This window comes from Mesoplodon mirus, assembly GCF_964341445.2.
Source record: "Mesoplodon mirus genome assembly, chromosome: 12".
Classification (NCBI taxonomy): domain Eukaryota; kingdom Metazoa; phylum Chordata; class Mammalia; order Artiodactyla; family Ziphiidae; genus Mesoplodon; species Mesoplodon mirus.
The window spans coordinates 89,758,438-90,911,870 of NC_138988.1; the positions used below are offsets into that span (position 1 = coordinate 89,758,438).

The window sequence follows — 1,153,433 nt, forward strand, 5'->3', positions numbered from 1 at the left end:
TAGTGCCCTTTGATGCACATAAGTTCTTAATTGTGATGAAATCTAAAAATTTTCTTTTGTTGACTATACTTTTGGTGCCACATCTATGAAATTGTTGCCAAATTCAATGCCATGAGGATTTCTCCCAATGTTTTATTTTCTTCTAAGAATTTTATAAATTTTTTTTTTTTTTTTTTTTTTTGCTGTACGCGGGCCTCTCACCGTTGCGGCCTCTCCCGTTGCGGAGCACAGGCTCTGGACACACAGGCTCCGCGGCCATGGCTCGCGGGCCCAGCCGCTCCGCGGCATGTGGGATCTTCCGGGATCGGGGCACGAACCCGTGTCCCCTGCATCGGCAGGCGGACTCTCAACCACTGCGCCACCAGGGAAGCCCAGAATTTTATAATTTTAACTCTTAATTTTATTTAGGTCTTTCATCCATTTTGAGTTAATTTTCATATATGGTGAAAGGTAAGGAAACGTCCAACTTTATTGTTTTATATGGGGATATCCAGTTCCCCCAACAGCATTTGCTGAAAACACTGTCCTTCCTGTATTGAATGATCTTGGCACTCTTATCAAAAATCAATTGGCCAATTATGGGAATAATTTTCTCTGCGATCTCTATTCTATACTATTGATCTATATGTCTGTTCTTATGCCAGTACCATATTGTTTCAAGTGCTGTAGCCATGTTGTAAGTTTTGAAGTTGGAAAGTGTTTGTGAACAGTGAAAGTGTTCTTTCAAATCTATTCTTTTTCAAGATTCTTTTGGCTAGTTGGGATCCCTTGAAATTCCATACGAATATAAAGGTTGGCTTTTCCATTTCTGCAAAGAAGTCTGTTTCAATAGGGAATGTATTGAATCTGTAGCTCACTTTAGGTAGTATTGACATTTTAATAATGTTGTCTTCCTATCCATGAACACTGATATCTTTTCATTTATTTAGATGCGTAAAAATTTCTTTCAGCAATGTTTTGTAGTTTTCAGCATACAAATCCTTTACTTCTTTTGTGAGATTTATTCCTCAGTATTTAATTCTTTTAGATGCTATCGTAAGTGGAATTGCTTTCTGAATTTCTTTTTGGATTGTGAAACAATCCAAAAAGAAACAAGTGATTTTTGCATGTTGATCTTATAATATACAACTTTGCTGAATTTGTTTATTAGCTCCAGTAGATTCCTTGTGGATTCTTTGGACTTCTCCATACACAGGATCATCATGTCATCTACAAATACCTCTTCCTTTCCAATTTGGATGCCTTTTCTTCCTTTTTCTTGGCTAACAGTTCTTTTTTTTTTTTTTTTTTGAAGATGTTGGGGGTAGGGGTTTATTAATTAATTAATTTATTTTTGCTGTGTTGGGTCTTAGTTTCTGTGTGAGGGCTTTCTCTAGTTGTGGCAAGCGGGGGCCACTCTTCATCGCGGTGTGTGGGCCTTTCACTATCGTGGCCTCTCTTGTTGCGGAGCACAGGCTCCAGACACGCAGGCTCAGTAGTTGTGGCTCACGGGCCTAGTTGCTCCACGGCATGTGGGATCCTCCCAGACCAGGGCTCAAACCCGTGTCCCCTGCATTGGCAGGCAGATTCTCAACCACTGCGCCACCAGGGAAGCCCCTTGGCTAACAGTTCTGACTAGAACTACTGAGTACAATGTTGAATAGCAGCTGTGAAAGTGGGCCTCCTTGTCTTGTTCCTGATTTTAGGGGGAAGCTTTCAGTCTTTCACCACTGAGTATAGTATTAGCTGTGGGTTTTTCATAAATATCATGTTGAGGAATTTCCCCTCTATTCCTAGTTTTCTAAGAAGTTTTGTCATGAAAGGGTGTTGGATTTTGTCAAATGTCTCTGCTGTTTCAGCTGAGATGATCACATGCCCCCCCTTTTTAAATTAATGTGATGTTAAATTGATTGATTTTATATTGAACCACTCTGTATTCCTGGTATAAATGTCACTTGGTCATGGTAAACAATCCTTTTAACATGCTGTTGAAGTTAATTTGTTAATATTTTGAGTATTTTTGCATTTATATTCATAGGGGATTTTAGTTTGCAATTTTCTTGTAGTGTCTTTATCTGGCTCTGATATCAGGATAATGCTGGCCTCATAGATTGAGATAGGAAGTGTTCCTTCCTCTTCCATTTTTTGCTAAGAGTTTAAGAAAGATTGGTGTTTATTATTCTTTAGATGTTTAGTAGAATTCACCTGTGAAGCCACCTGCTCCTGGACTTTTCTTTGTTCATGCTGGTCAGGGGGGAAAGTCTAGGGTTTAAAGAAAAAAATTCTTGCTGCAAGGTCTTTTCTTTAGAGAGTCAAGGCCCACAAAAGAATTTTCCCAGGGACTCCTACCAATATACCTAGTTTACTCTTATGCTTCACTCACTGTTTAAATTATTTCTGGTTATTTCAAAACAAATTACACTTGCAAGAGTAAAATGTCACATAAATTCCTCCTGCAAGGGCAAAGATTCACAAGATAGCATGAGGAATTTCTTTCAGGATTGAGTGTCAACAGAGTCATTCTAAAGTGACCTTTTGAGGGAGATAACACTGAATTTAAAATGAGCTGGAATTTGTACTTAGACTCATTACTTCATTACTTATGTATACATTATGTGGATGGTATGCTTCAGGTCACAAAGGCTGGACCCAAGTACATTGAGTCATAAGTAAACAACTTCCTTTACATCTATTTGAAAATCTTTAGGTCCGTTTAAAAAGCACTTGTGTTTTATTCCTCTTTATGGAAACTGGGGGTTAAAAACAGAAGTTAAAAGCTTGGACCTTGGAATTGGACAGTCTGGGATAACATCTATAGTTATTATGATTAATTACACATATTAAAAGCAGATTAGATAAACCCGAGAGTTAAAATTCCTAGTTCTTCAGGCTTTTCTGAACTCCAAGTTTTCCCTTACCTTGATCCAAGGTTTCTGGGTTTTTTCCCCCCTACATTTTTTTTTTTCTGGGCACTTGCCTCACCAGTACTTGTAAGTGTATTCAGATGCCCATAAATTAGGAAGACCATAAGAGACCAAATGAAACTCTTTGCTTCAACTGTTACACAGTTGGGATATTTTGGCTACAGAGCTCTAGGAAACAGTACTGGTAGGAAATAGTTGACCAAAAACTAATGAAGAATAATAGTGTCTGCACTTCCTTTTACCCCAAGGTAGGGTGGGGAAGGGCATGACTTCTAGGCCTCCCTATTAATCTCTTTGCTCTTTTAATCTTTGGCCATGGAAAAATGCCCTTCTTGATCTTAGATTGGCCACCCAAATCTGTACTACACAGCATTCATTAATTTGATCTCCTCAAATACAGCTGCAATCCATTTTCTTTGAATTTTTCTTCCTTTGCTGCATTTGTTAAAATTAGACTTTAAGTCCCTTGAGGCAAGAATCTTTTTATCCCACATATAATTCTTTTGGGTGGTCATGTGTTAATAATGAAATTTAAAACACCTAACCTTATTTATAAAGTTGGTTTTCATGTTTAAATGGCTAAAGGAATCATGAAAGGGGAAGAAAGGATGTGTGCCTAGGACACACTACTTGACACATGTGATCTCATTTCATCTTTAATGACACCTCAATGCAGTTGTGTTCCTATTTTACAGATGAGGCTCAGAAAGAAGTGGTCTGGCTGCAGATTTAAACCAAACTTTTGTTGATGTCAAAAAATCTCATGCTCTTCCCCTATACTATTTTCCTAAGATTTGTAATGGAAACAACTGAGATCTGAACCCAGTTGATTCAGTTCCTTAACTCAACTTCTATGGTTTCAACAGCATAAAAATCAAGCTCAGGGCTTCCCTGCTGGTGCAGTGGTTGAGAGTCCGCCTGCCGATGCAGGGGACACGGGTTCGTGCCCCGGTCCAGGAAGATCCCACATGTCGCGGAGGATCTGGGCCCATGAGCCATGGCCGCTGAGCCTGCGCGTCCGGAGCCTGTGATCCGCAGCGGGAGAGGCCACAACAGTGAGAGGCCCACGTACCGCAAAAAAAAAAAAAAAAAAAAAAAAAAAAAATCAAGCTCAGTGGAAAAGCAAGTATAAATTTATCACATGTGCTATCAATGAATTAACTTTTAAAAACTAAAAATACTTTGAGAAGTGGTTAGGACCACAGATTAAATATAAATTTGGCATGGATGCTCTAGGTTAGGTGGTATCATAGAGCAGAGATGTCCAAGCTTTCTTGATTCATGGCACCCCTAGGTCAAAAGAAACAGCTAACCACTCTGGTTATTAAGTAGGTCGGTCCTAACAACTTAAGAAATATTTGTGTCTTAATATCTTACAAGAACTATTTGAAAAAAATAATACATGTAAATTAAAATAAATATAACTATTTCATTCTAAAACTGCCATAATTATCTATTAATGGGAGGTGTGTATCTTTTGGGCACCGCACAACTTCTCAAACCTTGAAATAAAATCACCTTCATTCCTTGTTAAACTCTGATTTTTCACTTGATACTTGCTTTTTTATCACAGTAACCACCTAAAACCTAGTCTTACAAAGATACGGTAACATCAAAAAATGTTGTGCATTTTAATGTTGAAACTGTGAACTATTTTGAGCTAATAGCTTTACATGGTATCTGACAGATGTTGCTGTGTTTCCCTCAAAAATTTAAAATATCCCATGGTGCTCCTGTGAGTTCAGTGCAGCACCTTGGGGGGCTTAGGGGTCAGGCAAGCCTTAAGAATATCATTTACCCTCCTATCATTTACCTTTTCTTCTTTCTCTCCCTCTTTTCTTCCCTCTCTCCCTTTTTACGTTTTCCCCCTATGCTTATTTTATAATGATAAAACCTCTTGAAGCTTCATTTGTAACTCTAATTCTCCCTCCAAGACATCTTATAATATACATTGAAATTTTCAACCTGGAGTGGAGTCAATGGAAAAGCCTATGTTTTGACTGAACGACATATGGAAATCTGATGTTTAGACACATTTTCCTAGCAACAAAGCAAAGTTTTCACCAAAGAATTTTTACATTATCCTATTGACAGTCTTGCACTTGATGAACCAGGGAAGATAGAAAGAAAGAGAGAGAGGGAGAGGGAGGGAGGAAGGAAGGAAAAGAAACTTGACTGTTAAATCTTGAAGAGTGCATCAAGTACCATGCACATTCTTGGAGGACGACATGGAGAGAAAGGCTGGGCTCCCCCAGAACCTAGGCATCCACAGAGTTAATCCTAGATACCCGTCTATTGGTTCAGGTCAAGTTTAGGTGAAAGATGGGGTCATGGGAGCGGGAAGAGTATACAGCCTAGAAGCACAGGCTTTGGAGTCAGGCTGAGTTCAAGTTCTGCCTCTAGAACTTCATAGCTCTGTGCCCCTGGCAAGTTACTTAGTCTTGTGTGTTTTAGATTTTTTTTTTTTTCTCAGCAAAATGGGAATGATAGTACCTATCTCAGGGTTGTGTTTTCAGGGCCGATGAACACTTGTAAAGTCCACATCATTTTGTCTGACACGCTTAAAGGCTAGAGAGTTGATGGTTATCAGTATTATCATTATTATCAAAACAGGGCTGCCTCACGGATGACAGACAAGAGACAAGGTCTGCTGAACAAAGTCAAAGGTAGAGACAGAAGAAACAGTGGGGAGAGTGGCAGAGTTCACGTCAACAAGTGGACGGCACCCAGAACTGTTAGATACTGCTGACAGGAACGTAAATGGGTACAACCCTTTCCAAACACCGCTGGGCAGCACGTGCAAACGCCCTGACTTAGCAATTCCATTTCTCGATATAAGTTCACACAAATGCACATCTCTGTGGACCCAAGAACATGTTTATGGCATTATTATTCTAATAGCCAAAAAATTAGAAACAACTCAAAAAGTAGGATGGCTAATCACAATGTGGTATATCCCTACAGCGGAATCCTATTCAGCAATGAAAGTGAGTGAACTATTGCCACACACAACCACCCGGATGCATCTCACATGCAATGTTGAGCAAAAGGCAGACAGAAAACAGCGCCTGCTGTATGACTGCATTTATAGAAAGTTCATGAACAGGCAGACCAATCCATGACTAGAAATAAGGATAGCAGTTACCTTTTGGGGGACAGAGGTAGTGACTGGGAAGGTGCATGGGGAGCCCACTTGGTGCTGGTTACAATGTGTTCACTGTTTGAAAACCCATCAAGCTGCCACCCTACGATTTATGCACGTATTTTTATATATGTATGTGCACTGTCATATGTTTGTTTTACTCTAATAAAGAATTTAAGGAGTGGGAAGCAGCCGCATAGCACAGGGAGATCAGCTCGGTGCTTTGTGACCACCCAGAGGGATGGGATAGGGAGGGTGGGAGGGAGGGAGACGCAAGAGGGAAGAGATATGGGAACATATGTATATGTAGAACTGATTCACTTTGTTATAAAGCAGAAACTAACACACCATTGTAAAGCAATTATACTCCAATAAAGATGTTAAAAAAAAGAATTTAAGGAAAAAATTGGCCAAAGTATTCAAAAGATATTGCTATAGATTGAATATTGTCCTCCCCACCCCCTGACAATTCATATGTTAAAACCCAATCGCCAATGTGATGGTGGGAGGTGAGCCCTCTGAAAGGTGATTAGGTCATGAGAGAGAGAGAGAGAGAGAGACTGAGAGCTCCTTTGCCCCTTCCACCATACGAGGACGCAGCAAGAAGACAGCCATCTGTGAACCAGAAAGTGGGCCCTCACAAGCTACTGAATTTCTGGCACCTTGATCTTGGACTTTCCAGCCTCCAGAACTGTGAGAAATATGTTTCTGTTGTTTAGAAGCCACCCAGTCTATGGCATTCTGTTATAGCAGCCTGAATGAACCAAGACAGATCTCCTCCTTTTTAGTAGAGAGGGCCACATTAAAGAAAAAGGAAAAACATGGTACTTGGTACTAAGGAAAAACATGAAAAGAAAATATAAAGCATAATGACAGTTATGTTTACAAACTGCAGGTCAACTGATAGCACATTTGATAAATTTATCCTACCATGCCTGACTCTGTGTGGATCAGGATAGGCTGGCTTCTGCTATGGTAACAGCTCCCAAATCTCAGTGGCTCAACACAGGCTCCTCTCTTGTTCTACACAAGGTCTAGCACATGGCGGCAGAAGGCGCTCTCCCTGCACTCCCTCAGGGACCCAGGCTGGAGGAAGCTTCATCCTGACATGTGTGTCCACAATGACGTCTATGGTGCAAAGAACACAGGGCAGACTGGATTTGAACATGTCTGCCCCAAAGAAAGACATGACCTTTCCACTCCCTTTGCACTGGCCAGAACAGGTCACACCATCAGGCCTAACCCCAAAAGGGTAGATGTGCCATCACACTACGGGCAGCTTTACTGATGCCACACTTACCCCTATGGCTCCCAGGCTCAGTTGCATTCAGAATTCTGTCTACAAGATAACTGAGTGGTTGACACCCACCCACGCTTCTCTCTCTTATCCCTCTAGCAGGAGGTCATGGAAGAAGCAAGCTGGATCTCCAGACCACTGCCACCCCCTTGCCAACTGGTCCTCAATACGGTGACTGCTATCATGTATGATCTGGTCCCTGCTGCAGGGCTTCTAAACTTTCTGGACCGAAGAGCAGAGTGGAGTCGCAGCCTACTTGGGGTCATGTAACAGCCAGGGCGGCACAGGGACAATCCCGTATGGCTGAACAATCCCTGATAACCCCCACCACGGTTGGTGCGGGGCCGTGGGGTTATTGGACTGCTGGGTGTATCACTCTCACTCACAGAAGAAAAAATGAAGGGACGAGAGCGGAGGAGAGACAGGTACAGAGCTAGAGGGGAGGAAAGAAGCAGATGAGGGGATGAGAGGAAAAGAGTGAGACAGCGGAAATAGAAAAAAAGCTTTCTGTCTCCAATCCGTCCCAGATGGGAAGCTTTTCTTACCTCTTATACAGTGAGACTCTAGGCTTTCAGTAGCATTTCCACTTCCGCTAGGTTTTTATTAAATAAGTACCACGCTGGGGGCTTCCCTGGTGGCGCAGTGGTTGAGAGTCCGCCTGCCGATGCAGGGGACACGGGTCCGGGAAGATCCCACATGCCGCGGAGCGGCTGGGCCCGTGAGCCATGGCCACTGAGCCTATGCGTCCGGAGCCTGTGCTCTGCAACGGGGGAGGCCACGGCAGTGAGAGGCCCGCGTACCGCAAAAAAAAAAAAAAAAAAAAAAAAAAGTACCATGCTGGAACCCACTCTGTTTATTAATAAAGAAATGACTGCACATATCTCAAGAAAGGAAGCACCCAGCAGGCTCCTATTTTTCTGCCAACACATCTCTCTCCTCTCGCTGCCAGAACAGGGGGATCCCAAGTGGACATCTCACTGCAGGACTCAGAGGAAGCAGGAGTAAACCCTTGCATCTTAAATGTCATCTCCTCTTAGAAGCACATACCAGGGTTGGGAGAAGTGTACTAATACTAGAGTTTTTTGTTTTGGTTTTTTAACTCACCGACTTATAATTTAATTTTAATCTGGATTCAAAAGATACAAAAGAGGCGGAAACATTCTGAGATAAAATGAAGAGCTGAACAGGGATGGGGGTTTAAAAATGAAAACTGTCCTGTGGTAACGACTGGGCGCCTGATTTCCCTGCGCTCTACAATCCCAATAACTTATTCAAATGCTGACAGTCAGGAGCCTTGCTCATTACACCAATTCTTTTTATAGTGGAAGAAATCACTTCATTTAGTAAATGGCCAGTGATGTCAGGGAGAAATAGACAGTGGATGGAATCCATCGAAAATGTCAGAAAAGAGGCAGAGCTTGTTTCTGACACGTCCAGGCTTTGTGTGTCTGCGGGAGCTAAAGAAGTGGGCGATTCCTCAGACTTCTCAAAACGTTGCCAGGACTCCTTTAACTGGTAGTCTCTCCCTGTACATTCTGAAAGGATTCAAGGTCCAGAAACAGGTTTCCATGTAAACGTTTCAGGAACACATCTGCTGTGGAAAATAAGATGTCGGTAGTAGCATCGGGACCCCAAACAAAGCATAAAGAGAAAGACACATGTAAAAATGTTTATTGAAAATGGAAAATTCTTCCCGCATAAGGAAGAGGTGACCAGGCCCACGGTACAAAGAGGTTCTGACTTGAAGATTGGTGATTTAAAGAAAATGCGGCCACTTGCATTTCTTGCTAAAAATAAACCAAGGGGAGCTTAACTGAAAAGACAGGCTATGGCAGCTGTTGTTGGGTTTTAGGTCAAATAACCAATGAGTCCAACTCAAGGTGAGACTGGGTAAGCCCCATGAAAGAGTGTGGCTGAAGGGCCGGGAGACAGTATAAATTACTGCCCTTTGAGAACTGATGTGGTCGCTCTCCTTTTCTTTGAAGATTTTAATTAGAAATTCATTCTTCTTCACAGATTTGGCTTTTTAAAGGCCACACCGTGCAGCACGTGGGATCTTAATTCCCCAACCAGGGATCGAACCCATTATTCTTCTTCACAGATGCTTCAGTTAGTTGTGTTTTAATTATAGACCGTGATCAAAAAAGCAAAAAGAAAAGCAAACAGAGCCAGGACCACAGACAGCCTCAGTGCACAGTCCTGGTGTAGCCTTTGCAATTGTAGCGCCATTCTGGAACCCGCCGAGTCTTGCTGAGTTGCATCCAAGGTGTGGGATACTGAATTCAGGTGGTTCCCAAGCCTATTTCTGAATTCCTATAGAGAGAGAAACATAGAGGAAAACGAAAGACATTAAGGATGAAAAATAAGAAAAAAAAGCGCTAATGTGACACCAGTCAAGCAAAGGATCCCTAGAAGGAGCTAGTTTTTTATTGAGATATGACTGACATATAATATTGTATTAGTTTCAGGTACACAACATAAGGATTCAATATTTGTATACATTGTGAAATGAGCACCACAGTAAGTCTAGTTACAACACAGCTACAATTTTTTTCCCTTGTAATGAAAACTTTTAAGGTCTACTCTCTAACCAACTTCCAAATATACAATGCAGTATTGTTAACTATAGTCAGCATGCTGTATGTTACATTCCCAGGACATATTTACATTATAACTGGAAGTTTGTATCTTTTGACTCCCTTCACCCCTGTCACCCACCTGCCACCCACCCTGCGTCTGACAACCAGTAATCTGCTCTCTGCGTCTATATATTCAGTTTTGTTTTGTTTTTTTTAGATTCTATGTCTTTCTCTGACTTATTTCACTTAGCATAATGCCCTCAAGGTCCATCCATGTTGTTGTGAATGGCAAGACTTCCTTTTTTTTTTACACCTGAGTAATACTTCATTGTATACATATGCCCCATCTTCCTTGTCCATTCACCCATTGATGGATACTTAGGTTGCTTCCATGTCTTGGCTATTGTAAATAATGCTGCAGTGAACATGGGATGCATGTATCTTTCTGAGTTAGTGTTTTTGTTTCCTTTGCGTAAACACTCAGAAGTAGAATTGCTGGATCATATGGCAGTTCTATTTTTAGTTTTTTAAGGAAACTCCATACTGTTCTCCAGTGGCTGCACCAATTTACACTCCCACCAACAGTGCACGAGGGTTCCCTTTTCTCCGTATGTTCACCAACATTTGTTAGTTCTTATCTCTTTTGATGATGGCCATTGTAACAGGTATGAGGTTTCATCTCATTGTGGTTTTAATTTGCATTTCCCTGATGATCAGTGCCGATGAGTATCTTTTCACGCATCTGTTGGCCACCACCTGTATGTCTTCTTTGGTAAACTGTCTATTCAGATTCTCTGCCCTTTTTTTTTTTTTTTTTTTTTTTTTGCGGTACGCAGGCCTCTCACTGTTGTGGCCTCTCCCGTTGTGGAGCACGGGCTCTGGACGCGCAGGCTCAGCGGCCATGGCTCACGGACCCAGCTGCTCCGCGGCATGTGGGATCTTCCCGGACTGGGGCACGAACCCGTGTCCCCTGCACCGGCAGGCAGACTCTCAACCACTGTGCCACCAGGGAAGCCCCTCTGCCCATTTTTAAAATCAGATTTTTTTTCTATTGAGCTGTATGAGTTTTTATATATATTTTGGATATCAACCCCTTATCAGATATCAGATATATGATTTGCAAATATTTTCTCCCATTCAGCTGGTTGCCTTTTCATTTTGTTGATGGTCTCCTTTGCTGTGCACGAGCTTTTTAGTTTGATGTAAGAAGAAGCTATCACTCACTCCTTCAACACAGGCACATTCAAACACCTACCATAGGCCAGGTAGGCCAAGTTAAGTACAAGTTATAGTTCCTTTCCTTGAAGGGTCAGACCAAGTTCATAAATTTCCAGATTATACACAAACTATATGAAAGAGACAAACAGTGTTTATGGAGAATCAAGGCAGACTTCACGAAGGGTAGAGTTTATGTAGAGTGGAGTCATATCACAAACGTATCTAACGTTTAGGGATGCAACCATATCTACTCAGGAAAAGAAGAACGACACAGGAAAAAACCACGGAAGCCATTTTATTCATCAAACACGTCCCTTAGGACAGGGACTCCCAGCTGGCGCACTGCTGCAGGAGGGCTGCCCTGACCCCCAGGGGGGCACCTGAAGGGGTCTGAGTGGCCACAGGGTTCCACCCCCATGCGCAGCCTCTGCATCCACTCTGGTGTGCCATGTGCCTGACATGGAAAGGCTGGGAAACCCTGCTTGCAGGGAACACCAGGAGCTAGGAGACATGACGGTGAGACTCTGTAGGGGGTCTCTGTCCCCTGATGCGTCTCAGCAGGTGCGGGGAGGAGGGGACAGGGGGCACCTGGCCACTCTCAGGGCGGTTCTAGTGTTTCGACGTGTAATTTTGCTTCCACGATATAAGATTTCCACCTTATACACAGGCCTTAGAATCAGTGTCTCCCCTGTTGAAACCTGAATAACACTTTGAGAGATGGAGGCGGGGTGGGGAAGGAGAATCTGGGATGGAAGAAACATTGCGGGGCTGGGAGGAGGGGGCGAGCCAGAGGCGCGGCTGTGGAAGTGCAAGAAAGCCACAGAAGCACAAGATGCCTGCGAACAACCATTTCACGTGGCTTATTCTTTCCTTCCACACTCTCGAACAATCTTCTGGGGACAGCTTCGGCCTCTGTGTGGAATGGCAGCCCCGCCATGCACAGGAGAAGCGCTGGAAGTGTGCTTTACAGAAGGTAACTCTGGCACAAAGTGTAAGGTGGATTGAGGGGAGCGGGGAGGATGGGGGTAGAGAAGCCGGGGGCAAGTTGTGGCGACAGATGAGGTGGAGAGTGCTGAGGACCTGTGTGGGGAGGATGGCACAGAAAGGAGGGCACAACAGACACTTAATGTAGAATCAACAGTACTTGAGTTCAGGTGAGTGGGTAATGGAGGGGCAAAGAAGAGGAATGGGGAAATGAGAAGAACTTCCACAACCCAATTTCCACCGGCTGATATATTTGCCTGTGATAGATATGGAAGAGCTCTTGCTTTGACTATAGGAGACTGATTGCAAAACTAATATAGCTTTTGTCCACAAGGATAAATCTCTCAACCCCAGTGGCAGTCGAGCCATCATTTACTTCTGGGCTCCTCAGGGATCTGGGCTGACACCCTGCTGCTGTCCCTGCACTGGGGGCCCTTGACAAGAAGGTAACAGCTGGACAGACGGAGCCGTGGTCCCCGCAGCAGCGACGGCTGCACCCAGACCTGCCCCGGGAAGCCGCTCTCTTGTACGGTTGGCTTTCTGCATGATATTTCGGAGCTGGGAATATGTTGACAAGCTTTCATTTTGATTGGTTAAAAATAGCCCCAAGATCTCAAGGACAGCACTCAGCCTTGGGAAAGAAGGCAGCCTTCTACAGCTAAAATAACGGAAGCTCTGTGAGTTCTTCAAAAGCAGAGAGGTTGCTAATTCATCTCTGAGTTCTTGGAACCTGCACAGCGGCAAACACACAGCAGGTACTCAGCAAGTGTTCAGAAATGAATGAACGAATGAAGGAGTGGATGAACGGATATGAGGATGTGTATTCCAGATGAGATACAACTGATCAAAAACATGCTTAGCTATGTCTCTGGTAACTGATGAGCACAACTGTAGAAGAGGCTTGAGCTGTTGCCTCTAGCAATTAAACCATCACTTCCTAAGCTTGGGTTTACAAGACAAGAACTAAGAGGCTGATTAAGTTCTCCTAGGCCTGAGTTCTTTTTTATTTTTATTTTTTTTTTGTTGCGGTACGTGGGCCTCTCACTGTTGTGGCCTCTCCCATTACGGAGCATAGGCTCCGGACCAGGGGGGGCCAGGGGTCAGTGGGCCAGGGGTCAGGCTGTCCCGGGCAGGACTAGGTGAGTCTCAAAGCATCAAACATTTGGTTGGGTTTTTAACACATTCTGCTTCACAAAGGTGCAGTAGAGGTAAGGTACCTGTGCTCTCAGCCTGAAAATATCCTTCAACTTTTTTTTTTTTTTTTTTGGCGGTATGCGGGCCTCTCACTGTTGTGGCCTCTCCCATTACGGAGCATAGGCTCCGGATGCGCAGGCTCAGTGGCCATGGCTCACGGGCCCAGCCGCTCCGCGGCATGTGGGATCCTCCCGGACCGGGGCACGAACCCGTGTCCCCTGCATCGGCAGGCGGACTCTCAACCACTGTGCCGCCAGGGAAGCCCCACCACCCTTCAACTTTTTTTTTTTTTTTTTTTGCGGTATGCGGGCCTCTCACTGTTGTGGCCTCTCCCGTTGCGGAGCACAGGCTCCGGATGCGCAGGCCCAGCGGCCATGGCTCACGGGCCCAGCCGCTCCACGGCATATGGGATCCTCCCAGACCGGGGCACGAACCCGTATCCCCTGCATCGGCAGGCGGACTCTCAACCACTGCGCCACCAGGGAGGCCCCCACCCTTCAACTTTTAACAAGAGTTTCACAGAATTTCTTCCTCTGTTCCTTCCAACTCATTTGCCATAAAATTTTGCTCAAAATATAAAAGGTACCTATTAAACCAGCATTGTGGATTATCTGTGGCTGGGTTCAACATAGTCATTCTTCCTTGGGCACTGATTTTTCCCTCCCTCACTCAAACATTTAACACATCTGAACATAACTGACCCATATGGTGGCAAGCTGCTCTCCTGTCCCTGGGAGCAAGTCTGCATCACAGAATCGTATGGAGTACCGTGGCATCCATACACAGCCCCACAAGAAGCCTACCCTGCCATTCTCCCTAAGATCAAGGTGAGAGCTTGATGACACAGTAGGAGAGAGAAAATGCAGCCTGTCTCTATCATGCTGTGCTTCTTTTATTATCTTCACCCTGTACCAGTTCACCATCTTGATTAAGGGAGTTTGATGATATGTTTTTAAATATAAGATTGAAAAAAAGTTTCTCAGATGACAGAGTAATCTGTTGCCAGCTAGCTTTGTACATTTCAATTGTCACTACCACTGTGATATTGAAGGAAAAGTAATTTAGAAATACAGGAAATACAAGGACTTTCTCATAAAGTCCAAGATCCTCAAACATATAAATGCAGAACTATTAGGATTTCCACACAGTCAGAAGCACCACTCATGAATAGAAAATACTGTAGTATTTCTAGACTGTGATGAAAATAAAAAGGGTTTACAGGTGAAGTGATGATACATAACCAATAGCAAGATAAAGTTTAGACACACACACACACACACACACGCAGAATAATGTATAAAATTGACTTTAGAGAAAAATTTGGCACAGTCAATAGTTCTGGAAAGTAAATAGAAGGCTCGAACCTTCCATAAACCTCTTAAACATTACCAAGTTATTAATTTTTGAAATTTAAGACACACTTGTATCTCTCAAGCTATAATGCAACAAATACAAGAAATTTTATTATTTACTAAAACTAATCAAACATCAACTCTCAGATTTATAATTCTTAAGAAATCAAATTCCATTTAGAAATGCCTTTTACAAAACAGATAGAAACAAAGCAGGATATGACCTTCGTTCAATCAAAAAGATCCATGTATTTATCCAGTCATAGTAGACTAAGGACACATTAAGAAAGTGTTAACTTTGATTAACATGTTTTTCCCCCCTTGTAAATCTCACCGTTCCCTTGATTAATTTCTAAACATACTTACTTCCTAATTCTTAAACATATTCCAATTTTCAAAAGTACAGCTTATCAAATCCTACTAAAGTAATACATCTATTAGAGTAGCATCACATATATATGCCAAAAAAACCAAACCAAACCAAGCCAAACCAAACCAAACCAAACCATACCAAATCAAAAACAACTTTGATGTTCAGAACCTTCAGGGATCAGATTTCAATCAGTTAAAGATAAAGACAGTTGGGACAGTAACAATAGTCAACCTCTAATTATTTCCTTCTTCTCTAGCAGTTATACACGTATTGCTAGGGAAAGGAAGGAGAGGCCTTTAACCTGGGCACTTTTATCAACAGAGAAACAAATGGGACCTGTTCTAGAAGCAGTAAGTGCATGGGCTCTGGGCTCTAATGCCAGCTCCATCTGAGAATTCTTGGGCAAATAATTTATCCTCTCTTTTGCCTCCGTACAGAATCACCTGAGAGAGAGTAAGTATCTGCGCGTCACAGGGTTGTTATGAGGATTGAACGAGGTATACATATTGTGTCTTGAACATTTAAGATTCAATAAAGATGAACACACTCCATGGTACTTTTGTGTGTGTGTGGTACACAGGCCTCTCACTGCTATGGCCTCTCCCGTTGCGGAGCACAGGCTCCGGACGCACAGGCTCAGCGGCCATGGCTCACGGGCCCAGCCGCTCCGCGGCATGTGGGATCCTCCTGGACCGGGGCACAAACCTGCATCCCCTGCATCGGCAGGCAGACTCTCAACCACTGTGCCACCAGGGAAGCCCCACTCCATGGTATTTTATGGTCCTAACGAAATATGCAAACTGCCTCAGATATTAGTTTTGTAAAATTACAAAGTCACTATTTTATTTGCTTTTCAAATAAGGTTTATCAATTTAAACTACTTTTGTTTCTTATACATATCATCAGGAGGTGCACAGTATAATGAATAGCATGGCAGACCAGAAACCGAATCCAAGTTCAGATATTTATCAGCTGTGTGACCCCGGGCAAGTGGTTTAAGCTCTGCAGGCCTAGTTACCTCTTCTGTGAGGTAGGGATACCAATATCTACTTTAAGATGTTGTTGAAAGGGTTAGAACTCGCAGGCCCAGAGCCTCGGCAGAGTGCTGGGAATACAGAAGGTTTCGATGAAGGGCCACCATTACACTCCACTCCAGGAGTGTGGCGTGGAAGACGGAGATGGGCAGAGCCTCCCACAGCACTTGCCAGCAGGGCCGGGAGGGTGACGTCCTGTCCCGGATGCTGTCCTCGCAGCTCTAACCCACGAGGGAGAAGCTACGCCCGCCGTGAGGTTGGCACCTCCTCCTCCCTGGGCTCTCAGTCTGTGGGGTGAGCCTTCTGGAAAGGCTCTTAATTAAAACCATCCTAAATAAGAAGGGAGACCTGGACACCACCATTTATAAGGAGGAATTCACCTGTCAGATGTGCCACGGGCCCTTTTTATGTCTGCCTTTTCTTCCAATACCTAATATTGCTGTAACGCTGCTTTCAAGGAAACTAAGGAGGAAGAGGACAGGTCACAGTCACCGCCACGACTCGGCCCTTGCTCTGCACTCTGCCTGACCCCGCCGCCTCGCCTCCAGCCACCACGCGCCCCTGCCCCTCTTCTTCTTGACGTGTCAGACCTCGACCGGACAGATCTCGACTCTCTCAACCAGCACACAGCCCAGATGCACTGGGAGCTCCCACTCTGTGGGCTGTGTGTCCTGCTGGCCCTCATCACGGCACTCACGGCGCACGTGATGCCCCAAGCTCTCACCGTCCCACCAGAAAGTGCGCTCAGTTCAGGCAGAGCTGAGCGAGCTGCACAAGAGAACCCGCTCCAGCGGAAGCCTCGGGCTCTACACAGTTACCAGGAGAGGGGTGCAGGGCGCCTCCCCGCAACTGTATGGCCGGCTGATCCCGAAGCTCCCTGGTGGAGGAAGACAGGGGCCACCAGGGCTGGGCCTCCTCTAAGGCCCTTTCCTTCTGTGGGGCTCATGCAGACCCGCTGAGAAAACTGCTTGCTAAGAAAACAGGCCTCCAGGGCCACCCTTATTTGTCCTCCTCACGGCTCTTTCAGCCAAGAGAAACAGACCTGAAGGAAAGGGTACCTAGAAGGTGGTCAATCAACGTTTTCTGAAGGGATATTTGGGTTTCTACTTGTTCCTTTGCATTCTGTGTTCATATTTTCATATAGTTGCAAGGATCCTTTTCTTGGGAGCTGATGAACTTGCCCTTCCAATGGAAGAAAGTCACCCTGTTCAGCGGCCTCTCCTGCAGTTCCTCCTCATCAAAAATGTTTATAAATTGTGACATGGTTGCAGAATCAGAGGCAAAACGATCCAGCAAGAAAGGTGGACGACAAGCTCTGTGTAAAAATACTAAGTAGAAGAAGCAGTGTTTCTGGAATATTCCCCACGTGCCCAGAAGGGCTCTATTCTCCATGCCTTCTCTCCTTTAATCCTTCCAACTGCCCAGTGAAGTACTTAACAAGAGTTTCTCCCAACTTTAAGTATTCACCCAATTTACAGACAGTAGATGTAAATGTGGAAGCAGAGGAGAGGACTGGCTTTAGACGTATTAAGTCTAGCCTGGTAGTTACATATCAGAGATGCATTTATAGTGCAATGCAAAGAAATGAGAAAAATCAAGGCACTGAATAATTATTAAAATAACTACCAGTATCAAGATTCCTATCAAACAGACTTTCTCCACTTTACATGGAGGTGATGGTGTTATTCTGTGTTTCCCTAGAGAAGGCCCTTCCAGGAAAGCCAGCCTCAGGTCAGGCAGAGACATTGCACGTGACCTGTCTTGCAGCTCTGGGCCATGTTGAGACTCTGTAAACGTGACCTGTGGGTGGCACATCCCGGGTTTTCTCTGCACACACACGCACATGCCCACATGCACACATACTTGATCTGCTCACATTAGAACATGTTGCAAAATGTGTTTTAATGAGGAACAGTTGGTCTGGTTCTGCTCAAATAAAAGACATCCCTGTAAGAGAGTTGCCACCTGTCTCCCCAGCTTGCAGTGCAGCCTCTAAATGAATTCTTTGGTCCCTGCCACCTGCAGGTGTTGCCATGGGCCAGCAATCACATTCCACATGCCAGCTTCCCTTCCTGGACTGACAGACAACTTTGTCCCTGTGCTTCGTGTCATTACCGGATACCAGGACGGACAGGGGATTACAGGGGCCAAGGTACCTTTCTCTAATATACTTCTAGACATTTCTCAAACCGGGAGCATCTTAATATTACATAATTAGGAGTGCCCATTATCTCTGAGCCAAAGATGGTAGTATTTTCTAGCTCTTGCAGTCTCTGGAAAGAATGTTATATACGTAGAGTCCATTAGCATTACTGGTATATCGTCATGTAACAGGATCAACACATTAAACTTGGAATCAATTACACCTTATCATTTATTTGGGGAGAAAACTGACATTTGAAAATCTCTGTCACAGACTCACATGATGACAGCACAGTACTGTCAGCCTTTCTGTATCACTTTTGGGCATGAGCAATTCTAAATCAGCAATTATTCATATGTAATTTTTCCTCTTCCCTCTCACCTCAAATGTGTACTTGTTTATAAGATCATTAAAATCGCAAAGGAAAAGTTTTAAACCAGAACACACACACACTCTAAAAAAATCACTATTATCTTAGTTTTTTGGAATCTTATTTTGGTGATAGCAGAGTAAACTCAAGGCTTTGCTAATAAGGCCAAACATAAATTATTAAACTGTCTGCCATACGATCAAATGCATTTCAGATTATATTCTGAATAATTTTGGCTTGACGTCCACCAAAGGAACAGATCTGACATGTCCCTGCGTGGTCTCGGTGATCCATCCCTTGCTGGATGCCCAGCCCTCTGACCTGAACAGCACTAAACGAAAGAAAGAGATAATAATCCTACCAAAACCCAAAGCTCGGCACTTGCCCATCCTAATTATTTCCTGTAAGATCGTATTTTGCCCTACTCAAGAGATCTGAAAATAACTCTTAAGCTCTGAACTTCTTTTAATAAATTCAAAATATTTCTTATGTGTAAATTTTTCTCATGGCTCAGAGGCACTGTTACAGCTTGAAGTGGAAGCTAACAGGGAGGAAGAAAAAATGGTTTGATATCTTGTAACTCTAGATAAATTAGAGTTTAGAATCATCTTGTTTTCAACCAAGCCTGAACGTAGGCCTATGCAGAAATCCTATGGAAACCAAATATGTGATCAATACAAGGAAATTGTCTTAAAATATACATTATGCAGCACGGTACACTATTCGAAAAGAACCTCTAAATCTCCTAATTTGGAAGAGTTTGCTTTGAATACAAAATTATCTTCATAGCAGAAAGGTATCTCTATCACTATTGTATTTTATCCCTAAAATATAAACTTAAGGAGGCACCTGTTCACATAAGCAGCCCTAACGCGCACTGCTGCATGAGTCCCTGGTAAGAAGAGATGAACAAAGGTGACTGCTCAGTCTCTGTAATGCCTTCTCAACCCTCCATTGTGGGCTTCTATCTGAATGCCGTCATCTTCTTTGACTTTTTTTTTTTTATTTTAAAGATTTTTTTGATGTGGACCATTTTTAAAGTCTTTATTGAATTTGTTACAATATTGCTTCTGTTTTGTTCTTTTTTTGGCCACGAGGCATGTGGGATCTTAGCTCCCCGACTAGGGATCGAACCGCACGCCCTGTATTGGAAGGTGAAGTCTTAACCACTGGACAGCCAGGGAAGTCCCCTTCTTTGACCTTCTTAATCTTTCTTGAACTTAGCACAACATGTCCATTCAAATAAGCTTACACTTTCCTGATTTTCGACTTGTTAACACTTACCAAAATAAGAGGGGTGGGGCAGGTAGGGTAGAGAATCAGATCCAAAATTAATAGTATAGTTCTCTCTTCTGCTAATTAAATATCAGCCACAGATGTACACACACACACACACACACACACACACATGCGTGTGCGCACAGACCAAGAGGCTCACTTAGAACTATGAAGTCTGTGATCCCAACGTTTGTGATAGTGGCAGAAGTCAGAACTCATTTGTTCCGAATTACTGGTTGGAAATAAGATTAGTACAAACTAAAGCTGCTCCACAGGTGCGGCAAAGTTAAAGAAAAAGTGAATTGGGTCAAAATGCTTCACTGACAATGAAGTCCTTTTGATAATCTCTTAAACCAGAACCGAAACCATCCTCGTTCCATGGAGTGTACACTGGAAGCTGTGAACTGGGATGCAGATGAACATAACAATTGGGGGCGTTAAAGTTAATCTTTAATCAATTCAACTCAAAATAATTACTCCTAAGGATTTTGTCCAAATAGGTAACCATGAGGGTGTGTTGGCAGATGTTTGTGTTTTAAATAACAACAACAAAAAACCATGGGTGATGTTAACTGCTATCACAATGCAAACCTCTCATCCTAAGTATCATTTTCACTGACACTGGAAATATGGTTTTATCATCACTGAGCTCCATGAACTGCATAAAATGAATAAAGGAGATGGCAGGTGCTTTGTTCTGTCTCAAAGAATCTCACAAATGATGAGCTAACATGTAAAATGTTTCCCTCAGATCACCGTGATGTTTATTCATCTTGCAAAGTTCAGATAAACTAGTTAAGAAAAATTACATGGTACATCCTCACTGTAATTACACTAAACTCAGCCATCTGAAAAAGTTCACATATCTACCTATTTTCCTATCACTTCCAAAGTTCTATTATGTGTTCTTCCAAATATCCATTCCAAGGTATGCCCATTCTCCCTTTCTACTTTGAATATGGATAGTTTTTTAAAAATAAAAATGATGATTCTACCAAAAGTCACTAAAATAACTGAGAGAAGACTAATATTAAGAGATCTAGTTATTTATATCACTATAAAAGCATGGCAGGCAGCCTTTCAGATGGCCCCAAATGATCCTCACCTCCTAGTAGCCACATTCTTGTGTAACACCTTCCCCGGGACGATGGACTGAACTTACTGACTTGCTTCTAATTAATTACACTCCACATAAATGATGGGATGTCCCTTCTGAAATTAGGATACTAAAAACTGTGGCTTCTACCTTTCTCACTCTCTCTGTTTGCTTGTTCTGGGGGAAACAAGCTGCCCTATGCAGAAGCCCTCATGAGAAGGAACTGAGGGAGACTTGCTACCAACAGCCAACAAAGAACCGAGACCTCAAACAACCCGTAAGAAACTGGGTCTCACTGGACTGAAATCAAGTGAGGTGTCGTCCTCCTTCTGGAGGCTCTAGGGACAAATCCATCTTGTTGCCTTTTCCAGCTTACGTTACGTGGCTTGTGACCCCCTTCCATCTGCAAAGTCAGCATTATCATCCCTCTGATGCTGATTCTCTTGGAGCCTTTTCACTTTTAAGGTCTCTTGTGATGTCACTGGACCCACCTGGATAACCCAGGAAATCTCTTTATTTTGAAGTCAGTACATTAGCAAATTTTTTTTGAAGTTTAACTTCTTTTTTTTTGTTAGTTTTTTTTTTTTTTTTTTAATTTATTTATTTATTTATTTTTTGCGGTACGCGGGCCTCTCACCGTTGTGGCCTCTCCCGTTGCCGAGCACAGGCTCCGGACGCGCAGGCTCAGCGGCCATGGCTCACGGGCCCAGCCGCTCTGTGGCATGTGGGATCTTCCCGGACTGGGGCACGAACCCGCGTCCCCTGCATTGGCAGGCGGACTCTCAACCACTGCGCCACCAGGGAAGCCCTATTTATTTTATACATATTAGAGTACACATGTCAATCCCAATCTCCCAATTCATCCCACCACCACTTCACTCTGCATGACAGTCTCTAGGTCCATCCATGTCTCTACAAATGACCCAATTTCATCCCTTTTTGTGGCTGAGTAATATTCCATTGTATATATGTACCACTTCTTCTTTATCCATTCGTCTGTCGATGGGCATTTAGGATGCTCCCATGACCTGGCTATTGAAAATAGTGCTGCAATGAACATTGGGGTGCATGTGTCTTTTTGAATTATGGTTTTCTCTTGGTATATGCCCAGTAGTGGAATTGCTGGGTCATATGGTAGCTCTATTTTTAGTTTTTTAAGGAACCTCCATACTGTTCTCCATAGTGGCTGTATCAATTTACATTCCCACCAACAGTGCAAGAGGGTTCCCTTTCCTCCACACCCTCTTTAGCATTTGTTGTTTGTAGATTTTCTGATGGTGCCCATTCTAACCATTGTGAGGTGATAGCTCATTGCAGTTTTGATTTGCATTTCTCTAATAATTATTGATGTTGAGCACCTTTTCATGTGCCTCTGGGCCATCTGTATGTCTTCTTTGGAGAAATGTCTATTTATGTCTTCTGCCCTTTTTTTTTTTTTTTGCGGTACGCAGGCCTCTCACTGTTGTGGCCTCTCCCTTTGTGGAGCACAGGCTCTGGACATGCAGGCTCAGCAGCCATGGCTCACAGGCCCAGCCACTCCGTGGCATGTGGGATCCTCCCGGACCAGGGCACGAACCCGTGTCCCCTGCATTGGCAGGCGGACTCTCAACCACTGCACCACCAGGGAAGCTCCTGCCCATTTTTTGATTGGGTTGTTTATTTCTTTTTTTAATACTGAGCTGCATGAGCTGTTTATATATTTTGGAGATTAATCCTTTGTCCATTGATTCGTTTACAAATATTTTCTCCCATTCTGAGGGTTGTCTTTTCGTCTTGTTTATGGTTTCCTTTGCTGTGCAAAAGCTTTTAAGTTTCATTAGGTCCCATTTGTTTATTTTTGTTTTTATTTCCATTACTCTAGGAGGTGGGTCAAAAAAGATCTTGCTGTGATTTATGTCAAAGAGTGTTTTTCCTATGTTTTCCTCTAAGAGTTTTATAGAGTCCGGTCTTACATTTAGGTCTTTAATCCAGTTTGAGTTGATTTTTGTGTATGGTGTTAGAGTGTTCTAATTTCATTCTTTTACATGTAGCTGTCCAGTTCTCCCAGAACCACTTATTGAAGAGACTGTCTTTTCTTCACTGTATATCCTTGCCTCCTTTGTCATAGATTAGTTGACCATAGATGCATGGGTTTATCTCTGGGCTTTCTATCCTGTTCCACTGATCTATATTGCTGTTTTCATGCCAGTACCATATTTTCTTGATTACTGTAGCTTTGCAGTATGGTCTGATGTCAGGGAGCCTGATTCCTCCAGCTTCAATTTTTTCCCTCAAGATTGCTTTGGCTATTCGGGGCCTTTTGTGTCTCCATACACATTTTAAGATTTTTTTGTTATAGTTCTGTAAAAAATGCCACTGGTAATTTGATACGGATTGCACTGAATCTGTAGATTGCCTTGGGTAGTATAGTCATTTTTACCATATCGATTCTTCCAATCCAAGAACATGGTATATCTCTCCATCTGTTTGTAGCATCTTTGATTTCTTTCATCAGTGTCTTATAGTTTTCTGCATACAGGTCTTTTGTAACCTTAGGTAGGTTTATTCCTAGGTATTTTATTCTTTTTGTTGCAGTGGTGAATGGGACTGCTTCCTTAGTTTCTCTTTCTGATCTTTTGTTGTTAGTGTATAGGAATGCAAGAGATTTCCGTGCATTAATTTTGTATCCTGCAAATTTACCAAATTCCTTGATTAGCTTTAGTAGTTTTCTGGTGGTATCTTTAGGATTATATATGTATAGTAACATCATCTGCAAACAGTGACAGCTTTACTTTTTCTTTTCCAATGTCTATTCCTTTTATTTCTTTTTCTTCTCTGATTGCCATGGCTAGGACTTCCAAAACTATGCTGAATAATAGTGGCAAGAGTGGACCACCTTGTCTTGTTCCTGATCTTAGAGGAAATGCTTTCAGTTTTTCACCATTGAGAATGATGTTTCCTGTGGGTTTGTTGTATATGGCCTTTATTATGTTGAGGTAGGTTCCCTCTATGCCCATTTTCTGGAGAGTTTTTATCATAAATGGGTGTTGCATTTTGTAAAAAGCTTTTTCTGCATCTATTGAGATGATCATATGGTTTTTATTCTTCAATTTGCTAATATGTTGTATCACACTGATTGATTTGTGTATATTGAAGAATCCTTGCATCCTTGGTGTAAATCCCACTTGATCATGGTGTATGATCCTTTGAATGTGTTGTTGGATTCTGTTTGCTAGTATTTTGTTGAGGATTTTTGCATCTGTGTTCATCAGTGATATTGGTCTGTAAGTTTTTTTGGTAGTATCTTTGTCTGGTTTTGGTGTCAGGGTGATGGTGGCCTTGTAGAATGAGTTTGGGAGTGTTCCTTCATCTGCAGTTTTTTGGAAGAGTTTGAGAAGGACGGTGTTAGCTGTTCTCTAAATCCTTGACAGAGTTCACCTGTGAAGCCATCTGGTCCTGCACTTTTGTTTGTTGGAAGATTTTAAATCACAGTTTCAATTTCATTGCTTGTGATTGGTCTGTTCATGTTTTTTATTTCTTCCTGGTTCAGTCTTGGAAGGTTATAGCTTTCCAAGAATTTGTCCATTTCATCCAGGTTATCCATTTTACTGGCATAGAGTTACTTGTAGTAGTCTCTTATGATGCTTTGTATTTCTGCAGTGTCCATTGTAACTTCTCCTTTTTCATTTCTAATTTTACTGATTTGAGTCCTCTCCCTCTTTTTCTTGATGAGTCTGGCTAGAGGTTTATCAATTTTGTTTATCTTCTCAAAGAACCAGCTTTTAGTTTTACTGATCTTTGCTATTGTTTTCTTTGTTTCTATTTCATTTATTTCTGCTCTGATCTTTATGATTTCTTTCCTTCTGCTAACTTTGGGTTTTGTTTGTTCTTCTTTCTCTAGTTCCTTTAGGTGTAAGGTTAGATTGTTTGAGATTTTTCTTTTTTCTTGAGGTAGGATTGTATTGCTATAAACTTCCCTTTTAGAACTGCTTTTGCTGCATCCCATAGGTTTTGGATTGTCATGTTTTTGTTGTCATTTGTCTCTGGGTAATTTTTGATTTCCTCTTTGATTTCTTCAGTGATCTCTTGGTTATTTAGTAACATATTGTTTAGCCTCCACGTGTTTGTGTTTTTTACATTATTTTCCCTGTAATTGATTTCTAATCTCATAGCATTGTGGTCAGAAAAGATGCTTGATATGATTTCAATTTTCTTAAATTACCGAGGCTTGATTTGTGACCCAAGATGTGATGTATCCTGGAGAATGTTCTGTGTGCACTTGAGAAGAAAGTGTAATCTACTGTTTTCGGATGGAATGTCCTATAAATAACAATTAAATCTATCTGGTCTATTGTGTCATTTAAAGCTTGTGTTTCCTTATTAATTTTCTGTCTGGATGATCTGTCCATTGGTGTAAGTGAGGAGTTAAAGTTCCCCACTATTAATGTGTTACTGTCAATTTCCTCTTTTATAGTTGTTAGCATCTGCCTTATGTATTGAGGTGCTCCTACGTTGGGTGCATATATATTTATAATTATTAGATCTTCTTCTTGGATTGATCCCTTGATCATTATGTAGTGTCATTCCTTGTCTCTTGTAACGTTCTTTATTTTATTTTATTTTATTTTTTTTTTTTTTTGTGGTATGTGGGCCTCTCACTGTTGTGGCCTCCCCCATTGCGGAGCACAGGCTCCGGATGCTCAGGCCCAGCGGCCATGGCTCACGGGCCCAGCCGCTCCGCGGCATATGGGATCCTCCCAGACCGGGGCACGAACCCGTATCCCCTGCATCGGCAGGCGGACTCTCAACCACTGCGCCACCAGGGAGGCCCACGTTCTTTATTTTAAAGTTTATTTTATCTGACATGAGTATTGCTATTCCATCTTTCTTTTGATTTCCATTTGCATGGAATATCTTTTTCCATCCCTTCACTTTCAGTCTGTATGTGTCCCTAGGTCTGAAGTGGGTCTCTTGTAGACAGCATATATATGGGTCTTGTTTTTGTATCCATTCAGCGAGGCTGTGTCTTTTGGATGGAGCATTTAATCCATTCACGTGTAAGGTAATTATCGATACGTATGTTCCCATTACCATTTTCTTAATTGTTTTTGGTTTGTTTTTGTAGGTCCTTTTCTTCTCTTGTGTTTCCCACTTAGAGAAATTCCTTTAGCATTTGTTGTAGAGCTGATTTGGTGGTGCTGAATTCTCTTAGTGTTTACTTGTCTGTAAAGCTTTTGATTTCTCCGTTGAATCTGAATGAGATCCTTGCCAGGTAGGGTAATCTTGGTTGTAGGTTCTTCCCTTTTATCACTTTAAATATATCATGCCACTCCCTTCTGGCTTGTAGAGTTTCTGCTGAGAAATCAGCTGTTAACCTTATGGGAGTTCCCTTGTATGTTATTTGTTGTTTTTCCCTTGTTGCTTTTAATAATTTTTGTCTTTAATGTTTGTCAGTTTGGTTACTATGTGTCTCAGCATGTTTCTCCTTGGGTTTATTCTTCCTGGGACTCTCTGCGCTTCCTGGACTTGGGTGGCTATTTCCTTTCCCATGTTAGGGAAGTTTTCAACTATAATCTCTTCAAATATTTTCTCGGGTCCTTTCTCTCTCCCTTCTCCTTTTGGAACCCCTATAATGCGAATGTTGGTGTGTTTAATGTTGTCCAAGAGGTCTCTTAGGCTGTCTTCATTTCTTTTCATTCTTTTTTCTTTTTTTCTGTTCTGTGGCAGTGAATTCCACCATTCTGTCTTCCAGGTCACTTATCTGTTCTTCTGCCTCAGTTATTCTGCTATTAATTCCTTCTAGTGTATTTTTCATTTCAGTTATTGTATTGTTCATCTGTTTGTTTGTTCTTTAATTCTTCTAGGTCTTTGTTAAACATTTCTTGCATATTTCTTACATCTTCTCGATCTTTGCCTCCATTCTTTTTCTGAGGTTCTGGGTCATCTTCACTATAATTATTCTGAATTCTTTTTCTGGAAGGTTGCCTATCTCCACCTCATTTAGTTGTTTTTCTGGGATTTTATCTTGTTGCTTCATCTGGTACATAGTCCTCTGCCTTTTCATTTTGTCTGTCTTTCTGTGAATGTGGTTTTTCTTCCACAGGCTGCAGGATTATAGTCAGTTCATTAGCAAATTTAATTCCACCTGCACCTTTAAATCCCCTGCCTCCCTTGTAACCTGACATATTCCCAGGTTCCAAGGATCAGGCCATAGGCATCTTTGGGAGGCTGTTATTCTGCCTACCACAGGCCCTACGGGTGATAATGTTGAGTTGCTGGGTACATACACTTCAGAGAATAACTGCCATACTCCAGAGAACTTGAAGTTTCCTAATCGAAGACCATGAGAAAGAGCTTTAACTTCTAACTTTTAGATTTTGGATTCTTTATGTGAAAAATGAGGGGTTTCTTTTGTTTTATTTTTAAAACTAGATCTAACCCTTCCCATTCCACAACTCAGTAACTGAAAACAAGACACTGAGTTGTAGAGCTGGGATGACTGGCTCAAAGGCTAAAGCAGCATGTAATTTAGGTGGGGCTACAGAAAGAGGGTGGAAAGATGTGCAGCTCACAAGCGAAAAAGTCCAGGATTTCATAGGTTGGGACAGACGGAATACAGCAATGGTCCCAACTCTTCGCGCTCCCCTAGCTGTGCCTTCGGTCACATAACTGCCTAGTGCTTTCCCTGATCTTGGCCACGTGACTTACTTTGGCCAGTGGCATGTTATCAAACATGTCGTATGCCAAGGCTTGAAAAGCTCTTGTGCATTTCTGTTTGCTGTTCCTGTTCCTCTCCCTTTACCATGAGGACGTTTCCAGGTTAGCCTGTTGTAGGATGAGACACATGGAGCAGAGGTGATTCATCCAAGTAGTCCCAGTTGTGGCTACCTGCCATCTGCCAGCTGAATCACCAGGCATGTCGGCAGCCACATCTAGATCAGAAGATCCACTCAGAGACCCCACAGCTGACTGCAGATGTGTGAGTGTGCCCAGTCGAGATTAGCTGAACCCCACTAAGGTTTTGTGGTTGTTATATATGAGGCATTTATAGTGACAATAGCTAACTAATATATAGGATGACCAGATATTTGGTTCTGCAATCCTTTTTAAGTAAGGGATACATGTATATCTCCAGCACAAATATATTCATTCACTCATTCATTCATTCAAGAGACACTGAGTGAGCATTTGCTCTATGCCAGGCACTATTCCAGACATTAAGGACAAAGGAGTGAACAAAGCAAAATAGCTCAGCCCTCATGGATGGGGCTTCCATTGTATTAGCTGGAGACAAAGAAACATAGATATTTGGTATGTCTGATGGTGAGATATACCGTGGAGAGAAACAGCGTAAGGACAGGGGGTACTAGGTGTGACAGATGGTGGGGGCTGCTATTTAACAGAGGGCTCCTCAGGAAGGCCTCATTAATAAGGTGGGCTTCAGCAGAGACCTGAATGGAGGAGAGGACAGACATGACATGTGGGCATCTAACAGAAGCACGTTCCACGCAGAGGGTCTAGCAAGTGGGAAGGCCCTCCTGAGGGAGCAAACCTGGTGTGTTCATATCTCAGGTGCAGCATGGAGGCCAGTATGGCTGGCCCAGTGTGTTCGAGGGGGAAAAGGGTAAATGATGATGTCAGAGAGGCAGTGGAGGAGTATGCAAGGCACTAGGCCTTGTCGGCCATTGCAGGGCCTTTGGCTTCCACTCTGAGTGTGATGGGAAACCCAAGACTTTTTAAAAATATTTTTTACTGTGGTGAGATATATATAACAGAAAAATTACCAATTTAATCATTTTTAAGTGTACAGTTCAGTGGCAATTACATTTGCTATGTTGTACAAACATCACCACTGTCTATTTCTAAAACTTTTTCATTACTCCAAACAGAAAACTCAGTAACTATTAAGAAACAACTCTCCTACCCCCAACCTCTGATAACCTCTAATCTACTTTCTGGCTCTACAGATTTGCCTATTCTAGATCTTGCATACAAGTGGAATCATATAATCATATAATATTTGTTCTTTTGTGCCTGACTTATTTCACTTAGCATACTGTTTTCATTATGTGGTAGCATGTACTAGAACTTCATTTCTTCTTATGGATGAACAAAATTCCATTGTATGTATATATCGACATATCAAAGACATTCTGTTTATCCAGATATTTGTTGATGGACACTTGGGTTGTTTCCAGCATTTGGTTATTGTGAATAATGCTGCTGTGAACATTGCCATACAATACAATTGGCAACAAACAGAGCAAGTATCTATTTGAGTGCCTGCTTTTAATTCTGCTGGGTATATATCCTAGGTCATATGGAACCCTAGACTTTGAGCACAAGAAAGACATGATCTGATTTTTATGGAGGGTAGAAACAGGGAGACCAATTAGGCAGATTGTTTGTGTTTATTTTCAGATTACATAGTACAGAGCATGGAAAAACCACCTCCTACAAGAATATTTAAAAGAAAAAGCCTGTAGCAAATAACACTATCTTACACTATGGATGCTTTGTGACTGTTCAGAGGAACTGACTTCATCTGAAGGACAGCAGAAAACAAATAGCACTCAAAGTCAATGAAAAGGGGAAACTTAGAAACACGATCACAAAGTATTTATTTTAGGTAACTATACTTTAAAAAATGCTGTTGTTGGTTATAAATATGACTGATAAGACCAATGACCAACTCCTCTTCTCACGGTATATATGTCAAGGATGCGATATTAGCATCTCGGTTAACTAGGCCCAAATAAATCCTCAGTGATCATCACCATGCCACCAACTTCGTACCACATAGTCATTGATCACTTCCTCCGTGCCAGTACTACTGAGTGCTTCCCAGGCATTATCTCACTTCAGTGTCAAAACTACCCTATAGAATAGATTCTATTATCCCCAATTTATAGAAGAGGAAACATACCTTGAGACGGTAAGTGAACAACCAATGCACACAGTTGTAAGGGATAAAACCAAAATTCCAAAATCTACACAGTAAGACCACAAAGTTTATGTGCTTGAGGGATACTCTATGCTTTCAAAGTGGATGTTTGCAGGAAAGAATCTCTGGGAGCCAGGGGCCTCTAGAAGGAAAATACTGACCTTGATAAGGTAAATCTGCAACCGTTTTTGGCTTTTTTTGTCCTTTGGACTTCTTTCTCAAGTGGTGGCAAACCTGAAAGTTACTGGATCCTATTTTTATAGGTTGACTTCCTACCAGATAACTGTTGACTTGACACATGGCTTGTACATTTATGTTTCTCAGTAATTTTATAGAATTACACTGGAGAGATTGAGGGACAGGAGAAAATTTATTTCTCCAAAGCCCTTTAAATTTCAAACATGGCAAACTATGTTAGAAAACAAAGATATTCATGGTTCTATTATTTTAGGCACAACTCAAAGTTAGTACTCTGAATATGACAGGAGAAATAGGCTGAAAATTTATGGTTAGAAGCATGCCTGGCTCTAAAAGTACTCATCCTTACAGTTCCCACGAAAAGAATTTAAATTTGCAAGATTAACATCAGTTTAAAAAGGGGTTTTTGCAATCTGCTTATCAAGATGTCAAATGACTTCAAAGAGCAGGTTGGGTGGCTTGACTGTGATTTTTTTAGCCTTTAAAGAATATACTAATGTCCTAAGTTGAAGTAATAGACGATATCAACCTATCACGTTCTGTCAACCTCCCTGCCTCTGGTCAAGAAACCCTCTATTCCACCCTGCGTATCAGTGACAGCCAAGTTCATTCAACAAGTATGTATGGAGCACCAACTCTGAGCCAGGCACTGTGCTATGGCCCGAAGCTGGTGGTGAACAGGACAGACAGGGTGGCCCTGCTCTTGTGAACTTTTGCTCACACAGGCTGCTTTCACTGTTTTGCTCGTGCTCAAAAACGTGCCAACGTGCATGGTAGAAACTTCTAGTATTCACCCATATCTTCTCTATCTTATCTATACAGAAGTATGTATTTCCCAAACTCTTGAAACTGGGTGGGGCCATGTGAATAGTTCTGGGCAACAGACATAAATAGAAATATCCTGTGCCACTCCTGTGCTGAGGCAGTGAAGAGCCTGGTTCTCCAGATAGGCAACCTGGGTCCCTGGGTGCCTGGGTGGAGCAGACAACCCCTGATGCCAGATGTGCTGTAGTATGAGTAGGAAATAAACCTTTCTCCTGTTAAGCAAGGGATTTCAGGGTTAATGTGTTACGGCAGCACAGCCTAAGTTATCGTGGACTAATACATGTGCTTTATTGTATAACGTGCTACTTTAGTTCAAAGCCCAGAGGGCCCACTCTTCACAATGAACATTATTTTACGCTTGCTCCCAATTGCCCACATCTGCTTACAGATGCCCAAGGAAAGCCAGATTTATTCCTGTGCATTCTGTCACTTGACTCGTGTTCCTTTTGCACTGAGAAAAATCTCCTTCTTCACTTCCCTGATTAAGTCCTTCTCACCTTCCAAGTCCAGTTCTAATCCCATCACATCCACGATACCCTCTGTAGTGGGAACGGTGTGAATACTCCCTTCACACTGACAGTCTCCACACTGTAAATTCCACCTCAGTAATACAGATTCCAAGAAACACTTCCCATCCTCCTTTGTCCCTAGGGTACAAAACCTGAGACCCCGGTTCTCCACACTCAGATGAAACAGGTCTGAGGCCTGGATTGTGAAGTAAGCTTCACAAGGAAGCAGTCAGGGCTTGGGGCTTCTAACTTGCTGGGGCAGCAGGGGCACAGGTAACATATCTTACCAGCAGCTTCTACGTGGTTTGGGTGTTATTGTCAGAAAACTCAGTGAAGAGTCTGCTCCACAGCCCTTCTAATTATTCTGTGGACAATCCAGTATCCCTTTTTAAACCCCTTTGTGTTTAAACTAACTGAGCTGTTTTCTATTGTTGTCAAAGAACCCTGACCTATACATTCCCTGATACCCCAAGTCTACAGAGGTCTCCTATCTTCCTATCTCTTATGATCTGATGTCATTCAATTACAGATTTTGTTTTATAAGCACCTGTCTTCTCTTCCCAACTACAGTTCCATCTCCTTGAGGGCCAGGATCACACCTTAAGACTGCTGGTCCCAAGCAGTGCTTGGCATAGTGCTGGGTCTACTTTATGAATTGATCGGATGACCATGTAATTTATCATCCAAACCAGGATACCTTGGAGAATGAAAAATGGGCACTATTATTAATTATACCAGGATAACAGGTATAAACCAGGACCGTCCCAGACAAACCGAGACATATGGTCATACTTTGGCACTGGTAATTGATGCCTGAGTAAAAAGTCTGAAAAGTAACGTAGTCAAAATGAGAGAACAAAAGAGCCATTCTGGACACCTTAGATGTGGTAAGAATCATCCATAAAACTTTAATCACCAGAGCAATAATGTCACATCAGGTAGCTAGTGCACCCACATAGGACCCTCTCTCTCACCCCAATCCCTCCCCAAAAGGGTCACAACAGAATAGCAGTACTACCAGAAGAACATTCAGACTAAAATCTCCTCAAAGGCCGAGACCTTATTCATTATTTCTATCTCCAATATTTAGTCCAGTGCTTAGATAATACCATGTTCAATAAGTACTAAAACAGGGACTTCCCTGGTGGCACAGTGGTTAAGAATCCGCCTGCCAATGCAGGGGACACAGGTTCGAGAACTGGTCCGGGAAGAGCCCACATGCCGCGGAGCAACTAAGCCCGTGTGCCACAACTCCTGAGCCTGCGCTCTAGGGCCCTCGAGCCACAACTACTGAAGCCTGCATGCCTAGAGCCCGTGCTCCCAACAAGAGAAGCCACAGCAATGAGAAGCCCGCGCACTGCAACAAGGAGTAGCCCCGCGCGCCGCAACTAGAGAAAGCCTGTGCACAGCGACCAAGAGCCAACGAAGCCAGAAATAAATTAAAAAAAAAAAAAGTACTAAAACATATCCTAAGAAGCCAGGCATTCCCTGCATGTTCAATCTGTGAGTAATTCAGGCTGGGGGGGGCCTCATTCTCTTCTCTCGCCCTCAGCCGTTCCTAGCTCCGGGAGTCTGACCGTGGCCTTGCCTCAAGCTCCTTCTACCCGCTTCTCTGACTGTGGGCAAAGGATGCAGAGGAAGGGAAAGTGCCTGCCCAATCCAACCCTATGATGTCTCTTTGTGAGCGTGCACAGCCATGTAAAGAACATTTCATGGGACTTCCCTGGCAGTCCAGTAGTTCAGACTTCACCTTCTAGTACAGAGGGTGTGGGTTCGACCTCTGGTCGGGGAGCTAAGATCCCACATGCTTTGTGGCCAAAAAACCAAAAACATAAAACAGAAGCAATACTGTAACAAATTCAATAAAGACTTTAAAAATGGTCCACATCAAAAAAGAAAAAGAAAAAAAAAAAGACACTTCATGTGTTCTAGCTGCTCTAACCCAGGCCAGAATAATAAAAGGAGGTAATACAGGTAAAAAGCCTCAACACCAAGGCACACACTAGAGGCTCACTAAACAGTAGCTATTATTATTATCATCCAGACACAATTAGTCCCTTGATGCAGGCAATTCCCCTCACTGTGCCCCAGCGACAAGCCTCTGGAGAGGGAAAATGATCGTCAGTGATCACACAGTTAGTGATGCAAGTGAAATGAAAGCTAATTGTTTAGCATCAGCTCGCTCTGATGATACTTTGAATGGTACTCAAATTGGTGCACGGAAGGTATTGCAAACATACTGAAGACCTTTTGAACTGACATAATCATACAAGTTCAGCTGTAATGCCCAGTAAAATATAGCTCAGGGGCATAGAATAAAAGCTGTGTATCTAGGGCTTCCCTGGTGGCGCAGTGGTTGAGAGTCTGCCTGCCGATGCAGGGGACACGAGTTCGTGCCCCGGTCCGGGAGGATCCCACATGCTGCGGAGCAGCTGGGCCCGTGAGCCATGGCCACTGAGCCTGCGCGTCCAGAGCCTGTGCTCCGCAACGGGAGAGGCCACAACAGTGAGAGGCCCGCATACGGCAAAAAAAAAAAAAAAAAAAAAGCTGTGTATCTAGACTGTGAAACCCAAATACGTCCTAATGGATCTGCAAATGGAACTAATTAGAAGCCATATGAAAGGAAGAAATGGACTAAATATTAAATGTGCTACAGTTTTAATTGTGACAACAATTTAACATATGGGCAATGAATAATTCAATATTATATAAAGTTAAAAAGAAAAAAAAAAAAACTAGCAAAAATTGCTCGGGATTGGAGCCAGTATCTTGGGGGTGGAAGGAAAAATCCGGAAGGAACACACCCTCATTTACTTCTAACATGGTTAGCTGATCTGTTTGAAATTAGATCCACTTTCAACTGTTTTAACTTAATTGTTAAGCCATTTCTTAACCTCATGAATGCAGTTTTCATGCGCTTTCAAATCTGGCCCTGAACTAATAGACCCTTTCACTTCAGTAGTTTTGGAAATGAATGTTAGATGAAGAGGAAAGCATTTTAACAATGCTTTTCTAAGGGTCAAAGCTCTGAAAATATAGTATAGTTTGTACATAAAACTCAGTACACCTGAATATCCTGCTGGCCCTTTGTCTGGTAATGAGGCAAACCATGCCGCCCTTTAAAACTTCTGCTTCGTTTCTGAGGGCAGCTGGCTATGTTGGTGCTGAGCTATCTAACTGCTCAAGTGAATCCATTATTAGGATCAAAGTCCCAACAGATGAGAAACAGGTGGCAGCCAGGCACCCTGGGGCAGTCTTCCCTTCCCTTGTGAGAAACAGGGTAGGTCCAGGTCTCCATTCTAGAATATTCTCCTTTAAAAGGGGGCATAAGGAATAAGAGCTTCAAATGCCTGTCAGTAAGAACAGCCAGTGCTATAAGATTGTTACTGAGCCTCTTTCTGTGAATTTGTCATTCTCACTGTGTGGAAGAACCCCTAAATGAATCTGGTTTCATTTGCCATTTTGTAGGAAACCAATGGGTGACGAGCACAACATTTGAAATGATAGAAGATTATGCAATTTTTACCTTCATTGCTTAAAGTAAAATGATGCCCTCGCATGTATCACAAATTAATAATAATTATTATTAATTATCAGTAGCCAACATTTACTGTAACAGTAGCTGACATTTCTTGATTGCTAAGCCATTTCCATGTAAATCCTACGAAGTGGGCACTATTATGTCCCCCATTTCCAGAGGCAAGAATTGAGGTAGAGAGAGGTTGAGTAACTTGCCCAAGGTCTAATTCTTGTGGTGAAACAAGGATTCAAACGCAGGTGATCAGACCCCAGAATCCATGTTCTTATTTGCTATACTGTGTTGTATAGTGACGACCAATGGAAGCAAAGTACCACTTAGAAAGTTAAAGTAAAAATATTAAAATAGAAGCCAGTAAATCACTGATTTTTAAAGGCATACTTACTGAATCCCTTTATCAAATATTAACATATGTACTATGCACTGGGCACACTGTCCATATTATCTAATTTAATCTTCTGCGAATTAGTTATGCCTGTTTTACAGATGAAGAGACCAACTGAAGAAAGTGTGCTGTACAACATCACAGGAATTGTACTTGTAATCTGAACCCACACCTGACAGGTTCCAAATCTCGAGCTCTTTTCACAAAGCCACCCTACCTCTTCTTTTTTTAAAGCAATTCTCTATGACTAGGAATAAAACTAATAAGAGGAAAACTTTGGAATAAAACTGACTACTTTTAAGTTTAGAATTAGGAGAGAATTTTCTTCTTCTCTCTCTTCTGTCGGGCACAAAATAGCTCTGACTTCTTAAGCATCGATCCTAGAAATGGGAGGATTCACGTGATTTGTTATAACATGGGCCATAAAAGGAGAAAGAACATCAGCAGTAAATCTGGTTAGTCTTTATCAAGCAGCAGTAGTACTCACATTCCCATGTATTCCTAAGGCAAACTCACAATTCGAACCACTTTTAACAGAACACAGAGAAGATGATTAATACTGTCCATTTTCTCAGCATTTTTTCTCTCTCCTTTTTTGTACCTAGTGTAAGCTTCTCTGTTATATAAAAGGAAACTGCTGTCCAGAAGTTGTCAAATAAGACTCCTGCAACTCAAAAAGGGAAGGTAGTATAGGCCTGGGATTAAAAACCCAGGCTTGATCCCACACCCATCAGGATGGCTACTACCAAAAAACCAGAAAATAATCAGGGCTGGTAAGGATATGAAAGAAACTGGAACCCGTGTGCACTGCTGGGGGGAATGTAAAATGGTATAGCCACTGTGGAAAACTGTATGGTAGTTCCTAAAAAAGTTAAAATTACCATGTGATCCAGCAGTTCCACTTTTGGGTATATACTCAAAAGAATTAAAAGCAAAATCTCAAAGAGATATCTGTCCAACCACATTCACAGGAGCATGAGTCACAACAGCCACAAGGTGGAAACAACCCAAGTGTCCACTGATAGATGAATGGATAAACAAAATGTTGTATAAATACATAATGGAATATTATTCAGCTTTCAAAAGGAAGGAAATTCTGACACATGCAGCAACAGGAATGAACCTTGAGGACATTACGTTAAGTGAAAGAAACGAGGCACAAAAAGACAAATACTGCTATGATTCCTCGTATGTGAGCTCAGAGACAGAAGGGTGGTTGCCAGGGGCAGGGCTGAATGAGGAGTTGTTCAGTGGGTACAGGCTTTCAGTTTTATAAGATGAAACAAATGGGTTCTGCAGATGGGCTGAACAACTTGTGAATGGACTGAACACTACTGAACTGTGCATTTAAAAGTGGTTAAGGGCTTCCCTGGTGGCGCAGTGGTTGAGAGTCCGCCTGCCGATGCAGGGGACACGGGTTTGTGCCCCGGTCTGGGAAGATCCCACATGCCGTGGAGCGGCTGGGCCCGTGAGCCATGGCCACTGAGCCTGCACGTCCGGAGCCTGTGCTCCGTAACAGGAGAGGCCACAACAGTGAGAGGCCCGCGTACTGCAAAAAAAAAAGTGGTTAAGATGGTAAATTTTATGTTATATATGTATTTTACCACAATTCAAATATTAAGAACACAGGCTTGGAAATTGGTAAGACTGGGAAATAAATCCTGGCTTGCCTCTCCCACCTTCTAATTTTGTGACTTTGGATAAGTTGTTATTATTTATTGAGTTACTGATGCTCAGATTCCTCATCTCTGAAATAGGGATAAGAATAGTACCTGCCTCACAGCGTTATGGGGATACTGTGAGTGAACGTGTGTAAGATACAGTATTTAGCCCATAATAAACACTCCATAAATACTGGCTTTGCATCATAGCAGTAGGTGTGGAGTATTTAGTCAACGGCAATGCAGAGTAGGTACAAGAGAGGGGAAAAATCCCTTGCAATCTCTCCAGAGGCCACATGGGGTGGCATTTGTTCCCTTAGGGGATTTAACATGGCCCAGGGTTTGGCTCACAGCCTTGAAAGCTCAGAAACTGAACCGCTCAGCATCTACAGAAGGGAAAACGTGGATGGGACTCAGGAGACCAGTGTATAAAACTGGAATGCCAATTTATGACCAGCACATTTACAGAGGTCTGAACAAATCTATTTTCTTCCTGCAGGAAGGCAGATTTGCATAGGAAAGGCAAACAATATTCAGAGGGTGGCCTGGTAATCATGAACTCAACGGAGGAAAGTAAATGAATCACGTGTATAATGGTACCAGGCTAAGGTAACCAGATGCATTCATTTCTAAACAGGGACAGTTTTCTGACGTGTTGAAGTCCACCAGCCAAAGCAGCCCCTCTTCTGGGACACGGGTGCTTTCTGCCAGTGTTGGTTCTGGACCTTCCTTATTTTACCTGCATGTCTGACCACTTCTATCCTCTGGCCTATTGTTTCTCTGGCCACTTTAATGCCTTCCATCAGGCTGCGGTCCACTCCTGTAGGTCTAGGAGCCAGTGCTCTCTATAAGGTAATTCTGCCTGTCTTTTCTTTGACCAGAAGGGTATTGGGTTTCATACAGGGTAATATTATTCAACTCAGGTGCTAGAGCAATAGAGATGTTCAGGTATTTTGTTTAACAGCCTAGGAAAAATCATTAGAAACATTCACTGAATTTCTATACACAGTTAGGCAGTAACCATCAAGATATATTGCTAAGTGAAAATAGCAAAAGTATCCACCATTTATCTAAGAGGAAGGTAATAAAAAGTATGTAATATATATAAATGTTTACATTGTTAAGACAAACCACTGGAAGAATAAACTGAAAACTAAAACAAACAAAAACAGTTCCTTAAATAGGTAAGAAAGGAAACGGTGGAAGCGACAGGAGTAGTAGAAGGTGGACTTCTCAGAACACACTTCTGTAGGTTTGATTTTGCAAAGTATTTTACATAATTATGAAACAAAATTAAGTTTTAAAAATTCAAAGAAATGGAAAATGAATACTCCTACTTACGTATTGATTTGTTGGTATAACTATATGAAGAAGAATTATTTCACGTGCCTTTAGAACTGTTTTTTGCCTGTACATCCCTAGTGGGATGCATTCTATGAACAAAACCAGTGGAAAAACCACCACCACCACCTAAACTGCTTTCAGTAATCATATTGTTGGTGATAGTGTTGGTATAGTTATTATTAGGCAGTTACGTGAATATTATAGGATAAAGCAAATGAATAATTACGCTGTGTTACTGTGAACTGGGATGGAAGAAAGAAGTTACAGGTGCAGGACAGAAAATTTCAGAATTTGACCTGGATGGGAGCATTAGTATGAATTGAAAAAAGGGGGGGGGTGGATTTTGTAGCTCCACCTGCTGAAAGGTATAAAAATAATGACCAATTAAATAGCCCACACTGTAGGCTCTAAATATCATTTGTTTAACTAAAAGAAACCAAGGCTCCTTAGAGACATGCCTGATTCCAGGTCTGGAGCAAAGAATGAGCCTAGAACATCTTGTCACATCAAAAAGCAAAGAAACTATCAAAGACTTCAGGAGCTGTGTCAAAGGATTGAGGAGGTAATTTGAAGAGCTTCCACTCTCTAAAAATGCAGCTACTTGAGCACCAATTAAATATAATAACTGCAACGGATAAAACCATATCAAACATGCAAAATCCATGAGTGTATAATAATACTAAAAAACCCCTCATTGGCTACTTTTGGAGGATGTTACAGAATCAACTCAAAGTTTTAAAACTGGTAAACAGAGAGAAAGACATCAAGCCTTTATCTCACCTTTCCTGTCAGAAATGTACCTCAGGGTAAACAAAAATGAGTAAGGCAAAGTTTCTCTTCATGGAAGTGCTTTTAGCTAATAAATGAGGAAGGGAAGACAGAATTAGAACGCCACCATTTTGAAACCCCTAATGACTCAATGAATCTAGGCAATGCTCATCAACCACTGACACATAAAGAGAGACAACCAGACATTCTATGCCTCATAATGGAAATACACAGCATCACACAAAGTAATCTTGTCAAAAACTCAAACCTGAATCTGATTAAGCCTCTAAATCTAACTACCAATTTATAAAACAAGTGGGGAACAGAGAAGCCTGTATCAGAGGATACAATTAGCAAATTCCCAACTGTGGGAAATGCTGCAGGACAAACAACCTGGTTTCTTCTACAAATAAACTGCAATACAGGGCTTCCCTGGTGGCGCAGTGGTTGGGAGTCCACCTGCCAATGCAGGGGACACAGGTTCGTGCCCTGGTCCAGGAAGATCCCACATGCAGCGGAGCAGCTGGGCCCGTGAGCCATGGCCGCTGAGCCTGCGCATCCGGAGCCTGTGCTCCACAACGGAGAGGCCACAACAGTGAGAGGTCCGCGCACCGCAAAAAAAAAAACAACCAAAGAACTGCAATACAAAAAGACAAAAAAAGAGAGAGAAAAGGGAACACCTATAGATTAAAAGTGACTTACAAGACATACTAACTAATTGCAATGAGTGGACCTGATTTGCCTTCTGATTCAGACAAACTGCTTAAAAAACTGCAAAATTTGAACACTGTGTTGACATTAACTGGATAAAGAATTGATGTTAATTATTTTAGATTTGATACTGTATTTAAAAGGAGTCTTCATCTTTCAGAGATATTTTCTGATATATACCTCGATGAAATAAAATGGTAAATGGGATTTTCTTCAAGAGAATCAGAGGGGGATGGGGGTGAATAAGAGCAGAGATGACATGATAATTATACTAGTCTCTCTACTTTCGTATATGCTTGAAATTTTCTGTAACAGAAATTTTCCAGAATAGAGTTAAAGCAAAACCACTTTTTGATCCTACTCTTTCGATGATGGCTCTCAGATGGTTTTTCATATTATCAAATAGTCATGGATTTTGGTACAGGTGACACCAGGTCCTGTTTACCCAAAGATTTTCTTCAGATGGAATGCCTGAACAGCACAGTAATTTTCCAAGAAACATGAAACGTATAAAAAGATCATCACATTAAATTGGATATGTTAACACAGATTTAGGTTCCACGAGAGAACATGGTAAAAATATCATGCTCTTAACATCGTAAAACTGTTTCTCCCCCAAGTTCCTACTCTTTTGGCCCTTTTCACTAAACATACTGTTTTCACAAATATCAAACGCTCCTTCCCACTTGAGAATCATTTTCCTGGAAGAGGGGCTCTCAAACCTCAGCCTGCATCAGTATTACCTGGACAACTCATTAAAAAACAGATTACTGGGTCCCTTTCCCAGAATTTCTGGCTCAGGTCTGGGTTGGGGCCCAAGAATTTGCATTTTAACAAGTTCCCATTTATTGCTGATGCTGCAAGTCTGGGGACCACACTTGAGAATCACTGTCCTGGAACGTCTATGACAATTTATGTGTCCCCTGCTTCCTCCCATCTCTTCTTCCTCCTAAGAACAAAGTTGCCTGACAGTTTCCACAGAAAAGGGCATGATCTATCCTTTCTTTGATTTATATTTATCCCTTTAAACTCTACAATGCCTTCCATTGGATAATTATTACATAACCTTTTTCTGAAATTAATTACCCTTAAATGATATTTATTTTAAAATGTTCCGTATTAGGTTATTAGAGGTGGCATTTTGGCTCCCACCTTCCCTAAAAATAATCAGACTAATTTTGTCTCTCTATGCTACTCTCCCCTTCCTCTCTTCCTCCATTCCTCTAACTGAACTGAAAAGAGGAATAGTTAATAACCATAAAAAGATATTACTATATGCTTTTTTTAAATTAGAATCTAATTTCTGAGAGGACAGTAACCTTTTGACTTTACTATAGCTTTCCTTTCCCACCATGTTATGGGCATTTGTGTAATATTATTACTTGAAAATAACAAGGCCTGATTTCTATTAATATTTACAGAACAGAATTAGAATTCAAAGTCCTGCCACAGGGTATGCATTCAATCCATTTTTGTCACATGAAATATTTCAATCACAGAGTCTTAGAGACAACCGAGGTCCAGGAAACCTAAGTGATATACAAAAGGTCAAAGAGTCTGTTATTGCAAATGCCAGAATCCTATAATCCAGATCTCATAACTCCTACCCAGCCTGTGTTTCTCCCCCTAGTCTGTTGTACCTCTCATCAGTTTTATCAAAAGAGGTCAACAGTGCCTAAAGTGAGACAAAGTAAGTCCAAAGTAGCATAGGGATAAATACTTAAAGAATAATCTTAAAATTCTCAATTAAGGAAATACATTTACTATGGAAAATAATTTTTTTTTACACAATATTTTGCTTTAGATGCTTTGGCCTTTCTAGGTTTCTTTACAAAGTGTGTATGAGGAGGTTATTACTCTAGAAAAACTCAGAAAAAGCCTAGAAAATTTAAGAAGATAGAAATTCTGATGGGATTGGTGTCTCTGGCACTGAATAAATTACCCTAATAGATCACCCCCACTCCAATGCAATGTGCACTGCATGATCACAAGACCAAAGCTGATAGTACCACGGTCATCTGCAGAGTCTGCTTTTTCTAGAGAAGCTAGATTTGGGGGAAAGGGAAAATAACCACTTAGTAACTATTTACTATGTCCCCAAAATAGTTTTAGGTGGTTTACATACACTATTGAATACATTCCTTTCAACAACCCTATGAAACAGACATTATTGTCACATTTAACAGACTAAACTAAAGCTCAGAGGAGTCACAGGCCGAGGGTAAACTGGCAAGTCCAGATGCAAACTCAGGTGTAACTGCTTCCAGGGCCACACTTCATCCACAGAGTGAGGCTCATTATTTTCACTAGAGTTCCGGCACCTTTATCAGTACTCAAAGACTCAAAATGCCTGAGACAGGATTATAACCTCTATCATCTACTTCTAAATCCTATAAAAATGGAAGCTGTTCTTCTGCTGCTTAACTTATTTTGGCTCATATCATTAGCAAAAACATTTGTAACACCAGGACACATTCATTAAGGAAGGATTTTTGACCCCGAGTTTGGCATATCTTTAAAAGCGGACAAATAATGAAGCGTAAAGCTATGTTCATTAATTTACGTGAAGTCTCAAATGGTGATAAAGGACTTGCCTGACGCTTCCCTTAATGTAAATGCCCAAATCAATATTCCTAACCCTTTGGCGTCATGCATGCAATCAAACTATAATTCCTAGAGGCCCAGAAGGGCCAGCAGTCAAATGACCTTTATCCTCGTCTCACCGAGGGCTTTTGGGTCACGCCGGCTCAGAGGAGGGCTGTTGAGAGAACTGGTGACACCATTTCCCAGGCTGGAGGGAGGCAGAGGAGAATGGAAAACGCTGCCCATGGGATTTGAATGGGGCTCTGCCCCTTTAGAAAGCAACACTACACTTAAGGAACCAGTGAAAGGTACTGCTTTTCCTTATTTGTGTATTATTAATGTGATGTTTTAAAATACCACCCTTTTCTGGATGAACCTAGAGTCTGTCATACAGAGTCAGAAAGAGAAAAACAAATACCGTATGCTAACACATATATATGGACTCTAAAAAAAAATGGTTCTGATGAACCTCGGGGCAGGACAGGAATAAAGATGCAGACGTAGAGAATGGACTTGAGGACATGGGGAGGGGGAAGGGTAAGCTGGGACGAAGTGAGAGAGCGGCATGGACATATATACACTACCAAATGTAAAATAGATAGCTAGTGGGAAGCGGCTGCATAGCACAGGGAGATCAGCTTGGTGCTTTGTGACCACCTAGAGGGGTGGGATAGGGAGGGTGGGAGGGAGATGCAAGAGGGAGGGGATATGGGGATATATGTATACATATAGCTGATTCACTTTGTTATAAAGCAGCAACTAACACACCAATGTAAAGCAATTATACTCCAATAAAGATGTTAAAAAAAATACCACCCTTTTCAATAGGCTTACATGAAGGAATTAAAGCAGGCAGGGTCTTGAAATAATAATTTGCCCACCACTGCCATTTGTCATAAAATCCTTGTCACTGTGGCGATTTAAAATCAACCTTGTAAAACACACCGTGAGGAAAAACAGAAAAAAAAATTTTTAAAGCCACTTCCTTAAAAAATTTCTGAAGTAGTAGTTAACATGTCAAAAGCCACATCTCTAGCAATATAATTTAAATGCTGGATTACACTGTTCCTTCCTGGCCATCCATCCAAAGCCCCACGTATGATGTATGATTTTTTTCTAAACAACAGCAAACATTAACGGTTATGCTTATCAAGTATGAGAGTTCACTCCTGGCTGAGCAGGGTGACACACTTGGCAGGGTTTTGACAAAGGCTGGCCTACGTCATTCCATAATCAGTCAGATGGCTATACACACGGATTCTTCACGTGTCCTCGTCAAGCTCATGAGAGGTGTCACTCACGTTTGGATTCCGGAGTCCACCACCACAATAAGCGAGAATATAGATAATATGAACGTCTTTGTCATTATTCCTAAAGCTTAATTAACATGCCCTTGACATTTCTTTTGAGGGAAAAGATAATACATATATTAAAACAATTTTGGAATTATATAGCCAGATAAATATCACTCATTGCTCTGAATGTTAAGTCATCGCTATATACTTTTTTGGGGAGCACTTCACAATTGTGTTGAAGAAAGGACATCAAATGATGCTTAGAAATGTGATACACATTTTCATTTCACACTCCATCAGCTTTTACAGCTGTAGCTCAATGAAATGTAAGAGAGAGCTTGGCAAACAGCCATATTTACCAAGGTATAAAATAGGGGTCAGGTTACTTTTTTATAGAAAGAAAAAAATGTTTAATTTTCACTCCACATTACTCAAGCAGATATTCAGCTAACACCCTAGAGAAAGGCACCATAACCACATATACTGACACGGTTTAATGCCTGTTTAACTGTATGTGGGTTTTTACTATATTACAAAGAGCTTTGCAAAGCACAAAAATTATCCTTTCCTTACCCCCTTCCACTGAGGATCTACTGACACAGAAACACACTGGATCAGATCATCTTCCGTGTTAAATCTTTCACCTGAAAATAATGGCTTTTGCCCTCTGTTTCTAGCCTAGAAGCAGAAAGAGCTTATTCCCTTCACAGGCAGAGAAGCAAAGCTATAGGCATCAGCAGAAATGCATCTTTCTAATTCAGATTTCAATCTGTCAGAAAGGATTAAAGCCTCATGCATACATAAAAAGGGAACTATAAATGATAACAGAAACATGGTGGGAAATCACTGTGCCTCCAGAGCTGCTGTTTTACTAGCAGGGTAGAGAGGAAAAGCATCTTCTACTCACCTCTGTTAAACCTGAGATTTCTCCTTTTGCTAATGGTTTGCTGATGGACGGCGTGTATACTTTGGCATCTGAAACTGGCTGCCCTTTCATAAAATGTTTTCCTGATTCATAAACGTTCACTTCGACCATTTTCCCCATGAATGTGGGGTTCTTTGGCACTAAAACCTTAAAAAAAATTAGAGAAGGCTTAATTTTTAAAAACAAAATTTTATCTTAGAACAGTTTTAGACTTACAGAATTAGTAAGATAGCACAGAGGGCTGGTAACCCCAGACGCAGTGTCCCTCTTATCAACGTCTTACGTTGGTCTGATACCTGTGTCACAATTAATGAGCCAATATTGGTGTATTACTATTAGCTGAAGTCCATACTTTATTCAGAGTCCCTCACTTGTCCCTTAATGTCCTTTTTCTCTTTGGGGATCCCATCCTAAGTGGGCTCTATCTTCCAGATGCTCAAGGACCTGGGGGTCTAGCGGGAAGGGAAGGCATTTCTGGAAGGGGTAAGGGGCTATAGACAGCGCTCTCTCCTTGTGGGATGCCTGTGGTCCTAGGGCACGTGGAAGGCAGGCCTGGAACCGCCCGAGGCATCATCAGCCAGTCACTCTTGGACAGGCCTTTGATATCCTACTCTTAGCTGTCCCAGGCAATGAAGAAAGCTGGGACAACACCGATGAAAGCTTTATACTTTTAATACCTTCCAAGTTCGCTGTCAGAGTCAGGATTTGAGCAGCCACTTCAAATAAAGGCCCACATGTTTGGGTGCATACGTGTGTGTGCAAGTGCACATGTGTGTGTGTGTGTTTTGGGGGAAGAGGAAGAAAATTTCAAAGCCGCCTTTTCGATACTCCAAACCTTGGTGTTCGGAGCTAAATGATGGCTGCCGTTCATTGCTTTCGCTCTGTTATGAAAAGCATGTATTTGTTAGTTCTACCTCCACGTAGAACCAGCTCCCCTGAAGGGTACTTTGGCTGGCTCACAGGAAACTGTCAGATGGCCCCTTTCCACCAGAGATTACTGACGGAGGTACTTGTTTACCTCGAGCAAATGTTTCCCCTCCTCTTGGACTTACAGGTAGTGTGTATGTATTATGTCTCCCTCACGCTTCTATTTCAGTACTGGAGCTACTTGCCAATCTTTTCAAGTCATAATCCAAAATAAATAGACTAATTCTAATCCGGCAATACTTTGATATCTAGATACAATCTTCTGGAAGTCATCTTTTTTTAGAAAAATAATTCCTATGAAATCTTTGATATGCTTGGTTTTAGAGACCAAAAAAAAAAAAAAAAAAAGAAAAAGAAAGAAAGAAAAATCAGATGAGAGCCAGAAGTTCCACAGCCAATTTCTCCGAGAGGCAAAAATGGATATTGGTCTTTCTGAGTTTGATTTTTTATGACCACTGAGTACACTGCTTCATCAAAGTATAGGAAGAAAGGTCACCTGGGTGGTGGATTACTCATGGCAAGCAAATGGACTAAAAAAGCTTTAGTATCAGGATATGAAAGCCCTTTTAAATCAGTTTTTATAAAACAAGAAAATCTCTAGAGCAAACTATCCCTGGGAGATCTGGTACTATTCTCGGGGAAAATAACTCTCCTTGATCTGCTGTCTTGATCTGAATGAAGGGCTCAGTGTTTTTTTCCCTCCGGTTTTAATAATTGGAAAAAGCTCGACTGCTTTAAATTGGAGGAAACAGCTAATGAGGAATGCCATCGCCTTTAAAATGAAGGGGAAAAAAGTTCCCTGCTGGGGCGAAAACCCAGATGGCAAGAGAAAGGACAGGAAAGAGGCAACAAAATACAATCAGGCTCCTCCTGAGGGCTGAGCAGAAGTTTGGCCTGAATAGGAAAATGGCTCTCTGGGGTCAATTACTGAGGTGGAAAATGGGGAAGAGACAGACTCAGCTCAGACGTGGAGGGTTCGGAATCCAGCCTCAGCTGTAGTCTCTACTGGGGACCGAACAGGGCACATTCAGTCTGGGCCATGAAAAGCTCCCCCACTTTCCCTGAGGACCGAGTGCCCAGTCTGAGATGATTCCACATGGAACATCCATGCTGGAGGCCTCTCCGGCTCTGGCTTCCCTGCTGTCTAACATGGGCAGTCGGCTTCCCTTGCCCATCCCTTACGTGACTTGCCCAGGCTGGCCTGAAGAGCCTTCCCAAGCCATGACCCACAGAGAAACATTTCACTTGTCATTTGATGAGGGTAGGAAAAAAAAAAAAGAAAAGTAGGAAAACTCACTTGATATTAAGAAAAGCAGATACGATCCAGGGATGACCCATGAAATCCCTAGGCTCTTATGAGAATCTCTAACCTGGAGGGGCATATTACACCTCCTCCTTGGCCCTTCCCAGGGTCCATGGCTCCTGAAGGAGGCACTGTTTTCTTCAATCGCTTTTGAATTGCTTTACCACCTGGGGTAGTGGAATCCCAAATGCTAAAATAGAAGTCTGGCTGCTGGTGGGGCAAAGCACGCTACTTTAACGGGCAGGGAGTGGAGAGCCCTTCAGGTTGGCCTCGAAGAAAACTCTCAAAGTGAAGCTGGTTTGATCCTTACGCTGGTCTCCAGAGTTGTTCACCCAACTTGAGTTGAGTCCAACGAACAGACTATTTTCCCTTTGCCCCCAGCGTTTTTAATCAATGTGGAAGTTAAAAAAAACCCAAAAAAACAAAAAAAACCACCTGAAACTAAACAAAACTAAAAAAGCCAACCAACAGACCAACCAATCAAAAGCCTGTGTGAGTGCTGTGACAGGGACAGGAAATCCCTGCCCTTCCAGGCTGATGTCGCCGGTACAGACGTCCTTCCTGTCCTCTGGACAGAACTTTCCCCTCCACGTTGCCAGGCTGCGGGGATTTTGGCAGTGAGAAGTGCCTGTTCCAAACTCCGCAAAGCCAGAGGCTGGTCCTGTCAAAGATGAATGGGGACTAAAACACACTTATGCCTTTGTATAGAATGTTTTGGAGATTAAGCCACAAAGATAAGCCCCATGTTAGCCTGGTTGGCTTGATGCTATAGAATAGCCTTCCTGCGACAAGATTCTACACCTCTCCCCTGCTTTAAGTCTCTTTCGTTTACACTGATTTACTTTTAGAAGTCTTTCTCATTTTGGAGAAACCCTAAGAACATGGGAGTATCTCTTACCTGCTCATAGAATCGATTGTGTGCAACATAAAACTGGGAATCAAAAGATTCTTCTGTGACTAATACTTTTTGTCTCTCACCAATCTGTGGAGAGAAGGGGAGAAAACCAGGAGAGATCAGGGCAAACACCTGAGCATCCAAATTAAATGCCAACCCAAATAGTTATGGACCAGTAAGTCGTGGCTTCTTGAATTTAAAGTAGACTCCAGATTGCTAGCTACTTAACAGCCAACACAAGAATCACTGATTCAAATTTTCAGAAAGACATTATTATCTATGTAGTAATATAAAATTAGTGTAGAACGAAATCTTATTTTCTTACAGATCTATGAAACAAAACTTGATCTTATTTCCTTCTTCAACATAAGTTAGATAATTAAAGGCTTCTAAGACATACAAAATCTTCTAAATATCACTTTGTTTTTCTTGAAACAAAGTTGCAAAACAAGCCAGAACAAGCTGCTTCTAATCCAAATTCATGAAAATATTTTGGCAATATGAAAGTGGTAATAAACATTAATTTGAGTTATGAGGGATGTAACACTAAAGAAAATGCCTTAAAAACTAGTCATTAAGTCCCTGTACCTAAACATTTCACATGTTACATGCAATTCTAAAATTACTGATTAATTCAGTTATTTACTTGTTATATACATTTTCTCTGGCATGGGCAACTGTCTCTTTTTTGTTGCAGGAATGACCCCATATTCATTTTATTTTTTTAAGAGAAAGACAGCAAAAATAGGGGACTGTTAATGCTCTACAGGATCTATATTTACGATCTAAGCATGCATTTTTAATAACCAAGAAGTTAAATCAGCCAAAACGTTGGTTAAAGCAATGTGACCATTTTAAAAGAGTCTACTATTTCCAACTTTATTCAACTGTGAAATGCAACATTTAAAGTATCATTACTTTTTTTTTTTTTTTTACAACATTGTCAAAATGTCTGATTTAGCAAACCAGCTGTATTGGATGATGGTGCCTGGAATCACTTTTGCCATTGCTACTAGATAAATACAACCCTCTATGTTAAAGCACATTGGCAAGATTTTTTAAACGAAATCCCTGTTCTCATATGTAGGGACTTGTCACCATGTTCAGGCAGTTACCACTTGGGAAACATAAACACAGCTGCACTAAATAGACCACCTAACAAAAAGAAAAAAACAAAAAAACCCACCAAACTCTTCCGTGCATTATACAATGACAATACCTAAATACACCATAATTTGCTCTTTTTCACTCTCTCAATCAAATGTAGCCCCCTTAGCTGAAGGTTGTAAGGTCTCTAGGATACTTATCAAACACTTAACATAGTTCACTCCTTGAAAACCAGTGAAAAGTTCCCACACTATTGTCTCTTTTAAAGATCAAGGAGAAACAAAAGAACTACTCCCAGCTTCTACTTTGAGCTTTAATGGCCCCGTTTATTAAAAAAGACGGATGAATATTGGGTTTCACTTAAGTATATGCTTCTGGAAGGAAACTTAGAATGTTTGCACACATTTCACAGTGCGAGTTGCTTATAACTTAAGATAAGTATCTGTCAATGGTTCTTAAGGAAATCTGCAATTACACTTCATCTAACATTAAGTTTTCAGGAAATTAACAACAATACGAGAGAGGAGAGCCACTGAAAACGTACGCCGCTTTCTCCCTCTTGTTGGAATTCATGTGGACAGTTGTAGTAATCATTTTTGGGCTATTCCATTTTATCTGGAGAGAATAACGATGACAGTAATATATACATATTGAGTTAGAAAGACTTGCTATGTTTAGACAGTAGAGGGCAGGGCTTTCGATCAACCATCAGAGAACTATTTGTATGTGAGTATTTAACTATTATTTGCCAAAGGGATTCAGGAAAATTGCTATGGGCAGTAATTTATAGTGGCAAACACCTCTCCAATCACCCTTTTGGTCCCCTCAACTATGGATTTTGTCTCATTGCTGAGGCTCTTAAAGTTCCCCAGAGGCTACTGAGCAAAAATGAGCATAAGCAAGATAGGACTTTGATGAAAAACTGATGCAGTTTATCCCCAATCCCTAAAAAATCCAACAAAAACAAATAATAAATGCTCTACGCAGTACTCTTTTTTAAGAATGAAGTTGCAATGAAGTGAATTATCAAATATGACCTTTAAGAGAATCAACTGTTTCAAATAACCTTAAAAACAACAAGGGGGCCTTCCCTGGTGGAGCAGTGGTTGAGAGTCCACCTGCCGATGCAGGGGACACGGGTTCGTGCCCCGGTCCAGGAAGATCCCACATGCCGCAGAGCGGCTGGGCCCGTGAGCCATGGCCGCTGAGCCTGTGTGTCCAGAGCCTGTGCTCCACAACGGGAGAGGCCACAACAGTGAGAAGGCCCGCGTACCGCAAAAAAAATAAATAAATAAAATTAAAAACAACAAGGAAGTTAAGGAAGCGGGGGTGGGTTTCAGTTGGAACTCTGGAAGAGGCAACTTTGCCTTGGTGACAATAAGGAAACTTATGGGCCAAGCGTATTATTAGCCTCAAATGTTTTTTTAAATGAGCCACCTCCTTACTCTCCAAGTGTTTTCTCCCCAGCCCCACATGATAACCCAGTATGGTTAAAGACCACGTAACAAGATTTAGGATAATCATCCTGATTTACCTAAGAATGCCTCTCCTATCCAGCAAGGAAGTCCTGTTCTCAGAGGAAAAAGCAGGGCTTCAGAAGAAAAAGGGCAGCAGTTACCCTTAGGCCACTAGGACTACAACCACCCAGCTTTCTATTATGTTAAGGGCAGAGCTAACCCACTAAAGCAGGGGTCCCCAACCCCTGGGCCACGGACAGGGTCGCAGAGCAGGAGGTGAGCGGTGGGCGAGTGAGTGAAGCTTCATCTGCTGCTCCCCGTCGCTCGCATTACAGCCCCCCAATCCGTGAAAAACTATCTTCCACAAAACTGGTCCCTGGTGCCAAAAAGGCTGGGGATCACTGCCCTAGAGGGACCAGTTTGTCTTAGAGAATGACGGGTGTACAGTGTGTCTTCTCTGAGATTCTGCAACATCTACTCTCTGCTGACATTCTGATATTCTGCTGAGAAGGCGGCTTCCTGGGCTACTCACCATCCCTGTCAGAACCTTCCCTAACAGCTGGAACCTCCGGCAGGAACGCAAGGTTACGTCACTGGCTTAAGACAAGCCCTTTGAAGAGGAAGTTAACAACAAGATTGCTTGAGTAATTTAAAAAATGAACCAACTCCTGAGTTTATAGAATATATATATATTTGTATACATACATACACACACACACACATATATATTTTGAGAATGTAGAGGAGGTTGAAAATAATGGTTTCCATAAGCTTTGTGACTGGTAGCACAATATGGCTGTTCAGCAGGGATGATTAAGATGCAAGTGGAATTGTAAACCCAAAGAACGGTCGGTCGGTCTGGAGGGTGATTTTAAGATAACTGGAACTTTCAAGGACAGGGAGAAAGGGGGAAGTTATTTGGAGGGAGAGGGAATGGTCAGAAGCAGGAATGCACAGCTCTAGCAGAGCCCAGGGGAGAGGAGTAGGAAGAAGGTTTATTCAACACCATCAAATGCCACATATTCGAACTGGACAGTAGGGTGAGAGGACATGGGTCTGGGTAGATTATTTTTAAGGTAAAAGAGATTTGGCTACATTTGGGGGCTTTGCTTTCCTCAGAGAAAAAAATGAGAGTTTGGAAGAAGTCACGTGGAGCTGGGGAGAGGTGAGCAGGGCTGAAGAGGAAGTAGATTCTGATTTTTAGAGGACCTTTCAGTTCCAAAATTCTCAGTCGTCATTCATGGTAGATTTGGTCTGCTCACAAGGTTTCAGATAACGGAAATAGGTACTCTAAATCCAGGCTGTCTCTTTTTTCACAGTAAAAGTATGCTTAGAGCCCTCTGCAAATTACAGGTACTTTCTTGCTGCACTTAAAGTAACAATGTGATCTTAATACCCACCAAAGAAACATTTACAAAGTTTTTCATAAAGCTATTAAGTGACCTGAACCCGAAGAATCCTGTCAAAATCTTCCCAACAAAGCCCTTTTTAAAATAACCTCTTTTCCTTCTGATTTTCTTTACAGGTATATAATTTATAGCTGATTAAATAAAATGCTTCTTTGATTTCTAGAGCATTTTAGAGTTTAAGAACTAGGGCTGGGGGACTTCCCTGGTGGTGCAGTGGTTAAGAGTCCGCCTGCCAATGCAGGGGACATGGGTTCAATCCCTGATCCAGGAAGATCCCATACGCCGCGGAGCAACTAAGCCCGTGCACTGCAACTACTGAGCCCGCGTGCCTACAGCCCATGCTCCGCAGCAAGAGAAGCCACCGAAATGAGGAGCTCGCACACCACAATGAAAGTAGCCCCTGCTCGCCACAACTAGAGAAAGCCATGAGCAGCAACGAAGACCCAACGCAGCCAAAAATAAATAAATAAATTTATTGAAAAAAAAAAAAAGAACTAGGGCTGGGAATACAACCCCCTGCACTTTTATGGGACACTCAGTTTCCATTTACAAAGTTTGACTTTCAGGACATTTGTCAGGACTTTTCAAAGTGGCTGTCAGTCCTGGCACCTACTGTAACAACCTAGATGTACTTTGTAATTTATTCATCAGATGTCAGTGAAGACAGTGGCTTTTCCAAGGACGTGCAGAACTTCACTTAGTACATTTTAACCTGACTTCATAAACACATTTTATGAAAAATGAACTATAGAAATAGTCTTGTAAAAACCTTCCCTCCATTTCACAGATTGGGGCACTGAAGGAAGAGAAGGTACAGAAAAAGTCCACAGGTTCCTGCATTACCACTCATCTCACAGAGGTGATGGGAACTACGGCCCCCACTATGAAAGGAGTGTAGTAGAACTTTCTAGGCTTTGTTGAAAAGACATGAGAAAAGCTCTTATGCTTTTTTTTTTTTTAAACCACAAAGGGAGAAAAGAAAGACCCTATTCCCCTAAATAGACAAAGAAGGTAAGAACATGAAAGGGGCTTAGCAATCTCTGATTTCACAGAGAGGAAACTGAGGTCCAGCAAGATGCGGTGATTTGCTCAGTGGCAGAAAGAAGTCTTGGAAGCGTTCCTGCTACTTGATGCCTCCTATTTAATTGCTAGCTGCAGAAAACGTACATCATGGCTCTGATTCTGCAGTGCATGGCTTTTGCTTGAGCAGAGGAACATCTGTGACAAACAAAAAGCAATGTTTTTTTAAAATTCAGTTTGGGGGTAGACTTTACGGTACATTACATAATCAGCTGGCTGTGTTATTTGTGTCACATCTATGCTTCAAATTTCCCGAGTGCCTGAAGTGGTGAGAAACATCAGTTCTAACCGTATGGCCAGATAACACACAGAAAACACACACTTGCATTAAAAAAGCAGTGGTTTACAACAGGATTTGGTTGCTGAATGAATGTTCATTCAAGCACATTCTATTTCTCCATTTGTCCTAAAACAAACAATATTCTGTATGGCTATTTAAGGATTTAAAGAGAGAAACTAAAAAGAATTGCTTCAAGACAGGCAGAAAATACTGAAATTTAACAAAGACATTAAGGGTACTTGGGCTTTTACCTTTAACCCAGTAAGAAATGTTACTTGTATAAGTACTCCTTGAACTAGAAGAAGCAAAGAGCTTCTTTTAAACCCATATATGGCTTTAAAGTATAAACTTTATGTAAATCTTACTTTTAACTAGTTTTTTTTTTCCCCCTTCTTCTCACTTTTGTTTTACTTAAACAGAAAGCCTGAGGTGTGGCTTTAGAAAATAACTGCAATTGACTTTACTCTGAAGGGTTAGGTTAGAGAGATTTTAATTAATTCAATATAACCACTCAGAGTATCCAAAAAACATTCACAAAGGACAGATATATATTAGAAGACCTGTGTAAGAGAAATATTTATTTCTTGAAAACAGTTATAAGAAGGCAGAGGAATTATTTTGCTTCCCCTGAAAAGTTTCTAGCAATTAATTTTTCTGTCCAATTGCCTTAGGTGGAAAAATGCAGATTAAAACACACATATCAAAAGCTCTCATAATTATTTACAGCACATTCCTAATAAACTTAAATTTTATCTATGTTTATCCTATACAATATTCTGACATGCTACTTCTGCAGCTGAGTTTTTTTTTTTTTTTTTTTTTTTTTTTGTAGATAATAAAATACAATTTTTCTACCTGACTGGTTTCTGAATGCATGACTCTGGGAAATGTCAAATGTCTTTCTTTACCTCCAGTCAAATTAGTTTTTCTTTTTTTCCCTAAGCTGCCTGGAACATGTTAAACACAAGGCTGTGACCTTAAACTCTGAAATAATATTTCTAGTGTCTGTGCAAAAGCCTGCCCTCACATACACCTTTAGACTAATTACTGCAGTGTAATGTTGCCAGTGAACCACTGTAATTACACTTGGAGAAAAGTATGGTCTTGTTCTTTCCTAGCTAATGAAAATGATAACCTTTCCATTTTGATTCATCATTCACAACAGGCAGAACATGCGAGGCTGGGTCTCCACGGTATACAGTAATTTTCCTGACTGTTTATGCACACTTCTGTTTTCTGGCCCTGCAGAAGCTGGAATTAAAGAAGCAGGCATACTTACGCTAAAAATAGTCAACAGTAATAATAGCAATAACATTAAAATTTAATATCATCCTTACTCCACAACGCCATTCTATAATGAAATAGGGCCATGACACGGGAATGTGTGTCAAAAATGATGACAGCATAGAAAACAAGTAATGAGCCTCTAAGTCCATCGTATTCAAAATGCTTGCCATCTGTTTACTGGTCTACTTATGGATTCCTGAGAGAAGATGTGGGACAGTTCATTGTGAAAGGGGCTGGACTTGTATCCGACTCTTAAACAATGACAGGAAATACATTCTATTAGATTTTTAAAAAAACACTATCCTCTGTGTGAAGAAACACATATTCTTTAGCTATAATTATTGTTAGAATTAAACGTGTTCAAAAGGGAAAGAATGTTCCTTTGAGGTAGAATATCCATACCTCTAAAGTGTTTAATTTATGATTATCTAGTAATTGCCATGAGTATCTTAGTGGCTTTATTATTACTTCTTCACGTTTCAGAAATAACCTAAACACCAAAGAAAAACTGAAAAACAATTTGGCTTTTTGAAAGTCCTTCCTCCCAAAGCAATGATGAAAGTTACAAAGACCAGACCCAAGGTGGTTCTGCTGAATCAAATCAGACTCTGAAATTTCTTCTAACAACGGCCCTTGTGCTTTTGTCTTCAGTTGTTGGCTGGTTTTCTTCTAGCCATGTGCCCACCCCAGTAAGAGAAAGGCAACCCAAGGGAGTCTCTTCTCAGTTGGAGGCAAATGCCATTCTTAATAACAAAGCCATTTTCTTCTGCTGGTTGGCAGCCAACAATAACAGTACAGTAATAGTGCTTTACTGATCTGGTAAAAGTCAGTCTAGACAGCAAATACTTACATGACAAGTGCTGACCTGATCCCTTTGCAGCATTAGAGACCTGTACCTGAGCGCTGACTGAACTTCCAATTTGAAAGCCAGCCAAGTTTTAATTACCCGCCTGTACATGTTTGGTATTCTAGAACATTCTCTCAACAAACTCAAACAAGTTGCCTTTCCTTATCACAGACTCGGCGCAAGTATGTTACCTCTATTTTTTCCCACACTAGGCAAGCTCTACAATGCCCAGGCAGTATAGGAAACTGCTCAACATTTAAAACTACCAAAAGCCCTAAAACCAGATGTTGCCAGTAGTATCTATTCACGAGGTCTTGTTAATGGGATGACCAAGTGGGGTCAATATGGGATATGTATGTGGAACCCTTTTTTAAATTAAAAATTCAATTTCAAGATCGGACATTTATCTCCATTTGCTTCTGTCTTCCTGATCATTTCCAATTGGTCCCTATCAATCATTACTCAGCAAGTCTGGGCCAATTTTCTTTGATGAGCTTTTCACATAGGCGCAAAGGTGACCATCCTTTTATCTTAGAACTACTGAACAGACTACCTTCTTGGAAAGTGTCTTTAGAATTTTCACTGATGACACAATAAATAATCCAAGTTACAAACTCAGACAGGCAGCTGAGCTTCAGAGAGAGATTTAGTGTTCATGTAATCTAGTAATGTGCAGTAATTACTTGCCAACTCACCTCACAGTTGCCCAAAGCCCTCATTCCAAAAGCACTGAGTACCAGGCACCTTCAGTTTCCTATACTACCAAATACTTTATCAAAACAATACAAGACTTGGAAGAATTCAAAGAAAGATTCAGACATTTGGAGAGAAAAGGTATGGGTGTGGTATATAGGACACCTAATTTTCTTTGGGGGGAAAGAAGTCTTCTTTTTATTTTTTTTTTCTTTTTTTTTTTTTTTTTTTTTTTTTCTTTTTGCGGTATGCGGGCCTCTCACTGTTGTGGCCTCTCCCGTTGCGGAGCACAGGCTCCGGATGCGCAGGCCCAGCGGCCATGGCTCACGGGCCCAGCCGCTCCGCGGCATATGGGATCCTCCCAGACCGGGGCACGAACCCGTATCCCCTGCATCGGCAGGCGGACTCTCAACCACTGCGCCACCAGGGAGGCCCAAGTCTTCTTTTTAAATACTAATTTACAGGAGACGATGGACAGGTTCTAGCGTACTCAGGCTCTAAATGTGAATTTTTTGAATTATGAATTCAGAGCTGTGTGGGTGGTGGAATTAAAAGAGCATTTAGTTCAAGAGCTTCCCTGATAGCACAGTGGTTAAGAATCCACCTGCCAATACAGGGGGCACAGGTTCGTGCCCTGGCCCGGGAAGATCCCACATGCCACGGAGCAACTAAGCCCGTGTGCCACAACTACTGAGCCTGCGCTCTAGAGCCCGTGAGCCACAACTTCTGAGCCCGCGCCTAGAGCCCGAGCTCTGCAACAAGAGAATCCACCGCAATGAGAAGCCCGCGCACTGCAACTAAGAGTAGCCCCTGCTCGCCGCAACTAGAGAAAGCCGTGCGCAGCAACGAAGACCCATAACTTTAAAAATGGATTTTATCCTGACAGTTGCTTTTAGGCATGTGGTAAATTAATGAATTAATCTAAAGCTGCACCATCCAGTACAGTGGTCACCAGCCACAACTGGTTGTGGAGCACCTGAAACATGGCAAATCCAAATTGAGATGAGCTGTGAAACACACACCAGTGTAAAAAACTTACCAGATTTCAAAAACTTAACATAAATAAGAGTATAAACTAGCTCATTACTTTTATATTGATTACACGCATGTTGAAATTGTAAAAATTAATCAACAGAAACCTCAATGAAATTAGAGTCAGGAGGCCAGAAGGGGAAGTCCTGTGCTTTATGAGGATTGCAGACCCAAGAGGAAGAAAGACTTTCTCTTCTTTCCTGGCAAGAGCTCTGCTAATGAGGGACCAAAACAACTCAGCCAATGAAAAGTCACAATAGTGCTTTGACCTCTCAACTCCTCCAGTGAACTCTTTGCTTACTATACCCATCCTAAGTTCCTTTTCCCCTCTTTAAAAGAGTTCTCCTCTCCTTGCTGTGTGGGGACTTGCATGTGGCTCACTGTGGTTGTAGACCCCAAACTGCAATTCTCTGTTGATCCATCATAAAGCCATTTTTATCAGAGAAACAAACGGCAGCCTATTTCTTGTGGGTCAACAAAATGATGATATTTTTGATATATAAATAAAATATATCTTAAAATTAATTTCAACTGTTTTTTACGTTTTTTTAGCATAGCTACCAGAAAATTTAAAATAACATCTGTGGTTCATTTCCACTGGACAGTGCTGCCCTAAAACATTATTAGGTAGTTAAAAAAAATTTAACAGAAATCCCCCCTTTCACTATTTTAAGGACCAGATTGATCATTTAAAAAATTTTTTTAAACTCACCACAAATACCCTTAAATTTGCACTAATCATGTAAATGCAATGCTTTAATTTTAGGAAAGAATGCATACATATCTATAAATTGTTAAAGGCAGGAATTTTAAACTGCTAAAGTTCTCTTTTTGACCTTTAAGTTAATCTTGTTTCCATTTTTCTGGTCGACCCTAGCCTCTCCAAAAGTTTAAGGCATGATCAACTTGCTTATTGTTTTTTGGGTAATCCAAGCAACCAAAGAGAGGCCATCTAAATTTCCCAATCTGTCATTTCCCATTTTGTGTGGCTGCAAAAGCAAATGGTGTTTGAACTTAAAAGGCAGAAACAGACCATTCTCAACTTCATTTTTTAAAAAGCCAAAATGAACGTCCAAAATATGTACCGCCTTCGGTAAGATAAGTCTTTCGTTACCAACCCTATTACCAGAGAACTCAGCATGGATGTGAGCAATAAATTACACATGCAGTACACCCACCATCTTTCAACCATTTGCCAGTCGGGATGGAGGCAGAGGAAGCAGAATGGATTAAGCAGAAATCAAAGACAGCCAAGCTCTAATGGTGCCTAATTAGCATAACAAAAGACATTGCCACAATCTTTCAGCAGTGGGCAATACATCTCATTAAAGAAGACTGAATAACAATTATTCTCTCCTGCTCCCCACCCCGCAACCCCTACGCTTTTTGGCTTAGCTCTGGGAGACCCTGAGAGCTGGGCTTGAGAGCTTCTGCTTTCTTGGCCAGGCATCTGGGCTGCAGGGAAAGAGCCCGCTTGTATTACTGTGCACCTGCATCTCAATGCTTTATTCTGCTTTCCTCTCCTGCTGTGAAAATGTAGCTTCTTCAAGCACACCAAGTCCTACTATGCGGTTTATAGGTATATAATATTGAGAAATAGCAATGATGACCTAAAAAATGAATACCAGTTCCCCCTAAAATATCTTTATTTAAAGAAAATGATCTATTTGTTTCTCTTCACTTATTCTGTTTTTCCCTTTGATATTACTACCCTGTCTCAGAGTTAATGAAGCTAAACTGAAATTCGACCAAATTTATCGCAACCAGTAATTAGCCCTGAGTATGTGCGCGTGCACATGTGCGCGTCTGCATGAACGTGCACACACACACACACACATACATCATGGAATTTAAATGAGAGCAGTCTGCTTCAGACCTATCCTCTCTCCCCATCTCCTCTTGATGACAGACAACTGAGAAAATATATGAAATTCAACACAAGGAACTTGAGGTTGCAGGTGAACACGTGGGTAGTTGTTGTATAAATTTAAACCAAGAATAAACGATTCTACTTAAGCCAAGGATAAAAAAATATTCTTCCAGGGTGATCACTAAGAAAGATGAAAGCTTCACGTAATCCTAGGTACTGTTTCATATCAATCCACTTTGGGGGAAGGATTGAGTGGGGAGGAGAGAGAAAAGGATGCGTTTATTTAAACCAAACAATTTCCAGTTCTGAGCTATATTTTTTGATCAGTAACCTTTCAAAAAGGAATCTAGTTATGAGGGCTGCTTTGATTTTTGTTTTTTAATGGTCTCTCCTGCCAAACACAATATTACAGAGTCTACTTAAACCCAAAGACTGCCATGTCTGTGAGCTGCCCTAGGAAAAGCTGTTGATCACAGGGGTGGACAGGAACCTCTGCAATCGTTAGAGAGACTCAAGAGAAAAACTGAGCCAATGCGCTGAGTAGCTGGGAAAGCCTACTGAACCTATGTAGTGTGCCTGGATGGTCCACACTGCTGCAAAGTCGCTGCCTCGCAGGAACTGAGAGACCTTGAGAATATTCAGGTCATTCACATCATAGGCAGCAGACGTGGGGCGAGACATTTTGATGCTATACACAATCTGCACATGGCAGCACACAGTTAAAATAAAACTTGAGGGCTTCCCTGGTGGCGCAGTGGTTGAGAGTCTGCCTGCCGATGCAGGGGACACGGGTTCGTGCCCCGGTCTGGGAAAATCCCACATGCCGCGGAGCGGCTGGGCCCGTGAGCCATGGCCGTTGGGCCTGCGCGTCCGGAGCCTGTGCTCCGCAACGGGAGACGCCACAACAGTGAGAGGCCCACATACCGCAAAAAAAAAATAAAATAAAAATAAAACTTGAGAAGTCACTTAAATCTTAAAAGGCCCTCCTCTCTCTGGTGAACTACTCAGCATTCAAGAGCTGGTTTCCACCTTCCACCCTTTAGGAAGAGTGAATTTTTAAAAATCCTCTCTCCCACTTCTCCTGTTTAATAGATCACACTGTTTTTGTTTTTTAACTTCTTGCCTATTTCCACCTTAAAGTTTTGTCAAAAAGTAGTATTCAAACACAACACATTATTATGAAGTCTATCCTGCTTTATCTTTTAAAGTACAACAATTTGGTATTTTAATTCCCAGTAACTAGATCTCTGGTAATCACCACAGTCTGAGTCTACTGGTCTGACATCTTACAAAGGTATCTGGGTACATTGGTACAATTTCCTTCTCTTTTAAGACAGAACCCTGGCCAAGAGGAGAAGAGCTTGAAAAGTACTAACCAGGGAGTCAAGAAGCCTTTCATTCTCCAGACGAAGGAACAAGATAAAACCCCAGAAAACAACTTAGTGAAGTGGAGATAGGCAATCTACCCAAGAAACAGTTCAGAGTAATGATCGTAAAGATGATCCAAGAACTCAGGAAAAGAATGGATGCACAGAGTGAGAAATTATAAGAAGTTTTTAACAAAGAGTTAGAAAATACAAAGAACAACCAAACAGAGTGGAAGAATACAATAACTGAAATGAAAAATACACTAGGAAGGAATCAACAGCAGAATAAATGAGGCAGAAGAATAGATCAGTGAGCTGGAAGGCAGAACGGTGGAAATCACTGCTGTGGAACAGAATGAAGAGAAAAGAATGAAAAGAAATGAGGACAGTTTAAGAGACCTCTGGGACAACATCAAACGTACCAACATTCACATTATAGGAGTCCCAGAAGGAGAAGGGAGAGAGAAAGGGCCTGACATCATAGCTGAAAACTTCCTTAACATGGGAAAGGAAACAGTCACCCAAGTCCAGGAAGCGCAGAGAGTCCCATACAGGATTAACCCAAGGAGGAACACGCCGAGACACACAATCATCAAACTGACAACAGCCACTAACTAGCTGTTTGACTCCAAACAAATCATTTCACTTTGGGGCCTCAGTTTCCTCATCTTAAAAAAGGGGGAAGGGGATTGAAACCAGTAACCTGAAAGGCCACCTCTGGCCCACATATCCACGGAGGAGGCAGGGCCAGCAAGGTGTCTGTCCTGCAGTGAAGGCTAAGGGCGCACAATGGGAAGGGAGCTTCTGCCGGCAGTGGTTGTGGGGGCAGCAGCAGTAGTGTCCCATGGACACAGCCAGGGGCTGGCCCTTGCCACACAGCTTGGCACTAGTCTCATCACCAGCATTCCTTCTTTTCACTTCCAGAGCTGACACATGGCCTGGGATTAACAACATTTGCCAAAGGCAAGGCTGAGTGGAAGAATGGATGGGAGTCACATTTTGGGGATTCGGTTTCCTGTCTGGAAGAAGCAATTAAAATGATTACCTGGCTTGAATCTTGAGTTGTCTTCAGATTAATGACCTAGCTTTTGGAAGTCAGTATATGTGCTGGAAAAGTGGATTACTGTTGGCATTACAGCTGACAGTACTCCTGTTACCGCCGGGAGTATATTCCCAAATTTCATGCATCTTTCATTTACTATAGAAGGTAGCTCTGTGAGCTGAAACACATTCATGAGTTCAACATTACTGCTGGATATCTTGATTGAAGGAGTCAAGAGAAAAATCTAAGTAGAAAACTATCTTGGGGCTCTATCCAATTACTGCTTCAGAATAGGCAGAGGTTTTAGAAAGCAACACCATATGGATGCAGGATTATTTAATATATATAGACTGTTGCTAAACAGGCTAACAAAGCAGAAGGCTGCAGGGCCTGGACCTTGAGGAGCCCAGGTCAGCTGTCTTGCTAGGCCTGTTGTCATCTCTCTGAGGAATCCTGCCCAAAAAGCAGAGATACCTTTTGTGCTCCCTTTTCAAAGCCATGACTCAAAAGGATTTCAGAGAGGTAAGACAAAGCATATTTAATGGGAAGAAAGGAAGATAATTGTCCAATATTGATAAACCCACAATTCATTTTTTCAGTAGCTATTGGAAAGATGAATTATGCTTAAAAAAAAAAAAAAAAAAAACCCCAACCTGAGCAGCTTCTTGTCACTTCTAAAACATGATCCTGTGCCTGCCTGAAAGAGTTAAGCCTATATAAATATTTATCATTCTTCTTTCAAAAGGATAAGAAAAATTCCTTTTGCATACATGAATTTCAGAGTGCTAAGCAAACATCAGGATATGGTCAGGGGCCCATCATCTTAATGAGGATATGGTAATGATAATTTTTTTTTAAGCTTGCTTATATGTGACCAAAAACACCCTAGAGATTTTGATTTTATACTGGGGCACGCACAGACCCATGAACAGTTAATGCCATTAGAAGCATATGGGTGGGATAACAGGAATACCATCAAGGGCTTACAGTGGGACTAGGGTGAAAGACTCATTAAAAGTGATAAATAGGATATGCCTTACTTAATGTCTTGCAATTGCATATTTAATACAGCAGGCCAGTGACTATGCATTTTAACTGTATTTTTAAGAGAACTGCCAGATCTTAATTACATATTAAAAAGTTATTTGCAAATGAGTACCTCTTCATTAACATATCAGAATCATAATAATAAACAATTCTCTGTTACGAAACAGTACATAGGACAGTGGGAAGTTTCAGAACAGTACATACATATAGCACTACAGCAGGACAAAATATCCTACTTACCTTGAGCAAGCTGATACCTTAAAATTTTTTTAAGGGAAATAAATAACCTAGATGCAAGTTCACAAGATTCTACATTTTATGAGATCAGAGATTTTGTTTCTTTTATTTGCAGCTATACCTCTAGTGCCAACACCATGCTTGGTTCACTGCAGATGCTCAATAAATGTTGAATGAATGAATGAATGAAAGAACCAGCTCTTTTAACAAGTACATAGTTACATTTTTGCAGTTAGATTGTCATGCACTGATATTTTTTTAAGAATTAAAAATTTTTAAAGCTTAAAAATTAAAAAAAATTTTGCTTTTATGTTTCAATAACTGTGTATGTAAAAAAAAAAAAGACCCAAATATTTAAATTATGACCCTAGACTATAAATGTGTTTATAATAAGACATGGATATTTCCTTCAGTAGATTGTAACCATAATTTAAATTATTTTGTTCCACACTGTTTTTTATATCTTTTTTTAATATCTTTTTTTATATTTTTGTAAACTGGAATTAAATCATCAGTGAGGTTATTCTCAAAGGATTTACTTCTCAAATTTATTCCAAGGGGCATAGAAGAAACGCATTTTTCTGTTACCACCTTCATAACAAATAGCAGCTGTAATAATCTTACTTCACATAGTTCCTTATTTAATTATTTTTATTAGAGACTATTTTTTTAGAGCAGTTTTATGTTCATAGCAAAATTGAGAGGCAGATCCAGAGACTTCCCATGTATCTCCCTTATAACTTGTAACAAATGTACCACTCTGGTGAGGGATGTTGATAACAGTTCCCTATTTTTCATTTTCAAGTATACATTTGTTGTTTCTAACTCAGAGACCAAGAAACACAAAGGATTTAAGTAACTTGCTCAAGGTTAATAGTGAGTTAGATACAGCTCCCAGGCGCCAAGCTTCCTAGCCCAAGTGTTCTCTGTAGTCTACAATGCCGCACCATCTCTCTGCTAGTTAATTTGTGGGTCTGGAAGACAGCACAAAACAAGGCCCTTAAGAAGAGGTATAAGAAAAGAAGAGGTGCTGTAATTAGCACACCACAGAGTAAAGCAGAAAAAGATGGGAAATGTTAGAGAAATTTTCAGTATTATCATTCACTAACCAGTAGAGAAAGATGGAAAATTATTGAGATCTTTTCTCAAAATAGTCACCTTGAGTTCTCTGCTTTGTATTATTTCTCCACTTACTTCTAGCACCTACCACGACCAAGAGCACAAGCACTGCCCCCCCCCCTCCTTCTGTTCCAGCGATGCAATGGCGTACCGTATTTCTCCACCACATACCCTCGAGGGTAGGTATTGACATTATCTTTTCTCTACAGACAAGGAAACTACGGCCCACTGCGGTGCTCTTCGCCAAAGTCACATAGTGTATAATGGTGAAGCTGAGTGATTTCCTTTTTACGGAGGTGATAGTTAATAGCTTACAATATTCATTCAGAAAAATTTTACGATTTTTAAAAAATACAAAGATGTATTATTATGAATAAACAATTACTTCCAAATTCTTCAGCTTGCCAGAAAGCCAGTAGGCAAGAAATATAAAATAAATTTAAGGCTAATTATTAAAATATACCCGTGCCCAGCATTTCCTAGCAAACACGGGGGGTGGGTGGGAATGCCCTCCCTTCCCAAAACTACTTGCTCCTAACTAGGCATCTTCATGTTCAGCGTGTGACTTTGGTTAGCATTAGTCTTGAGGTTAAATAAGGCCTCAGACTGATAAATGAAGGAAACATCTGACTATTAACAAGCAAACCCATGATAATGAATTGTTGAATCAGGGCAATTTCTTTTATAAGCCTGTTTTGGTCTCATTCTCTCTCTCTCTTCCTTCCCCTTCCCATCATGCCCCCCACCCAACCACCTTACTTCCTTCTCTGTCTTTGAAAATCCCAGACGCTCTTTGCAAAGATATTGAGGGCTTTGCTCACCCTGAAAGGAGGTGAGGAAAGGCAAGCAGCGCCATGCCAACAGCAGGTAAGTTACTTCCCTCCTAATGAGTCTATCACTTGCTGTGTCCTAGGTTAAAAGATAATACGGATACTGGCAAATAAGTTTATAAACTTTTAAAACTAATCGTGACAGCACTCTTCTCACACTTTTTGAGTTGAAATGTTGTTTGGGTAAAAATTCAGAAAAATGTGACAGGCTGGAATCACTCCCTAAGCTGTGTGCTCTGCTAATGACCCCGGCATTACAGAAAGAATAGGGAAACTGGTTGGAGACCAGAGCTGAGCTCTCATGTGCTTGGGTAGGTCCTCTGGGGTCCTGGGTCAGATGCAAACACAGCCAGTTCACTTAAATGGGAGCAGGTGCCATTCCTTAAGAAAGTGACAACTGCTATATGAAAATGCATTGTTGGTGATACTGATACCACCGTTGTAACTACAGGGGCCCAGATGGTGTACGCGTGAGTAGGTTATTGTCTGGAAGCTGTCCTGGGTTGGAAACTTTTTTGGGTACCATTTTCAATCAGATTAATTCCTTCTGCAATGACTTTTAACAAGATCATCTTTGACAATGTGACCCCTCCTTTCCTTCAATTAAAAACCCTTACATACAACTTAAAATTAACACTACAACCAAGTTTTTTTTAAAAAGCTACAAAGTGTGGCCTCCTCTTCATTAATGAGTTCAAAGTCTACACAGGGCACATCCATGTTAACAGCACAATGATGTCTTTTCCACTATCAGTGCAAAATCACAACATAAATGGTGAAGGATTTACAAAGAAAAATAGGCGTGGGGCTTTGTGGAAGAATTGTATATTATTAAAAATCCTCCAATATATACGTAACCGCTGTCATGTAGTTTAAAATGATGATAAGAAATGTAATTTCATGACGGTTTCCTTTTCTCTCTCATCTGACTCCTTCCCCAGTACACTGCCCTCGCCTTGCATACTGTGTGCTTGCCCCTTGAATCTTCATCTCTCATTTTGTTCCGCTGTCCTGTGCTGGCAACACTGGCTGCTCCTATCTTCTAAGTGACATTTCGTTATTTAGTTGACAGACTAGACGGAGTATCAAGGGGTGACAACAAAACAGGTTGAGTTCAAGTGAGATTCTGACTTTGGTTTGGACAAGCTACTCACTCTTGCGTTCTATGAAATGAGAAAAGCTTTAAAATCCAACTATCTTAGAATTAAAGAAACATATATAAAAATATCAGCTAAAATACTACAGAATACACTTAAAAATGTCACTTTGCATATTGGTTTATGTGACATTTCTGGTTAGGTTGCTAGGCTTTGAGAAAATTTTTATCAAAAATAAACAATTACTCTGTGTGTTTGCTTGCATTATCTTTTTGGAAAATCATCAAATATATCAGTAAATGATGATTCTTCAATTTCCTTATAGAACACATGTTTGAGGAGACCCAGCAGGCATTTTTGAGGTGATGTATTGCCGTGCTACTAAAAGAGAAAAAGTAGATCAGATAAAAACCTTAAATAATACCTAGCCAGGTTGAAAATCATATCACACTCTTTAAATTAAGGCTTTGGTTTTATAAATCAAGTCTTCTGGTTTTGTTCAAAACACCTACTTTTTTATGCACTCACTTTTAGAAGTTAATGAAAAGAGGGTAGAAAAATAATAATACGAATTAAAATTTCCAAATAGAATTAGGTAATTAAATCAAATCTATGAAAAATTCATAATCATTACAAACTAGAACTAGTTCTTCCTCATATTTGATAACAAATATACCCTCTACAAAATAAAATGTGTGTGGGGGTGTGTGTGTTCAATTTATCAAAACAGTGATTATCATTATATATAATAATTAATATCCCCAAAATGGAAACAAGCCAGTGTATTAAAGTGGAGGAAAAAAAAGACCTTCTCCACAGTAGAAGGGAAGAGACCTAACTTCATTTATTTATTTTTTAAAAAGATTTTTTTGATGTGGACCATTTTTAAAGTCTTTATTGAATTTGTTACAATATTGCTTCTGTTTTTTTATGTTTTGGGGGTTTTTTTGGCCATGAGGCATGTGGGAACTTAGCTCCCCAACCAGGAATAGAACCCACACTCCCTGAATTGGAAAGTGAAGTCTTAACCACTGGACCACCAGGGAAGTCCCGAGACCTAACTTTAAAAGCAAGGCACAAGGAACTCTGCTCAATATTCTGGAATAACCTAAATGGGAAAAGAATTTGAAAAAGAATAGATACATGTATTTGTATAACTGAATCACTTTGCTGTACACCTGAAACTAATACAACATTGTTAGTCAGCTATACTCCAATATAAAATAAAGATTAAGGAAAAAAAGGCAGTATTTTATAGATTTCCATTCTGTTCAAGTCTACCTAAATTAACTGCGAATATCCAGAAGTCCAAAAAAAAAAATCATGTTTCACTATAATTCTAATTTAAGAAGAAGTCTTGCCTATGTAAATAATTCAAATGAACAGCACAATTGTGGATTTCAAAATTATAATTCTTCTCTAACGGTGAGGGGATTGTGAGGATTGCTTTTCAGAAATGAAATCCCATCCTGTGAAGACATTTTCAGACGACAGGGGCAGGAAGACCCTTTGCCTCAGCTGTCTTGGGCTTCTTAAGAGTTCATGTTCTAGTGCATGTGTCATCCTTCATATAGAGCTATCTATACACATGAATTCAAAGCAATAGTTTTTACTCCTTTATTTAGACTGTAATTTACAAAAACTCCCAAGCAGATTAAAAATTTCACCACTGGGGAGACAGCTGCATGCTGAGTATACCCCTTGTTTGTCTTATTTGCACATCTTTTTAAACACCAGCCTTTTCACTTCTTCGTGTTCCACTGTTTGGCCTCGCAACATTAACAGCAAATAAATCAGAATGAACATTCATAAAACAATCTATGGTTTTAAATTGATTAATGTATAGAAAAATGCTCTCTTCTTTTAGAAGTATATTTGCATATGCGTGAAAAACCAAAATCAAAGCTTTAAACCTTCAGTGCTCCTCTTACCATACAGCCTTAAATGAGATAAACTTCTCTTCCATCTAAAGATGTATGCTAAAAAAGAATCTTCATCGCATTATTTTCCCCCCCTGCGGTACATGGGTCACTCACTGCTGTGGCCTCTCCCGCTGCGGAGCACAGGCCCCAGATGCCCAGGCTCAGCGGCTATGGCTCACGGGCCCAGCCGCTCTGCGGCATGTGGGATCTTCCCAGACCGGGGCATGAACCCGTGTCCCCTGCATCGGCAGGCGGACTCTCAACCACTGCACCACCAGGGAAGCCCCCGCATTTTTTTTTTTAATTTAACAAATACCTATAGCTAGTGCTCTACAAATATTAGCTAGGTGAATGCTCAAAACAACTTCATGCAGTAGGGACTTCCTCATGAGGAGTCTGAGACCCAGACGGACAAAGTCCCTGCCTGCGGTCCCACTGTTGGTAAGTGACAGGCACAGCCTGTGTTCAAACCTGGTGGTCTGGTTGTAAAGCCTGAGCTTTTAACTAACATGCTATATGCTACCTCTTCAATTTTAGAGTCAAGTTACAGTGTTAAAGTAATGTTATAAATGCTTAATTAATCTTGGGGAGCCGATAATTTCCATGTAGCTTGCTGTGGATTTAAAATGGCCTGTTTCTTTTTAGAAGACCTTTGCTAAACCAATATGAAATATTCACAACTTTAGGAGATAAAAATCAAATGACACCTTTAAAGTCACCAAGGGAATCAAGGAGAATATGCAGCTAAAATGGTAAGTTTAATGCATTTATTTTGTTAAGAACAAGATAACAGGCCCCAAATGGAGTCACTTATGCTAAGTCCCACATCACCAAACCAAGACTTAATTACAGTTTTGGCCTCTTCCAGAAATGGAATCTTAAACCAGTCCATCAGGAATTATCTGGTCAGCACTAGCAAGGTAACCTGCCCAGGAGACCCCTCCCACTCCCTGAAGGAAAGTGACCTTACCACAGCCAGCCTGCTTTTTGCTAATATAACTCCCTTGTTTCCACTCACATCTGCCTACGGAAGTCTTTCATTTTGTACGGCTCCTTGAAGCTCCTTTCTATCTGCTAGATTAGATGCTGCTCGGTTCATGAATCATCCACTAAAGCCAATAACATCTTTAAAATGTACTCAGTTGAATTTTGCTTTTTAACAGTAATTTTAAACCTGTCTAGTTTTTAAACAATGGATAATCAGTGTACAATAAAAACAACACTTAACCATGCAGCTTTTGAAAATGAAAATACAAGATGAAACTATGGAGGAAAAAGTGGAAGCGAATTATACCCTAAACTTAAGCTATATGGTCCCGTGTAGTTGAGCGCTGAATTCATCTCTGAGCTTCCTGACAGTCAAGACAAAAAGGCTAGCGTGGTCACCTAGATGAGCTCCACTGTTTCAAAAAAGGGGGTGAAAGGCCTCATTTGGAAAGCAAACAATAAAACTAATAGATTTATAATTTTAACCTATTAGGAAATAGATACTACAGTCAGGAAACCTACTTTATCATCCTTGCTAGGAAACTGCTTTGTACATAGGAGCTGCCCAACAAACATACGTTAAAATAGAATACAAAATGAATTTCCACCTGAGTATCTTTTTGGCCGTGTAACAACAGTTTCAGCTCTGCCATACTATGGGGCCACCATCAATACTCGACTGGATTAACAGCCTGGTAATGGTATTCTTGCCTCTATTTTCTGTCTCTCTGATCCATTTCCCATAATCCACCTAGACAGATATTTTAAAAACTCAAGTCTGGTCATCTCATGCCTCCATTTAAAACCCTATGATTGTTCCCCACTGCGCTCAGGAGAAAGTTACCACATAAAGCTCTACTTTATCTTTCAAATTAGTACACAGGAAGCCATGTAATGAAGATGTCATAATTTATTTAACTACTTCCCTATTAAGAGACATTTGGCTTATTTTCAATTTTTGGCTATGACCAACAGCAATACATGCCTCTCTGGACACATGCGTGAACACTTCTCTAAAAGTGGAATCACTAGGTCAAAGGAAGAATATTTACAGTTATGATTTTCTTTTTTAAATTAATTAATTAATTAAATTATGGCTGCATTGGGTCTTCGTTGCTGCACGTGGGCTTTCTCTAGTTGAGGCAAGCGGGGCTACTCTTCGCTGCGGTGCATGGGCTTCTCACTGCGGTGGCTTCTCTTGTTGCAGAGCACAGGCTCTAGGCACGTGGGCTCAGTAGTTGTGGCTCACGGGCTCTAGAGCACAGGCTCAGTAGCTGTGGCACACGGGTTTAGTTGCTCCATGGCATGTGGGATCTTCCCAGACCAGGGCTGGAACCTGTGTCCCCTGCATTGGCAGGTGGATTCTTAACCACTGCACCACCAGGGAAATCCCTATGATTTTCATATATAAAACGAAATTGCCCTCCAAAATGGCTTTATCAATGTATACTTTCCCATTTAGCATACGGGGCTTTCTTTCTTATACTCAACAACATGGTATATGGTATATTATCAACTAAACACAAAAAACTTTGCAGAATAAAAGGTGAACAAATATTTTTGGTGTAATTTTCATTTCCCTACTTGCCAATGAGATAGGACATCTCCCATACCTTTATTGAATGCATTTGCCCATTTTTCTGTTGAATTACAATTACTGAATTATAATTATTAAAAATATTTTCCCCTGGTTTGTTGCTTATCTTTTAATTTTCTCACTTATTATATAGAAGTATTTACTCTTTTGTAGCAAAATTTATCAAAAAACCCTGTTGGGCTTTTGATTAAGATTATATTGACTTTATAAAATAATATGGGGACATCTGACATTAGCATTATATTGAATTGCCTATGCAGGAATGTGTTATGTTTTATAATTTAAATATGTCTTCCATATTCTTCAAAAAATATCAGTTTTTATCATAAAGATTTTGTACATTTCTTATTAGATTTATTTGTTGGTACATGTATTTGCTTGGTTTCTATTGTGAATGGGATCTTTTTCCATTATTTTTATTTGAACCGTCCTTTTCTGTTAATTTTAGTTTTGATGGGATCTTGTAGCTGGGCTCATACCCAATTGTCTTCTTAGTTTTTCAGTTAATTCTCTGGTATTTCCTGTAATTGTGCACTTGTCTTCATTCTCTACCAGAATAAAACTTTCATGAGAAAGGAGACTATTTCTATCTTTTCACTGGCATGTTCCCACTACCTAGCATAGCTCTTGGCACACAGTGGGCAATCAATAAATATCTGTTGAACTGAATAGACTTCAACATGTAAATTCAAGTTTCTCTTCTCATATGAGTGTCAACATGTTCATTTCTCTCTACAATGGTCAAACTTCTTGAAGGAATGAACTTAGGATTCTATTATCTAAAACTTAATAATAATTAGGGCTTCCCAGGTGGCGCAGTGGTTAAGAATCCACCTGCCAATGCAGGGGACACAGGTTTGAGCCTTGGTCCAGGAAGATCCCACATGCCATGGAGCAACTAAGCCCGTGAGCCACAACTACTGAAGCCCACGCACCTGGAGCCCATGCTCTGCAACGAGAAGCCACCGCAATGAGACACCCACGCACAGCAACGAAGACCCAATGTGGCCAAAAATAAATAAATAAAATTTAAAAAATGTAATAATAATTAACCTATGAAAATACATATGAAAATTAAAAACACTTTGCTCAATAGTCACTAGATCAAGGAGAAAAGAAACTCCAAGTAAATCAACTTAAAAATAAGAAAGATCAGAACACTACATAGACATGGAAGAACAGAACAAGGAACAAACATGAAGTTTAGCAATTTGAAAAACAAGAACAACAAGCCCAACAACAGCCACACCCTAAGAAATGCAGAATAAAGGAATACAATTAAAAGCAGAAACAGAAAATATAAAAAAAGGAACAATTAATCATTCAAGCATAGTTTTGCTTGTGCGTGGGGGGAGGAGCTCACAAAAACAAAATGAAACACAGCAACAAATCAATACTGAAACAGACAACATGTTAGCCAAAGCAATCAAGGGAAAGAAAGAAAACAATGAGGAATGAAAAGGGCACGGTAATAATTAAGAGAATCACATACAAGTCTGTGCTGAAAAAGGTGAAAAAAAAATCAGTGACATAGGTAGTTATTGTAGGAATGTATTATAAAAATTGACTGAACATTAAAAAAAAACTGATATACATACAAGCAATTAAAAAGGTTATTGAACAATTTCCTCTTAAAAGACTCCAGGCAAGAAAGCTTCTTAGCAGTCAACTCTTAAACTTTTAAGAAACAGATAACCTCATGCTACAGAAATAGACCCAGAGCACACAAAAAATATGGCAAATTACCCCATTAGATTTTTTTTTTTTTTTGCGGTACGCGGGCCTCCCACTGCCGTGGCCTCCCCCGTCGCGGGGCACAGGCTCCGGACGCACAGGCCCAGCGGCCATGGCTCACGGACCCAGCCGCTCTGCAACATGCGGGATCCTCCCGGACCGGGGCATGAACCCGTGTCCCCTGCATCGGCAGGCGGACTCTCAACCACTGCGCCACCAGGGAAGCCCACCCCGTTAGATTTTTAGGAAGGCAGCATTACTATTATTAGAAAAAACCTGACAAAATAACACGAAAAAAGAAGAAAGACAAGGTGTCTTAACCTCAATATACTATAATATCCTGGATAAGAGGACAGGTTCTGGAGTTTGAATCCCAGCTTTACCATTTACAGTTGACCCTTGAGCAACACAGGGGTTAGGGGCACCGATCCACCAGCTGAAAATCCTTGAATAACTTTACAGTGTTTCCTCTGTATCTGCGGTTCCGTGTCTGCCGATTCAGCCAATTGTGGATCGTGTAGTACTGTAGGATGTATTTATTGGAAAAAAATCCACACATAAGTGGAACTGGGCAGCCTGAACCCATGTTGTTCAAGTGTTAACTGTGATAGTTATGGCACTTTGAGTGAGTTGCTTTCCTTTGTGATGCCCCAGATTGTGAAGATTAAATAAAATAATCCATGCAAAGCACTGAGTATAATGGGAGCAACAATATTTTAAGGGGAAGACTCTCCACAGTCCCCTTAAATATGAAAAATCTGCATTTTGTTGGTATGTTGATTTTTCTGAGAGGAAGGCTCATGATTTTCCTGAGATTTTCAAATGAATCACGGCTTCCCCCAGATTAAGACTCACTGTTATACACTAATCTTATTTTTGAGTATAGAGGTAGAAAATCTGGATGCAATATAAGATAAATACAACAGCACATTAAAAGAATCATTCATCAGTCCCCCCCCAAAATTAATCTTTGAAACTGAAGACTAGGCTGGGGTGAGAATATACATTGGTCAGCTTTTCAAGAAAGCAATTTGGCAGTATTTATCAAGAACCCCTTAACCAAGTAACATTTGTACTCTTAAACCTAATAAGTGTGCTTCCAGAAATACATCTAATGAAAATGGCCATTTTAAAGAATATTGACAGTGAACGACAGAGTTGCAAACTGACCATTACTTTACAAGTCTCTAAACAGCTGAATTATGTTGGCTAAAAGCAATGTAATCTGTTTTGGTAGGTTATGGTACTTTCTCAGCCTCTGTAAAAGGCAGGAAGTTTTCCCTACCTTCCATGTGAAAACAGTGAAACACATTCAATGCATCAGAAACATTTTAGAAATAGTGTCATGATTTTTTGCTCCAAACTTCATGAAGAAAGGAAACCTAAAAAAGTCCTTAAGTAGATAATATGTATGAAATAAGATGACTAATGAAACTACTTCTGTTATCTTCCCTTATAACTCCAGTCTTACACAATATTAAATGTTTTCCTGGTCAACCAGTCCATCTTCTGTAACTATACAATATGGCCCTGGTGATGATCTCAGGGGGGATGCTTTAGGCATCTTATCGGACAAACTAAACTTTACTTGTATGTTCCACAGATCATTAGCTGTCTTCATTATTACTTTGCTTCTCTCGCTGGTAGGTATGAATTCGTCTACATTCAGCAAGAATTTGATGGGTTTTCTTTTTCTTCTTCCTCCTGTCAGGAGACTGACAAATCCACCAAGGATTAGGCTAGCTGGTAAATAACACTTTTAAAACAATACAGGGTCTCAGTGGGGACACAGGTGCACAACATTTGCAATATCTGCTCATCAATGTTACTGTCATGGGGTGCACTTTGTAAAATATTCCAATCTCTTATATGTTCTTAATGTCCAACTTGTAGACCATCTTATTTTGTTTCTTCCCGTATTACTTTCATTGGGATAAAAACTATCCTGTGTAGGTGTCTCCTTTCTCTAAGTAAATAATTTCTTCCCTGCCTCTCACATGAATTTCTCACAAGTCTTCACGGACTTGGAACTTTGTCTTGTAGCCCAAGAGGTCCATCCACATTAAATCAGCTTCTGTCTCAGGCAGGAAAGAATACACTTACATATTTATGTTTTGGAGAAGGAGGATATTTATAAAGAGGAAGAGGGGAGAAAGGAACCTCTGAGAAAAGGAAGAAAGAGAGAGAGAGAGAGAGAGGAGTATAAACCAAAATGGAGAGATAATGAAAAATACTGAAGTGCTCTTGGTTTGGGGGTAAATATTTTACCTAAAAGAAAACTGCTAAAAGCCTGCTATTTACCTGGGCTATGGGTACATTAGAAATTGTTTTTACAGCTCTTTGAAATCACACTGATTTTCAGAATATTCCCTTTAGCCCTTAGAAACAGATGGTATGCATTTTATTTTGAAATTACTCCTATCAACTTTTCCCAACTGTGGTGTATTATTTTCTGATTTGTAAGACAATAGCTTTGAGTCCAAGGAAATATACAATTACACACAAAAATGTCCTCATGTGTAGCTATGTCAGCATTAAAGATTCTTCCCCAAAGTGACTCAAAACTAATCTCTCTGTAGCTTCCATGTGTTGCTTGTAGAGCATCTGCTCAAATGAGTTGTCTTCCAGGCTGACTGACACTTTAGCACCCTGATCATGATCCCATATTGCTTTAATCTCAAATGCCCTTCATAAGCATCACTGACGAAACGGCTCGAGCGCCTGGATGTTACCTGCGTGGAATTCGGTGCCTCACTAGGAGTAGAAGGCTGGGTTCACTGGTGTGAAAAGTTGTCTATTATGTTTTTCTTTTTTAAATTTTATTTATTTACTTATTTTATTTTTGGCTGAGTTGGGTCTTTGTTGCTGTGCGTGGGCTTTGTCTAGTTGCAGCGATCAGGGGCTACTCTTCGTTGCGGTGCACGGGCTTCTCATTGTGGTGGCTTCTCTTGTTGAGGAGCATTGGCTCTAGGCACGCAGGCTTCAGTAATTGTGGCATGAGAGCTCAGCAGCTGTGGCTCACAGGCTCTAGAGCTCAGGCTCAATAGTTGTGGCACACGGGCTCAGTTGCTCTGTGGCATGTAGGATCTTCCTGGACCAGGGCTCGAACCCGTGTCACCTGCATTGGCAGGTGGATCCTTAACCACTGTGCCACGAGGGAAGCCCCAGTTGTCTATTATCTTCTCAAAGGATACACTGGCTGACTTCATTTCATCTTCTGCTTTTGTACTCAAGTCACTAGTCAGCATGCTTCCTACCTGCAATCTGTGGCTACAGATGGATACATCTCCAACACATCCTGGCTAGAACCTCACCATGACTCAGACTTATTGTCAAGCAATAATGCGCTGCCAGCTCTGCATAGCCATTTATAATCTAGTACACCTTCTAGGCTATGTCTAGTGTCTGTCACACACAACAGTTTTAAGGGCTTCTGAAGACATCTACAGAGGCAATGAAAGAAGTCCTCAGAGACTCAGACATATTGGGTTGGCCAAAAAGTTCTTTTGGGCTTTTCCATAAGCTACTACAAAAATCCAGAATAACTTTTTGGCCAACCCCATATATTCTGACATCAGCTTGCAGGTCCTTGTGTCTCCCTGAGTAAGGCTCATAAAGCCTCACGGTAAATACAGTTTATTAAATTAAATCAAATGGAATCTGTAACAATCCTGATTTACTTCAATGTCACAGAAGAATATGTAGACAAGGTGCCATTAACTGGCCATCCATGTAAACATACTCAGGATTTTGGTCCCTTAATCAGTTGACAAGATTTCTGAGAGGAAGCATTCTCACTGTGTCAAAGAAAGTTCACAAAATAGAATACAGAGACCATAAAATTGTTGTGAGCAGATTACATATTCTTGATCACAATGAGGCCTAAGATTGTTAAATAATTCTAGTGACCTAGGCAGAATGATAAAGTTGAGTAGCCTCTGTTAGGTAAGGTCCTCATATCTATTATAAACTAGCTGCTGTCTTTGTTTCTAAGCTAATTAAATATTTTCTGGTATTTATTAAATAGCCCTTCCATGGTTCATATGAATTAGTCATGGTTACTTTTAGTGGCACTTTCATTACAAGTGATTCAGTCAACTGTCAGCTTTGACAGTGCATGTGGCAGAAATACTTTGGAAAAGCAACTCAAAAATTAAAATTCAACAGCATCACTACTCAAATTCTCTCTCACCTGGCTCAAAAACTCCACTGAAACCAAACCCAAATTTACAAGAACCAGAGGATAAACAAAAAGCTTAAAATAGCCCATATTAGATGCACAGCTTGGCAAATGCCGCTTTTCTATTTCCCATGGCTCTCACCTACATTATCACATTTGTTTCTCATGACAGCTATCTGAAATCCAGTTGGCCTTCTGTATCTGCGGGTTCTACATTTATGGATTCAACCAACCGCAGACCAAAAATATTTGGAAAAAGAATTCCAGAAAGTTCCAAAAAACAAAACTTGAATTTGTTGCGTGCCTGGCAACTATTTACATAGCATTTTCACTGTATTTACAATTATTTGCATAGCATTTACACTGTATTAGGTATTATAAGTAATCTAGAGATGATTTAAAGTATACAGGAGGATGTGCGTATATTATATGCAAATACTATGCCCTTTTACATAAAGAATTTGAGCACCCTTTGGTATGGGGTGTGTGTGTGTGTGTGTGTGTGTGTGTGTGTGTGTGTGTGTGTGTGTGTGTGTGTGTGTGTGTGTCCTGGAATCCCCCGAGGATACCAGGGGATGACTATATTTTCTCCAGGACACCGAAAAGTAAAGCAAGGCTCCCAGAGGTTAAGGAATATACTCCTAGTTACCAAGTAGTCTGGGTTTTCCATCTTCCACTTTCATATCCACCTTCATATTAGACCAGTACTGATGCAGATAATAAACAGATGTTTAGGAGCAACGTATGAGACCAAGTGTAGTACCATATATTTAGTAGCTTCTCCTTCACTGGAGTTATTTGATTATTCCTCTATTTTAAAAAATCCATGTCCCAAATAGTTCATAGTAATCTAAAATTTTCTCTTCCAATAATAATTTTCCACTATGCTCTCTTTGATTAGTCTATTAAAAGCTAAGCCTCTGTCCATCTAAAGGTTTTTCAATAGCTAAATTTGAGATGAGGACAATATGCTTGTACTAATGTTTGATTTGGCTGACAACTGTGTATCAAAGGACCTGGCCCATCAAAAGGTATGAAAGCAATTAGCCTTTAACAAAACTGCTGGGTGAGGAGCGTAGCATCCTCTCCTCTGCCACTCCTGTAAGTCTATACCATTTCTTGCCTGGCATGTTACACATGTTATCCTCTATGTTATCCTCAATCTCTCCCTGTCTTTCCCTTTTCCAGCCTTAAAACTGGCAGGAGGATATTCTTTACGAAGTCCAAACCCAATCACCTAAAGCCTTTTGATGGGTCTCCTGTCATTTACAGGATAAAGTCCAAATCGCATCTGCTTGTACAGTTCTCACCTCCCTTTACTCTTACGTGTACTACCTCCTTTGGGGGCAATATTGAAAAACTGCATGAGGTTCCCCGAACTTGGTATGCTCTCTCACACATCTGCACCCCCACATTTACTCCTTTTCCCTAATTCAATCATCAGGTCAACTCCTAATAGTAGTAAAAGCTAATCCTGCACTAGGCACTGTTCTAAGTGCTTAGTGCATGTAACGCGTGTCATTTAATGTGTGTAATACTTACAAAAATTCTGTGAAGTAAGCACTACAATTACCCTCCATTTACTTATGAGAAAAATACCAGCACAGGCAGGTTAACTTACTTTCTGAAGGTCACACAGGTAGTAAATGGAAGAGCTAGGATATGAATCTGGGCAGTCTGCTTCCAGAATGCCCCCCTAAACACTGAAATAGCCTTTAAGTTCAGCCCAGGCGTCCCTTCCTCTGCGAAACTTCTCTTCAGTCACCCCGTCCTCAGGTAGCTAAGGCCCTCACTCTTCGCAATTATCACCTTGACAGCATCCCACCCACTTTTCTGTAACTGTTCTATTAATATAATGCACAGTGCTGACCCCTACTAGCCTCCCTCTCTGGGGCAATGATCCGTGTTCTCTTCATCCTTTCCCCTCAGTATGTGCCACATACTGGGGATGTGGTCAATTCTGCAGAAATAAATTTCGATGGAATAAAACGAAAAATAGTCTTACAATGAGAACAATATGTAAGCACAACAATTTACTTATCTAGTCTCTTCTAATGGTTATGAAACCAGTGTTTGTCAATATTTCCTTCTCCATAAAGCAAAATAAAGAAAAGGGGTTTATAAATATAAAAGTTAAAAGGGGGCTTCCCTGGTGGCGCAGTGGTTGAGAGTCCGCCTGCCGATGCAGGGGACACGGGTTTGTGCCCCGGTCCGGGAGGATCCCATATGCCGCGGAGCGGCTGGGCCCGTGAGCCATGGCTGCTGGGCCTGCGGGTCCGGAGCCTGTGCTCCGCAACGGGAGAGGCCACAACAGTGAGAGGCCCGCGTACCGCAAAAAAAAAAAAAAAAAAAAAAAGATTTGCTAGAGAACTCAACTCCATATACCTTTTCCTGATATTCATCTAACAAATGTCTGTGGCTTAGGAGCCTCCACGGAATAAGGATTTTGGCCATTTGGTTAGAGAACCATTAAGGGAGAATGGAAGGGGCTAGGGTGGAAAAGAAACAAGCAAGGAAAGAAGAAAAGGTGGCAACTTGAAATCAAGAATATATTCCCAAACTACAGATGGTTCTCTTTGAGGCTCCGGACAAACTGGTGTTTGTATTGCGTTACTGTGAAGACTAAGAGGCCAGGATACAGCTTAAAGCAGCGAGGGAGGAAACCTTCAACAGGGTGGAAGAGTAAGACGTGGAGATCACCTTCCTCCCCACAAATACATCAGAAATACATCTACATGTGGAACAACTCCTACAGAACACCTACTGAACGCTGGGAGAAGACCTCAGACCCACCAAAAGGCAAGAAACTCCCCACGTACCTGGGTAGGGCAAAAGAAAAAAGAAAAAACAGAGACAAAAGGATAGGGACGGGACCTGCACCAGTGGGAGGGAGCCGTGAGGAGGAAAGGTTTCCACACACTAGAAGCCCCTTCGCGGGCGGAGACTGCGGGTGGCGGAAGGGGGAAGCTTCGGAGCCACGGAGGAGAGCACAGCCACAGGGGTGCGGAGGGCAAAGCGGAGAGATTCCCGCACGGAGGATCGGTGCCGACCAGGCACTCACCAGCCCGAGAGGCTTGTCTGCTCACCCGCCGGGGCAGGCGGGGCTGGGAGCTGAGGCTCAGGCTTCGGTTGGAGCGCAGGGAGAGGACTGGGGATGGCGGTGTGAACACAGACTGAAGGGGCTAGTGCGCCACAGCTAGCCGGCAGGGAGTCCGGGGAAAAGTCTGGAGCTGCCGAAGAGGCAAGAGACTTTTTCTAGCCTCTGTGTTTCCTGGTACGCGAGGAAAGGGCATTAAGAGCACCGCTTAAAGGAGCTCCAGAGACGGGGGCGAGCCGCGGCTATCAGTGCGGACCCCAGAGACGGGCATGAGACGCTAAGGCCGCTGCTGCCGCCACCAAGAAGCCTGTGTGCAAACACAGGTCACTCTCCACACCCCCCTCCTGGAAGCCTGTGCAGCCCACCACTGCCAGGGTCCTGTGATCCAGGGACAACTTCCCCAGGAGAACACACGGTGCCTCAGGCTGTTGTAACGTCACGCTGGCCTCTGCCGCCGCAGGCTCGCCCCACACTCTGTACCCTCCCTCCCCACCTGCTCCCCGGCCTGAGTGAGCCAGAGGCCCCGAATCAGCTGCCCCTTTAACCCCGTCCTGTCTGAGCAAAGAACAGACGCCCTCGGGCGACCTACATGCACAGGCGGGGCCAAATCCACAGCTGAACCCCGCGAGCTGTGCGAACAAAGAAGAGAAAGGGAAATCTCTCCAAGCAGCCTCAGGAGCAGCGGATTAAATCTCCACAATCAACTTGATGTACCCTGCATCTGTGAAAAACCTGAATAGACAACGAATCATCCCAAAATTGAGGTGGTGGACTTTGGGGGCAACGATATATATATATATATATTTTTTCCTTCTTCTCTTTTTGTGAGTGTATATGTGTATGCTTCTTTGTGTGATTTTGTCTGTATAGCTTTGCTTTTACCATTTGTCCTAGGGTTCTGTTGGGTTGTTGTTTTTTTTCCTTTTAGTATAGTTTTTAGTGCTTGTTATCATGGGTGGATTTGTTTTTTAGTTTGGTTGCTCTCTTCTTTCTTTCTTTTTTAATTACTTTTTAAATTTTTTTAATAATTATTTTTTATTTTAATAACTTTTAAAAATTTTATTTCAATAACTTAAAAAAATTTTAATAACTTTTTAAAATTTTATTTTATTTTTTTCTTTCTTTTTTTTCTCCCTTTACTTCTGAGCCACGTGGCTGACAGGGTCTTGGCACTCCAGCTGGGTGTCAGCCCTGCGCCTCTGAGGTGGGAGAGCCGAGTTCAGGACATTGGTCCACCAGAGACCTCCTGGCTCCACGTAATATCAAATGGCAAAAGCTCTCCCAGAGATCTCCATCTCATGCTAAGACCCAGCTCCACTCAACGACCAGCAAGCTACAGTGCTGGACACCCTATGCCAAACAACTAGCAAGATAGGAACACAACACCACCCATTAGCAGAGAGGCTGCCTAAAATCATAATAACTTCACAGACACCCCAAAACACACGACCAGACGCAGTCCTGCCCACCAGAAAGACTAGAACCAGCCTCATTCAAAAGAACAGAGGCACCAGTCCCATCCACCAGGAAGCCTACACAACCCACTGAACCAACCTTAGCGACTGGGGCACACACCAAAAACAATGGGAACTACGAACCTGCAGTCTGAGAAAAGGACCCCAAACACAGTAAGTTAAGCAAAATGAGAAGACGGAGAAACACACAGCAGATGAAGGAGCAAGGTAAAAACCCACCAGACCAAACAAATGAAGAGGAAGTAGGCAATCTACCTGAAAAAGAATTCAGAGTAATGATAGTAAAGATGATCCAAAATCTTGGAAATTACAAGAAACATTTAACAAGGAACTAGAAGAACGAAAGAGCAAACAAACAATGATGAACAACAAAATAAATGAAATTAAAAATTCTCTAGAAGGAATCAAGAGCAGAATAACTGAGACAGAAGAATGGATAACTGACCTGGAAGATAAAATAGTGCAAATAAGTACCACAGAGCAGAATAAAGAAGAATGAAAAGAATTGAGGACAGTCTCAGAGACCTCTGGGACAACACTGAACACAGCAATATTCGAATTATAGAGGTCCCAGAAGAATAGAAAAAGAAAGGGTCTGAGAAAATATTTGAAGAGATTATAGTTGAAAACTTCCCTAATATGGGAAAGGAAAGAGTCAATCAAGTCCAAAAGCACAGAAGTCCCATACAGGATAAATCCAAGGAGAAACATGTCAAGACACACATTAATCAAACTATCAAAAATTAAAAACAAAGAAAAAACATTAAAAGCAGCAAAGGAAAAGCAACAAATAACATACAAGGGAATCCCCATAAGGTTAACAGCTGACCTTCAGCAGAAACTCTTCCAGCTAGAAGGGAGTGGCAGGACATATTTAAAGTGATGAAAGGAAAAATCCTGAAACCAAGATTACTCTACCCAGCAAGGATCTCATTTGGATTTGCTGGAGAACATAAAGCCTTTACAGAGAAGCAAAAGTTAAGAGAAATTAACACCACCAAACCAGGCTTACAACAAATGCTAAAGGAACTTCTCTAGGCAGGAAACACCTACAAAAAACAAACCCATAACAGTTAAGAAAAAGGTAACAGGAACATACATATCAATAATTACCTTAAATGTAAATAGATTAAATGCTCCAAACAAAAGACATAGACTGCCTGACTGGATACAAAAACAAGACCTGTATATATGCTGTCTATAAGAGACCCACTTCAGACATAGGGACACATATAGACTGAAAGTGAGGGGATGGAAAAAGATATTCCATGCAAATGGAAATCAAAAGAAAGCTGGAGTAACAATTCTCATATCAGACAAAACAGACTTTAAAATAAAGACTATTACAAGCAATAAAGAAGGACACTACATACTGATCAAGGGATCAATCCAAGAAGAAGATATAACAATTGTAAATATTTATGCACCCAACATAGGAGTATCTCAATACATAAGGCAAATGCTAACAGCCATAAAAGGGGAAATCGACAGTAATACATTCATAGTAGGGGACTTTAACACTCCATTTTCACCAATGGACAGATCATCCAAAATGAAAATAAATAAGAAAACACAAGCTTTAAATGATACATTAAACAAGATGGACTTAACTGATATTAATAGGACATTCCATCAAAATACAAAAGAATACACTTTCTTCTCAAGTGTTCATGGAACATTCTCCAGGATAGATCATATCTTGGGTCACAAATCAAGCTTTGGTAAATTTAAGAAAACTGAAATTGTATCAAGTATCTTTTCTGACCCCAACGCTATGAGACTAGATATCAACTACAGGAACAACACTGTAAAAAATACAAACACATGGAGGCTAAACAAGATGCTACTAAATAACCAAGAGATCACTGAAGAAATCAAAGAGGAAATCAAAAATTACCTAGAAACAAATGACTATGAAAACATGACGACTCAAAACCTACGGGATGTAGCAAAAGCAGTTCTAAGAGGGAAGTTTAGAGCAATACAATCATACCTCAAGAAACAAGAAATATCTCAAATAAACAACCTAAACTTACACCTAAAGCAATTAGAGAAAGAAGAACAAAAAACCCCCAGAGTTAGCAGAGGGAAAGAAATCATAAAGATCAGATCAGAAATAAATGAAAAAGAAATGAAGGAAACAACAGCAAAGATCATTAAAACTAAAAGCTGGTTCTTTGAGAAAATAAACAAAATTGATAAACCATTAGCCAGACTCATGAAGAAAAAAAGGGATAAGACTCAAATCGATAGAATTTGAAATGAAAAAGAAGTAACAACTGATAAATACAAAGCATCATGAGAGATTACTACAAGCAACTATACGCCAATAAAATAGACAACCTGGAAGAAATGGACAAATTCTTAGAAAAGCAAAACCTTCTGAGACTGAACCAGGAAGAAATAGAAAATATAAACAGACCAATCACAAGCACTGAAATTGAGACTGTGATTAAAAATCTTCCAGTAAACAAAAGCCCAGGACCAGATGGCTTCACAGGCGAACTCTATCAAACATTTAGAGAAGAGCTAACCCCCATCCTTCTCAAACTCTTCCAAAATATAGCAGAGGGAGGAACACTCCCAAACTCATTCTACGAGGCCACCATCACCCTGATACCAAAACCAGACAAAGATGTCACAAAGAAAGGAAACTACAGGCCAATACCACTGATGAACACAGATGCAAAAATCCTCAATAAAATACTAGCAAACAGAATCCAACAGCACATTAAAAGAATCACACAACATGATCAACTTGGGTTTACCCCAGGAATGCAAGGATTCCTCAATATATGCAAATCAATCAATGTGATAAACCATATTAACAAACTGAAGGATAAAAATCATATTATCATCTCAATAGATGCAGAAATAGCTTTTGACAAAATTCAACACCCATTTATGAAAAAAACCCTCCAGAAAGTAGGCATAGAGGGAACTTATCTCAACATAATAAAGGCCATATATGATAAACCCACAGCCAACATCATTCTCAATGGTGAAAAACTGAAACCATTTCCACTAAGATCATTAACAAGACAATGTTGCACAGTCTCACTACTATTATTTAACACAGTTTTGGAAGCAATCAGAGAAGAAAAAGAAATAAAAGGAATCAAAATCAGAAAAGAAGAAGTAAAGCTGTCACTGTTTGCAGATGACATGATACTATACATAGAGAATCATAAAGACGCTACCAGAAAACTACTAGAGCTAATCAATGAATTTGGTAAAGTAGCAGGATACAAAATTAATGCACAGAAATCTCTGGCATTCCTATACACTAATGATGAATAATCTGAAAGAGAAATTAAGGAAACACTTCCATTTACCATTGCAACAAAAAGAATAAAATACCTAGAAGTAAACCTACCTAGGGAGACAAAATACCTGTATGCAGAAAACTATAAGACACTGGGGAAAGAAATTAAAGATGATACAAACCAATGGAGAGATATACCATGTTCTTGGATTGGAAGAAACAACATTGTGAAAATGACTAACTATACTACCCAAAGCAATCTACAGATTCGATGCAATCCCTATCAAACTCCCAGTGGCATTTTTCAAAGAACTAGAACAAAAATTTCACAGTTTGTATGGAAACACAAAAGACCCTGAATAGCCAAAGCATTCTTGAGAAAGAAAAACGGAGCTGAAGGAATCAGACTCCCTGACTTCAGACTATACTACAAAGCTACAGTAATCAAGACTGTATTGTACTGGCACAAAAACAGAAATATAGCTCAATGGAACAGGATAGAAAGCTCAGAGATAAAACACGCACATATGGTCACCTTATCTTTGATGAAGGAGGCAAGAATATACAATGGAGAAAAGACAGCCTCTTCAATAAGTGGTGCTGGGGAAACTGGACAGCTACGTGTAAAAGACTGAAATTAGAACACTCCCTAACACCATACACAAAAATAAACTCAAAATGGATTAAAGACCTAAATGTCAGGCCAGACACTATCAAACTCTTAAGATGAAAACATAGGCAGAACACTCTATGACATAAAACACAGCAAGATCCTTTTTGACCCACCTCCTAGAGTAATGGAAATAGAAACAAAAATATACACATGGGACCTAATGAAACTTAAAAGCTTTTGCACAGTGAAGGAAACCATAAACAAGATGAAAAGACAACCCTCAGAATGGGAGAAAATATTTGCAAATGAAGCAACCGACAAAGGATTAATCTCCAAAATATACAAGCAGCTCATGCAGCTCCATATCAAAAAAACAAACAACCCAATCCAAAAATGGGCTGAAGACCTAAACAGACATTTTTCCAAAGAAGATATACAGATTGCCAACAAACACATGAAAGGATGCTCAACATCGCTAATCATTAGAGAAATGCAAATCAAAACTACAATGAGGTATCACCTTACACAGGTCAGAATGGCTGTCATCAAAAAATCTATAAACAATAAATGCTGGAGAGGATGTGGAGAAAAGGGAACTGTCTTGCACTGTTGGTGGGAATGTAAGTTGATACAGCCAGTATGGAGAACAGTATGGAGGTTCCTTAGAAAGGTAAAAGTAGAGCTACCATATGACCCAGCAATCCCACTACTGGGCATATACCCTGAGAAAACCATAATTCAAAAAGAGTCATGTACCACAATGTTCACTGCAGCTCTATTTACAATAGCCAGGACATGGAAGCAAGCTAAGTGTCCATCGACAGATGAATGGATAAAGAAGATGAGGCACATATATACAATGGAATATTACTCAGCCATGAAAAGGAACAAAATTGAGTTATTTGCAATGAGGTAGATGGACCTAGAGTCTGTCATACAGAGTGAAGTAAGTTAGAAAAACTTACTGAGAAAAACAAATACTGTATGCTAACACATATACATGGAATCTAAAAAAAAAAAAAAAAAAAAAAAAAAAAAAAAAAAAACGGTTCTGAAGAACCTAGGGGCAGGACAAGAAGAAAGGAATAAAGACGTAGAGAATGGACTTGAGGACCTGGGAAGGGGGAAGGCTAAGCTGGGACAAAGTGAGAGAGTGGCATGGACTTAAATACACTACCAAATGTAAAATAGATAGCTAGTGGGAAGCAGCTGCATAGCACTGGGATATCAGGTTGATGTTGTGTGACCACATAGAGGGGTGGGATAGGGAGGGTGGGAGGGAGACATAAGAGGAAGGGGATATGGGGATGTATGTATTTGTACAGCTGATTCACTTTGTTATAAAGTAGAAACTAACACACCACTGTAAAGCAATTATACTCCAATAAAGATGTTTAAAGAAAAAAACCAAAAGCACCGAGGGATGTATGCGAGGCCTCTGCAATGTTGAGAGGTGGCACAGATTACTACGCAAACCCCAGGAAGTAGGTGGAGAGAACCAGAGGCAAGAAACCTCCACCTCAGCTTCGGGCATCTCCAGAGAAGTAACTTTTTCATAAGGCAGGACTGAACGAGGAGCGGAGCAGAGGTGGAAAGGGCCAGTTGCTAGCTCCCTACATCAGGCATGAATCTAAGGCCAAGTTCTGTGTGTTGTGAGACAGACACCCTGATATCACTGTGTGTGTGCAGTGAGTCCACCCTGATGGATTGTAACAGATGGGTTTAGGTGTGACACCAGTCAATGAGACATCAACAGTCTTATTCTCGGTCCTTGAAAGCAAACAAGGGGTAAGGAAACTACAAATGTGATGCTGTCTGAGCCCGGCAGTTTTGCTTTTATTTTCGACATTAGAGCAAAACCTCCATTAACTGGAATTCATCCAACTCAAATCTTGGGCCAGGGCTGGTTCTAGGCAAAACAGTGGAATCAGTCTCACAGTTCTGAGCCCCGTTTATCCCTTTTCCACCAAAGTTTTCAGTTCTACGGTCTCTTACATTTTAAAACGTTGCCTCTCTTGGGGAGATGTTTATTTTCATGACCCCAGAGAGATGCAGCTTTATGGGGAATTAGGAATCCATAAGGAGACACGATGAGATAGATACATCCTATCTGTTGTCCTGACAACCATGCCACTAGGAAAGGCTTTCGGATGGTCTCTAGATTTTTGGGAGAAAGCAGTAAATTAAGGCTCATAATCAGAGATGCAAAAATTTCAATGCATTTTGTGGGGTCAGTGAAGTTCAGTTCCTTACAATATCCACAGAGAGAATTTCAGTACCAAACAAATTAATATGCAGAAAAAAGATCCTAAAGACTCAAAGATACCATACTAATATTTGTTAGACAGAATTTTTAGAAACAAAGGTTAAAACTGCAAGGACACACTGTTTAACCAGAAGACGGCTGTTCAGTGTTACAAACCTGAATTCACCCTGCCGAGTCCTGGAACTGTCCCAGTGTGTTTCTTGAGTCAATAATCAAATTGAAAACCTTTCTAAGATTTTAAATTGGTCTGGCAAATTAGTCCCTCACATTTTTGGAGTCTGAAACCAATCTCTCCCTTCCTACCAAGGCACATCTCCATCTCCAATGTCTACTTCCTGCAAGTAACACGCTTTCAAGAAAATATCAGCATAAATTAACTCAGGGAAGCAGTGTCTTATTACTGATTAAAAGCCTCATGCTAGGCACAATAGGCGCTCACATTCAAGGGCTGAATTAATGAAAATGGCACTTTGTACTTTTCATTCAAACACATCTTTTCTTTTCCACTGCAGTTTAACTTCTTTCTAAATGCGGCTTTTAGTAGAAAATGACAACAATTATGAGCCCTTTGAGATTTAAAATCTGAAACTCAAATTATCAAGCCCTAATAAAAGCCTAATAAATTCCTTTATGTGTTATATTATGTCTGCTTAATTACTCCAATCCCATAATGGAAGCAACAGAGAAGCAGCGTTTATAGTCAGCTTTACAGAAGAGTGATTTCTGAGACTCTTTCTTCTAAATTTAATTTTTATGTGTACATTCAAAAACATATATTCGGAAACATTATAAATCTGAAATTAAGATCACTCTTATAAATATATTAAGTGGACAAATTCTCTTGAAATGCAGGAAGTGATTAAAACCAGCCCAAAGTTCTTTATCTCCAAATAGAATATTCTCAGTTCAGTGGGCATCTCTTCATTATTGCTAACAGTTTATCTCCTACACTGATTGGAAAGAGAGATACAACTTGCTTGTTGAAACTACCATTTAAATAGTGTTTTTCCACAGAACATAAATAATCTTTTAATGAAGCAGGAAGTCACTGTTACTTAGAAAATGGTCTTTGCTTATCTGCTACTGTTTAGAAAAAAACAGCAACCAACATTATTTTTCTTCTGATAATGTCAATCTTATACATTATCTTTGGAGGGGAGAAAGAAATGTAGCCTCGTCAAGTACAGGAGGAGGATGGGCCCATTTATATAAGGTTTCCACAATCTCTTAACTCAGAGGAGAAAGGTAATTACTCTGCGCTTGTGACACGCAAATCAAGCTGGTAACACCAAAAGGTCATGTCCTCTGTCCACCTTTGACCCTACCTTCACCATAACCCCTAGGCTTCCTGTATTATAATCGACTCCTATTTTTCCTAAACTTGCATTTTCTAATTAACAGCTATTTTCTTGACTGAATTAGCCACTGTTTAAGTAAAAACACATATGTATCCAAAAAGTAGAGTGAATAAAAAATCTTTTTTTCCCTTGAAACCAAAAGATGGAATGAAAATGAAAAGGTAGGATGCTCAGATGTCATTTCAAAGCCAAAGGTTCTTACTGATCTCTCACTGAAACTCTCAAGTCTAGGTCTATGTGGTTTAAAGTGGATCTACAAAAATATTTACGGACCACAAATATGTTACATACTGCCCAGATAAGCAAAGTGTTCCCTTAGAGAACTGTCACAAATGGACAAAAGGAAAAGGTAATCCAAAATCACAACAAATCCTATACATTTGGTGTCACAGTGGTGGTTTTTTTTTTTAAACATCTCTTGTTCTGGAAATACAGGATATGAAAATAATCAGGCCTCATTGCAAAGATCTTTTTCAAGAGTTGCTAGGAAGTCAATAATCTCCCCCTCTTGTCTCTTATGGAAGCATATCCTCAAACCCAATCCATGCTGGGTGAAACCAGAGGGAACTTTTCACATTTCAAACCCTGCCTGGAGCAGGGATTTAAAAATTTTTAAAGGCTAGTCTAGGGGCTTCCCTGGTGGCGCAGTGGTTGAGAGTCCACCTCATGTCCGCCGATGCAGGGGACGCGGGTTCGTGCCCCGGTCCGGGAAGATCCCACATGCCGTGGAGCGGCTGGGCGTGTGAGCCATGGCCGTTGAGCCTGCGTGTCCAGAGCCTGTGCTCCGCAATGGGAGAGGCCACAACAGTGAGAGGCCCGCGTACCGCAAAAAAAAAAAAAAAAAAAAAAAAAAAAAAAAAAGGCTAGTCTACACTGCAGACTACAGAACAAATATACAAAGGAAGCAAGATCTCAACAGAGTGATAATTATGTGAATTAGGTGTCACTGTTAAGAGTGGATATCTGTAAAGAACAGACTTGTGGTTGCCGAGGCAGGCAGGGAGGGAGGGATGGATTGGGAGTTTGGGATTAGCAGATGCAAACTATATTATACATAGAATGGATAAACAACAAGGTCCTACTGTGTAGCACAGGGAACTACATTCAATATGCTGTGATAAACCATAATGGAAAAGAATATAAAAAAGAATGTATATATATGTATAACTGAATCACTTTGCTGTACAGCAGAAATTAACACAACCTTGTAAATCAACTATACTTCAATAAAAAAAAAACTAGTGGATATCTGTGAAAACTGTACATCAGGGTGACTGAGGATATACTTTCATAAAATAGAATATACTACAGATATGGTTGTCTTCGTTCAATTCTACAAGTCTCCACTGAGCAGGTACCGCTATGCCAGGCTTTGCGCTGGGCTCTAGTGATACCACAGTGAGCAAAACCAGGTATGGTCCCTGTTCTTACGGAACTTAACAACCTAGTGAGGGAGATGAACCATGATCAAATAACGACACAAATGTAAAATGGTAACTCTGATGTGTGTTTAAGAGGAGTGTCACCTGTTATTAACCATGATGGTGATCTGGCCTAGTCAGAGAGGTCTGGGGAAGGTTCTCTGAGGAAGCTCTGGGGGTGAGATCTGCAAGGTGACCAGGAGCTAACGTGGTGAAGAAGGGCAGGAAGAGCATTTCAGGCAGAGAAACAGCACAGGAGAAGGAATGGTGTTTGCTTGAGGGAGCAGAAGAAGGCAAGGTGTGCTCAGAGCAGAGAGGGCCGGGGGAGCATGGGGAGAGATCCAGCCGCACACGCAGAAGGGCTTTCCGTAAGAATGGAAAGTCGTTGTACAGTTTTAAGCAGAATTATCCAAATTAAATCACTCCGATTCCTGGTCACATAGTTGTAGAAACATTTAGTGATGAAATGCGCACTGAATTTCTAGACTTACCCTGTCAATACTATCGTGAATGCTATCACCCATGATTTGCTTGTGGTTATTCGCTACTCAAAAGAAGAGTGATGGAAATATGTAAGAAACTACCAGATATCCATAAAATGGAGTGCGCTTTTGTGGTCCAGGGAGGGAAACGGCAGGGCATAAACCCACCCTGAGCTTTAGCAAAGGGGTTAACCGGTGCCTGCAGTCCTGTGGCTTGTAGCCTTCATCTTGAGCATTTGAGTTTTTCTCCCTGAGTAAAGCAGGAATAGCACATCAGATCCCTGCAGATGCTGAGAGCTGAAGGTAACGGAAAAAAAAGCTTTGACATTCTGTCACTGGAATGACAGGACAAAATGGACTGTAATAAACAACAGTTTGAGCACGATAATTTGATGCACTGGGACCTTAAGCTTCTCCAGATGCTGAACTCAGCTTGGGATGTGAGATAAGAGAACAGCATTTACCCTCTTGGATAAACTAAGGGTGGGCGAAACCAGAAAAATTTTCTTGTGTAAATAGAAACCAGTTCACTAACACGCAGAGCCTCAGATATTATATACATTAATTCACGTACAGAATACATACAATATCCATACATGTTACCGGCACATGTAAATCATCATACTCACACGTATGTATAAAATATAACTTGTTCCTTGTCGTAATAGGAAACGATAGTTAAGCCAGAAAGAAAAACAAATGCTGGCGAGGAATCTTAACATGGAAAGAGCACTATACCAATACTCAGCTCGCTCACTTTCATACTGCTCCATAACTATTACAAATAAAATGCCTCTGAATAACATTTCTTTTCCAAATAAACAAGCACATGCAGACACAGATTTTGACTGTGAAGATTTAATTCACAACAGAAGGATGTTGCTTATGGAGTGAGAAGTGAAATCACAGTCCCTCTGGGCACATCCAGGTGTCTGCCAGTTTTCCATAACAAGGCTGAGTGATGTGCTTGCATTTCTCAAAGACTGTTTTGTTTCAAGAAGGCCAGTTTAGGTGACTGGTAGATGTCATAATGAACTAGAAGTATCACCACACTATTGATTTTGGTTAGGATCACTCAGAACCAACAAGGCATCTTGCTTTTACTGGTGAAGATTTGAACTTTTAAAAGATTTTGACTAGTTTTTCTTTACACTACTTAAGTAAAATTTTTTTTTTTAAACTACAAACAAAACAAGACATCACGGGGCTTCCCTGGTGGCGCAGTGGTTGAGAGTCCGCCTGCCGAGGTAGGGGACACGGGTTCGTGCCCCGGTCCAGGAAGGTCCCACATGCCGCGGAGCGGCTGGGCCTGTGAGCCATGGCCACTGAGCCTGCGCGTCCGGAGCCTGTGCTCCGCAATGGGAGAGGCCACAACAGTGAGAGGCCCGCGTACCGCAAAAAAAAAAAAAAAAAAAAAAAAAAAAGACATCAACACAAGCATGTGGTTTTGTAATTATAAGATATACTGTGCTTGTGTAAGCAAGAACAATAAGAAAATACAATCTTAAGAACAACAGCTAACATTTATTGGCTGTCTATTACTGTGAAGGGCATTGTGCTAGTGACTTTACATATGTGTATCTTGTTTAAAACCTTGCAAGGTACTTGTTATTAGCCTCATTTTAACACTACTTGCTCAGAGCATCGAAGCAAAGTTGTCCAAGGTCATAGATCTCAGAGGTGAAAGAGTAAGGATCAAACTCCTGTCTGCTGAATTCTGCCAAGCTCAGAAGCCCATCTCTTTCCACTCTATCCACTGTCTCTCAAAATATCATTGCAGAAACAAAGAACAAGGTGCAGAAAAAAGAAATCAATAAACACATATTAAGAGTCAAAGGAATATATGGCTAAAACGTGCTTAAATCCTATGCTGAATAAAACCCACCCAGGCAGACTGCAGACTTTCCCCTAGACAAAGCTTACCAGGGTTCTGTTTCCTACCTACTTCACATGGCTTGATACTCTTAGGAGGATTCCATGCCAAAGCAATGACAAAGGTATGCATACCAATCTTGCTCCTCTGGTTTCAGGGATCTCTCCGCACCTTTCTAGTTTCTGAGTTCTATTAACCCCATCAGACAAATTCTTTGGTGGCTGCAACTCTTAAATGTTGAGCCATCTCTCTCTTCCTTGTACACACTGTCACCCTTCCTCACCTTCCACTTACCTTTCAACTCCTTCCTCATGGGCTTGTCCCATCACCCCACAAAATGGCACTGGAGAACTTTCCTTTCTTCCACCCTTCTTTACGAAAGCATTACATGTTTGTTTTAGAAATCGTCAAAAAACTCAGAAAGGCCACCAAAAAAGAGAATGAAAATCACCCGGGATCCTGTCACTTAGAGGTAACTACCATTAGTGTGGTGGTGTATGTTACCAGTCTTTTTTGTTTCTAAGCAAATGTATCGTGATTATTAATAAAATTGATATCAAAGATACATGTTACCTCATCATACTGTTTCCATTTTCGACACATCAATAAACATTCCCCCATCATTAAATATTCCTTTACAACATGATTTTCAGTGACTGCATGGCCTTATATCCTGTGAGTGTAGCATATCTATTAATCCATCACCTATTACTGGATATTTAGGGTTTTTTTTTTTTCTTTTTTAACATTTTATTATTACAAACAGTTCTGTAATGAACCTCCTCATAGATTTATGTTTACCCAAATTCATGACTGTTTCTTTTAATATATTCCTCTATACACTTGGAAAGCTTTGACACATACTGGCAGGTTGTCCTTCTCACAGATTTTATGAATTTAACTCCCAGCAAGACTAAATACTAAGGCATGGGAAAGGGGTCTTTTGAACATAGTGAATAATCACAAACTTGCAAAGTGACTTATAAGTGAGTTCACTAACTCATTCAACAAATACTCATTAACCTTCTAAATGTCCTAGACTCTATGGATACAGGAAGCAGATACAGTCCTTGTTCTCAAAGAGCTTTCATTGTATCAAGACAGAAAGTGAAGGAAGCAATAAAATGTAAAAAGTGCAAAACTGGGAGGTTATGAGAATGGAGAAAAAAGACTAGATTGGAAAGGTGTCCAGAGGTAGAGCAGAAAGTCAGGGGATGGACGGGCTGTCCTGGGCGAGGTCAGGCTTCTCCACGAGCTCCTCAAGTCAGGTTCCTCGCCCTTCCTGCTGCCGCAACGCTTCCCCTTGTCCTCCCATGTTTCCTGTTTGCATTTCCAACTTGAGCTGAGCTAAACCGGAATATTTTATTTCCAAAGTCCCCTCCCAACTATAAAAGAGATCACTATTAAATATTACAGCTTTTTAAAGTTACCCACTCACTACCTCCTCCCAAACACACTGATTAAAAACAATAATTCTGGAGAAAAATTAAGTAAAGTAAGCAATTACTTAGGGGGAAATGTTTTTCTAGAGGATTATTTAGATTCGAATTACAGTCTTTTTATAGCTAAGTTTCTAGATATATTATAATCAATATGGTAAACCAATTCTCATGAACATAAATGGCTACCAAAATTGGTCAGCAGTAAATGGCCTAAAGGTTTAAAAGGAAGCAATCAGAACACACAGTAATTACATTCTCAAAATAACATCACCATCCCTGTATTTTAATATTTTACCCAGTACAGCATTTAGCAACTGCTGAAGCTAACTTCTTCAAAGTAAGCTGCCTTTTCCATTTCATGCAGACAAGAGCCCAATGACTAAAACTTTAAAAGTTATGTCTAGGGGCTTCCCTGGTGGCGCAGTGGTTGAGAGTCTGCCTGCTGATGCAGGGGAAAATGGGTTCGTGTCCCGGTCCGGGAAGGTCCCACATGCCACAGAGCAGCTGGGCCCGTGAGCTATGGCCGCTGAGCCTGCGCGTCCGGAGCACAGGGAGAGGCCACAGCAGTGAAAGGCCCGCGTACCACAAAAAAAAGAAAAAAAAGAAAAAAAAGTTATGTCTAATGAGTCCTAGTTACACCACTGCTTTAGAAACAAAGCACAACTTTTTCTCTTGAAGAACAAATGTATATGGATTGGAAAATATATCAACATTTTGATAAGATTCTGGTCTTTTAAAATACATGATGACATATGGAACCAAATAATATTGATATATAGATAATAAATTACTCATCATTTATTTGTTTGAAGTATAACATACTTTACATTTAAAGGAGAAATGAAGGTGTTAGAAAGAAGGGGTACTGAATCAATTTTGATTCCTTAGAATGGGTTTTATATGTATGTACTTCTTTGAGTTTTAAGCATGTACATGAAAAGCACACCCAAATGTTCTATTACATGCATGCTTGCAATGAGGATGGGTGATGTATATGGCAACATCCAGTGCATATTATGTATAGCATTTTTCTAATCTCTTCACTTGTATTAATTTATTTCATCATTAAGACAACCCATATATATATATACACTTTTATTATTTCCATTTTGTGGATGAGGAAAGCAGGAATGAATATATATGAAACTAAGATGTCATCTGGGGTCTCCCTACCCCTTCAGATCTAGGCTCCAAACTTCCACACCTTGTCTTGTGAAAAAAAGTACAGTGCCCTTCTCCATATGACTTTCAACCTCTGGGGGTCTTGCATTCTCAAGGTCACATCTAGTTCCCAGTTTTTGGTCTTCTGACTTAGTTTTGTGATTAAAGGCACACAGGGAGAAAATGCAAATCACCTATTAATTATTAATTATTCAATTTAATTGAATATTAATTATTTCCCCACTTCTTCCCCCTCTTTAATCACTCTTTCTTCTGTTGATGGTGAGAGAAAACTTCCCTCTATTTTTCTAATGCCAAGCATTCAGTTCTATCTTTCATAACTTTTTTCCTTCTCATTCATGGTCTCAGGTTCTTTCTTTGTCCATTAAACTGCTTATCGAAACAGTTTCCTAGACAAAGCTATTTTCTTTCCTAAGAGGAATTCTGTTCCTAGCTAAGACAGTGACACCCCCTCCAACCCTCTATGTGCACACAAAGATAAAGGTGAGACATCCTATATTTTGATTAATATAAAAGACTGCTATTGATGATTATACAGCTGCCATAACAGAAGAAATGTGACATAAGTTCACTGACATCAGAATAGATGCAGAAGCAACCCAAGTTCAAATGACATTAGGTTAATTCATTACAGTCTTAAATAAATCCATACAAGAGCAATTATTTTCCTCTGTATTTGAGAATCCATGGTTAGAAATGACAACGTTTAATGATAAAAAGAAACCACATACCTCCACCCTGCCATTGAGGTTGTCAATATATATAACAAGTGTTAAAAAGTCATGTCAAAACACCATTAGATGTCATTTTTCACAGAACTAGAACAAAAAATTTCACAATTTGTATGGAAACACAAAAGACCCCGAATAGCCAAAGCAATCATGAGAAAGAAAAATGGAGCTGGAGGAATCAGGCTTCCTGACTTCAGACTGTATTACAAAGCTACAGTAATCAAGACCATATGGTAATGGCACAAAAAACGGAAATATAGATCAATGGAACAGGATAGAAAGCTCAGAGATAAACCCACACACATATGGTCACCTTATCTTTGATAAAGGAGGCAAGAATATACAGTGGAGAAAAGACAGCCTCTTCAATAAGTGGTGCTGGGGAAACTGGACAGCTACGTGTAAAAGACTGAAATTAGAACACTCCCTAACACCATACACAAAAATAAACTCAAAATGGATTAAAGACCTAAATGTCAGGCCAGACACTATCAAACTCTTAGGGTGAAAACATAGGCAGAACGGTCTATGACATAAATCACAGCAAGATCCTTTTTGACCCACCTCCTAGAGTAATGGAAATAAAAACAAAAATAAACAAATGAGACCAAATGAAACTTAAAAGCTTTTGCACAGCAAAGGAAACCATAAACAAGACGAAAAGACAACCCTCAGAATGGGAGAAAATATTTGCAAACGAAGCAACCCACAAAGGATTAATCTCCAAAATATACAAGCAGCTCATGCAGCTCAGTATCAAAAAAACAAACAACCCAATCCAAAAATGGGCAGAAGACCTAAATAGACATTTCTCCAAAGAAGATATACAGATTGCCAACAAACACATGAAAGGATGCTCAACATCACTAATCATTAGAGAAATGCAAATCAAAACTACAATGAGGTATCACCTCACACCGGTCAGAATGGCCATCATCAAAAAAATCTACAGGGCTTCCCTGGTGGCGCAGTGGTTGAGAGTCCGCCTGCTGATGCAGGGGACACGGGTTTGTGCCCCGGTCCGGGAAGATCCCACATGCCGCGGAGCGGCTGGGCCCGTGAGCCATGGCTGCTGAGCCTGCGCGTCCGGAGCCTGTGCTCTGCAACGGGACAGGCCAAAACAATGAGAGGCCCGCTTACCGCCAAAAAAAAAAAAAAAAAAACAACAAACAATAAAAGCTGGAGAGGGTGTGGAGAAAAGGGAACCGTCTTGCACTGTTGGAGGGAATGTAAATTGATAACAGCCACTATGGAGAACAGTATGGAGGTCCCTTAAAAAACTAAAAATAGAACTACCATATGATCTAGCAATCCCACTACTGGGCATATGCCCTGAGAAAACCATAATTCAAAAAGAGTCATGTACCACAGTGTTCACTGCAGCTCTATTTACAATAGCCAAGACATGGAAACCACCTAAGTGTTCATCGACAGATGAATGGATAAAGAAGATGTGGCACATATATACAATGGAATATTACTCAGCCTTAAAAAGAAATGAAATTGAGTTATTTGTAGTGAGGTGGATGGACCTAGAGACTGTCATACAGAGTGAAGTAAGTCAGAAAGAGAAAAACAAATACTGTATGCTAACACATATATGTATGGAATCTTAAAAAAAAAAAAAAGGTTCTGAAGAACCTAGGGGCAGGACAGGAATAAAGACGCAGGCATAGAGAATGGACTTGAGGACACAGGGAGGGGGAAGGGTAAGCTGGAACGAAGTGAGAGAGTGGCATGGACATATATACACCAGCAAATGTAAAATAGATAGCTAGTGGGAAGCAGCCACATAGCACAGGGAGATCAGCTCCGTGCTGTGTGTCCACCTATAGGGGTGGGAGAGGGAGGGTGGGAGGGAGATGCAAGAGGGAGGGGATATGGGGATATATGTATACATATAGCTGACTCACTTTGTTATACAGCAGAAACTAACACACCATTGTAAAACAATTATACTCCAATAAAGATGTTTAAAAAAACCCCAAACAAATATTATTAGAAAAAACAGGTTAGGAATACAATTGGGGTCATGTACAGATTACTAAATCATATGTATCTAATTCATATAAAAATGAATTTTCAAAATATCACCTACCTCTGAGCCACTGAGTATGAATTATTCCCATGGCTTTATGTACTGAGTGGGTGGGTGGGTTTAAAAAGAGTAGGAGAGGGACTTCCCTGGTGGCACAGTGGTTGAGAGTCCGCCTGCAGATGCAGGGGACACGGGTTCGTGCCCCGGTCTGGGAAGATCCCACATGCTGCGGAGCGGCTAGGCCCGTGAGCCATGGCCGCTGAGCCTGCGCGTCCGGAGCCTGTGCTCCGTAATGGGAGAGGCCACAGTAGTGAGAGGCTCGCGTACCGCAAAAAAAATAAAAAAATTAAAAAATAAATAAAAAATAAAAAGAGTAGGAGAAAGAAAGGATTCAGTGATGCTTTTTAGAAAACAAAACAATGTTTCATAAATGGCTGGCATCCCAAGAGTCAAACAAAAATATTTCTTGAGCATCAAGAGCCACTTCGATTGAGATGTGTTTGGTCCCCCTGGAGCTGAAGAGTCCACAGCCTGAGTGGCTGCAGGAGGTGGCCCTGTGGTTAGGGTCCCCTGTCAGGCAATGACCATGAAAGATAAAAAGCAATTCAGTTTTAAAGCAGAAACTAACACACCACTGTAAAGCAATTATATTCCAATAAAGATGTTAAAAAAAAATTCAGTTTTGGAAAAACAGTCTTTGCCTTCAAAATATTTCCACCAAAACCGAAGAAAAACCACATTAAGCATTCTGGATACATATAAAATACACTTCAGAATTTGGGACAGGAAACAAGTACAAGTTCAAAATGAGACATATACCTGGTATGGGCTCTAGGAATTGCATACATTATGAGATCCTTGAGAGCAAGGACCGTCATTAGCCATTACTGTGTCACTTGAATTTGACTCAGGAAATGTTTGCTGAATGATTGTTTGTGGAGGTGATATATAGAACAGATTACCTGTTGAATCAGTTTGGCAGTTGTCAGCTATTTAAGAGAAGGGATTCTACTTTATTCGAAAGTGTATATACCCATGTGTATTACCTGGCTCAATGCCTGGGACCTACTGAGTGTTCATTCATGTTTAGCATTAGAGAAGAAGGTAGGTTAAAGTGGAGATTATTATTAGGCCCATCAGAAAGCAAAAAGGAAGGAGACCCAGAATAGGGGAGACCTTGAGACTCCTGGGGACAAATGACAGAATTCCAAGAAAGCCTGGAGAGACCTGATTGAGAGTCAAAGGGAAGGAAGAGCTTTGTCAAGGAAGAGAGGAACCTCTTTGAGACAGGAAGGAAAGGAAAGATCATGAACAAAGCACAGGATGATCTGCAAGGGGAAAGAACATTAAGAAAGTCACCGATGTCTCCATCTTCTCACTTAATGAAATAACGATCCTTATTTAAAAAGTGCATAGGTCACTGTCAGCAAAGTTGACTATTATTATTACCCAAAGGAGTCAGGGTGGACTGAGTAGGATCTGAACCTTAAAAATGGCAAAACCTGAAAGTCGTCACTGTGTGTGTTTGGGGGCGGGGGTGGCATGCTAGGGAGAGCCAGAAAGTTTTAAAAAATTAGATATGGACCACATTTCCCAAACCAGTGGTTTAACTGTTCAATAATTTTATCACGGACTGTGCTAGGCACTGTGGGGAATTGAGAGAAATGTAAGATATGGCTCTTGTCCTGAGAAGTTAAAGAACAACCCAGAGATATTTCATGGTAGAATGTGAACAGATGCCAAAAAAAAGTGGGAGAGATAAGGGCAAAAAGTTCCATAACAAGAACTACATTCATTCCATGCTATTTCTTTTTATACTAAATTCTAGTAATTATCTCCTCTACGGTTTTTTGCTGCTCATTTTGTTGTTTACAATCAATAAAAAGTCATTTTCTGGCTTTCATCTTAGAATAGTTATTTTAGTAGGTATTTGAGTTCTTCTTTTGTTTGTGAAGAAATTGCTTCTCCTCAAGGTTCACTGAATACAACAGGTCACAAAGCTTTGGTTGAACACAGGGTCATTTCTTAAGTAGACAGAACAGATTCTTTCAAGAAACACTCTGCAAATACAGGCCTGCGTCCCCAAGCTACACACAAAAAAACTGTTATTAATGTCGGTCCACACTGAGCCTGGGTCTGAGAGGGTTAAGCTAAAAATCAAGTTATTGTTGCTTCTCTTTTGGTTCAGTACAGCTTTTCTATAATTCTCTAGAGCTAGGCAGCTGACAGCATGGATTTTTATTGAAGAAATGCTATGACATTTGTTCTAAATGTCACATTTCTCCCCTACAAACTAAAAATAGCATGTCACCATACCCCTACCCCTAATAAAATTGTTGGCTTGGAAATGACATTGATAAGCAAAATGAAGCATATAACCTTTTCTCCTCTTTTCTGTAAATGTTTTATTTATTCCTGAGTAACATTTGGTATCTTTTGTAGGCTGAGATCAAAGGGACAAATCAGTAAATTTTACTGCTGAAGCAGTCTTTACAGTATGGGATTGTCATTTTTAAAGCAGGTTCCAGGCAGGCACTGCTGTCATTTGAGTAGCGATCTAGTGACTGACAGAAAATATCTGTAGAAATAATGTGTGCTCTCATAGTAATGTGACATTGTATGAGCAGTTTGACTGTTTTCATTACTCTGATTTGGGTCTGGTGAAAAGTAAGTTAGAAAGCCAGCAATGGAATATGGAAAAGCCTGTCAGGATGAAGTTGACAGGACAACCTTGAAATTGGGCTGATGTATTTAATAAGGCTTTGTGGCAATTATCCGAAAGCGTTTTAAATATTTGAGTTGACTTGAATGCTTAATCTGATCAATTCCAAGGTTACTGGTTTTATTGATAAGAGTGTTTGGTTAACTGACATTAAGAGCCAAGTTTCAAGCAAACTTTATGGAGGCTTTTTTTTTTTTTTTTTTTTTTTTGCGGTACGCAGGCCTCTCACTGTTGTGGCCTCTCCCGTTGCAGAGCACAGGCTCCGGACGCGCAGGCTCAGCAGCCATGGCTCACGGGCCCAGCCGCTCCGCGGCATGTGGGATCCTCCCGGACCGGGGCACGAACCCGCGTCCCCTGCACCCGCAGGTGGACTCTCAACCACTGCGCCACCAGGGAAGCCCCTTATGGAAGCTTTGACTACACTTGCCCTCATTATCTTAACTAGGTTTTGTTTTAAGGGTGAAGATTTGGTTATATAGGGAAACTTCCATTACAACAAAAGTCATATCTGCACCGGTCCCTTCAGTGGTGGAATTCTGTTAAAAAGAACATATTGCTAGGGAACATGGTCCTGGACTGAAGGCCATGAAAGCAAGCTTCCAGCAGATGCTCTCAAAGAAATCATTGCAAGTTCTGACTTTTAGCACAGTGAGTAAGGAATACCTGTGTACCTTGTTTATGAATATCCAACAGGCCTTTTTTTTTTTTTTTTCTTGCTCCTGGAAGTGTGTGCTGTTTGGTAAATGCACAATTAATGTGAGAATTCTTTCAAATGAGTGTGAGATCCTTACTACTCGCTTGAACTGGGATGTTCAGGACATTCATCTACTTGTTTTTTTTGGTGCCACACGATTTGGAATTCCCAAATTACTTCAAGATTGGTAGATGGGATGGACTCACTTAAGAGTGAAGACAGCCAACTTCCCAGTGTTTTACATCTTTACTTGGCTTTCTTACTGCCAATGTACACAGTCTCTTTCAGACAGGCCTGAAGGTGCCACTCTAAATTTTCAAATACTTTTATTAGCATAATTTAGGGTTGCAATTATAAGCTATAAGGTTGTTTGGGAATTTGAGGATTCACAAAGGCTCTAGGATATGGCCAGCAAATGTCAAAAGGCCACTGTATATACAAATTATTACAACCAGATAAGTGCTATTTCCACTACTACCAAAATTCTCCTGAAAAAAAAAATTTTTTGTAAGTAAATTACTACAACTTCTATTTTGCTGCCACTCCTAGTCCCCCAAATGTTGACTTACACTGTAAGCTCCTTCAGGGAGACTCTTATCTTTATCATCTGTATCCCTAAGCACACAGCAGATACCAGGCACACAATATATACTGATGTTTCCTTCACAGTATGAAATCTAATGTCGCTTCTGCTTCCAGATGTAAAATTTCATCCTAGTATTCTAGGACTTAACTAAAAATAGGGTCTTCACAGAGTTTATCATTTTTTCGTCATGAATGGTAATCTTTTCCATCTGAAAAGTATGTGTACTTGGTTTTGGGCAACAATCTGCAGCTCGCATTGTGTCCTGTCTCCCCCGATCCTTGCCCCCCAATTTTATTATCTATTCCTGCAGACATTTGATCAGTATACCACCACTCTTTGAAATTACAATCAGATGCTTTAAAACCTCTGATTGTTCTCTCCAGTTGTGAAAACATAATCAGTGTGCTTTAAAGAAGCCTGTGGTGGTAGTCGCTAGCTAAAAAAGGAATGCATATCCAGAAAACCTGTAATTTTTTCAAAAAAGGATAAAATAATTTACTTGGAGCTCAAACTGTAGTACTGTGATCCTGTGCTTTGCTCAGGATATACAAAACACTGAAAAACCAATGCTTCTGAGTTTCATAAAATAATTACCTATTCTTCTGTATACACTGTTATATATGAATGAGGTTATTTAGGTATCATTATTATTAGCTGGTGATTATACTTTCTATTAGATAAGTTTTTTTTTTTTTAAAGGATGAATTAAGATTATTTTCTCAAGTAAATGTAAGCAACACCAAAGCCCCAGTCACCAATGTCCAGCATTTCATTTCAGGCCCCTCCGTTAAGACACAGTCTCTTCCTTTGGTTCATTCATAAACATTCCCATCTTCTTGTCTGCCTCCCCTCCCGCTCCAAAACAAAACATTTATTAACTGAAGCTTCCAACTGTGACAGAAATTACAGTCGTGTTAATGGTACAGATGGTGTAAAAAATGCAATCTAAAAACATGATTAAAAAACCCAGGAGCTAGGTAACCCGAGTTCATCTCGGATATGCCTGACCAGACATCCCTCAGGAAGGAAATACACGTTTTTGGTTAATTAGTTTGCTTTTATCCATCCCTGTAATTAGAACATGCTTTTCCCCTACTTAATCCTAAAACAGTCATTAGATTTAATAAACCTTTCTCAATTGCCACAAATGAGAAAATGAATTAGTTAAAAAGTAAGCATTAAGCTGGTATTAGCAATACGATTATAACATTATGTGAATAAAAATATTTTTGTTTAATTATTCGAGATTAAATACATCATTTTATAGCTTGTTGCAAAAGAGTATACAGGGTTTTTTGTTTTTCCTTTCTTCCTTATGTTGCTTCATAAGGTAGTAAAAACATTAATGCTGCCTCCACAGATTACATTCCACCAAATGGAAGTGATTATTAATCATTCTTTCCAAAAAAAAAAAAATCAAGCCATAATTAGCTTCTTCTCAAGTCAAAGGAGAGTCAGAATCCACATGACTAAGGAAAGAGGCTGGTCTTCGTTGCAGGGCACTAATTAGGGAGCTGGGCGCATACAACCTGCAAGGCTCCTGTGAATGGACGAGGGGGACAGAGCTGCGGGTTAGGCTTTGTTATTGTTATTCGTTTAAGCTCTAAGCCTTTGTGTGATGGTCTGATCCCTCAGGGAGTCCACTAAGGCCTCCAAACTCCACAGGTCCCATTAATCTCCATCATGCTCTCTCTACTTGCCAGGCTGGCGAGAAAGCCAGGTACTCACATGGTGCTACTTTTCAGACGATTAAAGGTGAAAATCATATTTAAAAGTAAAAAACAATATACCATAAAGTTGAAGACCTAAACTTTCCAGACTTTCACCTTGTTGAGCATTCTCTGTATGAAATGATGTCACTCTTTGTCATATGTCAAGAAGCATCTCAATAAAAATAACTTCATGTATGAAAAAGAACCCAAGTTGGTCCTCACCTGGATCTTGTGAGACAGTCATAGCAAAAAAAAAAAAAAAACCTATTTGTTGGATGGCAGGTTCTAGGGCATTGACATTTCCCCCAATCAACTCCCTGCCTGTGTTTGCTGAAGAGCCTTTGGTCATGGCACCCACAGCCATTATTGCTGATGGGCCATGCAGCCTCCCGAAAATGTGGATCAGGACCTGGATCGGACAGGAAAGTGTAGGAGAAATGACGCTTATTTCTTTCTTTTTTTTTTTTTTTTTTTTTTTTGTGGTACGCGGGCCTCTCACTGTTGTGGCCTCTCCCGTTGCGGAGCACAGGCTCCGGATGCGCAGGCTCAGCGGCCATGGCTCACGGGCCCAGCCGCTCCGAATGACGCTTATTTCGATCATAGGACAAGAGCAGAGTTTTGAAGGCACCCTGGGTAGGAAGGTGAGTTCAAGAATATCTTAGTGGGACTAGTCTAACCCAGGAATAACACTAGAGGCTCTAGAAATAATTCTACATATTTTCCTCCTCACTTCAAAACTCAGAAGGTTAAGAGTGAAGGCAACCAAGACTAGTCCGGTCTTTCCATATTGATTTTGAGCTGAACCTACTTTGGAATTTGTAGGATAGATTCGAGAGGTTGGGGTCTGAAACCAAAATCATTTTTTCCTCTGGGCTATGGGACATCAACTGCAATGTTTTTAGGGAATTTTTAGGGAAGAATGGTACCCCATGGAGCTGATAGTTGGTCATGTCAGCCATCCTCATTTCCGAGCAGGGAAAGCCCCCAAGACCCAGAAAGTACATGTTGGAGCTCAGACAACTGCCTGGTCTCTGACTCTCAAAGCCATACTTGAGGATACGTTTTCTTTTACTAGGCAATTGTGTTACATACAGTCCAGACTCATTTAAGGACAGTAGAAAGATATAATATTGGGCACCAGTTTAGAAGTGTGAAGTCTCCAAGCCAGTTTTCACATGTATTTATTTTTATAAAAAACGTTACATTCTAGTCCACCATCACCTTTAGGAAATATCACTCTTTATGTTGCCTAGTGTATCGAATCATAGGATCAGCCATAACCCAGCCACATGATTTTAGACAGACACTTAGCTTCTCTGGGCCGTGGCTGCCTCACTGCAAAATGCAGCGGTTAGATAAGATGATCTCTATGGTTCCTTCTCATGCTAAGATTACTCGATTTCACTCTATTCCCTAATATCACAGATGGTCAATTTGAATTACTATTCTTTGTTGAGATTAACTTCGAATGCTCCCTAAAAAGAGGCTAGGAATCAAGTTAAGAATAAACTGCTCCTTACAAATGAGGTAGAATAAAAGAGATGTGTGTCAGGATGGATGCTTGACCTATGGGTTAACAGAGAATTCCAGTTCTCTGGGATGTCACCAACAGGAGGGAAAAAAAATCTCTTCTCCAAATAACGTTACAAGCTCTGGGAATCTTTTTTTTTTTTTTTTTTAAAGGAGTTACTACAAAGGAGATATTCTGAATGTGAAAAGATCAGTTCAGTAAATGAAGACATTTACATTATTACTTTAATTTAAAAATTGTATAGACTTTCTGCTCTTTATATCATTAAGAACAAACATGAAAATCTGCACACTTCCAACAGTTAGGACATTGTCCTGAGAAGGAGAATGGAAAGAGGCTGTGAGTCTGGTGTGTGCAGGAGCCCCACGCCACCCACCTCTGCAGACCTCACAGATACATATGGCTCCAAGTAACCCAACGGGACATGACCACCCAGTGCTCAAGCCGAGTGAAACTGGAGAACTAATTCTGTGCATCTGATGAGGTAGAAGCCACTCTGCGTGAGTGGCTGAAGCCACCTCTGGTGGAGAGCAAATGTGAATACTCGAAACAGGAAACATTAGAAAATATGGGAAGTGGTGGCCTTCTCCTGGCTGCTCCTCCCCGGAGTCCCAGCTCGCCTGCACTTGTTTCCTTTGTTTTGAAGAAATGACAGGTGATTCAGTGTGACCTGCCTCATCGCAGGATCCACTCCCAATGCCTGCATCACACTGGGCTCCCTGCTCATGGCACAGGACTTACCGCGCAATGGTTGCTTTAAAAACAGTTGTTAACGGATGTGTGTGACTTCACTCGAGCCGAGGGAAAATACCTAACGCTTGCTTGACTGAGTGCTACATCCTTTGACCCTCACAGTTCTGTGGGGGTAAGAGGACAATTTGCAATTTTATGCCCATTTCTCAAAGATCAGAAAACTGAGGCCTGAGGAAGTGAAATAACTTGTTCAAGTGAACAGGGCTTCATGGTGAGAAGATTCATATGTAAAGTGCTTTGTGTAAAGTACTATACAAATGAAAGTAATTACTAGGACGATTTGGGCACAACTCTATAAATTAAGGCAAAATTAAAGCTTCACATAGAATGGTATTCCAGTCTTTTCTGAATACAATATGCCTATGAAAGTTTTGGTGTTTTCCACCTTCAAACTCCCTCTTCGTTTAGCCATAAATGAGGGGGGCTCCTTCTTTGTGGCGGAACTGCCGAGGGTTCAGCATGGGGAAATGCACTGTTCTATGACCTGAGTTGTTCCAGACGGCCTGTCACTGGCTGTTCAACAGAGAGCAGCAAGACACGCAATTACCCTCCTGACGAGGGTCCACAGAGACACAGGCCTGGAGAATTATGGCGTTAAGAAACGGGGTTTGGTAAAATCAATAGTCTTTCAGGTTGACTTAATGTGGAAAGAAAACAGTATTAAACAATTATGCTGCACATGAGCATTCTCTAGAAGAGTGCATAGTTGATCATTTTTATGGTTTAATAAAAATGTACTTGCTTTCATTTATTACAACTCCACCAAGAAACTGAAACTTCTAGCAAGACACCAGCTAAAAAATAAAAGCCTGACAAATGTAAAAAACAAAATATCAATTTCTCATTTAAATAACAGCAAGCCAATTTTGTTTAAAAAAACACACAAAGCTTTTGTGTGGGCTGTTAGTCACCCTCATTTTTTTGCAACAGAAAAATGAACAGAAGAGCTTTTGGGATGAAATGCTACTATGAAAGGTTTGCATGGTCCTACCTTGCACTCATGAGACACAGTCATCCTTACAGACACACTTGCTTTGATGACACACACAAAAATAGAAAAAAAAAAAACCAAAACAACCCTTACAAAATAGAGAAATGCTGACAGAAAAACAAACTTTTAGAAATTAATTACTGTGTGTGTTTTTGACTTTCCCAATTCAGGGTATACTGACCTAATCCTAGTTGCTTTTATTTTTGATCTTCTGGCAAAATTGTGTTTTTAGCTTTTAAGAAGTAAAATATAACTCAATGATATATGAACTTACAGATTTCTGTTTCACCATTTGAGAATAAGGATTAGGCCGAATCAGCAAATTAATTACGTTCCCTACATTTTGAGACTGACGGAATGATTATTTGGCTTCAGGCTGCCCAGATCATGCATTCTTCTCTGTAATGAGGCAAATTAGATAGTTATGTTTCTATTCCAAACAAGGCAGACATGCTGTCTGGCAGGATTTTTTTTTCTACACGAGTTAGAACTCTTGTAAGTAAAGCTGATGAGTTTTATCCTGTGGCACTTCAACCCTGCCACGCATAAACAATCTTTATGAGGGTCATACTGCTTGTTATTTAACAGTCTATAAATGTACTACTGCCAATACCATCTCTAACTTCTTGCAGTAACTTTGTAAAAGTAATGTTTTCTTGCTTTAATTTGCACACAAACTAGTTCATATTTATTCTTTAAGAATGCCTTACTACAATTTGTGCTTGTTTCTCTTAAAGCATTCTATTTGTATTCTTGCCTATGCTTTGGTTCAAATTATCAACACAACTGTTCATCTCTGAATCTTCGTAATACCTGGCATAATGCTTCTCACATCCTAGGCATGTCAGCTACCCCCTCCCATAACCTGCTCGGTTGCTGCCAATGAGGGTTCCCAGCCTATGAATCCAGCCAGCCTCCTTTAGTTCTTGAGCTAAATCATTGTCAGGGTGCAGAGTGCATTGGTGGCCACCAACTCACCAGGAGGTAGGGGTTAGAATGAGATGTTCTACCACAAACCCTGCTGCTTGAAGTGAAAACTGGGCACCCCGATTTCTGTGGAGTCTCAGCTCTCCTGAAACTGCTGACAGGCTGACTTGATCCACATAAACAGATTTTTTCTTTCTTTTTTTTTTTGGTTTTCTGCTTGGTACTGCAGCTCTGGTCAGGTGCTAGTGTCTTACCTAGAACTCTAGGTACTCATAGAGGACCCTAGTTCTAACCACTTGCCTCTGTCTCAAGTTAACCAGTCCCCCTGCCAGGAGGGGAAGAAAGGAAGGGAGGGATCAGCAGTAAGTACCTGCTTTGTCAGCACCCAACCTGGAGTCTGGTGTGCAACAGACTCATCACTATACTGGGATTGCCTGGACCAGTGATGCTCAAATATCTGTGCTGAAGAGCAGCTTAAAATTTTTTTCCCTCCTTCCTTTCTTCCTTACTGAAAAACATTTCAGATGTATCAGGAACCAATTTACTTATACATTATTTTGTCTAATTCTTTTTTTTTTTTTTTGCGGTACGTGGGCCTCTCATTGTTGTGGCGTCTCCCGTTGCAGAACACAGTCTCCGGACACGCAGGCTCAGCGGCCATGGCTCACGGGCCCAGCCACTCCACGGCATATGGGATCTTCCCGGACCAGGGCACGAACCCGTGTCCCCTGCATCGGCAGGCGGACTCTCAACCACTGCGCCACCAGGGAAGCCCTATTTTGTCTAATTCTTAAATGCTTACTCTCACCTCTGTAGTTAGCTCATTTGAGATCAATACATTTGTGGACTGGCTGGGTTTGAGGCCCTTGCCTAGAACAGCACAGGCTGAGCTCCTTGTTCTCTCATGTCCCACACACAGTCTTAGAGCTACTGAGCGAATCAAGCCTGGGCTGGCCCCATGGTAAAGGTAATTTTCCATCCTTTCTCCTGATCGCTTCCCTTTCCTTGCACAAGGTTTCCTCCCCATCAACGACGCCAGTGGTGCTGACATCCTCATGTGCCTCCTGCCAAGGCTCTTCTTAGTTATGAAAAGCACACAATACATATTTGCTGAATGAACTAATTCCTGTCTGAAAATTGCACTGATTGATTCACTCATTCAAAAAATTCTTTACGAAGTGCTCAGTATGTGTCAGGCACTTGGTGAGATCCTGGGATATCCAATTTGTTCTTAAGTAGATTTCAGTCTAGTGAGAGAGACAGAAAGCAAACCCATAACCACAATTCACTGGGGAAAATGTCACTGCAGAAGGAGGCACAGGGTGCTTTCAAAAGTGCATGGAAGTGCCACTTATCCCAGTCTGGGTTTGAAACACACAAAGGCTTCTTGGAGGAGCTGGTGCCTGACAGGTTAGAAGACATTCCCTAGAGGAGAAAGTAGGACAAGAGCGGAAGAAACAAAACCAGCAAAGATAACGAAGTAGACAGAGCTTGGCATGATCAAGAATCGAGCAGCTGAGTAAAGCCTAGACACAGTGCACAAGGCAGGAGGGGTGAACATGAGGCGTGAGGCTGAGTAGTAGGAAGGGAAAAACTAAGGAATCTAGTGCTTCCTAGCGACAGGGACTAGTGCATAATGAGCACAACAAGTTCCTAGCGTGAAGGACTGTGCTGTGCAACACGCAGGATGCTGAGCATCCCTGGCGCCTCGGCACCACAGGCCAGGACACCATCACAGAGTGACATCAACCCTGGTTGAGAACCTTGGGTAGATGCATGATTTGGTCAAAAGTAGACAAGTCTCTTAGGAAGATGCAGTGGAACCAAGTGGCCTGAATCAAAGTGCTGTCCTAAAAGGTGTGTCCAAGGAAAACCACATCAGCCGGGTCCAAGTTTTTCCAAAGAAAAATCAGACTCCTCTAGTGTTTACATCTGGCCTCTCCATAGGGAATCTATAAGTAACTTTACCATAAATTCAATTCCACTCAGCAAGTATCCACTTAGAACCTATTAAATGTCAACTACTAGCCTAGTTTCCTTTAAGGCATTTGAAAATATAAGACATAGTCTCTACCCATGAGAAATTCATAATCTAGTTGCCAAGACATAATTAAGCAAACACACAAGGCAGTATATAATCCAGTGCTTGACAGAGTATTATTCATTTGTTTCATGGGAACATTTAGCCATTCAGTGGATTCCTCTTTACTCCTTCTCCTTCATCTTTCGTATCTGACCACATCCTCTATCAGAAGAGCACAACAAAGTAAGAAACGGAAAGTCAGCAGAAAGCTGAGATTACCAACAATTACCTATGAGTCTTCCCAGTCTCTCCCTTATTAGGGCTTTTGAATAAGATACAATTTTTTTTTTTTTTTTTTTTTTTGCGGTACATGGGCCTCTCACTGCTGTGGCCTCTCCCGTTGCAGAGCACAGGCTCTGGACGCGCAGGCTCAGCAGCCATGGCTCATGGGCCCAGCTGCTCCACGGCATGTGGGATCTTCCTGGACCGGGGCACAAACCTGTGTCCCCTGCATCGGCAGGCGGACTCTCAACCACTGCGCCACCAGGGAAGCCCAAGGTACAATTTTAATCTACCTGAGAGAAACCAAGATATTCTTGCCTGCAATGTATATCCTAATAATGAACAAGATTTTCATATATTTTCCCTAAGTGAAGATTTTGAAAAAAGGCACAACACTACTGATTTCGCACTGAAGGTGGATGTTCTTTTTTGCTACCATCTCCAGCGCTATTAAGTCCTTCTTAGGACATGTTGATGACCAGAAATAACTACTTCTAGTCGTGCTGTGGCTGCCATTCCCTCTTCCTCCCAAATCTCTTCCTTGATGACACTGCATTTTACTGAACTGTGTGGTCACAAAGTGTAATGGGCTTCTGCCTGAAAGGGGCAGTTTCCAGTTATTTGTGGATCTCTTTGCTGGGGTCACACGTCATCAAAAGTAAAGTCTCAAAGGGTAAAAGGCCAATTTCAAGTTATAATTTTCAGGGACATTATAACTGACCAGTTCCAGAAAGTCTGTTAGAAAATAAGAAGGTTCATTAACACAGGAGAATCAACAATTAGTAGTGAATACTTGGGCTTGAGTCCTTGTCTCTTTTGTTAAAATGAAAATAGCGGGAGAGATTCTCATACTGACGCTTTTCAATCATTTCTACCTGGTAATGGCTGTGTTTATACCTTCTTTACTGCAAGCGGCTGGACTGTGTGGATGACAGGAGACAGTGAGTGAGAGGGGGAGTAGCCTGGGAGCAATGAGAAGGTCAGGCAGCGGGGCAGGGGGAAGGTAACTGCCAGAAGAGGCTGGGATGGACTTTGAATTTATGTATAAAGATGGCCTTGACTGAGACGAGCCGTGAGGTGTATATATTTTCATTACAATGTATTTTTCTCAACTGCCATGGAAAGGCATGAGAAATAAAACATGAAAATATTCAATAATTCAGTATTTCCAAGTGTCCGGACTACTGGGCATATTCAACAGTAATTGTTTAGCAGGAAGGGAAAGGAAATGGGTAAGAGACTTTACGAGTACTTACGTACAATGAATCAGTTGTTTGGAGAGGTTTATTTCTCACAAAAACTAGACAGCGTATTCGCCTAGTATACAGATGGCCAATGAGAGGGTCAGATAGATTAGAAAATGTGCCCCAAGTTTCACAGCTAGTAAAGGGTTTCAAAAAGGCACATTCCACGCCAGGTTCTCTTGAACTTCAGATCACTTGCTCTTTCTCATATTCACCATGCTGCCCAGATGTTTTGGCAAATTTGGATTACAGAAATGTTAGAAGTAAAATTATGTTCCTTAAAGGATGGGCATTTAAAAAACTGTGGGTTGTGGTTGCCTGTGGTTGAAATGATAAAAGAATGGTTTCCCCCAAACTCACCCACACCCTGATAATGTGGGTTATTATGACTGAGCCACTGAATTTGCTTGAAGGAATCATTTTCTTTTGCGTGACAAAATATAGATGGCAATAAACTACTTACCCAGACCTTTCGGGATTAAGGGCAACAGGCATCATTTGAACCAAAATATGGTCCCGGTAACATATATGAAAGTGAACTGCTTTGATGAAAGGGGAAAAGGAATAAAACAGTAAGAATGAAACTGAAATGAGACTGAAAGGAGAAAGGAGGAAACTGGGAGGAGTACAGGGCATATGTGTGTGCCACACAGAGCCGTTCTAGAAATGTTTATAAACAATAGATGTGGAATGGAAAGCTAAATAGCTGTGATAGTAAGACTTTCTACTCTTGGGAAAAATAGGGATACCCCGGCCTATATATTATTTGATTCTGACAAGCATCTTCCTATCTTGTCTAACCTTTATATTAACTGTGCAAGAGGTTTTCCTTTTATTATTTCGTTTTTCTGCCATCTGAAAATAATGAGCTTAAACAGCAATCATGCTGTCATTTTACCCCATGAATAGGTTCTTTTAATGAAGAACTCTAATGAAATTATCGTTTTGGAAAAGAAAACCATTTACATTTTTATATGCATTTTATTAAAAAAATCCTAAATCATAAAAAAAAGACTCTTTCAAAAGATAAATATCTCATATATTTAGAAGAAGACTTTAGTCAAGGCTGACGTCGTGCTCTTCATTTCAAGGCTTTTTCATGCTTTCCCTTTTGAAAAGAGGTAGTTTGAAAACAGGTAACAGGCTGTGAAAAAGAAAATAAGAGTAGTTTCTTTCCTTAATATGATAAATCCACCTTTGGCAGCGAAGGTCAGGTACAGGTTGTAAATTACTGAAATAACGCATAACTAGTAATACACAGGTTGATCAACTATTATTGAAAATAACTAGCTTTTTTTTTTTTTTTTTTTTAGCAAGAATGGTATCTTCAACTTGAAACTAAATAATTGCAGCATACTAGGTTAGCTATGAAATGTAGAATTCTACAGAGCAAACGCTCTTTCCCTATCGTAAGTGAGATGAGTCTCGGTGACCTTTTGTTCACATTAATGCTGACAAACTCTGCATAATGCATGACGGTCCCACCCTCCAGCTCCTCCCAATAGAGTTTTCCGCTTTTTATTCCAATCAGTGTACTTACTCCACGTCTACGGATATGGTGCAGGACACATTAGTAATTGGTGGCGGTGAGGGGATGGAAATGGTAGACATCAGTCTGGACTATCAATAACCTTGGAGGCCTTGGGGGAAGAGTACAGGGCAAATAATTCTTGTGGTAGAGGAGAGAGAGCTAGGAAGTAATTCCTCAGTATTACCTTATGGTCTGAAATAGCATCAAAAGAAATAATACATGACAGTATAGTGCCATTAAGGAAAAAACCCTGGAAAGTTATCTGCACAGGTATGTGCTAGGTTTTTAGTTTCAATTTAAGCCAGATGTGAAACCCAAAGAGGTACGTTGGGACCATTACGCTCTTGGTGAACTGGCACAAGGGCCATGACAATTTAGACAAACCTCTAAATATGAGTTTTAGGGGAAAAAATGTGGGTATTTTAAGTCTTAGGAGAATGAGGAATAAACTGATCTGAATCAAATAATGAATGAGTCTTGGTTCCCACAATTGTCTTCAGGCATGAAGCTAGTACTGGCTTCCTTGTGCTTTCAAAGTTTCATAAAATGTGGTTCCTTTATGGTGTGCTATTAGCATGATTACTAAAATAGAGTAATTGATAAGAGTGCCATTATGTGTGGCTGTTAGAATTAAAATTAGCTGCTCAACTCTATCCCCCTCAGCGCACCATGTGTCGAGACCTGGGGCCGCACAATACCCTGTTCTTTGTGTTCCAGTGCCTTGCCTACAGTGACTGAATAAACAAATTCGAGTTTTACAAAATTTCATATAATGACTTCTGAGTCCCTAAATGGGGACAATGCTGGCATCAGGGCGAGACTTACTGTTTACAGACATTAAAACCTGCCCTGTGACACTGGCTCAGTATACAGAGAGGCACCTGATTTCACCTAAAGTCAAAGCAAACACAAAATGCAGCCTTGAATGTAATTTATTTTCCCCGATTTGCAGAACCACACATGTCTGGCTGTCCCTCAGACAAGCTGACAACATGAAAAAGTGCTTAAAATTCAATAACAATATAAATGTTTTTATATTCATGATAATGCCAAAACATAATAGATTCATTAAAATGTTACAAATTTAAAAACCACTTGTGTTCTTGTATTTACTATTTGAAGGAGGTTTATTTGGCATTCTGGGACTTTATTGCCTTTTGAATCAAAATCTAAGGACGAATCGTGGAGGAAGGGGAAAGCTGTCTAGTTTGTAACTTGTCCATCTGTTCGTGCCCTCCCTCTGCAAGGCCCCAGTTCTCCGGCAGAGAACTGAAGCACTGGCCTTTGAAAGCTGTCTTTCTGGCATCGCCTTCCTGTACTAATGAAATATTTTGCTCTAAAGTCCTACCCTTCCATTCCTGTCAGAGCTTCAGGATGAATGTCCTTAATTTTAAAGAAGCACAGTCCAATAGTTTAGATGTTGCTCGAAGAAGGAAATGAAATTATGCTGTATTTCACTAGCATATGGTCCTTTACAGGAAAAAATAGTTTTCAACCTCTGCTGTAAACTCTAGAGGGAATTTATACAAGAAGAGGAACCCAGGCACCAGGAAATGCAATGTGTTCATCATTTCACTGGTTCTTAAATTTACTGTGACATAGAACGAGAATATATCACTGTGCAAACTCTCATGAATATATCACTGTGCAAACTCTCATGAATATAACAGATGAAATCCAGGAAAGTTTAATCAGCACAAAATGACAGTGCATATATTTTTAAAGTATTTAAAAGTTAACACATGCACATTATACCATTCAACCCTCACAAACACTAAAGGTAGATAGAGCAGGGATGATCTTCATTTTCAAGATAAGAAATCAGGTTTGAGGTTATTGAAGATATTTCTTTTTTAGATAAAAAGCTCACTAAGACTATCACGTCTTAGAAGGAGGATTAATCTGGAAATAGGCCAGCCAGTTTGAACCCATTTTCAATACTGTCCAGCTAGTCAAGTGGCACAGCCAAAACATGACCCCTGCCTTCCCTTAGCAAAATCAGAGTTTTTCACAAATCCCTAGAACTACATTGGTGTTCTCATGGTCATAGTCCTGTTTATCATAGACCTTCTACCCTCTAGTTTTTCAATACAGTGTTCTTGGCAGTTGAGTGTATTTTTTAAAAATCAATTAACAGAATGAATTAAGCAATAATGGGATCTAAATTACCAGAAGAAACAGCTAAAAATCACTTTAAGGTAAGAAATGGATGAGATGAATATTTTATGTTACTGTTTTTACTCCTAAAAATGATTTTTTTCCCCAGCTTTATAGATCATGCTACCGTAATAGCATAAACCCTTCGGAAGTCCGTTTGGACCCATGGATGACATTTTATACAGTTTCTATTGTGTCATAGCACTTATGTGACAAGTTAAATCTCAATGAGATGACATTTCAAACAGAAACTGTAGTTTACTTCTTTCTCAGCAAAAACCATGATCATCGGCCTTGTGCCCCATACATGCTTCCAGGACTGAGTCCTGTTACAGTGTGGACTGTATTTTGCATTCTGCTGCACACAAGCTTTAACCTCCACTCATTCTTCAGGAGTATAATTCATTAAAACACGTACTTTGAATTTAAGGCACATATAAGAAGATGTAGCCCCAAAGGAATATGGGGCCGTTAGGACAAAACATCATTAATAAAACGTAAAATGTGTTTTATGAAGTTATGGTTTTAATTTGCTACCTTAAGAAATATGCTCTAGCTCGCAATTTTGTACAAGGTAACTTCCCGGGAGAATTTAAATCCTCTTTTACCCTCCCTCCTCAAGGTACTGAAAGGATTATGATTAATGCACACTAAATCTCCCTTAACTGGAAAAGGTCCTAGCAAATTTCTAAAACCAAATTTAAGCTACTGAGAAGTATGATAGTCCTAAATCTGGAGCAAACTTTCTTTGACTTGAGAATTCCTATCCTCTCTCTCTCTTTTTTTTCTGGACGTTATTACACAGCAGGAGACAGTTTGTCAAAAGTGGGCCCAGCCGGAGGCAGCACAAAAGAGTAGGGCCATGTACAACCCCGGCAACCCCAGCAAACGGGTGACCTACATTTGATGCAAGCAGTCACATGAGAAAAAGTGAATCTGTGTTGCAGCTTGCATTTAACTTGCATTTTAAGAGGCAGTTAGAAAGATATATAAAGTAAATATGGGCAAGATAACTATTATAGGCATACATCACTCTAAATTCATATGAGACATCAGCAAAACTCTACATGTTCATGTAAATGTGCACATGGTCTTCTTTCTCTTAATTCCTCAATCTTCATAAACAAATGTACTAGTGGGAGGTGAGTACAAGTAAAAACAGCATTAATGGGTCACATATTAATATTTATGTTTTACTATACAAAGACCTTGCATACATTATGACTCTGTTTTGCAAGCTGAATGAATAACTAATGTTACATTATGTATGGGTACATATTAAACAGACGTGTCTACACTTTCTTAGTTCAGGATATGATTAATGCAGCCTATCAGAAGCCAGATGGTGCAGAACCAGAACCATCAATCAAAATGAAAAGACCACTGCGTGCTCTCCACAATGAGGTTCTCACAAATGGAGATTCTGTTCACAGACCCTAACTGGTAATAGGCAGAAAATGCCAAGAACATAGCTGCACTGTCCCACTGGGATTAAAAAGTCACAGCTCAGGCTCGGCTGGATAAAAAATCTGGCACAGGAATTCATCGCTGGAGCCCTGAGCATCAGAGCTGGGAAAGCCCCAACAAGCAAACAGTCTGTCCTTAGGACTAACAAAAAGAAATTTAGAAGCTTTTTAATTATTTTAATAATGCTTGCACTGATGACAGTATCTGTCAAACAGTATCCATTTCCCATTTGATTTAGGATGGGACGGTGCCACATAGTAACAAAGCAGCTGCCACTGTCTGCCTGGGCTGGCATCTTGTTTCTCTCACACAGGCTTTATTATAAATAACCCCAAATGCTTTAATGTTACTTTGCAGCCTTTCTCCATGGACCTATGGGAAACAATTTTAGTCTCTGTTATGTTTAATACTAATGACTATTTTGGGGGCAGTTGTAGGGAGAAAGGTGGTCGAAAGATGTTTCCTGTTCCTTTAATAGCTTTACATAAAAATAACTACAGAAACACAAGGTGCTTTGTCTTTGTAAATGGATCATGTGTGCTTAGAAAATGTTAAATAATCCCCAGGCACGGTAGGACCAAAAAAAAAAAAAAAAAAAAAAAATTAAAACAAATATATAGGTTCCAATTCCTCAGAGCCACTGAAATACCATCTCGGAATTCTAATTTTGTGGAGCTGGGGGAGGTAGACAGATGTGCAGGCCAAGAGAAAATTCCAGGAAATGTATGCTTCTTCCAGAAGAGTTATGTGGCAAAATGAGATATTTAAATATATTGAAAACTACACATCTAAAAGGCTAATGGAAATAAAAATATTTGGAAAACTTAAATCTGTTATCTAAAGACATTTCTGCTTTAAGATAAAAATTATATTATGACCCTCAGAACTTGACACGTGAGATAATTTGGAAAGAGAACAGCCTACTTTTTACTTTTGTAGCAATAATGGAAAAAGGAGTGACTATGCATATTTATATAAATAAGACCTTAAGTAGAAATTTTTGGTATTTCTATCTTCAATATTTTGTTGTTCTAAAACATCCACACTTATGTAAAATTCTGTTAGCATCTTTCCCCTAACAATATGACCATTTCTCACATTGTTATAAATTCTAAGTAATAGTTATTGGTCGGGTATTATTCTACTGCACATATTACGATTTACTTACATAATCAGTTTTCTTAATGGCAAACATTTGAGTTTTTTCTCTCTCCCTCCTATTATCATTAATAATACAGTGAACATTTTTGTGAAAAGTGGTATTTCTGTCTTAAGAAGTACTTCCTTAGAATAGATTTTCAGAAGCGGAATTGCTGAGCTAAGTGATATGAATTTTAAGGCTCTAAAACTTATATTCTCATCCAGCACTTGGTAGTCTCTATTAAAAAGCCTTAGTAATTTTATAGGTGAAAATAATACTTTATTATAATTTAAATTTGTATTACTTTAATTACCAGCTAGGTTAAGAACTTTTCTGTGGTTAAATAACTACGTTTCCTTTTTAAAAGCTTACTGATGTCTTAGAAAATGTATCACTCTTATCTACTCATAAAAAGAATCACAAGGTACTCCTCCTTGGAATACCGAATTTATCTAATAACTTGAAATTAGTCAAAATTACTTGAAAGTAATAAGCTTTCAAGTTTATTTACTTATTATCTATTATTATTATTTTAGAATAAACTAAATATTCCCTTAAAATATTTAAAAAGAAATATTTTTCACTAATTTGGACCTTGCATACACTATGACTGTTTTTCAGGCTGAATTAGTAACTAATGTCACATTATATATGGGTACACATTAAAACAGACATGTCTGTACTTTCTTAGTTCAGGATATGATTAATGCAGTTTCAGGTCTCCCTTGAAACTACTTCAAATTAGTGAAAATTTAACATAAATAACTAAATGTTCTGAACTGATCAAAAGCATTTTAGAGCAGCCATCTAGTTTTCATTTTATTTCATTTTTCCAGTGTTAGACATGAACAACATTTATCTTTCTCAGTAACTCCCTCCCATGAAATGTTTCTCTGTTTTACTTCTACCGAAACTTGAATATCGGGTGGTTAGTCAAGTTCCTTTTGACTTGTTTCTGGTGACTTTCTACTATACATGACACACGGGCCAGACCAAAGTAATGAGGATGCATGGTGTGAAAGAAAATAGTTATGATCAAAACATACAAGACCATATCATCAAAATGGTCCAACAAGAGGTGGAAATTAAACTGATACAGAAACTACACCCTTCTATTACTAGATATTATTGAGATAAATACCCCAAAATGCAGTTATCTGTCCTCCATCAGCAGTTCCAAAATTCAGTGATGTTTATATTTAAAGCAGACGATACAGAGAAAAAAATCAGATTTTGAAAAATCCAGAGGCATTCAAATGTTCTCTAGCTCAGTCAAAGCCTTTTTACAGGAAAGTAATATTTACTCCTTTCATTCCTCTTACAGAAATCATATTATATAAAAGGTAGACAATTCAGAAGCACAGATACCTAATATTGGCATTATACTGAATACACTATTTCGTAACTGCTTTTTGAACTTTGGTACAATCATAAGCACTACCCTGTATGGTGAATTAGTCTTTGGGAACACACTCCTTTTAATTCCACTGTGGCAGCTAGTGCAGAGGAAAAACCAGGCAGAAGAGGACTTATTGATTACAAAAGAGAAATCAAATTTACTTCTAAGTGGCAGGTCCTCTCCATCTTTGCACTGGCGATTTCTGTCATACCATCCTCTCACAGCTTTGCTTTCCCAACCCTAACCACTGTATTCCCTGGGTGCTGGCCATGGAGAGGTCTCCAGGGAACAGAGGACCTACCACCAGCCTGGCCAATTCTGTGGCTTTCTACCAGTAGAGAAGTGAAGAGGGCAACTCCAGTTGCTTTCTTTCATACAAACCTCAAAGAGGTCTACATAACCCAAGAATAGTAGTTGTGTTATTATACTGTACCACTATAATTTCTCTTTTGATCTGTATGCTTGGCCAAGTAACCTGGAAATTCACATTTATTTGAGCAAATCAACTTCACGTCAACCTCAAGGGCTTAAAATGTTAAGTCCAGTTTGCTAAAATGTGGAGTTCACTGGAGCTTTGAATCCCATAATAATTAGAAATAAGGGAGCTCTGCAGAATGCAAATACTGAAAATCAATAACAGCTACAAACAAAAATAAACAACAATGTCCAAAAACCCCCAAAACACCTTGTGGTGAAATGAAAGGCCTCTCAGACTAGCAGTTGGCAAATCTGACTTTAAGGTATAGTTTTATTATTAATTAGCTAACTGCCTGTGGAACTTAACCCCTGTGGGCCTTGGTTTCCACATCTAAATTAAAAAGAAAGAAAAAACTGTACTAATTTGACCTTACAATTCCTCTCAGTGCTAACATTAGTGATTCTAAATATACACCCTATTACTTTGACAATTTAAGGGATAAAGATAAAAACCACCTATCACCAATGTATTAGCATGTAAAATAATCTAAGTAATCTTATTTTGGGTTATATCTAGAGTTATCAGTACACTTTTTCTATTTTTTCTCCCTGTACTTTTTTGGGGGGTGGTGGGAGGGAATGGTAAACTAGAGTTACAATTTAAAGATAGCATCCTGCAAGACAATACTGCTTATACAAAGGAATGGCTGGACCACATCGACTGGGTCACTATATGCTAATAAGCCAACACACATCTAAGTAGCATTCTAAGGCAGGTACTGTCAGCGAAAGTGTGAAATATGAGGTCTACTTTGGGTTCACACATGTTAGTTAGCTTTTTGACCCTTCACACCACAGGCTTTTCACTGTTATGCTATCTTGGAGTACTTCAGTGCTATTCTAAAATGACTCGTTTAAAAAATATGTATATAACAGAAAATTTTAATCAGTTCACAGAGAGAACCAAAACAATTATTTTCACTTTTCTCCTTTAGATCTCCAGGTGGTTAGACTTTTATCTAGTTGAAGGGCCCTGGTGATATTTTCTAGTATCCAATCACATGCATGCTTTAATGGCAATAAAATTACCTCACTGCTGATATTCTTTTACTTATATCTAATTACAGCAATACAAGTTTACTGATGGGATTTGTAATTATTATTGTAACAGCTAACATTTATTAAGTACAACATTGAGAGCACTGTACCAATCTCTTCAACATACATTCTCTTTTTTATTCCTTATAATAACTCCATGGGGTAGGTATTATTTTTTTTATCTCCGTTTCAGAGATGAGAAAGCTGAGGCCCAGAGAAGTTTAGCAAACTGCCTATGTCACACAGCTAATAAATGGCTTGTTAAAACCCAGACTTCAGTGTTTCTCTTTTCAAAACTGTACAAAATAGTTTAAAAGCTTATTGGATTTTGTAAATTTTATGGTACAATAGTCCATTATGCTGTTCAATGCCCCTTAACAGAAAGATTGATGGGATATATTCTATTTAGAGATTTGCCCTAAGAAAAGGTTGTCACTCCTTTTGAGTGATATACTTTCTGTTATTACAAAATGAAAGCTGTGCATTTAGCTGTTTATCTATTTGCCTTTGCTTCTCAGAAGCCCAGGCGTTTAGTCTCAACTGTAGCAATGACTCAGATTTTATGGGTCAACAACATAGTTCTTCTTATTCTGTCCTAAAATATATTATGTACTTTTTATATAAGCCACCCTGAGGCTTTATACAAAGCCAAAAATAAAAACAAACAGGTTTTAAGTAATGAAGACAATGTGTTAGTAAAAGAGAATTACACTTTAATTATAATGATATTTTCTTTGGTCAGGTAAACTCAACCTGATGAGACAGTGAAATAAATAACAATGAACTCTGCCTTTTTAGTATATGCTTTAACATATACAACATTTCATTTGACACAATAACTCTGTGAGATAAATAAGACAGGTATTACTTATATCTGCATCTAGCAGGTAAGAAAATAACTTATCCAAAGTCAAGTGACAAACATTGGTTTGAAGTCAGTTCTTCAGACTCCGTTATACCACACTTCTAATATTTAGTGGAGTAATTTTACTATTTGTAAAAAAATATGAAGCTAACAAATTCAATGACAGAGAGTCATTTCTTATGTTGCTTATAAAAACAGAACATATTATAACTCTGTTTTTGCATTCACTTCACCAGAAAGTCAAAATGGTCCAATATGACCCAGCAATTTTACTATATCTACACATGACACTTCAAATTAAATATACGTTGCTCAGATGTTGATGAAATCCTTATAGACAGACCATATTACGATAATGTTCATGACTGTGAACATGTGTGGTTTGCCCTTGCTGCATTCATCTTTCACTCCTTGGGGAATTCACTGCCCCTTCAACCCTCATGCTGTAGCCAACGCAGTCTGAGGGTGTTAACAGCACCCACAGCTCCTGGGGTGAGAACCCTGACTGGCTTAGTTGAATAAACACACTGACCCCCAACTCAAGGAAGTGCACACAACCCAAATCAATCAGGTTGATGGAACTCTGGCTGGATTTTCCAGGACAGTGGCCTTCTCTCTCCTTTGTATTTGGTGGTGTGAGGAGTGGGGCTGCCACAGCGACTCTGCTAACTCCACGGAGATGAGTCTGAGAATGGCTGATATATCAAACCCTGCCAAGTGACACAGCAAAGATTGCTACTGGTGACTCCATTTGAGTCCTGAATCAAGCCTTGCTTAATGCAAAAATCTACCTTGACAGTTCAATTAAGAAAGCCAATAAATTATACATATAAATTGTCTCTTTGTTTAAGTCAGCATGAGTTGAGTTATTCACAACATTACTTTAAATAAAATATCCTATAAGTCAATTAGGATCCTTAGGGATATGTCACATTATCAGATTAAGTACAATGTGGGTAAAACTTGAAATTCAAAATGGTAGACTCCGGTCTTCTGTTTGAGCAATATAAACAGAAGACCAATTCATGAGGGGGCTCTGTGTGTGTGTGTGTGTGTGTGTGCGCGCCTGTGCACGTGCAGGCTACAGGTAGGGGTGAGACAGGAGAACCAAGAAAAGTGATAAAGGTTTAGGATAAGTGCCAGGAGAAATGGGAAAGGGAGCTGAGTGCAGATAAAGAAAAGGATTAAGGTTGAGGGCTCAGCTGAGATGGGAACCCATAACTTTATAATGAAGCCAATTAGCATAATTTGCTCATTTAGAACATCTGGAAGCAATGCAACACACACACACACAGACACAAACAAGTTGTGCAGACGTGGGACCCAAGCATCAGTATGTTTTAAAGCACCCCTGTTGATTCTAATGTGCCATTAAGTTTGTGAACCTTTGGTGTGGAAAAGGGATCACACCCTTAAGAGGAGCTTGCACACTCTTCACTCAGGCACAGAAGAAAGCACACCCTGCTTTCAAACCATTCTCCTTAATTTTCTATAAATGTAACACAACTGGGAATAGAAGAGATACATTTTAAATATGAAATATGGAAATCCAGTGGGACCACTGCTTGTCCATACAAACTTATAAATTTTCCGTGTGTGCACAGAATACAGAAGATGTTTCAAGAGATACATAGTCAAGAGTATAAGAGACAATCAGACCTTGAAAAAATTACGTTCAGCCCTTAAATTAACATTTACGGAGCATCTCGACCTGCCCTGGATGGTGCCCCTGGATCATCCAGGTCGTCCCTCAGGGGCCCGAGGCCAAGCAGTGGCGTTGTCTCCTGTTCCTAGCGAGCCACTCGGATACCCACTGTGGTGGTGCGCCCAGTGAGCAGCTTTCCTGGGGGTCAAGATGCCATGCAGCTGACAGTGTCTTGGTGCCCTGGCTGGGTGTCAGGCCTGAGCCTCTGAGGTGGGAGAGCCGAGTTCAGGGCACTGGACCACCAGAGACCTCCTGGCCCCACGTAATATCAATCGGCGAGCGCTCTCCCAGAGATCTCCATCTCACGCTAAGACCCAGCTCCACTCAACAACCAGCAAGCGTCAGTGCTGGACACCCCATGCCAAACAACTAGCAAGACAGGAACACAACCCCAACCATTAGCTGAGAGGCTGCCTCAAATCATAATAAGGCCACAGATACGCCAAAACACACAACCGGACACGGTCCGGCGCACCAGAGAGACTAGAACCAGCCTCATCCACCAAAACACAGGCACTAGGCCCCTCCACAGGAAGCCTATACAACCCACTGAACCAACCTTACCCACTGGGGGCAGACACAAAATACAACAGGAACTACAAACTTGCAGCCTGCGAAAAGAAGACCCCAAACACACTAAGTTAAGCAAAATGAGAAGAAGGGGAAATAGGCAGCAGATGAAGGAGCAAGGTAAAAACCCACCAGACCAAACAAATGAAGAGGAAATGAGCAGTCTACCTGAAAAAGAATTCAGAGTAATGATATTAAGATGATCCAAAATCTTTGAAATAGAATGGAGAAAATACAAGAAATGTTTAACAAGGACGTAGAAGAACGAAAGAGCAAACAAACAATGATGAACAATACAATAAATGGAATTAAAAGTTCTCTAGAAGGAATCAATAGCAGAATAACTGAGGCACAAGAATGGATAAATAACCTGGAAGATAAAACAGTGGAAATAACTACTGCAGAGCAGAATAAAGAAAAAAGAATGAAAAGAATTGAGGACAGTCTCAGAGACCTCTGGGACAACATTAAATGCACCAACATTCGAATTATAGGGGTCCCAGAAGAAGAGAAAAAGAAACGGATTGAGAAAATAATTGAAGAGATTATAGTTGAAAACTTCCCTAATACAGGAAAGGAAATAGTCAATCAAGTCCAGAGAGCACAGAGAGTCTCATACAGGATAAATCTAAGGAGAAACACGCAAAGACACATATTATTCAAAGAAAAAATATTAAAAGCAGCAAGGGAAAAGCAACAAATAACATACAAGGGAATCCCCATAAGGTTAACAGCTGACCTTCAGCAGAAACTCTGCCAGCTAGAAGGGAGTGGCAGGACATATTTAAAGTCATGAAAGGGAAGAACCTGCAACCAAGATTACTCTACCCAGCAAGGATCTCATTTGGATTCGACGGAGAAATTAAAGCCTTTACAGACAAGCAAAAGCTAAGAGAATTCAGCACCATCAAACCAGCTTTACAATAAATGCTAAAGGAACTTCTCTAGGCAGGAAACACAAGAGAAGGAAAGACCTACAAAAAACAAACCCCAAACAATTAAGAAAATGGTAATAGGAACATACATATCAATAATTACCTTAAATGTAAATGGATTAAATGCTTCAACCAAAAGGCATAGACTGGATGAATGGATACAAAAACAAGACCTGTATATATGCTTTCTACAAGAGAAGCACTTCAGACCTAGAGACACATACAGACTGAAAGTGAGGGGATGGAAAAAGATATTCCATGCAAATGGAAATCAAAAGAAAGCTGGAGTAACAATTCTCATATCAGACAAAATAGACCTTAAAATAAAGACTACTAGAAGAGACAAAGAAGGACACTACATAATGATCAAGGGATCCATCCAAGAAGAAGATATTACAATTGTAAATGTTTATGCACCCAACATAGGAGTACCTCAATACATAGGCAAATGCTAACAGCCATAAAAGGGGATATCAACAGTAATACAATCATAGTAGGGGACGTTAACACCCCACTTTCACCAATGGACAGAGCATCCAAAATGAAAATAAATAAGGAAACACAAGCTTTAAATGATACATTAAACAAGATGGACTTAATTGATATTTATAGGACATTCCATCCAAAAACAACAGAATACACTTTCTTCTCAAGTGCTCATGGAACATTCTCCAGGATAAATCATATCTTGGGTCACAAATCAAGCCTTGGTAAATTTAAGAAAATTAATATCGTATTATCAGGTATCTTTTCTGACCACAATGCTATGACACTAGATATCAATTAACGGAAAAACACTGTAAAAAATACAAAAACATGGATGCTAAATAATGCGCTACTAAATAACCAAGAGATCACTGAAGAAATCAAAGAGGATATCAAAAACTATCTAGAAACAAATGACAAGGAAAACCTGACAGCCCAAAACCTATGGGACGCAGCAAAAGCAGTTCTAAGAGGGAAGTTTATAGCAATACAATCCTACCTCAAGAAACAAGAAAAATCTCAACTAAACAACCTAACTTTACACCTAAAGCAATCAGAGAAAGAAGTACAAAAAACCCCCAAAGTTAGCAGAAGGAAAGAAATCATAAAGATCATAGCAGAAATAAATGAAAAAGAAATGAAGGAAACGATAGCAAAGATCAATAAAACTAAAAGCTGGTTCTTTGAGAAGATAAACAAAATTGATAAACCATTAGCCAAACTCATCAAGAAAAAAAGGGAGAAGACTCAAATTAATAGAATTAGAAATGAAAAAGGAGAAGTAACAATTGACACTGCAGAAATACAAAGGATCATGAGAGATTACTACAAGCAACTATATGCCAATAAAACGGACAACCTGGAAGAAATGAACAAATTCTTAGAAAAGCAGAACCTTCCAAGATGGAACCAGGAAGAAAGAGAAAATATAAACAGACCTATCACAAGCACCGAAATTAAAACTGTGATTGAAAATCTTCCAGCAAACAAAAGGCCCAGAACCAGATGGCTTCACAGGCAAATTCTATCAAACAATTAGAAAAAGGCTAACCCCTATCTTTGTGAAACTCTTCTAAAATATAGCAGAGGGAGGAACACTCCCAAACTCATTCTACGAGGCCACCATCACCCTGATACCAAAACCAGACAAAGATGACACAAACAAAGAAAACTACAGGTCAATATCACTGATGAACATAGATGTGAAAAGCCTCAACAAAATACTAGCAAACAGAATACAGCGGCACATTAAAAGGATCATACACCATGATCAAGTGGGGTTAATCACAGGAATGCAAGGATTCTTCAATATATGCAAATCAATCAATGTGATACACCATATTAACAAATTAAGGAATAAAAACCATATGATCATCTCAATAGATGCAGAAAAGGCTTCTGACAAAATTCAACACTATTTGTGATAAAAACTCTGCAGAAAATGGGCATAGAGGGAACCTACCTCAACATAATAAAGGTCATATACGACAAACCCACAGCAAGCATCATACTCTGGTGAAAAACTGAAAGCATTTCCACTAAGATCAGGAACAAGACAAGGATGTCCACTCTCACCACTCTTATTCAACATAGTTTTGGAAGTCCTAGCCACAGCAATCAGAGAAGAAAAAGAAATAAAAGGAATACAAATTGGAAAAGAAGAAGTAAAACTGTCACTGTTTGCCAATGACATAATACTATACATAGAAAATCCTAAAGATGCCACAAGAAAACTACTAGAACTAACCAATGAATTTGGTAAGGTTGCAGGATACAAAACTAACACACAGAAATCTCTTGCATTCCCATAAACTAATGATAAAAAATCTGAAAGAGAAATTAAGGAAACACTCCCATTTACCATTGCAACAAAAAGAATAAAATACTTAGGAATAATCTTGCCTAAGGAGGCGAAAGACTTGTACTCAGAAAACTATAAAACACTGATGAAAGAAATCAAAGATGACATAAACAGATGGAGAAATATACCATGTTCTTGGACTGGTAGAATCAATATTGTGAAAATGACTATTACTACCCAAAGCAATCTGTAAATTCAATGAAATCCGTATCAAACTACCAATGGCATTCTTCACAGAATTAGAACAAAAAATTTTACAATTCGTATGGAAACAGAAAAGACCCTGAATAGCCAAATCAATCTTTAGAAAGAAAAACGGAGCTGGAGGAATCAGGCTCCCTGACTTCAAACTATACCATAAACCTACAGTAATCAAGACAGTATGGTACTGGCACAAGAAGAGAAATATAGATCAATGGTACAGGATAGAATGCCCAGAGATAAAGCCGCACATATGGGCACCTAATTTATGACAAAGGAGGCAGAACATACAATGGAGAAAAGACAACCACTTCAACAAGTGGTGCTGGGAAAACTGGACAGCTACATGTAAAACAATGAAATTAGAACAATGCCTAACACCATACACAAAAATAAACTCCAAATGGATTAAAGACTTAATTAAATGTAAGACCAAACACTATAAAACTCTTAGAGGAAAATACAGGAAAAACACTGACATAAACCACAGCAAGATCTTTTTTGACCCACCTCCTAGAGTAACAGAAATAAAAACAAAAATAAACAAACGGTACTTAATTAAACTTAAAAGCTTTTGCACAGCAAAGGAAACCATAAACAAGACAAAAAGACAACCCTCAGAATGGCAGAAAATATTTGCAAATGAAACAACAGACAAAGGATTAATCTCCAAAATATACAAACAGCTCATGGAGCTAAATATCAAAAAAACAAACAATCCAGTTAAAAAAATGATCAGAAGACCTAAATAGACATTTCACCAAGGAAGACACACAGATGGCCAAGAGGCACATGAAAAGATGCTCAATATCACTAATTATTAGAGAGATGAAAATCAAAACTACAATGAGGTATCACCTCACGCCGGTCAAAATGGTCATTATCAAAAAATCTAGAAACAATAAATGCTGGAAAGGGTGTGGTAAAAAGGGAACCCTCCTGCACTGTTGGTGGGAATGTAAATTGATACAACCACTATGGAAAACAATATGGAGGTTCCTTAAAAAACTAAAAATAGAACTACCATATGACCCAGCAATCCAACTATTGGGCATATACCTGGAGAAAACCATAATCAAAAAGAGTCATGTACCACAATGTTCACTGCAGCTCTATTTACAATAGCCAGGACATGGAACCAACCTAAATGTCCATTGACAGATGAATGGATAATGAAGATGTGGCACATATATACAATGGAATATTACTCAGCCATGAAAAGAAACGAAATTGAGTTATTTGTAGTGAGGTGGATGGACCTAGAGTCTGTCATACCGAGTGAAGTAAGTCAGAAAGAGAAACACAAATATCGTATGCTAATGCATATATATGGAACCTAAGAAAAAAATAATGGTGCTGACGAACCTAGTTGCAGGGCAGGAATAAAGAGGTAGACATAGAAAATGGACTTGAGGACGTGGGGTGGGAGGGCGAAGCTGGGGCGAAGTGAGAGTAGCACTGACGTATATACACTAACGAATGTAAAATAGTTGGCTGGTGGGAAGCAGCAGCATAGCACAGGGAGATTGGCTCAGTGCTTGGTGATGACCTAGAGCGCGATTGGATAGGGAGGGTGGGAGGGAGGTTCAAGAGGGAGGCGATATGGGGACATGTGTATGCATATGGCTGATCCACTTTGTGGTACAACAGACGCTAACAGTATTGTGAAGCAATTATACTCCAATAAAGATCCATTAAAAAAAAAGGGACAAGGAGCTCTTTATGTACTGATCGAAATTATCTCCAAGATACACTGTAAAGTGAAAAAGAGAAGAATTTGTAGTATGTTAGCATCTGAGTTAAAAAGGGCATGTATCTACATAAAGACACATAGGAAGGTATGTGTTTCTATATGCAGAAAACAACTCTAGAAGCATATACACAAAACCAAAAACAGTGATTGCCTCTGGAGGGCAACAGGGATCTGCAGGATAGTGTTAGGAGCGAGACTTTCTTTGAGCGTGGTTTTAAGTGCGTGTATTACCTATTTTACAATTAAAAACCAAGAACAAACTTAGCGCATCCTCCCACAGCTGTGGTCATTACTACTGGAACATTCCAACTGTGTAGTGACATGGACAGGGCACCGAACTGGGAATTAAAGGCTGAGTTTTCACCTTGTATTTGCTGTGGGATAATAATGGGTAAGTGCTTTGTACAGTTATGGTACGTAGAGCAAAAGAAGAACAAAACACACTTCACATATACAACGCATTAAATTCTAGTCCACCATTCCGGGTCTTCCCCTGGAGAGGGGAAAAAAAGCCAAGTGAGATATGATCTTTGTCCTGTAGACATCCTCAGTGTAACAGGAGGAAACAGTTATATCAACAATACATATGTAACAGAGCAAAATAATTCCAATGCAATGTTTGTTGCCAACTCCTCTATTGCCCTATTGGGTTATAAGCATTTATGCCTGTCCCTTAGGAAAAAACTCATGATTGTTGAATGGCACTGAATTCTAACAGCATGACAACTCAAAATAATACAGACATATGCATGTCATAGTGATAGCATGACAACAATTTTCTGTGAGCATCAGAAAGGATGCAAAGGAGGTAAAATTAAACTGGGTCATGAAAGATGAGTAAGAATTCAACAGGACAAGACAAACTTTTCTTTACGTGTACAAGAGGTGGGCAGTGGGATTACATGAGCTCCCTGGTTTAAGAAGGGAGAATGGATGGACCCAGTGTTGATTTTGTGTGTTACTGTCTCCAGGGAAAAGGAAGTAAGTTCCAGAATATGCCACCAGGTTGAAGATCCCAAGAATTACACCCCATACACTCCAAGCAGGAACATATTAGAGGGTAAAAAGCAAAACCATCTGAGAAATTGGGTGGAGAGATGTAAAAGTATGTGGCATAGTAAGGAAATATGAGTACAAAGAATGGATAGGGGAAGGTAATCAGCTCGCAGGGAGGAAGGCAAAGTGAAAAACACAGGCCCAGAGGTACAGGGAGGGAGGCAAACGTAAAACGTTAACTACATCGCTTAAAATTAAATTAGAAAAAGAAAGTGCTGATAAGAAATAAAGAGTGAGGAATACAGACAAAAAAGCAGCTTTAAAATTACCCGCTTCCAAGAAAAAGGCCTAAATTGAATTAGAGATTTCTGTTGTATGATTATATGCTGGATTATTATACTTTACAGTAATTAAAAAGGGAATATTCTCCTTTCTTACCCATGTGTGTGCCATATAACGATAGAGCTGAATTATAAAGAACTTGAGCTTTTAAAACTCCTTTATTTTTATTTGACACGTGCATTTAAAATACCTCTGGACATCTGAAAAGCACCCAAAGGTACACTGTTGAATAATGGAAAATATTAACAATCATTATAAAAAGCTGTTTACCTTATTTTCTTCCAGGTACCAAAAATCTCTAGCTTTCTAATTTCAAGAGAAGAGTGTTAATGTATACATTAAAAAAGCACCATAGATGCTAACTGTAATTATGTCTTCTTAACTTTGCACAGAAACCCTAAAGAGAATGAATTATTGGCTCATGGAAATATTTTCATTTCACTATTCTTTGTCAAGAGAATTGTGCAAGTCAGAATCTGTATCGAAGGCTGGTGATCATAGGAGAGTGGTACACAGACTGGGGCTTTTAGCCGCTGTTAATAATGTGCTGAGGAAGACAGAGGCCAGGCCTGGGGAGCCAACTACGCAAACAGCATCAACCCACACTGCACCAATCAAAGGATTTTCAACCATCTGAAAACTTGAGCAGCAGAGCTAGAGGCGAAAAAAATCAGTTATAGCTTCCTCATTTCTCTAGTGGATGCCTGCATTACTTGCTTTAAGCATCACTGGCATTAATGCTTTTTAGTGCATCTCAATAAAAATAACTTCAGCTACAAAGAAGTCATTAATATATTTTACAATAAAATGTATTGCTGAAAAACAAAGTGTGCTTTTTCAGGGGGGGTTGGAAATTCTTCCTTGAAAATAAGGTACGGGCACTTTTCTTTCTTCTTTGGTACGCGGGCCTCTCACTGTTGGGGCCTCTCCCGTTGCGGAGCACAGGCTCTGGACGCGCAGGCTCAGTGGCCATGGCTCATGGGCCCAGCCGCTCCGTGGCATGTGGGATCTTCCCAGACCGGGGCACGAACCCGTGTCTCTTGCAGCGGCAGGCGGACTCTCAACCACTGCGCCACCAGGGAAGCCCTTGTTTTATCTTCTTAATTAAAATTGTGAATGTTTGAAAAACTATGTCTGACATTGGTGTCAGCCTTTGACAGGCAGGCCACGCACATTATACAACGATGGGGTTAGGAGTAGGAAGAAATTTGCTCATATCCTTCACATTATATACAGCGGAGGTTTTAAAATCATTTTTTATTTCATTCCATTTTGGATATTCTTTTCCCTTTCATCTATCTCAATTTCCTGAAGTGAAAAGTATAATGTACATGCAGCTGGGGTTGCCAGATAAAAACAAAACACCCACTTACGTATGAATTTCAGATAAATAAATTTTTTTTGATAAATGAATAAATTTTTAGTTTAAATAAGTCCCACATATTGCATGGGACACACTTATACTAAAAAACGAAAACAAAAACAAAAAAACAAAAAAATCCCCTCACTGTTTATCTGAAGTTCAAATGTACCTGGGTGTTGTCCTGTATTTTCATTTGCTAACTGGCAACCCAACATGCAACAGGCCTAACATATCAAGTGGAGGGTGTGCTAGCTGAGTCTGTTGTTGGGAAGGTTGGTAAGTGGTAGTGCCCACTGGTGGTGAGACATAGAAAAAGGTTTGGGGCAGGTATGTATCAAGAAGGAAAGAGACTGGTGATATGTTTTAACTGCATACAAAGACTGATGTTAGAGGACCAGCATGGGGGTGACTGCTGCAGCAGTCAGAGGCAAGCAGCCCGGGGATGCGTGGTACATGCACACACTCTGGCTCTTGGTGCAATGCAGTTCCTTTTCCTGCCTCTGCTGATTTCTTCCTTATGCTAGTGAATTTTGTAGAGGCAGTATACAATCAGTGACAGTAGAAACAGATACTTTTAGGCCTGATAAATAATTTAAAATATAGTAACTGCCATTTCTATGTAGATTTTTTTTTTTTTTTTTTTTGCGGTACACGGGCCTCTCACTGCTGTGGCCTCTCCCGTTGTGGAGCACAGGCTCCGGACATGCAGGCTCAGCGGCCATGGCTCACGGGCCCAGCCGCTCCGTGGCATGTGGGATCCTCCCAGACTGGGGCACGAACCCACATCCCCTGCGTCAGCAGGCGGACTCCCAACCACTGCACCACCAGGGAAGCCCTAGATTTTCGTTTTTATTTATTTTTAAATTGAGGTATAATTGAAATACATTATGTTAGTTTCAGGTGTACAACATGATTCAATATTTGTATATACTACAAAATGATCACATTGGGTCCACTTAACATGTCACCATACATACAAGATTTTCTTCTTTTAATGAGAACTTTTAAGATTTACTCTCTTGGCGACTTTCAAATACACAATACAATATTATTAACTATAGTTGCCATGCTGTACATTGCATCTCCATGACTTATTTATTTTATAACTGGAAGTTTGCACCTTTTGACTCCCTTCACCCATTTCTCCCACCTGCCACAGCCTGCCTCTGGAAACCATCAATCTGATTTTTTTTTTTAATCTGTAAGTTTGTTTTGTTTTGTTTTAGAGTCCACATTTAAGTGAGATCATACAGTATTTGTCTTTCTGTGCCTGACTTATTTCACTTAGCATAATACCCTCAAGGTCCATTCGTGTTGCTGCAAAGAGCAAGACTTCCTTTTACGGCTAAATAATATTCCATTGTGTGTGTGTGTGTGTGTATACACACACCTAATTTTCCTTATCCATTCATCTATCGATGAACACTTAGGTTGTCTCCATGTCTCGACTATTGTAAATAACGCTGCAATGCACAATGGGGTGTATACATCTTGCTGAGTTGGTGTTTTTATTTTCTTTAGATAAATACCCAGAAGTGGATCTGTTGGATCATTTGGTAGTTCTGTTTTTAATGTTTTGAGGAACTGCCATACTGTTTTCCACAGAGGCATGCCCAGCAATAGTGCACAAGGGTTCCCTTTTCTCCAGATCCTCGCCAACACTTATTGCTGGACTTTTTGATAACAGCCATTCTAACAGGTGTGAGGTGGTATCTCACTGTGGTTTTGACTTGCAGTTCCCTGACGATTAGCAATGCTGAGCATCTTTTCAGGCACCCGTTGGTCATCTGTATACCTTCTTTGGTAAAATGTCTATTCTGATCCTCTGCCCACGTTTTAATTGGATTGTTTGTGGGTTTTTTTGCTATTGAGTTGTATGAGTTCTTTACATATTTTGGATATTAGGCTCTTACCAGATGTATGATTTGCAAATATTTTCTTCCATTTGCTAGGTTGCCTTTTCATTTAGTTGATAGTTTCCTTTGCGGTACAGAAGCTTTTTAGTTTGATGTAGTCCCACTTGTTTATTTTTGTTTCTGTTGCCTTTTAGATTTTTTGATTAATTTTTTTATCAGTACTTTTATACTGAATGTTAGCAAAATATTTGATCATGAACTTTGTTTTTCCCCTATTGCTGATATTTCCTGGGAGTAGCTGGGCGGGAAGGTGGAGGGAAGAGAATATGCTACTAAATAGGACATTAAGTCAGGACCTGGGGAACTTTCTGACTTTGGCCTAATGACGCCACCTGCCCATAAAATAAGTTGCAAATGCCAGCTGGTGTCCTGATAGATGGAACAGGACAGCAGTCTACCAGTTTCTAACCTGCCCTGTTGCCATTTTCCCATCTCCATTGGACTTCAGTTGATTCTCTCCTCAACCTTTCTCTGGGCTCTAGGGTTTTAGGCTGGCGTGCCCTATTTCCCTGGCTTGGACATCCCCTGCTGTTTTGGCCCTAAAGAACTCCCATCCTTTGGCTGGAACTTGCCCCATTCCCACCCTCACAGAGGGGAGCTGAAAGGAGAGCAAGGTGAACAGTGCTTCACAGTCATCTGTTAAGTCTCTGATGGTATCAGCCCTGATGTACAGCTTAAATCAAGTTTCCTTTGCCCCGGGCTGATGGTGAATTAATCAGACAGGGGAAGAGTGGAGGTGAGGGTGGCAGTGGTCAGCACAAGCTTGGTTGCTTTACTGTCTGCTTTACAGGGAGGCCAGTCAATGGAATCCATGACACTCTTCCCCTGGACTGTTGCTGTCCTTTCTCTCTCCTTATTCCTTCTCCTACCTCTGTTTCTACATAGAGTTTGCCTATTTAGACTTAGGGGTTGGAGGGAAAGAGGCGGGGTAAGAAGGCCCATCTTGACCTTGAACTTAAGCTGTGTTTGTCAGTCCACCTTTATCAGAGCCTCTTACTCAGCAGATTTGCAGCTACTCATGGCATAGGGGTGATGAGCATGGACTCTGGAGCTAGAATGCTCTGTGACTTACTAGCTGTGTGACCTTGAGCAGTTACTTAATCTGTGTCTCAGTTTCCTCATCTATAAAACGGGATAATAACAGTACTTACAGGGTTGGTATAAAGATTAAATGAGTTATGTGTATATGTAAAGCTTTGAGAATATTACCAGTTACAGGGTATGCTGTAAGTAGTTTAATAATAATAATAATGATAATATAACAATAATAATAATGGTCCAATCAGATTCCAGTCTCCTTGTCAATTCTCAGGGTAACTGCCAGAGCAGAATTCTGACATCTATGGGTCCCTGGATATATCATTTTAACATCACTAAAATCTCTGCCATTTACACATACTTCCATACCACCTATCCCTGCATTTACAGTAACAAGGTAAATTAAATCAACATGTAAAAAAGTAATGTTTGATTTTTAGAACAATGCCATGTTAGAAGGAAAAGAAAAAAATACATAGGTACAATATCAAAGTTAGGCTCAAGGAAACACGACCTGTTACTCAACTTGAATCACAAGCTGAGGAAAGTTAAAAATAAGGAAAATGCTTTTGGATCAGGTTGGCATTCATCAGGAAGCAAAAGCGTGGCTAGAGATACCTACTGGTGAAGCTGGAAGCAGCTGAACTATATCTGCCTCTTTGGTAACAATTATATGGTCACCTAGAGAGGGAAGCACAGATTTTACACCAGAAGAGCTTTTTAATATGTCCATTATTTTGAGGCTGAGTTATTCAATCGACTTTAGAATGGAGTTCATGGAGCCAATGAAATGGGTTTAATATTTACTGAAGCGCTCATGTCCTTGTGTTTCAAGGCCATAACCCGAGCATGGTTTTAGTATGACACATGTTAACATGACAGTAAGGGAACTCAGACAGTTAGAAGCTAATCCAATTGTTCCTGGTATTTAGTGACATCCCGAAAATTACTTTTTAAACATTTTTTAGTCTTTGCCAGAGATGAGGAATGGAGGTAAGTGCACAAATGGCTTTGGCCAACCTGCTGCGGAGAACTGTTTTAAGCATGGCATAAACATGCCAAATCAATAACTTGTTTCTTTCTCTGCATGTGCCGTGAAAATCTGGCTATCGTAGAGTGCCGGATCCATTAAAAACTGAATTTGCTGTTTCCAGACAGCAGATAGCTCAAAGCTCAACAGGGCCAGCAGGCAATAATCCAAGTCTGCATCTCCCTCCCTAAAGCACAACCCACAGCACTCTGCTGCTGCATGATGTTATTCAAAGCACAGGGGATGAGGAAGCTTTGACAGTATTGTAGCTGCCTGAGGATGGAGTCAAATGGCCATTATTCTTCAAACATAAAGAGCTGGATAAAGTAACTTTTATCTTAAATCACTAGACATATTTGATTAATGGAGAAATGTAAATCAATACATGATTTTCTGAAACGAAACCATCCCTTTTGCTTAGGTATGATATATGTATTTATGAAACTTGATGTCATAGAGACTACTAATCTCTTAAGGGAAGAAAGGTGGATGTATAACTGAAGACTTTTTCTGTCCCAAGACTTCTGAAATAGATTGGGCTTCTGCCCAAATGAAGCCGCAGAAAATATAATTTTACATTTTTTATTATATAGTTCATTGTGCACTAGGAGATAGGAATTCCTGCAAGTGGCTGTATTCACGACCGTTCTTAAGGTAGTCTTAAAAGGGTGGATAAGGGAAATACACATCAACTTTTTTTGTATACTTAATACTTCAGTTAAAAATGCATTGTACTGGGCTCCCCTGGTGGCGCAGTGGTTGAGAGTCCGCCTGCCCATGCAGGGGACACGGGTTCGTGCCCCGGTCTGGGAAGATCCCACATGCCGCGGAGCGGCTGAGCCCGTGAGCCATGGCCGCTGGGCCTGCGCGTCCGGAGCGGGTGCTCCGCAACGGGAGAGGCCACAGCAGTGAGAGGCCCGTGTACCACAAAAAAAAAAAAAAAAAAAAAAAGCATTGTACTGATTCACTACTTACAAGTATTCACTCAAGTTATGCCTAGAGTAATCTTCAGGATAAAAATATCTTATAATTCTCAAAGGCTTTAATATTTTTACAGTATCTAATTATATGAATGAATAATTTGGGGGAAGACTGATTCTACCCTTCTCATCTTTTATGCTCACACATATTTTCTGTCCTTAACCCAATTACCAATACATGTTCAACCACTCTTTCACTATTTCTCTTTTATTAAACCACTCTCTATAGTAATACATACTTCATTTATCCAACCTTATTAAGAACCAGCTGTTCCTAAGAGAGTTTTCAAGATAAATGAAATTTATTCATAAAATAGTTTGTAAAAATAGATTATACAAATCTCTACTATTTTTAAACAAAACATCTGTTTCTTGATACAATTTTGGTCCAATTATTTTATTCTGGGACTACAAAAATGAATTACAGGGATGTTTGGGTCCAAATGAAGTGGACTTGGGCAGCTGCACTTTTAGAGTCCCTCTGTTAGTGAGTTAGAGCTTTTACGGCCTTGTCCTTGCCTTCACTTTGTATGCGGCCACTTCTTAATGGAGTTCTGACTTCTTGAAGCAATAACTACCCTCTTTTTAACTGCTGCTAGGGTTGACTGTGGTTTGAGAAGCCAGGCATCTATGTTTGTTAGAACTATTAAAAAAAAAAAAGGACTGTTTGTGGATGGAGAACTGAAGAAGTAATGAGGTGGGGAAGAGAGAATTAGATGATTTTGACAGTCTGGGCCTAGGCTGGCTTACTTTCAGGTTCCGGGCTGTGTTTTTGATGGCTAAGATTGCTACATAAAATCCCTCAGAGTGAGTGATTTTCTATCTATTCACATGCTAACTTATCAAGTGTATTCAAACACAGCTGTTTTTTTGGACAGGTGAGTTTATTTACAGTTCAAGTGATACATGTCTATGTGTGTAGAAAAATCATTAAAAAAAAATTGGTCGCCAAAAAGACAAAGAAAAGTTTATTGCACCAACGCAGGAGCCATATAATAATGTTTCTACTTGTCCACTGATTTATGTACGAAATGTAGAACATTTTACAAATGTAGAAAATTATTAAAACAACAACAGTCACTAAAAGAAAATGAGAAGCCCACTTCACAAAATACAGAAACTATAACAGTGACAACCTGTTAAAAACTCACTTTTAATGGTCAAGTATATATTAATTCATATAGATTATCTGTTTAAATAATCTCTGCCCCTTAAGTTCCATTAAGAGTTCTAATAAAAGAATAATGGAATCGGAACTTATTCAATTTTGCAGATGTTAAAAACCACTATAGATCTAAACAGAACTGTGTACTTTTTTCTTTCCAAGTATTTTCATATTTTATAGTAGTTTTTTACAATAGCAGATTATAAAAAACATCTGTGTTTAGCTAATAAACCTAGATTTCTCCAAACACATAATTCTGATAAAATCTAACAAGAAAGAAAAGAAGTAAGGAAGGAAGGAAGGAAGGAAGGAAATAAGAAAGAGAGAGACATCTTTTATATGCATGGCAATATTTTCGTCAGGCCAAAGATAAAAAGCATATGCTGGGCTTCCCTGGTGGCGCAGTGGTTGAGGGTCCGCCTGCTGATGCAGGGGACGCGGGCTCGTGCCCTGATCCGGGAAGATCCCACATGCCGCGGAGCGGTTGGGCCTGTGAGCCATGGCCGCTGAGCCTGCGCTCCGCAATGGGAGAGGCCACAACAGTGAGAGGCCCGCGTACCGCAAAAAAAAAAAAAAAGCATATGCTAATTTGCATACCTTTAATAAAAGTGTTCTAATTATAGCCTATTCTACTTACCTGTGACTTCTCCAAAGGAAAAATTCAACTCCAGGTTGACTGTCTGTGAAGTGGAAGACCTCTATCCCTATAGTCTTCCTGGTAGCTAGTATGACGTGTTTTCAGAAATCCCAAGCTATGTTTATTATGTGTTTATTAAAATAACAGAGGAAAGAATATAATGTTCAAAATACAATCAGATTACCTGCTGCTTTGGATTCCCTTTACCAATGTTCCCTTTTATTAGGATAGATCAGTGGGAGTTAGGTTTGGTCAAGCCTTTCTGTGTAAGTTTGTGTTATGAGAACTCCCAAAAACAATTTTTAAAAAAATGGACATGGGACCAGAGATAACAATCCAAAACGAAATTCATCCAGTCTCCAGCAAAATTTGTCTTAGAGTCTAAAAAAACAAATCAGGTATTTTTCTTAAGACTAATTTTGAATGCTCATTTTGCCCTAAGCTTTATTTGCTTTTTGCAACAGCACCTAAGAGAAAACAAACTGACCATTTACAACCTAAACAATGGCTTTACAGTATGATTAAGAAATGCACCTGGCTTCACTCAAACAACAAATTTGTTTAACCTGGTGACTTTCCTGTGTCTGGGGTCAGGCAGGAGCAGTGTTGGTTGGGGGGAAGGAAAGGAGAGCAAATACAACTGACTCACTGAGAACAAAACGGTGGTACTAACGCCCCTTTGTAACTACAACTGTTTTAACAGTTTCTTGTAGGCAAGGCTATCATTGAAGTGACCCACTATAATTTGGGATGAAGTCCCAGGAAATTATGCCAACTCTAGAACAGGAGCTGCATCTCTGAGTTTACTCAGTATAATGAACCCGCTGAAATGCTTCTTTGGCACAAATTTACATCAAGGGAAAAATGAACAATTTAAAAGATTTAGCTAGAGAGGAAAAGAATACCGCAACATTCGCTCCCAGGAGCAGACCATAGTTTATTTTACTTCTTGCATCACTTTTACTATGGAAAATTTCAATCATATAAAAAAATACACAGAGTAGAATGATGAACCCCTACAAACCAATAATTCAGTTTCAATAATCATCAACACATGGCCAACCTTATTTTACTGTGCCTTACCCACGTTCCTCCTTTGATCCTTTTTAAAAGCAAATCCCAGACAGCCTATATTTTATTTTATATAAGCTTTATATAAGCTTTTATTTATGACATATGTATATATTTAACCTGAAGATCACTCCAGAAATCTCATTGAGCATGAGATGTTTAAACCAACTTTAACCACATCTTACAAAACGTTTTACACTAACGTTTTTTCTGCCTAGAAAATGAATTTGTTCGAATATAATTGGGTAATTAAAAATGACAAAGTAACTCGAATCACAACCTTCTATTATTTTATTTATGGGGAAACAAGGAACATTCTAATATTGAGAAAACAGTGCACGTGACTCAAACCCTGTGATTCTAGTCTTTGTGGACACTGACCAACAAGAGACACAGTTAAAAGTAACACGGTTAGACTTGCCTGGTTGGAGCTTAGAAAATCTGGAGGAGGCAGTACGGGACAGGAGCCAGAAGGAAAACTCTCCCCTTTCCCTTTACTATGCGTATAGAGTAAGACAGAACGCCCCCAGGCTGAACCTTGGGGGCTTCAAAACCCACTCATCAAGCAGTCCAGCTACTTCACAGTAATTTATTACCAATCTTAAAGCAAAGATCAAAAGGAACTCCATCTAGCATTTTATATTCAATTCCTCACTGCCTGATGACTAATTTGTAGAGGAATGAAGTCTTCACAAGGGAAGCCAAAATCATCTGAGGTGACTTTGATACAGTGCCACAAAGGATATGAAGAGGAAGCTGGGAGAAGCTGTGAATGGCGAAGTTCCATTAAGAGTTCTAATAAAAGAATAATGGAATTTCCCTTAACCGTGAATTAAAAAAATGTTCTAAGTGGGCAAAATTTAGACAAGTCAGGCAAAACCTTTGATTTGTCATAGCCTCTTGTTGTTGCTGTTGTTAAATGTTAACTTCAGCCACTGCTGCATTTATGTTTACTGAGTGGCATCGCCTAAAAAAAAAAATGCAACTTCCCCATCAGAAATCTGGCCAATCTCATTCCTTTTGCTCTCGTACTACTTATCAGCCCGCACCTTCCGCCTGCGCTGTCAGACACGCCTGGCTCGCTCAATCGCTTTCAAACAAATTGCCATATTCTGCAAAGTGACTGATTTAACTTGAAAAATGTAACTTGAAATGATAAAATTTTTAGTCTTGTATATCGCCGTGGTCACGTGGAATATAAACACCTCTTCTGACAAATTTCTGATGCTTAAGTCAACTGTTCACTATAGAAACACTAGAAGCTATTCAAATTCTTTCAACTTCTATGAACAACTGGCACAATTTTTTCCTCCTGAATCCAGACATTTCTGTATTCTCAAATGAGGAGAGTAGTTTTCACACTACTTATTTTGGCTAGTTAAAAAATCCCTACCACATGTCTCCTTGTAGATTCATAGATAAAGATTTAAGTTTATATTAGCATTTCAACTGTGCGAATGTTTTGTTTGCTTCTGAAATCACCTCAAATTAACAGATTTACTGGAACCTTATACGATATAGAAGTTTTGTACAAGTCTCAGAATACTTTAATGTATTTTCCCCCCCATGAAGATGTGGTGTTGAGCGTTTTCTTTAAAAAGTTATTTTTTTTCAAAGAGAACTTACCTTTTACAAATATATGGTGAAATACTTATAAGTGAAGAGATGTTTGAGAATTCTTCAAATATAGCAAGTGGAGAGTGTGGGTATAAATGAAACAAGACTGGACATGGGTCTATGAAGCTATAGGATGGGGATACAGGGGTCATTACACTACTCGGTCTTCTGTGTAGCAAAACTCTCGGGAGTGAATATTTCAGTTATGATTCTCGGCACTGCTTTTTGTTAGGATTTTTATTTAGAAACGTAAGTTTCTGTCAGAAGCAATGGAGAACCAACAGTTGGCAGATAATATTTCAACTGTCTCTACCAATTCCAAAGCCAGGTTCGTCTACTACACTGTTTGGAAAGAAAAAACCCACCAATCAAAAAACACCCCCAAATCTGTCTTTTCACAGTCTTTGAGATTTCAGTGATGATATGTAACTAGATTTTAATATGCATAAAATAGAATTAATTTAGTTCAGAAATACAGATCTTCTCTTTTCTTTACAAGAGATAAAGAGTTAAAAAATTAAAACTGAAATATAAACGTAATTGGTAACTGTAGTTCAAAATCACTATATACTGGTGAAAAGTGTGCTATACATTCAGAAGGACTTCTACTACCCAGGAACACGAATAACATTCTTCTCTTACCTTGTGATCATATGGATTGTAGGAATGAAATACTTGAGAAAGATCTTTTGTTCTTTGCTTTTTCTGTGGAAGAAAACACAAACATGTGAGTACGCTGGTGGCAAAAATATACACATTTGTATCTGTCTATCTGTATGTATTTATGTATGTATGTATCTGCTTTACAACATTGTTTATTTAGAGATTCCTCTTTTGTGCAAGCTGAGGGGCTACACTGTCAACCTGGGACAAATGGATATAACCAGAAACCAAGGCCACTTGATGGCTATGTGGGTCACTGTCACAGACCAGTCAGGCAACCTCCTTCTAGAAGGTTCCATAATTAAAACTCTATTTATAATAAATGCAAAATTCAGAGACTAAAATGAAGAAGAAACTATGAAAAGAAAGAAAAAGATATTTAGGACACTTTCAATTTCGTTGCAATACCAACTTCAGTTACTCTGAGTTAGGCACTAGCACGCATCCATTTAAACAATATGCCTACTTTAGGCTTCCTGGTCACAGCCTGGGTCTGTCTGCGGGAGCCGGCAGCTGTGAGGCTATCTTTGCTCTGTCACTGCTATATAGTGACATAGATATGTATATATGGCATTGTTATATATATGGTGTCTCACACACAGTAGGCCCTCAATAAATATTTGCTAAACTAATGAATAAATGAATATACCTGAGTTAGGCATAAAATTATTGTATCGGTAATGATGACATGTAAGTCTCATCCACAGTTATGAACAGAGAAGCCTGTCTTCACTTCCAATGACGCTGTCGTCATTAGAAGAAGCCGGGCTTCTCCACCTCCTGTTCCTCGGTGTCTGTGACAATGGAGAAGTGTGCGGTTCTCCTATGAGAGTCGACTCTAAGAACCAGCTTGTTTACTAATCCACTGGGATCTGTCCACCCCCCCATAGCCACCATGAGCAATTCTGTGGATGGCTCCAGACCTTCTGTGCACATATCTTCACACACAATTGATTACTATTACTTCCAAAGAAAAGGAATCATTCCGTATACACTGTTCTGAAATTTACTTTTTTCCTCTTCACGATTTATCCTTGCCAAACTTAAATGCTTATATATCCAGCTCTGCAATCCCTTAGACAGAGTTATGAAATCCAAAAACTTCTGAAATTTGAACTTCTTTCCTGAAATGCATTTCAGTTTATAAATATAATGATAATCTTTGCACAAACGTCTTTGCCAGCTTGAGTGTGTGTATTTTTTTTAAAGAAGATAAATTATGGAAGTCAGGTTGCAGGATCAAGTGGAATGCATGTTTATTACCTTGACAGAAACTGTCAAGCTGCCCCCTCCCCCAAACACTAGACCAGTGTGTCCCTCTCATCAAGAGTGAAAGAGAAGAAGGGATTGTGGCTTAGGTTGGAAATTCTAAATTTCTTTTTTGTTTAAAGGTGAGAACATTTTTAAGTTTAGAAAATAGATAAGACATTTTAAAAACAGATACTGAACATCATCCCAGCTGCTGATTATAGAATTTATTTCTTGTATTTATTTTTTATACATCATAGAGTTAGCCCACTACATCTTAAAATTCTGTCATGAGAGTGGCCTGTTTGTCCTTAATGCTGCCCCCATCTTGTTCCAGGTTCTACTCTGATGTTGTTAATGCTTGCCTGGTACCCGTGTTTCCTAGGGAAGTGTTTCCTTCTTTAAACTCCAGCCTCCTCATGAGCACATCTGTCACACCTCCCCTACGCCACAGGTCTAGGCAGATCCCCGGCATAGGTTCTACATGACCTTGGGCAGCTACTTGGCCCAGCAGTCAGAGCTGATATGAATTAGGACCTTGTGTTAGAGTCATTTGTATACACTCACAGTTTTCCCGAAGATTAGTTCCCTACTTCAGAACTGTCTTTGGAGCCACAATTCCAGTTAGCAGCCCTTCAACTCACTTGGCCTGTTTCCACCTTCTGACACCCACTAACAGTCATCTCTCCCTGCAGCTCAGCTAAAGTTCCTACCTCCTCTGTCCAGCTCTGAGCTGTGCTTCTGACCACTGGGCTCAAATGTAATCTAACACTCCTTTCCTCTAGAGAGCAGAGATGTATCTCTAATAGTTTGGAAACAGTCCCCTGGCTCTATGAGCCCTGGAATCTGTTCTGAACAGGTCACTTGCCCGCCAAAGTTTTCATTAGCTTATATTTTTCTCTTTCCTTTCCACACACCCACTTAGTTGGTTTAACAGTTCTTGGCTTATACTTCAATCAGAAGAAAAATGATGGATATTAACACTTCCTTTGGTAAGAGACAATATAAAACACTGGGGAAATTTTTTTTCAGAAAGGAAATTATGCTTGAGAAGATAAAATAGGCAGCATATCAGTATTCAACTTAGGAGGTGTCCCAAGGACCAATCAGTCCCTAAAATGGTTGAGCTACCAGCTTGAGTTGGCAGGTGGATAAGGAATATTCAGAGGTTCTTTTATGTGACCTTTTTATGTGGGTTTGGATTTTATTTATCTATCTATCTATCTATCTATCTATTTATTTATTTATTTGCAGTACGCGGGCCTCTCACTGCTGTGGCCTCTCCCGTTGCGGAGCACAGGCTCCGGACACGCAGGCTCAGCGGCCATGGCTCATGGGCCCAGCCGCTCCGTGGCATGTGGAATCTTCCCGGACCGGGGAACGAACCCGTGTCCCCTGCATCGGCAGGCGGACTCTCAACCACTGCGCCACCAGGGAAGCCCTATATCTTTATTTTGATAGCTAAAATCTAAATATACCTTCTATTATTTTGGGAAGAAAGTAGGGTATAAATAAAAAGCAAATAACACTATTCAGACTAAGCCCCAAAAGAAGACAGTGAGGAAAGAATGCTCTTTTTTTCTGACAACAAATTTATTACATACAACTACAGTAAAGTCTTGGCTATGAATATTGAAGGTTATATGTTACTAGTCCAGTTAACTGAACACCATTGCTATTTTTCCTGTGAGGTCAGAGTCATATAGCCCAGAACTGTATCTTCTGGGATCCAGAATAGGGGTTGACAAATGATAGCCCCTGGGCCAATCCAGCCTAATGCCTGTTTTTGTAAATAAAATTGTACTGAAACACAGCCACTCTCATTTTCTTATGTATTATCTATGGCTGCTTTCACGCTACCAGAGCAGAAGTTGAGTGGTTGCAACAGAGACCCTAGAGTCCATAAATCCTAAAGTATTTACTATCCGGCCCTTTACGGAAAAAGTCAGCCATCTCTCACCTAGAATCTCTATCTCTGACCAAATGAACAACTAACTGTCCAGTAAAATTCCTTGTTTCTTCTGCTCACTGAATGAAGACAGCTCAAGAATCAACCCTAATGGATATCCTGACACATCAGGATGAACATATCAAGGAAAATAACAATTAGCTGTCTTGCTGTCTTGTGTGTAGGATTTTGCCTTCTGAGTATTCTATATTCAGACAGAGAATGTTACAAGCTGTTTTCTAGAGCATGTTGAGATAGATGTAGGGCTTTTAGAGCCTTCTGTATTCACAATGTAACTGCGGATGGCAGAACCTCTGAGAAGAGACCCTTTACTAAGTTCTGGCACTAAAGCCAAGGAGAAGGTCTCGTGTATGAGTAACTAAAGCGCAGTCATTATTGCTAGTGAGCCAGTCCCTCACGTGCAGACAATGTTAACAATACGAAGCTACAAGACCTGGTGAGCCGTGCTGTCAGCACTTTTAACTGAAACGAAAAGCTGAGCCAAAAATGGAATAGTTAGGCAGTTTCCTATTGCATCATAGTGTGTGTCTAAATTACCTCCCACTTTTTCGCCTGTTAAAATAAACATCTCAGTCATGCAACCACCTGTTAATTCTCCAAGTGTTCAAAAAGTAAACGTGCCAAACAAGTTGTGTGATGAACTTGGAATGAGGGTGGCCAAAGAACAATGAGTGTGGCAAACGCCTCCCCGAGAACAGTACGAGGTGTCTTCAGGTCCACCTCGTCATTAATCTCAAGGTCCTGGCCACAGAGATGAGAGGATGGTAAAAAGTAACTACATGCCGAGTCCTGCAGTCTCTGTGGGTTGCAGCTGGGTTTAAAAGATGAGGCAGTATGCAAATGTGGTAAAGTTTCTACATTTCTGACAAGCTGAACATCTGAAGGTCTCTATCCTATAGGCACTTCCTGCCTATAGGAATTTGAATTTCACTCTGCAAGGACAGAAAACACTGATGAACCCCTTTTATATCCATGTTTAAACTCCCTTTCAGACAAAACCAAACAAAATTAAAAGCCCCAAAGGAGGATTTTTAACAGTTCAGATTTCCAGATGATGTAATTATTTCAATTTTTATCAAAGGTAACAAAAGAGCTCGGATCTGAAAGACATTCCACATGTGATGAGAACCTGTATTTTGAACGTGAAGTTACACAATCAACTGAGTTTTAACAGTATCCACCAATTTAACTTCTCCTGGTTCCTCAAACGAATTCAGTGTTTACCGTGCCCATTCGCTACTTGTAGATTAAAGTTTTCTCAAATAAAATAGTGTGATTATAAGGTAAAACTGTAATAACGCTATGAATGTCATTTCTACATATGGATTCTCAAAAATGATAAAACCTACAAGCTTTCAGAGAGTTCGATGTGCTTAAGGTATATTATAATAAAATATAAATGTTTGAACAAATCCTCATCCTACTTTGTGGTAAGGAGACAAAAGAGCAAGTCTGAGTTTCAATGTACTGACTTCCGACTTCTGGTTCCGCGTGTAAGGAACTTGGAAATTACCACTCTGTCCTCACAAGTAATAAGCTGAAAAGACTGAAAAACCAGAAACTCAGGGAACACTACTGCCCTCCCCCGCCTGCCCCCCTCCACCTCCCTGCAACTGGAGAGACCAACAGGCAATCACCGGGAATGCAGCTTCCCAGGGCAGAGCGAATCCCTGTGGGAACCAGTGCTGGGGCAGGAAAACCGGAACTGTAATTGCTGGATTGTTGGAGGCCCGGTGCTAACAACTCTAAGAGCTAAGGACTCCAGTGGGATTCAGTAGTAGGGGCCCTCACAGTGTTGTGAGATTTACTAGCAGAAGCTCAATGAGGCTCCCACAGTAAATATCAGAGAAAATCCCCTTGGGCTTCCAGCAGAAGGAGAGGGAAAAGGAACCATTTTGAAATACACCCGTGCACTCTGTTTTTAACACGGTCTGCCCTCAGGAGAAACTAGCTAATCAAAGCTGAACCTGCTAGGGTATTATTACCGGAGCCTAACTGACCTGGGGAATGGAATACCCAACTCCAGCCCACCTAGCCATCCTATCCCACCTAAGAGGAGAGAAAAACACCGAGAAGTGCACAGTCCAGAGGCCTAGGCTAACTAAAAGACTGAGATGTAATCATAGGAATGTAGAATATTTCCCCACCTCTCACATCTTGCCACATTACTAAAGGCAGTTCCTTTTAAGCAGTACATCACATCCGACTATCAATAAAAATCACAAGGTATGCCAAAGGCAAAAAACACCCACAATTTGACGAGAGAGAGCAAAAATCACAACCAGACATGACAAAAATGTTAGAATTATCAAAAACAATTCTGATTAATACACTAAGGGCTCTAATGGATAAAGCAGACAGCAAGAACAAATGGACAATGTAAGCAGAGAGGTGGAAATCCTAAGAAAGAACCAAAAGAAATGTTAGAGATCAAAAATAATATAACAGAAATGAAGAATGCCTTTATGGGTTTATTAATAGACTGAACATAGCTGAGGAAGGAATCTCTGAGCTAGAGGATAATACATCGCTAGAATCCTCGAAAACTACAAAGCAGAGAACAAAGACTGAAAGAAAAGAGAACAGAATATCCAAAGACTGTGGGATAACTAAAAAAGGTATGACATATGTGGTTATGGGACTACCAGGAGGAGAAGAAAGAGAGAAAAGAAAAGAAGAAATATTTGAAACAAGAATGACTGAGAATTTCCCCAAACTAAGGTCAGACACCAAACCACAGATCCAGGAAGCTCAGTGAACATCAAGCAGGACACATGCCAAGAAAACTACACCTTGGCATATAATTTTCAAATTATAGTAAATCAAAGATAAAGAAAAGAATCCTGAAAGAAGCCAGAGGGGAAAAATCACATTACCTATAGAGGAACAAAGGTAAGAGTTACATTTAACTTCTCCGTAGAAACCATGAAGGCAAGGAGAGAGTGGAGTGAAATATTTGAAGTGTTGAGAGAGAAAAAAAAATCCACCAACCTAGAATTCTGTTCCCTGCAAAATTATCTCTCAAAAATGAAGGAACAATGAAGACTTTTTCAGACAAAGAAAAACGGAGGAAATTTGCTGCCAGTAGACCTGCCTTGCAAGAAATGTTAAAAGGAGTTCTTTAGAGAAAAGGAAAATAATATATATCAGAAATCTGAATCTACGTAAAGAAAGCAAGAGCACTGAGGAAGGAATAAGTGAAAGTGAAATAATTTTTATTTTTCTTATTCTTAATTGATCTAATAGATAACAGATAAAATAATAATAGCAACAATGTATTTGATTATGTATGCTTAAGTATATGTGAAATACATTACAGCAATGATACAAGGGATGGGAGGAAGGAATTAGGATTATTTTGTTATTACAAGGTATTCATACTACCTGTGAAGTTTTATCATCCTATGTAAAAGTGGATTTCTTTTACTTGGACTAGTTGTAAATGTATATTGCAAATTCTAGGGCAACCACTAAAATAAGTTGTTCTTTTTGTTTTTGTTTTTTTTAAGTATAAATGATACGCTAAGAAAGGAGAGTTTCAACACACTTATTTTTTCCTGCTCCCTTTCGGGCAGAGAGCCTAAGAAGCGGATAACCGATTAAGTGGCAAGTCGCAGCAGCGAAGTCAGCGTGAGAGGAGGATAAGGAGCCAAGGAAACTCACCAACTGGACGATCAGGTTCTGAATAGCTGACCTTTGTGTCACGCAGGGGCAGTGAAGACAAGAGGCAATGATGGTGCCGTGGGGACTAGAAGACTGTGGCTCTAAATACATTCCAAGAGGCTGGAGTCAAAATTCCAGGTAATAAACGGCTAGGGATCAAGGACTGGTCAGTTACTACATGACAGGGAAAGGACAGGCATTCCACCTCAGGAACCGTATCCTGAGGCAAAAGGGTGGAAACAGCCAAGAGTTGCAAGATAATAACAAAGACTGAGAATCAAAAGCGTTGATGGTGAAGACCTAGGAACTGGGAGAATCACAGTGAGGACTAAGGACTAAGCAGAAAGCAGTAAGAGACCCTGAAGTCAGGGATAAGAAATGAAGTAGCCAGGAAACCTTCAGAGGTAAGTGAAGGCCTTGACTCCCAAGGATGTGGTCTGAGGCTGAGGCAGGTCTGATGTTTACCTTGGGATCTTCTATGATACTTCCTGCAGGGGCAGGTTCCCCTAGTCAGCGTGTGGGCAATGTGGGGCCCATTAAACTCAGTCTGAAATGGGACAGCGTTTGGTTGAAGAGGGAAAATAGTACGGTGTACTGGGGAGGTCAGCTTTTGATAAAAGCAGAAAGAAAAGAACTGAGTCTATAGATAGATTATGCCATTTATACTGTAAGAAAGTAGGTCGAGTATAGGAATGCTGAGGCAGAGAAAAAAGACGTAGCTTTGTTGAATCAAAGAAATGGCTAAATGATTAGAGCACACAATGCAAGAAATGTGACAAATGATCAAATGTGAGCTGCAGAAAGAGTTCTGTTATGCTGTTAGAGATGGAGCATGGGAGCAAGGCTAGAGGCTGAAGACTGTGAGAAGAGGGTCCAGTGGTTCTGAAGAAAGGACACCATCCCAAAGGCAGTGAGGGGCAAGGGGAGTAGGTGGGATGGGCATGAGAAAGAGCTAAGAGGCAGGACAGGCGGCACTTGGTTAGACAGGAGTACACGACAGGGGAGAACAGAGGATGGCTCCAAGATTTCTGATGCAGACAGCTAAGGGGAGAGAGGTGCCCTGTGCTGAGATAAGGAATCTAGACTGACAAGCAGGTTTGAGTGGTGAGGGGAGGGGGGAGGGAGTTCAGTTTTGAATATAGTGACATTTGGAGAGTTAATCTGAAGGAAGTTAGACATAAGTGTATGGTGCTAAGAAGAGAGATGTGGTGCTAATTATTAGAAAAATGCAAATCAAAACTAAAATGAGGTGCCACCTCACACTGGTCAGAATGGCCATCATTAAAAAGTCTACACATAACAAATGCTGGAGAGGGTGTGGAGAAAAGGGAACCCTCCTACACTGTTGGTGGGAATGTAAGTAGCTGTTGGTACAGCCACTGTGGAGAACAGTATGGAGGTCCTTAAAAACTAAAAATAGAGTTGCTATATGATCCAGCAATCCCACTCCTGGGCATATATCCAGACAAAACTATAATTCAAAAAGATACATGCACCTCTATGTTGATAGCAGCACTATTTACAACAACCAGGACATGGAAACAATCTAAATGTCCATCAACAGATAAATGAATAAGGAAGATGTGGTACATACATACAATGGTATACTACTCAGCCATAAAAAAACCCCAAAATAATGCCATTTGCAGCAATACAGATGGACCTAGAGTTTACCATACTAAGTGAAAAAAGTCAGAAAGAGAAAGACAAATACCACATAATATCACTTATATGTGGAATCTAAAATATGACAAAACGGAACTTATCTACAAAACAGAAACAGACTCGCAGACATAGAGAACAGACTTGTGGTTGCCAAGGGGGAGGGATAGACTTGAAGTTTGGTATTAGCAGATGCAAACTATTATATGTAGGATGGATAAACAACAAGGTCCTACTGTATAGCCCAGGGAACTACATTCAACATCCTGTGATAAACCATAATGGAAAAGAATATAAAAAAAGAATATGTATATATATATGTACTGTATAACTGAATCACTTTGCTGTACAGCAGAAATTAACACAAAATTATAAATCAATTATATTTCAATTTAAAAAAAAGAAGAGAGATTTGGGAGTCATGAGCCTACTGGTGTAATTTAAAGTGGGAGAGGGGATATGATCGCATAGGGAATATAAGGACACAAGAAGATTAAGGTTAAAATCCAAGCAAATGATACCTCTCTGACTACTGGGCCAGGTATCTGCTTTGGATTTCATATGTAAAATGAAGGAGTTGGATTAGGCCAGTGGTTTTCAACCCTGGTTGCAGGTTAGAATCACTGGGGAGCCTCTAAAGTATACGCACGCTCTAGTCCTAATCCTTAGTGATGCTGATTTAATTGGCATGGTGGGACCTACACAAGTGTATTACTTAAAAGTTCTTGAGTTTTCCAATGAGCAGCCAAAGTTGAGAACCACTAGCCAAGATGATCCGTAAGGTCTCTTCCAACTGTTAACGTCTGTTCTTCTCTATCAGTTCCACACTGTCTTTCAGCTGTTGCCATCCTGGGTTGTGAATTCTATCAGGCATTCCCATTCTTATGCCTATAGCTTTGCCTTATTTCCTGACCTCTTCCTTTACTTAAAAATGGACTCTATGGGGCTTCCCTGGTGGCGCAGTGGTTGAGAGTCCGCCTGCCGATGCAGGGGACGCGGGTTCGTGCCCCGGTCCGGGAAGATCCCACATGCCGTGGAGCGGCTGGCCCGTAGGCCATGGCTGCTGAGCCTGAGCGTCCGGAGCCTGTGCTCCACAACGGGAGAGGCCACAACAGTGAGAGGCCCACGTACTGCATAAAAAAAAAAAAAAAAAAAAAAAAAAAAATGGACTCTATGCAGGAATTCCTCTGGGGCACATTGAGGCTTTGGCTGCAGAGAACAGGCTGCTCTTACATATTTAGTTCCCTATGTGGTGGGAGCTTTTTTAAAGAGTGGAAAGCTAATTTAATAAATCTGAACCTTTATTTTGTTATCAATGTATAAAACATCAGAGGCTTAATTAAAAGCACTTGACATTATCAGCGCTCAATCACAACCTCACTTTTATATTGTAGGTTTTTGGCTGGTGTCCCTAAGATGATGAGAATCACTCCAGATCACTGAGAAGAAGGAAAAACAAGTCCCTGAAATTTAAACAGTCGAACCCCAAATTTAGACATCAGTTAAAAAAGTCAGTGATGTGAAATATGTTTGGTGATCAAAAATACCCCAAAATACTCAGGGAGACACACAAACTTCAAAATATCATCTGCTTTTCCTTTATATGGTACATATATATAATACTTCTGTGTTCTATGAGAAACAACTCTATTGTGAGGATGGTCGGAAAAATAAAAATAAAGCTCTATTTATTTTTTCACCTCTCACTTTCCAGTAAGATCTTTAAGATAACGGACATGACAATGAACGCTGCTGGCTGTAGTCCTAAATTTCCTTCTCTCCCTCCTGTTACAGCAAATTCAAGGAGAGTTACCATGTTCTTTAGTCTCTCCAATCTTCACGGTGGGGGGCCCAGTATAACCTCCATTCTTGGAAGACACTGAAACAGCAGACTTCTGAGAGGGGAAGTTAGAAAACGGGTAAGTGAATTTGTTCACCCGACTGTAATGGTGTTCAAATAAAATAACCAGGCCAACGTGGAAATGTAGCACTGATTTTAAAGCACAGCAGTGTCGGTGGGAAACTTTTCCCTGGCCTTAAGGTTTCTAAAGTAACCTCAGTGGAATGAAGGTGCAATAATCAGCCTCTCGTTTTGGTAGCGCGGGAGGTGGAGGAGAAGTGGCACCATTTATCCTGGCAGATCCTCAACTAAGCAACAAATGCTGGAAGAAAATGCAAAGAGGGAATTCTGCATTAATGCAGTGGTACCCAATAAAATAAAAGGTAAGTAGCCATATCTCCTTATATCAAGCTCACTTTACTTTCTAAAGAGAACATTTGTTTGCAAGGAAAGGTCATTCTTTGAAAACAAAGGCATGGCTGGCACCTAAGGAAGGAGACTTAACCAGTTTGTGGTGCTAGGTGTTGCCGAAACGAAAAGCCATTACAAGCAGTTGGAAAAGAAACAGCCTTTCAATGTAAAACAAAACCCTGCAAAAAGACAAAGTCAAAGGGAACTAAGCACTACACACCACACACAATGGTTCCTTCCAAGATCCTCTGTACAGGAACTTCTAGGTGCTCAAAAGTAGCACATGAGAACATGAGTTGCTATAAATATCAATTCAGTATCACTTATCTTCACTCTGCCCTTCCAACGAACCGCAAAAGAGACTTAACTTGACCTCTTATCTGGATTACTGTAGTCATATTTTCTTTCCTGGACTACCTGAGCCCAATTTTCACCCTCTAAGTCAAGAACTGGCAAAATAGGGTCTGTGGGCCAAATATGACTTGCTGCTTAGTTTTGTGCAGTCTGCAGTTTGTTTTTGCATTTTCAAATGGCGGGGGAAAAAAATCCACAGAACAAGAATACTGGTTACTTGTGGAAATTATATGAAATTCGAATTTCCGTAAAGTTTTATTAGCACACGGCCACGCTCATTCATTCACATATTGTGCGTGGCTGCTTTTGTGGACAATGGCAGCCTGGGATGGCTCCAACAGAAACCCTAGGGCCCATAAAGCCAAAAATACTTACTATCTGGCCCTTGAGAGAAAGGGTCTGCCAAGCCCTGCTTTAAATCATTGGCATGCAATCCTGACTGCACACTGGAATCACTGGGGGATTTAAAGAATACTGATGTCTGGGTGCCATCACCAGAGATTCTGATTTAATTGATCTGGGGTGCAGCTTGGGATTTGGAATTTTAAACATCTTTGCAGGCGGGGCTGACGTGAAGCCAGGGTTTAGAACCAATGCTGAACACAACTCTGTTCTAAGGCCAGAGTGAGTTTTCTAAGGCGTGGCTGTCTGCTGTCATTCTCCTCTTTAAGAACCTGCAAGGGCTCCCGTGCTCAGAGAATCAAGTTTCAAGTACTGCATTAGGGCTTTGGCCCACTTTCCCCACTAACACCGAAGACAATGTCTTGTTCCTGGCTGACCCCACATTTTCTTGAGTTCACATCTTGCTAATGCTATCTCCTTGGCCTGGAACACCTTCCCTACCATCTCCATGTATTAAATTAATTCTGAAAAGCCCAGTTCAAACATCCTATCCTTCTTGCTGGATCCTCCCCCACAAACAGAAAGAACCTTTTAAATTACATGCTGCCACAGTTCGCTTCACCACTCTCCCTGTGTGTCACTGCCTCCTTGGGGCAGAAGCCATGTCCTGGTTGTCTGGGTAGCATCTCTTCCCTCCACAAGGCTTTATTAAAGTGCCTTGCATGTGGGAGCTGTTCAATAAATGCGGCCACCCCCTTCATCCCACAACATTTTGGTTTAATCTTCACTGAGCCTCCTAAACCCTCAGATGAGCCACCCAAGTCACCTTTTCCCTCCAGGCTCTCTATTTGTGAATGACACTCAACTTGCATAACCTCAGCTTCCCCATCTTCCTTTGTCCTCCTTCTCCCTACAGACTCCTGCTGCCCCCACCTTATATGACTCTAATCACTTGCCCCCTGAGTAATTTGGGTACCTCTGTGGACTGAGGCCACCTCAGCATTCCTTGGTTATTCCTCTGTGAGGAGATAGCTGCTATTCTGATTCCTCATAAGAGCCTCCCACCAGTTTTTCTGTCTTCATTCTCACCCTCTATATCTAAAATACATTCTCTGAGCTTTAAAAATTAGCTGTTAAATCCCTATGTTCACAGCAGCACTATTTATAATAGCCAAGACATGGAAGCAACCTAAATGTCCATCCATAGAGGAATGGATAAAGAAGAGGTGGTACATTTATACAATGGAATACTACTCAGCCATAAAAATTGAAATAATGCCATTTGCAGCAACATGCATGGACCTAGAGTTTATCATACTAAGCAAAGTGAGTCAGAAAGAGAAAGACAAATACCATATGATATCACCTATATGTGGAATCCAAAATATGACACAGGGACTTCCCTGGCAGTCCAGGGGTTAAGAGTCCATGCTCCCAGTGCAGGGGGTGCAGGTTCGATCCCTGGCCGGGGAACTAAGATTCCCACATGCCATGTGGCCAAAAAATACTACTACTAATAATAAATAAATAAATAAATAAATTAAATATGACACAAACGAACTTATCTATGAAACAGACTCACAGACAGAGAACAGATTTGTGTTTGCCAAGGTGGTGGGAAGGGATGGATTGGGAGTTTGGGATGAGCAGATGCAAACTATTACACGTAGAATGGATGGACAACAAGGTCCTACTGTGTAGCACAGGGAACTATATTCAGTATCCTGTGATAAATCATAATGGAAAAAATATGAAAAAGAATGTATATATATGTATAACTGAATCACTTCGCTGCACAGCAGAAATTAACAAAAAATTGCAAATCAACTAAACTCCAATAAAATAAAATTTAAAAAAACCTCCAGGTTTAATAGTATCACTTATTCATTCATTTGATGCACTGACTGTGTGCCCATCCTGCTGCAGGGGCCATACTAAGCACTGGTGAGACAGACAGCAAGTCAGATGAGGCCACTGGACTCCACAGAACTTATAAACTAGCGGGAGAAATAATGACCACACTTAACCACAACCAGGAACACAGTAAACAAACGTTTGCTAAATGAATTGCAAAAATTCTGGGTATTAACATTGGGTGTAACGCTGCTTATTAAGTGGCTGTGCTAGTGAATGACCTGTTTATGGTTTGTGGACAGATTACTAAGTCAAATGCAAATTTATTTTATGTTGGATAGAATTATTTTTATAACTATAAATGGTACTTTAAGATGATAATCGTAAAAACTCCAGAATTCGAAACTTATTTCCACGGGATTCCGCTTTTGAGTCAACTTATATATATGCACAACTTTTTTTTGTTAGCATGTCTGCATTCTCATAAACGCTTGCTCCTTTCTCTGACAAGTTATATACAGGATAGGGGAACGAAAACACCAGTATCTTTTGCCAGGTGGAAAAATATCAGGAAAGGACAAAATCAACAGCTGTGAAGTCATGGGTTACTCTTACCTTAAAATAAACAGGTAAATAAAACAACCTGTAACAGCTCAGAATATAGTCAGATAACTGATCTGCTATCCATATATTTGATACTAGCTTTTATAACATACCCCCAAACACCTGATGGTGCAAGAATAAATATTACCTCCCCACCGAGGCCCTCCATCTCCCCCACCCTGTGCCTGTGGTTAATCTGAAGCTAAGCAGTTTGACAAAGGAAAGAAAACTGGGTTTAATCTAATTCCTGTAAAGTTTGTTTTCACACACTTTTAGAATTTCTAGAGCAATCATACATATAAACATTACCAATGCATGAGAGGTTTCACTGTTATTTCTAAAATTTAAAAAATTCCTTTAACATGTGACAACTATTCTCTTACCAGTTACAGCGTTAAAACTCTCTCGAAGTCTGGCTCATCACCTCAACCCAGCAAACAGTGGAGGGAACAAATCTGCTGCCATTTATGCGCTACACCGTCTTTATTTTTATCTTCAAAGGTTTACTATGCTATAAACTACTTGAAATTAGGGAGAGGGCAGGGACAAATGGTTTTATTTAACATTTTTCTACTTATTATTGTTACAATGTCTGATGCCTGTAAATTGTTTTAGTAAGGACAAATTATATAATTGAAAAAAAGTAAAAATAGGAAGTCATATTAGAGAGGTAACTATGAGAGAATAATATTTTGCGAGTGGATAAAATAAATGCGGGGTGGGCTTTTCTAATTAGTGCCCTGGAGTCCTATGTCTTTCTGTACTGTCATTAAATACTTTTCTTCCTTTCATTTACAGAGAGATGGTAACACGCTTTTACTAAATCTAACATTCAATGAGCTTGGAGCCCAACACTGTGAAATACATAGGGTTGTACAGTCTGGATCTGCACAAACTCTATTAACGCTCAGAGCCTCATCCTGGCTTCCAGAGGCTAATCCACATCACACCCAAGGGGAAAAATGATGAAAAAAGAATGGAAACTGAATTTCTCTGACCCACAGATAAGCTGCTCTACAGTTCTAAAAACTGATCAAAACCAATGCATCTCTTTCATGACCCCAAATAACCTCTGGTATCACCCCATTTGAAGAGAAGCTTGAAAATTGTTCTGTGCCAGTTATTGCTGAATCGCTAGATAAGCCCACAACTCGTTTTTATTATGATTCCACAACTGGGACCTGGAAGGTCAGACATGACAATGTAGGTTTGATAACGCTCCTACTTTCTACATCTAATTTAGCACCTACTGTAAAAAAAATCACTTCTATCAGCAACTCAACCATCACCGATATCTCTCTCTGCCCCATCACATCAATAATAAGAGTCTAAAATTCATTTCAGGGGTGGCTGGGCTTTTTGACCTATTTTCTCCTCTAGTACTACGTCAAAAATAGACTTATTTTTGTTCCATGTATTAAACATACACATTTTCTTTTTTATCTTTGGCCTTTATGACAGAGAGTCTTTATTTGATAACCAGAAGACAATTTAATATACAGCTCAATCTTCTCCATTCTCTCATCCTCATGTCACTTCAGAAATCAGTCGATTTTTTTTTTTATGTTGCAGAGCAAGGTTACTAGGCAAACAGCCAGTGGATGAAAGTTTCTGAGGCTGGCTCTAAGCCAAGCAATATTTTCAGCCGCTGGCAAGGACGGTGCAGGGTGGGTGGGTGGGCGGTGGAGGCCTAGGAAATCAGAAAAAGGGCAAGACAGGAGGAACAGAAAGTGGCTGAGGTTTGCCCTGTGCCCGTTCCAACACTTCAGACAGCTCTGGCTAAACATAATTCATGTTACATAATAGCGTTCAGAGAAATTAATCCATGTTCACACAAGCAGGAAAAAATACCCAGAGAGGGTAGGTTTCTGTACCAAATGACAGGCCTGATCATTTTCAGTAATGAGAAAATGGGCAGAACACGATGCTTCTACGAAGTCCAGGATCCCAGACCTCCTTGGAGGCTGTAGGACTGTTATCCCATCAGCCAGGCTCTCTATTCTTAGGAGGCCTCTGCCCACCACCTGAGGCATATTCTCAGGGCTTAGAGTAGGCCTTCCTCCTCAGCCTTGGGATAAGGCTCTCGTGTCCCTATCAATTTCTCATCTCTTGCTTCTCTTTCTTTCTCTCTCCAAAGAGGAAGAGCTAAGAAGTGAGAAGACCCTGACATTCACTTATTGCGACTATTGTGTGCTTTCTGCTTTTTCACTGGGAGATGATCCTAAGGTGAAAAAAAAAAGCCTGTAGGTGTAAACATACATGAATGTTTACAATGCAAAAGGACAAGAGTATCTTAGAAAAAGCTCAATGAACTACCTATGATGATTTTAAAGGAGTTATGCTTAAAGTAACTTTAATCAATGTCAAAGTCCAAACTCTTTTTTTGACATTTATATAGTGCTTTATATCTTCAGAGTGTTCATAACTATAGTTCAATGATAAGCATTCATCCATTCACTCAAAGATTTACTGAACACTCCATGCATTTTAACAGCAATTAGCCGCCTTCCCTTCACCCTGTGACTGGATATACTGGCTTCCTCTATCACCAAGAACAAATGACCATAAACTTCATTATTTTAAAAAAAAATTCCAGACTTCCGGGTAAGATGGCGGAAGAGTAAGACGCGGAGATCACCTTCCTCCCCACGGATACACCAGAAATACAGCTACACGTGGAACAACTCCTACAGAACACCTACTGAACGCTGGCAGAAGACCCCAGACCTCCCAAAAGGCAAGAAACTCCCCACATACCTGGGTAGGGCAAAGCGGAGAGATTCCCGCACAGAGGATCGGTGCCGAGCGGCACTCACCAGCCCGAGAGGCTTGTCTGCTCGCCCGCCGGGGCACGCAGTGCTGGAAGCTGAGGCTTGGGCTTCGGTCAGAGCGCAGGGAGAGGACTGGGGCTGGTGGCGAGAACTCAGCCTGAAGGGGGCTAATGTGCCACAGCTAGCCGGGAGGGAGTCCGGGAAAACTCTAGAGCTGCCGAAGAGGCAAGAGACTTTTTCTTCCCTCTTGGTTTCCTGGTGCGCGAGGAGAGGGGATTAAGAGCGCTGCTTAAAGGGGCTCCACGGACGGGCGCGAGTCGCGACTGAAAGCGCGGAGCCCAGTGACAGGCGTGGGACGCTGGGGCTGCTGCTGCCGCCGCCAAGAAGCCTGTGTGCGAGCGCAGGTCACTGCCCACACCGCCCTTCCGGGAGCCTGTGCAGCCCGCCACTGCCGGAGTCCCGGGATCCAGGGGCGGCTTCCCTGGGAGAACGCACGGTGCGCCTCGGGCTGGTGCAACGTCACGCCGACCTCTGCCGCTGCAGGCTCGCCCCGCACTCCGTGCCCCTCCCTCCCTCCTGGCCTGAGTGAGCCAGAGTCCCCGAAGAGGCTGCTCCTTTAACCCTGTCCTATCTGAGCGAAGAACAGACGCCCTCCGGCGACCTACACGCAGAGGCGGGGCCAAATCCAAAGCTGAGACCTAGGAGCTGTGAGAACAAAGAAGAGAAAGGGAAACCTCTCCCAGCAGCCTCAGAAGCAGCGGATTAAAGCTCCACAATCAACTTGATGTACCCTGCATCTGTGGAATACATGAATAGACAACACATCATCCCAAATTGAGGAGCCAGGAGTCAGTGCTGTGCCTCTGAGGTGGGAGAGCCAACTTCAGGACACTGGTCCACAAGAGACCTCCCAGCTCCACATAATATCAAACGGCGAAAATCTTCCAGAGATCTCCATCTCAACACCAGCACCCAGCTTCACTCAACGACCAGCAGGCTACAGTGCTGGACACCCTAAGCCAAACAACTAGCAAGACAGGAACACAACGCCACCCATTAGCAGAGAGGTGGCCTAAAATCATAAAAAGGCCACAGACACCCCAAAACACACCACCAGACGTGGACCTGCCCACCAGAAAGACAAGATCCAGCCTCATCCACCAGAACACAGGCACTAGTCCCCTCCACCAGGAAGCCTACACAACCCACTAAACCAACCTTAGCCACTGGGGACAGACACCAAAAACAACAGGAACTACGAACCTGCAGCCTGCAAAAAGGAGACCCCAAACACAGTAACATAAGCAAAATGAGAAGACAGAAAAACACACAGCAGGAGAAGGAGCAAGATAAAAACCCACCAGACCTAACAAATGAAGAGGTAATAGGCACTCTACCTGAAAAAGAATTCAGAATAATGATGGTAAAGATGATCCAAGATTCTATTTCCCAGATACAAAATCTTGGAAATAGAATAGACAAAATGCAAGAAACAGTTAACAAGGACCTAGAAGAACTAAAGATGAATCAAGCATCGATTAAAAACACAATACATGAAATAAAAAATACTCTAGATGGGATCAATAGCAGAATAACTGAGGCAGAAGAACGGATAAGTGAGGTGGAAGATAAAATAGTGGAAATAACTGCTGCAGAGCAAAATAAAGAAAAAAGAATGAAAAGAACAGAGGACAGTCTCAGAGACCTCTGGGACAACATTAAACGCACCAACATTCGAATTATAGGGGTTCCAGAAGAAGAAGAGAAAAAGAAAGGGACTGAGAAAATATTTGAAGAGATTATAGTTGAAAACTTCCCTAATATGGGAAAGGAAATAGTTAATCAAGTCCAGGAGGCACAGAGAGTCCCATACAGAAAAAATCCAAGGAGAAATACGCCAAGACACATATTAATCAAACTGTCAAAAATTAAACACAAAGAAATCATATTAAAAGCAGCAAGGCAAAAACAACAAATAACACACAAGGGAATCCCCATCAGGATAACAGCTGATCTCTCAGCAGAAACTCTACAAGCCAGAAGGGAGTGGCAGGACATACTTAAAGTGATGAAGGAGAAAAACCTGCAACCAAGATTACTCTACCCAGCAAGGATCTCATTCAGATTTGATGGAGAAATTAAAACGTTTACAGACAAGCAAAAGCTGAGAGAGTTCAGCACCACCAAACCAGCTTTACAACAAATGCTAAAGGAACTTCTCTAGGCAAGAAACACAACAGAAGGAAAAGACCTACAATAATGAACCCAAAACAATTAAGAAAATGGGAATAGGAACATACATATCGATAATTACCTTAAATGTAAATGGACTAAATGCTCCCACCAAAAGACACAGAGTGGCTGAATGGATACAAAAACAAGACCCATCTATATGCTGTCTACAAGAGACCCACTTCAGGCCTAGAGACACATACAGACTGAAAGTAAGGGGATGGAAAAAGATATTCCATGCAAATGGAAACCAAAAGAAAGCTGGAGTAGCAATTCTCATATCAGACAAAATAGACTTTAAAATAAGGACTACTAGAAGAGACAAAGAAGGACACTACATAATGATCAAGGGATCGATCCAAGAAGAAGATATAACAATTGTAAATATTTATGCACCCAACATAGGAGCACCTCAATACATAAGGCAAATACTAACAGCCATAAAAGGAGAAATCGACAGTAACACACTCATAGTAGGGGACTTTAACACCCCACTTTCACCAATGGACAGATCATCCAAAATGAAAATAAATAAGGAAACACAAGCTTTAAATGATACATTAAACAAGATGGACTTAATTGATATTTATAGGACATTCCATCCAAAAACAACAGAATACACATTTTTCTCAAGTGCTCATGGAACATTCTCCAGGATAGATCATATCTTGGGTCACAAATCAAGCCTTGGTAAATTTAAGAAAATTGAAATTGTATCAAGTATCTTTTCCGACCACAATGCTATGAGACTAGATATCAATTACAGGACAAGAGCTGTAAAAAATACAAACACATGGAGGCTAACCAATACACTACTTAATAACGAAGTGATCACTGAAGAAATCAAAGGGGAAATTAAAAAATACCTAGAAACAAATGACAATGGAGACACGACAACCCAAAACCTATGGGATGCAGCAAAAGCAGTTCTAAGAGGGAAGTTTATAGCAATACAATCCCACCTTAAGAAACAGGAAACATCTCGAATAAACAACCTAACCTTGCACCTAAAGCAATTAGAGAAAGAAGAACAAAAACATCCCAAAGTTAGCAGAAGGAAAGAAATCATAAAAATCAGATCAGAAATAAATGAAAAAGAAATGAAGGAAACGATAGCAAAGATCAATAAAACTAAAAGCTGGTTCTTTGAGAAGATAAACAAAATTGATAAACCATTAGCCAGACTCATCAAGAAAAAAAGGGAGAAGACTCAAATCAATAGAATTAGAAATGAAAAAGGAGAAGTAACAACTGACACTACAGAAATAAAAAAGATCATGAGAGATTACTATAAGCAACTCTATGCCAATAAAATGGACAACCTGGAAGAAATGGACAAATTCTTAGAAATGCACAACCTGCCGAGACTGAATCAGGAAGAAATAGAAAATATGAACAGACCAATCACAAGCACTGAAATTGAAACTGTGATAAAAAATCTTCCAACAAACAAAAGCCCAGGACCAGATGGCTTCACAGGCGAATTCTATCAAGCATTTAGAGAAGAGCTAACACCTGTCCTTCTGAAACTCTTCCAAAATATAGCAGAGGGAGGAACACTCCCAAACTCATTCTACGAGGCCACCATCACCTTGATACCAAAACCAGGCAAGGATGTCACAAAGAAAGAAAACTACAGGCCAATATCACTGATGAACATAGATGCAAAAATCCTCAACAAAATCCTAGCAAACAGAATCCAACAGCACATTAAAAGGATCATACACCATGATCAAGTGGGGTTTATTCCAGGAATGCAAGGATTCTTCAATATACGCAAATCAATCAACGTGATACACCATATTAACAAACTGAAGGAGAAAAACCATATGATCATCTCAATAGATGCAGAGAAAGCTTTCGACAAAATTCAACACCCATTTATGATAAAAACCATGCAGAAAGTAGGCATAGAGGGAACTTTCCTCAACATAATAAAGGCCATATATGACAAACCCACAGCCAGCATCGTCCTCAATGGTGAAAAACTGCAACCATTTCCACTAAGATCAGGAACAAGACAAGGTTGCCCACTCTCACCACTCTTATTCAACCTAGTTTTGGAAGTTTTAGCCACAGCAATCAGAGAAGAAAAGGAAATAAAAGGAATCCAAATCGGAAAAGAAGAAGTAAAGCTGTCACTGTTTGCAGATGACATGATACTATACATAGAGAATCCTAAAGATGCTACCAGAAAACTACTAGAGTTAATCAATGAATTTGGTCAAGTTGCAGGATACAAAATTAATGCACAGAAATCTCTGGCATTCCTATATACTGATGATGAAAAATCTGAAAGAGAAATCAAGGAAACACTCCCATTTACCATTGCAACAAAAAGAATAAAATATCTAGGAATAAACCTACCTAAGGAGACAAAAGACCTGTATGCAGAAAATTATAAGACACTGATGAAAGAAATTAAAGATGATACAAATAGATGGAGAGATGTACCATGTTCTTGGATTGGAAGAATCAACATTGTGAAAATGACTCTACTACCCAAAGCAATCTACAGGTTCAATGCAATCCCTATCAAACTACCACTGGCATTTTTCACAGAACTAGAACAAAAAATTTCACAATTTGTATGGAAACACAAAAGACCCCGAATAGCCAAAGCAATCTTGAGAACGAAAAATGGAGCTGGAGGAATCAGGCTCCCTGACTTCAGACTATACTACAAAGCTACAGTAATCAAGACAGTATGGTACTGGCACAAAAACAGAAAGATAGATCAATGGAACAGGATAGAAAGCCCAGAGTTAAACCCACGGACATATGGGCACCTTATCTTTGATAAAGGAGGCAGGAATGTACAGTGGAGAAAGGACAGTCTCTTCAATAAGTGGTGCTGGGAAAACTGGATAGGGATATGTAAAAGTATGAGATTAGATCATTCCCTAACACCATACACAAAAATAAGCTCAAAATGGATTAAAGACCTAAATGTAAGGCCAGACACTATCAAACTCTTAGAGGAAAACATAGGCAGAACACTCTATGACATAAATCACAGCAAGATCCTTTTTGACTCACCTCCTAGAGAAATGGAAATAAAGACAAAAATAAACACATGGGACCTAATGAAACTTCAAAGCTTTTGCACAGCAAAGGAAACCATAAACAAGACCAAAAGACAACCCTCAGAATGGGAGAAAATATTTGCAAATGAAGCAACTGACAAAGGATTAATCTCCAAAATTTATAAGCAGCTCATGCAGCTCAATAACAAAAAAACAAACAACCCAATCCAAAAATGGGCAGAAGACCTAAATAGACATTTCTCCACAGAAGATATACAGACTGCCAACAAACACATGAAAGGATGCTCAACATCTTTACTCATTAGAGAAATGCAAATCAAAACTACAATGAGATATCATCTCACACCAGTCAGAATGGCCATCATCAAAAAATCTAGAAACAATAAATGCTGGAGAGGGTGTGGAAAAAAGGGAACACTCTTGCACTGCTGGTGGGAATGTGAATTGGTACAGCCGCTATGGAGAACGGTATGGAGGTTCCTTAAAAAACTACAAATAGAACTACCATATGACCCAGCAATCCCACTACTGGGCATATACCCTGAGAAAACCATAATTCAAAAAGAGACATGTACCAAAATGTTCATAGCAGCCCTATTTACAATAGCCCGGAGATGGAAACAACCTAAGTGTCCATCATCGGATGAATGGATAAAGAAGATGTGGCACATATATACAATGGAATATTACTCAGCCATAAAAAGAAATGAAATTGAGCTATTTGTAATGAGGTGGATAGACCTAGAGTCTGTCATACAGAGTGAAGTAAGTCAGAAAGAGAAAGACAAATACTGTATGCTAACACATATATATGGAATTTAAGAAAAAAAATGTCATGAAGAACATAGGGGTAAGACAGGAATAAAGACACAGACCTACTAGAGAATGGACTTGAGGATATGGGGAGGGGGAAGGGTAAGCTGTGACAAAGTGAAAGAGCGGCATGGACATATATACACTACCAAACGTGAGGTAAATAGCTAGTGGGAAGCAGCCGCATAGCACAGGGAGATCAGCTTGGTACTTTGTGACCGCCTGGAGGGGTGGGATAGGGAGGGTGGGAGGGAGACGCAAAAGGGAGGGGATATGGAAACATATGTATATGTATAACTGATTAAATTTGTTATAAAGCAAAAAAAAAAATAAAAAAATAAAATAAAATAAAATTAAAAAAAAAAAAAAAAAAAAAAATTCCAGAGCAACGTCGGAAGTTCTTTATGAACGTATTAGTTGTAGAGGGATGCTGTATGTTCTTTGTAGTCCTTTTTCTCTTCCAATGCCAGCATTTTCCTAGCTCTTTATACTCATGTGCACCTCAACAAGTTTCTAGGTTGCAGAGTTCGCCTTGATGTAACCTCTTTTTTGTGTATGTTGTTTGGTTCTAGCAACTCTCTTAATCCTAACCTCCCCAAGACATTTGCTTATCTTTTCAGTTGTTTTCCAAAATCACTTACACACACATACAATCTAAAAGAGTCAACCTCAACAGTTTCCCAGCTGCCCTTTCCTATTTTTGCTTCCTTAGACGTAACTACTTTTCAATTCTTTTAAGTTTATCCTTTCTTTTATCATATTGCTAAATAACATATCTTTATTGCTATTGTTAATTTTTTAGTATTAAATACTATGCATTGATTTCTCACTATGGAAGATGAGCTTTCATACCTTCCCCTGCCCACCCCATTTACTTGTATATTTCCCACCCCCACTTCCCGATATGATGACACCACACACATGCCATTCAGAATTCAGCTATGTAACAACTATGATTATATTTCCTTCCATGTATATTCTGTTTTCTCTGGAGTTTTAAAGAAAAGGTCATTTTTCTCATTTGCTTAATTTTCTATGCGTTTATTGCTAATTCAATCCCCAATTCTCTTCCACTTATCTAAGTCACTCTTCAAGAAGTTCACTCACACTATCCTTTTCATACTCTATCCTTTTCGTCTTCTTCCAAGTCTTTCCCTCAGACTAAATATTTAGTCCGGTTTCTCTCCAACTCTGATTCATGGCTCTCTCTTTTACCATCGTCCTGGAGATTTTGCTTGCCTCTCATCTGTGTTTGAGTTGTCTGTTCCTTTATCTTATATCTTTTCTCAGCATACTCTCTTGTTTTGATGATGCCCCAAAATTCTCTAAAAGCCTCCTGAAAAAGAGCTATCTTGGAACCTGATTGATGCTTTGGTGAGATATTAAATGCTAGGATGGGAAGCATTTTTCTTCAGAATTGAGAAGGCATCATTCATTTGTTTTCTGGGTGCCACTAAGAAGTCTGAAGCCATTCTGATTCTGGATCCTTTGAATTTGACTTGGATTTTCTCTCTTGTCTTAGTGTAGTCTATTTTTCATACATACTGCTGGGCTCAGGGTGATGGCTTTCCATCTGGCAATTCATGTCCTACAGTCATAGGAAATATCCTTGACTTATTTCATTGACAATTCCTTCCTTCTCTGTCCACTTATTTTGGAATTCCTATTACTTGAATGTTGGACCCTTCTGGATTGGTCCTCTAATTTTCCTTTTATTCCCCTACTATTTTCTATCTTCTTTCCTTTTGTTCTACTTTCTGGAGGTTTCTTCTACTTTATCTTCTAATTCTACTGAATTTTTCATTTTGCTACCATGCTTTTTTTCGGTACGTTGGCCTCTCACCGCCGCGGCCTCTCCCATTGCGGAGCACAGGCTCTGGACGCGCAGGCTCAGCGGCCGTGGCTCACGGGCCCAGCCACTCCGCGGCATGTGGGATCTTCCCAGACTGGGGCACGAACCCGTGTCCCCTGCATCGGCAGGTGGACCGCCAACCACTGCGCCACCAGAGAAGCCCTGCTACCATGCTTTTAATTTCTAAGAATATTTCTTGCTCTCTAAATCTTCATTTTTGGCATCCTGATCTTGTTTCAGGAATATAATACCTTCTCTCATTTCTCTGAGAATAGCAAGGTTTTTTAAAAAAGTTTTATTCTCCCTGCATAGTCCTGTGTCTTTTTTTTTTTTTTCTTTCTCTCCTCCCACTTCTGTTTGTTTGCTTTGGCCCTATTCTTCATGTCAGTTAATGGCTTTCCTCAGCTGTCTGGTAATCTTTGATTGCCTATTCAAGTTTAAGGGTAAAGTACTATAATGAACTGAACTGTGTCTCTCCCCAAATTCATATGATGAAGCCCTAAGTCTCAGTGTGACAGCATTTGGAGCTAGGACCTTTAAGGAAGTAATTAAGGGTAATAAGGTCATAAGGACAGGTCCTTAATCCAATAGGACTATAAGAAGAAGAGACAGAAAACCCTCTCTCTGCACACTCAGAGGGAAAAGAACATGTTGGGACCCAGTGAGAAGGTGGCCGTCTACAAGCCAGGGAGAGAGGTCTTACCAGAAACCAACCCTGCCAGCACCTTGATCTTGGATTTCCAGACTCCAGAACTGTGAAAAATAAATTTCTGTTATTTAAAGCCACCCTGTCTGTGGAATTTAGTACAACAGTCCTAGGAGACTAATACAGGGACTATAAAGCTGACTGAAATTTCTGAGCCTATGCCCGGGCTTGTCAATGTCTTACTATAGGATGATCTGGCTAGACTTTAATTCTGGAACTTCTGTTGTCAACATCTTTTAAGTCTTGGACTGGTCAGGTTTCCCAAAGAAACTCTTCCAAACTCTTGCTGGGAAGGTAGAGGCATGTATGACTGCCAGCATTCTATCTGCTAAATGAACAAAGAGACATGTGATGTCCATATACTGACAGAATCTTCTTTGCCTTCAACTGTGCCCTGTGGCCACCAGTCCAGAGACCTTGCATCTTCCTGTGATGGTTAATTTTATGTGTCAACTTGACTAGACCACGGGGTGCCCTGACATTTGGCTAACATTATTCTGGGTGTGTCTGTAAGGTTTTCTGGATGAGACTGACATTTGAATTGGTAGACTGAGTAAGGCAGATTTGCTCCCTTTAATGTGGGTGAGCTTTATCCAATCACTTGAAGACCAAATAGAACAAAAAGCCTAAGTAAGGGGCAACTCTTCCTGTCTTTCCTAGTCTCTGGACTTGAAAGACATTGGTCTTTCCTAGCCTCTGGACTTGAACTTTAACATCGGTTCTTTCTGGGTCTTGAATCCGTCAGCTTTAGGATTAGAATTTATACCATTGGCCCTCTTGGTTCTCAAGCCTTTGGACTTGAACTGGAACTACTTATCGGCCCCCTGGGTCTCCAGCATGCTGGCTGCCAATCTTGGGACTTCTCAGCCTCCATATATATATGTGTGTGTGTGTGTGTGTCTACATACACATCCTGCTGGTTTTCTTTCTCCAAGGAACTCTAACACGTATCTCCTTCAGAGAACAAGCCTCCTGTCTTCTGTCAGGGTAGGTGAAGGGATGTTACCTGGAAGCCTTAGTTGGGGAGGAAATAGAGAAATCTAACTGCTTCTTAAATAGTTGTCAAACAATCTTCTTCATTTTAGTCATCTCCCTTCCTGCCTCATTCTCCCTTCCAGAGGTGCCAGCCAATTCTTGGGCCACTTAAGAATTCTGTGCAGCTTCACTGGTGGTCCAGTGGTTAAGACAACATGCTTCCACTGCAGGGGGCACAGGTTCGATCCCTGGTTGGGGAAGTTCCGCATTCCATGAGGTGCGGCCAAAAAAAAAAAAAAAAAAAAAGAATTCTGTGGTATGCATTAAGTTGATTATCAGTTTGGATTTGGGCTTTTCCTCCTCACCAGGTAGGTATATAGGTTTCCCTGGGGTGGTGAGGTTAGTTGTCAACTGTCTATCTCCTTGTCACAGCAACTTTGCTGTTGCTTCTTCTGTTTTCTTTATCCTTGTAGGTTAATAATGCCTGAAATAAAAATCTCTGCACTGTAGTTTTAGTAGGATTTGGGACAGAATGAAATAATATCCGTCTTGAACTTTCTTTTCAAACTTGAAGCCAAACTTATCCTTTGAAAAATTTTCAGTACTCTTAAAAAAAAAACAACCCTTAAACCACTTAGGGTACGTATATAAATGTAACTTATAAACTTCTTTTACAAAAGAATCAATGTAAAGAACATAGTAGATGATAATCTAACATTAGAATCCACTGCATAAAAGTGAAGAAGTTTTAGATAATGCTAGAAATTTTTTTTGCTTTTTTCTTGTTTATTTTTATTGTGTCTTTAATGGAGAAATACATCATCTGTTTTCAAAACAGTGCTTGAAAAATACAAGGAGTACAGATACTATAAAACAAAGCAAACTCCAGTCATGAGATACTACGCATACCATATGAAAAAAATAACCTGATATTCAGATAATGAAAACAAGAATTAAAAAGCTCCAACTTTCCAGCTTGGTAAAACAAGTACAGTTACACGAAACATTTAACAAACTAATTTTTCCCCAGTGTGTGAACAAAATGACAAGACTAAATTTGTGCCTGGCAATTTCAGTGACACAATAGCTATTCGAAATACACACGTTCTGTACACACTTCACCTGATTTGTATGTATTCTGTTTGTGTATCTTTTCTTTTTTTAATGAATTTATTTAATGAATTTATTTATTTTTGGCTGCGTTGGGTCCTCATTGCCGTGTGCGGGCTTCCTCTAGTTGCGGCGAGTGGGGGCTACTCTTTGTTGTGGTGCACGGGCTTCTCATTGCAGTGGCTTCTCTTGTTGTGGAGCACGGGCTCTAGGCGTGTGGGCTTCAGTAGTTGTGGCACTCAGGCTTCAGTAGTTGTGGCGCGTGGGCTCTAGAGCGCAGGCTCAGTAGTTGTGGTGCATGGGCTTAGTTGTTCCGTAGCATGTGGGATCTTCCTGGAGCAGGGATCAAACCCGTGTCCCCTGCATTGGCAGGCGGATTCTTAACCACTGCACCACCAGGGAAGTCCCCGTTTATGTTTCTTTAATACATACACTAGTAGCGTTCTTTTGTTCTAGAGGCTGTGCATGAGTAAATAAATGCCATAATGCATAAGATCAGTCTCTACTGGCAAAGCGCACTTGAAAATTGCATGCTACAACTCTTTGTTGTTCCAAACACAACAGATTGTGTGTTCTCTGAAGACTGTGCTCAAAGAGAGAAGAAACTGTGTGTTCTGGTTATAAAAAAACAATCAAAGGTGTTATAGTTGTGCTTATTACCCTTTTGGTCTAGCTGGCACTTACAGACAGTCTTAACCTATACTCTTAATATACATACCATTCCTTGTAGGACAGCCATAAAGGTAAGATGAAATGTCAATAAAATGCTTGGTACGGTGTCTGCATATAGTAATCACTCAATAAATGATAGCTCCTATTATCAGCTTGCAAACTTCTTAGTCTTCCAATTAACGTTACTGTGACAGTTCAATAATATCACTTGTATTTATTATCCTATCACAAGCTAAAGTGTAACAAATGTCTGTGTAGCTATAGTTACAAATATATGAGACCCTCATAAATTTTCTTCATAAATGACTAGATATATATCTCCATAAAGTCAAAGAATGATGATGACTTTCACACTGGCACGGTGTACAGCGACATCGGAAAACAACGTTAGCTACTGTTTTCTAACCATTACTTCAATTCACGTAGAAATTTCAATTTCAGCTGGCTGTATCTATGTTCAGAAGCAAAGAATTCCAGTATCCTCAACTCCTACTTTACAGAATTAGTATTACATTTACGGCTTCTCCTGCTTCACATCCCTTACCCTGGCTTATCCAGTTTGACATGATCTGACCCTCGTCCACCTCACCTACTTTATTTCCTACAAGGTTCCACCTCACCTGCGATACTTCAGCCACATCACTCTCCTCTTTGTTTCCCACGCCATCCCTTTCAAAGGCTGTTAGGTGAGATATTCCCTCTGCCTAGAATCTTCTTTCCTAGAATCTGCCTATTCTGATCTGCATTCATTTATCACCTCCACAGAGGCGATAACTTTGTGGCCTTTGGGTCACAAAGGATCCATCCAGCCATTACTGGTTCTATTAATCTATTTTAATTTGCTACATACTCTCTGGTATTTTGCCAACGTTGGTTTGCTCTTCTCCTCCCTGTGCACCGTGAGAGGAGCATCCTGGCCACATTGTGCATCACTGCAGTGTCAGGCACATAGGAACCTAATACATACAGTGCTGAATGAATTGAGAGAAAAAGATCATAAAGGCAGTCCTCGTGACTACAAGTTAGGGCTGGCAAAAACCTTCAATCCCACACTTAGAAAATATTGGAGACTTTGTGACCACCTAGAGGGGTGGGATAAGGGAGGGAGACGCAAGAGGGAAGAGATATGGGGATATATGTATATGGATAGCTGATTCACTTTGTTATAAAGCAGAAACTAACACACCATGGTAAAGCAATTATACTCCAATAAAGATGTTAAAAAATATATATATGGGAGAGTATTAAGTTTCAATTCCTTATGTCTGGTTACCTGGGTCCCTTATATATCAGACCTGAGTGCTTGACATGGGGTCTACCACGGAAGACTGGGCCTGAAAGCACAGTTTTTAAGGCATGGGAATTTGATCTTTTCTAAAAACCAGAAAACAGAAGTTTATTTTTAAATAATATTTTTGTTTAATCTTTTAAACTGTTCATTTTCCAGGCCTTCAAGATTAAAAGATTACTAAGCATTGATAATTTTAACAATTAAACAGGTGTTAAAAACAAGGCAACAGGCCCAAAATGGAGTAGTCTGTGCTAAGCCTCATGTCAGCAAACCAAGACTTATTTATAGTTTCAGCTCTTCCAGAAATGGAATATTGAACCAGTGAATCAGAAATCACCTGATCAGAATTAGTGAGGTCATCTGCCTGATAGGCCCCTGCCATCCGTTGTAAGGAAAGTAACCTTGCAATAACCAATCTGCTTTTTTGACCAGTAAAACTTCCTTGTCCTGCTCTCTTCTGCCTATTAAGGTCCTTCATACTGTAAGCTCCTCAGACTGCCTCTCAATTTGCTAGACTGGATGCTGCCCAATCCATGAATTACTGAATAAAGCCAACAAGATACTTAAATTTTACTCAGTTGAATTTTTTTAAACACAGGTTATTAAAAAAAATACCTATATTAAAATGTTTTCTTAAACTGAGATATTAACAGATGATTGGTTCTTCACCTTTTGTGGAATAGGATCCCTTTAAGAATCTAATGGGGACTTCCCTGGTGGCACAGTGGTTAAGAATCTGCCTGCCAATGCAGGGGATACAGGTTCAATCCCTGGTCCGGGATGATCCCACGTGCCACGGAGCAACTAAGCCCATGTGCCACAACTACTGAGCCTGTGCTCTACAGCTCACGAGCCACAATTCTGAGTCCGTGAGCCACAAATACTGAAGCCCGTGTGCCTAGAGCCCGTGCTCCGCTACAAGAGAAGCCACCACAGTGAGAAGCCTGTGCACCACAATGAAGAGTAGCCCCCGCTCTCCACAACTAGAGAAAGCCCGTGCTCAGCAACGAAGACCCAACGCAGCCAAAAATAAATAAATAAAATAAATAAATTTATTAAAAAAAAAAAGAATCTAATGAAAACCAATGAATTCCTCCTCCAGGGAAAAAAAAAAAACTTATAGACTCTTCCACTGCTCCACACAACTTCAGCTGGTTTCCAGACCCTCTGAAGCCTATGGATGGAATAACCCAGGCCAAGAAACGCCAGCACAACTTCAAATTCCTCTAGACTCTCCTCAAGGTATGGGAATTTTAGAACATTCATCTCACCACCTACTGACCTCATAAACAAGGCCGATTTATCCTTTTCTTGTATCATTATTTTAAAAAATCAAGGAAAGTTAACGCTATAATTTTAATTTCCAGAAGCACAATATATTGTAAGACTGCATAGTGTGTGATTCAGGATCCACAATGTAGAAGGTATTATTTAACACGCTTTATATAATTAATTTTCAAGACTCTTAGTAACACAGCTTCAGTTGCCCAAAAAAAAAAAACAGTATTGGAGAGCCTAACATTAATGACAGAAGTTAGTAAATGATGAAGGTATATATAGTTCCGAACTTTTAAACAAGTTATATTCTATAACTTTGTTTTTAAGTTGTTTGTTTGGAATCGGGCGGTACTTTTTTCATTATAAATGATGATTACATTCTGATAGAACTCCCATACCTCCCCAAACCCAAAACAATAACAACAAAAAACATCTAACCAATTATTTAACCTGTAGGTCATGTGTGTTGTTTCAATTACATTTAAAGGTTATTCATAAACTGCTTCTATGAATTCTTTTCCAGTTTCAGGTCACATTGTACAAATCTTATAATGGTCTCTTCTTTGTTCTGTCTCAGATCTCTGTAAGCCCGGATTCTAGGAGTGCTGTACTATCTTTGTTCTTGACCTGTTTGTCTCTGCTGGGTTTTTGAAGCATGTTCACTAACCAGATGTTCAAGTATGTTTTTCTCATGAATGAACCTGTTTATCAAAGTTAGTGTCTTTATGCAGCTTCTTCAGCAATTATGTGGTCAGTCTACATCTAATCTTTCATTCCATTCAACAATCATTCACTGTTGGTGCCTGCCATCTATGAGGAAATGTCCTACTGTGGACAGGAAGTAAACTGAGACAGGAGTAAGCCAGTCAGGTGACACAAATCACTGTGCACATTGGTCCTTATTGTGTATGGCTTTAGGATATCTATATACTCCAAAAACACTGACCTGTTTGGGAAAACTGGCTTTTTTCTGGGAAGAATGCATATGTATATACAAATATGCATGTATGTATGTGTAGTAAATATTATATATACGTATATATATGTGTGTGTGTGTGTGTATCATCAGATTCTCAAAAAATGTTAAAAACCACTGGGTTTCCCTGGTGGCGCAGTGGTTGAGAGTCCGCCTGCCGATGCAGGGGACGCGGGTTCGTGCCCCGGTCTGGGAGGATCCCGCGTGTCACAGAGCGGCTGGGCCCGTGAGCCATGGCCGCTGGGCCTGTGCGTCCGGAGCCTGTGCTCCGCAATGGGAGAGGCCACAGCAGTGAGAGGCCCGCGTATAGCGCAAAAAAAACAAAACAAAACAAAACAAAAAAAACCACTGACCTAGAATTAGAGATAGATAAAATCTCCTATAAACTACTCATTTGGTGTCCATGGAAGCCAATACTCTTGACATGTCTGATGTTCTAAGAGAACTGGCTGAGCACCAGATGGGAGGGGGTGGAAGACAGTAACACGGGGAGTGGTGTCCTAGCCTGCTCACACCACTGGGCAAATCAAAAGACAGGAAGTGAAGTAGGCGCTCCCTCTTTAAGAGGCAGTTCAAAGCAGATTGCTTGGGAGTCTGAAGGCTCATTCCAGGTGTCTTCTCACAGCTTTAGTTATAACCCACATACAGTCCCTCTCCCGTGGAAGAGTTCTAATAAAGAACAGTTTTCCCCATCTCATCCTATTTCCAATGATGTCTGGCATCACTTGCGCAGTCTTTGATAGACTGAGCACATAATTTGCCCACAGTTTCATGCTGTTTACACTACTCATTGTTTGGTTAGGCTTAAGTGCTGAAGAGAAAGAATCCACAAGACCTATGGAAGGATAAGTGGACAGATATGGTCAAGTTAAGTAACAACTTACTAATTCATAAGCAAGAGAGTCAGTAGGTCACAGAGATTCAGGACACCATCCTAATCAGTGACAGACACATAAATCTTTCCTGTAAAATATTTGTTTAAGACAATGACATCTAGATCTAGTAAGATAGTTAAGAATTAAAAATGAGAGACTATGATATTTTTTAACCTTTGTAAACTTCCTCAAAGTTTGCATTCTGTTTTTCTGTTTTCAACAGACATCAGCAAAAAAGTCAAAGTGAAGGGGGCTTCCCTGGTGGCGCAGTGGTTGAGAGTCCGCCTGCCGATGCAGGGGACACGGGTTCGTGCCCCGGTCCAGGAGGATCCCACACGCCGCAGAGCAGCTGGGCCCATGAGCCATGGCCGCTGAGCCTGCGCGTCTGGAGTTCGGGCATAGCGATGAAGGGTTTAAACCCTGGGTCTTACCTGAAGCTGGTCTGGGGGTGAAAGAAAACATGGCAACTGTTGGGAAGGCAAAGGGAGGTGCCTGGGACTCAATGCCAGATTCTGACCCTGAACACTTACAGACACGCCTAACGACAGCTGGAGCAGCACTGCGGTCTGCCTATGGCTGCTGTCCATTGACCCATTTAGGCCCTATTATCTATTCCATGGATGAAACACTGGGTAAATAATTTTACCATGTGAAGCCTCAGAGCACAGATTCCTACATCTTCAAGGTTGTCACGCTGGTTAAAGCATTTTGCCTTTAAATGAGTAAAAATTTGGCTCTAAAATTCTATACATTTAAAATAGAAATTGAGAATTCTGTATTTTAATTAAGTCAGAGCCTTATTTTAGGCACTGCTTTTCTTTCTCCCTTGCCACTATAATTTATTATTAATAGCATGGCTAGGAAGCAGAGTACAGAGCCAGAATGCCTGGTGTTAAATCCTAACTCCACCACTATCTGTGTGACTTTGAGTGAGTTACTTATACTCTTTGTGCCTCAGTTTCCTCAAATGTAAAATGGGGATAAGAACAGTCGCTACCTAGGGTTGTTGTGAAGATTAAATGCATCGATACACATAAAGCATCAAACATGTGCTTGGTACATGGTGAACAGTATACAAGGTGTAAGCTGCCAGCATCCTCTAGCTTACAAGCCATAGAGATTCTTCCTGTAAAGTCTCTCTTGTTCATTCTTTTCTGTCTGCTCCTAAATTCACCACCAACACTTAGACCTCTCACGGCAGTACTATTTCCTTACACTCTCAATTCCTGCCTGCAGCCTTTCTCCACTTGGATGCATCCTGCATATTCTTCCTAATTTCACCTTCCCACAATATTGCTGAAATTGCATCACTCCTCTGCTCAAAAACATCCGAACAGCAGATGTTGCCTACTAAGTACAGATGATGTACTTTTTTTTTTTTTTTTCCTGGCCACTCTGTGCAGCTTGCAGGATCTAAGTTTCCCAACCAGGGATTGAACCTGGGCCACAGCAGTGAAAGTGCCAAGTCCCACCCACTGGACCGCCAGGGAAGTCCCAGATGATGTACTTCTGATGGCTCAGCTTGTGATTGTTATCTAGGTTCCCAGGGGCTAAGGCTGTGAGTCTGGGTGTAATTACAGAGTCAGAATTCCCTTGACTGGCCCCAATCCATCTTCTAAAAGGTCTTTCTCATGATTTACTATAAACCCTGCATTTTAGAAGAACTAAACTCATCTAAACCCATCATTTTCTAGAAACATCTTGTCCCTTACTTCTAATATGTTTCATATAGTGAAAACCTCAGCTTAAAAGTTTCTGACAGTGACCTTGGTCATTACACTCACAAGCCTCTAAGTGTTAACAGCCTTCTGTATCACTCTTACAGCAGTGAAGACACACTGCCCTGTAGTACTGCCATTTACACCATCTTTCTCTTGTTTCTGGATTATGCTATTTCAGAATAAGGAATGCCTAGGAATCATCTTGATACCTGGTGTAGCACCCAGCCCAGCTCCTGGCATATAGAAGCTTATCTGATACCAGATAGATTAATTACTGTTATCCTAACTGTAGCTTCAACTATAATTTTTAAAATAGAAGATCTGATTGCCAAAGTGATCGAGAGACTTAAATTACTCCCCAGAGCCATGTTTTTGGTCATGATGGGCACTATGCCTGCTGTGGTTACATCACACTGATGAGAGGTGCAGGCAGAGAGCCTTCTTTCAACTTCCAATCTGTCCCTGTTAACTCTGGCTGCTAACAGAAGATAAATCAAATTAAACTACTTCACAGTGGTCTTTAGGTTCTCTAATGGAATAGGATTTCAGGTACCTGACAAATTATCCATTTGGATAACCTCTCTAGACCTTTGAAGAACTCACTGATTTTCATTTTAATAGCATAAAATGAACAAAAAGGGCTGCTCCCTGGGGGTCTTGGGGCTCCTGGGCTCTCTAAGATTTAATATCAAATTAGGTGGGAAGAGATCCATCAATTACTGGATCTTGGCATTAACTCTGTAATGTCCCCAGTGATTTCAATCATATGTTTCTGGGCTTGATTCCAAGTAGAATCAAGCATAACTTAATCCCACCAACTGGAATTTACATATAGGATTCTTCCTCCACATTTGTTTGTCCTAAAATAACAAGTTCAAATCACCCAGAAAGTAGTTTGAGAGGACACTTTTTGACTTCACAGATAACGAAGGTCCAGAGGAAAGACAGTAAAGGAATACAAGGTACATGGAAAGTATTTCTGACTTGCACAGTATGACTTTGACACTGAGTAACATCCTGATACAGTGGTGAATCTCATAGCATTTCAGGAGAAATATGTCCCTCATGACCTATGAATTCCCCCGAAGTGTTAAAGACATTTCATCCATGAATTTCCCTATCTCCTCTTGATCCACACAAGTTTTTGATCTGCACAGTTTTTGAGAATGAAAGTTCTACATGTACTTAATTGCTGTGTAAATATACAGGCACTTCAATGAAACAAATTTTCTGCCTTTCCAATTTTAGCTTCCCCTCTCTGTCACTGCACACTCAATTTAAAGTATCTTGTTTAAGGACCTACTGTAGAGCACAGGGAACTCTATACTCAATATTAAGTAACAACCTAAATGGGAAAAGAATTTGAAAAAGAATAGATATACATATAACTGAATCACTTTTCAGTACACCTGAAACTAACACATTGTTAATCAACGATACTCCAATATAAAATAAAAAGTTAAAAAAAATAAAAAAAATAAAGTGTCTTGTTGGGGGGAGGGATAAATGAGTAATTTGGGATTAATAAACACATACTACTATATATAAAATACATGAACAACAAAAATTTACTGTATAGCACAGGGAACTGTATTTAATATCTTGTGATAACCTATAATGGAAAATAATCTGAGAAAGAATACATACACATACACATAAAATTGAATCACTTCATTGTACACCTAAAACGTTATAAATCAACTATACTTCAATAAAAAAAGGGAAAAATAAAGTATCTTGTTCAAAAATATTGTAGCCTAAGGATTAAAAAACTGATAGAAAAAAGTCGAAAGATTTAGAATAGATTTAAACTAAGAAATGAAAAATCTTTTTTTAGAAATATTTCCCAATTTTACATTAATTAATTAATTTTTGGCTGCATTGGGTCTTCGTTGCTGCCTGTGGGCGTTTTCTCTAGTTGCGGTGAGCGGGGGCTACTCTTCGTTGTGGTGTGCAGACTTACTGCGATGGTTTCTCTTGCTGCGGAGTATGGGCTCTAGGCACCCAGGCTCAGTAGCTGTGATCTGCGGGCTCTAGAGCACAGGCTCAGTAGCTGTGGTGCACGGGCTTAGCTGCTCTGCGGCATGTGGGATCTTCCCGGACCAGAGCTTGAACCCGTGTCCCCTGAATTGGCAGGTGGATTCTTAACCACTGTGCCACCAGAGAAGACCCCGAAATGAAAAATCTTTTAGACTACATAACTGTAGCAGTCCAAGCTATCATAAAATTGAAAGTGGGAATTAAACCACTAAGATTTTTGAGTTTTCAAGGCCTGTTTTTTCTTCCTACCTTTGATCCTATTAAATACCTGAGAGTAAACATTCTTATGCTAAAAATAGATAAGTACACAGTGAAGAAACCAGACACCACCTTAACCACTTGATCGAAATTAACATCACCAATAAGGGGCAAAAAGACATCATGTGCCTCCAGATGTGACATTCTGAGAAGAACATAACATCATTTATTTAGTTTAACAGGGCCAAATATATAACATGAATTTAATCATGAGGAAAATTCAAACCCCAATTGAGGGACATTCCATAAAATAACTGGCCAGTACTCTCAAAAACTGTCAATATGTCATGAAATATAAAGAAAATCTAATAAGAAACTGTTATATAAAAAAATAAATAAAATTTTTAAAAAAAGGAAGTGAACATCTTTGAGGGGCCATTATTCTGCTTATTATGGGGACTTGTGGTGAGTTTTTTTTTAAATTTCAGGATTAATTCCAATTGATATTTAACTCTTTTCTTTTCCAGAGGCTTTTCAAGTATAGACAATATGGTCAAATACTAAATAAATATGAAAAAAAAGAAAGAAAGAAAATCCAAGGAACTGTCTTGATTAAAGAGGACTAAAGAGATTAAATATAAGATTCTGAACTGAGTCTCATAACAGAAAAACGACAGCTATGAAGGACACTGTTGGGATTCTTGACAAAATTGGAATCTTAACTGTAGATTAGGGAAAGTACAGTACCAGTGTTAAATTTCCTGAATATGATAACAATATTGTGATTATATATAAGATCCTTGTTTTTGGGAAACACACACTAAATATTAAGGGGTAAAGGGGCATGATGTCTGTCTGTAATCTACTCTGAAATTGTTCAGAGGAAAAATCTATGTCTAAGTCTCTGTCTGTTTCTTGAAAGAAAGCAAATTCAGCAAAATGTTAAAAACACTGATAAATCTTGGTAAAGGGTATACTGGAGATATAATCTTACAACTTTTCTGTAAAGTTTAAAATCATTTTTAGGAAATAAATTTCTAGGGTCTATAAATAAAAAAAAATCACTGCTATGACAGAAAACAACTTTGGAAACCAACACTTTTTTGGTCGAAATGTTCTAAAATTATTTTGAATTTCTGTGATAAGTACTCATTTTACTGTTTACTATGTATAAAATAGATAACTAATGAGAACCTACTGTATAGCTCAGGGAACTCTACTCAGTTTCTGTGGTGACCTAAATGGGAAGGAAATGCGAAAAAAGAGGAGGTATATGTATAAGTATAGCTGATTCACTTTGCTGTACTGTAGAAACTAATACAACATTGTAAAGCAACTATAGTCCAATAAAAATTATTATTAAAAAAAAGAGCATGGAGCAAAGAGTCAAAGAATGGAGTCTAAGTCTCCAGTGTTTCACTTAGTAGTTATGTAACCTTGGGTGAGTTTACTTAACTTCTCTGAGCCTCAGCTAACTCATCTGTAAAGTAAAAAATAATACCAGATACCTGAAAGTATTGTTGGAAGAATAACACAGGACAAAGTACACAAAAAGCACAGACTATACGATTCTGGCATGTGTTACATTCAAACAATGGAAGTTTCTTTTCCCTGCCCTTTGAATCTTATATATCACTTCTATACAGATGCTTTATTATGAGTAGCAAAAGTAAAGAATCAGGACATTCATCATAGATTATATGATCTCAGAACGTAATTAGTAGAGTACAGTTTTATCCATTTGAATGCTTATCTGGTTATATTTGATTTGTTAGTCCTCAATTATGAAATAAACATGCTTCTAAGAGGCAGGAGTTAGAAAAGAGTGTCATATTAAATTACCAAATCTATTCTGTTGACCTAAATACACATTTAACATTAGCTCTAATACTTGGAACTACACTTATAAATCCCTTGGAAGGTTATAAATATGGAGTTATTAATGAACCATAGTTATCACAGAAAAAAATAAGGTCAAGAAATAAGATAGATCATAAGGTTCTTTATCTTTAGAAGTTACTCCAAAGTCTACTCAGTTCTAAACTTCTTATTAAGATAATAAAAAGTGAGTTCAAATTGAATATTACAATTTTAATAAATCAAGTTCATATAAAAGGTGTAAAAGAATTATGTAGATCCTTCTAACTTTTCTGAAACTTATATAAAGCAAGGCATGTAATCATCACTGAAAAAGTCAGACTAAAATACAATAAAGATGACTTCGCAAAGGACAGAATTTATATTCCTTTATTTAATATAAATTCACTCAGTCCTTCTCAACCCTAATACCCACCAACATTCAGCATCTGAGAGAAAAACTTATACCCACATATCTTCCCACTGTTTTGGTGATTATAAATTCATAAAAGAAGCAGGATAAAAATAAATGCCAAATGAAAGCAAGAAATTAAAATATCATAAGAAACAAGTTAAGTGCATTTTTTTTTTTCTACAGAAGTTAAAAAAAAAAAAAAAGATTTTCTGGGCTTCCCTGGTGGCGCAGTGGTTGAGAGTCCACCTGCCGATGCAGGGGACACGGGTTCGTGCCCTGGTCCGGGAAGATCCCACATGCCACGGCTAGGCCCGTGAGCCATGGCCGCTGAGCCTGCGCGTCCGGAGCCTGTGCTCCGCAACGGGAGAGGCCACAACAGTGAGAGGCCCGCGTACAGCAAAAAAAAAAAAAAAAAAAAAAAAAAGATTTTCTGTAAGGTCACGATGAAGTACAAATTCAGACTGCTATCTCTGAACTCAAGGCTCTCAAATCATATCTGACTCTTCATTGTCCTAAAGTTGGGTTATTTTAGAAAACTTGAAATACTAGGATTCCCAAGACAAACCCATGGTTCCAAAGTATAGCCATCCCTGATTTTTTCTTACAATGGCTTGTATTTAACAGAAGAGTCCTAAGAAAGGGTTTCAGGTATCAACAAAAATCTGTGCTTTTCCTATCTTTACCATCCTGAACATAACATGGCTCCATCCTGGAGTTACAGTCTGCATGTGTCTAGTCCTGTGGGTCTGACTACATGAAAGCTGATTTATGTGATAATGGAATTCAGTTTGTTAATGTCACATCAGGACTTAATAAAAAGTTAGGCAGTTCTCTGTGGCAGGCAGGCAGGCAGGCAGGCAAGAGGTCAGAGGGCAGAAAATTAGGGGGAGCAGTGAGCATACACTGAGAGAAGGTTGGGATTTTCTGAAGAATAATTTAGGCTGAGAGGAATCAGGAGCAAGCTTTTCAAAAACAAAACAAAACGAAACAAAAGAGAACAAAGAAAATCCACCTGTGGCAGTAAAAATAAATAGTGGTCTCACTAGTGCTACCTCTTTCCTAGTTTTGGGAGTGAGGAGCCTAAAGTGGGTCTCATGGGCTAAAATCAAGGTGCTGGCAGTGTTGTGTTCCTTCTGGAGTGTCTGAGGGAGAATCTGTTCCTGACCTTTTCCAGTTTCTAGAGGCCATGTGCATTTTTTAGCTCACGGTCCTGTCCTTGAACTTCAAAGCATATTCTTCCGATCTCTGCTTCTGGCCTTACATCTCCCCCCCTCTAACTTTAACATTCCTGCCTTCCTCTTACAAGAACCCTTGTGATTACACTGATCCCACCCAGATAATCCACAATAATTTCTCCATTTCAAATGCTTTAACTTAATCACATCTTCAAAGTCCTTTTTACTCTGTAAGGTAACATATTCACAGGTTTGGGGATTAGGGTGTGGACATCTTTGGGGGCCAATTATTCTCTCTACCACAGCTGGTCTCATTGCCGCCATTTTGAGCCATACAATCAACTAATTTAATTATTATGTTTAACATTCCTAGTTCACATTCAAGAAGAGGTCATTCAATTTATTGATTACACAAACAAAAAGTCATTGGATTCACAGTAAAGTAAAAGGTGAAAGAATAGGGAAATGCCGAAAACATTTAGGCCCATGATCTAGAAAAATAAAGCACCTAAATTTTCTAAACATGGTTTGAAAGGTGGCCTTGAAACCAAATGATAGAGAATCAAAGATTATTAAGAGTTTCAAGGGGCCTTAGAGATCATTCAATTCAATTCTCCATTTGTTAAACGAATACCATCTGTATAAAAACTCACACGAAGTAGGCTGTTCCCAACTACCTCTCTGGATTATAATCTAGCTCATACTTCCTAATGTTACTACAGTCATCATAAAAGACTCTGTTAAGTGATCTGCTGAAATCTATTAAAAACAAAACTATGGACAGGCTAAACACTCTACCAAAGAGGAAATTAAAAGAGAAATGATATGTCCAGAAAAAAGAAACTTAAAAGACCCACTGGAGGGCTTCCCTGGTGGCACAGTGGTTAAGAATCCAACTGCCAATGCAGGGGACATGGGTTCAAGCCCTGGTCCGGGAAGATCCCATGTGCCACAGAGCAACTAAGCCCATGAGCCACAACTACTGAGCCTGCACTCTACAGCCCGCAAGCCACAACTACTGAGCCTGCGCTTTAGAGCCCGCGAGCCACAACTACTGAGCCCGTGCGCCACAGCTACTGAAGCCTGCGTGCCTAGAGCCTGTGCTCTGGAACAAGAGAAGCCACCGCAATGAGAAACCCATGCACCCCAACGAAGAGTAGCCCCCGCTCACCGCAACTAGAGAAAGCCCACATGCAGCAACAAAGACCCAATGCAGCCAAAAACAAAAATAAAATAAATTAAAAAAAAAAGACTCACTGGAAGAATCGAATACAATTGTGTAAGAATCCCAAAATATTCCTTCTGAAAAGAGAAGTCAAAACGAAAATAATCTTGAGAAAAGGGGCTTCCCTCGACATATGTTTGGAAATCAATTTAGAATAAAGTATAATGGACAATCTAGAGTATAAAAACTCTTGAAAATATTTTTACCTCTCCCCCAGGGAAAAACTTTAATTTGAAAATCAGAGACTGTGTAAATAATGTAATTATACTATCAAGTAAGGCAAAAATATCAGAATTCCTTCCATTAAGGCAACTTGATAGTCTCTAAAATACTGAGTTGTTAAACTTTAGATCATACTCAGAAACAACAAGCTTTTAAAAACATTTAGAGAAAGTAACAAAGCTCTTTCTATCTGCTTTATTTCTCTGTTTTGCTTTTTTAAAGAACTTACAGGCAGCTAAATTTGGGAGAGCCATTATATGTCATTGTTCTTAAACCTGCATATGATTTAAGAACATTTCTTATTCAACATCTACTCCAAGCGGTCACCTGGCCTTGGTTTGAATACCTCCAGCAAAAATTCACTCCCTCACAGGGAAATCTACTGGGGAGTTTCAGCAAAGCTGCCTGGATCAATCTCAAGGATGGCCCTCCAAGTGCCTCAGAAACATGCACCCACACTCCTCAGAGCTGAGGCAGGAAGCATCTACTGTGGCCTCATTTTCCCTAGGGTAAATGTTCTCGAAACTGCAGGTAAGTGAGTTATGACTCTTTTGTGCTAACATATATCTAAAGGCATTATCTTAGTTCCAAGATGTAAGACAAGCAAGCAGGTGGATTTAATATCACAATTTAACATTTTAAACCAATATGAAAATTCCAAAGCTACTCTCATTACCTAAAAATTATTTTTTCAAGTCATAAGCCTCTTAAAATAAAGACTTCATTACAACTTCATTATTTTTCATCAAAATTTTCTAAAAACAAAGTCTGGAATTGATAGCTAAGAATCAAATGACTTTTTAAACTTAAGTTACCTTTTCTAGGTAGACTAAGAACCTCAGCCATAATTTTAAAATACTAATAGAATTACTTAAGATTAATGAAGACTACTCAAGGAAGACTCAATGAAATAGAAAATGTAAACATGCAAATTTGACCTTTCATCTAAAAGTCTAAGGTCACTCCCAATTAGCTTAAGTGATTCCACTATTAAATCTCATACATTAATAAGCTTGCAAAAGCTAAGAAAAAATTTTTAGTCTATCCTGATCATGAAAATACATTGCCTAAGTTATTTTCATTATCAATTTAAGAGGGTTATACTTTTTTTTCAGCAGGCAATAAGGATTGGCAAAAAATCTGCCCCTCCCACCTATGCAAATGCAAAACTCAACTGTATGGTGCTCTTATCCATTTGATGATTTAAATGATTTAAAAATACACAAAATTTAGTTCATTTATCAGAGCTCTACTATAAAGCATGAAAAGCACTGGGATTTACTTATATTAATACTAGGATTCATGTAAACATAGTTATGGGAAAGGGAAAAGTATACTGAAATTATTCATGTCATTTATTGGAGAAGAACATTTGGGGGGGATTGATTTTAGTGGAAATAAAATATACCTAAGAAAACAATATATTTTCACTAAGAGGCACTCTAAAGACAGAATAAAAAGTGTTATTTGAAAGTAACTGATATTGTGGTCTTCTTCCAATAAGGGGTTAGAGTCCATCTTCATTGTTGATTTTTTAGGCAAGGAAATGGGAAACAAATTAGATAAGAAACAATGGATATCTATTTTGTAGCAGTGTTTTAGTGACGTCCAGTTACTAAGCAGTTTCATAAAGTACCTACCTTAGGGTAGACAATTGTTAATTTTTGATATATTTAGGAAAACCAGGGAGATTCAATGCACATGATATATCCTCTCTTTGATGGCAGGTCATCAAAGGGTTTCATCATTAATACTTAATTCCTTTTATTTAAGATTCTGAATTTTATAAAGATGAAACTCTTCCAGGCTAGTTTTTACCTAGAGCATAATTACAGAAATTTAGAGAAGTGTGTGGATTGAGTTGTATCTCCCGCCAAAAAAGATATGTTGAAGTCCTAACCCCCATAATCTCAAAATGCAGCCTTATTTGGAAAGAGGATTACTGCAGATGTAATGAGCCGAGATGAGGAATAGGGCGGGTCCCTAATCTAATATGGCTGGGGCCCTTACAAGAAATAGCCATGTGAAGACAGAGACACACAGGGATACCATGTGACAATGAAGGCAGAAAATCAGCTACAAGCAAAGGAAAAAGATTAGCAGCAAACCACCCAAAGCTAGGAAGAGGCAAGGAAGGATTTTCCTACGTGGTCCAGAGGAAGCCTGCCTCTGGACTTCAGTATTCAGAACTGTCAGACAATAAATTTCTGTTGTTTTAAAATGAAATGAGCTATCAAACCATAGAAAGACATAGAGAAACCTTAAATGCACAACTACTAAGTGAAATAAGCCAATCTGAAAAGGATACAACACTCTAGGATTCCAACTATCTGACATTCTGGAAAAGGCAAAATTATGAATACAGTAAAAATAATCAGTGGTTCCCAGGTGTTGGGGGGTAGGGGAGGGATGAACAGGTAGAGCACAGAGAATTTTTAGAGAAGGGAAACTATTCTGCGTGATACTATAATGGTAGATACATGTTTTCACACATTTCCACAAATGCAAAGAATGTAGACTGAAATGTAAACTACTGACTTTGGGCGATAATGATGTGCCGATGTAGGTTCATCGATGTAACCAACGTACCACACTCTGGTGTGGGAGGTTGATATCAGGGAAGCTGTATGTGTGTGTGGCAGAGTATATGGGAACTCTATGTACTTTCTACTCAATTTTGCTATGAACCTAAAACTGCTCTAAAATATGAAGTCTAAAAAAAAAAAATGGTTCTGCTATGCCAGGATTGGGTGACAGAAGTCTAAAAATGTAAGGAAGATGCTAAGGGGCTATGTTTAAAAGATAAAAGAGCAAAATAAAAAGCATCTGAAAGCTGATTTTATGCAATGAGCTCTGCTTCTGGCTAAGGCAAACCAGCCTGTATCAGACCAATGATCTTGCCAAGGACAATTAGAAAAGGTGAATAAAATTTATAATATGTACTGTTTGAACAACAAAAAGCTACCAAGGCAGTGAGAACCTGAGGAACTAAGATCCTGGAGAGAAGCTCAATATTTGGATCTACTTTTCCCTTCTGGGTATTTATTAATTTGTAAGCAGTGACTGGGAGACTGAGCAGCCAGGTAAAAGCCAAGAGGCTGAGAAACTATGCAGAGCCTGAAGCATTCTCATGATCCTGCAGAGACAAAAATTAGAGTTGAAGACCTGCCATAAAAAAAGGCCCTGCTAACCACCACAGAATTTCAGCTGAGATCCTGAAGAGCTTCGCTAGGGTGGTATGTTGGCTGAGGCTTTTGACCAGCTCACCAGAGTTGATTATGTGCATCTCTTCCCAATTTCATGTGCTGTTCAGTGATATCACATTGGTGATTTGAAACTGGCAAGAGTGGAAGTATTTACACTATGGAAATCAGCAAAAGCTATAAACAGAACCCTTCCTGCTGAACATCAGTTGTTAAAAACCAACACACCCCTGCCTGCCTTCAAAAAGTAAGGGCAAGCCAGAAATAACCCAATCCTCAGAAAGACTGAAAAATAGTTAGAAAAATCAATCTCAGATCAATTCAAATAATCAGTTCTTATCTTAGAGTCTAGCAGAAGCAAAATTAAATACTCCCAGAGGAAGATACATTACAGTCTAGACCCTATAGTTTTTTTTTTTAAATAAACAATGGTAGTCATATAATAAAAATGATCAGGTATATGGAAAGAGAAGACAAATGATCAAAATCAAGAAAAAAAGACAATACAAACAAACCAACATTAGATCCAGATATTGGAGAATTCAGTATGGGCTTTAAGGTAACTGATAAAACATGTTCAAAAAATATAGAGGAAAGTATGGGGAACTTCACTAGAACACTGGAATCTATAAAAAAAGAATCAAATTGTAATTCTAGAAGTAAAAAAATTAAAATGAGAAATTCCATATATGGGTTTGATGGCAGATTAAAAACAGATGAATAAAGGATTAGTAAACTAGAATAGCACTTCATAAATTTTAATGTACAGACAAATCATGTGGAGACAAAGAATGACTGAGAAGGTCTGGGACGGGGTGGGGCCTGAGAGCCTGCATTTCCAGCAGCCCCATGGGTGGACAGCAGTGCTGCTTCTCTAGGGACCACACATGCTGCTGTTGCTGTTCATCTTGCTATTCACTACTGTGAATAGCAAGAAACTAGAAAAGAGGTGAGGAGAGAACATCCAGAAACAGAAAGAGAACAAAGAAGCAAAAATATAAAAAAGGATAAATTAGACATTGGATATCATAACATGTATAACTGAAATTCTAGAAGAGAAGAGAAAGAGGGAATGGAGCAAACGAAATACCTGGAGAGAGAATGGCTGACATTTTCCAAAGCTGATGAAAGAGGTCAGGGCAGAGTAAAGAAGCTCCAGGAATTCCAAGGAGGAAAAATACAAAGAAAAGTACTCAGCAGGGGGCTAAAGTAGAGAAGGCATCATATCATAAAGATCTGTTGATGTGATTTTTGTCTAATGGAATAAACTCCAGTGAAATACAGGGAAGAGCCACAACGTTTCTGAGAAACTGCTTTCATGAACAAGGAAAAATGACTCAGAGGGCAGAACCAAGAAACCAAAGGGTAGAGCAAATATCAAATTAACAGTCCCAGGGATTACACAGAGTATGTACCCTAATGAGGGGGAAAGGATGAGGGAGTTTCTGGGGCCATTTTACAATTCCACTTAATACATTAGGTAATTCTAGGTATATTTAAGGGAAAATAATAGAAATACTATAAAAACTCTTCCAGAAAAATGTAGAGGAAGGAATGCTTCCCAACTCATTTTATGAGACCAACATGACTCTGAAACCAAAATTAAGAAGACATTACAAGAAAACTACAGATCAAAATTTTCCGTGAACAAAGATGTAAAAATTCTTCACAAAATTTGAGCAAACTGACTGAAATGATATATCAAAAATAATACATCATGACCAAGAGAAGTTTATCCCAGGAATGCAAGGTTGATTTAAATATTCAAAAGCCATTCAGTAGAATTCACAATGTTAACAGACTTAACACCACAAACAAACCATATGATTATTTCAATAGATGAAAAGAAAGTGATAAAAGTTTAATTCTATTCATGATTAAAGCGTGCGTGTGCACACACATAATTTACCTAATTTACACACACACATATGGTAAATTAGGACTTAGAAAGGGACTTCCCTAATCCCCAAACTACAGTTAACTTTTATACTGAATGATGAAATTCTGTAAACTCCACTCCTGAGTTAGGAAAGAAGAGAAAACTACCCAATTTTATTCAGTAGTGTACTGGAAGTTCCAGGCAATACAATAAGAAATAAAAGTTATGAGGATTGAAAAGGAACAAGTAAAACTGTAACTATCCTCAGATAATACAATTGTATATACAGAAAAATTGGAAGAAAAAAAAATCCTACAGAAAAACTATTAGAATAAATAAATTCAGCAAAGTTGATGGGCGAAAGGTAAATATGTTAAAATCAATTCTATTTCTAAATAGTAGTAACAATTAAAAATGATTAATAATATTAAGGGAATACACACATATGGATAAAAATAATAAATGATATGCAAGGCTTGTATACAGAAAACTATCATTATTGAGAGAAATTAAAGAAGATTAAAATAACTAAGAGCTATATTTTATTCAAAGATGAAAAACTTGATATTATTACAATGTCAATTTTCCCCCAAATGATCTACAGAATCAATACAATATCAATTAAAATTCCAGCAGGATTTTTTGGTGGAAGTTGACAAATTTAGAAAGTCAAAGGATCAAGAATAGTCAGGACAATTTTCAAGGAAAAAACATTTGGAATACTTACACTGCCAATATCAAGACTTATTACAAAGCTACAGTACTTAACTTCGTGATTTTGTGGAGAAATCAACAGACCAAAGGAATAGAATAAAGTTCCAGAAGAGACCCACGTGTAGAGACACTTGATTTATGATAAAGGTGACCAAGCAGAGCAGTGGGTAAAGGATGAGATTCCATAAGTGGTGATGACTCAAATGGATATCCTTATATTTTTTAAAAAGTCTTGACCTCCGTACCTCATAATCTAAACAAAAATAAATTCCAGTTGGATTAAAGATCTAAAAGTAAAAGGCAAAATCATAAAATCTAGGAGTACCTTTTGTGGGGGAGGGTATCTTCATGACAATATGGGGAAGGTAATCTTAAACAGGACCCAAAAAACACTAAAACAAGAAGAAAAATATTGATAAATTCTACATAAAATTAAGAATGCTCTTCAAAAGGCACCATTAAAAGAGTGCAAAGACTGGTTACAGAATGGAAGGTACTTAGATTACCATGACCAACAATGGACTTCTATTCAGAAAACACAAATAATTCCTATAAATCAGAGGAAGGAACGGGGGAGGAAACAAACAAAACAGGTAAGCCAAGAGATAAAGGGGCAAAGGTGTGAACAGGCACTTCATGAAAAAGTGTATGCAAATCTCCAATAAAACATATAAAAGGTATTCGGTATCAATAGTTGACAGGGAGATATAAAAACCACAATTAGATTACATTACAGGACTTCCCTGGTGGCACAGTGGTTAAGAATCCGCCTGCCTACACAGGGGACATGGGTTCAATCCCTCGTCTGGGAAGATCCCACATGCCGCGGAGCAACTAAGCCTGTGCACCACAACTACTGAGCCCTTGTGCCACAACTACTGAAGCCCACGTGCCTAGAGCCCATGCTCCGCAACAAGAGAAACCACCGCAATGAGAAGCACACGCACCACAACGAAGAGTAGCTCCCGCTCGCCCCAACTAGAGAAAGCCCATGTGCGGCAACAAAGACCCAACATTGCCCCCCCGCAAAAAGGTTACATTACATTCCCATCAGAATGGTTACTAATAAAAACAAACTGCCAACTGTTTGCAAGGATACAGAGTCACTAGCATGTTTAGATATACTGCTGCTGGAACTCTAAATTCAACTAGTTGGGAAAACTATTGGGGAGCATCTAGTAGAGCAGAGTAATTGTCTTTCCTATGCTCCAGCAATTACACTCCTAGCTAAACACCCAGCAGAAGCGTTTACATACACGAGGCAAATAAAGACACAAGCAGGAAAGCTGACAGCTGTATTAGTTGCAATACTAACAATGGAATGTTTAAAAGACCCAATTCTTCTTTCACATTAGGATGGACAAATTGTGATTTGCATAAATGGAATACTATACAGCAAAGAAAATGAATGAGATACAGCTACTAGCAAAAACAGACTACTCTCACCAACACAATGTTAAATTAAAAAACCCAACATTCAAACACTGATGAATTCTTTCATTTATATCAAGTTTAAAAACAGGTCAAACTAATATGTCAGAATGAGGGATAGTGGTTTCTGTTGGGAAATAGGAGAGAATAGTAAAGAGAAAGGCATGATGGGGACCTCTGGGGTACTGCTAATGTCCTATTTCTTGATCAGACTGAGGGTTACATGGAAGTAGTCACTTTATGAAAACATACAGCTGTACACTTTTCTGCAGGTATTTTGAAGTTTAAAAACTTTTTTATTAAAGAAGTTTAAAAAAGAATGAATTAAGACTATAAGGACAATAGAACAGTAGTTGTTAAGGAGATGGGGATGGAGAGAGTAGATTACTACAAAAAAAGTAAAAGGGAGTTTGGTGGGGGGGCCTGATGGAACCATTCTGTATCTTGATTGTGGGACCAGTTACACTAGTGAATGCATTCATCAAAATTCAGAGAACTATATGCTGGAAAGAGGTAATTTTGCTGAATGCAAATTATACGTAAATAAAAATTGTAATTTAGATATAAAAAGTAATTAGTTCATTTGATTTCTTTTTATGTTTATGAAAAATTAATGGTAGCGCACAATTTGTTTTGGTAATCAGAAACAAAGCAGAAAATTTTCAGTGAAAAAAATTCTACTTCCTCTTAAGGCTTACTAACATTTTTTCATCTTGGGCCAATGAATCTAGAAACTAAATGTTTGTTTGAGGTCATTAATTTCTGGTGCATTCTGGGAAACAGTTTGCCTTTACTGGCTCTCAAACTTTTTCACATTTATTTTAGGTCATCTTATTCTAATACATCTATGAACATGTAAGGAGGAAATTAAATTGAGGCTCACTGTGAAAGCCACACACATCTGAAATAGACAGACAGCATCATATCTATCCCATGGAGAAACAGGAAAACCAGGGGACCCTCAGAAAGTAACAAATTATGAAAAGCATCTCTTAAGAAGCAGGGAAGCCTCCTTTGCTCACAAATATTTAAGTTTTGCCTTATTGTGAAAGATCCAAGGCTTTATCCTATAAACAGTTAGTACTAGATATTAGTTTAAAAAATTTTCCCCGTGTCATCTGAACCTCACTCTTCAAGAGAAAGAAAAAAAGGTAATATTATAGTTGCCTAAGGTCATTTAATGTACCAAGGTCTCCCTGCCCCTGACCCCAACTGGGAACAAACATTCCGTATTTTGTAACTTAAGGGTTGGTTATGCCATGTGCTAGTTGTGTTAAGGCAGGAAACATAGCTGCATTTTTATAGCTGTTGGCTAAATATAATACCTTACAAGAAAAGTATCTTACCACTTGCGCTGGAACTTGTTCCATTTTTGCAGCAGGAGTTCCTGGTCTTGGGTAAAATTGGTTAATAAAGAGACTTGGAAACTTGTACTCTTCAACAAGTTTCACTGTTTCTTGAAAATCTTGGTCTGTTTCTCCAGGAAAACCACAGATAATGTCTGTAGCAATAGTTATTCCAGGAACTCTAGAAAATAATAAAACAAAAATGTACAAAGTTGACTACAGTCCATAATTATTCTATTTCCTTGACATTTTAAATACCACTATTCCTTTAAAATTAAATTTTTAGGAAAGGGACATTTGCAAACAGTTTTAAAATGCCCTAAATATTAAAAGTTTATGGAAAACACGGCCCCCTATCATCCTCAGGAAATACCCATTTTAAAAAATTTCAGATGTTTCTTCATCCTTCTATATTTTAATATTGATGCTTATTCTATTTCTAGACTTATTGACTATTAGGCAATATTTGCAGACTTCAATGAGGATTTAGCTCTTTAAACTACTCTATCCCTCCCCTTCCAACATAATCACTGCTCAATTTTTAGTTAAATTAATAGTGTTAATAGTATTTCCATTGGTATAAATGCTGAGATAGTGTTCACTTTCACAGCCAACTGGTATACTATCAATAAGTTATCTTTAGCCATATTTTTCTTAGAGTTAATAATTGCCTCCTTTTTAAAAAAATTGCTTAATATTCTATGTACCTATGTAAATGTTTTCCAGAAGATCCATCAGTTCTATCAAAAACCAATACTACTTTCTAAACTCTCGATGTACTATGTAATTTACCAGTTCCATTTTTCTCTCTGGAAATGTCACTCCTAACTTTCTTCAAGTATGTGTTACTTTCATAATGAACCAGCTGTCATCCCTGAATGTGGTTCCTTGGTTTTCTTTTCAATCCCCCCCCTTTTTTTTTCTGGATCCTATGTCTTCCTAATTCTTGACTATTCTGTTCTCCTTAATTCTGCTGGAGCATTCTTTCAGAAGCTTCATCAAAAAGAGTGGCAGGGAAATTTTTTTGTTATTGTTTTAGCATCTCTGAACATGTCTTAATCCACACACAACTGACTGATAGTGTGGGGTGCATAGCCCTCCAAAATGAAAAGTATTACCCATCAGAATTTTGTATTGTTCCTTTTTTTTTTTTTTTTAAGTTGGCAAGGTTGAGATGAGATGTCCAGATCCACTCTGATGCAACCTTCTTTACATGTGCCCCACTATCGTTTTGAAAGCTTTTAGGTTACTAATTTTTTTCAATGTTTTTAAATTTCATGATAATAGGTCTTGGATTAAGTATTGAAATATTTGCACAGGGTACAATCTGGAGACTCATGGTCTATAGGTCTAATTTTATGCTATTTTTAAAATCATTTTTCTCTCTGTAACTCCTTTCCTTGCAATGTTGAAACTACAGGATGGACCCTCTAAGCTGCTCCACTATTATTTTCCACCTTGTGCTTTTGTTACATTTTCTGAAAGATTTACTTGAGTTTATCTTCCAATGCTTCTATTGAAAAAATTAATTGTTTACCATATTTTAAATTTCTAAGAGCTCTTTCTCATTTTCCAGCTTTCCTTTTCACAGCTTACTGTTTTTTAGAGATGCAACATCTTTTCTTAACTCTTTGAGGATACCAATTACAGTTTAGCCGCAATCTTTCCTTTGCTCACTTTAACTGTATCTATTTCCTCTGGGTTCTTGGATTTGGTCCCTTTCATTCATGACTAAGACCTGCCGTAATAAATAGTGACTCTTGCTGCCCTTTAATACTTAAGAATAAAGCACTAAAAGCTTTTCATCAGAGTGACTGGGTAATAAGCTCCATTTGTTTTTCAATAGGTCCATATGTTAGCATCTTGGAAGTCATTTCTTTTTGGCCATTGAATTTCTCCATAAGCATGCTACAATATTCTGTGTGAAAGAATGACAAATTTATTTTTAAAAATATTTCTTTCTTGATTTCTGCTTAGTCTCACCCAGCTATTAACTTGACTGAACTTTAATTAGTAAGGGAAGTTCCAAGGTCTGGAACTTTTCTATCTGATGCTAAATAGAAAATGAGACAATATACATACAGAAAAATCTAACAGTATATTTGGAAAAAAATTATTTAAAAAAATTTTATCGTGTTATAAAATTTTTTTTTCTTTTAAGGATAATTATCAAAATTACTGTTGAAAACCGTAAAAAATATACTTTTACAGTAAATGGTAAATAAAAAGACTATTTTCTAGACTAGCTAAAGCATGTGAAATAGAATTATGTTAATAACTTCAATTAGCAATTTTTTACAGTTGACTTACAACTATTTCTGAACAAAAGAAGTCCACACCTAAAAATAAAAGTAATGGATCACAGCAGAAGTGACAGAGAAGAGTCCATCTCCCCTAAGAAATTAGGGGAAAAAAAAAAAATCTGAGAAATTGCCTGTGAAACACTGCAGTGACAAAGACAATTGGTTATTGTTCCAGGCTATGAATTGGAATGAACTTGGCACTAGATTATGGGGTATTCCCAAAGGAAAGTACCTTACTGATCCTTCCCCCCCTCACCCCACATCCTCTTGATCCAATGTAGTTGAGTTCAGTATTATATAACACCTGCTTACTTTGGCCTTAAAGTCCATAGTGAAAAAGAAAAGACAAACCTTTACAGTAGTCATCATAAATGTTAAGGAAGGTGATGTTCAATGTATAAATATATTTGATAATCCACACAAAAAGGTGACCAATAACAGAGGTGGGGATAGGACACTATGAATTCATGAAAGACCTAAGTTAGTATTTAAAAGTAAAAGCAGTTTAAGTTTCAAAGTATATAAGAATATAAACTGATTACCCAAAAAATGTTTTCAAAGTAGAGACTACACTTTAATATTGAAGCTCATCTATACATTGATTTTGTATATGCAAATCATGCTACTTAGGTTCTTCAAAATAATTGGGCTCCTTAGGTGAACCAAATAAAATATCTCATATTTACACTGCTAATTAGCTTATTAGTAAATATTCTCTTCAGTTCATAAGAAAAATCAAAAATGTTTGAAGTGGACCAAATTCTAAACTAATTGCATGCATATGATTTAAGTGGCTATAAGGAAATTTTAAGGAGCGTAAAATAGAATATTAATGCAAATATTTAATATGCTAATTGTGAGTAAATGCTGTTTTTTGAGACGGTATGAATTTTCAAATTACTAAAATTTTTAAAAATGATCATTTCCACAAATTTATTGAAGCTGTGAGTCTAATAAATATAATTACTAGGTATTATGCCTTTTTAAAATTTAAAAGACCTTCTATATTTACATTTTCATAGTAGCATTAATTCTGACGGAATGATGAAAATGAAAATGTTCAATTAGCTTAAATAAGAGAAGTTTTGACCCATTTTTTTCTGACTTATACTTGCTATTTACTTGCAAAAAGAGTTCATTAAATAACTTGGGAATGGAATTAATGAGAAAGTTTCCAATTATGCATATGAATTGAGCTGTATGATTAGTTATGAAAATTGATCAGGGACATGTAAGTAGACTACTACCTATCTGCTGGCACTAGGCCAGCATTTAAGAAAGCCCCAAATATTTTTAAATACTTAATTATTCACCTTGACTAAAAATACATACATATATACATGCCATACTGTATTTGAGATACTACAAAAAATGTTGTACTTTAATACACCTCAAGACTTTCACTTGCAATTTGGTGTTTCACTGGCAAAAATATAAAAAGGCTGATTCTATTTCATTCTTTAGATCAATAAATTATAAGCTTCAAATTCCACATGTGAAAAAAGTGAGACTAACACACACACTATCTACCTCAAAAGAAAGTGGTAAAAATGATCAGAAAAAGGATCAGACCTATTAAAATTATTAGGCATAAACAAAACACATGATTAAAAGAAACATTTTTTAGTCCTATAGGGATTAATTCCAGGACAATTACTCTACAATTTCATGGAAGCTAAATTGGAAGTAGAAAGGGAATAAAAAGTATCTTGAATGGAATGAAAATAAAAATATACCATATCTAAATATATGGGATGCAGCTAAAGCAGTGCTTAGAAAGAAATTTATAGATTTAAATGTCTGTTTTAGAAAGAGGTAAACAATAATCTAAGCTTCCACCTTAAGAAGTTTTAAAACAGGAGCAAATCAAACTCAAAGTAAAATAAAAGAAATAATAAAGGTAAAAGAAGAAGTCAATAAAATAGAAAATAGGAAAAAAACAATAAAAGTAAGGTGCACCTTTAAAAGTAATTAATAAAATTACTAAACTACTAGTAGACTGAGAAGAAAAGACACAAATGACCGACTTCAGGCACGAAGGAGGGGACAGCACCACAGTTGTTATCAACATTGAAAGGACACTAAGGGTATATTGTAAGCAATTTTAAGCCAATAAATTAAAAACTTAGATGAAACAGGAAAATTCTTTGAAAGGCATAAATTATAAAAACTGAAGAAGCAGAAAATCTGCATAGCCTTTTTTTTTTTAACATCTTTATTGGAGTATAATTGCTTTACAATGGTGTGTTAGTTTCTGCTTTATAACAAAGTGAATCAGTTATACCTATACATATGTTCCCATATCTCTTCCCTCTTGCGTCTCCCTCCCTCCCACCCTCCCTATCCCACCCCTCCAGGCGGTCACAAAGCACTGAGCTGATCTCCCTGTGCTATGCGGCTGCTTCCCACTAGCTATCTACCTTACGTTTGGTAGTGTATATACGTCCATGCCGTTCTCTCGCTTTCTCACAGCTTACCCTTCCCCCTCCCCATATCCTCAAGTCCATTCTCAAGTAGGTCTGTCTTTATTCCTGTCTTACCCCTAGGTTCTTCATGACATTTTTTTTCTTAAATTCCATATATATGTGTGCATAGCCTTTTATCTATTACAAAAATTGAATTTGTAATTTAAAATACTCTCACCAAAGAAAACAACAAAAAACAATGGAGGCATGCAGGCCCAGATGACTTCACATTTAAGAGAGAATAAAACTAATTCTACAGAGACTATTTCTTTCCTTTTTTTTTTTTTTGGCCATGCAGCTTGCTTCGGGATCTTAGTTCCCCAACCATGGATTGAACCTGGGGACCTGGCAGTGAGAGACCTGAGTCCTAACCACTGGACTGCCAGGGAATTCCCAGAGACTGTTCCAAAAATAGATGAGAAACTCATTTTACAAGTCCAGCAATAGTAGCCTGTATGAAACCAGAGAAAGAGATGGAAAATATTCTAGACCAATAACCCCCATGAACTCAGAGACAAAAATTCTTAACAGAAGATAAGCAAAGTGAGCCTGAAAACACAAAAAAGTATTGTATATCATGACCATGTTTTTAATCTCAGAAATGCAAGGGTTGGTATGACGTGCAAATATCAATTAATGCAATAAGCCATATGAAAAGAATAAAGGATAAAAACCCCATGGTGACATTAGTACATGCAGAAAACTCAGTTTACAAGTCCAGCACCCATTCATGATAAAAACTCTCAGCAAAGAAAGAACAGAAGGAAACTACTGCAACCTGATAAAGGATCTATAGCTATTATCATATTTATTGGTGAAAGACTAAATGCTTTTCCATTAAGAATAGTAACAAGGCAGAGAATTCTGTTCTCACTTCTTCAAAATATTAGTGGAGTAGAACATTATAATCAGTGCAGAAAAGCAAGAGAAAGAAATGAAAAGCATATAGATTGAAAAGGAAAAAGTCTTTTTTTTGTGCAAGTGACATAATCTCATACATAGAAAATCTAAGAAATCTAATGAATCTACTAGAATAAATGAGTTCACTAAAGCTAAGGATCAACATATAAAAATCAACTGTATTTTATACTGTATAGCACAGGCAACTATGCTCAATATTATGTAACAACCTAAATGGGAAAAGAATTTGAAAAAGAATAGATACAGGTATATGTATAATTGAATCACTTTGCTGTACACCTGAAACTATCAAAACACTGTTAATCAGCTATACTCCAATATAAAGTAAAAAGTTTAAAAAAATCAACTGTATTTTTATATATTAGTAATGAGTATTGAGAAAATGAAATCAAGAAAGCAGTTCCATTCACAATAGCATAAAAATACTTAAGAATAAATTTGAGCATAGAAACAGATAATTTAAAGAGTTTCTTAAAATTTGCTCAGAGAAATAAAAGAACAGCTAAATAAATTGAAAAATATATCATTTTCATGGATTGGAAGATTATACTGTTGTTAAGATGGTTAGTCTCTTCAAATCAATACTAAGATTCAGTGCAAAAAAAGAACTACCATATGACCCAGCAATCCCACTACTGGGCATATACCCAAAGAAAACCATAATTCAAAAAGAGTCATGTACCACAATGTTCACTGCAGAACTATATACAATAGCCAGGACATGGAAGCAACCTAAGTGTCCACAGACAGATGAATGGATAAAGAAGATGTGGCACATATATACAATGGAATATTACTCAGCCATAAAAAGAAACGAAATTGAGTTATTTGTAGTGAGGTGGATGGACCTAGAGTCTGTCATACAGAGTGAAGTAAGTCAGAAAGAGAAAAACAAGTACCCAATGCTAACACATATATATGGAATCTAAAAAAGAAAAATGGTTCTGAAAAACCTAGAGGCAGGACAGGAATAAAGACGCAGATGTAGAGAATGGACTTGAGGACGCAGGGAGGGGGAAGGGGAAGCTGGGATGAAGTGAAGAGTGGCATGGACATATATACACTACCGAATGTAAAACAGATAGCCAGTGGGAAGCAGCCACATAGCACAGGGAGATCAGCTCTGTGCTCTGTGACTGCCTAGAGGGGTGGGATAGGGAAGGTGGGAGGGAGATGCAAGAGTGAGGGGATATGGGGATATGTGTATATGTATAGCTGATTCACTTTGTTATATAGCAGAAACAAACACAACACTGTAAAGCAATTATACTCCAATAAAGATGTTAAAAATAAAATACATAATTAAGAAAAAAGATTCAGTGCAACTACAATCAAAATATTTCAGGATGTTTTTCTGTAGAAAACATCGACAAGTGATTCTGAATTTATATGGAAATGTAAAGGACCTAAAATAGCCAAAACAATTTTGAACAAGAACAAAGTTAGTGGAATGGATGAACCTGACTTAAAAGACTTACTACAAAGCTACACTATCAAGACAGTGTGGTAGCAGTACAATGACAGATCAGTGGAACAGCACAGAGTCCAAAAATACACCCATACATTTATGGTTCCTTTTCAACAAAACTGCCAAGGCAGTTCAACGAGGGCAGGTGACAGTGTTTTCAATAAACGGTGCTGGAGCAATTGGATACCATATGCCCCCCGCCAAAAAAACTTATTAGACCCTTACTTTACCTTACATTATACACAAAAGGTACTTCTATATGAATCATAGATATAAATGTAAGAGCTAGAATTACTAAACTCCCAGAAGAACATCTTTGTGACTTGAGTAAGGAAAAGATTTCTTAGCTATAACACCAACACCAAAAGCACAATCTATGAGAAAAAACTGGATAAACTGGTAAATTGGACCTATTGAAAACACACCGTTAAGAAAGCGAAAAGAGAGGCCACAGACTGGGAAGAAGTATTCACATGTCATATATCTGATAAAAAGATGTGTATAGTTTGTATACAAAATATTTTAAGAACTCTTATGTCTCACCAACAGGAAGACAACACAACTGTACAATGGGCGAAGGACTTTAACACTTAACTAAAGAAGATATATGAATAGTTAATAAGTGCACTAAAGAATGCCCAAAGTCGTTAATAATCAGGGCAATGCAAGTTAAAACCTTGTAAGATGCCACATACCCAGGAGAATGGCTATATTGAAAAAACACTAGAAAACAACTGACATCGATGTGCATACTGAGAAACTGGAACCCTTACCCACTGTAGGTGGGACTTTAAAATGGTGCAGTTACTTTGGGAAACGGTTTGGCAATTGTTTGAAAAGTTAAATACACACTTACTGTGACTAAGAAAGTCTACTCCTAGCTATCTACACAAGAGAAATTAAAACATATGTCCACACAAGGACTTGTATGTGGATTTTTACAGCAGCATTCTTCATAATAGCTTCAACCTGGAAACAGTCCAAGTGTCTATCAACTGGTGAATGGATAAACAAAATGTGACATACCCATACAATGGAAATTTACTTACAAATAAAAGAGAACCAACTAATGATACATGCACCAACATGGGTGAACCCTGAAAACATCCTAAGAAGGAAGACACAAAGGATTACTTATTATTTCCATTTACATGAAATTTCTACAAGAAGCAAAACTAGAGAGACAGAAAACTGATCAGTGGTTGCCTGGGCCTGGGAGCAGGGATTCACTCCAAACGGGCATTAGGAAACTCTGTGTCCTAACCAAAGCACTGTAAAACTGACTTGTGATGATGGTTGCACAAATGTATACATTCAGTAAAAATCTTCAAACATACTCTTACACTGGGTGCTTATTGGATGGTATCTGAATTATACCCACAGCAACCCTCTTAAAAGTGAAAGAAACAAAACTAGAAAAAACATCTTTCTAAAGACAGAGAGATAGTTATGCAATCCTCCATAACAGCGGTCCCCAACCTTTTTGGCCCCAGAGACCAGTTTCATGAAAGACAATTTTTCCACGGATGGGGGTGGGGGGCGGGGGGAGGGAGGCGGGGGATGGTTCAGGCAGTAATGCGAGCGATGGGGAGAGGCAGATGAAGCTTCCCTGCTCGCTGGTCGCTCACCTGCTGCTGTGCGGACCGATTCCCAACAGGCCGAGGACCCCCAGGGGTTGGGGACCCGTGCTCCAGAACATACTTGATTCTAAGAAGTCCTATTAGCTAAGCTTTTGACAAAGCATAGTCCAAGAATTAAATATGGCCAAATAGGGGCAAAAGGCAAAGATAATAAAAGGTAAGGTTAAGGTTGAAAGGGAATTATGTTCAGAGCCTGCCATCAGGAAGGCCTAGGAGGAGGAAAACTTGGACTTATTTCCCAACTACTGATTTATGACCACGAGCAATCATTCTGTTCACACCGAAGAGGAAATTTAGGGAGAAACAATACGACATCTTCAAATAAAGTTAAGACACCTTTCAGCAGCTTTAAATTTATTTTCATAATTTTACGAAGAAATTCTTAAAGGACCTGAGCTGAAAACAGAAAAAGCCCTGAAACATTTGGATAAGGGTTGAAAAGCCATAATGAGTCACTAGGACAAAGAAAGACTGGTGTGGCTTGGGAGTTCATCCCTAATGTTTTAACATGGATATCTAGGAGAAAACTCTTCCCATGTGTAACTGAGGGGTCTGACACTAACTAGCTGCATGCTCTTGGGCAAATTACTTATTTAGCACTAGTATGCTTCAGTTTCCTTTTCTATAAAATAAGAACAGTAAAAGTATTCACAGAGAAGAGGATTAATGAGTTAGTATATCAACTAGTTGTTCAGGACAGTGCCTGCTACATACTGCCTGACATGTTTTAGCTATTATTATTGTAACCCTGTCAGAGAGATGATAACAACAACTATCATTTATTATATAATACTAAGTGCCAGGCAATATGTGAACAACTTACACCTTATTTAATACAACCTCCACATAAGATAGATTCTATTTTGTCCCTGTGGGAAATAGGGAAAGCACCATTAGGGAAATAAGATTCAAAAAGGCGGAAGAAACTGCCAATCAACACAGAATCACTAAATGGTAAACAAAGGATCAGTCTTACCTCTTATCTGTGTCACTTAGGTACTCATCTCATTCGTGTACACACTTGAGCAAACCTTAAGGAACAGAAAACTGTGTATAGAACTGCTCTTTTAAGTTACCTTCTAAGTAAAAACTTGTCTGAGCTATTTTAACTTTATTCTTTTAGTTTTATTTAGTTTTACTTTATTTTTAGTTATCAACTTATATTGAAGTTTTTCTTTGTGCAGTTGTTTTTCACATAATTAGACTTCCAGAAACAAACTCAGTTCTGGTGTAATTCCTTCATTAGATACTTTTGGACTTCTGTCAGGAGGTGCTGAAGCTGGAATATTTTTCATATCTAGAGCATTTTGGAATTTCTTATACTTTATACATAAATAACTTCACCATGTCAGTGTCTTCTAATTTTTTTGTGATAAAGAATATCAAACTGGTCATGTCATGTCAACTTTGTTTTAGTGTCTTTTATACTCTGATCATGCACTCCTGCTAAAATTTTCTACTAACACTTATCGACACTACCAGATACAAAAGAAATGTGAGCAGAAATAGGGGCCATATGTGTAATAGAAGGAGAAGAGTCCAGGTTCAAGGTAGTTGGTGTGGTCTTGTTCCCCATTTCTGTTAGTCTCTTAAGGAACACAAAAGCAAGCTGGCATCTATTAAGCACGTACTATATGGCAGCTGCGATTGTAAATGCTTTACATTCATTACTTTACTTGGTCTTCACAGCAGACCAGGAAGGGATGTGTTGTCATCCCTATTCTGTGAAAGAGGGACCTGAGCTCAGAAAAGTAAGATAAGCTGTGAGAATGTGGCTAGAAAATGGGGACCCAAATCTGTCTGGATTTAAATCTGATTTCTTTCTAGAGGTACTATGACTGTTTCCTCTCTCTGAGCCACCTGTAAATAGGAATAATAACATCTACCTATTTGTTCATGAGTGATGATAATGATCAAAAAAGATGTTAGCAGGTAACCATTTAGGTTTTCTTTATTTATTTATAACATCTTTATTGGAGTATAATTGCTTTACAATGGCCTGTTAGTTTCTGCTTTATAACAAAGTTAATCGGCTATACATATATGTACATACCCATATCTCTTCCCTCTTGGATCTCCCTCCCTCCCACCCTCCCTATCCCACCCCTTTAGGTGGTCACAAAGCACTGAGCTGATCTCCCTGTGTTATGCACCTGCTTCCCACTAGCTATCAGTTTTACATTTGGTAGTGTATATATGTCCATGCCACTCTCTCACTTTGTCCCAGATTACACTTCCCCCTCCCCATGTCCTCAAGTCCATTCTCTAGTAGGTCTGTGTCTTTATTCCTGTCCTGTCCCTAGGTTCCTCATGACCATTTATTTTTAGATTCCGTATATATGTGTTAGCATAGGGTACTTGTTATTCTCTTTCTGACTTACTTCACTCTGTATGACACACTCTAGGTCCATCCACCTCACTACAAATAACTCAATTTTGTATCTTTTTATGGCTGAGTAATATTCCATTGTATATATATGTGCCACATCTTCTTTATCCATTCATCTGTTGATGGACACTTAGGTTGCTTCCATGTCCTGGCTATTGTAATAAGTTCTGCAATGAACATTGTGGTACATGACTCTTTTCGAATTATGGTTTTCCCAAGTTACATGCCCAGTAGTGGGATTCCTGGGTCATATGGTAGTCCTGTTTATAGTTTTTTAAGGAGCCTCCATACTGTTCTCCATAGTGACTGTATCAATTTACATTCCCACCAACAGTGCAACAGGGTTCCCTTTTCTCCACACCCTCTCCAGCATTTATTGTTTGTAGATTTTTTTGATGATGGCCATTCTGACTGGTGTGAGATGATATGTCATTGTAGTTTTGATTTGCATTTCTCTAATGATTAATGATGTTGAGCATCCTTTCATGTGTTTGTTGGCAATCTGTATATCTTCTTTGGACAAATGTCTATTTAGGTCTTCTGCCCATTTTTGGATTGGGTTGTTTGTTTTTTTTGATATTGAACTGCATGAGCTGCTTGTAAATTTTGGAGAGTAATCCTTTGTCAGTTGTTTCATTTGCAAATATTTTCTCCCATTCTGAGGGTTGTCTTTTGGTCTTGTTTATGGTTTCCTTTGCTGTGCATAAGCTTTCAAGTTTCATTAGGTCCCATTTGTTTATTTTTGTTTTCATTTCCATTACTCTAGGAGGTGGGCCAAAAAAGGACCTTGCTGTGATTTATGTCATAGAGTGTTCTGCCTATGTTTTCCTCTAAGAGTTTGATAGTGTCTGGCCTGACATTTAGGTCTTTAATCCATTTTGAGTTTATTTTTGTGTATGGTGTTAGGGAGTGTTCTAATTTCCTTCTTTTACATGTAGCTATCCAGTTTTCCCAGCACAACTTATTGAAGAGGCTGTATTTTCTCCATTGTATATTCTTGCCTCCTTTATCAATAATGAGGTGACAATATGTGCGTGGGTTTATCTCTGGGTTTTCGATCCTGTTCCATTGATCTATATTTCTGTTTTTGGGCCAGTACCATACTGTCTTGATTACTGTAGCTTTGTAGAATAGTCTGAAGTCCGGGAGCCTGATTCCTCCAGCTCCGTTTTTCTTTCTCAAGATTGCTTAGGCTATTCGGGGTCTTTTGTGTTTCCATACAAATTGTGAAATTTTTTGTTCTAGTTCTCTGAAGAATGCCAGTGGCAGTTTGATAGGGATTGCACTGAATCTGTACATTGCTTTGGGTAATATAGTCATTTTCACAATGTTGATTCTTCCAATCGAAGAACATGGTGTATCTCTCCATCTCCTTATATCATCTTTAATTTCTTTCATCAGTGTCTTATAGTTTTCTGCATACAGGTCTTTTGTCTCCTTAGGTAGCTTTATTCCTGGGTATTTCATTCTTTTTGTTGCAATGGTAAATGGGAGTGTTTCCTTAATTTCACTTTCAGATTTTTCATCCTAAGTGTATAGAAATGCAAGAGATTTCTGTGCATTAATTTTGTATCCTGGTAATTTACCAAATTCATTGATTAGCTCTAGTAGTTTTCTGGTAGCATCTTTAGGATTCTCTATGTATAGTATCATGTCATCTGCAAACAGTGACAGCTTTACTTCTTCTTTTCTGATATGGATTCCTTTTATTTCTTGTTCTTCTCTGACTGTTGTGGCTAAAACTTCCAAAACAACGTTGAGTAACAGTGGTGAGAGTGGGCAACCTTGTCTTGCTCCTTAGTGGAAATGGTTTCAGTGTTTCCCCATTGAGGACGATGTTGGCTGTGGGTTTGTCATATATGGCCTTTATTATGTTGAGGTAAGTTCCCCCATGCCTACTTTCTGGAAGGTTTTTATCATAAATGGGTGTTGAATTTTGTCAAAAGCTTTCTCTGCATTTATTGAGATGATCTTATGGTTTTTCTCATTCAATTTGTTAATATGGTGTATCACATTGATTGATTTAAGTATATTGAAGAATCCTTGCATTCTTGGGATAAACCCCACTTGATCGTGGTGTATGATCCTTTTAATGTGCTGTTGGATTCTGTTTCCTAGTATTTTGGTGAGGATTTTCACATCTATGTTCATCAGTGATATTGGCCTGTAACTTTCTTTCTTTGTGACATCTTTGTCTGGTTTCGGTATCAGGGTGATGGTGGCCTCGTAGAATGAGTTTGGGAGCCTTCCTCCATCCTGCTATATTTTGGAAGAGTTTGAGAAGGATAGGTGTTAGCTCTTCTCTAAATGTTTGAATAAATTCACCTGTGAAGCCATCTGGTCTGGGGCTTTTGTTTCCTGGAGCATTTTTTTATTATTTTTATTTATTTATTTATTTATTTATTTATTTTTTGTGGTACGCGGGCCTCTCACTGTTGTAGCCTCTCCCGTTGCAGAGCACAGGCTCCGGACGCGCAGGCTCAGCGGCCATGGCTCATGGGCCCAGCCACTCCACGGCATGTGGGATCTTCCCGGACCAGGGAACGAACCCATGTCCCCTACATCGGCAGGCAGACTCTCAACTACTGCGCCACCAGGGAAGCCTTCCTGGAAGATTTTTCATCAGAGTTTCAATTTCAATGCTTGTGATTGGTCTGTTTATATTTTCTATTTCTTCCTGTTTCAGTCTCGGAGGTTGTGCTTTTCTAAGAGTTGGTTCATTTCTTCCAGGTTGTCCATTTTATTGGCATATAGTTGCTTGTGGTAATCTCTCATGATCTTTTGTATTTCTGCAGTGTCCGTTGTTACTTCTCCTTTTTCATTTCTAATTCTATTGATTTGAGTCTTCTGCCTCTTTTTCTTGATGAGTCTGGCTAATGGTTTATCAATTTTGTTTATCTTCTCAAAGAACCAGATTTTAGTTTTATTGATCTCTGCTATTGTTTCCGTCATTTATTTTTCATTTATTTCTGATCTGATCTTTATGGTTTCTCTCCTTCTGCTAACTTTGGGGTTTTTTTTTTGTACTTCCTTCTCTAATTGCTTTAGTTGTAAGGTTACGTTGTTTATTTGAGATGTTTCTTGTTTCTTGAGGTAGGATTGTATTGCTATAAACTTCCCTCTTAGAACTGCTTTTGCTGCATACCACAGGTTTTGGGTCGTCATGTTTTCATTGTCATTTGTTTCTAGGTAGCTTTCGATTTCCTCTTTGATTCCTTCAGTGATCTCTTTGTTATTAAGTAGTGTATTGTTTAGCCTCCATGTGCTTGTATTTTTTACAGATTTTTCCCTATATCTAGTCTCATACTGTTGTGGTTGGAAAACATACTTGATACGATTTCAATTTTCTTCAATTTACCAAGGCTTGATTTGTGACCCAAGATATGATCTACCCTGGAGAATGTTCCATGAGCACTTGAGAAGAAAGTGTATTCTATTGTTTTTGGATGGAATGTCCTATAAATATCAGTTAAGTGCATCTTGTTTAATGTATCATTTAAAGCTTGTGTTTCCTTACTGATTTTCATTTTGGATGATCTGTCTATTGGTGAAAGTGGGGAGTGAATGTCCCCTACTATGATTGTGTTACTGTTGATTTCCCCTTTTATGGCTGTTAGTATTTGCCTTATGTATTGAAGTGCTCCTATGTTGGGTGCATAGATATTTACAATTGTTATATCTTCTTCTCGGATTGATCCCTTGATCATTATATAGTGTCCTTCTTTGTCTCTTGTAATAGTCTTTGTTTTAGTCTATTTTGTCTGATATGAGAATTGCTACTCTTGCTTTCTTTTGATTTCCATTTGCATGGAATAACTTTTTCCATCCCCTCACTTTCAGTCTGTATGTGTCCCTAGGTCTTAAGTGGGTCTCTTGTAGACAGCATATATACAGGTCTTGTTTTTCTACCCATTCAGGAAGTCCATGTCTTTTGGTTGGAGCATTTAATCCATTTACATTTAAGGTAATTATTGATATGTATGTTCCTATTACCATTTTCTTAATTGTTTTGGGTTTGTTATTGTAGGTCTTTTCCTTCTCTTGTGTTACCTGCCTAGAGAAGTTCCTTTAGCATTTGTTGTAATGCTGATTTGGTGGTGCTGAATTCTCTTAGCTTTTGCTTGTCTGGAAAGGTTTTAATTTCTCCATCAAATCTGAATGAGATCCTTGCTGGGTAGAGTAATCTTGGTTGTAGGTTTTTCCCTTTCATCACTTTAAATATGTCCTGCCACTCCATTCTGGCTTGCAGATTTTCTGCTGAAAGATCAGCTGTTAACCTTATGGGGATTTCATTGTATGTTATTTTTCCCATGCTGATTTTAATATTTTTCTTTGTATTTAATTTTTGATAGTTTGATTAATATGTGTCTTGGCGTGTTTCTCCTTGGATTTACCCTGTATGGGACTACTCTCTGCCCTTCCTGGACTTGATTAACTGTTTCCTTTCCCATATTAGGGAAGTTTTCAACTATAATGTCTTCAAGTATTTTCTCAGTCCCTTTCTTCTTCTCGTTTTTTTCTGGGACCCCTATAATTCAAATGCTGATGCGCTTAATGTTTTCCTAGAAGTCTTTGACACTGTCCTCAATTCTTTTCATTCTTTTTTCTTTATTTTGCTCTGCAGTAGTTATTTCCACTATTTTATCTTTCAGGTCACTTATTCGTTCTTCTGCCTCAGTTATTCTGCTATTGATCCCTTCTAGAGAATTTTAAAGTTCATTTATTGTGTTGTTCATCTCTCTTTCTGTGCTCTTCAGTTCTTTTAGGTCCTTGTTAAACATTTCTTGCATTTCCTCTATTCTATTTCCAAGATTTTGGATCATCTTTACTATCATTATTCTGAATTCTTTTTCAGGTAGACTGCCTATTTCCTCTTCCTGTGTTAGGTCTGGTGGGTTTTTGCCTTGCTCCTTCATCTGCTGTGTGTTTCTCTGTCTTCTTATTTTGCTTAACTTACTGTGTTTGGGGTCTCCTTTTTGCAGGCTGCAGGTTTGTAGTTTCCGTTGTTTTTAGTGTCTGTCCCCAGTGGGTAAGGTTGGTTCAGTGGCTTGTGTAGGCTTCCTGGTGGAGGGGATTGGTGCCTGTGTTTTGGTGGATGAGGCTGGTCCTAGTCTTTCTGGTGGGCAGGACCATGTCTGGTAGTGTGTTTTGGGTATCTGTGAACTTCGAATGATTTTAGGCAGCCTCTCTGCTGATGGGTGGGGCTGTGTTCCTGTCTTGCTAATTGTTTGGCATAGGGTGCCCAGCACTGGAGCTTGCTGGTCATTGAGTGGAGCTGGGTCTTAGTGTTGAGATGGAGATCTTTGGGAGAGCGCTCGCCGACTGCTATTACATGGGGCCAGGAGGTCTCTGGTCGTCCAGTGTCCTGAACTCGGCTCTCCCACCTCAGAGGCACAGGCCTGACACCTGTTCGGAGCACCAACACCCTGTCATCCACACGGGAAAAGAGAAAAAAGGAAACATATATATATATATATATCGTTGCTCCCAAAGTCCACCGCCTCAATTTGGGATGATTTGTTGTCTATTCAGGTATTCCACAGATGCAGGTACATCAAGTTGATTGTGGAGATTTAATCCGCTGCTCCTGAGGCAGCTGGGAGAAATTTCCCTTTCTCTTCTTTGTTTGCACAGCTCCCGGGGTTCAGCTTTGGGTTTGGACCCGCCTCTGCGTGTAGGTCACCTGAGGCTGTCGGTTCTTCACTCAGAGAGGACAGGGTTAAAGGAGCAGCTGATTCGGGGGCTCTGGCTCAGTCAGGCCGGGGGGAGGGAGGGGTACGTATGTGGGGCGAACCTGCAGTGGCAGAGGCCGGCGTGATGGTGCACCAGCCTGAGGCGCGCCGTGCGTTCTCCTGGGGAAGTTGTCCCTGGATCACAGGACCCTGGCAGTGGCGGGCTGCACAGGCTCCCGGAAGGGGAGGTGTTGATAGTGACCTATGCGGTGGCTGCAGCAGCAGCCTTAGTGTTTCCTGCCAGTCTCTGGGGTCCGCACTGATAGCCACAGGTCGCGCCTGTCTCTGGAGCTCATTTAGGCGGTGCTCTGAATCCCCTCTCCTCGTACACCGCTAAACAAAGAGTCAAGAAAACGTCTCCTGCCTCTCGGCAGGTCCAGACCTTTTCCCGGACTCCCTCCCCACTAGCGCACTACCCCCCTTCAGGCTGTGTTCACACTGCCAACCCTAGTCCTCTCCCTGGAATCCGACTGAAGCCTGAGCCTCAGCACCCAGGCCCGCCCACCCCGGCAGGTGAGCAGACGAGCCTCTCGGGCTGGTGAGTGCCGGTTGGCTCCGATCCTCCGTGCGGGAATCTCTCCGCTTTGCCCTGTGCACCCCTGTGGCTGTGCTCTCCTCCACGGCTCCGAAGCTCCCCCCCTCCGCCACCCGCAGTCTCTGCCTGCGAAGGGGCTTCCTAGTGTGTGGAAACCTTTCCTCCTTCACGGCACCCTCCCACTGGTACAGGTCCCGTCCCTATCCTTTTGTCTCTGTTTTTTCTTTTGCCCTACCCAGGTACTGGGGAGGTTCTTGCCTTTTGGGAGGTCTGAGGTCTTCTGCTAGCATTCAGTAGGTGTTCTGTAGGAGTTATTCCACATGTAGATGTATTTCTGATGTATTTGTGGGAGGAAGGTGATCTCCACGTCTTACTCTTCTGCCATCTTGAAGCTCCTCTGCCATTTAGGTTTTAAATGCCTCCATAATCACCAGGGTAGAGTAGTGGAAATAGCACTGATCTGCTTGAAAGGTTTGGGTTTGAATTCTAAATATCCTCTGGTAGCAAAGGCTTGCAAAGTTTTTCTTCCTAATAGGACCTTAATCAAAATAATCAGTATTCTACTACCTTAATGAGATCACATTTACACAGACCACATTCTCTGGGAATAAAATTAGAAATAAATGGTAAAATGGTTTAGAAAAACGTCAACTCTATTTTTTGGAATGTGAATACAATAAGAATATAAATGTATTCCTACAAATAAATAGCTGTGGTCTTTTTCAAAGCAGTACGTATAACATTTCTGACCTTTAGAGAGCAGTTTAACCTACTTGTTTGAAGAAACTGCTTTCAATAGTAGCCAAAATCTACATGTTAATATATAATTCACATAGTAGTTTAATTGACATTTATAAACAAAGATAGCCTTTCAAGGTCTCACTCTGAGAAAAATTTAGTAGCAATTAGCTTTTTAAATTATTCCTTCTCTTTGAAAGTAATAAAATCTTTTAATAAGCTTAAAAAATTCAGATGGTTTATTGTTTAAATTTGGCACAATTTTACTTTTTTGAAGTAAAAAAGTAATATGTTTCAGACAAGGAAAGGAGCATGGATAAAATGACAAATGATTTGCTAAAGCTCTGCAAATTTCTGGAAATTCTAAGAAATCGGGATTTAAAATGGTAAAAAAAATGGGTTGGGGGAGGGATGGAGTGTGAGGTTGGGGTGAGCAGATGTAAGCTATTACCTAGAGAATGGATAACAACAAGGCCCTACTGTAGAGCACAGGGAACTATATTCAGTACCCTATGATAAATCATAATAGAAAAGAATATTAAAAAAGAATGTATATGTATGTATAACTGAATCACTTTGCTGTATAGCAGAAATTAATACAACCTTGTAAGTCAACTATATTTCAATTAAAAAATATTAAAACTGAAAACAAACAAAATAAAATGGTAAAAAAATGACTAACTGTTAAATATCTGTGATAAAACTGATCAAGTACATGGGAAAAAGTGTTTCTGAAACTCAGAAAGAAACGTGGCTGTCAAACAGGGCAGAAAAAAAAAAAAAAAAGACAGGGGGCCAAGCAGATGGAGATGACGCCAAAGAATTTGGTGTCATCCATTACATTTCTAAACCTGGTTTAAATCCAGAATATACAGTTTGGCTTCAAGCAAAAATCAAATGAATCATCACCGTTAACTAAAAACTAAATAAGTACTATGTTAAGTAAGTTTTTTATCCTGTAACACCATGCTTGCTTTCCACAGCAAACATGTTAGAATAGGCACAAAGTCTTTCATAAGACCAAAGATACTGCTTTAAAAATTAAAAGTAAGCAAACTGGATAATATTGTTATAATATTTAAAAGGAACCATATTAAATTTCACAGAAGTTTTATACATCTGTTATTAAAATCATTTTATGATATTGCCAGTTAAAGTGAAGGTATTGACTATCTATGGTACTGTTAACACAATTCTTATATGAGTTTTTCCGTTTCTATGGTGACATGAATTAAAAGGTTCAATGAAGCCAGATTCCGTAATGTGTATTTTTCTGTTACTCAAGGTGAAAAGGAAATGAAACATTTCTAACATTCATAAACCGCAGCAAATGTCTGAATTCCATTTAGAGATAAGATGATAATTACTAAAGTAATTAGAATTCTTCCTGGATGGAATTATTTTGCACACAGTGGAAATTTAGATTTAGGAACGAAAGCAGGGGTCAGAGTATATTCAGCATCGGTAATTAATTACAACCAAACCCAATATGCTATTCTGATACCTTGGAACAGACTATACCTCTGTCTGCTTCTGACTATAATATGAAAGAAAATTGGTCAACCACCCCCATGCCTTCAGTCAGAAAGATAAAGTGGGTGAAATAATTTTATTCAAGAGAAAATCCAATTACTGAAATAATCAACGTTTCCCTCTTGCTTTATTTTTTTCATATTTGAAAGGGCATTCACATTAGCAGAACCAATTAAACGAATATCAGGACAGGGCAAAAACTACAAAGTTGGGCAAGTTGCTTAAATCCTTTAAAATTACACTTTGAAAAAAAAAAATCCCTTGAAATTTTAGTGACTCAAACCCAGATCATAGCATTCTTTAATAGGAAAACATAATTGGAAGGTGACTAGACATCAGGTCTCAGGAAGAATAATTTATAAAATGGTATAGTCGTAAGGTGGTTGCCTCTAAAATCCAGTCCACTGTAAATAAGAAATTAGGCAAATTTTTACTTTTAATGGAAGTGTCATTATCATCAAGGAATGGTACTCATCGATATCACATTTCAAGTCTATACCATCCTAAAATGCAAGTTGTATAGTAGCATCGTAAATAATACTGGAAAAATACAGAGAGAGAGCATGCCAAATGCCATCCAATCAAAACACAGTAGTGTTAGATTATTCACAATTACTTTCTTTATCTCTCATTAGTGGAACTCATGTTCTGTTTTGTTTAAATCCAGTTTACTCTCAAAATCAGATCAAAGGTTGGCAAACTATGGCTCATGGGCCAAAATTGGCCATTGCCTATTTTTATAAATAAAGCTTTACTGGAACTCAGCCACACCCATTCATCTACATACTGACTATGGCTGCTTTGGCTACACGAACAGAGTCATTGTGACAGTTGCAATCACAAAGCCAAAAATATTTACTACCTGAAGCTATTTTAAACAACCAAACAAAATCAGGACTCTGACTTTGGTAAGTACTCCCAGGGACGCTCCAGGGTGAGTATGGGGGCCATCAGCGGGCATATACTGCGCTCCAAAACGCAGCCCTAATCAATCTTTTCATTGTCGCCAAAGTCTTCTTGATACAATTCAAATCAGAATACTTTCTCCCTGAGGAATCTTGGTGCACAATCTATTAGCACCTATCTAGACGATCCCTCCCTCATGGTCCATCTCTCTGATAAAATTTTTCCGACTTTCTCTCAGCATCTCTTCATGGTTCCTCCTTCATACCTCTGTGAAAGCTGGATGACGATGGCACCTGGCACCTTCACATTTGTTTTCTTGTCTTATGCCTCCTAGTAATAAACCATAAGCACCTGGTGGAACTAGGATGGGGTCATGTTCATGTTCTTATACTTGCAGCAAGGAGGCAGCAGCTCACAGACAGCTGAGGCTCAATGAAGGTGTCCAGTGACCGAAAGGTGGCGGGCAAGGGAGAACCGGGAGGAAGGGCACGGGTGATGGAGAGAGAAACTCAGCAAAGCAACAGGCTTTACTCATCAGTAACCCCTGTACTGACTAATATCAATCTCAGCATTCTACTTCAAGGTCTGAGAAGTGAACTTCTGACCTGACCTCTCTGGCAGGGGAACAGAAGGGGCTATCACAGGACTTTTTTTTTTTTATTTTTGAGGTACGCGGGCCTCTCACTGTTGTGGCCTCTCCCGTTGCGGAGCACAGGCTCCGGACGCGCAGGCTCAGCGCCAAGACTCACGGGCCCAGCCGCTCTGCGGCATGTGAGATCCTCCCAGACTGGGGCACGAACGTGTCCCCTGCATTGGCAGGCGGGCTCTCAACCACTGCGCCACCAGGGAAGCCCTATCACAGGGCTTTTAAGTGACATGCTTCTCTTTGGTGTAAAAGCTATACAGATGCTGCCCAGACACTGGCCACTGGAGCTGATCTGTCCTGCTTACAGTGAGGGCATCGATTCTCCAATGAGCACTTTAAAAAAATGTATTAGTTCACTAACAGTTGTTTCACCTTAAATTCTTGTTTCTAGAAAAAATTAAAATGCTTACAAGGGGTCAAAGCTTATTTTAAATGACCTGAGTTCATTTGCAACTTTCAGTTTAAAATCTGGGGAAACGGGGTTCAAGCTGGAATCTGTGATGTTGAAGCAAGATTTATGAGAAGAGGAGTTCTCATTCTAATTCTACGTTACAGTTGCTCTCGTGTATTTTTGAAGTTGGTAAGTTCCATCACTCAAAAGTCGTTTATCAACTGGATGGTATGCTCTCGGAGGGGTTCTTGATAGTCAACGTCTATGAGGGCTGCGATGGCAGAGAGGCAGCAAGTGGCCGAGGGCCCTTTCCATACAGAAATCACATGAGGTGCCTGTTCCTTAAACACTGCAGCTTTTATGGGAAGGGCCTGTTACCTTTTATGGCGCTGCCTTTTGGATCCCCCGTTTGGCCCCAATCTCTGCCTCCAAACAGGCAATTCCATCCCGTCTCACGGCCGCCTGGCTGGTCTGTCAGCCGTGGTTGTTCCCCAGCCTTCCACAGTCACGCAGCACCACCTAAGACACGTTTCTCCGATCCTTAAGACAGCCTGGGGCCCTTCCCGACAGTGAGTAACCCAGTTCAGCTCCAGCCACAGCAGCTGTCTGGAGGCAGCCTGCTCACACCCATGGTTCAGCAGTGCTGGGCTGCTGGGTGTTGCTTTGATGCTGATGGCAGCTGATCCTAAACCAAGAGACATTCCACAAACCAAGAACAAAGCCACTACATGAGGGAACACCAGGATACTACAAAGATCTCCAAGGTCATCATTAGGGCAGCAGACATAACTAGTCACAAATGATCTAGCTCAATACCAGGTTGATCTTGTGGCATTTTCTGACACCAGCCTCTCGGAACCTTACTGAACACTTACTGTGTGCCAGGCATTCTTTTAAGTGCTTTTCATATAGTGACTCATTTAATCCTCAAAGCAGTTAATGAGAAAGGTAATATTTTCTCCACTTCATAGATGTGGCAGCAGAAGCACAGAGATATTAAGTCTTTTGCCTAACGCCATCCAGCAATAAGCAGTAGAGTCTGGATCTGTCTGATTTCAAAGTCTGTGATTTTAAATGACAAACTGCCACCCAGCGACGGTGGGCAGTGAGTATCAAATAGTGCCAGGTACAATTATTCCCAAAGGCCTCCTTTCTCAGAAACAATAACTGTGAGGTGTCATCGTGGAGTGGCTTGATGGAGACTCTCATCTAGAAGCACAAGTGCCATCTGATGAGCCTACAACTACTACATAACAAAAATACCCACTTAACGTTATCTACTCAGTCATTCCTCAGTTACTCGACTATTACTTTCACGTTAAAAAACAAGGACACTGAGGATGAGGTTACTTGTCCATGGTCACGGAGCGAGTTAACAGGAGAGCATGTCTGGGATTATGTTTTCTGACTCCTAGTGCTTTACTCAGGTACTTATCCTTTTAGCCAAGGAAAAGAAATGTAGGGGAAAAAGTCCTCACAAGATAGCATATCTATGCCAGTAGCCAGCAAAAAGGTATTCATGAAAGCTCAGATTTTATCACACACATTTTCAGCGGTGCCAAAATGAGGAGAGAGAGCCCCCCATGAGACCAGAAACATTAGCAGACAGAACTAGCCCTTGGCTCAGAGAAGCAGTGAGAAAGCAAACAATCTTGTTAATTTTTAACACTTCACATCATGTCCCAAACCATGCAAGGTCTGGAAAGTAGCACTGATTGCAAAATTTTTGGCAAAAGAATCTGAGGAATATTTAGATAACTGTGGTGGTGCTTGATTTCAAGTCCTGGACAGTTCATAGCCTGGAACAGAACCCAAAGTATCTCTGTCTTTCATATAATTCAGATCCAACTAACAGCTCTAAAGACCCACAATGGGTCACATGCTAATACTCCTTTGTCTGTGTTACTTCACAGACATCAAAACACCCCTCTGAGAAAGAAGGGGTGATATACTCACTTTACAGAGGTTCCGAGAGGCAAAGTAGCTGCAGAGACGAATCAGGATTTGAACACTAACTGCTGCCTGTCAAACCTGCTAAACGAAACAATTCTCAGGAACCACACAGCCTGTGCAAAAGGCTTTTCTGCTGTGATCTTAGACCACCAAAAAGTTTTGTCTGTGAGCACCAACATAAACAGAGGGTGTAAGTGTCTATCAGATAGGTGTTGGTGTGGTAAGATCTACCAGATGAAAGCCTGATTTGAAGACAATTTGATTCAATCCAACCTACGATAACTGAATACCTACAACCAAGGGGCCAAACAAATAGAATCAGAATACACCGGAGGGCTGTGCAGCATTTCCAGTCACCGGTGGAGGTGAACAGTGATGTGGCCGACAGTGCCAGGCTTAATACAAGGGAGAAGGGTGGGAAAGGGAGGGGTGGTGGAATAAATGGGATTATGGGCCTTAGAGAACATGAAATCAGGAATAACAGGGACTGGGGGTGGTGGGGGAGGACACAGGGAAAAACTGCAGAGGCTTGTGGGCATGACAAGGTACACAGAGCCCCAGACGGCCACCTCCTAATGTAGAATCTGCTGAAATCAACAGAAACAACGTGTGACAGCACTAGAATCCACAGTCCACTTCAGTCTATGCATGTAGCTCCAATTACAGCAAGCAGTTCCTTTAGCCAACAGCTTTAACAAATCCATTTCTGATCAAAAAAGTCAATGGGGCTTCCCTGGTGGCGCAGTGGTTGAGAGTCCGCCTGCCGATGCAGGGGACACGGGTTCGTGCCCCGGTCCGGGAAGATCCCACGTGCTGCGGAGCGGCTGGGCCCGTGAGCCATGGCCGTTGAGCCTGCGCGTCCGGAGCCTGTGCTCCGCAACGGGAGAGGCCACAGCAGTGAGAGGCCCGCGTACCGCAAAAAAAAAAAAAAAAAAAAAAAAAGTCAATGAAGAAACCCCAGGTGGTAAAACACAACCACTGGCTATCTCATCGTACCTAAAGATCCAAGACAGGGTCTGTGTAGTCTGACAACAGGCTTCCTACACAAAGCTACTTCCTTCTGAACACAAGTCACGTTTCCCAGGCAGCCTTGAATAATAATTTTTAATTGTATGATGATACTTTTATAAAATGTGAACATAAACAAACTGAATGTAAAAATCATTGTATGATGATACTTTTATAAAATGTGAACATAAACAAACTGAATGTAAAAATCATGAGAAAATGACACTGAGATAGCAAAATGCAAAAGCACATATCACCACTAAAAGAGGGACAATGAACAGAATAATCTTCAGAGGTATGAGAGTGCAGAGACAAATGGTGAAAACATGCAGACATGACGTATTCTTAAGTGTGTATAAATGCTTCATGGAAGGAGGGAAGGGCTGTCTTGGAAGTGTCTCTAGGACTATTGCCTAGGGAGTATCCCCAAGGACAGAAGGAACAGAATAAAGACCCATTATAACACATATTGTGGGGGACTGAAAGAACCTTAAATGTTCATGTAGGTCACCCTTCTATTGAAATTTCTCTTTTTGAAAAAAATGTAGGCAGAAGAGTCACTTTGGGCTTCGATAATTTCCCAGGGAAAATTCAATTCAATCCATATTATCAACTGAATCGATAATCAACTTAATCAATATCATATAAGGAGGTCCCTCTATGTCCTAGAACCGTGCAATACAAAGACAGCAAGATGCTCTATCTGTCTTCAGAGACCCCAGTCAGAGATAAGTCAGGTATATAATAGTAGCAGAAGAAGTAGTAGTAGTAATTTTAGCGGTTATGGAAAACACTCACATTACACCTTATGAAAGGCAGTGTTCTGACTATTTTCTATACATTAACGCATTTAATCCTCCCAGGACTCCCGTAAGATAGGTACTACTAATATCTCTAATTTACAGATGAGAAAAATTGAAGCTCCGAAAGGTTAAATGACTTCCCCCAGATTACCAAATTAGTAAATGTCAGAATGTGATGGGAACCCAGGTATCTTGGTTCCAAATTCTGAGCTCTTCACTCAATGTACATACTATCTCTTGATAAATAACCATAATTCCCTTGCACAATGAATGTGACAACTGAAAATAAATCCTACAGTGATGCAAATGCAGAGGGGAGAGAGACGAAAGTAGCTTTAATGAAAGTGGCAGATGAGCTCAGAGGACAGAGGCAGATGGTATAGGGTGGCACTAACCAATAAAAATATAACACGAGCGACACATGTAATTTTGAGTTTTCTAGTAGTCACATTTAAAAAAGAAACAGGTGAAATTAATAGTATTTAATTTAACACAATATATACAAAATAACATTTCAACATGCAATCAATATAAAAATTAATGAGGGTAGTGGTAGGCCACAAACGTAGCGACAGCTAGGACCATTGGAAGGAGTCATTTCTCCCAGACCAGGGTCACTAAGAGTTATCTACCGGACTTCCGGGTAAGATGGCGGAAGAGTAAGACGCGGAGATCACCTTCCTCCCCACGGATACACCAGAAATACAGCTACACGTGGAACAACTCCTACAGAACACCTACTGAACGCTGGCAGAAGACCCCAGACCTCCCAAAAGGCAAGAAACCCCCCACATACCTGGGTAGGGCAAAGCGGAGAGATCCCCACACAGGATCAGTGCCGAGCGGCACTCACCAGCCCGAGAGGCTTGTCTGCTCGCCCGCTGGGGCGCGCAGCGCTGGAAGCTGAGGCTCGGGCTTCGGTCAGAGCGCAGGGAGAGGACTGGGGCTGGCGGCGAGAACTCAGCCTGAAGGGGGCTAATGTGCCACAGCTAGCCGGGAGGGAGTCCGGGAAAACTCTGGAGCTGCCGAAGAGGCAAGAGACTTTTTCTTCCCTCTTGGTTTCCTGGTGCGCGAGGAGAGGGGATTAAGAGCGCTGCTTAAAGGGGCTCTACAGACGGGCGCGAGTCGCGACTGAAAGCGCGGAGCCCAGAGACGGGCGTGGGACGCTGGGGCTGCTGCTGCTGCCGCCAAGAAGCCTGTGTGCGAGCACAGGTCACTGCCCACACCGCCCTTCCGGAAGCCTGTGCAGCCCGCCACTGCCGGGGTCCCGGGATCCAGGGGCGGCTTCCCTGGGAGAACGCACGGCGCGCCTCGGGCTGGTGCAACGTCACGCCGAACTCTGCCGCTGCAGGCTCGCCCCGCACTCCGTGCCCCTCCCTCCCGCCCGGCTTGAGTGAGCCAGAGTCCCCGAAGAGGCTGCTCCTTTAACCCTGTCCTGCCTGAGCGAAGAACAGACGCCCTCCGGCGACCTACACGCAGAGGCGGGGCCAAATCCAAAGCTGAGACCCAGGAGCTGTGAGAACAAAGAAGAGAAAGGGAAACCTCTCCCAGCAGCCTCAGAAGCAGCGGATTAAAGCTCCACAATCAACTTGATGTACCCTGCATCTGTGGAATACATGAATAGACAACACATCATCCCAAATTGAGGAGCCCGGAGTCAGTGCTGTGCCTCTGAGGTGGGAGAGCCAACTTCAGGACACTGGTCCACAAGAGACCTCCCAGCTCCACATAATATCAAACGGCGAAAATCTTCCAGAGATCTCCATCTCAACACCAGCACCCAGCTTCACTCAACGACCAGCAAGCTACAGTGCTGGACACCCTAAGCCAAACAACTAGCAAGACAGGAACACAACACCACCCATTAGCAGAGAGGTGGCCTAAACTCATAAAAAGTCTGCAGACACCCCAAAACACACCACCAGACGTGGACCTGCCCACCAGAAAGACAAGATCCAACCTCATCCACCAGAACACAGGCACTAGTCCCCTCCACCAGGAAGCCTACACAACCCACTAAACCAACCTTAGCCACTGGGGACAGACACCAAAAACAACGGGAACTACGAACCTGCAGCCTGCAAAAAGGAGACCCCAAACACAGTAACATAAGCAAAATGAGAAGACAGAAAAACACACAGCAGGAGAAGGAGCAAGATAAAAACCCACCAGATCTAACAAATGAAGAGGTAATAGGCAGTCTACCTGAAAAAGAATTCAGAATAATGATGGTAAAGATGATCCAAGATTCTATTTCCCAGATCCAAAATCTTGGAAATAGAATAGACAAAATGCAAGAAACAGTTAAAAAGGACCTAGAAGAACTAAAGATGAATCAAGCATCGATTAAAAACACAATACATGAAATAAAAAATACTCTAGATGGGATCAATAGCAGAATAACTGAGGCAGAAGAACGGATAAGTGAGGTGGAAGATAAAATAGTGGAAATAACTGCTGCAGAGCAAAATAAAGAAAAAAGAATGAAAAGAACAGAGGACAGTCTCAGAGACCTCTGGGACAACATTAAACGCACCAACATTCGAATTATAGGGGTTCCAGAAGAAGAAGAGAAAAAGAAAGGGACTGAGAAAATATTTGAAGAGATTATAGTTGAAAACTTCCCTAATATGGGAAAGGAAATAGTTAATCAAGTCCAGGAGGCACAGAGAGTCCCATACAGAATAAATCCAAGGAGAAATACGCCAAGACACATATTAATCAAACTGTCAAAAATTAAACACAAAGAAATCCTATTAAAAGCAGCAAGGCAAAAACAACAAATAACACACAAGGGAATCCCCATCAGGATAACAGCTGATCTCTCAGCAGAAACTCTACAAGCCAGAAGGGAGTGGCAGGACATAATTAAAGTGATGAAGGAGAAAAACCTGCAACCAAGATTACTCTACCCAGCAAGGATCTCATTCAGATTTGATGGAGAAATTAAAACGTTTACAGACAAGCAAAAGCTGAGAGAGTTCAGCACCACCAAACCAGCTTTACAACAAATGCTAAAGGAACTTCTCTAGGCAAGAAACACAACAGAAGTACAAGACCTACAATAACGAACCCAAAACAATTAAGAAAATGGGAACAGGAACATACATATCAATAATTACCTTAAATGTAAATGGACTAAATGCTCCCACCAAAAGACACAGATTGGCTGAATGGATACAAAAACAAGACCCATATATATGCTGTCTACAAGAGACCCACTTCAGACCTAGAGACACATACAGACTGAAAGTAAGGGGATGGAAAAAGATATTCCATGCAAATGGAAACCAAAAGAAAGCTGGAGTAGCAATTCTCATATCAGACAAAATAGACTTTAAAATAAAGACTACTAGAAGAGACAAAGAAGGACACTACATAATGATCAAGGGATCGATCCAAGAAGAAGATATAACAATTGTAAATATTTATGCACCCAACATAGGAGCACCTCAATACATAAGGCAAATACTAACAGCCATAAAAGGAGAAATCGACAGTAACACACTCATAGTAGGGGACTTTAACACCCCACTTTCACCAATGGACAGATCATCCAAAATGAAAATAAATAAGGAAACACAAGCTTTAAATGATACATTAAACAAGATGGACTTAATTGATATTTATAGGACATTCCATCCAAAAACAACAGAATACACATTTTTCTCAAGTGCTCATGGAACATTCTCCAGGATAGATCATATCTTGGGTCACAAATCAAGCCTTGGTAAATTTAAGAAAATTGAAATTGTATCAAGTATCTTTTCTGACCACAATGCTATGAGACTAGATATCAATTACAGGAAAAGAGCTGTAAAAAATACAAACACATGGAGGCTAAACAATACACTACTTAATAACGAAGTGATAACTGAAGAAATCAAAGAGGAAATTAAAAAATACCTAGAAACAAATGACAATGGAGACACGACAACCCAAAACCTATGGGATGCAGCAAAAGCAGTTCTAAGAGGGAAGTTTATAGCAATACAATCCCACCTTAAGAAACAGGAAACATCTCGAATAAACAACCTAACCTTGCACCTAAAGCAATTAGAGAAAGAAGAACAAAAACATCCCAAAGTTAGCAGAAGGAAAGAAATCATAAAAATCAGATCAGAAATAAATGAAAAAGAAATGAAGGAAACGATAGCAAAGATCAATAAAACTAAAAGCTGGTTCTTTGAGAAGATAAACAAAATTGATAAACCATTAGCCAGACTCATCAAGAAAAAAAGGGAGAAGACTCAAATCAATAGAATTAGAAATGAAAAAGGAGAAGTAACAACTGACACTGCAGAAATACAAAAGATCATGAGAGATTACTATAAGCAACTCTATGCCAATAAAATGGACAACCTGGAAGAAATGGACAAATTCTTAGAAATGCACAACCTGCCAAGGCTGAATCAGGAAGAAATAGAAAATATGAACAGACCAATCACAAGCACTGAAATTGAGACTGTGATAAAAAATCTTCCAACAAACAAAAGCCCAGGACCAGATGGCTTCACAGGCGAATTCTATCAAGCGTTTAGAGAAGAGCTAACACCTATCCTTCTGAAACTCTTCCAAAATATAGCAGAGGGAGGAACACTCCCAAACTCATTCTACGAGGCCACCATCACCTTGATACCAAAACCAGACAAGGATGTCACAAAGAAAGAAAACTACAGGCCAATATCACTGATGAACATAGATGCAAAAATCCTCAACAAAATACTAGCAAACAGAATCCAACAGCACATTAAAAGGATCATACACCATGATCAAGTGGGGTTTATTCCAGGAATGCAAGGATTCTTCAATATACGCAAATCAATCAACGTGATACACCATATTAACAAATTGAAGAAGAAAAACCATATGATCATCTCAATGGATGCAGAGAAAGCTTTCGACAAAATTCAACACCCATTTATGATAAAAACCCTGCAGAAAGTAGGCATAGAGGGAACTTTCCTCAACATAATAAAGGCCATATATGACAAACCCACAGCCAGCATCGTCCTCAAAGGTGAAAAACTGAAACCATTTCCACTAAGACCAGGAACAAGACAAGGCTGCCCACTCTCACCACTCTTATTCAACCTAGTTTTGGAAGTTTTAGCCACAGCAATCAGAGAAGAAAAGGAAATAAAAGGAATCCAAATCGGAAAAGAAGAAGTAAAGCTGTCACTGTTTGCAGATGACATGATACTATACATAGAGAATCCTAAAGATGCTACCAGAAAACTACTAGAGTTAATCAATGAATTTGGTCAAGTTGCAGGATACAAAATTAATGCACAGAAATCTCTGGCATTCCTATATACTAATGATGAAAAATCTGAAAGTGAAATCAAGGAAACACTCCCATTTACCATTGCAACAAAAAGAATAAAATATCTAGGAATAAACCTACCTAAGGAGACAAAAGACCTGTATGCAGAAAATTATAAGACACTGATGAAAGAAATTAAAGATGATACAAATAGATGGAGAGATGTACCATGTTCTTGGATTGGAAGAATCAACATTGTGAAAATGACTCTACTACCCAAAGCAATCTACAGATTCAATGCAATCCCTATCAAACTACCACTGGCATTTTTCACAGAACTAGAACAAAAAATTTCACAATTTGTATGGAAACACAAAAGACCCCGAATAGCCAAAGCAATCTTGAGAACGAAAAATGGAGCTGGAGGAATCAGGCTCCCTGACTTCAGACTATACTACAAAGCTACAGTAATCAAGACAGTATGGTACTGGCACAAAAACAGAAAGATAGATCAATGGAACAGGATAGAAAGCCCAGAGTTAAACCCACGGACATATGGTCACCTTATCTTTGATAAAGGAGGCAGGAATGTACAGTGGAGAAAGGACAGTCTCTTCAATAAGTGGTGCTGGGAAAACTGGATAGGGACATGTAAAAGTATGAGATTAGATCACTCCCTAACACCATACACAAAAATAAGCTCAAAATGGATTAAAGACCTAAATGTAAGGCCAGACACTATCAAACTCTTAGAGGAACACATAGGCAGAACACTCTATGACATAAATCACAGCAAGATCCTTTTTGACCCACCTCCTAGAGAAATGGAAATAAAGACAAAAATAAACACATGGGACCTAATGAAACTTCAAAGCTTTTGCACAGCAAAGGAAACCATAAACAAGACCAAAAGACAACCCTCAGAATGGGAGAAAATATTTGCAAATGAAGCAACTGACAAAGGATTAATCTCCAAAATTTATAAGCAGCTCATGCAGCTCAATAACAAAAAAACAAACAACCCAATCCAAAAATGGGCAGAAGACCTAAATAGACATTTCTCCACAGAAGATATACAGACTGCCAACAAACACATGAAAGGATGCTCAACATCTTTACTCATTAGAGAAATGCAAATCAAAACTACAATGAGATATCATCTCACACCAGTCAGAATGGCCATCATCAAAAAATCTAGAAACAATAAATGCTGGAGAGGGTGTGGAAAAAAGGGAACACTCTTGCACTGCTGGTGGGAATGTGAATTGGTACAGCCGCTATGGAGAACGGTATGGAGGTTCCTTAAAAAACTACAAATAGAACTACCATATGACCCAGCAATCCCACTACTGGGCATATACCCTGAGAAAACCATAATTCAAAAAGAGACATGTACCAAAATGTTCATAGCAGCCCTATTTACAATAGCCCAGAGATGGAAACAACCTAAGTGTCCATCATCGGATGAATGGATAAAGAAGATGTGGCACATATATACAATGGAATATTACTCAGCCATAAAAAGAAATGAAATTGAGATATTTGTAATGAGGTGGATAGACCTAGAGTCTGTCATACAGAGTGAAGTAAGTCAGAAAGAGAAAGACAAATACTGTATGCTAACACATATATATGGAATTTAAGAAAAAAAAATGTCATGAAGAACATAGGGGTAAGACAGGAATAAAGACACAGACCTACTAGAGAATGGACTTGAGGATATGGGGAGGGGGAAGGGTAAGCTGTGACAAAGTGAAAGAGCGGCATGGACATATATACACTACCAAACGTAAGGTAGATAGCTAGTGGGAAGCAGCCGCATAGCACAGGGTGATCAGCTCGGTGCCTTGTGACCGCCTGGAGGGCTGGGATAGGGAGGCTGGGAGGGAGACGCAAAAGGGAGGGGATATGGAAACATATGTATATGTATAACTGATTAAATTTGTTATAAGGCAAAAAATTAAAAAAAATACTTAAAAAAAGTTTCAAAAAAAAATAAAAAATTTAATTAAAAAAAAATTAATGAGGTATGTTATTCTTTTTTTCTTGTTAAGTCTTTGAAAGCCGGTATGTATTTTACACTCACAGCAGATCTCAATTTGGACTTGCTACATTCCACCTGCTCAAAAGACACAAGTGGCTTCTGTATTAGACACTGGACAGACATAGAGAGAAGGTAAGACTTTCAACAGGAGGAAAACCAAGAGCAAAGGCTTCAGATAAAAAGGAAACAACAAACACCATAGGACGCAGTATGCATGAAAGGGTGTAGTGGAACCTCCAGTTAAAAAAGGGGGTTAGGACCAGCATGCTGAAGTTTGGCAAAAAGGAGCTACCAAAGGCTTCAATGGGGAGCAATGCCTTTAAAACTGTGCATCAGTGAGATGGTTCTGGCAATGCCTTAAGAATGCCTTAGATGAGAGAGATGATAGAGCACAAGAAAATGATGGTCCCGACTAGGATGGTGAGAGTGGAGATGGAAAGGGGAAAGGAGTGTGAGTCATGGCATGACCACCTGTGATTGTCAGGTGACTGACTTGGAGGAAGCAGGTGGTGGAGGAAGGGAGTGGAGACAGTAAAAACCAAGAGTCAACATGACTCCAGGGTGTTACACCTGGAAGTGAATGGAAGGAAAGTAAGACCATGAATCCAGACCACATTACCCAATCAGAGTATCCAGCGTCACTACAGAAGTGTTTGTTGTATAACTGATGAACTCTAAGCGCAGTGAGGGCTGGGAGAATGTCACATCTAGGTTTTATCTTCCCAGTCCATGGTGCCGTTCTAATACCATGTTTGTTCATGGGGATATAATGTACAGCCTGGTGACTAAAGTATTTGAAAGTTGCTAAGAGAGTAGGTCTTTTTAAAAAGTCCTCATCATACACACACACAAAATTTGTAACTGTGTATGGGGACAGATGTTAACTAGACTTATTGTGGCGATCATGTCACAATATATACAAATACCGAATCATTATGTTGTACACCTGAAACTAATATAATGTTATATGTCAATTTAAAAAAGTGTTTGTTAACAGAGGAGCAGGGATGGGGTGAACAGTGGTAGTGGTGGTGGGGTACAGTGCGCAGGAAAGTTAAAAGATAAAGTTGAAAGATAAGCACAAGGACCACACTGTAAGAAATGCTGGAAGGGAGGCGCAGTGTCTCAAAATGGATTAAGACTTGAGCACCTTGACTCTACATTCCCCGTGCAGTTCAAAACATTAAGGGAATAAAAATAGAGCAAAAGGAAAAAATAAAAAAGAAGAAAAGCACTTTTACCAGAAAGCAAATTGCACTCTAGTAGATAACTATTCCTTTATTTAAAGCTAAAACTGTTATCCATGTAATTTATTGTATTAAAATAAATTTTACTGATGAACATGAAATAACAAGAAAATGTGTCTTTGTACATCGACAGTAATAAAAAGATGTTTACAAGTCTGTATGCTACTTGCCATAAAAATTATAACCAACAGAGACATTAAACATTAAGTCCCTAATCATCAAATATTAGAAACGCTATAAAAACCGTTACCAAATTACACAAGGACACATCATATATTATAGGCAATTATTTTATGTTATGTGTTAAAGTATTTTAAAGGGAAAAATCTGAAATACCCAGAAAAATATGATTTTCAGAATAATGGCAAAAAATCTAAGATAGAAAGGTAACTGGATACAGAAACTCTATTTTATTAAATTGGAAATTCAGTTTAAAGGAGTTACATGATTTTAAGCCTGAGTTTTTTATTCAAACCTTCTGTTTTGATTACTTTTTACAAATTTAAATCTGATGATGGTGTGCATATTTCCAATAAATACAACAGCATGAAATTCCATACTAGCAGGACACCTGCTAACATCTTTTATTCATGTACATGTTCCCAGCACAAAGCAATTATATTATTTCAAATATTTTAAAACGTTTTCTATTACCACCTAACATAACTACAGGTTACCTTACAAATCATTGCCTTCCTTTTGCACTCCCTCTGTCTAAATCTCTGGGAAAAAAAAAAGACTTATTTGTGCTGTTGTTTGTAGAAGTCAATAATAGCTCACAAGTAATCTCAGTCTGGTTTACTTGCATCTGATCACAGACATGAGAATATAGCTTCCTATCAAATGCAGAAAAAAGGCATGCATATATAGATTTTGTTTCTTATCTTTGATTCAGCTGTTTGGAACTGATTCCCAATGTTATAAATTCTGGTAAAAGAAATAAGTGCTAAACGCTAGTTATTATATCTCTGAAAACCTTGAGATACGCACTGTTCTCCTATCAAGGGCTCAACATGTCATGAAGCCACTGCAGTCTTGTCAGCTTCTCATCTGCAGGAGCGGGCACAGAGGTACACAGGGGGGCATGATGCTTCAAAGAGTGAGGGGTGCAAGGAATTAAGGAAAAAACAATGTGTGTTTATGTCATATTTTTCTGCATTTCTAGAAATGACAGTCACTTAGATATAACTCACAACTGAAAATGGTAAATCTGACAGGCAATGAATTTCTTTATATTAATTTTAGACCACCATTTTATGGATATGTCATTTATTTTTTAGTACAAGTATTTGGCGGGGAAAAGGTTAGCTTTGAAGATTAATAAAGAAATCTCACTTTTAGCATTGAAATAAGGACCCTAAAGTATAACAATATTATTTAATAAATCTGAAACTATTCATTGACATATGCCTAAAGTGATGAAGATTTTTAATGAAGCTATTCAATCTATTTAAATCCATTATTTATATGACATAAATTATAGGCTATTAATAATTAGGTACTAGCTATTATTTACTCTATCCCTTTTTTACCTAACTTTCTCAGTACTGGTGACTCCTCAACAAAAAAATATTTTAAATCTCAACTTGACAAAGAGACATTCATTTAAAAGAGAACAGTCTCACACAAAGCTTTATCATAAGGGCACAGGACTTCAGACCATTATTGTTTTATAACTAAAAAACGAATGACTTAAGACAAAAAGCTCAACAACTTTAAACTTCATTTCTATTCATTCTCTAATAAATACCATCTGTTGTGTACTTTAGGGATATAATACCCGTCAAAAACTTCATCGTATTATGAGAACCGGCACCAAGTTGATCTGAAATGCATATTTGAACAGATGTGTTTAAATTACATCTCCGTCTATCCACATGCATAAATTCAGAGCAAGCGTGTGTTGATTTAAAATGCATAAAAAAAGGGATTTGGAGATGCATCAAAAGCGAAGAGCATCTCAACGGATCAAGGCTCACATTACGAAAGGTCATTACTAAAAATAAAGTTTGCATTTATTAAGGGTTGCACCAGGGGTCTGTTCATGGGAACTGATTTAATGTTTGTTGCACAAAATCAGCCACTGAAACTACACTAATTTTTTACAACTCCTCCATGTAAAACATTAAAACCATCATGCATGAACAGAAAAAATGGAATAGAAGACATCAAAATAGAGAAAATTATATGGCATGTTTATTGACTGACATTAGTTCATATGGCTTGGTCCCCCACGTTTCAACCATAATTTGCATTTGTCCTGGAAAAAATATCTGAGTGATTTCTGAAGGCATAATACTGTTCTGATTACACTTTTTACAGACATGCTTCCAAAAGTTAAAATTAATTAAATCCTCTTGGAATTGTGAAGTTCATCAATATTTAGCAAGAAATTAAACATACTAAAATACAAGTATGGAGGTAGAGACCTTAATTAAATGTTCCCTATAGTTTACAAGGTGCTAATTTCTAAGCTGGCTTTTCACCATCAACATAAAGCTTAATGCTGAGCTGCTGAATATCCTGCCCATTACTCACTAGGTTAACAGTATGAGAAGAAGAAAACCAACTGCTGAGTGAAATTCCTAGTTATCAATATTATCAACAAATATCTAATTAATTTATACTATTTTACATGATATACATGTACAAGCAGCTCCTGTAGACTCAGCTCTCAAGGAAGAAGCTGAACGTGACACTAAATCTACTCATTCATGAGTATTCATTCTTAAGTAGTGATACTACCTAAACCTGTGCTAGATATACTGGACAATTAATATTTTCTTTATTCATAGATGAGGAAAGTAAAGATTAAGTATAAAACTGATGGGGAGGTGGGGAAGGATAAATTGGGAGACTGGGATTGACATATACACACTGCTATATATGAAATAGATAACTGGACTTGCTTGGTGGTGCAGTGGTTAAGAATCCACCTGCTAATGCAGGGAACACAGGTTTGAGCCCTGGTCCGGGATGATCCCACATGCCGTGGAGCAACTAAGCCTGTGAGCCATAACTACTGAGTCTGCGTTCTAGAGCCTGTGAGCCACAACTACTGAGCCCGTGCGCCACAACTACTGAAGCCCCCACGTCTAAAGCCCGTGCTCTGCAACAAGAGAAGCCGCTGCAATGAGAAGCTTGCGCACCACAACCAAGAGTAGCCCCCGCTCGCTGCAACTAGAGAAAGCCCACGTGCAGCAACAAAGACCCAACGCAGCCAAAAATAAATAAATAAAATAAATAATTTTTTTAAAACAAAATAAAATAGATAACTAATAAGGACCTACTGTATAGCACAGGAAACTCTACTCAATATTCTGTAATGACCTATATGGGAACAGAATCTAAAAAACAGTGGATATATATGTATATGTATAACTGATTCAATTTGCTGAACAGCAGAAACAAACACAATGTTGTAAATTAACTATGCTCCAATAAAAATTAATTTTAAAAAACTGATAGGGGAAAAGTTTTATATACTGGTCATCTTTCAAATAAGCCTTTAAGGTACTACATAATATGTTAGGGCAGTTTAAGAAAAATGACCGTTTGGGCTTCCTTGGTGGCGCAGTGGTTGAGAGTCTGCCTGCCGATGCAGGGGACGCAGGTTCATGCCCCGGTCCGGGAAGATCCCACATGCTGCGGAGCGGCTGGGCCCGTGAGCTATGGCTGCTGAGCCTGCGCGTCCGGAGCCTGTGCTTCGCAATGGGAGAAGCCACAACAGTGAGAGGCCCGCGTACCACAAAAAAAAAAAAAAGAAGAAGAAGAAAAATGACCGTTTTAAGAGGAATTTCAGATTTGTACAAAAAGGAGGTTTCTGAGGTACAGGAGGAAAATCAGCTTTTTCAGAGTATATCTAGTCTCTTAAAGTGTAGATTTACAGTTCTTACTGGCAGGTTCCAAAAATTCTCTGAAGCTTGAATTAATGAAGGGATAGAAATGAAAGTAAGCACAACTAGTAAGTGTAGTAATAACCACTATGAAAAAAATTGCTTTTTATTAAAATTCTAAATGTCATCTAGGTTTATAGTTTGCGCTAATTATCCTGTCCCCTGCCCCCAGCCAGCCATTCCTGCCCTCTTTGCCCTGCTGTGTGCCCTAAAGCTAAGCCCTGTAGACGACATCATACGGGCTCCACATCACGCATTACAGTCCACCCCACTGACTTACAGTCTACCCCACTGACTTACAGTCCTCCCCACTGACTTCCATTCCCTTCTTCGAAGCCCCATGCTCTCAAGCTATAGACCTTACACACACGACATTCTCCTTACTGCTCCTCCAAGTCTGTTTGGCAGAGCTAACTCTGCCTTATTATTCAGGCCTCTAAATAAAGGGCATTTCCTCTAGGAAAACTTCCCTGCACTTGGACTGTATTCAGTGCCTTTTCCAAGCTGCCAGACTCTCTGTATTTTCTAATATTCCATTATAATTGCTTGTTATTTCTAAGTTTTCTCCACTGGGACTGGTAAGTTCCTTGAGGACACTGACTGTCTTAACACGTCACTACATTCCCAGGATCCAGCTCAGTGCTTGGCACAAAGTAGGTGCCGACTAAATATTAATGAATTAGTGAAAGATTCATTAGTCCCCCTTTTAAGGAGGAAAAATCAAATCCCATAAATAATTTTTATCGAGGCCTGATTATCAGCTTTTTTAGCTGAAATAAGTGAAATCAAATACTTATGTGATACATTTAACAAAAGAGTCTAAGATAAATATAAGCCACATAATAATTTTTCAAAGGAAGTGAAAGCAAGAGAGAATCATTGGAGAACAAACCAGTTGACTTATCTAGAGCTGAACTTCTGAATATATAGTAGATGCTATCTACCTACTTAAATCAAAGTGAATTAAAAGCAAATAAATTTAAGATTCAGTTCCTCAGTTACACCACCCACCTTTGTGGTGTTCTATAGCCACATATGGCTACTTTCTACCATTTTCGACAGCACAGATACAGAACGTTACCATCGTTGCTAAAAGCTCTATTGAATAGCACTGTTCCTAAGAGCTGAGATCCTATAAATAACAATACTTAAAAAAAAAAAAAGGGCTTCCATGGTGGCGCAGTGGTTGAGAGTCTGCCTGTTGATGCAGGGGACGCGGGTTCGTGCCCCGGTCCGGGAAGATCCCACATGCTGTGGAGTGGCTGGGCCCGTGAGCCATGGCCGCTGAGCCTGCGTGTCCGGAGCCTGTGCTCCGCAACGGGAGAGGCCACAGCAGTGAGAGGCCCGCGTACCGCAAAAACAAACAAACAAACAAAACCTAACTATAGATTTGAACCTTCTTTTCCTCATTTTACAAATTGGTGATGATATCTACTAGTTATGTTGCTACGAGGATTAAGTGAGATACTTTAAAAGACTTATTAGCTAATACATAACAGTGTCTAATACATAACAGGTGGTCAAATAAGTTTCCTCCCTCTTCCTCTTGTAATGCAAAGGCACTTTGCTCAAAGTACATCTTATCACATGTTCCCCAGTTGTGCTAACAACTGTGTTTTCAAAATTTTTCTGCAAGAAAGGCTAAGGGGACAGGGCTTGAGTGGCACTTCAGGACTACGGGGCTCTAGGTCTCCCACCTCCTGACTTTTCAACCAAAGGAACTTCAGATTTAACTGTTACAGATTGGGTTTCTCCTTGAGATTGTTTTTTTTTTTTCCCCCTTCCCTTCCCAACAAACAAAAAATCCCCAAAACCTCAATGTCCTGGAAGATATGTCTCCAGCCTTTATGAATAGCAAGCAAGTAAGGTCCAACCCAACCTAACTCCTTTGGGGTCACCTCCTCCCACAACCTCCTTCTTCTCAATGTTCTACCCACACAGAGTTGAGGATATCGCGACCAACGGCAACAGTCAACTAGAAAACAAAGTAAATGATTTTGACAAGGGATCCTTGGCTTTGATGAATTAAGAGATGCTACAAGTACTGCAGAGTTATTTTTGTTTATGAGTGAAGTCCATGCCAAAATGGAAGTGACTGAAAATTAACCTCTATGAATAGTCTGCATGGAACACCTATAGGCAAGAATATTTTCAAAGGAGTTGAGAAAACAGTAATTCATTACAACCTGAAGTGGAATCTGCTATGATGGGTTGTAACTGATGCTGGGTAAAAATAATGTATGAAACACAAAAAAGGCCTTAGGTAAACAAATTTACAAGCCTGTGAGAATAAAAGCCTACGGTATTGATGAGCAGGAACTCTGTGGAAATATTTGAATCTTATACGTTATTGAGCCAGTAGTGTCAATAGTCAATTTCATTCAGTCTTGTGAACTTAACTTTCATCAATTCCATGACCTTTTGTCATAAACAGAAGCTGAATACTTTGCCTCATCCTACCACATACCACTTCAAAGGCTTTGCAGTGGTAAAGTTATACCATGATATTTTTTGAGATCAAGGTTGATAACTGAAATTTTTCTTGACAAGAAGAAACAACTTCAACTACTATTATCAAACGGTCTTGAAAATTAGATTTTGTTATAGATTTGATAATGTTTCGTAATGAATTCAACCTATTACATGGCAAATTTTGCTTTTATACAAAACTTATACTGCAGTGAAGTCATTTATAATGACAACTAACTTGTTTAAATCATAAGTAATGTTCAGGTGCTTTATACACTTACCATGCTGTCAAAAGTGAAAGCGTGCTCTCCATCCCCACACAAATTTGCAGCAGATGCATTTCCTGAACTCAAACTACAGTCTGAGCAGCATTTTTCTGATCTCGATACAAGTGCAAGGGAAATATCCACACTTGAAAGTCCATTTAGTCGTATAATTGAGAGGAGTTTCCACCCAACCTTCAGTTGGAAGTGATAGATTTGATAAAAGGAAAATATCAAGAAAAGGATCTAACAGAATTCTATAAATGCCAAGTGATAAATAGGTTCAATTAAAACCATGATATACTGATGTCATGAATTGATACCAATATTTGGCATTATATATCTGTGTGAAAAGATATTTTCAAAAAAGAAATACATAAAATCCCATTAGACATCAACATTGACAAATGAATATTAGTGATTGAGTTTGATGATAGGGAACATTAATCTTTGTACCCCAATAAGTGAAATGTTATCCAACTAAAGTAATTCTATTCTTACTAGTAATAGGTCAATATTTTAAGTACTGTAGTATATTGTTGTTATATTTTTACTTTCATCAATAAAAATCTGTGAAAGTTGGTTTCCCTTAGAAATGGGGGATAGATAGATTATCCTTGATTTTGTTTCTTGACCTACGAAGTCTAAAATACTCTCTAGCCCTTTACCAAAAAAGCTTGCTGATCCTTACACTACATGCTTCTCTCATGACCCTGAAGTGTATAAAATATATATGAAAGTAAAGTTTTCCTCTCAAATATGAGTTATGTTCAAAGCAAAATCTATGGCAGCTATATAATTTTTTTAATAGTAAAGAAAAGTACCAGAGTAGAGGAGATTCCCAGGAGGGTACTAGGCAAGCTGTGCTTTGTCTCAGGGATTGCTTGCACTTTGGTCTGAATAATTCTATAAAGAGAATTTCAATAGATTTTAAACAAGCCCAGTCTCCAATCATGGGTCTCGGAATCGTGCTTATTGAGAACTTAACTCAATATTTAATGTTGATTACATATTATATGTTCCTATGATTGCCTAAGATTGCTGTTGATAAAGAGAGAAAGATGCTGAAATAAAATCTGTATTGAATCTCAAGCACAAACATCAACATGCACATACATTAACAGAATAAATATTTCAATATGAAAAGTACTTAACATGCTATCAATTTGGTCTATTTCATTAAAATGAGCACCAGTAAAAGACATTATGTCTTTATACATGCCATGTAGACAAACCCACCATATTGTAAAATTAATAGATTAAAAGATTTTAAAAGTAATTGACTTTACAATTCACAAATAAAATTCCTAAAATGAAATTCTGTACCCTTGAGCCTTTTGTTTACATAGGGAAAATGTCATACATGAATTGCTCATGTTTTATTTCTTCATATTTATTAAGTCAAACCCAAACTGGTTATTTAAAAAATAACAAAAATAATTTGCTGAGATTAGATTATCCATTTTTTGCCTTGGATGAACGAACAGCTGTACTAAAGTAACCCTATGTTCACGTGAACAAGCCTTTTATGTGTTGAACTTGTAGGCAGTTTGTGTTGGCCTGATAACAAAACAGATGTTTTCCTTAGAGATTTGGCTAGCTATATTAGGTACAGACCAGCCTTGGGATCAAACTACACATGTGCTTTAAAAAACTGTATTCATCTGTAAAATAAAGTCTATCAGACTAGCTCATCTATGAGCTGCTTTAATTGGCCACTTACTTGAAATTAAACAGGTGTAATTCCAAACACTTTTTTATTTTACAAATTTTTTTTAATTAAAAATACTTAGAGGATATTAGAATCTCCAGAGATAAGACAGTGGTGGCTCAAAGGTAAAGCTGGGAAACTCGTAAGAGTACCAGTTGCAAAACCAACCATGGTGACAGAAAATCACACTGGCTCCTTAAGAGAGAAGATGGAGACCATCTGGCAGGACCAGAATCTCGTCTTCATCCACATATCTCAATGTAGTTTGGTGTAATTTTCTGTGTCTTCCTTCCAGGTTCCGAGGAACACATTTACTATTTCCTTTATAACTGTGCTCGGGATTCCATTTTTCTAGAACCCCTGATGGGCTCTCCTGTCATGCTTGCTCCTTGCTCTAGCACCATCAAACTCTTCTCTATATAGTGGGTCGTCTACACTAAGGAACAAATCCACCCAGCTTGTCTTGCCTGACTGCTCCATCCCTTTTCCCTAACTGGTTCCAAATATTTTCCCTTCTTCCTTTCCTTTCCAGACTTCTGGAAGAACAGTCTATCATTGCCACTTGTACTTCCTCACGGTTAACTTCCTGGAAAACCTACTATAACCTGGCTCCTGCCTCAACACAGTGATGAAATTATCTCATCTCTGGCAAATCCATGAATGTTATTTTCTGTCCTAATTCCACTTGGCCTACTTACTGTGTTTGACACTGTTAATCATCCTTTCCTTAACTGATCACTTGACAAACGATGTGATGGTGTGAGCTTTAAGGTCGATGGGTTGTCAGTGTATAAACAGCATTAGCATTACAGAAAGAAGGAGCTGAAAAAGATGAGCCTTGTGGGACCTAGATGGTATGGGTAGTGTGTCTATGTTACTTATCCTCCAAACACAGACGTGGAGTGAAAGTGTGGTGCTATTAATAAACATGCTAGGACAACAGGCATAGACCAGGATGGTCCTAGGCAAACAAAGAAAAAAAAGTCACCACAGGTAAGGGAGGAATAAAGGCCTAGATGACTCCACACTTTCGGGAAACCTTGGGACACTGAAGCATTTTCCAAATAGTACTCAAAAGTCATGCAAATAATACACTGAAAGAGACTGGGCCTTGATATGTGGTAATCTGTTACTCAGTAACAGAAAATGAAGACACAAAGAATGAACTAAGGGAAGTCCTAGACATCCACTAACACCCCTGTCAGCGTTAATGAAAAGAGAATGGACCAAGGGAGTAATTAAATCAACTCCCCCCAGTTAAAAATACCCCAGAAAAGGAGAAACTGAGTGGCTGGAGTGAGAGACCTATTTTTCAATGTAGCCCCCCTTTATGCTTTTTGAATTTTTTTCCCATGGCCATGCATTCCCTATTACAAAATAAATAAGAGTGAAATTCATCATGACATCTCCACAGATGATTTCAGGAAAGCATCAAAAGAAGGGCTTTAGGGCCTCCCTGGTGGCGCAGTGGTTGAGAGTCCGCCTGCCGGTGCGGGGGATACGGGTTCGTGCCCCGGTCTGGGAGGATCCCATATGCCGCGGAGCGGCTGGGCCCGTGAGCCATGGCCGCTGGGCCTGTGCGTCCGGAGCCTGTGCTCCGCAACGGGAGAGGCCACAGCAGTGGGAGGCCCGCGTACAGCAAAAAAAAAAAAAAAAAAAAAAAAGAAGGGCTTTAGTGGAAACTGATGCTTATACCTTCATACAACCTTGAAGTTAGAGCACTTAACCCACATAGCATAACGTACTTATCCTACAGGGAAGCCCTAAACACAAGTTTCATAGGCAGTCTCCCAGGAGACAGTGCTTCTCCACCACCACCTCCATCACTCTGACTTCCAACACTCTCTACTCTGACTTCCATCTTATATCCTTTTTCTCTCTTGTTCATTCAGAGAGTGATCGACATTACAAAAAAAAAAAAAAAAAAAGAAAGAAAGAGAGACAGAGACAGAGAGTTGGTGCCAAGCAGTTAATTGCCAGATGTAGGGAGCAGGAGGAGAAGAACATCAAGCTCACTGTCTCCAAATGTTAAGTTGTAGCAACTTTGAAAGCCTAAGTGCAGTGAAGAGAAATAATAAAGCCTTACATCAGTAAAGCTGGCTTGGGGAAGGGGATATGATTTCTGTTGGAAGCTGAATTTGAATCGTCAGTGGGACATCCAGGTTAAAAGGTCTAGCAGGTACTTGGTAAACAGCTGTGTGATCCTGAGCATCTCTGCCCCACCCCAGTTTTATTGAGAAATCTTGAGCCTCTTTAAGGCTGTATGTTTTAGTCTACAAACTGAGGATAAAACCTAACTAGCTGAATGCTGGGAAGATCAAATGAAATTAACATCCACACAGTTCTAAGACACTGCCAGGCACAGAGGCAATCCTTAAATGCTAACTATTATAATTGTTGGAAATGGGAGAGGTGAGTCAGAGTCAGGAAGAAAAGACCTATTAGAAAGTTCTTTCAATAGTCTAAACAAGATATTTCATTGACTCAGCCCCTGGGCTTACTTCACCACAGTGACTCCATTCTGCCCAGATGACCCTCACACACCAGCTTCCTTCAGATTCCCTAGCACCTGGGCCCACCTGCTCTTTTCTTGGATTCCCCGACTCCTCCTCAGTTCCTGTGTTTAGTCCACCTGTATTTCATGTCTCTGGCCCTACTGAGCACCCCAGGCCTAGTGATCTCCACCTCAGACACCTGGACCAAAGCCTTCGGCTAACTCTGCTAGGCTCTTCCCCCACAGATTCTGTTTTCCAAAACATGGTCGACATGGGGACCTGGCACTGCCATGCCTCTCACCTCCCTGCCCATTAGGATTTGCATCAGTCCAGCTGAAGAGGGGAGTGAGAAACGACAAATCCTTAGGCAGGAAGGATGTGGAAACCAATCAGCATACAATGACATTCTGAGCTCAACAGGGAGGGGAATTAAGGTGCTACTTGTTGGAGGTACCATTTTACTGCCAAATAGGTTAGGTAAAGTTGGAGTATTATACTTGAAAGAGATGAAAAAAATTGAATGAATGTGGAGAAACAGACTGAAAAAGAAAACAGAGATGAACAGCAAAGAAGGCTCAATAAAGATTTAAAAAATATGACTCCTAAAAGAAAAAAAGTCACCCAATGCCCCCCCAAAATATGACTCCTTTTAGTAAGGTTAAAGCCAGACTTCCACAGGCACATTTAGCAATCTGGAGGGGGAGAAGTGGGTGCTAGTAGCAGGGCCAAGGCTAGTGGTAGGGTTAGGGTTAGAAGTAAAGAAAAGCCAAAGCTGCATCAAAGAATATCACTAAAAGAGAGGACCATGGGCTTCCCTGGTGGCGCAGTCGTTGGGAATCTGTCTGCCGATGGAGGGGACGCGGGTTCGTGCCCCGGTCCAGGAAGATCCCACATGCCGCGGAGCGGCTGGGCCCGTGAGCCATGGCCGCTGAACCTGCGCATCCAGAGCCCGTGCTCCGCAACGGGAGAGGCCACAACAGTGAGAGGCCCGCGTACCGCTAAAAAAAAAAAAAAAAAAAGAGAGAGGACCATGGGGTCCAGGCCAGGTGGAAGCCAGAAGACTGGAGGATTAGGAGAGATCAAATGATGAGAGTTCATGACAAGGATGAAGAACAGGAAAGAGAGAACACAAGGGAGGCTGAAGTTCACCCTCTGGCAGCCAGACATTATTATAAATGGACAACCTAATGTATAAAATCATGTCCAATAACAGATAGAGAAGTGTCTAGAAATGAAGCCATTTTCTCTGATAACGTCTTAGTTCAGACTGCATATATGTTTGGTTTCACACATGGGTAGTTTCCACTTTTCTCTAAAATGAATTCCTGGAAAAAGCATTATAAAAGTCTGCCTTTTCTCATAGGAATTATAAAGATATTGGTTGTTGCCCTTCTGGTTGTGACTTGACATTAAGTATATCAGAGATAAGACCAAGAATATATCATAAAAGCAAATATATAATAATAATCATGTATAACCATTTAAAACAGTAAAACCATGTTCTAAGTTTTAAAATGGTAGAGTTTCAGAGCAAAAGTGAACTTCAGAGCATGCTTAGTCTACTCCCTGCATTCAAAAGATGAGACTCAAATTGAAACTACAAAGATTAAATCAGTTTTTCCAATTCAACAACAACAAACCTATTTTTCTTGATTCCCAATCAAATAAATACCTTCACAGCCTATTTCAAAAGAATTCCATAAAATGAACAAAATTATACTGTGTATTTTGAATATATAAGGATATATAATTTACTTACAGAACTGAAAAAATACAACTGTATTATATCATAATTTTGGATTATCTTACATTAATATGTTAGCTGCAAATACATACAGTTGCCCATCTGTATCCAAGGATACGGAACCTGTGGGGGCTAACAGTACTAAGCCATTTTATATAAGGGACTTGAGCGTCCATGGATTTTGACATCTGAGGGGGTCCTGGAACCACTTACCCGGGGATACCAAGAAACAGCTGGGCTTCCCTGGTGGTGCAGTGGTTAAGAATCCTCCTGCCAATGCAGGGGACACGGGTTTGAGCCCTGGTCCGGGAAGATCCCACAAGCTGCGGAGCAACTAAGCCCGTGAGCCACAATTACTGAAGCCCGCGAGCCACAACTACTGAAGCCCGCGCGCCTAGAGCCTGTGCTCCGCAACAAGAGAAGCCACCGCAACGAGAAGCCCGCGCACCGCAACTAGAGAAAGACCGCACGCAGCAACAAAGACCCGACGCAGCCAAAAATAAATAAATAAATAAATAAATTTTTAAAAACACCCCACAACTGTACAATGAATTTTCACTTGCTTCTATAGTCTCCACTTCAAAAAAGGGAAAGGAATTCTTAGCCAACTCTTTACATGACAGTTAGAAATTGAAAACAATCCAAATGTTTAACAATGAGCAATAACTATGTAAAGAAGGGAATGTAAACTTACCAACAGGTTATATAACCTCTAAAAATGATATATACATGGACAACACTGAATCATGGAAATGTGTACTCAGAAGAATGATGTGAGAGAAATGACTACAAACTAATAGGTGTTCAGTTGTAAATTCAGAGAACAATATAAATAGTTGAAAATTAACCTTCATTGTATTCTTTTTTCTCCACAAAGTCCCTCCATGTCCATACATAAACCAACAAAAAGCAAGCAGATGAATGAGCAACCTGTCAGGGAAGTTTGGGATGAAGCTTTCTATCTCTTGATAAATTCCTCTGCAGCTAGAAAGAGGAACAGGGGTTCACAAAATCCGTTTACTATTCATTTCTTTCAAAGAGAATGATTAGAGCACTTAAATAGTCTAATAATTCCCTTAAAACTTTTGTTTCCAAGGCCCAGAGAAAATAATAGTTTGAATTCTTTTTGTTCGTCTCCACTTCATTGCTCATTACTTTCCTATCCCCAAATAAACAGACCAAAATCTCTATGTCTCCATATGGAGAAAGAAGTCAGAGGGGTGGCCTGAAAGTTCTAGACGAAGAGGGATAACAAGAACATTCATCCACCTTTGCATTTCTTTAAAACTTGCTTAAGTTTATAATAAAAATAAACAAGCAAAGCCAAGTCAACGCAAAAAAACTAGAGCAGACAAGTATGCCCTTAAGAAAAACGAACTGAAAACATATAGAAAAGCATGTAGATAAGAGCATGCTTAATCAGAAAAAGTGAGTCTATTAATTACACTATAAAAAATACTATCTTAGCGCACGTTAATAATCCAAAAAGCAGCAAGAATTTTGGGGAAGAGAAGGGATGCGGTGACAAATTGTACACGTGACAATTAACCAGAGCCAACCTGAAAAGTGCATGAGATTGGAGGACATGTATTTGTAATAATAACCTGACCACTGGCATCATCTTATCTTTCCTACATTAATTTTCTCCTTTCTCTTGATTTCTTCAACTGCATTTAAAAAAAAAAAAAAAAACCTTACATTTCACATGTTTCTCTGTAAACTACTCAATTCCCGAGTACAGGTATAAATGGATAAATTCTGCTAATATATGTTAAAATTACATAGACTCACATCACCTGTCAAACTGTTCCATACTTTATCTCAGAAAAAATTTACTTCTAATGTTGATACTTTTCATTGACTCATCTCGGAAGTTAATCCTCATTTCATAACAGTAAAGTAAAACCTAGCAGATACAAACATAATATGTATATCATATTATTTTGTTGGTTAAAATAGAACTGCCATGTCTTGTTATTTTACTATCTCTATTACATATGTATTTACAAATTAATATAAAAGGAAATGCCACACACTAAAATTCATGATACATTCTTCAAATGAGGACAGTTTCCTCTCATTTGAAGATATCATGTAAACCAAAAGAAAACAATCGTAACTTTCCTTTCCCATGTCATACTATGTGAGCAACTAATGCATCCCATTAAAGTGAATGACACAGAAAATGATGAAAGAGCCATGATGGATTTGTCCCCATTTTGCCATGGAAAAGCAAAATGGCTATGATCTATGGTAAATAAAAATATATTGTGCCATTCTGTCTATTGCTTCTATTCTCATGAAAATTTGCACTTTGTTCTAAGATAAATGAAAACTAAACTGGAAAGTAAAATAAAAACCAAGGAAATTTGTAGCAGACGTTCTCTAGAAGACAAAATTCTAGTCATTAGAAAATGGACTCACGATTGCGAAGCAAATCTATTAAATGATTTGGGGACTTTCAAAATTATAACAGGAAAGAGATAGGGTACAAAGTCTGATAAGGGTATGGAAGAAGAAAATCACTTGACTTTATTTACTTAAAGAGCTAGAGCTTTCTGGCTTTCCAAACCAAAAACTAATTTCCAGAAAGAACACGAAGGCAATCCATATCACAACATGGCCCTCAAGGTTTCCTGAGACTCAGTCAGGCACTAACAGGGGTGTGTGAGGTTACAGCCACCTTGGCTCACCCTCTGGGGTCCAGTTCCTCACAGTACCTCTCCATTAAACGAAAGTATCCTTTAATAGGACCTACTGAAACAAACATACCTATATATAGACTTTAATCACCTCAGAGTAAACAAATTTAAACTGGTATCAAACCGGTAACAAGTGTCCATTTGTGTTTGTGTCTCAACTTCAAATTGCTACAACTTATTTTCAAAGGCAAATGGTAGAAAAATATTGAATTACAAATTGAGAGACATTTATCTTCAAACTTAAAAAAAATCATATTAAAACAAACTGCTAATGTTTGGCCCATATTTATCTTCATGCTTTCAACCTTAGATCACTCTTCCAACCAGTATTTAACCTGAGTGATCTAATCAAAAGGTAACAAGGATGATTAATGCTGATGCAATGGAATTCCTGCCCTGCCCTCGCCTGGAATATATTGGACAGATAGGAATCCCTACGAGAGTCAAGAAGTGCAATATAGATGTGGCATATGATAAAGTGAGTACTAATGCACTTCTTATTAAACATCACCAACAAGAGTGATGATGAGTAGAAATGAACAGAAATTACACAAAGTGCACAATATACTGGCATCTCCCTCAGGCATGTATGTGGCTGGATAACCAGTGATGGGCATGAGTGGTATGAAGAAGCTGAAGCCTGAGCAGATGAAAAGGCACAGAAAGAGCCTCATGGCCAGGCTGTGGAGGCGGCAGTGAAGAGGAGGAGGGGTAACAGGACCAGAGGTCATCCCCTCCCTCCTCACACACAAAAGAAGCCTCGTTTACTGGTAATGGTTTACAGATAAGTCAGCTGACCCAAACTGGTGTTGGGTCTAAGTATGAGTCAAGCTCCCTTGACAACTTAAATCAACAGTTTGGGTGCAGTCAACCCGCCACTTACTGGAGTCCCCGCCACATCTATTGTTTGGAATTAACTGAAACTGATTACATCTCCCAGGACGCTGGGCAGCAGCCAGGCCATGAGAGGTCTTGAAGATAATTTACCCCCTCTCAGTAGCGCACAAAATTAACTCTTGGGCTAGCACAAACCTGTGCAGCAACTCAGGACAATACTTTTATTTATTTTAAAATAGTGGAACAAGATAATGTTTTACACCATCCAGAGGTAAGAGAACTAATTCTGCTTTTAAATGCCACTCAATTTTGTACCTGGGAGCTTCAAAAAGGGGAGGCAGTGCTGGGAGTCTGGACTATTCCATATACTGGTATCTTTTCTAAAATATGTTGGTGGGTCCATTAGAAAAACATACAACTTTCTGAACAAAAATCTCTGCATATTGACTCTTCAGCATTCCTAACCTATTCTCTGTTATTTCTTCTTTTCTTTTAAGTCAGTAAAGACCCCAGGCAAATGCAAATTTTATTTAGAAAAGAAGTTTCCAGGCATTATCAAACCAACAACATTTCAACAGGAATGACTTCCTACAAAATTAACTACCAGTGAAAAGGACTGTGAGGTGTTCCAGGAAAGCAAAGGTTTACAATGAAGAGGAAAGACTGAAAGGCTTGGAGGACTGGCACAACTGGGGCCTGAATGAGGGTTGGAGTGAATAAAGGGAGAAAGGTCTCGAAATGGTGATGGGAACTCTGGTCCTGGGGAAAAAAAAAATGTGACCCCAATTCATAGCACCATTCTTAGAGACATTAGTAGACCTTAATTAATATGTAGCTGTTGCATCTCCACCCTGTTTTCTCAATCTCTTGGATGAGTTCTGCCAAATAAACTACATTTTTAACCTAAGGGGACATTTTCTAAAAACTTGCAGAAGAAAATAAAACAGAAAAGTATTTTCAGTGAGTTCTTCTTCTTCCATACTGACTTGGTGTGTATCTTAGATTGCATAAGCCATGTACACTGGCTTCTACATAGCATGTATCAATTATTTCTATTTTTTAGGTATCACTTAACTACCGTTCTGTGATGTGGTTGTGCTGCTGTTTTTCTTACTAGAAGAAGAGTAGCAGCGACCATTTAGTAAGTACATACCAAGCACTGTCCTAAGTCTATCTCAATGCGTATCATCTCATCTAAGTCTCACAACCTTAAAGAAAGGGTATTGTTATCCTCATTTTACAGGTAAGAAAACCAAGGTACAACAGGTTAAGTAACTGGGTCAGTATGACAAAGGCAGGATTTATACCTAAGGCCTGTGCTCCAATATTCTGACTTTGACCACTCCCACAAAACAGTCTTGCTCAGAATAAAAGTACGACAGCGCCTCACTTGAATATCTCTACCAAAGTAGCGAAGTTCCTAAGATAATTAAGTTTAGCATTCTTTTTCTTTGGTTCTTTTATTTCTTTAAACACCATAATACCCGTGAATTTGCTCAATTTCCGTTCTGTCAAAAACAGCAAAAATTAGTTGAAGATATGGGGCTATCTCCAATACAGCCAACATATAGACTTCTGACAGTTTCAGAGAATGAGCTTTTCATGGTGGTCAGGAGGTGCCACAGAAAACCAGAGACTGACTTGGCCATTAAATATATGTAAAACGGAAAAACAAACAAACAGACAAACAAAACCCAAAAACTTCTCTGGGCTTTGGTTGAAAACATGGAAAGACAGACTGATTTCTAAGCTGCCTTCTAATTTCACATGTTCATGATATTAATTAAACTGGCAAAAAACACATATCTTTTCCTTTAATTTTTTTTGGGGGGGAGTAAAGAATAAAAGAAAAAGAGAAAAAGAAAAAAAAAGAGAAAGAAACATTTGTTTCTAATGAGGTTAGCACCATAGCTTCTAAAACTTCTAAACAATATCATTTAGGATACTGGTGTTAAAGAAGCATTTTTATTTTAGAGATAAAATATTTGGGGGGTAAAGAAGGAAAGAGAAAATGGCCACTGTATAAATAAAATGCTTTGAAAAAAGGTAAAATGGTAAAAAAAAAAAAAATTAAGCTAGAAGCAACTTTTAAGATTCTTTCCTCAACGCTAGTTGAAATAAGTAAATTAAATAGCCGTATTGTTATTTAGCATCTCCTAGTGGCCTGCCGGCATATGAAACATTTTGAAAGACAGGCTTAAATAGGTTATATTTTGCCTAATGCTGTATGGATGGTGATTCCTATGTACAGCCAATTAATTAAGAAAAATTTTTTAAAAGATCACCATAATGGGGGCTTCCCTGGTGGCGCAGTGGTTGAGAGTCCGCCTGCCGATGCAGGGGACATGGGTTCGTGCCCCGGTCCGGGAAGATCCCACATGCCGCGAAGCAGCTGGGCCTGTGAGCCATGGCCGCTGAGCCTGCACGTCCGGAGCCTGTGCTCCGCAACGGGAGAGGCCACAACAGTGAGAGGCCCGCGTACCGCAAAAAAAAAGATCACCATAATGCACGCTGCACAAGACAGCAGTTGACCATGTACAACAGCTGAAGCATGGGCTATTTACTGCTACAACTGAGTGACTTCTGAGGCTTCTGGCAAAGGTATTATTTAAATTTCCTATATCTAATGATAGCCTAAGCCACTAATATTTATGCCATCTAGCCTCCAGTTTGTTTTTTAATGCAAAACAAAACTCCTTTAGAAACTCTAATTCTGTCCACAGCACCTGACAAAGCAGTAGATAGAATACCACATGGGATCTTAATTAGGAAAAAAAAAATAATACATCCACAGTATTGCAACAAATAGGTACCTGAAGAAATAGTTTCTCCTAAAACTGAGAGAGAAAAGAAAAGGAATAACTCAGTGATGTGGACAATAGAAACCAATTAGTTAAAAAACAAAACAAAACAAACACTGAACGAATGAGACACATGACAGATGACAAAGCAACAGAGATAAAATAAGGTAGTCCAGGTATAACCTCCCTTTTGCCACTAAGAAAACACACCTAGTTTACATATGGATGTAACTTCATTTAAATAACCTGTGAGGGAATGTAGAACGAAAAGAATTCACTTCCTACCTTCACAAAGGACTCCCTTACCACAATAAGGAACAAAAAGTAATAATAATGTACAAACTTGTATTATTCAATTTTAGGCTATTAAAGGCTTGCTTGACCTAAGAGTTCATCCTTATCAAAAACACTCAATGTCATAATATTTGCAAAAGGGTAGACAATCCTTCTATTTTATATCTAAGTATAACTTCTATTACTTAGATAGAAGCTTATTCTAATATTTTAATAACATTTTTATAAGAATACATTCCATTAAGGTGACACAAAATAAACAGACATAATCAAAAATTGCAACATATACATATTTATATTTTAAGGATCAACTTTGGTTTCAGCATTTTGTTTTAGGTAATTAGGACCAAATTAGTTCATTTGGAATCAGTGTTTCTTTATTTTTTCTCAGCAGCTCGTATAACAAAAAACAGAAATATAAAACCCTGTCTTGAAACATACAGTGTGGACCAAACAGAGCCTGTCTGCATATACTTGCCTACATTGTTAGATTTATTTCCCTTGGCTTGATATTATTTCTAGAGAAAAAATCTTGGGCTCTATATTTAGCTATCTAAGGAAGCAGTCCTATTAATCCACACCTATCTTAAGCAGTGAATATTCTAACAATTTGTTTGAAGAAGGCGTAAATTCTCTCTGCCCTTTCTGCTGGTGCACCAAATACTGCAATGGCTTACCCAAGGGAGACTGTACAGAGAAAGCAGAGACTCCTGTTTGACCCCTGCTGGCAATCAATTTATGGCCTCAAGCACAGAGCCTGATAGCCCTTGCAATTCTATATTAGCTTTTGTAACTCTTGATATTATTCTTATTCATATAAATGTCAAATTCCTATTGGTAACCTGAACTAAAAGTGTTCATAATCTCAGTTTACACCCTTCAGAACACCTCAGAATGGAGGAATTGAATTAAATTTTATATATTTTAAATTAAACAACGAAGAAAGGGAATTAAGAAGAATAGTTTTTGCTGCTAAACATAGGATACCATGCTGTGTGAAGGCTGATCAGTTAAGAAATATAAAATAGTCTGGAAGAGCCAGCTATCTTACAATAACAATAATGAAATCACTGTCTTTCAGTGAAAGGGGTCAGCAGTGAAGAATGAGACAAAGCGGAGCTAGGAAGGGAACTGACTTTCCAAGGCTATTTTCTATAGGATACAATTATTTTTCCTTAAAATATGGTGCACGTCGGCATGAGGCTGCTAGTAGTCGGCTGTATGCACTGCATCAAAGCATAAAGACAGTCATTTTCACCCTTCCTCGAGTCCTGGTGCATTCAGGTGATGATGAAAGAGGCGGGTGGGCTGCATTACAGGGCCTCTGACTCGCTTGACTTGGGACAAGTATTCTGCCTTAGCCAGCAAAGCCTTTGCTGTCCTTCCTGTAGGCTTTTCTACTACAGGATTCGAAATCTCCACATGCTACAACACAAATCAGTCCTATGACAACAAGAGAAATCCTTCATTCTACAAAGATATAATGGTTTATGTTTTAGGCACTGTAGTATGTGCTGGAGATACATTCATGAAGTTGTACGGGGTGGGGGGAGTGTCTGGGCGGGAACGTGCACAAGCACAGGACAATGTGGGGAAGCCTCATAATGGAGATAAACTGTAAGGAGATTATGCAGGTAACATACTTTGCAGCATTCCTGGCAGTTCACGTCAGTAAGTGGTAGAGGATAAAACGACTACTGTTTTGCTGCTGTTTCCTGTACTGAAGGTGACGGGGAGCTATGGAAGGACTTTGCTTAAAAAAATACAAGGTCTATATTTTAGGAAGAACATGCTGGCAATGAATTGAAGGATAGACTGGAGGGAGTGAGCCTGGAAGGGATTGAGGAGGCAACACAATTCACAGAACTTCCTCGATGAGGGTAGTGAGAGTGGGGATAAAGGGGACACAGGTCGTGTGGGCAATCAAACTCATGGGACCTGGTGGCAGATTAGATCGGGTGGAAAAAGGAGAGAGGAAAGTCCACAAAAACTGTGCTTCTGACTTGGATGGATGGCTAGGGGGGCCTTTTACTAAGATAAAGAGAATGGCAGGAAGAGGAAGTGTGAAAGGTGGGGACTGAGAGCTTGAGGGACTCCCAAGTGGAGCCCTCTCATTGAAAAGCGTTCTGATAGACAGATGCACAGGTGTGAAGGTGGGGGGAAGGGTGGGGCGAGGACTGTCGGAGACTGAGTCCGATTCACGGAGGAGGGAGCTGGCCAACGTTAGGGAGAAGAAAATGAAGGATGAAAGACGACTGCCTGCTGGAGTCCGCAACGAGGAATTTAACAAGGGTAGACCTATTGAAGGAGACTGGGCCGAAACCAGACCCCAGAGGATCAAGGAGTGGATGGAAGGCGGGGGAGGGGCGGCAGGCCGCAGGGGGGTCATTCTTCAGAGAAGGTGGGCCGTGAGGAGGAACGAGGGCATGGGGAAATGCAGGTTCCCCAAGGGGTTTCTGGAGAACAGGAGTAACTGGAAAGCAGAAAAGACTAGAACTCATCAGGAGAAAGCTGAGAAAAGGGGGGAAACTGACACAAACCTCCAGTTAGACTGGAATTTTACATAACTTAGCTCATCCTTTTTCTTTTAGAGATGTGGGAACTGAGGGAACGCTACCTTACTTTCTGCCATCACCATGAGAGGCAGCGGCCAGAAGATCTCAATTGCCTCCAATAAGTCAAAATAAAAATATCTTAGTAAGTGAAACTAGGGTTGCCGCTATACATTTAAAGTAAGAATTGCCTCTAATAATGCACAATAAAAATAATACCTTAACAAAGGATTAATACATGACCAGGTTGTATTAGTCTCTTTATATTCTCCAGGTTTCAAGAATCTTTAAATTAAAAAAAAATTCTTACTTATTCAAGCTCAGTTCTCTTTTATGAAGATAACCGACAGAAAAAATATCTTGAAAGGCTTCAACAAATTTGTATGTTTCAATATGAGTGTCACCAGGGACCGGAGAATATCGTTTCTATACTGTATAGAATAAAGACCAGGCTTTGAATTGCAGATCCATCACAAATGTACCTTCTCTGATCTTTAGTTTTTCAACCTAAAGCATGTGAATAGCACCATAAACTTGCAGGGTTATTGTGAGAATTGAATGAAATCATGAATTTAAAAGCACCTAACAGCTATAAAAGCTACTCTCCTTAGAGCAGTGCTTCTTGAACTATTTGTGGAGAATAACCAGTTTTCTTTTCAATTCATTATGGACTGATACATTTCTAAAAACACAACTAAGGTGAATTACTAAAAAATATATCATAAATTTGATGTCTTCGGAATGTTAAATTACCAGAAAATCTAAGCGCTTACTTTCAATTTCAGTAATCTTGTACATCAAAGACAAAGAGGTTGCAAACGGGCACTGGTCTGTGAGCCAATTTTTGAGCAGTACTTATTCAGAGCATAGCACGTGCGATAGTACAGCACAATAGTTCAAAAGCACTAGCCCTGGTACCAGGCAACCAGGGTTCAAAGTCTTCTCCATCACCTACTAGCTATGTAACTGCAAGTTCTCTGTGCTTTGGTTTCTTCATCTCTAAAATGTGATTGTCAAAAATACGTGTTTCACAGGGTTGTGGTAAGAATTAAATGAGTTCATATACATAAACCAATCTGAAGAGTGACTGGGACGTTTTTAAGTGCTCAGTAAGTATTAGAAATTAATATAATTATTCAGTGAGTAATATCCAGAGAAAAAGTCATGATGTAATGTTTTTATGCAAATGCTGTTTTTCTATTTGTTTGTTTCTGTTGCTCTTTTATTTGGGGAAAAAAGTGGAAATTTATTTTAGCTTACAGAAAGGGAAAACATACATCTTTTATGCATGAAAATATTGCTTGAAAATGTATTAAAATTTAATAGTTTTTTTTTTTTAAAAGCTTCCTATGTACCAGGATTCTGTTGTAGAGTTTCCCATCAAATTTAGTCTCTTTTATCTCTATAAGAAAAAATTCAGGGAATTACACTATAAAAGTTAAGATGAATTCTGACTTTTTTATAAGTAGAAAAACTCTTCAGAATTTAATTATATCATGATTCATGAAAGCACAAAGTATTTAAAAGGGAGAAAAAAGAATTAACAGTTGAAAGAGTTAAGAGCAAACTAGACAATGAAATAATTTTTTTCAAGGAAAAACTCAAAAGAATAATACTTTTTCCAACGATACAATTAAAACATTGAATCACAATAAATTAGGGAAAAGTATATGAAAAAGAGGCATTACTGGACAGTTGAATTAAAATGGTATTTTCTAAAAGGTGTTTGATGCTTGGTCTTATTTACATAGTTAGACTAAAAACAACTTGCTCTAAATAATAAAGAGAAAAGAAATCTGTTCACTTTAAAGGCTATTAACAAGAAACCACTGATTTCATTGATCAAAATAGATTAGTTTATAAGGAAGAAATTCCTTTAGGAATCTAAGACACCTAAAATAAATAAAGCAAAAGCACATCAGGCAAGTAACCCCACACAAATGGAGGGGAAATACTGGGGTGGAGATAAGCTTGCCCCAACAAATAAAAGAAAAATGTGATTTTCTCCTCTTCGTCTCTTCTGTTCTAACATGAAAGTATTTAGTAATTCTGGTAGAATGCCAACTCCAGCATACTGTCATCTTGAATTGGAGATGGTAGCAGGAGAAATACACTTAAGGCTTTTGCATTTACTTTTTGATCTAGTGTGACAGATAGAAGCAGTGGGTAGAAGGATATGCCCTAGAAGGTACAGAACCACAAGAAGGAACTCACCATGAGGCTGAGCCAATTGCTCATGTATACAAAAAGGACATCTAGGACAAGAAAAATTGAGATAACACTGATCTCTGACATTAGAAAAAAAATGAAGACGTTAAATGTCTTCAAGTCTTCAAGTCTTAAATGGCATTTTCTGATAATCACTCAAAATAGACAACTGATAATATGCCAAAATATTGTTTAGTTTGTGAGGTGGTCTCAGTATATGTACATTTAAAAAAATGAAACCACCAACCCCACCAGCAACAGTAAGAAACGAAGAATATCAACTGGTTCATGTGCAAAAAAGAAGGTATGACACCCAAGAAAAAATAACTAGATGCTTAGAATTATGATTACAAATTCAACTCTTTTTAGGGGCAGTTATCAAACTTTAACATGAGAACTTTTAAAAAAGTACATGTAGTGACAGAGATTTTTGGTGACCCCTCCGTATCCATTCCCGCCATCTTCCACAGAAATAGATTATTAGCTAGACACATGGATGCCTGGAAGAAATTATTACTTCCCATCTTCCCTTGCAGCTAGGGATGGCCATGTTCTAATCAATGAGATATAAGTTTAAGTGTCCTGTACAACTTCCAAGAATGTAACTTTTAAGGAAAGGAGGGGTACACCTTTCTTCAATTCTTTCTCCTTTTTGTTGGCTGGAATGCAGACTTGATGGATGGATTTAAGCAGTCATCATGGACCATGACACAGAAACTCAGGCTGAGGAGAGCTGAGCAACAAGACAGAATCCTGAGTCCTTGCTGCTGTGGACCATCCCACCAGCACAAGATTACTACCTCCTAAATTTTTTCTTTAAATGCGAGAGGGCAATACACAACTATCTTCTTTGAGATATTATTTTATGTTTTTGGTAATTCACAGCCAAAACCAATCCTATCTAAAGTGGAGGGCTACATGTGACAGAACCTCAAAGTATGGCATTAGTTTAGTTGGGCAGCAGGTAGAAAGAACCCATACTGCAGGCTGGAAAGCTAATTAAAGTTATATGTTTGCAAAATATTTGGTCAAACTGTCATCTGTTGAACCTTGGAAGACAGACCAAATGTTAACTAAGTCTGCAGCAGCAGAAGTGCAACAAATGATTCAGAACCTTAAATATGAGCTGGCTCCCCTTACCGTTCTTAGCAACAAGGAACACAGATTAGGACTGGCCAGCTGCAAGCTGAGATTTAAGAAAACAGAGCTTTCCTAAGAAAATCTCTGTTTATGAATTACAGTCTAATTTGACTGAGAATTCTGTGATTTTGAGGTTTGCAGGTTTGCAAAAGCCAAGCAAAGCAATCACAAGCACTGGCTACAATACCATGGAAGATAGAATTGGTGCCCCATCATACACTGGCCCAGTTTTCTGGCAGTGATGGGATTAAGAGAGTTTCAGATGATCTGATAGGAGTCATCAGTAAGTTCAGAGGCGGGAGATAAACAGAGGCCAGAGGTCAATAAATAAGAGTCTTCAGGTTCAAAACTATGCCCAGACATGACTTTCGACTACACTGGTTCATGGAACGGATAAGAAACAAACAGACTGAAAGCATACTAAATTTTTTAGGGAACTGGGCTGCCAAAGATACACCAGGATGATCTGCATATCATGTACAGCTCTTAAAGCAATTTCCATGTCTCTAATCAGCACCAGAAGAAAGCAGGCATGGAAGTGTTAGAACCCAGGCAGAAGATCAGACTCCCTAATGCCTTTCACAGATATGGCCGTGAAGGTCAATCAACTAGGGAGTTTCTCTCACAGAGGGAAATCAGGGCTCATCAGATGGGATAACTGAAGAATGTCCTTCAGTGCTCGGGCAGAAAACCTTCATGATTTCTACCAAGCAGGGTTTGTTAATACCCATCGAATAGTAGCTGATATGTGTTTCACATTCTCCCATTTTTCAAATGGGAATTTTAAAAGTTATAATCATCTTATTTTTACTCCATTTTAAATGGGGAATTTATTGGGTTGCCCTTTCGTTTACAGCCATCAGTCCACAGAAAGCCACATCTGGACTTTCTAAAACAGGTAGCGCGTCAACCATAGATCTTGGTACAGTAGGACAGGGTAACTAGATGTGGCTTGGGTTATCTCTCTTAGACAAAGGATAAGTTCTGTATGTAGCAAGAAGAGCGATCAAATGGGAAACACTGAGACAGAGACTACTAATTGCTCCCCGCTATCTCACTTACTCTTATTTCCAACGGAGCCCTTTGTTTACAAATGGGAACAAGGCGACTCAAAATAAAAATTACATTGCTTAGCCTTTCTTTCTGGCAAGTGCAAACACGTGACTAAGTTCTGACCAGTTGGATATAATCAAAGTAACACGTGTGACTTTCAGAAAACATTTAAAGGGAAGGAACACGTACTCTTCTTTGCCTCTCACTTTCCTACAGACTAGAATGCAAATCTGATGGCTGGAGTTCAAGCAGCCACGTTGGACCATGAGATGAAAGCTTTAGCCTGCCTGCATCCCTGATGTGCCGGAGCCTTATAAAGCCCTACTGCCTAGTCTGGACTTCATTTGCATGACTGAAAAATAAACTTCTACTTTCTTTATGCCATGACTTTTTTTCTGCCACTCGCAGACAAACTGAACTTCGATTTTTATATACATAAATATACTTGTGTGTGTGCGTAAGCTAGTTAAAGCCTTTCTCAATAGCAGTAGGTTTTATGATATCATAAAGAAACTCAAACCTACAAAGTATAATTGTCTAAGGAAAAGAGGTTGGTTTTCATGTAAGACCTGTAATTCAGTATTTCTTTGTTATTCATGGAAAGCCTATAAGAAACATTTATACTCGTCCCCACCCGCTATACCAGAATTAACGTTAGAGTTTCACTATACTTACCAAACACTGTAGTTACAAGTATTTATATAATATTATCCATGATTTAAGAATGTCAGTCCCTAAAAGACAGTTATCAAGTTTTACTGTGTTCATATTCTACACCTAACAAGTGCCTAACATATATTCTATAACCAATTAATAACAGTTGAATAAATGCAAGACTCTGGCTCCTTTGGAATTAATTCACATTGATGTTTTTTGGTCTTATTTCCAGAATTTAAATTGTTCAGATTTTAATAATCTGAGATTCAAACTTTAAAAACAATGGTGGCTTACATTATCTAGTCTTTTCCCCATTGTTTGCTGCTGACTTAGTTTTGGTACCTTTTGAATAGTACTGCAAAGCCTAGTAGAACAGTCAAAATTGCACGCACTATACATGCTCCCTTGATTTGTTGTTGTTTCTGTTAAGAATGGAAGGTCCTGGGGCTTCCCTGGTGGCGCAGTGGTTGAGAGTCCACCTGCCGATGCAGGGGACACGGGTTCGTGCCCCGGTCCGGGAAGATCCCGCATGCCGCGGAGCGGCTGGGCCCGTGAGCCATGGCTGCTGAGCCTGTGCGTCTGGAGCCTGTGCTCCGCAAAGGGAGAGGCCACAGCAGTGAGAGGGCCGCGTACCAAAAAAAAAAAAAAAAAAAAAAGAATGGAAGGTCCTGGATAGAATAATGAGGACTCAGTGAATGTCTATCAGAAGATGATGACACGGATGAGAAAGGGGAGGCAAGAGTGACCAATAACTGGTTCTCTCTCCTTATGCAGCAGCAAGTGAGAAAATGATCAGTGCTAAGAATTGCGGCTGTTTACGAGCAGGATTTTGAGCTGTATATTTAATATATTTGGCTCTAGGGAAAAGGATAACTAGGAGGTAGAAATGAAGACTTACAAAGTTTTTACAACAAGCAGGTCATGTAGGATGATAGCTCTGAAACACATAACCATTAGTACAGCATTTTATTTACTTATATACACACTTCATGAAGAACGCACAGCTTATAGTTAAAGATGTTGTTACAGGTAAGCCACTCATTACTTCTATTTGTAGGTTTCCTCCATGTGGTCACATTCAAACAATTTATCACCCCCTTAACCCAGTGACTCCACCTGGATGGGGAGTAAAAGCTAAAAAGGGCATACTGACTATAGAAAGAGGTATTAAATTTTTAACAGAAAGCATGTAAAATTTAAAAATTTCTCTTTAAAAGTATAGTACAATTTTTAATTGGAGATTTATCATTATCCCTAATGTTTCTAAAAATTATCCTACCTGAAAAAGCTGGATGCCATGATAGCAACAAATGAAGTTTGGAGGATCACAGGCTGGAGGCTGAATCTGAATCTGCCAGTTACTAGCACAGTAACTTGGGGCAAGTCTCTTAACTATGTGCCTTAATTTCCTCACCTGTAGAATGGGGGTAATAATATTTCCTATCTCGTGTGTGCCACGGTGAAAATTACATGAGTTAACCCCTACAATTTGCACATTACTTTCAACACATTATATGCTCAATAAATGTTGTCTAATAAGTATTGTTAGCTATTAGCCAGCAGGGGTCCACAGAACACTGAATCTCTAAGAAAGCAGAGTACTATGTTCCACTAAAGGGACTATATCAGTTTCTCTGCAAACATTAGGGGATTTTCTTGCCTATGAAAAGAGAACTTTAATTAAAGCAGACTGAGAAATACTACTCTAAGCCTTAATGTTATTGGTTCCAGAGTAAGTGCCATTCTTCAACAAATACACATTATCCCTGCTTCTTGTTCTTGTGCCCCTGGTTGCCATGTATGCAGTGCAACCATATGGAGGTGAAAGGGGGACAAACCAAGCACTGTGCTAGGAACTGAGGATGCGGCCATCAACCAAGGACCAGGAAGACTTGTTCTCATATTAGCCATGACTACAACTCAGTAGCTTTTGAACACTTATAGTATTTGGTAAAGAAAGTAATCTAACAATACTTTTTATTTTCCCATATAACCCAGAGCACCTAGCCCCACGTCTGCTTATAGGAGGCAACTCCAGTTGGCATTTGACCCTTACCATTTTCATTTCCCTAGAACTGCAACATCCCTTGGCTTCCACGGTGTTATTTCCTTCTGGGTCTCCTCCTACACTGGCTTGATTGTGCCTTTTCAGCCTCTGTCACAGGATCCTTTTTCCTTTTCCACCACTCAAGTATTGATGTTCCCTGGACTTCTGTTCTTGGCCTGTTTTCTTTCTTTTGGACGATCTCATCACCCACAGCTTCATCTACTCCTCAAATGCTGATGACTGCCAAGTATTTCTCTCCAGACCTTCATCTCCCTCCTGGGCTCTTGACCCATATTTTCTATAGTCTGCAGGAGCAGTTCTGGATTGCCTACAAAGGCCTTTCAGATTCAATATGTCTAAAACCAAAGCCATTATCTTTTCCACCCAAATTCCTCCTTCTTCTCATTTCCTTATCTTGGTTAACTACATCTTCTTCTACTATGTCTTGAGATAAGATACCAAGGAGCCATCCTTGACACTCATGCCTACCTTCCTCATATTCCCTTCTGAACACACACTGTAAATTTTTATCTTCTCAGTATCTGTTGAGTCCACCTTATTGTCTCCATCCCTAGAGCAACATGCCTTAGATTAGAACAACAATAGAGTACTGGCTCAGCAATAACATGGCCTGAGTTTTCATCAAGGTTCTGTCACTAACTGCATGACCACGGGGAGATTACTTAACATCTTTGGGCCTTAAAAATTAAATAAGCTAATATATGCAATGCCTTCATAGCAGTATTTGACACAAAAGTAAAACTCAAAAATATTAGTTATTGGTTTTATTACTATTAGCATGTTAAGTAATATTGATATTGTTATTGTTCCATTTGCTGGGCACAAAACAGATAAATGAAAAAGTGAATCATTTAATTAACAGGTATTATTAGAATGGGTTGGAAGATTGTTACACAGTAGAAACTGAGGATCTAGTCCTATTATGCATTAAGTCGCTATGGGATTTCAACAAGTCTTTTTAACCATGTGAACCCTGACCTTCACTCTGTAAAGTGCAGATTAAAAATATCTAACCTAGATACTTGCCAAGGTTTTTGTGACAACATCCTCACGATATGTGAGCCCTGTGGAATAAAAGAAGCATTCTGAAAGGAAAAATGCTTACTATCAGAATATGCCTTGACAGACTCTAATGTTTACAACAAAACGTTGAGGTAGAGAAAACATACAAAGGATTGAGGGAAGGGAGAGTCTCAGTTCCTAGAAGGAATAACACAATCATATTACAAAAGGAGGTGGAAAGAGGTGAGTGGTGATGAGAATTCTCTCTGAACCAGGCTAGAAGGACAACAGGAAGCTATATCAATAGAAAATTTAATTACCTTCAAACCAATTAATCAAATTTGGGGTAATCCCCAAATAATACGGTATTTAGCACATGATGTCAAAATCTTCCAAATATAAATATAATACCATGTTCAAAAAGAAAAAAGTAAATGATTTTCTACTAGATAACTGTTTCAATGATATGTATTCATTCTCTTGAAAAAGTTTAAAAGTAGCAAGGGAGAGAAGGGAAAAGAACAGAACTTCACTACCTCAGAAAGAAATATGACAAAAGATAAAAGCGTGAACAAGATCCTAGGGACTCCCAAAATAACCACCTAGTTAAAGATATTAAGAATGATGAAAAAGAGCCAGAAAACATCTTTGAGGGAAGTGTTTTGCCTAAATTATTTTGGAGGTGGTTATTCAGCAAACAGAAACACACCTGGGAATGCATCTGGAAGAAAACTTAATTACTGAATGCTTGTTGAATCATTCTTTTTTCTTTTCTTTCTTTTTTTTTTTTTTGCAATTTTCTTTTCTTCTATTCTGACAAATATTGCTATTTACGTTTCCAGGCCACTAGGAATAAAACTAGACAGAGGGGGAAAATAAACAGAATAAAATACAAGCTTAATGTAATTTGCCTTTTATCAGGTTGTGCTCCAGTATGGATACACGGATGACAGAGATTAATGAAAGGAAGAAAAAGAACTCAGGATACTAACGAGTGAGCACGACTTTTTTGCAGATAGATTGGAAATGTAGGGAATAGGACAGGCTGGATGATATGAGGTAACTGTGACTCAGAGAAGTCATCCTGCCAGATTGACCCCAGCTTCATGCCCCTGTGCCTCCTCACTGTCTGAGCACACAGGAGAGAGGTCAGAGGACAGGACTTTCTCTGCAAAGCTGCCCCTTCCCCTCTAGTTTGCTTTCCCCACAAAAAGATTCCCCTTTACCCGTGAGTACTCATTAGTTATTGGTTGTGGCATTTCACTTGGAAATCTCTGGGTATAGTAAACTTAGGGGTGTGTGAATGGGTATCACAGGGCTAAAAGGGTTAGTATGGGAAACAAGACAAATTAATCCAGAAGTACACAGTACACTGACAAATGATAATGGTAAATTCTGAGATAGATAATACCATGGAATTAAAAGTCAACACAAAGACGCTAACAGTACGGTGCAAGTTACTTTAGATCCATGCAACTTGCAAGGAAAACAAACTGGTCATTAATTCATTCAAATTTTATTTACTGAGTGAGGGAGAAGAACCTTGTCTCCCAAGTTTAAGGTCTAGTTCACATAAATCAAAAGTCCACTGGACTTTTAATAAAATAATTTGTGTAAACGGTTAGGTCTTTTAATTCATAAACCATTTCATTTCTTTTTATTTTTATTTTTTTGCTGTACGCAGGCCTCTCACTGGTGTGGCCTCTCCCGTTGCGGAGCACACGCTCCGGATGCGCAGGCTCAGTGGCCATGGCTCACGGGCCCAGCCGCTCTGCGGCATGTGGGATCCTCCCGGACCGGGGCAGGAACCCGCGTCCCCTGCATCGGCAGGCGGACCCTCAACCACTGCGCCACCAGGGAAGCCCCAACCATTTCATTTCTTAAAACGTATCTATCAATAGGACATTCTTGCATATTTCTTTCACACTTTCATGTGTGAATTTGAGGACTAAGCCATTCTTTTACTTAGCATTAGAACATATTCTTAAGAACTCTGCATATTGTCATTTTAAAAAAATATATGTGAATATACAGTTTATGTTGGGGAGTGACTGTGTAAATTCAACGCTGCTCAAATCGGGTAGGACCCAATTAAAATTTATGTCCAAGGCCCCAAGGTCCTGGGAACCCTAATTACATCCTTGCCATATATCACAGTGAAAAATCCTCTCATTGGGAAGTAAGTCTTTAAAATTACACGAGAAAATAAAAATAAATGATTCAAGTTTTCTACTTTTTAAAATCCCAGTATTATGTTAAAAAGACAACAGAGAAGCCAGTAAAGTGACAGGTAATGAAAAGTAAAATTTATGAGGTATTTATTAAAAATTATAAAAACACAAATCTCTCTCAAACCAGAATTGCATCTCTTGCTTTGTTCTATGTAGTTTTCTTCCATATCCCTATAAATCCCATTACATATTTCAAGAAATCATCTTATCCATTTAAATAAAAACATCAAAGGACTTAGTTAATTTTCCAACAGGATTAATAAATTTGAATAGAATAATTTTAGTCATATGATTGTCTGCTCATGACCAGCGGTTTTAAATTAGTATATTAAGTAATTTAGACACTTTTCTTTGCAAAGGTTGCCTGATTTAGTACATTCCCATATGCCTCCACACGTGCTAACACTACCAGGTTATCTTCAATCTAGCTGCCATTATGGGAGTAGCTGCCAACTTTCAACCAGTTGGAGAGAATAATGAATCAGCTTCAAGTTGGCTCATATGTAAACTTCTACTGCTCCCAGCTAAAACAGGGGCCAATTTCAACTGTAAAGAAAATTAATTAAAAAGATTTCACCTCCACTTTGAGAAACATGGCACCATGAACACCGCTGAACTAACAGCTTAAAAGCATGCAGCTTTATGTAAAATCCCATAGTGTGGATTTCAGTCTCAAATGCTATAGGTTGTTTTAAAGATTGGATTTTTTTAGGAAACAGATCAGGAAATACCTCATCCCTAAATTCATAACATGAATATTTGAGAAGCCTCACACTGCTGGAGAAAAAAATAAATAAATGAGACTCTTGTTTGTTAAAGGTTCATTACAAAAAAGACTTCAAAGGTTTCAGAGGAAAAAAGATGCAAATGAAAAGGGCCACATTTATACTCCTTCTAAAAAACAGAAAAAGTGAGCACCAGACACACCATTTTAAGTGAGAGCCACTGCATGAATTTAGTGTTAGACATAAACTAGGGCAATGTGGTAATATCAGACCCTCTTTCTAAGAATGACAATACTGTATTAAATTTTAATAAACACTGAACAAAACAATTTTATGCTGGATCAGTTATCCAGACTAGTGGTTCTATAGAAACCCCTGAAACTTTGGTGTTTCCAAGAATCATGAATCTATTTGGCATAAAGCTATATAGGGAAAAGTAAGTAAATGTCAGAGCAGAAGAGTGCTTAAAATATTTCATTTATTTCTATATGTCCATCATAGTTGGAAATTATTCACTGGATAGATGAACTTCCCTGAGAGGACAGGAAAACTTTTCCACTAAAGAGTAAAGTTAGATTATAGAGTCCTCACAAGATTGAGGCTATACTATTCTTTACAAGCAACAGGATAGATGGGACAAAACATACAATTTTTTGGTTCTGATGAACTGTCTAAAACTATATATAGTACAGAGTTAATTTTTTAAAAATCACCTGGAGATGCTAACTGGCTAGACTCATATTCTCCAATCCCAGTGAGTCACAGCACTTGAAACTGAAATTGTGGATGGATGAGTGGGATAGGTTGTCTTCTCCAGGTATCTCTAATTTCCTCCCCAGGGATCTCTGATATTTCCAGTGCTGGAAATACTGGAGATCCCTAGGTAGGTTCTGGAGCCTTCCACACAGTTGGGATAGTTCTAGAAAAGTCACATGGATGCCACAGTGTAATTCAGAATCCAAAGAAAGAATAATGAGCTTAGTACTATTTTCTAATACTTTGATGGGATCATCTTTTGACCGGTATTTAGTTCTGGATGCTGTTGAAACTGTTCAAAATGCAACAGATTTAAAAGGTCCATCTTTGGAGTAACATAAAATGCTAAAACTTGTTGGGAAATTGTTGCCCAGTTAAGTAGCCACATTAATTTCCCAAACAACTGAGTCAGCACTCACCCAAATGGAGGTAAAAGGAGCTGCTGATTCCTTAACCTCACTGAATCACATTAACACAACTATTTGGAAAGTGTTCTAGTCCATTCTGTACAACAGGCTGCATGTCTACACTCGGCAAAATCTTGTGCAACAGGTATGGACTGTATGCATTATTTGCTACTGCTCTAGTAAGCAAAAGGCAAGAAATTTCACAGGTGTAACCAATTATTTGCAATTCTGAAAACATGCTATTCACCAGCACCAGCGTGCCCAGAAGGACTCTCTTACGTGAGACAAGTTTACCTATAATAAGCTAGAATAAATGCAAAGGAGGGATACAGGCCAACAACAGACATCTATTGTAAAAATCCTTATTCTTTAGCCTTGCTCTCAGTTCTGTTCAAGATCAGGAAGTATTAGAGATCCATCATTATTCTATTTTCAACTTTGAAAGTTGTATATACTTAACGATTATAATTATGAAATCTTAGAATAAATATACTTTCTATTCACTGATTTGAATATTCGAACAATTAGCTGTATTTGCTTGAATGCACACCAAGTGTCTTTATTTCTGGTGGTTAGGATAATCAAGAAATGCCTAGAGGTGAAAAAAAAAGTAGACACATAAAGGGAAGATGAGGAAGGAAGGAGAAAGTAAACAGAAGAAGAAAAAGATTTTTAAAAAACCTGTATGTAGTCAGGATAAGTGACTAATTGAAGGTGGAAAAAATAATTGCTTACAATTTGTATAAAGCAATCATATCCACGTAGTCCTTGGTACAAAGGTACATAATTATAAACAGGAAGATGGATATAAAGAGTTGTATTTTAATTTAGAAAAACAACAGAAGAAAAGATTATGGGAAAAAATTATGGAAAGTAGAAAGACCCAGGCCACAAATATGCCAAGATAAATGACATAGCCCCAGTGGGGAGAACAGTGCCCCAGACGAGAATGTTCTGTATGACCTTGGCCAGCATTATTTCCTGCCTTTTATAATCACAGAAGGCATTCAACGTTTGGTGATGATGAGAAGTAGGATTTTGAAGAATATAATTATAGGCTGCAAGTGTTTTCTGTGGAAGCAAAATTATCATTCATGTCTGAGATTGTGTAAATGTGCCTTAATTTTGGTCAATGGCAACTTGAACTTTAAAAAAACAGAATCCCAAAATCTCCTTATAAATCCCATTCTGCAAGAAAACCACAAGGATAAATGTGTAAAAGCAAAGACATTCCCAGATACTCTTCAAAAAACGGTATCTCATAGAAAATTATCTCTTTTGTAGTGACATGATTTGACCTACCTCCACGTCAAAATCAGTTGACAACTTCAAAAAGCCACATTAAAGGAGATTTAAGCAGAGCAAGGCTAAAGCAGTTTTCATCTACAAGGTCAGGTACAGAAATGATCACAATGCACATTACCTTAGGAAGACTGGCAACCTTACACAAATTAATGGGGTGCGATGCACAGATGGAAGGTGGATAAAACTGAGGGGCAAGAAGAAACCACATCAAGGGTGTCTAAGGAAAACTTAAAGGCTTTGAAAGCTTCGAAAGTCTCACCTCTCTCTGGTACCTTTAATTGTGGCTACCATAAGTGCATTTTTGCCACATGCTTTTAAAAGAAAAAAGGAGATGGTTATTTTCTTAAATGCTAATAGACTTACTTGTCTTTCAGAAAATCCACTACTCTTTTGAAGTCAGCCACGCAGTATTCTCTTTTCATTTCCATGAGCACAGTGTCAGAGGCAGACTGGACTGGTATGTGCAGAAAGGCATACACTCGGGGGTGATTAAGGATTTTTGCCATTTCCTTGAAAAAGATGGAAGGAGAAAACAATCACTGTAACAAATCAGAGAATGGTTTCCCTCAGATCAGTTCTCACGAGTGCAAGCAAATACACACAGCTGAAAACGGACCAATCTTCTAGGCTCCCCGAGTGAAAGTCCACCAGCATCACTCTAGGGTGACATCTGGGAATTTAACATGACTTTCGGAGGATTTCACAGAAGTGTTATTTCCTCACGGTCATTGCCTCTCTTAGGTGACGAAACAGACATAAGCTCATGTAATGCCTAGAGAGTAAAAAAGATTTCTGCATACTTCAAAATAAACACCACTCCTCCCTTCCCTCAAAGCAGTGTTATATTCTGCCCTGTTACATTACAACATTTAAGGCAAATGGTCAAAGCTGTAGAATCCTGTGTACGTGAATAAAGTTCCCAAATTTAGGGCAAGTCAACATTTTTTTTTTTTTAACGCTGAAGGAGAAAAAGAAATCTGTAACTCACCTGTTTCTTTTTTAGCTAGTTAGCAAACACTTATTTTTGAGTATCTACTGTGCAAAAGGCAGAGTATCAGACAATGAAGCCAACCAGTTCACCAATGGTCACCTACTACTACCTACCTTTAAGCTGCAGAGTTCCAAAGAAGAGAAATAAGGAAAGAGCAGAAAGAAGAATCTGTCTTGCAAAGTTAAAGAGAGCAAGTTTAAGTGAAACAAATCAGGAAATTCAGAGATGGTTCTAAATTCCTCCAAGGATACAAAGTGGGTAGAAAAAAGAGTGGTAAAAGGAAAACGGTGGTAAGGAAACCATTTATGTGAGCAAAAAGAAAAATGTGACTAATTTATGGCCCATCAATGGGTTGGGGGAAAAGAAGGAAGGAGAAAAAGAGGGGGAGGGGAAAAGGGGGGAGGAGAGAGAGAACACTAAAGGTCCAATAGAGATAAAAATGTCAAGAAAGGAACTGCTCTTCAGTAGCTTGCATGTGTCCAGTGATTTTTAGTTTTCAAAGTACTGAACCATACTTCCACAAAGTACTGAACCATACTTCCACAAAGTACTGTACCATACTTCCACAAAGTACTGAACCATACTTCCACAAAGTACTGTACCATACTTTCACAAAGTACTGTACCATACTTCCACAAAGTACTGTACCATACTTCCACAAAATACTGTACCATACTTTCACATCTGTCATCTCGTTCTATCATTAGAACAGTATTTTGAGGGACCTTATGGAGTCAAAGAGCCACCTAATGCCATACAGTCACCTCTCTTAGCTGTTCAGGGCTCAGTTATGCATATGTATCACCCATACCCTTCATTCCTTCATTTTCTTTCCATTGACTATAATATTAGTATTTTTACCAAAGTGGAAGAATAGAGTGACAAACTCAAACTAACCATCTTCTTAGGAGCAGTTTAGTTGGTTTAAAAAATCCTTCTAAGAGATTCAAATAACCAAATGATACTACTCATGGATATCCTTTATTGACCTTCTCTTCCAGGCATTAATAGGGATATACCTTGTTATATACAGATTACTAAATTGGGACTGAAGTTCAAGAATTTCTTATTTAGCAGCAAATTAACTGGGGAACACATCATCTGAAGATTTCCCTCACAAAACTGTTACATTTCTTGGCTGGGTATTTAGTTAGAAGGCTCTTCATCTCCTTACTCAACACCTTCCATGTATAATAAGGCTGTGGGATGCAGGGCAACATTTATCACCACCTACTCTACAATAAATATGTTGTCCTCCTGCTAGATTCTCTGTCTTTCAGGTTTTTCACACCTGAATATCAAGATTCTTGAACAGTGTGAGAAAAACAAATTATACAAAAATATCTGTTTTCTAAAGGCGCAGGATTCAGCTTTAGCTAACTTTCAACATACATACTGTTGTAAAAAAAAAATGATACCTTAACAAGTAACACAATTTGTGAAATGAAATTTTACTCTCAATCTCTGTGCCTTGGTTTTCTCATCTGGAGAATGGAGATAGTGATAATACCTACCTCACTGGGCTACCAGGCTGCTGTAAAAATAAAATAAGATAATCCAGTATGTGCTTATGTGTTGGCTCTCAATACATAAACTATCTAACATTCTTCTTCCCTGGACAGTATTTAAAGTTCATGGTAACACGTTTTCATATACATGAATGGGAATATATCAATAAACAGAATAGCTTTTCAACAAGGCAGTTTCCTTACCTAGTAAGTGAAGGAGAGATAACTTGTATTGACTTGCAAAATCTAAATTTGAAACGGGTTCCCAGTAAACATGACCCAGGGCCAGAAAGGGTGCAGTTTCTGTTGGAAACACTCAGAGTGGCCTTCTCCTATTAACAGGATACTGCACTAGATGAAGCATTGCCCTATTATAGTAGGACAATTTTCAAATTAAAATGTTAATAGCAAACAAGTAGGATAAATTTGGTGGGTTTTTTCCCCTTTGGCACTCAGAATTAGATTTCCCACTAGTAATTATCTTCAGCTTCATTCTACAGACTTTGCAACTTTGTAATAGTAGGCACCAGAACACAAAATAAAAATAAACCTGCCCCTTATTTAAAGTCTGTATTTCTTCTACTAAAAGAATCATGACTTAACATAGATTAATGTACCCCAAAGAGACAAAGTACATATTTTTTCTTTTGTTTTTCCTTTTATCCCTCTTCTCTCTCAGCACTGTTGGTTAAGAGTAACCTTTGGGCTACTTCCCCTTTCAAAATTCTTCTCTATTTTTAAGGTTCAGCTTAGAGTTACAGATTCTCTACTGCAAGAGATGACTTCCTCCTCTGTGATTCCTCAGCAACCTGTTCCTGGTGTTAACCAAAATATCTCCTTGGTTCTACTTTGCAACATGGGTCATGCATCTCCAGATGGAAGGTGGACAAGGCCTACGATTATGTTTTACTCCTCTCTGGATCTCTACAATGGCTAGGACTGTGCTGAGTACACCGCCAAACATATAAACGTAGATCTGAGTCAAAACTACATCAAGATACAAAGAGAGAGATTTAAAATATAATTGCTATTTGATAGGAAGACACATTTTCAATTAGTTCCATTTGGTTAAAGCAGGTAAATAAGCACATATTCAGGCAGGTAAACAAGCAGATAATCAGCCTGTTTTAATTTTAGAACAGTGAAAAATTATATATGAATATGTAAGTAAATATATGTCTAAGAAAAGATCAGATTCTTTATAGGTAGCCCCACCATGGGTTATAATTCTAAAAGTCTGTTGGAGCCTTGGATTGGAATTACAGTGTACATTCTTATGGAAATAATTTATAAATGGTGTGCCCAAGAACAGCAGCCATGAGCAACCCTACGCTCAGAGCTGGGTAAGGGAGTCTGAGTAGACAGGCAACTATTGTGTGCAGACATGTGTGCACACAGGCCTGTGTAGGTCTGTGTGTGCATGCATGCACATGGGTGTGTTTTAAGGAGCCCTGGTAGCAACTAGCATAGAAATAGTATCTATTTTAATATATGGTCATTTTTTATCTAAGGGTTGATGTACCAAGGCTGCTTAAAATAGATGGTGACTATTTCATAGGTAAAGACCAGAGAATGTCTAACAGATCAACAAAACAGTATTTCTATCTGGTGTTTTCACATGGGGTTTTCCTATTACAAATTGGTGTTCATCTCACTGTTTGTGATTTTTTTTTTTTTTTGCCGTACGCGGGTCTCTCACTGTCGTGGCCCCTCCCGTTGCGGTGCACAGACTCCGGAAGCGCAGGCTCAGCGGCCATGGCTCACGGGTCCAGCCGCTCCGCAGCATGTGGGATCCTCCCGGACAGGGGCACGAACCCGTGTCCCCTGCATCGGCAGGCGGACTCTCGACCACTGCGCCACCAGGGAAGCCCCTGTTTGTGATTTTTTAATGAACGTAAAGAGCAAAGAAAAAATAATGAATGAAAACAGGCTTAATTTAAAAAAGCAATTTACGTATGGTGCATTTTTAAAAGAAATGTTAAGTTTCACTTTTATTGCCCAGCAGTCATCAAATTAATCATCATATTCTACCTGGTTCTGAATATATATACTACCAGCTGAACAAAGTCACTCAGTGTATATTAATACTTGCATTCAGATGTCTCTGCATTCACAGTGAAAGCCCTCTCAGATTATAGCTTTGTTAGGAAGTATTGTATCTGCATACTTAAAATGCTAAATTATGTAACACTGCTATGTTTTTTTTTTCAGCTAATCTAAGATATATGTTGAAGCAAGAAAATACCTCAAAAAAAAAAAAAAGACAAACTATACCACTTACCCTTAGGCATGAAAAGATAGCTTATTTGACATACAATTCACACACCATACCATTCACTCATAAAATGTATGCAATTAAATGTTTTTTAGTATATTCACAGAATGGTGCAGTTTGCCTGGAAATTTCTTGTTTATCACTCAAAATTAAACTCCATTTGGGGTGGAACTTTCTGTGGCCCATACAACACTTTATTTCTTCATCCCCTGTTCTACTTTTGTAATTGATATACAATTCCATTCCAGTATTTATTGAAAACTGGTTAAGAAAAAGGACTCAGCAGTCTAAGAGGCTTAGGTTCTACATTATTTATTTCATTTACTGCTAGTCATTGCGGACAAATTATTTAAATATCTCCAAATGTTCATTTTCTTCATTCATAAAATGACAATGTATCAGTAGGATGCATTAGGTTATGCTGTATAGCATACGATCTCAAAAATCTCAGTGGCTGAGCCCGCGCGCCACAACTACTGAAGCCCGCGCGCTGCAACTACTGAGCCCGCGTGCTTCAACTATTGAAGCCCGTGCTCCGCAACAAAGAGAAGCCACTGCAGTGAAAAGCCTGCACACCGCAAGGAAGAGTAGCCCCTGCTTGCGACAACTAGAGAAAGCCCGCGTGCAGCAACGAAGACTCAATGCAGCCAAAAATAAATTTAAAAATTTTTAAAAAAATCTCAGTGGCTTATAACAACAAAAATGTAATTCTTCTTCATGCTACATATCTTTCATGGACTGGCTAATAAAGCTTTGCTCAAGTTGCTTCCACTTGCAAACTGTGAATTTGGAAGAGGGGGAGGAAAAGAGAATCATTGGCTTAAACTTTCTTCCCGCATTTCACTGGTTGTTGCAAGTCACACAGCTGCTCCTGAGCTTAACTAGGCAGAGATTCTCACGCTCCCACGGAGAGGGAAAGCAGAATATTTGGTAAACGGTGATACGTTCTACCATAGAAATAATAAAAATACCTGCACTGTGGAGGGAGGAGTCAGATGAGATACATAAAGTATCGATACTCAGTCGAGGGCTGGACACAAGTGAGTGCTTCCCCATCCAAGGAGGCAGTCGTGTTTACATATTTATAAAATGCAAAGGAGGTTACTGCGTTCTTTGCATCCCCATCCCAGAAACACAGTTTTCTGTTTAATAAATACTTGTTTAGCTGCATCATTTCACATACGAAGCAACCATAACTAGAGCAGTGAAATCACCAGAACATTGTTTCGACTCTGTACCGTGTGATGTGCAAAACGAAAGTTAGCATCATTTGGGATAATCAGACCATAAACAAGTAAGAGTTAAATATTTCTAAATAAATCTTTAATATCTGCCTTCCCATTGGGTTCTTTAATTATTTACGTCATATTTAAGAGAAGCCAATAGAATTTGTCTGAGTTGAACACTCAGTCTAACTGGGTTGCATGTATTATCCCCATTAAATTGATCAGTTATTGAGTTGTTCTTTTAGTGTCTGGTAGACATGGTCTTTTTTTTAATGGAAAAAAGGGCAACTATATTTTAAATATATATATATTATATATATATAAATATATAAACATATATACTTTATATATACATAATTTTTAACATACATCTATGCATGTTATATAGTGTTTGAATCATAACAGATTTTATTGTTAGCTTTCTTCTCTGTTATTTTATTTTAAAATTAATACAGTAAAATTGACTTTTTTCTATGTGTTCAGTTTCATGAATTTTAACATAGGTGCAGATTCATGTAACCATCACAACAATCCAGATACAAGGACTCTTTTGATTTCTTGGCATTAGCAGAGCAGAATAATAATTTAAAAATAAAACAAAACACTGATAATATCAGTTGAACATAAATGTGTGTATAATTACAACTCAGCATTTTTACATTAGTATTAATGTGTATTCTTATCTTCATAATGTGAAGTCTGATTATTGACTCTGACACTAAGATGAGTGGTAATGGTAAAGGGGGACTGAAGTCCTTTTAACATTTCTATGAAAGCTAATTAGAACAGATGTTTTGTCTCAACTTATTTTAATGCAAATATTGAAAATGTTAACTCTTTGCAGTTTAGAAGTGAATTTCCTGTTATAATTAAGTTATAGATCAAATGTAAATTAGAATCTGCTCACAATATTCACTCCTTTTCATTTGGGATATAAGGATTGGAAGTGTTCTCTTTTTGTGCTCCCTTGTTCACTTTCTGATGCTATTAATGATAATTTATTTTTAGATGGCTGAAAGTACATGTAGGTGCTGGTAATTGACTTAGTGGCTGTTACAGTGTCATTAATGAAAATAATGGATGAAATACGACTCTGATCTTATTTTATCTTGACCTATATGACCTTTGGAGCACTGAAGGTGACTCCAGAAATAGGATTTCCTAGAACACAGGCACTGATGTTTGACCTTTACCTAGAATTCTTTGTAGGATTTACTCTAAAATAAACATTTTGATTAATCAACTGGGTTATCCAATCATTCATTCATTCAACTGTAATTTAACTGTTTAAGCACCAGGCATTAAGCAAGGAAATGGAGAGATAGAGAAAAACACTGTATACTCTTGGGGTATGAGCATGTATGGTAAAATTGTAGGACAGGGAAATAAGAGCTAATTGAAGTCTGTACAGTGTGCTCTGCCACTGAGAGTACAACTACCTAAAAAAGAGATATTTAAAATAACATAACATTGCTACAACAGGGATGAACTTTGAAAACATTATACTAAGTGAAATCAGCCAGACACAAAAGGACAAATATTGCATGATCTCACTTACATGAGGTACCTAGAATAGTCACATTCATGGAGACAAGTTGGGGAGAGAGGCATGGGGAGTTTATTGTTTCCTGGGCACAGAATTTCAGTTTGGGACAATGAAGAAGCTCTAGAGATGGATAGTGGTGACAGGTGCATAATACTGTGAATGTACTTTATGTCCCTGAACTGTACACTCAAAAACAGTCAACAGGTAACACACATAAGACATAAGGCTGTATATCTTGTAAAATGATCCAATAACCTGTCATATCAGTTCTGCTTCTTTTAGTCTAATAATATCAATTATATCTTTAAAAGTACATTTGGGAAAAATAAGGAGTACACTTGGGGACCACTTAATGATTCTCTACCTATTCACTCTTTTATCAAATATACCAACTGTAACATTATTTGTTGAAATCACTTTAAAGAGAGAATTGTTTGTTCGAGGGTTGGACTCATAGATCTTATAGGCTGAACCTGTTACATACTTCTAAAATAAAGATGCATATGGTAATTAGTGTACATAAAATAATGAAAAATACTGTTCTTTTAAAAAATGAATGTTTTTCTGTATTATAAAGGTAATATATATTCAATTTTAAAGTTTTAGAAAAACAAAAATAGAAAGAAAAAAATAAATCATAGTTAAAGCAATACTGTCACTATCATCTTGAAGCAATTATATTATAAAATTATATTTGATACCATTTGGTGGGTTTGGAGAAAGTAAAATGATTTTCAAAGCACAAAATATTAAGTTAATAATATTTCTTAACAATACATCACTCAGTGTGAGCTCAATTTCTTCAAAAATGAAAGAAGTAAACCTTTCTTCTAAGCAGGGTTCAAATCACCTAGGCACTTATACTCAAGGGGCTCATTCCACATTAGCATAACAGGAGAGAGAAATGTGAATATGAAAACGACAAGCAAAGGAGAATCAGAGATAAGAATCAGCAAAAATGCCTTAGAATCATTCCTGAAGAAGTTATTACCATTTGAGCAACTCTGTCCCTGGAGCTATGATGAGAGAGTAAAAAAAATAAATAGACCTGAAAGAAATTTCTTTGTTCAAAAACAAAAACAAAAATGAGAATGAAAGTAAAAGGAGAAAAGAGGGATGGGCAATTCTTTCCCCATTCCCAAATTTATTGTACTGTAAGGGAATTCTCAAAACATGGACCAGAAGAAGTCATTTAATTGGAATGATTACTAGAGGGAAGAAGCAAGCTCTCAGCACCCTCCAAATCACAATACTCTCAAGTGGTACAGCGCCAGTAGTAACAGTAATAATAATGATTAGCATCCTATGTGCTAGACATTTTGCTGATTCACAAGGAAACCTGCAGAGCTCCGGCGGGGCCTTCCTGGGTATAAAAGCCCCTCTGTGACCCCCATGTCTTGTTTGTAGGAAAAAAGGCTTTAGTCCCCTAGGCCTCCCCCAAATTCCAAAGAGCAAACTCAAGTAGGTACTAATTATGGAAGTGAGAGAATGCAGAAACAAAGGAAAAGCAGTCGAGCAAGAAAACCAGTAACAGCTTAAACAATAGTTTAAGGATAAAACAGAGTCCTAGTTCCTCCTCAAGGGATATACATAACAATTTGACACAAATCTTTGAGTTGTTCTGCAGAAACTAAGACCCACAGCCAGGTGGAGGCTGGTGATTACATGCTGATCACAAGCAGTAGGCCCCTGACTGGCTGGAACCAGAAGGTTGATGATAAAGATTCCCAAAACATCACCCTGTTACCTCACCACCAACCAATCAGAGAGAAGTCCATGAGCTGCAACCCTCACCCCAAATGCTGCCTTTAAAAATCCTTCCCTGAAAGCCATCAGGGAGTTCAGGTCTTTTGAGCATGAGCTGCCCATTCTCCTTGTTTGGCACCCTGCAATGGATGCTGTACTTTTCTTCATCCCTGATGCCAGGACACTGGCTTTGCTGCCAGTCAGGCGAGCAGATCCAAGTTCAGTTTGGTAACAACGCTCATTATCTCATTTAAATTTCTGAACAAACCTAGAGAGTAGTTTTACTGAATCTAACACTCAGGGAAGTTACAACCTTGTCCAAGGCACAGTGGTACAACTGGAGTGTAAATACAGTCACCCTGACTCTCAAAAGTTACCAACCCCCATATATGTCTCTTTCGCATATGGATTATTTTGAGCTAAAGGCCATTGAGAACCAGCAGACCCAGGAAAAGGTCTAAAAACAGGGCCTTTGTTTTCCTTTTGTAAAAGGAATTTCTATTTATAAATTTTCCATCTTTTTTTTTTTTTTTTTTGGCTGCATTCGGTCTTTGTTGCTGCGTGTGGGCTTTCTCTAGTTGCAGTGAGCAGGGGCTACTCTTCTTTGCGGTGCACTTGCTTCTCATTGCTGTGGCTTCTCTTGTTGCGGAACATGGGCCCTAGGTGCATGGCCTCAGTCGTTGTGGCACACGGGCTCAGTAGTTGTGGCTCACGGGCTCTAGAGCGCAGGCTCAGTAGTTGTGGTACACGGGCTTAGCTGCTCCGCGGCATGTGGGATCTTCCCAGACCAGGGCTTGAACCCGTGTTCCCTGCATTGGCAGGCAGATTCTTAACCACTGCGCCACCAGGGAAGTCCCGAATTTTCCATTTTTAAAGGTAGAAGTTTTGGGAAAAAAAGATGTAAATATGGAAACTCCATAGTAGGAAGAAGAGAACAAAATTTTAACAATTCCTATCAATGGTGAAGACAAGACTTAAATATGCATAACAAACCTTTCTAAACAATCCCTGTTTACCATACTTTTCCTGGTCACCTTCCCATAACTAGTCTTCCTCACCCAGAACTACAAATCCGTTTTCTTTGGTTTTAGCAGAAGATGGTATATAAACCCAAGTTCTAAACACCCTTTGGGGTTACTGACTGCTGGGTGCTTCCATGCATATGAGCAGAAAGCACATGTTAATAACCTTCTGTTTTTCTCTATTTATCTATCTTTGGCTAGTGTAACTTACAGAAACCCACCTGGAGAACCCAAGAAAGGTAGAGGAAAAGATTTTTTACTTCCTTACACTCCATTCCATCAAAATGTGTCTCACAAATGTGTCCCCCCTAAATCTAAAATCATTCCTGAGGAACAGCACTAATTAATTCACGTGACAGTGTTAACTAACAATAAGTCATTTCTGGGAGCAGGGCTTGAAATAAGCAGTGGAGAGCTGTCTCTCCAAAACAAGACCAAAATAAAATCAAAGAGTTTAAAATTTTCAGTTTGCAAAATTCTCCTTATGTTTGATTTATTAGAAATGTGTGCATTTTTTCCAAATGTCTCAAAATGCATGAATTAATTGCTTCTTATTACATTAGTTGAAATTAAAATATAATAAATTAATAGGATCTTTGCACTCTTTTGTTACTGAACAATATGGAATTTGAGGTCAAACGGATAAATGGGTATATAATTTTTATAAAGCAACAAAGAGGGGCCTATTTCTTCCTTGTTCTACTTTAATTGTTTTCACTTGGTAAAATTGGCTTCAAGAGTCAGTTCTTTAATTGGATCTGAAATGAAAGCATTTCCAGTTACTGCATGGTAAGCTAGCTTGTCTAAGAAAACCTAGTCAGAATATTTTCTGAGATTTGAATCTGCTGCTCTTTTAAGCACTGTGGTGCCAAAGTTATAGGATCAGATAGCTTGTATAGACTATAAAGAAAGATCAGGAAAAAATTCCATGTGATGAGCCAAATTTACCTGTTAAGACTTGAGCTATTTTTTTTAAATGTTCTGTTATTTTTTAATCAAATGGAAGTTAAAATCCTATGCAATTAAAATAGATTTCTTCTGATTAGAGAGGGAAATGAAGATTTTTATTTTCTTCTTTTCTGTCAAAGTCTGTAGCCTCTACAAATATAGAAATCTGATGTACCTTAGGCAGAACCAAGGTTCTGCCTAAGGTTAATAGAAGCAATCATTTGATACATAAGTATTTTCAGATCTTAAATGTTGCCATTTTTATAGGATTAAAGAATTTTTTTAAAAGATAGAGCAGGGCTTGAACTTCATCTTTCCAGTGATCAAATGTTATAAATATATATTGTTAATATATCATGTTTACCTGGCTTCAAAACTGAATAAAGATGGGTCTAAATAACAATGATTAAGGAGATATAAGATACCATGTTACATACTAAGTATCTCCTACTGTCTTAGGTGAGAAAAAGGATTTCCAAATCAAGTACTCTGTCTTTAATATTTCAAAATTAGCTAGAGATCGAGAATCTAGAAGACAGATAGGAAAAAAGAGAACTATGTCCAAGAGAGGTTAACAAAATGTGCAATACCCTGAAATGAATGCCGGTGGAAAGTGATGGCACCATCAACAGTTTTCCATAGAATGTTTAGATCACTTCCTTTGTCCCATCCTCAAAGGACTCTAAATAATCTCTCCACAGAATTACTTAAACAGGCACAGTTCAGATAGGAGATCTAGAAAGAGCTGGGATTATTGTGAAATAAGAAGAATAATTTATTCTGAACAAATAGTACTCAGTGTCTCTCCAGAAATGGTGTCAAGAAGTGGGAGAACACAGCCCATATGAAGAAATTTCTCCCAAGAGGCTGCCCTGAGTAAATGAAATGTCTTCAGCTGAGTGAAATGAAGACAGGAAAATCCAGTCCCTTAGTGGTTTAAGGATACATTAAAACTACTCATTAAAAATTAAAAACAAATGGGATACTCCCATCTGGGTGTTTATTTTCCCCTTAATAAACTACTGAATGACTTTCCCAAGCACTGATTATATATATGACATTTAAAAATGAACTCACTGTGGATGAATGGATAAAGGAAATGTGGCGTATGTATACAATGGTATACGTATTATTCAGACCAAAAAAAGAAGGAAATCCTGCCATTTGTGACAACTTGGATGGACCTTGAAGGCGTTATGCTATGTGAAATAAATAAATCAGACAGAAAAAGACAAATGCTGTATGATCTCACTTACATGTGAAATTAAAAAAAAAAATTAGAAAAATAATTCATAGATACAGAGAACAGATTGGTGGTTGCCTATTCTTATCACTTATTATGATCATTTCACAATACATACAAATATCATATCATTATAGTATATACCTGAAACTAAGTTGTATGTCAATTATAGCTCAATTTAAAAAAAATGAAAGCAGTATAACCTTGCCGAAGCATTACAACCTTTTCCTCATCAGTTTTAAAACCTCTGAATTTCTCACCTTCATCCATTACACCCCATTAGTTGCTATGTGTTTCTTCTACTACTCAACCCTCAGAAGTCTCTGATATTTGGCCATATCTACCTCCTGAGCATAACTTCGCACTGTCCAGGTCACACAACTTCTTTCTTACAAACTATAGTGTAAATTGGGTCTTGAAATGGGCACAGAGTATTCCTGGAGGGAAACAAACTAGCAGGCAAGGGTCATTTAAAAATGAATTCATGTCCAGGTCTTTAATTTCCATTTGTACTTTTTCATAAAACTGATTTGTCTGTGGTCAAGGCTTCATGCGGGGTCTCCTTTCACACCTCCCTCTCACTTTTACTGAACACCTTCAGGTCACCAAGTAGGGACTTGTGAAGCTGCCTTTTTCAAAACAACATTAACAAGCTCCCATGGCTGCCACCCTCAACATTCATTTCATTAAAAGCAGAATTTATAATAAATTTCTACATTTATGCTTAAGAAGTATTTATACTGTTTTTGATGAATGGTGTACTACTACTAATCTAATGATAATTCGATAAAAAGTGTTTTTTAAAAAATATTTACAGCCTTGCAGTCACAATGTCTTAATTTATATATACATTTTGATACAGAAAAGGGTGGTAGAATGATCAATAGATGACTTTCAAGCTTAAAAATATATTAGATAGAATTCTGTAGAGAAAATGGAAATTTGAATTCTGGGAAAAAAGAGGATGATGTAAGTTCTCCTATTTTTTAATATTTATTTGAATACATTTGAAAGAGTGATATAACAATTTTATTTTACAATTCTATATTTAAAATATACCAGAGGTTACCTCTTCTGCAGCTATTTAAACTTAGCATGAAAAAAATTCAATGTCAATCAGAAAATGTATGAGGTGGCACATGATTTTAGAAAACTATTTTGGGGTAACACCAAGCAAAAGTTTCAATACCACTCACAGGTCTGCAAAACCAAGTCCCAACATCTTAGTCTGGCATTCTGCCCTCTTTCCAAACCCATCTTCCCTGATAGCTTTCCTCTTTTCCTCCAACATATACCAACTCCCAGGGAGCACATCTCCACCTAAAAGGGACCTATAGCATTTTGCCTGGGACATGCTCTAGACTTTTCACCCTTGTTTAAATGTCAACCTCAGCCTAGAATGCAACTCCCCACTTCCAAGCTACTCCTGCCTACCGAAAACTATCCACACCTCGTGTATCAATTCCTCCTGTTTTTCCCAATGTATACAAAGAACTAATCATCTCTTTTCAATTTTCATTTAAAGCGCTTTGTATCTCTACTAGGCAATTACCACATTCTACATTTCAATTACCCCCACCACCCCGCCACATCATATATAAAAAAACAGTTGGTACCTCTTTGTTTGAGTTGAATAGCAGTTAAACCAAGAGTCAATGTGTTTAAGCGAGACAAACTATAGACTCAGTATTCACAATTCTCATTCTGGCTTTTTCAATGATTTCCTATGTGCTTCCAGGGAAACCTCAACTTTAGACAGTTTATACCTAAGTTTCTGCATTTTAAGCTTGAAGATTATACTCATACTTTCTTAAGTGTACAGTGTGAGTAACTTTGTACGGTTGTACAACCACAAACAAAATTGGCAAAGTCGTTTTTTAAAAAATTGAGATATAATTGATATATAACATTTTAGTTTCAGATATACAACATAATGATTTGACGTATGTATATATTGCAAAATTATCACCACAATAAGTCCAGTTAACATCCCTCACAACACATCAACACATTGTTTTTCTTCTTGTGGAGAGGACTTTTAAGATCGACTCTTTCAGCAACTTTCTAATATACAATATAATACGGTATTATAAACTGTAGCCACCATGCTGTACATTACATCCCTAGGACTTATGTATTTTACAACTGAAGATTTGTACCTTTTGACCACTTTTACCCATTTTGCCCACTGCCTACTTACTTCCCTACCCAATCTGTTCTCTGTTTTTATGGGCTCTCTTTTTTTTTTTATTCCACATATAAGCGAGATCATACAGTATTTGTCTTTGTCTGTCTTATTTCACTTAACATAATGTCCTCAAGGTCCATCCAGGCTGTTGTTTTCTTTATCCATTCATCCATCAATGGGCATCTTACTTTTTATACAAGAGAATTTTTAATGAAGTTAACCAAAAATAATTTGTCTTCATTTGCAAATATGAGAGACCAATGATAAGTATTACTAAATTACAGGAACCTAAAATTAAAGCCATTTTTAAGATAAATAACATACAAGGAGGTCACATGACAAGGCCAATCAGTTGAAGAACAGATGATACTGCTCAAACTCTATGCTAGTATCCAAACTTACCTTCATTTTCCTGTCCAAAATATGTGATCTTCTAAACAAACATAGACTCTACAATCCTACAAAACCAAAAACTCCATATTCACTAGCCATTTTACTAGTCATCTCTCTCAAACAACAACCAATAAAAAAATGATGATGAAATTCATTTTTTATTCAACATTAAAATGTGCAACATGATAAATTCCCACAGTCTATTTCAAAAAGAATATACTATATTTCATCCCTCAGTCATAAAACTAGTAACTTATAGCCCAAAGAGAATAAGAAAACCTGGTAGTCTCAGAAACAGCTCAACTTAATAGTTATTTGTATGTCTAACCTAACATCTGTTTCCTGTTTATATTTTCACAAGGTATTTTTGCATTGCTCAACGTAATTATATATTCTGCAGTAAGAAAAAGTACAATATAAGGCTTCCTTTAGTCCCATCTGGATGTAATAAAGGAATCAAATTTTGAAACGGCAAGACTGTGAAAGGAAACTTCTACCTTTAATCATAACAGAAACAGCTGACTGCCCTTTTCCCTACACCATGACACTTACTAATAACTGTAAGAAAAACACTAGCCACATGTGAAACTCTGAATCAGTGTAGGTAGGATCTGAGGAGCCACAGACGGGTTGAATCTATTTCAAGCTGACTTTACAAAACCCAGTCCAAAGTTGAACATTTGCAACATTATATGTGGAATGTCCTTTAGGATTCTGATTACATAGTAGCTGAGTAGCCACATCTGTGATATATTACAAAACCAAAGTAGTTGCCAGAAAAGTTGTTAGCATTTTATTTTTTAAGAACTTAACATTTTTGGGGGACTTCCCTAGTGGCACAGTGGTTAAGAATCTGCCTGCCAAAGCAGGGGACGTGGGTTCGATCCCTGTTCCGGGAAGATCCCACGTGCCGCGGAGCAACTAAGCCCGTGCGCCACAACTACTGAGCCCGCATGCCACAACTACTGAAGCCCTCGCACCTAGAGCCCATGCTCTGCAACAAGAGAAGCCACTGCAATGAGAAAGCCGCACACCACAACGAAAAGTAGCCCCCGCTCGCCACAACTAGAGAAAGGCCGCATGCAGCAACGAAGACCCAACGCAGCCAAAAATAAGTAAATAAATAAAATATTTTGGTTTAGTAAATCCTATAGTCTCAGTAGTCTAAAATGTGAGTCACTTCCATGTCTTTGAGTCTGTAATCACATTTCTGAGTTAATGAAAATTAATGTATTATGTTAATTTATTAATTTAACATATAACTTTGAGTGACTTATTAAAAAAATCATAGAATGAGAAAACTAAGTGATATATATATCAAACTCCTCTTCCACTGCTACCACTTCTACACAAAGACGAAGACTTAAAGGGGTTACATGACTTGACTAAGGTCACAGTTACATAGTGCTAGAATTAGGGTTGGAACCAAGGTCTTCAGATGTTCAGAACAGTGTTCTCTCAAATATAAATCTTCTAAATTGTGTGGTATGACAGGTAGATTAAATTACACCAAAATGCATTCTAACAGAACATGTGGCTCAATTATTCAATCTGCTATCATACAAACATATCTAACATACATAAAACCTGTACCTTCTGAAGTTTTTCATGCTCTTGAACAGGCATTGCATCAAGTACCTACTGGAAAAAACCAACGCACAACCAATCCCAACACTTCGCCTTACAGGGGGAATATTATGCTAGGCCATCTGTTGAAGGGTCTTCCCATTCAAAAGTCTATCTAAGAGAACAGTGGCAACTCTCATACATGGCTGGCAGTTTTATTAAAGCCAAACATATGTCAACCCTATGATCCAGCAATTCCACTCCTACGTATATACCTAAGAGAAATGAGTGCACCTGTTCACCAAAGGACATGTATGATAATGTTCATGTAAGCTTTATTCATAATAATTGAAACCTGGAAATCACCCTAGTGTTCACCAGGTAAATGGCTGAACAAACTATGATGTATTCACACAATGGAACGCTTCACAGCAATGGACCCGTAACAAATTCCCAACACACAAAACAACATGGATGACTCACCCAGACATTCTGATGGGCAAAAGACAGATGGCAGCACTACAGCAGAGCCCAGGTGAATCATGGCATCCCTTTATCTCTGCTCGTAGTGATTAGTTACCTATAAGCCACTCCTACCCCAGAGACCTTGGAAAAGTCTCTCACTTCCTCAACGAGTCCTGCTTCACTCCCTCACTAGATCTCTTTCTCCTTCCCCATGAGGACCCTAGACTTCATCTTGCTCTATTAATCATGAGATTTCTGATAAGCAAATCCTTAAAAGTTGCACGTGCCTGATCCAAAAGATGCCTTCATAAAGAAAAATAAAGAATAAGTTATATACTTTCAGCTCTAATACATTATTTTAAGGTAAAATTCCAAAATTCTGATATAATAGTAATATTAATAGCTAAAACTATTAAGTACTTTCTGTATGTCAGGTACTATTCTAAGATATTAATTCATTGTTCTACCAATTCATTGTTCTATTCATTGTTACTCTAATCCAGATAAAACAAAATCTTACATTTATATAGCATCCTATAGGGCACTGCTGATACATTGTTTAATATTCTTTGTACAGGGTAACTGCTATTATGCCCCGGGTGATATATCTGAAAACATCAAAAGCCACAGAAATGTGAAAAATTCGCTCAGTGCCCCACACAAATCAGCCGCACATTCAGGACTATATCAAAGAATGGAGAAACGGAAGTAGGTTATTGTTATTCCTGCTTTCTTTTGACAACTTCTTTACAGAAATAGTAAGGGCTTTGAGGGACTAAGTTCTACGGATCTGATGTACAGCATGGTAACTATAGTTAACAATACTGTATTATATAGTGGAAAAGTTGCTATGAGAATAGAGCTTTAATATTCTCACCATAACAAGAACAACAAAGTGGTAATTGTGTGAATGTGAAGGATGTGTTAACTAACCTTGTTGTGGTAAGGATTTCACAGTATATATTTGAACCAAATCATCACATTGTACACCTTAACCTTACACAATATTATATATCAATTATATCTCAAAGTTGGGAAAAAAAACAAAAAAAGGGTGAGAAAAGTTATGTTTATACTATACTGTAGTCTATTAAGTGGGCAACAGCATTATGTCTAAAAAAGTGCACATACTTTAGTCAAAAAATACTTTACTGCTAAAAAAATGCTAATCATCAATCGTCTGAGCCTACAGCAAGTCGTAATCTTTTTGAAACAGTTTTATCAGAGATCACTGATCACAGATCACCGTAACAAATAATAACAATGAAAAAGTTTTAAATATTGCAAGAATCTGCAATATTTAAAATGTGTCTCTGTGTCAGCAAAATGTGCCACAGAGACACGAAGTGAGCACACACTGTTGGGAAAATGGCACCGATAGACTTGCTCAATGCAGGGTTTAAATGTGTAAAAAGCACCATGTCTGTGAAGCACAATAAAATGAGGTACGCCCATATACAAAAGGAGAGTAGCTGGTGCCCTGGGAGACTTGAAAAGGCTCTCTAAGAGAACAGAGAGTGCCCCAAGCCCAGGGAGACTGAGAGTGAGCGCTAGAGGTATGTCTGAGGCCTCACGAAGCCAGCCACCAAAATGATGCCCGATTCCTCTCCAGGGTCATAGGTGGGGAACCGGAATACTCTGTCTATGCAATAATCATTCCTTGAATAAGAGAGAGATCCTCTTGACGTGGTTTTCCGTAGATTTCATTTTTCTACTGTATCATTTGCAACATGAAAAGCATTTGCAAGTGAGGAGGGCCATGCTATCCAAAAGAAATGTTTCGTTCTCAGGTGTTAGGTAGAGGATGCAAATTCAGTAAGTGATTCCCCACACTCACTACAAAAACAGAAAGCTTTTGGGTTCCAGGCCTCTCTGGACATATGACATATAAATATGATACAACTGTCAAAGCAAGTATTGGGATGATTATTTCATACCAAATACCAGATAATGGAATGGCACAACAATTCTTTGAAACGCTATTTTTTTTAAGTTCTAGGTCACATCAAGTAAAATGAGTTTGCAAAGATTTTAGAAGGCTCAGAATTTAGAGGTCAAATGGAAAAAATTTAAACCTATCTCATTCAGCTCAGCCCCTTCAAAATGGTATTTGTTTTTAAAAAGACTGAAATATAAATAGAGTGATCAAGATTCAACGAATTTGCCAGATTAATGACAAACTGATTCAGACTCAGGTCTTCTAATTCTGTGAACACTTCAGTACGGTCACGTCCCATTAAGTTAGAAGGATAATAAATAAAAACATCATAAAGATACTTCAACAAAAATGTTGGTAAAGAAACTGAGGAACTTTAAAATCTGCACTTACTTTCATGACAGTAAAACAATGTACTGCAAATTTCAAAATGACTCTTTAATTCCTGGAGTTACATATCTTTGAATTACCAGTATTTTCCAGTGTTTTTTTTTTTTTTTTTTTTACAAACTCTAGAGTCTATAGCTATTAATTTGAAGTTTGATATCTTTTTAGTTTAGTAAAGCAGCATCAACAGTAAATGTCTTTCTGATTAACAAATACCGAATCAATTGATGTGCAAAGCTTTCTGGAAGACTACACAGAGGATGGAACATGGCATAGTGACAGGGACTCCATCTCTCAAGAAAACAAAGCATCTTCTTTCTTTTTTTTGGCCACTCCACACAGCATGTGGGATCTTAGTTCCCCAACCACGGATCGAACCCGTGCCCCATGCAGTGGAAGCATAGAGTCTTAACCACTGGACCACCAGGGGAGTCCCCAAGACAAAGCATTTTCATGAGAGGAGATCTACAGTAGCTTCAACAATATAAAAGACAGTGACTGTGGAAGTTGAACTATCTTTTAGAATATAAATAACAAAGTAGTATTGGGTATGATTTTTAGAAAAAGAATCAATAAAGAAAGAGAGGGAAGCAACTAAATGTCATATGCAAGGTTCCATCTGAGTAAGCCACAGTATCCTCTGTGTGGTGCCCACAGCTACAAGTATCTAATGAGGTATGCATTTTAGTCTCTAAATCTCTGTGCTTTCTGTGAGGGTGTTGTTTGTTACAGGCCACTGAGAGACTCAATTAATAGTGATCTTTTGCTGTCAGTAACCTACTAATGACATGAGCTCCTCCTCAAAAGCTTTACAAGGGCAGATGGAACCATAATTGATTGACGGTACCTTTGACATGGAACACAAAAATTAAGGAAGAATACCGAGCTAACCCCATACACTTATGGCCTGACAGATATAGAAGCAGCCCATTTGAAGGCATAAGTAATATTTAATGACATCAGCAGGAACGACAGAGTAAAGACCTCTGAAAATCCTCTCCTACATAAAAGGCAATGAGGACAGTGACAAAAATGGTCAGAATCAATTTTTTTCAGAACTCTGGAAATTAACTAAAGGCTTACAGCAATCTGACGAGTGTTTATTCCAGAAAAATGGAGCAATCTTGGTAAGAACAGCAAGTTATGTGGCATTTTAAACTGGCCCTTTTCTCACCTCCCACTGCCCAGTTCTGTGGTAGCCTTAAAAACCAACAACCTTCAATCATGGTGAAAACCAGCAGTCTGGCAGCCACTGAAGGGGGCAGAAGAGGGTTGGAGCTCCTTCAAAGCCCCATTCCCAGAAAAACTGTCAGTATTTGCCCTGTGCAGTGGTTTCATGGAAGACTCTACTCACATGGCTTTCTTATTTAACCTGACCTGGCACTCACCCAGTAGAAAAGCCTTTTTCCCAGGGGCATTTGTCAAAAATAATCATCTGCAATTGCTTAACATCATGGCTGCCTGGGGCTTCAAATAACAGAGCAAATAATAAGCAAATCAAAAAGCATAAAGGAAAAGCTAGGGAATGTGATGTCCAGAGGAGATTTTGAAACACACTGACACGTTCCTGGGAATCTAGAAGGCCACATGCATGCACAAGGACGTGTGCATGTCCAGGCTGTGCACCTGTTCAGTAAAGACATGAGAAGGCCCTTAATTCTCACCTCTGGCTAAGTCTGAGGTTCTACACAAACAGGAAGTGCAGGTAAAGATGGAGGTATAGGCAACCTGAGCATTGAAGGATGCTCCAATATGAACAAAGGGCTCCTCTGCAAAGACAGACTTATTGGTTCCAGGTATTTAAGGAAATCTCTGTCCAATCATGAGCTGACTACTAAGCTAATTTGATAGAGACTTCACTGGCCACACATAACAAAGTACAGACTTTACTGAATTAATTAAGAAAAGTCACTAAACAAACAACAACAATAACTCCTGTCAAGAGAAGACTATCCAATTTCCAGAGCTGCCACATTATATTTAAAAGTATATTTAAATGTCTAGTTTTCAACAAAAAATTATAAAATGTGAAAAAAACACACACACAAAAGCAATCAATAGACACTCTCCCAGCAAAAGCCCAGATTCTGAACATACTAGACAACGACTTTAAATCATCATTTTAAATATGTTCAAAGAAGTAAAGACAATCATGTTTAAAGAACTAAAGCATGAGAATGCCATCTCACTGAATGAAGAATATCAATAATGAGACAAATTATGAAGGAGAACCAGATAGAAATTCTGGTATGAAAAGTAAAAGAATTGAAGTAAAAAATTCACTACAGGGGCTCAGCAGGAGACTTGAGCTGGTATAAGAAACAATCAACAAACTTGAAGACAGGTCAATTGAGATTACTTGGTCTGAGGAACAGAAAAAAAAACAATGAATAAAAATTAACAGTGCCTCAGAAATCTGTGGGACACCATCAAGCATACCAACATACATATAATATGAATTCCAGAAGGAAAGAAAAAGGCAGAAAAATATTTGAAGCAATAATGGCCCCAAACTCAGAAATCTGAAGAAAAACAATCTACGTAACCTAGAAGCTCTACAAACTCTAAGCAGGATAAACTTAAAGAGATCTATACCTAGCTATCTCATAAACTGCTGAAAGATAAAAACAGAATCCTGATAACAGCAAGAGACAAGCATCTCATCATGTGTAAGGGATCCTCAGTAAGATTAACAGTTGATATCTCATCAGAAATCAGAGGCCAGAAGGCAGTGGAATGACATATTCAACGTGCTGAAAGACTGTTAACCAAGAATTCTGTATCCAGAGAAGCCATCCTTCAAAAATGAAGAAAAAGTTAAGCTATGCCCAGATAAACAAAAACTGAGAGAATACTTTTCTAGGAGACCTGTGTTAGAAATACTAAATGAAGTCCTTCAGGCTGAAATGAATTGACACTACCTCCAATCCACATGAAGAAATAAAGAGCACAGGTAAAGGTAACTACAAAGGTAACAGTATAAATGTGGTTTTTGTTTGTAATTCTTGTTTTTATCTTATCTAACTTAAAAGACAACTGCATAAAGCACTAATTATGAATGCGTTGATAGGTGTATATTTTACAAAGATATACTTTGTCTGATAACATCAGACAAAGAGAAGGGGAGAGGGAATTGAGCTATGTATAGAAGCAAAATTGTGTATCCTGTTACAAAGTTGATATTAACCTAAACTAAACTGTTATAGATTAAGATACTAAGGTAACCACTAAAAAAATATTTAAAGATTATATATATGAATTAAAATGGCACATAGAGAATATCTATTTACCACAAAAGAAGGCTGTTGTGGGCTGAACTGTGTCACAAGAAGACACGTTGACGTCAGCATCCCCAGAACCTGTGAAAATGAGCTTCTTTGGAAATATAGCGTCTTTGCAGATGTAATCAAGTTTAAATGAGGTCACACTGAATTAGGGTGGACTCCAATCCAATGACTGGTGCCCTTATAAAGAAGAGGAAATTTAGTCGCAGAGAGAGGAGAATACCATGTTAAAACTGAAACAGAGATTGCAGTGATATGTCTACCAGCTAAGGAATGCCAAGAATTACCAGCAACCACCAGAAGCAGGGAGAGAGGAATGGGACAGATTCTCCCTCAGAGCCTCCCGAAGGAACCAACCCTGCCAACGCTTTGATTTGGGACCTCTGGCCTCCCAAACTGTGAGGATAAATTTCTGTTATTTTAAGCCACCCAGTTTGTGGTACTTTGTTACAACCACCTTAGGAAACTAATACAAAGACAGTAATAGAGGAATAGAGGAAGAAAAAATAACAAGGATCTATTGCGGTGGAAAGACAAAGCTTGACTATACAGTAGCCAATTAATGAAAAGATTAACATCTGAAATTTCAACTGCTTGGCATTTAGGCTGACATTCCATATGACTGTATAATAAAAAATTGATGTAAAGCTTGCTTTTTAGATATATTTTAACATGTAAATATGGAAGTTACTTCTTTGTTGCCATATATTAGAGACACTCTAATCCACAATACTTTCTCTAGTCAAACAATGCTTTACAAGCAGCAAACTTTTCACAGTGCTTTTAAAAACACAGAAAAATGCATGCTACAAAAAGAGACAGAATAGTTTTTTTCCACCTAAACTAATGAATAACTAGAGAACTTTCAATATTACTCTAAATAGTTTGACTTCTCTGGCCCACGTGCAGCATCCTCTGATGCTAAAAATGATTCATTACACATACACTATTCATGCCCATTATAATGTATTTGATAGTTCTGTTCAACACATACAAATAAAGGTGTTCTTAATCATATAAAAATGCTTATGTTTCCAATTTAGGACACAATCATCATTTACTGTCAAATGACATTAAAGAATTTTGGACTTAAAATTTGAAAGCTTAACATTTTTATGTGGATTATTTTTGTGGTGGACAAAGGAAGATGTGAGAAAAAGAACCGATGCATATTGGATCTGGAAACAACAAACAATTTAGTATATTAAAAATAAACAGAAGCAAAGTAAGGAACTGCATTTTACTTTCTGAAAAATATGCAGAATGTCCCTCAAGTATTCTCTGAACCATTAACTTCATTACCAACCTTTCTGTTCTACACCATGAATCACGTGAAAATTCCATTACCCACCTGATATAAAATATGAAGATTTCAATTTACTAAGTGCTGAATTAGCAATGGCCTAGGGTAGCCTTTCATAGGCTATCAGAGCAAAGAATCAATACAGAAATGATCCTAGTACCAAAAGAAAAGTGTAAAGAAAAAACTACATTGAATGCCTTATGTGTTAGCCATGCTCTGTGCTTATGAAGGAAAGTCGAAGGTGGCTTTTCTCAGTGGTTTGAGCATAACTGACTTCCTGAACTAATGAGAAAGATAAAGCCCACAGATGGTGTATTGTGGAGTTTGAACGATACTAATTTCGACAGGTGACATGGAAGTCTTCTTAGCTACTCCTGTGAAATTAAGGATCCAGGGAAAACAGCAATGTGAAACGCCTTTTAAGATGCATATTAAACCATCACATATCTAATGCCCTCCTTTAGAAACTGAAATGTACACTAGAATACTAAAAGATGAAACGGGAATATTTTGTATGCCACAATCAAAATTTGTAAATTTGCAGGCTTCTAGTATCCTAGAATTATATTTACAATTCTGAAATATTAAAGTGTTCTGCTTTTTGGGGTTGGCCAAAAAGTACCTTCAGTTTTTAAGTAAAAATAAAAGACATTTTTCATTTTCACCAAGAACTTTATTGAACAATGTATTCACCCTTTTGTTCCACTACCTTCTGCCATTTCTCAGGCACCTTCATAATTCCATCTTCCCAAAACTTTTTATCTTTTTGAGCAAAGAACTGTTCCAGGTGCCTCTTACAGTCTTCCAGGGAATTGAATTTTTTTCCATTAAGAGAATTTTGCAAAGACCTAAATAAATGGAAATCTGAAGGTGCTGTGTCTGGTGAATACGGCAGATGAATCAGAACTTCCCAGCCAAGCTGTAACAGTTTTTGCCTGGTCATCAAAGAAACATGTGGTCTTGCGTTATCCTGATGGAAGGTTATGCATTTTCTGTTGACTAATTCTGGAAGCTTTTCGTCAAATGCTGCTTTCAGTTGGTCTAACTGGGAGCAGTACTTGTTGGAATTAATTGTTTGGTTTTCCAGAAGGAGCTCAAAATAGAGGACTCCCTTCCAATCCCACCATATACACAACATTACCCTTGTTGGATGAAGACCGGCCTTCGGTGTGGTTGGTGGTGGTTCATTTCACTTGCCCCATGATCTCTTCCGTTCCACACTATTGTACAGTATCCACTTTTCATCGCCCATCACAATTTGTTTTAAAAACAGAACGTTTTCATTACATTTAAATAGAGAATGCATGCAGAAATACGGTCAAGAAGGTTTTTTTCGCTTAACTTACGTGGAACCAAAACATCAAAGCGATTCACATAACCAAGCTGGTGCAAATGGTTTTCACCACTTGATTTGGATATTTTTGAGTATGTCGGCTATCTCCCACATGGTATAACACTGATTGTTCTCAATTAATGCCTTGATTTGATCGCTATCAACTTCAACTGGTCTACCCGACTGTGGAGCATCATCCAGCAAGAAATCTCCAGCATGAAACTTTGCAAACCACTTTTGACACATTCAATCAGTCACAACACCTTCTCCATACATTGCACAAATCTTTTTTTGCGTTTTGATTTCATTTTCACCTTTCTTGAAATAATAAAGCATAATATGCCGAAAATGTTACTCTTTTCTTCCATCCTCAATATTAAAATGGCTACACAAAAATTCACCAATTTTGGACTTCCCTGGTGGCGCAGTGGTTAAGAATCCGGCTGCCAATGCAGGGGACACGGGTCTGAGCCCTGGTCTGGGAAGATCCCACATGCTGTGGAGCAACTAAGCCCGTGCGCCACAACTACTGAGCCTGCACTCTAGAGCCCGCGAGCCACAAATACTGAGCCTGCGTGCCACAACTACTGAAGCCCGCGCACCTAGAGCCTGTGCTCTGCAACAAGAGAAGCTACCACAATGAGAAGCCTGTGCATCGCAATGAAGAATAGACCCCGCTCGCTGCAACCAGAGTAATCCTGCATGCAGCAACAAAGACCCAATGCAGCCAAAAGATAAATTTTTTAAAATTCACCAATTTTGATGTCTTTTTAAAAATGCACGCTGATATGACAGCTGTCACATACAATCTAACAAAATTGTTTAGGATGAAGTTAAAGAAAACTAAGTGCTACTAGAGCCAAGTTTTTTTCTTACAGAAAAAAACTAAATGAACCTTTTGGCCAACTCAATATATATATATACACACATGCATGCGTGCGCATGCACACACACAAACAGACGTGGTTCCAGATGTTTGACTATGACACCAGTTTCTTTATAAAGCATTTGCTGAGGCCTTTTTACTTATCATCTTGACCCATATCTTATCCCTATGTCCCTACATTCTTTTCCTTTCAGGAAAATGATCATCTCTTTTGGCAATGAATATCAGTATGTCTCTGGATTTCACTGGCAATAAACTTAGGCCAATGGCAAGAGATAAAATGATGATATTAGTGGTTGCAAAGTTCAGATACTTTTTATCACAAAGTGGATTAAATCATATTACGATAACCAAAGCCAATTTGACTATTTATATTCCTCTGCTGTATCTAGACTCCCATCCATGCTATCTGGTAATTCAGAAATTGTAACTGAGGGCAGCAGGGAGGCCCACAGGGTGGGTCTCTGTATAAATTATTGCTGGCCATATAAACAGAATCTTAAAACAAGGCATTTTCCATTGTTCTCCCCCAAAAGACAGAGAAACCCAATATTTTCGACATGAGAAACATTCAGGCACAAAATAGTCCATTTTCCCCCGAAAACATACCTGAGATGATAAGCATAAAATAAAATTCCTGATGAAACTGATGAGTCTGTGGCTGTGAGGACAGCAACAAAGACTTATTTGTTGAGATCAAGTCTATCTATTTAAGAGCTCATTTCTTTTCTGGGTCCTCTGGCCTGCATGTTACCCTGAGGCTTAATCACCCAGACAGAACATTACAAACTGAAGCTCAGTAGTCGTAAGCAAGAAGCTATGGAAGTTTTTCTGAGGAGCTGCTGAGTTCAAGAAAAGCTGAGGCGGGCTTCCCTGGTGGCGCAGTGGTTGAGAGTCCACCTGCCGATGCAGGGGACACGGGTTCGTGCCCCAGTCCGGGAGGATCCCACATGCCGCAGAGCGGCTGGGCCCGTGAGCCATGGCCGCTGAGCATGCGCGTCCAGAGCCTGTGCTCCGCAACAGAAGCCACAGCAGTGAGAGGCCCGTGTACCGCAAAAAAAAAAAAAAAAAGAAAAAAAAAAGAAAAGCTGAGGCTTCTTGGGCAGGGCTAGGGTTAGGAGCTGAAGCCTGAAGAGGGAACAAGTGAGGATCACAGGATGGAATGGGGTAAGATACAAGTAGGCTCAGAGATACAAATGTTTTGGTCGAAGGGCCAGACTGAAGCTTTGCTGGTGCTCAGATCCAGATCCCTCCAAGGACGAGCAGAGGTGGAATGTGGGGTAGAGCCCACAATCGTGCTTATGTGGAGTATCACAGTTTATCACAAGGAGTCAAGTCATTCGGCACATAGGGCTGGGACATAACCCCCATTCCTTTCCAGGGGGGCTGCTCTCAGCTCTCATAATTAGGCCTGATAAGATTTTTATTAAGTATATGAATCCTTTTTTTTTTTTTTTTTTTTTTTTGCGGTATGCGGGCCTCTCACTCTCGTGGCCTCTCCCGTGGTGCAGCACAGGCTCCGGACGCGCAGGCTCAGTGGCCATGGCTCACGGGCCCAGCCGCTCCACGGCATGTGGGATCCTCCCAGACCGGGGCACGAACCCGTGTCCCCTGTATCGGCAGGCGGACTCTCAACCACTGCGCCACCAGGGAAGCCCTGAATCCGTTTAATATTTGATGGTTTCCTCCCCCTAAATTTTCAGATAGGCACAAACTTTGGTCTCCGGTTTTACAGGTTTCTCTGACCTCTTGAAATCTATTCACAAGTGCCAGGTTAAGAATGAAGTAAAGTGCTGATGATTCTAATCAGTAAGAAACGGGGTACCAACAGTCACACGTACCGCACTGACAAGTTCCAAAAGCTACAGTATGTTGATGGCAGAAATAAAGGATTTTTCCTTTCCATTTCCTTGCTCAAAACGAATCACTGAGCATGTCCTTCTATTCATCAAAAGGGTGAAAGAGTTTGTATACAACAGCACAAAATCCATTTGCATATTTTTCTATTATTCTGGAAAGTATAACCCTTAAGGAAAAAAAAGTTTAAAGACCCATGTGAACTGTTGACTTCAATTTGGAAATTCTGTATTGCTTTGATGAAACATAAGCACAGCAGGTATTGTGTTTTCTATTATTTTGAAACTATGAGGCATTTTTCAGAAGTCTGCCAAGCCAAACATACTATTAATGTTCATAAATTACCATGCAGCAAAAGTCCTTGACATATATCTACTGTCTTACTGGATAAATTAATTTTGCTAAATGTACTATTAGATTGGAACATAAGGTCATTTAAATAGAAGTAAATATACAAAAATCAAGGGTAGCAGGAAACTGACTGGTAGTGACTAAAAGATTTCTCAACCAAAAACAGATGGAACATTTAAAATACCACTATGATTAACCTTACACAATGTAACACATATAATATAAGTAACAGAAATATACTAAATATAAATCTTTAAAGAACTTATACATTTTAATTCAAGCTGAATAAAATGTAGCATATCAATGTGAATATGAGTGTCAATATTCTCAGCAATATTTTACAGAGTAATAGAAATTTTAAAATAACCAATTTGCTTTATTTATAATTTGAATGTAGGAGAAGTCTTTAATAACAAGCATTTGCACTCCAAATTAATCAACTTGCCCTCTCTGTTCCAGGCTGTAAGTGATGCACTAAAATTCTGATATGACTTTAAGACATACAAGGCATTTTCAAGGAAGATAACAGTTATTTTAAATTATTCATAACACAAGGAGAACCAGAATAGCTTAGATAAATAAAATCCACAGATAATTCCCATATCCCTTTCTGGTCAACAGCTTTAATATCTTTTCCCTACCAGCCAACCCATAAAATGAAAAACAAGACAAACTGCCTGATTTTAATTTCTCCTCCTTGACCATCCACTGGTGACTTCTCTGATGGAGACTAGAAAAGGCAGTGAAAGCTAAGAAGCAGGAAGGAGAAGAAAGAAGCTAAAAGCCTAGATAACCTACAAATTCAATAATCATATAATGAGCTCATTTGCTCTAGGTAGTTCTAAAGATACTATCTGTCACTACAATATTTTAGCAGGGCAAATAATAAAGCATATCCCTTAGATGGGTTCTCCTCCACCATCTAGTAATTCTTCACAAAAGTGTGACTCATAAGTGAGAAACACATATGACAACCATCCACAAACTCTTCCAAAACTAGATGCTCAGCCCAGATATGAAGGCACCTCAATATGTATAAGACATGCAGTCAAAGAACAGCTAAACTTAGAGCCATCACATCATTCCATACACATTTATTAAGTGCATGTCATCACAGGCACTGAAATGCAAAGACAAACAATACAGCCTCTTCCTAAAGATGATAACAGTTTTGTTGGATTTACGTGTAAATAAGTAATGATGCACCATGATGAGTGCCCACAGAGATAGGCTGGACAGAGTCTGACAAAGCATGGAAGGAATCTGGGAAATATCTGAGCAGGCTTTATGGGAGATGCAGTATAGCAGAGAGCATTTTAGAGTCAGACAAGATTAGAAACCCGTTCAGCTGCTAATTTGGTCAATTATTAAAGCTTTCTAAGACTTGGCTTCTCAATAAATAAAATAAGGATGATGTTATCTATATAGCTAGCTTACTGTAAGAAGGAAAAGAGATAATATGTGTATAGCAAGCAGTATGGTTTCAAGAAAATAATAAACGCCCAAGAAATTGCACTGATGTTATTATGATTATTCTTAAGCAGTGTTGAATAATGTCACCAGTGTCTTCTGGGGCCCAGGTACCAGGAGCCATCGCATCACTGTCACTGGCAACATGACACCTGGCTGGGTTCCTATGTGTTATGTTCACTCTGAATTAATACCTTAGCTGTGGGTTACCTACAACGCAGAGGGCAAAACTAAGCAATGCAGTTTCAAGAGTAATCCAATTCACAAGCTGCTCCACCTAGAAGGTCAGAGTTCATTAAACAGGAATATGCCAGTGTTCTTATCTTAGCAATAATAACAGGAAAGCAAACATAGAGGGAAAATATCTCTTATTTGCCACTATAGGGGCAATATATTAGTCAACGTATGTATTAGTCAACATATGTATTTCCATTAAGAACCCGTTTTTTTAACGCAAAAGCCCGAATGGACATTTTGGCCAACCCAACAGTAGCAAATATTAGTGTATCTGATTAACTCAATACTAACAACTGTCATCATGTGGTGAGTATGAAATGGGAAAAAGTTAAAGTAAAAATAGCAGGAGTATAAAATGGTTAAAAAAAAATACAGGCTACACAGGAGGCCTCATAAGGGTAGCAAAGGGAAGAGCAAACAGGGATGTAGTGGGGGAAGCATCTTAAGGACCCTGTATGTCATGATAAAGAGCTCATCTTTATTCTATGGGTAATGAAGAGGTATTACAGATCTAAGATGAGGTAAAACATATTTTAATCTACTGTTTTATCTATTGTTTCTACCTCATATCCAAATTTAATAAGTATTACATAAGCTTATAATTATGTTTCTTCAATTCCAGGGTGTTTTCCCACCATATATATATGGTATACATATATATAGATATGTTTGAGATATCTTTGACACTTATGTCATCATTTAAAATGAATCCCATATGGTTTTTTAGGGCAGTAACAAGTTAAAAATAGGGTTTGTAGGTATTCCAATTAGATACTTGACTTTGCCTGTTAGGGATTAAGAATTCTCCCTCCTTTCCTTTTATTCATTACACATTTATTCAATATCTACCATATAAAGTGCCACACATAATGTCAGACTCTCAATTAAAAGTTAGACATGCATCCTACGTTAAGTGTGATATCTTCTGTCCCTTGGAAGATTTAATAAAATGTATTTTCAACAGACCTATTTTTCCACACCATACATTTAAATAATGATAGAAACTTTGGTATTTTCCTTTAAATGATTTCCCCTTTAAACTGTGCAATTAAAAAAAAACTGGTAAAAGAGTTTAAGAGAAAAATCTCAAGAGTCAGGTGAATGTGAAGTGAACATAACCAAGAGGAAGGAAAACAGACCCGTGAAGTGTTCTATAATTAAAGTCTGTAGCGTGAAGCATCTTCCAGAAACACAAGAAGGCTGGGTCCTACCAATACAATTCGCCAGAAACCCTCACCGTAAGTGTATTAAACCATCAGAGTACTTTTTCAAGAGTGGCTTCCTTCTATCCCGGCAGTTAAAAAAAAAAAATCATCACCTGTCATTCACTGGTGTTATTTTTTTCCCCCATTTTCAGCTTTTCCCGCTTCTTTTTTTTTTCTTATTGATGAATTTTCTTCAGCACTTTAGGTAAGTCAAGTAATTTCTTCAGAGCAGTCTCAGATTAGTGAGAGGAAAATGGGGAAATACGATGCATTGTGGGTGCGGGGTTAGGCTCCACGGGGTTGGCTCCCTTCCCTAATGTCCTTTTTCCCACTTGGAAGCCAGTGATGCCTGTGGAGCTCAGATACCTTTTCTGTTACAGAAGGATGTGTTTGTAGGACACTGCGAGCTTGAAGCTCTGCCACTCAGAGGAGGATGAGAACCACCACCAAGGTGTGCAGGTCTTGTCAAAGTGACAGAGGAAGACTTGAAAAGCTCTTGCTTCCAGATACTTGGGTTTTCTCGTTCTAGCACATCTTTGTTTGTTTGTCTCCTTTGGCCCTATTTCCTCTGGACTGCTCTCTCCTTTGCTGTGGAACCACAGGATGGAATTACTCCCTGCATATCAAGTGGAGGGGAATGGGTGGCTTTCTTTGGGACAAACTCTCACCCTTGAAGCTCATTTACTTTGTCATCTTGTGCTGCCTCTTCTGGCCAGACGACTTCAAAGTTCAAGATGATAGAATGGGCTCTACAATTTATTTTATGAAAAAGGCTCTTCCTTTATTCATCTCTTATTCATTCATTTATTGAACCACTAGTGGGTGGGGTAGATCAACGCATAGATATGACAAGGTCCTCGCCTCGGGAAAATGAGAATGTAGGAGGGAAGGCCAACGTTATAGATATCTTAAAGCAAGAATTTTTAAAAGGTAATTTTATGACAATTGTAACTTGTTATCACTCTAACTACAATCTATGAACTAAACACTTGTGTTCTTCCAGGTAAAGCGTAAAGCTACATTTACCGTCCTCTGTTGATTTTTAGCAGCTCTTCTGGAGCATCTATTCGGAGGTCAACAACTCTAGCACTATTTTAGATGCTGAGCATTAGGGTTTGCTATAAACGCGACACTGGTTTCTGCAATCTTGCAATTAATTAAAGGGTTGAGTTTATTCCAAGAGATGTTAGGTTTCTCATTACAGAGTCAATACGTGATTTTTTTCCCCTTGTGTTTACTCCCCACCTGAACTTCTCTGACTGTAGCCCCACCTGAACTGCTCTGACTCTAGCTCTAGCTACTAATGTTCTCTTGAAATTGGATAATATTTTTTTTTTTTTTTTTTTTTTTTTTTTTGCAGTACGCAGGCCTCTCACCGTTGCGGCCTCTCCCGTTGCGGAGCACAGGCTCCAGACGCGCAGGCTCAGCGGCCATGGCTCACGGGCCCAGCCGCTCCGCGGCATGTGGGATCTTCCTGGACCGGGGCACGAACCCACGTCCCCTGCATCGGCAGGCGGACTCCCAACCACTGCGCCGCCAGGGAGGCCCTGATAAGATTTTTTAAATCCAAAGAAACTGGGGTGTTATCAGCTATATATTGGCAGGGCTTACTTCTCTTCCTACCCACCATATATCCAGCACATCTCCTGATCTTCATGATGGATGCCTCACATTTACTGCAAACATAGCAAGACTGCTATAGCTCTTAGCACATTTGATTTTTACAGAGAATCACTTGCTTTTTCAAGTGCCACGTCAAAGGGTTAAGTAAAAACTGACATGCCTGTGGCTTACTTTTAAATAGCAAATCATAATAGTCACACACTGTCCAAAGTATCAAAGTTAACATATAAATCACACACCTTTACTAAAAAGATCTGGTTGGGAAAATGTGAATAACAAAATTGAAATCGCTAAATTTCTTCATTAGATATTTATAATTAACGATCAGATTGCAATCCACTCTGTTTTCAGAATTTCTAAAATAGGTTGCTGATAGCAGGGTGGCTTTTCAACAACAACCTCAACAAGTATAGGCCTCAAATCAAATCAATAGAAATAATCTTTGAATATTCATTCACATTAAATTTCAGCCTCTATACTTGCTTTTAGAATTCTGAAATGTCATTTTTCTGTACAAACTAACTGCAAAGAACACAACTGATAAAAACGTAAGTGAGTTGTTTCTACACTTTGCACATGACTCTCCAACAGCACTTAGTAGATTTCTTATTCTTAACTATGGACCTTATAGCATAATCTTCTTTCTCAAATAATCATCATGGATCCCAGCAGGTACCTTTTCATTTACATGGTTGTGCCCTTGTCCATATTCTTTGCTCATATTTATTGTACCATTTGTCATCAAGTACCACAGTTACTGGTACACACGTCCATTTTCCTAGGGGTAGGCACTCTGTTCATCCACGGAAGTTATAGAAACAAAACCAGGGGGGCTTCCCTGGTGGCCCAGTGGTTGAGAGTCTGCCTGCTGATGCAGGGGACGCGGGTTTGTGCCCCGGTCCGGGAAGATCCCACATGCCGCGGAGTGGCTGGGCCCGTGAGCCATGGCCGCTGAGCCTGCACGTCCGGAGCCTGTGCTCCGCAACGGGAGAGGCCACAAAGGTGAGAGGCCCTCGTACCACAAAAAAACAAAACAAAAAAAACCACAAAAAAACCCCAAAACCAGGGATCTTGCATTATCATAACTCCTTTCTTCATAGTGACCACAAGAGAACCAAGTGGAAGACTACAAAGCTCTACATCTCCTTGATTTCATCTTTCCCCTAACTATCGCCAGACAAAAGAATCAAATTTAAAACACCCTTAAACTCCACTGCACAGTATCCTTATTGGTGGGGCTAACAGTCGTTCAGATAATGCAATGTTCACAGTTGGCTGCAAAATCAATGCAACGTGGTAGCAGTCCTGAAACAGACAAGGGTTATAGACAGAGGAACTGAGGCAAATGTATGCCTTGGAAAACTGAAGGGCTGTAAGGAAGAAACAGAACTGGGACAAGATGGCAAATACTGGAAAATCTAGGCAACACTAATTAATGGTGAGGAAGCAGAAACAAGATGTGCAGACTGACAAAGAAGGGACTTGAAATTCCCGATTCATTCTCGGTAACGTGGGACCACAAAAAAAAAAAAAAATGTGAAAGTGGTTTTAAGTGAAACTCATGTGATGGCGTTGAGGCTGCCACGTTGTCTGGATTGGTTCGTCTCTGTGTCAGCATGGAAATGGGGTGCTTTTCCTTACCTCCAGATGCTCTAAAATATAGGGCGGATTTGTCATGCCAAGCCTCAGCATTGCTCCCTCAGGAATCACTTCAACCAGTTTCCACAGCAGTGCGGGAAGACTGGTGCCAATATCTCTGCCATAAGCCCCTGTGTCTTCACTGGTCAACCATATTTCACAAACACCCTCTGTGAATCAAAGGAGATAATTAACAAATCTGTTGCAGAGCCGTTTCCTTCATCATACAGCTGCTCACTCTTTTTAATGCAGTATTTCGCAACACTGATATGCAGGCAGCCTGGGTATTCAATTGCAGAGAAAAAGCAGCTTATCCCATGGTGGCACTGGGTCATTAAGTTCATTTTATGAACACCAGAGAGTTACAACAATGCTGTAAATTATCAGTGCGTCCTATGGAGTGATTAACATTCACAGCCAGTCAGTTCAACCATGCTTCCTCCAATGCACTTTGATCAAGACTAAAGCTTTAGTCCCATCACAGACAATACCTAGTTTATTGAATAGCAAAAGTCCCGGAACTGAAACAGTCACTCCACAAAATAGGTACTATCAGCAGTTAACTCACTAATCAGTCTGTCACCGACCCAAGGAAAATGTCAAATGTTGTTAAAGTTTGACTCACAAATTATTAATTATGAGGTACCCATTTCTCCTGTAGTAACCATGCTAATTTGTTTTCTTAATTCAATTAAGAACAGAGTGCATTATATTGCTGCATTCAAAGAAGTTGGCTGCTGTATAAACTAAGCATCTGTGTTGAAAAAGCTGTTTACTAAAAATAGAACAGGTTAAATCCTATTTTCCATCAATCAGACTTTATAAAAATGTATCTATGTTTCCATGTTGTTGTTGTTATAAAGAATCCTGACTTCCAATATTACCGGCCTGCAATAACATTCTTCCAGAAATTGAAAGGAAATACTTCTGGATCACCTAGTATTACTTAAAATAAATAAAGCAGAGTTAGCAAGAGCCACCCAAGTTTTCAGGGCACACAGAATCTTTCTGAAGGCATATTCAATTAAAGGATTAGCCTGTTTTAAAAGGCCAAATGATTCACAAGGCTAAAATAAACAGTGAAATGGGCCTGTGAAATTTGTTCATGCTAACGTGATTTGTTGCTTCTGAAGAACCTCAACACACACACAAGGCACACAAACAAAGAAGACAGCCTGAACCAAAAGGACAAGTTTCTAGGAAGAGTCTTAAAATTAAAATTTTAAATTGTCTTTAGTTGACAGAACAGAATAATTTCAAAAATACATTTAAATATTCCTAGCCAAGAGAGACAACAAATAGAACACACAGCTTCTATGTGAATGTGAACTTAAAACTTACAGAACAAAGAAGCAAAAAGGAAAGATCTTCACTCTCTTTAACATGTTCCACAGAGGTGGAAAAATATATCAATACATGAAGCTAACATCTCCAGTCACTATTCTTTCCTTTAGAAGAAGAGATATATTTACTTTATCAACAAACTAGCCAACCTCCATAAAAACATGTTCACTTTTCCCCACTTTACTATCTTTCTGAGACAAGCACGTCCTCACCCACACCCAGACAACATGGAAAATACAAGGATAGAAATAAAATTAGTTTCCCAAAATTAAAGAACAGGAGACATCAAAAAACAGCTCCATTTTAAAAGTTAGAGATGTTTTTAGTATTTGAAAATCAATAATGTTATGAATATATGGGATTTCTTAATTTAAATATGTAGTTTCAGAAATTAATAAACCTTTGCTTAGTTTTAATCATTTAATAAAAAGTTCTATCCTCAAAGTAAATAATCTGGCATTTCCACAGGCTACCTTTGTAGCTCTGTAGTTTTATAAATATTCTCTGTACATGGAGTAAATATTTTTCTATTGAAAAAAACTGGTTGCAATTAGTGGTATTATCTGTATTTTAATATTACATATGCCATCAGACACTGGACTCATACAACCTTTTTTTAAAAAATCTTATCACAAAATCCACTCCAGGAAAGAGATGGCTAAGTAACAACATAAATGGATTTTAAAACACTCTGAAAGAGGTTATAAAAACAGGACATTATCCATGATTTTCCAGTTACTGGCATCTGAGCAACACAATATGAATATTTTAAAATGAACAGAATAATTTTAATTTATAATTTTTCCATCCAAATGGTTCCATGTTACGCCTTATGTAGAGAGAGCGAGTTCCTGGAACAGTGCCTTGCTGTTGCTAGATGAATATAGAAGGGGAAAAATCGCTATGAATAGGAATGGGAATAACAGCCATGCAGAAAACAGCATCCAGCTCTTCAAGCTGCATAGGTGGGGACCAGCAGCCCCCTGGTGGGCTGAAACTTCAAATTAAATCACATGAAGAGGAAGCAGCTGTAACACTACATCAGCAACAACAGGAATAATGGTCTTGATGTCTCCAAGATCAAGGCTGCTAAAATGCTCTCTATAATAGCAACCTGGTTTAAAACACAATGAAATAAGAAAGCATGTGCAAAATGTGAAATCCTTGGACTTGAGAAGAACTGTGCCTTGCCAATTCAATCCAAAAATTTGTCAAAGATGATTTTGCTCTTAACGTGAGAAAGTTCAGGGTTGTAAGGTTATATTTCAAGCATTCATTCTAATGAGAGCTGATCCCTCCCACAGTTAGGCCACAGAAAGCCGTTTCATAGTAAAGGGGAAGCTCAGTGTGGAATCCCGAAGTCCTGTGATTATTCATAGTGCAAGCAGTGCCTGTCAGGTCAGCTTGCATATGAATTCACCAGGGAAACCGAAGGCTGCAGTCTGTAATCACGAATGGATACTGGGACACACATGCATGCTTTGAGCTGCACCCTTAACTGGCTATACTTATGGACAGAAGTGCTTGCCTAAATAGCTTCATTCCTTAAGGACTTCAGTTATGAGCTACATTCCACTGCACATTCATTTCCTTATTCATCCATCAAACATTTATTAAGCCCTTACCTACTATGTGCCCTGCAGCTCTTCCAGCTTATGACGGATATGGATTCATCATTAAGCTTCTGAGATCTAAGATTGGCTATTACTCAGCCGCCGGTGAGGGGACACTTGACAGACATCCTGGGAACTTCATATACATCCCTATCAGTGGTGATGTGGAGGCGGATGGGTACTGGAGAACACAGCCTTAGAAACCAAGATCAAGGGCCAACTGAACTGGCTTGTCGTGGGTATGATGTCAACCCCAGTGAGATAGACCCCCATCTACACTGTAACATGGATTTTGACTAATACATGCCAGAAAAACAAACACATGAAAATAAAAAGGAGAAGCAGGCAGGAAGAATTGAGATAAGAGAAGTGAATGCCCATTAAAAACTCCCATGCCTGTAATAAATACATGCAAAAAAAGAAAGTGGTGGGGAGAAATTCAGGAGACAGGAATGAGGCTTTTTTTAAACATCCAAGGAGGAATCTTACTTTCTCCTAAAATTGTTCATCTACCTGACTTTTGTTCATGTTCCTTAAATTATTCAGTGTATCTGACTTTTCTAATGAACATTAGGCTCATAAGATCATCTATCATCCTTTTGTTGTGTTAATTTTGGTTAAAAAACAAAAGCAAACACTAGGAAGAAATGAAATACATCTTACAAAGGAAAACGCTTCAAAAAGTTAAGTTATTGGAATCCATTCTCATTTTACCCAAGTAATTACAGATCAGCCTACAGTTCTAACACTACTCTTCCCTGAACAGAGAGCAGCTACAACAGCTGCATTCTGACCTCTGCTTCATAGTAATTTGAGATGACGGAGGATGGAAAACATAAAGAAGACATAAAAGGTTAATAATAAAAGAGAGATCATATTCTCAGTAAAATAGTCTCACAACAAAGAAAATCCTTTCTGAAAAACCAAACTTTGCCAAAACTCAAGTTCAAAAGATTATGACTCACTATAACTCTTCCTGTGCATGAGCTTCATTGTAACAAATTAAAATATGGGTGAAGATTGATTTTATCTGGTCAGAGAAGTGATATTTCTCTGGTAGCTTTTGCTTTATCACTGGGGAAAATTTCTATCATAATAAATTGTTTCAATTATTCCATGAGTAGAGTCTCTAAAAATAGAGATTATAAAAATATAAAAACTGTAAACAGTGATTAATTGGATCAATAGTTAAAAAACACTAGATGGTAAGAAAATCTACATCAATTAAACATAATTATTTAAAAAATCACCTCATGTGGAGAAAAGGGAATCCTCCTACACTGTTGGTGGGAATGTAAACTGGTACAGCCACTATGGAAAACAGTATGGAGGTTTCTCAAAAAACTAAAAATAGAGTTGCCATATGTCCCAGCAATCCCACTCCTGGATGTATATCCAGAGAAAACTATAATTCAAAGATACATGCACCCCTATGTTCATAGCAGCACTATTTACAATAGCCAAGACATGGAAGCAATCTAAATGTTCGACAGATAAATGGATAAGATGTGGTACATACACATACACAATGGAATATTACTCAGCCATGAAAAAAGAGTTAAATAATACCATTTGCAGCAGCATGGATGGACCCAGAGATGATCATACTAAGTGAAGTAAGTCAGACAAATACCATATGATAGCACTTATATGTGAAATCTAAAATATGACACAAATGAACTTATTTATAAAACAGAAAACAGACTCACAGACAGAGAAAACAAACTTATGGTTACCAAAGGGGAAAGGCAGTGGGGAGGGATAAAATAGGAGTTTGGGATTAGCAGAATCAAACTACTATATATAAAATAGATAAACAACCAGGTCTTACTGTATAGCACAGGGAACTATATTCAATATCCCATAATAAACCATAATGGAAAAGAATATGAAAAAAGAATATACACACACATACACTCTCACACATATATATGTATAACCGAATTACTTTGCTATATACCAGAAACTAACATAACACTGTAAACCGAATATACTTCAATAAAAAAAAAATCACCTCAAAGTCTGCTATATCTTTCTTCCTCAGAAGATGTGTTCTCTCTCTTCCTCTATCTTGTGCTCTCCATTACTAGCCTTGCCTTTCCCTCCTCCCACAATTCCATCCCCTAGTCTTTCACCACCATCCATCCCAGCCCTCATTATCCATTTTCTTCTATGGCCAATAAGGAACATGAATTATACATTATCTGTAATGTTTATTTAATATGCATTACATTCTCTGTTCTTAATTCCCCATTCTCTCTTTTAAGGGTCACAGTGTATATTAACTAGATTTTTATGGGCTCTTTCTTCTTAAAAAATAATCTTAGACAATTCACAAATGAATATGACCCTCTGTTTAAGCATTTGAAAGGTCATGGAAATTTCTTCAATGGCAATGTTTCTAAGTAATAATATACACAGGCAGCCTTCTACCTATTTAGCTTATTCTTTTTTTTTTTTTTTTTTTTTGCGGTACGCGGGCCTCTCACTGCTGTGGCCTCTCCCGTTGCGGAGCACAGGCTCCGGACGCACAGGCTCAGCGGCCATGGCTCACGGGCCCAGCCGCTCCGCGGCATGTGGGATCTTCCCGGACCGGGGCATGAACCCGTGTCCCCTGCATTGGCAGGCGGACTCTCAACCACTGCGCCACCAGGGAAGCCCTTAGCTTATTCATTTAATAGTGAATTAGACAATATAACTCCTTTGGTCCCTTCTGATCCTGTTATTAGATACTCAATGGTCTTATGTTTCCCATTTTGGTAAAAAAGGACTTAAATAACAATTTTATTAAAGATAGCATCACAGCAGATCCAGTCAAGGCTATCTTTTATAGAATAATGATCTATCACTGATAAATACCCAATTAATAGGCCACCATAGAAGACAGTTATTAATTAGGTAATTCTTCAATTACATCATGTTTATACTACTTTTTTAAACTTTTGAAAAAAATTTATTAGTGACCTGAAGGGTTTTCTTTCCTTTTAATATTTATTTATTTATTTATTTTTGGCTGCGTTGGGTCTTCGTTGCTGCACTCGGACTTTCTCTAGTTGCGGTGAGCAGGGGCTACTCTTCGTTGCGGTGTGCGGGCTTCTCATTGTGGTGACTTCTCTTGTTGCGGAGCACAGGCTCTAGGTGCATGGCCTTCAGTAGCTGTGGCACGTGGGCTTCAGCAGTTGTGGCTCGTGGGCTCCAGAGCACAGGCTCAGTAGTTGTGGGGCACGCGCTTAGGTGCTCCATGGTATATGGGATCTTCCCGGACCAGGGCTCGAACCTGTGTCCCCTGCATTAGCAGGTGGATTCGTAACCACTGTGCCACCAGGGAAGCCCTCCCCTTTTTATTTGAACAGTGCTAAATTTCAAGAAAAGTTTCAAGAATAGTACAACAAATCCCTGTACCTCTTTCACCTAAACCCAGGAATAATATTTTGTCACATGTGTGAGCCCTCTCTCCACATCCACAAATAGAAGTTTGTTTTTTTTCCTGAACCATCTGAGAATTAGTTGCAGACATTAGGGCACTTTACCTCTAAATATGTCAGCATATAGCTTCTAAGATCAAGAACGTTCTCCCTTACATTCTCACAACACAACCACTACTGCAGGCAAACCCAACACTGGACGACACCATAGTCAGAACTCTATGCTTCGTCATTTGCTGTTCCCTCTGCCTAAAATGCCTTTCACTCTTCTTGCATAATGAATACCTCTTCCAGGAAACTTCCCTGACCAACCAGACTAATTCAGATGCTCCTCTCCTGTGCTTCCAAGCATCTTGCACAAAATTCTGTAATACAGTGTGTTATAATTATTGGTTTAATTGTTTGTGTCGCCTGATAGGATGCAAGCATCTTCTGGGCAGAGATGCAAAAATCTTCCTAATACACATATGCCTAGGGCCTATTATAGTGCTTAGCACATAGGAAGCACTCAATAAACTTTGGTTCCATGAATCAATTTAATATGATTGCGTTCAGTAAAAATGACTAATTAAGTTTAATTTAGCTAACATTTGACAAGCACCTCTTCCTTGTCCCCACAAAGGTATATATAAACATACATGTATGCACATGCATACACACACACACATGGAGTGTACACAGCAGTGTACAAGGTTCTGCATTAGGCAATAAGGAAATATCAAAATGAATTTTCTTTGGAAAATATGAAAAGGTAGCTTCAATGTTGTAAAGTTTGTTTCATAGCATCTTAACTTCTAAGCAATCTTACTCAAAGTTCCTTATTATCCTATAGTGATTGTTGGATAGCATGGCAAGTGAATAAAAACCATCTTTTACTTAGAAGTAAGACTTTCTGCTTACACGTAGGTTCAGATGGACCAATTACCCATAAATCAATTAAACTTTAAAATGATTTTTTTTAGTGCTTGAATAATAAGAGTTAACAAAGAGACAGTATTTCCAGAGCATCCTGACATCTGACATCCTGACAGTCATACTCAGAAAAACTGTTGTTGGCATAAATTGATAACGTTGCTGATAAATAAAAACAACCTGTTTATTTCTTTTCAAAGGTCATAATCAGATAAAAATTGCTTATTTCCATACTTCCATAAGAATTTAGAAATAATGGAAGGCTAAAAACAAATTAAACACCATAAAATGATGACACGCTTTCTGAAAACAAGGTATCTGACTCCCCAGGCTCCAAAATCTGCAATACGCCTCAGTGCAACAGATTAAGTTTATCCTCTTAATACCAGTGTGTCCTACTCCATATACGAGTTTTTTAAACACTCCTAGAGAGAATACAGATGGCTGCGTCTGTGAAAGGACTCTCTGGTATTTCAGTAGGATGTGGGGAGAGATGTTACCTTATTATTAAAAGAAAGCACAAGAGGCTCAACTCCCAGCAGACCAAATAGTACAGATATAAAAGGAAGTAGGAAGAGGAAAGAATAGACAGATACCTGTAATGCAGGACCTGTTCTCAGAAAAGACTAATATGAGCTGATCATGCTGATGGACAGAAATTTATCTAGATTCCATGACAAACTTAAAGAGCTACAGAATAGTTTAAAGGGTAAAGAAAATTAAAGAAGCCAAAAGATTTTGTGTTATTTTGGCCACTGAACTCAACTACAGAATGAAGAACAAATAAAACTTAAATCTTCACAAGAAGAGAATATTTTTATGATTAACGTTTTCTCGTCCTAAAGGTCTTTCTCAAAAGTGAATTCCATGCATACACGGTGTCTCTGCACACGGCCCGCCACCATCTTGAGTTGAGGGTTCTGTGAGGAGCTTCAGAGCACGTACCAAGCTCAGGTGTCGGCTCACGTTTCACGAGGATCTCTGCTCTCAAGGGCCAGGGGTAAGGCCTCTGCAGAGGGCCCGCTATGAGCAAATGAAACAGATTAAGCACAAAGGAAAAACAGGTGCATAGGCTAGGCCTGCAGTGAGATTGCTAGATTTATGTCCTTTCCAGATGAAATGTGGATCCTCTAGCAACCAGAGTAATGGAAGATTTCCCTAAATCTGCCCTTAAGCTTTTCCTTGATTGATCTGTGAGTATGGAACATTTCAAAACTGAATAGTGTGAAGAGAGAGGACCTTCAAGATGGTAGAGAGGTAAGACGTTGAGATCAGCTTAGTCCCCAAAAATACATCAAAAATACAGCTACATTGGAACAACTACAGAAGACCTACTGAACGCTGGCAGAAGACCTCAGACTTGCCAAAAGTTGTGTGGTGCACACAGCCTTGGTCAGGCCTGAGCCTCTGAGGTGAGAGAGCCGGGTTCAGGACAGTGGACCATCAGAGACACCCCGGCCACATGTAATATCAATCAGCGAGAGCTCTCCCAGAGATCTCCAACTCAATGCTAAGATCCAGCTCCACTCAACTACCAGCAAGCTACAGTGCTGGACACCATGTGCCAAACAACGAGCAAGACAGGCACACAAAGGCACCCATTAGCAGAGAGCTGCCTAAAATCATAATAAGGCCACAAACACCCCAAAACACACCACCAGATGTGGTCCTGCCTACCAGAAAGGCAAAATCCAGCCTCATTCACCCAAACACAGGCACCAGTCCCCCCCACCAGGAAGCCTATACAACTAACTGAACCAACATTACCCACTGGGGGCAGACACCAAAAAGAACGAGAACTACGAACCTGTAGCCTGTGAAAAGGAGACCCCAAACACAGTAAGTTAAGCAAAATGAGAAGACAGAGAAACACACAGCAGATGAAGGAGCAAGGTAAAAACCCACCAGACCAAACAAATGAAGAAGAAATGGGCAGTCTACCTGAAAAAGAATTCAGAGTAATGATAGTAAAGATGATCCAAAATCTTGGAAATGGAATGGAGAAAATACAAGAAACGTTAACAAGGACCTAGAAGAACGAAACAGCAAAAACACAATGATGACCAACACAATAAATGCAATTAAAAATTCTCTAGAAGGAAGCAGTAGCGGAATAACTGAGGCAGAAGAATGGATAAGTGACCTGGAAGATAAAATACTGGAAATAACTACTGCAGAGCAGAATAAAGAAAAAAGAATGAAAAGAATTGAAGACAGTCTCAGAGACCTCTGGGACAACATTAAATGCACAAACATTCTAATTATAGGGGTCCCAGAAGAAGAGAAAAAGAAAGGGACTAAGAAAATATTTGAAGAGATTATAGTTGAAAACTTCCCTAATACGGGAAAGGAAACAGTCAATCAAGTCCAGGAAGCTCAGAAAGTCCAACACAGGTTAAATCCAAGGAGAAACATGCCAAGACACATATTAATCAAACTATCAAAAATTAAATACAAAGAAAAAATATTGAAAGCAGCAAGGGAAAAGCAACAAATAACACACAAGGGAATCCCCATAATGTTAACAGCTGATCTTTCAGCAGAAACTCTGCAAGCCAGAAGGGAGTGGCAGGACATATTTAAAGTGATGAAAGGGAAAAACCTACAACCAAGATTACTCTACCCAGCAAGGATCTCATTCAGATTCGATGGAAAAATTAAAACCTTTACAGAGAGCAAAAGCTAAGAGAATTCAGCACCACCAAACCAGCTTTACAACAAATGCTAAAGGAGCTTCCCTAGGCAGGAAACACAAGAGAAGGAAAACACCTACAATAACAAGCCCCAAACAATTAAGAAAATGGTAATAGGAACATACATATTGATAATTACCTTAAATGTAAATGGATTAAATGCTCCAACCAAAAGACAGAGACTGGCTGAATGGATAAAAAAACAAGACCTGTATATATGCTGTCTACAAGAGACCCAATTGAGACGTAGGGACACATACAGACTGAAAGTGAGGGGATGGAAAAAGATATTCCATGCAAATGGAAACCAAAAGAAAGCTGGAGTAGCAATTCTCATATCAGACAAAATAGACTTTAAAATAAACACTATTTCAAGAGACAAAGGAGGACACTACATAATGATCAAGGTATCAATCCAGGAAGAAGATGTAACAATTGTAAATATTTATGCACCCAATATAGGAGCACCTCAATACATAAGGCAAATGCTAACAACTGTAACACAATCATAGTAGGGGACTTTAACACCCCACTTTCACCAATGGACAGATCTACCAAAATGAAAATAAATAAGGAAACACAGGCTTTAAATGACACATTAAACAATATGGATTTAATTGATATTTACAGGACATTTCATCCAAAAACAAGAGAATACACTTTCTTTTCAAGTGCTCATAGAACATTCTCCAGGATATATCATATCATGGGTCACAAATCAAGCCTCGATAAATTTAAGAAAATTGAAATCGTATCAAGTATCTTTTATAACCACAATGCTATATGAGCCTAGATATCAATTACAGGAAAAAAAAACTGTAAAAAACAAAACATATGGAGGCTAAATTATATGCTACCAAATAACCAAGTGGTCACTGAAGAAATTAAAGAGGAAATCAAAAAATACCTAGAAACAAAGGACAATGAAAACACGATGGCCCAAAACCTATGGGATGCAGCAAAAGCAGTTCTAAGAGGGAAGGTCAGAGCAATACAATACTACCTCAAGAAACAAGAAACATCTCAAATAAACAACCTTACACCTAAAGCAATTAGAGAAAGAAGAACCAAAAAACCCCAAAGTTAGCAGAAGGAAAGAAATCATAAAGATCAGATCTGAAATAAATGAAGAAGAAATGAGGGAAACAGTAGCAAAGATCAATAAAACTAAAAGCTGGTGCTTTGAGAAGATAAACAAAATTGATAAAGCATTAGCCAGACTCATCAAGAAAAAAAGGGACAAGACTCAAATCAATAGAATTAGAAATGAAAAAGGAGAAGTAACAACTGACACTGCAGAAATACAAAGGATCAGGAGAGATTACTACAAGCAACTATATGCCAATAAAATGGACAACATGGAAGAAATGGACAAATTCTTAGAAAAGCACAACCTTCTGAGACTGAACCAGGAAGAAACAGAAATATAAACAGACCAGTCACAAGCACTGAAATTGAGACTGTGATTAAAAATATTCCAACAGGGGCTTCCCTAGCGGCACAGTGGTTGAGAGTCCGCCTGCCGATGCAGGGGACACGGGTTCATGCCCCGGTCTGGGAGGAGCCCACATGCCGCAGAGCGGCTGGCCCCGTGAGCCTTGGCCGCTGAGCCTCTCGTCCGGAGCCTGTGCTCCACAATGGGAGAGACCACAACAGTGAGCGAGGCCCACGTACCGCAAAAAAAAAAAAAAAATTCTTCCAACAAACAAAAGCCCAGGACCAGAGGGCTTCACAGGCAACTTCACAGGCAAATTCTATCAAACATATAGAGAACAGCTAACGCCTATCCTTCTCAAACTCTTCCAAAATATAGCAGAGGGAGGAACATTTCCAAACTCATTCTATGAGGCCACGATCACCCTCATACCAGAACCAGAAAAAGATGTCACAAACAAAGAAAACTACAGGCCAATATCACTGATAAGCATAGATCTAAAACTCCTCAACAAAATACTAGCAAAGAGAATCCAACAGCATATTAAAAGGATCATACACCATGATCAAGTGGGGTTTATCCCAGGAATGCAAGGATTCTTCAATATAAGCAAATCAATCAATGTGATACACCATATTAACAAACTGAAGGAGAAAAACCATATGATCATCTCAATAGATGCAGAAAAAGCTTTAGACAAAATTCAACACCCATATATGAAAAAACTCCCTAGAAAATAGGCACAGTGGGAACTTACCTCAACATAATAAAGCCCATATATGACAAACCCAGAGCCAACATCATTCTCAATGGTGAAAAACTGAAACCATTTCCACTAAGATCAGGAACGAGACAAGGTTGCCCACTCTCACCACTATTATTCAACATAGTTTTGGAAGTTTCACCACAGCAATCAGAGAAGAAAAAGAACTAAAAGGAATCCAAATCGGAAAAGAAGAAGTAAAGCTGTCACTGTTGGCAGATGACATGATACTATACATAGAGAATCCTAAAGATGCTATCAGAAAACTACTAGAGCTAATCAATGAATTGGGTAAAGTAGCAGGATACAAAATTAATGCACAGAAATCTCTTGCATTCCTATACACTAATGATGAAAAATCTGAAAGAGATATTAAGGAAACATTCCAATTTACCACTGCAACAAAAAGAATAAATACCTAGGAGAAAACCTACCTAAGATGACAAAAGAGCTGTATGCAGAAAACTGTAAGACACTGATGAAAGAAATTAAAGATGATACAAAAAGATGGAGAGATACTCCATGTTCCTGGATTGGAAAAATCAACATTGTGAAGATGACTATACTACCCAGAGCAATCTACAGATTCAGTGCAATCCCCATCAAACGACCACTGGCATTTTTTGCAGAACTAGAACAAAAAATTTCACAATGTGTATGGACACAAAAGACCCTGAATAGCCAAAGCAATCTTGAGCAAGAAAAATAGAGCTGGAGGAATCTGGCTTCCTGACTTCAGACTATACTACAAAACTACAGTAATTAAGACAGTATGATACTGGCACAAAAACAGAAATATAGGTCAGTGGAACAGGATAGAAAGCCCAGAGATAAACCCACATACATATGGTCACCTTATCTTTGATAAAGGAGACAAGAATATACAATGGGGAAAAGACAGCCTCTTCAATAAGTAGTGCTGGGGAAACTGGATAGCTATATGTAAATGAAGGAAATTAGAACACTCCTTAACACCATACACAAAAATAAACTCAAAATGGATTAAAGACCTAAATGTAAGGCCAGACACTATAAAACTTCTAGAGGAAAACATAGGCAGAACACTCTATGACATAAAACACAGCAAGATCCTTTTTGACCCACCTCCTAGAGAAATGGAAATAAAAACAAAAATAAACAAATGGGACCTAATGAAACTTAAAAGCTTTTGCACAGCAAAGGAAACCATACACAAGATGAAAAGACAACCCTCAGAATGGGAGAAAATATTTGCAAATGAAGCAACCCACAAAGGATTAATCTCCAAAATATACAAGCAGCTCCTGCATCTCAATATCAAAAGACAAACAACCCAATCCAAAAATGGGCAGAAGACCTAAACAGATATTTCTCCAAAGAAGATACACAGATTGCCAACAAATACATGAAAGAATGCTCAACATCATTAATCATTAGAGAAATGAAAATCAAAACTACAATGAGGTATCACCTCACACCAGTTAGAATGGCCATCGTCAAAAAATCTACAAATAATAAATGCTGGAGAGCGTGTGGAGAAAAGGGAACCCTCTTGCACTGTTGGTGGGAATGTAAATTGATACAGCCACTATGGAGAACAGTATGGAGGCTCCTTAAAAAACTAAAAATAGAACTACCATACGACCGAACAATCCCACTACTGGGCATATACCCTGAGAAAACCATAATTCAAAAAAGAGTCATGTACCACAATGTTCATTGCAGCTCTATTTACAATAGCCAGGACATGGAAGCAACCTTAGTGTCCATCTACAGATGAATGGATAAAGAAGTTGTGGCACATATATACAATGGAATATAACTCAGCCATAAAAAGAAATGAAATTGACTCATTTGTAGTGAGATGGATGGACCTAGAGTCTGTCATACAGAGTGAAGTAAATCAGAAAGAGAAAAACAAATATCGTACGCTAGCCCATATATATGGCATCTATGAAAAAAAAAAAAACGGTTCTGAAGAACCTAGGGGCAGGACAGGAATAAAGACGCAGACGTAGAGAATACACTTGAGGGCACGGGGAGGGGGAAGGGGAAGCCGGGATGAAGTGAGAGAGTGGCATGGACATATATACACTACCAGATGTAAAATACATAGCTAGAGGGAAGCAGCCACATAGCACAGGGAGATCAGCTCAGTGCTTTGTGACCACCTAGAGGGGTGGGATAGGGAGGGTGGGAGGGAAACACAAGAGGGAGGAGATATGGGGATATGTGTATACGTATAGCTGATTCACTTTGTTATACAGCAGCAACTAACACAACAGTGTAAAGTAATTATACTCCAGTAAAGCCGTTAAAAAATGTATCAATTAAAAAAAGAAAAGTGAACTCCACCCAATCTACAGTCAAATAGGATGTGAAATTCTGTAGTTATAATTAGGGAACTTTCACTTTGAATATAAAACTTATCATTTAATATTTTAAGTATTTAAAGAGCAAATAGAGTTTTCTATTTTCTACTACATTCTAATGTTCAGTTTGAAGGTGCATCGAGCAGGTGTCCTAATACAAATATAACATCACTCATTCGTTCACTGTTTCATTCATCCTTCTTCTAGCAAGTATTTGTTGAGTATTATTATGTGCCAGACACTGTTCCAGATCTAGAGACAAGTTTCTGCCCTCATGAAATGTATTCAAGTGAGAGACAATAAACTGAGAGATAAAGAATATATTGTCAAGTAAAAGTAAGTGCTAATAAAATGTTTGAAAGTAGGATCAAAGGAAGGAGTGATAAAGTGGTTGGGAAAGGACATTGCTACTGCTGACAGGGAATAGTTAAGGACAACTCAGGATGACACGAGACCTGAATGAACCAAGTAGTAAGCCACGCAGATCAGCGATCTGAAGGAAGAGCACTTGCAGCAGAGGGACCATTATAAGTGCAAAGACCCAGAACGAGCATGTTTATAGTTCCCAAGGGACCACAAAGTGGTCCGTGTGGTTGGGGCAAAGTGGGTGAGGGATGTGTGGTGAAAAAGAATTGTAAAATGGGAGCCACTGGTGACAGAAGTTGTTGCAAGGGGCTCAAGCTCACAGGGTAGAGCTAAGAGAGCAAAAATTCCACGTCAATAACCTATTAACTATTGTATGTGATGAATATGCAAGATGCCTATTATAATTGCTAGCGAAAGCTCTCAATAACTCCATGTTTTAAGAAACTCTCAAGCTGATGCTCATGAATATTCAAAGCAGTTTCAAAATTCTCAAATCACTAGATTTGGTATATAAGAAGGGACAGGAAAAGAAATAACAGAAAATGCCACTGCCTAGTCTTACTTAAAAAAACTGGTTTCTTTCACTGTTTTTTTGGAGGGGGAATTTATTACAAGTGACCAAAGTGCATGAAACAAGACTCACATATTTAAATACAAACAAAACTAGAACAAAAAATTTCTTTACCAGGGAAGCCCCAGAAGGTGATTTTAATATATATCACAATCGAATAACATATAACCAAAACCTAGCTCTGTAACTTGACCAAGCTATGCTGATCAAAATTATATCCACCAATATGTCTGTTTCTGTAGAGGAACGTATAATATCCAGGATTAACTGTGGACTCTGGCCATATTAATGACAACATATAATTTTAATTAAAAAGAAATATTGTGGGCTTCCCTGGTGGCGCAGTGGTTGAGAGTCCGCCTGCTGATGCAGGGGACACGGGTTCGTGCCCCTGTCTGGGAGGATCCCACATGCCGCAGAGTGGCTGGGCCGGTGAGCCATGGCCGCTGAGCCTGCGTGTCCGGAGCCTGTGCTCTGCAATGGGAGAGGCCACAACAACGAGAGGCCCACGTACCGCAAAAAAAAAAAAAAAAAAAAAAGAAATATTGTGAGGACTTCCATTTCTACACGTGAAGGATTAATTGTTATAAAAATTACCTTAATGTTATAAACAACTAGAAAATTTGACAAAATATATAAAACAACAATCATCAGACAAGAAATAATAGTTAGTGCAGGACTATGATTTTTGAGAAAGGCAAATAAGGTGAGTCCTATGATTGCCCATCTTACTGCCTGGAGGCATTTTCTAGGCCACAGCACAGAAAAGTGGAACCAAGTAGAGCCTGATGATCTTGCCAAGTTGAGGAGACAGAAATTGGAGTTCAGAAAACTACCTTTACAAGATTAAATATTATCAGTGAGAGAGATGTACAGAGACAGAGCTCCAAAGATCAGCAGAGGGCTGCCCTCAAATTTCTGGCTGAGAATGCAAGAGAGGAAACTAAATCCCAAGGCTGGGTAAATAATCATAGAAAAGCAGTAGGACAAACAACTCCTTGAAGTCACACAGAACCAGGAACAGTTTGTGTTCCTACAAACCAAAAGGAAGACTTCAGAATACAAAAATTATTGGATAGAGTCCTCAATAAGGGTAACCACCTTAGTGGTAGAGAAAAATTTGTGTTAAACTAAAAGCTGCTCTGGACCTATACTAATAGACATTAAAAAGAAAGCCTCGGGGCTTCCCTGGTGGCGCAGTGGTTGAGAGTCCGCCTGCCGATGCAGGGGACACGGGTTTGTGCCCCAGTCCAGGAAGATCCCACATACTGTGGAGTGGCTAGGCCTGTGAGCCACGGCCGCTGAGCCTGTGCGTCCAGAGCCTGTGCTACGCAATGGGAGAGGCCACAGCGGTGAGACGCCCGCATACCGCAAAAAAAAAAAAAAAAAAGAAAGAAAGAAAGCCTCAAAAATAAATAAATAAAAGCACTTTCAAATATTTTAACTCTAAAACAGAACAAAGTCCAAAACACTATAAAAAAACACAACAAAATCCAAAATGAAATTCAAAATGCCTGGCAGCCAAACAAAAATTACCAGACATGCAGACAACAAAGAAAATACTGACTATAGTTATGATGAGGAGAAAAATCAACCAAATGAAACAGAGTGACAAATGACAGAGATGATAAAATTAGCAGACAAGGACTTTAAAACAGCTATCGTAAATGTGTTTCACATGTTCGAAAAACATGAACATGATGAGAAAATAAATAGAAAATACTAGAAAAAGACCCAACGGGAACTTCTAGAGATGAAGCTCAAGATCTAGTAACAGAAACTATCCAAAATGAAGCAAAGAGGCTAAGAACACTGAGAATGAGCATGAAATGAACAATACCAAGCTGAATAACACATGCATAATTAGATTCCCTAAAATAATGGTAGATTTTTCTCCAAATTTGATGAAAACTCTAAACTAAAAATTTAAGAAACTCAATCAATTTCAGTAGAATAAACATAAAGAACCACAGCAAAGCACATTATAAATAAATTCTTTTTTAAAAAATAAAGAGGGAATTTTAAAAGCAGTTGAGGATGGAGATGACATTGTACACAGGCAGAGATATAAAAATGGTAGAAAACTTCTTGTCAGAAACTATGCAAGCCAGAATGTAATGAAGAGACATCCTCAGAACACTGAAAAACTGAACTAGAATTTGGATTCAATGAAAATAGAAAAATATCTATCCAATAAGGGCAAAATAAAGACTTCAGGCAAAGCTGAGAGAATTCATTACCAGCATACCACTACTCTAAAGAATAGATATATGTGTGCACGTGTGTGTGTGTGTGTGTGTATAACTGAATCACTTTGTTGTACACCTGAATCATTGTAAATCAACTATACTTCGATTTAACAATTCAATAAACAAATAAATTAAATCATAAATAAATTTTTAAAAATTTCAGCCAATAAATAAATAAATAAAATAAAAAATAAACAAAAATAGAAAAAAAAAAAAGGTATGGCTCAGTGAAAATCAATCAGCACTCATGGAAAGAACTCAAGGAACCTGCCACGTGAAATAGAGTGATACAGAATACAAACCAGCTCCTGCAACACTTGTGGCTCCAGGCCTGCTGGAGGGAGGCAAACACTGTGAACATATACCACCCCCCCCCACAGACACACCACACACTCACACACACACACCACACACACACACTCGCACACACACACCACACATTCACACCACGCACACACAAACTCACACACACCACACACGCTCACACACACCACACACACACCACTCACACACATGCCACACACACACACACCCCCCACACACTCACACACACACCCCTGAGTCAGCCCCCCTCAGGACAGACAAATTCAGGAACATCAAAGTGTAATACAGGGACTTCCCTGGTGGCGCAGTGGTTAAGAACTCGCCTGCCAATGCAGGAGACACGGGTTCGAGCCCTGGTCTGGGAAGATCCCACATGCTGCGGAGCAACTAAGCCCGTGAGCCACAACTACGGAGCCTGCGCTCTAGAGCCCACGAGCCACAACTAGTGAAGCCCATGTGCCTAGAGCCCATGCTCTGCAACGAGAGAAGCTACTGCAATGAGAAGCTTGCACACCACAACAAAGAGTAGCCCCCACTTGCTGCAACTAGAGAAAGCCCACGCACAGCAACAAAGATCTAACACAGCCAAAAATAAATAATAAATAAATTTAAAAAAAAAACTAAAAAAAAAAAAAAAGAATAGTATTTAAACCCTAGAACAGCCACAATCACTCAATCAATCAGCAAATCAATCAGAGAGTTATAGCTAACAAGGCAATAGTGGAGATAAAAATGGAATCCTAATACTCAATCCAGAAGAAGGCAGGAGAAGAAGAAAGAATGAATAAGAAAACGATGGAAATAACAATAAATCATTAACTCCAGAGGAGACAGGAGTGAAATGGGATCATGAAGAGATACACACAAGAGGCTTCAACATAAAAATTCTTTCTTTATAAAAAAAAAAGTCTGAATTAAATATAATAAAATGTTAGGATCTGATACAGCTGGTAATTGGTGTGTGTGTGTGTGTGTGTGTAACTGTGGAAACATTTTACAATTAAAATTTTCAATGACAACTAACAATCTCCATCATTAAATGAGTACTGGTAAAGTTGGGTTTTTTTTTCTGTTTTACAAAACACTTGGAAGCTAAATCAACCAATGAAATCAGTGTGTTTTAAAATAAGTGGTTCTATAAGCATAATTAAGCACAATGACCCTTATTAAATTCTGCTATGTGAGGCTAATCTAGATAGCTAATATTCAATATTTAAAAACAGAACGTTAACTCTTCTCTAGCCTAAGAGGAAAACAATGCCATTTTAAAATAACTACCTGGGCTTCCCTGGTGGCGCAGTGGTTGAGAGTCCACCTGCCGATGCAGGGGTCACGGGTTCGTGCCCCGGTCTGGGAAGATCCCACATGCCGCGGAGCGGCTGGGCCCGTGAGCCATGGCTGCTGAGCCTGTGCGTCCGGAGCCTGTGCTCCGCAACGGGAGAGGCCACGACAGTGAGAGGCCCGCGTACCGCAAAAAAAAAAAAAAAAAAATAACTACCTCATGAGGGAAAATGATAATTTCTTGTCATCATCATTTCATGTGCCTTCAGCTGGTTGGGGATTAAGCTGAGGTCCTAGAGAGGGTCTCTTTCATTCATTGTCTATTTTAAAGATTTCCAACAGTATCCATGGAGAGAAATGACTTGGTGAACAGCACAGGAGGGAGGAGCAGGCAGAAGGAAATATGGGGAAAAATATCTCTAACATACTATAATTTACTTCTATTTATGTTTATTGTGAATTATCTCTCTACCCAACCTCCAACTAGGATGAAATAAGATGGAGATTTTCGTCTGTTTTGTTCACTGATGTATCTCCTGCAGTAGACCAGTGCCTGAGACTTCACGGGCATCCCATGAATATTTGTTGATTGAATTATTCAATTAATAAAAAGATAGGAGGAAAGGAACACATGAAACAGAAGAGAAGGAGAAGATTCAGGGATGAGAACATGTGGGACTGAACATGGAGCCTACAAGTGCAGGTCTCAGGTTTGTTTAAGTGGTAGGAACACCAGAAAGTCATAGTATTTCAAACAGAACACAAAATATAAATGCTTTTCCCATTATAGTAGAAAACTGCACAATCAGAAGATGCCTAAAATATATTGAACATATGTATTTAACAGGAAAAAACAGAACAGACTGTAAAAATAATCATAATAAATTGTTTGAGCTTCTGTTAATACTTGTTTTCTATTTATGCACTAATTTGTCGTCTTTTATACATCCAGCCAAGTAGAGGATAGCCATCAAAACAATGAGAAAAAGTTTTCCGAAAAATACTGACAATTGAGATAATTCAATCCATTGACTTAATAAATATTGAGGAAAATAAGAAAAAAGAAAACAGCATTATTTTAACAGGAGGAAAAGCAGAGTTCCACTAGAGAATCATTTGAAGATCATCAGTATATACAGAAGTGTACTTTTTTTTAAAGTTTACTTTATTCACTTTTTTTTATTCATTTTTTTTTGGCTGCGTTGCTGCGCGGGCTTTCTCTAGTTGTGGCGAGCAGGGGCTACTCTTCGTTGCGGTGCACGGGCTTCTCATTGGGGTGGCTTCTCTTGTTGTAGAGCACGGGCTCTAGGCATGCATGTTTCAGTAGTTGTGGTGTGCAGGCTCAGTAGTTGTGGCACACGGGCCTAGCTGCTCCATGGCATGTGGGATCTTCCCAGACCAGGGCTCGAACCCATGTTCCCTGCATTGGCAGGTGGATTCTTAACCACTGCGCCACCAGGGAAGCCCAGAAGTGCACTTTTTTCAGTTCCAACAGAACTCCACACATTTGAAATGTAAAAGATCAAGCCAGATGATGATACCCCAGAAGCAGTGAGCATAACTAGTGACCAGATCTTGGGTTTAAACACCATTCTCCCATAAAAACAACAACAGATGCTTGAAGAAATGGTAGATTCTAGGACTGAGGTAAGTAAAGTACAAGACAAGCCTGAAACATTTTCTGGTACCAGAAAGGAAGAAAATGCTCAAAAAACTCATAGTATATCTAAAGAACACAGAAGCCAATTTGAAGAAGCTCCCAATGGCCAATCTGGGACAATTTGAGCAGTAATATAAATAATGATAGTAATGGAATTTCAAGTATAGAATAAATATGCATGAATCCATACTTACATAAATATTTGAAAAAAATAGGGGACAAAGCACAGCTCTTCCTTATAATTCCAATTACTAACTACAAAAGGAAAGATAGAAAAATCACCAACTGGAGAACAGTGCAGTAATAATCATTGGAGATAAGAATCAACAATGAATGTTAAAGTTAGTGGGCAAAAGTATGAGGAGAAACAGGTTATTTGCATAGTCTTGTCGTGTATCCCCATAGGATGCTTACTAACTGAGAAAAATAGTAACTACACAGTGGAGAAACTTGGCAGATACCACCTTCATTAAGTGAAAAAATTTAACCCCACCTGTAATCAGGCATCTCAGCATCATGAATCTGGATATCCTGAAAAGTGCACAACATCATTTGCAGTGGTATTCTTGCCAGAAATACATAATCTGAATTTAATAACGTGGAAACATCAGGCGAACAGAAATCGAGAGAGGTTCTTTTAAATAATTGGTCAGTAACTTCAAAAATATCAAGGTTATGAAAGATAAAGAAAGGCAAAGGTACTATCCCAGACTAGAGGAGAAGAGACTCAGGAGACATAACTAAATGTAATATAAGGTCCTGGATTGGATCCTGGACCAGAAAAAGGATTTCAGTGGGGCAATGGGTGAAATCTGAATAGGGTCTATACATTACATAACAGTATGACATCAATGTTAATTTTCTGCTATTGATCAATGTTCTGTGGTCATGTAAAATATTAACACTTGAGGAAGTTGGATGAAGACTGTGACCTCTCTATAGTATTTTTGCAATGTTTTCTAAGATCAGACTTATTTCAAAATAAAAGTTTAAAAGGAATAAGATCGGGCCTCCCTGGTGGCGCAGTGGTTGAGAGTCCGCCTGCCGATGCAGGGGATACGGGTTCGTGCCCCGGTCTGGGAGGATCCCATATGCCGCGGAGCGGCTGGGCCCGTGAGCCATGGCCGCTGGGCCTGCGCGTCCGGAGCCTGTGCTCCGCAACGGGAGAGGCCACAACAGTGAGAGGCCCGTGTACCGCAAAAAAAAAAAAAAAAAAGAAAAAAAAAAGGAATAAGATCAAGACAGGGTATTTGTTACCAGGAGAATAGTGTGTATCTGTGAAACCTTTGCTTACCACTTTAATGCAGAGGCTTCAAGTGAAATTTACATAGGGCAGATCCAACCTACTCTTTGTTTAATGCAAATCAAGAACCCACTTCCCTTAGCAATGAGTACAGTTTTCTGATTTAAAATAGCTAATGTCAGGATGCTTCTAAAAATTATCACCTTATTAAAAAAATCCATCAAATGAACAGGATTTGAAGAACTCATCTTCAAATAAAAAGCTGCACACACTACATAAAGAAGAAAAATGTTATATATTTATTTGCTGTTAGAAGCGAAAAGACTGCCTTTTGAAACATGTCATAGTACTGCCATTAACATCACAAAGTAGTATTTATTAGGAAGTCACTATTGAGCCCTATGTGAACCTTCCCAGTTTCCTAAGGCACTTATAAACAAAACTGATGACACAGCTGTGAAAGAGAATTTAAAAATTAAATGTACAGAATATTCTTAAGTTAAATATTTACAAGATATTGCCTATCATGTAAATAACCATAACGAGTAGGCGAGCGAGATGTAAAAATGATAATGTCAACATGCAACAGGAAATAATATTTTATGTTTCTGAGGTATTAAACTTAGATATAATGAAGATAAACTATATTACATCTATTTTTATTATTACATATGCACTAATACAAAGGAGAAGCTACAGGACAAGGAACAGTGGTGTAAAGGCATCGACATAACACTTGTATCTGAATAAGAGAGAATCCAATCCCTGGAAGGTGCCAACACACTCTTCCATAGAGATGGCAGGGAAGCAGGTCTGGTGTGCAACTACAGGAGCCCAATTCCATACCCCACACAGGGCTGCTTTAACAGTTGCAGGAAAAACAGTGGGAAGGATAAGAGGGGAAAGTATCTGGCTTTTTAACAAATATATTACAATTCAGCTTTGAAAACCATGCCTTTCATAATGGTTACCACTTAGAGAAGACCAAAGCTAAAGAATATTTACTATAAATTGCAAGGCTATTAAAAATCATTAGCAATAAAAAATGTTACACACTTAATTTAATAAAAAGTATGTGTAAAGTAAATTATATACAGGTGTTTTGTTTTGTTTTAATGCAATGGCTTTGTAATACGCCTTAAAGGTCAGAAAAGTCTATCCAAATAGAAAATGAAAAAGCGGCATTCACAAATGAAGATAATCTGCAGAAAATGATCTGGTTCCTTTGGTCATGTTATTCATAATAATTCCACAAATATTAACCAAATGAGATCCATATGCCAGGCACCATACTTAGAGACCAAAGATGAACAAACACAGGTCCTACATCCTAGAAGCACACTGTCTAGCATCACAGAGCAGCAGAGGCAACTTGTATTGAAAAACCCATACTTCAAGTGGGTGCCCAAATCCCCTCTAGTCCTGATTCTAGAGATGGCTGTCTACCTGCTCTAATGTGCCAAGAAGTTATAGCCACGCCTTGAACTGTATTGCTCCCCCATACCGAGACTCTCCCACCTGCAAAGCTATTTATTTATTCTACCTGTGTCACTCAAAATATCCTATTTTTTAATCCACGGTGAACCTAAATAAAGAGGTAAATTGAGGCAACCTCAAATTACCAGACACTGAGTTTATTTGGGAAGAGCTGAGGAGTCACAATGTGGAAAATGCATGCTGCAGCAAGCTACAGGGGAGTCTGCTGTATTTATGGGCAAGGAGTGGAAAGAGGGGGAAAGTCCAGCCTGAGTCCAAGCAGTAAGTTCAGGGGTTTAAGGATGGGGAGGGACACTTGGTGGATGTTTAGGAGATGTTATGCGGGAGATAAGACTGGGTCTTCCGTAAATCAGACATTTACGGGAAATCATTCTCTCAGTTAAATTCCATTGTTCTGAGAGCGCGTGCGTGAGATTCTCCATTCCACATCCTCCGTTCCATTTTCAATTGCAATCCTTTCACATCACTTACTGATTCTTGGTTTTTTCAAACTACTGTGAGCGGCACCACAGTCCATATAATGCTTTGAACATTACCGGTTTCAGTAAATAACAAACCAGCTTTACTATTAAAAAATAAATTAAAAATGAACAATGAACCTAGATTGTAGAAATCTCTATTGACCACAGAATTGCTGTCAGTGACCCTAACAGTTATTTTATTATAAAAGGCCCTCAAATTTAAAAATATGCAAGTTATCTTTATGCAAGAAATGTACCGAATATTGTAAGATTCAGAATGCTTAAAAATATTCCCCCAACTGGGATGATTTCAGATTAAAGAAAATAAGCACTGTGTAATTATATACACTTACCTTGACAAATAGAAAGCAATCTGTGATTAGAACATAGCAATTAGTTACAAAATGCTTCACATGGACTTAATTACCCATCAGTCTACATGTAGCTTAGTTACTTTTATCTCATTACATCAGTAAAAGATTTCTGCCTAAGGCAACTGCCAGTCATATATTTATAAGGCTTCTAGACTTTACAGTGAATACATTATAACATTCAGGCAAATGTGCTAAAGTTACAGTTGCAGAGACATTCTTAATTTTGAGTCCTAGTTTTAGTTCATAAACGTCTCATCACTGTCTTAGAGTCAACTCTCATCTAGCTTTCACATCGACACTGTCACCTATTTGGTGTATAACACTGTTGACTAAAACATCACTTCTGTTTATCCTAATTCTGTAAGAGCCAGAAGGAAAGACCTTTAAAACCCAAACAATTAACTTACTGTCCTGAGGCAAAGGGTACTATATTCTCATGGGTAAGGTAAACACTGAAATTCAGAAAGGAGTGACCCTTCTTTCAGGAGAGATGAAGAAAGTCCTTTCACTCAACCTAGTCTGCTAAGTTTGGAAAGACGGTGGTTTCACGGGATGCAACTTTTTGTGTGTGGGATTCAGAGTGGGAAGCTATGTCTTCCATTTTTCTTGCCTTAGGAAGACGTGTTTTGCAACTCAGCCAACCAAGGTTTCATTCCTAAATCCTTTGCTGATTAACTCAGTATCTTTGGGCAAGTTATTTAACTGACTTCAGGAAAAATAATAATCATCTCACCTAACTGTTCAATTCAATAACACAAAAATATCTAGTAGAGGGTCTGGCTCATAGCAAGTATATAACAAAAAAGTTTACGCTGTTTGCTGGGTTCCCCTAGGAGGCGTCTGTGAGGATTACATGAATTCATCAGAAAAAGAGGTCTCTTTGGAACTAAGTAGAAAAATACTCTCCCTCCATTTTTCTTTAAGGGAATATTTTTGGTGTTGGTTACGAAATTAGATTCTTTTAAAAGTGGGAGTTTTCCAAGCTCTGGAATCTGGTGTCAGGGAATTCTGACCTCACCCTACTCAGAACCATTGAAGAAACTATCATCTGTTAAGGAAGGCACATCTTTGGGCCAGATGGCATCGTTTCAACTTAATTTACAGAGATCTACTGGGGCTTCCTTTAGGGCTCACAAGTCACTGAGTATCCGTCTGTAATTTCTTTTTTACTCAAACCAGAGTTTCTTCTGCTTCTGCTTAAATACATACAAAATCAACAAGAAAATAGGTTTCAAGTGCTACTGTGCTCAAGAATCACAAAGCATATTAAAAATTTGAGCGGGGCTTCCCTGGTGGCGCAGTGGTTGAGAGTCCGCCTGCCGATGCAGGGGACACGGGTTCGTGCCCCGGTCCAGGAAGATCCCACATGCCGTGGAGCGGCTGGGCCCGTGAGCCATGGCCGTTGAGCCTGCGTGTCCGGAGCCTGTGCTCCGCAACGGGAGAGGCCACAACAGTGAGAGGCCCGCGTACAGTAAAAAAAAAAAAAAAAAAAAATGAGCGGGGTGGGCGAGATTCTAATGAAGTAAGTGTGGGTTGATGTCTAAGACCATGTACTCTGCTGATAACTGATAACCACACTTAGAGAAACACTAGGTTAGGCTTCATGCATGTATACAGCAACAACAATTAAATATATTATCAAAATTCTAAAAAAAAAACCTTTTCACGCCTTTTAAAGACTTAAAATTGCCTCCTTGAATTTAGTTAACACTTACACTATGATTTCATACTTCCCAATTACTGATCCCCAAAAGGAATATAGGCTCCGGATTCTTAACAAGAGCTTGCAAATGGTTCGTGTGTCACCATGATGTACAGGTTTTCCACTACAGTTGAGAGAAACACAGAATTGGGAGAGATAATAGGTGATATAATGGCCAGATTTTATGGTTAGGTGTGGGCACTAAAGCACAGAGAAAGATCTCAATGTCTGAGATGCATATTAAATACGTGGAGATAACCTATACTGTAAAATCAAGCCTCTGAAGATTTTATGAATTACTTCCTTCATTTGTAAACTTCAAAGCAAATAGTAGACAGTAGTTGCTCAAAAAGCATTTGGAGGTTCTTACAGGTCAGAATGTGTGTTTTTTTCTTTAGGGGCTCCCAGGTCTGCATACAATGACCACTGCACATAATAACTACTTAACTAATATTTGCTAAAGGAAGGAAAGGGATGGGGCAGAAAGGAGGGAAATGATTCAAATATTTAACCTCTAGTAAAGGGCACATATTTTCAAAACGAATTTCCCCAATATTTAGGAAATATTTTTTTACAAAGTGTTCTAAAGATAATCAGATCCCACAGAGACAAATACCATCACACACTAAAACAAAACAAACAAACAAACAAAAACCCCTCAATTGTACTTTAATCCTTTTGGGTGGCTTGTCCAGATACTCCTAACCAGAAATAGAAAAATAGCTTTGTTTGGAGAAAGACCAAGTTCTTTTTTTTAAAATAGTGGAGTATAGTTGATTAACAATGTTGTGTTAGTTTCAGGTGTACAACAAAGTGATTCAGTTATACATATACATGTATCTATTCTTTTTAAAACTCTTTTCTCATTTAGGTTATTACAGAATATTGAGCAGAGTTCCCTGTGCTATACAGTAGGTCCTTGTTGGTTATCAATTTTAATTATAGCAGTGTGTACCTGTCAGTCCTAAACTCCCAACCTATCCCTTCCCCCCACCCTTCCCCGCTGGTAACCATAAATTCATTCTCTAAGTCTATGAGTCTGTTTCTGTTTTGTAAATAAGTTCATTTGAATCTTGTTTTTTTTTTTTTTTTTTTTTTTTGCGGTACGCGGGCCTCTCACTGCTGTGGCTTCTCCCATTGCGGAGCACAGGCTCTGGACGCGCAGGCTCAGCGGCCAAGGCTCACGGGCCCAGCCGCTCCGTGGCATGTGGGATCTTCCCGGACCGGGGCACGAACCCATGTCCCCTGCATCGGCAGGTGGACTCTCAACCACTGCGCCACCAGGGAAGCCCTGAATCATTTTTTTAAAGATTCCGCATATAAGCGATATCATACAGTATTTGTAAGAAAGACCAAGTTCTAATCCCTGGGTTGGCCTCTTCCTAGTTAGTGACAGTGACCACATAAAATCTTCTATGTCTTGTTTGCAAAGTGGGCATAGGGACATTGGATTGTGACAATTAAATGACGGCAAAATTTCCGGTAAAAAACTCAGCACAGGAGCAGAAGCCCACGAGGCCAATTACTATGCATAGTTACTCCTCTAAATTGAAGTGGCTTCAAAGATGAATTATAATGAGAAACACACACACACATACATAAATGTACATCCCTGTGTATCAATATAGCACAGATGCTCATGTTACAGCAAGCTTAGAGTCTGGGTTAGAATTCTGACTCTACCATTTGCTAGCTGGGTAGCCTTGAGTAAGTTAACTACATGAGTCAGAGCTTAGGTTTCCTCAGCTGTGAGATGAAGATAATCACACCCACACCTCACAGGGGGTGATGTAAAGATAAATGCAACAATCCATACAAAGCCATTCCCAGTCTGCCTGGCACACAGTAAACAACAAATACTAGCAACTGTTGTTATCATGTGAAATACCAAAGTAACAATGAGGCGATATGGATCTATTTCAGGTCTCAACATGGGTTTTGTTTGCTGGACCAGGGGCCATTGCCTTTGGAAATTGGAAATGACAGTATGTTTACTAAGTCATTTGAGTTACTCTGAATTTCCATTTGGAGAAGAAAACTACTTCTTTGACAGTCAAGTTACAATAAAAAGGATAATTGTGGCATAGCTTGTGCAGACCTATATGCAGAAATTGCCCCATTTGCAAATGGGAACTACCCAAGCACAGAAATAGAGCTTGATGCAGGGCTTTAAAAACAATAAAGTTAATTAAAAGAAAAAAACTTTTTTTTTTTTTTTTTTTTTTTTGCTGTACATGGGCCTCTCACTGCTGCGGCCTCTCCCGTTGTGGAGCACAGGCTCCAGACGCACAGGCTCAGCGGCCATGGCTCACGGGCCCAGCTGCTCCGCGCACACGGGATCCTCCCGGACCGGGGCACGAATCCGTGTACCCTGCATCGTCAGGCAGACTCCCAACCACTGCGCCACCAGGGAAGCCCGAAAAAAATACTTTTTATAGAGTTCAAAAACAAGCTCATTTTTCTCAAATTCACTTTTATAGTGTTAACAGTCAAGGAGTTAAAAAAGCAATGAAATAAATGCTTAGAAAGTTCAACTGACTTCTCTTAAATAGCTTTCATTAGTTTGGTTTGAGTCTGCTTTTTAACTCATTATATGTTTTCTAAAATTAGATTTGTTGTTTTAAAACAGCTTTTCTTGGCACTTTTTGTCCAGAAATTACTTACACTTTTGTTCTGGAAAATCCAAATCAACTTGATAAATTTTTTTGAATACGAACTTTATGAAGACGAGTTAAAAATTAAAGGAAAAAAGAAAATACAGTTTTAGAGTATTTAAACAAATACTCAAATCATAAGCCAGGAGCTGACACCCTTTAAAAAAACAAGGTGCCCAATCTCTAGCCTTTTGTCCTTGTATTCTTTAGGGTCCAAATGGGAGACAGTGACGTGAGTTAGTCCTTGAATGCTATGCAGGAAGGGGCCATCAGCAGCCCACCTGACCATGAGGAAGAACACACCTGCCAGTGACTGCGCAGGTGAACAGGTGCAGACTTTCAGTTAGGGCTGGTGTGAGGCATCAAAAAGTAAAAATAAAAATAATAAACCTAGCCCATGCCCTGCCTGCTACAAATGAAACCCAAAAAAGTTATTTTAATAATTATGAATGTTAATGAAAAGCCAAATAAAAAGCAAAATCACTGCTACAAACATCAAAATAATTAGAAAGATTATTTTTAAATTAAATAGGATTGGGCTTCCCTGGTGGCGCAGTGGTTGAGAATCTGCCTGCTAATGCAGGGGACACGGGTTGGAGCCCTGGTCTGGGAGGATCCCGCATGCCGCGGAGCAACTAGGCCTGTGAGCCACAACTACTGAGCCTGCGCGTCTGGAGCCTGTGCTCCGCAACAAGAGAGGCTGCGATAGTGAGAGGCCTGCACATCGCGATGAAGAGTGGCCCCCGCTTGCCACAACTGGAGAGAGCCCTCGCGCAGAAACGAAGACCCAACACGGCCATAAATAAATAAATTAATTAATTTAAAAAAATTAAAATTAAATAGGATTAAGATTAAACAGGAAACATCCAATCTGCTATCATTTCTTCTTTGTGAGTAACTGCCCTTCTTAGAATATCCTCATCCCACTGCCTTCTTGACTGTATCTTACTTTCCCTACTATGGTTCTTGCTGGAGACCATCTCTGCTCTTTGGGGTTCCCTCTGCCATTTTCTCCTACACTGCACTGCACTAGTAACTATTATCCTTGCCCCCAAGGCTAGCCTTTGTTACCAGAAAGAATGGGATAATATCTCTATGTGCCCTCTCCCCAAGAAGACCAGGAGTACCCCCAAAGAAAACCCAACCAACGGGTAAGTTGCATATATTAAAACCATTTGTTGTCACCATTCTCCCAGGATGGTCATCCCACTAAGCCTTTAAGTAAGGATCCTTTCAGTGTCTACTGGGAACCCTCCTTATTATCTGGAACTACCAAGATTTATTCAACAAATGCTGGAAGAAGGAGAAGCTACATTTCCATTTTATAGGGTTAAACTTGGGCAGGGGAGGAGGCATTACTTTCTCTTACAAAATGTAATCAATACTGGCTGTCTTCTACAGATAATAACTTCAAGCTAAGATGGAACTCAAAACAATATCCCTGAGATATTGTAAGTTCAGGTCTGTAGCTCATATTTATTTGGGGTTGAATAGATTTTTTTGTATGGAAAAGGTCTATAATTTTTTTCAATTCCAGGTTCTGAGCATCTAACTTCTAAAAGAATATTGAAAACCTCAGGGACAGTCTATGGTAGGAGAAAGGATTTTAATTGCAGCTCTTCCAATATTGTCTCCCTTTAAATAAGTCACTTGATTTTGCTGGATCTCAGTTTCTTCATCTGGAAAATAAGATTAGACCAGGCTATTTACTTAGCTCAACTCTTTTGGGTTAGAGATTGCCTTTGACACTGATGGAAATTATGGATCACTTTCCAGAAATTAGCCACATTCAACATTTTGCTTGATATTTCAGGGGATTCATAGATTCTTGAAAGCACATGTGTGGAAGAATTCTTCAACTGTATATTAAAATGTGATGCTACAGTCCATACACATAAAAAACCATTAAAAAAATAAAGATACACAATTTTTACCACTAGCAAATCAGTTGCTTCACATCCTCACAAAATAACTGTTGGGTAATAACTTGAAAAATATAAATTTAAAGGGAGTCTGAAATTACCAGACTGCCCATGGTACTCACGCACACACATACTTACTTTCTGTGCAACTGTAAAATAATCACTCTGTCAACCAAGGATAGCCACTATTGATTGGCAACTGACTTACAATACTACAAGAGTCATAATTTCTCTTTGGTCAGAGACTTTCAAAGCTCTCATGAAACATTAATGAAATAGCTGGATAAAGCTAAAATAAGTTTTTCAGAGACAGTCATTTCCCTTTTACATCAAACACAGGCTGTTCACTTAGAAAAAGAGAGTAAGGGTGGTTAAGAAAGAAGCATCCTAATTATCAACAGTCAAATAAGACAGTTAATAAATAACCATCTAAGATTTTAATAAAAATTCACATAATTAATTTTTATATTCAGCAAAGCTCCTATTAAAGAGAATAGATTTTATGATGACTACTAAAGAAAGTAATGTAATTAAAGATATAAAGTTCTTCTAAGTTTAAACTAGAAGACATCATTCTTAAGGGGGAAAGAAACCCCATTGTTTCTGGTTAACATTTTCAATAAATAACCATTATTCAGGCTTATTGGTTACCTAGGCAAATAGAAAATAGTAAAGCAAAAAAGCTCATCCCTCCTTTAGGAAACCTAGGATGTGATTCCCAGAGTATCCTTCAAGTTCCAGAATTCTAGAGTTTAGGACATATCTTCTTGTCCAACATAGGTCAAAAATTTGATTTTCCACTTATCTTTGTTACTGTGAATAAAAATCAATGAAAAAGTAATATTAATGCAAAATAGGTGTACTCTTATTGAATTATTAATAGGCAATACAACTGTAAATGCTTTTATTCATCATTCTTCACTGCCCTTGCAAACAATTTCAAAATGGGAGGTGCTGAAGCATGAAGATTGTTTGCAGCCATTGCTTTTTGAAATCACAGTGCTGGGAATTGGTGGAATTCTTGCTTCTTTGGGTTATTATCAGACACTGTGAACTTTTCTTTGAAAGCAGACTATAAATTCACAAGGGGGTCCCTTGCCTTCAATCAAGGAAATGTTTCAAACGACCCCCATCTGTCATTTTAATGTATTCTTCTCAAAGACTGCCATAAATATTTAATATAAGAAAGGCACTGTTTAAACACAACGAATAGCTTATGAAATTAAAGTTGGCTGAGGGATTACACCGTGTACATAATACACTGTAAATAATGACAAAAAATAGAAGCTGCATTACTAACCTTCTCTTGCTTCTCCTGACATGTCTTAAGGAATATGCAAAAGATACTTAGATATTAATTTCAGTTTAATTGATATCAAAGGGTGACTAACTCTATAGAACCATTCTATTCTTGACTATGTATATATTGATACATTACCTCACTGAATGGATACCACACAGGTTTTTCCATTTTTCAAGAAGTCTCACTTAGCCTGCTAACTACTTTCAAGAAAGTCACAGAACTAGGAAGGACACTGTATATCTAGTTCCTAGTTTAGTTTCTTATCTTCAAACAGGGATCAACACCTAACATTAGACCTTTCTATGGAAGACATTCAATACATATTTATCAAATGACTACATAGTTATTACCAGGCGCAATTACATACTGTGTTCAAAATTTCTAAGGATAGGCTCTCCTTTTTCTTTCTGGTACTATTACAACAACCAACCTGCTTATTTCCCACTCTCATTAATATCCATTTATTCTTACTCTCTGTTAATAGAAATGGAGAACAGCTGGTACCTCTTCTTATAACTCTTAATCTCTTGACTCTTCTGTTTAAATCAAACCATTTCAATTTCTTTTAATGTTTCTCAGAGGTCTCTTTTTCTAACTCATTTTCACTGAATTTCTCCAGAGTGTAACAGAGGATTATTTCTCAATACTTATATGGTTTACCCCAAAGTAATGGTAACTCTGACAAGAACAACATATCCTTGACATAATCTAAGTGGGCTGCACAGATTAGCTCCCACTCCCCTGCAGGGTTAGTGCCAAGCCTCAATTCTTTACAGAAACGATTTTACAGTTCATCATACTACACACCTATTGATGTTTTGGACCAAATCTTCTAGGTTAATTTAGATTCTTTCATTCTTTTGACACCACCAGTTTCTCCCATATTGATGTCATGCATCAATACCCTCTGTACGTTTTTCATTCCATTTATTAAATAAAGTGCAATATTGTTCCAAGCTAATGATATCATCTGTAGAAAACCATCCTCAGGCTATTAATAGAGTTCTATAGAAGTTCCTTCAATATGTTTGAGTTCATCTTCCTAAAATTATTATGGGAAAAATATAATGGAACTTGCAGAAATTTTCATTGATGTCTACATAGTTAACATTAATTTCTTTCCACACTTTTAGATGGGCCATTACTCTATCATAAAAGAAAGAAACAAAATTGATTGGAAGTATTCTTCAAAATGTCATAGTACTTACTAACCAATATCATTGGCTTGATATTTTGACTATTTGTTGAGGTTCTAGTATCTTCACAATTCTTATTTAGAGATATGTCTATTAGAGAAAAACAAATATCACATATAAATGCATATCTGTGGAATCTAGAAAAATGGTACAGATGAACCTATTTGCAGGGTAGGAATGCAGACACAGATGTAGAGAATGGACGTGTGGACATGGGTTGGGGGAAAGGGGGGGATGAATTGGGAGATTGGGACTGACGTATATACACTACAGCTAGCTAGTGGGAACGTGCTATGTAGCACAGGGATCTCAGCTCAGTGCTCTGTGGTGGCCTAGATGGGTGGGCTTGGAGGGTGGGGGTGGGAGGGAGGTCCAAGAGGGAGGGATATATGTGCACATAGAGCTGATTCACTTCGCTGTACAGCAGAAACTAACACAACATTGTAAAGCAACTATAATCGCCCCCAAAGAAAAAGACAATTACTATATATAATGGAATCTAAGACACCAACAATGTAAAATACACCTTTTTTGTTATATGTCAATTACATATCAGTAAAACTGGAAAAAAGTAAAATAAAACGCACTTTATAAAGTGTGCTTCTAAGGGAAAAAACCACCACAAAATATTTCCAAATAATTACAAAATTCTCTCAATTATAAGATGCATCTTCATTTAGATGTAAAATGATATGTAAATGCATCCTCATTTCAAAGTAAAAATCAATGTACCCTAAAATTTACTAAACAAGGTATGGTGGATTTTTGCTCTTATAATACTATATTCTATAATAAGTACAACGTGGAACATCACTAATGTAGTATTTATAATGTAAGCTAGAGAGTTAACTATTTAACGAGTCAGTGTGTTAATAACCAATTTTCTGTTAGAATTTTGAACACCTTAAATAAATACCTAAGTTTATATGTACATGCTTTTCCCCTCTAAGTACCTTTTAAAATTACTTTATCTTTTTTATAAGTTCTAGTCTGCCTTAATAAAACAGTTTTGAGGCAAATACCCCCATACCTAATAAATACTCTTCTGCCTAATGCTTAAGACATATACCTTAAACGTAAATTATGCTATTCATTCATTTTAATATATCAGCTCAAATGGTATATAGATGCAGCTGAAATTACAAACCGTTTGATAAATGATGGAAATTTCTGTGCATTATTTAGACTGACTGAAACAACCTACTTTTGTAATGAACAAAAGCTTCCAAAGGGAGAGTTATTGCTTGAATAAAGTCAAGCCATAAAAGTCAACTCCCGATTCTCTACTCTCATCCCAGTCTTCAGTCAGATCTTACAACCTGCAGACTATTTTTCTGGATGAAAAAGCTTGGAGCTGTTTGACTCAAACAATTAAAGCCTAATATTGAATGCAATGCACAGGGAACTTAAGGAACCCTCAGTTTAACCTCCATTTACCCTCACCACTCTTTCGCTACAGCAGCTTGCCTGTCATCTTTCACAAAACAGTACATACACACACACTATCAGATGTTACTAGATTATTATATGACTTAAAATCTTCATTTCCATACTGTCTCCTCTGTCTGACAGAATTCTGTGTTTCTCAGGTGAGATCATTGTTAAGTTCCTCTGTCACCCCACACAAACTTCCCAAAATCAAGAATACTGAAGAGGGTAAAGAAAGAAAAACTTCAAAACCACAATTTCTTTACAGCCTAAAATACAAAAAAATTTTAAAGTGCTTCCTTTTATGTCTGCATTTTGAATATGTGATTCATTATGGCAGGAGAAGCAGGCCCTTTGAATGTTGATGGGGTGATGATCTATTCAAATACCAAGTTTTTTTCCCCAAACAGCATGGGAGGATTGAAAGAAGCTTGATGTCATTCTTCTCTCTGCATTGGTTCAGAATGCATGCCCTTATCGCAAAACCAGGTTGAATTTTGTTCAAATATCCTATTACACTTTATTCAAAATATCCTATGCTTTTAAGTACTACAGCTCTGGAATATCTATCTGAGGCGCTTCATTCACAGTTAACAGCATACAAATAAATATATTAGGGCCTCTATAGTAAGTGCAAATCAGGCCTGGCATCTCCCAGTATGAGAGGGAAAGTTGAAAGGTTTGACTTATTTTTCCTTCCTAAAACAAGAAAATAGTGGAGGTATCTGCAATTGTTGAGAAACAAGTCAGAGGGCTTAAATTCTCCACACAGCACTTTCTCACTCATTTTGCTGTTTTGGCCATGTGTGAAGAATGGAAACTAGTTGAAAGTGTAGCTCAAATCTGTGAGGAATTACTTTACCAATAGGGAGTGAAATGAAGTGATTCTTAGTAGTCATTGCCAGCTTTTAAAAGAAAGTAGTCTGTGAAATCAAGCCACAGAGTTGGTCCACAGGTTAAACTATTCCCTGAAGATATAAGCTAGGATGGGCCACAGGGCCATTCTACTTAAGACTCTGAGATCAGGTTTAGGATAACAAGTAGAGATTCTTAAGAAAAGCACCTTGGTCTCCTTTTGTTTAATTTAAAATTACTCTGAGGACTTCCCTGGTGGCACAGTGGTTAAGACTCCATGCTCCCAATGCAGGGGGCACAGGTTCGATCCGTGGTTGGGGAAGATCCTGCATGCCGCATCGTGCAGCCAAAAAAAAAAAAAAAAAAAAAAATTTACTCTGAAACACCAACTTAAAACAGACCTGGAGAGCCATGAGCAAGTCACTTAAGCTCTCTGAGCCTTATATTCTTGATAAGATAGGGATAACAACTTGTCTTTCCGGGTGTTGTATGGCTCATACATCATTTATGTATTATAAAACATATAACACAGTGATTGGACCCAGTCAGCACTAAATAAATGTAAGCCATTTTTATTATCATTTTACTTTTTAATAAGAAATTTTTAAGAAGGAAGCTTTCAGTTGCATATGTATGAGAGGGGCTTTAACTGAGACAACCATCTGAATCTCAAGAAAGAGAGGCACTTAGCAGTATGGACCATATTATTAAAGTAACATTACCTCCTGATTGCCATATTCCCAAACTAAGAGTTAGTAGTTCATTCTATAAAAGGTAAGTAAAACTGTCAATATTAGAATAAATCTACTAAGAGTATCTGAATGACAATTCCATAGGTCCACAATTTCTAGAAGTGTATTTTCATTGTAAGTGCTTTCTTGGGCATTCTACTCACTAATAACTGAAAAATTAGCATCATTATTTGAAAAACAATTAAATGAAAGTGTGAATGGCCTTACGTAATACTAAAAGCAAAAATAATTCTGGTTTAGTCACTTCTGTATATGGTAGACAAAGAACCTGAATCTTTGAAACTTTTTAAGACTTAAAATCTTGGAAATATGACAAAGAGAAGTCAGAATCAAAAAAAGGTATTGAAATCTAAAATTTTCTAAAACCAAGACAAAAATTACCCATATTTCAATGTGTCAATCAAGCATGAATCTAACACATTCCATTCACTTTACTGACTTTGATCTCTACCATCACCTTGTCTTGGAGTTAGCTTTTCCTATGGTGGGCTCAAACCTTTATCTTTTTCTTTTTTTTTTTTTAAACATCTTTATTGGAGTATAATTGCTTTACAATGTTGTGTTAGCTTCTGCTGTATAACAAAGTGAATCAGCTATATGTATACATATATCCCCATATCTCCTCCCTCTTGCATCTCCCTGCCACCCTCCCTATCCCATCCTTCTAGGTGTCACAAGCTGATCTCCCTGTGCTATGCGGCTGCTTCCCACTAGCTATCTATTTTACATTTGGTAGTGTATATATGTCCATGCCACTCTCTCACTTCATCCCAGCTTCCCCTTCCCCCTCCCAGGTCCTCAAGTCCATTCTCTACGTCTGCGTCTTTATTCCTGTCCTGCCCCTAGGTTCATCAGAACCATTTTCTTTTTCTTAGATTCCATATACATGTGTTAGCATACGGTATTTTCAAACCTTTGTCTTGAACCCAGGCAACACTCCTTATTTACAGGCCTACTTTTCTAGGTCTAGTCCTGAAAATGGTGTAATTCTTTTCAAGTTCTAAGCCTAGACCCTGTCCTCTGTCTTTACCTGTCACTGAAACACAGCCAGGCTAAATTTAGTCTGACACCCTAATAAGATGCTCCACAGAGTTAACTGAGAATTGATACCATTCAAGTTCTTGGTTGTAACAGCAGCTGATTCTGAGTAATCACACAGAAAAGGGGTTTATTAAGAGGATAATGAGAATGAGGCTCAACACTAAGCTTCCAAGAACAATGTACGTACAACACAGTACAAAACAGGCCTAATGAGAATGTCAGTGTTTCTGCTGTACCAAGAATTCAACCCTGTAAACACTGCCATCCCCAAGGGCAGGCTGCCACTACTGCCATTCTGGCTAGCAAAAATGGATTATAGATGGAGCCTCTATCCTCAAATTGCTCATTTCAGAATTTAGATTTGTAGGTGGAATCTAGGTCACATTCCAGTGTCCTCGGGCAAAGGAGGTTAGTCTTCTCAGTTCCATCCTGGGGAGTTAGTCTCACAAGGTTGGAAACACCCCAGATTAGAGTTAAGAACGTTCAAAAGGTACCGGGCAGCCAGCAAATGAAACTAATGCCAACTGGACAGGCTATAAATTGCTAAGACCAAATAAACACCCACATAAAGAAGAAAATGAACAGTCTTCAGCCCTTCATTGTGGAAAAGAGACGTGTTTTAGAGCAAATAATTAAATCATAAATATAGCAAACAAATATGGTTTGGCTCCAGCAGTATCTCCAATCATGATGTAAGTCCATCACAGAGAACGAAGAAGAAAATCTGTAGTGTTCCTAACTGCCTAGTGCCAACATCTCCAATACCTCTTAGTCACCCTTGACCTTTTCAAACTGTAGAGGCACAGCTGATGCTTTAGGCCCCTTACTGACTTACGTCACACCCTGGCAAATTCTGTTCCCTTTAATCCTCCCTTTCCTCTTTGTTTTTTCCTTTTATCTTTAGTAACTCAATGACTACTGACACAGTAGTTTTTGCCGAGTTCTCACAGAAAGTCACTTCATCATTAAACATGTGCATTCACGTGAAACCCCCTCTGTGACAGGAACACTTTGTTCTGACTCACAAAGTGAAGGATTCTAGGATAAGATATGCATAATATTGCTATTGGCCAATACTAGAGGGTAGGAATGTCCATGAAAACTAAGTGCTGGCTACGTTCCTGCTCACCTCAACATCGGGCATGGATAAACACAACAAAGATGGGCTGATTCCTGTCTCTTAACGCTCTGCAACATAGCATCATTTTATGTAGCCTCCCCTGTGAAAAACTGTATTTAGGGAGAGGAATATAAGTGAGTTGAAAGAGACTGAGAAGTGGAAGGATGAGGATTATCACCTCCAGACTGAAGTCCTCAAACAAACGACATGCATTTACGGTGGGCCTTCACTGTATCTATGGGCTCTGCATCCAGGAATGCAACCAACTATTGGTCAAAACCGATCTACAGCTGGTTGAATCTGTGAATGTGGAACTGTGGATACGGAAGGCCAACTGTACTACGCGATTTTATATAAGGGACTTGGGCACCTGCAGATTTTGGTGTCTGCAGGAGTCCTGGAACCCATCCCTGCAGATAGGCAGGATGACTGTATAAGCCTTAAGAATGATTAGAAGCACACGTAAAACTTCATAGTACTTATATGTGGGCAGAATTATAGAATGAGCATGTCTTACTCTTCTTTGTGGCTTTTCTTTGATGTGCAAGAAGGAGCATGTGTTACAATTCTCCCATTAGAGGGAAACAGACAGACTTGTTTACTGGAGTATAGTCCCCCAAATCTAACTAGCCTACAGTCATATCTTCCAGCAAAATTCAAGATTATCTTGATTGTCATTTTCCTTTTTAAAATAACATTTTTAACAGTAGTTTTATCAGAGAAAGTTTTAAATCAGGTAAAGCTTGTGATATTTAGTGGCATATTAAATCTCTTTGTGTAGTCAGGTACAAGGCAACCTCTTTCACCACTCTTTTTCAACATCATATTGGAAGTACTAGCTAGTGTAAAAGACAAACACAAGGAAATAAAAGATATACAGACTGAGAAGGAAGAAATTAAGCTGTCTTTACTTGCAGGTAACACAGTCATCTAAGTAGAAAATCTGAAAGAACTAACAGAAAAACTCCTGGAAATAATAAGTGATCATAGCTAGGTTGCAGAATACAAGGTTAATAAACAAAAGTCAATCACTTTCCTATATACCAGCAATGAACAAGCAGAGCTTGAAATTTAAAACATAATGCCATTTACATTAGCAACCTCCAAAAAATGAAGTATGCAGGTATAAATACAAGAAGCTACGTATAAGATCTATATGAGGAAAACTACAAACTGTGATAAATAAAATCAAAGACGAACTAAATAAATGGAGAGATAGTCTATATGTTCATGGATAGGAAGACTCAATATGGTCAAGATGTCAATGCTTCCCAAATCCATCTACAGATTCAATGCAATCACCATTAAAATCCCAGCAAGCTATCACCAAACAAAGTTTATATGGAGAGGCAGAAGACCCAGAATGGCCAACACAACACTGAAGAAGAACAAAGTTGGAAGACTGACACTACTCAACTTCAAGACTTACTAAGAAGCTACAGCAATTAAGGAAGGGCATTGATCAAAGAACAGACAAATAGATCAGTGGAACAGAACAGAGAGCCCTAGACCCACATTAATATAGTCAAATGATCTTTGACAAAGTAGCATAGGCAATACGATGGAGCAAAGATAGTGTTTCAAACATATGACATTGGAACAACTGGACATCCATATGTAAAAAAATTAACCCAGACACATTCTTCACAAAAATTAGTTCAGGGGCTTCCCTGGTGGCGCAGTGGTTGAGAGTCCGCCTGCCGATGCAGGGGACACGGGTTCGTGCCCCGATCCCGGAAGATCCCACATGCCGCGGAGCGGCTGGGCCCGCGAGCCATGGCCGCGGAGCCTGTGTGTCCGGAGCCTGTGCTCCGCAACGGGAGAGGCCACAGCAGTGAGAGGCCCGCGTACAGCAAAAAAAAAAAAAAAAAAAAAAATTAGTTCAAAAGGGATCACAGACCTAAATGTAAAACACAAAACTATAAAACTCCTAGAAGACAACATAGGAGAAAACCTAGATGACCTTGGGTATAATAATTACTTTTTAGATGCAAAATAGAAGAAATAACTGATAAGCTGCACTTAATTAAAATTAAAAACTTCAGCTCTGCAAAAGACAGTATCAAAAGAATGAGAAGACAAGCCACAGATTGGAAGAAAATATTGGCAAAAGACATATCTGATAAAGAACTGTTATCTAAAATATACAAAGAACTGTTAGAACTCAACAATAAGAAAATAAACAAGCCAATTAAAAAATGGGCCAAAGGCCTTATCAGATGCTTCATCAAAGAAGATATACAGATGGAAAATAAACATAAGATGTTCCGTATCATATGTCATCAGGGAAATACAAATTAAAACAACAATAAGACAATACTACACATCTATTAGTATGGCCAAACTCCAGAACACTGACAATACCAAATGCTGATGAGGACATGGAGCAACAGGAACTCTCATACACTGCTGGTGGGAATGCAAAATGGTACAGCCACTTAGGAAGATAGTGTGGCAGGTTATTACAAAACTAACCATACCCTTACCATACACTCCAGCAATTACATTCCTTGATATTTACCCAAAGGAGTTGAAAACATGTCCACATAAAAATCTGCATATTGCGACTTCCCTGGTGGTTCAGTGGTAAAGAATCTGCCTTCCAATGCAGGGGATGTGGGTTCAATCTCTGGTCAGGAAACTAAGATCCCACATGCCACAGGGCAACTAAGCCCGCGCACCGCAACTACTGAGCTCGCACACCTCAACAAGAGAGCTGCGTGCCACAAACTACAGAGCCCACATGCTCTGGAGCCCGTGTGCCACAACTACAGAGCTCCGCAGGCCACAGCTTGAGAGAGAAAACCCACACATCACAACTAGAGAGAAGCCCTTGCACCGCAACTAGAGAGAAGCCTGCTCGCCACAAAGGAAGATCCCAAGTGCTGCAACTAACACCCAATGCAACTAAAAAAAAACACTGCACACTGATGTTTATAGCAGTTTTATTCATAATTGCCCAAACCTGGAAGCAACTAAGATGTCCTTCAGTAAGTAAATGGATACATAAAGTGTGCTACATCCAGACAATGGAATATTATTCAGCACTAAAAAGAAATGAGCTATCAAGCCATAAAAAGACATGGAGAAAAGTTAAATGTATATTAATAAGTGAAAGAAGCCAATGTGAAAAGGCTACATACTATATGACCCCCAACTATATGACCTTCTTGAAAAGGCAGAAGCATGGAGACAGCAAAAAGATCAGCGGCTCCCAAGGCTGGGAGGGCAGCATTCCACTGTAAGGACACAGTTCGTTTATCCATTCATCTGTTGAAAGACATTTGAGTTGTTTCCATTTGGGAGCTATCACAAATAAAGCCACTATGAACACTCATGTATACTCATGTACAGGTGGGACTGCTGGGTCATACGTTACCTGTGATGGTTAATTTTTGTGTCAGTTTGGCTAGGCTATAGTATACAGTTATCTGGCCAAACACCAGTCTAGATGTTGCCATGATGGTATTTTTTAGATGTGGTTAACATTTAAATCTTTGAGTAAAGCACATTACCCTCCATAATGTGGGTCAATCTATTTGAATCAGTTGAAGCCCTTAAGACAAAGGACTGAGGTTCCCAGAAGAGAAAAGAATTTAAATAGCCTTTGGACTCAAGACTGCAGCATTGCCTCCTGCTGGAATTTTCAGCCTGCCCTGCAGGTTTCAGGCTTGCCCGTCCCCACAAGCATGTGAGCCAATTCCTTAAATCACTCATTCATTCACTCACTCACTCATTCGTTCACTCACTCACTCACTCATTCATTCACTCACTCACTCATTCACTCACTCATTCACTCACTCACTCATTCACTCACTCACTCATTCACTCATTCACTCATTCATTCACTCACTCACTCATTCACTCACTCACTCACTCACTCACTCAACCTTTGTGTGCCTGTGTGTATGTATAACTGGTTCTATTTCTCTGGAGAACTCTGAGCAATATAGCACCCTAAGATTAGGAAACAAGCAGAGATATCTGTTCTCATTACTGCTTTTAAATTTTTCCCATTATTCAATAATCTGTGATTTTCAAAATGCATATCAATTTTTATTAATATTCTTTCAGATATTTGCATATTGCCTAGCAAAAGATTAAGAATTTAATAAAGATTCAGCAAATATGATGTGAGAACACCTTATTGTAAAGTCCATTAGGGACTTCCCTGGTGGTCCAGTGGTTAAGAATACACTTGTCAATGCAGCAGACATGGGTTCGAGCCCTGGTCCAGGAAGATCTCACGTGCCATGGAGCAACTAAGCCCACGCACCACAAGTACTGAGCCCACACTCTAGAGCCTGCGAGCCGTAAATGGTGAGCCTGCGCACCACGAGTACTGAAGCCTGCACGCTCTAGAGCCTGTGCACCGCAACTACTGAGCCCACGCGCCACAACTCCTGAAGCCCGTGCACTGTAGGGCCTGTGTGCCGCAACTACTGAGCCTGCGCTCTAGAGCCTGTGAGCCACAACTACTGAGCCCGCGTGCCTAGAGCCTGTGCTCTGCAACAAAAGAAGCCACCACAATGAGAAGCCTGCGCACCTCAATGAAGAGTAGCCTCCGCTCACCGCAACTAGAAAAAGCCCAAGCACAGCAACAAAGACCCAACGCAGCCATAAATAAATAAATAAGCAAATAAATAAATAAGCAAATAAATAAAAATTCAAAAAATTTATAAAAAAATAAAGTCCATTATTATTTTAGCAAGTAAATTATGCAAGAAGGAGTAAAACAGATCACCCTATCTCCAATTTTACAACCACCATGGTAAACTAAGTAAAAAATATGTTCAGTCATATACTGTGAGTTTGGAGGTGAGCATTATGAGCAATGCTTTAGATTTACAAATGATATGTAAATTTTGTCAAAGTGGTACCAGAGCTGTGATACAATCTTCACATTAAAAAGGTGGGAAAATTGAGTACTACTTCAAATGACTACTAAAGACCTTTTTAGGGGGCTACATGAAACTACAGAAAATGATTATTATGCTTTTAAAACCTGTTTTAAATAGTAGTGTTTTAGAAAATAATGCAGGACCAGACAGGTAGTGTTAATATCTCTGCCATTAAGACAGTCATTCAAAAATTCAACAACAAATTTCTATCGAGCATTTACTAAGTTCTAGGCTCTGGTTAGTAGCAATAAGAAAATATCCAGTCCAAACTCTTATGGAATCTACACTGGGCTGGGGTGGGCTAGAGGGAGAAAATGAACAGATGTATAATAATTCTTATGAAGAAATGTAAATCTATTTATTTTTATTTTTATTTTATTTTTTTCTTGCGGTACGTGGGCCTCTCACTGTTGTGGCCTCTCCCACTGCGGAGCACAGGCTCCGGACACGCAGGCTCAGCGGCCATGGCTCACAGGCCCAGGTGCTCCGCGGCATGCGGGATCTTCCTGGACCGGGGCATGAACCCATGTCCCCCGCATCGGCAGGCGGACTCTCAACCGCTGCGCCACCAGGGAAGCCCAGAAATGTAAATCTATATAGACATTAAAACATGGGGGTGTGGGTGGTGGCAGGTGCTATTTTAGAGAGGACAGTCAGGGAAGATTTCCCTGAGAAGGTGACATTTGGGTGAAACATGGACTCTTTAGAATCAGGAGTGACCTCCCACAAGGGAAGATAGAAAGCGAGATCCTCAGAAATTTCCTCTAGTAAACTTGATTCTTAGATCAACTATTTGACCATGTTAGCCTCCATCTCACATCCTGCTTGCTGGACTATCTGTTTTTCACAAGGTACCTCTGATTTCATTCTTGATTACCTGCCTCATTCAGCTATTCCTAAATTAGACCATCACCCTTACTCCTCATGTATCTAGACTCCTGAATGCCTTCCCCTTGGTTAGGAACTGAAGGCCAGATCAACACACCACTTCCCTGATAAAACTATTCATCAGCAGAAACTAGGAGACCAACTTCACCTCAAGAGAAGGTGAAGCTGGTCTCCTAGGTTGATGCCAGGACCCAATCTAGGAAAGCCTGCTGTTTCCCCACCCAGGCAGGGAGTCAAATAGGATTCACTGAACTCCACTTAAGATGAAGGGAAAACAAACAAATAGTAGCTAAAGAAAAGTGAGTGTGTGTGTGGGGGGGGGGGTTGGGGGGAGATGAACCCTGGAAATTTTTATGAATTTGAATTAAACAATAATAATAACAATAAAATTATCCAATAGTTTCCTGGTAAAAATCAAGAGCACAAACAGGGGCTTCTTCATACACTTTCACTCAAAACCAAATGGCAGTGGGTCATGAGAACATTAGTCACCATGCGGTAGAAAAACACAAGAACTACCAAACTATTGGGTGGTCCTTCTCAGAGGAAAGTTGTCAGATCCATCTGACTTTGATCTCTCATTCACAGAAATGCCTGGAGAAACTTCTCCACCCCGTAAAAATAATAAATCTCAGAAGCCACACACTCTGCATGCCAGAAATCACTTCTGGTGAGAAATCCTCCTTTCCAATGTGTTAGGCACACATTAACTGTTAAAATGCTGGACTAGACACATTACATTGAAAACCCAAAGAAATAAGTCTGCATCACAAATCTCAGGTGTCGGGGAAGACATAGGAAGAAGAAGAGAGAAGTAAAGTCTTATTATTTCCTGCGTCAGGAAGATTTTATTGACAGCAATCTTGTAGGGAAACTGTTAAGCATTAATAGGAATTTAATACTGATAAATCAAATTTGACAATGTCTATCCTGGTCTAAAGACAAAACAAAAAGAGCATAAATAATAAGATGAAAACCTTACTTGTATCACTTCTAATTCTTGGTAAAAGTCATGAACAAAGGCATTTTGGGTGACCTTGCCCACATCAAAGATCACTAATTCACATGCACACATCAAAATGAGAATGTGAACCAAAATACATAATTCTAGAGCCAAAAAAACACAACTAAATAAATAGCCTCTTTACTCTCATCTAGTCCTCTGCAGAGTTATACAACTGGTTGGCATCTTTCTTTATTAGAAGTAATATAGAATAGAGCTTGGAACCAGAGAACTTGGACTTGATTCTTGGTTCCTATTCTTGGTAGCTACTATTTGCTTGTGCCCAAACACTTTCTCTTACTCAGCTTCAGTTTTCATCCATAAAATGGAGCTAATGAACAGTGCCTAATCACTGGTTATCTTGAAGATGAAATTAGATAATGTACATGAAGTGCCTGGCACATGACAATCACTCTACAAAGGTTATTATTACCTTTTACTTTATTGGTAATAAACATTATTCCATATTTATATGTTAATAAATGTTGGTAAATATGAATACCTTAACCAATGGCTTCCTGTGTCAGCCTGGGTAAGTCATTTAACTACTCTGAGCTTCAGCTTTCACATTTGTAAAATGGAGGTCACACTAGTTGTCAGGCCTACATTCCACAGATTTTCCACACCAAGGCAAGAGAAAGTTCATCAGCACAATTTCTGTACTGCATGTTTATTAGTTTGCTAGGGTTGCCCTAATAAAGTACCACAAACTGAGTGACTTAAACAACAGAAAATCCTATTCTGGAGGCTAGAGGATTAAGACCACAGTGTTGGCACAGTTGGTTCCTTACAACAGCTGTATAAAAGAATCTGATGGGGGCTTCCCTGGTGGCGCAGTGGTTGAGAGTCCGCCTGCCGATGCAGGGGACACGGGCTCGTGCCCCGGTCCGGGAGGATCCCACATGCCGCGGAGCGGCTGGGCCCGTGAGCCATGGCCGCTGAGCCTGCGCATCCGGAGCCTGTGCTCTGCAACGGGAGGGGCCACAGCAGTGAGAGGCCCGCGTACCGCAAAAAAAAAAAAAAGAATCTGATGCCTGTCTCCTGGCCTCTCGTGGTTACTGGCAACTTTGGGGTTCCCTGGCAACGCCCTGATAGCTGCCTTTATCTTCACATTGCATCCTCCCTATGTGAGTGCCTGTCAAGAAAATTTCCCCTTTTGATAAGGACACCAGTCATACTGGATTAAGGCCCATCTTAATGACTTTAAGTTGATTAACTCTGTAACAACACTACCACCAAATAGGGTGAGGTACTGGGGGTTAGGACTTCAACATATGAATCTGGGGGAGGGGATGCAATTTCACCCATAACACCATGCTCCAGCAAATCAGGGGACACACAGAGCATTTGAAGTGGCACCTACATTTTACGTCCAAGAGATTTCTAACTCCTGGCTAGAATTCATCTGGTCCCCAGGCTACAAGTTCAAACAGCTGCTTCTACAGCACAGATCTATTTTCTCCAAAGGTACGACTGCCAGATAAAACACCCAGTTAAATTTGAATTTGAGATAAACAATGAATAATTTTTAGTAGAAGTATGTCCCATGAGCCTCCTGTATTTTTATTTGCTAAAGCTGGCAACCTACCCATGGATGCACTTGCTAATGCACTGCCACACTGAGCTCATCTCTCAGGGTCAGGCAGCACTACCTAAACCGCAGCAACCACCTGAGGTACTTGTTATACACACAAATTCCCAGGTTCCACCCAGACTCACAGAATCGGACCCTCCATGGCAAGAGTATGGAAAACCAGAGGCTTAACCAGTAGCCAAGATGAGTCGTATCAAAGACATCTGGGAAACAACGGGCTGGATGAGGACAAAGAACAGCTGAAGCGCTGTTAGTGTGAGAACAACGAGGAAGAAGGATGAAGTGAAAACAGCATCTAGAAATAAACAGCTGGGAATAACAACCCTTTTTCTAATTTAGAACACGAGAATGGAGGAAATAGGACTTGATAACCACAAATAGTTAACGCTTACCTTCTGGAGGTGGGAGTAGGCGTGATGATTGCGTGAGTCACACTGTTCCCCACTGGGCTGACTCCACCAGGTTGAGGTTGCTAAACTCAGACTGCCCCACCACCAAGTCCATTCCGCCCCTCCTGGCACTGCAGCTCTGCTCTGTCTGAGGCCTGCCCCGGGGCATGTTCTCACTGCCTCCGGAATCTCAACCTCCCTCACGCGGGGACATCATCTTTCTCCCTGTACGTGGAGAATCTAAGGGCAGAACTGCACATAGGTGGTGGGTGGTCTGGGTGCAGCTCAAAGTACTGATGTATGTTTCAAACACTGGAAAAAACAGAACAAAACCACCAGGGCAAGGACCATATTAAAATAAAATCTGTGTTTTAAGTTGCTCTTCAATGAAGCACCTAAAGCATTTAGATAAATCTCATTGACTGCATATGCAATAATAGTCTAGATATGACTAGTGGCCATTTTAAGCAAAGTATCATTGGTTTACAAGACTAAATTATAGTGAATGAGTCAAGACTTGTTGGATTAATTCTAAGAGATGCTGAACTATGATATATTCTCTGGAAAATCTGACCCATTTTGGTCCCTTCATCAATTCTGATTACCTAACTCCAATTTTCTTCTTGTACTAGATGTTTGGAAAGATTTCTGAGCTCTGGGCAATGTGAACTCTGTCCTAGGGAGGCTTAAATTCAACAAGCGCATTATACATATCACGTCATACACACAAATCACACAGATAAATGCACACATGTTTTTATCACATTACAGCTTTTTTTAGCTTTTGGATTTTAATTTACAGTGTTTTACCTTTTATTTAATATAGTTTTGTTTACTAGGAAAGGAGACAGCAACAACAAAGAAGAAACAACCAGAAAATTTGACAATTCATTAGAACAGATCCAATGCCTAGTACTCCTTCAGATACATATATTGTAGCAACAAGACACCCAGGATATATTCACAAAAATGAATAATTTTCTTATTAATGAAGCTAAACCAGTACTTTCACTGAAAACATAAGTGAAGATTCCTCTTAGAAAAATAACCAAGAAATAAGAGTATTTAAACTTTAATAAAAATATTCTGTCACATTACAATTGCTTGGAGACAGACTTCAATGGAATCAGACTTAATATGTAATGCAGAGAGTCTATTCATTAGAAGGTCATTACTTAGGATAAAAATGTTTACTATATAAGTTAACCTCTCGTCGACTGGAGGAAAATTTTCCCCTAAAGACATGGTAATATCTGAAGATTGTATAATGCTTCTTAGTTTCCACATACATTATTTCTTTTAATCCTCATAAATAAAGAATGTAAAGATAAAAAAATTAAATATTTATGCCAAGTCACATAGCTGGTTTATAATACAGCTAGGATTAAAATCTAGAGAGAGTCATGTCTGGTCCAGTGTGTCTCTTCATTTGCCTACCAATGAAGACTGAGGAAGGAATTCATTGTAATCATTCAATTAACTTTGTACTTATAATTCTTATATTAAATATGATATTTTTAATCAATGGTAAATATTTTCAAGTAATTATACTTAGGCCCATCTAAATCTGATAAACAGACAGTACTCAATTCTTACTAAGCTGACCTTGCGTAGTCAAGATGTCATTTGTCTTCTAGTGAAGAATACATTAACATTTCTTTTATCGCCATTTGATAATTCTGGTATTTGAAGTGGTAGAGAAAATATATCAACTTTCAGGAGCCCCATTACTCAGATTCCATCCTGTGATGGTCTGTGCCTTCCCAGGTCGGTCCTTGAGTTAAAGCTGGCCCAAGGAGGAGCTCGCATGAGATTTGGAAGCAGAAGTGAAGCAGCAGCCACTTCTCTCTGAATGAAGGTCCTTGTGATCAGAAGTGCTGACAGAAGACGCAGAAACGCTAGCAGGTTCCAGCTTCGTCTGACTCTCCTCCATTCTGTTTCCAGCAACTGTGTCCGAGCTGACCCTGCTGACCAGGAGTAGCCTGCAGCCCACTGCCAGTGTCCCGCCCGGACCTGCGTCCCTCGGTTCCCGCCACACTGCGGAGGCTCCAGCTCCTGTGGTAAAGCCTTTATCCCGTAACTCTCAGTGGTCCTGCTTCCGCTGATAGGTCCTTCACTGATACACATACCTTCTAGACCACAGTGGTGACAGGACTTGCCTAGGGCTGTTTTTTGCTTCCCTAAGTACTATTTTTTCTTCGTAGTCACTTTTGAGACTACAATTTCTAATCCTAAAAGGATTTATGTTTATCACGACAAAATAAAGCAAGCCCAACTCTGTCCTACGATACGACTGCATAGGGACTTCAGAGTTTCATTTGTTCCTTAGGGGTGGTTATAAGCACTTCCAAATAAAACATTTTCTATTTAGAAGCAGCACCTTCATTACCAGAATTCTCTCTTCTCAGTTACTATGTGCACTACATGGAAAATACAATCATGACTGAGCAATCATACTAAAGCATATAGGAGCAGAAAATCAGCTCATCTTGTCCAACAAATATATAAGGGCACTGTAAAAGTTGCAAAGCTAAAAGAGGGAACATCAAGATTGATCTCTGAAGACTTCTAAAGTGATGCATATTACGAATGCTCAATTATAAAGTCTCAAAGGAACTCAGGCTGAGTAAAGTAATGAACATGCATTTACCAATTCCAGCAGCACTTTATTCAAGAACACATCTCCAAAGAATGATGCTTGGGAAGATTAAAGGAGCTAGTGTTTCAAAGACTAACATCCTCAGAAAAGCTTTGATATCAAAATTAAGATATTCAGCATTAAAGGGGTGTGTGTGTGTGTGTGTGTGTGTGTTAAGTGGAGAGAGAACAGATGGGGTTAAGTCTGGTTGTTCAAATAGAAATTGGGCAGAGCCTTTTGATGAGTAGGACTGGCAAAAGGATATATTAAAAATAATTTGGCTTTTCTATCCACAACTTCAAACTTGCCCATTTTCCCTCAAGAACGAGCAGCTTCCTATTATAGCTAAGTGCCATTCAGCCTATAGAATACAGTGACAGCCACAGTATAAGACAGAGGGATGACTCATGGGCAAAAGTCCTAACATCACAACTGAGTGTATCGTTACTTTCCTCAACCCCCAGGAGGGCTTTACCTCGATACACTCTTCATCTGTCATCCATGTGGACGGCCTAAGTGACCCGCTGTCATCCCACTGCCAATGGCCATTCTTCCATTATTGCCTTTTGGATTGCATCTTCTTTTCTCTGCCTCCCTTTTTCTGTATCCCATACCTTTTAAATATTATCGTTTCTTTTCACTCTATACTCCATCTCTAAGAGATTTATTTCATCAATAGCCATGGTTTTAAATGTAATCTGTATCAGCAATTCTTAAATTCAGATCTCCAGCTCAAACTCTTTTTTTTCCAAACTTCAGATATAGCTATGTATTCAACTACCTCCTTGATCATCCCCCTTTGACAGCTCACAGCTATTTAAAAATAACATGCCCAGCTGGACCTCCAGAGCTCCTTCAGCCAAATACCTGCCTCTTCCGGTCTTTCTCATTCAGTACATTAGACCTCATCCATAAACCTGGGAAATATTAACGCCGCCGCCCCTGCCACTTACTCACGTCTTACATCTAATTTCTGCTTATTTAATCTAGCCAGTTGTGTAGGCAAGCACACGTGTGTGTGCACACGCACGCGCACGTCTTGAATCTGTCCATTTCTTTCCATCTCCACTGCCGTGAACCTAGGTCAAACCACCAGGTGATTTCATCCAATAGCCTCTTATCTGGTCCTTCCATTGAAACTCTGGACCCCTTCTCTACACTGCAGCTACTGACCTTTTAGAAACGCAAATCAGATGATGTCACGCCACTGCCTCAAACCTTCTGATATGACTTCTTCCCATTTTTGTTCTTAAATAAAGTTCAAAACCCTTAATCTGGCCATTTATAAAGGCAAAACTAATCAATGTATTAGAATTCAGGAAAGGAGTTACTCTGGGTAGATGACTGAGGGATAAGAAACGGCTTTCTGAGTTGATGGTAATGCCGTGTTTCTTAATCTGGGGGCTGGTTACATGTTATGTTTCTTGGTTTCAGTTTGTAAAAATCAAACTGTAAACTTAAGATTTATACAATTTTTTGTATAATGTTACAACTGAATAGTGATATTAAACACTAGTTCAAGAGAAAAAAACAGACTCTGCAATAAAAGGTAAGAGTCACAAATAAAGACTCCATCTTTATACCTGTACATCACCAAAAGGCCTACTTGACATTGCATCTGACTCGTAAACCATAGAACTCACACACTAGCTCCCCCCGGCACCTGCCTCCACACAGAGCAAGCATCAGTGAGGCTGTCGTCTCTGAATTTCAAAAGCAACCAAAACGCTCATATTTTAATACCTGAGCTCCAATGGACAATACTTCGTCATGAATATGGAAGACGACATGCCCCACTGATTTTCAGTACATGATTGCAGCTGAAACTATTATAGATTACACAAAACCCACAGGACAATGATTTTCCATATAATTTTAATATTTAACTTCCAGGGAAAAAGATCTACAGAAATGATAAACTATTCTATCACACGTTCATAAAAGATTTCCTTAAGGAATGCTGCCCATTCTCTTACATTCTACCACCCGTTACTTAGGCAGAGATGCTACAGTAGTATTTTGCAAAGGAGAGTTTGTGTCTTCCTCCTTTACCAAGCAATCCGTTAGCAAAAGCAAGGTGAGTCCATGAAGAGAAAGCTGGAAATGACTCTAACCTCCAGGTATTGTTTAAAAGTGACACTGCGGAGAAGGGAGCCGATGTCTGGGATGGGAGGGACCCGCTTTAGATTTTAGATGAGCACACAGTTCATGACCCTCAAGCTCATCATTAACTTTCACAGCACCCTTTTCCCCTCACATAGCCCACACAGGACGTGCCAGTAGCAGTACCGATTTACAGTGGTGGTGCTTCCATGTGCAGAGTGCATCGGAGCACGCACCATCTAAGATGAAAACATAGGTGGCCACGTGACAGCGCCGATTAGGATATAAGCCTCGAGCATCTCAGTGAACCAAAGACGCGAAATCATCAGCACTAAAGTACACTACCACAGGAGTTTGGAGACTATCTTTTAAATAACAGAAGATACCAAAACATGGTTTTCTTTCTTTTTTTTTCCTCTTTAAATAGCATTCATTTTTTCTTTTTTTTCGATTTTTCTTTTTTTATTTATTTGGTTGCACAGGGTCTTAGTTGCAGTAGGCGGGTTCCTTAGTCGTGGCATGCGAACTCTTAGTTGCAGCATGCATGTGGGATCTAGTTCCCTGACCAGGGATCGAACCTGGGCCCCCTGCATTGGGAGCGCGGAGTCTTAGCCACTTCGCCACCAGGGAAGTCCCCAAACATTGTTTTCATAACACCGTTTTACCTACTTGTCTCTGAAAACGGCTTAGTGTGATTCCATGTACATGCTTGCTTACCACTTTCTATGAGGGTTGGGCCACACACTCAATATCCCAAGGCAGCACGGGTGCCAAATTCCATATGGGTAAGGGAGGAGGCGCTGTTCAATCTCAAACTTTCGCTGAAGAAAAGTTACTGTGGGTAAAATTTAAGGACTAGAATACTGAGCAGGTCAAGTGTAAATCTTAAACTGTTCCCTAGGGTATTAAGAGCGGAGGGTCCAGGCAACATCTCTAGTCACTGAACACTTCATCACTGCTTCAAGCTTACACGGCATGGTCATAAAAAGTAAACCCTTGCATTACCCTGGTCGTATCTCTCAGGACCCCTTTGATTCAGTTTCCTCATCAATAAAATGTGGTTAGTAATGACAACTTCACAGGGTTATTGTAAGAATAAAAATGAAATTAATGATATATAAATTGCTTAGCACAATACCTGGAGATATTATATGCCCAATAAATGGCTTTAAAAAGCAGAATCGTTCTTCTAACAAGATTCATTGCAGCAGGAACAAGACACACTCTGCCCTGAAAATAACATCCCATTAACAGGATGTAGTGTCATGTGGTAGCTAAAGAATTGGAAGAGGAAGGATCCCAGGAGACTGTGTCTTGCTGTACTGAGTTCACTAGAACTAGTTACATAATTATATAACATGGGCAAGTCACTTAGCCCCTCCTGCTCTCAATTTCCATACAAATCAAATGTGGAATTTAGTAAGATGATGTCCAAAGTACTCTTGGCACTAATATTTTGTACAGGGGGAATGCTGGGAGCCATTCATCGTAGCAGTAAGCTATTTTGAGCAAACATAATTAGGAAGGAATTGTTTTATTAAAAGTTTCACCATAAGATTATTTTAAATACAGAATCTTATTGTCAGAGAATTAAAAATATATATATGACTGACTTTACAGAACATTATTCAATAGTTTTGATGATGGGAGCATTTAAATAATGCTGAGTTTATCAGTACTCTCAAAAAGTGTTCCTAGTCCTATCGAATCCATAGTATCTAGAAAGAGGAATTGGGCTTCTATCTGTTAGATTTCAGATGCCAAGAAAAACAGTCATTAGTCAAGAGTAGGCCACTTTAGAATAATGATAGCATTCCTATAAAAATGAGTTCACTCCTGAGAAGAAGCTAAAGAAAACTAAGCAGGAAGCCACTCTCAGGAAGACAGTCACATTTACTGAGTCTGCTCCAGTCATTATGGTCTAGCCCGCCTAAAACTCTCATCTGGAATACCCCAACTAGAGAGGGCTACAAAATCATCAGGAACAGGCTTCCCTGGTGGCGCAGTGGTTGAGAGTCTGCCTGCCGATGCAGGGGATACGGGTTCACGTCCCGGTCTGGGAAGATCCCACATGCCGCGGAGCGGCTGGGCCCGTGAGCCATGGCCGCTGGGCCTGCGCGTCCGGAGCCTGTGCTCCGTAATGGGAGAGGCCACAACAGCGAGAGGCCCCCGTACCGCAGAAAAAAAAAACAAACAAAAAAAAACCCATCAGGAACATGAAGAGAGACAAAAGGAGGGGGCGGGGCAGAAAAGTGCACCTCTAAGGACCAAGAGAATATCCAGAGGTACAGAGAAAGACAAGCAGTACAGGACGGCAAATGCTGATACGCAGAAGCAAGTGAAACAAAACTCAGACCAAGTAAAAACAGTAAAAGAGAGCCCAAGGTGTCCTCCCATTACAGAACCCAGCTGTCATAAACTGTCACAAAGTGAAATACACCCAAGAGTAGCTGGGTTATCCTTCTCCGCCCAGAAGTGAATGGGTAAAAGTCTGTTGATTAACCAGACTGTACCCTGAAGAGTAACTACATTTTTCATGGACTTCTCTACAGACTCAGAAACTTAATTTCATCAATTCATTAGACCTTGACTGAGTCATTCGTATAATCCAGTCTTAAACAGATTGATTTATTAGTTTTGAAGCCATTTAACTGAAAAATGAATAAACCACAAAAACATCACAGCCGTCACATATCTTCTTACCTTCTATGCAGCATTAAAACCATTAAGTGCTTTAACAATGTATTTTTAATTACTTTATAATGGGAGGAGTTAATTCACGCTGATTGTGGGAAAAAGGATTTTGGACACTCACTGTAATAAATTCTATAGAATATAAAATTAAAATAACTAAATGCTATTACTGACAGATAACTACTTAGATATTTTATTTCAATCCAGTCTTTCTTCTATACACACATAGAGACACCATTTTCCCCTAAATAACTGGAATAAGATTGTGGTCCCTTACTAGAAAAGCAGACTTATCATCTGATTATAAAACTGAAGATCTGGTACGAAAGAAATGTAAAATTAGAGTTATTTCTAGGAAGACTTTCCTAACATATATTTGCTTTTACTAAATTGTGGGTATACATTACTTGAGGCACCTGACTGCTCCCAGATTCCTAAGGTCAAAGAGGCCATGACATATGGCTTCACTCTTAGTCTGGTGTGGGGCAAGGTGGACAGCCTCCCCTTTAAGAGGCATGGTATGCTAATCAGTTCTTCATCTGAGCCTGCCTTGTCCCATCCCCACTCATGGGCTCTTTATTTCAACTAAAGGGTAGAAAAGAGAGCTGCTTTTCTTGTGGTGCTCATTTAACTTAACTCCTTTCTAAAAAAATCTCCAGTTAAATCATCTTTAATTAAAGGGTATAGATTGGGGTCTTCTTGGAAAGCAAGGCTCATCCCAACAGTATAAAATAACCTAAATTGTCCCCACACCCTTATCTCAAGGTTTACGGCATTAGGAGATTAAAAGTATAATCCCAGCCTTCATCCCCATCCACCCTTTATATCTCAGTGGGTTTTGGTCTAAGAAGGTGGTCTTTTCCATAAAGAGAATCATGTCTCCAGCAGAAAACTGGTTGCTTGTTGAACACGTTAATTGTCTAGGACCATTTTGAATCTATATTAGTAGTGTAGGAATCCTGAAACAATCAAACTTAATGGTTAGTTTCCAAATTATTAAGTACATTTAGACAAGACTGCCACACTTCTCAACACTCTACCTGGCAGATCCTAACACATATTCATCCATCATTTAAATATAAGTTTCAAACAGAAATTTTTTTAAAAACTCACTTTTACCAACAGAAGTTCCAAGTCTAAAGGCCTTTTTTATTTTCCATTGGAGATAGTAGATCTGAGTAAAAAATGATTTCTGAGACCATCCTCTGAACTCAAGACCATTTTAACCTGATTGAGTTCTACGTACTACAGAGTTCCAAGGCCACGGCTCTCTTTGGAAGACAGGTTTATTTTGAGACAGGTAGGGAGAGGAGAGGGATGGAGTTTTCATCCTGGTGGTTTATTCTGAGACAGGTAGGGAGAGGAGAGGGATGGAGTTTTCACCCTGGTGGTTTATTTTGAGACAGGTAGGGAGAGGAGAGGGATGGAGTTTTCATCCTAGTGGTCCCTGCCGCACCTAGCAGTGTCAGTCTCCAAAAATGGGGCACAGAAACCTAACCTACATTGAAATGTTAACTGAAAAATCAAAGCACCACATTAATTTGATGAGTTCATAAATCAAACCCAACACTATATACTTATTTCTAAACCACAAAACCCAATCCCTGGCTTTCATTACTGATTTAAAATATTCTTTACTCTTTATTTCCACTCTTCGATGAGTGGAAAACACTCATCTAAGCAATTGTGAAAATATGCATTTTACATTTACCAGACATAATGTAAGTGTCTTACTTACTAATTTGTTTTTACCAAGACTTTGCTATCGATTCTGCTGAATCCCATTTTTAAATTTCATAAAGTGATTTCAAAAGAAAAAAAGCCATTTCCAAATCCCAAATCCCAATCTCTTAATTTTTATCTGGCAGTGTTCCCTGTTTTTATCTGGAAGTGTTCCCTTTCAGCCAACGCCCAGAATGCTAAGTTTTCTTTGACATACTTAGCTCACTGATGTTGGAGACCCTGCTGTGAGTGGCAGCGTGTCACGATCTGCAGTGGAGCAAGGAAGGGAAATGAGACTTGTAGCTTCCTCACAAGGGGTGAAGAAAGCGGAGGAACACAATTTGAAGGAGTGACTATCAAAACATGCATATTTCCACTGGCTAATCATGCACCTGAGTGTGGTTTGGACACACAGGTGCTTGCACTAGGGTAGATTATTATGGGAAGCCATTTCCATTCTTTCCAGGAATGATTATAAATAGTGGCAGTTAAAGCTAAAGAGACAGAGACTTATCTGACCTCTCACAACAGCGAATGCTAGATGTCACTTGCAAATTCTGAAATCTCCTAATGGAAATTATCCACACAATGATGATAAATACCTACTGAACAAACGCATCTCTGTTTACCTATCTATGTATCTATCAGCTTACACACAATATTCTTCTGATAGAAATTTTGGATTCTGAATTCTAAAAATGAATAGTAAGGATGTGGAGAAATGGAAATAACTTATACACTTCTGGAAGGACTGTATGAGATCACTGAGGTAATATCCAGTAAAACTGAAAATAAACATATCCATTAACCCGAGATTTCACTTAGAGGTAATATCTACCACACATGTACGCAAGGAAATAAGCATAAGGATGTTCATTGTGATTTCACTGTAACTGAAAATAATCCAAATGTCTATCACCAGATAAATTATAAATTCATAAAATGAAATACTATAGAGCTATTAAAATGAGTGAAACAGATATATGGACTAACATGCATAGCTCTATAAAACAAAATGTTGAGTGAAAAGAGAAAAGTTGAAAAATATTTGAGTATGAAACCATTTTTTAATATTATAAACATACAAAACACACACATGCACACACACACACACACACAATAAACACCAAATTCATGACAGCAGTTACTTCTGGTAGAGAAGCAGAAGAATAAAACCTGGTAGGAGACGATAGGGTATTTCAACTTTATCTGTAATATTTTATTTCTTAAAAAAAAACTAAAGAGCATGTGACAATACTAACACGTTCATTCTCTGTGAAAGATTCACCAGTTTTTGATATATTAATTATGTATTTTATGTGTTATTTTTATGTCAAAACTCAAGTTAGAGAGTACATAACTTAGTGAAAAATAAGTTACCTCTATAAATGAGTGGTTCACCTCTATAAATGTGGAGTCAGTTATTAAACCTATAACACTCAAACATGAAATAAAAGACCTTCTTCCAACTTCCCCAAATGGAGAATCTCTGATTTAGAAGAGCAGCCTTTACAAAGAAGATTATCATTCAAAATTCTTTTAAAAACTGTTTAAATTTAAGACTTTTTAAAAACTTACGGTGTTAATGTGCTTTCCTCTGATACCACTGGAAGAATTATTTACTATATGATCGAAAGCACAGCAAGGAGAGTGCAGAATGCAAGACCAGAGGTTAATTCTCCCAAGTTCGAATACTGGTAAATTTATCACTATTGATTTATGAAGACCATCTGCATGGTATGGTAAGAATAAAAGAATTTTTCTTGAATGTGTATATTAATTTACTAAATAATACTTGACTAAAAATACACTTAAGCTGAATTTTTAAAGAATCAAATAGTTGAGGTCAATAATTTGCTGAACTGGAAACTAGTGTATTAGACTGCCTCCAAAATGACATTTTAGATACTAAGAATGAATGCAGCCAATAAGCAAATGAACCACCAGTATCCTTGGCAATAATTCCATTTCCACCTTGATTAAAATGGGCTCAGTACCCAATTACATACCAAATAGTTGCAACGTGTTTCTTTTCTATGTACTTATATTTCATTTATAATCACATCACTTGAATGCTTTAGCAAGGTTTGTTTTGCTAGCATGAAATAATGTTAATTTCCAATCTAGTAAGAAATGTTCAAAGTTATACATTCAATCTTTTGCTCATATAATACTATACTACTACTCCTACTCAACAACATCATCACCACCACCACCACCATCGCCATCACCACCACCGTCATCACCATCACCACCACCACCGTCATCACCATCACCACCACCGCCAACGTCATCATCACCATCACCACCACCACCGTCATCACCATCACCACCACCGCCAACGTCATCATCACCATCACCACCACCACCGTCATCACCATCACCACCACCACCAACGTCATCATCACCATCACCACCACCACCATCATCACCATCACCACCACCACCAACGTCATCATCACCATCACCACCACCACCGTCATCACCATCACCACCACCACCGTCATCACCATCACCACCACCGCCAACGTCATCATCACCATCACCACCACCACCGTCATCACCATCACCACCACCGCCAACGTCATCATCACCATCACCACCACCACCGTCATCACCATCACCACCACCGCCAACGTCATCATCACCATCACCACCACCACCGTCATCACCATCACCACCACCACCAACGTCATCATCACCATCACCACCACCACCGTCATCACCATCACCACCACCACCGTCATCACCATCACCACCACCACCAACATCATCATCACCATCACCACCACCACCGTCATCACCATCACCACCACCACCAACGTCATCATCACCATCACCACCACCACCGTCATCACCATCACCACCACCACCACCGTCATCATCACCATCACCACCACCACCACCATCGCCATCACCACCACCACCAACGTCATCATCACCATCACCACCATCACCGTCATCACCATCACCACCACCACCAACATCATCATCACCATCACCACCACCACCGTCATCACCATCACCACCACCACCAACGTCATCATCACCATCACCACCACCACCATCGCCATCACCACCACCACCACCGTCATCACCATCACCACCACCACCAACGTCATCATCACCATCACCACCACCACCACCATCATCATTTGAGCACTTATTTCAAGCCCAACCCCTTGCAAAGCCCTCTGCGTACATTTCTTCATTTCATTCCCACCACAACTCAATGAAGTTAGTTCTGTCACTCTCCTCACTTTACAGACAGGCAACTGAGGAAAAAGACATTAAATAAGTCATTCAAAGTCATGTAGACTCAGCAAACAGGAGAACAGTGATTCATCTGACTGAGGAAGTCAATTACTTAACCATTATACATTCTACATGCTACCAGACAGAAAACCTTAAAAAGAATATACATAAGTGCAACTCTGTACACAAATAAAAATTATGCAATGAGACAAACACACCTTAGAAAATTTACATTATCTTCCCCCGAGTCAGGTCCTCCCCGCTCAAACAATTCAGCCTTAACCTATCCTGTAATATCCCTTACTCTTTACTCTAATTATAAAGAAACAGTTGCTACAGGCATGAGACCTCAACTGAATATGCCAAGAATGTTTAGTTATACGGCAGGGAGGCCGGTGCACCGAACCCTACTGTCCTTTTGCTCTGAGGCAAGGAAAAGGCCAGCAAATGCCTCGTGGAAGTAGGCTCTAAACTGCACTCGGGGCAGGTAGTGGAATGAATCATGATTATCTGATTCCAGTCAAAATCCCAAAGAATTTAGTCCCTTATTCAGATGTCCTAATGTGCTTCTTTTGTGATGCCAAGTCAAAACTATCAGCTATTAAAAATGAGGCTGCACAGAGAACTGCCTATTTGGGATCAGTCCAGACCCACCACCTACAGAGTAACGCTATTCTGCTTTCCACAGCTGTTCCCCCTCACCCGAGGTGAGGCAGGTGCAGGACAAAAGAAGCACCTGCTCCCTCAAATCCAACTCAGGTAAAGAAGGAAGACTGACCTTTGTGAGCCCGTCACCAGGAGCAGATGTTTAGTGGAGACCAGGAGGTTCTCATCTGCTTGACTTTGCCTCAGTTGAATTCATTTAATTTAATCAATCTGATCAGACTCTACTGACAGATGCTTAGGGCAACTGCTTCCTGAAGGTTTGGTTTATCTAGAAAGATCCTGTCAGTAAATACTGGAACAAAATCTTAGCGGTTCAAGGTAGAAGTGGGTAGTTAGTATGAGGTAAACGAAAACTCCTTATAAAGAATCAATTTTAAAGTAAGAACTGCTTCATTAATTCTGGAGGTTTGTGCAGACAAGAAGGATTATAAGCACATATTTCACTTTAACTTTTTATTATAAAAAATTTCAAATCCATATACAAGTAGACAGTATAGTATAATAAAACCCTCATGTACTTATCAATCAGCTTCAATAAATACAACCCATACAGACCCATGGCCACCCATCCACACACGCCCTCCTCCAACCCCTCCCAGGGATTTTTGAGGCAAATTGCAGATATGTCCCTTCACCTATAAATATTTCATTATTACCACACCTAAAAAGTTTTTAAATATTTTTCTAAATCATCAGTATTCAATTTTATAACTGTCAAACCAAAACTGTTTGTACAAATAAGGGTCCACATGCACTCCACACATTGCAATTTTCTTTTAAAATCCTTTAATCTGTATGGTTCCCCTTCCAACTCTCTTCCTATCACTCCCCCTTCTTTGTTAAAGAAACTGTGTCTTTGATCCTGTAAAGTTCCTCAGGCTGGATTTTACTGACTGCATCCCTGAAATGCAGTTTCCTGTGTCCCCACGTCTTCTGCATTGCCTTAATCAAATCTGAGTTCAACTTTTGGGTAAGGTTTCCTCATGGGTTGTGGTGTGGAAACATTTATTTGAACGCAGATACACAATAAGCAAAAATCACAAAATGCTAAAGAAGATGAGAGACACAAAACCAGAGCAACTCAAAGGAAGCTACAGCAACTGAAAGAGTTGAGAAAAAAAGTTTGGAGATGAGACTAAATTTAAAAAAGAAAAATAGGGCTTCCCTGGTGGCGCAGTGGTTGAGAGTCCGCCTGCCGATGCAGGGGACACGGGTTCGTGCTCTGGTCCGGGAAGATCCCACATGCCACGGAGCGGCTGGGCCCGTGAGCCATGGCCGCCGAGACTGCGCGTCCGGAGCCCGTGCTCCGCAACGGGAGAGGCTACAACAGTGAGAGGCCCACGTATAGGGAAAAAAAAAAAAAAATAGACAACCATCAAAAAAAGCAGCTGAGCCCCATATGCATATAAGAAATGAGCAGGATGGGCAGCGAAGGGTGAAACGGCATGCGAGTGGAGGATGACTGATACACCACTTGGCATCACCTCCCATGCTCTGACCAACACAGGAAGTATGAGGAAGTTGAGGTAGGGACAGGCTGAAGCATGCTCAAGGTTCTGCTGTTAATCAGTGATCAAGTCACACTTCAAGCCAAAGCCTTCCAACCCCTATGTGGTTCAAGGTCACGAGCACTAGTGACTCAGTAAGGAGATAAGAGAGGCAGGCCAGAGGCACTGGACTACCATTATACCTCAACACACTACTGGAGAAAAACTCCTTCCAACTTTCAAAACGAAGAAAATATTTTTTCAACAACCCATTTTGTGGCCAAAGTGCTGGGTAAGGCATGGGCTCTGCAGCCAGAATCTCTGGGTTTAAAGCCTGACCCTGTCACCTTCTAGCTCTGTGACCAAGGGCAAATTATTTGTCCTCTCTGGACCTTTTTTCTCATCTGTAATATGAGATAATAATAGCACCTTCTACTTTTCTGAGGATTAAACAAGGTAATACAAATGAAGCATTCACAAGAGTGACTGGAATACAGTAACTGTGTAACATTCAATAATATTATCTTATCATTTTTATTATTGTTCTATTGAATAATTAAGCTATTATTGGTCACCACTAAGAATTACAAGAGTACTTCAGGCCTGATGCCTTTACCTACAATCTGAAAGAAGTGTTTCCCAAACAATTTGACATGAATTGTCTGATGTACTTGTTAAAAAGACAAATATCATGATTCTCATCCAGACACACTGAGGCAAAAAGTCCAGGAGAGGAGTGTAGGAAATATGTTTTGAACCCACACTCCAGGTGATTCTTATTTTAAGCAATGTTAAAAAAACACTGGAACTCATTCAGCTCAATAACAAAAAAACAAACAACCCAATCCAAAAATGGGCAGAAGACCTAAACAGACATTTCTCCAAAGAAGATATACAGAGTGCCAACAAACACATGAAAGAATGCTCAACATCATTAATCATTAGAGAAATGCAAATCAAAACTACAATGAGATATCATCTCACACTGGTCAGAATGGCCATCATCAAAAAATCTACAAATAATAAATGCTGGAGAGGGTGTGGAGAAAAGGGAACACTCTTGCACTGCTGGTGGGAATGTGAATTGCTACAGCCACTATGGAGAACAGTATGGAGGTTCCTTAAAAAACGACAAATAGAACTACCATATGACCCAGCAATCCCACTACTGGGCATATACCCTGAGAAAACCATAATTCAAAAAGAGTCATGTACCACAGTGTTCACTGCAGCTCTATTTACAATAGCCAAAACATGGAAGCAACCTAAGTGTCCATCAACAGATGAATGGGTAAAGAAGATGTGGCACATATATACAATGGAATATTACTCAGCCATAAAAAGAAACGAAATTGAGCTATTTGTAATGAGGTGGATAGACCTAGAGTCTGTTATACAGAGTGAAGTAAGTCAGAAAGACAAAGACAAATACCGTATGCTAACACATATATATGGAATTTAAGAAAAAAAATGTCATGAAGAACCTAGGGGTAAGACAGGAATAAAGACATACACCTACTAGAGAATGGACTTGAGGATATGGGGAGGGGGAAGGGTAAGCTGTGACAAAGCGAGAGAGAGCCATGGACATATATACACTACCAAACGTAAAATAGATAGCTAGTGGGAAGCAGCCGCATAGCACAGGGAGATCAGCTCAGTGCTTTGTGACCCCCTGGAGGGGTGGGATAGGGAGGGTGGGGTAGGGAGGGTGGGAGGGAGGGAGACGCAAGGGGGAAGAGATATGGGAACATATGTATATGTATAACTGATTCACTTTGTTATAAAGCAGAAACTAACGCTCCATTGTAAAGCAATTATACTCCAATAAAGATGTAAAAAAAAAAAAAAAGGAAAAAGAAACACTGGAAAGTTTAGGGGAGAAAAATTTGGCTGTCACCAAAAGGTTCTTTTCCATCAGACTGTTTGAAATTACAAGGGACACAAACAGAAAAACACGGTTTTATAAATACTCTGTCATCCCTGAAAATTTATCAAATTATCTACTGCACACTTTCTTCCACTTAAATTGCCAAGCAGTTTTTTCTTCACAACTGCTTACAGTGTTCAAATCTGGGTCCTGACAATTTTATCACTAGAAAGGAAGTTCTAGAGAAAGGAAAGCTTCCATAAATGGCGTTTGCGCATCTTGCTTAGAGTCTACAAATTGATAATTAAGCAGTCAGAAACATCAAGATGTAGCTTAAAGCACTTGCTTTTAAGACACATGGTGAATAGGCTGTAAAACACCAGGCTCTCACTGCCCAAGGCCAGCAGTAACAGCCCCATAAGACATGCAGTTGTTTTGTTTTATGCCACTGAATTCTTAGAAGCTTAGAATTATTTTCCTTTCTTAGCACCAACTAGAGTTTTTTTATTTAATGCAAAATTTACATAAAAGGAAATGCACAGACCTTAAGTGAGTTTTGACAAATATATACCACCTGTGGAATTCAAACTACTCTCAAGACACCATCAGCGCTCCTCTGGAAAGTGATCCCCATGCACCTAATCAATCAATCTCTATCACCTCCTCCCCGGCCACATTCCAGAGGCAACAAATACACTGAACATTTTCCCACCATAGATTAGTTTTGGCTGTTCTAGAGGTTCATGTAAATGGAAAACACACCCTGAGTATTTTTTGTGTAATGATTCTTTGACTTAGCACTTTTTGAGATAAATCCATTTTTGCTTCTATCAGTGGTTCCTTTTAATTGCAAAATGATATTCCCTTGTGTAAATAAACTACACGTTGTTTATCCATTTTTCTATTGATGGACACAAGGGATGTTTCCAATTTTTTAGCTATGGTGAACAAAATGGCTATAAACATTCCGTACAAATCTTTTCTGACCATTTGTTTTCCTCTCTCTTCAGTAAATGAGTATAATACCCAGATCATGAGGTAAGTGTACACTTACTTTTTAAAGAAACTGTAAGACCTTGGGCTTCCCTGGTGGTGCAGTGGTTAAAAATCCGCCTGCCAATGCAGGAGACACGGGTTTGAACTCTGGTCTGGGAAGATCCCACATGCCGTGGAGCAACTAAGCCCGCACGCCACAACTACTGATCCTGTGCTCTAGAGCCCACGAGCCACAACTACTGAGCCTGTGTGCCACAACTACTGAGCCCGCATGCCACAACTACTGAGCCTGTGCTCTAGAGCCCGCGAGCCACAACTACTGAAGCCTGTGCGCCACAACAAGAAAAGCCACCACAATGAGAAGCCCACACACCACAACGAAGAGTTGCCCCCACTCCCTGCAACTAAAGAAAGCCCACACGCAACAACGAAGACCTAATGCAGCCAAAAGTAAATAAATAATTTTTTTAAAAAAGAGAAAAGAATCAAAATAAAATAAAAAATATTTTAAAAACCCCAAAACTGTAAGACCTTTTCCTAAGTGGTTAGAAACCCCAATTCCCAACAACAATGTATGAAAGTTTCAGTCACTCAACATCCTTGCCAACATTTAGTGTTGTCCATCTTTTATATTTTAGTGATTATACTGAATGTACAGCAGTACCTTACTGTAATTTGAATGCATTTCCCTGATGACTCATGATACTGAACACTTTTATATTGGCTTATAGGTCATTTGTGTCTTCTTTTGTGAAGTATCTGTTCAAATCATTTGCTCATTTAAAAATATAGCTGTTTAATCAAAATCACAATGTTCTATCACCTCACACCTGTCAGAATGGTTATCATCAAATAGAACACAAATAACAACTGTTTGGCGAGGATGTGGAGACAAGGGAACTCTCCTACACTGTTGGTAGGAATGTAAATTGGTACAGCCACTGTGGAAAGCAGTACTGAGGTTCCTCAAAAAAACTCAAAATAGGGACTTCCCTGGTGGTGCAGTGGTTTAGAATCCGCCTGCCAATACAGGTGACACAGGTTCAAGCCCTGGTATGGGAAGATCCCACATGTCACGGAGCAACTAAGCCCATGCGCCACAACTACTGAGCCTGAGTGCTGCAACTACTGAAGCCCACGTGCTTAGAGCCCATGCTCAGCAACAAGAGAAGCCATCGCAATGAGAAGCCTGCGCACCGCAGTGAAGAGTAGCCCCCACTCGCCAAAATGAAGACCGAATGCAGCAATCAATCAATCAATCAATCAATCAATAAACAGACTAAAAATAGAGTTACCATATGACCCAGCAATTCCATTCCTGGGTATATATCCAAAAAAAAAAAAGCCCACTAATTCGAAAAGATACATGTGCTACCCCAATGTTCAAAGCAGCATTATTTACAATAGCCAAGACATGGAAGCAACCGAAGTGTCCTTCAACAGATGAATGGATAAAGAAGATGTGTGTGTCTATACTACTCAGCCATAAAAAAGAATGAAATTTTGCCATTTGCAGCAACATGGATGGACACGGAGGGCATATGTATGCTCAGCAAAATAAGTCAGATGGAGAAAGACAAATACTGCATAATATCACTTAGATGTGGAATCCAAAAAAATACAACAAACTGGTGAATGTAACAAAAAAGCAGCAGACTCAGAGATATAGAGAATAAACTAGTGGTTACCAGTGGGAAGATGGGGGAGGGGCAACATAGGGATGGGGAGTGGGAGGTACAAACCACTGGGTATAAGATGGGCTCAAGGACATATTGCACAATGTGGGGAATATAGCCAATATTTTGTAATAACTGTAAATGGCAAGCAGCCTTTAAAAATTATATAATTTTAAAAAAATTTTTTAATTAAAAAACTAAAATTCAGTTGTCTTCCTATTATTGAGTTTTAAGAATTCTTAATCTCAGATAGCAATCATTTGTCAAATAAATGTATTATGAATATCTTCTCCCAGTCTTATATAACAATAAGAGTCTTACTGTTTTAACTCTTTTGCATAAGGCAAGGAGTCTAATTTCATTCTTCTGAATGTGGAAATCCAGTTGTCCCAGTACCACTTTGTGAAGATACTAATTTTTACCTCATTGAATGTACTTGGTACTCTTGTCAAAAATCAGTTAGCCATAGAGGTATGGGTTTATTTCTGTACTCCCAATTCTATTCCATTGATCTGAATGTCTGTCTCTGTGCAAGTTCCACACTGTTTTGATCACAGTAGCCACATAGTAAGTTTTGCAGTTGGGAAGTATGAGTATTCCAACTTTGTTCTTTTTTAAAAAATGCTTTTGCTACTCAGGGCCCCTTGGAATTCCACATGAATTTGAGTATCAGCTTTTCCATATCTGCAAAAATGGCTTTAGGAATACTGACAGGTATTGTGTTGAATCTGTAGATTGCTTTGGATAATACTGACATCTTTGCAATATTAAGTCTTTCTATCCATGAACATGAATGTTTTCCCATTTATTTATATCTTATTTCATTTTTTTCAGTTATGTTTCACAGTTTGCACTGTACAATTTTTTCACTTCCTTGGTTAAATATATTCCTAAGTGTTTATTCTTTTAAATGCTATTGTAAATGAACTGCTTTCTTATTCATTTTTGGATTGTTCATTGCTAGTGCACAGAAAAACAAGTGACTTTTTTGTGTGTTGATCTTGTAGCCTACATCTTTGCTAAACTCATTTATTAGCTTTAGTTGCTTTCTTCTACATTCATTGGTATATGCTGTGTATAGGATCCTATCACCTGTAAAGAAAGATTTATTTCTTCTATTCCAATTTTGATGTGTTTTACTTCTTTTTCCTTTCTAATTGCTCTTGCTAGATCTTCCAGTACAATGTTAAACAGCAGTAGTGGAAGCAAGTTCCTGATCTTAGGGGGAAAGCTTTCAGTCTTTCAGCATTTAGCATGATGTTAGTTGAGGGTTTTTCATAAACACCCTTTATTGTGTTGAGGAAGTTCCCTTCTATTTTTAGAATATTTTCTTTTAGTGTTTTTAATTAAAATGAGGTGTTGGATTTTTGTCAAATGCTTTTTCTGTGTCAAATGAGATTATGATGTTTTTTCCCCTTCATTACTAACATGGTGTATTTCATTGATCGATTCTGTTTAAACACCCCCTTGCATTCCTGGGATGAATTCCACTTGGTGGTGGTGTCCAGTCCTTCCAATATGCTGTGGGATTTGATCTGCTAGTACTTTTGCTGAGGATTTCTGCATCTATATTCATTAGTGATACTGGTCTGTAATTTCTTTTCTCCTAATGTCTTTTTCTGGTGTCAGGGTAACAATGCTGGCTTCAGAGAATGAGTTAGGAAAAGTTCTCTTCTCTGCTATTTTTGAAAGAGTCTGAGAAGGATTCGTGTTAATTTTTCTTGAAATGTTTGGTACAATTCTCCAGTGAAGCCATCTGGTCCTGGACTTTTCTTTATTGGTTATAATTAATTTTTCAGTAAAGTACTTCGAAAGATTTCTTCCCATCACGTTATAAAACTTCAAATATACAGAAAAAGTTGAAATAATTGTATAATGAACTCCATATGACCAGCATCTAAATTCTATGATAGAAACATTTTACCATACTTGCTTTCCCACATAACTATCCATCTTAATATTTCATGCATTTCAAAGTAAGATGCAGACATCAGTACGCTTCATTCTGAATACTTCAGCAAGCACATATGGCTATTTATTCTTAAATTAATTAAAATTAAATAAATAAAAACATTCAGTTGCTCAGTTGTATCAGCCACATTTCAATGTTGAATTGCCACTTTGGCTAGTGACTACAAAATCACTGGAGGAATATCCTATCATACTCACAGATTCCACCTACATTCAAGGGGAGGGAATTATGTAAGGCATGCACAGCAGAGGGTGAGAATCTTGCGGACCATATTTCAAGTCTGCCTACCACATGTGGGAAAGGGGCAGCTGCCTGGAATTAGTCATCCTTGTCTTGACTAAAATGCAACAACTGGGAAAACAATGCATGCAGAGAAGGTGAGAAGAGGCTCATGCCTGTAGCTCAAATCCAGTTCCTCGCTGCTCCATTTCCCATTCAGCCACCTACTGAGAATTGGGTTTTGTTATCCTTCAATATGGATTTGAGAAGATCCTGTTGGAAGAATTATAGGTGGGGCCCTATACCAATCTATGCCAGAACTCATGGTAATACTTAAAGTATCTAATTTCATCTATACCTCACAAATGACTGTAGACTTCTCTCTTACAAAGGATGAGCAAAGAAAACACAGAACAAAAATTTCAGCAGCAAAACAGAAAAAGAAAAAATCAAAGTGCCAAAGAGAGACAAATTCTCATCAACATAAAATGTAAATAAAAGAACACTTTTTTTTTCCAGTTTTAGAAACTTGTTCTTAACAACACACAAAAGGACACTAACTCCATTATGAGAAGACATGATAGCAGTAAAGACAACATGAAAAGGAAAAACTGGTGAGGAAAGTCAGAAACTACCTAGGATGTTATCTCACAAAAATCTGTATGTGAATGTTTAGAGTGGCTTTATTGATAATTGCCAAAATTTGGAAACAACCCAAAGGTACTCCAACTGATGAATCCATAAACAAATTATGGTACACTCATACAATGGAATACTATTCAGCAATAAAACGGAATAAGCGTGCAACAATATGGATGAATCTTAAATATGTTATGCTAAGTGAAAGAAGCTAAACTGAAAGGGCTACATACTATATGATTCTATTTATATGACATTCTGGAAAAGGCAAAACTATCGGGACAGAAAACAAATTTGTGGTTGCCAGGGCCTGCAGTGAGAAGAGGGCTGGACTGCAAAGGGACAAGCAGGGTATTTTTTTTTTTTTTTTTTTTTTTGCGGTACGTGGGCCTCTCACTGTTGTGGCCTCTCCCATTGTGGAGCACAGGCTCCGGACGCGCAGGCTCAGCAGCCATGGCTCACAGGTCCAGCCGCTCCGTGGCATGTGGGATCTTCCCGGACCGGGGCACGAACCCGTGTCCCCTGCATTGGCAGGCGGACTCTCAACCACTGCGCCACCAGGGAAGCCCCCAAGCAGGGCATTTTTGTGGGTAGTACAACTGTTTAGTACCTTGATTGTAGTCTCAGTTACAGTTTCCAAACAGAATGAATTTTAAAGTATGTAAATTTTAAAAAATGTTTAATTTGGAGGCAGAAATAGATTTAAGATTGCATTAAAAATAAGTAAGGACAGACTTAAGAAATAAAACCATAACAAATAACAGCAACATGCTGGCAGAAAGGAAAAGCATTTCACAGAGAGCCATTTCTAGAATAAGCAGAATTCAAAGAGAAAACTAGAGATAGTTTGGCTATTTACCTAGAAAGCCCAAAAGAACTAACTAAAAAGCTACAGGATTAATAATTAATAAGAAAGTTCAATCAAATGTCTGGATAAATATAGCAAAATCAATAGCCTGCCCATCTGTAAGTGATAGAAAACATAACCAAAAAAGAGAATGCATTCACAAGAAAAGCAAGCTAAAAATAAAATCCTAATAAGAAATGTACAGAATAAAGAATAAAAAATGAAGGTTTATATAGTTATGTACCATATACAGAGAATATATGTTTATAAACATATATGGTAAAGAAGGACTAATACACTAATGGAGAAAGGACGGTCTCTTTTCCAGTCATCCCTGAAGTATAGTCCCAGACCAGCAGCAGCAAGAGCAGCATCTTCGAACATGAAAGAAATTCAAGTACTTGAGCTCTACTCTAGACCCACTGAATCATAAACTCTGAGGATGGGGCCCAGCAATCTGTGTTAAATAAGCCCTCCAGGTGACTGTGATATTCCTTTAAGTTTGAGAACCAAGATGCTGATACTGTTTGGTCTGGGATCACACTTGGAGAATTACTCGTCTATTTAATGAATAGTGATGGGACAAAGACTTAGCAACTATCTGGAAGGACACCATATTAAATCCTCTTTTTTGTTTTTGTTTTTGTTTTTTGCGGTACACGGGCCTCTCACCGTTGTGGCCTCTCCCGTTGCAGAGCACAGGCTCCGGGCGCGCAGACTCAGCAGCCATGGCTCACGGGCCCAGCCGCTCCGCGGCATGTGGGATCTTCCCGGACCGGAGCACGAACCCGTGTCCCCTGCGTCAGCAGGCGGACTCTCAACCACTGCGCCACCAGGGAAGCCCTAAATCCTCATTTTTTATATACATATAATTTATACTTAAGGATATATATGTATGTATACACATATATATATATTTTATCCTGACATAAGTTCCAGATGGAGAAAGAGTAGTTAAGGAAGATGCCTGGATAACTTCCTCAATCCTCAGAGAGCTGGTGATCCCTTGCCAAGGAAGCCCCCAAACCCATCCAGCCAAGTCACCTATGGATGTTCTCCCACCTAATGAGTTGCTCAGGTGTTGCAGGAACCAACAATAAGTAATTTTATAATCTGTTTCTTTAAGCCTTATGGGAGCTTATTTAGCAACCCTCCCCCCTTTATAACATAAAAATCAATCATTTGACTTTTAGATAGTCGAGCTTCAAATATGTTTTCAGACCTACAATATATATGAATTCAGGGGGCTTTATATAGCCCATATAAGATATAGGTCGCAGAGAAATGTATAAATAACAGAAAGACCAGTATTATGATATAGCATCTTGGTTTTACATTAAAATACTATAAAAGCTGAAAGAATTTAGTTTCTTTGATGGGGTTAAAAAAACAAACAAACCCATAACATAAAATACATAGAACTGCTTACACTCTTACCTCACATTCCCATTCTAAGTATTCTGGAGCCTTCGGCAAACTTCTTCATGTTGATGCGTAAGGAAATTACTTACAAAAATTCCAATATAATAAAATATCCCAGAGTGCTTCTCTGTGTGTGATGTGGAAGACGTGGAATTTATTTATAAAAATAAAAAATAAAAATCTTGGGCTTCCCTGGTGGCGCAGTGGTTGAGAGTCCGCCTGCCAATGTGGGGGATGCGGGTTCGTGCCCCGGTCCGGGAAGATCCCACATGCTGCGGAGCGGCTGGGTCCGTGAGCCATGGCCGCTGGGCCTGGGCATCCGGAGCCTGTGCTCCGCAACGGGAGAGGCCACAACAGTGAGAGGCCCGCATACCGCAAAAAAAAAAAAAATAAATAAAAATCTTATTTAATAATAAAATATTTAACATTTTAATAATAAGATATTTAATAATAATAACTACGAAAGTCACAACCTCTGAGAAAAATAAAACAACTATCTTGGTGAACTAAACACTGGAAAGCAATGGCAAGAACACGGCAGACAACCCTGCTCGTAACAGTCAGCGAGGCCTGAAACCGAGGAAGACAAGAGGCACACAGGGGTCAACCACGGTAAGACAGAAAACGAGGGAAGGGTGGGAACAGAGAGAGGATAATCAGTATCTCAATTCTGTGCTGTAATTGAGAAATGGACAGTCAGGGTAAACCTTTTAATTGACTGCGAGGAAAAGGTTCTGTTTAAAAAACTTGGTCAACTTCCTGGTCTTGATAGGTTGGATTCTCTCACTAAATATCACTCCAGGATACAGGCAGCAAATAGCAGGGATTATGGCACAGAATAGGAACCGGAAGTCCAGGGAATCAGGGATGACTTCTAAAACCAGAGAGGTAAGAAAAGTCAGAGGAGGTCAAGGGCAAAAAGTCTCGAAATCCAGCAAGGATATGAAGGAATTTGCTGATAAAAAGGAGAATGAAGTTTAAATTAATTTCAAAACACCAAGCAGGGACAGCAGTAGGCCTGACCCCAGGACATACGTGTTTGCTTCCTGCATAAATCTTTGAATCGCAGGCTCTTCATCGATAAGAGCAGGAATAGTAATTACCAAAAAAAGCTGTTCTGAAGATTAAATGGCATAAAAACTGTTCAAGCACCTTGTGTGTAACAGACAGGAAATATTATTTATTGAGAGCTTTTTTAAGCATATATGAGCCATTTTAAACCAAGAGGTATATTCTGTTCATCTTAACCAGGGAGTACCAATACTTTAAAACCACATGGAGATTCTTACCGCACCTTCCTCCCACTTCCAAAGTGTTATCTGGCCCTTTTAGGGAGCCTGGCTTTGTCAGGGGTACTAGTGGCTTTCTGGGTCTACAAAAATGGAAGCAGAGCCCACCTGAACATCAATCTTACGACTGCGTAGCTACTTCTCTGTCCTCTTAGTATTGAAACAACCTCTGATGGGAGAGATGTATTTAAAAACATAGGGCTGTTATGGTTGGCTTTAAAGATCTATTGACTTATTCAACAATTGAAGGAGTGCGGGATAACAGTGCAAAGCTGCTTGCTATATATGTAGGGATGAGGGCAGAGTAGGTTAGCATAGAAATGGCTGCTGGAGATCAAAGTCTGCAGGGGAACAGGGAGAAGCTTATTAGATAACAGATAAGAAGGGCATTCCATCTTGCTGTTCTCAGTTACTAAAGTCTAGTTCCCCACTCCTTTCCACCAGCAAAATTTTACTTAGAACCTATATGTATGAGACAGTACATGGGATATGGACAAAAACATAAAATATTATTAAATATATGACAGTCTTGAGTAGAGAGAAATTATTTCTGTTTGGAGAAATCACCTCAAATTCCAAAATCAACATGGCCATTTTGAACTCGGCCTGAAGGAAGGAAGAAAACCAGGTAAGCAAAGATCCATCATCTTGGTGGGAAAGCTTGAAACGCATGTGGAAAAGTATAAGTAGGTGAGCTTGATGGGAGCAGCAGGGAGTGAGGTGGTCAGGCCTATGGCTGGAAATAGAGACCACAAGTGGCCTAGGTTTCCAGGCTAAGGAGCTAGGATTATAACCACACAAAGCCAAATACAGACACTTCAAACATTCAAGGGCTGAGTCAACACCGGATAAGCATGACATTCTGCTTCTAAGAGAAGGAAAGCTCAATTAAGAGTGACCCCAATGCACATGTTTAAAATGAGAGCCGAGCCATGAGTCATGCGGGGATGAGTAACGGTGAGAAATGTACACAGAACCAATTTAGGGTCGCAAACAGGTTCTCTGAATTCACACTGAACGCCCACTAAGGAAGCAGAGTCAGGTCCAGCCAGAGTGGTACACAGTGAGTCACTAGTAAATCTATGACACAGGTCTTTGCTCCAGGGCAGTGAGCTCAGGCAGGCCTGTATAACGGCCAGGTCGGTACATCTTAGTCCTGGTCAGCCCGGGAGGACACATGAAGATTCTGTGATGGTGGGAACAGGACAGAAGTTTTAGACAAAGAAAGATCTGAAAACTCCCAGGATACTTTCAGTATATTTAACTAAAAATTCCCTAAATTGGTCAGGTCTTAGACTGCACAGGTGTCTATACGGCATGCACAAATCTGTCAGGGTCAGAATCACTACGGCTATCGAACAAGGGAGGCATTTTCACATCCCTGAGTCCTAACTGCTGTTACAAATATATTTTTTGGTGAAGTGTTGCATATTTTGTACCACTGGCTGCAGGAAGGCTTCCCTAACCACACTAGTCTTCCCTATCACATCAGTGATCAGATCACAATATAAATGCTTGTCTACTCTTCTATATTTACAGCAGTCCACACCACCTCCCCTCCACTCCCATTAGAATGTCAGCTATATGAGGCCAGAGTTATAACAGTCACAGCTATGTTTTCCCATACCCAGCACATACACTACACTAAATAAATGTGTTGAATGAATAAGTGTATTGACTTTTAGCTTGTTCTGGCTAGCACATACATTTATAATATCTAGAAGATTGATCTGTAAAAAGATTGATAGTAAAGAGGTAAGAGGAATACACACAGATGTGTGTGTGTGTGTGTGTGTGTTATACTGGGAACTGGTCAATCTTTTAACTAATTGTTTTCATTACTTAAAGGTGCTAAAGCAAAACACTTAAAATGGAGTATCCTCTTCAATGAGGAAAGAAAACAAAAGGATTATACACTGAATTCTAAATCTGTGTTACTACTTATAGAACCAGAATGTATTGAATTTGTATGACACTAACAATGTAAGGATTTAGGACACCAAAATGTTTCAATTCTGAAGCAAACAAACTTCCCCCCCCCCCCCGGGAGAGGTAAACTCTTTTTATTTATTTATTTATTTATTTTGGTACACGGGCCTCTCACCGTTGTGGCCTCTCCCGTTGCGGAGCACAGGCTCCGGACGCGCAGGCTCAGCGGCCATGGCTCACGGGCCCAGCCGCTCTGCGGCATGTGGGATCTTCCCGGACCGGGTCACAAACCCGTGTCCCCTGCATCGGCAGGCGGACTCTCAACCACTGAGCCACCAGGGAAGCCCTGAAGCAAACAAACTTTTAGTAAACATTTGTCCTTTTGATAAGTCTACACCAAGGTTTTCCCTTTTATCAAAGGTTTTTATCACCAAGGTTTTCCCTTTTATCAAAATAAAAGGCCAACTAAGCATATTAGTAATCTCCTATCTGTGAAATGAATATAGTGCCATTTAGGCACATTATTATAGAGTAAATGCTAAACCTTCACATATGTTTCTTGGTTACTACTCATAGTATCACAGATCTTAACATGGTGTAGGAAATCAACAGATACCTGGCTAGGGCTTATTCCCTCAGAAAGGCATAGTGACCAAACATGAGCCACTGTTGTTTTTCTTCATTTATTTCCATGTTTTGAGGGCTACAGAAACAGTATCAGACTGAAGTGGCTTTCCAAGGTGTAAGAATCATGCCGACAATTCCACCAGGTAGATATCATCCCTTTTTTACAGATGAGGAAACTGAGGTTCGGAAGGTTTAAGCAACTTGTTTGACAAGATCACACACCTAAGAAATGACAGACTCTGAATTCGCTTCTAGGTATGTTTGACTTCAAAGTTCAAATTCTTTCCAAGAAATCCTCTAGGCTCAGAATAAAAGCTTTGGAAATGAAATACCAGAAGAAAAAAATATTAGAGAATTTAATCTAGAGTATAAGATTTCCCAGCAATGTACAAATACTGCCATTTAGCCTAAAATATGTCTACCAGATAAAAGATGGGTACAAGTTTTTTCCTCCAAGGGTGACTCCATGCTCCACAGTAGTGACATCCTGCATGTTCTGACCCCTTAGCAGCAAGTGGTGGTACCATCTTCCTCATTCGTACTGTAACATCTATACACAAAGTATACCCTTACCTCCTGCCCCAAGCGTAAGGATCTCTGCTGCTTAAAAGTGCAGTGACTTCTCTAGTCACCAGTCCAGCCCTGTCGGTCTAAACTACAGGTTCTTATATTTATCAGCAGCAACCAACCCACCAGTGTGTTCAGATCCTGAGTCAGCTTCAAAACCCCAGCAGCAGCTGGTAAAATGGAATGCTAATTCATTACAGATGGCAAAACACTGCCTAACATTTTAATTTATTTACATTTTCAGAAATTTTGAATCTGCAGTTAGATCGCCAAATTATTTTAACATGTAAGTTTAGCCTTTTCCAATTCAGTCTGTGCTCAATAAAAATTAATGTTTATATGTTAAAAATTCTTTCAACAAGCCCAATTAGTCCTATATTCCCTCAGTTTATATCTTAAAAGCTATTTAAGCTGGTGAGTTTTTTTGTGAATTTCTTATTATACAAGCCACACACAGAGATGGGACAAAATTAGGCCTACTTCATACCAAAATTTTTCAAACCGAACTGTTACATATAAGGATAATTTTCAGTACTTTCCACAATTGCTGTGTTTAGCAATGTGAGACTAGTAAATTAATAAATTGAAAGACTATTAAATAGTTTTTTTGGCTCTTATTTTTTTTCATTAGTTAAGGTAATGGGGACAGAAAACACATTATTACTTAATTTTTTAAAGCCAAGTGAACAGAGAAAGGAACTATGGACCCAAATTAAATGCTTATAGCGTTGCTGCCCCCTCCTGGTATCAGTCTTCCAACCCCCCTAACATATCTCAGAAACAACAGTGAAGATGAAATATTTTAAATCTAAACCCTGAAACATCTTCTAAGAGCTTCTATTATTTTTTCTCTCACCAATTTCAAAGATCTACAGAGACATATAATTATCAGGTGATATACAACCATTCTCCTCAAATCCCCAGTGATTCCTGGGAGCAGATGACCTTGCTACTTATGTATTAAAAGAGCTGGAGAACATTTGAAAGTCTTTAACCTTCCTTCCATCACTTCAAAATTTCTTTCTTTTCTTTTCTTTTTTTTTTTTTTTTAAATGAACTCTCCTTTTCCCTTTTCGTGTCACAGTAACAAGTGTTCCTGCCCTTTTGCTTATCTAACCTTACTATCCTTTCCCATCTCCTTCGAAATTGCTCTCCCGTAACGTAAGATCCATCTCTCCAGTAAGACCAAAATCTTTATTTCTACCTCCTTTTGCCTTGTCATACAGAAACATGCGTCAATAGCCCCTAATGTAAAAGCAGTGTTCCCTCCATACAACTTCATCATCTACCACACCATTTCCATTCTTTTTTCCATAGTTGGGGGCACCAAAGGGTAGTTTTTATGGGGCTTTAGCAATCTCGCCCTGTCCCCACTCCCAACCCCAATTATTTCCTTCTGTATCCCTGGCCCAATGTCCTTCAAGGCAGTACAAATAAGCATAACTCTAAGTGGAATCAGTATGCTTGTTTTAAAACCACAGCTTCCTCACCTGGGACTGCCAGCCTTAAGATCCTTCTACACAGGCTTCTGGGCCAGGTGCTACTCCTTAACCTCCAAACCTTAGCTACTTTGATTTCCTTGCCTCCCCTTAGCTACTAATTTCACTGCAATCCAACTTCCTCTGCAATCACTTGCCCAGGGCCTCTTGAAAGTTAAGAGAAACCTGGTCACTCACATTTTTTAAGGCTGAAAGAATATTAAAAATTAAGCAAGGTCAAAACAGTGTTACGAGAATTGTAACAGGAAACAGCAATGCCTTTTAAAACACCCATAGAAATAAATACAATGACTAAGGGCCCTGGTAGATGAAAGGCTGGGCAGTGGTCTTCCTTCACTTGCCTTTGATGGGCCGAGCTCTAAGTTACTGATTCTCAGCACTCACTGGGAGTAACATGGCGGTCAAGATCCCAGGCTGTGGAATCACCATTTCTTGGCTGTGTACATTACGGCAAGTTATTTAACTCTTTGTGATCCAGTTTTCTCATTTGTAAAATAGGGAGATTACAGTACATACCTCATAGGGTTCTTATGAGACCATGATTATAAATATCATCAACTTAAAACTGGCATATAAAAAGTCATACATATACACACATATACATATATACACACATATATACATATATATATCAGCTACTGTCATCATCATCATCTGAGTGCTTTTTCAAAGCAGATTTCCAGGCACTGCCCTCGTCCTAGAGACCTGTGATAAAGAGTTAACAAATGTACATTTTGGACAAGCTTTCTAAGGCCATTCTCAGGCACACTAAAGTCTGGGGACGGCTGCTACAGTGAAATTGTTCTCTTCAGGTAATCAATGAGTTCCTAATTGTCATATCAACAGTATCTTCTTAAATCTCATCCTACTCAACCTCTGCAAAACAGATGGCACCTCTTCAGTTTTCTGCTTCAAAGTTTGAGTCCCCAATCCTCATGTAAACTCGAACTTTTAAAGAGAGCACCAGATGAGAATTTAGAATGGACAGCTATGTTTTTCTACAAAGAAAGACTTCCAACACTACACTGAGCCTAAGCCTAAAACTGCCTTTTCCTCTAAGACAAGATGCTCCTATTTCAATTTCCATTTCCTTTTACAATCATCCAAACTACAAATTTCAGTCATTTATGACTGTGTGTTTATTTTTTCCACCCTCCAATTTTGAAAAATCTGTATTCTAAAGTATCCCTTGGTTCTAACTCATCCTTTTCAAAATTCCCAGTGCCAAGTTCAAGTCTCTCACCTGGATCATCTGAACAGAACAGCCTTTAATAATCTCATTCTTCTCCAATGTTTTCCCTTTTCTAATCATCCCTCATATTATTATACAACCTGAATTATTCCCCTAAAATGTAGATTTGTTCTTTCTGATTAAAAAAGAAAAATTTTATTTCCTTCCAATAATTACAAAATAATCGTTACGCTTCTTAGCTGTGGACATAAAGCTTCAATAATTGGGCCTCTATAGACTCATCACTGCCATGCACCCACCTATCCAGACTGTGCTGTGTTCCTAATGAAAACATGCATGTCCATCTCCTTCAGTATTTGCTTGCATTATTTCTGCAGCCTAGAATAGAAATGTCCTTTCCCACATTACCATCTACCAAATCCTACATGTCCTTTGAAGCCTAGATTAAAGGTACCTCCTAGAAAATTCCACACCATCTTAAAAGCCAAAATTAATCTTTCTCTGCACTCTGATGACTCTCACTAAATTACTTTTACTTAGTTCTGAGTACAATTTTGATAATCAAAACTACAATCAGAAAAGTGCAGATTAGGAAAAGTAAGCTTTTCAGAGTTAAGAAAACAAAGTACTGCTGCTCTAAAGTACACATTTTAAATTATTTTTAATAATACAAGTTGCTGAATATATTTTTAAAATATGGTATACTTTTGTGGCTACAATCTTCTATAATTAAAGATATATAAAACTGTGTAACTACAATCTCTGAGGAATATGGTTGGAGCTTTCCTGTTGCTCTATGTTTGGGCAAAATAATTTCAAGATTTCAATTTAGGCATCCCCTAAAGCTCAGGCCACATTGTTTGAGAACTCCAAGCCTACCGTGTTCCTAAGCATTCTTTCCTCACAGGTAAAGAGACAGATATTTTGTCTGTAAAGTAAGTGAATGTTATAGACCTGTGACACAGATAGATTTGACAGGAAATTATATTGATTTCATGGAAAATTTGTATTCTAGTTCAAATAAAACAGTAAGTACGTTTGGAAACATAAGTAACAAGGAACTACTGAGTATAAGACTGTAAGACACAGCTAATGGTATAGGAGGGGATGGACAGAGGTAGCACTGAAGAGCCCACTGATCGGGGTATTGGTCAAGGACTAATACAACACAAACCAGCTGGTCTGAGTCATTTTTGGATTTTGTTGATGTTGATAAGTGTGTGTATTAGCTTCTGTCGTTGTTGTTTACATCTTTTCCTTTATTAGGAAAGCTAGTTGAAAGTTACCTATACTCCACCAGGGGTTCTTATTTTGGGTACAAAAACCCTGAAGGTGTGACACACTTGAGGGGTGAAGGAATGAATGCGCGAACTTGAATGAGAAGAAAGAAGTCACAATTTTGTTTTCATTAATCTTTTGCCAAATTTTTGCATTTTTACCATTATGCCAACAAGTTACAGGTATTTGCAGTATCTGTGATTTTGTCCATAAAAATTATAGTTTCCTATCACATTACAGTTACTCCAGGTATTGTGAAATATCTATTAGGAAATTATTAAAATTATTAGACACACAGCTGCATCTTGCTATTTCATGTATTGATAAAGAAACACATATCACAGAAATGTCCTTTCTGGACACTTATGATGATATTTCAACATAATTTGTTTTCTTTTAAAATCTTATGTATTTTATGTATTTAAAAATACCATCATGAGAAGGGATATACATGTAAGTATTTCTCCTAACTGATTAATACCCTTCAGCTGGCATTTCTAATCTATTAAGTATCTTGGAACTGTGTAGGTATATGTCCACCCTTGCCTTGGAGGAATATGCGGTGCTAGTAAATAAAGGAGGATGACTTATTCTTGTGTTTTCCTGTGCAATGGTTTCTGGGAAGATAATCTAAACACTGCAGTATAGGTTCTTAATCATACTTGTTAGTAAAAAGAACTGTAACAGCAGCAACCATCCAGTGAGTGCCCATTCACAGGCACTCTGTTAGGAATACATTATCATGAATTCTCACAATTTGTGCACAGTAAATTCTTATTTCCAGGTTATAGATGAGAAGACTGGGGCTTGGAAAGGTTAAATTACTAGTTCAAAATCACATATCTGGCTAGTGCCCAAGCCAGGATTCAAATAATTTGACCTCTTGCCTTGCCTTTGCTAAGCTCACAGCCTAGTAAATAGGTGATCTAGCTAATGTCTGTTGAACGTATGAGAAAAAAAAAAAAATCCTGATATTTAAATGCTCTGAATACAAATGAGTAAACTTTAGGAGAGAAATAAAGTATTGCTGACATACCTTCTGTCCACCACCACACTACATATTAAGTAATAATCAAGTAATTTCCCAAGAGATAACTTACAAGGAGTTTTCAACCTCTTCTCATTTGCTGCCTTAGATTAATTTATAATAGAAAGGAGGGGGAAATGAGATACATTTTATTAATGTTTTAGGAGCCTTATTCAAGATAAATGTGAAAAAAAAATTAGCTGGGTAGTAAATTGCTTTTAACTCTCTCCTTCCATGGAGCTGGAGGTAGCTGGTTACAGGCTAAGATCCATCAAAAGGACGTTAAGATGGCAGCACTGTCACAGAGAAAAGCTCTCCAAGCCTCTGTGCAAGCCCACTGACAAACAATGACCGCAGGGGCACAGCTGGGGGCGTTCATGTAGTTTTTGGAAGAAGCTAATATGTCTTTCTCTTGTTTTCCATTTTAGGAAAATTCATGGAAATGGAATGACAAAATGCATGGGGATTCTCCTGGTGGAAAATTTAAATAGGGGTATTTCTGTTATTTATAGAAAGCTCTTAGAGAACCACTCAGACCACACAAATATTACACTTGTATTTATTAAAGAGATTGTGAAATCGCTAATCTAATGTCAGTCAGATGCAAGCAGACTCCAGAAGACTGCCCAAATTATTCTGATACACTGAACCCTGATATAAAATAATATATGGTATAAAAAAGTTGGCCATTAGATGCTACTTTATTGTTACTTTTCATGTTACATGAATGTATACTATAGATTCCACTAAAATTTTTCATGATATTAAAATTCATATTAATAAAGAAAGCAGTCATATGTGAACTACCTACAACATTATGCTAGGTGCCTTAAAAATATTTTTCTTAATATTAGTGAAAATATTTATAAAACGAATTTAGCACATTTAAAGCATTTTACTTTCCTATATATACAACTTCAAGTATCATTTTCTTATTCTTTTTTTAAAAACCATTTTAACCATTCTTAAGTGTACAGCTCAGGGGTATTAAGTGTATTCATATTGTTGTACAAATAACTTATTCCTCAGCTTGACTGAAAAATAAATCTTTGTTATATTTGAGACAAAAATTACATCAGCCTGTAGAAATAAGACATGTAATTTAAAAAAAATTATGGAAGATGCACTTTTGTAATTTTTTATAAAATAATCTTATTTATAAAATAATCTTATTTATAGAACATTTTGGAGAACAATGTGCATTTAGTCAATGTGAACAGCTATTTTAATTATTTTATTAAAAAATAACTACAAAAGTGGTGAATCGTTTAGAATTAGATAGTCATGTGGATGTTACTAAAGACAGCTTTACTCAAAAAAAAGTCAACTCGATGACTGGTTTTAATATATTTCACATAGCTGAGACTGTGAATTACATCATATCAATACCACTGTTGAAAGCAACTTCCAACTAAAATGAGATGAGATACTGAACAGATGAAGTGCTGTTCAAAGTCAATGTAGCCCAGACTTAGAGGACAGAAGAATTAATGAGAAAATGAGAATCTAACAGATGGTGCTGCAGGATTCCTCGCTGCACATCCACCACCTCAAGCAGCTTCTATACATGCAAAGCCCCAGGGCCCCACCTGGTAGCAGCATAATTACCCTAAATGTGCACTTATGTTTCATTACACCTTGGCCATTACTATGTGCACTGATTACAAGTATCAATCCCTTTCATTTTCATACACCTCTGCAGTTCCATAGCATTCAGCTGTGAAAACTCAGCACTCTGGTTGCTTCTAACATGCGGCCCATGCTGATAAAACCGCAGAGGGTAAATTATTTGTCACTCCACGGGGTGCCAATTCAGTTTGATAAGGATGACATCATCCCCATTTTACCAATAACAATGGTACTAACAAGAACGTGTAATCAACAAACCTCAGTCCTCCGCTAGCCCTGGCAGGTGCAACTCTTTTTATGCTAAAAATAAGCCAACATTAGCTTCCAGCTCAAAACTATTTCTTTTATCACGATGCTCAGCAGAAGTTGGCTTCCATAAGGCACTGCAGCTGCCGCCGCCGCCGCCGCTTCTGCAGATGCCCGCATTAATTGTATCAAGGACATACTGAAGTAAGTGCTTATTCAGCACAGTGGCTATCGGGGAGCAGCTGGAGGCACAAGACAAACTGTCTTGAAGAGAATGTACCAACCCAGTGTGTAAATTACAATGATGAAGTACAAAGAGAGCCTAAGTTTAAGGGCCTAATATAACTTCAGAACAGCATGAAAATTTAGTGCTATCAATGGAGTCTGAATGCAAGTATTTCTGAAGTAAGGAACAGACACTTTCAGATTTCACTAAAACCACTTTCAGAATGGGGGTGATATTTAGTACAAAGTACAAATAAAAAAGTTACCATCAAAATATCAAATTGATACTGCTCTCCTTCTATGTATAAATCATAATATAATTCCCCTCCTGTATGTGTGTGTATAGGCAGTGTGTATATTTCAAAGAATTAAACAGCAATATAATAATAACATTGTTTATTACACAGAAGCAACATGTGGCTCAAAAGAAAGGACTGATTTGTCTAGCTTTCCTCCTCATCCCCTTACTACTTATTCATGCCCCCTTTATACATGCGTTTTATGTTCTTTAGTCATATCCCTTCCATTTTCTAACCCTTCCATTAGAGAGCAAAAATGAATTAATGGTGATTAAAGGCTATTCCAGGTGAAAGGTTATTATGGAGCATTCAATTGTGCCAATTTGGGTGGGGACAGGAGAAATGGGTCCATAAAGGTCCTGCTGGAGAGGAATGGACTATGACGTCAGAGAAACACTACGGCCGGATAATGACATCCCATGATTCTTTGTCAGCCTTCACTATGGTCTCCCCAAATAATACATACCCTCTCTAGAAGGGACTAAGGATGGCCATACTCGTGCACTGCTTCAGAAACCAACCTGAAAACAAACAGCGGGCCTAATAATACATCACCGTGTCTGAACTGACTTGTAGTTGAGATCGTGACCAAGCTGCTCTACATTTGCATCGCAGACGTCACTCCCACACAGGCTGCGCTTCATTCAGGAGCATGGTTTGTGAACTTCCACAAAGTGACCCACACTCCTGGTAAAGAATCACACTTCTACAAATTAGAGATGACCCCTAATCAAAATAATTAAGTTTTTCAAACTTTTCAAATATTCATTTATTAAGGCAGTAGATCATTATCATCTCCAAATCTCCAAATCCACAAAGGTTCTACCACTAGTAATTGGCTTTCTTTTAGGTGACATCTTGGACGCAGAAACAAAGATTTAGTCATTTACAACTAAAAAATTACAAGAGACTTACTCTGCATCACACTGAAATAAATGCTGAGCTGCTGGCTAAACTCATTCATCAGATAAATGACTTGATCTTCCACTTTAGCCTCGAAACACAGCTACTCAAATACAAATACAAGGATCAGAAAATTCAAACTGCTTCTTTCCACACTTTCAAAGTATCAAAAAATAGTTAAAAACACAAATGGTAAGTCTTGAATGCCAAAAGTCTACTATAAAAGTCATTAATGCATTGCAAGTACAGTTTAATTTTAGCTAAGCGCAAAAAGGGTACTTTACATGAGGAGACTAGGGTGGATTTGCAGAAACACTGTTAAAAGCTCACAGAGACAATAATAACTGTACTTGTAATCAGTGCTGGGAACCAACACCTTACTGCTTCAGTAATAATTTCCATCTTTATGTAGCATTTCCTAGCACAATTGCCATGATGCTAAAATGTTATTACGGTCATATTCAAACCATTATATCATCTGCAATCCCATAAAATAACAATTAACAGTATGTCTTCGTTCAAACTATATACAGCTGAATTTTAAAGTTTCTAACCAATTTAATCACAATGGATACCACTCAGATGATTCCATTCACTTACCCATAACCTGACAATCTATAAAATAGAATCCTTAAGAATATTTGAGGGGTTAGAAAAGATACATTTAAACCAGAATAAAAATAAAATTCTGGTGTAAACCACAAAGCAAGACAGTCATGCTCCAAAGAGTCTTAATAGTTTTTTTTTTTCTGAAACAGTGTTTTTTTCTTTGAATGTATTTGATATTTGATAGATATATTAGCTCTTGAGCATCATTTATCATGTTTATTTTTAATAGGGCTCCCTTAGAACAGCTGCCTAAGATGCTAATCTTTTCTTTTTTCTTGGGCCTTTTGTAAATATTTGAAATAGCTATTCATTAACAGTTGCACGTTTATTCAGTCCTGTTGTATGGCTTGTGAACTGGAATTAGCTTTTATTTTATTTTTTCTATCTGTTGGCCAGACTAGAGAAACCCTGCTGTTTGGGTTCAATCTGTCAAGGTTCAAATTATCCTCCAACTGAGAGCTAATCAAGGGCGTCTGACCTGGTTTGCAAATAAACTAGGAACAAAAGTGGGTTTATTTTTTCTTTCTTTGGAGCACTGGTTCTCAAAAAGTAAAGCCAAACAAGAGTGGGTCACAAATGCAATTGCCTAAAATTAAAAACAGACACAACTGGCAACTGAAGATGAACTGGATTTACTTGGCATTTCTGAAGTACCCAGTTTTGAAGCTATAAATCCACTTTTTAATAGGAATTGGTTTCCAAATACATTTCAAATTAAAATTCACAGTTCATTTAATGCAAATCCGCAGCATGAGGAGAACATAGATTTTAGGCAATCAAGCTACTCTGATGGGTACACTGGAAACTTTAAGTATCTTCGTGGATGCAAAGCCTCAAGGTAATAGTTACATATAGTAGAACTAATCTTTCTGCATCATTAACATCATTACTATATTCACTTTACGTACATTTCTAAACTATGAAATACAGTTTTATTTTCTTTTAAACATTTTTAATCTCCAAACTTGAAAAGAACAGGTATTTTTACAAATTAGGCAGAATTAGTTTTAATTAGTACCTTAATGAACTACTTAATGAATGTACTTAAATGTAGTCTATTTACTGACACACATATTAAAATACTTCCTCCTAGTATATTAAGGTACCTAGAACCTAAAATTACTGCTTGGGTCTGATTTTCAGCATTCTGTTGTTTTTACAAGGTATCTAATCTTTTGGTTTGAAACAGCGACGCCAGTGAAACTGAAAACCTGTGAAATGTGTCAGTGCCACCATTCAAGAACATTATGATTGCAATTCCACTAAGGGCCTCTCTCAAAATGATCCCAACTGATGAAATGACCCCAGTTACCATAATAAACTAAACGGCACTATAGCAACCAATGCATTTGCAATATCAAGTATTTGAGTACAACATCTTCCCGGAGGGGCAGCATGCTATAGTGCAAAGTACAATGGCCCATCCATCAGGAAATCTCTATTTTATCGCTCTTCTTCAGACATGCAGTGTAACCTCTCTGTGCTTCAGTAAAACAGGGACAACAAGCACCAGCAGCTATAATTCACTAAGCAAATGTAAGGATAAACTGAAAAGCTACATGTAAAAGTACAAACAACATCGTTTGACATCCACTTCTTAGACAATTTTATTAATATAAGGGCCCACAAGAGAGCATAATGTCTGAATTATATTTATAATCACACCTGTATTCATCACAAAAAATCAGTATGACAAATAAGAGTGAAAATAAAACAAGGAATAAAATCGGTGATGTGCAAACGTTCTATTTTGTGTTTTTTGGCAGTAGAATATAATAAATACTAGGTAGCATATAAAATAAAATTTTCTTTGCTTAGGGATGGCAATTTGGCTTCCTGAAATCCATATTTAAGAATAATTAGCGGGCTTCCCTGGTGGCGCAGTGGTTGAGAGTCCGCCTGCCGATGCAGGGGACGCGGGTTCGTGCCCCGGTCCCGGAAGATCCCACATGCCGCGGAGCGGCTGGGCCCGCGAGCCGTGGCCGCGGAGCCTGTGTGTCCGGAGCCTGTGCTCCGCAACGGGAGAGGCCACAGCAGTGAGAGGCCCGCGTACAGCAAAAAAAAAAAAAAAAAAAAAAAAAAAAGAATAATTAGCAATACAGTGGCTGAATATGTGATCAGATGTCAAGAGTGAGCTGACACCCAATCTGAGAAATATCTTGCCCTACCTCAAATACACTGGTCCAAGGGTCCATTTATTTTTCCTTTTATATAAATTATTCTGAACAAGCCAGCCTCTTTTAAGCAGCAACTTATATTTTATGAAATTCTATATTTTAGTGAAGAAAAATATGTTTTTGCTTCATAACCTGCTATCAAGTCATACTTACAAATCACAAATTGCTTCTTGTAAATGTTCCAGGATTCACTACAAAAAATGTAAACTGTAAACAGCACTTCACTATCACAAATCTTCCACTTAATAGGTACTTGACAAATGTTTTTTAAATAAACAAATAATAGTAATAACAATTAAGATTAAATCCAACACTAACCTTGGCTAATGTGCTACAGAAAACCTCATTCTCCTGTATTTACTCAAAAGTAAGTTATTTTAAACATCATCATTTAAAATCAAGAACTAGTCATCAAAAAGCAAAATGTTAGTCAATCAGAGCAAAAAAATTTACAGATTTTTGAAATTCATAGGGAGAGGTATATTTTCATGCCACTGAAATATTTATGAATTTATACAAAGCACATACTATTTGAAAATTTAGTTGCAGAAATAATACTGCTGGAAACATTCAAATGCTGGGCTAATACAGTTAGAGAAATTATTTTTAAAACCTTTATTCAATTATTCTCCACTTAACATAGTGCCAAGCTTCTCCTACCCACCTCCCTTTTTACTAAAGCTAATTACACAGTGAATTATATCTCCAAGTCAGTACAACTGTAAACGAAGGTCAGACCATTGCATATAAATTATTTCTAATCTAAAAAATAAAGCACAGATGTAGCCAGAGTGAAAAAATATAGATACAAAAACAGAAATGAATTCACTTGTATATAATACGTAGCAACCCAATTTTTCAAAGAAAACAGCTATTATCTTTTTAAATCCAGTTTTCTTCAACATTTCCTATGCAGAACATTCACTATGTTTCAAATATTATCTAGTTGGCCACTAGTTTCTTATATGACATAGTATGGGTGTACATTAATATTCACAGAAAGAAACAGTCTGAACTGTGCCCAATCCACATTATCCTCCCTAAATTACCTTCCATCTGTGAACAATCCATGTTTCCCTCATTACCAATCAAGGATCCTGGCTGACTACACCTTCAAACTCCAGGATCCACAGCCAGACATTGAGAAGGTTCATAGGTTCAAAGGCTCTGAGAACATTTACTACTTCTAGTAGGTAAGATGAAAGACGAAGTTTCCAGTCTACAGTTATGAGAATCATAAGGGCATGTGTCAAAAAACATTTACTGAACATTAATTGTGATATCAAGATAAGTAAGACCCAAGCAGTCCTTATCACAGAGATCACAGAGGAGGTAGAGAATATAAATATCGAAACAAGTCACTTTAACTACACCTGGTAAGCACTAGCACAGATGTATGAAGAAAAATTTCTGTGTGACTGAAGAACAAATTATGAATGGTGAGAGATGATAGCTGAAGAGGAGATTTAAGACTAAAATATGAAAGGTCATGAGGACCAGCAGTATCACTATCAACAGAGAACTTAAAACGCAAATTCTCAGGCCCCACTCAAGACCCACTAGAAACAAAATTTGCATGCTAACAAAATCTCCAGGTAATCTGTCCGCCCTTTAAAGTGCGAGCAGCACATCTACAGGCCAGTGTTTCTTCTTAAAAACAGCCAGGCATGGGCATGTGAAAGCATGTGAATACACACAGAACAGAAAAATAAAGAAAAATAAAATGGCAACAGCATTTTCTCTTTTCTGTTCCCCTTCCTCCTTCTTGCCCTCTTACTTATTGTTAAGAACAACAACAATGATAATAAGCAACCATTTATTATTCTCAAAGTATCAGATTTAGCATTACATTATCTTGTTTAATATTCATGCTGATTATCTAATGAGTATGCTTTACTCCTATTTCTCAGACGAAAAACTAAGCCTGAGAGAGAATAAACAGTTTTCTTAAGGGCACAGAGCTAGCTAACACACTATGGAAACAGAATTTAACCCTTTCTGTTCTTAACCAAAATGCCATAGTATCTAAGGCTTATCTGAATCACTGCTCTTATCACTCAGTGATATTATGGCTTACTTACTAAATTGCAAACTATAAGCTACATGGCCCTGTGATTTTTAACTCCCTCTATGCTTACAGTTCCTGGTGATATGCCAGTAATTGTTTAAACCATATCCTATTATTACCACCATATTTAGTTTAATGGAAAGCAATCTTGAATATATTTGTTGAATATATATATATATACAATAATATTATATGGAATAAAAGGTACTGTAAATATAATAATGGCATTATGACATTTTAATATAAAATATATTTTTAAAATATCTAACAAAATATACTTATTGCTGCAAAACACACTACACAGAAAGTTAGTGGCTTAAAACAATAATTTATTATTGCTCCTATTTCTGCAATGTGGATTAGGTCCAGCTGGGCAGGGTTTTTTTGGATCAATGTGACAGTAGGAACATTCAATATGGCTTTCCATTCACATCTGGAGTCTCGGTTAGAATATCTGTGGACTGACTATGCATCTCTCTGTCCAGATGATACTGCCAGTAGGGTAGCTGGACCTCCCTCAAGGTGGCTTAGGGCTCCAACATTCCATAAGAACAAGCCCGAGTATACAAGTGCTTATGAAACTCTGCTTGCATAATGCTTTCTAATGCCCCACTGGCCAAAGCAAGACACATGACAAGCAGATAGTCAACGTGGAAGGGGTCTATCTACAGGAAGCATGAATACTAGGAGGAGTGATTCAGTGAGGGCCACAGAGTAGTAGTCTACCAGGATTTTTCAATAGTTTATCCACATGGTATTTAGAGAGAAGAAAACAGGAATTGTTGATTCCTTGGGTTTGTTAAATCTTAGATTCTAAAATGTATTTATAAAATCTGTAAGTAATTATGAAACGTAAAATCAACTAAGCTTAAATATTTCAAATACTATTTATGACAAAAGTGAGTTTTGTCCATTGCACACGTAGCCTTTTATCCCTGAATCAAGTCCAGCACTCTGCAAGTGGCAAGCAATATGGCCCATTCTAATTAATTAGCTAGGATTTTCTCCTATTTATTCCCCATGTGCTTGGGTTTATTTTCTCTCTACTTTTCTGGTTTCAGACCCTGGTTTTGATTTCTGACTCAGATCTCTTTGTTTTGATGACCTCCTGGGCTACTTTTTTGAGTTCCACCATATGTCCGGGCTCTAACAGTGCCACATCAAATGCACACGCACACGCACACACGCACACACGCACACACACATTCTGTATCGGGTCTGACTCATGAAACACTGCTACTGTCCCCACACACACCACTGAAGTCTGTCACTTCACACCCACTGAGGAAGGTAGTTAGAGAAATCAAATATGTATTTCCTAATAAGATGAACATGTAGAAGACCATTTACGTAGCTTACGTTGTTTATGCTGATATTCTTGACCGTAAATGGTACGTTTCTTCTCCACTTCCATTCAATATTTTGATCAAATGACTCGGTATTTGAGAATCAAGAAGGTTCTCTAGACAAGTTTCTAGAAGTGGTCCTCACAACGCCTATACCTGGGTCATTTGGAGAGGGTCATTTGAAAATGTAAATTCCCGGGTCTGTGGCAGACCTACTGAATAGCAAATATGGCCAGATACCTGCATTTTAAATACACATCCCAAAGGTCCAGTGGTTATTCTCAGAGACAGTAAAGTTTAGGAACCGCTTCCGTAGGTGATTACTATCTCACCATCATTCACTTTCCTTAACTAAAATTCAACAAGTCAAAAAGATCTATGTGGAGTGTATAATCGTCTAAGCCTTCACTCCTTCCCTTTCTCATTCAATACATTCTTTCATTAGATCCTTCTCATTCTGCCCCAATTATATGTGCACTGGTTAAATCCTCTTACCCCCAGGTTCTCACCCATACCAGAAATGAACTAAAGGGCGTAGTATTTAAAGTCAGCAGTCTAAATCAAACTTTTCTTTCTTATATGACAAATAACAAGAAATGTGTTGGAACTCACGAAGAGAAATAAAAAGCATAACTGAGAGCAACAAATAAAAAGAAATACAGAAATTTATAACCTCTGCTGAACAGCCAAGGTCCCACTAACATTTTTTTTCACGCAGAAAATTGTGCTTGCCGCACCTGACAGTGTGCAAGTATGTTTACTGCAATTTAATATCCACACAAGCAGGAGAAGAAATTTAATAATTTTTCAGCTGGAATGAATTGACAGCCAGTGTTAGAAAACTGCATACTCTGCAGAATCAATAAAAGCTGCTGGCATCACAAAGTAGTACTTTTGCCCAGAAAACATCTCACAAAGGTCAGGTTTACAAACCACCAGGTAGCAGTATCACTTTCACATCTTTCCAGGGCTATTAAAATTCCATTAAACAACCTTCCAAAACTAACTTGCAGCCTTTAAAGTTCACCAAAATGATCCCAGAGACAGATCAGCCTCAGTTCAAACTCTGAAAGCAAACCCCTGGTTAACTTCTGTCCCCTTGTCACCAAAAATCGTTTGCAGAGTTCTGTTTCATAGAAGAAAAATATCAAAGCAAGTATTTATTTATAACTAGAAACGCGGACCTACCCAGATATACTCATTTGGTAAAATGACAGATACCCGTTAACTATCAGGAACTACTTTCCAAAAGTAAATTATTCCTCTGTTGCAAATCTTGGAAAGCTGCCACCACCACAGATAATCTGGTATCATAAAATCAAGCCTGTGTTATAAGACACAGTACTCAATTGTGAAGGAAGAGCAGCTGAAACTAAGCAATATCTCTTGCCCACTTTAGAAATATAGCTTTTCCAGGCTTTATTTTCATTGTAGGTTCCAAGTCACATATGGAATTTCATCGAGTATAATCAATTCAGGATTAGCCACTCATTCAACATTTATTGAGCACCTACTAAACCCAAATACACACTGTCACCCACGCCTGGCCCAATGCCCTCCTGGCTCAGTCCCCCAGTGACCTGAAACCCAGATGGAAGGAGAGCGGGAACATGTGTTGCCGAGGACGAAGAGGCTGCCTCTGAGCAGATGCTCGGCAAGGTCTTTGTTAAGTACTTCAGGTTTCCTCCAAAGGGCACAAACTTCATTATTTGCTTATTTGATCTCAAAAGCAGATGGATGTGCACTCAGTCAAAACAGAATACAGGCACCTTAGGACCTTGACAGAGAGCAAAGAACTCTGCTGCCCTGCTGAAACCAAATGCCTGGAGGAAAGAACTGGGTTTCCAGTAGAAAATGGGCAGGCTGCTTGTTCCTCTAAATCAGTGGTCTCTATATTTTAGAAAGTCACTCTCCGGAATCACTTAATTTTTTTTTAATGCATCTCAGGGAGATGTATTTATTAATGACACTCAAGCACTACTGTACTAATATATACAATATGACACATACACCAAAAAACGTTTTAAGGAAGAGAAAATACAGATCAATATAAATTCTAGTATCTTCTTCCTGCACTCTGACATATCATCTCACAAAACGATCTCGGGCATGCAGACCCTAAGCTGGCAGCCTCCACGGCAGGATTCCTTTGTGGTGCTCAAGGGCTATGGAAGTGGGGTCAGATCACTAGAGTACCAAATACTTAGAATGTATTGTCTTAGCCTCCCAAGAAATCCTTTCAGAGTGTTATGCTTTACAGGGCACGGTTGCAAGTTTTAACAAGGAATGCCAAAACATACAACTTTAAGAAACTCAGTAAGTGAGTTTGAGTGTTAAAGGGATGCTGTTGAGAACTAATGCATCTCTCAGTACTCCCTATAAGAGCTCACATGTGAAAATTTCCTTTCAAATCTAATGCCAAGTTGGGTTGTTTTTATTCCTTATAGACTATAAGCTTTTAAGAAAAGTTCAGAGTCGAAACTGCCTATCTGACTACGGCTTACTTTCCCGGGTTCCAATGCTGCACCAAGTCTTGACTTTCCTCATCTCCTTTCCCAAGGTCTCATTATTTTATATTGTTTTCATACTTACTTGCATTCTTGCAGGTTGTTTTGTGGAACAAAATAGAGTAAAAAAGATAAAACTCACCAGTAACAGTGGGGGGTGGATATAAAAACGTATTCCCAGAAGCTCCAAATTTTCCGTACTTTGGATTACATGTACTCTGAACTACGAAAGCTTAGAGAATTATGAACAGATGTCATTTCGTAAAACAGCCTTGGGACTGCATCCTTGTTTCCCACAGCAGAGATAAGCAAACCGCATCACTGGCCTCCCTATCTCATTGGCAGAAGTAATGAAAGGCTGATTATAATAATGTATTGTTATCACCGCTTTTCTAAAGCATGTGCCTATCAGGAGAAATATGAACTGTTTCGAATAAATGTTCAATAAATATTTGTTGAATGAATGGCAAAATAACAACTATATCGTTCCAATAGTTACTTCAGTTAAAGAGTCACTGTTTGGTTTCTTTCTTTCATAGACCTCTAGCATTACATAAACCTTAAGATTAAGGATGGCAAGTAGATTTCATCTGGAATACGAAGCAGTGGCTAATAAGAACTCTGCATTAAGAGGGATTCTGCGGGGAAAGCCTGGTTATCAGTAAAGGAGGCCTGGAGTTGGGAAGGCAGCGGCGCAGCACAAGGGCTGCCAATTTGCTGACACCACCCTGACAGATAATGGATGTTTTCAAAATGTTGAGATATTTAAGTCAAAAGGCTCAATGGTTTTTGCCATCTGAAGACTTGCTTCCTGGTTCTGTGTACTTTTAATTTTCATTAGTCCAACTGGCTACTCTGTGCTCCTAAACTAGGAGGAGCTCCTTGGAGACAAGGACCCCATCTTTTCCACCTTTTTAATTCCCATACAGCACAGTAAATAAACAGTCATAAAATGCCAGCTGACCCTTTTGTGATACCTGGAGATAACAAAAATCACTGAGCCTTTTCACTAAATAAGCACCACTGGATTTTGAAACCAGCCATTTACTAGCAGGGTGGTGTCTGCAAACTAACAACACACTGTTCTGACCTGCCAACCTCCCTAACCTGGCTCATTCTTCTTTTTTATTTATTTATTTATTTATTTATTTATTTATTTATTTATTTAATTTATTTTTTATTTTATTTATTTTATTTATTTTATGTATTTATTTATTTATTTTATTTTATCTATCTATCTATCTATCTATCTATGTATTTATTTATTTATTTATGGATGGCTGTGTTGGGTCTTTGTTTCTGCGCGAGGGCTTTCTCTAGTTGCGGCAAGCGGGGGCCACTCTTCATCACGGTGCGCGGGCCTCTCACTATCGTGGCCCCTCCCGTTGCAGAGCACAGGCTCCAGACGCGTAGGCTCAGCAATCGTGGCTCACGAGCCCAGCCGCTCCGCGGCATGTGGGATCCTCCCAGACCAGGGCCCGAACCCGTGTCCCCCACATTGGCAGGTAGACTCTCGACCACCGCGCCACCAGGGAAGCCCTTTTTTTTTTTTTTTTTAATTAATTTTTATTGGAGTATAGTTGCTTTATTGTTGTGTTAGTTTCTACTGTACAACAAAGTGAGTCAGCTATAGGTATACATATATCCCCTCTTTTTTGGATTTCCTTCCCATTTAGGTCACCACAGAGCAATGAGTAGAGTTCCCTGTGCTACATGGCTCATTCTTTACTAAATCAACCAGGGTTTCCTCCCCACAATCCCTCTCAGTAGAGGTCAAGAGGGTCAGTTCATTTAATAACTTCAACCAAAAAATTATCTAAACTAGTGGTTCTCAATTCAAGTTCTCAACTCTGGCTTATACGTTAGAATCAACTATATTTTAGAAAATGCAGGGCCTCCCAACCCACAGAAATGATGATGCAGTAGTCAGCAGTGGGACACAGACATCAGTGTGGTTTTGGTTTTATAAAATTTCCACGTGACTAAAATGAACAGCTAGACTGATAATACTAATCTATTCTAGATCAACATTAGTTTCTAAAGACTACATCCATCTCTTATGAATTTATGATGTGTGTTAGCATATTAGAGACAATAGAAAGTTCCCGATAACGTCCCATTTACTTTAAGCTAGCTTTCTCCAAAGTTGACCATTAAACCCTTATTCGAACATGGCCACTCCCATTCATTCATGTACTGTCTGTAGCTGCTTTTATGCTACAAGGACAAAAATGAACAGTTGCAGCAGACACCTTGTAGCACACAAAGCCTAAAATATTTACGATCTGGCCCTTTAAGAAAACATCTTCCAGCCCTGGACTGGTGTACTTAAGGATACACCAGAGAAATACTAAACTACACCAGCCAATTCAGGCCAAATCCTAAAGGTTCTGAGGAAAGGCCTCAAAAGCAAGGACCCATTAAACAAGGCCCCACCTCTACTTCAATCCTGGAAGTTCTGCTTTCACTTTTCAAAATTCATTTGAAGAAAGAGTTCCTTTATTGCTAAGAAAACTCTGAACACCACTGACTTAGAAACTCAAAGGTCTGAAGAGGCAAGAACCAAGTAAATCATACTCTGGTCTGCCACAGATAGCCTTAACTAACATTCTCTGAAATCAGAGTGATTAATCTCAGCTTATTTAAACTAAATATCTAATAAACAGCTCTTTAGGCATCAGATCTCCCTATCAAGTCATATATATTATGTACATTACATTTATTTAGCTCCCCCCATTAAAATGTCTTGAAAAGTTATAGTTTAATATTATATTGGGGGATTTGTAAGAATCAACAGAAGAAAAGACAATGTAGAAACTATATCTTAAAATTCTACACACTGCCAGCTAAAGGCATTTCTATTATATTTGTCAATGTCTCTTAGAAAAGGATATAAGAAAATAATTCTTAGTGTTTACAGCCTAGAGACATGTAGATTTCTCATTATAAACTATATCCTTGGGACTTCACTGGTGGCACAGTGGTTAAGAATCTGCCTGCCAATGTAGGTAGGGGACACGGGTTCGATCCCTGATCCAGGAAGAACCCACTTGCTGTGGAGCAACTAAGCCCGTGCGCCACAACTACTGAGCCTGCGCTCTAGAGCCCACCAGTCACAACTACAGAGTCCACGCACCACAGCTACTGAAGCCCACGTGCCCTAGAAGCCCGCCCGCCACAACAAGAGGAGCCACCGCAATGAGAAACCCGTGTGCAGCAACAAAGAACCAACAGAGCCAAAAATAAATTAATTAATTAATTTAAAAAATATATCCTTCCTTTTATACATTCATACAAATTATATAAATCACCCTATCGCCTTATTCTTTGGGACAGCCAAGCTTCACCAGTTGGTATAATTATCTTCCCTCTTGAAACATAGCATTTCATACACCCTTTATTTTCATGGTCTATTTACATATAATCATTTAATGTAAGCTGCCTAAAATCCCTTTTTGGAAGTTGACAATGTATAACAAATATGTACAGTAACATTATTAATCCTATAGAAGAAATAGATTTCTCAATTTGAACACAGCACAAATGAAAAGATAAAGGAATAAAAGACATTTAAATAACTGCCATATAAATTAATAGGATGCAATTATTAGTCTCTTTTTAAGCTTAGATGAAAATCAATATACAGTACTCATTGCTAAAGGTGATAAGTCAAATGCAACAGCTCAACAATCTGAAGTTTATACACCAGAAAATCAAATATTGCTCATATCCTTTCCTATCTAAAAGGGCAGGAAGCAATGTTTTCCAGCTGCACTGCATAATTAATCTCATATACAATAGACAGTATCTTTGCAAGTCTTGAAATAAAACAGAATTCATTTCATAAAATTCCAACATTAATCTTGAAATCACTAAGCATCAAGAAATTTTCTCCTTGCCCTGAATATTTCATCTTAATTTATTTACCTTTCCATAACTGGTTTATGCCACTTATCTTGTGGGGGACGTTCAGATTTATGAGGGAGAAAAAAAGTAGCAACACAGAAATGAGATCTAGAAAAGCACATGAGAGCTATAAAAACAGCTCATCCATCATCTCTACATTTTGATTCCAGAGACAGCAGTGAAAGGTGTTGTTTCCACACCACTCACCCAGCACACTTAAAAAGGTTTGCTCCATCACTTATACAACTGAAACTGATTGATTAGTTGCTAGAGAAAAATCAATACAAATATCCTAGAAAATACTAGCTTGTAAATTCATTCTGGCCCCAACAAAGTATAGGTCATTGCTTGACATGTTTTTCTAGATGTCTAAAATGCAACCATGTCAAACCCCAACCCCCAGACTAGGAATTTTTAAAACCTAAAGTTTGGCATCGGTGAGGAAGTGAGGGGAGAGGTTTCCCAATGGTCTGTTAGAACAATGTGATGATACCCAGAAATTAACCTGGGAAATATTACACTCATATGCAGAACTGCCCACAAAAATGATACACACACTGAGAAGGTAAAAATAGTCAATGAAAATGTCAAGGGGCTAGGATAAGTCAAAGAAAAAGAAAAAAAAAAAAAGCTAGGAAACCAATGAAATATAAACTATATTTTTTTCATAAAAGGTAAACTAAAGTTTCCATTCAAAAATATAAACAATTTTATTCAATGATATCCATTCAAACGTTAATGAGCTCCCTTTCTCATTCCTGGCAGCTGAATGTATAGTCAGTATATTTTTAGTACTTTAGGAAACCATTTTATATTCAGAATGATTTCATGATTATTTCAGAATCTCTTCTGAATGCTCCCTTGCCTATGGGTTAGCCCTAGTCTCTTCACTCATCACACTTCTAAGTAATAAATGTTTATGAATATAAAATGTTTCATAAATATGCTACTCAGAAAGAAATTGTGATCTTATTGTAATAGTCTGTCACGTGACTGGCAACCAGGATTGTAATCCCTATTCTACAACTGGTGTAGAGGTTTTTTTAAAATCACTTTGTATTTGTGACACATAGTCATTTAAAACTTCAAGGAAAAAGAAAGAAAGGAAATGCAATTTTCAGTTGGAAAATTTAACTTGCACTGACAGGACGGCTTTAAACATAGCACTAAAATTTACTGACAGCATATTTAGACTTTTCAGCTTAGAGTAAATTTTCAAAGAATTGATTATAGGACAATTTAATAATGGTATAATGTAGAATTTAAGGGGCTCTGACCCCCCCAAACGTTCCTAATATCTGAATTACAAAAGAACGAATTACGCAGAAGTCACAGAAATGAGAAAAACAGGTTATTTCTTCTATTACATTTAACTTCATAATTATTCTTCGCAATTTTATTTATTTATTTTAAAAAAATTTTGGCCGTGCCGCGCGGCATGAGGGACCTTAGTTCCCCGATCAGGAATCAAACCTGCACCTTCTGCAGTGGAAGCACAGAGTCTTAACCACTAGACCGCCAAGGAAGTCCCTTCTTAGTAATTTTAAAACTCAAACATAGGAATCCTATAAGACCATTATGATCCCAATGTCTTCTGCAGAAAAAAAGACAATGCTGCTAACTCAATGTCTTTAAAATGTGAGCTTATAGACTGCTATTTCCTATTGTGAAAATATAAGACCATCCTTAGTATGAATTTGCAATTCTCAAATTAAGAAAATAAAAGGTAATTGTCATACTAGTTTCTATCTATAGAGACATTTTTCATAAGACATATTTTAGAAGCAAAAGAAGATTTGTCTTTTGATTCTAATCATTAAGTGTTCCAATATTAGATGTTCCAATTTTCTCACTCAAAATTAGACTTCTCGGGCTTCCCTGGTGGCGCAGTGGTTGAGAGTCCACCTGCCGATGCAGGGGACACGGGTTCGTGCCCTGGTCCGGGAAGATCCCACATGCCGTGGAGCGGCTAGGCCCGTGAGCCATAGCCGCTGAGCCTGCGCGTCCGGAGCCTGTGCTCCGCAACGGGAGAGGCCACAGCAGTGAGAGGCCCGCGTACCACAAAAAAAAAAAAAAAAAAAAAAAATTAGACTTCTCTTGTTGGATTTATTTTAAATTCCTTCAGTTTCCTTCAGTTTAAGTAACATGACTTCTTCATAATAAGGACACAACCAATTACTTCATGTAAGTTATCTCAAATTCAAACAATAAGCAACACTTAATGTCACGGTAATGAGAAAACCATGGCTTGTATATAGGTCAAGTACCTTGGTCAGATCACGTGGCTGGTAAGCAGCAGAGCACTGTTTTGAATTCAACTCTCCTATGGCAAAGAGCATCTTAGGACTTAAAATTGCCTAAACACACTGGCTTACCTAGAAAGTTATGACCTCGATATTTTAGTAACAGTTCCACATAGCAATAAAATGAGCCTGCCAGTCCGAAAACTAGCCTTCCATTTCAACCCTAATATTCAGATAACAAGACAATAGAAAAATTTTACACCTACTACTGGGCATACACCCAGAGAAAACCATAATTCAAAAAGACACACGCACCCCAATGTTCATTACAGCACTATTTACAATAGCCAGGCCATGGAAGCAACCTAAATGCCCATCAACAGACGAATGGATAAAGAAGATGTGGCAGTACATATATACAATGGAATATTACTCAGCCATAAAAAGGAATGAAACTGGGTCATTTGGAGAGACGTGGGTGGACCTAGAGACTGTCATACAGAGTGAAATAAGTTAGAAAGAGAAAAACAAATATCATATATTAACGCAGATATGTGGAATCTAGAAAAATGGTACAGATGAACCGGTTTGCAGGGCAGAAATAGAGACACAGATGTAGAGAACAAACATACGGACATCAAGGGGGGAAAGTGGCTGGGGGGAGGTGGGATGAATTGGGAGATTGGGATTGACATATACACACTAATATGTATAAAATAGATAACTAAAATAGATAACTAATAAGAACCTGCTGTATAAAAAATAAATAAAATTAAATTAAAAAAAAAAAAGAGGGCTTCCCTGGTGGCGCAGTGGTTGGGGGTCCGCCTGCTGATGCAGGGGATGTGGGTTCGTGCCCCAGTCCGGGGGGATCTTGCGTGCCGCGGAGCGGCTGGGCCCATGGGCCGTGGTCGCTGGGCCTGCGTGTCTGGAGCCTGTGCTCCGCAACGGGAGAGGCCACAGCAGTGGGAGGCCCATGTACCGCAAAAAAAAAAAAAAAAAAAGAAAGAAAAAGAAAAAGAAAAACTTTACATTGCAAACATTCCTTGGTTGGGAATAACCAAGCACATACATATCTACTGATGATGATGAAAGTAATATTAAATAAACCTCTTCTAATACTTTCTCTATAAATAGCCACTAAGTCACTGCTAATCTCTGATATATTCTTTGAATCACTCACCTTAACAAGCAAAGTCACTTGTATTTGTAATTTGAATACCTTCCAATTTGCAGAGTTAGGTGGATAGATCATATAGTTTTAATATCTCCATTATCCAACAGATATATGGAAAAACAAACACTAAGTAAGAATGCCAGCAAAGGGATCATTTTTCAAATAAAGTAGGTTTCTGTGCAAATTCATGCCCTTTCTGAAAAATCCTTAAAGTAGCCATGTTGCAGAAAAGACAACCACCCACACTTTTCCTTAGATTAGACAACTACCTGGCTCTGAAAGTGAACAACTGCAAGAGTCAGTGAGTTTCCTTTATTTCTTTCAGTACAAGCTGAATGTGAACAGAGGAGGGAACTGTGCTAAGAATATGAAGGTACAAAAAAAATTGTTGAGATGTGTTAGATTAATCAAGGGTGTTTTTCTCTCTGCTATAAAGAGCATTTCAAATTCATGTTGATAAAAGGTTTAGACTGAATAAGTTTGTTTGGAACTCATACATTTTGAGATTCAGGATGTGACATACTGAAAGTAGCACTCCAAGTTACTTGCTAAAAGGAAAAGTACATTACCAATAACTATTAACCCACAGGATTATGAGACAATAGATTATCTCATGTTGGTTATAAAAACACATCAATGTTATAGACACATATTATAAGCCAAGACAAAAGGGGCAATTTATGGTTATGTGTCAACACAACTGTGACTCAGCACAACTGAGACTCATGTTACAGATAAGTCTTACTATATGCTGAGAGATACCTAGGCAATCACATTTTCCAGCAAGTGATGATTCAAAAGTAGCTGGCCACCCACACAAAAATTGTTCTCCTTAGGACTCTCTACCAGTACCAATATTTACTGCCCCACAGCAATCCTGTGGATGAGGAGGGTTATCTCTACTGGCTCATAGTAAAACCTACCTTCTCTTTCTAAAACTCCTGGCAACCCTTATTAGCTCTATTTTCTGAATGGTCCAAAAATTACCAAAGAAAGAGGGAGAAATCTTGAGTATTTCAGTCAGTCCACAGAAGTCTTATTAACACACAACAGAAGGTCATGGCTTTCATTTTTATTTTTTTGTCTCTTCCATGGAATATAAAGATAGGTGATAAATTTCAAAATACGTCACTTACCTTAGAGTCATAAGAAAACAGAAGAGTGGTGAAAGGGGAGTTATGTGAATATTATAACCTGAATCTGGTAACATCTTCTATTAGATAAGCTGAAATATTTGTAAACTCTTCAGAAAGCTAAAGAAGCATGTATCTAAAGTGAAGTGTTACTTAGAAGACTATTATAATTTATTAAAAAGACTATAATCACACAGAATTCTAGAAACTCTTACCTTGAAAAGACTGTTTGGCTCTATCTACTAACTCATCAACTGGATAACTGGCCAAATTTCCTCTGGCGTGCTTAGTTTTGCAGTAGGTACAAGCATTGAGACACCTGTTCAAATGACAGCAATAAATAAAGTTAAATTTTTAAAGACAGTGCACACTTAACATGGGAAAAAATATCCAAAACATACACCAAAGTGCTGTTTTAGTATCATCTGCCAGGTTATGTAAGAGATATAAAAAATGAATATCTACCATGCTTCATATTTATTTTATTTCCACCAGGCACAGAAATCTGCAATTTGCAATTCTGTTAAGTTTCAACTATTCAAGAAAGACTGTACAAATCCCATATTATCTTCAAATGCACACATTAATGTGGAAACAAAAAGGATAAATGCTTACAACGGTTAATCAAAATCAAAAGAAATTAAAGATTCACTTTTTTAAAACAAATGACATTTATTTGGCTATCATAAAACTAAAATTTTAGTATCACTTATATCTACCACATTATTCATAAATGAAAAAGTTTTTCATTTAACTTTTAACTAATGATTTAAGAATAAACAGGCAGGGACTTCCCTGGTGGCACAGTGGTTAAGAATCCTCCTGCCAACGCAGGGGACATGGGTTTGATCCCTGGTCCGGAAAGATCCCACATGCCACGGAGCAACTAAGCCCATGTGCCAGAACTACTGAGCCTGTGCTCTGGAGCCCACGAGCCACAACTACTGAGCACGCACACCATAAATACTGAAGACCGCACACCCTAGAGCCCGCACGCTGCAACTACTGAGCCCACGTTCTGCAACTACTGAAGCCCGTGCACCTAGAGCCTGTGCTCTGCAATGAAGAGTAGCCCCCGCTTGCTGCAACTAGAGAAAGCCCACGCACAGCAACAAAGACCCAATGTAGCCAAATAAATAAATAAAATTTTAAAAAAGAATAAATAGGCAGTACAGAATTCTCATAAGAAAGTACACCCTAAGAAATCTTCAGATAATATTTTTAACTCTTTGAAATCAGAAAAAAATATTAAAACATGTCCAATGAATGCTCTTTGGGATTATATTAGTCAAAGTAAAGAATAATAATGACAACATTAATTTTAAAAAATCAAAAAATAGGATTAATTCACAAAATACTTCAAGACATGATACAGAATTGTTTTTTAAAAACTAAAATGTTGGACTTCCCTGGTGGCACAGTGGTTAAGAATCCACCTGCCAATGCAGGGGACACGGGTTTGAGCCCTGGTCTGGGAAGATCCCACATGCTGCAGAGCAACTAAGCCCATGCACCAGAACTACTGAGCCTGTGCTCTAGAGCCCACAAGCCACAACTACTGAGCCCGTGTGCCACAACTACTAAAGCCCACACGCCTAGAGCCTGTGCTCTGCAACAAGAGAAGCCACCGCAATGAGAAGCCTGCGCACCACAACAAAGAGTAGCTCCTGCTCACCGCAACTAGAGAAAGCCCACGTGCAGCAATGAAGACCCAATGCAGCCAGAAATTAATTAATTAATTAATAAACTAAAATGTTTGTTCTACTCTTATAATTTAAAAATATAGTTTAAATAAATTTTCTTATTATAAAATTAAAGAGAAACAATTACACATAAAATATTCCTATGCCAGAAAGATAAGGCTCAACAACATTGAACAAAACAAAGAATAACATTTCTTCAATGATTCAACTGCTATAATAAATAGCAAGGTTTTAAAAGACCATCATTATACAAATGCTTTAAAATTTCAAACAGAGGAAAATTTAACTTTTAATAATTATAACTGGCCAATGTGTAATTTTGTTAATATATGACTTTAAAATACATATAAATCATTGAACTCAGGAGGCAACAATGTCATGCTTAATTTCTAATTATTTTTGCATGGAGCTCTTAAGTAAAACAACACACACATTTTGATTTTTAACTGACCACATGTTCTTAAACAGCTAACATTCCTTTCTTCCTGAGCCATTTTACACACACACACACACACACACAAATTGTGGCCTCTCTCTTATGAATAGAGGTTCTAGTCTCCCAATTGTTATATGTCTTCTCTTTTCAATTTCCATCTGTTCCATAACAAGGGCAAAAAGAAAACTGTTTTTTTTGGCTTCTCTTTGGGAGAGTAACTCACTTTTGTTTAGCCCTGATTAAGCACCAGGCATTTTGCTAGATGTTTTACATACATTATCTCATTTAACTCTTCTAGAGTTGATGTTAGTATCTCCATCTTACAGATGAAGAATCTGCTACCAAAAAGTCAGATAATGCAGCTCATTCCACAGAAAAACAAAGGAGCATAAGATACTGTATACTATGAACAACTACACACCAACTAACTGAACAACCTAGAGTAAATAAATAAACTAGAAACATACAACCCACCAAGACTAAATCATGATCCCATTTACAACGGCAAAAACAATAAAATACCCAGGAATTAATGCAACCAAGAAGGTGAAAGAGCTGTACAATAAGAAGTTTAAGACATTGATGAAAGAAAAAAAGAAAAATCACCAAAGCTGGGGGCATCACAGTTCCTGGTTTCAAACTATATTACAGAGCTATAGTAATCAAAACAGTAGGTGCTGGTGTAAAAACAGGCAAATAGACCAACATAAAAGAATTGAGAGCCCAGGAATAAACTCACGCATATACAGTCAACTAACATTTGACAAAGGAGCCAAGAATACTCAATGGAGAAAAGATAGTCTATTCAACAAATAGTGCTGGGAAAATTGGATATTCATATGCAAAAGAATGAAACTATCACTAACTTATACAATTGACAAGAATTAATTCAAAATGGATTAAAGACAAATGTAAGTCCAGAAACCATAAAACTCCTAGAAGAAAACACAGGGAAACAGCTCCTTGACATTGTTCTTGGCAATGATTTTTTTGGATATGACACCTAAAGCACAAGTAACAGAAGCAAAAAACAAGCAAGTTGGACTGCGTCAAACTAAAAAGCTTCTGCACAGCAAAGGAAACAATCAACAAAATGAAGAGGCAACCAACAGAATGGGAGAAAATATTTTCTAACCATATATCTGATTCATAATAAATTCATAATAATATGTTTTTAGTACTCCACAATAAGGGATTCATAATATCTGGTAAGGGGTTAATATCCAAAATATATTTTTAAAAACTCATACTCCTCAATAATAAATAATAACAATCCAATTTTAAGACATCCAAATAATATGGATGGACATTTCTCCAAAGAAAATATTCAAATGGCCAACAGGTACAAGAAAAACACTCAACATCACTCATCATCAAGGAAATGCAAATCAATACCACAGTATCGCCTCACACTTGATAGAAAGGCTATTATCAAAAAGATAAGAGTTAACAACAGCTGGCAAGGATGTAGACAAATAGGAACCCTTGTGCACTATTGGTGGGAATGTAAATTGGTACTGGCACCATGAAAAACAGTATAGAGGTTCCTCAGAAAATTAAAAATAGAACCATTATATGATCCAGCAATTCCATTTCTGGTTTATCTCCAAAGGAGATGAAATCACTACCTCAAAGAGGTATCTGCAACCTCATTTTCATTGCAGCATATCTACAATAGCCAAACGTGGAAACAACCCAACTGTTCTTCAACAAATGAATGGATGAAGAAAATGTGATACGTTTAAACAATGGGATGTTATTCAGCTATTAAAAAGAAGGAAAACCTGCCCTTAGCAACAACATGGATGGATCTTGAGGGCATTATGCTAAGTGAAATAAGTGAGTCAGAGAAAGAAAAATACGGTTTGATCTCACTTATATGTGGAATCTAAAATAAACAAACAAAAACAGAAAAAAACCCAACTTCATAGAAACTAAGAAAATATTGTTGATCACCAGAGGGTGGGATTTGTGGGAGGTGGGGGAAAAGGGTGAAGGTGGTCTAAAGTCATAAACTTCTAGCTATAAAATAAATAAGTTCTGGGGGTGTAATGTACAGCATGGTGACTGTAGTTATCAATTCTGTATCATATATCTCAACAGCGTTAAGAAAATAGAACTTAAAAGTTCTCATTACAAGAAAAAATCTGTAATTATGTAAAACGAGGAATGTTAACTAAAACTGTTGTAAACATTTCACAATATATACATATACCAAATAATTGTGTTGTGCATCTTAGACTTACACAATGTTATAATGGCAATTACATCAGTAAAACCGTGGGGGGCAAATCAGATAACTAGCTTGTTTGAGACATGTAACAGCTAAAATTCAAATATAAGCCTGCCAAATTTAAAATTCCCTCCTGTTTCCATACCAAGCTGCCTCCCCAGAATAAATATGTATCAAACATCCTAGCTATAGACAAATGCAGATAAGAAATACTAGTAAGACAGGCAATCATCTGACATGAGATATAAAGTAATACAACACATATATTCAAAGATATGGCTGGTACTCATCATCCCATGTATGGAACTGTTTGTTTAAAACCTGTTGCTCTCCTTTATTCTTTGGAAATCTAAGGCTAGGCTTCTTGTCCATCCACTGGCCCAAACTAGTTATTTCACCGTTGTTGTTTACAAGTTCTATTTTTCATCCAACTGCTATTCTGTGGCAAAATATGTCACCTTGTTTGTCTTGCCATGGTTTTCAAATTCTACTGCTCAGGTCCTCCAAGCTGATTCCTCTCTCTGTCCTTCTCCTCAGTGGCTTCATGATGGGCTCGATGCAAAAGACCCCTTATTCATTCACTTGGGATCCCCCCTCATGACTGCCATTCACTCAAGTTGAATCAGCACCCTTCTGAGGAATCTGCTCTCTCTACCCTCGATACTACTTATTCCCAGTGGAGAGCTCCATAAATTAAGTGGACTTGATAAAAGTCTCGACAAAAGCTAATACTATTTCTAACTTGGGCTATTTCTTAAAAATAACTTTCTTAAGAGACACTAGCCTAGAGAAGGGGAAGGAAAAGAGAAGGGAAACATGTATTTTAAATATTTATAACATAAATCAATTAACACACATAAAACACTTAGAATACTGCCGGCACCGAGTAAGTGATCAGTAACTTTAATGCAACTGTTCTAAACAATTCTGTAAGGAATTAATTATGCACTATCATGTTCCAGGGGTACCTAACTTTATGGAACAGATGTGTTGCTGACAGGTTGGCTTAAATCAACTATGGAAACCAAATCATGTTTTCCTACTGGCTCACTTAATAAAGGTGGAAATGTATTACCCCCCATGGAAAATCACTCATGAAAATGTACTAAAACATTTAAATAAAACAAGGTGATATTTGGAAACATTTATAATAATCAAAATAAGCCAGTAAGTATAAATAGTACATTAAGAATTCAAAATATTCTTCATTAATTGCTCCCTTGGGGTTAATTAGAGTTGTTGATGTGATATACTTTTGAAGTTCTAAACTCTTTATTGTATAAGATGGGTTCATCCTTATCTGCAATTACCACAGTAATACTTCATATTATTTCAATAAAGTGAAAATTTCTATAGAGAGTATTTCTATGAGCATGTTATAACAGCACTAATCAAGCATTAAATCTGCTATGTCTTACATTTAAAAAGGAGAGACATTTGTTATAATACACAGGAAAAATACCCAATACAAAATCAGAAAAGAAAGAATGAGCTTTTTGATGCTATTTGGTTTAAAAACAATCTTCTCAAACACCAGGAATTATGATGACCAATCGTTTCGACATGACAAGCCTCCAACAAAAGAAAAGGAATCATCATAGAAACGTTTAGTAGTTTCAGTTATCTGTAAACAATTAAATAATTGTCTAAGAGTAAGAACACGGAGCCAGTTTCCTTAACCGTCACAAAACAAAAGATCTTTGAGGGTTGACTATTGAAAGTCAAAACCAAAAAGAGATGGCCATTGAACTGCAAGGAAGAGGCAAAATCCTGAACAGACACAGCCTGTTGTGATAGAAGGATAAAGGTAGCACACACTCTGCCTACTCAACTTTGTACAGGTTGTTATATGGCCACAGGCCAAGAAATAACTAAAGACCTCAAAAGCAGAGACAGACTGGGCATTTAACTTAGCAGGATAACTCAAGTCTTAAAAAGCATCTGTGGTAGAATATTTTTAAACTACAGAAACTAAATATGTGAAATAACAATAAATGTTCACGATTAAAATTAAAAATTAAAATATTTCAGAAGGTTCAAATGCACAACATGCCAATTTGCTACCAAAACCACATAAAGCAAAGAAAAATTAAAAGTTTTAATACATTAGGCTTTTTCTTCTAAAGAGCATCTTTAGATATCAGAAGTTTGGGAATAATTTAAAAATCAGAGTTATACTTTTAAAATTTCAGCCCCACTAATATCACTTTTTTTTAAGGCGAAAAAAGCTTATGTGACTCAGGATTCTGCTTCTCTCTGCTTAGGGTCAAAGATAATTTTAAATATGCAGAAACTATTGTTTTAACAATAACATTAACACTTCAAACTAACATTCTGTACCACTCACATAATTTAATCCTTATTTATTTTTCATCCGTTGACAGAGCATTATCTTTCTCAAAGCGTCAAACTTTACAAAATAAGCCCTTCATAGAGCAAAACCTTGGAAAAATCATATTGTGGCCTTCCATATGGAAGCCTCATGAAGCAAAGAAAAAACAAAAACTCAAGAAATAGAAGGTTCACACACTGTAGGCTGTGCCAGACTTGACTGTTAAATATAGCCTATTGTGAGCCCTCATCATGGTTTTTAAAGTATTTTAAAGTATTTCCAGGAAAATTACAAACTTTTTGATCTTTTAAATAAGTACAAGAGATACTCTTAGCAAAATCTGATTGGATCTTCAAATGATAATTCCTATTTGCCAAGATCAAAATCCTGAACAAGCAATGGAAAAGTAACACACCTGAAAAACTAGCAGAATATATCCTAAATTCTTTAAGCTTCCTGCGGTCAGGACTCCTCCAATGTAACAAATCTCTCCACCTGAGTTACTGCCTCGATCTCCAATCTCAATCTCCTACTCCAAAAATTCATTCTAATAATTACCACCTCTGTCTTTAACCGTAATTGTGCCCTTTGTGGAGTTCGTTTTCATCTGGGGGGGGGAGGCGGGGAGGGGGGGTCAGAGGTAGGTCTGGGAACCCAGCTGCTAACCCTTCTATTTGTACAAAATTCAAAAACAATTGCAGCTATATTTTTTCCTTATCCTACCCCCATTAGCTGCTGTGCTACATCCTTTGTTTCAAAAACTTGTGCCAACATATTTAAACTCTGTACCCTATTTCTCATTCCCTTTACCTGAAAGAGATATCCTTATCATCATCACGCATCAATCTCTATAAAAATCATCACAAGCTTTAAAATCATTTGGGGTATGGGAGGTGCTAAAAAGAGTAAAAGATGGTTGCTGAATGCTTGCCAGACACTCAGTCATACATTTATATTGTTTCATTTATCCTCACAACGATCTTGGTATAAGTATCATTATCCTTAATTTCCATACAGGAAAGTGGGGCCGAAAGGGATTTAAAAACTTGCCCAGGGCTTCCCTGGTGGCACAGTGGCTGAGAGTCCGCCTGCCGATGCAGGGGACATGGGTTTGTGCCCCAGTCCAGGAGGATCCCGCGTGCCGCAGAGCGGCTAGGCCCGTGAGCCATGGCCGCTGGGCCTGCATGTCCGGAGCCTGTGCTCCACAACGGGAGAGGCCACAACAGTGAGAGGCCCGCGTACCACAAAAAAAGAAAAAAAAAAAAAAAAAAAAAAAACTTGCCCAAAGTTGGCCTAGTGAAAGATACAATCAATCTTATTTGAAATTTTTTTATCACTGATTGTACTCTACTTCTCTTAAGATACAATAACCTACTCTAGGTAAGAATACGTGATTGTTGGGAAGGATTATGGGAAGATGGCACAGTGGGAAGCTCCAGGAATCTGTCTCCCCACCTAGACAACAATTGCACTGGCAGAATCTGTCTGGTGTAACTATTTTGGAACTCTGGAGTCAGCTGAAGGCTAGCAACTTCCAAGGGAAGATTTGAATGGTAAATTGCCCAAAAACAATGAAATAAACATAGGACATTTTCCAGGACAGACCATATGTTAGACCACAAATTAAGACTCCAAATACTTTATTTTTTTTAAGATTTTTTTTTTGATGTGGACCATTTTTTAAAGTCTTTATTCAGTATGTTACAATATTGCTTCTGTGTTATGTTTTTTGGTTTTTTGGCCACAAGGCATGTGGGATCTTAGTTCCCCAGCCAGGGATCAAACATGCACCCCCTGTATTGGAAGGCAAAGTCTTAACCACTGGACTACCAGGGAAGTCCCCCAAATATATTAAAAGATAGATATCATACAAAGTTTCTTCTCTGACCACAAGAGAATGAAGTCAGAAATAAGTAACAAAAAAAAGAGGGAAAATTCACAAAATTGTGGAAATTAAGCAACACACTTTTAAATAACCTATGAATCAGAAAAGAAATCACAAAAGAAATTAGAAAATACTTAGAGATGAACAAAAACAAACACCACACACCTAAACTGTGGGAGGCAGATAAAGGAGTTCTATGGGGAAATTTCATAGCTAGCTATAAACACTTAAATTAAAAAAGAAAGATCTCATATCAATACCCAACTTTACAATGTAAGTATACAGAAAAAGAAGAATAAACTAAAATCAAAGCTAGCAGAATGAAGGAAATAAAGATTTGAGAAAAGATAAAATAGAGAACAGAAAAACAAAAGAGAAAATCAACGAAACTGAAAGTTGATTCTTCAAAAAGATCAAAAAAATTGACAAACCTTTAGCTAGATGGACTAAGAACAAAAAGAGGAGACTCTAGTATAATCAGAAATGAAAGTAGGACATTACTACTCATTCTAAAGAAATAAAAAGGATTATAAGGGAGTGACATGAACAATTGTACACCAACAAACTGTATTACCTAGTTGAGAAGAACAAATTCCTGGAAAAAAAAAAAACTACCCAGACTAAACCATGAAGAAATAGAAAATCTGAATATATCTGTAACTAGTACAGAGCTTGAATCAGTAATCAAAAATCTCCCAACAAATAAAAGCTCTGAACCTGATTACTTCACTGGTGAATTCTATCAAACATTTAGAGAAGAACTAATACCAATCCCTCTCAAACTTTTCCAAAAACTGAATAGAAGGGAACATTTTCTAACTCATTCTCTGAGGGCAAAATTACCTTGATACTCAAGCCATACAAAGACACTGAAAGAAAACAAAACCACGGACCAATATCCCTTATGAATATCAATGCAAAAATCCTCAACAAAAAAGAAGCTAGCAAACAGAATTCAGCAGCACATTAAAAGAATTACACCCCATGACCAAGTGGGATTTATTCCTGGAATGCAAGGATGGTTCAACAGTGTGAATGGATCAATGTAAATGCCATATCAACAGAATGAAGGAGGAAAAAAAAGAAAACATGATCATCTGAATTGACGTAGAAAAAAAGCATTTGACAAAATTCAACATCTTTTCATTATAAAAACAATCAACAAACTAGAAATAGGAACTCCCTCAACATAATAAAAGCTATATGTGAAAAACCCACAAAGAACCTCATTTGCAGTGATAAACAACTGAAAGCTTTTCCTCTAAGATGAGGAACAAGGCAAGGATGCCTACTTTCACCACTTCAACATAATACTGGAAGTTCTAGCTTGATCAATTAGGCAAGTAAAAGAAAGAAGGGGCATCCAAGTAGAATCTGTTTGCGGATGGTGCTATTTACAAAAGCATCAAAAAGAATAAAATACCTACCAATTAACTTAACCAAAGCGTTGTAAGACTTATGCAATGCAAACTACAAAACATTGCTGAAAGAAATTGAAGAAGACATAAATAAAGGGGAATACACCCCATATTCATGGATTAAAAGACTTAATATCATTAAAATGTCAATATTACCCATAGTGATCTAAAGATTCAGTGCAATCTCTTTCAAAATTCCAATGACATTTTTTGCAGCAATAGAAAAACCTATCCCAGAATTCATATGAAATCTCAAGGTACCCCAAGCAGCCAAAACAATCTTGAAAAAAAAAACACACACAAAAAAACTGAAGGACTCACAGTTCCTGATTTCGAAAACTTTCTATAAAGCTACATTAAAACAGTGCGGTATTGACATAAACACAGACATATAAACTAGTGGAATAAAACAGAGAGCCCCAAAATAAACCCTCTTATATATGGTCAGATGATTTTTGACAAGAGTGTAAAGACCATTCAATGAGATGAGGACAGTCTTTTCAACAAATGATGCTGGGAAAACTAGATATCCACATGCAAAAGAATAAAGTTGGACCTTTACCTAACACCGTATACAAAAATTAACTCAAAATGGATCAAGGACCTACATGTAAGACCTAAAATAATAAACCTCTTAGAAAAAAACAAAGGACAAAAGCTTCACAACACTGGACTTGGCAATGATTTCTTGGACATGACATCAAAGGCACAGACAACTTAAGAAAACAGACAAAGGACTTCAAGAAAAGTTTTTAATTTTTTGCATCATTATCAACAGAGTAAAAAGGCAACCCAAAGAATTGGAAATAATATTTGCCAACTATATACCTGATAAAGGATAATAGCCAGAATATATAGAGAACTCCCAAAACTCAACAACAACAATATCAAAAAACCAAACAACCCAATTCAAAAATGGGCAAAGGACTTGAGTAGACATTTCTCCAAAGAAGATCTATGAATGCCTAATAAGCACATGAAAAGATACTCAACATCACTAAATCGGTAGGGAAATAAGAGTCAAAACTCTAATGAGATACCACCTCACACCAATTAGGATTGCTATTATCAAAAAACCAAAAGAACAAGTGTTGGAGAAAATGTGGAGAAACCAGAATCCTTGTGCGCTGCTGGTGGGAATGTAAAATGGTACAGCCACTGTGGAAAACAGTATGATGTTTCCTCAGAAAATTAAAAGTAGAATTACCATATATGATCCAGCAGCTCCACTTCTAGATATATACACAAAAGAATTGAAAGCAGGGTCTTGAAGAAATATTTGTACAATCATATTCATGGCAACAGCAGTGTTATTTACAATCAGTAAAATATGGAATCAACCCAAGTGTCCATCGATGGACGAATGGATAAGCAAAATCAATGGAGTATTATTCAGCCTTTAAAAGGAAGAACATTCTGCAATACACTACAAAATGAATGAACTTTGAGGACTTTATGCTAAGCGATATAAGCAAGTCACAAAAAGACTTGATTCCACTTAATACGAAAGTACTTGGAGTAGTCAAATTCATAGAGACAGAAAGTAAAATGGTGGTTGCCAGGGCCTGGGGAGAGGGGGAAAATGGGGAGTTATTGTTTAATGGGTATAGAGTTTCAGTTTTACAAGACAAAAAGACTTATGGGGATGGATGCTGGTGATGGCTGCACAGCAATGTGAATGTATTTAATACCACTGAACTGTACACTTAAAAATGGTTAAGATGGCAAAATGGTTACGATGGCAACTTTTTTTTTTTTTTGCTGTACATGGGCCTCTCACTGCTGCGGCCTCTCCCGTTGCAGAGCACAGGCTCCAGACGCGCAGGCTCAGCGGCCATGGCTCACGGGCCCAGCCACTCCGCGGCATGTGGGATCCTCCCGGACCGGGGCATGAACCCGTGTCCCCTGCATCGGCAGGCGGACTCTCAACCACTGCGCCACCAGGGAAGCCCCCGATGGCAACTTTTATGTTACTTGTGTTTTACCAAAAATTTTTTAAAAGAATACATGATTATTTGTGGGCTTAATGCACAGAAGATTACAGTTTACTTAAAAAAATAGGCATGTATCTTACTCATCTTACTATCTGATGTAGTATCTAACACAGTAACTTGTATACTATTAGAATATCAACAAATACTCAGTTATGGGTGATTTCATAATGAACCAGACCAGATGTCAAGCCAATACTTTGTTACAGTCAGGAGCAGTGCTTAACAGAAAATGGGCTGGCAATTATTAATTCTATCTGCTTAGAAACAAATCCAGAAGATACAATGAAGCAGGGAAAGGGAAGCCAGGAATGGAGAGGGATGGGGAGATACCATGGATCTTGGTAGGCAAAAGGATCTGCACTCCTGTCTTCAAGGTCAGGCAGTTGGGAACAGGAAACTAAAGCTTGGAGACTAAAACTGTAAGGCCAGGGACCCTACAGAGGATATAAACACAGTACAATGTGTACACCAAACCAAATAGACCATCCAACAAGAGAAATCAAAGGGCCAAAGTATCCATCAAAAAACCAATGATTTCATTTATCCATTTTCAATATAACTGTCCATACATTTTCCATCAATAGTTCCCAGACCTTAAGATGTCACAGAGCAATAAATTTAAAATGCACACACTTAAAACTGGCAACCAAATAGGGTGCAAACTTTCTATTTTGCCAAGTAAAGACATTTTTTTAGAAAGTTAAACTACCCTATTGTGTTTATATATTTTTATATTTTAAAATGTTTTAAATTTTAATATTTTTATTATAATAAAAGATATATTTATATTTTAAAATATATAAAATATTAAAATCTGATATAAAATAAAATATCTGATTTCCCTTTAAGTCTTCAGCGTTACTAAATGTAGTATTCAACAATGAATGCACTTCAACAATGTTAGCAGCTACTATTATTATTAATAGGAGTAATTTAGCACTCCATTCCTTGAATGTTTACATAATAACATTATAACCTATAAGTCACATAAAATAAAAGCTTGATATTCTCACGGGAAAAGTAACTTTAAATGGATGATATCTGACACACACAGTTTCAAGTAGTTCTGAATTGAGCTGAACAGGTTAGACTTGTATGTACGTGATTCACTGTGTGCTTGACCATTTTATATTTCTGGAAGTGGATTTCCAACAGTGCAGGAGGGTTATCTTTTCTCCACACCCTCTCCAGCATTTATTGCTTGTAGACTTTTTGATGGTGGCCATTCTGCCTGGTGTGAGGTGATACCTCATTGTAGCTTTGATTTCCATTTCTCCGATAATTAGTGATGTTGAGCATCTTTTCATGTGCTTTTCGGCCATCTTTATGTCTTCTTTGGTCTACGATAATCTTTAGAATTGAAGAGATACAGGCAAAAATAGCAGAAAAATGGCTTTAACTGAACATTAGCCTAAATCGAGTAACATGCCAACTGATACAAACATAGAATATAATTAATAAGCAACAATAATAATCACAGTTGGATTTTCAATGTGTTCTATTTATAGCTAGTGGTTTACTCCCTGGGGGACAAAGTCCCACCCCCATAACAGCAACAACTGTCTTCTGAATGTGTTTACCAAAATAGCATGGTGAAAGATGAGGAAATTCTGACAACCACAGAGCACATACTTTTCCAAAAATTTTCTTTTATTCCGCCTACACTGTTATCTTTAGTTTTATAAAACAATGACGGCAGTACAAACAATTAAGACTAAGCTATTATCTCTAGACCTTTCAACGACAGCAGTGGAGGTCGCTGTAGCCACCAAATAATATTTGCTAGTGAAGCAAAACTACCTGATTGGCCATTAGAACTGGAGAACACATACAAAGTTACTCTGTGCTGCTGATCTGAATTAACTTATGAATGTCCAAGCTGAAAAAGAAATAGGGACTCTGATGGCAACTATTTAGCTGCTACCATGGTAGGGGACTTTATTTATATAGTGGGTGTGTAAATCATATATACATTTACATATATATTATGTTTATATATTATGTGTATATTTAGGTTTATAAATATATACATATAATTCTTCCTTTTAAAATACAATTCTGCCATGTAGGACATATTCCTAACATACTATAAGGTCAAAGAAGCAATAAAAATACTCTTTTTAAAGTAACATAATCAAGTAGATATGTATTTGTATGTAAAGCACAAACACACAAGTACAGACACACACACACACACACAGTTTCGCCACTTCCACTCATAAATATTCACTGCATCTCTGAGTTTGTGTTTTGGGTTTGACTTTTTTTTTCTTTTTCTTTTTACGTACAGATACCTGGCCCCCTTTCCAAACTTACTGAATCAGAATCTGCAAGAATGGAACCAAGGCATATGTACTTGTAAAACGTAGTACTATTTTTATATGCCTGAGTTGAAGCCAAATTTACTTGGTGATAATATTAGAAATAACAATTTACTTCAATATTAGAAATAACAATTTATTTCCTGTGGCTTAACAGTTAACAATTATCTCCTATTAAACTAAGGAAAACTAAATCTTCACTTTCGAGAACTCTTAAGGATAACTTATGTGAAGTGATCTCTAGCAAAGACTTATCTAAGAGTTAATCTCCACAAAGTTTGACTAACCACACACTAATTATACCAACCAGAAAAAAAAAATGAACCCCAATATCTGAATAATGAACCTCAAACTATATTGAAAAGTAAAGGAGTATCAGCAGAGAGGTATTGTTTTTCCTTCCTTAGTGGCTCTGGAGGCTGACGTCTGCCGGCATGAGATCTCACAGGAAACACTGGCAGAAACTAATTCTATAACATATAACAGGTACCATATTTTGGCGCCTAGGATAAAAGGTATTGTTCGAACATGGGTCAAAACATCCTGGGAACAGAAAAAAAAAGTCTTATATTTCAACTGTGTTGAAACTAGAAAGCTAAACTCAGATAATTTTCTAACCTGTGTAGGAAAATAAATTGGGTCAAATAATGGTATAATTACATAATGAAGACAGAGGAGGTGTTTTAAATTGAAATGGAAAAGTAAAGCCTAAGCATTTATGCAATTACCCAACTTTGTTTTTTTTTTTTTTTTGGCCGCACCACGTGGCTTGTGGGATCCTATTTCCTTGACCAGGGATCTAACCCGGGGACCCTGGCAGTGAAAGCAGGGAGTCCCAACTGCTTGACTGCCAGGGAATTCCCAATTACCCACCATTTTCACTTCAACAAATCCTCTAAATGTGAGAGCTACAATTCCAATTAGCATTATAATAATCGAATAAGTAAAATCCAATGCCTCTCTCTCCCCTTTGGCAATTATATCTAAAGCAGGGCCAAGACAAAATACCATATATCAGAGATAAAATGAGGGGACCAGGGACTTCTCTGGCGGTCCAGTGGTTAGGACTCAGTGCTTCCACTGCAGGGGGCACGGGTTCGATCCCTAGTTAGGGAACTAAGATCCTAAATGCCACACCGGGCAGCATCCCCCCCCCAAAAAAAATGAAGGGACCAGCAGGTCCCTAATGTAAAGTCACTAGCTATCAAGCCAACCACCAAAACCTCCAAGAGGAAAGCTTTTCCCACTCAAGCCTCAGGTGCACAATGGTCTGTTTAGTGTACAGCATTCTCCTTCATACATATTACACCTATTTCCTTGAATGATTGTAAGAACCCCTACTGATTCAATAAAAGCTCTTTTTCTTTCTTTTTTGGGACAAGGAGTGATAAAAGCTATCCCAATTAAATATAGAATTTAATCCTTTCTAAAGAATCATGCTGTTTTCAGAAACATTAGGATAAAAGAAGGAAAAATGTACCTCAAATGGAAGAAATATTTCAATTTAAAAACTCGAATGGGAACACTAAAAGAGAATGTTTTACAGAAAAGCCATATACCAGTTAAGGAGAACTTCCTTCCCAAGGGATGGGGATACACATGGGGGTTTATGATCCTAAAGAAGCCACCCTTTGATGGAGGCAAAAGTGAATCGTAAGAAGCCTCTGGCTCTCCAGTAGGGCTAGTCATACAGGCAGACACAAAGGTATGGAATGTTACCTTTGCTTAAAAGAATCAACCGATGCAATACAGTAAGATAGTTTATCCAAATGTTGGAGATCAGACCAGGTACCTGAGAGCCCACAACTCCCAAAGAGTACAAAACAAATGATAGGAAATGCTGTTTATTAGTATGTCCCAGAGTAGATTTCTTACCTATCCTTAAATGTTTATTTTGTTGACTTTCAACAGATCCTACTGGAAAATTCTTTTTTATATTTCCAAATATCTCCTGTCCTATTTAACTTTTTTTTCTAGATTAAATAGGGAAAACTGGTTCATTTTAAAACTTAACAAGAAAAAATCATTCTAATTTGGCTTACTAATTCCATTTCCAGGGGCTCTAGAGGTTGCTGATGAGAGTACAAATTAGTATAACTTTTCTGAAGACAAATCTGCTAATATGTGTTAAAAAGCCTCACAATGTTCCCCAATAACTCCATTTCCAACCTAATAAACATTTTATTTTAAATTGTTTAATTTGTATACAGTATACAAAGAAATAATCTTTCAAGTACAGATTTTTTAACATCTTTATTGGAGTATAATTGGTTTACAATGTTGTGTGAGTTTCTGCTGTATATTAAAGTGATTCAGCTATATGTATACATAATCCCCATATCCCCTCCGTCTTGCACCTCCCTCCCACCCTCCCTATCCCCCACCCCTCTAGGTGGTCACAAAGCACAGAGCAGATCTCCCTGTGCTATGCAGCTGCTTCCCACTAGCTGCCTATTTTACATTTGGTAGTGTATATATGTCCATGCCACTCTCTCACTTCATCCCAGCTTACCCTTCCCCCTCTCCGTGTCCGAAAGTCCAACTTCTACGTCTGCATCTTTACTCCTGTCCCTCCCCTAGGTTCATCAGAACCATTTTTTTTTAGATTCCATATATATGTGTTAGCATCAAGTACAGATTCTTAAAAACACAACACTATTGTTGACATAATAATAATAGTAAGCTAACAGTTGCACAATGCTTACTGTCTGCAAGGCACTAAGCACTCTAGATGTATTAAATCACTTTTAATCCTTAGAGCAACGTTGTGAGGTTCATGTTTTTATCGACCTTCTTTTACACATGAAGAAACTGAGGCAGAATGAGGCTAAGTAACTTATTAAAGGCTACTAATTAGGTGTGAGGCTAGGATTTGAAACCAAGAAGCCCTAGATCATCAACTTCGATATACAAAGTCAAAATGTGCTAGACTAATATACACGATTTTACTATGTTCTGATATCCATTACCAAATATCATATCCCAAGGCATCTAAATTCCACCATGATAAAAGAAAAATATTAAAGGCAACTAAAACATATATAACACATGGTAAATTCTCAAAGAAACTACTGAGGAAGCCCCTTCGCGGGCGGAGACTGCGGGTGGCGGAGGGGGGACCTTCGGAGCCGCGGAGGAGAGCGCAGCAACAAGGTTGCGGAGGGCAAAGCGGAGAGATTCCCGCACAGAGGATCGGTGCCGACCGGCACTCACCAGCCTGAGAGGCTTGTCTGGTCACCCGCCGGGGCGGGCGGGGCTGGGAGCTGAGGCTCAGGCTTCAGAGGTCGGATCGCAGGGAGAGGACTGGGGTTGGCAGCGTGAACACAGCCTGAAGGGGCTAGTGCGCCACAGCTAGGCAGGAGGGAGTCCGGGAAAAAGTCTGGAGCTGCCAAAGAGAAAAGAGACTTTTTCTTCCCTCTTTGTTTCCTGTTGCGCGAGGAGAGGGGATTCAGAGCACCGCTTGAAGAAGCTCCAGAGACGGGCGTGAGCCGCGGCTAACAGTGCGCACCCCAGAGACGGGCATGAGATGCTAAGGCTGCTGCTGCCGCCACCAAGAAGCCTGTGTGCGAGCACAGGTCACTATCCACACCACCCTTCCGGGGAGCCTGTGCAGCCCAACACTGCCAGGGTCCCGAGATCCAGGGACAACTTCCCCGGGAGAGCGCACGGCACGCCTCTGGCTGGTGCAACGTCACGCCGGCCTCTGCCACCGCAGGCTCGCCCCGCACTCCGTACCCCTCCCTCCCCCTGGCCTGAGTGAGCCAGAGCCCCCGAATCAGCTGCTCCTTTAACCCTGTCCTGTCTGAGCGAAGAACAGACGCCCTCAGGCGACCTACATGCACAGGCGGGGCCAAATCCAAACCTGGGCCCCGGGAGCTGTGAGAACAAAGAAGAGAAAGGGAATCTCTCCCAGCAGCCTCAGGAGCAGCGGAGTAAATCTCCACAATCAACTAGATGTACCCTGCATCTGTGGAATACCTGAATAGACAACGAACCATCCCAAATTGAGGAGGTGGACTTCGGGAGCAACAATATATATATATTTTTTTCCATTTTTCTCTTTCTGTGAGTGTATATGTGTACGCTTCTGTGTGTGATTTTGTCTGCATAGCTTTGCTTTTACCATTTGTCCTCGGGTTCTGTCTGGCCGTTTTTTGTTTTTTACATCTTTATTGGAGTATAACTGCTTTACAATGGTGTGTTGGTTTCTGCTTTATAACAAAGTGAATCAGTTATACATATACATATGTTCCCATATCTCTTCCCTCTTGTGTCTCCCTCCCTCCCACCCTCCCTAACCTTTTTAAAATTTTTTTTACTTAAATTTTTTTTCTTAATAATTATTTTTTATTTTAATAACTTTATTTTATTTTAGCTTCTTTCTTTTCTCCCTTTCATTCTGAGCCGTGTGGATGACAGGCTCTTGGTGCTCCAGCCCGGCATCAGGGCTGTGCCACTGAGGAGGGAGAGCCAAGTTGAGGACACTGGTCCGCAAGAGACCTCCCAGCTCCACGTAATATCAAACGGCAAAAATCTCCCAGAGATCTCCATCTCAATGCCAAGACCCAGCTCCACTCAACGACCAGCAAGCTACAATGCTGGACACCCTATGCCAAACAACTAGCAAGGCAGGAATACAACCCCATCCATTAGCACAGAGGCTGCCTAAAATCATAATGAGGCCACAGACATCCCAAAACACACCACTGGATGTGGACCTGCCTACCAGAAAGATTAGATCCAGCCTCATCCACGAGAACACAGGCACTAGGTCCTTCCACCAGGAAGCCTACACAACCCACTAAACCAACCTTAACCACTGGGGGCAGACACCAAAAACAACAGAAACTATGAACCTTCAGCCTGCGAAAAGGAGACCCCAAACACAGTAAGTTAAGCAAAATGAGAAGACAGAGAAACACACAGCAGATGAAGGAGCAAGGCAAAAACCCACCAGACCAGGGGCTGCCCTGGTGGCGCAGTGGTTGAGAGTCCACCTGCCAATGCAGGGGACACAAGTTTGTGCCCCGGGCTGGGAAGATCCCATGTGCCGCGGAGTGGCTGGGCCCGTGAGCCATGGCTGCTAAGCCTGCGCGTCCAGAGCCTGTGCTCCGCAACGGGAGAGGCCACAACAGTGAGAGGCCCACATACCACAAAAAAACAAAACAAAACAAAACAAAAAACCCACCAGACCTAACAAATGAAGAGGAAGTAGGCAGTCAACCTGAAAAAGAATTCAGAATAAGGATAGTAAAGACGATCCAAAATCTTGGAAATAGAATGGAGAAAATACAACAAACGTTTAACAAGGACCTAGAAGAACTAAAGAGCAAACAAACAGAGATGAACAACACAATAAATGAAATTTAAAATTCTCTAGAAGGGATCAATAGCAGAATAACTGAGGCAGAAGAACAGACAAGTGACCTGGAAGATAAAATAGTGGAAATAACTACTGCAGAGCAGAATAAAGAACAAAGAATTGAGGACAGTCTCAGAGACCTCTGGGACAAGATTAAATGCACCAACATTCGAATTATAGGGGTCCCAGAAGAAGAAGAGAAAAAGAAAGGGACTGAGAAAATATTTGAAGAGATTATAGTAGAAAACTTCCCTAATATGGGAAAGGAAATAGTTAATCAAGTCCAGGAAGCACAGAGAGTACCATACAGGATAAATCCAAGGAGAAACATGCCAAGACACATATTAATCAAACTATCAAAAATTAAATACAAAGAACAAATATTAAAAGCAGCAATGGAAAAACAACAATTAACACATAAGGGAATCCCCATAAGGTAAACAGCTGATCTTTCAGCAGAAACTCTGCAAGCCAGAAGGGAGTGGCAGGACATATTTAAAGTGATGAAAGAGAAAAACCTACAATCAAGATTACTCTACCCAGCAAGGATCTCATTCAGATTTGACAGAGAAATTAAAAGCTTTACAGACAAGCAAAAGCTAAGAGAATTCAGCGCCACCAAATCAGCTCTACAACAAATGCTAAGGAACTTCTCTAGGCAGGAAACATAAGAGAAGGAAAAGACCTACAATAATAAACCCAAAACAATTAAGAAAATGGGAATATGAACATATGTATCGATAATTACCTTAAATGTAAATGGATTAAATGCTCCAACCAAAAGACACAGACTGGCTGAATGGATACAAAAACAAGACCCATATATATGCTGTCTACAAGAGACTCACTTCAGATGTAGGGACACATACAGACTGAAAGTGAGGGGATGGAAAAAGATATTCCATGCAAATGGAAATCAAAAGAAAGCTGGAGTAGCAATTCTCATATCAGACAAAATAGACTGTAAAACAAAGACTATTACAAGAGACAAAGAAGGACACTACATAATGATCAAGGGATCTATCTAAGAAGATATAACAATTGTAAATATTTATGCACCCAACATAGGAGTACCTCAATATATAAGGCAAATACTAACAGCCATAAAACGGGAAATTGACAGTAACACAATCATAGTAGGGGACGTTAACACCGCACTTTCACCAATGGACACATCATCCAAAGTGAAAATAAATAATGAAACAAAAGCTTTAAATGATACATTAAACAAGATGGACTTAATTGATATTCATAGGACATTCCATCCAAAAACAACAGAATACACATTCTTCTCAAGTGCTCATGGAACATTCTCCAGGATAGATCATACAGATCAAGCCTTGGTAAATTTAAGAAAATTGAAATCGTATCAAGTATCTTTTCCGACCACAACGCTAGGAGACTAGATATCAATTATGGAAAAAAATGTGTAAGAAATACAAACACATGGACGCTAAACAACACAGTACTTAATAACCAAGAGATCACTGAAGAAATCAAAGAGGAAATCAAAAAATACCTAGAAACAAATGACAAGGAAAACACAATGACCCAAAACCTGTGGGATGCAGCAAAAGTAGTTCTAAGAGGGAAGTTTATAGCTATACAAGCCTACCTTAAGAAACAAGAAACATCTCAAATACACAACCTAAACTTACACCTAAAGCAATTAGAGAAAGAAGAACAACAACAACAACAAAAAAACCTATGTTAGCAGAAGGAAAGAAATCATACAGATCAGATCAGAAAAAAATGAAAAAGAAATGAAGGAAACGATAGCAAAGATCAATAAAACTAAAAGCTGGTTCTTGGAGAAGATAAACAAAATTGATAAACCATTAGCCAAACTCATCAAGAAAAAAAGGGAGAAGACTCAACTCAACAGAATTAGCAATGAAAAAGGAGAAGTAACAACTGACACTGCAGAAATACAAAGGATCATGAGAGATTACTACAAGCAACTCTATGCCAATAAAATGGACAACCTGGAAGAAATGGACAAGTTCTTAGAAATGCACAACCTTCCGAGACTGAACCAGGAATATAAAATATGAACAGACCAATCACAAGCAATGAAATTGAGACTGTGATTAAAAATCTTCCAACAAACAAAAGCCAAAGACCAGATGGCTTCACAGGCGAATTCTATCAAACATTTAGAGAAGAGCTAACATCTATCCTTCTCAAACTCTTCCAAAATACAGCAGACAGAAGAACACTCCCAAACTCATTCTACGAGGCCACCATCACCCTGATACCAAAACCAGGCAAGGATGTCACAAAGAAAGAAAACTCCAGGCCAATCTCACTGATGAACATAGATGCAAAAATCCTCAACAAAATACTAGCAAACAGAATCCAACAGCACATTAAAAGGATCATACACTATGATCAAGTGGGGTTTGTCCCAGGAATGCAAGGATTCTTCAATATACGCAAATCAATCAACGTGATACACCATATTAACAAATTGAAGGAGAAAAACCATATGATCATCTCAATAGACGCAGAGAAAGCTTTCGACAAAATTCAACAGCCATTTATGATCAAAACCCTCCAGAAAGTAGGCATAGTGGGAACTTTCCTCAACATAATAAAGGCCATATATGACAAACCCACAGCCAGCATCGTCCTCAATGGTGAAAAACTGAAACCATTTCCGCTAAGATCAGGAACAAGATAAGGTTGCCCACTCTCACCACTATTATTCAACATAGTTTTGGAAGTTTTAGCCACAGCATTCAGAAAAGAAAAAGAAATAAAACGAATCCATATCGGAAAAGAAGTAAAGCTGTCACTGTTTGCAGATGACATGATACTATACATAGAGAATCCTAAAGATGCTACCAGAAAACTACTAGAGTTAATCAATGAATTTGGTAAAGTAGCAGGATACAAAATTAATACACAGAAATCTCTTGCATTCCTATACACTAATGATGAAAAATCTGAAAGTGAAATTAAGAAAACACTCCCATTTACCATTGCAAGAGAAAGAATTAAATATCTAGGAATAAACCTACCTAAGGAGACAAAAGACCTGTATGCAGAAAATTATAAGACACTGATGAAAGAAATTAAAGATGATACAAATAAATGGAGAGATATACCATGTTCTTGGATTGGAAGAATCAACATTGTGAAAATGAATCTACTACCTACAGCAATCTACAGATTCAATGCAATCCCTATCAAACTACCACTGGCATTTTTCACAGAACTAGAACAAAAAAATTCACAATTTGTATGGAAACACAAAAGACCCCGAATAGCCAAAGCAATCTTGAGAAAGAAAAACGCAGCTGGAGGAATCAGGCTCCCTGACTTCAGACTATACTACAAAGCTACAGTAATCAAGACAGTATGGTACTGGCACAAAAACGGAAATATAGATCTATGGAACAGGATCGAAAACCCAGAGATAAACCCAAGCACACATGGTCACCTTATCTTTGATAAAGGAGGCAAGAATATACAATGGAGATAAGACAGACTCTTCAATAAGTGGCGCTGGGAAAACTGGACAGCTACATGTAAAAGAATGAAATTAGAACACTCCCTAACACCATACACAAAAATAAGCTCAAAATGGATTAAAGACCTATGTGTAAGTAAGGCCAGACAGTATCAAACTCTTAGAGGACAACACAGGCAGAACATTCGATGATATAAGTCCCAGCAAGATCCTTTTTGACCCGCCTCCTAGAGAAATGGAAATAAAAACAAAAATAAACAAATGGGACCTAATGAAACTTAAAAGCTTTTGCACAGCAAAGGAAACCATAAACAAGACAAAAAGTCAACCCTCAGAATGGGAGAAAATATTTGCAAATGAAGCAACTGACAAAGGATTAATCTCCAAAGCATACAAGCAACTCATGTAGCTCAATATCAAAAAAACAAACAACCCACTTCAAAAATGGGCAGAAGACCTAAATAGACATTTCTCCAAAGAAGATATACAGATTGCCAACAAACACGTGAAAGGATGCTCAACATCACTAATCATTAGAGAAATGCAAGTGAAAACTACAATGCGGTATCACCTCACACTGGTCAGAATGGCCATCATCAAAAAGTCTACAAACAATAAATGCTGGAGAGGGTGTGTAGAAAAGGGAACCCTCTTGCACTGTTGGTGGGAATGTAAACTGATACAGCCACTATGGAGAACAGTATGGAGGTTCCTTAAAAAACTACAAATAGAACTACCATATGACCCAGCAATCGCACTACTGGGCCTATACCCTGAGAAAACCATAATTCAAAAAGCACATGCACCCCAATGTTCATTGCAGCTCTATTTACAATAGCCAAGACATGGAAGCAACCTAAATGCCCATCAACAGATGAATGGATAAAGAAGATGTGGCAATTATATACAATGGAATATTACTCAGCCATAAAAACGAACGAAACTGAGTTATTTGTAGTGAGGTGGATGGACCCAGAGCCTGTCATACAGAGTGAAGTAAGTCAGAAAGAGAAAAACAAATACCATATGCTTACACATATATATGGAATCTAAAAAAAAAAAAAAAAAAGAAAAGAAGAAGGTCAGAAGAACCTAGGGGCAAGATGGGAGTAAAGATGCAGACCTACCAGAGAATGGACTTGAGGATACAGGGAGGGGGAAGGGTAAGCTGGGACAAAGTGAGAGAGTGGCATGGACATATATACACTATGAAACGTAAAATAGATAGCTAGTGGGAAATAGCCGCATAGCACAGGGAGATCAGCTTGGTGCTTTTTGACCACCTAGAGGGGTGGGAGGGAGGGAGATGCAAGGGGGAAGAGATATGGGGACATATATGTATAACTGAATCACTTTGTTATAAAACAGAAACTAACACACCATTGTAAAGCAATTATACTCCAACAAAAATGTTTTAAAAATATAATAATAAAATTTAAAAAAAGTAAAATATCATTAAAATATGTTCCTTTTATGCTAATTAGACTAAAGAAAAAAATAAACTATTTACATTTTTGGATCTTTTAACTGCCAAGAAAATAAACATTATTTTGTCCTTATTTCAGGAAAAGTAGTTAGTTAGCTACAAAAATGTTAACCTACAACAGCTGTACACCCTTCAAAGTCACAACTCATCAGATGCATCCCCCAATGGAACACGTACTACAGGAACAAGAGCATCTATTTCTTTTCTACTGTAAAGCCATTTAACTTGCCACAGAATAGCTGCAGCTTCAGCTGAGTTTCTAGATATGATTGCCTTGGTGGTGCTGCTGCCTTTTGCTTTACTTCAAGGCTTTCCTTTTCCCACTGCCATTTCTTGAGGGCATCTCCAAACTAATGACACAGCTACTCAACAAATTCACAGCTAAATAATGCACGTGTGGCCTGTCCAAGGGCAGTCTAACCTCACCTTACCTTTCCATTATACAGAAGGAAAAGGAGGCCACAGTGGGATCCCACGGGGTATATTTTCAACACTCAGAAGAAGGAAGGAAGGAGAGAAGAGTGTTAACTCAAAGCACACAAAGCGTTCCCTCTCACAGCCTCCTTGCCGGTAGTAAAACCTCTGTTTTTCAGAGAAGAAAATTGAAGTTGAAAACGGTTTACAGGACACAGACTAATTAAAAGCCAGAAGTAATGTTTGCACCCACCTCTTTACTTTTAAGAATACTCAAGGGGTTGGGTGTTTTTTTTTTTTTTTAGTGGGTAGGAGAAAGCCCTGTTTAATTGCTGAATAGGTATTATTTTAATGAGTAAGTGTATTAATAATCTTAATAGCTTTATTGAGGTAAAACTGACATATAATATACTGCACATATTTAAAATGTGTAATTTGCTGAGTATTATCATATAAATACAACAACCCCAAAGGTTTCTTGTGTCTCTCTGTCATCTTTCCCTCCAGTCCCTTTGTCACCTCCCCACCCCAGTACCTGTTCTTTCTTTCACTATAAATTGGTATTCACGATAAATTAGTTTTGTAGAAATTTATATAAATGAAAGATAGAGTAGGTACTCCTTTTTGTCTGGCTTTTTTCATCCATATTGCAGAGTGTATCAAGAGCTCACTGCTTTTTATTGCTGAGCACTAGTCCATAGATTCCACGCTTTGCCAAACTTGTCCCAGTGAGGCCATGAGAGCCTGGGGCATAAGAGGGAGACAGGAAAGCTGAACAAGAGAGAAAGGACTTGCTTTTTCTCATTTGCCTCCTGTTCCTATTAGTGGCACATGTTTCTAACCCCAAAAGGGAGAGTTGAACAGCAGCGCTCTTAACCAATTGAGCTAATATGTAAGGCCTTCATGATTACTCCAGGCATTTATTACTTGGCTGCTTCAGGTAAAAGAAACTTAAAACGGTACAGAAATTAAGAACGATGACATGTGTTGCTTACTTGTAGCCTAGATAAAGATAAGCTTAGGGTAAAAGCAGAGAGGGGAGAAAAAAGATCTTTGCTATAAGAGGCCCTCTCTGCCTCTATAACCCAAATAAGCTAAAAGTCTGGTTATGTGGACTCCAGCAGGGTTAAAACAAAAACCAAGCAAACAAACAAAAAGCCAAGTTGTGAAAGCCAAGCTAAGGTTTGTGAAAAGAGAGGCTGGGGAGTTAGATTCCACTGGGGATGAGACTGGAGCCTAGAAGACACCTAATCCCACCCCCAGAGCTGCCCATCCGAGCACCTCCAGCCACTAGGCCTGCCCTTGCCTAACAAAGAAGACAATACACTTCATTGTGAAAACGTATTTGAAATGCAGCCTAAGGGCAAGGAACAAGCAGAGGCCAAGATGGGGCAGTGGCCTTTAAATTAAGGTCCCAGGGCCTGGGTGGAGGCTTCATGCCCTAAGAGGCTCAGAAAGGATGACTCTGGTTACTGCAAATGCACCTGACCATAAACAGACCAGCAGTCTACCTAGATTTTAAGGGAGCTTATTTGCCAAAGAAACCACAAAACCTGCTAAATGTCTATGTCAACGGTTCTAAAACTCGGTAGATCCAATGCTCTAGGAGGTGCTGTTAATGGACAGGTTGCTGGAGCCCCTATTCCGATACAATAGGTCTGGGGTGACACCCAAGAACTAGCTATCCAGGTCATACCAGTGCTGCTAGTCCTGAGACCACACTGAAAACCACTGCTCGGAAGCAACCCTCCTTTCAACGTCATGTCCACTGTAGAACAGCTACTAGAAGCTGCAGTTCCCAAATGGACAGTCCTTGCCAGAGGCCATCCCAGATGTGCTGTGGAAGACAAGGAAAAAGGAAACACGCTCAGCGGTAAAAATCGCTTGCTGTCAAATACACTGACTAAGAAATTAACTTCCTGCCAGTATAGGGAGTACTCACCATTCCTGGACTATGAGAGAGTGGCCAACGTGTGTAGTTTTCCACTATCCTCCTTTAAAAATGGGAACTTTTATCATTGTCATCCTGCTCTTGCTCCAGCATTATGAACAGACATATGGACGTTATTCTTCAGTCTTAGGTTGCAAGACCATGAGGGGTTCCATCAGACCCGAGAAAGAGGACCTGGTCTTGGAAATGGATGAGACTTTGAAATGTCCTTGTTTTGGGAGGTGGTGAGGGTGTTTCGTTGAAGGGCAAATTTTAGTTAAGAACATGTATAAGAGGAAGTTTGGGAGTGAAAAGGGTGAACTATAGGGCCTGTTGTTAGATTTCTGCCCTGGACTTATGTCCACTCCCCTTCCTCAAAGAACACTGGTTTTGTTCAGGAATCGACTCCTCCCTCATGTCATCCACAAAACCCAAGAGAAACCAGCTCTAGCACCAATTTTAGAGTAAGGCATGATTACAGAGAAATCCCTTTTCCAATAAATGAGTTCAGGAACTCAGAACTAAGCCAATCAGCACATGGCATTCTTATGGAAACTGGAATTAGTTCAGAAATGTACAAGGATAAAATTCATATCAATAAAATGCACTGAGACTTTGGGGAAAAGATTTTGTTCTTAAAAACAGCTCCTTTCTTTTAGAGATTATGAAATACAGGTTTGCACTCAAGACCGTTTGAGGGTCTGAAAGCCAGAGGAAGGTTGCCAAAAATAACACAGAAAAATGCAAACAAAGCCACTGGATTAAGGTGTATCTCTTAACCTTGCATTATGCAAGTCATTATACTTCATTATCATTAAGTTATTTATGATCTGCAGTTAAAATATATGGATGCAAATAACCAATATATGCACCAAAATCCATTAAGAGCTTCAAAGAACCAATTAAATGTTGTCTGCCACAATAATTTTATACCTTCCTTAACCTGAACAATTTTCTTTGCATTTGCAATTTTTCTAGGTGCCAACTTTGAGAAATGCCTTATATTGGGAGATATGAGGTTTACAAGATGGATAGTCCCTGCCTTCAAAGAGCATAGACCTATTATCAAAACTCTATAAAGATTATTTGGGGAATTTGCTAGGTTTCAGAATTTGGGGTGTTTCTAAGACTCCAGGATCATACTCCCTCACCACCCCACACACACAAAGAAGAAAATCAGAGTTAGAAAGAACGTCAGAAAGTACACCCTTCTAGTTCAAACCTCTCATTTTACAAATAAGAAACGAAGACCCAGTGATTCAGCTAATTAATTTGAAGAAAAAGAAGAAAAAAAAAAGCATATTTCCTAAAATGCAGTTTAACTGTACTGCTTGTTGTCAACCTTTTCTCCTGCCCAAAGACAATACTGAGACGGGCCCCAGTCCCATCAACAACAGAAATCCTGACAGAAGAGGAAAGGTGGATTGAGGTAGCCTCACCACTGACGCTGGGGGAGACAACTTCTTGTACCGCAGCCTTATTATATTAGATGTCATATGCAATTTTCTTTAGTTTGTTTTGGATTTTTTAATTTGGTCCCAAAATATGTGATTCTAAAATATATTTATTAAAAAAAAAACTTCTATGGCCCAATTTCTCTGCCTTAGGAAATAAAATATAATGAACAGAAGAACATTGAATAGTATCTCAAATTATCATGCTCGACTTCATATAATCATTGTCAAGTGCTACAGGGATATAAGACAAAAGATAGTGTTGGACTTTTCTTTGTCATTGGATTTCTTTTATTTGTTTGGAGAAAGTGAAAAGGGAGTCATACCTCTACAATCAATCAATTAATTTATTTTTGTTAGCCCTCATTCTAAAGTTATGTGAAAAAATGTTCACCTATGATAATGTCATTGGTTGATAATAACCCATTTTAAAGTAAAGAATAACAAAACTACTGTTAAAATATTTACATAAATTCATTATCAAATTCACATTAAAAACAGTTTATCCATATACTTAAAGGTACACAGTAGTATTTGTTGACCCACAGTCTCTTCCATGAATCTGAGAAATCAAAATCATTAATGTCAGTCCACTTCCATACTCTCAGTATAGAAGGACCTGAGATAAAATACTTGATGTTACTTTTTGTGTTTTGTCATCTCAGTCTTTTGGTGAGCTTGAAAAATAATTCTGTTCTTCAGGACTACTTGAACACAAGAGTCTACCTAGTCCTACGGTTACCTATTTTAATGTTAACTTATGTGACTAAAGTTGAAAGGTAATGCCGTGCATTTCATCTTCCCAAGGAAGTTTTGGTGGAATGAGGAAACAAGTAGGTGGCCTAATAAAACTAATATTTGTAATACAATATTCATTGTATTAGGTATGTAGGAATTAAACCTGATAAGGACTAAATACTAGGACAATGGCTCACTTTGAGGCTTTGATGAAATCTCATAATTAATTCTCAAGAAAAATGTACACAATACAAAATTCTGTAGACAGTGGTAATAAAATGGTATAGTCACTGTGGAAAACAGTATGCTGGTTCCTGAAAAAATTAAAACACAGAATTACTATATGATCCAACAATTCTACTTCCGGGTATATATACAAAAGAACTGAAAGCAGAAACTTAAACAGATGTTTGTACACCAATGTTTATAGCAGTATTATTCACAACAGTCAAAAGGCAGAACAACCCAAATGTCCATCAACGGGTGAATACATAAACATACAACTGAATGTTATTCAGCCTTAAAAAATAAAACTCTGACACATGCTACAACATGGATGAACCAGAAGGACAAATGTTGTATGATTCCACTTATTTGAGGTACCTAGAGTAGTCAAGTTCATAAACACAGAAAGTTGAATGGTGGTTGCCAGGGGCTTGGGGCACGGGAGGGGATGGAGAGTCATTGTTTAATGGATACAGAGTTTCAGGTTGGGATGATCAAAAAGTTCTAGAGATGGACAATAGTGATGATTACACAAAAATATGAATGTGCTTAATGCCACTGAACTGTACACTTAAAAATGGCTAAAATGGTTAATTTTATGTTATATATATACCTTACTACAATTTAAAAAAAGAGTGAAAAATTGATTAATGATAACAATGCACCATGAAAGCTTCAAAAACAAAGTAAAATTCTATAGACAATTTCAAGAATTCACAGATTACCTAAAGATCAACAATGAATCCCAAGTTATAAACTCCTGCTAAATTTCAACACAAATATAATAAAACAGGCACCATAGTACTTTTTATAGAAATTAGCTTTCCATGATCCCTATAATGATTGCCAAGAAAATCCCACGCCTAAATATAATAAAAATATATTAAAACAGCAGAAAGTTTTCTCCTACTCTGAAGTTGTCTTTCCCACACAAAAATAGAGCAGCAGCAATTCGACATTTGTTGTTTGTGTTTCATCACTGTTTTCAGACAGAACAAGAGATCTGCTGCCTACACACCATTTCTCAGCATCAACACCCATTTTCTTATGCAATTTTAAGTTCTGTTGGCAGGTTAAAGACATTTTTTTCCAACCACAAACAAAAACTTCTTTTGATACTCTAGTGAATGTTCAAGGAAATGTTCCCAATAAAAAAAGACTATTTAAAACAATAATGTGGAAGTGTATCAACAGTCAAGAAAACTTAAGTAGTAACTCAATGAAAAATTAAGTTTTAGATAATAAGACATACAAGATTTAGTGCCTACTTTGTTCAAAATCAGATGTTTTTATGTCTTGAACTAGGAACTGAAGCAAATGTTAAAAGAACACAGAATGCTAAAAAAGGCAAAATCACATTACTTGGTCTTGCATACAACTCCATGGACTTTTTTTTTTTAATGTTTAAAACACTACTTTGCAATAGTCCTTGATAATGAAAAGTGGTTAGCTATAATTTATTTCTTAACAGTTATAGATAAAAATGGTTTCTACTGGAAATTCTTAGCTTTAAAAAACATAAATCCTAGTACATACTTTTAATATATAATAAATAAATTCTTATTGTTATTAACAAACCATTTGTAAAACTAGACAATCACAAAGATGATTAATGATAGCTAAGACTACTTACATGCACCTACCTGGCAGGACCAGGCACTGTTGTAAGCACTTTATATATATTAACTTAATCCTGAAAACAACCTTATGAGGTAGGTACTATTATTATTTCCTATTTTTCTGAGGCACATAGAGACAAAGTGATTTGACAAATATCACAAACCACAGAACCAGTTAAGTGGTGGAGGTGGTATGTAAGCCCAGACAGGCCGGCTTCCACATCCACTCTCTTAACCATTACACATACTACCTGTCATAATATACTGGGGAAATAAAGATGAGTTTGATAATGCTGAACAAGTTTTTCAATAATGTTATATGAAATATTTCAGATGTCTTTTTGATCATTAGTATTGTTTGCTTTTTAAAACTACGAGCCACTGAGCTAGAGAGGGTAATTCACAGGATTAAACACACAAATGAAATCTAGATTTTTGGTACTGCCTGTGACCAAGAAGGATGTAAGTCACAGAGGTTGAGCAATACTTTCTTTTAAAAAGTCTTTTCCTGACTTTGCAATCAATACAGAAGTGTAAAAACAAAGTTAGTGCCAACAACATTGGTAGATACTCAACTAAGATATAACTGTGTCAACCTATGAAGGAATGAAAAGTATAGATGACTCAGCAAACCTTTATAAACAGACATACACGTTGAAATTTTTAACCTATTAGCTTCTAGACAGTAAGATAAGTTGTCCAAAATAACTAGAGGTTTGGAAGAAGGACATAGTTTGTGATAAGTATGACTCACATGTGTCTCACAGAAAAACAAAAACCACCAGACGTTTATCTCTTAAAAACAAAAGACACAGAGTCTGGCACCAGCCGGCCAAGCAAGAAACACCACGTGCGAGTCAGACATCGTGTGCCATTTAAAAATAAAAAAGGGAGATAGGCATGTGATGAGTGATGCCTGCTAAACCTGACCTTCTCCGAAATACACAATTCCATTTATAACTTCCCCCCAAATCAAAACATCTGAAAATAGCAAGTTCCACAAAGGAAGCAAGAAAGAAAGACAAAAAGAAACACTGTAAATCAGAGGATGAAATATCTTACAGTGAGAAACTACTATATTTAGGCAGAAAAAAAGTCACAGCCTTTTGTCACACTGACTCTTCATTGAGCAGGTTCCCCTGCACTTACATGAACTCAGGACAGCCACACTCTCCTCAAGACAACCAGGCTGAGGTCACCAGGACAGGGGACTGGCTTCCACTGAGAGCAATTCTTACACAGAACTCCATTTCTAACTCAAAAGAGAAAGGCTGCAGATAGATGGAAAGTTGCTACACCTATTTAAACGTGGATCCTGTTTGAAGAGGACATTAAATAATTACATGTTGCAAGAACACCTCTTCCAGGGCCAAATTCAGGTCCTCTCTGTGAATAAAAAGAAAGCAGTTAATTTTGCCCCAAATATAATGTAATGTAATGTAATAATCTCCCAAAATTTATCTTAAAAAATAGAATGGAGAGGAGATATAAATCCATAAAGAAATACCATAAGAATAGACTGCAGGAGGTTTGGGGGCCTACGTAGCCTGCCCATATTTGGAATTAGGCAACACTTTGATTAAGTCATAACAAATAATCAACTTGGGTTAGTATCTGTAAACTGGGATCATTTAAAAATTCATTTAAAAATTCATTAATTAGACGTGTATTGTCAGCAACAGTTTTTAAAGTATTTACAGTAAATACAGCCTGTCACTAAGGGATGTGCTTTCACGTCATAAGTACTGCCAAGAAGAATCAAGTCATACTCTAAAAGTTGACGAGAGCTATCATAAAAGCACAGGGTGTGACACAATGTAATATTACTTAAATCTAAAGTGCCAAAAACAAAACAAAACAAAAAGCCTGACAAAGTTTCTAAACACTCACTATTTCTGTATGCACCTTGTCTTAGACCAGTACCACACCCTCTACAAAGTTCACATTTTGAGCACTAAGTAGATACAGCTAGAGCGCCATACTGTTTTCCATAGTGACATAGTGGCTGCCAATCTACACTCTCACCAGCAAGCAGAGCAGAAGGGTTCCTCCTCCTCCTCCTCATCCTCCACCACCACCACCACCGTTAAAGAAGAAAATGGCTTCCAGGCATGAAAACTTGACTCCAACAAGACTGAATGTACTGGCGTGACCACAGGCAGCAAAAGGAGGTGTGATTATAGAGTCAGAAGCCTACACCCTCTTCCGCCAGCACTACTACAATCCTTACTTGAGAAGCTGTGAGCAGTGACAATGCTATCTACACATTTTTATCCCTAAGAACTTCTGCTTACTTTCGGGAATTCTGAGGAGCACCAAAAGAAAGCAAGCACAGACTCTTGGAGGGAATCCACTGGCCCCCATGGCAGGCTACACCCTAGACTTCAGCCGTGTAGTGTTCTTGGGGTAGAGGAAGCCGGGGCAACTACAGGTACTAAGCAGCCTCCATATCAGCTCATGGCATCACCAATAGGGGCAGACAAGGTCCATGAGATATCCTCTTAAATATTCAACCAAAATGAAAAGTAAAAATTTTTGACATGGGATTTACTGCTATCTTCCTATTTCTATAATAAAAATCCATTTGTAAAGCAGAATATATTTTAAAAATCGTATACATTAAATACATCTCCACACTGCATTTTTTTCAAGTATAGAAAAATCTCATTTGTTTAGTGATCAAAGCTTTCAATACAGCATAAGATGAATATTTAGATCACCTGGTCACCATAGGACAGTATCTAGTTAGCTGGTGTTTTCTGTCACCAAAGGGGTGAAGCAAAGTTCAGGTATCAGTCTGACCATCAGGAATACAGGAGATAGAGCCCTAAATGAATCCAAAAGAAATACATTTGCCAACAACAATGAATAGTCTGCCACTTCTTCAAAAAATTCGAAATCCTTATACTCATAGAGACTTGGAGTCAGAAGAAACCTACAAGGCACACCTATCAGATTTTCAAAAAATATACTCGAATTATTTTGCCTAGCAAATTAAAAGAGATGTTTGCTTATAACTTACTTGAAACTTTTTTGGATAGCCCAGCAGACTGTCATCTTTAACAAACTATCCATCAATATAGGTAAAAAATATATACTCTAGATAAACATTTAAGCATGCAGAACTTAAGCATGGGGAAATAAAACAGCAAACATATAAATCCAAGTTCTGCAACAATATATGCTAGCTACATGAAGGCCAAAAATAGAGAAAACACCATTTGAAAATGGCACTGTCAGAAAGCGTTCTCAACAACCAGACCAAGTGAGTCACTTGTAAACACTATTAACTCTAGTTCAACCAAATGAGTCTTTTAATATAAAGCATAAATCAAGCACTTGCATCATCCACAAACTGGAGAAACACATAATCCTGTATTAGTTAATAACACATAAGAGGACGAAAAGATTTTTAAAACGTTCTATAAAACCTACATTCTAAACATATGCAATCATCAAGATGTGTCACAAGAGGATGAACAAAGAGCCTCTCTCCCTACTCCCTACTGTACCACAGCATCTCACTGTGACTACACAGCAACAGGGGCACCATACTGGTATAGCATAATATATTGATAAGAATTTTACTATGAATTCTTAAATGTTTATGTAATTTTAATGCATCTGTTCTAACAAACCTTACTCTGATTCTGAATGAAGCCTTATAAAGTAGAAGCCCTGAATGGGAAACTATGTAGTCACTCTTCTTTATTTTCGGTGGTTATAATATAGATCTACAGTTCCTTTAAGTAACTGATTTCAAGTATAGGAGGTAGAAAAGTGCCATTAGCTTAATTTTCATGAGAAGAACCTTACCACTTTTCGTAAATACAAAACACTCAGACAAAAAAGATAATTAGTCGATACTGGATTGCTATTTAAAATACTGACAACCCAATAATGTTATAATAATTTGAGTTTATTGCTCCATAGTATGTGAGTAACGACTGAGGTACAAATCTGAGACACATGACCTTACTATCATAGAACAGTTTATAAGATTCAATTCGGGAACATTCCTCAGGTGAAGAAATAGTGCTAACTCCAAGTTTAAGACATGTTATCAAAGACCATAATCTAACTCTTGCTTGTGACAGTGTAACATCTGGTCCCACAAGACCAAACAAGAGATTGTGAAAGCTCTGAAATAAGCCATCATCATAGAAATGACTCAGTAGTTTGAGGGGAGTACCTTTGGGAAAAGCTGACACCACAGTATGAACCATAATGTAATGACTACTTGGTAAGTCTTCATGCGGATGGGGATGCGGATGGGGATGCGGATGGGAATGCGGATGGGGATGCAGATGGAAATGCGGATGGGGTGGGAATGGGGATGGGCTGGGGGTGGGGAGTGGGGGCACTAGGCTTGGAAAAGAGTAAAAGACCTTTCTTCAGGAATAGGAAGCTTCTTTGAGAGCCAGGCACTTCAGGTTATACTCATGGTCATCCAGTATACCATTATTTTCATAAAGCATTCTATAAGATCGAGCAATTTTTTTCACAAAAATCCTATGATATAGTTCCTTGTTGCTATAAACCATAAAACCTCTCAGTATAACAGTAGTAAGTCTGTGCTTTCTTGGGTCACACAAAGCTGATTAGACAAATGGTGCATTTGTGTGCTTGCTGGAGATAGAGGACAACTTTATGTCATTATTACCCTTCAAAAAACAATAAATAGTCAATTCTTTTAAGACAGGTTTTTAAAACACCTAGAAGTCCCCATATTACTTAATCCAATAACATAAAACAAATCAGTAGCATAAAATAAAAGCAGTTTGACCATGACTTTTTCCAACCTTCTGACAAAGAGAGAATTGTTTTAAACCTATAATGATGATGAAGAGATAGTATATAACTGAGAATTTAAATAATTTAAAGAAAAAACTAATTAAGCAAATTCCACTTCAACTCTTAAAAATGGGTTGCCTTGGGCTTCCCTGGTGGCGCAGTGGTTGAGAGTCCACTTGCCGATGCAGGGGACACGGGTTCGTGCCCCGGTCCAGGAAGATCCCACACGCTGCGGAGCAGCTGGGCCCGTGAGCCACGGCCGCTGAGCCTGCGCATCCGGAGCCTGTGCTCCGCAACGGGAGAGGCCACAACGGTGAGAGGCCTGCGTACCGCAAAAAAAAAAAAAAAAAAAAAAAAAGGGTTGCCTTATAGAAGACTTTATAGAGGACATTTATATATACCTCTCTCTCTATGCTGGACCCTGCTTGTACATTTACTAATAAAAAGAACTACAGACCTTCCTCAACTTACGATGAGGTTAAGTTCTGATAAATTGATCCTAAGTTGAGAATGTATTTAATACACCTAACCTACCAAACCTCATAGCTTAGCCTACCCCACCTTAAACATGCTCAGAACACTTACATTAGCCCACAGTTGGACAAAATAATCTAACACAAAGCCTATTTTGTAAGTGTTGAATCTCATGTAATTTACGGAATTCTGTACTGAAAAGTGAAAAACAGAATGGTTGTCTGGGTCGGGAATGGTTGTAAGTGTGCCAGTTGTTTACCCTCGTGATGGCGTGGCTGGCTGGCGGCTGCTCGCCTCTGTTGCCCGGCACTGAGAGAGATCACTGCACTCCCTCCACTAGCCTGGGCAAAGATCAAAATGCAAAGTTTGAAGTAAGGTTTCTACTGAATGCGTATCACCTTCACACCACCCTAAAGTTGAAAAATCCTGAGTCTGTAGTGCTATAAGCAAAATTTTGAAAATTAAGGCCTAAATTACAGTTCCAATTATACCAATAACTAGTGATATGATTTTGTCTTCATGTTTCTAATATTGAAAATGGTGTAATACTTACCTTTCAGTCAGTTTTAAGAAATGAGCAAAAATAACATGTAATATCACACAGTACATTGCAGTACATCCTCAAAGAATGTTGCGTCCTTGCCCATACCCTGCCCTCCAGAATCCTGTATCTAGACTAATTAAAATGTAACATGTTAAACAGCCACACAATAAATACTTATTAATTCATCATAAGGAAAAGCCATTGACTTTTGAGTTACAAAAGTAGCAACAGAGATAGATCAACATTTGTTAAAGAAATGCAGAAGATAACTAGAGAATGTTATAGGATATGTGAGGATCAGGATGGATATCAAGAAAAAGGTCCAGGAACAACCACCACCACCACCGACAACAACAAAAAAAACCACTCAAGCCACCAATTTTTTTTTGAAGTTTTCTGATGATACAATTTGATTAAATCTATTTGCATTTTTATGATTCTTAATTCAGGTTTTAAAAATACCACGTTCATTCTATTCACTTAAATATAATGCCTTTTAATTATTTTCAAGAACAATACAAGAAGGAACAGTCTCATCTTCTAAAATTAACTGGGATATAAGCTCTAAGAAAATTTAATGAGCCCTGCCTCTCTTTCCTATGATGACACTTTGTTAGGTGATGATGGCAATTTGTGTTTACGGATAAACTGGAAGTACAACTGGCTGCTAGCACATCACATTGCTGATATACTCTAGCACTTGATGGTGCCCAGTAGTAGACCATAAAATTCACTTATAAAAATAAAAGTACAAAGAAGGCCTTGAAATAAACAGAAGGGAAAATAACAGAATACAGTACTTGGGTGAATGGTGTACCCCCCAAATTTATGTTCACCCAAAACCTGTGACAGTGACATCATTTGAAATAGTCTTTGCAGATATAATTAAGTTAAGATGAGCTAAAACTGGATTAGGACGAGCCCTAACTCAATGACTACATTCCTTAAAAGAACAGGGAAATATGGACACAAACACACAGGAAAGAAGGGCATGTGAAGATGAACAGAGATTAGAGTCATGTTTCGAAGGTGCACGGCCATGCTTACACCTTGATTTCTGGCCTCTGGAATGGTGAGAGAATAAATTTCTGTTATTTTAAGCCACCTAGTTCGTGGTACTTTGTTATGGTTGCCCTAGGAAATTAACACAAGTATGTGCACAGAAAACTGATCTCAATTGTGTTAAATTAACATGCAATTAATTACATGTATACCAACATACGAAATGTTACCAAACTGTTAACAAAGGCTATATCTGGGTGGTAGAGTACCTGATTTTTATCCTATTATTTGTGATTCTTCCAAATTTTCTAAACCTTTTTTCAATAAACATGCTTACTTTTAAAATCAGAATAAAAGCCAATAAAGATGACTCCATAAAAAAAGTGTACAAACAATAAGCTAATCAGGAAGCAAGGCATAAAGAAAAAAACATGCAAAAATCAGAAAGGGCAAGAAAGAAATAACCGTCAAAACAGAGAAAATTTTAGAAATAAGAAACTACTCTGCACAAACTTATGTAAATGATTTTTAAAATCTAGATAAAATGAATGCCTTCAAGAAACATACAATTTAGCAAAACTGATCCCCGAAAACAAAGGAACACAAAAGACCCTATTACTAGAGCAGAAACAGAGAATCTAAACTCCTTCCACCACTGATACAAGTGCTACATAAACTATTCTTAAACATAGGAAAATAAGAAAATTATCCAATACTTTTCTTATTAAACAAACATAACAATAATTCAGAAATCTGACAAAGAATTCAAAAACCAAAACTGCAACCATTCTCAAGAATACCAAGCAAGAATGCTAAATGAAACAATGGCAAAAAGACTTTTGCTTCTGGCCAAGTTGAAGTGACAGGAAATATTTATTATGTCGTTTACAATATATAAAACAGCAAAATGTAGGACAACAATTGAATAAGGAAGGAAAAGAGGATGTAATCATATACTGCTATAAGGTTCTTAACCTATATCTAAAATGGTATAACCTGGAAGTAAATTGTAGTAAATATAAATACGGTAAACTGTGTAGAGCAACTACTAAGAAAATGGGACCAAAATATAGGGATAAAATTAAAATTCACATTTCACGCAAAAGAAGGCAGAAGAAGAGGACAAATGAAATCAAAACATATGGGATGAACAGAAAACAGCAAAATGGGAGAATTGAATCCAACACACCAATAACTACCTTAAATGTAAGTGGTCTAAACATACCAATAAAAAGATGGAGGTCAGCATTTCCATGATATAAAAGCTAGACTTCAAGAAAACTCCAGACCAACATTTTCCATGAAAATAGATTTTAAAATTTGTTGCAAAATTTTAGCAAATTGAATCCAAAAATGCATAAAATAATTATACATCATAACCAAGGGGGATTTATACCAGTAAAGCAAAGTTGGTTTAACATTCAAAAATCTATTAATTTAATTCACCATATTAAGATTAAAAAAGAAAAGATATGCATATGACCATCTCAATAAATGCAGAAAAAGCATTTGACAAAACTAAACATCCATTCATGATTAAAATCCTTAGCAAATTTAGGAATACAAGCAAACTCCCTCAACAACATAAAGCCCACAATTAACATCATACTAAATTGTGAAAGACCACTACTTTTCACCTGAGATATTAAAAAAAAAGCTGCTACTCTTATCCTTCTATTTCACATTAGGCTAGTAGTCCTAGCCAGCATAATAAGGCAAGAAAAAGTATCTAAAGACTTAGAGATCATAAAGAAAGAAGACTGATTTATTTGCAGACAACATTATTATCTATGTAAGAAACTCTAAAAAAAAACCTACAAAAAACTACTAGACCTAATAAGTAAGTTTAGCAAGATGGTAAGATAGAAACAAAAATCAATTATACTTCTATATAATAGTAATGAACATTTGGAAATTGAAATATTTTAAAACACCATTTATAATAACATCCCCCCAAAAGAAATACTTAAGAATAAATTTAACAAAAAATGTGTAATAACTGTTAACAAAAACTATAAAACATCACTGACATTAAAGAAGATATAAGTAAATGGAGAAATATATCATCCTCAGGAATTAGAAAACTCAACATTGTAAAGATGTCAATTCTCCCCAAAATGATCTATAAATCCAATACAATTTGATTAAAAATCATAAAAGAGGCTTTTTTTTTTTGGTAAAAACTGAAAAGGTGATTTTAAAATTTCTAAAACCGCAAATGATTTACAATAGTATAATTGATTTTTCACAAGAACAATGAAGTTGGAAGACAAACTACGTGATTTCAAGCAACACTAATCAACATAGTGTATAACTGGTGCAAAGGGAGACATACAGATCAGTAGAACAGGATAGTCCAGAAACAGATGCACACATTTACTGACAATTGATTATTGATGAAGGTTCAAAGACATGGGGAAAAGATGATACTTTCAACAAACAGTGCTGGAACAATTGTATATTCATATGTAAAATAATGATCCTCAATCCTTACCACATGCAAAAATTAACCAAAAATGGATAATATATCTAATAATATATATAATATATCTAAATGTAACAGCTAAAACCTAGAATTTCTAGGAAAAAAAGAGAGAAAATGTTAGTGGTCTTGGATGGACAAAGATGTCTTAAATAAAATAAAAAGTACAAATTGTATTTTAAAATATAATAACCTACACTTCATAAAAATTTAAAACTGTTCAAAAGACAAATCACATAATGGAAGAAAAATATTTGCAAAAACCAAAAAAAAAAGGAAAGAAAATACATATATGAGATAAAGAACTTTTCCCCAACATATACACAGAAATCTCAGCACTGAATAGTAAGCCAAACAAGCCAATAAAAAAAGACAAAAGATTTGAGCAGGCACTAACCTAAAAAGACATATGCATATTCAACATTATTAGTTGTAAGAGAAATGCAAATTAAAACCACACTGAGATATAAATACATACTCACTACAATGGCTAGCACTGACTGACTATATCAAGTGTTGGAAACAACGTAGAAAACTGCACCTGTCACCAACTGTTAGCAGAAAGACAAAATGGTACAATCAGTTCAGCCAATTCACTCCTAGATATTTCCCAAGAGGAAATGAAAGCAATTGTCTATGGAAAGACTCACACAATAATGGTCAAAGCAGTTTTATTTGAAATCAGGAAATAAATAACTCAGGTATCCATCAACAAATGAACAAACCAATTTTGCAATATCCCTACCATGGGTACTGCTCAGCAATAAAAATAAATGAATTGTCATATACACAACCATATAAGTGAATCTAACAATCTAGGCTGTATTAAAGAAGTTAGAAAAAGTCATACTATATGATTTTATTTATATAAAACTCTACAAAATATCAATACAAACTAGTCCTTAGTAACAGAAAGTAGATCAGTTGTTTGTAGACAGGGAAGGAGGGAGGATTGGATTTTAAAGGAGCATAAGAAAACTTTGGGGGTGAAATGTTCATTATGATTGTGGTGATGGTGTGTATGTCCAACTCTTTACTTGGTACACTAGAAAGATCACTGAGACCAAGGCAAAAACACCCAAGACCCAACTTGAAGGAACCTCCACTAGCCAACATGCAATGGTTTGAAAGACATCAAAAAAAAAATCCATAAGTGTGTAATGATTCTTGGTTAAAAATTTAAGGCAAAACAAAACGTAATAGTTGCTTTTGGAGAACACTAGGGATTCAACTTATTTTTCCAATGCCAGTAACTAAAAGGCCAAGAATCAGGCATTCATCCTGCCTTTTCTATAGGAACTGTACGTCAGGGTAAACACATAATTAGGAAAAAATTATTTTCATAGGCATTCCAACTAAAAGGTGAAGAAGCAATAGTAGGAGAATTAAAATTTAATGATTTTGCAATGCTTAATAAAAAGAATGGATGTAGGACGAAGGGTGACAAACTACAGCCAGTAAATCAAATCTGGCTCACACAGTTTATATATGACCAGGGAGCTAATAATGACTTTTACATTTGTAAAGAGATGTAAAATGACATAAAGAAAATTATTCAGTAGGGATTTTATATGACCCACAATGCCTAAAATATTTATCTGGCACACTACGGGATATATCTGCCTACCCCTGATGTAGCCGGCTGTCTAGCCTTTTTTGACTTTTTTTTTTTAACATCTTTATTGGAATATAATTGCTCTACAATGGTGTGTTAGTTTCTGTTTTATGACAAAGTGAATCAGCTATACATATACATATATCCCCATATCTCCTCCCTCTTGCATCTCCCTCCCACCCTCCTTAACCCATCCCTCTAGCTGGTCACAAAGCACCGAGCTGATCTCCCTGTGCTATGTGGCTACTTCCCACTAGCTATTGCTTTTACATTTGGTAAAGTATATATGTCCACACCACACTCTCACTTTGTCCCAGCTTACCCTTCCCCTCCCCGTGTCTTCAAGTCCATTCTCTACGTCTGCGTCTTTATTCCTGTCCTGCCCTAGGTTCTTCAGAACCTTTTTGGTTTTTTTGTTTTTTGCTGTACGCGGGCCTCTCACTGTTGTGGCCTCTCCCGTTGTGGAGCACAGGCTCCGGACGCGCAGGCTCAGCGGCCATGGCTCACAGGCCTAGCCGCTCTGCAGCATGTGGGATCTTCCCGGACCAGGGCACGAACCTGTGTCCCCTGCATCGGCAGGCGGACTCTCAACCACTGAGCCACCAGGGAAGCCCAGAACCATTTTTTTTTTTTAAGAATCCATATATATGTGTTAGCATACGGTATTTGTTTTTCTCTTTCTGCCTTACTTCACAGACTCTAGGTCCATCCACCTCACTACAAATAACTCAATTTCGTTTCTTTTTATGGCTGAGTAATATTCCATTGTATATATGTGCAACATCTTCTTTATCCATTCATCTGTCGATGGACACTTAGGTTGCTTCCATGTCCTGGCTATTGTAAATAGAGCTGCAATGAACATTTGGTACATGACTCTTTTTGAATTATGGTTTTCTCAGGGTATAGGCCCAGTAGTGGGATTGCTGGGTCGTATGGTAGTTCTGTTTTTAGTTTTTTAAGGAACCTCCATACTGTTCTCCATAGTGGCTGTATCAATTTACATTCCCACCAACAGTACAAGAGGGTTCCCTTTTCTCCACACCCTCTCCAGCATTTATTTTTTGTAGACTTTTTGATGATGGCCATTCTGACCGGTGTGAGGTGATACCTCATTGTAGTTTAGACTTGCATTTCTCTAATGATTAGTGATGTTGAGCATCCTTTCATGTGTTTGTTGGCAATCTGTATATCTTCTTTGGAGAAATGTCTATTTTGGTCTTCTGCCCATTTTTGGATTGGGTTGTTTTTTTTGATATTGAGCTGCATAAGCAGCTTGTAAATTTTGGAGATTAATCCTTCGTCAGTTGCTTCGTTTGCAAATATTTTCTCCCATTCTGAGGGTTGTCTTTTCATCTTGTTTATGGCTTCCTTTGCTGTGCAAAAGCTTTTAAGTTTCATTAGGTCCCATTTGTTGATTTTTGTTTTTATTTCCATTTCTCTAGGAGGTGGGTCAAAAAGGATCTTGCTGTGATCTATATCATAGAGTGTCCCCTGCTTATGTTTTCCTCTAAGAGTTTGATAGTGTCTGGCCTTACATTTAGGTCTTTAATCCATTTTGAGTTTATTTTTGTGTATGGTGTTAGGGAGTGTTCTAATTTCATTCTTTTACATGTAGCTGTCCAGTTTTCCCAGCACCACTTATTGAAGAGGCTGTCTTTTCTCCATTGTATATTCTTGCCTCCTTTATCAAAAATATGGTGACTTTATGTGCATGGTTTATCTCTGAGTTTTCTATCCTGTTCCATTGATCTATATTTCTGTTTTTGTTAGCCTTTTTTTTCTTTTTTTTTTTCCACCAGTAAGTAAAAAGCTGATGAAACTTCACATAGGTTGGATTCAGTTAACAACATAATCCTGATGCTATGGTCTGAATGTATGTTCCACCAAAATTCGAATGTTGAAATCCTAACCTCCAAAAGTGACAGTACTAGTAGGTGGGAACTTTTGGAGGTGAATAGGTCATGAGGGTGGGGTCCTCATGAATGGGATTAGTACTCTTATAATTTTGAGGCTCCAGATAGATCCCTTGACCCTTCCACCATGTGAGGACACAGCAAGAAGGCAGCAGCTATGAATTAAGAGGAAGGGCCTGACCAGAAGGTGACCATGCTGATGCCTTGATCTTACACTTCCTAGCCTCATGAGCTGTGAGCAATAAATTTCTGTTGTTTATGAACTACCCAGTGGTATTTTGTTATAGCAGCCCAAACAGACTAAGACAGCACAGATTAACAGAAGTAAGATAACTAGAAATAAGCCTACTGATATGATGCAATAACTGGTACACACCACCTGCTATGAAGTATTTTTTTTTTTTGCAGTATGTGGGCCTCTCACTGTTGTGGCCTCTCCCATTGTGGAGCACAGGCTCCGGACGCGCAGGCTCAACGGCCATGGCTCACGGGCCCAGCCGCTCCGCGGCATGTGAGATCTTCCCAGACCGGGGCACGAACCCGTGTCCCCTGCATCGGCAGGCGGACTCTCAACCACTGCGCCACCAGGGAAGCCCCTATGAAGTATTCTTGCCAAAATTCTAAACTCTGATCAAGCCTCTAGATCTAATTTCCAGTTCACAGCAGAAACTGGGAAATAAAGAAACATATTAAATAACACAGTGAGGATATAATCAGCAAAATCCAGAATGTGAGAAATTGTAGGACAAATGAAATGATTTCCTAAGTTAAACAAGAAAGAGAAAAACCAAACAACAGATGAAGAAATACATAAGAGACCATGTGAGTAAAGGGTTAACACTGGCCTGGGCTGATGCAGACTTTCCTGGGAATAATCTCAATGTCCCTTTTCTCCTACTTGGAAACATCAGAGTTAAGACGAACTCAGAACGTTATATCTGTTTCATCCGCTACATGGAACTATCCCTGTATTCAGTGAAATGGTATGCAGGGCTGGGCCTACTTAACTGAACGGTTTAAAAAATTAGTGAAAAACTGAGTCTGAGTCATCGCTGTGTCAAGATGGCATCCACACACCTTCGCTCTTGACCATGGCAGCTGTAATGTTCAATATAGGTGAAGGCTAAATTAAGCTGTATATTAGAGTAGACAGACCAGGCTTCCTGATGAGATGAAAATGTTGCACCTGTTATGTCTCCTGCCCTTGGTCCTTCTATGAACTGACATAAAAGCAGTATTAGATTAAAATCACTTGAGTCTTGTGAGCCTGATGGCCAACTTGGACACATAACCAGGTGCTGTGGTGGTGCAGATATATCAGCCAAAAGCAGTGTGTGGATCGCCTTTGGGTCCTGATTCAAAAGAACCAACTGTAAAGATGGTTGGGGGAGACGGAGAAGAAGAATGAACAAGGGCATCAACTGGAAGTTTTGAGACTGACTAGGTATTTGTTGATAGTAAGGAAATCTATTCATTTTATTTTAGGTGTAACAATGGTATTAGATTGGTTTCTCTTCCCCCTGCCCCCGCCAATACGGGAAGGAAAAAGAATGAACAAGATCTTTTCTTTAGAGATACATAACTGATATATTTACCAATTAAATAATACACTGTCTGGAACTTGCTTCAAAATAATCAAGTTGTGCTAGGACAGGCAAGGGGATAGGGGGGCGGGGCGGGGGGGGAGGCAGGTGAAGTAATAGGATTGCCCATTAGTTGGTAATCGCTGCAGCCTGGTGAGTACTTGAGGGTTCATTATATTACCCTCTCTTTTCTACACCTTGAAATCTTCCATAATTAAAAAAATAAAAGAAATGTGGAAGAGTAAAAGGTAGAAAAATAGGATACAAAATAAAGGATGACTATCCGTCTATAGGGACATCTAACTAAAAGTTTAGATGCACCATTAAACTGACTTGCTGCTTCCCTTTCTATTTTGTATTTATTAATTTTTTTCATATACTAAACATAGTGAATATTCCTTAGTAATTTCTATTCGTAAGACCACAAAAATAATATTATCTTTCTTCAGGGAGTTACATTCTTAAAAGAGAAAAAAAAGTCAGCTAAAAATAAAAAGGATGAGCCAAACCAATCCCCAATTTTCTGTCACTCTTCAGGAACCAGAGCGACTCATCTATAAGTATCTCCTTTCTAAATGTATTTATTCTTCAATTGTTAATCCTCTATTTTGCTAAGTTTCTTGAGTTTAACCGAACAAATATTTCCTGAGCGTTCACTAGAACGAGGCATTCTGCAGAGAGCACACGAGAACAGACAGAAGCGTGCTACGTCCCCAGGCAGAGCTTCACCTCACGTACTCCAGGTACACAAATTATTCCTAGGATACAGAAATACCAATGCAGTATATTCTCTGCTCACAGTTGGCTACTGAAGAGATATTCCTATTCGGCACACTGGATTTCTAAATTTGTTTTCAAAAAAAGGCAAAAATAATTTTAAAATTATTAAAACATTATATTTTATACTATAGTATACTATATTAAAATAGTTTAAAAATCACTGGTGATATGAAGTAAAACACCTTTTTCCTAGCATATTATTTTAAGCTAAAAACGGTATGGCCCCCAGATGCTGACTAGTAAGTTGAAATACACACTGCATTAAGGAAGGAATGTGTATGTGTGTGGTGTGTGTGTGGGGGGGGGTGCCCCTGTGTAAGGAAGGAATGGCCCTGTGGGTGATGGCTGGGACTGGGAGCCCCGGCTCTAGCTAAACAGTCTTAATTAGGAAATACTGACCTTAGATGTCTGTTACAGTAAGTTGTTTTGGAAAGAGTCCTCAGGCAAAAAGATCACAGATTTTGTTATGGTTTCCACTATAAACAAGTTTTTGCTTTCCCCCTGATAAAAACACTGTGGTTTTTCTGCAAGCAACACTGATGGAGCCAAAATGCACGTATGCTTTTTGCCTTCAAACAAGATCTTCTGGATGAGAATGAAAAGTATATGTAATGAAAGAGAATTAGATCATGTAGTCAAGAAGAGAATGTGAAATATCCTCCTTACTATAAAATCAAAGAACAGTAGTGACTTGGTGACCAGAGTCTGTTTTTCAGGAACTCCATGAAAACTGAGCCTTGTTTCAAAACAGAAAACATAGTAGAAAAATATACTTGTTTTCTAAAGGAATACAAAATACATTTAAAACCACACCCTTATTACCAACCTATACTAATGACGGCACATCTAGTCCTAATTTCTCTCCTGAAACCCAGACCCAAGTTTTCAACTGGCTCCAGAAAATCTCCCCCAGGCATACCAAACACAGGTCCAAAATTCAACTCCTCTTCTTTGTCTCACCACCAAGCCTCTTCTCCTGCGCTCCTGTCTGCAAGAACATCATGGCAATGTCACGCCCGAAACCACAGGCACCGTGTCTCCTGTTTCCATCACTCCCCTTTCCACATTTCCATCAACTAACAAAGGGGTAACACATTTTTTCTAAAAAGGGCCAGACAGTAAATATTTTTTTCAGGCCAGGCTTTCCAGGCCAAAAGGCAATATCAAGATTATTATGTAGGCACGTATATAATAAGAGAAAACAAATTTCCGTAAGATTTTTATTGACAAAATTCAAAATATAGTAACAGAATACATTTTTTTTCTAATACAAGTCTATTAATGAGAAGAATGAAACTCTTTATGGAGGACAATATTTTACTTAATTTCAGTTCAAAGTTACTGTCCCCTATCATCAAAATCAGTTAAAAATGTTCATCTGTTAAGACAGATATGTGAAGAGATTTTACTTATTTTATCTTTGAAAATGTCTTTTCACACAGATCAGTAATGGCAAATACTAACAGCCACACACAAGCATGATTGTAACTGAGCATATTCACCACCTGGAAGGCATCTACAGAATTCTATTCTCGATATTTGCCTTTTAGCTTTTCATTGCAAGGCAGATTAATCCTTTCCAATGAAGGTTAGGTGGGAGTTCCTCACTGCACACTTAAATGGATTTTGCAGTACAGAAATTTCCTTTGCTCTGGCACTGAGGTCCAAAAAATGCTGCTAGGATGGTAGCTGGAGCTCAAAATATGTATCTGCTACAAATCTAGGTGGGAATGGAGAGTGTGCTTCTTGGTTTAAGTCCTGACAGCACATGAAGCATAGAGAGTAGCTAGACGTTACTTGTGATGCAAACATTAGTTACTAACAAAATGAATTTACTGTAGTATTAGCTTTATATATAAGTTCCATTTTACCTTTTCATTTTAATTTCATTAAGATATAGTATCAAATCTTTAACAAATCCTAATTTCCAAAGCCACTTAGTGTTTAGTAATAGTAGTTAAGAGTGGTTCTCCCCATTCGGAAAAATTTCAATTCCAGCCCTCACCTCAAAAAAAATCAGAGTAAAACTTTGCCACTGCTAAGTCACTAACCACTGTGTAGTAAGGCAAGTCACTATATTTAGCTTTAGTTTCTGACAAAATTTCATGGAACTGAGAAAGGCTAAGTTTGTGAGAAAAACATGAAGTTCACCAATGACACCACTGGTTCAATAATACATGACAGGATTCAAATACTTTCCTCAAATATTTTCTGCTGTTGAATAACACAATGAATAACTATGAGCTTTACACACCCTAATATTTCCCCTTTGTAAACTTGTCTAAGACTTTCAACACATCTTAGCAGATTCCACTTCGGCTTGTACTGAATTAGTGCTTTCTTACTCTCTGCCTAAATATTCTCAACTGTAGATTGTTGGACACAATCTATTCAGAGAGGCTCATTCTTCCATCACTACAAACTCATCACTGGTTCCTCTAATGAACAACTGAGAAGCACTGGAAACATCTGCTGACTAATCAAAGCCCAAAGAAAACCACACGAAATCATTTGTCTTGTTTTATAATTAACTATTGACATAGCTCCCAATGTCCTCAAATCTTTGAGCAACTGTTCTCACCTAACATCTAAAAGTTCATTTTCACGGGACACAGCGCTACGATCAAACATGATTTAATTAAATCACTATTGATGAGTGGCTTTTTTTGCTCGGCTAATAAAAGTGCTAATCAGAAACTTAATTTGGTTGCAGCCTCATTTTCATTTTTTTCCTTTTGTAAAGCAATTCTGCTGGGAACACATATTCCATTTTAAGTTGTCTAATTTTTCTGATTGCTGCTTTCCTGTGAACTGGGAATACTGTGATAAGTGCTTAGTCTGGTAATGTCAAGGCATGTTGTATTCTTTTAGCACAGTGCCACCGGATAATAAACACAATGCTCGGCCATCTAACTGGATAACAAAATTATTCTGTGACTGGGACATTTTTGTTCTAACCAAATTCCACCCTTGCCCATGCCCACCTCCAGCAACAACAGAATACTTCTGAAAGTTGTCTTCTGACCAACAAATGGCAACCAGCAGGAATTGTCAAAATGAAAGGGAGTCTTCTTTAATGGAAAATGACACCAGGTAATTAAAAAGTTTTATTTAATAGATCAAATCATGACATAATCCTGCCATTTAACTGTCATTATTCACCTCATGTTACCTAGAGGTGACAATATCCCATTCAGTACTGAGGATAAATTCACTAATGCTTCCTTTACCCTTGGCAACTGTTCCAAAGCTCAGTTCTTCTCAAATATACAGATGCAAATCCATCTCCCACTCTGTCCAGATGACTCTGCTTCCTACTTAAATGAGGTATAAACAACTTTTCACAAAATTCAATCTCTTAACTCCCCATCTAAACATTTCTTAATATATTTTTTTGTAAAATTTTTAATTTTAAAAATAACTGTCACATAGTAAAACTGATTTTTTGTAGAGTATATAGTTCTATGAATTTTAGCACATGTATAGACATGTGGAACCACCGTGGCAATAACAGTACAGAAGAGTTCCACCACTCAACACACTCCCTCTTGCTATCCCTTAATAGGCACACTTTCCCCACCTCTACCCACTGGAACTCATGGACCTCTTCTCCATCATCATTTGTTTTCTCTTTTCTTGAATGTCATATAAATAAATCACACAGATACAGCCTTTTACAACTGGCTTCTTCCACTCAGCACAATGCTTTTGAGATTCATCCAAGATGGTGAGGGTATCAACCATTCATTCTTTTCTTAGTGCTTGGTAATGTGTTCCATTGAATGAATGTAACACAGTATATTCATTCAACTCCTGAAGGACATATGAATTGTTTTCAGTTTTGTACAATTAGGAAGGGAGCTGCTACAAATATCTGTGTACAGGTTCTTCTGTGAATTTAAGTTTTCACTTCTCATGTCCAGAAGTAGGATTACTGGTCACGTGGGAAGTCCATGGTTAACTTTTTAAGGAAACTGAAAAGCTGTTTTAGAGAGCGGCTGTACCTTTCCGCATCCCCACCGACGATGTGTAAGAACTCCAGTTGCTCCGTAACCCCATCAACACCTGGTACCGCTTGGGTATGTAATGTTTTCTCCCAGTTTGCAGCTTGCTTTTTATTCTCTTAATAGTGCCAGTCACAAAGCAAAAGTTGTTCACTTCGATGAAGTCCATCTTTTGTCCTTTTACAGATTGTCCTTTGAGTATCATGTCAAAGAACTCTTTGCCTAACCACTGGTCTGGTCACAAAAATATTCTCCCTTTGTTTTCTTCTATAATTTTTAAAATTTAACGTTTAGACAGTTGATCCTTTTAAGGGATATATACACACACACACACACACACACACACACATATATGGTTTAGGTCAAGGCTTTTTTTCTTTTTTCACATGGATATTCAATTTGTTCCAGCACATTCTGATGAAAATACTTCTTTCCCCCTCGAAAAGACTTGACACCTTAGTCAAAAATCAACTGGCCAAGTTGTGTGGGCCTATGTCTTGCTATTCTGTTTCCACTGACTTAAGTGTCTATCCCTTTACCACTACCACACTACCTTGACTGCTGCTACTTTATAATTAGTTTTAAAATAGGGTGGTATGATTTTTCCAATTTTGTTCTTTTTCAAAACTGTTTTAGATAACTATAGTTCCTTTGTCTTTCCATATAAAATGAAAATTCAGAATTAGCTTGTCCATACCTACAAAAAATATCCAAGTGGAATTTGCACTAAAATTACTTTAAATCTACAGACGAACTTGGGGGGAATTTATACCTTTACTATGTTGAGTCTTCCAATTCATAAACTTCATATACCTATTTTTTAGGTCCTCTCTGATTCCTTCTGTTTTATAGTCTTCAAAATACAGATCCTATACATGATTTGTTAGATTTACGCCTAAGAAATTATACCTAATTAATTTTTCTTAGAGCTACTGTGTAAGATATTCTTTAAAATTTCAGTTTCCAATTGTACATTGCTAGTATATATGGAAATAGGATTGCTTTTTGGTGGGTTTACACTGTATCCTTGTTAAACTCACGAGTTCTAGGAGTTTTATGGTAGATTCCATAGGACTTTCTATGTAAATAATCATGTCATCTGTGGATAGGTATGGTTTTATTTCTTCTTTTATTTTCATACTGTAATAGGGAAGAAGCTTTTGTATTCTATTACAAGTTAATCACTAAAGGAATGTTGCCTATAAGCTTAAATTATACATAACAGCCCCTCTCTGGGAACCCTGCCTCCCAGGTAATGAGCATTAAGCTAAAATACCTTTGTTTACCTCACAGGAAACATTCTGACCAGGCCCACCTGTGAATGACTGCAGGGAGGAAGAAATGAACATAGCCCCTACAGAGGCCGACCCGAACCAGGAAATGTTTGACTTCACTCCCTCCCCTTTTAGTATAAAAGAAGCCTGCATTCTAACTCAGGCAGGATGGTTCTTTGGGGCACAAGCCAACCATCTTCTCGGTCTGCTGGCTTTCCAAATAAAGTCGCTATTCCTTGCCCCAACAACTCGTCTCTTGATTTACTGGCTTGTCAGGCAGTGAGCAGTATGAGCTTGAACTCGGTAACAATACAACTGAGCCCTGACACATCTAATACTGACCCCCTTTGGGAAGAACTCAGATAGTTACTAGTCTTAGATGTCATGCCTAAAAACAGGGCTGACTCTCAAGGGTCAGTTGGAGTGGCCACATTGGTGTTAATGATTCTCCACCTACTAGTTCCACTAGTCTCCTTCCTTCGCCCTTAGAACCTGTGTTGTCATGGTCCTAGCATGTCTCACGTACAAGCTCACCCAAGCAGTGACCAGTTTGACATTCAAGCCGTATATGCTTTACATGAGAAAAATACAGCAATATGAGCGCTCCATTACACACTTATTGCTGGTTCTTTTAAAAGACTAAGACAATTTTCTGTAACTTATTCGGCATAAAGCAAACTTAGCAACCACCCTTAGTAAAAACTTAAGTCTACGCAACCTAAGGAAATGTGGGGTAAAAAAACTGGCATCAAAATGAAGTCAATCAACAATGACACTTCTTAGAAGTAAGCTTTAGGAAGGGCATTAGGAGGTCTGATGAAGTGAATAAAGCAGCCTTTCTAAACCAGTGCGCCGAGATAATTAAGTACTACAAAAAATAACCTAAATGATCATTTTCTCCAATCTCCCAAGAACGGTACACGGCTGTTTACCAATCTAGATGCCCAGGAGAAAAGATAATTCATTAACCACAGTGAATGCCTAGAACATTCGGGTTGTAAGTTTAGGTTTAATTCTCTCAGAAAGCACAAAATGAGAAAGGCTGGAATACATGGTCAAGACTCAGCAAACAGCAAGAGACCCTTTGAATGAAAACATACCATTATTGAGTCATAAAATATTTTTTGAGAGCTTCCGTATGCTAGTGACTATTAGGTATCAGGGATACAAACACAGAAACCTACAGGAATAAATGTAAGGTAAAGATTAGAACCAGAAACACTGATGGGAAAGGCAAACAATGAGTGAACAGAAGAGGAACACAAGAAGATGTAAAGTCTGGAGTTCTTGTGAAGGTTCTCACACATCAAAAGAGAATCTTAAGTCTCAACAGCCTCTTTAACCCATGTAACCCAATTCACTTAGTAGAAAGAGTCACTGTTTTCCATTGTTTATTTCCCAAAAATTAATGGCCAAAGCAATACCATTTTCTGGTGTTTTGATCTATATTTAGTTCAACGTAAGTTAAAATAAAATATCATTTTTATGACATCCTACAGACCACAAATGCTTCTAACCCTCCCACCAAGCTCTAAAACCCTAAAGGTGAAGGTCTACCACCTGTCAGAGGGGTCTCTTTCTGTTTGTCATGAACCAAATTCTCCAAAAGTGAGTGCAATCGGCAGGCCACCTGACTTCAGGCTGTTGGGTCCCATGGGCCTCAGTTTCATCATGTATGAAAAAAAGATTTTAAATATCTGAAATTCTTTCTAGCTCTAACAGTCTCTGAAAATATAAATCTGCCAAAAGGATTTTTAATTATCCAAGAATAGATTCGTATTAAGAAGGTGTGCAGGCAGTTGGTATTTGGCCATGGGGCTACAAATAATAAAGAAACTTATTAAATAGTTTGCAAAGCCTATCCCTAATTAAAAGGTTTTTTTTTCCATCCCTTATAAAAAAAGGCCTCAGACCATTCTCATTAGTTGGCAAAAGATCTTAGGCAGCATAACCCATTACTAAGTAGCTTAAATCAAACTGCTGCTCACCGTGCAAACTACCATGTTGCTATACAACCCATCTAAACATCTGGCAAGGAAACGTTACAAAGGACAAATCCATATGTCTACTATAGACATATTTAAGTTTGACTAGTTCTTTCTCATCTAGTATTTCAAAATAAGGAGGTGTTTAGTAAAACATAATTATATAAAAGCGAAAGATGTGGGTTCTAGTCTGGCTGGCTAGCTGGCTGGCTGGCTGGCTTTCTTTCCTTCGTTTATCCACTCCAAAAAAATGTCTGAATGGTTCAGTAATTTGATAACCTAAAACGCCTATGTTGTTTTAGAAAGAATTAATAATAGTGATAATGGTAACAATCTCTTATATAGTAATAATATTTACCAGATGCTTTTCTAAGCTATATATAGATATATTTAATCCCCACAACAAGCCTAGGAAACACATTATTTTTATTATTATTCCCACTTCAGAGATGAGAAAATTGACACACATAGAAACCTGCCCAGAGTTACACAGTAAGCACTGGAGCCAGGATTTAGACCCAAGAAATTTGGCTCCAGAATTATACTCCTAACACTAGGCCAAATGGCCTCTCACATTCAATAAATGAGGCTGCAAATTTTAGCTATATCTATACTAAGATGGTAGCTCTGGGCACATTATTTTATCTCTTCAACCTCAGTTTCTATAAAACAGGAATAATAAGGAAGATTCTACAGTGAAGTAAAATATGTACCCTCTTGTTAGCATTGTAAATGACAATGCTTTGGAAAGCAATTTGAGTTTATATTCCAAGACCCATAAAAAGGTTCTTAACCTTGACATAATAATTCCACTTCTGTAAATTCATTCTAATGAAATATATTTGAAAAACTATGCTTTTTAATATGTAAGAGTACAAATTAGACATGTCAAAGTTAATTGCAGTTAAGACCATCAGAACAGAAAGAAAATAAAAAGACAAGGTAAATTATGAAGTATTGTGTTCTAAAAAGAACGGATAATCTAGTCTAGATCATAAGAGCTACTTTCTGGCTGTTGTCACTATATCTCAATTCAGGAAAAAGGTTCTGCCATGGTCCACTCTCCCAAAAAAACAAAACAAAAACAAAAAAACACAGAAAAACACACTCGTAATTCCATATCAGATGTAGAAGAAAATAGCATATCGGTGATACCTGAAGACCAAACTACTCTAGTAATCAACGTATCCTGATGGTAATGGCACCTCAAGAAAAGACAGGAGACATAGAGGATGGGAGAATGGGAAGGGAACAAAGTAATAATTTAAAGAAGATAAAAAGACTGCAGACAAGAGAAATCAGAAAATACAGACATGACACGATCAATTAATTAAAGTTGTCTAGGAACCATTAAGATATAAGCATAAAAGATAAAGAAAAGAAACTAAAAAAATTAGGCAAGCCACACTGATGCTGCTTCAAATGAGCATTTGTGAAGTGTATCAGGAAAATACATATAAGCCCTAATCAAATTTGGATTCTTTATTAGGATATGCAAAAATAAGATAATCAAATTAAAAATCAAAAAAAAGAAGAAACTGAAATATCTGTACTATTCTTACTTCCATCATTCACCTTTGAAAATCTATCACAGAATTTAAACTTAATGGAGTATTAAATTATGTCAATTATATTCCAAATAGAAATTTTAGACACAAAGCCACAATAAAATTAAGAAAATTTATCATTTGATATATTACTGTGAAAAACAAAATATGTAAGTGCAAGTCAACTCACACAGAAAACTTGCATTTTGCCAACTGCCAATGAAGAAACCATTGGGCATCACTAAATATCACTAAGACTGGCTTTCAGCACCAGCAGAACCTCACCTCCACTCTCTCCTCATGAGCACTGGACACAGAGATCTTTCTAAAAATTCTCAGGAATTCCCTGGCAGCCAGTGGTTAGGACTTGGTGCTTTCACTGCTGAGGGCCTGGGTACAATCCCTGGTTGGGGAACTAAGATCCCACAAGCGTGGCTAAAAAAAAAATTTTTTTTTTCAAAATTTTGTTTGCTTTTATTGTTATTGCTTTGTTTCTTACTTTGTATAAAATTGAGAAGGTAGGAAAACGAAAAAATAAACCTAATAGGAGAAATAAGAATGAGAAAGAAGTTGGAGTAAGCAAACAGGGGTCTTAACAATTCCATTCTCTGGAAGTGAAATCAGGTGTTTAATTTAACAGAGTAGGCAGAGACTCAAAAGATCACGGGTTGCCTGAATTCCAGAGTGAGAACAGTATGTGATGGTGGGTGATGGAATTCCCAACAGTAATCAATTTACCAAAGAGGCCCCCCCAACCTGACTTGTTACGAAAGTTATACACTACTTGTTGTACAAGCCCATTTTCAGCCATCATATATCGTATGAGTCCTGTTTTATTCATTCTGTGTATTTGTGGTCATTTCTAGGTACATAGCTCTAAGTCTCACACATATTTTTTTAAAACCTGATGATGATTATATTCCATGATGATTAAAATTGAGTTATTTACCAGTTAACGAAACTATGCTAGTAATAAAAGACTTATGGGGGCAGTGATAAAACAGGTAAACCTTGTTTCTTTTATTGCACTTAGTAGAGTATCTGAGTACATACAGACATCTGTAAATGTCTGTTGAATAAATGAGTGAATGACTAAAGAATAAACAAACAAATATGTGAACAAACCAATGAATAAAGTAGACGACCACCAATCTTGACTGGGGATATCTTCCAGTCAGAAGGGCTACTGGTCCTAAATAAATAAATCCGTTGTACGTACCTTGTTCTCTCACAAATTTATAGATGTGGGGCGGGGGAGAGAGAGAAACAGAGATGGGGAAAAGGAAGTGAGGGAGGAGGAGAACAGACTAAAAATCTCATTTCAGACAGTTTATGTTTTCCTCAAGAGCAGTAATGGAAAAATAAAAGGTACTTTACAAGGTAGAAAGATCTCCCTAAATCCCTATTATCTCTCACCATTAGTATTTATTTTAAGGACAACCTAAAAAGAACCACAGAAATACACATTACAAATCACAGAGCTATATATTGTTTAAAAATAGAAAACCAGGATTTTAAAAGATGACCTTGCCTTAAACCCAGTTTCTTTAGTGGATTTACAGAAAAATACACATTCCTCAGGGACTACTTCATCAGATAAAGTAAATGAGGTCTTAACTACATGCACTGTTGCCTTTTTAAAAAGCCAAACAAAACATTCTGCTTTGTCAGGGTTGGCAAAAATAAAACAACTGGTGCTACCATGCTGAGATGTAGCAAAATAAAAGCTAAGTGGTTTCACAAATAAATATGAGACATATATTATTTTTGTATTGAAAAAACCGACAGGCTTTTATCCACAGTCACATGTGTGTCCAATTATACTTAAAGTTGGACAACACAAGTATTGGGGGGGTGGTTTTCCCCTTCCTTATATGACTGGAAAACAAGTTTTCTTGAAGCAATAGGAAAATTGACAGATGGCAGTTCTTTGGAAACATCCATTCATTCACTCCTATTGTGCCCTTCCAAGTCCACCCTAACTCAAGTACTGACTCTAAGTGCACCCTAACTCAAGAAAACAAAACAAAACAAACAAAAAAGACAACCAGACAGGAGGGTACACTTATCAACTATCTCTAAATCTATATGACTGGGCAGTCCTATCCTTTAAACATCGTAATAGGAAATTCAGATTCCATCCCACTGGATAAACTTAATGCATCTTAAGAGGCATTTGACACAGTACAATATAAGAAAAGAACAGAAATTCTCCCAGCGCACTACACTTGACAGCCCATGTTTTCCTTTCTCTTTGTAAAATTCTGGGGCCCATAGCATCTTTTTCGGGTTTAGTTGGCTAACCTCTAGATTAGTATCAAACTTTAGCTCTAACTGGCTTTCCTTTCAACTAACTAAACAACCACAGTTCCAACGCAAGGATAGAAAAACGGGCTAGAAGCCAATGAACCTGTGGTTTACTGGAAAAAGAACTGGTTAGATGATGTGGTTTAAGTTACGACTCTGCCACTTACTGCTCTGTGGTCTTAAGCACACTGCAATCTAATTAGGCCCGAGGTCTGCCTTCTGCATAGTTGTGATAGTAATAAACTTGATAGTAATTGTACTGAACAGATACTATGTGCCAGACATTGTGTTAAATTATTTTAAATGGATGATCTCTTTAAATTCTCACAACACCATAACTATCCCCATTTTATAGATGAGAAAATTGAGATCTACAGAGGGGTTGAATAACTTATACAATATCACACAGCAAATGATAAAATGATAAGGCCAAGTTTGAACCCAGGCAATCTCAAGCTATCTCTTTCTAGACTTTCTCCTACCATTCCCTAATTTGAAACACCACCCCCCTGATCCGCTCATCATTCTCTGTGTAAGACACTGCCTTTCACAATTCAATACCACTATTGATGGGGGGGGGGAAGAGGGGCACCTGCTTAGATTGCCTTTGAACCCACCTATGAGATAAACTTTGAGAGACAGCCTCAGTATCTACTTTCTAGGGAAGCTCCTTTAACTCACCCAAACAATCCATCATGCTCATAAATAACTTTGTTCACTCCTGTACTACTGTACTTACAATGATATAATTTAATTGTTTTCTGCTTGTTTTACTCTCTCTCCTGCTGGATTCTCAAGGGCAGACACCAAACGAAGGTACCTGTCAATCCTCTGCACTTAACAAATGTTCAGCCATGTTTGTTGAATAAATGAATGTCCAGAAACAGGGCTCTTTAGTTTTCTTAAATAACAAACATAAAAGACTTTTACATATGAAATAAAATAATAAACTTTCTAAACTATAAAAGCATCTGTAAGTATTTATAACTAATGTACATCTTCACCATACAATCTATAAACTAACCTGGAAAAAGTGTGAACCATTCTACTCGATTAACTTTAAGGCTTCTTTAATGATATGCCAAAATTTGAGTACCTTTAAATTTTGATTTTTATCCAAACTCAAAGTTATTCTACCTTCCTCAAACTAAATAATTATGTTTATCAGAAAAATGGTAAGCAAGATGCACTTCTTAGTTACAGCAATGGTGTATTCTGTAACATACTAGAACTTGAAATGGCTTTTAAAAATCAGCCTTTTCTTTATATATAATTACTAGAAAAGTTATATGTTCATTTCAAAGTTTATGTAAAATAATGGTTACATAAAGAAGAATTTACAAAATTTAAGACTAAATCCCCATGCTAATGCTGTCTAACATTTTTAACTGGGTCACTTACTTAAAGGCATTTATTAAACCTGCATTTCAAAGTCCTGCAACTTAATGATAATTACTTCACAGGTATGAGCCGATAGTGCCATCCACTGTTCTTATGAATGATCTTGCCCAGATACAGTTTTTATAATGTACTAAAAATCAGATTACTTTAAAATTTTATTTGCACAGTGTTTAAGTGAAAACAAGGTATTTGGGGATTTCACTGAAGATATCAAAACAGCTGCAAATTTCAGGACAACTAGCTTTGGGATAAAAGTAAAAATGTAACAAGTTCAAAATTGACATAAATACTTCAATTTCACACATTTAATTGTTTGAGATAAGTTTCACTTCATTCATGGTCCAAATTAACATTTTTCTCTACAAAACAATCATCTATAGCCAGAGAGAAGTAATTGGAATTATACTCCAGCTCAGCCAGAAAATTTTTTCTGCATTTAAGTAACCCTGCTGTTACTGAAATACTAAAATACTTAAGTGAATACTGTGATCAAGGCGGTTCTAAAAGCTACAGGAGAGACAAAGATTAACTTTTCTTCGTTTATTTGTCAAACATTCACTCAAAACTGAACAAATGAAAGAGGAGATTGAGGAGCTGGTGATGAATCGAATAAACTCCTAACTTTAAATTCTAGTACCATCACCTTTCCAGCCTAAATAGTACAAACGATGCAAAGAAAGGAAAGGGAGAGGGGGTCTTGGAGAATGCTGGTAGAGAACAGGATATAGCAAGATCAAAATTCTAAGAAAAACACTTATTAAAATGCCCATAATGTGTCGGGCTACATATACAGTAGGTAGCACGTGTTACAAAAGAGATCAGCTCTTAGCATTACCCAATTTATTTGAGTCATGCAGCTAGAAAATAACAATGTCTAAGACTCCAAACCCAGAGCATAGAGGTCTCTCCAATGTACCATAAACTCTACTGTCTTCTCCGGAATAGGCTGGTACCACATTCCAGGCTCATTACTAAGAGATAAGCTTCCTGGCCTCCGTAAGCTTACAGAAGATCAAGAATAATAACAGCAGTTATTTACGCATCTTACGGATGTGCCAAAAGAACAGTTATAAACTCTAGATTCAAGTTTCACGTGGGCCATGTTAGGATTTCTATAATTTACTTTTGAAAGAACTAAAGGTCAAGGGTGTAACATAAAATGTGTGAGTTATTTTAAGCTACAATTTGCTAGTATTTAATTAGAATGGCTACCTTCCAGAGTTTACTGGTATGTTTTAGCTGTGTTTTATCCTTGGTCAACAGCAGAGGCTTTGCAAATTAGCATAATAAGTGACAGAAATAAGTTTTCATTTGTGAAAGTAGTGGTTAACTACTAAACACAAGTGGTTACCTAATAGCATAAAAGATAGTAGAAATGGGATCTCACTGGTGGAATCAGTGACATTCAAGATGAGTTGACTGGCTAAAATATTTGCCAGAAGAGGGTAAAGAATTTTGCAACACCGTAGCTGAGACGAGTGTTTCTCAAACTATCTATAGAGACAGACCAGGATTTTTATTTCCAACCTCTTATAAACCAGTATTTATGTAAAATACAGTGAAAAGGAATTATAAGACATTGCAGCAACGTTAAATCATCTTAAAAGTTTCTAAGATGCTTACTCTCAATTTCTATACTTGTCACAGACCAGTCATCAATAGTTAATAACCTGGCACTGGTCCATGGATCACACTTTGGTTAGCACTGGCTTGGACCATTAAGGATATTATTCTGTCTTGGTCCCTCCTTTACCCTCACTCTAGACATTGGGTAGAAGATTCTGGTTGCTTGAGGCTGACAATACTGTCTCATCTGGTTCAAGTGAAACTTTCGTGCAAGGTTCGATTTAATCACCCCAAAGAAGAAAGAGTTAGGACTTCACCAAGCTTATAAGAACAGGTGGATGGTGCCAGCTTGCTTAATGAACTCTTATTGCAGATTCTGGACTGGGGCTTGCTTTCATTATAACCTGACAACTGGGTTGTAGAGAAGCAACTAATCCTCATTGGTAGGTACTACTGTCTATCAAAAAAACCTCTAAGAGTATGTATGACAAAACTGACTTACATTAATTTACAGTCATCAGTACCCAATATATAAAAAAGTGATATTGACCAATAATTTTTAAATAAATGAGTGACTATTAAGTCTGCTGAATTCTTTTTGGAAAATGTTTTATCTTGAGATACTGCCTCTTGGAAAAAGGTGTCAGGACCTAATAGATGTCTCTGAGGACGGTCGAGGCTGAAGGAGCTTTTCTCAAGAGAGCAGATTCATAATAGTGCCATGGTTATTACAATCAGGACATGTAAACAGAACAGTACAGTATAACTAGGCAAAGAAAAGAACACTTATTCTTGACACCATGCTAAGATATAAGAAGTTAATGAATCATTGAATATACTAAACACGTAGTCATTTCAAAGGGATTATAAAATAAAACAACCCAAATTTTATTCTCCAAAAATGTTTAAAAAGATTCACCCTAATACAAGTGTGATATTGCATACATTCAACCTTCTAACAGGATCTTTTTGGAAACTTAATTCAAGCTTTACAAGAACACTTCTAATTACGGGTTGGCCAAAAAATTCATTCCGGTTTTTCCATACGATGTTACAAAAAACCCGAACGAACTCTTTGACCAACCCAATAAATTTTTTACCACCAAATGTATTTAATAGAATGTTATTTTCTGAAAGCTGTAATTTAAAGATTAACATTAAAAGATAGCATTTGAGGCTGATATTTTCCACACGTGTACTGACAATGGCAGTGGTCGTGTTTGATGACAAAGGTCAAGGAGAAGACCTTTTTACTACATTGCTGCCACATCTCATAGAGGGGCAGTAAGAGGATACCTGAGCATCTCACACCGCTTATATTCAGGGGTCTCAGGAGTCACTGCTGTGTACTCTCACCCCTAGAAGAGTGTCATGCTGGCACCTAAAAGCATTCATTCCCCAGAACGTGGAACAGAACAAGACCCAAATCCTCCCCATACAGGAGCTGCAATTAACTGTGTTTACAGCTGGATTTTTTGGATTATTTCAGTCAATGTTAGTTAGCTGTTGACTCGGGAAATGTTTATCTTTGTATATGTCATAATATCTAATACCATACCTGGTAATGTGGTAAGCACATAATAGTTACATTTTCAAATGCATTGTGATTATATCTAGTTAATAATTACTTCATGTTTTAACCATTAGAACCAGAAAGATAGCAAAATGTTATTAGTAATGATCCTACTTCTCTAAAAACAACTTCACTTCTATGAGAGAAATTTGCATTCTTTCTCTTTCATTCATTCATTCACCTATGTATCTAGCCCTGGAATAGGGACTGATAAATTCCAGACATTATAGAAAAAAAGTTGAAATATCTTAGTTTGTTTTCCCAAAGCTAAGATGTCACAGGGGGAAAAGTAACAGATACTTTAAAAAAATGTAATAAATTCAAGTATGTAATCTCAAAGAAAATTAGATTCCCCTTAAAGGTTCCCATATACCATCATTTTATGTCTGGCAGATGGCAAATAACAAGAAAGACGATAAATTTTAAAAGTGAAAGTATCAGTAAAGTATTACAGGGTCAGATGGTATTTTCTAAGATGTGTTTAGCCCTGGGGAGGATTACTCCTTCAAACTAGGGATAATCTGATAGTAGTATCTAAAAAATGATATACCTTATATCAGAACTGCTGAGCAGCACCCAACTCTTGGCTTTGGAAGAATGAAAATTGCCAAGGGATTGTCAAAATGATGACTTTGATAGTGACAGAGCCAGCAAAATGAAGCAGAGATTTTCTTTATGGCCCATTTTCTGATTTTTAACTTTTTGTCCCCTATATTACCTTCTGTCTCCACACTCCATTCTAACTACTAGAAAAAAAATAAGGCAATCACACAAATGGGGTCCACTGACAAAACCTGAGCTTTTCAACCTCAGCTCACTTCTTCCTTTTATGCACATGCTGACTCCCTATTATACTGACCATGGCACTTGGCTGATACTTTTCTACGTAAACATCCACAGATTTCCTACTCTGTTGTGCATCAGGACCATGACCTCACTCCATGAATTTCATGAAAAAAAATGGAACACTCTGGCATGACTCTTCAAATTTCATATATTTACCCCAGAAACAAGATAATTTCTGGCCAAATTTTTAATTAGAATCTCAGATTAGACATAGCTTCCAGTTTACAGAAAATCTGTAGGGTAGAATATCAGCAGAACACCACCACCAAAGAGAGGAAATCAGGGAAGAAGAAAACTGACAAATCTTGGAAGGAGGGGGGATTCTGATCGAGAACCGGCTGTACCTCAAGTCAATGGAATCAAAGAGACCACAGTATATTAACCAAAACATAAAGGGACAGGACACTGAACCCTCCACCCTCCATTTTGCCTGACAGCATGGAGGAACTGAGCACCTTTCTCTAAATTAAATCAGTGAAGACCTTTAAGAAAAATGAACTAAGTTCTACATTTAAACTTACATCCTTTACTCTTATGTCTGAGGAAACATGAAGGTGTCTTTCTCTCCAACACTTACCTTTCTAACTACGTTCACAACTGTTCCTGTTTAAACAGTTTCTCCTGTCAATATATTTCTAATCCTTACCCCTCTGCCTCTAAACAAGCTCAGATAGAAATATCCTTCTATTCTAAAAACCACGTGTCTCACTTTATAGCAGAACTCCTCCAAAGAGCAGTCCTCCTGTAGCAAAGCCTATGAATTTCTAACGTAGTTTGCAAATTTCCGGCTCTTTGGAAAATGATTCACCTAACCTGGCGTTACTTCTCCTCAAGGGATCAGAAGTAATTGATAGACACTTCTTTTCATAAAACCTTCGCCACTGACTAGTTTTATTTCATAGATAATTCCTCTCTCTCCTCTTATTTCCTATATATTTGCACTGACCGTTCACCTTCACTGACCTCAATTCTCACCCCTTCAACTAAGGCTTCTTTTTAGCCTCGTATTTCTATCTCCAACCACTCTTTGCAACTTCCAAATCCACTGGAGAATGCCAACATCCATCTTCTTAACCATTACACAGTACTGCCACCCTTGCTTTTCCTTCCCAAAACTACCACCCAGGCTCTCATTCCTTCCTGGCTCGGTTGCTATAGGAACCATAAGCAAGAAATGTGGGTGGCCTATAGATGCTGAAATTTCATTTCAAATGTCACTATAACGCAAAGATTATTCTGTTCCCACACTTGATATGATCCCTTGCTCCTGTGAACCCACAAAAGTGTCTGATGGGTGCAATAGATAAGCCTCAGTCTCAGTCACCTACTAGCCGCATGACAATGTGAAGTCACCTAAGTGCTCTGAAACTTAGTTTCCTCATCTACTGAAAAATCTCACAAGGCTGTTGTGAGGACGAAATACAGGAAAAAACACACATTTCACAGAATTCTGTCTGGCCCACATTAAGCACTCAATATACATTAGCAATGATTAACTTCATTCTCTCCTGCATTTCAGTCATGTCCATACAGCTCTCATCATCCTACTAGACAAACATGTGCCTATTCATGTCTACAGGGAGTCCTTACCCCATAAGGGACAGTCTACAAATAAGAGTGATATTGGACAAGGGGCAGCTAACCTCAGAAGGCTCACCTCAAAAAAAAAGAATGTTGTAAATTGAGACAAGGAACCGAGTAGACCAAATTTATATATGCAATACAGCAAACATAAGAAGGATGAATAACTGAACATAAAATTGAGAGTATGGAAAGAAAAAATAAATGTTATTTAAGAACTAAAGGTACTCTTATTATACACAATGTGATCAAATAAGTAGTGGTCTCAGTTCATCCACAATCTAGCATGATATGAAATTTTCAACTTCTTCCTTGGCTAAAGCGACTAATATACTCCTTTTACATTTTAAGTTAGAAACGTAACAAAGCATAACAACTCTGTAGAGTTTAATAGTAACTTTGCTAAATTACCAATACATGTAAAAAAACTTGCTGCAAATGGGGTCCTTTCCCTAACTGATGAATAGAAAATTTATATGAAACTTATATATCCATATTTAACTTCAAAGCCATAAAACTTTGAAAAGTGTAAGATTTTGATGGAGATGATAATTTTCGCTTGAAAGAAATAATTATCCGTACAACTCTTTTAAAACATTTAAATGTAAATGAAAAAAAGCAATGAGCTCTACTGGAGGTAAAAAACATAAAATTCAAGGTAAAGATGTTAAGAGTGATACTGTCGACAAACACTCATGGAGAGACTTTCATCTGAGAACAAGTGATAAGGCTCCAACTGATTCAGGAAAATGATTAGTAGTCAGAGAAGTTCAGAAACTCTTATCTCAACGAGTGACAGTACAGATTAATTCTCTTAACAGCAAAAGAATGTTTGCTGATTTATTTACTAAGAGGCAATTCTATACTGTAATATGAGAGATGTGAGAGGATGAGAAAGTAAAAGGAAATATCCAGTGAGCTTTAAAAAAGTCTATAGCCTCATTATAAGAAACACTAAATCCAAGAGAAGAAAAATTCAAATTATAAATATATGAAAAATTTTAACTTAATGCTATTTAAAAATGACTACCTAAGGGAAATTTTGAAAAATATATGGCAAAATAAATTAGTAGTGGCTTGAAACTACAACATTAATTCAACATTGAGTACTCACTTTGTACTGGACCCTGAAGTCAGAGATAATAATAGTGATAATTGAAATACTTTCTGAACTCACGAAGCTCATTACTAAGTAGAAAATATAAATTATGCATCCTGAGAAGTGCCATAATCAAGGTACATAGGGAATGTTGTAGATGCACAACGGAAAGACGGAGGTATTTAGCCTGGTCAGGAGGGGAGGAACAAGCAGCCACCCAAAGAAAGGGGCACACAAGTGCGCACAGCAGGATTACCCACAAGTAAGTGGAGAAATGGTGAGACACACCAGGGGATCCTTACAGCACACAGACAGGCCTGGAGTCAAGAGAGAGAAGGACCTTGAGGCTGAGAATGTCAAGTAGTTCAGTGAGACTGAATACTGGAGTGTGAGGTGGGGAGTGACAAAATGGAGAAGTACGGAGACTAAAAATATAAAGTATCTTTGAAAACAAACAGTTAAAATCGACACTCAGCAGGTCACAAGTAGGTACAAAGTCACCTTGATCCTAAAATAATGGATTCTAATACAAAAGGGTTTGACAGGCCCTAAAATAATAACATACTTAAAGGAATGTGCCAGTCAAAAAGGAGTTGATCAGTCCTGCATTTTTTTTTAAAAAATGAGACTATCAGAAACATTTAGACTTTGCCCCTCTAAAGACATTGTTTAGGAGAAAGTACACTTAGCCAAACTCCAAGTATTACTGTGCAAGTGGCAAGGCAATTCGTACTGCAACAAGAAATTAACATGATCCCATTCAACTTTCAAATTATAGAACTCAATTATTCATTCATAAGTGAACATTTACTAAATCCCTACTGTGTACATACTTCTGTGTAGTAAGGATACAATGATAAAAAAGAAAGTCAATTCCCCACCTTCATGGAGCTTATTACATGCCAGTGAGGGGAGACAAATACAACATAAATGGACATATGTCTATTTCAATACCGAGAAATGTTACAAAGGAAAATAAGGCAAATATGGAGGAAAGGAAATGTAGGGATGCTGAAATTTTAACAGGAATTTGAATTCGGGAGTCAAAAACAACAGCAGCAGCAACGCAGGATGTGAAGGAAGGAGAAGAGTGACTGAGACAGAGGGAACAGCAAACAGCCTTACACCCATAACTTGGCTCAGGCTCCAGAGAATATATTAGATTCTCCGGTCAATGTGACAGCTATGCTTCTGACTGTTAAATTCTGACTTAGTCGTTAGTAGTCTTTGAGCTTGATGAGTCCAGGTTTATGAATCTTCCACACTGAAGGCCAGATATTGGTCCTGGACAAGTTCACGAAGTCAACTGAAAGTCCCCAAGGGCTTTTAGGGAAAAGCCAAATGGCTTCTTCAACAGTCCCCGGTCTTTGGCGGCAGTGGGGAGGATGAACCAGAGGTGGATGATAAGGCAAGAGAAAAGACAACCAGTGACAACACAGCTGCAACCGTTGCAGGAGGAAAGGACGGCACTGGCTTGGAGAGAGGTAGAAAGATGCTGGAGCAGGAAAGAGAAGTTCACCTGCTCTCAGTGGGAAAGAGCATGAAGAAATCAAAGGGCAGAAGGAGGACAATTTTTAAAAAGAAGGAAGATTAAAATTTAAAAGGAGCAGGAAGGCTTCAATCTGTGGGACATGCGAGGCAGCTGCATGAACGGAGGGGCTTTCATGAGGCTTAAATTTAAATTTATTACCAGACTATGATCATGTAGATTAAAGTGGGAAATAAGTAACTTTCTCAAATGGAGTCACTATTTAAAGAATCAAGTTCAACAAATGCAAATAAAACCACGTATGACTGATTATACCAGGAGTTATAATCAGGCAGAACTTCAGACCAACATGGCAATTAGAGAGTACTTGATATTCAGTCACGATGTTTATCTTCAGTTTAAGGCTCATAAAAGTAACATTTGAAAATATTCATTTCAGATAGTTAATAATCAAAATATGGTTAAGGATCTTGGGCAATATTTACTATAATGCTATTGAAAAAAATAGTCAAAGATGATGGGTGTATTAACCATTTCATAAAATGAAATACTCTTCTTGGGCTTCCCTGGCGGCGCAGTGGTTGGGAGTCTGCCTGCCGATGCAGGGGATGTGGGTTCGTGCCCCGGTCTGGGAGGATCCCACGTGCCGCGGAGCGGCTGGGCCCGTGAGCCATGGCCGCTGAGCCTGTGCGTCCGGAGCCTGTGCTCCGCAACGGGAGAGGCCACAACAGTGAGAGGCCCGCGTACCGCCAAAAAAAAAAAAACACTTGCTGCATATATAAGTGCAACTGCATACAGGGAACATCTTAGAGGGAATGATATTCATGTCTGAGTTTTTTAAAAATTCATTTTTGATTTTTCTTTCCCAAGGAAATATTCAACTACTTTTCTATGTCATATAGCCAGGAAAATTCATGGAGTATATTGAATATTTTATGAGTTAGAGAGAAGCTTACCCAGTGTTGATGGAAATGATTTCTATCAGTGGATTCTTCCTAATCTTTGGCAAATCCAATCGTGCTCCCCCCAACCGTTTTCCATTATCCTTTTTCTGACCCAGCAGTCTCACAGAGTGACCTTCAAATAAAGCACAGAAAACACGTTAGCATGAGTCATACAACTTCACTTTAATTTACTGCTTTCAACAAATGTGTTAATATTTGCATTTAACTTTTTCTTTTATGAAAACAAATAAAAACAACCCGGAGAAGATATGATCACTGAACCTAAGAAATACTACCAAAGGGAAAGGCAGCGGTGTTCAAGTCCTACAGTCAAAAGTGCTTTGCTTAGAATATTTGCACATTCATAGTGCACAGATGAGAGAAATAGAAATATCCTCAGAGTGTCATTCCACAGGTATGAGTGGCCCCTAACATAGACCAGATATGTAAATATATGAAGCAGGAAGGGTTCACTTGGGCACTGGCCCTGCAGGCCAAGTGCAAAAGCAGATCATCTGCTCAAAGCAAACTGTAAATCAAAGTAAAGAATTAGAAAGCTGAGATAAAATGACACTCTAGGGGGGCTACCCTGGTGGCGCAATAGTCCGCCTGCCAATGCAGGGGACACAGGTTCATGCCCCGGTCCGGGAAGATCCCACATGCCGCGGAGCGGCTGGGCCCGTGAGCCATGGCTGCTGAGTCTGCACGTCCAGAGCCTGTGCTCTGCAATGGGAAAGACACTCTAGGGTTGGATTTTTAAGAACAAACAAAAGCTTTTAAACTTATTTTTTTTAAACATTACAAAAGAATCAGAACACTTCTAAGACCCATTAAAATGTTGAATTAATTGTAGTTACAGAAAAGTTGAAAGAATAGAAGAATTCTCATCTCCTTGATATTCACCAATTATTATTTTCCATATTTATCATTTTCTCTATATACATACATATTATTTTTTATAACTTTACTGAAGTACATCCTGTAAAACTAACCCATTGTCAGTACACAATTCAATGATTTTAAATAAACTTATACCGTTGTACAATCATCACAACCCATTTTTAGAACATTTCCATCACCCCCAAAACTCTCTCAAGCTTATTTATAGTCTATCCATGCTCCCATACCAAATATACTACATTTTGCTAATCTATCAACCAGCTGATGAACATTTGGACTGTTCCCAATTAACACCTTTTATAATAATACTTCTATGAATATCTGAATACAGATCTGCATGCGGACATATGTGTTCACCTCTCTTAGATAGATTCCTAGGAAAAGAATTGTGGGTTATGTCGTAAATTTATATTCACTTTTATAAGAAATAACTTTTCCAAAGAAGTGCTATCATTTTATATCCCACCAGGAATGTATGAGGGTTTGAGTTTCTCCACATCACCAAGACCTCACTCATATTGTAACTTCTGACAACAGCTATTCTAGTGGGCATGCAGTGGTATATTATTGTGCTTTGAATGAATAATATGCATTCCATAATGACTAACGATATTGAGCACCTTTTCGTGTGATTCGCCAATTGTATTCCCATTTGGTAAAATGTTGTCATGGTTAATTTTTACACGTCAACTTGCCTGGGCCACAGGGTGCCCAGACATTTAGCCAAACACTATTTTGGGTGTGTCTGTGAGGGTGTTCCTGGATGAGACTGACATTTGAATCAGTAGACTGAGTAAAGCACACTGCTCTCCCTAACACTGGTGGGCATTATCCAATTAATCAAAGACTGAATAGAACAAAAAGGCTGAGTAAGGGGGAACTAACTCCTCCTGTCTGACTACTGAGCTGAGTAACTGGTCTTTTCCAGCCTTCAGACTCAAGACTGAAATATCAGCTCTTCTTGGGTCTCACACCTGCCCAGTTGCCAGCTGTAACTTACACCATCAACTGTCCTGATTCTCAGACCTTTAGACCTGGACTGGAACTACACATCAGCTCTCTAGAGTCTTCACCTTGCTGACTACAGACATTGGGAATTTTCAGCCTCCTTAATGGTGGGAGCCAATACCTTATAATACATCTCATTATACACACACACATACACCCCTATTGGTTCTCTTTCTCCGGAGAACCCTCACTAATATAAATGTCTACTCCAGTATTTTGTCAATATTTTAGTTAGAGCATTTGTCTTATTATTGAATTATAAGAATTCTTTACATATTCTGGTTATATGACCTTTATGAGATATATAATTTTTAACTATTTTCTCTCAGTCTGTGGCTTATAGTTTCACTTTCATAATGGCATCTTTTGAACATTAAAGTTTTTTTAATATAATGAAGTTCAACTTATCTATATTTTATTTTACAGCTCATGCTTTGGGTGTCATATCTAAGAACTCTTTGCCTAGCCCAAGAGCACAAAGATTTCTCCTACATTTTCTTCCGCAAGTCTTATCGTTTTCACTCTTATAATTAGGTCTAGGACACACTGTGTTACTTTTTGTGTACGATAAAGGTCTGAGTTTATTTTTGCACATGGATGTTCAATCGTCCCAGAATCATTTCTTTTCCTTCTTCCTCCTTTGTGCCACTGCCATCACACATATTAACATATATAGTTGTATAAACCCTAAACTATAGTGTTACAACTGTTGTTTTATACAACTGTATGTTTTTTAAAGAAAAATATATATTTATAAAGTACTATATATTTACCCACATAATTACCACTTCTAGCACTCTTCATTTCCTCCTGGGGATTTCCATGTGGTACCACTTTCTGCCTGAAAAATTGTCTTCAGTATTTCTTGTAAATCAAGTCTGCTAGCAACAAATTTTTTATGTGGAAATGTCTTTTTTGTTTCATTTGTGAAGGATACTTTTGCTGGATATATCAACAGAATTCTTAGTTGACAGTTTTGTTCTCTGAGCACTGAATATATCACTCCACTGTCTCTGAGCTCTAGTGCTTCTGGTGAGAAGTCGACTATTAATCTTGTTGTCCTCGGGTACACGGTATGTCATTTCTCTCTTATGCCGTCAAGATCTTCCCTCTCTTTCTACAGTGACTACGATGTGTATAGGTGTGGGTATCTGGGACTTCTCTACATGGAACTCATTTAGCTGTTTGGATCTGAAAGTAATGGTTTTCATCAAATTTGGGAAGTTTTCATCCAGTACAGTTTAAAACCACTGTTCTTGCTGTTGCTGTTTTGTACTGTATCCTTTTCTTTTGTGATTCCCATGACACATTGGTTGGTGTGCCAGATGTTGTCCCAATGGTCTCTGAGGCCCTTTTCATTTTTTCTCTTTTCTTCTGTCCAAATCAGATCATTTCTCTTGGTCTATCCACAGATTTTTTTCTTCTGCCATCTCAGATCTGCAGTTGAGCCCCTCTAATGAATGTTTTCATTTCAGCTACTGTACTTTTCAACTCCAGATTTCCTATTGGTTCTCTTTTATAATTTCTATCATTTTATGATTCTGTATTCAAGTCACTGTCATCATCCTTTTCTTAAATGCTTTTAACATCATTTCACTTAGTTCTTTCTAGTCTTTGTCTGCTAAATCCAACATTTCTGGCCACTCAACGACAATCGATACTGACTGCTTTTTTCCCGCTTGAATGTGGTTATACTTGGTTTCTTTGTATGTATCATAATATTTTGTTAAATACTAGAAATTTCAGGTAATATATTGTAGCAACTCTCAATTCATATTAATCACCCAAAGTGTAGTCTATGAAGTTTATGTCTCCACAATGAATGGTCATTAATCTCCTTTCTTAGCTCTTCTGGCTTTCTTCCCCCCAAAGTGTAACTTCCCACCAGTCAATTCTGTATCTGCATAGCAAAGCTAAGTCAAGGACTGGTCACGCATATGCTCAAACACCTTAAACCAGTAAGATTCCTAACTATGTGCTGACTGATCTGTGTATGAGCCGAGAGCATTCAAACTTAGGGCCATTTTCAAGTCTGCCCCACCTTTTACTTTCTCCTGGGCTTTCTTGGGTCCTCTCCCACCTTCTCGCGATGTGCGTACAAGCTCCAGACGACAGATAAGTGTAGGCAGCTTGGGCCAACTCTGGTCCCTGTTGTGCATGTGCACAACCTCCAATCAATTTACAGTTGGCGAAGACTTATCAAGCATCCTCTCTCTGTCTCACCTCCCAGAAGTCTCTGCTAAATCCATGGCTAGTCTGTCTGTCTACCACTTCTGCCAAACAGGCCCACAACTTCAGGTGTGTAGAGCCAGAGACACCCCATCCCCTACCCCCCCCACCCCCCGTCATGAGCCATAAACATCTTCACCTTCCCAAACAGTCCTCCAAGTCAACTGAGCCTTCTTGGGAGCAGCAGTGAAGCTGCTGGTTTTTACAGCCTGCCCTGCCCTGGATGAACAACCTTGCCCACAGAGCTGAGGAAGGAAAACGGCAGTAGCACCAGGCACAAACACCACAGACTCACGCTGTTCTTACCCACAGCTCAGTCGTTTGCACAAATAAACACTTCTCAGTTTGCTGACTGCTTTTAGTCAATTTCCAGAATGCAAGAATGGCTTGTTTTTGACCATTTGTCCAGCTTTGTTGTTGCTCGTGGGGAGATTTGTTGACCTTCTCATGCAGTCGTGCCACAAGCTAACCAAAGCCCACTTTTTAAAAGCAATTATTTAAAATAACTTCAAATACGTAATTAGTACAGATATAAGATTCTAAGCAATTATATGTATGTTTCATCACCCCTCATTTCAGAAAGATATACTGCTTAAACATCTCCTGTACAGACAGCTTTTCAGGACCAGAAGTAATAAAACCATCAGTCATGGCCTTTTTTGTACTAATCGCTTTAATAAGAAACATTAAGTACTTCATTCATTCTGAAAATTCTTGCTCTGATGGAGAAACATAGTTAGACTCAAGCAAGCATTTGGCATACCAGATTTCACAGATTTTCAAGATAAGTTGAACTCTTCAATCACAAGTTCAGTTAATGAAGAGGTGAGCAAGATTGGCATGATAACATAATAGTTCTCTGAGAGATGCCAAAAGTTCAATAATGACTATGCAAAGGCATGCTATTTTCATACTAGCCTGAGACAAATTTCATTATATCCTGCTGAGACTTCAGCAATATGAGCCTGTACTAATAACATTTGATAAATTATTCATCTCCAACTATCTACATGCAAATAAAGGAACATATCCTGCCTGATGATATAATGAGTTATTTTCCAATCCAATGATTCATTAAAGAGTGGCAGACCTAGCAACAGTCTGTGTTTTTTTTTAATTGAAAAAAATATACCACACTAAAAACAAAGTAGGAAATAACATAAAAGTCCCTCATTATATCTGGTCAAAGATGAAAGAAAGGAAATTCAACCACATAATGATTATTTTTTTAAAAAACAGACTAGCAGAACAGAACTTTTATACTTGTTATACCATCTTTTTAAAAAATCCTTTTGCAAACAGAATTGCTATTTCAAAGTAACTCCTTAAATCTACAGACCACAGAATAAAAACATATACTACAAATCATTACCCATTACATGTGCAGTTATCAGTATTATTACCCTCTAAAACAAACCGAAATTTGACAGAATAAATAATAAAACTGAAGGAGATATCTTCAAGAAGGTGTATCTGTGGGACAAAAAGGAAAGGAAACAAGGACTCAGGAACAGGGAAACACGCTGAAGGAATAAAAATGTGAAAGGTAAAAAGGAAACTTCTGGAGCAAATTTATACTGAAAATGAACATGCTATACTTATGAAGGGACCAAGCCTTAAGGACCACCATTAGACACTCAAACACTGCTTCTCTATACAATCCCTTCTGATTAGTCACTGATGCCTAGCACTGTGAAGGAAAAAGAACACTGCTCAATGAGTACCAATTTGTTTTGTGACTACTGCGAATTTCATCAGCCTCTGTGGCTAGACTGAAGAGAAGGAGAGGAAGAAAAGAAATCAGGACAACAGAGTTTGAAAGAAAAGGAGAGTGAAAATATTGGTTTTTACATCATTTCAATCACACATAATAAGAAACTAAAGGAGGAAATATTAATAGGAACAGATGGGAACAATGATGCTCAGTGTGACCAGATAAACTGATAATAACATGAGACCACTGAGGAGACAGGGATAAAGATGTAAGTTATTAAAATAGAAATATGCAATTTTAATCCAAGGATGAAAAAAGAAGATTGCCTTATATGTAGAATGGGACATACTCAAATGTTCTATTTCCAAGATTTTATCTTTCCCATTTTCAATGTAAATTCACATTTCATCTCCTCTAAATAATGGTCAAATATGTCTCAGTGGGCTTATTAACCATCTTTAATAAACATCTCTCTAAGTTGTTACTTACAAGTGTCACATAAAATTCAGTCCTGTTAAACCAAATTTAATTTTAAACCTGAGGCTTTCAGCAGTTATTTATAAATCAGCTACAAAACCCTGATTCTGTGCTCGTTTTTACATTTGATCTAATCCAGTAAAGAATGTTACTAAACTATTTTTTTAGCTAAAATTATTATATATTACAAAGTATTGAACCAAAAGCTAGTTTGTTTTATATAATTCACTATTATATGCACACTTGTGAATTCATAACACTGAAAAACCTATACGAAAAAAGGCATATTTTGTACAATAATGGCTATACTCGTTGAATCAATATATTCAGTGTTGTTTATGGATCTTCATGAGCAAATAATCTTTCCCAAATCCCGCAGTGTTAACTGCATTGAACATTATTAGAGCTGAGGAAAAACATCCCACCCATACATACTAGAAAGCCCAGTCTGTCAACATGTCAGGAAGCCAATTATAATGGTCATTCAAAAGCAGAAAAGTACCAACCCCTGTAATATAAGCATATATGTAAACACACATGCACACACACACACACACTGATAGAAATAGGACTACCTACAAATTACGTATTTATTAATTAAATTATGTTTCTACATACAAACCAATCGTTCCCCCTCTGGTTCTCAAAGCTAAAGTCATTTGTACAAGTTAGCCTTAGAATATCATTACATATTATAGAAGCACCAGTAATCTGGCAACTTGGACTCCAATTGTTTATTTCTTTTCCCTTTAATTTCTTTTTCTTCTAAAGCCTCTATAAACAGCCAGACTTTCCTTCAATACTTCATTCTTCTCACCTAATTTTAAAGGCCATTCACTGTTTCCTTAATATGTTACCACCCACCTCCACTACCACCAGAGAGGCCTCATGCCAAGTTTGTTTCATCTCTTACTAACTGCTCTCACTTCACACAAATTCAGTCCTATTAACAGACATTATGAAGACCTATCTGAACCCTAAACTCTGGGTCGTCCTGCTGGAAAGCTTCCTAATAAAAGCAAACCCAACCCAATGCTGGGGCAGAGGGTAAGAGAAGACTGGTAGATATACAAGCAAAAACAAAAATTAAAAAATGAGTAAATGCACTACAGACATCAATTCTCACTTAAGAGAGCCCCATCAATTTGAATATTGTTTAAGAATATTGAAAGGAAAGCTCAGTTTACTGTTTTTCTACAAAATGCTTGGAGCTGTTACTCAGCATAGCCTCCAAAGGCTTTTTTTTTTTTTTTTTTGCGGTACGCGGGCCTCTCACTGCTGTGGCCTCTCCCGCCGCGGGGCACAAGCTCCGGATGCGCAGGCCCAGCGGCCATGGCTCACGGGCCCAGCCGCTCCGCGGCATGTGGGATCCTCCCGGACTGGGGCACGAACCCGTGTCCCCTGCATCGGCAGGCGGACTCCCAACCACTGCGCCACCAGGGAAGCCCCAAAGGCTTTTTAACTACTTAATTACACAGAAAAACAAAAATTTAGCCAAAGTTTGTCTCTACTCCGTTCAATGTCATTCCTCATATGTAGGCTCCTCCCAAGAAAGCAAGCATTCTCTAATAGTCACACTTAAGTAACTCTCTTGAAATATTTTCATTTTAAAAGAAGAAAGCAAAGTGAAACAAAGTAGTTGGGTTAAGTGAAAGAAGCAGCTAGTCTGGGTTGGAAAATTTTACCCGAAATGCTAGAATTGACTCAAAACACAAGATCATTACAATTCAAGCGCCAATTTTAGCTACTAAGATTTCAGCAATTACGAAGAATTTAAATGTTAACTAGAACAATGACACCTAGAAAAAGACATTAAAATAAGAGAAGAATGGTAAGAATCAACTGCCCAAAAAGACAGAATTCAAAGCGTGAATCAAAGTATAAGCAAAGAGAGCCTACTAAGGTCCTGATGTTACCAGCGTGCATTTCCAGAGTTTTGAGTTGGAGACGGAGATAAGGACAGAATACAAAGTTTAGATCCCCTAAAAGTTTGAGGGTTATTTAATATCAAAACTCTTCTTGCACAAAAAAGTATATAATTATAATGACATGAAATTTATGTATGATCCAGAACTGTGGAAGATGTAAAGATGAAAACATGTTGGAATGGAAAATTCTAAGGCAACTTTTTCTTCCATTCATACAGCATTGTTGGTACAACTAATGACAACTATTTTCAAGTCATCATACTGGACAAAGAATACATAAAATAAATAATCCACATAAGCAAGATGTCTTCTTATAGTAATGGAAATACCTTCTGGAGGCAAACTACCAGAAGCATTTAATTTTATGATTCAATTACATCTTTTGCAAGCAGATATACCTTTTATGACAGTGGGAGGAGATTTATACGGTGCCAACTTATTTTTCACAACCTAAATCAAGTGTACATCAAAATATTCAAAAGTCAAAGCAGTCGCACGTCAGTAAGTCCACCTCAGTACTGACCCTTAAAAGAACTCATGTGGTTGGCTGTCTTGCTACAGTAGGCTCCCCTGAATTCTATATATTTCTTTTCTATTTTTCCCCACACTCTATTTACTTTTTTATTTTTTAAATTTGTGTTGAGTATAGCTGTGTAAAGTATAGTTGCTTTACAATGCTGCGTTAGTTTTTACCATACAGCGAAGTGAATCAGCTATACATATACATATATCCCCTTTTTTGGATTTCCTTCCCATTCAGGTCACCACACATCTCCTGAATTCTAAATTTCAGTAGCTCCACTTTAATGTTTTAGGGTGTGTTTTGTTTTTTTTTTTTTTTTTTTTTGCGGTATGCGGGCCTCTCACTGCTGTGGCCTCTCCCGTTGCGGAGCACAGGTTCCAGACGCGCAGGCTCCGGACGCGCAGGCTCAGCGGCCATGGCTCACGGGTCCAGCCCCTCCGCAGAATGTGGGATCTTCCCGGACCGGGGCAGGAACCCGTGTCCCCTGCATCGGCAGGCGGACTCTCAACCACTGCGCCACCAGGGAAGCCCTAGGGTGTTTTTTTTTGTTTTGTTTTGTTTTTGCGGTACACGGACCTCTCACTGTTGTGGCTTCTTCCGATGCGGAGCACAGGCTCCGGATGCGCAGGCTCAGCGGCCATGGCTCACGGGCCCAGCCGCTCCACGGCATGTGGGATCTTCCCGGACCGGGGCACGAACCTGTGTCCCCTGCATCGGCAGGCGGACTCTCAACCACTGCGCCACCAGGGAAGCCCTGGGGTGTGTTTTTTAACATCTTATTGGAGTATAATTGCTTTACAATAGTGTGTTAGTTTCTGCTAACAAAGTGAATCAGCTATACGTATATCCCCTCCCTCTTGCATCTTCCTCTCACCCTCCCTATCCCACCCCTCCAGGTGGACACAAAGCACCAAGCTGATCTCCCTGTGCTATGCAGCTGCTTCCCACTAGCTATCTATTTTACCTTTGGTAGTGTATATATGTCCATGCCACTCTCTTAGTTTGTCCCAGCTTACCCTTCCCCCTCCCCAGATTTAATGTTTATGGCAATAAAGCTACTCAGTACTTCCATTTCAGTAAGTAAAGCATCCATGGCAGCAATGCAAAAACTTAATCATTGCTCATGCTCAAACCCATATTCCCCAAATTACTGCACCAGGTGATGAAAGCAGAGATAATAGACCTAATAACAGATGGCATTCAAGCTCCTAAAAAAAAAAAGAGAGAGAGAACACCACTATACAAGAATAAGGAACCTGTAAGCCACACTCAGCTCAAATCTCCACATCCGATCATGAATGAAAATGTCAAGCTCCTCCTGCAACTCTTCAAATCATTATAAAGTGTCACCGAGGAGCGGTGGGAGGCAGTATAAAGGCAACCTAAAGGGAGGCAGTCAGGGAAGGGGCATCTGGCACTTATTTGTTGGCTTTAAATTCACAATCTTAGTCCTCAACCCCCTGTGACTGGCATTACCACTGCCCTTCTGGAGAAATGAGGACAGTGAAATAAGTGTAGAAATGTACGAAAAACAAAGAGGATGTACATTTTATATCACAACACAATACACTAATGCACATGCATGACCGAAACAAAAGTTCCGAAATGCTACAGATGAGTAAAAACTGAAGTAGGTTTGAAATATTATTTTATCAATATTTAGATACAACATAAAGACTCCCCAAACCCAACCCCCCCCAAAAAAAAACTATTCTGTCCTGAGTCATCACAATGACTTCTGCCCTAAAGGGACTTAGGGTCTTGAGGAAAACAACTTGTAAACAAATAACTGGAATGAAATGTCAGACAGGGTCTGATCAGTGTTTTTAAGGACAGTAGATCCCCATGAGAGAGTGGTCAACTCTCCTAAACAAAGATCAGTGAAGGCTTCAAGGAGAAGTGACACTGTCGTGTGGGAGGCTGAGCAGGCCAGATACAAGTTACATACACACCTACAGGGATTCCCCAGTACGTCTGGACACAACGCTGCTAACACAGCGAGCACAGATCGCTGCTACACATCCTGTCTGTTCATCTTCTGCTTCTTAAAGCAGCCTATCGCGAAAACCAGAATTCACTGGAAAGATTCATGAAGACTTGGCGTAAAGGAGCTCCGCTGGGAAAAACCCCACCTCCAAAAATTAAATGCCTCTAAACATAGTTCATGAGATAGAAATTCTGTGGGTTTGAGATACGCATTCTTAGTTCTAATCAAAAGACTGGCCAAACATTATTGTTAACGGTTAATTCAAAACCTCGGTATTGAACACTGAGAAACAAACAAACAAACCTTAATTCAAGAATTTACAATTAATGTTGGTTGTGAAACGTTAAAGACAAAGTTATCGACATCAAAATCCTTCTGATTACAGCTTCAATACTTATCTGGCCTAAATACAAAACTAGAATTTAGAACATAGACCATATCCTTAAAAAACATGGAAGGAGGGCTTCCCTGGTGGCGCAGTGGTTGAGAGTCCGCCTGCCGATGCAGGGGACACGGGTTCGTGCCCCGGTCCGGGAAGATCCCACATGCTGCGGAGTGGCTGGGCCCGTGAGCCATGGCCGCTGAGCCTGCACGTCCGGAGCCTGTGCTCTGCAGCGGGAGAGGCCACAACAGTGAGAGGCCCGCGTACCACCAAAAAAAAAAAAAAAAAAAAAAAAACATGGAAGGATTTTCTTGACTTAATCATTTGACAGTAAAAACAGTATAAACTGTGTTTTACCTTAAAACCTTCCAAAATTACCTTTAAAAAACACACCCAAGAGAATTCTCTCTGCAGAATCTCTTTAGGTTTTACTGGTTTGATTAGCTTCTTTATTGGTTGCTTACAGTTAAGGAATACGTTTACTCACTCATTTCCTAAATTAAGCACCCTTATAGCAAGGTAAGACTAAAATATTCTTTTCAGAATTTTTAAAAAAAATATAGCAAATCTTTATTAACTCCTAACAAAAAAAGTTTTTATGTTGGCACAAAATAAAATGGCAAGTAAAACTGAGAAGGAGGAAAGGGAAAAAGAAATCAAAGAGGAAACAAGAAACATGAAGGAACAAAACGTGTAAGTGAGAATATGAAAGGGAACTAGAAATGGTTGAGCCGTGACCTTAGTCAATAGGCAGGAGGGATGGAGATAACAATAAATGGGTCTCACTTTGTCACTTCCCTCCATTCAAGGTAAGCAGCTTAATAGAACCTAAAGAACTTGAGATTAGAGGAGTAGGTTTCAAATTATAGTACACTGCTGCCTTGCTATATAATCAGTAATGCCAGGGTTCCTGTGGAGTACAAATGAATTAATGTATACGAAAGGGTAAGCTACAAAGAGCCAGACAGAAGGTAATTACAGTTACTACTATAATTAATGCAACTGTAATCTTATCAAGACCTATAATGCTAATGACGTTTCTCAAAAGCAAGAAGGCAAGGAGATTTTTAAAACTTTCACTGTAAAATAAAGTCAGATCCCATTTATTTTTAAACCTCTGGAGAACTAGGAAATAGGTCACAAATAATTGCATTGATAATGATAATCAGATTTGCGAATGATTTTTAAAATATTTTAAATATATAAATCAAAGTAGATTCCCTCTCAAATCACTCACTGCATTCCGATACAATTTCTTGTATATGAGGGAAGAGAAAGAAGGCATAAGTAGGGTACAAGGAACTGCACCTGACCCTGGGTAAGTCTAAGCATAGGTGCCAGAGAGCCATGGCTGTTTTCCCACCCCAGGACATCTGAGTGATAGGATGCATACCACTGTGACAGTGGCTCACATGGCAAATGAATCTAGGTGAAGGGCCACATGGCAGAGTCTCCAAGCCCCCCAGCTTCCCCAGGTTCAGGTAAGCCACCCTGCCATCTTCCCACTCTGGCTAAGGGTCCCTCTCCAAGCAAACACCCTTGAGAATCACTGCTGCAGGTGATGTTCACACCTTGCATTAAATCCTCTCAAATTACTTTTTTCCCCCCAGCAATCCCAGTCACCAAGATGAAAACTGCCTGTCTCAAAGTCCCAAAAATAAATATGCCCCAGGGTAGAAATGAAAGTTGCTTTAGAGAAGCACAAAACTCTATAGCAACACCGGGAAGTACACCACTTATCACCACCTAGGATGGCATTACCACGGAATACAGTAAAGGCAAAGGAGTCAAGGAACTGTGCTTTACTCAAGACCCTCTTCACTGGAGAATACAGAGACATACAAAAGAAAAATGCATGGTATGTCTGCCACAAACGCCTTCAAATTCATTTTGTAAGTAAGAAGGTATGGGGAAAGAAAAAGTAAACTCTGGCATGTGGAGATTAGGATGCAAGAAAAAGCTAGTCACATTACAATAACTTTTGCTAGAGATCACTGTCCAAAATGTCAATGTCTCATTCTAATGACAGGCTCTGAAACTCAGTTTTATAGTACAGACTCCAACACTCCTAGAATGTCAGTCAGAGCTGAAGGGACCTTCCATGTCATACAATTTACAGCCCAGGAAACTGAGGACAATGAGGTTGCGTGGGTTGTTAAACACGACGCTGTTAGCAGCAGACCAAGTAATTCAACATAACCCTTCACATCCTCAATCCATGATTCTAGCCCATCACAGCACCAGACTTCAGGGTAGCTTAAAGAAATGGGGCACTTGAATTTTCAGAGTTGCACTAAAGATTTAATGTGTTAGAAACCATCCTTCACAAACACATTTCAGTTACTATTTCTTTATTACTCAATAAAATGTATGCCTCATTATAACAGTAGTACGGATAAATTTCTCCTTAAAAATCCATCCATAGTTGATATCCTAACTGGAGATTCTGCAAATGAGTCCCCCCACCCCCAAACTAATAAGTAAGTGAAATTAGTGTTTATTCTCTCAGTCTCAGAAGTAACTGCTACACATATGCTGTGTGCTCTGTAGAGTGTTATGGAATGAATTTTTAAAAGGAAAGATGTGCATCTCCAAACATTAGATACAAAACTCTGTATCAACTGAGCATTCCTTCTCTATACCAAGTGCTAACAATACTAGGTTTTCTAAGGAAAGGTCAATGGTATCACCTAAAAGACACCCTACAACTAGTCTCATTAAATAAATTCTTCTAATTCACAAAATTTTCAAGAAAATGAGAAAATCAGATTTAAATTTCCTGTCTAGTTACATCTGAGCCATCAAATTACTCTATGTTGCCAGTTTTTTCACTTGTTTGTGTTATATGATTTTACTGGCAATAAAATATCAATATTTGTTTTTTAATAAAATTTTCAAAAATGTCATAATTTTTATGTATATTTTGCTACTGGAGTTTTAGATACTGCACCTCTAACATCACCTGGTTTCCGCTTTGTATTTCTATTTTTACAGAACCCAGCTATAAAGTACCAAAGAAGAATTACCAATACAATTTACTATTGTGTTAAAGAACAAACTGCAACAGAAAATACCACAATCAACCTACAATTTCACCCTCTATTTAAAAAACGTAATAAAGCTGCTAGGATTATTTTCTCTAAGTTTATCGTCCCAACTATTCTCATTATATTTTACTAAACGAAAATAGTAGACTCTTTAAATGAAGACTAAAGCTTCTCCAGACATGCAATAAACCACATATGTGCATGCAGAGCATAAAAGCAGTGTACCACATGCCAATTCTCTACAAAGGCAGTTACAATAAAGGAAGAACTTAAGTACATTAAAGTTTTTTTATTATATTAATTTTAATGTTTTCTATGACAGCCTCAAAACAGGATTAATTGATCTACTTGTCATTGTTTACTGAATAAATCCTATTAGAATAAATAGAAATTAGAACTGTGGGACTCAGAAATTGTTATATCTGAGAATACCAAATACCTGCAATGAAAATTATTAATACACAGACATGATTAATGTTCAAACTTCATAAACTGTTTTAACATGAACAGTTCTCACAAAAGTCTAGACTACAGTAATGCATTTTTAGAGAATTCAACAATACTTGCAGTCTCACCTTCATGGAATCTGCCAAGGCAGAATCAAGCTTTGCAAAGAGTTAACATGTAAGCGCAATTTTCACAGCAGGCAAGTCCCTGTTAATATTTAAACAAGGAAGGATGGGGCTACTTTACCAGACAGATCAGTGGGACCACTAACACAAGGGTTGGGTCATGGGAAGCCTGAGAAGTTCAAACTTAAAGTAATTTCCTTTCCTTGTTTTGAACAATCAAATCCAGTGAACCATTATAACAGTGTTATGTGCAAACTCTAACACGATCATCAACCTAACAAACTATTCAACACTATGCACCCTCCCCACTTCCACTCTGGAATGAAGAATTCAAAGTTAATGAAATACCCAAGACTTCATATCAATAAATTCCATTATTAATAAAAGATGGTTGCAAACCATAAGATAATGCATCTTTGAACAGAAAGGGAAATATAAGTGATGAACACACAAAAGCAGTGTAATTAACTTTAAGACAAACCAAAGCATATAAAACAAGTCTGAAGCCAGCACAGCAGAATTCACCTGGGGGACACATTTATGCATTTATTTGAGTTTTAAAAGTTTTAATGGCAGAAAAATATTTGACAAATTAAAGTTACTTAACTACTTTTATTTTAAAAAATAAAATAAACATGACTACTTCCAATGTTTAAAGAAGACTCTTTTGAGAGCATCTATTGGCTATTTTGCAGCAGATAAATAATTCTGGGACTGCTCTGTGGCTAGAAACAGGACTGATAATTTAGCTAATAAAGTTATAAAGTTAGAGAAATACAGACAAGACATGGTGGTTTCTCCAATAAACTGTCCTTTCCAGCCATTATTCCAAACTAGCTATTATAAAATAAAGTGATGTGAAAAATCAACTTATAGTCTCATGGTAGAACTTTGCTGTTTGGGACATAAAGACATTTGCCTGGTCTTACTTCTAAAACTATTATGATTTGAAAAAATGCTACGTAAAAGAGATACAGTGAATAAAAATAAGTTCATTCTAGAACATATAAGAAATACAGAGGATAAATAAGCAAAGTCAGAGGACTGGTTATTTGAGGGAAACAAAGGAGAGAGAAGGGAAAGAAGACTGAAAGGGACATGAACTGACACATCTAAGAAGGTGGCAAAATGCAATGATTACCAACCTGTAACCACATATTAACACGGAACATAAACTTAAAACAAACAGGCTCATGAGAAAAAAACCAAAACCAGATAACAGCAATAAATTTCTGGCTCCTTTAGTTATTAGAAGGCAGAAGTTATCACCTATCTAATTATACCAGTGAGACTGGGAAGTATTCCCAACACGTAAAGCCAATGCACAACTTTTTCTACTATATTCATACTATAGTAACTACATAAGAGATTACATAATGTGATGATGTGTAAGAGTATCCATTCAAAGCTTATTTCAACATCACTAATCATTAGAGAAATGCAAATCAAAACTACAGTGAGGTATCACCTCACACCACTCAGAATGGCCATCATCAAAAAATCTACAAACAATAAATGCTGGAGAGGGTGTGGAGAAAAGGGAACCCTCTTGCACTGTTGGTGGGAATGTAAATTGACACAGCCACTATGGAGAACAGTATGGAGGTTCCTTTAAAAACTAAAAATAGAACTATCATAAAACCCAGCAATCCCACTACTGGGCATATTATACTCCGAGAAAACCATAATTCAAAAAGAGTCATGTACCACAATGTTCACTGCAGCTCTATTGACAATAGCCAGGGCGTGGAAGCAACCTAAGTGTCCATCGACAGATGAATGGATAAAGATGTGGCACATATATACAATGGAATATTACTCAGCCATAAAAAGAAACGACTTTTGAGTTATTTGTAGTGAGGTGGATGGACCTAGAGTCTGTCATACAGAGTGAAGTAAGTTGGAAAGAGAAAAACAAATACCATATGCTAACACATATATATGGAATCTAAAAAACAAACCAAAAGAATGGTTCTGAAGAACCTAGGGGCAGGACAGGAATAAAGATGCAGATGTAGAGAATGGACTTTAGGACATGGGGAGGGGGAAGGGTAAGCTGGGACAAAGTGAGAGAGTGGCATGGATACACTACCAAATGTAAAATAGATAGCTAGTGAGAAGCAGCCACACAGCACAGGGAGATCAGCTCTGTGCTTTAGGACAAAAAAAAGTAACAAACTATTAAATACTTCTAATTATCAAAATTAGCCATCAAATTACTCTATGTTGCCAGTTTATTCACTTGAGATAGGGAGGGTGGGAGGGAGACTCAAAAGGAAGGAGATATGGGGATATATGTACATGTATAGCTGATTCACTTTGTTATAAAGCAGAAACTAATATACCATTGTGAAACAATTATACTCCAATAAAGATGTTAAAAAAAAGAAAATTATTTTATTGAAAAGAAAATACTGAAAAAGGAGATGTGCTTTTAGTGGTTCAATATTATCCCAGATGTCCCATGCTACATATCCAAGCTCAGTTCACTTACTCATTAAGTTTAGAAACACCTTCAAGTAAATCTCCATCGGACTTCGTAAGAGAAGTTACTAAGTCATTAACACTAATAAAACCACACTTGAGATAGTTCCGCCTTACAGTCTCAATTTACAAAAAGTTTATATTCTAAATTAGTATCAAGTGCAAAGTACAGTTCTGACAGAGTAAAGATTAATAGCAATGTGTTAAATAAGAAAGAGCTGTTTGGTGAAGCACCCTGGGAATTTAGGTCAGCCTAATCCAGGATCACATCAATTACTGAGAAGGTAGGGGAAATGGAAAATCAATTAAACTTGCAGATTGTACCATACTGGGAAAGCCTTCAATTACCAATACTGGAGGCAACTGAAACCAGACTAAATGAAATACCAGCAAACATATTAAAACAATTGAGGCCTCCTTTATTAGAGACTGACTAGAGAAGAAATATGACTTAACAGTAAAAACATTTTTCTATTTTCAATACGCAATATTTATTTGCAACCATTTATCTTAAGTTACCTGGTTTGACTACCTTTTCCAAAGACAAGAACTTTTTTGAAGATGTTTTTTGTTTAGAGGACTTCATATACATATATCAAAACAAATACCCAGATTTATATTTCCTTCAAAGCTTTTTTTTTGTTTTTTTGTTTGTTTTTTTTGGCGGTACACGGGCCTCTCATTGTTGTGGCCTCTCCGGTTACGGAGCACAGGCTCCGGACACGCAGGCTCAGCGGCCATGGCTCACGGGCCCAGCCGCTCCACAGCATCTGGGATCCTCCCGGACCGGGGCACGCATCCGTGTCCCCTGCATCCGCAGGCGTACTCTCAACCACTGTGCTACCAGGGAAGCCCCCTTTCAAAGCTTTTATACCAAAAAATAGGGGGGGCTTTAATGACCATGTAAAACAAGACTAAGGTGCATATGAGTATTTTTTAAAGAAAGAAATGAAGGAGTAGCTTCAAGATGGTGGAAGAGTAAGACGTGGAGATCACCTTCCTCCCCACAAATACATCAGAAATACATCTACACGTGGAACAACTCCTACAGAACACCTACTGAACGCTGGCAGAAGACCTCAGACCTCCCAAAAGGCAAGAAACTCTCCCATGTACCTGGGTAGGGCAAAAAAAAAAAAAGGAAAAACAGAGCAAAAGAATAGGGACAGGGCCTCCCTGGTGGCGCAGTGGTTGAGAGTCCGCCTGCCGATGCAGGGGATACGGGTTCGTGCCCCGGTCTGGGAGGATCCCATATGCCGCGGAGCGGCTGGGCCCGTGAGCCATGGCCGCTGGGCCTGCGCGTCCGGAGCCTGTGCTCCGCAACGGGAGAGGCCACAACAGTGAGAGGCCCGCATACCGCAAAAAGAAAAAAAAAAAAAAAAAAGAATAGGGACAAGACCTGCACCAGTGGGAGGGAGCTGTGAAGGAGGAAAGCTTTCCACACACTAGGAAGCCCCTTCACTGGCAGAGACGGGGGGTGGCGGGGGGGATGCTTCGGAGCTGCGGAGGAGAGCACAGCAACAGGGGCGCAGAGGGCAAAGCGGAGAGATTCCCACATGGAGGATCGGTGCCGACCAGCACTCACCAGCCTGAGAGGCTTGTCTGCTCACACGCCAGGGCGGGCGGGGCTGGAAGCTGAGGCTCGAGCTTTGGTCGGATCCCAGGGAGAGGACTGGGGTTGGTGGTGTGAACACAGCCTGAAGGGGCTAGTGCGCCACAGCTAGCCGGAAGGGAGTCCAGGGAAAAGTCTGGACCTGCCGAAGAGGCAAGAGACTTTTTCTTGCCTCTTTGTTTCCTGGTGCGCGAGGAGAGGGGATTCAGAGCGCCACTTAAAGGAGCTCCAGAGACGGGCACGAGCCGTGGCTATCAGCATGGACCCCAGAGATGGGCTTGAGGCGCTAAGGCTGCTGCTGCCGCCACCAAGAAGCCTGTGTGCAAGCCCAGGTCACTCTCCACACCTCCCCTCCCAGGAATCTGTGCAGCCCACCACTGCCAGAGTCCTGAGACCCAGGGACAACTTCCCCGGGAAAACACACGGCGCCTCAGGCTGCTGCAACATCCCGCCGTCCTCTACCGCTGCAGGCTCGCCCCGCATCCATACCCCTCCCTCCCCCCGGCCTGAGTGAGCCAGAGCCCCCGAATCAGCTGCTCCTTTAACCCCGTCCTGTCTGAGCGAAGAACTCACGCCCTCAGGAAACCTACACGCACAGGCAGGGCCAAATCCAAGGCTGAGCCCCGGGAGCTGTGCAAACAAAGAAGAGAAAGAGAAATCTCTCCCAGCAGCCTCAGGAGCAGTGGATTAAATCTCCACAATCAACCTGATGTACCCTGCATCTGTGGAATACCTAAATAGACAACAACCATCCCAAATTGAGGAGGTGTACTTTGGGGGCAACAATATATATATTTTTTTTCCCTTTTTCTCTTTTTGTGAGTGTGTATGTGTATGCTTCTGTGTGTGATTCTGTCTGTGTAGCTTTGCTTTTACCATCTGTCCTAGAGTTCTGTCTGCCTGTTGTTCTTTTTTTTTTTTTAGGATAATTTTTAGCGCTTGTTATGATTGGTGGATTTGTTTTTTGGTTTGGCGGCTCTCTTCTTTCTTTTTTTTAGCGATTTAAAAAAATTTTTTAATAATTATTTTTTATTTTAATAACTATTTTATTTTATCTTCTTCTTTCTTTCTTTTTTTTTTCCTCCCTTTTATTCTGAGCTGTGTAGATGTCAGGCTCTTGGTGCTCCAGGCAGGGGTCAGGGCTGTGCCTCTGAGGTGAGAGAGCCAAGTTCAGGACACTGGTCCACAGGAGACCTCCCAGCTCCATGTAATATCAAACAGTGAAAATGTCCCAGAGATCTCCATCTCAATGCCAAGACCCAGCTCCACTCAATGACCAGCAAGCTACAGTGCTGGACACCCTATGCCAAACAACTAGCAGGATAGGAACACAACCTCACCCATTAGCAGAGAGGCTGCCTAAAACCATCATAAGGCCACAGACACCCCAAAACACACCAACAGCTGTGGACCTGTCCACCAGAAAGACATGATCCAGCCTCAGCCACCACAACACAGGCACTACTCCCCTCCACCAGAAAGCCTACACAACCCACTGAACCAACCTTAGCCACTGGGCACAGACACCAAAAACCAAGGGAACTACGAACCTATAGCCTGTGAAAAGGAGACCCCAAACACAGTAAGTTAAGCAAATTGAGAAGACAGAGGAACACACAGCAGATGAAGGAGCAAGATAAAACCCCACCAGACCAAACAAATGAAGAGGAAATGGGCAGTCTCCCCTGAAAAAGAATTCAGAATAAGGATAGTAAGGATGATCCCAAATCTTAGAAACAGAATGGAGAAAATACAAGAAACATTTAACAAGGACCTAGAAGAACTAAAGAGAAAACAAACAGTGATGCACAACACAATATGTGAAATTATAAATTCTCTAGAAGGGATCAATAGCAGAATAACTGAGGCAGAAGAACAGATAAGTGACCTGGAAAATAAAATAGTGGAAATAACTACTGCAGAGCAGAATAAAGAAAAAAGAATGAAAAGAATTGAGAACAGGCTCAGAGACCTCTGAGACAACATTAAACACACCAACATTCGAATTATAGGGGTCCCAGAAGAAGAAGAGAAAAAGAAAGGGACTGAGAAAATACTTGAAGAGATTATAGTCGAAAACTTCCTTAATATGGGAAAGGAAATAATTAATCAAGTCCAGGAAGCACAGAGAGTCCCATACAGGATAAATCCAAGGAGAAACACACCAAGACACATATTAATCAAACTATCAAAAATTATAATAAAAAGAAAAAATATTAAAACCAGCAAGGGAAAAACAACAAATAACACACAAGGGAATCCCCATAAGGTTAACAGCTGATCTTTCAGCAGAAACTATGCAAGCCACAAGGGAGTGGCAGGACATATTTAAAGTGATGAAAGAGAAAAACCTACAACCAAGATTACTCTACCCAGCAAGGATCTCATTCAGATTTGATGGAGAAATTAAAACCTTTACAGACAAGCAAAAGCTAAGAGAATTCAGCACCACCAAACCAGCTCTACAACAAATGCTAAAGGAACTTCTCTAGGCAGGAAACACAAGAGAAGGAAAAGACCTACAATAACAAACCCAAAACAATTAAGAAAATGGTAATAGGAACATACATATCAATAATTACCTTAAATGTAAATGGATTAAATGCTCCAACCAAAAGACATGGACTGCCTGAATGGGTAGAAAAACAAGACCTGTATATATGCTGTCTACAAGAGACCCACTTCAACCTAGGGACACATACAGACTAAAAGTGAGGGGATGAATAAAGATATTCCATGCAAATGGAAATCAAAAGAAAGCTGGAGTAGAAATTCTCATATCAGACAAAATAGACCTTAAAGCAAAGACTATCACAGGAGACAAAGAAGGACACTACATAATGATCAAGGGATCAATCCAAGAAGAAGATATAACAATTGTAAATATTTATGCACCCAACATAGGAGCACCTCAATACTTAAGGCAAATGCTAACAGGCATAAAAGGGAAAACAACAGTAACACAATCATAGTAGGGGACTTTAACACGCCACTTTCACCAATGGACAGATCATCCAAAATGAAAATAAATAAGGAAACACAAGCTTTAAATGATACATTAAACAAGATGGACTTAACTGATATTTATAGGACATTCCATCCAAAAACAACAGAATACACTTTCTTCTCAAGTGCCCATGGAACATTCTCCAGGATAGAACATATCTTGGGTCAAAAATCAAGCCTTCATAAATTTAAGAAAATTGAAATCATAACAAGTATCTTTTCCAACCACAATGCTATATGAGAGTAGATATCAATTACAGGAAAAATACTGTAAAAAATACAAACACATGAATTTAAACAATACACTACTTAATAACCAAGAGACCACTGAAGAAACCAAAGAGGAAATCAAAAACTACCTAGAACAAATGACAATGAAAACACAATGACCCAAAACCTGTGGGATGCAGCAAAAGCAGTTCTAGGAGGGAATTTATAGCAATACAATACTACCTTATGAAATAAGAAACAGCTCAAATAAACAACCTAACCTTACACCTAAAGCAATTAGAAAAAGAAGAACAAAAAAATCCCAAAGTTAGAAGAAGGAAAGAAATCATAAAGATCAGATCAGAAATAAATGAAAAATAAATGAAGGAAACAATAGCAAAGATCAATAAAACTAAAAGCTGGTTCTTTGAGAAGATAAACAAGATTGATAAAACATTAGCCAGACTCATCAAGAAAAAAAAATGGAGAAGACTCAAATCAATAGAATTAGAAATGAAAAAGAAGTAACAACTGACACTGCAGAAATACAAAGGATCATGAGAGATTACTACAAGCAACTCTATGCCAATAAAATGAACAACCTGGAAGAAATGGACAAATTCTTAGAAATGCACAACCGTCCAAGACTGAACCAGGAAGAAACAGAAAATATGAACAGACCAAACAAGCACTGAAATTGAAACTGTGATTAAAAATCTTCCAACAAACAAAAGCCCAGGACCAGATGGCTTCACAGGCGAATTCTATCAAACACTTAGAGAAGAGCTAACATCTATCCTTCTCAAACTGCTCAAACTATAGCAGAAGGAGGAACACTCCCAAACTCATTCTACGAGGCCACCATCACCCTGATACCAAAACCAGACAAAGATGTCACAAAGAAAGAAAACTATAGGCCAATATCACTGATGAACATAGATGCAAAAATCCTCAACAAAATACTAGCAAACAGAATCCAACAGCACATTAAAAGGATCATACACCATGATCAAGTGGGATTTATTCCAGGAATGCAAGGATTCTTCAATATACACAGATCAATCAATGTGATACACCATATTAAGAAACTGAAGGAGAAAAACCATATGATCATCTCAATAGATGTAGAGAAAGCTTTCGACAAAATTCAACACCTATTTATGATAAAAACCCTCCAGAAAGTAGGCATAGAGGGGACTTACCTCAACATAATAAAGGCCATATCTGACAAACCCACAGGCAACATGGTCCTAAATGGTGAAACACTGAAACCATTTCCACTAAGATCAGGAACAAGACAAGGTTGCCCACTCTCACCACTCTTATTCAACAAAGTTTTGGGAGTTTTAGCCACAGCAATTAGAGAAGTAAAAGAAATAAAAGGAATCCAAATCAGAAAAGAAGAAGTAAAGCTGTCAGTGTTTGCAGATGACATGATACTATACATAGAGAATCCTAAAGATGCTACCAGAAAACTACTAGAGCTAATCAATGAATTGGGTAAAGTAGCAGGATACAAAATTAATGCACAGAAATCTCTGGCATTCCTATACACTAGTGATGAAAAATCTGAAAGTGAAATTAAGAAAACACTCCCATTTACCACTGCAACACAAAGAATAAAATATCTAGGAATACACCTACCTAAGGAGACAAAAGACCTGTATGCAGAAAATTATAAGACACTGATGAAAGAAATTAAAGATGATACAAACAGATGGAGAGATATACCATGTTTTTTGATTGGAAGAATCAACATTGTGAAAATGACTATACTACCCAGAGCAATCTACAGATTCAATGCAATCCCTATCAAACTGCCACTGGCATTTTTCACAGAACTAGAACAAAAAACTTCACAATTGGTATGGAAACACAAAAGACCCCAAATAGCCAAAGCAATCTTGAGAAAGAAAAATGGAGCTGGAGGAATCAGGCTTCCTGGCTTCAGATTATACTACAAAGCTACAGTAATCAAGACAGTATGGTACTGGCACAAAAGCAGAAATATAGATCAATGGTACAGGATAGAAAGCCCAGAGATAAACCCACACACATATGGTCACCTTATCTTTGATAAAGGAGGCAAAAATATACAGTGGAGAAAAGACAGCCTCTTCAATAAGTGGTGCTGGGAAGACTGGACAGCTACATGTAAAAGAATGAAATTAGAACACTTCCTAACAAAATACACAAAAATAAACTCAAAATGGATTAAAGATCTACGTGTAAGTAAGGCCAGACACTATCAAACTCTTAGAGGACAACAAAGGCAGATCATTCTGTGACACAGATCACAGCAAGATCCTTTTTGACCCACCTCCTAGAGAAATGGAAATAAAAACAAAAATAAACAAATGGGACCTAATGAAACTTAAAAGCTTTTGCACAGCTAAGGAAACCATAAATAAGATGAAAAGACAACCCTCAGAATGGGAGAAAATATTTTCAACTGAAGCAACTGACAAAGGATTAATCTCCAAAATTTACAAGCAGCTCATGCAGCTCAATATCAAAAAAACAAACAAACCAATCCAAAAATGGGCAGAAAACGTAAATAGACATTTCTCCAAAGAAGATATACAGATTGCCAACAAACACGTGAAAGAATGCTCAACAGCATTAATCATTAGAGAAGTGCAAATCCAAACTACAATGAGATATCATGTCACACCAGTCAGAATGGCCATCATCAAAAAATCTACAAACAATAAATGCTGGAGAGGGTGTGGAGAAAAGGGAACCCTCTTGCACTGTTGGTGGGAATGTAAATTAATACAGCCACTATGGAGAACTGTATGGAGCTTCCTTAAAAAACTACAAATAGAACTACCATATGACCCAGCAATCCCACTACTGGGCATATACCCTGAGAAAACCAGAGTTCAAAAAGAATCATGTACCAAAATGTTCACTGCAGCTCTATTTACAATAGCCAGGACATGGAAGCAACCTAAGTGTACACTGACAGATGAATGGATAAAGAAGATGTTGCACATATATACAATGGAATATTACTCAGCCACAAAAAAGAAATGAAATCGAGTTATTTGTAGTGAGGTGGATAGACCTAGAGTTTGTCATACAGAGTGAAGTAAGTCACTTCTTCAGAAAGAGAGAAACAAATACCGTATGCTAACACATATATATGGAATCTAAAAAACAAACCAAAAAAATGGTCATTAAGAATCTAGAGGCAAGATGGGAATAAAGACGGAGACCTACTAGAGAATGCAAGAGGGAAGAGATATGGGGATATATGTATATATATAACTCATTCACTTTGTTATAAAGCAGTAACTAACACATCATTGTAAAGCAATTATACTCCAATAAAGGTGTTAAAAAAAAAGTAAATCCTTTAAATATTATACTTTTTCCCTTAGCTTTAATTACATATCTTGTTCAACTATCAAGATGATACAAAAGAAAATCCTAAAGTCGTTATAATATACTGTCTCCTAAAGCAAATGCTATAAATGGATGGAATTTTCAGGCCACTAGTGTTTAACAGTGAGAACTCATTCAGCATATCTTAAATTCTCCAGTTTGCTCCAACCAAGACAGATATAAAAAGAGTATGCTTTGTTTGGTTTTCTTGTAATTACAATAGATTTAAATGTTTTTATCACCAGTGTATCTTATTAATACCTTTTTTAAAAATGCTACTTTGTATACCACAAGAAGAATGCAAACAGGCTGTGGCAGAGGCTGTGTGTTCAAACCCCCTTCAAGGAAGACATATGAAGACAGCGTAACAGGAATCAAATGTGAAAACAAGACAGTTATAGCAGAATCCTCTAGTCAGGCTGTATTCCATCTGGCCCTCCTGGGCAGAGCCTTCTTCTCCATGGAGCATTTATCAATCAGGGTCCCAGCAAGCAGATGGCACACTGCATAACTGAAGAGATTTTAATAAAGGGACTATTTACTAAAGCTTGGCAAGGTTAGGAAAACCAGCAAGAGACAATGCAATACTCTCAGGCTAGCAACAATGGGGTGTGTTTTCACCCCTGGGCCTGAAAAAGCAAAGGAAAGGAAGAGTTACAGGAACCCGGAAAAACAGATGAATAGAGAGGGCCACCTGACAGGAGCTGTGACCTTCAGGTTAGGATGGGCAGGTAAGAAGGGAGTGAGAGAGGGGAACGAATCCTCCCATTTCACACTCTAGTCACACCCCCAACCTCTAACTGGAGAAATCCAACTAGATGCCAGGTAGCAAGGATCCTACTGATGCAGTCCACACAGGTCTGCCTCCATGGACACACATCAAGGTGGGGAATGGATCTGGAGGGAAACAGAACTTATCCACTTCTGTGCAAGATCCTAAGATGAATGTGAAGCAAACTGTAAATAATATACAAGACATATCAAACAGTACAGCTGACTGGAGCAAAAGGTGTATGTACGGAATTAATGGAAGAAAAAGTGGAAATGGTAGAATGAGTTAGAAGTCACAAGTTAATTTGGTAGGTAACAGGCAACCACTGAAGGTACACATACAGGAGAGTGAGATATTCCCAGAAAATGACAGCCGTATATACAGTGTGATTGAAAGGAGCATCACTGCAATCGAAGGTCAGTTGGATTATTCCTGCACCCTAAGTGTTCAGGGGGTAGTAAGAAGTAAACATTAACATGAATTTTCCCCTAGTGTATCCCAGGTATCTCAAAAGTCTTATCCATTTAATCCTCTCCACTTTAAACGGAGAAAACTGAGTCTCAGAAAAGTAACTTACTGAAAAACAACCAACAAGTAGTTAACTGTTACAAGGACCACATTATTTCACTAACTTGTGCTGTCTTGTAAGTCTTGGCAGTAGAAAAAGAAAGTGAAGAATGGAAGTTTCAGTGACAGGCCCAGATCTCCATTAACAAGAAGATCTCAGATGAGTCCCTTAAACCCTTCCTGGATCAGCTTCCTCATCTGCAAACTAAGGGCATCTAACAAAATTATTTCTGCCATCTCTGAAATTCTCCTGTTGTATTACTAAGACTTAATTCATCAAACTTTCCACCCTCAAACCAACCTGCCAGTGAACACCCACAGCACCTTCATCTTCAACTCATCTCTTGCTGTAGACTATCACAATTAAACCCAACTGCAGTCTCTCCAATAAACCCACTTAAGCAAAACTCTTCAGTGAGATGCTACCCCTAATTAACCCAACCTGGCAGTGACAGGCCTTCTGTGATATTGTGATATAAGAAATACATATTTGGTCACCATCCCCAGTTCTTGGTACAGATCTCCTAAAACTCTTATGATTTCCTGAGTGATAGGGTGAGAGGAGCATCTTTTGTTATTCATAATAAGCCCCTTTCAAGCAAATCTGAATTTGTATTAATGAGTTAACTCTTGGAGGAAGCAGGCTGGTTGGTGTCATCCGTGATGACATATGATGTGGAGCATCTTTTCATATGCTTATTTTCCATCTGTGTATCTTCTTTGGTGAGGTTTCTGATAAGGTCATTGGCCCATTTTTTAATCAGGTTGCTTATTTTCCTGTTGTTGGGTTTTGAGAGTTATTTGTGTATTTTAGATTACAGTTCTTCATCAGGTATGTCTTTTGCAAATATTTTCTTCCAGCCTGTGACTTGTCTTCCCATTCTCTTGATACTACTGTCTTTTTCATAGCAGAAGTTTTTCATTTTAATGAGGCCCAGCTCATCAATTATTTCTTTCACAGATGATGCCTTGGTGTTACATCTAAAAAGTAATCGCCATACCTATGGTCACCTAGATTTTCTCCTGTAAGATCTTTATTGTCATTCAATTTTTAAAAAATATTTAGTGGCTAGTATATGCCTGGTACTCAAGCAACAACACCCTCAAGCATCCTGAAGCACTGCTTTAAGAAGCTCAACTGAACAACTGTTAAGGCAGTGACTCTCAACTGGGAGAGAGCACAGCAATCATGGTATAGTATGAACGTAGTGTCAAGTTTAAGAGAACAGGCATCAGAATCAGATTGCCTAGATTCAGATTCCAACTATGCACTTACTGTGTGCCCCTATGTCGCAACTTCCTCTTCTAAAACATGAGGAAAACAGAGGTACCCACGGTACTTCACAGTACTGTTGTAAAATTAAATGACTTACTCCATGCTTAGCATAGTGCATGTCACACTGTAAGTGCACAATAAATGTTAGTAGTGATACTTCTAGACCTTACAAGATGGGGTTGAGGTATAGTTTGAAAAGAAATATTCAAAGTTATCACTGCTACAAATTTTTAATCGTGACATTTCATTTTATTTCAGGATTTCAAGGAAGACTAAGGTATAGTCTAAAATTCTCATATTCTGTGGTCACCTAGTAAATTAAAGACTCAAAATTAATGAAAAACAGCATGTGGAAGGTAGTAAATACAAGCCAGCAGGAAAAGTATGTGGTTAAAAATCTCAATTTGATGGAAGTAGACTTTTTTTAAAACACAAACTCCCATTTATTAAAAAAAATGGTAAAATTTTTAAGTGAGAACTCAATTCACTTAATATTTTAATATCATATTATCAGTTTTCATTTGTACTAATCTAACAGAAGAAAAGTAGACTATATTTACAAATTAATCCACAGAATTAAGAATGGTTTATTCCTCAGTGGCTTCAATAAGAATCTGTTTCAAAGAACACTGGCTAATAAAACAATCAAAGCATAATTCTATTTTCTGTAACTACAAAAATTATACATAGAAGAGGAATCAAAATTGAATACTACTTTTAAAGTACTTTCAGAAGGGATAACTACAACTAATTATGTGATATAAAAACAAGCAAATAATGTCAATTATATCTCAATAAAACTGAAAATAAAGGTGTTTCCTTATTTTAAAATTAAATTCTGTCTTCCTGATCTGAGGTTCAAATTAAATCTATTTTACACTAAAATAAAACTAAGATGTTTTAAAAAGACTATACCTGACATTTATAAGCCAACCAAATATATGCCTCCTATATTGGACTGGTCAATGCACAAAGCAGTCAAGGACAAAATTTTATGATTTTTGTCCAACAATAACTTTCATAAAAATGCTTAACAATGTTAACTAAGTAGTATTTTATAATACAGTTCAAATAATATATATATGTGCTTATCTGACTTTCAACAATTACCTTTAATTGTTTCCTCCACAACTTCTACCACACGATCTATCTGTTGAACCTAAAAAGAAAACAAACTGTTAGACAAGCAATTTACATGCAGAAGAAACAGCAATTTTTGTTTATCCTTCTGCTTGAGTCAACATAACACATTTCGAAGCACACAAATGCAAGTTTTCTTTAATTAATGCATTTGGAGATATTATAAGAAATGCTCCATATTGTTTTATGTTACAATGAAGTATGAAATTATCACTCTCCTGTCCTCCAATTATAATTGAAGAAATCATATTACATTTAAATAAACTGCCTGGAGTTCTATTAGGATAGCCTATCAACATAAACTCAACACATCCTGAGATATAAATTGCAGTTTAATTAAAACATGTATCTTCACACAGAGCTCCAAGGAAATATGACAACCTACACAAAAGGATACATGGTGGTATTAAGAAGATCTACTCCAAATTTTATGCTTTATTATTTTAACACTGAAACCCCTTTTAATGAATTTCTACCATGTGCTAGATACCCCGCCGCTCAGGTCCGTGGAATACAAAATCAAATAACAGCTCCTGCCCTAGACACAAGTGACTAAGGAAGATTTCCCAGGGTACCATGGGAACACAAAGGGAAGATAATAAAACACGTCTGAGTAATCCAGCAATGCTCCTCAGGGAACCCCAGAGATGACTCTTGAGGGATAAACAGGATTCAGATAGGAGAAGCCCACTAAGGGGATTCAGTTAGAGTGGCTACAGTTTGGAAAGAAAATGAAAAAAGCAAAGATTGTAGCCCAAGAAGCTAGAGGAAGGAGAGCAAGACAGGTAAGAAAAGGTCGTAAGTTGATATTTCTTCTACATTTAAAATCCTCAAAATCATTACTGTTTTATCACAAAACAGAAATATAAAAAGGAAATAAAGTAACTCATAACACCCTCCATTTCCACTCCTCAGATGAAATCACTCATAACGGTTTGATGAGTAGATACCAAGTGTTAAACATTTACACATAATTCTATTCTGTAGCGTTTTCTTCTGTAACAAATTATGAGATAGATAGATGACAGATAAAATAACAGACCTCCGCTTGATTTCTTTTTCTATACATCATCAATACATCTAGGTCTACTTCATTCACTTACTAGCTGCCTACTCTCTCACATATGGATATAACATAATGCATTCATACAGTTCAGTAGTGATGAATTCCCCTACTGATGAGCATTTTTGTCACTCCTAATCGTTCATTATTATACAATGATGTTGCAATGAACTCAACTGAGACAAGAAGAACCTTTTAAAAACACTTTATTTAAAATGCAATGTCACATCTCTTTGAAATATTCTTTTGGCCCCAGTGCCTTATAGGAAATAAGGGAAGACTTGAGAGAACACACTTGAATCCAGCTCTGCCTGTGGCCACTCAGCCCAGCATGATGGTAGTAGTCACAATAATTACTGAGAAATTGTCAAAGGCAAAGCAAATCTCAGAGAAAGTGAGATCTTTAGTCCTAAACAAACCTACCTAACTGGAGGTGGATGTGTCCACCTAGAACCACTGGAACCATTAAGTTCTGGTTTTGTTAAGAGAATCCACATGGCTTCCTTATAGAATGTGATCAAACCCAGGATAACAAGAGAGTTCAAAGAGGAAGAAGTAGCCAGCAGTGTCAAATGCTTCAGAGATACCAAGTCACATAAAGACTAAAATGGGTATACCTGGTTTAACAATAAGGGGGTCAATGAACCCAGTTCAGTAGTAATGAATCATAAATAAGAAAATGGTGACAGCTCATACAGACAATTCTTACAAAAAGCTGGGTAGAAAAAAGAGAAAGAGGACTCCTGATAGCTTAAAAAAAAAAATTGAGTATACATGTGTTGGTATATTTAATTCTTTCTTTCCTTCTTTCCTTTCTTCTTTAAAGTTTACATGCTGAGGAGAGAAAGGCCATAGATAAAAAGGAATTGAAGACAGAAGAAATAATTGATGGAGCTAGGTCCTTCAGGAAGCAGAGAGGGTAAGATCCAAAACACAGGTAGTAGAGACACAAGCCAGAATGGGAGAGGGGCCAAGTCATCTTCTGAGACAAGGGGTTAGGAGGGAAGCCTGAAAACAGATCTATTACTCTTGCAGAAGTCAAAGAGGATATTAAACAAGACTCCCATCTGTTGGCCTCAATTTCCTCAGTGAAATAAGAAGCAAGTTCATCTGCTATGAGTGAGAAAGCATACTGTTAAATAAGAACAGAGTGGATGTTTAAAAATACCTGTTAAAAGTTTAATACCTGGTAAAAAAAAAAAAAGAGAGAGAGAGAGAAGACTAGAAACACATAAAAACTGCTACGGTATTGAGATACCAGTTGAAACTAGATACCATGAACTTTTAACAATGACTCCATGTATAGCTGTCATTTTCCTCAGGGCCCAGCAGATCTTATGTAGGAACGAAACAGTCAAATGGATTGACCCAAGGTTTGTTCATTCCATCATTCATTCATTCATTCACTCATCATTTGTTAAACATCTAACAAGTGCCAGGAAGGTTCAAAAGGCTGGGGAAATAGCACAGAGATTTACAGGACAGATGTGAAGGATACGGAAAAAAGGAAACTATACTGGATAACATGAAACTTTAAGTATAGGTTAGATAGATAAAGAAGCAGAGCCAGAAAGGAGAAATAAAGTGGCTGGGGGTTGAAGGAAGGAAGGAAGAAAGGAAAGGGAGGGTGGGAAAGAGGAGCGAGGATGGAGAGAAGTAAAGGAGAAAAGAGAATAGGAGGTTATAACCAAGTACAGATATAGGCACTTAGTATGTTTGAAGAACAGCAAGGTCCAAGATCTAGTCATGAGAACAATTTGCTGAAAGAGTTTGATAAAGGTGATAACCACTGGAGTTGAGAAGTAAGGAAGTAAGGTTAGAGTGTTGGTGAGACATTCCATATGGACACTCAGATTGCCCACGATATTAGAAATACAGGTAGGATAAGGAAGGAAGAGTTGACCAAATTTCCCAGTGAATGTAGGTGAATGACCAACATATCAGTTGAGGAAAAGACAGAATAAAAGAAGTACAATATAAAGTAATTCAATAATGGAACCAGAACAAAAATGCTTTCCTATGCAGTTGGAGACATCACAGTTTAAAGGGAGTATTGCACCCAATCTCGTAGCACATGGACCGAATAAGAAGCGGGTTCCCTGGAGAAAAGTCAGAATAACATGCGGAGGGAGGAGTTAAAAGGTTAAAAAGTTGCAGGTTAGCTACAACTGTAAAATTCTTAGAAGAAAACAAAGCCGTAAGTCTAGATGAATCTTGTATTAGACAATAGTTTCTTACTATTACATCAAAAGAATGAGTGATAAAAAAGGCAAACTGAACATCATCAAAATTAAAACCTCTTGGTACATCAAAGGACACTACTAGGAAAATAACAAGACAACATAGAAAATGGGAGAAACTTTTTGCAAATCATATACCTGATAAGAGACCTGAATCTAGAATATATAAAGCGCTACTTGAACTCAATAAAAAGACAAATAAGCCATTTAAAAATGGGCAAAAGATCTGACTAGACACTTCTCCAAGAAAGATATACAAATGGCCAATAAGCACATGAAAAGATGTTCAACATCATTAACCAACCAATAAATGCAAATCAAAACCACAATGGAGGAAGTGGGAAGTTACTGTTTAACGTGCCTAGATTTTCAGTTTGGAAAGATGAAAATGTTCTGGAGATGGATGCTGGTGATGGTTCCACAGCAGAGTGAATGTGTTTTTTTTGTTTTTGTTTTTTGTTTTTTTGGCAGTACACGGGCCTCTCACTGTTGTGGCCTCTCCCGTTGCGGAGCACAGGCTCCAGACGCACAGGCTCAGCAGCCATGGCTCACGGGCCCAGCCGCTCCGTGGCAAATGTGGGATCTTCCCGGACCGGGGCACGAACCCGTGTCCCCTGCATCGGCAGGCGGACTCTCAACCACTGCGCCACCAGGGAAGCCCAGAGTGAATGTATTTAACGCCACTGAACTAAACACTTAAAATTGATTAAGATAGCAAACTTTATGTTGTGTATATTTTACCATAATGAGATACTACTTCATACCCACTAGGATGGCTATAATCAAAAGGACAGACAGTAACAAATGTGGGCAAGGATATGGAGAAATTGGAACCCACATCACACATCGCTAGTGGGAATGCAATAAAATGGGGCTGCTGCTTTGGAAACCAGTCTGGCAGATCCTCAAACCATTAAACCGTATCATCCAGCAATTCCAATCCTAGTTGGATACCCAAGAGAAATGCAAACGTATGCCCACGCAAAACTTGTACACAAATAGTCACAGCATTATTCATAATATGCAAAAGGCAGAAACAACCCAAGTGCCATCTACTGATGAATAGATAAACAAAAGGTGGTATATATCCATACAACAAAGTGTCACTGAACCATAAAGGGAAATGAAGTATTAATAATGTTAAAACATTATGCTAAAGGACAGAGGCCAGAGGAAAAAAGGAAAAAAATCAATCAACATATTGTCTGATTCCACGCATATGAAATGACCATAATAGGGAAATTTTCAGAGGCAAAGTAGATTAGTGATTACCTATGGATGGGTGGTGAAAGAAATGAGAGGGACTGCTAAGGAGTACTGTGTTTCTTTTTGGAGTGATGAAAATATTATAAAATTGATTGTGGTGATGGTCGCATAACTCTGTGAATATACTAAAAACCACTGAATTACACAATTTAAATGGGAGAATAGTGTGGAGTTTGAATTATATCTCAAAAGGGCTGTTATTACTACCACCATCCCCCCAAAAAAAGGTTGAGGGTGGTCAAATGTTCTAATGTCAAGGTCATGAAACTCAAGAAAAAACTGAGGAAATGTTCCAGTTAAAGGAGACTTAAGAGACCTGACAACTGAATGTAACTTTGGGGCTAGATCTGGGATTTTTCTTTTCCTATAAGGGACATTATTGGAACAATTAACAAGATCTGAATAAGGTCTGGACACTGATAGTATTTCAGCAATGTTAAATTCCTGATTTTTATAATTAGACTATAGTGATATGAGAATAGCCTTGTTTTTTAAATATAAGGATATTAGAAGTAAAGAGGCATCAGGTTTACATCTTGCTCTCAAAAGGATCAGGAAAAATGTCTATATATAAAAAGAATAAGTAAATTTGGTAAAATATTAACATTCGGGGCATCTGGGTAAATGGTATATGTTAATTTTCACCACTTTTCTGTGAGTGTGAAATTATGTCAAAATAAAACTTTAGGGCTTCCCTGGTGGTGCAGTGGTTGAGAGTCCGCCTGCCAATGCAGGGGACACGGGTTCGTGCCCCGGTCCGGGAGGATCCCACATGCCGCGGAGCAGCTGGGCCCGTGAGCCATGGCCGCTGAGCCTGCGCGTCCGGAGCCTGTGCTCCGCAACGAGAGAGGCCACAGCAGTGAGAGGCCCGCGTACCGCAAAAAAATAAATAAATAATAAATAAATAAATAAAATTTGAAGTGTGTGCGTGGGTGTGGGTGTTGAAGAGATGAACATTTTCTTTTACCCTAATGGTCACACAGAATTGACGTGAATGCATCAGTCCTCAAATGCATCAAGCTGAAAATATATCCTCTGACTTTGAAAAAGTACTTGATTATCACATTCACTTTTAAGGCAGAAAAATAGATATTGCCTACACCTGATCAGTAATCGCTGGGAGGTGTGGGGGGAATCCAGAACTTCAAAAGGAAGGCTCTACCAAACTTTAAGAAAAAGAGAAAAAAGCATTTGATTACAAAAAGCAGGGGGGAAGTTCATTAAATGCTTTAAAGAAAATGTGTCACTTCCATTTCTAGTAAGGAGGATACTGGAGGAAGCAGTGGGAGAAAAAAAGAAAGGAGACTGAAGAAAGAGAGAGAAGAGTCAGGGGAGGGGGAATTAGGTGGAAGAGGGAGAGGCTGGGAGGCAAAAAGAACAGGGTGGGAGGCAGGGAGAGAAGAAAAAGCAGTCCTGAGTGAGAACAAACTCAAGATTCACATACAGTAATGAGGAATATATTGAATTCATTCTGGGAAGAAAAGGAAAGCTGTTCTTAATTAACACTATAAATTGTAGCCCTGAATACACAAGAGCTTAGTCTCTGGCATATAATTCAAATAAAATAAATAGAACAGTATCTTGTGTCCTTCAGGCACTTAGTTATAACTATACAGGAAAAAAAAAAGACATGCGGTATGTTCTATTACTGACTCCATATGATCTTGACAATGAAGAAAGGAGTTGGTGAATAAACAATTCATAAATAACATTAATGAGTCATTCTGCTGTAGAACTTTTAAAAGAAACCCATAAAAATATTTTATTCAGCTATTATGAACTACTCCAAATTTATAACTCAACATATATTGAAGAAACAAACCTATACAAAGCCACCTAAAGCAAATAAAAGAGCTATTCTGAAGTTTCCTAATTGTTTCGAGCAGTGCTCTCCAACAGAACTTTCCACAAGGACGGAAATGTTTACACACTGGGCTGTCCAACATGGTAGCCACTAGCCACATGTAGTTACTGCGTACTGGAAACACAGCTAACTGTGACTGAGGAGCTGAATTTTAATTTTAATTCACTTAAATATTCACCTGTGGCTTTTGGCAACCACACTGTAAAGTGCAGGTTTAGAGTATGGCTAAGACAGCCACCCAGTTTGTGGTGACGTGTTAAGGAAGCCCTAGGAAACTAACACACACCTCAAACACAATTTTGCCAACTAGGCTAAAATAAAAGAGCAGTCAGGGAACAGGCTAATACTGCCCTGCAGTCAGAAGTTTGGCTTTAGTATGCACTTGAAGTATCTTTTTTCCTGAACAACCAGCAGCTAGATAAGTTGCAACCAGACTACTAATAACCCCGTTGATAGTTAACATTTCTTGAGCAATTACCACGTCCCAGGCTCTGTGCTAACACACCACATGCACCATCACTTTTAATCCTCAGAACATCCCTCAGCAGTAGACACTTACTGTTATTTCCTAGGCTGAGGGAACTAAGGCACGAAGGTATCCTGCTAAATTCTAGCCAAGTGGTCTTAGTATATCTTATCTAGGAATGGCACATAAGGGGCACGTTTTGTGAAATTCCCTTTTCCTTTACACACCAAGGTCATTACTAACTGATCACAAAACGATATCCAACTGAACTTGGACTTTCAAGGTAACCAGGCAACAACCATTCCCCCAAACGCTCACCCACCAATCACCTCTGCCGTGCATGCATTCACTTGACAAATACCTATTAAGCACCAACCAAGCACTATGACTGTTCTAGGAACGGGGGATCTAATGGTGAAAATACCAAGTCCCTGATTCATGGGCCTTACATTCTATTTGGAGGAGACAAACAGATAAACAACGGAAATGTTCATTTCCTATCATGATAGATGCTGTGAAGAAAATAAAATCTGGGAGTGGCTGGAGGAGGAGAGGGCAATTTTGCTACAGTGGTCCAGGTCAACCTCTGGACAGGCAGCATTGATGCTGGGACGTGAACCATAAGACAGAAGCACCAACGTGAACCTCCAGGGGGAAGAGCACATACAGGGTTGAGAGACAGAAGTGATGGCGAATGAGGGCCACCGTGGTAGGAGATGAGGTCAGATAATCAGGGAAGGAAGACTATGTGAGACCTGTAGCTCATGTTATGCCGGTTACACTTTATATTCTACCTGCGAAAGGAAGTGATTGGAGGGTTAACTGAACAATCTCAGTAGCATCGCTCAGGCTAATTCTATCAAAAATGTGCAAAGAGCACTCTCTATCCACATTTCTCTATTACTTGGTGTGAGTCTTTTTATACACGTATGAATCTGGCTGGGGTTTTACTACCTCTTGATTTTATCCCAAGACACTTCAAATCCTTTCAGGAGTAACAAAGGTTAATAAATTATAGATACACATCAACATAGATACAGAGGAACTCTCTCATTAGCTCTCTTAATTTTGATTGTATATAAATAAACTAGGACAACCTGTCATTTCATTCTAATTAAGAAATATCAGATCAACACTTTAAAACCACCTAAAAACTCTATCAACCTTTAAAAGAAAAAAATGCCTTTCTTTCTATCTCTGTTAAGAACTAGACTATAAAAAGCCTTTTCCATTAAATGCAGATTTTTCACTTTTACCATAATGGGAACTTGATCCAATAATCAGCATTTGACAGGTTAAAGTTCAATACTGACTTCATGGTAAAAAAATATATTTCTCTCTAAAAAAATTTCCTTCAAGCTGTTAAGGGAAGTCCCTACCTCTATAAATGGTATTGGAAGAGAGCTCAATTTCCAAATCTCTTAAATTTGGAGAAGTCCAGAGCAGTCACTACCTAACTGCTGGAAGACAGATTTCTTGAATTCACAAGCCCATGAACAAGTTTACTAATGTTACACAAAAGAGCACTTGATGCTACATGCGGTTTAACTTTTTCAAAAAAAAACTTTCTCATCTGCCAGTACAGTTTCATCTTCTTTCACCTCTTCATTGAGAAAAATTCTTCCCCAGCAGTACAAATAGCCCTTTCATCAAAAGTTATATGACAGCACATTCCACACACCACTAAAAGCATATTTTCTACCTGAATGGTACCAGTGAGTGACGAACACTGAGTAGGAGATAAAAATTACTAAGTGAAAGATGAGGCCAGGCTAGATGGATGCCAGCAAAATGGGGATCAGTACCAGGAACTTTTCCCCCTTAAATCCAATTAAAATACCTATAAAACTTTCTCACAGGGGTTGGGGGGGTATCTTGAAGAAACTAAAATCGACATGCTAAATTCAATTACATAGAGAAACATTCTTTGGGACATTAGAATATTATAGCCATATTAAATAATAGGACATGTTATAAAGTAAAAAATTATATATAAAGTAATACTAAAGTTGAAAACAGTAGTACTAGAATAAAACAGAAATACACATTAGGGATGTAAAACATCAACTAATAAACAGTGTTGCATGTAGAAGACAGAATAATGGTCTCTCAAAGATGTTCAAGTCATGATCCCAGAACCAGAGAGTAAATTACCTTCCATGGCAAATGGACTTTGCAGGTGTGATTAAGATTAAACACCTTGAGATGATGAGATTAACCTGGATTATCCAGATAGGCCCAATCTATTCACATGAGTCCTTAAAAGCTGAGGATCTTTCCCATCTCTGGATAGAGAGAGAGATCAAGGTAGAAGAAGGGTCAGAGAGAGATGGCATTGCGTTGCTGGCCTTAAAGATGGAAGAAGGGGGCCACAAGTCAAGGAATGTGGTGGCCTCTAAACACTGGAAAGGGCAAGGAAGAAGACTCCCCTAGAGCCTCCAGAAAAGGATGCAACCCTGTCAACACCTTGATTTTAGCCCAGTAAAACCCGTGCCCAACTTATCTCCAGAATCGTAAGATAATAAATGCGTGTTGTTTTAACCAACCACGTTTCTGGTAATTTGTTATGGGACATGTGAAACTCATACATTAATTAAGAAACAAACATGATAAAAGTTAGCAGCATCAAAGAGGGAAGGGAAATTTTAAAAATAAATGCTGCTGGAATAACTGAGAACAATATGGAAAAATATAAATGCATACTTTATATTTAACAAATATTCACTCAATAAGTATTTACTGAGCCAGACACTGTACTAAGTACAGAAACTAATGTAAAATATATAAAGTTGTAAAATAATAGCAAACAAAATCCCTGGCTTTATGGAGCTTGTAAGTGTCCACCACAGTAAACTGCAAACAGAGTGAAGAGTTGAACAAATCCTTTCCATAATTTAAAAAAAAAAAAAAAAGGTCTAAAAGAAAAAGAAAAAATATATACTTTATCAGACCTATTCCTAGATACTGGAAACGTAAATTTTAAGTTTTGAAACCACAGGAGAAATTACCCACTCATTCCCCTCTCCCTCAAATTCCAAGTTTCTAATATATCAAAATTTTAAAAGGCAATGAAAAATAATGATAAAAAGACACACAAATTTTCCCAAGTTAAAATAGGTCGATTCCCTGCTGTTGAGTTGTAGGAGTCCTTTAGATATTCTGGTATAAACCCTTTAGGAGATATGTGTTTTGGAAATGTTTTCTCCCAGTCCCTGGCTTATCTTTTCATCTTAACAGTATCTTTGGGGGAGCCAGAGGAATTAATTTTGATGAAGTCCAATTTATCAATTTCTTTTCTTCTGTGTCCTAAGAAATAGCTGTATGTGGCTACCTAAGAAACAGTTTCCTAACTCAAGGTCACCGAAAAAGAGGGGAAGGTGATAAAACTTTATCAAAGATATATGGATATTAAACAATCACAGAAAATATGCTCAACATCATTAGCCAACAGAGAAAACAAATTAAAACCACAATAAGATACTACTCATTCCTAGTACAACAGCTAAAATTAAACTGGGAGTACCAAGCTTTGGTCAAGATGTGAAGCAAATGAACTGCTGGTGGAAATGCAGAATAGTATAGCTGTTTTGGAAAACACTTTGGCACTTTTTAAAAGGCTGAGCAGATGCTGACCATATGACCAAGCAATACCATTCCTAGGTATTCACCCAAGAGAATGCAAACATAATTCACACAAAGACCTGTGCACGAATGTTTACAGCAGCTTTATTCTTCATAGCCCCAAGATGGAAACAACACAAATTTCCATCAACTTGCTAAATGGATAGACAAACTGTGGTCCATCCATATAGTAAAATAATTCCATACAATAAAAAGTAACAAACTATTAATAATCATAACAAAATGTAAAATAGATAGCTAGTGGGAAGCAGTCGCACAGCACAGGGAAATCAGCTCGGTGCTTTGTGACCAGCTAGAAGGGTGGGATAGAGAGGGTGGGAGGGAGGGAGATGCAAGAGGGAAGAGATATGGGGATATATGTATATGTATAACTGATTCACTTTGTTACAAAGCAGAAACTAACACACCACTGTAAAGCAATTATATTCCAATAAAAATGTTAAAAAAATAATAATCATCACAACATGTATGAATACTGAATGAATCATGCTAAGTGAAAAAAGAAACAGTAACATATACAGGCATACCTCATTCTATTGCACTTCACTTTACAGCACTTTCCAAATACTGAGTTTTTTATAAATTGAAGGTTTGTGGCAACCCTGCATGGAGCAAGTCTACTGGCAGCATTTTTCCTATAGCATTTGCTCACTTCCTGTCTCTGTGTCACATTTTGGTGATCCTCACAATACTTCAAACTTTTTCATTATTATATTTGTTATGGTGATGTGTGATAAATGGTCTTTAATATCACTACTGATAGCATGAACGGCGCCCACATAAGACAGCAAACTTAATTGATTACTGAAATGACAAAAAAAGGATTTAGCCTATTACATCAACTTAGTTGACAAAGAAGCAGGATTTGACAGAACTGACTCCAATTTTTAAAGTTCTATTGTGGGTAAAATGCTATCAAATAGTATTGCAGGCTGCAGAGAAACTGTTCATGAAAGGAAGAGTCAGTCGATTCAGCAAACTTCAGTGTTCTCTTATTTTAAGAAAGGGCCACAGCCACCCCCCTTCAGTAACCACCACCCTCATCAGTCAGCAGCCATCAACACTAAGGTAAGAGCCTCCACCTTCAAAAAGACTGTGACTCACTGAAGGCTCAGATGATGCTTAGCATTTTTTAATAATAAAGCATTATTTAAAATGAAGGTATGGGGACTTCCCTGGTGGTCCAGTGGTTAAGACTCCATGCTCCCAATGCAGGGGGCCCGGGTTCGATCCCTGGTCAGGGAACTAGATCCTGCACGCCCCCATCTAAAGATCCTGCATGCTGCAACTAAAGATCCCGCATGCCCCAGTGAAGATCCCACCTGCTGCAGCTAAGACCCAGCACAGCCAAGTAAATATTTTTTTAATAAAATTAAATTAAATTAAGGTATGAATATATTTTTTAGACATAATGCTATTGCACACTTAAGAGACTACAGTATGGTGTAAACACAACTCTTATACACACTTGAAAAGCAAAAAGATCATGTGACTTGCTTTACTGTGATATTTGCTTTATTGCAGTGGTCTGGAACCAAACCCAAAATATTTCTGAGGTATGCCTATAATTCCATTTATCTGACATTCTGAAAAAGGCAAAACTATAGGGACAGAAATCAGAACAGTGGTTTCCGAGGACTGCGTTTACTGTTTGCTGGGGGTGGGAGTTGGGAGAGCTGACCACAGAAGGAGACAAGGGAAATTTCCGGTGCAACGGAAATGTTCTGTATGAAATTCATCAGAGGTGGTTTCATTACATGTTAATTATATTTCAATAAACCATACTTAAAACAAAAAAAATAGTATCAATAACGTACAAGAAAATAATTAACAGATAATGAATAAAGGGCATATAGAAATAACCACTAGATTATACGGCTTCTGACACTTACCTTTTCACACTATCTTACCCCTACCCTCCCTCAGTCTTTCACCCTGTCATGTTGATTCTGACTTAAGCATTTCACTGAATGCAGACTCCTTCTCTCCACCCTATTTATCACCCATCTGCACTACTCCAAGCTACACCTCTTAAAATCAGCGCCTCCAAATTACACTCAAATAGGGTGCACTTCTTGCTACTCCTTCTCCCTTCCAGGCATCCTTAAGCACACATGCTTTTCCTTAGATACGTTATTGCTTCTGCTCAAAAGCCCTCTCTCCTTTCTCCATTCATCAAACCACTACTCATCCTTTGAAACCCAGGTCAAGAATGGTTTCAACCTCTGTGTGCCCACCAGACTTTATCCCTATGCATATTTATCATGATTATTTGCAGCTCTCCTCAGATTTTACTGTCTTTAAGGACAGACAAGTTTTATTCAGCTCTGTATCTCTAGCAAATAGTTTCATTCCAGGCACATAGCTGTACTCAGTGTTAACTCTACTAGTAAGATAATTAATTTTTTTAAATGCTCATACAGGGCACTAACTATGTGCCAAGGACCATGCTAAGCACATTATGTGTATTAAATACTTTAACCCTTACAGAACTCGGAGTTAGGTTCTATTATTATCTCCATTCTATGATGAAGAAACTGAGGCACAGAGAAGTTAAGTAACTTGTACAAGGTCACGCAGCTAATAAGTGGTGGAGCAGGGATATGAACCTGTGTAACCTAGCTCCTAAATCCATGCTCTTCCTAGTATGCTAGACTACCTTTTTATAATTCAGTAGGTGAAAAATGTATACACATATAGATAAAATTAGAGGAAGCCATGAAAAAATAAAAACAACAGATCTAGGAAGGTAAAAAAATGAATGGGCTTTTAAATCTACATGTCATTCTGTTACAATACTGCCATTTGGATAATTAAAGGTTAAAAAAATGGAATATGACAAGAAGAAATATCAGAAGACATGAAGTAGAGACAAATAGGAGAAGGACAGTTTCTAAAATTTTGCCCTCAATGTGATGCCACCATTACCGTGACATTATTCCATTTCATGAATTTATTTACCTTCTGGAATACAGTAATATGATAGAAATGTTCTAAAACATATCCTCTTTCAAATGTTGCTTTATTTATACACATAATTTTCAAAATTAACATTCACGTATGAAAGAGCCATCATGCTGTCTGACTTTTCAGGATTAGAGCAGCCTGCCTGAAAAGATGTTTAAACCACTGCAAATCAACCTGGTAAGAGTCCCTGAGATAAGTGGACACCTGTGTTAAACCACATTTTTGTTCAGCTCTCCAAAGAAAATATGCATCTGCCTGCAGGGCTCACAGCTGGCACATCAGGAAGTTCTCTCATATACAAATTTTCAGCATCTAACTGTGTATTCTGCTTTGAATTGCATGTTTTAAAAATGTTTTTAAATGTTACAACCTGGTTATTAATTCAGTTTATTTAGGATTTCTAGAGATATTATACAAAGATAAGCCTAATGAATCAATGCCAAGACCAATTTCAGATGCAGTCTTTATTAGCTCAGAAAATCTACACAAAATGCACAATTCTGTAAACATGCTTTCCTGTAACAGAATAAAAACCAACCTTCCTAATGTCATGCCTATCAATAATGACTACTATAAGAACTGAGAAATAACACTACCTTAAGTAGAACTCAAGCAAATAAATACAATTTCAGCCACCTATTCCTAACACAACTCCCAGCTGATGGACACAAAGTGTATTTCCATCTGAACCTTACAGAGAAATTCCCAACTAATCAATCTCCCCATCATCTAGGGACCCATCCCACCACATTCTCCAGGAGGTTGAAGATGTTCTCGGATCAAACCAGATTTCTTTCCCCAAGAACTAGAAGGTAAGCTCTATGGGGACAGGGATCTTTGGTGATATACCGGTGCATTCCTAGCACCTGGAACAGTAGCTAGCACTTAGTAGGCACTCAGTAAGTACTAGCTGAATAGAAAAAACAATAATGTGGCAGCCCTGGGATTTAAAGCCTGGCTTTCTGAGCTCTGAAGTCTATTATTATTTTTTGCTACCAGACTTTAAAACAGAACATCCTTTCTGGTTGACTAAGCTAAAAGAAACTTTCCTGCCAAAAAACAAACTAAAGAGAAGAAAAGTAGCATTCAATAGGTATAGTCACAACATCTTGGAACTACCTACAGCTAGACACAGAGTAACCAATGTAAACAAATAAGAGCAGTGATTTAAAAAAAAAAAAGTGACATTGCATGAAAACTAATTCCAAGGTGAATAGTTAACCATAAGTATTTGTCAAAAGAGAAATGAAGGGACTTCCCTGGTGGTGCAGTGGTTAAGAATCCACCTGCCAATGTAGGGGATACGGATTTGAGCCCTGGTCTGGGAATATCCCACATGCCATGGAGCACCTAAGCCCATGCGCCACAACTACTGAGCATGTGCTCTAGAGCCCGCAAGCCGCAACTAGAGAAAGCCTGCACACAGTAATGAAGATCCAATGCAGCCATAAATAAATAAATAAATAGATAGATAGATAGATAGATAAATAAATAAATAAATTTTATTTGAAAAAAAGAGAAATGAAAATATTCACTGTAAGGTAAAATGTTTCAAGATCCCATAAAAATGAAAAAGATCTTGATCCTGCACTGATTACCTATAAATTCATGTTTTTATAAATTTATATTCTAGATATAAACTTCATTTAATCATGCTAGGGAAAAAGTTTTGGTTAAAAAAAGGTCTTCCTATCCAACACATATACGTTTTCAAATCTGTTCTTTCTCCTCTCCCACTATAAAAAAAAACTCGGATGGGAGAAGCCTAAAGATTACTGCCACCAAAGCCAGTTCTTCTGGACCCAGAGGTTGACAGGTATTACTTCTGGTTGATATTGTTATTTTCTTTCTCCGTCCCACCACTCAGATAATATTAATCACAACTAGATTCAGGAGACATTACGACAGATGATAATATAAAGCCCAGGAGTCAAACCACCAATTGCTAAGTGCCCTCACCACACTGCTCTCTCTGATTATGGAAACAAATTAACTGTCCCATTTCTAAAGGCTGATATGGGTGGAAATTAACCTTACGATGGTAACAAATATCATTCTTCCTTATTAAACATCTTCTTAAATGCTTACTCCAGGAGCACCTGCAAACATGGGACAGACTTGTCTTTTTAACTCAAGTGTGCAATAAGTACCCTGCTCACCATCTAAAGGCAGCCTTTTATTTCAATCACTTGGTCAACAGAGCAGACCATCCTCCCTGTATGTGGCACAACATAGACAAATCCTAGCAGGAAGTGAAAGCACAGAATACAGTCACAGCTGGGTTTCCTTCGACCTCTATTAACGCCCTCCCATCACAGAAACTCTGTGAGGAAAATTCTGTGAAGGAATAACAGTTTTCACACAGCCTGTAAATCAACTGTGCAATACAATTCTAAACATCCTCCTAAAAATAGGTTCCCAAGTCAATGAATTTAAACACCTTCATATTTTTTTTACACTTCAGAATTGTTTTTTCTTTGTGTAAACCAATATAATTCATTTCTTTTTTTATAAATTTATTTATTTTATTTATTTTTGGCTGTGTTGGGTGTTCATTGCTGCGCAAGGGCTTTCTCTAGTTGCGGCAGGGGCTACTCTTCATTGTGGTGCGCAGGTTTCTCACTGTGGTGGCTTCTCTTGTTGCAGAGCACAGGCTCTAGGTGCATGGGCTTCAGTAGTTGTGGCACACGGGTTCAGTAGTTGTCGCTCGCAGGCTCTAGAGTGCAGGCTCAGTAGTTGTGGCTCACAGGCTTAGTTACTCTGCGGCATGTGGGATCTTCCCAGACCAGGACTCGAACCCATGTCCCCTGCATTGGCAGGTGGATTCTTAACCACTGCGCCACCAGGGAAGTCCCTAATTCATTTCTTTACTTGACTGTAACTCACTATGTTTCAGGAGGTTTCTGATTTTGTAGCAGTTCAACAATTATGTTCAGAAATAGATCTCTCCAAACGCCAATTATAAATAATATTGGTTTCCTTCTCCAAATTTTCTTCAAGATTTTCAGTTCTCCTGTACACAATTTTTATATATAAAAAATGACTGTGCCAGTCATATAGCTGCCACAGATAAAAATGCTCTATAAAATGATGTTGACAAAGAACAATCTTATACTTTAGTAATAATGCCAAATGCTGAAGATATAATTAAACTACAACCCCGAAATGTTGTTATTGTTAGTGCAATTCTACTTTTGGAAACTTTTCACAGTATACTGATCTTAAATTTAAAAAGCCCTTTATGAGCATTATTGTATGATGTACATTTCCTAAAAATTAGAAAACTACCAATATCCAACAATTAAGGACAGTTAAGTAACTTATGGTATATACCCTTCAGCAGAAAATTAACACAGGACTTAAAATGGTTAAAGAGCTCATAGAATAAAATCTCATGGAAAAATAAGGACACAAAATAGTTTTGAGATTACAATTAAGTAAAATATGCAGAGGTTAAAAGTCTGAAGGGGATAATTATTGTGTTAGGGTGAGAGGATTATGAATTTTCTTTCTATTCACTTTTTCAAACATGTATTGTTTCTCCAATTATAAAGAAGCTAAATAAATATAAAGAATTTTAATGGTAATAAAATGAGACAAAGAGACAAAACAGAAAGCATGCTAGATTAAATGGGGAAAAAATGTTTATTTGCCATACCCACGAGTTTACATCATCCCTGAAAATAGTGTTCCGTATCACCAGCACTGGGCATCCTCTCTCCCACCATCTTGAGAATCTCCCCAACATACTCACATACACTAAGCTCTTCACAACACACAGTGGAGTTCAGGGAAATGTTACCATAATGTACACAGAGAAGAGACTTTTGCCATACTACAGAAATTCTACTATTCTGGGAACTTAATTCCTTGAGATGAACTCAAAGATGAATTCTAAGCTTTTACCACGTTTTATCTCTAAAACAGAATTCTAACTAGTTTTCTATTTCCCTAACACAGCAGGATTATGTTTATGGAGAAAGTTAGTCTGACACGAAAAGATAACTCAGGAGTCCATATTCAGTTCATTCCTTAAACCAAGAGAAATCAAAATGTAAACAGACAAGTGGTGAAAACAAACTAAAGTTCCCAAACATTCAGGTTCTGTTTGTTTAACATGAGAATGTTTGTTCAAAGATTATTAAATTTGCCAGTGGGGCAAGGACTTCACAGCAGAAAACAAGTTCACTGCACTGAGAATACAGTATAAGAACCTATCAATAGTACATCAAATAAGGAAAAAAATCCAATAAGTCTCAATCCAGATGCCAATTTTTCATACAATTTTTTCTATGAGCATACCATATTTTTATATATTTTTAAAAATTAACAGAGCCTCTTTAAAAGAAGATCATTACTGAGCACAGTGAGTACAGCTGTAACAGAATGGTGGGGAGGATGAAACACCACCATTTGGTCAACAAGTACTGTCTGAATGCTAACTACCTCTGGCCATTTGTGAACAGTGATGTCCACAAAGAATAAGAAAGATACTATAGTAAGTAGTCGTCCCCTGACTTCACAGAACTTACTACCCAACAGGGAGAGAAGCACACCAACAACAGAAGTACAAAAGGAAGCTTCTTTCATTTTTTCAGTCACCAAACACTGACTGAAAGGATGCCTACCGTATTTCAGGCACCTTGGGAAAGGCTGGAGAAACGTGGTGGGCGTTTAAAAAAGATTGAAAAGCTGTCAGTGTGCAGCTAATAATTCAAAAAGAGAGGTGGGCTGTATTCAAAAAAACACATAAGTTAACCCCAAAAATACAATTCTGTGAAATGCTGAGAGAGCAAATGAAAGGTAACTGCATAGTAAGTGAAAGGAACCCAGAGACAGGATTATCGAGGCCTACACAGCGCAGTCAAGGCAGGCTGAGAGAAGGGGTAATGGTGAAGCCACGTCTTGGGGGATGAGTAAGATGGAAGTGGGACATTCCACTTTTAGTGTGAAAAGTGGGACATTCCATATAGGTATATAGGTATATATAGCTATATAGTATGATATGGCAAGAGATAGTGCTGGACACACAAAGACAAGGTTATAATTAACGACCTTAAATTCCATACTATGGCTTTTTATTGTGTAATTTTTCCTTTTTAAATGAGAGAACCTAGAACATGTTTCCGCACTAGGTTCAGACGTTACACAGACGTGACAAAGTTTCCTTGGCAATAGGGAAAGTATGTTAAGGACAGCCAGAAGTGTAACCCAGCTTATAAATAACCTAAAAATAGAAAATAAAATGTGGAGCCATGACAAGTTTTAACAACGTAGGACTGTCTTTTTTCCTATCAGGTGCAAGCTTACCCCTATGATGCTCAGCCCTTTAAGGTAGTCCTGACGAGGCTGGGCTTGAGGAACACATCCAGCAAGCACTATTTTCTTGTTCTCCTCTTGAGCTTTTCTAAAAGATTGAAGAGAAAACAGTGTTAATTCTTTTCCTCTCAAGCGTACCCTTGGAAACTGATGTTACTGCATGTAAGTTCCCTAAAACATAACATGACCATCGAGCATCAAACAGGATTTTCTTACAACTGCTTCAAAAAAATGCATTATAATAAGACTTCTGAACTATGTGTCTATTTATCACACCATGAACAACACAATGGCAGTCCAATCTGATAATGTCTTTCATTACAGCCTCATTATAAAACAAAAAATTTTACTTATATAGAATATTCAAGGATATAAATCGTTCTTGAAAAACCACATTTTCCAGATAGACATTAGCCATTCAATTATTTTAAATCATTATTTTAAATATTAATATTAAAACACACTATATGATTTCCCAGTCTTTTGTCTAGTATAAAAGTAAAATATACATTGAAAAAATTGAACAGAAAAGTAAGAAATAGAAGGTATAGTACTCCCTCTATCCTGAGAATTCACACATCTCCTCACTTCTGTTCCTCAGAGACTGTCTACAACTTTTAGATTATTTATGCTTATGTCCAGACAATCCCTCTCATATGCAGGTATGATGTGTAACTAGACCTCTGTTCACTATAAATACACAAAGATGAAACAATATTTTGTTTTACAACTTTCATCCAATACACCTTGTGTATCTTTCCTTTTGTTTCTTTAGTTAAATATCAGCCTCACCCCTTTTTTTTTGTATTTTATTTTTTTAATTGAAGTTTAGTTAAGGTACAGTATTATTGAAGTTACAGGTGTACAACATAGTGATTCACAATTTTTAAAGGTTATACACCATTTATAGTTATTATAAAATATTGACTATATTCCCCATGTTATACAATATATCCCCATAGCTTATAGCTTATTTACTTTATACATAGTAGTTTGTACCTCTTAATCCCTTAACCCTATCTTGCCCGAACCCCTTCCTTCTCCCCACTGGTAACCACTTGTTTGTTTTATGCATCTGTTATTTTCTGTTAAATTCACTAGTTTGTTTTATTTTTTAGGTTCCACATATAAGTGATATCATACAGTATTTGTCTTTCTCTGACTTATTTCACTTAGCATAATACCTTCCATGTCCATTCCTACTGTTACATATGGCACAAATTTATTCTTTTTTATGGCTGAGTAGTATTCCATTTGTGTGTGTGTGTGTGTGTGTGTGTGTGTGTGTGTGTGTGTGTGTGTGTGTCTATACACCACATCTTCTTTATCCATTCATCTGCTGAGGGACACTTAGGTTGCTTCCTTATCTTGGCAATTGTAAACAATGCTGCTAAGAACACTGGGGATGCACACATCTCTTTGAATTAGTATTTATATATCCTGGATATATACCCAGTAGTGGAACCTCATCCTTTTTAAACATTACAATGTGGGTATACTATAGTTTAACTATTTGTGTTCTGATAGGCATTTAGGTTATTTCCAATTTTTCACTATTACAAAATTTTTCACAATACACATGCATATAGACATATGCACACACATACACGTACAAATACATGTGGATGGATAGATAATCTTTGAATATTTGAGACGGTATTTCTGGATTATAAAAACCTAGATGCGAAATCTATGCTAAATTTCCCTAACATAAATTCTAAGAAGTAAAAACGTTGGTTCAAAGGTATACATGTCTGGTTATTTTATTAGGCATTTCTTTACTTAGGAGGAAGTTGGGATATATTTTATGTGGGTGTTACTCATTTGTCTGGGCACACGTGCATACAGCAAACATTGATTCTGTGCTAGAAGACAGGGTAAACCAAGCAGAGCTAACAACTTTTCCTAGAAACTATTCATATTCTTTACCCATTTATATTAAAATTTTAAGTCTTCAATTCTTTTTCAAGTATGTGGGTTTGGGACTTGTGATGCTTTGTTTACTTTTTTCCACTGGTTGCTCGGGTACTGTGTTTTGTACACCAACTGTGTTTCTGAGCCTCCCACCCCAGGCAATGTCTAGGTTTCTGAAACCAACTGAGAAAGCTAAGGGAATCAGCAGTCCCGTTTCTAGACTTGTAACTTTTAGACTACACCACCATGAAGTGAAAAGTCTCTATATCTGACACCCTTTTTTGTTTCTGTCAACTTTTTCAAGGCTACAAATTCAGAACTGAAAGCCTAAAAAAAGGTGGCAGGGGATGGTTAACAGAACTAGCTATGGGTGATCAACAGCCACACCAAAACCCCTGGGAAGTATGCAGAGAATGATTAAATGAATGAACGGGCAGAGGACAAAATACTAGTTTAACAGCATCCATAAGCATTTCACTTCCGTAACTTCTTAAAGTACTCTGGTATAACTTTTCCATTTGGAATCCTGAAAAAGCTTGTTAATAGAATCAAGAAAATCTGACATTGGTAGATTGCTTAACATATCCAAGAGAATTACTGCCTGGCTCTGCCACTTGGTTTTACTTTTTTTTTTTTTTATCAGTACCAAGCACACCATTGCACACAAATAGTTTTCTTGCAGTAAATGTGAAATACCTTATCAAACAAAAAAATCTTTCCATTTACATTAATAACATGTACAAGGAAATAACATCTGGTTTCTTCACAAACTTTAGCTATGCACCTAGAATCACTGCCAAATGTTCAAGGGTCTGTGAGGTCACCAATTATTAAATCCAAATTAAAAAGCTGGCTTCCAGGGTTTCCCCGGTGGTGCAGTGGTTAAGAATCTCCCTGCCAATGCAGGGGACACGGGTTCGAGTCCTGGTCCGGGAAGATCCCACATGCCGCGGAGCAGCTAAGCCTGTGCACCACAACTACTGAGCCTGCACTCTAGAGCCCGCAAGCCACAACTACTGAGCCCGCAAGCCACAACAACTGAAGCCTGAATGCCTAGAGCTCATGCTCCTCAACAAGAGAAGCCACCGCAGTGAGAAGCCCGCGCACCGCAACGAAGAGTAGCCCCTGCTCGCCGCAACTAGAAAAAGCCCGCACGCAGCAACAAAGACCCAACGCAACCAAAAATAAATTAAAATAAAATAAATTTATTTAAAAAGAAAAAAAGCTGGCTTCCAGTAATGTGATTCAATTACTTAATTATTAAGCACGTCTAAGACATGATAGTGAGTGTTTAAGGGACCACAGTAAGAGGAAGATAGGCACTTTACACTCGATGAGTTTCTGGTTTATAATGGATGAGATGAGATGTAAAAGAACATAAACAACACAGCATCAAGTAAAATGCCCTAACGTGATAGAAAGATGTACAGGCAACGTATCATGGAGAGACAAAGAATATGCACACAGAAGAATACAGTAAAAAGCTTTATGAAAAAAGTTGAGAGGAGTTTAAAGGGAGACAGGAATTGGAGAGGGTGAAATGGAGGCAGGAAAAGCTCCAGGCGGCTGTTACACCATGGACAAAGGCAAGAAGGGAGGAAGTTAGGGGAAAGCATTTCATTATAGAAAGAATTTCTATATAAGGGAGACTCATAGGGCTCATATTGTGGAAGGAGCCTTACAAAAAAGGCTGGACAGGCTCCAATGTAGTGGGCAGTAGGGAAACTTTAAATTTTGGTGGCAGAGTGGACACAGAATAGAGCCAAACTTTGAGAACAGGACCCTGGTGGCAAGGTGCAAAATGAAATACATGGGAAAAAGAAGTCAGTGGTTGGGGAAATTCATTTAATACCCTAGGCAAAAGGATGTGAGGACCTGAGCACATACGGAGGATTAAAAAAAAAAAAAAAAAAAGTTAAAAGGAGATGAGTTCTCCTACTGGAATATACTTGAGAAACCCCAAGGATGAATCAAAGGTGATGTCAAGGTTTTGAGTCTGAGGCAGAGATTAACAGACATTTTCTAAAAAGAGCCAGAGAGTAAATTACTTCAGGCTTTGGTGATCACAGGTCTCTGTTGTAACTGCTTAACTCTACCACCTTAGAGCAAAAGCAGATAGAGGCAGTACTTAAACAAATGGGTACATCTCTGTTCCAATAAAACTTTTTTAAAAACAAGCAGCAGGTCAGATTTGGCCCAAAGGCCAGAGGCTGCCGATCCCTAGTCTAAGAAGATAAAAGAAAAGTGGCGCCACTAGCTGTCAGCAGAAGCTGAGTACTGGGATAGAAGGAAATTCCAATAGGACACACCAAATCTGAGGTTCTGCTAATGTCCATCAAGTCTCTGGATGCAATTCAGCTGGTTGGCAATAGAGCTGGGGATAGATTTTTGAAATGTATTCCAAAGTGATGGTTGATGACAGTGGATGCAACAATCCCTAAAGGTGTGGAGAGAATCCTTATTGAGTACAAAACTGTAAGGTTCTTTAGCAACGTAGAAGCATTCCCATAGGCTAAAAAAATATTAGTGTCAAAAACAAAAAAAGGTAATATCACCACCAACAATACTGTAACAGCAATAATAATCATGATTAGCATTTATATGTACTTCATCAAGGTCACCATTATACAGTTAGTTGTACAACCTATTTGAAAACAGTATAGCCAATATACAACTACCCAGGGAAAGCGTTCTGCTGCCTTTATCAACACTAGACCAGGTCATGAAAGAACAGTCCAAGGCTGATTTTAGGGAGTAAGCAGAACACCAGAAAATTAAGAGGAAATTTCAAAATAGAGATGTTTAAATCATTTATTTAAAATATTATTTCATGCTTCTATTGAATTTGGCTTTAAAATGCTAGGGTAGACCAGAACTATAAGCCAAAAATCATACCCCAGCTATGGAATATTGATGCCACACTCTGTGACCAAATAAAGTATCAAAAGTTTTAATGCAATTTCTCAAAGAGTGTTCTTGTTCTAAACATTCCTTTCTGATATCCTGTTCTTGTTTAGTCAACTTTGCTCAGGTTCATAAGCCTGAAATAAGGCCTGAAAACTTTTTCTTTAGAAATATACCCAGCACAGACATATTTTTTAAAGCCTTATCCTTCAACGTATGAATGCTGATAAGAATAATACCTTAAGAAATTTAAAAATACTATAAATTTCCATGTTTTCAGTTTAGATAGCCTTGAAATGTCAATTAAAATGAAAATTGAGTGCTTGCTTCGGCAGCACATATAGTAAAATGAAAACTGAATGTAAAGTTAATTCAATACAATCATTCATATTTTCTTGAAACGCATTTCTAAATTGAAACAGAGATGTATCCTTGTCTAGAGCATTAACTTGAGTAATAAAGAAAACATAAAGAAACCTTTTCTTCTTTTCTGCCAAGCACCAAATGAAAGAAATAATTTGTACAGAACCTTAAAATTCACAGCATCATAGAAAACACATAAAGATGATATAATATCATTATCTCACAGATGAGAAAATTGATATTCAAGAAGATGCAATGGTCGATTCCACACTTTGTGGATTTAGTGCTGGAGCTAGGATGAGGACCCAGGATCTCCTAGTCCTTGAACCCTACATTTCAGAACATAAATCAAACTTGAGTTTTGATTGTGTAATAAACATTGGAGCAAACATTTCTTGATTAAAACAACACAGAAATTGACACAGATTATAATATATTGAATGTCTTCAAAGTAGAAACACAATTTAATATTTCACAGCTCTTGTTTTCCTGAGTCTTGTGAACAAAATCACAGTCTAATAGCAGAGTAGTAAATCCATGGATCTATCAAGAAAAACTCAGTTCTCTATAAGTAGCAGATACAGAGGAAATGCTGCTTCTTCTCCATGTTCATCTCTTATTCCTTATATCCTTCCTGCAAATTGATATTTAACCTATATAAAAATACTCATAGTAATATCTAAGTCTTCAATCAAAATTTTCTTTTACGAAAAAGTATTCTTAAATATACATCTGAGTTTTTAATTTCTAAATGTATATTGATACCCCTCTAAAAACAGCAGTACTGGAGGAAGGGTCAAAACCAATCTGTTTCTATGCACAGCAAGCACTCTTAACTACTCTGCAAGGGAGTACTGTCTGCATTCAGATACTCAAGGGAGAGGACACTATTTTAAGTATTTATGTGCAGGCATGTAGCCATGTGAAACTCATAAAAACACCTCAGCAGATAATCTAAGATAAAACAACTAAGGATCTATGTTTGTGATCTATTTCCATAACCACGATGCCCTTCTTTTAAATTTTGGAACAACCAGGCAAGGAGGGAAGAGTTGGCAGCAAGAGGGCAACTGTCTCCGTACATGACTCTTATCAAGACTTGCAGAGTTAGGCTAGGAGCCACCAAAAGTTGAAAATAAAGTTACTCTAAGCCTTGATAGGATTTATCAGTCTAAAAAATAATGCAAACAGATAGATTCAAATAGGTAACTGGGGCTGTCTGGAGACATTCAAATCCAAAGTAACTGGGGTTTAAACTCAGGGTCACAATACTGAATATTATTTGAACCAACAAAGCTAAAAACGTAAATGCACATTTTATGCCCCATGAGGAGAAAGAATGTTACCACACGGGGAATGGTCTTCATTGCACTAGGAAAGAGGAGTCCAAAGGGTAAAAGTTTCTCAACACTTAATAACAGTGGCCAACAAAGTAGGCACCTGAGGCAGATTATCATAGTACAATAGTTAATCCTTTTAGACACAGCAGTCATTCTTTATAGTGTATCTGGATATAACAAGTTGCCATTCCCTGATGAACTGGCCATATAAAACCAGTGAAGAAATTTTCCCACTTGATTTCGGGTTCAATAGGTTTCCTTTAGTGTGCTTATTACTGCAATACAAGTTCCTGGGTTCACCGATAAGAACTATTATTTATTTAAAAGTCATTAATTCAGCATTTTGTTTTTCCATTCTACCATTCAGTCACTCACCACATGCTAAACACAAGGGAAGAAAAAAGTAAAAGGATAGTCTCTACCCTCAAGGTGTTCTCGCAATCTAGTGAGAAAAGGCAGAAATAGGCCTTACGACCCAGGTTTCTGCGTGCAGGGGAAGAACAGAGATGCCGAGGTAGCGAGGACAGCTGCGAGCAGCCCTGTGGGAGAAGAAGCACGTGCCCATGTAAAGAGACCCAAGGGTACCCAGTTATGAAGGAGAGGTAGCTTCTCTGAATGCAGCGCTGTGGAACGCTGACTCCCAGTGAGGTCCCTGAGGGACCAGGTCAGGGACACAGAGCGGGCTGAGCAAGCAGGACCAGCGACTTCCTCTTCCTCCTACATCCTGTTACTGTGCTTTCATCTGCTCTACCTATCAAGAGTCTGTGAAATATTTTGTTTGAAGAAAGGATTCTGTGACTTTAAGAAAGATGGTGAGAATAGGGCATGGACTTTTTTTCTTCCCAGCTTCATTGAGGTATAATTGACAAGGACATAGACTTCCGTGAAGAGGTTAACAGCGTAAGGAAGGTTCGTTCATTATAGAAAAGGGAATTTCAATGAGAAGTATAAAAAAAAATTTTTTTAAGCTATAGGAGAAAAGTGATGGGGGAAGGGGGCGAGACCAAAGACAGGAGGGATGGCAAGAAGTAGGAAGAAGAACCTCCTGCAGAAATCAGAAAATGGGTGACCTGTGCTTGCATGCTCACGAGAGGATAAGAAACACAGTAAGAAAGCACCAGGTGGGCCTGGGTAGCCTCATGCTCCAAAGGGAAGCAAGTTCAGAGAATGGGAAAGATTCCTTAGGCTTACAGGAAGATGCTTCTCTCTGAATCCTCCCAGGGATTCTGAAAGGAAATATTCCAAATTGTAAATAATAGTCATCTCTGTTGGATAAGGAGTTAAGAAAATAAAGAAGACACTCATAACACTGTTTTCAAAAGCCTGACACCAAAACAGGGCAAGGGAAAGATTCCCCAGCATCCGTGGTAAGGCATCAGGACCAGCTTCTCGGGAGCCATCATGTTGGGATAAAGACCAATTTCAGAGGATTATGTGCCATATTCCTCCCTATCTACCTCCCTAACTTACTTTAGGTAACCTCACAGTGCTCCCCAACATTCTCAGACATTCTCTTGGGTAGGAATGTTGCCCAGTTAAATAAATTTTACCCACATGTTTAATATTTTCTACAATATTCCTTATAAATGGTCATATGGCTTCTGCTTTACTTCCTCAATGGCAGGAAGTTCATTACTTCAAAATTTCCTGTTTAATCACTGTACACATGTTTTTGTCCATATGTTCTTATTATTAAACTCTACCTCTAGAGAGCTTCCACTTATTCATTCTAATTTGCCTTCTTTCACCTCCCAAAGCTTTATTCCTTACACACTGGCCTACATGCCAGGCAAAACATATGTAACCATTCTCAAGGAAATGTTTCTAAAATACATGGCATGCTTATATTTCTTATTACACAAGATACAGTGAAACTAACTGAACCTATATTTGATTGCCTTAAATAATCACAGTAGATATAGAATTTCACATCTGTAAGAGACATCCAAAATTTTCTAGCCCTATCATTTCACGTATAAAAGAAGAAACTGAGGATTAGAAGATTAAACAGATTGCCCAAGGTCAAAGTAAAGACAGTACTGCAGTCATCCATCACTGCCCTTTGCCTTGATATAATGATGTCCTAAGCCAGGGGTTACCAAGATCCATAAGGTTGTATGGCCCCATAATAAATAATCTCAGTAAGCCATATATATTGATTCTTCTCTTTCTGTTGTGTCAGCTATTACTTCTCAATATATTTCTAACTTGCCTATTCAATCTACTACTACCATTTCTAACTGCCATGCAATGAATCTACAAAAATTTCTGGAATAAATGACAACAATCAAAAACTTCATTTTATATATGATTTTCACAAATTCATTAATGAAATATTTTGTGTCTATTATATGTATAATATATGCTTAGAGGTCTGTCAGATACCAAGAGGAATTTGTGCCTCAAGGAATACACAGGAAGTTAAAAAGACCAAAAAAGAAAGTTTGAAATATGCAAACTGAACAGACATACAAATCAATATTTTAAGTACAAGGTTAGAACATCAAAAAGAACAAATAAATTTACAGAGCAGTGGTTACCAAACTTTTTTTTTTTTTTTTTTTTTTTTTTTTTTTGGCTGTGTTGGGTCTTCGTTGCTGCACGCAGGCTTTCTCTAGTTGCGGCGAGCGGGGGCTACTCTTCGTGAGGTGCACAGACTTCTCAGGGCAGTGGCTTCTCTTGTTGCAGAGCACAGGCTCTAGGCATGTGGGTTTCAGTAGTTGTGGCTCACGGGCTTAGTTGCTCTGCAACATGTGGGATCTTCCCGGACCAGGGCTCAAACCTGTGTCCCCTGCATTGGCAGGTGGATTCTTAACCACAGCACCACCAGGGAAGCCCCACCAAACTTTTTATCAAGGTACCCACTAGTTAAAAAAAAAAGAAATGGACCTCAAATACATAAACACATACAACTGTATATAAATTATACACATGGAGTATTATATTAATGTATTACGTACATTATAAAATATACCTTAATGTTATATTTTTTTAAGTGAAATGCTGCAAAATAACTTTAGTGCTCTGAGTTCAAATGGGAGGAGTTATTGCAGGCTCAAATAAAGGATTAGTAGACCTCAATATCTGGTGTAATGTTATCCATCACCTAGAACTTTCTTTTCTCATTTAAGGGGACCAGAATATGCCACCCCAAAATATGCCACTTTGGAATAAGAATTCTTTTGAGATGAAGGCAGTTAAGAAACAGCAGACTCAGGAAAAAAGCTCTCTCCCCTCTCCCATCTGGATAAAAGCAGGACATAAATTTCCATTTGTAAAGGTGTCTCCCTCTCTAGTACCAGGAAGAGAACTGCTCCAGAGACAGCTCTTATCACCAGACTCTTACCTGTATAACAAACCTTACTAAAAAGCCTTATTTATCATATATTTCCTAATCACCTTCTCTTAATTTACACCTCCCCAATAAGCCCCTTTTTCCTTTGTCTAAACTCTTCTCCACTCTTTACCCCCTTTGTTAAGATGGTATATAATCTCCAAATTCTAACTCCTACATACTTGCATAATTACAACTGTTTTGTTTTGTTTTTCCCATTAGTCTGTCTTTTATCACTTTGACTCACATGCCCCAGTTGCTGAACCTAAGAGCGTACATACAAAGAGATGTATGTATTGTTTTCCCTACCCTACATCATGAAGTGTAAGGTTCAGTGGATTTTTTAATGTAACTTCAAGATCCAAGGCAAAGTAAGATGAGTGAGGCTAGTGAAAATCAGACCACTGTAGATATGATACCTCACTACATTTAAAACTGCACTTAGATATATATGGACTCTAGAAAAATGGTACCGATGAACCTAGTGGCAGGGCAGGAATAAAGATGCAGATGTAGAGGATGGACTTGAGGACACGGTGGGGATGGGAGGCTGGGAGGAAGTGACAGAACAGCATTGACATATATACACTACCAAACGTAAAATAGATAGCTAGTGGGAAGCAGCTGCATAGCACAGGGAGATCAGCTCAGTGCTTTGTGACCCCCTGGAGGGGTGGGATAGGGGGGTGGGAGGGAGGCTCAAGAAGGAGGGGATATGGGGATATATGTATACAAATAGCTGATTCACTTTGTTGTACAGCAGAAACTAAGACAACACTGTAAAGCAATTATACCCCAATAAAGATGTAAAAACAAACAAACACAAACAAAAAACCAAAAAAACTGCATTTAGGACTTGCACAACACTTAGTATTTGAATCAATTATTTTCTTCTTGATAAGCTAGTTAATGTAAGTAAAACACTCCTTCCTTAAAAGGATTAACATAAAAAAAATAACCTAAAGTATATGACATGTATATTCCTATTATAGAGATTATCCCATAAAATGAAAAGCAAATCTGTAATTACTTCACCTCCCTAAGATCAATACACCGATACTCTACTCATAGCAAACACTTTAGATGGTAATACCCTTCAACAGAGGAAAGGAGAGAAAGGAAAAAGAAAAGTTTTTTTTAAAATAAAATTCCGAGGTGTATCAGTATATAGGAAGACCTTAATAAAGTGACACTGAAAAGAGATGCCCCGATCAGCTGTTAAATTTATTCAATTCACCATCCAATTTTCACATTTCATTATAGTTTACTTTAATTATCACATTCACCAAGAAAGACCAAAATTAAATTATGACAGGAATCTATATTCTGAGCAAGGAATGAGGGAAATTTACAGTTCTGGTTCCAATTAAAAATGGGATTACAGGACTTCCCTGGTGGAGCAGTGGTTAAGAATCCGCCTGCCAATGCAGGGGACACGGGTTCGAGTCCTGGTCTGGGAAGATCTCACATGCCGCGGAGCAACTAAGCCCGTGCGCCACAACTACTGAGCCTGCGCTCTAGAGCCCATGGGCCACAACTGCTAAGCCCGCACACCTAGAGCCTGTGCTCTGCAACAAGAGAAGCCACCACAATGAGAAGCCCGCGCACGGCAACGAAGAGTAGCCCCTGCTCGCTGCAACTAGAGAAAGCCCGCGCGCGGCAACGAAGACCCAATGCAGCCAAAAATAAATATAAATAAATAAATTAATTTATTTTTAAAGAATGGGATTACAGGGATAAAAGTTCTGAAGGAGAATGCATACTTGGTCTTATTTAGAGTTCCAACCTGAATACAATTTGAGCTACAGTACCCTTAGATCCCAACCTGGTTTCTGGTGGGAGACCCAGAAAAAATTAGAATTTAGAACTGACTTATACAGTCTGAATAAAAAGCTGTTGTAAACGCTTATAAAAGGTTCCTAAACAAAATTTTCAAGTGTTTACATCTTTTTCAAAGTCACTTTTCCAAAGAGGCATTAGTTAATGGAAAAACTGATCCCCTGGAGGAGGTAACAGAAAAGTGCTTTTTTATTTAAAATAATACAATTAAAAAGTGGGCAAGCAAGAGACACTTGTGCCCTCGAAAAGATAAGAATCTGCAGGAGTTGTGTCTTTGGCTAATTTACACCTACAGGACTGAGGCAACAGAAGAGACTAAGTCAAGCTGCTTAACTGCGTTTCAGCCAGCTCTAACTCCTGCATGATCAAGAGGTTCAAGAGGTTTCATTGGAGGCGCAAGAGGCAGAGAATATCAGTGTTTCGGGGCACTATTAAAAAACTTATTTTTAACATATTCTAGTTGAACTAGCTAATTCAGAAGGAATTATCAGTACTGTTCTTATGGCAAATGATTTACAATCTTCAGCACTGACCTATAGTATTGATACTATATCAATAGATATATATCAATAGCTCTTCCAATAGATTTCTCTCCCCTACAAGACTATAAGCTCCCTAAGGGCAATGCCTAGATATGATTCATTTTACACACCTCACAGTACATTTTCAAGAAACCTCTTGCAATTTAATAAATGAATGAAAAACCAATTAACAGGAAATAACACTAGAATCAATCATTAAAGTTGTGATTAAGAGCCATGCTTATGTCTCTTAAAATTTAATAAGGCCAACACTAAGCAGGAATCCATCTTTTTCATCATCAGAAACACAGATAATCCAAACAGGGGAACTATCTTTGATTAGTGTCAACACCATTTATGTACATTTTAATTTTATGGTAAGTCCTAAGACTCTTTCACAAATCAAATAAACAGTTCATAAGAATTACTATCATATTCTTAAGAACAATTTTCTTAGTGTTTAAACAGCACAGTTTTCCTTTCAACTCTCTCCTTTGTCCCCTCCATCACTCTTTCTTTAAAAATTTTTTTTTAATTTTCATTTTATCTTCAGAAAAGTAATACAGCTATTAGTTATAATTACTCTGACCTCAGTTCAGAAAGGTACTGACCACAAATACAACTTTTTTTTTTTTAACTTCACAAGAAAAAAAAAGATTTTTTTATAGCAGCAACCAACATAGCTGGCTGGTCACAGACAAACCTTGGAGCCACTACTCAACTCTAGTCCCAGAAAGCAAAGCAATTTCAGTGAAACAAACACTGCCTTCTATGTGAAAATGCCCCATTTACCAACATCAATGTACAAAACAAAATCCATTTTGATGGGGAAAAAAACTGTCAAGTTTTTCCTGTTTGCAATGCCAGCAAAGGACAAACTTCATCACCCTGATACCAACGTCAGACTGACATCAATTCAAATTATCAACTGAAATAACCAAGCAAATGACATTTACCATTTAGCAACATGACTTAAACCAAAGTATACCATTATAAACTAAAGAGAGGATTTCTTCATTATTACTTCATTATTATCAGCAGAGTCATACAGAAGGAGACTACAGGCTCCCTCTGAGCCAAACAAAACATGTTCAGAGTGTCTCTTCCATGTTCAATGTTGTCGCCACGGGGAACAGAAAAAACAATGAAAAGGCTGTATGTATACACGAAAAACAACACAGAGGACTGCAGCAATTTAAAAATTTTTATTTAATCAACTAATACTTATGGAACAATCACTATGTAGCAAGTATGAAATATGTGGGGTGAAAAATTATATACGTTAAGGATGAAAAGAAAGATTTGGTTTGCTTTAACTGTATAATCCTATTAATTATCCATTTCCCTTTATATGTAGAAACAAAGCATGTCATTCTTGGGATGCTTTTTAATTATTAAGGCTAGCTGACATCCGTGGTTAATTTAAAGGTTCCATTTCCCTCTGGAGATTCTTCTCTGAATTCTACTGAAATTAATCAATTAATTGGCCCTTTAAGTAACTATATTTTACTAATGCACAGGAGTATACACATACATACCTATATATATATATATATGAGAAAAAGAGAGAAAACCAACACTCTATTAGACTGATATTCCCTCATTTTTATCTCACAACTAATAAGGTACTACATATTACCTGTATTTTTACACATGAAAAAAAAATTAGACTGTTAAGGTCACATAAATAATATAAAAAATCCTTAATTTGAAGCTAGCAAAAAAAAGAAATGGGACTTGAAAGAAGTAAGAGAATTACATTCAGAATTACTACAGAAAAGTTGCTGTGGAGGAACACGTCACAACTGGAACCACAGCAGCTGCTGTCACCAGGGCCTTACTTAAAATACAAAACATAGGTGTGGAAATTTGCTATATTCTTACTCCTTCTAAAAGGTAAAGCCAAATTATGTACTTTGATCCCAGCAGAGAGCTGAGATGACCAAATGAACAGAAACACCTCCGCACCTTCCCAAAATTCCAGAGAAGACATAATTTATACATGGGAAGGGGAACATGAGCAACTGCAGTCATGGAGCATTTGTGTAAAACTTAAAAAAAAAAAAAAAGTGACTTTTCCAAAGAAAACCTATAAATCAAAGGTGAAAGGAGCCTAGAAAAAGCTGATCTCCATAATTAAAGATGGACAAACAATGATTTGAGAGACCTCTGTCCTCACAGCAATTGGCTTCCAGAGTTACCTACAAGTTATGACCTCAAGTACAGCTCTCAACATACAAGTAGAAGGTCTTATATGTGCACCTGTGAGCATTAGCACTGCAACCAGGTAAGCAGAGCAGTGCCACCGCATGACTTAAAGCCACCACAGGGCCACAATCACCACACCTGAAAGAACTCCCATATTCTCAAGAGGAAGCCATTCCTCAGCCAATCGTGATCTTATCATCCTTTCTATCACCCCCTAAGCAAACGACTAGAATCAGAGCTCCTAAAAATAGAACCACATTTACTGTATTAACACACTGAAAAAGAAAAACCAAACGGTCATCTCAACAAAAGCAGAAAAAGCATTTGACAAATTTCAAAATCCATTCATGAAAAAAGTCTCGGCAAACTAAAATTAGAGGATAACTTCCTCAAATTGATAAGGATATCTATAATAAACCTAAAGCTAACATCATGTTTTCTCCCTAAGATGAGAAACAAGGCAAGGATGCCCATTCATACCACTTTTATTCAATATTGTAATGGAGGCCCTTGCTAAGGCATAAGGAAAGAAAAGGCATACAATCACAGAGAAAAGGAATCAAAAGGGTTTCTTCACAAATGAAATGATCGAATATGGATAAAATCCTAAAGGAATAAAAAGCTACTAGAACTAACAAGGTAGTTCAGCAAGACCGCAGGATTCAAGAGAAAGTAACAATTACTGAAGATAGGCAAAGACAACCTATCATATGAATAAGAGGAGTTCCTGAAGAAGAAAAAGAAACCCGAAGGCAAGGGAAGGGAATACTAAAAATTATAATTCAAGAAAATTTACATTAAAAAATTTAAAAGTTTTGTCCATATATTGGAAGATTATACTATATACCTGAGAACATTACCCCAGAACAATAAGAACAACCAACACCAAGACACATTCTAATAAAATTACTGGACTTTAAGAAAAAGAAAAAACTCCTTTGAGCTTCTAGGCAAAAAGAACGCATTATTTATAAGGAGGGAAAAAAATTACACTGCCACCAGACTTTGAAACCAGTGCTCTATGCCAGAAAGAACATGTGACCCAAGAATTTTATATCCAGCAAAACTGACTGGATATATAGTATAAGGATCACTAAGTAGTATCAACATATCATGACTAAGAGACTGTTGTTGCTAGGGGCCCTTCCTAAGGAACCTACTAAAACGTACTTCAAACCACCAAAAATAACTAGATGGGTATTTACATGGGGTCTCTGTGGCAGGTATTAAGTACATAGTTATTTATGGAATGAATATCAAATAAGGGTTGAAAGTGAGAAACTGAATATGTAATGACTATATGATTTGACAATGTAGATGCAGAATTCCCATTAAAAATATTTGGGAGGAGAATGGGGATATAGCATTTGCAAAACAATCCTTTTAATTTTTTCAGTAATCATGACTGGTGATGTATGTACAAGTACGATTATTATTCTGAAACTATCGTATGTATAAGACATCCCGTATCAGTTCTCCAGCAGCTTGTCATAGAGACTCAATTGTACCTTATGTTAATTATCTTACAGAACTATTAGAGTTCCAGTAATTAGGCCATTCATGTAATGTGCATTGGGCACTTTTCTATTAATTTTATAGTAAGCTGCTTTTTGACACTCTATGGATTGACTTATCAAAACACTAGTTAAGGGAAGTGTCATGTTTGAAGCAACAGGTTTAGCTCACTTTGTATACAGAACTTTGTTATCTTTAATAAAACTGGTTGGAGGAAAAATAATAATAAATAAATAAAGCAGAATAAAGCTAATGAGGACTATGGGATAATTCTAATTCTATCATGCCCTCCCTATGTTCTTGAGACCTAGGATTCTTGGTGAAGAAGGAAGGAAATATATATGTAATATATGAGATTAAGGTAAAAATCTATAATCTTAAATGTAAATTGGAAATGTCAATATGAACTCACGAGGTATTTTATCTTAAAAGTTGTGTTTGAGTGTGGATGTGTCCACTGAAAAGACTGGAAAAGCCTAGGAACAATAACCAACAACAGAAGCAAAGCACCCAGGTGTGGTGATGAAATTCCATTTCCCACTGAAGGAACCAGGGCTTATTAGAGAAATGGTTGATTCTATGTCTGGGACGAGAAACGTACACGATGAGCTTGGAACACCTTATCAAACCACCAGAGAGCAAGGAAGCTATCAAAGAATACCAGGGTCATGTCAAAAGGACACAAAAATCAACCTGAAGGGGATCACAGTGGCCAAAGACAGGACAATTTGAACCTGGGTAAGAAGCACAGTTGACTGAAGCCCAAATATGTTTAAAATCATGAGTTTCTAATCATACTTCAAAAAAGGGGGGGGGCTATCAGTCACCTTCTGAGAATGATAGGATCCAATTTATTATCTTAGAAATCGGGTAAATAAGGGAATCTAGAATTTATCCTGCCTTTCTCTATAAACTCTACCAATGAGTAAACAGCTGATGAGGGGCGACATCTCCTTATCAAATTATTACAGCTAATCTCTGACAAGATGATATAATAGAATGTCATCATGTTCCAAACCCCAAAGAATGACTCACGGCGTTATACGTCAACAGCTGGTAGCATCGAAAACAGAGAAACCACCACACATTACGAGCCTCCCAATGAAAGAATACAATTCAACCTAAAATCCTGCCAAGGCTCTATAACAAGCTGCCAATTTGCAGCTAAAACAGAGGACAGAGGAAGGTACTGAACTGCACCTGAATATGCAATCAGCAAAATCTGGACTATGGAGAGCTCACAGGTCAAAAGGCCCAAGTTCTTCAACAGGTAAGTTATAAGGAAAAGAAAGAGCTAGAAGGGGAACCTATTGATTAAGAGAGATTTTAAAATACACTTCAGGTTTTTTTCTTAAATGGGCAAGATTTAACTGCATTGTCTAAAAACAAAACGTGGGTGATAAAGCCATAAGGGATAACGCCATACAGAAGTGATTATTATAAAAGTCAAGACAGTGCTCATCTGTGGAGGTAGGGAGAGAGCTGTGACTGTGATGGGGAATGTAAAGGGGTTTCCAGAGTGGCTAGCAATGTTTCGTTTCTTGAACTGGGGGGATAGTGACAGGGGTCTCTGCTCTAAAATAGTTCCCTAACCTATACGTTGTTCTGCAATTTTAAAACTTATCATTGTATTTTACAACAAAGTTAAAATAATCTCTAATAAAAAATACTCTAGAACTAAATAACCAGAGATTTCCCAGTAAACAAAAAGGGGAAGAGAAGTAAAACTGTGGTAGCCATCTCTAAAGCCTTTTCAAACTCCCTATATCTCAGGACCCACATGAAAGCGGTTTTAACCCATGGTATGTAAACAGGATGTCACAGTTAGCTGGAAGAACCCCAATGCACGCTTGTAGAAACAAAACTGTATGTTGTCCTCTGACCATCTTTGTTGGAGGTAAATGGAATGACACTGAAAAGACCAAGTAAGTCAGAATTATTACTGAAGACATTCCAAGAGAACATCACAAAAACTTGTTTATTTTCTATATTTTGTGGCAATTAATTACCATCTATACCACTGAAAGGACAGGAAAATTAAAAAGCATGAAGAGTGCACAGAATGCACCTCTGTCTGCTCTCCTGTACTGTGTATGGGCAACTTCTCTCGTTCTTTCTGCAAACACAACTGTGAGCTTTAAGTGGCAGGGTGGTTCAAGAAGGAAAATCTGACGCTGTCCAGAGACCTAAATTCAGGTCCCAGCTGTACCATGAATTGACAGCAAGACAAATCGTCTTTGTCTCTGAGCCTTAATTTTCTCACATATACATGAAAATGGTTAAACAAGATGAACCCTGATATGTATTCTAGCACTAAAAATCTTGGTTGACGTAAGAAATATCTGCCCCCAAAAGGTAGCATTTGCCACCAAGATTAAGAAAAAATACCACAGTGGCAAATAACACTGTTAGAAATTTTTTTCTTTCTCAATTAGTAAATTTTATTTAATTAGAATAAAAAGAAAAATTTCTTTGAAAATTCCCCCAAAAAGCTGCAATGTATGTTCAATCTTTTTACTCCCAGCTGATCTGTACTAGACTTGAAAATTAGCAAATGAAAATATAAGAAGAAAGTTCATTTTTAATATTTTAAATTCTGGTTTATGCTTTCACGTATCCATTTGTAAAACTGTGGTAAAAGGGAAAGTTTGTGGCTTTAAAAAGTTAGAATAAAATAAAAGAAAGCAGGCAATAAATTCAGTTTCCTTCCTCCCACCTCCAGTTTTGCAGTGTTCACATTTCAATCCCACACATCAAAATCTCGAATAATACTCAAGTCACTATGTTAAGCCCCTAACAGAAAAGAAATAAGAAATAATAAAACAAGAAATGAATGCCCCTGAAAGGTGAAACCCAAGAGTCTAAAGGATGGTCCATGTCTTCTAGAGAATAACAAAAATTATCATCGTGACAACAGGATTTTGCTTTTTATACTGCTTTACGCTTTTCCAGAGCAATTTTCACATACATCACATGCTGCCTCATGAAATCTCCAAGAACCTGTGAGGGATTCTTACTTTACAAATGAGGAAAATGAAGTTCAGAGAAGCAAGCTGAAAAATGGAATACAAGAATAAAAGAGGAGTTAACATTGGTCTCTACTACTTAAAGCAAAAAAGGGATACTCTGAAGTACTCAAAGAAAACAGAAGAAATGCAGGAGATGTGTACACCTACTGAAGGAGAAGGACAAGACTTCACTTAAAACCTGAACAAAAGCATGTCTCCACTCGGGTCACTTTCACTAGAGGGGTAGGTAGGCCACTAGAGCTTCAGAAGTTGGAACACTTCACTGTATTAGGAATGCACTTTCAGCTACTCCCAAGTCCTGGAAGCAAGCAGATGCTGCAAAACATAACTGAGCTCAACGAAACCATCTTCCCTCTCTACCACTGAAAAATTAAAGACCTAGAACAAGGAGAAGGACCAAATCATAAGGTTACTAAATTTCAAATCCCCACACTCAAAAGGCGGTGGGAGGGGAGAAGGCAGAATCTGATTTATACCATACAAGTAAGTCCTAGTGAAATTCGGTTCTCCCTGTTGAAATAAAATGTATGGGCATAGATTGCTAACCACTATAACAACAACTCAACAGCTAAGGGAAGAATATATTTCCTAAATATTTAAATATTATTTAAAAGCAAACATTTTATATTGCTCTAACATGGCCTCTCTCCGTTAAGGTTCTCAGCAGATGACCTTGCTTCTTATTTCACTGAAAAACAGAAGCAATCAGAAGAGAACTGCTCTTTCTTTCCAGCACTGCATCTAGCAAACTACCTGCTCTGTATCAACATCTGTTAAAATAAATCCACTGTCCTTACTGCCATGTAAGCCCAATGCTTCCACTTGTGTGCTACATCCCGGTCCCTCTTGTATACTTTGCTCCCATAATTACCCTCTTTCCTTCTACTAAGCAATTTTTACCTCTATAATGGATCATATCCAACAGCATACAAATACGCAGTAACATCCAAACTTAGAAACACAAAAGAACTCTCCTTTGCTTCTAAACCTTTCCCCACACAGCTCTAGCTCCATTTCTGCTTCCCTTTATAGCAAACCTCCTTTAAGACGCAATCTGTACTCTGTCTCACTCTCTCACTCCATTTTAAGTCCACTCACATCAGTCCTATATCCCCACCTCTCCACTGCAACTGCTCATCAAGAACCACCACCAGCTCACTCCCTCTTGACAAATCCAGCCGATCAATTCTCAGTCTTCATCTGACTCCATCTCTCAGCAGTACTTACACAGCTGATCAATCCCTCCTCTTGAAACATATCCTTCACCTGCCTGCTGAGACAAAACACTCTCCTGGTTTCTTCTACCTCGACTGAGCCTCCTCTGCTGGATCCTAGTCCTTCTCTATCTACCCTAATTTCCTAGGTGACCTTCTTTGGTCTCATGGCTTTATATACCAGGATGAGGATTCCCAGATACCTCTCTCAAACCTCAACCTCATATACACAAACATATCAACTCAGGTATCTTGTAAGCATCTCAAATTAAGCATGATCCAATCAGAATTCCTGATCTACCCCCTGCAAAACAAGTGGAAAAAGTCTGTCTTTTCTAGTAAATGCTTTATAAATATCCTATAAATCATTTTCCTTACACTTAGGTTTTCTTTCTTTTTTTCAAGAAGTGAGGGTAAATTTTATTAAAAGTTCATATATGATCAAAATTAGTATCACAGATGGATTTTTAAAACAGCCTGCTAATATCTATATATATATATATAATATATTTCTCACATTTGGGTTTTACAGTAACCAACCCACAAAGGTGACTCTGATTTCTCCCATGTACTCACCTTGTAATATTTTGTGATAAGGTATTTTAAAGGCTCAATAAAGAATGTGCCTGAAATTTTTATTACAATTGTAATTATTACATTTTTGAACTTATATTTTGTTTTGTTTTCAGCAAGATGAGGAAAGAGAAAATTAAAACATAAGGCAATATCAATTATAAATTCTTAATTAAGAATTACCATTGTATGAGTCCTAGTTCATCAAGAATTTATTTGTATCAAGTCAGAAAGAGGAAAACAAATACTGTATGCTAATGCATATATATGGAATCTAAAGAAAATGGTACCGATGAACCTAGGGGCAGGGCAGGAATAAAGACGCAGACATAGAGAACGGACTTGAGGACACGGGGAGGGGGAAGGGTAAGCTGGGACGAAGTGAGAGAGTGGCATGGACATATGTACACTACCAAATGTAAAACAGATAGCTAGTGGGAAGCAGCCGCATAGTACAGGGAGATCAGCTCGGTGCTTTGTGATCACCTAGAGGGGTGGGGTAGGGAGGGTGGGAGGGAGACGCAAGAGGGAGGAGATATGGGAACATATGTATATGTATAACTGATTCACTTTGTTATACAGCAGAAACTAACGCACCATTGTAAAGCAATTATACTCCAATAAAGATGTTAAAAAAAAAAGAATTTATTTGTAAACTCTACCACACCCTTTTCCTACTTGAAACACCTGGTTAATCTTGCAAACCTTCTCCCAGTAACAAGAAAAAAAACAGAGTATCAATCTCCTAATACAATGTCTATGCCTGTGGAGAATAAGGACTAGAAGCCAAAAATGAGTCACTTCATGTACTCTGTGCAGGAAGCAGTATCAGTTTTAAAGAATGTAAGATACTGGTATTATTTAAAGAGAAGAAAAACATGCAAAAATACTAGTAGAGGAGAGAAAATGGACTCTCACTTCCTAATCATCAGAAGAAGGAAAAACCCTTGACGGTCTTCTCTCTAAATTAATTAATTCAATTGAAACTCAAGAAGAAAGAGTTTAAAGAATGCAAGTAAAGGTAAAATAACATAGCAGAATGGTTAATCCCAGGTACAGTCATTCCTCGGTACGAAGCGGGGATTAGTTCCAGGACGCCACAGATACCAAAATCCAAGGATGCTCAAGTCCCTTATATGAAATAGCGTAATATTTGCATATAACCTTCACACATCCTCCCATATATTTTAAATCAACTCTAGATTACTTATGATACCTAATACAATGTAAATGCTGTGTAAATACTATGTAAACAGTTGTCTGTGAGGCTAATTTAAGTTTTGCTTTTTAGAGCTTTCTGGAATCCCCCCCAACCCCCCAGCATATTTTCAATCCGGAGTTGATTGAAACCCACGGATGCAAACCCAAAGATGTGGAATCCTTCCATACAAAGGGCCAACTGTATATGCTTTGCATTATAATCAAAGGGGAAAGGTCTCTCACCGGTGCTTCCTGAATAATGAAAGCCATCCTAGGTTTTGGTCTACTAAACACTTTTCACTACAGGGCATCAGGTAAGTAATGGTTGTTTTTTACAGAAGAGGGTAGAGCAGCACAATTACAAGTCCTCTGATTCTTAGACTCCTACAAAGATAAAAGAGTGTTTCATACCAAAAATATATGGCACTTTGAAAATTATTATATAACTTTCACTTGAAGAATAAGGATCATTTTGAATATTAGTTGTTATAGCTATAGGTAATGGGGCTTAAGTCTGATTGGGTATTGAATCCACAACTTTTGCCCTAAAATTCTTCTTAAAATAGTCCTGGATACACCATGATGGCTAGGTTTTGACCTCTTATAAATGTGGGAAAAGGGAGCACGGCTCAGTGACTAATCATTGCCTGATTTCCACTCATTCTTCAGGTAACAACTTCGATGCCATTTCCTCCAGAAAAGTCTTTTCTAACCACTGCAACTTTAGGACTTAAGTTTTTCTCTTGTGTTCTGCTGTAGTGCCCTATACACTTCCCTGTCATAGACTGTATCATATTCTGTTATCACAATCTCTTGGTTTATGTACGTCTCCTATTAGATTCTAAGAAACAAGGTACGCTCACTATTGCTTTCCAACTCAGATCCCTTCTCCCAACCCACGCCTTTTTTTCTTGCTAGCAAAGACCTGATTTTGTTTGTTGTCAATCCTTTGAGGCACTGTGCTCAGGAAAGAGTCTCCCAAAGTCCCAGGGCAGGTTAAAAAATAGTCTAAGTCAGTCATGATGTCTTCATTCTCCTTGCTAGTAAGTAACTTTTAGGTCTGATTTTGGGATCCAGTTCTAGCCAGTGGTATGCAGTTGGCACTACGGGGAATGATTCTCCTCTCTACTAAGAAGAGAATTATGAGAGTAATACCTCTCTTCATTGGCTGTCGTCATAAGTGCATATCATACCTGAAACTATGGCTACTATAGCAATATTGCCACAAAGAAAGAAGAGCAGCATCAAAAGGACCGTGTTTCATAGAAGACGTTGCTGCCATGAAATGAATCTAACTAGAACTGACAACCTCCAGGCTTCTTGTTATGTGAGATCATAAAACCCTTACGGTTCAAGCTGCTTTTGGTTGAGTCTTTTGCTACTTAAAGCCAAAGGTATCCAAGCTGAAATGTCCTGGTTCATCACAATGGATTAATATAAGTGGTAAAGCCAAACACCTTCCAGTGTCCATATTCTCATTCTACTATACTACCAGGCTTTCTTCTCAACCAGCTGAGCCAGGATTTCAACCTACTCTTAAGACTCCAAATCCAAACCTCTTTTTACTGAATTACAGTTGATCTGGGGAATCCATGAATCTGCATTTTGTTTACAAACTTATTAGTGTGACATCATTCCAGATGCCAGACATCATTAGAAGCTCATGTTTGGCTAATGAGGTACCAGAAGTGTTGGGAAAATGTAATGCACATATATCTACAAAATACTTGCCTTTCTAATGTATGTTTCAGAACAGAAAGACTCTTTTCTATAAGCTATATGCACTGAAGACAGAACATCTATCTATCTCACGACTTGGATTCAGTTTTTACCTGTCCCTCCTTGTTCAAATAAACTTAAATCACATACGATCTTAATTACACTAAAAAGTCACACCTCTAAAGGAAAGAGATATATCACTAAATTCCCAGGAAAGGAATGGTTTCAACCAGTGAAGCGCAAGACATTTTTAGAAAACTAAAGGGGAACTCTTTTACAGATAAAGAAAGGAGGGCTCATAGAGGTTGAATGTTTTACTAGAAGTCATATAGGTAGTTAGGGTCAGAATCAGAACTAGAAATTTGGGTTCCAACTCCTAATTCAGTGCTTTCTCCACAATATCATAATGCTTCCAAGTTGCGCATTAAATATTTACTGATAATTCTTGGCCAAACAAAAATAATCCATTACTGTTATGTTCAAGTAAATCAAAAACCTTTTAGTAAGTTAAGGTGACAGATGCACATTGCCTTTATATTGACTTTTTATTTTTTTAAGTAAGCTTCACTATGTCCTAGTTATCTTTTCCACTTTTCTAGTCAACAAGATTTCATTTTATTTAAATAATTTAAACATACCAATTGCTATCAATGCAAATAGACTTAAGGGGGAATCATGGTTCTGATTTTACATATCTACTTTCTACTTTATAGAAACATTGTAGCACGTCATATTTATTAGACTTTGGGAAGACAGAACAAAATTGCCACATTTTTAAAATTTAAACACTAATTTCCCTAATGAAGCAATTATCATGATGATGCTGACTTCACTCACTCAGCATCCTCTTGGTTATGAACATAATTACTCTGGGAAGTACTAACCTGGAACTCAGGAAATCAACAATCTTTAGAAATTTATTTTAAAAGGTTAATTCACATGAGATCTTAGTGAGTGTTGTAGCGGATTCCAATACCTATTTCACTAGAGATGATTAGTCCAAGTCAATTGCTACACTTACATCTTCTTTGCCAATGTTCAGGAAAGAGTAGTCTGAAGCCAGTTTGGACCAATGATACATGCAGAAAGTCTTGCTCAGGCCTTCAAAGAAGGAAAAGCCAGTCTCTTTCCCACGGGTAAAATAGGGACTCAACCGTTCTCCTGTCCTAATAACCACAGAAAGACCCAGCTTTAAGGATGAAGCTAAGAATGTAAAAGGAAGAGGAAAAAGACCAAATGAACCTGGGTCTCTTATGACAACAGTAAAGTGTAATCAACTCACTCTGAAGCTTCCCAGGACTTCTTGTTTTGAGAATAATCCACTTCCTCATGGTTTAAGTGAGTTTCAGTTGAGATTTCTATTCCTTGCAGCAAAAAGGACCTTAACTAAAATAGTAAAATCAAGTCTGGGGACAACAAGCACTAGAAAGGAAAGAGACTATAAGCCCACATTATTAGGAGAATAATCGCTCCAAAGTACTTTCCCCCTCAGTAGATGGTTCAAATACCAGCTAAGACTCAGGTTTTCTGTAAAGCAAAGGAACTCCAAGACTCTCCCTAATTAATATCTGACTTAATAAACTATCAGGAAAATAAAGCATTTCTATTCATTTCTGTAAATAGTTATTAGGCACCGAGCATACTTCCAGGCTCTGGGGATATAGCTGTAAACAAAGCAGAATGTCCGCCCTGGGAGCTTCCACTGCAAAAGGGTAAGATAATTAACAAGTAAATAAATATCTCCCTAGTGGATTTAGTTCTGCTGTACGAAAATCAGGAAGCACCTGAGAAAGTTCTATCATGACCAGTACCTGAATATTATGAACAATTAGGGTAGAAATAAACAAGAAGACTGCATGAACTCTTACCAACATGAAAAAAAATCAGAGAAACAAGACCTGAGAACAAGAAGAAAAAACTGAAAGATCAAGAGAGAGAAAAAAAAAATCAGGTCTGAATTGTAGAAAAGAAAAAGGGGAAGATGGAGAAAGAACAAGACTATGAAATCATCAGGACACACACACACACAAAGAATAAAGAAATGGGAATTTAACATCTATCTCAACTCTTTCATATTAGAAACAAGGAGACTAGAACAAACAGCATGTCAAACCAGCTAACAAGGTTTAGAACCCAGGGTCTTCTAACACCTCTTTTGAAATCAGAAAAGAAAAAAAACCTATCTCAGACCAGAGGAAAACACTAAAGTTCCCAGCCCACATCACAGATTGTCTCTAAACCACAACTGACTTTCCAAAACCCACCACACTGTAACCCACACTCCAGGGTTGAAAATCCATCTCATGAGATGGCCAGATGGGCAAGAAACACCATTTGATTATCTCATGTAGGAAAGGAGAGAAATTCCTGCACCCTTTTCTATTTCTTATATGAAATAAATTAAGGCTTATAAAGAGAGAGAAAAAATTTTAAGACAAAGAAAATTTCTAAAGTGATAAACACAAACTTAAAGCTCAGCATAAAAAATTATCCAAAATTTCAATCCTACTATGAAAGTCTCTGACTAGGTACTATCAGATAACTAAATTGAATAAGTTGGCATCCTTATTTTGTCAGAATAAATTCAAGAAACTGTTAAGTAACCAATGAACTGTTTTACAACTTCAAGTAACAAAGTAAAGTAATAAGTTACTGGGGTAAGTCATAAGCACTTGACTAAATGGCTCACTCTCTTAGTATGTATTTTAAATTATTTTAGACAGAACAATAGGCAATTGCAATTTTTAAGTGCTTTCCCTACCTTTATAATAAATAAACTACATATTAAAATGGTTTCAGAGTTCAAATCATAGGCCAATGGGTACTATCACTATGGGGAAGCCTGAGACTGGGCCTGAATATCGGGAAAATATAGAGGATTTTTAACCCAAAGCTGTTTTAAAGTGTACATTTTTAAATATAAATATCTTTAAATAGCAGGAAGCTTTAAGTATGTTTGTTTGTTTGTTTGTTTATGGCTGAGTTAGGTCTTTGTTGCTGCACACGGGCTTTCTCTAGTTGCGGCGAGCGGGGGCTATTCTTCGTTGTGGTGCACAGGCTTCTCGTTGCAGTGGCTTCTCTTGCAGCGGAGCACGGGCTCTAGGCGCGTAGTTGAAGCACGCGGGCTTCAATAGTTGTGGCTCGTGGGCTCTAGAGAACAGGCTCAGTAGTTGTGGCGCACAGGCTTAGCTGCTCTGTGGCATGTGAGATCTTCCCGGACCAGGGCTCGAACCTGCATCCCCTGCACTGGCAGGCAGATTCTTAACCACTGCGCCACCAGGGAAGCCCAAGTTTTTTAAAAACATAAATATTTATTCAGTTTGCAAATACTGATTTAGTGCCTACTCTGTATGAGACACGGTACCAGCCTGAATTAAGGAAATTTAAATATAGAAATCATCCTTAAAAACATATGGAATATTTGGTTATTCCTGATCACAGAGGATGATAAAAATGGCCATGTCTTATAAATAGAGTACCCATATGTCCTAGTCTATGCCTCTTATCCCATTATAATCTATAGTGGCTCTCTGTCACTCTCAAAGGATCCCAGGTTGGTCACTGAATTACAGGCTTACCCTACCACAGTGGGTAAGCAGACAGGTGCTATATGGTAGCTAGTTACCATAATGCCAAATACTCCTAGATTTCTGTTTCTATGTTGTAGATAAGAATAAGCTACCCCTAGATAAAATGTAAAGACTCAGATGTTATATCAACAAGATAAAAGCATTCTGTGATTGCTGAATAACAACTTTAAAAGGGATTTGTTTTCTTACTTCAAACACCCAGTAGTCAAATATTCCATCATTCTGTGCTACCAGATTAATGGTTTGCAACTAAACCAGGCAGATCTCAACAGCCACGTGACCAACGAAAGAACCAAAACACTGGGGCCACTTGTCAGACTGCCACAAGAACAAAGGCCTAGCAGGTGGTCATCCACTGCTCCAAATTAAATCATGCTGCACAGAACATTGTCTCCATCATTGTATAATGTTGTTTTTGTGTAATGTTACTCCTCATATCCAATTTTCAAAATTAAGACAAAATTGTTTTTAACGGCCGGCAAACCACAATAGGAAATAACAATGATCCAAATAACATTGTTCAAGACTCAGTGAAAAGGGCCCCTCCCAAGTTGCAGAAGTAATCACCAAAACCTACCCACCACTCACCCCAATATTTGTTCAATGAAGCAGTGCTGTATCTGGAACAAATCCCGAGGCCTAGTTAAACACCAGGTGGTATACTAGGGTAATTTTTTTTTTAAGTAACAGATGGCTCAAACTTTTCATCTTTATGACATGCAGCAAAGGACTTAGGCAAGTGAAACTCTCTTCCAAGTACTTTACACAAGTAATACAATTACTCATGTGACTCATCCCTTCACATCATAAAGAGAACAGCAGGTGAGACAGATGCTGTACTCCTAGATTATTTATTACTTTGGATAACATACATAAATGATATACAGAAACACAGATACACACATATTTAGTTAAATATGGTTATATATTTGATGGTACTGTTTTGCTCGGTTGTAAAATTAGGGGGCTCAATTCAACGAACATTCTGGTGTCAGTAAATAAAGGTAAGATGTTACAAATCTGAAATAAAATCAGAAGTAAGGAGAAGGGTGTAGCCAGTTTCACTGGAATTTGACTTACAGGATATTTTTAACAGAAATTTAAGGGTGGAAAGTAGGCAAAAGCTGGCTGGGTCAGCCTATGGGCATCTGATCACTACCTCAAATTTACCAAAAAGGACTAAGAAAGCCTAATGGAAAGTAAGAGAAGTTAGGTTGAGTGATTCTTCTTCTTTCCTCCCTATTTTCCCCCACCACACAATTCACCCTCCAGCCAACACCCAGCCCCAAACAACTTTGCCTCCCCGTATCAGGCAAAGCTAGGGAGGGGGGTGGGTATCCCCTCATTAGCAGCGGAATTAAGGCAAAGAAATCTTCAGAGGAAGCACCTTAGACCGTTAAGTAGAGAGAGGGTATTGGTCCCAGCTCCGCACCTGGCATTCCCCACCTCCTACTGTCCTACAACTTGGGGAGCAAATGGGTAGTCAGGTGCATGGCCCTACGCATCACCTCAGCTTTCTTGTGGCTGAGAATCAAGGGGATGGGGACCCATGGGTAAGAACTGCTGCCCTGGGAAGAGCTAGTGACAGGATTAAATGTTTGGTGACATCAATAACTGCCTCACCTGTAGACCCAATTCATGAAGCAACCCTATGAACACAGACCCCCTTACCCACCACAGGGGACAAAGCGGCACACGCAACAAATAGACAAGTAAACCTAAACAGACTCAAGGAGGAATGTGCTGCTGAAACACGTACACCAAGGAAAAGAAAAGCTACAGGTTCTTACTAGAAATCAGATCTGCTCAAAACTGCACGAGAGTTGCCTCTAAAATCCATGACATATGTATAGATTCCTAATATATTTTGGGCTTGGCTGAAAATCAAATACCATATATATTATTACTCCTGGGTAAAAATGAATCCTGAATTCCAGCAAGTATTTTCAAAAGAACTTTTTTTTAACACAATCTGTTTACACGTAGGGGCCTTCTTGGTGAAATACTTCTCTGAACGGTACAGATTTAATTAGTCTTATCTTTGTATGGCATTTCAATAATCATTACTACTGCATTTCAAAAACCTGCACTGTTTTAAATATGGTAGAGTTTTAACAGTTGATTGATGATGTTCTTTATAAATATTTTGTGAATAAGCTGAAGTAATAATATTATGCCTGAAACAAAATTTCATTTATTGATACCTATGTTAAAATTGAAAGAATCACCATAAAAATGTTCTCAGTGATATTACGATAAATTAAAACCCCATAAACATAAATATTGTCATTCGTAAAATGAAAAAAAAAAACAATTATCTTTAAATATCTACTTTTGCTAAAGCAGATTACACAAGCCATAAGTTAATTAGTTCACACTTGGGGTCAGCTACCTAGCATGCCTCTCAATTATAAACACAATGATCTGTGTTTCTACAATTTCAGGAACTTGACCAATTAACACTTGGAATAAAGCTGACTTTTAAATTTACAACTATTAATTATCATTCTACTTCTGTTCTCCCCTTAGCCCTACTACAATGAAAAATTATTACAGGCTATGCACATTTTAATTGAATGTGAATTGTTATTCTCATTTTAGTCAGGCTTTCTGACCCATTTATCCCAAACCTCATATTCTTTGCTGCAAATTAACCGGATCGCCACCCTGTAATGGGTATTGCCACGCCATAAATTCAACAATTTATACAAACCTCAGGGCATGGACCACACCATGTAGAATTCCATTTTGAAAGAGTAAATCACAAGGAGAGTCACACAAGTGAGATTTAATTTCAGAAACAATGAGCAAACTGACTCTATTATTTCCTGATCTCGTCTAGGGACATATTCCACCGATCCTTATTTTCTTGTTTTATACCACTGTCATTTCATATACAATTTAGCTTGGTCCCATGAGACTTTACCCTGATATATATATATATTCAGAGCCATTCATTAAGTAGAAAATAAACTCTTCTCCTACCCTTCTTCCTCTGGCTCCTTCTCCACCAGCCACACTGGCCTTTCCCTGCTGTTCCTTGAACAACCAAGCACATTCCTATCCCACTGCTATTCCCCCTGCTTGGAATATTCTTTCCTCAAATATCCCTACTGCTATTACCTTATTTCATTTAAGTCTCTGCTCAAATGTCATCTTATCAGAGAAATCTTTCTTGACCATCTTATCCAAATTAGAATCCCCAATCTCTCCCCCAAGACCTTGCTTTCATTTTCTTCACAGAATTATACATTACCTCTCTTCGCCAACTACAATGTCAACACAAAAAAGACAAAAAATTTGCTTTTTTCACTACTATATCCCAAGGAATTAAAAGAGCATTTGGGGGCTTCCCTGGTGGCGCAGTGGTTGAGAGTCCGCCTGCCGATGCAGGGGACACGGGTTCGTGCCCCGGGCCGGGAAGATCCCACATGCCGCGAAGCGGCTGGGCCCGTGAGCCATGGCTGCTGAGCCTGCATGTCCAGAGCCTGTGCTCCGCAACGGGAGAGGCCACAACAGTGAGAGGCCCACGTACTGCAAAAAAAAAAAAAAAAAAAAAAAGGGCATTTGGTACAGCTCAATAAATGTCAATGAATGTTTACTTCTCTCCTTGCCCATGTATGCTCACTAAGTGTTTTTTATTCACTGCTGAAATCCCAGTGCCTAGAACAGTGCTTAATTCTTGAGACAATCATCATGCCGAATGAATCCCACAATACAGGCCTGCTATTTTCAAATGTCCCCAAAATTGAAAACAATAAAGATCGTAAGTTAATTCATATATAAGTTGATCATTAAATGAAAGTTCACTATTTCTCTACTAACTGAAACTTTTAGCAGTTTTCAAAGTTTAAATTAACACCACAATGAACCATATGTGCACATTTAAGCATTAAATATATTCCTGAAAATATTATGTGTAAAACTAATTAAATAACATCATGCTTTCGTACTTAATGCCATTATATTCTTCCCTCCAAAAAAGTTGTAGCCCAAAACATAAAACTTTTATTTTACTAATTTTTACTAATACCATGTTTTTACTAACTATATTACTTCATGTTTTCCTGTTAGCTATTATTATAATCTTCCCCAGCAGTAACAACATAGTGCGTGGAGGTGGAAACTGCGTGCAGTGGGAGGCAGTTCGTGGATCAGCAACAAACCTGGCAATTAATTGTAAGGTGGGGAACTGCCTAATGGAACCTGAAGGTGATAAAATCCCATTAAAAATCTGCATTATTCTCTATGAAGACCGAGAAAAGTACAATTCAGGTATTCCCAAGATATAAATAATTGAAATTGCTTTCTTCTTTACAAAAGTCAAGTATGTTCCTAAGACTAAAAATCAAGATGTTTTAGAAACAGATAACATAAAAAGTATTAAAAAAAAAAAAAAAGCCAGACCACCCCCTCCTTGGGTGTTGAGTGATTTATTTCAGTCAACACGTAAATCAGTTTCAAAATTCATCTATGAAAATTCCATCTGGTCCTAACGTCACACAAACGGTGGCTCAATGGACAGTTTTCTTTCTCAATATTCTATATACATTTCTCCCTTTGCAGCTGATATCTAGTCTCAATCATTGGAATCTTGTAGCAGAAGGTGAATTTCATGCTATAAAACAAATCCGAGCTTGCCATAAAATTTAGGCTACTTAACTCAGGTCAGACCTGTCACAGGTCAGGCCTGCCAGCTGCTGTACAACTTCTGTTCTAGTTTCTGCCCAGGCCTGTAATTATTTACAGTTTTGCACCTGTCAAAATCTTGAAACAATGACTTTCCTTGTTTCTCAAGGTTTATAGACAGTGAAATGTACCAAGTTTCAAAACTGAACACTTAAGGCACACACGTTAAAAGGGGGTCACTATAATTAAGTTTTTGAAACTTTTTTTTAAACAGAAGTAAAACAGAAATGAGGTGGAAAACATAAATTAGGGTTTGATGGTTAATAAATAAAACATTAAAATAGATGTTCTCAATCTTCATGAATAAAGAAACTGCCCATGAGTTGTTAAAAAAAAAAAAAGCTTAATCCAAAGGCCAGACCTCCAAAATCAGAATCTAGAAATAGAGAGGATAGATATATCATATATATATATGATCTGGAAAACATGATTTTTAAAATGCTGAATACAAATAATACAATAATATAATAAACCATACCATCATATTAAAGCCTGACTGATCACTTTTACTACTGTTGAGTATACAGTTGAGGGGGCTATTTGTTAAATCAATACATAGGTAAAATAAAAATACTAAGTCAGTCAAAAGAAGGAAAGCTAAATAATATCTGAAAGTGGTTCTTTCAACTAATCTGACTACTCATGCAGAGACAGATGTAGATGGTCCTCAGTACAGCTGATCTTGCAACTGAGAGAGATGCAGAGCTCAGGCTGGCTGAGCTTTTATTCCTTCTCCTAAGTTATGCAACTCTATCCAGAAGGTGTATATTTCTTTAAGAAATCAGCAGCACTGGGTAAACAGGGTGCATCTGGTGAACACATGTCCATGTACAGGTAAACACATGACTTTAGTAATTACTTCCAACACCATCTGTCAGGCAGGTAGTTCAAAACCTACTCAACAGGAAAGGCAGTTTGAAGTAATTTTTAAGCAAGTACACTTCTCATCTGCCTAAATAAAAGTAACGATCAAAATACAAACCTGGAAACCTGTCTGCTCTGTCCTGAATTTATCCAGGGCAGAGGCAGGCAGGTTCGTTCTTGTAGCTAAAAAAGATGATAATCCTACACTGGTTGGGAAATACACGAATCTGATTAATTATCCTCAAAGGAAATTTTCCTCTGATTAAAAATGGCAGTAATTTATTCGCCACTAATCAATAACTAACAAGACTAGTCTCTGCGATACATTAAAGTGTGTCACCTGTCTGCAAAACCACCTCGCCATTAATTAAGGGATGAACTACTCTGGTGACAAATGCTTTGAAATGTTTCTCAATCTCATTAACTCAGCTTGAAAAATATAAAGCCTAATGCAGAAGAACACAGGGAAAGAAAAAACATAGCCACAAAGGAAAAAAATCCAATTAAGAATTTTTCTGACTTCAAAAAATTGGTTATTTGAGAGACTTTTTAAAGATTATTGCAGTTTGCCTTGATGTATATCTATCTATATACCACTGGCCTTTTCATTTCTCTGATTTACATCAGTCAAGCATTTAAATAAAGTAAATACTACCAACTCTCCAACATACAACACAATGCATGACAGGAACACCAAGGGCTGAATTCCCCAAGATAAGTTGAAATTTTTCCTGTAGATTCAGTGCCCTCGCCTTACCTTTACCACAATTTTTACCATGGCAAAACTAACTTATTTAAATGTCACCTTCTTGCTCTCTCCATCTCTCCATTCTGAGATTGAAATATTGAAAATAAAATTGTTTAGCACGTACCCCTGACATGACATAACGAGAGTGGCACGTCACCTCTGTGATCTTCCTCCCCCAAACCCATAACCCCACTCTAAATATGAGAAAAATATCAGACAAACCCAAATTGAAGGACATTCTACAAGACAGTATTCCTCAAAACTGTCAAAAACAAGGAGAGTCTGAGAAACTGTCACTGACTAGAGTCTAAGAAGACATGATCATTAAATGCAATCCGGGATGAAATCCTGGAACAGAAAAAAGGACACTGGGGGGAAACTAGTGAAATCTGAATAAAGCACAGTGTTTAGTTAATAGCAACATGAAACAATGTTAATTTCTCAGTTGTAACAAAAACACTATAGTGATGTAAGATGTTAACAATATGGGAAACGGGGTGAAGGGTATACAGGAATTCTCTACATTATCTTCACAATTTTTGTGTAAATCTAAAATTCTTCTAAAGTTAAAAGACTGTCTAAAGTTTTGCTCAGCGGGGATTTTGAATGTTCACTATTCAATCAACCAAAATTCATTCAGCAGCGAAAATATTATAGCCACATACAATGCAATGCATTGGAGACCCCACCATGAGACAGGGACCATGTGAACACACACTGGAACACCACAAAACTGGGACTAAAATCAACCCGATAGGACAATGATTAAAAGCAGGTCAGTATGAAACAAGGGTCTCATTGATAGAAGCATACAAATTATTACCTGCTGTTACAATGTCTGTCGGTTAGTTTAAAATACTTGAGCATTAAGAATGTAGTTTCTGTAGCTCAAACCTGGAGTCTAGGGACATTCAGTTGCCCTAGTCAAGAACGCAAATCCCAGTGTACTCTAATCAGAATCCCAATTCCAGAGACAGCTACTATAAATACTTCTATTATCAATATCTCAAGTAACAACTCAGGGTTTGCTAATTGGTACATTAAACGTCAGAAATGAGTTTTTACTGGTAAAAACAGTAGCTTGTTGACTTGCAGGATTCTTGCCACGAACGGGTTTTCACTTATTGAAAGTAAGAGTATTTGACACATATAGACTGACTAAACAATTTAGAGACATGACACACTTCTGAATCAACAGGGCATACGAGTTAGTGAGGCCCATAGCTCTTACCCTTAGAGATAGCTCCCCAAATTTAATCTCTAGAAGGTCCTGAGTCCAGTCATGGGTTTAGGAGGATTCTCTGTTGTCTGATGTTGAACATAAAGGTTACTGAATCCTACTTCTAAAATGTCCCTGCATTTGCCTGGATGAATCTTCCAGACAAAGTGCCGATCAAGGCACCTAAGACCACAGAGATCTGAACCTTCAATCAAGCTTATGTAACAAACTGCATTAACTGTTTTGAGCCTGCTTCACTAATGAATGATTAATACATATCTCTGTGTGGCAGAATGTGGTGTGAGACTTGTAGAGAAGTAGCTCCCCTGCCTCAAACTTGTTTGGCAAAAACCAAGTGTTGTGAATGACAAATCTGACTTAACGTGAATTCACTACAGCCCTTAGAGAAAGACTTGGCATCCGTGTATGTTCTAACTTGACATCCATGTATGGCTTTCCAGAAATCCAACTGAAATTGTATGAAAACTTTCCATGTGTTTGTGAATGTGCTTCTTTTTGGTAGGGAGAGAATGCCCTTACCAGATTATTAAAATGATCTGTGACTCAGAAATCATTAAGGACCATAAAGCCCTGAGTAATCAAGTCAACCAACAATTACTGTTTTTTCCATTAAAATAAGTCTTCCCTTAAATTACACAAGTTCTATTTTCCCCAAAACAAGTGGCCTTCTCGTTTGATCTAAATGAATACCACATACCTTCTAAAAACAGAGAAAAATTTAACTATTATACAATTCACTTGACCTTTCAAACACCTTACCCAAAGCAGAAATCAAAACTTTCTTCAAGAAGCCGTTATTTTCAAACAATGATGAACAATGCATTTTTAGATTTCAAACCATTTTATCCAAGGGCGTGAATGATCTGCACATCTCAGAGGAGTTGGTTTGGTTTTTATAATCAAAATCAGTTTACTTCAGCTATGTTTTACACTAGTTCTTGAACTATATCTTTTAGTGTCTAGTTCATCCAACCTGGGAGAAGAATGTACAATTTTCTTTCTCTTGCACCTCTCTCATGAATTTTTTCATCCTGAATGAACTGGTACAGAAAAATAACTTTCTAGTCACCAGAAATGCGGCTAAAGGTCATATGATCATCTCAGCAGTCAAGTGTCTGATAAAGCAATACGCAGGATTTTTTTTTAATCCTCATGAGCAAACATGGGAAAATGCTAAAATTTATCACAAATGAACACTATGAAAAGCAAGTGCCGAGTACCCACATCATACAAAATATCCTTCAGCATGTTCTGTTTTGGATCAAGTCCTAATTGGGGAAAGCTGGAAGGAAAATGAGCAGGAGATGAGGCCATGGACTACTTTCTTAAAGTTAATGAAAGGGTTACACAGCATTGACTCAAATGCTATGTAACCATCAGTTGTGGTTCTTCTTGCATGACAGTATCTTTCAATTAAACATATCCTATATTAAAAATAAGTTTAGCGGGGGGGTGGTGGTGGGATGAATTGGGAGATTGGGATTGACATATATACACTAATATGTATAAAACAGATAGCTAATAAGAACCTGCTGTATAAAAAATAAATAAAATTCAAAAAAATAAAAATAACTTCAGAGACATTTGGTCAAAAAATAAATAATTTTGTTAAAATACTTACTTTAAAAAATTATTAAAGTAAAAACAAATTTTTCTCTAATCCAAGCATGAAATGATGGCTAGAGATTAAAAAGGAGTTCCAAATTAAAATGTCCATATACTAACTTTAGAGAGAAAACCAAAAGAAAATGTCCTTGCTAAATGTGAGGCTAACTTCTAATTTTTGTTTTCTAAGAATGGACTTTATTCACTAATTTCACATGCCTTTAGCTACCTGATTTCTTAAAGAATTCACAGTCTAACTTTAAAAATCTTTAGAGGGCTTCCCTGGTGGCGCAGTGGTTGAGAGTCCGCCTGCCAATGCAGGGGACGCGGGTTCGTGCCCCGGCCCGGGAGGATCCCACGTGCCACAGAGCGGCTGGGCCCGTGAGCCATGGCCGCTGAGTCTGCGTGTCCGGAGCCTGTGCTCCGCAATGGGAGAGGCCACGGCAGTGAGAGGCCCGCGTGCCGCAAAAAAAAAAAAAAAAAAAAAAAAAATCTTTAGAGACTTAGAGACGAAGTAAAGCCTGAACTTGAAATCCTTCCTGTTTTGCAGAAGTACAACGCTGCTGCCGCTGAGAGCTGTAAAAAAATATGGGGAAGAACACCTTCATTTTTAGGCGTTCTCATAACTTCTCAGGATCGGTTTTTATTCAAAGGAGGAAGGCCCAAGATTTCTCGGGTCTCCTCCATGTTTTGCTCTCTTGCTCCTAGCTGGCCAGTCACTGTGGAATGCCTTTGGGGCCACAGCTAAGAGAAGACGAAAAGCAAACTTAACTGGTGATTTAAACCACACATTCAAGAAATGTGGCAGTGGCCTTGTAAGACCTATTTTTTAAATTTCAGTGAGTCCACTTATATGAGGTACCTGGAGCAGTCAAATTCATGAGGACAGGACGTAGAGTAAGTAGTGTTTACCAGGGACTAAGGGGAGGGGAGAAAGGAGTTAGTGTTTAACCGGCACAGAGTTTCAATTTGGGAAGATGAAAAGCTCTGGGTATGGACAGTGGTGATGGCTGCATAGCAATCTGAATGTACTTAGTGCCACTGAACTGTATACTTAAATGTGTTTAAAACAGTAAATTTTATGTAATGTATATTTTACCATAATAAAAACATAAAATCAGTGAAAACCAGGATGGCTGCACACAGCATCCTGAAGAATGGGTGACAGTCTGGGGTATACCTGCATGGCCAGAGAAAAAGTGAACAACAGAAGAATGATGGAAGTAGCAGGAACAGATATCAGGAAACCAGGTGGCAACTGAACTAGCAGATATGAAGAACCAAAGCACCTTAGTAGTACAGAAACACCACTTCCTCCAAGTATAACCTGACATCTGGGCTCAGCTCTAAAACAGAAGACTGTGTGTATTTATGAACATCTGGATTGAACTATAACCTGAACAGTCCTAGAAGATGAGTTTTACAACAAGTCCTTCATCTGAGAGATAAAGAGTTATTGGCAGGTGGGCCAAATGTCCTAGATACCTTTTTAGAAACAATTCTGGACATACCTATCAATACCAGATTTCATCTAGAAGCATGAGAACATCCAGTTCTGAAGGTGCTAAACAACTTGATTTTTTCCCCAGGAAGACACAGTCCTAAAAAACATGTATTATATCTATTTCTTTCAAACTTAAAGGCTAGAAAAGAGGCAGCTCTGCATTATACAGGGACTTAAAACATTTTCTACTTTTTCACTACAGGTGAAAGGCAGTGACAAAGGTCTTCAATATGGTTTTTATGTATTTCAGTACATGGATGACGACATACTTCATTACTTTCTTGGGCTGTATGAAAAAGACAGAAAGGACTTCTTTAGCTCTGGCATCAATGTAGCTCTTATTCCTGTTACCTCTGCTGAGTTGATGCTTCATAACAAATTAGTATAAACATGGAGACTATGCAAAAGATGGGGGTGGGGGCTTCCCCGGTGGCGCAGTGGTTGAGAGTCCACCTGCCGAGGCAGGGGACACGTGTTCGTGCCCCGGTCTGGGAAGATCTCACATGCCGCGGAGCGGCTGGGCCCGTGAGCCATGGCCGCTGAGCCTGCGCGTCCGGAGCCTGTGCTCCGCAACGGGAGAGGCCACAGCAGTGAGAGGCCCACGTACTGCAAAAAAAAAAAAAAAAAAAAAAAAATGGGGGCGGAGAACACTCTGCACAACTCAAAGGACATCCAGATGCACAGGTAGAGATGTCCTTTCTTCTCCTTCTATGGAATTGAAGGGGTTCCTCCTGCATCCAAAGTGAAAACTGTGACTCCTATGAATGTAGCTGGCAGGTTCTGAACTACAAGTTAATTAAACTGGAATTTTTCTGAGTTAAGTAACCCCAAGTTCAAGTATAACTAGGTCTTATGAAAAGCTTTCAGTATTAGACTTCAATCATCCACATTAAATGGATGAGACATGACAAGAGAAGGCAAAAGTATTTCTGTGGTCTTGACCTTTTGGGAAGCCAAAGGCAAGAAAGTAAGACTGCTGCTGTGTGTAATACTAAGTGTACATTAATATGAAGTATAACAACTAAAAAAACTAAGTACAGAACCTTTTTCCCTGGAAGAAACACATCTATCTGGAAAGATAATTTGGTCATTTGTCCTGTTCCTCACTATTTGTTTCTGGGAAACAAGAAAGTGACTGTTCTTCCTCTTGATAAAAAACACACAAAAAGTTCTAACAGGTGGTAGTTCTAAAAGTTTAGTCTCAAAGGGATTTCAGTAATCTGGAACTGCATAAACAAGAATTACCTTATCTCAATTCAGTAAATTATCACAAATGGTTAGTATTTCTGACTAACAGGAAAAACCAATAAGTATTTGCAGACTTAAACTATTTGTCGAGGAAATGAGAATGAAGGAAGAAAAGTGAGAGTCTGTCTTAGAACCGGAAGGGCCACCCTCCACAAAGATCAGCTGAGATCTGACCCCTTCCAAGCTCTGGCTCTTTCTTAATTTCTTACCACTGTTGGCAGCTCCCATCTTCTCTTAATTGTGACCCCTCAAAATACTGATTTTTCCAAATTTATCCAAATGGTTTGATTACTCTTTCTTATTGTTCAGGGCTGCTGAAAAACAGCAACAACTAAAACTAAAAAGGAAGCCTCAAAAAAATAATTTATCCTAAGGAAAAAAACACAAAAATGAGAATTACTATAAATTCTCACAGCTGATACTCCCCATCACTAACCTTTCTAAAATGGTCTCACTTCAGGCTTCACGATTTTCAAACCTCAAGAATAATAAAATTTCAGAGTTCCCAAAAATAACTAACCCCTCTGTGACCCATACAGAAATTCTGTGGAATACCAAATTAAAAGGCCAGAGTGGTTTCAAACATCATAAACAAACATTTAAAAGAAGGAAAGATGAAGAAAACCAGAGACAAATTACTATCATTACACCTACCTATTAGGTGTAGACAGAATTCACAAGAGCTCCTGATGCTCGGGGCTCCTAACAGAAAGCTGCCTAAAACAGCTACAGAACTCCAGGTGAGCTCTGAGGTTGAGTGACAAACCGAGAATGCAACCACACTAGCCAGCACTGAAGCCTTTACTCTTTTTGACATTTTTAAATTCAGAGAAAAATCCTGGCAAAGAAATAGCACTGTCCTTGAGCTCATGCCCTTCATATGTTCTTTATTAAGCCTGATTTATTCTGAGGGAAAAACAAACCAAAACCAAAAAATTCTGAATAGGTAGGCAGTAATCTTATATAAATGTCCCAATGATAGGGATAGAGGAGGATAATTAGTTAGTTTAAAAGTCCCACTAGGGGATTAAAGACAGAAAGGGAATTTTAAGGGAGTTTGGGAGACTGTCCTAAGCTAATGACCACTCAAGGAAAAAACCCAGTAACCCAGCAACAGTCTACACTACCTTGAAGGAAGACCAGGCGCATTCAAGTTCCAGGCACACTCAAGCCACCAAGTCCTGAGAGTTAAAACACAAGACAATAGACATGGGGTCTGGATCTTGTTATATGAAGTCAGGGTGTGAATGGTCCTTGAAGAGTTGCATTCCTGCTTGTGCCCAAGACAGGAATATAGGTGAAAGGGGACATTATACCGAAACCTGAGATGAACTGCCATATTTTAGTATATGTTACCACCCTTTTGCTAATATACATATGATTTAAATAGCACCATGACAGTACCAGTTAGACCACACAGGGTTAAAGGAGGAACTAATGACAGCTACCCCCAAATGAGGAAGAAGGTGGTCTTCGCCTCTCCCCACTTTTCCTTTCATTACAAAAATGTAGCCCTCTTTGTTCTCAGGGCTGCACTTCCTTGTGTGCCTGCTTGCATCTCTCACAAGCATCCTATGTTATTAAACTCATTCTCTGCCTACGGCCTTGCCTCAAGCTGAATTCTTTCTGTAAGACAAAAGAATCTGAGCTTCAGTTAAGTCCTGACACCAGGTGAGTTAAAGATGATTAAATTAAAGACAATTAAAAGACAGTGGGTTCGAGTCCCCCCCCTAAATCAGGGATTATGGGGTTCAAGTCCCATCCAAGAAAGACTGCGGTTTCACCAATGTCCTAGTATTAATAAGCAAAAGTTACCATACCTATACAACAAATCCCATAAGACAAAGTCCTACAAAATTTAAAAGCTTCATGCTGTGAAAACTTAAAGTTAAAAATAAAAAACGTTTGAGCATACCACCCCAACTTATACATATTTATTTACAAATTATATACTTGTCTTACTGTACAAATTGATTGTATATTTTGTAAAAGATATATAGAAGTAGAAATTTTTAAAGTATGAGATAAAAATGAAGTTTTTACTATTTTCTTCCCACCCAACTCCCAATGCACTGTTTTATCTACCTTAGGGGTATGTGTACTCCATTTTAGAGATAACTACAAGAAAAGACAGAAACCAGACTGAGGCACGTAATGAGCTGCCTTTACACTGCCTTGGAGTCCACTCTAAATTATGAGAGCACTGACAAGTGAATAGCTTCTCCAACTCTGGATAGCTGCTTTCCGCCCTTTCTGTATCTACTACCATCACCTCCCTCAGAAGATACAGGGCAAGAGAGGAGGCAAGGAGGCAAAACAGCATGTGCGGAGGCCACTGCTTAAGAGTACTAATAAGGACGTTTAATAAAACTCAGATTAAATTAAGTGTGGATGTTTGCTCTGCCAGCTCTGACTTTCACTTCGCCTGGTACACTTGCTCCCTTGCCTCAGACCATTATGCAGAGCAAGCTGCATGACCAATCACCTTCTCCAGTTCCACCAAGCAGAAGGCAGGCTGGCCCCACCACGCCATCTGCACATGCACCTGCTCTCAGCAGCACTGGCTGCTCAGGGTCTGCTGGCCCAGGGATGCCCTGGCCCACAGGGCACCACTGTGAGCTCATATTTTCCACAGGAACTAGTCCAAAGATTCAGGAAGAAAGCTGGAGAGAGCCAAAGACAAGAGGCGGGACAATGAATGGCAGCTTACAAATGAGAACCACAAAACCTCTTGGGAGCTAGGTCATAAAGCATCTTACCACAGTCCCTAAAGAATTCAAAGTCATTGTTGCCTATTCCCTTGGATATTTCCTACTTTTAAAAAAGTCTAGTAATATAGCATTTGTTGCATGAAATATATATTTCATCTTATTTGAAAAATATATTCATCATTATGTATGGGCAAAATAATTATCATAACATATCATAATCTCAATTTCCTTTTATTTATTTTTTAACATCTTTATTGGAGTATAATTGCTTTACAATGGTGTGTTAGTTAGTGCTTTATAACAAAGTGAATCAGTTATACATATACATATGTCCCCATATCTCTTCCCTCTTGCATCTCCCTCCCTCCCACCCTCCCTATCCCACCCCTCTAGGTGGTCACAAAGCACCGAGATGATCTCCCTGTGCTATGCGGCTGCTTCCCACTAGCTATCTATTTTACGTTTCAATTTCCTTTTATTTGTACACTGATAAAAGTACTCAAGCAGACCATGGTGGATACACAGGAATATTAGTAAATGAACTCACATTAGATCTGAAAAACCTTCTCCCAAGATTTCAATGTTAAATTTATTCTTGATTACTGCTTTTACTAGCATAGTAAAGCAGTCCTGACTTTAAAAGTTCTCTTATAGCTGATTCTCAATATACAAAGAAGCTCATATGAGCATACTTGAAAAACATTGTCTATAATGAAGACAAGGTAAACGGTTACTAACCCAAATACATGTAAAAATGTTCAATTCTATTCATAATCAATGAAATACATATTAAAACAATGAACTGTCATCCCAATCCCCATTAAATTAGCAAAGTCAAAATTCGTAATTCCAAAAGCACATGAGGGAGAAGTGTGTCTCCGTCACTGCTGTACAGGAGGCTAACTCATACACTTTTTCTAGAGAATAATGTGACAAAATATAGCTAGAGTTTTTTTTTTTTTTTTTTTTTTTTGCGGTACGCGGGCCTCTCACTGTTGTGGCCTCTCCCGTTGCGGAGCACAGGCTCCGGACGCGCAGGCTCAGCAGCCATGGCTCACGGGCCCAGCCGCTCCGCGGCATGTGGGATCCTCCCGGACCGGGGCACGAACCCATGTCCCCTGCATCAGCAGGCGGACTCTCAACCACTGCGCCACTAGGGAAGCCCTAGCTAGAGTTTTTGAAATGCTCATTTTTTGACCTAAAATTCCACCTTTGCAAATCTAAGCTACATTATAAAAATATACAATAGCCAGAAATGAACTCAAAGATTTACACCCAGCGATGTTCATTTATTTGATGGATACAATACATTTATTGTAGTGAATGACAAATTGGATAAAATATTACACAGCCATTTAAAATTAATATTAATCAAGTAATAAACTTAAGTGTTTTTTTAAGTGGGATACAAAAATAGCACAAAGCAATTTCATCTATGTAAAAGAGAAACCAATATAGATAGACTGGAAAGTCATACGGCAGCATGTTAACTGCCTAAAGGGATACAGGTGACTTTCAAATTGCATTTTCCAAACATTTTACAAGCTACCTTTTTTTTTTTTAAATAATCGAGAAGAAAAATTGTTTTAGAAGTCTATGGATCACCAACCAACGATATTTCTGAAAAATCAGCTGTTTTTCTAACACTAAGACTAGCTTTATGAAACATAAGCCTTATACAATAAAAACAGAATTCCTTATCATTCAGTTCTGAATGATTCTGAGATAAAGCATCTGTAACTTTGAAAATCAATGTCACAACATATAAACCTTTAAAAAACAACAATCAATGACAAAGAAAACACCATTTATTTGCAGGCAGAATTATACAAGAGTCATAAAATGGACATTATGGTTTTGACCCCACGATTTTCATCCTAAAAATCACTACGTGAGAGACTTAAGAGCCATGTATTAATTCCAATTTTGAAGAGCAGAAGACACGATCCATTAGAATTTCCTGCTAACAAATAAATCTCTAAGTATAAATAAAACTAGGAATCATTAACCAAATGCTAGTTTACTATGGTACTCTAATAATTGATCTATACTAACTATAACGAAAATAAAAATTAGAAACATACAAAAACTTGTTTAACTTTTAACATCTTCTGAACATGCAGACCCAGGTTTAAAACGAACTCCATCACTTCCTAGCCACGTAAACCTGGGGGCAAGATACTTGACCCGTCTAATCATACTTGTTTCCTCAAGTTTAAAAAAAATTAAATAAGACAAAGTCCACAGAAGTGCCTCACATACTGCTCAATAAAAGATAGCTATCATTTTCCCTCAGAAACAATGTTTAACTAGGTAGAAGGAAGAGGTAAAGAGTGAAATAAAAGATTTACATCAATTCAGTCAGCATCTGGGAGGCTATGCTAGGTGCTGGGTATACTGAAATAGATAAAAGCTTGCAGTTTTCAAGGAGGGAAATACAAACCAACTGAAAATTACAATCCCCTCTAATAGGATGATATAACTATGGTAAACACAGGATGCTTCAAAGGAGTACAAGGTAGAAAGTGTAACTTGGGCTGGAAGTTCAGGGAAGCCTTCAAGAGGGAAGTGCTTTGCACTGCTAGATCTGGATAATAAAAGAGAAATGTTATCCAGTCAGAGAAGGAATGTAAGATCAGGGGAGGTACAGGCGGTATGGTAACGCCAGAACCAAAGTTTCCTGAGGGATAAGGCCTGCAATGTCCCTGGAAAGGAGGCAGAATCTGTACTGTCACCAGAACGTCACCAGGCCTTCCACACACCCACACCTGGCTCTGCAGTGAATACGAAAGAAAGGAGGCCTGGAACCCACAGGAGAAGTGCTTTCCTGCTACTATAGCCTTGCAATTTCCCACCAGCACCCTCTACTGACTGCAGCTGCTAACAGAGGAGAACTATTACTGGGTTCAGGTCCAGTTCCAGTCCCACAAAGCAAGGCAAAGAAGGCTGAACTGGGGGCTGAGAGATGATAAACAGATTACTGGCACACTGTCTCTCCTATCAAATAAAGACAGTACTCTGCCTTATTCATTTTTTGGTCCTTGGCCCCTAATACAATGCCTGGCATAAAGTAGGAATTTAATAAATTTGTAAAGCACAGTAAAATGGAAAGAACACAGAAGTTAGACCCAGGCAAATACTGGCTCAAGCCTGTCCAGTCATGGGCCAGGGATGCCACACAACTAAGCAGCAGGAAAGAACTGGATTTCCCGGAGATCAGCATGCACAGGACTGTTGCTGCCTGGAAACATTTTGGACTCCAGAGCATGCTTAGGAGTTGCTATAACAACTTCCTACGTTCTTTATATAGGGATTCATCTACAAAGAGAGGCCATCGTTCAGAAGAACTGTAAATGCATTCATGACAACACTGAAGAGTTGAGGTAAAGCGGGCCAACAGGAAAGAGGCTTAAGCTAAAGATCCCCAACTAATGTGATGCAACAAACAAAACTGAGACCATGGATCCTTCCTAACCTGTTTCTCATTTCTCACAAAATACTGATTGTTCGTTTCAGGCATTAAAAACTTTAGCATCACTGGTATCAAAAATTGTTACTTTCTCCCCTTAAAATCACATCCTGATATCAGGAAACTTAGATGATCAAACAAAATACCCCTTTGCAAGCTAGCAAACAAGAAACATGGGTTTAAATTTTGCCCTATTATAAACAGCCTCACCTTGCTAAACAGAAGGATGTTTGTTAAATTATCTTTTTCAAGGTTTAAGGCTCAATACTTGATCCAAAAGTGCCCTGTCCAGCCAGATTTCTATATAAAGCTACATGTAGAAAGTAAAGATTTTCTTTCAGTCAGAATAAAGAGAATCACAGATGTAGACAGTGACGGACAACGTTCAGTCTTAATCAAGTCTTGCCTATTGAAAGAAAAATTCCAGGTAAGGGACAACCCGTCTAGTTTTAACCATCTTTAAAATAAATAATTACTTAATTAAATAATTAAAAAGACTAGTCCTCGAATAGTAGCGCTTTGAGCAATGAACGTAAAACATCAAACACTGCTAACAGCATTGTCAGTAAATTCACCCTCAATTGTCCTTAATTTGGCGCATATTTATAAGAAAACTAACTTCAAATATGTCACATCTTTAAAAACTACTAACACATGGGAGTGTACAATCATCATAAAAAGTTTTTTTTTTTAATTGACATAATTGATAATGTCCTTGCACTCTAAGATGTCCTTCCAATAAATTTCAAAAGCAACATTCATTCATCTTTCAGAAAATACACAGTTTAATTACACCAGAACCTCCCTCTAAAGCCATTCAACACAGAACAAAGCTCTGCTCTAAAGAGGTTTATTTATAGCTGAGGACAGGGGGCATGTCCCAGTGCCCAGTATACTGTCCAACATATAAGAGATAAGGGATGATGATACTTGCTGAAAAAATGGCTAAAAGGGTCTCTCTACATGGCAGTCTAATCTACAAGGTGGCTCAGGCCATGGATAACAGTGCCACTCATTTTACCTCATATTCACAATTACTAATTTAAAAATAGTCATTTAATTTATTCTATTCACCACCACTGATCTTAACAAATCTTTTGTCAGCTAGTTCCAAGCAGAACAAAATACTACCCACATATAATTTCCATTCCAAGTAATAATCTAGGTCTCACCTGAAGAGGACTGGAACTAGAATGGCAGCAATAGGAATGGCAAGGAATATAATATACAATGATTTTTATTTAGTGTTTTTCTGATATGTCTGGAATGTTCTTCACTTACTATGAATAAATATTCTAGAACTCGTCTGAGATCTAGATTCAGACTTATTCTTTCAAAAGCCTTCCCAATGAGCCCACCCAAAAATGATCCCACCTAACTATAAAGAACCATTCTAAAATCTAATAAAAATGCAGTAGGGAATATTGAAGAAATGCAGTAAAACAATCAACATAATAAGAATGAGATAAAGAAGCTAAAAAAACAAAGTCAGAGAGAAACAGGAAATAGGAATAACATTCATAAAACTGGAGTCTAACAGAAGATTTTTTTCTAAAAAGGAATAGAACCAATGTTTAAAACTAGAAGCCAAGAAAACTTTCCAGAAATAAAAGAAGATCTGAATGTACATATTGAAATTCTCCCAATACCTGGGAGAATTAGCTGGGAAGAATCAACTCCCAGACAGACCTTAGTGAACTCTTAGGTTTCAAAGATAAAGAAAAGATACTCAAGGCCTCCGGGCAAAAAAGATAAAATAATGAACAAAGGCAAGCAAATCTGGGATCTGATCTGGGATCAGAGTTGTCTAAAATAAAACACAATGCAAGGCAACAATAGAACAGCTTTTTTTAAGAAATTCAATGAAAGAAAGAATGAATAATGGATTTTATATCCAATCAAACTGTCCTTCAAGTATCAATGCTATATAAAAACAGTTTTAAACATACAGGAATTCATAATCCCTTCTTGAAGAATCTACTACAGAATGAGCTCAATGCACCAATCGAAGACAAGGGAAATTTCAGCAAAATAGAGTGATACATCCATTTATACATGAAACTGTAGACATGAGACTAAAATAAAAGTGGGGACATTAATCTTTGAAAGCTGAAGATCAATGTACAAATGTAACAAAGTACAAACAGTGCAAAAAAATGTGAAGAAAAAGGAGAGGAAGTGAGAAAGTAAAATAAGTTCACTGGTTGGCAAAAGTCAGAAGTTAAACTCTTAACACTGAAGAGACGGTAAATGATTAAATAGGTAAAAGAGGAATACAGTCATTTAAAAGGTATAAAGACAAATGTAACTACTAGAATAAAAACACAAACATTCCTAAATACCATTTAGTTAATTTAAGGGAAAAAAATACATCTCATAGAGAAACACAGCAAATATAAAATAATATATACAGAGAGAGAGGATCACAAACTATCACCACAGCGACAAAATATATCAATCATATCAACAAATGTAAAGAAGCTTGGCTTTCTTTATTAGAAGAAAAAAATTTTAAGCTCACAAAGCAAGATCCAACTCTGTTCTATACACAAGAGACACGTCTTAAACAAAGTATTATAGTTCAGAATGGCTAAATTAAAGGGACAGGCAAAGGTATAAAAAGAGAGTACAAAAGAAAACAAAGTAGAATTCAAGCTACAAGGATTAAATGTGAAAAGAGCACTTTAATTCTAAAGCCACAACTGACAACAGCATTGTAAGACAGAAATATTCATAGACCAAATAATGCTGGAACCACCCTTTTAAAATAAAGAAGGTGAGTGTGAAGGGATTTGAATCTAAAATGGAACCAGAGAATATGAAATGGAGAATCTCAGGAATGCGCCCTCAGAAGAAGGAAACTTAAAATCCAAGAGACTGATTTTTTTTGGGGGGGGGAGGGGGAGTATTTTCGTAATATCTATGTATTCACTTACCTTTCAACCTAGCCATGTCACTCTAGAAATTCATCCTAAAGACACACTTCCAATAATATAAAAATATATGTGCACAAGTTTACTTAATACGGCACTATTTGGAACTACAAAATATTGGAAATAACCTAAATGTCCACACAAGCTGAATGAACCATGATACAGCCATTCAATGAAGTTACTATTCAGCCATAAGAAAGAATGAGGATGATCTCTATCAACCGATGCAGAGTTTCCAGGCTATATTACAAAAAGTAAAGAATAAAAGAATATCTAGAATATGCTACCATTTAAGTAAAAAACAAAGGGAGACTTTAAAAATTTACATGGATTCTGCATACAGAATTCTGCATATGTATTCTGTGGGATTATGACCCACAGAATAAATAACTATGAGTCTATACTGATATAAATGATTAAACAAATTGACAGGGAAGAAAACAACTCTTCCTCATAGTAAAAGTCCAATTAATAAATGTAGAAGACATAGTAAGAAATAGAAGAATCACAACTTGACTTGTGCTTATATGCATAAAAAAGGAAAAATAAACTAGAAGCTAATGGAGACAGGTGGGATTAGGATGAAAAGAGAGTAATGGGGATAATAAACAGGGAATTCCAGTATCTTTGGAAAGCAGCAGTTTGACCACATACTGTAAGATTCAAGACAAAAAGGACTTAAGATGTTTAATAGGATTGAACAAATAACATAAATGCATTGTAAAAAATGAGAGCTGCGTTTCTCACTGTTACAGAATGAAGTTACATATAAGAAAAGGAAGGGGACTTGCCTGGTGGTCCAGTGGTTAAGACTGCGCTTCCAGCGCAGGAGACTCAGGTTTGATCCCTAGTCGGGGAACTAAGATGAAGGGAGGAAGGGAGGAAGGGAGGAAGGGAGGAAGGGAGGAAGGGAGGAAGGGAGGGAGGGAGGGAGGGAGGCTAGGCTAGAAGTAAATCCTACGCAGTTGAAATAGAATCAAAGGGCACAGTATGACCTCATGCTTTTTAATACATATACAGATAGATAACCAAAGCAACGAAGGTACAAGATGAGCCTGGACTCTTATGGTACCAGAAATAAGCCAACTTAGAGGAGTTTCCATTGGCCAAATCCAGAACAATTTGAGCAGTAAAAATAATGATAGCAAGGGATTATGCCCAAGGTTAGAATAAATAACCTTGACCCTATGAAGACAATATTACAAAGACAGACAGACAGATGGGAGGGTGAAGAGTGGGCTCTTCTTACAGTAAGATTCCAATTAATTAATGCAGATGGCATGATGGCAACGGAAAAATCATCACTTGATAAATACCACAGTATTAAATGTTATATGCAAAAGTAATCAACGGATGCTAAAAGTAATGGTGAAAACATGATGAGAAACAGGATATATGCATAAAGCCAAAGTACCACAAAATACATATTAACTCCAAAGGGGAAGATAGTAACTATAGAGCATAAAGCTGAAAGCTACCACCTTAAGTAGATGAATTTAACACCTAGTTACTGTATGTCAAAGTTAACAACAACAACAAAAAGATTTAACAATATCCTGAATCTCCTTGGTATGACACACTGAGAAAGACACATACCTACCACTCCCTGTATTCTTGATAAAATGCATAACATCTTAATCTAATCATGAGGAAATATCAGGAAAGCTCAAATTATGCAATATTCCATAACAAAACTCACCAGCACTCTTCAAAAGTGCCAATGTCATAAAAGACAGACTGAAGAACTGTCCTAGATTGGAAGAGACTGTGACATGACAACTAAATGCAATGTAGGATACTAAATTGAATCCTGAACCAAAAAAAAAAGACAAATTTTGAATAAGGTCTGTATAACAGTTCATAGTACTGTATCAATATTAATTTCCTGGTTTGATCTTTGCATTATGGTAATGTAAGATATTTAAACGTTAGAGGAAGCTGGGTGAAAGGTCTATGGGAATTGTTTGCACTGTTCTTGAAACTTTTCAGTATGACATTATTTCAAGATGTAAATTAAAACAAAAAAGTTTAATACTCTATAAAATTCCAGTCAAGGCATGTTTATAAACAATATTTATAATAGCCAATTATTAGGAAAAAACTCAATGTTCATCAACAGGTGAGTAAATAATATTTCATGTATATAAAATAGAACATTTATGAATCCATAAATAAATAAGAGCACAAAGTAGTCTATGAATCTATAAGAATAAGGAAGCTTTATATACACCTGTAGGGAATTATTCCAGGGTACACAGTTAGTTGAAGAAAGGAGGGAAGAAGGGAAGAAGAAAGAGGGAGGAGAGATAAAGGGAAGGAGAGAGGAAGGGAGAGAGGAATAGAAGAGTCAAATTTGCTGTAACACTTTTTGCCGTTATAAACAGTGATGCAATAAATGACTTTATATCCCTGTCCTTGCAGACACGTGTTTTTATATCTACAGGAGACGGTCATAAAACACAGAATTGCTAAATCAAGGCGCATACATATTTTTAATTTTTATACTTATCAAAAAATTACTTTCCTAGAAGACTGTGGTAATTCAGACTCTCACCAGCAATAATATCAGAGCAAACATTTCCCCCAAATCTTAGGACCACCAGTTCTACTGAAAAATCCAATCTACTCAGCAAAAAAACAGTATCTCATTTTAATTTGTATTTTTCTGACCACCGGTAAGGATGAATGAACTTTTCATATTTATTTCCTCTTCCATAAGTTGCCTGTTCATACCCTTTGAAGACTTTTTAATTAAGCTGTCTCATTTATGGAGCTCTTTGATATTATTCATATATACATTTATTTATATTTTCATATGTATGTATATATATACACACATATATTATATATATTTTAAAATCTCTATAGATTTTTTAAATCTTGTTTTGGGTGCTTCAGTCCATACGGAAATTACAATCACTAGGGGTTAAATCTATCAAATCTTTTTGGTTGTGATACTGGTTTGGAGAATGTAACTGCCATTTAGTGGGCGTAAGTCAGAGGTGCTAGGTGTCTTCTAAGGCACATGTCTGTCCTGTACAAAGAACTCCACATGTCCTGCAAGAGTTCTGAATCTCCCATTAAACATTCAAGTAGGTAAAAAACATATTTACATTATCTAGTCCTAGAATCTAAGGTGCATCCCTAGGGCAATGTCATTGTCGGTATTTAAGCTGTTAAGGCTATACATATATCAGATGGAATTCATTACTCTCACAATTCAGTGTAATTCTACATATAGGTGATTTCATCAGGTCTTCTGGTGTATTAGTACCTGAGTATTTATATTTTGAAATATATATTACATTACCAATGTTTCTGTTTATTTCCCCCTACATTAATTATATCCAGAGCATTGTGTTATTTGTAATAATGTGTATAGGTAAGTTATGTTATTCATGAATTTTACTAAAGGGTACTTTGCTAAACATTTGTTATACAAAAGGATCACTGGGTCTGATAAGGTTCAGAAACACTGCCGTAGGCCTAGAGGAGAAGAAAAGACTCCTCAGATTCTAGATCTTTTACCCTCCTCTCCACCCCCACTAGGACTAGAGATAAGACCCCCTCCTCTAATCCCACCTACACAGGTACACCTTCTTCCCAGGACCCAGGGTCTCAACTCCATCTGTGTTCTCCTCTAACACAGAGTTCTAAGGCTCTAAAAGATGCCCAAAGTTATTTACCCAGTGGGACAATGAGGGGATAAGAAACATATATACTCAAGGTACCACGTGCCCAGGATTTGCTCAATGGACTATCCGTCAGTTCTATTTTCGTGTTTCTTTAAAAATTATCATTTTTAAATGTAAATGATCAATGACACCAAAACCTTTGTTATTTATTAAAGGAGTAAAAACATCAAAAGAACAAATTAATCAATATTTCAACTGCAGACGACAAAAAAATTATTTAAAAAGTTGACTCAAAACATTTTCTCATTTAAAGTAAAACAAGTCTTTCCCTTCAGTAACTATCATGAGCTACTGACAGGCATTTAAGGAAAGCATCAAGTTAAACGTTTTAGTTTTGCCATAAACTTGCTTATCTGATCCCTCTTAGAAAAGAAATTTATGATCTAGAAAGCACATCACTGGCTGGTACAAAGGATGAGCTGTTGATTTCTAAAACATATTGTACGAGAGAGCCTTGACATACACCTTAATTTGTATTTTTCCCAAAATAGTTTGTATCATGTGATTCTGTCATTTCTTTTTTAATGCATCTACATTCCCTCCCTCCCTCTCTGCCTCTCCAACTCCCACACACACACTCACTCTCTCCTTCTCCCTCTCTCTCTCCCCCTCTCTCTCTCTCTCCTTCTCTCTCTCTCTCCCTCTCTCTCTCCCCCTCTCCTTCACTCACTCACTCACTCTCTCTCTCCCCCTCTCCTTCTCTCTCTCTCTGCCCCCCACTCTCTCCCCCTCTCCTTCTCTCACACACACTCTTCCTTCCTCTCTCTCTCCCTCCCTCTCTCTCTCCCCCTCTCCTTCTCTCACACACACTCTCTTCCTCTCTCTCTCTCTCTCTCTCTCTCTCTCTCTCTCTCTCTCTCTCTCTCTCTCTCTCCGCCTCCTTCTCTCACACTCTCTCTCTGTCTCTCACTCCCTCACCACAAGAAGAAAAACACCAAAGAATGAACCGTTACAACATAAATAAGTCTGGGCAGTTTGTAACAATGGTTCAGCAGAGTATCTCTGCAAGGACACAAAAAAATGGTTCAGCAGAGTATCTCTGCAAGGACACAAAAAGACACTGTTGCAGAATGTTCAGATTGTTCACAATCTAGGATGAGGATTGGATACTCTTAACTTTCCTCTAAAAATATCCAATGGCGCCAACCTACAGAAACCCTACAGCAAGTTGTATAGGACTCTTCCCTTTGGTTAGCTTTTCACCGGTTATATTGACTTCTCCACTTTTTTTTTTTTCAAGTTAAATGTAAAACACTAAGTTTCTGTCTGAGTGAAAAGAAGCATTGCTCTCAGCTGAAACAAACTTTTTAGAATTATATAAAATACTGTTTTCTAGCAGTTAAATTATAGAATGAACTGAAGTCTCAAACTTTCTTCCAATTAGTTAAGACCTTCTGTGATAATTTTAAACTCTGCTTTTGCTTTCTGTCTAAACTCTTGTAAAATTTCTAGTTTCTAAACCAGGTTTATAATCATTGTTATCACAAAATGGAGTATCAGAAACAATGAGATACATACTTTCCTCATAGATCCCATTTCAAATATGGTCACTGCCGATCTTAAGAGTGGAAAATATGTGAAAATCCCAATTATCCTTTTTTGTTATTATTATTTGTATACGCAACATCTAAGCCATGAGCTTCTCCAGTGTATTTTGTTATTGTTATTATCAATACTTCATCAGAGACAGCTAGGGTAACCAAAAAGAAGAAAAGTTCTCAAATGTCAACTGTGTTGTTTCTTAAACATTCTGAATAAAGTAAACAGGAGAAAGAAGGGCCATTGGTTCACAAATATGTTGAGAATCTCATCCAATACTCTAGTCCTGATAAATGAAGAAGGTAAATAAAATACACATCTTGCCTCAAAGACTACAACCTGTAGCAGAGGCATCAAGTTAAGACCCAGTGAGCATTTTCCCTTTCTTCAGTACTGACAGAACCCCAATTCTGTTGGGAACAACAACATGACTAGTCTAAAACAAATGAAAATAAACCACATTTCCTAGCCTCCCTTACAAATAGAGGTAGTCATGTAATATGGCTCCGGCCAATGAGATGCAGACACAGGGTTCTGTGTGGGACTTCCAATGAAGTGCCTTTAAAGGAGGGACCAACTCAGCTGGCACTGTCCCATTTGGTAGTTCCTCCTTTTTGTAAAGTACATATGATGGCTGAAGAGTAGCAGCCATTTTACATCATAATGCAAAGATCAATAAAACTTTAGAGACTTAGCCCTCACATCCTTGAGTTGGTAAACCAAAGCCAGCAACTTCCTAACTATGGACTTTGCATTATATAAAGGAAAATAAACCCCCTATCTTATTTAAGCTTCTACTTTTAGGGTCCTCTATGACATGCGGCTGAACTTAATTTCTAAGTAATGCAATCTAATAGGAAAGAGATACAGAAGAAGTTCTGTGAAAAGCTTACAGAGGAAGACACTTGTTCTGACAGAGGCAGGGAGTGGAGGGGGCGTGAGGAGAAAAAGCATACAGAGAAAGCAAACACATGAGTTGGTTCATTCATTTGTTCAACTCTTATTGTCAACCACTGTGTTAGGTGCTGGGATACAGATAAAAGACACAGTGGCTGTCCCTAAGGAACCCTGAAATGGGTTACAGACAGATGAAGATATGATTAAAATACAGGGTTATTTATAGGGGCAGCCACACACAGCTGTTCCGGATTGTGTCTACAAGAACTGACATCTTTTCCTAATCCCACAAAGGTAACATCCACTCATCAAAGCCTGTACCCAAAGGTGCCTCAAGGACTGCCCTCAGCCCTTAAGCTATAAAAACAGTAATAGAGGTAAACATAAGGTACTTTGAGTAGAATCTGCACCCACACATAAGACTATTAACTAAAGGCAGAGTTGCATTTTACCTGAGGATTTTGTTTATCCTTCACTGCCACCCCTTATCCAGTTTTTGATGATCACAGTCAACCATTCCTTAATGCAGTCTAAAATCAACGTAACTATTTTAATATGGCCCAGAGGACACCTAAACCTAATTGTAACCATAAATAAGGAACAGAAATAGTAAACATTTAATATTTTAATATGGTGTGCTATGGGTTTAAAGGTCATACTTTTTTATTTCATTTATTATCAGTTAATAAACAGCACTACTGAGTGACCAAAAATTAAGAAAGATTATGTTTTTCACACTTAGAGCATACAAGAAGGGGAGTAATGGGCTTCCCTGGTGGCGCAGTGGTTGAGAGTCCGCCTGCCGATGCAGGGGACACGGGTTCGTGCCCCGGTCCGGGAGGATCCCACATGCCACGGAGCGGCTGGGCCCATGAGCCATGGCCGCGGAGCCTGTGCTCCACAATGGGAGAGGCCACAACGGTGAGAGGCCCGCGTACCGCAAAAAAAAAAAAAAAAAAAAAAGAAGGGGAGTAAAAATACACAAGTGTCTTTTTTTCTCTGCTGTTGTACTAACACACACACCAAGAATAAGTAGAATGTCTTTCAAACCAAAGCAATAGGAAATCACTCCTGGCTGAAAGCACAGGCTTAGATCATGTTGATTTCTTCTTTAATCCTGCTGAAGCAAGTTTCTGCATGCTTTCTGGGGCCTCCACCTACAGAGCTGTTAGGACAACAGCCAACACATATATTTAATTACGTGAGTATTCAATGCTATCAGCCAGCTGTTGCCAGTACATAATACTCTGACCTTTCACTTACTCTCTTGCTTAAAATGCCAAAAACAAAGCAACTGTTGATGTAACAGTAATCATGAAATATGCAAAATACTATTCTCCAAAAAGATTTTTGATAGCTATGAAACTCAGTTTTGCATTTTATAATGATTTCTTACATCTAAACTGCTTTTTCTGTTCCTGATTTGCAAATTAAGTAACTTATCTTACAACTGTAAATTTAACTATTCCTTCATTTTTTTTAAGTCAACCAGGAATTCAATCCTAAAATATACTTTCTCCTTTACTCCCCATCAAATTTCTCACTGGGATTTGTCATGTAATAATCTCCCTGCACTCCCATTCATCTCCATGTTTTCCATGGATAGGGGACAAACAACTGAAGTCTGTAGCAGGAAATGGGTCAAAATCTGCTCTGAATTATGTAACTCTCACCCCTCACTTTAGGAATCAACAGAGAACTCTTCATTTATGTTTCCAGAAACCATGTTCCTCTAATACCATCATTAACCCCAGACTAGCTGACAGGGAAAAAACAATACAAAGTCCTAGCATCAACAGAAAGTAGACTAAACAGACCCATGACTTAAGACTTGAATAATATGAATTCACATATGGTAGACAGTAAGAAGACCTAACACATAAACAGCAACTTATCCAGAGAAATTTGGTCTTCATCAAATCAGCTTTCAATTCAATGCAAAACTCAGTGCCAAATGTTTCCCAGGCACTGTACCGGAGACCAAGGATCCCTCAGGAAACAAGTGGACAACATCACTGTCTGCATAGATCTTACTGTTCCACTCCTCTCTCAAAGATCCTACATCAAGTCAACCTCTCCAAAACATCTACTTCTTACCCCACAACAGCCATGTTGATTTCTTTCTCCCGCTTTGGTGTTTTTAATGTTTTTTGCTCATTCACTGAAACTGGACAATCTGATACTCAAATGTAAGACAAGTGTTGTGATATTAATATAGTTATATAATTAATAATATGCTTAACACAAAATAATACATAGTTATATAATTAATATAGTTATATAATTAATAATATACTTAACACAAAATAATACATTAGCAATGACTTGCTGATGCCCTGACAGCAGAATGATGCCAAGCACTCTTCCCAAAAAAGGAAGCATCAATCAATTTAACCTAAGTGTACAAACACATGTTGAGTACAACTGTGTGTCTAAAACAAGGTCTAACACTACCCGGTTTTCATCTACACCTTTGTTACCCTCTGACTCAAGATGAGATGCTTCAATTAATCCAATGGCCAAGGTCCTGAAGCAGAGCCAGCTCACTTAGTTTGGCAGGAAGAACAGGGTCCTGCCACTCACGGCTGAGCTTCTGGCAGCGCGACCAAGCAATACTCCAAGGAGGGAGAAGAGTTCTCACTCCTGTTACTACCTGACTCTGGAAAGAAACTGTGGACCAACAGTGGCAAGCACAAGTTTCTTTTTTTTTTTTTTTTTTTTCCCGGTACACAGGCCTCTCACTGCTGTGGCCTCTCCCGTTGTGGAGCACAGGCTCCGGACGCGCAGGCCCAGCAGCCATGGCTCACGGGCCCAACCGCTCCGCGGCATGTGGGATCTTCCCGGACCGGGGCACGAACCCGTGTCCCCTGCATCGGCAGGCGGACTCCCAACCACTGCGCCACCAGGGAAGCCCTAGCACAAGTTTCTTATCTCATTTAGGACAAGAAGGGGCAGGTTTCTTCCTAGTTTATAAGCAAGACATAAAAAGCAAAACAGCACGATTTCTTAAAAAGAGAGCCCTTTAGTACAATCTTTGCAAATTAGAATGTTCTTTCCCCTTTTTGCAAATATACAGCCTGTCTCTACAAGGGATTCACAGGTGCCTTGGGAGTCTCTTCTCAGAAGAGCTGACAAGCAAGTCTTACTCCATGAATGGTATCTGTTTCCCAAGAAAAGGAAAATCATTACATGGAAGAGTCAGAGGGTCAAAGACTTCATAAAAAAGGATTTTCCTGAGGTCAATAACCTGACCTCAAGACCACAATCTAGTAGAGAGCCAAATATGTAAACAAATAATAAAATGTAATATGCAACAATAGATGTTTGTACGGGATAAAGAAGTAGCACAGAACAGAGGGTGATTAACTCTGGGGACCCTGGAGGTAAAGGGTGGGAGTTAGAAGGGAGATAACCTTGCACACAGTATTACCTTTGATATGAGTCCCACAAGATGACTAGGTTGCCAAGTAGAATTACATGGGGTGCATGAGAGTGTGTGTGTGTGTGCGCGCGTGTGTGCGCGCATGGACGTGCACACATGCATGCCTTTGGGGGAAAGGGAGAGCATGTTCCAAGGAACAGGAAAAACATATGCAAACACATTATATGTCTGGAAAATCATACAATTTAGGCAAGAAGTAAAATTCTATGGAGGAGTGGTGAGAAAAGAGGCCATAGAGGTAGGCAAGGAACAGATTATTTTAAAAGACCTTGTTACACTAGGAAATTATATCTTTCTCCTGTAGCTGAGAAGGAACCATTACAGGGTGTGAAGGAGAGGAACGCATGAACTGGAACAGAAAAGGAGCTGAGAGCAAGCTTAACTTCTACTGTAATATAAGAGCAAGAGATATTGAGGACCATAACTAAGACTTTAGCAATAGGGATGGAGAGAAAGGATTAAATTCAAAAGATATGTGTCTAGTTTGTGGCAATCTGATGAAACATGAGAACACAGTGGTTCACTGCAAGTTCCAAGAAGCAACAAAACACTAACAACACTGGGCAAAAGTAATGAGAAGGAAGGAATCAAAGGGAGGAAGGAAAAGATATTTTAGAAGTAGAATCAGTTCTGAAGGATGGAAAATAGGGGAGGGAAAGAGGGAGTCAAAGAAAACTCCCAGACTATCTGATAGGTGACCTTGTAACCAAACAAGATAGGCAATACGAACAGGAACATTAGCTGGGGAAAAGGTGAGGTAGATAATGAAGAAGCTCTGACACGATGATTTAAAGTGTCAACTTTAAGGGGCATCTAAATGGAAAAGTCCAGAAAGCAGTTGGACATACAATGGACATACAAGTTTGGTTCTTGGAAGGAGAGAACAGGGTCAGAAATGGAAATTTGGGAGTGATCAACACACAGATAGTATCTAAATAGTGAAAGTAGATGAGAAATGGTAGGAGGAAACGTAAACTCATGTTAAAAATAGCACTGTTTGGAGAAAAACAATCGCCTTAGACAAAACTTAATTGACAATACCTATTAAGTCAAACAGTACAGTTTTTTTTTTTTTTTTTTTTGTGGTACGCGGGCCTCTCACTTGTTGTGGCCTCTCCCGTTGTGGAGCACAGGCTCCGGACGCACAGGCTCAGCGGCCATGGCTCACGGGCCCAGCCGCTCCGCGGCATGTGGGATCTTCCCGGACCGGGGCACGAACCCGTTTTCCCCTGCATCGGCAGGCGGACTCTCAACCACTGCGCCACCAGGGAAGCCCAATATTTTGAACTAACTTTCCATATAGAGGGGAACATTTAAGGTGGGAAAGGATAGCTGGAACCATGAAACTGTGACTTGTAAATGACACTTGAAACAATAACATAAAAGTGCTACTGAACTAAAGCCATTTCATACTAGAAAAGCCAAAATTAAAATGTCTAAGTTTTAAGAAAAAATCCACAACCTACAACATTAAAAACTAAGTTTAACAAAAGAACTTGTGTTATCTAACCTGTTTCTTGAAAAAGGCCAAACTAAAACCTAGTATTATTTTTTATCTCCCAATGCCAATTGTTTTAATTAAAAAAATAAAGATAACCTGATTACTAACAAATCTAGTTAAAGACAGAACCAGCCGAGTTTTTTTCTTTTTTTAAACTGTATAATTACTAACTGAAAAGGAAAGCACTTCTCTGTTTGTAATAAGTCAGCTTTTTTGAAGGCAATTTATTTCACAAATTCAAGTTGAAATAATATTCTGATGCCTCCCCCAACTTCAATTTACAATGAAGAACTCAAAGTTAAATCCACATAAAGCAAAAAATCTTTTCATACTAAGAGTGAATATCCAATAATTTACTTGATCAACAGAATGCTATTTCTAAAAAGAGCTCTCCTTTAAACAGAAGATATCATACAAAGCAGGTTATCCTCTGTCTCAACATACACTTTTCTTCTTTGCCCATTTCTCCTTATATTTCCATTGTTCTTTCAAGTAATTTCATTGAGATATCAAAACCATCCCTTCAACATTACCATTTATTTCGACAGGCAAAGGTGGTTCAAAGAACGAGTGACTCGTCTATCTACTATCAGTGTGGCTAAACCACAGTGCCCATTTGGGTTAATAACGCACAAGGTCAAACAGAGGTTGACAGTCCATGATCAAAGCAAGCTGGCTATTCTTTCTGTCATTTATATAGAACACACAAGACGTGTTTATCTTCACCAGCCTCTGAATGACCTCCTTTAGGTGGCATGGAAAAGATCCCACATTTCTATAAAGCACTAACCAAAGGAGTTTTCTTATTTGATACTCTCATTAAGAGCAAATTTTATTTTTTTTGAAACTTTTGATCTTTTTCGTTTACTCAAGAACCCCTCAAGTTTAAGGCCATATTGTCTAAATCAAATTAGTTTAATGGATAAAACAAGGACAGGGCAACTGGCAAATGCTCAAGAGGAAAGAGTATGCACACAACAGGCTGCCATCACAAAACATGGGGCTCATTAGAGATTTTTTTCAAAATTAGTAAAGGCAATAGCATTTAACATTTCAAAGTTCAAAAGGCAGCCAAAAAAATCATTCTTAACTCCCTTTTTACTACTTAAAACTCCTACTGTTTTATCAATCTGAACATCAATAATACAAACACTATAAAGCCTTGGTAATCAGATCAACTAGTAGAAAGTACTGAGCAGTACAGCCTACGGATTAACACGTATGCATTTTCATGCCAGGTATGTAACTTGGACTAGATTAAGGAATTATTTAAAAATAGAATGATTTACTATCAGCATCAGTGTATAAAATGAAAATTTCCAAATAATTTTAAGCCAATATTCTCTGTGACCAAGGTTAAATAATACTCCCAATATTTTTTATACTGTGAAGTTGCAAAACTAATACTTTTGACCACCACCACCAAGAGAAGAAAAAAAAAAAAAAAGGCCCTGGCTGTCTTGTCACAAATTCACAATTCTGGGATCTTATGCATTGATTACATGAAAGATAGTAAATCCCTCAGTTTTCTTTCTTTTCTCCTGTTAAAACAAGAGGGTCCTACTGCCTTGTAGCTCAAGAGAAATAAAATGAGTTGATAATAGACAAACAACTATTAAATATCAAAAATACACATGGCACGGAGAACTACGTTCAATATCCTATGATAAACCATAATGGAAATTATATAAAGAAAGAATGTATATATATGTATAACTGAATCACTTTGCTGTACAGCATTAATTAACACAACACTGTAAATCAACTATACTTCAATAAAAAAATTTCCACAGTTGAAACAAAAAAGAATACACTGGGAGAGAGACAAAAGCAGATGATCAGAAATGATGGCAAACACTCAGAAATAAGTGGCAAAGTGAAGCAATCATTATTTGTAGGGGGTTCAGGTTAGAAAAAAATAGCCCCCAGCCCATCCTGAAAATGGGTGAATATGAGCATAATGCATTAGGTACAGCTGAACAAGGAGAGATGAAACACCCTATCAGGGTCTCCTTGAGTTTAAATGTTGCCTCACTGTCATGGGGGAAAAAAATGCATGCTCGTGAGGAGGCTGAAGGGAAAGGATGGAGCTAGAGGTTGAGAGAAGACAAACGTGTCGCATGACTGAAGGTGTAATAAAGTTTATGAACTATTTTTCTTTGTTTTGCTTTGTTAGGAGAGAGTGGTGAAAGGAGGGGAACATTTAAATAAAGCAAAATGCTTGACAAGAGTAGGTAATCTTTCACTGAAAGTCTTTAAATGTATAAATGTCACTTGAATTTGACATTTTCTCAATGTTAATTGTTACTGTGCCTTCTACAGGATTATATTTATTCTGGAAACAAATCCAACGTTAGCTTAGGTGGTATGTTAACAAGAACTAGTTGTGATTATCAAAAGCTTTCAAAGCCATTTAAAAAAATACTTAATCACCTATAATACTGTTTTTAAATTTTCTTTCAAGCAAGCAGAATAGTGCATTAAAGGAACCTGCGCTCTCTACCACTAGCGTCGTAGTGTTAAAATGACAAACATATCTTAAGTGATTACCTCACTTAATCTTTCAAACACTGTATCATTACCTTGAACCGCATTCACAACAGTTTATATAAGAAAACCCATTGACACAAGTTATATTTGAGTTTTTAAGTAAACTTTTAGAAACAGTCTAGAAGTGTATCCGTTAATCACATTTTAAAATTGATAATCACACAAACTAAATTCTCTGGGGTTTGTACTTAGAGGCTATCAGTAGCACTAAAATATCTTTGTATCTTATGCCTCTCCTATAGGAGAAAAAGTAGATAATCGGGGAACATGATAGACTTCCCATAAAAGGCATTCTTTGAAAATAAGCAGCACCTGGTAAACATCATGCTCTGCTCTTGGTTTAATTCTCCCTTCTTCTGGTCCTAACCATGACCCTAACTCCCCTGTTCCACCTCACATCACTACCACCCTCCTAAGCCTCCCACCATCGTTCAGGTAACAACTCTTCTCTGCTCCTTCCATGATTTCTGAGTTGAGGAAACCATCATATTCAACTATCGCTTCTATGGAAACAATACAAATCTGTACCTCTAGTGTTGCCTCTTTGATACCTGCCTCAATTCTGTAACTGCTTACCTGACTTCTTTACCTGGTATTAAAATTAACATCGCACAGGCTCTAGTGAGACTACCTAGGTTAACATCCCACCTAGACCACTTATGAACTCAACAGTTTTAGAGAGCTTCATCTGCAAAACAGATGCTTCTTCATCTGTAAAACAGAAATAAAATTGGAACCTACAACTCACTGGTAGACTGCAAGAATTAAACTAGATAATATCTAATTGATGTAAAGCACTTTGAACAGTGCCTGCCACATAGAAGACACTTGATAAAAATCAAATATTATCCATTACTTTATTATAATATTTAGCTGTAACTTCAAATACAGCATGTTCAAAAACAAAAACATGTCTTCCTTCAAACTGGAGAACAGAAAGGCACTAGCACTATCAAACATCTAGACTTATTATAAATCTATGCTAATTATGACTATGTCAGGAAAGCAGTAGTAGAATAAGCACCAAAATAAAGAAACAGATCAGTGGAACCAAACAGAGAGCCCACGGACAGACCCAACCATCTATGGACACTCAGCCTATGACAGAGTGGATAATATACAGATAAAAGGAGAAAGGACAGGTTTTCAAAAAGTAAATGCTACTGAAAACATATTGAAAGAGCCATTTCACAGAAAAGGAAAATCTAAATGGCAAATAAACATATAAAAAGATGCTCAACATCGCTAGTAATCATAGAAACACAAATTAAGACCGCATTGAGATACCACCTCCACCACCAGATTGGTAAAAATTTACAACCCTGACCATATCAAGTACTGGCAAGAGTGGAGAACAACCACACCCATCCATGACTGGTGGCAGTGAACGCCAGTACATCCGTTGGGGGAAAAGTTCATCATTACGTAAAAGTTTGAATATGCACATACCTGTGACCCAATAATTCCTAGGTACATATCCTAAAATAACTCTTGCACATCCACACCAGAAAACATGTTCAAAATATTCAGAGCAGCAGTGCTCGTGAAAGCAAAACACAGGAAAAACTCAAAACTCTTTCAATAATAAAATGGATAAATTGTGACAAATTCATTCAGTAAAATACTATGAATGGCCAGTTATTTTACATCCATCAATATGGATAAATCTAAAAGCAAAATGTTAAGGAAAAGAAGCAAATCTCAGAACACAAACAGTATAAGTCCAATATATAAAGTTTAAAAGAGGGCAAAACTAAACAACACATTGTTTAGAGAGATATTTAATAGATGATAAATTTACTAATAAAAAGAAAGGAATGACCCACAAAAGTCAGGATAAAGGTTACATCTCAGGGATATGACTGACTGAAAGAGGGACAACGGGGTAGTTTCTAAGGTCTCAGCAATGCTTTATTTCTTATGTTGGGTGGTAGATACTAGGCGTTAAGTTTGTTAACCTTATTTAAACTGTACGTGTTTCATAAATTCATTTATGTATGATATATTTCACAATAAAACCAATGTGGTGGGGGTTGAGTTTGAGAGTGAAGTCAGGAAATGAAAAATCTTAAGAAGTCTCTCAGGGGACTTCCCTGGAGGTCCAACGGTTAAGATTCCGCGCTTCCACTGCAGGGGGTTTGATCCCTGGTCCAGGAACTAAGATCTCACGTGCCGTGCAGCACGGCCAAAAATTTTAAAAGTCTCTCGGGGAAGGCAAGAAGAAAAATAGGACTGGAGCTAAAAGGGGTGTATGGGGCTGAGTAGATCTGAGTTTGTTTAAATACCAGTGAAAAGGCACCAATGGGGTTGGAGAGATGAAAACAGAGGTGAATGAGGAAATAATTTATAGAATGAAGGTTGTAAGAAGTGGATAGAGTGGGTGGAGTAAGATTCAGAGATGTGAAAAAAAAAAAGATACTTCTTTCACTGTAACTTGAGGAACAATTCAAGAACCAGGGATTACATGCCGGCTCCCCCAATAAACTGTACTTCCCTTGATGGCCAGGCATTATTAGAACAGTGTTAATGGACAGGGAAGAGAAAGAGGTCAGAACTGCTTTGGATAGTTTCAAAAAGTAGAGACTGGATTCCCTGAGAAAAGTATGTTGTTAATACTTGACAGATATTCAGATCACCTATTAGCTAACTTCACAAATACTCAAATACCTATTAGAAAAGTCTACCTTAAAGTTTCATTCCTTATCAGATAAATTCAAAACAGTAGAATGCCCAAAGTCCAACTCATACTTTTGCTGATAACATACTGAGTATCTGTAATGTTAGGAATCTTTTAAAAGCTAACTTCCTGAAAATTAATTCTTACATCACTTATAAAAGATAAGAAAAAAATCAACTTCCACTTACTTAATTGAGTTTCTAAAGTGGTCTTCAGCCGGATTTTTTACAGTACAACTATTCAGGAGCCATAAGTCTGCCTCTGATGCATTTTCTATTAAAAAGATAAATATGAAAAAGAAAAGTAAGTATCACATTTAATCAGCCAAAAATATCCAAGTGCTTACTCAGATGGCACTGGGACTGCAGGGAGAGAGGAGAGCGAGCTGGTGGGCAGAGTCAAGTAAACAGGCAATTACAATATGGTCGATAACTGCTTCAATATGGAAACATTGGTGAGAAATAAATATTAAAATATATAACCTGTGCTATTATCTTCTCATTTAAAATATAAAGAGGATAAGCATTTTCTTCAAACATTTTGAATACTTGCAAGTATTTAATACTTCCAAAAACTAAAGTGAAACTGGCCTAATCTTACCTCTGAATATGAAATTAATTGCCCCTTTTTAGGCTGTGTGTTAATATTTTTCAAGCACATGTATTATACGCTGAATATTCTTCAGCTTGAGATGTTACTAAAAATATTGTTTGTCTTCTTTGAAAAAGTTAATGACTTACATCAAAGTGACTCTTTTACTCCTCACTAATTTGATTAGATACTGTTACACACTATAACAAACTCACTAGCAACACAACAAATTACCCAAAGCAAACCCATCACATTTATCGAAATGAATATGTATGTATGTATGTATGTATGTATGTATGTATGTATGTATGGCTGCACTGGGTCTTCATCGCTACGCGCAGCCTTTCTCCAGTTGTGGTGAGCGGGGGCTACCCTTCGTTGCGGTGCATGGGCTTCTCATTGCGGTGGCTTCTCTTGTTGCAGAGCACAGGTTCTAGGCGCGAGGGCTTCAGTAGTTGTGGTACGCAGGCTGCAGTAGTTGTGGCTCGTGGGCTCTAGAGCGCAGGCTCAGTAGTTATGGTACACGGGCTTAGGTGCTCCGCGGCATGTGGGATCTTCCCGGACCAGGGCTCGAACCCATGTCCCCCCCCCCCGCATTAGTAGGCAGATTCTTAACCACTGCACCACCAGGGAAGTCCCTGGAAATGAATTTATAAATGCCGGAAGTGCTTGATGCTATTCCAACAACCTTGCTGCCTAAAAGGACTCACACATTAAAACAGGATTACCACAATGAAAGGAAAACCAAAGTTGAAAACTGCAGCACCTTCAATGGTATTTCAACAAGAACAGAAGGAGAAGAGGTCAAAAGACGTGAAGAACTAAGGACATATGGATCTCTGTGTGTACATCCTCTACCTGGGAATGGAGCTTCCAGTGAGAGCATTACATGAGACGGATGGTGAGCACATCCAAGCTTCTAGGAACTTGGCAAAACTTTTCCCCCCAACATTTTATTACAAAAATGGTAAATTTTTTACAAAGAGGTAAGATCCACAAATTCTTGAAAAGGAAAGCTCCTCATTACTATACATCAGCTGAATACTAGGATCCCTCCTAACTTGTCTCCCTCCTTCCATTCATACTCCCCACCCCAACCCAGTCGTCTATTTTCCCACCCAGCAGCCAGAGTGGCCTTTCGTAAAACAGCAATCTGATTACGCCACTTGCCTGCTCAAACTTGGTAATGACGAGTATTCACCTACCTCTTCTAGTTCCCTCCAAATCAGTCCCCACGATGCCACCTAAAAGATAATCCTCTAGTAGCAATCTGATCATAGCACCTTTTCAATCTTACAGTGATTTACAATTGGTAGTCAAGACCTATCCAGATCTCCACCTCCTCAACTGCAATATTCATTTCTCCTTATATTCATCTATCCTTCCAGCCACACCAAACCAAATTCCTCAAGCTTGCACTATTCCATCTGCCCAGAATACCTTTATTTTCTTCACAGAATGACAGCTCATACCCCTTTCACCTGCCTATCCACCTGGCTAACTCCTTTTCATCCTTCAGTTTCAGCTTGATGTTTGTGAGATGCCCCCTCTCTGCACTCCCACGGTAGACTGTGTCTAGACTATTCTTGCACTTTACAATTCTGTATTAAAATAATTCATTTTTCCAGCCTGTCTTTATTACTATTTAAGAGATACTGAAGACAACATTTTTTTCTGCTGCTCTCTGAACGTCCAGGGCCTAACACAGTGATGGGCACAGAACAGACATTCAAATAACCATAGAACACTAGACAATGTACAAGTAGGTACAAGAAAAAAGATGACAGAGGGATAATGTGTGGGACCACGTGCATATGGTTTGTTAGATGCCATCTACCCATTTCCTAAAGCTCTGAAGGCCATACCAATCCTCTGAAATAAACTCCAAGAAAGCCATCAATTTATTTAACAAATATTTAGGGCTGAGACTTTATCTTATTCACAGCCATATCCCCAGCACTTATTACAGTGCCTCGTACATGGTAGATATTCATTAAATAAGTATTTACTGAATGAATGTTGAATTTTGAAAGACGAAGCAATACTATGCGCAATGTATTATGCACATAAGAAAAAGTCATGGATGTCTGTTAGCTAATGATAAAAATACAGAGATACAGACTTACTTCAAACAAACAAACAAAAATCAAAAGACAGAACTATCTCGGCTTCCCTGGTGGTGCAGTGGTTGAGAGTCCGCCTGCCGATGCAGGGGACACGGGTTCGTGCCCCGGTTTGGGAAGATCCCACATGCCGCGGTGCGGCTGGGCCCGTGAGCCATGGCCGCTGAGCCTGCGCGTCCGGAGCCTGTGCTCCGCAGCGGGAGAGGCCACAACAGAGAGACGCCCGCGTACCGCAAAAAAAAAAAAAAAAAAAGACAGAACTATCTGTGCCAGATGCCAACTTTGTATCCTGGCACATTCTTCCTTTCAGTCACCGTAAAATCATCAGACAACTCTCTCCATACTTCAACAAAAGCCCTCTCAAGGAGAACTCCAGCAATAAATAAGGCATATTGTTCTAAGCTGTCTGGAATTTTGCCAATGTTGAAATGTACTGACTTACAAAATAAAGTGAATACTGCTTGGTGATCCAGTAATTGCAATCAACAGGAATCCTGTGAATATACCAAAATGCCCACAAAATTACCTAACTTTTTGGTAACCACCCCCAAAAAGACAATGTCCCTTCTCTGATGAACACAGGAGTTTCTTATCCAATTATTTCTGAACTCAGTTTTGTGCTAATATATCTTACTTAATATTGTCAAAAGATTGTTCTACTTATGAGCATAAATCAGTCAACTACCAAAACACAACGAGGATTTACTATGTGTCAGGCTCTGTTCTAAGTACTAGGGATATGAGAGTGAAACCAGTTTCCACCCTCAAGGAGTTTACAGCCTTAAAGAGGAAGTCTGACCAAAACAAAAGACAGAGAAATAAGCAAGATAATTTCAGGTACCAATCAATGATATTAAGATGATTAAAGAGAATAATGAACAGAGAATAATTGTGGGGTTGCTGGTCAAAATAAGTCTCCTTTGGGGGCTTCCCTGGTGGCGCAGTGGTTGAGAATCTGCCTGCTAACGCAGGGGACGCGGGTTGGAGCCCTGGTCTGGGAAGATCCCACATGCCACGGAGCAACTAGACCCATGAGCCACAACTACTGAGCCTGCGCGTCTGGAGCCTGTGCTCCGCAACAAGAGAGGCCGTGATAGTGAGAGGCCCCTGCTTGCCACAACTAGAGAAAGCCCTCGCACAGAAACGAAGACCCAACACAGCCAAAAAAAAAAAAAAAAGTAACAAATGTTCAAGTACAATGGTGTCAAAAAAAAGTCTCCCTTGGAAGCTTAAATCTGAGTTGAGACTTAAACAATGGGAAGGAATCTGCCACGCAAAGATCAGAAGAAAGAGCTTTCCAAGGAGAAAATAGCACAAGTGCAGAGGCCGTGAAACAGGCCCAAGCTTGCCATGTTCCAGTAACAGAGAGAAGACCAGTGTGGTTGGACCCAGGGAGAGAAAGGTCTGAGAGGTAGGCAGGAACCAGATAATATTGGCAAGTTAAGAAAATTACATTTATTCTAAGAGTAATGAGAAGTCACCACTGGGTTTCAAACATGAACTAATTCCTACTTCAGAAATCCCATTCTGGAAACACTGTGAATAAAAGTCTGCAGATGGGGTAAAAGCAAAAGAAGTGGGGAAAAAAGTAAAGGCAAGAAAATCAGCTGGAAGCTGATACACTGGTCTAAGGGTAAGCGAAAGACCGTGGAAACCTGGACTGGGATTAGAGCAATGGCGAGAATGAGAAGTGAATGGAGGCATGTTTTGGAGGCAGAATTAAAAGAATTCACTGTTAGATGAGGTATAAGTCGTACAAGAAGGCATCATGTAGGATCCCTAAACACGTGGAAAAGATGCTGGCCTGAGCATCCGTTACTGAAGTGCCATTTATTGAGATGAGGGAGGTTTGGAAAGGCACGGATTTGGGGGACAGAGAATCGATAGTTCTGTTGTGGCCATGTTTTGTTTGAGATCCCTATTAAATGTCCAATTAGAAATACTGATCAGCCATTTGTATATATGAAACCAAAGCTCACAGGAGTCTTCCAGGCTGGAGACACAAATGGGAGAATCTAAACCCTAAAAAGATATCTGAATTTATAGGAATGGATGTGCTCACCTAAGGAGAGAATATAGGGTGGGGGGAAAAAGGAGAGAGAAAAAGCAGAAGACAGAACATCGGGTTGTTCAAAGGTCTGATGGAGTTGAGATGAGAAAAGGACGTGGAAAAGGAACAGCCAATAAGATAAGGGGATAAAAACTAGGGAGCATGGTGTCATAGAAATCCAGAGAAACAAGTACTTTAAAAAGAAATACTCAATTGTGTTAAATGCTAAGAGTTCAAGAAAGATATCTGTATAAATACTGGTATTGTTACCAAAAAAAATAAGATGGTCCTCCACCCTTTTTCATTTTCCTTTCTCAATTTTGAGTATTTGCTTGCTCTGTGCCAACTTACAATCACCCAGCAAAGGCCCTTTTTTAAGGCTTTTAAATAACACAGAAAACAAGCTCACTACCAAAGGGGAGTGAGGAGGAAAATCGTATACGGCTATTTTGCCAGTAAGTAATGTGATCCCACATGTTCTGCCCCCTATGAACACATTTCCTGGGTTTTAAGTGCCATCAACTATAAGAAACTATAAGAAACACAACCAGGGCTTCCCTGGTGGCTCAGTGGTTGGGAGTCCGCCTGCCAATGCAGGGGACACGGGTTCGTGCCCCGGTCCGGGAGGATCCCACATAAAAAAATATTTTTTTAAATAAAAAAAAGAAACACAACCAACTTTGTAACAGCTTTTCAAGAGAGGTGGAACATTATTCTCTGTTCTTTTAAGTTTTAAGATACATCCCAACTTCAAACATTAATATAGGAGGCAGGGTGGGGGTGAGATACATCTGAAACAGAAGAAATAAGCTAGTATTTGGCATGTCTACCTTAGAGCAGCAGCATCTAGAACAATCAGGAAATACCAGAAGATGTGCAGTTTCTAGAACCTCATCACCCCAAATAAAATAACTGTTCAAACATCCTACTGCTAGTAGGTAATTAGGTTTCTGGGTTAACTATCTACTAAGAGAAAGTTAACAGCTTATGTTCTTGCCTTAATCAGAGCATCCATGTCAGGTTCTCCAGTGTCTGGGACAGGGAAACAGAGTTAGAGAGGAGAACACAGGGGACAGGACTAGGGAAATGGGCAAGAACGGACCATGGAAGGGAAAGGCAGTAAGAAGGCACCAAGACTGGAGGCACAGACTTCGAGAAGACCCAGGGAACAATTCTACCTACTGTGAGACCTGTCCTCCAACACCTGTCCTTGTTAACCCGTGACATGCAGTTGAAAATCATCTGCACATAAGCCAAATATTGCTAATGCCAGAGCTGGGATATCAGTACTGGGGTAAAAAGCTACACACTTGAGGCTAGCCACATGGAATCTAGACCTCAAGATTTGACTACTTACAGTCTTTCATTATTTCAAATGGCGCTGCAATGAACAGCACTGTACATATATCATTTTGTATTTTTCCCAGATTACCTGTGGAATCAAGTCCAAAAAGGTGTGACTGTTGAGTCAAAGGATAAATTCCCCTCCATAAGGGGTGCATGGCTTCACATTCCCATGAGCAATGCATGAGACTGCCCATCTATCCACAGCATCACCCATGGAGTGTGCTATCAAACCTTTGTACTTCTGGCAATGCGGTGAGAAACAGGAAGCCAGTGGGATTTGAACTGTGCATTTCTCTTATTAAGAATGAGTTGAGCATTTTATCGCATGCTTAAGGGCCTTTGCAGAGTTGGGGGGGTTCCCCCCCGTTTTCCATCTGTTCAGATCTTTTGCCCATTTTTCTATCAGGATAGTCATTTTAATCTCTAGTTTTAAATTACAAATACACACAAATATACACACACACACAAAGAGGATGTTAATATTTTGTCTATGATAGAAGTTACAATATTTTCTCCTGGCTTGTTATTTTATTTTTTTATAGTTTCTTCATGCTTTTTTATATTCAGGATATCAAATTTATCACACTTTTCTTTTTTAAATTTTACTGAAGTACAGTTGATTTACAACGTTCTGTTAATTTCCGCTGTATAGCAAAGTGACTCAGTTATACATATATATATATTCTTTTTCATATTCTTCTCCATTATGGTTTATCACAGGATATTTAATATAATTCCCTGTGCTATACAGTAGGACCCTGTTGTTTATCCATCCTATATATAATAGTTTGTATCTGCTAATCTATCAAACTTTTCTCTTACTGCTTCCAGATTTTCAGTCATAATTAGAAAGTTTCCTCTACTCCCAGATTATTAAGGAATTCACCCATGTTTTTATTTTAATACACATAGGGTTTTACATTTAGATGTTTGCTCTATTAGAACTTTACCCCGATGTACACTGATCTCACTGAATTTTTTTAATGCGAAATGAAATAAGATCCTTTGTGCTCATACCAAATTGGAAAACATTAGAAAGTATGGTACTACTTAGTGCTAGCAAAGGAATGGGGAAGCTGGCAAGCTCTACTCTGCTGATGGAGTCTATTCTGACGAAACTCTTTGGAATGCAACATGGGAATAGCTGTCAAAAATTTAAATGTGCATGAGAATTTCTCCTACACATGCTTGTAGGATACTTGCACCACACACACATATTTATATACAAACACACAGATATACATATACATATATATGTACATACATATAAATTTTAAAATTCACATGGAAGATTACTGACAAAGCAAAAAACTTGGAAAGCCTACATATCCATTATAAGGAGACTGGTTAAATAAATTATGAGACTGCATCTAAAATGCCATTCAGCTGTTAAAAAGGCAAGATAAATCTGTAAGTACTAATTTATAATAATATTTGTTATATCATCAGATGAAAGCAAGGTGAAGAGTAGGTCTTGTATTTCACTCGTGTTTTAAAATGGAAAAAGAGGAAATCCTGTTCTAAGTTAAAAAAAAAATTCTCGAAGCATAAATATGAAACTGTTTGAGGTGTTTGCCCTTGGAAATAAGATGAAGGTTCAGTTGGTCTCCAATATGGTCTTAATATGCACTTTTATAGTCTCTTTTTTTTGTTTAAACTTGCATGCATATTACTTTTATAATTTTATAAAGTTTAACCCTGAGAAGGGACACATTAATATTTAATTTACCTCTGTCTTCATTGTTTGAATTTCTAACAGCATTTAAACTAAACTAAAAAAAACTAATCAAGCCTTTAAAAAATTTTTTTTAATTTCCTTTTTCATAGGGCTCAGAATCAATAGTGTTCTTTCATTTTAAGGTAAGAACATAAACTATTTTCCTGCTGTGATCCATCATGAAAACAGTGACCTGATATACATTTTCTGGGACTTTTCTCCCCACTGCTAAAAGCTTTTGCACTCACTGAACCAAGAAAATGATGGTCATTGACACACCACTCACTCTGAGTGTGAGGATGGAGAAACAAACTATTATTTGTTTTAATCGAAACGCATTTACTTTCCAAACTATTTCTTTATTTACGTATACAAGATAAATTACTTCTAAATCCAAAGTAATAAAAATCTGATTGGCAATAATGATAATAGCTAACATTATTGAGTACATATTATGCACCCAGCAATGAGCCAAGCACGCCATACTCTTTTTTTTTTTTTCCCATTTAATCCTCCCAATTTGAGGTGGGTTCAACTTTTACTCCAGTTTTACAGAGGGGGAATCTAAGGCTTAGAAAGGATAAGTAACTTGCCTAAAATCACACAGAAAGAGAGGGGGCCAGAATTAGAAATCCAGACAAACTGACTTCAGAGACTGTAAATTTAAGGAAATTAGAATGCCTCATTAGGGGCTCTTTGCTTCTTGATCAAAAATAATATAGGGCTTCCCTGGTGGCACAGTGGTTGAGAGTCCACCTGCCGATGCAGGGGACACGGGTTCGTGCCCTGGTCCGGGAAGATCCCACATGCCACGGAGCAGCTGAGCCAGTGAGCCATGGCTGCTGAGCCTGCGCGTCCAGAGCCTGTGCTCCGCAACGGGAGAGGCCACAACAGTGAGAGGCCCACGTACCGCAAAAAAATAAATAAATAAATAATAATAATAATAATAATATAGACAACACCTAAAAACAAAGTAAAAAATGTATTACATGACCCTGAGGTTGCCTCATGATACTACTTCTAATAAGACAAATAACCAGGCTTCAAAAGGAGCTGTTTGGCTATTTCCAAAATTTCCAAGAGCTTGAACATGTCAGCTCTTGGCCTTCCATTATCAGTGGGAAACAGGCAGGTAAAGAAAGAATTAAAATTGAGTGCATACAAAATGTTTAACTAGTAAGAACCTGCTATATTAAAAAAGTTAATAAAATAAAATTCAAACAAACAAAAAAAAATACTGAGTGCAGGAGCATTACTGCAGAGCACAGGCTGACTTTCAAAGCAACCAGTCTTCCCTTCCCCCTGCAGCCTTCTGTATAATGGTGGCATTACAGAAGAGATGGGCATGGTTCATATCAACAGTACCCACAATAAACCGTTTACCTTACACAACTGTTCCATCTGAAAGTCAACTAGAGGAGCAGCCTCAAACAGTAAGAGGAGCCTTACAACTACTTAAATCCATACATTTAAGTAAGGCAGCTAAGCAAGCTGATACAAATAAAAATTCACTAAGAACAAAACGAAGAAGGAGGAAAGTCTTGATTATTTTGGACCCAACAGCATTTGGGGGGAATTTTTTACCACAGAACTCTGGAAGGCAAGGCAAGTCCAAACAGTTCAAATGTCCATTATGTTTAATCACAGCTGGGAGTTTATTTATGTAATACAAATCACTGGATGCCTACTAAAAACTCAGAGAATAGAGCATGCTATAATACAAAAATTTTAAAGCACCTTTAAGGAGCATATTGAAAAACATCTTAAAACCAATAAAAGGCAAAACAAAAATTCTGGTCAACAGATTCATATTTTCCTTCCACATTCCATTTATTGTTCTTTGTAGGGCCTGTGTAAATGCACAGCATGGAGTAACCATGCTTTCAAAATCTATTTTATAAAAGCAAAGTGATCCATGACAAAGAATGCTCCCTTTAACCAGCTAGGCTTGGAGGGGTGGGAGGCTGGGGAGAAGACAGGGAGAAAAAGAAGGTGTAGGAAAGATGAAGAGGAGAAATGAAAGAGAAGGACAGACTGACAGAGTATCTCTAGCTCCCACACTGAAATACGTATAGCAAGAACAGAGCCCCCTCCACTGTGCAGTGTTGGTGACTGTTCGGCATGTTTCTGAGTGACGCAGAACATAGCAGCTCCTGGGGAAAGCACTTACACTTGGAGATTACACACATAATGAGTTTGTTCTTTTAAAACAGTCATGCTGAGTGCTTCACAGAAATAAGATGAGGAAACCAAGGGTCAGCTTGAACTCTGCTTACTGTATGAAAGGAAAAGAACATTTTTTTCTCCTAAATGAGAAATAATAGCTGGCAAAACTCTACCAGTAACTACTGAAGATTAATTATATAGCGAAACACACCTGGTCATAGTCAAAATCAGAGCGCTAGACAGACAGACCGTTTACTTACCATGTACAACAGAGCACTGCTAATACTCCCCCAGTCTCCTTCCAGATCAAATTGCTCTGCTGATCCCTATACATAATTACTTCAGAAGTCACTGTGTCCAAAGAATCCCTAAAAGGATATCTATTTCTAGGTGTTAAATAGGCTTGTAAACTAAGAAGCAATAAATACACCAAATGGACTTCAGAGGGGACTGCATGATCTGGTCCCCACCCCTCTACCCAAAGCCCACCTTGTATGCTACTATGTTCCTGCCACACTGAGCCTTTAGGCCCTCAGGCCTAATAAGTAAAATTCAAATGCTGAGAAGACCAAAATCTAATTGAAAAAAAGTGGGCAAAGTCTATGAACAGTTTACGAAGGAAGAAACACATATGGCTCTTGAACATACAAAAAGATGTTGAACCCCATTCTTAATCAATGAAAACTAAAACTGCACCCCCCCCAAAAACTGTACCATTTTTCTTCACTTCCTATATTGTCGAAATCCCAAAAATTTGATAACACACTGAACTGATGTAACCGTGAGGAAACAGGCACTCTCATGCATTGCTGGTGGGAATATAAACTAGGCCACCACCTATGGAGGCAATTTGACATGATTCCCGAAATGGCAAATGCATACCCTCTGACCAAGCAGTTCCAAGAATTTAGCTACGACAAACATACGTGCACAGGTGCAAAGTCATTAACTGCAGCTTTATTTCTCACAGCAAAAGGTGACTGACTAGACACGCTTTAGTGTATTCAGAATTGAGACTCCCATGGGGGGAGAGATAAATTAGGAGTTTGGGATTAACATATATACATGACTATATATAAAATAGATAATCAATAAGGACCTACTGTATAGCACAGGGAATTCTCCTCAATAATCTGTAATAACCTATACGGGAAAGGAATCTGAAAAAGAATGGATAAATGTATATGTGTAACTGAATCACTTTGCCATACACCTGAAACTAACACAACATTGTAAATCAACTATACTCTAATATAAAATAAAAATTAAATTAAAAAAAAGAATTAAGACTCCTATAAGCTACTTACAAAAGAAAAAAAAAGAATAACCTTGAAGTCCTAACATAAAAAGATCTCCAGGACACATTGTTCAAAGAAAATAATAAGACACTAAAAATATATATATATACTATGCTACCACTGGAAACTGAGAATACATATTCCCATTTGCTTGTATTTTGGATGTACATCAGAAACAAATAGCAATGGCTGGGATGGGGAGGAAGGAGTCGAATAGGACTGATGGGAGACGAGAGGAAGATTTTTTTCCTTGTATAACTTACATTTTATTTTTGAACCTATTCAAAATGTAAGTATCTTCAAAGTAAAAAAGCAACTGTAAAGACTGTAGCTTGTCTTAATCCTCCTATCTTCCCATTTCTTTACTCCCTTCCATAGTCAAACATCTGGAAAGATGTGTCTCTCTGTACTAGATATCCTCTGCCACCTCCCATCCACCCTTGGACCACTTCATTTTGATGAAGACCATCAACCACTCTCCATTCCCCGGAAACCACTTTTATCGAGGGAACTGATGCCAAATGCCACAGACAGCGCACCATGCAGTCAAACACTGTTTTCTTTACGTTGCGGATAGCATCACTCTCCTGTTTTCCTCCTACTTCCTTGGCTGCTCTACTTTATCCATTCCCATCTGCCCTCCAATGAAGTAGAGTTCCTTAGGACTAGATTTTGGTTCCCTTGTCATCTATTCACTGGATGATTCCAACCATACCTCTCACGGTTTTAAATACTACCAGTGCACTGAGAGGTGATACCCAAATTTATTCTCCCAGTTCAGACATCCATCTGAGCTCACTACACAACTCATCTAGTAACATCTCCACTGGAACATACTGAAAAAATATTAAACTGGACACAGACCATTTCCAAAACTGAACTCTCCAATTTTCAGGTTCTAGTTAGGAAAACAGAAACCACTCTAGACGTTAAGATAAAGAAAAATTAATACAGAAGTGTGGTTACGTGGGCGATGGAAAAGCCAAGACACCAAATGTCTTCACCAAATGGGGAAGAGTGAAACAACCAGGAGATGAGTAACAGCAGGAAGCCATTATCAGCCTAAGGGCTGGAGGGACTGACTGGAAGAGCCCAGAAGCTGTGATCACTGGCGGGGGCAAGGGCAACAACAGGAGCTGCCCATCGGAAAGCAGCACTGCAGCGAAGGGAGGAGCTGTCTGACAGGCACGGAAGCCACCGGAATGAAACTGCCACTTCCTGGAACCGGACCCAGAGCAAAAAGCGTGGGAGGAAACCACCCTACTTTCTCCCTACTCCCATCCGCCAGGCTTCCATTAGCGCCTCCTGTTGGCCAAATCTAACCACAAGATCCAAAAGGCAAGGAGACTGAAATGCAGTTCCATGCAATACAGAGGACAGAGGAAATCAGGGAACTGAAACTGAGAGCCAGCAGGCAAATGACTAAACCTTCCATCTTCCAGAATTCCCCATCTCCATAAATGGCATCTCAGATCTAAGAGTACATCTAGGTGTACTCATCCTGAAACCAGAAACCTCGGAGTCATCATTAATCATTCCTTTCACCTCACCATCTCCCGCAGCAAATCCAGCAAATCCCAAAGGATTTTACCTCCAAAGAATGTGAATATGTCTGCTATTTATCTCCACGGCTGCCACCCTCGTATAAGTCTCCTCCCTCCCTACGGCTGCCATTACAGCAATTATGAAAACTATCAATGAACCAAAGGGAAGCAAGAGTTGTTTTGTTTTAACTAGATTATCATGGATAATTTATACATGTGGACAATGAAAACTGGGTGAATAAAATACACACTATTGGCAGCCAACTGCAACTATATTTTGGTAAGGAGAAAATAATTCATTATTGAGAATTTGCTACAAACCAAAAAATAGAATTGTTTAAAAATATATAATTGTATCTTTTTTTTTTAAAGAACTCAGTAAAATAAAATTCCAGTTTATTGTTGGACAACAGTGTTTCACACATACATCAACAGACCAAAAAAAAATAAACAGTCACTTCATAGAGAAAAAAAGGGGAAAAAATTAATCTTTTATCTTTGGCCTTTATAACCATCTCATAAAACTACTTATAATACAACTAAGTACATACCCCAAAAAAGTTACTGGCATTCTGGGAATAAGACTGTTTTTGTTGTTGCTTTTGCTTTGTTTTTTTTTTAACCAGTTGTTTTTTCTCCTTTGAGATTATAATGAACATGGTCACACAACAAGTAAAGTCTGCAGTAGGACTGAGAACACTCCGAAGGCTGGTCTGGTCATCCAAGATCATTAAAAATGGCTGACCCCTAACAGTATGTTCAAAAATAAAAATGCAAATTAAAATACAAACAAATCTTCCTTTTGAAAGCACTTTTTTTTAAATTGAAGTTTAGCTGATTTACAATGTTGTGTTAGTTTCAAACATACAGCAGTGATTCACTTATACAAACATATACATATTGATATATATACAAATCTATTCTTTTTCAGATTCTTTTCCATTATAGGTAATTACAAGATATTGAATATAGTTCCCTGTGCTACAGTAGGCCCTTGTTGGTTATCTATTTTACATATAGTAGTGTGTATATATTAATAGCAAACACCTAATTCATCCCCCACCACCCCCGCTTTCCTCTTTGGTAACCATACGTTTGTCTTGCATGTCACCTTTCAGAAAAGAAGCAGGACCTTGAAAGATCTGGGTTTTTTTCTTCTCCTGTTGTAAATTCACGTTGTGGGTTGGGTTGGGTGGTGGGGAGCACACGTCACCTGCAGGTGACTCTGCTCGCAGTGGGCAGCCTGGGGGCCTCTCTCCTCCAAGGTAATCATGTTTCGATTCTGAGAGAGGAAGTGGGGAGTGAATGGCTCAGGGTGGCCTTCCCCCCCCAGCCCTTTCTTCTTAGTTTAACTTTTTCTTTTGTGCTGTCTAGTCATCCTCATCAGTTTTCCGCTTCTTGGTGTGAACACTGTCATCCTTGTCACCTTCAGCTGCCCATTTGCCCAGAGCTGCCTCAGCCTCCTTGTCTTCACTCCACCCTCTTCCTCCCCACAGTCCCCTTCCCCCTCCTCCACTGCTCCCCACCTTCTTCCACTTCACTGGCAGCCCCCTGCTCCCCATCTACCTCATTAGCCTTTCCATCAGCAGCATCTCTTTCACTCTCTACCTCCTCCACAACTTCCTTCTTCTCCTTTAAGTCCTTGGTGATGACCTCAGAGCTGGTGTCCATGGCCGGGTCTGACACGGTGGGGCACACCAGAGATCCAATGCAACAGACAAAAAAGAAAGTCCCAGTTCGGGGACTCTGGCAGTGAAGCAGCCTGAGTCCATGTCTGCGGAGGAGGCATACAGACCTGTGGCTGCAGTGAACAGGGAGCCAGTCTCAGGGACAATGAAAAGATGGCTTTTCAGAGCAGCCGACTAGTCCAATTGTATCTTTACATTCATGTATTCCATGGAAAATTTCCTTCCTGATTCAGACATTTTTTTTTTTTTTTTTTTTTTTTTGCGGTATGCAGGCCTCTCACTGTTGTGGCCTCTCCCGTTGCGGAGCACAGGCTCCGGATGCGCAGGCCCAGCGGCCATGGCTCACGGGCCCAGCCGCTCCGCGGCATATGGGATCCTCCCAGACCGGGGCACGAACCCGTATCCCCTGCATCGGCAGGCGGACTCTCAACCACTGCGCCACCAGGGAGGCCCTCAGACATTTTAAAAGTGGTATATTGAAAAGAGTTCTATTTAGCCAAAGAGCAAATCGTAACAACCTAGAGAAACCACTCACTAGCATATTTGCAAAACATCTGGTTTCCATTCAGATTATATACAATGCTCAACTGTTTAGCACAAATCGATAACTTGATTCATCTGCTTGGAATGGCACACTTCCATGACCAATTCTAGAATACAGAAGTATCTCCTTGAAGGGAAGTTTAGGTTGTCTGCTGAATATTATTTTCGCTAATACCAGAGCTACCTCTAGGATTTTGACCCAGCAAACTTACTGGGTCAAAACAATTACCAGTTTGGTAATCAAAAGAGAAATATCCATAGGATACTGCCAAGGGAAGAAAGATCCAGATCAAAAATAAAGCTATGGACTAGGCATAGGTTCACTGGACTTCAAAGTACAACGAAGAATAGCAAAGATCTATGACTGGAATAATGAAACTGACTGTGAGTGAAGTACTTTAAAGCCAGTGCCCATTCGGACTTGTTAATGCCCACACCACACCAAAGTTATATATTTTGACTATGACTCCCGTAGAGAAACAAAATGAGCCAACTGTACACCTAAGCGGGCAACCAATAATTGCTGTTCAACTGATTGACAGATGTTCATAAATAATATCCCCAAATGACAGTATCAAACTTTCTAAAATTACAAATATGTTTTACCAATTTGAGACAAAGAATAAGAGACAAAGAGAAGAAAAACCATTGCCTTAAAGGATAATTTGGGAAAGAAATCGATTAGAAAAAGATTAGAAAACCTTGCCCATTTGTCACAGCAGCTGGGGACTTCCTGAGAGAAGCGAGTATTTGATTATCTGACACCAGTGCACAGAAATAGGGAGAATTAGCTTAATAAAACGAGTAAGATCACTGAACTAGAATTTGACTTGTGGAATATATTAATGTTACCACTTTTGAAAATTAATATTGATATCCCCCATCTCCAAATCTACTTTTCAGATTTAAATTTTCTTTCTTTTAGGTGATTCAAAATTTTGATTGAGTCATTTTCTACTTAAAGTCAAAAGTAAAGTATTCTAGTCTTAACTTTGCTTCAAAACACTAGAGACAATATAAAAATTATTACACTTCGGGCTTCCCTGGTGGCGCAGTGGTTGAGAATCTGCCTGCTAATGCAGGGTACGCGGGTTGGAGCCCTGGTCTGGGAAGATCCCACATGCTGCAGAGCAACTAGGCCCGTGAGCCACAACTACTGAGCCTGCGCATCTGGAGCCTGTGCTCTGCAACAAGAGAGGCCGCAATAGTGAGAGGCCCGCGCACCACGATGAAGAGTGGCCCCCGCTTGCCACAACTAGAGAAAGCCCTCGCACAGAAACGAAGACCCAACACAGCCAAAAATAAATAAATAAACAAATGTGGGGTTTAAAAAAAAGAAAAAAGAATATTATTTATAAAAAAAAAAATATTACAATTCAATGATTTAAAAAAGGCAAATAATCTGATTAAAAATGGTCAGGAGCTCTGAATAGACATTTCTCCAAAGATATACAAATAAATCATCATCACATGAAAAGATGCTCAACATCAAAACCCATCCGGAAAATGCAAATCAAAACTACCAGGAGAGGGCTTCCCTGGTGGCGCAGTGGTTGAGAGTCCGCCTGCCGATGCAGGGGACGCGGGTTCGTGCCCCGGTCCGGGAAGATCCCACATGCCGCAGAGCGGCTGGACCCGTGAGCCATGGCTGCTGAGCCTGTGCATCCAGAGCCTGCACGTCCGGAGCCTGTGCTCCGCAACGGGAGAGGCCACAACAGTGAGAGGCCCGCGTACCACCAAAAAAAAAAAATAGATTAGAGGGCTTCCCTGGTGGCACAGTGGTTAAGAATCCACCTGCCAATGCAGGGGACATGGGTTCGAGCCCTGGTCCGGGAAGATCCCACATGCTGGGGAGCAACTAAGCCCATGTGCCACAACTACTGAGCCTGTGCTCTAGAGCCCGCGAGCCACAACTAGAGAAAGCCGACACGCAGCAACAAAGACACAATGCGGCCCAAAATAAATAAATAAAACAAATTTTAAAAAAAATAGATTAGAAGGAAATATACTAAAATATTAACAGTAGCTGTATTTTGTTTGTTTGTTTTTTGTTTTGTTTTGTTTTTTGCGGTACTTGGGCCTCTCACTGTTGTGGCCTCTCCCGTTGCGGAGCACAGGCTCCAGACACGCAGGCTCAGTGGTCATGGCTCACAGGCCCAGCCGCTCCGCGGCATGTGGGATCCTCCTGGACCAGGGCACGAACCCATGTCCCCTGCATCGGCAGGAAGACTCTCAACCACTGTGCCACCAGGGAAGCCCAGTAGCTGTATTTTGATAATGGCACTCATATTCTAAACATCAGGTCTTCCTAGATTCTAGAGGCTTTCAGACACAAGTCTGGGCCTAACAAGGCAGAGCTTCTTCCCCAAGCCTGATCCCAACCATCTGGAGGTTCGTAAGGTCTCTGGAGACATGTTCTATAGCATCCAAATGGCTCATCTGGAAGGGCTGGCCCCTCAGAGAGTTGACTTCGACCCCAAGGGCCCTCTCTTCATCCAATTATTCTGGATGGAATAATTCATGCTGGAACCTGCCAAGCCAAGGTTCTAACACTGGCCTTGAAGAAGGCTATATCGATAGTTCAGAGATTAGATAACAAGGGACAGAGGTAGGCTGTTAATTATGGGAAAAGGAAGCCTCCAGTGGGAAAGAGGCTTCTGCAAAAACAAAAGAACTCAGTGACTGACTAGATATGGGAAATGACAGAGCGAAGATTTAAGGTTTCTAACCTACAAGGCTAATGCAAAGAGTGACACCAGTAACGTAAGTGGAAGCCGTAGGGAGGAGCAAGTCAGAGGAAAAGAGTGTAACTTCGGCATTAGACACGTTCACTTTAAGGTACTATCCAGTGATCTATGTGAGCAGAACTGCGCCAAAAACAATTGTAAACGCATGACAGAACTCATATAAGGTCAATGATGTTGATGTCACCAAAGATGACAGACACCAGGAACCGCAGTGAGGAGGACTACTGTACACCAGGGGTAAAAATCATCAAGGAGGTGGAAATATGTCACAGAGGCAGAATGGGTGGGCAGGACTTCAAAAGAGGAGTGTTTGCCTGACTGAGTAATGGTGACAGAACAATGGACTTAAGGTGGCAGCGAAAAGCAAAAACTATGCTGACCTCTCCTCTGCCTTATGAATCAGAGGGAACTCGCCTAGACATCACAAGTGCAATTAAAATGCTTGACTTAACTTCCTGTAGATTTCCATTTGACTATGCAATAAATTAGAACTAAATAACCACATGTGCATAGCGTTTTACCCTTTGCGTAGCATTTTCAAATACTTTATCTCATCTAATCTCCCCAGCAGCCCCATGAAGTAAGTATTTATGATCCCCATCTTATGGATGAGGAAACAGGGATAGAAAGATGTTGTGACTTGCAGAGAGGTATCCTAAACTGGAAAGCAGGAGGCAGGGCCAGGACGACCTGTGTCTCTAACAGGTGAACTGAAGCACTTTGAAATCTGCGTTATCAATTTCCCTTTTGATGGAAATGGCCATGTTGCCTTTAACTCCCATGTATAGGGATTACCTCTTTTGTGATGCCTACAACAACTAAGCTTTGCACATTTAGTCACAGATTATAGTCATCTACTTTCCTCTATAGAAAATAACGTTTAGGGCTTCCCTGGTGGCGCAGTGGTTGAGAATCCTCCTGCCAATGCAGGGTACATGGGTTCAATCCCTGGCCTGTGAAGATTCCACAAGCCACGGAGCAACTAGGCCCGTGAGCCACAACTACTGAGCCTGCGCTCTAGAGCCCGTGAGCCACAACTACTAAGCCTGAGTGCCACAACTACTGAATCCTGCACGCCTAGAGCCCGTGCTCTACAACGGGAGAGGCCACCACAGTGAGAAGCCCACACACCACAGCTGGAGAAAGCCCACGCACAGCAACAAAGATCCAACACAGCCAAAAATAAAAATTAATTAATTAATCCTTTTTAAAAAAGAAAGAAAATAAAGTTTACATTTAGAATGCTATAGATTATCTATACTCCTCATATAAAGAGCTATGAAGTAGAAAGCACAGATGAGAAGGCAAACATCAGGGGGCTGGATAAGAATGTAACAGCAAAGAGGAGACCGGAGCACCCCTCACCCTCCCCGCCTTCCATACTGAGTGTGTACAAGGTGATGGGGGTGGGGCTGAGCAAGGTCAGCAGTCACGCTGGGGGAGGTGGGTGGTATCAGAGCCCATCCAAGGGGAGGAGGTTGTCAGAGCACAAGCAGGAGGAGAAAGGCATCTGTACAGGAGGGTGACTCTGCATGGGGGATCAGCGGACGAGAAATGAAGAAGGGAAGGACGGTCACAAAGGAGAGTGGCCTGACACCAGGTGGCACAACCTGAGCAGAGCAGGAGCATCCACCAAGGCGCGCAGCCCAGCCCAAGGTCTCAGCGCCGAGGAAATGCAAGAATGGCATCCCTGCAGGGGGCAGCCCAGAGTGGGTGTCAGAGCTGGAGCACAGTGAGATGGGCATATGCACGTAAGGACAGCCTGGCCGGTGAAGCCCAAGCCCAATGGAGGTGACGAGGGCCGCCGCATGGAGCAGGTGGTGGCAGCTGCCCGGTGTCTGCTGTCAGACCATAAACAGGGTGAGGAAAGTATGCACGCAGGAGGATGGCCCTGCGAGGTGTTAGGAGGGTGTGCTCACAGGGCACTGGAATCTGGGAGGGGTGAGGAGGCCAGCTCTGTAGGGACGCACCAAGGTGCAGAGTACAGGAGTTCGAAAGAGGTGAAAGTTTGATGAGGAAATTTACATAGCTCAAGGAACCCTCTCACAAAATACATTATTAACAACAGGAAAAAAATAACCTTACAGAACAGACACTTGGCAGACATCACCTTAATCAACTGATCAAAGTTAACATCACCAGTAATGGGACAAATCCAAATCAGGTGTCACTTGACAGGATGCACTCAGAGGATCGATTTTGAAGATATTCCCACCAAAGATGCCCAACTTGAACCTACTCAGGAGAAACATTAGACAAACACAAATCATGGGAGGATCATTCAGTAAATGGCCTGTGCTCCTCAAAAATGACAATGATAAAAAGGCAAGGAGAGAGAGAGAAACTGGTCCAGATTTTAAAAGTCTTAAGGAGACATGACACCTCAATGCAAAATCCTCTTGCTATAAATGACATTATAGGGATAACCTGTGTGAGGAGTGAAGAAGAGATGGTAGGGAGGTCTGAGGGCCAATTCCCATTTTTGATGGCAGTGTTGTGGTTCTTGTTGGACAATAACTTTGAAGAAAACAGACACTAAAGTATTTGGGGGTGATGAGGCAAAAGTGAACAGCTTACTCTCAAATGGCTTAGAAAGGGAAAAGGAAAAGGAAAAGATTTTCTGTAAACATCATTTTTTTTTTTTTTTGAAACCAAGAGGCAATTAGAGGGACAGGCTGCTCGGCAACATAAGAATATAAGGCTGCCACCAAAAAACTGCAAGAGAATGAAAGGAAAACATGGAATATGGGCTTCCCTGGTGGCGCAGTGGTTGGGAATCTGCCTGCCAATGCAGGGGACGCAGGTTCATGCGCCGGTCCGGGAGGATCCCACATGCCACGGAGCGGCTGGGCCTGTGAGCCATGGCTGCTGGGCCTGCACGTCCGGAGCCTGTGCTCCGCAACGGGAGAGGCCGCAGCAGTGAGAGGCCCGCGTACCGGAAAAAAAAAAAACACGGAATATGACTATCCACATGGAAGTATTTTTTCTCTGATAGGAAAAGAAGCATCAGTTTTATGGGAACAATGTCAGTGGCGGGACCAATGCAGATATCAGCAAACTGGGTTTTTTGTAAATGTCTATATTAAAGGAATATCTACTTTAAAAGCCAAAGAGAGACAGGTGAAGTCAAGATGGTGGACTAGGAGGACGTGAAATTTGTGTCTCCGCACAACTAGGGCACCTGCCAGGCACCGGTAGGGGACCACAGACACCTATGGGAATGGGAGGAACCCCAGCAACCAGCTGGCGGGATCTTGGCTCCCAGGCCGGAGGTCAGGTCCGAGCTCCTGTGCTGTGAGTTCCGAGTACAAACCACTGGACTAACAGAGAACCTCAGACCCCAGGGAATATTAAAAAGAGTGAGGCCACCCAGAGGTCGTAATCTCAGCACCAAGACCTGGCTCTATCCAACTCCTGCAAACTGCAGTGCTGGACGCCTCAGGCCAAACACAGAGTAAGACAGGAATACAGCCCCACCCATCAAAAAAAAAAAAAAAAAGAAACGACAAAAAAATATGTTACAGACAAAGGAACAAGACCAAATAAATGACGAAATAGGCAACCTACCTGAAAAAGGATTCAGGGTAATGACAGAAAAGATGATCCAAAACCTCAACAACAGAACAGGGAAAATGCAAGAAACATTTAAAAAGAATCTAGAAACACTAAACAGCAAACAAGCAGTGCTGAACAACACAACTAGCAGAATAACTGCGGAAGAAGAGTGGACAAATGAGCTGGATGATAAAATGGTGAAAATAACCGCCAGGGAGCAGAATAAAAAGAATGAAAGGAATGGAGGACAGTCCCAGAGACCTCTGGGACAACACCAAACGCACCAACATTCGAAGTATAGGGGTCCCAGAAGAAGAAGAAGAGAAGAAGAAAGGGTCTGAGAAAATATCTGAAAAGATCATAGTCAAAAACATCCCTAACATGGGAAAGGAAATAGTCAATCAAGTCCAGAAAGCGCAGAGTCCCCTACAGGATAAACCCAAAGAGAAACACCAAGACATATATTAATCAAACTATCAAAAATTAAATACAAAGAAAAAATATTAAAAGCAGCAAGGGAAAAGCAACAAATAACATACAAGGGAATCCCCATAAGGTTAACAGCTGATCTTTCAGCAGGAACCCTGCAAGCCAGAAGGGAGTGGCAGGACACAATTAAAGTGATGAAAGGGAAGAACCTACAACCAAGATTACTCTACCCAGCAAGGATCTCATTCAGCTTCGAGGGAGAAATTAAAACCTTTACAGACAAGCAAAAGTTAAGAGAATTCAGCACCACCAAAGCAGCTTTACAACAAATGCTAAAGGAACTTCTCTAGGCAAGAAACACAACAGAAGGAAAAGACCTACAAAAACAAACACAAAATAATTAAGAAAATGGTAATAGGAACATACATATCAATAATTTCCTTAAACGTAAATGGATTAAATGCTCCAACCAAAAGACATGGACTGCCTGAATGGATACAAAAACAACACCATACATATGCTATCTACAAGAGACCCACTTCAGACCTAGGGACACATACAGACTGAAAGTGAGGGGATGGAAAAAGATATTCCGTGCAAATAGAAATCAAAAGAAAGCTGGAGTAGCAATTCTCATATCAGACAAAATAGACTTTAAATAAAGACTATTACAAGAGACAAAGAACGACACTACATAATGATCAAGGGATCAATCCAAGAAGAAGATATAACAATTGTAAATATTTATGCACCCAACACAGGAGCACCTCAATACATAAGGCATATGTTAACAGCCATAAAAGGGGAAATCAACAGTAACACAATTATAGTAGGGGACGTTAACACCCCACTTTCACCAATGGACAGATAATCGAGAATGAAAATAAATAAGGAAACAAAGCTTTAAATGACACAACAGACCAGATAGATTTAATTGATATTTATAGTACATTCCATCCAAAAACAGCAGATTACACTTTCTTCTCAAGTGAGCAAGGAACATTCTCCAGGGTAGATCACATCTTGGGTCACAAATCAAGCCACAGTAAATTTAAGAAAACTGACAACATATCAAGCATCTTTTCTGACCAAAATACTATGAGATTAGAAACCAACTACAGGGAAAAAAAATGTAAAAAATACAAACACATGGAGGCTAAATAATATGTTACTAAATAACCAAGAGATCACTGAAGAAATCAAAGGGGAAATCAAAAAATACCTAGAGGCAAATGACAATGAAAACACGACGATCCAAAATGTATGGGATGCAGCAAAAGCAGTTCTAAGAGGGAAGTTTATAGCTATACAAGCCTACCTCAAGAAACAAGAAAAATCTCAAATAAACAATCTAACCTTACACCTAAAGGAACTACAGAAAGAAGAACAAACAAAACCCAAAGTTAGCAGAAGGAAAGAAATCATCAAGATCAGAGCAGAAATAAATGAAATAGAAACAAAGAAAACAATAGCAAAGATCAATAAAACTAAAAGCTGGTTCTTTGAGAAGATAAACAAAACTGATAAAGCATTAGCCAGACTCATCAAGAAAAAGAGGGAGAGGACTCAAGTCAATAAAATTAGAAATGAAAAAGGAGAAGTTACAACAGACACCGCAGAAATACAAAGCATCCTAAGAGATTACTACAAGCAACTCTAAGCCAAAAAAATGGACAACCTGGAAGAAATGGACAAATGCTTAGAAAGGTATAACCTTCTAAGACTGAACCAGGAAGCAATAGAAAATATGAACAGACCAATCACAAGTAATGAAATTGAGACTGTGATTAAAAATCTTCCGACAGACAGAAGTCCAGGACCAGATGGCCTCACAGGTGAATTCTATCAAACATTTAGAGAAGAGTTAACACCCATCCTTCTCAAACTCTTCCAAAAAATTGCAGAGGAAGGAACACTCCCAAACTCATTCTATGAGGCAACCATCACCCTGATACCAAAACCAGACAAAGATTCTACAAAAAAAGACAATTACAGACCAATATCACTGATGAATATTGATGCAAAAATCCTCAACAAAATACTAGCAAATAGAATCCAACAACACATTAAAAGGATCATATACCATGATCAAGTGGGATTTATCCCAGGGATGCAAGGATGCTTCAATATATGCAAATCAATCAATGTGATACACCATATTGACAAATTGAAGAATAAAAACCATATGATCATCTCAATAGATACAGAAAAAGCTTTTGACAAAATTCAACACCGCTTTATGATAAAAAGTCTCCAGAATGTGGGCATAGAGGGAACCTACCTCAACATAATAAAGGCCATATACGACAAACCCACAGCAAACATCATTCTCAATGGTGAAAAACTGAAAGCATTTCCTCTAAGATGAGGAACAAGACAGGGATGTCCACTCTCAACATTATTATTCAACATAGTCTTGGAAGTCCTAGCCACGGCAATCAGAGAAGAAAAAGACATAAAAGGAATCCAAATTAGAAAAGAAGAAGTAAAGCTGTCACTGTTTGCAGATGACTTGATACTATACATAGAGAATCCTAAAGATGCTCCCAGAAAACTACTAGAGCTAATCAATGAATGTGGTAAAGTAGCAGGATACAAAATTAATGCACAGAAATCTCTGGCATTCCTATACACTAATGATGAAAAATCTGAAAGAGAAATTAAGGAAACACTCCCATTTACCACTGCAACAAAAAGAATAAAATACCTAGGAATAAACCTACCTAGGGAGACAAAAGACCTGTATGCAGAAAACTATAAGGCACTGATGAAAGAAATTAAAGATGATACCCACAGATGGAGAGATATACCATGTTCTTGGATTGGAAGAATCAACATTGTGAAAATGACTATGCTACCCAAAGCAATCTACAGATTCAATGCAATCCCTATCAAACTACCAATGGCATTTTTCACAGAACTAGAACAAAAAATTTCACAATTTTATGGAAACACATAAGTGCTGGCACAGCCAAAGTAATCTTGAGAAAGAGAAAACGGAGCTGGAAGAATCAGGCTCCCTGACTTCAGACTATTCTATAAAGCTACAGTAATCAAGAGAGTATGGTATTGGCATAAAAACAGAAATACAGATCAATGGAACAGGATAGAAAGCTCAGAGATAAACCCATGCACATATGGTCACCTTATCTTTGATAAAGGAGGCAAGAATATACAATGGAGAAAAGACAGCCTCTTCAGTAAGTGGTGCTGGGAAAACTGGACAGCTACATGTGAAAGAATGAAATTATAACACTCCCTAACAGCATACACAAAAATAAACTCAAAATGGATTAGAGACCTAAATGTAAGGCCAGACACTATAAAACTCTTAGAGGAAAACACAAGCAGAAAACTCTATGACAGAAATCACAGCAAGGTCCTTTCTGAGCCACCTCCTAGAGAAATGGAAGTAAAAACAAAAATAAACAAATGCGACCTAATGAAACTTAAAAGCTTTTGCACAGCAAAGGAGACCATAAACAAGACGAAAACATAACTCTCAGAATGGGAGAAAATATTTGCAAATGAAGCAACTGACAAAGGATTAATCTCCAAAATCTACAAGCAGCTCATGCAGCTCCATATCAAAAAAACAAACAGTCCACCTGCCGATGCAGGGGACACGGGTTCGTGCCCCGGTCCAGGAAGATCCCACATGCCGCAGAGCGGCTGGGCCCGTGGGCCATGGCTGCTGGGCCTGCGCGTCCGGAGCCTGAGCTCCACAACGGGAGAGGCCACAACAGTGAGAGGCCCGCATACCGCCAAAAAAAAAAAAACAAAAACAACCCAATCCAAAAATGGGCAGAAGATCTACATAGACATTTCTCCAAAGAAGATATACAGATTGCCAACAAACACATGAAAGGATGCTCAACATCACTAATCATTAGAGAAATGCAAATCAAAACTATAATGAGGTATCACCTCACACTGGTCAGAATGGCCATCAACAAAAATCTACAAACAACAAATGCTGGAGAGGGTGTGGAGAAAAGGGAACCCTCTTGCACTGTTGGTGGGAATATAAATTAATACAGCCACTATGGAGAACAATATGGAGGTTCCTTAAAAAACTAAAAATAGAACTACTGTACGACCCAACAATCCCACTACTAGGCATATACTCTGAGAAAACCATAATTCAAGAAGAGTCATGTAGGGGCTTCTCTGGTGGCGCAGTGGTTGAGAGTCCACCTGCCAATGCAGGGGACACGGCTTCATGCCCCGGTCTGAGAAGATCCCACGTGCTGCGAAGCGGCTGGGCCCGTGAGCCATGGCCGCTGAGCCTGCGCGTCCGGAGCCTGTGCCCCACAATGGGAGAGGCCACAACAGTGAGAGGCCCACGTACCGCAAAAAAAAAAAAAAAAAAATTCATGTACCAAAATGTTCATTGCAGCACTATTTACAATAGTCAGGACATGGAAGCAAACTAAATGTCCACTGACAGAGGAATGGATAAAGAAGATGTGGCACATATATACAATGGAATATTATTCAGCCATAAAAAGAAACGAAATTGAGTTATTTGTAGTGAAATGGATGGACCTAGAGTCTGTCATACAGAATGAAGTAAGTCAGAAAAAGAAAAACAAATGCCGTATGCTAACACACATAAGTGGAATCTAAAAAAAAAAAAATCGTTCTGAAGAGCCTAGGGGTAGGACAGGAATAAAGACGCAGACGTGGAGAATGGACTTGAGGACATGGGGCGGGGGAGGGGGAAGGGTAAGCTGGGACGAAGTGAGAGAGTGGCATGGACATATATACACTACCAAATGTAAAACAGACAGCTAGTGGAAAGCAGCCGCACAGCACAGGGAGATCAGCTCGGCACTTTGTGACCACCTAGAGGGGTGGGATAGGGAGGGTAGGAGGGAGATGCAAAAGGGAGGGAATATGGGGATATATGTATACATATAGCTGATCACTTTCTTATACAGCAGAAACTAACACAACATTGTAAAGCAATTATACTCCAATTAAGATGTTAAATAAATAAAAGCCAAAAAGAAGAAAAATTACATGTAATTATTCATAACTCTTTCCTTAAATATGGAGAAATAAGTGAAATTGATTCAGAGCCAGGTAAAAATGTCTTTGGTGCCTTAAGCACTACATGTATTAGGTAAAAGACTTTATCATTCTGCTATTCATGCACTAACATATTTCCAACTAAAAAAGAGTAATTTAGTCCCCCTCATAGTATTTTTAAGTATCTATAATTAATCTAACACTCACTCATGATAAAAACACTCAGGAAACTAGGAACAGAAAGTATTTTCCTCAATCACATACAGAATATCTACCAAAACTTCTATAGCTAATATCACTTAAAGGTGAAAGATCAAAAACCAGGCAAGGATGTCCCATCTCACCTCTCAAATGCAACACAGTATTAGAGGGTCTAGACAGCACAATGAAGCAAAAAAAAAAGAAGTAAAATACAAACAAATCGTAAAGAAAGCTGTCTCTTCTTGCAGATAACACAATTACCTATGTAGAAAATCCCAAGAAATTTACAAAAGAAACTCCGAGAACTAATAATTGAGTTCTGCAAGATCACAGAATATAAAATCAACAAACAAAAATCAATTGCATTTGTATACACTAGCAACTAACAAGTGAAAAAAATCAACAAAAGGAATACCACTTATACCAGTGCTCCACGAAAATGAAATACTTTGGTGTGAATCTAAAAAAATATGTACCACATATGTATGCTGAAAATTATAAAATTTTGTTGAAATAAATTAAAGTAGACCGAATCCCTGGAGAGACTTACCACATTCACAGATTAAAAGACTCAGCATAGTAAAGATGTCAATTCTCCCCAAATTGATCTGTAAATTTAACGCAAGTCCTATCAAAATCCCAGCAAGGTTTCTGGTAGTCACACACAAACTTATTCCAAAATGTATATGGAAGAGGAAAGTCCCTAAAATAGCCAAAATAATTTTGCAAAGGAATAAGAAAGTAGGAGGAATCAGTCTATCCGATTTTAAGACTTCTTGTATAGCCACAGTAAACAAGACTTTTGTGACTGAGGTAGACCCTCCCAGGGAACATAAAATAGGGGCAGCAGATGGATTAATTTAGGAGTTTAATCCACTGCCAGAACAGGAAGTCTTCAACATCTTCCACAGTGTGGTGTTTTTGTGGACCAGTGACTACTTGGAGTTTTTAATTCTCCCCCTTTTTTCTAAGTGGGAGGATTTATTAAAGTTATCTTGTTCCTTTACCCACTGAAGTTTTCTGGGTGTACAAGGAACACAGATTTTCTCTTTTAGCTTTAGGTCACCAGAAGACGAGCCACAACCAGACCTGATGGAGAAAAGTACACATCAAGCAGACATCCTGGACTAAGAGGTAGATGCAATCATGGATGAGAACAGGTATCATCATCTACCTCAGAAACGTGGTAACTGTATTCCATGGAAAATGCATTCATAAGAAGAAGGCTATATTTTGATTTTGGCTAGCCAAAGTGATATATTTTGCAGATACTATTGGTTAACAAACCCAATACCTATTTCCAAACTCTTTCTCCATTCCCCCATCTCTACCAGAGGCTGGAAAAGCTAAATCACACTTTCTCAGCCTTCCTTCCACTTAACGGTGGCCATATGAATCAATTTTGGTCATAACACTTAAGGGGAAGTCTGCTGTGCTACAAGGTTTCCAAGAAGGTCTTCTGGTTTCCTGATAAAATGAATAGAGATGTCCCAGAAAGGCTTTTGGTTTCCTGGTAAAAAGAGAGATGCTGCTGTCAATCCATACCCCTTCGTGGCACCTCAGACAGAAAGGTGATGCCTAGAGCAGGAGCAACCATCTTGCAACCATGAAGGAGAGGCCAAGAAAATTACAGAACAGCCCTGACACTGCTGAGCAGCTAAGTCAATGTAAGCAAGATCCCTACCTCCAAACGTCTTCTCATGTAAGAAAAATAAATCCTCATTAGTTTAAGCCACTGTTGACTAGGTGTTTTGTTACATACAATGAAAAGCATCCATATCTAAATACATTGTGTTATCTAATAATAAATTCTTTAAAAATATGAATAATGATTTACTATTGCATGAATACTACTACTAATAACTAATCTTTCTAAAGCCTTCTGGAGTACTTTTATAATGAATATTAATTTGATAGTATGTGTTATACATTCCCCGCATATATTCACTTAGCCTCTCAGGATCTCATTTCCTTTCTTCCATTCAACATGTATTTTGAAGAGCCTACTATGTGTTAAGCACTCTACCAGCTGCCGGGAAAACAGAGTGATTTAGTCAAGGCCTCTGTTTCCACCCAGCTTACTTTCTAGCAGGAAGCTTATTTGCAAAATGAGACAGATGGAAAATGATCTCTCCTAACACCAACATTTGTAAAGCAATGAAGCTAGTTTCAGCATACAACACAAGGATCAGGAAAAACAATAAAGGAAGGAGGCTTCTGAATAAGACTACCCCAACTCAGTGAGTCTAGGAGGGAAAAAAAAGTAGTAACAGTGAAGTTAGAAGTTAAATATTTACAAAATAAAAGAAGCAGGAAAAAAGTATACTCAATCCACATTCTCAAGCCCCACTCTGCCCAAAGTAACTGCAGCAAAGAAAACATAGATCTCAAAACAGACTTTAATGGTTGGGTAACAGGGAACACAATAAAGGCAGGTCTTGGAGACAGTGCTATGGTGTTAAGGCTAAGCCAAAAAAAGGCCGATATTTGTCAAACAGATGTAGAGTCTTCCAATTCCAATTTTATAAAATCTTGCTTAATTTTTTTCACTTAACAGTCTATGTTTTCTTCTACAATGATATTTTATAATCTTCACTACAACCAAATCTGTTTATGTTATGCTCTACCCAGAAGCAATGTATTGATTGTAAATGCCTTACTTCTACTTAACCTCACGGGGAAGATAGATCAAGTATTACAAATCACTTAAGAGAGTTAAAATACAGAGCACATCTAAGCCAAATATGTCTAAACACTTATTAAACTGTACCTTAGAGCAATATATTGACTTTTTACACACTACCTACATATAACTTGACTCATTAGAAAGCCCCAATTTTAGGAATTTATCATAAGTCACAAAGACATTCAAAACTTTTCAATTAATTTAGTGAAATTCACACATGTCCCTGGTGAGAACTGTGAGAAACATTCTAGACTAACATACACATCACTGGAATTCTTGTTTAACTAACCAATGCAGAAAAGGTAAAATGGATGCATATCGACTTAACACTTTAACTTAGTTAACCAATAAATTTTCTCTAACAGCCATTTTTATATTTGATAGATAAGAGAACCCAGGTAAATAAAAGTTCTACAACATATTTAAAAGAAGTTTGCCGAAGTGGAGTAGAATATAGAACTATTTCTAGATTACAGTTAAAAGACAGATACCAGTCATATCTATGGTTTTATTCTTACAAAATGCTTTAACAGAAATAAAATAATTTTCCTAGGAATTAACTGTCCATAATATCTTTAACCAGAATGCGTCAGTGTTTTATCTCATTGTAACCATAGCAAAGACAAATATTGTCTTTTTGAATTAAGTGTGCTGAGTATTCTAGGAAATCATGCTACTACTCAGAAAACAGATGAAGAAGAAGGTGGGAATATTTTACAAACCATAATCATAGGATCTATGCCAAGAAGCATAGAAACGTTAGAGACAAAATTTTGTTTTGGGCTTCCCTGGTGGCACAGTGGTTAAGAATCCGCCTGCCAATGCAGGGGACACAGGTTCGAGCCCTAGTCCAGGAAGATCCCACATGCCGCGGAGCAACTAAGCCCGTGCGCCACAACTACTGAGCCTGCGCTCTAGAGCCCGCAAGGCACAACTACTGAGTCTGACTGCCACGACTATTGAAGCCCATGCACCTAGAGCCCGTGCTCTGCAACAAGAGAAGCCACCCAATGAGAAGCCTGGGCACCGCAACGAAGAGTAGCCCCCGCTCATGGCTTAGCCCATGCGCAGCAACAAAGACCCAATGCAGCCAAAAATAAAAATAAATAAATTTATTTTAAAAAATAATTTAATAAAATCATTATTACAACGAAACTATTTCTATGATATAGCTTACTCTAATACCAGTTGTTGATGTGAATAAACTCAATTAAACAAACAAAAACTGGCTTCCATAAACTCTGCAGAAATACTGTACTATAAAAAATTTTAAACACAGAGGCTTATGTACAAAATTTTAGTACTAAGTAATCTCGTAATTTGAAATACTTTTCAAATTTTCAGGTCTCAAACAAACGTATGTACACCAAGGGGGGAAGTGGCGGATAGGGGTGGTGGTGGGATGAATTGGGAGATTGGGATTGACATATATACACTAATATGTATAAAATAGATAACTAATAAGAACCTGCTGTATAAAAACTAAAAATTTAAAAATTTAAAAAAAAAATTCATGTCTCCCCTTTTTTTTTCCCGCACTACCCCCTTCATATGTGGAAATGGATGTTTTTAAATTAAGTGTAGCCCTCGGTTCTCATCTGAGATGATAGCCCAGTTTCATATGGTTTGGGGGGCTTAGGGTGGTGGTGAGTTCTTAAGAGAGCATTAAGGTGAAAAGAAGTAGGGATCCAAGTACATCAAAGGCAGGACTTTCATATTTTGTAAACAGGACAGAGCAGCAGCTGGACACCCTATTATCTGCCTAGCCTATTCCTGAGTAAGAAGATAAAAAGAAGCAACTTCAAGAGAGAGGAAAAGTCTTACAAAAACAGACAAAATACTATGAGTTTGTCCTCTTAGTTGACTGACAGGGAGAAGAGGCTGTCCCCATGGGTCTCAGATCCAAATACTACTACTCCACTCCTAAAAAATGGTCTCTACCAAGAGCTGACCAGCCCCTCATCCTAACGTTCACCCCAAACCACCAAATGCCTTCTCATAAACTTTGAAAACAAACCCCTTGAATTAGGTGGTAAACTCTCCCCAATTGCACAGGATCTAGTTTCAAGAAAAGAATTCCATAATAAGCTGCATAGAAACGGTTCTCCAATCTCCCAAAGAAAGCACATTAATAAACCAATGTGCCTTTTTTAAAAATGAGATATAAATAGATATAAATCATAACTATCACTTATGCAGCATATTCTTGTGCTAGGCTCTCAGAGTTTCATATGCATAAATTCATTCAATCCCTACAATTCCACGAGACAGGTACATGGTTGTCTCCACTTTACAGATGAGGAACCTGGGCTTAAGTAACTTGGCCAAGGTCACACATTGTCAAATGATAAAAGAAGGATTTGAATTGAGCAATCTGGCTCCAGACTCTGCAACCTAATCACCACCTATACACTCCTGCTGTCAAGTGTATTTAAAAGCACTTCAATATATATCAGGAATAAAATAAGGGTCTATTACATAGCACTATCTTTTTGTCAAGCACCCTGGCTTAGAAATCAATAAAACCTCCCTATTAATTACTAACCTCCACCTTGATTTACTTTGTAAAACACATACAGCAAGCATCTTGCACTTCATAAAAAAATTTTTGAATCAGTATACTACTCTTTCTGTAAATTATAGCAATAAGATTTTATTTTAACAAGATTTGAACACAACATAGCAATTTCCCTTTCCCACTGAGTTTGGGAAAGTATACTGTAAAGGATCCCATTTTAAAACCTTTAACACACTGAATAACCTAAGTGTTACAAAATAAGTGTAAGTTGGCAGGCTGTTATATTATTATATCATAGTCCCCTGTCCATGATCCAAATGGATCACTGCATAAACTTATTAGTTTGCTTTCTTGGCTTACAAAGTTAGCTTATATACTGATTATCTTAAGATTTTTCAAAAATTATCATTCTTCTAAAATAAGGGTATATAATTCACTACAATGTTAAACTCTTTTTCTGTTGTTACTAAAAAACGAATGGACTTTCTTCAACAACAAAACTTGTCTACAACTATCTGAAGAGAAGTTATGCTTTGCCCTGGAAATATACAGATTTATATTTCATTGCTCACTAATCAACAAAACACCTTTAACATACATTTTTCTTCACCAAAAAAGCCATATAAAAGCGATATAATTAGTCTCCCCAAAGAGGTTTAGGCACCATTTTATTGAAAAAAGCCTGGCAAATGCAAGTGGTCTCCTTTCTGTTTCAGATTAGTATATAAAAAAAAAAAAATCAACGTGTCAGTTTCTAATGAAAATGATAGCTAATTAAGTTCTTGAAAAATTGAGAGTTGTACTAGATAACAGCTAAGATAACAATTAGATATTGCAATAGTACTGAAATGTAAATAGTAAATTTGAGGAAGTAATAAAGCAGAGTGGAAAGGGCTTCCAAGAAAAAATGTGTTGGTCAAGGGAAAAGATGGCAGACTAACACAGACTCATTGAACCTATCTTTTTCAAATCTCAATGAATTAAATAGTAGAAATAAAACTAGCAAAGAAAATTACCACGAGTGTTCTAACCTGAAAAGGGGCCAAACTTTATAAATTTTTTTAAAATGTCATCTGGAAGCAGAGTAAACATATAAAACTGAAAACAAAATATTTCAATCATCAATTCCGTGTTATCCCTCACTCCTTTGCCCACATTATCCATCCAAAATCGAAAAGAAGTACTATAAGGGAATTCCCCAAGGGTCCAGTGGTTAAGACTCCACGCTTCCAGTGCAGGGGGCATGGGTTTGATCCCTGGTCAGGGAACTAAGATCCCACATGCCATACAGCCAAAAAATAAATAAATAAATAAAAGAAGTACTATGAGGATGAAAGGTGAATGGATAAAAGTTTTGAATATCACAATGATAGAAATCAATTTTTATTTTTAAAAAATTTCAAACATGTGAGTAAGAACTTAGGAAATACAGTATCGATAAACACTGGGGGCAGGGGGGCAACTTGAGTATAAAAAAGCTGTATAATCCATGGAAGAATGAAAGTGATACAGGAATGGAGAAGTCCTTACAGGAAACAACTGGGAGTGAACACTGAATCCACCTAAATATAGCTAAACAACAAAGCTAACAACAGAAAAGGGTATCTGTTGTGGGACAGGATAAAACTGCCATAAACTCGTTAAATGTTTTTTTAAATTACTTTAAAAATAGGAGTTATACTAACTAGAGCTGGAGACATAGGTAAGAACTCATGTTTAACCTAATATAGATCCATATGGAAATATTTATACATATGTGTATATACACGGGTTAGTATACACATATGTATTTCCTTGATTTGCCATCTGAGATGGTCTACGAGAAATGACAAGCACTGGCAACCAGTACACCTAGCACCCCAATCTTGGTTTCTAATACCTCTCTCTAGTAAAAGGAACCAGGGCTCCCTGGAGAAATGGCTGCTTCTGGGGGTGAACAAAGAATGTTCCTCACCACCCAGTTCTACAAGGGTGAGTTGATAACCCACTGCAGCTGCCAACTGACAGTGCACCCTGGAGGAATTCAGGATGAAAAAATCAGGGAAAGGCACTCTGTGTTTTGGATAAATTAGCCCCATAGATAATTAGAAGTATACCTCAGGAAGAATTTCAATGACCCCAGATTCCTGCATCTTCCCATACACAGAAACACTAAAATTATTAACTTGAGATACTCTTTTTTGTGGTCCGCAGTAATCTCTTACCAAGATAGATGCTTCACTGCATATATTTCCTAGACAAAAATCATATATAAACTGGCTTCTCCCCAACCTCTTCAGAGCAGTTTCCTCAGAGCTGAATGGCTGTCTCCCAGGCTAAAGTCCTCAGCAAGACCCTGAATAAAACTTACACTCACAACTCTTACGTTTGCACTGTTCTTTAAGTCAACACAGAAATGAGGCAGAAAATATACAAATAAGCCTGGAGCAGCACCCTGTAGTGCCAGAAAGTACTAAAAAAAAATTTTTTTTAATTAAAAAAGAAACTGATGGGGATGTGTCAAAGGGACAAAGGAACAACTGAAAGATCTCCCAATGACCAAAGTTAGAACAACTTAAGTAACAAAATTAAGTTGTATTGGACTATAACCTAAAGTATAAAATGATATCCATGCATTCACAGTGATATAAATGACTGAATAAATTAATAAATGAGAAGAGACAAATCTCCCAGGCAGAAAAATTCCAAATGAATTATATAGGTATTACAGTCTAAAGGAAAGGGAACACGGGACTTCCCTGGAAGTCCAGTGGTTAAGACTTCACCTTCTAATGCAGGGGGTGAGGGTTTGATCCCCTGGCCACATGCCTCGCGGCCAAAAAACATAAAAAAACAGAAGCAATACTGTAACAAATTCAATAAAGACTTTAAAAATGGTCCACATCCAAAAAAAATCTTTTTTTAATGTTGTGTATTTTATTTATTTGTTTGTTTATTTATTTATTTATTTTTGGCCGCGTCAGGTCTTCGTTGCTGCACGCGGGGGCTTTCTCTAGTTGTGGCGAGCGGAGGCTACTCTTCACTGCGGCGCGCAGGCTTCTCATTTCGGTGGCTTCTCTTGTTAAGGAGCATGGGCTCTAGGCACATGGGCTTCAGTAGTTGTGGCACACAGGCTCAGTAGTTGTGGCTCACGGGCTCTAGAGCACAGGCTCAGTAGTTGTGGCGCACGGGCTTAGTTGCTCCACGGCATGTGGGATCTTCCTGGACCAGGGCTCGAACCCGTGTCCCATGCATTGGCAGGCAGATTCTTAACCACTGCACCACCAGGGAAGTACCCCCCCAAAAAAATTCTTTAAAAAATTAATTAACTAAAAAAGTAAAGGAAGGGGAACATAACTTCCCACCCCTCAAGTATAGGCTGCACGTAAGTGACTTCCTTCCAAAGAGCACAGTACGGAAAGGGTGGAGTACAGGGGAATAATTTTATGTTGGAGAAACCTGACAAACACTACTTCAGGCAGCTGATCAATGTCAACATCAATGGTCATAAATCATGTTGATATGATATGATATGATTATATGATGTGATGAAAATGGCACTTCTGTGGTCTTCCTCTGCAAAACCCATCCTCCCAGTCTAATCATGAGAAAAACACCAGACAAATTCCAGAAGAGGGACATCCTACTATTGTAGGATGTATTTAAGGACGAGGAGTCCTTAAAACTGTAAAGGTCTTCAATAACAAAGAGAATTTGAGAAACTGTCACAGCAAGTGGAGCCTAAGAAGACATGACAAGTAAATGTAATATGATAACCTAGGTGGCATCCCGGAACAGAATGAAACAACAGGTAAAACAAAGGAGATATGAATAAACTATGGACTTTGTCAATAATAATGCATCAATACTGGCTCCCCAATTGTAATAAATATACCATACTAATACAAATGTTAATAACAGTGGAAACCATGGGAAAACAGGGGCCTATATATGAACTCTGTACCATATGCTCAATTTTTCTTTAAGTTTAAAACTGTCCAAAAAAATTAAGTCTGTTAAGAAAAGATATTCATGTATTTTGAAATCTGAAGTCCTCCAACCCACCCCTAACACCTATCTAAAATAGGTGTTAGAAAAGCAGGGAATATAGGTACAGTAAATCTAACTGTGCTAGTTTTCTCATCTTCATGAATTCAGTAGAAACCATCAAATGTTGAAAAGAAAGAGCTCTGTATTCAGAAATGTAGCTTTAAATCTTCACTGAATCACACACACTGCATCATACATCGCAGCGTGACAACAGCAAGGATACTTAACCTCTAGAGCTTCGGTTTCTTCATCTATGATATAATATTTACTTTGTGGATTTGTTGTCAAAGTTAAAGATGATATACAAAGTTGCTACTAGGATAGATCCAGCACACTGTAGAAGCTTAACAAATGGCACAAATATTTAAATTCTTTAAGAATCTGGACTAATAATTATTTTCAATAATTCTAAATTTAGTAGTTCTAAAAGGTTATATTTATTAAAAACAGAAAATTTAGCAATCTTGTTAAATATATGGTGTCTAGATAATACTTTTCCAGATTTTACCATTTCCCTCAAATAGATTGAGGAGGTTTTGTTTTTTGTTTTCCCTCAAATATAAACTATGTTTTTATATATGTGGGAAATAAGATTTTCAACCCACACTTTGTTTTATCTATTTAGCCAGCACATATGAATTAATAATAGAGATAAACACCTACCAGAAAGAAACTGAGAAATTCTGTCTAACGTGGAAAAACTGAGTACACCTGCCATAGATAATTTGCTTATATATATATATATATATATATATATATATATTTTTATATATATATATATATATATTTTTTTTTTTTTTTTTTTTTTTTTTTTGCGGTACGCAGGCCTCTCACTGTTGTGGCCTCTCCCGTTGCGGAGCACAGGCTCCGGACGCGCAGGCTCAGCGGCCATGGCTCACGGGCCCAGACGCTCCGCGGCATGTGGGATCTTCCCAGACCGGGGCACGAACCTGCGTCCCCTGCATCGGCAGGCGGACTCCCAACCACTGCGCCACCGGGGAAGCCCAATTTGCTTATATTTTACACAAGGGAGAAAAGATTCAACCAGTTTATTCAAGTCAAATAAGAGGTGTGAGTAGCTTTCCACTAAATTATTCATTATGGGATTGTGCTATAACCTTCCCAAGTTGGCTGAATACACGTAGAAATTAAGGGGATATTTAAAAGCTTAAGGAGACTATGGAGACTTTAATTCAATCAAATGACTAGATAGTAAAAACCAATGAGAAAAATGAAAAAGTGCCTTATCAGATCATTTTCAGGAATTGTAGGGCTCTGGAAGACCTAACCAGTCAAATATCTATGGGACTCACTAGATAGTAACAGATTATAACAAGGCATATAAAACAATGAAACTGAAGAAAATCAAGGAACTGTAGAATTCTTCAAAAAAAAAAAAAGGAAGAATTCCTAGTCAAACTGGATATATGAATTGTGCAAATAATAACTAAATTCTATATTCATTTTATATCACTGTAAGGTATTTGGTGAACCCTGGTGAATACCAGGGCTATTTGATGAAAATGGTTTATCATTTTCAAAAGAGTTTTATAGATGTACAAGAATGTGAGCCATGTTTTAAGTTTGTGAAGCTGCCTTTGGAAATAAATCTGAGGATATAACTGAATTATCAAGAACAAGCCCTATTAGGTTAGCTCAGTTTTAAGAAGATTAAAGTGAAAGGAAACATACTAGCCATGGAATCTAATCGACAAATATAACTTAAACTGAAATATATAGTTATGTAAAACATTTTGTACCCATCTGGCATCATGGAAGTATATTTTCTCACATGAAACTGACACATCTGAAACCGAGCACTAACTTTAGTGATACAATTCTAGAATCAAATAGGACATATGCCCTGACACCCTTATTCTCAAGAACAATTTCTAGCACTAGCCTTCTATACAAGTCAGAAATAGCTTAAGATGTATCTTAACTGCTTGTGTATCACTCCCCGGCTCCCACCCATACATTTGGCTATACTTAACCACTGCTTACAATTTTATTATTCATGTAGCCTACACACAGACTGCTCGTTATGTGGCCCACTAGTGAAGTCATCTGGACACCTTTACACTAATAAAACATTTCAATACCCATGGTACACAGAGCCAGGCCCCTCCAAAAAAAAAAAACAAAAAACAGTGCAGGAGGAAAGTTTCATGATGACTCAATACTAAACAACTCAAGGGCTAATATGATGTCACCCTCTGAAGTAACTGATTACTAATAAAAGCACAGAGACACCAAATGTTAGCCCCAAATGTTTTTTCTCTTGAATTTGGAATAAAAAGTCAAATATTTAACTTACCTTTTAAAATGTGCATATTTTTGGAGCTGCATGCAGAAGTTATATATGGGTCAAATAACACAGTATCTGGGATTGCTTTAAAATTCTTCAACAGAAACAGAAATAGTGAAAGAAAGGTAAATCTTAATTATTGAATCTGTTGATAGGTAAATCTTATTGAATCTGTTGATAGGTATGGGGGGTTCAATGAACTATTCCTTCTACTTGTGTGTATGCTTGAACTTTCACAATAAACAAATATAACTTTTAAATATGAAAATAAAACACAAATGCATCTACGAATTTAGTGTATGGTAAAGGTAGCCTTTCAAATTAGAGGAGAAAAGATAAACAACTCAGTTAATAGTGTCAGGAGAACTGGTTAGTCATCTGGGGAGACAGGGGAATGTTGGATCCACATTTCACACAGAAATCAAAATATACTTCATGTAGCTCAAAGATTTAAATGTAGGAAAATGAAACCATTAAAGTCACAGCAGAGGACTTCCTTGGTGGCGCAATGGTTAAGAATCCGTCTGTCAATGCATAGGACACGGGTTCGAGCCCTGGTCTGGGAAGATCTCACATGCCACGGAGCAACTAAGCCCGTGCGCCACAACTACTGAGCCTGTGCTCTAGAGCCCGCGAGCCACAACTACTGAGCCCACATGCCACAACTACTGAAGCCCGTGCACCTAGAGCCCATGCTCCGCAACAAGAGAAGCCACCGCAATTGGAAGCCTGTGCACTACGACGAAGAGTAGACGCCACTCGCCGCAACTAAAGAAAGCTTGTGTGCAGCAACAAAGACCCAACGCAGACAAAAATAAATAAATAAATATTTTTTAAAAAAAGACATGAGCCTTTAAAAAAAATTCACAGCAGAAATGATGAGAGAATTACGGTCATCATCTTGGAATAAAAGAAAACTGATAACGTCAACTGTATAAAAAATAATTACTTTCTTCATGGCAAAAGCAACCATAAACAACAAATACAACAAAGAGGGGACAATCTGGAAATAATATCACAAAGGATTACTTTCCCAAACAGAGACGGCCTACAAATTAATAAGCATCACCCAATGGAAAAATGATAAAGGGACATGGATAGGTCACAGAAAAGAAGATATAAATAGCTCTTATGAGAAATGCAACGACACTAAAATATCACTTTTCATTCATCAGATTAGCAAAGGAAGCAATTTGGCAGTATCTACCGAATGTCTAGAATGAAAGGTCCGGTTAAAAAAATTATCCTATGTCTGTAAAACAGAATACAATACTACTTCAAAAAATAAGGAAATTTCAGGCTTCCCTGGTGGCGCAGTGGTTGAGGATCTGCCTGCCAATGCAGGGGGACACGGGTTCAAGCCCTGGTCTGGGAAGATCCCACATGCCGCGGAGCAACTAGGCCCATGCGCCACAACTACCGAGCCTGCGTGTCTGGAGCCTGTGCTCCAAAACAAGAAAGGCTGTGACAGTGAGAGGCCTGCGCACCGCGATGAAGAGTGGCCCCCGCTCACCACAACTAGAGAAAGCCCTCGCACAGAAATGAAGATCCAACACAGCCAAAAATAAATAAATAAATAAATAATTTTTTTTAAAAAATAAGGAAATTTGTAATGAACTGGTAGAAAATGATCACCAAATCATATTGTTAAATGAAAAGGGTGCAAAACCATGTGTATTATATGCTAGCTTTTAGGTAAAAGGAGGCGGCAAAAAACATATGTATGTTTATATGTGTGTATGTGTGATTATGTATGTACATTTATCCTTACAATTCCATCTCCTTCTTTACACAGAGAAAGAGAAATTTTAACGCTGGATTTCTTCAGAAAGACTTATTAGTTGAAACGGATGGAGACAGTACTTTATACCCTTTTGTTCCTTTTGAATTTTGTGCCATGTGAATAAATTATCCATTCAAAAACATTTTTTTTAATGTTCTAGCTCTGATCCAAAAACATGACAGTAATAGTAAACCCCAGAGTCTTGGTTACATACACTGTTAGTTTAAAACTGAAATACAAAACAAATGTCTTGGTCCTGGGCCACAAAGAAAGCCTCACCTATCCAAAATATACTAACAAGAAGTTAGCCTCCTGAAAATGATGCTATCACTTTAAAATAATCTCTAATTTGCTCTCATGCCGACTATTAGAATTCCTCCTACATCCACAGAGGTAGCAGGCACAACCAACTGCTCATTCTATTTACTAGTCCATATCATCAAGGAACACTGCATGGTTTGCCTGTAGTCTTTGTCTACACTAAAGTCAGATGATGAAATGGTCACAACTGGAAGAAAATTATTCTGGGGTGGGTAGATGTGCACTAACATACTTTCTCAGGTTAGAAAGGAGGCAACAAAAGCAAAGGCAGTTAAGTGGTTAAAAGAAAGCAATCTACAGCAAAGAAATGAGGGAAAATTCCAGAGAGACATGAAAGATGAGTCCAGAAGTTACTGCTGATAAAACAAAGAGGTGGTCATCGGTAGCATACAAAACTAACATTGTATATGTATATATAAATTCAACAGTATATTAACAATCTGCATGAAAATGTGGAATGCTGAATACAGATTTCTTTAGGTATAATTAATGCACATATGGATATTTATTTTTATTTATTTTGGGGGGGATTTTTAAATATGCACTAAAATTAACTGTTACCAGGTATTTTTTAGTGTATCACTGTCAAGGAAATTCCAGAAAGTACAGCAAAAAGACAAACAGAAAATAAGAAAGAAAAGTTAAAAGGCAAAGAAGTTCAGTCCACAAAGACTAACACATATAATAGGATTGCCAGAAAAAGACAAAGAAAATAAAGGTATGGAAATAAAGAATAAAATTTAAAACTTTTAGAGCTAAGACAGGAACCTTCTGTCTGATAGAGTTCTAAGTATGGTAACTAAAAAATCACCCACACTTGGAAATACCCTTCTACTATTTCACACTGAGGCTAAAGATAAGGCCCTAAATGTTTTCTAAAAAAAAAAAAAAGATAACTACAGGGACTTCCCTGGTGGCGCAGTGGTTAAGAATCCGCCTGCCAATGCAGGGGACACGGGTTTCAGCCCTGGTCTGGGAAGATCCCACATGCCACAGAGCAACTAAGCCCATGCGCCACAACTACTGAGCCCACGCACCTAGAGCCCATGCTCCACAACAAGAGAAGCCACTGCAATGAGAAGCCCGCGCGCCGCAACCAAGAGTAGCCCCTGCTCACCACAACTAGAGAAAGCCCGTGTGCAGCAACAAAGACCCAACGCAATATTATAAATATTATAATATTTATAAAAAGTAAATTATAATATTATTAAAATAAATAATAAAATAAAAGAAAGAAAAGATACCTATAGAGAGAAAAAACCAGATTGTCATCAGACTTCTTAACAATTAGACTGAATTCTAGAATGAAATTAGAACACGCCCTAACACCATACACAAAAATAAACTCAAGATGGATTAAAGACCTAAGTATAAGGCCAGACACTATAAAACTCTTAGAGGAAAACATAAGCAGAAAACTCTATGACAGAAATCACAGCAAGATCCTTTTTGACCCACCTCTTAGAGAAATGAAGTAAAAACAAAAATAAACAAATGAGACCTAATGAAACTTAAAAGCTTTTGCACAGCAAAGGAAACCATAAACAAGACAAAAAGACAACCCTCAGAATGGGAGAAAATATTTGCAAATGAAGCAACTGACAAAGGATTAATCTCCAAAATCTACAAGCAGCTCATGCAGCTCCGTATCAAAAAAAGAAACACCCCAATCCAAAAATGGGAAGAAGACCTAAATAGACATTTCTCCAAAGAATATATACAGACTGCCAACAAACACATGAAAGGATGCTCAACATCACTAATCATTAGAGAAATGCAAACCAAAGCTACACTGAGGTATCACCTCACATGGGTCAGAATGGCCATCATCAAACAATAAATGCTGGAGAGGGTGTGGAGAAAAAGGAACCTTCTTGCACTGTTGGTGGGAATGTAAATTGATACAGCCACTACGGAGAACAGTATGGAGGTTCCTTAAAAAACTAAAAATAGAACTATCATACAACCCAGCAATCCCACTACTGGGCTTATACCCTGAGAAAACCATAATTCAAAAAAAGTCATGTATCACAATGTTCACTGCAGCTCTATTTACAATAGCCAGGACATGGAAGCAACCTCAGTGTCCATCGACAGATGAATGGATAAAGAAGATGTGGCACATATATACAATGGAATATTACTCAGCCATAAAAAGAAACAAAATTGAGTTATGTGTAGTGAAATGGATGGACCTAGAGTCTGTCATACAGAGTGAAGTTAGTCAGAAAGAGAAAAACAAATACCGTATGCTAACACACATATATGGAATCTAAAAAAAAAAAAAAGGTTCTGAAGAACATAGGGGCAGGACAGGAATAAAGACGCAGACGTAGAGAATGGACTTGTGGACACAGGGAGGGGGAAGGGTAAGCTGGGACGAAGTGAGAGAGTGGCATGGACATATATACACTACCAAATGTAAAACAGGTAGCTAGTGGGAAGCAGCCGCGTAGCACAGGGAGATCAGCTCAGTGCTTTGTGACCACCTAGAGGGGTGGGATAGGGAGGGTGGGATAGGGAGGGTGGGAGGGAGGGAGACACAAGAGGGAGGAGATATGGGGATATATGTACATGTATAGCTGATTCACTTTGTTATAAAGCAGAAACTAACACACCATTGTAAAGCAATTATACTCCAATAAAGATGTTAAAAAAAAATAGACTGAATTCTAAAAGGAAAGAATGCCTCAAAGATCTGAGGGAAAATCATTTTCAGTCTAAAAAATTATGCCCATTCCAAAAAGTATGAAACATGTTCAGTCATGCTACCACAGACCTCTTTTTTTTTTTTTTTTTGGTGGTACACGGGCTCCTCACTGTTGTGGCCTCTCCCGTTGCGGAGCACAGGCTCCGGAGGCGCAGGCCCAGCGGCCATGGCTCACGGGCCCAGCCGCTCCGTGGCACGTGGGATCCTCCCGGACCGGGGCACGAACCCGTGTCCCCTGCATCGGCAGGAGGACTCTCAACCACTGCGCCACCAGGGAAGCCCCACAGACCTCTTCTGACACAATTATTTAAGACTGATTCTAAGTCAAAGTTGCATTTTGTTGCCATATTTCCCTACCTTTTATATTTTCTTAATTTTTGTTTTCAGCATCTGGATAAGATTTACTCACAGAAGGGAGAAAGGGGAAAAGGAGGGGGAGAGAGAGGGATGGAAAACCCTAACCTGATTATTGCTTATTGGTCCTTTAATGAGCCTGGGCAGGAAGAGTGGGTAAAGAGGACACCAGACAAAAACACAACCGTAAGTAATTTCAAAGTCAAAACTACTAAAAAATAATAATCATAAAACCGTTCCAAGAGCCCAGGTGGAGGGAGAGTCACAGCACATACACTTGCCGCCCCCGCCGACACGCAGGGCCGTGAGGGACAAATAAGTGTCTCCCCAACCCCAGCAAGGCCTGTAGTGTATGCTATAGCCTCAGACATGCAGTGCAAAACTTTATTTCAGAACAGAGTCATAGACATGAAAAGGAACAGCTTACAAATGTCTAACAATTTTAAGAGTTATTTTACTGTACAAAATTGTCCTAAATCCTAGTCTGTGAAACATCATTCTTATAAAGGTTTTTGCCTCATTGTGAGAACACCTTTTCCAACCCTCAGCACGCTAGCTGCAATTGCAAACCACAAACACTAGTGGTTTAACAGCATTAAAAAAAAGCATATCGGACTTGCCTGGTGGCGCAGTGGTTGAGAGTCCGCCTGCCGATGCAGGGGACACGGGTTCGTGCCCCGGTCCGGGAGGATCCCACATGCCGCGGAGCGGCTGGGCCCGTGAGTCATGGCCGCTGAGCCTGCGCGTCCGGAGCCTGTGCTCCGCAACGGGAGAGGCCACGACAGTGAGAGGCCCGCGTACCGCAAAAAAAAAAAAAAAAGCATATCATGCAAATCTTTTTGAATAACTTAATCACGTGTTATTTATTTTTTTATAACGCATGACCCCTTGCTAAGAGTACGTAAAGACGCTAAATCATGTTCTTTCCTGATCTGGTTTCCCAAGGTAGCACTAGCTCCAATTGTTTGACTAAGCCACTTGTAAAGCACTTGACTGCAGGCAACTTCAGACATACTCTCATTTACTCCACGTCCACAAACTAAAAAATAATTGGCTTTCTCTCTACTGGTATCAGTCCTAGTTTTAACAGATAGTGCCATTAAATGAGGAAGGTATGGTACTGAATACAACTAATGACTAACCACATGCCAGCAACAAAATAGTGTTTTTGTCAGGGATGTAACACAATGGATTTTATTTATTTGTTTGTTTTTAGATGGAGTAAAACACAGTACAGTGCAGTTATATAAACTGATACCTACTTGGAACCAGGAACAAACCTAAAAAGTACTAAAAAAAGAAGATCTTCAATTTCTTAAATTTTTTAATTTCCTAAAGTATACAGAATATACCAAAGAAAACAAAAGTATACAATTGCCAGTATCACTCTCACAATCAAACAATGAGAATTATTTTTATTAGTTCAAGAACTTTTCAACGTTGGCCACAGGCTTTAGACATTACCAGAAGCAATGATATCATTTATATGACGAGCACTAAACTTCTCCGTTCTTCAGTAACCTTCTGTCTGTCCACATGGTGATATCTACTACACATACGTTAATTTATTTCAAGAACAACAGAACACACTTAGACTTCAAGTACTATGAGCTATCTATTAAGAGCTATTTCAGCATACCATTATTTAACATTCTTCATAATGCAATAGGCTTAAACAAAAGAATACATGCTGGCATTGAATGTATTCAACTCTATTCTTAGAACCACTGCCTTCTCAAGAAAAAAGGGTAGCCACCACCCCGTCATAATAACTCTGTTTTTATAGTGTTATTTAACTGTGCTTCGGGATCAGATGATTTTATTTGGGAAAGGGACTCTCTGAATCTTTCTTCTGTAATACCAACATTATGACTCCAAGTGTTATGTGATACAAAAATCTATCACAGATCATTTACAAGAATGTATAATTAACTGTTTAAAATATGTATTTAAAATTATGTAACTATTTTATTTATAAATATGGCCATTTCAACAAAAGAAGTGTGGGCATTTCAACAAAAAGTACATTAGTCAGAACAGGGAAAACACAAAACCTGGGTTAGACAGGCTACTCAGTCTATACTTCCCTTTTTATGTTAATTTGGTGACCAGAAGAAACTGAGATAACCTACGAACTACTTTCAGTTCTTCAGTTTTTGCTCTCTACCTAAGGAAAAAAGTCTTCATGTATTAACTTCAGAAAAAGCAACTATGAACACACAACCCATGTGATGAAGTATAAAGAATACTTGCCTATGAGTCAAAGTTCCAGGCACAATCCCTGCTCACTTACTAGCAGTGACCTTAAACAAACTACCTAAGTCCTTATATGCCTCAAGAATCTCCACCTTTAAAACGAGATTAATACCAAGTACCTCGCAGGATTTGTCAAGAGAAAAAGATGAGATAATATATGTAAAGCACCTGGCATAGAGTAAGGCAAAAAGAAGCCAAAGAAATAAAAACCTCATTTCATAAAAATCACACCAACAGCCAGAGTACCCTTCAAAACCGTAGTGGGAGCCACAGGGTTTTGCCATTTTCACCCTGAATTGAAATCGATTCTATGAAAAGTTTCATGAAAGTTAGCTTTTTGCTCTCCCATTTCTTACTCAACTTTTCTGCAGCATGTGTGGATCAACTCCTGCAGCCTGATAAATTCAACATACATGAAACAGATCTCAAATCAATAAGTAACAAACAGAAACATATCGTGAAGACAAGACCTTAGGAATACTGGGCTTTAAAAGCTGCTCTTTTGATTCTTTGCTTTTTTCATCCTGCATTTATTTACAAATGATTCTTTGTGCTCAGATAAACTCTACTTCTCTATCACCTTGAAATTCTATACATTCAGCCTCCCTTCGAACACAAACCTACAGAGAAAATCAGGTCAATCTTATCTGCCTTCTCTCTTCTCTATGTTCTACAATTTATAAAGAAAAACTCTGGACACACAGAAATCTTCAATAACAATGTATCCTGCCATGATTAAGAAGTGGTTATAATTGGCTAAAAACAGGCTCCCGGGCTTCCCTGGTGGCGCAGTGGTTGAGAGTCCACCTGCCGATGCAGGGGACACGGGTTCGTGCCCCGGTCCGGGAGGATCCCACATGCCGCGGAGTGGCTGGGCCCGTGAGCCATGGCCGCTGAGCCTGCGCGTCTGGAGCCTGTGCTCCGCAACGGGAGAGGCCACAACAGTGAGAGGCCCGCGTATCGCAAAAAAAAAAAAAAAAAAAAAAAAAAAAAAAAAAAAAAACAGGCTCCCAGTATGCAGAAAGGTTTACTTTTACTTTCTAAATAATCACTATGTTTTGTTCTGTTTAATCTTAGCCTATTAAATGTTACATGAATATGTGGTCTCAAACACTATACTAAAAGCTCCCACCTGAAACAACCACAAAAACATGCAAAATATATAAAACAATAGTTTTTAAGATACTGAACATCACACTGTGAAGGACAATGAATGACCCCTGAGAGAGGGGATACAAATGAGATGGGTTCTCAATTGCCCCAAGCTTATTGCCCTCACAGAGTTTCCAGTCTGAGTTGTATTTGACCAAGACAGTCCAGAGGAATCCAAATTAAGAGTTAAGGGTCTGGGGAAACCAAGGTTTGCTATGATTTGCAGGACAGAGAACTGGAAAGAAGAAAGCTGCAAAGCAAGAGAATTCCAGAGGTCTGCAGAAGGTGCTCTTCAAATACCCAGCTGAGTATTGATAAGTGCAAACATGTGAGGAAACAAGCCAAATTTAGGGAAAGAACAATCTCAAAAGCATGGAGGTAACAGTGCCCAAAGCTCACTCAGGGTTGGGAATAATGCCTGTCCTCTCCAGCCAGATGGAAAAACTTTATGATTCATGGGACACTGGGTAGAGTACACAGAAGGGTCTTGCCTCAGCACAGCCTTTGACCAAGCATGGCTCTGGTCATGCTCAAGAGGATCAAACTGCTTCCAAGTATCTTAACTGGATCCCATAACAAAGCTCAAGAATATTTACAGGAATACGAAAATACCCACATCCAACAAGGTAAAATTTACAATGTCTAGCATCTAATTAAAAATTACCAGGCATGCAAAAACTAAGAAAAATAAACCCATAATGAGGAGAAAAATCCACAAATCAAAACTGACCCAGAATTAACACAGACATCACAATTGGCAGACAGAAACATTAAAAAGTTATTATAACTATATTACATATGTTCAAGAAATTAAACATAGACCTGAAAAACCAAAACCAAAACCAAACCAAAAAAAAAAAAAAATTGAAGCTCTAGAGATTAAACCATCTCAGCAGCTCTGGGTTCTTTATCTGGCAGAGTGACTCAAACATTCATTCTTTTTATTTTTTTATTTTTGGCTGCAACACATGGCATGCAGGATCAAGTTCACTGACCAGGGACCGAACCCACGCCCCCTGCAGTGAAAGCACCAAGTCTTAACCACTGGACCGAGAGGGAAGTCCCCAAGCCTTCATTCTTAAAAGATCTGAGTCATTAATCATTCTGCCCTTTTTTGGCTGACATAGTTTTCCATTAACCTTTACTACTGTGAATAAAAATACTAAGAGGAACGCCCCCAAAATCCCCTGGATTCCAGATTTTGTCTCCTTGATGCCATAATATAACAGTAACCCAATTTCCCCTTGGTAATCAAGATCGATCACTCCGGCGAGTAAGTTAGCCTCTTTTTTCTCCGCCTGTTGGTTCAGTGGCACAAGGACCCCGAAATGGCCAAGTAGTAACTTCATATTCCAATTCAGTGGAGCCACTGCTGTTTCCCCTAGTGGAAACATTCTCCCCTTGGAGACTAAGATCTCCAAAATAGCAGAGCTCAGTATTCCCAAAACAGGTAGGTATAATAGAAATATAATAGAAATGCCACTCTCACTTCAATCCTTGATTCCCAGAGCCATGAATTCTAACTATGAGAGAGACAGAACCATATAATTCAAAGTATATATTGCATCCTGAAATGCAGAACCCCACCCTTTCATAGTACTGTCTCAACTGGTGCTGCAGTGGAGTATTCAGTAAGCCATTCCACCTTTCAATTAGGCAAGCCACTTTCAGGTAATAGGGTATGTGGCAAAACCAGTTAATTCCAAGGACAGGAGCCTATTCTACACCTATGTTGCCGTGGAATGAATGCTCTCATCAGAAGCAATGCAACACAGAATGCCATGACAGTGGATGAAGTATTCTGTGAACCCAGATGGTGGTGTTGGCAGAACCATTATAGATGAAAAGGCAAATTCATATGTAGAATATGTGAATATTCCAGTGAAGATAAATCTTTGTCCTCTCCATGATACAGGAGGTCCAGTATAATCAACCACCAGCAGATGGCTGGCTGGTTCCCTTGGAGAATGGTGCCATGTCAGAGACTCAATGGTAAATCTGCTGTTGGCATATTAGGCACTCAGCAATCCCATTAGCCAGGTCAGCCTTGTTATGAGAAAGTCCGAACTGTTGAACCATGAACGCTCCAGCCCTGCCAAAACAGCCACTTTTTCATAGGCCAACTGAGCAAGACCCAGGGTGGCCGGAGAAAGAGGCTAACTGACATCCACAGAATACATCGCTTTGTCCACCTCATTAGTAAGAGTCTTCTTTGCAGTAGATGCACTTCAGTGGGCATTCGAAAGGTTAACAATCTTCACAGTCTGAATATTCAGAGTGGTCCATCCACACACCTCTTCCCTAGACTTCCTTGTCACCAATCTTCAGATTCTGTTCCTTCTAGACAAAACATTAGCAACTGCCCATTAATCAATGTAGGTCTTTATCTCTGGTCATCTCCCACTCCAAACAGAGCAGGCAACAAAATATACTGCTCAAAGTTTGCCCACTGTAGGGACTTCCCTTCATCACCGTCATTCATGGTTAGTCTTGAGTGGGGCTTTAGTACTGCAGTGTCTACTTTTTTTTTTTTTTTTTTTGCGGTACGCAGGCCTCTCGCTGTTGTGGCCTCTCCCGTTGCGGAGCACAGGCTCCGGACGCGCAGGCTCAGCGGCCATGGCTCACGGGCCCAGCCGCTCCATGGCATGTGGGATCTTCCCGGACTGGGGCACGAACCCGTGTCCCCTGCATCGGCAGACAGACTCTCAACCACTGCGCCACCAGGGAAGCCCTGCAGTATCTACTTTTGAGTGAAAGCCAGCGTATCATGCGGACTCATCTGTAAACCAGGTTGAAGTTTTTTTCTTCTTTGCTCAACTGATCATAAGGAGGCCATAGGAATAGACTGAAAAAGCAGCAGCAACGAACAAAAGTTGGCACTGAAGACATCGGAGCCACCTACTCATACAACATACTTATACCTTCCATACCTGCCCAAATTTGGTCTGTTATATCCCACTTCCATTTGATAACAGATTGCTTTGGTTCATTCCCAATCTCTGGCCAAATGGGTTAGGCAAAACCCAATTCATGGTAGGAAGCTCAGGCCACATGGTCACGTGATACCTCATGATTACGTATTCAGTCTCAAGCAAGGCCCAATACAAGCCAGGAGCTATTTCTCCAAAGAATCATTATCTGCAGAAGAGGGCATAGATTTGCCTTCAAATTCTTGATGTCTGCACTGTGATTCTTACCAGTGTCTGCCAGAGGCAAATAATCAGGAGAAAAAAGGAAAAGTAGGAGGGAAAAAAATCATAGAATACAACCTTTGCTCACAGTACCCTCCCTGTTTCCAAACACAGTGGGAACAAATGGATGCCACTCCCTAAATCTATCCCCCGCCCCCCCCCCCCCCCCCGCTGAGACTTCATCACTATGACAGGACTATAGTCCCAAGCAATAAAGGAGACCCAGAGAAAAGATGGTCACTGAGTTTTTCTTCCTTGCCTTGAGAAACTGGGTGTGACCATTTTCTTCAGGTTAGAAAAGAACACAATAAACATGGCTAAAAGGAATTTGAGGTCAAGATGAGAAAGAAGCATCAAGTGCCTCACTGCTCCAAATCCAGCCCAGGTGACTGATATCCCAGGGTAATGACAGAACAAACAGATTAGGCTGCTGAATCCATCACTAATCTCTGAGAAATAAGGAAATATAGAAAGACAAAAGGTAGGTAAGTATTCCAATTTTCAAAGCTAAAGTAAATTGGGTAACATGTCCCTTTGCCATCAATCCTCAAAAGACTGTAAATAAGCCATTTTAAAGATGGTTTAAAACCACTTCCGAAAGAAATCACTAACCAGTGAGGGGAAGTCTGAAATCCTGAGGACCAAATAATGTCAAGCTAACCTCACTGCTCCCTTTCTAAGCGTTGGCAGACCTTCCTGAATGAACTCTGTACCACATGAAGGAGTCTCGCCTCTTAGAAGCTAAAGTGAGATCCAATAAGCTAACTTTCACATTATAATTGAAAAGAAAAGAAATTAAAACTCAGTGGTCATTGGATGTTAGAGCTGGAAAGGGCTTTGGATTTTTGCAAAGGTCTTCCCTTATACGACTGACATACAATGGGAAGCAGAATGGGATATGAGAGGAGTTCAAATCTGCGCTCCTGGGACTTCCCTGGCGGTGCAGTGGTTAAGAATCCGCCTGCCAATGCAGGGGACTCAGGTTCGATCCCTGGTCCGGGAAGATCCCACATGCCGTGGAGCAACTAAGCCCGTGTGCCACAACTACTGAGCCTGCGTTCTAGAGCCTGTGCTCTAGAGCCCGCGTGCTGCAACTACTGAAGCCCACGCGGCTAGAGCCCGTGCTCCGCAACAAGAGAAGTCACCACAGTTAGAAGCCCACGCACCGCAAGGACGAGTAGCCCCCGCTTGCCTCAACTAGAGAAAGCCCATGTGCAGCAACGAAGAAGACCCAATGCAGCCAAAAAAAAATCTGCGCTCCTACCCTCAGTAGATACTTATCTTTAGCAAATTACTTCATCTCTTTAAGACTTAAGTTCTGCATCTACAAAATAGTATAACAATGCTATCTACCTCACAGATCTCTTTTGAGGATTACATGCAAGTACATGTAAAGCTCTTTGCCCCGTGCCTCTCATATGGCAAGCCCTCAGTGTTACATTGGCTGCTGTTACTAACTGACTGTCAGCAGCCCTGGTCTGCAGCAGAACTGCCAAATAAACTTTTGCATTAGGTCTTCCTACCTCCTCTCTCGATCACACCTAACCATCTGGTAGCCCAATAATAATTCTGTATAACCAATAAACAAGTAAGGAGAGTAGCGAAGGAAAAGGTGCTGAGCTAAACAAATAAGACCTGGAATCCAACCTGCCACTAACTAGTTCCATAACTTGGCACACGTCCTCCATTTCTCTATGCGCCTCGGTTTTCTTAGCTATATTATTACATGTGACAGCTGAGTGCCGTCAAGAGTCCCTTCCTCCGTTACAATTCTACCGTGCAATAAGCACAAAGCAAACTTGTAAGCTCTGTGTTATTAGTCTACCTGTGCCTGATGCTCCCAGATTTTTGCTTATGTCATCATCTTCATCCCCATCAACTACCGGCTCACTACCAGAGAAGCTCTGAGCACTCCCACTTCTCCAAGGACAAATTTAAATCAATTCTCAGGGTTTTTCTTTTCCTTCCATTTATTAAACCCAAAATTTTAATCACCATTTACCATTCTCTCTCCAAAAAAATGTTTGCTCAAACTTAATAAATTAATGTTTGAGAAGAGCAAGTATTTATTATCTAAAAGAAAAACTAACCATCATTATGAGATATTTATTAGATGGACCCCAAGTAGTGCTACCCCCAAGTGATCAATGGCATTGGATTAACCCACATTAACTCAAAATTAAACAAGTTGCCACCATTTGCATTTAATTACATGTTTCTGCTCTTTCTCAGAGGTACTGAGCCTTCTATAATCATGTACAAAGCATTCATCAATAGCACAGGTTTTCTCAGAAATCTGACCTAAGTGTGGGCCACAGGAGGAGCAAGTCAGGAAGAAAACCGGAGATTTAGCAATGCCATCCAAGGGAAACTGCCAGTTCCCTCAAGGGATCCAGGATCAATCTGACTAAGAGCATGACTGTTTATCATTCAGCACACCCACCACAGAATTTGGGAACAAAAAAACATACCAGGTTTCATAGAGGCATGCCTCACTTTACGTAACACACATCCTAATCTAATATTGTACATAAAGTGAATTTTTACAAATCTAGTATTTTAAATACACTAAGGGGTGCACACTAGCCAGAAATAATGTACAAATAATGCTACAAAATATTTTACATTTATATACCCATCCATTCAGGCTTTTTTGGACATCATTAGATTTGTTCAAGGCAGCCAAAACTTTATAATTAAAAGTAAATATATTGACTATTATGCAATTACCATCTTATTAAAAACTTATTTTAGGGGCTTCCCTGGTGGCGCAGTGGTTGAGAGTCCGCCTGCTGATGCAGGGGACACGGGTTCGTGCCCCGGTCCGGGAGGATCCCACATGCCGCGGAGCAGCTGGGCCCGTGAGCCATGGCCGCTGAGCCTGTGCATCCGGAGCCTGTGCTCCGCAATGGGAGAGGCCACAACAGTGAGAGGCCCGCGTACCACAAAACAAAAAACAAAAAAAAAAAAACTTATTTTAAAAGGCACAGAGACTATTCATAATAAAAGGAGAAAAATTTTAATAAAATTGCATTACTTAAGGACTGAGGTTTGTTTAGGCACTACCTCGAAAGTGATATCATCCTGAGGTCCTACAGAGGATAATGACTTCAGTGAAATTGATAGGATCAAACTGTTCAAATACAGAGGCCTATTCCATGGCCTGACACCCTTACCAATATATTTACAGTAGGTTTAACAGATGGAGAAAGGTAAAATAAGAGGTGTGATTTTCCTCTGCCTTTGCAAATCTCAGGCAATCACTGTTCTAAGAAGTAATCAACCTTTGTAAATAGCCAGGAACTTCCTCTGAAAAGATTTATAAAAGCTCGCTGCCTGCAGTAAATCATTACACGTGCATACACTCATTCAATATTTAATAAAAAGAATCACCGTCTCTACACAACAACAACAAAAAAGACCAAATGCTTGCGAAGTTGTCAGTTAACACCAGACATAAAGGAAGAGCCAATATAAAGTGAACAAAATTAGTGTAATTTCTTTCAAAATTATAAAGCACATCAAGCCACAGCACCCCTCTCCTGAACGATCTGCCTACCAAGATCCACACAGAGAGGATTTGACACAGCACAGATTCTAGGATTTGAGACACGCTATCCACCATTTCCAGTATGAAAAGACAAAAACTGTCAGACATGTTTCTGACATTGTGACATGATACCACAGCTAATTTCCAGAAAAGATTGTCAGTAAACCAAATGTGCTCAGATTAGTTTTTCATCATGACAGTCAGAGCTGCACATGCTACATAAATAAGGAGTTAACATTTTGCTCACTATACCTTAAGCTATCTAGAAGACCAATTTTATGCAAATTTCCATCAACTGTAAATGGAGTTGGGTTAATAATCATAGGTCTAGATTCAATATTCAAATTAGATTTGAATACCTGAGACGGAGTTATCCTGAGAACACTGCCTGTCACAGTACCTTTTTATTTGGTACATACACACTATAGTCTTTCATATCCACAGCATTTGAACTCTTAACAATATACAAAGCTGAATGAGCAGAATCACTATGCAAATTTTACCAAAAACTCCTTTGAGAAACACAAATAAAAAATACAGGTGGTAATATTTGTATAAAGCACACAGTGTTTGCATGACTGAGTAAGTTTGCATAGGATGGGTCAAACAGAAACAGTTCCAGAAAGGGTAGGTCCTCTCCAGGAACTTTCTATTCTGAAGACGAAGCAAACACGTACACTCAACCTGAAATAACAGGGGAGCAGGGTGATACACACAACTGAATGAACTGATTTCCAAGTATAACAATACTGTGACTTTGTTCTTTCCAAGTTATCATCTAACATTTATTATCTATTACCTTATATGTCTGGATTTCTACCTTTTTTAATGTGGCAAAGACATGTATTTGTTTGCATTTTTGAAACTATGGAAGGATACACAGAAACTAATCAATGTTTTCACCTGGAGAGGATATGCGACCAGAGCAAATAAGGAATTCAGATAGGAACATACCTTTGCCTGTGAATCTTTTTATGTCTTAGGTATTTTAAACCATGTAAAGATATAAATCATACTAGAGATTAAATTAAGAAAAATGTAAATAAAATGATGTGACAATACCCCGCAGTAGCAGGAAATACCTTTTTATTAACTGCAGAAGTCAAAGGTGGAATTTTAACATTCCAACAGACTGCAATTGATTTAGGTAGACTTAAAAGCATTAAAGATATTTTACAATTATAGTTTTATCATTTAAAAAACTCAGTAAGTTCTTTTGTTATATACAAAAGCCCCAGAGAATAAAAGCAGAAATGCCAATGTTTAAGTGTATGAAAAATAAATGTCCCCTTTCATCTTCCTGAGGCAGAAATCTTATAGCATGTAGTAAATCTGTTTTAATTACCTTTATTCTCAGTGCTAAAAACTAATTAATTATTAAGAGTTAATAAAATGAGCTGTTTGAAATGTTTAATTTGATTCTAGTTTCATATGTATATTTTAATGAACACAGCAGACATTTCTCAGTGGGCCACCATTTATGAATTTAAAACATGCGTCTATGCTTGTGACAGGAGGTCAAGTCATTAATGACTTGCTTCAGCAAGATGTGTCAGACACACAGCACGTGCCATCCTTAATGTAGAAGTTCAAACGTAATCTCTCTTCAAAAATGGCTGTAACCTATTTTTCAGTCATCACTGTACAGCCCTCAAAATCAATATTAAGCTCAGTAAGCTGAGGTTTCAGTTTAGAAACAATTTTGCCTTCTGGGGCAAAGAAAATCAGTATGTGACATTAGCAAAAGCAAATTCTGCTACAAAACTAGCCCACACCACAGCCTTCCCTAGGTTCCAGATTACTCCAATGCTTTTTGTAGCTGTAACCATTACAAATGTAAGAATTTAAGGAAATTCAACTTCAGCTTTCTAACAGTACCTCTGAAACTCATTTAATCCTTTAATGCCTTTACGGTTCTATGTGGCCCCCATGCCAGCACTAAAACAAAAGGACTGTGATTCATACTGCAGGCACCACAGTGTCTGCACCGTAACTCCAGCGGTCATAACCACCTCACAACAGATATTACTGGACAGAGAGGAGGAACGGTAGATGGGAGATAAAGGAGGGGGGAAATGTTGGCCCAGCACTCACATCCTCACACTCCCTGGTGAAAGTATAATGATCCCCACCATGTTTCTCTCACAGCCGGCAATTAAGCAACATTTATTTCAATTCTGTCTAAACCCCTGAATCCCAAAAGCATTACTCTTTCTGGAAACTCTCTAGATAACCATTTAGCAGTGAAACATTACAACAGATTCAGGAAAAAGGAAAACAGATATCAGGCAGGGTTTTCAAGAGACAAAAATACTAATACTACAACTACCAGTAATAAAGTTGTGGCGCCCTCCTCTGCCTGCAGGTCACTGTAGATCATTTACATGTGCGTCTCTATGCCTCATGATGCCTTTTATCAGGTACAACATAATACAATCTTCATTTTAGAGATGAAAACTTAGACGTGAAGTAGAGTAAGCTGCGAGAGTCGCATAACTCTTCAAGGACAAAGCAAGAATTCATACACAGGTCTATTAAGACTAATAATAAAGACAACAACAATAATCGTGGCAGCAGCTGCCTATTACTATAGGATTGTTTCCTCTCAATACACTTTGATGCACTTCTCAGTGTCCCAAATATTTTCATCTAAATTCATGTATTATTCATGACAACCATATAGAATAGGTACTACCACCCTATTTAAAGATGAGAAAACTGGGTACAGAGAGGGTAAACAACTTATTCAAGGTGACACGTTAAATACGTAATGAAGTGGCTCTTGGACTTAGGCAGCCTGTTGCCATGACACACTCTTACCTGCTTTCCTAGACCACCCCTCGGAACGTCTAAAATAACACAATGCGATTCTACAGTCAACGACTAACTCTGTAAAACTCTAAAACAGGGCTTCCCTGGTGGCGCAGTGGTTGAGAGTCCACCTGCAGGTGCAGGGGACGCGGGTTCGTGCCCCGGTCCGGGAAGATCCCACATGCCGCGGAGCGGCTGGGCCCGTGAGCCGTGGCCGCTGAGCCTGCGCGTCCGGAGCCTGTGCTCCGCAACGGGAGAGGCCACGACACTGAGAGGCCCGCGTACCGCAAAAACAAACAAAAAAAACTGTAAAACATAAATTTGGGCTTCATTCTTAAAATTTCACTGAAATAAGAGAAAATCACCTAATAAAATAATTTTATAAGTATTTTTTGTGGTATATTCTTTTTCTGAAATTCAGTCTCACTGATGTGAACTGGGAAGCTCTCTATTTTCCTAAAGAATGGAGAGGCAAGTAATGAATAATTTTCTAATCAAACAAGGAGTATTATAGGATCCTGGAATGTTCCATGAGAATACCTGCCAAAGGAAACTTGAGAAACAATAATTATTAATTACAGAATTAAAGAAACAAAAACTCTCTTACAAAGAGAGTTTCGACTGGCTTTCAATTTCACTGGCTTTCAGTAAGAGTAGCAATTACATCTAAAATCAAACAGGAAGCAATATGAAACTAGAATGTGTGTGTGTGTGTAATACTAAGTATAAAGGAGTAAGCAGAAGCAAACCCATCAATGAAGTAAAAGCCCAACATAAATATATATAAGATATTAGATACATGTAATTTAACAGCTCTGATTAATGCTATTTACCCTGAACATTCAAAACATATGAATCCAAAAACAAAAGGCAAAGCAAATTTCTCAGTGCAGGAGAGTAGATATTCGTGAGACAAAAAGACCACCAAAAATTTCACGTAGGGCTACCTGAATGAAAAAATAACAAGATACCTTCTTTGTAGTGAGAGTTTTCATATTGTTCCCTGGACCAAGGCCTTTGATTCATATAAAACCACAAAAGAAAATCCCGTGTCGTAAGATTTCAGATTTCAAAAAAGTGTATAATCCTATAAAACAAAAATGGATAGTAGCTAGACTCAAGACATCTTGATTAATTGAGCTTTCTAGTCTAGACAAGGAAAACAACAGCTTGTTTTTAGGGCTGTTATACCTACAACAGAGGCAGCAATAGCATGTAAAATAGACAAAAATATTTTAAAAGGTCTCTTTCTATCTCAAGAGACTACCTTAGTAGAGAAGTGCAGTTTGAAAACAATAAACAAAGTTCAAAGCCTAATTTTACTAATTTTGCCTCTGAACTTCTGAAAGACTGCCAAAGAGACCTAAGCAAAAGGGGAAAAAAATGTTTTAGTGAAAAAAATCCACCACTGAGCCACCGAAGGTAGGAGTGCTAGAGGGAAAAACTGAAATAGAAAGAAAACTTCAAAGAGATTCCATAATGGAAGATGCCTGACTCTTGACTGCCTCATCTCAGAGATTAAAGAAGATTTTTAAAGCTGTTCCATGGACACAGAGATCAAACATTTATAAATGTTTATAATTTTACAAGTCCTAAATTCAAAGGTGGGCTCAAAGAAATAAGAGTAACACAGGCAGCTAGGAGGAAAGATGAGTTTTCTTGGGTGAGGGAGGGATGCTGAAGGTGACTTTGAGGAATATACTCTTTGGGTTGGAGAAAAGAAAGTATTTTTGAAACACTCATCCATCACCCAGAACACCTAAGTGAACCACAACATGCTTGGAAAAGGGTACTAAGACTGCCTCAGTTTATTTATACTCGATTTTAAAAAGCATTAAATTCATCAAGTATTCACGTAGTCTCTATTCTGCAGTAACCCAAGATTATCTTGTAAACCTAGTTAGCACTTCTCTTTTGCAATGAAAATCTTAACAGTTCAGATTTGTAATTTTTGAAAGTTCACAGACAACTGATGAATTTTACTGTCCCGGTGAGCTTTCTATAGAACCCAATCCCATAATGAGAAAAAGAGGAGAGAGGTGGGGGAAAAAAAAATTAATAATCCCTATCAACAACAGCTTGGAGCCGGTCAGCTACTAGGAGGAATGATCACTATAGGTGCTGATGGAATCAAATAGACACTTCTCTTAATATATTTTTATATGTCAATCTCTTAATTATTCAATAATCAATATACCATTTAAAACGCTAATAGAAAAAGCTGAACTTGAACTTTTCATTATTTTGCTCTATTTCTAATCAGTGGACACCACTATAGCACATACAGTGAGTTCCCTGAAGGAAGCAGGAACATCTTATTAATCTTCTTTGTACCAGCAGGGCTCAGCACAGTGCCCACCACACAACAGAGCCTGTGTACTCATCTGAGTTGCCTAAATGTCAGCATTGTTGAAAACAAGGTAAAACTAAAATATTGATTAAGTCACAAAATTTTAACCTCTCTTCTAAAATAAGACAATTTTCTATTCATTCCTTAAGGCCTAATTCAAATTTCACTGTTCTATGAAGGTAGTCCTAGTCCTGAGGCTGAAGTCATTACTCATTCCTTTGTATCTATAAGAAGCCTTCATTCATAAGTCAACAAGAGTTTATCACCTTGACTCCAATTACTTATTCATTAACTAAGTAAGTTAATGAAGTTGGCTGAGTGCCAACAACTGTTCTAGGCTCTGGGGCTACAACTGTATCGGGACATGAGGGCCCCTGCTCTCACAGAACTTATATTCTAGTGAGGAAGACACAGATCACAACCAAATAAGTCTAACAGGTGGCGATCATTACTCAAAGGAAATATAGAAGATTAGAGGTAGAGAGAAGGGAAGGATGTTATTTTATATAGGGGAGTCATGGAAAGACTCTCTGACAAGGTACTATTTATTTGAACAAAGCCTGAAATGTAAGATCAGAACAAGTAGATACCTGGAGGAAGAACATTCCTCACAGAGGGAACAACAAGTGTGAGCACATACTTGGTGTGTTCAAAGAAAAAATTAGGATGACAGTGGTAGTAGGAGATGAAATCAGAGAAATAAAAAGGGTTCAGTTCACCTAACACCTCAAAAGTCATGATAAAAACTTTGGCTTTTACTCATGTAGCTATTGATATTTAAATTCATTGAAATTAAATAAAATTTAAAGTTCAGTTCTTTGGTTGCACTAACTAGATTTCAAGTGCTGAATAGCCACATCTGGCCAATGGCTACCGTATTAGACAATGTTTTAACCATATCAGACAATGTACAACAGAATATTTCCATTATTGCAGAAAGTTTTATTGGACAGCATTGTGAAATTTGAGCCGAAGAGTCAAATAAGATGGTATTCAAAGAACCTCTGACTGCTGTGTGGAAAACAGATTGTGCAGGTGAAGGCAAGGAGATGAATCAGGCAACTACTATAATCTAGGTAAAAAAAAAAATGACACTGATTTAGAGCAAGATGGTAGTCTCGGTGGGGGTGATAAAAATGGTAGGACTCTGGACGTCTTCAAGGTAGAGCCATCAGGATTTGCTGATAGATTCAATGTGGGGGGTGAAAACAGGAGTAGTTAGCCTTGATTCCAAAATTTTGGGCCCAAGTAACTGAAAGGACATAGGTAGATTCTTTGTACTGAAATAGGAAGACTGTGGAGGAGCAGATTTGTGGGGGAGATTAGGAGTTTTAAACATGTTAAATAGACACGTTTATTAAAAATCCAAGGTCAAATGATATAAAGCAGAGAGTCCAGGGTTCAAAGGCAAGATTAGATTCAGAAATATATATTAGGGAAGTGTCAGCATATAGAGAGTACTTAAAAGCTGGGGCGCTCTATAAAATTCCAAATGAGTACAGGTGGGAAAGTAAAACAAAGTACCTTGGAGACACTCCAACATTTAGATATCATAATAATGAGGATGAATCAACAAAGATGACTGACTGAAGGAAGAGCCAGTGAAATGGGAAGAGAACCAGTAACCAAGACGGAGTGGTGTCCGGGAAGCCCAGTCAGTGTATTTCGAGAAGGAAAGGGTGATCAGCTATGTCAAATGCTAAGAGATAAAGACTACAAGGACAGAGACGTGACAGTTGCATTTGGCCATACAGAGGTCACTGATGAACTGGACAAAAGCACTTGTAGTAAAGGGGCATGACTGGAGTAAGTTGGGGAAAGTAGGGGAAGCAGCAGGTATAAACAACTGCTTACAAGGAGTTTTTGCCACCTACAAAGAAGGAAGAAGGACATGGAATAGTTGGAGAGAAATATGGTGTCAAGGAAGGAGACTATTTTAAGATAGCATGTTTGATGATAGGAATGATCCAGTAAAAGGGGAAAATAATTCAATGGAGGAAGGAGAAAACTGCAGGAGCAATGCCCTCAAGCAGGTGAGAGGGGATGAGTACGTAGTGATTAGAGTTGGCCTCAGATGGGCTCATGGACATTCATCAAGGGCAGTGAAGGGACCAGAGTAGGGAGGTGAAGCAAATTCATGCAGGTAGGTGGATTTGGTATTGGGAATGTGTGAATATTCTCTTCTGATGGTTCTAAATAGTTATGTGCCTCATTAGACTGATAGCTATTCAAAGGAATGGGCTGTGTCTTAGTCATCGTTGTATTCCTAGCACTAGCAAGCTGGCACACATTAAATTATTCAAGAGTTCTACTGAACAAATACATTCTTGGAACTACTTAACTACCCAGGGACCTCAGCTTAAACCTTGACTTGCGCAGGACTTACCAGTCCGTTCTGTACCGAGAACACTCAACATTACACCGAAAAAAAGGGGTCACAGCTATCACCAAACCACAGCTTACCCCCCTCCCCCCTCCCCACACGATGCTGATGCTCCAGGATGGCAGAGGAGGATTATACGCATTTCCAGCCTGCATGTGCAGAAAGAAAGTGCCTCCTGCCTGTTGGATTAAAATCCCCAAATGGCGACTACCCACTTTTATTTCGACTGACCCCCACCCTGCCCAGACAGTGTTCTCTTTACTCAGAACAGACCAACAGGTTCTACTTTCTTAGAATATAATTGAGTCCTTTTGCCTTTAAGCATACTATAGAGTGCCTTCCTCACTGTGACTAAACCCAGCTCCTGTGTGGTCTTCCCCCTCCTAGCCTCCCCGACTTATAGACACTACAGACCCCTATTTACAAAAAGCCTTTAGAAATTATACAAAATTTTAAAATAAGAATGATATTGGAAACCAACTATATAAAATGTAATAAAATTTCCTGAGCCCCTTTCTAAGAGTAAGGGCATTGAAAACAAATCTTAAATGTGAAATATAAATAGTAACATTAAAAATAAATAAATTTTAAAAAGGAAAGCAGCCAACATTACTGATGTTCATTAGAGGGGCAAAGTCATATCCCTTCTTATCTGGAATACATCTGACTTCTTTCCTATAATTGCTTTCCTAGCTTAAAGTAGTATTTTTAATAAAATAAATTTAGGCTTATTAAACCTGTTAAACCTTGACAAAGATAAAATAATATCCTCAGTCTCTCAAAAATTCTGTAAGTAGCTCAAATTGTTGAGAGGAATCATTCTCTGCAGCAAGCCTGCTGAAACTAATTGGGGGGGGAGGGGAAGCTTTGACTAACAAAAGTGCCTGATTAGATAAGATAATGCAATACATCTACTATATCTAGTGCAACAATACCATTCACTATAGCTTAGACTCTTAGCATTTCCATTATAAAAACCTGTTTTTCAATTCTGCCACCTGCCATCCATTAAAAAAATTTTTTTTTCTCCCACAGCATTCAAGTGTTGATCCTGGAAACATTCTACCACCACTCCTACTAAATGTTTTTGTCCTTTAGATTATCATGCAAATATTTTAAGAGTGCATTTTGTCTTTGCACACTGCACAGTTCTGATTTCAAATATCAAAGCTGTAATGTGCAAGCAAGAATCACAGGAACATTCATTCCAGAAATACATCAATATGTACTGGAGGTCAAGTTGGTAGAATCTTAGGCAATAGAACATTACTCTCTAACACCCAAAACAAGAGTTACAGATATTTATGGTCCTGAAGACATCAACAGTGATAAATGTTCTTCATCTGACAAAATGCGGGAAAAATCTAACAAGGTAATATGAAACAGAAAAACGTACAAATAAAATATCAGGTAAAAAGAACCAAATTCATGGCAAGGAAAAGCAAGTATGCAATGGTGACAGTTCAGTAAGAAAAAAGTGGGCTAAAATACAACCTATCCACTCTCTCCAACAGGTGTTAGCTATCTTCTAAAAAATGCCCAAATGTAAGGCACAGTTTATTTTTCCCAAAACAATTATCCCTCAGAAAAGAGAAAACTGTTTTATACTTCTAATAAAGTCCCTATCAAGTATTTCTTTCTACCAGGAGCTCTTATTCTCTCCACCCCCTTATTCCGAGTTACAGTATCACTTGGAGAAGACATTACCCTGAGCAACAGGATCCCTGAAAGCCTAGGGAAGTCACCTGAATCGGTCAAAAGAGCTGCAATGGATTTAAGCCTTACTTAACTCCTAAGGATATAACCTGACACTGGCAAGTATTAGATTTCACAGTAAACAAGTCTTTCAAAGACAAACTTTTACAAAGCATTATAATAAGTGGTTACACTTTAGAGATCAACATATATGCTTCTCCAGGAGGAAAGAAAAAACCAACTGTTCTTTAATTATGAGAACAGGCACCAGGGAGAAAATTTCCAGGGTCCTCATCATAGATTCAAAATATGTTGGATTTCAAACAAGTCGAATGGAAGTGAAGTTTTGAAAACTGTGTCAGACGACTCAAAAAGTGATTTAGGGAGGGGTTAAAAAACCCTTATGTTCAAGATGCCCTCGAAGTGTTTAAATAAAATTGCTTCATGAAAAGCCAGAGGAGAAAAGCAACATTTAAAAACTACTTCATATAATGCAATTTTAAATATGTATGTATAACTTAATATTAGGATGACAATTTCATCTTCATTCCTACAGTTTATATATTCCAGTTAGTCAAAACACTTTATTTAATCTAGTCACTGGGAAAACTGGGGCATCGCCTTATATTGGAATCATACATATTTGCCACCTGCGATAACTGAAAAAATAAAGACAAGGACCAAATCTTTTCATTTTTAAAATCATTTCCCTCAGAACATAGCACTGTATCTCATAGATATGTTGAACAGTTAAGCAACATGTTAAAATTTACTTCACATATATGAAAAGGTCTATATAAAATGTCTTGTGAAAGAAACAGAGTATTTTATCGGTTAGATACATGAAGTACTTCCTTCCCCCGAAACAATTATAAATTTGCAGTATGTCTATTTTTGAAAATACATTTATACATCTGTATGCACAAGTTTTTTAAAAAGGACTGGGGGTGTGGTGCTTGGCTTTCCAAACCCAGGGTGTGCAAGACAGCTTTGTTGTATTTTCCCAAAAAGATTTAGTACTACTTTTTTGAAAACCATGATTAACATGAAGTTAATATATATGTAAAGCGTTCAGAATAATGCCTAGCACACAGTAAAAGCTAAGTACATTTTAGATATTACCATGAATTGCTAAACCAAACTGGGGTGTTAAAGATTGTTTACTGACTTGTACTTTACTGCAAAAGGCAAAACCTGCAATTTCATGATATTTAGTATAAATCATACATAAGTAAAATAAAACCCAAACTGGAGATTGTACTTCAATGGCTGCTGCAGGCACTTCGTACTGGCTGTAAATCTGCTCAAATCTGAAGGTGCTACAGCAGCTGCCATTACTGACTGTCACACTACATGGGTCACTTTAATACCTACATTTTGTGAGGAACAGCATTAAAAATGAGGATTAATGAAACTTGTGATAAATGAAGAATTTAATATCGTGTATAGAATTTTTCTTCAAATTTTTACCCATACTCTAACCCAGGGTAAGAATCCTAGCTCCAGACGCAGGAGGGAAGGGATGTGGGAACAGATGTATATGTATGACTGATTCACTTTGTTATAAAGCAGAAACTAATAAAAAAAAAAAAAAGAAAAAAGAAAACAAAAAGAATCCTAGCTCCACCCTTAGGACTTATGTGACTTTGGTCCAGTCTTTTAACCTCTCAGTGCCTCAGCAGCCTCATGTGCAAAGCAGGAATTAAAAAGAAAAAATTCACACTTTGCCCATTTGTGAGAATACATGTAAAGCAGTTAGGACAGTGTCTGGCACATAGCAGGTATTATGTAAGTGCAAGCAAAACAAAACCTACACATGAAAACTCAAAGCTGGACTGATAAAACTCTGAACAGAAAGAACGGCACCATATTATTATGAGCTTCTTTGAAAAGTCTTAACGTGACCACTTTTCATATATACAAAGGCTATGTCGTGTTGCAGTCATGAAAGGGGAATCTACACTGCGCTCCTGCACTGCTTTCTTTCCTACCCCATGCCCCTTCCCCATCGCCCTTTTATGCTTTTCCTCTTGGTTCATATTTTAGCTCATCAATACCTGCCATTAACAGTGCTTGGTCTTGTGGAAAACAATTAGAATTTTACAACACAAGACAGTCCTTCACCAAATAGGTCTGCCACAGAGAACTAAACAAACACATAACCACAGAATGCAACTGAATAAGATAATGCATGCAAAGCACTTAGCATGAGGCCTGGCACTCCATAAATGTGAGTTATTGTCATTAATTCTATTAACAATACTCGTTAAAAAGCATTACTCAATCTCTCAGCTTTAAGGTAAAAATAAATTTTTATTTGGTTTCTAGTGTACACATTTTGTTGTCAGAAGCAAGTGGAATTTATATATGCAACAATATGAATTTCAGAAACATTATTTTGAGTAAAAGAAGCCAGACACAAAAGGGTACATACCATATGATTTTGTTTGTATGTCTCCCAAGAACAAGCAGATAGTATCAGAAACTGCCTGCTACAGAGGGGAAGAAAAAGGGAGGACTGATTGCAAAGAGGCACAACAAAATCTCCTGGGGTGATGGAAATGTTCTCCATCTTCTCTGGGTGGTGGAACATGGATGTACAAAATGGGAAACATTTTTTAACTCAACGCTTAAGACCTGTACATTTTATTGGATATAAACTATACCTGAATTTTTAATTTAAAAAGCAAAGACCTCTTTGTAATTGAGAGTAGGGATGTTATAAACATAGGTGATTTCGAGGAGGAAAGATCAGAATAATTGAGAGGTTTGCAGTCAAAAACTTAGGAGTTACGGCCCAGGGAGCACAAATACGTGTATTTATTTATTCTTCGTGTTGAGAGCGCACCTCCTATTTACATGCACCTCAGGCATCTCCTAGTGTCTCTCCCAGCCCTGAGCGCTGGCTCATTCTTCCACTCATCTCAGAAAGTTTGCAGTCTCTGCCTGCACTACGATACTAATAGAGTTAACAAAAAGAAAGACTATGAATACTCAATCAAAATAGCTATGTTTTTATTAAATAGACCAGCAGCTGTGTGAGCAGAGACTTGTAAATGCATCTGTTCCACAGGATTTTATGTTTAATTCAATTTGTTCAAATCAGAGCAGCAAGGCACTATAACTATGGGCTTGACAAGGAAATAGTTTTGCAAAAACAGAATCCTACATTAAATTGGCATTTGTTAGAAAAGAACTGCACCTATTCATTCATCCACTCATTCATGCAACAAGCACTTCCTGAGCACCTATTCCATCCCCATCATTGTGTGTGGTGCTGGGAACACAAAGGTGGAAGCCCAGCCTGGCAGAGGTGACAGACATCTGAACAGATGGTCATAATACACTGACGGGCTCATGGGCCTGGGGTAGCACTCTGAGAGCACAGAGGAGGGGAAGACTTCCTTTAAAGGCTGCAGCTCTTCTGGAGTAAACAGGCAGAGAGAATGAAAAATATACTCCCACCTAACCCCCACTCCATACATAGGGAGCTTTAGCTGTACCCATAATGTTTTATTTCTAAATCTGGGCTGGAAGTACGTGGCTGTTCTGTATCTTATTCTTTTAGTCTTTTTCTCTGTCGAGTATTTTGTAATGAAAAAATTTAGTGCAATCCACCAGGTAGTGCCTGTAGACTTTGAAAACCTTCCCCACCAGCAGCTCCTTCTTCCACAACAGACAGCTTAGAGTTGCCAGGGTTAACTACTCCGAAGTGGAAGTAAATGGGGAAAAGAGACAGGCTGAGGAGTTCTCTAGTGATAGCTGTGTGTCAGGCCTGGAAAGGCACAAGGGGTGTGTAGGACATATTCCAATTTCACTTTATACAGCCACGGGAAAAAAATGGGAGTATATACCTTTGCCACTGAAAAAAAATGGTTCATCACAAACAACTAACTCCACTCATTCTCATCCCTCCTCTCTCAGCAAACGTTTACCGCACACTTGCTCCACGCGACATCCACCCCTCCGAAAGCAAGCTCCTGCCTCCCAAGCACCTGCCATCCAACAGCAGGGGTGAGTCAGGTGTGCAAGCTCCGGGAGTACAACAGGTAGACTCTACAGTAAGGACTGGCAAAGATACGGCGCAGGCCTGAGACAGGGGACACGGGCAAACAGCAGGCGCTAAGCCCTACAATACTGACCGTCTTCAAAGGTCACACCAACCCTGGGAATCTTGCAAAAACATACGACAAGGAAATAAAAACTATTTTTAATTCTTTTAATTATTAAAAATTAATGTTCCAGGGCTTCCCTGGTGGCGCAGTGGTTGAGAGTCCGCCTGCCAATGCAGGGGACACGGGTTCGTGCCCCGGTCCGGGAGGATCCCACATGCCGCAGAGCTGCCGGGCCCGTGAGCCATGGCTGCTGAGCCTGCGCGTCCGGAGCCTGTGCTCCGCAATGGGCGAGGCCACAGCGGTGAGAGGCCCGCGTACCGCAAAAAAAAAAAAAAAAAAAAAAAAAAAAAATTAATGTTCCTGTGCTCCAGAATACCTGATATTAAAGGGTATGAAATTTTCAGTAATGATGCAACACCCATTGTCCTCCCATTCCATAAACAAGAGGTAATCACATCATCTCACTAGATCCTCCCCACAGGAAAAAAAACTGACAAAATTCTAGAACTCACTTTGAAGTTCAAGGTACCACTCTCATGCTGAAATAATACTGCCTTAAGCCAAAATGACTGATGGGAATGTGCTAGAGCCTTTAAGCAAAGGTAGACTTTTCTTGACTGGAGTGACTGTGTAATATGTTTACATGGATAATATAACTCAGTTACTTTTTCTTCTTTTACTGTTCTCATAAACATTAAATTTGATCAGTCTTCAAATCAGTTATTTGGAATCTTCATTTTTCCATCGTAAAAAAACTGTTTAATTCAAAATAAAGTCAATCATAACACACACACACATACCCCACATATGTATAACTAAGTGAATTTAAGGTACTTTTGAGATTAATTTTTTTTAATTGACTTTCCTCTCCTTCTGCCAACCCTCCTGTAATCCAATATGCTATAAGAATAATGCCACTGCTTACACACCTCCTTCTTCCTACACTTGAGAGTTTAAAAGTAAGGGGCAAGACAGGTTTGCAATGTTTTGATATAATGTGTTGCCATGGAAATGACTGGCTTGTTCCTTATGAAGCACCATGACCTCATTGCAAATGAAAAAGGAATAGGATGATTTCTGAGGATTCAACTCAGAGAAAAATTAATAGCTAGGAAAAAAAAATCCAAAAACTGAACAGACAGTCTGGAAAACATTGCAATGTCAAGAGTTATACTGAAATATTTTCAAAGAACTTATAAAAGCCTGACCTCCAAAATAGGAACCCTGTAATCAAAAAGGAAGATATAATATTAATGTGAAGATAAACCATTCAAATAACATGGACCAGTGGTTTCTAAATAAATACATTACACCCTCAATCTTGATAGACTATGAGCAAAATCCTATGACTTTCTGTGGGTACATTATAAAATTAAACACACGCCATACTTTTCCCTTCCTAGAAGCAGCCTTTTTTCTTTTTCATTTCTTTTCTTTTCTTTTTTTTTTTTTTTTTTTTTTTTGGTGCCCCTGTTTATACAGCTTATCCCTTATCACACTGACAAGACTGGGAACCACACCAGATGGTCCCCCCAGACATAATTCTAACAGGTTTTTTGTGCAAACAAAAGATAAAGAAGGCTACAGCAATGATTTACTGATATCTAAAGTTGAAAACTGACAAAACACAAACTGCTTTTTTCTTACTGTTTGAACTGTTTATCCTTTAAACTACTAAGATAGATATGGCCAAAATTAAATATGATTTCAAACTACAAAACCAAATACCCAGCTTTAACAGCCATTAAGTTTTGTCTTTGAGTTACCAAAATGTCCTAAATCACATTTTTTAAAAACAGTGTCTATCATTCCCTTTGTACTGGCAAAAGGGGAAGAAATTTGTAAATTTCTGACTTATAAATCTCACTTAGTTGCTGGCTGTGAAATAAACTACTCATCTGGATTTTTCATAAGCAAAAAAAATGCATTTGAATTGAAAACTCCAAAATATTTTCCCCAAGAAGAGCTAAAGAATGAATTAACTGAACCAAATCTGGAATCTTGGTTGTAGAACTAAAGTCTATTCTATCTCAAAATAATGTACCAAGTGAATATAACACAAAACCCAATGGAAAGTGTCCCCCAAATTACTCATCCTTCAAGATTAGAGAGTGTTTACACACCATAAAACAGAAGCTCCCTCATGACAATCTAATTGCAAAGAGCACTGTTTTTACAGTATACCTGAAAATCCAGCAAAAGCCCCAAATGATAATATATAATGAAACTGACAAGCATCTGAAATAAACTACCCAGACATCAAGCAAAAAAACACCAGACAGACCCACAGGGCTCTTGTAATGTAGGTCATGACTGTCAGACCATAGCAAAAACATGGTGACCCTTGATAAAAATTAACCTTGATTATATGTAATCATGCACATATTTTGCTCTCAGTAACCAGCTCTCTGAAGTAAGTCCATAAAGCTGCAAGAAGTGGATATCAGAGTTGGCTGGGAACTACTTTTCACCAAAGAAAATGTCTGTCTCGTCATCTATCTATGGAGGTATAGGGGTAGCTTCAAACAAAATAGTCCAAGACCTCTGGGGCCTCCATACATCTTACTTTCTGAGAGATCTTATTGCTTCAACAAAATGCACTTACTCTATAGTGTGTTTGTACAGATGTCTAAGACTCCATAAAAACCTACACATGCATACGTTCTAGCTAAACTCCTTAACCTTCTAGAGGCAGAATATGGCTGTTTTTTCTTTTTTGTAGAAAAATGATAAAAGTAAGCAAATTAAAATCAGATCAGGAATAATAGGCCTGATCATATAATCTCTTACACAGTCTCCTTTTGTAGAAATCACTAACAAAGTCTCTGGGAGAGAGGTGGTGCTAAAATGCTGACTTTCCAGTTAATCCAAACTCATATAACCTCTTAAGAAAACTTACAGGACAAAAATTCCCCACGCAGCAGAACAAAAAATGAGCATGTTGACATGGTACAGACCCTTTATCCACAGCTAGTTAATTCAGGTAGTGACAGCATAATACTCAACAAGCCAGTGTTGTACATTTGAACCAGCCAGTCACACTGCCTTCGGCAGCCACAAGGCAGATGTTTAATTCTGCCAGCCAGTCATCACACGTGAGAACTGAAAACAGGACCCAGTGAAAGACTGTGCTCAAATCAGTGCAAATCCATGACCGCTGCAAGAGCGGTGGGTCACAAAGGTTACGTCTGTAGGGCATACATCGTTCAAGGGAAACAATAGGTGTTCTCTGTACAATGCTTCCAAATCCAATCTAAACCCACTGTACCATGGGTAAAGCACATAGTTTTCTGATGTAGGAATATCCAAGATCCAGGACACTAAAACTGTATGAAGTGTAATCTAACAGTTGTTATTTGATGGTCTGTGCCCTAAACCAAATATTTTATTTATTTCTGAACAGAAAATTAATTCTGTCGGACACAGAAATCTAATTTTGACTTTTACAGCAAAAGTATGGCATTTATTATAACTCTAAGACTAAATAAAAAACATCATGCTGATGTAAGAGATAAAATTTAAAATAAATGCAGTGTATTTTCTTTTAACACATATTAGGTTCACTTCCATCTGCCATCTTTTTGGAGGATGAAAAACTCCCTAGCTGAAATATGTTTGCTAATAAATACAACTTGAGATTTTTCTTTGAAATTAAGCTGTAAAAGTGTTATGAAAACTGTCTTGTTTGCAGACGGCGCCATCACATACTATTCTCATTATGGTCACTATACACATATTCTTAATACATAAATAACAAGCACTGACAAGCAAGGTAAAATAATAACAACATTGGATTCCACAATGGAAATTTTCAATCTGAAAAGGCAGGTCTAACATACTTTTCAAAAAACGCAAACAGGAAATGTGCAACAGTGAGTTGTGCAGTGTGGTCCTTAAAATCCTGAACTCACTAAATGTCATCATATTAGTAGGAGACTCTGGCTACAGGCTAATTTAATACTTAAATGTTAATATAATTTTCCCATTACTACATCTGCCATGAATGTTTTTTTAACCAATAAAAGCAAGGTTAGAAAACGGCACGTAAGGAAGAAAAGAAAAATCCTCCAGCAATATCCTTGATACGTAAAGTCATAAATATGCATTATTTCCAGGCCTAGCTTATTAAAAACTACTATACTTTCAAAAATGTGCGATTTGAGCAGAAATAAAGGAAGGAACTAGGTTAATAAAAAAAAATCTAAAAATAAGATAACTGAAATTAGGCTACTGTCTTGCCAGGCATGAATATATAAAACAGTGTAATTTTATTTAAAACATGCAAAGACTAAATCCTAAAATAATTAATTTCTTTAGCCACTGCAAGACAAGTGAGTCACAAAAATAGCAATGGATAAACCTTGTTACGAATACTATAATGTGGACCTGTATGTATGATAACTAAAGTATAAGAAAGCACGCAGCATTTCTATGTAAACTGCTTCTGAAGGATTATTATGGAATGCACACACTGACTGAACTTAAAGTGCTCGGGTTTTAAACATTAATTTACTTTGACTATGTGCATGTCAAAATGAAAGATTGCTGTCTGGATCCAGACATGGCGTATTAATATTGAACACAGGCATTCACTTCAGGTCAGCAGTCACTCCAAGTCGACTTCAGCAGGTGGTAAAAGTAATGTACTCATTAAAATGTATGTGTTACGAGGTTATCTCCACAAAACAGCTCTCAAATAGAGGTAGCCTTGAAACTGAAGCATTAGATATGCTAGAACCAGCTTCTAATTGTCATAAGTCCGGAGAAAATTGAGCTTACTCTCGCTCCCTAATAACCAATAAATTTAGTTGCTTTCGTCAGTATCTAGGGAAAAGTCAGAGTTTTAAATTCCACAAAGCTAACCTGGCTGCCTCCAACAGAGTTAAATGCTCTTGAACCAACCTACACAGACTAGAGTATCATTTTAGATCCAGAAGCCAAATATGGGAGTTTCCTTCATTTTCGATGTCTCAGTGTATTTCTTAATTAAGTAGAAATTCACTCCTTTCGAGACTTCCCTGGTGGTGCAGTGGTTAAGAATCCGCCTGCCAATGCAATGGACATGGGTTCGAGCCCTGGTCCAGGAAGATCCCATATGACGCGGACCAACTAAGCCTGTGGCCACAACTACTGAGCCTGCACTCTAGAGCCCACAAGCCACAACTACTGAGTCTGACTGCCACAACTACTGAAGCCCACACACCTGGAGCCCGTGCTCCGCAACAAGAGAAGCCACTGCAATGAGAAGCCCACGCACCACAATGAAGAGTAGCCCCTGCTCGCCACAACTAGAGAAAGCCCATGTGCAGCAACGAAGACCCAATGCAGCCAGAAATATATAAGATTAAATCTTAAAAAACATTTACTCCTTTCATTTCAATTAACTCTATTCAAATTGTTTTCCCCTTCTGTGAGATAATAAATTTCAGTTCTCCAGACTAAAGGCATAAAGCTCAAGACACTAGAGCTGACTCAAACCAAAGAGATTCCCCCCACCCCCGCCGCCCAAAAAAATTACATCTGACCTTCAACATATATAACAGCATAACTACACCCAAAAAGCTCAAATACATTTTTTTAAATTACCTTCCAACGTCAGGGATAAATCTTTTCCATTTATACCTGGCACACCTAAACTTAAACAAGATCATTCTCTTTCACTTCTCTCACTCCTAAGTCACCCAATTATTCCACTAACAGATAACTCACTTCTTCATTTTAATAACCTTTTTAACGTATATAAACTATCGTCTTTACAAGTTGTTCTTTTTTCCCAAAACAATACTGATCCATTTTGTACATAAATAAGCAGACAGGGTCCCCAAATTTGTAATTAATCATTTCAAACTGCTTCATTTCCTTATTATCCACCCAATTACTAGATAAGGGAAAAACGGGAAAAAGACAGGTCAGCAGAGACAGGGGAAACAGAAGTCTTCTTAAAGGATGAGCGCGTATCTGCCTTGTTCACTGATGAATACACAGCATCACAGGCACACGATGAGTATCTAATGAATGAACGAATTTATAAAGAACCAGAGAGCACTGGAGTTCAACTCACTTACTTGAGATATAAGTAAACTGAAGGAGTAAATGGCTTGGCTAAGATCACAAGGCAAGTTGGTCAGCTTTGCACAGAGTCTAACTCAATCGGTGCTGCTTTAACGTTGAGTTTTTCTTTTTCTTTCTCCCACCTTTAGTACTTACTCTTTAAGCTCAACACAACTCTTTCTAGACATTTATGTACGTTTCCCTTTCGAGAAATAATTATGTACGTTTCCCTTTCGAGGGAAAGTAGTCCCTCCCCAGTTAAGGGGCTAATATTTCTAAAGATTTCCATAGCAGGAGAATATATTTGAGGGAATCTAAGATCTAATTGGAAGATAGGACAGGGAGACCAAAGGTAGAAAAAGAACCCATGGAAGCCCCTATCAATATCTGTAAAATTTACTACAGTCTAATAAAGACACTGCACTAAAAGAAAAGACAATAAGTGACATTTTACTCTTTCAGTTCTTAAGGATGGATACTGCGTTTTTAAGGTTCTCTAACCTCCCCTGCTTTCAAGAAAACTCAGGATTTCCCTTCTACAGTTTCATTCAAACGTGAGTAAACTTCTTTTGGCTTGCAGCAGATAAAATGCATTCTAAGAATGTGTCCAAACATTTGTAAGTCCAATAGATTCCTTTCTTACTGCAAAGGATTCCTATTTTGGGGGGCCCCAGGGACCTTCCAGCACAGATCTCAGCTGCCTCCCAGCTCTCAGATACAAGATGATAAGCACTAGTGCCCCAAAGTATCCCTCTCTTCCAGGATGAAAGGTTAAAACCTCTACATACGATCTATGAGCCATTTTTCTTCCTTTTTAATTGCCAACCCTCAATTCCTCTTTTCTAAATTATCTTAAAAAGCGGTGACTTAAATATACCTAAGGAAAAAATTCTAACAATCCTGAAAGATTATGTAAAAGTAAATATAATACAGTCTACTGGAACTTCACACAAAGTAAAATCATACTGGGAGTGGGGGAAAAGTCTTCAGATTTGGTGCCTAGTTTCATATTCAGATAAAGGATTTTTCCATCCTCCATAACACCTGTAGGTTTAAAAGGCAGAACACCAGAATTAAGCATTCTAGTGGCAGCCAGTCAATGCTAATTAGTATGACACGCTTAGACTTATCAGGTGGTCCATGACCTACCCCATAATGAAATCTAACTCACTCCAAATGTTCTTGACCAAAGTAAAAGCATTTCTTTGGCAGGTGGCAGAAGGAATGATGAGTCAGGAAGAAATACTCAACACAGGCCAGATGCCTTAAGGTATCACCAGTAGAAACAGGAAAATTACAAGAACCAATTGAGGAAACTAACAAAGAACAATGTGCCTATTCTGTTCAGTCACTTTAAGCAGGAAATCTATACTTAAGGTGCCCACGAATCACAACATTTGTAAAGCACCGACAAGGCCATTTACTATGGTCAGGCTCATAAAAGGGTCTCAAAAACTTATAAAAGACTACTTGAGGGCCTCCCTGGTGGCGCAGTGGTTGGGAGTCCGCCTGCCTGCCGATGCAGGGGATGCGGGTTCGTGCCCCGGTCTGGGAGGATCCCATATGCCGCGGAGCGGCTGGGCCCGTGAGCCATGGCCGCTGAGCCTGCGCGTCCGGAGCCTGTGCTCCGCAACGGGAGAGGCCACAACAGTGAGAGGCCCGCGTACGGAAAAAAAAAAAAAAAAAAAAAAAAAGACTACTTGACCTAGAAAAATGCTAAATTTAATTCTTTCAGGCGGTAAGAAATCATCGGTGGTTTACACCTAACAGTAAAGGCAACACAAATGAGAAACCACCTCTGTACTCCATGGAATCACTCAGTAAATTTTACCTGTTTCTCATGAATGACTTGAACATTGATATACATTCATTCAATGAACACGAACCAAGTGCTTATTACAGGCCAAATATGGTAATAGGTACTAAGAATACAAGAAAAAAGGGCTCTCTCTGCACTCAAGTTCAGTCTTACAGGAGAGAAAGTTATGTAAACAAATAATTCCAGTAGAGTCTAATGAGTGCTACAAGCAGAGATGAAGATAATCTTGGTCGTAATAGTGTGTTAAGGAAAAGCCTGATTTGGAGGTGTGCTTGGGGAGATGGGATAAGGAGGAATGGAATGAGAAATGTTGGAGAAGGATTTCACACCTGATATTTCTTAACCTAGTGCTGTACCTCTTTCAGAGTGAGAGAAAGGTGAAAAAACATGACCTGCCCACCCAACCCCATATTTCTGCAAAGTCAAATGGGTTATTTCACAGGCGAGAATTAAAAAGTCAAAAAAAAAAGCTTTATGTATAACGGAATCACTTTGCTGTACATCTGAAACTAACACAACATTGTAAATCAACTCTAGTCCAAAATAAAATACATTTTTTTAAAAAAGGAGAAAAGAAGCCAAAAAAGAGATAAGTTCACTAACAATCCATGTCACCTTTAAAGCAAGACCTCCAGTCTTCCAACTTCTAATCCCTTATTCCTTCTATGAAATCACTCCATTCTGCCTCACTGGTCACCCACCCCCCGCCCCCCCCGCCCAGAAGCCATCTATTATCCATTACTTCAATATCCCATCCTTATTTCCTAATTAACAGTCACCATCAGAAAAAGAGGTGCAAGAGAGAAATACATAAAACTAAAAGACATTTAAATAGATTAAAACACATATTTAAATTAAATTTCATTAAGTTACCGTTCATTTCAGAGACTCAAATTTAAAACATACATAATGGTGACTTTTCTTTATTAATACTTAATAATAGCTAACATTTATCAACCAGTTATTAATTTTCACAACAACCCGGTAACCCATTTTAGAGACAAGGAATCACAGGCTCAGAGAGGTTTGAGAAATACTTACTCAGTTATGCCAAGTATGCTAATTTAAAAATTACCCCACGTTTTTCAAGCATCAGTGTCTTTTAGATCAAGATGAGAACCAAAAATGGGGGACAACTATTTCAAGGCGAAAGGGACATTACACTTTCAGATAAAGGGCTAAATATTAGAAGGAAAAAAAATCCCTCCAAGTATACTTTTTATAGAAAGAATAAAAATAAATTATGTCTATTTTGTAATTTCCTCCATTACTAATGCATGCTTAAAGCAACTGATTCTAAGATAAATTTTTCTTGTTCTTTTCCAGTCCTTGACATAGACTGGTGAGTGGTACTGTGGACTAACAAGCGTATTCAACCAACACAGATGACTAAAATTTAAAAGCTATAACATATTAACATATCTAGGCCACACAGAAGGGTCATAAGGTAAGATCATCAGCATAAATTAGCATATTATTATAAGGCATCTAAAGGAGCCAGACAATCTGCATGATAGATCTTTTTTTATACGAATATATAATGCTGATTGATTGGATTTTTTTTTAATCACAAGTATTTTAGGAAAAAAATATTGCTTGTATAATATCACATTTTACTACTTCAGGTCCTTCCGTGAGAAGCACATTGGCCATTATGGGGAGCCAGGGGAGGAGCAGGGGGTGGGGACCTGTTGAAAGCATTTTGGGGACATTTAGCTGTCTTTCTCAGTTTCATGCTTTTTAAAAAAGTTATTCTGAGTGCAGTTTTGCACTTTCTAATTTCCTTACAAAAATCCCTAAACACAAAGTCATTTAGGAAAATAATCTTTGTTATTTAGGAAAATAATCTTTGTTATTTACCAAATCCCTAGAATTTTACATCTAGAAAAAGACTAGGCTAAAAAACAGATCTGTTTCTTGCTAAATAATTAAAACACTCCATTAATCTCTACAGTAAGAATATCCTGAGAGTATGGGCTCTGAAGTACTGTACTGTCACAATGCTTTCCTTCAAGTTTTCATACTATTCATAGCTCACAGAACAATTGTCAAATATTGGAAGAAAATGTCTAAGTGATAGTCTTTAGCTACTGAAACGGGTGCTGAATAATCAAATCCTCCTTTAATTAAGCATTTTTAAACAATTCAGACAAATCACATATGTATTATTATTACTAACATCAACAAAAGCAGCAATAAGAGTGAACATTTAAATATAAGCACATACACTCTCATGAACATAAAAGAACCCCTCTAACTGCCAACTGTGTCTTCACTTCAGAGTTATAAGGATGAGTTTTTAATGGAGGAAGACATTAACTCTTTATTTCTAAGGATTAGTACCTTAAAAAGAGATACTTCAGAAAAAAATAACAAGAACTGAAATGTACAAGTTATGTTGACTTCAAACATTTTCTGCTTTTAAATAAAGGAAACAGTGGAAGCACACCTGAAATTATCTCAGATTTTTTTAATCTTACACCCAAAACAAGAGTCAAGCATTTTATATTAGTAACAGAAGCATTTTGTGCTGTTCTACATCCAGTAAAAATCACTGACAAATTCTGTTTATATTAGAAAACAACTACAGATAGCTTTTATTGGACATAAAAATATACTAATTGTATTATCTTCTGGGGTCATAAACTACGTTGGATGTAATATGCTCCATGAATAAACAATCAGGGAGGTTTTCACCTAACTGTATGGGAAATGTATGCACCACATCCTTTATATAAATAATCCTCACCTCAAGTCAATTTCATATTATCTAATTTTTGCATTCTTCACCTAGAGAAGCTATTCATAGAACCTAGATTCTCCTTTCATCTCACTACTGCCAGTAGGAAATTCAAGCAATGAAAGATTTTCCTAAATTTTCAAAGGTACTTTTACCATAAAGTAACATTCCAGAATGGATAAACCTATGTGGTATGACCTAAAAGCCACACAAATCATTTATTTATGGCTGTTATGTTTTAATCACTGGATAGTTTTTAGAGGCTTAAAAAAATTAATGGTTTTTGCTATACAAAAGCAACTATGTTTTCCATGAAACATTAGCTGTCACATTAATACATGGTTTTACCATTAATTATATTGGATTATACAGGAGTCTATGTCTACACGATGATTGTTAAATATCTGAATTTCCAAACCATTTCCAAAAAAATGTAACCTGGTCCTAATAAACCTTACATGAATTAAAAATCCATTTACAAAACAGAAAATAAAACATTAAAAAATATAACCTCAATTTAATACATTTGCAGATAAAACATGTAACACATTTTTTCATCAAAAAGCAAAATATTATATATACGTAAACAGTGCCACCTTTTGGTACATTTAGGAATTGAGCTTCTAAATTGTACAAAAATATCTTTAAATGTGATCAGAGAGCAAAGCAAGAAATTAAAAAAACATCAGTTTACAATTTAATAACATTAAAGTGTGATAAATGAGTTATTCATTTTAAAACATAAATATTTTCAAAAACTAAAATGTTACCTCATGTTTATATGTTTTCATTTCAATGTCATGAGGTTGGCAGAGCACCATTTCATTTCAAAGAAAACTGAGGCTCAGAAAATGTTAATGCCTGACTCAAATATCCCTCAGTTAAGAATGGCTGAGTCATCAGTATCTTGAAATTGCTAGTTTTTAAATTTCAACATTAATTCTTCAATAAGATTTTACAAAATTTTATTTGTACCATGTTTTTTGTATATACTTGCAAGGAAAAGATATTTATGTTTAAATTACTACATGAAGAACATACAAACGCTGACGACACTCTCACAGCTGTTTACATTTCACGAACACAAAAACTCTTCATCTAATACAGTATTCTTCCTACCTCTATGCTAAAAGAAAAAGCCTTCACTGAAAACTGCAAAGCCTTCTCTCATTTTTTTCCTCAGGAAAAAAACAGCCCTTGTTTATGGTTTGCACGCAATTTGCAACTTACCTAAGACACAGATAAAAAGCTGCTACGAATGAGATGGAAATGATGAGCTTCAAATATTCTCCCTAAAGCTTCTTTGCCTTAATTTGATCTCCTATTTAGATGTCTGTATAGCATTTTCAATGTCTTCTACTTTTACCTCTTTCACTGATTTCCTGAATAGTTTTTATGAGACCATAACATAGTTATTCTAGAACACCCTCACAGCTCCCTTATTTTTGTAAGCTAGCTAGTAACTCAGCTCTCACATGGAAAAAAGAAAGTATTCTCAATGATCTTTTATCCTTGATTCATTTGTTACTATGAATTTTACTCAAAGTGCAGTCATCGAGTAGTTTTTCATGGAGCAGACTTCAAAATCAGTTAATATGTAATGAACCCATCCTAAATTACTGCACACTGCCACTCAATTAAAAAGAAAGAAAGAAGACAACAGCTGATAAGATGGTAGTTAAAATGCTTACTGAAAACAATGAAAGAGTAAAAGCAAAGAGCAAGCCAGAGGGATGGGCCAGAAGTACTTCATCTTCTGTGAAACACAACTCCACGATCAAATGCAATAACTAGACATTAACTCAGAAATGTTCATTAATTAGCGTCACCTCTTGTTCATAACATATTCAAGAAAAAGCACAGTATAAGACATAAAAATTGGTAAACCTAGCCATTTCTAAAAATGATTCAGTGGGAAAGACTGAATATAAACATGCTAAGCATACATTTTTAAAGGATTCCCTTTCACCCCACAGCTCTTTTTTCATCACTGGGAGTGCTGGATGCACCCCCCCCCCTCAATAGTAAACAACATTCTGGATCTTCTCTAGAGACTCTTGATTTCCCTCCCCTGTTTCTGAATGGATGAAAATCCCACTTTGAAAGCCCTTAGTTTTAATTCTCTCTGCTTTTCTCCCTGGGCAGAAAAGGAAAAATGAAGGAGGAAGTGCCACTCTCGTTGCCACCCTGTACTATGCCCCCTTACCAATCACTGCAAATAACTCATCTGAATACAAGCAATGCTTCAAGACCACTTTCTCTGCAAATGCACAGGCATACACACAAATACATGGAAATATATATATAGCCGAATTTTATTATGTTTGAAGGAACATCAAAATTTCTAATACTGAATTCAATCCCATTAAATTGAAAGCAATTACTGCTTCTAATATAATAAGAATGGATTAAATTAGATTTCTGATTCAATATAATTTGTAGTGTCCATGTCAGGTAAAGTGATAGTACGAGGATCTTATCTGAGACATGTCAGGACCATGAAGACTGGACTTGACAGTCACTAAATAGGATTCTACTGAAAAACTCAAGGGACTCACACACATACCACATACCACATTTATTTAAACTTTAGAGTATAATTTGTATTCTGCTATAAAGAAAGAATAAAACTACTTCAATACATTATAGTCAAAACACTGTTTTTACTTGTTCACTAATGCACACACAAAAAAACACCTGAATTCCTATTGTGTGACAGGTACCGAGTTTGATGATGAAGGTGATAATACCAGACACACATGGAACACGTTTGTACATAGTAAAATTTAATCTTTAGAAAGGACTGCTGTAGTCATCTTCATTAAATAAATAAGGATACTGAAGCACAGAGGTATTGTCACTTGCCCAAAGTCATAAAGCTAATACATGGCAGTAGCTGGCTTTACAGTCTGGCTCAATATTAACAGCTGGCTACAGTCTGCTCTTAATCACTAAGCAACAGTGTCTCTGAGATGCCAAAGGTAAAGATGATTAAGACAGAAGGAACTCACACACCATGGGAGAGAACATGTAAAAAGAAGATAAATTACCCCAAGACAGGAAGTAGCTGAGGTACCACCCTCTCCGAATGGCGGCAGGGCAAGTGGAGATACAGCTGTACAAGCAGTTACAGCTAATGATCAGATTAGGTGATCAGAGGTATAGTCACAACACACACGCATACACAAAAAGCCCTTAGGGCTTCCCTGGTGGCGCAGTGGTTGAGAGTCCGCCTGCCGACGCAGGAGACGCGGGTTCGTGCCCCGGTCCGGGAAGATCCCACGTGCCGCGGAGCGGCTGGGCCCGTGAGCCATGGCTGCTGAGCCTGCGCGTCCGGAGTCTCTGCTCCGCAACAGGAGAGGCCACAGCAGTGAGAGGGCCCGCGTACCGCAAAAAAAAAAAAAAAAAAAAAGAAAAAAGAAAAAAAAAAAGCCCTTAAATCACCCATTATATAAATGACATACACGAATTTGTGTATATAACACAGTACAAGAATACTTAGAAACTGTTAAATTTGAGAATCACCAAGCTACAATGAAGGAATAACCAAAAAGAAAGTCTCTGCAAATGCCTGGACATTCAAATCATCTTGAATTAACCATCACACATGTGTTTGATGCTGGTAAAGTGGGAATGAGTGGGAAATTTTAAAGTGCTGTAATTTACTCCATTCTCCTTTAATATGAAACCTCTTTAACCTTAATATATGTTCACAGATTTGGGGATTACTCAAGATGCACCTTATGTGAAGGTTAGTTTTTAGTTAAGTGTGAAAGCAATGTAATGATAAAGGTATCAAATGTTTGTCCTCAGATTCAAAAACTCCCACTTTAGCATGCTCTTCTGGGCAAAAGGACAATGACCACATTCTAGAACAAGCACAGTCAGGGCAACAGAGCAACGACGATGTCAAGCAGCAAGCAATGAGCGAAGCATTTCACACGCGGTCTCCAGCATACATGTGGTGGGCGGGTATCTGAGCCGGGTCATGCTGCCTCTGAAAAGGTCAATTTGTATGACTCTTGTGTAAGTACTACTAAAAAGTTTAAAGAGCAATAAATCAGGATAAAATAAAGTGTTAACTAATTTAATGACTTCTAATAATTTTATTAGAAGACTATTTGTAACACAATTCACTTTTCATATTAATGGCATAGATGCAGTGATCATGTAATGTAATACTGCCATCTACTGTCCAAGAGCTAAAAATACATCATGTCTTTAATCCAAACCAACTAGAATTTTAACAGCCCAAACAAGAGCCAACATTATTTTACATGTTCCAGTGTCAACATCTGAAAAAAAAGGTTTTTTCCTCAAAATGAGAGACAACAATGCAAAAAAACAGATTTTTAAGTGAAGCTTTCATGGTAATTACTCATCTGTCCATTTTCTTAAAAAATAAAGTTTAAACACAGGATATTTCTAAATGAATTATCAAAAATAAGTTTTACAAAATCTCAAAGGGCAATATGAATCATTAAGCAATTAAGCAAAAGTGAAGTTTATGAAAATCTGTTAGTCTCTGTAAATTTGTCACTCATAAAAATTCTAAAGTATTTTGAAGGGTGTACTTTAGGCAGAAAGATTCCAGATAAAGGTCTGAGGTGCAAGATGGAATGAAGAGTAAAGACAGTGACAAATATGTGGATGTGTTCAATTAAACATTGACCGTATAAAATATTAGTAAGGCCTAGAAAAAAATATTCTAAAATATTAAAACTAAAAAATATTTTTAAGTTGTTCAGTATCAGAATGCCAGCCATTTTGAAAAGACTGGTCATCTTAATACAACTGAGCACTCCAGAGCATTTACTCACAAAAATTACTGCAACTAATGTGAGTTGAAGTACTACCACTTACATGCTACAAGAAACGCAAACAAGAAGTTTAAGTGACCTGAAAAGGTCAGGCCAAAAGTGGAACAGGATGAAAAACGATCGAAAGTTCCCAGAGAAAGACGATAAAAAAAGATGAAGTTTTCCCGCATCTACCAGTGAGAAAATTGAGCTTAAAACTTTTATCAAAATAATTTGATTATCATGCAAGTTATTAACTATGACTGGGCATTCACTTTGACATAACACCAGGCTAAAAAAGTCAGGACCTGGAGCCAAAGTATTTTAGAATTCACAAGAGTGAACTAGATTTTCTCTTTATCTCTGTAAAAGGTGAAGAATCTAAGCAACCATGCAAGTTCACTCTCAAACATAAGGAAAACGTTGCTCAGGATTTAAACAAGAACAAAATTAACACTACTTAATTTGTAAGGATAACACACAATTTAGTACAGAATCAAAACTAGTGCCACTTAGTAGGCTGATGGTTGAAACACAGTTTTGTGTTTCCTATCACAAGAGGAGATTCCCCTTGAGATGAAAAGACGAGATAAAAAAAAAAAAAAACAAAAACTAAATGTTTCCATGCTCTATTTAAAGAAGAAAAAGAAAACTAGAATGTAGAGATCAGAAAAATCAGCATGTATCCTATTTTATGTCACAGTAATGAAGAGTCCCTACATATAAGTATCATACCACGATACTTGTTCATCAGATTTGGCCTCAAATGACCTGTGACCATTCAAACACTAAATATATTCTCAAGATATAAAGATCTGCCACCAATGAGGACAATGAAAATAATTTACCAACATTCCAAAAGAAATAATCCAAAAACAATAACCAAGGCAGCATTATTTGGGGGGGAGGGGGTTAGTCTATAAAAATTGCTCACTTGAAGAACACACTCATGAAATGTTTGTGTTGTGTTCAAATCATACTTCTGTAAAAAGCCACTGTACCTACAAGGACAGTTTAACTGCTTTCCATAACACTAATTTAATTCTATCATGCAAACAGGTAACTGAGTTTTAGAGAATGACATCATTTTTCCTCAGCAGGTTTCATTCTTTGAAATGAGAAGCAAGCAGGCATTATCTTATAAGTTATAAACCACCCTTTTCCTCAAAATAAAAAGGATTTGAAAGAGGCAACGAACAAGCATTTACTTCTCTGAGTAAGCCTCTGTGAGGTCTTACTATGGAGTAATTATACTCCTAGATTCACACAGTTAGAAGTAGCAATTTCAAGTATATACCTAATCTCTCTTTCCTCCCCAAATAGTAAAAATATCTACCATTGGTAAGTGAGATTTCTGAATTTCTCTGTATACTGTTTTCAGTAACCTCTGTGTACATTATACATAATCTATTATATATCTCATTCTTATCAATTACAGAGTTAAATGAAAATATTTTTGGTCTACATGTGATTAATGAAATATTATTATAAACGATTAAGCAATAATAATTTTTATAAATTCCCATTATTACACAATAACAAAAGAGACCACTGGCATATGTATCCAGAAATCATTCATATATCTAACCTAAATGAAAGACCTGTAGAGATTTCCTTATTAAATATTTTAAGGAAGCTAATGTTTATATTTTCTGGGCCTATGGCATCTAGACAAGTAAGAAAGTGGTCCTATAGTCTACTGCATGCAAGCCAGACTAGAATTAAAACTGATAAATTTCTGAAGTGGGTAAAATCAACAGTATGTAAAATTAATACAAATACATATAAGTAATACAGGCATATAAAAGAAATAAACTACATTAACAAGAAAAATAAATTTCACATTCAAGTGATTAAGGAACCAATTTCCCTTTTTACTATTCCCAAATAAAAAACGAAAATTAGGTTTGCATAACAAAGTTTAATATTCTTGTATAAACACATCAAGACTTATTTTACATAGAAGAGTACTGTTATAAGACTAATAGGCTAAAATGAATTAACGTGTGTTAGATATTAAATATCACCTAGGATAAGTCAAGCTCTGAATTTTTTTAATATTTAGGAAGTTATCTTAAAGGCTATTTTCTTAATTTTCAAACTGCACCATCAGAATGTATTAAGGTAAGTACAGGCTAAATTATACAAAAATTACTAATGAACACAGAGAAGTAATTCTAAAAGCAGATTGAGTGTTTTTATCTTTATAAGACTGATTTTGGTGTCTAAAGCATGAGTTATCAGGACTTCCCTGGTGGCGCAGTGGTTAAGAATCCGCCTGCCAATGCATGGGACACGGGTTCGAGCCCTGGTCCAGGAAGATCCCACATGCGGTGGAGCAACTAAGCCCGTGCGCCACAACTACTGAGCCTGTGCTCTAGAGCCCACGAACCAGAACTACTGAGCCCGCGTGCCACAACTACTGAAGCCCGCACGCCTAGAGCCCATGCTCCACAACAAAAGAAGCCACCGAAATGAGAAGCCTGCACACCACAAGGAAGAGTAGCCCCCGCTCACCTCAACTAGAGAAAGCCTGCGCACAGCAACGACACCCCAGTGCAACCAAAAATAAATAAATAAAAATAAATTAAAAAAAAAAAGAATGAGTTATCAAAAGCAGAGTTAATGACATACAGTTATTTACGTATTGAAGGAAACAGTGCTATGAAAGGAATAACTTTCCAATCTGCCCTTCTCCTCACATCCATCCTGAAGCTAGGACGGGCCAACTACACATGCAAAGGCCATGTGCTATGTGATACAGATTAGTGGTCAAGAGCAATGTTTTGGAGCAACAGACGTTACCGCCCATGTAATTTAGAGTAAGAAACCACCTCTCCATTCTCACCTGTATGAATGGATGCTAATATGTCCTTTTATCACAAGGACTAAGCATGATAACACATATAAAGCACTGAGCCATTCACTGCCTCTCACAAAGCATTCAGATTATGTTCCCGTTTAGTGTTCACACAACAGAAACAGACACAGATGTGTGTATGTGTCAGTGCATATACACATGTGTCTCCTACGTCTGTGCACTGAGAGGACCTCGAAGCCCTGATGCTTCACCGTGGCAATGAGTACAGCTAGTACCCAGATCTCTGGTCTGGTTCTACACACTGTTCTCCTAACGAGAGGGGCCAGGGCTGCGTGGGAACGTGGCTGCTTCCGAGGCTGGAGAAGGGAGAATCAACACTACAGTATCTTGTGGTGCCAGAAAATGAGGAAGTGCTCAAAAAGGAAGGGGGGCATGTTTGAAGGACGCAGGAGCCAGCCTAAACAAGGTCCTACGGCCAAAGTTGGGACAATACAAGGAAGAAAATAAATAGGGCTTCCCTGCTGGCGCAGCGGGTAAGAGTCCGCCTGCCGATGCGGGGGACACGGGTTCGTGCCCCGGTCCGGGAGGATCCCACATGCCGCGAGCGGCTGGGCCCGTGAGCCATGGTTGCTGAGCCCGCGCTCCGCAACGGGAGAGGCCACAACAGTGAGAGGCCTGCGTATCATGAATTAATTAACTAATTAATTAATTAATATAGCTCTCAACTATAACCTATAGAATAAAATAAATATCCATGAGTTCATACTGATACCAACAAATAAAATGGGGAGGAAAGGACAGCCCTTCCTCACAGAAGACTCTGATTAATAAATGTGGAAGAAAAGAAGAAAATAGAAAATCACCACTAGGCAAATATCACAGTAATAACTGTTGCAGACAAGATCCACTGATAGATACTAAAATTATCAAATACTAAAATTACTAGGCAAGAGGTTGAGGAGACACAGGATATTTATTAGTTACAATGAGAAAAATAGTAACTTTACGGTGGAGAAATCTGACAGACAAGGGGTAGTGTACTAACATCACGAAGCCCCCTGCCCGATGTGATGCACTGAGAAGGATACAGTATCACTCCTGTGCTCTTCTTGCCAAACGTGCGTAACTACCTTACTCCAATCTAAGGTAATCAGAATTACCTTACTCTATCAGACAAACCCAAGGTGAGGGACATTCTACAAAATAATCGATTTTCTTTCAGAAGTGTCAAAGTCATAAAAGATGAGAAAAAACTGAGCAACTGTCACAGACTGGAGGAGACTAAGGAGACATTACAAATAAACATAAGGTGAGATCCTAGATTGGATCCTGGAACATAAAAAGGATGTAAATAGGGAACCTGACAAAATTCAAACAAGATCTGTAGTTTAGATAATAGTATTGCGCTAACGCTAATTTCCCAATTTATTAATTATACTACAATTATGTTATATATTAAGATTAGGGGAACCTGGATAAAGGACATATACAAACTCTCAATTTTACTACTTTCCTGTAAGTCTAAACTTATTTCAAAATAAATTTTTTTTAATATTACACACACACACACACACACACACACACACACAGAGCCATCCCTAAGTATGTGCAGGGGATTGGCTCCAGGACCTGTGGCAGACACCAAAATCCACATATCCTCAAGTGCCATAGCCAGCCCTCCATATCCGAGGGTTCCACATCCTAGGATTCAACCAACCACGGACTGTAAACATAACAGTGTATGTATTGAAAAAGGTCCCCGGATAAGTGGACCCACACAGCTCAAAGCTGTGTTGTTCAAGGGTCAACAATAGTTATCTAGACAACATATATTAGGTATCATTTTGTTTTCCCTTAAAATCATCAAATTATGCTAAAATGTCCTTTAGTTGCTAAAGTTAGAATAGGTATCTCTATAAAAAACTTAGCTCTGAAATATTTAATCAATAAAATACATTACAGATCTCATTACCTGTAATTTTATATCCATAAGCAGCTAGTTGTCCAGCCATATATTCTCCATCTGAATTATTATGAGAACAACCCCAAGTTCGTATCCAAATTTTCTGTATGCCTGGAATAGCGCTGTTAATGAATTTAAAAAAAAAGTCTCATTAAGGGATTTTTTAAATAAAAAGCACTAGGTAATTTCTGGGCCCATTATGCAAAAATACTCACTCACTGCAATCCATTCACAGGCTATTGATTAAATGCACCAACTTAATACATAATCTGCTGTTACACCAAAAATCTAAATACAAGATAAAATAACAGCACAGAATTCTAAGACTCTATATAAAGAATATCTTTTCTCTGAGTTGTATTTTAAATTCAATACTACTAAATATTACCACTAAGTTCAACTCCTGGAAAGGTACAAACAAATAACAATAGCACAGAAAATGGTTCCAGCAGCAATGGCAAATAAAGTTAAATACATCTACAGACTACTATATACTAGTTACAATCTTTATTTTATAACTTACAGATATAAATAACTGAATCAAAATGAAAATCTGTCACTCTACAGCACTATTCAAAGCGTTCCATATATAAAAATAGAGTTCTGAAAAATGTAATATTTTTACAAAGGAAATAAAAGGACTTTCAACTTGGATTGCCCTAATAATTAATACTTAAATAGACATTACCTTAACGACATGTTTAGGACAAATTTAATAAACTTCATTCATTAAAATATAAGCAAATTTTAAATTCATACATCTTATGAATCTGTTCCAAACAAAATAATCAAGTGTATTAAAACTCTCAACAATTTACTAGGTAAACAAATATAAGCATATTAAAACTATATAACTGCATATTCCTTTCTGGCTACGTTGTATTCGAATTTCACTAGAGACCTAATATAACAGTGTAAACAGCACAATAATTTGTGCCCAGTGCCTTTAGATGATCCACAAGTATTTGTAAATTTGCTAAGAAAAACCAAATGCCCAAACCACCACTATTTCATAAGAATCACAAATTCCAATAAAATTTTTAATGGGGGAGTAACAATTACACACCAACTACTGTAACAGCAAAGAGATCCAGCCAGGGGAGGGTGCAGGACGGGGAGCTATCTTTGTGCCAAATACTGCCCTAGGCCCTGCTTTTAAGAAACATGCAATTTGACATCTTTCTCTTCTTTAGTCAATGACTTTGCTAAATTTAAAACCATTCAAATTAAGAGCAAAACAAAACAAAAAAACACTACATATTTCCTCTCAAAATTTCAAAGGTTTTTTTTAAAAGAGACATTATGTATATCATATACAGTAGTGCCAGCCTCTCCCCTGGTATGATACTGAATATAATTTCAAAAGAAAAGAAAAGCTTACCTATCACTTGGTGGACTATTTTCGTCTTGCAAATATTTTTGGGTATTTCGCCTTCGCACCTTTGGAACAACGTGCTTTCTCGCAAAATGCCTATCTTGGGGCTTTGAATCTTCTTGTGACACAATATCTTCTATGTCATCCAGGAATGTATCACAGGATGCAGAAGGCATCTTCTCTATCACATAAAAAAGTTATAAATGATTCAAGCACATGAGTCCCTCAGAAAATCTGTTTAACATAACATCACCCATGAAATATTCTCGCCAAACTTGAATCTAATAAAGCCTTTAGATTTTAACTTCAAGTTTACAGAAAATACAGGAGATACAGTAAAAGAAACACCAGATAAATCTTATTGACAGTGGGACATTCCACGGTTCAACTGGAACTATTTCTTCAACAAATCAGGGTCATGGAGAAAAAAGCAGGAAAGGAACTGTTCAAGATTAAAGGATACTTAGAAGATAATATGAACACACTTCATGCTCTTGATCAGGTCTTACTTTGTCCAAACAACTGTAAGACATTTTGGGAACAATTAGGGAAATCAGAATATGAACTGGGTATTAGATAGTATTTGGATATTGCTAAAAATCATTAGATATAAAGTATTGTCTTTACGATTAAAATCTTATTTTTTAGAGATGCACACTGAATATGTGGAGGTAAATATTACATCTATAATTTATTTTAAAACAATAAAAAATATATTAAGACATGGGGAAACATTTACAACTCAAATCTAGGAAATAGACATGTTGGTGTTTATTATCCAATTCTACTGTCCTGAATGTTCAAAATTTTTATAATTAAGAAAAGAAAATGTGGACACTGCTTCCAGGAAGATGAAATAAACATATTTTCCCTATCCCTCCCACTAAGTACAACTAGAACTCCAGACATATATGTAAAATAAACATAAGAACACTTTGAAAGATGGAGAGAAGGCAGACCGGCTAGGGACCTTGCAACCCAAGTTACACCACCATGGTGAGCTCCTTGGGTTTTGTTTTGCCTTCTATATCCCAGACTTGGAGCTGAAGAAGCCAGCAACCCAGAAATGCCAACAGGTGCAGACAATAAAAGCCCTCAACAAAACAAAAGCCTGTTCTGTTGCCAAAGAACCAGAAAAGTGGCAGCCTTACAAGACAGAAAGCTTTTAGGCAATAACCATTCCACTCCACACAAACACCAAAAAAACACAAAACTGCAAAACACAATTCAGTGAAGATAGCCTTTTCAATAATTTCTGCTCGAGCAACTGGACATTTATAGACAAATAAATGAACAACCACCTAAGTCTCACACCTTATACAAAACTTAATTCAAACAGATCCTGGACTAAAATGTAAAACAAAACTATAAACTTTTAGAAAAAAATCGTAAGATCCAGAGGGAAAAATAAGCACATGAAAAGAGATTCAACATTACTAGCCATCAGAGAAATATAAACTAAAACCACAATGAGATATCACTACATAGCTGTCACTAAAATAAAAAACAGTGACAACACTAAATGCTGGCAAGGATGTAGAGAAACTGGATCACTCACACAGTCCTCATGGGAATATAAAATGGTACAGCTGCTCTGGAAAACAGTTTGGCATTTTCTTAAACTAATCATGCAACTACAATGCAACCCAGCAACTGTACTTCTAGGTGTTTATCCAGGAGAAATATTAAGACAGTCACACAAAAACCTAAAATAAATATTTACAGCAGCTTTCTTTGTAAGAGCTAAAACCTGAAAACAACCCAGATGCCCTTCAACGGTTGAATGGTTAAGTAAACTGAGGCACATCCAATACCATGGAATACTACTCAGCAACAGAAAGGAATGAACTACTGACACATGTAACAACCTGGATGAATCTCCAGAGAATTATGTTCAGTGAATAGAGCCAATTGCAAAAGGTTACCTACTGTACAATTACATTTATATAACATACTTGAGATTGAAATAACAAAATAATGGAAATGGAGGACAAAACAGTGGTTGCCAGTGATTAAGGAGAGGATGGAGTGGGAGGAACGTGAATGTGACTATAAAGGTCAGTGTGCGCGATCCTTGTGGTGACGGGAAGTGTTCTGCATCCTGACCACATCATGTCGATATCCAGGTTGTGATACTATACATATTACAGTTTTGCAAGATGTTACCTTTGGGGGAGACTTGGGTACAGTGTACAGCATCTCCACATAATTTTTATAACTAAGTAAATCTACAATTATGTTAAAATAAAATACTTAAGATAAAAAGCTACCTGAAAAATGAAACGTGCAGGCGTAACTCAAAGATAACTGCAGGTTCAGCTCCAGACCACCACAATAAAGTGAATGTCATAATAAAGGGAGTCACATGAATTTTCTGATTTTCCAGTGCACATAAAAGTTATGTTTACACTATACTGTAGTCTATTAAGTGTGAAATAGCATTATATCTTAAAAAACTATGTATATGCCTTAATTTTTAAATACTTTGTTGCTAAAAAAAAGTTAATCACCATCTGAGCCTTCAGAGAATTATAATCTTTTTGCTGGTGGTGGGTCTTGCCTCCATGTTGATGGCTACTCACTGGTCAGGGTGGTGGCTGCTGAAGGGGGGTGGCTGTGGGAATTTCTTAAAATAAGAGAACAGTGACGTTTGCCTCATCAATTGACTCTTCCTTTCATGAAGTTTCTCTATAAGCATGCAATGCTGTTTGACAGCATTTTACCCACAGTAGAGCTTCTTTTGAAATTAAAGTCAATTCTCTCAAACCCCGCCTCTGCTTTATTAACTAAGTTTACGTAATATTCTAAATCCTTTGTTGTCATTTCAACAATCTTCACAGCATCTTCACCAGGAGTAGATTCCATCTCAAGAGATCACTTTCCTTGCTCATCCATAAGAAGCAACTCCTCATCCATCCACGTTTTACCGTGAGACTGCAGCAATTCAGTCACATTTTCAGACTCCACTTCTAATTCTAGTTCTCTTGCTAATTCCACCACATCCGCAGTTATCTCCTCCACAAAACCTTGAACCCCTCAAAGTCACCCATGAAAGTTGGAACCGACTTGTTCCAAACTCCTGTTAATGTTGAAATTTTGACCTCCTCCTATGAATCACAAATGTCCTCAATGGCACCTAGAACGGTGAATCCTTTCCAAAAGGTTTTCAATTTACTTTGCCCGGATCCATCGGAGGAATCACTGTCTATAGCAGCTTAGCCTTATAAAATATATTTCTTCAATAATAACACTTGAAAGTCAAAATTACTACTTGACCCATGGGCTGCGGAACGGATGCTGTGTTAGCACCATGAAAAACATTAATCTCCTTGTATATCTCCATCAGAGCTCTTGGGTGACCAGGTGTACTGTCAATGAGCAGTAATATTTTCAAAGGAATGTTTTTTCTAGGCAGTAGGTCTCAATAGTGGGCTTAAAATATTCAGTAAACCATGTCATAAACAGATGTGCTGTCATCCAGGCTTTGTTGTTCCATTTACAGAGCACAGGCAGGGAAGATTTAGTATAATTCTTAAGGGCCCTAGGATTTCCGGAACGGTAAATGAGCACTGGCTTCAACTTATCATTATCAGCTATATTAGCCCCTGACAAGAGAGTCAGTCTGTCCTTTGAAGTTTTGAAACCAGGCACTGAGCCACTGTAATTATCTTAGCTAGATCTTCTGGTCCTTCTGGGTAACTTGCTGCAGCTTCTACATCAGCACTTGCTTCTTCACCTTGCACTTTTACATATGGAGATGGCTCCTTTCCTTAAATCTCATGAACCAACCTCTGCTAGCTTCAAACTTTTCTTCTGTAGCTTCCTCACCTCTATCAGCCTGCACCGAATTGAACAGAGTTAGGGCCTTGCTCAGGATTAGGCTTTGGCTTAAGGGAACGTTGCGGCTGGTTTGATCTTCTATCCACACCACTCAAACTTTCTCCATATCAGCAATAAGGCTGTTTTGCTTTTTTATCATCCATGTGTTCACTGGAGGATCTGTTTTAATATCCTTCAAGAACTCTTCCTTTACATTCACAATCTGGCTAACGGGCACAAGAAGCCTAGCTTTCAGTCTATCTCGGCTTCCGCGTTAAAGCTTAATCACTTCTAGTTTATTTAAACTGAGAGACATGCAATTCTTCCTTTCACTTGGACACTTAGAGGCCACTGCCAGGTTATTAACTGGCCTAATTTCAGTACTGGTGTGTCTCAGGGAATAGGGAGGCACGAGGAAAGGGGGAGAGATGGGGGAAGGGCCAGTTGGTTTAAGTAGGAGCACACATTTACCAATTAAGTTCGCTATCTCATACAGGCGTAGTTCAAGGCGCCCCAAACCAATTACAACAGTAACAAAGATAAATGATTACAGAGCACCATAACAAATATAACAATAACGAAAGAGTTTGGAATACTGCGAGAATTACCAAAATGTGGCCCAGAGACACAGAGTAAGTGCCGTTGGAAAAATGGCACCAACAGACGTGCTGGATGCCCGGCTGCCACAAAGCTCCAACGTGTAAAAACAAAAACAAGCAACAGCTGTGACGCACAATAAAGCGAAGCAAAAGAAAATGAGGTCTGCCGACACTTGAAGACACTTACTGGCAGACCTCCACTAATACTGTGTCCAGACAGGAAGCAAGGGCTTCACAGCATCATCTCATTAACCATTCACAACAACTCCAGGAGGTAGGTGGTGGTGTTATACTCACTTTAAAGAATAATCTAGGGAATTCCCTGGCTGTCCAATGGGTAAGACTCCACACTCTCACTGCCGAGGACCTGGGTTCCATCCCTGGTCGGGGAACTAAAATCCCATAAGCTGCGTGGCACAGCCAAATAAAAAAAAAAAAAAATGAAGAGTAATCTAAAACACAGAGAAGCTAACTTACCCAAAGCAGCTCAAAGACTCCACGGCAGATGAGCCTGAGCCCACGTGCTGTGCGAGACTCTACGGCCTACTTAATTACCCAGAATGACCACTTTTCATCCGGGTCGCCTAAACCAGTGTTAAGGGTCCTACACTCTCCTCTGGTTTCAAGGCTTTCTGATGAGTTTTCCTTCTCTTCATTTGTCAGATTCCCATCTTTCCATTAACAGAGTATTTCCAGCCAGGCTCATTTTGTGCCCTTGGCTGTAATGCACTCTTTACATGTATGACAAACTAGGCCGTGTAAATCAGACAAATCTGTGTTCAAATCTCAGCTAGCTTTACATTGCTCAGAAGAACAAAAGATCAGAAATAACCCAGATGGCAATCAATCAAGAACTGTTTAAATTATAGTGAACACCCATACCACATGGTCAGGGTAGGACTGTCAGTCACAGGCCTCCTCCTTCCCCAGATGTAGCCATGGCACATGAGACCCATGTGCCAGAGTAATTCATCCTCTGGGCCACAATGACTGGTTCAGGTTTGGACATGACAAGCCGAGCCAATGAGAATCATCACGAGAACTTCTATGCCAGGGCTAACAGGAGAGCTGGCTTCTCTTTCACTGAAGTGACTAAGTTAGGAGGCTGGCAACTTGAGGATACTGGGGGCCATCTTGCCTGCCACAAAGCAGAACCTACCCAAGGCAGGAAAGGCTTCTAAGAGCTGGAGAGATAACGAGCAATACTGACATTATTTGAGCAACTGGGTCCAACCAATGCCTGCAGCCAGATGCAGCCCTGCCCTGCCCAGTCACGTGAGCTAATAAATTCCCTCTGGGGCTAAAATTCATTTGAGTTGGGGCTTCTGTTCTTGCAAACGAGAGCCCTGGCCGACTCAGCAAACTATAGGTAAGGTGAAATGAACTAGGTTAGTCTTTCCCAAATTTGTTCTATTTATTGACTATCAGTGAAGAAACAGTTCTGTGGTCAAATAAATTTGGGACAGTCTGCGTCTTACAGGCTCCCAGTATGCATTAGTAGAGCAAAGACTGGGAAGCGCTGTAGTGAAGAAACTTAAACTCGCTGTTCTTAGGAGTTTTCTGAAAATTAATTTCTCACAGATCTCCTCTTCATGCGGTTGCAGACGGTACTGAAAACAGAAGGCCTGAATAAAGCTGACCCTCAGATTCCCTCCCACATTCTGTACACATAGATGACTTCATTTTCTTACCGGGAAATGGGTTTTTGCCCACATATCAATCTGTTACAGTGAATGAACTGCCCACCCCCCTTAGAACAATCCCTCTACTCTGACCTGCTCGAGCACAGAATTCCAGCCATGCTTCCTCTTCTTGCATCATCACTAATTGTCTTTTTACTGAATCATTACTATCTGGGTATAAACATACTGTTATTTCTCCCATTTGAAAAACAAAAACCTTATCTGGACCCCACTTCCTCTACCTACTGTCTCCACCACATTTCTCTCCTTTAAAAGAAAACTTGCAAGAACTGTCTCCAATTTCCCCCTCCCATTCTCTACTAAACCGGGCTTTCACCCCGACCACTCCACCAAAACTGCTGTCCTGATTTCAGTGACTCACAACAGTGTACATGGCGGTCAATTCTCAGCCATCTCGCCTGACCCGGTCTGCAGCATCTGACACTACAGTCCGTGCATCCCCTCCTAAAGCGATCTTCTTCACTGGCTTCTGGAATCGCACACTCTGAGTTCTCCTCCTACCATGTCAACCACTCCGTGCATCCCCCCCTAAAGCAATCTTCTTCACTGGCTTCTGGAATCGCACACTCTGAGTTCTCCTCCTACCATGTCAACCACTCCCCAAGTCTCCTTTGCTGGTTCCTCCTCATCTCTCCAACTTCTCAACCTCGGAATGCCCCCAGAGCTCCGTTACAGGACTTCTCTTCTCTAGTTACAGACACATCCTAGGTGATCTCATCCAGTCCCGAGGCCTTGCAAGACCAACTGTATGCTTATATAACCAGCCCCAGTCCTCCCCTGAACTTCAGGCTCAGATGTCCAACTGCCTATTCAACACCCCTGCTTGAATGTCTAATAGTTATTTCAGAATTAAAAGGTCAAAAACAAAACTCCTGATCCTCTCCCCACCTTACCCCACCTGCAACCAACAACATCACACCAGATCCTCCCACAGCTTTCCCCATCTCACTTAAAGGCAATCCCAACCTTCCACCCACTCAGGCCAAAAGTCCTGGAACCATCCCTGACTCCTCTCTTTCCTTCACCCTAAATCCAATCCACCAACAAAAGCCTGCTGGCTTGACCTTCCAACTATATTCAGAATCTATTTCTGACCATACCCACTGCTACATTCTTGGTCCAAACCAACATTAACTCTTGCCTGGATTACTGTAATAGTCACCCTGCTTCTACCCTTAATTCCCGAAGGACACTTGCAGCACGTAAGCCAGGGATCCCTTTAAAACCTAAATTCTTCTCAGGCTTCTGATCAAAACCTTCCCTTGGTATTCCATCTCAGAGTAAAAAGCCCCAGAGTAAAAACTGCTACAGAGTTCTACTAGGACATAATCAGCTTCCTGTTACCTCTGTGACCCCACTTCCCACCGCTCTCCCCTCTCCCTCCACTCGGCCACACGGGCATCCTGGCTAGTTCACACCCACCAGGCACACACTCATCTCAAGGTCTTTGTCTTGCCTGGAATGCCTTCAAGCCCTTTGGGACTTTGTTCAAATGTCACCAGTGAGGCCTTCCTGAGCAACTCCCACCTCACCACGTACACACACCTCCTATCCGCCTTCCCCGCCTTGTTTCCTCATCACAGCACTTCACCACCTGCTTAGATATTACAGGGGAGCACACTTGCCACCCCAAAATGTCTGCTTGCCACGCAGATTATTTTGAGCTGAAAACAATCAAGGACCAAAAGATTCGGGAAGAAACTCTGACCTTCCCCGTAAATGCCTAAAAGAACGTAAACAGAGCACCTGTTCCAGGAAGGGAGTAATCACCACAGATAACTAGAGTATGAACTACGTGTGCAGACGGGGAGGAACCTAGCAAAGTCTGTTTGTTAAAATTCCTCTGTAACCAAACATTTGCTTTTCCATGGCATGGCAATTGCCTTCCTCCCCTCTGAGGTCCCAAACCACTACCCCCAAGATCCTCTTCTGTCTTTAGCTGAAGACAAAAGGGTTTAAGGCAAGGGTTTCAACCACTTGGGAGAGTTACTGTTTGCCTGGGTCTCTCCCATGTATATATGTTATTACACTTTCGCCTGATTTGCCTCCTGTTAATCTGTCAGTTTAATTCTTAGACCAGCCAGAAGAACCTAGAAGGGTAGAGGAAAATTTCTTCCTCCATGAAAATATCTTCATTATTTTGTTACTATCTCTTTCTACTAGGATATATACTCTCAGGGGGATGGGGGGGCAGGGGGAGGTAAAGGCTTTTGGGTGCTTTGTTCACTGCTCTATCCCAGGTGGTGCCTAGAACTGTCTAGCACACTGCAGCTTCTCAATAAATACTTTTTACTGTACACTACCCAGTCTAACAAAATAGGCCCCCTCTGCTACCTCCCACTCTGCCCCAGCTGTAATAATCTTTCAGACATCCTCTGAGCACGCCAAACTAGCTTCTGACTCAGGGCCTTCACACTTGCTCTTCCTCTGCCTTGAATATCATCCCCAGATATTCGTATGCCTTGCTGCCTACTTCTCTACGCAAATGACACCTTGGAGAGGCCTTTTCCTAATCACCCTATCTAAGATAAGCACACACTGATTAGGCATCCCACACATTCTCACCAGCCTCTAACCCACTTTATGCTTCATTTTTCTTCATAACACTTACCTACCTGACTCCAGGTAGGTATATAACTGCATCTGTCTTTCTCACTACAGTGTAAGCTCCAAAAGAACAAGGGTGTCATCTCTTTCCTCACCACTATATCCACAACACCTGTAACAATGCCTAGCACACAGCAGGTGCAGAATATCTGTTGAATGAATGGATAAATAAACACTTGCTTAAGCTGAATTTAGCTAGTCTTTCTATAACACAGGAGGAAATTCTTACAGTAGGTGGGAAGGTGAAATAAATACCTAACCCCTACGGTTTCTTCTATAAACTATGACTCTATGAAATAACAAAGTTAAGTGAGAAAGGCTAAGACCAGGTAGTGACTTTCAATGTTACTAAAGAACTACTGAAGGATTATAAATTGAATGACATATATTAATTTTTTTAATTACACAATATTTACATCCCATACACAATTGCTTATGGATCCACTGAAGGGAAACAGTATGGAAGAACAGAGATGAGAGGGGTCCACTGCAGTAGACATACAGTATCAGAGTTAGGGAAGCAAGGAACACTGCTAAGCCTCTTATTTTATAGAACTGAAGTCCAGAGGAGCTAACAGATTTGTCCACTGATCGAGCTAAAATTAGAACCTAGGCCCTCCCTCAACACCAAGCTCTCCCCACATGGCTCTGCCCCATTGGCAAAGCACAAATAATGCAAGAGTCTAAGGCAACCCTAAGAAAGAAGAACATTCCAGAAAAAAATGGGCAAAGGCAAAACCGGCAACACACTTCAGAAATGCAAATAGCCGCTAAGCATAGGAAAGAATGCTCAAACACACTAAGGGCATGTGTTTAAACAAGGAGTTATTTTCCATCTACCCCACAGATAACAAAGACTGACAAACACCCAACTGTTAGCAGAAAGCACGGTAAAACTGACATACCCTTTCTGAAGGGCAATCTGGCAATACATATCAAACTTTAAAACATATATCCTTTTGCCCAGCAATTCCATTTCCAGAAATTCACTCTAGGGAGACAAAAGAGACAAATATATAATGCAGAGGTTCCTAAACCTGGCTGCATATAATAAGCACCTGAACAAACTCACTCATCACTATTAATTAGCTCAAGTTCTTACTGCCAACAAACTGGTAAATGGAATTGTTAGCCTTCAGAAATTATTAAATAAGTGACTAATAATGAAACTTTGAGAATAAAAGGAAAACAAGATAGTAGCTAAATGGAACAACAGGATCGTATAAAGTTTTTTCTCAAAGGTAGAGGAAATCAAGTTTAATGAAGGAAATAAAAACAGTAAGTGAAAAAAGGAGATATTGAAAATGATGAAGAGAGAATAATATAGAGTACTGGTTACTTACAGAGGTGATTTATTAGGAGACCTTTAGAACAGCAAATACCCAGGCCCCATTCTCCAGAGTGGAATTTAAGGATGGGAAGGTAAAACCTGCCCAGGTGATTCCACTATACACCTCTGATTGAGAACCACTGTTCTCCTACAGCAAAGGTTCTCAGTCTTGAGTGTTCATTATAGTCACCTGAGGAGCTATGGAAAATTACCGACAACTGAGCCCTGCGCTAGTTGAATCAATCGCTGGAACGGAGCCTGGACATCAATATTTTTTAAAACTTTCCAGTAATTCTCATGTGTGTTGCCACAGTTGTGAACCAAAGTCCTACACCAGTAGTTTTCATAGTGTGGTTCCCACACCAGCACAATTAGGGTCACTGGGGAAATTTGTTAGAAATGAAAAGTTTGGGGTCCCACTCAAAATCTACTGAATCAGATACTCTGAGTAAAGCTCAGCAATCTTTAACAAGCCCTCCAGGTGATTTTGATGTGCACTAAAGTTTGAGAATCACTGTCCTAGAGTTATTCTTTAATAAAAATCATCTAGAATGCTTGTCAAAAATATATTACCTGGTCAGCTGATTTTCAACAAGGGTGCCAAGAAAATTCAATGAGTAAAAGAGTAGTGTTTTCAACAAATGGTGCTGGGACAACTGGATAGCCACATGCAAAGAATGAAGTTGGATTCCTGCTTCACATCACATACAGAAATTAACTCCAATTGATTGCAGACCTAAATTTAAGAACTAATGCTATAAAACTCTTAGAAGATAAGATAGGTGTAAATGTTCATGACATTAGTTTAAGCACTGGTTTCTTAGTTATGACACCAAAAGAATAAGCAACAAAAGAAAAAACAGACTGGACTTACATTTAAGACTTTCATATTTAAGACTTTCATGCTTCAAAGGACACCATCAAGAAAGTGTAAAGAGAGCTCATACAATTGGAGAAAATGTTTGCAAATCAAATGTCTGATAAAGGTCTGGTATCAGAATACATATAGAACACTTACAACTCAACAACAGAAAAATAACCCAATGAAAAATATGAGCAAAGGATTTGAACAGACATTTCTCCAAAGAAGATATACAAACGACCAATAACATGACGAGATGTCAACATCATTAGCTATCAAGAAAATGCAAATCAAAACCACAATGAGACACCACGTCACAGGATGGCTAGAATAAAAAAGACAGAGAACAACAATGTTGATGAGGTTGTGCATTAGCTCACCCAGAGAAAAAGAACAGAATTTCTTCTGATTGGAAAGAAGACAGGACCAAGCCTTAAGGAACTCCATATTTACCTGCCATACAGAAGAGAACCAGCCTATAGTGGAGATCATGAAGAAGCCACTAGAGAAGAAAATCAGTGGGTCACAAAAGGAAAAGGAAGTGAGCATGTGAAAGAGGTGGACATGGTCAGTGCTGTTTAATGCAAGTAATGCAAAGTTAAGTAAAATGAATGAAAACGTTTCTTAGATTTAGTGATAGGAAGATCTTGGCGTTTCCAGATAATGAAGGTAGCAAAATCACTAAGAAATTAAAATTAGGCTACCTTCCTGCAGGTTATAATATGCAACACGTCACTCCAACATAAAAGGCTTAAAATAAATGAGTACCTCGATTATTCATAATTAGTCTCAAATCTTCTTGAGAGATGAGTCTGGAAAATAAAAACTGATTAGAAAAAGCAAGCTCGCAACAACTTCACAAAACAACAGTAAGGACTCTTTAAAACTACCTAAAAGGGATTAAACTCCATAAAAGGCTACTTTATACCTCAGGGTTAATAATGTTCCATACTACTCCCAATTTCTTTCTGATTAGGCCAGGTGTGTTAACATCTGCCACATTTGCTATGACTGAGATCCAGCGTCTGGCCGTAGTTAATAAACACTATCCAGCACTACAACACGTCTGCGTGATTCAAGTAATACCGAGAACTACAAAACACAAATATGGCAATAAAGTAAGTATCCACATCACCTGACACACGAAAGACACGTGTCGTCCCGAGATTCAGAAAGAGGTTTTACCAGTAAACAAGAAGGAAAAGTGAAAAATCAAGACACCTAATCTTCAGACCAACTTGTTTAAATTTCTGAGATACAGCTCTCTGAAAGCTAGGTAACTGTGAAACCTTGTCCCGTCCCACAAACTCACTAACGCAGAAAGTGGGAAAACGAATGAAGTTAGATTTGACAATAAGCAACAAGTTCCCTTAAATACTCCTTACAGCCCTGCAGCACCTAAGGCCAAAGACCCGTCCTCACTTCTGGCAGCGCTACCTGCCTCCCAATTCCCCCAGCCCAGTTGGTAAGTTCTCTTTTAACTGCAAAACAAACCAGCAAACCTCCCGAGAAAGACTAAAACTGGGGAAACAAGGCTCCGCCGTAAAAGGAACTCTGGCCAAGCTCTGCCCCACACTGATCCACCCGCCACCCTTATCCAGCAGTCGGGAAATAACAAACCAGCCAAAAGTAAGAGAACCTACACGCCACTCTCCGGAAACTGCAGCGACTTTAGATGGAGCTCGCCATGACACCTACGTCCCGCCACGGGTTTTTACGCATGCTCGCAGACGGTGGCCCGGAGAGATCAAATTACATCATCGCTGGAAATGCGCGTTCAGGTTCAACTTGGTTTAGTAATGATTTCATTTAACGATTCCTTTGGTTGCCAGAACGAAAATAAGACCTTCAAGACCTCGAGTTCTTAGAATCGTTTAATAGCTAACTTCTCCTGAGCTCTTACTACGTGTCGGGTACGGTGTTCAGAGCTTTCCATAAACATTATCTCCCCACTTATTTATTATTATACGTATTTTACAGAAGAGGAAACTGGGAGTTTAATTACGTGCCCAAAGTGATTCTGGTAGAAGTGACTGTCCTCTGTGCTAAACCCAACTCTGCCAGGCTCCCAGAGAATCTGCTCTTTTCATTACATTTTACCAGCTTCCTCGACCTTTTGTGAAAAGAGGTCGTATTAAAGAAAATGGAGAAGAGTAAAAAGATAACAGTTGGATTAAACTTAATATAGATCATTTAACACCAAGCAAGGTTTTTTGTTGTTTTTTGTTTGTTTTAATGCTTAGCAGACAGTCTAGGAGCAGCAGTTTAGCAGAGAAAGACAACTTTCATGGATTATATACAGATTCTGACCTGGTTACCTTACATGAGTTATCTCACCTTATTATTCTTTACCCCAGACACTGACCTTGTTTACCAGAAAAGCATTTCCACTAGAAAGTGAAGACTATAGCCATGAACAGGAAGTCGAAATTTTGCGTGACTCTGGGTTTCACAGTGATTTGGGGCAATTGACTTACTTTGTAAATGACTTTCCTAGTACATTTCCCTCTAGCTAAAATGGCACACTTTGCTCATCCAAAAAAAAAAAAATCTGAACTGTGACCTAAGGTCCACAGCAGTCTTCATGCAGCTGAATTAGAATTCTGTGTTTATGTTGCCCCATCTCTTTCACTAGACCAAAAGTAGGCCCTGGGTCACCTTCTTCTTGGTGGTCATCCCACTGCCTAGCTCATAATCTTGCACTTAATAGCCTCTCAATAAACATGTTGAATCAATGAATGAGTGCACCCCTTCTCCCCAAGATCTGGTTAAGTTCAAATAAATTTTATTGAGTGCATACCATATGATATGCACTTGCTGGATGCTGGAGCTAGAAAAGAAGAAAGACACTCCCTACCACTCTTTCAGGCTACTGCAAGGATATAGCTTCAGTAGAGAATAGCAATCCCTATGGAAGATGAACGCAAGAGGCCTGTGGAGCACAACAGAGAGATCAGGACTTCCCCCAGGGGTGAAGTGAGGGAAATGGACAAAGGTATTCCACACTGGGGAGACAGTGAGGGCCAATGCATGGGGGCCTGAAACTATAAACTATTGTACATTATAAAAGCAAAAAAGAGTAAAGTTGGATGATAGCAGAGAAGGCTGGAAAGGAAAGTGCAGGGATCAGATTAAGGTGAGCCTTGTTTGCTAAAATAAAGACATTAGACCTAATCCTGGATGTATTGGGTAGCATGAAAATGTCTGAGCAGAATAGACTCTCAGGAGGATGGGTTTGAGGACAACATTTCACACATGAAGAAATAGTGAAAAGCCTAAATCAAGTTGTTGGCCATGAGCAATGGGAAAATGAAAAGGGAGGACAGAAGAGACTGAGGAGGTAAAATCAGCAAGACTTAGAGACTGATAGGTGTAGACGAGGATACAAGGACGTTTCCAAGTTGGGGGATAAAGCAACTGACACCAGTACTTCTTTGGTGAAATCTGTCTCTTTAGGCACTTTTAATCTGAATCATTTGAAAAGCCAGTGACACTACCTCTAGGAATTTAACTTATGGAAATGCTCACGGTTACACAAAATGACATATGTGCCAGATTATTCTTTGAAAGAGTGCTTGCAATAGCAAAAGACTGAAAACTCTCTCTGGCTTCTCAATAGGGAATTGATTAAATATCTTTATGGTGTCTACAGCTCCTGAAAAAGAAAAAGGTTGCATTTAATGCACTATCTATTCTTAAGTAGAAAAAGAAATTTGCAACATAGTGTATGACTATAGTTATAACTACAGTTTTAGACATGTATAAAATCTGTGGCAGAATATATAAATAATTGGTAACAGAGGCATGTCTCTGGGAAAAGGAACTGAGTGGCTAAAGGAAGATTTGCTTTTCCCTGTATATCATTTTGTACCTTTTATTTTTGGACCATGCAGATGTATTATTTATTCAAAAAATAAATGGATGCATTTTATAAATAAAATGACATTTGATAATTTATAATTTACTGGTTTATCTGTTACACTGTAGTATTTTCTTTCATATGAATATTTACATTTTAAATCTTTTTATTATGCTAACATATACATAATGTAAAATTTACCATTTTAACCATTTTTAAGTGTACAGTTCAGTAGCATTGAGTACATTCACATTTTTGTGCAGCCATCCATCTCCAGAACATTTTCATCTCCCCAAACTTAAACTCTCAACCTGTTAAACAGTAAGTCCCTAATCCCCCTTTTCCCCAGCCCCTGATGACCACCATTCTACTTTCTGTCTGTATGAATCTGACTGCTATAGGTTCCTCATAAAAGGGGAATCATACGGTATTTGTCCTTTTGTTACTGGCTTATTTCACTTAGTATAATGTCTTTGAGGTTCATCCGTGTTGTAGCATGTCAAGTATCCTTTCTTTTTAAGGCTAAATGATATTCCATGGTATGTATATACCACATTTTGTTTACAAATTTTAAATATTTATGCCTTGTTTCTCAAATTAGATTGTAAACTTCATAAGAATAGACGCTCCATATTGTTATCGTTTTTTCAGCCAACAATATTAAATGCTTTATAAATGTTGGTGGTAGACAAACCAATTCGTGTATACAAAGACATACTAAAAATGCAAGTGAATCTATAAAATAATAGTAAAACCTAACATTTTTTGAGGACTTATATGTGTGTGCCAGTAACCATCCTAAGCCCTCTATGTGAATTATCAAATGTTTTCATCACAATGACTCTATAAGTAATCCTATAAATTAGGAGTACTATTTTTTTATTTTTTTTTTTATTTTTTTTGCGGTACACGGGCCTCTCACTGTTGTGGCCTCTCCCATGGTGGAGCACAGGCTCCAGACACGCAGGCTCGGCGGCCATGGCTCACGGGCCCAGCTGCTCCGCGGCATGTGGGATCCTCGCGGACCGGGGCACGAACCCGCGTCCCCTGCATCGGCAGGCGGACTCTCAACCACTGCGCCACCAGGGAAGCCCAGGAGTACTATTATTATCCTCATTATCCCCTTTTTACAGAGGAGAAAACTGAAGCTTAAGCAGTCTGACTTCAGGGACTTTTTTTTTTTTTTTAACTCTATACTTCAGAAGAAAGAAACGGTATACTTTCATTAAAAATGCAAAATTTCAAATAAAGAAAAACATTGGAGAGAAAAAAGAAAAGAATGATAAGGGAAATGTGCAATAAAATCTATAAACCTTCAGAGTAATTAACTCAATCTTTTAATATTCTTTACAGTGAAAATCGAAGAGAAAATGTGGGCAATAATGAAGTTAGAGAATTCTTACCATCTCAGCCACTAACCAAGAAAGAATAAAGTAAAGTTATAAAAATTTAGGAGCACAGGGACTTCCCTGGTGGCACAGTAGTTAAGAATCTGCCTGCCAGTGCAGGAGACACAGGTTCGAGCCCTGGTCTGGGAAGATCCCACATGCCACAGAGCAACTAAACCTGTGCTCCACAACTACTGAGCCTTTGTGCCACAACTACTGAAGCCCGTGTGCCCTAGAGCCTGTGCTCTGCAACAAGAGAAGCCACCACAATGAGAAGCCTGCGCACCGCAACAAAGAACAGCCCCTGCTTGCCGCAACTAGAGAAAGCCTGCACACAGCAATGAAGACCCAACACAAAAATAAAAAACAAAAAATAAATTAATTAATTAAAAAAAATTTAGGAGTACATATCTTATTTTTGTTTTTTTTGGTTTTTAGGAGCACATATTTTAGATTTAGCTTATGATTTGAGTAATTAGCTAGTGTACTTATAAATTTGTTCCAATCAGTATCTTTTTATGATAAATAAATCATGCATTTAATTCACTCTTGAAAAATGATAGTAAATGTATAAGAAATTTTCTGTGTAGAATATTAGATAAGTTTAGTAGAATAAATTTAAAATGGATTAATCTATTATATATGAGATTAAAAAAGTATGTGTTCTCAATTTTTAAAGTTCAGCAGGTCAACATGTATTATGCAAATATATTATTATTTATGTTAGCTTCCCACCGCATGTGGTGGAAAGCTAACTGGAATTTCTTAATTACAAAAGGATGAGGGGGCACATGAAAATTAATGCTAGACCCAGGGATTTTGATTGGATCTGATAAATTGTCAGAGTAAATTCCCCAGCTGGACACCATACAACTAAAGCAGTTTTTAAGCAAGGCTTTTCAGGTGTTTGTTTTCATAAAGGATTAAAAATAAGGAAATAAGTTAGGAGATTATCACAGTGGTCTAAATATGAAACCAAGAAGAAAGATGGTGATTGTAGAAATAGAGAAAAGAGAAAGGATACAAGAACGGTCAAAAGAAAATTTGCCCCCAACAGGTGAATGCTTCAATGTAGAGGATAAAAGGGAAGGACGCTGATGTTCTTAAATAAACTGAGAAAAGATTATATAAAACATGATGTGAAATAAATTAACCTGCTGTTGTCTTTGGGCTAATGCTGAATTTTCTCCATGTAATCTAACCACTAGAGGTCAGAATGCTATACTTTTAATGTCAGCTATTCTATCAATTTACACAAATTGGTTTGGCTCATTTCTGTAATTAATTGTATCTTTTCCTTCTCCCACTCTCACTATGGGTGGTTTGGGGGCTGTTTCTGTGGCCCAGGCCAAAGCCACGAGATCACCACATTCCCTTGCCTCAGGGCAGGTAACCCATGCCAGGCCAGAGTGAATTCTGGGCTCTCAGTCAAGTGGGAGAATCTGTGGTTGGAGCTTCCAGGACCACCACGTGGCGAACACCTGCCTGAGACCCAGGCTATTTCGGAGGAAAGTAGAGCTGAGCGATGTAGGGAGAAATCAATAAGTTCTGAGGACAGCTGTAAGCCCCCTACATCCACATGCCTGGAGCTAGATTTACTCCTGAGCTCTTCAGTTCTGTGAACAAGTAAGTCCCCCCTTTTTATCCCTGAAGCTAATTTGAGTGGATTTCTTTCACTTGCAACCAAGAGTCCTGGCTCATCTTATGTTTACATATTCTCTTGACTTTTAAACAATTTATAACAGTTGTCTAACTCCCTGATTGGGAAAGAGACGTATGATGTTTTCTCTGTCCTTCAGTAATATATGACTCAAATAACAAACTTACTGAGTTATATAATAAGATATTTATTGAGTACATACAGTGCACCAAGGACGGTTTTAACACTCGGGAAAAAAAAAAAAAAACAGACCAAGATCTCAGCCCTCTTAACAGTTTATATGACAGCAGGTAGAGAGAGATAATACATAATAAATATGATATAAATAAAAATTATATATTGTGTTCAGAGGTGATAACATGGCCAAAAATTTGCTGCAGATTAAGGAGAACCAAGAGTGAGGATTGCAATTTTTAAAGATGGACTTGCAATTTTTAAGCCTACATTGGTAGGCTCATTGAGAAAAAGACCTTTAGGCAAAAGCTTGAAAAAGATGAGAAGGTTAGCAAAGGAATGTGTGGGGAAAGAGCATTCAAGTAAAAGGGACCAGCCAGTGGAAAGCCTCTAAGGGAAGAGCACACCTGCCATGTTCAAGAGATAGCAGGGTCCATCAACAGATGAATGGATAAAGATGTGATATATATATATATATATGATGGAATACAACTCAGCCATAAAAATGAATGAAATTTTGCCATTTGCAACAACATGGATGGACCTGGAGAGTATCATGCTTAGTGAAATAAGTCAGACAGAGAAAGACAAATACTCTAGATGATATCACTTATACGTGGACTCTAAAAAATAAAACTAGTGAATATAACAAAAAAGAAACAGACTCAGGTATTAGAGAACAAACTAGTGGTTACCAGTGGGGAGAGGGAAGTGGGGGAGGGGCAAGACAAGGGCAGGGGATTAAGAGGAACAAACTACTCTGTATAAAATAAATAAGCTACAAGGATATATTGTACAATATGGGGAATATAGCCCATATTTTATAACTATAAGTGGAGTATAACCTTTAAAAATTGTGAATCAAAATTCTTGTATGTTGTACACCTGAAACTTACATAGTATTGTAAATCAACTATACCACAAGAAAAATAAATAAATAAATATTTTTTTTAAAAAGAGAGAGAGCAGGAAGATCAGAGTGGTTGGAATGGAGTAAGTAATAGGAAAAGATGTCGCAGAGTGAACAAAACCAGATTATGTGTGGCCTCATGGGCCATAGTCAGAACTTTGGCTTTTACTCTGGAAGAAATGGGAGGCTTCAGAAGGTTTTGAGAGGAGGGGTGGATCGAGGATGTCAGTTAGAAAGCTGTTGCAATAATCCAGGCAGGTACTGACAGCATCCTGGACTAAGGAGGCAAGAGGAGGAGGTGATAAGAAGTGGTTAGATTCTGGACATATTTGAGGACACAACCCGTAGAATTTCCTGTAGACTGGATTTAGGGTATGAGAGACGAAAAGAGAAATAAAGGATGCTGACTTCCAAGTTTTGGGCCTGGACTATAAGAAGAATGAAATTGCTATCAATGGAGATGGAATAGATTGCAGAAGGGGGAAATCAGGTTTCAGTATATTCTTAATTTGTTTGCCTTTTATTGTTTTCTTTTGAAATAACTTTAGATTTTTTTTAAGTTGCAAAATTATTACAATTAATTCATGTATAACCTTCACCCAGCTTCCCCAGATGATAACATTTTACATAACCAAAGAATAATTATCAACACCAGGAAATTAACATTGATACGATACTATTAACATTGATATGATACCCAATCTAGGCCAGTTCTTCATTCTTCCTTTGTCTTTCCTGACTTTGACACTTTTGAAGAATACAGATCAGTTATTTTGTAAAATGTCCCTCAATTTGAGTTGGTCTGATGTTTGCTGATGACTAAATTCAGCTTACGAATTTTTGGCAATACTACTACAGAAGTGATGCTGTGCCCCTCTCAGCCCATCATATCAGGGAGGTACCTGACATTTATAGGTCTCATTTACCAGTGATGTACTTTGAACATGGCCTCTGCAATGTAAAGTTACTATTTTTCCCATTATTAGTAGTAAGTGTCTTATGGGAAGAGACTTTGAGAGTATATAAGTATCCTGTTTCCCAGAGTGTATTTGCCCACCATTTTAGCATCCCTTAATGATTCTGGTAGACAAGAATTATTACTGTGCTATTTGACAAATGGTAATTTTCCATTTCCATTACTCCTTCTACTTTTATTATTAAATGAGCGTGGCCAAACCATTGGCCTTCAGGTTAGCGTCTGTGTTCTTTTGACATGTCTGCTTTATTATTTTTTTTTTTTTGGCTGAGCCGTGCGGCTTGTGGGATTTTAGTTCCCTGGCCAGGGATTGAACCTGGGCCCTTGGCAGTGAGAGTGTGGAGTCCTAACCACCGGACTGCCAGGGAATTCCTGCATTTTTTTTTTTCTTTTTTGCACTTCCTTATTTTCTGGCTCCACAAGATGCCCTACGCTCATCTTGCATTTCTCTGCCCTTTCCCTGGAATCAGCCAGTTCTCCAAGGAGTAGTGGTTCCTTTGAGTGGGAAATGGTATTTAGAAACTGGACATGAGCTCATTGCTGTTGGGTGGCATTACTTCAGGAGCTCAGTTTTATACCTATTAAACTTGAGATATCTATGAGACCTCCAACTGGACTGTTAACTTGGCAGTTATAATTATGATTCTGAAGTTTAGGTGAGAAGTTTAGGCTGAAGATATAAATTTGGGAGTTACTGGCATATAGATGATATATAAAGCCAAAATACTAAATAAGATTAGAATTGATATAAAAAGTGAAGAGGATCAAAGACTGAGACCTGGGGGCACTCCAATACTAAGATGAGGGTGAAGAAGAATCAGCAAAGAACACTGAGAAGGAACAACTAGTGAGGTAGGAAGAAAACTAAGAATGTTGTATCCCAGAAGCCAAATGATAAAAGTATATCATGGAGGAATGATCAACTGTCAAATTATGCTGATAGGTCAAGTAAGATGAAGACTGAGAATAAATCACTGAATTGAGCAACCTGGAAGGGTAGTTTTGGTGGAGCGGAGTGAGGAAAAGTTGAATGAAGTGGATTCAAGGGGGAGGAAGGGAAGAGAACTGGAAATAGGACTTAAGACAACTTTGAAGATTTACTGCAAAGAGGAGTGAAAATATAGGACTGTAGCAGTGGAGAAAATGGGTTCAAAAGGAAGGGAAAAAAATGTTTAAGATAGGAAAAACAAGAGCATGATGATATGCTAAATGAGAACAATCCCTTGGAGATAGGGAAATTCACGGTATTGTACAGAGAGGGGGAAACTGCTGAAGTCATATTCCTGAGAAAGGACAGTGACTATTTTCTAAGCATTATATCATAGTAACTGAGATATAAATATTCGGAAAATACATAAAGGCTGGTCACCTAGTTTAAAAAAATCAAATACATTTGGCTGATGTTATTTTAAAAAACACATTTAAAGAAATGTGACTTTTTAAAAACTAGAGCTTTCGAATAAGACATTAGCAGTGACCAAGAGTCAACTAAAATATTATACTGGAGATATATTTCACTGGCAAGCATCACAATGTTGTCACTGCCAGGAAAATGTGGAAACAGAAAATCCTTTTTTTCTTTTTCTTTTTTTTCTTTTTAACCATAGATACTCATGGCTTTTGTTTTTAAAAATCTATTCATTAAATGCTCTCTATCAGTCATACCTCTCACTGGCTTCTTTCCAAATACGTTCTTACAAGTGATAAATCTGTAGGGGAAATTCAGAGATTTGCAATTCCACGGAGAGAAAATCTCTTTGAGAGTGAGTGATGGGAATAGTAAAGGCCACAGAGGGCTTTACTAGTCAGAAACTCTCTGCCAGAGAACAGAACAACTCTTGCGGTAGCTGATTTCATGAGAATATACTCCCTGAAGCTACAGAGAAACCAGGTTTAAACTGCAACAGCTAGGAGGGGAGCAAGAAGATGGAGTGTCCAGTTTTGGATTATTTGGTTTATTTGGTTATTCTAAATTTCTCAAAGACCCCCTTGGGGTTGTTGTCCATTCAGTTGGAGAGTCATAGCAGAGATCAAAAGGAAAAGCAAGCCAGGAAAAAAATAAGGGAAACAAGACTTTGTCTTCTTTGTTGTGTTCTTATATTTACCTTCTTTAATTTCTCAATAAATGATTTGTAAGGAGGCAGAAAAAAATGTTTAGAAAAAAGGCGATCACTGAATAATTACAGCATTTATTTTCAAAGCATATATTTAATTATGTTATACGTAAACATGGGCAGAATTCATATCCTAAATGAATTTGCTCAGAGAAAAACTGTATTCCCTGAAGTTGACTTGTTTTGACAAAATTGTGATGTATTATTAGACAAATAATACATATAAGTTTATTTAGTTGATTGCTGATTATCTTGGCTAATGGAAGGAAACAATGGTGTGGTTAATCCAAAATAATCTAAAGTCATTTATATTTGACTTTGAAAAAAATTGATATTTGGCAATGAATGTGGATATTTTTAACATTCTAAGAGGTTTTTTTAAATAGATTTATTTATGGCTGCTTTGGGTCTTTGTTGCTGCGCGCGGGCTTTCTCTAGTTGAGGCCAGTGAGGGCTACTCTTCGTTGCGGTGTGCAGTCTTCTCATTGCGGTGGCTTCTCTTGCTGCGGAGCACGGGCTCTAGGCGCGCGGGCTTCAGTAGTTGCAGCACGCGGGCTCTAGAGCGCAGGCTCAGTAGTTGTGGCACACGGGCTTAGTTGCTCCACGGCATGTGGGATCTTCGTGGACCAGGGCTCGAACCAGTGTCCCCTGCATTGGCAGGAGGATTCTTAACCACTGTGCCACCAGGGAAGCCCGGTAAGATTTTTTTTAAACTTCAAATAAAGCAACGAAAACATACTGAGTAAAAACTTACTCAGATCATAGCCTAGCCCTGCATATGTTAAACTTTCAATAAATAGATGCACCAGGAAGTTCTCAGCTTCCTTATCTATCATTTAGCAACTACATCAGATAGTCATTGTTTTTCTCTATCCAGAAGAACCTACTCTAATTCTATGTGGTTCAGGTGGCCATGGACTACTTCAGCCTCTAGTAATGGGAAAGTGACCAAGACCAGTTCAATTAGAACCTAGTATTCCTCTGACCACGATACATACTGGATTTTATGAGTACATATAACTTGGGCGAGCTCCGTCACCATATCCTAATTCTGGCCATAAGTTCATGGATGAGCACATGGTAACAACAGTCCCTAGCTGCCATTTTTTTTTTTTTTTTTTTCTTTTTGCGGTATGCGTGCCTCTCACTGTTGTGGCCTCTCCCGTTGCGGAGCACAGGCTCCGGATGCGCAGGCCCAGCGGCCATGGCTCACGGGCCCAGCCGCTCCGCGGCATATGGGATCCTCCCAGACCGGGGCACGAACCCGTATCCCCTGCATCGGCAGGCGGACTCTCAACAACTGCGCCACCAGGGAGGCCCCCCTAGCTGCCATTTTTATAAAACGTGACCATGCCCTTCTGTCCCTAATTGATCAGTCTAGAGTTGACCTCTGACCAAAATTGGTCCAATCAGAGGTCTTTCCCTATGAATTCAAAATTGAGACTAAGAGAGTCCAATATCAGTTTTGACATCTAACAGAAGAATTGTTTATAAGGGAGATTCCATGTAACTGTGGAGAAGAGAAAGTTGTTCCAAAGAGAGAGAATGAGAGAAGAAAGAACTGTTGGGCAGAGAGAAACAGAGATGAAAATGAAGAGAGAAGTCCTGGAGTGGGTACAAATGTTAATTTGTTAATTATGTTCATTCATGTTAATTTCTTTCCTTGAAGCTAGCTCCAGTTGATTTCTCATTGTCAATCAAGAATCTTTACTGGGCTTCCCTGGTGGTGCAGTGGTTGAGAGTCCGCCTGCCGATGCAGGGGACACGGGTTCGTGCCCCGGTCCGGGAAGATCCCACATGCCGCGGAGCGGCTGGGCCCGTGAGCCATGGCCGCTGAGCCTGCGCATCCGGAGCCTGTGCTCCGCAACGAGAGAGGCCACAACAGTGAGAGGCCCACGTACCGCAAAAAAAAAAAAAAAAAAAAAAAAAAGAATCTTTACTGATTCTGCAGCCCCTGAAAGTAGTTGAATGAATGTCTTGACAGAGAAGGCAGATAAATGTATTGACCCAGGGCTGGGAATCTGTAGGACAGATATAATAGAAGGACAGGAAGGGAAAGAAATTGAAGGTACCAGTGAGAACAAAGTTGAAGTGGCTGAAAATGAGGGTCAAATAGGATTGAGAGGAACGAGAATCCAAAATGGGATAAATCCAACTGGAAGAAGGAAAAGAGCTGAGAGACTACAAGGCATGGTTAGATGAGTTTGTTGCTTCGTGAGAGCCTGGAATCAAGGGGAAGGATGTGGTCTGAGAGTGAGACGTCAAAGGTAGAGGAGCCCCAAACTGTAACAAGGTCCAGGATGTGGCCAGGAGAGTGGGCTGTTGAAAGGAAGTAAGAGTTGGAGTAGAGATTAAAGAACTCTGACACTAAGAAATAGAATGTATAATTACCTGGAAGAGTGGCAGAAATTAGGTAGAGAATGTGAACCAAGTGTCAAAGCCCTGGTGTATATGCATTTGTTAGAAATACAGGCAATTGACAGAATCAAAATTATACTGGAGATTTTAATTCTCCATTGTCAATATGAGAGATTGAGTGGATGAAGTATTGTATAAAAGGTCCTGACATCTTCAAATACAGAATTAATTGATGTTTGTAATAAATTAAATGAGGTGCAGGAATTCTATTTATAGTGCATACATAATGTTCTCCAGGCCATCAGTTGTGATAAGAACAGAAATTAATAACAAAATATAAAACCAAAAAACCCTAATTACATGAAAAAATTTAATTTTCCTAAACAATAGACTTATCAAGGAGAAAAGTAAGAACGCAATAAAAATCTATTTAAAAAAATAATACAGTACTTCTCAAAAACTGTGAAATGCAGGTAAACTCTTCTTAGAAGAAAATATATGTTCGGAATTCCCTGGCAGTCCAGTGGTTAGGACTCCACGCTTCCACTACAGGGAGAGGGGGTCTGGGGGTGTCCAGGTTTAATCCCTGGTTGGGGAACTAAGATCCTGCAAGCTGTGCAGTGTGGCCAAAAAAAAAAGTTAAAAAAAAGAAAATAGCTGCTTTAAAATTATTTTATTACTAATAGTTAATTAAATAAACATTAAATTTAAGATCTTAGAAAATTTTTAAGCACTGGGTGAAAAAATATTAAAAGCATACTAAAGTAAAGTAGAAATTAAAAACACATGACAGGGGCTTCCCTGATGGTGCAGTGGTTGAGAATCCACCTGCCAATGCAGGGGACAAGGGTTCTAGCCCTGGTCCGGGAAGTTCCCACATGCTGCAGGCGGAGCAACGAAGCCCATGCACCACAACTACTGAGCCTGTGCTCTAGAGCCCACAAGCCATAACTACGGAAGCCCACGTGCCTAGAGCCCACGCTCCTTAACAAGAAAAGCCACCGCAATGAGAAGCCCATGCACCACAACGAAGAGTTGACCCCGACTGCCGCAACTAGAGAAAGCCCGCGTGCAACAACAAAGACCCAATGCAGCCAAAAATAAAATAAATTAAATAAATAAATAAAAATTTAAAAATCATATTAAAACAAAAACACACAAGAAGTAAAATCAACAGCTGATTTTTTAAAAAGAGACTACTATAACAAATGACAGATGTAACACAATAAAGAGAAAAGATAATAATTAGAAACAAGAACACAGACATGGCAAGCAAATAAAAAGGAATATAAAATTATAAAGGAAAGAAATTAGTATCATAAAAGAATTTTTGTAGAAATCAGGAAATGTGTATAAAATTCATTTTTTTAAATACCAGAAAAACCTGAAAACAACCCAATGTCTTTCAAGTAGTAAACAGTTGAACTTTGGTACATACATTTAATGGAATATTATTCAGCAAGAAAAATGAATGAACTCCTCAACATACACACAAATATGCTGCATGAAAAAAGACATAAATGGCTACATACTACATGATTCTATTTATATGACATTCTGGAAAAGGTTAAACTATAAAAACAGAAAACAGATCATCAACCGACAGGAACTGGGGGTAAAGGAAAGGCTGACTATAAACGGGCATGAGGGAACATTTTAAGGTGTTAAAAATGTTCAATATCTTAATAGTGGTGGTTGTTATATGATTTTGTGCATTTGTCAAAATTCTTAGAATTGTATACACTAAAAATGGTGAATTTTATTGTACGCATATTATACCTCAATAAACCTGGATTTAAAATTTTTTAATGGACAAAATATTAAAGAATAATGCTGAAAAGTGTTCTTATAAAAGAATATTCCACAGACTAAAATTAAAATATGTTAATAGTATGAAAACAGAAATCTAGATCAAAAGAAAACAATTAAAGAAACCAGACATAGGGCCTCCCTGGTGGCGCAGTGGTTGAGAGTCCGCCTGCCGATGCAGGGGATGCGGGTTCGTGCCCCGGTCTGGGAGGATCCCATATGCCGCGGAGCGGCTGGGCCCGTGAGCCACGGCCGCTGGGCCTGCGCGTCCGGAGCCTGTGCTCCGCAACGGGAGAGGCCACAACAGTGAGAGGCCCGCATACCGCAAAAAAAAAAAAAAAAAAAAAAAAAAAGAAAAAAAAAAAAAAGAAACCAGACATAGACTTAAATATAGGTGGTAGTTTACAACTATCTCTTCCTCTTCCTCTTTTCCTTCCCTTCCCTTGTCTTCCTCCCTTGCCCTGCCCTTCTTGAACAACTTGGTGAAAAAGCCATTAGACTATGAGAATGTAAAGTGGAAGAGCCACTCTGGAAAAGAGTTTGGTGGTTTCTTAAAAAACTAAACATGCTCTTATCAAATGACCCAACAATTGCATTCCTGGGCATTTATTCCAGAGGAATGAAGACCTATGTTAACGCAAAAACATGTCCACAACTGTTCACAGCAGCTTTATTTGTAATACCCCACAGTGGAAATAACTAACGTGTCCTTCAACAGGTAAATGGTTAAACGAACAATGGTACATCCATACTGTGGATACTACCCAGCAGGGGGGACCCAGTTTAGGATGTCAGAGTCGGAGTTGGGTGAAGAGGATATCCGTATAGGACAGCACCAGTACCAGCCTGGCACAAAGTATCAGAGCCCTGGCAGCATAAGAGTAGTGTCTGCCAAGGCTGGGGGTAGGGTGTCAGATTCCAAGTGGGGTGAGGAGGGTGTCTATGACAGGGGAAGAGGCATGGTGGCCACAGTGGGAGATTGGTGACATATAAGAGCATCAAGCAAATAATATATTGAGGACAGTGAGAGCCAAGTTTCTCACTAACAAGAGAATTAGAAATAGGAAAACAGAGAAAATAAGGAAGAACCCTGTGGTACTGGATTTGAATTAGAGATGTCAGTGTGAACTCATTTTTAATATATAGCAGTAGATATAGAAGAAAATAGAAATGGAACAGCATGTGTATATACATGTGTATATACATAATACATGTGTGGGTGTGATGTGTGTGTGTATACACACTAACTAGATTTTCTTAAGTAAAACAGGATGTTTAAATCTTAGGATGGTTCATGCTTCAGGCAAAAATGGATTTAGAGCCTCAAATAATTTCACCCAGGACCAATTTCTCCCTCCACATCTTGACTCTGTCATTCATTTTGACCTCATTTTCATTCTCAGACTCTATCATTAGTTTCCAGGCCAACTTCCAGATTCAAATCCAGAAGAAAAGAAAAATTACTTTTCACTCAACAATCTCAAAAAAAAGAAAAAGTCTCATTGCATATCATTGGCTCTGACTGGGTCCTGTGCCTCTCCTTAGAATCCCTCTGGCAGGGGGAATGCAGTGCATTGGTTGAGCCACACCCACCCCTGGAGGCAAGGGTGGCATAAGTTCTCTCTAAAGCACCTGGACTGGTGTGGGACAGGGTGGTCCCACAGAGGAAAACTGGAATGATGAATGGGTGCTGGGTAGAAAAACAGATTTTCACTACTCAGTTCGCTCCTTTCAGCAGCTCAACATTCCCACACACCCTTCTTTCCATACATATACCTTAAAACGTGCCCACACTTCTATACAGGAATATCATATGCAGTCAAAACACAGCCACTCCATCCTTAAAATAAGACAACTCAAAGTCCTGTCTAGTTGCTCCATTGAAATACATGTCTAAGTTCTCTGGGTGACTCCATATGATCTAGCAAAGCCCAACTAAAATGATAAAAATAACACAAGCACACACACACACACACCCCCCAACATACCCAATATGTAATAGTATTAACGGTAATGAGAGAACCAAACTGCCAGGATAGTCAAATCAACTGGTCATCACCCTGTGGCGGCCATGGAAGAGCAACCAGCAGGTCTGCTCTCAAGAAAGTACATGCTGCTCAGCAGGGAAGAGTGCAATTAGCCACCAGCTTCCTCAGCAGCACCTTCAGGACCCACCCCAGCTTCTCAGCTAAGGCGAGGCTCTTTCTTAGTAACCCCCCCAGGCTATAATTAAGCATGACAGGCTTATTCATATGTAGCCATTTCAGTCCAATGCAGACTACTCTAACTGCAGTTTTTGCGACAAAAGCTGTCCATGGCACCGACCCAGATTTTGTATGATCGGTGTTGTCAACTGAAGGCTTTCACTACCCAGCTTGCCCCCCCTTCATCTTTTACAGACATTACTCTAGTCTGATAAACTAGAACCAACACAACACTCTATACCCAGGACCAAAGTACCTGGAGAAGAGAATCAGAAATAAAAGTGAAGTCATGATCTGTCAGTCATCTTCTGTCTTGGTTACCAAGCTTCCATCAACCTTTCTTTGGAAAAGGGAATAGTAGGAAAAAAAACATACAGTGGTCTCCAGTCCATATACATCATACACTACTGGGCAGGAACAGCAAGGTCTCCAATCCTGGCAATGAAGTGAGTTTCTTAATAGGCCCAAATGGTCCCTTTTCCTCCATGGTCACATTTGAGGTGGACATTGGGGAGGATTTCCCTTCCTGAGGTCACATCTCTTTAGCAACTAATAGTGTGGCAAGAGATTTAGACGTGAAATAGTCACTAGTCTTTGTTTGCCAGACTTGGAGTTTAGTTAGCTTTTGCTTCCATGCAATTCTCTGGGCTAATAAGAAGCCAGACAGCTAGTTGAGTCTAGAACTGGATCTATGGACTTCTGTTCCTTAGCAGCAGATTCCAGTGCTCCGTTGTTTCTTCTACAAGCCTTAGCTTAGTGGTCTTCCTCTCCAAATCTGTCTTGAAGAGTTCAAAACGATGTTCTGGGGTAGGTAGGTGAGGCTATTCTGCTCCAGGCCCACATTCCAGCCACTTTTTTTTTTTTTTGCGGTACGCGGGCCTCTCACTGCTGTGGCCTCTCCCCTTGCGGAGCACAGGCTCCGGACGCGCAGGCTCAGCGGCCATGGCTCACGGGCCCAGCTGCTCCGCGGCATGTGGGATCTTCCCAGACCGGGGCACGAACCCATGTCCCCTGCATCGGCAGGCGGACTCTCAACCACTGCGCCACCAGGGAAGCCCCCCAGCCACTTTTTTTGTAAATGGTAATTGCCTACTTTCTCAGGCAGAAGAAGTACATTAAGGGAGGTGGTTGGATAGAATCTGTGGGGTCAGGAGTATTTTAAAAACATTGATCCTGGCTCTTAGATTTCAGATGAACCATTTTCAACCTAAGCCCTCCTTTGTGGAGCATAAGAACATAGGCCACAAGAAATAGCCAGTACACTCTAAAATTCTGACATTGTTCTACTTTGTTCTCTAATGTTCCATCCTTTGTCAATGAACAGTCTGAGTCCCAAGATAAAATACACGACAGTCATTCGACGAGCTGTTTCCTACTTCATATGAAATGTTAAGAGTTACCAACTTTCCAGCCCAGGAGAGAGGATCCTTCACTCTTCTTGAAACTACCCTTAACCTGGACGTGTCTACAGTTTAGTGTCCTTTACACCCCAATTCTGGTATAAATTTCTTCATTATTTAGAACTTCTTTTTAATTGCAAATAATAGAAAGCATAATCCAGATTGGCTTAAATCAAGAAAGATAAGTTATTGGCTTATGTGAGTGAAGTCTTGACTAAGATATCACTTCAGTCAAGGCTGGACTGGGAGGAAGGTTAAACAAAATGTCATCAGGAAAAGCCATTTCAATTTCTTGTCTCAAAAAGGTTGGGCTTATTCTCTGGTTCCATGGGGGTAACAAGATGGCTGCCTGTAGAAACATCTTCCCATATTCAATTCAAATTAAAAAAAAAAATTTAAAGGTGTGACTTTCAACAATCCCAGCAAAAGTCTCATTTCTTTTTATTAGCTTGATTAGGTTAACTGTCCCTGAACAAATTCACGGTAGCCAGGAGAATGTAATATTCTAATTAGCCAGACTAAGTCACATGAATTCTATTTTTTAAATTACAGCTTTATTGAGAAACAATTCACATGCCATAAAGTCCATCCCACATGAACTCTCTGGAAGTAGGACATGGAATGAATGCCACCTGCAGCATCTGGACTGAAGGCTGGGGAGGCAAGAATAAAATGAGCACTCCAAAAAGAAGGGTAAATGGATGCTGTCCATCAAAAGCTGAGTTTAGGGAGTATGAACTGATTTTCTAAGGCTCTCAGCTGATATACTGACACTTTGTCCAGTTAACAATTATCCTCTGGGTTTTCCCCAAGATGAAACACTCTGTGAGACCTGCTCTAAAACAACTCAATCATTGCTTTTCTACAAATGTTGAAAAGGCCTTAGTCCTGGTTTATATTCACAGCCCCATCTGGTTCTGTGTTTTGCACAAAACTGACACAAAAGAAAAGTTTTCTGAATTTCCTTATTTAAAACGCTTTATTTGAGTTGTAGTGTTAATTCTGTAATTCTCCAGCAACTTCCTGGGAAGGCTGTGTGACTGATTGAGAAACAACTCTCTCAGTGCTTCCCAGCTAGGGCCTGACAACACAGCATGGTTCACAGGTGCACAAAATGTAAGGCAGAGATCAAGAGCCCAGACAAGGAACCAGACAGCCCTAACTTCAAATCCTGGTTATTCCACTTCTTAACTCAGTGAATTTGGGAAAGTCGCCTAAACTCCCTGAACTTCAATATCCTAATTGGAAAATTGAGATAATAATATCCCAAATGACAGCCATGGGGATGTCGTATAAGGAGAGAGGAGATAACATTCCCTTGAATTTCTCTTATGATCTAGTACATGAGTTTGGAAGAAATACTTTGATGACTAAGATCCCAAGAGTCAAGCTCTGCCAACAAAATATACTGCCTTCTAGGGAGGGTGAATCCTACTGACGGAAGGCCCTTTGTCTTTCTGAATGTTGAAGAGGGTTTGGATACACAATGTTTGATGGTTAGGAGCTGAGAGACGGGGTAAATCTGTGAGGAAGAAGAAAAACATCAATGTGGTTGGTACTGATGGGGTATTAGGGTGCTGGAGCTGGCTCCTATTGGCTCCCAAGGGCTGATTGTTGGCATTTATTCCTAACTGCGTGTTCAGTGACATCATGTTCATAGTGTAAAATCAACCATGGTGGGAATATTTACACCACAGCAGTTGGCAACTCTACAAATAAGTCCTTCCCACCCCCGAAAGAGCTGGCTGGTAAAAACACAACATTGGATAAAATATATCAGTTGCTTGGGAACAGAAATATCTAAGAGAGATTTATTTGCAGATTGCTTTCTTCTCATTCTTCCCTTGACATCTTCAATAAAGTCCCTTTTATTCTCTTTTTTTTTATGAATTCTTGAAGGAGATGAGGACAAGGGTATAACTGCTCTCTAAGTACTGACAAATGGTAGCAATAATTGTCTTTATCATCCTTCATAATAACAAGAAAAATAGTGCCTTTTCTTCCCCATGTGGATGCTAATGGAGCTGCCTTCCTCACGCAGAGTAGATTTCTTTTCACCTGCTTCATGGCAGAATATGGTTCAGGGCCGCCAGTTATGAGAGGCCATTTCTCCATCTGAATCCCACATGAGCAAGAAAGTTCTCTCTGTGGTAGTGACGTGTAAACTGAAGCCTAGAATAAGAAGCCAGAGGAGAGGGAGAGTGTGAGGAAGCAAGGGAAAAAAATCTAGGCAGAGAGAGCTGCAAATTCAAAGGCTCCAAGTTGGGGAAAAGGGCCAGTGAAACTGGAATGTATGAATGGGAAGAGAGTGGCCTGAGAGGAGGTGGGCAGAGATGAGCTATGCTAGCCCTTCTATACCGTTAGCCACCAAGAGAGGTTCATTGGCCTCAAGGAACCTGCCAGCGATTACAGTGTCAAATTTCCTGATGCTCAACATTGACTAAAGCTTGGTTGACAGATTCAATATTAATAAAGGATTGCCTTAAGGGTATGGAGTGCATGCTTGTCTCTAAAAATCTATCTGTGGGTTAAGTCAGATGAGCTGAGAGCTGAATTGCATTGCTGAAAGGTACTATGACATAATGCCACAAGGCCAGGTTAAGAACATATGGCAGGGCTTCCCTGGTGGCACAGTGGTTGAGAGTCTGCCTGCCGATGCAGGGGCCACGAGTTCGTGCCCCGGTCCGGGAAGATCTCACATGCCGCGGAGCGGCTGGGCCCGTGAGCCTTGGCCGCTGAGCCTGTGCGTCCGGAGCCTGTGCTCCGCAAGGGGAGAGGCCACAACAGTGAGAGGCCCGCGTAACAAAAAAAAAAAAAAAAAAAAAAAAGAACATATGGCAGCCAGTGTCCAAGATGACCCCCATGAGGCTCAACTTTATATATTTCCCCCTCACATTGAATCCGGCTGATCTGTAGAACCACTAGGATATTAAGGAAATGACCGTGTGTGATTTCTAAGACTTGGACATAAAAAACAATGTAGCTTCCATCTTTTTCTTTCTTGGATCATTCACCCTGGGGAGGTCAGTGGCCATGTGATAAGGACACTCAAGCAAACCTATGGAGAGGTTCACATGGGAAGGACTGAGGCCTCCTGCCACAAGCCAGCACCAACATACTGACCATGAGTGAGCTCACTTGAGGGGACTCCTCTGGTCTCAGTCCAGCCTTCAGATGACTGCCGCCCTGGCTGACATCTTTACTGCAGCCTGAGGAGACCCCCGAAGCCAGATCCACCTAACAAAGTCGCTCCCCACTTCCTGATCCACAGAAACTGTATGAGGTCATAAATGTGTATTGTCGTCTTGAGCCAACAGGTTTTGGTATTTGGTTATGTGGCAAGAGATTAAAGCAGACATTAAAAGAAACAACCCAAATAAACTAGTTGTTACAATAACAGTAACACTATTTATTAAGAGTATTGTCTGTGAGTTTTGGCAAGTTACTTAACTTTCCCACCCCTCAGTTTCCTCATCTGTCAAAGGGGACTAATTAATAGTGTCCATCTTTCAGACTGTCTGTAGCATTAACTCTAATAATAGAGGTAGATATTTTAAAGAATACAATGGAATCATAGAGACATAGTAGAAACTCATTAAATGTCATCCATCTTGCTGTTATTGTCATGACTATTAGGTTTTTAATTTTCATTTTAACCAAATCTGTTTCTCCTCCTGTTTTTTCCAAATCAGTTAGTACCATAATGATCCAGACAGTCAAAATACCAGAAAACTGCACATTATCCTTGACTGATTTTATTCTTACTCTTTATCCAGTCAGTCATGTTCTAATGATTATATATATTAAGTACTTTCAGACGATTTTCTTTTATTTTTACTCCCACTGCCTTAGTTCAGGCCTCCATCAACTCCCATCTGGACTATTAACTAGTTTCCTGCCTCTAGTCTTATTCCCCTCTAACCTGTTTTTCACACGGCAGCCCGTGACCTGTCTACAACACAAACATGAGAAGCCCTTCCCTGGTGAAACTTCCACCGGCCCCCTGACAGCTACATAGAGTCCAGTCTCCTTTGCATGACCAGCACGGCCCGTCAGGATCTGGTTGTCACCTGTCTCTCCTCTAATGAACACAGTGTAACCTAGTGTTAATTCCCTCATTTGTTGCCTTTGGTGCCTGTCTTTCAAAGTGCTGATTTTCCTCAGATGTTTGGTGGTTCTTGCTTTGTTTTACTTTTTTCTTTCCTGTTAATATTTGCTGTGTGGACCTAGGTTAAACATCTTATTTCCACGCCCAAATAAGACTCTCTGGTTACTTATCAGTGGGTTCAAGTTTTGATCACAGAAAGCTATTTTTGATGATGGCAGGTGAGAGCTGGGTCATGTGGCAAAAGGAGCATTCACACTCTGACACTTGGGCATAAAAGACTCTGCACAAAAATAAATTATTAAAGAAAATACAGGTGCCTTTCCCACTCAGGCTAGGCACTCAGTCCTGGCCCAGCAACATCTGCATCCCTAAACATCTGCTGTCATGCTAACACTGTTCAAGCCCCAGAGAAACACCTTTCCTCATGTCCGTGACCTTGAAACAAAAAAAGGGCAATCCTGTCCAAATGTCCTGAATGTTTGTGAGTTGTGCCCTATCGATTTTGGAAATGGGTATTGTTTCAGCAGGGAGAATTTGAGAGGCAGAAACACTGAAGAAAGAGAAGATACAAATTAGTAATTGTGACAAATCCTTCCTCTCAAGATGAATGCAGTAGATTCTTGCATAATGAAGGATTATTCTCTAAGAGGGCTCAGCATCCATTTTCTTGCTTGCCTTTGTGAATCTGAATGTTCTCTCAAATTAGCTCAACATTTGAAACAATTGTACACGACAGGTGAATAAAATTTCCCAATATTAAATAATTCATATTACTCTTAAATTTGCATATACACGCATATTTAGACATAATAGGCATGTCGCATGATGCTGATTCTTTCTATTGGCAACCAGATGGACCATGAAAACTAAATATGTGACTAGCTTTTAGTGTATTTTATTTTAAAACTAATAACATTACATAAATCTAAAAAATTATATTTAAATTTCAGCTTTAAAAGTAATTTGATTTAAAATTTCAATATTCATTAACTTTAATTTGTAGTTTGTCATTTAATTTTAATAATTTAAAACACTTTAGAAAAAAATAACATTTGGGCTTACCTGGTGGCACAGTGGTTAAGAATCTGCCTGCCGGGCCTCCCTGGTGGCGCAGTGGTTGAGAGTCCGCCTGCCGATGCAGGGGATACGGGTTCGTGCCCCGGTCTGGGAGGATCCCATATGCCGCGGAGCGGCTGGGCCCGTGAGCCATGGCCGCTGGGCCTGCGCATCCGGAGCCTGTGCTCCGCAACGGGAGAGGCCACAACAGTGAGAGGCCCGCATACCGCAAAAAGAAAAAAAAAAAAAAAAAAGAATCTGCCTGCCAATGCAGGGGACACGGGTTCGAGCCCTGGTCTGGGAAGATCCCACATGCCGCAGGGCAACTAAGCCCGTGCGCCACAACTAGTGAGCCTGCGCTCTAGAGCCCATTAGGCACAACTACTGAGCCCATGTGTCACAACTACTGCAGCCTGTGCGCCTGGAGCCCGTATTCCGCAGCAAGAGAAGCCACCGCAATGAGAAGCCCGCGTAGAGCAGCAACGAAGAGCAGCCCTCGCTCACCACGACTAGAAGAAGGCCCGCGTGCAGCAATGAAGACCCAACACAGCCAAAAATAAATTTTAAAAATAATAAAAAAGAAGAAAAAAATAACATTTGAAACCTTATATAAAAATTAATTTTCATATTTACTTTAATTTACATTTTGATTAAAATAATTGAAATTTTGTACATTTCAAATATAATTATATTTTATTTTTAACCCCTCGGATAATAACTGTCAATAGAACACAAATTATGTGAAAATATTGATTATAATCATATTTTGCAAAACCATGGCTTTGCATACTTTAAAAAGTTTTGTTATGAAGGAGTATTTGTCGTTTAGAAAGATAACACATACATAATATATATGCATGTATGTATGTATTTGTTTATATACAAAGAGAGAGAGAGACTGAGGGTGACTTGTGGTTTTGGAGACACCTTCCTCTTACCTGGTGCCTTCTACCTATCTTTTGAAATACAATTCTCTCTTTAGAGAGCCGTGCTCATGACCTTAATTTGGAATCTTTCACCCTCTATAGTCTTGGCCAAAGTCTAGAGTTACCTCTGGCGCCTTCTTGCTTTGCTCTCTGACCCAAATAGCCATGATAATTCTAACTCTAACCCTAACCCTTCCTTGCCATGCTTCGAGAAAAACATTCTCAGGCCTTTATTCTGGGAACAAACTTTGCTAGCACATAGGGAGGGGAGGGAGATCCAACAGATCCTGCTGTCCCAAGTCAGATCTTTCAGTAATTGTCATTATGATGTGTCCAGGCTCTTTTCTTTTTTTCTATTTATGGACAACAAACTTGGGGTTTCCCTAGGAAAATCCATTCTCACCCTTGAAATGTCACTGAAGTGACTTTCTCCTCTTTGTGTTTTGGCTACAGCTTCTCCATTTTGTTGCTTTGCTAATGTGATGCTATAAATGTTCTGTTTTCCAGGAATTCCTCAACTCTTTATCTGCTGCCTACAGCCCTCCTACATTTCTAGTGTCATTATGAATTACTGTTTTTAAAATACCTTTCCTGACATTCCAATAGGCGTATGCACGGGATGGAAAATCATCGTGTTAGCGTATCATCTGAATCCCTAAACATTTCCTGACATTTTAAATCTCATTGCCTGTACTGGTGAGCTTTGGTGATGCCAAAATGCTTGAGTTCCCTTCTCGTACACTGCTGTGTCATGCTTCTGTGCCTTTAGTCCTCTTGTTTTTCTTTCTCACTCAAATACTCTTCCTGCCTTTCTTCCCCTGGTGAACTCCTACATATCCTTCCAAACTCAACCCAAGCATTCTTTCTCCAGAAAAGAACTAACCAGGTAGGTAAATAAATAAATAAAATAAGATTTCTGAGACACCCTAGCTTGGGTTAAGCGCCCCCCTTCTCTAACATCTGTCTACAGTCTATCTCTGAGGTTGCCGGATAAAATATCTGGGAAACACTTACACTAAAATGTGTTCATTGTTTATCTGAAATTCAAATTCCACCAGGCATTCCTGCTTTTGTTTTTGTTTTCTAAATCTGGTAACACAAGTTACCATCCTCACTTACTATACCCTGTAGACTTTATCTGCTTACGTGTGTACCTCTCTCCCCTGGGTACTGGAGGTTCCATGCAGGAAGGGACTTTTTTTTTGGTGGGGAGTTGTGCAGTGGTGGGATGAGAACCATACCCTTTTTTTTTTTTTTTTAATCTCTATATCCCTAGTGGCTGACAAACTGTCTGACATACTAGGTTATGATATTAGTTAAGATCTTCTGGTTGCAAGTAATACAAACAAACTGAAGCCCAATTAAGCAATGAAGAATTTATTACAAGGAGAATTTCAGGGCCAGAGTGCTGCTGGCTTCAGGAAGCATGTGGAACTCACTGCTCTCTGTCTCTTATCTTCGTTTCTCTTAATGCTTGGAGTTCCTTTTTCTTTAATTGCCATGGCTTCCTCTGCTACTCAATTCATGTAGAAGATGGCTACAACACTTCTGAGTGGTTACATCTCTTCCATTCAAGAAACAGACATGAATTCCTCTTAATCCCAATTCCAATTCCTGGAGAAGAGACTGCATTCAGCCAGCTGAGTCTAGGAAATGAGGGGTCACGTACTAATAGTCACAGGACCCACCTGTGACCCTATGGTTTGATATTGGAGGAAGCACAGACACGATTTCTACTACACAGATGCTACGTTAGTCGAGTTCTCCAGAAAACAGAACCCATAGGATGTGTATATGTATATATATGCGCAGACCACTCTTTTATAAAAGTCATCGTAGGATCTGATTCCCACATCCCGTCCATTCTGGCCTTCCTGTTTACAGTTTCAAAAGAAACTCAGCACTTATCATCAATCTCTTACTACTCACAGCATAATGAAAGCCAAGTGCTCAACACTGCAAATGTGTTGTCAAAACACCTCCAGGCATTTTTTTTTTTTTTAACCAGCTTAAACTACTCTCCTCCAATCATTTTAAAATGTAGACTGTCTCAGATCTACAAATATGTTGATTTCTAGAAGAAACCCTTTGTTTAGTGGTGCTAGAGCTAAAAAGTGAGGTAAAGTAAGAGAGCTGCTGAGATCGAGAACCAAGAGAAGGGAATTATAGCTGAATCTCTTCAATAACCATGGCTGGTGTTATAATTTTCCTGAACCATCTGGAAAGTCTCCTTAATTACACCGCTATATAATTAAGTTTGGGAGGTTACACTGAAAGCACTATATTTTTGATAACTGAAGCAACAGGAACTTTATTATGTCCTTAGTGCTAAGAGTTGAGGCTTTCTTTCTTTTTAAAATTTTTTGAGGTGGACCATTTTTTTAAAGTCTTTATTGAATTTGTTACAATATTGCTTCTGTTTTATGTTTTGTTTTGTTTTTTTGGCTGCAAAGCATGTGGGACCTTAGCTCCCCAACCAGGGATCAAACCTTCACCCCCCTGCACTGGAAGTTGAAGTCTTAACCACTGGATCGCCAGGGAAGTACCAAGAGTTGAGGCTTTCTACGTGATGTTCATTCAGTATCCCTCAAGCAGTCCTGAGCATGGCAGCTCTAAGTGGTACAGACCACTTAGAAGAGGGAAGAGGCCAGAGTGGCCTCCATTTCCTTTTCTATTCTCACGTCACCTTCTTGCCCTGGTAAGACAAACAGTCATCCTAAGACAAAAGCTTTTTTTTTTTTTTTTTGCGGTACGCGGGCCTCTCCCTATTGTGGCCTCTCCCGTTGCGGAGCACAGGCTCCAGACGCGCAGGCTCAGCGGCCATGGCTCACGGGCCCAACCGCTCCGCGGCATGTGGGATCTTCCCGGACCGGGGCACGAACCCGTGTCCCTGCATCGGCAGGCGGACTCTCAACCACTGCGCCACCAGGGAACCCCAAAACAAAAGCTTTCATAAATGACATAGCGTTAGTACGATCTATTTCAGTTATGTCAGATAATCGCCAAAAGAAATATAAGAAGACAAAACTGGTGATTTCACTAGGAAGAGAATACCTTTTGTAATTTTTTGAAGCCAAGCAGCTGGGGCAGTGGAGGAGCCTGGCGAGTCTGGGTTTCAAGCCAGAGCTGGGCTTTCCCCATCCTTGTTCCCAGACCGTGGGGCGCTGCAAAGGGCGGGGAGTCAGTTCAGCGGAAACCTGGATTTCACTTAAGAGCCGCGGGGTTGAGAAAGGGCGACCGGAAGTGATCTTCGGATAACCGGAAGCGAGGCCTGGAGGGGAGCAGGAGAACGGACCCGGGAGGGAGGGGCTTCCAGCAGAAGGGGGCAGGGAAAGGTGCGAAAGCGGTCTGGGAGCGCCGGGCAGGCGGCGGGTCGCTGCTCTGGTCTGTTTGGAAAGCAGAGAGTGACCACCACGAGCTCAAGGCGGGGAGCCCAGCGAGTGGGAAATGCAGGGAGCCCGGAGGGCCTCCGGGCGGTCGGGAAGACGTAAGCCAAAGGGACCTCCCGCGGCTGCGGAGAACTGGGAAGACGGCTTTTTGAAGTTAGGGCAGCCAAGAGCAAGGAGCCAAGGGTGCAGGCAGTGAGGGTCGGCCTTGGGGGTGGCTGCCTGGTGGGTACTGCGTGGGAGATCTTGGTTTATAGTTTTATAGTCTTGACCCCATTGGGTAGAATCACAGTACTTGCCTTTGTACAAGAAACGGTGTCTCGGGGCTTCTCTGGTGGCGCAGTGGTTGAGAGTCCGCCTGCCGATGCAGGGGACGCGGGTTCGTGCCCCGGTCTGGGAAGTTCCCACATGCCGCGGAGCAGCTGGGCCCGTGAGCCATGGCCGCTGAGCCTGCGCGTCCGGAGCCTGTGCTCCGCAACGGGAGAGGCCCCAACAGGGAGAGGCCCGTGTACCGCAAAAAAAAAAAAAAAGGAAACGGTGTCTCTGGGGTATGGAAGGAGCCAGGATGGCCTGGGCTCTGCAGCTGCCTCTGGTGGATGAGGTGACTGAATACGGCCGGTGCAGGGCTTTGATGCTCTTCTGTCCTGGGTCCATCAGTATCTGGGTGCTGGTACGTATAGCATGAGGTGAGTGAGATTGTACCAGGCCCTGTGCTTTCTGAATAATAAAGGCAGGGTACAGAATAAGCGGGGGCGAGGGCTGGGGTGGAATAGAGTTAAAGAAGCTGTTTTGTCTGCGGTTAGGGAAAAGGAATTGTTTCTTTTGTTGTTTTGAGCAGTGAGTATTGTGGGAGAAATGGAAAAAGAGATAGTAGGCAGTGTCAAGAAGAATGGCCCTTGATTAGCAACCAGATGAATGTTGAGAGGGTGTTGTGCATTGTGGCTGCCTTGGAGACTTGGTGTGTGTGTTATGTGTGGATTGGTTGCACTGGACTCGTTTGTGTAAGAGGCCACATTGAACATGTGAGAGATGGCTAGGGAATTGGGGCTTAATGATGAATATTGGTTGACTGCTTGGGAGGAAACGTGAGACCTTAGTGAAGAAATCCACACACCTGTACCTTAACCTGCTTTAAGGCTTTACTCAATTTTAGTAGGGTTTCTGATTTTTGAAACATAACCACTGAAATGAAAAAGTCAAAAATAACTTTTGGTTTCTTCCAGACCTTCATGTATCAAGCCAAATGTTGATAATAAATAAAAATGTTTTGAAAGCAAAAAAAAAAAAAGCTAAACAAAGGATGAAAAGAGTATGTATAGATTATGTAGCATTTCCCCCAAAGTACAATAAATGGGGAAAAAAAAAGAGGAGAGGCCCAAAGAAGATTGTAAACTGAGTTGAATGGTTATTTCCAGAAAATAATGAATATAATATTGTTTGATTGTCTCTGCTCTTCCATTAATGCATGCTGTGATAGCCAGAATTGGAATAGTAAGGTCTAAGATGCCAAATACAAGCCCTAGGTGGCAGGATGGGATTTGGGCTTAGGGGTAGGAGGTCAGTGCTGGGCAGGTGCATCGAAGTCAAGTTCACACTGGTTGTGATGGCCTGACAAACAGCGGGCCCGAGGGAGGAAAGAAGTAAGAGAAAGCAAAGATTATACGATATAAGCTGTGGAATTTGGAGGTGAGAAAGGCAAGAAAGAATAAATCAGCAAGAATGGCTCAGAAGGCCTTTCTTACTCTGGTTTTTTGCCTACTATTTTCATGAAATTACTACGAAAGGGGCAGGGCATACAACACGGTATCAGTGGTGCTTCCTGCCCCTCAGCTCTGCCTGCTCTCACCGGCCTCTACCCTGTTGGCACCTGTCCGCAAGCAAGTTGTGCCTGGGGCCTTTGAAAAGGTAACTGAACTCAGCTGGACAAGTGGCCTGGAGGAAAAGCAGTTTTTATCAAGGGCAGTTCCTGGCACTCTGCACACATCAGCACTTCAAAGAAGGGCTAAGCAAAGCACGCCATACTCCTGCTGAGGTAAAACTCTAGTTTTTTCTGTCTCCTTGCTTCTCTTCTAAATATTCTGTTTCTGATTTAACTCTTGGGTTTTGTTTTTTTGTGTGTGTGTGCGGTACGCGGGCCTCTCACCGCTGTGGCCTCTCCCGTTGCAGAGCACAGGCTCCGGACGCGCAGGCTCAGCGGCCGTGGCTCACGGGCCCAGCCGCTCCGTGGCATGTGGGATCCTCCCGGACTGGGGCACGAACCCGTGTCCCCTGCATCGGCAGGCGGACTCTCAACCACTGCGCCACCAGGGAAGCCCTTGGCTTTTAAAAAAAATAATGAATTTTAAAGCTTTGCCTTTCTCTTAATTCTGCCCAATTCCCTATTTTTATCTATCTGTCAGAAGGCTTTATTGTAGTGCACAGCACAGAAAAAAAAAGATGAACTCAATCTGTGGTGTGTCCGCTATATATCAGGTAATGATCTATCACATTTGGTACTCTAAAGACCAGTTGGTTGTCACGGTTGCCAATCCCTTACCTTTATCCTTCTGACATTTTGAGGCCCAGCCTCAAAATTAAAAAAACAATTGTGTAATAATTTTACGTACAAAAATATGTGCATGGACTTCCCTGGTGGCGCAGTGGTTAAGAGTCCGCCAGCCAATGCAGGGGACACGGGTTCAAGCCCTGGTCCGGGAAGATCCCACATGCCACAGAGCAACTAAGCTTGTGCACCACAACTACTGAGCCTTCGCTCTGGAGCCTGTGAGCCACAACTATTGAGCCCGTGTGCCACAACTACTGAAGCTCACGTGCCTAGAGCCTGTGCTCTGCAACAAGAGAAGCCACTGCTCTGAGAAGCCCGCGCACCGCAATAAAGAGTAGCCCCCACTCCCCGCAACTAGAGAAAGCCCATGTGCGGCAATGAGGACCCGATGCAGCCAATAAATAAATAAATTCATTAAAAAAATTATGTGCAGCATGGATGTAAGTTTTGATGCTTAATAATGAGTACCTGTGAAGTCACTACATAATTTTAAGAATAGGGCATCAGTACCATTATATCAAACTGTGTCCAACTTATCAATATTGTTTTCACAGATCTTGCTTTTGGTGTTGTATCTCAGAGTCATCACCAAACCAAAGGGGTTTGCTTTTTTTGGCACTAATGCAAATGGTGTTGCTCTGTCTGAAATTAATATAGCGACTCCATTTTGTTTTGGTTAGTATTTGCATGGTATATCTTTCTCCATTCCTTTACTTTTAATCTAGCTGTCTTTATAGTTAAAGTGGATTTCTTATAAATAACACAGTTGGCTCCTGTTTTTTATTTCACTCTGACAGTTTCTGCTTTCAACTGGTGTATTATTTTTTTTAATAAATTTTATTTATTTATTTATTTATTTTTGGCTACATTGGGTCTTTGTTGCTGCACGCGGGCTTTCTCTAGTTGTGGCGAGTGGGGGCTACTCTTCCTTGCGGTGCACAGGCTTCTCATTGTGGCTTCTCTTATTGTGGAGCATGGGCTCTAGGTGCGTGGGCTTCAGTAGTTGTGGCACTCAGGCTCAGTAGTTGTGGCTCGTGGGCTCTAGAGTGCAGGCTCAGTAGCTGTGGTGCATGGGCTTAGTTGCTCCGCAGCATGGGGGGGGGGAGCTCGAACCTGTGTCCCCTGCACTGGCAGGCAGATTCTTAACCATGGCGCCACCAGGGAAGTCCCTCAACTGGTGTATTTACACCATTGATATTTAAAGTGATATTGAAAATAGTTGGATCAATATCTACCGTATTTGTTACTGTTGTCTGTTTGTTGCCCCCCCTTTTTTGTCTTCCACTTTTTTTCTCTCTTCTCTGGTTTTAAGTGAGTATTCTGTAAGATTCTATTTTTCTCCTCTCTTATCATATCAATTATACTTCTTTATAAAAAATTTTTAGTTGTTGCCATAGAATTTGCAGTAATCTAAGTCCATTTTCAAATAGCACTGTTCTGCTTTACATGTAGTATAGGTATCTCCTAACAGTATCTCAATTCCTCTCTTCCATGCCTTATAACATTTCTGTCATTCATTTCACTTATCCATAAGCTATGATTATCTAACATATTGTTGCCATTGTTATTTTCAACAAACTATTATCTGTTAGCTCAATTATGCGTAAGAAAAATAAAATATTTTATTTGGAAGTTGCCTTCCAACTCAAATTCTGTGATTCTATGGTCATTACCAGTTGACATGGCTTTGTCTGAGTTGAAAAAAACTAGGCCTTGATTAATGTTTTTGCTTTGTTTATCTGAATTCCCTGGTTAAATTAAATTAAAAAATGGTTCTAATGCCCATGTTTCTGTATTCCTGACTTGGGTGCAGTCAGCCACTGAAATTGATGTAGGAAAGAGAAACCACATGCATCCTCCCTTTCCCCTAGGTACTAACTCTGTCTTTTCTATTATATGGTATATACTCAAGTCCTAAAACAGCCCAACAGAAGCCCTACATGCAGGAGTTTCCAGTGTTGCTTCTAAAGCACATGATGACGTAGGACTTTGTCCCTTCTGTTTGCCACAGCACTTCCCAGATCCCCCAGCATAAGGAACTCCAGAACTTTTTGACAGTACTCTTCACACAACAAAGCATCGTAGCAATTTCTAGTGTTATAAACATTCCAGAGTATTTTAAGAAATTGTCCTGTCTTTCAGTCTTCAAGTCCCAGATTTAAGGGCACAATGAAAACCTTGCTCTTTGCATTCTGTGGATAACGGCAACTTCCTGCTATTAACGGTATTTCTTTTTAAAAAAATATTTATTTTTTAAAATTAATTAATTAATTTTTGGCTGCGTTGGGTCTTCGTTGCTGCGCAGGCTTTCTCTAGTTGTGGCGAGCAGGGGCTACTGCAACCCGGATACCATGAAGGAAAATGACGAGATTAAATGGTAGGTCATGCCTTGGGATATGAAGGAGAATCCCTGCCCTGGCTACTTAGAATTAATCAGCTAGGAGTCAATCAGAAGTTAACAGAAATACCATCGCAATGAGAAGCCGGCGCACCGCAATGGTATTTCTCTTAACTTCTGATTGACTCCTAGCTGATTAATTCTAAGTAGCCAGGGCAGGGATTCTCCTTCATATCCCAAGGCATGACCTACCATTTAATCTCGTCATTTTCCTTCATGGTATCCGGGTTGTACTCGAGATTGGATTGAGGCTCCCCAGCTCCCTAGATCCTAGAAAATGAATCCATTGGCTTATTCACGTTTGAGTTGTGCCTACCTGGGCAGTCTTCTGCAAAAGCCCTCCTGCATCCAGATGCACAGGTCTCTAATCACCCTGGATCAGAAGCTTTCCTGCTTTGTAAAGCTCTCCAGCAGAAAGTCTACATCTTCATTTCCATTTCTGCCTCTAACCATCTATCCTTCCAAGTCTTCCAAATATGGCTTTGGAAGGAAAAATCACTTAAGACCTGGCCCTCACAACTTACTTCTCCTAGCTAAAACTCGTTCCTCTCCCCACTAGACTATAAGCTTCCTCTTGCTCATAGGATCTATGTCTTTTTCCATTTGGACTCCAGCACCTACAACAGTGTCTGGCATATAGTAATCACTTTATGCTCGTTCAAAGAGTGACCGAATGAATAAATGAAGAACTATTGCTATGTCTCTTAATGGACGTTAAATGAGTGAATACAATTAACTTTTTAATAATGGTTTTATTTTCTATCTCAATTTACAGACCGATTCCTAAATTCTCCCCAGAGTAGAGTGAACCCATTTTAAAACAATACTCAGGTAAGGTTCTGAATTATAAACTGTTTACACATCCTAGTCATATATTCACCTTTTGAAAAGATGCAGCTTTACACAATTGATTCAAATTCATCTTGTGTACATTTTTCAACTGTGTGTGGACAATTCTTGTTTTATTTGCTAGCTCCTACCACCACCCCCACCACCCACCTTCAGTAGTCTACCTGGAAGAAGGGATCCATTTTTGTATCACTTTGTTCAACTTTCATCACTGGCTTGACTATAGAATACCTGCTGCCCAAAGGTGCACACCCCTGGATTTGACAGCGGCTATGCTTGATGACAGAAATCAGGTGCCCCAACTCTGGGAAAACAGGACTCCAGGCAGAACTAAAAATAAAATGCAAACATGCGAGAAAAAAAAAAAGTCCAGTCTAAGGTACTAAATGAGGTGAGAAAGCCTTTGAGCTCATTATATCACTGTGTTGCCTTTTAATTAACATTCTTAAACCTCAGACTCATCTGCTAAATACAAATAATTCATTTAGATATGTATTAGGTGCTTATTATGTGCCAGGCACTATTTTAGGAACTGGGGACACAATAGTGAGTAATACAAAGTACCTCTCCTCACTGAGCTCACATTCTAGGAGCGATAACGTATATAGGATTAGCTAGTGATGTGTGCTGTGAAAAACCACAGAGCGCTCGTATGAAGCACTTAAAATAGTACCTGGCATTCCAATAGCCAAAAAGTGGAAACAACCCAAATGTCTATCAGCTGATGGACAGACAATGGAAATGTGGTATATCCATGCAATGGGATATTATTCAGGCATAAAAAGGAAGGAGGTACTGATACGTGCCTCCACATGAATGAACCTTAAGGACATAATGCTAAGTGAAAAAGAGCAGACACGAAAGGTCACATATTGTATGATTCCATTTATAGGAAATAACCAAAATAGGCAAATCCATAGGGACAGAAAACGGATTAGTGGTTGTCAGGGGCTGGGACTAGAAGACGATGGGGGGGTGACTGCGTAATGGGTGTGCGGTTTCCTTTTTGGATGATGAAAATGTTCTGGAACCAGAGTGGTGATCATTGCATAGCACAGTGCATGTATTAAATGTCACTAATGGTAAATTTTATGCTATGTGTATTTTACCATATTAAAAAAAAATAGTACCTGGCATAGTATAAGCATTCAATAAAACATATTTTCTATTTCAAAAATATCTTCAAACAGGAAATTAGCTAGGTAAATAAATGATTAAATAAAATTTTAATCACTGGAATGCTATGCGGCCTTTGAAGGAAGTGAACATGTCTCTAAGTACAAACATGGAAAGATGTCCAAGGTGCTATTTAGTGGAAAAAAATAAAAGCTAAACATCAACATATATGTATTAAGTACGATTTATGTTAAAAATTGTATGCTTACACACATGTGTTTATATATGCCTAGAAAACACCTAGACCAGAAGGATACACACAGGAAAAATGAAAATAGTGGTTACCTCTGGGGTGAATAGACGGGGGCGGGGGTGGGGGGCGGCAGGGAATGTTTCTTTTTTGTACATTAACTCCTGTGTATTGATTGTGTGTCTGTGTGTATATGATATACATTTTGAAGTTTTTACACGATGAGCTCTGAGTTAGGAGTGACGTGGCAGTCAAAAAAATCCGAAGTTGTTCATAGGTGGCATTATAAGAAATACAGAATCTAGAACGAGGAAGGTAATTACCAATCTTGAGAAATAGAATCTACTGGCTTCATACTCCTTATGAGGAATAAAACTTGACTTGTCACTTTCTCAGTGTAAAAATCCTTCTCCATACCTGGTAGTGGTTTCTGCCAAGTGATCAGAGACATGGCAAGTTCTTCTGCTTCCCAGAGTGGCAAGCATACCACAGGTGCTCAATTTTTTGCTTCATGTTCCCCAAATCCCAACTAAATGGTAAGACATACGAAGCTTGGAGTTTTTGTTCAAACAACGTTCCCCTTAACTTGCTAAGCATGTCTTTAAAAATAAAATTAACGTAGGAGCATAAGACAATAGTAAGAAAATCCATCCACATGTCTAAACTCTTTTAAAAAAATCATTTTATTGATCCTTTACCATACAAAATTTATTCAAATTACACCCATTTGAAGTGGTAAGATCACAGCTAGAGAACAGGTTACCCTGTAACAAATCTATTTACAAAATCCATCATAAAAGCTTTTTTTTTTTTTTTTACATTATATTACATATTTTCTTTTTTTAACTAGCATACAACACAAAGCTAAACTGATTAGTAGTTTGCCTGCTCCCAATTTTGGGAGAAATACTTCCTTTTGACAAAATCACGTACCCCATAGGAAAAGAAATTCCCACAATCTGACAATTGCCACCCGACTCACTCTGCAAGGCATCTTCCTTCAAGTCCCTCCTCTTGTACACACGAGTTGTCATGCACACGCTGAGTTCTTACTTTCTTTTTCCTGAAAGCTAAAGCTTTAAATACTGCAATTGTATTTACAGATCTACACTTACAACAAAAATGAACACAAGAACACAACAACAACGAAAACAAAAACAAAATAACACTCTTAAAAAATTACAAACCAGCTAGAAAATATTCTGGCAGTGTTTACAAATTAATTGCTATTTTTGTACAAAATTGCTAGATAATGAAAATATGAGTAGGCTGCGTATCAACTTAAATAAAACGATTGCTATGCACAAATCTGTACATATAAACACACACCTAACACTGTTTGACAGCTCATGTGTTGCTCTTTATACAGTTTACTTTCTAAGGCTCACGCAGTCATAATACGCACACTTGTAACTTTTAGCCATTTCATGTGTGAGCTTTAATAGCAGCAACTCAATGGTACCAGGAAACCTGCATACTCAGTACTTAAAGTAACACAAATACTGTAGTACTAACCCACTTTGTGTGCCAGATACTATGCAAAAAATAAAATGACTAATAATGCAAACAGAATACAGTATGGACGTCTAATTAATGTACACCAGTTAAGCCCATTAACTGGGAAAACATTATGCATGAAGGAACTTGTAAGACTTATTAGGATTCCTTTCATTTTTAAAACAATAAATACGGCATCACGTTACGAAAAGGTTTAACGAGAAATTCAACCAAACACACAAACACCTAGTCAGGTGAGCTCAGTCTTTAGACTTTGGGAAAAAATCAGCTTTTGTGCAGCTGGCAAAGAGAATTACACAAAGCTGGAAGCAGAGGCAGCTAACCAGATGAGATAAATATGGGAAATGGGGAAAAGCTTGGCATAAATGGTTTCCCATACAGGAAAACACCCCACAGTGCATTTCCAGTAGGCACTTGACACAAAGCTCCCCCTTCCCCCCTCCCCCCCCAATGCTTCATCGCGGACCAAGTCCAGTGTGTGTATGAGGGGAACGGGGGTGGGGATGGAGGCCGAAGAAAAGGGAGGATGATCTGCACCTTTGTTTTTCTTCTCAAACATACACCCACGCATACCTACACAAATAGTTTAAAGTGCTGGTGTCATTCTTTTGACCCGACCACCACTTTGCATATTGTGGAAATCTACCTAGACTAACCCGGCTAGGGCTTTCACGGTTTTGTTTTGTGTTTTTCCTAAGGGATATATTTGCCATTCAATTAACACGTGAATCGAGTGCCTACTATGTGCCTACCGCTGTGCTGGGCACATAGCATTTCAATTTAACTGTTCTTTGTGTTGAGGTTTGTTTTTTAGATGACTCCCTCATTCCCACAGTCTTTAGCATCCAAGGAATGGATGTGAGGTACTCTGCCACATTCCCAGCGGGAGAGGGCCGTCTCCCCCTGGCCAATGGGAAAGCCGTTCTTGGACAGAACTGGTAGGATTTGCAGCTGTCATGAAGCCTCCAACTTGGGACACCATTCCTGAAGAGTTAAGGGGAAGATGCCCTGGCATCCTGTCCTGCTTTTTCTACATCCCTGACTTCCCTTGGTCCAGCTCACTCCTTCGTAGTGGAAGGGGAATGGGAGCTCCCTGTTCTCACCAGCGGAAGTAAATGCCACTGATAGAACGCTACTCACAACGGGGGGATGTCCTTCTCCCCAGAGGCCTCTCCATCTGACCCCATCCTGAGAAGTGGTCTCCCTGAGTGCAGTATAAGAGAGCCCTTTCCCCGGTCACGGGGGCCTGGGAAGCCCAAGGACGGAGGGATACACACCTGCTGCTCCTTGGGGCTGCTATGTCATCTGACCTGGTTCTCCTTCCAGATGGGCCGCCCCTGTCAGCGAGCTCCACTGGCTCCAAGCACCCCCTCCTGGGAAAGGAAGCAAGATGGGGCAAAGCTTCTTGCAGAGGCTGTTAAACCTTAGATCACACACGTTTAGATGCTCTGATCAATAGAGGTTCTCTACCTCTGCTTAAATAATTTGAATTAGCAAAAACTGCTTCAAAGTAAACAATTAAATTGAAATGGTGATGGGTGCCACAGGAATGCTTAAATGGCAGCTTAAAAAAAAATCTAAAATAATCCACAAAGAACTCCAAAGTAGGCATTTGCTACAAATCAACTTCAAACTTACAAATACATTGGGGGCAGGGGAGTGGAAGTGGTTTATGGAGACAGGAAAAATCCACAACAGCTCAGAGGGGCAGAACTCAACTATTCTTCTGTATCTGCGACAAATACTTGAAAACAGTTTCTTCATCTGAAAGGCTGTGGAGGATCTCTTGACCTCCTAGTGGGACATGCGGTCCATAGCTTAAACTGAATTATGACAGTAATTTAAATATTCCTAAGAAAAGCTGAAGAAATCCATTTCATACTTTTGCATGACTTCAAGTTTACAGTTCCTGCAGTTCCATTCCAAATTAGCAGACCCCAAAGACATGCATTCTGCGAAGAAGGCACGGCTTGAAATGCTATTAAGGAAGATTGCTGTTTTCGAGTGGGCCAGGTGGCCAGACCCCAGTCTACAGCCCATCCATCAGGCACAGCAAGCCAATCCAGGGAGGAGGGAGGAAAAGGACGGGTGAGAGACACCTGATTGCACATTTTCTCACTTGCTGACTCATCCAGGAGATTTTGGAGCCTGGGGCAAGGCAGGGCTTTCCCAAGGGAGCCTGCAACTGTGCGTTTAGACAGTTTTTTTTTTTTAATTCATTAAAATGTCAGCTTTGTTCTGAAGTTTGTAGTTTACTTCATGATACTATCTTGGAGGAAGAAGGTAGGAAGGGACAACACTGCATGACAGATGTTCGGCTTCATAATAAAAAAATATTGGTTTATAAGGGAAGTCCACACAAAGCATAATCAGCTACACATAAAGTCTTCCACCAGTGGGAGCTTTTCCAAATCGTAAGCATCAAAGAGATCGCTGATGCCTTCCTCCTCCCCAAGGCTTAGGAGATAGTCTTCTTGGAGCAGGGGGGGCAGTAAGTTCACAAATGGTCCTTCTAGGTTGGAAGGAATTTGGTCCTCAGTCTGCTGTAAAAGGTTGGCTGGGGAGGCCAAAGGAGAAAGGTTTGCCATAGAAATCGAGCAATCACTATGTCCTGAGTTGGTTGAAGCCAAGTCTGAAAGGGAAAAGTTGGTGGAAACAAGAAAATAAGTTAGGCAAAAATCAAATTAATTTTGGGGAAGCATGTACGTGTTGCTGTTATAAAAGCATGCACTCTTTGCTAAGGACAATTAGATGACATTACAGTATAGATCACCTCACGCTAACAGGCTCTGTGAGCAGTGACTCTGGTATGCCTTTTTGTGTTCTTGTCTACTCACTCATCTTTTAAAATACCAACGGTTAGCAAACAAGAATACATGTAGCTTCAAAGATTAGAGGCTAACAAGCTAAAAAATGTCCTGCTATCAGTTATTCTGTAAAGAAAACAAAACCTACAGACTGAAAAGTTGGCTCCCTAGTAGAGATCACTGATTTTAACTTAGTCTTTTTTTAGCTTATTAAAGATACTTCTAAAAATACAAATAAAAAGACACATCCACTTTGAAGTTCTAGGGTGGAAAAAAAAAGTGGTCTTTTGTTTTACCATTTGAGGTAGCATTTTTTTCTCCCCCTCAATATTAAGTCAGACCTGATCACTTAAATCATTCCTATTCTTGCTCCTATATTGGGAGGTAGTAGAAGAAAATTAAATGCATATCTCAATCTGAAAAAGAAAGGCTGCAAAAAGCTTCCCTTGCTGTGTGGACAGTGGAAGGATGCATTAGATTTATTTTCCTGGGGTTTCCCTCCCTTATTCTCTCCCCATCACATTGCGGGGGAAATTAGGATAAAACTTCTTTGGCAAAAGGCTTTTCTCTCCTAACTTTTTTCAGTTCCCTCTCTAATGATCTCTGCGGTATCCCTCAGAGGTGTGCGGCCAAGTGTAGCTGGTGATTCACCCAGACAGCTTACAGCTTCACTCCTCACTTCCGCTGGTTTTCCAAAACATTGTAAAGAAATGGTTTCTGCTGATGGCAAAAGCCTGTAGGGGCTCCATTAAGTGGGTGGAGGAGCCATTTTCCCCGAAGAAGATCATTATTTTCTTCTGCAAACTATTCAGAATGCCTTTTTAAAAAAATGTTACCTTAATAACATTAATAACAGAAATTTTTGTTTCTTGCCTAGACTTGTGATTCTGATACAGGATCCTTCTAGCCTCATTCATTTTTAACATAGTTTCCAAATGACAAAAGTGGAATTTTTACCTTTGGAAGTGGGTTTAGAGATATTCCCATTGTGGTCTTGGTTGTTTGTTTTCATTGGACTATGTGTTTCAGTCTCTTCTGGACACAGATAAACCTCAATGGGTCCTTGGGTACTTGCCAAATGTATTTGTAGGCTCTATGAACAGAAGAAGTGAGAGAAGTTCAAACTGAAAGTTCTTTTGGAAATGACAGCTATAGTAATTTTCATCAAAACATGGAAAGTAAGGGTAATTTTCACTGTTCCTTTTGTTTCCCTACTGGTAGTCCACCACAATCAATGACTGTCATCCTCTAGAGCAGGGGTCCACAAACTGCAGCCCGAGGGTCAATCCTGTCCACTAACTGGCTTTGTAAATAAAGTTTTATTGGCAGAGTCACGCCCATTCCCATTGTTTGTGTGTAGCCTCTGGCTGATATTTGTTTGTTTGTTTGTTTTCATGCTATGATGGCAGAGCTGGGCAGTTGAATAGTCCCAACAGACTGTAGGGCTCACACAGCCAAAAACATTTACTGTCTGGCTCTTTAAAGAAAAAGTTTGCTGACCCTTGCCAAGAGGAGGTGAATTTAAAATATATATATATATTCCTTTTATGCAAACTCTTAGAAGGTCTTTTAAGTGTTCCAAATACAGTATTCCCATGTTATTATTCCTTAACAGTAGGGGTTTTTTTATGTTGAACTTTAATAGCCACAGGAGGAATAGTACTCTTAAGTGCTAGGAACTGAGTTTAATAAGAGAATGCAGCACACTAATATTTAAAATTCTTCTTTATCTAGGTCATAGAGCTATTATTATCATTTAAGGTGAGAACTCTACCCTAGATGGGAGCTTGCAAATTTCATTCTTTTTATTTTCTACGCATTCTTTTACTACATTTCTGTATCTTATATAGTCTAGGCCTATGTTATCAAAGTATATCTGAAAGCAATCACAAAACTATGCTCCTTATTTTCTTACAATATTCTAGTCTATCAATTAACCCGAAGTCCCATTTGATTTCTTAAAAGTAAATGTGTTATAAATGATAAATTCTTAAAATGTCCTAAGATAAGTTAGGGAGCTACTTTAAAACATTTATATCTCTGTTCATGGTGGGGACCACATCCAGGGTAATCAACATAAAATTCCCCACCGGTTCAAATGGATCAGAACTACCATGTAACAAATTATGAAAAAGAGAAAATACAAGAGGGACAGGGCCCCATATACCACTTTGAGTTGAATGCCTTGCTATGTTAAAATTAGACTTTTTGGACACTCAATACATATCAAACTGTTGAAATGTTTTTAAAGTTAGGATTAAGTAAAACAGAAGGGGAAGAACTATCAAGCTTTTAGGAGAATACAGACTTTAACCAGGAGTCAATGATTCTTTAACACCAGGCATTCCAAAAAGATCTCTACAGATGAACAAAGACGTTATCTCCTTACCTCTATTGGGTCAGGCACTTCAAGTCTTGTTTCTGGAGGGGCTTTCACAACTATAACAGTTTGGTCTTTAAGGCCACTAATTTTTCGAATATCTTGATATGTAACATAAGCTAACGTAATTAGTGTTAAGGAAATCTTCCAACTAATCGTCTCGGATGTAACCGTTATGAAGGTAACAAAACAGATGCATGGAAAAATTTTTAAGTATTTTATTTCTTAGAAGAATATATCTGTCTCTCCTAGATCTTTAAATATATGGGATCTTCCATGAATCTTCTTTTCTGGTTGTTATTCTAAACAACAAAAGAAGTGTCTAGCTTTTTTCTTTCCATTTTCTTTCCATTTTAAGTTCATGGCTACTTAAGATATTAACATAAACACAGAAACAGAATAGTTAAAATAAACTCTCAAAAGAAAACTGAAACCCAATTTGGTCAGGGATTTTCAAACCAGGTTCCTCTGGAGCACAGGTGTTGCATGAACTCCAATGAAGTACTCTGTCACTCGAATGATGGCAGATCCCAATTCACAGAAAAAAATTAAGCCCTATTAACCATAATTTTGTTGAAACACTGGTAACTTCTATCTGCTACTTGATTATTAAAAAGTGTCAGCAGGGCTTCCCTGGTGGCGCAGTGCTTGGGAGTCCGCCTGCCGATGCAGGGGACACGGGTTCGTGCCCCGGTCCGGGAAGATCCCACATGCCGCGGAGCAGCGGGGCCCGTGAGCCATGGCCGCTGAGCCTGCGCGTCTGGAGCCTGTGCTCCGCAACGGGAGAGGCCACAACAGTGAGAGGCCCGTGTACCGCAAAAAAAAAAAAAAAAAAGTGTCAGCAGCCACCCAGATGAATGAATGAAATCTATGTATCAGTGGAAGAACTCCGAGTACTGCTCAGGCAGAGAGCTTGTTTTCTTAAGTGTACCTGGGCTGGTTGTGATTATATATTGCCTACTGATAAGAGTGTCATTACTTCTCTGTTAGAAAAATTACCCTTTGTATGATATTACTAACTACAATATTTCAGTGTTCACAAGGAGGAAAGCAGCTTCCAGATGATCTGCAACCTAAATGATTTAGGAAAAGAGAGTAAAATAATATTTCAGTACTCTTGGTAGTTACTTCCGAGCACTGAACAATTCTTTAAAGGGCCCTGACAGTTAAGCCTAAGAGGATATTACAAAAGAACATGGTACTTATTAATGATTAAGTACTCATGCTAGCTTGCTTAGAGAGACAGGCTTTGACTTGGTACTACAAGAGAATAGGTCGCATAGCTTTCTTTTATAAGGGACATGGAGTACCATAATTAACATACAATGTCTTTAGCCAGTTGCTTTTCATATTAACTTACAAAAAATGCCTAGGATAAAACAGCAAATCGCAACCCAACAAAGGCATTTCCAGAGGTAACATAATGTAGTGAGTAGAGTCTGTGATCTAACATGTTAAATACAGAAATAGGACTTAGAAAGCCTAGAGGAAATGATGTCCCTTAGATTAGTAGCTTTTTATTAGAAATTGAAGGAAGCTATGAACCTGCTGTCCAGAAAAAAGCACATTCACCCAAAATCTGCATGTACTTTTAGGGGCATCTATCACAGACTATCATCTTTAAGTCTCAGTAGTTCAGACAACAGCTATTTCAGTGTTGAGCTTGACAGGACAGCTCACGCAGGATTCTGGGTTTTAGGTCATCATCTGCTTCATCCAGGAAGCCAATTGCTGTCTTTATAGAAGACTTGACAGTTACGAATTTTTACTGAGAACAGTGGGGAAACTGATAACTAGGTACTTACTCCACAGCCCACTGTCAAAAAGCTATTTGACAACCACTTATTAAAATAAAACCTCATCTACAATTACCCAACATGCTGCAGGAAGGAAAATTTCAACACATTTGTGAACAAGCTGTACCAAATTCGGAACTGGATAGCAAATTGAAATAAATTGTGCAAACATATTCTCTAATCTCACAAACTTAAAAGTGCTTCCATTGTGGCTCCCTCCTGAATTTGCTTCTTGGGTTAGCAGCCCCCTGCAAGGAAGCTTATTTTCTGCAACAAAGGCACCAGAGAAAGCTAATGTAGGTGACAAGGCTATAAGGTGCCAATCACATGTAACAGCCACATCTCCTCCCCGAAGGGGCTCCCGAGTAAACAATGTATGAAGCAGCCCAACTAGAGCTACTCTTATTTCTTCCAGTGTAAGCCCACTCTGGCCACTCTGGGAGGGGGGAGGGGGCAGTGTCCAGTCATCACACCTCTTCTCCAGCTCACTAATCATCAGCTGACAAGGTTAATCCTTTGGCCAACAGGAAATGAACAATCAGAGTTTCAAAAAACTGCTTAAATTGGAAAATAAATTTCCCCATAACTCCAAGGGAAAGCCTACTAGAGATGAGACACTAGAAGAAACCAGGCAGGTCACATATTATTTCCTGTCTAACGAAGATAAATGGGGAACTAAAATCAGAGATGGGATTATTTAAAATACTGGTTTTGTTTTCTACTGATAACTGAGAAAATTGCAAAATCTTCTCGTCAACCCGATGAAGTAATCTCTCTCCTCTATGGTCTGAAGTGAGGTGGTAAACAGTAAGTTTTCCTCAGGTGGTCAACAGATTGTCAGCCAGTTAGGAACAAGAGTTGGCTTTTTATATTTTTACTTCCAAGGACTAACGTTTGTGGATGAATGGATAAGCTGAGATTTCTTAGGCCTTGAGGTGTTTCTGAAATCAGTTTTTGGTGGTGTGATTCAGCATAACGTGCTTTAAAAACTACAGAACGATTCTTCTGTACTCTTTCAAGTCCTTCAACTATAGTTCAATTACAGGTTCAACAAATTCCAGTTGCCCCCAATATCTGATGAAAAGAATATAGAATGTGAGAACCCCAACAGTGACAGCCAACACCCACCTAAAACCTGGGAAGCCCAAGATGAATCTGCCGATTGTCATCATTAGTATGAATACTGACACCTTACATATCTCATTAATAGTGTTGCCTTACGCTCTGAGTGTATCCGTGTGTCCCAACCACACATGAATACAATACTTTAAAAAACAGTTCCCACCTGGCTATCAAAAGAGATATGATAGGATGCAGTCTAATGACTACCATTCCATAAATACTGAACACACACATACACACACACACATGCTTACTTGTATGAAACGAGTAAAATTCTACCTTGTGCGTAAAAGTCAGATCATCAACTCTGGAAACAGTCTAGAAGGGACTAACCCCCGCCAAGCAGGCGGCACAAAGGATATCTTTGATTCTCTGAATCCTCGGTTAACAGTTTGAGGTCCAGGGTGCAGCTTTGGATCAGTTCATCTAATTTCTTCTCTTCCTGACTGAGCTCGGTCACTTCTTTAGACAGGCCTTGACACTGGGCCAGCATGCCCCCGTCCTCAGACAGACTGCAGCCCCTGGAAACCCAAACACAGACTCTGCATGGCTGCTCGACAGGCCAAAGGGGAGAGGGCGAAAGGGAGGGCTGGGAGAAACGGTCCTTTGGGTAAATGTCCCCTCTTGATGCAGGAGGTCACACTGTTTGTTAGCCAAGTGTTAAAATTAGAATTAAAATTCATTTTTCCATACATAAAGTCCTTCACTTTTCACACCATAGAAATTAAGTGAAAAAACACTGCTATTTTCAGGTTTCTTTCCTCCAGAGGAGCCTGTTTCTTCAGAAGAATCAAATTCAAAGGGCAAAAGGAGGCGGCTCCTTCCTGCCACATGCCTCCCAGGGGGGGGAAAAGAAACGGGAAAAAGGATAGAAAGACATAGCAAGATAGAAAAATTTGAAGAAAAAGATGGAATGGTTCAAAATTCAACCAAACGTCATCCAAAAAAAAAAAAGCATGAAAGACCTAGGTAATTTCTGAGGGTCTTATACCACCAACTAAAAAGGAAAAGGAGGTGAAGAAAACAGGTATATGTGCTGGATGCAAGAACAAAAACCAGGGGGCTTCCCTGGTGGCGCAGTTGTTGAGAGTCTGCCTGCCGATGCAGGGGACACGAGTTTGTGCCCCAGTCCGGGAAGATCCCACATGCCGCTGAGTGGCTGGGCCCGTGAGCCATGGCCGCTGGGCCTGCGTGTCCGGAGCCTGTGCTCCGCAACGGGCGAGGCCACAACGGTGAGAGGCCCGCGTACCGCAAAAAAAAAAAAAAAAAAAAAAAAAAAGAACAAAAACCAGTTCCCAACAGGTTTGTCTCAACCACAGGCTAAAATGGGTCACTGAATTGTCATAAAATTCCAAAAAAGTACACGTTCATTTTATCACGTTTGAAGTGATATTTTTTTCAAAGCCAACCCATAACAGATTTATTCCTTCCAATAATGCTTTCATAGTTCCTTCTGATATACTGGGTGTTCAGATGCTCTGTCCATAATTCACAAATGACATTATCATACATTTAATCATACATGTGGGTGTGTAGATGACAAGTATTACCATCCCGGTTTTCCAGAAGGAACCTTGACTTAATTTACACAGAAAGTGAGTTAATCGGCAATGGGAAACATCAATAAAGATACCTGACAACTGTGCATACACACAGATGTGTTGATACACAGCCACAGATAGTTTCTAAACTCCTATTAGAGACAAGCCACAGACCTGTGTAAGCATCTATTAGATTACACATGTGAGCACACACATAAATATCACGGTGACAGATGAACAGCGTTTTACTTTACAGGTGCAGGGCTCCATGTAATCCCAGGATCCCCTTGCTTGAGGCTAATTGAATATAAACCCTTTTATCTCTGACAGCATCTAAACAGAAGGTCTCTTTGTAGAGACTTTGAACTTCTGGCTAAGGAGTTGAGGAAGGAAGAGAGAAGGAGAGAGAAGTAGGAGAGAAAAGGAATCAAGTGTGGGCATGGGCGTGAAAGTTGGGCCTGGGAGAAACCCCTCTGCCGTTTGCAAGGACCCCAGAGCCAGCGAATGCAGGCGCCCTGACTCATACTCACATCCACTGCACGTTGTTTTTAGACTTCTTCTTAATGAGGTGGATGCCTTCCAGTACATTGGTGATGTCATAAATCCTTCTCTTTTGCACCTTCAGCACCTCTGCTGCCTTGTTCAAATCCAAGACCCCATCAGGTGATTGGCTCAGTAGCTGAATGAACTTCTTGGTGAGCAGACCAAGGGATGTATCATACCGTGTTTTTTCTGAGGGAGATTTTGGAGCTTAAAGAAAAACAAAAGCCGAGCGGGTGGGGGGATAGGGGGAAAGGTAAAGAAATGAAGGGTTTCTTTGCAGTCAAGCAAGCCCCCATTCCCCCAGCAGCCCAGGTATTAGTGTTGGAAGCAAAGCTGTTGTCACTGATGTTTTTGGTGAGTTATGGAAAGCTATGAAATCGCTTTATTAGAAAAGGAAGGGACAGTGAAAACTTCTGTTTGATTAAAGCGTTTTACTGCGAATTTCTCAGTAGCTTCTACTTTGGCTTACCCTACTCCCTGGGTCTAGTGAAGTATCTCACACATAGCAGGTGCTCAAAAATATCTGTTGAATGAATGAAAAAGTGCCGTAGCCTCATGGGATCAGCACATGTGGAGCCTAATTTGATGGGGTCCGGCTTATGAATCTCTCCAGCATTTGATGATGGGGCCCAGACAGACCCATCCGAACTGCCCTTTCAGACTCCAGTGTCTCTGTGTGTATATAACTTGTTCACCAACTTTTCAAATAATGTAGATGAAGAATACCTGGAAACGTCGTTCAATCCAGTCTCCCCATCCCTCTGGAATGGGGAGATCCCTCCCCATTTGTATACCCTTTGTATACCCAGGATTCCCTCCAGAATCCCTCTGGAACTGTCCTCATTTAATATTGCATTTATTCTCTTATAGGTGCACAGGTCAAGGGTTTAACTGAGTACGACAGACAATTTGTGGATTGCCTAATTCATACACTACAGGATAGGAGAGGACAAAGTCTGAATTAATTTAGCCTTTGCATTAAATGCCGAAGATGTAAAGGACTGTGTAGCTATTTCCAACCTACTTTTCTCTCTCTCCCAAAAGAAACAACGATTGTGTTTGATGGAAATGGAAACTAGCTGCAATTCACTGGTCTCCATCAATTCTTACGCTGCCATATGCTGAACTAGAGATTTAGGCTGGCATAGACATCACCTACACCCAGCTAGCCCTGGTCCCTGAAGTAAGGTCCATGAAGGAAAGTTAAAGTTAGATTTGACCGTGGGACAGTGCCAAAGAGCTTGTATTCTGAGTTGAAAAATGAAACTGCACACATCAAAAGAGGCCTCCCCTGAAGTCAGTATTCAGGTATCGGAGTGACTCTGTAAACCTCTCACTGGGTGTCTGCAGACATCACATTTATTCTTTGGATAGGCACAGGCAGAAATGAAAAAGAACCAAACATGCCAAAATTATCCACACCTTGGCATCCCTTCAGCCACAAGCTCTGAAAGTTGGGAAGCTCACACCCAAGACAGGAAGAGATGATGGAATCCTTACTTTTTGGACTATCTGGACTTCGGAGCGCAGCTCTTCCTTTGCCCTTGGGGGTTTTTAAACCATCTGAGAGGTACTGCTGACCGCTTTCTCCTAGCTCCAGCCTGCGCTTTGCCTGGAATAAGAGAGTACAGTCATTGGTCACTGGTCATGTGGACAATCGCAAGTGAAGCCAAATGCCACAGGCTCGCGCCAGCCCCCGCTGGCCCCCTCCATGTCCCTCAGGGTCTCGGTTCCCTCCAGCCGGGGCTCCGGCTCTGGCGGCGGAGCTCTCACCACCTGGGCTCAGAGGGACAAATCCAACCATCCTTCAGGGTTAGGCTCTGGAGCCACTTTGTTCATTTACTCATTGATTCAACATACATGCCAGGCATGGGGCTGGAGACTAAGAATACCGCAGGCATCATGGGACTTAAATTCACTTTTCCCCAGCAAACCTCTGCTTCTGTCTCCATCTCTGACCTGGGTTGAACCCCCTTCCTTGTGCTCCCCAAACACTCTGTGTTTATTGGTATCATAACGCTTGCTGGATGTAAGAGTTATTTTACTTATCTGTTTCTCATTTCCTTTAAGGCAGGGACTGCTTCCCATTTATCTTTGTATACCCAGGGCTTGGTACAGAGCCTGGGTTTCTGTAGGTATTCAGTCACACACACACACACTCTGTCTCTCTCTCTCTATATATATATATATATATATTCGATGAATGAAAGGGTGATTGAATAGTAACACAACTGGTCACAGACTACAAATGCTCATTCATCAGAATAACAAACACCGCAAACACTCAATCCTGGGTTTCAACTAGGATTACTTTCCCCATTTGGTCATCAAACTGGGCAAACGAGAAGCTCTCACTGAAGTTTTTAATCTGATTTTTCATATAAAAATATGCACTTCATGTCTTTTATGTACTGGGCTCTGGACGAAGGGAACAGAGGTAAGCAAGACAGATAAGAGTCCCTTGGTTTCTAGTGCGTAGAGTCCAGGAGAGAAGCCAGGTAATTATTAAATAAGTAACTGTTGAGTACGGACTGCATGGGTGTGAAGGGTGTTCAGACAGGGGTGGTACCAACTAGACACCCACATGACAATGTGCATTTAGGCTCATTTCAGGGCAGATGCTTCTAATGAGGAGATTCACAATTTCAAAATAACTCCCCATGACATAGAAACTGAAGTAACAACTTATCAGCCGAACTCGTTCTGTTCACTAAGAAGCCATGAGCCACAGGCAGCTTATCCGATCTGACACGTGCTGTCTGTGTAAAACACACACTGGATTTCAAAACGTAGCACGAAAAAGGCTGAAAGAGCTCATGAATAATTTTTATGTTGATTACATGTTAAAATGATGCTGTTTCAGCTTTATAAAAATATTACTAAATAAGATGCTATTAAAATTATCATTTCACCTTTTTCCGTATATATATGCGGAAAATATATGTATCTTTTTACTATGTGGCTTGCATTTGTGGCACACATTACCTTTCTGCCGAGCAGTGCATCACCACCCCAAAGGCCTAGGAATGACAATTAGCAAATTAACTTTCTTAATTTCATTGTCTGCTCCCAAACACTCTTTTGTCAAATCCTTGTGTGGGCCTGTTGCTTTGGTTGGCCCAGTGAACATTCCCGCTTCATCAGGCAAAACTCCCTGCTTGTTCTTTGGGGAGCATCCCTTCCCTCTCACAGACGAAGAGTGCCCTGGTGCACACAGGTGACCCAGGCCGGGCTGGTCTTTATGCTCCATCCTCCCCCTCGCCCACAGTGACTGCAGTCCTTCTGGCACAGGACCAAAGCTGGGTGAACGAAGGCAACCCCAGGAATTTTTCTGGAGCTACTGGTAGGAAGGGGTGTGCCTTCTTAGTAAGGTTGATAAGCTGGTAGCCGGAAGCTACCTGGAAATGAGGCCTCCCCAGGGGAACGCAGAGTGGAGAAACAGAGAGAAAGGGGTCTGAGGCCATCATGTCAGGTCATGCAGTTGGCCGTCCCCAGACTTTTCAGTTACATCAGTTACATTAGCCAATAAAGTCTCCTTTTAGGTCAAAGCACTTTGAGTTGGGCTCCTGAAAGTGTGGGGAGGATGTGACAACCTGTGGAAAAATGGCTGAGTCAAGACGGGCTCCAGTGAAATGGGGAGCTGGCATGCCTTGCTAACAAGGGGCCAAGGTGTGTTGGTCACTTCTTTCCTGTGGCCTGCAGGAAATTACTACTAATAGAGACAAGCTTTGTAGAGGCTCACCTAAAAGTAGAGAAGGAGAAAACAGCTTTGCTTTGGAGGCTTTTTCTCAGTAGAAAGCAATCCGAGAAGATATACAGCTGTATTCTCTGCCCCTGCTAAAGTCCACAGAAGGAAGGCAAAATGGGAAAAGGGCTTGGGCCCCTGAGCTCCTGGGCCCTGAAGGCCGCACTCTCCCAGAACCCTCAATAAAGAGCCACCCGCTGGCCAGCAGCCTGGGGGCATCGCCGTTTGTGCCTCCCCATCCTCAGCTACTGTTTCAAATTGCTTTGAGGCTAAGGCCTGTGTTAGCAGTGAGCTGTAGGCTGGGGAAATTCCAAGATCTGTTGCTAAGAAACTGCGCTCTAACTTCAAGGACCAGGACTAGTCAGGTTGTGTGACTTTGGTAACCAAGCACCAAACCATAGAGTTGACAAATCTCAATACTAGATAGAAAATCTACTATACTTGAAAGGCACCAGAGGAAGCAAAGGCCTATGAGACCTCAGTCTTCAAGTGAATCAATCCCTAAACCTATAAAACTCACACCAAAAAGAAATGAGCTGTGAAAGAAAGGCAGCCCCAGAAAATCCTCCCAGAGGGTAGAAATCGGGGTGACCATCTTGGAGCCACAAGCAAGCCACATCTCCAGCAAGTCTCCAAGTGCCTGCTATTCCTGTTGGGGTGGGGGGGACATGACATGCTCCGGGAGGTGACCACCGTGTGTGATTTCCTCTTTTCCAAATGGATGTTTCTGTTGGGTTATCCTGTTACCTTGCCTCCACTGCTGAGTGAGTGGGGACTAAACTGGAACACATAGTAGTTGTAGGTCCTGGATCTGACAATGGGCACGGTAACTGGACTTCCTTTTTGGGAAGGGCTACGATGGAGCAGCATTACCTTGATGCTTACCTTAGTGAGTTTGCGCACACATGCTTGTTAAAACAAACAAGAAGCCAGAAGGGAGGATTTAAACAGGGCAGGTAGTCTCTGCCTACACCCCCTTGCCCTGGAAAGAGCACCAGCGCAGATAAAAATCTCCTCTTGGAATTCAAATTTTCTGCTGTTCTTTGTTGGCTCCTGAAGATATGTGTAATTCCCTGGTGTCATTTGTCCTCCGCCTGAAGAATGTCCTACAGCATTTATTTTAGTATACGTCTGCTGGTGACAAATAATCTTAGTTTTATTTTTTCTGAAAACATTTCATCTTCATCTGCGAAGGATATTTTCAATGGATACAGAATTCTGGGTTGATTTTTTTTTCTCCTGTCAGCACTTTCAAGAGAATGTTCCATGTACACTTAAAACTAAATATAATATTGTAAATCAAACACAATAAAAAAACCAAATCAAAAAAAAAATCTCCTCTTGGTCATCTCAAGTTTTGTTTGCTCTTAGTGTGAACATCTTACTGAACGGAGAGCTGTCCTGTTTATAAACAGATCTTCATAATACATGGCCCCTACCAGTAAAGCAACTAATATATCTGGTGCTTAACATGAGGCCCAGCCATTTGGTCCTAAGCAGGAGTAAAGGCCGAACATGAGTGATGCTATATAGATCACCCACAGGGCACCTGCCTGAGCTATTATCAAGGGTGGCTTTTACTAGAAAGGAAGTATGTGCTCACTATAGGACCTCAGCCCCAACTATGACAACGTGCCTCTGCAAGGAACAGTTGCACTATTACGCATTTCAGAAAATGTACGTATGAAAATAATAGGAGTAACTGTCAGGCAGCCAAGCAGTGGGCCGAGGGGAACATCCATGGTTTCTGTCTACCTGGCATTTGTTGCCCCTAATTTTTCATTTGGGGAACTTCTCCACAGTTCTTAGTTCAGGTGGTTTCTCTGTCTCCAGGCTTGAAAACAAAAGGCCTGACACTGTTCAACATCTTAGGCTGGCTCTTACTATCTAGGTTACAGAGGTGAGCACCTTAATCTGGGCCCACCAATCAGTGCAGTCCAGTCAGCTGGCGAATGTGACTGGTTTACGGGTGGTTTACCCATGACCAAAGCAGGATGAATCACTCAATGATGGGATTTTTGTTGGAAAGTACAGGGTTCTTTTCACTGGGAGTTATCAGGCTGGTAGGATGTAAGCCTGGAGCTACCTGGGAACTGAGCCCACAGAGAAGAAAGCAGAGTTAAGAGCTAGAGAGAGACTGAGTCTCAGTGCCTTCAAGGGACGTACGAGATCTTACCAGTCCCAAAGACAGATCTACTAGACTTTCATTTGTGTGAGGGGAAGAATTCCCTTTTTTGGTAGGAGAAAACTGTTAGATTACTACCCCTTGCAACCAAGAGTCCTAGATATAGCCTTTTAGTATTAACCATAATGCACTCAACATTTGAGTGCTTACAATAGGTCATACGCCAGGTTAATTGCTTTCCACTTGACTGTGTTATCTTATTTTTACAACAACCCCATAAGATAGTTGTTATTATTATTTCCTATTTTACAGGAGAAAATGGAGGTTTAGAGCTCTTAAATAACTTTTCCAAGATCCCCATAGCAATAAATAAGCCTACTCCAAAGTCCGTGCTTATAACCACTCCATAAAATGATTGTGAAAGACTGCCATATAAAAATATCCGAAAAGTTATATTAAATTGATACCATTTTACTTTATGATAAACTTAAGTTTTATTTTATTCATAATTAAAAAAAAACTTTCCTTTACATAAAGTGCACATGGTAATTCAAACAGCACAAATGGATATACATGGATTGCAAACTTTTCTCCCAGGGACTTCCCTGGTGGCGCAATGGTTAAGAATCCACCTGCCAATGCTGGGGACACGGGTTCGATCCCTGGTCCGGGAAGATCCCACATGCCGCAGAGCAACTAAGCCCGTGCGCCACAACTACTGAGCCTGTGCTCTAGAGCCCACGAGCCACAACTACTGAGTCCCCGTGCCACAACTGCTGAAGCCCACACACCTAGAGCCCGTGCTCTGCAACTAGAGAAGCCACCGCAATGAGAAGCTTGCGCACCACAGCGAAGAGTAGCCCCCCATCTCTGCAACTAGAGAAAGCCCATAAGCAGCAATGAAGACCCAGCGCAGCCAAAAATAAATAAATAAATAACATAAAAATAAAAAACCAGACTGTGTGTTTCATAACCATTAAAAAAAAACCCTTTCTCCCACTCTTTTTAGTCTTTTAAAAATTTTTATTGGAGTATAGGTGATTTACAATGTGTCTTTCTCCCACTCTTGATCCCCAGTTTCTTTCCTCAAAGGCAAGCACTACTAAGTTACTTAGATATCCTTTTAGATAGTCTAGGTAAATACAAGTATATATATATACATATACATATACATATATATATATATATATATATATATATATATAGTTTTATACCACCACACCTTATAAAATTTTTTTTACACAATGGTAGCAAACCGCACACTATTAATAACATGTCTCGGAGTTTGGTCCCTATCCGTACACATAGAATGACCTTATTTTTTAGAGCTTCATAATATTGTATTCATTAGTATACCATGATTTGTTTACTTAGCCAGACACCTACTAATGGCCATTCAACACTCCTCTGCTATAACCACTTTCCCAATAAATATTCATGACGGCACTGTGGGGTAGGCGTTCCTATACCCATCTTGCATTGAGGCAGAGAAGTTAAGGATTTACCTAAAGTCTCGGTTAATAAGTCACAGATACCAGGATTGAACCCAGGTCTGTTCAAATAATTTGTCAGTGACCACGACTTCCCTGGACTGATTGAGATGTCCCTCCTTTGCTGCCATAGCAATTTCTGGGCTGCTGGGGCATGATTTCACAATCATAACACATATATAATCCAGGTTTCTGCACTGGACCTGAGTGCAGTCTCAGGTCTTAAGTAACTTAGTTTTCCCAGAGCCTTGCATATGGCATGCACTCAGTCAAATTGACTTATTTATTTTCAATGAACCAAGGAATAAATTCCCGAAGTCTCTTGGCAGGTAAATCACAAAGCTCCAACATTACCAACCTGTAAAGGGGACACTTAAATATATATATACTTAAATATATATATATATAAATATATATATATATATACACATATATACACACATATATATATAATCTCCAGCGTGTGCTGGAGATTAATCTACATGTTTGGAAAGATTTTCAAGAAATATAAAGGGGGAAAAATTAAGGTTGCAGAAGGCTATGTATAATATGATCTCATAGGGGTAAAAAAACTATAAAACTATATAGATCTCAATATGAAATTTTCCATGTATCCATGAGGAAAAAGTTGGAAAGATCCACATCAAATGTTAATGGAGATTATCTCTGAGAAGTAAAATTAAATATGAGGTAATGATTTCATGTTAATAGCTGTATAAAATTTGGTTGGGTTTTACAAAGTGATATGTCTACATACATATTAAATTTATATCTTTCAAACTAACACTTCCACTTTTTGGAATACATTCTGAGAACATTTATGTTGCTTCTAGGGTTTGTCTATTAAAAACAGCACAGCCAGTTTCTTGAATATTTATACTTTTCTACTTATGTCCAACATAAATGCCCAATCTCAGAAGAAAAATTCACTAAGTTATTGTACATTTATCTAATGGAATGTTATGCAATTAATAATGACTTTTTTTTTTTTTTTAAAGAAGATGTTGGGGGTAGGAGTTTTTTTTTTTTAATATAATTTTATCATCATTTTTATATGATGTCTTTGTTTATTTATTTATTTTTGGCTGTGTTGGGTCCCCGCCTCTGTGCGAGGGCTTTCTCTAGTTGTGGCGAGCGGGGGCCACTCCTCATCGCGGTGCGCGGTCCTCTCACTATCGCGGCCTCTCCTGCCGCGGAGCACAGGCTCCAGACGCGCAGGCTCAGCAATTCTGGCTCACGGGCCCAGTCGCTCCGCGGCATGCGGGACCCTCCCAGACCGGGGCACGAACCCGTGTCCCCTGCATCGGCAGGCAGACTCCCAACCGCTGCGCCACCAGGGAAGCCCCAGGAGTTTTTATTAATTAATTTATTTATTTATGGCTGTGTTGGCTCTTCGTTTCTGTGTGAGGGCTTTCTCTAGTTGTGGCAAGCGGGGGCCACTCTTCATCGCGGTGCGCGGGCCTCTCACTATCGCGGCCTCTTGTTGCGGAGCACAGGCTCCAGACGCGCAGGCTCAGTAGTCGTGGCTCACGGGCCTAGTTGCTCCGCGGCAATGTGGTATCCTCCCAGACCAGGGCTCGAACCCGTGTCCCCTGCATTAGCAGGCAGATTCTCAACCACTGCGCCACCAGGGAAGCCCAATAATGATTTACTTCTATATATGTAAGTCTTTTTTAAAAAAGTGTGAATAGTAAAACTTTATTTCTGTGGGGAAACTATATGCATAGAAAGAAAGTAAGTCAGGATATATAACAAACAGTTTAAGAGTATTAATCTTTGGGTGGTAGGATTATGGTGATTTTATTTCTTCTTCTTAACTTTTAATATTACTAAGTCACTTTAAAGTGAGTGTGGGTTTCTTGCATAACAAGAAAAACAAAAATCTTTTCCATTTGGAGTTCAACAAAAGAGGTCTGGTGGTTTATACCCATTCAATGTGTACAGGTATGGGTTCAAAACATAAATGGGGTACACTACCAGAATGCGCATCCTATTTTCACGGTGGGAAGGGAAGTGGTGTTCTTATCGGCCATTCAACTGAGTCACAGGAAAAAATTAAATCAAGAAAAAGGCATGCTGGCTGTAGGTTAACAAACTGTGAACACTAAAATAAACTCCCTTTACCCCAGTTAATAGATCTGGGCAAGGGAAAGAACTAGATATACGATACACTTTGTCTCAAAGCCAAGGGTGAGACAGGGTATTTTGAACAGAGGAAGAAGGGAAATAGAGGGAAATGGAGATTAAATCAGTAGAATGAGGACCAGATTAAATACAATACTGAAATAACCCAAAGGAGGGGACCTCCAGCTTGAGACTAGACCACAGTTGAAACCCACTTGGATTCTGGCCATTAGGTCAGTGGGTTAGGGCACGAGGATTTTAAGAAAAGAATACTTAGTTTCCAGCTCTGACTATATATTAACTCAATCTGGTTAACCATTTAAAAAGGGAGTGGGAGTTGGGGGCCTTAAGCAGGCTGTCCAAGCACAACCAGAAACACAGAGACTTAGAAGGGCCCCAGTTTGGAGGTGCTGGTGGCAGGGAGGGGGGGGCTCTGATGCAGAGGATAAAGAAGGGGCCAAATCATGGTCGCTTACATGCCAGGCGAATAACCACGCTCCCCGCATCAACCTTTCATTGATATAAGGTTACCTAAGATGAAGAGCTCTGAGGTCTCCTCTGGAGTTGCCGTTGTTGTTTCCCCCCCACCCCCAGCAATAGGTAAGTTCAGAACCTATCAAGAGCAGTGTCTCTATGAGCTGTTAGGTGGGGAGCTTAATCAGAAACCGATATATCTCAGAGAACTGATGAACTGAAGAGCACGCCGGAAGCTCAGACGGAGGTACCTGGCACCAGGAAAAGCTAGTATGCATTTTATCTTGGTGGAGATTTCCCCTTCTATTCCACATCCCAGCCACCAGCAGTTGGTGGGCTGAATATTCTCCTTTCTCAGAGGTGTCCCTCTCCACGCCTGCCCCACTGTCCCAGCCAGATCCCCCCATCATTTCTCACTGGATTACTAGAATGGATTCCAAACTTGACCACTTTTCTCCTTTTGATTTTTAAACTACAGATCTAGGCGTTTTAACTTCACTGTAACTTGTATTTGTGGACTGGTTTGGGAATCTAACCACATACATGTGAATGTTTCTAAAGGAAAAGGAATCTCAAACTGATGTATAACTTTGGAATAGAAGCCATTTACGTATGAACTGGTGACTGCCCTCCTTTTTATATCACTTAAAAAAATAATTTAAAACAATTTAAAAATAAAGAGATGCACATGATTTTTTAAAAAATCCACAAGTTCAGGGATCTACCTCGCCAAGGGAACAAATTTTACTATTTTTCCTGGAGGTCACCTCCCTATTTCTTAGTAAAATAAGCTTACACAGACATTTCTAGTTATTATGAAGACTTCCTTCAATGATAAGACAGCCACCTTTCTTCCACCCTTTCTCCCAATAGTGACATCATTATTTTTGTTTAAATTAAAAGCCAGTGCTGTGCATTTTGACTATATAAATATTGTTCCCTCAGAGTCAAACAGTATACTGAGAATGCGTTTCCTTTTTCTAAAGTTCGTTTGTTTTCTTTGGAGTTCCCGATTGTCTTTCCCGCTTGTTGGCACCATCTGCCTTCACCACATCTTCCACTTTTTCCAACTCTCCATCATATCGGATATTCTATCAAGTCCCCACTTTTTCTCCCTGAAGCTCTTGGACCTCCTGCTGTCTAGACCCTACACGGTTCTCCAGGTCATTGCATGGCTGTCATTCTACAGTTTTCCCTCACCATATACAGTGTTGGAAGCCTGAGGTGGACATTTGTCATTTTATTTGACTGACCAGCCTCTGAACCTTCCCTTCCCTCCTGTGGGTTAGGAAATTCCCCACTTTGTCAGTCTTGGTGGGAGGCATAGCCACCGTCTTACTGTTGGGCCCAGGGCAGGCCACCCCAAAATATGCCTCAATAACACAATGATTTTTTTTTTTTTTTTTTGCGGTACGCGGGCCTCTCACTGCCGTGGCCTCTCCCATTGCGGAGCACAGGCTCCGGACGCGCAGGCTCAGCGGCCATGGCTCACGGGCCCCGCCACTCCGCGGCATGTGGGATCCTCCCGGACCGGGGCACGAACCCGTGTCCCCTGCATCGGCAGGCAGACTCCCAACCACTGCACCACCAGGGAAGCCCCACAATGATTATTTTGAATTAAGCTTGAGAAACAGCTGGAAAAAAAATGATATTAAAAAAAACAAAATACTTTGACTCCCCGTCCCCCATGAAAGTGGGAAATAAATCTCCCATGTGAAGGTATAAAAAGCATCCTTATCATCGGAATTAGGGAATTCAAGGCAAAGGGAGCCGTATAAACAAACTTTGTTACTTCTTCATTAGTCTGCTACCCCAAGTACAAGCCCCTTTGTTTTGTTAAATCTTCACAAATAATTGTTTCTTCGTCTAAAAATGATATATAAACAGTCTGCTTTGGTCACTTTGGGGGGTCCCATTTCTCTGACACGTCTGTGCATATGAATTAAATTGGTTTTTTTCCTCCTCTGTTAATCTGTCTTGTGTCAATTTAATCATCAGACTAGCCAAAAGAACTCAAGAGGGGTGGGGGAAGAATTCCCCCCTCTTGAATCAACCATAGAAATTGAAGACTCCCAATCCTCTCTCCCAGCTTCCCTGGAACCTGGGCTAGGGCTACCTAGGCTGGGACAGGCAGTCACACCCACCCTAGATTTGGAGTCTGGAGTTGCTCGTGCAAAACAGCAGACCGGAGGTGATGGCTGTGGTTTGACGTCTTAGCTGTGGTTCTGGCTAGGGATACTTCCTTGTTTCTGCCTGTTTGCCAAGCCTAGTTCTCTAATCTTCCTGACAGTTCAGCGAGTTATCCAATATCCTTTCAATAAACATCTTTTCTGCTTCAGTTGGCCAGAGTTGTGTTCAATTGCTTGCAATAGAGTCAGTTTCCTGATCCCACTGTTAATCCATTGTTTTCCTGGAACATATCCGAACAGTAGTATGGGAGAGAAAATTTGAGCCCTTATATATCTGAAATGCGTATTTCACCCTCACATTTGATAGTCTGTCTAAGAATTTAAGGCTGAACATCTGTTGCCCTCAGAACTCTGGAGGCACTGCTCCTGGGGTTTTGATATCCAGTGTTGATGACGAGAAACCTGCAGCCACAGATTCTCATTCCTTTGAAGCTATTCGATTTTTAACCTCCCTGAAAGCTTCCAGGCCTGTCTTACCATTTATTGTAAAATTTCCTAACACGTATTTAGGTGTGCATCTTTTTCTCACTCACTGCGTGAGGAAATCATGGGCTTCTAGAAACTACATGCTTGGCCTTCAGCTGTGAGAAACATTTATGTTGTAAACCATTCCCTCTCATTGTCTTGGTCTAATCTTTCTGGAATTCCTATTCCTCTTGGATTGATCCTCTAAAGCTTTTATTTTCTATTTTCCATGTCTTTTTCTGTTGTTGTTCTACTTACTGACATCAAATTTACTTACTTGCTTACATCAAATTTAGCTTTTACTTGACTTAAAAAAAAATGGGCAACTAGATTTTTAGTTTCCAAGAACATGTGTTTTGCTCCCTGATCAACCTATTTTTATAGCATCTTGTTCTTGTTTTATGAATGGCATAGCCTCTCAAATGCCACTAATTATTTCTTTTAAAGTCTTCTTTTGTTTCCTGTTTCATTTGTTTTCTCCATAGTCATAATTACCTAACCCCCCCCCCCAAAAAAATCTTGGTCTCACTCTACAGTGTAGTCTTTTCTCAAATGTCTTACCAAGCTTTGTGTCTTTAAGACACATATTTGAGAATAAAACAGTACAGTGACAACTGGGAGCTGTACGATTCAAGTTGAGGTGATGCCCTTAAGTGCCAGAATGGAGCCAATCCATTTCTTTTGAGATTTCTCAAAAAATTATTTGTCTGGGGAAAACTCTCCTGGTTTCTGGACATTAATTCTGCATGAAGACCTTGATGAGAATCCCTTTTTACCTCTGGTTTTGTCACACGAGCTTCTGTGACTCTCCAGAGCCGACCCATACCCTCTTTGGTCATGGCTTCCTCTGTTCTACTTAATGATTGCCGCTCCTCTACCAGTTCTCTGTGTTCCAGAGATCTGTTGGATTATCTTGGCCACGAAAAGCCCCCCTCTCATTTTCTTTTATTTCTTAAATTAATTTTTATTGGAGTATAGTTGCTTTACAATGTTGTGTTAGTTTCTACTGTACAGCAAAGTGAATCAGCTATACATATACATATATCCCCTCTTTTTTGGATTTCCTTCCCATTTAGGTCACCACAGATCATTGAGTAGAGTTCTCTGTGCTATACAGTAGGTTCTCATTAGTTGCCCCCCTCTTATTTTCAATGACTAAAAAAATTGTTTACTATTGTTTTCATAGGGTTTCAAGAGAAAGAAGATAAATACGTGTGACAATCTGCCTTTCTGAACCGTAAGTGTCCCTCTATGTATTTAATTCTCATTCATCAGCAAGTGGTATTGATGGGTCTCTAAGTATAAGGCACTGTGCCTGGCACTTTATATCAGTAAATGAACTCAAATAATAGAGGCAATTGTTTCTTTTGCAAATGCTTAAGCCCTAATATCTTTCCTACCTAAGTCTCTACACCAATAATTAGATGTTGATCTTAAAAAGCCAAGACCTCTGAAAACCTTTTACAGATTAATTCTCTATCTATCTATCTATACCAAACTAAAAGTAAATGGGTAAGAAGCTTAAGAGAAAGGCCTGATTAATAAGTTACATAGACCTAACGTTACTCAGATGAAATAAGAAAAAATGAGTAATACTTTTAATAATAAGAAACACTATGATGACCCTTTTTATCTGTGAGTCATACAGGTCTCTAAATCAGAGTGGGCAAAAGGTTTTTATCCCCCACACAATGCTTAAGCTTTATTATTCCCTTCGAAGTCTGAATTTTCTATGCTTTTACAGAAAAATAAACGGCAGGGAAAATTGTGCAATTAAATCGCTAACTTAAAAGACAGTTTTACATTTATTCATATGTTCATAATGTGTTCTTCTGTAATTTAAATGATTGCTAGCCTTAAATATGTAGTTATTGTCCATAAAATGGAATTTAAGAATTCTTCTCTTCAGACATCTGAATTTCCAATTTGGAGGTTGGCAAAAGTATTTAAAATATATTCAGTGATGGGCAGTTAGGAAGCTTAGGCTCTCATTCTGCTGCTCAGATGTCTCCCTGCAATAGTGTACTTGAATCTCCCACTCGAGTACTATTTAATCTCTACTTCCCTCTCCAATTCCTAGTTTTGGTCTTAAGATTTTACCTCACTTCAACAGCAGTGCAATAAACCAGGAAGTTGGCAAACGTTTTCTGTAAAAGACCAGGTAGTAAATATTTTAGACCTTGTGGGACACAGCTCTGTTGTAGCCTCTCAACTCTGCTATTGTGACAAGAAAGCAGGCAGAACCCACACATGAACGGGTTTGGCTGTATTCCAATAAAACTTTATTTAAAAACAGGCAGTGGACAAGATATGGCCCATAGGCCAGTTTGTGGACTCATGGGATAAATCATTATTCTCTTAAAAATTTTCATTATGTTTTATCAAAGAACATCTATGTTGCTCATACCAAACACTAAAATTTTATGAAGTGAGAAAGCCAATCATCTTTTGGGTTAACGAAATTACATCTCTGTCATGCTTTGTGTTATATGTGAGGACTTGAAACAAGTACTAAAAATAAAAGCAAATTTGAGCTATCCATTTGAATAGTTGGACCTAATACCATCCATGGAAAACAATGATAATTAAACACACGAAGATACTCCTTTTTATGTCCTCAACCATTCATCACTAAAAAGATAGTTTATAGGTGTAATAAAGGGCTATAAAGAAATTCTTACTATGGGTTTGACAGATCAATTTTAGAGAGTATTAATTCAACTGCTTCATAACTAGCACCCAAAAAATCTGTCCGTAAACTCTCTCCCACTGAGTCACTGTTAACACATGAGGGTAACTGTTCTGAATCTAAACTGGTTGAGTTCACAGAAGCTTACTTCAGAACGTAGTTGATAAAATGGCTTGCAGCACAGCAGCTGGTACCTTAAATCTCAGAAAAAGCACATGTGTTTATCACTCAGGCTCCAAAGGAAAGGGCACTTGGCTCTGGAGGACATAGTTTCACAAACTATCTCCTGGTGCAGGAGCATGATCAATGGACTTCAAGAAGTGAGAGTGGTTTTGGAAGACTTATGACCCTAAGAACCAATTGAAGAACTCCCTCTTGAAGTAGTAAAATGTTGCTTTAAGAAATACAAAGAACATGGCGCAGTGGTTGAGAGTCCGCCTGCCGATGCAGGGGAAACGGGTTCGTGCCCCGGTCTGGGAAGATCCCACATGCCGCGGAGCGGCTGGGCTTGTGAGCCATGGCCGCTGAGCCTGCGCGTCCGGAGCCTGTGCTCCGCAATGGGAGAGGCCACAACAGTGAGAGGCCCACATACCGCAAAAAAAAAAAAAAAAAAGAAAAAAAAAGAAATACAAAGAACTGAAAGCTGACATCTGCTAGTGTCATATCACGTCAGGAATATCCAATACTTGTACAATTGATCTGATGGCCAAAAAGTGCTGCTTTCCTGCTCACTCAACTTTCATTTAGTGGCAAACTCTAATCCTGTATTTGAGGTCTGGGAGTTTCCAGGCTGCAGTACAGTAAGGAGGAACCCAGGTAGAAGCTGATATGCTCCCTGAGTTGAGAAGATTTTGCTGAGAGTCTGGGGAGATCAAAATAGGTAGAATTTGGACAGAGGACCAAAAAGGAAAGAATATTCAGAGACAGAAACTTGGAAATCCGCAGAAGGCACCTTGGATTCAGTAGACCCCTGATCTGTGCATGCATGTGAAGAAACTACCCAAGGCTAGGAAAAACAAACTCCTGAAAGGAATAGAAAACAGTGCCTAGAGGTCCCACAGGGCCTGAAACTGCAGGCACATTGTTCCTATGATTGTTCTCAGACTGAAAAAAACACAAAAATCCTCATAATTCATGAGGCATAGGGTAGAATACTCAGAAGGGTGTTGTCTCATTGGTGAGGCAAAATTAGCCCTTGAATAAACACTGCTCTGGTCCCACACAACAAAGCAAGACCTGAAAGATCAAACTGTTTCTAAGAAACTTAACTGCATCTCAGAATAAAATTCAAGAATATTTACAGAACTACAAAAATGTCTAGCACCCAACAATGATTATCATCTAACCAGAGATCACCAGAGTTCCAAGGAGCATGAAAATCCCACCCATATTCAGGAGAAAAAAAAAAATCCATCAACAGAAACTGACCTAGAACTTACACAAACATTAGAATTAGATAGATAAAAGTTAACGTAACTATATTCCATATGTTCAAAAAGTTATGTAGAGACATGAATGACATAAACCTACAGATTCAAGCTCAATAAATCTCAAACACAAGAAATATAAAGAAAACTATACCAAGGCACATCACAATCAAATTGCTCAAAATCAGTGACAAAGAGAGAAATTCTTAAAAGCAGCCAGAGGGGTAAAAAAAAAAAGACATGTTACAAACAGAAATAAATGGAAGGGAGGTTTCTCATTTGTAACAATGTAGTCAGAAGATAGTGGAGCAATATCTTCAAAAGCATTGAAAGAAACTGTCAAACCAGAATTCCATACCCAGCAAAAATATGTTTCAAAATCCAAAGGCAAAACAGAGACTTTTTCAGAGACACAAAAGCCAAAAAAAATTTTCACCAGTAGGCTTGCACTAAAAGAAATATTAAAAGAAGTCCCTTGAGCAGAAGGAAATTATGCCAGATGGAAATATGGATCTATACAAAGCGATTAAGAGTATCAGAAATGGTAACTACATGGGTAAACATAGGAGGTTTCCCCTCCATTATATTATATTTAGATCCCTTTAAAAGACAGTTGACTGTCTAAACAAAAATAGTAAGTTTTATCATGTATATGTATAAGTAAAATACATGACAATGCTAGCATAAAGGCCAGGAGGGAAGAAATGGAAGTTTATTATCATAAGGTACATGGTATAATTTTAAGTAGAACTAAGAATGAGTAGGGCTAAGTGCAAAGAGCCAAGAATAAAAAAAGACTGTTGGAGAGGGAAACAAAAGAGTATTCAACTGCATTGTTAATGTCAATATATGGGGCTATTCTTTCTGCCCTTTGTATCTGAAACATTTTATAATAGATTTTGAAAAATTAAAACAATGAATAGGAGTCAGCTAGTGAGAGAAGAGTAGGTACGTGACCAGCAATTTGGAGGGTAATCTGGCAGTATGATCAACATTTTAAACATACACATCCTTTTGATCCTACAATTGTACTTCTGGGGACCAATTTATCCTAGAGAAATACTAAAAACATGTACACAGAGAGGCAAGTACAATCATTTTGTTACAGCATTATATTTAACAGGGGGAAGTTAAAAAAACCCAAAAACCTAAATGTCCGTTGTCCATTAATTGGGGAATGGTTAAGTAAACCACTCAATATTATACACCCACATTATAGAACATCACGTAGCTGCATTATTTTACGGTGAGGTCCACCTTTGGCTTTACCTAGTTAGAAAAAAACCCAACTCAGAACAGTATTTGCCCTATGATCTCCTATGTAAAGGCAAAAATAACCACTGTCGAAAACACACAGAAAAGGCCTCAAAGGAAGCCCATCAATGAGGAGGAAGGTGAAGGGTTCAGGAGGTGATACGCTCTATAGATTTCTGCTAGAAGGTGTGTGAGAATACACTAGCGCTGTGACTCATGTCAAAAACTGGTGAAAATAGGGTATTAACAGAGGAAACACGTTGTAAACAAAAATGCCTAGGGACCAGGGATTGGCCAAATGACAAATCTGAGGAAGCAGAAGTTAAAGGTGAGAAGAGTGGGGGCCAGCGAACATGAGGAGTTCAGAGATGGCTGGGCTTCTGGGAGATGGGGTGCACAGAAGCCTCCGTGAAGAATGACAAAGAACAAAGTGTAATGAAAGAATGGACCGATGAGAGGGAGGAAGGCCGGAAGGAAAGAAGGGAGGAAGGGGGGATGGGAGACTTTAGGTTTTAGGATTACTGACCATTTCTACAATATCACCTTTCCACTTCCCTATAGTTAGGTAACTCCGAAATTTCCAGAAAGGAAACTAACATTTATCCAATGCCTACCATGTACTTTCAAACAGATTATTTTAATTAAGGAAAGGTGGGTCCTCTAACACACTTAATTCATTAAGATGAAAATTTCTTTGTATTTAAAGAAAATCAATGTAAACATAGTGATATCAATTCTCAGATACACTGACTATTCCGAAGCACAATATTAAACATAATATATTGCAACAGGAGAACTTCAGAACACCATTGTCTCTTGGCATCCATTGTCTCAAACCCCACAGGGGATTGGTTCCAGGACCACCCCCATCCCCAACTAGGGTACCCAAATCAGAGGATGCTCAAGTCCCTTATATAAAATGGCGTAGTATTTGCATATAATCTATGCACATCCTCCGGTATACTTCAAATAATCTCAGATTACTTATAATATCAAATATGCTATGTAAATAGTTGTAAAAACAATGTTAATGCTATGTAAATAGTTGCTGGTGCACATGGCAAATTCCAGCTTTGCTTTTGGGAACTTTCTGGGATTTTTTTCCCTGAATATTTTCAATCTATGGTTGGTTGAATCTGCGAACGCAGAAGCCGCAGATAGAAAAGGGCAGACTGTGGTCTCCTCATCTAATGGTATAAGGGAGCCTTGGTTTTTATAGGTTATCCTGGGATTAATACGTCTCTTCAGATAATCCCTGTAAAGTTCATTCCTCCCACTGGTGCTCTTCCTGGCTAGATCACTAAAGAGCAAACAACTGTGGGAAATAGAACATAGATCCCATTCATATGATCCCCAACAAAGTAGACATGGTATTAAACAACTTTTGAGATGGGAGAATCACCCTAAAACACCCAGATGGGGGGCAGATGATGGAAGAGCCTCCATTATTCTAATTATTTTTTCCCCAGTAACTTCCACAGAAGCTTCTTGTTTCTGTGGAATGGATTATTTAAAATGCACTACCCACACACAAAAAAGGCAAGTTTACCCCCTTTGTAATGACAGTTTTACCAACAGGCCTACCTATTTTTGAGAAATCTCCTTTGGAAAGTGAATAAAGTAATACTGATAAGACATGTATTGGCTCTGAGATGAGAATTCATTTTTTTTCCTATCACAGAAGCTTTATTTATTTATTTATTTTAACATCTTTGTTGGAGTATAATTGCTTTACACAATGGTGTGTTAGTTTCTGCTTTATAACAAAGTGAATCAGCTATACATATACATATATCCCCATATCTCCTCCCTCTTGCATCTCTCTCCCACCCCTCTAGGTGGTCACAAAGCACTGAGCTGATCTCCCTGTGCTATGTGGCTGCTTTGTACTAGCTAGCTATTTTATTGATTGATTGATTGATTGATTGATTGGAGTATAGTTGATTCACAATGTTGTGTTAGTTTCACGTGTACAGCAAAGTGAATCAGTTATAGATATACATGTATCCAACATTTTTGGCAAATTAAAAAAAATGATAATGTTAGAAATTGGGGGCTTCCTCCTTTTTCTTTTTCTTTTACTTTTGAAGAAGAATATTCTTTTATTTTCTCTTCTTGTGCCAATGCTCTTCTCTTTTTTTAATTTAATTTTTAAATTTTATTTTATTTATTTTTTTATACAGCAGGTGAGAATTCAACATTCTTAAAAGAAACAATAAAGAACAGAAATTTCTCACCAAATAGGACCACTAGTGAGCTTTCTAAGGCTGAGGAAATTGAGAAATGGTCTGGGAGGGGCGTTCGAGAGGAGCCCCGCTGGGTGAGTAGGGGTCCCGCTAATGGGACCCCCTACTCACCCCTAAATATAGCTTTAGCAGCAGAGCGATTCCTGCTATTAGGTACCGCCTGACCTAGGATTTAAAGACCCCTCGATCTGGAGAACACAAAGTATGGATCCTCTCTTTTTAGATCTACAGGGCAAAACAATACAGCCATCAAAATAGAAAAAATACAACTCTTTGAAAGGAGTCAAATTCTTCCACTCATCTGCGCAGTTTTGACTCCCCAGGTTCTAACACACGAAATGGACTGTAACTCCCTGTTATACTAATGTGGGCAAACATTTTGATAGAGATCATGATTCAGAAGCCTCTCACTTACCCAATAATGGTTCAGAACAAGGTCTTAGCTTTTTTCTACCTCATAATGAGCCACTACCTTTGAGGTACAGAAGAAAAATCAAAAGAAAGGCCTACGGCAGTGATCGCTAATAAATACATATAAAATCATGTTCATTTCCCAAATGTACATAAAAAGATCTTGAAAACATACTAGGAAAAAATACTATGAAAAATGTGGGATGGGGACTTCCCTGGTGGTCCAGTGGTTGAGAATTCACCTTCCAGTGCAGGGGACACAGGTTCAATCCCTGGTCGGAGAACTAAGATCCCACACGCCCCGGGGCAACTAAGCCCGTGCGCCACAACTACTGAGCTCGAGCACTCTGTAGCCCGCATGCGGCAACAAAGATCCCGCGAGCCACAACTAAGACCCGACACAGCCAAATAAATAAATTAATTTAAAAAAAAAGAAAAAGGTGGGATGGAATAGGGGTGATACAATAGCTCTAGAACTGTACCAACTTGATAATACCGAATTCAAAGAACACGCAAAGAAAAATGTTTTTCATCTAAATGAGTTTTGAAAAAAAGAATGCTAGTGTGTTGTATAGGAGATGACGATAAATGCTAACCTTTATTAATGATGAAAATCAATAACAAACTATAAAGTTTAGCAAGGACCTAGCTCTCTTCAGCAGCTTGGAAATTACAAAGCAGCGATTTATCTGAACAGGGCTTAAGCTCAGGTGGAACAAATCAGGCTTTCTTTAGGAGGCAATATAGCTTGTCTCCTTTTTTTTACGAGTGAGTTTTTTTCTACCCCATTTATCTTTTCACTCCCTCTAGCCTATATACCTTACAACAATTCTAGGCACTGGATGTTACCTCAATAGACGTTATGTTATTGGGGGACTAAAGAGAGATTACAAAAATTACTCAAGTTGAACCTGACAATTTGGAGAACAATTTCTCCCCTAGTCTATATACAGTACGCCCTCCAGCCCTCCGTCTCAGTGGGTTCCGCGTCCACGGATTTTCGTATCCGCGTGGGTCCTGGACCCAATCCCCCCGGGAAATCGAGGAACGACTGAACTTACTTCCAGATGTAGGCAAGGTGGGTGCACGAAGCACAAACACGCTCTTCATCTCTGAAGCTGTACCTACATCACGTCGTCCCACTGCCCCTCCTCCCGCCGCTGCTCAGCCTGGAAATCTCGCGGTGGCAAAGTGAGTTCACAAACCTGAAATGCATTGCTTTTCTTGATGGGCGACCCCAAGCGGAACGTCAAAGGACCGCCTGAGGTCTCACCCTGGGAATTCATCCAGAGGCCTATCACCTGTGTTAACTTTTTTACAATTGGTCATTACAAATGCAAAATAAGTACCTGATTATTAAAAGTAATAACAAACAACTTATCTGTGTGGTAAATAAAACTTCCTGATCTCTACAAATCGGTTAAAGTTTACCGATCTGAGGATGTTAAAGAGTCTTATAGAATAAAACGAACCAATCCAAAAAACCCTGATAGTGTTATTAAACGTATGATTAATGAATCTTGTAATTACTTTGATACTTTTTTTCAACTCCTGGACTGATGGCATTAATTTTCACAAAATCTTTTTCTATTCGCACTCACACATTGCATTTGCTCACTAAAAGACGTGTGGGTGTAGGCAGTTGCTTCATAAAAAGTAGGGAGGAAAAGAGACGGGGCTATTTGAATCACATTCCAATTTAGGAGAATGCTCTTTATGATGATATTCTCGGAGCAGTTTATAAAGGTGAATAAAATAAGAAACTACAAGAACCGATACATTACAGTGAGTGTTGTTTCCGCCATGTTACTATATCATTCTTTTTGTCAGTTTGCAAAATATAACTTTAAAAAAAATTTTTTTAAACTGTGAGACTGTGGAGGGACAGCAAGAACGCTGGCCAAGTTGCAGAGCCTCCGTTTCTTTGTTTGTACACAGTGAAGAGAGGACTGGAAAAATCCCTGGAGTACTTTCCAGAGCCTCAAGGCCTGTGAGCATCTCGGAAACCTCTCTACTTACAAAGTTCACCTCTTTTGTTCACTTGCATTTACATTTCTGAGCAAGAGCCCTTGTGTGTGAGTGTTCTAACCAGAACCTGGTAAGGGCTAAATTCACCAGAAATTTTTACCAGATTAGTTACGAACATAAGGTAAAGAAAATATAATTCAAAAACCATCCTAGAACCTAAGCAGAAATTTAAGAATACCAAAAGTCTCTTGATTGTGACTTAGTTTGTAGCCAAACACACAAGGCTTGCTCTCTCCCCAGCTCCTTCAACCGTTAAACTTGAGGAGTGGCCAAGGGGTGTGTGTGTGTGTGTGTGTCCAAGGGGTGTGTGTGTGTGTGTGTGTGTGAGAGAGAGAGATAGAGAGACACAGAGAGGCTGAGGGACGTCTCTCAGACATCAGAGCTAATGGGAAAGTCCAAAGTGACCCACCTGGCACTTTGCCACTGCCAACAAAATCAGCAAGACTATTTACAACAAAATACAGGGGATTCGGAGAGAAACACATGCTACAACCTGAAATCTTCGAAAGATGAGAAAGTCATCCAAAAAGCAGGTGATTTGGACTTCCCTGGTGGCGCAGTGGTTAAGAATCCGCCTGCCAATGCAGGGGACATGGGTTTGAGCCCTGGTCCAGGAAGATCCCACATGAAGCGGAGCAACTAAGCCCATGAGGCACAACTACTGAGCCTGTGCTCTAGGGCCTGTGAGCCACAACTACTGAAGCCTACGAGCCACAACTACTGAATCCTGCACACCTGGAGCCTGCGCTCCACAACAAGAGAAGCCACCACAATGAGAAGTCCGTGCACTGCAATGAAGAGTAGCCCCCGCTCGCCACAACTAGAGAAAGACCGGGTGAAGCAACAAAGACCCAACGCAGCCAAAACAAACAAAAAAACCCCCCCAAAAAACCCCAAAGAAAAAGCAGGTGATTTAAGTTTCAAGCAAGTTGCTCTTTCTTGTTCAGATTGTATTTGGTATTTTCAGGATCATATTCTTGCATGTGATATCTGGTCACCGTTACAGTCCTTGTGGTACCGAAATCACTATAAAATAAATGCACAAATCCTGGTTCCCAAACTTGGATATACATTGGAATCAACTGGAACATTCAAAAATTTCTGATGCCTGGGTCGCCCCTGAGATACCGATTAGGTATATGGGTGTGGTCTGGGTGGCAAGATTTTTTTTAATTTTAATATTTGTTTATTTAAACCTGTTTTAAAAAACTGAAGTATAGTTAATTTACAATGCTGTGTTAGTCTCAGGTGTACAGCAAAGTGATTCAGATATACATATATGTGTGTGTGTATATATTTGTGTGTATATATATTCCTTTTCAGATTCTTTTCCATGTAAGTTATTATAAGATATTGTTTACAGTTCCCTGTGCTATACAGTAGGTCCTTGTTGTTTATCTATTTTATATATATTAGTGTGTGTATGTTAATCACAAGCTCCTAATTTAGCTCCACCCCCCTCACCCCCCACCCTCCCCTTTGGTAACTATAAGTTTGTTTTCTATGTCTGAGTCTATTTCTGTTTTGTAAATAAGCTCATTTGCATCATTTTTTAGATCCCACATATAAGTGATATCATATGATATCTGCCTTTCTCTGTCTGACTTACTTCACTTAATATGATAATCTCTAGGTCCATCCATGTTGCTGCAGGGGTGGCAAGATCTTTTAAAGCCACGCAACTGAGTCTAACGTCTAGCAAAGTTTTAGAACTATGGCTCTACGGTAAACCCTGGTTGGCAATTAGGCTCAGAAGTTACTGCCATTTATAGGAAGTCTGCCTTACCTTGACAAATACAAGCACAATTATGGTGTGGTGAACACTCATCAGGGGGAAATATGTATTCTGTTCTGACACCAAATTATTATTATTTATTTTTTTTTTTTTTTGCGTTATGCGGGCCTCTCACTGCTGTGGCCCCTCCCGTTGCGGAGCACAGGCTCCGGACACGCAGGCTCAGCAGCCATGGCTCACGGGCCCAGCCGCTCCACGGCATGTGGGATCCTCCCAGACTGGGGCACAAACCCGTGTCCCCTGCATCGGCAGGCGGACTCTCAACTACTGTGCCACCAGGGAAGCCCCCAAATTATTTTTAAAGGCAGAAGGGCAAGAGACAAGAAGGAACAATGATGCTTTTGTAGCAGTAAGACAAGTCTTCAGTGCTACAAAACTTCCTAGCGTATTATGGAAACCAGTTTTGCTGGTTTTTTATTATATGACAAAGGGAAGCGCTTTGTCTGAATTTTGGATGTAAGATGTACTAGTGCAAAGCACTAGTGACATATCTCTATGACTTCCGGAAAAAATCCAGAGAAGCTTTCTACTCTAAGAATATCACTGTCAAAGAACAGATGTTGTCATTTCCTACCAGTCTTTACATTTTTCTATGGCAAGAAGATAAGGACCAAACCTGTCCACCTAAAAGGCAGTGCCATAAGGTTGCAATTTTCCATTAAGAGATTCAATATAACTTCTAAAGCCATGGGTCCCAAACTTGACCATGCTCAGAATCATCCAGGGGGCTTTTTAAATGCAGGCAGATGGTTGGGCCCCACGGCACAGGTCTGTGATTCTGTAGGTCGAGGGTGGGAATTTGCATTTCTGACAAGTTCCCAGGTGATTCTGATGCTGCTGGTGTGAGGACCACACGTTGAGGACCCCTGTTCCAAGTGCTCACAGATGGTACTCCTGGAGTAACAAATGTTCCTGTCTTGCTTCAGGCTTTGTGATAAAGAGAAAACTCACTTTGAGTGAAACGAGACATTGTCTTAAGATAAATCTTGAGATTTATGCCAAGAGGTAAAATTTTATCATTCCCTTAGAGAGGAACAGACGGGTTCAGTTAACTTCACTCATTCACTTGTGAGCAAATGATACCCTTGGAGGAGAAGATGAAAAAGCTGTCTTAAGTTAAAAGAGAAAGACCTTAACATTTTTCCCCCAAAAAAATGTTGACCCATGGTTTCTTGTTTCAGAAAGGAATATTGGCTATTTTTCATTTACAAAATGTTTATTTCATAATGTGGCATTTAAGTGGGTGTAAAGGTGGGCTTTTTAACTAAGCGGTCAGGGCCATAGAGTAATACCTGGAAAAAAAAATTGACTCTGTACTTTGTAGAAGAGCAGGATAAACCTCAAATGGAGCAAATATTGAAATGTAAAACAAACAAACAAACACAAAATATCTACATAATTCTGCAAAAAAATATGGGTCAATTTCGTACATGTGTGTGGAAGGTAGACAGAGGAGGATGCTTTCTGTGACTCAAAATCTGGAAGCCACAAAGGAAAGAATGGAAAACAATATGCTTGATAAAAATTAACTTCTGTATGTGGCAAACCAAAACCTCAAAGACTAAAGAAAATGATAAACTGAGAAAAATATTTGGAGATCATATCATGGTCTCAGAGCTAATTAATCTCCCTATTACATAAAGTACTCTGTAAATCAATAAGACAAAGACCAACAACCCAGTAGAAGAATAAGCCAAGTACAGGAAGATACAGTGTGCAAAAAAAGAAATACCAATGGCCTTCAACAGATAAGATGTCTGACCTCACACTCTTTAAAAAAGGCATGCAAATATAAACCATATTGAGATATCGTTTGCATATCCGATCGGCAAAAATTCCAAAGTGTGGAAACTTACTCTGTTGGTGAAGCTCTCGTAAGTTCTTGGTAAGAGAGCAAAATGAAACAATCCGGTGGAAGGGCAATCAACACCATCGCCAGTAAGTAGGAACTTATCCTCTGCAGTTACAGTTGCACGTGCATAAAGTTGATACCCGTGCAACTTTGTAACAGCAGAAGATTGACAGAACCTATGAGACTATTCACAGGAGACTGGTTTAATAACTGACACGTCCATACAATGGAATATTATTTAGCTCTAAAAATCATGACGTGCCTCTGTATGTTCTGACACGGAAGGCTCGTTGAAGTATATCATTAAATGTGAAAACAAGGTGCAGAATAACATAACAGTTGTCCTCTATTCTAAGAAAAGGAGGAAAATAAAAATATTTAATCTTTTGAGTTTGCACAAACAATGGAAGAACTCACAAGAAACTAATGGAAATAGGAGGGTAGGGTGGGTGGGAACAGGCCTGAGAGCAAGATTTTCAAGTAAGCCTTCTTATAAAAGCTCCTTTATAAGAGTGATTGAAATCAAATTGTAGTATTATTTAAAACATGAGAAAACTTTGGTGTCTGAATATTTTTTCTTTACATGTTTTCAGCACCCTTCAAAGCCCCGCCCCTGCACCTCCCTCAAAAAAAGTACTTAGTAAATACAAGTCAAGTGATAGGGCTAGGCCAAAATTACTGACCTCTAGAAGGCCAGATGTTAGATGGCAAAGTCCACTTTGCAGGCAAGTGCTTTTCGGAAGAGCATTTACTACAACAGGTCTCTGAAGACGAAAGAAGCCAGGCTTTTAGTTTTACTGTATCATTCAATTTCTATAAATACTCTCCTCCAATTAAGCCAATGAATTTACAGTTTCTTTGCAGCCCATACTTTTAAGCCACACTCAGATGTTTGCCATAGAATGTTTTTCACTCCATGGCACTCTCCCCACTTTTGTTTTAATAAATAAGCAACCAACAGAAGCACTTAATTAGACTTCAGGAACATGAAATTCCCCAGATCAGACAAGAACTACACTCTACCCTCCCCCCCAGCCCTCAAACCTGTCCTTTCTCTAACGCAAAACCAGGAAGCACCTTTAGATACTGTACAAAGTACACTACATAGAGTATTCAAATGAGGCAAAGTAACCAAATTTTTAGTACCTCCATGTCTCCCTGAGAGATGCCAGTTTTTACATAGTCCCTAAAATATCATATTTTAAAATCATCCTCTATGTTCAGACTGCTGCTACATAAAATTTATAAAGTTAATGTAAACCTTATATAAATATTATATAAAATTTTTTTTAAATAAAGACAAACACATTTAACTTATTCTGGGCACATGTCAAGACACCAGAGTTATGGTTCTATGACTTTGTCATGATTCAATGAAAGAAAGCAAGTCAGCTGACCTTTCCTGTACCAGCTCTCAGCAGCAGGAACTTACTGGACGGTATATGCCAGCAGGCACGAACCTGCCATCGCACTAGAACTTGCTGGAGAGCCGGTTATCATTTCTCTGGAGATGTTTCTAGGCTATGCACGGAGAGCACTCATGACAACCAAACCAACCAAAAAAAAGCCCACCCCACAAACTAGCTTTCCAGCATCCCTTGCTCAGTTTCTAAAATTACCACCTGTAATCTACCTGGAAAAAGAGAATGAGTTTAGACAAGTGAAAATCCTTTCACATCAACCCCCAGGAATGAAATCTGAGTAAAATCCTATCCACTGTGTCACCAGGAAGAGGAGAAGAAAGACCCAAGGACAGAGTATCAAGAATCGCCTGTTTTCTAGTCCTTGATAGGGCCTTAACTCACTGTGTGACCCTGGGCACGTCACTGTCCCTCTCTGGGCCTCCATTTACTCATCTGAATGCGGTGGTGATACCTGAGGTCTCACAGAGGTCTTTCCCAGCACTCATGAACAGAGACTGGAACTCCAGGTTGCTTAATGCCGCTAGCTTACTCTGTCACTAGAACACCCAATTTACTGGCAAGAATAAATTATGGGGACGACAGTGGCTTCTGCTGTTGCTGACTGCTTACGATGAATGAATGTGTTGTAACCCAACTCGTGGGCAAAATGACTTCACAGTCTAATCCTTTCGATCTCTGACTCCTGATTATGTAGCAGTCTCTGCGTGAGATGACATAATATAAAAATAAATTCTCTATTTCATTCTATCCTTCCCCTTGGAGTCTGGATCAGTGCAAATCACTGACATTCAGAAGAAAAAGAATCCCGGAAGATCACTGTGGGTCTCCGTCTGGGGCAGTGGGGAACTGCCTTGTTGAGAGGCCCAAGCAGAGAAGGCAGTGGCTTGGCTTGTCAGATGTAAAGCAAAATGGCCAAGACTTATCAGCTCTGCCAGTGTGCGGTTCTCTCTCTCTCTCTCTCTCTCTCTCTCTCACACACACACACACACGCACACACAACCAATAATGTAGTACTGCTTAACTCATTTGCCCCTTGGGCAAAAGAAAAAAAAAAAAAAACTCACAAGAGAGGCCGGGCCCTTTGCCTAAGTCTGTCAAAAGCTGTAGAACACGAGGCAGTGGCTGGTCCTATTCCCCTTCCAAACGACATTCAACAAGATAACGTGGCAGTTCCTCTCTCCTCTGTGCTCTGAGGACCTACCTATTTTCCCTGACAAGAAGCCACAGCTAATACATTACGTTAATCTAACTTATTACATTGCATCCCGATATTATCCAAGGAAGACATTTAAAAAAACTAACATCTTCTGGGTCCAAGGTGGCTGAATTTCTTTATAAAGATGCAGTAAAACAGTGACATTTTATGAAGCTGCTTTTTTGGCATTGAGATTTATTTGCTCTTACTTTTAACTTTCTAGGTTCCCTCTAAGTGTATATGTTGCCTATCCTGTCAAAAATAAGACAGAGGGTAGATTTCAAATCTCACTTTTCATTTCCTAATTCAGGAACAGATATTTTACATCAGGGGTCAGCAAAGCTTCCAACCTGAAGCGCGGCCCATGGTGTTACCCAACCCCTGTATGTGTCAAGTAGGCAGTCCTCGTGCTTTAAAGGGTAAGTTCCTAGCCTTTTGGTGAAATAATTAGAGTTAACATGCACTGAGCCTCTGTTGAAAGTTGGATTTCGTTGCTCAAGATGATCATTTCATCTTCCTTGAACTCCTACGTCACAGATAAGGAAGCAATGTCAGCTAGAGAGTGGCAAAGGAGCCACTTGAACCCGTCTTTCTAATACCCAATTTCCCTCCAAGAGTGGATGAGAAAACAAAGTCCTCAGCTCTAAGAAGCCCCCGGTTGCAAGATGTACTGTTTCATAAACAAATGGAGAGATCAATGGCAGACGACATCTGCCAAAAAATGTTGTCTAAGAAAATGGGGAAAATACACTCATTCTCATACAAAAGAAACAACTCACTATGACCCGCTCCCCACTCCCCACCCCGACTGAGGAGGAGCCTGAGGCTCAGAAGGCTGTGATCTGTCCAAGGGCCCAAGGAGTGGCAGGGCCCATGCAGTTCAGTTCCAAAAACATGCACCTATTATGTGGCAAACTGTGCTGGGCCTGGGTCCCCTTGTGATGCCTGCCCTCGGGGGAACTTAGCATCAGAGTGAAAGCCCAGAGGTCCTGATGCCATATCCCAGCCCTTAGCTACACCCATTCATGACTCAGGGCGACTTTCCAAGGCCTTTGGATTGACTCTGCAACATTGCCTAAGACTTAATATAAAGTCTTGAATTGAATGGTTAAGAAAGAAAATGTGTCTTCTCTGTTTTTGATTTGTTTTGTTTTTTCTTTTGACATAACATTTCATTTCCAGGGATCTTGCTTCTGGGTGAGGATGTAAACAAGTTGGGCAGAACTGCCAGGACAGCACTCACACTGCTTTCCTGCCTCTTCTTCTGGGACCAGCTACAGTAAGGAACTCACATGCAATGGGATAAAGAGAAATAGACCTACAAGTTGAGTTAAGGTGGAGGTGGAAAGTAATATTTTTTGAGGGCCCACTAGGGATCATACTAGATACCAGGTGTTCTTGTTTTGTGAAAGGATGAACTAAGAAATGGATAAACCTTTAAGCTATTCAAGGTGTCGACTATGTAGCTCTACTGCAAAACGCACGGGACATCTCAAGGATCTGACGAAGCTTATTTCACAGAGGCTGAACCTGTGATGAATCGTGAGTAGCTAATATTAAAAACCTCTTTGTGGGGCTTCCCTGGCCGTCCAGTGGTTTGGACTCCACACTCCCAAGGCAGGGGGCACGGGTCCAATCCCTGATCGGGGAACTAAGATCCCGTGTGCTGCACGATGCAGCCCCCCACCCCCCGCCTCAAAATCTCTCTTTTTTGAAAGCACCATATCAAATCATAAGTATGTGGTACAGACACCATGGGGACACTAATATGGAACTTTTATCGAAAGAGCTTACAAGCTAAACAATGATCAAACAGTTGGTAGGAAATTAAAGTAAAATAAATAAAATAAAATAACCAACTTTTAACTTATGGAAGACATGCAATATCAGTACACACAATTAAACTGTCAAATAAGTTCCATAGGCAATAAAGCCATGGGAATTCACACAGGCCGACCCAGCATCTGAAGCACTACAGTTTTCAAAAAAAAAAAAAAAAAAACGTTATTAATAACACCACACTGGGGATTCCAGATTAAGAAAGTGTGTATTTTGTAAAGTGTGAGGGTATGGGGAAATGAGGAGTTGGGAGGTGGGATAATTATGTCCATATCCAACATAATAATTCCATGAAGAGAACAAGAAGGAGGACCCGAGAAGGACACAGCTACAGAGAAAAGAGTCACAGAAGTGAAAGCAGACATCTCTGCCCCCACTCGTGCCTACCCACCCCCCATCGCAGGCAGTGGTACCCAGCCTACCCCGGCCTCTCCCCCATTGCACCCCCATGGGAATTTTGGGGCAGGTCCAGCTTTCCTTGTTGACAGACATGCTCCCTTCCTCATCTGCCAGAAGAATCGTGCTCAAGAGCCACCTACTTCATGCAAATGTTTCAAAGGTTAAATTAAATTAAAAAAACAGATCTGAGATTTCCATAAAAGTGATTATCTGAGAAACCTAAATGTTCACTAAAGGCTTTACCTGCATTGATCAAGGAAAAGAATCATGTCCAGATATAAGTACACACACACACATACACACACACACAACTGAAGGTGTTACAGCATTTCCAATCATTCTAAAGGTTGCTTAATTTACTGTTACTACCTGATGATAATAAAAAGGTGTAAAAAGTTGAAGGTTACGGGGACTCAAATAATTCTCACCTTTGCTTGAAGAAGTAAAAAGTACAGAAGTTACCGAGATAAGTGGTAAAATAATATCTGGCAGGTGAGGAGCCTTGCCTTTGGGAAGCAGCACAAGATAAATTTTTCATTTAGGTGAACCGGCAGCTATTAGGAGGATGGTTAGTGGGCGTATGAAAAGACTCCAGGGCAGGCTGTTTCTGGAGGCACAGTGAGCCCTCACCAAACTGGCTGCCTTTACAGGAGACAGCCCAGAGCAGCAGAGCATCCAGAGCCAAGGCTCAGGGACCCTTCCTACAAGGCATAAAGACATGGTTGTTGCCACACCCAACCAGGTAATAACAAAACAAAAATGCTCTTTCCCCCAGCCAAAGCTAACTCACCAGGCAGCAAAAACAGTTCCTCATGGGAAACCCAGTGAGGAGTGAGGCCTGGTGAGCATATTCGAGTTACGTGACATTCAGAGGGGTCAAAACAAGGATTTCCCCCCTTGTGCAAGGCTGGTGGGAATGTGAAATGGTGTGGCCGCTGTGGAAAACAGTTTGGAGGTTCCTCTAAAAGTTAAACATGGAAATACCATATGATCCAGCAATCCTACTTCTGGGTATACACACAAAGGAATCGAAAGCAGGAACTCGGTTGCTTCTACACAGTATTATTCACAATAGCCCAAAGGTGGAAACAACCCAAGAGTCCAGCAACAGATGAACAGATAAACAAACTGGGGTACACACACACACACACACACACACACACACACACTGCAATATTATACAGCCGTAAAAAGGAGTAAAATTATGATATATGTTAAAACATGGATGAACCTCAAATACATTATGCAAAGTGAAATAAGGCAGACACGAAAGGACAAATATTCTACAATTCCACTTATATGAGGCACTTAGAGCAGTCAAGTTCAGAGACAGTAAGTACAACAGTGGTTATGTGGGGCTGGCGGGTGGAGAGGCCTATGGGGAGTTATTGTTTGGTGGGTACAGAGTTTCTATTAGGGACAGGGAAAAAAATTTTGGAAATAGTGGTGATGGTTGTACAACATCATAAATGTACTTAATGTCACTGAATTATACACCTAAAAATGAGAAATGTTATGTTATATATATATTTTTTCCCACACTAAAACAAACAAAACAAGGATTCCCAAAGGATACCTTCACCCCTGCAGGTCCTTCCCTGGTGTGTCCTCACTGGATTGCAGGATCTCCCCACCCCTACCTCTGACCACTTTCCCTTTCCTTGACCATCCGTACACTGTGAGATGTCCATTGAAATTACTCCTGGCAGAAGTAGGCTCAAATAAATCTGGGAACCTGAGTTAAAGCAGGAGGCTGTGATCCTCGTTTCTGATGTTCCACTGTGAGCTCCAGCATGTAACCTCCCCTTCCAAAGGAAAAGAACTCATTCTTAATGAGTTTTCAGAGAGACGGTAACTACCAACATTTAAGATCATTATGGAAAGAAAACTTCAGTGTCTCCAGTGGGTTCCAGAGAGCAGACCAAATCCTAAGAAAAATGGGCTTTTGTACTGGTATCACTGACTTCCAGCTAAAAAGCCCGAGACACAGAAAAGGGGCTGAGCCTTCCATGTGTGGATGGGTGAATCATTCACTCTCCCTGACATGAAGGCTGAATTTTCTCCTCTCTTCTTTGGACCGATGGATTATTTCTCTTTATAACTGTCTTAATAGGAAGTAAGCTGGGGCTAAGATAAAAATTCACAGCAACCATTTGTTTCCATTCAGTAATTCTGAAAGAATGTTCAATGTAAGATAATGGTGACAATATTAACCTAGGTTATTATAATTTTCCTGGATAACTGAATTAAATAATTGTTACCATTTCTTTGGCAGTAATAGCCCTGTCACAAAATATGCATTGGGTAAGTTGTGGAATGAAGAACATAAGAAAAATGACTCTCCAGAACACAAGATGAGTTCAAGATACGTGAAGCCCATAGTTCAATAATGTGAGTATGTCCTTGACGTAAAGTGGTGGGAGTTTTCGAGAAAGTACGACAAAGGGTCCAGACAGCGCATAACGTTTTGATAAGGAGATTTCACGGCAAGAGATGAAGTACCGGGTAGAGCAGCGTGCCTGGGCTGATGGGTCACTGCTTTCTGCACTGGAGTTTATAAACAAAACACAGACACACAGAAAGGAAAGTATCAGTATTGATCATAAATTTGGGTATTTTCTTTACATATGCTTAAGTAGGATGAGGTTTGTGAGGTCAGTGAAATGTGAGTTTTCCTTTTCCTTTTTTTTTTTAAGGAAAAATGCGAGGAAAAAAAGATGGCTGCAGAGGGACACATCACTGCACTTGTAATCAGTTAAAAGTCTGAGGAAAGAACTGCAGGATTAAAATCAGATCCAACAGAGAAATGGGCAAATAAGAAGGAACATACACACAAACAAAAAGAAACATCTGAGTAAGCCTCTTCCTCCCTCTTGAAAGGGCAGCTTGCTTTGTCAACCCATGTGGAAGGGTGGTGTCTACATTCTAGAACTCCGTTCAAAATTTGAGCGATTTTACATTTTGTTTCCCATTGACAAAGTCGTTCTTTGCTGCTACTTATTTATAATTGAATTCCCCTGATGGTTCTAAAAACAAGGGAAGAAATATTTTCAAACAAAAATCATTATTTATACAGCTGCAGTTTTCATTTAGTTAGGAAAATTAGTAGAAAAATGTTTGGTCAGAATTTGAGATAAGTTTTGAATATTTCACAGAATCTCATACCATCAACTTCCAAATCTCTTTCACTATATTTAAGTCTTTCCCAGACTCAACCAAGGAAGCCCCCAAATCAACTAGATTAGTGGGTTCTCATCTGGGCAACTCCTTTGGCAAGGGGTGAGGGACCTTTGAATCAGCGGGAAAAATAGCTCAATTAAAATACCATTCTAATATGTAGTTCCTTTTTGTTTGAAAATGGAAACCAGCAACTTGCCTGCCTGAGTAAACAGAAGACAATTATTCAGGCTGGGGTCTACAGAGCAGAGAGCAAAGGAGACAGCTGGCAATTATCTGGCTAACTTAACCAGATAATTCATGCCTAAAAATTCACTCTGGTGCCCAAATTGCCCAGACCGGCTATATTCATAGACGAACGAAAGAGTGTAATTACAAAATCTCCTTCCAATCTGTGTTGCCTAGGTGGGTTGTTTAAGGCGTTGCTCTTATCACAAACCATACTCAATTCTCCATTTCCCCAGTGAAGAGCATGCTAGGATTTTCACTATATAAGCCTGAACATTTGCTAAAGTGTCCTATGGCCTCGTAAGATGCAGTTCATATACTGAACAAAGAATCAAAAATTTCAAATAGGCCAAAGAACTGACAAATTGCACTGGAGGCCCTGCTTTGAATGTATATACCTTAAGACAAAGGCCAGATCGAGAGAGATGCTATCATTCTTCACATCTTTTTCTAAAGGAAAAAGATACTCAGAGTAAAAACAGAGAAAGAATGTGTATGATTATGCAATTAGAGTAAGCAAAATTTGAAAATATGTCTTTTTAGCCTAACACCCAAAACGTGAGATTAATACCCTTATGCCTATATAGTACTTTATACTTTACAAAGCCCTTCACATTAATTAATCCTCACAACTGTGGAGGGTAGATTGGGTGAGTATTATTATTCCCATTTTACGGATTAAGAAAACAGGGCCCTCAGAATTGCTGAAGCAAAAAGCTAAGGTCAAAGCTGAAACTTGAACCCAAGTCTTCTAGATCCAAGTTTAGTGCCCTTTCCAACACACCATGCTACAGGCTAAAGTTAACTTAAAGCAAATAAAAAAGATCACATTACCCAGTCAAATCTGAGGTATTCACCATCACAGTCTTAGAGTCAACACATGTCATTAAATAAATCTTATAACCCAGCACGGCTGGAGAACACAGTTTGTACGGGAAGGTGGTAATGAGGAAGGCAGCTTTCCCACTGGCTCTCTCTGACCCTGGGCCAGGGATTTCTCTGACTCAGTTTCCTAATCAGTAAAGCGAAAGGACTGAGTAAAGAATCTCTAAAAGGCCCTTCAACAGCAAGTTGGCTGTGAAACTAAGTGGCTTCGGTTTTTTCTGTTCACGCCTACTCAGAATTCAGTGTCGATTTTCTTTCCCTTCTGGATACTAGATGCTTCTCCAAGTCAATTGCTCTCCACTCTCCTCAGCTAAACAAAAACAGAGTTCTAAAATGCATTTTACCAACTTTTGCCCAACCTAAGTAAAGCAATATATGAACACTACAGAACAATCGTTTCGAGAATTCTTCAATGGTTTCTGTAGATTAGAGTGAAGCTTAGTTCCATTTCCAAATTGGATTTGCATCAGCCAATTTTTATACTCTTCTGATAGATCAAGGGTATCAGAAAGCCAGAATAAGAACAGTCTTGCCCTAGAGACAAAGACTGTTCCTTTTAAATTGATGCCATTTCAAAAGCTGATAAATTCTGTTCAAGATTACCAGTCACCTGTAGTTCACAATGAATGATGTTTACTTTCCATATCAGCTAGGTCTAGCCAAGAGACTTCGTTTTCTCGGTAGCACATCCCACTTGGGAACGTTGATTTTTGATGTTTTAAAAGGTATGAAAGATTTTCCTGCTCCCTAATTCGACTTACTTGTTACACTTTTATATAAGTCTGTATTAGAACTTTACTGGAATTCAAGGGATTGAATTACAGTCACTGTGTTCCCTTTGCCTTCATGCTTTCCTACTCCTGCCTGGTACTTTTGTTTGAGGGAGGAGGGGGGAAAAGGGCTGCTAATGAGAGAAAGCTTCTAATGTACAGAGAGAGGAAGAAAATCTAGGATCTCCATTCTACCGTAAATGTTCTAAGAGAAAACCCAAACATTCTTCTTTTACAAAGACAATTCTCTTTTTTTTTTTTTTTTTTTTTTTGCGGTACGCGGGCCTCTCACTGTTGTGGCCTCTCCCGTTGCGGAGCACAGGCTCTGGACGAGCAGGCTCAGCGGCCATGGCTCACGGGCCCAGCCGCTCCGCGGCATGTGGGATCTTCCCGGACCGGGGCACGAACCCGCGTACCCTGCATCGGCAGGCGGACTCTCAAACACTGCGCCACCAGGGAAGCCCACAAAGACAATTCTTTAGTGTACGATCTTAGTTTTGGTAAAGTTCTCTTTTTCTCCACGGGAGGCTGAGAGGAACAAGAAAGCAAGCGAAGAAAGAGCTGTAATAACAATTGCTATTACTATTATTATTATTATTGTTCTATAATAACAAAAGCCCATTCTTCTTACCTCTGGTATTCCTTTAATTACGGTATTCAGCAGTTCAATGAATTTTAGTAACGTTCATTGTTCCCTCTCTCTTTTTATTTAAGTTAACAGGTTGACTTTGTAAACTTCTACAGCTTTTATTATGCTAAAGTGGTCTGGTCTCGCTATCAAATCAAAAGGCCAAGCAATATTCAAGTCGCCACACATTCAGGGTTGACTTAATTTTTTACATGACTTTGGGCAAGTTACAACCAACCTAGGTCTCAAGTTCTTCCTCTGTAAAATGGATCCACCTACTTCAAAGAGCTGTTGCTGGGAAGAACACATAAAAACCATCATGAAATATTCTGAAATAATCCAGCAGGACCTCACTCATCCATGGCCACACCCAGTGGCCCATCAGTGCTGTACAGAGCCCTCAGGGCCGGTGCCAACTGTTCTGGCTCTGGCGCCATATTCCAGGGCCCTCCTCCATTGCTTATGCCTGGAACTGGTCACTCTAGATTCCCCACCCCCTCTCCATCTGCCATGCTCTGATTATGTGCGTGTGCCTTTGCTAATTTTGAAGAGTAGAAGTCACTGGCTCTGCTCAGTATTATCCGTGGCTGGTCCCCAGTGCTCTCTCATTCCAAGGATGCCCACACGCATTATAAAGTTTGCAGCAGTGAATGGGGTGTCCGGGCAGGGAAAGGATATTCAGCTACCTGGCCCCCTTCTGATCCTAAATGAGACAAAGAAGTGAAGCTGCCAGGTACGACAGTTAAATTTAATAAAGGCATTTTGGAAGAAACCTGCATTTCTCTATGTACTTTCTGGAGAAAGAACAAGCACAGAACACTTTTGGTAATACTGAAAAATCCACGGATACATTGAGATGCTTTTAGTGGGTCTAAGATCTAAGTGGCTTCTCCCATGAGAAGCAAAACTGAGATGTATTACTTGTAAATTTTTCTTCTGACATCTTGATATCACAGTTAAGCTATACCTAAATATACCATAAATCATAGTGTCTTCAGGTTCAGAGACTCTTAGACTTTAGTGACCATCCCACCCCCTAATTATATGGATCACAAACTGTTAAGTGACCAGTCCGAGGTTTCTTGGCTACCCTGCACCGAGTTCACCAGAATTCAAGCCTCCTCACCCCCACTGGATCGCTCCTTTCTTTAGACCACAACAGGGATTTACTCATGGTTATTTTCCTTTAATAAATTCTTGCCACACGTGAATTTAAGCTGTTTTTAATTAAGGTCTTAAACCAAAAGATCATTTGGAAAGCTCTGTCCTTCCCACAAGGCAGGACAAGCTTGTTTTGACCAGCTGTCCTAAGATTTTTCTGCTCAATCATCAAAGTTTGCGATATCCTCTTACAGTCCTGTCAAGGTGAGTACATCTTCCAATCAAACTATGAGAACAAGAATCTTTCACAAAAAGGTCCATTTCAAAATTATACAAGCTCCTGGGGGAGGGAAGAAGACTCAGAAAGAATCAGTAAGCCCAGAGCAGGGGGTGGGATCATTTTTGATAGGAATTGCTATCATAATTTAAGATAAAGCGATAGGACCTCTTTTTATGTATTTATTTATTTATTTAAACATAATTCCACTAAAACTCTTGACTTCTTTTGTGCTGTGAGCTCCCTTGGCCTTCTGGGGAAGCCTATGAACCCCTTCACAGACCAATGTTTTTATATACCTAAAGTAAAATACATAGGATCACAAAGGAAACACTTGTACTGAAATACAGCTACACAAAATATTAAAAAGAAACTTATGATACAGTTATCTATGTGTTTTACTAATGCATTCAATAAAAATATCCAGTTGCAGGTCCAAAAATCACTGTAATTTTGAAGTTGTGATGAGCATACACAGTATTTCAAGATACCTGCCAAAGAGTGTAATGTGATATGAAAATATCTGTGATTTCTGTAGGTGATGAAGTCAAAGGTACTGCCGGTACTACTGTGGTTTATCGCCTACATTCGTAATGAAAGGAAATGCTAACTTTCAGTTACAGGGTACTAAAAAGAAAGAAGGAAACTCTAGAATTCTATTCGGGGACCCAGGTTAAGAACCATACCCTGGCTTGTGATGTCCTTAAGGTCTTATTCATTCCGTGATTCCTGATACCTAATAAGCATCATGCACGGCACGGCACAGGCACTCAGTAAATGTCTGAACTGAACTGAGTAAATGTGACCTTAAAAAAAAAAAAAATTATTAGGGGCTTCCCTGGTGGCGCAGTGGTTGAGAGTCTGCCTGCCGATGCAGGGGACACGGGTTCGTGCCCCGGTCTGGGAGGATCCCACATGCCGCAGAGCGGCTGGGCCCGTGAGCCATGGCCATTGAGGCTGCGCATCCGGAGCCTGTGCTGCGCAACGGGAGAGGCCACAACAGTGAGAGGCCCGTGTACCGCAAAAAAAAAAAAATAAAAATAAACAAATAAATAAAATTAGGAAGGAGACAAGGAAACTTTGAGTGACCTTCCCACCTCCCAAATCTCAGCGAGTCCACCTACTGCCAGCCATTGAAAATAGACGTATAGGGCCTCCCTGGTGGCGCAGTGGTTGAGAGTCCGCCTGCCGATGCAGGGGATACGGGTTCGTGCCCCGGTCTGGGAGGATCCCATATGCCGCGGAGCGGCTGGGCCCGTGAGCCATGGCCGCTGGGCCTGCGCATCCGGAGCCTGTGCTCCGCAACGGGAGAGGCCACAACAGTGAGAGGCCCGCATACCGAAAAAAAAAAAAAAAAAAAAAAAAAAAAAAAAGAAAATAGACGTATACTTGTTAACATATTGGATTTTAATACACTGCAATAGACCGCACAACTTGGTGCACAGGAACCGAAAGCCAAGCCTGTGGGACAGCTAGTCGACCCCGACGGCCAGGGTCCCGGAGCCCAATGAAGTTCTTCCTTCATTAGCAAGTATTCATGGAGCCCTGGTAACTGTCCGGCCACATTCTAGGTGCTGGGTGAAGATCCTAACTTCAGACAGAGATTAGTGTGAAGAAAATAAAACACGAAAAGAGGATAAAGAGCGGCTGGGAGGGGCATTTTAGCCTGGATGAGGGCAGGGGCCTTTCTGAAGTGTCAGTGGTGCCCAGCAGCCAAGGTCACATGGGAAGATGTGGGCCGAGGCCGTTCCAGGCAGAGGGAACGGCGAGTGCAAAGGCTCTGAGGCAGGAGGAAGCTTGGCTCAGGCCTTTCTCACTTCCTAACGTATCTTACCCTAAAATGCTGCTCTCCTCCCTGGACCCATCTTCCCTCCCACACAGCGCTGCCCAGTACCCCTTCCTTAGTGCTGTGGGGCCCTTGCTCAAACATCTAAAAAATTTCCCTCTTCTTCAACACACCTGACCTCACCGTGACCTGTCACCGTTTCCTCCCACTCTCTCACACAGACCCTCTGGTCTCTTTCAAGACCCCGGCGGCAGCAGAAGAGGCTCTGTTCATTTCTACTGTAACCTCCCTTCTTCCTTACAGCTATCACATGTTCACACGCTCCAGGCCACACTCATCTCTCGATCAGAGAATTTCAGGGCAGAAGTTCCAAAAATCACCTAAGTCAAACATTACCTATCGTAATCTGATCATTCCTTCAGGGACAAGAAACTCAACCCCACTGAAGCAGCATATCTCCCCTCAACTTCTAAGTTTATGGTCTGTATCATATAGCTTGTCTCAAACAAACAAACTGTACTCTGCTGATGTGTGTCTAATGGTCTCTTTTTCTCCCTTAGACTTTTTTTTTTTTTTTTGCGGTACGCGGGCCTCTCACTGCTGCGGCCTCTCCCGTTGCGGAGCGCAGGCTCCGGATGCGCAGGCTCAGCGGCCATGGCTCACGGGCCCAGCCGCTCCGTGGCATGTGGGATCTTCCCGGACCGGCTCACGAACCCGCGTCCCCTGCATCGGCAGGCGGACTCTCAACCACTGCGCCACCAGGGAAGCCCCCTTCTTTAGACTTTAAGCTCCTTGCCTGGCATGTCTTCTCCAGAATGTATGGGGCAGAAGTGGACACATACAGGCTGCTCGTTAAACTTAAAGCAAGATAGCCAACTAATGTAGTTTTTTCCACTCCAAATTCACAGACCCACCTCTCTAAGGGCCTAGGGTAGACAAGACAGAAAAGTTTGTGAAAACCACCACAAACTTGAGACCAAATAATTACGGTGGGGTAGCCTGTATTCTAGATCGAGTTTTTCTTCTTCTCAGGTGTTATTGGCTGAATTGTGTCCACCTCAAAATACACATGTTGAAGTCCTAGCCCCCAGTACCTCAGAATGTACCTGAATTTAGAGACAGCGTCTTTACAGAGGTGACTAAGTTAAATTAAAATGAGGCCATTAGTGTGAGCCCTAATCCAACAACTGGTGTCCCTATAAGAAGAGGAGATTTGGGCTTCCCTGGTGGCGCAGTGGTTGAGAGTCTGCCTGCCGATGCAGGGGACATGGGTTCGTGTCCCAGTCCGGGAGGATCCCACATGCCACGGAGCGGCTGGGCCCGTGAGCCATGGCCGCTGAGCCTGCACGTCCAGAGCCTGTGCTCCGCAACGGGAGAGGCCACAACAGTGAGCGGCCCGCGTACCACAAAAAAAAAAAAAAAAAAAGGAGATTTGCACACAGACACCAGGATCTACACACACAGGGTCCATGAGAAGAGGCAGCAAAAGGGCAGCCACCTGCAAGCCAAGGAGAGAGGCCTTAGAAGAAACCAATCCTGCTGATCTTAATTGAACCCAAACTTGATCTTGGACTTCCCACGCTCCAAACTCTGAAAAATAAACTTCTGTTGTTAAAGCCACCCAGTCGGTGGTATTTTGTTATGGTAGCCCTAGCAAACTAATACAACAGATGTCTACAGTTAGACATTTCCAAAAACGAAAACCGAGACAAGGACCTGGGTGCAGGTGGTTTATTTGGAACTGATCCCAGGAAGCAGGAGTAGACAGCAGGGGGCATGAGGCAGGTGTATGATTTAAGAGTGTGTGAGGGCTTCCCTGGTGGCGCAGTGGTTGAGAGTCCGCCTGCCGATGCAGGGGACACGGGTTCGTGCCCCGGTCCAGGAAGATCCCACATGCCGCAGAGCGGCTGGGCCCGTGAGCCATGGCCGCTGAGCCTGCACGTCCAGAGCCTGTGCTCCGCAACGGGAGAGGCCACAACAGCTAGAGGCCCGCGTACCGCAAATAATAATAATAAGAAGAAGAAGAAGAAGAAGAAAAAAGAGTGCGTGAACCAGCTCATGGCCATGGGCGACAGGGGCTTAATTCTGCTGGGGTCTCCCAGGAAGCATCTGTCAATAGAATGCCCCCAGAGCTGTTCTCAGAGGCAGGGACATTTACCCCCTGCCCCCTTCCTTTCCCAAGGGGTGGAGGGTTGCCTCAGGGATGTTAGCACCCTCGACTTGTAAGCTGAAGTGCGTGTGGCCGGGGCACTAGAGAAGCTACTTGGGAGAAAGCAAAAAGCAGTACTGCATGCACCAGAGGTGGCCAAAAACAGGGTGGGCCACGGGGATGTGATGTGGGCCCAGAGGAAACATGAAGTTAGTTGACGACAGTTGACACAGCTGGTTCTTCCTCCAGAGGCAAAAACATCCTTAAAACAGCTGAAGGCAGAAAGATCCTGTGATGGACCCATTTCGAGGCCACAAAGATGTAAAGATGCTGGCTTCCATGACAGTTGCTTTCCTCCTAAGAGGTAAATATGGGTATCAGTAGATAATGGAGAGAACGTTAAAGAAGACTCCCTTGGGCATGCCCACTTTCAGCAGACGCTTGCAAATTCTGTCTTTCAGATGAGAATTTTGGTTGGGCTTTTTTGCTGTTTTCCAAAGCCAATCTAAGTCTTTTACAATACACCTGTTTCATTTGATGTAATTGGCTCTTCAGCTCTAAAAGGAATTAATTCTACCACTTATGAAGAGCAGCAAGAGTTTAGATTTTGTATAATCATCTCATTTAAGTCCTAGGTAATCCCTGGAAGCCAAACCATAGAAAGGATTCTCTCCCATCCAGCTTTCATCTGTGAAATTGAGTTTTAAGGTCCGATATATGGCACTTCTGAACATCAGGTGAGAGATTTCTTCTAGTGTATTCAAGCTACCCTTAAAGACCAATGAATGTGATTGCAGAACAAATTTTCCAAATTGCCTTCAGAAAATTATTTCCATCTTTTTGGCAAATAGTTGTCTGAGACTTAAATAACAGTTTTGTAAAGTACAACATCCAAGATGAAGTTATGCAGGGAGATGCCAGACATGAGTGGTATTTCCTGGTATTTTCCAATACTCTGAGTTCTATCATCAGAGTTGCCAGATTTAGCAAATAAAAATGCAGAACACTTAGTTGAATTACAATTTCAAACAAACAGCAAATAATTTTTTATTATTATAAGTATACCCTAAATACTGCACGGCACATACTTATACCAAATGTACTTGTTTATCTGGCATTCAAATTGAATGTGGCATCTTATATTCTATATGGCAATCCTACCTACCTTAATATTCCAGAATGGGAAATTATCAAAATTAGAATTTAGAAGTAAAATTTCTTCTTAAAATTTAAAGCTCCTGTTTTAACCTCAATAAACCACATGCTCAAAGCATAACTAGTTAGAACAAGCTGCTCTTCTAACAAACAAGATGCATTTTAGAACTGATGGCTCATTCTAACAATTAGGGTAGTTTAACTTAAGAGAAATAAAATAGTTTAAAAATAAATACTAAAATTGCCCTGAAATCAACATGTAGGAACCAAAAGCCATAAATTATTTGTATAAAAAAGAGCAATTAAAATGTAGTAAGGGGGCTTCCCTGGTGACGCAGTGGTTGGGAGTCCACCTGCCGATGCAGGGGACACGGGTTCGTGCCCCGGTCAGGGAAGATACCACATGCCGCGGAGCGGCTGGGCCGGTGAGCCATGGCCGCTGAGCCTGCACGTCCGGAGCCTGTGCTCCGCAACAGTAGAGGCCACGGCAGTGAGAGGCCCGCGTACCGCAAAAAAAAAAAAAAAAAAAAAAAAAAAATGTAGTAAGAACACATTTTATTTGTATAGCTTGCCACTGTTTACCTAGTGCTTACAAAAACTAAAGCATTAACGTAGGTTATGTGATCCTGGGGGCGCAAGGGGGAACACAAAAAAGAAAGTTGTTGAGAAAATTTCTGATTGGATTTGAAAGCTTTACACACCTTGAGAAAGATATGAACAATTTCCTCTGCAACCTCCTCCTCCCCTTACAGTTTGAGAAATGGTCCTAGATTTTCAGGACTTGGAAGATTTTTCACATGGAAAACCAATATACCTCAGAAAATGTGTATGCCTTGTTTGAAAAGACTTATATGACTCTGCAATAAGGGAAGAAAGTTTGACTGCAATAGGAATGGGATTACCTGAGAGCATGGCCTCTAAACCTCAGCACTACTGACATTTGGGGCCTGATAATCCTTTGCTGTGGGGAGGGCTGCCTCCTGTGTGTTGTGCGATGCTTAACAACATCCCTGGCCTCTACCCACTAGATGCCAGTAGCAGCCCCCCATCCCCATTTATGACAACCCAAAATGTCTCCAGACATTGCCAAGTGTCCATTCCCAGGAGGGCAGAATTGTCTCCAGTTGAGAACCACTGGCCTAAGAGAACATTTAGTGTCTTGGCTCTCTCTAGTCCTGAGCTCCCAGCAACTTTTTAAAATATCATCAGGGCAGCTTAGAATAACAGACGGGGGGGTGGGGGGGGAGAGAGAGAGAGAAACAAAAACAAAAAACAACTATAATAAAATTTGCACCAAATCCATGCTGATCAAAATTGTTCTAAATATATTTACAGTATAATTAAATGAAATAGGTCTATCTATCTAAAGATGCCTCTAATTCTCTTTATGCACAGGCAGTTGTGTGCTAACGCAAGGTTTAGACCGGAGACCTGTTTTCAGTCCCATCTCTCCCACTTGCTCACCATATCTAGGAAGAGCTAAACTTCTGGTCACTTACTATGTTCTGGTCGCTTACTATGACATGCCTTTTCATTCAGTCTCTCCATCCACCCCGAGAGGCAGGCAGGCCATTAATTGTCCTACGTTATGGATGAGTAAACTGAGGTCTAGAACAGTGAAATAACTTGCTCGAGTTCCCACAGCTCGTGAGATTTTAAACCCAAGTAATTGCAAAGTCTAACCCCTTAACCACCTCTCTCACCTTAGGGGAAAAACAAGTCACTAAATGTCTCTGACCTTCAGTCCGTTTCCTCACCTGTAACCCGGAAATAACATTTCTCAGTATTTCTCAGAATCGCGGCAAGAACTTAAAGGCAGTTCAGTGAGCTGTTGGAGGGCAGGGCCCAAAGTCCTGGCCACGGGCGGGCAGCGATATTCAGCGATTTCTGAATGACTGTAACATTCCCCTAGGCCGGCTGTACTTGAACTCTGCCCATCTCATAGGCCAGAAGAAGCACACCCTGATTCTGAGATCTACTTAGACTAGAAAATGAACTGGAGCCAACTCACTGTGAAAGAGCACTATCAGGAATGCAAATGTAATTAGTAAACATCATAATTAACCCTTTGGACTTTTTTTTTTTTTTTGCGGTACGTGGGCCTCTCACTGTTGTGGCCTCTCCCGTTGTCCCGTTGCGGAGCACAGGCTCCGGACACGCAGGCTCAGCGGCCATGGCTCACGGGCCCAGCCGCTCCGCGGCATGTGGGATCCTCGTGGCTCGGGGCACGAACCCGTGTCCCCTGCATCACAGGCGGACTCTCAACCACTGCGCCACCAGGGAAGCCCCAACCCTTAAGACTTTAAAAGAGGAGAAGTGAGAGACATCAAGTCTGGCTGGGAAGGGGTGTGGCGAGTGGTGGGAAGATCCCGCCCTCTGTGGCTTTCCCTTCTTGCTAAAGTCTCAGTCACCTCCAGTGGAACTCCCAATGCGTGGTTGCAGCTGAGTGGCTCCGCTGAGCTCCCAAACCTCCCCGAGGCCCCCCAAGGACCCCTGTAGCTTAGTGGACAGAGTCACAGGAGATCTGAGCAGAAGGGTCCATAAAGATCACTCACATTTGACAGAGAACAAATGAGCCTAGACGCGAGAGCTGATGCAGCCCCTTCAGGCTGTGAGCTCTGCCAGACCCCAGGTCCCCCTGAGAAGTCTGACCACATGGCAAGCCCCTGTGCTGCCCAGGCCCCAGCGAATCCTTCTTTCCTAAGCGGCCTCCCGTTCCATGTAAGAAATCACCGCGTAGTCGGGCCCGCCTCCAACATAAACAGTCATATTTGTCACGCACCTATTTTGCAGAAGTAGTTTCAGGACCCAATTATTGTTTTGAACTTCTAAAAGAAAAAGGCCCAAATACAAAGTGTTTGGGTAGCTCATTCCCTAAAGCACACTGAAACGTTTAAGCTTTGGGTTACAAAGTCTCATCAGGGCGAGAAGCAGCTGTAGGAACAAACAAAGGGAAGGTTCTTGATTCCTATTACAAGATAGGAAACGCAGTTAGGTTGAAGTCCATTCGGTATGCTTGCGGGGGTGGGCAAGCAGACAGCAATGGCGGCCAACAGCCCTCGGCTTTACTGTAGATGCAGAAAACAGCTAACACGGTGCCTTATACAGAGCTTTCAATTCTAACTCACTTTCCCTATTTTCCCCCCAATATCACAGTGGAGAAGGTGCAGGTACGTGGTTTGGGGTGCCAGCAGATCACAGACTACTCAAAGAGAAAAATGTCTCACCTATCGTTTCATGAAGCCACATTTAGATTCTAGGTCTAATTTCAACAGATATCAGCACAGCGGAGCTACAGTTACAGTGGACAGATCATTTGTCAAGAATGGAAAAAGCCAGGAGGCCAGGGTAGTGAGTCGTATGGGGGGGCGGGAGGAAGGGAAGGAAGACTTGAAAGTATATTTTAAAGGAAAGGTGGAGAACGACAGCTAACAGAGTCGGCAGAGTTAAAGCTTCAGCCCTCAGAGTGAGAGAAAGCCGGGGTCAGCAGAGGCGAAGCCAGGACGGCAGCGTTACCGGCACCGGCGTGGTCACCACCAGTGCTGCCCCAGGAGCCCCACCTGTGGTCATAATCCCGGAGCGACACTAGGTGGTGACCGCAGAGACACTAGCAATGGGGAGGCGGGGAATGGACGTACCAGCCATAACTGCAGACCTAAGAAACAAGGTCGGGCAGCGAGTGCTAAATACGTAAAAAAATAATTATACGTTTACCTTTCAATCTGGAAGGAAACCTTGCAAGCTTTCACAAAATTAAGAGTGTAGTCATAGAGTAAAAAGAAGAATTCTTTGATGAAATGCCTTCTATTTTATTGTACAAGATTGGGTAAAATGGGCTAATTAAACAAGGAAGCAAAACTATGTATTTTTATAAAGGTCTCAAAGATTTAATAGCTATGCCTCTATCCTTACGCCAGTGATTGTTGAAGAAAAGGTAAATTAAAGGATTTAGGACACGAAAACAAAACTTGACCTGCCAATTGCCAATTTAATTATTGCACACGAGAAATTCACTAAGCATCTAATCATTTACATTCTGGGCTAGTAGTTCTGCCTAGCTATTCTGTTAGATATTTTAAATTATAATTTCAAATGGACTCATTGTCACAGGCCTCTGGGTCCATTTTACACACAAAATCAATATACTACTACTACTAAATAGGATTACTTTCCCAAGGCTCCCAGTGGGAGCTCAGCTGGACTTCTGTTTGGGAGGCAAAGTTCTCCAAAGAAAATTACTTTCCTGATGTTCACCCGTAAGAATCCACAGAAGGCACCTGAGAGAAATTGAATCAAGAGGCAACCACCTGAGGGAAGAGAAGGCTTAGACTGGTAGGTAGATGGATTAGACACAGAGGAAAAGTGCCCCCGTTTAAAAGCCCCTCTCAGGATCACCGAAGACCTTTGTTTCTCCACTAGGGAGTCAACACGTGTTGCCTTTTCTTTGAAAAGGTAGAAATTCCCAGGGTTGTGTCTGTGGCCTCTCCCACTAGAATGCCCCTTACTTTAATGTCAAGGGCTGTGTCCTCCTCACCTTTGTACAAACCACGCCCTGACCCACTGCTCTCAGAGGTTAAACAAGTGTCCAGCCTAAGAAGAAGCATCTGCTAAATGATCTCTCCCTTCTCACTTGTATTTTACACTGTGGCTCCACCCTGACTCCTCCTAAATTGGAACAAACACCCTTGGCCAAGTTGGATCTTTCAAGTCTTGCTGCCCCAATAGGTGAGTCCTTAGGAGAGAACTTGCAGACATGCAGACACCTAATAACCCACCCCAAAGGCCAGTAAATATCCCATGAGGAGACTCCACGTGTCTGGGGGTGGGGTGGGGGGAGCGCATCAGAATTAAAAGAGAGGTTCAAAATCCCTTGGTCTGGAATCCTGGCTCTACCACCGTCTGGAAGTGTAGCCAGGGACACATTGCTTAACCACTGAGCCTCACTTTCTTCCTCTACAGATGAGGGAGAGTTGCTTTATCAGATGAAATAACAAGTGTAAAATGCTCACTGCCATTCCCAGTGTACAAAACTATTCAATAGGGCTTCCCTGGTGGCGCAGTGGTTGAGAGTCCGCCTGCTGATGCAGGGTACACGGGTTCGTGCCCCAGTCCGGGAAGATCCCACATGCCGCGCAGCGGCCGGGCCCGTGAGCCATGGCCTCTGGGCCTGCGTGTCCGGAGCCTGTGCTCCGCAACGGGAAAGGCTGCAACAGTGAGAGGCCTGCGTACCGCAAAAAAAAAAAAAAAAAAAAAAACTCTTCAATAAGGTAGGCAAGTATTATTTTTCTTAAGACCTCAAATTGACAGTGAATGGGGGAGACAGAACCCCAATCTGTACAATTGCAAGAATGTGTAAAAAAATGTAATAATGAAAACTATAATTGTAATGAAAAAAACCAAGTATAAGATGAAAGGGGGCGGGATTTTCCCTATTTGTAGCAAAACATACCATAAAGCTAGTGTATTTGAAGAAGGATGCTATTTCCTTAGAAAGAGACAAAGATATCAACAGAGCACAGTAGAAGGTCCAGGTGCAGATCAACACAGATCCATGCATGAGCCTGCACATGTACACACACACACACACACACACACACACACCCCAAAAGTGGCATTTCAAATTCATGGGTAAATGCTGAACCATTCAATGAATGGCACTAGTATAACTGGCTATCCATCTGGGAAAAATATAAAGTCAGATCTTTAACACATACACATAACCCCTTCCAAAGAGGTTAAATATCAAAATAATAAAATTATAAGGTCAGAAGAAGGAAATAAAGAATATTGTTATAATTTGGGGATTAGGAAAGGCTTTCCCAAAACAAGCCACCAAAGTCATCAACTGGGCCTCCCTGGTGGCGCAGTGGTTGAGAGTCCGCCTGCCGATGCAGGGGATACGGGTTCGTGCCCCGGTCTGGGAGGATCCCATATGCCGCGGAGCGGCTGGGCCCGTGAGCCATGGCCGCTGGGCCTGCGCGTCCGGAGCCTGTGCTCCGCAACGGGAGAGGCCACAACAGTGAGAGGCCCGCGTACCGCAAAAAGAAAAAAAAAAAAAAAAAAAAAAAAAGTCATCAACTAAAGACTGTAGTTTCATATGTTAAAAAATGAGCAAAACTTCTGTACAGAGAAATACATCTCATAGATAAAATTTAAAGAAAAGTAACAAACCGGTAAGAAATATTTACCACACGCGTGTGCGCGCACACGCACACACACCAGAGAAAGTCCACTATCTGGAAAGTTCCAATGAGTCATGAAAAGTCCCCATAAATCAGTAAGAAAACTATACACAGCCTTAAAAACAAAAATGATAAAGGATTCGAAGAGGCAATTCACAGAAATACCAACTGAGCAGAGACGCTTAAATTTACGAATTCATCTCTCTTTTATCGTCTGTAAAATGACAACAATAATCATACCAAATTCACAGGGATGTTAAACTTTAAATTGGTACATTTCATGTCAAGGGCTTAAAACAATCCTGTCCCATAAGACGTTCAGTAGATCTTAACCAGCAGCAGTGGTGGTGATAACGGTAGTATAATTAAGGAAACGCAAATCAAAATCAAACTCAGGAGATGGCATCTAGCTGCACTAGCAAAACCACCATGAGCAAAACTGCCAAAGACTCATGTAATCCAGGACTGGTGAGAGTATGAGAAAATAGAGGAAGATGGATAGGTTCGGCCTTTTGGGGGGGATAAGTGGGCTGTATCTGTCCAGCATTTTACTCTATGTGCCCTGTGATAGAAATTCAATATACATACAGAAATTTAGCCTACCTAATAACTTTGTTTATATTTGAATTTTATTTTTTCATACAGCAGGTTCTTATTAGTTATCAGTTTTACACATATTGGTGTATATATGTCAATCCCAATCTCCCAATTCATCCCCATCCGGCTTTCCCCCCTTGGTGTTCATACGTTTGTTCTCTACATCTGTGTCTCTATTTCTGCCTTGCAAACCAGTTCATCTGTATCATTTTTCTAGATTCCACATATATGCGGTAATATACGATATTTGTTTTTCTCTTTCTGACTTACTTCACTCTGTAGGACAGTCTCTGGGTCCATCCATGTCTCTACAAATGACTCAATTTTGTTCCTTTTATGGCTGAGTAATAGTCCATTGTATACATGTACCAGATCTTCTTTATCCATTCGTCCATCGATGGGCATTTAGGTTGCCTTCCATGACCTGGCTATTGTAAATAGTGCTGCAATGAACATTGGGGGTGCATGTGTCTTTTTGAATTATGGTTTTCTCTGGGTATATGTCCAGTAGGGGGACTGCTGCGTCATATGGTAATTCTATTTTTAGTTTTTTAAGGAACCTCCATACTGTTCTCCATAGTGGCTGTACCAATTTACATTCCCATCAACAGTGCAAGAGGGTTCTCTTTTCTCCACACCCTCTCCAGCATTTGTTGTTTGTAGATTTTCTCATGATGCCATAATAACTTTAAATGGAGTATAATCTATAAAAATTTTGAATCATTGTACTGTACACTTTAAACTAACATAATATTGTAAATCAACTATACTTCAATTAAAAAAAATCTAGCCTTCAGAAATACACACATGCACAAAAACATATGTACAAGGATATTCAATGTAGCTCTGTTTATAAAATTAGGAATAACAATCAAATGGGAAGAGTTAACTACATTCTGGCATATCCATATAACGGGTGGCAATACAAGGTGTAATGAATACCAAAATGGAAATGTGTCTAACACCTTGCTAAGTACAAACTGCAAGCCACAATTCGCACCTTTATATAAAATATATATTTTCAAATGGATATAAAAGGGACAAACCAAGCTGTTGTGATTACCTCTGGAAAGTGAAGCAGGAGGGAGTGAAGAGTGTATTTCAGATTTTACTCCATTGACTTATACCATCTTTGATTGCATTAAATAACAAAGTTGTACTAAAAGCAAGTATTTTTCTTAAAAAAAAAAAAAGGAAGGGGCAACAAAGTCAGTGTTTCATAACAGTCATCATTGGACACCTGAGTAAATGACAGTGTCCATTATGCTCCTTAAACAGCCAGCAGGACTCCCACCGCTGCAGGTGAGCTCCAGACAGGAGCGAGCACAGTGGGAGGGCACTAAAAGGATAATTCAACCCCTTTATTCTGAGTCAGCTAATAACCTTCTGATCGAAAACCCAAGGCAATACCAATGTCTGCAACTGTCCACTAGGCAGTTATGTTTCTCATGGTAAATTAATAAGTTTGCATTCTAGTTTATCAGCTTTCAGAACTCCGATTTACACAAAATTGTCCCCAGAGCAGTAAATCTGAGTCCCTAATCATGCAAAGTTGGGGTCTATATCAAGTCCTTTTGAGAGCACTTCTCCAAGGTGCTAAAAGAGCCGGAGACCTACCTTACCTGAAACGGGCAGCCAATAAGCTGACTACTGTACCATTATTCTTACATTACAGCAAAGGGAAAGCAAGGCTCAAAAGAGCCCAACACTCGGCAACTTGTTACTGTCAAATGTAACAATCTATCTAAAAAATATTTATAGAACTCAACTATGTAGATGGCATGGCTCTAGTCTAGTCTAATTTCTTTTACTCTCTCTGCAAGGCGGAGGGGAGGCCCACACCCTGGTCCCCAGACCTGGTTTTGGAAAGGATGGCAGGTGCTGAGTCATGTTAGGCCTTCAGAGGTGGTGGTATGTAAGGGCCACACCTTGGCCACCCTTACCATATAGAGCAGCGAACTTTGAGAGTCAAGGACTTAGAAAAGCTGATCCTCACTCTCGAGCAAGGCAGGAAGCAAGAAATGAGTACTGCTCGCCTTACTTTCCCAACTTCTATAATATAATCAACCACAAATGGCAAACTTAAAACCGTCACTGTAACCAGAAGTTGTTTTGGCTGAAGGTGGAGGGAAAGGGGGTGGCAATGCCCACTGATGGCCAGAGAGACATTTTTAGAAGAGAACAACAGGACAAAGCTGGGCCATAGTAAAGCCTTATAATTTTCCACATGCATTTTCAAGACACAGCCTTTTATCAAAAGGAACTATCCAGGGGACACGGGTTCGTGCCCCGGTCCGGGAGGATCCCGCATGCCGTGGAGCGGCTGGGTCCGTGAGCCATGGCCGCAGAGCCTGTGTGTCCGGAGCCTGTGCTCCGCAATGGGAGAGGCCACAACAGTGAGAGGCCCGCGTACCGCAAAAAAAAAAAAAAAAAAAAAAAAAAAAAAAAAAAAAGGAACTATCAATCCACCAAAATCACTCCTTTTAACATAATCAACATAATAGTAATTCATTACCATTTGTAAACTGAAGATGACTCTTCAATTGATAGATTCAATTAAGAATCTACCAATTTAGTAGACAAGATGAAAAGGCAGAGGGCTATGTACCAGATGAAGGAACAAGATAAAACCCCAGAAAAACAACTAAATGAAGTGGAGATAGGCAACCTTCCAGAAAAAGAAGTCAGAATGATAGTGAAGATGATCCAGGACCTCGGAAAAAGAATGGAGGCAAAGATCAAGAACATCCAAGAAATGTTTAACAAAGACCTAGAAGAATTAAAGAACAAACAAACAGAGATGGACAATAAAATAACTGAAATGAAAACTACACTAGAAGGAATCAATAGCAGAATAACTGAGGCAGAAGAACGGATAAGTGACCTGGAAGACAGAATGGTGGAATTCACTGCTGCAGAACAGAATAAAGAAAAAACAAGGAAACGAAATGAAGACAGCCTAAGAGACCTCTGGGACAACATTAAACGCAACAACATTCGCATTATAGGGGTCCCAGAAGGAGAAGAGAGAGAGAAAGGACCAGAGAAAATATTTGAAGAGATATAGTCGAAAACTTCCCTAACATGGGAAAGGAAATAGCCACCCAAGTCCAGGAAGCACAGAGTCCCATACAGGATAAACCCAAGGAGAAACATGCCGAGACACATAGTAATCAAATTGGCAAAAATTAAAGACAAAGAAAAATGATTGAAAGCAGCAAGGGAAAAATGACAAATAACAGACAAGGGAACTCCCATAAGGTTAACAGCTGATTTCTCAGCAGAAACTCTACAGGCCAGAAGGGAGTGGCATGATATACTTAAAGTGATGAAAGGGAAGAACATACAACCAAGATTACTCTACCTGGCAAGGATCTCATTCAAATTCGATGGAGAAATCAAAAGCTTTACAGACAAGCAAAAGCTAAGAGAATTCAGCACCACCAAACCAGCTCTACAACAAATGCTAAAGGAACTTCTCTAAGTGGGAAACACAAAAGAGGAAAACGACCTACAAAAACAAACCCAAAACAATTAAGAAAATGGTCATAAGAACATACATATCGATAATTACCTTAAACTTGAATGAATTAAATGCTCCAACCAAAAGACACAGGCTTGCTGAATGGATACAAAAACAAGACTCATATATATGCTGTCTACAAGAGACCCACTTCAGACCATAGGGACACATTCAGACTGAAAATGAGGGGATGGAAAAAGATATTCCATGCAAATGGAAATCAAAAGAAAGCGGGAGTAGCAATACTCATATCAGATAAAATAGACTTTAAAATAAAGAATGTTACAAGAGACAAGGAAGGACACTACATAATGATCAAGGGATCAATCCAGGAAGAAGATATAACAATTAAAAATATATATGCACCCAACATAGGAGCACCTCAATACATAAGGCAACTGCTAACAGCTATAAAAGAGGAAATTGACAGTAACACAATAATAGTGGGGGACTTAAACACCTCACTTACAACAATGGACAGATCATCCAAACAGAAAATTAATAAAGAAACACAAGCTTTAAATGACACAATAGACCAAATAGATTTAATTGATATTTATAGGACATTCCATCCAAAAACAGCAGATTACACTTTCTTCTCAGGTGTGCACGGAACATTCTCCAGGATAGATCACATCTTGGGTCACAAATCAAGCCTCAGTAAATTTAAGAAAATTGAAATCATATCAAGCATCTCTTCTGGTCACAACGCAATGAGATTAGAAATCAATTACAGGGAAAAAAACACAAACACATGGAGGCTAAACAATACGTTACTAAATGACCAAGAGATCACTGAAGAAATCAAAGAGGAAATAAAAAAATACCTAAAGACAAATGACAATGAAAACACGACGTTCCAAAACCTATGGGATGCAGCAAAAGCAGTTCTAAGAGGGAAGTTTATAGCTATACAAGCCTACCTCAAGAAACAAGAAAAATCTCAAATAAACAATCTAACCTTACACGTAAAGGAACTACAGAAAGAAGAACAAACAAAACCCAAAGTTAGCAGAAGGAAAGAAATAATAAAGATCAGAGCAAAAATAAATGAAATAGAAACAAAGAAAACAATAGCAAAGATCAATAAAACTAAAAGCTGGTTCTTTGAGAAGATAAACAAAATTGATAAACCATTAGCCAGACTCATCAAGTAAAAGAGGGAAAGGACTCAAATCGATACAATTACAAATGAAACAGAAGTTACAACAGACACCGCAGAAATACAAAGCATCATAAGAGACTACTATAAGCAACTCTATGCCAATAAAATGGACAACCTGGAAAAGATGGACAAATTCTTAGAAAGATATAACCTTCCAGGACTGAACCAGGAAGAAACAGAAAATATGAACAGACCAATCGCAAGTATTGAAATTGAAACTGTGATTAAAAATCTTCCAACAAACAAAAGTCCAGGACCAGATGGCCTCACAGGTCAATTCTATCAAACATTTAGAGAAGAGCTAACATCCATCCTTTTCAAACTCTTCCAAAAAATTGCAGAGGAAGGAATGCTCCCAAACTCATTCTATGAGGCCACCATCTCCCTGATACCAAAACCAGACAAAGATACTACAAAAAAAGAAAATTACAGACCAATATCACTGATGAATATAGACGCAAAAGTTCTCAACAAAATACTAGCAAACAGAATCCAACAACACATTAAAAGAATCATACACCATGATCAAGTGGGATTTATCCTAGGGATGCAAGGATTCTTCAATATACGCAAATCAATCAATGTGATACACCATATTAACAAACTGAAGAATAAAAACCATATGATCATCTCAATAGATGCAGAAAAAGCTTTTGACAAAATTCAATATCCACTTATGATAAAAACTCTCCAGAAAGTGAGCATAGGGGGAACCTACCTCAACATAATAAAGGCCATATACGACAAACCTGCAGCAAACATCATTCTGAATGGAGAAAAACTGAAAGCATTTCCTCTAAGATCAGGAACAAGACAAGGATGTCCACTCTCACCACTATTATTCAACAGAGTTTTGGAAGTCCTAGCCACGGCACTCAGAGAAGAAAAAGACATAAAAGGAATATGAATTGGAAAAGAAGAAGTAAAACTGTCACTGTTTGCAGATGACATGATACTATACATAGAGAATTCTAAAGATGCCACCGGAAAACTACTACAGCTAATCAATGAATTTGGTAAAGTTGCAGGATACAAAATTAGTGCACAGAAATCCCATGCATTCCTATACACTAATGATGAAAAAGCTGAAAGAGAAATTAAGGAAACACTCCCATTTACCACTGCAACAAAAAGAATAAAATACCTAGGAATAAACCTACCTAGGGAGACAAAAGACCTGTATGCAGAAAACTATAAGACACTGATGAAAGAAATTAAAGATGATACCAACAGATGGAGAGATATACCATGTTCTTGGGTTGGAAGAATCAATATTGTGAAAATGACTATACTACCCAAAGTAACCTACAGATTCAATGCAATCCCTATCAAATTACCAATGGCATTTTTTACGGAACTAGAACAAAAAATCTTAAAATTTGTATGGAGACACAAAAGACTCCAAATAGCCAAAGCAGGCTTGAGGGAAAAAAACGGAGCTGGAGGAATCAGACTCTCTGACTTCAGACTATACTACAAAGCTACAGTAATCAAGGCAATACGGTACTGGCACAAAAACAGAAACATAGATCAATGGAACAAGACAGAAAGCACAGAGATAAACCCACGCACCTATGGTCAACTAATCTATGACAAAGGAGGCAAGGATATACAATGGAGAAAAGACAGTCTCTTCGATAAGTGGCACTGGGAAAACTGGACAACTACATGTAAAAGAATGAAATTAGAACACTCCCTAACACCATACACAAAAATAAACTCAAAATGGATTCGAGACCTAAATGTAAGACCGGACACTATAACACTGTTAGAGGAAAACATAGGAAGAACACTCTTTGACATAAATCACAGCAAGACCTTTTATGATCCACCTCCTAGAGTAATGGAAATAAAAACAAAAATAAACAAATGGGACCTAATGAAACTTCAAAGCTTTTGTACAGCAAATGAAACCATAAACAAGACGAAAAGACAACCCTCAGAATGGGAGAAAATATTTGCAAACAAATCAACAGACAAAGGATTAATCTCCAAAATATATAAACAGCTCATGCAGCTCAATATTGAAAAAATAAGAAACCCAATCCAAAAATGGGCAGAAGACCTAAATAGATATTTCTCCCAAGAAGACATACAGATGGCCAAGAAGCACATGAAAAGCTGCTCAACATCACTATTAGAGAAATGCAAATCAAAACTACAGTGAGGTAACACCACACACCAGTTAGAATGGGCATCATCAGAAAATCTACAAACAACAAATGGTGGACAGGGTGTGGAATACCCTGCACTGTTGGTGGGAATGTAAATTGATACAGCCACTATGGAGAATAGTATGGAGGTTCCTTAAAAAACTAAAAATGGAATTACCATATGATCCAGCAATCCCACTACTGGGCATATACCCAGAGAAAACCATAATTCAAAAAGACACATGCACCCCAATACTCACTGCAGCACTATTTACAATAGCCAGGACATGGAAGCAATGTAAATGCCCATCGACAGATGAATGGATAGAGAAGATGTGCTACATATATACAATGGAACATTACTCAGCCATAAAAAGGAATGAAATTGGGTCATTTGTTGTGACGTGGATGGATCTAGAGACTGTCATACAGAGTGAAGTAAGTCAGAAAGAGAAAAACAAATATCGTTTATTAATGCATATATGTGGAACCTAGAAAAATGGTACAGATGAACTGGTTTGCAGGGCAGAAATAGACACACAGATGTAGAGAACGAATATATGGACACCAAAGGGGGGAAAGCCGTGGGGGGGTGGGGGTGGGGATGTGATGAATTGTGCGATTGGGATTGACATGTATACACTGATGTGTATAAAACTGATGACTAATAAGAACCTGCTATATAAAAAGAAAAAAAAAGAACCAAAACAGCCAAGACAATTTTGAAGAGGAAGAAGATATGGTAGTGATAAGGTGTGGAGACTTATTTATGCAATAATAAGACTTTTAAAATAAAACTAGTGTAATGTTGGCATGGGAGTGGGCAAGTACTGTATGTCAATGTAACAGTTCAGAGTGCTCAGGAAATGACCCACATATAATGAGAACTTGGTGTTATTATAAATTGGCATTATATTGATTAATCAATATATTGTGCTAGATATTTTTGTATGAAAAAAAATCAACTTAATTCTATATCTAGGACTCTTCTTGATGTTTCAGACTCATACTGAAACAATGTATCCCAAACTGAACTGATTGTAACTTGTGAAACTATTCCTTTTGTATTCTGTGTATCACTAGCAAAGAAATTTGAAAGCCAGTATTTATTCTTCTGCCTCCTAAATTTATCTCGCACATCCAAGCAATAAAATATTTTGTAGAGTTAAAAAAAAATCTATCAATTTAGATGTATGAGCAGAATCTTGGGCAAGTGCAGAAGTAAAGAATTTCTGTCAATATGATTAGGGCTTTAAAAAAATCCATCTTCATGAAAAAAAAATCAGGTAACATCTATTTCTTTTAAGTTTCTAAGTTTATTTAATTACATATATATTTAAGTTTTAACTGATCAGAACTTCTGATTCCATGATTTTGGTTATAATTTATATGACGATTATTCATACCCATTCAAACTGTGGGTAGTCGAAAGCTTTTCACATAAAGAACTGTGGTATCTACTTATTGCCTTTACTGGTTTTCATAATGAGTTGGGAACAGGGGCGGGAATTTATCAAGTGGCCGGACACTTTGTGCCCAGCTCCAGGCTGGACACTGGCCCAGGGTCTCTCATTTCATTTACTCTTCACGATATCTTTAAATACCCAAATTACCAGACATGTAAGGAGAGCAACCATTTCATTTCCAGAGAAGCCTGGTACATCTGGCTGGCAATTTGGTTATAGATATAAGGATTTTTACTGGTGCTAGCTAAGAGGACGATTAAACGAGAAGGAATTAAAAGGAGGAACATAATTGTCAAACAAACACATCAAAAGCCTCTGGAGAAAAGGGAGGGAAGCAGTTTTCCTGTTCATGGGATGATGCTGAAAAGCCCAAAGAAGGCTAAGAATGTCTGTTACTGAGTTCTGTGCTGTGGCTCACAGGATCCTCCCAGAGTCCTCCCATTTCAAAAAGGGATGCCAGGCCCAGAAGAGACCAAAGGGCACTGCCAGTTTTGAACTGTCTTGATACACCTAAGATCTTTTGAAGCGCTGCTGTTTTTGGAAATGCACCGTACGGGCAACACCCTCTTTGTCGCGTAACACGACAGCCCCATCCAGGCCTTGGCTTCCCCTAGTCCTTTCTTGTTGAGAGGTATCTTTTCGCAAACTGTGCCTCTCAAACTTGGGCATCGGAAAGACCTCGGGGGGGCCTGTCAAACCCCAAGCTGCTGGTCACACCCAGAATTTCTGACTCAGTAGGTTTCGAGTGTGAACCCCAAATCTGCATTTCTAAAAAGCTCCCAGGTGCTGTTGCTGGTCCCGGACTGCACATTTAAGAACCACTATTGTGAAAAAAAACAGAACAGGATCCATCAAAGACAGGAAGGGGGGTGGTGGGAGGGGGTTGTTTGTTACACAGCCATATCTGCATCACTCACGATCCAAGCCACACGAGGCAGGCGATTTTGTCTGTGTCGACCCCGCTGCACCCCCAGCACTTAGGACAGGGGCTGGCATACACTAGGTGCCCTATACACATAACTGCTAAGTAAGTCAAAGGAATCAGTAATGCCCCGTGCTGGAAACTGGGGCCAGTGCGGGGATAGGGGAGCAAGGGAAGTGGCTGTGGAAACACCAGCAACAAAGGGAATGGCTTTTAACAGCTGAATTGCCCTGAAAGGGAAGCTCAGCTTGCTAACGATGGCAACAACAAGAGCAGTAATAATATACACGATGCTAACAAACACCTCGGAGTGTTTAGTACGTGGCTGGAGCTAGAGCCAGCACTTTACATGCATCGGGGCGTTCAGCTTTCACAACAACCTATGAGATGGGAACCTTGACTCTCCTCATTTAACAGGTGAGGAAACAGGTTAGAAAGGAAGTGACGCTCCCAAACCATCTACCTATCTATGCAGAAGCTGGTCCCAAGCAGAAGGTCTCTCTTAATTACCCACTTGAGTAAATGATAAATGCAAAACTTCTTTGGCCTTCTCTGAACTGCAGACTTTGATCCTTTCTTCTCCAAGTTACGGAGAGGCTTCAAGTGGCCCATTCCTAGTACGCCTGATCGTAAAACAGGCAGGGCTTCGGCTGGCTACACAGAGCACGTTTTCTCTGTATCATCTCTCAAGAGTGGGACAGTGAATCACAGCGCTGGGGTTCCATGCGGGGGTTAGGCATGCCCAGTAAAGGGCTAGTTCGGTGGTTCATCAACAGGGCAGGGAAGGGGGCGGGGGAGACACGTGGGCCGATTTTGCACTCGGGGGACATTGGACAGATGTGTCCAATGTCTCTGTGTCCAGAGACAATTCTGATTGTCATAACTGGAGGGTGCTACTGGCATCTGCTGAGGAGTCCTCACTACTCACTAGTGAGTAGCCAACAGGGCACAGGACAGCCTCCCCCCACAAAGAGGTATCTGGCCAAAATATCAATGGTGCTGACACCCTGCTCCAATTTCAAAGCCTTCTCTGTCCCACCCCTCCCACCCCCGCCCCAGGTTGGATGCCTAAGAAACTTCATCGATATTCTCTTACAGCCTTCACTGTCTTTTATCTTGTCTTCATCTGGAGATGAAGACATCTGGAGAACTGGAGACACTGGAGAACTTGCTTCATCTGCCCTATCTCCTGATGAACTCCTTGAGGGCCAGAAGAACATCTTAGTCACTGAAACACCCAGAATACTGGGAACCGATTCAGCTCAGAGTGGGTGTTCAGTAAGTGTCCTGTACTTTGTTTTCCCTCAGATGGGTAAAAATGCTGAGAATTCACTAACCATGGAGGAGGGGCAGCGGGGTGAACACACTAAGTTAGGAACACAAAGTACACTTCCTATAAACTTATCTTATTTAATCCTTCCAACCACTGAAGGGGACAGGAGCACTATTTTAGGTAACTACAGCTCATAGAATTTGTGAAAGGTCACACGCTACTAAGCGACAGAGCACGTTTCTGGAGCCAGATGTCAAGCCCTAGGCGCCTTCCGTACCCCACGACCGTGCCATGGGTCCCCAGAGCTGAAAACCTCCCTCCTAAAGACTAGTCCCAGGATTACAGTGTCTGAGATGCTAGCAAGGAAAACAGTAACAGAAAAGGTTGAAAACTTTACCACATTCTTAGTGTGATCATCACAAGTCTTTTGCTACCAAACAGGGCAACAAAATTGGTCAATTGAAGGGTTACTGCAAATAGGCTTAAATACAAGTTACATATTTAAAAATCAATGATAAAGATACTTAGAATTTACATGGCTCTTTCATTTTTAAACTTTAATATGCTAGGGCTTAAGAAAATATATCTGAGATATATATTTTTTTAATCTGCAAAATCAGAGAGCACAGGAAATAACGGTCAAAAAAGCCATCTTAGTTCGAGACATAATTATGTGACCTTTCTTTATGCACAGCACTCTCCAGCTGGCTCTTTGCTTTCTCAGAGCAGCTAGGAGCCAGGCCCAGACCTGGGAAAGTACGTCATAAATAACATCTGATGGCTCGTCTCTGGGAGCCCTGACAGTATTGATCCCCCAAATCAACCTGATGAATCTGTCTCGTTTTCATATTATAGAAGGAGAAGTGAAAATGATGAAAGGTTTCAGTAGCACCACGTTAGTTCTTTGTTGTTTTAAGCTAAGGAGGCCAGTCTTGGCTGGCTGCTGTTCATCAAGCCCTCTACTTTAACCTCTGTGCCAAAACCACATTCCCAGGGCTGGGTCCCAGACTCTTAGAAAACTGGGTGGCCCACGGCATCCCTCAGAGCCAGCTCATTCCAAACTCGCCATTCCCTCCACAGGATGCAAACCCCGATGGAGGAAAAGCTCAGCCGTGTCCATTCTTTCAGCCCCAGGAGCTAACCATCTTGGGAGTCAAGGTCTTGTATTTCTTTTCTCCCTTAGCCTGCCTCTCACTTCCATCTTGCCTTTCACGCCATCACAGTTGCTGTCCTGCTTCCAGACTCAGCAACTCTGTAGCACCCATGCTCTAAATGGTATGCCCTACTTTTCTTCCCAGGGCAATTTCTGCCTTTCTGTCCAGTTGGTAACCTGTTCCAGGCAGGCCCAGACCCGAAAGAATGGAAAGTCTTCCTGCTATAGGGTAAAGTAAACCCCTTGAGGGCCGGGTGTCCAGACTATCACCCTGGTTCCCAGTGATGTTGGTGCCAGGCAACAGTGCTTGCTTGGACCCCCTAAGTTCTCAGCCCCTTGGGAGTGCTTTTTGTTTCATCTCCTTTGGGTTTTGGGTCACTCGTCTTTGGATGGTTTGCCTTGGCAATGACCTGGAAGTCCAGAAGCTGGTACAAGGGTCGGCAGGGGGTACCAGTGCACCTGGCCCAGGTTTCTCAGGTCTGCAGACTTTGGAGCCAGGCTCCTTGGGTTCAATTTCACTTGCCTCTCTCATCAGTGGAGCCCTGAACCAGCCTCTGAAGCGCTCATTGTCTGCTTCTTCCTGTGCAGGACAAGCATGGTAATAATACCCACCTCATAGGTTATGTGGATAATGTGTTAATGCGCATAAAACACTTACTTTAGTGCCCTTCATGCGCATGGGCACTTGATAAACATTAGCTATTATTATCCCATAGACCAGAGACTGCTGAGTGGCAGCCCTGAAGCCAAATCTGGCCCAGAGACCTATTTTGTTTGGCTTGCACATTTTCCTTTTTAATTGAGCCTGCATTTTAAAGATGGTAGATTTCTGGCATTTTAAGAAAATTGAAGACCTGGCAACAAATGGGACCTGCTTTCCTCTCTGGAAGCCATCACCTGGGGTGGGGTCCCTCCTCGGCTGCCTTCTGACAGGGCATTTCTTCCTTGTTCAAGCCCAACCCCCATACCACTTATCTCCATCTTTCCATACCCCCCAGTTATTTCCCTGCCCAGCCCTTGTAGGAAGGCAATCTCTATTCCAGACCAACTTTACCAATGTATCCAGTGTTAGGTCCCATTATTCCCCCATATTGACACCAGTCCAACTGGTCTCCTAATGCTAGCCTAATTCCTGCCTTCCTACCTTGGCCTCGTGATGTTCCCCCAGCCATGAACAGCCTCCCAAACCTTCCCCGTCCACCTAGTCCAGCGGTTCCAATTGAGTGCACGTTAAAATGACCTGGGGCACTTTCAAAACATACTCAGGTCTAGATGGGGGTACTTCTCGAAAGTGCCAAGATGATTCAAATATACACCCAAACGCGCTCTAAGGTCGGTGACCATGGGAGCCATGGCCTGCCCATTCCCATGGTCCAGCTGGCACATCCTGTCGATACTGTACAACCGAGGACAAGATGAGTCTTGTTTGACTCCTGTTTAGTCTTGCTTGCGACTCAACTTGTGTTTAAAGCCTGTCTCCCCAAACAGACTATAAAACTCAAGAGTGGGTGGCTCACACTTCATACTTCTTTTGCATCCTCAACAGGACGACTGGGGTGCCAAGCACACTGTGGGTGCCTAATGACAATGCCTCTTGTCAAATATTTGAGCGTCCACAACGGAGAAGGCATTGCAAGGACGACACGATGAGAAGACCACAGACTGGTTTCCTGAAGCTTGTGGGTTTGGACGAAGAGTAAGTCAAGGGCACCACTGATGAGGATATAAGGTGGACTAAGATGTGCTACGGGAAGGAAGCAGTAACTTGAGGGAAGGGAGGGACCCAAGGCCTGGGGAATCAGGGAAGGCTCTGTGCAGGGAGTTGTCCTTGATAGGCTGGTGGGAAGGACCGCAGTGAGAGGAACAAGCAAATAAATGCCCCAGAGGGAAAGCAGCAGCCACCGTGAGCACTGTGACGTGAGCACTGTGCCGTGTGCCAGGATCCCAGTGGGGAGGAATGGGAAGCAGAACGGGAAGGGCGAGATTTCACTGGACCTCAAACGCTAGGGAAAGGTTTGTAATTAATTGGATAAGTCACGGAAGCAGCCCGTGAAGGCTGGGATTCTGGCCTCCTTCTAAAAGCCAGGCAGAGGGAGAGGTGAGGGCTCAGGGGGAGGGACAGGCATAATACACCGAACAGCTAGGCACTGCAAGAGGGAGAAGAGAAGGGGCCAGGGAGGCCCGGAGGCAGCTCCCCTCTGCACACGGAGTAGCTGGCGCCTCCAATCCTGCAGGGCCCCCCACACCTCAGACACCCTGATCCTCACCATTCAGTCTTAAGCCCTAGTTGACTGTACAGAAGTGAAATCATGTTAAGAGTGCTGCTTTATTAACACAGATCATCACAGAAATAAAGATTTTCATCATGACACGATCACTACCAAAAGGACTATTATAATAAGACGCTTATCTTTCTGCTCTTTCTCCCAAGTCCATGCACAGCTTATGAAGAGATACAAAGATCCTAAAGAGTATGTTGGGAGAAAACCACCCTGTGGTTCAGCCCTCCTCCTCATCACCGCCGTTTTAAGAGGTGTAACCTGGGTCTGGATGAACACAAGGGCTGGTTCAGAGACTAAACCACCAAAGGGTGGGCCCAAGAGACAGCCATGGAAGAAAGGGGCAATTCCACCACGTATCTACTGAATCCTTCCCGTGGGTCAGGCCCCGGCCTAGGCACCTTACAGGTATGAAATCATTTAACCGTCCCGATCCCCATGAGGTAGCTACTATGATTTCCCCATTTTACAGGTGAGGAAATTAAGACGCATAGGTTAAGCAGAGTTGCCCAAAGTCACACAGAATAAGAACCCTGACACTCTGGCTTCAGGCTCCATCGTCTGACTCTTATACTTGGCTGCCCCTCAGTTTGCCTTTTAGGTGGAGGGTGTGGGTTAGGTCCATATAAGCCTTCACCTCTCCAAAGGGCTGCCAGGCCCAAAAAGGCTCAAAAGGGATGGGGTCACAGGGCTGCTGCGCTGGTTATATACTTCTGGAGCCTCAGAGCATCAGACGTGGAAAAAGGGCAAGGGAGGGGTGAAATCTATAGGCTCTGAGCTGACCTCCTGTGACCCCCAGTGTCCAGAGCTGCAACTTTCAGGATCCTGAAGACCAGAGCTTGGAGGAGCCCTTCTCGGCAGTCAGGCGCGTGCCAGAGGAGCCAGCAGGGTCTCCTGGGGAGCCAGGCAAGAGCTGGCTGGGAGGACCAGGGGCGTTCAGTTCATCTGCTCCCGGAGATGGACTCCATCCGCCACAAAGTCCTCCAGGGGGATCAGCTTCACTGATAACTACAGGTCTCACCAGCAGTTGCTCCCTGATCTAAGGCCGCACCTACACACGGCACCTTTCTGGTTTGTGGTTTATAGACAAGCCATATATCCCCGCCCCTAACGCGTTGGTGAACTACAGCGACATTGGATTATGTTTCACTTTTAGGCTTCAGGGCTTGAAGTGATTCTATTTTTAAGCTTTCTCAATTCCACAAGTAAAAGAAGACGTTTTAAGGAAATTAGTTCCGGTTTTTAGGGGATGAGGACTTCTTCCCCTGAAAGAGTTAAACTTTGTTAAACCAGCAATCTTCCTAAGGAAGGGCACCTGGTCTAATGTCACTGGGCAAGGGCCCCAGGACCTCTGAAAACCACAACAGTCACCCAGGATGTGGACAGCCCAGGACAAACCTCCAACACCAGAGCTATACTGTGCCCTTCTGAAGAGAGCGGCAAAAATCCTTTCAAAAATCCTTTCAGGGCCTCCCTGGTGGCGCAGTGGTTGAGAGTCCGCCTGCCGATGCACGGGATGCGGGTTCGTGCCCCGGTCTGGGAGGATCCCATGTGCCGCGGAGCGGCTGGGCCCGTGGGCCGTGGCCGCTGGGCCTGCGCGTCCGGAGCCTGTGCTCCGCGACGGGGGAGGCCACGGCAGTGAGAGGCCCGCATACCGCAAAAAAAAAAAAAAAAAAAAATCCTTTCAGGTTCTAGTCTCAGTGAAGTATGTTTCACCGTTTGAGCACCGGAAGTGTCATATCCACAAAAATTTGCAAATAACAAATAAAGCTTTAAAAAGGCTACTATCATGTTTCTATAAGAGTCAGTCATTCCTTCCATTTTTTAAAATTCCCTTTCATTGAACATCTAAAGGAGCGTGGCTTATTTTGTACCTTTGAGAATGAGGTGTTACTCTAAAGCCAACTGTTCAAAGGACACTTCTGTATGTGTCTATTTTTAAAATGTAACCATTCCTGAAGGCAATCTTAAATGTATTCTACACATCCCAATTTTCCCATATAGGGCACATGAGACTTAGTTGTTAACTTTCTCTTGGCAAATGGGGCTGCTTCTAAGAATTCCAGTCTCCAGTTTCAGTTCTGGCTTTGCCACTAGTTAGCTTGTGACCTTGGGTAAGTAACAACTGCACTGGGTCTTAATTTCCTCCCCTGCAAAATGAAAGGGATTGGGTCAGATGATGACTCTTGCTTTACAGCTCTCACATGTTAGGATTCAAAGACCGTTGGGAATATCAATTATTGCCTATGCTAATTAGAAGAATTAGTTATAAGAATGTTGTCTAGACACTAGAAATAGCCCCAGACGGTTGGGCTACAGTAATAGAAAGCAGACTAAAGTCAATTACTTTTATTTTTCTTACTTCCTCCTATCTGCTCTCTATTCCATCAGCTGTCCATTCTCACTGCTATCAACCTCCGCTGACATAAACCCCGGCCTTAGTTTACAACGCTAAGCAGGGGTCTGTTTCACCCAGGTTCTCCAGCAAAGCAAGGGGCCCAGGCTTTGTGGTTGCAACCTGACAACCAGTGGGCTTCACCTCTCCCCCTTCAAAGTTATATTGTAGATGATTGTGGCCGCCACAGCGACAAGACTGACCCCCAGTTAAGGTTGGAGGCGGACTGAGAATGCGTCCTTGTAACTTACATTCTTTGAGTTCTAAAAACGCATCGCTTTGGGAGGAGAGCGTTTGAAGCAAAAGCGACAACAGAAAATAAACCGATTTCCTTCTTACTGGCCCCAAAGCTCTACGTATTATCCCTCTATATTAACCCTACTCCTGCCCTCCAGGATTCCTTATCCCCGTCCCAGTTGTTGTCTTTTTTGTCCCTTCTGTTGTATAACTTTTCCTTGTGTAAGATACATTTTCCAAGCCACTCTTGGAAGCCAAAGAGAAGGTCAGGGTAGGAGGAAGGAGATACCATTAGTGGTTTCCTATACTTACTGCTTTCCCAGTTAGCTTCCCTTCTTAGTCCCATGAAAAATGATTAGTAGAAAATATGCCTCTTAGCAATTGTAAATACAGTCCCCGAAACACTTTTAAGCTGCTAACAAGCATGAAAAATATGCATTAAACCACATGCTTGGGCTTCCCTGGTGGCGCAGTGGTTGGGAGTCCGCCTGCCGATGCAGGGCACGCGGGTTCGTGCCCTGGTTCGGGATCCCGCGTGCTGTGGAGCGGCTGGGCCCGTGGGCCGTGGCCGCTGGGCCTGCGCGTCCGGAGCCTGTGCTCCGCAGGGGGAGAGGCCGCAGCAGTGGGAGGCCCACATACAGCCAAAAAAAAAAAAAAAAAAAAAAAAACCACATGCTTAGTACCTCAAAGAATTCAGGGAAGTTCCTCTTTAAAAACCAAAATGAAACAGAGCATCTGATAAGAATTGCAATCTACCTTCTTTGCCTTGCACTATTTGGGGTGGTTTCATGGGCATCTAGGAGGGATGTGATTTAATGAGCACAGGCGGTGGCTGATTTTTCACTCTTCCTAGTTTAAAATGTTAGTAGAAAGTAGGTGATTAAAAAGGAATTGGAGTCAGTCAGCCTGGGAAAGTGGATGTAAACTAGACATACAAATGGAATATATGTTAAGTCATGTTAAATTAGAAAACCAGCCAGAAAAATCAACTATGAATATCTGAAGCCTTGCCAAGTGGGTCCAGGTCCTTTGGAAAAAGGCTAAAGGTATGGATGGTGTGTCTTTGGGGATGGCAATAAAAGACCACTATGGATTATACCTATGAGAAATGAGAATAAAAGCCACTTTTCCCTACAACCTTTCAATCTCCAGGTGCTATTATCTATTCATGTCTAAGCTTAGAGTATTATTTTCTGGTTTCATGTTAGCTTTACACAGCACAACATTAATCTCAGAATCTACTCTTCCAAGTATTACGTAAGGTGACGATTTACAGAAAAACGACAACAAAAAAAATCCTTTCCTGTTCACAAGCTTGGGTTCCTTAGCTCACAGAGCCACGTTTAAGGGTGCTTTGTTTCAGAGGATGATCAGAGTGGTGCCCTGGCTACTGATTATAGTGCAGCTATTTGTACTGCCTGAGTCTGGGCACTGCATTATATTAAAACTTCCATTTTGGGGTATGTAGTGACTAAAAATTCTCTCCTAGCTTAAACTTGGCACCAACCATCTATCTCAGCAGAAGCAAGATTATTGACTACAGAACCACAGGAACCCAGCATTTTTCTTCTTTTATATTTATACAGGAAAGAAAGAGGCTCAGCTGTAGCACCTACGGTTTCTCCATTCTTACAGGGAAATTTCAAGCATTGTGGGTGCCTTCCCAAAGTCTAATCAGTGGGATGCTATGACTGGATTAAATTAAATCAGATGTGACAGGCCATTGTCTCTTGCATTAATAGATCCCAAACTTTTTAGAAGCGGAATGAAATCATTTCAGCTTCTTTTTAGCAGAGGCAGAAAATGATGAAGCCCCTTTCAGTTCCAGAAAATATATAGCACTTGTGACTCTGGTTTCTCTAGACTCCTTCCATGTCCAACAGCTCACCATCTAGAACTGAATTTATCTAGTGCATGTCTCTGACATGGTGATGATTAAGAGTTCAGTTCTACAAAAGCCAATAAGCATGGGCTGCACGCAAAAGATGGCCGGTCCATGCAGTCAAGGGAGGAGCGAGGCAAAAAAGTGAGGATGAGTTGATCTAAATTTGTCACAACTCAAGGCATAAGCTCATGCTGGGGCAGTTCATCACCACCATCTCTAACATAGGCCTGTGGTACTGACATGTCCCTACTTTATCCATTCTTAGGAGAGCCATGATTTATGGACTTAAAAACTCAAGTTAACTAGGTATAAATAGTTAATTACATAACATTTTTAAAAACTTTTAACCATTTTACTCATATATGTCAACAAAGGGGCAGTGTGCACATGGTCTTACATTATTTCTCTAAGTTCCAAAAAATATAAATTTCTGAATATTCATTTTATTGGGCATCTACTATTTACCTGGCACTGTGCTAAGTGTTTTACATGCATTATCATATTTAACCCTTAAATAGAACTTTCAAGTTCCTACTGTTATTGTCCCTATTTTACAGAAGAGGAAACTGTGTTGTGAGAGTTTAAGTTATTTGCCTAAGATCCAACGACTTGTAAATGACAGAGGCAATTACAGCTAGTAAGGTAGTACTGAGATACATATGTATATATATATATATTTTTTCCACGTTAAAAAAAAGGTGAAGAATATGCTCCTGGTTGTTCTAGAGACAGAACATGGAATCAGAACCAGGTGGGTCTGTAACTTTGGCCACTTGAACAGGAGTTCTCAACCTCTTCTTGGACGGCAAGTGTTTAAATGATCTCTTTGCTCAGCCAATCACTTAGCTATCCCCATGCTGTCCCTCCTGCTTAGGGAAAGAATATCAATAAAAGTTCAAGACTTCAGTAGAAGTCTAATATAATTTTGATATGAAAAAAAAGAAACCAAACTTTATATACAGTGCTCATGATTTTGGAATAATAATCTCATGGCAAGGAGCATAAAGTTTTGAAGTAGCTTGGAAGGTGGTGAGGGTAATTTTTTGTACTTTAAATACTTAAATACAATGAATTACATAGAAGTTTGGCTAGACAGTTTCAGAGACCTGGCCCATGTGGACTAAAATTCAAAAGGAAAAAAAAAAAAGCAAACTGGTCGTCTCACAATTTCCCATTGTCAAAACTACCCTCCCATAAATCTGAATCAAGTCCCAGAAGTATGTCAATAGCTGGTTGTTTCAGATTAGGTTTATGATATAGTGACAGAACCCTGTAGGGGGCAAATATGCTTAAAATATATCCAAGCACGTTTAGGTCAAGTCAGTAATAGTATTTAATGCTAATAAAAGCGTGGCATGTTCTCGTGTCTGAGAATCCGGCACACTGGATACTGTTATGTGTAAGCAGGTACTGTACTCTTTCCCCCCTGCTGGCAGACCCTAGTCACTAAAACACCATGAGCTTCTTTGACTGAGACGGTATCACACATCCCTAGCAAGTATCTCTGGGGCTGCAAAGCAGTTAAGATCCAACTCGAATAGAAATTGGGGAGAGTCATGAATTAAAATTTTTCATTATTCCAAAACCCATCTCATCCCCCAAAGTGTTGCCTGGGTGCCGACTCTCTTAAAGACCTCTGCAAAATCTTGATTCTTCAAAAATTCAGCGCATTCGGAACAGAGACAAGGTGAGGTCAACGACTGATATTATCAGCCAACCATTTATCTAACTGGGTTTGGTTCGTTTCTAGCCTCGTGGGGGCCGAGCCTCACCACGAGGGTGAAGACAGGAGGCATGGAGGAAGGGAATGAAGGAGAGAAAAGGAGAAAGGAGGAAGACCTCCGGGCCACACTTCTTTCTAGTATCAACAAAAAGAGAAGCCGCATACTGACCTAAATCATCTCTCAAAGGCGCTTTATAAATTACAGGGACAAAGGGAGGGGGTGGCGGGTGGCCTGGGAATCCTACAGACACCCTACCCTCTGACCCGCCCCCCTCCCCCTCCAGCACAAGGGAAGGAAGATAGAAAGCAGAGCTCAACTCGGCCATTGGCGAGAAGCCCCCCCTCCGGTTTTCGATCGCCCATCCCTCGGCCCCCTAGAAAAACACACACGTAAACACCATACCCACCCCCTGGGGCGGACACTCCTGCCCGGAGGTTCCTAGAACCGGAGGCCGGGCATTTACTTAGTTAGATTTTTCTTGCTTACTCATTTCCCTCGAGCACCCAACCCCCCGTTCCCACTCCAAAACCCCGCTCAACCGCCTACCCTCACGGCTCCAACCCCCAACAGAATCCGGTGCCCCCGCGGCGGCGGCGGCCCCCGAGCCGTCCCGGTCACTAACCTGCTGCTGTAAGGGCATTTCCGAAACCAGCCTGGCTCCGGGGGGAGGTGGGGGGGGCCGGCTGGAGAGGGGGCCCGGAGGGCCGAACGGACCGGCGGCGCCGGGCGAGGGCGGGCGCCCGTGGAGGGGGTTGGGGAGAGGAGAGGGAGGGTGGCCGCTCCGGGGGCGGGTGCGAGGGCGCCGGGACCGTCCCAGGCCAGGGAGCCGGCGAGCAGGAGGAAGTGGGTGCCCCCTCTCCCCCTCCAGCGCCCCCTCCCGCCGCCGCCTCCTCCCCAGTCACAGGCGCGTCCTCCGCGCACGTGTGCGAAACGTCACCGGCGGGTCCCGGGGAGAGGGACAGACCCAGGCGGCGGGACGGGAACACGGCTGCCCCCGCCCTCCGTCGCCGGAGGGCGGAGAGGGGGACAGGGCGGGGAAGGAAGGGGCAAGGGGAGAGGCGGGTCAAGGGCAGGCCCGGGGCCCGGCGAGGCAGGCCCGGGCGCTCGGGCCACGCGGGCGCCGCCACTGCCACCAACGGGATGCACCCAGGCCGGAGTGCCCGCCCGCTAGCCCCTCACCCCCAGACGGCCCACGCCTCGGCCTGCAGCCGGCTTCCAGCTCCACCTCCCCCCTCGGCTTCCCCCAGCCCCTTTGTTGCCGGGAGTTACAGATCCCAAAATGTGTCAAGCGCAGCCTGGCAGAGCCCCTGCACTCCGAGCACGCCTTAGGGACCCCCGGCTGCCAACGGGCCTCCGAGGCCGGCGGGCGGCCATCACCCCCAGGGCCCCCCGGTTTCCACTCCCCTGGAGTCTCCCACTCCCCAGTTCACTACTCCCTCCCCCACCCCCTTCTCCATCCGGGGCGTGACCCCTTCCTACGCCCGAGAAAGAGGAAGCTTCGAGTTGGAGGGGAGGGGAGAGTGGGGGTAGGGAAAAGTGCAGGAAAGGAAGGGGGGGGGGGCCGCGAAAAGTTTCGGAGTGTTTGATGTGGTTCGCGCCATGGCGATCCCCGCTGCCCCGCTTGCCTGGCGGAGCCCCCCAGACCCTTCGGGGGTTCGGGGGGAACACACAAGTCTAACAATAAACTCTCGTTGGAGGGGCAGCCGCCGAGGCCCACGACGCTCGGCCCCGCGCTCTCCCAGGGCGGCCCGCAGCGCGCCCACCACCCCGCGCGGTGCGAGCCCACCTCCCGCCCGGGCTGGGGACGGTGGGAACGGGAGGGCATTACCGGAGGGCCGCCGCCGCCGCCGCCGCCGCCGCGTCCCAGCGCTGGTGGCTGCTGCAGCAGCCCGGCTCTGCTGGAGGGTCCGTGCGGCGTGGTGTAGAGGAGGCTGCCGGCGGTCTGCTCCACGCCGGGGGCACTGGGGAGGAGGGGGCCGGCGGCGACGGCGCCGCTTTGGAGGGAGGAGGAACAGGAGGTGGTGGAAGTGTTCGTGGTGAGGATCTGGATGTACGCGCTCGGGGCGGCGGCAGCAGCAGCGGCGGTGGCGGCGGCGGGGAAGCCGGGGCTGGCTAGCAGTGCCCTTTTGTCCATGGAGGCTGCAGCGGCGGCGGCGACGACAGCCGCCCCCTCCCCACCCCCGGCGGTCACCAGGTACTGCTCCAGGGCGGGCTGGATCCCCTTTCTCATCTCTCGCTCCTGCTCTTTTTATTGCTATGGTATATTAACGTATTGTTTTCAATTTCTTTATTATTTGCAGTCGGAGTTTCCAAGTCTTTCCTTCTCTCCTCCCCGCCCGGCGCTTCCGAGCCCCTTCTCTCCCTTTTCTTTTTATTTTTCCGCACCGCCCGGGCCCCGGGGGCCAAAAATAATCGGGGCTCTGGAGAGAGGAGGGTCCCGGGCGCACGGATATCGGGCCCCGAGGGGGGATGGAGGCGTCGGGGGCGGCCGATGCAATGGATTGCGAGGCGGCGGCGGCAGCACGGGTGCTGCGGCCGGCAGCTGAAAAATGGCTCCAGGAAGCTGCTGCTGACAATGAATGAAGGGATACGGTTTACGCGCCAAGGTCCTCCCGCGAAACTCAGATTTCCCGCCGGCTTTTCAAACCATATTTGCATATCCCCGCCCCTCAACCCGCCGAGGACCGTTCCCACAGCCCATTGGGTCTCTGTCTCCTTCCTTCCGTCCCAATCACGGAGCAGGGTCGCAATTGGCCGGTTTCCATTGGATGCCGTGCATCATGGTTGCCGGGGCGACAGGGGCTCTATTTGCATATGCTTCCTTGATTGGCTGGGAGGGAGTAGGGGTTTAGGAGGCGGGGGCAAAGTCCGCCTTCTCTCCCACGGAAGACCACGCCTGGTTCAGGCTCCGCCCCCGTCCCCGCCCGCCAGCCGGGCGGGCACTGCTGACCTGGGCAGGGACTTCGCGCCCCGCAGACTCAGTGTGGATCTAACCTAGAGCGCAAGTTTCGCTTTTGTAAATTGTCAAGGTGACTAAAGGGGACACTTTCGGGAACTCTCTTCCGCTTGACCAGTCAGTGTAATAGATGAACAACAGAGAGAGATTCTCCCAAGTATGTGCCAAAGGCAAGTTGGACCTTGCGAACGACGCCTGGCAGGTGGAAACCGAGCCCTTTAAATCGTGGGTTTCTCTCTTCCTGAAATCCGACCAATGCCGCGGCGAGAGCTGATCCCGAGGCCGAGGCTGATGGACAGAAGCATGTGGGCCGACAGAATCGTGGGGGCAGAAGGTTCGACTGACGTGATTGCGGGCACCATTTAGTTACCATTCCAGATCATTACCGGTAGCTTCATTATTAGCCTGGATGGGGTTTAAGTAAAAATTAACTCCGAATGTTTTGCCGAGTGAAATCTTACCACAAGTACTGGTTTGAGTCCAGCAGACACCCCCAAAACCCTACCCACTGGCCCAGAAGCACCCAGGGCAGTTAATCTGGGCTAACATAGGACTGATTTGCGTGTTTCTAATCCGCCAAACAGTAATCCGAAGAAGTACGTGCTTCCCACGATGACGTCTTCCCCCTAACAAACGCTGCACGCTGGGCACGAGCACTTTACAATTTCGGTATCCTACCAACTTCTCTGACACGATGACCCAAACCTATCCAAAATATTTTAAAAGAATTTTTTAAAGTAAACTAGAAATTGCCACCAGAAAAATATTAAATTATTGTCAAATTGACTTCTGTGTTGGTGCAAGTGTTCATGAGTCTTAAAATTGAAGATTGCGCCTGTGAGACTGAGCAGGAAAAGGAACCCCGGCAGGTTGTGGGAAAAGGTGTACCTAGGTCAGGTCATCATTTACAGTTCCAGTCACTGAGAACTGCACAAAATAGCTTCTGATCTGGTGCTCACTGGGTGATGAGCATTGCAATACCTCAAGCCCTTTTGCAAGACTTTTATTATTATTATTATTATTAATTTTCAAAACGCATATGCTCAGTCTTCTGAAAGGCCTGACAAGATATGTCAGTTCAGGCTAGGAGTCCTTACTACTTCAGTCCTGTTACCTGAAATAGGGTGAACTCAAAGTACTGTTACACCTTGCACCAGGCTCAGGAATATTTTGGTCTTGCACTCAAGCTAATTGAGGATCCAAGGCCCAGTAGCCAAACATTTACTGACATAAATGATATGTGTCATCAAACTGACACTATCTTTAGGGCAGATTAGGTGGTATTCAAGGGGCATCAATTGCTGGTTGGGCTAGAGGCATAAGGTATTAGCAACTTCCTTGACCTTGTTCCATCAAAGTTACTTTCCACTGTGGGTCACTATGGAGGAAACTTGTACTGTAACTACTTGGATATCACCAGCTGTAGAACGTCACTGGCAGCATGCATTTGGTGGCTCTTGTGGGGATTGTGGGAGGAGGGAATGGTGCAACATGCACAGTCATTATAAGACCTGCATTTTAAGATTAGAGACAAGCCTAGGACCTGGGACTGTGCACAGAATCTCTGCTTGAACTCAGACTCCTCTTCACTGGTCACAGTAAGATGGATATAACACAGTCACAAGGGAGCAAGTGTTCACCATCTAGATTCACACCTGTGGTTCTGGTTTAGAAAGCTTTGAAATACTTACCATTCTACCTTAGCCAAGTTATAATTTTTAATGTAGGGTATTCGATAGAGAAACAGATGTTTTGACATTTTATGCCTAGTGAACCACGGGATGGGGTGGGAAGGGTTCAAAGAGAGAAGAGGAGGTGTTAGAAGTTAAGATGCTAAAATTTGGGGCAGGCTATTAATTTGTGGAGAGGTAGCATGTTTTAGAAGAAAGAAAATGGGCTTTGGAGCCAGAGTGATCTGGTTTAAATTCTAGCTCTGCCACTTATTGGCTATATAACTTTTTTTTTTTTTTTTTTTTTTTTGTGGTACGCGGGCCTCCCACTGTTGTGGCCTCTCCCATTGCGAAGCACAGGCTCCGGATGCGCAGGCTCAGCGGCCATGGCTCACGGGCCTAGCCGCTCCGCGGCATGTGGGATCTTCCCAGACCAGGGCACGAACCCGTGTCCCCTGCATCAGCAGGCGGACTCTCAACCACTGCGCCACCAGAGAAGCCCATTGGCTATATAACTTTAATCTTTAAAATCCTGGGTTCTTGTATGTTCAATGGGAACCCGTATTGTAGTACCAGTATTGCAAGATTATGATGAAAAGAGGCAATAATAATGGTACTTTACCAGGTATACAGCAAGTGCTCAATAAGTGGTGGTTATTTATGATTCTACTTGTTTGTGTGATTGTGCTTTGCAGCTCTTTGTAGTCCAAGCTGACTCCCAGCCTCTAATCTTCATACTGCCCCAGATGTCCACTTACTGTGGCAGCTTAGCTTTGTCACAGGGTAGGAGCACAGTCATGTCTTGGTTAGTAGGGATTATAGAATCCTGACTCAGAAGTTCAAGGTAATAAAGTCAGCTCTGCTGCTCGTCCTACTCTAACCTGCTCATCTGTTCATAGGCAGCTTCTGGTTGGTTACTAAGTCTGAGTCCCCAAGACCTTCCCGCGAAGGTCAGTGCTCTAGCACTAGAGCCAGACTATTCTTGCCAATCACCACCACCCTTTCCCTTGCTCTGACAGTGACCCAAGGCAGCTAATTGTCTCAGAATTGGCCTGTGTTGTTGTTTGAATGGTGCCCGTCCCTCCAAAACATGTCTTTGTCCTAATCTCTAGAACCTGTGGTTGTGACCTTATTTGGACAAAGCATATTTGCAGGTGTAATTAAGTTAAGAATCTTGAAATGAGATCATTCTGGATTATCTGGATGGACCCTAAATCTAATGACAAGTGTTCTCATAAGAGACACCTAGGGGCTTCCCTGGTGGCACAGTGGTTGAGAATCTGCCTGCCAATGCAGGGGACACGGGTTCAAGCCCTGGTCCAGGAAGATCCCACATGCTGCAGAGCAACTAAGCCCGTGCGCCACAACTACTGAGCCTGTGCTCTAGAGCCTGCGAGCCACAACTACTGAAGCCCTGCGCTCCTAGACCCCGTGCTCCACAACAAGAGAAGCCACCGCAATGAGGAGCCCACGCACCACAACGAAAAGTGGCCCCAGCTCGCCGCAACTAGAGAAAGCCCATGAGCAGCAACGAAGATCCAATGCAGCCAAAAATAAATAAATAAATAAATAAAAATTATAAAAAAGAAAGAAAGAAACACAAAGCCTCGTGCTGCTCTCTGAATTAAAAAAAGAAAAAGAGTGACACCCAGAAGAGAGACATACAGAGAGGAGGAGATGGCCATGTGGAGACATGAAGACAGAGGCGGAGGTTAGGATGAGCAGAAGAAGACAAGGAATGCCAACAGCCACCGGAAGCTGGAGGAAACAAGCAACAGAATCTCCCCTAGAGCCTCTGGAGGGAGCGGAACCCTGCCAACACTTTCCTTTCAGGCTTCTGTCCACTAGACCTGTGATAGAATAAATTTCTGTTGTTTTCAGCTCCCCAGTGTGTGGTCATTTATTATGGCAGCCCTGAGAAACAAATGCAGTCTGTTAGCCTGCCTACCTGCACCTCAGACCTCTTAGCTGCTACTCACTTGTTTTGGATTGCTGCCAAGATATGATTCCTTACTGGACATCGATGAAACTTATTGCCAGCTTGTTGAAGATTCATCAAAGCATCACTTCTTGACCACCCGGTGCAGACTCACCCAAGGAGCTTATAAAAGTGCAGATTCGCAACCAATCAGAAGCCCTGTGGCAGGACCCAAGAATCTCATTTAACAAGTCCCTCCAGGTAATTCCTTTATGCTCTAGAGATCGAGGGCCACAGTCAGCTGTATGACTTTGGACTTCTGCCCATTATATCCCATTGTTACAGCTAGCGTTGCCACCCCTCTGTCTAATAATTTGATGGTTGTTTCCAATCCCCTACTACACCTTCTCACCCTGCTGGGTACCATAACAAGCTCTGAATTTTTATTCACACCCACACATATACATATACACATATATACACACATATATATATACATTATACATACTATAGATATAAAATTTGACATTATAATTTTCTCTAAAAGCCTTCATTGTCCATTTTGGATACAGTTTTGCCAACATCCATAAGATCTATATAAATAACTCCCAAGAAAAAATACTATTAAACAGTTTTCTGGGGAATTCAATATTAAATCTTCAGATGGAAATATTATAGGTTTCTGAGATTAAGGAAACTGCTCACAAGCCCAGAAAATCTTTGGAACATCCAAAGTTTAAATTGTGCCTCTAATTTAGTTTAGCCAAATCTGGTTGTCACATTGGATTGAGAGTGTAAAGTTTTAAGTTTTAGGGTCTGGACAAAAGTAGTCTGAGTCTAAGTCTTTTCTACTGCAATTCAGTTAGTTGCCCACATAGAAATAACATTCTCTGTTTTATCTTCCTGGTTAGGAAGAAAGAGGAGTATGTCCTTAAGCCATTACCACATCAAACACTAATAACAAAATTTCTAGGTGCTCATCCTAGAAAACTGACCAATTTTGTTATAGATAGTGGTTTGGGCACCAGTGTAGAGTTTCTTGTCCTCAGTTCTTTGACCAGACCAGGAAGGTACTGTTTAGATAGAGCTTTTGTGTTTTTAAATAAATCTAGGATGAACTTACAGCATAGAGCATTGTTGCCCATCTCATCTACTGAATTTGAATTTCTGGTTGGAGTCCAGGAGCAAGCATTATAAACAGGATAATTGTGATGCAGGTGGTACACTTGGGGAACAGTGCCACACAGGCACCCATGACCCAGCAGTCTCTGCTCTACAAATTGGGTTCTAGGCAATGGTGACATGGAAAACTCCCTTGTTAATAGAATCTTAGGGCAACTAATGTTGCCACTGTTAGTAACTCTTTATTTAGACTGTACTGTGATTGCAAATTGCCTCTTCTACTAAAGCTCTTTCTGCTCAGTTAACAAGTAATGTGATTCAGACAAAATATACTGGATGGAAAAGGTATTATCTCAAATGTGTGTGTTTCCTTGCCGTTTTGAAACAGATTTTTATCGAAACAAAAAATACAGATACAGAAACCTAAACAAAACAAATCATGGATTAATGAATTATTATAAGGTGAACACTCTTGTAACCCCGACCCGGGTCAAGAAGTAGAACTTGACCTGCACCCCTGAAGTCCCTTTCATTCACCCTAATTCTGATCACAACACCTTCCCTCCTACTAAAAGTACCATTAGCCTAATATCTTTTAGTCTTTACTTCCTTGTTTTTAAAAAAGTTTGTCACCCAAATATGCATCTCCAGGAAATATAGTTTAGTCTTGCCCATTAAAAAATGTTGATATGTCTTTTAAGTCTCTTTTTAAAAAATTTTATATTGAAATATAGTTGATTTACAATGTTATGTTAGTTTCAGGTGTACAGCAAAGTGATTCAGATATATATATATATGTGGTACGCGGGCCTCTCACTGTTGTGGCCTCTCCCGTTGAGGAGCACAGGCTCCGGACGCACAGGCTCAGCGGCCACGGCTCACGGGCCCAGCCACTCCGCGGCATGTGGGATCCTCCCAGACCGGGGCACAAACCCGTGTCCCCTGCACTGGCAGGCGGACTCTCAACCACTGCGCCACCAGGGAGGCCCTATATTCTTTTTTTACATCCTCTTCCATTATAGGCTATTACAAGATATTAAATATAGTTCCCAGTGCTATATAGTAAGTCCTTGTTGGTTATCTATTTTATATATAGTAGTGTGTATCTGTTAATCCCAAAATCATAATTTACCCCCTCCCCCTTCCCCTTTGGTAACCAGAGGGGTAGAATGGTTACCAAAGGGGAAGGGGAAGGAGGTAAATTATGAGCTTGGGATTTGGTAACTTTGGTAACCATAAGTTTGTTTTGTATGTCTGTGAGTCTGTTTCTGTCTTGTAAATAAGTTCATTTGTATAATTTTTAGATTTTAGATTCCATATATAAGTGATATGATATGATATTTGTCTTCCTCTGTCTGAGTTACTTCACTTAGAATGATAATCTCTAGATCCATCCATGTTGCTGCAAATGGCATTATTTCATTCTTTTTCATGGCTGAGTAGTATTCCATTGTATATATGCACCAAATCTCCTTTATCCATTCATCTGTTGATGGACATTTAGGTTGATTCCATGTTGTCCTGATCAATTTTGATTCCCACCCCCAGCAGTTCCTCCTTGGTCTTCCTCCCTGTCTGAAAAGGGAGCCCTGAGGGTCAGTTTTGAGGGGAGTTGGATGAGACTGCTGTGGTCCCTTTAGACCTTCCTATTGCCCTCCCTTACTCTCATCTACCTCTGGGGAGCAAAACTCCTCTCAGTTTCAGCTGCCATGGCCCCATTAGCCCACTCACATCCCAGTGAAGATCTACTGGCTCTCTGGGGGCTCCTCCTGTTCTTAGGTCCAACAGGCACCCAACACCACCCAAGTCTTTCCTTCTTCCTCATGTACAGGGGCTGATACCACACAACTCTGATGGCAGCTGGTGGTTAGTTCACGTTCATTTATATTCTGGGATCCGGGGAGGCACCTCTGCCACTAAGTCTTGTTGTAAATGTAGCCCGTGGTGTTTGGTTTTCCTATCTAGACGTCCTTTCTGTTTTCACGTGGGAGTAAGGAGAGACTGAGGAACGATGTTGCTTCATCGCCCGTTCAGATTTACCTTTCTTTCCCTTTTAAACGTTTGTTTTGAACCTACCACATTGAAGTGTCATTGAAATGATGCCACACAGGCAAATGTCTCCAACAAGCATTAAGGGAAAGGAAAGTTATGAGCTGTTTTTTTCGCACTTTCTCAGAGAGAACTTGAAAAACCGAAGAAGAAAAGTGGAGTCAAGATCCTTCACTCACTTAGACAATGGTTAGAATGAGATCTGGGACAGGGGTAAGCAGAGGGTCACAAGCTACCTTTTCAGACTTGGTGGTCTGGGTGTACCTCTTTCTTGTGGGTTTTAAACAGGGAACATGGTTGGCAGCATGTCACAAATGGGCCTGTGGGTAGAAAATCACTGTTTTCTTTCTCACCTTGGGTTCCTTGACAGCACTCCCTCTGGTTTCCCATTCTACCCCTCTGACTTTCTGGATCTCCTTGGTGGCTTCATTTTCTTCTTTATTTCCTTAAAAATCTCTCTCCCCTTTTCCTGTTCTAGTCATTCTCTCTGGATAATCTTTTATATTATTATTATGGTAAAATCTACATAACATAATATTTATCATTTTAACCATTTGTGAGTGTATAATTCAGTGGTATTAAATACATGTTGTATAACCATTGCCATTATTTATACCCAAAACTTTTTTATTATTCTCAACAAATACCCTGCAGCCATTAACAATAACTCCCCAACCTCCTCTTTCCGCAGCCCTTGGTAATCACTAGTCTACTTTTTGTCCTTATGAATGTGAGTACTCTAGGTAGCTCATGTAAGTGGAATCACATAACATTTGTCCTTTTGTGTCTGGATTATTTCACTTAGCCTAGTATCTTTGAGGTTCATCCATGTTGTAGCATGTCAGAATGTCCTTTTTTAAGGCTGAATAATATTCTATTGTATGTATACACTTATTTGTTTATCCATTCGCCTGTTGGTGGATTCTTAGGTTGCTTCCACCTTTTGGCTATTGTGAATAATGTTCCTATGAATATTAGTATACAAATATCTGTTCAAGTTCCTGCTTTCAATTATTTTGAATATACAGGTATACCTCGGAGATATTGTGGGTTTGGTTCCAGACCACCATAATAACATGAATATCACAATAAAGCAAGCCACACACATTTTTTGTTTTCCCAGCACATATAAAAGTTATCTTTACACTATCCTGTAGTTTATTCAATGTGCAATAGCATTATATCTAAAGCAACAACATACATATCTTAATTTGAAAATGCTTCATTGGTAAAAAATGCTAACCATCATCTGAGCCTTTAGTGAGGCATAATATTTTGTTGGTGGAAGGCTTGAAATTTTGCAAGAATTACCAAAATGTGACACAGAGTCACAAAATGAGCAAATGCTGCTTGAAGAATTGTGCCGATAGACTTGTTCAATGCAGTGTTGCCACAAAACTTCAGTTTGTAAAAATGCAATATCTGTGAAACACAATAAAGCAAAGCACAATAAAATGAGGTATGCCTGTATTCCACCTAGCAGTGGAACTGCTGGGTCATATGGTAGTTCTATATTTAGCTTTTTGAGGAACTCCTGGGATGATCTTGACTTTAGCTATAACTTCAACTAAGCCTATGTAGTGTTGTCCAACAGAACTTTCTATAATGATGGAAATGTTCTGTAATTCTGCACTGTCCAGTACAGTAGCCATTAGCCACGCATGGCTGATAATCACATGAAATGTAGCTAGTGTGACGAATGAACTGAGTATTAAAGTTTTATATAATTTTAATTAATTTAAATTCAAATGTAAATAGCCACGTGTGGGCTAGTGAATCGGACAGCATATATCTATGGGCTGTGACTTCTTCTAATTCTGTATTTTCAATCTGGCAATTTTTCCTCTTTTAAATGCACACCTCCACTAAGTTTCCACTATCATTTCCTTGACTCATGTGGTCCTTATTTCTTACATGCATTGTCGCTGCAGACTCCAATATTATTTCCTAATGGGAGGTTGGCATCAAACTCCAGTCAACTCTACTGCCAGAATGATCTTGTCTCCTTTATCCCAGGCACTTTAATTGTATCTAGACTATCTACATGGGCAATGAGATGTAAAAGAGCGTTCTAAAATGCAAATTCAACCAGCTGTCCTTCTAAGGCTCCTCATTAACTGAAGAGTTAAGACTAAATTCCTTATCTTAGCCTACAAGTTCTCAGGTTCTCTCTCTAGCCTCATTTCACATCATTTTCCAATTAGCATGAACTCCAGCCATACGACACTGCCTGGAGTATCGCAAATGGTCTTTCCCACTTTCACGTCTGATATAACTGTCACTCTGCTTAAAAATACCTACCACTCCCTGTCAAAATTATAAACTGTTACTCATCTTTTAAGACTCTGCTTGTGGAACATCTCCTCTGCAAAGCCTCCTAAGATACCCCTCTTCATATTATTCATTTATCCTATAAATGTTTGTTGAGCATCTACTTTGTGCCAGACCCTAAATTAGAAATGGCAGATATAAGTGAGAAAGAGATAGACTTAAGGGTGTCCTCATCCAGCTTGAAGATGCAGGCTAGCAAACAGGGAATTATAATAATGTTATCATTGTAATTATATACTATGATAATAATTATAATATATAATAAGTGCTGTGAAGTGAGGCAATATACAGTGCTATCAAAACACTAAGGACACCTAACCCAGGCTTGGGGAAGAGTTTAAGAAAGGTTTCTTGGAGGAAAAAAAAATTGATAGAAGAAAGAGTAGGGATTATTTAGGTAATATGGAATGGGAGCAGGGAATATGGGATGCATGGGTTGTTGGAGGAAATAAAAGCGGTTCAGCAAGGAGTTGTGAAGAAACTTACAATGATCAAGATATTTGGAATTTATCCTGAAGGCAATGAAAAGTCATTGAGACAGATGTGTGACAAGATAACATTTGGTCTTAGAAGGATTCTTCTGGCTGCAGGATGGGGAATGTATTGGAGTGGCCAGGACTGTGGCAATAATCTAGGTCAGGGATGAGCAACCTGACTTCTGGACCAAATCTGGCCCACTCTGTTTTTGTACAGCCTGAAATCTAAGAGTGATTTTCATACTTTTTATATTTTTGAATGATCGAAAAAAATTAAAAGAATATATCCTATGACATGTGAAAACTTAAAAGAAATCCAGAGTATGGTTTCCATTAATAAAGTTTTAGTAGAGCATAGCCAAACACATTTGTTTCCGTATTGCTTATGGCTACAAGAGCAGAGTTGGGTAGTTGCAACGGAGAGAGTTTATACCACACAGCTGAAAATATTTACTATGTGGCCCTTTCCAGAAAAAGTTTTCCAACCTCTGACCTATTTAGGTAAGACATCATAGTGAATTAGACCAGACAACCCAGGCAGACTTTGATGTCTCCTCTCCTTTTCCATAGCATATGAATTAAAATGATACTCTCTTGATTTCTTATTGCTTTCTATTTTTCTCTCTTCCACTGGACTATGAACATCTTGAGAGTAGATTTTTTTCTTTAGTCAGTTTTGTCTTTCTGATGCTTAGCACATAGTACATGCTTGTTAAGTGTTTGTTGGATAAATAGATGTATGTGGGTTTGTAGGGGTGTGAGACATATATAGTTATACACAAAGCATCAGCTACTTTTGCTTGCTGGTCCCTACTTCTCACTGCCAGGAACCATATGATTTATTTGAAGCTGGAAACTTTTACCCCCACTTCAAGAGTGGGAATGTGGCCTGGGCCTGGCCAGTAAGTCTTTTCTAAGCCGTAGGTTTTCCTACTTGGGAGCTCAGAGGGCCACTTTCCCTTTAGTTGATTTTGCCTAGAGTTGACCTTACTTTCCTTCTACCCAAAGCTGGTGAGAGATCCATGCGTAAAATTGAAAGATTTATCCCTCTAGGTACTCACTTGTCCTGTTCTCATGTGGCACCAAAAATAATAAGATGAGGTAGAATCAAATGTCATGGGTGGGCATATGGATTAAACCAAACCAGTGAAACTCAACTCAGGATTTTGTTTTTCTATATCTATTGGAAAAAAGGAGCTCTTTCTTTCTACTATATTCTAAACTGGGAAGATATAAGTCTAAATCATCTAGAGATCATGATTTAGAAAGAGGCTGCCTGAGAAGGAAGTCAATGCAGAGGACAATGGAAGTAAAAAAAGAAGAGAATCCAAGTGTTAATAATATAATTAGAGCCCCTCAGTCTAGGTGTACTTTAAACTGGACTCCTGTGCTTTTCAGTTATGTGTGTTAATAAGGACCCTTATTGCTTAAGCTAGTCTGAGTTGAGTTTCTGTTACTTCAAATGGAATAATTCCTGTCTAAAGGCTTATGGAGCTGAAGCCTATCAGGTGCTGTGTTAATTTGGGCTCCAGAGCCTGAGATAAGTATATGGGTGCTGGTAGCTTATTTGGGAGATGATATCAGAAAGCAGGGGTGAAGGAGCAGTGAGAGTGAAAGAGCAAAAGCCGATAAAGGGGGTTTGTTAATGACCTGGGGACCCTCTGGGTAGAATGTCTCAGAATTGTCCCTCTTGTCTCTCTTGTTCCTCATTTATCTGTAATTCGGAGCTGCTGGTGCGCCAGTTGAGTAGGCTGCCTTACCTTTGGAGAGAACTTCAAGCAGAGCTGTAGGGAGATGCTGGGCTTACACCTGAAGTGCAACAACATTGGGGTGCCTGGAACTCCCCACAGCTACTCTGAAATCACAGGTGAGTGGGAAGTGAGTATAACACAGGGCACTGAGTGGACAGGCCACATATGTGACCTATTCTGTGTTAATGGTCAGCAACCTCTGTTAATCCTGTGTGCTCTTAGGAATGCCCCTGAGTGGAGAAGAAGACCTAAAACAAAAAATAGAGGAAAAGCAGAAGAAGAACAAATGGGAAAGGCGAAAGGTGAGAGGAAGAAAAAGAAAGGGATGGAATATGGAATTGTGGGAGTGCTTTGGACAATTGCCTCAAATGCCATTTACTTGCTCGAGTGAAATCTAAGATGAATGGTAGATATTTTGGGAGGAATATTAATATTTTTTAAGACATTGGGTATGATTTATTAAATGTAATAATATCTTAATTTGTGAGTGCTTTATAGATTATAAAGCCTTAGGCATTTTAATGAAGGTATTTTAATTTTACAAGTAATACATGAATACAGTCTTGTTTTGAATAATTAAAAATATTCACAATAATCCACAAGGCTAGGTGCTTTTGCTTATGCAATATTGGTATATAGGTATTTCTAACCTTCTGAAAAACCTAGGTATTTTTACCCTCTCTAACACAAAGGGTTACAGGTATCAAACGCCTAGCCCAAAGTCACACACCTGCTAGATGGCAGAGCTGAATTTCTAACTCAGATATTCCTACTCTTGATTCAATGATCCTTCTACAACTCATACCACCCTAAATGGGAGCCCAGTGGCCTATATATATCAATAACATAGCTCTGAAAATGGAACACTGGTTTAGACCGAGTACCCAACTTCTCCGGAGGGCAAGACCTGCTTTCCAAGTCATTCTCCAATAAAATTACAGATTCCAAATATGATGGCTTGAATTGTGTCCCCCTCAAAAGGTATGTTGAAGTCCTAACCCCCAGTACTGCAGAATGTGTTCTTATTTGGAAATAGAGTCACTGGTGATATAATTTGTTGAGTTAAACAAGGTCATACTTGAATAGGGTGGCCCCTTAATCCAACAAGACTGGTGTCCGCATAAGAAGATGGCTATGTGAAGACACAGACACAAGGAAAATGTCATGTGATGATGAAGGCAGAGTTTGGAGTGTGTAGCTACAAGCTGAGGAATGCCAAAGATTGCCGGCAAACTTCCAGGAGCTGGAAAAGACAAGGAAGGATTCCCCTACAGTTTTCAGAGGGAGCATGGTCTGGCCAACACTATGATTTCAGACTTCTAGCCTCCAGAACTGCAAGACAGTAAATTTCATTTGTTTTAAGATCCCACATTACAGCAGCCCTAGGACACTAATACAGCAGGTAAGTTTCTTTCTAATAAATTCTACAAAGGTAAATGTCTTTGCTAACATCTTACTTGCCAAAAAAAGTGATCACATTCTTTTCTTCAGGGTAATATTTTCTGTTTATATGTTAAGTTGCTCAAAACAAAACAAAGCTCTTATAAAAAACCAGAAACAATATGATTTGTATCTTTCAGTTACTCAGTGATGGTTTAAGGGTTTAAAGGTAAATGGCATGTCCTTGGTTTAAGAGCACGTAGTTGATATTTAATCTCTAAGGTTATTTTCCCAACATTTTATTACAAAAATGGATATTTTTTTAACTGAGTTATTTTGGGGGAAATGTACAGAGAACTACTTACACATTATGGTTCTATGAAAACATTTTCAACTTAAACTATGGCAGAAAATGCATAAAACTATGGCAGAAAATGTATGAAACATGGCTAATACTTGAAGTATATATTAATTTTTTCCTCTCCTTGCAGAAGAGGGCTTGCAATAAGGTCACTGAATTTTCTTTGTTGAACTAGGTTTGTGTTGGAGGATGACCTACAGGTAACAGTATGAGGTGAAGGACCCTCCAGCGCTAATATATCTCCTGCCCTTTTTACCGTAGCCTGAAATTCCTTCCCTTAGAGGCATTTCCTTGGGTTAAGAGAACAAAGGTCGGGACGTTGTCTTGAGAGGTTGTAATAATTCACAGATGACACTGAGACAGGTAACAGATGAGTGTTTAGATTCTCCATGGCTCTTTTCCCATGAGCTGATTAGCCTGGAATTATTTACTTGATCCGTTAAAGTTTACCAGCAATGTCAAAGAATCTGGATCAGAGAGGCTAAATTTGGTGCTGGAGAAAGGACAATAATGTGAGCTTGGAGGGTTGTTGGAGAGATCAGTAGACTCTTCACATGGACAAGAGTCCTTCTCTGTCTGGGAAAGTCATCCTCTTCCTTTGGCCAGCCAGCTTTAGGAGGGACATCCTCGAGCAGGGAAGACCTGCCAAGGAGCAGTTGGACTCACTCTGTTGACAAATGAAGGAGGGGGCTTGGTAGAATACTGTGCCCTCATACCCTAGCGAGGAGATGGGACAAACAGTGGGGCCTTGGGTAGCAATGTTCTGGGAACAGAAAGATGGCAGCGGTGCTGATGAGGCGATGGTGATGAGAAAGCCCACTTGAGGGGAGCAGAAGGAACAAAGGAGGAAAGGATGCTCAGACGGTCACCTTCCCATCTTCCCTTTTGTTGGTTTTATCAAGAATGGCCCTTGGGCTTCCCTGGTGGCGCAGTGGTTGAGAGTCCGCCTGCCGATGCAGGGGACACGGGTTCGTGCCCTGGTCCGGGAGGATCCTACATGCCGCGGGGCAGCTGGGCCCGTGAGCCATGGCCGCTGAGCCTGCGCGTTAGGAGCCTGTGCTCTGCAACGGGAGAGGCCACAGCAGTGAGAGGCCCGTGTACCTCAAAAAAAAAAAAAATCGCCCTTATTTTCCTCCTGCTCAAAGCTGGTGAGATATGCACCAGGAAGAGTGAAAAGTTTATCCCTCTAGGTACCACTAGTCCTGTTTTTGCATCACACAAACCCCCACAGTACCTAATGTGAAACTTTTCAATACAAGGCAGGCATTATTTTGGCCTTGCACTACAAGAGGAGATAATTTGCCTGCCACCTTGAAAATCCTTCCTCTCCTCCCCTCACATTACTGAAGGGAGAGAGTAGGCCTCTGTTACCTTTACTGAGTTGTCCATCACAGGAAGCTTGATACGATTCTTGAGAAGGAGGATATTGTTTTATATGTTCAGGAATGTCTCATAAATATCTGTCGATTGATCATGTCTACATCGCCCATCAGATCCTATCTACCCAAGGTATGTACATGTAAACATCCTGCTGCAAGATATAGTTCCTGTCACCCTGAATATAAAACAGAAGAAAATGAAGCAAGGACCAAGCACATGTTATACAGACGTACTTGTTTTACTGCACTGCCTGGTTCAGAATCAAGGGCAGAAATATGCAGAGACTAATAGACTTCAGATGAGCAAATGTTAAAATCTGTGTTTGCAAATAAATAGAAATGAATTTCTGGAGGGAAGAAAGGGTGGCAGAAAGGGGGCAGGGTGAGAAGGAATGTGTGGAATTATGGGAAGAACATCTGGTTCAGTTAAAGAATCAAACCTGAAAAAACAAAAGCTGGGGGTTTGGATGCTCAGTGTATGTTGGTGTTAGCTTACTAAGAGCTGGGACTTTGTGTGTCCTTTCCACTGCTGAGACCCTAGGGCCACAAGAGGCATACGAGAAGTGTCTGTTGAGTGAACGAATGTTGAATGAATGAATGAAAGAATTTCTTGAAATACTTTCCCGTCTATGAGGAAACCCATTAGACCTATGATTTTGCAAAACCAAAGGCTTATTTTATTTTTGATGTTGCATTCTCTATTGAACCAAAATCTTGCTGAATGTAAATAAGGGCAGAACCACACTGATGCGAGTTTGCGTGAGACGCCCAGGGATGTCATCCAATCACCTCTCTACCTGTCACATCCCTCTTCATTTCAGGTGCTCCAATTCACTGGATCTTGGGCGAGGCACCCAGGGACTGTGATTTTAGGAAGCTTCCCACGCAATTCTAATGGAGATCCAGGCTTGGACACTGCAGCCCCAGGGCTCCCCTGGGCACTAGACCAGAAACTCCATGAGAGCAGGAAATGTACGTGTTGCATCCTTCACAACTGGAGGGCCATCTTTACCCTGGACCACTGTACTATTTTCTCTACTTCTATTACTGCAGTTGCATGTTTGTGGTCTTCTAAGCTTCCCTCAGAGTTGATTTGGAGTTATCATAGATGCTCAGTGAATGTCTGTTGATTTGTCTAGCTTTTTCAGAAAGTTCAGTATAGGAAGAAAGATTTTTTTTCCTTTCTTCAACTAAGACAGAGCTTTCCCCCCTTTGAAATGTCTCTGTCTGTCATTTTTCTTCACAGCATCCTAGTGGGTGGGGAAAGACAGATATTTTTATTCTTATTTTATAGATGGGGCAACCGAGGACTAGAAGTAGTTATTCATTCGCTCCCTGTCAAAAGAACAATTCCAAGTGGAGCTGGGATTGGCTTCCATGGACGTATGTACAGTGATTGGTTTTCCTTAAAGCAATCAGTTAATATTATCCTATACACTTTTGGGTCCCTCAGCTCCTTTCAGAGTACTTCTTAGAACTTTTCTCATCAGCAGTATTTATACATTGCGTTTCCCATTAATTTTCATCAAGCCTGTTCTCTCGAAGTTTCTAATAAGTTTCCTTTGTAACTGAATTCCTCTTCGTCCTCCCCAGTACTTATTAAAGAACAGACCTCCTCTGAAAGGCACAACAGTTAATGTATTATCTCACAGTCTAATGCTCAGACTTCTCGAGATAACCTTGAAAGGGCATCGGCTCTGTGGCATTCTCTAATGAATATCACAGGAACGTGTGCGTTTTGACCCAAACCATGAGAGAAGTTCCTTTGGAAGTAATCCCAGATTTGGGTCTGCAGATCATAAGAATGAGTTTATTTATGGACAATGATGATGTGAAATCTTCTGTAGAAATACAGAATATTCTAATCATTGCCTTACTCTCGAGCATCCCTCCTCAATCTGAGCATAATTTCTTTCAGTTTTGATCAGGATGTGCGATGCATAAGTAATGGGCTTCCCTCTGCCATCTGGCAGGCTGTGTGAGTTCGCCGCTCACGCTATGGCAGACAGGAGACCACAAGCCAAATTTAAAATAACAGTGAGATACAAGACACTTGAACCTGTAAGAATGAATCCTTGTTTTGTTCCATAAATTCAAACTACCACCTTGAACCGTTGGCAAATCTCTGTAGCCTTTCGGATAGGACCCGTTACCCGTGCTGGCAAAGGTAAATCTGAGTTTCTAAACTGTTTTGTTCCCAAAGAAAAGTTTGCTGATTTGTGGAGTTTTAAAGCTTTCTTTAGTTTGAATCATGCTTTCTTCGCTAGTTGTTAGAATATGATTTAATTACATTAAGAGGATGGAATTTGGGGACTCTTTCACTCTTGAGAAGATGCTCATGTATATTAACCAATATCCGAAACTGTGTTTATGTTTGATAATTATAGGAAAACGGCTTAACTGACTTGCTTGAAAGTATTGTTACAGTCTTTAGTGCTTCACCTCAAGATGGGTCACTGGATGCTTCCAAGTAATACTGGAGCAAATGAGGACACTGGCAATCATGCTTACTTTCAGGGTAATTTATGCTCTTTATAACTCTTACATGACATAATTTTTCCCTTAAGAAATACTTACTGCTGTGTGTTTTTCACATTATCTTATTCCCAGGTCAGAACTTCTCTCTGTATCATATTCACATATGTAAGACCATAATATATTAGTCTTGTGATTGTAAGTCATGGCAAGCCAACTTGAATTTGCTTAGATGCCAAGGAAGAGTTGAATAACTACTCTAGCTCATTGATTCTAAAATTTGCATTACACTTTTAAAAAACAGCTCTGAAATGAGTCTAACAGTTGATACCACATTACTATTTCATTACAAGCGTATTTACGTCAAATACATACATAACGTAGTGGTGCGTCTTTTTTTTTTTTTTTTTTTTTTTTTTCGGTATGCGGGCCTCTCACTGTTGTGGCCTCTCCCGTTGCGGAGCACAGGCTCCGGACGCACAGGCTCAGAGACCATGGCTCACGGGCCCAGCCGCTCCGCGGCATGTGGGATCCTCCCGGACCGGGGCACAAACCCATGTTCCCTGCATCGGCAGGCAGACTCTCAACCACTGCGCCACCAGGGAAGCCCGTAGTGCATCTTTTAACTGATGGTGTCTTAAACTTGATCAGGTATGGTAAGTCAAAGAGGGCTGTAATGCAGGTATGTCTTGGGGACGACTTGAACCAGAAGTTCAGACGCTACTGGAACTCCGTCTATGGCCGTGGCTTCGCTCAATTGGATTGGCTTTATTTCTTTCACTGCAGACTAGTAAGAGACAGGGCTACCAACAGCTCTTTAGGGTCATATCTTATGGGTTCCACAACCGAGTCACAAATTCAAAACCACCAGTAAAGGCACGCTTTTTTTTTTTTTTTTTTTTGCGGTACGCGGGCCTCTCACTGCTGTGGCCTCTCCCGTTGCAGAGCACAGGCTCTGGACGCGCAGGCTCAGTGGCCACGGCTCACGGGCCCAGCCGCTCTGCGGCAAGTGGGATCCTCCCGGACCGGGGCACGAACCGTGTCCCCTGCATCGGCAGGCAGACTCCCAACCACTGCGCCACCAGGGAAGCCCAAGGCACTCATTATTTTGGTTTGGGTCAGTTGCTCACCCTTAGCTTTGTCACATTTGGCTGGGAGATGTAGTCATGCAAGAATTATCAAGAGCATAGATGAACAAGGAAGGTCTATAGTAGCCATGTAGATAGGAGTGGTGCTGGGGAGAGCCCTTCTCAGAAGCAGAGAAGTCAGTGCTGAGGGGACAATGCCACAGATATCCATTACTGTTATATCTATATCATTTATCTGTCTATCTACCTTTCTATCTACCTCTATCTATCTATCTATCTATCTCGCCGTGTGGCATGTGGGATCCTATTTCCCCGACCAGGGATCAAACCCGGGCCCCCTGCAGTGGAAGCACAGAGTCTTAACCACGGGACCGCCAGGGAATTCCTCCCATTATATCTATATTAATAGGTGATCGATTGTCTTGGTTTGGGAATGTTAAATCTTCACCGGTTTCCAGTTCTCACTTTGTTCTCATAGCTGGAGCCACTAATTCTCACTTATAATGCTGCCCTCAAGTTTAGGACAAATTGCAAGAGTAGTCAATCAGGAAAAATAAAGATATTTATAAATCATATTTATTTATAAATCATATTTATAAATCATATTTATTTATAAATAAATAAATATTTTCCCCTCTCATTCACAGAGGACAAAACTTTATTGAACCCTTAGGGAGAAACAGTATATGTTTCCTTGTAGTGGAATCTGTCAGTTGTGTAGAACTCACTTCAGTCCCTTCTGGATGGTACTTCAGAGGCTAGAAAGCTAAAAATCCACTTTGCAGACTCCAGTAGCTTCCACCAGAAACTTAGAAGGTGGAGCCAATGATATGAGCCGGCAGCCCACGGGGAGACAGGATCTTGTGGTGGAGACTCTGATTCTTCCGGGGCAGCTGGGTGGTGGCACAACTGTCCTGTGTCCAGTGGTGCCAGCAGCAGCTGAGAGGCTTCCTGGTGTTAGACAGCCTCCTGGTGTGGTTGGGTGTTTCTCCCGGCGGCATAGTTTCTGGCCATGTGGCTGCCAAACTTGGTCCTGTCCCTCTTGGAAATTCCTTAAGCTTAGATAGCAATGATAAATCCATTTCTGTTGTGACTAGGTAGAGTGATTCTGCTGTCTCCGAATCAGATCCCTCACCAATACTCTTACACTGTCAGCAAGAACAGCAGGACTTTTTTTTTCAGTCACAAAAATATTAAAAACTGGGTCTACTGGAGAGGTAGCCACGTGGAGTCAACTTTCTAAGGTTTTACCCTTTACATCTACTTCAGAGCTCATATAGTATGCTCACCTACATTATCTCATGAAATTGACAAAAATGCATAAATCCCTCTTATTAATAAAGGTGTGGGGAAATAGATACCCTCCCTTAGAGAGGCACATGGATAAGGACATATGCTCTGGAGTCCAATTTACTAACCCATGACTTTGGTCAAATTATTTGACTTGTCTATGCTTCAGTTTCTAAATATGTAAAATGAAAATAATACCTATCTTAAAGGGCTATTTGAAGGAATCAGAAAATCAATCCATGCAGAATATTTGTGCCTTGGGTACAATAAACTCTCAGTCAACATTGGCTATCATATCATATGCCTTTGCTATAAGCATAAATTGGCATATCCTTTTTGGAGGACAATTTGGCAGTATCTATCAAAATGTCTATATACTTTGGTTCAACAGTTGCACTCTGTATCAAGCCTACAGGAATATGCTTGCTGAAATGTCTGTTAGTAGGGAAATAGTTAAATAGATTATATCATATGATAGAATACTGAGCGGCCAATTGAAAGAATAATGGAAATCCATACATTCTACATGGAAAGATCACCCATATATCGTTCATTTATTCAACAAATATTTATTGAGGATTTACTTTGACCTTACTGTTCTGGGTGTCGAAAGTTAAAAGTATGAAATTATGGAATGTAAGGTGAGTGTTAAACAATAATCTGCATCTATGTACAGGCATACGTTGGGCTGTGGTCCCCTCTGTCCAGGCAGCAGGGAGGCCAGCTGTTTCTCGTTAGGCCACCCAAAGTGGATGCTGGAGCTTGCTTGACCACACATCACTTCTTATGTATCCTGGCTACACCTTCCATTTTGGAGGCCTATAAATGGCCTGGGCCTTTGAAAAGGGCAAAGTTCTGGGGCGTAAACAGGCATCATATCTGCTGAAAAACTGATGGCTCTCCAGCTGGCTGCTGTTTATAGGAAGCCCTTGCCAGAGGGCAACCAGAAGAACAGCTGAAGGTTTCCTTGGTTCTGCTTGTTCAAGTGGCTGCTGGACCCTCTGCAGACGTTGCCTTGGCCCCCTGGTGGCTCTCCACGGCTCACAGGGAAGGAAGGCGGAGTCTCCTCTTCTACAGATATGGCTGCTTCAGGTCCTGCCCCTCATCCTGAGGCCCCCACCCCTCTGTCATGTCCTGTCCCTTCCATCACTCCACTTCCTGTCCAGTCTCTGGTGGCAGAGAAGTTGGCCTCTGCAACCTTTCTATTTGCAAATGACTGTTTATGCCATGAGTTTTTAGCCCCAAATATCTTAGGGCTTTGATTTTGATACATAACATCAAGATTCGGGAACTGAGAGTACTTTTATGTCAGGTCGTTGGAATCTAGAGCTTTGGCCGTGAGTTGCCTTGATTCCTACAATGCCCCTGCCTCATGGTCCTGCTTTCATGGTGTGTGTGTGTGTGTGTGTGTGTGTGTGTGTGTGTGTGTAGGGTGTGTAGGGAGTATAACTAAAAGGGTCATCAGATAAAAAAGAATTATGAAAAGAAATCAGAAACAAAAACAAATATCAAAGACAAAATCACATTGATTAATGCACCAACATATTATTCTACCACACCCAGAAGAAAATTTGGAAAACCTGCCTAGCTGTTAGCGAGGTTTATCACTGAGGAACAGAGGGGAATTGATAGTGAAGAGAAAGCAGACTTTCTGTCTTTACTCTGAAAACCTCTTTTAGTTTCTTTACATTATTGGTAGCCATGTTTTGATGATATCTTTTGTAATTAAAACTAATTACAAAAAACCAGTAGTTTTCCAAGCAGGTCATAGTGGTTGGGTCTTGGGTCTGGGGTTGGGCGTATGCGTCCTGGGCTTCTACCCCTGTGACCTTCTCTGCTCACCGTACTGACTCCAAGCCTGGGCTTCCCTTCTTCACCTGGCTGCCTCTCTGAGGACACCTCTCAGAGCTCACCTCCTCAGGGAGTCTTTCTGGACTTCTTTCCCATTCTCTCCTCCACGCTGGGTTGATAAACCTTCCTGTGTCTGTGGGAGCTTTCCACAGACCATAGTCCTTACCCGGTGGCCCTTAAATGATCTATTTTTGTGTTTGTCTTCCTCTCTCTACTGCAAACTTCTCAAAGATAGAAATTACGTCTCATTCATTACCATGTTTCCAGATCCTACTCCAATGCCTGGCCCATGGGAGTGCTCAACATAGTGTTTATCTGAATTCTTTTCTTGTATCCAGACATACTATACATATGCACAAACATTAGCGTCAACTGTGCTTTCTCTGCTAATTGTCGGTTCTGTTTTCTACATCTTCCATATCTCATTCCTCTCATCAATTGTTCCAACCTTTTACAAATTCCAGAGGTGAACTGCCTTTCTCCTAAATTTACCAGGAAGATCAAGACCATCCCTGCTTTCTCTAATCCTAACTGATTACAAGTCCCTCTGTTGAGACTACTCTCCTACCTCGGCTTTTGAAAGCATTTCTATTTTCTCTTGAACCAAGGTTTAGTTAGTTCATTAATTACCACTGTTTTCTGTTATCTCAGACTTAGTTGGGTGTGACTTGATGAACTGCAGCAGGATGACACATTTATTTACCCAGTCATTACTGAGCAGCTACTGTATGCCACTATGCTAGATATGAGGCTTCAGAGACCAAAAAGAATCCATCTTTATCCTTGTATCAGTTAGCATCCCAGTAGAAAAAACAGATGGTATTTAAAATTGGTGAACTTGAAGAGAATGTAGACAGAGTGTAGGGAAACCACACGGGATAGGGTAGTCTTCTAAAGCTAATAACAGTGGGAACGCTTTACCATCCTTAGGCCTGAAATTGGGGGAGATGGGGAGCAAAGCGACTGGAACATGGAAGGCGAAGGAGAAGAAGTGCCAGGAAACTATGTAGAGATGCTTCCTGTCCAGTGTGGCTTTCAGTCAAGGGAGCAGTCAGCCAATGACAACCTAGCAAGGACTGAGCTGAGGAATAAATACCCCGAACTTCTCCTCACCCTGCTGTGCCCCTTCCAAACCAATTAGAAGCCAGTGGACGAGGAAGCCAATTGATGTGTCTATACATTAGTCTCCTTGAGCAGAGTAGGAGGGAGAAGGGTAGAGTGGATCTGGACAGCCAAATGAAAGGTATCCTGCAAGTCCTCAAGGAGCTCAGTATCTAACAGAAATAAGAACAGGCACTTATAATACGATGTGGGATGTGATGGAGTAGCTGTGTAGCGTACACTGGAGTTATTACTCTAAGCTACTATTAGGCATAATTCTGAGGGTTTCACTGCATGAACTAAAAAAATGTACAAGGTATTGGGAGGGAAACTAGCCTGGAAGAACCAGATAAGGTTTTTGGAGAAAGCAAAGTGGAGATGAATCTTAGAGTATGCATGTGAGATGGTCAGGCTGAGCTGGGTGCAGGGAAGGGGCATGAGCAGAGAAATGAAGGAATAAATAGCATCATGTGTAATTAGAACCTCATAAAGTTCATTATTGGAGTTTGGGGAGGGGGACATTGGGAGGAGATGGAAGAGGGTGGCAGGGGCTGGATGATGGAGGGCCCATGGCAATTTTATCCAATGGATGATGGGCAGCAAGTGAACAGTTTTTAAAAATTGAGATACAATAGACATATAACATTATGTTAGTTTCAGGTGTACAGTTTAATGATTTGATATTTGCATATATGACAAAATGATCACCACAATAAGTCTAGTTAATATCTCTTATCACACAGTTACATTTTCTTGTGATGATAACTTTTAAGATCTCTCTTAGCAGCTTTCAAATATGCAACACAGTATTATTAGCTATGGTTGCCATGCTGTATATTACATCCCCAGGACTTATTTATTTTATAACTGGAAGTTTGTACCTTTTAACCACCTTCACCCATTTCACTCATACCCACCTCCTGCCTCTGGAAACCACCAATCTGTTCTCTGTATTTATGAGCTTTTTTTTTTTTAAGATTCCACAAATAAGAGAGATCATACATCTGTCTCTCTCTGACTTATTTCACTTAGCCTAATGCCCTCAAGGTTCATCCATTTTATTGCAAATGGCAAATTTTCCTTCTTTTTCATGGCTGCATAATATTCCACTGTACGTTGATAACACATTTTCTTTATCCATTCATCCGTGGATGGACACTTAAGTTGTTTCCATAGTGTCCATGGATAATGGCAGAAAATGAAAAGTTTTAACCAGGAGAGTGAGCTTTGCAATCAGCTGACTCTGAGAATGTGGGAAGGATGGGTTTGAGGGAGGCAGGACCAGAGAAATGGAGACCAGTAACAGATGATCACAGTGGTGGTCGAGGAGAGAGATGACGTGACAGGAACTCAGTGTGGAGCAGGGAGGATGAAGCTGAGAAATGCTTAGGAGCCAAAAGAGGCAAGTCTCGGGGATTGAAAATGAGGGTTGGAGGAGAGGCATTATCCAAGATGCCTCACAGGCTTCCAGAGTGGGTAGTTGTTAGATAGTGGTGGGTCCAGCTGAAAGCTGTAGACCAGGGATGTCAATAAAGGGTTCAGCTGGGTCTGTGGGATGTCCAGGTGAAATTGTTTAGCAAGTAGTCGAAAAAAATGAGCTTAAACTTCAGGGAGAGGTTGAGACAGGAGGAATAGATTTGGGAGTCCTGAGCATGTAGACAAGAGGTGGTTAAAACACAATTTATGTACTTCCTGGGAGATACCAAAAAAGAATCCATCATCATTCACATGTGGGAATTATTTAAGGGTAATCAACTCTAGAACACAAGATACTGAGTCAGAGAAAGTTTCTAGAGTCACTGGTTTGCAGACCAAATGCCTCTCTGGAAGCAACATTTGGGCTTATCGCTGAGTTTATTGTTAATTGGTGAAATACTACACTCCCCACAGTGGACTAGTGATTACAAGACAGATACCCCCCTTCAAGAATTCATTACAATAACTGGCCTCTTTCTGCCTTCTGTTAATTGACTCTCCAACCCACGATGCCTCATGTTGGTACTGCTCTAGTAGAAAATGGATGTCATCCATGCTTATGTAACTTCTGGTTGGGTGCTTTATGCTCCAGCCATGGTTATTTGTGAGTCATAATTATGTCTGTGTGAAAACACTGCTGCAAGCTGTGTGTGCCTGTGTGGGTGTTTTATGTATGGGTGTAGTCCACAGCCTGGGAGGCTAAACCTTTTGGTGAAGGGATTTTCATTTACCTAAGAGAAAGATCTTAACACTTAGTAGAGATCAGATTAATTTCACCTGGTTATTTACCTGGAAAATAAGGTTTGTTAGCAGAAGAAATTGCAACCAACTGGATGGCTGATGCCTTCCTCCTTGAGCTACTTTCCAGGGATAGGAGTGGGGAGGAAAAATCAAAAAAACTCTCAACTTCTCCTAGATTAGGCAGGCTGCAGTTAGTTCTTGCGTCTACCCATTAAACCACATGGGCTTCTCCAGCTCTGCAGGAGGATTCAACTTTTTTTTTTTTTTTTTTTTTTTTTTTGAGTAAAGGAGAGCCAGGGGATTTTAATGGATAAGAGAATAGATTCTGGATCCAGACCACCTCACCAGCTGTGCGCCCTTGGGTAAAATCTCTTTATCTGTAAAATGGGATAATAACAGTATATCTCATAGGGTTGCTGTAAGAATTCAATGATTTAATACATGAAAGGAGCTTAGTACCTAAAACACTGTGGTACTCAAATAGCTGTCTTCTTTCTGAAGGGTTCAGTATTGGTCCTAAGGCTGGAGCTGGCTCACTGCCGTGAATCTCACAAAGGAATAAGGTCTCAACCCTCTCCAGCTGGGCCTTCAGAGGCTGTCTCACGTGGACGCGCTCTGGTTGGTTCTCTTCTCCTCGACTCTTCCTCTCTATGGCAGTCTCTGGAAGGCCCTGATCACGCCGTGGCTCTGCCTTGCCCGGACACTCTGGTAAGGTCAAGTCTTTCTTGTCCTTGAGTCACATTTTCGTGCAGGCTGCGGGGCACGTTTGTCTTTTGTTCTACTTGGTTCCTTCCACCCCTACTCCACCCCCAGCCCCGCAGGCGCCGGTGCCTCCTTTCTAGGGCTGAGTCTTTTCATTTTGCTCAAGTTCGGGCAGCTCTGTCAAACCCCCTGTTTGCCCTGATGGAGTGTGTGTGACTCTGTGACTGCCTTCCCACCTTATCTGAGACCAGTTTGTTTCCATCGTGGTGCAGGAAAATTGGCGGGCTCAGTTGTTTCCTGTTTTTCTGTACCTTCTGGGCATGGTAGGGGGGCTCCGCTGAGGCTGGCGCCCTCTTGGAAAACCTGAGCTTTGTGCTTCTGAGTTCATCCCACCTGGTGTCCTGCATTTCCACAGGCTTGGGTTCCCTTCTCCAGTTAAGAGGGTAGCCCTAGAGCTTTCCCATCCATGTTATTCCAATGGACCACACAGATTTGCAGATTTGGAGTATTGATGAGAATGCTTAGGATTTTATAGCTTATGACACAAGGAATTGGGGTTGGCAGCTCTACCAAGATGCTGCCCTGCTTTACTCCCAAATCTATGTCCTTTCGGGAACACCTTTTCAAGGTTTATAGCATTGGAATGTGCGCCTTTCCTCATTTGGTTGCTGCTGGTGAATTTCTGGAGGAGTTGCTTCTACGTTTTTCCATTATTTCCTTAGGAATTAGGTAAGATGCAGCTTTATTCCACTGTATGAATCCAGAAGTTGTGTTTTTTTCCTTTTCAGTATAAAAAGACCTATTCCATATGCAGTAGAAACCCTGACTTTACTAGGCTATAACACAGTTGCCTTTTTTCCTAGCCTGGCTTTTTCTTTTTTTTTTTTTAACATCTTTATTGGAGTATAATTGCTTTTCAATGGTGTGTTAGTTTCTGCTTTATAACAAAGTGAATCAGCTATACATATACCTATATCCCCATATCTCCTCCCTCTTGCATCTCCCTCCCACCTTCCCTATCCCACCCCTCTAGGTGGTCACAAACTGGCTTTTTCTATACAAGGCTCCACACGTAAACCAGCAATACTTCTACTTGAGCCATCTGGTCAAATGGCACCATATATATATCTTCAACCTTCAAATAACTCTCCAGTAACTGGGATAATGGTGGATTAGAGAATCAGTTCAGTGTGTCATACAAACTAATTTGCTATAACTGGCCACAGAAATTAGGCTCCCTCAAGAGCAGTGAGGTAGTGGAGTGATTATCAGCATGGGCTTTGGAGCCAGAATGCTTGGCTTCCATTTCTGTCTCTACCACTTACTAGCTAGCTATGCAAACTTGAACACGTTACTTAGTTTCCTGTGCCTCTATTTCCTCATCTGTAAAATGGGATGATGGTAATTAATTTTACCTACCTCTTAGAGTTCCTAAGAGGCTTAAATGAGTGATTACGTGTGATCCATTTAAAATAGCGCCTAACTTGTTGTAACTATTTAATATGTATTTAGCAATCTTCTTTTCTTACTCCACTGTTTATTGTTTAATCTAGCTATTTCTGGCAAATCCTGGTCTTCAGTGACCAACAGGAGCAAATATATTTTTATTTAAGAAGAGTGATGTAGATATATAACTGCTCTGCTGGTAGAAATAAGAGATGTGAGTAGAAAGGGGCAGAGATGGATGAAATAAGAGTGGGAATTATTGGAGCTAGGTGATGGGTACATGCTCATTCACATATTACTTCCTCATTTTTGTGAATGTTCATTTATAGTAAAAATTTAAAGATAAAACAAGAGATGAATTCTGAAATATGTCAGTGTGGATCAAGTGCAGTGCTATGGGAGTTCTCATGTACTCTAGGTGGGAATCCAAATTGCTATAAGCTGCCTGGAAAACAAATTGACAGGATATATCAAGAACCCTGAAAATGTTTGTTCCAGTTACTATTGCTGCATGAAAAATTAACCAGAAACTTGGCTTAAAACATCATTTTATTAAGTTCACAGATTCTGGGAATCAGGAATTTGAGCAGTGGGGATGGTTTGTCTGTTCTAAGACAGGTGGGGCTTCAGCTGGTAAGATTTGAAGGCTGGGGGTGACTCAGTGACTGGCCTTTGCCCTTCAGAAGGTTTGATCTTTCACAAGTTTGGTGCCTGGACTGGAGTGATGCACAGGCTAGGAATGTCCCCTGGAGTGCCTTACTTGGCCTCCACGTGGGTTGGCTTCTTCACAGCATGGCAACCGTGAGGTAGTCAAGGTTGTTTATATGGTGGCTCAGAGATCCAAGTGTGGATGCTCCAGCCATCAAATTTCAGAGACCACACAGCATCAGTTCTGTTTACTCTATTGATTGAAGTTGTCCCAAACCTGCTGAGACTCAAGGAGAGGGGATAATAGACCCCAGCTCTCCCTAGGAAGAGTGTCAAAGAATTTCAGGGTCGTGTTCCAAAACTACCTCAGTGGTTGTCTTCTAACTCAGTGATTTCACTTTTCAGAATTTATCTTAATGAAATAATTCAAAATGTGGACAATGTTGTATGCTCATATATACATATTTATATATAATATAATATATTTATATTTAATATATATTTATGTTTAATAAGTATATATATAAATTATACTGAAATATATTTATGAATGCATTTCAGTATAATTTATAATAATGAAATATTGGAAATGAACTTAGTGACTAACAATAGGAAAATGAATAAGTGCTGGTGAACCACTAAGATTATGTAAAGCGATTAAAATAGTATTGGAGGGCTTCCCTGGTGGCGCAGTGGTTGAGAGTCCGCCTGCCGATGCAGGGGACACGGGTTCGTGCCCCGGTCCGGGAAGGTCCCACGTGCTGCGGAGCGGCTGGGCCCGTGAGCCATGGCGGCTGAGCCTGCGCGTCCGGAGCCTGTGCTCCGCAACGGGAGAGGCCACAACAGTGAGAGGCCTGCTAGTGTTGGAGTTTTCTAATACATAGAAAAACATTCATATTTTATTTAAAATTGATAAGCATGGGGTTCATATTATATATAACATAATTTAAAATGTTTTTACAAATCTAAATTATTAAAAAATTGCAGAGAGAAAGATGAGAAGGAAATATATTAAACATTATATTAACATATTAAACATTAAACTGTAGCCATCTCCAGGCAGTGAGCTTATGGTTACTTTACATTTTTTTCTTTATAGTTTTCTGCTTTTCCAAAAATTTCTACATTTGCATGTATTACTTTTGTAATTACAAAAAAAATTTTTTAATTCCAGTGTATTTGATACATTAAAAAATAGTGAGCTCAACCATTTTGCTTCTTATATTGAACAGAAAAGAATACTTGCTGACTTGATTAAAACTTGCATCTATATCAACTTGAGTAAAACTTGCATGTATATCACCAAACATACAGCCTCTGGACTCTAAAAGGGGGATATGACTAACTGGACAATAGCAGGATGGGAAGCATTTTTCTGAATCCAATTTCTCCCCATCTATACCTCTTTCCTCAGGCTGTCCCCTGCATTTTTAGGACTGGGAGACCCTCTCTTCTCTGCTCAGAGTAGCCGAGGTCTGACAAGAGAGTGTGCATTTGACAGAGGCCAGTTTCACCCCCCCTAGCTGCTCAGTGAACAGAAGGCAGGACCAGGAAGTGAAAGCCCAGCCCTTAGCCCGCAGCTAAGAGATTTCCTCTGCAATAAGTTTTGGTTCTTCAGTGCCTTTATGGCTTTTTTCTAGGACACATCCTCCCGTGCTACCCCAGGTGCAGAAGTCCTTTCCTGCCCACATCCCAATAAGACTTGCCCTGGGCCTCAGGGAGTCCTCTGCTGTGTCCACCGCTGGCTCGGCCCCACTTTCCAAGGACTGCAAACTGTTGTCCCTGGAGTCCCATCGTCTCTCCTTTTTCTCCTCTTTCCCATGCCTGATGCATATTTACCAGTGAGCTGACAAGATTGGTTATAAATGAGCCTTTGTGTCTAGTCTCATCAGAGGTCATCCCTGGAACCTGTCTGCCTCAAATCCGTAGCTTCCACTATGACTCAACTGGCTACCTTTGCTTCCATCTCAGCTTCCACCTAAGTCAGAGGGCTGTATCCTTTGGTTCCAGTGGTACCCAACTTGTCCTAGGCTCAGGTGCCCTCTGATGATGACCCTGTCCATCTTTCTTTTCCCCAAGGCCATGGTCCCTTGGGATCCCTCAATAAATGTAACAAGTTGATATACCTTAGTTGCACCATACAATGTCTAAAGATGTAGTTCTCCCATAATCTGTATATCACTTTTTTTAAAAGTGATTTTAATTTTAATTAAATTTAATCAGTTAATATATTCAGTAGGCAACCCTTGAAATAAACTGGTTGCAGAGCTGCATATTATTATTGGTAGCATTTTCATAATAGTTTCCTGGTCTGAATCACTGATGATAGGGCTCTAATATTGATATTCAATTCCACAGGATAATTTTTAAAGCAGTTTAAATAATCATATCTATTTGTTTTAGATCACCTAGAATGAATAACACTGGGCTTTTTAGCATATCCCAAAATTGTCTTCTGTGCAAGTTACCAGTGCCAGCTGTCCATGTCCTTACTTTCTGGTTCGTTTGGTATTAGATGAACAGAGGATTAAGGGGAGGGACAAAATATAGTTTGAGATAGAAATGGAAATGATTATGATGCAAACTCTGACTAATATGGTTAAATCATTTGATCCTCTTAAAGGATTTGCAAATCGGGAAAGATTTTATTCTCCATTCCAACCCAATTTCTACTACTAAGTTGTTTATAAACTCCAGAAAACAAAGTGTCGTCTTTGCCACTTGCCACTCACAAATATTTTAGTTCTTCTGGGGACATGGTAGGGTTGCATAGCAGGATGGCTTTGTGTGTGTGTGTGTGTGTGTGTGTGTGTGTGTGTGTGTGTGTGGTATGTGGGCCTCTTACTGTTGTGGCCTCTCCCGCTGCGGAGCACAGGGTCTGGACGCGCAGGCTCAGCGGCCATGGCTCATGGGCCCAGCAGCTCCGCGGCATGTGGGATCCTCCCGGACCAGGGCACGAACCCGCGTCCCCTGCATCGGCAGGCGGACTCCCAACCACTGCGCCACCAGGGAAGCCCCAGGATGACTTTTTTGGAGTTAGATTAACATGAGATTTGCTTTGGTGAATGAATTATGCTTGGAAGTAAGATGTATCACTTCTGGGTGAGGCTTTGAGAACCAGGGTGTGCTTTGCCATATTCTGTGCCCCTGCTGTGTTGAATGGAGATTTTATTACCCTGGTTCCCAGGAGCCTAGATAAACAAAGTCTCCCCAACCTGCATTGGACATGGGGTAGGATGAAGAAATACATTCATTAAGCCACTGAGATTTCAGGGTTGTTTGTTACTGAAGCATCACTTAGTCCATCATGACTGGTAAAGTAGGTAGCTAGCTCTGGATAGGTATGTATATAGGTAGACAGGTATATAGACAAAGAGATGGAAATTCAGATATACTGGTAGAAGTTATTCATGGCTAGGACTATAGGTCTGGAAACAATGACTCAATTTTTGCTCTAACATTGATTAATTACTGGTCACTATCTTTAATTGTAATTCATTTGAGTCTCCTTACTCTGAATTAAAAACTATATTTCGATCTTGATGCTATTTACATAGAGTTTTCTCAAGGTATTTTAAGTGAAAAAAAGGCAAATTATACTGCAGGATATACAGTATGACTCAATTTCTGCAAGGAAAAAAATATACATGATTAGAGAAATGTCTGAAAGGCTATATACCAGAATATAAACTGTGGTGGGAATATAGGTGATTTAAATTTTCTTTCGTACATTTATTTATTTATTTTTTAAATTTTATTTATTTATTTATTTTTGGCTGTGTTGGGTCTTCGTTTCTGTGCGAGGGCTTTCTCTAGTTGCGGCAAGCGGGGGCCACTCTTCATCGCAGTGTGCGGGCCTCTCACTGTCACAGCCTCTCTTGTTGCGGAGCACAAGTTCCAGACGTGCAGGCTCAGTAGTTGTGGCTCACGGGCCCAGTTGCTCCGCGGCCTGTGGGATCCTCCCAGACCAGGGCTCGAACCCGTGTCCCCTGCATTGGCAGGCAGATTCTCAACCACTGCGCCACCAGGGAAGCCCCGTACATTTATTTTTATTTTTAAAATATAAGCACATGTCATAAACATCTATTACTTTTGTCCTAATCAGTGTTCATTCTATTGAGTAACTGCCCTGCTTTCCGTCCATGTGATTCTGTTTCCCACCTTCCCATCCCACCCAACAGAAAAGCAGATATACATCATCTGAAGTTGGCCAGTCAGATACTTTCCTGGAATCTAAATCTTGATAATATAGGAATAGATGGTTTTTAGAGTCGAATTTTCTGTTGGCTGTGTCAGAAGAGATACCCAGAACTTCCTTGGTGCTATCTTTCTTGAGGATTTAGGAGTTACTTTGATTTTAGGGTTACCCAGTTTCTTGTATTTGTTTTGTCTTTGGTTTAAGTTACCCTAAATTGATTTGGGGTTTGCAACAAAATTATCTTTACTGACACAGCATGTATTGCTTGTTTAGTTTAAAAGATTAACAAGATAAAACATAAAGAATAAATGAATCCTGTCCTCCTGCCTATAAAAAATTAAATCATGGAAAATTTTTAGGCTTTTTATTTTTGCTCTTTTCAATGTGGCGGTAATTATTGCCAATCTTTTTTAAAGAATGAACAAGACATTTATAATCAGCTAGTGCTGGATGTATGTATGTGCATGTTTATGTGTATACCACGTAGCATTATGGGATCCTTGGAACTTAAGCTGATAGCCGTGTGAACTCAGACACACTGGGAGTGTGTGTGTGTGTGTGTGTGTGTATGAGTCGAGGTTGTACAGGTGTGGGTGTGTGCTGATGAGAACAGTGGGTCAGTATCCTTCCTTCCTAGCTAGCCACCCACCATCTCACCCACACCACCTGGTTATAGTATATAAACTTGTTATTTCTGTCTCCTTTTATGTGGTGAATTGAAGTACCCCAAGCAAGGAGCCACCCCTCCTAGCATTCTGTTCATATGCTCTCCAGCCTCCAGTACTTTCTATATGAAAGCTGTTCCCTCTCTCTCATCCCCCATTCAATTAATATTTGCTGAGTAATTGCCATGTGCCAAGAGATGTGCCAGGTACTAGGGATCCAAGGCAAGTAAGACAAGATTTTTATCTTCAAGGAGCTGCAGGTTCATAAGGACCATGGAAAACTTACCTAGAACCCTTACAAAACCAACCAAGATGACTCCAAAGATTCCTAAAACCTGAATTCGCCAGCCCCCACTTCATGGAAATAAGAGTCTGATCATCATTAGTGCTATTCCCCAATATTTCTGGTTCTCCTCCTTCAAGGATCATGGTAGAATTTCACTTCTCTCCCCCTTGAAATTAAGTGTAGCCATATGACTTGCTTTGGCCAATATGATGTGAGTGGAAGTAACATATGCCACTTATGAGAAAAAGCCTTTGCGAGCCAGTGCATGATTTGCTGTGTTAGTGGCTGGCTATGTTCCAGATGGTGAGGCTCTAGTAGACTTGGTCCCAGATAAGAGTGACTTGGAGTAGAACCCCCTACTCCAAGATAGACCCAAGATAGATAATGCTGTAAGCATGAAAAAACTTTGCTGTTTTAAGCCACTGAAATTTGGAAGTGTTTGTTACCTCAGCATAACCTAGCCTTTCCTGACAGATACAGTGGACCTCTCCCAGACCTGGCAGGAGTTTTTGTGGTCCTGAATCAGGCTATCTCATTTAAGATTGGGGGTCCTGGATGACCGGCAACACTAAATGAACAAAGATAACACTGAACTTAGTTTAGCTGGAATTCCCAGAAGGAACAGTCCTTTCAAGTTCTGAGGAATTCCCCCCCTTGCCTCAAAGGGGGTTGCCTCACCATGTCATGAAAGTCTTTGAAACAGTAAAACCCAAAGGTACCTACTTGGCAACAGTAGATTCATACTTGGTAAAAGAAAAGGGACCACTCCTGAGAACCAGAATTAGAACTGTCTGTAACAAAACAGCCCTGGAAGATGCTGGGCAAGCTGGCATGCCCTACTGAGAGTCTATAATCTTGAACTCTGGGTTTCCCACTTAACTCTGCACTTAGAATCTCAGAAGCCGCCTCCAAGATGTATTTCAACAGAAAAAAAAAATGGTACAAACATCACCAGAAATTAGGAAAACGCAAAATAAAATAGCACAATGATCATTTTCTTGAGTTATTGATTTGGCAGGGTAGTTTAAATGTCCTGTGTTGGCACAAGTGAGGGAAATATAAATTGCTCCAGTCTTTGCAGACCAATAAGGTAGAATATATAAAAAAACCTTAAAAATGTATGCTTGTTAACCCCTTCTTCCATGGTAGTGGAATTTTCAGCCGGGCTGCGTAGAAGAAACATCATATTCCCAGTTTCCCCTGCAGCTAGGAATGGGTACATGAATAAGATCTGGCCAGTGCTTAATGAGAGCAGAAGTGATGTGTATAACCTCAGGGTTGAGCCCTAACAGGGCAGGAGTGTGGCATCTTGTTCCCCCTTTTCCGTGTCTTGCTGTCTGGAATACAGATGTGCTTTCAGCTCACATGGGCAAGAGCAATATCTAGTGATGGCAGAGCCACAAGGTGGAAAGAACCTGGATCTCTGACATCATGGCATAGAATCACCATCCCAGCTCTGACTTTACCCCAGATATAAATAAACTCTTTTTTTTTAAAGGGAATGCTAATTTTTATTTATTTATTTTGGCTGTGTTGGGTCTTCGTTTCTGTGAGAGGGCTTTCTCTAGTTGCGGCGAGCGGGGGCCACTCTTCATCACGGTGCACGGGCCTCTCTTGTTGCGGAGCACAGGCTTCAGACACACAGGCTCAGTAGTTGTGGCTCACGGGCCTAGTTGCTCCACGGCATGTGGGATCTTCCCAGACCAGGGCTCGAACCCGTGTCCCCTGCACTGGCAGGCAGATTTTCAACCACTGCGCCACCAGGGAAGCCCTAAATACACTCTTATGTTATTTAAGTCAATGCATGTCACACACGTGGCCCCCAAAATGCATCTGAATCCCTACTGTGGATATTTATCCTAAGTCAATAATTGAGGTTACGTGCAAAGATTTAAATAACAATGAAATTTATCACAGACCTTATGTGAAAGTTGGAAATCAATTAAATAGTGCTTTGGTTAAAGAAATTATAGTTTATCTGTACAATGGAATACAATGAAGCTAGTCAAAATCATGACACAGAAGAATGTTGATTGATGTAGAAAAACATTCATTTTTTAAAATGCACATATATGACAAGAAAATGATTACCAGTGTGTATGAGCTCGGCTTTCCCCTTTCTCCACCTGCAAAGGAGAATTCTAAGTCTGCCTGATATGTTTCTTTCTCTCTCTCATTCTCTATGGAAGGGTCTGTCTTGCCAGATGAAGTCGTTTGGGCTTTTGTGATGAGAACTGACAGGAAAGGCACATTAGCTAGGGCTAGGAGGATATTTTCTGAAGGGTTTTGAGAATCAAGAGGTGAGCTGTTGTGTGTGGGACCTTGGGTGGGAGAAGAAAAAGAGGATATTTTTAAAAGTATGCCTGTGGACCATATACCTCTCTAAGATATTTGGGCTGAAATGATTTCAGGCTGCTATGATATGTGGGCATTGGACCATGGGGTTCTCTATTGTGGGCATAGAAATGGGTCTTGAAGATATTTATCAAACACCCAGGGTTTTTACCAGCTTTTCCTCTAAGTGAGTAGAATTCCGTTTTCTGCTTTTTGGTTTTCTGCTAGTACTTAGCCATTTATTAAAAAACAAGCATTAAATTTTATTTTTTAAAAATGATTGCTGAGGGCTTCCCTGGTGGCACAGTGGTTAAGAATCTGCCTGCCAATGCAGGGGACACGGGTTCAATCCCTGGTCCGGGAAGATCCCACATGCCATGGAGCGGCTAAGCCCATGCACCACAACTACTGAGCCTGCGCTCTAGAGCCTGCAAGCCACAACTATTGAACCCGTGTGCCACAACTACTGTAGCCCACGTGCCTAGAGCCCGTGCTCCGCAACAAGAGAAGCCACCACAATGAGAAGCCCGCGTGGCGCAGTGAAGAGTAGTCCCCATTCGCTGCAACTAGAGAAGGCCCACGTGCAGCAACGAAAACCCAACGCAGCCAAAAATAAATTTAAAAAAAGAAAAAAAGTTGCTGAGCCCTGCTAATAAAAATGGAGGGATAGGCTTCCCTGGTGGCGCAGTGGTTGAGAGTCCACCTGCCGATGCAGGGGACACGGGTTCATGCCCTGGTCCGGGAGGATCCCACATGCTGTGGAGCGGCTGGGCCCGTGAGCCATGGCCACTGAGCCTGTGTGTCCGGAGGCTGTGCTCCGCAATGGGAGAGGCCACAACAGTGAGAGAGCCGCGTACCGCAAAAAAAAAAAAAAAAATGGAGAGATAAATTCATCGTAGTCTTTTCCCTTAGCATAGGGAGAGGGGAGGGGAAAGGAGGTAAGCTCCTGCTTTCACTGTCCTCAACTCACAGCCACACTCACCCCCATCTGCAAGAAATGACCATCTGGTTCCCCCCAGGCCCTGAGCCAGTTAGAGTCAGGTCAGGTGGTGTATGTCAGTAGCTCTTTGCCTGCTGATGGGGAGGATGAGGGAGCTTGGTAAGAATCTGCTGCTTTATTTCTGGGAAATGGGGCCATAGACACCCTCGTGGATGTTCAGGCCCTCTTTCTAATCAAACCCTTACCATCGGGTGGCCCATCCACCCGACAGACCTCCTACCCCCATGCCTGGTTTTCATTCTTGGTAGGACTAAAGCTCAGCCCAGCTGGCTGGAGACCTGATCCCCGTGCCTTTATCTACATAGGGAATGAACCCTGCAGCTGGAATTCCTGATCCATAGTTATGGCACATGCCTGATGGCTTGAAAATGACAGCTTCACAGAATATTCTGCTGTCCCCTTTGCCCCACCTTAGGGGGTGTCTATGGGGAGCAATGGGTGAAGTCCCGGGTTCTGGGAATCTCCACACAGAAAAGCAGGAGAGAATGGTGTTTTGTTCATCCACATCAGTGACAGTGGATCAAATCACTTGCTTAACTATTTTTAGCTATCCATGTCCTCTGAGAGACATCCTGAAGTCTTCTGAAAATCTAGAGAGATAAAATATAAAGAGTATGGCAACCAAGGTCATTCCTTCTACACAGGATCCCCTTTAAGTAGCTGCATTTTTTCAGAGACTTCATACCAAGCTCTTCATACAAGAGCTTCACGTACCAAGACTCTGGGACATGAAGCATGTCCCAGAGATTGACCTGGAGCTCATCCTGTAGGCACAATTGTGGTTCTAGGGTGGATGGGAAGGATAGACGAGAGAATTCATAATTACTGTGGGAGGAGTATTTCCGCTGGTCATATGGAAGGTATTAGTCAGCAGTAGGCCACTCAGCTGCCCAATTATCTGGATATTACGGGGTGTAGTTCTTGAGGAATTAATTCACAGATCTGCTAGTGCATTTGACATTGTGATGCAAGCGCTGGGCAGGAGATCCGTGGGCTTGAATGGCAGGGTCTGAATTAGGAGCTACAAGAGTCTCACTGGGCTTGTGATCACTTGGCTCAGGACTCCACAGGGCTGGAAAATTTCCCAGCTGGAAAAGGCCACTTTCTTGATGGCCATCTGAAGACATGTCTATATGACACCCTGTGCCATGTTATTTAAAACCCGAGGAACATAGTGCCCTTAGGACAAAAATCCATTGGTAATAAACGCCCAAGTTGTTTCTTAGCACTGCACATGAGTGGGTAGTAGGAGCAGGAAACTTTAAGGCAGGACTGTCTACATTATTTGCAGGACTCTGCAAAGTGAAAATGAAATACAAAATGAAAATGTGGCGCCCCGTGTCCAAAACTTACTAAGAAGTTCAAGACAGTAGAGCATTAAATCACATGTGCAGTCCTTCTAAGCATGAAGCCCTCTGCCACTGTATGGGATGCATGCCCAGGAAACTGGCCCTGTTTTTAACGTTTCCAAGAGTCTTTGAGACTGGTTAAAGACAGCAAGGGCCAAAGTAGGGTTGAACTGTACCAATAATTGCTGAGGTTATTCACTTTCCGGTTTTTAATCTCTCTGGCTCTACTAGATATTGCCTCATGGATTATAAAATTTGCCCATAGGATCCCCGTAGCTACCACTTCATTTCTCTCCTTTTCTTCCCAGCCAAATTTCTCAGAAGACTAGATAACAATTGCTATCTCCACTTTTATTCTGATTAGACAGTCATTGATATTTTAAAATCAAATTTTATCCCCCATAAATCCACTGAATCTTACCAGTAGGGGTCACTTGTGTGAGTCAGGGGTGTTTCTAACTATAAGTAACAGATAATCTGGCTTATAGCAGCATAAACAAACAAGAGTGTATTGATTTTTCTCCCATTCCAAGAGGTCTGGAGATAGATAGTTGTTGATGTTGGTTCAGCAGTTCAACAATGTCAAGGCCAAGATCATGCTTTCACTACGTGGTTGTAAGATTTCTGCCACTCCCACTCTGCTCAGCTCCTAGAATCAAGGCTGAAAGAAGAAAGAAAAGGTCATGCTGGCTATATCCACAATCCAGATGTAAAGCAAACCACCCCAAAGTTAAGCAGCATAAAAAAACCCATTTCATTTTGCTTTTAGATTCTGTGGCATAGGAATTTGTACAGAGCACAGTGGGGAGAGGTTGCCTCTCCTCCACCATGTCTTGGGTCTCAGCTAGGAAGACCTCAAAGCTGGGCATGATTTCCTGGTGGGGGCTACAGTCATTGAGAGATGTCCTCACTCACAGGTCTCATAGTTGGTGCTGACTGTGGGCTGGGACCTCCACTGTATTGTCCAGAGCATCTAGACATGGTCTCTCCCTGTGGTCTCTTGGCACAGTTTGGGCTTCCTTGCTTCCAGAAGCAAACCTCTTAACAGAGCAAGGTGGAAATGGGTGGCAATTTTATGATCTAGCCTCAGGTGTCACAGTGCCACTTCTGCGCTCTGTTGGCTAAGACAATCACAAAGCTCACTCCAGGATCAAGGGAAGAGGACACTGACCCCCATCTCTTAATGGGAGAAGATTTAGGATCACATTGTAAGAAGAGCACATGGGTGAAAGCCATTGTTGTGGCCGTCTGTGAAAAACACGATCTTCCGTGAGCCCTTTTATTAAGAAAGCAACATTTCCCCAGAAACCACCGGCAAATTTACTCTTGTATCTCACTGACACATCTGTGTCACATACACGCTTAGTTGCTAGGGAGGGTGAGAAAGGGAGTATTTGACCTTCAAGTCTGTCTAGTGCGTGGTGGTTTGGGGGAAGGGGGAAGGATGAAGGATGACTGTTAGCTAGGCAGTAAGCAAGGTTTGTCACACACCCCTGCCCACGGCAAGACTCAACCTCTCCCTACTGTGTGGGAGAAGAATACATGCTTCTATATAGTACCTATAAAGTTTTATTGCATTTATTTGTTTCTTTCAGTTATATTCTAAGTCCTTTATAGGCAGGGACTCTGAATTATTTGTCTTAGCATCTCCAAGGTCTATTTCTGTTCCTGACACAGAGGAACATTAATAATGCATGTATTGGGGCTTCCCTGGTGGCGCAGTGGTGGAGGGTCCGCCTGCCGATGCAGGGGACGCGGGTTCGTGCCCCGGTCCGGGAGGATCCCACATGCCGCGGAGCGGCTGGGCCTGTGAGCCATGGCTGCTGAGCCTGCGCGTCCAGAGCCTGTGCTCCGTAACGGGAGAGGCCACAACAGTGAGAGGCCCGCGTAACGCAAAAAAAAAAAAAATAATAATGCATGTATTGAATAAATGACAGGTAAGGTTCTAGAATTTTCTGAGTAGAATAACTTCTAGTCTTAGATATTTGGGGTCCAAGATTGTAAATAATTTTAATGGAAAGACAAAGAAGTCCAACTTCAATACCCACAATAGCTAGATTGCCTAGTGGTCTACAGATAGCAAAGAACCCAAGAGTCTAGAAGACACTTTTGAATAATAATAATCACGAGCCCTTTGTTTTATATAAAGTAGCTTTACCAATATCCTATTTGCTCCTCATAACCACTTTGAAAGTTCAGAAGGGCAGATATCATCGTTCCCATTTTGTAAAAAAGTGACTAAAATTTAGGTTAAGTGACTTGCTCAAGCTAATAAGTGTAGGAAAAGCATGGTAATTTCTTTCTAAATTAACCACATGTACGTTTGAAGTCTGGAAATCTGTGGGATGCAATCAAAGCACTTACTGCCTAGTTGTAGTCTGCTCTAATTGCAGGTACAAATTTCTGAAAATAACCATGAAGTTTGAAATTACAAGTTTACACACACACACCATCTATCTATTTATCTAATCTGTCTGGACACACACACACACACACACACACACATAATCAAGTACCACTTACCTTGAATATTATGTAAAATAATATTCTAGAGAAATAGCTATGATTTTCCATGAACATAATTTTCTATCAAAATTTAGGGTACAGCTATGTCTGCCTGAAGATTTGGACTCATCCAATTCTTGAGTGCCTGTCTTGGAGTCTTGGCAGTGGTGGAGACATGTCAGAACATTAGCCTGTCTCAGGAGAAAGGAGTGGGAAAGAATTGTGAAGGATGTTAACTCAGCATCACATAGTCTTTGCTAAGGTACCAGGGAGAGTCCTATGGAGAGGAGAGTCCACACACAGTTGTTGAAACTTAGTTCTCAGAAGTTTCCAGGTAATATGGCATGGAACTATTGGAACTGGAAATCAAGTAATGAGAGCATGAAAAAGGGATTCTCCAGCTAAAGAAACAAAAGCTCCCCAAGGTCATCCTAAAAATGTTCCTGCATTTTCCTAGGAGACAATCCCACATATTTTTGTGTCTGTCTAAACATGTCCTCCAGAAATGGAGGAGCAGCAAAGGTGGTTACCAGAAGAATGTGTCTGGGTTAATTATGAAGAAAGTGACTGAGGTACATAATACCAAGTGAGTCAGTATTCCTTATACTCTGTTTCAAAAACAAGTGCATACAAATCTGCAGGCAGAGTTGTTACTATTTCTAACAAGTAATTCAGATCTTTACCATTTCAACCCAGTAACTGAAGGTAAACTTTGTGAAAAGGTTGATCCCTGTTTACATAGCTTTTACAGTATTTACCTTAGTTTTCCTGGGTTAGAGTATGTGCATATAAACCCTAACTGTTCCAAGACCATGGTCTGCCGGATGACAAGGACTATGTCTTATTTATCTTTGTGTCTAGCCCAGAGCTTTGTACTTATTAGTAGCTTAGTAAATGTTGTTTGAATCGAATAGCTCTGTGTAGAGGCTGCTAAGGCAGATACAGAGAGTGAGTTCTTGACTTAATTAGGTTTAATCAATATATCATAAAATGCCCAGGGAAATTCAATGATAGGTCCAGGCTATGAAGGTTAACAGCAGTATCTAAAACAGCTGGGATTATTATCTATCTCTTCTGGCATTCAGAAGAAGTTGACCCCATGTATTGATGCCTACAGGGGTACAAAAAGGATCTGGCTGGGAATATAAGGAAAAACATTTTACAGTAGTGCTTAAAATGCATTTTAAAGAATACTCCATACCTTTGGCAGCTTTTTAGGGGCAGAAATATCCAGCAAAAAAATATATTGCCTGTAGAGCTTCCTGCCTGACTAGATCTTTGATATGGCATAAAATATAATTACCAGTTCCCAGAAGTCAGACACGTCACATAAAGAATATCTTTATGCCTCTGAGGGCTGCTTATTAGAAGGTTGCATGACAACTGGGATAAGGGTGAGTGAACTTTGAACTGCCTGGCTAGTGAAAAATTACTTCTAGTTTCGAGAAAGCCCTGGATGGATGATAATGTCTCAGACTCCTGTCTTCTTCCTTATTTGATTATTATGCTCCCTGACACCTGAATATTGGGTTAAAGTTTAAATACTACTTAGCTAGAACTACTTCCTGTAATTGTAGAACCCAACTGATGACAGATCTAGCTGTACTATTTTTCATGGCTTCCACTCTCACCCATGAAAGTGGGCTATAAACTCCAAGGATTTCAGCTCCATCAAGAACCTCTTGTCTGAGTTCCACCTCATTCGTTAATTCATTTAAAATTTATTTATTGAGCATCTCTTTGGTGCTGGAGATAGAAGAAGACACCATTCTTCCCCTAAGGAGTTCACAGACTGTTAGACTGTTAGGAAGACAGAAAAACCAGTAATCATGATATAGGTCATCAGGGTACAATAAAGGTATAACCAGAGGATTCTGGAAGCACCAGAGTTGAGGAGGAGGCTTCCCAGGAGGAGATGACCTTTCAAGTGGCCAGTTGCACTTACCTAAAACTCAACATTTCAAATAAAAAATTCATAATTTTCTCTCCCCAACTCTCATTGTGTCCTAATGTTTCCATTTCTGTCAATAGTGCTACTATTTATCTTCCCAGTGATTGAGGTTTAAAACCTTGGGTTTCTATTTTCTTCATCCCCTGGAGCCATTCAGCCATTACATTTGGTTAGTTCTTCCCTTTCACTTCAGGTCACAAGTCCCTGGGTACAATAATGCCTGGAGCCTTTGTTTTCTGTCTCTAGTCATCACAATTCCAGGCACCCAGTATTATCAAAAGTAAAAAAACAAGACAGCCTAACTAGCTCAAACCACCTCCTCGTCCATACTCCATCACCTCACTTATGGACTACTGAACTAGCCTCCAGGCCTGCTGAGTACGATCCATCCTGGATCTGCCACCAGACCATAAAGGTATTTGCCTGGAGTCTGGCTGGCTAGAACATGTGGCTTTATGATGAAGAAAGCAGGAGGGAGAACATACCTACATAAACCTGTGAAATTAGGATGCAATGAGTATGAGTGGGCATAGCATCAAGGAAGGCAAAAGAGCAGGAATTACCTAGCAGTTCACCAGGAAAGCCGACAGGGAAGCAATGTGACCTTCCAAAGTGACAACAGGCCAAGGTAGAGAGCAGCATAATTGTATTCGTTTCCTGTGGCTATTGTAAGCTATTACCACAAACTTGGTAGCTTAGAGCAACAGAAATTTATTCTCTCACAGTTCTGGAGGCCCAGAGATCTGAAATCAGCATCACTTGGCTGAAATCAGGTGTCAAAGGGACGTACTCTCCAGAGGCTCTAGGGGAGGCTCCGTTTCTTGCCTCTTCCGTCTTCTGGTGGCTGCTGGCGCCCCGTGGCTTGTAGCCGCATCACTCCAATCTCTGCCTCCATGGTTACATTGCCTTCCCCCTTTTTTAGTCTAGGTTTTCTCTCTCTGCTTCTCTCTCATAAAAATACCTGTGATTGCATTTAGGACCTGCCCAGACAGTGGAGGATAATTTCCCCATGTCAAGATCTTTAATTTAGACACATCTGCAAAGTCCTGTTTTAGCCACAGGAAATAACATTCACAGGTTCCAGAGATTAGGATGTGATCTCTTTTTTGGGGGGGCGAGGCAGAAGGGAACATTATTCAGGTTTCTACACTAATAAAGTAAATTTGGAATCATGATCCAGGCCTATACATCTGATCTCCTGGTTGTCTCAGAACTAGAGCTGGGATTTGGAGATGCGGGTGAGGCACAGGGTATTTCTTTCCAGGGAAACAGCATAAGCAGAGGCCTAGCGGCAGCTGTGAGAATATAGAGAAGATAACAGGGACTAGGCCAACTGGATTGGAAACGTCATACATGATATATTGTTGTAGTGGGAGATGAAACTGGCTACTTAATTAAAGAGGGACCAAATAACAGAAGAGCTGGAGCAGCTGGGGACTGGATCTTAGACAGAGAGGATGCTGTTGCTTCCTGCACAGGGAATGGCATCTTGGAAGTTTTGTTGTAGGAGGATCAGTCTGCACTCTCCTTGTGAAGGCCACTCCATTCCTAACTAAGAAGCTTAAGGTAATGGGCCAGAAATCTAAATTCCATCTCTGGACACCATCTCAGATATTCCTCTCAACTTGCTGCTGACAGGTGTTGCCTTAGACAAAACGGTGAATAAAATCTAAACTTTAGGAAACCAGTGGGCTGAGTTCTCAGAAGAGCTGCTGTTTCACTTCCACTCTGCAGGTTACCCTTGATCACCTCGCTGTGCTTCCCTGCCCTGTCTGAGCTAAAGCCCTGGTCCAGCTCACTCTGCACCACAGGACCTTAGCAATATTTTCTCGCATATATCTCCTCAGGAGAGGGGAAAAAATAAACAAAAGGGACTACATCAAACTTTAAAGTTTTGCGCAGCAAAGAAACCTATCAACAAAATGAAAAGGCTACATACTAAATGACAGAAGATATTTTCAAATGATATATCTGATAAGAGATTAATATCCAATGTATACAAAGAACACATACAAGTCAACAAATCAAAGAACTCGATTAAAAACTGATCAAAGGACTGAATAGACATTTTTCCAATGAAGACATATAGATGACTAACAGGCACATGAAAATATGCCCAACGTCACTAATTGTTAGAGAAAAGCAAATCAAAACCACAATGAGATATCACCTCACAACTGTCAAAATGGCTATAATCATAAGAGCACAGATTGGGGCTTCCCTGGTGGTGCAGTGGTTAAGTGGTCCCCCAGTGCAGGGGACACGGGTTCGAGCCCTGGTCGGGGAGGATCCCACATGCCGCGGAGCAACTAAGCCCCTGTGCCACAATGGCTGAGCCTGCGCTCTAGAGCCCGAGAACCACAACTACTGAGCCTGCATGTGGCAACTGCTGAGGCCCACGTGCCTGGAGCCCGTGCTCTGCAGCAAGAGAGGCCACCACGGTGAGAGGCCCGTGCACCGCAGCGAGGAGTGGCCCCCATTCGCTGCAGCTAAAGAGAGAGCCCACACACAGCAATAAAGACCCAACGCAGCCAAAAAAAAAAAAGATAAATAAAATAAAATTACTTTAAAAAAAAAAGCAAATAAAAAGAACAGAGAGAAAAATGTTGGCAAGGGTGTGGAAAACAGGGAGCCCTCGGACACTGCTGGTGGGGATGTAGATTGGTGCAGCCCCTATGGAGAGCAGTATGGAGGTTCCTCCAGAATCAAAAGTAGAACTACCATATGATCCAGCAATTCCACACCTGGATATATATCTTCAGAAAATGAACTTATTTGAAGGGATACATGCACCCAATGTTCACACCAACACTATTTACAATAAACAGTACTTGGAGGCAACCCAAGTGCCCATCAACAGACAAATGGATAAAGAAGATGTGGTACATGTATGTATAATGGAATATTATTCAGCCATAAATAAGAACGAAGTTCTGCCATTTGCAGCAATGTAGATGGACTCAAGAATGCTATGCTTGGTGAAATGGGTCAGGCAAAGAGAAATAGTGGGTGATGTTACTTGTATGTGGAGTCTAAAAGGTAATGCTGGTGAATGTATGTGCAAGGGAGAAACAGACTCACTGTTATACAAAACAAACTAGTGGTTGCCAAAGGGAAGAGGGAAAGGAGGAGGGACAAATTAGAGGTATGGGATTAAGAGATACAAACTATTATGTCTAGAATAGATAAGCACCAAGGATATTTTGTATATCATAGGGCATTATGGTCATTATCTTGTAATAACGTATAATGGAGTGTGATCTGCAAAAACACTGAATCTGTATGCCGCATACCAAAACTAATATAATCAATCAACTCTACTTCAATAAAAAGTAAAATTTAAAAAAAAATCTAAACGTTACTGTAGTCTATTAGGTCCTTTATGATTTGGCCTCTGGATCCCTCTTTAACATCATCTCTTGTCATTTTTCCTTTTACCCCAACCACTTTCAAAACTTTGAAGACATCAAACTCATTCCTGCTTCAAGGTCTTTGAATGTGTTATTCTTTCCTTCCAGAATGGTCCTCTACCACCATTTCCAGGGCTGGCCCTATCTCATTCTTCTAATCCCAATTCTTTTTGAAGATCCCTTTTAACCACCCTATTTAAAGTGGTTTCTCTATCACCGTACCTGTTAGTTTCCTCACCGCACTCATCGCCACTTGTAATTATATGTGTTTATTCTTTTACTTGTTTATTGTCTGCCTCTTTTAATGATTATCTTCATGAAGGAAACCACTTCTTTGCCTTCATGTATTCAACAAATATTGAATGAACGTTTACAGCGTGCTGGGTGCTGTAACAGATGGTGGGAGACAGCAGTGAACAAACTGATGCACACCCTATTGTCAGAGAGCTCACATTCCAATAGGAGGCAGGCAATTAACACTGAAGTGAACACACAGCAGATGGTGATGAGCATCAGGAAGAAAAATCAAGCAGAAGAAGGGGATAGCAAGGTACAGAGTGCTCCTTTATAAGAGGTGGTCAGGGAAGGCCTCCTGGAGAAGGTGACATCTGAGCAGAGACTTGAAGGAAGTAAGAAAGCAAGCCATGCACATGTCTGCGAGAAGAGTTTTCTAGGTAGAGGCAACAGCAAATTTAAAGCCTCTATAGGGACTTCCCTGGTGGCGCAGTGGTTAAGAATCCACCTGCCAATGCAGGGGACATGGGTTCGAGCCCTGGTCTGGGAAGATCCCACATGCTGTGGAGCAACGAAGCCCATGCGCCACAACTACTGAGCCTGTGCTCTAGAGCCTGTGAGCCACAACTACTGACAACTAATAAAACTCATGTGCCTAGAGCCTGTGCTCCTCAACAAGAGAAGCCACCACAATGAGAAGCCCGCGCACCGCAATGAAGAGTAGCCCCCGCTCGCTGCAACTAGAGAAAGCCTGCGTGCAGCAATGAAGACCCAACGCAGCCAAAAATAAATAAGAAATAAATAAATTAATTAAACAAATAAAGCCTCTGAAGTGTGAGCAGCTTGGCTGGTATGTTTTAGGAAAGCAAGGAGGCCAGGGACCAGGGTGGCCGGATTGGAGAGCGCAGGGGAGAGTATGGTAGGCCTGGTTGATGCAGTAGACACTGTGGATTTCACTTAGAGAGAGATGGAAGGTGTTGGAGGGTTCTGAGAATGATATGCTATTGCTTACATTTTTCAAGGACCACTCTGGCTTTTGACTTAAGAATAGACTATATAGGAAAGCAAGGATAATAGTACAGAGACCTATTAGGAAACTATTGTAATAATCCCCCATATGAGATGACTGTGGCTTGATCCAAGGGAGTAGAGGTTGGGATGGAGAGAATGGTCAGAAAGTGGATGTATTTTGAAATAGAACTGATAGGATTTGCTGACACATTAGAAATGGGATGTGAGAGAAATAGGAGTCAGGACGATATCAAGATTTTTTTTTTAACCTAAACAACTGGAATAATGGGTTTTCAATATACCAAGTTGGAGCAGATTTTAGAGAAGAAACCAGAATTTAGCTTTAGATGTTTTACATTTGAGATCCTACTACACATCTGAGTGGAAATGTTGAAGGGGGAGCTGAATATATGAGTCCAAGAGAGAGGTTGGGACCAGGCATTTGGTCATGGAGAAGACGAGGTGTTGTTGGGGCACAGATTGGATTCACAACCATTGGAAGAGAGCGATAATTTGGGGAGTTTGTGATGATAAAAAAGATGAGGTCTGAAGACTGAGGGAACTCCAAGATTCAAAGATCTGGGCAGTTAGGAACTAGTTAAGGAGATGGACTGGACAGTGAAATAGGAAGAACTAAGAAAAAGGGATGTCTATGGGCAACAAGAAGCGAGTTTTTCAAGAAGGAAATTTCAAGATGGACACATCAAATGTTGCTGGTAGACAGAGCCAGAGGTCTGCTTTGTTAGCTCTTCTCTTCAATGCTGGGCATGGAGTAGACATTACACAAATATTTGTTGAATGAATAAAGAAATGACGTGAGGTCTGCGCCCTTAGTAGTCTTAATAAAAGTCTAATTTTCTAGCTTCAGAGGAGGAGCTAGAGCAGGTTTTTTGATGTAGATGTGTGTTAACACAGAGTCGTGAGCTCCCTGAGAGAGAAAAGCACAAGTTGTTTTACTGGAGATCCTGTCCTCCAAGGCACCAGCTGGTGAAAAAATAAGAGAGTTAAGAGTTTCTGTTTCTCAACACATAGGCAGGAACCGTAAGGTGGTGATGGTGGAAAAAGAGATTCTCCTGCTGCCTAAGTGTCTTTTTGTGTGACAAGAAGCAAGACAGCACTTCCTTAATGGATCCCAACAGTAGGGATAAAGGGAATGTTCAGTTATTTTTAAAAATCTTTTTCCTTGAGGTCTAGTTGATTTACAATATTATACAAGTTCAGGTGTACAACATCATGATTCACAATTTTTAAAGATTATACTCCATTTATAGTTACTATAAAATATTGGCTATGTTCCCTGTGCTGTACAATATATCCTTGTAGCTTATTTATTTTATACCTAGTAGTTTGTACCTCTTAATCCCCTATCCTTAACTCACCCCTCTCCCTTCCTTCACCCCACAGGTAACCGCCTGTTTGTTCTCTGTATCTATGTGTCTGTTTCTGTTTGGTACGTTCCTTCATCCGTTTTGCTTTTTACATTCCACATATAAGTGAAATCATTTGGTGTTTGCCTTTCTCTGTCCGATTTATTTCACTTAGCATAATACTCCCTAGGTCCATCCATGTTGTCTCAAATGGCAAGATTTCATTCTTTTTTATGGCTGAGTAATATTCCATTGTCTATGCACCACATCTTCTTTATCCATTCCTCTGTTGATGGATACTTAGGTTGCTTCCATATCTTGGCTATTGTAAATAATGCTGCAATGAACATTGGGATGAATATATTTTTTCGAAATAATGTTTTCATTTTCTTCAGATATACACCCTGGAGTGGAATTGCTAGATTATATGGTAGTTCTAGTTTTAGATTTTTGAGGAACCTCCATACTGTTTTAGTAGCTGCACCAATTTACACTCCCACCAACAGCATAAAAGGGTTCCCTTTTCTCCACATCGTCGCCAACATTTGTTATTTGTGGTCTTTTTGATGATGGCCATTCTGACTGGTGTGAGGGGATATCTCATTGTGGTTCTGATTTGCATTTCTCTGATGGTTGATGATGTTGAGCATCTTTCCATGTGTCTTGGCCATCTGTATGTCTTCTTTGGAGAACCGTCTATTCAGGTCTTCTGCCCATTTTTAAGTGGGGTTGTTTGTTTTTTTGATATTGAGCTGTATGAGCTGTTTATATATTTGGATATTAACTCCTTATTGGTTATATCACTTGCAAATATATTCTCACATTCAGGTTGTCTTTTTGTTTTGTTGATGGTTTCCTTTGCTGTAGGGAACGTTCAGTTATCTTTGCCTGCCTGGAGCCACCACCCTCCCTCTCACCAGATGAGCTGCCCCTCTGTGATCAGCCAGAGGTCAGGTACTCACCAGACTGATTAATCACAGTGGGGGTGGCTGGACCTTCACAGGCTGGGACTCTTTGGACAAAACTAAGTCATCAGTCTGTCTAAAACAGTGCTGTCCAATAGGACATAACGCAAGCCACCTATGGAATTAAAAAAAATTAGTAGTCACATTAAAAAAGCTTTAAAAAATCAATTTCAGTAAAACATTTTATTTAACCCAACATATCCTGAGTATTATTGATATCATTTCAACATGTAATCAATGTACAAAATTATTAAAGAGGCATTTTACATTCTTTTTTCTTTTTGTAATGAGTCTTTGAAGTCTGGTGCGTATTTTTTTTTTTCTTGCGGTACATGGGCCTCTCACTGTTGTGGCCTCTCCCATTGCAGAGCACAGGCTCCGGACGCGCAGGCTCAGCGGCCATGGCTCACGGGCCTAGCCGCTCCGCGGCATGTGGGATCTTCCTGGACCAGGGCACGAACCCGTGTCCCCTGCATCGGCAGGCGGACTCTCCACCACTGTGCCACCAGGAAAGCCCTGGTGCGTATTTTATACCTGTAGCACATCTCAGTTCGGACCAGCCACATTTCAAGGGCTCAGGAGCCATGCGTGGCTTGGGTTATTGTATGTTGCTCAGTACAGGTCAAAAACTTACCTTTGCAGGCCAACAATACACATACTCTTATTTTATTTTATTTTATTTTGTGCTGGAGTACAGTTGATTCACAATGTTGTGTTAGTTTTAGGTGTATAGCAAAGTGATTCAGTTATACATATACCTATTCTTTTTCAGATTCTTTTCCCATTTAGGTTATTACAGAATATTGAGTAGAGTTCCCCGTGCTATACAGTAGGTCCTTGTTGATCATCTACTTTATATACAGTAGTGTATATATGTTAATCCCAAACTCCTAATTTATCCCTCTCCCTCCCCCACCTTTCCCACACTCATACATTTCTCATGTAGCTTTGGGGCCTAAATTGAAAGCCTCCTCAGCCAGATTATGCCCAAAGCTTAAAGGTATTAGCGTCCTCAGGGGAAGTCTGGAGACCAAAGGAAGAAGGTCCCGTCAGAGGTTTGGGCCCCAGAAAAAGGAAATGGTGGAGACAATGTTCCTCCCCTTACCGTTCCAGACCATCTTGCCCATGGCCAGATGCCTGTAGTCCTTATGTTGAGAACTGAATCTAGAAACTAGATCTCATAAAACCCCAGTGTGAGCAGGAAGAAGAGAACAAATGCTGTGTGAACTTCCATCTTTTCCCAGTTTCTTCCCAAGTTCTCACAGTCCTAAAGATGCTTCGTCTCCTCTTCTGGAGCTGGCTGCCCCAGGTCTGGAGAAGGTCAGTGCCCACATGAATCCTCTGGGGGAGTTGCAGGCATCCCAGCAGATTGAGGTCTGGATGCATGAACTATGAGTGACTCGGTGTGTTCCACATCTTGCAATGCCTACATTTTGCACAATTATGCCTAGGGAGAAGAATATTTAATTCAAATAAATGAATACAGAATTGTGGAATTTTAGGTACCATTGGTCCTGAATTAAGGAGAGGGGATATTTTTTGGATGACAGGGCCCACTGGCTCCCAGAGTGATGAACTGTTTGGTTGCCTAATCCCACATCCCTTCCCTCTTTCTGCAAGGGTTGTTTGGACCCTGCCTGTAGACTCAGTGCTCCTTGAGTTGGAAACAGAGGCCAGTAAGTCAGTACCCAATAGCTGATTCTTCTCTGAACCTGAGCTCCTGTTTTAAGAAACTTAGCCCTTGCTTTTTCCGTAGGACCAAGCCCACTCCTGGTCCCTCTATCTCAGCACCATCCAGCTTTAAACCTCCACGCTGGGCATCATCCATTTCCTTTGGTGATCTGGACCAACCTGGCAGTGTATTAAAAGCTCCATCTGCCTCCCTCCCAAAAGGTGTGGTTTGGATTTAGTCTTAATGATAGTAATAGTTCTGTTTACGGAGCATCTGTAATGGTGCCAGGCACCAAGCTTGGGGCTCCATGCACATTACATCACATAATCTTCACAACAACCATGTGCCAAGTACATGTTGTTATCCCCATCCGAAAGATGAGGCAACCACAATTGAGAGATGTTAATTAGCTGACAGTCTCACAGCCAGCTCATGGTAGAATCAAGATTAAAACCTCAATTAGTCTGAGTCGAGACAGAGGCCAGATTCCACCACCCTGCCGTCTTGTTGCCCCTGGCCAATATCGGGTGGACGTGGGCGGGTCCAACACACTCCAGCTACACATCTAACCTTGAATGTGTGTGCCTGTGCTTCTGTCCTGGGTCTTGACTTCTACTACGGGACTGAAGCCCCAGCATGACTCCCAGTCTGCTTTGCTGAGGCCCTCACATCCTGCCTGGGGCCTCGCCTACCTCCTCTCCTGGGGGGCTGCACCTGTTCCCTCCAGCCGCTAGGTGGAGTCTTGTGCTCAGCTGGCCAGGCTCTCCCAGAGCCATGAACCCTCCTCCTACGTGATCTCTACCTGGAGGTGGGGTTGCCATGTATCGTAAGCTCCTCTTTCAGTGGCTCAAGTGCATCTACGTCAGCCCATGTTGGGACTGCTACATATAAGGCCACCATCAGGGCTCACATTTTGTCATGAAATTGCCCTGGAAGCTGTCCTGTGTGCCCTGACCCTCCACTCTTCAACCTTTTCCTCTAGTTTCCTGATCTCCCATTGGGATCTTTAACTCAAAGCCTGTTCTCCATCAAACTCTTGTTTTATGACCTAGTTTTGTATTTGCTGTCTAAATTTTTTTGTGTGTGGAAATTTGTTATTTTTTTTTACTTTTTAATTGAGGTATAGTTAATTTACAATATTATATTAGTTTCAGGTGTACAACATAATGATTCAAAATTGTTATAGATTATAATCCATTTAAAGTTATTATAACATATTGGCTCTATTCCCTGTGCTATACAATATATCCTTGCAGCTTTTTTATTTTATACATAGTAGTTTTGTATCTCTTAACCTGCTACCCCTATGGTGCCCCTCTTCCCTTCCCTCTCCCCACTGGTAACCACTAGCTTGATCTCCCTATCTGCAAGTCTGTTTCTGTTTTGTTATATTCATTCATTTTATTTTTTAGATTCCATGTGTAAGTGATATCATATAGAGTATTTTTATTTCTGTGTCTGACTTATTTCACTTAGTGTAATACCCTCCAGGTCCATCCATGTTGTTGCAAATGGAAAAATTTCATTCTTTTTAATGGCTGAGTTGTATTCCATTGTGTATATATACATATCCACCACATCTTCTCTATCCATTCACCTCTTGATGGACACTTAGGTTACTTCCATATCTTGCCTATTGTAAGTAATGCTGCTGTGAACATTACTAAGATTTGACATGATTCAAAGCCTCTACCTTCAGCCTCACCCACTGTAACCATCACCCTGGGGAAGTTGTGCTCTGCCCAGCGGCCTATCATAACTCATGGGATTTGCCCCAGTCGTTTTGCGTGGTTCTGCCTATCAGGAGAGACAGGGATTGGGCTCTTGCTGCCAGATCCAAGCACTGGTACCAACGCAAGTTAGACCCTAGTTTGTGGTTTGGACAGCTGGCTCCTCTCTTCAGGGTCATGCTCCAAACCAAATTAATCCCTCTTGCTTGGTCTCTGCCAACTTTCAACTCATTCTTTCAGTTCTCACTGACCATTGAGATCCCAGAATGCCCCCTAGCCAAATCAGCCCAAATTTTAGCATCCACTTTCCCCCAACTTTCAGAAAGTTCCTGCCTAAACCACCATGCCCTGTTCCTGCCTCAGGACTCCCCTTCTCCAGGGCTGGCGGTTGCATGGGGTTGTCCAGACCCAATGCCTGGCTTTCCCCTACCACGGTTAAGCCCACTGCTGTTGGTCCATCCACACGTGGACCTCGCTGACCCCACTGCCCGCCTGGATTGCTGCCGATTGCCTCACTCTATGGAGCTCTGCCAGCCAGCCAGACAGCTAAGCAGGCCCACACTCTGCTTCCCTGAAACTCACTACCTTGTAAGCCCTGTCGTCCCAATCATGTTTCCCACTTGGCGGTCTGCCCGTGTCTGGGTCCTGGCCATTGCTCATCTGGCTTCTCTCCCTGGCTCTGCTGTTCAAAACCTTACGTGCTAGGATGGGAATGACCACCTGCAGTACTGAGAACAAGGGATCTGGCTGTGGGCCTTCTCATTTGTCTCACAATTTACCAGCCTTCACTGCACGCTGGTCTGTATTGATTTCTAGAGACTTCATACATGTAAGTCATCACCTCAGTTAGGTCTCAAGCCCCTTTAGGTTAATAACTATGTCTTATTCTGAATTAATTTAATATACATTGAGTCCTTATTATGTCCTAAGCCCTATGCTGGTGGGCGTGGGGATGGGGTGTGAATGTGTAGGTGAAGCACCAGCATAGCATCATGAATCAAAAAGAGGCCTTAGGGCTTCCCTGGTGGCGCAGTGGTTGCGAGTCCGCCTGCCGATGCAGGGGACACGGGTTCGTGCCCCGGTCTGGGAAGATCCCACATGCTGCAGAGCGGCTGGGCCCGTGAGCCATGGCCGCTGAGCCTGCGCGTCCGGAGCCTGTGCTCCGCAACGGGAGAGGCCACAGCAGTGAGAGGTCCGCGTACCGCAAAAAAAAAAAAAAAGAGGCCTTGTATAGAGGGAAGTCATAGGATTATCATCACAAATTGGGAGACTTCTGAGAGTGAAAGCGGCCCTAAAAAGAATTAAGTTCATTGGTCTACAGCACATGGAAACCAGGACTATCATGGGAAACTGGGAATCAGGGTCACACTTCTTATATACTATCTCGTTTGGCCTTTACAGGCCCAGCACACCGAGTGGGCTCATCTGCAAGGCCTGCGCAGTGACAGCACTGGGCCCAGAACCTCCACCTCCGGGCTCCTAGCTCTCGCTGGTTTTGTTGTTTTCATTTGAGTCTTCGCCCTTTAGAAATTTGTAATCTAGTTGGCAGATCTACAAGAATCAGGCGGAAACATAAGACAGTGTATGCCAGTTAACTGCCAAGTAAATGATATAGGCGAGTATTTTTCAAACAGTGTTCCAGGGTACCCCAGGGTTCCTCAGGCTATCAGTGGAGAGACGCTCAGGCTAGCACATCCCCACTTCTATCAGAGCCTCTGCTTAGATCTGGTTTTCCTATTGGCTTGTGAAGAATTTTTTTTTCTCAATAAAGGTATTTACAGCTTTAAAGAGTATGAAACCTTTTGGTAGACAAGAGATAGAACGGAAGGTCAGAGGAGAGAGAGATTCCTCTTGGTAGGTTTTTAGAACCCGTAGTACTTAAGTTAAGCCTTAAAAGATGGGTGGAATTTATATACTTCTAATGTACTTCCAACCTCATCCAACTCAATATTGTGATCAGCTTTGTTGCTGTGACTTAATGGATACTAGTTGACTTTTTTGGCTGTCATGTACACACAAGTACATTCTGTTGTTTTTTTTTTAAAGTACCATAATAATAGCTAACCAACATGACCTCATGCTTATCTCTCTGATTCCTGCTTCCTGAATCATTCAACATCCTCACTCTTCCTACCTTAGTCTTAAAACACACTTAGCATTGCTGTTCCCAGTAATGATGGTTTGAGGATCGTCCTCTGGTAGGACCACCCACTTGCCCCAACGTGAAGGAGTCCTGTTGTTTTGCTTCCTACTGGTGTTGACCTTGTGATGGGGGTGTGATGCTGCTGCTTGTCCACAGGCAGGCCAGCTGGTGGCAGGTGTGTGTGTGTGGCTCATAGGTGGTTATGGGTCTGACTGCGGTAACCGACTTCCACCAATAGAACACCGTGGTCGTGGCCCCATTCACACAGAAAAGTGCTAATGAGCTCCGTCCATGCCATGAGCACCAGTGATCTGATCCGCGGGGAATCTGCAGGGCTTTATACACCTGTAGCAGCGTGAGCCTGAAGCAAAGACTTGGAAACTCCTGAATAAAGCTTTGCTAGTGGCAGCTGCTGGTGATTCCAGCTGCCTCACTGGTTGCAAAAAGGTGCAGGTGGGCCAAAGGGTTTTTCTGCACATTTGCAGAATACACCAGACAGAACTAGAGATGGAAGAGAAACTGAGTTTGGGTTTCATCCATGGCTCAGCCACCTTATGGCCACAGCAGTGTCAAGACGCATTGAAAGTTCCAGTTCTAGTTCAGTTTTTAGTAAGTAAGAGACTTTTTTTTTTTTTTGCCTTAACTCCGGAGCTTCAAATTAGATCATTTGCAAAAATAAAATTCAATTCCATCACATCTACAAAGATTTTCTACTTATAGAAAGGTAACCAGCTCAGTTGTCTAATCTTCGAGAATAGACCACTACCTTTCTGTGAGCTGGAGAGAATAGAAGGAACTCTTGTCTCCCCCCTCTTTGTAAAGACAGGAAATCAATTATCTCATTTCTTATAGAAACATAAAGCTCTACCACTCACGGATCAGAGAACCGGACGGTCTGCACTCATTCAAATTATAAGTGGACACGTGGTGACTTGCTACCTTGTGCCTCATCTATACAATATATACAAAAAGAACAGAACGGGATGCTGAGTTCAAGTTATCACCAATCATCAGTGACAAATCGCCTTGAATATTCTCGTACACACAAGTCCAATTAACAGCCTTTTTTTATTTTTAAGCATACCCTCAAATACTTGCTATTCATGGAGTACAACAAGCATGCTTTACATGCTCAGTTCAGCTCCACTTGGATGCTAGGAATTGGGTACCATTAGCAATGGTACAGAGGTGAGGAGACAGGCACAGGAAATCAATTGACTTTCCCAAGGCAGCAGAGAGTTAAGCTCTGGATCCATATCTCTCTGAAACCCATTGCTGTTCATCAACATTTTCTATCCTCCTATCAAAAGCCTAGTCAAATATTGATTCTTTACTCTCTGTACTTAATTTTCAACAATACATTTTTGATTAGGGAAACAGTGTCTAGAAGACCCTGACACCTAGAAGGTGATTAATGCTAAATAAACGCTTCCCCTCTTAGAATCTGCGATATGTTTAAGAACAAGTGATGTGACTAAGGAAGAGTTTGGTTTTTAGTGCAAGCCCTAGGAAGCTTTCTGAACATTTGCTGCCCAAAGCATATTTAAAAACCAAAGATTCAACGTTTCTGTCACCTAACCATGAAAGGGCATGACAAGGACATTTTATTACAACCCCTAAGGAAAATTATGCTCCTGGGAAATTAATCGTTATTTAACCCTGGTTGAAAAAAATCAATTTGTCAAATTTAGCCCTACATCAGGGAAGAGCAGCCACATGCCTCCTGGAAATCAGGGCTGAATAGCATAAAACCTGTACACTCTGCACCCATAAACCTTTGTGTTTTGATTTTACAACATTTTGTGCTCCACTTAACAGCTTAACTGCATTTCAATGTATGTCACAAGGATGTTGGCTCATGTCTCTCAGCTGGTAAAATAAATGCACTCATGAGCCTCAGGAACACAAACAGCAAATCTATTCATACTGAGAGACAACCAAGGATTAGGAAAATAAAAAGATTCTGGTGCCAGGAAGAGAATTGACATCTGAGAAGAAAACAAGAATGTCAAGGGAGACAGAAAGAACAGCAGCATGTGGAATAAACGTCAATAACCAAGCTGGGTGGGTCTTAGCTTTTAAAAATATGAGTAGGTTCTAGACTGATAATTAAGAGTGGATTTTATTCCCAGCATTATCCCTAATGTATGCAACTTTGAGAAACTCAATTATTCTGTGCCTCAATTTCTTTATCTGTAAAATGGAGTCATTAACCGCCTACTCAACTCCCCGTGTGGTCACAAAGATCACTGAGATAAGGATTACAACATTCTATGGAGAAGTGCACTGTACAGATATAGAATATGTCCCTTATCGTAAGCTACGCTGTATTTCACTTTCAGTTTCCTCTTACTGTAAAGACATACTTGAAGACAAATCCTCAGGCACCTGTTAAAATCCCCTGTCCTGGATGATTCTCTTTTTTCAAGTTCTTATTTGGAACGCATGAGAAATCAAAAGTTTATTAGTTACTCCAGGTTCATCTATGATGCCCGAACTGGAATACATATCTACAGTTAGTGTCTTAAATGTCAGGTTTATTTAAAAGAATATGGGTGGTGAAAATAGGAAATTGGATATTTTACCTTCTGGTGCACAATTTTTAAGATAAAGGTCATTGTTATATACATTGTAAATTTTTTAAATGAGTGCATCAATTAGGAAGAAATTTAAGAAAAATTAATTATTGTAGGAAAACAAAGAGGATGCTGGCATCCTGTTATGCTAACTTAGCATGTGAGTTTCATAATACAAGAAGATTCAGTCAACTCCAAGTTCTTTTGGGAGTAGAAGGTAGCCTCTAATATCACAGCAGCCAGGAAATGAGTGTATCTTCTTACAGATGCTATATAGGGTTTAACTATTGACTGTTTCAAGGGCACAATATTTCCCGGCCAATTAGTAAAATACTCTGAGATGGAACTTTACCAGTGCAGTTATAACTACTTAGACACTAACTGCTGGCATCTTGAAAGGCCCCTGGACGTATTCTCAAGATATCAGCCAGATAAACTGTGGAAAAGAAGCCCTGGGTTGCTTGGAAAGAGGATGCAATGGGGCAGCTCGAGAACAGAACTTCCATTCTGGCATTCTTTTTTTTTTTTTTGCACGGGCCTCTCACTGTTGTGGCCTCTCCTGTTGCGGAGGCTCCGCGGCATGTGGGATCTTCCCGGACCGGGGCACGAACCCACGTCCCCTGCATCGGCAGGTGGACTTTCAACCACTGCACCACCAGGGAAGCCCCTGGCATTCTTTTACTTCCTGTCCTTCATCCTTGTGCAGCAGTGTACTCATCCCAGTTAGTGCCTCACCCAGAACAGCTCAGGTCCAGTTGAGTTCTGAAGACCAGAGAGGGAGGCAACTTGGACCTTGCCTTCTAAAGAGCTCAACCTCGGTGGAAAGAGGGTAGACTGGTCATGATTGGAAATAGAAGGCATGCTGTGAAGCAGAGGGAATTATCCAGGATCAAGTGTGGATCAAGTCAGAACTCAGAGGAGAGGAGCCGCGGGTAAAGAAAGCCAAGGTGGGCATCACTTCCCAACACCACAGGGTACCAGAGTCAAGGCACTGCTCCGAGCACAGGTCTACACTAGGCAGAACCTTCTCCGTCAACAGTAAATTGAATAAAGACTTCTGAGCTCCTACTACGTGCCAAGCACTGTGTTAGGGAGTGGGAATACTGCAGGAATATGCGTTCTTTTGGTTACTATCCATTCCACCTTTTCGTCAAGTAACAACTCCATGGATTTCTTTTAGGGAACTATTCCCACCCATCCTTGCTCAGTCCACGTGGTTTAGACTCCGGTCTCCAGCCCCAGCTTCAGAGAAGAAGCATGTGCCTCAGGGCTGGCCAATCACAGCACTGCATTCCCCTACCTAGTGATTGGTTCAGAAGTGGCTGAGTCACCCCAATTCCTCCAATCAGAATGAACCCAGAATTTAAGAGGGAAGCACCGGGAAGATATCTTTCTCCTGGGATTCATAACAGTAAGAATGAAGCGAGCCTGGAGTTGCCAGGAGCCAGCACACAGCACCTAACCCACTCCGTGGGAGGCAGATCTAAGACGGATAAAAATGGAATTCTGAAGATAGCACTTGAGCCCCTGGATCCAGGCTTTATCAGTCTGCTACTAGCCTTGAACTTTTCGGTTTTATAGAAAAGTTCCTATAGATTTCCTTTTTCGTTTTTTAAGACACCTTCCCCTTAGCTTATGCCAGTTTAAATTAATTTTTTGTCCTTTGCCACCAACACTTCAGAATTTTGATACAGAGACATAGATGAAAAGACGTCATTCCTGATACTGAGGTGGCAGACGTGTGGTTAGTACAAATTTAGAGATACCTTCCTAGTGTGAGGGCCGTAGAGCCACGGATTCTGTCTGGGGGGGTAAGTTTCCCCAGCCTGGAGAGCGTAACAGTTGGTGACTAACCTGCACTCCTACTGACCATAAGACATACAATCTCTCTTCCTACGTACCTCAAGCTAATTAGTTTGAGGAGGATCCAGTGGTCTGGAAAAAAATTTCTGGCAACTCCTTTTCTTCTCCAATTTCCCCTTGTCTGTGCATTTCTGTTAACCGGTGTATATTGCTGAAGACCCTACAGTCTTAATCAAAGACTGAGAAGGTGAAAAGGGCAGGAGAAAATATTTTTCTCTCTTTAGGGCAGCAGTCATTGGCCTTAAACCCCCATCCACAGCAAGAATAGGTCATGTAAATTACCAAAAAAAAAAAAAGCAACTTATTGTACTGTCAAATATTTCTTCTGATTGGATGTACTCTTGAGAAAGATGATTACTGAGAAACACTAAATTCCTGGATTCATATGGCTCCTGTGCTCTCCTCCAAGCTGGACAGCCTACTTCAGCATCAGTTCTTACGGGGTGATTGCTGTGGCTGTGTTTAGAATTTGTAAGATTTGCTTGGCAAAACTTAGGCTGGCAATATTCTCTAGGACCCAAGGTCTTTAGTGGTAGGCTGGTATGGAGGAACCAGAATAGTGAAGTGGGAAGACCGTGACCTTAGAGTCTGATGGATCGATTTTGATTTCTTACTGCACCCAATCAAGATAATTAACTTCTCTGAGCATTGATCTCATTTGTAAAATGAAGATAATAGTGCATCCCTCTCTGGGTTTCTGTGAAGTCTGAGTAAGATCAAGTGCCTTGCACATTGCAGGTCACATTCTGTATTCATTATAAAATAAATGGTTATAATCAGTGTGTATATTCTATTCGAATTCTGCTTCTAAAAACCAAGATTTAATAACTATCTAACCAGACCTCTACTTCCCCTTCTCCAAGCTCACTGTACCCCAGCTTACTCTCTTCCATTCCCAGAGCATGAAGGCTAGAGTTCCTATCCATAATTTACAAAGTAACAGGGAAACTGGTGAGCTGTGTGTCCAGCTGGGATCACAGTGTGGAGAGCAGATTAGAGAGTGACAGCTGGTCTGAGCGAGAAGCCCTCCCTAAAAGGGCGAGGGGCTCTATTCCAGGCTGCAGAGCTGTCTTGGGCAGAGGTCAGGTGGCAGATCTCTTCTCCATTTTCACCTGCACAGACACCTCCACTTAGCTGATTCTGTAACACAGCTTGGCTTGCTGGCAGACGCTCCACCAGAGTGCCCGCTCCCTGAGGGCAGAGCCTGATCTTTCTTTCATTGCTGGGACTAAATTCCCAGACCGTGTCTGGCATACAGTTGATACACAATGAATATTTAGGAAGCTCTGTATAAACAAATGAATCCAGAGCCCTGACTGCCTTCCCTTCGTCAATTTCTCCCCAGGGCTTCCTCTGGATAAAGGGCTGATTAGAATCCCCTTGCCAGGTAATAGCCTTGACCCTCACCTTCTCAGCCTTGACCCCCCAGATAAACATCCAGACCTTAAATTGGCTCTCAAGATGGAGGGAGAGGCTTCTGATGGCCCGAAGGGTATTAGACTGGGCTGGTGAAAAGGCCAAGTTGATTTTCTAGTTCCCCTTTCTCTAGAGCTAAAAACACTCATAAAATTTCACTTTCAGCTGGATATTTTGTTACATTATATTTTTATTATGAAGGAACTGCTTTAAATGCTTAGGAACTGAGACCCCCACACACACTCTGCCCCCAATAATAGTAGCTTAAACACGATAAGCTACTATTATTATTATAAACTACTACTATTGTTTCTCTCTCACATAACAAGAAGGCTAGAGGCAGGCAGTCAAAGGCTGGTGTGATGGCACTACAGTGGCATCAATATCCAGCCTCCTCCAGCCTCCTCCTGGCTTTCTTCTCTGCCATCCTTAGCACATGGCTTCCATCTTCACAAGAGGTGGTGCTAAAAACATCTCATCCAAGTTGGAGGATGGTCTGAGGACAAATGAGTGCTTGCCAGCGAGTACAGGCACACCTCGTTTTATTACAATTCTCTTCATTGTCCTTCACGGATATTGGCTTCTTCCCCCCCCCAACCGCCCCCAAATTGAAAGTTTGTGGCAATTCTATCATCGCCATTTTTCCAACAGCGTTTGCTCACTTCGTGTCTCTGTGTCACATTTTGGTAATTCTTGCAAGATTTCAAACTTGTTCATTATGATTATATTGGTTATGGTAATCTGTGATCAGTGACCTAATGAGACTATTGCAAAAAGATTACAACTTGCTGAAGGTTCAGATGATGGTTAGCATTTTTTAGCAATCAAGTATATTAAAATTAAGGTACATACTTTTTTATTTTTGCGGTACACGGGCCTCTCACTGGTGTGGCCTCTCCCGTTGTGGAGCACAGGCTCTGGACACGCAGGCTCAGCAGCCATGGCTCACGGGCCCAGCCACTCCACAGCATGTGGGCTCTTCCCGGACCGGGGCACGAACCCGTGTCCCCTGCATCGGCAGGCGGACTCTCAACCACTGCGCCACCAGGGAAGCCCAAGGTACATACATTTTTAAAGACATAATGCTATTGCACACTTAATAGGCTACAGTATAGTGTAAACATCACTTTTAGATGCCCTGGGAAACCAAAAAATTCGTGTGACTTGCTTTATTGTGCTGTTTGTTTTACTGCAGTGGTCTGGCACCAAACCTGCAATATCTCGGAGGCCTGCCTGTAGATCTTTCCCAGAAGCTCTGTCCAAACTCTTCCATTTCATTTCACTGGCCATTCATTCTTCAAAGGGATATGGAAATGGAGCACATGTTTGTAAAACATGACATATTTACACCTCCCAAATATAGAAATTAGTGAAGAAGAGAATGGATACAGGGTAGGCAATTTGCAGTTTCTGACCAATTATTCTATCACTTAAGATGAATAGATGAAGATGACAGAATCCAGACTGTAAATTTATGGAGAAATTGTTGGGAAAATGCAAGAGCAGATTGAGGACGCTATGCTTGGGGGACAACTTCTGGAACCACGCTGAGGACTGGCCTGCTCCGTTGGCTGCTGCTTTCAGGCCCCAGTCAGGTCTGCTGGCCTTGGAATAACCAAGTGTCTCCACTGCTGTGCTTGCCAGAAAAACCCCTCTCCCTACGCATGGTTTCCTCCTTCTGTGGCTCCATTCCTCCTTCCAAGTTGGCCAAACTAAGTTTCTCAGGACAACCCTCCCCTGAGGAAACCCAGCTTCGAGGGAGTCTAGGAAATGTAGTTGTAACCGTAATAAAAACTATAGGCTCTATAATATAGAAAGTAGGTTAGAATGAATGTTGAGTAAGTCAATTGGCCATCTTGCCCCAATATTTTAATCTGATCATATAACACACAGCTTTGCCATTTTCAGTAACTATATGTTCTTTCCTTTATAAATTCATTGTCACTCATTTACTTAATAAACGTTTATCGAGTATGTGCTTTGTGTCAGGTACCGTGCTAGGTGCTGTGCATAAAAGAATAAGAAGTGAAGGTCTACCCCGGGGTTGAGGAGAGGAGGCCCATAGTGAAGTGATTTGCAGAGACCTGGAGGGTGCAGTAACCACCTCTCAATGCCAAACGGCTTTCCTTGAAGGATAGCAGACTCAGTGTTGTCAGATCTCCCCACGTGTCAAGAGAAGCCAGATCTGAACTTTCATGTGAACTCTTCACATTCTTAAAATCAATGATTTTTTTTTTTAGCACTAGCTGGACTTAGAATAACTGAGGGACCTTTAAAAAATACCAATGTCTATATATCTGGAAAAAATGAAAACTCTAACTCAAAACAATACATGCACCTCAGTGTTCATAGCAACACTGTTTACAACAACCAAGACACGGAAGCAACCTAAATGTCCATCAACAGATGAATAGATAAAGAAGATGTGGTGTATATATACAATGGAATATTACTCAGCCATAAAAAATGAAATAAGGCCATTTGTGGCAACATGGGTAGACCTAGAGGTCATCATACTAAGTGAAGTGAGTCGGACAAAGAAAGACAAATACGATATCACTTACATGTGGAATCTAAAAAAGTGATACAAATGAACTTATTTACAAAACGGAAATAAGACTCACAGACATAGAAAACAAACTTACGGTTACCAAGGGGGAAAGGGAGCGGGGGATAAATTAGAAGTTTGGGATTAACAGATACACACTACTATTTATAAAATAGATAAACAATAAGGACCTACTGTATAGCACAGGGAACTCTATTCAATATCTTGTAATAACTTATAATTGAAAAGAGTCTGAAAAAGAATGCATATATATATACACACACACACATATATATGTATATGTATAACTGAATCACTTTTCTGCACACCTAAAACTAACACAACACTGTAAATCAACTATACTTCGATAAAAATAAATAATTAATTAACTAAAAACATATCAATGCCTACTGTAGTCTAACCACGAGGAAAACATCAAACAAATCTCAAGTGAGGATCATTCTACAAATCCCTGACCCTGCTCTTCAGGTCTGTCAAGTTTCCAAAACCAAGGTAAGTCTGAGAAACTGACGACCAAGAGGCGCCTAAAGAGACATAACAATTAAATGTAATGTGGCGTCTATGTGGCATCCTGGATGGGATCCTGGAACAGAAGAGAATCATTAGGGAAAGAAGCCAAGGAAGTCTGAATAAAGTCTGACGTTAGTTGATAATAATGTATCAATATGGTTCATCAATTGTAACAAATGCCCCATGGTAATATAAGATGTTGTTAATAAGAGGTAAAACTGGGTGTGGGGCGTAGGAAACGACTCCAATAATTCTCTAAGTCTCACACTGTTCTAGAATAAAAAGTTTATTAAAGGGACTTCCCTGGTGGTCCAGTGGTTAAGACTCCACACTTCCACTGCAGGAGGCACAGGTTTGATCCCCGGTCGGGGAACTAAGATCCCGCATGCCCCCACGATGCGGCCAAAAAAAAAATGTTTATTGAAAAACAAACACTGATGTATTTGTACTAAACTAAGGCAGAATCGCTCAGAGGGTAGGACTCAGGCACTGACGTATTTTGAAAGTTTTCTGGGTGATTTTAATGTGCAGTTGGGGTTGAGAATCAGTGCTTTGCCTTTGGCAAGCAATTCATATATTTTAAAAGCACTGCGGCGGTAAAACAAAATGTCTGTGTGGCCATATGCAGCCTTTTGCCACCAGCTTGGGAATTCTGCTCTATACTTTCAAGAAACGTATAGTATAGTTAGGAAGAAACACGTAGAATCAGATACAGGAGCAGTGTCTGAAATTTGTACAGCATATAAGGACACTCAGAGAAGCAGGAGGGTTCCAGTGGGAGAGGGAAAGGTGGTGGTGGTTGGTGTGATTGAGATGATATTTGTGGAACATGCCCTGATACATTTTCCCATTGCTCATCTATTTTCTTTCCATGCACCACCTCTGCTATTATTGTCCCAGGGAAGTGGAGTGGGGGAAGCGAATACAGTCCAGTGAAAGAGGATTGATCAGCCTGGCTCCTGAAAGAGTGGTGGTTGACCAGCTTGGCTGGCATCACCTGGGAGTTTGTAAGAAATACAGACTCTCAGGCCCCATTCTAGAACTATTGAATTAGAATCTGCTTTCCAATAGCATTCCCCAGATGATTTATGTTCACATCAACGTTTGAAAAGCATTGATGTAAGTAACTCCTGTAAGTCAGGAAGAGACATCAGAAACCCATTCCAGCACTAAGAGAAGGTGCTCAGGAGAGAGGAGGTGAAGGGCAAGGCTTGAGTTATAACTGTTGCACTCACTCTTCAGGGCTGGGATGGGGTGTAGAAGCAGCCAGGTAGTTTTGTGGCAACCAAGAATATTGGGGCAGATCCCTTGTTTCTTTGGGTATTATTTGAGGGCAGCTTATCACATCATCACATCCTGTATGACACAAAAACAATAGGATAGCATTGGCAGAGGGTGGATCTAAATGTATGAGTCTGATGCAGGGTACCAGGTGCCCAAAGCCTGCACATGGCATGAGGATTCCAGAAGCTCCACACATGTCAGAGCAGGGCTGTTCAGCCAGGAGACTGGAAAGGCTCCTGGGCTCAGATGGAGGAGGCTTCAGAAGATGGGGATGATGCCAGAGGTCGTGGATTTCTGCACCTGTTATTACCACAATGTCCAAAAACCAGGTCAACAAACCGTATCTCAGCAGCTACCAGTTCAGTACATTCAGAGATCTGACAAAGCAGGTGATATCTCAGCAAGGCCAGGGAAGAGACTGAGACGCTAGTGAAGATACGTAACATCCCTGCATCCAGGTGTCATCTTGGGAACTGTTGGGGGTGGTGGTGCATGAGTTCCTTTGAAAGAGAAGAAACTGTCTCGTGAGGTGCTGGAACCTTCCCTGTCTTCCTGAAAGCAACAGTTTTCAACCTAAAGAGACCGAATTACATTTTGGCACTGCCCCTATCATGGGCAGGAATAATATAAGTGAGAGAAAATAAATGTAGGAGTACATTTTTGCATATCTGAGATGAAGTGCATGCATTTCACCCCTGCTACATGAGGAAGGACTTATAAGGAAGTGAAGCTTGAGTTAAGGTCGAAAGGTGAGGTGTGTGTGTCAGGAGGACAAGAGGGGGAGGGGAGAGCATTCCAGGCAAAGGCAAAGGCATTGTAGGTTGTCAACAGCGTGATGCACTTGTTGAACTGAAAATGGTCCAAAGGGTTAGAGAACAGGGTGTGTGTGTGTGTGTGTAGGGGCTGGGGGGGCAGGGTGAAGAAATAAACTGGAAGGTAGAGTCAGGGCTTGGAGAACTTTGGATGCCATGCTGTTTGGATTTTATTTTGATGGGCAGTTGGGGAGACAGGGATGGGCACTAAAGGATTTTTAAGTAGATTCGAGTTTCAGAATTAGCACTCTGGCACCGTTGCGGAAAATGAGCTGAAGGAGTATGATATTGGAGGCTGAGACCAGTTAGGAAGCTAATAGATGGGGGAAGGGCTGGAATACGGTAAAGAAAGGAGTCTTGGGCTTCTCTGTGGGGTTCGTGTGTGGGTGTTGCTGTCGTTCGCTTAGGGAGGGTATGAGAGAGAAAGCAAGCACTCCACACGGTATTTACTGGCATCTCCTTAAGCATCTACCCGTAGTTGAGCATTTGCGCTGTTTGTAATATCTTGCTATTAAATTGCTGCCATGAGCATTCTTATATAAATTATTATTCCTGAAATTTGGAGTTTTGAGGGGAATGAGAGTAGATCTCCAAGCTATGACTATTTTGTCAACATGCAAAACAGTTTAATAATGCTTTTAAATGTTGTCAAATTGCTTTCTGGAAAGACATGCCACTTGATAGCTGTTAGTACAGCTATCTGTATGCAGTCCCAACGTATTGGATTTTTACGATCTAAATCAATTTTAGCTAATTTAAAAGGTGGATCCTAGAGTTATTAAATTTTGATTTCCATAATGAATGGTAAGCCTGTGACTTTTGTACACATTGTTTTGCTGTATTTTCTCATATACTTGTTGATCTCTTTTGACATCTTATCTTTGATTGACAACACCATCCATAAGTGATGACACACCATCCATAAGCTGTAATATTCTTAATAACTTCTAGTTTTTAAAGTAAGCTTTATTTCATTGTATGACATAAGGTAGTAATTGGTATAATTCTTGATACCAATATCTAGTTATCCCAATAATATTCATTAATAGTGACTCTTTTCCTGATTTCTGTTCTCTTTGATTATCATTGTTTTCTGATTTCTAGAACAAACATCTAATACATCTACTTTACTGGTTGTTTTTTAAGGTATGTCACTAACTTACGGCCATTCAATTAAGATGCATAATTCTTATAACCTGCTTCTTCGTGAAACTCATTTATAATATTTTGTAAAAAGTCATATATTATTTTTTCCTTTGTCTATATTTGCATCTCTTTTATTTAGAATAACAATGGATGACTTTTCTAGTACAATATTTAGTAGGACTAATGACAAAGGGAAATTTGATTTACTCCTATTTTGAAGCTGAACATTTCTAATGCTAAGTTCTGTGCTAAGTGTGATAGCTACTATCAGTTTTATGTATGCATTCTTTTTTTTTTTGGTCGCACCTCGCAGGCATGGGGGATCTTAGTTCCCTGACCAGGGATTGAACCTGCGCCCCCTGCATTGGAAGTCGGGGTCTTAACCACTGGACCGCTGGGGAAGTCCCAAGTATGCACTCTTTATCAAATTAAGAAAGAAAAATTCCTAGAGTTTTAATCAAGAAAATAGTTTGTACTTAATCAAATACTTTCTTTGTACCTATTCATATAATTATATGATCTTTACTCTTTTCTGTTAATATAATGATTGTCTTGATCATTTTTTTTGTTTGTTTTTTTGTTTTTGCGGTGCGCGGGCCTCTCACTGTTGTGGCCTCTCCCGTTGTGGAGCACAGGCTCTGGACGCGCAGGCTCAGCGGCCATGGCTCACGGGCCCAGCCGCTCCGCGGCATGCGGGATCTTCCCGGACCGGGGCACGAACCCGTGTCCCCTGCATCGGCAGGCGGACCCTCAACCACTGCGCCACCAGGGAAGCCCTTGATCATGTTTTATGTGTTATATTAACCTTGCATTCCTAGAATAAACCTAACTTGGTCATCAGCGATCCTTTGTATTTAGATGTTTGGAACGATCTCATTTTTTTCCCTCCTGCTTCCTCACTTCCTCCCACCTTTTCCCCTCCTCTTTCTCTCCCCTTTCCCCTTTCTTCCTTTGCATCTATGCTGATAATTACAATTTTCTTCTTTGATATTGGCTTCAGGTTTGGGACACAAATCCATGTTTAACTTATAAAGTCAGTTCTGAAACATACTGTTTTTCTCAGTTTTTGAAACAATACGTGACAAAATTATTTGTTGTTTGAAAACTCTGCAAATTTAGCAGGGCCAGGGCCAGGTGCCTTTTCACCTCCTTTCTTTTCATTATATTGTAACAGCTTTTCCTATTTTTTCTGCTTAATTCTGTTGTGTTTTTTCCCTCTACTATAATAAGTCTGTTATAATAAATCACCTGTTGTTAATTTTTCACTCAAGGGTAGAATAACAGGTACTTTAAAGATGTTCTCAGAAAGCCTGATGAGATATTCTTCAGGACGCTACACCAATCAAAATGAGAACTTGTATTTCTGCGAGTTCTGTTAGCTTTTATATTTTATATTTTTGAAAAGTCATCCATTTCGTTTTGGTTATCAAGTTTAACATACAGTTGAAAATAATAGTCCTCCATTTTAGTGAAATAAAAAGTTTGGGTTTGAATTGTGATAGCTTTTTTCTTGCACAGAATGTTACTAATCCAGGTTTTCCTTTTATTTCAATGATTAACACTTTAAAAAACTTGTCCAAGAACCTCCTGTTATTGATTCTATAGCTTTTGCCTTCTTTATTTGTGCTTAGTTTATTAGGTCTCCTTTTTCTAGTTTTTCTTGATGATTTTCTTTCTTTTTAAAAAACAGGTCATTTAGAAAATTCATTAAATAAGGAAATTTAGGGCTGAGCCCCACAACCCAAAGACAACTATGTTTATTCTGATGCATTTACATAATTTTGTGACAGCCATATATAAACTTTATATATCGTGATCGTATGTGGGTATTACACAATATAAATATGTAGTTTAAATTATATTGGAATTGTATAGCAGATTTCTTCTCTGATGTAGGTTATTAGTTAAGACGTTAGTTTAAAATTTTAATCAATTCTGCTATTGTTCATTATTTCAAGTTGCACTATTTTTTACTTTGGGAATGTGGTATGTAGAATCTCTTTTTTGTTGCTGTTGTTTGAATGAAGAATTTTTTTTGTGCCTTATTTAATTGATATTTTTTATGACCCATTACATTAGAAAAAAAATGTATTAACTTCTGTGATTCTACATATCTGTTAATTTACCTAATTTATTATACTAATCAACCCCACACTTTCTTCATTAAATCTTGATCCTCCTGATTTGTCATGTGGAACACTGACATTTCAAAGTACAATTCTGTTTCTGCCTATTTTTCCCTTGCATGGTGTTCCAGTGTTCTTAGGCTTTTGTTGTTTACTATAAAGTTTACTATTCTATGATGACTTTATTTCACTTTGAAATCAAACAGTAAGGTAGCAACTCTTATTTTCCTTATAATCAAACAGGCAAGCCTTGGGAACCGCTTCCTCAGTGTTTGCCCCAAACATATTCCTTGGCATATATATATATTGGTCTCCTGGGACTGCCTTAACAAAGTACCACAGACTGGGTGGCTTAAACAACAGAAATTTATTATCTCACAGTTCTTGGGGCTGAGTCCAAGATTAAGGTGTTGGCAGGCTCCGTTCCTTCTGAGGGCTGTGAGGGAAGGAGCTATTCCAGGCCTCTCTCCTTGGCTTGTAGATAACTATCTTCTCCCAGTGTCTTCATATTGTCTTCCTTTTATGTGTCTATGTCCAAATTTCCCCTTTATAAGGATACCAGTAATACTGGATTAGTGTTCCCGCTAATGACCTCATTTTAACTTGATTATCTCTGTAGAGGCCTGTCTCCAAATAAGGTCACATTCTGAGGTACTGGAGGTTAAGACTTCAACATATGAATTGGAAAAGTTAAAACATTCAGTATATGGGCTTCCCTGGTGGCTCAGTGGTTGAGAGTCTGCCTGCCGATGCAGGGGACACGGGTTCGTGCCCCGGTCCGGGAAGATCCCACATGCCGCGGAGCGGCTGGGCCCGTGAGCCATGGCCGCTGAGCCTGCGCATCCGGAGCCTGTGCTCCACAACGGGAGAGGCCACAACAGTGAGAGGCCCGCGTATCGCAAAAACAAAAACAACAACAAAAAAATTCAGTATATGATGTTTTGGAGGGATAATCAATTCAATCCCATTCAATTCAGCAAATCTTTATCGAGTACCCAATGTGGATTGGGTCTAGTAATTGAGCTAGTCATACTCTTTCTTTTTTATTTTTCTTTTTCTTTTTTTGTATCTCCTTGTTAAATGTATATTTATTTTTTCTATTCTTTCTTCTTACATTCATAGGGCTTTTAAAGTGTGCTTTAAACTCTTTATACCTTTTTGAGATGATGATGATGATCTTATCTAATTTGGTTACTTTTCTAACATTTTTAAACATTAAATATTTAAACATAATATTTACTATTTACTCCTGTACATTTCTCATAGAAACTGGGGAGCTTTCTCTCCTTCTGGGGGCGACGAGGAATCAAAAGTTTTTCTGTGAAGGTGCCATGCACCACCAGTGTGTGTGTGTGTCTGTGTGTGTGTGTGTGTTTTCCTTTACATCTATTAGATGCCCAGGTAAGATTTTGTTTGAAGAAAGCCATTAGTTCCCTGTCGAGATTTACCTTTCCCAGGCCTGGTGCACCCATCCCCCAGCTGCTGTGAACATTGGCTGCTTGTGACCCACCACTGCCCTCTTGTCCAGAGAATTGCCCTCAGCATGGGGCTGCCTGGAGGTTACAACCCCACTCAGCTGCCCTCAGCCAAAGACCAACTGATGGGATACAAAAGGCTGACCCCTTGCCTAGCAGGTAATTGAGTCTGTAGTGTAGATTGGCTCCCTGGCTCCCTGGGGATCAGGCTGAAGCTGAGACCACATCCTTGTTCAGCGTTTCCATCCCGCCCTGTCCTGCTTTCCCCTCTCCTCTTCTCCAGGAGCACTTCTTCCACAAATCACTTGTACAAGAATCTCCATCTCAGCTTCTATTTCTAGTGAACCTGTCCTTAGACAAAAGGGCTCCATAACTAAACACTGTGTAAAAATCATCAATCTAATGGAAATATGGTATGATACATCTACCAGGGTCAGTAGAATCCCGGGTGGTTCTAAGGAAAGAAATTAGAATTCATCTTTCAGTGATTTTCTTGCTGTCTTCTGAGAAAGAGCCCACTGGAGACCACTTTTAATCAGCAGATATAAGATGAACCATAATAACTAATCATCGTTGTGGAGACATTTGAGACCAGTGGATACCATCAAATAGAAGCAGATGCTTCAGACTCTGATATGAAATTGTTAAAGATCTTCTCTAGGGAGAATTACATTATCAATCCTTCTCATAAGTATGTTTTTATTTTTATTTTTTTCCTCTGATGGGAAGTGAAGACCTGAGGTTGGGAGGCCTTAAACTCAGGAGAGAAAGAGGACAAGGAAGAGGAGGGAAGCAGGTCAGAGGAGGATGGCAGGAGGTGGGCAACTGAGGAGGCATGGAAAGAGCTCTCTCCAGCTGGATATGTCATGGGTCCACCCAACACATGTGCAAAATGGAAGCATCTTGTCCCTAAATCATATCTGTTCTTCTTCCCTAGTTCAGTAGATGATGTGGCCATCTATCCACTCCTTATCTTCTCCCAGACTGTTATCCTCTTTTCACTCCAGTCTTTCCCATGCCTTCCAATTCTCAGAAACCAATCTAACATTAATGTCAATTGCACCTTCTAAATATTTCTCCAATCCATTCACTGTTCTCCACCCTTCCTGCTACCAGTCCTGTCTCCACCACCATTATGTCATGCCTGGACTATGCAATAGATTCCTAACAGGTCCGTTCTCCACACTGTAGCCACTATCTCTTCTGGAACACAAATCTGATCCTGCCACTGTCCTGCTTAAAGCTCTATGGCAGGTCTCCATTTCTCTCAGGATGAAGGCTAAAAATACACTATAATGACCCACATGACCTCCCTTTATTTGGCCTCAGCCTATTAACATATTTTTAAATCATTTTTTAATTGAAGTTTAGTTGATTTATAATGTTGTGCTAGTTTCTGGTGTACAGAAAAGTGATTCAGTGGTATATAGATATAGGTATAGATATAGATATATTCTTTTTCAGATTATTTCCATTATAGGTTATTACAAGATATTGAATATAGTTCCCCATACTATATACAGTGAAGCCTTATTGTTTACTTTATATATAGTGGTATGTATCTATTAATCCCAAACTCCTAATTTATCCCTCTCCCCACCTTTCCCCTTTGGTAACCATAAGTTTATTTTCTATATCTGTGAGTCTGTTTTTGTTTTGTAAATAAGTTCATTTGTATCATTTTTTAAGATTCCACATATAAGTGATACCATATGATATTTGTCTTTCTCTGTCTGACTTACTTCACTTAGTATGATAATCTCTAGGTCCATCCATGTTTCTGCAAATGGCATTATTTCATTCTTTTTTATGGCTGAGTAATATTCCATTGTTTTATATATATATATATATATATATATATATATATATAAAACAATGGAATATTATATATCAAATCTTCTTTATCCATTCATCTGTCAGTGGACATTTAGTTTGCTTCCATGCCTCGGCTATTGTAAATAGTGCTGCAGGAACTTCCCTGGTGGCGCAGTGGTTAAGAGTCTGCCTGCCAATGCAGGGGACATGGATTCGAGCCCTGGTCTGGGAAGATCCCACTTGCCTCGGAGCAACTAAGCCCGTGTGTCACAACTACTGAGCCCATGTGCCACAGTTACTGAAGCCAGCATGCCTAGAGCCCGTGCTCTGAAACAAAGACAAGCCACCGCAATGAGAAGTCCGCACACCTCAATGAAGAGTAGCCCCCACTCACCACAACTAGAGAAAGCCTGTGTGCAGCAACGAAGACCCAATGCAGCCATAAATAAATAAATAAATAAATAAATAAATAAATTTATTTTAAAAATAGTGCTGCAATGAACATTGGAATGCATGTATCTCTATTGTTTATTGAACTATTATTGTTCATAGAATTCATATGGATATCTAACATGGAGTAATTATGTAAAAACATATAGATGTCTAGGGAAAGATTGCATCTTCAATTCTTTGTCTTTCTGTCTCATCTATGATCAATTACATGAATTAAAAAGATTGTGTTTCTTACTAGAGTTTTATCATGTATTGATTATCTCCTAGAGCAGGAATTGGCAAATTATGGCCTATGGACAAAATCTGGCTCATGACCTGTTCTTGTGGGTAAAATTTTATGGGAACACCACCATACCCATTCATTTCAGCATTACCTATGGCTGCTTTTGTGTGACCAGGACAGAGCTGAGTAGTTGTGACAAAGACCACGTGGCCTGCAAAGCCTAAAATATTTACTATCTTACATTTCTATAAAAAGTTTGCTGACCCCTTTAATACAGTCTCATTTAATTCTACAGTAGCCGTGTAAGACATGTATCATAGCACCACTTAAGCAATAATGATGCTCTAATATTTACATAGCAAGGTCAAGGTCACATAACTCGTAAGCAACAATGCCAGGATCTGATCCCAAGTCAGAAACTCCACTGTTTATGCTAAGTCTCTTTTATATACACAGTGCCACAAATCTCACAAAAATGCTCTCATTCCTCTTTTTCAGACGAGGAAATCAAGGCTTTCTAATCTGTCCAAGTTCATACAGCTGGTAAGTAGAAGAGCCGGGATTTGAACCTACATCAGTCTAAAGCTTCATTGATCAGCCTGTAAATACTACCAGGTAAACCTGCCTCTAAATATTATGTTGTCAAATGTATTACTTCTCAAAGTGTTTTGAAGAGCAATGATTTGATCCTAGCTTTAAGAAAGATCGTCACGAAATTAATACTTAATTCAATTCCCTTCAGATGCAAAGGTAAGGAAAATGGCTGACAGGGTTAACTTGTTTGACAGATCTGTTTTGTCCCTCCAGCACTGGGGTTTTCTAATCCTTAAATCATTTGAGGATATCATTTACCTAACAAAGCAGTTGTAGCAGGAAATTGTTAAGACTGAGCTAATTCATTGCATCATAGCACTATCATTCCCCCTATTCTTTTCCAGATTAGCAGGCAATAGACGCAAAATTACTTCTCGTACAAGTTCACTATGTAATCCTATCAGATTGACTGGAAGCATACGGTTTAAAAAAGAAACAGGATAAGATTCTCTCTCATGTATTTCTTTTTTACCTTTGAACCTGTAACACTCCAAATAATCATCATTTTATGATGTTCAAAGATTCCCATTTTATCAAAGTACAGAAACAATGTATAGGACAAATAGGGAATCCACATTCGAACTGTGCAGTGTTGGGTTGTAATTCCATCTGGCTCTGTGGGAAGGAATTGGCAGCCAGATGGAAGTGAGTAGAACTAGAGAGACAGTGTCAGCAGTGGGAATAGGAAAAGAGGCTGTGATCAAGACAGAGAAAGAAACGTAAATTCCCCTTGCAGATTTCCATGTGGGTTTTGCGGGCGCAGGCAGGGAAAGTGACACAGACGTAGACAGTAGCATGACTGTGAGGCCAACCCCCACTGATGTACCGAATGTGTGAGATTATCATCGTGTTTGTTTCACACCTGGAGAAGCAGAGGCCTCCTTTGACGTCTTATCCAGGGAAATAGGGGGAGAGCAGGGCACACAGCAGGACTGGTTAACAGAACTGATGTGTTCAAGCACCTGCCAATCACGTGACAGAAGCAGCCTCTAAGATGAAATCTTCCACCCATGACCTCATATGCCTCATAATGTATTTTGTTTACATGTTGGTTTGTTTTTATCCCAGTGAGAATGAGCAGCTTGGGCTTGCTTTGCATCACAGACAAGAATGCATTTGCCTGTTGCTTGTTAGGCTTCTTCTAAGAAGTAACATTTTTAGGCTTGGAGCCCATTCTACAGAGGGCAAGGAAGAAATAGAAAAATACTAGTGGGACAAAGGGTCCCTTTCTAATTATATTACCGCAAGTCTCCTGTTGACTCCCCGGGCTGTCCTGAATCAAGCCTTGGGATACTGACAAGCGGCAGGTGAAATTCACACCAGGCAGTCTGCTGGGGTTGGGAATTGACACCAATAATTCCCAGTGAACTATTTTTGCAAGGTGTAAAGTTTGTTTTCTTAAATTACTTTGAACACTCTTCCCATGATTTTAGAGGCTCTTTTAACAGGACCCAAAAGGTCTGGCAGAAGGTAGGAGAGGAGATTGTGATCAGAAGGGCTTTTGAAATTAGTTACGACAACAACCTTAAGTGCCCCAAACATTGCTCTTATAATTGTCATGCTTTTTTCTTCATAAGCCACTACAACAGGACAAATAACAGATCGCTTAATCTGCCAGCTTCCACATACCACTGAAAAAAATAATTTGCAGAGTTAGTGGGGAAGTCTAATGTTGCATTTAATGAGAGAACAATCAGGTGATGTTTCATTTGTATTAAATAGAATAAACAAAGAAATTAATTCATGAAACAAACATATAGACTGTGTCACAGTAGGGAACATTCATGCTCAGAGACCAACCAGATGCCCTTAGTGGCCACTGGAAAGTGCCACTGATGTGAAGGAAAGTGACCCAATGGGCTGCTTTTCTGGCTTGCTTTGACAAATTTTTCCTGTGTGTGGTTACGGCGGCGTGGTACGTACAGGTCGGCTGGTTTGGTGAGCTTCTAGGATTTCCACTACAGAAATATTGACACTGTTTTCCAACTCCTATCATTAGAAAAAAGATGACTTGATTTAAGAAATAGCTGATAGAGGAAGAGGACACATAAAACATGTACAGATTGTATTTATTTTTATTTTGTTATTCTTTTTTTTTTTTTTTTTTTTTTTTTTTGTGGTATGCGGGCCTCTCACTGTTGTGGCCTCTCCCGTTGCGGAGCACAGGCTCCGGACGCGCAGGCCCAGCAGCCATGGCTCACGGGCCCAGCCGCTCCGCGGCACATGGGATCCTCCCAGACCGGGGCACGAACCCGCATCCCCTGCATCGGCAGGCGGACTCTCAACCACTGCGCCACCAGGGAGGCCCAATTTTGTTATTCTTAAGTGCTAGAGTACTCAAAGTGTCTCACAAGAGTGAGAATGCAGAGGCTTCCTAAGGCAGGCAGGCAGGATCTAGACATGCTTGGGCCCGGTGTTGCTACAGAATGTTTCCCAGAAGCCTGTCACTGGTGCCCGAAACAGTGCCACCAGATTCGTTCCTTTGGATTTGAGGTGCTTATTAAGGAGCCAGTGCCCAGATGACATAACACCTTAAATCTAGGCTAAGTTATTCATGAAGGGCCTCTCTCCCCAGTGTGGCAGGTGACTGGCTGGGGACACATGTGTATAGACTTTCCAGGGGATGGTTCTGGGGGTGCAGAGAGTCACCAGGTGGCAACTGGGAGAAGCAGCAGCTCTGAGGGTACTAAGGGGTGTTCTAAAAGATCCAGGACAGGCCGACTTCAGCCGTTTCAGTGTTTCCCAGGCTGGTGGTCAAATCAAGGATGACAAAATATTGTTGAGACATCTGCCCAGCTGTTTCCTGCAAAGTCAGAAAATGCCTCTGGATTTCAAAGGCCTACTATCATTGTTATTTGTAGGACTGGGGGGAAACCCACAAAGGATCTAAGAAACAACCCACTGTTGGCAATATCTTGATTTTTGAATTGACGAGCATTGTCAGTCAGGGAGCTTTGGCCCCGCTGCGGTAGAATAGATTGAACCGTGATCTTGGCATAGTGATGGATTCGGGGAAAGCCAGCAGATGGTTTGCAGTGATGCGGCCAAGGCACTAATAGCAACAGAGTCCAGAGCCTGCGGTTGCTTAGTCAGCTGAGGCTCTGCTACCGCACAGACGAGGGAGTGGGCTGTCACAGGGTCGTGTCAGGACAAGAGTGGAGCCTGAATCCCGGACTGGGCAAAGCAGATTTTCCCTAATCTCCTCAGCACGTGGTCATGGGGGTGCAGCCCTACAGAGCTTCACAAATGGTCTAAGAGTGTCTGTAACGGTTTATATAATTTCATGCTCCTAGGATATTTTCTGAAATTTGTTGGCAATATTCAGAGTTTAGCAAATTAGGAAAGATCACGTGTGTACGAAAGTTGTGTTCAGATACCAACTTTCTAGGTCATTTCTTTTTCATGCTTGATTATCGTGGTATAAAGAGATAAAACTGCACCTAGTAAGGAGAACATGATATACAGATAATTCCCAATTGGGAGAGGAGGTGTTGGGGACCATATATATATATATATATATATATAAATATAGTGTGTATCCATATATACACACTAGGTTCCGCCCACAAATATTCTGATAGTTCCCATCCCATCCCCAATGCTTTCAATTTGAGTTATTTCATTAGTGTTTTGGCTACAATTGTATTTATTTTTTATTTTATTTTATTTTATTTATTTATTTATTTATTTTGCGGTACGCGGGCCTCTCACTGCCGTGGCCTCTCCCGTTGCGGAGCACAGGCTCGGCGGCCATGGCGCACAGGCCCAGCCGCTCCGCGGCATGTGGGATCTTCCCGGACGACGGCACGAACCCGTGTCCCCTGCATCGGCAGGTGGACTCTCAACCACTGCGCCACCAGGGAAGCCCTGTATTTATTTATTCTTTAAAATTAAAATAATAAAACAATTTAGTTAAACTAAAACAACCCAATTCTCCCATTTCTCTCACCCCCTTACCCCCTCCATAATTAGACTGAATAATCTAATACAACTGTATTTAGATGTGGGAAACAGAACATACATCTACAGTGGCTTAAACAACAAGAGAATACTTTTTCTCACATGAGAAATCTGGCATTGGTGGGTTTTGGTTCAGCAGTTAGACAATGGCAGGGCCTCTATTGTGTGATTCCCTTGGCCTTTTCCTTCATAAATGCAAGAAAGCTACTGTAGCTCAAGCCATCCTGTCCATAAGGAGGGAAGGGAAATGGGAAGAGGGTCATGCTGACTTTCCAGCAGCGGCCTGGGAAGACTTCTGCTTATGTCTCATGGGTCTGAATTGGCTCACTTGGCCATCTGCACTTCAATGAGGAATTTATAGTAGGACGGGGCAAGGAGAAGAGGTTGGAGAGGCTTTGGGGTAGCCATTTAAAGAATCTGCCACAAGTAGTTTCCACTATGGTCAGAAAAATTACCACCTCTGACTGAGTGGCCATCACAGTTGAGATGGTTCTTAATTCTGCCTCTAATGTAAGATTTTCTTTTTTTTTTTTTAAACATCTTTATTGGAGTATAATTGTTTTACAGTGGTGTGTTAGTTTCTGCTTTATAACAGAGTGAATCAGTTATACATATGCATATAGCCCCATATCTCTTCCCTCTTGTGTCTCTCTCCCTCCCACCCTCCCTATCCCACCCCTCTAGGTGGTCACAAAGCACCGAGATGATCTCCCTGTGCTATGCGGCTGCTTCCCACTGGCTATCTATTTTACGTTTGGTAGTGTATATATGTCCATGCCACTCTCTCACTTTGTCCCAGCTTCCCCTTCGCCTTCCCCATATCCTCAAGTCCATTCTCTAGTAGGTCTGTGTCTTTATTCACATCTTACCCCTAGGTTCTTCTGACCTTTTTTTTTCCCTTAGATTCCATATATATGTGTTAGCATATGGTATTTGTTCTTCTCTTTCTGACTTACTTCACTCTGTATGACAGACTCTAGGTCCATCCACCTCACTACAAATAACTCAATTTTATTTCTTTCTATGGCTGAGTAATATTCCATTCTATATATGTGCCACATCTTCTTTATCCGTTCATCTGTCGATGGACACTTAGATTGCTTCCATGTCCTGCCTATTGTAAATAGAGCTGCAATGAACATTGTGGTACATGTCTCTTTTGGAATTATGGTTTTCTCAGGGTATATGCCCAGTAGTGGAATTGCTGGATCGTATGGTATTTCTATTTGTAGTTTTTTAAGGAACCTCCATACTGTTCTCCATAGTGGCTGTATCAATTTACATTCCCACCAACAGTGCAAGAGCGTTCCTTTTTCTCCACACCCTCTCCAGCATTTATTGTTTGTAGATTTTTTGATGATGGCCATTCTGACCGGTGTGAGATGATATCTCATTGTAGTTTTTTTTTGTGTGTGTGTGTGGTATGCGGGCCTCTCACTGTAGTGGCCTCTCCTGTTGCGGAGCACAGGCTCCAGACATGCAGCTCAGCGGCCATGGCTCACGGGGCGAGCTGCTCCACGGCATGTGGGATCTTCCTGGACTGGGGCACGAACCCGTGTCCCCTGCATCGGCAGGCGGACTCTCAACCACTGCGCCACCAGGGAAGCCCTCATTGTAGTTTTGATTTGCATTTCTCTAATCATTAATGATGTTGAGCATTCTTTCATACGTTTGTTGGCAATCGGTATATCTTCTTTGGAGAAATGTCTATTTAGGTCTTCTGCCCATTTTTGGATTGGGTTGTTTGTTTTTTTGATATTGAGCTGCATGAGCAGCTTGTAAATTTTGGAGATTAATCCTTTGTCAGTTGCTTCATTTGCAAATATTTTCTCCCGTTCTGAGGGTTGTCTTTTGGTCTTGTTTATGGTTTCCTTTGCTGTGCAAAAGCTTGTAAGTTTCATTCAGTCCCATGTGTTTATTTTTGTTTTTATTTCCATTTCTCTAGGAGGTGGTTCAAAAAGGATCTTGCTGTGATTTATGTCATAGAGTGTTCTGCCTATGTTTTCTCCTAAGAGCTTGATAGTGCCTGGCCTTACATTTAGGTCTTTAATCGATTTTGAGTTTATTTTTGTGTATGGTGTTAGGGAGTGTTCTAATTTCATTTTTTTACATGTAGCTGTCCAGTTTTCCCAGCACCACTTATTGAAGAGGCTGTCTTTTCTCCACTGTATATTCTTGCCTCCTTTATCAAATATAAGGTGACCGTATGTGCGTGGGTTTATCTCTGGGCTTTCTATCCTGTTCCATTGATCTATATTTCTGTTTTTGTGCCAGTTAATGTAAGATTTCATTGCTGCAAGTGGTCACTAAATTTTGGTTCCTAGGGATATCATCTAATAATGCTTTTCCATGAAGCAGGAAACTCATTCAAGAAAAGCCTTGGAGTGGTAGCAAAGTCCAGACTTTAAATCTAAAAGGCAGAAATGGCTTGTACTTTTTAGTTATGTGAAATCCAAGTGTGCCTTGGAGCCCATATATTTATTCTCAAGCAGTTCTGCTATGTATTCAACTTTGCAGAAAGGTAATAAAGAGTGAAGACTCAGTGTCTGACAACAGGTTCCCTGGGTGGGACAAGTGAGTCACTGAAGGATATCCAGGTAGCTTTGGCCTTGGTAAACTGCATGCAGTCATGAAGAACAATTTTGAAGGAATCCTTCCAAAGATAAACCAAAACAGAAATCTAAACAATGTGCCCACAATTAGGAACTACTTAGACACAGAGTAAGAGCTCTGGATTCTAGTTCTGATTCTGTTACGTCCAACTGTGTGACCTTAGGTGGGTGCGTCATTAATGTCCAAGGGATATTATTTCCACATATGTGAAATGATGGAGTTGGATTAGGAGATCACTTTTAAATATAAAGGATAATGATGTTCCCGTAAAGGCCAAACATTAATCCGTATATTTAATTAGGTGGATTACAGAATATATGGCTTGAGGTTTGGATATAATCCATTAAAATTGACCCTGTTACATTAAAAAAAAAAAGAGTAGTGTTACTCCACTTTTTTTAAAAAATAGAAATTTCATTTCCTGCATTCCTTCCTTACAGTTTAAAAAATATGACCAACTCGGCTGACTATGAGAACACATGAGTCTGAAGTTAATTGGCACCAATGAATATGTACATTTAAGTACTTATTCAAAAAGTATAACCTCCAACTAACTGCCGCTCAACGGTTATCAAAATTTCCACTGAGATTACATTTATGAACTGCCAAATCTGCATTTCTAGCCCAGATCCCTCTGTTGAAGAAATACAACTGCCCACTGAACATTTCTATGAAGAAAGTCCACTCACTGAGTTTAAAATGGAGCTCACTTCTCCCTCACACCTGCTCCTCTTTCTGTGTCTTCTCCTTCTTTGAATGAACCTTCCATCCTGCCTCTTGATTCACTCTTCTAAATATCTCTGTCTCCCCAAATCTCCCGGTGACCCCCTGCCACTATCTGGGCCATCTTAACTGCTTGTGTGATTAAGAAACAGCCACCCAAGCTGGTATCTCCCATTCTAGTCCACACTGCAGTCTATCCCCACAATCTTTCTAAAACACAAATATAATTATTCTTTTATTCACCAGATATTTATTGAATGTTTCCTCCATGACCAGCACTGTTCCAATGACTGGGATTCAGTAGCACAGAAAACTAAGTCCTGGCCTTCACGGAACTTACATTGCAAGAGAGACTGACAATAAACAAGTTAACAGTTGGATATATACTAAAATGATGGGCGGGGGTAAGTCCTATCAAGGAAAGCAGGGTAGGGATGTTTTTAGATAGGGAGGTCAAGAAAGGTGTTTGAGGGGTGATATTACCTTCATAAGGAAGTGAGGAAGCAAACTAGGTGAATATCAGAGGAAAGAATGTTCCAGAATGAGAAAGCCCCAAAGTGGGAGATTTCTTAGTGAGTTCAAAGAGGCCAGTGAGGCTGGAGTAGAATCAGCCATCAGAGATTGGAGGAGAAGAGGCCAGGGAGGTGACGAGGGACTAGATCACTAGAGGCCAGTCCAGCCACTGAAAGCTGGGAGTCAGCAGGGGAGTCAGGTGACCTGACGCATGTTTCATCCATCACTCTCTCTGTTGAATAGAAAATAGACTATATATAAGGGATCAAGAATAGTCACAGGGAGAACAGTTAGGAGGCTTTTACATAGATTTGGCAAGAAATAATGAAGGGTTTATTTTATTTAATTTTATTCATTTATTCTTTATTGTGATAAAATATACATAACATACAATTTACCATTTTAACCACTTTTAAGTATACAGCTCAGTGGCATTAAATCCATTCACATTGCTGTGCAACCATCACCACCATCTATCTCTAGAACGTTTGCATCTTCCCAAACTGGATCTCTGTACCCATTAAACAATAACTCCCCATTCCCTCCTCCTCCAAGTCCCTGGCAACCACCATTTTACTTTCTGTCTCTATGAATTTGACTATTCTAGTTACCTCGTATAAGTGGAATCATATAATATTTGTCTTTTTATCTCTGACTTGTTCACTTAGCATAATGTCTTCAAGATTCATCCATGTAGTAGCATGAGTCAGAATTTCCTTCCTTTTTAGGGATGAATAATATTCCATTTATGTATAGACCACACTTTGTTTATCCATTCATCTGTTGATGGAGACTTGGGTTGTTTCCACCTTTTGGCTATTTTAAATATGGTGCTATGAACATGGGTGTACAAATATCTGTTCAAACCCCTGCTTTCGTTTCTTCTGGGTATCTACAGAAGTAGAATTTTTGGATCATGTGGTAATTCTTGCGGGTTTATTCTGAATGTAGAGAAGGTAGGAATCTACTCCTCTGCTTAAAATTTTTCAGTGGTTTTTCTATTGCCTTCAGGACAAAGTCCAAAGTCAGTTCTAACATCCTGCATGATCTCACCCTTTGCCAATCTTTCACTCTCATCCGTCCCCACATTCTAAATTCTAGTGAATTTTTTTTGAAGCCATAGAATAGGTCATGCTCTTTCCTCTTCTGAGAACTTCCCCTCACTCCAGCTGATTTGTACTTATTCTTAGTTCTCCCTTACAGGGCACCTCTCTGTCCCACCAAATTCAGGTTGGGTGTTAAGTGCCACTATCCTGTGTGCTCCCTGGACCTTGCTTTTCCCCCACCATATGCATCACCCATCCTTGCAGGGCTGTCATAGATTGATTGGTCTCTGCTGCCTGGAGATGATAAGTGCTCTGTCTGTAAGAGACCTGATACATGTAGAAAGAGTATTTATTGAATAAATGAACAAAAGAGGATATACCATAAAATGGCCATCTGTCCTTCCTCGAGACATGGTCCTCCCTCCCTTCCCTTCCTTCCTTCTTTCTTTTCTTCCTTTCTTTCTTCCTTCCTTCCTTCCTTTTTTTCTTTTCTTTTCTTTCAAATTCTTTTCCCATTTAGGTTATTACAGAATAATGAGCAGAGTTCACTGTGCTATACAGTAGATCCTTGTTGGTTATCTATTTTAAATATAGCAGTAAAGACATGGTACTTTAAAACATGAGTTACAAACAGAAACACCTCTAGGGGCCAGATAACCTAAATGTGTGATTTTGAGGGTGGGGTTTAATCAAGTAGAGAATGGTGGGACCCGTGGTTTTCTAGAGCTGTACTGCCCAATAGTGTCCCCACTAGCCACACGTGACTATTTACATTAAAGTTACTTAAAATTAAATAAAATTTAAATTCTGTTCCTCAATCAAACCAGCCACAGTTCACATACTCAGTAAGTAGCTGCATAGGGTTGTCAGCTACCACACTGGACAGTGCAGATACAGAACATGTTCATTATTGCAGGAAGTTCTATTTGACAGGGCTATTCTAAGGAGTGTACGTGCCACCTGAAGGCATTCAAATGAAAAAATCTTAAATACGGTGCTGGCCCAGGAAAGTACTTTGGCACCTCGGTTTCTAACCCGTGATCTCAAAAATGAATCTTCTGAAAAAGCCAGACACTTGGACACTGAAACACGGAGATGTGTCTTTGTGGAAATAAGGGTCATTCTATGGATGGGTGAATGACATTGAGGATGTTAATTACCCACCTTACATGGTGGCCTCTTTCTGAAAACCCTGGGGGAAATTTCCCTCTGATCTTAGTGTCAGGAAGAGTTGTGTGTTTTTCCATCACAGTCTGATTCTGTAATTGATCAGATTTTCCTTTCACGCTGGCTGCTAAAATTTTAGAGCCAAATGTGATCCAGCACTAACAGGTAAACCAAACCTCATTTTGTGCATTAAACCCTTAGCTTAATCTTATTTTTCCTATTTTATCTCTCTTTAAAAAATTCTGTGGCAAGTTTGTTTTTTTTTTTTTTTTTTTTGCGGTACACGGGCCTCTCACTGTTGTGGCCTCTCCCATTGCGGAGCACAGGCTCAGCGGCCATGGCTCACGGGCCCAGCCGCTCCGCGGCATGTGGGACCTTCCCGGACCGGGGCACGAACCCGTGTCCCCTGCATCGGTAGGCGGACTCTCAACCACTTCGCCACCAGGGAAGCCCTGTGGCAAGTTTTGTAAATGCATTATTTCCCCTAGTGAATCTAATTTATTTATTTTAGTGCTATATGGTATTCCATTGTATATATGTACTATAGTTTAATTCCCCATCCCTTTATTGGTAGGTCTTTGAGTTGTTTCCATTTTTCCCAATTACAAACAATGCTAATGGATATCCCTGTACATATATCTTCACCCTGTTGTGTGAGAGTGTGCTGAGAAACCAAACTGCCAGGTGGGAGGGTATGCTTATTTTTAACTTTGAGATGTTGCCAAATTGCCCTCCAAAGCTCTTGTACCAATTTACATTCCCACCAGCTATGTATGAGAATCTCACTTTCATATCCTGCTATCATTTGGAATGGTTATAATTTTTTCCAGTATAATGGGTTTAAATATCTCATTGTCATTTTGTTCTGCATTTTCCCCAACCCCTTGTGGGGAAACCTCTTATTTGCCAAATCGTGGTTCCTCTTCTGAGAGTTTCCAATGCATATCCTTTGCCCATTTTCTATTGGATTATTTATTATCTTCTTAATGTCAGATGGGAACCATGTAAATCCAGTTTTAAAATAACAGCTTTATTGGGATACAGTGCACATAGCCATAGAATTCACCCTTTTAGAGTGTACAATTCAGTGGTTTTTAGTATATGCACAGACTTGTGCAACCATCACCACCACCTCGTTGTAGAACATTTTTATCATCCCCAAAAGAAGCCCTGTACCCTGAGCAGCCTCTCCCCACTTCTCCCGGTCTCCACCCTCCAGCCCCAGGCAACCGCCAATCTCCTTTCTGTCTCTATGAATTTGCTTATTTTGGGCATTTCGTATAAATAGAACCATATAATGAAATCCATTTTGAAATAATATTTCAAAAGTTATTTAATGAGTTATAGGATAATTCTGCATTTTTGAGTTACATAAGTGGCCCTTCATGCTTAGATGCCTTTTACTTGCATCTAAATCTTTTTTTCCCTTTAACATAAGTACGATGAACAAATACATGTACATATATAATTTTAATCTTGCCTTCCCGACCTTTGTCATCATTCACCTTCAAGGATTCCTAGAGATCAAAATCTCCCCCTTTGAAAAGCATTGGCCTGGAGCAAATCATAGTCTAAACACAGGTCTTGTAAGAGCAGAGCTAAAATTTAGTTCTGTTTATATTTGGCTGAACTAAAAGGGGTCATTTCAAGAAAGAGTCAAGGACTAGAAAAGGAAATGGCCTGGAATGACTCTGAAAGATTTAATGTTTAAAAATTGGGGAACTCTAAGGGAACTTCCAGCTATTATCAACTACATGATTGAAAAGGAATCAAGTGTTAGGGTAACTGGCCAAATCAAAGTTCTGTAAGGGTAAACAGCACAAAGTATATATTTGTGTGTATACATAATACAGTGCACAGGGCAGAAATGAGAACACGGACCATAACATTCCTCTAGGAAATGCATTCCTTGTGAGTTGAAGGTTGGGGGTGGGGAGAAGAAAGGATGGTCTGTACTGAATGAGAAACAGAATTTTTCAGCCTACGAGACAAAAAGGATTGGGTTAAATAGAAATGAAAGTTAAATCTAATCATAAGTCAAGTATAATGTTCACATATTTTGTTTTTCTAATCGTTCCAAAGCAAACAATGGTTGTGGTAATTGGTTTTCTTTGTATACTCTGATAGGCAAAATGATGTTTTTAATTGTATGGATTTAAAGTTCAATATTGTGTTATTTTCAATGGGAGTCATCTTCCTATTTTTTTTACTTGGGTTTTAGAAATCCAAGGCATTCCAATATGTCCTTCAATCTGAACGTGGTGGGTTTTTTACCCCTAAAATGTAAACACTTATAGAGGTGTTGTAACTCACCAAGCATTCACACATGCCCACAAGGGCTTAACAAATGTGATTTGCTGCCAGACACAGATAATGACTGTGGATATTGTTATACAGGCTGGCATCTTCTCCCAAGGAAATAAATGTATATCAAGGTCTTCTGGGCATGCGCTAAATCTAAGTATAAATGGGGTTATAAAATAAATGCAGTATGTTTTCTTGACTTGAAATTTCCACTTAATTCTCACTGGTTCACCTCTTCTGTTTATCCTGCTTTTAAAGAGAAAATTGAGAAATCCTCTAGTGGTTTACTGAAGTAAGAATAAGGAGATTCATGAAACATAGACTGTAACACTTCAGTAACCTCAACTAAATGTGGGAGCACAATCTAAACTCTAGAATATTTTCAAAGAACTGTAGTTTATGACTATCTGGCACATACATGAACTAACACTTCAGGCAAGGTGTTTTCAAGTTAAGGGCCTCCTGGTCTTTGTTTCTGTCTCATTTGTGACAGACAGTGCAGACACTAACACACAGCAGATAGTTTGGGCAAATAGAAATTAAAATATGATCAACCTCTTTTTTTTTAAATTAAAGTGCTTATCAAGACTATTTTTTTCAAGAGATGAGCAATAGTATGGCTTCTTTTGTAGACTTACACACTTCAAAGTATTTAAATTACCAAGGTTCAGTCAATAATATTGAAGGTTTGCACCCCAGGCACTTACCAAAGAACGCAGCACTTAATTGGCTGCCAAAAGCACAGCGAAAGCAATTAATATCAAGAGAGATGGTTTAAAGGACATGTTAATTATTCATTTTCCCAAATTCTCCCATTTCTGTTTCTGCATCCTACATGACCGAAAAGCAGCCATATTTTTCTATAGTGGTGGTTTTCAAACTTTAATGTACCAGATTCCTGGGCCTTGTCTATCCAAATTTTGATTTAGTTGGACTGGGATAAAGCTTAGGAATTTGAATGTGTATCAAGTAGCATGTGATTTTGACCGGGGGTTACCACTGACTATGTTTGAGAAACTAGATGTGAATACATCAAATTTTCCTACATACTATGTTCTGATAGATTATGTGGAAGACGGAATACAATGCAATTTCCTATGAAGAAATTTTTGCATCTCTGGCAAAACTGTTGTTTTCATGATGCTATTAAATATTGCTTATGGGTCTTCTGTATAAGGTATTATGTGACAAATTTATCTGAGAATTTAGTAACAGGAAAATGTTTTCCTCTCCTGAAAGACTGATTTTCCTCCAATTAACAACTAAAAGAATTTTCTCTTTTTGCCCTGGAAGATATATAGGAAGCTCAGAGAACAAGTAAGCATCTCATTGCAGGCTCTCAGCTGAATGTTTTCCTTGCTTCTTCCTCAATATGGCTTCTAAACATTCTCTCTGATTTAGGTTTTAGCTGTTCTGGTGCAAATGGCTTTTAAATTATTATAATATTTTCTAAGAAGTAGGGATGAAAAATTATAAAAGTGTAGGTAAAATATTGAATATGGTTATAACTTCATAATGTTACCAGTAGTTGTTCTGCACTCAAATGCATTTCCTGCATTCAAGTGCAAGGCAGAGTTGTGTTGCCCTGGGCTGCCTTTCTGAGCCACACTGCTTCTCACACTGATTTTAGTTTCTCTTATTCCCCGTGGGTATATTATCCTAGTTGAGCTGGTCCCACGGTGGCCTTTCTTTCCACTTTCCTGATATCCCATCTTCATTGACTTTTCCAACAGTGTTGCTTGAATCTGTTTTCTTCGACGATGTCTAATATTTTGTGTTTATTCATCATGAGAATAATGCACTGATTTTCCAAAAATCCTCATTGCCAAAAACTGGAAACAACTTAAATGTCCTTTAGTGGGCAAATAAACTGTGGTGTATCCATACCATAGACCATTGCTCAGCATTATGCTATGTGAAAGAAGCCAGTCCCAAAAGATTACATACTATATGATTTCATTTCCTTGAGAGACTGGAAAAGATTAAACTATAGGAACAGAGAACAAGTTGCCAGAGGTTGGGGTGGGGAGAGAGTCTGACCAAAAGTGGGACGTGAGTGAATTCTTTAGGGTGCTGGAATGTTCCATATCCTATTTGTGATTGTTAGAAGAATCCATGCATGTGTTAAACACATAGAATTGTACACCCATGTGAGCTCTACTGTCTGAACATTTTTCAAAAAGACAGACCAGAGACCAGGAGAAAATATTTGCAAAGCATATTTGTTAATGGACTTGTATTCAGTATTATAAAGAAGTCTCAAAACTTAATAATAAAACAAACAAAGTGATTAAAAATAGCAAAAGATTTGAACAGACATTTCATCAAGGAATATATATGGATGGTAAGTAAGCATGGGAAAAGATGCTCAAAATTTTCATTAATGCATATTAAAACACAATGAAATATACCTATTAGAATTGGTAAAATAATAAAGAAAAAGCAGAAAATACCAAGTGCTGTTAAGGATCTGGAGCAACTGGAACTGTCCTGTATTGTTGGTGGGGATGGAAAATGGTTACAGCCACTTTGGAAAACCGTTTGGCATTTCCTTTAAAAGCATACTACATGCTCCAACAATTCCACTTCTAAATGTTTATCCAAGAAAAATGAAAACATATGTTCACACAAAAACCTATACATGACTGATTTCAGTGACTTTATTCATAATTGCCCCAAACTGGAAACAGTTTAAATGTTCTTCAAACTGTAGTCCACCCATACAATAGAAAAAGGAACAAACTACTGGTATATGAAGCAAAATGGATGAATCTCAAATACATTATGCTAAGTGAAAGAAGCCATGCTCAAAAGGTCATATACTGCATGATTTCATTTATATGACATGTAGAAAAGAAAAAATACTATAGGAACAGGAAACAGATCAATGATTGCCGGGGGCAGAGAGAGGGATTGACTACAAAGGGACACAGGGAGTGTTTTAGTAGAGTGTCCTAACTGTTCTGTATCTTGAGAATGACAGTGGGTATGTAACCTTATGCATTTGTCAAAACGCAGAGAATTGTACACTATGCAGAGTAAATCTTACTGTACGTAAATTATGCTTCAGTAAACCAGACTTTAAAAAAGTCAATATGGTCCTCAGAGCTGGAAGACTTGGAGCTATGTGAGTTTCACTCTTTCTTTTCTTTCAATTTTCTTTTCAAATTGATTGAACAAGTGTTGAGTGTTTCCATGTAGCGTCCACCAGGCTAAGCATTTCTGGGACTACAACAGAAATTTCAAACTAGGATTCCAACCTCAAGTTATTCATAATTACGAGGACAGGCATTGCAGTTTATATATATATATTTATATATATATATATATATATTTTTTTTTTTTTAATTTGGTTGCGCTTGGTCTTATTTGCGGCACGCGGGATCTTTGTTGCCACATGTTGGGTCTTTAGTTGCGGCGTGTGGGATCTTTTTTTTTTTTAGTTGTGGCATGCGGGGTCTAGTTCCCTGACCAAGGATCGAACCTGGGTCCCGTGCATTGGAAGCACGGAGTCTTAACCATTGGACCACCAGGGAAGTCCCAGGTGTTGCAATTTAGACTTTACAAGTTCTTAAGTACAGAGATGACAAATGAATGCAACATCTTAGAAAGGTCAATCAGAAAGCTTTGTGTGGTCTAGATTATACTGGGAGGAACTGCAGGGGGAGACCAGTTAAGAAACAATGGTTTGTCACAGGATATTGAATACAGTTCCCTGTGCTATACAGTAGGACCTTGTTGTTCATCCATCCTGTGACAAACCATAATGGAAAAGAATATGAAAAAGAATGTATATATGTATAATTGAGTCACTTCGCTGTACAGAAGAAATTAATACAACACTGTAAATCAACTATACTTCAGTAAAATCTAAGAAATACATAAAAACAATGGAACTAACCTACAAGTGAGGTGGGTGATAAGAATGCACACAGGGGGATGGTCGTTTTGGATATCTGAGAGGCAGATTAAGCACATACCCAGGGACAAAAGAGGGGCCCCTAAAAATGGGAAATCTTCAGTTTTCATGAAGTTTTACAGACCTTTGCAACTTATAAAAAAGGGCACCAGGCATTTTTTTGGTCTTAGGGCCAGGTCTTAATCTGTGTTTGTGTCATGACAGCAGAGACAGAAAAGAGTAAATCCAAAGACTCCAAAAAGAAAAAAAGAAAAGAAAAAAAAGCTAGAACACAAAGAATGAACCAAAAAAGGAGCTTAAAAAATGATTTCAAAATTATGATCTTGGAAGAATTTAACATTGATAAAGAGGGAAAATATATGACAGAAGGTTTGAAGGGGGAAGATGCCATGTTTTGTCTTGTTACCTTCACCTGAAATGCCCCTCCTCCCACCATAGCTACATGGTGTCTCCCACACCTCCAGTTCTTTTCTCAAGCCCCACCTTCTAAATGAGGCCTACCCAGCTCCCTGTTTAAAACTGTACCGCCCTCTCCAGTCTCTGTACTTTGTTCTACTTCTCTTTTTCACGGCACTGATTACCTTCTTACCTCCTAGCATACTTTATTTATTCATTATGCTTGTTGTTTACCATCTGCCTTTCCTCTCTAGAATGCAAACTCCCAATGGCAGGGATCGTTCGCAATTTTGTTCATGGATGCATCTTGAGCACCCAGAATGGTACCTGGCACAGCATAGGTGATCAATAAATATTAATGAATTATTTTAACTGACATTTATTGAGCATATTCTTAGACTAAGCACTTTACTATGTGCTTTATATTATTTAATCTCATTGAGTCCTTACAATTGTTCCTCTTTTTTTTTTTATTGAGGTATAGTTGATGTGTAATATTATATAAGTTTCAGATATACAACCCAGTGATTCACAATTTTTAAAGGTATACTTCATTTATAGTTATTATAAACTATTGGCTGTATTTCTGTGTTGTACAATATATCCTTGTAGCTTATTTATTTTACACATAGTAGTTTGTACCTCTTAATCCCCTATCCCTATCTATGCTCTATTATTATTCGCATTTTACAGATAAGGAAACAAGAGGCTGAGGCATATTGAAAGACTAACCCAAAGTTACATATACCTAGCAAGAAGTGGAGCCAGCGTTCAAACACAGAAATGCCTGATCCCAGAGACTCTTCTGGCCTCTAGGACACACACCACCTCTTGGCTCCTGGGCACCTGGTCACCTAACAGATTCTTGGTTGACCGATTAGATCTATAGGATGGATTTGTTAGTGGAAGCCATTAGAAGGAAAGTGTTATCCAAGACAAACCCTGTACCAATGATATGGAGACAGGGAGGCTGAGACAGCTGCTAACAACACTTTTGGAAGATAAAACTGGAATTTGAACTCGAGTTTTTCGCTCTTCAATAGTTCATAAGAAATTGAAATTGAAATTCACATCTTCCTTCCTTTCTAAAAGGGAAATGCAGGCTGAATCCCTTCAGTCTCCAGTTTTTAGTAAAGCCTACCTAAAATAAAATTCACTTATTTTTTTCACTGACGCTTACTGGAATTGTTTTATGTGAGCAATTCATTTGGTTTCTGTTTTACCCTACAGACAGGAAAATGTGTTTTTATTCTTTATAGAGTATCTCTAAGAATTCTTTACAGAAATGGGATTGACAACACAAAAATAGTATTGGAGGAAAAAAATCTTAATTTGGATCGTTGTTTTACCAATTCTAGCAGCACCGCCTGATGATAAAAATATTCTCAAGCTTTTCAGACAGGGATTTACTCTTCCGGTGCTTATTTAGGGCAGGATGACCTTTCACTCCCTTTTGATGGGCGCCCTCTTGTGGTGGATTGTGAGTATGCATGTCTCCATCTTGCTCCAGCGTTCTTTGTGACACAGGACGAGCAGTGGTTTGTCTTGAGCTTCCTCCGATACCCCTGGTGAAGAGAAGCACGCCCGGTCTTGAGTAGTCTCTGGTGTTCTTGAAACATAAGGACAAATATGTTGTTTTTATTTCTAGACTTTATTTTTCTCTGTATCTTTTTCTGCCTACTGCTGTTCCCGTCACCGGTTTTAGTTACTATTTTCTCTTTCTATTTCATGGAGAATAATTGGTGAATGAAAGTAGAAAACCCATTATAAACAGGTTTTAAAAGGCTTTACATTTTAAACTATAAACTCATTCGTTACCCAAACAACCTGCATTTTTGTGTTACAAGAATAATGTGAGTTAGAGGCTGAGAAATCTCAGAATGTCTTGGGATTGTGAGTTCATCTCGTTTCAAAGCTGTCTGAAGGTCAGGGAGAAAATGGCAATATTCTGGGAGAAGAAGGAGGATGATGACTGTATCAGCCTTTAGAACGTGTCTCCTGTGCGTGGACACTTGATAATATGCCTCCTGGAAAATGATAGATATTATGTATAGATCACCAATCTCGATTTAAATTCTGCTATATAATGGCTGCCATTTTAATTTCACTAACTCAGGGGATGATGTCTTATGCTTATTTCAGGATCCACTGAAAAGGTCTTGGATCTTTGGAGTCAAACAGAACTAAATTTAAATCCAAACTCTGATGCTTAGCAGGGAGACTTTGGGCAAATTACTTAATCTCCCTTGTTGCAGTAAGGGCACACCCATTCCTACTTCATAGGGACATGAAGCTCAAAGGAGGTCATGAGTGTAAAGGGCCTTTCACTTGGAAGGAAAACACCCACTCATCACTGATTTATTGTAATCTAGTTGGGATGACAAGACACATTGAAATACTGAACAGAGTATATAATACATTGAAATTATTTTGCATGTACACGAAAGTTTCCTTATTGTACTATCAATTTTTCTTTGTGTTTGGAGGCTATCTTAATAAGAACAGATAAATTTAGAATTGTTGTACCTTCCTGGTGAACTGAAGATTTTAGAAATATTATTTGGTAAACCCTAATAATGTTGTTTGCCTCAGAACCTATTTGGTTTGATATTACTGCAGGTATACCAGTTCTTTTGGCTAATATTTGCCTGCTTCAAGTCTGTAATTCCCTATCTGCAGTTCTGAAGACCAAAAAGCTCTAAAAAAACAGGTGGTTTTTTTTTTTCATAATTTATTTGGCAGGAAAACCTGATCTGTGCTGATGTGAGGCTGTTTAGTCTGTATTTATTCTACTTAGTGTGAATATTAATGTTTCTTTCAGAAATATTACTCTGCTTGGTTATGAAGTACTGCATCAAACCCCACTGGGGACGTTATGCAGATGTAACATATACCTGTATTAATTTCTTAAAATAAATTAAAATTAATATGAATTTGAAACACATTTTGTTCTAGGGTTTGGGTTAAGAACGTGTGTGTGTGTGTGTGTGTGTGTGTGTGTGTGTGTGTGTATATACATTTTTATATGACAAAATATTTATGATATATAAAATATATAAAAACTATATAACATACATAATATAAAATATATAATACACATTATATGTGTTACATATGTAACATACTAAAATATATAAAATATGTATAATATATTTATAATTATAAAATATATGTACTATATATTCTATATAATTACATATATAATACATAAAATATATATTATATATGTATATTTTTCCCCATGTTCCCATGTTTTAGATATATATCTTTAAGCAGCATTTAGCTGGATTTATTTTTAATCTAACAATCTGTCTTTTAAAGGGAAGGTTTAGTCTACGTACATCTATTTGTGCTGTATTTGGATTTTTTTCTGTCCTCTCGCTTTTTTGCTTTCTAATTGTCCCACGTTATCTGTACTTTCCTTCTTTCCAACATTCTACTGGATTAATTGAGCTTCCTTTCTCTTTTTCTTAAGTTTTTGCTCAATTAGCTAGGAAGTTATAACCTCTTTATTCTCTTAACGGTTCCTTTTGAAATATTTTCATGCATATTTAATTTACAAAGTCTGTAATCCATCAATATCTTTAGCCCGTGCCTCAAAAATTCCAAGGCAGGGCCTCCCTGGTGGCGCAGTGGTTGAGAGTCCGCCTGCCGATGCAGGGGATACGGGTTCGTGCCCCGGTCTGGGAGGATCCCATATGCCGCGGAGCGGCTGGGCCCGTGAGCCATGGCCACTGGGCCTGCGCATCCGGAGCCTGTGCTCCGCAACGGGAGAGGCCACAACAGTGAGAGGCCCGCATACCGCAAAAAAAAAAATAAAAAATAAAAAATAAAAAAAATAAAAAAAAAAAAAAAAAAAAATTCCAAGGCATTTCATTGCTCTAATTCTGCTCACACTCTCCCAGCTTACATGCTATTGTCAACTATTTTTGGTTTATCTTCTTTTTTTGCTTTTAATCATAAAAATTAGAATTTATTGTTTAATGAAAACGTTTATTTAGATTTATGCCCCTATTTACTAATTCAGCCATTTACCCAATGTGTAATTTTTGAACATCTATTCCAAACTAGGGACTCAGCCAGTAAGTAAAACAAAGTCTCTGACCTTCAGGGACTTAATTTCCAGCTCACAGTAACTGTTCTGTCCTACACCTCATATCTTTTTGCCCCTCCCGTTGTGGAGCACAGGCTCCGGACGCACAGGCTCAGCGGCCATGGCTCACGGGCCCAGCCGCTCCGCGGCATGTGGGATCCTCCCAGACCGGGGCACGAACCCATGTCCCCTGCATCGGCAGGTGGACTCTCAACCGCTGCGACACCAGGGAAGCCCCCAAAGATAGTTTTTATTTTTGAGATATAATTCACAACCATACAATTCTCTCATTTAAAGTATATAGTTAAATGGTTTTTAGTATATTTGTAGATATGTGCAGTCATCACCATAGTCAATTTTAGGACATTTTCATAACCTCAAAAAGAAACAGTGTACCTGTTAGTAGTCACTTCCTATAGTGGGTTGAATAGTGTCTCCTTAAACTTCATGTCTACCTGGAACCTTGGAATGTGACTATATTTGGAAATAAGGTTTTGCATATGTAATTAGGTAAGATGACATCATACTGAATTAACATGGGCCCTAAATTCAGTGACCAGTGTTCTTACAGAAGAGGCAAGGGCACACAGAGCTACAGAGAAGAAAGCTGTGTGAAGGGGGAGACGGAGATAGAGTGATGCAGCTACAAGCCAAGGAATGCCGAGGGTTGCTGGGAGCCATCAGCATCCAGAAAGAGGCAAGGAAGCGCTCTTCCCTAGAGCCTTCAGAGGGAGTATGGCCCAGCTAACGCTTAAGATTTCTGACTTCTAGCCTCTCGTACTGTGAGAGAATAACTTTCTGTGGTTTTAAGCTACGCAGTTTGTGGTACTTTGTTATGGCAGCCCTAGGAAACTAATACAGTTCCCGTTCCCCCTTTCTGCAGCCCTTGGCCACCACTAATCTAGTTTCTGTCTGTATGGATTTGCCTATTCTGAACATTTCATAGAAATGGAATCATAAAAATGTGGTATTTTGTATCTGCCTTCTTTAACTTAGTGTTTTCAAGGGCCATCTATGTTGTAACATGTATCAATACTTCACTGTGTTTAGTGGCCAAATAATATTCCATTGTAAGGTTATACCAATTTTGTTTACCCATTCATCAGTTGATTAACATTTGGGTTGTTTTCACCTTTTGGCTATGAATAATGCTGCTATAAACATTTGTGTACAAGTTTTTGTGTGGACATGTGCTTTCATTACACTTGGGTATATAGGTAGGATTGGAATTGCTGGGTCATATGGTAACTCTGTGTTCAATCATTTGGTGAACTGCCAGACTGTTTTCCAAAGTGGCTGCACCACACTTTACATTCCCACCAGCAGTGTATAAGGATTCCAGTTTCTACACATTCTCACCAATATGTGTTACTATCTGAATTTTTGATTCTAGCCATATTAATGGTTGTAAAGTGGTATCTCATTGTGTGTGTGTTTTTTTAAAATTAATTAATTAATTAATTTTTGGCTGTGTTGGGTCTTCATTGCTGTGCACAGGCTTTCTCTAGTTATGGTGAACATGGGCTACTCTTCACTGCAGTGCGTGGGCTTCTCATTGAAGTGGCTTCTCTTGTAGCAGAGCATGGTCTCTAGGTGCGCGGGCTTCAGTAGTTGTGGTGCACGGGCTTAGTTGCTCCACAGCATGTAGGATCTTCCTGGACCAGGGCTCAAACCTGTGTCCCCTGCACTGGCAGGGGGATTCTTAACCACTGCACCACGAAGGAAGTCCCTCATTGTGGTTTTGATTTGCATTTCCCTTTTGACAAATGATGTCAGACAACTTTTCATGTGCTTATTGGCCATTTATATATCTTTCTTGGAGAAATGTCTATTCAGATCCATTGTCCAATATTTTAATTGGCTTACTTGCCTTTTTATTGTTGAGTTGTAAGTGTTCTTTATATGTTCTAGATAACATGTTCCTTGTTAGATATATGATTTGCAAATATTTTCTACCATTTGTGTGTTGTTTTTACAGTTTTTTGATAGTGTTCCTGAGTTGTATCCTTTATAATAAACCATAATATGGTAGGTAAACTGTGTTCCTAAGTGAGCTGCTCCGGCAAATTGTTGAACCCAAGGAGGGGGGTCATGGGAACCTCCAATCTGTAGCTGGTCAGTTAGAAGAACGGGAAACCACCTGGACTTGAGATTGGCATCTGAAGTGGGAGGGGGGAGTCTTGTAAGACTGAGCCCTTGACCTATGGGGTCTTCGCTAAACCCAGGTAGACAGTGGCAGAGTTGAATTAACTTGTAGGACACTCAGCTGTCGACAAAATTAGAGAACTGCTTGGTGTGGGGAAAGAACCCACACATCTGGTGTCAGAAGTGTGCTGGGGAGAATGAAGAGTAGTGTGTTGAGTAGAGAAACACAGAGAGTTTTTTCTTTCACTGAGTCTCAAAACCTAATGACGGAACCTGTGTTCGTCAAGGCAAAGTCAGTCAGCAAGTTGGTAGGCAGAAGACCCTGGAAATAAGATCTAAACAGAAGTAAAGGGGTTTCCCAGAACCGTGGGGAAGAGAAATCTAAGACAGTATATGTGCTGCCAGAAAGCAACCTTTGCAGACTGGAACCAGTGATGTAAGGGCTCCACAAGGATGTGTTCTAAGAAAAAGTAAATGAAACTGATAGGCTTCTCATCTGCCTATTGTTTAAATTTGTACCTACCTGATTAGCAATAATCAAGCCTTTTCCACATTTATTTGTCCTTTGGAATTCCTTTTTGGGTACTGACAATTTATATCCCTTGCTCATTTTAGATATAGTTGTCTTTTTCTCATTGATTTATTAGATATCTTTATATATCTCTTTTCAGTTATATTCTAACTATCTTTTCCCCTTCTGTGTCATGTCACTTTGTTCAATATACCCAAGAGATTAACCAGTCTTTTCCTTTTTGGTTTGTGCTTTTGAGTTTTGTTTATGGACTTCTTTCTAACTCTGAAATCAAAAATATATTCTCCCATTTCTCTTAACACCTATCTCGAATACTTCCTGCTGTAAAGATCTTAGATCTTAGAAATCTTTGATTTAAATTCTCCTCCCCTTCCCCAAGTTTGTACTAAGTAAGGAAAGATCATTTTATTTGGAGGAGGAAGGGGTGTCAGGATGGCTGATAACTTTAGCCTATGGGCCATTTGTCACCTGTAAAAATCCTTTTACCCTTAGAATCTCAGCCTAATACTCTCTCCTCTGTGAGACCTTTACTAACCTCCCCAATGGACTTCAATTCAACATACATTTATTGAGCACCTTTTATATACCTGGCCCTTTCCTAGAAGCTTAGGACACAGTGTTGAATAGCGTTTATATTTCATTAGAGAACATAGATTTTAGCCAGATCGAGGCACAAATTCCCCTGTGGTTCCACTATATGCTATAAACCTCCACCACAGTAATTATTATCTTAATAGAATAATTTATGCATGGTTTTCTCCTCCATCAACCAATCCCATTGGCTCTGCCTTCGAAATATAACCAAAGTCTGATGACTTCTCAAGATTTTTAAAACAGCCTCAAAGGCGTAATCTTCTGCTGGATTATGTAATAGCCTCCATTTAATCTGCCTGCCCCTGCCTTTGTCACACCCACCAGTCTCTTCTCAACACAACCGCCAAAGTGATTCTGCTAAAGTGTAAACCAGCTTCTGAACACTCTTCGGCTCAGAACCCTTCAGCGGCTCCCATCTCACACGGGGGAGAAGCTGAACACCCCACCCCCATCCGTGCCCTTGGGCTCTGGCTGCTCTCCTTTCACTCCCGCACTCCTGGGACCCCAGCCACACCGATTCCCAACAGTTTCTACAACATTCTAAGCAATCACTGGCCTCAGGGTCTTTGCATTTGTGGTTTCCCAGCCCAGGGTCCCATATCCCCACGGCTTGACCCCCTCACTTCTGTTGTGTCTCTGCCCAAATAGCACAGTTGCAGTAGGTCCTGCTTTGACCAAAATTGAAGTTAAACATTAGAATTAAAATAAGAAAAATAAAATAAGAAACAGCATACACAGTCCTACTCTCTGCCTCTCTTAACCTAATTAATTTTTCTTTGACCAAAAATTAAGTTAAACATTAAATTTGACCAAAAATGAAGTTAAACATTAAAATTAAAATAAGAAAAATAAAATAAGAAACAGCACACACAGTCCTACTCTCTGTCTCTCTTAACCTAATTAATTTTTCTCCACTGCACTTAACATCTGATCTGCTGTATGTTTCTTTCTCACTGTTTACCACCACTAGGATAAGCCCCCTGAATCTCAAGAATGGTGTTTATTCACTGCTATTTCACTACTGCCCAGAACATTGCCGAGTACATACTGCCCAATATATATTTATTGAATAAATAAATGCACGCACGTAGGAATGAATGAATGGCAGGTCTAGGTGTGTGGGGGACAGCATAAAATACTGGTTATATTAGAAAAAGAATAGGTACAGAGGGGCGAAGAGATCATAAAGAAAGGAAGAGGGCAGATAAATTTCTCCCACTTTGCGATTTAGAGCCTTTGGGATAGCTGACCCCCTTATCACTGGCCTCTGTTATTGCCTTGGACATTAGTTTCCTTCCTGAATGTCCTGAAGGTGGCTCTCAATAAACACTTCTTGATTGACAGCTTAATTAAGTTATTATAAGAGTTTCTCCCCTGCATCACCCAGAAAATGGAATCAGCTTTCAGATTGCTTTGGTGGGCAGGCTTGCCCTCAGATCTACCAGGAGAGGGATGGACCAGGAGCTTCCTGTGCTCATGTTGAGAATGCTGAAAGTTGACCTCAAGGACACATGGCCTATGTTAGGAGAAGACTTCTCCTAACAAATAACCCAATGGAAAAATGGGCAGGAGACTTAAACAGACATTTCTCCAAAGAAGACATACAGATGGGCAATAGGCACATGAAAAGATGTTCAGCATTGCTAATTATTAGAGAAATGCAAATCAAATCTACAATGAGGTACCCCTTCACACTGGTCAGAATGGCCACCATTTAAAAGTCTACAAATAACAACTGCTGGAGAGGGTATGGAGAAGAGGGAATCCCCCTACACTGTTGGTGGGAATGTAAATTGGTGAAACCGCTATGCAATCCTACTCCTTGGCATATATTCAGAGAAAATTCTAATTCAGAAAGATACATGTACCCCAATGTTCATTGCAGCACTATTCACAATAGCCAAGACATAGAAACAACCTAAATGTTCATTGACAGATGAATGGATAAAGAAGATGTGGTATGTATATACAATGGAATACTACTCAGCCATAAAAATGAGTAAAATAATGCCATTTGAAGCATCATGGATGGATGTAGAGATTATCACTAAGTGAAGTAAGCCAGACAAAGACAAATATCATATAATATCACTTATATGTGGAATCTAAAATATGACAAAATGAACTTACCTACAAAACAGAAACAGACTCACAGACATAGAGAACAGACTTGTGGTTGCCATGAGAGAGGGGGTGTAGGGGGAGGGATAGACTGGGAGTTTGGGATTAGCAGATGCACACTATTATATATAGAATGGATAAACAACAAAGTCCTACTATATAGCACAGGGAATTGTAGTCAATATCCTGTAATAAACCATAACAGAGAAGAATATGAAAAAGAATATATATATATAACTGAATCACTTTGTTGTACACCTAAAATTAATACAACATTGTAAATCAACTATACTTTAATAAAATAAAATTTTTAAACGACTTGTATTGGTTTATCATGTACAAAGCCATCTAAGAAACTCAGAACCAAATGAGATGGCTGGAATCCAAGATTTAGCTCTTAATTCAAAACTATGGGAAGAAATAATACAGGTGAATTAAATCTCAACTTTTCTTGGTTGTCATCTTCGACTCACTTATTTATACTTTCAAGTACGTCAATTTTTGTGTGTATATGTAGAGACAGTGTGGTCTACTCAAATACAAACTGAGGGAGAGAAGAGCTGCTTATCTATTAATCAGCTGTACTGTAAGCAAAATATTTAGTCATACTGTGGCTCATATGGTAGGGATGAAATAGTTAAATAACAGAACTCCAAAGAGGAAGGAGGTGGCCAGTTTTTAACCCCAGCTGTCACAACCAGAGACTATCATCAGAGTGGGACAGACTTCTAGAAAAAAATTTTCCAGCCTACACTTTACCTATAAGTTACTCATTTTCTGCTTAAAGACAAGGATTAAAGCTTTTCATCATTGGAAAGAAAAAGTACCCAAATTTGGGGGCATTTCCGCATTTTTTATAGATTTGTGCAATAACAATTAAAATGGGGATATCTAGAGAAATGGAAATATGAGTATTATACATAGGTTCCCGAAAGCTAAACTTTGAAAATTGTAGGTGTAAATGACCAAAATCTCCTCTGCAATCCACGGATCAGATCGCAGAGCATGTGGTGTGGACAGACGTGAATCTGCACAGGAGGTGGACCGCCACGGCATGTGGTCCACGTGGGATTCAGAAGCACCTTCACAGCTGATTAGAAACCAGGACGGGATGATGGAGATGCAAAATGAGAGAAGAGTCTTCAGCCAGGACACTTTGAACAGCAAGTGACAGAAAACCAATCCAAACTAGGTTAAACAAAACGAGTGGTTTATCTGAAGAGCATGGAAGTAGCTCAAAGGACCATCACAGGACCTAGAGTCTTTCTGGGGTCCCACGGACTGGAACCAGGAACCCAAACATTGTTAGCTGTCTCTCTCTGTCTGTCTCCCTCTCTCTCATCTGTTCCACTTAAGCTTCCTTCTCTGTTAATAGAGATGGACATTCTCTGCCCAGTAGGAAAAGTGGCCTTCAGCAACTGTCAAAGTCACATCCTGAAAGATTTGCAGCCAGAGATGTCTATTTATCTCTGAATTTAAGTTGGAAAGATCCTAGGGAAGGACTCAGACTGTTCAGATAGGATTTTTTTTTTTTTTTTTTTTTTTTTTGCCGTACGCGGGTCTCTCACCGTTGTGGCCTCTCCCGTTGCGGAGCACAGGCTCCGGACGCACAGGCTCAGCAGCCATGGCTCACGGGCCCAGCCGCTCTGCGGCATGTGGGATCTTCCCGGACCGGGACACGAACCCGCGTCCCCTGCATTGGCAGGCGGACTCTCAACCACTGCGCCACCAGGGAAGCCCCCAGATGGGATTCTTATGCCCACCACTTGGATTATTGGACTATACTGTGGCCAGGGTGTGGGCTCTCTGTTGACCTGGCCGGGGTCATGTTCCTTCTTTGGGCCAGAGTGCGTAACTTCTATACTGGGTGATGGCTTAGCACAGACATGACCATGAGACCCTTGTCTGTGGGCACAGCCCCTACAAGGCAGCCCTGCCAGTTACCGCCCTGGTCATACCTAGCACCCTTCCAAGGAGGATGGCTGGACAGTTACTATGAGAACTTCACCCTGGGGGTACATGTGTGCATGTGTGTAGTCAGACCGACTAGATTCCAATGGCTACTCCCTCTGCCACTTACTTGCCAAATGATCTTTCTATGTATCAGTTTCCTTGTTTATAAAATGAAAATAATAATCGTACCAACTCCATGGGGCCGTTAATAGGATTAAATGACTTATACATAAAGCTCCTTGAACAATCTGGAATACGAAAGCTTAGTTGTCACTATGACTAAGAATAAAACCATAAAGACAACACACTAAATAAGGACACTTTTCATGGTCTCGTCCATGCCCGTTACAGACTGTGGGGTCCGTGGAGTTGCTTTCCATTTATCATTGTTTGCTCACCAGCAGCCGTGCAGGCTGTGCCTGCCAGATGCTCAGTGGGGCTCTGAGCCCATCCAGTGTCTTTCTGGGCCTCCATCCCAGGGTGTCTTTCTCATTTTATGATCCCAGACAGTTTATTTCTCAACTAAATAAACTTTTATTATAGGGTCCCTATGAGGCCTCAGAGATAAAGCATCACTGAAAGCTGCCAGTGAGCAGAGCTATATCACCCTTGCTTAGCTTGCTTCCCCCGGTCAGGCCCATATTTCTGAGCAGCCTCCCCGACTCTGCTCACTCTGCTTCCTACTGTCTTTGGTGGCTTCATGTCACTCAGTTCACTATCAGACACTCTTTTACCCATCACAGTCTTCTCATTCCTAATAGTGTGTTTCTAAGGCCTGGATTTACTTTCCCTCAGCTTTTTTTTTTTTAATACATCTTTCTCTTCACTTTCTTACTCAAACCTCTATGTCCTTATCTTGATCCAACTCAAGTCAGCAAATATTATTTACCAATAGCAGTGCTTGTATTACTCAATTTACGTCCTTTTTCTTTTCTCTGCCTTTAATTCTCTCTCTTTCAGTTTCCTTCATGGGGGGAATCCCAACTTTTAATACACAACTTTTTAATACTTGAAGTAAAATTCTCCTAGTGGTTGAAGATGTATTGGAAAATAAATCTTCATATATTAGAACTTGGTGTGAGAGCAAATTCCAATCGGGAAGAGGTTACATACACCTGTTTCTTCTATCTATATGTCTGTAGTTGGTAAATTGTATATAGTTTATTCCATATAATGGGTTCATTAGTCTCAGTTAATCTTTTTGTTGAATTTATAAAGTCCTGAGTTTTGAAGTCATTCTTCATATACTTTTTTTAAATTTATTTTTTATTTTTAAAATATCTCCACTGGTGTATAGTTGATTTACAATGTTGTGTTACTTTCTGCCATACAGCAAAGTGAATCAGTTATACATACCCATAAATCCCCTCTTTTTCAGATTCTTTTCCCAGATAGGTCATTACAGAGTATCGAGAAGAGTTCCCTGTGCTATACAGTAGGTCCTTATTAGTTATCTATTTTATATATAATAGTGTTGATCCCAGTCTCCCATTTGTCCCTCCCCCACTTCCTCCCTGGGAACCATAAGATTGTTTTCTACATCTGTAACTCTATTTCTGTTTTGTAAATAAGTTCATTTGGACCATTTTTCAGATTCCACATATAAGTGATATCATATAATATTTGTCCTTCTCTGTCTGACTTACTTCACTCAGTATGACAATCTCTAGGTCCATCCATGTTGCTGCAAATGGCATTATTTCATTCTTTTCAATGGATGAGTAATATTCCATTGTATATATGTACCACATCTTCTTTTTCCACTATACTTCTAAGAGAGGTACCTGAATCAGATAGATCTATCAACATTTATGGTCTCTAATTGGTTGCTGAAGGTGGTTAAATCAGTCAAGAACTTTAGACTAATGCCCAAAGAGGGTTTACTCTCATGTGGGCATGGCTTCTTATACTTTCATGCCTCTTAAAGTGAAAATAATAATACCTCATGTATGGAAGATAAAGGGTTAATTGAATGCCAGTAAGCCTCTTTGAATATGTTACTATGTAACTAGAGAAAAACATGTTTTCAATAATTTATCATATAATCATAACCCATGGGAAGGCAAGGATCCATAGATAAATACTATGTTTTAAGACATTTACCTAATTTCATTGTCTCTCATTCTTTTCAGAGAAAGTATTAGACGTCTGAGTCAATTTCTATAAAGTGGTACCTATTTGTTAAATAGTTATTTTCTTGGAAGACATTCTAGGTCTTCTGAGGAAGTAGAACAGAGAGGATTGAGGAAAAAGGGGAAGGGTCCACACCCTGAATCTTCTCTTTAAAAATCACATTTACATTCATTCATTAATTCACCAATCATTTATCGAGCATATATGTGTCAAACCCCATGCTTTGAGCTGAGGACTCAAAGATGAATAACATAAAGCAATTGCCCTTGAAAAGTTGCCTGTCTACTGGGGGAAGGGGGCAGACCTGTAAATGAATAATTATAGCACAGGAAGGTAAGTCCTAACAGACAAATGCACCCAGTGTTGTGAGAAGAGGAAGGAGTGAATGACTAACTGCTCGGTGGGGGGTCAGCAACATCTTTATTCATTTAAGGGATTAATGGTTCATGGAGAAGGTAGGGACCTAGAGAAGGGCACTTCCGGGAGACGAAACACATGCAAAGACTACTGAGGTCTGAAGGAGTGTGGAATGTTCAGAGAGTGGATGGGAGCTCAGTGAGACCCGTGGGTAGGACTGTGTATGAGGACAACCTGGGAGTGAAGCTGGAGAGGTAAGTAACAGATTGCAGAAGACCCTGTGTTTCATGCTAAGGATTTCACACTTTCCCTTGGAAAGAAAGATTTACTGATATTAAATGGAGAAATGATTTGCTCAGAATCCAATAAGAAACTGTAGAAATATGTAGTGAATAGGACACTGAAACTACAGAGATAATTGAGTAATTGCCCTTCAGAGTAGCTTTTTGGGAATGTTCATTTAAAAAAGGAATTTTTGTTCAGATAAGGTTGAGAAAAACTGCACATTCAGTTCCCTCTCAGAGAAACATTATTTACCAGAATTTATTAGTGGCTCTGTGAAGACCAGCATAAAAGATATTTGTTTAACTTCACTTAAGTCAGTATTTTTATGTGGCCATAACATAGATTTGACAGATGAAATTCTGGACATCCAGTTTAAAGTTGAATTTTTAGATAAACAACGAATTAAGGGATAGTGCATGGAACATACCCTGTGAAATTAATAATAGAATTCTGAGGAACACTTGGACAGCACTTTAAACTTCAAAGATATTTTCTGTGTTGCTAATGAGACAACACAGCAAAGATATTTTCTATGTTGCTAATGAGACAAGAAAAGGATGCCACTCACCAGAACCCCATGCATCCTTAAGAGATCTGTTTGATGGAATATAAAACTCTTTATAATAATTGTGGTAGGTACTGATTCTTGTTATCTTTTTTGTGTGTGTAATAAGAACTTTAAAGTCTCTTTTAGTAACTTTCAAATTACAATACAGTATTATTAACTACAGTCACCATGCACCATGTTACACATTACATCCTCATGACATTTATTTTATAACTGAAAGTCTGTACCTTTTGGCCACCTTCACCCACTTCTGCTCCCCTCCCCAATTTGTTCTCCGTATCTATGAGCTTGGTTTTTTGATTCCACATATAAGCAGGATCATATGGTATTTACTTTTCTCTGGCTGACTTATTTCACTTAGCATAATGCCCTCAAGGTCCATCCATGTTGTTGCAGATGGCAAGATTTCCTTCTTTTTGTGGCTGAATAATGCTCCATTGTATACATATGCCATGTTTTCTTCATCCATTCATCCATCAGTGGACACTTAAATTGCTTCCATGTCTTGGCTGTTGTAAATACAGTTGACCCTTGAACAACATGTGTTGGAACTGCACAGGTCCACTTGTACTGGATTTTTTTTTTTTTTTTTCTTTTTGCGGTATGCGGGCCTCTCACCGTTGTGGCCTCTCCCGTTGCGGAGCACAGGCTCCGGATGCGCAGGCCCAGCGGCCATGGCTCACGGGCCCAGCCGCTCCGCGGCACATGGGATCCTCCCAGACCGGGGCACGAACCCGTATCCCCTGCATCGGCAGGCGGACTCTCAACCACTGCGCCACCAGGGAGGCCCTGTACTGGATTTTTTTCAACAGATATGTACTATAGTCCTGCCTGATCAGCAGAGGGTTGAATCTGCCATTGCAGAGCCTTGGATGTGGAGGGTTGGCTATAAAGTTACAATGTAAATTTTTGACTGAGTAGGGGCCAGTGCCCCTAACCCTCAGGTAGCTCAAGGGTCAACTGTAATGCTGCAATGAACATGGGGATACATAGTCTTTTCAAGTTAATGTTTTTGTTTTCTTTGGCTAAATACCCATAAATGGGATTGCTGGATCATATGGTAGTTCTGTTTTTAATTTTGTGAGGAACTTCCATACTGCTTTCCCAGGTGGCTGCACCAATTTAATTCCCACCAACCGTGCACAAAATTTCCCTTTTCTCCACATCCTTAGCAACACTTGTTATTTCTTTTTGATTATAGCCTTCTAACAAGTGTAAGGTGATATCTCAGTGTGGTTTTGATTTGCATTGCTCTGATGACTGGTGAGTTTGAGCATCTTTTCATGCACCTATTGGTCATCTACATGCTTGCTTTGGAAAAATGTCTATTCACTTAAGAACAACCCATTTTGTTGAAAGTTTTTACCATAAACACATGTTGAATTTTGTCAAATGTTTTTTCTGCATCTGTTGAGATGATCATATGATGTTTATCCTTCATTTTGTTAATGTGTTATATCACACTGATTGATTTGTAGATGTCAAACCATCCTTGCATCCCTGGGATAAATCCCACTTGATCATGGTGTATAATCCTTTTTAATGTATTATTAATTTTGGCTTACCAAGATTTTGTTGAGAATTTTTGCATCTATGGTCATTAGGAATATTGGCCTGTAATTCTCTTTTCTTGTGGTGTGCTTGTCTGGTTTTGATAACAGAGTAATACTGGCCTTGTAAAATAAGTTCAATTTCTTGAGAAAGATTGGTATTAATTTTTCTTTAAATATTAGGTAGAATTCTCCAGTGAAGCTATCTGCTTCTGGACTTTTTTTTTTTGGTGGGAAGATTTTTGATTACTGATTTAATCTCCTTACTAGTAATTGTCTGTTCAGATTTTCTATTTCCTCATGATTCAGTCTTGGTAGGTTGTATATTTCTAGGAGTTTATCCATTTCTTCTAGGTTGTCCAATTTGTTGGCATGTAGTTATTCATGGTAGTCTCTTATCATCCTTTGTACTTTTGTGGTATCAGTTGTAATGTCCCCTCTTTCATTTCTGATTTTATTTATTTGAATTCTCTCTTTTTCTTGGTGAGTCTAGCTTCTTGGCAATTTTGTTTATCTTTTCAAAACAAACAACCAAAAAATTGCTTATCTTTAACTTAAAGTATCTTTTGTATTTTACATTTTTTTCATTTTGTAGTACCTGTATGCTACTATAAATAAAAGTTGTCCTTCCTATAATTGATTTAAAAAGTATTCTCCTTCCAGTGATAGGGTTTAACTAATAAATTAATATAATTATCCAACACACATCTGTTGAGAGGCTACCATGTACTAGACATGGAGGATACAGAAATGTACAAGGAAGGTATGTTCTCTGCCCTTTGCAGCATTTACAGTACAGTGAACAGCCTAAGCCAATCTGTGGTCCTCTAAACTGAGCTTAGCATAGTAGCTTCTACATCGCCTGGCTCCAGATCATGCAACATTCTGCAACTTGCCTTTTTCTCTAGCCATGTTTGTAGTTCCCAGGACACACCAAGATTTTGTACCTCCATGATTTTGCATGTAGTAAGGCCTCTCCCCAGAATGCCCTTACTCTTCCTCCCTCCTCATCTTCTCCACGTCATACTTGGCCTTTAATATTCAGTTTAGGGACTTCCCTGGTGGTCCAGTGGTTAAAACTCCGAGCTCCCAATGCAGGGGGCACGGGTTTGATCCCTGGTCGGGAAACTAAGATCCTGCATGCTGCGTGGCACGGCCTAAAAAAAAAAAAAAAGATTCAGTTTAAACATCAATCTTGGAAGTATTTCCTGATAACACCTCCCCCGGTCTGATTGGATGCCCTTTTTTTTGGTACTCCAAATATTCTTCCCGACCCAAATATAACTCTACCATAACATTCACCGAATAAACTTGCTGCAATTGCTGGTTTACCTGAGTCTTTCCTCCACATTAAACTATTAGCTACCTGAGACCAAGGACTGTGTCTTCCTACAGTCTTACCACCTAGCACCACCCCCGTTAGATATTCGTGCTTGTTGAATGATACATTGGGGGTCAATACCTGTCGGTCTTATATCAATAGACTCTCCTCCATTCTCTCCTGCTATCATCACGATACTGAATTATTCTGAAATGAATTATCAGTAAGAAAATATCATTATTTTCTATCTTGTGAACTATAGCACACTAAGTTGAAAGACGAAAAAGAAAAACTGCTAAGTACCCTCTGAAGAAGAATTTTAAATAGTGCTACTTTTTGATTACTAAGAACTGTCACCAAAGCCATGCCCGAGGTAGTTAGGAGGGGACAGCTTGACCCACAAAGGTTCTTTGTCAAAGAGGCTGATTTATATGCAGTCCCTATGATTCTGTAAATGGCAGCTGTGGTCCCAAACCAAGGAACAATCTTTACATCTCCTCAGAGTGGTAATATGGTTGGGCTTGTCTTGATGGGTATGGTCACATCCCACACTCAGATAAGAATTGTTCTGAGTAGTGTCACTTACAAACGCCAAATGCCAGAAGAGAGGTCAGAATTATCTCCTGTTAGAGGATAATGAAATTATAATTTAGTTAATTTTGACTTTATTGGACTAAGGGTTAAGAATGAACATGTAAGCATACCTTTTCTACGTCTTGTTCTTCTATTCCATTTCTGTATATTCATTTCTCCTGATCCCATTTTCACCACCCAACCAAGACAGGTAGGTAGCCATGGTGGGGCCATGGTTTGAAGGCTGAAGCCCTTTCAATGACGAGAATGGTTTCCACAGCAGGGATGTTATGCTTTGTCTCTTGCAGATCCAAACAGAAACATGCTTTCCCCTCGCCTCCTAGTCACACCCCTAATTTTGAGTAGTTGTTTTGAAACCTCAAGACAAAAATTCAACCCAGCCATCTAACATAACCTGCATATACCCTGGGAGGCTGGGCCTGAAGACTGAGGGGGTTTCTCTTTGATCATAATTTGTGGTTGTTGGACTGGGAAGGTAGGTGATGGCTGGGGAAGAAGTTCTGGAGGCACACACTATAGTGTTGATAGATGCCTGTACCGTTTTTGCCCTAAGTTTTTGAGGTTCGGTTCAGTTTAGGGAAGATTTGTAGGGTGTGGTAGGACCAGGTGCTAGAGATATAACAGTTTGCAAGGTAGATACAATCCCTGCCCTCATGGCACTTGTGGATAAGTAAATACAAGGAGATACAGACAGGTGTTGTGATAAGGGACTTATAAGATGGTAAAAGACCATCCTGGAGGAGAGGATATTACACAGCCTGCTAATCAAAGAAAATGAATGGAACTGTCTGACCTTTCTGTATAAACGGGTAGGTAGCTGGCTTGACTCATACCTCTCCAGTGAAAGAGCAATGTCAAGGATCTGCGTTGGGCAACAGAAAGTCTATAGCCCAGATGTCCCTTCTTTTCTCAGCTTCTCCAAGGAACTAGTATGGGTCAATAGAGCCAGTGGTGGTAGAGTCAGTGATGGCTGGCAGGGGTCAGAGTGAGGAATGTCATTGGCAGGGGAATGTCTGTGATGCTAGCTGTGACAGCCATGACTGTGTTCCAGCAGTCAGGAAGTAAATGCCAGTTTGGCGTTATACTGACAAGGCAAGGCAAGTAGCAGCCAAGAGATGCTGCCGAGAGACTGAAAGCAACATGGCACCCGAGGGCAAGGAAGAGCAGCCTGAACAATACCTGGGGTTTGTAAAAGGATTTACCTGGGGTATGTGTGCTCCTTTGGAAGGGGAGAAATGAGGGAGAATCTGTCCCCTTTTCCTGAAGTCTTTGGATTGGGCTATGGACGTTTGTTACTGGAAAGGGAATTAGCCTTATAACGCTGGGTTTCGTCTGGGTGGTGAGTGAACTTATATCCTCTTCAGGACATTCTTTCACCACTATACATTGTGTGACCAAACCAATAAGATGATGGAATTTAATATCTATTTCAGATAATTAATTAAATACACAAAGCCTAAATAATATGGTGATGAAGCTTAAGAAAAGTAAAAAATATCGTATCCCCTCTTCACAAGACTTTCAAAACCTCTGGATCCTTGGTAACCGGCAGTTTACAATGATGCTGCTCCCCAAGACTGCTGTTAGGACTAGAGCACAAGCAAGATTCTGTGGTAATGAGGTTCCTTGGCAACTAAGTCCCGTAAACAGTGTTAGAGACAGACTATAAAAGAGAATTCTGCACTCTGTCAGGATGCATTTAACAAGACTTTGGTGTCTATTTGGTATTTTTATGACTTGTAGAACAGCAAGGCAAGTGAGCATGGCACCCAAGATAGTTACTATAGTAATAATAAGTGCAAATTTTGAGATCTACTAAACATTGTTTGGTATTAAAGATGTTTAAATATTTTGATAGTGCTCTCTCTAAAATAAACTAAAATACAGAAAATTCATTAATTTACTAAATACTCAGACCTCACAAAGTCCTTTCATAAAGACACTTAGGAAAAAAAGTGTCTAGAAATTTAAAGAAAAAGGGCAACTGTCACTAGAATTACTTCTTGAAACCATAATCCAAACTTACAACTTCATTTGCTTTTACATTAAAAACTATAGCCCCTCTTCTGGTATTGTTATGAATTATTGACATTAGGTTACAAAGTGCTCTAGGATGTAGAGCATAACAGTCCCTTTAACAGAATGAAAAATTGACATGTATCAAAGAAACAATCCTTCACTACTGACCAAACTGCAAATCACTTGTCATAATAAAAGCAATAAATAACCAACCTTTGATTGAAACCCCCAACATTCACAGGGCCCAGGCAAGAGCACAAACAGAAGCCCACAAGTCATAGGTTTAAACCAAGCTAACAACTTGCTGAACAAAATATGTTCTATCCACGTATATTGACTAATGTGCTTTCATGATTGGAAGTCAAGGTCAAATTTAGAATTCCTAGACCACTTAGTGTTGAATGTCTGCTGTCCCCTGGCCACCCCTCTTCTCTTCTCATCACTAGCTCCATCCTGTACTGTAGGGCCTTGTGGCATGAGGCACATGTGGACACCCTAGTCTTGCATACAAGCTCTGTCTACCTTCTACCATCTCCCCGAACAGCTGTCCCGCAGGGCTAGGAGTGGGTATTCTAGCTGTTCTGTCTGCCTTTGGGCCAGACCCAGGGAAGAGACCAGTGCAGGACATGAAAGAGGGCTCAGGGTCATTTGGGCAGGGAATTCCAAGGTCTTTGGTGCCTGTAGTGTCATCTAGAGAGAGGTTACGAGCTCCAGATTGGTGTGTCCTTTTGGCCATGAAGGGAGGGCATGGGCCGAGAAGAGCAGGAGTCGGCATGCAGTCCAGGGAAGGAGCCTTTCTTGCCCACATCATAGAGTGGGCCCTAGGTAACTTCCTGGCACTTGCCTAAGGGCTGAAACCACCCTACTCCTATTTAGCAGTGTTCTATTCTTCCAGTGTGTCTCGTTTATTTCCCTAAGATAATTGCTTTTATAAGCTTCTGGACAAACATGACGATATGCCATTATCCATGGGAAGACAGGACAGGAGAAGGCAGAGTAGCTTCTGGATAATACTGGAAGTTTGAGTTGCAGAGAGGATATTGAAAACAGGGAACTGAAACCATCCTCTTCCCTTTTAGGATCCTTCTTTAAACAAGGCAAACTTTCTAAAGCAAGCGAGTGCATCGATTCTTGCTGTCAGTCAGACCTCCTTCCCAACGGCACCGGTGCTACTTACTCTCTGCCATCTCTTCCCTTTTATTTATTTATTTATTTATTTATTTATTATTATTATTTTTTTTTTGCGGTACGCGGGCCTCTCCCTGTTGTGGCCTCTCCCGTTGCGGAGCACAGGCTCCGGACGCGCAGGCTCAGCGGCCATGGCTCACGGGCCCAGCCGCTCCGCGGCATGTGGGATCTTCCCGGACCGGGGCACGAACCCGTGTCCCCTGCATCGGCAGGCGGACTCTCAACCACTGCGCCACCAGGGAAGCCCCATCTCTTCCCTTTTAAAGGATGTCAGCGGGGCTAGCTGTGCTAGAGCATGCTCACCTCTCTCTGGTAGTCATCTCTTGGCTCTTGCCATCTGTATCTTTCTGTGTGACATCAATGATTTCTTTGTGGGTCAAGACCTGACCTGGTATGTACCTTTTCTCTGACAGAATGTCAATTCATCTTCCTCTGCTTAGCTCCTGTTAAGTGACTCATCTGGGGTGCAGTGGGAAGGCCAGCCACACCTGAAAAAAAATGTGCCTGTTGGATCCTAGAGATTTAATTGCTTTGTACTTCACCTTTGATTTTACCATTTCAACCAATGTGATCAGACAGATGGGAATAAAGCTACGTGTTGACATTTCCTCATTTCATATTGGGAACTAGAAAATGAAAAGAAGAACGATCTTTTGTTCTGGGGGGAGGGCATCTCCCTTTCACCTGTACTGTGTTCCTTAGCTCATTTCCTGCCAGGGCAATTTCAGGTTCAACCTATATTTTTAAAGTTGTGAATCATATCAGTGACTCAAAGCCAATTTGGGGAGAAAAAAAAGCTAAGCTGGCTGTTTATAAAGAATCAAGCCTAGGGCCTCCCTGGTGGTGCAGTGGTTGAGAGTCCGCCTGCCGATGCAGGGGATACGGGTTCGTGCCCCGGTCTGGGAGGATCCCATATGCCGCGGAGCGGCTGGGCCCGTGAGCCATGGCCGCTGGGCCTGCGCATCCGGAGCCTGTGCTCCGCAACGGGAGAGGCCACAACAGTGAGAGGCCCGCATACCGCAAAAAGAAAAAAAAAAAAAAAAAGAAAAAAAAAAAAAAAAAAAAAAAAAAGAATCAAGCCTAGTAGAGAATATGAATTATCATTCTTGGAACTTTTGGCAAACACCCACTAAAGTATTATTCATTCCTTCATTCAGCAAAAATATGTTGAAGCAAAAATATGCTCAATGGATGGTGTCATATATAAAGGCAATTAAATATTCTTTTCTGAAAGATGCATAGGTTTTTAAAGTTGGATTCTTATTCTTCTCATGAGAGAAACAAAATTTAGAAGTAGTGCTTACTATAAATTTGTCAACTGTGTTGTTGTTTTAAAAAAAGAAAGAAATTGGGCTTCCCTGGTGGCGCAGTGGTTGAGAGTCCGCCTGCCAATGCAGGGGACACGGGTTCGTGCCCCGGTCCAGGAAGATCCCACATGCCATGGAGCGGCTGGGCCCGTGAGCTATGGCCGCTGAGCCTGCGTGTCCGGAGCCTGTGCTCCGCAATGGGAGAGGCCACAACAGTGAGAGGCCCGCATACCGCAAAAAAAAAAAAAAAAAAAAAAAAAAGAGGAATTATGGAGTTCCTCAACCCAGACATAACTGTGATAATGAGTTGATACATTAAACATTTATTTTCTAATCACAGAGCTGGGAGAGACCTCAAGGATTATGCACACAACTTTTCAATTGCACTAATGAGAAGAGGGAGTCCCAGAGAGGGTGAATGACTTCCCCAAGGTGGCACAGCTGGTCAGCCTGTGGCAGAGGTGGGCCCAGAAAGATTTTGCATCTTTCTGTGAGCAAGCACCCTCTCCAGGAACAATCATGTATACTTTATTGTTTATTTATTATGAGAGCAAGGCACTTTCTCTTATGCTGTATTGCTTAATATTCATACATCGTTGCAAAATAGGTATGACTCTCTTTACTTTAGAGAAAGGGAAAGCAAGTCTAAGAGAAAAATGTTATTTAACCAACAATTTCCTGATTGGCTGGTGACAAAGCTAGGATTGGAGAAGGCAAGAGTCTCATTCCCAAGGTCATATTCTTTTCATATTTCAGCACCATCTGCCCTACATCATGCTGCCAGGGAGCGTCTTCTTACGGTTGTCGTCTTTTCTTATATACCCAAGACTGAATGGAGATGAATGAGATTCTGCCCCCAAACTGATATGTTTGTTTATTTGTTCATTCATTCTTTCATTCATTATTCTCCTTGTAAAGCATTGAGTTAGGTGTTATGGAAGATGAAAAGAAATGGGTAACATATAGACCTGCCCCTTAAGATATCCAGTGTCAGTAAGGGGACGTAAGACTTGTTCACAAATAACTATTGTATAAGGTAGAATGTATGAACAAATTAAAAGTGGTAGAAAATATGACAGAAATTTCTGTGTTGGAGGAAAAAAGATAATTTTGTACAGTTGGGAAGGAAATATCTTGGAAGGATTATGAGTTGTTTTACTCTTTGACCTCTAGGTGGCGAGAGAGAGGGAGTGCATGTGTATGGAGATTTCCTTCTGGAAGAATGGGCATAAAACTTTATCGAAAAATAATTTGATTAATGAACTTAAGGGGAAGATGAGGAAGTTTGGATTTTCCAAATGGGTCCTTGGAAAAGTCACAAGAAAGCTTCTAAAATTCTAGATAGTCTAGTCTTCTAGGATGTGAAAATTTAGATGCTAACTAAAATTTAGTTAGTAACTAAAAATACATATTTATTACATTTGCAGGGCTCTCACCCTGAGTTATGAAATTTGTGGATAAGTAAACATTCAGATTTTGATGAAACTGAACAAAATGTTGAATAGGAAGAGATTCAATTGGGCAAGAGCAGCAATCAGTTATTTTTGCAGAAATTCACAATTCTAAATGGCTACACTATGGGGAAATAAAATAAAAAATCAAATATCTTGTGAAATTACACAAGATTTTCAGCATGTCTTTGGGCATCTTAAACTTTAATAACTTAGATTGAAGGCAGGTAAAAATTTCAAAGCACATTTAGATCTGTTTTTTGTTTACAACCTAATAGCACAATGAATCCTAATTCTGGGTTTGAGATTCTTTGAAAAAATGAAGAAGAAAAAGGCCCTATAAATGAGAAGGAAAACATGCCCTAAGACTAGTTAAAGCCCATAGCAACAGAAGAAAAATTTCACTTTACCTTTGAATGCTGTTTTCAGATTTATTACCACCATGCTCCCAACCTAGTGTTTATAAAGTTTAAAGAATAATAATAACTGCAACTTCCAAAAGAGGTATAAAGAGGACTTCAAGTACATCTGTGATATTTTATCCCCTCAAAAACATCTGAAGTAAACATGGGGCAAGTGAGAACAATCTGGATGGTGGTGACTAAGAGTCTATTATTTTGTTCTCCTTGTTTATTGTCTGTTTGAAATACCTCATAATAAAACACCTGCACACAGGCTTCATGAAGCCTTGATCATTTTTATAAGTCATCAAATCATTCTGCACACCCACTCTTCTATTAGCATTTTGACTTACCACTGGGGAAATTACACCACAAAAATGACAGTATAGAATGATGAGAACTTCCAACCCATTAGTGGAGGTAGGGAAAGTGACTGGAAGAGGAGTGGGGAATTTGGAGGGGCAAGAACTTGTCTATTCTTTAGCATCGCCAAAGCTTCTTGATGCGCTGTTGATGTCATTGTGCATGGTAGGTGCCAGGCGGGGAGGGGTCTGAGTCAGCTTCCCTCAGAGCAATTTCCCTTACCAGTAGGCTTTGGCTAGGCCCCTTCTGAGGTGGTTTGGCTGTTGGAGGACTAAAGAATGTCTTTTCCAAGAGTCTAGGAAAGGTGTCCTACCCACAAAACTGGGGGGAACCTCTCAAATATTTTGTGAAATATCACATCGAGTTTAGATTTTCAAAGATACAGGGAAGAAAGGCCAAGTATATGATACCCAACTAGGATACCTGACCATCTTTTACTACTAGCTTTTCCTCCTGTCTCATAGTATGCTTTGGATGAGAGGGCAGGAGATTTAGCTGCAGAAGGCCTTACGGAAAAAGATGGTGGGTAAGGGAAAGCGCTTTAGAAAATGTTCAGATTTCTCACTAGTATTCCTTGATTTGACAGCTCTGCCAAGTACAGTTTAGTACATGCTAGCCTTGGGGTTCCTCGTAGCTATCAGATACAGTTTCAGGCAAATTTGTGAAATGCGTGAGGGGTGTTCTTACCACCTGATGTGGAAGATTGAGTGCTTCCAATGAGATGGTGACCGTGCTAAGCATTTCTTTGTGTGTATTACCTTATTTGATTCTCACACCATTCTTTAAGATAAGGAGTTTCCCTATTTTAATCATAGGCTCAGCGCTATGGAAAAGAGTACGGATGTTTCTTAAAAAGCTAAAAATAGAGCTATCATATGATCTAGCAATCCCACTCCTGGGCATATATCTGGAAAAGATGAAAACTCTAATTTGAAAAGATACATGCACCCCTATGTTCATAGCAGCACTGTTTACAATAGCCAAGACAGAAATAACCCAAATGCACATCAACAGATGATTGGTTTATATACAGTGGAATATTACTGAGCCATGAAAAGAATGAAATATTGCCATTTGCATCAACGTGGATGGATCTAGAGATTATCATACTAAGTCAGACAAAGAAAAGACAAATATTATATGATATTACTTATATGTGGAATCTAAAAAATAATGCAAATGAATCTATATACAAAGCAGAAACAGACTCACAGACATAGAAAACAAACTTATGGTTATCAAAGGGGGAAGTTTGGGGGAAGCGATAAATTAGGAGTATGGGATTAACAGATACAAACTATCATACATAAAATCAATAAGCAACAAGAATTTATGTATAACACAGGAAACAATATTCAACATCTTGTAATAACCTATAATGGAATATAGTCTGAAAAAATATATATATATATATAACTGAATCACTTTGCTGTACACGTGAAACTAACACAATATTGTAAATCAACTATACTTCAATTTTTTAAAAAAGAAAGAAAACTATCTCAGAAGTTTAAATAACTTGACAAAACTCACTTAGTAAATAGTAGAGGCAGGATCTGAACCCAGGTCTGTTTGATGCCATAGGTTATGTTCTTTTAAAAACCCCTCCCTTTATAATCATCTTTGGAGACTTTAAGCTTAGTTTATGTACTGTTTTTAGAGAGATGGGGATGGGGTACATGAAGATGGAGTAGAAGGGTATAGTGGCAGTTTTAGGGCTGGAGGAAGATGTCCCTCCTTCTCTTCAAGTCTGGTCTCTCCGGATCCCACATCCTCATATCACCTTTGTGTGGTACCCACTCTCCCTCTCCATCAGCAGCATCCCTTCCATGTACAATGTGTGCAAGTCTCTCTTTTCTTTTGAGAAACTCCCCTATGACTCTGCATTTCCCTTTCACTACCAGTGGTATGGTAGCTACTAGCCACATGTGGCTGGGGAGTACTAGAAATATGGCCAGAGTAACTGAGGAACTGTGTTTTACATTTTATTTCATTTTAATTAATTTTCATTTTAACTTAAAAAACTGAAGCAGTGTGAAATATTTTCCCATTAAACACAACTCAACCATTTTGGTAGAACTGTATTCCAATTTAACCATTGCATCACATCGTAATGTAGTGCATGTGTAATGCATGTGTGTCATTTAGTATTCACCTATCTATCTAATTGGTCAATGGATTGACTCAATTTGAACTATTTTTTTACATGCACCAATGTAATATGGTAATATATTTGAATATCTTATGCAGAGATGATAAGTTACGCTGGTACCTACTGAATCATAAGTGGTAAATACATTTAAATGTTATTATTATTTTAATTATATCTTTAAATCATTTTTCTAGTTGTCCATCTTATAGTTATTTGTGAGTAAGTCTTATATCCTCTATTAAATATCAAAAATCTTAAGAGGTAGATCTCTAAGTGGGGAAAATTTTTAATTTAAAATGAAGGCCCATTACTGATGCAGAGTAGAGATGTAGAGGCTAGTACTACAAATGGAACAGTGATGAAAAAAAGACTGGAAAGAGAGATATCACAAATTTCACAATAAATGGTAATTGCAGTTTGCTTCAGCAGAGCAAAATGAAGAAGCTGTTAAGTGAAAAAAAATGCACATGTGTTGTTTCCGTCATATAACTATTGAGTAGTGTTTCCTAAAGTGAGTTCCACAGAACATTAATCAGGAGAGATGTACACAAAAGAAAACAAAAAGCGTTTGTGGTCAAATAATTTTTGGAAGTGGTGATTATTTTAGTCCTTTATTGGAGATTCACAATATATCAATAACTTAACATATTAAAAGCGTTGCAACATCTGGTAAAAAAGAAATTTTTAAAACTTGATTTAACCCAGTGTTCCCCAAAGCTTTTTTTTTTTTTTTTTAATGGTACACGGGCCTCTCACTGCTGTGGCCTCTCCCGTTGTGGAGCACAGGCTCCGGACGCGCAGGCTCAGCGGCCATGGCTCAAGGGCCCAGCCGCTCCGCGGCATGTGGGATCCTCCCGGACTGGGGCACGAACCCGTGTCCCCTGCATCGGCAGGCAGACTCCCAACCACTGCGCCACCAGGGAAGCCCCTTTGCCTATTTTTCAATTGGGTTATTTGTTTTTTGCTATTGAGTTGTATGAGTTATTTATATGTTTCGGATATTAACCCCTTATTAGATACATGATTTGCAAATATTTTTTCCCATTTTGTAGATTATCTTCTCACATTGTTTGTTGATGGTTAGAATATACAATTTTTATGTATATATTTATGACCATAATTATGTGAAATAATGTTTACAGAAAAATAATGGAAAGAATGCAAGAGGGGGAAGATGGCAGCAGTGGCAAAGTGTGTGAATCTTTCCGAATCCCCACATAAAAGCGGATGGAGAACACAGGAGCTTTCTGAGCCTCACCTAGGTTTTGCAGGGTAGTAGCCAGGCACCCCTGAGTTTTCAAGATAGGATTTAAAAATGACAAGACATGTAACAAACAAATCAGTATTTTTATTTGGTAACAGTTTACCTTGAGAATCTACACTGATATCCCAGGGATGCTGCCACTGTTCAAATTGTTTTGGATTCCTCTTTTGAGTCTCTGGCATATTCTTTGGAGATCTTTCAATGACAAAATATCACCATTTGTGGACAGACATAATTTTTAGAACAAAAGTTACCTTGATCCCAGGATGGCAAATAAAGTTGGTTATCAAACAGGTCACATGCACAACTGATATACAGACAATAAAATGAGACTTATTTTATGGGATGTGTGCAAGACTGACCTTAGTCTGGGGTAAGAGGAGCCTGGATACTTGGCCCATAATTTAGAGGGCCCTGCATATATCATGAATGCACTAAAAAGTAAAAATCCATGGAGGCTCTATCCCTCAGGGTCTAGTGCTGGTCCAGTACAACTCATATCCTTAGAATATCTGCCCTCGTGATTAACACTGTTGAAGCCCCAGGGGGCTACTTCTCAATCTCCCTTGAGATTCTTTTTTTTTTTTTTTTTGGCGGTATGCGGGCCTCTAACTGTTGTGGCCTCTCCCGTTGCGGAGCACGGGCTCCAGATGCACAGGCTCAGCGGCCATGGCTCACGGGCCCAGCCGCTCTGCGGCATGTGGGATCTTCCCAGACCGGTGCACGAACCCGTGTCCCCTGAATCGGTAGGCGGACTCTCAACCACAGCACCACCAGGGAAGCCCTCCACTGAGATTCTTGAAACAAAAGGCAAATGTTTAAATGTTGTCAGGTGATCCTCTGCTGACACCGATTTGGAGAGACAGGCAGTTTCAAGCAGTAGACATAAAGAGAAATTAATAATCTAGTCAGATACATTTTCTCAGAGAGCTGAATACAATAGATTTTTTTAAAAAATTGAAGTAAGTTGATTTACAATGTTGTGTTAGTTTCAGGTATACAGCACAGTGATTCATATACATATATATTCTTTTTCAGATTCTTTTCCATTATAGGTTATTACAAGATATTGAGTATAGTTCCCTGTGATATACAGTAGGTCCTTGTTGGTTATCTATTTTATATATAGTAGTGTGTACATTAATCCCAAGCTCCTAATTTACCCTCCACCCCAACTATCTCCTTTGGTAACTGTAAGTTTGTTTTCTATGTCTGTGGGTCTATTTCCATTTTGTATATAAGTTGATTTGTATCATTTTTTTAGATTTCACATGTAAGTGATATCAGCCTTTCTCTGTCTGACTTACTTCACTTAGTATGTTAATCTCTAGGTCCAACCATGTTGCTGCAAATGACATTTTTCATCCTTTTTCATGGCTGAGTAATATTCCATTGTGTATATACCACTTCTTCTTTATTCATTCATCTGTCGATGGACATTTAGGTTGCTTCCATGTCTTGGCTATTGTAAATAGTGCTGTTATGAACATAGGGGTGCATATATCCTTTTGAATTTTGTTTTTTTTCTTTATAACAATAGCTACTTATGACTGCTCATGTGTTTCAGCATGAACACTAGATATATGTGTTCCTAAAAGGTAATGTGTAAATTAGATTTCTTAAGTGATTTAGAGGGCTCAATTCTTGAAAGACTGCTTGTGATCAATTTAGCATTGTAGAGCAAAGATTCTTTTAATAAAGCAAGTTATCATCTTTGTAATTTACATATTTTTGGAAATCCATGCTTGCTTAAAACAGTGGTTCAACCTTGAATGCACCATAGAATAATCTGGAAGGAGTTTAAAAAATATTAGTGTCCTGTCTTACCTCAGGAAATTTTCATCTAATTTGTCTGGAATAGGGGTCAAGCATCAACATTTTATTAATGTACCTTTTTTTTTTTGCTTAAAAGTTTTACTTCAAAATAGTTATAAATTCACAGGAAATTGGAAAAAACGTACAGGGAGATTCTGTGTACTCTTCACCCAGTTTCCCCCAGTGATAATCTTGCATTAAGTATAGTACAATATCAACTCCAGAAAAACAACATTGGTACAGTCTACAAGAGCTTATTCAGATTTCATCAGTGTTAGTATGCTCCTGTGTGTGCATGTGTGTGTTTCTATGCAATTTTAGCACCTGTAGAATTGCGTAACCACCATCACAATCGACATACAGAGCTGTGCCGTCACCACAAGGCTACCTCATATTATTCTTCCACCTCTAGCCCCTGGCAACCACTGATCTGTTCTCCATCCCTATAATTTGGTATCTCAAGAATGTTATGTGGATGGAATCACACAGTATGTGATGTTTTGAGGTTGGCTTTTTTCACTCAGCATAATTCCCTTGAGACCCATCTAAGTTGTTGATGTATCAACAGTTGGCTGCCTTTTATTGTTGTGTAGTATCCATGGGATGGGTGTTTCGCAGTCTGTTTTACTATTCACCCACTGAGGGATATTTGGGTTGTTTCTAGTTTGGGGCTGTTATGAAGAAAGCTGCTATAAACAATCATGTAGAGGTTTTCGTTGAACCTAAGTTTTCATTTCTCTGGAATAAATGACCAACTTTGGAATTCCTGGGTCATATGGTAAGTACATGCTTAGTTTTATAAGAAGCTGTCAAACTATTTTCCAGAGTTGCTGTACAATTTTACATACCCACCAGCAACATATGAGTGGTCCAGTTTCTCCTCAACCTTGCCAGCTTTAGATGGTGACACTTTTTTTTTAATTAGCCATTCCAGTAAGTATGTAGTGATATTTCATGATTTTCATTTGCAGTTCCCAAATTGCTAACAATGTTGAACATCTTTTCATGTGCTTGTTCACCGTCTGTATATCCTCTTAGGTGAAATGTCCCTTCATGACTTTTGCGCATTTAGAAATTGGATTGTTGGCTTTTTACCATGAGTTTTGAGTTCTTTATATTTTCTAGAAACAACTCTTTTGTAGGATATATGGTTCACAAATATCTTCCCTCACTCTGTAGCTTGTCTTTTTATTCTCTTATAAGGTTCTTTCACAGAGTAAAAAAATTTAATTTCAATGAGATCCAATTTTTCAATACTTTTAGTGGATCATGCTTTTGGCCTCAAGTCTAAGATCTCTTTACCTAACCCTCGGTCCTGAAGATTTTCTCTTATGTTTTTTCTAAAAGGTTTGTAGTTTTATATTTTATATTTAAGTCTGTGATCCATTTTAAGTTAATTTTTTGTATAAGACATGAGGTTTAGTCTGAGATTCATTTTTTGCCTTTGCATGTCCAGTTGTTCCAACACCATCTCTTGAAAAGGCTATTCTTTCTCACTAGAATTACTCCTCCATCTTTGTCAAAAATAAGTTGGGCATATTTATGTGGGTCTATTCACAGGTTTTTTTCTGTTGCATTGATCTGTGTATCTATCCTTCCATCAGTACCAATTATCTTTTTTTTTTAATTACCACACTATCTGGATCACTGTAGCTATATAAGCCTTAATATCAAGTGGAGTGATTCCTTCCACTTTATTCCTCTTTTTCAAAATTGTCTTAGTTATTCTAAGTCCTTTGTTTTTCCATATCAATTTTAGAGTAAGCTTGCCTTTGTCTTGCTGGGGATCACCTCACTTTAATTGGCTTGGAATACAGCCCTGGCATCAGTAATTTATCACCCCCCCAGGTGATTCTGATATATAGCCAAGGTTGTGAACTTTGGTTTAAAGCTTAAACATAAAGCTTAAACATAAACATAAAAAACACATAAACAAAAATTGCCAGTAGAGAATAGATGACTCAAGACTTGGCTTGAGAGTTTGAAGAACAGGTGGGATCTTCTAAGACAATGGACCATGAAATGAAATTTAAAGAAGTGAAAGGAAGAGAGAGACATAGAAATTTCTTTACGGCCCTGTAAAGTAGTCTCTATTAAATGCCCATCTGTGTAGGAGGAAGCCTAGGTTTGAAAAAGTAGCTCAACGAATCTTGATGAAGCTCCAAAAATGGAAAGAATTGGTCTCCAGCCACAGATTTCTCGCTTGGCTTGAACACAAAAAAGACTTAGGTGTGGCCAAGGCCACACCTGTTTGAGACAAAATACTCTAAATAAGTGTGGTACAATCTAGTAATGTGAAAGCATTTTTCCTCTATGCAGATGGTGCTAAAAAGAAGTGCTGAAACTTTAAAGGATTTTATTTTTTTATTTTTTTATTTTTTTATTTTTTTTCCCTTAATCCATTTTTATTAAGAATTCTGTTGCCTCACCAACAATATATTTGCTTGAAGAAAACAGATTTTAAAAGGTATTTTGAATCTTGAGCCACATTCAGAAGTCCCTCTGGACTAAAATTAAAAATGGCACACATAATAATATATTTATTGTTATTTTCTTTCTATTCTTCTTCTTTTTTAAACTGAAAGCCTTTATTTTTTATTTTTTTTATTTTTGGCTGTGTTGGGTCTTCGTTTCTGTGCGAGGGCTTTCTCCAGTTGCGGCAAGCGGGGGCCACTCTTCATCGCGGTGCGCGGGCCTCTCACTATTGTGGCCTCTCTTGTTGTGGAGAACAGGCTCCAGACGTGCAGGCTCGGTAGTTGTGGCTCACGGGCCTAGTTGCTCCACGGCATGTGGGATCTTCCCAAACCAGGGCTCGAACCCGTGTCCCCTGCATTGGCAGGCAGATTCTCAACCACTGCACTACCAGGGAAGCCCTGAAAGCCTTTTTAACTGTATTCAGTGAGCATCAATGTTATTACTTTTCTTACAATTTGCCTATAGTTCATAGCTGCCACTGGTGAATAGATGACTATGTTCTTGAGAGGGTATCTCTCCCTTTAAATGCTGTTGATAGTCTTCCCCTAACTGCAGTTAATACATATTTCCCCCATAGTTATAGAAAAGGCAGAATGATTGAAGTAATACTATTTCAGAGCAAAATACAGTCCTTTTTCTATTTTTAAAATTACCAAGTAGTTGGCACCACAAAAGTTTGTGTCTGAAAACAGGTATCTAAGGAGTCTAAATGTTAGCGATCCCATTTATGTTTCTCAAGGCTGCTTTCTGCAGTGGCCACAGTACCGGGAGACAGAAAGCTTCTTTCCTTTACATCTTCTTCCTACTGGCCCAGTTCACTGACCTTCACCTGATGGTGAAGTGTTCATCTATTTTCAGTGATCTTTCTTACAGGGAAGGATTTGGACCACCTGCCTCCCTGGCTTTCAATTTCATCTCCTTGGGGAATTTTGGTTAAAATGAAGATTCCTGGTCCCCAGCGCTAGCCATTCTGCTCTGGAAGGTCTGCCCCGAAGCCCTCAAATCTGCATTTTTGACAAGTACCTCAGAGGGTTCTGGTACTGGTAGGGTCTGAGCCTGCTTCGGGGCTTGCGGCAGCACAGTGCTGGCCGTGATAAAGATGCTTTTAAAGTACACCTGGCTTGGGGATGAAGTTGGCAACCATGGCTGGAAGAGCCTCCCATGAGAGGCTCTCCTGGTTGTCCATTCTCTCTTCAGATCCTTTTCTCTGCAGTCGCTTCTGCCATGGACTGCCTGCCCTCTGTTCTCTCTCAGCAACAACAATAACGAGCCTCTGTTTCAGTTCTCATGACTTCATTGAGAATTTGACTATTTCGGTCCCCATGGCTCTCTCCCTTCTCTAGACTTGCTACCATCACAACAAACGAAGCAGAAGCATTCTGAGGGTGCGCTTCTTGTCCAAAGTTTCATGAGGAGGGGTCCAGGCTCTGGCCTGCTCAGGAGGCATCTGTGCTCAGAAGCGGTTCTTCCCTGACCAGAGCCTTTTGCTGCGTCTCCTGCAACCTCCACAGTACCTCTCCTTCCGTCACCCTGCCCGGGCCTTCCCTGCCTCTGTGACTTCACCCCAGCACATGCCACTGCTTCCCCTCCTTCTGGGACATCACTTTCTCTGTGTTGTCCAGCGCCCCAAATGGTTCCGGACCCTCCCCTTTTGCGTGCAGGAATTAGAAAATTGTTTTCACGAGCACAGCAGTGAAAGGACTAAACATTAGCACTAGGTTTCCACAGCCAGAGAGTTTGTAAGCTGAGGTATAACTGTGATGTCTATTATGGGCTGTGTCACTTGCAAACCCAAATTGGGTGTTACACTTTATACGAGTTCTTCTCGCCACCTCAACTTCTCTGGAACCTCCTTAACAGCAGGGATCATGTCTTCTCTCTCTCTCTTTCTCTCTTTTTTTCTTTTCACATTTTCCATAAGCTTCACTGAGAATTGGAAAGAATGTTGGAGAGGCAGTGAGAAGGGAGTATGATGTAAAGAAAAGAGGATGGGCTTTGGAGCCTGTGTGGGTAGAATCATGGTCCCCCAAAGATGTCCACGAACTGAGTCCTGGACCTGTGAATATGTTAGGTTACTTGGTGGGGTTGTCGGGGGTGGTGGTGGTGGAATTAAGGTTGCAGTTGGAACTAGGTTTGCTAATCAGCTGACCTGAAAGTAGGTATATTACCCAGGTGGGCTGAATATAATCACAAGGGTCCTCAAAGATGAAAGCTGGAGGAAGAAGAGTCGGTCAGTATCAAAGTGATGTGACGTGAGAAAGACTTGACCAGCCCATTGCTGACTTGAAGATGGAGGGGGTCTACGGGCCCGTGAATGTGGGCAGACTTTAGAAGATGGACAAGGCAAGAAAATAGATTTTCCTCTGGAGTCTCCTGAAAGGAATGCGGCCCTGCTGACACCCTGATTTTAGCCCAGTGAAACCCATTTTGGATGTCTGACCTCCAGAACTATAAGATAAAAAATTTCTGTTCTTTGAAGCTACAAAGTTTGTGGTAATTTGTTACAGCAGTAACAAATGAATACAGACTCTGACAATCTCTCTCTGCCACTTATTAGCTTCGTATGAATCTTTGCAAGTTACTTGACTTCTTCGTCTTCAAAACAGGGATAATGTTACAAACTCTGAAGGACTCTTATCAGGATTAACTCTTATCATGAATTAACAGTATGTTAACTCCCGCACAATACCCAACACATAGTCAATGCTTAATAAATGTTAACTCTTTCCTATAGAGATGATCAATTCTAACTTTACTTGATCTATGAATTTTTTTTTTTTGCGGTACGCGGGCCTCTTACCGCTGTGGCCCCTCCCGCTGTGGAGCACAGGCTCCAGACGCGCAGGCTCAGCGGCCATGGCTCACAGGCCCAGCCGCTCCGTGGCATGTGGGATCTTCCCGGTCCGGGGCACGAACCCGTGTCCCCTGCATCGGCAGGCAGACCCCCAGCCACTGTGCCACCAGGGAAGCCCTGTTTGTAGATTTTTTGATGATGGCCATTCTGAATGGCGTGAGGTGATAGATACCTCATTGCGGTTTTGATTTGTATTTCTCTAACGATTAGTGATGTTGAGCGAAGATGCGGCACATATATACAATGGAATATTACTCAGCCATAAAAAGGAAAAAAACTGAGTTATTTGTAATGAGGTGGATGGATCTAGAGTCTGTCATACAGAGTGAAGTAAGTAAGAAGGACAAAAACAAATACCATATGCTAACGCATACATATGGAATCCAAAAAAATGGTACTGATGAACTTAGTGGCAGGGCAGGAATAAAGATGCAGACATAGAGAACGGACTTGAGGACACGGGGGGGAAGGGGAAGCTGAGACGAAGTGAGAGAGTGGCATGGACACATATACACCACCAAATGTAAAATAAATAGCTAGTGGGAAGCAGCTGCATAGCACAGGGTGATCAGCTCGGTGCTTTGTGAGGACTAGGGGGTGGGATAGGGAGGGTGGGAGGGAGGCACAAGGTGGGGGATACGGGGATGTATGTATATGTATAGCTGATTCACTTTGTTATACAGCAGAAACTAACACACCATTGTAAAGCAATTTTACTCCAATAAAGATTAAAAAATACCAAGTGTGAGTGAGGATGTGGAACACTGGGAGTTTCATACGCTGCAGGGGGAGGGCAGCTTTGTACAACCACTTTGGGAAACAATTTGGTTTCATCTTGAAATGTTGAATGTGCATTTACCTTATGATCCAGCAATATTCACTCCTAAATCTTTACTACATTCTTATCTATGTTTACCACGGGTTGAGAATATTTACATCAGCATTGTTATGGTTTTATGTTAGTGTTTTTAAAGGCAAAAATCTGGAATCCATTGTTTCCAGATATCAAATGAACCAGATAATTGTTAATTAATTTATTAATTTATTTATTTTTGGCTGCTTTGGGTCTTCGTTGCTGCATGCGGGCTTTCTCTAGTTGTGGCGTGCGGGCTTCTCATTGCAGTGGCTTCTCATGTTGTGGAGCACGGGCTCTAGGCACCTGGGCTCAGTAGTTGTGGCATGCGGGCTTCAGCAGTTGTGGCTTATGGGCCCTAGGGTGCAGGCTCAGTAGTTGTGGTGCACAGGCTTAGTAGCTCCGTGGCATGTGGGATCTTCCTGGACCAGGGCTCGAACCCATGTCCCCTGCATTGGCAGGTGGATTCTTAACCACTGCTAATGGTTAACTTGTGATAATTAATTGTTAAATAATTGTTAAATTGTGATATAGTTTATATAAAGGAATACCACACAGCAGTGAAAATGATTAAGGTATTTTAACCACATCCCTATATGGATGAATTGCCTTTTGAGTGTTAAAAAAAACCCACAAGGAATGGGGAATTCTTGTACAGAGATCAAAACCAGCTAAACCTAGCAATTATGCTTAGAGTTATATACATAACATGGCAAAGTTACAAAAAGAAGCAAGTACATACTTAATATAAAATTCAAATAATTGTCACCTTTGTGAGATGGTAATTCATTGAGAAGGGACACATAGGGCTTTTTAGTTCAAATCTTTTGTTCACTTATTCCCGTAAAGAATTTTGAGAAACTATGTATTTGTTCCTACATTTAAAAATTACCATCTAAAAATGTTCATTACAAGTTGAAAGAGTTGCAAAGAATGTAATTTCCAGTGTGTTGTAAAATTTGACATTTAAAAATAAAACTGTCATATCTTGCTTTTAAAAGTATTCAATAAGATATAAAACCATAATAATTTTATACTATTACCAACAACCATTTAAAACATACATAAACAAGCTTTTTAACTTGTGAAAGAATATGAGGAAGTGGAGGAGGGATAAATTAGGAGTTTGGGATTAACATATACACACGACTATATATAAAATAGATAACCAACAAGGGCCTACTGTATAGCACAGGGAACTATTCAATATTTTGTAATAACCTATAAGGGAAAAGAATCTGAAAAAAATAGGTATATATGTAGGTATAACTGAATCACATTGCTGTACACCTGAAACTAACACAACATTGTAAATCAACTAATCTTCAGTAAAACAAAACATTAAAATATGTAAATCTTCCCTTTTTCTCTTTGAATAATATTTCTATTCTACTTCCTCCACAAGCTTTTGTCCTAATATATCTTTATGATTGAAACTCTTCTCTTGATTATCCTATCATACTTATCTAAAACAAAATATGTGTATACGTGTAATCTTAACATTTATCTCATTTTCTGAAGTCATGAGCCTCCAGGATTAAAAAAAATTACCTTTGTAATTATTATTAGTACCCACTTTAAATTCTTAAATATGTTATAAATGTTGATAAATAATCATTAAACACAAGAAGTAAAATTTATTGGAAATAAATCCTATTTTTTGCTTATTTATTTATTTATCAATTTTACACTTCACTGAAGTATAGTTGGCTTTGGAAATAAATCCTTTTTTTTTTTTTTTTTTTTTATTTTTTATTTTTTATTTTTTATTTTTATTTTTTTGCGGTATGCGGGCCTCTCACTGTCGTGGCCTCTCCCGTTGCGGAGCACAGGCTCCGGACGCACAGGCTCAGCGGCCATGGCTCACGGGCCCAGCCGCTCCGCGGCATATGGGATCCTCCCAGACCGGGGCACGAACCCGTATCCCCTGCATCGGCAGGCGGACTCTCAACCACTGCGCCACCAGGGAGGCCCCGGAAATAAATCCTTTTATAAGAAGAATCATGACCTTACTTCTTCTATGCTTTTAATAAAGAGAATGGTTTATACTGGTAATAACTGGTGGGACTAGCAGTTATTTCATATACTTTTTTTATTAATAGGAGATATAAAATAATAAACATTTCATAGGATGAAATAATATGATTCACTGTAATTACAAAAAATTCATAATATAATTGATAAAATGGGTTTTAATTAGTACATTGAGTACCACATACCAAAATGGAAAGAAGTTACATAAAAATTTTATCTTTGGATTTTACCCAAAGTTATCCTGATATTTTTGGCAGTCCCAGAAAACATTCCAGTAACACTGAAAAGAAGCAGAATCATTCTGCTTCTTCAGCTGATCAAGATGTTTTTATTTCCAGCAAATGACACACCCTAGGAAAGAGTATTGAAAATAGCTGAAAAGAAATGCTTTTAAATATATGAAAAAAGAAAGCCCAAGTTTTCAGTGTTGAATATTTCTTATCCATGCTTTCTTTGTTTTTCTCTCCCAGGACTCTTCCTCATTCTTTGAAAATAAACTGGGGTAGAAAGAGGTAGAAAATTATCATTGCCACCCCCATCCTTATCACTACCATAGATCTGATTTCAGAACATCTGGACAGGAGCCACAATACTTGATTCTAAAATTCATGCTTTACCATTGACAGAAATATGCATAAAATGGGAAACACAGAAAGGCCTGTGGGTTTATGGTACCTTGCTTAATCCTCAGGAGACCTGGCCCATTTGGAGATGAGAGGGGTTCACACCCAGGACCCTAGTGCACTGTAAGATTTTTCAATGGGTGCTTTGGTCAAGTGGGAGAAGGACTATTGGGAACTCAAGAGTTCTCAGGCAAACTGGGTTTAGGAAGAGTGTATATGGAATTTGCTTATCTAGAAATAACTTACTTAAACTGGTGGATGCTTAGGTACCCCCAGAAAGTCCTTATGTACCTGAGTTGGGGTAGGGGGGTGAGGGCGGTACAAGCCTTGGTTTGGAGAGCACTGTTGATGGTATTCCTGATGTTCTATTTCTTAAAAGAGTTGTGGGAACATGCATATATTTTTAATTTGGTTATTTTAATTTAAATTATATATATATGTGTGTATATATATTATTACATTTACATATATAATGTATCTCTCAATAAATATAGTTTAAAAAATCTACAATGGTTGCGGGGCAGTTTTATTTCTCATCCACATACATGGAAACTGCAGCCCAGGGAGACTGAATTCATAGCTGTGACAGTTGCCGGAAAATCTAAAATTTTTACAGCTGGCAGGAGAATCTCTTTCAGGGAGAAAATTATGTAGGAAAATAATAAGTCCTTTTATAGGCTGGATTTTAAAGAGCTTGGAAGGAAAGAGACAGCTTAATTGTTTTACATTAAAAAATGAGGGAATTCAGTTAAACCCTCACACATATGGTCAAATGATCTTCAACATGGGTGTCAAGACTACTCAATGGGAAAAGGACAGTCTAAGATTGTGTTGAGAAGCTGGAAATCCATCTGCAAAAAACTGAAGTTGGACTCTTATCTTACACCATATCCAAAAATTAACTCAAAATGGATTAAAGACATAAACGTAAGACCTAAAACTGGAAAACTAGAAGAAAACATAGGGGGAAAACATTATGACATTGGATGTGGCAATGATTTTTTATATATGACAAAAAAGCACCAGTAACAAAAGTAAAAAGGGAGAAATGGGACATCAAACTTAAAAACTTTTGTGCATCAAAGGATACAATCAACAGAGTGAAAAGGCAACATACGGAATGGGAGAAAATATTTGAAAATCATATATCTCATAAAGGGTTAATAGCCAGAATATACAGAGAACTCCTACCTCTCAACAAAAAATCAAATAACATGACCAAAAAATAGGTAACGGGCTTAAACAGACATTTCTCTAAAGATGATGTAAAATGGTTAACAAGCATATGAAAATGTGCTCAACATCACTAACCAGCAGTGAAATGTAAATCAAAACCGCAATGAGAGGGCTTCCCTGGTGGCGCAGTGGTTGAGAGTCCGCCTGCCGATGCAGGGAACACGGGTTCATGCCCCAGTCTGGGAAGATCCCACATGCCGCGGAGCGGCTGGGCCCATGAGCCATGGCCGCTGAGCCTGCGCTCCGCAACGGGAGAGGCCGCAGCAGTGAGAGGCCCGCGTACCGCCAAAAAAAAAAAAAAAACCCGCAATGAGATATGAGATTACCTCACACCCATTCGGATGGCTACTACTGAATAAAAACAAAACAGAAAATAACAAGCGTTGGTAACAATGTTGAGAAATTGGAAGCCTTGTGCACTGTTGATGGGATTGTAAAATGGCACAACGGCTATGGAAAACAGTACGATGGTTCCTCAAAGAATTCAAGAGAGAATTACCATATCATCCAGCAATCCCACTTATGCGTATATATCCAAAGGGTTGAAAGTAGCGTCTCAAAGAGATATTTACACACCCATTTTGATAGCAGCACTATCACCATAGCAAAGAGGTGGAAACAATCCAAGTGTCCATCAACAGATGAATGGATAAACAAAATGTGGCCTTTCCATAAAATGAAATATTGTTCAGCCTTCAAAAGAAAGAAAATCCTGTCACAGGCTACAACATGGATCAACCTTGAGGACATGAAATAAGCCAGTAACCAAAGAAAAATATTGTATGATTCCACTTATAGGAGGTATCTAAAGTAGTCAAATTCATAGAAACAGAAAGTAGAATGGTGGTTACCAGGGGCTAGGGGGAGGGGAAAGGGGAGCTGTTTAAAGAGTATAGGCACTCCTGCTCAAATCCTTGCAGTGGCTCCCAATCGAGATCAGAGGAACAGACAAAGTTGTTGTAATGGCCCCCAAGGTCCCCATAGGCTGGCTCTCCACACCTCTCTGGCCCATCTCCTCCCTCTCTCCCCTCAATCACTCTGCGCCAGGCTTCCTGGCAGCCTGTTGTTTCTCCACTCTGCCAGGCCTACTCCTGTCTTTGGGCCTTTGTGCTAGACAGTTCCTCTTTCTGGAATAGTCTTTGCCCAGAAATCTGCCTGGCTAACTCCTTAGCTGCTTTCAAGTCTTTGTTTAAATGTGATCTTAATGAGGTCTACTCTGGCCACCCTATAAAACACTACAACATATGTACCCTGCATATACATATCATATACATATATACATATATATATATATTTAATGTTTTTGTTGCCTTCCCCTGCTAGAGTATAAGCTCCATTGGGGGAGGTATTTTTGTCTGTTTGTAGTTTAGAATAGTACTTTATAAATAACAGTTCCTCAATAAACATTTGCTGAATGTCAACTCAGTCTTCACAAGCAACAGCCCTGTTTCCTCAAGTGAATCTGGGGAATGTTAATTCTGAAGGATGCACCATGAACACACAAAAAAGTCCTGTGGTCAACGGAGCCTCATGTTCCTTTCTTAGAGACTGCCAACAGGAGCGCCTGCTAGTATGTTTTTGAGATACTCTGAAATAACTAACCAATAATGATGGAAATTGTTCCAAAGTAAATGAAAGTTGCAGAAATGGCACAATAGGAGTATAGGAAAGGCTTAGGGAATAGGGACAAATACCTACTTTAGTCCTATAAATAACAGACTACAGTGTACACTCAGCATTTAGGGCTGGCCAGCCTAATGTGCTGACACGGAGAGCCACACAGGCTCTGAACAACAGGCCGGGTCATGAGGATTTAAGTGAGAAGTCATGAGTACCACTGGCTGCACTGATTGCCAGGAAACCATCCATCCCTTCATTCTAAAGCATTGTTGTGCTTGTCACTACCATTGGGCCTAGGAATCAGGCAGCAGAACAAAGAGTGAAGAGTAAGGTAAAAATATGAGTTGAGGGAGCATCCAAGTGGCCTCTGATCTGAATACGAGGTCTAGGATTAAAGGATTAAGGCTGGGCAGCTCCCTGAAGCCTAAGATGGCAGCGGTCTCAGCAACGACACCCACAGTGGGGCTGGGGCACAGGATGGAGAATGTCAGGACACCCAAAGCATATCAGGACACCAAGCATGTCAGGACACCCAAAGGAAATAAAAAAAAAAAAAAAAAACCTCTGAATATCCGAGATAGATAGCATAGAGCTTACTTAAAAACGAAGTACAGTCGGCCCTCCGTACATATAGTTTGCATACAGTACTACGTTTTCCATCAGCAGTAGGTTGAGTCCGCGGATGTGGAGCTCGCAGATAGGAGAGTCTACTGTAAGACTTGTGCTTCCATGGATTTTGATGTCTGCCGCACGTCCTGGAACCAACCCTCCCCGGATACTGAGGGACAACTGTACTTGACTTCTACAAGAACTCCTTAGGCATTCAGCCAAAGCCTAGGGATTTTACAGAGTTCCCTAACTCATAGGAGAACCAAAATAGCAGTCAAGGCAGCAACAACCGAAATATGAGAGGAGATTGAAAAACTAGAAAGTAGACACAGTAATTGAAAAAGCTGACCTCTTTGGGCATAGTTTAGTGTACGGACAAATCCTTGACAAGTCAATGGACTCCAAGACATCACTCTATTGCAGGATGGGTCCTTGACTCATCAGCAAAAACTCAGTAATGGTCACGAACTCCATTTAAGTATGCAGGGACATGTGCGATCCATTTTAGAAACCTCTCCTTCCCCAAAGACTAAAGTTAAAATAAAATGTTAGTTTGTAGAGGGTAAGCTCCGCTGAGCAGAGCTTAATATTTTTTCAACAATTACTTGATGACGGGTTATTTCATATATAATCTTTCCTTCAGTCCTTACCCCAGCCACAAGAGACCGTAATTCTTATTTCCACATTATAGAGGAGGAAGCGGAGACTTGAAGAAGATAATTGATTTGCTCAAAGTCACAAAACTAGTAAAAAGCAGTACTGGTTTTCGGGTCCAGTTTTGCTTTGCTCTAAAGGCTGGGTTCTTTAGATTTTCATTACCTGTTTCTTTTCTACATTTTAGCCTCCAATCCTGCCCACTCAGAAGTTGTGCAAAATCGTATTTATAAATATTGTTCTGTGTATTTTTAGTTAATGGTGTTTTGTTAGCGGGATTTATTTCTGCATTTGCTTATCCGTGACTAATTTCTGCTTTGTATTTCTCATAACTGGTTTCTTTCAGAGGTTGGCATATTATTTTGGATTCTTTTGTCTTTAGACATATCAGCATCTCCCTGACCTAAGTACAGAGGTTAGCAGGCTGAGAGGATTTGTGTTGATTTATCTTTTTTTTTTTTTTTTTGCGGTACGCGGGCCTCTCACTGTTGTGACCTCTCCCGTTGTGGAGCACGGGCTCCAGATGCACAGGCCCAGCGGCCATGGCTCACGGGCCCAGCCTCTCCGCGGCATGTGGGATCCTCCCGGACCGGGGCATGAACTTGTGTCCCCTGCATCGGCAGGCAGACTCTCAACCACTGCGCCACCAGGGAAGCCCTGTGTTGATTTATCCTGAATGACTAAATGATAGTATTCTCAGGGGAAAATGCTATATTATGGAGCAGTAAGAGCTAAATCTGGTAGGTGTTCAGTTATATTAATTTCTTAATTTTCTGAACATGAACAAATATAAAAACGATGTTTAACTGTGACCTCAACTCAGGAAATACGTTAGGCAGGTAGGAGGTAACAGATGCTCCAAACAAATGCAGAATGGTTGAGCTAAAATGTGACGGAATAGGGCACTGATTGCAAAATCTAAATTCCCTGTGGTTTTGTGTGGATGATGCTTAAAGAAACTGCTTAAAAAGCAAGAGTGATACCCATCATGGGTCAGTTCAGACCATTCTCCGGATCAGATCTCAAATGTTAGGTGTGGAGTTAAATGTTCTATGCAGGCAACAGTTTCTGCTGTTTTCCTGAAGGTGGACTCCTAGTATAATAAAAAGATCTCTGTGTAATAAAAAGAACAATGGAATAGCCACGTTTGAATCCTACTTTTGCTGTTTACCAGCTGGATAAGCTAGCTGCAAGTTACCAGAAACTTCGTATTCTTGTGAATAAAAATGGAGAGGGTGATGACATAATAATAAAAGTGATAACACCTGCCTTTTCAACCTCATAGAATCGTTGGGAGGATCAAAGGGGATGATATAAATGAGTGTGCTCTGTGAATACACAATATCATTACACAAATATGTGGTATTATTAGCATGGTATTTTATTTTTACGTGGGTTGTGTCATTGTAGATGGTTTTAATTAGTTTTTGTTGGTGATTATTTTTGATTGAATCATGAGAATTTATCTTCTTGAAGGGTTACACCTTTGTAAACTTTGAGGCTGATTTTAATTCAATTTTGTTGTTTGAGCTTCTTTGGCTGGGTCTGGATTGGCATGAGACTGCTGCTGAATTTTTATCAGTCGACAGTATCATGCTGCCTCCCTGAAATATGCCAGATCCTTTTTCAGGTCTTTTTGTCTGGCCTTTAATTTTAGACCAGTCATCAGGATAAGCACTGGATCTTCTGGATGACTTCACATTCTGAGTATAGCTTCAGAAAGGAGATTAGAAACTTGACCTTGATATCAAGCCTCATTCTACGGCAGACAGAAAACAGGTGAGACGGAGTGCCTGTAGCATCACCCCAAGCCACCTCATTTTTGAACAGTAAATGCAGTGCTTTGTCCACAGGAATGACAGGCCTGTGGGTGTATGAGTGGGCCTCTTGATAAAGAGAGAAATGTTTTGTTTTAGAGGAGGCAACGTGGCATAATGACTGAGTGCCCAGGTTTTGGAATCAGACAGGCATGTTTGATTCAACCTCCCTAAACACAGCCAAGATACCTAAACTCCCCAAACTCCAGGCTTCTCATCTATAAAATAGAGATTATAATAACAACCACGTGGGTTATTGTCACTGGTAAATGAGAGAGCTTTTTAAAAGGTATATCTAACATGTAATAATTATTATTATGAATTGATCTCTGATGGAAACAGAGATAAAGGGGAAGGAAAAGAGAGTGATGAGCCCATGGTACAGCTCTTATACATCTTAGAATCATATCCCATCCTCCAGAAGCCAGCTGAATTAACCTGTAGTGTAACTGGTCCATTCTCTTGATGCTGCATCACCTAATAGTTCTTTGAACACTAATTGTACTACAGTATCAGTAAAACAGAATTATTAAGATTTAAGTTCTGCGATGTTTTGTTTTCAAGATCTAAGCGTAGTTCCTCCATTTTTAAGGGAAAATCTTAGACTAGATGATAATCTGTGTTTTGTTGAGCGGAAGAAAATCCGCGTAGGATTAATCTTCTGTTTTTAAACCTACACCAATGTGAAGACTGGTTTTTGAAGTCTGAAGAGCATAGCTTTGTGGAAAATTATGAGTGGTCTGAGCATTTGCTTTGTAAATACTACCCAAACTGGCCTACTTTTCTTTTCTGGCAGTTCACATTTAAGTGTTGATTTTTTTTCTTTTCTTTTAACAATGCTTTCAAGCTCCTTCTGCCCTCAAAAACCTCATGTAAGCTGTCATTTTGCTCAGGATAAGAGGAACATTGCTTCAATTCTGGTCAGTTTCTAGAACTGTGTGATATTTAATGAGCCTGTCTAGCCTAATTGATCCTCAAGCATATGCCTGTGTGTGTGTGTGTGAGTGTGTGTATATGTGTGTGTGGTGTGAAAAGCAGATTGTCATCTGGTGGTGGTGGCCTCCTATAAAATATCCATGGGGACAGGGAGTGGTGGGGACATGAGTTGAGAAACTCTGGACTGGCCATTTAAAGTTCTGTGCAGCTTTTTGGTGATGAAACTCTTCTAGAAGGCCAGGGTGAGGCCCAGCCTTGGAGGGGAAGTTGTTGTGACTGTCTGACAGGCCTGCAGTTGGATTTGAAGCTGGAGGCCATGTTGATGACAATGTTAGTTCTGCCCCAAAGTTACTGGCCCCCTGTTTGGTCCGATTCTTCACCAACTAATCTGTGGCTCTGTGCCTACTACCAGCTCCCAGGAAACTGCTGATGCAAAGCTTTGGGCTTGGTTACCTGGTGAAGCCTAGAGATTGACACCAACTCAGTTTTCTTTGTTTTTTGTGTTTTCCTGCCCATCTGATTTCCTGCTTTCCTGAAAGCCTTCTTCATCAGCGAGCATACAACAGTTCTTGGAAAGGATCAAGACTTTTATGATTCTCAGAACCTATTAATCAACTGAAAGTTTTCCAAGTGCCAGTGATACACTTGGGTGTCTGAGGACAGAGAAGCCAAGGGGCCAGGTACCTCTTTTTAGAACCGGTTCTGGCAAAAGCTGATAAGAATGCACATAACAGTAGCGCCGTTTCTTACAGGGGTAAAAATTCATAATCCAAAGGGCTGGACATTAATGGTCAGAAGTTAGCAGTCCTAGTGTCTGCGCCTGTGTGACACAGACCATGTCAGATCAGGGTGTAGGAAACTATGTCTTGCCCACAGGCATGTAAGCAGAGAAAGGAGGCTGGGTGCTGGGGTGCTGGCTGGGAGCCTCGGGGTGTCCTTGGGCTTCGAGACCCTGGCAGATTAACCCTTTGCCGCAAGGACTGCGAGGGGGAAGCCTTGCAAGGAAAGCGCAGGAAATCTTAGCCGGCGCGGGGACCGGGAGGGCCGGGGTGCCGACGCTGCGACGGAACCAGAACGGGGTGGGGTCAGGGTGGCTCCCTAGCGCAAGGAGCCCGCCGGGGTGACCGGGATGGAGGTCGTTTCTTGTGGCGGGGAGGGAGGGTGGGGAGCTCGGGCGAAGGAAGAGCAGAGGCTCCTCCCGCCCCCGGGGCCGCGCGCCACCAGGCGCCGGGCTAGGCGGCGGCGCCCTTGTCGTCGCTTTCCCTCTCGGGTCGGCCCGGGCAGGGCGGGCCGGGGGGCGCTCGAGGGCCGGGCTCCGAGTCCCTACTTTTCCTCCCTCCCTTCCTCCCTCCTCCCGGGCAGTCCCGGGCGGCCGGGCCAATGAGCGGCGAGAGGAGGGGAGCGGGAAGCAAGCGCTCTCGGCCGCAGCCCTCCTGCCGCGCCCGCGGCCACTGCGCCAACGCCAAGTTTGCGCGCCGAGAGTTTGCGCTGGGTCGCGTCCTCCGGCTCGCCGCTCGGTCCCCGCGAGCCAGGCGGCCGTGCGGCCCTCGGGACAGCCACCCGCGCGCACTCGGGCGGGAGGACGCCGAGCGGGGTGGCGCGGCCTGGGGCCGGGGCTGCCGCCTCCCGAAGATGCAGGATGGCAGCAGAGCCTCCTCCCAGCCTTTCCTACCGCACCACGGGCTCCACCTGTCTGCACCCGCTCAGCGAGCTCCTGGGCATCCCTCTGGACCAGGTAACGGCGGGCGGGCGGCCCGCGGCTGGGGCGGGAGCGCGGGAACCCTCCCCGAGCCGGAGCGGGCGTGAAGCCTGCGGGGGGGTTGGTGGGGATGTTATCTACCTCCGTCCCCGCCCCCATAGCAGATTTCACTGCTACAAACTAGACAGGTGGAGTTTTGTTTGTTGGTTTTCAATTGATGTTTTTCTCCTGTAAGTGTGAAAAAAAATTGGTATACCTTGCACAGAAGGTTCGAATAAACTTTTTTGTTTTGTTTGAAGTTTTGGGTTTCCTCGTTTCCTGTAACCCAGGGCTAAAACATTCTGATAAATGACTCAAGTGTTTCTTTCATCAGTGTAGTCAAGTCTTTATTATTTTTAAGTTAGATGAAACTACTTAGAAACTGAACCTGAGTGATCTATAAGCAAAAGCCTGTAGCTTTTGAATGAGAGACCTGGGTTTTCTACAGTGAGGCTTGTGGAATCGGGGTGACAGTTATTTTGTACCACCTGTGATCAACATCGGCAAGGGAGGAGGGACACAGGATGCTGTGGTTTTCCGAGGGCCTTAGGTTATCCAGTCGGTCTACCCTCGGGGGTCCAGGCTCCCTAGTAGGACAGGTTAGTGGGAGAAGAGAGGCACTGTTGCAGGTATTTGGACTGTCCAGCAACTGTCTGCTACCATTAAAACTGAAAATGGCAGCAAACAACAGTAATTCCAGGTAAGAAATTTTCCCGAGGGTTGAGGCTATCTTAACCCCTTTTCTTGTCTCTTTAGGTGCTGCAGGCTAGATAGGCCCTGTATTTAGCAGTGAGTCAATAAATATAGTTGACCCGCGAACAACACGGGTTTGAACTGCATGGGCCCACTTATATGTGTGTATTTTTCAATAGAAAATACTACAGTACTGTATCATCCGAGGTTGCTTGAATCCGCAGATTCCGAGGAACCACAGATACAAGGGGCCGACAGTAAATTATAGACAGATTAACCCTTATGTAGTTCAAGGGTCAGCTGTATGTTATTTAAATGGAATTCGGTAAGGCATGCTGGGGGAGGGCCCACTAGTGATCTTTTAAAAAATTCTTTTTTCCTTCAAACAAGAGTATACCTGTGGCTCTTTCCACTCACATTCCCTCAGCAACGAGGAAGTGAGACCTAGATGTTTCCCTTATTCAGATGCTGTTTACTGAGCCACCCTTCCACCTGGCTCCCTCTGAGGATCTGATTCAGAACTCCACCTGATCTGACTGTCGGCCATCAATTGTAAAATCCAGATGGTCAGGAAATTGGGAGAGGTATCAGCTGCTAATGCCTGTTCTTGTAGTGAGAGTGTAGTGACTGCCAGGGACCTGCAAAGGCAGAAATAATAGCAAATTCTTTAGCCCTGAAATGAAACATAACTCAGAGCTGAATTTCCTTCAGGGGACTTTGTTGGTACGTACCCCTCTACTATCCATCACAATTTATTTTAATTGCATTTTCCATTTTCAGCAGTTCAGCACAGCTAGAGAGAAGAGGAATCCAGGGAGGTTTTTTGTATGGAAAGAGTTAGATTGTTAATGAATCCCAGAGATTGACGACTGAGAGGTGCCTAGGATGATGTTATTAAGTGCTTTGTAACCGCATCCACCCTCATCCTCCATCTCCTGGATTTCTGGCAAAGGAATTCTGGTTTTAATTTATAAAAAAGAACAAGAGAGCCTGTGGGATGTTTAAGGCTGGAAGGGAGGGATTTCTGGGATGAACTGAAGGAAAAATGTGGGCGATAGGCAAGGAAGGAGCACCTGTGATCTCTTAGATCTTAGGAAACCCCACTGCCCTCCAGCAGGGTCAAATCTAAGTGACTCTCTGTGGAAGAAGCACTTAAAGGGCAATGCCCCAGCTGGCTCATTTCAGGCCGAGGGAGAATCCCAAACCATAAATAATGTGGTTTGAGGCTAAACTGTGGCTTGAGAGTTTGGAAGCTTGATGTGTTTTTCTCCCTCGCACTTTCAGGGGCTTTTTGGTTGTTAGACTGACTTGGGGGTAATTTGTGCTCTGCCAGGAAACTTCCTTTATGACTGCTCGCTGGTATTCTACCCTCCTGGAGCCTCAGTGTCTTCACGTGTAAAATGGGAGACGACACAAAGACCTACCTTTTGGAGCCGAGACATTTTATATAGATATAAAATGCCCTACAGTCCTTGTATCAGACAGGGTCCTGGCAGGAAACAATTCAACTCAATGGATAGCAATGAAGAAACTTTGATGAACTACTTAGAGAGGTGTGGGTGGCATTAAGGGAACCAATAGAGGATGTTCAGGTACCAAGACCTGGGCAAGGGAAAGGGGAGAAAGTCCTCTTGCCAGGATACAGGGCGGAAGTAGAGAGAGAACCTCAGCCCTTGTGCTCCCCGTCCCCTGGCCCTTCCATCTCTTGCAGTGGCCCCCAGTGCGTGGCTGGCCTGGGGCACCTGGGCGATGTGGTCTGCAGGGGCTCCCCCTGGGGCACAAACTTGGGAAGAGAAAAGTGGAGCCAGATCTGGAGGACAGTCCTAGGATAAGAGCCCAGTCCTTGATACATGTTTGCTCCTGGCCCATTAAAGAGTGACTTTTTATTGGCCTCCAATTTGCTAACAATGATAAAACATATACCTCAAGTTGCCCGAGTGGTTCTTCATATGCCACTTAAAGATAGTGAATCCTTTTCTTAATGTCTTAACATTTCACACGTATATTTGTAATTTCTGTATTGATTGCACTTGTGAGAATGTCTTTGGCTTCTGGGTCTCCCTGTGTCAAGTTGTTTATTATTTGCAAAACCTGAAATATCTGTTGAACATTCTACTATGTGAGTGAAGAACTCTTTTTAAAAATATTTTTACTGGAGTACAGTTGATTGAAATGTTATGTTAGTTTCAGGTGTACAGCAAAGTGAATCAGTTATACATATACATATATCTACTCGTTCTTAGATTATTTTCCCATATAGGTTATTACAGAGTATTGAGTAGAGTTCCCTGTGCTATACAGTAGGTCCTTATTAGTTATCTATTTTATAAATAGTAGTGTGTATATGTCAGTCCCAGTCTCCCAATTTATCCCTCCCCCAACCCTTTCCCCCTGGTAACCATGTTTGTTTTCTGTATCTGTGACTCTGTCTTGTAAATAAATTCATTTGTACCATTTTTTTTTTAGATTCCACATATAAGCGATATCATACGATATTTGTCTTTGTCTGACTTACTTCACTCAGTATGACAATCTCTAGGTCTATTCATGTTGCTGCAGATGGCATTATTTCATTTTTTTTTATGGCTGAGTAACATTCAATTGTATACATGTACCACCTCTTCTTTATCCATTCATCTGTCGACGTACATTGAGGTTGCTTCCATGTCCTGGCTATTGTAAATAGTGCTGCAGTGAACATTGGGGTTGCATGTATCTTTTCAAATTATGGTTTTCTCTGGATATATACTCAGGAGTGGGATTGCTGGATCATATATATGGTAGCTCTAGTTTTAGTTTTTTAAGGAACCTCCATACTGTTCTCCATAGTGGCTGTCTTTAATTATTTTTCATCTGATTCTTCCATTTATCTGTTCTGTTAGCTTATGGGGGGGAGCCTGTGTGCAATTGTGGCCATACTCAGGAAAAGTCTATGATTTTAGTTTCCAGGGACTTTTACTAGCCTGGTCTCCTCCTAAAGATGTTAAATGCAAAATCATCTTATTAAATTAGAGACTAGAGCACAGCAGTTCAAATCCAGAGTATAGGAAATGGATGACTTAGGGGCCTTCACAGGTGCCTCACAGATGAGTTTGGTGAAAACTGTGTTTCTAGAATGAGTTTCTTTCGAGCAGATGTGGAGCTCGGGCAAAGAACTGAGGATGACTGTTTTGTTTGATTTTTTTGTTTAAATCATCTGCTCATGCCCTCTCCACTCTGTTTTGGTCGTGGGGTATGGAATGATCTGTCTTTAAACTATCCTAGCCTTCGAAGTTTGCAAAGTCGACTCAGCTACCAGGATAGACACGGTAATACTGACATTCCTAATTTGTGTGGTACACGGTCATATCCTAGGAGCTGTGCAAGAGGAGAAACTCCTGGCTTTAAGGAATTTGCAGTTTGGTGGTGGGGAACTCTGAGTGCCAGGAAATGATTTTTGAGATTAAAGCAGTCCAGGTTTAGGCCTATTTATGTAAGCTTGTGTTACAGTTTAAAAGGCAGGATCAGTGAAGACCAGCTCTGAAGGCCTGACCCTCTCGACTCACGGTGATATCAGCGGTGGGTTTCGATGATTCCACCGGGGCCTCTGACCACAGTTTCTGTACCTGCCTGGAGCTTTCAGTCACCTGGTTGGTTCTTTCGCCTGTTCTTGGAAAGCCCAACCCTCAATTTTCTCTTCTTATCTAAATCTTGCCCTTGGTTAAAAGCTCAGCTCACATTCCACAGTCATTATTAAATCTATTAAATATTTATTTAACACTAGTAGTACCAGGGACTTGGTCAGGTCTTAGGAATATAGGGATTAAAAAAAATCAAGGTTTCTATCCTTGAAGCGTTTATACGCCCATGGAGGAGACAAAAGACCTATGGACGTGCTGTGTCCCCACAGACCTATGTAGGTACTAACAGAGGTTTGTAGGTGGTACCTTAGTGGAACGGAGAAGGGAAAGCCACAGGACACCTTGGACTCTTGTGGAATTTACTGTTACCTTCGACACGGTTTATATTTGACACTTGACACAAAATGTTACCTTATTTTGTTAGGTATCCTGCCTGGTTTATAATACTGAGTTTCAAACTAATTTAAAGTCTCCTTGAAGTCTAGGTTTTATCTATCCTGGTATTCCAAGCAAGTAGTAGCGTGCTCAACAAATGCTTACCATTAGTAGCAATATATGCCAATGCTAATGATATGCATTATCAGACTTGGATACAGAATCTTGTTTTTTTTTGGTTTTTTTTTTGTGGAACACGGGCCTCTCACTGTTGTGGCCTCTCCCGTTGCGGAGCACAGGCTCCGGACGCGCAGGCTCAGCGGCCATGGCTCACGGGCCCAGCCTCTCCGCGGCATGTGGGATCTTCCCAGACCGGGGCACGAACCCGTGTCCCCTGCATCGGCAGGCGGACTCTCAACCACTGCGCCACCAGGGAAGCCCCAGAATCTTGTTTTTAAAGTGGAGAGAGATGGATCTTTGTGGGAGGGGTGGGGAGGGTCCTCTACAGAACATTCCCCCTGTTGGCGCTGCCTCCAGGCTGTACTCTTGGGTTTCTGACTTGAACAATCTACTCTCCACCCTGGGGCTTTCCAGCTGACCCCGCTGGCTCAGGATGCATATGGCAGGTCACAGAATGTCCATCCTGCAGAGAGCCACTTCATTAATTTTTTTGGCCTCAGTAGTTCCTACCGGGCTAGGTCTCCTCTCCCCACTTAATTTCCCTTTCACTGTCTGATAGTGAAATCATTGGCTTATGGGAGGAGCATCATGTGGTTAGACTACAAACAGCAAATACTGAGTTTCTGCCGTGTTCCAGGAATTCCTGGGACTGGGTGAGGCTGTTATCATTCAAACTTGAATAAAATAGGGTCCATCCTCGAAAAACTCATTGTTGGGTGGGGTGGGGACACAGAAGCCAACCAGTGTTGCTCCTGTGTGGTGCCTGGACCAGCAGCATCAGCCTTGAAACTTGTTAGAAATGTTATTCTCTGCCTGGCACCCTGTCTGCTGCTCTGGGGGCAGACCCAGCCAGCGGGGGATTTAATGAGCCCTCTAGGTGGTGCTGGGATGCCCAAAAGTTTGAGAACCACTGCTGTATACAGGTAATTGGGATACAAATTAATTAAGCGCAGTGGAGGGGGTGAGGTGTGGTTGTCAGAGAACATCTCACAGGTGGGGAGGACCACGAATTGGGTCTTGAAGGCCGAAGTGGTATTTGTCAGGCAAAGTGGGTAGAAAGAACAGCACATACAGAGATGGGGAGGTGTGAAACTGTGCACTTCGTTCAAGGAACTGAGTCCACTGAAGTGGCTGGTGAGGCTGCCCTTGTGAAGATTTTGGGACTCTAGGTTGGGGAGGGAGGCAGGGGTCACATCATGAGGAGGCTGGGAGGCTCTGGTGAGGTGTTTGTACTTCGTCCTGCAGACCAGGGGGAAGCAAACTGTTTCTATAAAGGGCCAGACAGTAAATATTTTCGGCTTTGCAGGCAGTACGGTCTTTGTTGCGACGACTCAGCTGTGCCATTGTGCCGTGAGACCTGCCATAGACAATATGCAAATCGTTGGGCCTGGCTGTGTTCTCATGAAACTTTATTTATGGACTGAATTTGAATTTTATGTAATTTGCACATGTTGTGAAATTTTCTTCTTTTGATTTTTTCTCCCAACCCTTTAGAGATGTAAAAACACATAGTTAACATGCAGGCCACACAAAACAGGCAGGGACTGGATTTGGCCTGGGGACTGGAGTTTGAGACCCCTGTTCTAGACTAATTTTCCTCACATTTGGTGGATGGACCATCATCAGTATCTATTGCCAACTATGCTTCTGGGATTTGACTCAGACCTAGTGAATCCAAATACATATCCGAGTGACAGGGCTGCCCAGGTGATTCTTGTGCTACCTGAAGTTTAGAGGCATTACTACCATCAAAGGGAAGGCATTGAAGGGTTTAAGATGTGAAAGGATTTTCATTTTGTGAAGTGGGGCAGGAGGTCATGGCTGAAGGATGCAGGGCTGGAGCAGGGGTTTTTGACAATGAGTGGATGTTTAGAGTAGTCCTAATGGGGGAACAGAGAAGGAGCGGCCTGGGGTCAACTGAATGGGTTGCTGAGTATAATCAATGCACTGAAAATAAAAAATTACAGGATTTGTGCCAATATGTGGTTTTTGTCTTTCAGCAGCTCCTTGTAGGAGCAAAAGTGAAATAAATAGCTGGACGTTTGCAGGGAAGGTTGTTGGAACGTTAAGAAGTAAGGGTGTTGAAAGATGCTGACAAGTAGTTGGAGGTGATGGCAGTGAAAAGGGAACATTTGGAGATTGGAGGGACTTTGAGGGGCGGGTGCAGGGGAAGTGAGAGAGCCGGGGGCCAGGATATTTAAGCTGAAGATTCCTAGTGAAGCTTCCCTGGGCAAAGATGAAAGTCAAGGTGTGGCCATGGGAGAAGGGGTGAAAGCCGATTCAGTTTAGCAAGCCAAGGAACTGGGGGATTTGATTGATCGCCCTCCTAAACATTGAAGCTGCCCAGGTGACTGGGGATGTGAGGTGGAGAGAAAGACTCTGGGGTACCTAAACTCTCCAGGAACGTGGAGGTAGATTGGTAGATCCTGACAATGAAGAAGAACCAGAGAGGGTATGACAGGCTCTGCTATCAGGCACTCAGCCAGCCACTCTCCAGGGCGCATCTCATTTAATGTTAGGACCCAGAGTGGGGTCTGGAGGGAGGTACTTCCTGGCTGGAAGGACGGTGCCTCTCAAAGGGCGTTGGAAGAGCTCTCTTAGCCCCTTTATCAAAGGAGGCAGCGGCTGAGCCTGTTGAGCCGGGGGTCAGCCTGCTCTGTTCTTTCAGTCCCACCACCCCCTGTTCCCTCCAACGGACACCATCCTAGGGCCCAGTTCACACTTGGCACCACTTAAACACTTTATTGAATAAATACAGTACCAAACAAAATGCATTCAGATGCTTTCTAAAGAAGTCAATTTTAAAGGTCTTTCCATTCAGATTAATGACAAACCCAGTAAAGGCAGATACGCTACTTTCACATAATTGGCTGATTTTGTACAGCACTTATATCTTTTAGTCCACAAGTATATTCTTAAAAGACAGAAGGATGGTGGAAGAAAAATGGTCCAAAGCAGCAATGGGGGAATCTGGAAAAGCAGTGACTTTCTTCTCTCTCCTTGCCGTTTGTGGTGGTAAAATGGGAAAGCAAACGCCTGGGGGCGGACAGTTCTCCCGCAAGGCTAAGAGAGGGAGGGAGAGAACTGGAAAAGACACCGAGGCTTCCGGAGCAGGGCAGACTGAGGGCTTTGAGGAGGACCTCGGCAGTGGGAGGGAGGTGGTGGGGGGGGAAGATAAATCGCGGAGGCGGAGGAGGAAGTCAGGAGCCCATGACTGCAAGCCTGCATGCCGGGCAGGAGGCTCAGGGATGAGCCTCGGGGTGCTGGGCAGGTAGAGGTGTCCCCTGGAGGCCCAGAGTCCTGGTAAAGGCCGCGGCCAGCGACTGACCCTGAGCCCTGTGGTCTTTCCTGGAGCTGCACACAAAGAGGGTGGGCAGCCTGGGAGCTGGGCAGGGGCAGGGGCAGGGGCAGGGCTCGAACCCAGGACTGCCTCTGCAGACTTGGCTCGTAGTCACTGCCCCGCATCCCAGCCACTGCTTCCCTGGGCGCTGTACCATCAGCGCACTGGATGCGTTCTTCCCTGCGCCTCAGATCCACTGCGTCGTTCACGCCTTCCAGCCTCTGCTCACACTTTTCCCTCTCCGTGACATTCGTCCTCATCCTCATCTCCTTTTTCATCCCCTCCTGTCTGCTCTCTGTAACCCTGGCCTTGCTCTCTCCTCTCCCCTTATAGATCATCCCCCCACCCTCCCCCAGGGCCAAATGGATCCGATTTTATTTTCTTTGTTTCTCCATAGCACTCTCTCCATACTGTATGTGCTTCTTTTTTTGGTGGGGGGGGATTATGTTTATTGACTTTGTATATGCATATCTACTTGTCTGCCTATTGGTTATGTGTGTGTTTCTGTCTTTTTTAAAAAATTGAAATATATAGTTGATTTACAATGCTAGTTTCAGCGGTATAGCAAAGTGATTCAGTTATATGTATATTTTTCAGAGTGTATTCCATTGTAGGTTATTACAATATATTGAATATACAGTACATATATGCCCTGTGCTATACAGTACCTCCTTGTTGCTTACATACTTTATGTATAGTAGTCTGTATCTGTTAATCCCATACTTGTAATTTATCCCTCCCCCCTCCCTTTCCCCATTGGTAACCATGAATTTGTTTTCTATGTCTGTGAGTCTGTTTCTGTTTTGTATATAAATGCATTGGTATTATTTTTTAGGTTCCATATATAAGTGATATCATGTAATATTTGTCTTTGTCTGACTTACTTCACTTAGTAGGATATACGCTAGGTCCATCCATGTTGCTGCAAATGGCAATAGTTCATTCTTTTTTCCCACATGGTGCCTCTTACTTTATGTCTCAGATCTTTATCGTCTTTCTGCCCTGCCTGATTCTGAGAGGCTTCTCTCTGTAGTTGCTTATGGAGTACAGGATGCCAAATATTGTGCTAGAAGCGGGATACAGAGATTAATTAGGATCTCTGCCTTCTAGGAGACAAACCAATATGCACTTGGTAAATTACTTAATTACGTGTAAACTCTTGTAAAGCAATGTGCTCAATGCTCCAGAAAATGTGTACGCATGGGCCTCAGCACTCCTGGGCCTGTCCTGGGGAAGGTGAGGGGAGCTTCCTGGGAGCTGCTGCTTTAGAAGGAGAAGGGGAAAGTGCAGGGGTGAGGCCAGGTGGGACAGGCAGAATATGCCAGGAAGAGGAAGCTGTTTGAGCAAAGGTACTGAGGCTGAGAAAAGATGACCTTTCTTCTTGGGCAGTGAGTGAGGCTGAATCTTAGTCATCTTGGTATGCTTATTAGTATGAAGTAAGAACTAGATAAACTTGGTTCCATTGAAGTGGAATTTTATTCACATAATTTGCATTGGAATGGATGACTAAGTGATGATAAAATTAGGAGCCAGTTCTTTTTGCCAACTGGTTAGGCCTGTTTATTATTTGGACCCTACATTTCAGATTGAATAGGCCTAATTTCTGATTTGAGAGTTAATTAATGGCCCAATTACTGATAGTTAAATGTGAATCTTGGGTTGTTTAAATATAAAATTCTCCATTCCCATTTTCATTCTGTGGAGTTGATAGATAGATGCATTACTTACCATTATAAAGGCAGATATTAATATCATTTTTTTGGACCAGTTGTCTCAAGTTGTGTGTGAACAACGTGTACAATTTTCCTTTTGCAGTTTGAAGTCAAGTCACTTATATATAAAAAGTGCTGTATACCCAAGTAGTCCCAAGTGTTTTTGAAGCACAGCCTCTGAATTACATTTATAAGGAAAAATTTCATGGAAAGATTATATCTAAGGAGATACAATCTGGAAATATCTTTTTGTAGCAGCAACTTGTAAAAAGAATTCAGTCTGTGTAATTTAATAACAGTATTTGGTTGTATGCTTTTCAGAGGCTTTCTATTTTAAGTAAGTCAACCCTTTCAGTAAACAAGACAAAGAGAGAACTTGCTGCAGTCTTGTTAATGACAATTTCTAGTAGTTTTGCCAGGATAGCAGAAGGATAGAGACTAATCAGCGGGAAAAGTAACTTGAAGTAGTTTATTCGGGTTAAAAATGTGCTTTATTAAAAGCCCACTATCCCATAGGGCTTAGAAACGTGGTCATCTGCCACAAGATGAACTCATTAACCGATTTTTCAGTGCGGGGGTGGGGTGGGGGGGGCGATCGCCCCCACCCCCACCCCGCACGCAAAAAATAGGCACTTGGTTAATCATTTACCAACTTCCTTATAATAGTGGGGCTCTGCCTATAACTTTGTTATCAGTGGTTAATCTTTTTTGAAGTATTATTTTGAAAGTCCACGCATAAAAGGGGCTTTAAGTGTTGAGTTAGGATTTCTGGCTGGGGGGATGGTGCTGGGGATTTCACAACCATCGTATTATTACAGATATTCCATTCTCCAGCCTATTTACCAAAACAACAATACAAAGCTCGGGTTTGAAAGCCTCATTTGAAACAGGAGCAGGGGTACATTGGAAAAGTTTTGTTCAGGGAGTTCTAACTTCTTATTTCAAACAAGTAATTAAAAAATGAGTGGTTGTCTCCCCCCCAACCCCATTTTTGTCTCATTCATCATTCCGTACTTCTCATTTGAAACAGTCAGCAGAGGTATACAACACAAGGTTGCTGAGGCCTAGAGGAAGTTGCTAAATTCAAAAGTCATTTTGTGAAATTTCATGAAGTGGTTTAACTGTGAGTGTCACTGCGTTGAGACTTCTTTCCTCCAAAGACTTTTTTTTTATCCCTGGCATCATTTTTTGCTCTGTCTTTTTAAAAATTTAATTCCATTTATTTTAAATATTTATTTATCTGTAATGTTTTGTGTTTGATTAATTTTTTTGGTTTTTATTTTGTATAAATACAGTTTAAAGACTAGGTAGCTTATGTACTTAGTATCAAACCACAAGGTAGAAAAGGGGATGTAATGAAAGGTCAGTCCCTGTGGTGTACGCCCCCCTCACGCCCCCACCCCCAACCCCAGTTTGCAGCTGCTCAGATCCTCTCCCCGCTGGCGGCCAGTGGCATCCTTTCAGAGGTAGGCGAGGCAGCCATGTACACAGAATCTTGTTGTCTTTTCTGACACAAACGAGAGTGTACGGTTCTTCCACTCTTCGCCTTTTTAAAAAAACTTAACAGTGTCTCTTAGGGATTGATTCATATCTGCATCTACAGAGTTCTTGTGACGTTGACTTCCTTTCTGCCTTTTCTGAGAGTTCTGCTTCTCTGCTTACAGGAACGGCCTTGTCCTTTAGCAGACGCTGAAAGACGCTGGTGGGGGTGGGTGATGGGTTTGGGGAGGGGTCTCCCACATTGGCATGGTCCCCAGGAACATGGAGAACATGGGGACCACGTACAGTGGGGCGGGTGGGGCGGCGGGATGAGCACTGAGCTCCGGGCGAGCAGAAGATGGGCTTTGCCTCCAATTTCCCTGGGAGGGAGAGTGTACACTCTGGACTTAGGCATGAGGACATTGAAGATTCCCTTTCCCTTGTGCCCCAGGAATGAAGATGGCGCTGCCTCCCACTGACCCGGTGTCAGCGGAATTTTTGGTCTCTCCGTCTGCTGGAAGTGATGCTCTTTAAGCCCAATGCAGCTCTAAAATTCTGTGATTCCAATGCCTTCAACAGTAGCAAGGAAGGCTTGGTTTTAGATTGTAAAGAAACCCTTCTTGAGGGTAAAGGCCCCCCTCCAAGGCCTTTTCTTTTTCTTTTTACTTTTCAGTGGATGTAGCTAAAAGGATTGTATCTGTATATTTTCCTTTCTTGTTTCTCCCAGTGAAATGTGTGCATTTCCATGCATGTTGGCTGAAGCGAATTGACCTTCAGGGCTCTGGAATCTCTCTTCTTCCACCTCCTCATTAGCGTAAGGTCAGAACGCCTTAGGAATTTGTGTGCTTTCCTCTGGAAAGAAGACGGTGTGAAAAAGAGCTTCTGTTTCTTGTTTACTAGAGATGTTGAGCTGGCTTTCCTCCCTTCTCAATTCCAAAAGAGAATCGCCATTCATCTCCAGACAGTAAGTGTTAACCTGCCTGCAGGTTATTGAACAAAAGGGAAGCAAATCAATTTGTGTATGAAATTCTACTCAGAGAGCTGTTTTCTATACATTGTGGAGGGAAGAACAAAAAGATTTTTCATTTTCTTAATGTGCAGGGTCTGGGGGTGGAGTTTACAAAAAGAGTATAATAAAGGACCATTTTGTAATCTCAGCCTTATCGAGTTAACATTTACCTCAGTTTTATAGTGAGCCTAAGTTGCAAAACTTAAGTTGACTCATGTGTTTATCTTTCTACTGAGGTACTGAGAGCCTTCATAGATATCTTTATCTGATGGCTAGTTTTGTTATCTTAGTTTGAAAGAAGGGCGAGAAAGGAGGCTATAAACTAAAAGTAATCATTTCATCAAGATACCAGATGGGACCCAATTTCACTGTCATAACCAATAATGAATTATGCCTGTGCATCTTAGCTAGTGGAAACTGCAGAGAGAATTAGAAAGACGGTAGTGGGCTGTAAAATGATTCAGAAATGGACCACTTACAAGTTTTTAGGGGAGCTGGAAAACCATCTCTTGTGTGCTTGGCAACCCTCAAATATTTATTAGAGTTATATGTGTTGAGATTTGGTTCTCTGTTGCAAAGTTTTTAGATGATATGGAGAAGTTAGAAACGAGCAGGAAAAATGGTTCTAAGAACAACTGGACTGAAGGTTCCTAAACAAAAAAAGGAAATGAACTTGAATAAAAGAGTTGACAAAAGATGGCAAGAGCCACAGACTGTGGAGCAGCCGTCAATGAGGACCATAAAATGCCGGTTAGGTAACCATAGATGGGGTGTGCCACTGATGCGCCTCATTTCCTGAAGAAGGCCTTGAACTTGATGGCCTCAGAGAAGTCCTTTGTTGTGTCATTTTGTAATTATCCCTCTTTAGCTCGAGTGAAAATACTAAGGGTCTCACCAATATTTCAAGAAGCGACTTGCACCTCATCTAAGGTTTGCCCTTTGCTTCATAATAATAGATCACATTCTATGGTAATTAAAAAACAAAACAAAACTTATTTTGGAATAATTTAAAATTCACAGAAAAACTATACTGATAGTACAAACAGTTTTTATATGTGCCTCCCCCGGTTTTCCTCAATGTTAGGTACACTTGTCAAAAGTAAAACATCAACACTGATAGAAAACCATTAAATAAATTCCAGACTTTTTGAATTTCGCCAATTTTTCCACTAATGTCCTCTTTCTAATCTAGGATTCTGTACCTTACAATTCACCCATTTCAAGTGTACAATTCAGTGTTTTTTTAGTATATTCACCAGGTTGTGTAACCATTGGCATAACCAAGAGAAGTCTCAGGAGACATGACAAGTGAATGCAATGTGGTATCCTGGATGGGATCCTAGAGCAGAAAAAGAGCATTGGGTAGTAAGGAAATCTGAATAAAGTATGGGCTTTAGTTAATACTAGTGTATTGATATTGGTCCACTAACTATGACAGATGAAACCTTTATATGTAAGATGCTAATAATAAAGGAAATAGGTTGTAGGATATATGAGAACTCTCTGTATTATCTTTGCAATTTTTCTGTAAATCTAAAACTGTTCTGAAAAATAAATTTTATTTAAAACATGATGCTTTTTATTTTAAATCAAGGATTATTAGTTGTGCTATGTCTGTGAACATTGGGACCAGCGTGCTTTTAGAGAATTTTCAAGTCAGAAGAACGGAAAGAAAGCGCACAATTACACTGGTATGTGTTTGTGCTTTAGATTCACTTTTGCTTTAAAGTCAGATTTATTAAAATCATTGCATGCATCTAAGTCACTTTCAGTAAAGATATAAAGGACTTTTGGTTCATCCTGAATCCTCAGGCTCCTCATCAGGTAATCTTCATGAATGAATAGTTGTTTAGTAAGATAAATATTTCTCTCCCTGTAACATCAGACAGCAGAACCACCCCCAGACAAAACTCTCCAGGCATTTACCATTGCTCAATGAGATATTTCCTCATTATTTTGACCATAGAAATGCTATTCTGCATCTCAATTGTCCATTCAACAGGACCATTCTGAGTGTATATTGCTTAAGCCACAAGAATTCACGCGAAAATCTTCTCAAGGAAGTATGGAGTGCAAGCTGTAAAAAGTGACAAAATTTTAGACCCAGGCTGTGTAATGAATGTTTGTGTTTCCTTCTGAGTTCTGTACCTTGCTCTAACATAGTAGGGACAATGCTGGAATAGACTTTGAAGAGCTGGGTTCTAGGCTTAGGGCCAGTCTTTGTAGATGTGTGACCTTGGACAAGCTATTTAACCTTTCAGAGCCTGATTCCTTATTTGTAAAATGAGCTAATATATATACATTAGGGTGTCTGTGTATTTCAAATGAGGCAGGTGATCCATAGGGAAGATTTTAATAAACTGCTCAGTAATTATGTGGATATTGTTTGCTATCATTTACCCATCACCACCTTCATCACATTTTTGAAGCTCATAGGGAAAAATGCTTATGGCATAGTACTGAGCTTAAGTGAGGTGGGTGTAGGTGGCGTTTGGAGGGGAAGTTGGGTTTTCAGTTAGCATCTGGTGAAGAGTAAGAAAAGACTCGACCTTGGGGATTCAATGGGATGAAGGAATTTCGTACTTCAAGGCAGAAAAGATGGGGCAGAAGAAGGCAGTGAGTAAAGAAAGGGGCGACAGGGCTTCCTTGGTGGCGCAGTGGTTGAGACTCCGCCTGCTGATGCAGGGGACACGGGTTTGTGCCCCGGTCCGGGAAGATCCCACATTGCCGCGGAGCGGCTGAGCCCCGTGAGCCATGGCTGCTGAGCCTGCATACCCGGAGCCTGTGCTCCGCAACGGGAGAGGCCACAACAGTGAGAGGCCTGCATACCGCAAAAAAAAAAAAAAAAAAGGGGGTGACAGCTGAAAAGAAAACATTTTTTTTTTTGACTGTAGTGAAATGGGAAGGTGGGGATCCAAGCGGAAACATTAGTAAATTTAGTGAGAACCCAGGAAGTGAGAAAGAACCTCGCATAGGAGTGACTCTTTTTATCAGGTAAACATTACCTGTGTTGGAATCAGATAAGGTGAGAGCTTTTGAACCTAGTTCCTATGAGGAGGATTACAGAAGGAAGAAGAGGTGTTTAACTTAAAGAAGAAAAGCCTTGGGCTTCCCTGGTGGCGCAGTGGTTGAGCTTCCGCCTGCGGATGCATGGGACACGGGTTCGTGCCCTGGTCCGGGAGGATCCCACGTGCCGCAGAGCGGCTGGGCCCGTGAGCCATGGCCGGCCGCTGAGCCTGCGCGTCCGGAGCCTGTGCTCCGCAATGGGAGAGGCCACAACAGTGAGAGGCCCTTGTACCGCAAAAAAAAAAAAAAAAAAAAAAAGCCTTAGATAGGATATAATAGTAGTTTTCAGATATTTGAAGAATATAATTATGATGTGTCCTCTGCAGAATTAAACTCAAGGGGTGGAAACTTTAGCAAGGTAGGTTTCAATTGTCAGAAAATTTCTTATTAATGAGAGTTGTGTAGATAAAAGAATTGATCATCATTGGAGTTCATGAGTCCCCCATCCCAAGCAGTATTCAAGCAGAGGCTGTGTGGTGATGACTCCTATTGTCAGGGCCTACTCCCTTCCTTCCTGATGTCCCTCCCTGCTTGCCCTGAATTCTTTCTTTATCTAGCTGCCAGTCCACAGTGATCCTAGTTTTAGTATTAATTGACAATAAGTCAGTGGTTTAAGGAGTGACCTTTCTCAATGGGCATTTAAAGATAGAAAGATCCCTAAATGTTAAGCAGTAGAGGAATAGTTAGATTGAATTATGGTATACTCAAGCTGTGGAATTATATACAAGTATTAGAGAAAATAAAGTCAGATAGAAAGATATTCATCATATTGAGTGAAAAGAGCAAGTTGAAGAACAGTATGTATATTATAATCCCATGTCCTGTTTAAATTTAAAAAAATAAAAATGCTCTCTCTTTCATCTATTTATCTATCTGGTTTTGGAATGATAGTCACCAACATGTAGCTAGTGGTCACAGTGACCTTGACCCTCTTAACAGTCACCCCGATTGCTGCAGAGGATAAAAGAAACTTAAAAATTTTTACATCTGTGTTTTATTAAGCAAACATAGTATTTGGGTATTTAAAAACATTAAAAGGAAAGATCTTCAAGACCCAAAGGAATGAAATAATTGTGCAAAATATCAGGTTGTCTGGTGGTTATTTTGGGGCTCTCCCAGTCATAAAGCCAATGGGGTTGCAGAGGGGGTTAGAAGAGTGTCTTGGCGAACGGAACTCCTTTTGACATAAATGGAGAAACTGGAAACAGAAGTTGACTAAGAGGTGAACTAATGACTTCTGCTTGAGCCATATTAAGATGAGAGCTGGATTTCAAAAAAGAAATGCCCTGAAGGCAGTGTGAGACATGAGAGATCAGAGCTGGGGAGATGGAGATTTGGAAGTCATTGGCATGGGTTGGGGTGGGGTGGATGAAACCAGGAAAAGGAACAAACTCACTGAGGGCGGAAATGAGATGAGACCGCAGCAGAGACTTGTCCTGGTGAACGCTCCCCACTGAGTGCCCGTGGAGGAGCCCAGAGAGAACGCAGCATTAGAAAGGTAATTTAGTAGCACAGAAATGGGTGAGGGTGGGAGGGGTGTTGCAGGGCCCTCAAGGGATTGAATTTTTTGAGAAAAATATTGTTTGGGATAGTGGAGAAGGCAGTTTTAGAGAAGTGGTGAAGAGGGAAAATGATACAGTGTTTAGGGAAGAAATGGACATATGTGTAGACCATTCATAAGAGAAATCTGATGGCTTTGAAGAAGAGAGATGAGACAATGGCAGGAAGGGCCAAGGGGAGGTTTGTTTTCGGTTTTAAAGATAGAGGGGAGGGCTTCCCTGGTGGCGCAGTGGTTGAGAGTCCGCCTGCTGATGCAGGGGACATGGGTTCGTGCCCCAGTCCGGGAAGATCCCACATGCCGTGGAGCGGCTGGGCCTGTGAGCCATGGCTGCTGAGCCTGAGCGTCTGGAGCCTGTGCTCCACAACGGGAGAGGCCACAACAGTGAGAGGCCCGCGTACCGCCAAAAAAAAAAAAAAAAAAAAAAAAAGAGGGAGTTATCCATATCTGAAGACAGAAGCGAAGAAATCACAAAACCTGTGGAGAAGAAGTTGACAGAGACTTGATGCAGAGTGGGTTAAATGTGAGAAGGGACAGGATCCAGCACATGGTCAGCTGAGGACACGGAGACAAGGTCCCCTCTGCACCCGGAAGGGTGGGTGTGGGCCTGAATCACTTCAAGATGGAGACAGGAAGAAGCATGGGGTGCTCTTGCTGAATAGCTTTAGCTTTGGTTTTTCATTTGACTGAAGAATACCTGGATGAACGTGTGAAAACAGATTTATCAGCATTTGTTCTTCAGAAAGAGCTGAGTAGATGGGAACCATCAAAAGGGTGGGATGGGGCTCAAAGTATCATAAGGACTTAAGGCATCCTAAGGACATAAGGTGTCATGAGGTGGCTCAAGTTGTCCTTCTTTACAGTGGTCACCATCAGAATCACCTGGGCAACACTTTAAACACAGGGATTCCTAGGCCCTACTCCTGATCTTTCTGAGTCAGAATTTCCTAAGAAGTCCCAGTCTAAGACTGAGGGAGTCTAAAGAATCAACCTACATCAGCGAGCAGGGAGACAGAGTAGTGGAAATCAGTGAAGGAGAACAGAAAAAAAGAATGAAAAGAAATGAGGACAGTTTAAGAGACTTCTGGGACAGCATCAAGGGTACTAACATTCACATTATACTGGTCCCAGAAAGAGAAGAGAAAGAGAAAGGGGCAGAGAACACATTTGAAGACATAATAACTGAAAACTTCCCTAACCTGGGAAAGGAAACATGTATTCAGATCCAGGAAGCACACAGAGTCCCAAACAAGATCAACCCAAAGAGGACTACATCAAGACACATTGTAATTAAAATGGCAAAAATTAAAGAGAGAATCTTAAAAGCAATCAAGGGAAACACAAGTTACAGGCAAGAAGGGAGTAGCATGATCAGATTGGATTTATCCAAGGGGTACAATATGGTTCAATATTCACAAATCAATCAGTATGATGCACCACATCAACTGAAGAATAAAAATCATATGATTGGGACTCCTTGGTGGTCCAGTGGTTGGGGCTCCATGCTTCCACTACAGTGGGCAATGGTTTGATCCCTGGTTGGGGAACTGGGACCCTGCATGCCGTGCGGTGCTGCCAAAAAAATAAAAAAAATAAAAATCATATGATCATCCTAATAGATGCAGAGAAAGCTTTTGACAAAGCCAACATTCATTTATGATAAAAACTCTCAACAAAGTGGGTATAGAGGGAACATACCTCAAAATAATAAAGGCCATATATGACAAGCCCACAGCTAACATCATACTCAGTGGTGAAAAGCTGAAAGCATTTCCTCTAAGATCAAGACAAGGATGCCCATGCTTGCCACTTTTATTCAACTACTATTAGAAGTCTTAGCCACAGCAATTAGATAAGAAAAAGAAATAAAAGGAATCCAAATTGAAAAGGAAGAAGTAAAACTGACACTACAGATGACATGATACTCTACATAGAAAATCCTAAAGACACCACCAAAAAGTAAAGCTCATTAATGAATTTAGTAAAATTGCAGGATACAATTAATATACAGAAATCTGTTGCATTTCTATATACTAACAATGAGCTATCAGAAAGAAAAATTACAAAATTAATCCCATTTATAATTGCATCAAAAAGAATAAAATACCTAGAAATAAATCTAACTAAGGAGGAAAAAGACCTGTACTTGAAAAACTGTAATACATTGCTGAAAGAAATTGAATATGACACAAGCAGATGGAAAGATGTACTGTGCTCATGGATTGGAAGAATTAATATTGTTAAAATGACCATACTACCCAACGCAGTCTACAGATTTAATGCCATCTCTGTCAAAAAACCAATGACATTTTTCATAGAACTAGAACAAATAATTCTAAAATTTCTATGGAAAAACAAAAGGTCCTGAATAGCCTAAACAATCTTGAGAAAGAAGAACAAAGCTGGAGGTATCATGTTCCCTGATTTCAAACTATACTACAAAGCTACAGTAATTAAAACAGTATGATATTGGCACAAAACCAGACACACAGATTAATGGAACAGAATAGAGAGCCCAGAAATGAGCCCACACTTAAATGGGAAATTATGACAAAGGAGCTAAGAATTTACAATGGGGAAAAGACAGCCTCTTCAATAAATGGTGTTGGGAATTTTGGACAGCTTCATGCACAAAAATCAAACTAGACTACTCTCTCTCACCATACACACACACAAAATTCAAATGGATCAAAGACTTAAATGTAAGGTCTGAAACCATAAAACTTCTAGAAGAAAACATAAGCAGTAAGCTCTTTGACATTGGTCTTAGGCAATATTTTTTTGGATATGTCTCCTCAGGCAAGGGAAACAAAAATGAAAATGAACATATGGGACTACATCAAACTAAAAAGCTTTTTCACATTGAAGAAAACTATCAATCACACAAAAAGGTCACCTAATGAATTGGGGATGATATTTACAAGCAGTATATCTGATAATGGGTTAGTAACCAAAATATACAAAGAACTCAGAAAACTCAATGTCAAAAAACCAAACAACCTGATTAAAAAATAAGCAGATGTTCACGTCCCTGTTTGGGTCCCAAAAATGGGGGGGCAGACAATCTGCATAGACATTTTCCCAAAGAAGACATACAGATGGCCAACAGGTACATGAAAGGATGTTCAACATCACTAATCACCAGGGGAATGCAAATCAAAACCACAGTGAGATACTACCTCACCCCTGTCAGAATGGCTATTTCAGAAAGACAACAAATAACAAGTATTGACAAGGATGCAGAGAAAAGGGAGCCCTTCTGCACTGTTGATGGGAATATAAACTGGTGTAGTCATAATGGAAAACAGTATGGAGATTCCTCAAAAAATTAAAAATAGAATTATATAATCCAGCAATTCCTCTCCTGGATATTTACTCAGAGAAAACAAAAAACACTAATTAGAAAAGATATATGCACCCTTATGTTCACTGCAACATTATTTACAATAAACAAGATATGGAAGTGACCTAAGTGCCTATCAATAGATGAATGGATAAAGAAGATATATATACACAATGGAATATTACTCAGCCATGAAAATAATGAACTCTTGCCATTTGTGACAACATGGGTGTACCTAGAGGGTATTATGCTAAGTGAAATAAGTCAGACAGAGAAAGATAAATACTGTATGATTTCACTTATATGTGGAATCTAAAAAACAAAGCAAATGAACAAACATAACAAAACAACAGAGTTATAGATACAGAGAACAAACAAGTGGTTGCCAGAGGGGAGTGTAGTGGAGGGAGGAAAGAAATAGGTGAGGGAGATTAAGAAATACAAACTTCCAGTTCTAACACATATATATGGAATCTAAAAAAAAAAAAATGGTTCTGAAGAACCTAGGGGCAGGACAGGAATAAAGACACAGAAGTAGAGAATGGACTTGAGGACATGGGGAGAGGGAAGGGTAAGCTGGGACGAAGTGAGAGAGTGGCATGGACATATATACACTACCAAGTGTAAAATAGATAGCTAGTGGGAAGCAGCCGCATAGCACAGGGAGATCAGCTCGATGCTTTGTGACCATCTAAAGGGGTGGGATAGGGAGTCTGGGAGGGAGATGCAAGAGGGAGGGGATATGGGGATATATGTGTACATATAGCTGATTCACTTTGTTATACAGCAGAAACTAACACACCATTGTAATGCAACTATACTCCAATAGAGATGTTAAAAAAAAAGTTACAGTAACCAAAAAAAAAATCAAAAATGAGTTACAGGTATAAAATGTACAGAATGGGGAATATAGTCAATAGCTATGTAATATCATTGTATGGTGATGTAACCAGACTCACTGTGGTGATCATTTTGAAATGTATAGAGACATTGAATTATTATGGTGTAAATGGAGCTAACATAGTGTGATAGGTCAATTACACTTCAAAAGCAAACAAAGGATCTCATAGAGAAAGAGATCAGATTTGTTGTTACCAGAAGCAGGGGGTGGAAAGAGGCAGAACTGGATGAAGGTGGTCAAAGGGTACAAACTTCCAGCTGTAAGACAAATAAGTACTAGGGATGCAATGTACCACATGATAAATAGAATGAACACTGCTGTACGTTATGTATGAAAGCTGTTAAGTGAGTAAATCCTAAGATTTCTCATCACAAGGAAAAACTTCGTTTCTTTCATTTTGTATCTATAAGAGATGATGGATATTCACTAAACTTATTGTGATAGTTGTTTCATGATGTATGTAAGTCATATCATTATGTGGTACACCTGAAACTTCTTCAGTGCTGTATGTCAATAATATCTCAATAAAACTGGAAGGAAAAAAACCAGACTCAATCTACACTTCAGGAGCTGTCTGGGATGCTAGGAGTCATTTAAGAGGAAGCATGCCTCTCTGGAGCATAAATACTTTGCATATAGTCTGAAGGTTTGTCTGAGCCTTTACTTCTCTGGGGGCTTGTTCTGAATTTTTGCTCACTTAGGGATGTCAAGTCTCCCATGGTGATCAGGCACCTTGCTATTTCTAAGGCTGAGCTGGCGTTTGTAGGTGTGGATATGTGTTTGGTTGTTTACTGTTCTTAGCCCGCCGTGTCTTGTTCCCACAAAGACTCCAAGGCATTTCTGAGCACCCTGGAGTCCTTTTCTCTAGGTGCTCTTCCAGGTTCACAGGGTTGCCTCTTAGGCCTCACACAGGCAGACCTCAGATACATTGGGGGTTCAGTTCCAGACCACTGCAATAAAGCGAATATCTCAATATAGCAATTTTTTTGGTTTCCCGGTGCATGTAAAAGTTATATTTACACTATGCTATAGTCTGTTAAATGTGCAATAGCATTATGTCTAAAAAAAACCAATGTGCCCACCTTAATTAAAGAATACCTTATTGCTAAAAAATGCTAACCATCATCTGATTACATAAGGTTGCCACAGACCTTCAATTCGTAAAAAACATTATCTGCAAAGCACAGAAAAGTGAAGTGCAATCAGACGAGGTATGCCTGTATAGTGTTCCCATTTCACTTTTAAACTTCGGTAGAAAACCAGTGCGCTGTTAAGTTTCTTCCTTTCTTGACCTGACTTATGGAAATTCTTCTTTTTCCGCTTATTCTTTCACAGTCATTAATCCAGGAGTCTAACTCTTAGTGACGAGACTCTCTTTTCTTCCTTCTCTTCTTGCCGAAGGTAGAGATTGCTGAACCTCTTCTGGTGTTGTGAATTGTTTTAAATTTGTAAAATAAGAATTTGGAACTATTTTTGTAGGGGAAGTGGGAAGAAGAAAGTGAGCTCTATGGAACCATAGTAGACATTTGCCCTGGAAAACACTCCCCATAAACTGTGGAAGAGCCATTTAGGTGCTTGTACTAGATGTGATCCCTATATTTTGTTATGAAATTTTCAGAATTATCCTAACAATTATTTTTTTCCCTTCCTCATTTTAAAGACAAGAAGATCTAGGCTCATTAAGATTAGATCACTTGTCCAAGGACACCCTAGCTAGCTAGTGACAGAACTGGTTGTCTGACACCAAAATTGATGCTCTTTCCTATATGGCATGCTTACTATTTTGCTCATATCTTCAGAATTAATAAAATGTGGCCATGGTGAGAAGGCTAGACCTCTGTATTACATGGTCATTGCACACAGAGTTGCTGTTGATCGGTGTTTAAACATTCCAGGAAGCTTGGGAATCCTCTCATGTCTCAGAAGGACATTATATTCGTATCTGAATGAATAAGTTGTGACAGTCCAAGATGTTTTAGCGGAAAAACAAAGGAAGGTATTTTTATCCCAAAGATGTTTAGGTTTGAAATAAATGTTTCCAACCAACTTGGTAAATAGTTTTATAACCATATTTACAGGCTGCAGGTTTTGCTTTAAAACTGAGTGGCTTATGCTTTGCTTTCCACATGTCAGAGTGTAGAACTTGTTTAATTAACTAGAAATTAGTCATTGGGAATAACTCAAGGTTCTATGTTTTTTCATCTGAATTTCTGGTCAGTTTATTTACTTTCAGAAGTAGATGTTCTCTCTCTCATGTGGTTTTCTTAAGTCCCAGACTCAGATAGAGTTAAAAAGCCTTTACGTTGTCCGAGGTGTACCTTTGATGGAATATTCTGATCTGTGCTACTTCTTCAAAGGTTCCGCCAGGGCTCTGCTTCACAGTGATGGCATTTCAGTCTGGCCTCACTGACCCTCCAGATTCAGGCCCGGCAGCCAGCCAGGGAAGAACTTGCCTGGCAAACTTGCTTCAAAGAGCAAGTGCTTATCTATTCTACACAGGGTCACACTATTGCCTCTCCTTCTGTTTCTCATTCCCTTGCCCTAGGCTGAGGAACGGTGCTGAAACTCTGCAAACTCTTTGTAAGTGGTTGGACCTGGAGAATGAGGACAGTAGGAATAGGTGTGCTAGAAGCATCACTGAAGATGGAACACTTGTTGGTACAGCCACTATGAAAAACAATGCGGAGGTTCCTCACAAAACTAAAAATAGAATCACTGTATGATTGAGCAATCCTACTTCTGGGTATACTTACAGAAGAAATGAGACCACTATCTTGAAGAGATATCTGCATCCCCATTTTCACTGCAGCATTATTCACAATAGCCAAGACATGGAAACAACCTAAGTGTCCAAAGACAGATGAATGGATAAAGAAAGTGTGGTTTGTATATGTACAATAGAATATTATCCAGCCCTCCCCACCCCACCCCCCCGCCAAAAAAGGAAGTCTTACCATTTGTGACAATGTTGATGAACCTTGAGGGCATTATGCTAAGTGAGATGAGTCAGATACAGATAAGCACTGTATGGAAGCTTCTGGCAAACTCCAGCCCTCTTACCCACATTTCCTTCCTCCCAATCATTTATTGATGTACAATAGTAGTTAAAGGCAGGGAGTCAGAGCTGGTATTAACTTCCTGTGAGGGCAATTGGCTAACCCTCCCTGCATTTTAAAAAAATGTTTTATTTTATGTTGGAGTATGGTTGATTAACAATGTTGTGTTAGTTTCAGGTATACAGCAAAGTGATTCAGTTATACATGTATCTATTCTTTTTCAAATTATTTTCCCATTTAGGTTATTACCTAAATGGGAATATTGAGCAGTTTCCAGTGTTATATAGTAGGTCCTTGTTGGTCACCTATTTTAAATATAGCATTGTGTACATGTCAATCCCAAACTCCCAGTCTATCCCCCATTCCCCCCAGTAACCATAAGTTCCTTCTCTAAGTCTGTTTCTGTTTTATAACTCAATTCATTTGTATCTTTTTTTAGATAATGCATATAAGTGATATGATATTTGTCTTTCTCTGTCTGACTTACTTCACTTAGTATGACAATCTCCAGGTCCATCCATATTGCTACAAATGGCATTATTTCATTCTTTTAATGGCTGAGTAATATTCCATTGTATACATGTACCACATCTTTTTTTTAAACACCTTTATTAGAGTATAATTGCTTTACAATGGTGTGTTAGTTTCTGCTTTATAACAAAGTGAATCAGCTATACATATACATATATCCCCGTATCTCCTCCCTCTCGCACCTCCCTCCTACCCTCCCTCCTACCCTCCCTATCCTACCCCTCTAGGTGGTCACAAAGCACCGAGCTGATCTCCCTGTGCTATGTGGCTGCTTCCCACTAGCTATCTGTTTTACATTTGGTAGTGTATATATGTCCATGCCACTCTCTCACTTTGTCCTAGCTTACCCTTCCCTCTCCCCGTGGCCTCAAGTCCATTCTCTACGTCTGCGTCTTTATTCCTGTCCTGCTCCTAGGTTCTTCAGAACCTTTTTTTTTTTTTTTTTTAGATTCCACATATATGTGTTAGCATAGGGTACTTATTTTTCTCTTTCTGACTTACTTCACTCTGTATGACAGTCTCTAGGCCTATCCACCTCCCTACAAATAACTCAATTTCATTTCTTTTTATGGCTGAGTAATATTCCATTGTATATATGTATATATGTATAATATTCCATTGTATATATGTGCCACATCTTCTTCATCCATTCATCTATCGATGGACACTTAGGTTGCTTCCATGTCCTGGCTATTGTAAATAGAGCTGCAATGAACATTGTGGTACATGACTCTTTTCAATTATGGTTTTCTCTGGGTATATGGCCAGTAGTAGGATTGCTGGGTCATATGGTAATTCTATTTTTAGTTTTTTAAGGTCCTCCACTATTCTCCATAGTGGCTGTATCAATTTACATTCCCACCAACAGTGCAAGAGTGTTTCCTTTTCTCCACACCCTCTCCAGCATTTATTGTTTGTAGATTTTTTGATGATGGCCATTCTGACCAGTGTGAGGTGATACCTCACTGTAGTTTTGATTTGCATTTCTCTAATGATTAGTGATGTTGAGCATCCTTTCATGTGATTGTTAGCAATCTGTATATCTTCTTTGGAGAAATGTCTGTTTAGGTTTTCTGCCCATTTTTGGATTGGGTTGTTTGTGTTTTTTGATACTGAGCTGCATGAGCTGCTTGTAAATTTTGGACATTAATCCTTTGTCAGTTGCTTCAGCTGCAAATTTTTCTCCCATTCTGAGGGTTGTCTTTTTCTCTTGTTTATAGTTTCTTCTGCTGTGTAAAAACTTTGAAGTTTCATTCGGTCCCATGTGTTTATTTTTGTTTTTATTTCCATTGCTCTAGGAGGTGGGTCAAAAAGGATCTTGCTGTGATTTATGTCATAGACTGTTCTGCCTATGTTTTCCTCTAAGAGTCTTATAGTGTCTGACCTTACATTTAGGTCTTTAATCCATTTTGAGTTTATTTTTGTGTATGGTGTTAGGGAGTGTTCTAATTTCATTCTTTTACATGTAGCTGTCCAGTTTTCCCAGCATCACTTATTGAAGAGGCTGTCTTTTCTCCACTGTATATTCTTGCCTGCTTTATCAAAAATAAAGTGACTATATGTGCGTGGGTTTATCTCTGGGTTTTCTATCCTGTTCCATTGACCTGTATTTCTGTTTTTGTTCCAGTACCACACTGTCTTGATTACTGAAGCTTTGTAGTATAGTCTGAAGTCTGAGAGCCTGATTCCTCCAGCTCCATTTTTCTTTCTCAAGATTGCTTTGGCTATTCGGGGTCTTTTGTGTTTCCATACAAATTGTGAAATTTTTTGTTCTAGTTCTGTGAAAAATGCCAGTGGTAGTTTGATAGGGATGGCATTGAATCCGTAGATTGCTTTGGGTAGTATAGTCATTTTCAAATGTTGATTCTTCCAATCCAAGAACATGCTATATCTCGCCATCTATTTGTATCATCTTTAATTTCTTTCATCAGTGTCTTACCGTTTTCTGCATACAGGTCCTTTGTCTCCTTAGATAGGTTTATTTCTAGGTATTTTATTCTTCTTGTTCCAATGGTAAATGGGAGTGTTTCCTTAATTTCTCTTTCAGATTTTTCATCATTAGTGTATAGGAATGCAAGAGATTTCATTGCATCAATTTTGTATCCTGCTACTTTACCAGATTCATTGATTAGCTCTAGTAGTTTTCTGGTAGCATCTTTAGGATTCTCTATGTATAGTATCATGTCATCTGCAAACAGTGACAGCTTTACTTCTTCTTTTCCAATTTGGATTCCTTTTGTTTCTTTTTCTTACCTGACTGCTGTGGCTAGAACTTCCAAAACTATGTTGAATAGTAGTGGTGAGAATGGGCAACCTTGTCTTGTTCCTGATATAAGCGGAAATGTTTTCAGTTTTTCACCATTGAGAACGATGTTGGCTGGGTGTTTCTCATATCTGACCTTTATTATGTTGAGGTAAGTTCCCTCTATGCCTACTTTCTGGAGGGTTTTTATCATAAATCGGTGTTGAATTTTGTAGAAAGCTTTTCCTGCATCTATTAAGATGATCATATGGTTTTTCTCCTTCAATTTGTTAATATGGTTTATCACATTGATTGATTTCTGTATACTGAAGAATTCTTGCATTCCTGGGATATACCCCACTTGATCATGGTGATGATCCTTTAATGTGCTGTTGGATTCTGTTTGCTAGTATTTTGTTGAGGATTTTTGCATCTATGTTCATCAGTGATATTGGCCTTTAGTTTTCTTTTTTTGTGACATTTTTGTCTGGTTTTGGTATCAGGGTGATGGTGGCCTCATAGAATGAGTTTGGGAGTGTTCCTCCTTCTGCTATATTTTGGAAGAGTTTGAGAAGGATACGTGTTAGCTCTTCTCTAAATGTTTGATAGAATTTGCCTGTGAAGCCATGTGGTCCTGGGCTTTTGTTTGTTGGAAGATTTTTAATCACAGTTTCAATTTCAGGCTTGTTATTGGTCTGTTTATATTTTCAACGTCTTCCTGGAAAGTTGTGCTTTTCTCAGAATTTGTCCATTTCTTCCAGGCTGTCCTTTTTTTTTTTTTTTTTTTTCGGTACATGGGCCTCTCACTGTTGTGGCCTCTCCCATTGCAGAGCACAGGTTCTGGACGCGCAGGCTCAGCGGCCATGGCTCATGGGCCCAGCTGCTCCGTGGCATATGGGATCCTCCTGGACTGGGGCACGAACCCGTGTCCCCTGCATCGGCAGGTGCACTCTCAACTACTGTGCCACCAGGGAATCCCCAGGCTGTCCATTTTATTGGCATATAGTTGCTCATAGTAATCTCTCATGATCCTTTGTATTTCTACAGTGTCCATTGTTACTTCTCCTTTTTCATTTCTAATTCTATTGATAATGAGTCTTATCCCTTTTTTTCTTGATGAGTCTGGCTAATGGTTTTTTTTTTTTTTTTTTAGTTTCTGCTTTATAACAAAGTGAATCAGTCATACATATACATCTGCTCCCACATCCCTTCCCTCTTGCGTCTCCCTCCCTCCCACCCTCCCTATCCCACCCCTCCAGGCGGTCACAAAGCACCGAGCTGATCTCCCTGTGCTATGCGGCTGCTTCCCACTATCTATCTACCTTACGTTTGGTAGTGTATATATGTCCATGCCTCTCTTTCGCTTTGTCACAGCTTACCCTTCCCCCTCCCCATATCCTCAAGTCCATTCTCAGTAGGTCTGTGTCTTTATTCCTGTTTTACCCTTAGGTTCTTCATGACATTTTTTTTTCTTAAATTCCATATATGTGTTAGCATACGGTATTTGTCTTTCTCTTTCTGACTTACTTCACTCTGTATGACAGACTCTAGGTCTGTCTACCTCATTACAAATAGCTCAGTTTCGTTTCTTTTTATGGCTGAGTAATATTCAATTGTATATATATGCCACATCTTCTTTATCCATTCATCCGATGATGGACACTTAGGTTGTTTCCATCTCCGGGCTATTGTGAATAGAGCTGCAGTGAACATTTTGGTACATGTCTCTTTTTGAATTATGGTTTTCTCAGGGTATATGCCTAGTAGTGGGATTGCTGGGTCATATGGTAGTTCTATTTTTAGTTTTTTAAGGAACCTCCATACTGTTCTCCGTAGTGGCTGTATCAACTTATATTCCCACCAACAGTGCAAGAGTGTTCCCTTTTCTCCACACCCTCTCCAGCATTTATTGTTTCTAGATTTCTTGATGATGGCCATTCTGACTGGTGTGAGATGATATCTCATTGTAGTTCTGATTTGCATTTCTCTAATGATTAATGATGTTGAGCATTCTTTCATGTGTTTGTTGGCAGTCTGTATATCTTCTTTGGAGAAATGCCTATTTAAGTCTTCTGCCCATTTTTGCATTGGGTTGTTTGTTTTTTGCTATTGAGCTGCATGAGCTGCTTATAAAGTTTGGAGATAAATCCTCTGTCAGTTGCTTCATTTGCAAATATTTTCTCCCATTCTGAGGGTTGTCTTTTGGTCTTGTTTATGGTTTCCTTTGCTGTGCAAAAGCTTTGGAGTTTCATTAGGTCCCATTTGTTTATCTTTGTTTTTATTTCCATCTCTCTAGGAGGTGGGTCCAAAAGGATCTTGCTGTGATTTATGTCATAGAGTGTTCTGCCTATGTTTTCCTCTAAGAGTTTGATAGTTTCTGGCCTTACATTTAGGTCTTTAATCCATTTTGAGCTTATTTTTGTGTATGGTGTCAGGGAGTGTTCTAATCTCATACTTTTACATGTAGCTGTCCAGTTTTCCCAGCACCACTTATTGAAGAGGCTGTCCTTTCTCCACTGTACATTCCTGCCTCCTTTATCAAAGATAAGGTGACCATATGTGCATGGGTTTATCTCTGGGCTTTCTATCCTGTTCCATTGATCTGTCTTTTTGTTTTTGTTCCAGTACCACACTGTCTTGATCACTGTAGCTTTGTAGTATAGTCTGAAGTCTGAGAGCCTGATTCCTCCAGCTCCGTTTTTCGTTCTCAAGATTGCTTTGGCTATTCGGGGTCTTTTGTTTTTCCATACAAATTGTGAATTTTTTTGTTCTAGTTCTGTGAAAAATGCCAGTGGTAGTTTGATAGGGATTGCATTGAATCTGTAGATTGCTTTGGGTAGTAGAGTCATTTTCACAATATTGATTCTTCCAATCCAGGAGCATGGTATATCTCTCCATCTATTTGTATCATCTTTAATTTCTTTCATCAGTATCTTATAATTTTCTGCATACAGGTCTTTTGTCTCCTTAGGTAGGTTTATTCCTAGATATTTTTTCTTTTTGTTGCAATGGTAAATGAGAGTGTTTTCTTGATTTCACTTTCAGATTTTTCATCATTAGTGTACAGGAATGCCAGAGATTTTTGTGCATTAATTTTGTATCCTGCTACCTTACCAAATTCATTGATTAGCTCTAGTAGTTTTCTGGTAGCATCTTTAGGATTCTCTATGTATAGTATCATGTCATCTGCAAACAGTGACAGCTTTACTTCTTCTTTTCCAATTTGGATTCCTTTTATTTCCTTTTCTTCTCTGATTGCTGTGGCTAAAACTTCCAAAACTAAGTTGAATAAGAGTGGTGAGAGTGGGCAGCCTTGTCTTGTTCCTGATCTTAGTGGAAATGGTTTCAGTTTTTCACCATTGAGGACAATGTTGGCTGTGGGTTTGTCATATATGGCCTTTATTATGTTGATGAAAGTTCCCTCTATGCCTACTTTCTGCAGGGTTTTTTATCATAAATGGATGTTGAATTTTGTCAAAAGCTTTCTCTGCATCTATTGAGATGATCATATGGTTTTTCTCCTTCAATTTGTTAATATGGTTTATCACGTTGATTGATTTGCGTATATTGAAGAATCCTTGCATTCCTGGAATAAACCCCACTTGATCATGGTGTATGATCCTTTTAATGTGCTGTTGGATTCTGTTTGCTAGTATTTTGTTGAGGATTTTTGCATCTATGTTCATCAGTGATATTGGCCTGTAGTTTTCTTTCTTTGTGACATCCTTGCCTGGTTTTGGTATCAGGGTGATGGTGGCCTCGTAGAATGAGTTTGGGAGTGCTCCTTCCTCTGATATTGTTTGGAAGAGTTTGAGAAGGATAGGTGTTAGCTCTTCTCTAAATGTTTGATAGAATTCGCCTGTGAAGCCCTCTGGTCCTGGGCTTTTGTTTGTTGGAAGATTTTTAATCACAGTTTCAATTTCAGTGCTTGTGATTGGTCTATTCATATTTTCTATTTCTTCCTGATTCAGTCTTGGCAGGTTGTGCATTTCTAAGAATTTGTCCATTTCTTCCAGGTTGTCCATTTTATTGGCATAGAGTTGCTTGTAGTAATCTCTCATGATCTTTTGTATTTCTGAAGTGTCAGTTGTTACTTCTCCTTTTTAATTTCTAATTCTATTGATTTGAGTCTTCTCCCTTTTTTTCTTGATGAGTCTGGCTAATGGTTTACCAATTTTGTTTATATTCTGAAAGAACCAGCTTTTAGTTTTATTCATCTTTGCTATCGTTTCCTTCATTTCTTTTTCATTTATTTCTGATCTGATCTTTATGATTTCTTTCCTTCTGCTAACTCTGGGGTTTTTTATTCTTCTTTCACTAATTGCTTTAGGTGTAAGGTTACGTTGTTTGAGATGTTTCTTGTGTCTTTTTTTTTTTTTTTTTTTTTTTTTGCGATACGCAGGCCTCTCAGTGTTGTGGCCTCTCCCGTTGCGGAGCACAGGCTCAGTGGCCATGGCTCACGGGCCCAGCTTCTCCACGGCATTTGGGATCTTCCCGGACCGGGGCACGAACCTGCATCCCCTGCATTGGCAGGCAGACTCTCAACCACTGCGCCACCACGGAAGCCCTGTTTCTTGTTTCTTGAGGTAGGATTTTATTGCTATAAACTTCCTTCCTAGAGCTGCTTTTGCTGCATCCCATAGGTTTTGGGTCGTCGTGTTTTCATTGTCATTTGTTTCTAAGTATTTTTTGATTTCCTCTTTGATTTCTTTTTCTTTTTCTTTTTTTTTTTAGCTGAATTTTATTGGCTTTGACCTGCTTTTCCTGCTGGAGCTGGTCAGTAGAATGCTGGCAGCAGGAGTTCTCAGGGCTTAGTGGTTCCCTCATAGCCACTTGTTGACTCTGCATCTGCTTACGGTCACGTGGGAGCCCCAAAGCCCACGTACTTGACAGCAGAGCTGCTTTCATGGTTCTAGCAGCTTCTTCAGAGCACAAGGCCCCAGAGATGGCAGATCTTTTTTTTTTATTATTAATTTAATTTATTATTTATTTTTGCTGTGTTGGGTCTTCGTTTCTGTGGGAGGGCTTTCTCTAGTTGTGGCAAGCGGGGGCCACTCTTCATCACGGTGCGCGGGCCTCTCACTATCGCGGCCTCTTGTTGCGGAGCACAGGCTCCAGACGCGCAGACTCAGTAGTTGTGGCTCACGGGCCTAGTTGCTCCGCGGCATGTGGGATCCTTCCAGACCAGGGCTCGAACCCGTGTCCCCTGCATTAGCAGGCAGATTCTCAACCACTGCGCCACCAGGGAAGCCCCTCTTTGATTTCTTCAGTGAGCTCTTGGTTATTAAGTAGTGTACTGTTTAGCCTCCATGTGTTTTTATTTTTTACAGATTTTTTCCTGTAATTGATATCTAGTCTCATAGCATTGTGGTCGGAAAAGATACTTGATACGATTTCAATTTTCTTAAACTTACCAAGGCTTGATTCGTGACCCAAGATGTGATCTATCCTGGAAAATGTTCCATGAGCACTTGAGAAAAAAGTGTGTTCTGCTGTTTTTGGATGGAATGTCCTATAAATATCAATTAAGTCCATCTTGTTTAATGTATCATTTAAAGCTTGTGTTTCCTTATTTATTTTCATTTTGGATGATCTGTCCATTGGTGAAAGTGGGGTGTTGAAGTCCCCTACTATGAATGTGTTACTGTCGATTTCCCCTTTTATGGCTGTTAGTATTTGCCTTATGTCTTGAGGTGCTCCTGTGTTAGGTGCATAAATATTTACAATTGTTATATCTTCTTCTTGGATTGATCCCTTGATCATTATGTAGTGTCCTTCTTTGTCTCTTGTAATAGTCTTTATTTTAAAGTCTATTTTATCTGATATGAGAATTACTACTCCAGCTTTCTTTTGATTTCCATTTGAATGGAATATCTTTTTCCATCCCCTCACTTTCAGTCTGTATGTGTCTCTAGGTCTGAAGTGGGTCTCTTGTAGACAGCATATGTATGGGTCTTGTTTTTGTATCCATTCATCCAGTCTTTGTCTTTTGGTTGTAGCATTAATCCATTTACCTTTAAGGTAGTTATCGATATGTATGTTCCTATTACCATTTTCTTAATTGTTTTGGGTTTGTTATTGTAGGTCTTTTCCTTCTCTTGTGTTTCCTGCCTAGAGAAGTTCCTTTAGCAATTGTTGTAAAGCTGGTTTGGTGGTGCTGAATTCTCTTAGCTTTTGCTTGTCTGTAAAGGTTTTAATTACTCCATTGAATCTGAATGAGATCCTTGCTGGGTAGAGTAATCTTGGTTATAGGTTTTTCCCTTTCATCACTTTAAATATGTCTTGCCACTCCCTTCTGGCTTGTAGAGTTTCTGCTGAGAGATCAGCTGTTAACCTAATGGGGATTCCCTTGTATGTTATCTGTTGTTTTTCCCTTGCTGCTTTTAATATTTTTTCTTTATTTTTTCTTCGTATTTAATTTTTGATAGTTTGATTAATATGTGTCTTGGTGTGTTTCTCCTTGGATTTATCCTGTATGGGACTCTCTGCACTTCCTGGACTTGGTTGACTATGTCCTTTCCCGTATTAGGGATGTTTTCAAGTATAATCTCTTCATATATTTTCTCAGTCCCTTTCTTTTTCTCATCTTCTTCTGGGACCCCTATAATTCGAATGTTGGTGTGTTTAATGTTGTCCCCGAGATCTCTGAGACTGTCTTCAATTCTTTTCATTCTTTTTTTCTTTATTCTGCTTTGCAGTAGTTACTTCCACTATTTTATCTTCCAGGTCACTTATCCGTTCTTCTGCCTCAGTTATTTTGCTATTGATTCCTTCTAAAGAATTTTTAATTTCATTTATTGTGCTGTTCATCATTGTTTGTTTGCTCTTTATTTCTTCTAGGTCTTTGTTAAACGTGTCTTGTATTTTCTCCATTCTATTTCCAAGATTTTGGATCATCTTTACTCTAAATTTGGATCATCTTTACTCTAAATTCTTTTCAGGTAGGCTGCCTATTTCCTCTTCATTTGTTTGGCCTGATGGATTTTTGCCTTGCTCCTTCATGTGCTGTGTGTTTCTCTGTCTTCTCATTTTGCTTAACTTACTGCATTTGGGGTCTCCTTTTCACAGGCTGCTGGTTCATAGTTCCCATTGTTTTTGGTGTCTGCCCCCAGTGGCTAAGGTTGGTCCAGTGGGTTGTGTAGGCTTCCTGGTGGAGGCACTGGTGCCTGTGTTCTGGTGGATGAGGCTGGATCCTGTCTTTCTGGTGGGCATGACCACATCCGGTGGTGTGTTTTGGGGTGTCTGTGAACTTGTTATGATTTTAGGCAGCCTCTCTGCTAATTGGTGGGGTTGTGTTCTTGTCTTGCTAGTTGTTTGGCATTGGGTGTTCAGCACTGTAGCTTGCTGGTTGTTGAGTAGAGCTGGGTCTTAGCGTTGAGATGGAGATCTCTGGGAGAGCTTTTGCCGTTTAATATTACGTGGGGCCGGGAGGTCTCTGGTGGACCAATGTATTGAGCTCGGGTCTGCCACTTAAGCGGCACACGCCTGACACCTGGCTGGAGCACCAAGACCTGTCAGCCACATGGCTCAGAAGAAAAGGGAGAAAGAAAGAGAGAGAGAGAGAGAGAGAGAAAAGAAAGGAAATAAAAAGAAATAAAGTTATTAAGGTAAAAAATTTTTTTTAATATTAAGTATTAAGAAAATTAAAAAGTAATTTAAAAAAAGAAGGAATGAAAGAAGTGAGCAACCAAACCCAAAAACAAATCCACCAGTAATAACAAGTGCTAAAAAGTATACTAAAAAAAAGAAAAACGGACAGGCAGAACCCTAGGACAAATGGTAAAAGCAAAGCTATACAGACAACATCACCCAAAGAAGCATACACATAGAAACTCACAAAAAGAGAAAAAGGAAAAAAGTATATATATCTAAATTAAAAAAAAAAAGAGAGCAACCAAGTCAATAAACAAATCTACCAATGATAATAAACTCTAAATACTAAAGTAAGATAAACATAAAAGCAAAAACCAGTCAGTTGCATACAGCAAACCCCAAGTCTACAGTTGCTCCCAAAGTCCACTGCCTTAATTTTGGGTTGATTCGTTGTCTATTCAGGTATTCCACAGATGCAGGGTACATCAAGTTGACTGTGGAGATTTAATCTGCTGCTCCTGAGGCTGCTGGGAGAGATTTCCCTTTCTCTTCTTTGTTCGCACAGCTCCCGGGGCCCAGGTTTGGATTTGGCCCCGCCTGTGCATGTAGGTCGCCTGAGGGCGTCTGTTCTCCGCTCAGACAGGCGGGGTTAAAGGAGCAGCTGATTCAGGGGCTCTGGCTCATTCAGGCCGTGGGGGACGGAGGGTACAGAATGCAGAGAGAGCCTGCAGCAGCAGAGGCCAGCTTGACGTTGCACCAGCCTGGGGAGTGCCATGTGTTCTCCCGGTGAAGTTTTCCCTGAGTCACGGGACCCTGGCAGTGGCGGGCTGCACAGGCTTCCGGGAGGGGAGGTGTGGATAGTGACCTGTGCTTGCACACAGGCTTCTTGGTGGCAGCAGCGGCAGCCTTAGCGTTTCATTCCCGTCTCTGGGATCCGCGCTGAGAGCCGCGGCTTGCGCCTGTTTCTGGAGCTCATTTAGGCAGTGCTCTGAATCCCCTCTCCTCGTGCAACCATAAACAGTGGTCTCTTGCCTCTTCGGCAGCTCCAGACCTTTTCCCAGACTCCCTCCCGGCCAGCCGTGGCGCACTAACCCCTTCAGGCTGTGTTCATGCCGCCAACCCCAGTCCTCTCCCTGCGCTCCGACCAAAGCCTGAGCCTCAGCTCCCAGCCCTGCCCGCCCCGGCGGGTGAGCAGACAAGCCTCTCAGGCTGGTGAGTGCCGGCCGGCACCGATCCTCTGTGCGGGAATCTCTCCGCTTTGACCTCCGCACCCTTGTTGCTGTGCTCTCCTCCGCGGCTCCGAAGCTTCTCCCCCTCCGCCACCCCCCGTCTCCGCCCGCGAAGGGGCTTCCTAATGTGTGGAAACCTTTCCTCCTTCACGGCTCCCTCCCACTGGTGCAGGTCCCGTCCCTATTCTTTTGTCTCTGTTTTGTCTTTTTTCTTTTGCCCTACCCAGGTATGTGGGGAGTTTCTTGCTTTTGGGGAAGTCTGAGGTCTTCTGCCAGCGTTCAGTAGGTGTTCTGTAGGAGTTGTTCTACATGTAGATGTATTTCTGATGTATTTGTGGGGAGGAAGGTGATCTCCATGTCTTACTCCTCCGCCATCTTGAAGGTCTCCCCCGTACCACATCTTCTTTATCCATTCATCTGTCATTGGACATTTAGGTTGCTTCCATGTCTTGGCTATTGTAAACAGCACTGCAATGAACATTGGGCTTCATGTATCCTTTCTAACTATGTTTTTCTCCAGATATATGCCCAATGAATATATTTGAGAAATGCAACTGAAACTATTTTTACTTTTTTAAGGAACCTCCATACTGTTCTCCATAGTGGTTGTACCAACATTCCCACCAACAGTGCCTGAAGGTTCTCTTTTTCCACACCCTCTCCAGCATTTATTGTTTGTAGATTTTTTTTTTTTTTTTTTTTTTTTTTGCTGTATGTGGGCCTCTCACTGTTGTGGTCTCTCCCGTTGCGGAGCGCAGGCTCTGGACGCGCAGGCTCAGCAGCCATGGCTCACGTGCCCAGCCACTCCTCAGCATGTGGGATCTTCCCAGACCGGGGCATGAACCCATGTCCCCTACATCGGCAGGCAGACTCTCAACTACTGCGCCACCAGGGAAGCCCCTTGTTTGTAGATTTTTTGATGATGGCCATTCTGACTGGCATGTGGTGATACGTCATTGTAGTTTTGATTTGCATTTCTCTGATAATTAGCCTTGTTGAGCATCTTTTCATGTGCCTCCTGGCCATCTGTCCTCCCTGAATTTTAAGTCTTTTCATTTGTTGAATGGAGATGAGCATACCTGCCTCACAGCTTTCTTAAGAGGATGGAATGAAAAAATATGGAAAGTGCTAAGACTATAGAGAATAAAATTAATTTTGCTTATCCCGTTGTGGGCACTCTCCTAGGTGGTAGGCTTACAGAGATGAGTAAAATTTGTTCCTTGCATACAGAGAATTCAGACGTAGCTAGAAGATAGACACACACACAAAAACATTGCAATTATGTGTGCCAATTAAAATATTAGATACATACGGTAGTACAGAGGTAATGTAGAGGCAGATACCTAGCTCTGTGTGCATGTGTGTGTCCAGAGATGGGGTTGGAGGATGGGAATGAGGAGATGGTTTCCAAGAGAATGGAGTTAGGTAGGGAGTTAGGGGTCAGACGCTGGGCTGTATCTGAAGGGCTTTAAGCCTGGGAGAGACGTGGCTGGGTTGTTCTAAGCAGTTCATTTGGTGGAGGATGGTTTGGGTAAGTATAGACGAATTGCTCACCACAAACTTTGGTGAATCTTATAGTCACACAGGGGCTAGTTATCCAACCAGTGATTGAGGCCCAACCCTCAGCCTTGGCTTAGTGACTAGGGTCCTGCTCTCCAGGGTAACTGCTCATCCCTTGTGTGCCTGTCTGCTGGTGTGGGCTTCCAGTCTAGTCTAGTCTACCTGCATTGTCCCAGCTATTCTCTGCCTACCTGTTATGAATGGCATCACTGTAGACAGAGTCCCATCCTCCCCCTGTGCCACCACCTACCCCATCTGCACAGTGACCAGGGATGCTGTGATCAACAGAGCTGGCTTTGGCAGCCAGGCTGGACTTCCCTGTTAACACCAACCCCTAGATGGTCCCCAGAATGCTCCCCTCCTGGGTAACCCTGATGCTAGGTCCCTGCCTCTTCCCTTCTGTCTTGCTGTGAATTATTGGCTATGGATTCCTAAGATACTGTTCGATTTAAGGAGAAGCAATGTCAAAGATTTTGGAGCTGAGTGGCAAGCCTTTGGCGCAGGGCCTTGTCAACAGTAGTAACAACTGTCCAGGTCCTGTTGTTAGCTTTGCTAATTAGTCTAGCGTCTTGATTTTTGTTGGTGAACTTACACTTGATGGGACTCAGTGATAGACTCCAACCAAACAGAATGCCATCTTATCCATTCACTGCGACTAATACAACTGGTAAGCCAGATGGAAATACTGATGTTGGGTAGTCATTCTATTTATCTCCCATATAGGAGACTTTCTCTGCAAATTCAAAGACGGATCAGAAATAAATGGAGTCAGCTGGGTGTGGGCATCATGGTCACGGGTGATTGAGCCAGGCTGGCCAGATGGACCTAGTATGGCTGTACCTGAGTCAGCTGGTTGTTGTATCTGTTTACCTAGTGGGTACTCACGTAGTCAACTCTTGTCTTTTTTTTATTTGTTTTTTAATGAAATCCTTGCAGACCTCCCCTTTCTGTAAACACATTATCTAGATCATAGTACCATGGATTAGATTACAGTTTATTTTAGTTACATTCCAGCCTAGAGGACAAGGTGGCCTGCCAGTCACCTTGAGTGAGAGAGTAACAGAGGGGAGAAGACGACGGGGAGTTCTCTTTGGCTGTAGCTATAGCTCAGCTCTCTGAAGAGGAGTGGGAGATAAGGTGGGGGGATTTTCAGTGTCTGGAGAGCTCTGTATGTCAACTTGTTCTTTTTATAAATGTAATACCAATTTTGTTCCATTCTGATTACCAAATTTTTCTTCATCAGTGAAAAATTCCCCATCATTTTTCATAATAAACATTGGGGTTTGAGAGTTCCATTTTCATCCCTTCCTATGGGTTGTGAATCGATTGAGAAATGTGCACAGGTGTCAGCTAGCGTTCTAGATAACACCTTTGCTAGTGAGAAAGCTCAAATGGAGAGCTCCTGCAACCTGAATTGAGTTGATTTATCCCAGTGGCGGGTGGAGAGCTGCACGGTGCTGCCTTGGAGGCTTGCCCCCTGAAGGGAGGAGAGGGGGAGACTGGGCAGCCTTTCACCAGGCGTCTCAGGAGAGGGGGCCGGAGGGTGGACCCTCAATGCATCTCTCCCCTCCTCTAGAGGGAAGAGGTTCTCCCTAGTGTCCATCCTACCGTTCCTCATGCAGACTGAGTGAGGGGGAGGAGACCATGGAGGATGGTTTCTTCCCAAGGTTCTAGAGATGAGAAGTCTTTGATTATGTATGGGCCCAGGAGGAAAGGTTAACAGCTTGTAAAAGTTTTAGTAACCGAGCATTACTCAGATTCCCCCGACAACTCTAGAAGTAGGCCAATACTCACTCCCACTTTATAACTGAGGAATTTGAGTCATTTGTCCAGGGTCATCCAGATCTATGTAGGAGAGCAGGGATTCAAAACCTAAGTCCCCCAGACTCCAAAACTCAGGCCGCCAGGTCACCTATGAGAAAGCGTGTATGCTGTTATCCCTTTCTTAAACTTACTATAGGTGTAAAATAGCCTCTCAGGGATCTGAGGTAATAGATCATAAATATATACACCTGCGCCCTTGAATCGTGTTCTGTGTTGGAAGCACAGTCTCCACTTCAGATGGTCCCTGCTGTATCACCTGGTCCCCATGCAGATGTGTGCTCTCTCCTCTGGACGCCGTTGGGCTTCCTGTCTCCTGTATGTGAGGACCGATGATGCCTGTGCTTTGTGGTCTGTTGCACTTGCTTTACCCCTTTCTCTAGAAGGTGGGCACCAAAGTGCCTGTCGTTTTTGTACATATGGTACCATGTAGCACAATGCCTGAACTCAGACGGGCTCTCTGGGATTAGTTTTTTAGTTGAATAAATTTAAGTGACTACTTTTCATCTACTTTAGAGTTTAAGAGAGAAGAAAATATAATGGAGAGGAAAGGCCAGCAGTTGAAAGCAGAATGAAGTGGGAACAGGAAGAGGACAGAGGGAAACTGATAATGAGGAGGAGAAAGAAAAGAAATTTAAAAAAGAAGAAAGAAGTGACACAGGCCCGGGATGTTGTGCTTCCTCCTCCACCTGAGATGGTCCTACCCTTTTGAGTGGCTCTGATCACTCTTGTCTTAGTGGGGTGGGTGGGTGCTTAGGGAGGGGAATCACTACAGCAGTGGCCAGAGGTCATTCCTAATTCATCCCTCTCTGTTGCAGCCACCAGGATGGGAAATGCCCTCAACGGGCAAGTCCTCTGGCAGCTGTGAAGTAGACATGATTAAATTATCTGGTTTCTTTTTTAGCCTGCTGTTAGCACTGCCTAAAACTGATCAGTTCAAGGTAATCATTTACTACTATTTCTATTTTAATTATAGTCTCCTTAAACTCAGTTTGGGCGACATCAAACTGGTTTCTGGTCATTCCACTTTCTTTCATTCTTAGATTTTAAGTTCTAATGAACTTAAAATTCTATACCTCCAATTGGAAAACATTTTACAAGTTTGCATAAGAGATGCCATTTATTAAATAGAAGTTTTCATTAAATTCACTTGTCCATGGATACTGTATGTTTTGAAGTTAAAAAATGAAAATTAACAAATAATTGGTATTAAAAAAGTTGGTGTTTGTTGGGTGGTAGAAGGGAGAGTTGGTGTCATATTTAAAGGCCGGAAATTTAAATAATGTTAGGGTATAACTCAAAGTGGAATTTTGTGGGCAGATTCACCAAATGCAGATGACTCTTGAGTTTAGTGAGCAAAATATCAGAGCAGCTGATTCTGTGAGGGGCAGAATGTGGGGTGCAGGCAATCCAGGGTCACTGGTGGCTATTGGAGCAAGAAAGGGGTTAGTGAGTTGCCCATGAGGCCTGAGAATCCACACTGGGAGGCCCTGGGGAGATGGCAGAGGTGGGCAAAGGATGGAAAATGGCAGGGCCAGCGTGGGGAAAGATGGGCAGGAGAATTGGGAACATATGAAAACGGCCAGTAGTAAGAGCAAGGAGGATTGGAAGTGGTTGGAAAAAGGAATGAGGGGGAAATTAAAACAGGTCGGAGGGTATTAAACTACATCAGACGTTTGTCAAAAAGAGCCGAGAAGTGTCTACTTTCTGGGCAGTGCAAAGATCATCCGGGTAAGGATCCACTCTTCAAGGAAGAAACAGCCTAGTAGTGGAGATGGCATGTACACAGATACTTAGGGGACTAGATAGGATGTGATGGGTGCAACAGGCTGGCATAAGGCAATTGCAGTGGCCACCGAAGGGAGGGAGAGATTCAATGCTTGCCTCTCTCTGATTCTTTGAGAGAAGCTACTGGCTTTTTCTTTTTGAAAATCCAACTCTTAGCAAGTCCCTGATACCAACGAGGCACCCACTGTAGATTTGGTTTTCTGAGATGGCCGTTCGGTGGGATGACTGTGCTCTAACCATTCTGTTGTTGGTGTCAGTATAATGGATTTATTTCCCATGCTGTCGGTGTAGACGCCAGTGACTTTACATGAAGTGGATCAGTTCATCATTGCCTGACAGATGGCAGCCAGCCTGCTTCCCTAGGCTAAGTCACTTCATCCCAGCCAAAGCATTGAAAACATTTATAAGAATTTTTTGAGTTAGAAAGGATCTTATGGATCATTAGTATGATCTCCTGAATTTTCCACTTGGAACGCTTAGGACCTCGGGGGTTAGATGAGTTGTCTGATGTTCAGTATATAATAGTCATTGACTGCAGCCCGTGATGAGCCTGTCTCAGAGCCAGTCTGTATCTGGTTCAAGATCAGGGAATGGAGATCTTTACTCTGATTCCAGGTGTCCTTGGAAGGGCCATCGCATTTAGAACAACAACTAAATATTTCCCAGAGTCCTATGATCCTTCTCTAACACTGTCCTCTTTCTGTAGCATTAGCTACTTGCTAAGTATTGCAACAGTGGAATCTTCATAGAAGTAGGTAGCCGTGGCAAGCTTAGCTTTTGCTCTAAAGAAAAATGGTGTCATGTGGGATGGTGTTAGGAGTCCATTCATTGAATAAACAAGTCATGGCTATGTGTACAGTACGTACACATTGTAGGGACTTTCCTGGTCATCATGTGCAGGTGCCCCTCTTCCTCTGCCTCTTTCCCCATAGAATTTACATCATTGGAAGCCAGTAGCAGGAGGCAGTAACTTCTGCCTTATACTGTGGAATGGTCAGATTTAAATGTAAGACAAATAGAAAAACCACAGTAGGAGACAGGAAGTCGCATCTTGGCTTAGTAGGCTTCTGAGGTGAGTAATTTTTTTTTATGTTTACACTACCGAAAAAAAATAAATTACATACTTTAGAGGATGAATGGGTTGCATATAAAACCCAAAGGTCTTTTCCCTCCACACCGACACGGAGTAGCTTTAATGCTCACCTGCACCTGTAGAACCTTTTAGACAACTATGGGATGTGAGTCTTGTGACACCTGATGCCAGTTAATCTGCCCCATCGTCATTCATCCTGCTACCAGGGACTTAGAGAAGCTGGCATCAGAGTAAAGGGAAGGAGGGAAGCAAGGTGGTAGAGGTGGCGGCAGACAGGCTGAGCTTTGGGGGAAAAAACAAAAGTGAGAAAATAAAGTTTTCGAGAAAGCAGACGTTTTAGGATGATGCGTCAGAAACATTTGCCAAGTTTCATAAGAAATCCAGTGTCGTGCTTCACTGTATTGTCCATATCGACATACCTTGGTGGGTGTTTTTTATAGGCATACTTGTTATTATAACGTCCCCAAGGCAGGTCTGAACCCCTCTGTTTGCTGCATAAGTTCATGGAGCAGGGGAGAACGTAACTTCCTGAAGATCAAAGGCCAACTCACTGGCGAAAGGTGACTAAGCACCAGCCTATTTTTAATTGCCGAAACACCAACAATTAGGGTCTTTATTAGTGTTTTCATCCGGATAGTGACTATGGGCAGGTAATTCTTGATGGTAGACTAGACTGTTAAAAAAAATTTCAGGGTTTCTACTATGTATGAGATAGCTTTGTAAACTGTCCAGTTCTATCCATTTTTATGGTTAATAATTATGAGGCTAGACATCTTTATCATCTTTGAAATGGAGTAAAAACTGATGGTAAATGCCAGTATCCCTTCTGCATCTTACTTTGGGACTGCTTAAAGCTTCAGCTTTACTTTTTTTTTTTTTTTTTTTTTTTTTGCGGTACGCGGGCCTCTCACTGTTGTGGCCTCTCCCGTTGCGGAGCACAGGCTCCGGACGCGCAGGCTCAGCGGCCATGGCTCACGGGCCCAGCTGCTCCGCGGCATGTGGGATCTTCCCGGACCAGGGTACGAACCCGTGTCCCCTGCCTCGGCAGGCAGACTCTCAACCACTGCGCCACCAGGGAAGCCCAAAGCTTCAGCTTTAAAAAAAAATTAGCTTTTAACCACAACGCTGCACTGTATTAATCCTAAAACAAACAAAACCAAAAACGCGCACGCCTTCGTAATCAAGCTCCAAATAGCTCTTTGCCAACAACATTTGTGATGCTCTTGGGCTACTTGATATGTGCTGCAATTATATATATCTTTTTCAATATGTAATATTTTTTCTTGAATTTCTCTTGAAGAGAAAAATACAAATTTCTCTTAAGAACCTAAGCTTAAAATTCTCCATTTAAGAGAAAGCGGTGTCAGTGCTACAGATAATTTCTCTCCTAGGGCCTTTCTGGCTATATTATTTTTATTAGTTAAAAAACTTATTTTTGTGGGCTTTTAAAGGGGACCAGATTTTAGGGGAGGGAATGGTTTTTGGTTACTTCTCTCTTTCCCCTCCTTGCCCGCAGACATCTTCATTCCGCATTCTGAACTTACCAAGCAGCGGCTCTGCTGTGAACTCTCTTTCTTGACTGTCTTAGTAACTGATATATCCAGGGTTGATTAATTTGCCTCTCGTGGATGTCACTGCCCCTCTTCTGGTGTGTCCCCATCATGTCAGACATGAAAATAGAAATTGAAGGAATTTAAAAATAGTAACTAACTTTTTGCTTTGAAAATTCCTCTCCATAATTGGCTACTTGGTATTATTTTTATTCAACGTGGATCCCATGAGTGGAACTGTTTTCAAGTACACTTGACCCCCCAGTGTTGTACACAGCAGGGCACCTGGTGCTGTGCGTGACACCAGGAGGGGCCGCCTGGAGGTGACCGGTGTGGCCGTGCGACACACCCTTCTATAGATTGGTGGCCTGGGCACCTGGACACGTGATACTTTTTTTTTCCCCATTTCTCCCTCAGATGTTGTAATTTTCCTCTTTCGAGCATACTAAACAGCCTGAACCGTGTTATGAGGCTCAGTTTTTATCTAAGAACAAGTCCTTAGCACCTGGAAGAGGTGGTCCACTGACATCCACGTACATTGTGTATATGCGTACACACGCGCACACACACACACACACACGTCTTTCTTGGACCGCGATGGATCTGGAGGACACCACACGCATTGCAGTTAATACCATCGCAGATTTGTTGAGTTACTGTGCTATCATTTCCGAGGTTCCTTCAAACCCTTTGTGTCTTGTAAAACATGCAAATCTCTGCAGAAGTCCTGATGGTTATTATTAGTCCCGTTTTTCATTTGAGTCTGCAGAGGCCCCAGTAAGTGGCTGGCCCCAGCTTACTGGGACAGGTAGCCTGTGGAGCTTGGTCCACAGGATGGAGAGAGAGCTGCTCCCCCCCACCCCGGCCTGGTGCATACTGTGATGTGTTAGACTGGTGGGTCCCTTGGGCATTGAGAAGGGGTGGGTGGAGTGTGAGAACATCAGGGTAGATTGACCTTTGCTTTTCAACTCTAGAGAGAAAAGAAGTCAGCAGTCTTCCAGGCAGCAAAGCCTGGGTATCATTTTGCCTTTACTCACATAGCTGTGATCTACCGTAAAGCCAAGAAGGGAGAGGAACTAGTTAGAGTCATTCTTTGGAGCCACGGGTTGTGGGCACCACTGAGTGATACCTGTTGTAGCTGTCTTAGTATTTCTCCTTTCTTTCCTAGGTTTTCTTTAGCTTTCTTTTTTATGCCTTTTCTCATTCATTCATTTATTCTACAGAGATTAAATGCTTATCATGTGCCAGGTACTATGCTAGGTGCCAGGGATCCAAAGAGTAATAAGCCACTAGGTTTCTGTCCATGAGACCCTCACATTCTATTCGAAAAATAGACTTTATCTAGAGTTTTAATTGTTTACACTATTCTGCCAATTCTAGGACCTCATCTGAGTTTTAGAACAGTCTTGTAAGAAGCAACAGTTAAGCCATATCCTTTTTGTCTTTTCCCTTCTTGTTTATTTCCCTTCCCCAACATTTTTGACTTTCTCCTTTCTCTGTACTTTAAACCCAGTATTCCTAAATGTTTACTGGCACCGCCTAGTTCTTCATGTAATACTCAGATTTAAAGATTTGTCCGATTTCTGTTCTGTCTCTTCTAAGTCAAACAAAATTTTTAATCTCTTTCGTGTCCTCCTACTTATGAACAGCCAAATGTATTCTGACTTTATTTCAGGTATTTTCCAAAATGAGTCAATCATTTCTGATGAAATGTTTCCATTCAATTGTGGTGTCTTTTAAAAACCGGTTTGAATCTCTATGATTATTTTATGGAATTTTAAGATTTAAATCCTGGATTAACTTTCAGAAGTTTTTTTCTTGTATGGGGACAGAGGTCTAGAAAATACCAGTTTCTATTACTCAGAGACCACAAAATTCCAGTTTTGTGTGACATGGAGGAGAACTTGCCTTTTCTTCATAGAGTCCATCCAGGAAGCTAAAGCATGTTCATACATTTCTACACTTTTGGCCTTTTTTCCCATATGTTTTAGTGCATCCTATCATACTGAAATGTTTATTAAATATACGATTGGTGATCTGTAGATCTACACCGAGGTGTTGTATACATATATATGTATATGTGTGTATACATACACACCCATATTTTACATTTATGTGTTTGCAGGACTTTTCACTGTAGTTCTGAGAATTTACTTTTCTTGGAACAGGAAAATGGTATTTGCTAACTACAGATTTGGAAAGGCAAGAAAGCTGATTTCACGTTCTGTTTGGTTTTAAGAGCAAACGTTGAGAAAGCAAGGCAGCAGATCCTCCGATTTGCAGGTAGAGTGTTGGGAAATTGAGGCATTCCTAGGACTCAGTGTCTCATAGCGGTTGGCACCACAGCATATTTATTATCTTCGCTGTTGTTTCCTTCTGTTCAAGAATGTATAAGGACCCCCACTGTTAACAGTGCTGCTGGGGTTGGATCGATGGGGTTAACTGTAATGTTTACTGTTGAAGTTGGGAGGAAGGATTAGATTGGAAAGAGATCGTTGGGCTTGGCTTGTATTAATTTCCTCTAAATGTATGCACATGAAATAACATTGATCGTTTTAAAAAGTGACACCTGTATCTCAAAGAAGAACACTTCTGATGAAGTCACCCGTGGCTCCAAAACAGTCCATCTTTGCACATCAGCTTTTTAGCAAATGTTTTCTGAATGCCCAGTAGAGGCCTGGAACTGTATTCCTTACAGAATAAAGAGTAAGCATGGCCTTCAGAGCCCTTTATTACTTATTCTCTGCTCTGCCTTTCCTTTACCTACCTTTTCTTATCCCCCTAATGTGCTGACTAACCTCCCTTGCTCCTGAGCCTTTCATTCATTCACTCATTCATTCATTCCAATATTGAGAACCCAATATATAGCAGGCTCTATGGATACACTGATCAAAAGGATAGACCCGACCTCTGCCTTCTTGAAGCTACTGCCCAGGCAATGAGATCATTACAACACAGTGTGAGAAGTGCTGTGACCGCAGAAGCTTGGGTGCTGGGGAGCAGCAGAAGGGAAGACTTCCTGTAGGAGGTGACTTCTAAGCTGCAATTAGGAGGATGGAGGAGGAGGGGAGGGAAGGGTGGGCACGGTCAGAGGCTGGGAGATTAGTTAAATGGCTGTTGAAGTTGTCCAGGTGAAATGAATGATGGCCTGAATTAAGGTAGATGTAGCGAGGGAAGCAAAGGGATTTGAGAGACTTAGGAGGTAGAATTAATATTGTGAGGAGATTGATTCCATTTATGGGATTTAAGAGAGAGGTACAGTTCTCTGGTTTCTGGCCTGAATAATTGGATGGTTGAAGGGCCCACCCTTAGATAAGAGGCCTGGCAAAAAGGACTAGGTGAGGTGGAAGATGATGAGCTGTTATGGACCTCGTGAAATTTAGGCATCTGTGGTTTATCCAAGTGAGGATTCCAGTAGGCACGGGGGTGTATGCCTGGGAATTTAGGAGAGACATCTGGGTTGCAGAAAAACATCTGGAAGTCATCGGCTGGTAATTGGAGGCACAGGCGTAAGAGAGATCCTTTGGCGTATATTGGCAATCACTCGGCATGGGAAGCGAAGCTGGCCTGGGATGGCCCCCAGAGGGCACCATCTTAGCAGGGGTGGGCTTCAGGGGAGCAGCTCCCAAAGGAGAGGGGTAAGGAGTGATCAGAAGGTAAAGACAACCAAGGGAATGTCAGGGAGTCAAGAAGAAAGAGCAGAGGATAATGCACTGTGTCAGATGTTGCTGAGAGCTCATGGTAGGCAAAGACTGGGTAAGGTTCATTGACTCTGGCAAACAAGGAGATGGTTGGCGACTTGCTCAGAGCAGTTGTTTTGGAGTGTTAGGGAGATGTCGTGATTTATGGCCTGAACGGGAGGGGAAGAAATAGAGTCTGATGTTAGGGGTTCTTTGTAATTAAATTTTAAAAGTACAAATCCTTCCCCCAGTCCCTCCCTATGACTCTATAGGTGGGAGAATTAATAAGCACCAAAGAAACGTTTGCCTACTACTTGAAAAATTTTTTTTAACCTGTAGTTGGTCATTTGTTTCCTGCCTTTGAAAACGGTTGTCTTGTTTCCTGTTGAGTAGGCTAAGGTTGTTTTTTGTTTGTTCATTTGTTTGTTTTAAAAAGGGATGCACGGTTCCTTTGACTCGTGGTCCAAATTGGAGTTTCCCTTTTATTATAAACATATTTTAGAGAAGGTGATTACATAATAGAAACTGGAAATAGCTTAGTAGTTAGGGACAGGCAGAATCACAGATATTCCTATTTTGATGTTCCCTGGTTGTACAATGGCCACTAGGCCTTGGGTCTGTGTACTCTTGGAATTGTGGCGTTGTGTTGCATCCCGTCTGGCTCCACAAGAGCTCTGTTTTATAAAAGCTAAAAGATGATATGTTTTATTTTCAACTTAAAACTGAATTAAAATTAATTCTGTGTTGAGACTTTTGAGAGTTTCATAACAGTCTGAGATAATTGGTCACACCCTAGGGTGTTGCATAAGAAAATATAATCCTGGTTCTGCATTTTCCCTTGTCCCCAGAGATCTCACTCACAGTAACATCTTAAATAGTAAGCAGTATTATGGGTGATGGGAAAGCAGATCCATCTGTGGAAGGCACTTTCTTTGGAGTGGTAAAGTTGTTTTTTTGTTTTTTTTTTTTTTTTCTGTACGCGGGCCTCTCACTGCTGTGGCCTCTGCCGTTGTGGAGCACAGGCTCCAGACGCGCAGGCTCAGCAGCCATGGCTCACGGGCCCAGCCGCTCCGTGGCATGTGGGATTTTCCCAGACCGGGGCACGAACCTCTGTCCCCTGCATCGGCAGGCGGACTCTCAACCACTGCGCCACCAGGGAAGCCCTGGAGTGGTAAAGTTTTTACTTAAGTCCACCAGGAAAGAAATTGTTCAGGTCAGGTTTTTTGTTTACGAGGCAGTGATAGGTTGTTGGGGAAAGAGGTGACTTGGGAGTCTGTTTTCCTCTCTTTCGTTAAATAAACCTTATTTAACCCTCCATTTTACCCACTGGGGAAACACTGATGATATTTGTACATACTGCCTCCCTAGGGACATGAAATAACCAAATACAGTGTGTGTGTGCGCGTGTGCGTGTGTGTGTATCTAGTTACTTTTTTTATAAGATGACACTATAGTATCATAGTGTAATTGATTCATGCTCCATTCCAGTTGGGCTTATGTTTATTGATTAATTCTACTATTTCAGATCGGTAATGTCTAAGAACTTCTAAATAATAAGGAGATTTAAAAAAAATGTTAGAGTAATGAATGTGGCCTCTTCAAAGTATTCAGTTGAAGCTCACTTGGGAGAGAAGATGGACTAATTGCATTTTTACATTTAGGACAGCTGCTGACTATATAGGAGCTTCTTATGCATTTGGTAGGCCATAAGTGATGGGGGGGCGTTCATCATTTATATGCTTTTTACTAAAGGATGTGCAGAGAAATTGATCAACTCTAATGAGTACATTTGAGCTTTTCTTCTTGTTACTGTCTTGGGTAAACAGCTTGATGGGGAAAAAAAGATAATATTCAGCACACTTTGAGCATTTCATGCTGGACAGGCACCGTGCTCATCACTTTACATGTATTAACTCATTTAATTCTATGAGGGTAGCTGTATTATTATCCTCATTTTACAGAAGAATTGGAGTACAGGTTAGATAACTAGCTAAAGCTGTACAGCTAGGAGGTGAGTTAGGGTGGGATTCAGTCCTCCGTAGTCTGGCTCCAGAGCCTGTACTCTTACGTCTATGCTCTGCTGGCTCTCATTACTGTGTGCCCTCCTTTGCCTGTGGATCTGAAGTTGGTTGAACCCGTGGATAGAACCTGAGGATAAGGAGGGCCAACAGTCCACAGATTTTGGTATCTGCTAGGGTCTTAGAACCAATCCCCACAGATACTGAGGGACCCTGGACTATTGATTAAATCTGAGTGCTTAATTGATCTGCATCACTCCCTTTTTACTATAATGAAAATGTTAATCCAGTGGCTAATAAATTCATTGGCCAAAGGCCAATAATGAAAAGATGCTCAACCAGTAGTCAGGAAAATGCAAATTGAAATTAATATACTACCAGTTCTCTACCTGATCGGAAAGATTAAACAGATTCATAGCATCTGCTGCAGGCAAGGGTGTGGGGAAAGGGCACATACTCATATGTAGCTGGCGGGAGGGCCTGCAGTTATTACAAAACTGCTTAAACTTTTAGAGAAAGTAACCTGGTCATATTTATTGAAATTTTAAATAAATATTCTGTTTGATCAAACTCCTAGGAATTTATCTTAGAGACATAACATCACCAGTACATAAGGATGTATGTACAAGGATTTTTTTTCTTTTAATGGTGCTATTTGTAATGGTCCCAAACTGGAAACCACTTGGCAGTTGGAGGATGCTTGCATAAATTATATCACATACATAATATTGGCGTTTGGGGAAACTAATCAACAAAACCCTTTTCTTCCTCTCCTAGATGTGGAACCCGTTAGGAAATAAGACCCAAGAGACAGCCAGAGGGAGATCAAAATATTATCTTTAGTAGTGATAAAGCTGATGGACCAAAAGTTTCCTGTTTCTTTACCCTTGAATGAGAAAGACTTATGCCCCCAGCTACTGGTACTCATGGGAGAAGGGCATCAGGGCAGGGAGCACAGAGCAGAGAATGTCCTTGTTTAAATGCAGACTGGCCCCCAAAGACAGAAGTCCCAGGGGGCTGAACCAGGCGTGCCCAGTGTCTCCTCTGCGATTCACCAGTTGGCTAAGTCATTCTTCCTTCCCTGGGGAGGAGGAAGCAAGGGGTCAGGATGGACAGAAGATGGAAATTCTCCTTTTGTATTTTCCCTCCTAGGGAATGGAGTGGAAATTATTTTGTCCTTATGGAAATCTACGAAGTGGGGAGTGTTCCCCTCTCCCCCAACACGTATTTTGGAATATCATGCAGGTTTTTACTTTTTAAAGTATAAACTAGCTCAATGTGAGCAGACTTGGGAAGATATCTATGATATTTTGTTAGTGAAAAATTGAGTTGCAGGTAATTTTTATCCCGTGATTATATTCAAAGGAGAAACCGTGTATATGGGTATATTTTTTCAAATAGAAAAAAGTATCTAAAAACATACTGTAGTTTGCTAAGAAGAATGGTGGAGAGTGTGTGTGGAAGGTTGGCAATGGGGAAACTGAGCTTTTACCCTGAACATCTCTGTATTTGTTCAGTTGTTCAAATGAGCAATTATTAATTTTATAAGAAAATGAAATGTATATTTGAAAGTTGCTACCATATATATATATTTTTTTCAGATTACTGTTCCATTATAGGTTGTTACAGGATATTGAATATTGTTCCCTGTGTTGTACAGTAACTATGAGATAGATCTTAAAATTTCTCATCACAAGAAAAAAAAGTTGTAACTGTGTGTGGTGATGGCTGTTAACTAGAATTACTGTATTGATCATTTACAATACATGCAAATGTCAAATCATTATGTTGTACACCTGAAACTAATATAATGTTATATGTCAGTTGTATCTCAATAAAAAAAAGAAAAGATTATAAAGTCATCCTCAGACGTTGCATGTGTTTGTTCAGTGGTGTTTTCTACAGCAACCTGTTTCCCCTCCCCGCTTTGGCAGTCCAGGGATCCTTACTCAGAACTTATTTCTAGATGGGCCTGTCTGACCCCCTGCACCCTGTTTTATTTCCATCCCGCACCTAAGGCTGGTGGGGAATTTTGGGAAGTTGTGCTGGCCTCCTTAGTTCTTGTCCCAGTCTGATTCTCAGTGACTGTGTGTGACCCAGGCTGAGTGAGTGGGCATCTCCAGGCTCCACTTTCCTTGCCCGGAAAATGAGATGTTGGAATTACATGAGAAGATTGAACTATTTGAATCATTCTGGGGTGGCTGAGCAGATGGACTCTGGACCCAGTATCCCCAAGTTTAAATTCCAGTGTTGCCACTTACCAGGTGTGTGATTTTTGGGAAAACTTCTTAACCTCTCTGTGGCTTACAGGCAGAAGGACTTAGAGCAGTGCTGGGATATAGTAAGCACCCTAAATACTAGCTATTATTATTATTATTATTAATATTTTAACTGGCTAACAATGGAATTAATTCTAATGGCGAAATGATATCTCCAGAGGAGGTGGGTGACAGCATGCTTGTGGACAAGGTTTTTCAGGATTCCTCAAATAGTCCTGAATTCTATCAAGTCTTCCCTGTACAGAGGTATCTCCAGGCAAGGAAGGGCCTCCAGCTTATGCCGAGACACAGCATCCCTCACGGTCTGGTTTGGGTCTTGCTAACTTCCCACCTGCAGGAGCAAGAAAAATGAGGTCTGTTTCATTCCATGCCTTTGAGTAGAGGATTTTTATTGGGAAGTGTTAGAGGTTGAACTGTGTTCCTGCAAAATCCAAATATTGAAGTCCTAACCCCCAGTATCTCAGAACATGACAGTATTTGGAGATAGTGTCTTTAAAGAGGTACCTAAGTTAAATGAGGTCATTTGGGTACGTCCTAATCCAATGACGGATGTCCTTATAAAAAAGAGGAATTTGGTCACAGACACGGACAGAGGGAAGACCCTCTGGGAGGGAGAAGACAGCTGTCTACAAGGCAAGGAGAGAGGCCTCAGAAGAGAACAACCCTGCCGACATGTTGAATTCAGAGCCTCCAATAAAGTTCTGTTGTTTAAGGCCCCCCCCATCGGTGGTACCTTGATATGGCAGCCTGAGGAAATCCAGGCAGCTACTAAATTCTCCCTGAGTGACAGTATTTCTGGGGAGAATGTTTGAAGTTGAGGGGAAGCAGTACGGTGTAATGAGTGAGGGCTCAGGCCAGGTTTTAAACCCTGGCTGTGTCACTCACTAGCTTTGTGAATTCAGCCTTTGTTTTTCCTTCTCCTACTGTGTAAAGTGGGAGTAAGCGACTTCATAAAGTTGTGAAGCTGAAATTACATCATGTATGTAAAGTTTATCACTGTGCCCGACACTTGGTAAGCACTCAAAAAAAAAAGCACGTTTATTGTTATGATGAGACAGAATATCAACTAGAAGTCTGTGTGGTTATACATTACACACATTGATTATCAGTCTTAAATCATATTTGTTCATCTACAAGCTTGGAAAACACTGGCTTATTACAGATTTAAAAGCATTTCTTGCTGACATTCCAAGGAGTTTAGATTTAAAGTATAACAAGGATGTCTTTGAAAGTGCAAAGTAGCTAAAGACTATGGGACAGCCGCTTTCTGTTCTGTGGTACAGAAGGGAATAGCATTTTTCAGACTTTCCTGGGCCACACGCATTTGTAGGAGGCGGTGCACAAAAAGCACTCTTTGTGGAGGAGGGACAGCCCGCCTTTAAATAAGGAATTGCTTAATTAGATTGGTTTTGTCTGGGAACATATAAGGCAGCGTTGCTGAGAAGAGCATTCCAGGCCTGGACAGTTGCCTCGGTCTCATTGGTGAACCTCTGGTAAATCACTGTAGCAGGGAAATCATTTTGGACTGTTAATCTTTGCTGTTTGTTAAAAATAGCCTGCTTGGGGGCTTCCCTGGTGGCGCAGTGGTTGAGAATCTGCCTGCCAATGCAGGGGACACGGGTTCGAGCCCTGGTCTGGGAGGATCCCACAGGCCGCGGAGCAACTGGGCCCATGAGCCACAACTACTGAGCCTGCGCGTCTGCAGCCTGTGCTCCGCAACAAGAGAGGCCGCGATAGTGAGAGGCCCGCACACCGCCATGAAGCGTGGTCCCTGCTCGCCGCAACTAGAGAAAGCCCGCGCGCAGCAACGAAGACCCGACACAGCCATTAAAAAAAAAAAAAAATAGCCTGCTTGCATCTCTTCATTAGGAGGAAGGCAATGTTTTGTGCTCCTGGCAAAGTTTGGTTTTTTGGGGAAGCATATGAAGGCCACGGGACAGAAATCCCCAAGAAATGCCTTTCTAGCAGCACATGAGAGCAGAAAGATTGAAAACTTACACTGGAAAATTGCAGCTCAGTGTGATTGGGCTTTGTTGAAATAAGAAGTCAGACCCTTGGGGACGTGACTTTGAAATCTTGCGAGAGCAGTGAAAGTTGAGCTCCTGCTGAATCCAAGTTATGTTGGGTCAAAACAGCTGTGCGCTACTGCTTCCTTCTGCAGAAGGGCCCACATAATTGTTTAATTGTGGAGGACGTACTGTTGGAGATCACGAATGAAAGTGCAGCTTTCTTTCCTGCTCTAGAGGGAGGGCATCAGTAGAAAAATAAAAACTTGGCACACCTTCCTTTTTTTTTTAATTTTAATTTTTTTACTACGGCAAAAACAAAATAATTTTCTAATTTTAGAGGTCTAGTTAGTAACAAAGTTGTCCCGTAAAAATTTATAAATACACAATTGAAATATGCATATACAATTTACATGTTTTAAATGAAAATAGAGTGGTCTGTGCTATTGACAGAATGTAATATTCATATATGAGTTTAAATAATAGAATGGAACTTGAAATTAACTTGCCGCTTGGCATGTTTGTTTCAAAATAGTAAAATTTAAGAAATGGAAAAGGTTTTAAAAGCGATTTTTTTAAATTAAATAGCGCATCCAATATAGCATTACTAGAACAAATATGTTTATAAATACATTTATTCATGTAGTTTCTAATACTAAAAGTAAAAACTTGGCTCTTATCTTTGACTACTGTGTAGAGTGATATCGAGAATTAACACTTTCCTTTTAAATGTGAAGAGGTTATTAAGTGTAAAGGTGCCTATTTTCATCTTCTCCGGCCATGCACATCACAGTTACTCCTGACATTTTGCTGCCTGTAAAAAGGGCGTTTTTCTTTAAGGTGGATCTTTTTGCAAGTTGACTTCTATTTATGCATAACTCCTCCCTAAACTTTATGTATAGTAGGTGCTAATAAATGCAACCCTGAGGATAGAGTAGAATTAAATAAGAATTGTTGTGAGTTTCTTAGAGTGCCCTGATTGTGTGTGTGTGTATATGTATGAGAAATTTGTTATGGAAATTACATTATGAGTTGAAAAAAAATTTACAAAGAATTTGCCTGGATTCCTGTCATCTTGATAAAACTGCCATATTCAATTTTACATGTTATCTTTGCCTTTTTCCATATGCCATTATTGTTTTTTTTAAAACATGGTTGTACATGTCCATACAGTTTTATATTCTGCTTTTTATTAGTTACAGCAAATGTTTTTCATTTCATTATAGGTGCTTTGTAATGCCCATTTTAATACTCTTATACTGAACAGGTTTACCATTAATTACTATCCCTCTATTATCCTATATGTAGGTAGATTTTGCTTTATTTTGTCTTGTAAATAATGCCTTGACATTTTTTCAGCATTAAGCTTTTTATCATCCAATGAATACATTTCCAGGAATTGGTCAAAAGTATGACTTGTAGCAAATACTACCATATTCCTTTTGAAAAGGATTCTAGCAAATACTACCATATTCCTTTTGAAAAGGATTATAGTGCAAGGTGCATCCTTTGTTTTATATGTTAACCAGCGTCTTGAACTTTTAGGTTCCTTCTTCTTGCTATTAGAAATAATACTGAGGTGTACTTTTTTTGTGTGTAAAAATTTGGTGCACATTTCTAATAGAGGTAATAACAGTGGGTTTAAAATTTACAGCCATGGACAGATATGCAAAAATGGAACTTTTAAAATTTCTCCCTACTAAACTTAATTTACCTTTCAAGCTAAGTTGCCAGTTTTAGGCAGCTCACCTCCCATTTAAGGCTGTAAAGCTTTGTTTCCCTCTGCACCTGGGACTGAGAAGCAGACCTTCCCTGTGGCCTTGGCAGGCATTGGGTTCCTGTGCCATTGGAACCTTGCTGGCCTCTGCTCAAGAGGAGCCCATCTTGTGGTCCTCTGGAGTGCTTCTGTACAGGGCTGGCCATCTCCCTGGGCTGCCTTCTGAGAAGCCGGGCCACCCTCTCTTCTTCTGTGATAACCTGCATCCTTCCTCCAGACTTCTCTAGGGATGCCATCCATTTCGATTGTCTGAGCATCTTTGCTCTTTACCCTTTTGTCCCCACGTCCAAGTGCTAGTCCTGCCCCCCGGAATCCCTCCTTCAGATCCCCGGCCAAACTCTTTATCAACTTTTGTGCCGAAAAATAGCTCTTATATCATTAAGAGCTTTTCTTCCCTCTGGGATTATGGTAGAAACTCCAATGCTTTAAATTCTTCAGTTTTGCTCCTGATCTATGAAGATAAGCTTTCAGGATTAAAAAGGAAAAAGAGAGCTTTCCTAAATTTCTGGAGACTGCTTTGACTTTCAGATTTACCTCTGCTTTAGGTTTAGAAGACTCTAATCAGAAACTGGAAAACCCAGGGGTTGACTCTTTCGTCCTAGGCTGCATTGCCTCTCCCTGTGGAAGAAAGGGTATGTGTAAGACTCAGGCAGCTGCCTGAATGATGGGTGGGAAAGGGCATCAGTCCAAGAGCAGCAGGGAGGAGACTGGGGAAGCTGATTCTTAACAGCCCAACAGTGGTGACTGCATATTGAGTTTAATCTGTGCACAATTTGTGTGTTAACTTAGTGGATATAGAATAATATTAATAGCAAGTGCCTGTCAGTGCCAGGACTCTTTCCAGTGATTTTCTCCATTAACTTCTTTAGCCCTCAAAACAACCTGAGACGTGGTACTACTGTTACTGCCTCCACCCCATGAACCAGGGGCCAAGACGGAGCGAGCTCTGTAACTCTTCAACCAGTAAGTGGTGAGGCTGGGTCTTGCAGCCCAGCAGTCTGCCTCTGCTGGTAACCGCTGGTTCTATTGCTGGTCACGGGCTGGGAGGCCACAAGTACTTAATTTGATGATTATTGAAGGGAAATCCTTTTCTCTTGCATTTGTTATAATTTGGTTCTCTTCTTTCGGGAGTTTGATCATTTCATAAAAGGTGGTTCTTTTCCTGTTTAGGAAGGCATCATCCCTTTATTGTTTTGGTTTGTTTCTATACTTACGTATTTTTCCTCACTAGAAACTTAGCTGTTTCTCTGATGTGGCTAAAGAGACTTCGGTTTCAACTACTTGGAATCACTAGGGTTTAAACTCTGTATCATCTCAGGCCAGTGATTTGCTTTGCAGAGTTGTGTAGTTTTAAAAACCTGTTTGTTAGGGAAAAGGGCAAAAATATGTGAAAGTGGAGAGATGAGTAGAGTGAACTTTTCATGTGCCCAGCACTCAGCCTCAGCAGTTTGAAGCTCATGGCCAATCTTGTTTCATCTATACCAGGAGCTCTTAACCTTGGCACTACTGACATTTTGGGCTGGAAAATTCTTTGTGTGGGAGGCTGCCCTGTGCCTTGCAGGATGTTTAGCAGTATCCCTGGCCTCTACCTACTAGATGCCAGTAGCACCAACCCCCCACCCCCTTTCTGGTTATGACAACTAAAAGTGTCCCCTGGGGAGCAATTCATCCCTAGCTGAGGACCACGGATTTATGCTCACTCCACTCTTCCCATCCCCTCAAGATTATTTGGAAGTAGATCCCATACATTAATTCAAACCCATTTGGGGATATATTTTTAAAATATGTCTCAAGTTTTGTTAGTCCGTTAGAGAGGACGGGAACAAAGATCTAATTATGTTCCTATACGAATTGTTGTCACGGCAGCTAGCCACTGTTGGCTGCAGAGATGGTCATAGTTCCTACCAGCTACCAGTATCGATATGAACTAGGAAACACAAAGAAATCGGTATTGTGCTCCAGCCTGTACATTTTTAAAAACTGTAGTAAAATATACATAGTGTAAAATTTTCCATTTTACCCATTTTTAAGCATATAGTGCAGTTCAGTGGCATTAAGTACATTCACACTGTTATGAGACTATCACCACCATCCATCTCTCCACGCCTCAATCCCTGGCAACCACTATTCTACTTTCAGTCTTGATGAATTTTACTCTTCTAGGTACCTCATATAAGTGGAATTAGATATTTGTCCTTCTGTGTCTGGATGATTTCACTTAGCATAATATCTTCAAGGTTCATCCATGTTGTAGCATGTGTCAGAATATTCCCCATTTTAAGGCTGAATAATATTCCACTGTATATATATATACCACATTTTGTTTATCCCTTCAACTATTTATAGACATTTGGGTTGTTTCCACATTTTGGCTATTGTGGTTAATACTGCTGTAAACATGGTGGGCAAATATCTCTTCAAGACCCTGCTTTCAGTTCTTTTGGGTATATACTCAGGAGTGGAATTGCTGGATTGTATGTAATTATATTTTAAATTTTTTGAAGACCCACTGTTTTCCATGGCAGCTGCACCATTTTACATTCCCACCAGCAGTGCACAAGGGTTCTGATTTCTCCACATCCTTGCCAATGCTCATTATTTTGTCTTTAAAATAATTACCATCCTAATGGTGTGAAGTGGTGTCTACTTGTGGTTCAGCCCGTACCTTTTAAGATGTACCTCTGGTAATTGAAAAGCAATTCTACTAGAACCTTCCTGCTAGATCTAAGTCTTGCTATTGTGTATTTCTACTTTTACCTTGGAACAGTTTGCCCTGAACCCTTAGCTAGCCATCTGTGACTTAATCCTGGGAAGAGGCGGGGGGAGTGGGTTGTGTTTGTATATAGGGGAAAGCTTTTAATCCATATTGAAGTGTTGCATTTGCGCATTTACCATGAGCACTTAAGGGAAAAGATTCTGGTTAGATATGTATGGAATCAGAGACCATTAGAGCTGGAAGAGGCATTAGAGACCAGTTCATAAAAGGAAATTGAAACCCAGAGCATGTAAAGCTCCTCTTCTTGACTTGAGGGTAGTGACAATGTCTTGCTCACTGTCCCCAGTATCTAACATATAGAGTCAACCACTAAATGTTTGTGGAATTAATCCATGAATTACCTAAGCCTGACCAGTTGGCTTTTCAGTGTCAGGACTAGGGCATTCAGTTGGTTACATATGACATTATGATGACTAAATAATGGCAGTTGGCTTCAATGGCCAAGTGAGTCTTCTCTTTCTCCTTTTCAGTTGCTGGGGTGACAAGATTAGATGTAGTTTTCCCACAGTGAGGCCCTCTCTTCCTTGGAGATAGGTCTGAAGGGGTCTTGAAGACGACCAGCCCAGCTCAGGAGCCCTGAGGAGCCCTGGGTTGGCTGAGTGGTGGCAGTCAGGCTTTGATCACTCTTAAATCTCTTCCACTTCATCCTTGCCTCAAGCTTGCACGGTCCAACCTCCCTGTCCTGTATTTGTGTTTTGCATTCTGGGAAAGCCCAGTTCCTAATGGGTGCCTCTGTAGGTCTCTCTCTTTATACTTCTAATCTAGGAGGTCGCCATCCTGCCTGCATGTTAGAATCCCCTGAACACTTTGAAAAGGCCTGGTGACAGGCCAGATAAATCAGAATCGTTGAGGATAGGACCCAGGCATTATTTTTCAATTTTTTAATGTTCGTAACATCCCTCAATTTTCACCTGTTTCAACCGTTTTCCTGATTGTCTGCCTGAATCTCATCCCTCCTTAACTGTGAACTTCTTGTCATTTACTTTGGATCTAAAGGCACACAATGTTAGTGTTACTTTACAATTACTTGTAGGTTATTTGTGTTCTCTTGCCAGTTAGATTATAAACTCCTGAAGGCAGGGATCATGCCTTTTTTCTCCTCTGTCCTATTGGCTCTCAAACTTGAGTGTGCATCACAATCACTTGGGGGATCTGATAAAACACAGATTGCTGGGCCCACTCTGGGAATGTCTCATTTAGTAGGTCTGGGTAGGGCCGGAGAGTGTGCACTTCTAACAAGTTTCCAGGTGATGCTACTCCTGCTGGTCTGGGGACCATACTTTTGAGAACTGCTGCTCTAGCCCCTGAACCATTCTTCATGCACAAGGATGCTCAATAATTACTGGCCAGCCAAAAAGAATGGAGCAAATTTCCCCTTGCTTGCTCTTCTGAGTAACTATGTTCTGCTCTCACTGTGGGCTGGTCTGCAGGCTGAGAGAATGAAAGAATGTGTGACTGATCGTCTACAAATAAGCGTAACTTTGACTTTCTAGTTGCCAATTCCTTTACATTCTGAACCTTGCTAAGACAGTTACTTTTCTATTTGTGTGTGTGTGTGTGTGTGTGTGTGTGTGTGTGTGTTGTTGGTTGTGCATTTAGGCTATAAAGAGATATGGCCGGGCTTCCCTGGTGGCGCAGTGGTTGGGAGTCCGCCTGCCGATGCAGGGGACACGCGTTCGTGCCCTGGTCCGGGAGGATCCCACATGCCGCAGAGTGGCTGGGCCCGTGAGCCATGGCCACTGAGCCTGCGCGTCTGGAGCCTGTGCTCCGCAATGGGAGAGGCCACAACAGTGAGAGGCCCGCGTACAGCAAAAAAAAAAAAAAGAGAGATATGGCCACATCGTGCAGGATAGGATCCCAGCTCACCTCCTGTCTTTCAAGGTAGAAATTGAGCATGAGCAGTAGTAGGAATAAGTTTTGGAAAGACTGGTGAAGGGTGATCTCCAAATATAGGGGAAACTCAGCACAGTCAATTTTAAAAACAAGAAATTCTCTGAAAATGTTATTTTCTATGAATTATTAGGAGTTTAAAGTATTCTTGTTATTGGGAAAACAAATGAGCTTGGGTGGAGCTGACATTGGCTACTTCCAGCCCTACCTTGGAGCATAACCCTGATGAATTTCACTAACAGCCACAGTTTTTTGTAGCATGAAAAACTGTTGAGGCTGAAGTTGAGGGTTTATTCAGATACTCATATCCTCCATCCGTTCTAAAAGCAAATTGATACCGAAGTTTTCATTCTGAATACTCTGAAAAGCTTAAACTGCTTTTCCAATGTTAATTAATGGTTAAACCACTTAATGTATTTTGGTTTTGTGTTAAATCAGCTGATCTTTTCTAAGGGTATTGGGGAATTATTTTATAGTTCCTTTTAGGTAAAATATTTTTGAGAGATCACTGAGATTTTTCTAAGGAGATATGGTGACTGTTTTGCATAACTGGATAGTTTTGGTGTTGAAAGTTCAATTCAGGGCTGGTTCTTACTTTGTGGGTCTTTAGTGGTGCACCTTGGATTTGAGCAATGTTCTTGCTTATTTCATGTTCATTTAAAATGAGAAAAATTAGACTCAGAAAACAGCTGATGATTGTTTTGGAGAAGCATTTGTTTTCTGATGTACCAATGAGGGAAGCCTCATGGATTTGATTCATCTGCATCTCAAGAAGAACATAATGCTGGGTGGTGGAGGAGGGGAAATCACCCAGCAAAGTGATCTCACAGTCTGATAAGGCCCCTTCCAATAGAAAGTCTCCGGTTTGTTGGTGGGAAGGCAGCTTTGGCTAGTCTCAGAGATTGGAGAAGAAAGTTTTGGGTTTGTCACTTCTTATACCAGATGAGGGTATGGTTATCTTTTCAATCTCTCGCACCTCCTCCAAACAAATGCTCTACCGAGGAAAACATCCAAGTCTGAGACGCACCTTGACGTAGAATCTGAAAGAAGTAGGGAAAACTCACACACAGGCCAAACAGTAAAAGTCTCGATTCTCTCTTCTTTTTCCCATACAGGTGAATTTTGTGGCATGCCAGCTCTTTGCTTTGTTTGCTGCTTTCTGGTTCCGCAGCTACTTGAGTCCTGGTAAAACCAGTCCTGATGTCCGACATGCATTTGCCACCACTTTTGGCATCTATTTTGTCATCTTTTGTTTTGGCTGGTGAGTATGAGCCTCCTGAATTCTAATATTTATCATGTGGTTTTGTAGCGATATTCTTGGCATTTCCCAGGCAGTAAGAAAAAAAAAAAAGGTATTTACTCGTATTGTAAAATGTTGGGGATGTTGAGAAATCTCCATTTACTGTAAGAAACTGGAAGGAGTAAACGGACTCTATTAGAAATCAATTCAGTGAATTTTTCTTAAAATTAGACTTCTGCTGATCTCACCCTGGGTCATGTAAATGGAATGTTCTAAGGTTTAATTTTCCCAACGAGGGACCTTTCCTAACTGTTGTAGATATTGGTGTTTTTCTTGCATCACTGCTAGAGATACTGGCGTTAATCCTGCATTTAGAGTAGAACAGTAGTCTTCGTGCTGGTGTTAGGGCATGTGTCATTCTTTAACAGAGAAAGCCTGTGGTCTAAGACGTTCTCTACTAGGAAAGCTGGGCAAATCCCCTGGGAGGGGTACTTCTTGAGGAATGAACATTTCTAGAAGTACAGCTTAAGGGAATTTGTGACTTTGTTCAAGGTAGTAGATTATGGCTCTTCCTCCTTCAATGAAAATTTGAGAAAGGATGATGAGTATTTTGGTATCTGGGGCAGCTCAGTTGTGGTCTTGATACTTTAAAATTGAAAGAAAGAACTCTCTTCACTGCAGTTGGCAGACTATGTCATGTCTTCCTAGTGTCCTACAGTATCTTAATCACATAGAACGAAAATACTTCATTTATTTCCTCCTACATAAACATGGGGTAACTGATCACTTGCTTTTTTGTGGGAGTGGAGGTGGAGGTGCAGTATGGGTGGCCAAGAGGTATGTTCATATGAAATAAATTCTGTGTTTCTCTTTCCTCCCCATGATGGCCTACAGGTACTCTGTGCATCTTTTTGTGCTGGTGTTAATGTGCTATGGAATCATGGTCACTGCAAGCGCATCCAATATTCACAGGTAAGACCCTGGGAATGAGCAATGCAAGGTGAGGCTTTTCATGATCTTTGGAATATATTTCTAGGATGAAGGGATGCCCTCCCCATCTGCCACATGTGGCGTATCCTAAGTGCTCTGGGATATCAGAAAGGAGGGATGGGAAACCTTAAATGCTGGGAGTCTTCAGAGAAAGCTTTACGGAAAAAAAAAAGTGTGATGTGAATTGGGACTCAGGTGAAAGAGAGTTTGTCAGAATTAGGCAGCCTCATGTGTGATAGCACCAACCTGGAAGCAACCCAGATGGTCAGACTATGGAATACTGCTCAGCAATAGAAAAGAATGAATGATTGCTACACACAGTGCCATGGATGAATCTCAAAATCCACATGCTGAATGAAGAAGGACCCACAAATTCTGTTCTCAAAAATGTAAGCTAATCTGTAGTGACAGAAATCAGATCAGAGGTAACCAGGGGTGAGATGGCTCAGGGAGATGTGAAAGGAACCACAAGAGGCATGAAGCAACCTGGGGGGTGATGGATATGTCTGTTATCTTGAACTTGGCTGAGGTTTTCTGAGTATGAAATAGGTCAAAATTTTGTATACTTTACATATGTCCAATAAGTGTTTAAAAAAAAGGAAGAAATATTCTTACTATGCTATTTTGACTTCAAAGTGCAGAAGTAATTTAATTCTCCCTTGAAGGCTACACGCTTGAACAATCCAGGGAGATACCTGGAAGAGCTGTTTTGCACTGTCTCTGTTTCCCATGGTCTTTGTGAAACCTCAGAATTCATTCAGCCTCAGTAACACTGGAATGGAAGCTCTGTGGGAACAAAGACTTTTCTCTCCTGTTCACTGTTATAGCCTCAGAGCCTAGAACAATACCTGGCACAAATAAAGGCTCAATAAATATTTATGGAATGACTGAATATACTTGAAAAGAGCTTCACCCTTCTATGGCTTCCTTCCTGATGGCTCCTCTTAAAAAGCAGATGCCTTATTTCAGCCTCGGAAAGTTCTTTGATTAATAAGACTATTAGCACAATCGTTTTCCTTCTTAAAAGCACTGTAATTTAATTTTTGAGTGTATAATCTTGTAATTACTTCCAATAAATTTCTGATTTGTAAGGGACAATATTTTTGCCCGCTTTTAACTTGGATAGTCATTCAACTTTGTATTTAAAGGAGCTCTGGAAATTTGAATTCTAATCATCTCTCTTCTAAGTGCCCTCCTTGAAGGGGATAGAGTCATTCCTTCAGAAGGGAAATAGGAAATCCGTATTTCTGTACTTTGGTACGAATGGGTTTTGGAAATGCTTCATATTATGATAAAATGCTTTTTTCACTGGGAGGTAAAGATGCCTGGCTTTTCCTGCACTTGATGTTGGAAGCAATTAAATGATTTATAAAAGAGTTGTTGCATCTCTAGAGCACGTTTCCAGCTACCCTACCAGTTGTAATTTGTCAGCTTTCCCCACACTCGTGTGATGTTGGTGAGGTGCAGTCTGTTTTGCAGAGGGTCAGGCTGCATTTCCAGGTCCTCTGTGTTAGTCTCCGGCCAGGAGTGGAATCTTCCAGCTTTGGCAGAGACTTTACAGACAGGCTCTGACAGTTTCCCCAAAATCATGTTGTGGTAGCAGAGAGCCATGTCATAAGACCGAAAAGAAAAAATGCCAGAACAAGTTCTTCCCCTCTTTCTTTGCTTGTGTGGTTGCCAATACTGCAGAAATAGGGAGTGGTTCACATTTCCCCATGGATGGAAGTTGTTTCCTATTGCCGCTGGGAAAGAACACGAAGCTAGAGTCAGGAAACCTGGCTCTTTCCAGCAGTGTGGGTTTGGAAAAGCCAGGCAGCTTCTTTGCATGTCAGGTTTCCTGCCTACGAAATGTAGGGTTTGTGGTGGTTTGAGCTTAAGGTCTCTTCAAGACCAGGATTTCTGGGTTCTTTGTGAATTGTTTTCCTCTTCCTTTCACCAAGTTATGAGCCCTGTCCTATGCATAGCTGGGAATAGGAGGGGACAGTTAATATTTGCAGCTATGTGGAACTAACCCATTTCAGGACTGATTGTTGTTATTCAGGATTTATCTAGAGAGTTCTTGGGGTACCATTTCTGTTTCCTTCCCAAGCCACTCTGTTGGGCAGAGATCACAGGTAGTCACTTACCTCATATGAACCAACTGGAACAGAATATAATATCTCCTGGGATGGAAGGCCTCATGTGGGAACTTGGTGATGCAGTTACCAATTTTGGAGTACTTGCTTGGTGCCAGGTGCTAGGCTGAGCACTCGTAAATATATTATGTTTCATTATTTTGATCTATAGACTCTTATTTAGTATATCACTTAATATACTATTACATTTAATATTTCCTATCATTATTGCTAATATATTCTTTCTAGGACAACTCTATAGGATACAGATTTTTTTTCCTGAGATGGAGAAAAATGAAAGCTCAGAGATGGGGAAACAGATCCATACATATGATTTTAACATTATAATTATATATGTTAGCATGTAGCACTAGAGAAATACAGGCAGTGGAGCAGCGAATTGTGTTGGGAGTGGGGGTGGGATGGATAGAACAAGACTATGCCAGGTGACATTGGAGCTGAGCCTTATCTGATAGTTGGTTTCCAGATAGACCATAGGGGAGGGAGCAAGGAGTTGCAGGCAGAGGAAGGAGAAAGATTCCTGGCCTGAAAATGCAGGATGTAGTTGTGGAAAGGGAGCAGTCCCCTGTGGTTTAACACAGGGTGGACATGGAACATGGCTGGAGATGAGTCCAGAAGGAAAGGTAGAGCTTAGCATGCGAATCACCTTGGATGCTGTGTTCAGGAGTTTTAAAGTGATTAGATAGTGGGATCCACTGGAGACTTTTAAGACCAGTAACATTCATTTATTGTTTGTTCACTCAACACACAGTAGGTTCACTCAGCACACAGTGGTGAATGAAACACACATGGCCATCCTTGCTTTCATGGAGCTTTCAGGCTTGTAACGGAGACTGTAGTTCATCAGATTATCACCTATCTTTAGATGTACAAGTTGATGAATGTTCTGAATGGCGTGTGTGTGTGTGTGCGTGTGTGTGCGTGCATTGGGGGTTTATACTATAGGATGGTCAGGACCAGTGTCTGAAGGAGGCCAGGGAGTGAACATGAGTAGGTGGTAATTGAAGCCTCAGGCATCAGTAGGGAGGGTCCTAAGCAGAGCACTGGGAATGCTAACACCTAAGGAGTAGATTGAGGAAGACGAGCTGAGCAAGAGCCTTGGAAGAATTGACCAGAGAGCTGGGAAGGAAACAGGGAGAATGAAAGCCAAGAGAACAAATTGTTTTGGGAAGGGAGTGGTTGGCCGTATGATGATGGTTTGTATTTTAGGAAGATCGTTGTGTAAACAGGATGGTTTGTGAAGAGGAGAATCTGACTGAAGGACCTTACAGGCCAGCGGTTCCCAGCTCTGGCTGCACGTTGGAATTATACCTGCTAGGTGCACCCCATCCCAATGAAATCAGGGTATCTGGGGGTGGGGCCCGGTGCTCCCCAGGTGATTCCATTACACTGCCATAGTTGAGAACTACTGCAGTGGTCCAGGTGAGAAAAGATGAAGGGCTCAGAGCAGTGGGTGTGAAAGTGAGGAGAGGGGATGGGCTGGGATGGAGATGGACCACATAGGACTTTGTGACTAATTGCATGTGGAGGGTGAGGGAGAGAAAGAAGAGAAAGTTGATTGAGTGGGTGCGCAACAATCTGATCCTCCGTGTTTTTGGTTCCAGATACTCCTTTTTTGTAGCAATGGGCTACCTTACGATATGCCACATCAGCCGAATATACATCTTCCACTATGGCATTCTCACTACAGACTTTTCTGGGTGAGTATCTTAATTTGTGTGCTGACTCAGTCCAGCAGCCCCTTGACTGCTGAGTCCCTTGACTCGGTCCCTTGGGGTCTGTAAAGATCAAGTATGCACGTAAGAGTCATCGGCAGCTCATTAAATCGGTTGGTAAGACTGTGCTAATGAGGTTGCGGTTGAAGATTTGATTGCTCTGTGGGACGGTGAGCTCTGCTATGGCCCATGGGCTATATCTGTCCGGCCACCTGTTTTTGTAGTTACACTGGAACATACCCAGGCACTTACTCATTTATGTGTTGTCTCTGGCTGCTTTTGCACTACAGTGGTAGAGTTGAGTAGTTATGACAGAAATTATATGACCCACAAAAGCCAAAATATTTACAATCTTGCTCTTTACAGGAAAAGTCTGCCAACCCCTATTCTAAGGCCCTTAACACAGAGTTGGTGTTTATCTCCTACTGGTTAATAATACAAAATTGTTCCATACTAGCTGATGAATAGCTGCTACCCTGAGCCCGTTGAGTGGCCCCTGGCTGCCCTGGCCTCCTCCCCAGATCCCCCAGACTTCTAGCGATGAGAAGGGCAATGCCTGGCATAGCAGGGGTCTCCATACTTCTAAAAATTTTGTCTGTTACCATAGCCTTAACCTGGGGACCACCCCTCTCCTGACTGGTCACTGGGTGAAGGCGGTGGTGGATCAGTGAAAATTCTATTGCTCTGTTGGTATTCATTTAGGAGCAACTTTTTATGAATCTTGAGTAATGGGTACTAGAGCAGAGCTACTCCTCATGACACATTGTATATTATCCATGTTACTTCCTTAGGAGTTTGGTCCTGGTCTCCACAGGCAGCCTGGAGTCAGGGAGAGCTGGGTTCTCCTCTCAGGTTGAATTGCCTTTCATTGGATGAGTCGGTAGAGAACAGTCAATGAAATAAAGAGCTACAAATTACTGCCCATTGGTGTGAACCTTGCAAGTTGTGCAACTAAACTGTCCCACTGTGAAGAGGCTTCAGAAGGCAAAGTGTTGTTTGGGACACAAAAACTGTTGCATTGGGATTTCCATGACCATAGTTTGGTCTCAGACTAGCTTTTTGGACATCGGTTCCTCTTACCCTCGGCCCTTTCGATTTTACCTTTTTCTCTTTGAATTGCCTCCTTTCTTTATTCCTTTCCTCTCAGATTGTAGAGCATAATTTTTCAATTTCTCTGAAACATGTTCACAAACTTCTTTACTTTTTAACAATGTTTACTGCTAACAAAATATGGAAGATATGGCAGCAACAAAGATAACAATATAGTCATGAAGTTATAGCATTAAAAGTAATTTTATTTTATTTTTAACAATAACATACATGTGTCCTTTAGAGGATTAATTGTAATCCCTTGTTTTTTTTTTAATATATTTTTTAACATCTTTATTGGAGTATAATTGCTTTACAATGGTGTGTTAGTTTCTGCTGTATAACAAAGTGAGTCAGCTATACATATACATATATCCCCATATCTCCTCCCTCTTGCATCTCGCTCCAACCCTCCCTCTCCCACCCCTCTAAGTGGACACAAAGCACCGAGCTGATCTCCCTGTGCTATGTGGCTGCTTCCCACTAGCTATCTATTTTACATTTGCTGGTGTATATATATACACCATGCCACTCTCTCACTTCGTTCCAGCTTACCTTTCCCATTCCCCATGTCCTCAAGTCCATTCTCTAAGTCTGCGTATTTATTCCTGTCCTGCCCCTAGGTCCTTCAGAACCATTTTTTTTTAGATTCCATATATATATATCTTAGCATATGGTATTTGATTTTCTCTTTCTGACTTACTTCACTCTGTATGACAGTCTCTAGGTCCATCCACCTCACTGCAAATAACTCAATTTCGTTTCTTTTTATGGCTGAGTAATATTCCATTGTATATATGTGCCACATCTTCTTTATCCATTCATCTGTTGATGGACACTTAGGTTGCTTCCACGTCCTGGCTATTGTAAATAGAGCTGCAATGAACATTGTGGTACATGACTCTTTTTGAATTATGGTTTTCTCAGGGTATAGGCCCAGTAGTGGGATTGCTGTGTTGTATGATAGTTCTATTTTTAATTTTTTGAGGGACCTATATACTGTTCTCCATAGTGGCTGTATCAATTTATATTCCCACCAACAGTGCAAGAGGGTTCCCTTTTTTCCACACCCTCTCTGGCATTTATTGTTTGTAGATTTTTATATGATGACCATTCTGACTGGTGTGGAGTGACACCTCATTGTAGTTTTGATTTGCATTTCTCTAATGATTAGTGATGTTGAGCATCCTTTCATGTGATTGTTGGCAATCTGTATATCTTCTTTGGAGAAATGTCTATTTAGGTCTTCTGCCCATTTTTTGATTGGGCTGTTTGTTTTTTTGATATTGAGCTGCTTGTATATTTTGGAGATTAATCCTTTGTCAGCTGCTTCATTTGTAAAGATTTTCTCCCATTCTGAGGGCTGTCTTTTCATCTTGTTTATGGTTTCCTTTGCTGTGCAAAAGCTTTTAAGTTTCATTAGGTCGCATTTGTTTATTTTTGTTTTTATTTCCATTTCTCTAGGAGGTGGGTCAAAAGGATCTTGCTGTGATGTATGTCATAGAGTGTTCTGCCTGTGTTTTCCTCTAAGAGTTTGATGGTGTCTGGCCTTATATTTAGGTCTTTAATCCATTTTGAGTTTATTTTTGTGTATGGTGTTAGAGAGTGTTCTAATTTCATTCTTTTACATGTAGCTGTCCAGTTTTCCCAGCACCACTTATTGAAGAGCTGTCTTTTCTCCATTGTATATTCTTGCCTCCTTTATCAACAATGAGGTGACAATATGTGCGTGGGTTTATCTCTGGGTTTTCTATCCTGTTCCATTGATCTGTATTTCTGTTTTTGTGCCAGTACCATACTGTCTTGATTACTGTAGCTTTGTACTGTAGTCTGAAGTCACCGAGTCTGATTCCTCCAGCTCCATTTTTCATTCTCAAGATTGCTTTGGCTATTCGGGGTCTTTTGTGTTTCCATACAAATTGTGAAATTTTTTGTTCTAGTTCTGTGAAAAATGTCACTGGTAGTTTGATAGGGATTGCAATTAATCTGTAGATTGCTTTGGGTAGTATAGTCATTTTCACAATGTTGATTCTTCCAATCCAAGAACATGCTATATCGCTCCATCTCCTTATATCATCTTTAATTTCTTTCATCAGTGTCTTATAATTTTCTGCATACAGGTCTTTTGTCTCCCTAGGTAGGTTTATTCCTAGATATTTTATTCTTTTTGTTGCAGTGGTAAATGGGAGTGTTTCCTTAATTTCTCTTTCAGACTTTTCATCATTAGTGTATAGGAATGCAAGAGACTTCTGTGCATCAATTTTGTATCCTGCTACTTTACCAAATTCATTGATTAGCTGTAGTAGTTTTCTGGTAGCATCTTTAGGATTCTCTATGTATAGTATCATGTCATCTGCAAACAGTGACAGCTTTACTTCTTCTTTTCCGATTTCGGTTCCTTTTATTTCTTTTTCTTCTCTGATTGCTGTGGCTAGAACTTCCAAAACTATGTTGAATAGTAGCGGTGAGAATTGGCAACCTTGTCTTGTTCCTGATATAAGAGGAAATGTTTTCAGTTTTTCACCATTGAGAACGATGTTGGCTGGGGGTTTCTCATATATGGCCTTTATTATGTTGAGGTAAGTTCCCTCTATGCCTACTTTCTGGAGGGGTTTTATCATAAACGGCTATGGAATTTTGTCGAAAGATTTTCCTGCATCTATTGAGTTGATCATATGGTTTTTCTCCTTCAATTTGTTAATATGGTTTATCACATTGATTGATTTCTGTATATTGAAGAATCCTTGCATTCCTGGGATAAACCCCAGTTGCTCATGGTGTATGATCCTTTTAATGCGCTGTTGGATTCTTTTTGCTGGTATTTTGTTGAGGATTTTTGCATCTATGTTCATCAGTGATATTGGCCTGTAGTTTTCTTTTTTTGTGACATCTTTGTCTGGTTTTGGTATCAGGGTGATGGTGCCCTCGTAGAATGAGTTTGGGAGTGTTCCTCCCTCTGCTATATTTTGGAAGAGTTTGAGAAGGATAGGTGTTAGCTCTTCTCTAAATGTTTGTTAGAATTCGCCTGTGAAGCCATGTGGTCCTGGGCTTTTGTTTGTTGGAAGATTTTTCTTCTTCTTTTTTTTTTTTTTTTGCGGTATGCGGGCCTCTCACTGTTGTGGCCTCTCCCATTGCAGAGCACAGGCTCTGGATGTGCAGGCTCAGCGGCCATGGCTCACGGGCCTAGCCACCCCACAGCATGTGGGATCTTCCCGGACCGGGGCACCAACCCGTGTCCCCTGTATCGGGAGGCGGACTCTCAACCACTGTGCCACCAGGGAAGCCCCTGTTGGAAGATTTTTAATCGCAGTTTCATTTTAATGTTTGTGATTGGTCTGTTTATATTTTCTGTTTCTTCCTGGTTCAGTCCCGGAAGGTTGTGCTTTTCTAAGAATTTGTCTATTTCATTGAGGGTGCCCATTTTATTGGCATAGAGTTGCTTGTAGTAATCTCTCATGGTTCTTTGTATTTCTGCAGTGTCAGTTGTTACTTCTCCTTTTTCATTTTTAATCTATTGATTTGAGTATTCTCCCTTTGTTCTTGATGAGTCTGGCTAATGGTTAATCAATTTTGTTTATCTTCTCACAGAACCAGCTTTTAGTTTTATTGATCTTTGCTATCATTTCCTTCATTTCTTTTTCATTTATTTCTGATCTGATCTTTATGATTTCTTTCCTTCTGCTAACTTTGGGGGTTTTTTGTTCTTATTTCTCTAATTCCTTTAGGTGTAAGGTTAGGTTGTTTATTTGAGGTTTTTCTTGTTTCTTGAGGTAGGATTGTATTGCTATAAACTTTACTCTTAGAACTGCTTTTGCTGCATCCCATAGGTTTTGGGTCGTCATGTTTTCATTGTCATTTGTTTCTAGGTATTTTTTGATTTCCTCTTTGATTTCTTCAGTGAGCTCTTGGTTATTTAGTAGTATATTGTTTAGCCTCCACGTGTTTGTATTTTGTACAGACTTTTTCCTGTAATTGATATCTAATCTCATAGCGTTGTGGTTGGAAAAGATACTTGATACGATTTCAGTTTTCTTAAATTTACCAAGGCTTGATTTGTGACCGAAGATATGATCTATCCTGGAGAATGTTCCATGAGCACTTAAGAAGAAAGTGTACTCTGCTGTTTTGGGATGGAATGTCCTATAAATATCAATTAAGTCCATCTTGTTTAATGTATCATTTAAAGCTTGTGTTTCCTTATTTATTTTCATTTTGGATGATCTGTCCATTGGTGAAAGTGGGGTGTTAAAAGTCCCCTACTGTGATTGTGTTACTGTCGATTTCCCCTTTTATGGCTGTTAGCATTTGCCTTATGCATTGAGGTGCTCCTATGCTGGGTGCATAAATATTTACAATCGTGTCTTGGATTGATCCCTTGATTAGTATGTAATGTCCTTCTTTGTCTCTTATAATAGTCTTTATTTTAAAGTCTATTTTGTCTGATATGAGAATTGCTACTCCAGATTTCTTTTGATTTCCATTTGCTGGAATATCTTTTTCCATCCCCTCACTTTCAGTCTGTATGTGTCTCTAGGTCTAAAGTGGGTCTCTTGTAGACAGCATATGTATGGGTCTTGTTTTTGTATCCATTCAGCCAGTCTATGTCTTTTGCTTGGAGCATTTAATCCATTTACCTTTAAGGTAGTTATCGATATGTATGTTCCTATTACCATTTTTTAAATTGTTTTGAGTTTGTTTTTGTAGGTCCTTTTCTTCTCTTGTGTTTCCCACTTAGAGAAGTTCCTTTAGCATTTGTTGTAGAGCTGGTTTGGTGGTGCTGAATTCTCTTAACTTTTGTTGTCTGTAAAGGTTTTAATTTGTCCGTCGAATCTGAATGACATCCTTGCTGGGTAGAGCAATCTTGGTTGTAGGTTTTTTCCTTTCATCACTTTAAGTATGTCTTGTCACTCCCTTCTGGCTTGCAGAGTTTCTGCTGAATGATCAGCTGTTGACCTTATGGGGAGTCCCTTGTATGTTATTTGTTGTTTTTCCCTTGCTGCTTTTAATATTTTTTCTTTGTATTTAATTTTTGATAGTTTGATTAATATGTGTCTTGGTGTGTTTCTCCTTGGATTTTTCCTGTATGGGACTTTCTGTGCTTCCTGGACTTGATTGACTATTTCCTTTCCCATATTAGGGAAGTTTTCTACTATAATCTCTTCAAATATTTTCTCAGTCCCTTTCTTTTCCTCTTCTTCTTCTAGGACCCCTTTAATTCAAATGTTGGTACATGTAATGCTGTCCCAGAGGTCTCTAAGACTGTCCTCAATTCTTTTCATTCTTTTTTTCTTTTTTCTTCATTCTGCTCTGCAGTAAATTCCACTATTTTATATTCCAAGTCACTTTTCCCTTCTTCTGCCTCAGTTATTCTGCTATTGATTCCTTCTAGAGAATTTTAAATTTCATTTATTTTGTTGTTCATCATGGTTTGTTTGCTCTTTAGTTCTTCTAGGTCCTTGTTAAACGTTTCTTGTATTTTGTCCATTCTATTTCCAAGATTTTTGATCATCTTTACTATCATTACTCTGAATTCTTTTTCAGGTAGACTGCCTATTTCCTCTCCATTTGTTTGGTCTGGTGGGTTTTTACGTTGCTCCTTCACCTGCTGTGTATTTCTCTATCTTCTCATTTTGCTTAACTTACTCTGTTTGGGGTCTCTGTTTAGCAGGTGGCAGGTTCGTAGGTCCTGTTGTTTTTGGTGTCTGCTCCCAGGCAGACACCAAAGGTTGGTTAAGTGGGTTGTGTAGTCTTCCTGGTGGAGGGGACTGGTGCCTGTGTTCTGGTGGGTGAGGTGGATCTTGTCTTTATGGTGGGCAGGACCATCTCTGGTGGTGTTTTTTGGGGTGTCTATGAACTTATTATGATTTTAGGCAACCTCTCTGCTAATGGGTGGGTTTGTGTTCCTTTCTTGCTAGTTGTGTGGCATAGGGTGTCCAGCATTGTGACTTGCTGGTCGTTGAGTGGAGCTGGGTCTTAGCGTGAGATGGAGATCTCTGGGAGATCTTTCGCTGTTTGATATTACTTGGGGCCGAGAGGTCTCTGGTGGACCAATGTCCTAAACTCAGCTCTCCCACTTCAGAGGCTCAGACCTGACACCTGGCCAGAACACCAAGACCCTGTCAGCCACATGGCTCAGAAGAAAAGGGAGAAAAGAGGAAGGAAGGAAGGAAGGAAGGAAGGGAGGGAAAGAAAGAAGGAAGGAAAAGAAAGAAAGAAGGAAGGAAAAGAAAAATAAAGGGAAAGAAAGAATAAAATAAAGTTGTTAAAATAGAAAAGAATTATTAAAAATAAAAAAGTAATAGGGCTTCCCTGGTGGCGCAGTGGTTGAGAGTCTGCCTGCCGATGCAGGGGATATGGGTTCGTGCCCCGGTCTGGGAAGATCCCACATGCTGCGGAGCGGCTGGGCCCGTGAGCCATGGCTGCTGGGCCTGTGTGTCCGGAGCCTGTGCTCCGCAATGGGAGAGGCCACAACAGTGAGAGGCCCACACACCACAAAAAAATAAAAATATAAAATCAAAATCAAATAAAAAAGTAATAAAAAAAAAGGAAAGAGAAAGAAAGAAGAGAGCAGCCAAACCAAAAAACAAATCCACCAATGATAACAAACGCTAAAAACTATACTAAAAAAACCCCCCCAAAACGGACAGTCAGAACCATAGGAGAAATGGCAAAAGCAAAGCTATACAGACAAAATCACAGAAAGAGGCATACACATACACACTCACAAAAAGAGAAAAAGGAAAAAATATATATATAAAAAAATTTAAAAAGGAAGAGAGCAACCAAATCAATAAACAAATCTACCAATGATAATAAGCTCTAAATACTAAACTAAGATAAACATAAAACCAGAAACAAATTAGATGCAGAAAGCAAACCCTAAGTCTACAGTTGCTCCCAAAGTCCCCCACCTCAATTTTGAGATGATTCATTGTCTATTCATGTATTCCACAGATGCAGGGTTCATCAAGTTGATTGTGGAGATTTAATCCACTGCTCCTGAGGCTGCATGGAGAGATTTCCCTTTCTCTTCTTTGTTCGCACAGCTCGCGGGGTTCAGCTTTGGATTTGGACCGGCCTCTGTGTGTAGGTCACCTGAGGGCATCTGTTCTTTGCTCAGACAGGACGGGGTTAAAGGAGCAGCTGATTCGGGGGCTCTGGCTCACTCGGAGAGGGGTGGAGGGGTACAGAATGCGGGGCGAGCCTGTGGCGACAGAGGCCAGCGGGATGTTGCACCATCCTGAGGCGCGCCGTGTGCTGTCCCATGGAAGTTGTCCCTGGATCACGGGACCCTGGCAGTGGTGGGCGGCACAGGCTCACGGGAGGGGAGGTGTGGATAGTGACCTGTGCTCGCACACAGGCTTCTTGGTGGCAGCAGCAGCAGCCTTAGCATCTCATTCCCGTCTCTGGGGTCTGCGCTGATAGCCGCGGCTCGTGCCCGTCTCTGGAGCTCGTTTAGACGGTGCTCTGAATCCCCTCACCTCGTGCACCCTGAAACAATGGTCTCCTGCCTCTTAGGCAGAGCCAGAGTTTTTCCCGGACTCCCTCCTGGCCAGCCGTGGCGCACTAACCCCTTCAGGCTGTGTTCACGCAGCCAACCCCAGTCCTCTCCCTGGGATCTGACCTCTGAAGCCCGAGCCTCAGCTCCCAGGCCCCACCCGCCCCGGTGGGTAAGCAGACAAGCCCCTTGGGCTGGTGAGCGCTGGTTGGCACCGATCCTCTGTGCGGGAATCTCTCCGCTTTGCCCTCCGTACCCCTGTTGCTGTGCTCTCCTCCGCAGCTCCGAAGCTTCCCCCCTCCGCCACCCGCAGTCTCCGCCCGCGAAGGGGCTTCCTAGTGTGTGGAAACCTTTCCTCCTTCACAGCTCCCTCCCCAAGGTGCAGGTCCTGTCCCTATTCTTTGTCTCTGTTTTTTCTTTTTTCTTTTGCCCTACCCAGGTACGTGGGGTGTTTCTTGCCTTTTGGGAGGTCTGAGGTCTTCTGCCAGCATTCAGTAGGTGTTCTGTAGGAGTTGTTCCACATGTAGATGTAGTTTTGATGTATTTGTGGGGAGGAAGGTGATCTCCATGTCTTACTCCTCCACTATCTTGAAGGCCCCCTTTTTTAAACTATTTATTTATTTATTTATGGCTGCATTGGGTCTCAGTTGTGGCACGCATCCTCCTCTGCAGTGCGTGGGCTTCTCTCTAGTTGTGGCGCGTGGGCTCCAGAGCGCGCAGCCTCTGTAGTGGCAGCATGTGGGGTCTCTGGTTGTGGTGTGTGGGGTCAATATTTGCGTGCCAGCTTAATTGCCCTGCAGCAGATGGGATCTTAGTTCCCCAAACAGGGATCGAACCCGTGTCCCCTGCATTGGAAGGTGGAATCTTAACCACTGGACCACTAGGGAAGTCTCAAAAGTAGTCTTAAATGGTGGTCATAACTTCCCCTAGTGTTTAATCAAGAAACTTTATTTTTTTTGGTTCAACTTCAGGACTGGGTCCCCCCACCCCATCCGCCATACTTAGAAGAGTTCCTGGCTCTTCATAGATGTTCACTAAAGGAATGAGTTAAATACTCTAGTATTTGTCAGTCCTTTTTTTTTTTTTTAATGCTTCCAGGAGCCTCAATTAAACAGCCCCTCCAGCCATATTTGGTTGGGATATTGAACAAAAAACTCTGACTTTAGCCTAAAGTAGATTATTACTTGTTTCTCATCTATATCATCTTTCTTTTTAGGACACAGGTGTATATTCATTCATTCATTTCTACAACAGTTTTTTAGTCTGCAATATGCTATGCACAGTGCCAGGTGTCAGAGACACCGTGCCTTTTAGCAGGAGGAGGGGTATTCCTGGCAAAGGGAATAGCTCTGCAGGAGCACAGAGATGTGAGGTGCTTGTGGAGGTCCCAGAAAGCCACCTTCCTTTCCCTGCCACCCACATTCTCATGTCAGCAGCCTGGCAGTCCCTCGAATCCGTCCACTGCCACTCATGCCCGCTGCCACCGCCCTGATCCCCATGTCTGCACCTGTCCTAACTGGCCATCTTTCCTGCCATCCTGCACCTCTCCTCCACTCTATGCTCTCTGGAGTATCCAAGCCAATGGTGATTTGGACCTGCTTCCTCTGCTGCATCGCCTCCCTGTGTGCACTGCAGGTGGCAGCGACGCAGAAAAGCTTAGGGTCTGTGCGTGCGCTTGGTTAGTTCATGTCTCTGCGCCTCTGCCTTCCTCGTTCCCCTGATTAGAAGCCCCTTTTCCATCCTTAACTGCGTGGAAATCTCTCACTTCACTTTTTATAACCCAGCTCAAAGATTACTGCTTCACAGAGCTTTCCCTGCCGGCCGCCTCCTCCCTCCCCCGCCCACTTCCTTCCATCTCGTGAGTCCCTGCAGTTGGACCTGTGTAGCAGGAGGCCTCTCATCTGCTTTCACTGGCTGGTGCTGCCCATTACCCGTGAACCATACTCACAGAGACCCCAGTGCACGGAGTGTTTGTAGGTGGTGAGCATGAGCACTTCTGCCCTCATCCATTGATTTGTACGCTTAGGTAGTGTCATGTGTTTATCCCCAAATTTGTTTATTCCAGTTTGTACTTATTATAAATAAGCTGATTATATATGGATGTGAAAGGAGAGAGAGTGGTTTCTCTAAATCTAGATAGGGTCCTTTGGAAAGCCACCAAAGCAAGTTTAGTATATTAACAGTAATAGTGGTTGAATTAAATGTAATGTGGCTGAGAAAGCCGAAAGGATCTGAGGGAGGGTTATACAAAGTAAAAATGCTGCACTCAGATTGCTCTGCAAGCATCTCTACTTCCTTTTACCTTCTCAATCCTTGTTAGAGGAAACAACTCTGGAGATAGTGGATGGGGTTTATATAAGAGAGTAGCCACCATTGATCAGATCCATACTCCAAGGAAGAGCTTTGGTCCTGCATTGAAAGGTTCATTCATTCATCATTCAGCAGACCTGACTGAGAACCTATATATGGAAGGCACAATTATAGGAGACAGAGGTGACCAAAGACTGTGGAATGAATGTAGTTACCTATTTCAGGTTTGTATAGGAAGGCCAGATGTGAGCATGTCATTGTGTACTGGCTTGACGCATGTTCCTCCAAATTCGTGTCCACCTGGAGCCTCAGAATATGTCCTTATATGGAAATAGGACCTTTGCAGATGTAACTAGCTAAAGTGAGGGCATACTAGATTCGGGTGGGCCCTAAATTCATTATGACTGGTGTCCTTCTAAGAAGGCCATGAGAGAGACAGACACAGAGAGGGAAGATGGCCACGTGAAGGTGGAGGTGGAGATAAGAGTGATACAGCTACAAGCCAAGGAACTCCAGGGATTGCCATCAGCCACAGAAGCTAGGAAGAAGCATGGAACAGATTCTCCTTCAGAGCTTCCAGAAAAAAACAACTCTGCCAACACCTTGATTGGGACTTTCTGATCTCCGGAACTGTGAGACATTACGTTTCTGGTTTTAAGCCCCCCAATTTGTGGTCATCTGTTATGGCAGCTCTAGGAAATGAATACCCATTTTTACATGATTCCATACCCTTTGATGAGCCGACAGCTGTCCCCTGGTCCTGGTCCTGCCTCCACTCTCCACGTTTCACTCTGCTCTCGTCACATCTCCTCCTCCAGTGGTTTTGTCCATAAAACTGTAAACTTGTGGGGCTTCCCTGGTGGCGCAGTGGTTGAGAGTCCACCTGCCGATGCAGGGGACACGGGTTCGTGCCCCGGTCCGGGAAGGTCCCACATGCCGCGGAGCGGCTGGGCCCATGAGCCATGGCCGCTGAGCCTGCACGTCCAGAGCCTGTGCTCTGCAATGGGAGAGGCCACAACAGTGAGAGGCCCACGTACCGCAAAAAAACAAACAAACAAACAAAAATAACAAAAAAACCCCTGTAAACTCGTGAATGATTGTTATGTCATTTCTAATATAATCAGGACTGTGGAAAGTTACCGAAAGGAAAAAAGAAAGAGCAAATAAAGGGAAAACAGTCATGTGCTTGTGAAATGGGGTGGATTTGGGGTTTGACAGCAGGGGAGGTTGGAAATCAGTTCCTGTCCATTCCACTTTCAGTGGCATGTGCATAGTCATGATAAATTTCCTTAGGTGATGTTTGTTCTCTGGCATTTTTTGGATCTTCTTGTATTAAGAAATCTCTGACTTTACACACAGAAGTGTAGACTGTTTGAACGAGAAAGGACACTTTTGTTTGAGAAAGGATACAACAAAAATGTGTCTGCTCCTGTAAGTAGAATGTGATTTAGATCCCTGATTGTGGACTGACCATACTTTATCCAGTTCTTGGAGGGAATGTCTTTTTAAAAAAAATTATAGGGCATTATTAAGCAGCAGAATTATTTTTTTTCTTGTCACCATAAATGCACAATGCCTCACTGATATAAATCCATCTTCTTGGATAATGTCAGAAACATAAATGGAGGGGGTACGTACTGAAATTGACAAGATGTTTTAAATCACAAATGGTCAATAAGGGAGATTCTTTTCCAGTGTCTAGTCTCATTAAGACATGCAAGCAACCACCAGTTCTCCTTCAGAATGGAATTTGTTTAACACTACTATTTCTTTCACCCTAAAAATCTTATTTAGGATTTTGTTGAGGAATCAAGCAGTGATTTGAAGTTGAACTTGGCATTTTAAAGCAGCCTGATGTGATAGCTATTCTCTTTTGAGCATGCATGTGAACCTATGTGCTTAACATACTTATTTAGAGTAAGAGCACAGACAGGAATTGAACAGGATTGGATTATGTTAGTGTTGTGTCCAACGACATATATATGTTTTTAATTTGGGGGGAGCACATAAACTTGTACTTCAGATGATTCTGGGCCTCGCAATTTTGTTACCATTCTGAAAGTAATCAAGACTGATGTTAAATGGTGAGGATGACACACAAGATACACTTTTTTTGTGTGTGTGGTACGCGGGCCTCTCACTGTTATGGCCTCTCCCATTGCGGAGCACAGGCTCTGGACGCGCAGGCTCAGCGGCCATGGCTCACGGGCCCAGCCGCTCCGCGGCATGTGGGATCTTCCTGGACCGGGGCACGAACCCGTGTCCCCTGCATCGGCAGGCGGACTCTCAACCACTGCGCCACCAGGGAAGCCCAAGATACACTTTTATTAGTGCTGCTAATGTAGTTTGTATCAATACATGTAGAAGCCAGTGTCCTCCGTGTTTTCTCTGTGAATAGGGGTTATTAACAATACTGGAACATTTACTGTTCTTCCCGGGGAAGCTCAACAACTGCTTGTAATAAAGCTGATACTTGATTCCTTTTAAGTTGGTGATAGTGAACTGATTCCTTTTTGCTCACAGAAGGGTGCAAATCGAGTTTTCTTCTGAGGGAAGCAGCAAGAAGGAACCTTAATTCTTTTTGCAGGCGAGGCCAGATTCAGGCAGATAATTGCTCTCCCATCATGTTGGCAATTTGAGTTACCCATGTGTTTTTTTTTTTTTTTTTTTTTTTTGCTGTACGCGGGCCTCTCACTGCTGTGGCCTCTCCCATTGCGGAGCACAGGCTCCGGACGCACAGGCTCAGCGGCCATGGCTCACGGGCCCAGCCGCTCCACGGCATATGGGATCCCCCCAGACCGGGGCACGAACCCGTATCCCCTGCATCGGCAGGCGGACTCCCAACCACTGCGCCACCAGGGAGGCCCTACCCATGTGTTTTTGAAAACATTATGAAGTGAGAACTCATACGCTGCTAGTGGGAGTATAAACTGGGACAACCGTTTTGGAAGGCATGTTAGCCATAAATTTTAAGCAAGAATTTTTTTAAAGTTTATATCCTATAATAGGATAAATTCCTCGGAACTGAATTACCTTAAGGAAATCAAATGTATTCATAAACGTGTTCAACTGTTGTCAATAATAGTGCAAAATTGGAAGCTCCTAATTCGTCCAAAAGAGGTGAATGATTAAATTATGGTACTAATATACATCCATTAAAAATGACGTCTTCAAAGAATATTTAATGACACTGGAAAATGCTTACAATATAATGGAAAATCAAAACCACAAAACAAATACATGTATTAAGATTCCATTTTTATGAATGTGGACATGTGTAGAAAAAAGAGTGGAAGGAAATAATAAATGCTAAGACAGTGATTCTGTCTGGGGTTGGGGGGTGGTCTTTATTGGTGATTTTAATCATTGTTTTATTATTTTATATGATTATAATAATAAATTCTAAATGTTATTTAAATATATTTGAAAGCATACTATGCATGCATATCATGGTGAACTGCAGCCTACACCAGTGGAACAATAGTCGTTTGTGTTCCTGGTTATCCTGTTGGGCATTCTAGAAGTATCACTTGCTCACATCCCTTGGAGTAGTGGAGATCATTGCCCTATTGTTCCAGGCGAGATGTTTTCCTCTGTTGGTTTATGATATCCTGATCACCCTACCTAACCAGCCCAGTATGTGCAAATAACTGGGTTCTATAATATGAACAAAAGAAGAGATTTGCAAAGAGATTTCCAGATTAGCGTATTTCATGTTTCTCCTTCAGTCTGCTGCCAGCTTGCCAGTAATTAGCACCATCACTTGGAATATAATTCTGAGGACATGAGTATAAGTTATACCAAGCATATCTGGTGGATTCCTGTTAAAATGGAGAGCTGGTGATTTTGTTGTTGTTGAGTGCCAAAGTATAGAGATTAGATGGGTCTGAACAGATACCAGTGAACTCTGAAGTGAGTTCAGAGGAGTTTCCATTGCCTTCATCTGCAGCCCTAGGAAGCCTGGTGGAACCATGTCCTTTCTTTGCTGTGACTCCAGGAGTCCCTTGTTTTCTTCCCCCAGGCTGGCATAGTTGATAGGAGTTTGGGAGCATTGTACTGAAGGTATAATATCATCACCCCCCTCTTCAGTAATCCAGGGAGCAGAGGGATACTGGAGGGGCAAAAGCAACAGCCTCCTGTCTGTCCCTCAGCTCTTGGGTCTGGGCCACGGGCTGCAGTTTGCATTGTATCTTGGTGCCCCTAGTTGTTGTGCAAGATCCAGCCCTGTCCTAGATTGCAGTTGATTGGCAGTTTGTTGTACTTGGATTCTCCCATCCTGTCAGACTTCTTGCTGGCCTGACTCCTTGCTTTCCTAGTATGTATGCATTGTTAAGTGGATTTGTATTATAAACAAAGAATTGATGAAAATATAAAGTATAACTTTTTGCGCCTAAAATTACCTGTTAGGGAAAATAAGATCCGTGAATGTCAGATTTGGCTTGATGCTGTCCAGCCAGCTGTGATTGGTTGGCTCTTTTGACACCTCTAACTGATGACTGCATCATCTCATTGTTCCATCCTAGCTTTACCAGGACAGAGAACTTAACCACTTAAGGTGAAATAGGTAGGTAATACTGGAATACTGCTCAGAACAGAGTTTTGCTTAGTGTTTTAAAAACAGGTTATTTTTTGTTGGGAGTTGATATGGGAAATGGAAATGGATGAATGGGTACCACTACTGGTAAATTGCCTGAAATCTGTATCAGAAGGCATTGATTTTGCGTGTGTGTGTGTGTGTGTGTGTGTGTGTGTGGTGGGGAGAGCAGAGTGGCATAGTTCTTTCTTTTTACTCTAAACATATCTCCATCTGCCTGTTTTCCCCATACTTTATTTCCCCCTATATTTCTTTATCCAAATTAGACTAATAATTTTAGGTTCAGGAAGAAAAAATTTTCTTCAGCTTTTTTTTTTTTTTATCATGAAAAAAATTCACAGGACAAAAGAGAAGTGGCCCCATCTCAACCCTGCTAGATTCAAACCTTGGTTTCCGATTGGTCAGATGGTTCCCATAGATTCAAGGGCAGAGCCTCTGACTGGTGAGTGTGTAAAAATCCAAGGACAGGGGCTACTTCTCAGGGGGTGGATAATCTGAGTACATCTAAGCTTCTAAGGCCTCATTGTCCTGAGGAAGTCCTTTGGCTGCATCAAGGAGCCTTTCTGTGTCCTTCATGTGCTTGTAGTATGTGCTTCTATCTCCTGGGTTTTGTATTTTTGCCGGAAAAAGCATGAATTCCGATCACAGACCAACAAACACGTCTTAGATTATATTATGTTTTGATTGAAATGCAACATCGATGGTATTTGAGTGTTTTTTAAAATATATTTATTTATTTATTTATTTTGGCCGCGTTGGGTCTTTGTTGCTGTGTGCAGGCTTTCTCTAGTTGCAGCGAGAGGGGGCTACTCTTCGTTGTGGTGCGCGGGCTTCTCATTGTGGTGGCTTCTCTTGTTGCAGAGCACGGGCTTTAGGCACGTGGGCTTCAGTTGTTGTGGTACACGGGCTCAGTGGTTGTGGCTCATGGGCTCTAGAGTGCAGGCTCAGTAATTGTGGCGCACGGGCTTAGCTGCTCCGCGGCATGTGGGATCTTCCCGGATTAGGGCTTGAACCCGTGTCCCCTGCATTGGCAGGTGGATTCTTAACCACTGTGCCACCAGGGAAGTCCCGGTATTTGAGTTTTATCCTAAGTCGGTAACTCTATGGATTTGACTCTGAAATCTCAGTAAGCTGTGCAGTCTGAGTTTGGCATCTGATCTACCCATCGGTTTAAATAAATTGATCAGTGAAAAGCGTTCAGAATGGACTTCCTCTGTGCAGGAGCGTATGGCGCTCTTCCTTACACCCACAGAAAAGTAAGAATGTAGGAGGAGTCTAACTCCATTTCCTTTTCTGCAAGTTGTCAGTATGTTGTGTTTTATAAGCCCATGGTCACATGTGTGAGTCACTTCTTATTTAAGTTGCTAGAAACTTCTTCAGATGTTTAAAACAGAAACAATATATTATTAAAAGTATAGTCTAGATGATGGGTAACAAAATTTGATCCATAGCTTCTTATTTTTTCCCCCAAAAGGGAGAGTTTTTTCCCTTAAAGAAGGATAACAATGTGGTTCTTACATAGGCCCAAAGGTACAGATTGAACATGGACTAATTATTATTTATTTACATTGATCTAGATATTCAGTAGTGTGTCTTGCATTAGTCTGGGTTCTCTGAGAAGCAGACGCCAAGGTGCGTCTCATACAGATGTATGAGATTTGTTGGGTGAAATGCCTGTGAGGGAAAACAGGGAGGCAACTGGATGAGGCTGGGAGAGCCATCAGATTAAAATGCACGTCTCACCCCTGAGATGGGAGAGGGAAGGAAAGAAGGGAGGTCTTGGACTGCAGTGCAGTTCTGAGCCTGTTTCAGCGAGTTCAAGGATGAGTCCTCGAGCTGGAATTCCCTGGCTGAGGAGCACCACGCCTGGTCTGGAGGGCGTGGCTACCCTGCTGTGCTCAGTCATTGGCTGGACGCAGCCTCAGGGAGGCGTGGGCTGAGCACCAGCAAGGTGGTGGAATCAGAGGCTGCAGCCAGTCAGTTACGCAACCCCAGCAGCCAATCTGAAAGGTGCTTTCTCATGCCCACCACTTCTGTGAATAGACTCTAAATGCTTTGCTGAACATGTGCCTAATTATGGAATACATTCAATCTAACCCCAGAAAGAGGAAGACAAATGTTACATTTCTCTAGAGGCTGAAGGTCAGGCTAATTCCATGACACATTTCCTTTATGGATATACCAATGTTTTAGACCCTTTTAAAATGAAGTTGTGAATTAAATCAAATGTAGGAACTTGGTTTGCAAATTGCATGGTCACCAGAATGTGTGTCTCAAAACACAAAAAATTTGTGCTGGACTTTGTGTAAAGAAGGCTGGGAGTTTAAGTCCTATTACTGATTCCTCAGGCTTACAGTCTTACAGGAAAAAAAAGCACAAAGAGGCTTTGAAAACAAAAACAGTCATATTTGGCAACTACATTGAATGTGATGCTTAGTGTAAGTCCCTTTCACGAAGAACAGCTCTCGGCATCTGTTATACATTCTGGGTCAGAGGTTGAATATCAAGAAGATGAGCTGTGAAGTTATATATTTGTAAGACGAAATTGCTCTTATAGAAAGTTTTGATGTAATCCTTATTTCTAGGACCCAAACCTCGGTGTTCTGGAAGCAGTTATTTTTTTCACTATACAAGAGAGTGGTCAAAATTAGTGTCAGCTGTGAGCATGTCTTGCTGCCCTAGAATGACCACTTTGGGGGCTCCCTTGTCTGCTACCCCCCACTTCTCCCCAGTCCTGGAGCGCAAGTCACCCCTCCTTCCGCAGTCAGACAAATCACTTCTCCTTCTCTTCGCCTTACACATTAGGAATCTTGTTTCAAACGTTGGCCACTGGACTTTTACAAATAAGATATAAAGTTGGGTGTAGGTGTTAAGATTTCAAAGGGCATTTGTTGACACTTTCTTTAAAATAGTTTATCTTATTAGTTTATATTGACAGTTTAAAATATTACATGCTTATTATTTTAAAGAGATGGAAAATGGAAATGAGAATGAGAGGAATTAAAATGGACTCACAAAGAGATGGCCGAGTGCAGTGGACACATCAGCCTTGGCCTAAAGATGGTTTGCGTCTGATCCCATCCTGCCACACCTGGGCGTGGCCTGAGCTCACGGCACAGAGGCTGTGCGGCATCCTAGGTTCATCCCAGGAATGCTGTCATAGGACGTTGACCAAACCTCAGCTTTCTATGTAAATGAGTCATCAGTCCATACGGCTCAGAGATAGCAAATTCAATAAGAAGCTATGAGAATGGAGATCAGATACCAGGCTAAACTTAGAAGGTTTGAAGGAAAGTAGGGTAGTTGGGCAGTGGGATTTTATCTCGTCTCACTGGGTGAGGATAGAGCTATTAAAGATACTAAGCTAGGCTAGGTGATTGGAAAAACAGATGTCTTTTTTTAAATTAATTTTTTATTGGAGTATAGTTGATTTACAATGTTGTGTTCGTTTCTGCTGTACAGCAAAGGGAGTTGGTTATACATACACATATATCCACTCGTTTTTAGATTTTATTCCCATATAGGTCATTACAGAGTATTGAATAGAGTTCCCTGTGCTATTCAGTAGGTTCTTATTAGTTATGTGTTCTACATATAGTCGTGTGTATATATCAAACCCAACCTCTCAATTTATCCCTCCCTCCCTTTTCTCCCCTCGTAACCACAAGTTTGTTTTCTACATCTGTGACTCTATTCTGTTTTGTAAATAGGTTCCTTTGTACCATTTTTTAGATTCCACACATAAGCGATATGATATTTGTCTGTCTTTGTCTGACTTACTTCACTCAGTATGATAATCTCTAGGTCCAACCACGTTGCTGCAAATGGCATTTTTCATTCTTTTTTATGGCTGGGTAATATTCCATTGTGTGTGTGTGTGTGTGTGTGTGTGTTGTGTGTGTATATATATATGTACACACTACATCTTCTTTATCCATTCCTCCATCGATGGACACTTAGGTTGCTTCCATGTCCTGGTTATTGTAAATAGTGCTGCAGTGAACATTGAGGTGGATGTATCATTTCGAATTATGGTTTTCTCAGGGTATATGCCCAGTAGTGGGATTGCTGGATCGTATGGTAATTCTATTTTTAGTTTTTTAAGGACCCTCCATACTGTTCTCCATAGTGGCTGTACCAATTTACATTCCCACCAACAGTGCAAGAGGGTTCCCTTTTCTCCATACCCTCGCCAGCATTTATTGTTTGTAGAGTTTTTTGATGATGGCCAGTCTAACCGGTAGGAGGTGATACCTCATTGTAGTTGTGATTTGCATTTCTCTAATCATTAGTGATGTTGAGCATCTTTTCATGTGCCTCTTGGCCATCTGTATGTCTTCTTTGGAGAATTGTCTATTTAGGTCTTCTGCCCATTTTTTCATTGGGTCGTTTGTTTTTTTGTTATTGAACTGCATGTGCTATTTGTATATTTTGGAGATTAATCCCTTGTCAGCTGCTTCACTTGCAAATATTTTCTCCCATTCTGTGGGTTTTCTGTTTGTTTTATTGATGGTTTCCTTCACAGTGTAAAAGCTTTTAAGTTTAATTAGGTCCCATTTGTTTATTTTTATTTTCATCACTCTCAGAGGTGGATCAAAAAAGATCTTGCTGCAATTTATGTCAGAGAGTGTCCTGCCTATGTTTCCAAGAGTTTTATAGTGTCTGGCCTTACATTTAAATCTTTAATCCATTTTGAGTTTATTTTTGTGTATGGTGTTAGAGAATGTTCTCGTTCCATTCTTTTACGTGTAGCTGTTCAGTTTTCAGGTGTCATTTTAATTGCAGCTTTATTGAGATATAATTCACATACAATGCAATTCACCCACTTAAAGTATACAATTCAGCAGGTTTTAACACATACGCAGAGTGAATTTACAGAGTGTAACCATTTTACCACAGTTAATTTTACAACATTTTCATCACCCACCCAACCCAAAGAAACCTGTATGCATTAGCTATCGCTCCTCATTTCCTCTCAATTCCCCGAGACTCAGGCAACCAGCAATCCATTTCTCTGTGGATTTGCCCAGTCTAGATATTTCATATAAATGGAATCATACAATATGTGGCCATTTATGTCTGGCTTTTTTCTCTTAGCATAGTGTTTTCAAGGTCTATCCATGTTGTAGCATGTATCAGTACTTTATTGTTTTTATTGCTGAATAATATTCTATTAGAGGGACATATCACCTTTTATTTATCCATTCATCAGTTGATGGACATTTGGGTTATTTCTTTTGGGGCTGTTATGAATAATGTTGCTCTGAACATGTATGTACAAGTTTTTGTGTAGACATGTTTTTATTTCTCATGGGTATATACCTAGGAGTGGAATTGCTTGGTCATGTGGTAATTCTATGTTTAACGTTTTGAGGAACTGCCAGACTGTTTCTCAGCTAGCTGCACCATTTAATATTCCCACCAGTAATGTATGAGGGTTCCAATTCTCCACCTTGTGGCCAAAACAATCTGTCTTTTTGATTCTGGTCATCCTAGTGCTTGTGAAGTCATATCTCATTGTGGTTCTGATTTGCATTTCTCTGATGGTTGATTACTACTGAGCATCTTTTCATGTGCTTATTCACCATTTGTATATCTTTTTTTAATACAAATGTCCATTCAGATCCTTTGGCCATTTTTAAATTGTTACTTTTGTCTTTTTATTATTGAGTTGGAAGTGTTCTTTAGTCTAGTATGAGTTCCTCAGCAGATATATGATTTGCACATATTTTCATGCATTCTGTGAATTTCACTTTCTTGATTGTGTGTGTCCTTTGAAGCACAAAATTTTAAGCTTTAATGATATCCATTTAATCTATCTTTTCCTTTTGTTACTTGTGATTTTGGTGTTACATCTAAGAAGTCATCACCAAATCTAAGGTCATGAAGATCTATGCCTATGTTTTCTAGTTTAGCTCTTACATTTAGGTCTTTGAACCATTTTTAGTTACTTTTTGTATGCTTTTTATGTGGATATCTAGTTGTCCCATCACTATTTGTTGAAAAGACTATTGCTTCCATTGAATTATCTTTTTGTGTGTGATTTTTTTAACATCTTTATTGCAGTATAACTGCTTTACAATGTTGTGTCAGTTTCTGCTGTATAACAGTGAATCAGCTATACGTATACATATATATGGGGATATAGGTATACACTGAATTATCTTGACATGCTTGTTGACATGGGTGTCACTTCTTAGGCTTGTATTTGATGGCTTTTTTCACAATAAGATTGGTGCTCTTTTTGGTCACTAAATGGTTTATTTACAGGCAGCTATATTTTACAAATGTATCTTTTACTATGTGTGCATGAAAGAATTGCCTTTAAATAGAACAAAGCATTTTAGAGCATATTAGCATGAAGAAGCCAAAATATATATCCATCCAGGTGGAACCAGGGCTCTGGATTAGGTTACCTCCCAAACCAGTGCTGCTTACACTTAAATGTGCATTTGAATTCCATGGAGATCTTGTGAATATGCAGGTTCTTACTTTCTGGGTTGGGAATGGAGTGTGAGAGTCTGTGTTTCTCATAAGCTCCAGGCGACGCTGGCAGTGTTGGTCCTAGAACTTAGCTTTGCGTAAGAACACAAGAGGGAGTTTCTACGGTGATCTTGTTCACTGTTGCCTATCTACTTATTTAAAGTGATTTGGAAGGGGAAAAAAATTGTTTGAATTCTGTGTTTTTGTATTTTATTTCATAATCTTCAAGAAACACTACCATGCCCAGAAATGGAATAAATGTTTTCTCCAGTGGCAGTCCTGCCAATCTTGATTGTTTTCTATCTTCCTTTTAGGCCTTTGATGATTGTCACTCAGAAGATCACAACCTTGGCATTCCAAGTTCATGACGGTGAGAAAAACAGCCCTCCTTTTGGTTCTAAGAGTGAGCCTGACCTTCAGAGCTCTTCTTTTCTACTGTACACAAATTCCAAAAGTTAGACAAGGGCTGGCAGATCTTGCAAAAAAATTTGCAGCCCACTTTAATCATAGCTTTTTACTTTCCCAGCTATTATTTACCATTTCCCTGCTGAATCCGTAGTCTTGGCTAAAGTGTTTGTACTGAGAATGGTGGGTTTTCTGTTTAGTTTTACAGTGTTTTAAATTTAAGTTAATGTATGGTGCTCTCTGCCCTCCATTTCCAAATCCATTCAGAAGAAATGGAATCCTTTTTCTTTGGTTTAATCTCTGAGAAGCTCATGAGGTAATAAAATGTTAAACAGCATTGGCTAGTTAACCATTTTTTGGGGTGCGGGGGCTTGTAAAATTACCTAATGAGATTAGCCCAACCCTATAAAAAGCTGGGAAGAAAAAGAATCTTTTCTTTATATAAAACTGAACATTTTCTTTGCTCAGGCCCTTCCTGGTAATGGCCAGAAAGTGTGATTATTTCCACTGTTAATACTGGGTTCCAGGAAAGGAGGATGGCCCTTCCATCCATGTGGAAGGTTTCAACATGGGCTTAAGAGATGCCAGGTGCAATTAGTAAAGGTATCCTCTGCGGATCTGTACGGCTCTGGCAAATGCTTTCCGACTGTTGAAACTTCTTTACGTGTTGACGGGTTGGGAAGATTTAGTCTCTGCTAGTGAGTCTTCCTGTTTTTCCTTACAGCTGGGGAGCTGATTTAATTTCATTTTGACCCTGTTTATTCCTAGTTCATACTTGGTGATTTAGTCATTCTGTAGAGAACTGAGTAATTTTATTCTGAGGATGGAGTCTTTCTAGGGTGAGCAAATGTCCTGGTTTGCCCAGAACCCAGAGGCTTCCCAGGATATGAGATTTTTAGTGCCCACATTGGCAAAGTCCTGGGCAAAATGGGGTGAGTTGGTCAATATTTTTGTACCTGAAAACTATTTGGTAGTCGTTATAGACTCACATTAGCACTGTAAGTCAATAGCTAAAATCAATTTAATTCCTGGGATTGCCAGAGCTGTACTATTTGATAAGATCTTAGAAAAAAGTGTGATTTTTTTAATTAACATTGCTTCTTGGTTTTGTTTTGCTTTTAATACACAGGCTTTTTGCCTAAATTTACTTTTCAAAGCATTCTCAGTTTACCCTGTTTTTTGGAACATCCCTTACATGCAGCAAAATGTTTATTTGCCTTTTCCTTTTTTTTTTTCTTGTGTGTGGGAGGGGCAAGTAAGTTCCAGAAACAGTCTGTCTTCTCTTAGGCATGTTTTTGAGTTGCCTTGACGGTCGGTAACCCTAATCAGTCTTAGCTGGATATACAGTTTTAAAGTCGACTTCTTCTGTTCTTAAGATGACAGTTCGGTTTCCTTGACTATTAGTTAACATACAGATTTTATAGGAAGCACAAATGTGATTTGGTTGGGAGTTTTTCTGGCATGGATGAGTTTTAAAAGAAGAAAAACCTCTTGATAATTCTTTTGTGTTTTCCGTGCATTCAGGGTTACGTTTCCTGTTTCTTTGGAAGAGGAAAGTCCCCTATTCCTTTCCCCATCCATTCCATTGCATTCCCAGCTTATACCAGGTATCTGCACCCAGCATAATCAGGAAGAAAGTTAGGCAGGTGCAGGCTACAAAGGCAGGCTTATGTCTTTCATGGAGCAATGAAAATGTATACAGTGTGGTAAGGAGTGTATGAGGTGTGAAGGGTTCTCTGGGATCCATGTTCATACTGTGTGAATTAAATCGGGGTAACCCCTGAATTCTCCCCTCTTCATAAGAACCTATAGAGACTTTCTTCCTCACACGTGTCCTTATAGGCAGCCCTTTGATCCATTGAAAAAAACGGAGAACGGGGACTGCTTATGATTGATGAAACAAAAACGAATCACTTCTTTCAAATGAGTTTTTATAAGCCTCTTTAAGGATTTAGTTATCTACTTCACTTAAAACATCTTATTTCTCAATATTTCTTTTCATAGGATTAGGTCGGAAGGCTGAAGATCTTTCCACTGAGCAACATCGGCTTGCTGTAAAGTAAGTTTGACAATATATTCTTGAGCCCTTTGGGTATCAGTATCCAGAGATCTTCCTTAATGTTGTTTATTGAATGAATCTGCTATTGATGGACACTTGGGTTGTCTACCAGTCTTTGGCTCTTATAAATGGTAAGCCATGATAACCTTGTCCATAGGTCATTTTAAATAGGTTTGGGTATAGCTGTGGGATAGATTCCCAGAACTGAGAGCGCTAGATCAAAGGGTAAATGGCTCTGTATTTTGTTAGTTTTACAGGATTCTCCTTCAGTGGGGTTGTTCTCTTTATTCCAAAATTATTTTTATTGGGCATGTGTCTGAGGGTTGTCAAGAAACAGTTAATTATCAGTGCCTATCAGTATGATTATTCTGGCATGAAAAAAGATAGGAAGTGGGGTTGGAGAGATAAATATGGGCTGGCGAATAGGATGAAGGAGGAAGCTGAAGGCTGAAGGTGGACTTCGGCCAGTGTTGATGTGTAGTAGAAAGGGGATGGGTATCGGAGAGGAAGGGAGGCCGTCTAAAGTAGGAGAATAACACTGACAGAGGAGCAGAAATGGCTTATGGGGTAGCACATGGGGGAGAGTGGTGCAGCCATGGTGGAGGGTTCCTACCAGAAAGTAGCAGGAAATAACTGGGATATGTAAGAGAGGGTCCAGCTTCATTCCTTCATTAAGAAGTTGGGACTTGGAAGCAACGTAGAAAGTATCATTGCAAGAGTCTAATGAACCAAGTTCTTTGCTAAGCATCATGGGGGTGTAAATGCTATAGGGCATAATTCCAGTGACTGGTTAGCAATGGCATTTGAGGAAGCCTTTCCCCACAATTCTGTCCTACTTGAAGACCATGCCCTTTAAAAGGCCCTTAAAACACTAGACAGAACTGGTCTCTAGAAAATTTTTTCCTGCCACTACCCTTGTCTGTTGTCCAGGACCTTGTGCCTGGATGCCAAAGCAGACAAGAGGCTGTTACAGCGGTAGTTTGTGTGGCCTCAAGTGGAAACCGGTTCTACCCATCATTTGGTTTGTATTTATTTTGGCAGTTGGGAGGGAGTTTTCCCATTTCAAAGCATCTCAACCAACTCACGTTAGGTCGGGTACCCACCCTGCCTTATGTTTAGTACCTTCATTTTCTCTGGTAGACAGACAGCCAAGGTTGTTGAGAAAGAACATTTCCCAGCCTCAGGGTTGCCTTTGGCCCACTCCTGGCCCTCCGCGTTTATAGCTGTGGGTGGCCAGCAGAGGGCGCCACGGAGTGCTGTGCCTTCTCTGCGCCGCCCACCTCAATAACTTCCTTTCAACTAGGTTTCTCCTTAGACGGATTTTTAAAGAACCAGAACAAGGAAAGATCACGCTGCGTTTAACAACCCACAGAGACAACACCTGTGTTTACGATCGACATATTTGCAAATATGAACAAAAAATCAAAGACTGAAGACTCTTCAACTTTTTACTTTATTTTCGCAGAGCAAAACCCTCCTTTTTGGAATACGTAAGCTACCTTCTCAACTTCATGAGTGTCATAGCGGGCCCTTGTAACAATTTCAAGGAGTATATAGCCTTCATTGAGGGGAGACATACACACATGAAGTTGCTGGAAGTGAACTGGAAGGAAAAAGGCTTCCACAGCCTGCCAGAACCTTCTCCCACTGTAAGTTTTTACTGCCAAGTATTTACCCAGAGGTCCAGAAAATAGAGCTTTGCTGCCAGGGCTGACTGTCACTTTTAATTGTTCTAATTAAAAAGCCAAACAGTTTACCAGAAATCTTGGCTGGTAACTTTTCCCCGTTTGTTTAAAATATCAGTATTGGTATTTATTTGCAGTAGTTCTCTGTGTTGGAGCAACAGATGTTTATTTCACAGAGAAGCTCATTGGCTGGGAATATTGAAGCAATTAACCCATTTGCCAACCAGCCAATATTAATGCCTACAATGTGCCTATGACTGTGCTTGTTAACACATTCAAATTTATGAGTGTTTTCTCTTTATGAATAGAAATTCATAGACAGCCAAAAGATACTATGTCATAAATGGTGGAGGAGGAAAGAGTGGGACCAGAATAAATGTGCTTTTTATTGCAGATTCTGCTTTTTTTTTTTGTTGAGGTACGTGGGCCTCTCACTGCTGTGGCCTCTCCCGTTGCGGAGCACAGGCTCCGGACGTGCAGGCTCAGCAGCCATGGCTCACGGGCCCAGCCGCTCCGCGCCATGTGGGATCTTCCCGGACCGGGGCACGAACCCGTGTCCCCTGCATCGGCAGGCGGACTCTCAACCACTGCGCCACCAGGGAAGCCCTGCAGATCCTGCTTTTATGGCAAGGGAAACCAGTTTTACACTGGCATGCCTGTAGTTTGGTCATATTGACTTTGAGAGAGTTTAGGTGGTTTTTTTATACAATATTTAAATTTTAAGCTGAAGTGTATTAACCTCAAATTAGTCAACATGCGCTTAATTCATTGAACTTTACAAATATGCTGAATTTATCCAGATCAAATATCCTATATTTAAGGGAAATTTGTAATTAATTGAAGGGATGGGGAACATTGGAAAGGGAGAAATTCAGGATAATTTAAATATTTTTAAAGTGCTACCATCAGGCAACATTAAGTATTTGAAAATTTAAGTGATTGATTAATAAAGCATGCATTTTTGGAGAGTTTTGACACACTTGGGTCCTCTGCACTTCATGATTACTTAGATGTCTCAGCCCCAGCGGCTTTATTGACATCATCTAGGAGTGAGGTCACCGTGGCTGGGAGACATCAAAGTAACCACAGGTGTTTCCGGGGAGTATCTGTCACAGGAGTGCTGCATTTCACATACTTGTATTTGGAAAATAACATTATTAGAGAGTCTTCACATCACCCTCCAAGGATACTCTCGCATATTTTTGTGCACAGAGAACATGAAGTGGTAAGGTTGCCTTTTGGCTAAGGACACATGGATGGGAGGGGCTGGCGCACACAAGCTGCTGGCCCCTCAGTGGTGTCATCATAGTTAAGGTGTCATCATAGTTAAGCATGGTACGCACTTAACGGGGAGCCCAGCACTGCTTTCAGTCCCTTGTAAATATTCACGTGCTGAAACCCCAAGCCACCCTCTGGGGGAGGTGCTACTGCTATCCCTATGTTACAAGTAAAAGAAGTCTGTTTTTATAAAGTTGGGAACTATAAATCTGTTGATGTTTGGAATGTCAGGGGAACCGGGCAAAACGATTCCATCCAGAGGAATTTAAAGCCTCTGTATAGCTTAACCCCAGAGCAGACTACATGTAAACCATCCAGAAAGGTTTTCTAAAGCTTTCTACTACCTGCCCACGTCCTGGCTCAGACATGTAATCATGTGCACATAATCCTTCCCAACTAAGCCTCTGTGCTCCTTGCTGGCGATTCAAACCCATTTCCTTGGCTCTGCTGGCGGCAGGACCGCAAGGCCAATGGTTCTTTCTTTCTGATGGAAGATCGCCACCCTGTCATGTTACTGATTTCTCTTATGTTTTGGGTAATAAAACCACCTGCCCTTTGTTGGTAGAATGTGCTGGTAAAAGTTTTCTTTTGTTTTAGATCCATCCACCTCAGGTGTCAGGGGTGTATTCTGCATCTAAATATAGCACATAATGCCCATCATTCAATACACGCCCTGAGGAAGAATGCCTTTTGCCACTCCTTCTAGAGAATATTGCCAAAGCAGCTTTGAAATGGCTTTGTTCTCAATGTGCCTTTGCTGAAATTGTTTTCCTCATACCAGTGTCTTCTGAATAGTTACCTCATTTTCCCCCCCCATTTTCAGAGAGCCGTGATACACAAATTGTGCATGACCTTGGTGTCTCTCCTTTTGTTTTTGACGCTTACGAAGACCTTCCCTGTCACCTGCCTGGTTGACGACTGGTTTGTTCATAAAGCAAACTTTCTGACCCGACTCTGCTACTTATATGTTGTCATGCAAGCCTCGAAGCCCAAGTATTACTTTGCCTGGACGTTAGGTGAGTTTGTTGGAGGGTGCTAAATGAAAGAGGGAAAAATGATACTCCTTGGATGGCTTGGCCAGAGCAGCATTTGGATCAGCTAATCTAAAAAAAGTCCAATGCGTGATGGAGGGCAATTGAGCCAGGGTCACTTTCTACCTTCCAGAGTAAACCTCTTCTTTCCCGCTGCCCAGAAACTCAATTATCTGTGATAAGGAGGAAAGAAAGCCTGGCTGTTGTTATTAACAGACGTCAAAACCTGGAAGCTGCTTCTTCTACCCATCAAACTTGGAAAGTTAGGGGAAAATTCCAGAATGATCTGGCTTTCTGGTAATTTTTCTGGCTTGTCTATAATACAGGATATACACTGACTTAATTTTATCAACACATGTGCTCATTTAGGTTACACTTCTTTAAGAAATTGTTGGTTAAGCTTTATGCCTTAGAAAGAAACTGATTTCAAGTGACTTTTTTTTTTTTTAAAGGTGGAAAGTTCGACTTAATTTGGTATTATCACACTTTTTTTTTTCCTGTGAGATAGCTTTAGTCAATATTAAGCTTTCATCTCTTTCCTTTTAAATAATTTTAGACTGGAAAAGTTGAAACCTTTGCTAAAGTGAGCAATAAAGCTTCTGTTTACTTACCAAGAATGGTAAAGTATTTTGATAAGGCATGGTAACCTTATCTATTTCACATTTGGAACCCTTTCAGGAATGGAAGTTTAACACCTTAGCTGCCAGTGACCTGGGGCTTGATGTCAGGGAACAGTGACTTGGTTTATGAAGCCAAATAGATTATTAAACTCACTTCCTAGTGCTTAGTCCATATTTCATAAGGGCACAGCACTTAACTGAGTTCTCTTCTCTCATTTCATGCTCCAAGTTTATAGCCCCCAAATCAAGTTCATAGCTACTGGTTTTTTTTCATTTATTATTTTTATTACGGTAAAATATACATAATGTAAAAGTTGCCATTTTAACCATCTTTAGTGTACGATTTAATGGCATTAAGTTCATTCACAGTGTGGTGCAACCATCGTCACCATCATCCATCTCCAGAACTTTTCCTGAAACAGAAACTCTGTCCATTAAACAGAGCAATAACCCCCCATTCCTCTTTCTTCCCTGCTCCTGGTCCAAATTATTTTTTTTAATTAATTAATTTATTTATTTATTTTTGCTGCGTTGGGTCTTCGTTTCTGTGTGAGGGCTTTCTCTAGTTGCAGCGAGTGGGGGCCACTCTTCATCGCGGTGCGCGGGCTTCTCACTATCGCAGCCTCTCTTGTTGCAGAGCACAAGCTCCAGACGCACAGGCTCAGTAGTTGTGGCTCACGGGCCCAGTTGCTCCGCAGCATGTGGGATCTTCCCAGACCAGGGCTTGAACCCGTGTCCCCTGCATTGGCAGGCAGATTCTCAACCACTGCGCCACCAGGGAAGCCCCCAAATTATTTTTAAAGGTCACAATATTCAGAGACAAGTTCAGTCTAGTGCAGTATTTATGTTACGCTTGACCAGAGAGAGACTTCAGAGCTTTTCCAAAATTTGCCACGGGGGAAATTTTGTTTCTGGTCCCATTCAGTTTAATTCAAGGAGTTTTTTGTGGAGTACCAGTCTGTGTGCTATGAGGAACTCAAAGGTGAGTAAGCTGTCTCAGCCCTCAAGACCGTTACAGCCTGTGAGGACACAGATGCGTACACCAACCAGGCAATACACGTCAAGAGCTACCCCAGTAGTAGAATTACAGAGGGGATGATGTATATGGACTGGTCCTTGGGAAGGGCTTCCAGAGTCTCCTTGTACCTGATTCCTTTTTCTGCAGATGCTTTATTATTGAAAAATAATTTGCTTCGTAGGTAGGCGTTAGGCCTACTATGGATGGAATACTGGGCATATTTTTCTATGTGAAGTAGAGTTTTCGCTTTGCTCCAACCTTGAGTGTGTGAGAGTGTGTGTGTGTGTGTGTATGTGTGTGTAATAGAATCTCACTCCTTTCCTAACTTCTACTTCTTCACTTTTCCTCCTTTTCTTTTCCCCTCTCCCCTCCCCCTTCCCGCTCCCATATTCTGTATCCCAGGGCTTATGGGCTGGCTTCTGGACTAAAGCAGCTCCTGATTTAAGGAGGAAAGAAAGGCCATGCCGTAGTCTCGTAGGGAAAGTCTAACACGAGGTGGGTTGTGCTGGCGGGGACCTGGGTGGGGAGGGGCTTACAGGGCACAGGGGTGTCTGCTGTCAGTCTGCTCGTTGCGGGGTGACCCCAGATATTTGGAATAGAGGAGTGACCCTTTCCATGGACAGCTTTCTCTGTGGACTTACCTCTTTGTCTATTCTCCCCCACTGCCCTTTCTTTATTGTTTCTTGTGACTTCAGTAGAAACACTTCATTACTTTGTATGGCCTCAACTGGAAGTTTGTTGTAGTTTAGATTGCATGGGCTGGTCTGAAATTAAGCTTTGTATTATTTATGAGTAAAGAAGCAACGAATAGTGTAACAGGGAATGTTTAAACTGCTTAACTGAACAACTGTTTTATCCAGCTCCTTCAAACACCATTTACATATAATTGATGTACTAATAATACATGATTATAAATTTAATCCTTAAAGCTGGCCTCTCGATGAGTCTCAGCTGAGTTGCACTGTGTAAGCCTCATTCTAGTTACCGTTTCTGTTGAAAGAGTACAGCTATTTTCTTTGGACTTAGCATACGAGGCTGGTTGGTTGTTTTTCTTCTACTAATTAGTACTAATTAGTGAGACTCAATTTTAGCCCAGGCTGTGTTCTAAAGATCACAGATTCCAAAATATGGGTGTCCAAATGAATTTATCTTCAGTCATATGTTAGAGCCGTGTACAGTGCAAGCGAAGCCAGTTTTAGACTGGTGAAATTAGAACCTCTAACTGCTCTAAAGCAAAAACCAGTCTTGGATACAGGGTAGCAGAATGTGCTCAGGGGAGCAGGGAATTCTGACCTCCTCTAAATGCAGCAGTTCGGAGAGTCACCACTTCTGGTTCTTACATTTATCTTTCAGATGACTCCTAGCCACTCAGGCTGTGGAACCAGAGTTCTAGTGTTCAGATTCTGACACTGTTTAACATTAAGATCACTCAGGTGGTAACAGTACTAAGCTTTAGTCTTCTTACTAGCAAGATGGGGGTGGTGATACTAATGATAATAATGGTGGCAGCTAACCATTCTTGAGTGCTGACTTGGGCCAGGCCCTGTGTTATGCACTCTACATATATTCAATTTGGTTTAATCCTTTCAACATCCCTTTATAATGGGTACTGTTATTACATCCATTTTCTACTCAGGGGAAGAGGTTTCTAGAAGTTAGACAACTCTCCCAAGGCTGTGAATTGACCCTGTTTCCAAGTAGAGAAGGGAACCCAGGAGAGCTGTCATTCCCACCCTGAACCACCATCTTGCTCACAATGGTGTGATTAAATGAGAAATGTCTGTGGAATGCTTTACAGAATCCTGGGAAAATAGTAAGGACCGAAAAAAAAAAGTCTTTTTTTTTTTTTTTTAGATCTGAGGCTGGAGATGGGAGAGGGAATTCCTGGGTTGCTATGCTGGTCCCAGCATGGTCAGCCCAGCCCTGTTTTTAGTTGTCAACACAACCCTCAAGGGCTTGTCCTCTGCTGGTTTAGTTTGTTTCTGTCATTCACAGTTTGTGCCCACACATGTTAAAACTCTTGGTTTCTTAACTGGTACACTCTGCCTTTGTTCTTTTTCTTTTCCACTGAGTTTCCCTCCGGTCGGCTTGGGAGAAAGACATATTAGGACTCGGTACTTTTCCTCCTTTCTTCTAAAAGAAACTAGATCATTTTACAGTGAAGCTAAGCATAGATAAGTGATATTAAATCATCAACGATGCCAAAAGGAAAGGAGGCATACTTAGAGTGGGTGATTTTTCTTCAGAAGTCCAGCTTGGGTTGGACCTGAACTCCCATAGAGATGGAATGAACAGAACTAGCGAAGGAAAGGTTTCTCTGAGCTCTCCCCCGGATCTCAGACTTTAAAATTTCATTAGTTTATTTTTCTTAGGAAAATATTCTAACAGACTGAACTTGAAAGAAGGTAAGTGAAGAGAAAAAATAAGCCTCTTGGCTATTATCATACAACTGTGTTCATTTCATCAGATCTCTTTTTGAGTGTAAAAAATTTCATTAAGGAATTGAGTAGAACTGAAATACAGCAGGGGGACATTTTCATAGAGTTCAGTGAAGTGACATAACGATGGACACAGGAGCCTTTGGACTGACTTTGTGGGTAGGGTGGCTTTGGTCATTGTGTCCACATGTGGCCTCTATGGCAGCTGGTCCCAAATTCACATCTCTAGAACCGTTCATTTTCTTAGGCTCTAAATTTTTCTAACTGTATCTTGGCTGCCCCAACTGATATCCTACTGGCATGTCATGCTTAACATGTCCAGAACGAGCTCCAATTTCTATTTCAGAGCTGGTTCTCCTCCTGATAGAATGATATCAGCCTGTGTCCCGCCGTCTTTAATGACAGCTCTTGGACGGAGTCCCCTATATCTTCTGGTCTCTGAGCTTGTATGTATTTTCACCTTTTTCCCTTTCTCCCCTTATGTCCAGTTGGTCACTAAATCTTCCTGTTTCTTTGCTTTGCTTCTTCATTTCTCTTCTTTTCATCTTGCATTCTGTGAGCATCTGGCACCTTCCTTCTTACTGAGCAGGTGCTCACTAAATGCTAGTGAATGAATAAAAATGAATAAAAGTTGAGGTCACCCAAGGGCCAAAACTGATTCATAATGGTACCAGGTCCTTTAAATTTAGTTTGGTTTCTTTTCCAAGGAAACTCTCTCTCTTCATCTTAAAGCTAGACAGACACTTAGTATCTTTTATTCCACATCCTAATGTGTTGTTTTAAAAACCATAGCTGATGCAGTGAATAACGCAGCTGGCTTTGGGTTCAGCGGAGTGGATAAGAATGGAAATTTCTGTTGGGATCTGCTTTCTAACCTAAACATCTGGAAAATTGAGGTGAGTTTATCATGCTTTTGAATCAAGCTGCCATTGTGAATAAAGCAGATGGTTTGCTGTGAGTGTGGTATCCATAGAAGTTTATCATCAGTGTGCAAGGAAAAGCTGCTATCAGGAAATGCTGGCTCCAGCAGGCTCGGGGACATTTTGTATCTTGGAACTTTTTTCCTTTTTTTTTTTTTCTTTTAAGGTGCCTACTTTCTTGGCAGTATTAATGGTTCAAGTAATAACAACACACGAAAAATCTGAAAAAGAGCCAGGAAAATCTTTTTGTTGCTTACATTCCTGTTCTATCAACTAGAAAGTACAGATATCATTTTCTCTTGTTCACATTCTCCTTTCCTCAGTCAAGGGTACAGACTAGCAGCTGTATTTAGATTTCAATATTGCCAGTGTTCTCGGTGGTTCCTTTGGAAACATTTATAATGCATTCGCTTTTAAGAATTGTAATTGGTGCACAGCTTTTAGGCCACTAGAATTAGTGTGGTTTTTCTTTTTCACTGGTTTTGTTCTTGGACCACAGTTCTGGATATGTTTCCATCTCTAGAGGTGGTCTCTCTGGGGCCCCATCCTTCTTGGTTTCCTTGGCATTGTCATCCCTCAGAGCTGAAAGGAATGCCAAGTCTTGGGCCCTTTTCCTCCTGGCAGCTGGTTGGGAGGAAGGGCATGATTCTCAACATCCCAAAGTGTTGGTTCTCCAACCAGGTGACTCATGGTTGCTGGTGGTTCATTTTCCACCCGCCACAGGGCAGGCAGAGTGCCACTGGAGAGTTTGGGCAGAAAGGGGACGTCCATATAGGGCAGGAAACCCGGGATGTGGAGACTGACCACCTGCCACCCACATTTGGTGGAAACTAGGCCATCAGGGGACCTGTGTTCTGGGTAAAGGGCTGAGTTATGTATTTATTATAAAAGAAAACCAGAAGGAGAAAATTTGTATTTCCAATAAAGTTGATATAGAGCAAGGAGCTAAAGCACACCAAGGAAGTCTGACTTATTTAAGGCACCTTGAAGCTGTGTGTATAGCATTTTATTAGCCATAGAAGGTGTCTAAATGGATAAATAAAACTCCGTAGGGTTTTGACATTAAAAACTCATAGTACAAAACTCTATCTGTCCGTCCAACATTGGTCTGATATCTCTCTCCCTTCCTTCCAAACATATTACATTAGGCCAGTGTGTGGCCTAAGATTTTCTTACGGTTGAAACAGAAAACAGTGACATTTACACTTTTCAACTTTGTTAGGAATTCCGGTTCTTAAATGTTTGCTTCATGCCTTCTACCACCAGCCTTTATTAAGTCTTTTTTTCTTCTTTTTTCTTTTGAATGAGAAAACCCAGTTGATGACTTATTTTGGAATTTCTCTCTCTCAATGGTTGATTTACCTGCATCATTGCCAGTTAGGTGATGTTTGTTTTCTTTTCTGTATTGTGACTCCTTCCTGCATAAAATCTCCTTACTATTCTAGATACAATTGGAAGCATTTGAACCTGTGCTATTTGTAGAATAACTTCACCAGACTGACCTGGTTTACAGATGGCCACAGAATGAAAAGATGACAATTAAATTCAAGCTGTCTCCATAAAGGCGCTAAATTCACATGATGAAACTTTTCCGGTGGCAAATCCCATTTTAGAGTATTTAGTTTTAAAATTCAGATGACTTAAATTTTGTGTTTCACCAGAATGGAAGGAAAACCTACAAAACATTCCTTTAGTCATCCTATAATTTGAAAATAGATTGAGAAAAATTGAGACTTTGTGAGCCAAGTTTTAGTTGCAAAGTAAATCTTATAAACCCCCGAAAATTTGACTGTGTGCGATGGAACAGCAGATCTGCTCCTGAGTCAAGACTCACGGTTGAAATAGCACATCTAATCTGCCGCCAGGGAAACTCTGGGGAGGACTTTCCATTTCTTGGGGTATTTTTAAAGCTAATGATAGGTGTTATTTTCTCCTTTCTAGACTGCCACAAGTTTCAAAATGTACTTAGAAAACTGGAATATTCAGACAGCTACTTGGCTAAAGCGGTAAGGAAACCAAAAACGACCTCATTACTCATGGCACTGGGTTATGTTTAGATGGGTGTTATTAGATGAACAGCGATAGTCTGCCAGTGGTAACCTCATCTGACACTTGTGTTTGGTATTAACATCTATGCTGTGTAAATGAAATAGAAGAAATACAGTAATTTGAGAAGGTCACAATGTAGCATATTTATTTTACTGTACCAGATACTTCATGCTGCCATTACTGGGTACCAGGTACTCATTTAATCCTCATAACGATCCCATGAGGTGTTGGTAATTATTATCCCCATTTTACAGATGAGGAAAGTGAGGCACAGAGGGGTTATGTAACTTGCCCAAAGTCACACAGCTAATGAGCAATAGATATGAGCCCATATCTCATAGTATCGCCATTTTACAGATGAGGAAAGTGAGGCACAGAGGGGTTATGTAACTTGCCCAAAGTCACACAGCTAACGAGCAATAGATATGAGCCCATATCTCATAGATAATAGATATGAGTGTCTCTCCAGAGCCAGGCTCTTAAGCTCTATGATGTGCTGCCTCTTATCTAGAGGAGAGCCTATTGCTCAGATGTCATGGAGGGTCAATGTCAGCATCAGATCACTGAAGATTGCTGTGTTTATTTTATCCCCCGTATCGAAAGCTTTATGGTGCCCCAAATGCTTATGCTTTTCAACTTTGTATTTTTGTTGTTTCTCTGTCCTTTTGTTTTTCTATACATTCCAAAATTAGAAACATTCGTTATTGTGGAACTAATGATATGCTATCCTTGAAGTGGCAGACTTGAGCTCGTGAATATTCCTATCGCATGAGTGCAGGGAGAGTATAGAAATATTAAGCTGTTGACTCTGCTGTTTTTGATAAGTAGCATTTTTCATCAGTTAAAACATCAGGGTAAAAGAAGAGACAATGTATAATAATTCCAACAAAGTAAACTCATGCAACTACTCTGAATGTGCAGTTTTTGAAAATTTGCCCTTAATGTTATTGCTATTCATTTTGCAAGTCATTTTAGCCTAAACCTCTTTCTGTATATTGAATAATCCCAATGTATGGAGAGTCCTACAGTCTCCACTAGGAGTTTGTTCTACATAAACATTTTTTATGTGACTGAACATACATGTGGGCACATAAAAAATGAAAAAATACTATTTAAAAATCGTTTTAGAAAATGGAGTATTTCATTCATACAAAAAGATACAGAGGGTAAGAAACAAATACCCGTGCAAACTACCTCTCATTTCAAAAAGAAACATTACAAATGGAGTCCCATCCTGTGTTTCTTTCCTCAAATGCATTCCCTTTCTTCCTGTGAAGAGAGAGCCATAGTCCTTAGTTTGGGTTTAACTTGGTTACTTTTGACAGCCCATCCAGGCTGGATTGCTGTTAACTGTTTGGATTTCTGTTTTACTTTTCATCTGGGCCCTCTCACTCAGGAAGCCATGTACTTGCTCCTATGGTGCCCCTGGCAATCCGTAGACTGAATTTGGCAGGAAGTCCCCTGTCACGTTGTTTTAATAAACAACCAAGAAGCCAAAGATCTCCAGGGTATTTGCTGACAGTTTCTAGATTCTTACAATGTCCTCACTCTTTAAGGCAAATTCATGGATTGGAATCTAATAGACACTGAGGACTGAAGACGCCATATAACTGACACATTGATTTTGTGCTGGAGTCATGGCCAAGAGAGATGAGAAGGCTGCAGTGTTGATGAGTTAGATGACATGGGGCCAGTGTGGAAAAGTAAATTAATTTAGATGAAATAAGGATCTCACTTCTAAAGACCCTTACCCTGATTCTAAAAGTTTTAGTGTCAATGGCACTTATTTATCCATAAGCATCCCTGGTAGATTAGGCCATTGGTGGAATAAGCTTCTATAAGGCAGGAGCTCTCATTGGGAAAAAGTGACCACTCTGACTTTTATTAGATATTGTGTGATGGGGTCCAGATCATTTAGTCCTATGGAGGTTAAACATTCATGCATCTGACAAAGAGATTGGACTGTGTGAATGGCCCGTCTGGGAGTGTGTAAGAAAACTAGAGCTCAGAGCTGCTTGGATTGTGCTGCAAGTGCCTGAATAGGGTGAGGCAGGCACGCCATCAATATTGGATCAAATGATTGCTGCATGATTGGTTCCAAAATGATGCAGGTGTAGGCGGAAGTTTCTGGTATGTTTGACCTGTGGCCCGTTGTACCTTCCTGTCTTCACAGAGTGTGCTATGAGCGGGTTCCCTGGCACCCCACAGTGCTAACCTTCATCCTGTCTGCCTTGTGGCATGGTGTCTACCCTGGATACTACTTTACCTTCTTAACTGGAATCCTTGTCACGCTAGCAGCCAGAACGGTAAGCTCCCTTTGGCTGTGGGGTCTTTTCCTTAGTACTTGGATGCCTGTGTGTTTGTTGTCTTTTAGGTCCCAGCAGAAGTGCTGTTGGGGGTGATGGTAGGAGTGATGTTTTGAAAAATCAGCAAAAGTCTTCCCATTAGAGAAATACTTAAATATATTGGAACTTATGGTCATAAAATGGTTAAGCATTTTATTTTCATATTACTTGCAGGGGGTGTTTGCAAAACAAAAGGACTTTTAGAAACAATGTTTAGTGCCTTAAGAGATGAAAACATTTCTGGGGCTTCCCTGGTGGCACAGTGGTTGAGAGTCCGCCTGCCGATGCAGGGACACGGGTTCGTGCCCTGGTCTGGGAAGATCCCACATGCCGCAGAGCGGCTGGGCCCGTGAGCCATGGCCGCTGAGCCTGCACTTCTGGAGCCTGTGCTCTGCAATGGGAGAGGCCACAGTGGTGAGAGGCCCGCGTACCGCAAAAAAAAAAAAAAAAAAAAAAAAAGATGAAAACATTTTTAATCATCAAAGGCTGTAAACATACAGTCTACTAATTACAGATGACAATGATTATTAATGTAGGCTCTGTAAAACTTCACTTTGCTTATACTCTACTTAATTTTCTCTTTTCACTATCCTACACCTAAAAATAATTTGGTTTCTGAGCAACCGGTAAAATTGCAGCCATAGGAACTGTTCTCTTAAAGATTGCTCTCAGGGCCTCCCTGGTGGCGCAGTGGTTGAGAGTCCGCCTGCCGATGCAGGGGATACGGGTTCGTGCCCCGGTCTGGGAGGATCCCATATGCCGCGGAGCGGCTGGGCCCGTGAGCCATGGCCGCTGGGCCTGCGCGTCCGGAGCCTGTGCTCCGCAACGGGAGAGGCCGCAGCAGTGAGAGGCCCGCATACCGAAAAAAAAAAAAAAAAAAAAAAAAAAGATTGCTCTCAGCCCTCATGTTGGATCCGATTAAATTACTTTGTGTAAAGTCCTTTGTGAATTTGATAAATTTGGTTCTCTAGGTTTTGGGCGTAGCCTTCAGTTTGTCCTAGACTGTTCCTGCCATTTGCTGGCTGTAGAGCAAGAATAATAACAGAATTAAAAAATATGCCTGCCCTCAAAGAATGAGATGCAACATGTATATAAGTAATTACGATTCACTGTATTCTGTCAAATACAGAGCGCTTTGAATTTTATTTCATTTCAATACTTGATAATGATTGTGGCATTCCTTATTCAGGTGCCAAGAGCTTTTAATGAGATTTGTTGAGCTGTATTTTTAGATGTGGATTTAGGATCCCCAGCACAGCTATTCACTCATTCTTTTTTTTTATTTTAAAAATATATTTATTGAGTGCCTAGTATGTGCCAAGTACTGTGATGGGTACTGGAGAAAAAATGGAGAGCAGAACAGATATGGCCCCTGCTCCCGGTCTAGTGCTGGGAATAGAAATGGATAACTTCTTCATATTTGTTAAATGGAGAGACAGGTAGAGTGGGAATTCTTTTCCATTTCTTTTAGCTATTCACTCCTTCTTGAATTTATCTGTTCTATTAATATTTCAGGAGCCCTACTATATGCTGGTAGGTGCTGGGCTATTGCGGTGAACAGAAGTTCCTCGCCCATGGAATTTTTATTTTAGTTAGAAGAAGGTTTGTGGGGATACATGTGTGAACAAGACGGATAATTGATTATTCTGATGAGCACACTTTAAAGTACATATTTTACATATCTGTGCATTGGAAACAGAAGACATTTTCTTTTCTCCTGTACATATACTAACTTGGATCACAAAACTAAAAAACAGATGGGAGGACAAACTTGAACAAAGGCCAGAATTTTGTTAATACTTTCAGAGTATCATTTCTTAAGCTGTCTTTAGTTGATTTCAATGGGTATAAAAGGATTAATTTATGTGAAGCCTCTTGGGTGACCTGGAAATGTTTTTCAGAAATAAGTTAGGTAAGGGATGGAGGGGAGAGGGTTGATAGAACAGTATTTCCATTTTTTTTTTTTTCAAAAGGAGAATGAACTCAAACAGTCATGAAGTGTCTCAGGCCCGGGAAGTTACCTAGTAAAATCTCTTACATGCTTTTCAATACTGCCCACAGATGGACCTCTAGCCTCTGTCCTGAGGAGCTCAGAGCCAAGGAGGTGCCCTCAGCTTCCCAGGCAGCCCTAGGAAGCCTTTCCTGCTTTGAGGCTGACCTACCTATAAGCCAGCCATTGTTTCAGCTCTGTCTTTGGTTCTGGCCTCTGGAAATTAGGTGTCTTTCTGGAGCCAAATCTGTGTCAAAAGACCTACAAATGAGTATCCTTTGACCCAGCATTTTCCATCTCAAAGAATGTGGTTTCCTTGTCTGGAAAATAGGCATACTGATGCTTACATGATAGGCCTATGGGGAGAGTCAACAGAAATGATACCCATAAAGAATTTACACAGGCTTGGCACACAGTAAGCACTCAATAAATCGTAGCTCATGTTATTATACTATTATATTATTACTGTTATTCAAAGGAAATAATTAGGAAACAGTGCAGAGACTTTTCTACAAGAGTATACATCACAGAATTGTTTACAATAGCAGGGGATAGGAGACTAACTTTCCCATAATTAAAATTGTATCAGATTAATACTTAATGACATGGAAAAACATTCATGCTATGTTACTAAATGAAAAAACAGGCTAAACATATATTGACGCCACTGGAAACATAAATATGGATATATATGAATATAAAAGGACTTGGAAGGTATGTGCCAAGTTTTTCAACAGTGCTTTTCTCTGGGAGATATTAAAGAAAAAAAAATCTGATTCTGCTTAGCTGTTCTTTAAACATTTTTCTACAGTGAATGAACTTATATTTTTTTTAATAATAAGAAAAACCATAGTGGTATTTTTAGTTGAAAATAGAACTCAGATTGTTGGTAGTTTTTATCTCCTATGTTCCTGAGGGGTATTACCTGCATGCATGGAGTAAAAGTTTCCATTTTTTGCATCCCCCCATCCACCGTGACTTCCTTGGTGAGCAGGTGAGGAACAACTACAGACATTACTTCCTTTCTTCAAAAGCCCTCAAGGTTGTTTATGACATAGTCACCTGGGCTGTCACTCAGCTGGCCGTCTCTTACACAGTCGCCCCCTTCGTCATGTTGGCCGTTGAACCCACCATCAGTTTATACAAGTAAGTTTCCACTGTTCTCGATTGCTCTATAGTAAACTTGCCTGTTCTCTCTGTGTTTGACTTAGGAGTTGGCAAACTGAATCCATCAGTACTGACGATCTCTATGTATGGTTTTGATGGGAAAATGTCTAGAGAAAGCTTTAGGAGGAAGTGTCTGTCCTGGAGATGCCAACAGACAAATAGTAATACAGAGAGCAGAGTTGACAGGTAGCCCTTCAGCCATGACTAATGTAAGTAAGGGATGCTTATGGCAGTGAATTCTGAAGGGATGTATCCAGATTACAAACTCAGAGGGTGAGGTCACTGCCCTTGCCTCTTTTTCCTGGGGTTAGGCTATGCTGGAGGCCATGGGGCACTCAGAGAGGGACAGAAGCAGGCCGCAGCTGGGGCTGGGTTCACCCTACAGACAAGAGGCCCTTAGGGAAAGGTGTCTTAGGGAAAGGGTGTCAGGCCCTTATATTCAAACACCAGCCCTCCAGACGAACTGCAGACCTCTTTGTGCTTTTATTGTTTCCCTCTTTTGTTGAATTAGTCGTGTTTCTCTACTCTTGGAGAGATGGTTGCATGACCTCTGGCAAGTTATTAACCTCTTTTACCAGTGTTTTCTCAACTGTAAAATGAAGGTAAGAATAGAATTCACCTCCAAGCACCTTTAGATGTTAGGATTGAATGAGGCAAACGTGCAAGGGGCTCAGCCCAGTGTCTGGCATGTAGTCTATACTCGATAAATACCAACTTGTGTTATTTACTGATTTGCAGAGACTTTTACAGATTGAGTTTGGACCATAGCTACAGTCAGAAAAGTGGCTTAGAAATAAACATGCAAACGTGCCTTATTGTACATCAGGGATTGGACTCGCTGGTCAGGAATGATCAAAGAAATATTACTACTTGGTACAGGTGTCAATGTCTAGGATGATTTTTTTTTAGGTTATAGGGAAAGAAGGTAGAGGGAAGTACACCATGCTCCTCAAAGAAGTTTGTTTCTATAATGCTGGTTAGGTCACAGGACTTATGTCCATATAATATGGAAGTTGAGCTGCTTTATACACAAATTTTTCTAGACAAGGGATGCCAGAAGAGTGGAAAAACAATGAAATCTTCAGCCAAACAAAGCCCTCAGTTCCGCTGCTACAGCGGTAGGAGCCATGAGTGCCCGCCCTGCCCAAGCTGCACCATCTTGGTTTACCTCCTCTCTGCACCCTCCCTCCGGGCAGCCCCACTTGCTCACAGCTGTATTGTCCTTTCTCTTGTCTCAGTGCCCTCTAGCCAGCATTTGCCCTTCATTATCTGGAACTTCTATTGCCCCCTGAAGCAGCCTTAGCCCCGTTGAGCTATCTGCCTGGGCTGTCCCAAGTTTCTGGCTTGGCTGCTCATTGTCTGTGTTAGTGCTCTGGTTACAAAGTCTCATAGGTTTTGCGTTGTCTGCTTCCGTCTTCAGAGGTTAACTTGTAACCCTGGGCCCTTCTCTCCCTTTTCTTTGGAGGTGCCCAACCCGCTCCACACTCCCTTACTCTAGGGGAGAGAGCTGCTAGTGAGGAGATGACTTTTATAAAAGAAATGGAACAGTGAAATAAAAAATGTTCCGTTAAATCAGATTTTTAAAAGAGAGGTACTTGTTTTTTTATAACAGGCATTGAAACACATTGACTTGCATTCCTGAGTAAGATGGATGGGGCTGAGGGTTTCCCCCAGTGTTTGGAAAATCTAAGTGCCTATGAGGACTAATAAACAGGAACTAGAGAGAGACAGAAAAACCACCCTAGTCCTGGTGTTTTAAGCACATCATGTTGCCAGACGCAAGATTTTTTTTGGGAATATATGTATCATGTTGTAGCAGAAATGCCTGTATTTAACTCAGTACCATTTAATACCTACAGTGCGCTGGGCACTTTTCTAGAAGCTGGGGGATGGGATGTTGAGCAAAAGATAGAAATCATTCTTACTTCCATGGAGGAGATAGCTTGGTGGAAGTGACAGGAAATAATTGACAAATTTATAAATACCCACTAAGATCATACTCTGAGTGAATGGTACAAAGATTTATGAGAGCATGTAACAGGAATCTGCTCTTGGGAGGAAGCAGCGTTTGAGTCCTGGAGTCTGAGGGTGCTGAGAGTGGTGGATGGAACACTGTGGGTTGTGTTCCAGACCCAGGGAGCAGCATAGATAAGCCCTGTTGTGATAGGAGGAAGCCCCGAGAAACATGAGTATGGGCAGAATATAGAATCAATCCAAGGTAGAGAGTAGTGAGCTGAGAAGAGACAAGGGTAGGTATCAGCGTCCCTGTTTATCATATATGGAAGTGGAGGCTCAGAGAGGGTGAGCAGTTAAAACTCACACAGCAAGGCCTGAGTTTCAGATGCAAATTTTTTTTTTTTTTTTTTTTTTTTTTTTTAACAGCAAGAGCAGTAGTGCAGTTACTAAAAATTTCTCTAGGAGAAGCTATTTTGGAAGAATGTTACTGCTAGGGTATTAGCACAAAGTGGTGATTCGTTTGTGATCACATGCATTTAACCAACTAAGCATGCTAATTTCTATATTTAGGCAGGAGTTCTAGGGAAAGAATTCAATCATTATCAATCCAGATCACTCATGTAGATTTCCATTTCTTTTTAAAAACAATCTTTTTTTTTTAGAAAACACCTTTGTTTAGCGTGAAATTGACATTTCTGTCACTTCTGTCAATTACAAGCAATTCAACCTAATATGTTATCTTGTTTTCATAGTTGCTTATGTATATAATTTAACTTCCCTATCTAGATCAGCTCTGTCCAATAGGAGTTTCTACAATGACCAAAATACCATCCAATACGTCGGCCACCAGTGCCTGTGGCTGTTGAGCTTTTGAAATGTGGCTAGTGTGACTGAAGAACAGAGTTTTCAATTTATCTAATTTGAATTTTAACAGCCACATGTTGCCAAGGGCTATTATAGATTGCCTCTCAACAAAAGTTTTCAGAATCTTTTAAAAACAATTTTTTTCAGAAACTCTTAAGAGAATCACTGAATCTGGCAAAGTAAATTAAAATTGAATCATCTTTTTAGTCGAGGTGGGTCTAGATGCATTCCAGATCTGTTCCTCACTAGGGGATAATTTAAATAACTGGCAATGCATGGCAGTTGTATACAAATCCATTTCTCAGGATACCCTTCCCTGACTGACATTTAAATGTCAGATGGGCTTCTTTTTTCTGCCTAGTCACGTTTCAATGTACAGTGACTACAACTCCCAGCTTTAAATTTCTTAGTCTAATTTTTTTCCTTTAAGTTGTAAATGAGCCCCAAGTGAACATCTAAATGTGATTCTGAAAAGAGGATGGAGTAGCAGGACTTGAGCTTACCTCCTCTTGTGAAAACACCACATCACAACTAACTGCTGACCAACCATCAACAAAAAAGACTGGAATCTACCAAAAGAGATATTTTATATTCAAAGACAAAGAAGAAGCCACAACAAGACGGTAGGAGGGGTGCTTTTGCGACATAAATCCTATACCCGTCAGGTGGGTGACCCACAAACTGGAAAATAATTATATCACAGAGGTTCTCCCACAGGAATGAGAGTCCTGAGCCCCACATCAGGCTCCCCAGCATGAGGGTCTGGCATCAGGAGGAGGAACCCCCAGAGCATTTGGCTTTGAAGGCCCATGGGGCTGGAGTACAGGAGCTCCACAGGACTGGGGGAAACAGAGACTGCACTCGTGGAGGGCGTGCACAAGTTTTCATGTACCCTGGGACCCAGCACAAAGCAGTACCTCCATAGGAGCTAGGGCTGGACCTACCTATGAGTCTTGGAGGGTCTCCTGGGGAGGCAGGGGTCAGCTGTGGCTCATTGGGGGTGGGGGGGGCAAGGACACTGGTAGCAGAGGCCCCAGAGGATATTGATCAGCGTGAACTCTCACAGAGGTTGCCATTTTGGCATCAAGACATGGCCCTTCCCACCAGCCTACAGGCTCCAGTGCTTGGACGCCTCAGGCCAAACAACCAGTAGGGTAGGAACATAGCCCCACCCATCAGCAGACAGAGTGCATAAAGACATACTGGGTTCACAGCCACCTCTAAACACACCCCTTGACATGGCCCTGACCACCAGAGGGATAAGACCCAGCTCCATCTACAAGTGGGCAGGCACCAGTCCCTCCCACCAGGCAGCCTGCACAAACCTCAAGACCAGCCATACCCACCAGAGGGCAGACACCAGAAGCAAGAGGAGCTATGATCCTCCAGCCAGCAGAAAGAAGACCACAAACACAGAAAGTTAGACAAAATGGGACAGCAGAGAAATATGTTCCAGACGAAGGAACAAAATAAAAACCGACAAGAACAACTAAATGAAGTGGACATAGGCAACCTACCTGAAAAAGTAGAGATGATCAAGATCTCAGAAAAAGAATGGAGGCACAGATGAAGAAGTTACAAGAGATGTTTAACAAAGAGCTAGAAGATTTAAAGAACAAACAAACAGAAATGAACAATACAATAACTGGAATGAAAAATAAAGTAGAAGGGATCAATAGCAGAATACCTGAAGCAGAAGAACAAATAAGTGAGCTGAAATACAGAATGGTAGAAATCACTGCCGTGGAACAGAATAAGGAATGAAAAGAAATGAGGACAGTCTCAGAGACCTCTGGGACAACATTAAATGCACCAACATTCACATCATAGGGGTCCCAGAAGGAGGAGAGAGAGATAAAGGGCCTGAGAAAATATTTGGAGAGATTATAGCTGAAAACTCCCCTAACATGAGAGAGGAAACAATCAAGTCCAGGAAATGCAGAGAGTCCCATACAAGATAAACCCAAGGAGGAACACACTGAGACACATATTAATCAAACTGACAAAAATTGAAGACAAAAAATATTAAAAGCACCAAGGGACAAGTAACAAATAACATACAGGGGAATCCCCATAGGGTTATCAGCTGATTTTCTTCAGCAGAAACTGCAGGCTAGAAGGGAGTGGCATGATATTATGTAAAGTGATGAAAGGGAAAAACCTACACCCGAGAATACCCTACCCAACAAGGCTCTCATTCAGATTCAACAGAGAAAATGTTTTACAGACAAGCAAAAGCTAAGAGAATTCAGCACCACCAAACCAGCTTTATAACAAATCCTACAGGAACTTCTCTAGGCAGAAAAGAAAAGGCCACAACTAGAATCAAGAAAATTAAGAATGGGAAAGCTCATCAGTAAAGGCAAACATAAAGTAAAGGTAGGAAATCATCTGCACACAAATATGATATCAAAACCAGCAATTGTGAGGAGAGCACAAATGCAGGATATTGGAAATGCATTGGAAATTAAGTGACCAGCAACTTAAAACAATCTTGTACATATATAGACTGCTATATCAAAACCTCATGGGAACCTTAAACCAAAAATCTACAACAGAGGGCTTCCCTGATGGCGCAGTGGTTGGGAGTCTGCCTGCCGATGCAGGAGACGCAGGTTCGTGCCCCGGTCCGGGAGGATCCCACGTGCCACGGAGCGGCTGGGCCCGTGAGCCATGGCCGCTGAGCCTGTGCGTCCGGAGCCTGTGCTCCGCAGCGGGAGAGGCCACAGCAGTGAGAGGCCCGCGTACAGGGAAAAAAAAAAAAAAAAAAAATCTACAACAGATACACACAGAAAAAAAGAAAAAGCAATCCAAACAACAATAAAGATAGACATCAAATCACAAGAGAACAAAAGAGGAAGGGGAGAAAAAAAGACCTTCAAAAACAAATCTAAAACAATTAACAAAATGGCCATAAGAACATTAATATTGATAATTACCTTAAATGTAAATGGATTAAATGCTCCCACCAAAAGACAGACTGGCTGAATGGATACAAAAACAAGATCGGTATATATGCTGTCTACAAGAGACCCACTTCAGGTCTAGGGACACATACAGACTGAAAGTGAGGGGATGGAAAAAGGTATTCCACGCAAATGCAAAACAAAAGAAAGCTGGAGTAGCAATACTCATGTCAGACAAAATAAACTTTAAAATAAAGACTATTACAAGAGACAAAGAAGGACACTACAAAATGATCAAGGGATCAATCCAAGAAGAAGATATGACAATTATAAATATGTATGCACCCAACATAGGAGCACCTCAATATATAAGGCAAATGTTAACAGCCATAAAAGGAGAAATCGACAGTAACACAATAATGGGGGGGGGGGGACTTTAACACTCCACTTCATCAATGGACAGATCATCCAGAGAGAAAATCAATAAGGAAACACAGGCCTTAAATGACACATTAGACCAGATGGACTTAATTGATATTTATAGACCATAACATCCAAAAGCAGCTGAATACACTTTCTTCTGAAGTGCACATGGAACATTCTCCAGGATAGATCACATCTTGGGTCACAAATCACGCCTTGGTAATTTTAAGAAAATTGAAATCATATCAAGCATCTTTTCCAACCACAACACTTGAAATTAGAAATCAATTACAGGAAAAAAAACTGTAAAAAACAGACATGTGGAGGCTAAACAATATATTACTAAACAACCAATGGATCACTGAAGAAATCAAAGAGGAAATCAAAAAATACCTAGAGACAAATGACAATGAAAACACAACGACCCAAAACCTATGGGACACAGCAAAAGCAGTTGTAGGAGGGAAGTTTATAGCAATACAGCCTTACCTCAGGAAACAAGAAAAATCTCAAACAACCTAACCTTACACCTAAAGCAACTAGAGAAAGAAGAACAAAGAAAACCCAAAGTTAGCAGAAGGAAAGAAATCATAAAGATCAGAGCAGAAATAAATAGAGATGAAAACATTAGCAAAGATCAGTGAAACTAAAAGCTGGTTCTTTGAGAAGATAAACAAAATTGATAAACCTTAATCCAGACTCATCAAGAAAAAAAGGGAGAGGACTCAAATCAATAAAGTTAGAAATGAAAAAGGAGAAGTTACAACTGACAGCACAGAAATACAAAAGATCATAAGAGACTACTACAGATAACTCTATGCCAATAAAATGGACAACCTAGAAGAAATGGACAAATTCTTACAAAGGTACAACCTTCCAAGACTGAACCAGGAAGAAATAGAAAATATGAACAGACTAATCACAAGTACAGTAACTGAAACAGCAATTAAAAACTTCCAACAAACAAAATTCCAGGACCAGATGGCTTCACAGGTAAATGCTATCAAACATTCAGAGAAGAGTTAAACACATGTGCTTCTGAAACCCTTCCAAAAAATTGCAGAGGAAAGAACACTCCCAAGCTATCAGAATGATGGTGACCTCATAGAATGCTATGAGGTCACCATCATTCTGATAACAAAACCAGACAAAGTCATCACACACACACAAAATTACAGGCAAATATCACTGATCCTCAACAAAATACTAGCAAACTGAATCCAACAACACATTCAAAGGATCATACACCATGATCAAGTGGGATTTATCCCAGGGATGGAAGGATTTTTCAATATCCACAAATCAATCAGTGTGATATACCACATTAATAAACTGAAGAATAAAAACCATATTATCATCTCGATAGATGCAGAAAAAGCTTTGGACAAAATTCAACACCCATTTATGATATAAACTCTCCAGAAAGTGGGAATAGAGGGAACTTACCTCAACATAATAAAGGCCATATATGACAAACCTACAGCTAACATCATTCTCAATGGTTAAAAGCTGAAAGCATTCCCACTAAGAGCAGCAACAAGGCTAGGATGTCCATTGTTGCCACCTTTATTCAACATAGTTTTGGAAGTCCTAGTCATGTCAATCAGAGAAAAGAATAAAAGGAGCCCAAATTGGAAAAGAAGAAGTAAAACTGTCACTGTTTGCAGATGGCATGATACTATACATAGAAAGTCATAAAGATGCTACCAGAAAACTACTAGAGCTCATCAATGAATTCAGTAAAGTTGCAGGATACAAAATTAATACACAGAAATCTCTTGCATTCCTATACACTAACAACGAAAGATCAGAAAAAGAAATTGAGACAATCCCATTTATCATCGCATCAAAAAGAACAAAATACACAGGAATAAATCTACCTAAGGAGACAAAAGACCTGTACTCAGAAAACTATAAGACACTGATGAAAGAACTCAAAGATGACACAAACAGATGGAAAGATATATACCATGTTCTTGGAATTGGAAGAATATTGTCAAAATGACTATACTACCCAAGGCAATCTACAGATTCAATGCAATCCCTACCAAATTACCAATGACATTTTTCACAGAACTAGAACAAAAAACTTTAAAATTCGTATGGAGACACAAAAGACCCCAAATAGCCAAAGCAATCCTGAGAAAGAAAAACGGAGCAGGAGAAATCAGATTCCCTGACTTCAGACTATAGTTACAAAGATACAGTAATCAAAACAGTATGGTACTGGCACAAAAACAGACATATAGATCAATGGAACAGGATAGAAAGCCCAGAAATAAACCCGCGGACCTATGGTCAATTAATCTATGACAAAGGAAGCAAGAATATACAATGGAGAAAAGACAGTCTTTTCAGTAAGTGGTGCTGGGAAAATGGGACAGCTACATGTAAAAGAATGAAATCAGAACATTCTCTAATACCATATGCAAAGAGAAACTCAAAATGCATCAAAGACCTATAAAACTCTTAGAAGAAAACATAGGCACAACATTCTGACATAAATTGCAGCAATATCTTTTTGGACCCACCTAATAAAAATAAAAACAAACCAATGGGACCTAATTAAATTTAAAAGCTTCTGTACAGCAAAAGGAACCATAAAACAAAAAGACAACCCATAGAATAGAAGATAATATTTGCAAACGAAGCAGCTGACAAGGGATTAATCTCCAGAATACGCAAACAGCTCATGCAGCTCTATGTCAAAAAAATCCCCCAAAAAACATAAAACGAACAACCCAATCAAAAAATGGGCAGAAGACTTAAATAGACATTTCTCCAAAGAAGCAATACAGATGACCAAAAAGTGTATGAAAAAATGCTCAACATCACTAATTATTAGAGAACTTCAAAACTACAATGTGGTATCACCTCACACCAGTCAGAATGTCCATCAAAAAGTCTGTAAACAGTAAATGCTGGAGAGGGTGTGGAGAAAAAGGAACCCTCCTACACTGTTGGTAGGAATGTAAATTGGTACAACCACTATGGAGAACAGTCTGGAGCTTCCTTAAAAAACTAAAAATAGAAATCCCACTCCTGGGCATGTATCTGGAGAAAAATAGCAATCCCACTCCTGGGCATATATCCAGAGAAAACCATAATTTGAAAAGGAACATGCACCCCAGTGTTCATTGCAGCACTATTTACAATAGCCAAGACATGGAAGCAACGTAAAATGTCCATTTACAGAGGAATGGATAAAGAAGATGTAGTACATATGTGCAGTGAATACTACTCAGCCATAAAAAAAAGAATGAAATAATGCTATTTGCAGCAACATGGATGGACCTAGAGATTGTCATACTAAGTGAAGTCAGACAGAGAAAGACAAATATCATATATCACCCATATCTAGAATCTAATTTTAAAAAATGATACAAATGAACTTATTTACAAAACAGAAAGACAGATATCAGAAACAAACTTATGTTTACCAAAGGGGAAATGTAGGTTGGGGGGATAAATCAGGAGCTTGGGGTTAACATACAAACGCTACTATATTATAAGATATCAATTGATAACCAACAAGGACCTCCTGTACAGCACAGGGAACTCTAATCAATATTCTGTGATAACCTATATGAGAAAATAATAAAAATGAAATATATATATATACATATATATATATAAAACTGAATCCCTTTGCTGTACACCTGAAACACAACATTGTAAATCAACTATAATCCAATAAAATTTTTTTAAAAAGAACGAAGTTGTCTTAGCTCAAGCTGCTATGACTAAATAGTAAAGACTGGGTGACTTAAACAGCAGACATTTATGTCTCACAATCTTGGAGGCTGGGAAGTCCAAGATCAAGATGCCAGCAGATTTGGTTTCCGATGAAAGCTCTCTTTCTGGCTTGCAGAAGGCTACCTTCTCACTGTGTCCTCACATAGCAGAGAGAGAGACCGAGGGAGACAAGGACAGCAAAAGAGATGGGGTGAGGGACCATGAGAGGGACACAGAGAAAGATGGCTCACGCTCTGATTTGCCTTTATTTTCTAATAAGGGTACTAATGCTGTCATGGGGGGGCCCACCATCATTGCTTCATCTAAACCAAATTACCACCCGAAGTCTACTTCTCCAAATACCATCAGATTGGAAGTCAGGGCTTCAATGTATGAATTTGGGGGAGGACACAAACATTTAGCCAGAGCAGAACCTTTCTATGAAATCATTTTCAAAAGCAAAATCTCATATGTTGTTGTCTTTAACTAAATAGCACTTTATTAAATTCAATGTATAAGAATGTTAGAATTTGTGTAGGAATTTTTGTAGATAGCAAACTCCTTGAGAGTAGAACTATGCTTTATTCATCTGTATATCTGGAGTACCTAGTTTAGTCCTAGCATACTCTATAAATGTTAGCTGAGTTTTTCCATAACAAAAAGATGGAAGTATTGCTTAAAATTTGAGAGAAGTATGGAATGTCAGAATAGGTTACTAAACCTCCCTGGGAAGTTGAAGTTTTTTTTCCCTTGACTGCCAGAATATTTGACTTTAATCTAACAAAATTGCTCCAGTGTAGATTTGGCCACATGTAAAAGATTAAGGCAAAACGCAAGAATAAAGTACATTTTACGAGAGCAGACTTTGAAAGCTGGAGTTCCCTCTGCCTGGGGTGTGCCTGTGAGAATCCCAGCTTACACTTGCTGAGCCAGTGTGTTTATCTGTAGAGCTGTTATTCACTCTCATTACTGTCCTGGTTTAAATAGTAAATCAGATGGTCACTTACCTGTGGCTATTCACCCCTCTGCTAATTACTACCATGTGTCTATATGTCTCTTCTTTTCCATTCCCAAAAGGAGGGGTGGGGTCTTTGCCTTTTTGTAGATCCCAGTTCAGTGCTTTGTACATCCTAGGCAATAAATGCTTATTGAAAGAAGAAATGAAGATATGATTGCTTCTGCTGGAGCTTTTAACTATTCTATAGACCTGACATTATGATCACAAAAGCTGGGGAATTATATGTAAATCAATTGTGGGTCCCTTGCCCCTTAACATTATTTTCCTTTGCTCTTGAAAAAGCATTGGAGAAAGTGTAAGTTCAGTTTTCCCAAATGGATATAGAACAATTTTATAAAAGCTGTTTCTAATTACTTGCATTCATCGATGTGTACAGTATTTATTGAGCATCTATCCTGTGTCCAGTACCACACTTATGCAATAAGTCCACAAACCTCAAAAACAAAACTTGTTTTAGTTTGGATGAAAATCGAGTTATGGAGTAGGCTTTTGAAATCTGGATTCCTCAGGCTTATAATATATACAAGAACCCCTGACACTTAGTGGAGCACATTGGCTAAAGTGTCAGTTGCATTTGTGTTTGGGGAGCATAGGGTAGGGCTTCAATTTCATTCCATGCATCCTTAGACTTTTAACATGGTGGGTTTCCAGCTGTCAGGGTTAATTCTCTCGATCTGCTTATTACATCAGTGGGACATTGCCATACGCCTGTCTGCAGATGGGGTGGTTGGTTTGCTCTGCCCAGCTTTGTGGTTTTGGTCCATCCCTGGCCCACTCACCCAACCAAAGGAAGTTATCTGTGGAGTGGATCAAGGCAAGCCTGAGGGAAGTCAGGTCCGCCAGTGCCAAAAGGTGCTGTAATTGCTTCATGTGACATTTCCCACATACACTCTTGTTTGAAATATAATTTGTGTGTTTATTCCTAGGTCCATGTACTTTTACTTACACATTATCAGTCTCCTGATCATACTATTCCTGCCAATCAAACCACAAGCTCATAACCAAAGGCGGCCTCAGACTCTGAACTCTGTTAATAAGAAAAAAATAGATTGATACCTCCAAAAAAAGAAACAAACAAAAGCTGAACACGTAAGACTGCAAATCACTGGACAGAGGAGATAAAAAGACTCCAGAGTTCTCCAGTGACTTAGAGGTGATGTTTACATGCATCTATTTTGTTTTGATTTTTTAAGTGCAGGGAGTATTTTTATAAAGCTTTTTTTGTACCATTGAATCAGCCATGTCCAGTTGATTTAATACTTTCTAGGACATTTGAGTAGTATGGAGGTGTGTGGATAATGTGCTAGAACTGCAGAGACAGTCCATTCTGGGCTAGCTGGGTCTTCACTTTTCTGGCATGATCTCCAACCACTGAAATCTGGATGTTGGGAACCCGGGCATCTACTCCAGAAGTTAGAAGGTAAAGCTGAGATGACTTGTCTTCCAGAACATATGCAAGACGGTTGTTCCTTGGGAAGCCCCCAATCCTTTGACTTGTGACATTACTGTTCTCAAACAAATTAACTACACTCAGAAGACTGCCGGGAGGGACCGTGTGGAGGGAGGTTTGCAGAATACTGAAAATTCAATGAGCCTGGAGGACTAACTGTGAATGGACACTTGAATGGACTGGAAGTCAGGCACGTGCCCTGAAGGTGGCTGCGTTTCCCCCCCACCCCCCAGGGATGTAACCCTTCTTTCTTCAGAAAGTCTCCTGCCCACATACCAGAAGTCTCAGAGGGGCTACTGTTTTCCATTGCATATGTGCCTTCTGCTTGCCCAGGCATGGCCCTGAGAAAACACCCAGATTTCACACCATTAAGGCAGAGGGATGTCTTTTTATAAATATTTTTTAAAGTAATTTAAAGTTATATTGAAGTTTGGGGAGAAGAGGCAGATATTTCTCTCTTTTCCCCTCATTTCTCAGAGGTGTTCAGGATCACAGCCCATGATGTTCACTCGGGCTGGTTTCCATTTTTTTCAGTTTCATAGCTGATTAAATCTGACATTGTTTTAGTTGAATCATCCTATTAGAAAGCAGAGATTGAAAAATGGTTTTCCTTTCTATCTTTGTAATGAATGTGCTGTGGCTCCTTTGGGAAACTTCTATTGGGTGATATTCTATGTGGGAGAAGGAAACATGGTATTAAATGTTGTGGAAAATAATAATGATAATAATAAAATATATGCTACAATGTTGGATTGTCAATCAAATACCTTGGGAGGAGAGAATTTGTTCAAATCAGAGGGTTAAAAAATGAGTTTCTTACTAAATCAATACTGCATTTCTACATAAAGGAAATATTTCTAAAAAGAATTGCTTTTTGTTTGTGTCAGACTTGCTGTTCTGAAGCATGTGTGTGTATTTTGTGTGTATGTGTTTTAACAAATGTGTACAGGTTTTACTTGCTTAAAATTTGAGCATCACACGTTCAATTTGTACTACATGTCAGGCGCTTGGATGTTTTCGGTTTGATTTCTGATCTTCGTTCCTAACAGTGCAGGTAGGATTAACCTCCTTTTACAGATGAGGAAACAGGATCAGGAAGATGGCTGCTAACTGCCCCAGAGTCACAGACGTAGTGCTTGAGCTGAGATTTGAATCCAAGACAGTCCCAAGAAAGCCACCAGCCGTGGATATTTCTATGAGGTATCCTGCTGGTGCATCTCTTTGGACAATGAAATGTGAAGTGATATGCTTGTCCCTTAAATAGTTTGTGTGGTCCTGATGCTGCTCAGAACCTGAGCTCTAGTCCTTATGTGAGACAATGGAAGTTAAGAAGTAGCACTTTTGTGCCAGCATAGGAGGCTTACCTCAGTTTAACCAGGGAACCTTGTGGCAACCCTACTTTGCTGTCCCAGGAGGAATATTAGATAGTGGATAGAGGGAAGAGAATGTAGGTGCCTAAAATCTGTCAGGGTCTGTCTCCAACAGGAATATTTTGAGGTGCAAGACCAAGAAAAATACCCATCTTGCACACCAGCAAAAATGGTATACATCACCATTGGCATGGAGTGTGTGGAATAATCCATCTTACAATGAAATCTTTGAACTTGCAATATGATTCATGTCTGGGGTTCTCTGTATTTAGTATCTTCATTTCTGAGAGAAGAACTTTGGTGGCGAGAGGAGAGATGATCATTAGGGAGACCAGCAGTCCTGCTTTGCAGAGACTCTGCCAACCTCTCAGTCCTGGGCAAACAAGGACCACTGGTCCCTTGAGAGACCACTCAGAATCAATTACTCATTATGGAGTGGAAGTCAAGCCTGTGGAATCTGGGCTTATAGATTCTCTATTTCAGACAGTGCTAGGTCCTGGGACACCCTTTTCATATTATGAGGCCTTATTCAGTACTAAAAGGACAACACCTCCAAGAGCAATTAGTATCTTTTTTCCCCTGAGAACATTTAACCATAGAAAAAATGTCAATTTAGGACAAAAGTTTAAACAGAAGATTGGGACTGTTCCTATTCCCTTAGAGTTCCTAGTTGTCCTAAACATAATATGCATTTAATAAATATGTTTTGGGTTGATGAGCTTGCAGTTTAAAAGAAATACGTTTTAGGGTTTGTTTTTGAAAAGGCCAGATTTAAAATATTCTATTTTAGCTCAACATCACTAATCATCATGGAAATGTGAGTCAAAACCACAATGAGATCTCACCTCACACCAGTCAGAATGGCTATCATCAAAAAGGATAGAAAGCCCACAGATAAACCCATGCACCTGTGGTCACCTAATCTATGACAAAGTCGGCGAGAATATACAATGGAGAAAGGATCGTCTCTTCAATAAGTGGTGCTGGGAAAACTGGACAACTACATGTAAAAGAATGAAATTAGAACACTCCCTACCACCATACACGAAAATAAACTCAAAATGGATTAAAGACCTAAATGTAAGGCTGGATACTGTAAAACACTTAGAGGAAAATATAGGAAGAACACTCTTTGACATAAATCACAGCAAGATCTTTTTCAATCCACTGCCTACAGTAATGAAAATAAAAACAAAAATAAACAAACAGGACCTAATTAAAAGCTTTTGCACAACAAAGGAAACCATAAACAAAACAAAGACAACCCTCAGAATGGGAGAAAATATTTGTAAACGAAGCAACTGACAAGGGAATAATTTCCAAAATATACAAACAGCTCATGCAGCTCAATATCAAAAAAAACAATCCCAATCAAAAAATGGGCAGAAGACCTAAATAGACATTTCTCCAAAGAAGACATACAGATGGCCAACAAACACATGAAAAGCTCCTCAACATCACTAATTATTAGAGAAATGCAAATTAAAACTACAATGTGGTATCACCTCATACTGGTCAGATTGGCCATCATCAAAAAGTCTACAAACAGTAAATGCTGGAGAGGGTATGGAGAAAAGGGAACCCTCCTACACTGTTGGTGGGAATGTAAATTGGTACAGCTATTATGGAGAACGGTATGGAGGTTCTTAAAAAACTAAAACTAGAGCTATCATATGACCCAGCAATTCCACTCCTAGGTGTATATCTGGAGAAAACCAGAATTCTAAAGGATGCATGCACCCTGATGTTCACTGCAGCACTGTTTACAATAGTCAGGACATGGAAGCAACCTAAATGTCCATTGACAGAGGAAAAGATAAAGAAGATGTGGTACATATGTACAATGGAATATTACTCAGCCACAAAAAGGAACAAAATAATGCCGTTTGCAGAGACGTGGATGGACCTAGAGATTGTCATAGAGAGTGAAGTGAGTCAGAAAGAGAAAAACAAATATGTGGAATCTAGAAAAATGGTACAGATGAACTTATTTGTAAATCAGAAATAGAGTCACAGATGGAGAGAAAAAACTTAGTTATCAAGGGGGGAAGGAGAGGGTTGGATAAGTTAGGAGATTGGGATTGACATATATACACTACTATGTATATAAGAGATAACTAATGAGAACCTATTGTATAGCACAGGGAACTCTACTCAGTGCTCTGTGGTGACCTAAATGGGAAGGAAATCTAAAAAAGAGTGGATGTATGGATACACATAACTGATTCACTTTGCTGCACAGCAGAAACTAACAACATTGTAAAGCGACTATACTCCAACAAAAATTAATAAAAAAAAAAAGAACACAAGTAACAAATGTTGGCAAGAAGGTGAAGAGGGCTTCCCTGGTGGCGCAGTGGTTGAGAGTCTGCCTGCCGATGCAGGGGACGTGGGTTCTTGTCCCGGTCCGGGAAGATCCCACATGCTGCGGAGCGGCTGGGCCCATGACCCATGGCCGCTGAGCCTGCGCATCTGGAGCCTGTGCTCTGCAATGGGAGAGGCCACAACAGTGAGAGGCCTGCGTACCGCAAAAAAAAAAAAAAAGGTGAAGAAAAGGAGGCCCTTGTACACTGTTGGTAGGAGTGAGATTTGGTGCAGTTACTGTGGAAAACAGTATAGCAGTTTCTCAAAAAACTAAAAGTAGAACTACCATATGACCCAACAGTTCCACTCCTGGATATATATCCAAAAAAACCCCAAACACTAATTCAAAAAGAAACAAGCACCCCAGTGTTCACAGCAGCATTATTTACAATTGCCAATGTATGGAAACAACCTAAATGTCCATCAACAGATGAATGGGTAAAGAAGATACACACACACACACACACATATACTGGAATACTCCTCAGCCATAAAAAAGAATGAAATTTTTCCATTTGCAGCAACATGGAGTGACTTAGAGGGCATTATGTATACTCAGTGAAATAAGACAGAGAAAGACAAATACTGTATGATATCATTTATATGTGGAACCTAAAAAATACAACAAACTAGTGAGTAAAACAGAAAAAAAGTAAACTCACAAATATAGAGAACAAACTAGTGGTTACCAGTAGGGAGAGGGAAGGGAGGGGCAACACAGGGGTAGGAGAAAAAAGGGGTTATTATAGGATTATATGAAATCATGTATATGAAACTTTTGAAAATTGTAAAGCACTATAGACTTTAAAGAATATTTCATTCAATTAAAAACATTTCTATTTTAGTTTTAAGGTTACCATAAAGAAGAGGAACATTATTCAGTAGTTGCAAAAAATCAGTAAGTGCTTCAGTCTGAGATTTTGACAGGCTAAGAGAGAAAAAGGCAGAAATCGGGAGGACAAAAGAGGAGTTGGTGGGTGGTCCCAGAATGGGGTGGGTGTGCCCTCTGTACTGTGCAGGCTGAGGGCGGTGAGCAGAGGGATCCTTCTGGCCAGCCCTTCTCCACCCTGGCTGCACATTACAACCACAACAGGAAGTTTAAAAAGAAGTGATTGATGCCCAGCCTCGTGAGAGACCACATCTTATCTCTTCTTGTCTCCAGCACTTGGCATAGTGCTTGGCATGTAATGAAGATTCAGTAAGTGTTCATTGAATGAATGAGGAATTGAAAGCATGTTTAATGCATTGTTGGGTTTGACAGTTTTGATGGAGTCAGTTTTGTGCTGGAAACATCTTTTCTGCTTTTCAGAATTCGGTTTTGAAATAAAGCCGTGTGTTTTCAAGGAATTCTGAAAGCACATTATGTGAAATAGCCACTCAGGCAGGCAGTTTACATAGTCTGAAACCCCCCTGATCTGCCCATCCATTAATTAATGCATTTTCTTATTTATCAAATTTTGTTGGGTCTGGAATGGGTCTGGCATTCTGTTAGGCACTGCAGGTAAAGATGCTGAAGACCCATTCTCTGCCCTTGAAGAGCTCGCAATGTGACCAGAAAGACAAGATCCAGAGCATGTGCTGCAGGAATACCTGGGGGAATCCCAGCATGCAGAATGACAGAGTGATTGGTCACTGTATCCTTGTTTTCCTGTAAGTTTGGAGCTACCTCATCTCACAGTGCCTGAAGGTTACCCAGCACAGCAATGTCACCACTCACCAGCCTCTTGTCCGGGTGAAGTTAAGCCTGCCCTTATCCTGAAATTGGATGCTGCCTTTGCATCAAATCAGTACCAGTTAATCCAGTGGCCACCCACAGGAGCAGGCTGTGCTTTCACAGTTACCCATAGAGATAGTGGGGTGGCTAGTCCCCTCCTGGAAGGATCTTTAATGAAGGTTCCAGGCTCAGTGAATGATGTGATGAGGCCCAAGAGGAAGGGCATTTGCTGAGAGAAGGCCCAGCCCACTTGAGCTTTGTCTAACTCCCTAAACTTACATAAGGCTACAAGCTTCAGGAACAATTGCAAGCCGCCATCCCACCCCCACCCCTGGGCTACAGGAGTGGTTGCAAGCCACTGCTGCTGGACTCCTGGACTCCAGGAGAGGTCTTGGACTGCCACCATTTCCATCGTGTGCTCTGGGGGTACACGTGAGCTGCTGCTGCCACCAAAAACCCCAGGACAGAGCACCAATCACCTGATCTGCACAGTCCCTGTCAAGGGCATTAATGGGCAGCACACACCGAGGAAAGGGGCGACAGACATCCACACTAAAAACAGCCTTCACACCAAACATATTAAAGCTACACGGGGACACTCCCACATATATATAACCCTCTAAGACCACAGTAGATAATTGTTTCTCCTAAACCCCCAAAATAAGAGAAATATAAGTAAAATGAAGAAGCAGAGGAACGACTTCCAGTTAAAAGACCAAGAGAATTCCCTTGAAAGAACAAACAATGCAACAGACCTCTTCAGTCTAATAGACACCGGTTTCATAAAGGAGATAATGAAGATACTGAAGCACTTAAGAAAGGCTATTGACAGAAATGCAGAGTACTGTAAAAAGGAACTAGAGACTATAAAGAAGAACCAAGAAAAATTAGGAAACTCATTTGCTGAGACAAAAGCTGAGCTAAAGGCAATGAATAGCAGAATGAATAATGCAGCAGAATGGATAAGTGACCTGGAAGATAGAATGATGGAAAGTACCCAATCAGGACAGCAGACAGAAAGCCAACTGAAAGAAAATGATACAAATGAACTTATTTACAAGATAGAAACAGACTCACAGATTTAGAGAACGAACTTATTATTACTGGGGGGAGGGGGAGGGGAAGTGGAGGGATAGATTGGGAGTTTGGGATTGACACAGATACACTGTTATATTTAAAATAGATAACCAACAAAGACCTACCATATAGCACAGGGAACTCTATTCAATATTCTGTAATAACCTATATGAGAAAAGAATTTGGAAAAGAATAGATACTTGTATATGTATAACTGAATCACTTTGCTGTACACCTGAAACTAACACACCATTGTTAATCAATGATACTGCAATATAAAATAAAAAAAAATTTTTAAGTGAAAGCAATATGAGACCTATAGGATAGTATAGAATGTGCCAATCTATGCATAATAGGAATTCCAGAAGGGGAAGACGGAGGAAAGGGGAATGAAAATGTATTTGAAGAAATTATGGCTGAAAACTTCCCAAACCTAGACAAGGAAACATATCCAGGTACAGGAAGCACAGAGGGTCCCAAACAAGATAAACCCAAAACAGACCTACACCAAGGCATATTATAATAAAAATGACAAAAGTTAAAGAGAGGATTCTAAAGGCAGCAAGAGAAAAACAAAGGGTTAATTACAAGGGAACCCTCATAAGGCTATCAGCTGATTTCTCTACAGAAACGTTGCAAGCCAGAAATGGAGTGGCAAGATATATTCAAAGTCCTGAAAGGGAAAAATCTGAAACCTAGGATACTCTACCCAGCAAGACTATCATTTAGAATAGAAGGAGAGAAAGAATTTCTCAGACAAGCAAAAACTAAAAGAATACAGCAAGACTAAACCTATCCTAAAAGAAATATTTCTATTCTCTAAATAGAAAAATAGTAAGAATCTATAGGAAAGAGAAAATCACAATTGGGAAGCAAATCACCTAAATAAACCAGTACACAAATCAAAAAAAAAATTAAAAAATTTCTGTGAAAGTGAAGATAACCACAGTGAACAGCAAAAGGATGAACGTGAAGATGTAAAAGAGGACATCAGAATCATAAAATGTGGGGGAGGAGAGTAAGAAAATGAGAAAATGTAGGTTTTTTTCATTTCCTAGAAGGTGTTTGAGCCTATATGACTACCAGTCTAAGGCAACTAGATATAGGTAGCAGTTAATAATACTTGAAAAACGGTAAACACAAGTCAAAAACATACAATAGATTCACAAAAAACAAAAAGAAGAGAACATAAGTATAACACAAAAGGAAATCATCAAACCACAAAAGGAAGAACAGAAAGGGACACAGAAGAAATAAAACATCAATGGGAAAATACAGTTTAAAATGGTAGTAAATACATATCTATCAATAATTACCTTAAATGTCAATGGACTAAATGTTCCAATCTAAAGACACAGGGTGGCAGATTGGATTAAAAAAAAAAAGAGCCTACAATATGCTGCCTATACAAGTCTCACTTTAGGGTAAAGGACACATGTAGATTGAAAGTGAGGGGATGGAAAAACACATTTCATGCAAACAGAAATGACAAGGAAGCGGGGGCCACAATACTCGTATCAGACAAAATAGACTTTAAAACAAAGGTTATAAAGAAAGATAAAGAAGGACACTATAGTAAGTCCCCTACATATAAACCTCCAAGTTATGAAATTTCAAAGATGCAAACATGCATTCACATGTCCAATCACATAAGTTAGTTCACATGTCTGGTGCACATTGTCACATGTGTGCATCCTCTACAAGTGGTTGTGCCTTTGTGTACTTTACTGTACAGTACTGTATAGAGTACAGTAGTACAGTGTCTTTATTTCAAGCCCAGGATGTCCAGAAGCAAGTGTAAAAGCAGTGGTGATGTAGCTGGTACTACTGTACTTTTCAAGGTACTGTACTATAATATTAAAAATGTTCTCTTTATTTTTTGTGTTTGTTTTTTATGTATTATTTGTGTGAAAAGTATTATACACCTATTACAGTACAGTACCTTATAGGCAACTGTGTTAGTTGGTTACCTAGGCTAACTTTGTTGGACTTACGAACAAATATGACTTATGAACATGCTGCTGGAATAGAACTCATTTGTATGTAGGGGACTTACCGTACATAATGATAAAAGGATCAATATAAGGATTTTACTCTCATATATATACAACATATATACACCTAATATAGAAGCATCCAAATATATAAAACAAATACTAACAGACATAAAGGGAGAAATTGATAGGAATACCATAATAGTAGGAGACTTTAACACCCCACTCACATCAATGGACAGATCTTCTAGACAGAAATTCAGTAAAGCAACAGAGATCCTAAATGATACAATAGAACAGTTAGATTTGATATTTTCAGGACACTACATCTAAAAAAAAAAAAAAAAAACCCAAACCAGAATACACATTCTTTTCAAATGCACATGGAACATTCTCTAGGATTGAGCACATACTAGGGCACAAAACAAGCCTCAACAAATTTAAGAGTACAGAAATTATCTCAAGCATCTTTTCAGACCACAACAGCATGAAACTAGAAAATCAACCACAGAAAATGAAATGAGAAAAAAACAATTACATGGAGACTAAACAACATGCTACTAAAAACCAATGGTCAACAACGAAATCAAAGAGGAAATTTAAAAATACCTTGAGACAAATGACAATGAAAACACAACCATACAAAATCTGTGGGATGCAGCAAAAGCGGTTCTTAGAGGGAAGTTATAGCAATACAGGCCTTCCTCAAAAAACAAAAATCTCAAATAAACAACCTAACTTACCACCTAAGAGAATTAGAAAAAGAAGAACAAACAAAACCTAAAGTCAGCAGAAGGAAGGAAATAATAAAGATTAGAGAGGAAGTAAATAAAATAGAGATTTAAAAAGCAATAGAGAAAAATCAATAAAACCAACAGCTGGTTCTTTGAAAGGGTAAACAAGATTGACAAACCTCTAGCCAGGCTCACCAAGAAATGGAGAGAACCCAAATAAAATAAGAAATGAAAAAGGAGACATAACAACTGATACTGCAGAAATACAAAAAATCGTAAGGGAATACTATGAACAATTATATGCCAACATATTCAACAACCTAGAAGAAATGGACAAGTTTCTAGAAACATAGAGTTCACCAAAATTGAATCAAGAAGAAATAGATAATTTGAACAGACCAATCACTAGGAATGAAATAGAATCTGTAAATTAAAGTCTCTCTACAGGAGCTTCCCTGGTGGCACAGTGGTTGAGAGTCCACCTGCCGATGCAGGGGACATGGGTTCATGCCCCAGTCTGGGAGGATCCCACATGCCGTGGAGTGGCTGGGCCCGTGAGCCATGGCCGCTGGGCCTGCACATCCGGAGCCTGTGCTCCGCAATGGGAGAGGCCACAACAGTGAGAGGCCTGCGTACCGCGCAAAAAAAAAAAAAAAAAAAAAAAAAAAACTCTCTACAGACCAAAGTCCAGGACCAGATGGCTTCACAGAAGAATTATACCAAACACACAAAGAAGAACTTATACTTATCCCTCTCAAACTCTTCCAAAAAACTGAAGAGGAGGGAACACTCCCAAAGACATTCTATGAAACCACCATCAACCTAATACCACAACCAGACAAAGACACCACCAAAAATGAAAATTACAGGCCAATATCTTTGATGAATATAGATGCTTAAATTCTCAACAAAATATTAGCAAACTGAATCTAATAACACATAAAAAGTCATATGCCACAACCAAGTGGAATTCATCCCATGTTCACAAGGATGGTTCAACATATGCAAATCAATCAACGTGATACACCATAGACAAAAGAAAAGACAAAAACCACATGATCATCTCAATAGTTGCAGAAAAAGCATTTGACAAAATTCAACATCCACTCATGATAGAAACTCTTACCAAACTGGGTATAGAGGGAACATATCTCAACATAACATGAGCTATTTATGACAAACCCACAGCCAATATAATACTCATGGTGAAAAGCTGAAAGTCTTCCTGCTAAAATCTGGAACAAGACAAAGATGCCCACTCTAACCTCTTCTATTCAACATAGTATTGGAAGTCCTAGCCACAGCAATCAGAAAAAGAAAGAAAAGGTATCCAAATTGGAAGGGAAGAGGTAAAATTGTCATTATATGCAGATGACATGATACTATATATAGAAAACCCTAAAGACTCCACACAAAAACTACTAGAACTGAAACAAATTCAGCAAAGAAGCAGGATACAAGATTAACATACAGAAATCGGTTGCATTTCTTTACACTAGCAATGAAATATCAGAAAGGAAATGTAAAAAAAAACCCAATACCTTTTAAAATCTCACCCCCAAAAATAAAATACTTAGAAATAAACCTGACAAAGGAGGTGAAAGACTTATATGCTGAAAACTGTAAAACAATAAAGGAAACTGAAGATGATTCAAAGAAATGGAAAGAAATCCCATGCTCTTGGATTGGAAGAATTAGTATTGTTAAAATGGCCATACTACCCAAAGCTATCTACAGATTTAATACAATCCCTATCAAATTACCCATGACATTTTTCACAGAACTAGAACAGATAATCCTAAAATTTATGAGGAACCATAAAAGACACAGAATTACCAAAGCAATCCTGAAGAGAAAGAATAAAGCAGGAGGCATAACCCTCCCAGACTTCAGACAATACTACAAAGCTACAGTAATCAAAACAGCATGGTATTGGCACAAAAACAGACATATGGATCAATGGAACAGAATAGAGAGTCCAGAAATAAACCCATACCCTTATGGTCAGTTACTCTTTGACAAATGAGGCAATCCTATATGATGGGAAAAAGTCTTTTCAGCAAGCAGTGCTGGAAAAGTTGGACAGCCACATGTAAATCAGTGAAGTTAGAACACACCCTTTCACCAGACACAAAAATAAACTCAAAATGGCTTAAAGACTTAAACATAAGACATGATACCATAAAACTCCTAGAAGAGATCATAGGCAAAACATTCTGTCATAAATCATACCAATGTTTTTGTAGGTCAGTCTCCAAAGGCAATAGAAACAAAAATAAACAAATGGGACCTAATCAAGCTTACAAGCTTTTTCATAGCAAAGGAAACCATAAACAAAATGAAAAGACAACCTACAGAATGGGAGAAAATATTTGCAGATGATGTAACCGACAAGGGCTTAATTTCCAAAATACACAAACAGCTCATACAACTCAATAACAACAAAAAAACAAACGACCCAATCAAAAAATGGGCAGAAGACCTAAGTAGACATTTCTCCAAAGAAGAAATACAAATGGCTAATAGGCACCTGAAAAGATGCTCAACATCACTAATTATTAGAGAAATGCAAATCAAAACTACAATGAGGTACCACCTCACACTGGTCAGAATGGCCATGATTAAGAACTCTACAAATAGCAAATGCTGGAGAGGATGTGGAGAAAAGGGAACCCTCCTATACTGTTGGTGGGAATGTAAGTTAGTAGAGTCACTATGGAAAACAGTATGGAGGTTCCTCAGAAAACTAAAAATAGAATTACTATATGATCCAGCAATCCTACTTATGGGCATATATCCAGACAAAACTCTAATTCAGAAAGATACATGCATCCTATATTCATAGCAGCACTATGCACAATAGCCAAGACATGGAAACAACCTAAATGTCCATTGACAGATGAATGGATAAGGAAGATGTGGTCCATATATACAGTGGAATACTACTCAGCCATAAAAAAGAAAGAAATAATGCCATTTGCAGTAACATGGATGCAACTAGAGATTACCATACTAAGTGAAGTCAGAAAGAGACAAATACCATATGACATCACTTATATGTGGAATCTAAAATATGACACAAATGAGCCTATCTATGAAACAGAAACAGACTCACAGAGAACAGACTTGTGGTTGCCAAGGGGAGGGGGTTGGGGGAGGGATGGAGTGGGAGGTTGGGGTGAGCAGATGTAAGCTTTTATATATAGAATGGATAAACAACAAGGTCCTACTGTATGTCACAGAGGACTATATTCAGTATCCCATGATAAACCATAATGGAAAAGAATATTAAAAAAGAATGCATATGTGTGTGTATATACATATATATATGAATCACTTTGCTGTACAGCAGAAATTAACACATTATAAATCAAGTATAGTTGAATTTAAAAGAGCAAAAAAATAGATAAATTTATGTAAGGCTACCTCCCATATGCCGAGAGGAAGAAAACTAGCAGTTACTGGCAATTCCTTTCACATACATTACTTAATACAGCCTGGGAACTTGCTATTAATATCCTCTTTCTGCAAATATGGAAGCCTGGGCTCAGAGACTAAGTAAGTTGCCCAAGGTCACCCAGCTTGTTAGAGCTGTGGCTTGGATCCTGGTCCGGCTAACTCTGAAGTCCATCTTGCCTCTTGGTGCAGAAGCCCTTTAACAAAGCATTTTAAAGCTGAAAGTAATGCTATAAGTCACCTGGTCCAGTGGTTTCCAAATGCAGGTGGGCTGACCCTGTCCCTTGGGGAGCTTGTTAAATAGGCAGGGGGTAGGGGCAGGAGGGATAGATTTGCTGTGGACAAAACGCTGACTGCCATCTAAGGGGAGGAGCAGAAATCCTATCCATGGAAGGTAATGGAAACCTTCCTCTGCTCTTACCTTCTGTGGGTTGGAGGGAAGGAGCAAACTGGTGGGGTGTAACCACGCCAAATCATTCGACTCTGGTCAAGAGAAGGCATGTGGAAGCTTCGGTCAGTGCTTGTGCTGCTACAAGACCTTTTGTTTAACTTGATGCTCAGCCCGATTTGAAATATGCACAGGTTGGCCTAGACTTTTGGGACCTGATGTATTTTGTGGGAGCAAACTGCTTTGCTGAAAAAATGAACAGAACTTTGGGGGAATTCGCCGTACCTACTTGGGAGAAGAATGAGGCTGCAGAATTTGGGGACCTGAGAAGGGAATCCCCAGAGGTCAGGGTGACTTTTAAGAATAGGAAGGGGTAGAATTGCTGGGCTGTTCTGGAAGGTTCCTCTTACTGCCATAGCTAGGGATACCTTCCATCTTAAAGAAGGGGGGGTGGACCTTGGCTCCAGTTTGGGCTGGCATTGGGGGGAGAGAAGACGAAAGACTAAGAGAGGAAATGCAGTCGCCACTAGAGATTGGAGCGAGATAAGCCCAGGAGCGATCGAAGCCTCCTATGAGAATCCCCCAAATGACTGACCAAAATATTGGCCATAGGGTGGAGGGCGCTATGCTTCCTCTCATCCCTGTACTTAGACATTCAAGTGTCTTAGAAAGCGAGAGACTTGGGGGATACGCAGGGACTAGACAGATACTTGGTTACAGAGTCCAGGGTCCCACTCCCCAGATATTTTGGTTTAGTTACTTATGCCCAGGAAGCAGTACTCTTATGTCACTGCTGGGTTGGGAGCTACTGGCCTAGTATTATGATTATTACATCTGAGGTAACTCCCAGGGAGTTTCATGACTTGCCAAGGCACCACACTGCTCTTCTGTAGCAGAGTTGAGGGTAGAAGCTAATTCTCTTGTTCCAGCAGAGTCTGTACGTCCCACAGGTACGTATGCTTCTGGCAGACACCCAGCGGCCTGAACTTCATGGGACAAATGAGGCTAAGAGGAGCCCTTTAAAGTTTCCTACGAGGATCCTTCGGACGAGCACGCCCTGTAAGGCCTGAGGTAGTACAGGTGAGCCCTGGGTGTGCTTCCTCGGACCTGGACATCTGCATGCCCTGGGTACCAGTTGGCCCCCACATGTCGTGGCATAATGTCAGCTGCTAGGCCACCTCGTGGTTTTTCCAGAACGGGTGATCCAGCCAGTGAAGGCAGGTGGGGAGCACTTTTCTGGACTGTACGGCGCCTTTTTCTCTGCCTTTCTGGATCCACATAGCCCTGAGGACCAAATGGCCTCTTTTGTTCTCAAAACAAATTCATCCAGAATAAGCACTTTTGACATACAAATATACACGGTCTAAGCAGTTGCCAGCAACAATTGTCCATTCATTCCGGGCCTTCTTTCTGTCCATTGTCTTGTGTTTCGCAGGCAAAACAACGTTTCAGCATTTCCAGCTGCAGTCCTGGGGTGCAACTCTCTGTGTTCACTGGCACAGAAAAGCCTCAGAAGCTGGGACAAGTTTCTTGCCTGGTCACCAGCCCCTTTCTCCCTCCCGTCCTTCTCCAAGCTGCTGCCAGAGAACCTTCCTGGATGGCCCATCAGGCCTGTGTCCTCTTCATAAAGGCCTCTGTCGCCTCCTCCTGTCAACAGCAGAAAACCCACCCCTTCCCTTCTGACCCGAACCAGCCTGGTTTCTGCCCCGCGATGCAGCTGCCCCACTTAGAGCCCCGTCCTGGCAGCCTGGGGCGTTGGTGACTCTGTGCCTTTGTACCTTTTATTGTCACTGCCCGAAGACCTGCCTTTTCTGAGTGGGCACTTCCCAAAGCAAGAGAGACACGACTTTCTAGCAGAGAAAATAGAGCGTATAAGATGCTGCTTTCACTGTGCTTCCTCCACTGGCCTCTGGATTCTGCTCAGAGATGCCCAACACCACCTTGTGTCCCAAGTGATGTGATTTCTGTCTCTCCCCAACCAGACTGCCAGCTGCCTGACAACTACGAGTTGTGTTTATCTTTATACCTTCATACTTATCAAGGCACTGACTCACATGGGGACTGGAGCCAACTGTTAGTTGAACAAATGAGGGAAGGAATAGATTTGACTCCCTCTGGAAGGATTGTTTCCCTGGGGTGAGGGGGCAGCTTGGGGAGGTGGGTTGGAGTTGCAGCCCTGGCCCCTGTGTTTAGAGACCAGCCCTACAAATGGCCCTAATCATGACCAAAGGCTCCAGGGTCCCTTGTCCTTGCACATCCAAGTTTCCCCTTGCATGGGGTGCTGGACGAAGCTCTTCTGACCACTGGGGTTCAGGTGCGGTAAGATCAGTGTTGCTGGAACCAAGTCCCTGGGGGGTGTCCACTCACTGGACTCCACGTTGCTGAGATCTTCATCTTTTACAACTTTGAGTAATTGGAAGGTTCTGTTGTCTGCATAACCAAGGCTTCATTTATCCATCCCCTGCTAATGGACTTTGTCTTCAGCTGCTTGGGCTGCCATCGCAACGTCCCACAGGCTAGGTGGCTTAAACAACAGAAAGTTATTGTCTCACAGTCTGGAGGCCAGAAGTTCGAGATCAAGGTGTTGGCAGGGTTGGTGTCTTCTGAAGCCTCTCTCCCTCCCCGGCAGATGGCCGTCTTCTCCCTCGATCTTCATATGGGCTTCTCTGGTGCGTATCTGTTCTAATCTCCTCTTACAAGGACGACAATCATATTGGATTAGAGCCTACCCACAATAACTACATTTTAACTTAATTACCTCTTTCAAGTCCCTGTCTCCAAATACAGTCAGTCACATTCTGAGGTACTGGAGTTAGAACTTTATATAAGAACTTAGGAAGGACACAGTTGAGCTCATCCAGACCTTCAGGCCGTTCTCAGTGTTTCCATGGTAATAAACCAAGCTGGAGTGAACACCCTTTTGTATTTCTCTGTGCACACATGGCTGATAAGGTAGATACAGGGAAATGGAATTGCAGGAATCCTAGGAAATGGATTATAGCCTGTCTATGTGTTATTGTTCTCCAACCAGTTCTAGGAATTTTCCCATAGCCCTGCAGGGTATAACAGTTCTTGGTCCACAGTCACAGCAGACTTGGTATTACCAGACCGTCGTTTTGTGCCAATCTGATCATTGTGAAAAAATATGCAGAGAAAAATAATTCTCCTTCCTAGGTCTGTCCTCAGCACTCCTGTTTCTCCCCTAGAGGCAGCCACTGTTATCTTCTTTGTATACAGCCTTTCAGAGAAATTCTGTCCCCCAGATCCAGCTTTTCAGAAATATGAACATTTCTCCATGTTATTGCAGAAACTTCCTAAAAGTTGTTTTTAATGGCTGCGTAGTATTCTGTAGATGAATGTGTCATCGTTTTGAAAAACACCCCCCTAATGGTTGGACACTGGTTGTTGCTTTGTTAAAAATATTCCTTCCAGAAAATTTTAAAATTCAAGAATAAAGCATCTATAATCCCAGTACCTGTTGACATGTTATTATATTTCTAGTTTTTTTGTAGTTAAAAATGTTTTTCATATTCCCCTTATAGGTACTTATTTGTACAAAAGCCTAAGACTTCCTATGGAGTTTGGAATTCTATTTTTTATTTAACTTTACAGTGTGAGCATGTCCTTGAGTCATAACATCCTCCATCCCTTCCTCTTCTGCTCCAGGGAGCCCATCGAGGAATGAAAATCAGGGAGGCCATACTGGGGGTGGGCTTGAACATGGGCTCATAACTTAGTCAATTTTTTAAAAGGTAAATTAATTGCTAACTTTAGCTCTTTATATTATTATTAGTAAGAAATTACTTTGACTTATCCCCACAACCCATGGAGGCTGAAGCCTGCGTCTCTGAGCCCGGCAACCCACTGCCTGCTAAGTGACTCCATTGAGCCTCTCAGTAAGTCAGATGTGTATGTGAAGGAAATATGAGCATTTAAGGCAAAGCAGTGCTTTTGTTTATAACGTGGAACCCTCTTCTGAAAGCTACCAAGCAGAAAGCGTTCTAACAGAATGAGTTCACTGCCTTCTCAGGGTGGCCAAAAAGAAAAAAACAAAGAAAAAAAAAAAGATCAGTAGAGAACACTATTAAAGTACATAACTTCAAAAGTTGCTGGGAAAAAAAAAAGGTGCTGGGACCTTTAAAAAATCCACAAGCACATTTTGTATCAATAGATCTCGTATGAATAAAGTATTTAAATTAAACTTCAGGTTTGTCAATGCTCACTATAGCTGAAGTGGAAATTGTGAGTGTGGTTAACATAATTGTGGTCTTTTAAAAACTTGTAAAAACTTGAAACGATGATTTGCAAACTGGATTCTAATTATACTTGGGGAAAAAACTCCAACGAGCACAAGACATCCCAGACCTGAATTATGAGTGTGGTGTGTGCATATGTATTAAACACATATATGACACACATAAACTCACTACAGTCATTGGAACTTCACTCCTGGTAAGGGAAAAGCGTGAGTAATATTTCAAGAAAAAAGCACAATGTAAAACCCCAAAGTGCTGTCTTTTGGATGCTGCTGAATCACTGTTTCCGTGAGTCTGAAGCACTGAGCATGGTAGAATTACAAGAAAGTGCCGACAGGAGCTTTGCAACTAAGCAAAGGGCTGCGTGCAAGGTCTCCGGCCCTGGAGCAGCCTGGGAACCCCTTGTGTGGGTGACTTCTTAGTTAATGTTTCCCAGCATAAGCAGGGTAAGTCTCAGGCCTTAGTTAAAGTCTACATTTTTGCAGTCTCTCGAGGTAGATGTAAGAGAAAACAAGAAAGCAGTCAAAAGACATTAGAAATGACAGAGCTGCTTTCAATTATGAGATAAATCACCTCTCTCTCTGTCCAAAGATCAAAAACATTCTTGACTTGAATATGGATGGCTTTTCTGAAGTGGTGTGAAGTAGTGACATCTTGTGGACATTTATGGTAATTGCCGGCAACTCATATTGCTTTACAAATCCAAGCGTCCATTCATTTGTTCTTCAGATCTTCCTTCAGTCCTTCATCCATTCATTCACTCACTCTCTTAATATGTAGCAATTGCCACTTTAACCTCTGATGTTCCTTTTAAACCGTGAATGACAGTCATTTATGACTTTATGACCGTCATGAAGGTCAGATTTTAATGACTGTTCCGGTAGGGTCAAATACTGCCCTGTCCTCTCCTTATCTGAAAACAAACAAAAACAGGAGGGTGTGCGGACTCAAAGCAGCACAGATGTTGGAGGCAAAATAGCTTTAAGCCATGTTTCTGCTTCTTACTCGCTGTGTGACCATGGAGAGAGTGGACCAACTCCGAGTATTTTTTCTCTTATGTAGAGTACTAGTCAGAATTGTGGAGGTTAAGCGCGAGTTAAGCCAAAATGTGAATGATTAAGCTGGTAGATTTCCAACTATTAAGCTGGTATAGTAGAGACAATCAAGTCACTGTGATATGGGGCTATATAAGCTCTTTGGATGTCAACTTCCTCATCTGTAAAAGGTATCTGTAAAAGGTGACCAGCAAGGTTGCTTTGGTTTCTAACAACCTACGATTTGATATTTTTCTTGACACTCTTGTGGGTCTCTCTATTTCTAGGAGTAAAGCTCCCCAGCCGGTGGGAGTGCTGGGCTGAGCTAACTTTTTTTTCCACCCCCCCGATATGCGGGCCTCTCACCACTGCGGCCTCTCCCGTTGCGGAGCACAGGCTCCGGACACGCAGGCTCAGCAGCCATGGCTCACGGGCCCAGCCGCTCCGTGGCATGTGGGATCTTCCCGGACCGGGGCACGAACCTGTGTCCCCTGCATCGGCAGGTGGACTCTCAACCACTGCGCCACCAGGGAAGCCCCTAACTTATTTTTTGACCTATAACTTTGGAGTATTTTGTTGCCTGAGTAATACGTTCTAGGTGGTCAATTTCAAAAGGAAAATAAAAGCATTTTATGTATGATCTTTCATCCTTGATATTCCCATATTATAGTGGGGGCAGTTAGGCAAGTTTCTTAATTTAGAAAGAAACAGGTAAATATTTTAGCAAATATTTAAAGCTCCCCTGTGTGTCCAACAGGTCTGTTCACCCAGGTGAGTAAGTCACGGGCATCTTCCTCTTTTGGCCCAAGATTACTAGGATGAGCAATGCAGTAAGTGGATCTTTCTTTCTAGGTCTCCCTTCCTAGCTCATTTGTTTCTCAACAAGACAAGGCACTTGGATAAAATTCACAAATTGGGACTTCCCTGGCAGTCCAGTGGTTAAGACTCCACGCTTCCACTACAGGGGATGCAGGTTTGATCCCTGGCTGGGGAACTAAGATCCCACATGCTGCATGGCCAAAAAATAAAAATTCAAAAAAAAAATTCACATATCAAGTTTATGCCTCACTGTCATAGGGAAAAATATTGATATTAGAAACCAACATATCTTTGGGACAAGTTTGTTTTTTCCTCTCTCCCTCCCTCCTTCCCTCTCTTTCTTTCTTGTGATTAGTTTCCTAAACATTATTGGAGTAGTTTCAGTCCCTCGTGAAAAGAAACAATATTCCATTTCACCCCATGTTTTATTTGTAATTGGCAGTTCATAAAACCCATTCCCATACATTCTCTCCTTTGTTTCCCAAACCAAGAATGTGAGGTTAGTGGAACCAGTTGTTACTATCCATTTTTACATTAGGAACCTGAGATCTGAAAAAACTGAGTAACTTTCCTGTGGTCACACATGCAGTGAGTGATAGGGTCGGCATTGGAACCCTGGGCTGCCCTCTTGGGCTTAGGTCTGGTGTCGCCAAACTGTGTAAGCTCTTTTCACGAACTGTGTCAAAAACTCTTCTTGTGGTATTAGCTTGAATAAACTGTAGTTAGAATTTGTTTTTGAAGCCTTTTTCATCTCTGAGAATGATCCCTTTAGAAAGGCAGAAAGGCCACAGATGGTCTTGCAGTGTGTCTTCCCAGAAGCAGACCTTCCCTGAGATGAGGATTTCATGTTGAGTAGCAGTCGTTTGTTTGGGAAGTGATACCAGGAAGGATTTGGAATGGGGAAGTGAGACAGGATAGAGACAGAAGCTAATACAGGGTGCACTAATTCGTAGATTACCACTGTGGGCAACTGGGGCTCAGACTGCTGGGGACCCCAGGAGACAGTGGAGAGCACACCCCAGAGTTGTCCCACCCAAGAACAGGAAACTGAAGTATTCATGGACCAACTCTCATTTGTCACTGGGACAACTCCTTAGTGGCATGGCAGGTCCTGCAAGCAGGCCAAGCACGCTCAGCAGGGAAAGACGGTCCCCAGCAGAGTTGCAGGGGGATTGCAACAAGCAGCTGCTGCACTCCCAGGAAAGGTGCGTGCTGAGAGCATGTGGATGGGCACTGGCTACACCCGCATCAGTTACACCTGCTCTTCCTGTATCTAGTGTTATTAGGACTGTGAGTCCCATGCCTAGCACGATGCAATGTGGTAAGGGAGACACAGAATACATTTAAAGATCTAGAATCTCTACCTATCACAATAGGCTAATTTATAATACATACACACTTGAAACAAGTAACACTGTAAGACACTTATTAGCAAGTGTCACAATGAGTAAGATGGATATCAAATACTATAAGAGTTCGGAGAAAGGAGAGATCAGAAAATCTTGCTGAGAAAGAACTCCAAGAGCTGGTGAAATTTGGGTAGGAGAGTGCAGATTGAAGGTGGGATCGAATGAAAAGCACAGGCAGGTGTGCACATATTTCTCCTCTGTCCTCTAGACAATGGGAAGTTGAAAGCCCCCCAACTCCATTTTATTAAATTACTATATGCATATAGCTTAAAAGAAGAGTTTAGAGAATTATGATGTGATGTAAATAAAAGTAGATCCAATATTTTTTAAGTAAGTGATAAAATACAGGCTTATGCATACAAAGCTACAAAGGTACTACTGCTGATAAAACAGATGGGTGGGTTGCAGTGAAAGCCATGCTTAAAGTTGATAGCTTTAGGGCTTCCCTGGTGGCGCAGTGGTTGAGAGTCCACCTGCCAATGCAGGGGACACGGGTTCGTGCCCCGGTCTGGGAGGATCCCACATGCCACGGAGCAGCTGGGCCCATAAGCCATGGCTGCTGAGCCTGCGCGTCCGGAGCCTGTGCTCTGCAATGGGAGAGGCCGCAATGGTGAGAGGCCCGTGTACCGCAAAAAAAAAAAAAAAAAAAAGTTGATAGCTTTAAATGTGTGTATTTGTAAAGAACAAGATCTGAAAATAAATGAGCTAAGCATTAATTTCAAGAAGTTAGAATAAGAAAAGTTTAAATAAACTCCCCCCAAAAGTAGAAAGAAAGAAATAATAAGAGAAAAAAAATTAATGAAATAGAAAACAATCAAAAAAAGATCAGGGCTTCCCTGGTGGCACAGTGGTTGAGAATCTGCCTGCCAATGCAGGGGACATGGGTTCGAGCCCTGGTCTGGGAAGATCCCACATGCCACGGAGCAACTGGGCCTGTGAGCCACAACTACTGAGCCTGCGCGTCTGGAGCCTGTGCTCCGCAACAAGAGAGGCCGCGATAGTGAGAGGCCCACGCACTGCGATGAGGAGTGGCCCCTGCTTGCCACAACTAGAGAAAGCCCTTGCACAGAAATGAAGACCCAACACAGCCATAAATAAATAAATAAATAAATAAATAAATAAATAAATAAATAAATAAATAAATAAAGCTGAAAGTTGGTTCTTGGAAAGGACTAATATAATTCATAAACTCTAGTAGGAGCTAATTAAAAGAACACAGGCAGAAAACACAACCAATATCAGGAATCAAAAAGGAAACAACACTGCTGCAAGATTTTATGTATATTATGAACAGCTTCAAACTTATCTATTAAAGTTAGGTAAGTTAGATAAAATTGATACACTCCTCAACATATTAGTGGTGACTGACTAAAATGAACCCAAGAAGAAATAGAAATATCAGAACAATGTTATAACTATTAAATAAATTGTGTCTGTAATTAACAAGCTTCCCATAAAGAAGACTTTAGGTAGGCTCAGAAGTCCCACTGGTGAATTCTGCCAAACTTTTAAAAAAGAGTTAATAGTAAACTTTAAGAACTCTTTCAGAGATTAGGAAAGGAAAAAAAAAGATAATTCCCAATGCTTAAATAATCTTGATACCAAAACATGACAAACATTATAGGAAAAACTATAGTTGAATCCACTCAAAAAATCCTAAACAAAATACTAACAAAGTACATTGAACAGTATATAAAAAGGTAATAAGTCTTGCTCATATTGTTATATTTGGGAATGCTGGCTTGGTCCAGTATTCAATAAATAAGCAGTGTGATTAACATTCTTACAGAATGAAGGAGAAAAACAATAGTGATTATTTTAACAGATGCATAAAAAACAATTGGAAACATTCCATTATCTGCTCATGATTTTGAAAAGCCTTGGCAATGCCACACAAATACAAAGGATCATAAGAGACTGCTATGAAAATTATACACCAACAAACTGGACAATCTAGAAGAAATGGATAAATTGCTAGAAACATACAACCAGCCAAGACTCAGTCAGGGAGAAACAAAATCTGAACAGACTGATTAGCAGTAAGGAGTTCGAATCCGTAATGAAAAACCTCCCAACAAACAGAAGTCCAGGTCCAGAAGGCTTCACTGGTGAATTCTACCAACATTTAGAAGAATTTAAGAAGAATTAAATTCTTTAAGAAGAATTAATTTAAGAAGAAGAAGAATTAATACCAGCCCTTCTCAAACTCTTCCAGAAAAAGAGGAGGGAACACTTCCAAATGCATTTTACAAGACCATCATTATCCTGATACCAAAACCAGAAGGGGACACCACAAGAAAATTACAGGCCAATATCCCTGATGAACATGGATGCAAAAATCCTCAACAAAATATTAGCAAACTTAATTCAATAATATTGTTCATTAAAGAATCAGACATCATGATCAGATGGGATTTATCCCAGGGCTGCAAGGAAGGTTTAACATCTGCAAATTGGTCAATGTGAAACATCATGTTAACAAAATGAAGGATAAAAGTCATGATCATCTCAATAAGTGCAAAAATAAATTTGACAAAATTTAATATCCATTTATGATAAAAACTCCCACCAAAGAGAGTATAGAGGGAACGTACCTCTATGTCATAAAGGCCATATATGACAAGCCCACAGCTAACATCATACTCAATGGTGAAAAGCTGAAAGCTTTCCTCTAACATCTGGAACAAGACAAAGATGCCCACTCTCACCACTTTTATTAAACTTAGTATTGGAAGTTCTAGCCAGAGCAGTTAGGTAAGGAAAATAAATAAAATCATCCAAATCAGAAAGGCAGAAGTGAAACTATCACTATTTGCAGATAACATAATATTATATATAGAAAACCCTAAAGACTCCACCAAAAAAGCTCTTAGAACTAATAAACAAATTCAATAACGTTGAAGGATTCAAAATCAATGTATAAAAAAGTGGTGTTTCTATACACTAATAATGAGCTATCAGTTGTAAATGGGACTGTTTAAGAAAACAGTCCCATTTACAATTGTATCAGAAAGAATAAAATACTAGGAATAAATTTAACCAAGGAGGTGAAAGACCTGTACAATGAAAACTCTAAGACATTAATGAAAGAAACTGAAGAAGGGGTTAATATCCACATATGTAAAGGACTCATACAACTCAATAGCATAAAAACTCCTTATCAGATATATGACTTGCAAATATTTTCTCCCATTCCATGGGTTGCCGTGGAATTAATTCTCATTAAAACCAGAAAAAATTAAAAAGTATATCATTCCAGTGCTCAACTCTCTCAAAAGTCTTGAGAAATTAGAAACAGAAAGGAACTAACTAATAAACATATAAAAGCCTATAGCAATTGTCATATTTAGTAGTGAAATGTTGAAGGCTTTCCTCTTGAAATTGGAGATAGGAAAATGTGTACAGGAGTTCTTAGTCTATGCAATAAGGCAATATAAAGAAATGAAAGATGTAAGCGTTGAAAAGAAGAAGTAAATCTTTTATTAAATGCAGATGCTATAACTTTATAAACAGAAAACCTTTAGAAAATACATACAGATAAATTTTAGGATCAATAAAGATGGTTAGCAAAGTCAGGTAATACAAGATCTATATACAAAAGTATTTCTGTGATAATAAACAGAAAAGCAAAAGAAAATGAAAATAGCTAGACACAGGGACTTTCCTAGCAGTCCAGTGGTTAATATTCTCTGCTTCCAATACAGGGCATGCGGGTTCGATCCCTGTTCAGGGAACTAAGATCCCACATATATGTATGTATAACTGAACCACTTTGCTGTACACCTGAAATCAGCACAACATTGTAAATCAACTATATTTCAATAAAAATTTTTAATGAAAAAATAGCTAGACACAAAATACATATTATAGAATCCCATTTTATAAAAAGTTCAAAAAACAGGAAAACCCAAACTATATTATTAGAAGTCATGGTAATTATTTTTGAGAAAGATGGAGGGGGCACTAGGGGTCCTTCTAGAGAGTAGGCAACACTCTATTTCTTGATCTACATGGTGGTTACACAGATGTTCACTTTGTGATAATTGAGCTGTACCTTTACATTCTGTTCATTTATCTGAATGATGTTAAAATTTAACATAAAAAGCCAGATTAGTCAGTTTAAGCAATGGTATCTATAAATATATGTAATATAATTTTGGTTTCAGAAACAGTAAATAATTTGAATGCAACTAGAAGAAAACCAACCAGGATTAATTTATAACCACAGAACTCTACCATCACATTGTGTCAGAAGTACAACACAATAATGCAAGAATGTATAAACCTAATGTGGACACAGAAGTAGACAGTGCCAGGAGCGACATCACCAAGGTGGTGACGTAGGTCATTTCTGACCTTGTTCCCTATCACAAGAGCAATAACTAACAACTATTCACAGACAAGATACCACTGAGAATTCTAGAATATCGGTGTGAGTTTGAAGCAACCTCTGCAACAGAGACCAGAGCAGACTTCATTAGAAGGGCAAGAGGAATGGCTACAAGCTGAACGTATTGCCCCTCTTCCAGGCCATTGCAGCACCATGCTGAGAAGCCTTCCCTGAGCCTATGGTTCCTCCACGGGGAAAAGACAGACCAGGGTGACATATAGAATTGTGGGTTGCTCTGTGGGAGCCCCTAGTCCAGCTTTACCCTATAGAGATTGTAAGGGAATCTGCTGGGCTCAACTACTGGGAGGGGTTTTCCAACAAACAGCATTCAGATCTTGGCAGACAAAGTTCCTACCTGCAGAGCCCAGTGGTAGTCCCAACCAGTGGATTTGCTCATCTGCAGAACCAAATCAGGGGCATAATCTGACCAGGGAACTCAGCGGGTTTCAGGACTGCCTGATTCAGGTCTTCAAATGAGGAGTTTTGCCGGGCTTAGAGCCTGGTCTGCCCCTGCCCAGGCAGAAGTGCTGTCATAGCCAAACCCACTGTGGAATAAGCATGGCTCCTGGCCCCTCTTGACCAGAAAGAGTATTTGGAAAAATTTGGCAATTGCCTGAAGTGGGCCCTCCAATCTTTCCCAGGCAGGAGAGCTAAGTCCAAACCTCATCCGCTACACAACTTGACTCTTAGCCCCATCTGACATGAAGGGCTGCAGAAGACCTGGAAGATGCATAACCCAGCAATGCTTAAGCTGAGAGGAAGGCAGGCAGAGCTGATCACCCTCAAAGCAAAGCCAGTACCGGGCATGGAGTTGTCACCTGCTACACCAAGGCAGGGGAGTTAATTCACAGCCCCACCTATTGTGGAGTATGGTTCCCAGCTCCATCTGACAGGAAAGGCTCCATGAAAATACCTGGAAGCTGCTGTATAACCCAGCAATGCTTGAGCTGAGAAACAGGTGAGCAGTGGTGATTGCCCCCAGAGGCAAGCCAGTGGCCCTGTTCAGACAAGAAACTTGGGGCATGGATCAGTTTGAGTCAAGATCACAGACCAAGCGCCTTAGTGGCTTTGGAGCTGCTTCTCTTGCTGCACCCAGACAGGGAAAGTGATTCATAGCCCCATATATTGCTGAATACAAACTTCAGCTTACCTGACCAGGGAACCTTGCCCAGAGCACATGGGTAGCTGAAGCCCATTCAACATCTGTGCTTACAGTGGGCTCTGATCAGACAGCACAGCTTGTGGTTCTCCCTGCCTGCAGAGTAAAACCAATGACCTCACCTGACCAGGATATTCAGTGTATGCTCTTGCATGATTTGGGCCCCCAAACAATAAGTTGTGAAAGCTCTGGAGCCCATCCTCTTGCCCTACCAGGACAGGGAAGCTAATTCATAGCCCCACATACTGCTGAGTATAGTATCCAGTTCTGGCCATCCAGTAAGCCTGATGAGAGAATTCAGGCAACTGCAAAGTCCATCCTACAGCCTCACTTTGGCAGGGAACCAAGCCAGCAGTTCTATACAGTTGTTGACGGCAAGTGGCACCTCCCACCCCTGATCTCAGAGCTTGAACAGTTGCCTCACTAAAATAGACCCTAATAGCAAGCCCCATGTGCCCAAGAACATTAGCAGCAGACACGTCCAGAAACCCAAACTGAGCTGACTGTTGAAGAACTATCTCTGCCAAAGCAAACCTGCAAAGCCCAAAAGAAGAGACCACTTACTCAAACATGCAGATACCATGTAAGGAATAAAAGATCATGAAAAATCAGGTAAATATGACACCACCAATGTAACTAATAAATGTCTAATAACTGACTCTAAATATGTGCAGATCTATGAACTGTCAGAAAAAGAATTAATAATCCTCTTAAAGAAGTTTAGTGTAAAATAACACACAGACAACTGAAAGAAATTAGGAAAACAATGCATGAACAAAACAAGAAGTTCAACAAAGAAACAGAAACTATAAGAACAGACACACAGAAATCCTGGAGTTGAAAAGTACAATAATGGGACTTAAGAATTCAATAGAGAGCTTCAAAAGTGACTTGACCATGTAGAAGAAAGAATCAGCAATATATAGCACTTGAAATTATTCAGTCAGAGGAGCAAAAAGTAAACAGAAAGAAAAAGAGTGGAGAAAGCCTGCAGGCTTATGGGACAGAATGAAAAGGAATGATATTTGCATTATGGAAATTCCAGAAGGAGAAGAGATAGAGGTAGGGACAGAAAGGATATTTAAAGCAGTAATGGCTGAAAACTTCACAAACATGAGAAGAGAAATAGAAATCTAGATCCAAGAAGCCCAAAGGGCCCCACATAGGTTGAACAAGAATAGGGCTATATTGAGACACATTATAAATAAACTGTCAAAAGTCAAAGACAAAGAATTTTGAAAGAAGCAAGAGAAAAAAGAGAAGTTACATACAAGGGAACTACCGTACAACTATTAGAGGATTTCTTAACAGAAACATTTCAGGCCCAGAGAGAATGGGATGATATATCAAAACGTTGAAAGAAAAAAACCTTGTCAACCAAGAATTCTATACCAGCAAAGCTGTCCTTCAGAAATGGAGAGATAAAGGCTCTCCTGAACAAACAAAAATGAGGAAGTTCATCACCACTAGACCTGCCTTACAAGAAATGCTAAAGGGAGTTCTTAGAGTGGAAGTAAAAGCATAATAATTAACATCACAAAAACGTAAGAACATAGTGTAAAAGTCACTAGTTATAGTAAATATATAGTCAAAGTTGGATTCTGTAATACAGTAATGGTGGTGTGTAATTCACTTACAACTCTTTTAAAAGTTAAAAAATAAACACAGTAAAAATTACCATAAACACAATAATCGGTATTATTTACAAAATATAAAAATATGCAAATTGTAACATCAATAACATAAAGTGTGAGGAAAAGTGTAAAGCATAGGAAGGTTAATGAAGTTGTTATCAATTTAAAATAGGGTGTTATAATTTTAAGAACTCTCTGCCAAAGCAAACCTGAAAAGTCTGAAAGAAGAGAGCACTAATGTGGCCTCATGATAACCATAAGGGAAAACTTGTAATAACTACACAAAAAAGTCAAAACATACTGATACCAAAAGATATATATACACACACACAAAAAGCAGCAGGACAAGAAAAAAGGAACAATGGATCTACAGTCCTTACCTATCAATAGTTACTTTAAATGGACAAAATTCTCCAATCAAAAGACACAGAGTATGGGCTTCCCTGGTGGCGCGGTGGTTGAGAGTCCGCCTGCCGATGCAGAGAACGCGGGTTCGTGCCCCGGTCCGGGAAGATCCCACATGCCGCGAAGCGGCTGGGTCCGTGAGCCATGGCCGCTGAGCCTGCGCGTCCCGAGCCTGTGCTCCGCAACGGGAGAGGCCACAACAGTGAGAGGCCCACGTACCACAAAAAAAAAAAAAAAAAAAAAAAAAAAAAAGACACAGAGTAGCTAAATGGATTAAAAAAACAAAATCTAACAATATGTTGTCTATAAGAGACTCACTTTAGCCTTAAAGACACACATAGACTGAGAGTAAAGGGATGGAAAAAGATATTTCAAGCAAATAGCAAGAAAAAAAAAGGCAGGTGTAGTTATAAGACAAAATAGACTTTAAACCAAAAATAGTGAGAAAAGACAAAGAACATCATTATATAATGATAAAGGGGTCAATACATCAAGAAGATATAGTAACTGTAAATATTTATGTACCCAATTTCAGAGCACCTAAACACATAAAGCACATAAAAACTAACAGAGCTAAAAGGAGAAATAAACAGTAATACAATAGTTGGGGACTTTAATATCCCACTCTCAACAATGTACAGATCATCCGGACAGAAAATCAATAAGAAAACAGTGCACTTGAACAACGATATAGACCAAATGGACCTAACAGACAATACAGAACATTCTATCAGACAACAGAAGAATACATATTCTTCTCAGGTACACATGGAACATTTTCTAGATAGACCATATGTTATGCCACAAAATAAATCTTAGCAAATTCAAGAAGACTGAAATCATACCCAGTCTTTTCTCTGACTTCAATGGTATGAAACTAGAAATCAATAACTGAGCAAGACTGGAGAATTCATGAATACATAGAAATTAATCAACACTCTCTTGAACAACAAATAGGTCAAAGAAATTAAATGGGAAGTAAAATAGTATCTTGAGACAAACAAAAATGGAAACACAATATACCAAAACGTTTTGGATGCAGCAAATGCATTTCTAAGAGGGAAGTTTATAAAAATAAATGCCTATATTAAGAAAAAAGATCCCAAATAAACAACTTAATTCTATGCCTTAAAGAAAGAGAAAAGGAACAAACTCAGCCCAAAGTTAGCAGAAGGAAATAATAAATATTAGAGCAGAAATAAATGATATAGAGAATAGAAAAACAAACATAAAAGATTAACCAAACCAAGAGTTGGCTCTTTGAAATCTAACAAAAATTTGACACTTTTAGCTAGACTTCCCAAAGAAAAAGAAGTGAGGATCCAAATAAACAAAATTATAAATGAAAAAGGAGATATTACAACAGATATCACAGAAATATAAAGGATCATATGAGGCTACTATAAAACTATACACCACAACAATGTGTATACATATACAATGGAATACTACTCAGCCATAAAAAGAACAAAACTTTGCCATTTGCAGCAACATGGATGGACTTGGAGGTCATTATGCTAAGTGAAATAAGTCAGACAGAGAAAGATAAATACTGTATGATATCACATGTGGAATCTAAAAAATACAACAAACTAGTGAATATAATAAGAAAGAAGCAGACACAGATATAGAGAACTAGTGGTTACCAGTGGAGGGGGAGGGGCAATATAGGGGTGGAGGAGGGGGAGGTACAAACTACTGGGTGTAAGATAGGCTCAAGGCTGTATTGTACAACAGAGAATATAGCCAATATTTTGAAATAATTGTAAATGGAAAGTAACCTTTAAAATTGGTATGAAAATTTAAAACAATTAAAAATAATTCAAAGAAAAATTAATAAAACATGTTATCACCAAAAGATAAAAATAATTAACCAATAACTGAGCTCAGAGGCATGGAATTTTCTAATCTAACTGATAAAGAATTCAACATGGTAGTTTGTAAGAAACTCAATGAACTACAAGAAAACTCAGAAAGATAGTTCAATGAAACCAGGAAAAATATACATGAACAAAATGAGATACGTACCAAAGAGATGGGAATCATAAAAAATAGAGGTTCTGAAGCTGAGGAATTCAATGCATTACATGAAAAATACAATAGAGAAAATCTGCAGTAGAGCAGAGAAAATGGAAGACAGAATAAGTGAACTGGAGAACAGGAATTTTGAAATAACCCAGTTAGAGCAGAACAAAGAAGAAAAGAATGAAAAAGAGTAAAGAAAGCTTACATGATCTAATAAATTCCATCAGAATAACAAATATTAGAATAATAGGGTTTCCAAAAGGACAAGAGCAGGAGAAAGAAGCAGAAACTTTATTTAAAGAAATAAAAGCTCAGAACTTCCCAAACGTGGGGAAAGACTTAGATATCCAGGTTCACAAAGCTAACAGCTCATCCCAGCATCTCAATGCAAAAAGACTTTCTCCAAGACACATTATAGTGAAACTGTCAAAAATCAAAGATAAGAGAGAATCCTAAAAGCAGTCAGGGAAAAAAAAGGTTATAACCTACAAAGGAGCCCCATTAGGCTAACAGCAGACTTTTCAGCAGAAACCCTCTAGGCCAGCAAAGAGTGAAATGACATATTCAAAGTGTTGAAGGAAAAAAATATTTCCAGCCAAGAATACTCTGTCTGGCTAAGTTACCCTCAAGATATGAGGGGAAAACAGAATCTCTCTCAGACAAAGAAAAGCTGAGTGAGTTTGTCACCACTAGACCTGCCCTGCAGGAAATGTTGAAAGGAGTTCTTCAAGCTGAAATGAAAAGATGCTAATTAGTGTCAAGAAAAGATGAAAGTAGACAGCACACCAGTAAAGGTAAATATACAGTCAGACTTAGAAAACTCTAATTCTGTAACAGGATGGTGTGTTAACCACTTACCTGTAGTATAAAGATTAAAGGAGAAGAGTATTAAAAATAATTATAACTACTAAATTTGTTAATGAATAGACAGTATAAAGAGCAGTAAATAATAACATCAAAAGGATAAAAGAAGAGGAGTAAAAAGGTGAAGTGACACGGGCCTCTCACTGTTGTGGCCTCTCCCATTGTGGAGCACAGGCTCCGGACGCGCAGGCTCAGCGGCCGTGGCTCACGGGCCCAGCCGCTCCACGGCGTGTGGGATCTTCCTGGACCAGGGCACGAACCCGTGTCCCCTGCATCGGCAGGCGGACTCTCAACCACTGCGCCACCAGGGAAGCCCAAAGGTAAAGTTTTGTAGGCAAAAGTTAGGTTGCTATCAGCTTAAAATAGACTGTATTTTTTAAAAATAAATTTATTTATTTATTTTTGGCTGCACTGGGTCTTCTTTGCTGCACATAGGCTTTCTCTAGCTGCAGTGAGTGGGGGCTACTCTTCGTTGCAGTGTGCGAGCTTCTTACTGCGGTGGCTTCTCTTGTTGCAGAGCTCGGGCTCTAGGCACGTGGGCTCAGTAGTTGTGGCTCACGGGCTCTAGAGCGCAGGCTCAGTAGTTGTGGTGCATGGGCTTAGTTGCTCTGCGGCATGTGGGATCTTCCTGGAACAGGGCTCGAACCCGTGTCCTCTGCATTGGCAGGCGGATTCTTAACCACTGCGCCATCAGGGAAGTCCCTAGATTGTATTATTTGTGAGACGTTCTGTGTAAGCCTCATGGCAACCACAAAACAAAACCTAGAGTAGATTCACAAAAGATTTTTTTAAGGGGGAGGGGAATGAGAGTGACATCCACAAGATAGAAGGCTAAGAGGTTCCCAATACTTGTCTCCACGCCTAACATACACAAAAAACAAGAACAGTACATAAGCAACTACATACTGAAGTAAACAGTTCAGGGAAATCTTGGGACTACAAAGAACCAGCAAAATCCCCATGGAGCTCAGAAACCAAGGATGGCAGCATAGAAAAGTACAGAAAATATTTTGCCTGTGTCATCCCATACCCCAGTGAAGAGCAGATCAGAACCAGGAGGGATGCCCTTGGAGGAAGTTCACCACACAGGGAGGAGAGCAGGAGAACCCAGCAAGCCCCACCAATGTGGACGTTTGCAGCCTGTGCTACAGAGGTCTCCCATGATCGTCACCAACACTGATCCCAGCTGAGCAGCCTGGAGAGCCCCCTTCTGCATCAACTCCCAGAGGCTGGAGCTGCTGCTGAGATGAGAGTTGCCCTTTGGGGCCCTGGTTTCTGCTGAGCCCTGTTCTCAGCAGTTGGTTGCTACACACAGCATCTCCCCATAGATGACACCAGAGCTGCCACTGCTCTTTGCCCACCCTTGTGAAGTCTGCAATTGTCACTTTCGTTAACTAGGTAACTATTTTGCTAGTCAGTGTTTCACAGTGCCTTATGATCCTATTTGACCAAATTTTAAAAATCTTTTGATGTTTTTGACAAACTACCCTCCCCACCCCCAAATCCAATTGTAAATGAAGTCTTTTTGACCTCAAACTAACTTTGGGATTTTTTTTTTTCAGAGGGTCTTTGGAACATTTCAAATGATTTGTTCTCTCTCCTTATAAAAAGAGAGATGTTGCACTGATTAGGCACATTTGATATGTTAAATCATGTGACATCAAGCATTGTCAAATAAGTAGTGCCAAACTTTTTTTAGGTTATATTTGTAAGGATTATGTTATTAATATAAGTATTCCAGAAATTGTGAAATTTCTAGAAATTCCTAGAAATCAGATATGTCCTGATATGTTATCACTTGTAATTACAGTTATTATCTTGAAGTGTGTCACAGAAATAAGCAAATTTCTTTGTCAACTGCAACTCTCATTAGATTTTTAACTATGGCCATTTTGAAGTCTTTTGTCATTTACAGTTATTGTTTTACTCTAATGATTTTACAAAGGTAAAATCTCTTCAGAGAGATTCGTTGAGGACACTGACAAGATCATACCACTGAACTAAGTAAGAATTTACAGAACTCTAATGGAGAAACTGATGGCTTCATAAAACTTGTAACGAAAGATCAAGATTAACAAGTATTAATTACCTGGGACTCAATGAACTAAGAAAGATGATTACATTTTTTTGTGACTCTTAAATTTGAAATATTGCTGAACTTTTTAATGTTTTGATTTTTCAGACTTAAGGAAACTTTTTCTCTTAAGCTATCTATAGCTTATAGCAATTGAATAAAATGTAACTTTGTAAATAAAGATGAAGCATTTACTTTTTCTCTCTGCCTGATCCCTCCAGAATTCATTAACTCTCAGTAAATATTTTTATTTTCATGGCAATACAGTTGTTTGCTATGAGTTCAATAAGAACCTGTTCTCCTTGAAATAGGACACAATGGGAAACATTGGTCATGTTACCAAGGCTTTGACTGAAATGTCAAAGAACTGAGATTGACTTTATGAAGCCAATAAAGGCCCTTGGAAAAACAGCCTGGTGTCTTGCTTATAGGGTTTCAACAGCCTTGTCATGTGAGTAAGGAAGGTAACTTCTTGGTAGGTACAAGAACCTCAGAATATTTGGGGGACCTTGAGAAGAGAGGAACTCATTCATATCTATAAATATAAATATATATAACATCTATAGATATTGCAGGGAAAGTCTGATAGCAAGTATTTGGCTTGATATTTTGGTCTTAAGAGGCTAAAATTCAATCTGCAATTCCTATGAAAAGTCCCAGCCAAAGCAAATTAAAATATTCTGTATGGTCAATTGCTATTCTTGTTGCACTTATGTCAATAATCAAGCCAAGTTTAATAAAACTAGACTTAATTTGCAAACAAATTAGTTTGACTATGGTTATCATTGATAGACATGGGGGTGATTGCAGAGAGAGAAATTATGTTTCAGTAATACAGCTTTATGGATATTGGATTCTATTGATAGTTCTGTTAGTTATCTTTGTGGTTTTGTTTTCTACCTGTAAACTGGACTATAACCTGAATTCTTCTAGTTTCCTCAAAATTTGGCTACAACGCTCCAAACTAATATTTCCAATTTTTCTCCCACTCTTTTGTCTTGAAATCATGAAGAGCTAAAACTGCCCTTTTTCTAAAGCCAGGCAAACTAAAGTTGGACAACTTGAAAGAAACTTCAGAAAAATTGACACCACAACTCATGTATAGACAATCTGCATGCCTGTTGCTGTGTGGGCTATTCAGAAGACCACCTGAGAGGCATTCAAACTGCAAACCAGGAAAATCTATCAAATCCTCACTTTCTGTCCTTACTCTGAGGAATGCTTTGAGTTTGATATCTAGAAATCTCTACCATCCACCATTCAGAACTCAGAAACTGGTTTATAATTTGCTACAATCATTAACCATTGTTTTTCTTTTGTTTCCACAGAAATGCCTTATTAAATACTTGATTTACTTGCACAATACAGGCCTAACTTTGGGAGCCCACCTTTATGGCTACATCCAAAAATGAGACAAACCTGTTTAACTGAACTGACCTATTTTTAAGACTAAGAGATTAATTCAATGAAATAATAGAGCAATCTACCACCTCAGTTTTTAACATGTGAAACTTCCAGGGAAGTATCAGAGGAGGGAGCTGATAGGGTTCAAGGCTGGGCTGCCCCGAATATGCCAAGGTAGCATATTGATTATTTTGAACAAAAGTTACTTGAGAAACAGCCAGTACGAAAATAACACTCTGACCCTCCTTTTATTCCCCTGAAAACAGGAAACAAACTCCCATGGGAAGGTTTCCTCCCTATGCCAGGAGGATAGAGGGTATCCTTTACCCCAGAGATAGGGAATTTGAGACCAAGAAAGCTGTATAAACAAACTTTGTTACTTTTTCATTAATTTGCTATTCCAAGCAATAACCCCTCTGTTTTGTCAAAACTTCACAAATAATTGATTCTTTGTCTAAAAAGGTATATAAACATCTTGCTTCAGTCACTTCTTTGGTCCCATATCTATGGGGCCTCCACATGTGTGAAATTAAATTTTTTTTGTTTTTCTCCTGTTAATATGTCTTTATGTCAATTTGTCTATTAGACCAGCCAAAACAACTCGAAGGGTAGAGGAAAATGTTCTCTCCCCTACAAAGTAAACATGGAACATTCTTCAGAATAGATTGCATGTTAGGCTACAAACAAATCTCAGTAAATTTAAGAATATTGATATCATATCAAGCATCTTTTCCAATCACAATGGTATGACACCAGAAGTCAACTACAAGAAGAAAACTGGAAAAAAACAAAAACATGTGGAGACCACACCACATGCTACTAAGCAATCAATGGGTCAGTAAATAAATCAAAGAGGAAATCAAAAAATACCTTGAGACAAATGAAAATGGAAACACAACCTTCCAAAATCTATGGTATGCAGCAAGAGCAATTCTAAGAGGGGAGTTTATTGCCACATAGTTCTACCTCAAGAAGCAAGAAAAATCTCAAATAAAACACTCTAACCTTACACGTAAGGAACTAGAAAAAGGAGAACAAATGAAACCCAAATGTGGTAGAAGGAAGGAAATAATAAAGATCAGAATGGAAATAAATGAAATAGAGACTAAAAAAAATAGAAAAGATCAATGAAACTAACAGCTCATCTTTGAAAAGATAAACAAAATTGACAAAACTTTAGCCAGACTCATCAAGAAAAGAAGAGAAAGGACCCAAATAAATAAAATCAGAAACAAAAGATAGAAAGTTACAACCAATACCACAGGAATACTAAGGATAAGATACTGCTGTGAACAATTATATGCCAATGAATTGGAAAACCTAGAAGAAATGAATAAATTTTTAGAAACATACAATCTTCTAAGACTGAATCAGAAAGAAACAGAAAATCAGAATAAACCAATTACTAATAATGAAATTGAATCAGTAATCAAAATAATTCCCTAAAACATAAGTCCAGGACAAGACAGCTCCACAGGTGAATTCTACCAAATATTTAAAGAAGAGTAATTACCTCAAACTATTCTTAAAAAACTCTCAAACTATTCAAAAAATTGAAGAGGAGGGAACACATTCAAATTCATTCTATGAAAACAACAGTACCTTGATACAAAAAGCAGACAAAGACACTACAAAAAAGAAAATATTCTTGATGAACATAGACGAAAAATCCTCAACCAAGTATTAGCAAAGTGAATTCAACAATACATTAAAAGAATCAAATACCATGATCGGGATTCCAAGGATGTAATGACGGTTCAACATCTGTAAATCAATCAATGTGATACACCACATTAACAAAATAAAATATGATCATCTCAATATATGCAGAAAAATCATCTGAAAAAAACGATCACCCATTTATTATAAAATCTCTTAACAAAGTGGGTTTAGAGGGAATGTATCTCAACATAATAAAGGCCATATATGACAAATCCACAGCTAACATCATACTCAATAGTGAAAAGCTGAAAGCTTTTCCTCTAAGATCAGGAACAAAATAAGTGTGCCCACTTTTGCTGCTTTTATTAAACAGAGTATTGCAAGTCCTAGCCATAGCAATTACACAAGAAAAATAAAAGGCAACCAAATTGGAAAGGAAGAAATAAAACTGTCACTATTTGCAGATGATATGATGCTATATATAGGAAACCTTAACGACTCCACCAAAACACTATTAGAATAAATGAATTCAGTAGAGTTTCAAGGTACAAAATTAATAGACAGAAATCTGGTGCATTTCTATATACTAATAACAAACTACCAGAAGAAAAATTAAGAAAACAATTGTACTTACAATTGCATTAAAAAGAAGAAAATACCTAGGAATAAATTTACCAAGGAGGTGATAGACCTGTACCCTGAAAACAATAAGACATTGATGAGAGAAAATAAAGATGACATAAATGTTGGAAAGATATACCATGTTCAGGGATTGGAAGAATTAATATTGTTAAAATCCATACTACCCAAAGCAATATATAAATTCAATGCAATTCCTATCAAAATACCAACAGCATTTTTCAAAGAACTGGAACAAATAATCTTAAAATTTGTATGGCACCAAAAAAGATCCCGAATAGCCAAAACAATCCCGAGAAAGAACAATACTGGAGATGTCATGCTCCTTGACTTCAAACTATAACACAAAGATATAGTAATCAAAACAGTACAGTACTGGCACAAAAACAGACATAGATCAATGGAACTGAATAGAGCACACAGAAATAAACTCATGCATGTATGTTCAATTAATCTATGACAAAGGAGGTAAGAATATACAATGGAGAAAAGATAGTCTCAGCAATAAATGGTGTTGGGGAAACTGGACAGCTACATGCAAAAGAATGAATCTGACCATTAACTTATACTATATACAAAAATAAACACAAAATGAATTAAAGACTTGAAGGTAAGGCATGAAACCATAAAAATCCTAGAAGAAAGCATAGGCACTCAGCTCTTTCACATCAGTCTCAGTGGTATCTTTTGGATATGTCTCCTCAGACAAGGTCAAAAAAGCAAAGATAAATGTGTGGGACTACATCAAAGTAAAAAGCTTTTGTGAAAGAGACCAACAACAAAACAAAAAGGCAACCTACTGAATGGGAGAAGACATTTGCAAATATATATCTGATAAGGAGTTAATATCCCGAATATATAAAGAATTCAAACAACTTAATAGTAAAAAAAAAAAAAAAACCTAAACAATTTGATAAAAAAAATGGCTGAGGACTTCAATAGACATTTTCCCAAGGAACACATACAGATGGCCAACACATAAAAAATGTTGATCATTAATCATCAGGCAAATGCAAATCAAAACCATAATGAGATATCACCTCACATCTGTCAAAATGGCTATTATAAGAAAGACAAAAAATAACAAGTGTTGGAAAGGATGTGGAGAAAAGGAACCCTCATTCACTGTTGGTGAGAATGTAAACTGGTGCAGCCATTATGGAAAAGGATATGAAGATTCCTCAAAAAAGTTAAAAATAGAACTACCATATGATCCAGCAATTTCACTTCTGGGTATTTACCTGAAAAAATGAAAATACTAATCTGAAAATCATATGCACTCCTATGTTCATTGCAGTGTTATTTACAATAGCCATGACTTGGAAACAAAGTATACATACAGACAAATGGATATATATACACACACACACACACAATATTAGTCATAAAAAAGAATGAAATCTTGTGATTTGCAACAACATGGGAGGACCTAGAGTGTATTGTGCTAAGTGAAATAAGTCAGACAGAGAAAGACAAATACTGTATGATTTCACTTATATGTGGAATCTAAAAAACAAAACAAACAACAAACCAGAAACAGAATCATAGATACACAGAACAAATTGGTGGTTGCTGGAGAGGAGGGAATTGGGGGAATAGGCAAAATAGATGAAGAGGACTAAGAGGCACAAACTTCCAGTTACAAAATAAATAAATCATGGAGAGTAATATACAGAAGAGGAAATATGATATTTAGAGATATAATAACTTGAAATTACCACACGTGGTAACTAGACTTATGGTGATCATCTCGTAATATACATAACTGTTGAATAACTATGTTGTACACCTGAATCTGGACCACTATCTTACACCATACAAAAAAATCAGCTCAAAATGGATTAAAGACTTGAATGTAAGACCTGAAACCATAAAACTCCCAAAAGAAAACATGGTGGGGGGGGGCGTTGTAGGGTCTTTGACATTGTACTGTCTTGTATGATATTTTGAATTTGACACCAAAAGCAAAGGTAACACAAGCAAAATAAACAAGTGGAACTACATCAAACTAAAAAGCTTCTGTACAGCAAAGAGAACTATCAACAAAATGAAGAGGCAACCTATGGAATGGGAAAAAAATTTACAAATCATATCTGATAAGAGGTTAATATCAAAATATAAAGAAATTATACAACAGAAAAAAATCCAATTAAAAAATGGGCAGAGGATCTGAACATTTTTCCAAAGACATAAAAATGGCCAACAGGTATAAGAAAAGGTGCTCAACATCACTAATAATCAGGGAAATGCAAATCAAAACAACAAGGAGATATCACTTCACCCCTGTTAGAAAGGCTCTTAACAAAAAGATAAGAAATAACAAGTGTTGGCTAAGATGTGGAGAAAAGGGAACCCTGTGCATGCTTGGTGGGAATGTAAATTGGTGCAGCCACTATGGAAAACAATATGAAGTTTCCTCAAAAAAATTAAAAATAGAACTAGCATATGATCTAGCAATTCCACTTCTGGTATTTATTCGAAGGAAACAAAATCACTATATTGCATTCCCATGTTCATAGCAGCATTACTCACAATAACCACAACATGGAAATAATCTAAGTGTCCATCAACAGAGGAATGGATAAAGAAAACGTGGTGTATATGTACAGTGAGGTGTTATTCGGCCACAAAAATGAAGGTAATCCTGTCATTTGTAACAACATGGATGGACCGTGAGGGTATTATGCTAAGTGAAATAAATCAGACAGAGAAAGACAAATACCATATGATCTCACTTATATATGGAACCTAAAAAAGAAAAATATATGGAATCTAAAAGAGAAAAAAACAGAAAAACAAACAAAAACCATGAGCCCAAATATACAGAACAGATTGGTTGTTGCCCAGAAGTGGAGTATGGGGGCTTGGGGAAATGGGTAAAGGGTGTCAATAGGTACAAACTTCCAGTTACAAAATAAGTCATGGAGATGTAATATACAGCATGGTGACTATAGTTAAAAGTACTGTATTGCATATTTGAAAGCTACTAAGAGTGTAGATTTTAAAAGTTCTTGTTGCAAGAAAAAAATGTCTAACTGCGTGTGATGATGGATGTTAACTTACTGTGGGGATCATTTTGCAACATATATCGAATCATAATGTTGTACACCTAAAATGAATATAATGTTATGTGTCAATTATATCTCAATTAAAAAATAAAAGGAGGTACACAAAGGAAAAAGCAAGGGAATTTCCAGCTTCTGACATAAAAAAATAGATTACAGAGCAGGACAATAAACAGGTTATTGTTCTGAGAGAGAGTTTTCCAGGTAATTTGATTCCTTCTCTCCAATATATCAAGGGGCCTAGGCAAGAGGACCCCGTTCATCACAACACTTGAACTTGTAAGCCAAAGGAGGATATGATGTAGGGAAAGTAGAAGGAAGACTTCCTTTTTTCCAGCCCTGGGTGATGGTGGGAAGGAAACTTAAGGGAGATTAAAGGAGGCAATTAAGACTGACCACTTTGTTCTGATGTCCCTGGATTGGGGCCCTGGGATGGAGAGATATGTTTCCTAAGCGAGGGTAACATGGAAGGCAGAAGGAAACCCTTGTCCTGGCTCCTGATTTAGTGCCCTGGGAAGAGGCCCCCTCTCAGTAAGTCCTGACCCAGCCTGGATACAACTGCACCATTGCAAAGGTGGGTACAGTCAGGCCATGGAGGCTTGAGGTTTGTTTCCTGATCTCTGAGTTTCCATGTGGGGTGGATACTAGATGGAGCTCCAGTGGGCCCTGCTTTGCAAGTTTTCCCAGGAAGGGTCAAATGACTTGGCTGCAGGGGCTAGGGTGGGCCCTCAGGCCTGCAGAATGGATGGAGACCTTGGCAGAGATCTGGGGTCTGAGGCCTGTGAAATTCAGGTGAACCCAATTCGGCCAGGAAGAAGCTCTGGTTCTGGGAAAGCTGAGAAAGACCAGCAGCCACTGAAGTTAGCTTAGGATCTGGCAGGAAAAGGGGATAGTGTCGCATTCTCAAAAGACCTGCAAAGACCTGGCTCTTCCCTGTACCATAACATACAGCCCTCAGATCACACACCTAGGTACCATCTGGGGAACAAAAGTGGGCCAAGGGAGTTTGTTAGTAAGGATTGTCCAGAGAAGCAAAACCAATAAGAGGTACCTCTATATCATCTACTAATCCATCCATCCAAGGAATTTGCTCACATGATTATGGAGGCTGAGATGTCCCAAGGTCTACAGTTGGCAAACTGAAGACCCAGGAGAGACAATGGTACAGTTCTAGTCTGAAGGCAGAAATAGACTGATGCTCTGCTCGAAAACAGCAGAAAGAGAGTGAATTTTCCCTTTTTCATCCTTCTTTTGTTCTAGTCAGGCCTTCATCAGACTGGATGAAGCCCACCCACATTGGGGAGGGCAACCTGCTTTGCTCAGTCTACTGATTAAGATGTTAATCTCATCTAGAAACACCCTCACAGACACACCCACAATAACAGTTGACCAAATATCTGGGCCCCTGTGGCCCCATCACACTGACATATAAAATTAACTATCACAGGAAGACATATAGAAACAGAGTTTTCCTAAAAGAGTATTAGCTGAAAGGACAGTTTACATTATAGATTGGGCTAAATTTAACTAAGATTAGAGATTTAGTGATTTTTTTTTATCCCCCTAACTGCTAAATGGGAGATTATGAAAGAGAATAGACGAGCTCCAAGGGAAAATAAAAATCACATTTCTTCTACATATTCAGCTACAGATAAAGATATACTATGTGGAGACAGCAGAAGCAAGAAGAACTACAATCCTGCAGCCTGTGGAACAAAAACCACATCCACAGAAAGATAGACAAGATGAAAAGGCAGAGGGCTATGTACCAGATGAGGGAACAAGGTAAAACCCCAGAGAAACAACTAAATGAAGTGGAGATAGGCAACCTTCCAGAAAAAGAATTCAGAATAATGATAGTGAAGATGACCCAGGACCTTGGGAAAAGAATGGAGGCAAAGATCGAGAAGATGCAAGAAATGTTTAACAAGGATCTAGAAGAATTAAAGAACAAACAAACAGAGATGAACAATACAATAACTGAAATGAAAACTACACTAGAAGGAATCAATAGCAGAACAACTGAGGCAGAAGAATGGATGAGTGACCTGGAAGACGGAATGGTGGAATTCACGGCGGCGAAACAGAATAAAGAAAAAAGAATGAAAAGAAATGAGACCTAAGAGACCTCTGGGACAACATTAAACACAACAACATTTGCATTACAGGGGTCCCAGAAGGAGAAGAGAGAGAGAAAGGACCAGAGAAAATATTTGAAGAGATTATAGTTGAAAACTTCCCTCACATGGGAAAGGAAATAGCCACCCAAGTCCAGGAAGTGCAGAGAGTCCCATACAGGATAAACCCAAGGAGAAACATGCCGAGACACATAGTAATCAAATTGGCAAAAATTAAAGAGAAAGAAAAATTATTGAAAGCAGCAAGGGAAAAATGACAAATAACATACAATGGAACTCCCATAAGGTTAACAGCTGATTTCTCAGCAGAAACTTTACAAGCCAGAAGGGAGTGGCATGATATACTTAAAGTGATGAAAGGGAAGAACATACAACCAAGATTACTCTGATTACTCTACCAGCAAGGATCTCATTCAGATTCGATGGAGAAATCAAAAGCTTTACAGACAAGCAAAAGCTAAGAGAATTCAGCACCACCAAACCAGCTCTACAACAAATGCTAAAGAAACTTCTCTAAGTGGAAAACACAAGAGAAGAAAAGGACCTACAAAAACAAACCCAAAACAATTAAGAAAATGGTCATAGGACCATACATATCAATAATTACCTTAAACGTGAAAGGATTAAATGCTCCAACCAAAAGACACAGGCTTGCTGAATGGATACAAAAACAAGACCCATATATATGCTGTCTACAAGAGACCCACTTCAGACCTAGGGACACATACAGACTCAAAGTGAGGGGATGGAAAAAGATATTCCATGCAAATGGAAATCAGAAGAAAGCAGGAGGGCTTCCCTGGAGGCGCAGTGGTTGTGAATCTGCCTGCCAATGCAGGGGACACGGGTTCGAGCCCTGGTCTGGGAAGATCCCACATGCTGCGGAGCAACTAGGCCCGTGAGCCACAACTACTGAGCCTGCGTGTCTGGAGCTTGTGCTCCACCACAAGAGAGGCCGTGACAGTGAGAGGCCTGCACACCGTGATGAAGAGTGGCCCCCGCTCGCCGCAACTAGAGAAAGCCCACCCACAGAAATGAAGACCCAACACAGCCATAAATAAATAAATAAATAAACAAACAAATAAATAAAATTTAAAAACATTAAAAAAAAAAGAAAGCTGGAGTAGCAATACTGATATCGGATAAAACAGACATTAAAATAAAGAATGCTACAACAGACAAGGAAGGACACTACATAATGATCAAGGGATCAATCCAAGAAGAAAATACAACAATTATAAATATATATGCACCCAACATAGGAGCACCTCAATACATAAGGCAACTGCTAACACCTATACAAGAGGAAATCGACAGTAACACAATCATAGTAGGGGACTTTAACACCTCACTTACGCCAATGGACAGATCATCCAAAATGAAAATAAATAAGGAAACAGAAGCTTTAAATGACACAATAGACCAGATAGATTTAATTGATATTTATAGGACATTCCATCCAAAAATAGCAGATTACATTTTCTTCTCAAGTGCTCATGGAACATTCTCCAGGAGAGATCACATCTTGGGTCACAAATCAAGCCACAGTAAATTTAAGAAAATTGGCATCATATCAAGCATCTTTTCTGACCACATGTTATGAGATTAGAAATGAATTACAGGGAAAAAAACGTAAAAAACACAAACACATGGAGGCTAAACAATACGTTACTAAATAACCAAGAGATCACTGAAGAAATCAAAGAGGAAATCAAAAAATACCTAGAAACAAAAGACAATGAAAACACGATGATCCAAAACCTATGGGATGCAGCAAAAGCAGTTCTAAGAAGGAAGTTTATAGCTATACAAGCCTACCTCAAGAAACAAGAAAAATCTCAAACAATCTAACCTTACATCTAAAGGAACTAGAGAAAGAAGAACAAACAAAACCCAAAGTTAGCAGAAGAAATCATAAAGATCAGAGCAGAAATAAATGAAATAGAAACAAAGAAAACAATACCAAAGATCAATAAAACTAAAACCTGGTTCTTTGAGAAGATAAACAAAATTGATAAACCATTAGCCAGACTCATCAAGAAAAAGAGGACTCAAATCAGTAAAATTAGAAATGAAAAAGAAGTTGCAGCAGACACCGCAGAAATACAAAGCATCCTAAGAGACTACTACAAGCAACTCTATGCCAATAAAATGGACAACCTGGAAGAAATGGACAAATTCTTAGAAAGGTATAACCTTCCAAGACTGAACCAGGAAGAAATAGAAAACATGAACAGACCAATCACAAGTAATGAAATTGAAACTGTGATTAAAAATCTTCCAACAAAAGTCCAGGACCAGATGGCTTCACAGGTAAATTCTATCAAACATTTAGAGAAAAGCTAACACCCATCCTTCTCAAACTCTTCCAAAAAAAAGCAGAGGAAGGAATACTCACACACACATTCTTTGAGGCCACCATCACCCTGATACCAAAACCAGACAAAGATACCACAAAAAAAGAAAATTACAGACCAATATCACTGATGAATATAGAGGCAAAAATCCTCAACAAAATATTAACAAACAGAATCCAACAACAAATTAAAAGGATCATACACCGTGATCAAGTGGGATTTATCCCAGGGATGCAAGGATTCTTCAATATACACAAACCAGTCAGTGTGGTACACCGTATTAACAAACTGAATAATAAAATCCATATGATCATCTCAATAGATGCAGAAAAAGCTTCTGACAATATTCAACACCCATTTATGATAAAAACTCTCCAGAAAGTGGGCATTGAGGGAAACTACCTCAACATAATAAAGGCCATATATGACAAACCCACAGCAAACATCATTCTCAATGGTGAAAAACTGAAAGCATTTCCTCTATGATCAGGAACAAGACAAGGATGTCCACTCTCACCACTATTATTCAACAGAGTTTTGGAAGTCCTAGCCACGGCAATCAAAGAAGAAAAAGAAATAAAAGGAATACAAATTGGAAAAGAAGAAGTAAAACTGTCACTGTTTGCAGATGACATGATACTATACATAGAGAATCCTAAAGATACCACCAGAAAACTACTAGAGCTAATCAATGAATTTGGTAAAGTTGCAGGATACAAAATTAATGCACAGAAATCTCTTGCATTCCTATACACTAATGATGAAAAAGCTGAAAGAGAAATTAAGGAAACACTCCCATTTACCACTGTAACAAAAAGAATAAAATACCTAGGAATAAACCTACCTAGGGAGACAAAAGACCTGTATGCAGAAAACTATAAGACATTGATGAAAGAAATTAAAGATGATACCAACAGATAGAGAGATATACCATGTTCTTGGACTGGAAGAAGCAATATTGTGAAAATGACTATACTACCCAAAGCAATCTACAGATTCAATTCAATCCCTATCAAATTACCAATGGCAGTTTTTACAGAACTAGAACAAAAAATCTTAAAATTTGTATGGAGACATAAAAGACCCCGAATAGCCAAAGCAGTCTTGAGGGAAAAAAACAGCTGGAGGAATCAGACTCCCTGACTTCAGACTATACTACAAAACTACAGTAATCAAAAACAGAAACAAGGATCAATGGAACAAGATAGAAAGCCCAGAGATAAACCCACGTACCTATGGTCAACTAATCTATGACAAAGGAGGCAAGGATATACAATGGAGAAAAGACAGTCTCTTCAATAAGTGGCGCTGGGAAAACTGGACAGCTACATGTAAAAGAATGAAATTAGAACACTCCCTAACACCATACACAAAAATAAACTCAATGGATTAGAGACCTAGATGTAAGACCGGACACTACAAAACTCTTAGAGGAAAACATAGGAAGAACACTCTTTGACATAAATCACAGCAAGAGCTTTTTTGATCCACCTCCTAGAGTAATGGAAATAAAAACAAAAATAAACAAATAGGACCTAATGAAACTTCAAAGCTTTTGCCCAGCAAAGGAAACCACAAACAAGACGAAAAGACAACCCTCAGAATGGGAGAAAATATTTGCAAATGAATCAACAGAAAAAGGATTAATCTCCAAAATATATAAACAGCTCATGCAGCTCAATATTAAAAAAACAAACAACCCAGTCCAAAAATGGGTAGAAGACCTAAATAGACATTTCTCCAAAGAAGACATACAGATGGCCAAGAAGCACATGAAAAGCTGCTCAACATCACTATTATTAGAGAAATGCAAATCAAAATTACAATAAGGTACACCTCACACCAGATAGAATGGGCATCATCAGAAAATCTACAAACGATAAATGCTGGAGAGGGTGTGGAGAAAAGGGAACCCTCTTGCACTGTTGGTGGGAATGTAAACTGATACAGCCACTATGGAGAACAGTATGGAGGTCCCTTAAAAAACTAAACATAGAACTACCATATGATCCAGCAGTCCCACTACTAGGCATAAACCCAGAGAAAACCATAGCTCAAAAAGCACATGCACCCCAATGTTCATTGCAGCTCTATTTACAATAGCCAGGTCATGGAAGCAACCTAAATGCCCATCAATGGATGAATGGATAAAGAAGATGTGGCACATATATACAATGGAATATTACTCAGCCATAAAAAAATATTACTCAGGGGCTTCCCTGGTGGCGCAGTGGTTGAGAGTCCGCCTGCCGATGCAGGGGACACAGGTTCGTGCCCCGGTCCGGGAGGATCCCACGTGCCGCGGAGCGGCTGGGCCCGTGAGCCATGGCTGCTGAGCCTGCGCGTCCGGAGCCTGTGCTCCACAACGGGAGAGGCCACAGCAGTGAGAGGCCTGCATACCGCAAAAAAAAAAAAATATATTACTCAGCCAAAATTGAGTCATTTGCTGAGACATGGATGGATCTAAAGACTGTCATATAGAGTGAAGTCAGAAAGAGAAAAACAAATTATATTAATGCATGTATGCGGAACCTAGAAAAATGGTACAGATGAACCAGTTTGCAGGGTAGAAGTTGAGACACAGATGTAGAGAACAAATGTATGGACACCAAGGGGGGAAAGCCATTGGGGGTGGGGGTGGGGATGGTGGTGTGTTGAATTGGGTGATTGGGATTAACATGTATACACTGATGTGTATAAAATTGATGACTAATAAGAACCTGCTGTATAAAAAAATAAAATTTAAAAATTTAAAAAAAGATATACTATGTGGGATCACCCTATCTATTCTGTAATCTGTTTTTCCCATACAAACATACATACTAGACAGCTTTCTGGATTAATAAATATGGATCTCCCTAAAAGTCATATTTAATAGTTGCTTAGTGTTTCATTATCTAAAAAGATCATGACTGAAATACTCAGACTCCTGTTGATGGACATTCAGGTTGTTTCTAATTTTTTACTCTTATAGTAAATGCTGTGATAAACATCAAAGAGGATTTAAATGTACACAGTTCACCCTCCCAAAGCTTTCAGACTCCCAATTGTTTTGCCGTATTGAGGAGAAAAGTAATTTATATTTATCCTTTTTACGTGGGAGTATGGGAAGAAAAAAAGGGAGAATAGGAACTCAACAAGGAGCTCGTAAATGGCTGGGGGTTGCCCAGCGATGGGGCCTGTGCACACCTGGCCAGTTGTCCTTGCCCGAATGTGACCACACGGGTGGGATAAGGGAGCACAAGGTGGTGCTGGTTCGTGCCTCTCAGAGACTTCTACTTGCCTGCCATGCACACGCTCTCCACCCTGTGCTTTCCATAGCAGACTCCCATGGGCTCTCCTGGGACCAACAGAGGGAAAGAGGGTAAAGCTGGGCAGGAAGCATGCTTCTGCCTTCCTGCTGAGATAATAAAGTGGAGAAGGCAGGAGAAGCGGGGCCACCTAAAGGACGGCCAGCAGCCCTATCTACACGGTCCAGAGCGGGGCTGCCGTGGGCCAGCTCTGTTTATCCGGAGCCACGTGCTCCCGATGGCAGGCTACTGCATGGCTTCAATTAGACTTTTTGACTGATGGCCAGTTTAATGAGCCTATTTACAGAGGGTCATTCAACATGGCAATTACACCTATAAATCTATTTGCAGCAGGACTCGAATAACTTTCTGCACACAGCCCTATATAAAACTGCTGTCTGATTAATTAACATTAATTTCCCTGCTGCATGGAAGCAGCTGCAGTTGGGGTAAATGCTTCCAGCTCCTCTCTGCAGGCCCTGGGAGAATGGCAGGGGTTCTCTGGGGCGGGGGAACCTAGAAAAATGGTACAGATGAACGGATTTGCGCTTCACCGGCTGGGTGGGAGGGGCCCGTTGAGGTAGTTGCTATTCCAAAGTTCTTCGTGTTTCTTCCATCCCTCTGTTCTTTCTCTGGTTCTGTTTGATTGATGTTTCAGGGCAATGTCATATATAGGGGGCAAAATTCAATTAATTGGATATGAAATATTTATAACCCTGCTGTATCTATCAGGGAAGAGCCCTTTAATAGATCTTCTCATTAGTATGAGCTGGTGACTCATTTCTCTGCTTTCACAGTCATTTGGAATTAAAATCCAATTAATCTAATATCCCTGTGAATGTTATTAAATTATTGGAAAAACTGCATTGAGGAGATAGAGTGAGGGAAAGAAGCCGGCCTCGTGGGCACTCATTTCCTCTCTGCAAAGCACACAATGCCGGTGGGGGGGACCAGCTCCCCCTTCCTTTGGGTCTTCTAGCTTTTGGGTTGTGTCTACACTTGGCAAATAAAGCACAGGACTGTGAACCACGGGTTCTCAGCTGCCAGTGCCAACACTGCCTAAGCTCATACCACTACCACCATCACCACCAAACCCAGAAAACCAGGTGATGAAGCTGCCAAAGCATTTGTAGGATTGTAACGAAGTGAAAAGATATGCTTCGCACTGTGTTAAGCAGCTCTAAATGAACCTCTTTAAGGCAGACACAGTATTAAGAATAAAGGCTAAATCAGAAGCTCCCAGGCTCCATGCACTTCTAGAATGCTGTGGTTTTACGAATTCTTAATCTGGGCTCCCTGTAAAAAAGTCAGCAATAACGGTCTAGGATTTCACAGGAATGAGAAGAACAAAAAGGCAAAGGCTCTTCGTTGCGTTTGGAAAGACAGGGATGGTTGCCATCATTAACAAATTTTCATACCACAGGGCATTTCATTTGTCCAGCGGCCTACGGAGGCACCTGAAATTTTTGCATTCACGGGGCAGGGGAAAAGTATGTTGCAAGAATGATGAGCAATGATGTGAAGCTTTGCCAATTGATTGAAATTATAAAATTTTGATGCAGTATTTGGAGATCTCCAACTCCAGACTTTAGTTATAACTAAATGACATAGTGAAAGAATAGCGACATAATGGTTCTAGAAACCAGTGACATAATGATTCTAGAAACCAGTGACAAAGGCTCTCAAATTCCTCCACCCTTGCCAAATCCAACACCACAGTGAGACAAACACTGACCGATTCCCTACTGCATGCCAGGCGTTACACTGCTAGGTATTACTTACATATGTATTTATCACCTGAAATATTCCCTGAAGGATGCAATGGTGAAAAAGACTTGGCTCCTGACTTTGAGAAGCTTCTAGATATGAAGACAGATCATTTAAAATATGATAGGCTTGGGCTTCCCTGGTGGCGCAGTGGTTGAGAGTTCACCTGCCGATGCAGGGGACGCGGGTTCATGCCCCGGTCCGGGAAGATCCCACATGCCGCGGAGTGGCTGGGCCCGTGAGCCATGGCCGCTAAGCCTGCATGTCCGGAGCCTGTGCTCCGCAATGGGAGAGGCTGCAGCGGTGAGAGGCCCACGTACCACAAAAAATATATATATATATGATAGGCTGAAAGACTTTGCTACAGGAGCAAAGTAGGGAGACCCCAAAGTCAGGGAGAACTTCCTGGAGGAGGTAAGTGATGGAGACATGTTCCTGCATTGGCTTAGGCTGTTCTGAGTTATGACATGTTTCCCCCTCTTTCTTCCCTACCTTCCATCCTTGTCAAGTCCCGTCCTTTTTAGGATGCCTTCCTTCACTAATGCGGCCCTATATTGAAACTGTCCACCACTCATTGTCTTTGTCACTCATTCTGCCACTAAATTAGAGGTTGCATATATTATTAATGGGTTTCTATGTGTGCTTGTTGCCCCTACATTATAATTGTTTGAGGGACAAGACTGTTTCTTACATTGTAGATTGCATCTCATCAACAGTAAGCACTCTGCTAAGAACATAGTCGACACTAAAAATTTGAACAAAAGGTTACCCAACATTTAGTTTCTGTAGTAAGTACTTTGCCAAAGGTAATGCAGTTTATTCGATGGTTTTCCATTTTCTCTCTTTGTTCTTAGCTCTCAAAAATGGCTGCTCTGATTGTAAACTTCTGTGGAGGACAATTTAGCGACTCTTACAACTTACAGAAGCATCTATCCTTTTGCCCCAGCAACTGCATTTTGGGGACTTATAGATAAGTTTGCACATAAATGAAATTGTATGTATACAAAATTATTCATTGCATGAATGTTTGTAGCGTAAAAGATGAGAAACAAACCAGATGTCTATCATTAAGGGATTGTGGTCCATACATATAATAAAATATTTAAGTTTTAAAAAAAGAATGAGAATGTTCTCTATGCACTGATATGGAAAATCTTTGAGATAAATCGTCCAGTGAAAAATGCAAGGTTCAGAACAGGATGTATTTATAGGGTACCTTTGTGTTAAAAGAGGAAGAAAAATAAATTTGCTGGTTGTATAAAGAAACTCTTTTGAAAGATAAACTAGTCATAGTAGTTTCCTCTGGTCAAGTATGTGGAGTTAGGCAGAGGTTAAGGATGATAAATGTATTTTTCATTCTATCTTTTTTTTGTATTTAAAATTTTTATTTAAAAATTAGACAGCAAAGTTGATTCTTTTTGGGTATAGGATTCTATGAATTTTCATGTGTGACCATTATGTTGCCATTACCGCAATCGGGATGCAGAATAGTTTCACCATCCCCCAAAACTCCCTTTGTAGTCATACTCTCCTGCCCTCAATACCTGGCAACCACTCCTCTGTTATCCGTCCCCCTTTACAACGACGTCTTATAAATGGTATACTGTATGTCATCTTTTGATTGATGCCTTAGAGAGTCATTTAAGTTGTTGTATCAATACTTTGTCCCCTTTCTATTACTGAGTAGTATTTCATGGGTGGATGGTCCATAGTTTGCTTATCCACTTATCTGTTGAAGAACATTTGGATTGTTTTCATTTTTTGGCAGTTGTGATAGAGCTGCTATAAACATTTATGTACATGTTTTGGTATGAACATATTTTCAGTTCTGTAAACACTCAGAAGTTGGATAGCTGGGTTGCATGGCAAGTGTATGTGTATCTTTATTAGAAACTGCCAAACTGTCTTCCAAAGTGACTATACCTTTTTCCATTCCCTCCAACGTCTGAGAGTTCCAGTTGCTTCACATCCTCAACAGCACTTGGTATTATATTTTAAATTTTAGCCATTTTAATAGGTTGTAGAAGTTTATCATGGTTTTAATTTGAACTTCCCCAATGGCCTATGATGTGTTTGCTTATTTGCCATTCTTATATCCTCTTTGGTAAAGTGTCTGTTTATATTATGTGTGTGTGTGTGTGTGTGTGTGTGTGATATAGATTTTGTACAATGTGAATGTATTACTTATTTGAAAATTAAATTTAAAAAATGGCTGCCTTATCCCCAAGGCCCCAAAGCCCTATTTCCCATTTCAGGAAGGGATTCTGGGTGTGGTAAATCACTTCACAATAACCTGGCTTTCCTCATTTTGAAAATGAGCACGATAATCCTTACGCCATTGATCCAGAGATGCCCCTCACGGGAAAGCTAAGCGACAAAGAGATTACATGACCTTCCCGTGGCCTCACGGTGGCTGAGGAGCAAACAGCAGAACTGAGATCTCAGATCCTCAAATGCTGTCAGGGCAAAAGGCCCTGTAACTCCGTACTCACTCCTGGTTGTGGTGCCAAAACCCTTAGCAGCTGAGTGGAACTTTTGTCCAGAGACACGTAGCCATTCTGAATATGCATTTCTGGGTGTTAAATTCCCAGCTGGCAAAGGTTTATGTAACAAACAAACCTACTATTTCATGCTGTCACTAGGAATTTGGAATTGCTTCTGGAGCAACCTGAGGATCCTCTCTGGAAATATTTTTCTTCTCTTTTACTGGTGGGAGCCTGGAGTCCAGTTTGTTCTAAGTCCACTTGGCAGGAAAATCTGTCACCATCACTTAAGTGAGAGAAAATGAACTCACAACTCCTAGTGGCTCAACATCAATTAATAAAAGTCGGCAAACATTTTGAACTCTTACTCTAGGTAGGCCTGGCCTGCACTAGGAAAACCAAGACAGTCTCTGGTCTCAAGAACTCAACTGCAGTCAAATTTCATTCATTATAAGGAGCCTCACAGTGATAACCTGGGAGGTGTAGAGAAGGCATGCATCCTCATTTTACAGATGCGCAAACTGAGGCCCAGAGAGGTTAGATAATAGATGGGAGGTCTGGGGTTTAGACTTAGATCTATCTGACTCTAAAGCCCATGCTCTTTCCAATATACCAGTGATTTATTTTGTCATCAAAAGTTTTTATGCTTATTCATAAATATACAGTTTTATTTGCCATATTCAGGAGAAGCTTAGGCATTAAGCTTTAAGCTACTAAAACACAGGATATCTAAAAAAAATATGGAAGTGTAAGTATCCCAACCCCTTAGAATAAATGTTAGTGAATTAAGTCTTAATATCTTTAAATGAAAAAAAACACAAGCTTATCACATCAAGGCATAAGACAAACCAATGCAAAGTGGCTAAGCAGCTTCCCACAGAGCTCTTCCCAATGACCAAGAAGTGACACCTTCCCAGTGAGCTCCGCTGGGTGAGAAAGGTCAGCCTGTTACTAAATCTGCTTTATAGAAAGGATTTTGAAAAACTGTTTACACCAAAAATTTAATAACCTACAATGGTCCTTATAACAAGGAGGCAGTAAGTCCTAGATGCCCTGAGAACTTGGTTAACCAGGTCTTTGGCAAAGACTACAGCACAAGCAAGAAGTCTCAGGAAGCGTCTGCAACCAGACAGCGTCAGAAGGCTCACTTTACAACAGCCCCGAGGTCAGTTTGCACACCTCCTCCCAGAAACAGCCAGCATTCGAGAAGCAAAGACTTTGTTCATTCCAGCCATGTCCTTCAGACTCTGACATTTTTCACTACCATCTGAGTTAAATCTATCTTGAAGTATGCTACTGGCAGGGTTTTGTTTTTTTAAAGGAATTCTGTAGCTCCAATGTAACATCGAATTAACAGTCTGCAGGTTTTGTGGCTTATCTCAAACACCCCTGCCAACAGTAGAGAGAACTGCATAGTTATACAAAGAAAATAAAGGCGTAGGCAAGAGAGAGACACTGGGAGGTACCACCAGCATGCTAAATGTTCAGTGTCAGCCAGGTTTGAAAGTCAAGAAGTCTGGTGAAAAACCTGTCTCCCTGCTACAATCATGATCACCACTAAATGACGGCAAGGCCATTTGACAGTCGTCAGCTTCTACCATTAACCTGTTTATGGAATGAGGCAAAATGTCCCCCTCTCTAAATTATTTAACAGAATCACTCCAAGATATATCAGTATCTTTTAGGCATTTCTGAAAAGTAAAAACATTTGGAAGTCTATCCACACATGGAAGAAAAAGGAACACAAGGTTCTCTTGATCTCCTGTCAATTTTGAGTGACATGATAAAAGTTAGATATGTGAGTGATGGTGTATATCTTGAAGATAACAATTGTATATATATATATATATAATGAGGAAAAACAAATTTTCATTTAAGTGGTTATTAAATTCATAATGAAAATAAACCATCATTGCTAAGTATCCCCTCTTAAGTGATTTATCTTGTGTTGACAGTAGTTGCTTAGTCACTGAAGTTTTATGTGGTTTATGTTTTACCATATTTGTGCTTTTATGGAGGGTATCAGACCAAAAGAAGCTCTTCCATGTAGCAAAAAACCTAAAAGGAACACAGTAATTTGGTGGTAAATATCAATACTTCAGACTACGGGGATCAAGGGCCTTCCCAGTACCCTGGAGACGGCAGTATGGCATGGTCTGGAAGCAATAATAGCTCTACCAGGTGTAAAAATAAGCATCATGTTTACATCTAAAAAGTAGGATTCTATTTAGTGGGAAAGGATTAGGCATGTGTTTCTGAATCTAAACACTGAATTGGGTGCCTGTTCTTTAGGGCAAATGCCTACTGAAGTCGAGGGCTGGTTCAACGTTAATTTGATAAATGTGGCTTTGTTCTAAGTAGAGTAACTAGAAAGAAAGTTAAAATCTTCTCCAGGTGTGTGTTCCCATGATTTCTTCAATACTTCTGTAACTAATACCTTCTTTACTTTTCCTCCCTTGTGGACATCATCACTGATAACCACACTCAAACGCCCAAAGACTTTGGGTGTCCACTGGTGAGTGGGTTTTTTCAATGAGGAGACCAGGATGGGGCCTCACTTCTCTACGTCTTTGCTTGGGCAGGTCATGGGACGGCAGTGTCCCACCCACTGGGGCAGCCTCATCTCCACCGAGAACAGGTGGTGCCACTCTCCGTGGATTGGGAACTTGATGATAATCTGTTACCCTGATGCCCCAAGACCAATACATCTTCATTCAGAGGCATTGCTGGGAGGAGTTTCTCAAACATCTGTAGCTGATACACTTTAAGAACCTCCTGTTTCCACCCCCATCCAAAAAACAAAAACTGGTATGACCTTAAAACTACTTTTGTAACTCTTCAATATATGACAAAAGTGTTGTATATGTATAAATGATTCACTTTGTTATAAAGCAGAAACTAACACACCATTGTAAAGCAATTATACTCCAATAAAGATGTAAAAAAAAGTGTTTTGGAGAAAAGGTGTTAATATTAGAGGAAAATTAATGTAATTTAAATTAATTCACTGTTAACTGTCAAGCCCAACGTGGTAGAGAAGGCAAGCAGTCTGACACAGCTTCTGAGTGACATCCAAGAGGCTGGCGTGCTGGACCACCTCCAGACCCGCCCTTGAGGTGTGTCCCCACTATATTTTACATGAGGAAATGTTCTTCCACTTGCTGGGACTTCTGGTTGGTCTTGCTGAAGCCAGCCGGTGAGAGCTGCCTTTCTCCCACCCTCGGGAATCCTTCAGCTGGTACATTTTCCTCCTTTGCTAACTTGGCCCCTTCTCACCTTCTTTGGAAAACCTGGAGCCTTTCCTGCCCCTGGTGTCTGTCCTGCCCCTCAACTCCCAAAAACTGCCTTAGAAATCATCTGGCCAGCCTCTGCTCTTCTGGTTAACATCCCCCCTGCTGAGAAGGTGGCTTCCCTCCTGCTCCCCACCATAGGGCCCACCATCCACCTGCAGCTGAGGTGCTGTGAAAGGCGGTGGCAGGGCTCCTCTGTGGCAGAACTGCACCCCAAAGAGTCAGCCTGTGATTGTTAAATGCCTCTGGTGATCTGCTTTTTACGCTGTTTATGAGCCTTAGCTGACATTGTCATGGAGCTTTAGACTTTAAAAATTACTTTTGTGGTTTATCTGATGTAACGATTAGTAAAAGAAACTAAGTCAGACAGAGAAAGACAAATATCATATGATATCACTTACATGGGGAATCTAAAAAACATGATACAAATGAACTTATTTACAAAACAGGAACAGACTCAGACATAGAAAACAAATTTATGGTTACCAACGGGGGAAAGGAGGTGGGGGAGGGATAAACTGGGAGTTTGGGATTAGCAGATACAGCCTACTATATATAAAATAGATAAACAAGGTCCTACTGTATTGCACAGGGAACTATATTCAATATCTTAAACTATAATGAAAAAGAATCTGAAAAAGAATATATATGTAGAACTGAATCACTTTGCTGTATACCAGAAACATTATAAATCAACTATACTTCAAAAAAAATTAAAAAAAGAAACACCATTATAAATACAACATACCAGTCTGTAGTGTATAAAAAGTAGCATCATATTAAACATATATTTTCTTTATAACTTGCTCTTTCACATAGTAACGTATATACTTTTTCCACGTTATCAGATATAATAGCCATCAGTTGCCGTGTAATAAATTAGCCCCAAATTTAGCTGTTTCAAACAAGCATTTGCTATCTCTCAGTTTCTGAGGGACAGAAACACACACGTTTGCTGGGGGTTCTGGCTCATAGTTTTTCGTAAGGTTGCAGTCAAGACATCAACCGGGGCTACAATCATTTGATTGACTGGGACCGAAGCATTTGCTTCCCAGCTCACTCACAAGGCCTCAGATTGTTTGCATGTGGGTACCTTCACAGGGCTGCTTTAAGGCATGGCAGCTGGCTTCCCCCAGGGGGAGTGATGTGAGATAGCAAAGCTGCAATGTCTTTTATAACCTCATCTCAGAAGTGACAAACCATTACTTCTGGCATATTTCATTGATCACACAGACCCATTCTGACAGTGTGTAAAGGGATTAACCCAAAGTATGAATCCTGGGAGGTGGGAACCATTGGCAGCTATCCTGAAGTCTGGCTACCACTGAGTGTGTGTGTATTTCATCTATAATAACTTTGATTCATAGATCTCCCCACGCCCCCAGGCTTCCTTAGTCCACACAGCGCAGAGGGCTGCACCAGCTCCTGCCATCACAGCCTCTTCTCTTCCTCCCCCTTCACCATCCGACTTTCAGTTATGAGTTTGCAGAATGGCTTGTACTCTCACCCTCAGGCCTCTGTGCATCCTGCATCTACACCTCCCTCTTTCCCTGTCTAGTTTTCATCCAGGTAGCAGCTCCTCTTAAAAGCCTCTCCTGAACTCCTGTCTGAATTAGGCATCCCTCTTAAGTGTTCTCCCAGCACCCCTTTCTTCCTCTGCCAAATACTTTCACATACAGTCTAATAATTGTGTTGCTATTCCTGTCTCTGCTTTCAGACTGGCAGATTGTTCAATATGGGGCCTGATGTCTTACTATGGATTTAGGATAGTGTCAGTTCATACTATTTGGTCCTCATCTTTCGTTGAATGAATAAATGAACACGCTGCGAATGTGCACCAGGGAACTGTGGTCCCTGAGAGCTAGACTAAGACTTCCTTCTCCACCATCACCACTGTAGCTTTGTTGCTGCTGCTCCGTAGCCGGCTTCAGCGAACTGTCTAGAGCTCTGCTGTGTGAGCTCTTCCAGATCCAGAGTGCGCCAACCAGCACGGCAGTCAAGTTGTGGGGTTTTTTGTTTTTTTTTTTTTTTTGCGGTACGCGGGCCTCTCACTGTTGTGGCCTCTCCCGTTGCGGAGCACAAGCTCCGGATGCACAGGCTCAGCGGCCATGGTTCACGGGCCCAGCCGCTCCGCGGCATGTGGGATCTTCCCGGACCGGGGCATGAACCCGTGTCCCCTGCATCGGCAGGTGGACTCTCAACCACTGTGCCATCAGGGAAGCCCTCAAGTTGTGTTTTCATGATGCCGGCTTTCTGGGAAGTTTCAAATTAACTTTAATCTTCTCCTCACTTTTAAGGCCTCTAAACACGGCCGTGTTCCCACGTTCCTTGGTGAACCGGGGCCTATCCTATTCCCTAGAACCGTGCTCGTCCTGGCGGGGGGCTGTGTGCCCCCATGTCCCTGGGCCTCCCCATGCCCGGCCGGGGGGCTTCCAGGCTGCGGGCACCTCTTCACCTGGTCCCTGGGAAAGCCAGCCCCAGTTCACAGCAGCCAGGCCTACACCCACCTGGATCTAATAGAGCCTGAGCTTTTAAAATTCACCCCACAACATGCACTATTCGTTTTATTGTTTGCTTTCGCCCCCTGTTAAAAGTAGATAAGATGAAAACAATTATTTGTCTGAGTTTTAAATTTTTTTTTTTTTTAAAGTCAGCCAGGCATGTTTGATCTGAAGCTGACTATGGTACTGAGCAATATGTATACCGGTATTTTTTTTTTTCTCCTTTCTTGATGCAGATTTCCATTTCTTGCCTAAAATCACTGTTATTCACAGACCCACTCAGGAAAATAAATATGGAAAAATGGAAGCTACTCAAATAATCTCTTCCATTTATTTAGCACCTACTGTGCTCCAGGCTTGGTGTTAAGGGTTTTCATATTCTTGGCCTCACTGGAACCTCATTACAACCCTCTGCGGCAGGTACTGATATCCCCATTTTGCAGAGGTTCAGGGGTTTACAGTTTGCTCAAGGTCACGGAGCTAGCATGGGGCGGCGCTGAGATCTGGTCTTTTGTCTTCCGACTCTAAAGCTCACTCTCGTCCCCTCCCCAGCCTCTCCCTTCCTCTGCTGCTTCCAACTCTCAATCTGCAGGAATGTCATGGTTGCCTGAAGACTCATTTTTTGCACCGAGGCTGAACAGTTTAGTGATTTGAGAAGCTTTGGCAAGTGACCGCGATGGGGTACAGTGCCCATTTGCTGCTGGGCTTTTAAAGGGAGAAGTGAGCAAAGTAGGCTGGTCCTGTTTGGCTCAGAACGAAGCCTTGGAAGCCAGGCCCTGGGATGTGGAAGCAGCAGCCAGAGACAAGGCCTGAGGAGGAGACGCCGCCCCGGCTTCTTCCCCTGTGGGAACCACTCCTCTTCCACCCACTGGGACGCTCCCTCTGTATTTTTTCCCCCAGCAATATTTCTAGCATCCAGAGACTAGTAGGTGGTAGACAGGGATGGATCTCACACTGGCTGATGCTGCGGGGTGCCTCAGTTTCCCCAATCAGCAGCCTTTTTGAAGCATCGGGAGAGATCTGGTGATCTCCCCAGGTAACCATTGCCAGATTCCTGCTGTCAGATGCTCACATAAGAGTCCTAGATTAATCTCAGGCTCGGGCCTCCCATGTAGCAGTTGAGCCATCAGGCTGGCTGTGAAATGCCTAACACCAGACTGCAAATGAAAATACCTTTTCAACCCTAGTAGTATTACCCCTATGGATGGCACCTTTAATGCACGCTATTCATTGTTATAATGGCTGCACCTGTGTAGCACACGGGTATTGGAACCGCAGCAGCTGTGGACCGTAATTGCTAAACATTATTTTCTGTTTCTCCCTGAAAGCTTTTGTGCGTGCATGTGTCTATGTCCGCGTGTTTGTTTCATCTGTAACGACTCTGGTCCAAAGATTCCAGCCCCCTCGCTTTTTAAAACATAAAGCTTCCAGCCCCCTTGTTTTTTAAAAACATAAAGCTAAGTGTAAGTACATTTATTTCTAAATGTATGTTTCAGAGAAAGTCAGATACAACCACCCTCCCCCCGCCCGACACACACCCACACACACTCAGTAGTGAGACTTAAGACAGCAACTTCGGCGCGTGTGGTCTGGGGCGAGGTCCCCAAGATCACTGCTGCTGGGAGCATGGTCTTTATGTGCCTTTGCATACAGGCCCTGCCATGATTAATGCATTTTTTTCCTTGATACTCAGCCCCCAGGTGTCTGCAGGACAGCGGATCAATTTAGCACTTGCAGGCCCAGATTCTCACCAGCACCAAAGACATTTCTGCACCAGGGATTTCCCAATTCAAAACAAGAAAATTTCTAACAACACTTTCATTCTCTTTGTGCTTTTCCGTGCAGTCACCCAAGGCCCCCGTGAGATGCTGCAGCCACTGAAAGGCTGCAAGTCAGCCTTTGAGGTAGTGCTTTTAAAGTCAGCAGCGCAGCTAGTCATTTGAGATCTTCACGGAGGCAGGCGGCGGCTGCGTCCCTCTCTCTGTGCACATCCTACCATCCCAGGGGACCTGTCGTGATACACAATCTGACCACTGGCCTCGCAGGTGATATTTGCTCTAGTTATCTCAGCCAGGGTCTGGTGGGCGACAAAAAAACGCCTGTCTGTGGGCGGAAGAAATTCGCCTTTTCTCCCTCCCTTGCACTTACCTCGTTCACAAGGAGGAACTAGCTGCTGCCTCCAGCCAGAGGATGAGCGCAGAAGACACAGGCGACGTCGTAGCACAGGATTGCCGCTTTGGGTGCGGTGACAGGGCTCCTGGCCACCTGCCCCGAGCGTTAGGGAAGAAAAGACCAGAGGACGCTCCACCAGCAGCGTTTGAGACACGCCCAGGGAGTGAGAACGGGCCTCCCCACAGCTCTTTCCTCTGGTATAAATAGGGGCATCGTTTACGCAGGTGGGCAGGGTTGTCAATCACCTTCAATCACGTCCTCACAGAAATGAGTAACTCAGAGTTTCTCAGAGCGATGGCATCCCGTTTCCCTAACCCCTCTGGCAGGTTCTGCACAAAGCGGGATATGGGGCTTACTGTAGAAGCCTGCAGTTATAGGGCTGAGACGAGCAAGAGTGTGGGTCCTCTGTTGTGGGCACTCAGCTGAGAAATAAGATTTCTAGGCCTGCAGACTTCTTCACACGTTAGAGACTGCAACGGTAGAAAGATGACTTCCTGCTTTCCGAGCGGTGGCGTGTCCTGGTCAGTGTGCCGGTTCCTTCTCTGAGTTTTCTTTTTCTTCAGAGGGACAAACACAGAGGTGTTCAAATAAACAAACATGTCCATGCAATTGCCTTGTTAATTGACAACACGTTGCGGGTGAGCCGTGACTAATGGGCGGGGTGCACTATAAGGGAAAGGGACGTAAACATCTTATAACCCATCAGGATATCAGTAGCGGCATTTCATTTTTTTATGCTGAAAACATATGACTTTAAAATACTAAAATCTATTGAAAAAATCAAATTCAAGATTATTTAGCTAAGCAAACTAACCAATTCTTTTCCATCTTTTTTAAAATTGAAGTATAGTTGATTTACAATGTCATATTAGTTTCAGGTGTATAGCAAAGTGATTCAGTTATATATATATTCTCTTTTAACATTCTCTTCCATAATAGGTTATTACAAGATATTGAGTATAGTTCTCTGTGCTACACAGTAGGCCCTTGTTGGTTATGTTTTATATATGGTAGTGTGTATATGTTAGTCCCAAACTCCTAATTTGAGCACGTTTTTGAAAGAGAGTATTAATAAAAAAAAACTAAATAGAAAACCTAAATAAATAAAACTATAAGAATAAAATAAATAATAAAAACTAACTAAAAAACATTGAGAATCTATCCACCTCTCTTCAAGTCCTATAGGAGTTAAGGAGTCTGTGAATGACATTGGAAAAATCTGGTAGACTTTGTCAGTGTGATTGATTATTCCTTCTTTGAAGATTCTGCTTAATTGGTAAAATGGGCTTTCTGTTCTATTATGCATATTAGTACTTTTATAGTGACTTTTTAAAGTATATCAATGTTGTGCAGGCCTAGGGACAGGAAAGAAAGGAAGCCCCGAAGTGAAATCCTTCTTGACTAACCCACATAGATGACTTTGTAAATAGGCCAGGTGGCAAGGCTGTGGTGATTGCTTATTGTACTTTTCTCCAGAAGGGGGCAACATTTCCTTAAGAATTTGTAAGAAAACTGTAGCTTCAGAAAATGACGATTTATCTCTGGACGTTGTGTTTTGTTCTCTTTTCAAAGGCACAGCACAAAATGCATGGTCCCTCACACCCATCCTCCCTGTTTTTTCTCAGCAGATTAAAGGGAAGAATATTGTTTCTCTCTCTCTCTCCCCCTCTGGAGAACAAATTTAAATTGTCAAGGTTTTCAGGCTGACCTGAGTTTATGCTGAAATGAATTTACGTAGCTGACAATTTTAGATGGTTAGCCCTCCTACCCAACCTCATGTCCCAGGGAGGGGGTGTTTTTCTGGAGGGGGGGAGGAGGTCTGTGTGAAGATCCACCTTTGTTTATGGCAGTTAAATCAGATGCCCACTCACAACCGTGAGCATCCCATACGTTCTGAGAACCCCAGTGAAGCCCACAATAAGTCTCTGCAATGATCACTCCTTGCTGCATTTGGCTGCTTGCTGGTCTCCTAATACGTGTTCACGGGGAGATTCAGAAGCAAGAGGAACGAGAGTGGAGAACTTGCACGGGCTAAGGTAGTAAAATCAAACACTGGAGTCGGGTGTCCAGACCCGAACATTCAGACTCCTGCGTGCAGCCCAGTGTCTCACTGGCAAGTCGCAGACTGTTGTTCCAGGAATTGGAAATGTTACCGTGCTCTTCTTCACTCCACGCCACTCCATCTTCCCCCATTTTCAAATGTATTTTCATTTGGGGAGAGTATGGTGGTTGTAAAGCACACGTCCATACACACAAATGGGTCTGGTTTAAAGTAACTTTGAGAACTGTTATTACTTCTGTTTCTGACCAGCAATATCTTTGTGTGATATACTTCGTTTCCTGATTAGAAAAGAAACTTGGAGTTAAATACTACTTAGCTATGGGAATTGCTCCAAATTATAATAAAAGATTAACATTTTTGTTTGTTTGTTTTTGTTACGCGGGCCTCTCCCTGCTGTGGCCTCTCCCGTTGCGGAGCACAGGCTCCGGACGTGCAGGCCCAGCGGCCAAGGCTCACGGGCCCAGCCGCTCCACGGCATGTGGGATCTTCCCGGACCGGGGCACGAACCCGTGTCCCCTGCATCGGCAGGCGGACTCTCAACCACTGCGCCACCAGGGAAGCCCAAAGATTAACATTTTAAAATGTATTTGGAGTGATGCTTTGTATTGTGTAAACTTTTGACCTTGCCTTTCACCTTGGGAGGAGGGACGGTATGCCCTTTCCCAGGAAATACCTTACTAGCCAGTCTTACTGTTCTCTCTCCCTCTCTCTCTCTCACACTCACACACACACACACACACACAGTTTCCAGTAGTATGTGCACTACAGCTCCTTTTCTCTGGTACAAACACTCCATAATTCCCCTTGGCCAGAGAATAGGAAGTGGCTTCTCGACTATTCAGGTGGCTCCATCTGCTTCCCAAGCCACACACAGGTGCCTTCGCTCTTTCTCCTTGAAGCCACCTGCACGGCTGCCTCCCTCTCGGACCCTGGGAGAAAAGTCCTCTCTTTCCCTGCGGACGCTCCCTCCCTTCATCCCCTCGCCCACTGGCCCCTGAGTCCCTTCTTTTCTCCCTGCCCCTGCCTTACCTGATGGCCAGTGATTCCGTTCCTGTTTCTTCCCGGGTGGACGGGGAGAGCTCTTCTGACCTTCCCCAGAGGGGGTGCATGCCTGGATGAGCTAAACATGGCAGGAAGAAGGAGACAAAATGCGCTGCCACGTGTGCTCATCAACTTGAAGCATTTTTAAAGGTAAAAATGTGTAGATTACACACTAACATATAATACCATGTAAAACCAATAGCACAAGACAACGTTAACATTGTTGAAGAATGAAATGCTAATGCTCTTGGAACCAGTAATGTCAACTCTTCCCAAAGCTCAGAAACGTCCATTTATACATGTAGCTGATTCTGACTTTTCTTGAAGCTACTGGACCCAAGTCACAAATTGTGTAGCTCATGCTGCACTCCTCTGCCCAAGGGGAAAATGACTTATTGTCCTTATCTTGTCACAGCCCATCTGCTGGGTGGTGCGGGCAGGGAGGGCAGGGGACTCCTCCTTTCAGTAGAATTCCGTGAACTGTTTGATGTTTACGTTGGTCTCTGCCTCTTCGGGTCTCTCAGATTTCCCGGCCCTGACACTGCTCCTCCTCCAGATGGCATGTGACCCCTGGAGGTGAGGTCATCTGTAGCCCTACTGTCTTCCAAGACGGAGTGGCTGGCCTTTCCTGCTTCTGGCTTGATGACCACTGAGGCATGGCTGGTTGCATCCAGCATTTGGGGGGCTGATGTGCTAGTCCCTACCACTGGTTTGGGCCATTTGCTCCTTTTCTTAAGGAGAGCCTGTGCTGGTCCCCCTCAGCATCCTCACACAAGGCACAGAGTTCGTCTACAATCCCCACGTACACCACCGGGAAGGGGATGTCAGAAGCCCTATCCTGCCCTTTCCACTGAGGATGCTGTCCCAGGCCCCTGGGCTGGGGGATCGCTTGCAGCCACTCCTTGCTACACCCTGGGAACAGCCCACTAGCTCAGAGTTTGTCTCCCACACTTTTTCTGGATAGTTCTAAAGATTTACCCCATCCTAAGGATAAGGGGTGGGCCATGAGAATCTTGATGTTGGAACTTGCTTTCCTGGGGTCTCTCAACAATTCCCGTGATTCCCACCTAGAAAATCCAACCTCCAAATTTTTCTTAAAAGCGCAGAATCTCCCATCTGTATGCTTTCCTCTATGGCATACCTCCTTTCTACTTTAGGGTAACAAGTATAGTGGCCTAATGGTCATAAGCAGAAGGGGAATCTTATCTACACTCTGAGAAGAAATTTGAGATCTGAGCCCTTGGGCTTGGTTCCTGATATACTGAAACAATTTGGGAAATGTGCTTTCTCTCTCTCCCTTCTCTACAAAGTCTGTTTTTCACTCTATTGTGGTTCTCAATTTTGAATGCTGAAAGGTAAGTGCACTTTCTCTTTGAGTTTCTGTCTGAATAATCTTAATGTTTTCTACTCTACCCCCACCCTTCAACAGATACTTCCAAATGAAAGTATGTATACAGAAATGCAGAAGAGAAAAGCACATTAATATTTACAATCTCCTTCATAGTAATCTCACCATGCCTACAAGAGAGACCATTTCCTCCTCACCCCCTGCCCAAGCTCTATGCAGAGGAAATGCTACTTCAGCTAAAAGCAGCTAAAAGCACCTTAGCTGATTTGTTTGGGTCGATGGTGATGAAGAGTGACTTGTAGCAAAATGAGAGTTTGGGTTTGGGTTTACTGATTTTTAAAGTTGTTGCCTGACTTACTCTAATTCCCTTACAAAGAGTGTCCTATAAATCATTTCCATCTGGTAAATTATGAAATAGTTTATGTGTGTGTGTAGGGGGGCCGGTGTTGGGTGTGGCAAACTGTTGCAAGGAGTCTTGTTTGTATTTCCATTCAGCCTTTGACTTACTACTGAACATTAGTAAGGCATTTGGATTGGAACCAAACTCAGCTCAGCACCTCAGTTCTTACCAGTTTTAGCTGACATCTAGAAAAATAATTTTTTGGCTCATTCTAGGGACAAGAGGGTCTCCTAAAGAAAAAGCTACTACTCCTCTTTACTTCTAGGGAAATTCCAGTGGGTGGCATTAGGAGTACCACAGACCTATGGAACCTTCCAGGAGCTCTTGGCTTCCCAATCTCCTCCTGGTACTTTGTGAGGCTGAATCGGGGAGAGGACTTTCCCCACTAGAAATCCTAAAAGTCACTGAATGATGACAAAATATCAGAAGTCTCATGCAAAATGCTCAGACTGTCTGTAGAATGCAGAAAAATGACTACAAGATGTATTGACTTAGGATCACATCTACACTTCCACCATCAATGCAAACAGTTGTTTGTTTGGACTGAGGGGTCCCAGTTTAGTTCATTACTGTTGGTTAGTGGGAGATTATAAACTTGAATTTCAGTGGCATGCACGAGGCTCAGCCTTACTCAATATTTACACATAATGATAGTTCTCATCAAGGCATAAGGACTTAGATAGTTATGAAATGATTATACATCATAACCCATCTATAAACAGGATTTTAATTATCATCAGCAGCAGCGACAACCAACATTTATTGAGGGGCTACCCTGTGCTGTAATTGAATTAATGAATTTGTTCATCATAGCCTCCTGTTCCCATAAATATCTGCTTAAGTTCGATCTCGGCAAATCACACAGGCACCAGATCAAGATACCTTCCCATTTAAGAAGATTAACTGTTTTCTTACAGTATTAAGAGTTTTTTACTTGTGTTTGAAAGTGTAACCGTAGTTTTCTTGGCAACGCCAGACTGACAGGGCACAGTCGGAGAGGTCTCTGTCTACGGTGGCCAAGGCAGTAGATGTGGACTTTTCCAGAATCTCCAGCAGTGGGGTCCCTGGATATGGAGGCCCCAGTTCCCTGGCAGAGTCTCCAAGTGTTGGGGGTGACTGCCTCGCCTGTCCTCTTGTTCCACTGCCCTGCAGTCACCCCTTGCCATTTGCCCTCAGTGTGTCAACTGCAGGGCTGTAGGTAGCCCCCGGGGGAAACATGATTTCTTCTGTCCTGCCTGGTTCTCAGGGCCCCTTCAAACTGGCTCTGGGCAGTGACACAGTTCTGAGCCCAACTTCTCTCCTCTGGTCATTCCTTTGGCCACTGATGGGGTGACCACTTTCCAAATAACCAGTTGGATTTAGGCTCAGAGGTAGGAGGGTCTTGTGTTTGCAGATTCCTGCCACACTTTTGGTATTAGGACCCTTTCATTCCATCTTCCCTATTCCGTTTAATCCACTCCTACTCCCAGCTCATGAAAACCTCTGCCCAGAATCACTTGAGGGATGGGTGGGAGGGCACACAGGGGCACTGCCCTGAAACACCGACGATTATTTCTCAGTTCTCACACTTAGCCAGTGTCCCTGGAGCTGGTGCATCTAATTGTGGCTCCTACTACTTTTCTATCAGGAACATCCGGTCCTACCCAGTTCCCAGGCCAAGGAGTTAAGGGTGATTCTTATCTGCTGCTTGTTTATGAGACCAACAGGACAGGATGATTTTCTGAGGTTTCAGTTTTACTCCCTTTTCCAAGTCACTTCCACCCTTCCCATTCCGAACAGAAACCTGAAGTTTGTCCTTCCCTTGCCTCAGGAGTAGAAGCTCTTCCTGATTTCTGGAAAAGCCTCATCTCAGGTGAAATTAGGTATCCCCAGAGAAGGAGGGGTGATGTGGGAGTGCTTCTGAGAGCACTGGCAGGGGAGGCGAGAGATGGTTCACCCTGGACTGGGTGGAGGTTGGATGTTGGTGACTTTCACGGGGAGCATGGGCCCCAGTAGCAGCCGCCCAAGGGAGGGACACGATCAGAAGGCTGTCTGCTGACGCACACGGCAGGAGGAGGGGGCTTCCAGGTCATCAAAGATTTTATGAGCCCCACAAGTGGAGGAGAAGCAAGTGAGCTGCCATATCCCAAAGGGCTAGGACCATGGAGTCCCCAGTGGTATTCTGTGTCCCCCAATGTCTCATAACCAGTAGGGCCTTTCTGAGGTTTACTCTTACTTAAGATCCACAGACCTCTGTGTGGCTCGAGGGTGGGCAGCTCCCATAATGACTGAATTGGACGTTTCTATTCATCAGAGGGCTGGAACTTAGAATTTGACTTAGGTTGATTTAAATAAAAAGGAGAAAATGCACTCTTTCCTGGTTATTGGCTACATTCTCTCCAGTCTTTGCACCTCTCAGGAAGGCCTATCAGAAATAAAACCAGTGCTGTTCCACCTTGACAGGTGTGATTTCATGCTGTGAGCATGCCCAACAGACAACTCTGTGGGACCCTCATGATACAAGAATTACCAAATATTCAGGATCTGTGCTCTAGATTCTTACTACAGAAGAATTTTTCATTGTGATGCCAAGACTAGGTTAGAATAAAGAAGCAGGTTGAACTTGTTATGTGTGATAGGTTTGCTTAGTAGTTTAGCAGCTTGTGAACAGAAAAGTAGCACAGACAGAGAGCAAGACGCAGAACAAGTGGGTGAACAATGGTTTGGATTGTGCAATCAAGTTAGACTTTCCATTTGATGGCCTGGTTTGTGAGTAAAACTTTATTCATTATTCATTAGTACCTACTGACTTTATGCTTCATTCTAAAGGCTGCCCACATCACCCTGAACTAAATAGAAACTGCCACAATGAGAACTCTGTCTTTGTATTATCTTAAAATGCCAATGTTGATCTGGGAACTTAAACACAATGGTGGCAGGTCTCTATTTTCTACCTGGAGGTTTTCTGTACATAATAGATGATTGTCACTGTAAGTATAGGAAGCCTGGAGACCCTTCCTTTGGGAGTCTTTAATACCCTAGGCATGAATGAGGAAATCCTAGTGGCACAGTGGGAATTTAATTCCCATCCATTTCCTTCTTTACTAAGAAAATTCAGGTGATAAGATATGATGTAGAATAGCATACATGTTCTATAGTACATGCATTTGGGCAATATGCCTTCCTCTGTATTATTTATCCTGTTAGACGTGTACGGACATGCACTGACCACCCTTCCCCCTCCCATCCCAGTAATGGTAATTATCATCACACTTATATAACAATAAATAATATATAAATAATATATCAAATTAATAATAAATAATCTTACTCTCTGGTGATCAACTAAGCACATTTGCATGGTTGATCTCTTCCCCCCTTTTACTAATCAGCCTTTTCAGAAATGAAAGACACAAATTTGCTGCTTCTACACTGTGCTTTGACCATGTGAATTAATGAGCCACAGTCTAGTAAGTGAAACAAACAAACAAACAACACTAACAAAACAGTATTCTAAATGCAGAGAAAACAAGTGATTCCATTTGAGGGCAGGGGAACAACACAGTCATGAATTAAGTGGTCTGCCTGTACCAGGCACTTCATACATGCTATTTCATTTAATTTTCACAACAATTTTACGAGACAAGCATTAGTGTAACCATTTTACAGATAAAGAAACTGAGTCTTAAAGGGGTTAACATATTGCTTAGAGACTCATACAGGCAATTCCATGGAACTGGAATTCAAATGTCAGTCTCTTTGAACCTAAAGTCCATACTCATACATTCTACAATACTGTTTCCTGGACTTGTAAGTTACAACAGCGATCAGAGTTGCACAGAAAGAAAGGGGCTGAGAAACCTGGAGCTACAGGCTTTAACAGAATTGGGAAAGAAATGGAAACTACAAAGGAACTGGCCAATTATCTGATCATGTTTTGAGACAGAGATCTGGCAGCTCATCCCCAGCCTGGTCTAAATTGTTGGGTTTAGACTAAAGTGTTTGAGAAATTCACAAGAGGGTTAAAGTATAATCAGTTTCATTGCTTTATTTAAGTCATAAAAAAGATTAACATGTACTAAGCTGAACTGAAATTACAGGGGCAAAGCTAACAAGAAGTAATTTTGCTTTTGACAGATTCCCTTCCTTATTCCTCCACTTGTTCCAGATGGAGGATAATGTAAACTTTCTATCATAGGAATAAATGCCTATTGATTGATTAAACATTGATGATGGCACCCTGTCTCCATCTGTATAGGAAAGTGGCTGTTTTCAAAATTAACCCTTTTATGGGTCTGACACATGTTATCAAGATGCATCCTGAATTTTGGAAGCCAGACTGCCCACAGCTGTGCAATTATGTGAACTAGGCTAGTTTCCAGACATCATTTGCATGCAATGGTAAAAAGCTACTTTTGTAGTTTAGTTTAGATACAACACACATTGCAATACTGTCATTGACTTCCTTTCTTCCCCTGGGCAGGATGCTTCATAATTATTTGGGACTTTCTATTTACTTCACAATAAACAGATTTTCCCTGAGTGCAAGTTCACCATCAAGGAGTTCCCCAGGGCACTGAAATAAACATCTTTCACTTCAGATTTGTATTTCTTATCTAGGTAGTCTTTTGGGCTTGATGAGAAATATATGGATCCTCCTCCTTGCTGTCGGAACAGAAACTAATTGAAGAGTTTGTATCTATTTTCTTTTCTTTGTTATTTCCAACAGCAGCTTTTCTCTCAGGCACAATTCTTTATTTGGTTTGTGATTTTAGAGCATGAGAATTGTTCCTTAGTTTCGACCTGCAATTCATCCCACCCAGGGCTCTGTCCTAGGATTTAGCTAATGGGTACGCCTGGTTCTGCCGGACATGAATCTTAGGCTAGTGATGTAATCCAAAGTTTTTTGTTTTTTGTTTCCATTTAGCAACATCTTATGAGCAGCTACCATGAGCAAGGCATTGTGATGCACTGTGGAGGACACATGACCTAGGACACATAATCACTGCTGTAGAATTTAGTAGGGAAAATAAAATGGGCATACATAGACCTAAATGTAAGGTGGTCAGTTATAATTGCTATGAGAAAAGATACATTAAAGTGGGGGAGGGATGTTCAGCCAACAGAGATTTTTAATATAAGGCCATAAGTTATGAATACATTGTACATGAATTTAATTGAAATCCTTGAACATTTTCCTTTCCACCCCTCTTCTAAACCAGGACTTCCTTTTGTTGGCATGTGGCACATTGGACAACAGGTCATAAGTTATTTTGTCCTCAAAGACAAAGTTTCAAGTTGGATGCCCCTTACTTTCGTAATGAAATTATTTAACAGAACCTAAAACGTAGCTAGGTGTTGACCAACTATAGAGTCCTAACAGGTCAACATATAGGACTTCACCAGCCACGAGTCGAAAAAGCAGATTAGCGTGCAAACAGGCACCTCTAGGTTAGCAGGAAGTATGATTTCATAGGTTGGAGGAATTATTGGTACTATCTCCAATTCTGCCCCTTTTTCACTGGGTAGTCACTTAACTGCTCTATATTTTAGTTTTCCTAGCAATAAAATACAGATAATAAGATTTCAGCAGCCATTATAGGAAATTAATGGTAGAAAGGGTCTTTAAAATCCTAGTATTTAAAAAATCACCATTTGGTCAATGTTTGGGTATAATATACAGGGAGAGAACTTCAACTTCCTTTAAAGTAACATTATGAACATTTTACAAATGTATAAAAATATTTTAAAAAGTATATAACTGGTGTTTAGTCATTGCTCTGCTATTTAATTCATGCTATCTTCTTCCTTTTTAAAGCATTTCATTTTCTTTGAAAGAAAGTTCATATTACTTTAAAATTTTAAAAACCACTCTCTGGACATCCCACCTTCAGTTGGCCCTGTCTCTGTTGGCCATTGATGTCACCTGAACTCAGACTTGCCTTTAAGGCAGGAGAGAAGACCCACCCACAATAAAGCCCAGTAGTGTTTGTGATGAACAGATTGTTCTGAAGGTGACCTGCTTTCAACACTGCGAATGACTCCTGAGCCAAAATCAGGTTTCATAGCCCTCTGGCTCTGAAGTAGGATGGGTGACGCACCTTTTTTTCCCCTTCTAGTTTATGCTTTTGTCACAAAGCAAACTTTATGGGCTGATCGAGGTTGATAGGGAGGAGGAACACAATCTACCAAGTGAACGCCTGTAAGTTGTAGCATCTTAGGGATTCCCGTCAATATCTGATTGCCTGGTGCATGGCTCTGCTTCAAGAAACAAATTCTCATGGCAAACTGCTTAGATACTATGTTTCCCAAGAGTTAAAAGAACCAAACAATCAAGGTAGCATCGATTCCTTTAGGTGGATCTCCACCCAACCTGTCTCAGCAAATAACCTTAGCTTTTTCGTGTTTCATCAAGAAAACGGAGGCTGTCGGACTGTTCTACCCATAGACCTGGGCAAGAGGGGCCCTGCTCTGCACCTGTGCTTTAAAGAGCACCATTCTGGCCTCTGCCCCCTGGGCTCCTCCCTACAGGGCAAGGCGTATGTGGAGCTAAGGGGACACCTCCATCCAGAGCCTACACCTTACTTTCCTGTGTACTCAACCCACGTGCTATAAGTCTGCAGGACCGACCCCAGAATTCCTCGTACAGATTGCCATGAATCTGCCTCCATGGCTTGCATGGGCCTCTTCCCCAAATCCTTTCTCCCAAAGATGGATGAACCCACTGTGTGTGCATCTCTAGGCCGAAGGGGTGGCCAAGGAAGGAATGGCTATTTGCAGAGGGATGTAGGCAGAGCCTGGGCACGCAGGCTTGGGTGTCCACATGTGTACTTGTCAGGTCTTTTGTTGGGTACAGTGGCGCCAGTGGTAGGAAGAGAGGAGAATCAGGTCTGGTTTAACCAGATTGTGCGGGTTCTTATGCTTCTTCTATGACTATTTCTCCTCTTGCCCGCCCTTAAAAAGTGAGGAGTGCTAGGATTCTATTCTATGTTCAGTAATCTTCAGAATCTACAGAATCTCAACCACGTATATTGTTTGCCTCCTGTGTGATAAGAATACAAATATTTTTCAAGCTTTAACGTCTACTTTCAACCTTGAACTCACATATTCAAATGAACGCTGGCCATCTCCAATTTGAAAAGCCTCTAGACACCTCAAATTCAACATTGGTCTAGACTCATCATCTTCTCTGTGCATTCTTCTCATTCTTTGTTCATTTTCCCAAGTCCAGGAGTCTCCCAAGTTTCTCCTCTTCTTACATCAAATCTATTGCTAAATCCTGATAATTCAACCTCATAAATGTTTCTCAGCTCTGTAGCATCTTTTCCATTCCCACTGCCATTACCATAGATCTGTCATTATTTCCCTTAAATTGGGTTGGTACTTGCTACTGGCTTCCCTGCTTCAATATTATCTCAATACTGTCTTTGTTTATATTTCTACCACAACAGTTTATTCAAAATATAAATCTGATAAAGTCATTATCCTCTTTAAAAATCATTGATAGGGGGGCTTCCCTGGTGGCGCGGTGGTTGGGAGTCCGCCTGCCGATGCGGGGGACGCGGGTTCGTGCCCCGGTCCGGGAGGATCCCACGTGCCGCGGAGCGGCTGGTCCTGTGGGCCATGGCCGCTGGGCCTGCGCGTCCGGAGCGTGTGCTCTGCGACGGGAGAGGCTGTGGCGGTGAGAGGCCCGCGTACCGCCAAAAAAAAAAAAAAAAAAAAAATCATTGATAGGGCTTCCCTGGTGGCGCAGTGGTTGAGGGTCCGCCTGCCCATGCAGGGGACGTGGGTTCGTGCCCCAGTCCGGGAGGATCCCACATGCCGTGGAGCGGCTGGGCCCGTGAGCCACGGCCACTGAGCCTGCGCATCTGGAGCCTGTGCTCTGCAACGGGAGAGGCCACAGCAGTGAGAGGCCCACGTACCGCAAAAAAAAAAAAAAAAAAATCATTGATAGTTACAGAATAAATGATAAGTTCCTTAATATAGTGTACATAGCCCTCTGTGATCTGCCTTCTCATCCCTGGCCACAATCTGCATTAAAGTTCTATTCCAGAAATGTTGCCTTGTCACGCACCTGCCGCCTCAACACACACACATACCTGACGCCTCACACCAGTGAGCCTCTTTCCCAGTGAAATACCTTACCTAACCCCTCCTCCTCCTTCTCAGTTCAGGCCCCCAATCACCTCCTCTGGGAAGTTTCTCCTGTTGCACTGCCACCAAAAGTTGAGCTAGGTTCCCCACGTCTGCGATCTCACTGCATCCTTTGAATGCCTCTACCACTAGATGTACTACTTTGTAGCAAAAAGATTTATGGGTAATTCCTCTCACTATACTTAGCATCTCAAGAACTTGGAGTGTGTCTCACTTGCTTTGGTACCCTCAGTGCCTCCGAAGGGAAAGTATTTAAAATGTGCTTATCAGCATCGTTCCAATCCCCATGGTGGTGTAACATTTACACCCGTTGATATACAGAGAAGCTCAGGGCCCTATCGACGAAGGACAGCTATTCCTCCATTCTCCGTTGTCTAAGGACTCTAACTGGCACAGATGGACCCAGTTCTCTAACCCGGAAGACAGCGAAATGCTGGGGAGTCGTGTTGGAGCTGGTAGCTCGGAGGTAGGGGCACAGCCAAGCTTCCTGACCTCAAAGAGGTATTTATACACAGACAGACTGAAGGGCTGTTGGATTTCAGTTTTCAGGAGTATAACATGTTTAGAGGTAGTGTGTAGAAAAGAAAACAAGCTGTGGTTGTTTCTCCAGGTGAAGGTGGTGTGGCCCTCCCCGGGATGGTACCTGGTGAGGTATGTTGGCATTACTCCTATGTCTTAGAAACCTGGTGTGTTATGTGGGTCACTCAGATAGGATCTGGGGGAAGCTTATATCGAAGGATGACAGTGTACGAATTTCTCATATTCATTAACTATCTGAACTAAAGCATCTTATGTGCATGCAGATTTGACCTGTGGACTTAAAATGAAATCCCTTGAGTGTTTACTTTTCTTAGTCTTCTACTAAAGTTGAGGTAAGAGCAAGGGTCCCAAAAAGCAGCAAGCGTTTCTTATTATATACGCAGAGTGAGATCCAGACTCTTTCACAAGGCCAGTAAAGTGTCGTAAATGCTCTTTCTCATCACCTTGTTCCAGGACCCTTCCCGTCCTTGCTCCTCCATCTCTAGTTAATTATAATCCCATCACACTGGCTTTCTGTTCACTCTCTGTTATTCCTCCCACTACACTGGGGCTGGGCTTGTGACTTCGTAGATCAATAGAAAATGGTGGAAGTAACGCTATGCCACTTCTGAGTTTTGCCTTTAAAAGGGCTGCTGCCTTCCGTGTCTTCCCTCTGGGGCTTCAACCGCCATGCTGAAGGAAGCCCAAGCAGCCGTGTGGAGAGGCTGTGTGAAGGAGAGTCAAGGCCCTGGCTGAGCTCCCAGCAGGCAGCCGGCACCAGCTTTCCCGCCACATGAGTGAGCTGCCTTGGAAGGGACTCTCTAGCTCCAGTTGTGTTTCCACAGCTGGCAGCACACGGAGCAGTAATGAAATGTCCCTAGGAGTCCTCTCCAGGTTGCACAACCATGAGCCAATGAATGAGTCGAGTTGTCTCAAGCCACGGTTTGGGGGCAGGTTGTCATTCAGCAATAGATACCTGAAAGGTCCTTACACCTCCCAAGCTCTTTTCTGCCTCTGGGCCCTTGCACTGGTCCTTTCTCTGCATAGAATGATTCATCCCTTCCTGTCTGCTCTGACACAGCTGCCTGTTTCATCTCTGTCACCTCCTCATAGAGGCTGACCCTAAAAATAACCTGTCAAACCTGGTTTTCTGTTTTAATCTCTGACTTGTCACTTATTGTTTGACTGCGGGCAGATTACTCAACCTCTCTGAGCTTCAGTTATCCTTTTCTTTAAAATGGCGGTATTGATACTCAAATGGCTTAAAGACAAATATAAGACATGACACCATAAAACTCCTAGAACAGAATGTAGGCAAAACATTCTCTAACATAAATTGTACCAATGTTTTCTTAGGTCAGTCTCCCAAGGCAATAGAAATCAAAGCAAAAATAAACAAATGGGAAAACTTATAAGCTTTTGCACAGCAAAGGAAACCGTAAACAAAACAAAAAGACAACCTACGGACTGGGAGAAAATGTTTGCAAATGACACAACCAACAGGGGCTTAATTTCCAACATATACAAACAGCTCATACAACTCAATAACAACCCAATCAAAAAATAAGCAGAAGACCTAAATAGACATTTCTCCAAAGGAGAAATACAGATGGCCAATAGGCACGTGAAAAGATGCTCAACATCGCTAATTATTAGAGAAATGCAAATCAAAACTACAATGAGGTATCCCTTCATGTTGGTCAGAATGGCCATCAGCTAAAAGTCTATAAATAACAAATGCTGGAGAGGGTGTGGAGAAAAGGGAACCCTCCTGCACTGTTGGTGGGAATGTAAATTGATACAGCCACTATGGAGAACAGTATGGAGGGTCCTCAGAAAACTAAAAATAGAGCTACCATATGACCCAGCAATCCTACTCCTGGGCATATATCCTCAGAAAACTCTAATTAGAAAAGCTACATGCACCCCAACGTTCATAGCAGCATTATTTACAACAGTCATGTCATGGAAGCAACCTAAATGCCCACTGACAGATAAATGGATAAAGAAGATGTGGTGTATATATATACAATGGAATACTACTTAGCCACAAAAAGAGTGAAATAATGCCATTTGCAGCAACATGGATGCAACTAGAGATTATTATACTAAGTGAAGTCAGAAAGAGAAGACAAATATCACGTGATATCACTTATATGTGGAATCTAAAATATGACACAAATGAACTTATTTACGAAATAGACACAGACTCACAGACGTAGCAAACAAACATGGTTACCAAAGGGGAAAGGGGGTGCGGGAGGGATAAATTTGGAGTTTGGGATTAGCAGATAGAAACTACTATATATAAAATAAATAAACAACAAGGTCCTACTGTAGAGCACAGGGAACTATATTCAACATCCTGTAATAAACCATAATGAAAAAGAATACATATATATACATATATATATATATCTGAATCACTTTGCTGTACACCAGAAACTAACACAACATTGTAAATCAACTCTACTTCAATTTTAAAAGTGGGGGGTATTGATAATACCTACCTCCTAGGCCTGTGGATGAGATTAATAAACTAATGCATGTACTTATTAGCCCAATACCTGGAACATAGTAGGCACTTAATAAAGAGTGTGGTCAGTCTCAGCCTGAGAATGTTCTCTGGAATCATCTTTAGCTTCTAGGCTTTAGGGAAATACTGATGCACTTATGCATATTTGGAGGAAAGAGATGTGGGTGGCTCTTAAAATATTAAGTACTCTACAATGAGGACAGCTAAGCATCATTTACACTGACGGTCTTCAGGCCTTCAAGTGGATTGGGGTCTGGAATGAAAATGGCTCTTCTTCTTAAGAGGCCCTGGTCTGGTGTGGGGTTATAATTCTACCATTACAGCCCTGGTCATCTCCTTCTATTTGCACGATTCTTGTCCTACACTGAACAGGAGAGCCAGGGAAGATAATGATCCTCATTTGTATCAGTTAGGGTCTCAACCTGCTCTGAAATGTTCTTCATTAGGCTTGTAAGCTGTATTTATTTTCATTACTCTTGTACTTGCAGAACTGTTTGCCACTGCCTTTTTCTGGACATTACTCCCTGCAGAGCTCATTCTCTATGTGAGAAATGCATCTTCTTATTTCTTCCTGTGCCATTCATTCTGCTTTCATAAAACACATGGCTCTTCACGTCACTTACACACATACTCCCTGCATCCACGTCCATCCTTAAAGAGGTTGGGCCAGAACTTCTCTAAGGTCCCTTTGACCCTTGAGATTCCCTCTACCCAGCGCTTTCCCACCTGTGCTAGTGCACTGACCTAGCCATCATCTTCCCTGAATTGTGCACACAGATCCTTGAAGGTTTGAATCTTTAAACGGCTCTCTGCTACAGGGATGAGCACCCAGCCTCCTACAGCAGAGTTAAAGACAAAACACCTGAATGGAAAAACACTGGCTTTCCCTTCTTAGAGCAATCAGACAACCAATAAACCATAAGGAAGGTCTTCCAAGTTCTAGGTTTGTGTGGAATCTCTAAGGAGAGAGACATCAGCACCAAAGGCGTGAAAGCCAAGGAAGGGCAGGGCTGCCGAGGAGCTTTGACCTCACTTGGAGAAGAGAAGTTGGAGACCCAGACTGTGCTGTGCCCAGGCGGGGAAAGTTGAGACATTCCCAAGGCCCTGGTTGGGAGCAGTGACATTAGCACCTCCCGTCTCTCCAAACAGTCTCTGTGTTCCTGATAATAGCCAAAGGCGCTTCTGAGAACAGCAGGGTCACAGAAAACTGCTGATGAGGAAACAAAACTCTTTTTCAAGGTGCCACTGCGAAAGTAGAAACATTACTTGGTATTTACTACAGTCCTCGCTCCCACGTGGTCTTCTCACAGTAACAAATGTAATTCTGCTAGTAACTGTTTTGGTAAATGAGTCATATTGTAGCAATCTTCATGAATCAAAGCTAATTATATTTTTACTCAGCTAGCACTGGTTAAGAAAACTCCCTCATTCTTCAATTAGCTGTCTTTTCACTCTGGTATTTATCTAGAGGGTCTTCTGCATAATTTTAACCTAGTTCTTTGCTCCCTTTTCCCTCTCAGTTAATGCCTTTTTGATTCTCATGCCTCCCCATGTTTTCTTGTATATTCTTCGTCATTGTTCTTCTTTTTACATTTGTAGGAAAACACGGCGGTGAATTAAACTAGGCTTGCCTGGAGGAGACAGAGATGACAGTCTTCTATAGCCAGGGGAGTTATTTATAACCACAACATTAGCTTTTCACTCGGTAAAGAGAAGATTATTGTTCACATTTCATCTATCTTTGACTAACTTATAATTGTCCTTAAAATGACCATGGAGTTGAAATTGAATTACCACTAATTACAGCTACTGTTTTTGCACACGGGTAACCCAAAACTGTCAACAGCTTTATTTATTTAGCTCCTTACAGGTCATAATGGCTCCATGAATGAGTTGTTATTTTCTCCATTTTACAGATGATCAAACTGAGGCTTAGAGGTTAAACAATTTGCCCAAGGCCATAGAGCTGCAGCTGAGCTAGTTTTGATTCCAGCAGCTATTCCATCCTGCCTACCTCCTTCCCCTCCATTACTTACCCAGTTGTGCTGTGCTGAGACTTCAGAGTCCTCTCACTGCTCTTGCCCTTTTTCAAAGTGAACACAGAATCACCAGCCTTTCTGTCTAGATCACTGGAGTCAGCTGTGATTGGTTCCAGGTCATGAAGTTGAGCTGAGCTGGACCACCTCGCTGGGCTCCACTTCCTCACCCACATTTCCTTTTCCTGAAGATGCCTGAGCCTTTGCAGGACTGGAATACAGAGGAACACGTCTTCGAGGCCTTTGAGCTTACATTTGGTGCCCTGCTGTCCTCTCCATAGTCCTCACCTCTCTAAAAAAAACCACTCACAGCAGGCCTTGCCCTTTGGAGGTGGTTCCAATGTGTAGCCCAAGCACGCTTCTCAAACCTTTACATGCAAGGGAATCATCCAGATTCTGATGCCGTTGGACTAGGTGGGGCCTGAGAGTCGGCATTTCTAACAAGCTCACAGGGACTGTGAGGCCTGAGAGATTCGGATTCAAGTTAGAGGCGTGGCCCAGTCGTCAGCATTTTAAAAAACACCCCAGGGCTTCCCTGGTGGCGCAGTGTTTGAGAGTCCGCCTGCCGATGCAGGGGACACGGGTTCGTGCCCCGGTCTGGGAAGATCCCACGTGCCGCGGAGCGGCTGGGCCCGTGAGCCATGGCCGCTGAGCCTGCGCGTCCGGAGCCTGTGCTCCGCAATGGGAGAGGCCACAACGGTGAGAGGCCCGCGTACCGAAAAAAAAAAAAAAAACGCCCCAAGTTGGGACCCTCCCGTGCCGGCTGCTGGCTCTGTCTCTCCACATCCGAACTTGTTCTCAGGTGTGTTGTTTCCGGGTCAAAACCTGGAACAACCTGAGTCGGGAGGGTTTTTCTGGGTACCTCGTTGTCTTTAGACAACCCTCTTACCTCACTAACACTGCTTTCTAAGATTACCCTTCTGCCAGACCTTGCCCACAGCATGGACCCAAAAGGCTCAGCTATTTCCCTGCTGGGTGACCTTGGCAAAATCTGTCTACCACTCTGGGCTTCAGTTTCTTTGTTGCTAGTGAGAGAGAACTGCGCCAAATGCACGTGGAAATCTGTGATTCCCCAAGACCCTCTTTGCTATACTAGAACAGGGCTGTCATCCTTCTCAGGGGGAAGGTCTGTGATTGAGGGGCCTCAGGAGGAGGGCGTGTAGGCTGCTGAGGCTCCCGCGGGGCTGGGAAGGCAGGTTGGAGGAGGAGGTGGTGGCTGCGAGCTGGGCCTGCTTCTGGAAGGGAATCCTTCACCGCATCACACAGCCGGCCTGGGACGGGTCACGGAACGCCTGGGCCTCAAAACCACTCCCAGGCCAATCATTTGGGCCTCAAGGAATGTCTGCCATGAAATATGACCACCCAAAAAGACCTGCCGGCCCCTCAGCTATTTTCCAAGGTGATAGCAACACGGGTGCGTCCGCAAAGACGCCGCTTCACTGCTTCTGCAACTGAGGGCAGCCACGGCCGCATCACTCCTCCCCCTGAAGCCGGTGCACCTGCGGAAGGACGGAAGGACGGGACTGCATGCTTTTCCAGGGAATTCGTTCCGAATCTTCCATGTCAGTGGTATCTCCGAGAAACAGGAAACTGTTTTCCCATCTCATTCACATAATAGATAAGATGAGAAATTAGCTGCTGGATGAGCAACCTGGGGGCTGTTCATTTTATCACAATAAAGACGACTCTGCTGCGGCCGTGCCGCCTCTGAGCGTGCCTCCGGGAGCGTGTGCACGCGTCACGCTTTCTCCTTTGGGAGCCCACCCATCGCAGCTTCACCCCCTCAGACGTTTCCTTTGTGTTTTCCCCTCCGACTCTCCTGAAGGTTTTCCCAGCCCAGAGACATGGGGATCTGCGGAGTTTTGTGGCCACTTAAAGCGTTGCCTCCGGGCCACCATAGGGATCCCCTCTGCCGAGACCCCTTCCCACGCCTCCACCTCCTGAGGGTCCAAACCCTGCACCTCAGGCGTGGTGCTCGCGCCAGCAGCATGGGCATCACCCGGCTGCTCCTTAGAAAAGCAGCGCCTGTGGCCCCACTGCACGCTTCCCGAGCCAGAGCCGGCATTTCAAGACGATTCCCAGGTGTTTCACTCCTGTGCACGTTCAAGTTCGAAGATCACCGATCTAAAAAAGCGGAAATGGATTTTGTAAATCCAGGCGGCGAGGAGCTGGAGATACAGCCTCCCGCCTGACGTTCAGGGCTTCCGAGCAGCATCCCCCTCCCAGTTACTCTCTGGGATGGACGCTAGGTTGCTGCTCTGCGTTTTCACCCACCAGAGACAACAGAGCGTTAGAGGCGGCGCGTGTGTGCGCACGTGGCAAGGGCCCTGGTCTAAGCACCCTTGCCTGGCCCAGCCGCTCCGCTGCATGTGGGATCTTCCCGGACTGGGGCACGAACCCGTGTCCCCTGCATCAGCAGGCGGACTCTCAACCACTGCGCCACCAGGGAATCCTACTGACTGGCTTCTTTCAGTTGTGCCTAAAGCTTTGAGGAAACCGCTGGGGGAGTGGGTGGTAGGGATGTGAAGACAATGGTCAGAATTGGACCAATGAGACGTTCAGGTTAGACATGAGGGCTCCTTGCTGCCTGGGTGTATTGGACGTAGCTGCTGTGTTGGTTTGCTAGGGCTGTCCTAACAAAGTACCACCAACTGGGTGGCTTAAACCACAGAAACTTACTCTCTCACAGTTCTGGAGGCCTGAAGTCTGAGATCAAGGTGTGGCCAGGGTTGGTTCTTTCTGGAAACTGAGGGAAAATCTGCTCCCTGCCTCTCTCCTAGCTGCTGCAGTTTGCTGGCCATCTTTGGCATTTCCTGGCTTGTAGATGCAGCACACCAATCTCTGCCTTCATCTTCACGTGGCATTCTCCCTGTGGGCCTGTGTCTGTGTCTAAAGTTCCCCTTTTATAAGGATATCAGTCAGATTGGATTAGGGTGCACCTTAATGACCTCATTTTACCTTGATTACCTCTGCAAAGATGCTCTTTTAAAGAAGGTTACATTCTGAGGTACCGGCGGTAAGGACTCCAGCATCTTTTATGGAAGGGGTGGCACAGTTCATTCCCCGAGGGACATGAATATAAGGATTCCATGTAACTTGCACCTCATGTCGCTGGGAGAGGGGAACTTTTCTTGCTCAGTCCTACCCTCTTTTTGGAAGCTTCTGGGATGAAGAAGGTAGACTCGGTCAAGAGGACGGCATGGGCAGTGGAGCTGGAAGAAAGAAAGTGTAGCCAAGTCAGGCTTTTTGTTGTTGTTGTTTAATGTTTAGAAAACTAAAGAAAGGGAAATCAATTATGGGGCCTACCTGAATTTTATTTCCTCACCAAAAACCAAATTACTCAGCAAACTTATCGCTTGCTATTGCAGGCTTTGGTATTAAAGAAAACAATCAGGCGGGCAGGATTAATCTCTGACAGCTGCCTTATCTTTAACTTGCACCTTTGTTATTTTCTGATGAGCTTCTCCTTTTTTGCTGCCACGTTGTACCATACCTCACTGGTTCCTTTCATTTTATCATCAGGCAAGAGCGGAGGACCTTTCAGTTTATTAAAAAACCTTTATTTGTGAAGAACAAAGGGGGGGGGGAAGGCAAACAATGAGGTCAGACAATCTCCTTCCTGCCAGGAGTCACTCACCTGTTATTTAGAGTGTTATCAGTTAGGGGAGACTTGCATCGCGGAAAATGAGGCTGTGACAGGCTGTTCGGTTACACACACACACACACACACAGACACACACACCCAAATCTGACTGACGTACATCAACCTCCACAAAAGGTCCTTGACTGGCGAAGCAGCGATATTTTCTTTTGTTTCTAAGCTTCTAAGAAAAAAAGCCTAACAAGCCCATCCCCGCCTCCACTGCCGGCCCTCCCCACTTTCTCCTTCAATGCAGCTGGGGCTTCCTAGAAAGGATAAAGCCCTGGGCATTTTAGTGACCATTTAACATGTCCAGTGTGAGCTGGGAGCAACTTGGTTGGCTGTCATGGGAACTCAAGTATCTCTTATGCATCTTATTAGCTGTTTACTAATTTGAGGATCAATTTTTGGCGCACACCGCTGATTTGTTTGGAGGCGCAGTTGCATGCATGCCATTATTTGTTAGGTGGCTGAACCTGTGCTTTGTCACGGCTTCATGAATTGGAAAGAATATTGCAAATCCCCTAATCTCTCCGTACCTCAGTTTCCTCCTGTCTAAAATGCAGGGGCGGGCTTCCCTGGTGGTGCAGTGGTTGAGAATCTGCCTGCTAATGCAGGGGACAGGGGTTCGAGCCCTGGTCTGGGAAGATCCCACATGCCACGGAGCAACTAGGCCCGTGAGCCACAACTACTGAGCCTGCGCGTCTGGAGCCTGTGCTCCGCAACAAGAGAGGCCGCGATAGTGAGAGGCCCGCGCACCGCGATGAAGAGTGGCCCCCGCTTGCCGCAACTAGAGAAAGCCCTCGCACTGAAACGAAGACCCAACACAGCCATAAATAAATAAATAAATAAATAAATAATCACATTACAGAACAGTATTTAAAAAATAAAATAAAATAAAATGCAGGGGTTTCAACAAGATGGTGTTGAAGACTCTCGCAGTTTCTAATACTCTGCATTCTTGACCCATTTTACAGCAGAACTACTTCCAGGTAAGGGCACGTTGAAGTTTGACCACTGTATTTGCCACTAATTAGCAGTGTGGCCTTGAGCAAGGCACTTAAGCCTCTCTGAGAGCTGGAGATAATGCTCCCTATGGTCTCACATGGATCTGTGCGTCTATGAATTGACTCTTGATCTATTGTTCTACATGACGGGGAGCAAATCAAAGACATTCAAGGTTCAGCTTATACCTACCGCTTATGTCCTCCATCCAGTAGGCGAGGTGCATTCACTTTTTATTGCTGCATAAGAGAGTTCCACAAATTCTGACCATGGTTTGTCTGGATTAGAAGTCCAGGCATGGGTTAGCTGGGTCCTCTGCTCAGGGTCTCGCAGGCTGAAAGCAGGGTGTCGGCCAGGGCTGTGATCTCATCTGAGCCTTGGGTCATCTTCCAAGCACATCCAAGTTGTTGGCAGCATTCACTCCCTTGCAGTTTAAGACTGAGGTTCCTGTTTTCTTGCTGGCTCTCAGGGCCCAGAGGCTGCCTGTAGTGCCTGGCCATGTGGCCCCCTGAGGCAGGTCACAGCATGGTGCTCATCTTCTTCCAGGCCACTGTGAGAAGATCTCTCTGATGCTTCATCTTTTTTTTTTTTTTTTTTTGCGGTACGCGGGCCTCTCACTGTTGTGGCCTCTCCCATCGCGGAGCACAGGCTCTGGACGTGCAGGCTCAGCGGCCATGGCTCACGGGCCCAGCCACTCCGTGGCATGTGGGATCTTCCCGGACCGGGGCACGAACCCGTGTCCCCTGCATCGGCAGGCGGACTCTCAACCACTGCGCCACCAGGGAAGCCCTGCTTCATCTTCTTTTAAAGGCTCCTCTGATTAGGTCAGGCCCTCCCAGGATAACCCCCCTTTGCACTAGGGTGATATCCCATCATGCTCCCTGGTCCCACCCCTGCTCAAGGGGAGAGGACTATACATGTACGTCACCTTGGGGGCCAACTTGGAATCCCGCATACCACCCAAGTCTCCAAATTCTCTAGTGCCTTTTCTGTAGGATCCATCACCCCCCATAACTAGTTTTAACATTTTTCTCCTGGGTGTTTGGCGGTGGGGAGGACCCATTTGGGGAGGGGCAGAACTCTTCACTTTTCTGTTTGCTCTGCTCGCTCCACTGAAGAAATGGAAATACGTGTTACGGTGTGGTGCCTAACAGCTCCTGGAAAGACCTCGAGGGTATTATCGCCCTCCGGTGACAGCAGGTGAGCCTGCGGGAATGGCCGTCAGTTGGGTGGAAGAAGACATGGCACCGGGCACAGCCAGGGATGTTGGGTGACCTCAAAGCCATGCTGGAATCTGCTTCTCTGCACTGAACAGGTCTGAGTCAGTGACCTTGAACCCTACTGCCTCCTCAGTGCTTTCTATCTCTAATTTCCTGTGTAACGGATCCCAATTTAGAGGCTCAAATTGGACCTTCTGGTTTTTTGACCTTGTTTCCTGTTATTTTTGCCTCTACTTTAATCCAGATCCTAATCTCTGAGGTTTTGACCTCCCCAGTAACCTTACTGGATTCTTCATTTCTCCCCTGCTGGCATTTGATTCTATCTTTGAGTTTGAGCTGGACCCTGACTGTTCTATAATTAGCTTTGGCAACTCAGCGCGACGACACCAATCCCTTGTCCTAATAAAAACCCTTGTGGGCCTGTGTGTCCCCTGCTTGGCCATACTGGGCTCTGATCCTCTGTCTCCTCTTCTCTGCACCCCACTCCCTCTCTCTCCAAGAGGGAGAATCTTTAGGAAGTGAGTTTGAAAAGATATGGAAAGATGCCAGCTTCTCAGCCTAACATGCTTCTATAAACTCTCGTGAACTTGCTCACAGCCTCTGGGCTGAGATCAAGGGTTATGTCCTTTCTCTGGGGACTGTTGTCCTGGCCTTACCGAGAGCACAGGGCTCTGGATCTAATGACAGAGGTCTTTTGTAGCCCCAAGAGAGGAAGCTACTCTCTTTCTATCTTTAGCAAGAAACACACACACACATGCATACATATACACACACAGAGGCAACCAAAACCTTGTAATGAGATACCACTTCACACCCATTAGGATGATAATTATTAAAAACAAAAACAAACAAACAAAAATCCAAAGCAAAATGCAGTATGACAAGTGTTGGTGAAGATGTAGAGAGAGTAGAACCCTTGAACCTTGGTGGGAATGTAAAATGGTGCAGCTGCTATGGAAGGAAGTGTGGAGGTTCCTCAAGAAGTAAAACATGGAATTACCATCTGCCCAGCAGTTCCACTTCTGGGTGTACACCCAAATGAATTGAAAGCACAGACTCAAATAGATACTTGTACTTCAATGTTCATAGCAGCACTATTCACAATAGCCAAAAAGTGAAAGCAACCCAAGTGTCCATCCACAGATGAAGAGACAAAATGGGGTCCATACATACAATGGAATATTATTCAAGGTTTAAAAAGGTAGGAAATTCTGACACATGCAACAACATGGTTGAACTTTAAGGACATTATGCTAAGTCAAATAAGCCATACATGAGGGACAAATATTGTATGAGGTCCCTAGAATAGTTAGACTGATAGAGACAGAAGGTAGACTGGTGGTAGCCAGGGAAGAGGGGAGGAGGGAATGGGGAGTTACTGTTTAATGGGCACAGAGTTTCTGTTCGGGAAAATGAAAAAGCTCTGGAGATAGATGGCGGTGATGGTTGTACAACACTGTCAATGTATTTAAATAAATCTGAATTATATATTTAAAAATGGTTAAAATGGTATATTTTATGTATATTTTACCACAATAAAAATAAATACCAGGGCTTCCCTGGTGGCACAGTGGTTGAGAATCTGCCTGCTAATGCAGGAGACACGGGTTCGAGCCCTGGTCTGGGAGGATCCCACATGCCGCGGAGCAGCTACGCCCGTGAGCCACAACTACTGAGCCTGCGCGTCTGGAGCCTGTGCTCCGCAACAAGAGAGGCCGCGACAGTGAGAGGCCCGCGCACCGCGATGAAGAGTGGCCCCCGCTTGCCACAACTAGAGAAAGCCCTCGCACAGAAACGAAGACCCAACACAGCAAAAAATACATAAATAAATAAACTCCTACCCCCAACAACAACAAAAATGACACTGAAAGGAAAGATAAAATAAATTGGCCCCATTAGCTCAGAGAAGAAAAGGCCGAGGTTAGCCATGCAGATGAAAGAGCCCTGGCTGGGGGCAGATTTGGGCTTTGGTCAAGCACTAAACAGTTTTACGACTTTTTAACAACTCATTTAACTCTTGGAGGCCTCAGTTTCCTCTTATATAAAATAAGAAGGGTTGTACTAGAGTCATTTATGCATTCCACATGGATTAACTGAGCATCGACTTTGGGCCAGGAAATCTGCTTGGGTCTCAGAGCCACTGGGGAGCGGCTGGAGGACCCGGGGCTCGTCACGCTGGGCTCACAGCCTAAGTTCATCCTCTCTGGTCTACGAGACCCCTCCCCGGTCTCTGGTTTACTCATCTTTGTATTTTATCATGTTCACAGGTATCTTCCCTCTTCATGGCACTCACCACATTTCCCTTGCAAACCAGCTCCTTGTACACTTGATTCCTCGCCCCCACTAGACCGCTGTGAGGCTCACGGTGGTGAGAAGTCATCCCTTGTACCATCTTTGTACCCTTTCTAGTGTCTGACAGTATACACCACACAAAACATATGCTCAATACATGTTTTCATGGCTGGCTTCTCTAACTGTGAAAGTAATCCAATGAGCAGTTGAGAAAGAGTTGATACGGAAAAAGTCAGGCCGGTAGGAGGTTATTGCCATAGTCCTGGAGGAATGTTGGGGTTTCAACAAAGGGAACGGCTGTGGGAGGACAGGATGCTGGCGGAGTGACATTCAGCTGATGGAACTGGCCCGACTTGGAGCTCCAAGTCCTTTGAGTTGCAGGATCAGGACGCCGGCGGCCAAACTGCTGGCCGCACCCACCAGTGCCAGGTCACAGGGAGCGTGCGGGCTTGTGGGCGGAGCCGGCCGTGCTGGACTCCAGAGGCACGTGGCATGTGGAAGCACAGGCAGGTGGTGCGCGTTGGCAAGAGGCAGGGCTGGGGTGGGTGGGGTGAAACACAGGAAGCAAGGGGAGGGCAGGAGTCAGCCCCCTGGGGGACTGGCAGCAGATGGGAGGGCCACCTGGGTGGGCCTGGCAGGAGTGAGGCGAGGACCAGGCTTGAGAGAACAGGATATGAGGTAGATCTTGAGGGCAGAGACCCAGGCGTGGAGGTGTCAGATAATGAACTGGGTACAGGGTGGGGACTTGATTACGGAGAAAAAGCAGGGGCAAGAATAAAACACAGTGTGATGTTTATTCGGTCATTCCCTCATTCCATAAATCTGAGCTGTGTACCTGGTATGTGCCAGGCACACTGCTAGGCCAGCAGGGAGATGGTAGGGAGAGGTGATAAGACAACTTCACAGACTCCCCACATTCTAACAGGAGGTGGCATATGACAAATCAATGACTAAGAAAATATCAGCTGTATCAAAACATCACATTGTACACCTAAAATACATACAATTTCTACTTGTTAATTATACCTCAATAAAGCTGAAAAGAGAAGAAAAGAAAAACATCAGATAGTGGTGAGCACTGTTAAAAAATTAACTGGGGGCGGGCCTCCCTGGTGGCGCAGTGGTTGAGAGTCCGCCTGCCGATGCAGGGGATACGGGTTCGTGCCCCCGTCTGGGAGGATCCCATATGCCGCGGAGTGGCTGGGCCCGTGAGCCATGGCCGCTGAGCCTGTGCATCTGGAGCCTGTGCTCCGCGACGGGAGAGGCCACAACAGTGAGAGGCCCGCGTACCGCCAAAAAAAAAAAAAAAAAAAAAAAATTAACTGGGGGCTTACCTGGTGGCGCAGTGGTTGAGAGTCTGCCTGCTGATGCAGGGGACACGGGTTCATGCCCCAGTCCGGGAAGATCCCACATGCCGCGGAGCGGCTGGGCCCGTGAGCCATGGCCGCTGAGCCTGTGCGTCCGGAGCCTGTGCTCCGCAACGGGAGAGGCCACAGCAGTGAGAGGCCCACGTACCGCAAAAAAAAATAACATAAAATAAAAAATAACTGGATGATGAACTCAGCCATCAGGGGTGGCTAAGGAAGGCCTAACAGAAGTACCCTTGGTGTTGTCCCTGGAAGGATGGGACGTGGCCATCTGCATGGAGTTCTGAGGTCCAGGCAGAGGAAACTACAAGGGCCAAGACCCAGAGGCCAGTGAGGAATAGAAAGGAGACGAGTGGGGTATCTGTGCCAGGACAGGAAGATGAGGGAGGTCTCACAGAGCCTGTGCGGAATGACAAGGGATTTGAATTTTACTCTAAGAAAATTGAAACACCATTGAAGATTTTAGAAAGGGAGGTGTCTTTTGGTACCAAGGGTGATTCTAGAGGAATAGAAATTTATTTCTCACAGTTCTGAAGGCTGGAAGTCTGAGATCAGGATGGAGACATGGCTGAGTTCTGGTGATGACCCTCTGCCTGGCATGTAGACACCCGCTTTCTTACTGGGATCTCACATTGTGGACAAAGAGCTCTGGTCTCTTTTGCTCTTCTTATAAGGACACTGATCCCATCATGGGAACCCTACCCTCAGGAGTCCATCTAAATCTAATTACTTCCCAAGAGCCCCACCTCCAAATATCATCACATTGGGGGACATATGAATTTGGGGGGACACAGACTTTTGATCCATAATGGAGTGACGACATTTGGAGCTGTCCATTTGGCTGCTGTGTGTGAATGGAGTGTGTGTGAGTGTGTGTGTGTGTGTGTGTGTATGTTTGAGCTAGGTAGGGTGACAAGAGACGCTAAATGTCTGAGATACAGAGTCACTTAGTTTTTGCAATAAATTCCTTTTGCTAAGGGCAGGAAAATCTTCCATAGTATGAGTTTTGGCAAATGAGAGCTGGAAACAAGTGAGATCAGTTGTGGTTACAGTATTCAGACAAGTCATTACAGTGAGTGGCTGCAAGACTCTGTGTGTGTGTGTGTGTGTATGTGTGTGTGCGTGCTTCTGTAGGGGTGGGGTCAGAAAGGAAGGAGAAACGAGAGAAAGAGGGAGAGAGAAAAGCACCAACTGACTTCCAGACCCTGGTATTTTAATTACAGCCATCACAGGAGAGGAATAGGGCAATTTCAAGTCTCAGCACAGTTTCCCCAGAGCCCGAACAAAACACAACGTACAGACAGAAAAGTGTGTACATCTTATGAGTGCAGTTCAATGCGTTTTCGCAAGGTAAACACACCTGGGTAACCAGTACTCAGATCAACACGCAGAAGCTTCCCAGTCCCCTTCATGCTCCCTTTTAGCCACGGCCCCTCCCCCGAAAGGTCACCACTGCCCTCACTTCCGACAGCCTAGATTGGTTTTGCCTGTTTGTGTACTTAAAATAAATGGACTGGCTGGATGCTATTTTAGAGTTGTTTCCAAAGCTATTTTGAAGCTTTTCCCCGAATGACACACTAATGTGGAAAGAGGGAAACCAGGGGTAAATGAAGACATGTTGTTGAAATCCACAATAGTTAATCCATACAAAGGGCTCCTGGTTCCAAAGTGTCCTTAAATGGAAAGAGGAGTCCAAAATGGGTCTCTAACTCCTGAAGCACGTTTTGGCTTTAGAAACCTCCTCTGTGTCCTGCTCTATTGAAAATCTGCCCACTCAGCTGTAAGCAGAAGTAGAATGTGTTTGGGGGTCTCTAAACACTGACCAGCTGAACTGGTCCCCCTGAGTATACTGTACTGTGGAATTTAACACTTGGTCTTTGCAAAGCCAAATATAAGAAGATCATAAAAGGAATGGGAACCAATCCGTCTTTATGTCATAGGTATCTTATTTAATATTTACAGCAATATTTTGAAGTAGACATTATTGTTACAATTTTATGTTTGAGGAAACTGAGGCTCAGAGAGATTAAATAATTGGCTCAGATCACGTAGCTGGAAAATGCCTGAGTCATTTTCCTGCTTTTTAATCTATATGCCTTTAGCGAAACCAGGGTATCTCCGTGTCACTTTCTCCCTTTCCCTTTATCAATTATGATTTTTTAAATGTAGAGAATAATTATATATATTCATTTATTCAACAAATGAGGTACCTCATGTTACTGAGGTTCTCCTATGTTCTGGGCAGCAGTCCAGGTGTTAGGGAAACAACAGTGAACAAATACAGACATGGTTTCCATCTTTGTTGGTCTTAGAGTTTAGTGGCAGAGACGTAAAAATAGAACAACTATAAAACAAACGTAAAGTAGAAACTGAAAAGTGTAAAGAAGATGAGAGATACAGGTACTAGGAGAAACTATATTCCTTCCCTACCCTTTCCATCCACAAACCTTGCTGAAGTGTGCACATGCGTGCGCGCACACACACACACACACACACACATACACTTTCTTTCACACCAGGGATTTCAGAGAAATCTTCCTGGAGAACAAATGCTTTTGGGTTGAGTTCTTAAGGATGAGTGGGAGTTAGCAGGGTGAAATGGGAGAAGGAAAGGCATTCCAGATAAAGTGAAGAGCATGTACAAAGGCCCTGGGGTAGGAGGGACACACTGTACACGTGAGGGGATGAGAAGAACAGTGTGGCTAGAGTGAAGACAGCAAGGCAGGGCACACTGGGAAATGGCAAAGTAAAGACTGATAGGGACCAGACCACCCAGGGCTTTGTGAGTCCAGAAAAGAGTGACAAGGAAAAAGGAACAGTTTTCAGCTTCCTTTCCTGTCTCATATTTTAGAGAATTCTTTGCTATGAAGTGTGAAGTCCCTTGGAATTAACATTATTTGTTTCCTTTTGGGAAACATGTTCATCCCACAGTGCTCTACAGAACCAAATTAAAAATCAACATCTAAACCAAATTAGGCTGCCTAGAAACACTGAAAATATGAGCCAAATTGAAATCAAATTGAGATTCTGAGTTCATGTTAGGTTAACATCACTGCGAATCTACTGATAATTTATCATATTTAATTTAAAAAAATGCTCGCCATGTCCATTAATCAAGAAGGCTTGCATTACTCCCATTACACAGTGAGGAAGGCAGCATTACCATCCCCAGTGGACCCAGTGTGCTGTCATTAAAGGCTTGGTCTCTTGAGGGTGGATGCTTCTGCGATTATATAAATTTATTATATCGTTTTGTCCTATTTAATCTTAATCAACAGAGAGTAAAAGTATAACTACTCTGCTGGACCACCTGCAGGTGGTCCTTGCAAATTGTTGACATTTAGAAGGGGGCCTCATGCTCAGAAAGTATGCGAAGCCTTGCCTGTTTAAGGAATTGATATATCCATATTTGACAAATATTTAGTGAGCAACTAGATTACTTATCCTCACAAGAGCTCTGGGATGCTGGTCTGAGGGACCAGCAAACTGATTTTGGGTATAGCCATGATGGGCAGTGGTAGATGCAAAAGAATCATTGGTAGAGATCTGTTAAGGGAAATGCTTATGCAACTCAATCATTGCTAAGATTTATCTATGGAAGCTGTATGATGAAAGTGCCTACATCCATGATTAATCTCCCATCTTTGTTTGCAAATGCATATCCACATGTGTGCAGAGTTGGCTGTGAGGCTGAAACTGGGCAACCTCACAAGTGTGACCAGAGGTAGGTTGATGTCAAATTCTAGATTCACTTTTTGCCAAACACCTCCAATAACCCAGGTGGGAAGCTTAAGATCTGCGTTGTCTTCCTCCTCCTTGGGGTGGGGATGGTGAGTAGCCTCTGGTACCAGTGGGACCCCAACCTCAACGGAAAAGTAGTTTTTATTACCATCCCTCTAACCATGTGTATTTTACATTAAACCATTGTCTTTTGTAAGAAAGATTTATTTATTTATTTTTTACTTTCCTTGTTTGGTAAAGCAGAAGCCAGGTATTGTATTCCTACTTTCAAGAGACAAATGAAAATCCTAGGGTCATGAGGACACCACTGTCTGCTCAGGCAGTCCCCTTAGCATGGTCACCCCAGGGGTAATTTAATAGAGGTTGGGGAGAGGCAAGGAAGGTAGCTAATATTTGAATGTCCTCTGCATACCTGGCTTTTTCTGCACTGGGTCTCATGCAATTCTTGTATCTCAACAAGGCTGGTGTTATCTTCCCATTTTACAGTTGGAAAGACTGAGGCTCAGAGAAGCTATATAACTTGTTCGAGGTCTTACAGCAAAGAGGAAGAGTAAGGATCTGAAGCCAGGTCTGCCCAGCCCTGGTCTGGGCTCTTTCCTGAACACCTTGCTACCTCCAGTCACTCTCAATCAGTGGGAAGTCTGGAAATTTCTGTCTCTAAAGCCCCAGTGTGAACGTTTTAGCCTAGGCACAAGAACGTGTTGGGACATCCTTATCTCAAATGACCCTCCCCACCAAGCTTGCCTGCCCCATCGGCCAGATTGTGGCAGTAAAACTCTGGCTGGGTCACTAGCAACAAAATTAATTTCAATTCCCATTAATTTTAATGTGTGTGTACATATGTCACCCAGTCTTTTTTCCCCTTGGGTGATTTTCAAAACTGTTATAAAAACATACAAAAACAAGGAAGGACAAGCCCAAACAGTTTGAGAGTCACTGGGGTACTGATGAAATTAGGTTTTCTTATTGGCAATCTTAATGCCTCCTGCTTCAGCGTAAATTTATTTCTCTTTTTTATGTTCTATTTTTTCTGTCGTCAGTGGAAATGGAGACGTATCTCCTTGTGCACCTGAAGACTATTATTATGCCATTTCCCCACCATTTCTTCCCTGGATACAATAATCCACTTAATCTTTCCTCTGAGGTCCAGTTTTCACCACTCTAATCAACATCAGGAAAGCTCTGTTGATTCATGTAAATCTTCTGGCAGACAATAGTCTTAGATATTTGGCTGCCATGTGTGAGCTGGCCCTTTCCCATCTGTATTTTTTTCTAGGTCCTTTTCCTTACTGCCTGCTAATTTCCTCTCTAATAAACTTAGAAGTTTGTAAGTGGTCAGAAATATCCCCAGCAGGGATCTTGCTCATTTCTGGGCGTGAACACGATACTAACAGGGCCTCACTGGGTCATGAAGGCAAATACACTGAAACCACGCTGGTTTCAGGGCAGCAAGAATGCTGTTGGGGCCATCAGCATCTATCCTTCTAAGGATATTCACAGAACGTGCAACAGGCCCCCAAACCGTGACCGTTACCCGAGGTGAAGATCTGATATTAATTCTCACCAAGGCAAGTATTGCATTATAGTGAGGACTATCCATGTGAGGATGTGAGGATTGTGATCTCACTCGGGGTTTGGCTTTTTCTTTGGCTGTGTTGGGTCTTCATTGCTAAGCACGGGCTTTCTCTAGTTGCGGCGAGGGGGGGCTACTCTTTATTGCAGTACGTGGGCTTCTCATTGCGGTGGCTTCTCTTGTTGTGGAGCACGGGCTCTAGGCGCGGGCTTCAGTAGTTGCATCATGTGGGCTCAGTAGTTGTGGCTCTTGGGCTCAGTTGCTCTGAGGCATGTAGGATCTTCCCGGACCAGGGCTCGAACCCGTGTCCCCTGCATTGGCAGGCGGATTATTAACCACTGCGCCGCCAGGGAAGTCCTGGCATTTTGAATAAAGATCATCACATGTGTCACTAGTTACTGACTAGCTGTATGACTAGTTATAGTTAACTGCTTTGAACTTAAACGTTTATCTACAAAACGGACATGAAAACACCTACTTAAAGACTGACCTCCTAGTGGAGTGACTGGTTCTCTAAGCACCCTGCGAGGCTGGATCTGCAAACTTAGCCCAGCCCCTGGCTTCACGAAACATGCAGTCCGGAGAGGATATGACCTAGCACATACCTGGTCTAAGGCAGATGTTTCACATGTGCTTCTAATATTAGATATTACTGTTTTAAAGTTAAACCAACAATAGGACTTCCCTGGTGGCGCAGTGGTTGGGAGTCCGCCTGCCGGTGCAGGGGACGCGGGTTCGTGCCCCGGTCTGGGAGGATCCCGCATGCTGCGGAGCGGCTGGGCCCGTGAGCCATGGCCGCTGGGCCTGCGCGTCCGGAGCCTGTGCTCCGCAATGGGAGAGGCCACAACAGTGAGAGGCCTGCGTACCGCAAAAAAAAATAATAATAATAAAAAATAAATAAAGTTAAACCAACAATAAACTCTGTAAAATGACAACAGATAAGATTTCCTCAAAGTATCTACATTGTCAAAAAGTTGTAAATCTGAACTTGGTATATATATTCAGTGTTATTATCCTTTTTGGGCTGACTGAAAGTTTATAGAATGTTCTTATATCCCTGTTTTTAGTATTTTAATGAGTGATTTCATTCTGGAGATTTGTGGAAAATACTTAGTTTTAGTTAAGTTAAACCATTAAACACACACACACACACACACACACACACACACCCCAACTGCACGCTTCTTACTAACAGGAGAAATAAAGATCACCGTGATAATGACAAAATGTGCCTACCTGTAGTCGGCGATAGCTTATCCAGTGCCTGCCTGCTTCTATTTCAGAGTTCGAACACCTCACCAAGTTGTATGTATCGGCAAAACATATGCCCAGTGCATTTCCTGTTCTAGCTAGATGGAGAGGGCCGAGGCCTCATGAAGGCGCTCCAGCTTGAAAGAGCCCGGGCACTGCTCATCCTGATGCTGGCTGGGCCTTTTGGGGGTATATAGAGTTGTCTCTCTTGCTGGACCCAGGAAACAGACAGCTGGAAAACAGGTATTTTATTTCATCTGTGATTTATTCCATACTTCCTGGAAGGCTTGGCTGGGGTTGCTATGCTTTCCCTCAGTCCTGTTTCACCTATGACTCTCAGAGGGCGGCTTAGGAAGTATTTTATTCTCATTAACTTTATGTGCTAGGCAGAGTTACATCCTATAAATTCAGCATCAAACCCTGCTATCAAACAGCTTATGTTTTCTGTTTTCCAAATCTTATTTTTGTTGTTATTGTCTAAAACCCCTCCATTTTAATGATTTTAGCCTCAATTCATTTTAGATATTTCCATTTTCTTACTCTGCTTCAAATTGCAGCCTTCAGAAATCAGATCTTGATTTGCGGAAATATTTTACTTTTGGATACTGAAAACAGATTTTTAGGCAAAACTGTCTTTTTCATGAGTGGTAGAAAGCTGTGTACATTCTTGTGATTTTCTTATAAAGATATAAGACGTCTCAACTAATAATCTGTGAAAGTACATACCATGTTTATATTTTGCATCCTCTATGGCATGTAGATTTATGAGTATTATGGCAAAGGAAAAGTAGTTTTTTTCATTTTAGAACTTTAATAAAGTAAATAAGTGAATGAATAATGAATAAGTATGCCATTTGTCTCTGTTTAAAAATTAATAAATTGTTTATTGACCATTTCTAAATGTATATATCTGATAAATGAACTTTATAAATATTGCATCAATATACCATGAGCTGGATTTCCATAAATATAAGGGCATGGTAGTTATCAAAAAGCTTGCACTAACTTTGAAAAAAAACCAGAGTAACAGGGAAGGAGTGTGATTTATTCATTCTACTTCTACTTGGTATTTATAGGAGCGCTCCTATCTGATAAACTCAAAGCTTGGCAGGTGCATCTCTTTTCTTCGTTACAGTGCTCCTGTGTGACTGTTAGGCCACAGACACAAAGCAGGTCGGGTAAATCCAGGTCAGCAGGCAGGGGTTCTGGGCCTTGCAGACCATTGCTGCTAACACCTTGCACCAAAAAGGTGCAAAAGAAGATCAATTCAGCTATCCTTTTCTCTAGGCAACTCCTTTGATCCCACCCCTCAGGTTGACTGCCCCTTCTTGGGGTCCCTAATACTAACCAGGGGGTAGCTCCTGCAACACTTCATTCTACCAACATCTTTTTTTTTTTGGCCACGCGGCATGTGGGATCTCAGTTCCCCAACCAGGGATTGAACCCGTGCCCCCTGCAGTGGAAGTGCGGACTTTTAACTACTGGACCGCCAGGGAAGTCCCTCTACCAACTTCTTACCTGTTGCCTCACTTGACTCATGGGCTCCCTGATGGCAGGGGTTCTCTCTTAGTCGTCTTTCTGTGCCAGCACTAGCACAGTACCTGGCACACAAATCATAGTTTGTTGAATAAATACATTCAGTTGCATGAAGTGTTAGTCAGGTTTCCCCAGAGAAATAGTCAACGGTAGAGAGAGAGAGAGATTTGGAATCGGCTCATGTGATTGTGAGGGTTGGCAAGTCCAAAATCTGATGGGAGAGGCTGGCAGGCCAGAGACTCAGGAAAGAGTTGCAGTTCATGTCCAAAGGCAGTCGGCTGGCAGAATTCTCTCTTGCCTGGGGGGAGGCTAGTCTTTGTCCTATTCAGGCCTTCAACTGATTGGATGCCCACCCTCATTACAGAGGGCAATCTGCTTTACTCAAAGTAAATCTCATTCAAAAACACCCTTATAGAAACATCCAGAATAATGTTTGACCAACTGTCTGAGCACTGTGGCCCAGACAAATTGACACATAAAATTAATCATCACACTTGATTTAACTATAGTTTAATAGGCAGTGACTGATTACTTTCTAGGCAATTTTGAAAATATTGTTTCCATTGAGGAAATATTTATCTAGCTGTAATATATTTTACCTATGGAAATATTCTAGCAAAAATAACATGACTGGAAAATTTTGATACGAGGGAAATAATAGATTCCTCTCTGTTTCAACTCTAATTCTAAAAAAGACATGTTACATAAAATCAGAATTTATGCAAGAAGTAGGAAATTATTTTATTTTGGGTGTTCCACACGACAAGAGGAAAAATTCAGTGTGGTTACTTAGTTTGACATTTTTATTTAATTTTTTGAACACATAACACATTTATATAGTTTGATAATTAAATATTATAAAGCGTTTAGTGGAAACTCTCACACCTACTTCTCTCCCCACATCTGCTTAGTTTTCCATCCTACCCCCTATAGTTGGCTTTCCAAATTAGTTTTTTAGGTGTATTTGTAGAGTTGCTTCATGCAATTATAAGCAAATACAAATATAAATCTATGATTTTATTTTTCACCCTTTAAAAATTTAACTTTTTAACTTAAAGAAGAAAATCACTCATACATTAAGATCAGACTATGTAAACTTTAGTCACTAAGTACAATACATTAAAATTAAAATTTTATTTTACATTTTAGTTTTCCTAAAAAGTTCAAGATTGAGGGGCAGAAGAAAAAGGAAGAAAATGGACTGGAGAAAGAGAATGTCTCAGGAAAACTAAAGAGAGACGCGAAAAGGGAAAGCCCGAGACACAGAGAAAACATTAGAAGCTGCATCTGTATCCATCAGAGAGCAAAACAAACCAGAGAAGCCACATTCTGAGACAAATAAAGCTTTTGTGGATCTTTGTGGACCTTCATGGACCTTTGTGGACTTTTGGTGATCTTTGTGGATTAATGGCCTCATTTTCTGTTGTTCTGATATTACCACAAAATAACTTTAAACAAGTCTGTTGAATTTTTTTCAACATTAGCTGTAAATACTGCTATTCCTTTTGGTACTAGTCATGCAGGCTCTTATGTGGGAAAAATATTATGCATATTTTTTAGCCCTAGGTAGGGGGTACAAGAAGGTAAATACTAACTCACTAAACTGTGGCAAATAATGAGGTAGTCAATTCTCTGTCGCTGGAAGAATTCAAGCCCACTTGAAGAGGAGGCCACCTCTTAGAAGTTCTATAGAAGGGATTTCAGGATCGGAAGGGAGAATGCAGAGTGGGTTCCATCAAAAAAGCATTCATTCATTCATCTTGGCTTCTGGTATGAAATATAACACTTAAAACTCAAACATGAATGCAAACAACAATATCATGTTCTAAACACCTGTGAGTGAGAATAAACTAGTAAGTTTATTGGTTTGGTTATTGCTTATTATTACCATACCAGTCATTATTTTGTTAATTTTAAGATTAACTAGCATCTATATTTAGCCTTAATAAAAATTAAAATATAACAGATCTGGAAGGGAAAAAGGAATGTCTGTGACAACCTCATAGAGAAGGTCTGGAAATCACTGGGCCTATCTTTGAGGTGTAAGGGTCATGCCCATGGACAAACAGGGCATGTCCCCTCTGACCAGCATCAGATATAAAGCATGGGGTCATCACGCAGTGGAGTGGGAAGATTTTTTTAAGCCTAAGGGAGTCCATATTGAATACAGTACAGACAACAGAAATCCAAGGTTTCAGTTTCGACTGCTTTCATTCCAGAGCTTACGATTGTTGGAATTTGTTCAGAACAATTGAACTTTTGGACGTGAAAATATGGGTATAACTTCCAGATAGTTAAAGTTCTCAGTGTAAAAACATTTAATGTGTTTCCATTGGGAACTTTCAAATATTTGTTTATGCATTTTTGTGTAAGACTCTAGATAAGCAGAAGGAAAAAGGACATTTAGTGATAAAAAGATGTGAAAGCTGTTCTACTTGTGTTTATGAGATTTTAAAAAATGAATGCATCATGATTGCACACATTTATAGAATTAACTCTTCAATACTCATTTGAGAAGGGTAACTTCTTGAAAGACTCAGTAGAGTGATTTTTTTACAAAATTGTCTTAACCAGATATGTATTAAAGAAATCCACATGAGGGATTAATGTCTCATCCAGGTACGGATTAATCCTCCAGATTTGCTACTTGTGAAATAAAATGTTTTCTGGAAAACATGTCAGTGAAAAGATAGTAGAGTGCGTTTGCCTAAGCAGCCACCAGGAAAACAATAAATATGACTTAGTCATACAGCACAATCATTATCAAATACATTTCTCTGGTACTGCGTGGAGAGGTAGCTTTTGACCATATAGGGGAGACAATGCCTAGCTCTGGGACCAACACTTCAGCTCTGTGGGAGGAAAGGAAGGAAGAAGCAGCTGTGGAATTTCATGGAGCATGAGTTGTGTGACTTGGGGACAGGGAGGGATTGAGCAGTCCTGGAATCAACCAAGGTTTCTTGCTTGGAAGGCAGATGAGGGTGCAGAGTTGCTCCCTTGGGTGAGGAAGCTGGTTGACAAGAGAGGCTCACCTCTTTGCCAAGTTCTTTTTAGATGGTAATCAAAGCATTCTATAGCTTTGTAAGTTGGGGGAGTGTAGAGTCATGGCTCAGAGCAGTCTTTGGAATCAGGCTGACCGAGCTTTGAATTTTCTTCCTGCCACTTATTAACTGTGTGTCCCTGACACTGTACCTGTGCCTTGGGTTTCTTAGCTGAAAGATGGAGGTAACAATAGTGCTTCATAGGGATGTTGTAAGAATAAATGAGATAATATATGTAAAGCATTTAAACAGTGCCTGACCCAAAGCACACGGTAGGTCCTCAGCAAATAGTAAGAGCAACTCACGACACATGTAACAAACACACATACAGGAAAAACAGAGCTTCCAGGTCAGATGGGAATACAGAAAATGGTTGATTCCAAGTAAAAACTGTGCAAGAGGCAGGGTGACAAAGAAGTCGCCCTTGAGCCCTACTGCCTGAGTTCAAGTCCTGTTCTATTACTTAACAGATGTGTGACTGACACAAGTCACTCTGCTGCTCTATACTACAATTTCTACCTACCTCCCTGAGTTGTGAAAATTAAAGACACCCGTCTCCTGGGTTCTGTGTATTTAGAGTAGTACCTGGCAGTAAGGGCTATAGACATGTTGGTTGTTATTGTTGTCGTGGTTTTCATTGGAGTATGTGACATGTCTGCCTCTTCTAAAATTACGGAGCATAAATCTAGTCCGTGGAGATGAATTAAACATCCTAAGTCCACTCAGAGTTGCTGCCATTAGGTGAATTATGGTGATAAGATGGTGACTCTATAAAACATCTCAGAAGATTTTAGGCCTCATCATGGATGGACAACTAGGAACGCTGGATACAGGTAACTGGCACGTTAGCAGTGGAAGTGATGCTCGTGCTCATTTAGTCCATTGGCTTTCAGTCTATTTTTAGGGCACAGGTCAAAGAACCCTAACTGGACAGATAAATAACCGTTCTA

The 1,153,433-nt window shown here is 40.0% G+C and overlaps 4 protein-coding genes and 1 pseudogene across 16 annotated transcripts; 2 read left to right on the forward strand and 3 right to left on the reverse strand.

Moving 5' to 3' along the window:
- Positions 1-8,997: 8,997 nt before the first annotated feature.
- Positions 8,998-678,274, reverse strand: CDKAL1 (CDKAL1 threonylcarbamoyladenosine tRNA methylthiotransferase). 9 transcript variants are annotated; one of them, XM_082638075.1, is made up of 16 exons: positions 678,213-678,266; positions 677,338-677,381; positions 665,656-665,830; positions 664,284-664,396; positions 577,025-577,109; positions 512,253-512,349; positions 493,405-493,453; positions 464,223-464,343; positions 396,595-396,698; positions 294,991-295,157; positions 260,724-260,869; positions 191,057-191,237; positions 141,066-141,128; positions 47,757-47,840; positions 44,611-44,775; positions 8,998-9,655 (listed from the first exon to the last, which is right to left on the reverse strand). In XM_082638075.1, exons 2-16 carry the CDS (start codon positions 677,348-677,350, stop codon positions 9,464-9,466), a joined length of 1,755 nt encoding a protein of 584 aa, XP_082494201.1. In that variant the 5' UTR covers positions 677,351-677,381; positions 678,213-678,266; the 3' UTR covers positions 8,998-9,463. The 9 variants fall into 9 exon arrangements, with proteins under 9 accessions (XP_082494201.1, XP_082494202.1, XP_082494204.1 ...); XM_082638076.1 differs by lacking the exon at positions 678,213-678,266 and adding an exon at positions 677,498-678,185; XM_082638078.1 differs by lacking the exon at positions 677,338-677,381 and having other exon boundaries at positions 678,213-678,274.
- On the reverse strand, positions 590,723-591,562 carry LOC309813769 (annotated as a pseudogene). Its single transcript has one exon. The product of its transcript is annotated as an uncharacterized misc_RNA (transcript).
- Positions 678,275-712,719: 34,445 nt separating the features above from the next.
- On the reverse strand, positions 712,720-796,369 carry E2F3 (E2F transcription factor 3). Of its 3 annotated transcripts, none has more exons than XM_082637654.1 (7): positions 795,872-796,369; positions 725,263-725,374; positions 723,750-723,969; positions 722,041-722,199; positions 718,770-718,884; positions 717,338-717,473; positions 712,720-716,205 (listed from the first exon to the last, which is right to left on the reverse strand). In XM_082637654.1, exons 1-7 carry the CDS (start codon positions 796,271-796,273, stop codon positions 715,943-715,945), a joined length of 1,407 nt encoding a protein of 468 aa, XP_082493780.1. In that variant the 5' UTR covers positions 796,274-796,369; the 3' UTR covers positions 712,720-715,942. The 3 variants fall into 3 exon arrangements, with proteins under 3 accessions (XP_082493780.1, XP_082493781.1, XP_082493782.1); XM_082637655.1 differs by having other exon boundaries at positions 723,750-723,951; positions 795,872-796,346; XM_082637656.1 differs by lacking the exon at positions 795,872-796,369 and adding an exon at positions 794,666-794,990.
- On the forward strand, positions 796,157-797,041 carry LOC309813069 (uncharacterized protein; the record flags this gene model as incomplete). The annotated part of the gene is made up of 2 exons (XM_082637657.1): positions 796,157-796,237; positions 796,344-797,041. Exon 2 carries the CDS (start codon positions 796,535-796,537, stop codon positions 797,039-797,041), a length of 507 nt encoding a protein of 168 aa, XP_082493783.1. The 5' UTR covers positions 796,157-796,237; positions 796,344-796,534.
- A 136,835-nt stretch (positions 797,042-933,876) lies between these two features.
- Positions 933,877-1,054,553, forward strand: MBOAT1 (membrane bound glycerophospholipid O-acyltransferase 1). 2 transcript variants are annotated; one of them, XM_082637521.1, is made up of 13 exons: positions 933,877-934,229; positions 995,513-995,658; positions 996,532-996,609; positions 1,000,367-1,000,462; positions 1,022,766-1,022,821; positions 1,024,861-1,024,915; positions 1,026,381-1,026,564; positions 1,028,768-1,028,894; positions 1,033,778-1,033,881; positions 1,035,847-1,035,911; positions 1,038,128-1,038,260; positions 1,041,284-1,041,435; positions 1,053,285-1,054,553. In XM_082637521.1, exons 1-13 carry the CDS (start codon positions 934,134-934,136, stop codon positions 1,053,409-1,053,411), a joined length of 1,419 nt encoding a protein of 472 aa, XP_082493647.1. In that variant the 5' UTR covers positions 933,877-934,133; the 3' UTR covers positions 1,053,412-1,054,553. The 2 variants fall into 2 exon arrangements, with proteins under 2 accessions (XP_082493647.1, XP_082493646.1); XM_082637520.1 differs by having other exon boundaries at positions 933,878-934,229; positions 1,028,702-1,028,894.
- Positions 1,054,554-1,153,433: the final 98,880 nt, after the last annotated feature.

Coding starts and splice junctions, on each gene's coding strand:
- CDKAL1 (XM_082638075.1), bottom strand. Junction 295,158..396,594: donor AGCCAAACAGTCTTTTCAAG/GTAAGAGTTTCT, acceptor TTTGATTCACAG/AGGGTGTTTGTGAAATATGG. Junction 260,870..294,990: donor ATATTTTAGAGCATCTGGAG/GTAAGGAAAAGC, acceptor ATCTTTTTCAAG/GAAATGGCAAAAATCCTTAA.
- MBOAT1 (XM_082637520.1), top strand. CDS start 934,134: ATGGCAGCAGAGCCTCCTCCCAGCCTTTCCTACCGCACCACGGGCTCC. Junction 1,024,916..1,026,380: donor CAACATCGGCTTGCTGTAAA/GTAAGTTTGACA, acceptor TTATTTTCGCAG/AGCAAAACCCTCCTTTTTGG. Junction 1,035,912..1,038,127: donor ACAGCTACTTGGCTAAAGCG/GTAAGGAAACCA, acceptor CTGTCTTCACAG/AGTGTGCTATGAGCGGGTTC.
- E2F3 (XM_082637654.1), bottom strand. CDS start 796,273: ATGAGAAAGGGGATCCAGCCCGCCCTGGAGCAGTACCTGGTGACCGCC. Junction 723,970..725,262: donor AAGTCCAGATAGTCCAAAAA/GTAAGGATTCCA, acceptor TTTTTCTTTAAG/CTCCAAAATCTCCCTCAGAA. Junction 716,206..717,337: donor CTCTAAACCCACTTCCAAAG/GTAAAAATTCCA, acceptor TTTCCCTTTCAG/ACTTGGCTTCAACCAACTCA.